Here is a 1110286-nt window from a genome sequence, read left to right on the forward strand (position 1 = left end):
CGTGTTCATAGCCGAATCATAACAACAGTACACTGACTTTACAATAAAACGCTCATTTTATTTTATAGCAAACATTCAGATTTTAGCTTCATATAAAACATCGTTATGGCGTTATATTTATGTATAATTTAAGCATAATAAAATACTAATACGTGTTAAGCAGCAAGTTTTTAGTTTTTGTCCAAAAAATATATTTTTGTTACTAAATGATATGTCAAAAACTACCAAATAATAATGCTCAATATATTACTGTTGATTAATAAAAAAACTGTTACTGAAACCTCACGTGCACCGTTTTTCGTAGTTAAAATCGTCCGTAAAATTAGTGAAATGCCAATTAAAGTACGGATAGTACATTTGCATAGTGTTTATTTTACGTATGCTTGATGAAATATAGCAACGTATAAAAAGGACCTTTTTATTAAGTCAAAGTACTGACTCTATTGTATGTATTGAAGCAATACAATAATGTACAGTCTCATCACGTATGCGAACGTGTGTGTTCTTATATAATCTGTATTGACATATTGTTACCTACTGTTCTAAGTTTAGAAGCTTATTAGACATATTGACCGGGATGTAGACCGTGATTACCTTTTTGATTTTTGTCGAGCTCCCGATATTTCGACGCAGTTGCATGCATCATGATCAATGATGATGACTGCGTCGAAATATCGGGAGCTCGACAAAAATCAAAAAGGTAATCACGGTCTAATATCCCGGTCAATATAAGTCTAATGAAAATAACCGTGAATCATTCAAAACTTTTAGAAGCTTAGTTAAGGTATTATCCTGGTGCCTTAGGGGGATGGGTAGATTAGGAATCTTGTCTACACAGGGCCACTTTCATCAAAGTAAATAGAGGGTTAACCCGAGGTTAACCCACCATTTTATACAGAATTTGACAGTTGACAGCCCACTCGACTGCAGTTTTATTGCCAACTTGAAAGATAATAGTATTGTTATACAATTGTGATATAATACAGAGCTTTTCTGTCAAGTACCATGTTTAGGCCACGAAGCTTGCTGCGTGGACTAATAGTACGGTACGAAACTGAAAAGCTTGATTATATCACTATTGTATATAATATTTTTTCTATGAGACATCATCATCATCAATGGACGAACAATATCATCCTTCAAGCTAAAGTTAAAGAGCGTCGTTCACCGTTGTATCCATATCGAATTTCCTGGCAACCAATTATTTGTAATAACTGTCTCTGATTGGCCGGAAACGCGACAAATAAAAAAAGTGTATCAGGTGCAGAAACATTTCAAAAAATGTATTACAGTTGTCTACAGAGAACTGTAATGAAATATTATAGTTGTCTAGAGTCAAAGACTATCCAACACTGAAAAGTTAGCACTTATATTTTAGTCTGTGGTGTCCTCATTGACAGATTAAAGTCGACAAGTAGAAAAAAAATAGTAATAACAGTAGCCACTACAAACTTGAGTTTCATATGCTCTGCCTATAGTGCCTATACCGTTTCGGAACACATGCGTGATTATTTAAAAAAAAAGATGCAGTGTCTAATTTATCACAACAGTTTGAAAACAATATCAAAATACAGCACCGAGCCTCATCTCTAATTTGCGTCATTCCGCCATGTTCTTTCCGGTCACCTCTAACATATATCAGAACGTTAGGGCGAGATTCGACCTTGTTTTTAGTCAAATCGTGACATTGTAAACATGTATGTTAGAACAAGAACGATTTAATACTGGACTGACAAAGTCCATAAAAAGCGTACCACTGAAATGTCTGGGACTTTTAAGCTTAAAATTAGATGGCGCTGTTCGCAGCCTGTAAGTGACCAAAATAATATTTTCCCCAAATATTTTTGTGTGTTTTTTATTTTTTATAAGAACAAATGACATATTTATTTATTATAAAAGCATGATATCACGTCAATACACATATTGGAAAAAATAAATTTGTAGGCATCATCAGTGTAGTTATGATAGTATTTAATAGGTGGCGCTAAAAATCATGATACGATTCTTAGTATGAAATATGTAAATCCTATATAAATAATCCTTGCTTAGAATAAATAAATGGGACAAAACTGTTTTGGACGAGAATAATTTTTCCAATTTTCAGTGTACGAGTATTCAAGCTTCATAGTATCCTTTAAAAAACTACATATCTATGTGTTGGCGCCACCACCATCCTCGTGATGGCGAAAAAAGAACCCTCTTAATAAAATGTATTTTCACCACACCAACTGGTAAAGGCTTTCTTTGCTTGTTCGATGTACTCCTCAATATAAGATCTTCTTATGAAGAATGAAGAACTCCAGGATAGTACTATTTTTCTTTTAATTAACTTAATAACTAGGTACAAGTAGTTTAGGTATTTTAATGAATCTATAGAGATATATGTGTAGCCGCTTCGGCTGTAAGGTGCAGTCTAATGTAGGTACGCGGCGCGGGGAGCCGTGACGTATGTGTGTGACGTCATGTGTCGTCAACCGGTCTTCGTACGAGTACTTGGGTAAACGTATATATATTGTGTTGTGTGAACATTGCTATTCGAAAACATATAGCAAAATTGCATTTTATCCACAAGGGGCAAAGTAATTTCATACAAATTTTAACTCGATGTCTTAACCTGGCTGCTAGATTTTACCTATAAATGATGATTTTGAATCATAAATATTGAATAAATTGATGGATTTTGTAGCGGCGTTTAATTGGTGAGGCTACTTATAGTCAGGGACCAAACGACCTCTTTTACAAAAAGTCGTCGACATCTCTTCTAAATACCTAAAACAGGTATGGATGTGTTCCTCGTTATCTCCAGATTACGAATTAACCTGTTTTAGTTTAAGGAGGGGGGGATGGGTTGAGAAAAAGGGGGGAGAAAGATGGCGGCCGACCATCATAGATATTTATTCACATCTCGAGTCCTATGGCACCAATCTGTTCGTGCAAGGTGTCGTTTGAAAGCTTATTAAACCTACTTTAATTATTTTTAAATAACTATACTCATAAAAGTAACCGTTTAGGAAATATTTGAAAATATGTGTTTTTTTATCGCGCATGAATTGCACAAGTACTAGAAAAAATGCGTCTAACTCAATAAACAATAACTTTACCGCAATTGATGTTATTATAAAATTTTCGCGTCTATTCATGCTATTTCTAAAAATATAAGTTTCATTGGTATATGATAATATATAACCATGTAATGTAATTACGAATTTGGTTTAGCAGGAGTCACTCTGCCCGGTCGCAGAAATGGGCGCTGACCGTAGTAAAGTATTCAATATTTTTGAGGTATTAGTTTACGGATCCATATGCGAGAGGTATCGTTTCAAAGCTAATTAAACCTACTATATTTTTTTATAAATAACTATAATCATAAAGGTAGCTGTTTAGAAAATATTTGAAAATATGTGTTTTATAGACCATGAGTCGCATAAGTACCTACTGGTAAAAAATGCTTCTTAATCAATAAACAACAACTTTTCCGGAATTGATGTTAGTATAAGATTTACGCGGAATTTCGTGCGCTTTCTAATAACATAAGTTTTATTGGTGTATGATATTATATAACCAAGTAATTACAAATATGGTTAAGTAGGGGCCACAGCGCCCGGCCACGTATGGATGCTGACCGTCGCCAAATTTTCTATATTTTTCAGATCCTATTTTATTTAACAGGAATCTTTTGAAAGCATATTATGCGTACTATCATTAGTTCTCAATAATTTTAGTTTTTTTTTTATTATTTATTTTCTTCAGACACAATAGTTACATTGATATTACAGTTTACAAAATACCGCCTACAGTTGTAACTGTAGTAGCCATTTGAAAATATGCATTGGAACCGATGTGAGTAAAACATGCTTCTAGCTCAATGAATTATATTTTTTCCGCAATTGATATAATAACAAAATAAACGGCGAAATGTATGACCTTTTCAAATAATAAGTTTTGTCAGTATTGCATAAACAATTAATGTTAATTTATCCATCATACTCACTGCGCACCGTCATATACATGGATGACCATTTTCGTTGCCGTTTTCATAATTTTTGAGATTGTATCTTGGGTTATAACTTTACCGCAAATAATCTTATGATAAGATTTACAGGACATTTCATATGCTTTCTAAAAATATAAGTTTTATTGATGTATGATATTATACAACCAAGTAATTACGAATTTGGTTTAGCAGGTGTCACTGCAGCCCCGTGACGTAAATAGGTGCTAACCGTCGCCTAATTTTATGTATTTCTCAGATCCTATTTTAGCGATCAATTTGTGAGAGGTATCATTTGAAAGCATATTATGCGTACTATCGTTACTTTTTAATAATTTTAGTCGTAATTGTAGAAGTTTACAAAATATTTGACAATATGTGTATTTTTACTGTATATGAATAGCATTCGCACTGATACGAGTGAAACATGCTTTAAGCTCAATAAATTATATTTTTCCGCAATTGATATAATAACGAAATGAACCGCAAAATGTATGGCCTTTACAAAAAATGAGTTTTGTTAGTTTTGCTTAAACAATTAATGTTAATTTGTCCACCATACCCACTGCGCACGGTCAATCGTCATATAAACGGATGTCCACCGCCGTTGCCTTAATTTTTTAATCATTTTACAGATTTTATTTTACTGATCAATTAAGTATATAAGTAAATTCGATACGTGATAGATTATATTTATTATGAATATACGATTAGTGAAATAAAATCTGAAAAATCATGAAAAAAGGCAACGATGGTGGACATCCATTTATATGATGGTGCGCAGTAGGTGAGCTGAACAAATTCAAATTAATTGTTTATGCAATACAAACCAAACTTATTTTTTGTGTAAGTCATACATTTTCCGTTTATTTTGTTATTATTTCAATTGCGGAAAACTATAATTTATTGAGGTAGAAGCGTGTCTTATCAATGCCAATGCTATTCATGCACAGTAAAATACACATATTACTAATCAAATATTTTGTAAACTTCTACAGTTTCGACTTGAGATATTAGAAATAAAGATAGTACGCATAATATGCTTTCAAATGATACCTCTCACAAATTTATCAGTAAAATAGGATCTGAGTAACGTAGAAAATTTGGCGACGGTCAGTCAGCATCCAATATCGCGACAGGGCGCAGTGACCCCTGCTAAACCAAATTCGTAATTACTTGGTCATATATTATCATACACCAATAAAACTTATATTTTTAGAAAGCGCATGAAATTTCGCGTAAATTTTATAATAACATTAATTGCGGTAAAGTTATGGTTTATTAAGTTAGAAGCATTTTTTATCTGTATATGTGCAACTCGTGCTCGAAAAAAAAACTCATGTTTTCAAATATTTTGTAAACAGCTACCTTTATAACTATAGTTATTCAAAAATAATTATAGTAGGTTTAATTTTCTTTCAAATGATATCTCTTACATATAGATCCGTAAAATAAGAACTTAAAAATATTGAATACTTTACTACGGTCAGCGCTCATTTTTATGCGACCGGCGGAGTGACCACTACGAAACAAAATTCGTAATTTAATGGTTATATTATCACTTACCAATAAAACTTATATTTTTAGAAAGCTCATGAATAGTCGCGTAAATTTTATAATAACATCAATTGCGGTAACGTTATTGTTTATTGACTTAGAAGCATTTTTTACCAGTACTTGTGCGATTCATGCTCGATAAAAAACACATATTTTCAAATATTATGTAAACAGCTACCTTTAATACTATAGTTATGTGTAAACAATTATAGTAGGTTTAATTATCTTTCAAACGATACCTCTCACATATGGATCCGTAAAATAAAACCTCAAAAATACTTGAATACTTTACTACGGTCAGCGCCCGTTTATGCGACCTGGAGGATAACCCCTGCCAAACAAAATTCTTAATTACATGGTTATATATTATCATATACCAATGAAACTTATATTTTTAGAAAGAACATGAATAGACGCGAAAATTTTATAATAACATCAATTGCGGTAAAGTTATTGTTTATTGAGTTAGACGCATTTTTTACTAGCACTTGTGCAATTCATGCGCGATAAAAAAACACATATTTTCAAATATTTCCTAAACGGTTACTTTTATCAGCATAGTTATTTGAAAACAATTAAAGTAGGTTTAATAAGCTTTCAAATGACACCTCGCACGAACAGATTGGTGCCATAGGACTCGAGATGTGAATAAATATCTATGATGGTCGGTCGCCATCTTTCCCCCCTTTTTCTCGACCCGTCCCCCCTCCTTAAACTAAAACAGGTCAATTCGTAATCTGGAGAGAACGAGGAACATATCCATACCTGTTTTAGGTATTTAGAAGAGATGTCGACGAAAATCGTGAAGGAGACGACTTGTGGCCAAATTGGCTCTAGACTATTACATTTGTCCAGAGGCGCTTGTGGGGCCACGTGGAAACACTTTGGGAAAATCCTCACACTAAAACGATTGTCACATATAAACGGAAGCTTAGGTCACTGGTCGGAATATCACTAAAAATGTCAATTTTCACGTTTGTGTCGCGCCGGTGCACCGATAACTATTTTTAATTCGTAATAACGGGAGCGCAGATCATGGCGCTCGCACGGTCGAAGAGAGAGTTTTTTTTCTATATATCCGCCAGGTGCCGTGGCAGGCGCACCGGAAAGTCGCTTTGGGACTTCTGTAATTGCCAGCTCCAAAAAACTGTGCTACATATACATGGAAACAAGTATTCTTTCAAAATTGTGTTGCCTTGTATGTATGAAAATGAAATAACTATTTAACTATATCAAGAAAAGAAATTAAAACTAAAAATCTCTGTTCCTCGACGGAACATGCCGCTCACCTTAAAAGACACGGAGTGACTTTTAAAAGAAATAAAAAAAGAAACTATACGAAAGTATACCAAAATATTTTATGAAACTTATATTTAACTTAACATTAAGAGTCGTAACGATTGTATAAGTTTATTCTAAAGGTAAGGGACAGACCTTCACAACAGGTCGTTTGAACAACGTGTTCCCGCCTTTCAATGTTACGACGCGAATAACTTGATCGCTGCCCGGATGGACAGCATGAACGCGCGCGAGTTTCCACTGCAGCGGCGGCAGGTGGTCGTCGCATACCACAACAACAGTACCTTCACGAACGGCGGGACCGCGGTCTTGAAGCCACTTTGTACTTTGTTGCAGTTGATGGAGATATTCACGACTCCATCGACGCCAGAAATGCTGGACAGCTTGCTGTATCCAGCGCCAACGTGTAAGACGATTAGGGTTCTCGTCTATCAGAGAAACGTCCGGTAGGGCCGTTAAGGGCTCACCGATTAAGAAATGGGCCGGCGTAAGAGGTAAAGGATCCGCGGAGTCCGAACTTAGAACGCAGAGCGGACGACTGTTTAATACAGCTTCGATTTGACACGTCAAAGTGTGCATACAATCATATGTTTGCGTTTGTGTACCTATTACGCGCTGTAAATGAGCTTTGAAACTCTTAACAGCCGCTTCAAATAATCCACCGAAATGACTAGCATAAGGTGGTTGAAAATGCCAAGTTAATCCTTGTTTTAAAGTTTGTTGATTAAGGGCACTCATGACCGAATCATTACGTAAAAAAGTATATAACTCTTGAAGGTAATTATTACAACCAACAAAGTTACGTCCGCAATCGGTATATATATCCGTACAATATCCTCGACGGGACGTGAAACGTCGCAACGCGGCTAAAAAACCTTCCGTGGAAAGTTCGGAAACTAACTCAAGATGTACAGCTTTAACGCTCATACATACGAAAACTGCAACGTAACATTTTATTATTTTTGCATTACGAACCTTATTAGCGCGTACGTAGAATGGCCCACAAAAGTCACAAGACGTTTTACTAAACACACGCGCGGGGCGCAGCCGAACCGAGGGTAACATTCCCATGCGGGGCTGGCAGCGAGTCGGTCGAGCGCGGAAGCATTTGATACAACGATGTACGCGGAGGCGAACAATATCACGACCAGAGATAATCCAGTATCGCTGTAAGAGCGAGTTTTGCACGCACTGCGAACCGGCATGTAGTTCCTTTATATGCGCATCGTCAATAATAAGATTTGTAAGAGGATGTCTTTTAGGTAAAATCAATTGATGTTTTGATTCAAAAGGTAAAAGTGATTTGTGAATACGTCCGCCGACGCGTAACAAACCATCCCTATCTAACATGGGCGTGAGACGCCGCAAACGAATTGACGGAAGTTTATTTGACGAAATCCTTTTAATGTCGTCTTCGAACACTTTTTGTTGTGTAATCAATATTAGTCGATTTAATGCAAAATTGTACTCTGGTACGGTGACGTACTTTGGGAATGTTTGTTTATGTTTCCTGCATTTATTGTAGAAACGAAATATGACTGCCGTGACGCGAACTAATTTACCTAGCGACGAAAATCGCGTTATAAGAGTGTCGTCGTCCGGGGAAGGAGGCAATGTGGACACACATGCATAACTAAGACTTGCCGAGTCATGTGTATTGCGTTTTTCCTCGTTCGTGTTTACCACCGGTTTTGGTATAGGCCAGGAGTCGTGACTTTGTTGGAGCCATGTAGGACCATGGAACCACAAGTCATTTTGTACGAGCGCGGCGGGGAGCAGACCGCGAGACGCCGGGTCAGCGCTGTTATCAGCTGACGGGACGTGACGCCAACAGCGCGCCGGGACACGGGACAAAATCTCACTAGTGCGGTTCGAGACAAACGTTTTCCATTCGTGCGGGGGTGACTGAAGCCACGTGAGCACGACGGAACTGTCAGACCATGCGTACACTTGATCGGGGTGAATGTGACCACCGTAAAGATGCATAACTCTTTCAATTAATTTTGATAGGATTACACAACCCATCAATTCCATTCTAGGTATAGTAAGGCATACCCGAAGAGGTGCAACGCGACTTTTAGCCATGACTAAATAGGTTTGAACTCGCCCGGTGTTGTCCGTCAGACGTATATAAACACATGCTGCGTATGCAATTTTGCTTGCGTCGGCAAATCCGTGAATTTCGATTGAATCGAAGTCGTCAGTATTGAAAATATGACGAGGAAAAGAAATTTGCGATAGGAGCGGTAGCTCGTTAATAAAACTCGTCCATGAGTTAATAATATCGATAGGGGTTCTGAGTCCCAGGAAATTTTGGCTAACCATAGCAATTGAATTAAATGTTTGGCAAACAATGTCACCGGAGATAATAACCCGAGGGGGTCGTAAATTTTTGCAATTTCGGAAAGAATCGCCCGCTTTGTACAGGCCTGCGAAGAACTTTGAACTTTGAAACTAAATGCGTCAGATCTTGGATTCCATTGAAGTCCAAGGACCTTGACCCCTTTGTCATTTTCCATTTCGGCAAAATGAACATTTTCGCGCCGCTCACCATGAAACTCTGTCGGTCGCGTGGCAGCGAGAATGGCTGGCGAGTTACTTTGCCACTTTCGCAATTCGAACCCGGCCGTGGCACAAATACCTATCAGCTCCTGCTGCAGATTGAGGGCTTCGGCTAAGGTATCTGCGCCGGTCACCACATCGTCGACGAACACGTCATTTAAGAGGACTGGCGAGGCGAGCGGGAAACGCTCGGCTTCGTCATGCGCGAGCTGTTTAATTGTGCGCAAGGCGAGATAAGGGGAACTACTGATACCAAAAGTAACGGTACGCAGCCTATAATCGCGCAGAGGTTCCTCTGGCGACTTGCGCCACAGGATGCGCTGAAAGTCCCTATCACTCTCACGTACAAGAATATTCCGATACATTTGTTTAATATCAGAACAAAATGCAACTTTATGTACTCGAAATTTTAGAAGTACATCTACTATGTCTAAGTGTAACTTAGGCCCTTTTAGCAACGCATCATTGAGCGCGTAGCCACTCGTTGTGCGACAACCAGCATCATAGACAACACGAGTTCGGGTAGTGTCGGAAATCTTCGACACCGAGTGGTGCGGGATGTAATAACTCGCGCCAGCGGGGGTTATCGTCCGCGAGCTCCATGTGGTTAAGATCCACATACTCCTGGAGGCACGCGTGATACTCCGCCTTCAGCTGGGGGTTTCGTTCTAGACGGTATTCCAGTTTGTGGAAACGTGCTAGAGCAATTTGCCGAGACTCGCCGAGGGGCGGTGCATCGGGCTTGAATGGCAGAGCAACTATGTATCGCCCTGTCTCATCGCGCGTATGCGTCCTTTGGAAAAAGGATTCGCATAGCTTTTCTTCGGGAGTGTAACTCCGCATCTCTGGAACTGACTCCAGCTCCCAAAACTTCTCGAGATTGTCGTTGTCGAACGACGTAAAACAAGTATGGCGTGGAGTCGAAATATTAGAAGTAAAGTTGACTTTACCCCCTAGTAAATAACCAAATACACTATTGATTGCTGTGGGTGTGCCAGGTTTACCCCTGACTATACCCTCGCGAATGACATCCATGAAAATGTCCTCGCCAAGTATCATGTCAACCGGCTGAGGTTTATGAAATTCAGGGTCGGCTAGAGCGAGCCCTTGCAAATGAGGCCATTCCCCGTACGGTGCTAGTGGTACACTAGGCATTTGACGGGTTAATTTTGACAAAATAGTAGCCTCCAAAGGAATACTTGGACTTTGTTTGCCCTTGGGCGAAATTGAGCACACGAAGGTACCCCTAGGGTTGAGCGGTAAATCACCGACACCTACCAACGGCTCGCTGACATTTCGTCGCGGTAAATTTAATCGTTGCATACACGATTCAGTAATAAGAGCTGCTTGTGAGCCCCCGTCTAACATACAACGAATTGTAGCAATTTTATTACCTTCGTAATAAAGGTCAACCAACGCAGTTGACAGTAACACCGTATGAGGCTCAATACCTAAACCTAGATTATTTTGATTCACGCCGTGAACAGCTGATGGGCTCGGGACAGCGCCCGCGCCGGGCTGCGACTGCTCCGTTAGAGCGAGCGAGACGGCAACTAGTTCCGCGGCTTCATTGTTCGCCGGGAAGGGTCGCGTACGCGTAAGGTCCGAATCTAAATGAATTAAGGTGTGGTGCTTCTTATTGCACTTACGACACTTAAAACTTGATTTACAATTACGTAAGTCATGTCCGGAACATAAACAATTATAACAAATGTTATTTGTTTGAACAAATGTGAATCTATCTTTAGTAGACAAATTTAAAAATTCTAAACATTTGTGAAGTGAATGGAAGCCTTTGCACTTCACGCAAGATCGAACCTTATTCGTATCGACATACGGTCGAGTTTGGTCTGACGTATTCGTAATAAAAACCCTTTTAGGTGTAATTTGATTTGAAATTAAATTATTTTTATTTGTTGTACTTAAGGAATTATTTTTTGTGGACTGTATATGGGAAACTGTAATCATCTGTTCCGCCGTAAGTTCGCGCTCTAAGAATGTTATTAAGGTTTGGACTTTAGGTATTTCACTTGGGTTGGTTAAAGAACGTTCATATTCTTTTCGCGTATTAACGGGAATTTTACGTAATAATAAATTTAACAGAACGAAGTCCCATTCTTTAACCGGAAACTCCAAAACTTCAAGTGCTTTAATATTTTCGTGGTAAACATTAAGCAAATTTCGCATAGCAACAGCAGATGAGCGCGCGGAACAAGAATCGATATCGAATAATTTATCTAGATGTTGTGACGCAATAATGCGTTTGTTGTCATAACGGGATTTTAGAACATCGATCGCAATTGAATAATTACTTTCCGTTATGGGAATTGATTTAATTAAATTAAATGGTTCGTTTTTAACCGAAAGTAGTAAATACCTAAACTTTTCCGCGTCAGTGTAGGCATTGTTGTTGTGGACCAACGATTGAAATAAGTCGAAAAAGGCGGGCCAGCCAGTAGGTTCACCGTGAAATTCAGGAAGCGACAATTTAGGCAAGTTTCGACGGTCGTTCATAAACGTGTCGTGTTGGCTAGGCACAGGAATGCGGCTCGCTCGCCGCTTTTCTACATCTACCTCCTTTAGGTTATTTAAATGCGTAACTATCGCGTAATATAAATCGTTGAAATCATTTCGAATCTTAATGTTGGCTTCTTTGTTGAAGCTATTAGACTTAATTAATGCCTTTTCGATCTTAGTTTGAATTTTGGTAAACTTTCGCTGGTGCGCTGTTAAATCGGAAGTTCTTGAACGAAATTGTTCTATATTCGTTGCTGCGAACTGTAATGTTCGTTTTAATTCGTCGAGAATTAGATCTCGCTCGAATAAATCTTGTGTCATACACGATGTGTCGGTTTCGACACCGTCTGTAGGATTCGGTACCATTTTGCCGTGAGCAAAGATGGCGGAAATTACAATGAAAAATTGAACTACAAACGTATGTAATTGGAATGATGGGTACGTAATACCGCAAAATACACGGGCAACACAACGTGAGAAAGAAAAATCCGGATCGAACGGATCAAAAAACTATATATGTAGCGGCGTTTAATTGGTGAGGCTACTTACATTTGTCCAGTGGCGCTTGTGGGGCCACGTGGAAACACTTTGGGAAAATCCTCACACTAAAACGATTGTCACATATAAACGGAAGCTTAGGTCACTGGTCGGAATATCACTTAAAATGTCAATTTTCACGTTTGTGTCGCGCCGGTGCACCGATAACTATTTTTAATTCGTAATAACGGGAGCGCAGATCATGGCGCTCGCACGGTCGAAGAGAGAGTTTTTTTTCTATATATCCGCCAGGTGCCGTGGCAGGCGCACCGGAAAGTCGCTTTGGGACTTCTGTAATTGCCAGCTCCAAAAAACTGTGCTACATATACATGGAAACAAGTATTCTTTCAAAATTGTGTTGCCTTGTATGTATGAAAATGAAATAACTATTTAACTATATCAAGAAAAGAAATTAAAACTAAAAATCTCTGTTCCTCGACGGAACAGATTTGATTTATTTTGATGTTTTATAGTCAGTATTTTGTTCGTCTTGGTGTGGTGAAAAATTTTGTGTTTCACTCGGTGGCAAAGTTTGTTTAACCTTCGTGCCTTGATACCCTCGCAACGCTCAAGATTCCACTTTTTGAACCACTCGCTACGCTCGCGGTTCAATATTGGAATCTTTCGCTTGCTCATGTATCAATATTGGCACGTGCGGTTAAACAACTACTTTGCCCCCTTGTAAAACAAATAACTATTAAAGTTATTATGTTTTTTTAGGAAGGAACAATAAATTTTGTAAAGACTGAAATGTCCACCGAAATATATCAGTCATTTGGTTTAATAGAACCGATATCTCCTATCGCCTTATTGCTTAATAAGTTAATATGATTTTTTACTTTCTACCTCACCGGTCATAACTTTAGTTATATTATGTTTTTCAAATACGTGTAGCTAACGTCATATTTTTTCAAATTTTAAATTGTACTTTTTTGTTTTACTAAATGATACATAATTAATTTTCGTCATTTCATGAACTATTTATGTTATATATAAACGATATCACAGAGTATATACAATATTCAAACATTATTACTGTATGCTGATGATACTAAAATTTTTAGAGTAATCAAAAATGTTTCCGACTGTGACCTAATGCAACAGGATTTACTTAATTTTGAAAGGTATTGCTTGGACAATAATCTATTTTTAAATAATGATAAATGTAATATAATTAGTTTCTCAAGAAAAAAGAAAAATATTGAGTATCGTTATACACTTTGTGATAAAATTTTAAGTAGAGTATCTGAAATTAGAGACCTTGGTGTAACACTAAGTCTAGATGCAAAATTGACATTCATTCCTCATATAGAAAATACTTTTAAAAAGTCTTTTAAACAATTAGGTTTTATATTACGTGTCGGAAAACCCTTCAAAAATCCATCAACTTATAAAATATTATACAACAGCTATGTCCTTAGCCGACTTGAATTTGCTTGCACCGTTTGGAAGCCTTTTCATTCTATTCATATTAATAGAATTGAAAGCTCCAAAATAAATTTATAAAATCACTTGATTTCAGAACAGGTAATCACTATGTTAATTACACTAACTCTCTACAGCCTCATAAAATGCAGCCGCTCAGTAATCGGCGTGACTGTGCAGACTCTGTATTTCTTTATAAAATTTTAAATTCAAAATTAGAAATCCCTTGCTTACTTGAAAAGGTTTCTCTCAAGGTCCCCCGTGCCCGTATACGTAAATGTCGCAGAAAGGAATTATTCTCAATCCCTATTAGCAAAACATGTTATGCCCGTAATATGTTTATTAGACGCGCTTGCAACTTTTTTAATAAATGTGATACACTAACAGACTTTGATATTTTTAACGGGAGTAAGATGTTAATCTTTGAAGAGATTGTTCCAATGATTAGTATTACGATTTGCCATTGTTACTTAAAACCACTAGATTCCATATACTTACTTACAATTAAGTATTACATTTTACAACACCATGTGTAACTGTCATAGTTTTCTCCGTTGTTGATTTGTAATTTTTTTTTAAATATTAATATACATATAGGTAATATTATAATTAGCACATCTATAATTAATTAAGGAAACTGTAGGTCTTTAGCGTAGACAGTATCATTGTAGACATGTTTGTATATGACAGTTTGTTTATTAAAATTAAATAAAAAAATAAAATAAAAAATAAAACGATTATTAAAACAAGTCGAACTTACTCAAACCTGCCACCTTATCCAAAACGATTGATGTTTTAAAATGTGTGCCTATTATGCGAGATCCACCTGCCAATAATGCGTCTTCGTCATGATTTCGATTCCCAAGAAACGCTCATTTTAACGTACAAATCGGGACAATGATGTTACCCGCATATCTTTACCGTTTGTATACTAAAAGTCATCGAATTTCCTTTCTTATCTCTTTGAGAATACAGCACGCTTGTTTTTTTACAAATTGGTTGGTTTAAACTGGTAAATTGACAACAGATAAATGATATTCGATTCTGGAACAGCCGAAACTGATTTAAAATTTCAAATAGCGCTTGGCAACGGTTTTGTAAAAAATGGACCAAGCAAGTGGGGGACCTGATTTTGGGGGTCGCGAAATCCACGAGGCAGCGATAGCACGTCACCACACTTCGGACAATCATCATCCTCCTTGCGTTATCCCGGCATTTGCCACGGCTCATGGGAGCTAATCCCAAGATTAGGCGTAGGCACTAGTTTTTCACGCTTCGGACAGTGGCGATCAAATATATGAAAGAGGCGCGTTCCTACGCACACAATCTAAGCTCGTGTGTGAACGCGTACTATGCGTGTATGAGTGAGATATTACAGGTCGACTGGTCGCATTTTTGACAGGCGGTGACTGTGAGGTAACTGAGAGTGGATGGGCGGCACTTTCAACGGGAAACGGGAGTGACAATACTGTACGACAGTACTGTTTACTCGTATTATACTGTGACGTCACTTTGGGGTTTGAAGTAGATTTCGGTCAATCGTAATATTCGGTTTTCTGTAAACGTTAAGACGATACGGTAGGGGTCAATTTTCCATACAAACGCTCTCGACTATTTCCTCCCTGGTTTTTGAAGATAGAGCAATGATTTTTTCAACACAGATTCTTATTATTTTTGTCTGTGTCGGACCGTTTTGATTTATTTGATATTCTGCTTTTTAAAGACTCTAGAGCCAATCAAAAAATTCCAATAACGGCCTTTTTCATTGTGGCGGAAAAAAAGGTGTGATACTGAAGATTGGTAACAATTAACCAAAAAAGCTGAACGGTCCGACATAGATTTTTATTCAGATTCTCAAATTTTGTTCCGATTGATTAAGTTTTGAAGGAGGAAAGAGTCGAGAGCGGAACCTCGATTTAAAAGATTTTTTTTAAATATTTTTTGACTCAGTTGTTCTTAATGGACAGATTTTTTTTTTTGATAAATCTAGTTAATAACAATTGTATATTTAACTAAAATTCCCAAGTTGAAAGGGGGGCTCCCTTCCATTTTAGCATTTTCGCTACCGTATCCTCTTAACGCTTTGGAAGAATTTATTTGAAATCAATGCGAAGTCGTAAATTGAAGGAGATGATTTTTAACCCCCGACGCAAAAACGACGGGGTGTTATAAGTTTGACGTGTCTGTCTGTTTGTCTGTCTGTCTGTGTGTGTGTCTGTCTGTGGCATCGTAGCTCCCGAACGGATTAACCGATTTAGATTTTTTTTTGTCTGAAAGCTGAGTTAATCGGAAGTGTTCTTAGCCAATTTGTAACTCGGATGTAAGCTGGTTACCTACAGCACAGGCCTCGCCTAGTGTAGGAACCAGGTCAACGTTATAAGGGAAAGCACAAGCGATGTTCTCTCAAATTCTGTATTGTTTAGCTTAAAATCTTCCTTTTTATGATGAATGTTGAATTTGTGTAGATAAATAAATGTTTTAATGTTTTAAAATGTTTAATGTTTTTAATGTTTCATGAAAATCGGTCTACTATGTCGCGGTCGGGGGTATTTTCAAAATTTAAATTTTGTGGTTAGGTTATAAATACATTATAAGCAATGTTTATTTTGCACCTTGCATATGATTTTTAATGTTTTTTAATGTTCTATTTAAGCTCTTAAGGTCTCGATTTATGTTTATGACAACATTCGCAATTTAGAAAACTTATCTTCCGTGCAATGCTAATTAATACTAGTATATATACAGAGTGGGGCCTGTAACAAAGGCGAAGAATTGAACTGTAGGCTATTCTCCTTATACTGATCAACATTTGTTCAGTGACTTTTAAAAATTATGAAGTCTTAAATTTTTAATTTTTCATACAAAATAAATATTAGCTTCAATGTACGCCATTATTGTTGTCATTGACGTTGTCTGTCACACTTTAGACTTAACAGAATTCGCAATACATTACCTCTTAGAAAAAACTTTCAAGGGTGATAAAAATCAAAATACAAGTTATTTTTAAAAGTCGCCGAACAAATGTTGATCAGTATAAGGAGAATAGCCTAGAGTTCAATTCTTCGCCTTTGTTACAGGCCCCACTCTGTATAACATATACTATTGCTAGCAGTGTGGCCACCATTTACGACATGAAAGCTCGTTTCAAATCTTTACTACTTTACAACCCTTATTTACAGTCCAATAAACCGCTGTTACTTTTATCATTTCGCATATAATTTTATATATTTAATTTCTATACACCATTTCATCTCACCGATACCATAAATTAAATATAGGAAGATCATACCATCCCATACATTAAAATATGACCGCCTAAGAACGCGCATACACTACCTACACCACACATAGATGGCGACAGAAAAAAAATGTCTTGTAGCTTTCGATTATACTTGTAGATGGCGTTAAGTGTCACTTTTAACATAGATTTATGGCTCGAAAGTGACACTTAACTCCATTCTATTGTAATATTCTGACCCTATAAATACCTAACTAACATCAATTACCTATTTAATTAATCAATATAAACATACAAAAATTGAAACACTAAATTGTATTAAATAAAATTAATTATCATGAAACGAAAACAATCAATTAAGTTAATATCTTGAATTGGATCAGTATTTTGACCTAGTGATCGTTTAGTGTCTATGTAGAACCCAATGTTGTAGCCGCAAATAGTAACCAGTCCTTTTCGCATATTATGAAACAGTAATGCCCTATTACGCCTAATAATCCTAAAAGTCAATAGCCAAAATAGATGGATTAAGTCCACAACAAAAATCAGAGTGAATAATAAGTTGTAATTAAAAGATGGGATTTAATCAAATATAATCAGATTGTTTTAGTTAAATAAAACAAATAAACAAATGAGCATAATTATGTCAAAATTAAAATAACTAATGTTTGTCAGTAAATAATCTAAAATGTCACCATATTATAATATAGAAAGTCAATAGTAAATATAATACAATTTAAAATATTTTATTTTTGGGGTTATAGATGTCGCTCCGCCTCCGCGACAGTCCATGGCCATCATCCAGTTACGGGTCAGACCCCTGCCCCAGTTCTGAAGGAACTATTTTGTGGTCCTGAAGGGACATCTTTTCATAATGACAGGACTACTTTCATTTGCCCGAGCCATTATGTTGTGACACTTTCATCACCATAGAGAGGATTTTCAAAGGGACACTTTAAAATATCAAATACTGGTAGTAGAGCAGTGTATCTGACCACTCCAATTCTCCAGAATTCTGTAATTTTGTACATCATTGTTTTTGTAGGTATTTATCAAAATAATATTATCCAAACTGTTAATGTAGTCATTTTGTATCACCTTTCGGACCAAAATAAACCACGATCTTGCAACTTTCTGCCTCGATCCAGTCTAGACAAATCATTTATGATAAGTATTTGGAATAATATGACTTTATATTTGAAAGCCATTATGTAAAAATCACAGGTTCATAGATAACAGAATAGACAGACAAACTGCTGAGGGACAAGCTAATTAAAAATAATCATTTTTATTTTAAAACAAAATGAATTTACAATCTTACATTATATTGTGAGCTATTTATTTTAATTTCCTCACAATATATTTATTTACTACCAGTAGGTATACAAAGGATCAAAAATATATATAAAGTCATAAATGTATATGTCGAGTTTGTCATTTGTCATAAATAAACATAGTTAATATAAATTCCTATTAGCCTTACTAATCCCAATTCAATAATTGAACATCATTAAATGTAAGCCTTCCTGAGCCTACCGTAGGACTCATACAATCTATGTACAAATGTACAACATTTATTTATTTATTTATTTATAAATTCACTCACACAGTTAAAGTCTAACATATTAAGTAACCAAATCCCGTGTTAAAAATGTATAATTGAACTTTCTAGAAAATGAATAAAGACTTGAAAAGGAGAAAACAATTTTAATTCTAATATTTCCTATACCAAACAAAATCCTAGCCCTAACAGCTAAACTAACCATCTACTCTACCGACATATTAGCAAACTAGCGATCCGGATCGCACATTTAATTTACTCGCGTGATTTTCCGAAAGTGCAATGGAAAATCTCTAGCTAAAGCTAACTAAGACGGGCGAAGAATAACCCTTAGACCTGACTCCCTATTTCTTCACGTGGGCTGGTTCTCACACTAGGGATTGGGACAGCAAGAAGTCAGCCAGACGGGTAATGTTAAATAGGAAAGTTGGACAAGAACCTGGCAAATTTAAGAAGTTTAGATAACAACTCAAATCGTCCAGATTCCAGGAGCAAAATCCTGTCTTAATAAACGCAGGAAACTGCCAAGAGCTCACTTGGACTCTACTAAAATAACCCAAGAAATGTCCCTTGGTTGACTAGGGCTATAGTTGAACACCGTTAGGTTACCCGCCCTATCCCTCCAAAGAACTGCAAAATATCAGACCAGTTCATCCTACTAAAATAATCTATCTCAATAATTATTTACAAAAGTTATTAATTAACTAACAGAACTAAGTAATATATGAAATCCTTCAACAAAGATTATTCTAGCGTAAAATACCACTAAAGCAATCCAAGCTAAAACATTTCACACATTAAAACACAATTAACTCTTTAACTAATAAGAAACACTCACAAATCTAACCAAACTTTAAAACTTTAGCAACACTATTGTTCTACAACTCTAAACTCTACTAGTACACTTTATAATACTAGCAGTGATCGAGCTCCAAAACAATAACAATTAAGACACTTAAATTTACACCAATTAAACACTGAAATATACGTTTATTAACACAAAACTCTATATTATCCTCCAACCCAAACCATACCAGTATCATGAAATACTAGCAAAATCTAGGCTAGGACATAATATAGGTAATCTAGATTTACCCAAATAAACCTAAATAGAACCAGTCTGACGGTCGAGCAGAAGGCCCTCTAGTCCCCGAATGCCAATGAATGAATAATCATGCAATGCCTTGCATCCCATTTCGAACATCCCTTCCAAGACTCTGAAATCCCCACTAGCTCCCACTTCCTCACTCCTGATTGGTATTTCTTAACCAACGCTGAAATTCATAATTTCATACAATATTTAAATAAAACATGTTTTATTTCCTGATCAGAATAAGGTCCAATTTGATCTACTCATAGGGCGTGGCCGAACTAAGTTTTTTCCACATGTTTGGACACAGGATTGGCTCACTAGACTTTTTTCCATTTGCACATGCTTTAAAAATTGTCTCAATCAACGCTCTTTGTAATATGGTTCAATATGGCTTAAATTTGTTTTTATTGGCTAGTATCATTTAATTGTACAGTTTGAAATTTGACACATCTTCTTGTTGATTTGAATTTGACCAGGCAGCATTTCTTAAAATCCCTACTGCAAAACCTTTATGACTTTGAAACAAGGCTCAAATTGGGCTACAAATAAGCATCTAAATATTTTGGTTCACTATAAATCTCCAAGCTCTCCATCTCGTATTTCTAAAATATGATCTACTTGAGACAAACAAAATTTTAATTATCGTGAGACCGAAACAGGAATTTAATCAACTAAACAAAAAATATAATTATTATGCTTGCATATGATGAAACATGGAAGCAAGTTTCTGACATGTTACAATCGCCTCCCAAAATTTACTGTAGCTTAAATATATTAAGGATATATATTTGCAGAAGTAAATTTTCGAACAAAAGTATACAAAATTCTGAACAAAAATGATAAATTACTGCAAGTAAAACTATTAATAAAAATCTCTTTTAACATTCTTCCCTTCGTGTAAGCCTTTTTTTTTTTGCGGCTGTGTGTGTGTAGTGTGTGTTTAAACCAAACTGAAGAATGAACATTTCTGAAGGAATAAGTTTACAGGGCCATTCATGTTAGAAATAAACAATTAAAAATGCAGCCAGTTAATTTTGCCTCAACAAAAGAATAGAAGTTGTGCTGTGTATGCCAATGGCCTACCCTTCTACCGATCCGACTGATACATACGAGAGTTTCCGACTTGAGTCTATATTTTAGCGACCAAGAAAGGAATCAAACGGTATCTCTTTTTAAGACAAAATTGAACCTTTTACCAAGGAGCATTCTATGCCACTCGAGGGGTTACTATCTTTAAAAGATTTAATTCCAACACCGTATCTGATGACTTATTTCCCCAAAAAGCCTTTCCTAGTCTGGAGCATGTTCATCAATAACGGGATGTCAATTATAAAAGTTTAAGCTATGCTATGCTTAAACTTTTGATTTCCAAATGAAATGACAAATAAACTGATAAATAAACTGTTTGTTATACAATCACTAAACAAATAGTACTAACCAATAAAAAAGCACAACTAGATTGCAAATCGAATCTTTCGAAATGAGCTAAATTACTGAATATCCAATATTAAAAAATACTAAGCTCACTTCATGATTATGCTTTTCCATATGAGAGAGTACTAAACACCTCGTTACTGATGGGTGTGTAGTGTTTCCTGTTCTGATGTTGTGTGTAGTATAGAGATAACACGGCGGCAGCTTAAACCTGCAAATATGCTCTTTTTTTATTTTAGCGAGCCTAACCTAACTCCAAACTACCGTATTACCTCTTTTGTGTATGTGTGTGTGTTCCGGTCAGAATATCAAAAGAAATATCGTTGTTTAGTTTTGTTATTTTTTCAGGGCCCTGCATAAATAAAAACAATTTTTTTTTTTCATGCAATTTAACATGTTTTCTGACAACCATCTCATTCATTCATCTACATTCTCATTTTCACGCATCCCCGAAAAAGTACCAAAACTTTTGCTTTTTTTTAAAAATTGAAACTAAAATAAAAATTAGGTACTATTATTTCATTTTTAAGAAAATCTACCATTAGCAAACATATACCTAATATATTTATAATAGAGATATACTAAAAAAAAACTATTTTTTTTTTTTATATCTATTGGAAAATGTTCCCCAAAATGATCTATTTAAAATCAAGAAGAAGAAAAAAAAAAAATATATGAGAGCCCAGTTCAATAGCAATAAACCTTTATAAAAAAAAATAGCTAAATATAGTTTAAAAATTCAGAGAAATATATATTTTTTGTTTAAATTATTTTTAAAATGATAAAACAGTTTTTTTTTTAATTAGGAATGTGTTTTGTCTAATTTGAATAATATTATTTTTAAAATACTGATTTTAAATATAATAGAAATTTTAAAAATCTACGTGTTTGAATAAATAAAATGCTGCTATAATATAATCTATATAATAAACGCTTCATTACTAATTTAGCATTAAAAGTCAGTGATATGATGAATATGTGTATTTATTTTTATATATTTTAATAACTTAAAATAAAATTGAATTTAAAGATGGAATGAAGCCGCCTCACAACCCCTCCAAAAACAGTTAATACACACTAATGAATATAGAATTCTTGAATAACTTTCTCAAATAAAAATAAACGTTAATATATTATGTATAACCCACATAAGCAAAGGACCTTACACAAAACAATAGCATTTTAACTACCTCAAATAGCAAAGAACGTTTACAAAAGTATATATGATTTAAAAAAACAAAATCTATATACATAAAACGTAAATGTTTTATGGTCGCAATTATGAACCTCTAACTCAAAACAGTAGCTTTCCTTAATTTATAAAATTTAACGAATTCACTAGGTAAACGAATCCTGTACCGCTAATACCAAATTAACCAGTAAGCAAAAATCTACCACCATATATATTACCATATTTTCAATATTTTGAGTACCTTATAGATTGGCAAAAGGTCCTACTTTTTTTTCCGACGTCGCTTTTTACTAACTGACAGTCATGACACGCGAGGATAACTCGTTTCACTAAAATGGTGTTTTGCTTTTCTAATAGAACCAATCTCTAATATACTTAATAACTTTGTACATGACTTGGTGACTCATTACTTTATGTATCTGCTCAATAAATCTATTACTAAAACTTCTGAAAAATAGATGACATTTTCTTGTGAATTATCTGGCTTGAAATATAATATATAATTATCAAAACCGTCACACAATGCTTAGCTATGAAAACCTTTCAATAAAAAATGTAATTTCTTCCTTGGTCGTCTAATTGGTATAAAACCCCTACTAAAACTATGGTAGTGCTTACGGTTTGCAAATAAAATTCTTTACTAAAGTCTGGGTTATGTAATTGTATTAATACAATACGTAATTACGTTATACAATATTATACGTAATTGCATTAATAAATTTAACTTTTACTTCGTAAAATGCATGCTGTTGAATACTACCCTAATTCCAAAAATCATTTTTTTTTGTTAATAATTCAAATAATATAAGTATTGAATTATATATATTTCCTACTACAACTAATTATAAACCGTCGATAAAAGTTCATGAGCCTAAAATGTTTTCAATTGTTTTATATCTTTAGGTACTGTAAATTATGTAACCGAGCATATTTACTTCATTACATGAAACACAAAGTGTTACTAATCAACTAAATATAACCTTCCCTTTGTCTTTATTTCACAAACTGAAATAAAACATTCGTTTAAACTAAACGCAACTACTATTATTACTATAACTGCAACTATTATTACAATTATTTTCTGATTTCAACATAAAACAGGCGGACCGTATGCTTGCTTGCCACAGACGTAGTATATAAAAAAAACCGGCCACCTTGTCGGCGTGATTGATACACACACTGGCACCAAACCTCAGCCCTCCAGTGCCCACGGTTACCGAGATCATCCGCGGACGGACGGACGGACAGACGGACGAACGGACGGACGGACGGACGGACGGACGGACGGACGGACGGACGGACAGACAGACATGGCGAAACTATAAAGGCTTCCAGTTGGCTACGGAACCCTAAAAAATACTATATTAAAAATTGGTATCCCGCTGTCCAAAATAACATACTGAATTTAGTTATATATTGAGTATCTACAAAGTAATCAATAGGTATAACGAAATTTAAACATGTAAGAACAAGTATAAAACATAAAAAATAATATTCCCTACTCGAAAATAATCAAGCTAACTAACAAACGCTAACGTTTTTATGCAAAAACCATAAATAACACTTGTTCTATCGTCGACAAATGGTCAAGTGGTTGGCGCGACAACTTTTTGTTAGATTACAAAAACAAAGGGACTTAAGATTGTAACACGTCTAGTCGAACTATAAGTGTTCTCAAGAATTTAAGTGACGCCAACAAAGATGCCATAAATAACAATTCAGAATGGTAACTTTCATTTTAGGCTACTTCAAAATGATAATTTCACACGCAAATATACTAAAATGTACGACGCGTAGTATCCTATTTAGACCGCTTCTATGTAAGTACGTCCATAGCGTAATAAACTATTTAAAACACTTTTATGTACGAACGTAATGTAATAAACTATTAAAAACACTTCTATGTACGCCTCCCCATGTAGGAAACTTTACTTAAACTTGAACAATATTTGATACAAATTACAAAATGGGTATGAATGAATTACAGTTGACTTGGTATACCTACTAAATAGACGTATGAATAAAATTTAAAATAATAAAAAAGTACCTATTTCATAATATGCTATCCGTCTTCACAACAACAATTGTGTTGCTATAATCAATCGACTACACGAATCAACTATAACAACAGCTTTAATCCAATATAAGATATATAACTCAATACTATAAAAACTAAAATGAAGAAATTAAAAATAATGAATACCACTGTAAATGAACTCTAAGATTTATAAAAGACTAACCACTTTAGTCAAAATCTACTTATCTTAGTTACGCTAGCCTACCCCACCAAATAAAATATATGTATATCGTGGTAACGCTAGAGCCAATTGTACTATTATGTACATCCCGAGTCACGACAGTAAATAAAGTATATATATATATATACATCCTGGTCACGGCACCAATTGTAATATTCTGACCCTATAAATACCTAACTAACATCAATCACCTATTTAGTTAACCTATATAACCATACAAAAATTGAAACTCTAAATTGTATTAAATAAAATTAATTACCATGAAACGAAATCAATCAATTAAGTTAATATCTTGTATTGGATCAGTATTTTGACTTAGTGATCGTTTAGTGTCTATGTAGAACCCAATGTTGTAGCCGCAAATAGTAACCAGTCCTTTTCGCATATTATGAAACAGTAATGCCCTATTACGCCTAATAATCCTAAAAGTCAATAGCCAAAATAGATGGATTAAGTCCACAACAAAAATCAGAGTGAATAATAAGTTGTAATTAAAATATGAGATTTAATCAAATATAGTCAGATTGTTTTAGTTAAATAAACACAAATAAACAAATGAGCATAATTATGTCAAAATTAAAATAACTAATGTTTGTCAGTAAATAATCTAAAATGTCACCATATTATAATATAGAAAGTCAATAGTAAATATAATACAATTTAAAATATTTTATTTTTGGGGTTATAGATGTCGCTCCGCCTCCGCGACAGTCCATGGCCATCATCCAGTTACGGGTCAGACCCCTGCCCCAGTTCTGAAGGAACTATTTTGTGGTCCTGAAGGGACATCTTTTCATAATGACAGGACTACTTTCATTTGCCCGAGCCATTATGTTGTGACACTTTCATCACCATAAAGAGGATTTTCAAAGAGACACTTTAAAATATCAAATACTGGTAGTAGAGCAGTGTATCTGACCACTCCAATTCTCCAGAATTCTGTAATTTTGTACATCATTGTTTTTGTAGGTATTTATCAAAATAATATTATCCAAACTGTTAATGTAGTCATTTTGTATCACCTTTCGGACCAAAATAAACCACGATCTTGCAACTTTCTGCCTCGATCCAGTCTAGACAAATCATTTATGATAAGTATTTGGAATAATATGACTTTATATTTGAAAGCCATTATGTAAAAATCACAGGTTCATAGATAACAGAATAGACAGACAAACTGCTGAGGGACAAGCTAATTAAAAATAATCATTTTTATTTTAAAACAAAATGAATTTACAATCTTACATTATATTGTGAGCTGTTTAATTTTAATTTTCTCACAATATATTTATTTACTACCAGTAGGTATACAAGGGATCAAAAATATATATAAAGTCATAAATGTATATGTCGAGTTTGTCATTTGTCATAAATAAACATAGTATTATAAATTCCTATAAGCCCTACTAATCCCAATTCAATAATTGAATATCATTAAATGTAAGCCTTCCTGAGCCTACCGTAGGACTCATACAATCTATGTACAAATGTACAACATTTATTTATTTATTTATTTATAAATTCACTCACACAGTTAAAGTCTAACATATTAAGTAACCAAATCCCGTGTTAAAAATGTATAATTGAACTTTCTAGAAAATGAATAAAGACTTGAAAAGGAGAAAACAATTTTAATTCTAATATTTCCTATACCAAACAAAATCCTAGCCCTAACAGCTAAACTAACCATCTACTCTACCGACATATTAGCAAACTAGCGATCCGGATCGCACATTTAATTTACTCGCGTGATTTTCCGAAAGTGCAATGGAAAATCTCTAGCTAAAGCTAACTAAGACGGGCGAAGAATAACCCTTAGATCTGACTCCCTATTTCTTCACGTGGGCTGGTTCTCACACTAGGGATTGGGACAGCAAGAAGTCAGCCAGACGGGTAATGTTAAATAGGAAAGTTGGACAAGAACCTGGCAAATTTAAGAAGTTTAGATAACAACTCAAATCGTCCAGATTCCAGGAGCAAAATCCTGTCTTAATAAACGCAGGAAACTGCCAAGAGCTCACTTGGACTCTACTAAAATAACCCAAGAAATGTCCCTTGGTTGACTAGGGCTATAGTTGAACACCGTTAGGTTACCCGCCCTATCCCTCCAAAGAACTGCAAAATATCAGACCAGTTCATCCTACTAAAATAATCTATCTCAATAATTATTTACAAAAGTTATTATTTAACTAACAGAACTAAGTAATATATGAAATCCTTCAACAAAGATTATTCTAGCGTAAAATACCACTAAAGCAATCCAAGCTAAAACATTTCACACATTAAAACACAATTAACTCTTTAACTAATAAGAAACACTCACAAATCTAACCAAACTTTAAAACTTTAGCAACACTATTGTTCTACAACTCTAAACTCTACTAGTACACTTTATAATACTAGCAGTGATCGAGCTCCAAAACAATAACAATTAAGACACTTAAATTTACACCAATTAAACACTGAAATATACGTTTATTAACACAAAACTCTATATCATCCTCCAACCCAAACCATACCAGTATCATGAAATACTAGCAAAATCTAGGCTAGGACATAATATAGGTAATCTAGATTTACCCAAATAAACCTAAATAGAACCAGTCTGACGGTCGAGCAGAAGGCCCTCTAGTCCCCGAATGCCAATGAATGAATAATATGCAATCCTTGCATCCCATTTCAAACATCCCTTCCAAGACTCTGAAATCCCCACTAGCTCTCACTTCCTCACTCCTGATTGGTATTTCTTAACCAACGCTGTAATTCATAATTTCATACAATATTTAAATAAAACATGTTTTATTTCCTGATCAGAATAAGGTCCAATTTGATCTACTCATAGGGCGTGGCCGAACTAAGTTTTTTTCCACATGTTTGGACACAGGATTGGCTCACTAGACTTTTTTCCATTTGCACATGCTTTAAAAATTGTCTCAATCAACGCTCTTTGTAATATGGTTCAATATGGCTTAAATTTGTTTTTATTGGCTAGTATCATTTAATTGTACAGTTTGAAATTTGACACATCTTCCTGTTGATTTGAATTTGACCAGGCAGCATTTCTTAAAATCCCTACTGCAAAACCTTTATGACTTTGAAACAAGGCTCAAATTGGGCTACAAATAATCATCTAAATATTTTGGTTCACTATAAATCTCCAAGCTCTCCATCTCGTATTTCTAAAATATGATCTACTTGAGACAAACAAAATTTTAATTATCGTGAGACCGAAACAGGAATTTAATCAACTAAACAAAAAATATAATTATTATGCTTGCATATGATGAAACATGGAAGCAAGTTTCTGACATGTTACAGGATGGTATGATCTTGTTATATTTAATCTATGCCGATACACAGGGATAGGCACAAGTAGTCATTTCATTTACAACCACCTCGTTAAACATTGCCAAGTTATACAGCGGTTCACTTTGGTCGTATGTCAAGGGGATAGATTTCAAAGTTGAGTATGACAGGTGTTCGTTTAAGTTTTGTGGTAATAACAGGGTACTTAGCCAACGAGACTTTCGCTTACGCTTCGTAGATAGCTCTCCCTATCGTTATTCTGTAGAGCGACAGAGCCAGACTGAGTTTCCATCGGCACGTAACTTCACCGGTTGTCACTTGCTGAGTTGGTTTAAGTTGGTAATAACAGCAGGCCTAGCACATGATGGCCGCGGGAGTATGTCGCCGCGAGATAGACTACCTGTCCTTATGTCATTAATACAATTAGACAAAGACGTGTCATCTATCTCGCGGCGACATACTCCCGCGGCCATCATGTGCTAGGCCTACAGGCGGTGCGCTAAAGGAAGCAAATTGAAGGCGTCTGCGCATCTTTAGTGCAAAGCCACACCTCGGACACTGGCGATCAAATATATGAAAGAGGCGCGTTCCTAGTACACATTCTAAGCTCGTGTATTTGAACGCGTACCATGCTTGTATGAGTGAGATATGACAGGTCGACTGTTCGCGTTTTTGACAGGCGGTAACTGTGAGGTAGCCGAGAGGGGGTGGGCGGCAATTTCAGCGGGGAGCGGGAGTGGCCATACTGTACGTTATTGTCCCGGATTTGTAAGAACCTCTTTTTGACACATGACATCGTCCACAAAACGTAAACTCGCGCCACCTAATGAAATTTTAAATAAAATCCTGTAATAATATTAAAAAAAAATCAAGTACTTAAAAACAATATTTCGCAACAAAACCTTCTTGAGCTTACTGTGGGATTGTCAATCTGTGTAAGAATACTCTATAATCATCATCACCATCCTCCTTGCGTTATCCCGGCATTTGCCACGGCTAATGGGAGTCTGGGATCCGCTTTGACAACTAATCCCAAGATAGGCGTAGGCACTAGTTTTATGAGAGCGACTGCAATCTGACCTTCCAACCCGAAGGGCTTTATTGGAATTAGTCCGATTTCCTCACGATGTTTTCCTTCACCGAAAAGCGACTGGCCAATATCAAATGACATTTCGCACAAAAGTGCCGAAAATCTCATTGGTACGAGCCGGGGCTCGAACCCGCGACCTCCGGATCGAAAGTCTCACGCTCTTACCGCTAGGCCACCAGCGCTATCGCTATCGCTATCATTGAAAATTACACTGATTCATAATACATTCGCAAGAGTAATGTCAAAGCGTTTAGGTTTAGGTAACATATTTTGAGCAGCACCTGTAGCGAGTATTCGTTAAATTATAAAGCTGAGTTTAGACGTGCAAGTTACTGCTGCAAGTTTTGAGACAGTAGTATATGCAAGAAAAAGATGCAGATATTTGGCACTCACTCTTACCTATAGCAGCGTCTCAAAACTTGCTGGTCTAAACTCAGCTTAAAATTGATAGGACGGTAGTACGACTACACTGCCAATGTATTTTGAGTAACGGTGAAAAGAGTAGGTATTTGGTAATTTTTTTTTATCTTTATTTGGGTGCATTTTCAAGTAACGAATATTTCGCGCACGGTAAAATCATGATGTTGATCGCACGCCACTGCGATTCCACGCAGCCACACCTCGGACACTGGCGATCAAATATATGAAAGAGGCGCGTTCCTAGCACACAGTCTGAAGCTCGTGTAGGTGAACGCGTACTATGCTTGTATGAGTTAAATATGACAAGTCGACTGTTCGCGTTTTTGACAGGCGGTAACTGTGAGGTAACCCCTCGGTTACCTGCTCGGGTGGGTGGTACTTTCAGCGGGGAGCGGGAGTGGCCATACTGTACGATAGTACTCTTTATTATACTGTGACGCAGCAGCGTATTTTGGGTAGCTGTGTTGAGTTGAGAATCACAAAATCGTGACGCTTTCGTTACCTCACCTCACTGCGATTCCGTAGCGTCACAGAAGCGGTGTGGTCGATCCTTAATAAAAAAAGAAAAGCCCCGACTCGACGACGGCCAATTTTAATAAAACTGACGCTGATTAATATGTTATAAAGTATCTTTTTTCGCTTATTATATGGCAACCCAATCAAGCCAGGCAGCTGACAAGAAAATTGGCCCATTCATTATAATCATATTACCGTTAAATCTTACACTTTCCGTAACTTAAGGTCTATTATATTATAATACAAGTCGCAATAACGATAAAAATATACATCCGCTGTTTCGCCTTAAATATTAAGTTAAAACGTTTAAAATAATTACAGGATAATTTTGTTAGGGTGTGGTTCCGTTGCCGCGACTACACTGTAACGTAGCTCGTGAGTTCTTTAATATTGTCATTTTATAAGGATAAAGATAAAAATAATTTATTGTATAAACTATTTTAGATAGGGCGCCTTAAATTACGTTACGAAATTAAATTACTGATTCAAAGATAAGGAACCATTTAATTTGACGGACGTAGGTACTTATAATATTTTAAGAGCGTTATTTATAAGCTAAAGACAAAAAACCGGTGGTCCTGAAATTACAATAATGTAATAGGCATAATATTTGGTTTAATGATCATTGTATAGATTGCCCTTACCTAAATTTTTAAAGGGAGGTATATAGGTAAATAATTATTTCACTTACATTTCATTTAGTTATGGCCTTCTTGTGAGTGTGAATGACATAAGGCAATAGACATTCTTAAAATATCGTAATCAATCCCCAGAATAACACTTGGGCGACAAATATCCGCACGACAATCGCCATACCGGAAACCCCGCCTAAAACTTATATTATAGCGTCGATGGAGCGGATCGCAAAAATTGCGTTTCGTTCGCGACGCGAGCGATCGGCGTGTCATTAAGTTTTACGAGCCTGGGACGCTTAGGGCGTGGGCTCTCTAACTCGATTAGGGTCCAGTATGGTTACTATGACAACACTTGACGTTCAAGGTGGATTGACAAAATTATGAGCCGCCTTTGATATAAGGGCCATTTTTTTTAAAGTTTTCCACCCCACTTTTTTTGTAACATGGGTATTTTTTACGCGATTCATACTCAGAATCGAGAGCTCTTTCGATCCTGATGGGATAAAAAAATGTCTCAAGATTTCCATACATTTTTTCAAACCTTCCATTCCGTTACCGCCATACAAAATGTATGAAAAAGTGGTAACGGAATGGGAAAAAAACATTGGGACACTTTTTTTCTCGTATTAGGATTGAAAGAACTCGCGATTCTGAGTGGAAAACACATAAAAATTTCCAAATCTAAAAAAAAAGTGGGGTGGACAACTATGAAAAAAACCGGCCAAGAGCGTGTCGGGCCACGTTCAGTGTAGGGTTCCGTAGTTTTTCGTATTTTTCTCAAAAACTACTGAACCTATCAAGTTCAAAACAATTTTCCTAGAAAGTCTTTATAAAGCTCTACTTTTGTGATTTTTTTCATATTTTTTAAACATATGGTTCAAAAGTTAGAGGGTGGGGGGGGGCGCACTTTTTTTTCCTTTAGGAGCGATTATTTCCGAAAATATGAATATTATCAAAAAAATATTTTAGTAAACCCTTATTAATTTTTAAATACCTATCCAACAATACTTATATCACACGTTAGGATTGCAATGAAAAAAAATCACTCCCCACTTTACGTGTAGGGGGGGTACCCTAATAAAACATTTTTTTCCATTTTTTATTTTTGCACTTTGTTGCGATGCGATGCGATGTTGTAGCATGCGTTCAGCTTTCCGATGCGTACTACTTAATCTTTATACTAAAGAGCGATTTATTTTGTTTTCTTGTATGGCTAGATGATAGAATGTGATTCCACAGCAAGAATTGGAACTTATGACTATTACATAGACATAATATGGATGGACATTTTCAGAATTTGGTTCCCCTCAATTAGCTTAAGTTGTTAACAAAAATTAACTCGATGTCAGTTTTGTGACGACAATTAAGCATATAATCTGTCTAAAAATTTACTTTTTTCACATTCTGAATGTAGATTATCCCTTAAAGTTTATGTAATTAACACGAAATAGTACATTACGATACAAGTGCGTAAAAAAGGAAGTTCGAAACGAGTGGCGATAAATTAAAACACGACCGAAGGGAGTGTTTTAAATCGACACGAGTTACGAATTTCCTTTTCGCACGTGTATCGTACGACGTTTTTCAGTACAGATGAGCCTCCGAAGTTTCGACCTGGCATATAATGAACCACTTCTCGCACTAGTGCGTAAAAAAAACACCATCTGTACTGAAAACAATATTTTTATTGAAATTTCATTCTTAATTGTCGTCACAAAACTGACAGTGGGTTAATTTTTGTTAACGACTTCCGCTAATTGGGGGGGTCCCAAATTTACGTCACTGTTAATAATAAAAGACAATTCAAACAATGTACGCTGATATCATCAATTCATCAGTTATAACATTGTCAGTTGTTGTAGGTACATTTTGCTCGCAGTTGTCCGTATGAGTTTTGTATTATCACTAACTTTTATCCGCGGCTTTGCTCGCATTAGAAAGAGACAAAAGTAGCCTATGTCACTCTCCATCCCTTCAACTATCTCCTCCTAAAAAATCACGTCAATTCGTCGCTCCGTTTTGCCGTGAAAGACGGACAAACAAACAGACACAGACACTTTCCCATTTATAATATTAAGTACCTATGGATATTTCAAATTGGCCAAGATTGGCCCATTAATAACTTAATACCGCCCCACGCACTTCACACATACCAAGTAACCTGGGGTACTCAGCCTGGGGTCCGCTGTGACAACCAATACCAAGATTTGGCGTAGGCACTAGTTTTACGAAAGTTACTGCCATCTAACCTTCCAACCCAAAGAGTAACTAGGCCTTATTGGAATATTCCGGTTTCCTCACGATGTTAATTTAATACCCTTCACCGAAAAACGACTGGCAAATATCAAATTACATTTCACACAAAAGTTCCGAAAAACTCATTAGTACGAGCCGAGGTTCGAACCCGCGACCTCCGGATTGAAATACCAAGTAACCACACGCACTAAAGTCTAGACAAAAACACACATTTACCCAAGATTCACTATTATCTACTCCGGAATTTATTTAATATTGGCTTATATCCTCCGATATCTGATAGCCGTACGAAATACCATTAAATCGTCTCACGCAACGGTAGTGGTGGGACGTTGGCAGTATTTCCCGTTGCCAGCAATGTTGGCAATGTTACCAATATGTTTTTTTTTTTATATAGACTGATCGGCGATTGACTTTAGTCTATGAAAACTTAAGTCTATTTAAGTGTCATTAAATCCCAAGAAAGTCACCAATATTGCCTTTACCTAGGCTTAGGTGCCTAATTTCATATACTTATAAAAACAAATCAAAAACATTTATTCAGCAAGTAAGCCACAGGGGCTTTTTTACATGTCAACAATTACAATGAATACTTCATATAATTTCAACTTAAGTACAAAGCTACTATAATAAATAAGCTATGTATACAAACTAATATAAATCAAAAATAAATAAAATAACTTAAGAGTTCGAAAATAGAACCGTTTTTCCCCCGAAGGGTAAAAAACGGATATTTAGGTTCCTGCCGAAGCTTGAACCACTAATGAGATTAACACCTTCATAACTCGGCCCTAATCGAGTGAATTCCTCGACTAGTAGCGCCATCTGGCGCGCCAGTCAAGTACTAGTGTCGCCCGGTTACCAGCGCTCGGCTGCTTTTTCCTCAGTACCTTTAGCCGGCAAGGCCCTTAAGGGTGGTTCAAGCTTCGGCAGGAACCTAAATATCCGTTTTTACCCTTCGGGGGAAAAACGGTTCTATTTAGGTGTCCGTGCCTTCGCTTGAACCACTAATGAGACGTGTTTAAACCTCTGCCGGCGCTGGTTAGGGCGTACTGTGACTGATATACTTTATTTATACAGAAATGTCATAATAAGAAATAGGAAGGTATACAAAGGGATGTTTCAAAATTTAGCCACTAAGGTTTCATGAGTTGAAACTGACTCAACACAGCACAGCACAGTTATCCATTATGACTCTATGATGGTGGCGAATCACTTAATTTATGTATAACATAAAACCGACAGGAAGCCAGTAGTTAATAGATCGGTATTACAATATTTACGGAAATAAAACCTGTTATTTCAATAACATTTTTGTGAGAAAATATCTGTAGCAACCCAAACTCTGAAGAGCTTCCCCTTCATCAATGGGTGTTACATCAACGTCGGCTAAATTTGTCTCGCGTTTCCCTTACAACAGTCCCTAATCAGAACAAGATCATATACATGTTTTTTGTCTTATAAATTCACCAAGATACTAGTCTTCTTCTGCTTAAGATAACTATACTTATATCATGTAACTATAATACACAATTATATCATAGCACTGCCATGAGCATTATGACATTATGTTTAAATTTTTATTTTTCATGTAAATTGATTACTGTACCATAAGTAATGCGCCTATATGTATCTCCGAATATGCACATATTATTGTTAGTATACTGAGTAATAAGCAATATTGACATAGCTTAAACATTGTCTTACATAGCCCACTGCCAAATGTCAACATTTCCCATAGCATAATGTGTTATGAATTCTGTATATGAAATATACATTTGCCAAAACAATTGAAATGAACGCTTGGGTTGGAAGAAATTGCACGCTATCATATGTTAATTTGTAATGTATACCCACATCACGATAATGTATGCGTTACTGCTGGACTGGTAGCAAAACTGCAAATAAGATGATAATACATTTTCGGCTTCTGACTGAATTGACAATACCATGGCCATGGTTAGCTAAGGATCCATATAATAAAAGGTAAGCTCCTACTCAAAGTCTTTACGAGAACGGAAACTATGCAAATTTTTCCTATTAAATTAAAATGGGTCAACTGAGCAAAAAGCTTTGGGATACAAGCGATTGAAACGAATCAATGATCTAATGAGTCACACATACTTAGGCGAAGATCAAATGAAGGCAATTATTTCTAATTAAATTGACTTTGATACTTCCATGAATATACATGAATGTTAATGCGGGAATCCTCTGTACACTGTACGCGTCAACTTTATTTAGTCTTTTACTATGTCTAGCTAGTATGCTTTTTTCCGATATTTGAAATATTTAATTTGTGTTTGAATAATTATGAATATGTGATGCATATATTTTTAGGCTTATCATTTTTATGACTTATGTGCTGACTAGCCGAATTTATAAAGGCAAAATTGTACGATTCGTGAGCTAGTAATTCTAAAACATTACGACTTATGGCTCTTTAGTCCATTTCGATATTCTAATAAGAATGTAAGACGACAGATAACTCTTCAAATAAGGGTTAATGATGTACGATTACCCATTTATAATAAAAATTCAGTCATCAGCTTAAGATAGTAAATACATAGTTTTCTTTTCAGAACTTTCGTAATTTATCTCCAAATTGCAAAGCAATATATTCTATATTGCTCTTTTGTGCGAATAATATAAATGTCTCACGTTCTTTATAAACTGATGTATACACATAAACATACGGGTTAATATTTACTGTATTCTTGCTTATTTCTCAAAATCCATATGCAGCGGGACTTCCCACAAACAAGATGCAACTGTTATGTAGGGTAATACCTGATTCTACAATTATATCGAGATGACTGAATGATGAATTATTTATTTATCGTATGGCATATAATTAGAACTTTCTTAAAAGTCGTACGTGCGCACGGCTGTAGCATGTAGCGCCACGGACGATGACAATGGTATTTACACTTGCCTGTCATCCGAGACCAATAGGTCAAAATAACGTAGCTATAAGTACTGCGTACCTTAAGCGCTGAGCTTTTATTTTTCATTTAGGTTTCAAGACCTTACTTCTGATAACTATAGTTCATCAATATCTATTTAAACGGCAATAATTTTAAGTTTTCTGTTACCACTAGAAACCTATTTTGCCTAGAATCTGCGCTCCCTTTTATGAGTGTCCTAACAAATTCTTGTATGTCAGGTATATTAGGAGTCCGAAGTCTTCTAAATTAAGTCATAAGCACAGTAATGTTATAAACATCATATTTCTAGTTCCTTATACTAAATTCATTTGGGACTGGGACTCGCCCTCTGACCTTACGAACCGTTTTTTGAATAAGTTGTGGCGTCTACTCTGTTACTGACTAATAGTCGCGCCGCAAAATTCTAATAAATGGCGCTTAGTAAGCAACTGCAGAAATGTGTATCGATCCTACAACGCGCTAATGGAGTTCCAAAAGTTAATTGTAAATATACAACTTCTGTTAATCTCTCTAGGTCCCAGAAACCTGTTCAGAAAACATTTGTCAAATTAAATAAACGGGAACTTTCTGTTAGTAATACCGCAGTAGCGGGCGATAATTTTAGGATGCGAGCGCCTCTTTATTTGTAAGAGGAAACTGTGTTCTAAAATCGAAAGAGATTCATCCTTCAATTTCCGTTTAATTTATTATTTCAGAACCAGGCCTCCACATTCAGTGACTACCTTTCAACATTTTATCCATAAGAGTGCCTTAGCAAATTGTGAAAATCGGCTTCTCTCGGAAAATGTATTGCCCTATTGGTTTTAATGAGCTTAAAGTGTTTTCGATATATCATACTCATACAACAAATAAGCACTTTGAATACAATTTACCTACACGGTTTCTTGCTTTGTTTTGTGTAGTTGTTTAAGTTTAGGACCAACTTCATTTACTTCGGTCAAGAGATGTAAGCCATAGTTCTTCGCTGTAAATAGTTTGAGAATATTGTTCGGTCGTCTCTTTAGTCTAATTCGTTAGTTATTTATAGAAACATAGGATTCGTAACATTACGCCCTCGAACTGGGCAACCGACAAATCCTTTTACGACGAGAGTCCGTCCTGAGTAACAATGCAACAAGGCATACTAAAATGCTATTGTACTAAATAACATATCCTTTAAGTCATTTTGCCAAACTATCCACAAAATATCGTATATATTTGGGAGTCAGATTTCCGGTACGAGTTTGTTGTCTTTGTAATTAACCTCTTCAAGGATTGTCTGTAACCTTGGTCTAGCTAACGTTAGTAATAATGCATGATTGAGTATTCTAACCGTTGGTCGATTAACGGCAGTTTGAGGTCAATTTGTAGTACATATATGTATATATCGTACTTAGAAAACTTTCCGAGCTGTAGCTTTTTATTTCTAAATGAATTGGTTCAGAAGTCTCTACTGGGTCGATTGTTACAGAAGTAATACTTTTGTCAGTTCGGTATACTGAACAACATATACTGGAACATTATCCGCCATTAGTCCGACTGGATGTTTCAGCCGGACAGCTATAAGTTTGCTGAAATACAGACGAATATCCAGGTTTCACAGAGTAATGAGCCTAGTACAAGAATTTTCATTTGCGGTAAGTTATTTTGTAGCTAATAGTCAACATTTGCTAAGTACCTGAGTGGTTCTTCTGCATTTCTAAAGTCCGTATCAAGACCCAAGACCATGCGTCAATTATTGACGCCCGTGAGTTGATGAGACTAGAGCTCTAATCATTCATTTAAAAGAATCTGCACTCTAGGAATAGCGTAAAACAGTGGCATAAATTAATGGATTTTCTTTTTCCCATTGGTATCTTCGCCACCCCCTCTCCCTTTCTGATTGGGCAAGAAGGGCTTTGTAATATAAAGTGGTTTTTCATTCTGTTTAGCATCACTATTATGTATATTTCTTAATTCGCTTAGTATCTGGCAACAAAGTGCTAGTTAATTGCTACCGAAGCTCCACCCACACGTTTTTAGATGTGGAAGTGGATTTTCACAACGTCAAACCTGCTAATAAACCTCTATCATGACGAGCATTCTAAAAGTTGACATGACAAATTAGGTTGGCAATAACGGCGTTGCTTTACAGTAATTGGATCACACATTCGTCATCATTATGGCCGTTCAGATATTCACGAGCGAGATAAATTTGGACATTCCTCACAATCATTCATCTGTTGGTCAGGTGACCACGCTGATTATGTATTAGCTAATTAGGCAATTGAGACGACGCCGATGTCGTTCACTTTACCTGTATAAAACGACCCCACTTATGGGAACCCATCACGTGATGATTTTTGTCTAATAAGACAATGACTAAACTGTGTAATTGTGTATGTCTTAGGTTAACACGTACGCTGTGGTTCTGATTCGAAAGACCTTCTACGAAGTACATATGTTTAGAAATACCTTATACAAAGTATGTTTAGTTAAGAGTTGTGCTAATTACCGCAAAGTAGATGTTAAAGCGACATAATCTCATTGAGTTTCGAGTACAAATACAACATTTTGCCTCGTGATCATAACGCTCGTCTCATGACACCAAAGGTGAATTAGTGCATAGCATGTAATAACCCAATGGGTTCTCACAGGATGTCGTAAATCATCGCATAGGACAACGAAATCCAAATTCCAAGTCGCTGCAAAGTTTAATCTTTTACGGGGCGACGCTTGTCAATTTATATGACAGTGTACTTTTTCGCACAGCACAACTTTACTCATGTTGTCTCTAATGACGAATCATGTCTGCACAATGAATGATCTCCTTTGTCATATCACGAGGCGATGCCCTATCGGATCGTGGGCCCTATCTTTTCATAGGCCAGGTTATCTAATGGGACCTCATCTGTTTCAAAACATCTCTTGTGTCCTGTCACCTCACGAGGAAAAGCTATGACTTTTCAAGGGACGAACCTATGTCGTCTCACGGGACGTCGCTCTGTCTCGTCTTACGTGAGCGTGGCATTTGTCCCTTATATTCTTTATGACGGTGCATAGGATTACACTGCGTCCCATCGCTGTCAGTTTTCTTCATCGTCTCCATGCCACCACACAAGAACAACCCTGTCGTCTCGCGGGACAATGCAATGTCGTCTCATTGGACGACGCCTGTCGTGTCACAGCACGACGCCATGTCGTGTAACGGGACGACATCTGTCGTCTCACGGGACTACGCCATGTCATCTCACTGGACGACGTCATGTCGTCTCACGGGACGACGTCTTTCGTCTCACGGGACGACGTTTGTTGTCTCACGGGACGACATCTGTCGTCTCACAGGACGACGTCTGTCGTCTCACAGGACAACGTCTATCGTCTTACGGGACGACATCTTTCGTCTCACGGGACGACGTCTGTCGTCTCACAGGACGACGTCTGTCGTCTCATGGGACGACATCTGTCGTCTCACAGAACGACGTCTGTCGTCTCACGGGACGACGTCTGTCGTCTCACGGGACGACGCCATGTCAGTCTCACGTGAGTGAGGCATATGTATCCGCGTATTTATGACGGTGCCTACAGGAGGTCACTGCGTCTCGTCGCTGGGCCAAAGGCACCGAGCGGAATATCACGAAGTTAGAAGTAATCATAATCTTTTCGATGTTTTAAATTTCTCGAACTTTTTAAGACTTGCTTTTGTAAACGTGTTGCTCGGCCGAGTTACAAAAGCGTACTGAGGAAAAAGCAGCCGAGCGCTGGTAACCGGGCGACACTAGTACTTGACTGGCGCGCCAGATGGCGCTACTAGTCGAGGAATTCACTCGATTAGGGCCGAGTTATGAAGGTGTTAATCTCATTAGTGGTTCAAGCGAAGGCACGGACACCTAAATACTATTGATGTTACAACTAAAGATGATAAATATACTTATCCCCTAACAACTATTCCGACGTATTGGTGTGATAGAAAGGGGCAAACGAACTTTATCGGCTTGATAACTTTAGTGAACGTTTCTAAATAAGGGGGTTAATCTATTTTTTTCCCCTTAGAGATGTTTATGGTCCCCAGGAGTCAGAAATAAAATAAAATAAATAAATAAACAAATAAACAAAGGCAAAAATTAATGTTATAAAGTCGCCGTCAATAGAACTTGTGAATAATGTAAACAAACCTTGCAGTCAAAATGTCTTTAATTTCCATTCTAACTCATCAGATACTGGCTAAATCCATGTGTTATTTAATCAATTCATATCACATTATGATCCTCAACCTTTAAAATAATAAAATTGTGCTAGAATATTGATATTTTATATAATGGTTTGTTTACATTGTTGACAATTTCTATTGACAGCGATTTTAAGTAGATATTATATTTAATAAACTGTTTCAGTAAGATTAAAATAATCTGATAAGAACACATTACATTTTGTAGGTACATAAATCTGATCAAAAGATTTAAGTCTTTTACAGTTTATGTCGGTACTCTAACTAAACAGTTTTGAGTGTTAATTTAAAAGTATATAAGACCATTGTGAATGAGCCTCCGAGGGTTCCATGGTTCTTAAATGCTGATTTTGGCCGTAATAAGATAGTCACTGCACATAGATTAAGATGTGGCCATGTACCCCTTAACAAATTTAAGTTTTTAATGAAAAAAGTCAAATTCCCTAATTGCGACATCTGTGGGTCAGTATATTTATCATGTTCTGATAGAGTGCAATAAAAATCGAGCTCTCAGGGAGGCGCTCTTAGCCTCCCCCAACCTAAACCCATATGACGTTTGCGGTTTACTGACGATTCGCCAAAAAACGTTTCCCAAAGTTTCACATCCCAAACTATTATTCCCAAATTATCATTTCCCAAATAAACGTTTGGCAAAATAACTTATCGCAAATTGACATTAAGCAAAATTTTTTTTGGCAAGTATTTGTTTCCCAAAATATTTACTTGGTCAAATTTCATTTTACCAAATATTATTTAGTCAAAGGTATTGTTAGGCAACATTTCCATTTCCCAATATATTGTAATTAAATGGTGCACTGGAAATTTGTTTGTTGATTTTATACTATGTGTCCAAGATTTGTGTGAAATAATGTGTATGTCGTATCTACTTTTTTTCCTCCTGCTGCAAAATGTCAAGGATGACAATTTCACTTACATGTCCGGATACATTCTATTAATAAGAAACCTTATGTTTTCAAGACCATTATGTTCTATTAATTTTTAATTACTTTAAAACGCCATTTGCTCACTGTCAACCTAACACGCTCCTCCTCGCTTCGCTCGTCGTCGCACCTAAACTGGCCCTGTCACACACGAGTTTTCTGTTATAATATTAATCAAATTATTACATTACATTTATGCCTTGTAATATTTATTGTCAAACGTGGTTTTGCATGGTGTAATTTGTAGAAACATTTTTTGACAAAAAAATAGTTGACAAAATAATTTTGTCCAGTAATATTAATTTGACAAAAATAAAGTTGAGCAAACTTTTCGTGTCCAACTGAAGCCTTGGGAATAAAACTGAAATGATCATTTGACAATTTTAAGTTAAATTTGGCAAAAAAATCTTCGGTAAATTAAATTAATCCCGTAGAAATGAAAATGCAAATGCCTAAATATTTTCGAAATTTGCGATGTGAAATTTTAGACAAAACATGTTTTTGGGATGTAAGTTTTGCCATTAAAAACGTTTGCGAAATAAAGTTTTGACTAAGTAAAATTGTGCCAAATGATAATTTGACCAAACAAAATCATTGCGAAACATACCTTTGCCAAAAAATACTTTGGGAAATGAAACTATTGCGAAATGATTATTGGGAAATGAAATTTGACGAAACGTTTTTTGGCGAAACGGCAGGACACCGACGTTTGCGACTTTATACACATTTTGAGTAAACCAACTTCAGACACAGCGAATATGGTGTATGGCTTGTCGGACGCTATTCTTAACAATGTAATTTGAGGTTTGAGGCCATGCAAAGCAGACCGACAGGGCCGATATGTAATTTTTATAAAGGTCCTTAAAAAAATACAAAAAAAATTTTTAAAGTAACTTTGATAAAAATATGTACGGACACATTTATTATTGCCAACATGCCAACAATATTTCCGACTATTCCAAGCAATATTTCTATGTTCTAGCGCCCTTCTGCACGCAATATTGCCGCCTATCCCTGGCAACATTCCCCCGCTCCAGGGATGTCCCATCACTATCGTGTTGTTTTATTGCGGTCGCGCTTTAAGATAAATATTAACATCGGCCATCTTTGAATCCCGACATAAAGAGTTCTTATAAAATTAAATCTCTGTGGGTACGTGTTTGCCTACGATTGTCTTTTTTATTTAAAAACGGTAGCTTCAAAGAGAAATCTGCAAAGGGATAAATCTCATGAGCCCATTCACCATTTATAGAGAGCCTGCCGCGAAAACCAAGAGGAGGGTGGGGTAAAATTGATCACTGTGGTAGCTTACTTCTGCCACTTCTATATATTATTTTGATATAACTACTACTAAAAAAAGAGTTTTACAAAATGTAAGTACATACTGAAAAAATATGTACTTAATAAAATAAATCTAGTTCTCTCATACCCCATAGTATAGAATAAGTGGTATACCTACTTATACCACTTATTAAATAACAATTATTATTTATATTTAATACAGGTTATACAGGTACATGTACCTGTATAACCTGTATTATAAAGAATAAGTGTTTTTTATCTATTAATAAAAATATATATCTACGGACAAATTGGTCTCGCCACGATTATATCAATACCCAAATGCCTACATGCTCAATAAGTTACTTAAAAAATCCATTGTAACCTATTTTGCCCTACAGCTAAAGCAATTCTACACCATTACACTCAATTTAAATTAATGAAAATGTATTGCAACCTTGTTGCTACTATATTTAAAACGTCGTTTACTCGTTCAGCAAACAAAATAATGATCATTAAAATAATCATCTGTGGCTGAATCATTAAGGTCGGTAAGATCATCATTAATTAAGACTTAAGCTAAACTATCATTAAGTCTGTTGGCAAATTGACATAATTTTGCAAATATGCAGTCAGGTTGTAAGATATGTGAGACGTTAAAATATAAAAACGTTGGTAAATGGGTTATACGGGGTGAAATGAAAAGGACCATTCAAACTTTGCATAGTGACATTTTGAGATCATAATGAACAACTTATACAGCGCGTAAACCTAATAAGGGCGATAAATGAAACCAGGCATATAAATATTCAATATTGTTATCATTCATTAAGAGGTGTTTTTGAGTTACTTTTAATTTTCACCCCATAATGAATTTTTGAAAAATTTCCCAGCAGCAATGTACTGTAAACGTGGTTGCGATGACAATCAATGACAACTGTCAACGAGCGGTTAACGCGAGTGTGTTTGCATTACGTTGCGGCCTGCGGGCCGAATTATTTTGTATGGATAAAAAAAAATCAATTTTAAGTAAAAGTAATCTATGCTATGGAATGGTGAATTCTACCTTCAAGTGGACGGCGTGGCAATGGGGTCTCCGGTGTCTCCAGTAGTCGCCGACATCTTCATGGAGGACTTTGAGGAGAGAGCGCTCTCATTGGCTGCCGTCCAGCCGAAGATATTTAAAAGATACGTAGATGACACTTTTACTATACTTCCTAAAAGTAATGTTTCAACTTTCTTAGACCATTTAAATTCTATCCATAGTAAAATACAATTTACTATGGAATTGGAGAAAGACTGTTCTCTTCCCTTCTTGGATGTTCTCATTTTGAGGAATCCTGATAATAGCTTAGGTCGCACTGTGTATAGAAAACCTACTCATACTGATAGGTACTTAAATGGCAAATCCCACCACCATCCCAGTCAACTAGCTACTGTAGGCAAATCTTTGTTTCAGAGAGCCCAAAGGATATGTGACGACCAACATTTGACCGCGGAGCTTCGACATGCCAGGCAGGCGCTGTTGGCGAACGAGCTCAAGATACCGCGTGTCAAGCAGAAGGCCCGTTTGAAGATCCCTACAGTCGAGCGCCGGCCTGCAATTCTCCCCTTTGTTAGAGGGGTCACAGATAGGATCAGCCACATCTTGAAACGGGCTTCTATTAAAACTTATTTCAAGCCTATGAAGAAGATGTCCCAATTCCTGAGGCCTGTGAAATGTCAAACTCCTCTACAAAGCGCGGGAGTGTACAGGCTAGACTGTGAGTGCGGGCTGTCATATGTGGGACAGACGAAACGAAGCATTTCCACACGGGTGAAGGAACACATAGCGGATGTCAAGCACCGTCGGCAAAGGTCTGCAGTCTCTGAACATGTCATGGATAAAGTCAATCATGCTATAAAGTTTGACAAGCCTCTGGTTCTCGCTAAGGAGAAGCGATATATACCCAGAATGTTGCGAGAGGCCATTGAGATCAAGAAATATCCAAACTTTAATAGAGAGGATGGCTTTACTTTACCACCGGCTTGGGATCCAGTAGTACATCTGATAATGGAACAAGCACGACGAAGGCTGTGAGGCATTTGTGTTGTATGGTGTTGGACATTTGCAGTTTGTTTCTTTGTCAATTTTGTGTAGATTAATTGGTTAATTATTTTTTAACAGAGTAATGGTAAAATTTTTTGAATATTGTATAACTGGCTTTATTAATAGTGTGTGAACCTGCCTTAGAAATCTATATTATTTGTGGTCATGGTTCGTTAATATTTCTTGTAAGTGGGTAGCTTTTGCACATTTTAATTTTTCCTCAGCCACCCGTTGACCACGAACGCTGTAAAGAGTTCGAAACGTCGGGATGTATTTTAAATTCATTATACGCGATTTAATCCGTTTCCATAGTTTTATTTCATGAGTAACTATCGCGGTAACCGAAGACAATATTAAAAGTAATCTAATTCCATTTTTTATGTACTATATTCACCACCGTTAAGAGGTTCGCCCGTATTAGGTTTACACTCTGTATTATGGAACCAAAGCTGAAATCGCGAAAAAAAATTGGCTTTTCCATAGCCAAATTTATTTAGCAAACCTCGATTTCTTCGGTTGAAAAGAAATAAAAATGGGCGGCATCATGACAGTTCAAATGTATGAAACAGCCAATTTTTTTTTTGGATAATAAAAGTTGTTCATTATGACCTCATAAGTCACTTTGCAAAGTTTGAACGATCCTTTTTTTTTTCACCGTGTATAATAACTTCTGCCTACGACTGTCTCGAAGGAATAAAAGTAGTCGCTCCGGACGTCAAACTATCTTCATAAGAAAATGTCATCTTAATTGATTTACCAGTTAAAAGAGCGTACTTATTATGTAATAAGAAATATGCAGTATTGTAAATCCAATTGTAGGTTAGGTATTTCTGTAGCAGCCTTAAAATTCCATCCCACCCCTCCTCTCCATGCGTCACTCCTCTCCCCATTCGTAACCCAACCTACCTCAAATTACGGTAACTACAATTATTTACTTATTCGTCTGAGGCGCAACGATTCTATGTTTGAGTTTGATATTCACCAATCACGTTCAAGCGAGGAACATACGCGGACGTCCGTCATAAATCGACCGCGACCGCGACCGATCAGTGTGCACGGAACAAAACATTCAGCGAGCCAGATTTCGATAGGACGTCCATTGCGCTCAAGGCCACGTCCACGTCCGTCGACCGATAGTTTGCACGGTTAAGTGCATATTCATTGTCCAGATCCCCGTCCGCAGTCGATCCACGACGGACGTCCGCGTAGTATGTTCCTAGCTTCATTGTTCCACAAATCATCAGTGGGAACGGGTTCGACTAAGCTGATTGGTTGATATCAGACGCATCCATAGCAACCTAGCACATCTCTGGTGGAAAGGCATCCTAAGTCTATGCTTTGATCACAGCCAAGGACAATTTTGAAATCCAGCACCAAAGATTAGGCTAATCCAAACGTAAGCGGACATAACGATATCCGAAAGATGTCATTCAGTCATTGTGCATTTCGTCTATACAACTTTTAATGCAGCCACAGTAAACGAAAAAATTGCTCAATAGCTGATGTGGAAATGACATCAGTGTAAGAAGAATTGGCCTGGAAGAGTCCGCCATATTTCTCTGTCTAAAGTTGGTCTAAAGTCTCAGGCGCCGTTCTCTAAGGTAGGCAAAGCACATGAAAATACTTAAGTTTCAGTGCTACATGTAGTAATGAATGGATTGGAAGTAAACGAAATTGTGATAATATGACAGTGACAGATCAGCCCATTGGTCAAACCACTATTGACCCATATCCTACAGTCGACTTACCACAAGAGGAACACGTGATCAAACTCTTAACCTGTCACCACATGATAAAACATCTGGCCGTCCCTATCACACTATTTATAAGTGCGATAGGGACGGCTACATGTTTTATCATTTATCGCGCGACCATACTTGCCTGCCTGGCCCCGTAGCCGAATGGCATTTCTACGACGCGAAACGAAAACGAAACGCCGTGAAAGGTAGTCTGGGTACGTAGCCGAATGGCACAAACGCTCACGAAACGTAACGCTCGTAGATATCTATCTCTATCGCTCTTGCGTATTGGCGCGACACAGCCAGACTACCTTTTGCGGCATTTCGTTTTCGTCTCGCGTCGCAGAAACGCCATTCGGCTACGGCATCTGGCTCTGCCGCGCCAATACGCAAGAGCGATAGAGATAGATATCTACGAGCGGTTCGTTTCGTGAGCGTGTATCCATTCGGCTATGCACGCTGTTGTATACAACTGCCCTAGCTGAAATGACAATAGTTGATGCTACGTGGCGATCTAAACGCAGTCTGGCTCTGTCATGCCACTACGGAAGGGAGGGAGAGCTAGCTACGATACACTTACCAAACGTTAAGCGATTGAGACGTTACCTCAGTACCCCCCCCCCCTTCTTTCCGTGGGTGTCGTAGAAGGCGACTATGGGATATGGGTTAAATTGTGGTGTAGGCGAGAGGCTGGCAACCTGTCACTGCAATGCCACAGTTTCGTTTTCTTTTAACCCCTTATTTGCCAAGAGTGGCCCTGAAGCTTCAGTAGTTTCATGTGCTCTGCCTATCCCTTTATGGGATACAGGCGTGATTGTATGTATGTATGTATGGTAAGAAAACCGCCTTAAGATGTAAATCCTATTTGAAATTCTCATAGTTACTGAAATAATCTGTTTGAATCTGTTATCATTTCCTTTACATTATTATAGACTGAGACCCCAGAGCCGCCAGACCTTCCTCATTTTCTCAAGGATGAAACTTCGTATCGACGTTTGATGTCTGCATATTACCTAAGTAGTTCGGCCCGTCGACCATTTTTTTGCTGTAAGGTTTTTTTTAAAAACACTACCTTTCTAAAATTCTTAAGGTTGGTTTTTATATATGTGTTAGAAAATACTGGTAGAAATTGATAATCATCATTACAGAGACTTTCAAGCGTCTGGTAATAGTTACGGCTGACGGAAACGGTCAGGAATTGATGATTATCAAATCCATACAGGCTCTTCTATCACATATTATTATATAAAAATCATACTTGAGAATTTTTGGATAATATTTAGTGTTTTTAATAACCTAACCACAAAATTAAAATTTTGAAAAACCCCCGACCGCGACCTAGTGGACCGATTTTCATGAAACATGGCTAAGAACACTCCCGACTAACACAGCTTTCAAATAAAAAAAACTAAATCGAAATCGGTTCATCCGTTCGGGAGCTACAATGCCACAGACAGACACACACACAGACAAACAGACAGACAGACAGACAGACAGACAGACAGACACGTCAAACTTATAACACCCCTTCGTTTTTACGTCGGGGGTTAAAAAAACCTTATAGCAAAAAAATGGCCTCCGGGACGAACTAGGTAATATGCAGATATTAAACGTCGATACGGGCTCTACATTATCCCAAAGTTTCATCCTAGAGAAAATGAGGAATATTTGGCAGCTCTGGGCTTTTAGTCCATAAAATTTTGGGGAAAGCGACAATGTTTATGTTCTATGATTTACTCCCACTCAAGTATTATAAGCCGAGGGAATTAATAGCATAATACTATTATCTCAGATCACGTAGGGCGGTTTTCGCGTTATTGTACTCAAAATATAGTTCATAAATTTATAGTATACCAATATCTAATTTACAATGAGAAATACATTATTTCAAATTAACAGTGTTGAAAAAATGGTGTAAGTACCTAGTTATTACTTTGTCAATAGACACTTTGATTTTTATTTAAAATCATACAGCAGGTCGAACGCGGTTAACCACTAGCACGCACTAGTGCGAGAAGTGGTTCCTTATATGTCAGGTCGAAACTTCGGAGGGCCATCTGTACTGAAAAACGTCGTACGATACACGTGCGAAAAGGAAATTCGTAACTCGTGTCGATTTAAAACACTCCCTTCGGTCGTGTTTTAATTTATCGGCACTCGTTTCGAACTTCCTTTTTTACGCACTTGTATCGTAATGTACTATTTCAGATAGTTGCCCGCACTAGTGCGCGAAGTGGTTCCTTTCTTGTCAGGTCGAAACATAAGAAATTGTCAAACTGGTATTAGTGATAATATACATTTGATGCATAAATAGTCTAACTACGAGTACAGTTGGCTGCAGTTACTAAACAAAGTTGCTAAACGAATACTATTGCTGACCGTACCTTTACCCTCTACCAGGGGCGGTTTACTCCGCGATTCTATCGCCGCGCTACAAGTACATGCCGGTGGCCGCGAGTTCGCGGCTCTTTCACTGTTGATGACCTTCGCGCGGCGCAATATAATTCAATGTCGGCTGCCCGCGTGCGGTCCCTTGTTTGTAGGTAAGAATTTAGAATGGCGGCATTTTGTGAACATGAAAGGAGTGAATCTTCTGTACTTGTAATATTTATTATACACGGTGTAACATGAGGAAACCGAATAATTTTAACAACGTACTCGTCATCATATTAGAAAAGTAAAATGTCATATAAACTTTTCTTGATTTCGCCTAATTTCAGAGTTATAAGCATTTAAAAAAATAACAATTACTTATTATTTCTCAGAACAAAACGCTATTTTGACGGCGATGATGCCGGTTATCGGACATAATCTAACTATCCTCGTTGATTTTTTTTTTTGTGTATGAGAATTGGGATTTTAGAGGGAACCTCTATCCTATCCGCAAATCGGACGCCGTGATGTCCCGGAGAATTTTTTTTGCCAAAATTTGCTTTACGTCATAATATATAACTTTTTATCTTTATTTTGCCCTCAGAAATGCGTAGTTAAAATCTTTCGGTTCCCTCATGGTACAGCGTATATATTCTGTGCCTCTATATCATAACAAACGCACCGAAGCGCCGACTATCGCTTAAAAAGGGTTCACCCGGCGCTAATAAAATAATTTCACATATAATTTAACACTGTTTAAGACGTCAAATTTTAAATTGGATGCGTGAAATGGGTCGCTCTTAAAAATAATTGATCGTTTAGGTTCACAGTTAAAGTTGGAGTACAATAACTGACTACTATTACTACCACTACTACTAAATTAAATGAAATTATCAGTGGCCCATTTTACAACAGTGTCAAACTGACAATAAAATTGTCGCTCGATATTGACACTTTCCTGTTCATTGCCTATTAGTCATACTTGTTATGGAGGATTCTTGGCCAAAAGCTGCACTTTTAGATGGAAGCAAGCCGCTTTGCATGGTGATCAGCATCAAAGTAAACGAATTTTTCCGAGGATATTGGAATTTCTTTCCTTAAGAAGCCGAGCGTAGCGAGGAGTTTTATGAAAATGAAAAAAAAGTAAATTTACGTATCGCACTGAAAACTTCAAAGAATGACAGACAAAATGTACAATGTCGAGTATGAGTTTTTTAAAATCAAATGCAGATAAATTCATAGTTGAAAACTAAAGACCGCATCAAAATCAGATTTGCATTTTTTAAGACACAAGTTGCCAAATTTGGGAAGGTTTGGTTTATATGGCCACTTTGAAATTCCTTTGACAGAAAGTCAGAAATAATATGTTTTTCTAACACAAAAAAATTCAATTCATAGTGACAGTACACATCAAAATAAAATAAAAATACTTAATAATAGGACGACGAGCGTAGCGAGGTCTGTTACGAAAACCGAAAAAAATCTTATTTTTTTGTACATCATCCGATTTTGACAAAACATATGTCAATTGAAAGGTAGGTCAAGGAAAAAAATTGGCTGTTCCATTGAAATCAGCGACCTGAGTCAGTCAAAATGTATGAAAGAGCCACATGTTTTTTTTTTCACGATTTCCCATAGTAAAAATTGTTCATACATGAGTTTACATGACCTACAAAATTTCTGTATGTAAAAATCTAAATGCTTCATAAATTGTCTATTATGCTCACTGCAAAATATAAGTTAAAATACTGAAAAATATGATTGTGATTTCCCTGAAGGTGTCTTCGCGTGCCAATCGATTACTCACTTCTTCAAACTCGCAATTTTACTCAACACTCTACTTTAAAAGCAATTTTTTACTAAACTAAATAAGGTTTAATTTGCAAAACTTTATTTAAACTCGTAATAAGCGATCGAAATCGACTCCTTTTGAGACTCGCTTATCGATATTCCGTTTAAGTTGGATTGTAAACTTTATTTTCTTTATATTGAAGCAGCTTTTTCCCTTAAGGCTGCTTTCAAAAAAAACGTCAAAAAAATGTAAAATTGATAGTTTTAGTCGGTGAAATACTACACTTTCCGTTATCCAATAGATTTATTTAATTCAAGTTCCAGTTAGAGCATCTTATTATCTTGATTTTTATTAGACTGGATTTTTGAAAACTAGCTCACTAAATTAATTATGAATTTTTCTCTAATGCACGTTTAGAATAACGCACGTATAGAGCTGAATCAGTCGATCTTATTTGTAAAATTTGGACAATTTTGAATATTAAAACGGGTAAATTTATAATTCGTATATCCTGTACCACAACCATTTCAGACTAAATTTTTATTTTAAGTTTTTGAAAAAGAGTAAACTAGCCTAAGGCGAATTCAATTTTTTTCAGAAATTACCTAAAATTAAGTGACAATTTCTTTGAAAATCTACATCACATCGAAGTAAGTTTTATACTAAATTAATCTGCAACGTTTACTTAAATTGCTGTTATGCCTTAGTGATTATAAATTGCTATTATTGATTTTTGCCAATTTTTTGAAAACGAGCCTTCACCGGTACAATTATTACCACTTTTTGACATTTTCTCATATTTTGTTAGACCAAGTAGAAAAAGTTCTATATATATATTTATAAACTACTCGCAAAGCCCTTTAATTTGATACCACACACGGTATGATCGAGCGCTCGGTTGCGTTTTCACTATTTTTAACACGAAAGCACTCTTAATAATATTACCGATATAAGATTCATTGGTAGAATCGACATCAAATAATATCGGGGCTGCCAAAGCTCTCAAAAATATCTGAACACGCCTCTATGGGAACTACCGGTTTTTTGCTCACCAGTTGGCGCCACCAGTGGGCTTTTGAGTATGGTCTCTATAGCTTTCAAAGTTAAAGACGACTTATAAGATCGGCGCCGAAACAAAGATTTTAATATCATAAATTAATTATAAATAATATCTAGATTATTAATTATAAGTAACTTTTCATTATATTTTTACGCCTCTTTTTCTTAATTCCGCTATCAAAGCGTTCACATTCATCACCAAATCCGTATTTGCGATAATTTCTCGAAGGAGATCACTTTTCAACGGATGAATTAAACAAATTATAATTTATGTCACGAAGCCCACCAAAACCAGTAGTAATTGTAAAAGTGAACGCAGCTGACGCGCGCGAAGGAAGGTAAATCGCGCGCTGTCGCAACTTTGACATCCACCCGCCTTCTTCAGTTTTCCGTGATCATGATGCATGCAACTGCGTCGAAATATTAGGAGCTCGACAAAAATCAAAAAGGTACTCACGGTCTATATCCCGGTCAATAGATATAAGTCCAATGAAAATAACCGGGAATCATTCAAAAATCTCAGTAGTAATAGTAGTTTTTTGGACCTAACGCGACAACAGCGCCTCTAGTGGCAAATTATTTACGTGATAGCCCCCATTGCCCAGACATTAGAGCGTGTTTCGATATTTATGAGAGCTTTAGTAGTTCCGATATTTCTGATGCGACTGTATAAGTGTATAGTATAACCTATTGTTAAACCGTTTTGAGCTCCTTGTTTTCGGTTAACTTTGGGTTTTGTAGTTGTGAATGAAATATGACTCCTTTGTTTTGAAGTTCATTTGTTTCTGAGTTTTGTAGTTTTATTTGAATGTTTATAACTCTGAGTAGAAAGATAAAGTATAAGAAAAACGTACTTCAGAATATAATAAAAATCCTTCTCCAGTATCAAATTCATATTTATTTTGCACAATATTGCAATCCAATTAACTCTCAAAGACAATCCACCATACAAACAACCTTCCTCCGTCCCCCTCTGTCACCGAATGCCCGTTATTTTATAACCGCCATGCCATTTTCTCAACCACCTTCAATCTTACCAATGTTAATCATAATCAATCACTTTACTTTTTATGAATTTATATTTCAACAATGATTATTCAATTATTTATTTATTTAAATCTTTTCCAAATAATGCTTAAATTATGTAATCTTACACTCGTCCATCCTGACATTGTGCATGTCCTCATGCACAAAGTCAACTATCACGGGAATCGTGTAATCTTACACTCGGCTTGTTTAAATTATCGGGCATTCAGAAATAAAATTATACATTTTTAATCACTTACATGCCACACAAATTAGTCTATACTACAATGCAAATACTCTTTTATTACACATCTCAAAAAAAAACAACTAAGTTACATAAACAGAAACTTGTCTATCATGATTATTGAAAATAAATTGTACATGTACTTATCCGTTTTTTTTTTTATTAAATCCATACATAGTTTTTTTTTTATTTAACAAAAACGTCTTCAATACATCACATTTTTTTTTTAATCCATACATAGTTTTTTTTCATAACTTAAATAAAACATCTTCAATACATCACTTTTTTCCATATCGTAGCACATTAATTTCTCTTGTTTTTTGATTCCTTGATTTTTTTAATGTGCTACTTAAAAACTATTATACATCTATCCGTTTTTTTTTCTCATATTGTAGCACATTCATTTCTCTTGTTTTTTGGTTCCTTGATTTTTTGAATGTGCTACTAAAAATTATAATAAATCTATCCATTTTTTCATATTGTAGCACATTAATTTCTCTTGTTTTTTGGTTCCTTGATTTTTTTAATGTGCTACTAAAAACTATAATAAATCTATCCATTTTTTTCATATTGTAGCACATTCATTTCTCTTGTTTTTTGGTTCCTTGATTTTTTGAATGTGCTACTAAAAACTAATTCAATCTGTACGCTCAAATATAAATCATCATGTTTTTTTTTTATGATCAACTGTAGTAGCACATACTCTCTCCATTTTTCTTTCCCGTTTTTTTTTCTTGTATGTGCTACGACAATCAAACTAATAAATAAATAAATAAACAAATGTTATAGAATATTCTCACCCAGATCGACTGAGTCCCTCCAGTAAGCTCAAGTGTAGTGTGGCGACCACTGCGCACATCACAATAAACTATAAAACTCATAAACCTCCCCACCGAGGTCGGTTAACTTAGCCGATAGCTCGCGACCTGAGAGCCGGTTGGTTGGGAATTGCACAGCCCATACAGCCGGCGTCAGCGGTATATCAGTCGGCGCTCGCGCCGCGCCGGCAGTGCGACCTCGACTTCCACGGCGAATGCACGTTCCCCCGCTTACCGATCCGCTACCGACGCGAGTGCTGTGCTTACGCATAATTTAGTGTTATTTCGCTTTCTTTCGTGTTCCTTCCTACTGACTATCTTCTGTACTTTCTCTTCACCTGTGCTTGTGCTTTCTTATGCTTGTAAACGTGCTTAAACTCTTATAAATTATACATAGTGTGTCTACAACGGTTTTATTATTTAAACGCCCGGTACATACTCTCGCCCGGTACATACTCTCCATTTTTTTTATTCCTTTTTTTGTATGTGCTACGACAATCAAACTAAGATCTTTGTTTTTTTTTTTAATTCCCTATTTTTGTTATTATTATTCATCCGTTTCCATCATATCCATCCACAATATCCACATCCATCAACAACAACTTTTATTTACTAAATTCTACTGTTTTTTTGTTTTTTAATTATTAACTTATTTCGAAATCGACATAATAATCATCATCATAATAATATAATATGTAACCTTTTTATAAATTGAAACTTAAGCGCCAGTTTCACCAACCACAAGTGACTGCAGGTTAAGATATTTATGGAAATCTTCATTAATCTTTCAATCAAGTATAATAATCATCTACAGCTAAGTTAACAAACGATTTGGTGCAACTAACACCACTGGTGCGTACACGACACACGTACATCAAACGAAAGATGGCGTTGCCACGTCATTACTCATCCAATAACGAAACTATGAGATTTCTTTTTTCTGCCGCCCCAACGACGCAACTTCTAAAGTTCAATAACCTCGCTGCAAAACTTCCTAAGTGCTAATAAACTTGTGCAATTATTCAATTCATTTTTTTTTTAATTCAATTACGATTCCATATTGCTAGTGAAACATGAATCCATGAATATTTCAATTATATAGGTAAGGCATTTCAATAATTATTCTGTTGGGCATTTAAGTACAAATCAAGACACGAAATTGTCGCCTGCGGTATTTCCGGACCGATACGACCTTCAAATCTTCAAGAAAAGAGCGTACACCCATCTTAAAGGCCGGCAACGCACCTCCAACACCTCTGGTGTTTCGGGTGTCCATGGGCGGCGGTGATCGCTTACCATCAGGCGACCTGTCTGCTCGTTTGCCTCCTATCCCATAAAAAAAAAAAAAAGAAATGTAAACAAAACTTAAACCAATAGCAATTAGCAACATAGAAGACTCGGCCAATCAGGTAACACTACCACACATCAGATAACGTTTGCTCTTAGCGCTGGATCATACACGCAGAGTGGAAGTCAACAGCGATATCTAGATTTTGTTTTACGTAATTCTCAAAGCGAACGAGCATCCTTTAAAAATACGCTAACGGTTACGGCTAGCTGTATAGTTCTACCAACACAGCTACAAAAGTTGCCGTACTTTCCTGAACCTGGGAATCTAATTACAAATAGCAACATTCGTTCGCCTGCGCCGTGTGATAAATGTGAAGAAAGAATTCCCAAAATGCGTTGACTTGACTATTCTGTATATCACATCCGGCACTGTGTAGATTATCTGGAGTGCATCGAAGTAAAGTCAATGACAGTTGAAGATAAATCGAGATGGGAATGTCGCAACTGTTGCCCGAAACCCCATTGTAATATAAAATCTAGAAATATAAGCACACCTCTCCCAAAAGCTTGCACGTCTAAACCAGACCTTAGGCGAGAGCCTAAAACCTGTGCCAACAGAAATACTACATATTACACTTCGAAAACTCGATGTCATTAGGTACAAACGCAGTATGCGAATGATTTAGGAGACACGTTGACGTTACTAACGACACACAGAGACATAACTACTACATAGGTAGTAGTATGGGTATAGACCCAACAGGAATTGTTCTACACCAGCAGTGAATTAACTACACCAGCTAGCACAACTAACCTACCGAATAGGATCTTGAGACATCAAACTACCTAAAAAAATACATACATACATACAATACATACAATCACGCCTGTATCCCATAAAGGGGTAGGCAGAGCACATGAAACTACTTAAGTTTCAGGGCCACTCTTGGCAAATAAGGGGTTAAAAGAAAACCAAACTGTGGCATTGCAGTGACAGGTTGCCAGCCTCTCGCCTACGCCACAATTTAACCCATATCCCATAGTCGCCTTCTACGACACCCACGGGAAGAAAGGGGGTGGTGAAATTCTTAACCCGTCACCACACAGGAGAAAAAATAAATTTAAAAAAATAGGTAAATTGATAAAAACCAAAACTATTATCATTATAACGAACTCTTCGATTTGTAAGAACCCAAAGTCTCCATAATAAGACCCACATTATAGAAGCTTTGACTACAAAGACAAAACCAAGCATTATGTCTAACAGAAACCGGATCTTACAGACGAAAATATAGTTATTGACGGGTCACTATCAAAGTTAACAATATGAGAAAAGTATTCATAAAATTATAAGAACACTCATAAATTGACTTAAAACGCAACTCTAACTTAAACACTAGGTATTTAAAACGCAAAATGAAATTGAGTGGGCTAGACATCTAATAAACTCTCAGGCAGTAAATAATAACTATAATAATTTTGATGATAAGTTACAGGAATTGCTAAAGACGTCGCAAACTTTTAAAATATGAAAACAAGACTTGGCTAACTAATGGCGACAATAAAAATCATATCTTCATAAAATAATGCTAAGAATATGAGTGAACCAAACAATAAATTCGACTGCAACAAAACACTATAAACATTTTACAAGAATACTAAAATGTTGCATAAGTGAAACTAACCGACTAAGATACATAAAGATCATGATCACCTCTAAAAATAAAACCAAAATAATGTGGTAAACTATAAAACAAATCACAAGAAAACAACATCTGAAATTTCAACATAAAATAGGCAGTTAAAAATGTCAGATACCCATATTAAATGTCCCGAAAAGTTAGCTAATCGCTTCAATGAGTTCTCTCTTTTTTTATATAAGTGACCAATCTCATTATAGTAGTCGATCAAGTGCAGTTTCCGCCGCTATCTCGATGTACTTATTTCCATCAAATTAATTTTCATTCCAGTATTTTTCAAATAAATACAATTTTTGAACTGATGAACTGCCACCTATATATCCATAAAAGCCCGCACTAATAACTAAATTAATTAACCAATCCTTCATTGAATATTGTTTCTTAGACAAGTTGAAAATAGCCACAATTTGACGTTTTTTTTTTTTAAAGAAAACGGTGAAAATATAATCCTAATCAGACCCATAGCCGTATTCCTAGAGTATACCAATAAATATATTTATATAGCAACCGCATTTATAACTACTTAAACAAATTCGAACGTTTAGACAAAAACGAGTGTGGCTTTCTACCACTCTTGCAGTATACAATTAAATACAAAATACAAACAGTTTTAGAACTCATTCCAGACAAAGCATACTGGGTCGTGTAGTGTATGAGTATAGAGTTTCAAATCTCATTTTCTACTACAGAAATTATACAATACCTATATAAATCCATGGCCCATTTCGTGCTTGGCTAAAATCATATTCTCAGGACAGAAAACAATACCTACGTACAAATAGATCACTATAATGAACAACTACCACAGCTACAGAAATTTAAATCCGCCCTCCGAACCACAAACAATTCAATTCCGCAAGGCAGCGTCCTCGCGCGGATGTGTGTTTTTTTTTTTTAATTTATATAAGTGAACTACCTACCAAAATAACAGAACATATATGCATTATTTTCGCTGATGATGTGTGCCTCTTGTTTGCAAAGACGCTAATAATCTTATCACCGAAACCTATATTACATTAGTAGATTTATTACAGGCCCACAATCTGACTATCTATTGGTGATGACATGAAACGGAAGCCATCCAAATTACACCGCATCAAAACAACCCATTGATATAAGTTTCACATTAAGTATTAAAAAAAAAAAACTAAACGTAGAAGTGTCCGATTTTACATTAGATATAAGACTGTACAATCTCTACAATAGATACTCACTTAGATTGGAAAAGGCACGTCGCACGAATAAAAATAGATTAAGTATCATTCTTTGCTTTTGCCATATATAATCTCGCCGTGAATACATGTGGGCAATATGCCCTCTTAGCCAACTATTATGCTCACTCGCTGTTAAATGATGGTGTCTCACTTTGATGTCACAGTGATGACACTCATGATGTATTTATAGGGCAAAATAAAAATGTTTACGTATCATAGTCAAAGTTTTAAAAAAACAGCAAGTTCCAAAGCCTATTTTAACAGGTTTCAAGTTTTAACATCTATATGTTAGAACCCGCATTCGTCTAAGTCTAAACATATTAACCTTTTTGAATTTAATAAAATAAAATAAAAAAATCTTCGCTAAAGTCAGTATTTACCCTTACCAGTCCTGCCGCGTCTCCACCGCACTCTCTCTATATAAACCCAGTCTCTCTATACATCCCGGGCTCGAATCCCGGTACGGCATTCGTTTGCGCGATGAGCACAGATACCCGTTCCCGAGTCCATATGATTTCTATGTACATATGTATTTATCCATTTAAGCATGTATATCGTCGCTTAGCACCCATAGTACAAGCCCCGCCTAGTTTGGGGCCAAGTCGATCCGTGTAAGGTGTCCCCGGTATAAATAAATAAGTAAAATATAAATAAATATTCTGGCCGTCACCCCCTTCCAAATCCAAACGCTCCTGGCGGATGCTGATGGGGTCACACAATCGGCTGAGTCTCCATCTGCTGTAGCTGCTACCACTCCGTCTGTTGTACTCCGGGGACTGGCAGCGATAGTGACTTCGGCTTCGACGTCCTTGTCCATCGTCAGAATCAGACCCGTGGCCATGTTACGGAGTCTTCAAGCACCGCCCAGGTGCCTTATCCTTCATGGTCCGTAGTCTGGAACTCGAAAACAACAACAGCCATGTAAGGGTTCTACATACATACAATATACATACCTATAACTAAAACTCAACAGTAAACCGATGTGAATCTATATTGAATTTATCAAGCTAAGTAATTACTCGTATATCCTAATACTATTAAAGGACAATTTCGGAATAAATTCGTCGCAGTATAATAATGATTCGGAACGGATCTAATTCCGATCCAGAACGGACCCAGCCTCGATCCGACACCCATCCGCATCTGCACCGACGCCGTTCCGTATCCGTACCGGCACCGATCCGTATCCGTTCCGGCACCGATCCGTATCCGTACCGGCACCGATCCGTATCCGATCCGGCACCGATCCGTATCCGTTCCGGCACCGATCCGGATCCACTCCGGCACCGATCCGTATCCGATCCGTATCCGACCCGGCACCGATACGGCATCAAATTGAGACGGATGAGATGGTCTAGTCTAATCTAATCCAAAATATTCACCATGTAAATGTGATTTCGGTGGCTATATACCCTGTTTTTATTCAATCAATCAATCAATCAATCAATCAATCAATCAATCAATCATTTACAAGAATACTTAATTGTAGTTACAGGTTGTTCTTGTAAGAATTTTCAGTCACAGTATTCTATCGTGGTTAAACGATGTGCAAATATTAAAGAAACAAAAAAAAAGCTACTAATACATAACATTAGGATTACATTAGAAAATTATCATTATTATTTATTACGGTACATTGAATATAATTTAATTTGAATTAGACATTGATTACCTACTTATTAATATTATTATGTATTGAATTCCGTTAACTTCAAGGAAAGGTTCTTTAGATCAGATACAATTAATTTCTCTAAGAACAAGCGTCGTAACTTCGACAGTTCACGAGTTATTAAAAAAATTAAGATAGTTACTGAACACGTGTGTGACAACCTTTACCAATTCCTAATGTTATTTGTTTTGACATGTGCCGTCAATCAGTTGACACTAACTTGAATGTAATTCTTAAGGGTCTCTCACACTAAGAAATTCATTTGTTATGTATGAAAACGATGTAATTTATTTTTTCCGAATTTAATTAAAAGTGATAATTATACAGGATGGTTCCTGATAATGAACCTAACGACGTGTCGAATTTAACGGAAAACCAAAAAAAACACGGTGCATAATTGCATATATACAACTAACACTACCTATATAATATGTTGTTGCTTAATTTCTTATTTGTTCATATTGTATTTAATTACTTTATGTGCACAATAAGGAATATTTATTATGATTATATACATACATAATATATTATAATTTAAACCTTTAAAATATGTGTAATGCGGAATTAATAACTATTTAGAAAAGAGGCGGTTCAAATGTTCAATTAACCAAACTACCGTTAATACATACATCTTATGTAAATGTAATAAGCTGACACTTTGATACCTAAATAAAGCATTTTTCATTTTCATTTTTCATATTAACAATGTTTCAGCGAACCTCATAAAAGTATATTCTCGATAATACTTGTCATGATAATGTCAGATATGGCAACGTATAACGTATATACTTTCAGCTAGGTACCAAAAATAATAATTATACTTAATACCTTCACACGATTTGTATTCTGTGATAGTCTAATTAGTCAATTAACTTCAGCATCACTAATTTTAATGAATGTGAGATCTAGAAGTATAATGCAAACTTGCAGGTACATCCCACTTCTGATTTATAATAAAAATCCTTCTCCAGTATCAAATTCATATTTATTTTGCACAATATTGCAATCCAATTAACTCTCAAAGACAATCCACCATACAAACAACCTTCCTCCGTCCCCCTCTGTCACCGAATGCCCGTTATTTTATAACCGCCATGCCATTTTCTCAACCACCTTCAATCTTACCAATGTTAATCATAATCAATCACTTTACTTTTTATGAATTTATATTTCAACAATGATTATTCAATTATTTATTTATTTAAATCTTTTCCAAATAATGCTTAAATTATGTAATCTTACAAGAACCAACACGGGTTAAACAATATTAGTGCGTCTATAGTATTATATTTTATTGTGAAAATCTTTTTTTAAACTCTAACAAAATGGACATAAATCGTCAACTGTCGAATTGACCGCAGGAAATACACATACATACATACATACAATCACGCCTGTATCCCATAAAGGGGTAGGCAGAACACATGAAACTACTAAAGCTTCAGTGCCACTCTTGGCAAATAAGGGGTTGAAAGAAAACGAAACTGTGACATTGCAGTGACAGGTTGCCAGCCTCTCGCCTACGCCACAATTTAACCCATATCCCATATCGCAGGAAATACGCCAGCATTTTTTTGACGTGCTTTCTGCTAAATATGATTCAAGCAAATTAATATTTTTTATTTCTTTAGGTATTCGATTAAATGATAATAAAACTTTTAAGCACGTTTTTTCCTCACCATAAATCTGTATGATTCGATGATACCACAGTAAAGGTTAATTTCAGTATCCAATCTATCAGGCATTTTTTGGAATAATGTTTTTTGGGAATATGGAATATGTTTGGAATATGCTGCACAATCCATACTAATATTATAAATGGGAAAGTGTGTGTGTCTGTTTGTTTGTCCGTCTTTCACGGCAAAACGGAACGACGAATTGACGTGATTTTTTAAGTGGATTTTTTAAGGTAGTTGAAGGGATGGAGAGTGACATAGCCTACTTTTTGTCTCTGTCTAGCCCCCCACTTTCCTATGGGGGATGGAAGTTTTTATGGAGCATTCCACTATTCTCGAATTTAACGCGAGCGAAGCTGCGGGCAAAAGCTAGTAGATTATAATATATAACATCATATTGTGCAGCACTGCGGGTGCAACCGCTCTAGTCGTCTTTTTATTTAATTCAGGGTACGTCCAACTTTACAATCGCTTAGATAGGCTTCATAAACGTATCGTAGCTAGACTTTTAGATCTCTCTGGATTATATTTTTTTGTAAACCTTATACATCTCTGAGATTTTGATTATATTTTTTTGTAAACTTGATTTGTTACTTTAATGATTGACAACTAGAGACTTGTGCATCTCTTGAAATGTGTAATTTAGCTGTTCATTTTCTGTATTTTTTTTGTATGATTTGACAAAGGTTTTTACTTTTAAATATTTTAATTTTATAAAATTTGACTCTTGGAGACTCTATACATCTCCATGGATTATTTGATTAAGAATAATATTTTACTTGTAACATTCAGTCTTTTACAACTGTTGAAGTATTATACCTAGATTTCTTTTATCTTTGTATCTGTTTGCGCTTTCTTTATGTATTGATTATAGTTATTAATAATATGACATTTAGAGACTTTATACATCTGTAATTCTATATCAGTGTATAGCTACTTTGCTTATGATTTTTTTTTTTTTTTTTTTTTTTTTTTTTTTTTTTTTAACATATAAAGTGTAATTGTATACAAATGTTAAAAATATCTAAACTACTTATAACAAACAAAACAAATTAAAACTATTCTAAAGTAAAAGTTAACAGCTAAACTAAACTAAAACTAACTTAACAATTAAGTTCCGTTCCGGCTATCACCTGGTCTAAAGGTGCCAAAAATGCTGGCGGCATTGCCGCGTTGCACGGCCAGCGAAATTTGTTGGACCAGGTAAGAGCCGGAACGGGGTCGTTGCCTCTGTCCCGTAGACGCCGCCCCAAAGCTCCAATAAAGGCCTTGGCCTCAGCACACCAAGGCCCTGCCGTCTCAATGGCGACAGGGACAAAATCGTATGCCGGTACTAAGTTGGAATATTTCGTTTTTTTTAATTTAGCAGCATTTTCGGCAGCCGCGCCTGCCACTTTGCTAGTATGGGTGATATGGGACGGGGCAAAGGTGCTAACGCATGTGGCATCCCAAATTAGGCTGCGGCCTTTTGCCCAAGGCACTAGCGTCAGGCCGTCCGGTCGTTTGCCGTCTACACGGCATAAACCCTGCGGCTCGAGGATGCAGGGTACACTGGCTGCGACCATGGCACGGCGGATCAGCTCGTTGATGGCGTGATGTCTAGGCATTCGCCCCGCACATCGCATGCAGCTTAATCCGTGGTGCCCATTGGCCTCGACCATTGTACCGCAGACACAGTGCAGCCAGGCTCCGGACTCTGGTTGTTTGACAGCTTTTAATCTCGCCACATCTTCGCCTCGTGGAGCACTGTTGATAATACTTAAATATGTGCGCTCGCATAAAGTATTATCCCAGGGTCTTTGGAGATCAGGGTTGTCCGGACGTGCACTTCCGGGACACCGGGTTGCCCACTCCTCTAAGGCCTCCTCTACAAATGGAAGACAGATCTCGCCACCGTTGTAGGATAATATTTTAGTGACAAGACCTGTCGACGCATGAGAGGAGGCTAGGAACGCTGCAATCCCGACATCGTTCATGCTACGAATACCTAAGCCTCCATAGCGGATAGGAAGTGTAGCCTGGATCCACTGGACTTCGTTGAAGTGGACGTTAAGGACGCTTTCCAGACCTATTTTTAATGTTAAGTCGTAGTTGTTGACGTCCTCTTTGAATAACCACGTTGGTGCCGTCCGAAGAGTGTAAGTTATTCGTGGCATGGCAAAACAGTTGCGTAGTAATGTTAGAGATACGTGTGCTGAAAGTTGTTTGAGGCGTTCGAGAGACGATCTTAATTGTGATGTCTTAGACTGCAGCACCGAACTTACCCCTTCAGGATAAATAGGTGCACCAAGGAGGCAAAAAGAAGATTTGTCTATGACCTTAATGTGTGGTAGTAAATTCTGAAAATCTGAAACAGAATTCATAGCAGCGGGACTGGGAGCGAAGAACTCACATTTTGAGGAATTTACTTCCAAGCCAATATGTTCTAAGGCTGGTAGAAGTCTGCCGATGTCATTAAGGACCACATCGGGATCGCCTCCTATTGTGCCGTCGTCTAAATACCAGACGTTCAGAGGGGATTCTAATGTAGTGATTAGACTTTGTATAGCTAGGCAGAACACGAGGGGTCCCAATGGATCACCTTGTTGAGCACCGACCTGTGATGAAATGGTATTGTTATCATAAAAGAGGTTGCTTGGAGCCGAGTAATTGGTATAAAAATGGATACAAAGTAGGGGTATGGTCTTTAACTTTCTGTAAAATCACATCTCTTTCGACAGAGTTAAAAGCATTTTTTAGGTCCAGTTTTATGATTACGATGTTATCATTTTCATGTGCCATTGAAAAATGCCTTGTTGCGTGGATTGCAGCCTCGCAGCCTAAGGGTGTAGCAAAGCCCATCTGAAAAGGCTGAAGGAAACCTGCCATTTCGTCTCTTACAGACCTACAGCCTAACTTGGCTACGAGTCGCCTAAGAGTAGTGCCAATAGCAATAGGACGAATGCCTCCGTCTTTTTTGGCCAAAGCACATAGGGACGCTCCGTAAAGGTAGGGACAAACTTGAGGATTAAGCATACCGCGTAGGAGGAAGTTGCAAAGTTTGGTCAGTGATTCAAGTAATCTAGTTCCGTTGTCACCTGCATTGGGAGACACGAGCTCTTTAAGATGTTGTGGTCTAAGGCCATCCAACCCGGCTGCAGAGCCGTTGTAGAACGAGCCAATCGCATTGGCCACGTCTGTAGCAGAAACCGTAAGGAATTGGCTTGACAGATCAGGTTCGGGCGGATATGTTAGTTGCCTAGAAGGCGGAGGATGCTTGTCTCTTAATCCGTTCAATGTGTCAGCATTCGACGGGGCAAGGGTAGAATCTGACATAAGTATACGGACTGCGCCTCGTAGGTCCCCATCGTGGACTTTGGCCTCAATTGTGCGGTAAATAGACCGAGGTTTTTGATTGAGCTGATCGGGAAAATAGATGTTAAGTTCGCAAATATTATCTTTTACTTTCGACGTTAGCGATTTGCCCGTGCCAGCGTCCGGAACTCTAAGCGCAGTGAAGGAGAACGATAAGAGTGCGAACCAGTCATTGACATCGTTCGAGCCTAGGCAAGCCTCAATTAAAGTCGACAATTTACCTGCGGCGAGAGTCCTTGCGCCCTTTGGGATGTGTTTCAATACGCGCACATTCTTTTTCAAGTCTGAAAGTTTTTGTAGACTGCAGTCATTGAAGATGAGACCCATTCCCTGGAGAACAGCGGCGGGCGGCTCAATATCCGTAGTTGGTTTGCCATGCACGCGGCCGATGTGGACGTTAAGGCCATGTTGTCCCTTGAACGGCCCGGCTTTGGGGCAGAGTGAGCAAAAGGTTAGAGGTGAAGGGGCGGCGTCAGAAGCATTTTGTGAATGCGACATAAAGTTAGCCTTAATTAAATATACAGAGAAGATTACAATAATTATACAAGTAAATGAAAAAATAACACAGAATTCACTATAAATTATGAAAGTCATACAAGATTTTGTTTCTCTTGGTCAGGTCGCATTATAATGTTTCAGCTTACCCTGATTATTTACTTTTCTTCGTTTGTTTGCCGCAGAAATAGTAAAAATCGTAGAGCCTGGGATTACAAGCTGGTTTCCTTGAGGCCAGTTCTGTGAGGCCCATTATGCACGTCTGCCCATAAGAGTACATCTTTGAAAGTCGGCTTTCTACACAGATTCAGTTATACACAAGACACGATAATAACTACATATTACTGCACAACAAGACGGTTTATAGAAAATGTTTACTAAAAATATTTCTTATTTGTAAATATTTGCTGCATGACATATGTCTGTCAAAGCGCATAAGTCTTGCGAGGCAGTATTTTGGGTGCTCGGGCTGCGGTAGAAGCAGGAAGGTTTGGCAGCACGCTGTCTTCAGAAATATATGCTTGAAAAAGTGTGATAATACATGAGAAACGATCAAAAATAATAATTTATAGAATAATAAATTCTTAGGAGACGTGACGTGTTTCTCCGTTGACGTATGAAAATTTTTAATTGTTAATATTTCTATTAATTTCATTTGTTTAACTTTAATGAATACTCTGTAATGTTGACATGTAAAAGTGCCCCCGTGGCCTATTTGCTGAATAAATGATTTTGTATTTTGACTAGCTAGCTCTCTCTTTTGCTCTTAGTTCTGCAGAGGCGCGACAAAAGCAGACTGCGTTTCGACCGCCATGTAGTTCTGCTATTTAGGATGAAAGTTCTTTTAAGGCCATCTCAGATGTGTGTGCACGTACTTATATAATTCTGTGTGAATAATTGCATTATAAATGCTACGATAATAGTTGTTAAGTATAATAATTATCTAAAAATTCGATTGTCGTCTCGCACACTGTCTGGTCTTGCTTTAAGTTAAACTACTGTTTTTAAAATGTACTCTGTTACTACCAAGAAAAATGCACAGATCAAGAATTAGATCTATACGTCAATATTTTATAGGATTTAAAAATACAAAATTTAAATAAAAAATATTATAGTTATACTCGTAATTATGATCATAATAAATTTCTATAAGTCAGCATAGAATTGATGGATAATTTACTTATACCTACAGTTATTTATGAAATAATATCAATAAAGTAAACTATACAGCAAAGATTATTTATATATGTAGGATTTACAATCTTCGTACTAAGAATAGTATCTCGATTTTTTAGCGCCACCTATTAAATATTATCATAACTACACTGATGATGCCTACAAATTTATTTTTGTCAAAATGTATATTGACGTGATATCATGATATTAAAATAAAAAATATGTCATTAATTGTTGTTAAGTATAAAAATAGAAACACTGAAAAATATTTGGGGAACATATGATTTTGGCCACTTCCAGGCTGCGAAACAGCGCCATCTAGTTATAAGCCTAAAAGACCCATACATTTCAGGGGTATGCTTTTTTGTATGGGCTTTGGCAGTCCCGTATTAAATCGTTCTTGCTATAGGTACAGGATATATTTTGATACATGTGGTGTCAGTTCAATATACTTACTCTGAAAAAAAAAAACTAGTTCTCGAGAAGTGCTTTATTAATCCTTTAAATAAAGAGTTGTAGAAAATAATCAACAAAACAAACCAAATCGACTTATGACATTAAATAAAAACCGGCCAAGAGCGTGTCGGGCCACGCTCAGTGTAGGGTTCCGTAGTTTTCCGTATTTTTCTCAAAAACTACTGAACCTATCAAGTTCAAAACAATTTTCCTAGAAAGTATTCATAAAGTTCTACTTTTGTGATTTTTTTCATATTTTTTAAACATATGGGTCAAAAGTTAGAGGGGGGGGGACGCACTTTTTTTTCCTTTAGGAGCGATTATTTCCGAAACTATTAATATTATCAAAAAACGATATTAGTAAACCCTTATTCATTTTTTAATACCTATCCAACGATATATCACACGTTGGGGTTGGAATGAAAAAAAATATCAGCCCCCACTTTACATGTAGGGGGGGTGCCCTAACGAAACATTTTTTTCCACTTTTTATTTTTGCACTTTGTTGGCGTGATTGATATACATATTGGTACCAAATTTCAGCTTTCTAGTGCTAACGGTTACTGAGATTATCCGCGGACGGACGGACGGACGGACGGACGGACAGACAGACATGGCGAAACTATAAGGGTTCCTAGTTGACTACGGAACCCTGAAAACGCATTTACTTTTAACATAAACTTTATTACAAAGCCATACGACTTTAGTCTATAAAGGGTATCATTTTTAATCGATGGTAACTCCATTAACGTTACCAAGGATTAGCAACATTGTAAGAAACACCTCGTTGTACAAAAAAGGTGTTTGATAACCTGCTTCGATGGTTCCGTATGACCTAAAAATGGATAAAATATACCGTTAGTGTTGTGGAGCATTTTCTCTTTTTATAGTTTTACTGGGGAGTATGTTCAAACCTTCTAAAGCGCTATTATTCGATTAACGCAAAGTTGAACGCACGTGATTACAGGAATGTAGGGAAAAAAATACACAACTGCGGAAATGAAAATCGTTTACGGGCATTTTCAGAAATTGTGTCGCTTAACTTCAAACCTGGGTAAATCCATTCTGGTTTAAGGTTGAATATATAAAAAATATAATATATTTTTTTTTAAATTTATTTACTCAAAAAAGGTTACACAGTATTATTCTAATTATAGTATTTTCGCCAAACTGTATGACAGTTTGTTGGCGAATGCACGCACTCACTATTATTTCCTTATCGTCTACTGTGTAAGGTAGGTAGCAACAGCAACACACTTGATCTGAAACATAATCCACCTTATAGCAGAATGGATTTACCCAGGTTTGAAGTTAAGCGACACAATCGGGACTCAAAATTAGTGACAGTTGTTAACAAAAATTAACTCAATGTCAGTTTTGTGACAATTGAGAATTAAATTTGTCTAAAAGCCAACTTTTTCATATCTTAAGTGTAGATTATTTCTTATAGTTTATGTAATTAGCACAAAAGCATTATTTTTATCGAAATTTCTTGCTTAACTGTCGTCACAAAACTGACATCGAGTTAATTTTTGTCAACAACTTTCACTAATTCTGGGTCCCAATTTTAGAAAACGCCCTGACGCTAGACGCCGATCGGAACGCAGTCTTAAATTCATGATTTTTGACACAACTTCATCTCTATCTATCTATTATATACAACGCACAAAAATATGCCATTATCTATTATGATACCATGAAATAATTCAAAGAAACTGTTATTTAAAACCACATTGTCTCTAAAAAAGGGGGGAAATTTAAACTTTCTATGGAACGATAAAACTTCGCCTCTACATTTTTGAATTTACCGCCTTTTTTTAGTTACATGATTTGCTTTGATTAGCCAGATACCTATCAATATTTTTTCATGACACTTACGTTTACTGCTTTTCGCGCGAACCAATCAACACGAGGCCGAGGTATCAAAACAATACCAAACTTATAATAATTTCTGAAATCAGAATGGGCAGGCAATTTGTTATAAATTCCAACTTCTCATATTTTATAAAAACCGCAACTTAATTATATATACACCCTGTTTTTATTGAATTCTGTTAACTTTAAAGGATGGTTCTCTAGATCAAATACAATTAGTAGTAGTAGTAGTAGTAAACACTTTATTGTACAGAACAAATTACAAGTACAGAGAATAATTATAACGGTTATGTAATTACAATTAATTTCTCTACGAAACTAGCGTCTTCTCTACCGGTTATCGAGTAATTAAAAAAAATAAAAATAATCACTGAACACGTGTGTAACAGCCTTTACCACTTCCCAACGTTATTTGTTTTGACATGTGCCGTCAATCACTTGACACCATCTTGAATTTTATTCTTAAGGGTCTCTCACACTAATTAATTCATTTATTATGTATGAACACGATGAAAAATATTTTTTTGGGAATTTAACTAAAAGTGATACACATCAGGGTGGTTCCTGATAACGAACTTAATGACATGTCGAATTTAACGGAAAACAAAAAAACACGGTGTGTAATTGTACACGGAACCCTAGAGCCTGCGATTGGAACTATTTAAAAGGCATTGATGACTTACAGCACTTTTACGAGTCGGCATGTGTGTTGGTTTGTTTTTATTCAGTAATTAATTTTACTGTTATATAGGGATTAGTGTGGGATAGTGAAGACATACTTTTAACGTTCCGCAATTAAAGGATCGATGATAGCATTGACTCGTAGTGTTCGAGCACTCAGAGCTTTAAAACAATGTACCAACCAGGGCCCATAACTTTCATGCCGATGACATGACGTCACGCTGCATGCATATAGGTGATTCAAGAGTTTTATTTAATAATTAATCATTATTCATCAATCATTTTAATCATGACTTCAATACTAATCTATTCATACGTAAAATAATTAATACCTACTTGATACGTGAATAGTAAATTAAATTATTTGTTTATTTTTATACATAAGTACCTTTTATTAAATAGTTTTGTTACCATATTTCAATAAATTATAAAAACAAAACAAAATTGTTTCCTTTTAGTTTCACGTATCAAGTAGGTATTAATTATTTCACGTATGAGTAGCTCACTTTTGAAGTCATTTGTAAACGATTAAATTGATTGATGAATAATGATTAATTATTACAATAAAATTATTTGAATCATCCTACATAGGTATAGGGCGTAGGGTGCAGCGTGACGTCAAATTGATGTCATCGGCATGAAAGTTACGGGCCCAGGGTGCGTAGCCGAATGGCACAAACGCTCACGAAACGAAACGCTAGTAGATATCTATCCCTATCGCTCTTGCGTATTGGCGCGACAGAGCCGGACTACGTTTCGTTTTCGTTTGGCGTCGGAGAAATGCCATTAGGCTACGGGGCCTGGTACCAACCAATTGGAACTAGGGATGTACCGACTATTGATTTGGCAGACTAGGCCGATTATCGACTAGTTACGGACAAAACAGTTTTTTTCTACTAAATTCAAATTTTGAATGTCATTTTCGGTCCTTCGTTTGCGCTTTAATGATTTTTTAGTCTTTCTACAGGTTCAAAGGTATATGAATATTTTTTTTATTTTTAACAGTCGGTTTGGCATAGTACTCTACTATGTAAACATTTATTATAGAAAGAAATATTTTTCATTTTTTTTTTCACTCGTAGGTAGTGATCCTGCTTATGAAATTGACAGTACTAAGGCCATTTATTTCTGTGTTGAACACAGATATTTTGTTGTTTTGAGTAAGAAAGTCACAAATAGGTACATAATACAACCACATCACCTGTTGATTTATTTTTGTACTGTTCTATCACTTATGAAGTGCCGACTAATCAGCCTTTTTGCCGACTAGTCGCCGACTAATCGCCAACTACAAAACGGACGGATAGTCGGCTTTCTTGACTAGTCGGTACATCCCTAATTGGAACCCTAGGCCACTGTAGAACTATGTCATAGTGACGTTATAAATCAGATTGTAAGAAATTTCTTCCTGCTTGTCATTTTGACATGGTTGTAGAGTGGTCTAGGGTTCCAATTGGTTGACTGTACTTTAACACGTTCACGGATGGCTAGTGACATCATCTGTCATAAGCTAAAGGAAACAAAAAACTAACCCGGCAACCTTCAAATCTAGGGTGAACAGGCATCTTATATAATAAGCGCGCTCACTCCATCGTAGGCCACGTATTTGCCTTTGGCTAGTCTGTGGCCAAAAATAAGGCCATTTATAATAAATAAATTAAAAAAAAAACTACGCGAATGCTATAGCATACGCATCCGCGAATTTGTTGTGCTGTTAAGGTACCTTAACGACTGGGGAACAATTTCATTTGATCTATTTTTTCCGTTTTGCAGTTACTGCATTATTAAATATAGTGTTTGCTATAATAAATAAAGTGGTTATATATGGCACATGTCTTCAGTGACAGTCTACATAATATGGAACTTAAGTTAATAGTAGAAAATATGGAAAATATTGGATCAGTTGAAATTGCTCCCCATTCTACACGGTGTAACATGGAAACCGAATAATTTTAACAGCGTATTCCTCATCATATTATAAGAGTAAAATGTTATATAAACTTTTCTGGATTTTGCCTACTTTCAGAGTTATAAGCATTTAAAAAAATAACAATTACTTATTATTTCTCAGAACAAAACGCTATTTTGATGGCGATGATGCCTTTATCGGACATACTCTAACTATCCTCGTTGATATCGCCGTGTCTTGCGTGGGCGACGGTCGCGCGACCGTCGCCGTCGCGTCTCATCGCATCGTCTACTTCCATATCGATAAGGTTTGATTTCGTATGCGTCGCCTCGCCGTCGCGCGACCATCGCGCGACCGTCGCCCACGCAAGCCACGGCGTAGAAGTCAAAAAATAACTAATAACTCATTGCAAAACAGTAGGTATTAAAAAATATATATATTTCAAATGCAAGTTTTACGAATAACATTTACTTTTTATGTAAACGTACATAAAAAAAACTAAAAAAAAACCAATAACAAACTTTTTGCGAAATTTGCTTGACGTCATATAACATTTTATTTTTATTTTACATACATACATACATATAATCAAGCCTCCCATAATGGAGTAGGCAGAGCACATGAACTACTCAAGTTTCAGTGCCACTCTTGGCAAAAAGCGGTTCAAAGAAAACGAAATTGTGACTTTGCAGTGACAGGTTGCCAGCCTCTCGCCCACGCCACAATTTAACCCATATCCCATATCCCACAGCCGACTTCTACGACACCCACAGGAAGAAACGGGGTGGTGAAATTCTTAACCCGTCACCACACGGGTAATCTTTATTTTGCCCTCAGAAATCCTAAAATCTTTCCGTTCCCTCATGTAACACCGTGTATATTCTCCCCCTTTACTTAACTCGTATGTATATTGTTAAGCATGCAAAAGTAGAGTAGAAAAAGAGAAATCTAAGGGTCCTATTAGGGCATTTTCAGAATTTGGGACACCCCAATTAGCGAAAGTTGTTAACAAAAATTAACTCACTGTAAGTTTCGTGACGACAGTCAAGCATAAAATCTGTCTAAAAATTTACTTTTTTTACATTCTGAATGTAGATTGTCGCTTAAAGTTTATGTTTTTAACACAAAAACAATATTTTTATCGAAATTTCATGCTTAATTATCGTCACGAAACTGACAGTGAGTTAATTTTTGTTAACAACTTTCGCTAATTGGGGTGTCCCAAATTCTGAAAATGCTCATTAGTTTTATAAGTACTACCCTTAATTTTTCCCGGTGATAGTCTTTCCATTTATTTTGAAATATTTAAAATTGAAATGAATTAAATGAACAATTAGTCCGTCCCTACTTCTTTAAATGTCAAGTAATTATTATTATTAGTGCGTTTTCACATTATCCGATCCGATATCGGATGTAAGACCGATATCCTATACATTGAAGAAGCCATCTTTGCTTTTTGCCTTTGAAATTCTTCCGACATCCGATATCGGATCGTATAATGTGAAAACGCACTTATGCCATTCTAAAACAGATTGACTGAGTTCCACTCAAGGCTCAAGAATGTTTGCATGGCAAATACTTAGACAACTATATACATACCTTTATGAGATATGAGATAATAAATGTCTTAAACCAGATATACAAATACTTATATATCTCGGCACGTAGAAAACATCCAAAACTCAGTATTAAATATCTGTGCTCATCACTCAAATAACTGCCCTTGCCGGGATTCGAACCCAGAACCGCGGCTTAGCACTACGCGCTAGGCCAGACTGGTCATCATCCTCCTTTAGTTATCCCGGTATAAAGGAAATGCGTTAGCTCGTTTGGGTGGACGACATCCGCAAAATTGCGGGTCACAACTGGATGAGACTAGCTCAGGACCGGGGTACATGGCGTACTAGAAGAGAGGCCTATGCTCAGCAGTAGGCGATAAAGGGCTGAGATTATGATGATGATGATGAAAGCTAAATGGTCGTATAAGCGCTATCCTTGATTTAGCCCGGTGACGGACTGTCCATTGTCACCGGCTATATATAAAACTGAACGCATTCCGTGCATTCTGCGCGTGCGCACAACGTTTTAACCGACGTATTCCATTTGTAAACTCAATTTTACTTCGATGTGGGGAACAAATCAAATTATGTTATGAAATATTTTTTGATTTGTTTTTTTTTTTTTTTTTTTTTAAGTAGCAACACTACTATATATAAATTATAAATTGATCCACCAGTGGGCTTGATCGTTTTTTCTTTAGTGTATAGTATCTATTTCAGTTTATAATTTTTAATTTTACTTGTGTTTCTGTTTTGAACTTTCTTATTGAAGAAACGGGAAACAAAAACAAACATTAGTAAAATAATCACGATTTTTTGTATGGGGTTAATAAGTATCAATTTCGATATACCGTACACAAAATACTGCTGAATATTATTTAGTCTGAATCTATGGTCTTCCAATGTAAATAATAAATATCGTCACTACTTTTAAAAAATCTCGTATCTCACGATGTTCCTCAAAGTTAAAACGCAGTAAGTCTATATGCATTCCATACATACTTACTACAATTTTCTTTTCATTGACAGACGAAGATACAAGTTTTTTTAAAAGTAGAGACGATATGTAATATTGTTTGTGTTATATTCTTACATTAAATAGTAGATAGGACATGCTGTCTTGTAAATATATGTATTATGTAGGGCATTTTCAGAATTTGGGTCCCCCCCAAGTAGCGTAAGTTGTTACCAAAAATTTACTCGCTATCAGTTTTGTGACGACAATTAAGCATAAAATCTGTCTAAAAATGTAGTTTTTCCACATTCTGAATATAGATTATCGCTTAAAGTTAATGTAAGTAACAGAAAAACAATATTTTTATTGCATGCTTAATTATCGTCACAAAACTGACAGTGAGTTAATTTTTGTTAACAACATACGCTAATTGGGGGGGTCCCAAATTCTGAAAATGCCCCATCATTTAAATTGGGTCAACTTTGGTATTATTTTAGTATAAATTGAGGTTAAAAAATAAATGCACGGTATCAAATTGACTGTAATTTTTGTGTTATCAAATTGATTGTAATTGATTGTAATTTTTTTTGTAAAAGGGATGTAAAAGTTTGTATTGAGAATCAACAAGCACTGCACCCATTTTGATGAAATCGATTACATCTTTGATTTATGTAGTTGAAACTTATATCTTGAAAACAAAAATCTGACTTAGAAATCTTGTATAAAACATTTCTTGAATACATTATAAAACAAAGATTACCTACAAAAAAAAAAATTAAACGCTGCATTTGACCTTTTCATATTATGTGCAGCACAACTAATTAAAATTGCAATTGCAATAAAAACGGCAATAATTTTTTCGAAACTACTACAACATTCTACACTGCAGGTTAATTACTTAAGTATCTACAAAAATAACATATAATTACTATATAATAAATAACTCCTATTAGCTATCATACTTAAAGTAGTTCATATACACAGTGAAAAATAAAGGACCGTCAAACTTTGCATAGTGACTTTTGAGGTCATAATGAACAAGTTTTGTTATGGATCTATTAAAAAAATTTACCGTTTCATACATTTAGACTGTCATGATACCGACCATTTCTATGGAATAGCCAATTTTTTTTTTGCGATTTCAGCATTGGTCCCATAATAAAAGTTGTTCATTATGACCTCAAAAATCACTAAGCAAAGTTTGAACGGTCCTTATTATCTCACCCTGTATAAACACCGTTACAAAAACAATTAAAATCGCAATCGCAAAAACGCATTAAAAAATCGCGTATCAGTTTCGCGAAATCGCAATAAAATGCAAGCGAGTTGAGCACCCCTTTGCAGTTTTTGTTTATTTGATAGTCGCTCCATCGCTAGCTTAGCACGCACGCATCCAGTCGGTCGGCGCGTGCGACACGCACTTCACTGCACCGCGATTACCGACATCGATTAAACGAGTGTGGAGCCGCCTTAACGCCGTTCCAAATTTGAAAGTGTCGTTTTCGATTGTTTCGATATTTGAAAATTGCAGTGTGCCAGGAAACTGTTCGATGTTTAAAAAAATACGGTTTTGATTTGGTGTGTTTCAAAAGCTTAATCAGCGAGAAATAATTTCAATTGATACATCTGAGTTAAATAAAACTCTTCCAAGTTCTTGTGTTATTTTACAAGTGATCTTCAAACCAAGCTGACTTTTAAATTTTAACGGCTTCGAATCGGTGTTCTAAATTCATTTTTTTTTAGATTTACTTTGTTCAATTGAAAGGACTGGCCGTTATCAAACTGAGCTTTATGGCTATTGAATGACGTTCGAATATTTTTTTTAGAATTTTTTGTGAAAAGTGATTTGAATAGCGATCGATCAACTGCATAGTTCCTAGAGGAATATAAAATGTGTTTTTCATTTAAAAAAGACCTTGTGTCCACTTGTGGTGCATAATTTTGTTACACGAGTCATCTTGATTCGTTTAGAGATACGGACCATTTTTCACTATCACATTGAATTTCAAATATGGCTTTATAAGCTGGGTTTTTTATTTTTTGTGGACTATTTTGGAACGAATGCTTGTGGAAGTGGTTTAGTGCTTTGAGAAAGGAACTGGAGGCTAAACATGAGGTGAGTTTTTTTTAGCTTAAGATTATAACACATGTACATAGGTAAAAATTCTAAATCTAATTGAGGTTTATATCAATAGGGTGCGGGTTTAATTGTTTTGTAAGTACTTACTAAAAGAATTCGGCTAATAATTATATTATGTAACAAAATATTTTTATTTTAAAAACGTTCAGCAGTGAAAATAAAAGAAAACAGAATTTGAACATTTTCATTAGAATACGAAATTATAATAAGGGTTCCTCTTGTACCTTTTTGGTACGGAACCCTAAAAATATTACAAATATATCTCATATACCTGCCCTTTTCATAGTCATCGAACCGTCGGGTAGTTTTATAATAGTATTGTAAGTTCTATATACATTTTTAAATTAAATACACTTTTTGCAGAATTTTAATAATGTTTTCTTGTATTGCCGTTTTATTTTTTTATACCAACGCCTTTACCCGTTTAAATTATAAATATAAATATTGTGCTCATAGAAAATTCAGTAAAACAAATACTACTTAATATATAAAAGAACGAACTGACCGACTGACATATCAACGCACAGCCGAAACTGCTGTTCCTAGAGATTCCAAATTTGGCACAAAGATTCCAAGGTGAACACTAAGAAAGAATTTTTAAGTTTTGTATGGGAAAACAAGATTAAATTAGTACTTGCGCGAAGCCGCGGGAAAACGCTAACTTGTGTAAGAACGTGTCAAAATTTAAGAAAACTTTTTGTAGGCCAAAAGATAACCATTTCCTTCTACCTAGTTTACCAAATAGCTATTTAAGGCACAAAATCGGGTAAAATAACTAAAAAACCTATATAAAGGCGGGAAAAATTACTAATTATTAAATTATGTTCTAAGCAAGGACTAAATAATACGGGACAGACAAAGCCTATACAAAAAAGCGTACCCCTGAAATGTATGGTATGGGCCGTTTAGGCTTAAAACTAGGCGCTGTTTCGCAGCCTGGAAGTGGCCAAAATAGTATTTTTACCCAAATATATTATTTGCTTGTTTTTATTTTTTAAAAGAACAACTGAGGTTTCTTTTAATATCATAAAATCACGTTAATACACGTTTCAAAAAAAATTGCATCATCAGTTAGTTATGATAGTATATATTTTATAGGTGGCGATAAAAAAATGAAACACGATTCTTTTATGAAGCCTGTAAATTAATGCTAATATTATAAAATGGGAAAATGTGTGTGTCTCTTTGTTTGTCTGTCTTTTACGGCAAAATGGAGTGTGATTGCAAGACGGAGTGATTTTTTTAAATGGAGATAGTTGAAGCGATGGAGAGTGACATAGGCTAATTTTTGTATCTTTCCAACTCCTCACTTTTCTAAAATGGGGGGTGGAAGTTTGTATGGAACATTCTGCAATTTTCGAACTTGATACGAGGGAAGCCGCAGGCAAAACCTAGTCCTATATACAAATAATACATGGTCCTAAGGTATGAAATTTTCTTGCAATTGCAATTACAACTAATTTATGTCACAGTAAATATATTGCAACGACCTCTTCAAAGGCAAAAACGGAAAAAGTCTAAGAAAAAAACGTACCTCAAAGCCCTAGAGAAAAAGGTACGGTGGCCTAGATACCTTTGGGAGACGCTCGGCTAGATGGCGCTAATATTAACATTTGACATTTTAACACATATCAATCTAACAATATGGGCCAAATTGTCAAAACTGAGGTTCAAAAGTGTCGAGCCTGTGTCGAGAGATGGCAGTCTATGCACTGTGATTACACATTTTACTTCTACATTATTTTTCATTTAACTCTATAATACTCGATTCTCTTTGACAAAGGTCAAACATGAAAGCATACCATGGAAATTGTCCAAGTTGCTAATTATAATTAGTTCTTATATTAAAGCCACTTAAACGATCATTGATAGACTGTATTTCGTTGGAACAAAGGTTTATAATAGTTCAGTAATGGACTATGGTACCGCCCAATCGTTACCGATTTGCTTGCGGGTGACGATTGACAGATTAAAGGAAGTTTATTTATTTATTTAAACTTTATTGCACAGTAAATAATTTTTAAGAAAAAAAAATCGTCGCCTTTGGGGTTCTGGTGAAAGCTACTTGCGAATGTTGGATTATGTAGAAATGTGTAAGTATTTTTTAAAACTGCTTTTAATGCTTTAATTATTAGATGGCAACACAAATGAATATACGTATAACGTTAAGGTTTGAGGAGTTTCCTCAATTCCTCATGAATCCGATTATAAGAAATTGAAGCTTGACAAACTATGACTTGAAAACTCAATATGCTTAACAAACATAACTAAATAAATGTCACTGTTCTGAACTTAAATGCATGCTTTTCTTACAAAAATACCAAAGTCACTACGAGTGTGCCGTTCAGATTTGAGGAGTTCGGTTCTGACCATCATCAGCAGTTCCACTGCACCAAATATCACTGATCTGGACGTAAGTGCATGCTGTTCTTATAAGAATACCAAAGTCACTATAAGTGTGCCGTTCAGATTTGAGGAGTTTGGTTCTGACCATCATCAGCAGTTCCACTGCACCAAATGTCACTGTTCCGTACCTAAATGCATGCTGTTCCTTTAAAAACACAAAAATCACCATATGTATGCCTTTCAGATTCGAGGAATTCCCTCAATTTCTCCAGGATCCCATCATCAGAACTGGGTTCTGAGAAAAATGGGACCAATCTGTATGCATATACATTCAATCAAAAAAAAAAATTCAAAATCGGTCCAGTAACGACGGAGATATCGAGGAACAAACATAAAAAAAACATACAGACGACTTGAGAACCGTCCTTCTTGAGAGATTTGAGGCGACGGTTAAAAAATGTCAGGCGAACTTAATGCCAGAAGGCATTCTCACCAGTTAACTTTTGGGCCAAACAGAGATCTATAAGAGCATAATAGGTGCACTATCGCAATGACGAGAAATAAAATACCTATTAAATAACCATAAAATGATTATGTATATTATACAGCATAACTACTAAATTATGTTTATATGGAGATTGTATATAAAAATTCGGTCAATAAACCTTACAAAGTATTTACCTACATAGGGAATCCGAAGAGGGGTAAGCAGAGCAGATGCAGCAAGTGCACTTTTAACAGTTAAAATATATTGTAAGAAACCGAAATATTGTAAGACACCGAAATTGCAGTGACAGGTTGCTAGAACATCGCCCAGACCATATTTGGCCGAATTCCTACTAGCCGAAATCGCACAAAGAGGCTGATTTTCGAATTTCGAACTCACGAATCCGCTGTTCGTAAGTCTCGAAAACGACGAAATGCTAATTTTGAACAAGGACGGCTAGTAATTTGAAATCTAGTGATAATGGACACTCGTTTTTAGGGTTTCGTAGTCTTTATAGTTTCGCCATATCTGTCCGTACGTCCGTCCGTCCGTGGATAATCTCAGTGGCCGTTAGCACTAGAAAGCTGAAATTTGGTACCAATGTGTATATCAGTCACGCCGACAAAGTGGTAAAATAAAAAGTGATGTTTTTATTAGTGTACCACCACTACACGTAAAGTAGGGAGTGATTTTTTTTTTCATTTCAACCCTAACGTGTGATTTGTTGGATTATGTATTTAAAAATGAATAGATCCTACGATAATCATTTTTTGATATTGTTAATATTTTGAAATAATCGCTCCAAAAGTAAAAAAAAAAATCCCCCCCCCTCTAACTTTTGAACCACAAGTTTAAAAAATATGGAAAAAATCACAAAAGTAGAACTTTATAAAGACTTTCTAGGAAAATTACTTTGAACTTGAGAGGTTGAACAGTTTTCGAAAAAAATACGGGAAACTAACGGAACCCTACACATGGCTAAGAACCTCCCGACTAACTCAGCTTTCAAACAAAAAAAAAACTAAATCTAAATCGATTCAGCCGTTCGGGAGCTACGATGCCCCAGACAGACACACACAGACAGACAAATTAGACAGACAGACAAATTGTCTAATTTGTGTTATAGTCTGTCTAGACAGACAAACTATAACACCCCGTCGTTTTTGCGTCGGGGGTTAAATATACGCCTCTATTTTCAGTGCGTGTTGAGTTATTTTTGAGAACGTCGACAGTTCAGACACATCTGTCAGTGACTGCATTGAGTCATCGATTACTCATCTTTGTTTTGTTTACATCGGTCGCTGTCGCTCATTAGATTCATCTTTCCTTACTGTCCACTGTCCATTGATTGAAGAAGACGCGTAATCTTGTGACATGCATGTTTACATTGCTAATCGTTACTTAATACATTGTCTCATAACATCTATAGGTGTAATAGATGAAAACACAACACCTTGTAAACAAAGTACCTCACCGTCTATCACTGTGTCTGTTTGGTTGTTTGTTTGAGATAGACTTCAACACTTAACGGATTTACGCGCAGTTTTTTACTCATGAATAGAGGTTTTCTGAGGAAGGACTCAGGTATATAAGGGGGTTAGTCTGTATCTTTAGGTAGTTAAATAAATGTATACAAATTCTACTCACAAGGTACTTGAGGGTAGATTATAATTTAACATTAAACGACCAAATAAGAAGATTAAACATAGGTCGCTCAGTGACACATCTACTTGATTTTGTATTTGGTTGGTTAACCGAGAAATGTAAACTACCCTAAAATGTACAAATGATTTGTGTTTACGTTTTTTTTAAACCTAAAAGTCCAGGTAAACCTAAAAAAAAAGTACAGGTAAACCTAAAAGTACAGGTAAACCTAAAAGTACAGGTAAACCTAAAAGTAGAGGTAAACCTAAAAGTACAGATAAACCTAAAAGTGGTGCACACGATGAAGCATGGTTAAACCTCATTCACACTAGGCGAGAACTGAGACACCAGCGCGCTGATTTCCCACCGTCACCAGGTGACGAAAACGAAACGCCGCGAAAGTTAGTCTGGCTCTGTCGCGCCAATACGCAAGAGCGATAGAGATAGATATCGACGAGCGTTTCGTTTCGTGAGCGTTTGTGCCATTCGGCTACGTACCCTGGAAAGAGAATATCATGCCAGGTCCTGGCAGACTAACTTTCGCGGCGTTTCGTTTTCGTTTCGCGTCGCAGAAATGCCATTCGGCTACGTGTCACTCACGCGTCGGACTTAACAGTCATTTGCGTAAGTGCCGCATTCTTACGGACGCTGCTTAATTAATACCTCATATAATTGATGTCAAAGGCCAATGATGAAAAGTACAGGGTAATTTGAGAAAACTAAAGTATTAAATTGGTTGAAATATGACGTTAGGATTTCTGCTCGAGACTCTTGAACTTGAGACAACTTGAGAGTTTCGACTTCATTCAAGACGACTAACAATCGACAGGTGACACGAGAGTCTCGAGTTCCGAATCTAAATTACAAACTGAAGCGAAATGCAACTTTTTTGCCTTTTGCCCGGTCTCATCGTGAGTCGTAATCCGTAGGTGTTTTGGTCGAATACCTACCGAAGTAGAGTCTAGGGGATCGGAGCATCTCAAGTCGCTGGTGACATCTCCTTCTTCCTCCTACCCTTATCCCACGTCATGCGGGGTCGGTAAACGTCTTCCTCTTCCATTCTCCTCTATCTTTCGTCATCTCAACACTCACATCTTTCTTTCTCATATCCTCTTTCACACAATTCATCCATCGTTGTTTGGGTTTACCTCTCCATCTACAACAAGTCCTTCAAGTCGCTGGTGACATAAGTACCCTTATATTTCAGTTTATACTCCAGTATGCGTAGCCGAATGCACAAACGCTCACGAAACGCTCACGATAATATCTCTTTCGTAGCTATTTATCTTTATCGCTCTTGCGTATTGGCGCGACAGAGCCAGACTGCCTTTCTCCTGCGTTTCGATTTCGTTTCGCGTCGCAGAAATGCCATTCGGCTACGGGGCCTGAAGTGTCTTAAGCGTCTGAACTACTAATCTGTTTAGGTACTTGAGTGTGGGTTAGTCCCCTTCTACAAAGTGTTTTGCACTTGGCCCTCGGTAATCTGAACTGGAAGCCATCCTTCGTGTAATGTTACACTTTGCAGCGATGTAGCGGGTTGATGCTATATGGAAACGTTGCAAAATAATAGTAATTTGTTATACAAGGGGGCAAAGTTGTATTTTAACTCCGAGTGCGGAATTGAAAAACGAGCAAGTGTTGAGAATAGAATCGTGAACTTGCGAATTTTTAACACACGAGAAGTAAAATACATTTGCACCCGAGTGTAACACAAAACTTTTCCCCTCACTATAGCGAGGAAACTGCAACGCAAAAAATGCGTTTATCACTGCTTCCACAGTAGTTCCACGGGTGGTAAATCATCTTTATTACTAGATTTACCTACTTTTATCAATTTTAAAGCAGTTAATTTGACTTTATTCAAGGTCAAATTACTTTACCCACTAGTGGATAAAATGCGTTTTTACCCGCTGGTATTAAAGGACAAAACACGTGTTTCCGAGCTAGTGAGGGGAAAACACTTTTTACTTGTGAGTGGAATTTTTGCATTGTGAGTAAATTATTCTCCCTCTTCCGTACTATGTTCATATTGTTCATCCATCTTCATTGATATGAATTGTTAAAATGACTTTTTTTCTACTGTTTTGCTGATCTTTATTTACACGAACATATTTACATAATTGTGATCGTCAATGTCCGAGATGTGGTAGCACACAGTACCTACGCTAGTTTTTGTGCGATAAGAGGTAAACAAACAGACAAACTGCCTGATGGATCACCACCGCCCACAAACACCCGAAACATCAAAAGGGTTGGAAGTGCGTTGCCGGCCTTTAAGATTTGCGTACGCTTTTTGTTCCTTCGAGAATGTTTATTGATTTCGAAGCATTTGATTACGCTATTTTTAAAGTTGATTTTACCCAACTAAGCTCATATTTCACTAATTTTAAAACAACTCTAATAGTGCCAATGTTTCACAACTATCGAAATACAAAACAATAACATCTAAATGAACCTGCACTATAAACAATCACAAAACTAAACTTACTATTATTGGCACATTTACTTTAAAAGCTTATCACACGAACATTTTGAATAGGAATACAAACTTTATTAAATTCACAATTAAGTTTAGTTCGAAGTATGGAGATTAGCGGTTTGTGTAGGGTTTAGACCTGAACATGTTTAAGGCGGAAGGGGATCGCCCCGCGCCCTGAATAAATACATAGGTTTTCCTCACTGAAGGGGCATTGACATTCTTGGAAATATTTTTACACAATTTCATGAGTAACTATCGCGCTAACCGAAGTCAGTATTGATGTTACTACTACTATGGTACACTATTTTTATTTATTTATTAATTATTCAAAAAAAATGCATGCTTAAAAAACGAAAAATAAAACTGTCCCACTTAAATCACGATGATCTGATGCGTTATTCATGCTATTGACGCTAAAGTTATTTATGGCAATGTCCGCATTTTGCCCAAAACTTTGTTCGCCAAAAAAATATTTCATCATAACTTTATCACAAAATTTCACCAGAATCGATTGAGTATTGCGACCTATAGACGAGAACATCCGGACACTACAAAAACAAACTGCGATCCACAATAGCTCCAGTCAAGAGGAAGTGAAAAGAATATTTCATGCAAATAATTGAATAAAACTTTATAAATCTCATATTTAATGGCTAATCAAAAATTGACACAGCTGTGGTTGAAATACACCAAACTTTGTATTTTTCGGAGAAGACTGACCCCACCACGACTGACTGTCTCCGAGACCACGGGGACAACGCCGTCTCTGAAACCTTGGTCACTTTAATATGTAGTCATACGCGATTAAGTCCAGATTTAAAAATAATTAAGGCCAACATTTGTATCGAGATTCGGTCTTCCCTTAATACCTTTAAAGGATTGGCAGGATTACAACGTCCTGTTTACGAAGCTGGACTAATGTGGGATTGTATGGATGTGTATTGTGTAATTATATCCTGACACAATGTATACATGACTTTATGAGGAGTTCATTCAAGCGGATACTTGACATCATTCAGAAACAAAGTTCATCGCACTTTCATATAAAATTGACATTAAATTATTATGTAGATAATCAAGGTTAATACATTGTTAAAAGGTATTTTTGAAAGTTAAGTTCATATAAATTCTACGTTTGCCCGGGGCATCGTCCCTAGGACGCTTGCCGTGTTTCCTCGCTGTATTGCTAGGCTCAGCCGTTGTGAAAGGAAATTGGCCGTGCGTAGATCACCAGACACCCAGACAAGTTTGGTGGAAACCTCCTTCATGAACTGCTTGGTGTCTGATGACCATGGTCCAAATATTTCAAATGCAAGTGCCGCAAATATGTAGTTGTTTTAACCGCCGCCTCAAATCTCTCAAAAGAAGGTGGTTCTCTATTCGTCTGTATTTTTTTTTAATGTTTGTTCCTCGATATCTCCGTCGTTACTAGACCGATTTTGAAAAATTTTTTTATTGAATGTATATGCATACAGATTTGTCCCATTTTTCTCAGAACCCAGTTCTGAGGATGGGATCCTGTAGAAATCGAGGGAACACCTCAAATCTGAAAGGCATATATATGGCGATTTTTGTGTTTTTAAAGGAACAGCGTGCATTTACGTACGGAAAAGTGACATTTGGTGCAGTGGAACTGCTGATGATGGTCAGAACGGAACTCCTCAAATCTGAACGGCACGCTTATAGTAACTTTGGTATTTTTATAAGAACAGCATGCACTTACGTCCAGACATTTGGTGCAGTGGAACTGTAGATGGTGGTCAGAACCGAACTCCTCAAATCTGAACGGCACACTTATAGTGACTTTGGTATTTTTATAAGAACAGCATGCATTTAGGTTCAGATCAGTAACATTTATTTAGTTATATTTGTTAAGCATATTGACTTTTCAAGTCAAATTTTGTCAAGCTTCGATTTCTTATTATCGGATTCATGAGGAATTGACGAAACTCCTCAAACTTTAACGGTATACGTATATTGATTTTTGTTGCCATCAAATAATAAAGCATTAAAAGCAGCTTAAAAAAAAATCGGCCAAGAGCGTGTCGGGCCACGCTTAGTGTAGGGTTCCATAGTTTTCCGTATTTTTCTCAAAAACTACTGAACCTATCAAGTTCAAAACAATTTTCCTAGAAAGTCTTTATAAAGTTCTACTTTTGTGATTTTTTTTTCATAGTTTTTAAACATATGGTTCAAAAGTTAGAAGGGGGGGACGCACTTTTTTTTCCTTTAGGAGCGATTATTTCCGAAAATATTTGTATTATCAAAAAACGATCTTAGTAAACCCTTATTCATTTTTAAATACCTATCCAACAATAGATCACGCGTTGGGGTTGGAATGAAAAAAAATATCAGCCCCCACTTTACATGTAGGGGGGGGGGGGGTACCCTAATAAAACATTTTTTTCCATTTTTTATTTTTGCACTTTGTTGGCGTGATTGATATACATATTGGTACCAAATTTCAGCTTTCTAGTGCTTCCGGTTACTGAGATTATCCGCGGACGGACGGACGGACGGACGGACGGACAGACAGACATGGCGAAACTATAAGGGTCCCTAGTTGACTACGGAACCCGAAAAATACGTACACATTTCTACATAATCCAACATTCGCAAGTAGGTTTCACCAGAACCCCAAAGGCGGCGGTTTTTTTTTCTTAAAAATTATTATTTTTCATTAATGCATATTTGCGGCACTTGTTAAACTGGGCTTCTCAGCAGCAGTTCCCTGTATCTGGGCCGAGCGTTGGACGTTGGATGGAGCCAAGGTATCCACGCAGGTCACGTCCCACGCCAAGGGTCGTCCCAGAAACCAAGACACAAGCGAGCAACCGTCAGGCCGCTTTCCGGGTTCGAGGGTTGCCGGTATGTCACTTTCTCAACACCTGGCAAGGAACAAATGGTCATTTCGCAAGTTGTTGTGCAGGTTGTGGAATGAGCTACCTTCTGAGGTGTTTCCCTTGCGCTATGACGTGGGGTACTTCAAGAAGCATGCATTCATTTACGTTCAAAAATGAGGCGAAAAATGTTTTGCGTTTTTGAAGTCGTTAAGACATGGGAATGAGGCTTAACTTCCTCTAACTTGTAGTAATTTATGTGTTGCTTATAGTTTGTTTTAATTCGTAATTATTGTTATTGAGACGATATGAACGTAATTATTTTCGGCTCTTTTGAGCTTTATGCATGGAGTTCCACATGTGGAACTGGAATATTTTTTATTCTAGCAAACTATTGATTGTATATTGTTTATATTATTTTTTCCTAAACGCAAACTTCAATCATGTATTCTTTACGCGAAAAAAAAAGGCATGCAAGGAGTTAAAACGCTCTTTACGGTCGTGTTTTAGTTTATCGCCACCCGTTGCAAATGTTCTCTTTTCCGCACGTGTATTATAAAGTACTGATTCTAATTCGGCCTTGCAACCTTTTATAACGTTATTAGTACAGAAAGGCTCTGTTAACCACCGCCGAGAGGCAAAAATCCGTTTTAACAAAAATTTAAAATCGTACTTTCTGCGTCCACTCCATTACTGGCATCAAAAAAGGTGCCAAATGCTAATAGAAAGGGAAAAACTCGAAATACTTTTGTATTCCAAATGGATCTACAATAAAAAGCTCTTCGTTCTAAAAATAATTCATAAAAACGTATAATTACCCACTTATATGAAGTATTATATGTACGTATTTTAAGTATATAGTATGCACAAATTTTCATTGTTACTTAAAGAGTACAGGGTGAATTCACAAAAACTGGCACGGGGATGGAACGACTGAATGAAAATTAATCATGTGTGTTTCAGGTTAACGAATAAAAAGTCACTCAATTTGTGCCTGCATCTGTGAATCGATCTGTACCTAAAACCAAAGTATTTAAAACTAGCTTTTGCCCCCGGCTTCGCTCGCATTAGAAAGAGACAAAAAGAAGCCTATGTCACTCTCCATCCTTTTAACTGTCTCCAATTTAAAAACCACGTCAATTCGTCCCTCCGTTTTGCCGTGAAAGACGGACAAACAAACAGACACACACTTTCCCATTTATAATATTAGTATGGATATGGATTATAGCTATTGGGTCGCCAAATAAAAAAAAAAAACTGTAGTCAAATTATTTGCCATTTCATTTTCTAGCATTGAAAATTAAAATTCGAGTTTATACATATTGTACATAAAGTGAATGCCAAATTACATGCTATACCTGTATTTACATGTTTCAAAAAAAAACTAGGTATTTCTTTCTGATGGGTTTACAGAATACAATTACTATTAAGACTTAATAGTAATTGTATTCCGTAAACCCATCAGAAAGAAATACCTAGTTTTTACTTAGTAATTGTATTTATTGACGGATTACCGTGTCATATGTTACCAGTAGACACTCTATATTTATGTGTATTAATGTCAACAACATGAAATGAATTACATACTCGTACATACATATAATCACACCCGTATCCCATAAAAGGGTAAGCAGAGCACATGAACCACTATAGTTTCAGTGCTTAAATACATATTTACTTAAATTTCGATTATTAAAAATTACCCTCCTGTACCGTATACAATATAATATAAGTTTAATAAAATCAGAGAATAACTTGGAGTATAAGGCGGTGGCATGGTTACTGAAACTCTTGATACTCAAGTTAAAATTTTAAACAATGAATAAAACAAACATTTATTTTATATTGGTCTACCCAAACGGCGTTGTCAGAACATCAAACCGTACAAGTCTGGCATGGTAATAGTTTAAGGCCCCGTAAGTTCGTGTTTCTTTCTCATGTTCAGTGAGCGTAAGAGCGAAAAATGAAAGGAAAAGTTCGCCTTTGTACTTCGCATCTCAATGTATGTTATTTTCAATGTGTTTTTGTACAATAAAGAGTTACTACTACTACTACTACTACTCATGTTTCACTCGGACCTCATGTTTTAAATTTTTTTTCAACCATGATGACATACTTAACTTATTTTTGGAACCAATTTTCATAAAACTTGCATGTACACAGTTTGTTATTTATCAATACTTTAAGTGCATTATTTGTATATTACTACTACTTTTGAAACGTTATGAGAAACGTTATGAAAGTGTGTGAAGCGAAAGTGATTTGTCAGGATCGTAAATGGAAATCCGTGATCTCTGCCTACCCCTCTGGGAAACAGGCGTGATTGTATGTATGTATGTACTACTACTTTTAAGTCTAAAATCAAGGATTAAAATCGTTGAAAATGCTTTCTACAGTTGTTGGAAATCGTGTGGTCGAAAAATGTGACAACACATTTTAAAAATCTTTTGCCGGCCTAGCCAAAGTGACAATCGTTGACGCTAGACGCCGACCGAAATGCATTCAGGCTAAGAAAGCAAAGCAAAAAAGAAAGCTAAGCTACGATAACTCTATGGACCATGATCATCAGACACCCAGTAGTTTGTGAAGGAGGTTTCCACCAAACTAGTCTGGGTGTCTGGTGACCTACCCACACGGCCAATTTCCTTGCACAACGGCTGAGAGTAGCCATACAACGAACGAGGCAAGCGTCCTAGGGACGATGCCTCGGGCAAACGTAGAATTAATATAATATTAATATAAGCTGTATTTTGAATAAATGTAATAATTACGATATTATCGTAATCGTTTGTGCATTTGGCTTCTTCTTCTTCTCAGCATATTTGCGTCCACTGCTGAACATAATAATATGCATCTTTCATGGATTTCCGTTCCGTTCTACAAAATGTTTTATTGAATTCCGTAAACTTTTAGGGATGATCTTTAGATCAAAACAATTAATATCTCTGTGAAATTAGCGTCTTAACTCTTACGGTTATCGAGTTCATTCATTCATTCATTCATTCATTCATTTATTCATTCATTCAATGTTATTTGTTTTGACATGCGCCGTTAATCAGTTGACACTAACTTGAATATTATTCTTAAGGGTCTCTCACACTAATTAATTCATATATTATGTATGAAAACGATTATTTTTTGCGAATTTAACTAAAAGTGTTATACAGGTTGGTTCCTGATAACGAACCTAATGTCATGTCGAATTTAACAAAAAAAAAACACGTTGTATATGCGTTGCATTTGGCTAGGTACAATATTTCTCTAAACCTACTACGCCTTAAGAAAATCCCTGTATCGATATAAAAAATAAATTAATAATGCATGTCCCGGTGAATTCAAAAGAGTTTTTAACCCAAAACTCGCGGAACAAAGCTCCGAATAATTCGTATAAATGCATACGGGAGATTTCGTTTTTTGTCTCGTTTTTAGGGTTCCGTACTCAAAAGCTACAAAAGGAAGTATTGTTACAGCCATTGTTTCCAGCTTGAAAATAGTTATTTGGAAAGTTGTTCAGTTTCAATTGGAAGTGTAAAACAGAAGGCAGACATTTAAATCCCGTTATTTGTTGTTGTTAAAAAGTTTTATTTGATTCGATATTTTAAGCGACTTACAAGGTAAGTATAAGGTAAAAGAATGATATTCGATTTTTGTTTAAGAGTTAGTCGTTAATGTGTCATGATTATTATAAATTAAAAAAAAAAACCATTACAAAAAGGAGAGTTTATATATCGTGTTCTGATTGTTCAAATCCATCCCTACTATTTTTGTTACGCCTTGTATAAATATTCCCATCTGAAAATATACTATAAATGTTACAAAAAATTGTTCTATTAATATGAAAGTATACACAAAACAATTCAATTCAATTCAAAAACTTTAATGTCAAAAACAACACATGTCAACATTATGAATTAATTAATCGATATCATTTTATGGTTACCAAATCATTATTTATACATAATATTATGTCGACCTAATTGTATTAATAAATCACCGGCATGTTTACAAAAATGACAAATTCGTTTGTTATGATAAGACCACTTCTGTTGCATTTTATAAACACGAAAAAACCGGCCAAGAGCGTGTCGGGCCACGCTCAGTGTAGGGTTCCGTAGTTTTCCGTATTTTTCTCCAAAACTACTGAACCTATCAACTTCAAAATAATTTTCCTGGAAAGTCTTTATAAAGTTCTACTTTTGTGATTTTTTTCATAATTTTTAAACATATGGTTCAAATTTTAGAGGGGGGGGACGCACTTTTTTTTCCATTAGGAGTGATTATTTCCGAAAATATTAATATTATCAAAAAACGATCTTAGTAAACCCTTATTCATTTTTAAATACCTATCCAACAATATATCACACGTTGGGGTTGGAATGAAAAAAAATATCAGCCCCCACTTTATATGTAGGGGGGTACCCTAATAAAACATTTTTTTCCATTTTTTATTTTTGCACTTTGTTGGCGTGATTGATATACATATTGGTACCAAATTTCAGCTTTCTAGTGCTAACGGTTACTGAGATTATCCGATTATCCGCGGACGGACGGACGGACGGACGGACGGACGGACGGACGGACGGACAGACAGACATGGCGAAACTATAAGGGTTCCTAGTTGACTACGGAACCCTAAAAACTGTACTGAAGATTTCTTCATTCACAAATGGCGTCTTGAATCTTTTGAAACAATCAGTCTCTCTGCTTAGCCTCGAGGTTGACTGGTAGAGAATGCCTTAAAGCATTAAGTCCGCCTTTTTATACTGTAAGATTTTTCTTTTGTGCAATAAAGATTAAATAAATAAATAAAACAAAGTAAATAGACAGCCAGACATAATAATCCTTTCACCTTGGTTTATTAATACTCGAATACACATGGAGTGAAAGTTAGAGGGAAACAAAACGTCCAGACGGTCTGGTAGACATGTTTATTATTAGATTTAAAGACTGGTACTTACTTAGCCAACATCACAGTCGCTTACGCTTCGTCCCTACGCTCTTCTGTAGTCACGCGACAGAGCCAGACTAGCGTCAACTAATTGTCAATTTGGCTAAGCCGGCTGAACTGTGCGATTCAAGACGTTGTAGCTGTCAATACAGACGAAAAGGGTAGGGATAATTCAATGAAAAAAATAAAGTTTTTTTTTCATTTTCCTGAAAAATGGCATTATTTAAAATAAATAAAAATAAATATTATAGGATATTCTTACACAGATTGACTGAGGCCCACGGTAAGCTCAAGAAGGCTTGTGTTGTGGGTACTCAGCAGTTGGTATTTCTAGCAGGTACAATGTAGGATGGAGTTTCTAGTTTTGAAAATAGGTTTCTGAAACAAATCTTCAGTTTTAACTCGGTCACATGCAATCAGTAGGTATAGCATAGGTATAAATCTAATGTTTGCCGTGAACCTGCCGTGCCTTTGTTTGAATCTGGTCGTGTAGCTTAATCCTGATCCTGAAAACTATTTTTTCAAAGTATATTTAATTGTTATCACATACATGAGTTTGACATTGGCCTCTGACTAATCTCTTATTAACCCCCGACGCAAAAACTACGTTTGACGTGTCTGTCTGTGGCATCGTAGCTCCCGAACGGATGAACCGATTTAGATTTAGTTCCTTTTGTTTGAAAGCTGAGTTAGTCGGGAGTGTTCTTATTCTTAGCCATGTTTCATGAAAATCGGTGCACTATTATGTCGAGGGTTTTTCAAAAACAAAAAAATTCAGGTCATGTCAGGATTACCAGACTAGTAACTAAATAAATTCTTACTGAAATTCACACATAGCCTAATAATGGTAACAAGGAAATGCAAAGTTCATATACTGTCAATGGCTTGAGATTGCTTTTTATTCTGTTAGGTAGGTATTATTCTAGTTCCTAGGTCGTTATTGTTGACACCTGCTTAACATTGACGTCAACGACTTATTTGCTCTGTTTCACTGTATATTTGCGGGTACCTGTTATTGACTTGATAATAGGTGTATCAGTAAAAAAAAAACCGGCCAAAAGCGTGTCGGGCCACGCTCACTGTTCAGGGTTCCGTAGTTTCTACAAAAACTGTTCAACCTATCAAGTTCAAAATATTTTTCCTAGAAAGTCTTTATAAAGTTCTACTTTTGTGATTTTTTTCATATTTTTTAAACTTATGGTTCAAAAGTTAGAGGGGAGGGGGCACATTTTTATTTACTTTTGGAGCGATTGGTTCCTAAAATATTAACAATATCAAAAAATGATTTTAGTAAACCCCTATTCATTTTTAAATACCTATCCAGCAATATACCACACGTTAGGGTTGAAATGAGAAAAAAATCACTCCCTACTTCACGTGTAGGGGGCCACCCTAATAAAATATTTTTTCTACTTTTTATTTTACCGCTTTGTCGGTCTGATTGATATACATATTGGTACCAAATTTCAGCTTTCTAAGCGGCTTTCATGGCGAAACCATAAGTGCGTTTTCACATTATCCGATCCAATATCGGATGTCGGACCCATATCCCATACATTACAGGCGCCATCTTGGATTTTTTCCATTGAAATCCTTCCGACTTCCGATATCGGATCGGATAATGTGAAAACGCACTAAGGGTTCCTAGTTGACTACAACCCTAACTAGCCTTAATACTGTTTTGAAACACTACACGTAAAAGTTGGACATTGTTTGTTCCGGCTTATGAATAAAATTGCTCCTTTGTAACCCCCGACGCAAAAACGAAGGGGTGTTATAAGTTTGACGTGTCTGTCTGTCTGTCTGTCTGTTTGTCTGTCTGTCTGTCTGTCTGTGTGTGTGTCTGTCTGTGGCATCGTAGCTCTCGAACGGATGAACCGATTTTGATTTAGTTTTTTTTTTGTCTGAAAGCTGAATTAGTCGGGAGTGTTCTTAGCCATGTTTCATGAAAATCGGTCCACTAGGTCGCGGTCGGAGGTTTTTTCAAAATTTTAATTTTGTGGTTAGGTTATTCAGGGATAATTCAATAGCCAAAAGCGAAAATATATCTAATTTTCGAACAGTCGGCAGAAATTTCTGCTGAGATAAAGTACATGTACGGTTATATTTTATTATACCACGTCTTAAGATTAAAAAAAAACGTTTATAAATACAAAAAAAAACTTTATTTCTGGCTGGGGTTCGAAACCCTGACCAAAACCCTGACAACCCGCGATGTACGTGCGAACATTAGACCGACCTCTTTCGACTGAGCTACGCTCAGCCGATGCGCGGTCGGCGAAATTAACGACCATACTTTGCGTTTACTAACGCGAAAGAAAAACGATGAAAACTCGATGAGTCGCGTTTTCCGGGATCTAAGGCTAAGCTAGATCGATATTTCACCCGCGAAAACCCCCACATAACAAAATTCAGCGAAATCGTTAGAGCGGTTTCCGAGATCGTCGGTAAATATGTATATATAAATAAATAAATATACAAGAATTGCTCGGTTAAAGGTATAAGATATGAATAAATGATATTTATTCAGACTAATGCATGAGCTCAAAAATTAGTTTTCCTTGCGATGTTATGCAAAAGCTAGTTCTATTATAAATTTAAGCCACTACAGAAATAATAATCATCATGCCAACCCATTTCCCATGATTAATCAAGTAATTGTCAAAGTTTTGAATTAAATTATATTCAAAGGAAACTCTAATTTCAACAGCAACTTCCTGGGTATCTAGCCAAATATCACAAAAGCTTTTAGTTACGACTAAAGAGGATCAAGTATTATAGAGAATTACTGTCAAAGTAAAATATGTAATCACAGTAAGCTTAAAACTTTTAACAATTCAGTTTTGACATTTTGGACCATATTCTTGAGTTGTGTTATAATGTCAAATATTAATATTTGCGCCATCTAGCCGAGCGTCTCCCAAAGGTGTAACGCCATCTAGGCCACCGTACCTTTTTCTATATGGTTCTGAGCTACGTTTTTTTCTTAGACTGTAGCTCTGTCTATACGGAGTTACATAGGTATGTCTTTAGTTACGACGCTTCGTAAGCGCAAAGACATATATAGTATAGACAGATAAAGTCAAAGAAAAAACGTACAAGAAAAATGCAAGGCCGACTAGATGGCGCTACACCTTTGTTTGATCCTCGGCCAGATGGCGCTAATATTAATATTTGACAATTTAAAACAACAAGTTTAGAATATGGACCAAATTGTCAAATCTGAAGTTTAAAAGTTTCAATCCTGTGTCAAAAGATAATTGTTTATGGGCTGGGGGGCTAGGCTTTATTAACACATTACAGTATTAAAATTAAAATAATACTTATGAATAATGTTGGATCTATATCCCCACGCACGCCTTATAAATGACCGGGCTCGAAAGACCCGAGAGTTTTAAACGGAGATACAAATAATAAATAATAAAATAAGTGAAACAAACAACGTGATATTAATAACCTAACCATAAAATTAAAATAAAAAAAAAACCTACATAGTGGACCGATTTTCATGAAACATGGCTAAGGACACTCCCGACTAACTCAGCTTTCAAGGTAAATCTAAATCGGTTCATCCGTTCAGGAGCTACGATGCCACAGACACACACACACACACACACACACACACACCCTCACAGGCAGACAGACACGTTAAACTTATGACACCCCGTCGTTTTTGCGTCGGGGGTTAAAAAGGGGCACCGGCACGACTCAGCATTTAAAATCCCAGTAGATTTTACTGCAACGCTTACTTACCGCAACTTTTTTGATATATTTTTAGTCGTTGTAGCGATCATTTGATATAATTATTGAATCATATAACAACAAATAATATACTAACAAATTGTATAATTCTCATTTAATATAATGATCATTTTTTCGAATAACGTACATTTATTATAACATACTTTATGTATAATGCTTATTTCCGATAATAAATAAATTGTATAACACAAATTCTTTCTAAAGCACAGTTAAAATAAAAAACAATTGTACAATAGTAAACATATGTACTGCTATCAGAAAAGTAGGTTAGGTTAGGTTAGAACTGTGATCCCTTCAAAAAAAGAATAAAAATAATTCATGAAATGTTTTATACTGTTTGCTAGTTATATTATACTAGTCGTATATCAATAGATAGTTATACTATATAACGGTTATTATAAATAAGTGTTATACGAAATAATGATTATACAAAATAAAAGTAGATGTTTTGTGGTTATACCAAATGTTAATAATGTCAAATGAGTGATTATATCCTTTAAATATATACGAAATGTTGTTATATCAAATGTTATTATACTAAAAAAAGTTATACCAATCATTACACACCCCATTTCAACGACGCGAAACAAAAACGAAACGCCGCAAAAGGTAGTCTGGCTCTGTCGCGCCAATACGCAAGAGCGATAGAGATAGATATCTACGAGCGTTTCGTTTCGTAAGCGTTTGTGCATTCGGCTACGCACGCTGCTCTCCCTATCGCTCTTCTGGGGGGCTACCATGAAGTGCTAAAGCCGTTCAGTTTAGGTTGAGAGAGAGGGACGGAGCTATGGAACTGCTATAGCTTCATCCCTTTCTCTCAACCTAAACTGAACGGCTTTAGCACTTCATGGTAACCCCCCTGAGTCAAGCGCGGATCCAGCTTCGTGCCCAGGGGGGGGTCACGTGGTAAAGGCCCGGGGCCCCAGGGGGTGGTCACGTGGTCTATTTGTATGGCCAACTTAGGCTCCAGGGGGGGGTCATGACCCCCATGACCCCCCCCCCCCCTGGATCCGCGCATGCCCTGAGTGGTGTGACAGAGCCAGACTGCGTTTCGAATGCCACGTAGCGTCAACGATTGTCACTTTGGCTAGGCCGACTAGGTTTGAGATTATCATTATCAACGAAAATTGTTCAATTATTCACTGAGAACTATCTACATTTAATTATTTGAGCTCGAATGTCAATATATACATATTATGTATTATGGTGTAAGGAAAATTGGACTGCGGTATTATACTCGTTAGGAATAACGAAATAAGAAATAATATCTCAAAATAAGTTCGGGTATAAAAAACTTATGAACTTGACTTTAACATTTTTGCTGAACTTGCATATCGTCACTACTTTTAAAAAAACTTGTATCTTCGTCTGTCAATGAAAAGGAAATTGTAGTAAGTATGTATGGAATGCATATAGACTTACTGCGTTTTAACTTCGAGGAACATCGTGAGATACGAGATTTTTTAAAAGTAGTGTAGTTTTTTAACCCCCGACGCAAAAACGACGAGGTGTTATAAGTTTGTCGTGTCTGTCTGTCTGTCTGTTTGTCTGTCTATCTGTCTGTCTGTCTGTCTATGTGTGTGTGTGTGTCTGTCTGTGGCATCGTAACTCCCGAACGGATGAACCGATTTAGATTTAGTTTTTTTGTTTGAAAGCTGTGTAGTTGGGAGTGTTCTTAGCCATGTTTTATGAAATTCGGTCCACTGTGTCGAGGGTTTATTCAAAATTTACATACTTACATACACATGACCCTTCACGAAGGCCTACGACACACAGTTTAGGAAATAAAACCATTTAAAGTTTTTATTTTCAGTAGACTTTTATTTATTTCACAACATGTTCGAGAAAAGCACTATATATACCTCGGCGGGAAATATAGGGTTGCCCGCCTCAGACCTATATCGCTTCGCTCGTCCGTCTATATGTTTTCGGCCGGCAACCCCTTTTGTCCCGGCCTCTATAGTAATGTACTATTTCGTCACTACTTTTAAAAAATCTCGTATCTCACGCTGCTTCTCAAAGTTAAAACGCAGTAAGTCTATATACATTCCATACATACTTACTACAATTTTCTTTTCATTGACAGACGAAGATACAAGTTTTTTAGGGTTCCGTAGTCAACTAGGAACCCTTATAGTTTCGCCATGTCTGTCTGTCCGTCCGTCCGTCCGTCCGCGGATAATCTCAGTAACCGTTAGCACTATAAAGCTGAAATTTGGTACCAATATGTATATTAATCACGCCAACAAAGTGCAAAAATAAAAAATGGAAAAAATGTTTTATTAGGGTACCCCCCCAACATGTAAAGTGGGGGCTGATATTTTTTTTCATTCCAACCCCAACGTGTGACATATTGTTGGATAGGTATTGAAAAATGAATAAGGGTTTACTAAGATCGTTTTTTGATAATATTAATAGTTTCGGAAATAATCGCTCCTAAAGGAAAAAAAAGTGCGTCCCCCCCCCTCTAACTTTTGAACCATATATTTAAAAATTATGAAAAAAATCACAAAAGTAGAACTCTATAAAGACTTTCTAGGAAAATTGTTTTGAACTTGATAGGTTTAGTAGTTTTTGAGAAAAATAAGGAAAACTACGGAACCCTACACTGAGCGTGGCCCGACACGCTCTTGGCCGGTTTTTTAAAAGTAGTGACGATTTATTACCCTGTCTGGTTTAAAGTATATTGTAAACTAGTTTTCTGAAACCGATTAGTTTAATTGGTATTTAAATAGAGGTAAATATAATTATTTTAATTAAAGAGAATCTTCTTACATAGCTACTTTCATTAATGATGTTGGAGAAGCAATTTTCATGTCATATGACTGTTGTATAATCACGGTTCAACTTATTAGCGCTCGTTATATGTTTACCATATTAATTCACTATTTATATCATTAAATTATTGGATAAATATTTTCGCGAGAACAATCACCAAAAATATTTTTCAGTACAGATGGTGTTTTTTTACGCACTAGTGCAAGAAGTGGTTCGTTATATGTCAGGTCGAAATTTCGGAGGTCCATCTGTACTGAAAAACGTCGTTCGATACACGTGCGAAAAGGAAATTCGTAACTCGTGTCGATTTAAAACACTCCCTTCGGTCGTGTTTTAATTTATCGCCACTGGTTTCGAACTTCCTTTTTTTCGCACTTGTATCGAAATGTACTATTTTCTAACGTAGGTAAACTTTAAGTTTTTCCTACTCAGAATAACGAGCCTTTTCGATCTAGGACAAAAAACAGGGGACAAAAAAATGGTCCCAAAAATTTCTATTGTTTTGCATACTTTCTACTTTGTAACCGCTGTACGAAGTGTTTGAAAAATGGTAACGAAGTGGAAAAATTAAATATGGGACGCTAGGGTTCCGTACCAAAAAGGTACAACAACCCTTAAAATGGTGCGACTCTGTCCGTCTGTCACATTACTAAATATCTTGAGAACTACTAATGCTAACTTGAAATTTAGAATAGTTGTGAAAATTGTAAACCTCTACAAATAAAAGGTATAATTTTATTAATTTTAAAGAAAGAAGAAAGTGGCCAAAATCAAAGGGGCAAACCGTAAATTTCAAGATACTAGGTCAAGTGGGGTAAAAAAATAAGTTAATTCAAAAGAATTTTGAACGAAAATGTAAAAAAAAAATACCGCCCCCCCCCTTATCTCCGAAGTTTACCAATTAAAAATTATGAAAATTATAGGAAATATTGTTTTTATGTTAAATAAATGGAAAAATTTTATCCCATCTGGTGGGGAAATGCGAGTGATAGGGCCGAGTGGAGGAAGAGAGGGGAGGCCTTTACCCAGCAGTGGGACACAAACGCAGGCTAGAGAAAAAAAAATGTTAAATATTACAGGAAAAATAAAGTCGTGTTTGTATCTTGGAAACTTTTTTTTTATTCACAAAAAACTTAAACAGATTTTTGCTTTCAATTTAACCACCCTTGCGGATGGATATCGTATTTTAAATTAATACGAGATATTACGTAAACCATCTTCTTTCAAATCAACATTCCTGAAAAACATATTTTGGAAACTTTTAATTAATTAACAAAAAAAATCACATTTTGACTTTTAATTTACCCACCCTTGCGAATGTATATCGTTCTTGACAACGAATAAGAGATTTTACGTAAAATATTTTCTTTCATATAAAATAAAAACTGCCGAAATCGGTTAACATTAGGTATAAAGAATTATCCCTGAAAACCCAACATACTATACAGATCGCGCAAATTAGTTACCGAATTCACCGAGAAAAAGCGCTGTACACAATAATACTTACTCACCATTAGTACATACTCTATACAGTCTTTAGAGTTAAGTATGATGAGAAATGAGATTATTTTAACTATTGAAAGATTATACGGAACCCTCGGTGGGCTAGTCCGACTCGCACTTGGCCGGTTTTTAGGGTTCCGTGGTCAAATAGGAACCCTTATAGTTTCGACATGTCTGTCTGTCCGTCCGTCTGTTATTTTGAACTTGATAGATTGAACAGTTTTTGAAAAAAATAGGGTAAACTACGGAATCCTACACTGAGCGTGGCCCGACACGCTCTTGGCCGGTTTTTTTTACTGCCACGATTTGGTAGACCGTCTGTATTTAAAAAAATCTGCATAAAATATCACGATACCCAAGTAAACCGCTCAAACCACGTTCACAAACCAAGAGTTATTGTAATTGTGATTAATTGACACTCCAATTTGTGTTTTCTTTTTAGTATCCTTTGTTCGAAGGCTCGAAGGATCAATAAGCATTATTACTAAATGACCGTATTTTGTAAAAAGGACGTAAGTCGAGTTACTCTCTTGTTAAGGCGAAGTTACCTTTACCAAATGGTAAGTGGTCCTGTTCTCAGTCGGATGTGCTAAGGAATAACATCATAACCTACTAGATACAAAAATAAATAGTTTAAAATAGTACATTACGATACAAGTGCATAAAAAAGGAAGTGGGAGTGTTTTAAATTGACACGAGTTACGAATTTCCTTTTCGCACGTGTATCATACGACGTTTTTCAGTACAGATGGCCCTCCGAAGTTTCGACAAAAAAACACCATCTGTACTGAAAAAATATTTCATTTGTAATGTTCTTCAGTTGTACCTATGTTTGTTTTATCTCCTTGTAATAACATCTAATAAAAAGTTCTTTGTATACACACTACCTAAATATGCGCTATATTTATGTACAATACTAATTATGGTATTCGCTAAAAGCACGACTGGTATTGCTCTTATTTGGTTGGGTTTTCTTTGTTAAATAAAAAAGTGTACCCGTGGCGAAGAGGTATCGCGCTGATGCTGATGTCCCATTTAATACTACTAATATCTATGTAAATAGCAATACTTCTTGAAAATAAATGCACTTGGCCTTAAGTATTGGCGTTTAGCACGAGTTAAACCTAAAGACTGAACTCAACAGTCTCGTGTTACCGTGCCCATATTCCCATAAATCTCGTTTTTATGCGGCAATAATAATAAATTTTAAAGATTTACTCCTTAGGCCTTTCAAACGTTTCTGTTTCAGTAATCATATTAACAAGTTTAAGGCTGATTCGAAGGTGAACGTAACAACAAATTGATATGAAAAAATGTACTAATATAAAATTAGGCTAAGCAAAAAACTTAAATAGTTATATATTTTTAAATTAAAGGAAAAATGGAAAAATTCACACCTCCGGCAGGATTCGAACCTGCGACCTCCGGCTTTGCAGGAGCTAACCGCGCTCCCAACTGCGCCATTGAATTACCATTCTTCTACGTACTTATTTTCTTATTATGTCATAAAATAATCTTACATTTACACTCGCATCATTACTGCTATCATTAAACTGTCCAGTCTGAGACATAAGCATATAAAAGGCTTCTCATTACATATTATCATTAATTTTTACGCTCATAATACTTGTAAAATTAGCAATCATCGTTTTATGGCTTCACTTTTAGTAACTTAATACTATAAAAATACCGTCAAAGGAACTACTTACCGTATTTATTTTAATCAGACCTTATGAAGTAAGGTTAAGTCCAGGAGTCCGTCTGATAAAATTATAAAAATATGTAATCAATTTTTTTTTCAGTTACTAAAAATCGTTTCTGTTTAGTTAACAGTGTTCACACAACATACATACGTTTACCCGAGTACTCGTACGAAGACCGGTTGACGACACATGACGTCACACACATACGTCACGGCTCCCCGCGCCGCGTACCTACATTAGATTGCACCTTACAGCCGAAGCGGCTACACATATATCTGTATAGATTTATCGAAATTACCTAAACTACTTGTACCTAGTTATTAAGTTAATAAACAGAAGATAGTACTATCCTAGAGTTCTTCATTCTTCATAAGAAGACCTTATATTGAGGAGTACACCGAACAATCAGTACCTATTATCAATAAACGGCACTTCCTAATACAGGTATTTGTTTCAAATTTGGAACGAACACTTAAACTTTTTATATAATAAAATTCTTAAAGTGAATAAAGAATAGTTATTTTTTATTTAAAATAAAAAGTGAGAAGGGTTTCTGAGTAATACGGAGGGCACAGAGGTATTCAAAATATAAGTATAGTAGCATCGAATATAAATTAAATAAACGATTAACACAATAAATGAATTCAGAAACAACCAAATGGATTCCTACGAAATATTCATTATCAAATAACATTATTTTCTGTTCGTTTGAGTTGGTTGGTAGGTATTTGAAGAAATACTTACTCCAAAATTTTGAAGGTATTTTACTAGTCGAGTACAAAGCTTTGCAGCCTGCGGTCAAAGTAAAATACTTGGGACTGTTGGGAGTACCCAAAATGGATAAATGCAGTGCAGTGGTATTTCCTAGTATAAAGTTAAATGTAAATGCATAACTCAGGTCTCTAGGTAACTTCTACAATTTTTACTAGACTTACCTGGTATGAGATTTATGAGTAAGATTTCAAATACACTAACTTTTGTAAACTTTTGTTTCATAATTTCATCCGACACTTTTGACACTAACTGTAACAATTCCTAGTTTCTTTCCGTGAAAACTAATCTTTATTCAAAATATACCTATTATATTATTATTTATTTGACGACCGGTTTGGCGCAGTCGGTAGTGACCCTGCCTGCTGCGCCGCGGTCCCGGGTTCGAATCCCGGTATGGGCATTTATTTATGTGATGAGCACAGATATTTGTTCCCGAGTCATGGATGTTTTCATGAAACTGTTACGAGTAGGTAGCGGGTTCGAAGCCCGGCTCGCACTCGCAGTTTTTCGGAACTTATGTGCGAAATGTCATTTGATATTTGCCAGTCGCTTTTCGGTGAAGGAAAACATCGTGGGGAAACCGGACTAATTCCAATAAGGCCTAGTTACCCTTCGAGTTGGAAGGTCACATGGCAGTCGCTTTCGTAAAACTAGTGCCTACGCCAAATCTTGGGATTACATGTCAAAGTGGACCCCAGGCTCCCATGAGCAGTGGCAAATGCCGGGATAACGCAAGGAGGATGATGATTACAAAAGAAATAGTTGAAATCACACCAGGGGCCTATTGCATAACAATTTACAACTCATATTACAAGCGGTAGTCCCCCTCCAATTCATTTTATAAGAAAGAGAGTTCCACTTGTAATACAAGTTGTAAATTGTTATGCAATAGGCCCCAGATCTTTTATCATGCTAATAAAATCTCGACAAAAGCAGCATTACAAGATAAAGCTATAAGCAGGATAATACTGACGAGGGTCCGATACGACGCGTGGCGAATGCATCATTTGTTGAAGGATTAAAGTCATGTGTGGTCATGTTACTTATTTGATGCAATATTTATTTATGTATTTTTTATTTTAATCGTATATTGGTGGCAAACGAGCTTCTGGCCCAGTGGTCAGTAGTTTTCGTAGCATATAAACGCTATCCAAAGGGTATAACCAAGAACAATATAATACGGGACTGACAAAGTCCAAAAAGGGTACCCCTGAAATGTATGGGCTTTTCAGGCTGAAAACTAGAAGGCGCTGTTTCGCAGCCTGGAAGTGGCCAAAATCATATTTTCCCCAAATATGCGTGTTCTTATTTTTAGGGTTCCGTAGTCAACTAGGAACCCTTATAGTTTCGCCATGTCTGTCTGTCCGTCCGTCCGTCCGTCCGTCCGTCCGTCCGTCCGTCCGTCCGTCCGTCCGTCCGTCCGTCCGTCCGTCCGCGGATAATCTTAGTAACCGTTAGCACTAGAAAGCTGAAATTTGGTACCAATATGTATATCAATCACGCCAACAAAGTGCAAAAATAAAAAATGGAAAAAAATGTTTTATTAGGGTACCACCCCTACATGTAAAGTGGGGGCTGATATTTTTTTCATTCCAACCCCAACGTGTGATATATTGTTGGATAGGTATTTAAAAATGAATAAGGGTTTCCTAAGATCGTTTTTTGATAATATTAATATTTTCGGAAATAATCGCTCCTAAAGGAAAAAAAAGTGCGTCCCCCCCCTCTAACTTTTGAACCATATGTTTAAAAAATATGAAAAAAATCACAAAAGTAGAACTTTATAAATACTTTCTAGGAAAATTGTTTTGAACTTGATAGGTTCAGTAGTTTTTGAGAAAAATACGAAAAACTACGGAACCCTACACTGAGCGTGGCCCGACACGCTCTTGGCCGGTTTTTTTATAAGAACAAATGACATGTTTCTTTATTTTAAAATCATGATATTAGGTACGTCAATACACATATTGAAAAAATAAACTTGTAGGTATCATAAATGTAGTTATGATAGTATTTAATAGGTGGCGCTAAAAAATTGAGGAACGATTCTTAGTATGACGTATGTAAATCCTATATAACGACAAGGCCCACTGGTGGCCGAGCCGGGAATCGAACCCGGGTCTTCAGCTTACGCGGCTAACGTCTTCACCACTAGACCACCCGCCCGCCGTGGTACCCGACGAAATTTCTCTAGTGTATGTTATCTCTGATAAGGCTAGGCGCCTTTTGAACAACTCTAAGTGTGAGCAATAGGCTACTTGCCTCCTAGTCAAATCAGCTTCTTTTTAAGAACTGTCAAAACGAATTTGAACGACTTGCTAATATGGAATTTACATGAAATCGAATTGAGTGACGTCACGGTCAACTCAGTTACTTTATATATTTCTACCTGACTTATTCAATAGAAATTGTACGTATTTAAAAATAACTTCTGTCCATGTTTTTCTTATAATTATCTGATGCTTTATTTCGTGCACGGTATAATAGTACATTTCTTTATAAGTGCGAGAAGTTTGTCATTACTTCACGAGTCCCGAGACAAGAGGCTAAAAGTAAACAATTACATATGAAATATTAACGTTTTAAATATTAATCACTTAATAGTATGTTTATAGTTTTATTCTGTCTTAGTAAACTAGACTAATATGAAAACAGCTCGGTAAGTAGTCGTAAAATGGAACGTATATAGGTACTTTTTACGCACTAGTTCGTAAAATACAACTTCTCGCACGCTAAACAGCCAAAAAACGGGCACTTTTTGAGCAACTGTATTAAAATAGTACATTTCGTTATAAGTGCGAGAAGAATGACATTCTCGCACGTGTGACGAACGACGTTTTTTAATACAGTTGCGAAAAAACACTACTACAACGAAATAAAACAATCCGAACTATCAATTTTCCCATGGACATTGACGGATTATTTGACAATTCAAAGGCGTATTTTTGAAGCTTTTAAACTTGCGTGCATATTTTCGAGTTTGCTATTCATCTAACATCATTTATTTCATTGGGTGCCATAAAAACATAAACATTTACGATTTGGGACGATTCTTTAATGTACAACTACATTTTAATTTAATCGATCCATTTATGCCCAGACGTATTGCAAATAACGTAAAATAATTATGACAAATCGCGTAACATATTGAGGTTTTTGAACGTGCATTAAGTTAAAACATGGTAGACGCCTCTACTTTGACAGTAAAAGACGCGTTTCATTCCAATCATGTTCTGTTTACACGACTCATTATAACCGATTTTTCAAAGTATAAACCATTTTATAAATTATGTTTAGCATGACTAAAAGTAAACAATTACATATGAAAATTAACGTTTTAAATATTAGGAACTTAATAGTATGTTTATAGTTTTATTCTGTCTTAGTAGACTAGACTAATATGAAAACAGCTCGGTAAGTAGTCGTAGAATGGAACGTATACTTCTTTTTACGCACTAGTTCGTAAAATACAACTTCTCGCACGCTAAACAGCCAAAAAACGGGCACTTTTTGAGCAACTGTATTAAAAAATATTTTTCAGTACAGATGGTGTTTTTTTTACGCACTAGTGCGAGAAGTGGTTCATTATACGCTAGGTCGAAACTTCGGAGGCTCATCTGTACTGAAAAACGTCGTACGATATAAATTCGAAACTCGTGTCGATTTAAAACACTCCCTTCGGTCCTGTTTTAATTTATCGCCACTCGTTTCGAACTTCCTTTTTTACACACTTGTATCTTAATGTACTATTATTTTAACTACAGTCAAGTTCCCTATTAGTGCTTGCACCTCCTATACGAATCCTTTGCAGGATTACGATATACCGATAGGATTATGTTTCCGTCTGCTTCTGTCAAAATAGTATTTTATGCAACAGGCGTTTAAAGGAGGTCAAAAAAGACGAGTGGCGTGGGTAACAATTTGAGGCGAAGCCGAAAATTGTTATTGAGACGACACGAGTATTTTTTGACCCAGTTAAACACCGTTGCATACAATACTTTTTCTACGACCATGCACTTAGTTTTTAATAGTTTTCTTGAATAACTTTCGTGAAATTCGCACTGCTTCCTGTATTTTGACGCAAAGGTTTGCACTGTCAGCTCAGCTGCCCAAAGCCTTTCCGCGCACTCGCGCAGTGTCGTTATAAGGCGTTGCCATGGTTACAGAGCCAAACAATGCGTTTTCAGTTTTTTCGATACTGCGCGCATGCGCGGAAAGCCGGCGGACACTGGCTTTGGGGAATAGACCTTTATGTAGGGTTTTAAAGAACTATGCACGACCGTGTAAATGACGTATAACAGTTCGGGAGTAGAAAAAATAACATAAAATAATTAGTTAACTTTGACATAAAGTCCAACGCCTTATGTTAGGATCCTTATCAAACACAGACGAAGGGTTAAACATTCATTTTTCACTATAATTCCAATAATTAAAAAATATATTTTTTCTAGGTATTAATAACTAGGCAATTTTGTTATAATCAGGCTTGATTAAAACCAAACTGCAAAGTAATCTAACTTTACAAAATAATGTCACAAAATATGTATTCGGTGTTAAAAGTTTAGCCGTAGAAAATTGCGAAGATAACTTTTTATTATACTAACAAAAACTTTAAAAAAATAATTATAATTTTAAAAGTCTGATAAGCAAAGTTCTGTTAATTTTATGAGATTAACATAGGTGTTAATTAATCTAGTTATTCATAATGATTACATTTCTTATCGTTATTTTATTTATTAAAATTTACACTTAGTCATTAAAATTTCCTCAGTCATTAATCAATCAATCAATCTTTATTGCACCATGGTAAATATACGAAAAATTAATATTGTTATTTGACTGAAATAAAATATTACCATATTTTATTATGACCTAAAAACAACCTTTTTGAAGTATACATTTACGTAATCAGGCGATGTTAATCTAAAGATCATCTGTGCATCAGGTAATTATATTCGAAAACAACATTTTCGGACTTTTAAGTATGAGGCATAAAGTTCATTATGTCAGTGATTGTTATGACATGAAGTAAGTTCGAATTCGATGACGTCACTACATCGCTGACAGCGTTTCAGTGGCCAAAATAAAAATAAAATTTACACACATTTTTAATCGAAAATATGTAGTCATCAATGTCATCATACATTTCTAATACCCATAATCTATAAATATAGTTTTTTTTTATGTCAAATACTACAGCAGACAATCATTTATCGTGCCAAATTCGATATGAGTCTAGTAGCCTATCAGTGTTAGTATTTGTGATGTCTACCCATCCATACTTCATGTTAGAATCCTAAAAGGTAAAATATGCGTAAAATCCTCAGAATAAAGAAGTACAATATAAAACATGTTTCATCGGAAAAACATAAAAGAACATGCCGCTGCCTCTTCATCCACAGATCATTTAACAATTAGACAAGCCATCGTTTTGGACTTGCGTATGGTCTTCAGATAATTGGCACTTATTTAGTACTTAATGTCAATTTGGAAAAGACCATTCATCTGATTAAACTGTCTACAAATAATGCTATATCGTCGCATCTAATTCTGACATTAGTACATTTCAATAAAAAGGACTGGTTGCATCAAATCGTTTGTCACCGTTAAAGCGTTCGTAAAATTTTATTGTATGGGAAGTTCCATAGACATTTGCTGCGAGACTATGATGTGTCTGTCAAATGTGGTTGATGTAACTGCACCTAAGAAACAAATAGTTTTACATGCATTTTAATTAAATCTCAAAACTAAAGAAACGATAAAAAATAAATTGCGTAAATAAATAAGGGAAAATATGTAGGGAACAAATCAAATTATTTGGTTAAATATTTTCTTATATTTATTTCTTATATTTTCTTTAGTGTATGGTATCTATTTCAGTTTATAAGGGAAAAGATGCAAAATAATATAGCAGCAGATACTGGTGATCATGGTATACTGGTGGCTAATTTTAGAATTACTCACACCTATATGAATATAACAAACTACGGGAGTGTCATTAAAAACGTTATAATATATGCACATGTTTTTTACAAATGATACCTAATAAAACACGTTGCAGAGAATATATGAAAGAACGAAGGTGGTCCGATTATATTTTTACAAATTTTTCTAATTATTTTATAAATTATAACAAGGAGTCTAAAATAAATGGTCTGTTAATTCGTCACATTTTATTCACACGTCCCAGAAAAGGCTTCCTCATTTGCAATTAAAGTTAGGACAAAAGAAAACATTTTCTGTATTTCGCAGGGAATTCGTCACGTCCCTCAAAAATGTACCGTGTCTGTTCATCTCAAAAATGTGGCGAAATGAAACTTTGTTACAATTTGCGGCAGTTTTATATGTAGATTGATTTTATTGGGCGACATTTGTCTCGTTAAAGCTGAGTACACACTTAACTCGTTTTTTACGTATTTTGTACATTAATCTGCAAAAGTGCAAAACGAATATATCAATGAATTCATTCATAGTTTCTCCATGTAATTTTGCAGCTCACTGTAAATTACTTTTTCTCAAACATGCAATGAAATATTGTCTTTACGTTCCTTAAAATGGGCTGGGAAGTATCGCTTTTTGGGCGCAACAACTCGAGAGGACTGTAAAGGGATTTCATATTATTTTTTAGGCCTAGGCCTGCAAAGTAACTTTTTTTTATAAAATATTGTCCTTCAGAGCATTTTTTTTTATTTCATTGTATGTTTGAGAAAAGCACTATACATGCCTCGGCGTGAAAACGAATTCCCGCCCTCGTATCCCTATCCTATATACCCACTTGGCCGGAAATCCTCATTTTCCCGGCCTCTGATGTAATGTACTATTGTTTCTTTTGTAGGAAGTGAAGAAGAATGGTTTTTCATTTAAATTAGTTGTAATGATTTTGCAAAAATGAAGTTACAGGTGTTTGCTCTCAGGCCTTTCCTGGGATTTTTTCTTCGAAATTTCTTAATAAGTGCCCTATAAATACTTTTTTTTGCTTTTACACATCTAAGATTTATTTACCCAGGTTTTTACACTAAAAGCATGAAGTTAGTAACTGTAGCAAACTGTATTAACTTCAGAAACTTTTAAGAATAGTAGTTGTATCGTACGAAGTTCGTTTTGCTAACGCTCTGAGCAGTACAATCAGACCAAGATAGATTAACAACGATTTTCAAAAGGCAAAGTCTTTTCCTATGCTTTGCGTAGATTAGATTGCGTAGTAGTTTGATAGCAGTTTAATTTTTATGATATTTAATTATCTGAAAAATGTACTTCATTTCAAAAACTTCAAATAAAACTAATTATACTTTTTGGTGGTGTGTAGCTAGTACATATCTACAATAAAATATTATTTTGTTTATAATGTTGCTCTTTTATTTTGTTTCATTTGTACATATATCTACAAGCAAAGTTAACTTAGCGGACTAACATGTTAAAAAGTAGGTAAACATAATATTGACATTGAATAATAATGTAAAATGTTATTTTATCCACTTGTATGCACCCAGCCTAACGTTGATTTTTGTGTCGGCGAAATTATTTAGTCATTCTTGTAGTTCATTAAATACGGCTTTGTGTAAGCAAAATATTTCTTTTAGGACCACTTTAGGACCAAGAAATAGATTTAAGAAGCTACCTAGATTTTGATGTATAACTTTCAGGAAAAACTTACCTAAAAAATTTGGCCGTTTGGATTTTGATATCAACGTCTTCATATAAACCGGGGATGCTAAATCCATTTTATTACATCATGTCACGACTTCAAGGACAAAATATACAATGTAAAAAATGCTTTTTCTTAGGGCCCACTCACATCTAGCGTCTCGCGAGCGTAGTGTCGGGCCAACTGTATGGTAAAGCCTGGCGTCTTTTTCCACACAGTTGGCCCGACGCTACGCTCGCGAGACGCTAGATGTGGGGGGCCCTTAACAGGTCGAAACTTTAAAGAGCCATATTTACTGAAAAACGTTGTCAAAGCGGACCCTAGGCTCTCTCGACTCACGAGGCGTAATGCTATCAAACCCACTGATATTGACGATGCAATTGAAAAACTTAACATTGACTTAGCAAATATAGCGTCCTGGGCTTGCGACAATAGTTTAATGCTAAATCCATCTAAATCCAAATATCTTATCTTTGGCACCGAAAATCAGTTGCGAATCATCAGGCCCGTTAGAGATGTATTGTTATTGGGTGAACCTATTGAAAGAGTTTTTGAAGCACGTAATCTAGGCTTAATTGTGGACTGCAAACTTAGGTTTGAGAAACATGTTGCTGAATGTGTTAGTAACTGTTTTTATAGGCTCAGGGTACTATATAACATACGACCATTTCTGAATGAAACCCTACGTATTCAGTTAATTGAGGCACTTGCTTTGTCAAAATTAAATTATATGGATATAGTGTATGGTCCACGACTCCTAGCAGGGACAAGGCGTCTTATTCAGCGCGTACAGAATGCCTGTGCCCGTTTCTGTTTTAATATTCCACCTAGAGGCCATGTCACACCATTTTTGAACCAGCATAGTCTTCTTAAAATGCTGCATCGACGTAAGTTACACCTGGCATTGTAACGGACCACACAGTCCTCGGTTCAAATCATAAGATATATCTATAATAATTATGCTTAGAAACAAATGCATACAGAGATAAAAACTTAAAAATTGCAAATAAATAAAACGAAAACAACTTACATACGAAATGGAATTCCAACAAATTAAAAATAGAAATTCTCGGAATTAAAACCGGCACAATAGGCGTTTTAGGCACATTAGGCGAAATCGGCACAATAGGCGTTTTAGGCACAATAAGGCAAGTCCGGCACATTAGGCGTTTTAGGCACATCTGGCGAAATCAGACATTCTTAGCCATAAAACAACACAGCGCATGCGTTAAAATCGGGACAATAAAACTCAGAGCGCAGCGTCAGAGAGGGCATTCGGCGAGGGAACGTTGAGGTGTTGACATCAGGAGTTTAAGATACAAGATTGAGAGGTTGGAGACTGGCGAGAAGGTATCTTGGTAAAGTAGACTTGAAGACTACCAGTAAGTGTCCAAATTATTTATTTTGAATGTGTTTATATTTGTAATTTTAGATTAGTGCTATTTTCTGAAGGTGATAATTTTAAATAGTGGTACTTATTCATTTCATATGAACAAGATATTCATGAATGTTATATTTATGTGGTAATTATTTTAAGTCGTTCAAATTTCAATTTATTTATTACATACAATTAACACTAACGGTTAATTTGGAATATTATTAATTAAAATTCGGATCTGAGTATCCCTAATATGACTACTATTTAGATACATAAAATATTACACATATTTACTTTATGTACATACACATTCTATTAGCTAGAATCTCTTTGGGTGATTAGAAGGATTTTCATACTATTGTCTCATCTTTAAGTAAGATAATTTTGCTATATCAATGAAAGTAGGATTAATAACTTTATTTATTGTTCATAACATGTAAACTTTATTAGAGTTAAAGGATAACTTGTGGGAATTAATACTAATACTAAATACTAGGGAGGCATAGGACATCTATGGATGTTAGGATCCTGTCGCTATCAAGGAGAATCATTGATATAAAAATAAGATTGTTCACAAAAATTGAATCATTGACACTGGCCTCGAGATTGGCAGACTTTGGAATCATCATTCCATTTTCATAATATGGTTAACGATAACGTTGTCTGGGAGACCAAACAATTCTAGCATTGACTAGTGAAACACGATGTCAAGCAATGGACCACTATACTCGGAACGTGGGAAATTGCACGCATATAGAATTTATATTTTGTGATCTTGGACAACCTTCGATGGCTATGGCCGAACCAAAATATATATATGGGATGGCGTGTGAGTCTGGGGTTTTGTCGTTCGAAAGGCTAGATCAATGAAGTATTTGTCTTAGTATCAAAAGAAGGTCAATGAATAGGCCCAATAAAGGGTATCAAAATAGATATTCTGTTTCCTTGATAGACCAGGGGTAGGCAGAGCAGTTTCTATCCTGACGTTAGAGGACTTGGTTGCAGAAACATCCCAAAACATATAAAATTATACCGGGATTAAAGGATCCTTGATTAAATATTTGATATCTACTATTATGGTAGTACATTTTTAAGTAGAGCAAAGACACTTTACATCAGTTTACTTTTGTTCTAAGGATCCCATTTGTTCAATGTTTGATAAAGCATAAATTGAACCAGCAACCTAGTTTGTACATATGCTCGAGCGAGGTCCTTATAATAGGCTATATTATATTATACACCTATTATTCCTACGTATAAGGGACTCGTGGGTCGGAAACAATTAACCCCATTTTAAATAATGTCTTGTATTTATTTTTAATATATTTCCTGTATTTATATTCCTTACACAATTTTACCATTCTCACACACTTTTATCTCAACGCACTAAATTCTTTCACAAATGACGTTCTCTCAGCTTATTATACCTCAAGTGAATATATTACTGCCTTAGTTTTATCAACTTAAATTTACCCCTAATAGCAAGTTCCTAAAGGTAAAAAGAATCTGGATTGCTACGCACAACTACGGGGTCCTACCACTTACTAGACGATCACAGTATTTGTTTTAATGGCCAATTTTTAATAGTGTATTGTTTTAATTAGGGCTAACAATTTGGACTTAAGTTAGGTAATTTAGGGTGTAATTAATTAAGGGGTAGCGGGGTGTTATAAAGTGTTAGTCCGTGACGCAGGATGTAATAGACCCTAAATATGTCCAATTGTTAGCATATTCAAGTGACATGTTGTCACAAAGTGTTGCTGTGAATGAGATATCCTTTTTGGGAACTTGCTATCCTTCATGCTGAAACTTTATTTTAATTTTGTATCATTCGTCTATTCTTATTAACCACTGCGTAATAGTCTAAGGGGCAATTAAGCTATTGATAGTTTTCTAAGATACGTTTCATCTTGTAGTAAGTTTTGTAAGTTTAAGGTCACTAACCTGGATTTTTAAACAAAGTTATAATCCGATATTGAAACAGAAACATTGCACTTTGCACAACACATTTCACTCACTTTAGACATAGCTGTGTAATTTTAAAACCATTGTAGGCTTATCACTTATCTAATTAGATTTTTATTTCACTTTAATTCACTATTCAAAGAACTAATGACAGGTTGTACTTCTAGCATAAACTTATAAACGTTACCCGTTACGAACTTAGGACGCGGCTTTATACGATAATTGGAATCGCGTGTGCACATGGTATTGTATGTAAACAATAACATAATTATCGATCAACAACGTGCGTACAGACTGATAAGAGATAATACGTGCAGAAAACTGTCATCGACTAGGGACACCGGGGATAGAAGAAACTATTTGAGGCTATTGTAAAAATGTCAAACCAGCTGTCAATGAAACAATTCAATTGGAATGGCAAATTTAGAAAAGTTATTCGTTTTCTAGCTAATATTTATTCTGTTGCGATAATGAAGAGATTATAGCAAAAAATAAAACCTCAATGGTATCGGTTATATTTATCTACTGGGAAAGTTTTGTACTAAAACAAATTAGTCGTTACTGAAAGCAATTACGCACAGATCGACTGTCTTGTGGTAATTTTGTGTCGAGGGTTCTTTAAAACGATATCATGGAAGATTATAAATACTTAGATACATCAAAATAATTTAATATTAAAACGTTGTACATGTTTTATGTTAAGGGAAACTTTTACTGTTTAGTGAATCAAGATTTTCCGTTCTGTTGGTTATAATATATCTGCCAGTCTCACTAAATTAAGTAGAAATGAGCAAGGAAATACTGCTAGTATTTTAGGTACTTTGCTCTGTGGGCCTCTGTAGGAATTGATTTCTAACTAGATTTGGCATGTAGTATGTATATATGTCATGTACAAGTTGCTAGTATTGGCATGTTCTTTTAAGAAACAGGATAAGCTAAATTAATGACAGTATGCGATACACAGACTTGATTAAGTACATTTTGTCAAAATCTATTCTTTATGTGTCAACAGTGTTGCATATCATGGTAGATGTCACTTTGACAGCAAGACAATATCATGTTCACTCTTATCTCACTATCTTCTCGCCCCTTTTTCGTGTTATCAACTGATTAGTGATAAGCTGTTATCAGCTAGAGAAAAACTAGGAAATAAAATGATGATTGATCTAGAGAAGCGTTAAGCTGTGAAATATCTATTTTAGCTGTGATTATATTGACAATAATCTTATGTTGTCAACAGGGCGACTCATTGATTTGATTTATTTTTAAATAAAATTAACAATAGAATAAGTAATGGTATTCATAATCATAGGGAAACGAGTAGCAATTAACGTTTCATACTTACTAACAACTAAGGATTAGTTGTCTTCCACTGAAGTGTGAACAAATTATAATTACTTGAAAGAGACAAACATTCAAGTAGCTTATTGACAAGAATGTCAAGAACATACAATCTAGAATTTAAGCATAGTTCTTAAGTACTCAAGTAAGGAGTTAGGCACACCATTCATTAACCTCAGGCAAGCTTATAGCTAGGAATATTTTTATTGACAGTCAGTAGTCATTATTTAAGATAGTATTCAAAGCTGTGTTAACATGAGGTGATTCCCATCAGTGAACAGATTGCAGAAGCTAATGCATTTAATAATTAGGTACACTCTAGCAAAATTATGAAGGAAGGTGGTAAATAAAACATCCACAAAATGCTTTATTAGTAATATTGAAAAGGTGCACAAAAACAAAAAAAACCCAGAGCATATATGTTCATTTCGTTTCCATTAGACGGAAAAACGCCACTCCATGCAGGAAAAATAGAATAGAGAAGTAACTTTTAGTTAGGATTATTCAGGAAACAATGGGAAAAGATATCATGTTTCTCTTCTCGATGACTTTTGAAAAGTTTCTTGATGTGAGACACGTTGAGTGATGATCATATTTGGGGTAGTCAGTGTAGGCGTTAGAAGTGATTGTACATGGAGAAGAATTTTCACTCTTTCATTGAAACCTGGAACAAAAATGAAGGGTAAATACATTTCAGTTAAAGCATTTATATTGCCATTCCACTGTTGGATGTACATTCCTTTCCTATACATACAGGTCAACAAGTCATTTATAATAAATTGCATTGTTTGTCAGACATCTTCATGAAGTCAGTTTCAATGATATTGTAATATTGTATTGTCATCCCACTTATTGGTTTTATAAAATTTCAGTTCATTCGGAAACATGTAGCTTGTAAATATAATATTATCTCTGAAGTAGTCTACAATATAACCTAAGGTTACAATAGGAAAGCATAATTGCTAAGAGCAAGCTTTTTAAATTATTTATCTGTAGATTGTGATTAGACTAATTCTAGTATACTATAAAATAGAGCAAGTAAGTTGATCATAAGTTCCTATATTTATGACTTTGTCAGATTATCCGTCTGTCTGTTTTAATTGGTTGAACCAGTTATCAGTGGATGCAGTAGGTTAGCATAGATCAATTTGACTGGTTAGGTAGATAAGCTAGACTTAAGATTTTAGACTTAGTAGTAGTGTTTGTGCCAAATATAGTGCACAGTATAATAGTTTGAATGAACGAATGGAGTCAGTCTGTAGTAGACTTGCTATTATTACCTCTAGAATCAGGAATAAGAGCAAATAATATAATTTACCTTAGAGTAAACCAAAGAATAAAAAAATAAATAAATAAAATATTTTACCATTGCCTATGTAGATCAGACATACAAGAGCTGGGCCAGGTCAGCCTGGGAGTCATTTTGTTGCAATTGAATGTGTTTCGAGCACACACATGTTGCTCAGTCAAAGGGGCATGCAGGGGCATGGAGTTCCAATTTGTACATAGCCGGGGAAGGGGCAGGACGTTGATCCTAGTATAATGGCAGCGATGCTCAGCATACTCTGGAAAAGTTAAGAAAATATTTATTAATTAAGTAGGAAATAAGCCTAGTTATAAGCATAAGTTATAAGAATAAGATTGGTTGGCAGAGATTTTATAACTAAATAGGTATTTGATCATTTTATTAATTAGGGTCTACTTTAATTACGGGATGAATTTCAAATTTTATCATACTAAACTATTATCGAAATAAAATTTAATCAAACCAAATTGAAATAATTGACTTAACAACAACATAAAAGGTAAATAAATAAATAAAAATTGAAGGGGCATTTTTGTACAGGCCTACTTGATTACAAACTAAGCATGATTCTTATTATTGACATTCGGTAATGCTTACATTCTTCATTTATACAATTTTTGCTTAAAACCAACATTGCTTGGTCATACTTTAAAATTCATTCAACCTCCTTGCATTATTCCGGTGTTTGCCATGGCTCATGGAAGCATGGAGTCTGCTTGACAGCTAATTCCAGGATTTGGCGTAGGCACTAATTTTAGGTCTTATTGAAATTGGTCTGGTTTCCTCACGATGATTTCCTTCACTCAAGAGCAACTTGCAAATATCAGATGACAGTTCTCAAGGACAATGGGTCGCGGTTCGAGCCCGTACCTTATAATTCAAGGCATACAAATAATTTTATTAACACTAGGTGAGATTAGTTAACAGATTACAGAATCATTAGACATTAAAAGTGTAACTTACATATTACATAGCAGTACAGGTGATGCAAGCCGTGATCGTCGGTGCCTTGTCTACTCATGGAAGCGGTCCGTCGAAAAATGAGCTGCGAGTGGCAGGTTTGAGCTGGTGGAGCGAGGTCACGAGGGTTGCTGAAGATAGGAAGGCGTGGCGTGAGTTTGTGAAGGCCTTTGTACCTCCGGGGTGTCTTAGGACTACAACACCCACACATAACTGGTAAGGTAGTATAGTGGCACTGGGGCTTAACTCCAAGGGGCATCTAGCACCCAATACCTGAAACATGTAAATAGGCGGACATAAGAAATAGGAAGTTGTAGGCTTACTAAAATTCTCCATCTCTAAGACCAGAATTAGGATGTTATTGTAGTGCGCTATAGGAATTAGACAATCTCTCTATTGGAAAACATTTTATCATTTTAGCAAGTCAAGGTTAACTAAACTATAAACTGCTTTGTGATGGACAAGTTAAATTTCGAATAGTTAAATACGTTATTACTTACGGCGAAAACTTGGCTCAATTCCATTGAGGTATCATCAAATCATCACAAAAGAAAACCACGTAGTTCCACTGGCGTCACAGGCTAAAAGCAAACAATCATTTATTTATTACATTCGTTATACACATTTTGTGTTGTATTTATCACATTACTAACAACAAATATCATTACTTAGTTAATGTATTACTCACTTTTTTATGATTTATAACAAATACAAGCCAGCAGGTCGATAAATTACGTAATTTTCAGTTCCAAATGATGCGTACATGTACGTCTGAACGGCATCCATTTTTCTTTTATTTCTGTCTGACTGACAGTAATGTCAGTAATAAAATGGCAATGACGTCAGCATAGCAAATGTTGCCATAGAAAAATCAAAAGGGCTCTATAGATCATAAGACATTTGACGGACCGGATGCGACTAAAATTTATCCAGTATGAATGGGGCTCTGCAGACTATGTGGAACGAATTGTAGAATAATAAAATAGAGACAGTGATTTGACGTTTACATTCAATCTTAATGTTTTTTTTAATAAAAATGGAATAAATAAATAAATAAATATTGGGGACATCTTACACAGTTCAACTTAGTCCCAAACCTATCAAATTTTGTGCTATGAGTGCTAAGCGACGATATGCCTATTTGAATGGATAAAAACATGCTTGTATACAAGGGAAACATCCATGATAATAAATATATTATGTGGAGTTTCATTGAGGAGAAAAATATTATTATAGTAAAACTTTGTTTAGACTGCTAGTATACTATGACAAATTAAAAGGTCAGTTGAAGAACACCAAATTTCAAACTTTCTATGTTTTGCTAAATAACGGATCGTAGAACCATATTAGTTATAAATGAGATAAATAGGTAATGCGTAGTAGTACAGGATTTACTAGCTTTTGCCCGCGGTTTCGCTCGCATACGGTTCGAAACGTAATTCTTGTTCAATCGTTTACAAAACAAAGTAAGATTTCAGTTGGATCTGTAGATTTCGATGTACGGTACAGTAGCCATACTACCATTGTTGTGTAACAATGCAACAATCGTTGCAATCATTTATTTAGAAAAATAGTACGTACATTATTATGTGCAACCAAATCTTATATTTCGTCATGTTTGGAAACTTTCACTCATGTGTCTTTCCATCTTTTTTATGTAATACGTCGGTGGCAAACAAGCATAAGGCCCGCCTGATGTTAATAAGCTAATGATAGGTCAGTATGTATGTATGTGTGTATGTTTGTAACGATAATACTAGAAGATAGTTATGTCATAGAGTTAGAAGATGTTATCAGAGCAGTCAGGCGTAACAAGTTAGGTACTTGTATTATTTTTCCTACTTACAAAAGGAGAATTCTTAGCAGTAGGGTAAGGTGGTTGACAGTGGGTCGCTGGTGCACAATAGGTCACGCACACTACGACGAATCCAAATACACTATTATTAATTTATTACGCGCCATGGATACCTCTGGCCAACACGTACCTACTAGCTCAGTGCCCACGGGACCGCGCGAACAGAACGTCGTGTGCAGGTGTGAACGTGATATCACTCCGCGGGTAGCATATTTACGTAAGTTGGAATTTATCGTATAATTTCGAATTATATGCCATTGAATGTCTTGTTATCGTTTTTATTACTACCTTGATTAAAAAGCTATTGTGTGTTTTAACATTTTCCGCTATAAATATTTTTGTTGTATTTGTTTTTAATTATTTAATTTTTTTGGCGTGTGGGTTGACATTGGGTCATATGGGTCAAGTACACAATGGGTCAGATTTAGTACACATTCCTATGTTACAGACTGCCTCGAAAAAGGGTCACACCTGTAGAAATGAAGGCGGAATACCAAACGAACGAGTGGAAAAAGCATAGGCTGCCATAAAAAAATCTTGGAAGACTATTTTTATGTGGCTCTTACTTATATTGTATGGTCAGAAATGTTCATTTCAGAAATATTGATTCCATAAAAGCATTTTGAGTAGTTAATTATTTATATACGCATAATAATTATTGGTCTAATTTTCTTACATTGTAAAGTTTAAGTTAGATAACAAGAAATATTTTTTTTTTTTATTGTATGGCTGTTTACTAAGCTTGTATGGCCGAAAGTGGAAATTCTTAGAAATTGGATCTTTTAGTTAGATGATCAGTACACCTATGTTACTAGGTTTTGATATTTAGTATTGACTATTTTAATAAAAATTAATACACGTTTTGTTTCATTCTTTTTCCCCTTATCTTTCTGATATGATTCTCTTTGGTCTACTGTGGACCACTGGTATATCCATTGTTCACACCCCCCGTTGCACAGTGGATCAAATTCCATTTTTTTTTAAAAAGCGTTAGTGACCATACATGTCTCATAATATAGCTTTTAAACCACAACACAATAAATCTTAAATAAATGATGTATATAAGAGTCCAAACAAAATGTAAATATGACAAACCTTTCCTGGGATATGGCCTCCGAAAAATTGAGTGATCCACTGTCAACCATCTTACCCTATCATCTTCCATAATTTAACTTTGCGTCTCGAACTATAGGTTAAAAAAATGTAAGTAATTAATACTTAACGGTAATTAGTGTCACATACAATATTTTGGAGTTTTGCGTACAATTTTGCGTACGTTTGTATAGGGTTAATGCGAAAGTTAAATGTAAGACGTGATTGCGTAGGGTGATTCATAAAGTAAAGAATAACATAGTACTTATACTTATGATATAAGTATATATATATTATTTTTAATTTCTGATCAATTTGAAAAATTGATAAAGCTTTTTAATTATGATATCATACATTATTTTTATTGTCATTATCTAAGTGGACTTGCAGGTATGACAGAAACAGTAAAATTGAGCGTATGAGGAAGGATGAAATCTGAATGAGTAGTATAAATGAGAGTCACATAATAGAAAGAAGAGAGGTTTAGCTAAATGAATGGATGGAGGGTCGTTTGAAGATATGAAGGGTTTCCTCATGTTTGCAAGTCTGAGAATAGTGACGGCAGTTATTGGAATTTCGAAATGGGGAAAGGGTTACACAAACTTGATACCAAAAGAGTTAGGTGTTAGGATAAATAATTTATACCTTTTACAGGTACATTCTTTTGGTAACAACATACTCTACATGCCGCTAACAAACGAACTAAACACACACCCTGTGTCTTTATGGGATAAATCAGATAATTTTGTCTGACATATATAAAAAAAAAAAAAATGTGACTTAACATGGAATCATATTTATAAAATTTTTGATTTGATTAAAACATTGATTGTCTGATTACTCTTATAATTATACATAGGACATTATGCCGAGAAAGGAGGAAAATTATTGATTAGTATTGAGTTGTGGACTGGTTCCTTGAACTATGGGGAGAACAGTTGTCAGTGGCTACCTGAGAATAGAAAGGCTTTTTCTTTCTAGTGAAGAGATCTTTGTAAGTTCATAATATCTGGACAATGGAGATAGCGGGTTACCTGTCGGACAATGTGACTAACTACCCATATGAGGATGCAAGGATTTTACCATTAGGGTACATTTGATTCACAACCAAATGCTTTTACTGGAATGAAAATTCTGGCTGGTGACAATTTGACTCATGTGTCTGGGTAACTATTAAGTTCATAATTCGTGCTGGATCAGTGAGGTTCTTTTGAGTATTGGTCACTTTTATTCACCACAACTATGAAAATGGGAAATTGAAAATTTCAATAACTGAATTATTTTATTGGTTATTTTCGTTTAACACAAAATGTTATTTTGAATCAAACGAAAATAAAAGGGGCAGATGTAACGGACCACACAGTCCTCGGTTCAAATCATAAGATATATCTATAATAATTATGCTTAGAAACAAATGCATACAGAGATAAAAACTTAAAAATTGCAAATAAATAAAACGAAAACAACTTACATACGAAATGGAATTCCAACAAATTAAAAATAGAAATTCTCGGAATTAAAACCGGCACAATAGGCGTTTTAGGCACATTAGGCGAAATCGGCACAATAGGCGTTTTAGGCACAATAAGGCAAGTCCGGCACATTAGGCGTTTTAGGCACATCTGGCGAAATCAGACATTCTTAGCCATAAAACAACACAGCGCATGCGTTAAAATCGGGACAATAAAACTCAGAGCGCAGCGTCAGAGAGGGCATTCGGCGAGGGAACGTTGAGGTGTTGACATCAGGAGTTTAAGATACAAGATTGAGAGGTTGGAGACTGGCGAGAAGGTATCTTGGTAAAGTAGACTTGAAGACTACCAGTAAGTGTCCAAATTATTTATTTTGAATGTGTTTATATTTGTAATTTTAGATTAGTGCTATTTTCTGAAGGTGATAATTTTAAATAGTGGTACTTATTCATTTCATATGAACAAGATATTCATGAATGTTATATTTATGTGGTAATTATTTTAAGTCGTTCAAATTTCAATTTATTTATTACATACAATTAACACTAACGGTTAATTTGGAATATTATTAATTAAAATTCGGATCTGAGTATCCCTAATATGACTACTATTTAGATACATAAAATATTACACATATTTACTTTATGTACATACACATTCTATTAGCTAGAATCTCTTTGGGTGATTAGAAGGATTTTCATACTATTGTCTCATCTTTAAGTAAGATAATTTTGCTATATCAATGAAAGTAGGATTAATAACTTTATTTATTGTTCATAACATGTAAACTTTATTAGAGTTAAAGGATAACTTGTGGGAATTAATACTAATACTAAATACTAGGGAGGCATAGGACATCTATGGATGTTAGGATCCTGTCGCTATCAAGGAGAATCATTGATATAAAAATAAGATTGTTCACAAAAATTGAATCATTGACACTGGCCTCGAGATTGGCAGACTTTGGAATCATCATTCCATTTTCATAATATGGTTAACGATAACGTTGTCTGGGAGACCAAACAATTCTAGCATTGACTAGTGAAACACGATGTCAAGCAATGGACCACTATACTCGGAACGTGGGAAATTGCACGCATATAGAATTTATATTTTGTGATCTTGGACAACCTTCGATGGCTATGGCCGAACCAAAATATATATATGGGATGGCGTGTGAGTCTGGGGTTTTGTCGTTCGAAAGGCTAGATCAATGAAGTATTTGTCTTAGTATCAAAAGAAGGTCAATGAATAGGCCCAATAAAGGGTATCAAAATAGATATTCTGTTTCCTTGATAGACCAGGGGTAGGCAGAGCAGTTTCTATCCTGACGTTAGAGGACTTGGTTGCAGAAACATCCCAAAACATATAAAATTATACCGGGATTAAAGGATCCTTGATTAAATATTTGATATCTACTATTATGGTAGTACATTTTTAAGTAGAGCAAAGACACTTTACATCAGTTTACTTTTGTTCTAAGGATCCCATTTGTTCAATGTTTGATAAAGCATAAATTGAACCAGCAACCTAGTTTGTACATATGCTCGAGCGAGGTCCTTATAATAGGCTATATTATATTATACACCTATTATTCCTACGTATAAGGGACTCGTGGGTCGGAAACAATTAACCCCATTTTAAATAATGTCTTGTATTTATTTTTAATATATTTCCTGTATTTATATTCCTTACACAATTTTACCATTCTCACACACTTTTATCTCAACGCACTAAATTCTTTCACAAATGACGTTCTCTCAGCTTATTATACCTCAAGTGAATATATTACTGCCTTAGTTTTATCAACTTAAATTTACCCCTAATAGCAAGTTCCTAAAGGTAAAAAGAATCTGGATTGCTACGCACAACTACGGGGTCCTACCACTTACTAGACGATCACAGTATTTGTTTTAATGGCCAATTTTTAATAGTGTATTGTTTTAATTAGGGCTAACAATTTGGACTTAAGTTAGGTAATTTAGGGTGTAATTAATTAAGGGGTAGCGGGGTGTTATAGCATGTCTTCTTTTTGGGGTTATAAAGCACAAATCTCCATCCCATCTATTCGAGAAGTTGTCGTGGAAGTCCACCCGCAGCTCTCTTGGGGCGCGTAATTGCAGTTGGTGACACCTCGACATTCTTCAGCAGCCTTTCGTGGGAGCTTCCGGTACATGGCAACCAAGTGCTGGAACAATATTCCACCACCTCTCAGGAACCTGCAAAGTTTATTAAATTTTAAAATTAAACTCAAATCACTCACACTTCAACACCAGCGGCAACAGGAAGCTTTAACGTATGACACAAGTTTTTGTTAATTTATTTATCTTGTTAGTTTTTGTTAATTTATTTATTTATTTAATTGTCTTGTTATATTTAATGTAGGCTATGCTAGACATGTTTACTAATGATAAGCAAGTAATAATAATATAGTTACCCGTTTTAATGTTCTCTCTTCTTTATTACTAAATGTTATTTACTGTATTTCACTTTTAAGTTTTATTGTATTTCTCTTCCTTTTCCGTGTCGTGGCATCCACCTCTGCATGTTTAATAGTTTTTCATGTACTCGTAGCTGTTTTTCGTTATATGTTCATGTGTACAACGTAAATCCAAGCCTATTTCATAACTAGTTGCAAAAACTCACTTGAATGTAATTCAACACACGTCTAATTATGTACTTCGCACTTGATTACTTGTTATTTAAGATTATAATGTACTCGAACTCATTGGCACGCTGTACGACCTGACCGGCCATTTTTATTATTTTTTATGTAAAAATGTATACCTACCCGCAGTCTAGATGGCGCTGAATACCGCCTCGCAATTGTGGCCGCGTTCAGATGTTTCGGAGGGGCAGGCCGTACAGCTGCGTTCGTGGCCCACCAAGTGGTCTCGCCGGAAGATCAGCGCTGACCCCTGGGTCAGCATCTATACTGAGGCGGGACCATTTCGTGGTAAACCCGTCATACATTTTTTTTTAAATATTAATTGTAAAATTGTATATAATACTTATGTAGATAATTATGTGTTTACCATGAATAAACTATTGAATCTTTAATCTTGAATCTATCACTAATGTGGCGCTTGAAACCTCTCAGCCCCCACCTCGATATTTTAGGAACACAAAATTAAATTCTACCAAGGAAATCCCTTGTTCAATGACCGCCTTATTTTACCTTTTTTACGCGTACACGCACAACTAATTGTAGTTATCTCCTGCTTCGTCGTTTCATAAATAATGTATAAAAGATATCATTTGTGAAACCAATATGATTGACAGGAGAAAATATAGACGTCAGGTTTCAATGGAAAACTATGTTCGGAAGCTTTAAAAGCTGTCTACCTTCAATGGGTTGTTCTTGTTACAAGCAATTCTTGGTGCGAGTTTTATGTGAGAACTGTGGTGTTATGAATAAGGATTAGTTTGTACGGAGAGAAACTAGGAATTGGTACAATTGATGTCAAAAGTGTTGGATGAAATGTTGGATGTGTTGGAGTGTTGGGTGTGGTTCTTAAACCACAAGTTTACATAAAAATATTTCAGTGTACTTAGGATTTTAGCATCTTATATTACATAGTATATAACGTATTACCTAATTACACTAAATACTTATTTTTTTAGTACAGATGGTGTTTTTTTACGCACTAGTGCGAGAAATGGTTCATTATATGCCAGGTCGAAACTTCGAAGGCTCATCTGTACTGAAAAACGTCGTACGATACACGTGCGGAAAGGAAATTCGTACCTCGTGTCGATTTAAACACTCCCTTCGGTCGTGTTTTAATTTATCGCCATTTGTTTCAAACTTCCTTTTTTACACACTTGTATCATAATGTACCTACGTATCGTATATTGTTGATAGTTGCCCTTTAACGGGCAAGACTCAAAAAAATCGTGAATTCAAACCTCATCGCCATCCTGTAGTCCTAAAAATTCCGTACAGGAAAAAACTGCAAAAAGATAATCATACAGGCTGGTCTTTTTTGAGACCAGTGATCTACACTCGGTTTTTATTGAATTCCGTTAACTTTAAGGGAAGGTTCTTTGGGTCAAATACAATTAATTTCTCTAAGAAACTAGCGTCCTAAACCTTACTTCTCCCTTCTTGAATTAATAAAAAAAATATATCACTGAACACGTGTCGTGTGTGGCATCCCTTACCACTTCCATACTAGGTTATTTGTTTTGACCTTTGCGGTCAGACACTTGACACTGACTTTAATGTTATGATTAAGGTCCTCTCACACTAATTAATTCATTTATTAAGGGATATACCTACAGAGTGGTTCCTGATGATGAACCTAACTGAGTGTCGAATTTAACGGAAAACAATAAAAACACGGTGCATAAAGGATTAAATAACTACAATGCTTTTTATCGAAAAATTAAAACTTACGAGCAGCTTTTGGTGGTGGTTTTTATATTTTTTTTTGCGTATTTTACTTTTTCCGGTGGGAGGGACAGGGAAATAAACTTCATTTAAAAAATACGCCAGTAAGTATAACCAAGTACTTTTAACGGGTTAGAACTGACTGACTAGCACTGATTGGCGGATTAGCGAAGTAATTTCCTAGATGTGTTGTTTATGACATTAAAGGTTTTGAATTGAATTGATTTTGATTTACTGTACCTATTTCACAATCGCAGCTACAAACATCGAATTTAAAGTTAAATATTTTTGTTTCAGAAACGTCAACATATTCGCAGCGAGGCTGGCAACCCTACTGGTATTGCACACGGGGGGCGCCGGCCTAGCATCGCCCACAGTCGTCACACGGCCCGCAAGCGTACAATGGCTGCCCACAGATAACCAAACTGTCTATACGTTCCCACCGGGAGAAATTCAAAGGTAAGAGAACAACCTTCAACAGAACAACATATTCGCAGCGAGGCTGGCAACCCTACTGGTATTGCACACGGGGGGCGCCGGCCTAGCATCGCCCACAGTCGTCACACGGCCCGCAAGCGTACAATGGCTACCCACAGATAACCAAACTGTATATACGTTCCCACCGGGAGAAATTCAAAGGTAAGAGAACAACCTTCAACAGAACAACATATTCGCAGCGAGGCTGGCAACCCTACTGGTATTGCACACGGGGGGGGCGCCGGACTAGCATCGCCCACAGTCGTCACGCGGCCCGCAAGCGTACAATGGCTGCCCACAGATAATCAAACTGTCTATACGTTCCCACCGGGAGAAATTAAAAGGTAAGCGTAAGCAGAAACGGCTAACGAATCTCAATATTTCTCCGCATTACGGGAAAAGAATAAAAAAAACACACTTTCGGCGGGAATTGGAACCAGCATCTTCTGTAATCCGTTCTGCAAGCTCTTAACCATATGAACTACGGAAGCCACGCTGGACCCCCGGAAATTATTACATCTATAACCTAAACACAAAACTAAAACACACAAACAAATTAAATATTTAAAAAAAAAAAGAACCCGACATAGTCGACCGATTTTCATGAAACATGGCTAAAACACTACTGACTAACTCAGCTTTCAAACAAAAAAAAAATAAAACTAAATCGGTTTTTTCGTTTGGGAGCTCCGATGCTAGAGCGACGAACCGCCTTAGTACTTTTGAGATAAAAATAATGATATTGTCTTCGGTTACCGCGATAGTTACTCATGAAATAAAACTATGGAAACGGATTAAATCGCGTATAATGAATTTAAAATACATCCCGACGTTTCGAACTCTTTACAGCGTTCGTGGTCAACGGGTGACTGAGGAAAAATTAAAATGTGCAAAAGCTACCCACTTACAAGAAATATTAACGAACCATGACCACAAATAATCTAGATTTCTAAGGCAGGTTCACACACTATTAATAAAGCTAGTTATACAATATTCAAAAAATTTTTACCCTTACTCTGTTAAAAAATAATTAACCAATTAATCTACACAAAATTGACAAAGAAACAAACTGCAAATGTCTAACACCATACAACACAAATGCCTCACAGCCTTCGTCGTGCTTGTTCCATTATCAGATGTACTACTGGATCCCAAGCCGGTGGTAAAGTAAAGCCATCCTCTCTATTAAAGTTTGGATATTTCTTGATCTCAATGGCCTCTCGCAACATTCTGGGTATATATCGCTTCTCCTTAGCGAGAACCAGAGGCTTGTCAAACTTTATAGCATGATTGACTTTATCCATGACATGTTCAGAGACTGCAGACCTTTGCCGACTACTACTCGTATTAACTAAATTGTCAAAATTGGGGTTCAAAAGTTTTAAGCCTGTGTCGAGAGATGGCAGTCTATACATTGTGATTACTCATTTTACTTTGACGGTAACTCTATAAAACTCGATCCTCTTTAAGTAAGAAAAGTAAGACTAACAATTTTCATGTTGTAATTATGTTAAAAGAACCAAACTACGATTCAGATTTAGAACAATCAGGAATAATATATAAATTAAATGTGATGCAATTTATACTATGTGTATTGAATTAGCCAAAATAAATATCTAATCATTAATACACGTGATACATACACGCCCACATTTAGATAAATAACTACTTACCTAACTACAATTCAAGAAAAATATAAAAATAGTAACTTGTTAAGGTTTTTTTATACTACGTCGGTGGCAAACAAGCATACGGTCCGCCTGATGGAATACGGTCACCGTCACCTGTGGACGCCTGCGACTCAAGGAATGTCACCTGCGCGTTGCCAACAAATTAGAAACTTCTAAGTTCTAAGGGGGTTTGGGTTGCCGGTTGCCGACGAATCAAAATGGAGTATTATTCAGAAAAAGTGTCCATTTTCATCATTAATAACAGAAAAGTTGAACGTCCTTTTTAAAAGATAATTCTGACGAGGTATCTGGTTCCCTAGGCGAGGATTTTCCGACAAAAGTTGGAAGCATAATTTATTAAAAATTTCTTTTGCATAATCCAAAGAGTTCAAGCAAAAACAATTTGAATTTATCATGCCAGGTTAAAACTACGAAAAACATTTGTCAACAAGAAATATCTTGTGTATACACTATGTACTTTACCTTTCCTATGACATACAGGTTGTTTATGTATTCACGAGCAATTATTTAAGAGATGATTTTACTATGTGACCAACACAGAAATTTTGAATTTATAAAAACTTATTTTTGTGGTTTGTAATTTCTACACAAGAGTATTTTTTGGTGCTATAATAAAAAAAAATAGTTTAGGACATCGTTACATAGACCGACTAAGCACAACGGGAAGATCGAGGAGGTTACAGCAAAGGTTGGTCCATAATAAAAGTAGCTCAGTATAACCTATTATGACATGTGACATTGTCAAGTTTTTTTATTTATTTATAAATTGGGCCCACTCTTGGCCACAGACTAGCCAAAGGAAAAGACGTGGCCTACGATGGAGTGAGCTTGCCCAGAAGATGCCTGTTCACTCTTGATTTGAAGGTTGCCGGGTTATATGAGCTCGGAAATATATTAGCCGCCGGCAAAAAGTAAAAGTTACCATATTTACCATAACGACTTAATTAACTCGTATCTATAATCAAATAACGCTTTTCGCATAAGCGATAATGAAGGACTTTTTGCAAGAGAACGGCACAACCATACTAATATTGTAAATGGGAAAGTGTGTGTGTCTGTTTGTTTGTCCGTCTTTCACGGCAAAACGGAGCGACGAATTGTCGTGATTTTTCAAATTGAAAAAATTGAGGGGGAAGGAAGAGTGAAATAGGCTGCTTTTTGTCTCTTTCTAACAAAAAGCTAACTAAATAATATCCTCGTAGCGCCCACCATACAACAATTTTGCTAGGGAATTTTGATTCTTATTGTACTTGAGTTTGAATTCAATTTCATTTTTTTGAAAAATTTTAGAAACAAAAGAAATTATGTTTTATTTGTTTACATGAAAGTTAAAATTCCATTGAAACCATTATGTACTTTAGAAAGTACATTGGGCGCCACGAGGATATATATTCGCCCTGTGAATTATTGCAGGTAACAAAATAAACACGCTGTATGTAAAAATACACAAAGGTACAATAACTTTTCCAATAATTCGAAACCCTTCGATGATAAGGGTCGAAGACGAAATATCCTGGTTTTGAAGGGAACTCTTTTTGTTTTCTTTTGCAAGTGAACTGGAATGCTTAACTCTGGTGTCCCTTTATTTGGGACTGGTTTAATGTAGCGTTATATTGTCCCTTGATAGGTTTTCAAGTGAGTTGTATACATAATATACACCGTGTTTTTTTTTTGTTTTCCGATAAATTGCACACGTCGTTAAGTTCATTATCAGGAACCGCCCTGTATATCATTTTAGTTAAATTCGTAAAAAAAAATTTTTTCATCATTTTCACACATAAATGATTTTATTATTGTGAGAGATCCTTAAGAATAACATTCAAGTGATTGACGGCACATTTTAAAACAAATAACATTAGGAATTGGTAAAGGCTGTCACACACGCGTTCAGTTATTATCTTTATTTTTTTAATAACTCAATAACCGTAAGAGTTAAGACGCAAGTTTCTTGGAGAAATTATTTGTATTTGATCTAAAGAACCTTCCCTTAAAGTTAACAGAATTCAATAAAAACACAGTGTATAGGTATGTATAGCTATTTGTTAAATTCGAAAATTAGTACATTAAATACCTTGGCCAGTAAAGTAAGAAATGTCTCAGATCATGTAATTGTCAGCCAAGTCGGAGCAGAGGACAACAAACATGTCATCTGGGGCCAAGGTGTGAATACTATTTTTCTGTTCGACGGCAAGTTCGTTCAGCGGAGCGGTCCGAAATTCAACGCTTTCCGGCCTGAGAACAGAATAGTACATTACATCAGAGGCCGGGAAAATGAGGATTTCCGGCCAAGTGGGTATATACGGCTGAGCGAGCGTGCGAGCGAGGCCGGATAGGGATACGAGGCCGGGAATCCGTTTTCACGCCGAGGCATGTATAGTGCTTTTCTCAAACATACAATGAAATAAAAAAAATGCTCTAAAGGACAATATTTTATAAAAAAAAGTTACTTTGCAGGCCTAGGCCTAAAAAATAATATGAAATCCCTTTACAGTCCTCTCGAGTTGTTGCGCCCAAAAAGCGATACTTCCCAGCCCATTTTAAGGAACGTAAAGACAATATTTCATTGCATGTTTGAGAAAAAAATATTTTCTGGAACTTCCAACGTTTCTTTTACATGGTATTTGTCTTTACGCATTTTTCACGGCAACGTTATTTTGTTCGTGGTAATGGGCCGAAAATATCTTCATTTCCAGCTTTTAGTCGATTCATCAATAATCCGTATCGGAAGCTATAAATAAAGAGAGGCGCGTAGACAAGATGCCAAGAGTGTTGTAGTAGCTAGATAGTTGAAGACACAGACACCGGTTATGACGACCGGTCTGGCCTAGCGCGTAGTGACCCTGCCTGCTACGCCGCGGTCCCGGGTTCGAATCCCGGTAAGCGCATTTATTTGTGTGATGAGCACAGATATTTGTTCCTGAGTCATGGATGTTTTCTATGTATATAAGTATTTGTATATTATATATATCGTTGTCTGAGTACCCACAACACAAGCCTTCATGAGCTTACCGTGGGACTCAGTCAATCTGTGTAAGAATGTCCTATAATTTTTATTTATTTGTGGATTAGTAAATTGAGCGTCGTAGAGACTCCATTCGTTGGAATCGAAAGATTACGTCCATCATCCTTGCGTTATTCCGGCATTTGCCGCAGTCACCCGTTGACCACGAACGCTGTAAAGAGTTCGAAACGTCGGGTTGTATTTTAAATTCATTATACGCGATTTAATCCGTTTCCATAGTTTTATTTCATGAGTAACTATCGCGGTAACCGAAGACAATATTATGAGCCAAAATAGTTAGACTGCCGTCTGAGCTTCCAACCCGAAGGGTCACTAGGCCTTATTGGAATTACTGGAATTACTCCGGTTTCCTAACGAAATCGAAAGATTACATGGCAGAATGAAAAAAGTTATATAATATTTTCATTGCCGGCGAACTCAAAAGTTTTTACTCATTATTTAAATTTTGGGAGGTTATGAGAGAAGTTATATCTGTCTATATTTCTTCTGTATTAGTGCGATTCGAATCAAACGTAAGATTTTCTATGAAGCGTTAACAATTGGCATCTTGTCTACGCAGTCAGCATTTATTTCAACTTCCAATTCGTTCAAATATCTCCATTGCTGTAAAAGCATGATTAAAATGTTGTAGTGAATGAAATTCATCAATCAAAAAGTGGTCTGAATGGAACTGTAACATATATGCTACGTCAAAAATCAGTAAGGTGAAAATTAAGTGGGTTCACACACATATAAATTAGGGATGTTACGAATATTTGCATTCGCATTCGCATATGCGAATGATTCGCATTCTTTTAAACATTTGCATTGACATTCGCATTCGCTTCAAACGATGCGAATGTTTTGCGAATGCGAATGTGTGCAAGTCGCAGCTTGTTCCTCGACCGCGCCGGCCGCTCCAATTGCTACTTGTCGACTGTCGACTCGCGCATGCGCAGATAGGTCAAATTCGTACGGCGTGAAGTTCGTACTCGGCATTTTGACCAATAGTAAGCATTTTAAATTTTTTACCTAGCGGGTTGTTGGTGATTGCTTGGTTTTTATTTTGGTTTTTTATGAAATTCAGCGATATTCGCATTCGCATTCGCATTCGCACATTCGCATTCTGAATATTCGCATTCGCATTCGCATTCGCGAATGTGACACATGCGACATTCGTGACATCCCTAATATAAATTAACACCTAACCCCCTTATTTATAAAAAAAAATACTGAACTGATTAAAAATTGTTTTGTCCCTTTCTATCATGTTGACTTACTTGTTTATGAGAAAGGGACAAAACTTTTAAAATTATGTTACCTAACAGGTTCGAGGTTTGAAATTTTCATTCTATTTTTAACACGCTTTTATTAGGTCGTCGTGTATGTAACTAACTATGTAATGGAATCTGCGGAGGCTAATTTAACCATCTTCCAAGGATCGTAGCGTAATGAAAATTGGCAGCTGTATGTAGTTCTGATGACAATACAATAATATGATACTGTTGAACTGATCTGATGATGGAGCCGGAAGATATGAACTGGAACTACATGATGGAACATCATATCATAGCTGTTTTTGGGTTTCTTAGAAAAGTCTTGTAATGAACTTTGACTACGATTAAGTTTCAAGGTCTGATGATGGAGCCGGAAGATATGAACTGGAACTACATGATGGAACATCGTAACATAGCTGTTTTTGGGTTTCTTAGAAAAGTCTTGTAATAAACTTTGACTACGATTAGGTTTCAAGGTCTGATGATGGAGCCGGAAGATATGAACTGGAACTACATGATGGAACATCGTAACATAGCTGTTTTTGGGTTTCTTAGAAAAGTCTTGTAATAAACTTTGACTACGATTAGGTTTCAAGGTCTGATGATGGAGCCGGAAGATATGAACTGGAACTACATGATGGACCATCGTATCATAGCAGTTTTTGGGTTTCTTAGAAAAGTCTTGTAATGAACTTTGACTACGATTAGGTTTCAAGGTCTGATGATGAAGCTGGAAGATATGACCTGGAACTACATGATGGAACATCGTATCATAGCTGTTTTTGGGTTTCTTAGAAAAGTATTGTAATGAACTTTGACTACGATTAGGTTTCAATGTCTGATGATGGAGCCGGAAGAAATGAACTGGAACTACATGATGGAACTTCGTATCATAGCTATTTTCTGGTTTCTTAGAAAAGTCTTATAATGAATGACCACGACTAGGTTTCAAGGTCTGATAATGAAGCCCGAAAATTGGCACTGGCATTCCATGATGGCATGGCATGGCATCGCAAAAAAAAGGATCAACAAAGTATGTAAAATAAGTTGGGTTAGGGTTTTCTTGTGACCCTTAAGAGCAAAACTAAAGGGGGTTCGGGGGGCGAAGACCCCCGCATAAAAGAAAGATCAACGTAGTATTTAAAATAAGTTGGGTTAGGGTTTTCTTGTGACCCTTAAGAGCAAAGAAAGGGGGGCTCGGGGGGCGAAGCCCCCCGCATAAAAAAATGGTCAATGTAATATTTAAAATAAGTTGGGTTAAGGTTTTCTTGTGACCCTTAAGAGAAAAGAAAGGGGGCCTCGGGGGGCGAAGCCCCCGGCATAAAAGGAAGATCAATGTAATTTTTAAAATAAGTTGGGCTAGGGTTTTCTTGTGACCCTTAAGAGCAAAAGTAAGGGGAGCTCGGGGGGCGAAGCCCCCCGCATAAAAGAAAGATCAACGTAATATTTAAAATAAGTTAGGTTAGGGTTTTCTTGTGACCTTTACGAGCAAATAAAGGGGGGCTCGGGGGGCGAAGCCCCCGCAAAAAAAAGGATCAACGTAGTATGTAAAATAAGTTGGATTAGGGTTTTCTTGTGACCCTGAAGAACAAAACTAAGGGGGGTTCGGGGGGCCAAACCCCCCGCAAAAAAAAACCAACGTAGTATTCAAAATAAGTTGGTTTAGGGTTTTCTTGTGACCCTCAAGAGTAAATAAACAAACGGGGGGCTCGGGGGGGGGAAGCACCCCGCATAAAAGAAAGATCAACGTAGTATTTAAAATAAGTTGGGTTAGGGTTTTCTTGTGACCTTTGGGCGGCAGTGGCCACCTTTAGCGTCACCGTCTTGACGCAGAAGGAGGCCGCGGAGCGATCGCACGAGGACGATGAAAATTCGCTCCCTCAGCGCCGACGCAGACCAGCTAGGCGGCGAAGAGCCTACGCGGCTCGTCTCATGCCACCATAGCGGGAACCTGCGGGTGATGGGTCGGGAGCCCCATCGCCCGCCTGAAGAGGTTCGGGCTGGAAGGCCCTCTAGTGTTCCGAGGGCCTTCAGCGGAGGTGACTTCTAGAGGAGTCTGAAAAGACGGGCCCGCAAGGGCAACGCTGACGGGGTATCGGAGGCCTAAAACAAGTGCCCGAAACCCCGTCCACAAAGCGAGCGGCGGAACACCCCAGGGGGTTTAGTCGGTGAGAGTCCGACATACCCACTGGCTTCTCCCGGGCCAGTGGGATCCATAACGGATTCCCCCTGGGTCAACAAAAAAAAAAAAAAAGGTTTTCTTGTGACCCTTAAGTGCAAAAGTAAAGGGGGCTCGGGGGGCGAAGCCCCCCTCATAAAAGAAAGATCAACGTAATATTTAAAATAAGTTGGGTTATGGTTTTCTTGTGACCCTTAAGAGCAAAGAAAGGGGGGCTCGGGGGGCGAAGCCCCCCGCAAAAAAAAGGATCATCGTAGTATGTAAAATAAGTTGGGTTAGGGTTTTCTTGTGACCCTGAAGAACAAAACTAAGGGGGGTTCGGGGGGCGAAGCCCCCCGCAAAAAAAAATCAACGTAGTATTCAAAATAAGTTGGTTTAGGGTTTTCTTGTGACCCTCAAGAGTAAATAAATACAAGGGGGGCTCGGGGGGCGAAGCCCCCCGCATAAAAGAAAGATCGACGTCGTATTTAAAATAAGTTGGGTTAGGGTTTTCTTGTGACCCTTAAGAGCAAAAGTAAGGGGGGCTCGCATAAAAAAAGATCAACGTAATATTTAAAATAAGTTGGGTTAGGGTTTTCTTGTGACCCCTATGAGCAAATAAAGGGGGGCTCGGGGGGAGAAGCCCCCCGCAAAAAAAAGGATCAACGTAGTATGTAAAATAAGTTGGGTTAGGGTTTTCTTGTGACCTTGAAGAACAAAACTAAGGGGGGTTCGAAAAAAATATCAACGTAGTATTCAAAATAAGTTGGTTTAGGGTTTTCTTGTGACCCTCAAGAGTAAATAAACAAAAGGGGGGCTAAAAGAAAGATCAACGTAGTATTTAAAATAAGTTGGGTTAGGGTTTTCTTGTGACCCTTAAGTGCAAAAGTAAGGGGGGCTCGGGGGGCGAAGCCCCCCGCATAAAAGAAAGATTAACGTAATATGTAAAATAAGTTGGGTTAGGGTTTTCTTGTGACCCTTAAGAGCAAATAAAGGGGGGCTCGGGGGGCGAAGCCCCCGCAAAAAAATCGATCATCGTAATATGTAAAATAAGTTGGGTTAGGGTTTTCTTGTGACCCTTAAGAATAAAACTAAGGGGGGTTCGGGGGGCGAAGCCTCTCGCAAAAAAAATATCAACGTAGTATGTAAAATAAGTTGGGTTAGGGTTTTCTTGTGACCTTGAAGAACAAAACTAAGGGGGGTTCGGGGGGCGAAGCCCCCCGCAAAAAAAATATCAACGTAGTATTCAAAATAAGTTGGTTTAGGGTTTTCTTGTGACCCTCAAGAGTAAATAAACAAAAGGGGGGCTCGGGGGGCGAAGCCCCCCGCATAAAAGAAAGATCAACGTAATATTTAAAATAAGTTGGGTTAGGTTTTTCTTGTGACCTTTAAGAGCAAAGAAAGGGGGGCTCGGCCGGCGAAGCCCCGCGCATAAAAGAAAGATGAATGTAATATTTAAAATAAGTTGGGTTAGGGCTTGTGACCCTTAAGAGCAAAAGTAAGGGGGGCTCGGTGGGCGAAGCCCCCCGCATAAAAAAAAGATCAACGTAATATTTACAATAAATTAGGTTAGGGTTTTCTTGTGACCCTTACGTGCAAAAGTAAGGGGGGCATAAAAGAAAGACCCGCAAAAAAAAGGATCATCGTAGTATGTAAAATAAGTTGGGTTAGGGTTTTCTTGTGACCCTTAAGAATAAAACTAAGGGGGGTTTGGGGGACGAAACCCCCCGCAAAAAAAAAGTAGTATTCAAAATAAGTTGGTTTAGGGTTTTCTTGAGACCCTCAAGAGTATATAAACAAAAGGGGGGCTCGGGGGGGCGAAGCCCCCCGCATAAAATGAAGATCAACGTAGTATTTACAATAAATTAGGTTAGGGTTTTCTTGTGACCCTTACGTGCAAAAGTAAGGGGGGCTCGGGGCGAAGCCCCCGCATTAAAGAAAGATCAACGTTATATTTAAAATAAGTTGGGTAAGGGTTTTCTTGTTACCCTTAAGAGCAAAGAAAGGGGGGCTCGGGGGCCCGCAAAAAAAAGGATCATCGTAGTATGTAAAATAAGTTGGGTTAGGGTTTTCTTGTGACCCTTAAGAATAAAACTAAGGGGGGTTTGGGGGGCGAAGCCCCCGCAAAAAAAAAAGTAGTATTCAAAATAAGTTGGTTTAGGGTTTTCTTGTGACCCTCAAGAGTATATAAACAAAAGGGGGGTCGGGGGGGCGAAGCCCCCGCATAAAAGGAAGATCAACGTAGTATTTAAAATAAGTTGGGTTAGGGTTTTCTTGTGACCCTTAAGAGCAAAAGTAAGGGGACTCGGGGGGCGAAGCCCCCCCCCCGCATAAAAGAAAGATCAACGTAATATTTAAAATAAGTTGGGTGAGGGTTTTCTTGTTACCCTTAAGAGCAAAGAAAGGGGGGCTCGGGGGGCGAAGCCCCCGCAAAAAAAAGGATCATCGTAGTATGTAAAATAAGTTGGGTTAGGGTTTTCTTGTGACCCTTAAGAATAAAACTAAGGGGGGTTTGGGGGGCGAAGCCCCCCGCAAAAAAAAAAAAAAAAAAAAAAAAAAGTAGTATTCAAAATAAGTTGGTTTAGGGTTTTCTTGTGACCCTCAAGAGTATATAAACAAAAGGGGGGCTCGGGGGGGCGAAGCATAAAAGGAAGATCAACGTAGTATTTAAAATAAGTTGGGTTAGGGTTTTCTTGTGACCCTTAAGAGCAAAAGTAAGGGGGGCTCGGGGGGCAAAGCCCCCGCATAAAAGAAGATCAACGTAATATTTAAAATAAGTTGGGTTAGGGTTTTCTTGTGACCCTTAAGAATAAAACTAAGGGGGTTTTGGGGGGCGAAGCCCCCGCAAAAAAAAAGTAGTATTCAAAATAAGTTGGTTTAGGGTTTTCTTGTGACCCTCAAGAGTATATAAACAAAAGGAGGGCTCGGGGGGGCGAAGCCCCCCGCATAAAAGGAAAATCAACGTAGTATTCAAAATAAGTTGGTTTAGGGTTTTCTTGTGACCCTCAAGAGTATATAAACAAAAGGAGGGCTCGGGGGGGCGAAGCCCCCCGCATAAAAGGAAAATCAACGTAGTATTTAAAATAAGTTGGGTTAGGGTTTTCTTGTGACCCTTAAGAGCAAAAGTAAGGGGGGCTCGGGGGGCAAAGCCCCCCGCATAAAAGAAGATCAACGTAATATTTAAAATAAGTTGGGTTAGGGTTTTCTTGTGACCCTTAAGAGCAAAGAAAGGGGGGCTCGGGGGGCGAAGCCCCCCGCATAAAAGAAAGATCAATGTAATAAAAATCGCGCTTAGAAAACCAATATTGAAAAAAGGAAATCCCACCGACCCCGAAAACTACCGTCCAATTGCACTACTTAGCACTTTTTCAAAAATATATGAAATGATAATGGCGAAACGTCTTACCTCTTTCTGTGACAAATTTAACCTTTTTGATGAATGCCAATTTGGATTTAGAAAAGGAAAGTCTACTACTCTTACAGTTTACGAATTTATACAAAACGCTTTGACAATATTAACAAATAAGAAATACGCATTTGGATTACTATTAGACATGAGTAAAGCATATGATCGCGTCCAACACAACATCCTCCTGAATAAGCTCTACGGAATAGGAGTCCGCGGCATAGCGCAAAATTGGTTTAGGTCATATCTCGAGAACCGTCAACAAATTGTTGAAATAGACTACTTTGATGACAAAATAAAAACATTAACTAAAATCCGCTCTCCCGCGACACTCGTGACATGCTCTATCCCGCAGGGAAGCGTTTTAGGATGTATTTTATTTATTATTTATATTAATGACTTGCCAAAAATATTAAAAACGTACGATATGAAATGTCTCATGTATGCAGACGATATATCAATAACATTCCCATGCGAATACAGTAATGAAGCCACAAATACCTTAGACAATATCTTTAATACAGTTTTGACCTGGCTGGAAGACCACAATTTAAAAATTAACCTACAAAAAACTAACTTAATACAATTTAGACCTCATCAAAAAGCAGAATTACAAATTGACTATCACTACCAAAATAACAAATTAGAACTGAAAAACACTTGCTCATTACTCGGCGTAGAAATAGATGAACACATAAACTGGAAAGCGCACATTGAAAAAATTGCTGGCAAACTTTCAAGCTTTTCATACGCCCTCCGACAAATAAAATTGACCACAAACTTAAAAACCGCAGTGTGTGCTTATCATGCCTTTGCGCAGGCGTGGCTGCAATATGGAATAATACTGTGGGGAAATAGTGTTAATACTAAAGACCTCTTTATCTTACAAAAGAAATGTATAAGAGAACTTGTAAATATAAACGATGAGGAAAGTTGCAAGCCTCACTTCCCTAATCTAAAGATTTTAACGCTGACAGCCTTATATATTTTAGAAACCTGCAAATTTGTTAAAAAAAAACGTTAATCTATTCGAAGAATATAAATACCATAGTTCAGAAACGTATAACCTGCGCCAACGAAATAGAGTCTTTATGAATGTCCCTGCTACGCTGCAAATGTTCAATAAAGGACCTCATGCAATGGCTATGACGATTTTTAATAAAATTCCTCAAAATATATTAAGCGAGAGAAAATACAATATTTTTGTAAACAAACTAAAGTCCTATCTACTGAATTTGTGCCCATATTCCTTGCATGACTTCCTAGGAGACCAAACTTAGCTGTAAGTGCATGTTGTTTTTGTTTTGTTGTACTATTTATAATATATGTAAAAATGCTACACCCTAGTGGGGTCCATGTTTGTACCTACAATCTGTAAACACCTCTGTAAAATACCATGGTTGCATTGAATAAATGAATATGAATATGAATATGAATATTTAAAATAAGTTGGGTTAGGGCTTTCTTGTGACCCTTAAGAGCAAAAATAAGGGCTTTATCAACGAAAAATTTCACGCCACGCCACTGCTAAGCACGTCGCGAAGGTCTACAGATCCCAGAGCCACTATCAGTCTTTTAGTTGCTTAGCAAACTGTCGCGTCCACGTTCCATATCCAGGTTCAACCCCACGCAAATATACTAGAGAGTGACTGAGAAAATTCAACCTTTTGTCTTTTTCCTACTCTGTAAGATGAAATCCTTAAGTTCTGTATTGCATTAATCTTCAAATTAGCGCAGCACTATGAAATTTTTTTAAATGAATGACTTTATTGCGATAAACTTGGTACCTATACATCAGGTGGTATTAATTCTTATTAAGTAGCAATACGTGTTAAGCCACAAATGGCTTGCGAAATTCGCCTACTTGAAATAATATTTTTGTTTAAATTTTAAATATATTTCATTATTAACGACTAAAAAGTATAAAATAAATTTATAGTTTAAAAAACTCTAGAAAAACACGCTTTTATAAATGCACGTAAAAGCCAAAAATAAATTATGGATCGTTCAAGTTGTCTCTATTGCTGGGATGAAGAGTAAACTATGTGCTTTTAATTATAATATTTGATTGTAAAAGCGTGGGGCGCTGTAACAGGAAAAACTTTTTGTATAACTTGCTGAGAAATCAAGTTAAGCTATATTACGAGAAGCAGTTTACACAGATTGGCGCGCTAACTGGACTTGCAGCACGACTGCAGCGCCACACGTTTTTACAATCAAATATTATAATTAAAAGCACATAGTTTACTCTTCATCCCAGCAATAGAGACAACTTGAACGATCCATAATTTATTTTTGGCTTTTACGTGCATTTATAAAAGCGTGTTTTTCTAGAGTTTTTTAAACTATAAATTTATTAACATTAGGTATCTTTTTATAAATAAAGTATCCTAATGTACAAGAGTGTATGTTCGAACCGAACTCTTTAAAAAAGCTTCTTTTAATAAGGAATGACCTACCGGTCTGGCCTAGCGCGTAGTGACCCTGCCTGCTAAGCCACGGTCCCGGGTTCGAATCCCGGTAAGGGTATTTATTTGTGTGATGAACACAGATATTTTTTCCTGAGTCACGGATGTTTTCTATGTATCATGCATCCTCCTTGCGTTATCCCGGCATTTGCCACGGCTCATGGGAGCCTGGGGTCCGCTTTGGCAACTAATCTCAACATGTTTTCTATGTATATAAGTATGTATTTCTATATAAGTAAGTATATCGTCGCCTAGCACCCATAGTATAAGCTTTGCTTAGTTTGGGGCTAGGTTGATCTGTGTAAATTGTCCCCCAATATATTATATTATTAATATATTTACGAGTATTATAGGTATCGAGACAAACCTTATTACATACATATATACAATCACGCCTGTATCCCATGAAGGGGTAGGCAGAGCACATTAAACTACTCAAGTTTTAATGCCACACTTGGCAAATAAGGGGTTGAAAGATAATTTTTAAGAAAAAAAAACCGCCTTCCTTTGGGGTTCTGGTGATAAATACTTTCAAATGTTGGATTATGTTATCAATTCGTCTGTATATTTTTTAATCTTTTTTATTCGATATCTCCGTCATTTCTGAACCAATTTTGAAATTTGGATGATTCTGAAGTACTGATTCCACTGCACCAAATGTCACTGTTCTGGACGTAAGTGCATGCTGTTCTTATAAAAATACCAAAGTCACTATAAGTGTGCCGTTCAGATGTGAGGAGTTCCGTTCTGACCATCATCAGCAGTTCCACTGCACCAAATGTCACTGTTCTGGACGGAAGTGCATGCTGTTCTTATAAAAATACCAAAGTCACTATAAGTGTGCCGTTCAGATTTGAGGAGTTCCATTCTGACCATCATCAGGAGTTCCACTGCACCAAATGTCACTGTTCCGTACGTAAATGCTTGCTGTTCCTTTAAAAACACAAAAATCACCATATGTATGCCTTTCAGATTTGAGGAGTTCCCTCGATTTCTCCAGGATCCCATCATCAGAACTGGGTCCTGAGAAAAATGGGACCAATCTGTATGCATATACATTCAATCAAAAAAAAATTTCAAAATCGGTCAAGTAACGACGGAGATATCGAGGAACAAACATTAAAAAAAATAAAAAAAAAAAAACAAAAAAAAAATACAGACGAATTGAGAACCCCTTCCTTTGAGATTTGGAAGGCGGTTAAAAACGAAACTGTGACATTGCAGTGACAGGTTGCCAGCCTCTCGCCTACGCCACAATTTAACCCATATCCTTATTGGTTTAACGATACTGTGTAAATTAATTAGAGATTTTTGTTTTATTTATATTTGATTCATATATATACGTATCTTATTAATGATAAGCATTCGTTTTCTATTTCCAGTTTGGAGCTGAACACTTCATCGATATCAGCTCCTGTGTACGTCACAGTCAGTCCGTGCACAAGGGACGTACGCTGGGCCCTTTTTAGGGGCCACATCGGGAATATGGACGGTAAGTTTTTCTTCACAATAAAAACCTAAAACTTATAGGTTTTTCTCAAACGAGCGTCAGAAAAAAATCATAAATAATTTTTCCTGGATGTCGTCAATTGATTTTGTAAATAAGAAGATGCTCTATTTGAAACAAGTAGGTACCTACCTTCAAATGTGAAGACGGAGGGGATCCTGTACTAAACAAGGATTCCGAAGAAAGGGCAACTACACCCGCAAAAACTAGGAAGTCTTCAAAATTTACATTTTTCGAAGTAGCTTACCTGATTGAACTGACAGGCAACATTTTCGTGATTTTAGTATATGTTAAGTAGGTAGGTACCTACTGTTTTGAATCTAAAAACGGACGTAGAAAACTACCAATTTTACGTTTTCTTACTAAGGTACAGCGGAGCAAGTCTCGACTGGAGGGCAATTTTATTGTCTCTCATCCATTTTTTCTATTATTACACTATGATGTTGAGTTCTACAATTTATACATGTATCCACTGAACTTACCATTTACCCAAAGTTTCGGCCAGGTTGCAATTAGCCGTGGTCGCGCTACATTTGGCCCCAGTCGAGATTTGCCCCGCTGTACCTTATCTCATATAGACGGACTCTTAAATTGCAGATTGACATAAGGTGTACTCGGGTAATTCCGAACGTCAAAAACCGTCGGTAAATTTCGAAAAGGGACCCTTATTACTATCGAATCAAGGGTGATTATCATATGAATTTCGGAATTTACCGACGGTTTTTGACGTTCGGAATTACCCGAGTACACCTTACACTTGTCTGAATGAATGTTTATTTTTTCAGATCAACTGACATTTGTGAGAGAATATATTGGTCGACAGATGACGACCCTATTAGTAAAAGTATCTCCGAACGAGAGATACGTATTACAGGTAAGAAATTGTTAATTTTCTTGTCATAGAAAATGTTTTCTTTTGCAATTCTATATAAAGTTTACGAGTAGTTTATATTTACGAATAGTCTGTTGGAGCATCACATCTATAAAAGTACCTATCGATAACCTAACCACAAAATTGAAATTTTGAAAAAACCCCCGCCACCATTGTGAACCGTTATTAATGAAACATATAGCTAAGAACACTCCCGACTAACTCAGCTTTCAAACAAAAAAAAAGAAATCTAAATCGCTTCAGGCGTTCGTGGGCTACGATGCCACAGACAGACACTCACAGACAGACAGACAGACAGACATACAGACACGTCAAACTTATAACACCCCGTCGTTTTTGCGTCGGGGGTTAAAAATGGTAGCCAAAATCCATCCCTATATTGGCTATTATATTTAAATTAACCCAAATCAATAAATTAGCCAACAAGAAATATTGTACTGCACATTTAAGGAAAACCACGAGCACTTTAAAAAATTGTAATTGAAAAAAAAATCGCCAGGTCTTCATTTTCCTTGTATGTAAGTGCCCCAAATACAATTTACTTCAGGCCGTTTTCACATTATCCGATCCGATATCGGATGTCGGACCGACATCCTACATCCGATAAACGCTTCCGATAGTGTCGGATGTCGGTCCGGTAAAACGCATTGTTCCAAATCAATGAAGTACCTATGATTTTGTATCAAAAAATATTTAAAAAATGTTTTATATTTAATAATTATAAGCACTATATCCTAAATATTATATTGTAAAATTAAGATAACGAGCATAAAAAATACTCAGTGTCAGGCAAAATAAATAATTTTACATTCAACTATATCTACTAAAAGATGAAAAAACTAGTATCCGCAATTCGGACCGATGCATTACAACCTTTTTTTTTTCAATGGAAATTGACAACTAATTTGAATTTAGATCATTAGCAGCTGTTTAATAGATGCCATTTTTGTCACGCACACTACTACAAACGTATACATACATTATATACGCACACAAACAAATATTATCGGCCGACAACTGGCGGGGGGTCCGGCATGCCAAAAAATGTCGGAAGCGTCCTGCCGATATCGGCAGGTCCATGGTGCCTCGTACAAAAACAGTTGTAGGAGAGTGCCATCGGCATTAAATCCGCAATTTTTGCGTTTTATATCGTTTTTTAGTAATAATGATCTATTAAATACATAAATGAAGACCTGGAAGCGCATAAATCTTACATTTTACATCCTTCCTACATCCGATATCGGATCGGATAATGTGAAAACGGCCTCACAGTCAGTGAAGAAATATTGAAAAGAAAACGTAAAATGACAAAAATGTTTGATAAAGAAAGGAAAGTTTTCCCTTAATGGCTAATGCAAAAGTTTGGTCAAGTTTTGAGACCCAGCAAATATAAGGAAAATGTGGTTTCACTCAAATCTCACGAATTTGTACAGGAACCCTTATGGTGTGCGTCCGTTTATCGGAAATCCAATTATTTTTGGGCACGAAACCCTAAAAACGGTTGAAATTTTAAGCCACGAGGATTGCGTCCTTTGTACGCTATATTTTGAAATAACCTTCTGCTACTGAATGTCATACTCGGATTCTAGAATTATAATAAAAAACTTAGTATACTCACCCGTACCAACCTCTAATAAGTAGAGATGTACCGACTATTGATTTGGCCGACTAGGCCGACTACCGACTAGTCGGCGCTTGGGTGGCCGATTAGTTGGCCGACTAGTCGGCTAGTCGGCCGAAACATAAATGTCAACTAAATTCACATTTTGAATGTTATATTTGGTCCTTCGTTCGCGCTTTTCATGATTTTTTACAAGTTCAGAGGTTCATGACAATATTTATATACATTTTCCATTTTTGACAACCGGCTTGGCTTAGTGGGTAGTGATCTTGCTTATGAAATCGATAATCCTAGGTAGGAAATTTATTTCTGTGATGATAACAAATATTTGTTGTTCTTACAAAGAAAGGAATTACGAAAAGGTACATGATACAACCATAAATTTAAGCTGTGGCTCTCAGTTTTTCTATCACTAATGAAGTGCCGACTAATCGGCCTTTTTTGCCGACTAGTCGCCGACTAATCGCCGACTACAAATGTGGCCGGATAGTCGGCTTTCCCGACTAGTCGGTACATCCCTACTAATAAGTATTAGCTCATAAGCTTACATTGACACTGGCGAAATACTTAGTCCCAATAATAGACTGAAGCCATTTAATAAAAATAAAAAAAAACTTATTAAGGTACCTTAGTGTGTGTGTTACGAGTAGAAGAGATATAAAGGTAGGTACTAGGTACGTACTAGAAGTTTAGGAGTGTAGGAACGGCTTTGAAGTTGATGTTGTGCGGACATAAGAAAACATAATTAACGCCGAATAAGACCAAAGACATATGTAACGCCGAATAGACCGCTACAGTCTAAGAAGAAAAATTAGAAAACGTATCTCAGAACCATATAGAAATAGGTACGGTGGCCTAGATGGCGCTAATATTAATATTTGACATTTCGACACATATATCAAGCTAATAATATGGGCCAAATTGTCAAAACTGAGGTTTAAAAGTTTTAAGCTTGTGTCGAGAGATGGCAGTCTATGCACTGTGATTACACATTTTACTTTGACAGTAACTCTCTGTAATACTTTTGATCCTCTTTGATCAAGACCGATAGGTCACAAGGAGGATCGGATAATGTGAAAACGCGCTAATGAACTCGAACCGTAAGGAATTTAAATACTTTTTCACGATCACGAGCTCCCGATAGTCCCAATATTTCGTGACCATGATGCATTTAACTGCGTCGAAATATCGTGAAATATTGACGAGTCAATAATATAAGTTTACTATAACTTTTTGGCTCTTACTACTGCATAGGTATTAGGTATATAGGGCCCCCCACATCTAGCGTCTCGCGAGCATAGCGTCGGACGTGCGTCGGGCCAACTGTATGGCAAAGCCTGACGCCGCGTCGGCGCGACATCAACGCGGCGTCTTTTTCCATACAGTTGGCCCTACGCTACGCTCGCGAGACGCTAGATAGGGGGGGGGGGTCTATAATGTTCATTGAGTCAAGTTCATATTATAAAAATCTGAATCTACCTCGTATCGACGAAGTTGATAAATAAAACCTTTTGAACGTTGACAAAAGGGTTCCAGATTTCCATATTATTGTGAGTGTAGTTTCGTGTTTGAATACGTTGAATGGTTTCGGGATCAGGCTGGCAGATAAACGTTTTCTGAATAGAAAATATTCACTAATGGAGTGCATACGTGAGGCTGAATTTTGAAACGTTAGAATTGAATTTTGAAGAGAAGCGCTGGTGGCCTAGCGGTAAGAGCGTGCGACTTTCGATCCGGAGGTCGCAGGTTCAAACCCCGGCTCGTACCAATGAGTTTTTCGGAACTTATGTGCGAAATGTCATTTGATATTTGTCAGTCGCTTTTCGGTGAAGGAAAACATCGTGAGGAAACCGGACTAATTCCAACAAGGCCTAGTTACCCTCCGGGTTGGAAGGTCAGATGCCAGTCGCTTTCGTAAAACTAGTGCCTATGCCAAATCTTGGGATTAGTTGTCAAAGCGGACCCCAGGCTCCCATGAGCTGTGGCAAATGCCGGGACAACGCAAGGAGGATGATGATGAATTGAATTTTGAATAGTTTGGTGTTTATTTCGTGTGTATTGCGTATTTATCGGTGATACTTGGAATCTTTGTGCAAAGTTCCGTACCTGAGAGGCATAACACTGTAAGTTCACTTTTTGTGATTTTCATTTTTTTTTACATAATTTTTGATGCTCCCATCCGACCCATGAAACTTTATTTTTATAAAATTGTACTAGTTCATAATACTGTAACTCCTCAAATATGAAATAAGTTTAGAAGCAGAACACTGTGTGTCCGGTAGTTTTTTTAGTTTGTGTCCAAAATACATATATCGTTTTTATTACTAAATGATGTGTCGAAAACCACCAAATAATAATGCTAAATATATTTACTATTGATTAGTATAAAAAAAACTGTCACTAAAACTTCGTTTCAATCGTTTTCTGGTGTTCGAAAAACCTTGCAAGACCGATTTTGATACAAAATTGGCTCTCCTGTAAAATTGGATAGAGTAGCGTTAGCGGAGCGCAATGAAAGCGGTGCGCCGGGCGAACGCTGGCGTTCCGCTTGCAATCCGCGCGCATTCCGCTCGCAATCCGCGCTCGTTAGTTCCTGCCGGCGTCCGCTGGGCGCAACGCCAGCGCGTTCGTCCGGCGCACCGCTATCGTTGCGCTCCGCTGACGCTCCGCTACCGCTCCACCTACGCTATCAAAAACCCCTAATAAAGGTCACGTCAATAAGAAGCAGGATAGAATATAACAATGAATCTGACCAACATTATGTTAGGTTGGTTATGGTTATCGTGTCGAGAGATGGCAGTCTACGGACTCTGGCTACATTTTTTTTTATTATAAAAGGAAGCCCAGAAGATGCCTGTTCACCCTTGATTTGAAGGTTTTCGGGTTATATGAGCTCGGAAATATAGCCGCCGGTAAAGAATTCCACTCCTTGGCAGTGCGCATAAGAAAAGAAGAAGCATAGCGCTTCGTGCGAATTCGCAGAATATCTACCAATAATAATCTCTTCCCCTCACTAGCTCGGAAACACGTGTTTTGTCCTTTAATACCATCGGGCAAAAACGAATTTTATCCACTAGTGGGTAAAGTAATTTGACCTTAAATAAAGTCAAAATAACTGCTTTAAAATTGATAAAAGCAGGTGAATCTAGTAATAAAGATGATTTACCACCTGTGGAACTACTGGAAGCAGTGATAAACGCATTTTTTGCGTTGTAGTTTCCTCGCTATAGTGAGGGGAAAAGTTTTGTGTTACACTCGGGTGCAAATGTACAATATTTTACTTCGTTACTATGTACAATATTTTACGTGTTAAAAAAACTCGCAAGTTCAGGATTTATTCTCGAACTACTCGCTTCGCTCGTGGTTCAACTATAGAATCCTTTGACTTGCTCGTTTTTCAGTTCCGCACTCGGCGTTAAAATACAACTTTGGCCCCTTGTATGTAATATGTAGTCAACATGACAGATAAGGTTAAGCGATTTTTGGCTAATTCAGGTTTTTAAAGCGTTAATGAAAAGCGCCATTAGTAGTTGATAAGATAATTATTATTATGTATTAACACTAGAATAAGTCTTTCAAGATAATTTAAGGTACTAACTTTGAAAATGAGTGCTTCATTTCGCCGTTAAACGTAAGTTTGGTGAAAAAATTAGAAACTGTAATCTTTGTTTTCAATAAAAAAAAAACAAACAAATAACTATTCCTAATAAAAGCATTAATATGTTTTCAGCTATCGTCGGAAGCCGGCGGTGCGGCGGCGGTCAGTGTTCGTGGGGAGCCGCCGAGAGCAGTACGATTAAGATTACGCGTCCGATCACGACGGAGGCTGTCCGCCAACTGGGACCCTAGGTGTGTAACATTTATTTCTTTATCACCATCATCATCTTCCTTGCTTAAAACTAGGAACATACTACGCGGACGTCCGTCGTCGATCGACCGCAGACGGGGATCTGGACAATGAATATACACTTAACCGTGCAAACTATCGGATGAACAAACATGAATATTTTTTTGTGTCTGTTTCGCTAGGTATGACAAATTGTCATATAGCACTCGAGTAAATTGACCCAAACTACGTATACACGCTAAAAATATCATTCTAAATGCAATACAGTTACATTTTTTCTCTCGAATATTTTTTTTACCACATTAGGTCAAATTAAAAATTATAACCACAAATTACCAAATTACTAAAAAAGCACCTTAGGAATGTGACCCAGAACGAAATGTTAAATTTATATGTTATCAATGTATTTATAAACGAAAACAAAATCGACTTTAATATTTTTTTAACTTAGGGCCCAAAATATAGCCAGCGCCGCAGGACTAGGTCGACGGACGTGGACGTTACCTTGAGCGCATGGACGTCCGATCGAAATCTGCACGGGAAGCATGGTCGCGCGATAGACGATACAATAGCAGGCCGTCCCTATCGCACTATTTGTAAGTGCGATAGGGACAGCCTGATATTTTATCGTCTATCGCGCGACCATGCTTCCCGTGCTGGCTCGCTGGATGTTTTGTTCCGTGCACACTGATCGGTCGCGGTCGCGGTCGATTTACGATGGACGTCCGCGTAGTATGTTCCTTGCTTTATCCCGTCATTTGCCACTGCTCATAGGGTTGATAATTCAACAACATTGCAACATTTCCCTTTTTTGAACAGAAAATAAACGGCGAAGTGTCACTATTTTTATTGTACACTCGTCGTGACATTTTGCCTGTTTTTGGGTCGAGTTTTGAAACCAGGACGTCTTAAAAATCAACTACATATTAATACTATAACCTAGCCTATTTCTGCGGTTGGACTTCTTGAGGTTTTATGAAATTGATTCGTATCCACGATGATTTTGCACAACATAGCAGAAATATGTATAGTCCTAAAGCCAAAACACGAAAGCTTTAAATCATGTTCTTACTCACAGAAATCCATAAAAACCGTCACCGTTACTTAAATAGATTGTGCCATTCATAATGACGCACATATTTGCCAAATCTTACCTTTAATACTATGAGACTACGCGCAATAGCAGGCGTCTTCATTAATGACACAATACTACAGTCAATAAATCTAGCATGTATGTCCTATTGCCACTTACACGACTAGGAACTAAACAGCCTTAACTGACAGATCTAGAAACATATAGGCTCAACGTGCTTAAATCCTCAGATATAAGAAATAACCCAAAATGTTCTTTATATCGTCATAGTAACGTTAATAATAGACTAACTATGATATAACCATCTGTTTAAGACAGACCTTCTACGGATTGATTTTCCATTTTTCTTTGAGCCTTATTCAATTCAAGTTCTTAAAAGTTACGGTAAAATAACTCATGTTCCTTTGAAATAGGATTTCTCAGTTATTTATAACTGTATAAGTTATGTGTTAAATGAATTATTGTCGAAGCCTTATATGCGTTTGAGTGATACCTATCCAGGTTTTCTGGAAAAAGGTTGACCGTTAGGCCTGATTTAGACGGCGTGCGAACTCGCATGCGATTTTAGTTACATTGCGGGCTGTTGAGCATACAATTGCACTGCCATCAAGTACCGTAATGTAATAAAACTCGTATGCGAGTTCTCGTACCGTCTAAATGGGCCCTTAATTGGATCGTGGATTCTTAATCTTTATTGAGCTTTTCTAAGTTACTGTGACTGTTTATTATATAAGAAACAAAAACGTAAAACAAAAGAAATAAAGCAGTAGGATGGTAAAAATCATTAAGAAGGTTTGTCACTTCATTTATTTGATAAAAAAAAATCGTTTGTACGGTTTAATTATACAATACAATATGTCTATAAATGTTTTGATATTTGACTATTTTAGACACTAAACAAATAGGTACCTCATCATCCTTCTTGCGTTATCCCGGCATTTGCCGCGGCTCATGGGAGCCTGGGATCCGCTGTGACAACCAATCCCGAGATTTGGCGTAGGCACTAGTTTAACGAAAGCGACTGCCATCTTACCTTCCAACTCAAAGGGTACTAGTTAGCCTAGGCCTTATTGGAATTAGACCGGTTTCCTCACGATGTTTTCCTTCACCGAAGTAGGTACTAGGGATGTACCGACTAGTCGCCGACTAGTCGGGAAAGCCGACTATCCGGCCACATTTGTAGTCGGCGATTAGTCGGCGACTAGTCGGCAAAAAAGGCCGATTAGTCGGCACTTCATTAGTGATAGAAAAACTGAGAGCTACAGCTTAAATTTATGGTTGTATCATGTACCTATTCGTAATTCCTTTCTTTGTAAGAACAACAAATATTTGTTATCATCACAGAAATAAATTTCCTACCTAGGATTATCGATTTCATAAGCAAGATCACTACCCACTAAGCCAAGCCGGTTGTCAAAAATGGAAAATGTATATAAATATTGTCATGAACCTCTGAACTTGTAAAAAATCGTGAAAAGCGCGAACGAAGGACCAAATATAACATTCAAAATGTGAATTTAGTCGACATTTATGTTTCGGCCGACTAGCCGACTAGTCGGCCGACTAATCGGCCACCCAAGCGCCGACTAGTCGGTAGTCGGCCTAGTCGGCCAAATCAATAGTCGGTACATCTCTAGTAGGTACCTATTTTGTCGAATTCAGACGTCCCACTCTGTCGCTTACTTCCTTACGGCAAGTGACAATCTGACTATTTGCTCGGAAACGACACATTTTAACCCTCGTCTTACCCCGTGTGTTACCCTTGTTTAGCCACTTAAACTCTATTTTCCTTCGAGAAAAGGTTTGTGCTTTTTCAACCCTCTCGCGGCCTTAGAATTGCCAAGTATTACAAATATTCCATCATTTGTCATGTGGTTATCTGAGTATTTCAGAAGCTGCCAAATATGTTAGGGAGGAAAGTTATGAATGACTGGCAGTTTTGTTACTCAAGCTCATAATTTCAAATTGCTTTAAGGATAGTATCTGTCAGATATATCGAAGCGGTCAAGGTGGTCACAAACATCTGAACACGCCTTTGTCAATGTGTTAGGGCGTGTTTAGATACTTTTGAACGACCTGCCTGCTCCGATATATCTGATAATTTATGATGGCGCCTCTAAATTGGTGTTCAAACGATGGCTTTGAAGCATGGCTACGAATATTATGTCAATACGCTAGGCGCAGTGTCAAAATTGACGTTTTTGGTTGAAGACTCGACATTTTCGGAACTGACAGATCGGTATCTGTCAGTGATATCTTACTCACATTTAAAAAAAATTTGTTCGAATATGGCAGGGTTTGTTCACGCTTGAACCACGGAATTTACTTTAGGATGAACACTATGAACAGCGACTTGTAAACATGAAACTTGTAAACTGACGACCGGTCTGGCGCAGTCGGTAGCTGCTACGCCGCGGTCCCGGGTTCGAATCCCGGTATGGGCATTTATTTGTGTGATGAGCACAGATATTTGTTCCTGAGTCATGGATCTTTCCTATGTATATAAGTATTTATATATTATATATATCGTTGTCTGAGTACCCACAACACAAGCCTTCTTGAGCTTACCGTGGGCCTCAGTCAATCTGTGTAAGAATATCCTATACTCAGCCTATACTTAATATAAAAAAAAAAACACTTGACCTGTGCCAAGGCCAAAGTATAATAAAATAAAATATTAGTATTCGGCGACCTATCTGCCCTGTCCATAGTGACACTGCCTGCTAAGAAGCGGTCCTGGGTTCCCGGTAACGACATTTATTTGTTTGATGGGCATATCGTTGTCAGAGTACCCACAACACAAGCCTTCTTGAGCTTACCGTGGGACTCAGTCAATCTATGTACAGTCAACCAATTGGAACCCTAGGCCACTCTACAACCATGTCAAAATGACAAGCAGTAAGAGATTTCTTACAGTCTGATTTATAACGTTACTGTGACATAGTTCTACAGTGGCCTAGGGTTCCAATTGGTTGACTGTACGAAGCAAGAACGATTGAATACTGGACTGAGAAAGCCCATACTAAAAACGTACCCTTGAAATGTATGGGCCTTTTAGGCTTAAAACTAGGTGGCGCTGTTCGCAGCCTGGAAGTGGCCAAAATCATATTTTCCCCAAATATTTTTGTGTTTTTATTTTTTATAAGAACAAGAGACATACTCATATTTCTTTTTTTTAAATCATGATATCACGTCAATACACATTAAAAAAAAAAAAAATTTTTAGGCATCATCAGTGTAGTTATTGCTATAGCTAAGTAGCGCTAAAAAGTCGAGGTACGATTCTTAGTATGAAGTATGTAAATCCTATAATTATAAATAATCCTTGGTAAGAAGTTTTATAATATTGATTTATTATTTATTATTTTTATTTGCGTACTTGGTGCGATATTTACTTAATTTTAGCGGCTAAAATTCAGGTCACCGGTGTCCGGAAATCCGGCGTCCGTTACGGCACAGCTGAAATGAGAACTATTTTCGAATTTCGAAGCAACAATTTAGCTACATTTTGTTTAAGTTTCAGTTCAGTTGAGATGCTAATCTACATTCGTGAAATGTTACAACCTGTAGAATGTTTTTTAAGTATCAAAACAATATAATTTGAACATTTAGATTCTTATAATATATCTTCATAACTACATACATATAAGTACTTAACTAGGCATATTATTTTTCAGTACAGATGGTGTTTTTTTTACTCACTAGTGCGAGAAGTGGTTTATTATATGCCAGGTCGAAACTTCGGAGGGCCATCTGTACTGAAAAACGTCGTACGATACACGTGCGAAAAGGAAATTCGTAACTCGTGTCGTTACGAATTTCCTTTTTTACGCACTTGTATCGTAATGTACTATTTCAGTACATGGTACTTTTTTCCCGCACTAGTGCGGAAAATGGTTCATTTCTTCTCAGGCCGAAACTTCAGAAGGTCATCAGTAATTCTGTACTTTTTTTTTTTTTAATTTATTTATATATATATTATTTATATATATACATATTAATATATATGGGATATATGGGCGAAAAGGAAATTTGTAACTCGTATCGATTTAAAACACACGCTTCGGGCATGTTTTTAATTTATCGCCACTCATTTTGAGCTTCGTCTTTTCGGCACTTGTATCATAATGTGCATACTTTTTTTTTTAATTTATTTAAGAAAGTGATAAAAAGACATCAAAAATTATAAACTATTAAGTTCAAAAATGACAGCAATGTGTAATACGCCGTGTACCTACATAATTACATAGTTAATTATAGTGTTACTGAATATAAAAATGTATTTGTATTTGGATGTATCCATAGCTAGGATAAGGTATAAAAAGCTCCGGATCAATTACCTTTCGATCAACACGTTTGTCCAAGTAACTAACAATGAAAGGCAAGGTTGTTCCAGCCACTTTTTTTAATAGACCAGGAGGCGAAACGCTAATGTAGTTTATGATCTGACTAGCTTTTGCCCGCAGCTTCGCTCACGTTAGAAAGAGACAAAAAGTAGCCTATGTCACTCTCCAGCCCTTCAACTATCTCCACTTAAAAAATCACGTCATTTCGTCGCTCCGTTTTGCCGTGAAAGACGGACAAACAAACAGACACAAACACTTTTCCATTTATAATATTAGTATAGATATCATTTAATTTGTACATTCTACAGGTACCACATTAAAATACATACGTTAGAAAGTTCAGCACTTTCCTGATATTCTTTTTAATGCTGAATTATATAAAAAAAACTTAATGCAAATATTCATTATATTATAGAATTTAAAGCAAAAGTAAAACTGGATTTGCATCCAATTATAGAATTTAAGGCAAATTAACATAAGGTCATCAAAATTATAATTCCGGCGTTTATGTCCACTAAAAGGACCCACGTCAAATTCCTGTCGTTACGAGTGATGATAAATTTTGTACAATAATAAATTACGTTCATTTGAAGCGAAACACCTGTCAGTGCCAGTTTCAAATTAAGTTAAAATTAAAAGCAAAATTGTCACCTAGGTCCGTAAAATAAAACTGAATGTACCTACCTAGATAATTGTCGTTAAAAACTCATGTTTTGTATTAGTACAAAATGTATGTTTAGAAAGTCTTATTTTTAGACTTATATTGACCGGGATATAGACCGTGATTACCTTTTTGATTTTTGTCAAGCTCCCGATATTTCGACGCAGTTGCATATATGCATCATGATCACGGAGTCTAATGAAAATAACCGTGAATCATTCAAAACTCTTAGTCTTATTTTTATTTTATGGACACATCATTCTCATGAACATCTTTATCCTAAAAGAACCAGTTCGCCTATCGTCATACTAACTTGTCTTTTTACTTGTATACTTACTAAGATCTCACGCAATTTAAAATTTTCCGTTAGCCTCTCAGCCTACACCGCCTTTTCTTGATTACCAAAGAATGTATGTTTTTATCACACAGCTATGCATAAAGAATCCTTTTATGTTGTCGCGTGTGTAAACGTGTTATGCTTTCTTGTTGGATTCTATGGCATGCAAGGCGAACTGTTTGTGACTTATACTCTAAAATATGCATAGGGCAGATGAACAAATGGCCTGTATTAAGAATTTTGTATTTAGGTACGAGTACATCATTTTTACAGTATTTTTTACTCACGACGGCATGGAGAACCTGTATGCGACGTCAGCCCCGACGTCTGTCGACGTCTGTTATTATGTTTATAGTTAGTTGAATAAGTTATTAAGTATTATTGTCACTTAAATCTTGGAGAAACAAATTATAGGTACGTAAGGATTATTAAAACTGATAAAATTCATCGTTTGTATGACCTTAATTCTGTGGTATGACCTTAAAGTCGGGGGTTTCCAAATTATTTTATAATTTTTTTAAATGAGGTCTCCGTCGTGGGTTTTTTAATTTCTTTTTTTTTGGTTTTGCCTTTCATTTATATTAATAGTTACACTATTTATAGTTATTATTAATAGTTACACTATTGTATTAGGTTAGCCTGTAAAAATAGTTGTAAGTGTGGATAATAAATAAAATAAAAATAAAATAAAATATACAATCTAGATTTTATTTTACTGCCAACTGAATGTTTTATATCTTGACTACTTATTTAAATATTTTAATTGCATCCATATCACAACATTTCCTTTATAATATGCTTAGGACCGATCAGCAAATGGCTATTATTAAGAAAACTTCACTCTAGTGCATCGTAATTTTTACTTTACGATATCGGCAACCGATTTGGTGCCTACTTAGGTACCTACATTTAAAAGAACACAAGAGTTCATCGATCAGTCATTTGTTTCGTTTCAAAAGTGAACTGACAGACCTTGATATTTATTACATTACATCCTACCTAAATTTAGGCTATGTCTGTTATCTTCCTATTAATTAGGCCATTTTTTTCAAAGTTGTCCACCCCACTTTTATTTGTAACATGGGTATTTTTTACGCTATTCATACCTAGAATCGCGAGGTATTTCGATCCTGATAGGAGAAAAAAAATGTCCCAAGATTTCCATACATTTTTCAAACCTTATTCCATTCCGTTACCGCCATACAAAATGTATGAAAAAATGGTAACGGAATGGGAAAACACTTTTTTTCTCCTATTAGGATTGAAAGAGCTCGTGATTCTGAGTGGAAACCACATAAAAATTTCCAAATCCAAAAAAAAAAGTGGGGTGGCCAACGAAAAAAAAAATGGCCCAATTACATATTGAACTCTTAATTGCACCAGTCACATAAATAACTTTTACAGTACATAATATGGTTCTTTGAGTTACTACATCCTACGTTGTATCATCTCATGCTTCTATGCAAGTATTTTTTACTATTTTACTGAGTATAGACAGAGTGTCGCCATTAACGCATAAATATGTTTCAATATTCAATTTTGTGTATACTCCAGACCCTGAGCAGATTGGCAACATACTTTTTCCCCATTTTTAAGGGGTGTATGGGTAAAAGAATCATTTACAATTTTATTGACGATTCGACGACCGGTCTAATAGTAACCCTGCCTGCTAAGCCACGTTCATCGGATCGATGAAACCCTGTAAGGGCATTCATTTGTGTGATGAGCACAGTTATTTGTTTTCTATGCATATAAGTATTTGTATATTATATATATCATTGTCTAAGTACCCTGAACACAAGCCTTCTTGAGCTTGCCGTCGGACTCAGTCAAGCTGTGTTAGAATCTCCAAAACGTTGCGTAAAAATTACGGTTATATATTAACCCGACGTTTCGAACGTGACATTACGTCCGTAGTCACGGGTAGACTGAAACTAACTATCACGTCCGAAACGTCGGGTTAAATGTAAACGTAAGTTTTACGCGATTAAGTCCCGTTTTAATAATATGAGTGAAGATCATGTTAGTTTAAATAAATTTATTTATTTAATTAGAAGAGCGCAGACCCCATTAATTAAATACAGTAACTGTATTTTATGTCATACGATAAATAAATAAATACCATACCATATCAAACGTCTCAAATGCCCATATACGTTAATTGAACGTCAAACGTCATGTAAGAACCTTAATTAATATCTACTAAAGTAGTGCCGCTGGCAAAAAGGGTACTTCGAAGAATAGCATTACCACAGATCAAATAATACTAGTACAGATACCTAACCCCATACTAAAAATGGGCGCCGTCCTAAGTATTCTAGACCTGTGTACTAAATTTAATCCACACTCAAAGAGCTAGATGGCGCCAGTAGCCACGCGTGGCCAACAAAACTCTTATCAGTATCCTACGTCGAAATAGTCATCAAACTGCAACATCTTGCGACATCTGTTTTAGCTTTCACGCACTAAACATACAACGTCATGTGCACGTTTAAAGTCAGACATTACTAGATGGCGTTGTAGACATAGCCTACCAGTGCATTGAATGCCGCGCGGTTTGTATGTGTGCGTGCAGGTGGTGCGCAATGTACGTACGCGCTGGGTCCGCTCATCAGTGTGCGTAGTCGAATGCACACGTGCTCACGATAATATTTGTTTCGTTGTATCTATCTACCTCTAATTATAGCTCTTGCGTACTTGCGCGACAGAGCTAGACTACATTTCTGTCGGCATATGGTGTCGACAATTGCCATTCGGCTACGCCGGCTGCTGAGTAAAATATAGCACGCACCTATTATTATTGGTATTATTTTCAAGAAGGACGGTTATCAAGTCGTCTGTATGTTTTTTTTTTATTTTTTTTAATGTTTGTTCCCCGATATCTCCGTCGCTTCTGGACCGATTTTTTTTATTGAATGTATATGCATACAGATTGGTCCCATTTTTCTCAGAACCCAGTTCTGAAGATGGGATCCTGGAGAAATCGAGGGAACTCCTCGAATCTGAAAGGCATACATATGCTGATTTTTGTGTTTTTAAAGGAACAGCATGCATTTAGGTACGGAAAAGTGACATTTGGTGCAGTGGAACTGCTGATGATGGCCAGAACGGAACTCTTCAAATCTGAACGGCACGCTTATAGTGACTTTGGTATTTTTATAAGAACAGCATGCACTTTCGTCCAGAACAGTGACATTTGGTGCAGTGCAATTGCTGATGATGGCCAGAACCTAAACTCCTCAAATCTGAACGGCACGCTTATAGTGACTTTGCCATTTTTAGGGTTCCGTAGTCAACTAGGAACCCTTATAGTTTCGCCATGTCTGTCTGTCCGTCCGTCTGTCCGTCCGCGGATAATCTCAGTAACCGTTAGCACTAGAAAGCTGAAATTTGGTACCAATATGTATATCAATTACGCCAACAAAGTGCAAAAATGAAAAATGGAAAAAAATGTTTTATAAGGGTACCCCCCCCCCCCTACATGTAAAGTGGGGGCTGATATTTTTTTTATTCCAACCCCAACGTGTGATATATTGTTGGATAGGTATTTAAAAATGAATAAGGGTTCACTAAGATTGTTTTTTGATAATATTAATATTTTCGGAAATAATCGCTCCTAAAGGAAAAACTTTTGAACCATATGTTTAAAAAATATGAAAAAAATCACAAAAGTAGAACTTTATAAAGACTTTCTAGGAAAATTATTTTGATTTTGATAGGTTCAGTAGTTTTTGAGAAAAATACGGAAAACTACGGAACCCTACACTGAGCGTGGCCCGACACGCTCTTGGCCGGTTTTTTATAAGAACAGCATGCGCTTACGTCTAGAATAGTGACATTTGGTACAGTGGAACTGCTGATGATGGTCAGAACCGAACTCCTCAAATCTGAACGGCACGCTTATAGTGACTTTGGTATTTTTATAAGAACAGCATGCACTTACGTCCAGAACAGTAACATTTGGTGCAGTGGAACTGCTGATGATAGTCAGAACCGAACTCCTCAAATCTGAACGGCACACTCATAGTGACTTTGGTATTTTTGGAAGAAAAGCTTGCATTTAAGTCCAAAGCAGTGACATTTATTTAGTTATGTTTGTTAAGCATATTGAGTTTTCAAGTCAAAGTTTGTCAAGCTTCGATTTCTTATAATGTAATCGGATTCATGAGGAATTGAGGAAACTCCTCAAACCTTAACGTTATACGTATATTCATTTGTGTTGCCATCTAATAATTAAAGCATTAAAAGCAGTTTTAAAAAATACACATTTCTACATAATCCAACATTCGCAAGTAGCATTCACCAGAAGTACCAGAACCCGAAAGGCGACGGTTTTTTTTTCTTAAAAATTATGTTGAGCCGTTTTATTAGGGTTCCGTAGTCAACTAGGAACCCTTATAGTTTCGCCATGTCTGTCTGTCCGTCCGTCCGTCCGTCCGTCCGTCCGTCCGTCCGTCCGTCCGTCCGCGGATAATCTCAGTAACCGTTAGCACTATAAAGCTGAAATTTGGTACCAATATTGTTGTTACTTACATCAAAATAAGTTTAAAATAAGGTTACTAGCGCCATCTAGTCAAGAATATGTGTAACATGTGTTTATGCTCCCATATCTGAATATGAATAAATCCGTTACTTGTCAACCGTCATTCGTGCGTTTCATTATAGGTTATGGGTCCCATCCCGTTTTAATTAAAAAGTAATTGTAATAGTTAGTGTTTTTCGTGTAAAGTGCTTAAAAATGAGTTCTAATTTTCTGACGAACGTGCCGAAGCTGAAAGGTCGCGAGAATTACGACGATTGGGCGTTCGCAGTAGAAAATTTGCTGATACTTGAAGGCGCGAACAAGTATATCAAGGAAGAACCTGCGGCAGACGGGACTACAACAGCGGTAGACGCTGCAGACGCAAAAGCACGAGCGAAGCTGATTTTGACGATAGATTCATCATTATTTGTGCATATAAAGAAGACAAAGACCACGAAGGAATTGTGGACGGCGTTGAAGACATTGTTCGACGATTCGGGATTTTCGCGGAGGATTACTTTGCTTCGTCATTTAATATCCATCAGACTGGAAAACTGTGAAAATATGACGAATTATGTGACACAAATAGTTGAAACTTCGCAGAGATTGTCCGGTACGGGTTTCAAAATTGATGATGAATGGGTGGGCTCTTTGATGCTTGCTGGTTTACCAGAACGTTTTATGCCCATGATTATGGCTATCGAGCACTCTGGTATCAGTATAACGGCCGATTCCATTAAGACAAAATTACTCGATATGGAATCAAGTCAAGTAAGTGAAACGGAATGCAATTCAGCATTTGTTGCAAGTCACTTGAAGAACTGTCGCAACACTAGCAAGCATAGACAACAGACCTGTCAAACGTCAAACTCGAATGTAAACACGAAAAATATAACCTGTTATAAATATAAAAACGAAGGCCATTATCGAAGCCAATGTCCACTTTTAAGTGAGGAATCGGAGAAGAAAAAACAGACTAACGCATTTTAGCGTTGTTTTCTCAGTGGAGATTTTAATAAAAGTGATTTTTATGTTGCATACGGCAACCGAAACATGGCTGCAAAATTAAAAGTTTTAGACGCTTATTCTTAGACAGTGTCGCAGCAAATAATACGAAAGTACCTGTTTTTTGTGTTCCGGATATTAAGGAAATATCAACGGCTACGAAGTGAAGCGTGAATTAGTCGATGGAATAGATTTTCCTGAGAACATAAAAGGTTAGTCAAATATCAGATTACAACAAGTCAAGATGTTGTGATTCTTGAGAAGAAAAGGAATGACGACACAGTCAGTTTGTGTAGAAAACACAGATTCAGTGGGGGAGTTGACAGAGGAATCTGTGGTTAAATTAGAATTAACCAGCAAAGCTCCAGCGACTCTGAGTTAAAATACCTAGACGTGGAAAATGAAGGTGAACAGCATGAAGAGGAAGTACAGCAGCAGTTCTTAGAAGATATATCTAGAACAGATGCAGGCCTGTCACAGTTGAAACCTGAAATTCAACTGTCTTCAGTAGATGCTTAGCCGAGAAGACCCGAGGTATCACAGAAGTTGCCCACTGTGAAGAACGTCAGAATCAACAGAGGAAGAAACCTGAGCAGTATAGTTTTGCAAATACATGCACCTATGTGGGAGAAGATGAAATGACATATGCGGAAGCTGTCAGTGGTCCTGAGAAACAACAGTGGTTGCAGGCGATGGCCGATGAACTGCAGTTGTTTGAAGACAACGAGGTTTGGGAAGTTGTCGATGCTCCGGTAGTGTAATGCAAGTGGGTGTTGGAAAAGAAACGTGATTGTGACAATAAAGTGAGTTATCATGTGCGGCTTGTAGCTAAGGGCTTTACGCAAAAGCTCAGTGCAGACTATCAAGAGACATGTTCCCCTGTTATTAGGCACTCAATGTTGAGGTTACTGTTTGCCTTAAGTGTACAGTTGAATGTAACTCATTTAGACGTCACAACAGCTTTTCTTAATGGCCAACTTAAAAAGGTATTTCTATGCATTTGCCAGAAGGTTTTCCTGTCAGTGATTTAAACAAGTTGAAATTAAAAAGGGCTGTTTATGGTGTGAAGCAATCATCACTTGCTTGGTATAAAAAAAGTGGATGAATCTTCATGTAAATTAGGATACACAAAATGGAAACTTGAGCCTTGTGTATTTGCAAATAAGCATTATGATAATTTGAAAACTATTGGTGTTCATGATTTTTTTTAATATTTTCAAATCATAGTTAAAGTTGTAAGTTGAAAAAGTTGAAGTTTCAAACATGGAATGTAAATTAAATGTTGAAAAGCCAAATTGTAATAATAGTGAAGATACTGACATGTTATTGTTAACTCAAGGTTTATAATTTCATTATAGAAGTGATTAATAATGATACTGTAGAAACAACTGACATGTTAAGTAAAGGTTTACTGGAGGTGAAACAATACAGGTTTATGAAAACACTTAGTGTGGTTTAAAAATGATTTTATTGCTGTTTGTTTGTTGTTAGTAAATCATTTATTTAGTTATTTATTAACCTGTGCTAATTTGTTAACTTTGTAGAGAAAAATATTGTGATATTAAGTTAAGAAAATATTGTTTCCCCGGTTTGCACCTATGAAATATTAGTTTATTTGTTATTTTGATATAGTGGGGGTGTTGTTACTTACATCAAAATAAGTTTAAAATAAGGTTACTAGCGCCATCTAGTCAAGAATATGTGTAACATGTGTTTATGCTCCCATATCTGAATATGAATAAATCCATATGTATATTAATCACGCCAACAAAGTGCAAAAATAAAAAATGGAAAAAAATGTTTTATTAGGGTACCCCCCCAACATGTAAAGTGGGGGCTGATATTTTTTTTCATTCCAACCCCAACGTGTGACATATTGTTGGATAGGTATTGAAAAATGAATAAGGGTTTACTAAGATCGTTTTTTGATAATATTAATAGTTTCGGAAATAATCGCTCCTAAAGGAAAAAAAAGTGCGTCCCCCCCCCTCTAACTTTTGAACCATATATTTAAAAATTATGAAAAAAATCACAAAAGTAGAACTCTATAAAGACTTTCTAGGAAAATTGTTTTGAACTTGATAGGTTTAGTAGTTTTTGAGAAAAATAAGGAAAACTACGGAACCCTACACTGAGCGTGGCCCGACACGCTCTTGGCCGGTTTTTATGAGTCCTGTGGCACATTGTTGTTTATATAACCTCGTAAGGACGTCTTGTTAAACCAACTGTTAAAACTCCAGTTTTAAGTAGGTAACATGAATAACAAATTATTTAGTTTCACTAATCAAATTGATTGCTCTATAAATTGATATAATCTGTCAAACAAGTCTGTCAGTAAATAAGAACAAAGAAAACTATAGGTATCCTTTTCTATAGCACCCTAAAGAAAAGGACGCGTGGTGACCTGGTGACGTCTTAGAAAAGTTACTTCATTGGGTTAGTATCGACACAGATCGACCAGAGAGGTAGTTTATCGATACAATATGTTCGAGAACAGCATATTAATGCAAATTAAAATAAATCATGTAAATAAAATTGTTATTTGTTATACACACTGTTTTTATTGAATTCCGTTAACTTTAAGAGAAGATCAAATGAATTTAATGTCTCTAAGAAACTTAACTCTTACGGTTATCGAGTTATTAAAAAAAAAAGATAATTACTGAACATGTGTGTGACCAATTCCTAATGTTTTTTGTTTTGACATGTGCAGTCAATCACTTGACACTAACTTGAATGTTATTCGTAAGGGTCTCTCACACTAATAAATTCATTTAGGTACATAGAGGTATACATCAGGGTGGCAAACGGCCTCCGCGCGGTTAGTATGTGTGCTCGCCGCTTACGTACTCGCTCTATCCGCGACACATGCAAGCGGATGTGAATGAACAAGATTTAGTCGCGGCCCCGCGCCCCGCGTCCCTACCTACCTATACTAGTACCTATTCTACGCATCACATTTGCACTGACCTTGAGAGGCCCTAGCCCCCAATCAAAGAATGCGTTGGTTTATTAAAATTTAAAGCACTCGAAAGCAGGCGCGTAGTTAATTAGAAATGTGGGAAAAAAACCGTCGTCGGTGTCGTTTTTCCTTTCGTGTATGATATCTATTTCAATGTATAAATATGGAAATGTATATTATTAAGTAAACAAATACATGTACTTAATATAAAAAATAAAAGGTAATGTAGCTAGGTATTTGACAAAACATTTTCTAGAGTAATATTGTCTTCGGTTACCGCGATAGTTACTCATGAAATAAAATTATGGAAACGGATTAATTAACGTTTCCATAGTTTTATTTCATTGTCTAGAGTAATTTTTACTCATGAAATTGAAAAAAAAAACACCGAAATTAGTTATTTACTGAAACTTGACGTTCCCATGTTCATTGTAATATGCCTACTTGAAAAATAAATATTTCATTTTCATTTCATTTCAACACATAATTACTATTATCTGTTATGGCCTTATGGCTGCCGGCCAGATGAGCCATTTTTTTTAAAGTTGTTCACCCCTGTTTTTTTGTAAAATGGGTGTTTTTTACGCGATTCATATTCAGAATCTCAAGGTCTTTCGATCCTGCCTGATAGGAAGTTAAAACAATGTCTTAAGATATCCATACATTTTTCAATCCTTCCATTCCGTTACTGCCATACAAAATGTATGAAAAAAATGGTAAAGGAATGGGAAAAAACTTGGGAGACTTTTTTTTCCTATTAGGAGTGAAAGAGCTCACGATTCTGAGTGGAAACCACATAAAAATTTCCAAATTCAAAAAAAGTCGAGTGGACGTACAACTTTGACAAAAATAAAAATGTCCCAGATAACAGTTCTAATCAACATTCAACAATTAAAATGATTTATTAATAATGAAGAACTAACACGATAAGGTAGGCAAGCACGAATTCAAATTTGTGATTTTTGTGTTTATTGCCATCGCGCAGTCGGGGGCGGTGCCGCTCGGCTGCCCGCAGAAAGCCAGAAGTCCGAAACTAGAGAAATATAGAGAGCGCTCGATCGCGAGTAGCTACTTGCGCCGGCGGCGGACGCGGTTGTGTGCGTGCGCCACGCGCACGCACACAGGGCCTCTCTGTGGGTTCCACCCCCGTCAGCGCGACGGCGATAAAGACCTAAAAATCTCAAATTTGAATTCGTGCTTCGGTATCGTATCCTCTTAAGGGTTAATTCGCCTTCTGAATTTGTTATGAAAGTGCGTGCATTAGTGACGAATCGCTTAGTGGACGCCAGGCTTCACATATTGCTTTTCGTTTTACCAACAACGCCATTCATTCATAAGTTTCATTAACGATACCATGTGGTTACGGAGTGCACACGAGTTGAATACGGCTACGTAACCAGTCTAAAATGTGCCGTCCAGACGCGTAAGAAGATCATGGTTCCGGAGAGCGCCCTTACACTGGTTTTTTGAGCGTATGACTAGCCCGCACTCAAGTGGCTATTCTAATTATATCACGTACGTTATGCACAGTCACTCCATCTAGTGACGAGAGGTAATAATACTTAGACGACTCAATAACGTTCAATGCGAGTTTGCTGATGTTGTATTCAGTCGTGTAATAAATTTTAGATTCGAATTTTGAAAAATATTGCATTGAATTCGTGTTTTTGTGGATTTGTGTATTAAATTAATGATATTCTTAATGCATGATACTAAAATAAGACTAAAATAATACCTTTGAGACCTTTAAATTTATTGAATAAATAGGTCATAATGGCTAATCGTGGCACGTAGCGCCATCTATGATTTTGGTATGACATTAATTATACGATGTTCCGGATGAGACCCCATGGCATTACTATGCAGCTGGTGTGCAGGTAAACAACTTTTTCAGGCATATGGGAAACTATGGGCTATGCTACACCATACTGCTATTCAATAGGCTCTAGGGTTCCATAATAGTATATATTTTTAACTGTTTTACATTGTTAAGATTATTCTTTGGAAAGTTAAACACCACGACATGAACAAGAGAAACACCAAGTTTATGCTGTTTATGTAATATGAAAAAAAAAAATACAGAAAATTCTGTAATATCCCATTGTTTCATTACTCACTGATTAATCTGCAGGGTTAGCAGATGATTGCCGCGAGATAGACTACCCGTCCTTATGTCACTATTAGTGACATGCCACACAGTTAGAAGAAGACGTGTCACCTATCTTGCGGCGACATACTCTCGCAGCAATCATGTGCTAGGTCTACTGATTGGTACATTAAGGTAAGGATGTATTACGCAATTTACGCACAGATCTTAACAGTTGATGATGTCTGCGTTACATACCGTCGTTTATTATCAACTCATCAAATGCTATATAGAAAATAACCCAAAAGCTTGGAAATAAATGTGCAAAGAACAATACCAAGAGCTTTCCTTGCGAACATTCGCAACATTGGAAACTTCTCTTCGGTGCATTGTTACTACTACTACTACTACTACTGTTGTTACTAATCTGATACATTCCTTAAAACTCTAATTTAGCTGTAAAACAAAAGAACCCTGCAAAGAATAACCCATCGGACACTACTACTACTGTTGTTACTAATCTGATACATTCCTTAAAACTCTAATTTAGCTGTAAAACAAAAGAACCCTGTAAAGAATAACCCATCGGACCAACGTAAATCTAAATGTAAGTCGGGACCAATTCATCCTCCTGTCTAATTGATACCTTATAGGTGTCGGCCATTGCTATTAACATTGCTGGCCGTAGCGTTAAATAGCGGCGCACTGTCTTTGGCGGTGAAACTGCCTTTTTATGAATTTGATTCTTCTTTATTATATAAATTACCCGTATATGTGGTGTTGCATTGTATTGTCAAGCTTTGGTATTTCTCTTGAAATCTTGGGCTGTTGCTCACGTGTTTCATCTTTCAACCAAACTCCTTGAAGTTTGAGCTACAGGTTATTGTTCTACTGTTCAAATCTTCTTATTTGATAAATGGATCTCCATCCTTATGGACATGCATTCATACACACATAGTCCAAATTCAAGAATACAAACCAAATAGATTGAGGTTGGAGTTTGCAAAATTTCTACTTGTATTTTTTTTAAAGATAACAATAATTGTCATTGACAAAACGACTAGCAGAAATAGATTTGTATAACAGTCAAACCAAGTTTCCTATAAAGAACAGCGGGGCAAATCTCGACTGGGGGGGCAATTGTAACTAATCCATTTTTTCCATTATTACACTATGATGTTGAGTTGTATATGTATCCACTGAACACGCCTACCATAATACCATAACCACGCACGCACGTAATTTGTAAAACATGGAAAAAATGGACCAGTTAACCCCATTTGCCCCGCTGTACATTACCTAAATTAAGCGTGTAGTTTTTATTAAGCATAACATAATATTGATTGTTCTAACATAATATCTACAAGCCTTCTCGAGCTTAGCGTGGAAGTAAGTCAAAGAATGTTTTGTAATTATCTGATACCAGAATCATTGTCAGGACCTTCAATAGCGGTTGATGAGAGCTTCCAATGATATACCTCTATATTTATTTCTTTTATGTCTATGATCTTAAAATAAAAGATTAATATTTGTTTCAGCCCAATAGACCCCCAAACCACAACCTACTGCATAGTGGCATCTCACCGAATGAACTACACATCGCTATGCGCAGCCCAATACGACTCCAACCCTACGGATTGTGTTTACAACAGGCAGAACAGAACAGCAGAGAACAGAGTTGAAGAGTTCTACAGTATTCATGGAGGAGATATCAGAAGACGAAAGTATGGTAAGTGAAAAGAAAACTGTGCAGCTCAGGATGACTCCAATCCCAGTACGGATTGTGTTTACAACAGGCAGAACAGGACAGCAGAGAACAGAGTTGAAGAGTTCTACAGTATTCATGGAGGAGATATCAAAAGTGTGTACAGAAGAAAGTATGGTAAGTGAAAAAAAACTGTGCAGCTCAGTATGCCTCCAATCCTAGTACAAATTGTGTTTACAACAGGCAGAACAGAACTGCAGAGAACAGAGTCGAAGTGTTCTACAGTATTCATGGAGGAGATATGATATCAATAGTGTGTACAAAAGACAAAAGTATGGTAAGTACAATAAAAACAAACTATAAAAAACTCCCCCGTCGCCCGTGTGGTAATGGGTTAAGAATTTCACCACCCCCTTTCTTCCTGTGGGTGTCGTAGAAGGCGACTGTGGGATATGGGTTAAATTGTGGCGTAGGCGAGAGGCTGGCAACCTGTCACTGTCACCTTATTTGCAAAGAGTGTTACTAAAACTCATGAGTTTCATGTGCTCTGCCTACCCCTTCACGGGATACAGGCGTGATTGTATGTATATAAGTATATATAAAAACTGTGTGCAGTTCAGTATGACTCCAAGCCTACAACGGGGGAAACCCAACTCAAGGTAACAGAATTGAAGACGTACAGACAATTATCGACTTCTTTCATAACGAAACCGTATATAAATTCATATAATAAATGCAAAGACGCAGACGCCAATTTATATTTTATGAAAGAAATTCACAGCATTAAATGATGCCCGAAGTAGTTTTCATTGGTTGAAATAAAATTGGTTGTAAAATATATCATTGCGGTTTGACGCTCGCATTTTACTGCAATTTTATAGACCACAAGAAGTTATAATTGAAAGGGTGAGTGATTTTTATGGTTTTTGTCTGGTTATCCAATGAATTAAATAGTAAATATTATATTCAGTATACGAGTATATAAAATATAAAATATGGTGTCTTTTTCCCGCAGTAGTTTTCAAAATAGTAGGAAGGTACATGACATTTCTTGTTAGTGTGCGTAGCCGAATGCACAAACGATCACGAAACGCTCACGATAATGCCTCTTTCGTAGCTATCTATCTCAATTGCTCTTGCACAATAGCGCGACAGAGCCAGACTACATTTGTGCGTACGGTTTCGTTTCGCGTCGTAGAAATGACATTCGGCTACGGGGACTGGTCGAAACATCAAACGACCATATTTACTGAAAGACGTCTTACGATACACGTCCGAAGAGGGAATTCTTAACTCGTGTCGATTTAAAGCACTCCCTTTGGTCGTGTATTAATTTATCGTACCTACTTGTCACTTATTTTAGACAATTATTTTCACAATTTCTACGTCATTTTCTGTTTAAGTTGTGTACGCATTACTGGACAAATATGTGTCTAATGTGTTGTTTTTTTTTTCTTTGAATGAAAATGGGGACAATTTGTATGAAAGAGCGATCAGAAGACTCCCATTTTTTTGTTAACATTTTCATGGTATGTGCTTCAAAATTGTTGTTTTGCAGGACGCAGTACAAAGGTGTCTGACGAAGATCCATTGGTGACCTGCGTTGGGGTCAGAACACATCATTTGATCGAGAATCTGGACCCTAGTACGGTATGTATTTATCGTTTATAATTAGTTTTAAAGAAGAACCCAATATCATCGGCGAAACGAAAGCCCACAGACTTCGCTGGTTCAGTCACTTGCTTAGAATGGTAAACGATCGGGCAGTCAGGAGAGCGTTCTTGAGTCGACCGGCAGGTGGCCGTCCGGCGGGTCGACCCAGGAATCGCTGGGAGGACAGTATGGCGGCGGATCTGCGTCAGCTTCAAGTCAGTGACTGGCAAGAGGCTGCGCAAGATCGCGACAGATCTATCACTTCGGGGACCAGGATTCACTTTGGATCGTTAAGCCAAAATAGTTAGTAGTAGTCGTCTCGAGTTTTGCCACTCGCGTGCCGCTCGTGGTAAAATGTCTCGGGGCTCGTGAAGTAATGACATACTTCTCGCACTTATAACGAAATGTACTATTTTCGAATTATAAACGTCACCTTTTACACTGATATATTATCCGATCGATATCGTATACACAGCGAATATTTGACTTATTTTAAAGATATAATTATCTTTCAAATAGTCAAACATTCGCAATACAACACTTTATTTTCTCGCGTTTTGTACACATTTTGAAAGTCGGGTGTCGGCTCACAATCGGCTCATGGGTGTTATTATATACAATGTTATTTATCGACCTGTGATTTTAAAAATACTTAAGAGTCAGTTGCACCGTATAACGAAGCACTACGGGCAGCTATTCATCTTACCCCGCAAGGCTTTACCCTTACCCTGTCACTCAGCCCAAATATTGTGACTCTGTTTAAGTCGTTGTTCTGTGGTAAAACTTAATACTCTGATTGTTTTGCGTATAGTGAATTGATTTTAAAGTGGATTGGACGCTCGAGGCTACACTTTATCATTGAGAATATTGAGATCCAATACTTCTAATACAAAATTGTTTCGAAATTTTATAGAAAAATAACTAATTTTACCTTTTAAATTTATTTTCACTCCTAGACAACAATAAAGGATCAATGAAAAATAATGGTGCTATATTGATTTACCGATGTTACGGCGCGTTACGGTGAATTTAGGCTGTTATAAAATGTTATACAACATACTATATACCTATATCATAGGTTTTATTGTTGTGTGTGTGTGGCAATTGGCTGGCCACTCACTGTAATCACTTTTTTTTTCTTGAAACCGCTTAATTGCTAAAAGCGGCGCTGAAACTTGGGCAGTTTCATGTTGTCTTGATCTTACTATTTTTTTTTCCGCTCCGTATATGTCTCATGAAATTTTAAAATACGAACGTTACAAAAATGCCTGAGAGAATTCTTCGTAGCAGCATAGATTAAATATAAGAAGATCATTCCATCCCATACATTAAAATGCGACAGCCTAAGAACGCGCATACACTACACCACACAGATGGCGCCACAAAAAATGCCTTGTGGCCATCGATTATTTGTAGATTGGCGTTAAGTGTCACTTTCGAGCCATAAATCTATGTCAAAAGTGACACTCAACGCCATCTACAAGTATAATCGAAAGCTACAAGACATTTTTTTGTGGCGCCATCTATGTGTGGTGTAGTGTATGCGCGTTCTTAGGCGGTCGCATTTTAATGTATGCATGGGATGGTATGATCTTATATTTAATCTATGGTAGCAGTAAATCTTCTACTCAAGGCGCCGGACGATGATATCACATTGCGACATCGTGTTTGCTTTTACAGTCTGCCCAAAAAGAGTAAAAAATAAAAAGTGACAACACTGAAGTGTCATCTCTTTCAAATCAATATGTGTGAGGAAACAGGACGACACTACGATGTTGCCACTTTTTAATTTCAATAATAAAATGTGAAATAACTAATGTCTGCTATTAAGTTATGTACATATTGGCAAAAAAAGAGTAAATATCTATGGCACAATTTTTATTATCATAGCACCACTTACTTTTCTCATTACAAAAGTGACTCAAGACGTAGTTGCCACATGCAAAACGATTTACATAGACGGTGTCACCCTTACGGCCCAGCCACGACATTGGTCTAAGCGCGGCAGCGGTGAGCGGCAGCCATACGTGCGAATGAAAAGTCCCATCGCTGTGTCTCGCTCCGATGTATGGCCGCCGCTCCCCGCTGTCGCGCTTAGACCAATGTCGTGGCTGAGCCGTTATGATTATTTTCCTACACTTTTTTGCCAGACTGTGCCAAGTTGCCAACATCGTAAGCAACTTTTAAGCGTGCGCGGTAGTTCGCGAATTAGAGAGCTCAGTCCGGGCCAAACTACTAGTCATCATCATCCTCCTTGCGTTATCCCGGCATTCGCAACGGCAATCAATCGATTACATCATTCTAAGCCTCAATTATTTTCTCCTTCAACATGATAACAAAACCTATAATCAAATTTCATTCACAGACCTACTTCGTGAGTGTTTTTGCCGTCGCGCGCGACCGCAGGGCGGGGTCCCTTCTCGCTACCGGCAGCGTCCGGCCAAAGTCATCACCAGCAAGAAGACTACGGGAAAATACACCTTACAGAACAGACATTAAGGGCAAAAGTGTCTTCTACTTTAAGGTTAGTAACGCCTGCGAGATTGATGATAGAGTGTGCAGTTGTTGCGATAAGAGAGATTGCTATGTTTAATTATCAGGCGCTCGACTTAAAAATTTACGTCGCATTGTATAAAAAGTAAAGTTTGAAATGGAATATTTCGGTTTATGTAGTAAAATTTGTACATTTATATTATTATCTTTTCCTATATACTAAGGGATTTCATGATGATGATTATATGATGTAGGGACTCTATGACTGCTTTGTTTCAAAGGATAAGTAGCTAATAAACGATGAAAATGTGTTTTCGTATGTAAAACTTTAAATAGTAACTAACTATAATATATAATTAATGTTATTGGTACTTACAAACCAGTTAAGTATTCAAGACTCTGATAATAATATTTATTAAATATAATTGCACTTATTACTTACCAGGTAACCTTTTGACACTTGTAATAAGTACCCATTTTTAATATAGATTTGATTTTTACTGAAAGAATTTCAAAGAGCACGTCTCAATTTAATAATGTAACACGAAATCAAATAAAATGTACTTGTCAATCTAATTTAAAAATTGAAATCGAGAAATCCAAATTTTTGGTCACATTTAAATTCCTTTTCTTTATTGAATGCTTTTGACAATTTGACATTGAGTTAAAAATAGAAACTGTTACATTTCTTTCAAATAAATCATAATCCAAATTCATAATTAGGGAGTTTCGTACAGCCATCATCATCATCATCATCAGTAAGTAATAAGTACAGCTTGGCAAAAGAGATTAAATTTTTTTTCTGTTGATGCCCAAAGCCTGGCTGGTAGGTTTTGTCTTATCTTATATTATATTATAAATAGTGAAATTGAATGATAAATGTTAGTGCATTCGGGTAATGCCGTTAATCGGATAATTCCGAAATTCAAATGATAATCACCCGTGATTCCATAGTAATAAGGGTCCCTTTTCGGAATTTACCGACGGTTTTTGACGTTCGGAATTACCCGAGTACACCTTAAATTAATTGATAGTTTTGATTTAGTTTGATATGAAATAAAACTATGGAAACGGGTTATCGCGTATAATGAATTTAAAATTCATCCCGACGTTTCGAACTCTTTAAAATATTAACGCGTTCGTGAAAATATTAACGATTTCTTGTATGTGGGTAGCTTTTGCACATTGTAATTTTTCCTCAGTCACCCGTTGACCACGAACGCTGTAAAGAGTTCGAAACGTTGCGCGTTGGGATGAATTTTAAATTCACTATACGCGATTTAATCCGTTTCCATAGTTTTATTTCATGAGTAACTATCGCGGTAACCGAAGACAATATTAGTTTGATATTTTACGGTAAATATTTCCGGTGAATAATTTTGTTTGACTGGGGTCCAAAATTGGTTTATTCTTTGCTCTTTAAAACCCTCACAACGCCAAGATTCCACTTTTTGAATCGCTTGCTATGCTCCCGGTTCAATATAGGAATATTTTGCTTGATGGGGTATTAACCAACTATTATAGAACAAAATGCTCCTCATTACGGAGCGAAACATGTTGAGCGACCTTCGAGAATTTTACGTGAGTTACCCGATTTTACATGTTTAATATGTCAGTGTTTCACGGTAGTTTTATTATTAAAATTATAGGACAAATAACTATTTTGTCCATATCTAACTTTACTTCAAGATACCTAATTCTATTGTGCTCCTAGTAGCTTAGAAGCTTTTATCCACGCGACAGCGCTACCATTAATATCGCTTTATCTCTGCCACGTTCTAACAGGCGCATGGCAATTTGTCGCTTATCGAGGTCGAGAAAATGCAGTGGATTTGTTTCTTACGATGTCGTGATTTTGTAAGCTTTGCAAAGTCTTCTATTTAAAGAGAGATTTTTGGTTGTATCGGATTTCGGATGTAGGAGGGATGTCACAGTCAAAAATCACAAACGACGCCTTTAAAATAAAGGATGATGATGATGTAATTCTGTTATCCCCCACTATGGACATACGGCTCTTTGTTCCTGCCGGTGAGTAAGGCTGCCAGAGCTCAACGAGGGTGCGGTGTGCTGATGACGGGAGGACTTACGGAACTAACTTGTTCCGTATATTAATTATCCTTTAGAGTCGTCGGCAACCCGAACCCTCCTTGGAACTTGTACACTCCTTTTTGCTGTGTACTTAACACAGCAAAAGGGAATGTACAAGTTTCTAATGGGGTGGCAACGCGCATGTGACACTGTTTGCGTTGCATGCGTTCATAGGTTACGGTGACCGCTTTCCATCAGGCGGACCGTATGCTTGTTTGCCACCGACGTAGTATTAAAAAAAAAAAAGAATCTTCCACTTTTCACGATCCTGGGCAACCACTTCTAAATCCTATCGGATCCTAAAGGATATCTAATCCTATCGGTGCTAAATCCGATAACGAATCGGATGTGAAAATACGTTTAGACAGAAGAGGCGCAATAAAGCAATGCTCCTCATCCTCACTACCTATGTTTCCAATTTCTTTCAAGTCCCGTAGGCTAGGCTAGGGCATCATTAAAAAAGTATTATAAGGACATCACTAGTCGAACGTCCCCTTCACTAGCATCGCTGTCAAAAATGGCGTCAGACGGACTCAGAGCGTCACTTGAAGATAGCTTGTCATTGAATTTGTATTTTGAGATTCCGTTTAATAAACTGTATAATTAATAGTGGTATCCTGGTGTTTTTACTCTAACAGTTTCAGAAGCGCGATATTAAGTTACCCATATACGCCCGTACTATGTAGTTTGTCCGAAATTGACAATGTCATCATTCTCGCGCCGCGCTCATAACCTTTTATTGTTGTGCAACAGTATTTAATTAACACCAGTCGATCTGATTCGACGAGCAAAGACACTAGCACCATATACTACAGTTAAAAGTATCCATTGCAGTTTACGAGATATTCACACTTTGGAGTAATATTTGATCATAATGAGTGTGAAATCGGAAGTAAAAGTGATCCAAACACAGTGCTCTGGGGCTGAAATTATCAACATCCACTATAGTAGCCTGTGTTGTGTTTCTTTCTTTCAGATCAACTTAATTATATATGTTTCAGAATACTTAATACATATTGAACCTACTTGTGATATATTGACAATTGTCACGGTGTCACAGTGAAACAGAATATAAGATAAGTTTCAATCTAAATGGCACCTAAATGATTCCTTATAACATGTGACTTTATGGGTTTTATGATCTACAAAGAGAGATGATCATTATCTTGCCCTATTTGTCATATTAAAAATAAGTTTGTCCGGAATGACATGGAATAAGGTATTTATCCTACTCAATAATATTGTGCCATTGCATCTGGCTTATGTAAGTATGCTGACAGTAAATACATTTTAAATTCACTACAGGTTAGTATAATGGATGAGTAAATAAGCATAAGAAAACTTTGACTGTATTTTGAAATCTGTCTTAGTGACATTGGCTAGTTTCCTATAATAAAAAAACCGGCCAAGTGCGAGTCGGGCTCGCGCACAAAGGGTTCCGTAGCAGCAAATATAATAAACCAATAACTTAACCAAAATTACAGTTAAATCAACCTATCTCAAAAACTATAAGAGATACTTTGATCAAACCAAAAATCGTTGAAAGAGTTAATTAGCATGCATCACCTCTATTTTTTTTAGAATTTTATACCCCGTAGTTATAAAAATAGAGGGGGGGGGACATACTTTTTACGACTTTGAGAGCTGATATCTCAAAAACCGTTCACTTTAAGAAAAATGTTTTTTAGAAAACTTTATATCATTTTAAAAGACCTTTCCATTGATACCCCACACGGGTATGTACATCGAAAAAAAAATTTTCATCCCTCAGTTACATGTATGGGGGGCCCCACCCCCAATTCTTTTTTTTACTATTTATAATAATGCTGGTTTAGCATTGCAAACATTTTTGACAAGAAATGTAATCAATGTAATCATGTTCTAAATTGAACCAAAGACAAATATATTACCTAGACAGACACTTGGAACATTTATTATCATGACATAGTCCAGTGTCCATTTAATGCATTGACAGTGATATAATTTGTTCTTTAAATTACATTCCTTTCCAGATTAATTTATTGATTACAGTAGTTGCCTGCCGGTAATCCGGAGACTATTGACCATAAGTTGAAAATACTTGCATTGATAAGGCATGATTCCAGAAGTTCCTGAGGTTAAATCTTGCTAAAAGCTGGAAACACCAAACTGGATATCTATTGAACTATTTATGACACTGGTAAAATTTGTCATAGCTAATGGTAAGAGATTTTGATATTTATAGACCCGATGGACTTTAACGGTCTACATGCTATACTTGTCTGTTACAACAAATCAGTTTGATTTGGAATTGGGCTTGAAACATGCCAATCAGTTAAGTTTTTAAAAGATGTGCAATAATCTGAGGTAAATAACTTAATTGGAGCTTCTAATAATTTTAACCACTTCACTGCGAAGGAATGTTTCCGAACCGAAGCATGACAAACAGGTTACCGTTTGAAGTTGACAAGTATTGTCTACTTTTAATATGTTCTGTTCCTTGAAATATAAAAATAACTATACACTTCTATTGCTTCTTGATTTCACAAGAATATATATATTTTACATGTTTGTGACTTTTGCAAGAATCAAAAATAATGATATTTTGTTATAAAAACCCATTAACCTGTACTAAGTATTCTTGCATATGCATAGTATTAACACAACTAACAAAATTATGTAGTTGTGCAGGTGGCAGCTATATGGATAATGTTGTGCTTTAAATTGCACATATACCTACAGCTGGAGCACCTCTCTAGTGTGTCTTTTGAAGCATTGTCTGGCAAGCCTGATGGTTTAATCAATAAGCTTATGCACCATGCCTGATGATGATATATAAATATCTTTGTCAAGAACCATTTGGTAAGTGAACAATGATAGATAAAATATTACATTATTTGAATGTAGTGAAACCTCGATAAGTCAAGCCAAGTGCCATATGATTATTCTTGCTTGGCTGGACTGTAGGTATTTCAATAATGGTACGTGTTACCTTATTTAGGGGCACGGGAAAAATAAGCCAAGTTTCATAAAATTATTTTTGGTTGGCTGAAATGTATTTTAATAATGGTATATATAGTAAGCGTGATTACCTTATTTAGGGGCACGGGAAAAATAAGACAAGTTGCACGCCGGATTAAGAACCGAGTTGTGTTTTGCCTTATTAGTCTCAGATTAAGAACTGAGTTGTCATTACATATATGCACGCTGGATTAAGAACCGAGTTGTGTTTTGCCTTATTAGTCTCAGATTAAGAACTGAGTTGTCATTACATATATGCACACCGGATTAAGAACCGAGTTATGTTTTGCCTTATTAATCTCAGATTAAGACATTAGTTGTCATTACATATATGCACGCCGGATTAAGAACCGAGTTGTGTTTTGCCTTATTAGTCTCAGATTAAGAACTGAGTTGTCATTACATATATGCACGCTGGATTAAGAACCGAGTTGTGTTTTGCCTTATTAGTCTCAGATTAAGAACTGAGTTGTCATTACATATATGCACACCGGATTAAGAACCGAGTTATGTTTTGCCTTATTAATCTCAGATTAAGACATTAGTTGTCATTACATATATGCACGCCGGATTAAGAACCGAGTTGTGTTTTGCCTTATTAGTCTCAGATTAAGAACTGAGTTGTCATTACATATATGCACGCTGGATTAAGAACCGAGTTGTGTTTTGCCTTATTAGTCTCAGATTAAGAACTGAGTTGTCATTACATATATGCACACCGGATTAAGATCCGAGTTATGTTTTGCCTTATTAATCTCAGATTAAGACATTAGTTGTCATTACATATATGCACGCCGGATTAAGAACCGAGTTGTGGTTTGCCTTATTAGTCTCAGATTAAGAACTGAGTTGTCATTACATATATGCACGCCGGATTGAGAACCGAGTTGTGCTTGTGCTATTACTCTCAAATTGAGAACCGAGTTGTGCTTGTGCTATTACTCTCAAATTAAGAACCGAGTTGCCATTGCATATATACACGCCGGATTAAGAACCGAGTTGTGTTGCCTTTACATGATGTTAATAATATATTCTGTTCACAGGGTTTCCTGATATATAAGCACATTGTACCTGAATCTTGTGGTATCCATGGTAGTGTAACTAATGTGATATCCACAAGTAAAAATGAAGTGATTTCCGTCACTTAAAGTGTGAGTCATAATTATAATGATTACTTTAATGTCTGCTATACATTTAGCACTTTGATTATTGTTTCTTAAGTAGTTCTGTTTATGCAATGCAGGCCTTAGGAGGCGGACCATGTGCATAAGACCTATTATTGTGATGCAGGTCTTTGGAGACGGACCATCATGTGTTATATAGACTATCCTTGTGAGGTTAGTTCTATTTCTGGTAATTGTGATGCAGGTCTTGGAGACGGGCCATCATGTGTTATATAGACTATCCTTGTGAGGTTAGTTCTATTTCTGGTAATTGTGATGCAGGTCTTGGAGACGGGCCATCATGTGTTATATAGACTATCCTTGCGAGGTTAGTTCTGTTCTGGTATTTGTGGTGCAGGTCTTTGGAGACGGGCCATCATGTGTTATATAGACTATCCTTGCGAGGTTAGTTCTGTTTCTGGTATTTGTGATGCAGGTCTTTGGAGACGGGCCATCATGTGTTATATAGACTATCCTTGCGAGGTTAGTTCTGTTCTGGTATTTGTGGTGCAGGTCTTTGGAGACGGGCCATCATGTGTTATATAGACTATCCTTGCGAGGTTAGTTCTGTTTCTGGTATTTGTGATGCAGGTCTTTGGAGACGGGCCATCATGTGTTATATAGACTATCCTTGCGAGGTTAGTTCTGTTTCTGGTATTTGTGATGCAGGTCTTTGGAGACGGGCCATCATGTGTTATATAGACTATCCTTGCGAGGTTAGTTCTGTTCTGGTATTTGTGATGCAGGTCTTTGGAGACGGACCATCATGTGTTATATAGACTATCCTTAATAGGCTAGTTCTGTTTCTGGTATTTGTGATGCAGGTCTTTGGAGACGGACCATCATGTGTTATATAGTCTATCTTTAAGAGGTTAGCTTGAGACCTTGTTTGTCAAAAGCATGTTTTATGACCTTAAAGAGTAGTGATCTCAAGGTTACCTTGAAAGGGTTGCTTGCACTAATACTTTCCAGAGGTTGCTGGTGGAATTACGGTTTCCAATAGAGTACATGCTACAGGCTGCGCGACAACCTTGTCATGAAGGGCCAACGTCTGCGGTCGTTGCGCCGCCAGCCTCGAAAGTAGCCGTATCACCGTGGCTTGCGTATGAAGCTTTGATATGGTAATGTTTGTTGTCTTATAGCAAAATTGGTGGGAAGTACACATTGATTATTACCTTTTATTAATTTTATCATGTTGATAGATAAATAATTAGCAGTTGTTAAAGGTCCTGCCAAGGAGCAGCCATGTATTCTGCTTAATATATTTTCATAAAAAAAAAGCTTACATGACAATATTTTCTAATATCTTCATTGTCATTGTTTATTACTAAATTATTTTACGGCTATGTAAGCCGGGTCTGTAATTGAGAGCATCGACTATGCTAATCGTACATTAATTTCTCGTAACCTTATCATGTTACTTGAACGACAGTTGTGTTGTACTGATTCTATCACCTACTGGCTTAGTTCCAAGGAAAAATTATCACGTTCTCGTTACATTAAGGAACTTAGTATTTCCCATGTATGTTACAGAGCTTTTTAATAAGAGCTTTCTTGCTGCTTGCTGTGTTAGAAGGCGGCTATGCTCACGCATGGAGTGTGTCATGTTCACCTCTCACGAGTTTGATGTACGCGTTGTTGCGCGTGCGGGGAGCTTCACAGCCTACAGTGACGGAGCCAACTGTGAGTTTGTTCCATGTATTTGCTATTTTAACAACGCCAATCATCATTGTTATATTTAGCGGTTAGTTTGGAATGCACCGCTCACGTAAGGTCTTACTTAGAACATAATACTTGCCTGAAATGAAATGTATTGATGGGTAAAGATATTTACAAGCAAATATTGGATGGTGCTTTGTACACCGGTAATTACCTGCCCGCCGCTATATGTCATATATTTTACATAATTAATTTGACTAATATATAGTATCGATCATGGCGGTAAAACATGTAGTTTTCGTACCATTGGCACCTTAATAGTTTTAAAGCCTTACATGCCGTGGAATTAAAAAAAAAAAATGATCTGACTTACTTGTACTAGGCTAGTCTGGTCATGCAATCTTGAGTTAGTTATGTCATTGTACTCTGATTCGACTATAAAATGAGACAAATTACATATCTTGGTGTAAGTTAGTCTTAAACTACACCGGCCGTTTCCAACGGTACTCGAGTTAATCACTTCAAAGGACCAGGGCCTGAGTGTATAGCTGGAGTATACAAAGTTCTTGTTCACTCCGCAGAAAAGAAAAGAACAAATGAACAGATGAAGTCTACCGCCATCAGTTGGAGGCGCAGCCTGCTTCGGCTGTGTTGACTGCGGCAGTCATCAGTAGCAGCATGGATAGCAGAGACCTTCGGGACGAAAGGTCAAGGTCAGAATGGTCGAGTATAAGGACATCACTAGTCGAACGTCCCCTTCACTAGCATCGCTGTCAAAAATGGCGTCAGACGGACTCAGAGCGTCACTTGAAGATAGCTTGTCATTGAATTTGTATTTTGAGATTCCGTTTAATAAACTGTATAATTAATAGTGGTATCCTGGTGTTTTTACTCTAACAGTATTAAGTAAAGGATTTTATCAAAAATCTTGAATGGGGTTTTTGTTTGACTATAAATATATGGATAAATATATAATAAAGAAGCTGGTAAATGTAAATCACGCGATTGTCAAGTCAACATTGTATCAGATAATCAACAAATAGTGTCGAACAGCGATGTTGCCTCGGCATTCGAAGATTATTTCTCAAATATAGCCGTTAACACCACAAAATGTTTACATTCTTCTGCGGCTCAAGCCCATTCATTACTTTGTGCTAATGTTAAGAAATGTAATAATTCATTTGAATTTAGTCAAGTAGACTCTGTAAATATTGTTAAAACATTCAAGTCACTCAATTTAAAGAAAACGGAAGACTTATGGGGAACATCAGTTAAAGTAATTAGTCATGTCATAGATATAATAGCACCTTACTTGGCCGTAATATATAATATTTCAATTTCACAAGGCACCTTTCCAGATCTTATGAAATGTAGCAAAGTCATACCGCTTTTTAAATCGGGTGATTCGAGTGATATAACCAATTTCCGTCCCATATCAATACTTCCTGTACTAAGTAAAGTCTTTGAGAAGCTAATGTTAAATGATCTACTGGGACACTTCAACAGACATAGATTACTTACAAGTAAACAGTTCGGTTTCACAAGGGGCCGTTCCACGACCGATGCTGCTTCGGTACTCATTAAACATATATATAATTTTTGGGAAAATTCTTGTGATGCAATTGGCATATTTTGTGATCTTTCAAAAGCCTTTGATTGTGTGGATCATGGAACGCTCATTTTGAAATTAGAACACTATGGTTTGTCTATAAATGCCCTAAACTTTATGTCTTCTTACCTTAGCAATAGAACACAAACAGTAGTTGTTAACAAAACTCGCTCTAGCGGGACTGTAGTCCAATTAGGAGTGCCACAAGGCTCAATTTTAGGTCCATTCCTGTTTTTGGTTTATATAAATGATTTGCCATGTATAGTGAAAAACTTTTGTGAAATAGTACTTTTTGCTGATGATACATCACTGCTTTTTAATGTTGACCGAAAATCTACGGATTACAATGTAATTAATAGCACGTTAGCTGATGTACTGCAGTGGTTTACTGTCAACAATTTACTTCTTAATTCTAAGAAAACCAAATGTATTCGATTTTCTCTGCCGAATGTTAAACCAATCGATACAAAAATACTTTTGAATGATGAATGCTTAGAGATGGTAGATACAACACTGTTTCTTGGTTTAACATTGGACAAAAATCTACAATGGAGTCCTCATATAAAGAAACTAGCAAGCAAATTAAGTTCAGCCGCATACGCCGTTAGGAGAATCAGGCAACTGACTAATGTTGAGACAGCTCGCCTAGTGTATCATAGTTATTTTCACAGTGTAATGTCATACGGTATTCTGGTTTGGGGCAAAGCAGCTGACATACAGACTATCTTTGTATTACAAAAGAGAGCCATTCGTTCTATTTACAACTTAGGAACACGTGAATCAGTAAGAGAACTCTTCAAAGAAATTAATATCTTAACTGTAGCTTCCCAATACATTTATGATAGTATAATTTATGTTGTTAAGAATTTAGACTGTTTCACTAAGAATTCTGATATCCATAATTATAACACTAGAAACAAAAATAAGCTTGCCATAAAGAAGTTTCTGTGTCCGTAAAGTACAGAAGTCATTTGTTGGGCAATGCATTCATTTTTATAATAAGTTACCTGACACTGCTTTGAGATTACCCTCCCAGCTCTTAAGAACTACTTAAAAAAATCATTGATGTTAAAGGCTTATTACAGAGTCGAGGACTATTTGACAGACAAACATGCATGGCCCGAACCAGAAACTACAAAAAACGAATAGCAATTAAAATAATTGTATTATGTATAGAGGACACAGTTCAGATAAGAAAGCACATCAAATATTTTATATTTTATGTTGTGTAGGTAAATTACATATTTAATGATATTGAGATTCATATTATCTTTTTCTTCTATGACAATTTGATATGTTTTCTCTGAAGAAGAACGACGTATTATTAAGCAATAATATAATTTATTGAAATTGATTTCCATAGAGTACCTAGTCTGTTCATATTCTTTGATGAATACTTTTGCATGTTAAATTGTATGTTGTTATTTAATGCATGTTAATTATAAGATGTAATGTTTTGAAAAGAAGTTGCCCGCCGAGTTTCTTGCCGGTCCCATAGTGGATACCCCCTCCCAACTGAGGGGGACTGAAATCTTCTCGAGGCTGAGGCGTAGGGTTAGAGCCGGCGTAGCTTTATTTGACGTTCATATGCGCATTGTATGCCTATTGAAAAATAAATATTTCATTTTCATTTTCATTTTCATGGATACCTACAATACTTGAAAAATAATTATATTTAACATTTTCATTTTCATTTATTTTTGCATCTACTTATAGATATTGTAAGATCTCAGGTAATTCGCAGTATGTAACCCCCGACGCAAAAATGACGGGGTGTTATACGAGTAAGACTTATAAGTTGGACGTGTCTGTCTGTGTGTATGTGAGTCTGTGGTATTGTAGCTTTCGAACGGATGCACCGTTTTTTTGTTAAAAGCTGAATTAGTCGGAATTGTTCTTTTCTTAGCCATTTTTGAGGAAAATTGGTCCAATAAATCGAGGTTTTTTTTGTCAAAATTTAAATTTTGTACTGTGGCAAAGACATATATAACTCCGTATAGACCGATAAAGTCTAAGAAAAAAACGTACCTCAGTACCATACAGAAAAAGGTACGGTGGCCTAGATGGCATTACACCTTTGGGTTCGCTCAGCTAGATGGCGCTAATATTAATATTTGACATTTTAACACATATCAAGCCAAATTGTCAAAACTGAGGTTCAAAAGTTTTAAGCCTGTGTCAAGAGATGGCAAGTATGCACTGTAATTACACATTTTACTTTGACAGTAACTCTCTATAATATTCGATCCTCTTTGATTGTGGTTATAAGTCGCAATCGATTGCAAGCTTCCCTTGTCAGCTATGTGGCAAAATATGTCGCTCTCGCATAGGTCTCTTTAGTCATCAAAAGCGATGTCTCTCGGACATTGCACCATAAATCGTCTAAAATAGGCCAGTAAGTACTGTAAGGTTGATCATTTAAAAAGATTGCTTGCACTTGCACCAAACAGTCTGTCACCTTTAAATCATTCGCAAAATTTTATTGTACGGGAACTTCCATAGACCTCTGATGTGTGACGTTGATGTGTCTGATAACGGTGGTTGATGGCCTTAATCTAGTACTTTTTACGCAATACGAGTTAATGGCTCGGTAGCGTCTCAGACGAGCTGCCGATGCCGATTCATATTCCAATTGATAATTTAAAAGGTATCTATTTTCTATTAAGTTCCTTTAGAAACAAGTATTTTAAGGTCCTCTTCAGTCGTTCCATTCTTTAGTTTATTATTATTTTCTTTACGTCTTTAACTCTGGTTTCTCAACCTATCGGCGTAGAATCTACTCTAGCCGAAAAAAATCGGTCATTAGTAAGAAGACGCTTAGCGTCGTCGTCGCTAAACCTATGCGTATACGCAAGTTTACACTAACGAGCGATTTTAGATCGGCGAAAGCAGATTCCGCGTGGATAGATTTGGGAAAACCCTAACAAGACAGCTTGTTAAAGTTTTAATTATTTATTTAATTTTACATTATTCTTATTATTGAGTGCCTGTCATGTCCCACTGCTGGGCAAAGCCTCCCCCCGCTTCTCCCACTTTTCCCTGTGTTGAGCAGTCCTCGGCCATTCTTCCAAAAAGGAGTCTAGCTCGTTCCGCCATCGCATACGTGATCTGCCGGGTCCCCATTTTGGCCTGGGCTGCCATTCTGTGGTAATCTTGGCCCATAGCTCATTCGGCATTCGGCAGACATGACCAATTTTACATATTTTTAATTATTGTTCACAGGCGAATGTCGGTTCTCCTATATTTCTCTCCGTGTCAACGTGCGGAGGAACAGTGGACATCGAGGTTCTGGTGAAAGGGAAGCAGATACACATCGCAAGGAATATCGGTAGGCATTTTTCTTCTTCGGTTCCACATGACTGAGGGTCCCGACCAAATGTTGTTACTATAACCACTCAGTTGATTCTGGTAACTAGAGCTACCAACTTTGAACACCAACAAATTGCTTCTGGTAGCCAGAGAGCTACCAGACGACCGTAGTGCGTTCTGCATGGTTTTCGAATACTACGCACCTCTTGTAAGTTCCTAGCAGACCTTTACAATCACATTATGTATGTCTAGGTAATGCGTTGCCAAAGATACGAGTATTCTTTGAGATGGACTCTTCTCCACTAGGATTCTTCGTGGCAATATGAGATGGGAGGAGCTAAAATAATAGAATGAACTGTCGCCTACAGTGTTTCCGGACCTCACGTCGGATTTTTGATCCCCACAAATAGTTCAGTCTATGTAAAGAAAGAAAGAAACATGAATTTTTAAATTTTGCGGCAACAATATGACTACATTTACTGCCAACTATTGAAGCGATATGAACGTACCTTTAGTGTAAGACCTGAGTACACGCACTTACTATTGGGCATGCAGCGAGGCGAGACGTGGCATCTGTTAATCAATTGAAGCTCATACAAGTGTTCAGAGTCGACGCTGCATAGGGTGGACGCACGCACGCTCCGATCATGCACCCAGGCTGTACACTTAGATAGGTATTGGGTAGATATAACCTAAGTAGTCGTACAGCGTAGGTACAGGACAGACTAACTTTGTTTACCCATATACCACAGTCAAAGAGCCCTAGTTTGGCCGAAGCTTCCCTTTGTAGAATTAGGTGGACATTTCTATCGGGCCAGTGGGCGTCGCTACAATCAAAGGGACGCCTGAAATCTAGGATGTTTGTTTAGTTTCCCGCACGGGATCAATATAAACGAATCAGGATACCAAATAATTTTACCCACACATTTCTGAGGCCAACAAAATCCAAAAATTATTTTCCTACATCCCTGGTAAGATGGCAGACAGACAAAATGAAGGGACGTAGGGATATAGTGTTAAAAGATGTTGTGGCGACCATCTACATTAATGTATAGCCGCCTTTATAAAATACAACAGCAACACCGAGCTGTCATGTTGACACTCGTCGTAACCTAGATCTAGAGATTGCAACACGTGTAATTTATAATTGTCTAAAACTAAGATTTGTCGACGTGTAATGATGTAATCCAAATAAACCGATTTGTATCCCATACACGGTTGTTGTTTAATGTTCCTGCCATCATTTCATCGCACTCCCAAATTGGTGACCACCGAATTTGTCGCATTGGAAGCACCCGGTTTGCATGCGCGTGCGACACTGTTTCCGAGAACTGATCGAGGGCCTGCCCAAGAAGCTTGGGGGCTTGCAGTGTAATTCTACGCCTACTCATTGTTCCGACAACCGCCCCGAGGCAACGGGGCGCGTGGAACTAGCACCAGGAGGACGCGGCCCGGATCAGCGCGAGACGACTTCCATGTTTCGTCGCCGGCATCGCCGGCAGTTCGGACTAGTACGAAAATGGTGAAGTGCGTTCAAAATTGAAGTGAGTGTTATTTTTTTAAGGAACCGTGCTGTGACTGCAACCTGTAAGTACAATACAATCACTATACCAATTAAACCTAATTCAGACAATCCCAAGTTTGTTCGTTCAAGAATTTATTACTGTGTGTGCGGGAATTACTATCCAGCTGGTGTTTTATGGACAGTTAACATTTCAACCGTTACATGTATATAATAACCATAATTGCCTAACATAACCTGTAACTTGCTTTGGTTTTTAATTGACAAAGTTAGCTATAATTGTACAAATATTTTAATTTATCCATTATTGAATGATTGCATTTGTTTTCCTTGCAAAATATCCAAAGTAATTGTCATTGCATTTGGTATAACCACGCTCATATACATATAACCATAAATTGCCTACATACATTGTCATTCCTGTTATTAATTTCTTTTTGTGTGCGTTTATTTTGCTATAATAACATTTGGCTATTTAATTGTACTAACTGGAATATTGTGTGGTGTGTACTAAAATAACATTGGCCTATTGTACTAACTAAAAATAGTGTGTGGTGTGTGTCATTGGGTGGTGGCATTGGCATTTGAGTACATATTTATTTCCTTAACCATGTCGGCAGAGGAACTCAGACAACAGCTTACAGACCTGCAGAGCAGGCATGAAGCACTACAAGTTCAGCTGCAGGGACAGGGACATCAAGTTCACCCTGAACCCACATCAACACCTGCCACCGGAGATAAGGTGTGCAAAGTATCTGTAAAATTGCCCCCATTCTGGGCCGACAAACCAAAAGTATGGTTTGCCCAGGCGGAGTGTCAGTTTCATGTCGCAGGAATAACATCTGACATGACCAAATTTAGCCATGTTATAAGCATTATAGACCAGAAACTTATTGGAGAAATAGAAGACCTGGTATTAGATCCGCCTAAAGAAGATAAATATGAAACTTTAAAAAAGGAGCTGATTAGAAGACTGGCAGTGTCAGAGCAAGAACGGGTAGACAGGCTAGTGAGTGAGGAAGAACTTGGTGACAACAAGCCCTCCACTTTGCTCAGGCGACTCCGCTCTCTCGCAGGGACTACAAAAGATGAAACCCTGCTGCGACAGCTGTGGATGAGGCGTTTGCCGACCAACGTCCAAGCTATTCTCGCTGCTCACACTGATCTTTCGCTTGAAAAGTTAGCAGGTTTGGCTGACAATATAATAGAGGTGTCGCCAGGGTCCTCAAAAGTTAATAAAATTGACAACACCTGCCCATCAAGTGACATGGCTTCGCTTAAAGAGTGCATTGAACAGCTGACCATGCAAGTGGCCAGCCTTGCTGGTTCTCAAGCCAGAGGCCGCTCCCGCAACAGATCTTCTTCAAGAACTAGAAGCCGAAATGGATCCCCAACCTCTCGGAGATGCTGGTATCATAGAAAATATGGCACCAAAGCCACCAAATGCATATCTCCTTGCAACTGGGAGGAAAACTCCAACCGCAATCAGTAAACGCGGCTACTGATTGCTCAACATTGAAAAGTTATGGCCGCCGTTTATTCATTAGGGATAAATGCACAAACCAAAAGTTTTTAATAGATACTGGATCTGACTTATGCTGTTACCCTCAACGCTGGCTGAAATATAGAAAACCTACCAGCTGGGAACTCAGCGCAGCAAATGGCAGCAGCATAAAAACCTATGGCACTATAAAACTTAACTTGGATTTAGGACTGCGGCGTGAATTTATTTGGCTTTTTGTGGTCGCTGATGTCAGCACCGCTATCATTGGATCTGATTTTTTGGCGCATTATCACCTTTTACCAGACTGTTATAAAAAGAAATTAATCGATGGTACCACAGGTTTAAATGCTGCAGCCTCAGTTGCTATTACGGATCACTCAAGTGTAAAAGCCATAAATTTTCCGAATTCAGTATTTGCACAAGTGCTCATTGAGTTCCCAGATGTTGTTAAACCGCCGGGTCTCCCACGTGTGATAAAACACAATACAGTGCACCACATCCAGACAACAGACGGACCGCCTCTTTCTTCCCGTCCACGCCGGTTAGCTCCTCACAAGCTAACAGCTGCCAAGAAAGAATTTGAGGATTTGGTGCGAAGCGGTATTGCTCGGCCATCCCAAAGCGCTTGGTCCTCACCGCTACATATGGCCTTGAAGAAGGACGAGTCATGGCGCCCCTGCGGTGATTATCGGGCTTTAAACGCCAGGACCATTCCCGATCGGTACCCTGTTCGGCATATTAATGATTTTTCCCATAATCTAGCTGGAGCAAAAATTTTTTCAACCATAGATCTGGTGAAAGCATACCATCAGATACCCGTAGCCGAAGAAGATATACCAAAAACGGCTATCGTCACCCCGTTTGGCCTCTTCGAATTCCCTTTTATGACCTTCGGGTTAAGGAACGCGGGTCAAACGTTTCAAAGATTCATTGACGAGGTCACGCGGGGTCTCGATTTCGTATTTCCCTATGTTGATGACATCTTGGTATATTCAACAAACGAGACTCTTCACAAAGAACACCTGAAGATATTATTCAAACGACTACAGGATTATGGTGTAGTAATTAATCCGTCAAAATGTGTGTTTGGTGCTAAGGAAGTCAAGTTTTTAGGTTTCCAAATCAGCTCGGAAGGTACCAAGCCTCCACAAGATCGAATCCAAGCTCTTCTAGATTTCCCCCTCCAAAGACTGTCCAGGGAGTACGCCGTTTTCTCGGCATGATCAATTATTATCGCCGATTCATACCCCATGCGGCCCAGTCACAGGCTCCTCTTGTCGACGCCGTAGCTGCCATAAACGGTAAAGGTGCAAAACCATTCTTATGGACACCTGAACTTTTGCTAAGATTCGAGGAATGCAAGCAGGGCCTGTCTACGGCTACCCTTTTGCACCACCCCACTTATGGTGCTCCTCTTGGTCTTTTTACAGACGCATCTAGTGTACATATTGGATCCTGTCTGCAGCAGCTCGTAAACGGTCAGTGGTGCCCTCTCGCTTTCTTCAGCAGGAAACTGACCTCCCAGCAGACGCAGTGGCCGGCATATTATAGAGAGTTGCTAGCGGTGTACGAAAGCGTACAGCATTTTCGCTACATACTCGAGGTTCAGCACGTAACTATATACACGGATCATAAGCCGCTGCTGTACGCGTTCGTACAGCGCCGTGAGAAGCTTCCACCTTCACAACTGAACCAACTATCTTTTATAGGACAATTTACTACGGACATTCGATATATCAGAGGTGAAGATAACGTGGTTGCGGACACAATGTCGCGCATCGAAGCTATTTCGCTAGACATCGATTACAAAGCACTCGCTTACTCACAGGAGTCCGACCAAGATCTCGCGACATTGTGCCAAGGAGATTCTGGCCTTAAACTTACCAGAATTACACTCCCCGGCACAGAAACTTCCATTCAATGTGACGTATCAACAGGGAAGCCTCGTCCCTACTTAACCCCTTCGTTTCGCCGTGCAGCGTTTGAACAGTTACATAATCTCAGTCACCCGGGAGTACGCGCCACCATTAAATTGCTGACAAGCCGTTATGTTTGGCCATCTATTAACACGTTCGCGGACGCGTATTCTATAGCATACGTTTTTGTACTCCTTCTGGTGACGCGTATGCTATAGAATACGTTATTTGGTTTGAATTTCTGCGTCTGTTTGCTTAGTAATCTTCTTGTTCACAGTATAATATTATTCACCAACATTTCCTCTACCATTCACTAGAATCATAGTATGCATACTGCAACATTACATAGTTTTATCGCAGTTAAAAAATATGCTGTGGCGTCACAGATCGAGTTCACCTTTTTGTGACGCGTATGCTATAGAATACCTCTTTGTATGGAAATTTGCGCAGTAGCCTCGCGAGTGTCACCGGGAGTTGGCCCGTGAAATGTGGCCAAATTTCGCGCGCAAACGTAATTTTACGGATTGTTTAAAAAATCATAAGTAATTATTTTTACAGTTTATATATATTTTTGTGTTGCGGTTTTGTTAACAAACATGTCCACTGTCGTTTTATAATAATACACCGTGATTTTGGTTACGATAAATTAAGAAAACCGAAGCATGTTTACACCTATTATTTGAGTAATTTCCTTCGTACTTAGTCATTGCTTTGCTCATATAATTGTGAATAAACCCTATTTCTGGTTGATACTGACTGTTTACGTTAAATTATATCTTTTTGAGTGAATTTTGTTGGTGTTTAACTACTTGAACTTGGTTTAGATGCTTGTAAAATAGCATATAAAGCTGGGCGAATCATCGCGTAGTGAGAGGTAGTGGATAAGTTCTACCCAGAAATCATCACACCAAATGAAGGCCTTTAGCACCTATACAACAGCAGGTTTGAACAAACATTATTCTAGTCTCAATGACGAAACGGGTGACTACAGTTCTGACGATAGTTAGGTACTCCAAAAGAGTCTGTAGGAGATACACATTTAGACAATTCTTCTTGTACCAAAAAACTCTGTATTCGTGAACAAGCTTTATACTTTTATTTGTGGGCATCATCCCCGCAGCCAGAAACACTAAATGTTTTATTTGATATGATTCTACAGAATGAATCTGCTGTATCACCATCTATGGATCGTATGCTATAGCATACGGTGTCATATAAGATCACATTTTGACTCAGTATTGTGTCACGGTATGCTATAGCATCGTATGCTATAGCATACGGTGTCACATAAGATCACATTTTAACTCTGTATTTTGTCAGGTATGCTATAGCATCCGAATGCTATAGCGTTCCTCGTCACATAATAACCCTAATATAAGCTGTCTAAGGACAGGTATGCTATAGCAGTCGAAAAATTCCCATACAAAATATTGGTGTCCCAGAGGGGTGACTGAGCGTCCGCGAACGTGTTAAAAACGATGTACGAAGTCATGTCTCGAATGCCAACGGACTAAAGTGACACGTCACACCTCAGCACCAGTAGGTCACATTCCCCAGCCATCTGGACGTTTCCAGCATATTCACATAGATATTGTAGGACCCTTGCCAGTGTGTAACGAATTTCGCTACTGCCTGACGGCCATCGACAGAGTCTCAAGGTGGCCGGAAGTGTGGCCCATGCGCACTATCACGGCTGAGGAAGTAGCTGACACATTCATTCGTGAGTGGGTGTCTCGATTTGGTGTACCGTCAATAATTACAACGGACCAAGGAACTCAATTTGAGTCAGACCTATTTCGCCGCCTCACACTCACTTTCTCTTCAAAACGCATCAGGACAACCGCATACCACCCGTGCGCGAATGGGATGATCGAACGTGTCCATCGACAACTGAAAGCTGCTCTTATGTGCCACGCTGATTCCTGGGTAAAAGCCCTACCTCTTGTCCTGCTGGGTATGCGGACAGCATTTAAAGAAGACATCAATGCTACTGCCGCGGAAATGTTATACGGCGAAAGTTTGCGTTTACCGGGAGAAATGTTGAATCCGGCCCCAACGAGAATGGAAGACCCAGCTGACTACGTCACTCAGCTCCGACGTAAGATGGCAGCGTTGCAGCCTGTCCCAGCATCACGACACGCAAAGCCAGCAATTTTCATTTCCAAAGCGTTGTCATCAGCAACTCACGTCTTTTTGCGGGACGACACCGTTCGCCGTCCATTACAACCTCCTTATACTGGCCCACACGAAATTGTATCTCGGTCCACCGATGGTAAAACCTTGACACTCCGCATCAAAAATAGGGAAGTCGTGGTAAGCATCGACCGAGTAAAACCAGCTTTTCAATAAAAAATCAATAAGCGAGAGCGGCAGAACCGACAGTTAGAACAGACGTTCAGAAGGAAACACCCGCTCCTAAGCAAGCCAGCCGAGAATATTTCTCCCAGTAATCAGCTGATCAAGCCTACACGGTTTGAATTTACCCGTACCGACGAACCAGCTGAAGCTCCCGCGGATGCCGCTACCCAATTGCCACCTGTCACACGATCTGGCCGAAAGGTGACATTTAGCAAACGCAACGATTTTTGTTATTTCTAGGGGGTTATTTCTCTCCGTGGGTGGCTGGTGTGGCGACCATCTACATTAATGTATAGCCGCCTTTATAAAATACAACAGCAACACCGAGCTGTCATGTTGACACTCGTCGTAACCTAGATCTAGAGATTGCAACACGTGTAATTTATAATTGTCTAAAACTAAGATTTGTCGACGTGTAATGATGTAATCCAAATAAACCGATTTGTATCCCATACACGGTTGTTGTTTAATGTTCCTGCCATCATTTCATCGCATTCCCAAAATGTCTTTTAACACTACATCGTGCAAAGTGTCCGAAGACGACGTCAAAGATAGGGCGAAGTGGAAGCAAATGACATGGAAAGCTGACCTCACCACCATGTGGGATTCATAGCTTGGAAGAGAGACGGATTTCTTAGGCCAAAAGAAGTAAAAAAATATAATAAATAATAAAAATAAATATATATTGGGGACACCTTACTCAGATCAACTTAGCCCCAAACTAAGCAAAACTTGTACTATGGGATGGGTATTAAGCGGCGGTATATATACTTAAATAGATAAATACATACTTATATACATAGAAGACATCCATGACTTAGAAACAAATATCTGTGTTCATCACACAAATAAATGCCCTTACCGGGATTCCATCCCAGGACCGCGGCTTAGCAGGCAAGGTCACTACCGACAGTGCTAGACCGGCCGTCCTATATACCTGCCCAATGCGCTTAATTGGTGAAAGTGTTATACTTTTCTTTTCAGATCGCTACCTCAAGTTCTCCGTGGAACCGACTAATTCAATTCAGGAGACCAGCGATGAAGGTTCAGTGCAGTTCGAGTCAAGTTCTGAAGAGGCCAAAGTTCGATATGTAGTGAGGATCCGACCAAGCCGGTTGGAGGAAGAGGCAGTTGGGGTTGAGGTAAAATCTCTCTCTCTCTCTCTCTCTCTCTCTCTCTCTCTCTCTCTCTCACTCTCACTCTTCCGGTCCCGGTTCGGAAGAAAAACACTGCTAGTACCGTACAATTCCACTTGAGTCCTGAAAAGGCAGTTTGGATTGAGGTAGGATTTATTTTTTCTTTCTCTCTCTCTAATGCCAGTTCAGAAAAAAAATCTAAGGGAGCAACGATAGTTCTGTTATCTGTTCTGGCGTCCACAGTGGCATCATTTTTGGAGCTCTCATAACGTGCATTCTTTCAAGGTCCAACTCAGGATTTATAAAATCTAAAAATGGTCTCTTGCCAGTTTGCCACATCTGCCATTGATATTCATATTTTTTTATAACCTTTTGTATTTTTCTAGCTGACAGCATCAACATCCCGCTGGGGCGTCATAGAACCAGAATTATCGGACGACAGTGCAACAGTGAGAGAGCTGAGGCCGAAGCGAACCTGCTCGTCTATCGACGTGGCCTTCTTGCCAGCGTCTCATTACGCCAATGACGTCATCAGGTTAGTTTTACTTTGCCAACTGTGCACACACGGGGAAACTCTCCTGCCGAGAGTCTTGGGTGAGAAACTGTCAACAAGATTACACCACGAACTTGTTGAATCATTTACACCGCGGATGCTCGCCACAATGGACTTGCGAACTATTGCTGTTATTTCCGTTGTGCTGCTTCGGATTCTATCTATTCAATTTGCTCACTTACCCATATATAATATATTGTTCATTTTTACATTCGCATTTTCTGTATTATAGAGGACTGGCACAGTTCTAAACACTGCCATTTTCTAAATTTTAACGGCTTCTTTTTAAGATTCGCCTTTACGGAAACACATCTCACAATTATTGCTAATATTAAATTTGCGTTAATGATATTATGACCTGAAGATATTTCATACGATGTTTTTTTAAATTGCTTACAGGTACTGCATAGTGGCTCGAGAGACGAACAGCGGAAACCTATACTCATGCTCACCGAAGGTAGCTGCAAAAGCGTGTTTCAACAGAGTACAACGACCAGCGTAAGATTTTTAACCTTTACATTTCTTTCTGTGTAACGAGAACATTTAATATTCATGGACATTTTGTATAATTATGTACAAGTTTACATAGTATACCAACCGGAGTTTAGAACTGCGACCTCCAAATAGTAGCACACTATTATTGTCTCTCTATCACTTTTCCATGTTAATGGGACAGTTTTTAAAATTGCATTTCATTTGCTTCAGAATTTTCCATTTCCTTGTCATAAAAACCTCAGATGCAGTAACCACATAACCTTAAATACTACACTTTATTTCAGATCACGAGTAATAAAGCAGAAAATAACTGGACTGAACAGTGCAAGAAAATACGCCATACAAGTGACCGCGTCCAGCAAAGGAATATCTGTGCCATACAAAACTTTATACGTCGACTTCGTTTGTGATGAATAAATTGTACAAATATACTTGTCGGCGGCCAATCGCATGCCAGGTTATAAAAATCTTAGGCATTTAGTGAAAAAAAAAAATATTTTTCTCGAGTCGACGCAGCCCCGCATTGCGGGGCTTCTTCTTCGGGAATATGAATGAATTTGACAAGTCTGTCTCTTGTCACGTTACAGTTGGTATTAGATATGAACTTTTCGAACGAGCAAATTTTAGGATCGGCGTACACGTTCCACTGTAAATTTTAACTTTAAAACAATTTCCTGTTTTTAGTAAAGTGGCGAAAAAGATGCAACATTTTGAAGTATTTATTATAATTATGTAGTTAGAAAATGATATTTTTAACTCTATTAAAGCCAAACCATGCTTTGCATTAAAACATTGTTTAAATAAATTATGTACAAATCGATTATTTTCTGTGTAATAAAATCTTAATGATAAAACAATATTTATATTTAAATACTTATATGTAATACATGATTATACATTTTAAATAAACCATGTATTGTACGAATAAGTAACTACTTTGATGTAAGTATATTGTGATAAGTTACTAAGAATTGTAAATAATTTCATCTATATATTTATTCATAATATATAGCTAGAAACAGATACCTTAAACTTATTATAAGTCCTACTTTTAAAATAAATTGTGGCATTTACTTCTATAGATAACTTAAGTTAGTTAATAGTAGGTAAATAAGTTCCTAAATATTTTTATGTAAATAGAGTGTAAAAGACAGTTCAAAATATATCCGATTTTAATATAATTACCTTTTTTATTTTTCCTAATTTGAACCTAACAGAACCTAGAAGAACTAACATCTCTATTTTGGAAGAACTTAATATCACCACACGCCTCTCAAAAATATGCTAGGAGCGAACCCTTAGATTTTTCGGTCACATCATGAGATCACCAATGCATAATTATAGAGAAGTGTATCATCTTGGGGCGAATGAATGGTAAACGCGCTTGGGGTGGGGCTCGTAAATAATGGTCTGACTGTGTGAAGAAGTCGACTGGCGGCAGCCTATATCGTGCAGTCCACATGGCTTATGACCGCGTTCAATGGAGACACGCTACTTGTGGTCGCGATCCTCAGCATTGAGGGAACGAGGAAGAAGAAGAAGAATTTGAACCTTTATTCAATGGAATTGGATTAGTATTTGATTGTAAAATGCATTGGAGATGTGATGATCTATATATTGGCAGTAATATTAGATATAGAGGCTCAAACGCCATCCAAACATAAAATCCATTGATAAGCGTCATCATACGATATGAAAAAAAAAAACAAGATAGAATAAGTATGAACATTGAATAGTACCTATTTTATACTAACTAGTACCTACCTACTTGCAGTAACAAATTGCTTAAATTTCTCTGCCCCAAGTTTCGGACATGTTCTATTCAAGTCTAAGGAGTAAATAACTTAAGTATAGCTAAATATATGTTGTATGGAACCTAGCCTGTAATGCAAGTTGAAATTCTAACATATCCAAAACTAGACTGCCTAGAGTGCCTAGGGTGACTGGGTTTAGCCTCAGGGTCGCTTGGGCGGAAGTTTAGCAGACTGTTAACTGAATTTTGTGTTGGCATTATTAAATTTAATTAATTTTAGCATTACGAGACCTTCCGAAGTAATTTTTAATATGCAATCTTTTTATTTCCATTTGTTTGATTGCCACAATTGCTATGGCTCTAAAATCTAAATATGTAGCTATTAGCAAATTATTTATATAGGATTTATATACTTCATACTAAGAAACGTACCTCGATTTTTTAGCGCCACCTATTAAATGCTATCAGAACTACACTGATGATGCCTACAAATTTATTTTTTCAAAATGTGTATTGACGTGTTATCATGATTTTAAAATAAAGAAATATGTCATTTGTTCTTGTAAAAAATAAAAACACGCCAAACATTTTGGGGAAAATAAGATTTTGGCCATTTTCGGGCTGCGAAACAGCGCCATCTAGTTTTAAGCCTAAATAGCCCATACATTTCAGGGGTACGCTTTTTTTATGGACTTTGTCAGTCCAGTATTAAATCGTTCTTGCTATTAGTAAAGAGTAAGTATATAAAATTGGGTTCCTTTGTTGATACCAGTATTACCAGTCTATTTTGACAAGTTATATGTTTAGTTATTTCAGTTTCAGTTTTTTTTTGAAATCCTTTTTCTTCTTCAATCTTTAAAAGCTACCATTAGGTGGGATGGTAAGTTTGCCAAGGACGTAGGAAAATACGTTGCCCTTACAAAAAATACAGCTTGCTAAATCGATTGAACCCTCTTATAAAGGTAAAAACACTCGAGAAAACCCTTTAATCTATAACCCCCTAAGCCTTTAACCAAACTGGTGAAACCCTTATCAATAACAGCACTGAAGGTACCTAGGGTTCGATTCCTGCCATTATTCGGCACATCTGTTGCGGTTCTGGGCCATTATCCGAACCACGACTGAATTTCTCTAGGCTGTCTCTGCTGTTTCCATTGCTGGCATCCAAAACCAGTATAGTTTGACCTTTACTTCCAACAAGATTGGGTAAGTGGCTGTGATAGACGCACGAGTGATCCTACAAGGGTTCCATTTTTCCGTTTTGGGGTACCCAAAAAAAGAGTTATTTGTTATACAAGGGTGCAAAGTTGTATTTTGAGGCCGAGTGTGGAATTGAAAAATGAGGAAGTGAAAGGATACTATAGTCGAGAATATAATCCCGAAACTTGCGAGTTTTTTAACACACTAGCAGTAAAATACATTTGCACACGAGTGTAACACAAAACTTTTCTCCTCACTATAGCGAGGAAAGTATAACGCAAAAAACGCGTTTATCACTGCTTCCAGTAGTTCCACTTCGCTCGCGATAAATTCGAAAAAGGGAAGTGGGGGGTTCAATTCATTGCTCCGTTCCATCCGCAATCGATTGTTCCGTGAAGGACGGACAAACAAACAGACACACACACACTTTCCCATTTATAATATTAGTATGGATTATTAAATAAATAAAATTAAACGGATTAAATTTTGAAAGACAAGTTTTGAGCCCTTTATTTAACTTCTAATATTTTCATTTAGTATGTTTTTAATTGTTTTGAGTGTTATAAACTGCTATAATAATTAGGTACAAAATGTTTGTTTGTAATTTAATATATCACATGTAAAATAAGATACCTACTTATGTTATTGTTTTTTCATCATCATTCTCCTTGCGTTATCCCGGAATTTGCCATGGCTCATGGGAACCTGGGCTCCGCTGTGATATTTGTAACTAAATAAATTATTCAAACACCGATAGCATTTTTCTTTGTATGGAATTGTGACACCAAAGCCTTTCCGCATATTGCAATAAATGGTACCTGTCCGATATTAGACTGCGATACATTTTTTATGCTGAATAAATCTTATGAAAATGTGGTACATATTTTTCCTCAGGTGTAAACTAAAAAAGTTAAGTTAAGTGTTTAAAATTTTAGGACTCAGCATTTTTTGTTCTTTACTGTGGATGTTCTATTCATAGAAGGATCCATAGAATATAGGGATCTCCTGCGAGTAGATATCAGAAATCGAAAAAGATCGACTATTTCATTAATTAATCATTTACTGTATGAAATTTACCTTATTAAAACATTATCATAGATAAGGTTAACTTTGCTTTGTTGAAATTCGCTGCGCGCTCCTCGGTTTCAACTCTCGCAATTCGCCAACGAAAAAATAAAATGGCTCTATGACGCGACGAACGCGACATAGCAACACGACTTATCGACCGACCTTGTGGCACAACACGGCAACGTCGCAATCTCGCAGTCGCGACTCGCAGCAACGGCAGCAACGTCGCGTAGTCGCGTCCCGTCTGTCGCGCGTACCAGTCATGACTATGGAAGCTAAAAGTGTTATAGATTCGCTCATTCGTGAAGTAAAGAATCGACCAATTTTGTGGGATAAGAAGCATGAGTTGCACAAAAATCGAACTGTGATGGACCGAGTTTGGGATGAGGTGTCGGCGGTTGTTGGCAAAAACAGTAAGTAAGATTATCTTTACGTTTTAGTCAAAGTGCAATGCGGTAAGGTAGATTTTTTTAGAGTTCGCGATAATGTTTACAATGTATAAATGTATGTATGTATAAACTCTTTATTGTACAAAACACAAAACACAAATATGACACAGGATAGACATTACAAAGGCGAACTTGAGTAGGTGAAATGTGATGAAGAATGGTAGACAAATATAGCACTTAGTACAACAGTTTATAGGAAAGCCCATAAAAATATAAAAGAGACGAAAACAAAAATAATAAAATAAAATTGGAATAAAAGGTACAAATGTGATTATAGGTTTGGTTTTGGTTTTTGCATTTTACATTCTTTGAAATACTATTGTGTATTAGTTATTACCTACCTAGTTTTGATGTCTGAAACATTATCATCGAAAGAAATGAAGTGATTTTGCGACGCGACTAAGCAATTTTATAGCGTAAACGTAAAGTGTGATGCTTATTCCTTGAATTTGACGATTGCTATTATATTTTAGTAGGCGCTTTGTCATTTTGTTTTGTCTTTCGTGTTTTTGTTTGTGGAAACTACCTTTGACTACTCCAAAACCAAAACCTGAATGACATGTTGAGTTTTTAAGGTTGGTACTACTATCATATTAGAATAAGCGTAAAACTGTGTTTACACAATAGACAAACGTAACTTTCGCTCTCAGGCCGATAGTCCACTATCATAATGTTAATCATAGAAATATGATCATAGGTCTGTATGCCTCCCCTTTACTCCAACGTGAAGAAAAAGGACGGCATGTTGCCTATGATCATATTTCTATGACAAACATATGATAGTGGACTATCGGCCTAAGTGCGTTTTCATTTCACATTATCCGATCCGATATCGGATGTAGGGCCGATGTCCCATACATTTAAGCCACCATCTTTGATTTTTGCCTTTGAAACTCTTCCGACATCCGATAGCGGATCGGATAATGTGAAAACGCACTAATATATCATTTGTACTCATAACTAGCCTGTCTATACTATTTTAATCGCATAAATAAACTTTGGCGTAATAAAAACGAATGTTAAAAATATACTTCACTACGTACCTAACTATTACATATCAGAAAAAGCGCGAATAAGTAATTTAACCATTTTCTAATAGATAAGCAGAAAGAGAAATGCGATGTTCTTAAGTAAAAGGTACCATTCGCTTACCAAACCGACGAAATTTGTTCGTATCTTGAAACGAATAAGCTGTTAGAGCAACTTGTGCAGACTTGTACTATTATATATTCTGTGGCTAAAGTGAGAATGTGGTACCTCTTGAATGAGAGCGGCAAGTTACTTGACTACAATTTGTAGCTGTCTACTTTGTGATTTTAATGTAGAATTCGTTCGTGGAGACATCCTAATTAGGCACCACATTTAGTAATTACTAATTAATATTCTAGAAGACATTTTATTGCTTGTAGTAGTAGTAAAAAATGTATATAACGAAATAAAGTAGGTAGACACAGGCAGTCCATTTAGGAATAGATCGTAATTGCTTGCAATATACTGGAAAATGAAATAAATTTCTGGATTCACATAATTATAATTAGGTACCTATCTCAAAAGCCTTTAGTAGCCAATCATGTCAGTTTACCGAACACCGTTTGGCTTTTATGTAACTACTAGCTTTTCCCCGCGGCTTCGCACACGTTAGAAAGAGACAAAACGTAGCTTATGTCACTCTCCATCCCTTCAACTATCTCCACTTAAAAAATCACGTCAATTCGTCGCTCCGTTTGGCCGTGAAAGACGGACAAACAGACGGACACACACACTTTCCCATTTATAATATTAGTATTGATTAAAACAATTTAAAGTTTCAATATAATGTTCTATCGTTACAGAGGACCAAATAAAGATGAAATGGCGAAACCTGCGAGACCAGTTCTCAAGAGAAGTAAAGAAGAATCCATTAGGGGAAGACGGAACACCAATAATAGAAAAATATAGCGGAAAATGGGCATACTATGAATCACTTACATTCCTAAAAGATAATGTTTATTGGAACCCTTCTGATGATTTCAAACTTGATGACAGTCAAGATGGAGTCAATAATTATAGAAGAGAAAGAGAAGCGGACATCAGCGTCATTATCAAAAGAGAGCCTGATTTAGATGAAGATTTAGAAAGAGACATAGATGGAGATGGCTTCTTAGATCCCTTAGGAGCGTTAGAAGTTCAAGAAGATACGTCTGATTCAAACTTAGTGACAGAAAATGAAGTTCCAAGAAAAAGATTGTGTCAAAGAAACGTAACGACATATTATTCAAGTCAATCCAATGACGTACAAATTGCGAGATCTAGTAGGGAAGTAGATGATGATTTGCATTTTGCATTATCTTTAGTACCATATTTGAGAAGTTTGGATCCATTAAGGAAGTTGATAATAAGGAACGAAATGCAGAATTTATTGATAGGAGAATTGATGGAAACGAATGCTGGACTGTATACTCCTAAAAGTAATAAATAAGTTAGTACAGTAATCAAGTAGATCCGATGCGGAAAAGAATTTAAGTTTGTGGTGATACTGGTGATTAAATCAAACTTTCCATAAAAATTTGGTATAATTTATATAGACACTGATCTGTGTTCGACGAAAAATCAATAGGTATTGTTTAAGTGTTATTGGTGAACCTAGTATTTTGTTGTGCAAAAATGTAACATTGAAAGCTGTCAATTGTCATTAATTATTTTATTAAGCTTGCATTGGGTATGAAAAAAATTGTTTCATACTTTCTGGGTATTAAAATGTTAGTTACATACAGCGTGTGGATTCCATACGGGTGAATAATGTATCCTGTTATAGTATCTGATCATACGAATCGTGCAGTATAATCATTTTGTAAAAAAGTGTTTTTAATTAAGAGTAATTATTTTTTTAAACTTGACCGAGCAGCAATGGTGTACATTCATACGTTGACATAAACGTCATGTCGTAATGACGTTTAGGTAGGTACCTACGCTAATTGATGTGGACGTAATACATTGCGTGCTGAATTATTATGTATGAAAAAAATTTCATCTATTTAAAAAAAAACAAGTAGTTGGGCTCCTTAGGTCCCATACTAATCGTTACTAAGATGCCCGTATGGAATACACACGCTGTATATTTATTGTATTAAAGATATTTTGTATTATTTCTGTCTAAAAATGATTTATTTTCAAGTCGGTATTTTATCATTTTTTTTACTTTTTAATATAGTAGGTAAATTATTAACCTATCATTTAAGCAGAAAATTTTCTTGAAATTTTGCAACTATTTAAATAGAAAAACTTTCGGAGCCTGTTGAATACCGATAAGAAAAGTTACAACAGTTTTTCAACTTCCACTGAAGTCGGAAAATTGCCGCAATATATGAGTAGACGTATACCGTCCCATTAATGCAAATACCGACTAAGTGACTTTTTGACGAAATCGAGTTTTTAGCACCTATAGAATAAGGTTTTCAAGGGCTACAATATGTTAAAACCCATGTATTGATACGACGCTGCATTCAAAAGATAGCTTCCGCATAAAGTTACTTAATGGTCAATTTGTTGCATTATAAACTGCCAGAATGTAATATGAATATTTAATATAAACTTTTATGCTTTATCCGCCAAGTAGAACCTTTTAATGGTGTATAGTGTTTTTTTGCATTTAAACATTTTGTTAAAGTAGCCATCTTATGTTCTACAAAAAAGTTTAATGTGTACATATTTGATTTTTGCAAATAAAACTATCAACAAAATTCTTTATTTTAAGCCAGGCTAAATACACCAAATGTCTTTAAGATGTTTTTCCAGAAGATGTTTGTTTACAAACATCAGCAATTTCATTCTACCAAAAAGTTGTATAGGGACTATAATTGGTTTTGCATGTGGTGTGACGAAGGAAAGGATAACGGTCTATTACTGCAAATACCGACTATGTGTAAATAGGCGATTTTGAGATAATGCGGTTTGAAAGTTTGAAGGCACGTTTTATATGAAAACATGAAGAAATTTACGTTATGTGTATGGCATTTTAAACCCTATATTTTTTTGTTTACTACTTTGTCGTATATATATTCAGAATGTATTTAGTTGACGATCAAATACAATTTAATGAAACAGTCGAATACCTACTTAGTTGGTTTTTCCTGTAGAAATAAATGTTTGCATATTTCTCTTCTTTATACATAATTATAACCCATTGTTTGTCTTAAATAAAGCTTCGTTTTTCATACGATGTTCTACAACCTAAATGAGTTTTTTCTGAAATATACCGGGTAATAATTATAAGTTAGCCAGTAAGCTAATATAGTCAGTAGTTTTTAAGAATATTGTATGCTCGAAATGGGCACTGTTGATACTGTATTTCCTGTATATCATACCATCTTATGTACACAGTTAACAATGAATAAACTTTGGCCGTGGGCCTCAGTCAATCTGTGTAAGAATGTCCTATAATATTTATTTATTTATTTATTTATTTATTTTACTTTACTTACTAGCATACCTACGGTACGAGTAGACTTCAGATGTCACAACTGTGTACCACTTCACCAACTGCAGTATTAAGTGGTTGAAACCACTCATGGTACCCTTTAGGTATTAAATCTCTGCCACAAAGGCTGAATAAAGTCTTGAGGACACTTAGGTGGAGTCGAGGCACGTCGAATCGAGCCCTGCATACATTTACAATGAACGATGAATCCGATTCGACGCGTCGCTAATGGACGTAGTTTCATAAGAAATGCAGAAGGCGAATTAATGAGATTCGACTCGGCGAGCTTAGTGGGCACTAGGCTTAAGTTCATGTCGAGATCTGGACGTAGCACAAGGCAAGAAAATCAACGCCACAAATTAAACTCCAGTTCAGTAGAACCACCTCAAACCTCTTAATGTATCATATCATATTTCTATCTCGGTCTAAAGCTCGATAAACAACTAGCTATCTCTGCGTTCAAGAAAATGGACTTACGCAGACTTTTTGACAAAGGTATCGTAACTAAATAGTACCATGAGTGCTTCCAATCACTTAATACCTAGTTAGTCTAGCATTGTCAGCCGTGTTACGGACGTGTTTGTATCCAATTCCACCAGCGATGAAGATGTTGTTTAATAACTTTTTATCACTCTTGCGCAGTAAGTGTGCAATCGCACGAAGGCGTATCAGGAGTAAAAGAAAAAACTTTTTCCCAAAAGAGTGTTTAAATTTGTATTTTGGACTACCATAAATACTTTTTTATCTTTTTATTGCAAGTGTGATGAAAAACACTGCGTGTAACTGGGGGCGTAAGAATATTGCAAACATGATTGCTTTAAATCGCCCCAGAAACCTATGTAATTACCGTTACACATTACTTTTTCTTACTTATTACCTCATATACGCCTACATTTTAGTGACTTTGGCGTAAATACTACAAAACTTTAAATAAACTATTACTTCAGGTTATTGAGCGTACAAAAACTATTTACCTATACTAAATGTAACAGTGTAGATAGTGAAATTTCGAACATAAATTATGGCGGACTTCGGATTGCTGAGACAGTGAACTAGTATGTAGTAAGTACCTATGCATATTATGCTATTACCCAAAAACGCATTAACCGATTTGTAAAATTCTTTTTGTGATTTCAAGGGAATGCTATTGCGTTACTTCTTGTTAAATTTTACTGAAATCGGTTAAAGTATTTTGTGAAAAATCTCCTAAAACCGGTTGAAGAGGATTTTTTTCAAATTTTTTTTTTTGAGAATAACTCTTCAAAACCATAAATAAAGTATTATTAATGGTTAGTAATGTTAAAAAACTTTTTATTACAAATGTACCAGTTAAATTAACAATGATAAGTGAAGTTTTGTAACATAAAATTAGAGCAGCTATATTTCCTGCAACTAAAACCGCCTATGTCATTGAGAATATTTAATATATTTTGAAATAAGTTCAAAACTTTTGTATATTTTTTCTTTTTTTGCAAATCATAAGTAAAGTGTATTAAAAGCAAAGCTTAATCAAAGGGAAACACTGCTTTATATGTATTAATAAGAGAAATATACAAATTTTTATTTCTACAGGAAAAACCAACTAAGTTTGCTACTATTTTTTTTAAATCGTAGTTTTATCGGCAATCAAATCAAGCCTGGATATTGTTTACGATTAAGTATTAAACAACACAATACGGGCTGTAGAATGCTGTATACAAATAGTAATTTTTTTCATGTTTTCATATGAAATCGTACCTTCAAACATTAAAATCGCATTATCTCAAAATCACTTTTTTGCACATAGTCGGTATTTGCAGTAAGGGGACGATACTTTCCTTTTAATATTCAAACAAGTTCAAGCAAAAATATCTCAACAGATTTCCTGTGTGTGTTAAAGTAAATGTAGGGGAAAAATAATTAACCCTTATATGATAAACAAAGACAGGGTTAATGACAAGAGGACTGATAGAATGACGCTGGGGCCTAGCCCACGCTCATATTGGGCGATGCATCAAGACTTACGTCGTGGCTTGCGTGGGCGATGGTCGCGCGATGGCGATGCGACGCATACGAAATCAAACCTTATCGATATGGAAGTATGAGACGCGACGGCGACGGTCACGCGACCTTCGCCCACGCAAGACACGGCGTTATGCTCGGTGATATGACTTTGGCGTGTTCTTGAACTGTGTGACGCAGAGTTTAAACGCCAAATCGTCACTACTTTTAAAAAGTCTCGTATCTCACGCTGCTCCTCAAAGTTAAAACGCAGTGTCTATAATTATATATGCATTCCATACATACTTACTACAATTTTCTTTCCATTGACAGACGAAGATACAAGTTTTTTTAAAAGTAGTGACGAAATGTCGCGAGATTTCGTCGCCGCGAGATAGATGACACGTCTTTATCTAATTATATTAATTACATAAGGACAGGTAATATATCTCGCGCCAATCATGTTCATGTGCTAGCCCTGCTTGTTGGTACTCTTTACTTACATTTTTTTATTATATTAAAAGCCGCAAACAATGCAGCGACTATTAAAAAAGGATATTGTAAAAATGTGCCAAAACACGATTTTCCGGACCATATCTTGCCTACATCAATCATCCAGTATTAAAATTCCGTATAAAAACAGGCTTTTGGAGCGATTTTTTTTAGTTGAAAAGAGTTACGTCAGATGAAAAATAGGCTTTGGTGGGCGGACTTTAATTTGATTACCATGGCATTGTATTGCCATCAGAAATTTAATCTAGTCCATTGTATAATTGAATAGGTACATGCATCTTTTAACACAGTTATTATGTTACTCTAAATCACTCCTTCGATTCTGCAGAAGACAGGTTTCCACTGAGTTACAATTTGTGTATGGCCTTTACTGATGAACTCAAGGGAAACTGTATAATAATATGAAAATTTTGTGACAGTTAGTCTCCTTTCAGGCTTGAAAGACCTCATGATTCTGAGTAAAAAAAGTAAAAAACTTTCCAAAAATTAAAACTTGTGAAATCGACAACAAAAAAAAATGTCCTTAAAGTCCACCAGACACGTCACGTCCTCCGTTTATAATAGCCCTAAAATAAATACATGTCCTACGCAAATATAAGCAACTTCGCTAAAAGGCGCAACTGTATGAATAAATAACACGCAAGAATTAACATTGTAATTGCCTTCTTAGACACATTTTGTATTCTTAGCTAAGTCAGAGCTTCGAGTTTTCGAATTGCGGCGTGCATTCAAACTATTGGAGCTCATACAGGTGTCCTGAGTCGCTGCATAGCGAAGACGCGCGCTCACCCGCCTCGCTACACGCCCCGCCGAACGCTCCGCTCGACGCTCCGAGCGTCTACTCAGCAGGTCATAGTGCGTTTTCACATTATCCAATCCGATATCGGATGTCGGACCCATATACCATATATTACAGGCGCCACCTTGGGTTTTTTCTATTGAAATCCATCCGATATCGGAACGGATAATGTGAAAACGGACACACTAAAAGGGTCTGGCCCCGTAGCCGAATGGCATTTCTCCGACGCCAAACGAAAGCGATACGCCGCTGGCTCTGTCGCGCCAATACGCAAGCGCGATAGAGATAGATATCTACTAGCGCTTCGTTTCGTGAGCGTTTCGTGAGCGATTGTGCCATTCGGCTAGCCACCCTGATGTTGTCTCTGCGGGTTTGTACAGAGCTGCAGAGTCGTAATTTTTCACGATTTACCTTTTTCCGTATTTTTTTATCTCATATATGCGTTCGTTACGAACGCTAAGTACATTATGTCTGCGAATCCTTCATATTTTATACGGAGGAACATAAACGAAAATATGCGTTTGAGAAGCTTTAATGTTACTTATCTGCATATTTTTTGAGAAAAACAACGAGGTGCGTTTTGTTACGTGTACTCGTACCTATTTCAGTATAATAGTTACAATAGGGATAGCTCAGAGGAAATTAGTAAAAGGTCACTTTAATAGTTATTTGTTATACAAGGGGGCAAAGTTGTATTTTAACGCCGAGTGTGGAATTGAAAAACGAGCAAGTGAAAGGATTCTATAGTTGAACCACGAGCGAAGCGAGTGGTTCGAGAATAGAATCCTGAACTTGCGAGTTTTTTAACACACGAGAAGTAAAATACAACAGTGAGAAGGTAGAGAAATGGATGGTCTGCCATAAACCTCTCGCCGGTCCAAAATCGCCCACAATGCTCTCGAAATATCATTTGTGCTGAAACGAATATGTTTTTTTTTTTAATGGGATAGGAGGCAAACGAGCAGACAAATAAAAATTCTACAGTATGAGCTTATATTATAGGCTATTATGTATAATATGATGAAGATATAACATTAAAAAATAGTCAGATGTATTTTAATCTGTGATATACAGTTTGGCGACCAACCAGAAAGGAAACCAGTGTGCGTAGCCGAATGCACAAACGCTCACGATAATATCTCTTTCGTAGCTATCTATCTCTATCGCTCTTGCGTATTGGCGCGACAGAGCCAGACTACCTTTCGCGGCCTTTCATTTTCATTTCGCGTCGTAGAAATGCCGTTCGGCTACGGGCTAGATAAGGTATTTAGATACATCTCTACAATCAAATGTGTGTAGAAAAATCGGTCTTTTATCAATCAATCACATTGTGTACATAAAAGTAGTGTTACACAGTTCCTAATTGTTTTAATTTGCTGTTCCATTATAGGTTCCATAAAATACAGGGATCTGCAGAGCTGTGACAGTGAGTAGGTAGAGAAAAGGATGGTCTGCTGCAAAGGTCTCTCCGGTCCAATGTCGCCCACACATATTACGCCACATGATTTGTGCTGAAATGTTTATTATAGTTTATATCGTGTAAACTTGGTTCTCGGAGCTAGGTTTATTCATTTACAGAGTACTAAAAATCGCTTACAAAATGAAGCGCGGATCCAGCTTCGTCCCCAGGGGGGGTCACGTGGTAAAGGCCCAGGCCCCAGGGGGGGGGTCACGTGGTCTATTTGTATGGCCAACCTAGGCTCCAGGGGAGGGGGGGGCATGACCCCCGTGACCCCCCCCGGATCCGCGCAAGTACAAAATAATATTTAAATATTTACTCCTTTATAAAATTTGATGTAAGTATTATATAGACAACACCAGTTTTGGGCACATGAGTGCCATTTATGGACGTTATTATTATTTCAAAATTCGCATGCTTAAAAACGGATTTTTCAATTCCACTTAATAATTGTGGATAAATTCCTACACTTAATCGACTTTTTAATGATATTGGAGTAGGAAGACCCAACGCATCGCCCAAAAGTAAGCCATTGTCGTCGCTTCGCCTTTTGCCAACACGAGCGCGAGAGTTACTACTACTTCTACCAAACTGTTGCAGCCATAAATTTTCGGGATAAAAATAACATAAAAAATCAATAAACTTACTGGCTGCTGCCGCTTCTGTGCCCAGTTCGTCCACCGCAATGAAAGCTTTTTGAATGGCTTCGGATACAAACAGACGGTCGTCACTTGACAACATGTTGATTTCTGACTTATTCTGATCAAATATTAAATTAATTCCCATCTGAAAGAATATTACATTTGTGAATTTGTTGTGTTATTCCAGTCCTTTGGATATACTGCCCAATTAGTGGAGGAACTGAATATCCTTTATCTCTTTATTATCTCTAATTGGAGAAAAAATGGAAACTTGCTTTTACATTAGAAAAAACATTAGACCTCATTATTGTCTGTTTATCTTCGTCTTTGTCCGTCATTATAATTATTTTAGGATCAGTAACTATTTACCTAATTCGGAACTCGGAACTACAATATTTTCAAATAAAACAATATAATACTCTAATATCCTCTAACACATACAAGAAACAGTTTAAACATATACCTTAGGAAGTAGTTCCTTTAGGTTGATATGAGATTCAACCTTAAACTTCGGTATGATTACTTGAAGATCTTTCTTCTTTAGACTTTTGATCTCTGCCATCAGATCGTGCCCGGATGCCATGTTTTTCATCAAATCACTCAGACCCTCGATTTCATCTGGCAAAACTATTACCATACTGGCCTCACCTCCAATGTAAAACATTTGCAGTATCTGTAATAGAAGAATATCCAAGTATACAAACTTCAAATCATATTTTTTTAGAGCCGACCGGCATATCTAGGACGGACGGTAAAAGACCGGATGGGATGTCGTTGGTTCCGTGGAATATGGGACGGGTGCTGGTTTGGGACGCAACTTGCGTTGACACACTGGCCCCGTCTCATCTCCACCGAACCTCTGTGAGGGCAGCGGCAGCAGCAGAGGCGGCCGAGAAAATAAAGGTTCAGTAAATAGCCTATCTATCATCTATGTTATCTATTTATCTAAATGATTGATTGATTGAAGGTAGGAAAATACAGCGGTCTCGGCGCCGAATATATTTTTATTCCATTCGGCGTCGAGACCCTTGGTCCGTGGGGCCCTGGCGCTCTGAGTCTCTTCAAGGACTTATCGAAGAGACTAAGAGACGCCACCGGCGACCGAAGAGCTACTGCTGGCAGCTTCCTCGCTCAGCGTATTAGCTTGACAATCCAGCGAGGAAATGCTGCCAGCGTCTTCGGTACTATGCCACAGGGGCCGTTTTTAGATTTACTTTAGTTTAATTTTAGATTTATTTAGTTTAATTTAATTTTATTTTAAGTTTAATTTTAGATTTAATAGTTTAGTTTTATTGTAAGATAATTTTATGTTTTACAAACACATGTATAACAGATTTGTAATAAAGTCGATTTTAGTAATCATATTTTTGTATTCTTTCAATTGATTTCATTTATCAATTTTCCTTACGTCTTTGATATACTTAGTAAAAAGCAGTAGATTTCAGAGCATTTTTTTTTTACGGAAGAGACCTCATTTCTTTTAAATGAAGGATAAAAGTATGACTTTCTATTACTTACTTTCGCTTTTAACTCCTCACTGTGCTTGTAATTGAAAGGTTTTCCCATCAGACTCATCTGTTTAATATTGATTTTCTTTGAGTTATTGACATGAAATACTCTTGGGTATGTATCTTCGGCGTTAAATTGATGCTCCCAGAAAGCCTGAAATGGGTTGCATCGTTATGGTTGACGTAATATAAAACTAACATAGGTACATTAAATATATACAGAACCTTCTCTGTATAGAAGTCAGTTATTCCAACTTCAAGAAATATAATTATTTCATTACTTGAAAGTCATGACTCAAGGAGGCAACTACAAAAAGCCCAAAATCCTCCAAAATAAAATGTTAAGTAGGAATCTATGTATATATCTTTCTTATTTCTACGTTTTTTACAAATTGGATAGATTTCAAGCTATTTTCCTTTGATTGGTATATTTATCGATGTTAAATGATTAAAAATAAAGAAACTTTGTTAACACATTTGGATTTTCTATGATGGAACATTGTCCAATACTGGGACATGTCCTCTGAACTTTTGAGTCGAGTTTAGATACTATACTATACGAATATTGTTAACTTCTGTTAATACAATTTCTAGCTTGGAAACATTATTTTACTGGTAAAAAGCAAATACTACGTCGCCATCGGTGGACTAAATAGTTTTTTCGTTGGTGTAAGTATGGTATTTTTTTTAAATTATTATTATAAACTGGCCAGTGATTGACCTTAGTCGCACCTTATGGAAAGTGACGACAACGCCGAAGTTGTAGCTCACTGGTTCAGTAAATAGCCTATCTATCATCTATGTTATCTATTTATCTTTATATTATAAATGTATAACTGAAGAATTTCTTACATAGAAGTAAATTGCATTGATCAGCACAAGTTGTGTGTTATCGTCAAACATCTCAGCAGAAACAATATCTTTAATTGTATTGTTAGTTTGATTTGCCACCTGCAATGAAATAAAACAAATTTAAAAAAAATAGCGTAGGTATATTAAGGAGTTGGGACATAAAAAGGATCTCCGATGCTCGTGCGGGCTCGTATCGTATAATGAACAAACTGCAATGGTAATACGGCAAGTTTGATGGGCACCGGTGCAGCTCGTGGAGGTATTTTCTACTAGGTTATTTATTTAATTTATTTTTCTATTCCAGTATTCATTTCATAAAATTTAGTATTAAAAAAAATTAGACAATATAATCCATGGTTTGTTTTCAATCATTGCTCAAACTCATTACTACTGTAGGTACTTCAAATACTGATATGTATAGGTAGTACTAAATCTTCAAATATATTTCAAAATGTTCTGTAATTTTGCACGCATGTACTTTGCCCAGTTTCTATCTATGGAAACTTGTTATTGGCTCATTGTTTTTATGTTATAAGCCCTATTGTAACTTTAGCTGTAAGTTTTCCTAACAAATAAAATAAAATAATAAAACAAAATAAAATAGTGAAAAAAAATTTTTTGTTTGGAACGCATTGTCGGTAGAACTTTTTTCTTAAACATTTTCTATAAAATGTTCCATGACTGGAGCAGTCACTACCGTCATCCTATTCATAATGATTAATTGTGGCATTCTCAATTAAAAGGTGTCTACTATAAGGACGAAATTTACTCCTAACTTTATTCTAATAACTAAAGAATTCTTATGCTTAAAGCGACAATCTGGGATATTTTACTTTAGAAAGCCACATTTTAAAGGAAACTAAACTTACCCATGTATTAATAGCATTCGCAGTACAATTACCATGTCTAAAATCTACTTGTTCCAAACTGGCATTAAATACTTCTTCTGCATCCTTCTTAAGGGCCGGTTTAAGTGCTGCCCCCTTCTTTATATAGATTTTGTTGACGATTTTCAATGTGACATCTTCGCATGTTCTAAATTTTGAAGGATTAGTGGTGGAAGCTAGGGTTTTCGTTATGGATATGAAGGTGGAGAAAAGCTGTAAATTAAAACAAAGTAAAGTACTAAGATTCTCAGTTTCTAAATTTTAGACTTTTGTAAGTGTGAATGAGCTTAAATTAATAGCCAAAAAGGTAATTAATAGCCAAAAAGAATAGCGGATTTTCGTCGAAGTAAATTGTGTATTCAAGTTGAATACATTGCCGATCGACACAGGTTATTTAATATTCACTATATTTAGACTGAAATAAATGTTATACACAAAGAAAAAATGACCGAGGCCTCCAAGTATCCAAAGCAGGATTCAAACCAGCGTTCTCCGTTTACGCCTAGCCGCTCAGCCGATCGGTCACGGTGGCAAGGGTCGAAATTTTCAAGTATATGCCACAATTCAAGGCTTGTGTCGTGAAAACTTGTGATTCTAAGAGTAAACATTTAGACCATAGTTTGGGCATGTGTACTGAAAATACTACATACATCATCTTCATTAAGGATGTCCAGAGCCTTGAATATTTCTGCACGAGACTCGTTGCTGCTCCCGCGGGCCACTAACGCCACCACTGTCTCCACTGACAGAGGAGAGCAGATGAAACTTTTGTCCTTTTGTAGCTCCTGGAAACAACTTTTGTCCTTATGTGTGTTCTATCGCCTGTACAATGGGTTGTGCTCTGAGGAACTGTTTGACGAGCATTTCTTTTTTTTTCGCCACTTGTATATAATGTGATATTTTTGAAAAATGTATGCTATTTCTACTCAGAATCACTAGCTTTTTCAATCCTAGTAGTTAAAAAAATAGGCCCATATGATTTTTTCTCATTTTGTTAACATTTTCCGTACATATTGATTTAAATTAACACGATCTTCACTCATATTATTACTCGTATTATTGACGCCAGGCGTTTATAAGATTGACTGTAGCTGTGGTAGTTCTTATATTGGAGAAACCAAACGCACCATAGCGGAAAGGGTCAAAGAACATATCGCGGCGGTCAAAAAACGACAAATAAATAAGTCTGCGGTTGCCGAGCATTTGCTAGAGTCAGGACCGAACCACTGGATTGAACTGCATAATCCCAAAGTCCTTTCAACTGAACGTCTTTACTATAGCAGGAAAGTACGTGAAGCGATTGAAATCAGGAAACATCGTAATTTCAATCAAAATGAAGGGCAAGGGATTTCATCTTCGTGGAATCCAGTGATTAGCAAGTGTAAACGTGAGAAAACTTCCCGTCTCATACCATCGGATGTCGTGAGTGTTGTATGTAGGCAGAGTGGCAACCCTAGCGTAAAAGTGACTGATGACAATCAAGTGCGGGTAGTTCGAAAAACTCGTACAGCTAGAAGATGTTGATACAACTCCCAGCCAGTCTACCCGTGACCACGGACGTAATGTCATGTCCGAAACGTCGGGTTAAATATAAAACGTAAGTTTTACGCGATTAAGTCCCGTTTTAATTTAATAATATTTTCCGTACATGTTGTGTGGGGTAACAAAAGAGGAAAATAACAAAAATGTATGGAAACTCTGGGACACTTTTTGTCTCTCAGTGAGATTGAAAGTGAGATACTCGTAATTATGAGTACAATTGACCTAAACTTCCCTAAAAAAAAACAAAATAAAAAAAATGGCAAAAAAATAAAAAATGCTCTGACATGAAGACATGATGCCAACGTCCACTTTTCATCATCGCACCTCTCGCCAACGACAGGGCGCTCATCCACACACCTTGCAACCTAAATGGTCACATACCGTGCGGTTTCAGAGTAATTTCCTCCCGCGGACGCTCCGGCTGTGGAATGAGCTCCCTGCCGAGGTATTCCCGATGAACTACAATATGGAGTTCTTCAAAAAGGAGTGTACAAGTTTCTAATGGGTCGGCAATATCTAATCTATCTATCTAAAAAAAACTGGTCAAGTGCGAGTCGGACTCGCTCACCGAGGGTTCCGTACAAACTTTCAATAGTTGAATCATCAAAATGTTATTCATAGAACTCTACAGATTCGACTAAATCCCTCAAGACTCAATTTCCCACATAACAAGTAATATTTTAATATACAATTTTATTGTTAGACAACGTCCAAATAAAATCAAGACTATTCGACTTCAATAGTTTACGACATGTCGCAAGGACGCTCCTGAACCGACCTCATTACTTATATCAGGAAAAACGCGATGTAGGAAATGAGCGTTCAACGTACAGCGACATCTATCGGCAAATTGAGTAAACTAATGCGCGCGAGCTAGTATGGAAGATGATTTTTATAGAATAATTGTTTATTGCGTGAACCGATTTTAACCATTTTACCTCTATTTGAAAGCAGGTAATTTCATTGTTATTTTGTTAAAAAATACAGGTACAATAAACACCTACAAGGGTGTTGAAATTGAAAATGTAAATCTGAAATGTTTTTTATAAATTAAAAAAAAAGTTTTCAAGATACGTGTACGATTTTATTTTTTCTGTAATATTCATTATAATAGCCATGTTTGGTGAAAATTTCATAAATTTATGTTGGTAAACTTCGGAGATAAGGGGGGGGACGGTATTTTTTTTTTACATTTTCCTTCAAAAAACATTTTTTTTCCACAACCAAAAAATTATAAAAAATAGTTTTGATATGTACAGTTTGAGCTCTTTCTAACGATACCCCACTTGACCTAGTTACTTGAAATTTTCAGTTTGACCCCCTTTCATTTTGGCCATTTTCTATCATTTATATTAATTAATTAAAAAAAAAATTCTTTCAACTTGTAGAGGTTCACAATGTTTATAACTATTCCAAATTTCATATCGATAGCATAAGTAGTTCTCGAGATATTTAACAATGTGACAGACGGACAGACAGACGGACAGAGTCGCACCATAAAGCCCCATTTAGATGGTACGAGTTTCTCGCCTCGAACGTACGATTATCGAAGTACGAGAAAAAATATCGTATCATGTAAACTATGCGTACGATATCGCACGGGAGGAGGCGATAATCGCCTCGCCTTTGATGTTTGTATGTCTCCGTGTAAACAAAACACGTATGCGAGAATCGTATACGAGTTTATGCGCTACTCAGTCGAAATAAATTTTCTTTACCTAGAAACAGGAATCATGTAAATCATGGTATTTTTATATTTATAGCTAACTCTCAGTAACTGCTAAGACCAAAAATAAATTAGGGTTATCATTATCAATATTATAGAGTAGATCTTATCTAGGTATATTCTATGTTCAATTATTCCTAAACCTAATCGCAAGTATCGCAACCAAGATCTTACTAGATAGGTAACGCTATACGGTCGAATTCATTATTTTCCCTATTATACAATTATTATTTAAACCGTCATAAATAATTTATAGTGTTTTAAAAGTTATTGGGTACTATTCAACTTAAATTCAAATAAATCCAAAGTAAATTGTATCCAATATTATAAAAAAGCATATAGTATATGTGTTTATAATTAATTAATTAGCAAGTAAGGACGCAAGTTGACAGGCAAAACTCGCATGAAAATCGGTTCGCTCCGATTCGTGCGATAATCGCACGTTCGAGAAGAAATGTCATACGAGAACCGGTTTAGACGAGTCGAGAAATGTTATGGAAATATCTCCTGAAAATTCAACTCTCCGTCTAAACTATTTCGCCTGGCGATAATCGCCTGGCGAGTATCGCATACGATACTCGTATGCGAGTTTTTATTTCTCGCACGAGTGTAAACGTTTTCGTACGATAATCGCCAGGCGATTATCGCATACGATAATGTCATACGAGTTTCTCGACCAAAACGGGCGAGAAACTCGTACCATCTAAATGGGGCTTAAGGGTTCCTGTTGTACCTTTTTGGTACGGAACCCTAAAAAATAAAATATCTAGGATGGTGCTATGTATTTTTGATAAGGTCACAATCTACCTTTATTTAGTTCCACGTTATAGTTCTGATCAATTTTTTTTTGGTACTTTGCATCCAAAATTACCTTTACTGTAGGTATAGGCACAGTATAATAAAGTGTATTATCGTACAGTATGGCCACTCCCGCTCCCCGCTGATAGTGCCACCACCACCACCACCCCCTCTCGGTTACCTCACAGTTACCGCCTGTCAAAAACGCGAACAGTCGACCTGTCATATTTCACTCATACAAGCATAGTACGCATTCACGTACATGAGCTTAGACTGAGGAACGCGCCTCTTTCATATATTTGATCACCATCAGTGTCCGAGGTGTGGTATAGGTATAAACAAAACGTGACCATGACCTTGGTTGCACTGTCACCCTAGAAACTGACAACTTGAACTGTATAATGTATAGAAATAATGTTCTACTCACATTGCAGAACCGCGCTCCGAAATTCGCGACATGTTCTGAAGATGTTGTCATCTCTACCGCGTATATCTTAAGACTGAGTCATAGAACTGTCTACCCTTCTTTTATACATAATTCAAGACAGCTGAAGACAAATGACAATCGCTGACGCTATGTGGTGATCTAAAGGCAGTCTGGCTCTGTCGCACCACCACAGGCGATAGGGAGAGCTAGCCACTATACGCTTAAGAAGTGTGACGTTGGCTAGGTACCCGGACAGGGAATACCCCAAAAACTACGCGTTGGAAAACCATGGCTGGTCGAAAACAAATGATTTGAAGTTTGGAAATGAAACTCAACGCTGTACTTATTAAAGTCTAGAATGACTGACGTGTGCGCTGTGCAATGTTATGCAAAAATTTCGTTGATGATATAAAAAAGTAATCTAGCGGTATTGAGTTAAAGTCTAATTTTTGATAAACCTGCCACTGATAAACTTGTTTATAAACAAAGGTTTCGTTGGAATTGCACACATTGAGGAAAATAAAATTGGTGTTTAAAAAAATATTACTATGCCATAGGCCTACCTATAGAGTAGTCTATGAGCTTAAATAGTGTCTGTTATAAAAAATTCAACAAAAAGCGCACACACTATCACAACATCACACAGGCCATCGAGTGTGAATACGACCATTGGGTAACGCTGAAAGTGATCGCAGCCGACAATTGAGCCGCGCGCAGAAAGTAGATCGCGCGCTGTCTACGGAACTTTGACATCCACCTTCTTCAGTTTTCCGTGATCATGATGCATGCAACTGCGTCGAAATATCGGGAGCTCGAAAAAAATCAAAAAGGTAATCACGGTCTATATGTCTCGCTACGAAGACGCTTGCTTACGCGTCACATGTTCATACTAAGGGTCCCCTCAAAGGTCCGCGGCGCAACATCGACGCGGCGTCTTTTCCATACAGTTGGCCCGACGCTACGCTCGCGAGACGCTAGATGTGGGGGGACCCTAACGAGCGATATTTGGTCGATATGTTTGGGAAACCCTCAGGGGCTCTTCTTGATTTAGTAAAAATCCACTTACACGAGTTTCCTCTTTCACTCCCACTGAATTTGTTATGTGGGAAAGTAATATTTCACAATTTCCGGATTAACCATACTTACCGATTTATTGAAGAAATTTTCCTTATTTATTTCGGAATTTTTCCCATAACTCGTATGGAAAAAGCTTATTTCTTATTACTTGTCAACTTTCACTAAGTACTGAACCTATGTAGATTTAGTTTTTTTTTGTTTTAAAGCTGTATTAAGGTCGCTTGCACCAACGAAAATGAAGGGTTAACCCACCATTGTGTATGGAATTTGACAGATGACAGCCCACTAACCCTGAGTTAAGTGGTTGGTGCAAGTGGGCCTTAGTAATCTTTCGTGAAAATCGGTCCACTATGTCGGTGGCTTTTTCAGAATTTTAATTTTGTGGTTAGGTTATTGAAATATTACTCGATAGCGAAGATTATTATGTATGAGCTTCAGTTGTTTGACAAGCTTGCCGCATGCCCCGAGAATAAAAAGTTTACCTACAGAAAACAGACCGAAATATACATTCATTGTTTGCGGGATTCAAGTTTTCGTGCTTTGATTCTTCAAATTACTACTTGCAAAACTATTTAGGCTATAGATTTCCAACTTAGTCCGTAAACAAATTTATCTAGTGCTTAAGCACTGACAACATAATCTTTAGATATGCTGGTCAGTCAACTTGATTAATATAAAATGGAATAATGAGTGTTTAGTCAGGTTCAAAATTAGCTAAATCAAAAGTTAATCTCATGGAGGATATCGTGACCGTACCTGGATATTTTATTTCGATTGCAGTCGGGGGACCTTCATGTCAGGTTTTGTCCATTGTCCCCCGACTGCAATCGAAATAAAATATCCAGGTACGGTCACGATATCCTCCATGAGATTAACTTTTGATTTAGCTAATTTTGAACCTGACTAAACACTCATTATTCCATTTTATATTAATCAAGTTGACTGACCAGCATATCTAAAGATTATTTTCATCTTTTCAGTTCGCTTTAAAACTGCAGTCGTGTTTTTAATTTTTTAATTATTTATTTTATTGCCATTTTCTATCATTTATATTAATAAATTAAAAAAAAAAATTCTTTCAACTTGTAGAGGTTCACAATGTTTATAACTATTCCAAATTTCATATCGATAGCATAAGTAGTTCTCGAGATATTTAACAATGTGACAGACGGACAGAGTCGCACCATAAGGGTTCCTGTTGTACCTTTTTGGTACGGAACCCTAAAAAAGTAGGAGAATCAAAATGTAAAATATTTAGGATGGTGCTATGTATTTTTGATAAGGTCACAATCTACCTTTATTTAGTTCCACGTTATAGTTCTGATCAATTTTTTTTTGGTACTTTGTCTGCATCCAAAATTACCTTTACTGTAGGTATAGGCACAGTATAATAAAGTGTATTATCGTACAGTATGGCCACTCCCGCTCCCCGCTGATAGTGCCACCACCACCACCCCCTCTCGGTTACCTCACAGTTACCGCCTGTCAAAAACGCGAACAGTCGACCTGTCATATTTCACTCATACAAGCATAGTACGCATTCACGTACATGAGCTTAGACTGTGTGCTAGGAACGCGCCTCTTTCATATATTTGATCACCATCAGTGTCCGAGGTGTGGTATAGGTATAAACAAAACGTGACCATGACCTTGGTTGCACTGTCACCCTAGAAACTGACAACTTGAACTGTATAATGTATAGAAATAATGTTCTACTCACATTGCAGAACCGCGCTCCGAAATTCGCGACATGTTCTGAAGATGTTGTCATCTCTACCGCGTATATCTTAAGACTGAGTCATAGAACTGTCTACCCTTCTTTTAAATACATAATTCAAGACAACTGAAGACAAATGACAATCGCTGACGCTATGTGGTGATCTAAAGGCAGTCTGGCTCTGTCGCACCACCACAGGCGATAGGGAGAGCTAGCCACTGTACGCTTAAGAAGTGTGACGTTGGCTAGGTACCCGGACAGGGAATACCCCAAAAACTACGCGTTGGAAAACCATGGCTGGTCGAAAACAAATGATTTGAAGTTTGGAAATGAAACTCAACGCTGTACTTATTAAAGTCTAGAATGACTGACGTGTGCGCTGTGCAATGTTATGCAAAAATTTCGTTGACGATATAAAAAAGTAATCTAGCGGTATTGAGTTAAAATCTAATTTTAGATAAACTTGCTACTGATAAACTTGTTTATAAACAAAGGTTTCTTTGGAATTGTACGCATTGAGGAAAATTGGTGTTTAAAAAATTATTACACTATGTATGCCATATGCCTACCTATAGAGTAGTCTATGAGCTTAAATAGTGTCTGTTATAAGTTATAAAAAATTCAACCTGTATTTTATCAGTGACGTTTACGCTATCGTGTTTCTTATTCTTACGTAAAACGTCAAAAACTCAAGTAGGTATGGGTTTCCCCGAACCCATTGACACGGAATCAGCACTAACCGACCAAAAATCGCACACACTATCACATCACCAGACCATCGATTGTGAGTGCGGGTAACGCTGAAAGTGATCGCAGCCAACGCGCGCGATGGAGTTCTTCAGTTTTCCGTGATCATGATGCATGCAACTGCGTCGAAATATCGGAAGCTCGACTAAATTCGAAAAGTAATCAGAATCACGTCACATGTTCATACTAAGGGTCCCCCCAAAGGTCCGCGGCGCGACATCGACGCGGCGTCTTTTCCATACAGTTGGCCCCGACGCTATGCTCGCGAGACGCTAGATGTGGGGGGACCCTAACGAGCGATATTTGGTAATTGAAAGTCGATTTCGCGTCGATATGTTTGGGCAACCCTCAGGGGCTCTTCTTGATTTAGTAAAAATCCACTTACACGAGTTTCCTCTTTCACTCCCACTGAATTTGTTATGTGGGAAAGTAATATTTCACAATTTCCGGATTAACCATACTTACCGATTTATTGAAGAAATTTTCCTTATTTATTTCGGAATTTTTCCCATAACTCGTATGGAAAAAGCTTATTTCTTATTACTTGTCAACTTTCACTAAGTACTGAACCTATGTAGATTTAGTTTTTTTTTGTTTTAAAGCTGTATTAAGGTCGCTTGCACCAACGAAAATGAAGGGTTAACCCACCATTGTGTATGGAATTTGACAGATGACAGCCCACTAACCCTGAGTTAAGTGGTTGGTGCAAGTGGGCCTTAGTAATCTTTCGTGAAAATCGGTCCACTATGTCGGTGGCTTTTTCAGAATTTTAATTTTGTGGTTAGGTTATTGAAATATTACTCGATAGCGAAGATTATTATGTATGAGCTTCAGTTGTTTGACAAGCTTGCCGCATGCCCCGAGAATAAAAAGTTTACCTACAGAAAACAGACCGAAATATACATTCATTGTTTGCGGGATTCAAGTTTTCGTGCTTTGATTCTTCAAATTACTACTTGCAAAACTATTTAGGCTATAGATTTCCAACTTAGTCCGTAAACAAATTTATCTCACTTAGTCACAAAGTATCCTTGAGAGTTATAGGATAAGTTATTTCGGACCGGATTTCTGCCGCGAAACCTAACTTTTATAGGTCATCGGTCATTGTAGCAGGTGGACCGTCGTCTAGAAAACTGGGAATGTTTTTCTAGATCAGGAGAAATTCACTAAGCATCGAGTTCTTTATTGCATTAGGTCTGGGTTACCTACTGAAAAAACTTGGTTGTATCACGTTTAGAGCCTGGCAAAAAAGAGTAGAATGGAGCAATTTTTTTTTTATCATACCACTTACTATTCTCAATTCTCATACAAGTGTCTCAATTATTGCCATATGCAAAACGGTTTACATAAACGGTGGCGCCCCTATTATTATTTTTGCCAGGTTGTATTAATTTGATCATAATATAAATATTTTATTTACCTACGTAAAAGGGTTATAAATGGGTTATCAGTAGGGCCCGTAACTTTCATGCCGATGACATAAATTTGACGTCACGCTGCATATAGGATGATTCAAGAGTTTTATTTAATAATTAATCATTATTCATCAATCATTTTAATCATGACCTTCCTTTTCGTTTCACGTATCAAGTAGGTATTAATTATTTCACGTATGAGTAGCTCACTTTTGAAGTCATTTGTACATGATTAAATTGATTGATGAATAATGATTAATTATTAAAATAAAATTATTTGAATCATCCTATATATAGCGTGACGTCAAATTGATGTCATCGGAATGAAAGTTACGGGCCCTGCACGGGTAGCATGGTCGCGCGATAGACGATAAAATATCAGGCCGTCCCTATCGCACTATTAGTAAGTGCGATAGGGACGGCCAGATGTTTTATCATTTATCGCGCGACCATAATTGCCTGCCTGGTTATCAGGTTATACAAGTTAGACCAAGAATGACCTGATGGACCAGCAGGGTTAGCACATGATGACTGCGAGAGTATATGTCGCCGCGAGATAGACTACCCGTCCTTATCTCCTTATGTCATTAATACAGTTAGAAGAAGACGTGTGATCTATCTCGCGACGACATACTCTCGCGGCCATCATGTGCTAGGCCTACTGTACAAATCGTATCGTTTGTAAATGTATCCCACTGCCCTGTCGCCAATGCCGAAACCTTTTAGCTCTGAAATATATCGGTTTCCTTTTCTTGTGATAATATTATTTTCGCTGAGGATCGTCCCACTCCGTCCTTTGGGAGCAGCTGAATGTTCAAATTTGACTAAATCATTTTTTTAAGGATTATATTATTATAAAATATCGTCCATGCGCAGGGAAAACAAAACTCACCAAAAATATGTTCAAGTAAAAATTTGCTAAGAATTATAGTCTCAGAGCATCGATTTAAACTTCTCTAGATACACTATCACCTACAAATTCGGCACTCAAAAGTGTCCGATCGCTTAGTTGCAAATGTGTGCGTCCAGTTGACAAACGAAAACTTCGCAATGTAGTAAAAACTACTTTCATTTTTTTACAAAAACAACGTTATTTCTTAGTACTTAAAGTTCAATTTCAAATGCAAGCAATTGGCGGTTATGACATTAATGAATGTGATCATCGCGAAAGCCATAAAATTTTATTACCGCAGATCGCAGGTGTGCATATTTTTAAAAAAATCTACGTCTTATTGCAACCAACTTAAGTTTAATTTCGTTTGCGCTGCAACAATCTAAACGCCATTTTTACATTGGGAACGAGGATGGACAGAGGCATCATGGGAGTCGCGCTATGAGATGAAAGGCGAGAATGAGGAAATTTGCGGTATTTTTGCGAAAAACTGTTTTAAAAAATCCTATTAGATAGAAAATTTCTTAAGGAACAAAACGTTTGGTATAACATTTTTCGAGATGTTGCGTATTTTAAGCGAAAAAAATGAGTTTTTACTGTACGATATTTTTATTGATATTATCTCAAACAAAAAAATATATAAGGTACGGCGGGACAATTTGGACTGGGGGACAATTGCAACTGAACTGATTAATATCTCCACGTTTTGCAATTTTTGCATTATTAAATAGAGTCAACTGAGGTATATATATATATATATATATATATATATATATATATATATATATATATATATATATATATATATATATATATATATATATATATATATGTGTGTGTGTGTGTGTGTGTGTGCGTGTAGTGAGTGTATGTGTAGCGATTATGTGAAGGTAAACAGTTGAGGGATTGTATGTATGTGGTGTGTGTGAGGGTGCACTTGGAGAATATGAATTAAGTAGCTATTAAAACAAAGAAGAATTGAACGATGACATTAATTTATTATTCTACGTATAATTTCTTTCAAAGCTTTGTTTGGGTAAATCTTCTCTCCGCTCCTCAGCTATAATCTTGCGCCATTTTTCCCTTTCAACGTCTTGTTTTGGGAATCTGGAATAAAAAGCTTTTTTATTACTTAAAAACGAATTTGCTATTCCCGGGTTGTTTCTTTTTATAATTAAAGTAATTTATAAGATATGTATTAATATTATTGAATTGAAATCATTTATTTCAGACTTATTGGTCCATAATAATAAATAAATACATACATTATTAATATGAAATAGGCTTCTTTTACAAAAAATATAAATTAGCGACTCCATCATTCCATTTTTAACTATGTTCCACTTCATCCATCTTTTGTCGCCGTCCGCTCATTACTAGTATAGCGCGAGAGAAAGAGACAAACTGCGTAAGACCAAATCAAGGAATTTACTTTAATTATTCTAGAAAATAAATGTTTTTTGTAAGTTAGGAAGCCATTTTGACCACAAATGCATAACATTATAAAATTATTAACAATTACTTACCGGAAATACGATACGTCATCCTTTTTCAACGTATATAAGGTGTTATTTTTGCACTTTTTTACGGAGCACTTAGGCATGTTGCCGACACGGCGGATGAAGCGCTACTGACCGCCCAATTGTGCTTAGAACATTTTCAAGCACAATTTGCTGCGGACACATTCTAAGCCGTGATGGTGCATCTAGGTAGTTTAGATCGATGTCTCAGAGTCATAAGTCTAACTTGTTATGTTGTTTAACAACATAAACTATTGATTCTGGTATTAACTATTGTCCCAGAGCTGTAAGAACCTCTTTTTGACACACGACAGCGTCCACAAAACGTAAACTCGCGAACCTAATCAAATTTTAAATAAAATCCTGTAATAATATTAAAAAAAAATCAAGTACTTAAAAACATTATTTCGCTAACTTTAAACATAATGTAACACATGTTACATTTTTGCGGATCTTCGTTAGTGAGTATTTAACGATATTAATTTATCACGCAGGATTTACTTATTATGTCATTTATCATTCATTTTTATTTTTAAACTAGTGCTGTAGCAGAGTCTGTCATTTCGATTCAAATGACATTTCAGTAATCGTACATTTGTTTAAGCGCCTCCTTGTACATAGGACCTAATCGATTCAACCAATTCGAAATTAATCGTTAGATTTGGCAAACGATACGTCTTAGCCACAACGCAACATACTTCAAAAAAAATGTGTCAAAAATGTGAACTTACAGATCTGGGACAATAATCTACCTCTCTACAAGCCCTAACTTCACAAACTCTACATCTTAGTCAAAATAACATAACTTGGTCGCGTCACAGAAATGACTGATGTATTTACACAAAACAATTTAGTATTGACAATTTAAAAAAAATCGACTCCAACAATTGCATTTAATTACATAAGACACAAAGTTGTTCACTCCAATAGCCGTCCGTTATCAATGACATTGATGCTCCCCGTGATACTGTTAGCTTTATCACTCGCAAGATACAGCACCATGTCAGCTATGTCTCGGCTGACACACATCTTCCCCAACAAACTCGATGCCTCCCAGTTCTTCACAATGGCAGACTCGTCTAAACCAGCATGGACTAAAATATCAGTTTTCACTGGGCCAGGACTTACTCCATTGGCTCTAACTCCACTTGGACCCAGCTCCTTAGCTAAACCTTTTGTAAACACGTCCAAAGCTGCTTTAGACATACAGTAGACAGTCAAATTTGGAAATAGTTTTTGCCCTGCAACACTAGAAATGTTCACAATATTCCCTTTAGTTTTGATCAAGTGAGGAACAGCAAGGCTGGTCAAGAGATACACACTTCTTAGATTTGTACTGAATACTTTGTCGAAATCTTCCACTCCCTTTTGGATCTCCGTATGTGCTACTATACCAGCATTGTTTACAAGAACATTGATATGTCCGAATTGTCTAACTGTCTCTTCTACAATGTTCTTGACTTGAGAATCATTGGTAAGGTCGGCTTTGACTATTAGTGATTTGATACGAGTGGCGACCGCGTACCGGAAGGCGAACCGCGGGTAGGCCCCTAACAAGGTGGACTGATGACCTGGTGAAGGTCGCAGGAGTCCGCTGGATGCGGGTGGCGCAGGACAGGTCATTGTGGCAATCTTTGGGGGAGGCCTATGTCCAGCAGTGGACGTCTTTCGGCTGATGTGATGATGATGATGATGATGATGATGATTTGATACCTTGAGCTTCATCGCATTGTTTTGCGACTTTCTTTAGTTTCTCTTCGTTTCTTCCAACAATTACAACTTTAGCGGATAGTTTAGCGAACTGGATGGCCGTTTCAGCCCCGATCCCCGAGCTACCGCCGGTTATTATCACTACTTTGTTTTTAAAATCCATAATTATATTTACTATTATTACGTAATGTTACTCTCGAGCCTACTCAGAGAGCGTACTGATTGCAGACTGAGACAAGCTGAGAGATAATTAATCGGTAATGATACCTATTTATATAAGAACGATGGCATGAACTAGTCAGAATGGGTGATACCTTAGCAGCTTAATTTTAATAAATCACCCGTTTAATTTTGTTGAGTTTTGAATTGGGATAGCCACCTTAGAGATGGTAGAAATTTAAAATCAAAATATCTATGTCGAGTATGCCGATCATTTCCTCTCCTGACTAACAATTTCATCATTTTCATGGTAGCCTTTTAATTCAGCATTCTTGGATTTATGCCTTCCACCCCTGTCGATACAGTGCCCGATAGGTAAGTATGTACATCCAGTCCCTGTTTCCGTGTTGTCATAAATTGTTAATCAATTTGCATTAAAAATAAATAAAAATAACATTATCTTAGACGTGTATTTAGAAGTCCCTCAGTCCAAACCTAAAGTTAACTGAATCACACAAAAAGAAAGAAAATTTCATATAATAATTATTTGCTGTGCTATTAGCGGAATGATTGACACAGAGATGAAATACTTCATGTGCCTACACTTATCTTATTAGTCTTATCGAACATCCAAGTTTTATCAGAGAAACAATAAATACCTACTACCTAAACAATGTTCAAAGCAACCCAAGATCACGTAATTATGAATGTTATTCGCAATTGTTGCCTGTCTAAATATTACCAGATTGGAATAGAAACACAGATTACAGTTGGAACAATAAACAATGCGATACGAGATAAAGTAGGTAGGTAATACGTATAAGCTAGGTAGGTAATGCGTTAAGCTTATTACTTTGACTTCGAGTCGTTCTATACCTTTTCTATACAACTAGCCACGATAGTTAATAGTACATTACTACAGAGGCCGGGACAAAGGGCAACCCCATTTCCCGCCGAGGTATGTATAGTGCTTTTCTCAAACATGGTATGAAATAAATAAAGTCTACTGAAAATAGTAACTTTGGATCAGCTGTATCTCCTAAACGGTGCGTCGTAGCGCAAAAATAATCGAATTCTCGTTCCCCTTTGATACCCCGTATACGCTTATAAAAAAACAAAAAGTTAAAAAAAATTCAAAAAAAAAACGAAAAAAATTTTTTTTGTATGAAAACGCACCCAAAATGAAATATTGTCTAGGGCCCGTACCAGTTGCAGTCGGCACGTCTATAAAGCCCCTTATAGTTTTTTTTTAATTGGCTAAATACCTGGATGTTATGTCACAATTATCTGTGTTTGGAAATTAAAAAAGAGGACTTTGCCGGCCTTGGCCTGCAAGGTTTGTATGAAATTCCATTATCTATCAATCGTCCTAGCCGCACCTGCAACGTCATACTTCGCTGCCAATTATAAGGCACATAACATCAATATTTCATACCATGTTTGAGAAAAATATAATAATAGCTAGCGCGTAGTGACCCTTCCTGCTAAGCCGCGGTCCTGGGTTCGCATACCGGTAAGGGCATTTATTTGTGTGATGAGCACAGATATTTGTTCCTGAGTCATGGATGTTTTTATGTATTGTATTTGTATATTATATAATATGTCGTTGTCTGAGTACTCGCAACAAAAGCCTTCTTAAACTTACCGTGAGACTCAGTCAATCCGTGTAAGAATGTCATATTATATTTATTTATTTAGGTATTTATTTATCTACACTTCCACTACAAAAAATTTAATAAAAATTAGCAACGCCTGCATCCATTACAGGGTGTAAACATTCTTCTCAAATTAAATAATTCATTGCCTTTAAATTTTTATCAGGCGTTATCAAAAATCCCTGACGAAATCGGGAGCAAAAGCTAGAACAATTAGGGGAAAAATTAAACGTTTCCGTAGAAGGTCTACCTCATCACGCTTATAATTTTATGTTTGTCGCTTCTTTATTTTACTCAGTTGGTGAGCCAGAGTATATTGGATTATGGCCAACCAATTACGCATACAATTTTAAAATTTCCGTTTTTTTCCACAAGTGGAAAGGGGACCAAATTATATTTTCTATATTTACCGCCTTTTTCTGCTAACAAACTCTTTGGTGTGACACTGAAACACACTTAAATAAAATGGTAAACGTTCAAAATAAAATACCGTGGTACCTTACTTTCCGAACGTGCCCCTCACGAACTGTCAGTGTCACTGACTCTGACGTTTCTTTTCTTGACATTAGTTTAGTTGACAAGACAAGAAATTTGGGCATTTTGCAGACGAACAGCTGTATCTAAAAGCAAAATCGCTGTGATTTTGACAAAATTTCAATCAAGCAGCCATCAATAAATATGACTAAACAAGAAAAGTTCTTCGGTCCGCTAACACTGCACCAGAAAAGTGAGAAACCAACGATTTTCAAGGATAACGAAACTCGTGAATGCCAATGTGTTTTATGTGAAGAGATGTTCACGCTGCCTGACGGAGAGAAGGCATTGCTTACTCATTTCTTTATGGAGCATAGGCTTGTTATAGCCGACGTGAACCAAATAGCCGATTTGTTTGAGTACTTGAGGTACTGGCGATTGAGGTTTAGAGGTTAGTTTTGGTCAATTTTGTTTTGAAATTGTTAAGTTTTTAGGCTCTTTGAGGGACGTTGCTGTTGTAAACAGGTCAGGAATGCTTATTCATTAATTATTTTGAAACATCAATGGTTTTGTTTTAGTTCTCTTGGCATTGTACCTACTGGTAAAATAAAATGATCCACAAACAACATAAATAGAACAGTTCATAAAATACCCCAAATAAGATTCCATAGAAATAAACATTAATGTTTGGGTATTTCTACTGACAGTAATCGGCTTTATAGGTAATGTTAATACCAATGTTACTGCCAAAAATAAGGCGTTCTAAAAATTTTAAACTTCTTTTTTTTTCTGTTGGTGAATTTCTTTAATTTGAGGAATTTCAACAAGTTTCTTTTAATCTTTTACAGATGAAAGTCTTCCATACTTCTGTACTACAATGCTGTTGGACAGCAAGCCCGATGGTACAAAATCCAAAGACGAACAATACTACCTACTCAGCAATGTTCTACCCGAAGACAAGGAGTTACGCTCAAACTTACAACAAACAAAATTAGAAAAACTACTCCAGAGACATCAGTTCGAAAGAGAAGATAAAAGCTATGAAAAAGAGTGCTTGTTCTGTAGATTTGCCTCCAAAGATACTAGAGCGAGTTACTTAAATCATTTGTATGAAAAACACAACTTTCATATAGCTAAACCGGACAACCTCATTTTTATAGATGACTTAATAGACACCATAGCGTCCAAGCTAGATAATCTTCAATGTATCTACTGTGAAGGATCTTTCAAAGACAGAATTATTCTCAAAGAACATATGAGGAAGAAAGGTCACAAGAGAATTAATCCGGAGAATAAGGAGTATGACAAATTCTTCATGGTAAATTATATAGGTGACAAACAAACTAAGCATAAATATCAGAAACACCATCAGAAACAAAATCATCAGAGAATACCGAATCCTCCCGAGGAAAAAGACCATGATTCTAATGTAGATAGTGATCCAGAGTGGTCGGAATGGACTGAAGAGAACGGTCCACAGATAACTTGTCTTCTTTGCGAGCATACAGAAATGGAATATGAGAACATTCTAGATCACATGGAACGCAAACATGATTTTTCATTCACAAAATCAACGGCAGGCCTAGATTTCTACCACAAAATTAAGATAGTCAACTACATCCGTCGGCAGATACATTTGAAACAGTGCCTATCATGTGAAACTGTCTTCAACGACTCAGCAAATTTAGAAAAACATTTAAAAGAGACAAAACACTGGGAACTTAAGAAAGAAAAATGGGATCAGCCAGAGTATTACTTCCCGACATATGAAGATGACTTGTTTCTGTGCTTTATCCATGATGACGATGAGAGCTGGTGGTCTACCGATGAACAGGAACCGGAGAGGACTGATAATACCATCTGTGATTCCATATCTAAAGAGATGGCTATGGCTGTGTTAAATGAATAAGTTCTTTTAATTTTTGTGACTACTAGATAGGTATCAAAATAATGGATTTTATGTAGGCAGTTTACCCTAATTATGCAATATAGTTGGTTCATCGTTTAGTAAAGGATGAATCAACTTTTGTTCTGTGAAGAAATAGTATAGTTTGTTAAACACATTAAGATGTATGTTTTAAAGATTTATATTATAATAAAATTATTGGATAAATGCGAAAAACAACCATAACGTCATCAATATGTAATTTAAGTTCAGAATAATTCGTATAGAGCATGTATAAAGGTATATTATATTTTATATTTGTTTCAAATTTAAACAATAATAAAAGCATTTTATAGGAATGGAACTATTGAATTCTAAATTACCTTACCTTTCTGTTTGTTGAATTCTACTCCTAAACTCGCTGTGCCATCATATTAGGTACCGAATAATCGTGCTATATTTTATGAGGTTCCGAAGCCATCTTATAGTTAAAAAAAACCCTTTATTTTAATTGCACATATATTTTTAGGGTTCCGTAGTCAACTAGGAACCCTTATAGTTTCGCCATGTCTGTCTGTCCGTCCGTCCGTCCGTCCGTCCGTCCGTCCGTCCGTCCGTCCGTCCGTCCGTCCGTCCGTCCGCGGATAATCTCAGTAACCGTAAGCACTAGAAAGCTGAAATTTGGTACAAATATGTATATCAATCACGCGTACAAAGTGCAAAAATAAAAAATGGAAAAAAATGTTTTATTAGGGTACCCCCCCTACATGTAAAGTGGAAGCTGATATTTTTTTTCATTCCAACCCCGACGTGTGATATATTGTTGGATAGGTATTTAAAAATGAATAAGGGTTTACTAAGATTGTTTTTTGATAATATTAGTATTTTCGGAAATAACTGCTCCTAAAGGAAAAAAAAGTGCGTCCCCCCCCCTCTAACTTTTGAACCATATGTTTAAAAAATATGAAAAAAATCACAAAAGTAGAACTTTATAAAGACTTTCTAGGAAAATTGTTTTGAACTTGATAGGTTCAGTAGTTTTTGAGAAAAATACGAAAACTACGGAACCCTACACTGAGCGTGGCCCGACACGCTCTTGGCCGGTTTTTTTTTTACATTTAAGTTTGATTGCTAGTGCATTAGACCTTTTTTAACCCCCGACGCAAAGACGACGGGGTGTTATAAGTTTGACGTGTCTGTCTGTCTGTGTATGTGTCTGTCTGTGGCATCGTAGCTCTTTATTTATTTATTTTTATAGATTTAGTTTTTTTGTTTGAAAGCTGAATTAGTCGGGAGTGTTCTTGGAGCCATGTTTCATGAAAATCGGCTTACTATGTCGGTTTTTTTTTTTTCAAATTTTTAATTTTTAATATCTTCCCATCTTTTGTATGGTCTGCCGCTGCGACGTTTGCCTGGGGGAGTGGGGGGGGGGGGGGGGGCATACCATCTTGTGACTTCTTGTCCACCTAATAGTTAATATACAATGCAAACAAAGGACAGGCTGTCGAAGATACCTACTTAGATATACATTACCTAAAGGTACACATCATATCTCCTGCTCTAATGGCATACTTCAGAACGAGACAGTAACGGCACTCCGTGGTATATAAATAGCAGCTTTTAGCTTTTAAATTTCAAAGTGCCTACGTGCTGTCATAGGCAAGTACAACCTAATGGATGTACAGTCGCGTTCGTAAGTGGCGAGTATTTTTATTTTATTTTCCCCTCACTAGCTCGGAAACACGTATTTTGTCCTTTAATACCAGCGGGTAAAAACGCATTTTATCCACTAGTGGGTAAAGTAATTTGACCTTGAATAAAGTCAAATTAACTGCTTTAAAATTGATAAAAGTAGGTGAATCTAGTAATAAAGATGATTTACCACCTGTGGAACTACTGGAAGCAGTGATTAACGCATTTTTTGCGTTGTAGTATCCTCGCTATAGTGAGGGGAAAAGTTTTGTGTTACACTCTGGTGCAAAAGTATTTTACTTCTCACGTGTTAAAAAACTCGCAAGTTCAGGATTCTATTCTCGAACCACTCACTTCGCTCGTGGTTCAACTATAGAATCCTTTCACTTGCTCGTCCTTGTATAACAAATAACTATTTCGATTAGCATCTTTTTTAACCCCCGACGCAAAAACGACGTGGTGTTATAAGTTTGACGTGTCTGTCTGTTTGTCTGTCTGTCTGTCTGTCTGTCTGTGTGTGTGTCTGTCTGTGGCATCGTAGCTCCCGAACGGATAAACCGATTTAGATTTTGTTTTTGATAGTTGTTAATACCTATGTAAAAATAAACCTAGCGTCCCGATCGCCCCAGCTACGCGCCTACGCGGAATAGGTACCTGAAGTCTTGTATGTTTCCATAAAAGATAGACTTAAATGCGACCTTTTTATAGACCTCTCAGCCAACGGCCAAGACTTGATTAAACAACTATCGTTGTATTTAAACAATTTACTCACTAACCTAACCACAAAATTAAAATTTTGAAAAAACCCCCGACCGTGACCTAGTGGACCGATTTTCATGAAACATGGCTAAGAACACTCCCGATTAACTCAGCTTTCAGACAAAAAAAACTAAATCAAAATCGGTTCATCCGTTCGAGAGCTACGATGCCACAGACAGACACACACACAGACAGACAAACAGACAGACATACACACAGACAGACACGTCAAACTTATAACACCCCTTCGTTTTTGCGTCGGGGGTTAAAAATCTCAATAATCACGCTCTTAGATGAAAATAACATCCCTTCAGTAGTTTTTGAGTTTATCGCAGACAAACCCGGCGGGAAACTTATAAGTTTGACGTGGCTGTCTGTGTGTGTGTCTGTCTGTCTGTGTGTTTGTCTATCAGTGGCATCGTAGCTCCCGAACGGATGAACAATTTAGATTTAGTTTTTTTTGTCTGAAAGCTAAGTTAATCGGGAGTGTTCTAAGCCATGTTTCATGAAAATCGGTCTACTATGTCGCGGTCGGGGGTTTTTTCAAAATTTTAATTTTTAAATATGTCATCATCATCATTGGCCACATCATATTTGTAAATGATAGTTTCAGCAACTAAGGAGGTATCCTGAGAAGGCAATCTACAGCCTACATCGGCTGTGATTGCATTACAATTAATAGTCTGTCGCATAGAGGTACTGCGCCCACGGGCGACAAAGTCGCTCGACGACTTTATGTCGCGCATATCTAGACTATGGCCTAGTATAGTAGTGGGATGTGAGCGACAAAAAAGTCGTCGAGCGATTCTGTTGTCCGTGGGAGCACACTCTAAGGGACCGTCCACACTCAAGAGACGCATGTCCGCCGACGCGGAACGGACGTCAGCGCCACGCCGCCTGAATGTAATTTAAAAAACGTCTCCTCAGTACATTTTCTATAGGAAAGACGTAAGACGCGCCCTCAGGCGGCGCGGCGCGCGCCAAGCGACGTCCCTTGCGCGTCCTTCCTATACAAAATGTACTAAGGAGACGTTTTTTAAATTACGTCCGTCTGACGTCCGTCCGTCATAGTGATAGTAATATTGACGTAGGTATGTACAAAACGTAGCCGACTGTACTCGAGGTTGAATAGCTTGATAAGAACGCACACTCACACGACACGTAGATACATCAAAGTGTGATATTGATATAACCCGTCATGAAAATATGAGTATTTGCTCCAATAGTGAATATTATGGAATTCACTAGAGGTTTAAAATATTGTGAAATGATTTTACTTTATTTTGGCAATAAATAATTGTACATTGTGCAACAAGGAGAGGAATAAGTATTATAACGAAATTAAGTTATCAGGGGCGGCTCACTCCGCCATTCTATGGCCGCGCTACAAGTACATGCCGGCGGCCGCGAGTTCGCGGCCCATTCAGTGGTGACGACCTTCGCGTGGCGCAATAGAATTCAATGTCGCCTACTCGCGTGCCGTCCGTTAGTTAATGTAGGTACGAATTTAGAATGGCGGCATTTTAGTGAACTTTAAAGGAGTGAGCCTTCTGTACTTATATTATGTATTGTGGTTAAATCACGACGTCTTGCCGGAGCGATTTAAAGACTCGAGTTTGCAATATTCGTGCTCCTCGAGTTACACACAATGTTTTTCATCACACTTGCAATAAAAACAAATTTAACTTTAGTATTTAAATCGCTCGTTTGCCACATTTAACTTACTCCCCATGTTGCAAAATCTACTATATTGTAAATATTAGTGCATTTTCACATTATCCGGTCCGATATCGGATGTCGGATACATTACAGGCGCCATCTTGAATTTTTTCCATTCAAATCCTTCCGATATCGGATCGGATAATGTGAAAACGGCCTTAGGAGCCTGGTTGGTAGGTATTCAAATTCACCCATAAAATATTTGCCCAGTATCCTTTATTCATGATTAATATTAATTATTTACATTAGTTCACTCTAGTACCGCTACAATCTATAAAATACATCTATAAACTTCAACATAAAATAGTATTAGTTATTTTTATCTTAACAAGATATGTCTATACAACCTTATCTAGAAGTTTTTGTGCTAATATAAATATTATATTATATTTTGTGCTTATGTTACTATATATTTAACGACATATTAATATTAACAAAGCTACATCTATATATATTATACAAACTTAATAAACAAATATGATACAGGAAGAAGTATAAATATAATAATATTTATTTAAACTAACACAATTTTCACTCATATTATTAAATTAAAACGGGACTTAATTGCGTAAAACTTACGTTTATATTTAACCCGACGTTTCGGACCACGGTAATGTCACGTCCGAAACGTCGGAACCCCTCGAATGCTTAGACACGGATCCGTGCGTGGGAATTTTAATCTATTGCTTTAAATGTCAAGGTCACTATTTCAATGACCAAAATTGACAGGCCGCATACGAGGGGTTAAATACAAATGGAAGTTTTACGCGATTAAGTCCTGTTTTAATTTAATAATATAGGTAAGTATAAATATTTCTATTTTTACACGGAATTTAGGATTTTGTACATTTATTATACTTAAATAGATAGTAACAAAACAGATACCTATACTTTTTACATGAGTCCTAATTCTTATATTAATCAAAAATTCGAAAATAACAAACAGGTAGAGACATAGTCGCTTTTATTACAAATACAATTACATCAAAAAAATGTCAATAAATATTTTTTTTTATGACGCGTAACGCTAAGGGTGGAAACAAATCAGCATCGAAACCGCATGTTACGTATTATATAAGAAGTCACTTGTTACTATGAAGACGTTCGTAATACTTACTATGGAGATTATAAGTATTGTAGGTATTATACCTATAATCTCCATACGTAATACGTTAGGGAGGCAAAACGTAAAACGTACGCGCTTGGCTCTGAAAAATTTGAATGTATACATGCATGCTGAGATCAATGCCTCGTGAATCATGATTCCCTTTGAAATACGTCCCTATCTCATGATTACCTAGTCAAAGAACATGCCTCAAACACTTTTGATACAAAATGGCCTCTTTGTGAACGGAACATCGTTTTAATTAAATGTTAACATAATTAAGGATTAATTACATACGTGGTTATTTTATGGCACAAGATGAAATCGTATAAGTTAATTTGCATATAATTATTAAGGTACCTCATGAATCTTATAATAAAAATTCAGCTTGTGCAGGTTACTTTATATACTTACATTATATTTATAAACAAAGCAAAAAGTATTAGAAATTGATATCCCAATGGTTACGGCGTACGATTTTTAATTCGGAGGAGGCAGGTAACTTTGAAAACGGTAATTTATTTTTAAAATGGCTATGTAAACCTAATTGCCATTATCAGAATTCATTCATTCCAAATGTTCATACAGAAAGTTGGACTAATGTATTAGATATTCATCAACAAGAAAATCCACAATATACTATTATTATTACAGCTTCAAAATTGAAATTTCAAACCTACTTTGTATTCAGTTTTTTTACTTTCAAGAGCTTTGAATTGACTTCAGAGTTTTTTGAATACGAGGTCTTTGAATGGAATATACTTTGAATGAGAATGGAATAGGTATACTCTTTGTTTTCCGAGGAAAATGAAGAGGCACGAAAATGATGGAACGACATATTACACAAATTCATCGATTAATTATTATCATACTGGAATAATTATTTGATGTAGGTAGTGAATAATTAAATGAGCTAAACAAACAGGTATTCAACGGCACATTAATTCATAATAAATAATATTTGGAAGTAATAAAAAGCTATTGATTCACTTGTTCAATTGTTTTAAATAACTTACACATTAACAGTACTCAACAGTTAGGACACCAGTTTCTTAGATAATTTAATTGTATTTGACCTAAACAACCTTCTCTTAAAGTAAACTGTAGTATACATGTAGTAAACCGGAAAATATACATGTTCCTAAAACCACTTTCAATTTCACCCTTCACTTAATTTGCGCAAAAATTTCACCGATAACAGTTTAGTGGCATGATTGATCATGGAACTTAAAACGGTTTCCGGGAAATTTCTGATGAAAACATTTGCATAATGACTTCGTGGCGTGTATTAATTGCTGGTGACTTAGTGATATGTTAAAATTAAACGAAACTTTGAAGAACGTAAACAAGGCGAAAATGTGAAAATATAGAATATGTTAACGATGTGATGTTATTTATATTTGTAGAAAAAAAGCGGAAAATTAAAAAGGTGACCCATTCCAATAGAAGACTAAATTTTATGTCCGACTCTTAAGTTTTTGTTCTAAGAGGTTAACCCCTCGAATGTCTTGTCTCGTATTCGTCACAGACAATATTTGTACTTTAATTAATAAATCCAAGGTTATTAATTCACTAGAATTTTTTTAACATCCGCGGTCAGCTCGAATTCGACAAAAAATAAAATTTAAATACGGGCAAAATATCCAGTTTTTAAAAATGTATACATGTACATTGTACATATATATTAAATATATAAATATATTATTATATACATATGTGAATACTTTACCTAGTAGAGAAATAATTGTGTTCGCCGAACTCGAAATTGCGAGAATGTGAAGACGAAGTTTAATACAATGGGAATTAAATTTGTAACAAAATTATAAACTAGAATAACTATCTATTCGAGTTTAATATAAACTAGACATAAAAGCAGTACTGTAAACAACAATTGTTGGAAGAACATCATCATCCTCCTTGCGTTATCCCGGCATTTGCCACGGCTAATGGGAGCCTGGGGTCCGCTTTGACAACTAATCAAAAGATTTGGCGTAAGCACTAGTTTTACGAAAGAGACTGCCATACCATCAGACCTTCCAACCCGAAGGGTAACTAGGCCTTATTGGAATTAGTCCGGTTTCCTCACGATGTTTTCTTTCACCGAAAACCTACTGGCAAATATCAAATGACATTTCGCACATAAGTTTCGAAAAACTCATTGGTTTGTACGAGCCGGGGTTCGAACCCGAGACCTCACATAAGATTAACATAGCTTTTAAAAAATACTTTTTAGTAAACATAATTGTGCTATTAAAATCGTATTTTAATGACAGTTTTCTGTTACTAATGTTATCACAGAGCTGTTACTAAAAAACAATTATATTATTTGACTGAATATTTCCTAATTTTTTTTTAAAATCTAATATTGTTTAATAAATACAATTTTAAATATTTAAATAAAATCTTCCAAGTACTTACCTACGGTATCTAATATTTTGTTTAAGGGTTTGTTGTTTTTTTTTTAAATATTTTCGTAAGTGATAGGTAACAAATAACCAATTTATTAGTGGCTTGAATTGGTTCAAGTACGAGTATCTATACGTTGTGAAATAGAGGTTTTGGAACATCGGACAATTAAAAAAAACCCTACCCTATGTACCTATACTGTAGCTACAATATAATAATTATACATATATACAAATTGTGGAACTACAATAATACATATAACACAACCGTTAGATAGATAAACATATAACATAAACATAAACATACATAATATTTATTTTATATCAATATCACATTTGACATTATATGTACATGCATATAGATTAAAAAGGGTATACATAGTTGTCTATATATTATATTATCAACCGCATATAAAGTTTATGTAACTAGTTCCGTACTTTAAATAAAATAAACCATCCATATTTACAAAGTTAGTCTATCAAAACTTACGCAATACTGAATTTATGCTTAGTTTAATGCCTTAACTTCAAAATTTTTATATTCAGTGTTATGTTTCTGGATGTCGTTTAATATGAGAACTGATTATATGGGTGGCGCTTTTTGCCGAGTTCATGTGCACCTTGCACAGTGAGCTGCAAAATTGAATGGAGAAATTATAAATGGATTCATTGATGAATTCGCTATAAACTTTTGCAGATCACTGTGCAGGTTGATTGTCAAAACTTGGCATAAATAGAATGAACGTTACATCCTTGCGTGACACCTGTAGTCGTAACTGTTAAGATGCATTTTACATAGAAATAGGATGTCAAAGAACAACTATCAAATAAAAATCTCGACCTGTAGTAGTGTGTATTCGCCTTAAGACTGATTTGAGTAACACGGTCTTAACAAAACCAGCTGTCATCTTCCATCTTATCCCATACTATTTGCTCTACACCATTACACGGGTAACATCTCTCTCCCAACCAAGAACGACTTAATACCGAGACAGACAGAACCCATACAAAAAAACGTACTTCTGAAATGTATGGGCCGTTTAGGTTTAAAACTAGATGGCACTGTTTCGTAGCCTGGAAGTGGCCAAAATCATAGTTTCCCCAAATAATTTTGCGTGTGTTATTATAAAAACAAATGACATGCTTCTTTGTTTTAATATCATGATATCACGTCAATACACATTTTGAAAAAAAAAAATAGGCAGTGTAGTTATGATAGTATTTAATAGGTGGCGCTAAAAAAATGAGGTATGAAGATGATGAAGATTGTAAATCATTCTTGGTTTAAGCTAAGTTATTTTTTAATAATAAATACGCCATTGAAGACCACATTAAATCGTTTTATCAAAGACATATGTAACTCCGTATAGACAGCTACCGTTTAAAAAAAAATACCTTAGAACCATATAGAAATAGGTACGGTGGCCTAGATGGCGTTACACCTTTGGGGTACGCTCGGCTAGATGGCACACTAATATTTATATTTGACATTTTAACACATATCAAGCTAAGAATAAGTATGGGCCAAATTGTCAAACCTGAGGTTCAAAAGTTTAAAAGCCTGTGTCGAGAGATGGCAGTCTATGCACTGTGATTACACATTTCACTTTCACAGTTACTCTCTATTAAAAAAAATATATATTTAAAAAAATACATGGCGCAGTCGGTAGGATAAGATGGAACAATTTGAAGCGTTAGCGAAATGACAGGTCTGTGCTATTTTAGTGGTTAATCGGTCACACACATTATTTTCATTCACTCATTCGTTACATTCGTGCCAGCTCTTGTGAATTAACATGGGGCCCATTTCTCAAAACTGAACAAGTTACAAGTTACAAGCGGAAGTCTCTTTCCAACTTGCCATATTAGACATTGACAACCACTTGTAAATTGTAACTTGTAGTTTCGAGAAATTGGCCCCTGCAATTAAGGTGATTTCATAATTTGCGGGAAATGGACACCGCTACTAAACTGTAAAATAGGTGAATAATACCGAAGATCATTAATAAAATAACTGCTACGCTACACTGAGAGAAATTTGCATTGTGAATTTAACAAGTTCGACTTGTTGCGGTTTATCCATTTGAATCAGCCAAACGTATGTTTAAAACAATATGTGTCAGGTTGTTTTTATAAAATCGACTTGTTGATTCAAATATATTGCCGATACAAATGACAAGTAGCTTGTTGTTTGAACCAAATAGCACGTAGGCGCTATTTTAACCAAAAAACTTGTTGAACGAACATGAAAACTGGTTGTATTTTCTCTCAGTGTACGGTCGTACATATTCGTAAGGGACTGAGTATAAGTTTAGACAAAGCCCTAAAGCCACTAAAGTGAAGTAAATTAACTACAAGGTATGCCACAGGGAACCTAACTGTACGGTTGAAAGCTATTAAATTATGCAAAATACACAAGCGTATAAGCACGAAGCACTTAAGACATTGCATTTATATAAATTCAAATCGATTCATCCGGGTGGCCAAGTGGTAGTTATGATAAAAACGCATTTTGATCGCGCAGGTAACTCCTCTGGAGTTGCGGCCGTCCATATCTATACAGCTCCCTGAGAAACGCATTATGGTTGGCATGGTGGATGGAAGACGGGGGAGTGGCCATCCACCAACCCGCTGGGTGGACAGCGTTAAGAAGGCCTGCACTGAGAGAAATTTGCATTGTGAATTTAACAAGTTCGACTTGTTGCGGTTTATCCGTTTGAATCAGCCAAACGTATGTTTAAAACAATATGTGTCAGGTTGTTTTTATAAAATCGACTTGTTGATTCAAATATATTGCCGATCCAAATGACAAGTAGCTTGTTGTTTGAACCAAAGAGCACGTAGGCGCTATTTTAACCAAAAAACTTGTTGAACGAACATGAAAACTCGTTGTATTTTCTCTCAGTGTGCCAGGGATTGACACAGGCGCCTATTATTAGGACTCCAGAAGACCGTGATCAATGGAGAGCTTTCGCAAAATAACGACCTCATGTGGTCACGACCCTCAGCCATGAGGAACCGAGGAAGAAGATATCTACAGTAACTGCATATCATCAGACAGGCCGTATGCTTGTTTGCTATTAGGGGTCCTTAAACGGCCTAAACATTTCAGACGTGAATAATCTTATGACATATATTTTAATAGCAAAGGATCTACTTAGCTGCCATATAGGTTCCGTATCTTAGGAATATTTTTTTAAATAAATATATTGTTATGTACGAAAGTTACATAAGTAGGCATTTAAAAGGTACATTTGTCACGCTTATATTTTTTACATCAGCACTTAGAGTTATGTACATTAATGTAACATTATAATCATAGCTTGGTACTCATTTATAACACTGCAAATTGTGTATATACAACCACATATTATATTTACAATGTATGTATACATAATATAACTGTATAATAGAATACAGGGTACTTCCAATAATAAGTGGATACGACATAATTTCAAATGATACATTATATCTTTAATTTGAGATATTTACTAGTTTGCAATCTTATAACAATTGTTAGGCCATATCCCAGAATTTGACTATTGTGTATTTAAAATACTTTAAAAAGTAATAGAATACCAGTACCTAATCACGAAATACGAGTATTCCACAACCTAATAATAGAGACCTACAGATAAATTATTTATCTGTACCTTCTGAACTCCGCAGGATTCATAAAAGCTGAGCTTACTTTAGAAGTTAGTTCTTAAATTGAGGAACGTTTTCTTTGTGTAAAATAAAATGCGTGCTGGACTCATTAGCTATGTAGTGTCCGACCAAGTTATAGTAAGTAATCGATACAATTTAAAACGCAGAATCTCAAGATTTACAGTTAATTGTAATTTATCTGGACAGTGCTGCTCTTTGAAATTGCATCCACATTCCATTGCTTCAAGTCGATCTTGAAATCGCTACTATCACTGCTGTTGGCCCATATCCCAGAGTATATCTTAAGAAAGGTACTTTTAAAAAGTTAAATATGTAATTAGAATCCCAGTAAAAGAACTATGAAAAAATTGTCCAGGACCTAAAATGTATTTAACTATGCCTTTTGAACTCTGCTGGCATATGAAAGCTCACTTTTGAAGTAGATTTATTCTTGAACTATGGAACTGTTTAATTCGTTGTGGTACTGTGGTTATGTATTTAGTAGCTATCTAATGTAGTGTCCAACCAAGCTGAAAAGTAGCAAATATAATCCGTACAATTTCAAAGGAAGAATCTCAAGATTATCGAAGTTAATTCTAATTTATCTGGACCTCCTAAAATCCGCAGGCATATAGAAGCTCTCAGTGCTGCTCTTCGCATCCACATTGGTTTCCACGTGCGTGCCGTTCTCGTTTTCACAGCACTTTGGGAAGGGAGCGAGGCTGTCACTCTTGAAGTAGGTCTTGAAGTCGCTCCTTACGTTGTTGTTGGCCGGCGGACGGCCGGTCCTTCCTCAGAGCTTTGAGGAGCCATTGCTGATGAGGCGGATGCTGCTGTCTCGGTTGACGGACGTCCTGGGACAAAAAGGGTGGGTTAGAAAGATATCAAGATAATTATACAACGTGTTTCCGGTATCACTCAAAACCTCAGACACCCCAACTGATTTTTATTTTTTTAAACTCATCTAGAGTATTCATCTTTTAATCTGATGATTACTTTTTTTTTAATTGAATTTTTAATTTTCTGTACAGCTCTACTTGACTTTTAGCTCTACACTCAATAAAATAATTGCTAACTACCATCATAAACCATAAAACTATTTATTTGTGTACGTTACTGCAACGACATAAGGTTTACCAATAGACAGCTAGATGTCACTGTAAATACTTTAAAGCTTTGTCACAGTAAACTTCAAATTGGACAGGTAATCACAGTAAGCAAATTTAAACCCAATATTCAAAATGACAAGGTTGTAATTAGGTACGAGTTCAATTTGTTATGAATTATGATAAACATTAAGATTAAACTGACAAACAACGTCAAACTCGTAGCGGAAAAAAAATCGTCCAAGTAACCAGCCAGTATTAATACCCCTAAATACTGAAAAAGGTAAACAACCTCTAGCAATGCGATATACACAATGTTGTATTACGAACACAATAGAATAGGCACGTAAAAAATAACTAATAATACTAATTTAAATAAAAATATTACCCCCATCAAGATATAGCTCAATCGATTCTACTCTCGATTCTGAACAAACGGTTTTCAGGTTTTTAGTGTTAAGTGAAACACGGTGTAGATGATCTTGGCTTGTAGCTCATCAGCCAATTGTCTTTATAAACCGCTTGGCTTCCTAAACAATGACGTTGGCGGAATCATCGACTTAAAATTGATCGAAATTGTAGAGCCAAGGTTTAATTCGCAGATAAAATTTAAATTCGCGCCATTTTTAGTGCCAAGATGGTTTGACCGCCTATTTCACATATATACACATACACACACACTCTCACACTCTCTCTCTCTCACACACACACACTCAGGTGTTTTTAATTTAATTTAATTACTTTTTTTCTAAGGTACTGGCAGAATACCAGCGATGTGGCTTGCCACATCACAACGCTGAGCCAGCGCCTTTTGTACCACGACACAATATGTTTCTTTATAATGTTGTTTCTTTTTTTCTTTGGTTAGTTAAGTTAAGCGGTGTACTCACATTTCTTTTTCCCTGTTTATTTTAAGCCTTTATATGTTGTGTTGTGGATACGAATAAAGTTATTTATCTATCTATCTATCTATCTATTCTATAGGAAAGTTGAGAAATGTTGACCTTTTCTAAGAATAAAAGCCCGAAAAGGGCTCAACGAATACAAAACACAGAACCGTTGCTAGAAAGTTTGTTTCATTAAGAACTGCGCCCTTTAGTACAAAAGACAGAAACACACAGACACATATTGGCCAAGGTCAAACTACTTCTAACCCGCTTTTTGTACAAGGGACGCCAAAAGGGCAAAAGGAAAGTGTAGTCCAGAATTTTTTTTTTATAATAAATAAGTATATATCTGTAATGAAATAACGATATTAACTGCCACGTAGTTAATACAATTACTTAGTATTGAATGTATTTGAAATTGAATGAACAAATGTGAATATGTATTATTCGCGTAATTTGTTCCCATTGTGCAAAATGTTGAATACAAGTCTGAACCAGACAGCTGGACATTATGTTCGTCTTTCTTGATATTTTCTATAATAATTATCATTTCGATACTATGAAATACGAAAAAAAGCATTAATAAATAAATATTGAATAAGTATTATAGGACTTCTTTTACATAGATTGATCGAGCCCACAGTAAGCTTAGGGTTTATTTTACGTTTTCAAATAAACAATGAATTAAAAATCGAAATAAGATGTCATATATTAAAGAAAAAATGACGAGCACCACCAGTGGTGAAGGCCGGATCCGGCTATATATAGTAATATAATATATTACTAATTATAGTAATGTGACTTCTTAAAAAACACAAATCAAAATATTTGTTAAAATAATTTGATTTATTCCCATAGTTGCGGAAACAATGTATTGTTAAATAGCTCTCAGAAAAGAAGTTGACACTTATAATACTTACTTATAAGAAACATGCTTTCACCCTTTAATAGGGGTCAAAAACTTAAATAACTTGAAACAAGCAACTCATGTTTCATTCATCGAAGATCAGAATTCATTCCCATTTCAATTCAATACCACGCCACGAAATTGACTCCATGTATAGAATAAAATGAAGTACAATGTGGAGCAGGTATAGACTGCAATGCAACGTTTCAATTTAGTCTTCAGCTATTTTCCACTCCGTTAACGACATGTGGTGGAACCTATTTGAATGCATTGCCTTAGCTCCTATTGCTACCGCACATATTACACAGACACCGCAAAAAGGTCACATCTATAAAAACATAATGTAGAACATTTTTAACCCCCGACGCAAAAACGACGGGGCATTATAAGTTTGACGTGTCTGTTTGTTTGATTGTCTGTCTGTCTGTTTGTCTGTCTGTCTGTCTGTCTGTGTGTGTTTCTGTCTGTGGCATCGTAGCTTCCGAACGGATGAACTGATTTCAATTTAGTTTTTTTGTTTGAGAGCTGAGTTAGTCGGGTGTGTCCTTAGCCATGTTTCATGAAAATCGGTCCACTATATCGCGGACGGGGGTTTTTTCAAAATTTTAATTTTGTGGTTAGGTTAGTTATTATACATATATTGATCGAATCCTACGGTAAACTCAAGAAGGTTTGTGCTGTGGGTATTCAGATAACAATATAAATATTTTTTTATCCTACCGACCGCGCCATGTATTGTTCTTCAATAAACCTAAATGACTACGATACTAAATGACTACGGGAAAACACAATAAAATTATGGATGGTGACTTTGAGTTGGCTTGAATGCTCCGTCTACTTGTTACGGTGGTCTGTGCCCTACCCTAAGAGAATGGAAATCGAAGAAAGCAAAAGAAAGCAATTTTTCAACTCCATTGGTTACTATTTTATTGTACTAGTTAAGGTATCATTGGACGTTAAAAATTCAGCTTAATATTCCTTTGAATCCCCAGATGAAGTCTTGTGAGAAACACTTTGTTGTACTTTTGACTTTTTAAAATGCTTTGAGATGGAAATAGGCAATAGGTGTCTTCTCTTGTATATGTACATGAAAATGAGACATTTTATATAAAAATACAAATTGATCTTGCCTTTGAGAATTGTCATTGGAAAAGGTATGTAAATAAAACGGCCTGAACTTTGTAGACTAGATGACTATATTTAAATGTATTGTTCAAAGCTTAAAGAACCTAAATTGCCTAGGTTAGGGTGACAAACCTTTGGATCGACTTGGGATTTCAAATTTTTAAAGGTTATTTAATTATTTTTGGGGCAGTTACTTGTTAACAAATTGAAATTAATAAAATAAGTATAAAATTAATTAATACGATTACTATTAATTCGTTCATTGTTACCGGAGTACCTATCGTAGATAGTTGGCTCTGTCGTGTCAATAAGAAGGCGATAGAGAGTTTTAACAATATTAATATAACGATTTTAACAATATTAGCGGAACTGATTGTGTCGTTGGATTAGTTGGAGAAATATTTAACCTGGCATGCAAATCATATGCGAAGTACCAACTATCGATATATACCATGATTACCTTTTTGATTTATGTCGGAAAAAAGTGAACGCAGTCGGCGCGCACGAAGGAGGGTAGATCGCGAGGGTAGATCGCGTAGGACGGTAGATCGCTGTCTACGCAACTTTGACATCCACCCGCCTTCGTCAGTTTTCCATCATCACAATACATGTAACTTCCTCAAAATATCGGGAGGTCGACAAAATCAAAAAGGTAATCACGGTCTATATCCCGATCAATATAACCCCTACAATAACCTAAGCTGATCTATGCGACTTTTCATCAAAATGTTAGAAAGAGATTAACGATTTTCGTTAGTCTAGCGATTTAGTTAATCTTGTTTATCCCAAAATGTCAGTAAAATTAAGTTGTTCTCTAGATTGTTATGTTTTCGTAGAAAAGGCTAAGCTAATTCGAACTTTGCAAATTAATATTCAGAAGCATCGGATTAAGCTTAAAGTTTATTGGACTATTGGTCCTGAGAATCTATGGTCGGGATTTAAGGGGCTGAAGCCGCACCAACAATTTGATTTTGATCCTAAAACGACGCAAAAACGGCGGGATGTTAATAAGTTTGACGTGTCTGTCTGTCTGTGGCATAGGCGTGTTCCGATATTTGTGAGATTTGGCAGCTACAATTATACAGTGTGTAAATCTTATACGGGCGATAAATTAAACCCGACATAGAATTTAGCCTGTGTGGTGACGGGTTAAGAATTTCACCATCCCCTTTCTTCCCGTGGGTGTCGTAGAAGGTGACTATGGGATATGGGTTAAATTGTGGTGTAGGCGAGAGGATGGCAACCTGTCACTGCAATGTCACAGTTTCGTTTTCTTTTAACCCCTTATTTGCCAAGAGTGGCCCTGAAGCTTTAGTAGTTTCATGTGCTCTGCCTACCCCTTTATGGGATACAGGCGTGATAGTATGTATGTATTGAATTCATTTGTGTTACCATTAAATAAGAGGCGTTTTTGAGCTACTCTTAATTTTAACCCCATAAAAAATGTAAATTTTCTCAGCAGCAATGTACTGTAAACTACTTAGGTACATCGTTACTAAAGATCGTTATCAAGGTGCACTTTTCGTGGCACATGGTACGGTTGGCAAAAAAAACAAATACGTACATGTAAATATTCACTTTGTTATTAACTACAAAATAAATATTTACCTTCTTAGGATTACACCTCTACGATACAAAGCCTTTTCCGACCAACTATATATTTTTAAATCAATATATGTCAAATGATATTAATTATGTCATAAGAATATATTACACGAAGTGTATATTATTTTAATCCAAATATTCAAAAGCACTCTAGATACGACTATCTAGAATTGTTATTCAAGTAGTTGAAGTCAAAAGTAGTGCATGAAGTAAGCCGAGCACGGAGGAGTGTAATAAATTGCACGAATAATCCCAGCATCTTCATTTACAGTATGGATTCGACACAATACCCAGATTTTATAACAACCTTCTTGTAACTTCTGTCAATGTAGAAAGGTCATTTAGTTATTTAAAATTATTTTTTCTAATCGACGTGAACGACTGACAGCCAAATCTGTTGAACAAATTTTAGTTATTTATTCAATGTAATTTGGAAAAGTAATTATAAATATGAGTATATTTCATAATTTGTTAAGAATATATAATGTTTTAAATACTTGTGTATTTGTTTTTTTGCCCACCATACTTTGCCACCAATACAGCACGCTGATAACGATCTTTAATCGTTACAATGACATTCAATGACAACTGTCTACGAGCGTTTAACGTGAGTGTATAAATGGGTTACATTTTTAATTTTAATTTTTAACCCCCGACACAAAAACGAAGGAGTGTTATAAGTTTGACGTGTCTATTTGTTTGTCTGTCTGTGTGTGTGTGTGTCTGTGCCAACGTAGCTCCCGAACGGATGAACCGATTTAGATTTAGTTTTTTCGTTTGAAAACTGAGTTAGCCGGGAGTGTTCTTAGCCATGTTTTATGAAAATCGGTCCACTATGCCGGGTGTTTTCTCAAAATTTTAATTTTGTGGTTAGGTTATAAGTAAAAGTTATCTAATCTCATTTCATACATACATAGGTAGATTAGGTAGTATACTAACCATCATAAGGAGATTCCCCCGTATCAGCATAACACCCCTTGGCGCTGCGTAGAGATGTGGCCTCGCTCTGCATTTTCTATCGCATGTATAACGGGGAGTGCTCCGAGGAATTGTTCGGATTAATCCCTACCGCTTCTTTCCGCCATCGCCCTACGCGACAACATTTCCATCGCCATCATTTAGGTGGCTGGCAGTCCTCAACTGTGCGTTTCTCCAGAAACTTCCTGCTCCGCACAGCTAAACTGTGGAATGAATTGTCGCCTGCGGTATTTCCGGACCGATGCGACCTTCAAATCTTCAAGAAAAGAGCGTACACCCATCTTAAAGGCCGGCAACGCACCTCCAACACCTCTGGTGTTTCGGGTGTCCATGGGCGGCGGTGATCGCTTACCATCAGGCGACCTGTCTGCTCGTTTGCCTCCTATCCCATTAAAAAAAAACACTATTCGACTGGCAACAACTGCACAATATCACAATCTGCGTGCTAAAGTAGGTTAAAGTCGTTATTCGACCCTTCAATTGCCTTACTTTCGTGAACTTATATTGATCATTTGGTAACACAATTGGATTTTATGGCATTTCCGGAAACATCATAGATTATGCTGGCGGGAGTCCCAATTTAGCGTGACAATGTCATTGGCTGACTGCCGATAATGGTAGTTAGTAGGGATGTACCGACTATTGATTTGGCCGACTAGGCCGACTACCGACTAGTCGGCGCTTGGGTGGCCGATTAGTCGGCCGACTAGTCGGCCAGAGCATAATTTTCGAGTAATTTATCAAATTTTTTGAATTACATTGGTCCTTTGTTGGCGCTTTTCATTATTTTTTAAAGGTTCAAAGGTCAATGAGAATATTGATATACAATTTCCATTTTTAACAAACGGTTTGGCTTAAGTGGGTAGGAATCCTGCCTATGAAACCGATAGTCCTTGGTAGGACATTTCTTTCTGTGATTACCGCAGTTGTTCTTTTGACTAACAACATAACAAATAGGTTCATAATACAACAATATCAGCTGTTAATTTATGTTTGTACTGTTTTTCTATCACTTATAATGTGCCGACTAATCGGCCTTTTTTGCCGACTAGTCGCCGACTAATCGCCGACTACAAATGTGGCCGGATAGTCGGCTTTCCCGACTAGTCGGCGACTAGTCGGTACATCCCTAGTAGTTAGCATTTGTAAACCTAGATGGAGCTTTACATACGGTATTGCCCATCTGCGCTTCTATGTGTGCATGTTTGTGGGGAGTGAGGATGCTGACAGGTGTGGCCTACGAGTTGTCAGTCGCTAAATCAGAATGGTGTTAAAGTTTTTTTTTTGTATGTACTTACTTTGTATTTTGACATTAAATAAATCTATTATAAGAATTTAATTCCACATAGCTTTTGTTACTAGGGTTGCAAAAAAAACCGTTTTTTTTCTGGCTTGAAAAAAAAAATGAAAAAAAAACCGTAAAAAACAGTTTTTTTTTTCTGGAGTATATTTTTTTATAAAGTACCAAATCTCAAAATTATCAAAACAGTTAATAATTTTTTACGGTTTTTAAGACTTTAAGTTTGCTATTAATTTAATAACTTTAATTTCTGGTTTTATAAAACTAACATTTACAAAATCTGTACCTAGTTAATAGTTATCGCTATTTACTGTTGGCAACACTACTCAACTGCCTTTCCACGCTCCACGCCGCATCGGGAATTCCCCAATAAACGTTTGCATACCTACTGAATGTTTATCAAATTTAAAATGTACTTTATTGTCACTGAAACGTTACAAATCACAAAATAACGTTTTTGTCCTATTATTTGTTCATGTAAAAAAAAACCATATTTAGTAAAAAAAAAAATGTTGCTTGGTTTTTTTCATGTTTTTTTTTTCAGCTTTATGAACTTGGTTTTTAGGTTTTTAGGTTATGAACTTGGTTTGAATTTTATTTTTTTTTCTATTTACAACCCTATTCAATACTCACGTCCTTGGTACCATGCTGATGTTGGTTTTCCTACTAGAAGTCACCTGGAAGTTAAGAGACATGGAGTCTCTACTCAGAATAACTGTAGTATACTGGGTTCTGCCGAGGGCCAGTCCCTGACTTGTCGAGAGGGATACATATGGAGCTGCGAGTCATTACCCTGTCAACCTGTAGTAGGCTCAATTAATATTTGTGAGTGTGTTTAGTAAAACGTCCCACTTTGTCGGTTACCATTAAGGCGAGATTTACTTGTATCTTTATATGAATAAACTGACAAAGCGGCTTTATAGCAATCGACAAAGTGGGACGTTTTCCCGTGCACACTCACACTTAAGCTGTATTACTTTATGCTGATGTTGGCTTCTTCCCGTCTAGCAACTCCGGATGGAACTGCCATGGCAGACTGGGTCAATAAATAGTAAAGCTGGTTCAATCACTGTATGGACTTTGGTCTGAAATAAAGTTTTTTTCACCACACCAACTGATAAAGGCTTAGTTTGTTATTCGAAAACAGATAGCAAAATCGCATTTTATCCACAAGGGTGCAAAGTAATTTCATACAAATTTTAACTTGATATCTTAAGCTGGCTGGTAGACTTTACCTATAAAAAATGATGATTTTGAATCATAATATTGAATAGATTGATGGATTTGATTTACTTTGATATTTTATAGTCAGTATTTCGTTCGTGTTGGTGTGGTGAGAAGTTTTGTGTTTCACTCGGTGGCAAAGTTTGTTTAACCTTCGTGCCTTGAAACCCTCGCAGCGCTCAATATTCCACTTTCTGAACCTCTCGCTACGCTCGCGGTTCAATATTGGAATCTTTCGATTGCTCGGGTATCAATATTGGCACGTGCGGTTAAACAACAACTTTGCCCCCTTGTAAAACAAATAACTATTTTTTTAATACTTACGTCCTCGGTACCATGCTGATGTTAGTTTTCCTACTGGAAGTTAGTCTCCGAGACGTGGACAAAGACATGGAGCCCCGAGTGCCTCGGGCCGAGCCACCGCGGCACAACAGGTATCTGCAACAAATACAGTGTGTCAAAAGCAAGGTCATTTAGAAAAAAAACTGCCAGCGGGGCTACAACTACCACGACTAGAGAGCGGATCTCAGGTAGCGATTTTTAATAGGGATATGACTAGTGCAATTTTTGAAATATATTTTCATGAGGTTTAGTTTATAATAAGATCTTACAATCTATTATTATTATACTATACATCGCACACCGCAAACTTCGCTGAATAATAAGATTAAATTAATGTTATTTTTGCAACAAACTACAGAAAAACTAAAGAAAAGTATTTTATTCTAAATAAAGGAGTTTGTGTACAGGGGGCCGATTTTTGAGTCTCACGGCGTTCGAATTCAGAAAATTGTCACTGAAAATAATAGGCAATTCACCGTTTTCAACCGGTATTTTAGTGACAGTGAGACTCAAAAATCGGCCCCCAGGAAGCGAATTATTTTCATTTATCTATTCTTTGAGTCGTAATAGAAGTGTGCAATGCGCAGACGAAATATAAAAGAAAGTTCCTCTTCTTTTAAATAAATAAACTATTTAAAAAAATTAACAAACATTTTTAAATTTATTATTGTCATAATCTTTATCCAATATTCACAAAAGCATAAAAAAGGGTTTTAATTTTATGCTCCGATACATTTTTTTAAACGAAGCAAAAACGACCCCTTCCTTTTCGCTTGTTATAAGTTTGACGTGTCTGTCTGTCTGTCTGTTTGTCTGTCTGTCTGTGTGTGTGTCTGTCTGTGGCATCGTAACTCCCGAACGGATGAACCGATTTAGATTTAGTTTTTTTTTTGTCTGAAAGCTGAGTTATTGTGTATAGAAAAAATAATAGTTTATGCGAGTCATATCCATATTAATATTTAAATCGCTACCCGAAATCCGCTCTCTAACAATGACAATGAATCGTTGACGCAACGTGACGCTTGAAGTGTTGTGTCATTAGTGTCATTACAGAAGAGCGAAAGAAGACCGGCCCCGTTGCCGAATGGCATTCATTTCATTATAGTCTGGCTCTGTCGCGCCAATACGCAAGAGCGATAGAGATAAATAGCTACGAAAGAGATATATTATCACGTATAATATTCACGTATCAAAAGCCTACAGAATAATATATAATTATTTCTATTTTATTAGAATGTCTCTAGTGTAGACGAAATTTGATTACGTACAAACAAATTAAGATGACAAAGAAAATATCTCTCCCACAAATATTTGTGTTACCTACTTTCACAGATATTGTTTTTACGCATATTAGCCGCCTAGACATTATAAGAGCTGAAAAAACAATAATAATATAATAGGTATGTATGTACAATAATAATATAATAGGTAAAAAATGCGTATGAAATACAAATTTCACGTCAAGAGACTGTTAAGCTAGCAATCTCCAACTAATTCTACAGAATACATAACTAGTATGTACTCAACAAGTCAATATATATATATATACCAAATTATAATTATACAATAATAAGGATCAATAATTTAAACAGCCAGTAGCAACAGCGCCTTAAGCATGACACAATGTCTCCCCGGGACACTGCTAGCAAAACTATGACAGATTTTGAGCCTGGATAGTCGGCCATGGTGTAGTATCTCCCAGGTAATCATCAATTTTGTAGTACCCCTTTTTGAGAAGTGCACTTTTTATGTACTTCTTGAATGAAGTAAAGGGCAGATCCCATGCCTCTAAGGGTACTTTATTATAAAATGGCGAAACTATAAGGGTTCCTAGTTGACTACGGAACCCTAAAAAAGTTGTTTACGTCGTCTGATACAGACGTAAGCTTCCGAGAGTAATAGACACTTTACCGCGCAAGATATTTGCAATTGTCGTACAGTCAACAACACAGCTGTTTATAGTGTGAAGACAAAGTGCCAAAAATGCCAATGTCCTATAAAAAAAAAACATACATTAAAAAAAAATTCAATAACTAAATATAACATTTCCATCTCTTTGTAAGTAATGTTTCCATCTCGTTGTAAGTATTCAAGATACTTGTATTAAGAGATAACCGCTCTTCCGCAAAAATTAACAATATCAGTAAAAGATTACATACTACATGACAAAATTAAAAACTTGTGTGTGGAAAAACTTGTGTAAAGGGGTAAGCAGAGCACATGAAACTACTAAAGCTTCAGTGCCACTCTTGGCAAATAAGGGGTTGAAAGAAAACGAAACTGTGACATTGCAGTGACAGGTTGCCAGCCTCTCGCCTACGCCACAATTTAACCCATACCCCACAGTCGCCTTCTACGACACCCGCGGGAAGAAAGGGGGTGGTGAAATTCTTAACCCGTCACCACACAGGCTCCCAAAAATATGTATAAAAATACAAAAAAAAATACAAAATTTCTTTATTGACAATTGGAGCAAGCAAGATTTACATAACGTCACTACTTTTAAAAACACTTGTATCTTCGTCTGTCAATGAAAAGAAAATTGTAGTAAGTATGTATGGAATGCATATAGACTTACTGCGTTTTAACTTTGAGGAACAGCGTGAGATACGAGATTTTTTTTAAATAGTGACGATAAGTGGGTTTGGGTACATACATTACAACATATTACTTAGTTTAACAGTAGTCTTCACACTAGGTCAAGCCTGTGTCGTGAGGACTAAGATGAGGCAGTAAGAGCAGACAGAATTACCAACAAGGTGGTGCTAATAATACAACACAGTATTTACAATTCTTGTTTAAGTTCAATATACTATCCTCGTAAGGCCCACCATAGTTAGTTTTCCCATTTTGAATTTGAACTTTATTCTATAAATAAATTGGTAAGATTTTCTTTTACACCGCATGTTTACATTTCATGTACACCGTGTTTTTATTGTTTTCCGTTAAATTCGACACGCAGTTAGGTTCATCATCAGGAACCACCCTAATAGGTATCACTTTTCGTTAAATTCGAAACATTTTTTTTCCTTTCCATGCATAATAAATGAATTAATTAGTGTGAGAGGACCTTAATCATAACATTAAAGTCAGTGTAAAGTGTCTGTCAAAACAAATAACATAAGGAAGTGGTAAGGGATGCCACACACGTGTTCAGTAATTAAATTTTTTTTTTAATAATTCGATAACCGTAAGAGTTAGGACGCCTGTTTCTTAGAGAAATTAATTGTATTTGACCTAAAGAACCTTCCCTTAAAGTTAACGGAATTCAATAAAAACAGGGTGTATATACACCTTAATGTACAGGCAATAAAGTTCTGTATACATATTTTTGGGACTTTGTATTCAGAGCTGTGTTGTTGACTGTATTTTGCCGACTCGTATTAACCTGAAAATACACCCTAACACAGAGCTTTAAGGATAAGTTACCATGAAATACGTGTTACATTAACATCTATCAGGTTTGCAAAGTGCTCTCAGTTGGGAGAGTGGAAATCTTTTGTAAAGAGACTAAAGAGGAACAGAGTACCTGAGCATTTCTTTTTTTTGTCATTTTTTTTATTTTTTTAGGGAATTTTAGGTCAATTGTACTCAGAATCACGAGTACTTTCAATCTCACTGGCAGACAAAAAGTGTCCCAGAATTTCCATACATTTTTGTTACTTTCCTCTTTTGTTACCCCACACAACATGTACGGAAAATGGTAACAAAATAAGAAAAAAACGTATGGGACAATTTTTTTACAACTAGGATTGAAAAAGCTAGTGATTCTGAGTAAAAAAGTGTCTGTGTATAAAAGTGGCGAAAAAAAAGAAACGCTCACCTAGCCAAAGTTACGATCGGCTACCGTAGCCGATCGTAACTTTGGCTAGGTGAGCGTTTCTTTTTTTAACGTAACGCTACTCTTAAACTCGCTACTCGTAAACGCAAAGAGGATAGAGTATAAATATGGACAATTACTATCATAGTAAAATGTGTACTCACAGTCCATAGAATTGCTATCTATCGATACAGGATTAAAATTTCTGTAGGGCTAACATATGATTGTCGCGAGAGTATATATGTCGCCGCGAGATTGTTGACACGTCATTGTCTAATTATATTAATGACACACGGACGGGTAATATATCGGTGCGGGCAAAGTGATCACAAATTTAATATCGGAACACGCATTAAGGGGCTCCACACGGTTTTCATCGATTTATGACAAGTTTTGAGATGAAACTCCTAAATTTGCACTACAGATAGAATTATTAGTCAACTAGGAACTAGGAACCCTTATAGTTTCGCCATGTCTGTCTGTCCGTTCGTCCGTCCGTCCGTCCGCGGATAATCTCAGTAACCGTTAGCACTAGAAAGCTGAAATCTGGTACCAATATGTATATCAATCACGCCAACAAAGTGCAAAAATAAAAAATGGAAAAAAATGTTTTATTAGGGTACCCCCCCTACATGTAAAGTGGGGGCTGATTTTTTTTTTCATTCCAACCCCAATGTGTGATATATTGTTGGATAGGTATTAAAAAATGAATAAGGGTTTACTAAGACCGTTTTTTGATAATATTAATATTTTCGTAAGTAATCGCTCCTAAAGGAAAAAAAAGTGCGTCCCCCCCCTCTAACTTTTGAACCATATGTTTCAAAAATATGAAAAAAATCACAAAAGTAGAACTTTATAAAGACTTTCTAGGAAAATTGTTTTGAACTTGATAGGTTTAGTAATTTTTGAGAAAAATACGGACAACTACGGAACCCTACACTGAGCGTGGCCCGACACGCTCTTGGCCGGTTTTTTTTTATTGCTAGCAATATACAGCACAGACACATGTTAAGGGCAATGACAGCTCATAGGTATTAGCGATATGATGATGACAATTACGAAGTGCACGCAGTGATTTTTTTTTATTTTTTTTATTGGATGTGCTTTGGGAAAATTAATTTTGCAGTTATTTGAACTATGACTTGGTAATTTACACAAACGATTGCTAATGGGTCATATATTATCGGATTTAATAAATGCCCGCATGGTGGTAACACACTGTATGTCGTGAATTGCTAAGAATACAAGTGGTATTACGTTTAAATTGAGATCATTTAATGACAATACAAATAAGTATTATGTAATTAGGTAGACATATGTATATTCCGTGCTTACTTAGCCTTTAATAACGTTCATCATCATCATCCTCGCGTTATCCCGGAATTTGCCTCGGTTCATAGGAGCCTGGGGTCCGCTGTGACAACTAATCCCAAGATTTGAGGTAGGCACTAGTTTTACGAAAGCGACTGCCATCTGACCTTCCTACCCGAAGGGTAACTAGGCCTTATTGGAATTAGTCCGCTTTCCTCACGATGTTTTCTTTCACCGAAAAGTGACTGACAAAATGTTAAATGACATTTCGCTCATAAGTTTAGAATAACTCATTGACCACAAGTACGAGCCGGGGTTCGAACCAGCGACCTCCGGATGGAAAGTCGCACGCTCTCTTAGCGTTTAATAACGTTAAGATGATACAGGAGGGGTCAATTCTCCATACAAACGCTCTCGACTAATTCCTCCCTGATTTTTGAAGTTAGGACAGCGATTTTTTCAACACAGATTATAATTATTTTTATCTGTGTCGAACCGTTTTGATTTTTTTGATATTCTTATTTTTAAAGACGCTAGAGCGCATTAAAACTTTCCAAAAACGGCGTTATTGATTATGACGTAAAAAAAAGGTGTGGTATTCAAAATTGGTGACAATTAGCCAAAAAAACTAAACGGTTCGACATAGATTATTTCATTGTTATTTAGATTCTTAAATTTCGTTACGATTGATTAAGTTTTGAAGGAGGAAACAGTCGAGAGCGAAACCTTGATTTTTAAGATTTTTTCGCAATATCTTTTAACTGAGTTGTTTTTAATAATTAATTAATTAAATAAAAATCGTTTAATTTTTTTTCGATAAGTTAATAATGTTTCCATTTTAGCATTTTCTCTCATGTATCGTCTTAATAACTTTAATAAATATTTAATTATGAACCAGCTCCAAGATTTACGCGCCTAAGTGCCTTGAATCAAAATAAGGCGTTTCATTTTCATTATCGGAAAAACTTCACTGTGTTGTGACAAGTTAATTTATTAGTCCCGTTTATAGCTTCATTTGTAAGCTTTATTTTTGTACACATTATTTATTTTATGTAAACTTCTTAAATATCACAATATTATTACACTTCGTCAGCGTTGCGTGGGTAGCTCTCCATGTTTAAAGCTTGTGCCATCTCTCGGCAATTTGGAGCATATTCTTATCTTGATATGTATAAAAATGTCATATATTAATATTAGCGCCATCTAGCGTCCCCCAAAAGGTGTAACACTATCTAGGCCACCGTACCTTTTTCTATATGGTTCTGAGCTACGTTTTTTTCTTAGACCGTAGCTGGCGTCTGTAAGCTGTAGTTAAAGTGATGATAGTAGAGATAGTGATGATGGTAATAGTAGACATATTAGTGACAGTGATAGTGATCATAATGACAATAATAAAAACGTACCTGTTGAAGTGTTTCCTGAAAATCCCGCTAGTGCAGTAAAGGGCGATGGGGTTGACGCAACTATTGAGGAATGAGAAGCAGAAGCCGATGATGCGAAGCGCGTGCCACCAGCCGTTGTAGTCCTCTTGGGCTGTTGGGCTGCGAATGAAACATTGTTTAGTACACTAGATATAACATTACAATACAGATACCGGAAAAAAGTTAAAGACCAAATACAATTTTTAGTTTCATTTTGGGAAGACGTTTGATCGGTAGCCGATTTATTTAGCATAACACGTTAACAAATATTTGTAGGTATCTAATATCTATCATAACCTTTAAAAGACTAACAAAAGGATTCAAAAACAAAACAAATATATGCTTCCAGGACTCAGGAGGATAAAATACAGCGATCCCAAACATCTAGCAAATATCCATAGAGGCTACACAGCTAAAAAAAACGGCGATGGATATTAAAAGCATGACTTTGACCACAGCAATTATTAAACCTAATCACATACTGCAATACCTAAATACATACATTACTTAATACTCTTAGTTATTGAAGGGTTGAAATAAAACGAAATTGTTAAAGGAACTTGGTTTATGGATGTGTTTGATAAAATCAATTCAGTTGAAGAATAGGTACCTTTTCCAAAATGGTGAAAAACGTTCATCTTGTTATGGTTTTCAAATAACATTTTGTGAAGTCAACTTTATTTACTACAATAAATGTAAACTATAACGTTTACGACTTTATAGGACAGAGGCTAAGTTAAATTTTCTGAAGCTTTGCTACTCTTAACTTTAGTTAGTTACTCGTAAAAGTTAAACCAATATTGACATAAAGTTTCTACAATCCGGCGTGAAATATTGAGCTTGCTCGTAATTCGAAGTTTTGAAGCAAATACTAACTAGAAAGGATAACTTTTGAATTGCTGGAATGTTTATTAAATCATAATATTTAATCGCCATTGTTCCTTTTAGAAACTGATAAGGAAACTCATTGGAAACTAAAATTTTAGTCAGTGTTTGTTTAGTTGGGATAAAATATAGACTTTGAATGTGAAAATATTTGACAAGAGTATTCAATACACAAATGTCATAATATATACCATAGATCAAGCAAACGTATCTACTTAGCGTGTCAAATGAACTCAGTAAAATCCACTGAGTTGTTCGTCATTAGTCATAGATCAAGCAAACGTATCTACTTAGCGTGTCAAATGAACTCAGTAAAATCCACTGAGTTGTTCGTCTTTAGTCATAGATCAAGCAAACGTATTTACTTAGCGTGTCAAATGAACTCAGTAAAATCCACTGAGTTGTTCCTAGCTTTTAAGAACAATCACTGTATTAAAAGTAACAATTATGTTTTTATTAATAAATTATTTGTATTTTGTTATTTGTATCTAATCGCAGCTTGCAGCTTTCGGGCGTCAGTTTCAGCTTTTGTAAGTTGAATTCAACAAAAAAAATAATAAATGCCTCCTTACGTGATATTTAATTGCAACAACGCAAAAATTATCAACACATATTTAAAATCACAGGCAAGTAACAACTTCAGTACAAAATCTGACACACTCGGTCGGCCCCGGTGTTTCTTCTATCTAAATCTAGTACTGTGTGTTAATATAGTAGAGTAGCCCAATCCCACTCGAGCCTGGCAGCCTTTACACCCGTATCAACTTTTCGCAGCTTTTCCTTATACAATCACTGCTACGGATTCCATGCACGCTAAAAATAAAACATGAAAATCACAAACTAACGCCAAATGAAACAGAACAATCAGCCCCCCGTATTCCTAGCGAGGGCTGATTAACACAGCACTTTAAACAAAATCATCATCCACCTTGCGTTATCACGGCATTTGCCATGGTTCATGGGAGCCTGGGGTCCGCTTTGACAGCTAATCCCAAAATTTGGCATAGGCACTAGTTTTAAAGAAAGCGACTGCCATCTGACCTTCCAACCCGAGGGTAACTTGGCCTTATCCACTTGACAGTCCTACGATAACATAGTATCCAAAAAAAAATTCCGGTAGACAGTCCTACGATACCTTACTATCCAAAAGAGGGGATGGAGACACAGTTGATTAAAGTGACATCTAGCGAAATATTGCGGCATTATTTACTTATTCTCTTGATACAATAACGTAGCCTAACTACATAGTTTGCTACAAAAAGTATAGATGGCAGTGTACGCTCGTTACTTAGTGAATGAAAAAATAAATTCGGCAGTGCCTTGTCAAACTCCGCGTGTTTGTGTTTGATTTTGAATTTGTTTAATTTTTTTTGGATATCTTCATGAGAACTGTATGTGTTGGTTGTGGTATCATTATAAAGGTAAAATAGTATATTTCTCTAATACGTAATAAAAAAAGGGGGTCATCGCTCAGAATTTCCTGTAATTTAAGTAATAGTCAAATAAAAAATTTCTTCATTTTTTTTTCGATTACATAAGTTTAACCTTGATTTATAGTATATAATCATACATATTTTACTATCACTATAATTTTATTTCAAGTACTGTACGTTCATTTTTTTTTAACTATACCTTGTGTAGTTTAGAAGATACAGACGTTTTTGTAAAAAGTTGTGAATGCGCAGCGCGCTGCGCGCGTCGCTTAAAAACCCGGACGGTTGACCGGAATATGGTCGCGCGGGCTGGACTGTCAAGTGGATATTGGGATGAGTCCGGTTCCCTTACGATGTTTTCCTTCACCGAAAAGCGACTGGCAAATATCAAATGACATTTCGCACATATTCCGAAAAACTAGGTATGTATAGACTGTGATTCGGAGTGTCAAGAATTTCTGGGACATCGGGACTATAGGGATGGTTTACAGTGCCTTGGTCAGAAGCAAGCTTGAGGCTTCGTCAATCATCTGGCACCCATATGAGTCCACCTACGCCTTGCTTCTGGAAAAGATCCAAAAGGCATTCTTGAGATTCTTGTTTAAGAAAAGATTTGGATATTATCCATTTCTTTATCCAACAAAATATTTGCTCGGATGCCTCGGATATAACTCGTTAGAAGTAAGGCGTAACAACAAACTGCTGACCACCGGTTGTCGCATACTGCGTGGTGAGTCAGACTGCCCGGAACTTGTGGCTCGAGTCTTACGGCTCTACGTTCCGGATATGCCCAGAGTCAGTCTGAGACCACGAGCGCGCCCCCTCCTGGCAGTACCGGTGACGCGCACGGTGTCGCATAAGAATTCGCCGCTATGTCGTGCGCTTACATTGCTCAATACGCTTCTGACATCCGCACCTGAATGCGACTTGTTTGCGTGGAGATGGGCGAATGTGTGTTGTGAATGTTTGAGGTTTTGTGAGTCGATGGATGACAGGTTGTCTAGTATTTTTGTTTAAGTTTTGTTTTGTTATAAAATTTGTATTTTGTGTACAGCGAAAATGTATATATTTTATTTCTCGGTGTATTGGCTTGTCTGTAATGCCGTGTAAATATATTGTTATTAATAAATAAATAAATAAATAGAGAGCTGCAAAAGAGCATGGCGAATTTATCAATGATTTCATTCATAATTACTTCATACAATTTCGCAGCTCCCTGTACTTGATTGCTCTCTGGAAAATCTTTAGTCACGACTTTTATGTGAGATTATTTGACCACGTTTGAAGGCATAGGTTAGGTCTAAAGTAAAATCCACAATCCTACGGACTAAATTGACAAATGACTGACAGGTAAAGTGTTACCAGGAACAGCAAAATAAAAGTAGTGAAGGGTATATGTCGATAACAATATCGACAAGTTGTTAAGTACATAATAGACTAGTTTAAATTAAGAATAAGTAATTAGTTTCAAATAAGAGGTACAATTTTCGGTATATTCGATTTTCAAGGTTGTTGGATGGATAACATGCGTTTTTACCCACTAGTTTTAAAGCATAAAAAGGTTTCCGAGCCTGTGGGTAAAAAATAAAATATCTGACGATAACTTTACTAGTCTTTATTATAAAATAATATTCATTCCCAGCCGGTGTATTATATGCCTCCAATTTTATCACGTATCTATGTGAATAAAGTACCCTTTGGGTAAGTATTCATTGCTGATATTATTAAATTAAAACGGGACTTAATCGCGTAAAACTTACGTTTTATATTTAACCCGATTTAATAATATGAGTGAAGATCGTGTTAGTTTAAATCAATATATTCATTGCTGGTTTGAAATTAAAAAAAATTCTCTAATTAGGACTCTACAGGCCGTTAACCGATCAAATTGCCAATTTGATTGTCCCGTCTGGGTGCACCTTAAACCTATGAGAGAAAATACAACCAGTTTTCATGTTCGTTCAACAAGTTTTTTGGTTAAAATAGCGCCTACGTGCTCTTTGGTTCAAACAACAAGCTACTTGTCATTTGAATCGGCAATATATTTGAATCAACAAGTCGATTTTATAATAACAACCTGACACATATTGTTTTAAACATACGTTTGGCTGATTCAAACGGATAAACCGCAACAAGTCGAACTTGTTAAATTCACAATGCAAATTTCTCTCAGTGATACGATGTAATAATAATTTTAATATGAGAACGACACTGGCCAAACTGTGGCAACATTTGTTTCCACTTACTTGTCAATTTGGTCCGTAGGTTTGTGGATTTTACCTTAAGCGCGAGTTGTGGCAGTAATGTTGAAGGTTTAGGTTAATATAAACTTACCAGTAATAGAACCACATCATGAAGACGTGCGAGGGAAGGAAGCAGGCGGCGAAGACCAGTACAAAAGCGAGGACTGTCAGCGCGACTTTCCTTCGGGCACGCATCTGAAAAGACAAGTATGTACATAAGTTATATTATACAGTTAATATAGTATATTATAAGCCTTACACGGGCGATAAATATAAATAAACCAGACATAGAATTCATCAGTTTTATCAATTAAGAAGTGTTTTTAAGTTACTTTTATCATTTTATATATCACATCAAAATTATGTTTTGATTTTTTTCCCAGTAGCTGAACTACTTTAGGTTAACATGCTTGCCATGACATGACACGGTATTATGGGCGTTTTTTGTTAACGAGCTTTTAATGCGAGTGTGTTTGCTGTACAGTCAAACTATTGGAACCCTAGGTCACTCTACAACCATGTCAAAATTACAAGCAGTAAGAGATTTCTTACAATCTGATTTATAACGTCACGATGACGCAGTTCTACAGTGGCCTAGGGTTCGAATTGATTGACTGTACATTGCAGGCCTAATTATTTTTTATGGATATAATTTTAAGAAGTTATCTAATTAGGTACATTTCTTATATCCTATGTAATAATCATAAGAGATTCGCCCGCATTAGATTAATTACACACTGTACTACAAACCAAATAGGGTCATAATTCTCGGCATAACATATTACCTGTGCAAAAAAACGAATATTTAAAACCTAACCTAGATAAATTTAAAGTTACATCGATTGCCGGTTGTCACGATATGTGTTGCTATTGCCGCTAATCAAGTAATCAGTGCTAATGGATTCGTAGAATACAATACAATACTACTTATAAGACAATAAATCGTGCAGTGTGTATTACCTACTTCGAGTTTGAAGAGTGACGAGCAAAGTTGCGCTGCAAACGTGTTTCATGATTATGATATTAGACAGTCTAACTCAAAATGTTTTTTTTTTTACTTCTATATTCAAAGTATTGTAAAATATTGACGTATTTAATTCATTTCATAGTCTATGTGTTTGAATTATTTGGCTATCAAAGGTTGGCTAGGAATACATTGGTGTTCCTTATAAAAACATATATAAAAAAAAACATTAAAGTAATTGAGGTGGAAACTACTGATAAATATAAAAAAGTTGTAAGAAAATTGTTTTAGTAGTTTTTAGGTATTATTTAATTAAGTAAATCTGTCTATGAAAAAATCTACAAGAGATTTTACTGGCCAAAATTATGGGTACAATATTTACAACGTAGGCCCCTAAAGGCACACATACGTAACATCAAAGTATATGTTGTATAGACGGATAAAATCTAAGAAAAAAACGTACCTCAACGCCCTAGAGAAACAGGTACGGTGACCTAGATGGCGTTACACCTTTGGGGAACGCTCGGCTAGATGGCGCAAATATTAATATTTGACATTTTAACACAAATATCAAGCTAACAATATGGGCCAAATTGTCAAAACTGAGGTTCAAAAGTTTTAAGCTTGTGTCGAGAGATGGCAGTCTATGCACTATGATTACACATTTTACTTTGACAGTAACTCTCTATAATACTCGATCTTCTTTGGTAACATATTAGAGAAATGGGAAAGGATAGATAAGTTCCCAGGAGGCCATTCGCTTTATTGTATAAGTTTAGGTTAGTTGGCTTCCAATGTCAGTTTTAAGGGTTTTATATCAGTAGCTATCTTGAAAATTGTTCTTAAGGTGGCTACACACTGGATGATATACAGGTTGTATCTTGTAACACGTAGCAAATAAGTGAAACCTTTAGAATTTCATTTTATAAAATTAAATATTTTATTTAATGTAACTTTTATTTTGAACGTAACAAAATTCGCAATAGGTACAGTGCATCCTAAACTATGTTTTTTTGTCAGTTTGAGGAGTATAGTCTACCATTGTATTCATTACGTGTGAAATCGAAAAAAAAAATCATTTTTTTCCATTTAACAAAAAAACGATATACTAGTTAGCTTCTGTTAATTACCTAACAAAGGAGAATGAGCACTTTGTCCCATGAATACTCATGGAACATGGCTCGTTTAAAAAGCTTAGTTATACACTCATGGGACACCGCTCATACAAAAGATAAAACACGGTATATATAGGTTGATTTGACTCGAGGGGCTCCCACTGCGTGGTAGTCTTGGCCCATAAGTCATCCGGCATGCGACAGACGTGGCCAGCCCAGTCCCACTTTAACTTGGCCGCTGGATCCGGCAGACCTCGTCGGCGATGGCGGGATAACTTAGACTCCTTTTTGAGAGACTGGTCAGTTGTCGCACAAAACCGAGAGGAATGGAAAAAGAGGGGGAGGCCTTTGCCCAGCAGTGGGGCACAATAGGCTCATAATAATAATAATATATAGGTTGGTCCTTTGAAGGCAAAGATCCCTATTGAAAATAACTACTAACTTTTCAAATATCCATACTAATATCATAAATTGGAAAGTGTGTGTGTCTGTTTGTTTGTCTTCCTTTCACGGCAAAACAGCGATATATTGACGTGATTTTTTAAGTGGAGATATTTGAAGGGATGGAGAGTGACATAGACTACCTTTTGTTTCTCTCTGACCCCTACTTCCCCAAAATAGGGGGTGGAAGTTTGTATGGAGCAATCCGAAATTTTCGAATTAAACGCGGGAGAAGCCGCGGAAAAAGCTAATAAATATTAAGCCAGTGATTTTCACGAAAAATTTCGTTTCATTTTATTAGTGAACTGTATTCAAAATATCATCCATTCAAGCATTTATATTAGAATACTTACCCAACTCCCATTTATAATACACAAATAAAAAAACATAAATCACTCAACATTTAAAATTTTGTTTGAAAACTGTAAATCAGAGAAGTCAAACATCATAATAATGGGTACTAAAAATATAATGTTATCGCGGGCAAACAATATTCTGAATTCAAAGTTTTGATTTTTTTTTGAGCGACATAATCGCTAAGCGATAAAGCTTTTTAATAAAGATTAAAAAAAAAAGTTTTGATTTGTTCTGAGTTTGATATGACATTGCAATCTTTAAAAACAATAAAATTGTTGTTCATTCTATTTCTACTATTTTGGTTGATTTTGGTGCTAATAAATGAATATTAGACAGTTTTAAACAATTTGGGTCAAATTGTCAAAACTGAGGTTCAAAAGTTTTAATTCAGTGTCGAGAGATGGCAGTCAGTTACTTTGACCACTCGTTTTACTTTGAAAGTAATTGTCTATAAGCTTATTATGTATATAAGTTGAAATAGATATCATACACGAATGAAAAAATGACAAGGCCTCAAGAGAATCGAACTTGGGTCTTCAGCTTATGCGGCTAACGTCATTACCACTAGACCACCCGCCCGCCGCGACATAATTTCTTAATTATCTCTTTATCTCGTTATCTCTGATAAGTCTTTAACGAACAAAAAAGAACAAATAAAAAATGTTAATAAAATAATTGATTTATCCCCTAGTTGTAAGCTTGCTATTTATACTTAGCTTATCATGTTCGGCCACTAGAAAGTTTTTTTTTTATTCTTCTGACAAAATACATGCAGTCTCTGAATAGTCATAGCAAATTCTTAAAGAAAATTAGCCTCTGTATTCCGAATAACTATTTGGTTACCTAACGTATTTTGGTACTTAAAAATAAACGTGACTGGAATTGACCTTATGAATACAATAAGTTAGGAAAAAAGATCAAACAGTATAAAAGTTTTAGGATTGTTTTTAGGGCTCCTAATTTTAGGGATTCAGAACAATGTTTGATTAAAGGCACGCACGGGTCGAACACGATACAATAACATTATTATTACCTTTTACCCAACTAAACGTTTCGGCTAGTTCAACCTGGCCTGGTAAAAGTTGATGATGTTCTTTTATCGCGTTCGAGAACTTCAAATGTTTGATCAATCTTGGGCAACAAAATGGTAAATAGTTTTGTGTAAAAAACGAGATTTTTTTCTAGTTTTAAAGTTTAATCCTACTTGGAAAGTATAATGCTTTTGCGTGATAGGCTTTTTATCTCATAAGTTTTAATTTAACAACGCTGTTAATATTTAAATAGATATCATACACAAAAGAAAAAAAAAGACAAGGCCCACTGGTGGCCGAGGTGGTGACTGGTGGTGGTGGTTTTTCTTTCGTGTATGATATCTATTTAAATTTATAATTTTTAAATAGTAGTGTGACTACTTGAAAAAAAGACAAATCGAAAAATATTCAATAAAATAATTTGATTTGTTCCCTAGTTTTAACGCTGTTAATACTTAAAGATTTCGGAGTTTTCCTAGAATCACTAAGCCTGGGTCACAACGAAGTAATAGGTCATGTCGTGACTCTTGACATATTATTAAAAGCTTATATAAAGTTGTTTAAAACTGAAGTAAACTGGATATAATTACATTAAATGCGTTTACTAGCCACGTCCACCCTAGTTATATGAACTGCGAAATCTGGCGCAAAAAGTTAACACTATTTTTTTCAAGAGACATAAATAAAACAATCATTAGGTACTAGCTTTTGCCCGCGGCTTCGCTCGCGTTAGAAAGAGACAAACATAAGAAATGTCACTCTCCATCCCTTCAACTATTTATCTCCACCTAAAATCACGTCGATTCGTCACTCCGTTTTGCCGTGAAAGACGGACAAACAAACAGACACACACTCTCCCATTTATAATATTAGTAAGTATGGATTAATTCTAACTACGACTAAAGAGGATTGAGTATATAGAGAATTAAATATTTTTTTATTTTTTATTTTATTGATTTGGGAAACACACAGCATTAATAATACATATGTCTTACAAATTAAAGGTAGCTCACAAGCCAAAACAGTTTCCACTTTAAAGTTATACATGAGAAAGCTCTGAAATAGACATGCATGAGATAAGTTCTTAAAAACAGAAACAACAGGTAATTTACTAAAAAAATGCAACAAGACAACCAATTTTATCTGTGATGGAAGCGAAGTTAATTATGATAAATTAAAAGAAAAAGATAGACAAAAAAATACAAAACAAAAAAAAAATTACAAAACATTACTTACTAAATTTACCAAATATATAAAAAATGAAGATAGTTAACATTCATTCAAACGTGCAAGAATTGCAATTGGTGCTTTTCCGAATTGCAGAAACAAACTTATACTGGTTGAATTGAAATAAGTCAATATGGGTATATGATTTATTATAAGTATTACAGGCTCTAGAAACATATTTATTGTTTACATATTTTTTACTACTAAACGGGATAGAAAACAAATTAGTGGAGCGGGTGCGAAAGCAAGGACAACGAAACGATATTTTACTTACGAGGTATTGAGAATCAATGACGTTATTGAGCAGTTTATACAGAAATAACCTGTGTGGTGACGGGTTAAGAATTTCACCACCCCCTTTCTTCCCGTGGGTGTCGTAGAAGGCGACTATGGGATATGGGTTAAATTGTGGCGTAGGCGAGAGGCTGGCAACCTGTCACTGCAATATCACAGTTTCGTTTTCTTTCAACCCCTTATTTGCCAAGAGTGGCACTGAAGCTTTAGTAGTTTCATGTGTTCTGCCTACCCCTTTATGGGATACAGTCGTGATTCTATGTATGTATGTATGTATGTATACAGAAATACGACATCTCTCCGCTCTCTACGTACCTGGAGGCTTTCAATGTTACATTTGAAAGTTGGGAATCTATATCGGAGATAATTTAGGATTTTTTTTTGAATAGCCTCTACAGACTTGATATGTACCGAGTAGAAAGGACTCCAAGCTGTGGACGCGTACTCCAAGCGAGATCTTACAAATGCGTTGTAGAGAAGCAGTAAAGTATTGGGGTTTTTGAAATCCTTGCTTTGGCGAAGAATAAATCCAAGCATTCTGTATGCTTTAGATGTTACTTTCTCAACATGTGAAACTAGCTGTAACTTGTCATCAACATGTACTCCTAAGTCCTTAACCTCTGTCACTCTTTCCAGTTTCTGGAAATACTTAAAAGTACTTAAAATGTGTTGTCACAGTGCATATAGACTGCCACAGACTGTATCTCGACACAGGCTTAAAACTTTTAAACCTCAGTTTTGACAATTTAGCCCATCTTCGTAACTTGATATGTGTTAAAATTATCAATATTAGCGCCATCTAGCCGAGAATCAACCAAATATGTAGTGCCTTCTAAACGACCTTACATTTATTTTTTTTAATTTCAATTTCAATGCTTTATTGCAATTCATGTGTACGTAATGATCTTAGGCTAAGTATAATATAGTCTCAACATAAACTCATGAACCATGGTCCCAAGGTACGTTTTTTCTTAGACTTTATCTACCTATACGGAGTTATATATATTTAATATATTATGTCTTTGCTAGGTACTATCACGGTATCGCTTGACAGTCACGCAATAGTATAATATCTATATACAGAAAAACTATATACAGAGACCCTTTTGATAAGTGGGACCCGGAAATTTGCGACCATTCTTTGCTTAGGGTATATTTTATCCCATCAATTTTCTGCCATAGACGTAGAGTGCCATCTATCTTCTCTGGGGTAAGTTACATGAGCAAATATTTTAACTCCTTACATTTGAATCAGTTGTAGGTATGTTGGCAACGATTTAGAGATTTTTTTTGTCGGAAATTTGGGAATTTAGAGATTTTTCCTCTATTATATCCACATAGATTGAGCGCCGGTACATACCGGGGAGCCGATTTTGAGAGCGCCGTCGGAGCAAATGTTATATTGTACGTCAAATCTCGATTAAATTATTAACTTACATGTCTTGCCCTGACTGTATAGTATCTGTTAATAAAGTTCGTTTGTCTCTTCCCAACGTATTGATGTGATAGAAAGAGACAAACGAACTTTATCGGTTTGATAACTTTAGTGAACGTTTATGAATTATGAATAAGAGGGTAAGTATTTAAAATATAATAAAATTCTTCTTCTTCTCGTGTTGATGGCTTCAAACTGTGCGGGCCGAAAAGGTAGCGACATTTATCGCCCCGTCTGTCGCATCACGAATAGAATTGAACATTATTTATTAGTGAACACAGACAAGACTATTAACAAACAGAAAAGACTGAAGTGCCACGAAATGACCACATCTCAGTGATTAATTTAAATAAATATAAACAAAATCTACCCTCAAATGACCCCTTACCTTACCTTAGTGGCGAGTCGGGCCACCCTCAGTGTAGGGTTCCGTAGTTTTCCGTATTTTTCTCAAAAACTACTGAACCTATCAAGGTCAAAACAATTTTTCAAGAAAGTCTTTATAAAGTTCTAATTTTGTAATTTCTTATATATTTTTTAAACATAATGGTTCAAAAGGTACCCTAACAAAATATTTTTTTCCACTTTTTATTTTACAACTTTGTCGGCGTGATTGATATACATATTGGTACCAAATTTCAGCTTTCTAGTGCTAAGGGTCACTGAGATTATCCGCGGACGGACGGACGGAGGGACAGACATGGCGAAACTATAGGGGTTCCTTATTGACTACGTAACCCTAATAACACGACACGATAAGGAGGTTTTGTATTAGGTCGGTTAACCAACTAACGTTGTAACTAGGTACCCGAAAATGTACAATTATTTGTTTTCTTTTCTCAATTAAATCAGAAATAGTAAACATCAAGAACGATAGTACCGTTGGCAATCGCATTTATTTGCGTTTCATACGCATAGTGCATCGTACCGACAGCAGCGATATCTTATTGACAGATTGCGATGTGTAGATATTCTTAGTAGTTGTGTTGTGTTGAGTTGAAGTGGAAGATGAAAATAAATTGATGTTTGAAACTCTTGAATGTGAAGAATGCATGTCATGCTCGACAGCAATTTGTAATTGGCAATATCACATTAACGAATTATGCACGAAATTATCCAAGTTTGTATTCCCGATACGTAGATTGATAAATAATGCATCGGAAAAAGCGAGACTAATGTCGTATTTTGGTTATGTTCAGTCTAGCCTCACATACGGTATAATATTTTGGGGAAACTCTACGGACTGGTTAGAAGTTTTTAAGATGCAGAAACGTTGTATAAGAGCGCTCTGTGGTGCATCCGAAAGAGATTCCTGTAGGCCCCTTTTTACCAAATTTAAGATTTTGCCGATGCCTTGTTTGTACATAAAAGAAGTGGCTATGTTTATAAAAAAAGAACCTTAACCTATATCAAAGAAATGATAGATTTCATCGTAATATGAGAAATGTGTACAAATTGGTAAATACGCATCAAACCAAGTCAAGTTTTTACAAAAGTAGCATTTTGTCCATGTCAATCTAAATTTATTATAATATTCCAAACGTACCTATTTAAGGACCATGACAATACAAAATTTAAGAAAGTGCTTCACGAATGGCTTTTGGATAAAAGGTTCTATTCCCCACTTGACTTTTTTAATAATAATGGACAATTATAAATAAGTATTTAAGTAATTATTGCTCATTTACAATTTGACATAATATTAACAATAATGTTTGACATATTCTGAAGTTTCTATATTGTTTGCTTAGCTTTTTATGACTGTAAATAGTCTAAATAGTTTTTATTGCATGCTTTGCATGACCCAAAATATTGTACACCAGAAATGGTAGACTGCGGAAAAGATACGATTATTATTATTTTTGACATCTTTTATATTTTTTACCTGTGGTCTGACAATAAATCATTTCATTTCATTTCATGATACTACTCTACTCCTCGTGATTCATATAATATATGTATTAAAAAAAAATGATTTTCTGATGGATTTTCACTATCTGCGAAATAAATATAAAAAAATGTCTCCCAAATAATATTTTGATCGACAATTAGCAATTATACTAAGAATATAAAATTAACCCTAGTAAATAGTTCTCGGTGATATAATGATTTTTTATATAAAAAATAGGTATATATTTTTAGCAATCGATTCTGAGTATCGTAAAAAAACTTATGTCAAAAAAGTTGCACAGTTGTGAATACAGACAAAGTGCCAAAAATATATATACAGAACTTTATTGACTGTAAATTACGGTATGTACACATATTTTTGGCACTTTGTATTCACAGCCGTGTTGTTGACTGTACTATAACTGCATTGTCTTGTTTTTCTTGATAAAATTTGATATCAAAAGTCATAAATGTTAGAATATTCAATAATCACTACAGTGATGGGCGGCGAAAGTCAAAATAACACAATGAATTAACCTTGTTTGCCTTTGACCTTTGCCAAATATAAGCGCCTTAAATAACAAATAGTGATGTCAAGCGATAACGTGACTAGTTTACCGAAAAGAGGAAGATGGGGTGGATTCGTACGACCACATACAGTGCACATGAGGAGGTAGGTATCTTTGTACTTTATATGATTTATTGAAATGAACTTCCATAGAGTAGGTACCTAGTCTCTTAATATTTTTTGATGAATACTTTTGCATGTTAAATTGTATCTTGTTTTATAATGCATGTTAATTATAAGATGTAATGTTTTGAAAAGGAGTGGCACGCTGAGTTTCTTGCCGGTCCCATAGTGGATACCCCCCTCCAACTGAGGGGGGACTGAAATCTTCTCGAGGCTGAGGCGTAGGGTTAAAGCTTTATTTGACGTTCATATGCGCATTGTATTTTAATTTGCCTACTTGAAAAATAAATATTTCATTATTTCTGGTTAAAGACATTTATTAACTCAAAAGAAATAATTACATTTCACTTAATGAGTAAAGGTATTTTACAAATGTAGTGAGCGCCTACATGCATAGGTACATAATATGTTGAAATAAATAATTAAACAAAGTTATTACTTAAATAAAACTAACTATTCTACCAAACAATAGAATATTTCTCAAAACATATATATCACATAAACATGTTTTTTTTTTCTCTTTTGGAAAAAAAAAGATATGTGTGTGGTAGGTAGGTGAATTTATATTAATATTTTACGCGGCGGCACGGCACCGGGTGATCGGAACCGGCTGGTTGCTAAGCCTGGTGATAAGACATTGCGTTTGTATTTCATTATTTCATTTCCAATATGCTGTTTGTTTGCACACGACTAAAATTGTCGAGTAATTAATACTCTTACGTTTGACATTACCTGTCGGTTATATTTTTTATTTTTTTTATTTTCAGTGTTCTGTTTAATAGGATGCTTCCGAACTCCCAAATTGTATGCAATGTACAAATACTACAAATGAATCCCATGAAGTGATGAAAAATTGAAATAAAAAATGAAGTAATTCCTAAACCCCGTGAGTAGCACAAATTAAAAGTTGATAGGAAACGCTGAAATACCGCGAAGAAACAAATAGTGTACGAAGCCAACCCATTCGGGTGCCTTGGTACAGTACAGTTCAAATTTTTGGGGAAATACGTTATATCGTATCGCATCCCAGATGCACAGATTGAGAACCAGCTCCAACAGTTTTATAATCGAAATTGGAGAGAGGCTTGATAATCCCTTTAGTAAATTGTTTTTTAATAATTATAATGTATATTTTTTTATGTAATTATAATTATAGTATTATTTTTAGTTCAAAAAGCTTTAATGTAAATAATGTCAAAAATACATACATACATACATACAATCACGCCTGTATCCCATAAAGGGGTAGGCAGAACACATGAAACTACTAAAGCTTCAGTGCCACTCTTGGCAAATAAGGGGTTGAAAGAAAACGAAACTGTGACATTGCAGTGACAGGTTGCCAGCCTCTCGCCTACGCCACAATTTAACCCATATCCCATAGTCGCCTTCTACGACACCCACGGGAAGAAAGGGGGTGGTGAAATTCTTAACCCGTCACCACATAGGCTTAAAAAATACTAACAGTAATATAAGTTTAAATAGTAATTGACCACTTATGGATCTATGATGTCCTTTCTTGATAACACTTTTTAGGGTTTCATTGAAAACAGGACTTTTACATTAAAATTAAATCTTTTTGAACCTTTGTACAATCTGTAGAGGTCGGTTAAGCTTTGATTGTGTTGGGTTGAATGGGTTGCAAAAGTTTTCAAATTTATGGTTACCACAGATGTAGCAAGGATCGGACATGCCAGCCGATTTGCATTGAATTCTGTAATACCTGTCGCATGTTTTTGAACCGACACACAGTTTTTTTTTATTATGAACTAGCTTTTGCCCGCGACTTCGCTCGCGTTAGAAAGAGACAAAAGGTAGCCTAAGTCACTCTCCATCCCTTCAACTATCTCCACTTAAAAAAATCACGTCAATTCGTCGCTCTGTTTTGCCGTGAAAGACGGACAAACAAACAGACACACACATTCCCATTTATAATATTAGTATGGATGGGCTTACTTTTGCCAAAGGCAAAGACGTGGCCTACGATGGACTTGTAGATGTACATACGCCCTTATTGGGCTATAGAATAATACACGCGCATCATTGCCATGTCTGTGTACATGCGAACAACCAGCAGCAACAACGCACACACAACGGCAACTGCCGGCGTATCATGCTGCCAATTTTATCACTTATCCACGTGGATAAAGCATCCGTCACGCTTTAGCAAGTATGTCAGTGTGAGAGTGACAGATGTAAAATTGGCAGCATGATACGCCGGCTGTATGCTCAATGAGCTAACAACTACAAAACGGCCGCCGGCGGCTTGTTCGCTCTCTAGTATTATTATGCTCTGACACGGGTTAACAACTTAGATTTTTGAATGTAGTAAGCTTTAGAATCTGAATCAATCAAATCAATATAAATCAATATTGGGAACACCTTACACAGATCAACTTAGCCCCAAACTAAGCAAAGCTTGTATATGGGTGCTAAGCGACGATATACATACTTAAATAGATAAATACATACTTGTATACATAGAAAACATCCATGACTCAGGAACAAATATCTGTGCTCATCACACAAATAAATGCCCTTACCGGGATTCGAACCCAGGACCGCGGCTTAGCAGGCAGGATCACTACCGACTGAGCCAGACCGGTCGTCAAATAAAAAAAAATACTTAGGTTCTTTGCAATATTTCTCAGTAACGTCCTTAAATTTCGCAAATTATAAATGCAGACATCAATCGCAATGAAAAAATCAACAGTGATCGACTCTGGCCAACGTGGGACTCGAACCCACATCCTTGGATTGCCGGTCCAATGCGTTACCAATTGCGCCAGCCGACCATCCGTCCATGACTGCGAATTTAACCATTTAGCTTTTTTGCGATTTGTAAAGTGGTACGTTCCACAATAAAAAAGGAAAAATCCATATGTTTATATTTAAAAACATATGGATTATTAACATCGTCCTAAAATTTACTTTTTTGGAGTTTAGAAGTCCGAGCAACCGAAGTACCTATATAAAGACCTGAAATTAAGATATTCAAACTATGTATCTACGTCAAATACGTCTATAGTATACATAAACGTCAAAAATGTTTTTTTTTGTTTAAATACCTCACTTTTGACACTGAAAGTCCAGTATCACACCGCAGTGAAATCTTGACCACGTGCGTGCGTATCGATCGATATAACTTTTTTAATATATTTTTAGTCGTTATAACGATCATTTGATATAATTATTGAATCATATAACAACAAATAATATACTAACAAATTGTATAATTCTTATTTAATATAATGATATTTTTTTCGAAAAACATTTATTATAACATACTTTTAGTATAATGCTTATTTCCGATAATAAATAAATTGTATAACACAAATTAATTATTTCTAAAGCATAGTTAGAATAAAAAAAAATGTATAATAAATTAGATCCATCATTTACCAGAAAAGTAGATTAGCTTAGAACTGTGATCCCTACACACAACGCGCTGCTACCAGAAAAATAGGTTAGGTTAGGTTAGAACTGTGACCCTTGAACACATCTACTGTCAGAAAAGTAGGTTAGGTTAGAACTGTGATCCCTTAAAAAAAATTAATTCATGAAATGTTTTATACTGTTTGCTAGTTATATTATACTAGTCGTATATGAATAAATAGTTATACCATATAGCGGTTATTATAAATAATTGTTATACGAAATAATGATTATACAAAATAAAAGTAGATCCTTTGTGGCTATACCAAATGTTAATTATGTCAAATGAGTGATTATATCCTTTAAAAATATACCAAATGTTGTTATATCAAATGTTACTATACCAAAAAAAGTTATGCCAATCATTCATTACACACCCATTTTGTTCGAATGAGGGAACAATTTGGTTAAAAAACATTTTATAAAAACACATGTTACGAACAAAGTAGTCTACCTCTATCCGTATTTAGCTTAAAATATTCTAAGCAAATTGCCAATTTGTTGTCAAATTGGCAATTTGCTTAGAATATTTTAAGCATTAGGCCCAAAGCTTGGCTCCCTACGTAATTGGTATTTAATTTACCGAAGTAGGTCTTAGGTCTTTGTTAAACTAGATCCTCATTTTAACTAGATATTGCTAGTAATCCTAGGTATAGATTTAGATTTAGATTTATTTATTTCATAATATAAAATTACATTATAAATTATTCTACCTTAATCTATAAGAATTTATATTATGATCGTCGAGTATGATTTTTAATGAAATATCAATTACAATTATAATTTGATACTAATTTTAAAAATATAACAATAATGATTTATAAGTAATCACAATGTCAATTATTACATAAAAAGGAAAAAAGAAAAAACAAGGTATCTCATAATGATCGTCAAACTAAAATTAAAATACAATAATGGATTACAGTCAATTTATATTACATGTCATTTCCATATACTCATTTACAGAATATAATGGATTTTCCAATAAAAAGATTTTCAATTGGCGTTCAAAAGTTTCGTCAGATGTTTCTGTTCGCAATTTCGCGGGTAGTCGTTCGTAGTATGTCGGTCCAATCACTCTCGGGTTCTTTACTGAAAGCGCCATGCGACGCGGCACTGTTCGCAATCTCCCTGTGGACCGAATTTGTTTCCCGGAAACTTCAACGCGCTTGAACATCGAGAAATTGTTTCTCACAAACATTAGTACTTGGAAGAGGTAAAGTGAGTAATGTGTCAATATACCGTTCTGTTTGAAGAGCTCCCTGCACGGATGTCTAGTTTGTACTCCGGTTAGTAGTCGTACCGCTCGTTTTTGAAGGATTAAAACTCGCTTCGCATCCGTGGAGTTTCCCCAAATCAACGTCCCGTAAGATATTAGCGAGTGAAAATTTGAGAAATATACAGCCTTCAGTGCTTATATGTTGGATAACATTCTCCCCGTTTATTACTGGAAAATTTTAGGGGAAAAGGAGAATGGGCATTTTGTCCCATGAGTGTATACAGGTGGGACATGCAAGTTGCCACTAGAACATTATATTTATGATAAGCTGGATTACGCAATGTTCTAAACAGTTGACGATTAATTTAATGTTATTTTATAAGTTCATTTGTTTGTTATTTAAGTATTAATACTTAAGATAATTAACATTTGTGAATTTCATGCATGATAATTTCATAAAAGAATTCTATCTTAAGTTTATTTAATAAATTACACTATTATCAAGTGATCTTCATCTATTGATGTCAATTCATGAAGGTTTATTTATATTCTTAACGACGTGTTTTCACGACAATCGTTAAAGAGAATCGTGTTCGTCTCTCAATAAAGTAGTGCCAACATGAGTGTCGTAACATCAAAGAAATATTAATAGTATCGAATAGTTGGTAGGTACTTTCTTTTACTAGTATTGTAAATTCATTACACAAGCATTTTCTGAATTTGGGTCACTCCAATTAGCGTAAGTTGTTAACAAAAATTAAAAATTAGCTCACTGTCAGTTTTGTGTCGACAATTAAGCATAAAATCTGTCTAAAAATTTACTTTTTTCACATTCTGAATGAAGATTTTTGCTCAAAGTTTATGTACTTAACACAAAAACAATATTTTTATAGAAATGTTATGCTTAATTATCGTCACGAAACTGACAGTGAGTTAATTTTTTTTTGTTATCAACTTACGCTAATTGGGGGGTCCCAAATTCTGAAAATGGTCATACGCGATATAATCCGTTTCCATTGTTTTATTTATAATATAGGAAAAACAGGAAACGGTACGTATTTTATGATGTGTAATTACTTTTGTCCAGTAAACACTGAGATGAATATGGTATTTCATTGAAAGCTCTCGTCAAACACGATTTAAGGTTTCCGGTATGATACGCCTACGATTTTCGACATATATGCATAGCTGGGCACCGTTAATCAAATAGTTAACTTCGATAATCGCTAATCCGTTACTATAAAAGTTAACTTCGTTAATCGTTAAAGCGATACATTTCAACAAATTTAACGGAAGTTAAAGTTAATCGATAATCCGTTAATCGCTATAAAAAAATAATTTTACTGTTGCTAGTTGCATCATTTATCAACTATTTAGTATTTGCGTAAGTTTATATGTTACTGTAAAAGCCCGAAGTTCGCCAAAATCTCTTAAAAAATCCCAGCTGCCAAGTGGTAAAAGCGAAATATTACTTAATAAATATTGTTCTGTTTGGACTTATATCGACGTTGGTTCGGTAAATTCTAGGTTTTATTTGTTTTATTGGGTCAATCATGCGGTCGTACCTAGTCATGTTGCGTAGGTTCCTCGGATTGAGACACCTCTATTCGAAGTTGTGATCCACGGTAATTTGGTAGATAGCGCGGCCCGCCGAACTCTGCACTCTGGCTTGATACGTCGGTTGCGCGAGTGTCATGCCTGATGATTTACATTCTATTTCGCAGTTAGTGATGGGTGCAGTTGGACTAATAAACTTTAGCAGGTCTCGAACAAGTGATCCAAAGGCACCAATTTGTCTGTAGTCTGTAGACTGTGAATTTACGTGAAAATCCTAGGTTTCGCCGTACTCCGGGCTTTTACAGTATCGGTCAGAGCAAGTTTTACTCGGCGCGTGCGGAACTGGATTAACGATTAACGGACTCGAACAAAATTTAACGGAAGTTAACGAATCCGTTAACATTTTTTAAAGTTAACTTAAAAGTTAATCCGTTAACCAAAATGTTAACTTCGTTAATTAACGATTAACGGATTAACGAGTTAATGCCCAGCTATGCATATATGTATATGAGTTACATATAGGGTTGAAGTTACACATATGTTTTAGCGCTGGGACGAAGTCAATGAATTGTGTAACTCACTTTAAACTCGTTACGGCCCAGCCACGACATTGGTCTAAGCGCGACAGCGGTGAGCGGCAGCCATACGTGCGAATGAAAAGTCCCATCGCTGTGTCTCGCTCCAATGTACGGCCGCCGCTCACCGCTGCCGCGCTTAGACCAATGTCGTGGCCGAGCCGTTACTGTTCCTGGCATGTAAACTTGTAAAGTGTAGATACTCATATTGGACTTGCAAATAAAGTGTTGAACGCAATGTCAAAAGTTTTACAAAGTTAAGCATAAATTATCATAGTAGACTTCAGTTTATAGAGAGGAAAATTTTATAGATACACTGAGAGAAAATACAACCAGTTTTCATGTTCGTTCAACAAGTTTTTTGGTTAAAATAGCGCCTACGTGCTCTTTGGTTCAAACAACAAGCTACTTGTCATTTGAATCGGCAATATATTTGAATCAACAAGTCGATTTTATAAAAACAACCTGACACATATTGTTTTAAACATACGTTTGGCTGATTCAAACGGATAAACCGCAACAAGTCGAACTTGTTAAATTCACAATGCAAATTTCTCTCAGTGTAGACTTTAGTTTATAGAGAGGAAAATTGTATAGATAGGAACCGCTATCGACAAAATAATATATAGACTCATCGATGAATGACACCAGAGTTACTTGAGCAATTTCATGTCCTCTGCTTACCCCTTTTGGGAATACAGGCGTGAGTCTAAAGGGATACATAACTAACATAACATAAATATGTAAAGACCCCGGTTCGATTTCGGTCACCTATGGTTTTGGTTAGTTTGTTTTCTTGGTTACTTCTTCTTTTTAACCCCCGACGCAAAAACGACGGGGTGTTATAAGTTTGACGTGTCTGTCTGTGTGTCTGTCTGTCTGTCTGTCTGTCTATCTGTCTGTTTGTCTGTCTGTGGCATCGTAGCTCCCGAACGGATGAACCGATTTGGATTTAGTTTTTTTTCTCTGAAAGCTGAGTAAGTCGGGAGTGTTCTTAGCCATGTTTCATGAAAATCGGTCTACTATTGTCGCAGTCGGAGATTTTTTCAAAATTTTAATTTTGTGATTAGGTTTTTCCTTGATCTTTTTCTAATTTACTTAGGGTCAGCCTTTCTCGTCCTTTCACGATTTTTGGCTGTTTCAGCGTCTGCAATGAGCGAAAGATAAACTAAAAAGAGCAACGGGCCTGTAATGTCACGCTATTACACTATATACATCGGGTTGGCTCGCCAATACACACCGCACGTCCGTGCTCCATCGCACTCGGACACCGACTCCATATGTACTCGAGACACCTATACACTACATCCCTTTCTTGTTTTAATTTTTTTTTTTATAAATATTTAAATATAGGTCAATTCAAATACTTGCCATTCTGTGCCGTGTATCTTTTTTTTTCTTTTTAATGAACTACGTTTCTTCTAATTGTCTGCCCACTTTCGTCATTCCTAACTTGATCATCTCCGTCTTTACCACTTAGTACTGTATGTGAAGTAGTTATAATTAGGGATTAATTTTCTATCTTTAGTCATATGTTTAGGACATTCCGGTCTGAGGGTTGACTCAGAGCGGACGCTGCACCACCACCTGCAGTGTATACTCAAACATACTTGTGTGTTTTATTAACTACAATTCCTAGATGTCAGTCTCACTCCTTCTTCTTTAAATCTGTTACCTTTTTCAATTCAGACTGTTTTGAAAACTAGATTAGTACATTTTTTTTTTATATACATATATGATTGTTTTTTTCTTTCTTCAATAGCATACAATATAATTGTACAATGCAAGCATCGCACATTTCTCGCGTCAGCATTAAAATTAATATAATTATGACTTGATTAGAATTGCTTTGCATTGCTTGATTGCATTTGCATGCATTTAGTTATGTTTTATTGCAAATAAATAATGATTGATTGATTGATCGCTGTATTTGCGATTACGCTATACATCGATTTATGCATTAGTTTATGTTTATACGTGCTCCTAGCTAGTACTCAGTATACCTTGGTTATAAATAAATTTATAAGTGTATCAAAAATCAGTGTTTCTATCAAGACTACCATCAACCATCAAGAATCATATCATCTAAGGTGTACGGCTCGTACAATAATATTTCACTAATTTCATACCTTTTCATGATTTACATTATTATTATTTTTTTTTTAATAGGTCGCTTGTCAGGCGTCTAATGTATATTAGGTAATTATTGATGATAACATTGATAACTGATTGTATCGGCCCTATACTTCATTATATGCACCTATAATTGCTAGTAACTAGTAAATAGTACATATAAGTATTTAGTTATAGAACCTAATTTATCTGGAGCCTCGTCTGCCGACAAACCATACTCTGGTTTGGCAGAAGATAAATTTAGTTGTAGGTTTAGTTTTTGAATAAACATTTATTTCATTTTATTTCATTTTTCATTTCATCTAATGCAATTCATAATACTTACGGATATTATAATGTTTAGTTAGATCTACTCATAAATTTAATTATGAATTGCAGTGCATAGTTATTAAAACTTTTACTGTCTACTGTTTTTTTTTTCTGGATCGAAAGGGCTCGTGATTCATTGCATTGTAATACATAGAGATACTATATAGAATATGCATTAAAATCCTATTCAGGGTCACGTATCCACTTTATCGTTTTATTGATTTTGTTTCATCATGATCAGCTTTCTTTCTCGTAGATACTTTGTACCACACAAAGTAATCAACGATTAATTTTCTAAAATAGATAGCTGTTCATATACTATTTAAGAAGTGCTTACCCAATTGACCCAATTATACTAACATCCGATTTATATCTACACAGTATGTATATATTTTAGATAACACTTTTCTTTTAAAGTATTTTATCAACATCTTTTTTTTTTTATTATTATTATTTCTTTATCTATCTTAAGATCTTAACTCTTAGGCTAGGCTATTTTATAATATGATTATTAAAGAAATTACAAAACCACTTTTTTTTTTTGGCTGATTGGCGATTGACCATAGTCACACCCGATGGAAGGTGAAGATATAGTCGAAGGTGGAGCTCACCGATTCAGTAATACTTAGCATATTCACTTTTATCTTAAAGAGACCGAGGTCGTATTTTTCTGGGAACATCTATGGTGGGAGTGCATTCCATTCCTTTGATAAAATATTATCTAAATTATTACCCAAATATTATCTCCTTCATTTACTTTCTTTGCGCTGTTAACCGAACAAATCAGCATGCCCATTTACAAGGCATCAAGTCATACTGAAATTGACCGGAGTAACAGGAGTAACTGAATACTAAACTTATACAGCTCACCGAACTACGAGGTAACTACCTCGTAGTAGGTAAGCATAGTGTTTCTCCCCAGGTACCACGATTTGAATTTGTTTTTGCAGCTGTGTCTTTAAATTCCTTCAGGAGATGTTATATCTTGACAGACTCAGCGTTTATTTATGTGTCACACGGAGAGAAAAACAACTAGATTTAATGTTCGTTCAACATTTCTATTTTTTTTTTGTTAAAATTGCGCCTACGTGTTCTTTCATTCCAACTACAAGTTTGATGTTGTTAAGTGTAGTTACACTTCCTTCTACATTTTTTTTTATACCACGTCGGTGGCAAACAGTTATAGGGCCTCCTAATTGAAAGCGGTCACCGTAACCTATGGACGCCTGCAACTCAAGGGGTGTCACATGCGCGTCGTCGACCCATTAGAAACTTGTATACTCCTTTTTTTTTTAGAACCCCATACTGTAGTTCATCGGGGAATACCTTGACATAGCTCATTCCACAGCCGGAGCGTTCGTGGGAGGAAATATTATTGTTTTTTTTTTTTTTTGAACCAATCTTTTATTTAAACCAACAAGTCGATTTTGTAAAAGCACATGTCACATATTGAAATCTGTGATTATTTAACATTTTACAATCACTACAGACAAAGCTGATTCAGTCGCTGATTGTTGTCCTTTTGTTCATTTTCTTGACCAGACGAAATAAGGTCACTAGTGAGATTTATTTTGTAAATTTACAAACTTAGGTTACTAGTTCGCTTGGAAAATCTTATACAAATATGTATTCACGAAAGAGAGACCACATTTCAATATCCTCCCGTGAAATTACGCAAACAAGTTCAGCATTTTTATTTCTTATTTTATTTTCTATATTAGTTCAATAGAGGCTCACAGATCCATTAGTTTATTTGTTTTAACTGGACACCTGACTTGTATGAGATTCACCTACATGAATCTCTGCAGTATGTACCTATTACCCTAACTGATAACGAGTACCTTCAGTACCAATATTTTTTTGTAATGATTTTCAACTGACGTAGATTGTCTTTGAAAATCTATCATAGATCAATTTAAATAGGCATGTCTTTCTCTTGAGGTCACCCATACTGACAAAGCCTTGTTGACGGTAAGCAGAGTTAGCAACTTCTTTTTTTTTCCGCGTTGTTGAAATGTATCAAGCGTTCGCTTAATTTTATTCAGTTCAGCTGCACCACTACGTGTTTTTTTTTTTATACAATGCAATGTCAAACCAATGAACTGTCTTTATTTATTTATTTTTTTCACTCTTTTCACTCTGATTGACGTTAGCGGCATCTAGGTATATAAAGAGTGCTCTTTTCCAGCGCTCCCACCGAACTCCTACTGATGTAGGATCACCTTCGCTGTCAAATGCCTCCAACGACAATTAAGAAGCCATACTGGACTTTCTTGGGGCAACCTGTACCCAATCAATTTAATGATTCTAACTAACACAAGTCAAAATATATTATATTGAAAATATTTCAACTTATGCTATCTCAAAGTACTCAGTCATTGTACTTGAGTGTTTTACTGGGGTAGTTGTCTCAGACTCTCAGGCACTGGATGCCTTGGTATTTTTTTCTTTCATATGTGTAATTTATTTCGGTTTCAATTTAACACGTTCCCTGTGTAACCGACAACCAGAAATTGACTCCTCACGTGCATTTTTATTTTTTTGTAAATTAACTCGGAACTGTATTATATTGTTATATTTATATACAAATACATCTTTTATGACGACCATTTTCCCTATTTTCCCATTTTTCCGAGTGACCCACATGTGATGCACACACGTATAGGCTTCTAAACTAGTGCCCACAATGTGATGCATGCACGTATTATCTCATTGCTGAGTGCATCACTCCTATATTTATATACATATTTTTAAGTAATTTGACGTTCTTTTTGTATTTATATATGTGGCCTACGTTTGTTTATGCCATTTTTTTGAAAGAAGAAAGTTTCACAAAAGTTTGATTGGTATATGAATATGCCTAGTCAATTGTCAGAAGTGTTTGGTAAGATGGATGTTAATCATGAAAATACTCTTCAAAACTAAATGTGATTAGTTAATTTTTGCCATATATATGTCGCAGTAAGATAGATAAAGCCGTTATATAGTTATAACCCTAGGAATATAATTATACGTCGTAACATAGTTAAACGAAAGCGATTAATTGCTATCTTACTAGGAATATAACTATAATACTAAACTAGTTTAGTCATATAGTTATATGACTGGATTCAGTTTAGTGAAATGATTGTAGGCAGGAGTGCAGCGGTGCGGCGGAGGTATAGTTATAACCCTAGGGATATAAGGGAGCGATTCAGAACCATCTTACTAGGAATATAATTATAATACGGTATTTAAAATTGCAAACGGGACTTAATCGCGTATTAGGTACTATGTATTAAGTCCCGTTTGCAATTTTAAATATGTGTAAAAGTCGTGAAAGTTTAAATCAGTGTTTTATAATACGTATAGCGGGACGATTTGGAATAACAACACCGTCACTGACGTTAGAACAAAGTTTATTTTGTATCGATCCGAACATAGTACACAAGGTTTGGTTACTAAACAAACGAATCCAAGCTATATTAGTTAAAACGTAACAGTTAGGGCATGCTCCCGGTATTTCCCGGTTCTTGATTTCCCGGGAAATCCCGGTAATTTAATCGCGGTAAGCAAATTTAAACCCAACATTCAAAATGACAAGGTTGTAATTAGGTACGAGTTCAATTTGTTATGACTTATGATAAACATTAAGATTAAACTGACAAACAACGTCAAACTCGTAACGGAAAAAGTATCTTCCAAGTAACCAGCCAGTATTAATACCCCTAAATACTGAAAAAGGTAAGCATTGTAAGCAACCTCTAGCAATGCGATATACACAATGTCGCATTACGAATACAATAGAATGGGCACGTAAAAAATAACTAATAATACAAATTAAACAAAAAATATTATCCCCTTCAAGATATAGCTCAATCGATTCTACTCTCGATTCTGAACAAACTGATTTCAGGTTTTTAGTGTTAAGTGAAACACGGTGTATAACTATATTACTTAACTAGAGACGTATTATAATTATATCCCTAGACTAAGTTTAATCCAGTGATATAATTATATAACTAAACTAGTAACGTATTATAATTATATTCCTAGTAAGATGGTAAGGAATCGCTTTCGTTTAGCTATGTTACGGCATATAATTATATCCCTAGGGTTATAACTATACCTCCGGCGCACCGCTGCACTCCTGCCTACAATCATTTCACTAAACTGGATCCAGTCATATAACTATATGACTAAACTAGTTTAGTATTATAGTTACATTCCTAGTAAGATAGCAATTAATCGCTTTCGTTTAACTATGTTACGACGTATAATTATATTCCTAGGGTTATAACTATATAACGGCTTTATCTATCTTACTGCGACATATATACTTATGAATAAATATAGATAATTTTAGAGGGACTGATAGAAAAGATCATGGACGAATTGGAGCAAATTGATGGTCCTAACATTTCTGCTGATAGGGCCTGTATCGTCCTTGGACTATTGATGACATAAAATACTTTATCAATTTACTTTATCTTGAAGATTCCAAAATCAAACAATTGGAGATTACGTGGCTTTGCAAAAACTTACTAAGCCATAGCCTGAACCAGGTTTGCCGCCTCTAGTTCAAAATGCAGAATGTGTACTGCCAGTACCAAATTTGACGTCTGACAACCGGCAACATGGAGCTTTATCTAGTTGAATCCTTGCATCACAGTTTACAAATTTATTCAATTAGTCTTTTGTTTCAATATAACGTGAAATTAATGCAAATAATTAATATTGTTTAGTTATTTAAAAAAAAAAAAACAGTTTTTTTAAACAGCCGTCACCTGGCAACATTATGAAAATGTCCTCCGGACGCACGTGTTTTCTGTCAAACTTTTCGTACCCAATATGTGCACGCAAATAAAAAACATCTAGCTCACACGTGCAAGTTTTGGCGATGCCTTAAGTTCACGAGGGGTCGTGCATCACCCATGATGCATACACGTATCATGTATACCCTAAAATGCTACACATATGATACATGCACAGGGAACGTGTTAATGATATTTATTGACCGACGTCAATCTACTATTATGACAATTGAAGGCTCAGATAGCATTTATATCATCTGATCTAAGCGTCATTTAAGCGCACGTTCAATCAGTATAACCGTAATTTACTTCGTGTTTAGGTTATTATCATTAAGCTCATATTTGCAACAATTCAATGTTCAGTTTTTTTTTTTTTTTTTTTTTTAATTGCTGTTTAACTATGTTTACAACAATTTAATGACCAGATAAATATATCTGCCTTAACCAAGGTAAGTATGTTTTTATTTTCCATTTATTTTACATGACAATTAAATGTCCAGATTCAGTAATCTGCTGGTTCCACATATATCTATATTTATCCTCGTAAGGCTAAAGTCATGTCAAATTAATGACCAGATACATTTTATCTGCTTTGAATGAGCCGTGCACACTGTACAGGTCAGGTCATTGTTATTCTGTTACTGTATTAACTAGCTTAATAACCAGAATTTCTGTTATCCAATTCACACACATGACAATTAAATGTCCAGATTCTGTAATCTGCTGTTTCAAAATTCGCAATTTAATGCCTTATTTTCAGCCACAAATGGCATAAAATTTCATAGTATTTAGATGCCATTTAAATGGTCGATACTAAACAATACAATTGAATGTACAGAGTGCACCTCCATGTGCTGTTTCCAAATTCGCAATTTAATGCCTTATTTTCAGCCACAAATGGCATAAAATTTCATAGTACTTAGGTGCCAATTAAATGTTCGATACAATTGAATGTACAGAGTTGCATATCCGTTTAATGCCTCTTTTTTTTCTGCCGACTCTGACAAAGTAATTTAATACTTAGATGGAAACTGCTTATCATAAGTGCTTCAAAAATGTATTTTTTTTTGTTCTATACCGTGTTTTTTTTTTCGTTAAATTTGACACGTCGTTAGGTTCATTATCAAGAACCATCCTGTATATCACTTTTAGGTAAATATGCAATAAAAAATGTTCATCCTTTTCATACATAATAAATTAATTTATTATTGTGAGAGACCCTTAAGAATAACATTCAAGTTAGAGTCAAGTGATTGACGGCATATGTCAAAACAAATAACATTAGGAATTGTGTTCAGCACTTTTTTTTTTTAACTCGATAACCGCAAGAATTACGACGCTAGTTTCATAGATAAATTAATTGTATTTGATGTAATGAATCTCTTTTTTTTTAAGTTAACGTAATCCAATAACAACAGGGTGTATATTTCTTTATTTATTATAAGTAGGTATATTTAGCACTTAATGTGAACCCATCTGGTTTTCTGGTTTTTAAGTAATTAAATACTCAGATAAAACTGCTCGAAATCGGCGTTAGGAATGTTTACGTAAGTCAATCCGCGACAAGAGTATTAGTCACGATTTTATGGCATGTTCAATCAATTCAAAAGATTCACGTTCAAGTGATAATCTATCTCTAAATAAGTGTTACTTTCCCGACATATGCATAGATCCTTTCATTTGCAGCTGTAGTTCAAATAACCACTTAATGAAGTCGTGACTTACGTTACTTTTACGTAAATTCACCCCTGTAAGGAAGTATACTTAGGTAAGTATTTATCTAGTTTGTTTTGGTTTTCACCTTACTCTCAAACATCGACTAATGCTACCATAGGACATTTAAGTGTGATGGTTGTACAACATTTTATCATTCAAGTAAATGCCTTATTTAGGTAAATAGCTTAACCATTCATAAATTTAGCAACATCACATAATTTTGTGTATTAAACCAACCAACAGGTAGATGGTAACTTCACTAATTAAAAATAAATATCATTTCTTTTGGTTGGACGGAAATTATTGTAATGATTCCGGGCTGTGGTTTATGTAAATAATAAATCAATTTTATAAACCCACTACACATAAACTCAAATAACATTTTGGTACCTAAAAACATTTGGCAATCTAGGTAGGTAACCAAACCGTTTACTAGGTAGGTAGGAGCCACACACCGACACCTGTATAGGCATGACAATCTAGGAAGGCTGGCCGTATGTTGTCAATTGCCTCAAACATTTTATTAATTGCATCGTTCGGTTACCTGCTTAAGGTTTATATTCGCACGGTTGAAAGAAATAACATTTCATTTATTTTTATTTGGTTTTGACTTAATTCTTGAAAAACTGCCGTTATAATCATTTCGCTTTGTAGTATTTAATGAACACTTTCATTTAGCTTCATTACGTTCCGAAACTACTAAGAATGCCAGTAATTTAAAACGGCAGGTAACCAAACCTGTTTACAAAAAGATAACGGTGCATCATGGCGCATCGTTACTCGATTTTATAGGTTATGTTACTTATGTTTCTATCCCATCTTTTCCGAATACTAGATTCACGTGGTAAGTACTTGCTTTTATCCTCGTCGCCACTTGTAATGTCACGCTATTACACTATATACATCGGGTTGGCTCGCCAATACACACCGCACGTCCGTGCTCCATCGCACTCGGACACCGACTCCATATGTACTCGAGACACCTATACACTACAGGGCCTAGGATGCTCCCTTGTGGACTCCAACTCCACGAATCAAAGGTTTTAATTGAGAATAGTAAGCAGTTTCTTCTTGTGTATCATGACATAATCTCTTTATTTCAGTACACTGCATTCTATTACTTAAATATGAATTTAGTAAATCTAGGTTCCACTTAGCTTTCATATCTTTTTCGACTGTCGTCTCTCTTACTGTCAATTAAAATCAGTTTTTTTTTAATAGCATCCAGCAAGGCTAGCATATTATTTCGCCGGAACAAGGTACCTACGTCTTTGTGTAATTGTATCAATGAGAATGACATAAGGACCTGTAGTATATAGTATATCGTCAATATTTTGAAAAAAAAAAACTTGTATCTTCTTCTGTCAATGAAAAGAAAATTGTAAGTATGTAGGTACCTATAGAATGCATATAGACTTAATGCGTTTTAGCTTTGAGGAACAGCGTGAGATACAAGAGTTTTCAAAGTAGTGACGATATGTCGGTTCGAGATAATTTCGCTTTAATAATGTGCTAGCCCTGCAGACAGACTGGAAACGTGACCCAAGTCCGATACAAGCTAATGCGTACGCAAACAATGCCCGCATTGAGATTTGTTGCCTAGGGGATACAATGTCCACATACGTTACATATGTTTCGATGGGTCACTGCTTTCCAGAAAAGGAACATGCCGAAACCACAGTTATATGTAGATGTATACTCATTAAAAGGTCGAGCGTTGTAAGTGAAGTAAGTATTAAATTCAGAAAGAGTAGGTCGTTTATTAAGTAACTGGCATTTGAAACATTACCAATATTCCAAGAGCGCTGGTAGCCTAGCGGTAAGTACGTGCGACTTTCTTTCCAGAGGTCGCAAGGGCGAACCCCGGCTCGCACCAATGAGTTTTTCGGAATTTATGTGCGAAATGTCATTTGATATTTGCAAGTCGCTTTTCGGTGAAGGAAAACATCGAGAGGAAACCGGACTAATGCCAATAAGATCTAGTTTATCCTTCGGGTTGGAAGGTCAGATGGCAGTCGCTATCGTAAAAATTACCTTATACAGTGTGTGTCTACAACCCTGGCTTTTTTTAAAGGAGGTTAATATAACGTATATTTATAATGTAACCATGATATTAATTTTATTTATAAACTAAATTTTAGACTTTGTTAACTTTCTAACAAAATTTTAATTGCCAGCAATGTAAAGCACAGTAATTTGACAAGTACCTAGGTGTAAATGTCAGTCAACAGATACTTTGATTATTATGTAGAGTAGGTACCTATTTCAAGAGTTAGCGATACAAGTATAACTGCACTTAAGATAACTACGGCAAAGTAAAAGCACTTGTACATGTTCGATAAAAACTTTATTATCTACAAATTCAACAAAACTTAAATACTAACCTATCATTTAAATTTAATTCAGCTAAACTCTGTTTATTCTGCCTAAAGTGACTCAGAATCCTTTCTTCAATTTGCACTGGCACAATTGCGTTCATAGCCCCTTCAGGCTGACCAGGAACTATCGGCTTATTATCACGCACTCGCTGTAGAGCCGCTGTTATTACTCGAGCGTTGTGTGGATGTTCTCTGTTTGGGAAGTCTTAAGGCGTGAGCTGCATTTCCGCGTGTTTCGCCGTAAATTAGAAGCTTATCGGATAATTCCCGTGCATCGTAAACCATTTTGCAGAAAAACGAATAACACATTTGACATAATTTACTTTTGTAGTTTGACAACCCGACGTAAAGACTTTTGAAATTGTAACGTCAATAATTAATAAAAAACTGTTCAGCTAATTTAAAACCTCCATACACAAACGCATTGAAAAGGACAACAATACATTCTACGCTAGCTATCACAGTTTTTCACCCCCGTACCACGACATGCCTTGTACCAAGTGAATAAACGATATGAATTACGACAATTACACAGTACGTCTACTACATTTAAGTTGAGGATTTAGAAAATTTAATTGTGGCGTTAATTAACATAATTATGATTTACTAATACGTGCAAACGATTGTTAACGAAGCATATTATCATCAGTTTTTATAAAAGCCCGGGTCGTAGACACACACTGTATATTTCATACAAATTCATAGGTATAATAAAAATATATGGTTATAAACCGGAAACACATTCTGATGAAGATAATTTATTACATCCTAGTGTAGCAAAACACTATCCTAGTCTAACAAAGTACATCCTGGTCACGGCACCAAAATGTGACAGGTTAGCGGAATACAGATGCAAAACGCAATCAAGTACGGGTAGTTCGAAAAACACGTAAAGCTAAAAGATGTTGATACAACTCCCAGCCAGTCTACCTGTGACAGGACGTAATGTCACGTCTAAAACGTCGGGTTGAATATACCTAAACGTAAGTTTTACGCGATTAAGTCCCGGTAATTTAATAATTTGAGTGAAGATCGACACTATAAGGTTGCCACTTTTTAATTTTCACTCTTTTTGGTCAGACTGTAGTTAACTCATATTATAAGGAACCCTTTAAACAAACTCACTTTATTTATTTGTCTGTCTTGCATTTTAGGTAAAATTTTCCAGGCGATTTTTAAGTGATGATTTTGAACGAAAAGTATAGATTATTTACGTTTAATCGAATACACGACACTTACATATTCCATACAAATGTAGTGCGAGATGTTTTTTTCCTTCATATTTTCATGGAAACTTACGAACGTTTCATGCTATTTCAGTTAGATTCACTACAAGTAGTAACTTTGATGACTTTGATCATGCTATTAGCATGACAATTACGATCGTTTCCGAGAGTACAATGAAAACCATTAGGCAATATATCTATCGTTTCCTTTGTTCATATCAATAGTTGTCACATTATCTTGTTGATTTAGTTAACACGAAATTACTTCGTTACTGTTATTAGACTAACGATCCAATTTCATGTCGAATATGTATAATTAGATTAGTGTATCGCGTAGGATAATAATTATACATAACTATTCATTATTCATAGAGAATCACCCAGATTCGCTTTCTCTCTTACGTCATCGTCCTTACGTAAATCGATTTCAGCGCTCTTTGTGCCCCACGTACGTTTCAAATTGCATTATAGCGAATGATGCACTGGGATGTATATCTAGATTCCTAAAGTTTATTCTTCGATTTTTTGGCATAATGATCATTTGGCCTAATTTAAATGTCCTAATATTGTTTCGCCTAACGCCGTTAAAACCCACTTTTTTAGAAGCGATTCGGATTTGTGTGAGGTCACGGTTCTAACCTAACCTAAACCTACCTTTCTAACAGCGAATCGGTTCTGGGTAATGTCATTTTTGGGGCAAAATTTAAATTATGCCAAATGATCGTTAGGCCAAAAGAGCGTTAGGCATTTCATAATTCGGCCAAATGAGTTAGGCCAAGTGATTTTCGAACAAACGTCAAAATCAAAAAATCAAAAAAATCAAAATAATTTATTCAGCAAATAGGCCACAGGGGCACTTTTACACGTCACATGTACATAGGTATTTAAAAAAATATTTAAAATTGAGTTGAAATTACAATTGATACTATTATATACTAATTCTAAGTTCTAACTAAAGTTAACTCTATACAATTAATTAGAGATGTAGAAGGTCTCTAAATGTCGAATTACAACCAAGAACTACACTAAATTTTAATATAAAAAGTACAAATACAAAAGAAAAAAAGTCTAAAATTACTTTAGAGGTGCAAATGACTCTAAATGTCACAACTAAAAATAAAATGTATATCTACTTAATCTAATTCTCCTTAGAGATGTATATGGTCTCCATGAGTCAAAATCATATATTTAAAATATTCACTAAAAGAAAGGAAACAAACGACAACCGAACAAAGTGTCCTAATTTAATAAAAATTAGAATTAAAGTTACTAAGTTATAACAGCCCCAGTAAGCTTAAACAGACCGGTCTTCACAGACGGCACCCGTTCACGAGTATGACGCGTATCTCAGCCATCGCCTCCCTCAACCTTTATTCGGGAAGGTGGCGACCCGATCAACGACGCCACCGCAGCAAAGACTTTTAAGTGTGCATGACATGTTCAAGCTGCCAGGCTAAATTAAATATTCAAATAATAAAACATAGCTGTAAGACACTATATTCTGTGCTCGTATGTTACAAAGGAAGGAAATATAGATTTATACAATAAAATTAAAGTAAGATAAACATTAAACACATAATCTTGGAGATGTATAAGGTCTCCAAGTGTCCACAACTAAACTTAAATAAAAACAATATAATCAGACGAGAATATGTTCTCATACGTCAATTGAACACTAGTATGCTTAATTACACAATGCAGAGAAAATGAAAAAATATATACGACTTCATTCATCTATTGACAAGCAACCACCTTAAAGGCATCCCTATCATCTATAAAATCCTTCACAGTGTAGTACGCCTTACATAACAACAAACGCTTAATGCGTGCCTTAAATTTGTCAAATGGCAAATCCACTATCGTCATTAGGAATGTAGAGGTAGTCCCGATGCACTGTACGCCTTCGACATATTATATTATTTGAGTAGACCTTCGCGATAGGTGTCCTTGGAAAACGCAGAAGAAAAAACCGTTGATCAAGTCATTAACATAGTCAAGTGGTTTTAAGCGCCATGATATTGGCGCTCAAGTTCCTTATGGCAATTTCCGCATCCTGCAATATTATCAAAAACTGTATCTACCAAAAATATCCTTATCTGTCTATACGGAGTTACCTATGTCTTTGGTATTAATTAGTTAAATAAAGCGTAGGTATTTGTCGTTTTGCGGGCAAGTGAAGGATCTGTTACGTTAGTAGCTTAGGTATTTATAATCTGTGGTTGGGCGACAATTATCACTATTTGTGAAATACGCCACAGGCATCAACATCGATCTTGACATTACTTTTTTGTGCTGCCAATACTTTCAGCAGTAATATACTGTACTCTGCATCGGAATGGTAAATAAATAAATATAATATTATAGGACATTCTTACACAGATTGACCGAGTTCCACGGTAAGCTCAAGAAGGCTTGTGTTGCAGGTACTCAGACAACGATATATATAATATACAAATACTTACATATAAAACAGCCATGACTCAGGAACAAATATCTACGAGTATCACACAAATAAATGCCCGTACCAGGATTCGAACCCGGGACCGCGGCGTAGCAGGCAGGGTCACTACGCGCTACGCCAGACCGGTCGTCACTTCAGCTACAGTGTATTACGTAAGGTACCTCACGTGTCGAGTGTGGGATGTTCCGGGGGTTGTCCTTTACGTCACACTTTCAACGTCATCGGGTTTCTTCGTGGAAATGTAGCTTTTTATGCTATATCTGGTCGGATATCATAAAAATAGAGCAGAGAAAAATGTTTTCTAACAAACTTGCAAAGGAATTGATTAGGTAGGATTCTATTTCTGTACAGGAAAATAATATAAATAGAGGGTGGAAGTTTTTTAAGAATTTTTCGAATTGTAGGTAAACGATTATTACAATAATATTAATTGTTTCTTATAGATTTAAAGGATAACATAGGGTGGCATTTGTTCTAGTTGTGTTTTATAACGCTCCTAAAGCTACAAAAAAATCCCAAGAATAGAACACTCATAAAACTTTCTACTAATTGTTCAAATGTTTTTTGAACTGAATCCAAATCTTCAAAAATAATGAAGTATATCTACAATGGAAACTTAATTTACTACCATGCATATTGCTGTAGGATTTTTTGGCAGGGTCGCGGCATGCTCTGCCAATACTATTATGGCATTTGATTATTTGTAGGGTTCTGTAAATGGAGCTATAAATGTCTTGTAGCTTTCGATTATACTTGTAGATGCATGGCGTTAAGTGTCACTGTTGACATAGATATATGGCTCGAAAGTGACACATAACGCCAATCTACAAATAATCGATGGCAACAAGACATTTTTTTGTGGCGCCATCTATGTGTGGTGTAGTGTATGCGCGTTCTTAGGCGGTCGTATTTTAATGTATAGGATGGTATTTATGATCTTCTTGCATTTTTAATCTATGACTTTACTGAATTGTTCATTGTACACGTGTCTATTTTAGCAACGAAATGGGTTTATCTAACAGTTATCAGTTTTGTAGATAACTTAAACAATCAATCTCAATCGCCAAAGTGCATATTCATGTCACTAGCATGACGAATTGCCCACCGAAGGCCCCATTCGACTTCGCACGGCGTGTCCCAAAATGTCATATGAACTATTATAATCAATCACTTAAGAGGTGTGAACACCTAGGACGTAATTCAGTAAATTAAATATAAAGACCAATTTAGTAAATTTTGCACCTAATAGGGGATATTACTCGAAACTGCACAGAGGGCGCTGCTAGCACTTTATCCACGGCCTACCGCGAACGATGAGTTACATTGCGGACTATTGGAGGCTATATAGAAATCAGCACACCAATAAAATACCGCATTGTAAAGAAACCTGTAATTATGTGTGTCATCAGCTATCACTTAAGTGACCAAATATTGACAATTGTCGAATCGTCTTTGATGTAATTTGATTCGTTTTCATCTCCTGAATGCTTCGCCACTTTTGTCATTATGTGTGTGCATGATCCTATTTATTATTTGCCCTATTCTTTTTTCGTACGAACTTAGAATAAGACCAAAAAGGATAGGATGAACAACTCATGATACGGAATGAATGAATGAATGAATGAAATAATTACTTTATTGCGATAAACATGTTATACATCAGGTAAGAAAAAGACAAACAATTAGGCACCAAAGACAAGACTACTGATAAAAGTGAGGAATGAAGAATGAGTGACGGAAACAAAATGGAAGAAATATAAGAACTTGACAAAACACGAATGGATCAACAAGACTATACCGAAATATGGCTGTCTCATATTATATTGTTTTTAATCCATTACTATTTATCACTAAGTACATATTGTTAAATTGCTTTTGTTATAAATTGACAACCGTGTCGTGTTAAAAGTACGACATTACCTAAGTACTTTTTGATGGATTAATAAAATACTTTCACGTGCCATCGACACGTCACACGTGTTTCAATACGTCCATCAATTGACGACCGGTCTGCCTGGTACGCCTCGGACCCGGGTTCGAATCCCGGTAAGGGCATTCAATTGTGTGATGAGAACAGATATTTGTTCCTGAGAGTCATGGATGTTTTCTATGTATATATAAGTATTTGTATTTTATATATCGTTGTTTGATTACCTGCAACACAAGCCTTCTTGAGCTTACCGTAGGGCTCAGTCAATCTGTGTAAGAATGTCCTATTTTTTTTTATTTGCAGTGGTAAGGGTTCCTTATACGATTAGACACCGCAGATTTTATTGAAGATCATTGTAAAACATACAAAAAATAGAACATACAAAAAATGAAATAGTGTGATAAAAAATTACAATTGGCAAATAAATATTTTTCAGTGAAAATAAAAGCTGCATCAGACCGGATTATTCTAATGAAATATTTTTTTATTAAATCGTGCATCAGGTATTTTAGATTTGATTTGTTTTCGATCAACTGTAGTGAAATGAAACGTTAGTAATGGCAGGCGAATTAATAATGCTCTAGTTTTGATGAAATATTGAAGTACGAGTATTTTCTACATTCTTTTTATATTTATAAAATGTATATGGACAAATGGACATGTTACTTGATTAATTCAGTCACTCGAAATTTATTTTTTTCACAGCTTCAGTATTCAATAGAAAAATATCAAATCGATACTGTTCATAAGAAATTATAATTCCTTTATTTACATGAACATATTTACATAATTATATAAGAAACTAAGACTAAACTTAAAAGCTAGCTAATGTCTAAAATACTGTTCATTAGTATACCTTTACTACTTACTCTCGTACTAGCAACTCACTTAATGGTCGTAGCGCTGGAAGTCGCCAGCAATATGCTGAGGTGAAGCCATTTCGTGGCGCTTTATTACTATCAGTGTAAAATTGTTTATTATCTGTGTGCTTTCGAATAAAAAATATTCTATTCTATTCTATTCAATATTGTTCACATATTTACCGTAAATAATTATTGGTTTTACAAGGGGGCAAAGTTATTTAACCGCACTTGCAATAGATGTCAATATCGAACCGCGACCGTATAGGCAGTGGTTACGAATGTGGAATCGCGTGGTGAGGGTTTCAAGGCACCTACTCGCCGTATCAAATTATGCCACCAACAAAAACACATCCGAGATCAAATTCATAATTTTTCCATCAATATTGACACGTAAAACAACAACTTTGCCCTCTTGTAAAACAATGGCAACATTAACAGCAGAGTGTTCGTATCTAAAAGAATAATCGGTTTGAACCGCCAAGAACATTCCAATGAACACAAGTTAAATTATAATCTATTGAAAATATTTCAACTTGTGCTGTCTTAAAGTAGTCACACTACTATGTATATAAATTAAAACCGAAATAAATTACACATATGAAAGAAAAATTGACCAGTCCTCTGGTGCCTGAGGCAGCCTCAGGCACCAGAGGACTGGTCACTTTTTCTTTCATATGTGTAATTTATTTCGGTTTTGACCAAGAACATCAACGTTTTTACAACGATTTTGTCTAAAAATTACACAATAAGTACGGCAACATTTGGGAATGATCGTAAAGATGATGTTTAGATGCTGATATCTGTCAGCTTCATTGACAAAATGAGTTATTGAATAAACGTCAAATAATTTTTAAGAAAAAAAAACCGCCGCTTTTGGGGTTCTGGTGAAAGGTACTTGCGAATGTTGGATTATGTAGAAATATGTAGGTACTTTTTTAAACTGCTTTTAATGTAAATCTTTGATTATTTGATGGTAACACAAATGAATATACGTATACCGTTAAGGTTTGAAGAGTTTTGAAAACTCAGTATGTAAGCATAACAAAGAGAACAAATCTTCTAACAAATAAATGTCACTGTTCTGAACTTAAATGTTCCTGTAAAAATAAGTAAATAAGTAATAAGTCAATAAATAAGTGTACCGTTCAGATTTAAGGAGTTCCGTTCTGATCTTCATCAGCAGTTCCACTGCACCAAATGTCACTGTTCTGGACGTAAGTGCATGCTGTTCTTATAAAAATACCAAAGTCATTATAAGTGTGCCGTTCAAATTTGACGAGTTCCGTTCTGACCATCATCAGCAGTTTCACTGCACCAAATGTTACTGTTCCGTACGTAAATGTGTGCTGTTTCTTTAAAAACACAAAAATCACCATATGTATGCCTTTCAGATCTGAGGAGTTCCCTCGTTTTCTCCAGGATCCCATCATCAGAACTAGGTTCTGATAAAAATGGGACCAATCTGTATACATACATATTCAATAAAAAAAAATTTTTTAACATCGGTCCAGTAACGACGGAGATATCGTAGAACAAACATAAAAAAAAAGAAATACAGACGAATTGATATCTACCTTCCTTGAGAATTTGGGGCGGCGGTTAAAAATCAGCATTAATGCGGCCATAATAGTTAGGTACGCATTGTATAAGATTTTGAACGGCGGTAAAATGAAGCCGAAACAGGGTCTCCCTAAACAAAAAGACGAGGATTTGGCTTTTGCCGACCAAAAATCGCTCATTACTACATAATATGTATGTATATTAACATGCGTAATTGCGTATACCGTACGGATGCGTTCAGTGACGACGACGCGTAAGCGTCATACTAAGGAGCGATTTTAGTCGACTAGAGCTGATGCCGAGGCGATAGGTTTGAGGAAGCAATAAGCCGCAGTTGACATCTCAATTGAGCCTCTCATGACTTTTAACCCCTCAAGCGCCTTGTTCCAGATCTGTCCCAGGCAATTTAAACTGTAATTGAGCATTTCTTTTTTTTGCCACTTTTATGAAATGACATTTTTCTTATTTTGTTACCATTTTCCGGACATGTTGTATGGGGTAACAAAAGAGGAATGTAACAAAAATGTATGGAAATTCTGGGACACTTTTTGTCTCCCAGTGAGATTGAAAGTACTCGTGATTTTGAGTACAATTGACCTAAAAATCCCTAAAACAATAAAAAAAAATATTGGCAAAAAAAAAGAAATGCTCAATTAACAGACTCATCATCATCATCATCATCATCAGCCTATCGCAGTCCACTGCTGGACATAGGCCTCCCCAATTTCACGCCACCGTTTCCGATCTTCGGCTGCTCGCATCCAGCTCCTGCCAGCCATCCCGCGCAAATTGTCGCTCCACCTTGCCTGAGGACGTCCTACACTACGCTTGACGCGGTCTCCACTCAAGAACTCGTTTACCCCAACGGTTGTCGGTTATACGGCTAATATGGCCAGCCCACTGCCACTTCAGCTTGCTAATATGAAATTAGTAACAGATTTAAAGTTATTAATTCAGTAGCAAATTTTTGACAACGGCGTTCCAGGGGTTAAATGTTTTACAGTAAAATTACTTTAATTATAAATGGAGAAGCGATCGATGAGTAGCGCTCCCAACAGTTACTTTTAGAATCAAATATTACATTTATTTTCATCAAAATAACGTGTTCTACAACCTCAAAAAAAAAGGTAGATATTTTGAACGTAACCTTTAGATAATAATCACTTACTTCAGCAAAATAAGGATTACTGGCAGTACGCCAACACTGTACAGTTCAGTTCAGAAACATGTTGACAAGCAAATGATTCACAAATATAAAGTTTATAATAAATCTGCCTTCTGGATTACTCTCGTGGTCTTTCACCACAGCTATCAATACAATATGAAATCTTTTCATTATGAGACTCCAGCGACATCTACCGCAAAACGTAGTGAACATAATTTTAAGGTTATGATTCGCGAAAGTTTCTGTTTGTTAAAAATAGTTTAAAAATAAAACAAGACCTTGACTGTGTCGCTTAACTTCAAACTTGGGTAAATCTATTCTGCTATAAGGTTGATTATCTTTCAGATCACAATATATTTTTTTATATGTATAATCAACCTTAAAGCAGAATGGATTTACCCAAGTTTGAAGTTAAGCGACACTAATTGTTAGTTTCATAGACTCGTGGAAATAAATATCTGGAAATTATTTCTGCACTGAACTGTCCTATTGTGTTACTGTATGGTACAAAACGTATTGTCCTCAGTTCTCCAATGTTATAAAAGTCTCGGTTTCCGTAACAAAAGTAACCTTTTATGTGTCCGTTGAAAATGTAATGAAAGTGCCAAGTAACGTCTTGTCGTGAGGTGGAGTGTTGGCAAAGAGGCATGACAAGTTTGTACAAAGGTCGAAGGTCAGATTATCTGGTCTTTGAGAGCTTTTTATATAATGATGTAAAAATATTTCATTACACGAGGAAAAGGACCTCTCCTTCACGGTCAGGGGGAGGGACAGAGATAGAAATACTGCATAGAGAAAATGTCACAATCGCTTACGAAAACAAAACTCAATGAGGGTTTTCTAAATCGTTTTTTTTTCGCCAGCCCTTCCCTTCTATACTTGAAGTCGCGCTTGATGTATGGACTCGCGCGCGACAAGGCGAGTTGTGCTAAAGGGTCAGGTGGAGATACCGACGCGCAAGGTTTTTTCTGAATGCAGACGTCAAAATTCACCAATCAAAGGTCGATTTATTATGATTGGTGGATTTTGAAGTTTGCTGTCAGAAAGACCTGGCGCCTCAGTGTCGCCACCTGGCGAAAAAAACGACTCCGAAAACACTCATTGTGACAGCCGCCGCGCTAATATGGAAGAATAATAGAGAGACGAGCGTTTCGAAATCGAAAGGCAATCGGTTGTCTCCTTGTCTAGGCTTCTTGTATTGAGATCCTAGATTTAATGCACTTCTGAGTTTAGGATATGATGCTAAGGCATATTCGCTTCACTGCGTTGCTTTTGGTCTCTTAACATATACACGGTGTAACATAAGGAATTTGAAAAATTGTACTCTTGTACATTTTATTCTTAAAAAGTAATCAGGAATACGCTGTTGAAATTATTCCCTTTCCTCATATTATACCTTGTAGAAATACTACCTACCTGTCTCTGTGTCCCCTGCATCTCCCCCGGCATGTTTTGCGTGCTCAACACCAGATGGCGCGCCATCAGGATGTAGAACAGCGCGATGACTGCCAGAGGAAGCGAGTAGTACACCAGGAACCGGATCAGCACCATGGTGGAGGGGTAAGTCTCACCCCAGTCCGGGGGGTATGGGTAGCATACCAGGAACTGTAAAAAACAAGGATATTAAGACTATGCCCAGCAATGCACCGAAGAGTCTACTAGTCAAATCAGGAACTGTCAAAACGATTTGCTAATATGGAATTAATGGACGACATCGTGAGTAGTGGACGTCACGGTCAATTCATTTACTTTATTTCTTTCTTTGACATTTAATAAAAATTATGTTTAAAAATGCCCGTGTGGTGACGGGTTAAGAATTTCACCACCCCCTTTCTTCCCGTGGGTGTCGTAGAAGGCGACTGTGGGATATGGGTTAAATTGTGGCGAGAGGCTGGCAATCTGTCACTGCAATGTCACAGTTTCGTTTTCTTTCAACCCCTTATTTGCCAAGAGTGGCACTGAAACCTGAGTAGTTTCATGTGCTCTGCCTACCCCTTCATGGGACACAGGCGTGATTGTATGTTGTGTGTATGTATGTATGTTTAAAAATAAGTATGGTCCATATTTTTCTTCTAGTTATTTGGTGCTCAGTTTAGATGGCCCTCTGAAGTTTCAATCTGACAAGAAATAAACCAATTTGCAGAAATGTCTGTACTAAAAGCACAGTATAATAAAGAGTACTATCGTACAGTATGGCCACTCCCGCTCCCCGCTGAAAGTGCCGCCCACCCCCTCTCGGTTACCTCACAGTTACCGCCTGTCAAAAACACGAACAGTCGACCATTGTCATTGTCATATTTCACTCATACAAGCATAGTACGCGTTCACCTACAATAGCTCAGACTGTGTGCTAGGAATGTGCCTCTTTCAATATATTTGATCGCCAATGTCCGAGGTGTGCTAAAAGTTATAAAATGTGATCAAAAATACACCATTAAAACTATTCGGTGTCCTCATGTTGCACCGTGTATATATGTAGTGGTTAATCCAATCTATCCTACATTAAATACAACAACAAAATAATATATAAATGAATAGTACAAAACTTTACTGTAAGTTCTCTTTTCTTATAACGAAAAAAAATGTACCTCGTTTTTCTAGTCAAACACCCAAAATAACCAATTATAACGTGCTATTTGACCTTTACCACGATCCAATCGGTAATAAAACTTTTATGAGCTCAAATGTTTGCAAATACGAGCGCTGGAACCTTATTATTGTAGTCGTTAATTTAACAGCTACTATCGACCCGGTTCAAACCTTTAGATTACGTCAAATACACGTTAAACTTTCGTGAGACATATTCAATACATACATACATACATACAATCACGCCTGTATCCCATAAAGGGGTAGGCAGAGCACATGAAACTACTAAAGCTTCAGTGCCACTTTTGGCAAATAAGGGACTGACTGTGTGAAAGTTGATATGTATGAAACGAATGCAAGTGAATGGTGAGGCGTAGGCACTAGTTTTTACGAAAACGACTGCCATCTGACCTTCCAACCCGAAGGGTGACTATGCCTTATTAGAAAGTCCGGTTTCTTCACGATGTTTTCCGTCACCGAAAAGCGACTGATAAAATATCAAATGACATTTCGCACATAAGTTCCGAAAAACACATTGGTACGAGCCGGAGTTCGAACCCGTGACCTCCGGATTGACTCTCGCACGCTTTTACCGCTAGACCACCAATAAATATCGTATCAATAGCTTCAAAGAGAATAGAGTATTCTAGAGGGCTACGGTCTAAGTCAATTGTGTAATGGACTACGTGAATTGCTTGGCTGTCGCTAGATGACTCTAGCAGTTATTTTTCATGGAGTTACGTCCCTTTGCCACAAATCATTTTGAGTTTCTGCTCCTTTGACAGTTTCGGAATTCACAAGCGTTCATTAAGTTGCGATAGCATTATAGCCAATCAATTATTGTTCAAATGTTATATGACGAAGTTATACAGCGCGTAAACCTAATAAGGGCGATAAATGAAACCAGGCATATAATTCAATATTGTTATCATTAATTAAGAAGTGTTTTTGAGTTACTCTTAATTTTCACCCCATAATGAATTGTTGAAAAATTTTCCAGCAGCAATGTACTGTAAACGTGGTTGCGATGACAATCAATGACAATTGTCAACGAGCGTTAAACGCGAGTGTGTTTGCATTACGTTGCGGGCCAAATTAATTTGTATTGGATAAAAAAAATATTTCAATTTTAAGTAAAAGTTATCTAATTCCATTTTTGATGTCCTATACTCACCACTTTTAAGAGGTTCGCCCGTATTAGGTTTATACCCTGTATAGGTATTTGATAGCTTACGCCGTGGCTTGCGTGGGCGACAGTCGCGCGATGGTCGCGCAACTGTCGCCCACGCAAGACACGGCGTTACACTTGACGATTCTTAGCGTTTGAATCGGTCGTATTAATGAAAAAACAGTAAAAACGGCCAGATTGTGTTTTCACAAGCGCTGTTTACTTTGCAGTCCCGGTTTTCATTGAACTCGCATGTACAATTTAAAACAATGTAATTTTATCACTATCTGGCATGAATGATTTAAATTTAAAAGTGGAAAATGTCTGCCTTGGGTGAGACTTGAACTCACGGCCTCTGGATCGATACTCCAGCGCTCTGCCAACTGAGCCACCAAGACTTCAACCAAGCCAGCGAAATTTTCCACTACTAAGGTCAATATACTCCGGGTTGCCGTTTAAGAAGTTTAACACTCTTACGGTAGATGTCGCTACGGGTCCCATTGACCTTAGTAGTGGAAAATTTCGCTGGCTTGGTTGAAGTCTTGGTGGCTCAGTTGGCAGAGCGCTGGAGTATCGATCCAGAGGCCGTGAGTTCAAGTCTCACCCAAGGCAGACATTTTCCACTTTTAAATTTATTCTAAGCCTAGTGGCATCGATTGCAGACGTTTCTGCTAATCAGAAGTTAAAAATGAATGATTTATTTATTTATTTATTTATTTAATCTTTATTGCACAAAAGAAAATCTTGCAGTACAAAAGGCGGACTTAATGCTTTAAGGCATTCTCTACCAGTCAACTTATATAGGGCTAGCTTTTGCCCGCGGCTTCGCTCGAGTTAAAAAGAGACAAAAAGTAGCCTATGTCACTCTCCATCCCTTCAAATATTTCCACTTAAAGAATCACGTCAATTCGTCGCTCCGTTTTGCCGTGAAAGAGGGACAAACAAACAGACACACACACTTTCCCATTTATAATATTAGTATAAATTAGTATAATTATATGGATTTCCAATCTTCATACTAAGAATCGTACCTCAATTTTTTAGCGCCATCTATTAAATACTATTATCACTACATTGATGATGCCTGCAATTTGTTTTTTTTTTTTTTCAAAATGTGTATTGACATGATATGATGATATTAAAATAAAGAAATATGTCCTTTTTTCTTATAAAACATAAAAACACGCATATTTGGGGAAAATATGATTTTGGCCATTTCCAGGCTGCGAAGAGCGCCATCTAGTTTTAAGCCTAAAAAACCCATGCATTTAAGGGGTTTTTTGTATGGGCTTTGTCAGTCCAGTAGGTATTGTATCGTTCTTGCTATCCGGATATTCAGACTTCAATAATAGTTATTTGTTTTACAAGGCCCGCACGTGCCAATATACACGAGCAAGCGAAATATTCGAATAAGTAAGAGCTACCTTTAATAAGTTAGATCACTAGATCTATTACAAAATTTAAATTATATCCTGCCACCCTGCTTCCCTAAGGTAAAGTGGTCGCTTACAGAAGACCGCCTGTTGCTACCTTTAATGTTATTATCAATAAGTATGAAGAATTTAATTTTTGCTTTACCTACTTGATTTATGTAGCTACACAATAATTAGGTACACCCTCTTTCTATTGAATTCCGTTAACTTTAAGAGAAGATTCTTTTGTTCAAATACAATCAATTTCTCTAAGAAACTATCCTCTTAACTCTTACGGTTATCGAATTATTAAATAAATTAATTTAATTACTGAACACGTGTGTGGCATACCTTATCACTTCCTAATGTTATTTGTTTTGACATGTGCCGTCAGACACTTGACAATGACTTTAATGTTATGATTAAGGTACTCTTACACTAATTAATCCATTTATTATGTATGGAAACGAAAAAAAAAATATTTTTTTCGAATTTAACAAAAAGCGATATACACGATGGTTCCTGATTATGAATCTAACTGCGTGTCGAATTTAACGGAAAACAAAAAAAACACGGTGTATATCCGCCCATTAAACACAATGAGGAAACACACTCAAAGATTATGACAGATGGCGCCACCTTTATAGTCCGTTGCACATATTATAAAGAATTTCATACGTGAGAGGGAGAAGATATTTTTTTCTTTCTCTCACATTATATGAATGACAGCGACATGCCTCCTATCCTCCTGTCCTATTTATTTGTGGCTAACTTTTGCGACATAAAATTACTTTTTGTCATCTGTGACTGTGTAAAATTACTTTTTCTAGTCTGTTGGGTCATCCCAGGAATCCAGTATCTAGCCAGGTGTAAGCTTGATATTATTCTAGACCCGAGGGAAATACTGGTCTGAGAAATACGGAACACATTCGCTCCTTGAAAAACATAGTGACACTATCCAAAAAACATAGGTTTTTAGTTAACAACGCCATCTAGGTCGCGCGTTCATAACGAACGCAATGCAAAGACACCTATCGAATTAGCTCGCTTACAAGCGACAGGGGGCGCTAATGTCACTATGGCGAATAGTGGGAATAGACGCGTGGGGGACGGGAACAATGTCATGTTTGCATTAATGACCTGGACGCCGATCAAAATGTAGTGAACTGTAAGACGAAAGTTGTCATTTTGTGTTTAGTGACGGTGTTCCGCGAGATTGAATGGTATGTATGACAATTTTCTTATGGAACATTGTATCAATCCTTAAAGTGTCACTTTGAACTTTAACAATTCTAAACGTTTTGAGATAGGTATAGTGACACTGTGCACGTAATGACGGTTTGGCTTTAAACTATTAGGCTTAATGCAGGTTAAAAATAAAGTTGTACTGTACTTTTACTTAAAATGACGTTATGGTCTTAACTCGCTAAAAAGAATTTGCATGAATGAATCGTCATTATCTGTTTAGTGTCATTTTTGATTGTATGAATTACCATAATTACGCTTGCAAAGCAATGGAATACCGCTGTTATGAGTTTAAAGCCTCTTTAACTGGTAATGGTAGCTTTAAGCGCGTTGACTGATTATTGTCACTTTAAGTTTTATGTCATGCTTTGCGGTAATTAAAATTACAAAACAGTTAATGATTAATTACCTTCTAGACATATTACGTTTAATACCATTGTTCCATTTAAGTTTAGCACATAAACCTACACAATTTTGATAAAATTCTATGAAAAAGACATTTTACTCTATTTTTTTGTAAAATACCTATAAACAGCGCTAATAAAAATGAAAGTTATTTTTTGTATAATTATTTTTTACGAAGTAATTGCTATTTTTGTGATCTACAAGACACAATTACTAATTTAAGATACAATTTAAAAACTATGATTGCTAGTGGATAAATTTCTTGTGCATTAATATAACTAAATTATTAGCCATAAATAAGTATATTTGTTTGTTACAGTAAAAAATGGCTCAACGATATTCAAGGCTCAAAAATTCAAAGCAATCATCAATAGTATAAACACACCAGCATCTACAGATCACCTATTTGCTACATCGCCACGAGCATGCACATTTCAAGCGGCCGACTAAACTTCGCATAAGTTAGGGTATACCACGTCGTCAAAAAAAAATCGCACCTCGCGCAAAATCGTTTCAAGCAAAAATATCTCTAACCTTATTGACTGTAATCTATCAATATTTGTATCATTTCAAAGTACAATTAAAGCCCTTTAAGAGAAAAGGTGTACAACTTTCTTAAAAACAATAATCGCCAATCTGCCGTGGTTTAAAAAAAAAAGGTATTGATGCGATTTTAATGGGACTCTAGGTGTGCTACCCTAGACGGTTTTAGAAGGAGCTGTAAAGGTGTCATGTGGATCTTTTGCACTCCAAAAGTCACCGAGGACGAACGCCTGCAGAAAAAAAAGCCTTGAAGGCAATAGGGGTAAAACACCAGAAAAAGCAGCTCAAGTGGTGGTACTGCTCCTAAACGGACTACGGCAATAGCAAGTTGCTGAACGCCTAAGCATAATCCGTTTCCGGGTGCGACGAGTCTTGTTGCGGTTTCTGGAGACCAGTAGCTACATCAGGAGGCCAGGATCTGAGAGAAGACGCTGCACCACCGCTAGAGACGACCGGTACATTGTATCGGCCTCTTTGCGGAACCGCTTTCTTATCGCTCCTGAGCTGCAGATACTGCTTAGAGCAGCTCGAAGGACTGTAGTGAGTGTCTCCATGATCAGAAGAAGATTGAGGGAGAAGAAAATGTTACCCCGAAGAGCTGACAGAGGCTACCAATTGAAGCCAGAGCCAATACCCCAATCGAATTGCTATAAGGCTTAAGGATTGGACGTTGCAGCAATAGAGGAAAGTTTTGTTCCCCAACGAGACGAAGGAGATCATTTACACCAACTATAACGCAAAAGGGTGTACAGGAGTCAAGGAGAGCAGGTTACACCAGTCTTCACCGAAGAAACAGTCAGTTACGGGAGCGGCTCGTGCATGTTCTGGGGCGGCATTTCCATCGACGGCAAAACGGATCCTTAACTGCAGGCAGTTACATTATGGAGATCTTAGAAGAACGTATGGTCTCGTACGCTGAGTTTTTTGGACCTGATTTCCAATTCATGCACGTCTACGCCCGTTGCCATACTGCCTTGATAGTGCGGGACTCCCTGATGCATGAGGTCGGAATGCACCGTAATGAAGTGGCAGCAACGAGCCCCGACCTGAACCCCATCGAACATCTCTGGGATGAGTTAAAACGGCTTGTTTGGTCACGGGATCCTGCTCCAGCCACCGTCAACGAGCTGGAAGCCGTAGTTATTGAGGAATGGGAAAATATTCCTCAAAAACTGATCGTAACACTGATCGTCCATAACTGATCGCATGGAAGCTACAGGAAGGGCCAGAGGGAGGAACACTGGGTTTTAAGGTTAATTTTAAGTAATTTTTTTCGATATTTGTTGATTTTATTGCGTTTGATTTTTTTTAATTTTAATGAATGCACTTTGGTTACTTTTTCCTGACAATTTTAATTTTTTGTATAAAATGTCATGAATTTTATGGATATTAAAATAAATGTTGTATTACTAACGCAAATGTCAAGACTAAAAGTGATTTTTGTTTCTAATATTTTTTTAGTTATATTTTATTGTTTAAGAGGGCAAGCCAGGAGTGTTTACACTAGTTGTTAAGGGCAGTAATGCTAAATAGATACAGGGTTTGAGACCGAATGTCATTTAATTCAGTAAATTTTAATGTATATACATAAAAGGTGGTTTGATTGCTAATTATTCATTGAAATAATAGGTAAATTTCATAAAAAAATGGCTATAGTGTCATTTTTCCACAAAGTAAAACGAAGATATAAAATTGTCATGTGTCCCTAAACAAAAATAAATGGAAAAGTGTCACTACCATTTTGTTTAAGCTTAATTATCTTAGAAACAAAATAAAAAAAATACAATTTACTATTATACCTATCAAGTTTAGTCACAAAACTAACAAGATCTGCCAAAAAATTACAAGTTTGTTGTAAAAATGGCAATTTTTGACAATTCAAAAATTTCAAAACTTTAAACCATTGTACCCAAAAAAGACGTTTTTCATTTCATGACACTATGTTTTTCAAGGAGCGATCATGTCATGAGCATTACACCAGGTGTCGTAACCAAATGGCATTTCTGCGACGCGAAACGAACGAAACGCCACGAAAGGTAGTCTGGCTCTGTCGCGCCAATACACAAGAGCGATAGAGATAGATATCTACGAGCGTTTCGTTTCGTGAGCGTTTGTGCCATTCGGCTACGTACCCAGGTGTCTTCAGGAGGACAATTTATTTATTTAATCGAAAAGTAACACAGCATTACAGTTTACAATATGGCACTGTGAAACCACAGCATAAAGTCATAAAGAGATAGATAATACTATCGTACAGTATGGCCACTCCCGCTCCCCGCTGAAAGTGCCGCCTACCCCCTCTCGGCTACCTCACAGTTACCGCCTGTCAAAATCGCGATCAGTCGACCTGTCATATTACACTCATACAAGCATAGTACGCGTTCACCTACACGAGCTTAGACTGTGTGCTAGGAACGCGCCTCTTTCATATATTTGATCGCCAGTGTCCGAGGTGTGGTGAAACTATAGCCTGTCAACCAAATTTTGGCAGTAGCAATGTACATCAAACTAAAGTATGGTATCCCTATGAAAGGAACAAAAACCAGCAATGTACGTCGAACAGCCACAGATATATTTTTTTCAAGGGGCTCGCTCCTTCCTTACGAATTAGATAATGTATTAAAAAGGGACGGATATGTGCTAGTTATTTCTCTTTTTGGTAGGGTGGAGATTTCCACAGATAAGATACAAATGACACGCGAATTTCCACCGATTTTCAAAACTAGTATTGCTAGCCCGCGATTTTTCAAATTTGCCGCATTTTTCTAGTGACAAGATTTGGTTGACGGTCTATATGTACAAAATAAATCAATAAATATTATAGGGCATGTAGGTATGTAGATTGAGCGAGTCCCACGGTAAACTCAAGAAGGCTTGTGTTGTGGGTATTCAGATAATGATTTATAATATATGTGTCATCATCATCATCATCATCATCATATCAGCTCTTTATCGCCCACTGTTGAGCTTAGGCGAGCAATTCCCGTTAGGTTTGTTTACTTGGATCACGTCTCCGATTTGGATAAAAATTGGTAGGCTAATACCCATACAACCATTTCGGTCGCAAAATCTTCAAATCAGTAACTAACTGTCAAATGTGACATAACGCGTGGTAATGTCGTGCAAACAATGCGACCGTATTGATACAATAATAAAATGTAGTCGGCGTGTGCACTTGTTACAGTAACAAAATGTGTACGAATTTGTGGCTGTCAATGTCACTGTCAGAATTATTTTAATGACACTTTATTAGTCGACGTATGCACACATAACGGTAACAACATGTGGACGAATTTGTGGCTGTCATTGTCAGTGTGTTGACAGAATTTGTACACACATGTGTAGGTCTGATTACCGAACTGCTCCTAAACCACTGTATCCGCAAATGACAATCTGAAATACGAAGGTTTCTCAAACTGTCTTGTGAAGTTGTGGACTGGTTGCTTTGAATTATTTAAATATGAGCGAATTAAATAATAATAAACGACGACGACTATTTAAGTATACTTCGACATTTTATAGAAATGTAGGAAAGTTAAGAAAAGTACAGAACGATAATTCAAGTAAATAAGCACTTTAAAGTTATGTATTAGACATATAATTTTTAAATCTTATTGATAAAAAAGATGTGTAGTATTGCTTTACACAATAAAAGTAGGTATCAAATGAAATAGAGTATTTACTGTGATATTAATAGATGTCTCATGACGTGCATGCTAGAGTAAATTCCTATACATAACGTAGTATTATTCTAACCTTAATTATTTTTAGGCAGACATGACACAGAAGTTCAGATCGCTGAAATTAATGTTGATAGTAATATTAATGAAAATCGACGTATATTATATTGTTATGAATGCTGGTAGTTACTACTTAGTATTTGTGACGCAGTTTTCATAAATGTATTGGGTTCTTCTGTTGCGCAATAATAGTTTTTTTCAGTAGAGATGCTGTTTTTTTTTCACGCAGTAGTGCAGATTTAAAACACTCCCTTCGTTCGTGTATTAATTGATCGCTACTTCTATTGATTTTCCTCTTTTCCGCACTTGTATCTACAAGTATTTTGTTTGGGTTACAAAAAAAAGCCAAATTATTTACTCTACTGTAAGGTGATGTTCAATGAAACAACGACATGTCGGAAGTGTTCTTTATTGTATAGGTTCGTCTCACTCGCACATTCATGCTTTATACATATGTTGTCTCATTCATTCTACCTGGGTTATTACCTATCTAACGGTCGTATTATGGTTCGATCCGAATATCGACTTTTGCCCTTACACTACTACGTTTTATTTATGTCTCTTTAACATTACAAATTTGTGGACACTTATCTCTACAAAAATCTTGACAAAAGCTGAAATTAATGTTGATAGTAATATTAATGCTGAGGGTGCAGCAGCTGCAGTCGCGCCGCTACGTGCACTTCAGCTCGTTTGTTGTACGCGTGCCGAGGCCGCTGCAGGACACCATCGCGAGTGCAGACTTCTGGCCGAAGGGTGTAGTCCTTCGACGGTTCCGGGGCAACCTGCCGAATTCTACGCCCGGACAGACGACGCAACGAAGCCTCGACGTTACGTTGTCACCTAAATCTAGATGACGTTTCTTACTTTTATGTGTTTATTTTTTATGCTCTTATGTATTTTTTTAGTTACTCAGTGCTTTGGTTTTACTGTCATACTGTGTAACATAATATATTTGAAATAAAATAAAAAATAAAATAAATAAAATTAATGACGACTACTTCAACAAGTGTCAATTGTGAAATGCCGCAAAATACTAGTTGCTCTATAGAAGACCATAATAATATGATCCCCGATCCTTTACAACCCAGCACCTCGGTACGCACGTTACAATTTTTTAAATCTTCTTCAGTGAGGACAACTGAGTACGACGGCATATTTAATTGTTTATAAAGTTTGAGGATACCTGGAAAAAATGAATACAAGAGGCCATTTTGTAAATCCAATCAATATTCACTGCCTTCGGTCACGCGTGTACGCTACGACCATTTTGCGACCGTTTTGGTGACCGTTTGTCGACTGTTTTTTACATAGAATATTACCCAGTCTTAATCCATATTTTAACAACTTTATTGGTTTTATAGGCATTATTTTTATTATTTCAGTATAGTATATGCACCGAAGCACTAAAACTTCACCAATCAATATAATATGTACACAAACACCGAGTAGTTAATAATATTATTGCTGGTTAAACGGAGGTAAATTGATGGCGCGTTGATAAATTTAGACTTATTTTATGACATCACTCGACCAATTTAATTGGCCATGGTAATTAGCCCACATTATAATACAAATGCAAACAATATTTACTTTTAACAAATTCTTACGCCATTACATTTTAATGTCAAATGATTTTATTTCTTTTTTACTTTTCATGACGTCTCTGACAGTCACCATTTGAAAAGAATGAAATGAACGAATGATTTTGGGAAAATGGTCGCCAAACGGTAACAATATGTGCGCGCGTAGTGCACTCTTCTGTGACCATTTGTGCCTGTTACCAATCGTCCCCATTTGGGTCGCCTCGACTAAACGTCGACCGTACTGCGACTAAGCATTGAGACCCGAAGACCTGTGTGTACACAAAATAGGACGATTTGCGTAGGAACGACGACTGATTATGGTTATATGGGTAGAGTCCATGATCCTGAGCAAGATCCACTAGATTTCTCAAAATGTCCTAGGTTGATTGTATGAAACTTTCCTTTTTTGTTACCGAAAATGTATAGAAATCTGGTAACAAAAAAAGAAGGTTTCATACAAACTACATAGGACATTTTGGGAAACCTAGCGGATTTAGCTCAGCATTATGGACTCTATCAGCCTACCAATTTTTATCTAAATCGGAGACGTGATCCGAATGTACAAACTTAACGGGAATTTTATTGCTCAGGCCTCTCTTCTAGTACGCCACTTGTCCCGGTCCTGAGCTAGTCTCATCCAGTATACAGTAGGTACTTATACAAATACTTATGAACAGATAGAAAACATCCATGACTCAAGAACAAATATCCGTGCTCATCACACAAATAATGCCCTCACCGGGATTCGAACCTAAGGACCACGGCTTAGCAGCAAAGGTGGAAAATTACTGCCATGGATGCGGCCTCTGAGCTACCATCACTTCAATCAAGTTTAGCCAGCTCGCTCAGTGACAGATCCGCTTGATTTTATATTTGGTGGGTCGACGAAGATTGTAACCTACAAAATGTACAAATTATTTGTTTACGTTTTTAGGGTTCCGTTCCGTTCCAAAAAGGTACAAAAGGAACCCTTATGGTGCCGCTCTGTCCGTCTGTCTATATGTGTCTGTCTGTCTGTCCGTCTGTCACATTCCTTAATATCTCGAGAACTACTTATGCTATCGATATGAAAGGAATAGTTATGAACATTGTTAACCTCTACAAATTGAAAGTATATTTTTTTAAATTTATTTTAAATACCTATAAATAGAGTTTCTGAATAAAACATCAAACACAACCACTTTACACGTGCTCTTTATTATCTCCAGGGTTCTCAATGTTAATAGCTATCACGTGCCACTTGGTTTTGTATTCATCAAATACTTCATATTACCCATATTTTTTATGGAATGATATCAAAAACGTCATACAAAGAAGAATTTTCTCCACAAATACAGGTGTATAATATTTAATATTAATAATTAGTAATTCTTGGAAAACCGCCCGCCCGTCGGTTTGAAATCATAACCATACCACAGAATACATAATATGACCATACGCAATTTTAGAAGGAAACTGCCACAACTCAAAAGCAATTTGTTTGAGCGTTAGGTCACTTTCGTTCTAAAGGTATATGAGAAGGAATTGAGAGAACCTAAGTACTAATTTTGTACAAACTAAAGAAGAAAAACAAACCATAGATATAGAAAAAATAAAGACCGAGTGTATTAAGCAGGATCTAAATAACTTTATGTCATCCTGTACACTCTCACTGAAAGAGATACAGCTACTCTACTTGATCTTCAATCCGTACTTTAGTACCGGTTCGGCTGTCCAAAATCAAAGCCTAGCAAGTGCATTTACCGAAATTTTACAGGAGAGGCAAACAAAGATTTTGTTAAAAAAAATTAGTACCTAAGACCTTTTTCTCACAAGACTTGGTTTTATATAAAGAAGTATAACTTGCTTTACAAGACAAACTGTTGAAACTAAATGTATGTGTCTATTTAGAACTTTTATGTGCCTTACTAACAATTAATTACAAAAAAATAATAGTATTGTTTCGTCAATTACAAAACAAAAAGCTAGCAAGTGGTCTTACTAAGTATTTTAAATGGTTAATTTTCGCATTATCCCGGCATTTGCCACGGGATTTGCCACGGCTCATAAGAGCCTGAGGTCCACTTTGACAACTAATCGCAAGATTTGGCGTAGGAACTAGTTTTTACAAATGCGGCTGCCATCTTACCTTCCAACCCGAAGGGTAAGTAGGCCTTATTGGACTTAGTCCGGTTTCCTCACGTTTTTTCCTTCACCGAAAAGGGACTAGCAAATATCAAAATTTCGTTTCATGTCTGATCACATTATAATATTTGTTTGATGGGATCATAATAACAAAAGGCAACATTATTAGACAATTAATTAAATTTTATGCATAAAACAAAAATCAGTCATCGGGTAAACAATAGGCTACTTGACCCTTTTTATAGTTTATCTTATAGCATTACTTACTATCCAATTAACGGAAAAAAATATCACTTTATTTTATTATGGCTTATAAACCGCAAAAAAATATTTAAAAAAAATACGTTTACGTAATATTTCAGGCAAAAACAACATCAGCCATGTCATCTATAAATTTTCTGTGAATAAAGTAATTCAGTGCGAAAACAACACTTTCTGACAATTTAAGTACGAGGCATAAAGGTATTATGTAATGTCAGCGATTGATTTGACATGAATTCTATGAGGTCAATACACGGCCGACAGAGCTTTCGGTGGCCAAAAAAAATTTATTCACATTTTTGAATTAAAAATACGTAGACATCGTACACATTTAATAGGTACCCAAAATATTACAGAAGATAATTAATTATTGCGCCAAATTAGATATGAGTCTAGTAGCCTATTCGCCTCCAGTTTAAAGATCATCCGAAAGGTCATTAATTGGCAATCGACTCCAAAAATCACGCCTTGTTTCTGGCATTAAAGGCACTAATTTTGCAACTAGAGTGTCCTTTTTTTAACACGATAGTTTCATATGTAACACACGCCATATACTGCACATCAACAACCTGTTACAAGCACTAGGTACTACTGGCAGTTATTCCTTTAGGTAGATTGGAAAGGCATAATTGTTAGAACTATTTTAAGTTGCTCCCATCGTCAAATATATATAAGTAGGTTAAGTAGGTACCTAGTTACGTAAAATAGATCGCAAAAATAATGTTAAAAAGCATTCCGAATGTTAATACTTCGATCCAAGCCCCATTAAAACATCACAAATAAAAAACCACAATTCAGCACCACAAACACTTTTGCGATCGCTACACAATATTAAATAAGTATAATATCACGGGCTAAAACAACGAACATAATGAGAATGATTATCTAAAAGCAGCTGCTAAAATTCGTCTCCATTGATCACTTTTATTCATCATGCGTCCGCGCAGCAGCGCAAAGTACGACAAACTAGAAACTTCAGGGTGGCTAGCCGAATGGCACAATCGCTCACGAAACGCTCACGAAACGAAGCGCTAGTAGATATCTATCTCTATCGCGCTTGCGTATTGGCGCGACAGAGCCAGCGGCGTATCGCTTTCGTTTGGCGTCGGAGAAATGCCATTCGGCTACGGGGCCAGGGTGGCTAGCCGAATGGCACAATCGCTCACGAAACGCTCACGAAACGAAGCGCTAGTAGATATCTATCTCTATCGCGCTTGCGTATTGGCGCGACAGAGCCAGCGGCGTATCGCTTTCGTTTGGCGTCGGAGAAATGCCATTCGGCTACGAGGCCAGGTTGAAACTCGTTCCCTAAATTCGGATCCTGAACGGAACAAACGCGGGCGGGGGCGCGGGAACGGCGACCGTTTGAATTCAAACTTCACTCATTACTGACTTGCTATGTTTTATTTATTGTTATATTTGAATTCCTTGTTCAACCCTTCGGCAATTTTTTAAATTTAAAACCTAGTATGGGACAATTCCATATTCAAAAACCTAGTATGTTCCGTTTACAAACTCAGAAACCTAGTATAGCATGCACTTACTAGGTTTTTGGACTTGAAAAAATTACTTACTAGGATTTTGATTTTGATATTTGCATGTAAGATATGCACTTGCTAGGTTTAGAGGGTTCCGTAACTTTGATCCTAATTGAGATAGAAATACAGGTGTTTTTGCATTAGACGCAGCTCAAAATTTGAGGCTGATTGATTAAAACCATCTATTTTTGCGTTTATCTTTGTGTAACTGGTTTTAGGTGTAATCAGTATCTAGTACCTTAAATGTTTAGAGAGTAAGTTGTTCTTGTAACGTAGGTTAAGGCGCCATATGTAGAATGGTTTATACAATAAATGATTTTTATCTTTATCTTATCTTTATCTTAAAAAAACGTATTTTGACAAAAAATGTCCCTTGCTAGGTTTTGATTTTGGACAGCCGGGTTGTTCTATCCAACTTTATGAGAATTATTTGAGTTTTGGTAACCAAGTCGTAATTTGTCAGTATTGTTGTTTTGGTAAAATAGTGCCATGATGACGTCACATACCCGTCATCTAAAGGATTCTGCAATAAGTACAAACTCTTCAGATCTGCAGGAGCTATAAATTGGAAACTGGAGAGAAATTACAGACAGGATCCAGTGGTGAGCAGACGTGGAGGCTGTGACACATTTTGGGTCGCCAAATACGCGACGCGGCGCGACGAGATCAAACCTTCGATCTCTATTGAAGTATCTAGTCTAGGCAGGCGACGTCGATGAACCATGGTTGATAAGAGTTGCGTTGAAACGCGACGGCGGCGAACGCGCAATAGGACAGTCGTCCACGCAAGCGAGCATTTCTTTTTTTTTGCCACTTTTATGAAGTGTAATATTTTTGAAAAAAAAATATGCTATTTCTACTCAGAATTACTAGCCTTTTCAATCCTGGTAGATAAAAAAAATGTCCCATACAATTTTTTCTTATTTTGTTATCATTTTCCGTACATGTTGTATGGGGTAACAAAAGAGAAAAAAGTGTATGGAAATTCTGAGACATTTTTTGTCTCCCAGTGAGATTGAAAGTACTCGTGATTCTAAGTACAATTGACCTAAAATTCCCTAAAACAATAAAAAAAAAATATTGGCAAAAAAAAAGAAATGCTCAAGCCACGACGTTCAGACGCTACAGGAGCGAAAACGCTAAAATAGAAAGGAGCCCCCCCTTTCAATTTGGGAATTTTAGTTATATACTAGTATCATGAACTAGATTTATTGATAAAAAATATTTTCATTAAGAACAACTCAGTTAAAAGATATTGCAAAAAAATCTTTAAAATCGAGGCTCCGCTCTCGACTGTTTCCTCCTTCAAAACTTAATCAATCGTAACAAAATTTGAGAATCTGAATAACAATGAAATAATCTGTGTCGGACCGTTTAGTTTTTTTGGCTAATTAATTGTCACCAATTTTGAATAGTTTGTTTTACGCCATAATCAATAACACCGTTTTTAGAAATTTAGGATGGGCTCTAGCGTCTTTAAAATCAGAATATCAAAAAAATCAAAATGGTCCGACACAGATAAAAATTATAATAAAAAAATCATTGCTCTATTTTCAAAAACCAGGGAGGGAAATAGTCGAGAGCGTTTGTATGAAGAATTGGCCCCTCTTGTATCGTCAAGTAAGGCTAGTTTTACGCCGTGTCTTGCGTGGGCGACGGTCGCGCGACCGTCGCCGTCGCGTCTCATCGCATCGTCTACTTCCATATCGATAAGGTTTGATTTCGTATGCGTCGCATCGCCGTCGCGCGACCGTCGCCCACGCAAGCCACGGCGTTAGTGTCACGCAGACAGACCAGAGCACGGCCAATTTGTATGAAGACCCGTCCGCATTACTCTAAAACGTTTCCTGAATTTAATACGATGTCGATGGAGTGTTGGATCCAAAGGAAATTGCCAACTCATTTAGAACTAAGTTTACAATTAGCTCACCGTTAGGTCCACCGAGTGGGGATCACGAGCCTGGTACATTGGGCGGAAAGCTGTCGGTGTGTGTTTGCGCTAAAGACATTCGCGTAGCAATTAGTCGAATGAATGGGGGCAAGTCGCCTGGACACGATGGTTTAAGTGTGGAACACCTCCGACATGCTGGTGTCCACCTACCTCGAGTGTTGGCCTTATTATTCAACTTGTGCCTAAATCACTCTTATTTACCGCCTGAATTGATGATGACCATAGTAGTGCCAATTATTAAAAATCGAACAGGTGACGCCTCGGATGGAACAAATTACAGGCCTATATCTTTGGCGAATATTGTAGCAAAAGTTTTTGACAGTGTGTTAAACTCGTATTTAACTTCACGCATAAAAATACACGATGCCCAGTTCGGTTTTCGGTCTGGGTTGTCAACAGAAGCGGCCATTCTCAGTCTAAAACACACTGTCAAATACTATGCAGACAGGAAAACGCCTATCTATGCCTGTTTTTTGGACCTCACGAAGGCTTTCGATCTAGTATCCTATGATATCCTATGGGATAAGCTAAGGAGGTCAGGATTACAGCCAGAGTTGATTCATCTTTTAAGGCATTGGTATTTGCATCAAGAGAACCGTGTAAGGTGGGCGGGGGTGGCGACGGATTCATACAGGCTTGAGTGCGGGGTTCGGCAGGGCGGATTGAGCTCTCCTTTGCTGTTTTGCCTCTACGTAAATGAGCTTGTTGAGAGGCTCAGCGGTACACATGTCGGCTGCCATGTTGATGGCGTGTGCCTAAACAACATCAGTTATGCGGATGACATGGTGCTGTTGAGCCCCTCTATTAGAGCTCTCCGTAAACTGATAGCAGTGTGTGAGTCCTACGCCTCCTCGCACGGATTGCTATATAATGGGAAAAAGAGTGAAATCCTGGTTTTCAAGGCTGGAAATAAGAGTCCTACAATTATCCCCCTGTCCATCTAAACGGCATCGCTCTCAAGAGAGTTACGCACTTTAAATATCTTGGGCACATTGTAACTGATGATCTGAAGGACGATGCCGACATGGAAAGGGAGCGGAGGGCATTGTGTGTGAGGGCGAATATGCTGGTCCGTAGGTTTGCAAGGTGCTCCAAACCAGTTAAAATAGCATTGTTCAAAGCATACTGCTCATCTTTTTACGCTAGCAGCCTATGGATCAGATATACCCAAAAGTCATACAATGCAATAAGAATTCAATACAACAACGCCTTTAGGATGCTGATTGGTCTGCCTAGGTTCTGCAGTGCCTCCACAATGTTTGCGGTGGCTCGTACTGACGGATTCGCAGCAATCTTGCGCAAAAAGGCAGCGTCACTACTGAACAGAACGAGGAACAGCCCAAACAGCATCCTAAAGATGATTGCAAATCATGTGTGCTGTCCTGTATTTAACAAAATAATATTAAATGTGAAATCGAATCTAGTTTTTAAGTACTAACATTATTTTATAAGCGATTACTAACAATAATGAGATCAATGTTATCTTTATGAAATAAATAAATATTATATTATATTATTATAATACATAGGTCCGCGCGGTCGGTCCTCCGCGTGACTCTAGAACCAGCCTGCGTATGATACAAACTGTACAAAGGACTATATTATTATTTTACCTGTTTGACGACCGGTCTGGCGCAGTCGGTAGTGACCCTGCCTGCTGCGCCGCGGTTCCGGGTTCGAATCCCGGTAAGGGCATTTATTTGTGTGATGAGCACAGATATTTGTTTCTGAGTCATGGATGTTTTCTATGTATATAAGTATTTATATATATATATTAAATATATCGTTGTCTGAGTACCCACAACACAATAAAATGATATTTTGTATCTACCGCATAAGCGCCTTGGCACCCTAGCTGTAAGTTTATGCATGAGTAAATAAATAATTGAGAAATAATTGAGAACACAAGCCTTCTTGAGCTTACCGTGGGCCTCAGTCAATCTGTGTAAGAATATCCTATAATATTTATTATTTATTTATTTATTTTACCTGTGTAGTAGGATTGACGACGAAGGTCCTCACATACGAGCCGACATACGCCGGCGTGGCTAGCATCGCCGCTAGCAACCAGATGCCGATCGCTGTGGCCACCGTCAGCCTAGTAGCGCGTTTGCTACCACCTGTAACAATGCAAAAGGAATAATTCAATAAACTAAACGGTTCTAAGTATATCCATCATCAGTTTTGTAGAATACTAGTATTTGCTACTACTTGTAACGAAACAAATGTACCTAATATCCTACTACAAATGAGAAAGTCTGTGTGTCTGTCTTGTCCGTCTTTCACGGCAAAAAGGAGCGGTGAATTACATAGGCTACTTTTTGTCTCTTTATATCACCTCACTTCTGTAAAATCAGGGGCGAAAATTTGTATTGAGCATTCCGCAAACTTTCGAATTTAACACGACGCAAGCGAAGCCACGGGCAAAAGCTAGTATATTATAATCTAGCAACGTCAACATCAAGGGTGAATACAGGGTGAAATAAAGAGGACCGTTCGAACTTTGCATAGTGACTTTTGAGGTTATAGTCAAGAACTTTTATTATGAGACCAATGTTGAAATCGCGAAAATAAATGTATCTGTTCCATAGAAATGAGCGACATCATGACAGTCGAAAATGTATGAAACAACCATTTTTGCTATTGGTCCCATTATAAAAGTTGTTTACTATGACTACAAAAGCCACTGTGCAAAGTTTGTGAACGGTCTTTTTTATTTCATAGGCACCTTCGTCTGGGCGAGCTCACTCCATGCATGCAAGCACGGTCGCACGGTAAACGATATGAGGTCAGGCCGTCCCTTTCGCACTATTTCTAAATGTGATGGGGACGCACCGGTGAGATAAAGTTTTTCCAAAGAGTGTGATACGCTCTTTCTACTATGTATGTATGTATGTATATAAACACTTTATTGTAAATAAGACAAGTTAGGACATAGAAATACAGTATAGTTATCGTGTACAAAGGCGAACATACTACGCAGCATATAGAAATCATATTTCGTTAATTTCCTCGCGTTTTCCTTCGACGAATATCAGCAAGTTTGAAATGATATCTCATTTTAGTTTGGAGAAACTCATTGAAACGAACTGGATATTTTGAATTTGCTCGGTACGTAGTAATTTAAGTTTGGCGGGCCGCATCGCCAACTGATTCACAGTTTGGTCGCAGCGAAACTTGAATTTAAATGATAGGAATAGGGAACTTGCATGTACAAGGTATGAGTAGTATATTTTATATCATGCACCAAATAAAACATCAAATAATTATAAGAAACACATGGAGAGTAGTTATTGTTAAACCCAATTTTGTTTATAGAGCAAAGGATAACATTACATAATTATCAAAATAATAGAAACAAATTAAAACTAAACTAAACCTAACTTAACCTAGGGGACTACACTGTACCTACAGATGTCTGCCAAGTCGCTGCCAGTACCTAATGTGCCCATAAGACTGGCCGCGTTTCCTCGCTGGATGGCGATGCCACGGCCCAATTTATATTTAATAAGTATTTAGGATGTAAACATGAGTGGACCATGACGTCACATAATTTCGTACAAAAGTCAATTTATCAAAAAATAAAGTACACTTACAACAAAAAAAATTATCGGCTTCCGCACTTATCGAGATCGCATAAGTGCGAGCAAGGTATATATAAAACCCAAATCGTTAACTGATGTTAATCGTACTGTAATTGATTAGCTTAAGATTTCAATTCCATCCAATCATATCCAGAGGCTATGTCTATGCGTCAGTATTATTTCCATCATCATCATCCTTGCGTTATTCCGGCATTTGCCACGCAAGCGACGACCATCTGACCTTCCAGACCGAAGGATAACTAGGCCTTATTGGGATTTGTCCGGTTTCCTCACGATGTTTTCCTTCATACCACTGGCAAATATCAAATGACATTTCGCACATAAGTTCCGAAAATCTCACTGGTATTCATATTTAAAGTCACATACAGGTCGAACGCGATTAATTAACATTATTTTTACCTTTTTTCCCAACGTTTCGGCCAGGTTGCACTGGCCGTGGTCGCGGAAGACTGACGTCCCAGCAAAGTGTCACCGGAGATGTAAACAACACAAAACTACCCGATATTAATTTATATAAATGTTCGGGGTAGACAAATAAATATAATCTACCCGCACTCTATCTCACTGGTATTGTCAGTATTATTTCCATTTATAATGAATGTGAATCATCAGTAGTTATCAAATCTATTTTTTTACACGTGTATCATGTGAGTAACGATATTTGCACTATAACAACCCCTCTTCCCAAATAAAGGTGAAATCGCTAAACGTTTTAAAATGTTAGATTCACCTAGCTACATTTCCAATAAAAAGCTTCCGTGCCAACGCATAAAAGAGTCCATATTTTGTACCTGGATTTGACACCTGATACGCGATCAATAATCCTATCCTATCCTACACCTTATAAAACAAAGTCCTCCGCCGCGTCTGTCTATGTGTTCGCGATAAACTCAAAAACTGGACAGATTATCATGCATTTTTTATTTTGGTAATAAATAGATGAGAATAGATACCTACTTTTCGTAATAGAGCATAGAGGAATCAGTAAGGGAAGAGTTGTAATATTACATTCATCAGTAAATGCGAGTTATTTGTATAGGCACTAAGTGACATCTAGCGACAATCACACGTCAATCACGCGTCAAATAGCGTGAATTATCAGTACCAATACTCGATACTAGGTGGCAACAGTGTCTCTTCTGCCAAAAAAACATTATTAGAACAGTTTACAACTTATATTACAAGCAGAAGGAATTGAAAACAGAATACTGATTAATGGCATTGTAATATTAGCTAAAAATTGGTGAGCATTAGACTCTTCGTTCGTCGCGACATCTATTGACAAGTAGCAGTACTGAGAATTTACGCTGGTTGACGCGTGATTGTCGCTAGATGTCACTTAACTATGCCTATACAAATAACTCGCATTTACTGATGTATGGAGTTACATCTTTTCCCTTTCTTATTCCTCTATGTAATAGAGTGATTCTTGAGGAAGGTTAAGGGTCTTCTCAAACCTATCAACGCCGAATCGGCTTTCGCCGACTAAAAATCGCTCGATGATGATGCGTAAGCGTCTAACGAGCGATTTTTGGTCGGCTATTCCCGATTCCGTTTGTTAAGATTTTGTGTGAATTGGCTGAAATATAACGATATTTCAACGACAATCAATGTTCGGAAGCCGAACGACGGACTGGAAATGTCTGGAGGAGCTATTGGTCCATGAAACATCTGATGAAAGGTGATCTCCCATTGTCACTCAAGCGGAGACTCATGGACATGTGCATACTTCCAATTCTCACCTACGGTGCACAAACTTGGTCTTTGACAGCGTCTCAGAGGTCCAAGCTCGGGGTTTGCCAGCGAGCTATGGAGCGCAGCATATTAGGCGTAAAATTAATGGATCCTATCCGGAACACTACGGTGCACGGTGCGTTCCAAGACAAAAATTGTCGATGTGGCTCGGAAAGCGGTCAAGCTGAAGTGGGACTGGGCTGGACACGTCTGCCGTATGCCGAGTGAGCTTGGGCCCTGCCCCGCTGCTGGCGGCACCCTAGGTTAGGTTTTTTATAATATGTTTATATGTTTTTATATTGTTTTGTAAGTGTTTTTTTATTTTACTTTTATATTCATATTGTAAAAAACCTAGCATAAGAAAAAAGATAAATAAAGGAATAATAATAACGATAATTTGCTAATCCGGTCGGACGAAATCTCACTGGCAGAATTTTAATCGAAGACGCAGCCCAAACTGTTTGAAATTTATTAAAACAATTTATGGCGAAATCCTTTTTGCTGTGTACTTAAACACAGCAAAAGGGAGTGTACAAGTTTCTAATGTGACACTCCTTGAGTTGCAGGCGTCCATAAGTTACGGTGACCGCTTTCCATCAGGCGGACCGTATGCTTGTTTGCCACTGACGTAGTATTAAAAAATGTGTCTTTCTTATAGGCCTATAAAAAAGTCCACGATGGCATAATGTCTATCTTTTTAAGATAACTATAAACATTTTTATGCTTTACTCCCCGTGCGAAGCCGGGGCGGGCCGCTAGTTAAGTGAATAATTCAGGCACTCGGTCCAGTGAATATTTTTGTTTTAACTATTTGTTTCCAGGTTTGTCTGGATATAGTTGAAGGGATGAAGAGTGACATAGGCCTCTTTTCGTCTCTTTCTAACCCCCCACTTCTCTAAAATGGGGGGTGGGGGGAAGTTTGTATGGAGCATTCTGCAATGTTTGAATTTAACGCGAGCGAAGCCGCGAGCAAAAGCTAGTTTTATAAGTCAGGTGCGGGACGTGGGTGACGTCATTTCCAAACTAAAATGGAATTGGGCGGGGCATGTTGCCAGGCAGTGATGGCAGGTGGACCAAAATGTTGACCGAATGGTGGCCGCTATCGGATGTAAGAAGCGCCTGGCATCCGTTGGCTCCTTGGATGGACGACATTCGAAAAACTGCGGGGCACTTCTGGATGAGATTAGCCCAGGACCGTGATAAGTGGCGTACACGAAGGAAGGCCTATGCTCAGCAATGGCTGAAATGATGATGAATATAAGTAAAATAAATAAAGTTCTTTAAACATAATTCTGCTAAAAAATATACAGTTTTTATCTGTTAGTATTAAAAGTGACATTTTTATAAATAGAACCTTCATTTTTGACTTTTGGCACTGACATATCCTATCCACAAAGCCATATCGTAGCTAAATCAGATGTTTTACAAATGTTAAAATTTGAATAGGGTCGTAACTGAAGTTCGAGTACTTTCATTTTAGACTGCCACAGAGTAAATAATTCTTCTAGCGAATACCACAATTTTCTTATTTATCTTTATTTGTAGGTACACCTATCGCATTAATTAGTTACTTTCGCCCTCTAGCCGTCCTTTGAACTTTGTACAATTCTTTCGGTCCATTCGAACAAATATATATATGTCGGAGAATGACCAAAATGTGGTTTAAGATACGTTTTATGACGCTATATTTGACAAATGGAGCAAACAAGGGTTTTAGAACTTTGTACAACCTGGCTGGTATTAGACAGAGTTCTGCCAAAACGTCAGAGAGGACGCTACTGTCTAAAAGAACAGAATCGAAAAACAGATGATGAACAGATGATTGGAGGCTGTCAATCGATCTGCAGTGGAAATGGTTGAGGAGTGCTGGCGTTGTTGGAGATTCATCGGTCTAATCCGGCGGTTTGCTCGAAATAATAGGCGGAATGTATTATTTCATGTGATTAAATGTGTAATCGGTTTTGTGCAGTAAATTCTGTGAAATGGACATGGTATTTCATTGAAAGCTCTCATAAACAACTACAACGGGTCCTGACAACGGTTCTGGTATGATACGCCCACGATCCGACACGTCCTCTCTGACGTTTTGGCAGAACTCAGTCGAATACCAGCCAGGTTGTACAAAGTTGTAAAACCCTTGTTTGCTCCATTTGTCAAATATAGCGTCATAAAACGTATCTTAAACCACATTTTGGTCATTCTCCGACATATATATTTTTTATGGGATAGGAGATAGGAGGCAAACGAGCAAACAGGTCGCCTGATGGTAAGCGATCACTGCCGCCCATGGACACCCGTAACACCAGAAGTGTTGGAGGTGCGTTGCCGGCCTTTAAGATGGGTGTACGCTCTTTTCTTGCAGGTTTGAAGGTCGTATCCGTCCAGAAATACCGCTGACGACAATTCATTCCACAATCCAACATTAGCAATTAAAATCCATTCTTGTACAGATACAGACGTCCGCTCCTGTTCTTGTGAGACCATAAGTCGTACAAAAGTTATGAAGTATCTAGGTTTGCTTATCGATGAAAATTTAAACTTCAAAAGTCACATCTCCTGTCTTTCTAAAAGAGTCCGTAAAACAATATACATCTTCAAGAAACTCCGGCACTCCGCGGATCCAACTCTCTTAAAAAACATTTACATATCTCTGTGTCAGTCTACAATTACTTACGCGATATCAGTCTGGGGCTGCGCTGCCAAAACCTATATGTTAGTTGTTGAGAGAGCCCAACGCTCTGTCCTGAAAGTTATGCTCAAAAAGCCCTATAGATATGAAACAAAAAGTCTTTACGCAGATGCCCAAGTCCTTACAGTCCGTCAGCTTTATATCCACAAAGTCTGCCTCTCTATGCACAGATTCGCGTCTAAGCTGGATAATTATTCCGAACTGATCTCAAAACGCATCTTTAGATTACCCATCTCATCAGTTAACACTGCTTTTGGCAGACGCCTCGGTGATGTTTTAAGCTATAAAATCTACAATACTGTCGTAAAGCTGCAAACCGGGCTGATACGTTGCACGGTATCGGAGGCTAAACGTATTCTTTGCAAATGGTTACTGTCACTTGACTACCATGAAACTGAAAACTTACTTCAATAGGTAATTTAACAATAAATTTAACAATAATTTTAACTATAACCATACTATAAAATAACTTCTGCAAACTGTAATATTTTGGGCAACAGAATCAATGTTTAATAACTGTTCACACTGTACTTTTAATTATATAGTTACTGTGTTTTTCTAATTTTCTAACTACTGTCAACAGACTTCCATGAAACTGAAAACTTACTTCAATAGGTAATTTAGTAATAACTTAATTATACCCATAGTATAAAATAACTTCTGTAAACTGTAATACTTTAGACAACAGAATCAATGTTTAATCATTGTTTACACTGTACTTTAATTATATAGCTAACTTGTTTTTCTAACTTTCATGACATATTTTAAATGCAATACAGGTCTCCCGCGGTACAGGCCTAGCCTAGTGCGGGGACCCCTGGAAACTTGTGTTAACAATAATTAGGATATGCACAAATGGATGTAAATTTTACCTATCTTTTGTAACAAATGACTTTGTGTTTATGTGCAACAATAAACGATTTTTTACTTTTACTTTTTACTTTTACTTTAATTTAGCTCTGCCTTTGTCTATATGTGTGATTGAAATTATTTATTTAAATGATATTATGTGATTGCAGTATAAGTCGTAATTCTATTACATTTGGCCCAACTCTGCCACTGAGGTAAAAATGTAAAAAATCCTTTAGATATCATCCTGATTTCAGTGTACGTTCGAATGGGCCTGTTTGTTATTAGTGCGATAAATAGGCAAACTGCGGTGAATTACCGGCCAATTCCAGTAATTTTATGGGAATTTGTTAGCTTCTATCGTTTCAGAGCAACAAGGAGGTTATAACTCACTAGTATTTATTACTTTGTAACTCTGTTTGGACAAATGTAAGGAACGGTTGATGTTCTTTTCGTCTCGTGCCTGCTAAACGGCCACTTCTTCAAAAAAAAACCATTTTGACTAAAATTGTTATTTTTTTAATTTTTGGTTAGGTTATGTTGTTCAAAACATATTGCTTAAGCCCCATTTAGATGGTGCGAGTTTCTCGCCTCGAACGTACGATTATCAAAGTACGAGAAAAAATATCGTATCATGTGTACGATATCGCACGAGAGGGGGTGATAATCGCCTCGCCTTTGATATTTGTATGTCTCCGTGTAAACAAAACTCATATGCGAGAATCGTATACGAGTTTATACGCTACTCAGTCAAAATGAATTCAGTATAGAAATCATGTAAAACATGGTGTTTTTATATTTATAGCTAAGTACCTCTCAGTAACTGCTACAACCAAAAATGAATTCGGCTTATTAATATTATAGAGTTAATGTTTACTGGTATTTTACCCCATTTACCTATGGGGCAAAATGCTTACGATAAATGTTATCTATATTCTATGTTCAACAATATCCTAAACCTAATCGCAACCAAGAAATTATTAGCTAGGTAACGCTACGGACGAATTACATAATTATTTTCCCTATAGTATATTATTTAGACCGTCATAAATCATTTAGTGTTTTTAATATAATTAGGTACTATTCAACTTAAATTCAAACAAATGCAAGGTAAATTTACCCCATATTATGAAAAAGCATATAATATATGTGTTTATAATTAATTAATTAGCAACTAAGCACGCAAGTTGACAGGCAAAACTCGTATGAAAATCGGTTCGCTCCGATTCGTGCGATAATCGCACGTTCGAGAAGAAATGTCATATGAGAACCGGTTTAGACGAGTCGAGAAATGTTATGGAAATATCTCCCGAAAATTCTACACTTCGTCTAAACTATTTCGCCTGGCGATAATCGCCTGGCGAGTCTCGCATACGATACTCGTATGCGAGTTTTTATTTCTCGCACGAATGTAAACGTTTTCGTACGAAACTCGCCAGGCGATTATCGCATACAATAATGTCATACGAGTTTCTCGACAAAGACGGGCGAGAAACTCGTACCATCTAAATGGGGCTTTACTAGTGTATTTTATTACATATTTTAAAATAATAAGCTTATTAAAATCTTAATGAGCCTCCTTTGATCCTTTTGTCTCACAACCTATAGAAACTAAACTCCATCTAAAAATACATTAGCTCGTTACGCTCGACCTAATTCCAGATGAAACATTTCCATTGACGGCGGTGATACAAACGACTTAGTTAATTATGGTAATGATATCTCGTATAGAGAGCGCCTCTAATCATGTTGTTTTGCATGGCGATGACTTTGATAGAGGTATTAGATTGTTAGATTCAGTTTACGTATATATGTTGTAGTATTTTAAAATACATTAGCTCATTACGCTCGACCTAATTCTAGACGAAACATCGCCATTGACGGCGGTTATACTAAAGGCTTAGTTAATTATGGTAATGATAATATATCTCGTATAGATGACGCTACTAATCATGTTGTGTTTTGCATGGCGAAGACTCTGGTAGAGGGATTAGCTTATTGTTAGATTCAGTTTACGTATATATAATTATATAATTATTGTAGTATTTTAAAACAACATTAGCTCGTTATGCTCGACCTAATTCCAGATAAAACATCTCCTTCATTATTGACGGCGCTGAGACATAAGACTAAGTTAATCATGGTAATGATATCTTGTATATAGGGCGCCTCTTAGATTATGTAAGGGAATCCCCTCTGCCAACAAACTGTCCTGCAAATTGGCAGAAGATTTAATGTTGTTAAAAAAGGGTTTATTTTGAGAATAAACGATTTTTTTTTTTTCAAATCATTCTATGTTTTGCATAGCGATGACTTTGATAGAGGGATTAGCTGATTGTTAGACTCAGTTTACGTATACAGAGTGGGGCCTGAACAAAGGCGAAGAATTGAACTGTAGGCTATTCTCCTTATACTGATCAACATTTGTTCAGTGACTTTTAAAAATTATGATGTCTTTAAATTTTTAATTTTTCATACAAAATAAATATTAGCTTCAATGTACGCCATTATTGTTGTCATTGACGTTGTCTGTCACACTTTAGACTTAACAGAATTCGCAATACATTACCTCTTAGAAAAAACTTTCAAGGGTGATAAAAATCAAAATACAAGTTATTTTTAAAAGTCGCCGAACAAATGTTGATCAGTATAAGGAGAATAGCCTAGAGTTCAATTTTTCGCCTTTGTTACAGGCCCCACTCTGTATATGTAAGTGTGATCTTGGTGTTATTTTTAACATCATAAGGTATTTCGAATACGTCAAACAAATAACGCCCAATTGTCCGATCTCTGCTAATAATGTTTAGTGTATCGAAGGAACTCCCCTGTCTGGTCGAATTGTGTTGACAATGGTGACAGACATGTCAACGCTTACTGTTTGCTGATTGGATAGGCCCACAGACCAACCCTTATAGACATCCATTACAAGACGACTCGCGGTCGCCAGCCTTCCTAGTATTTGCACTGATATAAGCGCGGGCGCTCGCCGTGCCCGATCAGTAGCGACCAAGTAACAGACCCGAAAGCAGCGCGTGTTTTTCGCAGTAAAAAAAATTAAAAAGGGTATTTTGATGTCTTAAAGATGTCCACCTGTAGTGTGGAAAGGTAACAAGAAGCTTAAATTTAAAAACAGACGTCATTACATTCCACATAAAAGTCATATTTATAATTTATTCAGAGCCGGCATAGGTCAACTTACATTGGCCACTTACGCGTCAGTAGAGGGACAGTCCCTTTCATCTGGCGCGACTGCCCGCCGTCCTTGAAATGAAACGGCCAATCACAGCGCGTTTAACACATTCCCCGCCCGCTCCTCGCACCCCTGGCACTGGTGACTCGTATCGCGAACAAAATATACAAGATTGCTACTCTATAGGAGGTTCTCTGTGGATAGGCCATTTAATATCGTTTCTTCCAAAATTAGTCGTTTCTAGGCCAAGAATAGAGAAAAAACCCTAGGACGTCTACAGGCCCATGTTTACATTAATTATACAGGGTGTCCCACGGCGATGCCACATGGAGGGAAAGTACATTAAATATCATAGATAGCATATTTTGCTGAAAAAAGACTTCATTTTATTTTCAAAACTTAGTAAAAGTGCATTTAATTTTTTTAGATTTTTACTATGAGGACTTATACAGGGTGTATTTTGATAGCAGGTCAGTAAGGCCGGTATGAGATCCCGTAGTCCTACATGAAAATAGTCTAAGGGGACCATCCATCAATTTCAAATTGATGAAAAATGGCATTTACAGATTTTGGAAAAAACATACAGGGTGCGTGTTTTTTCCAAATGGCTATACAGAGCTACTAGAAAAAAAAACGAACTGATAAAAATAAAAGATATAGCCTGACAAGTTTTCATTTGACCCTCGCCGCGTTGCGGATTTTCAGCTGAACTAATTTCTTTTACTAGCAAGGATTACTATTTGACACCCGTTGTCGAAAGTCATCGAATGTCAGTGATGTAAACATGAAGCAAATATTTTAAATTTTCTAACGGTTTCATCGCAATTTTGTCCAAAATAATATGATTAAAAGTGAAAATAATTATACTAAACGTGATAAATTACTTACAACAAAAAAGGATGAAGGATTCGACAGCATTTCGATACCAATGTTCTGAAATTGGTTATTGACAAGTCCGGGACTGACAGTTTATAGTGCGGTTCTCCTGTATTAATTTGTTGGTTTCGCGTTTAGCCTAATATATTTTTTGTTCTAATTTAAGGTGTCTGTAGTTCTCCGTGAAAAATATGTATAGAAATAAGGAGGCAGTTCTATAACTGCCACCAGTACAGAACAAGGTCCCACGAAAAAAGAAAATAAACATCGATGACTTCGATTACGGCACATCACGGGAGTTTTATAGTTAAATACTCTAAAACCATGTTTTAATTTTCTACAAATATTAACGGGTAACCAGTACACGCTGTCCCCAATATGTGTGACGTCGGCACATTATTGCCATATGAAAGCGGTTTGTAGCGACACTCTTTCAGGGTCAAATAAAATCTTGTCAGGCTATACTTTATATAATTTCTTGAAATTAATTTCCATAGAGTGTAATTTTTTTTTATGAATATTTTTGCTTAATTAAATTGTACCTTGTTTTTAATTCATGTTAATTATAAGATGTAATGTTTTGAAAAGAAGTGGCCCGCCGAGTTTCTTGCCGGTCCCATAGTGGATACCCCCCTCCAACTGAGGGGGGGCTGAAATCTTCTCGAGGCTGAGGCGTAGGGTTAGAGCCGGCGTAGTTTTATTTGACGTTCATAAGCGCATTGTTATATGCCTACTTGGAAAATAAATATTTCATTTCATTTCATTTAACTATTGTACATAGAATAAAACATACAACACAGCAACACACAACAATCTTATATTTTAACTGTAGTAGGCCTTGCATCCATCCTCTTACAGAACCTCAGACAGACATCACGCAGAACAACCTGTCTGCTTGCAAATAAGTCGCACTGAGGGGCTGATGCGAGGAGCAAATTCAGGAGGACCAAGGAACGCACCAGAGAGGAATTCATGCGCGATACAGTACGTGAAGCCGGGACTGCCAGGTAGGCAACGGTCCCGAGGTCTAAAATAAATTATTGTCTTTGAGGGGGCGTATAGACCACCATTTGCTCCACCAGTTCGGGGCAGTCCGACTCCCCACGCATGACGCTACAGGCAGTAGTGAGAAGTGCATGATGACGTCTTACCTCCAGAGAGAGACCCAGCACACCCAGCAAGAATTTGGTGGGATATAAAAACGGGTAGTACCCATACATTATTTTATAAAGGGATCGTAAAAACACTTTTTGCACTCGCTCTTTTGCACTCGCTCTTTTGCACTGGCGCGACAGAGCCAGACTGCGTTTGTATCGCCACGTAGCGTCAATTATTTTCACTTCTGCTAGGCTATTGATATCATAGACATAGATAACATAGATAACGTTATAGTTTCGAAATGTGACGACAGAAGCACTTCACTGTAATGCACAGAGTATGTTCAAGTGTTGCTGTCGTTGCTTATCGTAGTGACGGGTAAAATGGTTTCCTATACTTAAAATAATAGTTATTTGTTATACAAGGGGGCAAAGTTGTATTTTAACGCCGAGTGTGAAATTGAAAAACGAACTAGTGAAAGGACTCTATAGTTGAACCACGAGCGAAGCGAGTGGTTCGAGAATAGAATCCTGAACTTCCGAGTTTTTTAACACACGAGAAGTAAAATACATTTGCACCCGAGTGTAACACAAAACTTTTCCCCTCACTATAGCGAGGAAACTACAACGCAAAAAATGCGTTTATCACTGCTTCCAGTAGTTCCACAGGTGGTAAATCATCTTTATTACTAGATTCACTTACTTTTATCAATTTTAAAGCAGTTAATTTGCCTTTATTCAAGGTCAAATTACTTTACCCACTAGTGGATAAAATGCGTTTTTACCCGCTGGTATTAAAGGACAAAACACGTGTTTCCGAGCTAGTGAGGGGAAAAATATTTTATGCAGTGCACGAAATAAAGCAATACATAATTAGAAAAAAAATATGGACAGTAGTTATTTTTAAACATAATTTCTATTTAATAAGTCAAAGAGAAAGATAAAGTAAATGAATTGACCGTGACGTCACTCCCCAGTATTTCAAAGTAATTCCATATTAGCAAATTGTTTTGACAGTTCATCAAAAAGAAGCTGAATTGACTAGAACTAGTCTATTCTCAGACGAAGGATACTATAGACTTGACGCAAGCGTACACCCGTAAGGGACAGATATAGAATAATGGAGCGAATTTAAGAATCACTTTAAAAATGGCTGACAGTTTACCATAAACAACCTACGTAATTAAAGCGGATAATAAGCTTGACAAGTCACGTCCTTATTGTTTGCCACAAACTCGTTTGTGGCAGCGGCGAAAAGTGAAACTATGACAAAGACAAAAAATAACATTTTGCTCTCTGTCACACTTATTATAATTTGTATGTGACCATCTCGTTCGGTAGTGGTATTATTATTTGGCTGTCTAGTCTATAGTATCCTTTGTTTAAAAGTCTATTGGTCTCTTAGTTTATAGAAGGTCGAAAAGGGATAGAGAGAAAATTCTAAAAATAAAATGGTGTATTGTATAACTGTGGAGACTATAAAAGAAAGCAGTGTTAGAAGCTTGGCCTTAAATGTAAAATCACTAAAAACTAAATTGGTAATCCATTGGACCGGTATGTAATCTAAAGATGTGGGTTCGAGTCCCATGTTGGCCAGAGTCGATCACTGTGGATTGTTGTTATTGCGATTGACGACTGTATTTTTAATTTACTAAAAACAATGGTAGTTTCCACCATTATTATATATCCGATTTATAACGAAAGAGAGAGCCTATACCACCAAACGACAAAATTAAAATGTTGAAAAAACCCCCGACCGCACATAGTAGACCGATTTTCATGAAACATGCATGGCTAAGAACACTCCCGACTAACTCGGCATTCAGACAAAAAGATACTCTAAATCGGTTCATCCATTCGGGTCACGATGCCACAGGCAGACAGACACGTCAAAATTATAACACCCCGTCGTTTTGCGTCGGGGGTTAAAAACGAAACGTTAAGAGGCTTACGGTAGCGAAAATGCTAAAATGAAAAGGAGCCCCCCTTTCAACTTGGGAATTTTAGTTAAATATACAAGTGTTATTAACTAGATTTATCGAAAAAAAAAATGTCCATTAAGAATAACTCAGTCAAAAGATATTTCAAAAAAATCTTTAAAATCAGGGTCCGCTCTCGACTCTTTCCTCCTTCAAAACTTAATCAATCAGAACGAAATTTGAGAATCTGAATAACAATGAAATAATCTATGTCGGACCGTTTAGTTTTTCTGGTTAATTGTTACAAATCTTGAGTATCACACCTTTTTTTGCGCCACAATGAAAAAGGCCGTTTTTGGAAATTTTTGATTGGCTCTCTTTAAAAAGCAGAATATCAAAAAAATCAAAACGGTCCGACACAGATAAAAATAATAACAATCTGTGTTGAAAAAATCATTGCTCTATCTTCAAAAACCAGGGAGGAAATAGTCGAGAGCGTTTGTATGGAGAATTGACCCCTACCGTATCGTCTTAAGGAGCGTTAACGATTGCATGTTAGGCTAGAGACTATGCAGAATTGCATTCGCATCCGAAATGAAACTCAAACCGAATGCTACTCCAGATGTTTCTAATGTTTGATTTAGAAATGTCAAACTTGTACCTAATTGGATCAGCTGACAACGTTCGCAATTCAAATGCATTGCAGAATGCAAACGGAGCGCCATTAGGCACTGGGCCCCCCAAAAGCGATTACTCGATGAGCTATCTGCGATAGAAGTCCCGTGTAAATACTGTAGGGGGTAGGGCATAGTTGTAGGGGGTAGGGCATCATCATCATCATATTATTTAAGAGCCAGGCTCTTGTCTGTGGAGTAATCGCCATTCCGTTCTTTTCTCTGCCGCTTTTTTGAGGTCCTGATACGTCACTACGTTGGTCTTCTCTTTAAGTTGGTCTAAAAACGCACGCCTCGGTCCCCTGCCTCTCCTCTTTTCTATTCGCCCTTCGATTATTGATTTTATGTAAGTATCGTGCCGTATCAGGTGCCCCAACATGTTTCCCCTTCTATTTTCAATTATTCTTAGCAGAGATCTCTTCTCTCCGACTTGCTCTAATACTTGTTCATTTGTTTTTCTCTCTTTCCAGCTTATACCTTCCATTCTTCTCCACGTCCACATTTCAAAAGCCTTCAGTCTGTCTCTCTCGCGCTGAGTTAGTGTCCACGTCTCACTTCCATATACTTAACGCTATACTCCAGACGTAGGTCTAATTTTCTAATTTTTCGGGATATCTTTGCTTTCAATAGGTGTTTTTTTGCGTTGAAAGCTTTTTTTGCCAGGGGGTAGGGCATAGCGAATGATATTCCGCTTTGTGTGGTAGGACACAGCACAGCGGATATTATCTCGCTCGAATCTAGAGCAGAGTCCAAAATGGGGTAGTACCTCCACCTTACAGAAGACCGCAGCCAAATAGTACTAGACCCTACTCATAGTGTTGTGTTCCGGCCGGTGAGTAAGGCTGCCAGAGCTCAACGAGGGTGCGGTGTGCTGATCAGATGACGGGAGGACTTACGGAACTGACTTATTCCGTCTATTGTCCTTTGAGTCGTCGTCAACCCGAACCCTCCTTGGAACTGTACTGTGTATTTAACACAGTAAAAGGGAATGTACACGTTTCTAATGGGCTGGCAACGCGCATGTGACACTCTTTGAGTTTGCAGGCATCCATAGGTTACAGTGACCGCTTTCCATCAGGCGGGCCGTACGCTTGTTTGCCACCGACGTAGTATTAAAAAAAATGAGACGCGATAATAGCGCGAGCGAGTATTTGGCATCCACTAGGCTTACTGAGTCGAGCCGCGTCGAATCGCATTCAAAATGTATGAGGACTCGTTTCGACACGGCTCGATTCCACCTTAGTGGACGCCAGGGTACGTTGCCGAATGGAACGAACGCTCACGAAACGAAACGCTAGGAGATATCTATCTCTATCGCTCTTGCGTTTTGGCACGACAGAGCCAGACTAGCTTTCGCGGCGTTTCGTTTTCGTTCCATGTCGGAAAAATGCCATTGTAGCCGAATGGCATTTTTCCGACGCGGAACGAAAACGAAACGCCGCGAAAGCTAGTCTGGCTCTGTCTTCTGGGACTAGGCTTTATCTTCCTAGCTTTTGGTGGGACTAGTACAGTATGAGGTGTTTGCATCAAACATTGGCCTGAATATGACCAATGTTCCGAATTTCAATTAGTGTCGATTAGGCGATGGTTGACATTTCGAGCGGATTGACTGCCGACGACACCCGAAATCACAGAGCTAGGATGATAGAGGTCGCTTCCAATCAGTTTAAATCTGGAAATTGGTTTAGTTGCGTGAAATCGACAAATCGTCACTACTTTGAAAAAAAACTTGTATCTTCTTCTGTCAATGAAAAGAAAATTGTAGTAAGTATGTATGGAATGCATGTAGACTTACTGCGTTATAACTTTGAGGAGAAGCATGAGTTACGAGATTTTTTTCAAAGTAGTGACGAAATTATGATTTTCCAAACGATTGCTGCAACTCGTACAGTAGTGCTAAAAGATTTGCCTTCGTATTGTTACGGAAACGTACGAACGTGTCATGTTATTTCTGTCAGTCTCAGTACAAGATATACTGACATTGACTGAACTAGCATGACAAATACGAACGTTTCCGGAAAAATACGAAGGAAACCCTTTTCACACTACATCTGTAGCTGACTTTTTAATCATTTCACCGTGCACTACTTTTCCGTTTATTATTTTTTTCTCTTGAAGACATTAAATGGGAACTACTTAACATTTCATTTTTCGCGTTTTGATAGGCCTCGATATAGCAAAATTTCGATATCAGATTTTTGCAGTAGACTTTGATATTTTCCAGTTGCTTTTCGGTGATGGAAAACATAGTGTGATAACCGGACTAATTCCTAATAAGGTCTAGTTACCCTTCGGGTTGGTAGATGGCAGTCGCTTTTGTAAAACTAGTGCCTACGCCAAATCTTGGGATTAGTTGTCAAAGCGGACCCCAGATAACGAATGAATGAATGAATTTGTGATAATTAACCAAATCAGTAAACAATAATACTTCCATTTCCGATAGTTAATGAAGCCTTAGTAGTCATTATAGTATACGTTATTAATGCCAACATTGGACCCAAACAAGCTACAATTCCCGGTTATGTTCACAAATAAATATCCTTCGTAATAGACCTTCAAGGGCTGTAATTCTATTCCCTGTCCGCCGAGCCGAAGTGACAATCATTGGAGCTACGTTATCGAAACACAGTCTGGCTCTGTCACTCCACTAGAATAGCGATAGGGAAAGCTAGTTGGCCATTTTCGCGAGAAGAATCACCAAACATATTTTTTCTTAGGAGGTAAATTTTATTTTTTTTCTACTCAGAATCACGAGCTCTTTCGATCTAGGTCAAAAAACAAGAGACAAAAATACTATTAGCAACTGCTGTACAAAGTGTCTAAAACCGGCCAAGAGCGTGTCGGGCCACGCTCAGTGTAGGGTTCCGTAGTTTTCCGTATTTTTCTCAAAAACTACTGAACTTATCAAGTTCAAAACAATTTTCCTAGAAAGTCTTTATAAAGTTCTACTTTTGTGATTTTTTTCATATTTTTTAAACATACGGTTCAAAAGTTAGAGGGGGGGGGACGCACTTTTTTTTCCTTTGGGAGCGATTATTTCCGAAAATACTAATATTATCAAAAAACCATCTTAGTAAACCCTTATTCATTTTTAAATACCTATCCAACAATATATCACACGTTGGGGTTGGAATGAAAAAAAATATCAGCCCCCACTTTACATGTAGGGGGTACCCTAATAAAACATTTTTTTCCAGTTTTTATTTTTGCACTTTGTTGGCGTGATTGAAATACATATTGGTACCAAATTTCAGCTTTCTAGTGCTAACGGTTACTGAGATTATCCGCGGACGGACGGACGGACGGACGGACGGACGGACAGACAGACATGGCGAAACTATAAGGGTTCCTAGTTGACTACGGAACCCTAAAAATGCTAACGAAGTCGGAAAATAAAATTTGGGACGCTTTTTTCACCTAGGTCTCGAGAAAGATATTAAATTTACCCATTTTTAAAGTTTTTGTGTCTTTACTTGCGATAATAACCTAGCACATGATGGCCGCGGGAGTATGTCGCCGCGAGATAGACTACCCGTCCTTATGTCATTAATACAGTTAGAAGAAGACGTGGCATCTATCTCGCGGCGACATACTCCCGCGGCCATCATGTGCTAGGCCTACAGCTACGATGCACATTACACACGAAGCGTAAGCGACCGTAACGATGGCTTGGGACCCAGTTCCCATGGGCACCCCGTATTTTCTGCCTCCGCTGGGAGGATCGGCAAATTTATAGTGCTAAAATATACGACGACACTCTATTTTTGCCCTCAACCCTGTCTTTTTTTGGTAGAAGACTTACCTACTTACTATGAAACGTAGGTAATCATTAGTTAGTCGAAATGTATGAAACACCGCAATTTCAGCATTGATCCCATGATAAAAGTTGTTCATTATGACCTCAAAAGTCACTATGAAAAGTTTGGCTAGCAGGGAGGTACAAAAAATAACCTTTTTGCGAGATTAACGCGAAAATATTGCACCGAAATTGCTAGAAAATTTACGACCTCTCATTAAACCTGTCTTGATATTTTCTAAAGACATTTAAATTACTGTGACTAGACAAGCATAAATATTATAATTTTTGTACCAGTTTACTGAAATAAGCAACATTTAAAGAAATATTAATATTTTGCTGAGTGCCTATATTCCAGCTCTTTAACTCCAAAGTTGAAGTTTTACCTAATAAGAATGAAATATGCACGGCACAAGTTGACAAGCTGCTAGCCTTACGGAAATTTTCTAAATTTTGAGAAGCGATTTAAAATGTATGTGCTATGTGATACATTGACAATGTTCATTACATGTAATAAAATTTGAGGAGTTCCCTCAACTCTTCATGGATCCCATCATCAGAACAGCTCCATATTAATATGGTGCCACCTCGGATGTAGCTCCTTTCAAACAAAAAAATAATTATTGAACTCGGACCACGGGTTTCAGAGTAATCAGGTAACATATATAAAATGAACCCGAATATTATTACAACCTCCTTTTTCGTTATTTTCAGTAAAGAAGTCGGTTAAAAATAAGCTAATATCATTTTTTTTTAAATTAAGACTCTTTATTTACATGCCTAATTATATAAGAAACTAAGACTAAACTTAAAAGCTAGCTAATGTCTAAAATAGGCCCTTGAAGCATTGTAACAAGGACACTGGCGACATTTCGTCGCTGTATCGCAATGCTGATACGTTGTGCGAGAATGTCGCCAGCTCTTCGGTCACCAGTAAAGTTACCCCAACCAGAGGATTCGCGATTTCTGTGAACAACTTGTTCGCGCTGGGACTCCATGGACCTAGGTCCTACGCCAGTTTCTACGCCAAAAGGTACAAAATGGTATTCTTTGCCAAAAAAAGACAATGTTTTGAAACATATTTGAAAAAAGTATTTTCGTATTTCTGCCAGCTACGCATCACTCATTACATTATGTACATCTTGCAAAATGATTACTATAAGCAAAGAGGATCAAGTATTATGGAGAGTCACTGTCAAAGTAAAATATGTAACCACAGTGCATAGACTACCATCTCTCGACACAGGCTTAAAGCTTTTGGACCTCAGTTTTGACAATTTGGCCCATATTCTTAGCTTGATATGTGTTAAAATGTTAAATATTAATACTAGCGCTATCTAGCTGAGCGTACCCCAAAGGTGTAATGCTATCTAGGCCACCGTATCTTTTTCTGTATGGTTTTCAGGTACGTTTTTTTCTTAGACTTTATCTGTCTACACAGAGTTACATATGTCTTTGCTATAAGTTAGATGCCAGACGCTGCCAGGCAGCAATTTATTCTCCCGTCTCCATTCTTGAGGATCATAATATCTTCACTGTAATGGATGGAAGACGAATATGTGACTCACGAAATTAGGAGCACTTCTACCCAGAAATGCCCCTAATTTCGTAGGTAGTCTAGCCAACGACACAAGTGCTTATACTATCGCGCCAATGCAGAGAGCTAGCTAGCGATAATAGGACACTTAAAAAACGCATACCCTACTTACTGAACTCATTGCCAAGTGACATAACACAGGAACAAAACAAAAATACCTTCAAAAGACGGCTAAAAAAGTATCTCTTAGAAACTCTATAAGGGATCGTCTTCCTGCATTTATGTTTATGTTATTTTAATGTTTCTCAAATGTGAATTTTGATGATATCTGATTGTTAACCTTAGAATTATTTGATTTCTTGACTCCACAGTCAAACTTATAACTTAGTTTTGTGGAGCACTGTATATTTTATACCATTGTTACCTTTTATTATAATAATTAAATAAATAATTAAATTAATTAATGAGGCGTAAGGGATTGTGATGATGGCTAGGTACCCTGTAACTAAGAGTGGATACTTATCTTCTCTTACACGCGGTTCTTCCCTAATTTTATTAATAATGGTTTATGAGCTAAAACGGTAAAAACAATCAAAAATTGTTAAGCATTCGACTTTTCGTTCGTCGTGACATCTATTGACAAGTAGCAGTACTGATAATTTACGCTAGTTGACGCGTATTTGACGCTAGATGTCTAGATGACTACAAATAACTCGAATTTACTGATGTATGGAGTTACAACTCTCTTATTATAAAAAGACGATTTTGAGCGGCACGTGTAGGTACGTTTGTCTTAAGGTTTTCAAATTTAATTATTTCGGTAAACATAAACTCGATTATCTTGTAAGTTACAATTTCTCAAAAATCTCCTTATTCAAAGTTCAAACAGTCATTTCATCTTTTAAAATTGGTTTCTGATTAACAAATTAATTGGATATCAATATCGTTTATCAATTATCGAAAAATACAGCAGATTTTGAAATATCTTTGTATAAGACATAGCAATTACGAACTTTGGGTAATTTAAAATCATCAACATTTAAATTTTGTTAAGATTATTAGATCTTTATCAAGGAGGAATATATCGATACCGGCACTGATAAACAAAGCCCATATAAAAAAGTGTACCCATGTATGGGCCTTTTCTTAAGTGGCAAAAATCACATTTACATACATACAATCACGCCTTTATCCCATAAAGGGGTAGGCAGAGCACATGAAACTACTCAAGGTTGTGCCATTCTTGGCAAAAAACGGGTTGAAAGAAAACGTAATTGTGGCATTTTAGTGACAGGTTGCCAGCCTCTCGCCTACGCCTCAATTTAACCCATATCCCACAGTCGTAGGTGCCTACGCCAAATCTTGGGATTAGTTGTCAAAGCGGACCCCAGGCTTGCAAGGAGGATGGCAGGGAGGATGATGACATTGATGACCTACAGATGGCCGTCTGAAGTTTCGACCTGACAACAGAAACAATTTGCGCACTGATAAAATAATTAACTAAAACCCCATTTTTTTTCCACACAAGCGTTCCAAACTGATTGAACAAGATTTCTGTTTGAATTGAATTTTAGTACGAACCGGCGAATCATGTTGACTCACCAAATAGTAGTCCTGTGATTGAAACGTCATGGCAATGGGATTTTTAGTTTCAATCCTACTTCATTTCAAAGTGTTGTTTGTACATCTGCAATCTCATCCTTGTTCCTTTTTTTACCTACGAACCTAGCAAATACGAATAGTGACTTTTTCATGGCAATAGAAAAAAAAAATTATAATATAAAAAAATTTGAAAAAACCCCCGACCGCGACATAGTGGACCTATTTTTATGAAACATAGCTAAAAACACTCCCAACTAACTCAGCTTTCAAACAAAAAAACTAAATCGAAATCGATTAATCCGTTCGGGAGCTACGATGCCACAGACAGACACACAGACAGACAGATAGACAGACAGATAAAAGACAGACAGACATACAGACAGACACGTCAAATTTATAACACCCGTCGTTTTTGCGCCGAATGGAGATTTGGTAACATATTCGTAGGTACTTTTCATTGGATGATGATGATGATGATGATGATGATGTATTCCTGTTATCCCTCGCTAGGGACATAGGGCTCTTAGAAGAATCTTTCATTGCATACTTACGTTATATTTTGCTAATTACAAATATCAATAAGTTGGAAAACGTATAACGAAACGAAAACGAAACGTATAAAGAGGGAGTTCGGGGCGAGTGGCGATAAATTAAAACAAGACCGAAAAGAGCCGTAAGGATTTGTCTATAGCTGTTCGAGTATGTGCCGCCATTTTATCTCCTTAATACAAATTTTCCTCAGATTCCGACAATGTCGCTATTTGCTTTAAAGCTCGGCCACACATGCGCGTTTTAACAGCGTAGGCGGAGCGTTAGTGGAGCGTCAGCGGAGCGCAATGATAGCGGTGCGCCGGACGAACGCTGCGCCCAGCGGACGCCGGCGGGAACTAGCGAGCGCGGATTGCGAGCAGAATGCGCGCGGATTGCAAGCGGAACGCCAGCGTTCGTCCGGCGCACCGCTATCATTGCGCTCCGCTAACGCTACGCTATCAAAACGCTTTTTGTGTGGCGGAGGCTTTAAACTTCCACGGTATAAAAATAAAATAAATAAAATAAAAAATAAAAATGGTTTATTCATGTTAATGAATAAACCATTTTTATTTTTTCAGAACTTAACAATATACATGATGGTGTCTCTTTTTAAGTATACAAGATACCTGTGTCAAGAGACACCGCTCTTCCTTACTGGGTTGCTAACTAACGATAACAAACATAAGTTATTAAAAGTAAACAAGAAAATAACATTTTGATTTGAAAATTAAAAATTAATTAGTGTAACAATCTAACATTACAGAGATCATGCATAGTAATTAAAAGAAGAAAGCACTAGGTTAGTTTCAAGAGCCACTCGGGAGTGAGCGCGCGCGCGCGTTGTGTGTGTGTGTGTGTGTGTGTGTGTGTGTGTGTGTGTGTGTGTGTGTGTGTGTGTGTGTGTGTGTGCGTGTGCGTGTGCGTGTGCGTGTGCGTGTGCGTGTGCGTGTGCGTGTGCGTGTGCGTGTGCGTGTGCGTGTGCGTGTGCGTGTGCGTGTGCGTGTGCGTGTGCGTGTGCGTGTGCGTGTGCGTGTGCGTGTGCGTGTGCGTGTGTGTGTGTGTGTGTGTGTGTGTGTGTGTGTGTGTGTGTGTGCGTGTGAGAGAAAGAGTGCGTGAAGTATATGTTAACATGCGAGTAAAAATTGTACCTATAAATAATTAAATATTCAGTTTCGATAGGAGCTAGATGATTTTAACTAACAAGTCTTCTATCTCTGCATAGGTTTTAGTTTTAAGCCAGTTTAGTGTTTTATTTTTACATTCTTTATAAGAAAAGGGGTACAGGTCAGTGTCATTATCCAAATGATTATATAATTTAGCAGATAGAGCGATATACTGCCTCCTAGCAAAAGCAGACTTTGTGGGGATAACATTACGTTTCTTTTTCCTTGTGGACCTGGTTAACGTATCCACTTTACAATATTTAGTACTTTTGTGTCTTCGAAGAGTCACATTCCACACATACAGTTTTCTCACCGATAGAAGGTCACTAATTTCGTACAGCTTGTCGGTAGGGAACCTGTATGGTTTAAGGTACATGACCTTGAGCAACGCTCGTTGAGCTCTCTCTAATTGGAGAAATTTGGTTTTAGTGGCTCCACCCCAGATTGAGATGCAATATGTAAGAACAGATTGCGCTAAACAAGTATAAATTTGATTGAGAAGAGTTTTGGTCGCAATGTGTCTTAGATTTTTAAAAGTCCATATAAGCTTACGAGTACGTGACATGATCAGTTCTGTGTGTGCATGCCATGTTAGTCGCTGGTCTATCATAATGCCCAGGTACTTAACAACATCAACTTTAGTGATAGGTGAGCAAGAAGAGCAGTTAGTTTGACTTAAGTCATTACAGTTGTGGATCCTGATTGTGTACATATGGGGTGGTTGTGTTCTTATATATTTTGAAAAACATATATAGTTTGATTTGTCGGTGTTTAGGGTGAGAAGATTTGACTGGAGCCAGCGGGAAATTTTGGCTAGTCCGAGTTCCGCAACTCTACATACTTCATCCCAGGTATCTCCATAAAAAACAACCGCTGTGTCATCAGCATAAGCAATAATACATACACCCTTGATCGATGTGCAGATTACAAAGTTCATTAATGTATATTAGAAAGAGCGTGGGCCCTAATACACTGCCCTGTGGAACTCCGTAGGTTAAATCATATTCATCACTTACATGTTTGTCTATTTTAACTCTCTGCTTGCGATTCCCGAGATAGTCTTTTAATAACAAAAGTGGAGTTCCTCTGATGCCAATCAATTCCAATGTCTTTATAAGAGTGGGTACAGATACCGTGTCGGTATAGATAATTAAATCCCGTTTTTCCCAGTTGTCTATACCACAACAAAGGACTGTCAATCGTGGAATCGAAGCTCACTATGATCAATCTTCTACCGCAAACAGAAACGTATCTGCGGTATACATTCCAATAGCTTAAGGAAAGTCCTGAAGTGAAACGATCAAGGGTATAAAGCATAAAGCCAAAGCTCAAGATAATATCATTATCGTAGCTAATTATCCTTTCCCCTCACTACTTCGGAAACACGTGTCGTGTTTACCAGCGGGTAAAAACGCACTTTTTGCACTTGTGGATAATACAGGGTGTAAACCTAATACGGGCGAACCTCTTAACGATGGTGAGTATAGGACATAAAAAATGGAATTAGATAACTTTTACTCAATATTGAAATATTTTTTTTATCCATACAAAATAATTGGGCCCGCAACGTAATGCAAACACACTCGCGTTAACCGCTCGTTGACAGTTGTCATTGATTGTCATCGCAACCACGTTTACAGTACATTGCTGCTGGGAAGTTTTTCAAAAATTCATTATGGGGTGAAAATTAAAAGTAACTCAAAAACACCTCTTAATTAATGGTAACAATATTGAATTATATGCCTGGTTTCATTTATCGCCCTTATTAGGTTTACGCGCTGTATATAGTACATTGTACAACAAGGGGGGAAAGTTGAATATTACTAACGAGAGTAAGTTACATCGCGACGACGACGACGACGACGCGATTCATACTCCCCGAGTTACACACAATGTTTTTCATCACACTTGCATTATAAAAAATATGCAAAAAGTTAAAAAAGAGTTCAATACAGTACTAGAAATTTCTTTACTCCGTAGGGAAAACGATTTTTCTATAACTCACGCTCCGCCTGCGTGCTATAATAGCACATTTAGTGTGCGAGTGTGATGAAAAGTAATTAAACCTTGAATATCTGCTTTAAAATTGATAAAAGTGGGTGAATCTAGTGACTAAGATGATACCACCTATAGAACTACTGGAAACAATGATAAACGCGTTTTTTGTGTTGTACTTTCCTCGCTATAGTGAGAGAAAAAGTATTGTGATGTATACAATATGGGTGCAAATGTATTTTACTTCTCGTATGTTGAAAAACGAGCAAGCGAAAGGATTCTATAGTTGAACCACGAGCGAAGCGAGTGCTTCGAGAATAGAATCCTGAGCTTGGCGAGTTCCACACTCGGCGTTAAGAAGGGCGGCTAAAAGAGGAAGTATTAGTTACCCACCAAAAACCACTCCTACGTCGCCCTTATTATAAGGGCGACGTAGGAGTGGTTTTTGTAGCTGTTCAAAAGGAGCCATGGGATGCCGGAGATTCTACCATGACCCCTTCCAACAGCCCTGGTCTAACGCCAGAGTCCCTGCACGGATGAAAATGAGAGCAAGTATCTCGTGTCCCTCTCAAAACCAAACCTGGCATAAGGAACCTTGTAAGTGTAGATTTTTTTTGGTTATATTTATTTAAATACCTCAGGAACAGGATACAGACTATAGGAGTGGAATTCCTTGCCGGCGGCTATTTTTTTTTTTTTTTATTGTCTCTGTGCATGCACTTTTCTAGAATTTAATGTAATTTGTATTACCTTTGTAAAAATATTTTTCAAAAAACAAAACGGCCAACATATTCCGTTTAGACAAAGTCCCACAGTTAAATCTATTTTTTCGGTTCCCGAGATACAGGCTGCGCCTAGTTTGGGGCCGACGGATATAACCTTAATGGCAAAAATGTAATTATGTTAAGTTCTGCTTGGAAATGTACCTATATAGATATTTTTTGGCAAATAAACGATTTATGATTATGATTATGATTATTTCCGAGCTCATATAACCCGGCAACCTTCAAATCAAGCGTGAACAGGCATCTTCTGGGCGAGCTCACTCCATCGTAGGCCACGTCTTAGCCTTTGGCTAGTCTGTGGCCAAGAGTAAGCCCATTTATAATAAATAAAATATAAATATAGTCATTGTTAAGTTCGACTCACTCGCGCTGATTCCAATAGCTATCCAAGATGGAATTATCTTCGTCACCCACTGGCTAATGGAATTTCAACTCTAATCCACTGGGACCAGGTCTTCAATTTGTACAATTCGGAAGCGAGTTCGTATTCCATTGATCTTTTGGAAGTTAATTAAAATTGCCTTTGTTTCCGCCATTCATCATTTAAACAGAGATTGTATTTATTTAATCGCGAGCTTTGTATAATTAAGGCTTGTATTGTGTACATTCGTTATTTTGTCTTAATCGAATTGAAATAACTCGGTTGGTTAACAATCTCGCTGTCCTCAATCCTGGAAGCATTTGTTTGCTTTTGTATTTTGGAACCTTTTGTTACTCAATAAAAGTTCAAAATGACTATGATTATGATGATGAGATCCTGTTGTCCCTTAGGAAGTATTTTCACTGTTCCCGTTCAGGCGCGCCGAGCCGTGGCCCAATGAGGCAAATTATCAATATTCTTGCGTTATCCCGGCATTTGCCACGGCTCATGGGAGCCAGGGGTCCGCTTTGACAACTAATCCCAAGATTTGGCGTGGGCACTAGTTATATAATAGCCATTTGACCTTCCAACCTTCTGGTAACTAGACCTTATTGGAATTAGTCCGGTTTTCTCACCATGTTTACCTTTACCGAAAAGCGAATATGAAAAGACATTTCGCACATAAATTCCGAAAACTCATTGGTTTCACTCACATTCATTTGGGAAAAAATCAAAATAACTAATAATTAACTATTTTTGATCAGTGATCCAAAGTGGATCTTGGCCTCCGAAACGAGAGATCGCCACCTGTCCCGATCCTGCGCAGCCTCTTGCCAGTCACTGACTTGAAGCCGACGCAGATCGGCCACCACAGTTTTTGGGAAAAACATCAAAATATGTACAAAAATTAAAACACGAGGACTGGTCCAAAAAGCGCCTACTGAATTTCGCCTATTCCACTCATGGGTGTCGTAGAAGTTGACCATGGGGCATGGGTTCAAACGTTTGCATTTGTAAATCAAAGATTTAAAAGGAGAATATTGTAACTATATTTCAGTAAAATGCACATGTATGATAGCAAAATTGACAATACAGTTATGTATATTGAACCCGCACAAATTCAAATAAGTACTGCAAATATCTCTGAATAGGATAAATCAACAGAGCTCAAGTCAGATATTTCAATGCATAAGACGACAGTATTGGCGTTCGTGAGAGGAAGCTCGACTAACACCTTTGGAAATTCAATTACCTGGAAATATACTAAACAAATATTCCTATAAGATCATAGAGGAATAAGTAAGGGAAGGGAGGGGGGGGAAGTTGTACCTCCATACATCAGTAAATGCGGGTTATACAATCACGCGTCAACTAGCGTAAATTATCAGTACTGCTACTTGTCAATAGATGTCGCGACGAACGAAAAGTCTAATGCTCACCAATTTTTAGCTAATATTACAATAGTATTAATCAGTATATAGTTTTCAATTCCTTCTGCTTGTAATATAAGTTGTAAACTGCTCTAATATTAAATTTTTGGCAGACGAGACACAGTTGCCACCTTAGTATCGAGTAGTGGTACTGATCATTCATGTTATCACCAGAAGGGGATTTAAGTGTTTATTGAAAATAAGCAGTTGACAAAAATAGAAAAAAACAGTCAGGCTAGTGACAAGTCGGACTCCGCGTCTGCTCCGGCGCTGCGGGTAAGGCAGCCCCTTCGCACTTGCGTATCAAAGCGCAGGAAATAATGAGAGCCTTCACAGCTTCGGCTTGCTTACTTTTTAGTAACAGTTGCTTACTTTTTTAACAACAGTTTTGTGTGGGGGTGGCAGTTCTAACCTAACTTTCTTAGCAACGGTTTTGTGTGGGGGGGGGGGGGGTCGCAGTTCTAACCTAACCTAAACCTACTTTCTTAGCAACAGTTTTGTGTGGGAGTCGCAGTTCCAACTTAACCTAAACCTACTTTCTTAGCAACAGTTTTGTGTGGGGGTCGCAGCTCTAACCTAACCTAAACCTACTTTCTTAGCAATATTTTGTGTGGGGGTCGCAATGTTCTAACCTAACCTAAACCTACTTTCTTAGCAACAGTTTTGTGTGGGGGTCGCAGTTCTAACCTAACCTAAACCTACTTTCTTAGCAATATTTTGTGTGGGGGTCTCAATTCTAACCTAACCTAAACCTACATTCTTAGCAACAGTTTTGTGTGGGAGTCGCAGTTCTAACCAACCCAAAACCTACTTACTTAGCAACAGTTTTGTGTGGGGGTCGCAATTCTAACCTAACCTAAACCTACATTCTTAGCAACAGTTTTGTGTGGGAGTCGCAGTTCTAACCTAACCTAAACCTACTTTCTTAGCAACAGTTTTGAGTGAGGGTCGCAATTCCAACCTAACCTAAACCTACTTTCTTAGCAACAGTTTCGTGTGTGCGTCACAATTCCAATCTAACCTAACCTAAACCTACTTTTGTATGTTTAGGTTTTTAAAGATTATTTGACTCGTCATAATAATTGTGGTATTTTCGTCAAAAGTGTTTGTGGGAAGCAAACTTGTAAGTAGTTGTTAAAATCTGTTTGGCTTGTAAGTAGTTGTAAAAATGAAATTCGGTAAATGAAAACAATCATGTTAAAACACTTGTCAAAAAGTGGTTTTGCATGGTGTGTTTTTAAAGAAACATTTTTTTATTAAACAAATTATTTGACAAAATAATTTTGTCCTGTAATTAATTTGACGAAAGTAAAGTTGAGCAAACTTTTCTAGTTTAAGTGAAACATTTGCGAAATTAACAGTTGGGTTATAAAAGTTGCATTACAACCGTTTGGGAAATGATCATTTGACGGATTTTAACGTTGTCAAATGTTATTATGGGAAAGATTGAGTTGACAAACGTGTAGTTGGGAAAATTCGTTTGGGAAATGAAATTCGACAAAAAAATCTTCGGTAAATTAAAAGGATCCCTTTTTCAGCACATCATGCAGGGCAATATTTTAATAATTAGTACCTATTTTATGATTTTTTATATTTCTCATATCAAGTAAGGCAAACCAGATGACTACAATATACTACAACAAACTGGCTGATTCTCGTCTTTCTGATGTAAGCTTCTAGTTCTTAAAATTTATTACATAATTTTTTTTTTTTGCCGTCACACAAACGTTGAGTAAGAGCGCCAAACCGCCTATATCTTGAAGAAGAATGTGTTGTTAAATCATGTGTAACTATATATGGAGCTGTCAAGACATTGTGTTTGAGACAGTTGTCTGAAGAGGGTTCAGGATATTTTGTGAGATAAATACGAAAGTATCTTAATCCTAAATTTAGTAAAGTAAGTATACGTAAATATTTGGCCTTTTCAGATTTATATATTTCCATCTTCAATATGATACAAAAGAAGTTTCTACTTTAAATGCCCTTTGTCCCTTCTTGTACTTTTCCTCAACCCACTAAGACGCTACAGGGGCGAAAATGCTAAAATGGAAAGATCCCTTTCAATTTGTGAATTTTGGTTAAACATACTAGTGTTATTAATTAGATTTATCGAAAAAAAAAATGTCCATTCAGAACAACTCAGTTAAAAGATATTGCGAAAAAAATCTAAGGATAAGTAAGGATAAGGATCTAGGGATAAGTTCGCCTTTGTACTTATAATAAGCTCTTTTTCCTGTGTGTTGTATTATTTTCTGGTACAATAAAGTGTTTTACTACTACTACTACTACTACTACTAAATCTTTAAAATCAAGGTTGCGCTCTCGACTGTTTCCTCCTTCAAAACTTAATCAATCGTAACGAAAGTTTAGAATCTGAGCAACAGTAAAATAATCTGTGTTGGACTGTTTGCTTTTTTTGGCTAATTGTTACCAATTTTGAATACCACACCTTTTTTTTGCGCCATAATCAATAAGGCCGTTTTTAGGGTTCCGTAGTCAACTAGTAACCCTTATAGTTTCGCCATGTCGATACCTTTGGGTTCAATTGGCGTAAAGGACAAAATGCAGGTTTTCAGGAGAAGCAAAAAACAACTTTTTTTTTAGAAAAATGTTTATATCTTTTTTGTTTTTTGACCTATATTTGTGACGTATATAGAAAAATATGTAGATTTTTAGTATCCTTCACCTAGTGTAGCACCCGTAGTGATAAACTAAACGGTTTAGAAGTTAGATGGTTGTAAAGGACACGTCAAAATGCTATGGACGTCCTTTACACCCACGATTTTTTTGAACAATTAGAGTCGATAGGGTCGTAAATGACGGTGTTAGATGATTTTTATACAAATTCGGGGCGTAAATGTAACCGGAATGGTACAAATGGCAACTGTTTTTAGCTTAGTTTACAATTGAGAAACTTGAAAAATGTATCAAAACGTAGTTAATGTGGCGTAGAATAGCCACATTAGTGTTACAGTGTATATTTATCTAAATATTTAGCAAAGACAAAGAACAAGACTATTTTATATCCAGTTATGCAATAAAGAAACAACATTTGCTTAAAAACTATCTCATATTTTGGGAAGTTATTATTTTAGTACTCGCCGCTGTCTCAATAAGTTACGCATTCAGTATTTAATTCTAGCAGGGAAACGCTTTCGTAGTTTAAGTAAATATAAAAACACTAATGGTAATTACGTAAATCTTTAATCAGCAACTGTGAATAGTAGACTATATTAATACGACAGTAATTTTAAGTCTAAAGTAGAAAGAAGTTCTAAGAATAACTAAGAGTTAAGTACTTATTTATAAACGCAAGTTAGGACGCGTAAATATACAAACTGTAGTCAAGACTACCTACTATGTTGATTCATATTTTTGATAATTTTAAAACAGAAGATTGTTATTTAGTCTTAAACCTGTTAAATAAGAATAATCTTAATTATGAGTTCAATCCTAGAAATATTATAGTCAATGCTTTAAGTACCTGGGTACATAGCCAAGTCACCAAACGCTAACGCTCATTCGCTAGCGAAACGCACCTGTTATTGTCGCACTAAATGTTAGTATAGTCTACTGTTAAAGTTTACTGCCGGCGTAGCTGAATGGCAATCGTCGACGACAGACGCCGACAAAAATGCAGTCTGGTGCAATACGCAAGAGCGATAAAGATATATACTTAGCTACGAAATAGATATTATCGTGAGCGTTTGTGCATTTGGGCACGTACCCTGATAACCATAATGTTTTTTTTAATTACCTACATCTCGCCGCAGTATAATAATACTACGAAAGCGTTTCCCTGCTAGAATTAAAGACTGAATGCATAACCTACTGACTATTCAGACAGCGGCGAATACTAAAAAAATAACTTTGAATGTTGCCAAAGTATTAGATAGTTTTTAAGCAAATATTGTTTCTTTGTTACAAAACTGGATATAAAATATTAGTCTTGTTCTTTTTTGTTGCTAAGATAGCTTAGATAAATAATACACTGCATTAAACTAATGTAGCTATTCTATGCCATATTAAGTACGTTTTGATACATTTTTCCAGTTTTTAATTGTAAACTTAGCACAACATTTGTACCATTTCGGTTACAATTACGCCCCGACTTTGTATAAAAATCATCTAAGACCGTCATTTACGACCCTATCAAATCATGGGTGTAAAGGACGTTATAACATTTTGACGTGTCCTTTACAACCATCTATCTTCTAAATCGTTTAGTTTATCACTACGGTTGCTACACTAGGTTAAAGATACTCGTAATCTGCATATTTTTCTTATACACGTCACAAATATAGGTCAAAAAAACAAAAAAAAGTGGTTTATCTTTGTCTTGGAAACCTGCATTATATGTCCTTTACGACAATTGAACCCAAAGATATCGATTACAGTTGCGGATAAAATATTTTTAGTGCTGGTCGTAAAGGACGAAGAACAAAAAAACTTGTCCTTTACGCCCAACTTTATCACACTACTATAGAAAGTGATCCTTAGAAAGTAAGGGCTTAATAATAATAATAATAATAATAAAGCCTTTAATATTCCCTTAAACTTAACCTAGTTACATATATACTTATTTTAAAATTAAATATAAATTATAGGGACCCCTTTTCTAGGGTATAGGCCTCCTCCAACACCTTCCACCTCGTTCTATCTTTGGCAACTGTTAGCCAGTTTTTGCCGGTAAGCTTGGTGATGTCATCCGCCCATCTTTGTCGTGGATGTCCAGTTTTTCTTTTCCCAGATGGACCTTCCCATTTCGTGGCGGCGAGGGTCCAGCGTTGGTCGGTGCATCTTGCTACGTGACCGGCCCATCGCCATTTCAGTTTTAAGGCATGGTGTAAAGCATCTGTTAGTTTTGTTTTCTTTCTAATTGTTTCGCTTTTTACTTTATATATTTTTCTCAAGTTTAAGATGCTTCGCTCCATAGCTCGTTGACAACTGACTATTTTGTTTTTAATGTTTTTTGTATAAGCCCATGTCTGGGACCCATACGTCAAGCAAGGGAGAATACAAGTATCCATGACTGTCTTTTTCATATTTAGGTTGTAGTCACCTTTCAGTATATCTTTGTGTGCCCAATATTTATTCCAACTGCAAGTAATTCGTCTATTTACCTCGTCTTCGGTGTTGGTTTTGGCAAATGATACCATCTTTCCTAAGTATAAGTAGCTGTCTACGTATTCTATTTCGACATCGTCTAATAGAATTGTGCTTTTAGTGCCGTTGGTCATTATCTTAGTTTTATTAAGGTTCATGTGCAAACCTACTTTTTTGCTCTGCAAGTTAAGCTCATGTATCATTTTTGCCAGCTTTTGGTAGTTTTCAGCAAATAAAACAATGTCGTCTGCAAATCTGAGATGGTGCAGCCTTGTGTTATTTATTTTGATTCCTTCTGTTTTTTCCCAGTTCAGTTTGGCGAATACATTTTGCAGGACGGCTATAAAAAGCTTAGGAGAGAGCGGATCGCCTTGTCTGACGCCTCTACCTATTTTAAACACCTCCCCTCTGGTTTCCAGCTTGACTCTACTTATATTTTTTGAGTACAGGTTTTTTAGCATTATTGTTACTTCTGGGCTTACTCCACATTTTCCAAGGGCTTTCCATATAGAGTCGTGGTTTATGCTATCGAAAGCTTTCGTGTAATCAATAAAGCACATATATAGGGTTTTATTAAACTCACTGTATTTCTCTACAACTTGTTCCATAGTGTGAATGTGGTCCATAGTTGAAAAACCGGAGCGAAATCCTGCTTGTTCTATTGGCTGCATGCTGTCTATTAGGGGATTTATTTTATCTTGTATGATAGAGCTAAAAAGTTTGTATACAGTAGACAGCAAGCTTATGGGGCGGTAGTTGGCTATGTCCAAAGGATTTCCTTTTTTGTAAAGAAGTATGATGTCTGATGCATACCATTGTTTCGGAGTATGGCCTGTACTTAAGACCATATTAAATATGCTCGTCAGTGGTTTAGTGAGTAGAAAGTAAGGGCTTAAAGGGCAACAATATATATCAAGGTGACTTACGACTATATTTTTATTTGTAGATTTCCTTTACGACACAAATAATAATTTATAATGAATGACTTGATATTTACGCCCCTTCAGAAAAGCTATTTTTGCAAGTCCATAGTAGAAAATCTTGGTCGTAAAGGCAACTTTTTAAGAGATATCGAAATTTTAACTACACAGATCGATAGCGCTTGAAATTCTGAACAAAACTGTATATATAACTCATTTTCGCCAAAATGTCCTTTACGCCAATTGAACCCAGAGGTATCGATGTCTGTCTGTCCGTCCGTCCGTCCGTCCGTCCGTCCGCGGATAATCTCAGTAACCGTTAGCACTAGAAAGCTGAAATTTGGTACGAATATGTATATTAATCACGCCAACAAAGTGCAAAAATAAAAAATGGAAAAAAATGTTTTATTAGGGTACCCCCCCCCCTACATGTAAAGTGGAGGCTGATATTTTTTTTCATTCCAACCCCAACGTGTGATATATTGTTGGATAGGTATTTAAAAATGAATAAGGGTTTACTAAGATCGTTTTTTGATAATATTAATATTTTCGGAAATAATCGCTCCTAAAGGAAAAAAAGTGCGTCCCCCCCCTCTAACTTTTGAACCATATGTTTAAAAAATATGAAAAAAATTACAAAAGTAGAACTTTATAAGGACTTTCTAGGAAAATTGTTTTGAACTTGATAGGTTCAGTAGTATTTGAGAAAAATACGGAAAACTACGGAACCCTACACTGAGCGTGGCCCGACACGCTCTTGGCCGGTTTTGTAAATTTATGATGGGCTCTAGCGTCTTTAAAAATAAGAACAACAAAAAAATCAAAACGATCTGACACAGATAATAATAATAATAATTAGGTTTTTTATAATGTGTTTATATAATATTTTGTATTGTTTTGTATGTGGTTTTGTATTTTACTTTTATAATCATATTATAAAAATCCTAGCCTAAGAATTAAAATGAATAAAGGAAAAAATGATAATCTCTGTTGAAAAAATCATTGCTCTATCTTCAAAAATCAGAGAGGAAATAGTCGAGAGTGTTTGTATGGAGAATTGACACCTACTGTATCGTCCTAACGAAGTGGTAGCTGACTTTCTCCATGGTTTATTCATGGCTGTTAATCACTATACGAAGTATAGTCGCGGGACGTGATGCCTGAATAAATTTCTTAAATTCACCAATCCAGAGCTGAATATTTATTATTCTTCGTCGTTCTTAAGAACAGATTTCTATCAACATATACAGTAATATTCTTACAGTAATAATGTAATAATCTTCTTACAGTTATATTCTTACTCACTAAAACCACTTTCATACATAAAGATCATAACCAGATCTATGCCAATAATTTTCCAAATCCCAACGAGTCTATAAATTGTGTAACACTCGATGTATGTTTATATGTATGTATGAATCTATTCCTGCTGAGGTTAAGCATGTGCGATGCATGAACATTAAATGGGCTATCAATTCAGTATTGCTTATTTATGTTGCACGTTTTATGTGTTGTATTGTATCAACTAGTACAATTTATAATATTTAAGGGTTCAAAGAACCCCGCACAAAATGTTAGAAAAAAGCCGTTCGATCGATTTGGCTGAAAACTTGTAAAAATGTAGTCTCTAATACTCTGATTAACTGTGTGAAGTTGCACGTTTAATTAATGACTAGTTTTCAATAAACTAAACCTAAAAGTACATACTAAAAAAAAAAAAAAAACACACACACACACCTACAACTCAAAAACACCCTGCAAGTCGCCACCAACAGGCAGCGTGCCCAAAAGGCTGGCCGCATTGCCTCGCTGAAAGGCGATGCTTATTCTCTGAGCAAAATACTGGCCAGCCCTTTTGTCACCCGTCACATCTACCAAACGAGACGCCAAATCTTTATAGAGGCGCCGAGCCCCGGGCCCCCAAGGTCCCATCGTTTGACTAGTATGACTAGTTTTTGTGTTATTTCATTTTCAGTAACCTACATGTATGTAGCTCTGATTAGTAGTAGTGTGGTTACGTTGTGGTAGTTAACTAACACAACGTAAGTAATTAATAACTACTTTTGTATTAAATATTTCTTAATTGTAATATAGCTCTCATCTCATCAGTATCTTATTAGCAACGAATACAGTAGCAACCTGTACCTCTACCATGAGATTATCAATAAGATTCGATAGTAAAAGAACGTTATGGAAAAAACTGAATTCTGAGCAGGGTACGTAGTCAAATGCACCATAACGCTTACGATAATATTGTTATTGTAACCAGCTATTTCTATCGCTCTTTCGTATTGGCGCGACAGAGCCAGAATGCGTTTTGATCCGGCAGCTCCATCCGAGCATGATCGTGGAGAAGTAACTAACTCGTAGGGCTACCTTACGATGCTAATCATTTAATGCTTAAGTATGGTAAGTATTAAGAGTTATCAAATAATGGATACTTCATAATTATTTTCTTCGCGTCGGGTAAAACCTAAAAACCATAAGAATGGTGCAACGTGACTGTATGTGTATGCGAAGAGAGCAAAAACCCTTGGTAGCCCTTATACAAATAAATCCATTGAAGTTTGCATCTATATCGAAAACTTGCACGTCTTCGTCTTCCACTGCTAAGTCATAAGTAGGTACATGTACAACATCCCATATTCCGAAATGAATACTTTTCTTTGAATAGCTGGAGCTATGACACAGCTATGATAAATAAATACTACTTATCGACCTAAATAATGACTGATTGTACTTATAATGTAGAGGTAGATGATAAAATGCTTCAAGGTAGGTATCGAATACCATTGTTTCTATAGTTAGACCCGGCGTATTTGTACTGGGTCACGTCTGAATAGTCAATATTATCTCCAGGATTTATTCAGGACAGTAAAATTGCGTCATATTAACGCCTTTAGCAGCGGAAGACGAAGACGAAGAAGTTTTCGAAATAGATGCAAACGTCAATGAGCCAGGGTTTATAAGAATAACGGCAACGTCTAGGTTCCGAAAGGAGGCGAAGATCCCATCTTAGGACATTATTGGCCGTGTAAATGTGGAGCGAGAACCCTTGGTGCATGCGGTCACGTTGCAGCATTCTTATGGTTTTACCCGATACAAAGAGAATGTGAAGTAACCATTATTGAGAACGCTTCATAACATACTTAACACATTGAATGATTAGCATCGTAGTGTAATCTACGAGTTAGTTACTTTTTCACGCTCATGTTCGGGCGGAACTGGATAGACCTCAGTATTTTCCGTAACGTTCTCATACTATCGAATCTCGTTCAAAGATCTCATAGTAGAGGTACTTACAGGTTGCTACTGTGTTCCTTGTTAATAATTATAAGGTACTAATGAGAGCAATATTGTAATTAAGAAGTATTTGATACCAAAGAAGCCATTAATTACCTTACGCTGTGTTAAGTTAACTAATCAGAGCAACATATATGTAGGTTACTAAAAATCACCTAACACAAAAACTAGTCATTAATTAAAGGTGTAACTTCACTCAGTTAATCAGAGTATTGGAGGCTATATTTTTACAAATCTTCAGCCAAATCGACCGAACGGCTTTTTTCGAACATTTTGTGCGGGGTTCTTTATTACACAGTAAAAGACTAGAGCCTAGACAAGGTGATAATCTTACATCGATTAAGCCTGATAACTGCTACGTAGCAATAGCAATGCGAGTCGAATGAAGCCGGTACCTATTACCTGATCGGAAGCATTCAGCCACTGACATTGCAAAAGTCTGCAATTTCTATGAGTGTGAGCTTCTCGATATGTGGTATAAGCCGGTGGATTGTGTTAGAACCAGCGACGTAACAGACAAAGCATTATTTTCAGGGTTCCGTGTCTCAAGAAGAATAAAGCGGTACCATCATAGGATCACTTTGTGTTCCATGCGTCCGTCCATCTGTCTTTATGTGTGTCAAAATAGTGTTTCACGGAAACTTGTGGAAATATCGAATGGAAATTAGAACCATACATAGTTTCTCTTATATGTGTATGTTTATTCAATTTGTGTGTTGGAAATTAGAATAATTATGTAATTTTATTTCGAAGCACCTAGATACTCTTTTTGATTATGTTTTTTTATTTCCGCTACCCAAAGGTTGTCTTGTAGAAATCGCCTGTTGTCTGCCTCTATTTATAATAATTTGTTTTGTCTCCACTGTATATTTTTTCTGTATATTTTGCTGAGGTGTGCCAAAAAAGAGTATTCTATCTATCTATCTATCTACCATACAATCAGGTCCACTGCTATTCCGTTTATGCCGCAAAAAAATGTTTTTATACTGTCAAGGAAATCAAAATTAGTATGATACTTCCAAGTTGACCAAAACGTTCAGGAATTTTGGAAATAATATTAATATTTGAACATGGCTATTTATAAATTTGGAAGGAAATTGTATACAATCCGGGTTAACACCATGAATCCCTAGGCCACTCCGTCACGGCAGAAGGCATCGGTATTTCTCTTCTATGTATATAGTATGGTTTTAATCTATGCTACTCACCTTGAACGAAAACGTTAACTAAATATGCGTTTTTCCAGTTGTCAGTTACAAAACTTTATTATTTACTTGTACAGTTTATCTTCAACAAATCATACAGTGACACGCCTGGGAATTTCACCACTCTGGCTCGTTCAAGAAGAATAGTTTCCGAACTTCGTACTTAGTTGTTGCTAGTTTCAAGGAAGGAATTGTTTTGAGTGTTCTTTTGAGTTTTAAATATATTTGCCTAGAATCTAAAGTATATACGTACATACACTTACGTCCGTATTTCCATAACAAATAGGCAGAACTACGGTTTCCAAAACGGAAAGTGTAACGCGTTGCTTGAGCACATTATTTGACTTCCAAACGGCCTTCTAATGCAAAGAACATACGTACTAAAATATTTTTTTATTGTAAATCAGACCGGATTGCAATCAACTGTTGAGCGACGTTCAAATGTTGCCGTAAAATTATTATTTTTTTCACTATTTTAACATATCGTGTTACATTACCGGATCCGGTAGCGGATCCGGCGATTTTCACCGGATCCGGTGGCATGAAAAAGGCACCGGATCCGCCGTACCGGATTGCAATCCCTAGGCAGAACACACGAAACCGCTGAAATTTCAGTGACACTCTTAACTAGCAATTGAAAGAAAACGAAATTTGGTGACTGGTTTTCTTTTGCAGTAACATCACAGAAGTAGTGTACAGGTTTTAGACGGTTCGCAACTGGACGTTGACTGCTTACCATTAGGTAAGTTCGTTTGCTTATTTGTCACATTCTTATCAGACGAGACGCTGTTCTTTTATGACAAATAGTTTTCATAATAATTGTGACTCATCAAAGGCTGTGGAATTTTCGGCATTCAGCCGAGAGAGGGGCCTCTCTTCTTTGGTATGTGGCCAAGCTATGTAACTATCTAGCACATATTAAATCTTAGTAAGAGAGTACCTAAGCAGTTGGTAGTTAGAATCTGTGTGGAAAGAGAAAGTCACGGATTGTAATAGGACATACACGTCACGAATTTTCTCTATCCGAACTGACTATGTAAGCAGTCATGAAAAATGAATTATACAGTACCTATAACGACGATTTAATACGGGACTGATAAAGCCCATACAAAAAAACGTGCCCCTGAAATGTTTAGGCCTTTTTGGATTAAAACTAGATGGCGCTGTTTTGCAGCCTAGAAGTGGCCAAAATCAAATTTTCCCCAAATATTTTTGAGTGCTTTTATTTTTTATAAGAACTAATGATATATATTTATTTTAATACCATTATATCACGTCAATACACATTTTGAAAAAAAAATGTAGGCATCGTCAGTGTAGTTATGATATTATTTGATAGGTGGCGCTAAATAATTGAGGTACGACTCTTAGTATGAAGATAATAAATCCATACTATCCATACTAATATTATAAATGCGAAAGTAACTCTGTCTGTCTGTCTGTCTGTCTGTCTGTCTGTCTGTCTGTCTGTCTGTTACGCTTTCCCGCTTAAACCACGCAACCGATTTTGATGAAATTTGGAACAGACAATCTTTAGACCCTGAGACAGAACATAGGCTACTTTTTATTTCGAAAAAAAGGGATGAAGGGGTTGAAAAAGAGGTTGAAAGTTTGTATGGGATTTCTTAATTTTAAATGATAAAACCATGAAACTTTATATTTTAGCACTTGATAAGAAATCATTAAACATATATTTAAAGTCACATACAGGTCGAACGCGATTAATTAACATTATTTTTACCTTTAAAATAAACATGGTGGGAAATAAACATTAACTAAAAGCGGGTAGATTATATTTATTTGTCTACCCCGAACATTTATATAAATTAATATCGGGTAGTTTTGTGTTGTTTACATCTCCGGTGACATTTTGCTGGGACGTCAGTCTTCCGCGACCACGGCCAGTGCAACCTGGCCGAAACGTTGGGAAAAAAGGTAAAAATAATGTTAATTAATCGCGTTCGACCTGTATGTGACTTTAAATATGTGTACAAAGCGCGAGAACTTAAAGTGTTATATCATTAAACATCTTGATAAGGGATAGGGATAGGGATAGGGATAGGGATAGGGATAGCGATAGGGATAGCGATAGGGAAAGCGATAGGGATAGCGATAGGGATAGCGATAGGGATAGCGATAGGGATAGCGATAGCGATAGCGATAGCGATAGCGATAGCGATAGCGATAGCGATAGCGATAGCGATAGCGATAGCGATAGCGATAGCGATAGCGATAGCGATAGCGATAGCGATAGCGATAGCGGAAGCGATAGCGATAGCGATAGCGGAAGCGATAGCGATAGCGATAGCGATAGCGATAGCGATACGGATACGGATACGGATACGGATACGGATAATATGGGTATCGTTAGCGGAATACGGATAATCGGTCGGCGGTCTCTTACATTCAGTGTGCTCTAAGACGATCGTTGTTTGCTTGCTTGAAGATTACGTTTGCGATAAGTATAAGCAAAATGTAAAAAATTGTAAGGGATAATAGAAAAAAGTACTTTTTACCCACCGATCATAGTGTCGAAATACGGGCTATGTGGGATGTTTATAAAGGTTTCCCCAGCGTATATAGAATTACCTACGCTGTGGACGATGTGTAATATTTCTACAATCATTGCAAGCAAAAGTATTATGTGCAATCGAAATAAGCGCAGATAAATATACCTACAGAGAAACCTACGGTCCCTACGGATCCAAATGAAAATCTTAATGAATACTTTTATTACGCGGGCGAAGCCGCGGGTAAAAGCTAGTCCTATATAAATCATCCCTGGTACCTATTAACATTTTTATTTAACTCTAACAAAGTATCAGAAATCTGACACGAGAAACTTAACAAGGCCTCGACCTCAAAATGTCAAGAGATTATGGTGCTAGGATTATATTTCCACAACAGGCCTTTGCTGTCTACTACTGAATATAAAGAATAAACCAGCGAGAAATTTGAAAACACTTTACTTATAAGGTCAATATGGGTAAGTGTGTCATAATGAGAAGTGTGTCTGGCCTTCACATTTGGCCTTTTTCATTTCATTTAATTTAATTTTTCATTTATTTATTTGAATCAAGCAACATGGCTCATACAATGGGTGACAAAATTAACTAAGTACCTATACAATTTACAAATTAAAATAAACATCAAATAACGCATATTAACAATAAAGCATTAATTAAATTATGGGAAACATGTCAAAAATTATAAAAAATAAGTACTTAATAACAAAATAAAATAAAATAAAATAAAAAAGAAGTTGAAATTAAACATTAGAAGCTACTGGCAATGTCCAAATTAGGTTTTTACAAGCTTTTATTCAACTTGCCTTGTTAGTAGGTATATTAGTGTGCGTCAAAACGTAGAAGCTAAATTTGAACCACTTCCCGGTTTCCGATTGAGTTGAAATTTTGCACACATATGTAAATCACGTGACAATGCAATGTTATGGTATCATGGAGCTGGTATGTTGGAGCAGAAAGGTGGTCATAGGAACTCTGTTATGAAACGTCGTATCCCATCGAATAAGGGGTTTTTAAAACGTCTCGGAGAGCAGTAGATGACTGTTGAAAGGTACAGTCGGCGATAAAAGCTTGTGCCACAAATGTTTTTTTTGCAAAAAACTTATTACTCAACATATTATCTTAGTCACAGGAGACTCAGGTGTTTTTGCCAGTTCATATTTTTGCTACTTGCTACTCACGGTTAGTGGTAAACATAGTTATGTACTCGCAATAAACACTAGTCATTGGTTTAAATAGGCCAAATGTGAACCTTATGACACACTTACCCATATTGACCTTATCTCATTTTTTATTATTAAAACACCATTTTCAATATCGGTTGAATCTCTGTCAATCATAACCACTAACCGGAGCTTACCTTATAGGGATTCTTTATTCAACCAAATTGTATTTTCACCCAAAGTCATTATTCATGGCATGACTATTACAGACAGAGTAAAGACCCAAAATAAATTGAAAATCGACAGAAGTTTGGGCTTTCGCATCAAAATTTCTTATCACATCTAATATATGCGATTTTTCGACAAGTTTACATAGATTTCGTACTTTATAAGTACTTTTATAAGATCAGAAATTAAAGTTATTTGATTAAATTCGTTTAATAGTTAACATTAAGTCTTAAAAACCATATAAAAGTATTAACTGCTTTGCAAATTTTGAGATTTCGTACATTAGAAAAAAAAACATACTCCAGAAAAGAACTGTTTTTTTTTTCACGGTTTTTTTTTTCATGTTTTTTTTCAAGCCAGAAAAAAACCGTTTTTTTTGCAACCCTAGTAACGTATCGATATTAATCGTTTATCGTTTTTCACCAGACTGGCGGGCGAACGAGATAATTGACAAAACTCTATCGCTCCCTGAATGCCGTAACGAGATTTTTATCAATTTCAACGTATTGTTGAGGAAATAGGATTTGCGCCGCAGGACTTGCAATTTGTTCGAGAGATCGGAGCAAAATACCTACATCCATACTAATATTATAAATGGGGAAGTGTGTGTGTCTGTTTGTTTGTCCGTCTTTCACGGTAAAACGGAGAGACGAATTGATGTAATTTTTTAAGTGGAGATAGTTGAAGGGATGGAGATTGACATAGGCTACTTTTTTTCTCTTTCTAACGCGAGCGAAGCCGCGGGCAAAAGCTAGTACTACATAATATAGTGTTATTTTATCGCAATAGTACTCAAAATAGTAAGTACTTGTCTTTGTGGAAATTTCAAAGGGCTAACTTACATATAAGTATGTACTGTAAAACGCTGTATAGTCACCGGCAAAAATAAGTGATGATTTCTGTACCTTGTCGCTTTTAATCATTTGTCAACTTCCTATGACATTTCAAACAATATGTTAAAGTGACAAGGTACAGAAATCGTCACTTATTTATGCCGGTGACTGTAACATACATGAGCGAAGAGAGAATTTGTACGAGTACTGGTCATGGTTTAATTTATCAGTACTTGTTTCGAATTTCGTGTTTGCCACACTTGTATCGTAATATTCGCAATGCAATAGATTTGATGTTACGACGTACTTTTTCACTAACGCGTGAAAAGTATTTCGGAACTTAAAATTGCCATAATATGAAAGAGATACTTACAAAGCAACTAACACAAAGTAACAATCTAACGACTCTTCAATTCGCAGTTTCTGACAGTTCAATCAACAATCCTTCAACACTTAACCAAAAAGTCACAAGTCTCTACTATTTTCACGGTGGTTTAGACCTTTTGACTCCTTGAAGCTAATCACGTTAACACTAAAACACAGCAATTTCATTCTTAGCTTCATTCACTCAAAGTATTTTATATCTTGTTGTGTTTAAGCATAAACAACAGATACTACCCTAGCCGATATGACATCGATGACGCCACTTGGCGATTGCAAAGCAGTCTGGCTCTGTTTCGCCACTACAGAAGAGCGATGGAGAGCTACTAGCTACGAAACGTAAGATATTGACTTTGGCTAGGCACCCAGATCAGAAGAAAACGGATGCTGTTTATCGACATTTTTATTCGTTTTTCCGATCAAAGTGTTATCGAGTCGATGTTTATGGTTCCGGACATCTGGCGTGATTCCCCTTGACTAGGGGGTATTGAAATACCTGTTCATGTCTTTCTAAATATTTTCGATGCGTGCAGTAAAATACTGAGTAGTTTACGTGTATGGACTAAAAATAGGGGTGTTTCCTTAGCGGTAAAGGAACTTACTACTAAACGCTTTATATTTCGTGTGTTGTGATGTCTTTTGTCAGTGTTTAAAGCAGGCGATCACGTTTCTGTGCATAATTCTGCACAAAAGATCCTCTTACACCAGCCAATTTGCAGAAAACTGGCGTTTGTACGGGACAAAGTTGACTATTTCGTGGAATGGTCCTAAAAGGAACGGAGTTCTGATATCGGAGCCTAAGCATTATTAGATTTTGACGTTTTAGATTTCGTTACTCGATAAGGAAAAAACTATCTGATAAAGACTTACATTTAATAAATAAATATTGGGAGACACCTTTCACAGATCAACCTAGCCCCAAACTAAGCTTGTACTATGGGTTGTTGTTGGGGGAATTAGCAGGACAACAATAGTACCTATTCATGTTGTTGGTTGTCCTAGGGCACCCCATGCATAGGGCCTCCACAAGGTCCTTCCATCTCTCTAGCCATAAGCCCGGGCAATGCCGGAAGGCGCCGTGGTGAATGGCATACCCAGCGCGCCCTCACGAACGGCAAAGAGAATGAAATGCCGGAGTGAGTTTAGTGGGTAGAAACGGTGAGTGCCACGTATCGTGCGTAACTGCATTCCCACTCCGTCAAATAAAAAAATAAACGCCCTTCTATCTTGAGCCACCGCTTTGGCGTTAATAATAGTACCGTACCATAATAATAAGTAGTTCTATAACGGATCTTATTTTCATCAGACTGGATGCTAAACCGTTCTAAGGATCACAAAAGTCAGTATAGAGGTACATACTGAATGTACGAGTAGTCATTGTAACGCCAAAGATGATTTATACAGGACTAGCTTTTGCCGCGACTTCGCTCGCGTTAGAAAGAGACAAAAAGTAGCCTATGACACTATCTCCATCCCTTCAACTATCTCCACTTAATAAATCACGTCAATTCGTCGCTCCGTTTTGCCGTGAAAGACGGGCAAACAAACAGACACACACACTTTCCCATTTATAATATTAGTATGGATTTACAATCTTCATTCATACTAAGACTCGTACCTCAAGTTTTTAGCGCCACCAATCAAATAATATCATAACTACACTGATGATGGCTACAATTTTTTTTTTTTTTCAAAACATGTATTGACGTGATATCATGATTTTCAAATAAAAAAATACTTATGTCATTTGTTCTTATAAAAAATAAAAACACGCAAAAATATTTGGGGAAAATATGATTTTGGCAACTTCCAGGCAAGGTTTCGCAAACAGCGCCATCTAGTTTTAAGCCTAAAAGGCCCATAGATTTCAGTGGTACGCTCTTTGTATGGGCTTTGTCAGTCCCTTGTTAAATCGTCGTTGATAACGCCAAATAATTTATAGTGTTTGGACGATAGCCCGGACGGATAGCTATTAAATCTACCGACATCAAATGTGTTTGTTATTCTAGGTATTTATTTATCTTTGCGCTGTGGAAACAGCGGAGTTCATTCCAGAAGTATGTCGGGAGACAACTGTGCAAGCAATATGGCTATGCTATATTTATTATATTTATACGATGCTTATTTGTCTTCTCTAAATAAATATGTAGGTATTGGTAGGTATAAGTCGGGCTGACGTCACAATCGCTTACGATTATTACTTATTTGTTCGATATGCTGTGAAATAACTGTGATAAATCATCAATGATGATGCATGAAACCGCAAGTAATGCCACTTTTGTCGTTATGAATATCATCAATAACGATTAGTATCATAAAAGATTTTTTTTTAAACTGGTCGCCTTTTAAAAGACAACAACTGTGGAATGAATTGTCGCCAGCGGTATTTCCGGACCGATACGACCTTCAAACCTTCAAGAAAGAAGCGTACACCCATCTTAAAGGCCGGCAACGCACCTCCAATACCTCTGGTGTTTCGGGTGTCCATGGGCGGCAGCGATCGCTTACCATCAGGCGACCTGTCTGCTCGTTTGCCTCCTATCCCACAAAAAAAAAGATGAGAAAAAATCGACGATGGAACGGTTTTTTTTATTGGGAGAAATAAAAGCATAGCGATCAGAGTGACTACCACAGATGTTTCACATGTTACTCGATATCGTAAACGTTACGGGAAATAACATTCACTTTATGGTGAATGTGAACAGCGCCGTCTAACGGTTAATTAGCTAACCAAGCCAATCTAGCTAACTAAAACTTACAGTAGGTACTTTTCCGTAATTAAATGTCCATAACTTAGATTAAACATAACTGTAACCCGTAACTTAGCCAATTACCCATACACTATAGTGTATACAGGGTTATAACCCAAGTGTGTTTGACAAATTAATAAGATCGGTTTTCCAGGGCATTCATGAAATAAAACTGTCTAATTAGTTAAGATAGGTATTTGCATTTACTTCTGCAAGGACTTCTTTATGCATGGATGATTTATAAATAAATAAATAAATAAATATTATAGGACATTCTTACACAGATTGACTGAGTCCCACGGTAAGCTCATGAAGGCTTGTGTTGCAGGTACTCAGACAACGACATATATAATATACAAATACTTACATACATAGAAAACATCCATGACTCAGGAACAAATATCTATGCTCATCACACAAATAAATGCCCTTACCGAGATTCGAACCCGGGACCGCGGCGTAGCAGGCAGGGTCACTACGCGCAAGGCCAGACCGGTCGTCAATTTATATATCGTTATATATTATCTACCTATATTTAAGTCAGCAAAAACGGTTACTTTGGAAAAAAAACATTCAAAAGATGTCATCACTATCGACTGCAGAGCGGGGTGGCCTAGCGGTAAGAGCGTGCGACTTTTAATCCGGAGGTCGCAGGTTCGAACCCAGGCTCGTAGCAATGAGTTTTTCGGAATTTATTTGCGTAATGTCATTCGATATTTGCTAGTCGCTTTTTGGTGAAGGAAAATATCGTGAGGATCCGGACTAATTCCAATCATCATTATGTCAGCCCTTTATCGTCCACTGCTGAGCATAGGCCTCTCTTCTAGTACGCCATGTATCCCGGTCCTGAGCTAGTCTCGTCATCCAGTTGTGACCCGCAATTTTGCGGATGTCGTCCACCCAACGAGCTAACGGATGCCAAGCGCTTCTTACATCTGTAACTGGCCACCATTCCGTTAACATTTTAGTCCTACCATCACTCTGCCTAGCAACATGTCCCGCCCAACCCAACTCCATTTTAGTTTGGTAATGAAGAAACCAACATCTTGCACCTTGGACTAATTACTCCTACTTACTCTTCGGGTTGGAAGATCAAATGACAGGCGCTTTCGTAAAACTAGTGCCTACTCCAAATCTTGGGGTTACTTGTTAAAATGGACCCCATAAGCCATGGCGAATGCAGGAATAGCCCAAGGAGAATGATGACCATAAAAGCACGCAAAGGACGCGAATAAATAAAATAATTTTCTGAGAACATTTCTTAAATGAGCCCCATTTCTACTAAGCCGTATAAAATCTTGAACTAAATAAAGCTGTAAATTATTCAGTCTAGGTCCAAATTAGTCTACATAAATAGGATGAAATTAACTCAAGCGAGCTTCCGCAGAATCTGTTTAAGAAAAGCTTTTAAACTGCAGATAAGCTTAAAAGTGTTTTAGCTTTCTGTGAAGCACCTGAAAATTGTAGATAGTGGTGCTTACTTCATGAAACTAAACAGGGGCTGTTCCCAACCAGAGAAGGCAAAAAACAAAGTCTCAGTGCCACTTTTGAAATGGTGGTTTCATCGATCTGCGAAAAGTTCCGATTTTGATGAACAAAATGTATTTTGGCTGACCAAATACATACTAGGTATATAGTATTTGGTCAGCCAAAATAGCTACCTTGTCAGCAAGTAAAGGTTAGCAAGTATTTCTGAACCAGTTCACAATTGTTCTGGAACTGAATTGCTCGAAATGAATTAAGCCTGATTTAGACGGCGTGCGAACTCGCATGCGATTTTAGTTACATTGCGGGCTGTTGAGGTTACATACAATTTTGCACAGCCATCAAATACCGCAATGTAGTAAAGCTCGTATGCGAGTTCTCGTACCGTCTAAATGGGCCCTTAGGCTAGAAAATTATTTTTTTGATCACCTTACCTGATCTTAATGACAAGTTTTTTTTATCAACTACATAATTGAAACTTGCTGACCAATTAATAATTTTTGTAGTCAAGCAGATCCATGTTGTTTATAATGCTGACAGTTTGTGATTTTAATTTATTGCCATCTAAATATTTGCATTCTGAACAAATGATTAAATGACTGATTTTTTGAAGATCAGATTAGAAATGACTGACTATTTAGTTCCTTTTTAAATTAAGGGGTTGAAAGAAAAATGAAATCGTGATATTACAGTGACAGTTTGCCAGCCTGTCGCTCACACTACAATTGAACCCATATCATTTACAGTCGACTACTACGACACCCACGAGAGGAGAGGGGGTAGCGAAATTCTCAACCCGTCACTACTTGGGCAAACTAAATAATTAGGCGCTTTAATTCAAAGTCGTGTTTAAATGGTTAATTAAAAAAGAATTGTGGTTAAATTAAATACACCGTGGAGATAATGAAAGACTTAAAAATGTGGGCGAAACGTTTAAAACATCTGCTCCAAAGATAAAATACCTAGTCTATTTAATTTCACATTCGAGACCGTAAAAGACGAACAACGCCTTTTTTCAGTTTTTGTTTCTTGAACAGTTTGTAAGATTTTAGATTCAGCTTATTAAACTTTCAGGATTGAAGAAATATTTCTGAGGTGTTTCCCTTGCGCCATGATATGGGGTTCTTCAAGAAGCAGGTATTTAGGGTTCTCAAAGGTCGGCAACGCATAAGTGGCTCCCCTGATGTTGCTTATGTCCATGGGCGGTGATGACTGCTTCCCATCAGGCGGCTCGCCTGCTCGTTTGCTGCCTATTTCATTAAAATAATAATAATAATTTCAGAATTTGAAGAAAAAAGTGTAAAAATGATCTCCGACGTTTCATGGAAAGCGTTGACCCTTTGGTCTTATGATCTTCTCCGACACCACAGGGACTACCCCTTTCTGGAAACATCTGAGGTCAGTTTTATTACTGAATTATACGCGATTAAGTTCCGTTACAATTAAAATTAGATTTTAGGTTCCCGACTTTCGCGGTAAACATTTTGTTTTCAAAAATAATCTAAAGAATGAAACAAGCTTAGAGCACAGGTGCCGGAGCCGAATTGCATTTCTGTGACGCGAAACTAAAACGAAACGCCGCGCCGCGAAAGGGTCTGTCGCTGATAGATATCTACGAGCGTTTCGTTTCGTGAGCGTTTGTGCCATTCGGCTACGCACCCTGGAGTGCGCACAAGCCGTCGGTAGACGGGTCGCAGGTGTCAGCTCATTGAGCATGCAGTGTCGTTGTGTGCGTGCGTGATGACTCGACTCTCTGGTCGTTCGCATGTACACAGACATAGAAATAATGCGCGTGTATTGAGCAATAGCCCAATAGAAGCGTCCATAAACAATTCGCCCGGCATATTCTGACCTAATTATAATTTACTGTTTTTTTTTGACATTTTCGTCGTATTGAATTCAATTTAAATGTATTTCCTTTATTTATTTTCATTCTTAGTTAGGCTGTTTATAATATGAATATAAAAGTAAAATACAAAAACACATACAAAAACATATAAACATATTATAAAAAACCTAACCTAGGGTGCCGCCATCAGCGGGGCAGGGCCCAAGCTGCCGGTGGTTAGGGCTGCATTTGTTATTGCAGCAAATGTATTTATTAAAATTAATGTTATTTTGTCAAATATGTTTAGCTTTAGGTACGTTACTTTAAGAAATGTAATGATTTAGGTCTCCTGTACTGTAATGTTACATTTTTATATTTTATTAAATAAATTTAAAAATAATATCCAATCTTTTTCCTTCCTATAACTGTAGATACTCACAAGTGACGAGCAAGGACACGCGTACGAAACACAAATACAGCCTCATGAGACCCTTTTGAATAAAGTTATATTACATCTTATTATAATCGCATTATGATCTTAAAGCTGATTGAGTAAGGAAGTTTGAAATTCAGTTCGGTCCCTCGTGATGTCATTACTCGTATATATGGTTAAGTTAAGGTTTAAGCAGTTTACAATAATACATTTTGTGAACTTGGCCTTGTTTTTTTACCTCAACTGATAGGATTACTTTTTGGACATTGAAACCGAAACTTTCGAAAAGGAACAACTAATAAGCAATTGAATTATTTTTCTAAACAAATTCTCTTTTTGTGTTAAGTACTACATAACTGAATATCTTTAAGGTGATTTATGTTTTAATAATAAAACTACCGTGAGACACTGATATATTAAACATGTAAAATCGGGTAACTGCGTCGAGATACCATAGGCATCGCGCGTGCTCAATGAAAATGATCCTCGTTACGGAGCGAAAGAAGTCGAGCGACCTTCGACAATTTCATGTGAGTTACCCGATTTTACATGTTTAATATGATTTTTGTTTTGTTACGATTTTCTGCTTTAGAACTTAATTGAAATATAATCTTTAGAACTTAATTTAAATATAACTACCCATATATTTACCCATCTTTTTATATGAATAGTATTTTACATTGTTTTGCTTCGAAGTGTAATTTGAAAAAAAAAATACCCAGTTTTTTTATATTTTATTGTAATTAAAACTTTCAAAACCAAGAAGCAGCCTCACTAGGCACTCCTGTGTGCGTAGCCAAATGCCCAAGCGCTTCACGATTCACTCACGATTTGTTCACGATTCGTGAGCGTTTCGTGAAGAGTTTATACATTCGGCTACGCACACTGAACTTTGTTTGAACTGAACCGCCATACAAGCGGGCACTTATAAATTAGGACCGGTTTCTGACGTAGTGCGCCATTCTGTCTGGAAATGAATGTGTTAATACTAAGAATTTCACTCACCCGTGGCATGCAGCTTCCTAAGCGGATCCACGATCGCGAAATACCAGTCCGCCGACAACGCCGCCGTCAGCGTGAACGCGGACACTCCGATGCTGACGTCCTTCGCCGCCTCGGACACGCGACAAACCGTGGCGCCATAATACACTACTACGTCGTTCATAGATATCGCTTATATTTTCTGTATTAACTTCTAAAGCGAAGATATGTTTTGTGGTATTATTGCAATTTTTCTTAGGTATTTCGTTAATTGTCCCTATTACTTAATTACCTTGCTTTGTTATCTCCTTGAAGAGTGTAATTTGAAAAAAAAAAAAAATTGCTCGGTTTTCTTATATAGAGTGAAAAAAAGACCGTTCAAACATTGGATAGTGACTTTTGAGGTCAAAAAATGAACAATTTTCATGAATAAAAAATGTTCCATAGAAATGAGCAGTACGCGAGCGAAGTACTAAATCATGGTAAAAGTCCACTCACCCGTGGCATGCAGCTTCCTAAGCGGATCCACGATCGCGAAATACCAGTCCGCCGACAACGCCGCCGTCAGCGTGAACACGGACACTCCGATGCTGACGTCCTTCGCCGCCTCGGACACGCGACAAACCGTGGCGCCATAATACACTACTACGTCGTTCATAGATAACTATTCATTGCGATATAAGACACGAATATAGTGTCTACCTATCGCTTATATTTTCTGTATTAACTTCTAAAGCGAAGATATGTTTTGTGGTATTATTGCAATTTTTCTTAGGTATTTCGTTAATTGTCCCTATTACTTAATTACCTTGCTTTGTTATCTTCTTGAAGAGTGTAATTTGAAAAAAAAAAAAAATTGCTCGGTTTTCTTATATAGAGTGAAAAAAAAGGACCGTTCAAACATTGGATAGTGACTTTTGAGGTCAAAAAATGAACAACTTTCATGAATAAAAAATGTTCCATAGAAATGAGCAGTACGCGAGCGAAGTACTAAATCATGGTAAAAGTCCACTCACCCGTGGCATGCAGCTTCCTAAGCGGATCCACGATCGCGAAATACCGGTCCGCCGACAACGCCGTCAGCGTGAACACGGACACTCCGATGCTGACGTCCTTCGCCGCCTCGGACACGCGGCAAACCGTGGCGCCCCACGGCCAGGATTCCACCGTGTACACGATGGATGTGAACGGGACGCAGGTTATGATCACGAGTAAGTCCGCCAGGGCGAGGGAGAGGATGTATCTGTGGAAGAAGAAATCGATTTTAAATCCATACTTCCATACTTAATATTATAAATGGGAAAGTGTGTGTGTCTGTTTGTTTGTCCATCTTTCGAATTGTCGTGATTTTTTAAATGGAGGTAGTTGAAGGGGATGGAGAGTGATTTATAGGCTACTTTTTCTCTTTCTAACGCGAGCGAAGCCGCGGGCAAAAGCTAGTAAGTAATAGTTCTTACGTGCCCGTGTGGTGACGAGTTAACAATTTCACCTCCCCCTTTCCTCAAGTGGATGTCGTAGAAGTCGACTGTGGGATGTGGGTTTAATTGTGGTGTAGGCGAGAGGCTGGCAACCTGTCACTGAAAAGTCACAATTTCGTTTTCTTTCAACCTCTTTTCGCCAAGAGTGGCACTGAAACTTGAGTAGTTCATGTACTCTGCCTACACCTTTGTGGAATACAGGCGTGATTTTATGTATGTAGTTAATATAATAAAATAATAAATATTGGGGACACCTTACACATATCAACTTAGCCCCAAACTAAGCTAAACTTGTACTATGGGTACTAAGCGACGATATACATACTCATTATACAAATAAATGCCCTTACCGGGATTCGAACCCAGGACCGCGGCTCAGCAGGCAGGGTCACTACCGACTGAGCCAGACCGGTCGTCAAAACTCTTACGTTCAACACGTTCTTACGTTAATGTTTTTGTGTCCGTGCGTTGACGCTTTTCATTTGAGTGATACTTGAATGTATGTATGTATGGTATCTATAAGTGTGATCCTTTAGTTGGCTTTTCATCTCTTCAACTTAGTCATTAGCGTTACATTGTAATTAATAGTAGCTGTTGGATCTTCATAGCCATAGTCAGTATTAAGGATGACTCACGCGAGTGGGTTGAAGCTCAGAACTTTTTGCGTTTCCTTATGAAAATAAAAATACCACCAAAGATAATATATATCCGTAAAATACAAACAAAATCTAAGAAAAAAATCGACTAATCTAACTAATATTGGAACTTAAGATGGCGCTTTGATATTCTAAAACATATTGTGACGCTAGAAACACAAGGGCTCATTCGGACGGCGCGCGAACTAGCAAGCAATTTTAGTTTCATTGCGGATTGTTGTTACATACATACAATCAATGTAATTTGAAATCAGAACGCCAATCAAATACTTTAAGACGATACGGTAGGGGTCAATTCTCCATACAAACGCTCTCGACTATTTCCTCCCTGGTTTTTGAAGATAGAGCAATGATTTTTTCAACACATATTGTTATTATTTTTATCTGTATCGAACCGTTTAGATTTTTTTGATATTCTGCTTTTTAAAGATTCTAGAGCCAATCAAAAATTTCCAAAAACGGCTTTTTTCATTGTGGCGCAAAAAAAGGTGTGATACTCAAGATTGGTAACAATTAACAAAAAAAACTAAACGGTCCGACATAGATTATTTAATTGTAATTCAGATTCTCAAATTTCGTTCCGATTGATTAAGTTTTAAAGGAGGAAAGAGTCGAGAGCGGAACCTCGATTTTAAAGATTTTTTTGAAATATCTTTTGACTGAGTTGTTCTTAATGGACAATTTTTTTTCGATAAATCTAGTTAATAACACTTGTATATTTAACTAAAATTCCCAAGTTGAAAGGGGGGCTCCTTTCCATTTTAGCATTTTCGCTACCGTATCCTCTTAACGAAACTCGCAATGCATAGCTCGCATCGTATAAGTAGGTTCTGAGAATATAACAAATTTAGACGTAATTACAAGATCAAATGAACGAAAAAGAAATTACTTAAGATAATTACCAAGATACCTAGCCATAGCCAGTCACAATCGCTTACACATCATAGCTAGCTCTCTCTCTCTTGTAGTGGCGCGACAGAGCCAGACTGCATTTTGACCGCCACGTAGCGTCAGCGATTGTAACTTCGGATAGGCCTAAGTGCCTGCGTCAGCAAGAAAGAAATGGCTGACCTTTGCCATCCTGTTACTAATTACCTTTGACAGGTGACACGGGCAAATATTAGCTCAGCGGTTCTCAAAAAGTTTGTATATAGCCACGTCAGCAAATTTTAATTGATCCTATTTTAAATTTAAATAGATATCATACACGAAAGAAAAAACGACAGGGCCCACTGGTAATTATAGATTCCCGGCTCGGCCACCATGTAGTAGACTACTACATATAAATTATAAATATGATATATTATAATCTGTGTAAAAATGTCATATAATATTTATTTATTATTTACTGAAACAAGATCAAAATATTCAACTTTCAAAAATAAATAAATGATTATCTTACCGATAACGCATTATCCCGGCATATTGCAAGGGCTCAGGAGGGCTTGGGCACTATTCCTGATAATTTGTGTAGGCACTAGTTTCAAAAACAAATAAATAGAATAGAATAAAATAGAAATATTTTTATTCGTAAGCACTTAACAACGACGATAACAATAATATATACTTACACAAAAATTACCGACACACAAATAATCATACATCCACACAAACGGCTAAGAGAGAAAAGTGCCACGAAATGGTCTCATCTCAGCATATTGCTGGCGACTTCCAGCGCTGGTCTTCCGATGAGATGAAATACTTAAATTAATTAAAAGCTAAATGAGAACACTGAGAAATACTTAGAAACGGCCGATCTTTGAGACACTGTGTTACTAATTACCTTTGACATCTGACACGGGCTAAAATTATCTATGCTCTGACGATGCGTATAAAAAATTGATATCAATTTTCACTTTATTTCTAGACTAAAATAAAGCTACTACCAAAGAGGATCAATCATTGTAGAGAGTTACTGTTAAAGTAACATATGTAATCACAGTGCATAGACTGCCATGCCATGCCATCTATCTGTGTGTGTGTCTGTCTGTGGCATCGTAGCTCCCGAACGGATGAACCGATTTAGATTTCGTTTTTTATGTCTGAAAGCTGAGTTAGTCGAGAGTGTTCTTAGCCATGTTTCATGAAAATCGGTCTACTATGTCGCGGTCGGGGGTTTTTCCAAAATTTTAATTTTTAAATCGCGACTTAATCGCGTATAACTACATATTAAACTGACTTCCAACGTTGCAGGGACTGCGTTGTCCCTGTGGTCTCGTAGAATACTAGCTTTCAACACTTTCTGACAGCCGCGCGAGTTTTTCGAACTACCCGCACTTGGTTTTCATTATCAACTTAAAATAATCCATACTAATATCCATACTAATATTATAAAGAGTTCCGTTCGACACGCCGTCGAGGACGGACGCATCCTTGTCCCTTAAAGGCTGTAAAATCCCGGCCGCCAGAACAAAAGAGAGCCCGCGATAACGCCGCAGGCAAACTGACCGACCGACGGTCCAAGTTCCTTAACGTTTTGTAATAATTCGTGTTTGTATTTTCTCGGGATAGTGATAAAGAATACCCGTAATAGTGCAATATGTTACTAGTAACGAATTAAATCAAGTGCGTGTGGTTTTCGTCTCCATCATCATCCTGCGCTAGCGCGGCGGCGCCGCGGCGCCTTCGATCCAACGCCGATGCGCAGTGACTGCGGTCAGCTCCGCCTCTACAATGGCCAAATTGGTGAGCTCGTTCCATCTGTGTTACAGGCATCAACATCCTAGGTGCACTAAAACCAGTGTCCCAGGGCCCATGCCTAATAACTCTATATAGGTATACCTAGTATTTAAGCGATTGATTAGGATGTATTACGCGTGACGCGTGATCCTGTAACGACGCTTTTCCTGTTCGCTTCATTTTTATATCTAGCCAGAGTTGGTTCTTAAAGTAAAATCCATAATCCTACGGACTAAATTGACAAATTACTGACAGGTAAAATGATACCAGGAACAGCAAAATAAAAATAGTGAAGGGTCTATGTCGATAACAATATATCGACAAGTTTTTAAGTACATACATCAGACAAGTTTAAATCGAAAATAAGTATATTAGTTTCAAATAAGAGGTACACATTTTGGTTTGTTCTATGTATCTTCGAGGTAGTGGATGGATACCATGCGTTTTTACCCACTAGTTTTGAAACATAAAAAAGGTTTCCTAGCCTGTAGGTAAAAAATAAAATACTGTGTCCGACGAAAATAAAGTATCCGTCACGCTATGGCAAGTATATCATAAATATCTATATAATTTTCGTATAATATTATTGCTGCTTTGAAATAAATAAAAATATCTCTAATTAGGGGTCTACAGACCTTTTGATCTGTCAAAATCACAGAAAAAGTTGGTATATTGATTAGCCGATCAAATTGGCAATTTCATTGTCCCGTCTGGGTGCACCTTAAATCTACGATGTATACTCTGTCAACCAAGTCTGTCAGTAAATAAGAACAAAGAAAACTATATGCATCCTTTTCTTTAGGATGCTAGAGAAAAGGATACCTATAGTTTTCTTAGTTCTTATTTACTGACAGACTTGTTTGACAGAATATAATAATAATAATTTTAATATCGATGAGAACGACACTGGCCAAACTGTGGCAACATTTGTTCACACTTACTTGTCAATTTGGTCCGTAGGATTATGGATTTTACTTTAGTACGACAATTCAAATCATTAGTTCTAGTAGTGAGACTTTAATTTAGCCAGCTTTAATCTACAGCCTACATACAGCAACCTGAGAGACAGCGTAGGCTTTTAGCACGTATAAGTTGAAGTAGGTAACGAGGCTGATTAAATACATAATTTATTTCAATTATATACCTCATCATCATCATTTTAGGACATAATAGGTAGCTGAACTGTAGGTAGGTTCGTAAATGTAACCCAGTGAGCTGCCATCTCAATGGGTTGCTAAGTGCGTTATCATGTATACGTATATTATGTTCAACTCGAAGTCCTGCAACCACATTTAGGTGAACAGTGGGACCTTTAATTGGCCTAATTAGCAATACGTTACCTAATGGAACAATAAGTTATCTAATGAAATAAAGTCAATACAGAAAAATAATATCTTCGCCAACAAACTCAAATCCGTGTTATTAGAAAAAGAATTCAGGCAGGACGATCTACATCGAAATTAAATACAATTTCTAAACTTAGAATGTTACAATGTAATAATGTGTGTAGCCAGTGTAGTTATAGCAAATTTAGGAACAAACTAGATATCATTTGGTATATAATTAATGTATAATAAATAGCCAATATTGCCATGGCCTACCGGGGTGCCATGCGACCTCCTTCATATTGTGGCACCTGTAATGTAATACCATGGTTTGCAGTAAATGATATTGATTGATTGATTAACGACAGAGGAAGTAAAAGCTAAGGGCCGTTCTATGTTTCCTTGTTTGCTTATATTTTGCATGGTCGGCATTGATTCAATGGATAAATAAATTACTTATGGTCCAGGTAGACCAGGCCCTCGCTAGGTTGCCTTGTAATCGCCATAATCCTGTTTTTTTGTGAACAGAGAACAAATCTAGTTTTTCTTATTATCCCTAGCCATATCACTTAATTATGCCTATAGAATACACAGGGCGTGCCTGGGACCATTAGCCCTTAGGTTACTCTTCGCGCACAGATCAGACAAGGTGTTAATAGAAACTTCGTCCGAACGACCTTACAACAACGGACATACGACAAATATCTATAAGTTTGAACCTATGTATGTATGTTAACTTAGCGACGGCACAAGCCCTATACTATTACTTATGAATTGCATACTATGTTCATCAAATATGAGCTAGTAATTGTCTCGATTTGTTGTACAGTTATGATTAATTGGTTTGTGTTTAGCCCGGGTTATCTTTGGCAAAGAAATGTGGCAATCAATATAAAGGAAATAAAATTGAACACCAGTTAATGACATCTGCCGACCAAACGTTGACGCCACGCTGTTGCGGCAATATTTATGGATACATTTTTGTTTATAAAAACTTAGCGACATTCCAAAGATGAATACAATTAAAAGCGTATTGTGAACTTGTCCCGTCGACCAATAACAACACATTTCCTGGTACAATAACTGCCGACCATAAAACAAAAACCAAATGTTTTGTAAAAAAAAATACTCGCCACAACATCTGGCAAACAAGGGGCCTGGCAATGTATCAAATACAACTCTACGAATTTGGACCCTTCGTTGGCTTGTCTGCGCTATTGTCCCTTGTCTACAAAATTCTTGCTTCGCTGAAATCGGGTTACCGATCACCACGCGTCCATCAAACAAGTACACGCCACGCCAGAAAGATGCAACGGTAGACCTGCGACGTTTGACTTTTACCTTTTACCATGGCGCAGAAGAAGAATGCAACACCTACACAATAATATGGTAGACACTTAGAATACCTCAACATAAAAACGCACTTTGAAATTATTTTTAGAGTATTATGACATGAATTGCAACTTGCAACCGTGTGAAGCGAGAGTCATCAAGATTTACACATAAATTGAAGTTACACGATTAGCTGCCGAAACAAGAAAAGAATATTTGTCTTTGGCATGTTAACCACCAAAGCAGACTTATGACTGACAATGAAACTGTCTGATCCAATTTATAAGTATTTACTATTAAAGTGGTAGTGTTCTATATAAAAAAAGTGATAACCACGTTCTACGTTGTTCCTTTCTTCTTCTAAAAGTGTCAGTGTTGTGCTAAGTGCAGTACTGAAATTCAGTTGAAACGTAAGAAATAAGTGCAATGAACCTTAACCTTATATAATTACGGTGTTGAGTGCTATGGTGACTATTGATACCTACTGTTTAATGTGCAGTGCTGGATGTTTGAAGTACAAATATTTTGTTTTTTTTATTGTGTTTGTTTTGTCTATTATATATAAGTGTCTAAAGTAAATACATACACTTAGTACGAAGTGACAAGAGATTTTCCTCCATTGAACTTTTCTCTATTACCTACTTCCAAATTCTCAATTAATCAACATGCAGCGCACCTCTTTGGAATAAAATAACTACTGTGGGAAGTACTTCAGGATATCATAGACAAGGATCACCGACGATATGGATAACCTATCTAACATGCGCCGAAGACACGCGCAAGCGAGTTCGACGATGTCGCGTAAGAGCGCGGAAAAGGCACAAGACAGCTTGATGTCGCACCCTCATAGTTAAGGACCTCACAAGGACTGCATAGTGACATTAAAGACACTAAGAAAATCCTCATCTTAAAATACTCCTTGAAGACAAGTCAATCGAAAAGTTGATATGATGATATCTGATGACGATGGCTACAAACCTAGCGATGACAAAATTTCTAGTGAAACGAAAAGTACTTACATATTATGATATCTGATGATGATGGCTACGAACCTAGCGATAACAACATTTCTAGTGAATCGAAAGTACATACATATGATATCTGATGATGATGGCTACGAACCTAGCGATAGCAAAATTGGTAGCGATTGATCGTTTCACGTGAAAATTAAAACTGGCTATACTTATTATACTACTATTTAAAGCAATGAACGCAACTCAATCGCAGTCACTATCCTTTCGTACATATTTACACAAGTATTTATCTATCTTCCTTCACACTGGGCACGATGCTGGTATTCGGTCTGGTTCTTCTACTCCCGTCACTCCCATTCCCATTGACTGCACAAGCCCTACACTCCCCACCCGTATCATTGGCTCACCGGTGTCTCGGGCAGGAGGGTCCGCTGCCCATGCAGGGGCGGCAGAAGACGGTAGGAGAGCTCGAGCAAGCCCGGATGCTCGTCCTGGTTTGACACAGGCTCGTCTGGACGGAGGTTGTTAGCGTCCTGCATCATACGCCTCTGATCGACTACCTGGGTCATGCGTGCGCGTGCATCCGAGCAGGCTCGATGCACCCCCCTGTCCCTTCCTCCCTTTCGTGGCCGTCGCCTCCGAGTCCTTGCTGCAGAACTGCTGGCTGGTGTAGTCACTTAACGGTAACGGTAACGGTACTAATATCCATCCATACTAATATTATAAATGCGAAAGTAACTCTGTCTGTCTGTCTGTCTGTCTGTCTGTCTGTCTGTCTGTCTGTTACGCTTTCTCGCTTAAACCACGCAACCGATTTTGATGAAATTTGGAACAGACAATCTTTAGACCCTGAGACAGAACATAGGCTACTTTTTATTTCGAAAAAAAGGGATGAAGGGGTTGAAAAAGAGGTTGAAAGTTTGTATGGGATTTCTTAATTTTAAAAGATAAAACCATGAAACTTTATATTTTAGCACTTGATAAAAAATCATTAAACATCTTGATAAGGTCGAACGCGATTAATTAACATAATTTTTACCTTTTTTTTTTTTTTTTGTGTGTCGTGCGGTGGGAAATAAACATTAACTAAAAGCGGGTAGATTATATTTATTTGTCTACCCCGAACATTTATATAAATTAATATCGGGTAGTTTTGTGTTGTTTACATCTCCGGTGACATTTTGCTGGGACGTCAGTCTTCCGCGACCACGGCCAGTGCAATCTGGACGAAACGTTGGGAAAAAAGATAAAAATAATGTTAATTAATCGCGTTCGACCTGTATGTGACTTTAAATATGTGTACAAAGCGCGAGAACTTAAAGTGTTACCTTAATAAGGGATAGGGATAGCGATAGGGATAGCGATAGCGATAGGGATAGCGATAGGGATAGCGATAGGGATAGCGATAGGGATAGCGATAGCGATAGCGTTAGCGATAGCGTTAGCGATAGCGATAGGGATAGGGATACGGATGCGGATAGCGATAGGGATAGCGATAGGGATAGCGATAGGGATAGCGATAGGGATAGCGATAGGGATAGCGATAGGTATAGCGATAGGGATAGCGATAGCCATAGCGATAGCGATAGCGATACCGATAGCGATAGCGATAGCGATAGGGATAGGGATAGGGATAGGGATATAGGGATACGGATACGGATACGGATACGGATACGGATACGGATACGGATTCGGATAATATGGGTATCGTTAGATACGGATAATCGGTCCGCGGTCTCTTACAATCAATGTGCTCTAAGACGATCGTTGTTTGCTTGCTTGAAGATTACGTTTGCGATAAGTATAAGCAAAATGTAAAAAATTGTAAGGGATAATAGAAAAAAGTACTTTTTACCCACCGATCATAGTGTCGAAATACGGGCTATGTGGGATGTTTATAAAGGTTTCCCCAGCGTATATAGAATTACCTACGCTGTGGTCGATGTGTAATATTTCTACAATCATTGCAAGCAAAAGTATTATGTGCAATCGAAATAATCGCAGATAAATATACCTACAGAGAAACCTAAGGATCCAAATGAAAATCTTAATGAATACTTTTATTACGCGGGCGAAGCCGCGGGTAAAAGCTAGTGATGAATAAAATAAGTCCGCCATTTGTACATTTTCCTTCAGCCGTGCAATAAAATTGTAATAAATGAATGAACGTGAAACCCACTACACACAGAATGAGAAAATAAATTGTTGACTCGGGGACTAATTCAAATGTCGCTGTAGGATAAATCCATTAGAGAGAAGTGCATTTATTACCCAGGATTCATGCTTGTCTTTGGCTGCTTCATGTGAAAACGTGGAAAAAACTTTGCCAAGGCTCGTCAAACGCCCACAAGCAAATAAAAAAAAAATCCCATAACATGGCTCCTAAGATACAGGCTCGGCCTAGTTTGGGAACCACAATTTTAACCGTTTTTTTGCCTCAATAAACGATTTTCATTTCATTTTATTTCGTTTTCATTTAATTTCATTACATAATATACTCCTATTAAATGTCAACGTTGTAATAAATGGGACCTAAATTATAGGTAGACAATTTTATGTAGAAACTTTTATCGGATGTATGATGCTACTCGTTCATAGTTTCGAAGTATCAGCAAAAATCGGAAGACAAGTGACCTTGAACCGCTCTCTACTTCCCAAGCACAGCCGCTACCCTCAAGGACTTTTAGACAGTATAAGTACAAGGTGTAACAGGTACCAATTTATATAGATGACACCCAACATTTTTATCATGAGCTACTAGGACGTTTGGTTTTCTTTTTTTTCGTATTCAATCACGCTAAATTCATTTTTGGTATTATATATGAACAAAGACTCTTGAGAAAGATCCTCGGAAATGGATCGAAACATGTCGGACGTTATATCGACTTAACACGTGAAAAATATTTTTAAATATATATGGACACCACTTTGAAGTAAACACGTTACAAAACTACTGGAATTACTTTCGCTGCTTTCCAATTTTCGCTTTAATTTGACAAGGCTGTAAAAGATCTCAGTGCTTTGTCACTGACGCTCCTTTTTAGGGTTCCGTAGTCAACTAGGAACCCTTATAGTTTCGCCATGTCTGTCTGTCCGTCCGTCCGTCCGTCCGTCCGTCCGTCCGTCCGTCCGTCCGTCCGTCCGTCCGTCCGCGGATAATCTCAGTAACCGTTAGCACTAGAAAGCTGAAATTTGGTACCAATATGTATATCAATCACGCCAACAAAGTGCAAAAATAAAAAATGGAAAAAAATGTTTTATTAGCGTACCCCCCCTACATGTAAAATGGGGCTGATATTTTTTTCATTCCAACCCCAACGTGTGATATATTGTTGGATAGGTATTTAAAAATGAATAAGGGTTTACTAAGATCGTTTTTTGATAATATTAATATTTTCGGAAATAATCGCTCCTAAAGGAAAAAAAGTGCGTCCCCCCCTCTAACTTTTGAACCATATGTTTAAAAAATATGAAAAAAATCACAAAAGTAGAACTTTATAAAGACTTTCTAGGAAAATTGTTTTGAACTTGATAGGTTCAGTAGTTTTTGAGAAAAATACGGAAAACTACGGAACCCTACACTGAGCGTGGCCCGACACGCTCTTGGCCGGTTTTTTATATTGGGAACACCTGACACAGATCAACTTAGCCCCAAACTAAGCAAGGCTTATACTATGGGTGCCAAGCGACGATATACATACTTAAATAGATAAATACATACTTATATACATAGAAAACATCCATGACTCAGGAACAAATATCTGTGCTCATCACACAAATAAATGCCCTTACCGGGATTCGAACCCAGGACCGCGGCTTAGTAGGCAGGGTCACTATCACTACCGACTGAGCAAGACCGGTCGCTCCTTGATCAACAAGTAATATTACAGATTAAAATAAATAAAAAAAATGCTAAAAGTCTGTAATTACCCAATGACGCGAATGTGAGCTTACTATAAAATAAACATTCCATCTACCAGGTTGTGGTTTACAACGGTAGTTGTTTTATTCAAGATTTCTGTAAGATTACTGCGCGATAAAATTACTCCCAATAAAGGGATTCGTATAAATTGTAGAGAGATATTGAGCCACAGAACTTTATTTAGATAGAAGAAACAGATCATCTATTTGTATAGGGGCCGAGCGTGTCAAATCTTGTACTGAAGTTGTTTCTTGCCTGTATTGTAATTTTAAATATGTCTCAGGCTCTTGATTGTTCATAATTTTTGTGTTGTTGCAATTGAATATCACGTAACGAGGCATTTTTTATGTTTTGATTGACTTCAACTTACAAAAATTGACGCCCGAAAGCTGCAAGCTGCGATTAAAGACGGACAACTCAGTGGATTTCACTGAGTTCATTTGACACGCTAAGTAGATACGTTTGCTTGATCTATGGTATATATGACATCTGTGTATTGAGCAAACTCTAGTAATTGAGAGACATTTTAGTAATACAGTGACATTGGAATAACGCTCGGTTGTCTTTGAATAAATAATAACCCTAGAGATTATACTTATTATGTTTTTTTTGACGTGCTTTTCGGTCACGTTTTAGTCTTGGGATATCTAAATTATACTTAATATTTTATATACTTAAGAGACCATCGTATATCCACTGGGGCCCACATTGGGGGATTGAGTTTTCTAAAAAAAAACAAATTAAATACTTTATGTACAAATAAGTATTATTTTATGTTTTTGTCTTACAAATCCCTACTATTTAGTCTTTGTTACATAGTTTTATTTGTCTTATAGTTATTACTAGCTTTTTCCCGGGGCTTTTATTTTCCCACACAAAATTTGGACCCCTATTTCACCCCCTTAGGAGGTGAATTTTGAAAAATTCTTTCTAAATGCTCCTCTACACCTTTTAAGGAACCTACGTGCCAAATTTGGAATCTTTAGGACCAGCGGTTGCGGCTGTGCGTTGATATCAGTCAGTCAGTCAGTTTCTTCTTTTATAAATAGTTATTATTTACTTAACTCAAAAACTGGACAAATCGACTATATCGCTATTGCCGCAATACATGTCGCAGCAATAACGATATATAATAACGTGAGTACAACCTTAAATTCATTAATTATTTGAATACTAGCTTTTGCCCGCGGCTTCGCTCGCGTTAGAAAGAGACAAAGTAGCCTATGTCACTCTCCATCCCTTCAACTATCTCCACTTAAAAAATCACGGCAATTCGTAGCTCCGTTTTGCCGTGAAAGATGGACAAACAAACAGACACACACACTTTCCCATTTATAATATTAGTAAGTATGGATGTCTCACGAAAATTTAACGTGTATAATATTTATTTTGTAAACAATGCGAATCTCTCTCTTCCTAGCTATCAATCTCACATGGTGGTGGGGTCAGCTTTCCGTGTCATTTGCTTCGTTCGTCCTACCCTTGACGCTGTCTTCGGACACTTTACACTCAACCATGTCTTTTAGCACAACGAACCTTGTTTGCAACAAACAATAATTCGCAAACAATGCGAATGATATTTAATAAAACTACGGTTGTAGGTACTCACGTTATTATAATCGCTACTGCACGGAGTTTATTACGCCGCTTGCCTGAAGAGAGGCCTCCAAAATTGGCCTGAAACATGTCGCAGCAGTAGCGATATAATAACGTGAGTACAACCGTCTTGACTTAATGTCCTATGTCCCCTAGATGGGGCAGAAGGCGTCCACAGTGCGTCGCCATCCCGAACGGTTTTGAGCTTCGCGCTTTACTTCGCTCCAGGTCATCCCTATCGCCTTCGCTTCTGCAGTGATCGTCTGCCGCCAGGACTGCTTAGGGCAGGCACGTTTTCGCTTTCCTTAGGGATTCCAATCTAGGGCTTGCCTCGGTATGTGGTCGGGGTCCCTTCGGAGCTGCTCGGCTGCCCTAAGCAGAAATCAAGTATCTGGGTTTTGTCAAATTTTACAGTAGAGCGAAAAAACGATTTTTTTTTATTTTTCCTGATTATATGCTTATTAATTAATTGATAGCCTTTAAAACAGACGAACTTTATTATACTAGATATCATTAATAGGGTACTTTAATTATTTTTTTCAAAATTACTAGCACAATCATTTTAAAATACAAAAACAGCTTTCTGCGTAGAATGCGATAAGAAAATTTTAATGCTTTTCTACAAGAAAGCAAGTATCTTGAACTGTTTTCATTTAGCTTTGGTAGGCTTGTTATTTTTAACTGTATCTAAAACAAAAACTACATAACGGATTTTCATGCGGTTTTCACCAATGAATAAAATGATTCTTGAGAAAGGTTTTGGTATATAATTTGTTGAGATCTTGTTTGAATTGGTTGAAATATTTCAATTTTTCCTAATCAAGTCGGACAAAATTCTGCTGGCTGAGAGCTTTAATCGAAAACGCTGCCCAAACTGTTTGAGCTATATCAAAACAATATTGTAATGTAATATATATGGCAAAATTGTGTATCTTTCATAGACATACGAAAAAGTCCGTAATAGCATTGTCTATCTTTTAAGGATAAATTACTATAACCATTTTTATGATAGCCCCGTGCGCAGCCGGGGCGGACCGCTAGTATATGTATACAATGTGTACATTTTAGATAGATGCCTTTAATGTAGTGCTAGTGTATGGCATGCTTGTGTAAATTAGGTTTTAATATTGGAGTAATCCACGGAAAAGAAGCTCTGGTTGTGTTTGAATGCAAGTTGTCTTAAGATTATAGGTTTAAGAGGTTTTTCTGTCACGAAGAGTTCAAAAATACTCATTAAACTTAATCAATTACTTACGTTGTAGGAGACTATTTAAATAATAAAAAAAAAACCTCGAAAGCGATTTCCCGTGGAACGCACAATATTAATTAAGCAGGTAGGTGCCTAAATACTCGAAGACAGAAAAAAATAATCAAAGTTATAGTCTTCCTTAATTATAATAATAGGGAACTGTAGTTAAAATAAAATATTTTATACCATGTACGAAATAAAGCATCAGATAATTATGAGAAAACATGGACAGCAGTTATTTTTAAATCCAATTTCTACTTAATAAGTCAGGTAGAAATATATAAAGTAACTGAGTTGACCGTGACGTCACTCAATTCAATTTCATATAAACCATATTAGCAAGTCGTTCAAATTCGTTTTGACAGTTCTTAAAAAGAAGCTGATTTGACTAGGATTGATTGATTGACTGCAATAATTATTAAGTATGTTCGTTATATGTATTTTCGTATTTTGTATAAAAGAAGTTACATATTAAATAAGACAAGTTCCTCGTGCTTTTACTGTTTACATCTGGTTATTTTGAATACTAAGACAATTTCTACCTGAAACCCAAATTAATACATGTATAAGTAATTACAAGCTTTTGACATCATCACAAAATGATAGACGCCGAAGTCAAGTAACTTCGCAATCAATATCAATAGTTCTACGCTGAAGTCAAGTAACTTATCATAAATATCAATATTTCTACGCTGAAGTCAAGTAACTTCGCAATCAATATCAATATTTCAACTCTGAAGTCAAGTAACTTAGCTATCTAATATGAATTGCAAGTATCTATTTCAAGATAGAAATAGGGTAGATACTTGACTTTAGCGTAGAATATCCCCTTAAAAAAAGATACTTGAATTTTTTAAAGTTCTGTATTTTGAAAAATATACATTATAAAAATTTCAAAAAAATACTGAAATATGTATTTTGAAAAAATGAATCGAATGATGTAAAAAACCATTTTTTGGAAAAATTTGAGATACTTGATTTCTGCGTAGGGCAGCCGAGCTATGGCCAATCCAGTTCCATTTGCGGCGTTTGATCTGCTGATTGATCGGAGTCTCACCGCAGCGTTCCCACAGAGCTGTGTTGGAGATTTTCTCGGGCCAGTATATTTCGAGAATGCGGCGAAGACAGCGGTTGACAAAGACCTGGGTGGCTAGCCGAATGGCACAATCGCTCACGAAACGCTCACGAAACGAAGCGCTAGTAGATATTTATCTCTATCGCGCTTGCGTATTGGCGCGACAGAGCCAGCGGCGTATCGCTTTCGTTTGGCGTCGGAGAAATGCCATTCGGCTACGGGGCCTGGATCCGTTGCGAGATGTCCTTAGTGACCTTCCATGTCTCACATCCGTACAGCAACACGGATTTTACGTTGGACCGAAATATCTTGAGCTTAAGGCACTGGTCCCATCGCGAGCTAGTTAGCTATGAGCTATCGGCTATAAAAACGAACAAAAGATAAGCACTCCCGTGCGAATAAAAGAGACACGGCGATTTTGATAGCTCACCGCTGAGCGAGTAACTATAAACATCGCCGTGTCTCTTTTATTTACACGGGAGTGAATATCTTTTGTACGTTTTTATAGCCGATAGCTTATAGCTTACTAGCTCGCGGTGGGACCAGTGCCTAACTCTCCGAGTCAGTTTCCGCGATTGGAGTACAACCTTAGTTTCATTAAATATTTGAATATATCTCACAAAAATTTAACGTCTATATTGCGAAATGATTATCAAGAATAAAACAAACAAATAAAGTGGTGCACTCTGTAGGATAAACGATAAGATTTATTACAAAACTAGGTTTTTCCCGCGGTTTCGCTCGCGTTAGAAAGAGAAAAAAAGTAGCCTATGTCACTCTCCATCCCTTCAATTATCTCCACCTAAAAATCACGTCAATTCGTCGCTCCGTTTTGCCGTGAAAGACGGACAAACAAACAGACACGCACACTTTCCCATTTATAATATTAGTATGGCTAGTCTCCCTATGATGGAGCTGGGAGCACGGACGACGCAGTCTTAATAGATTTTCATTATTTTTGAAGTATTCGTGTCCCAGAGATGTTTTCTTTTCATTATTCGTGTTTAAATTTAAAATTGTTACTCTAACTGCATTAAAAATTAAATTAATGTGTGGGTATAAGTACGAGTATAAATATAATATTCATGTAATATACACCGTGTTTTCATTGAATTCCGTTAACTTTGGCATATAGATCCATTATAGGAAACAGAATGGCATAGTTAGTTTTCTTAATTTTTTTTCTAAAAAATCCATACACCTGCGATAGATGTTAACTTCAATTGCTGTTGAGAAACGGGCTTTACAATTAACTCACACTAAGTAAGTGTCAGATATATGACATGTCAACCGCATATCAAACACACAAAGCCCGTTTCTTAACAGCAATGGATGTAACATCTACCGCAGGTGTATGGGATTTTTCAGAAAAAAAGTTACGAATAAAAAAAAACTAACTATTGTATTTATTATTATGTTATTCTGTTCCCTATAATTGACCATGGCAATTCATAGCAATTCGCGGATTAGGAAATTAATCTTTTTCATTTTGCTAAAGTTCAAATGAATTCACTGATTTAAACTTTCACAATTATTACACATAATAATTTTTAAAATCGGGACTTAATCTCGTGTGACTACATATTAAACTGACTTCCAACAGAACAACATCCCTAGTGTGCAAACAGTTCAAGTTGATAATCAAAACCAAGTGCGGGTAGTTCGAAAAACTCGCGCGGCTGTCAGAAAGTGTTGATGTCGTTTCAAGCCAGTCTTCTCCGAGACTACGGGGACAACGCCGTCCCTGAAACGTTGGAGGTCAGTTTAGTAGTCATACGCGATTAAGTCCCGATTTTAATAGTTATTTGTCATACAAAGGTGCAAAGTTGTATTTTAACGCCGAGTGTGGAATTGAAAAACGAGCAAGTGAAAGGATTCTATAGTTGAACCACGAGCGAAGCGAGTGGTTCGAGAATAGAATCCTGAACTTGCGAGTTTTTGAACACACGAGAAGTAAAATACATTTCCACCCGAGTGTAACACAAAACTTTTCCCCTCTCTATAGCGAGGAAAGTACAACGCAAAAAACGCGTTTATAACTGCTTCCAGTAGTTCCACAGGTGGTAAATCATCGTCATCACTAGATTCACTCACTTTTATCAATTTTAAAGCAGAAAAAATGACTATATTCAAGGTCAAACTACTTTATCCACTAGTGGATAAAATGCGTTTTTACCCGCTGATATTAAAGGGCAAAAGACGTAATTCCGAGCTAGTGAGGGGAAAACATATATGTATTCAAATGAATTGTCCGTGACTATCGAGTAAAGTATTCTACGTTGCACCTATCTCTGCTTGCCCCTCAATAGTGCATGGCGAATTGATCAGTGAATTCATTCATAATTTCTCCATGCAATTTTACAGCTCACTGTACGAGTGAGGTGCGATTTTCGAACAAGCAGTGTAGGTTGATGGCCTCTCCAGACGACCATTGTAGTAATATGAGAGATTTTTCAATATTTCTCTAGTACCTAACTATTGTGAATGTTGTGAAGGGAACACACAGGTTTTTTGTCAAGTTCTTATTATATTTTAGTTTAATTTATTTCTTTCGTCGCCCATTCTTCATTCGTCATTGTCGTCAGTTGTCGTTGCCGTCTGTGATAATGTGTTAATACTGATGTTAGACTTGTTAGTCGTTTTCTTATTTTTCAAAAACGTCAAACTAATTCGACGATCGAAGACTATAATATTCTATACCTTTTAACTTCTGATTAGCAGAAACATCTACAATCGCTACCACTAAGCTTAGAATAAATTTTAAAGTGGAAAATGTTTGCCCTGGGTACCTTGGGTTTCACCCAAAGCAGACATTTTCCACTTTTAAATGTATTCTAGACCTATCAAACATTATGGTAGGTAAATAAATTTTGTATTTTGTTACTCGCATGCAAGTTGTAATTTGAATACCACTATCTTAGTAAGTAGTAGCGTAAGGTACAGAGGGGCAAATCTCGACAGGGGGGGGAATGTGACTAGTCCATTTTTTCCATGTTTTACAATGTTTGCATTACTAAGTAGTGTCCACCGGTTATTATATATTTGTCGTAATTTGACTACACCGCTGAGAAAGATTCGAAACGTCCGCGAAATATTTTTATATAGTTTTATTTTATGAGCAGGTAACTGTCGCGCTATCTAAAGCATTAAGTATTTGGCAAAAATTATAAGATGTGTCTGTTTTTAAAAACATTAAAGATATTGAAGTTTAAAATGAAATTGTACCCTAATTTATTTCTTGTGAAATTATCTGATAAGAATAGAACTTTGCATTTATTGCTTGCTGCGCATATTTTCTAAATTATATATTACAAAAATGTATTCTAAAAATTTTCTGAATCTTGAAACTTTTCTCAAATCAGCGTTAAAATTTTTTTTTTGCAATCTAGATCCTAATTTGAGTGACAATGAAAATTGTGAAGAACAAAAGGTTAAATACGTGATTTATAACTAGGTCAAGTACTATGTTACTCTTATTTCTCTAGTGCCAGCGGTCACTGAGATTATCCACGGAAGGACGGACGGACGGACAGACAGACATGGCGAAACTATAAGGGTTCCTAGCAGGGATGTAACGGAAGTGCTTTTAACGGAAGCGGAAGCGGAAGCAGAAGTTTAGAATTTAGTTTAACGGAAGCAGAAGCGGAACCGGAACCAGAAGCGGAGCTTATAGATGTTTGAAAATGAAAAGAAAAATACCACATAGGTATTACATAAACCAAAAATAACTAAATTACCTAGAACTTTTATTTATGCCGTAAAAGGTTTTAGAAACGGAAAGAAAAGTTACCCGTTATATAGGTATAATACAATCCAAAACTAACCAGTTAAAGTTATATGTGTAATTGCACACAATTAAATTTTTAAATTAAATGAAGTGATTCTAAAAGAAGTAGGTAGGTAAATTGTATTTAATAAACAAAAGCTTGGCAGCTTTATCTTCCTGCAGTCTGCTTCTAAGGGGATCGTAGATATAAGCCCTGCACCACTGAATAGTTGTTCACTCGCTACAGAACTAGGTGGACAGGATATTGGCACGAAAATCGAATGAAGCGATTGATATTTATCGTATCGCAACACGTGGCAGCGGAGAGATGAGCGAATGACAGGTATAAACCTGTTGTTCTTTGATGTACACCGCTCATGTCCCACCGTCGCGTCGCGCTAGGTTTCGACATCCGCTATAACTTCCGTTTGAAAAATAACAGAACCGGAACCGAAGCGGATGTGTAAAACAAAACGGAAGTTCCGCAGAAACGGAAGCAGAAGCAGAGCTCCGTTACATCCCTGGTTCCTAGTTGACTATGGAACCCTAAAAAACCATGTATGTTGTTATGTCATAGCAGCAAAACACCAATAACAATTTTGTGACAATAGGTAATCCGGTTAACGAGATAACTTATCAAACGTGACTGTTACAGTTATTATGTGATAGTTGAAAAGTTTCACTGAACAATCAAAGTTTAAGCACGTGTAAGGAACTCACGTTAGACACGTTTGTGTGCAGTCCGGTAGCTTCAAGCGCTTCAAGTTTGATTATATGTATAGGGTAGTCTACAAATCGGGTGCGCCAAAGTTCATATAAAATTGGTATATAGATTATTGGTAGTCCGAAAATGTTTCTCATACAATTTTACATTATAATGATCATTATTTATAACAATTTTATGTTAATAACTATCGTAACTTCGAATGACTTATGTTCATAATGTCATTCATCATAAATACATTTTATACTAATGTTAATGTTTATATACTTATTGATCATAACGATTGCGAGTAATATAATTTATCGTTAACAGAACAGAAATCACATGTGATAGTCCAGTTAGGTGCGACGACGAGCGTAGCGAGGAGGAGCGTGTTAGGTTGACCGTGAGCAAACCAGCAGGCCTAGCACATGATGGCCGCGGGAGTATGTCGCCGCGAGATAGACTACCTGTCCTTATGTCATTAATACAATTAGACAAAGACGTGTCATCTATCTCGCGGCGACATACTCCCGCGGCCATCATGTGCTAGGCCTACTGAAACGACTTTTTAATGTAAATTGTATATGTCACTGTAAAAACTCCAAGCGCGTTTCTATAAAAATGGCACAAGTTTTTCATAGAACTTCCACAAAACTTTTTAAATAATTTTATGATGAATGATTTTCTTAAACACAAAATTATGAATGTTATTAAATATTTGTATAGAATTTATGATTAAAAATTTTCGGCTAAATGATTATTATGAACAGTGATAGTAGTACTATTGATAATAATGAAAGAAAATTATGATAAGTAAAATTATGAGAAATGATCATTCGGAGCACAAATCGGTATAAAAAATAATTTTATAACAAATCATTTTATATGAGCCAATATGGACCCCTACAAATCTATGAGATTGGCACCCCGCACCCCTGAGCACTAATTTTAACGAGTAGGCCCTGTAACAAAAGCAAAATTAAACTGTAATAGGCTATACTCATTATACTGACCAACATTTGTTCAGCGACTTTTAAAAAGAACTTGTATTTTGATTTTTAGTTTCTTTAAGAAGTAATGTACTAATGTATTTCAAACTCTGTTAAGTCTAAATCGTGGGAGACAACGTCAATGACAACAATAATGACGTACATTGAAACTAATATTTTTTTTAATGAAAAATTTAAAAATAGAGATATAGATTCTTTTTTGTTGTGTACTTAACACAGCAAAGGGGAGTGTACAAGCTTCTAATGAGTTGGTAACGCGCATGTGACTCTGAGTTGAGTTGCAGGAGTTCATAGGTTACGGTGACCGCTTTCCATCAGACGGACCGTATGCTTGTTTGCCACCGACGTAGTATAAAAAAAAATAGAGACTTCATGAAAGTAGGAAAAACTAAAAAAATAAAGACTTCAGAAGTCTCTGAAAAAATGTTGGCCAGTTTAAGGAGTAACCTACAGTTTAATTTTTTGCTTTTGTTACAGGTCCCACCCTGTATATAACTCCTCGGATGCCAGACTGAACTGAGTCATTGGAATTTGGATTTTATTCTAATTAATCAAATTTCAAATTCGATTGACGTTATCGGCCGGGAGTCGACTGGCCAGTCCAGGAATAAGGGTGTAATTTAATCGATCGATTGATGAACAACACGAAAATATACAACTTGGATATATTTTGGGCATATATTCTATGCGTGTCGAATTTAACGGAAAACGAATTAACGAATAATAAATAAGAATTAAAATAAATAAACGAATGTATATGTATTACGTATATAGTTATGATTGTAGTTGTATAACAGCCCCTACAGACTGTCGTACAAAATTTTAATTTGTGCAACCACAACATCCCTCACAACTTTTTTAATTTAACTCAATTATGAATGAAAAAGATTGGATCCCATTCTCTACTGGCAGGGACCCAACTCTTAATTAAATCTGGTACTGTTCTAGTCCGACAAAAGGGTCTGAAATTTTGCAATGTTTGTAAAAGGCCTATGTATAATACACACACCGTTTTAGAAGTAATATAGTATTTATTGTAATTGTGGCCTTTATATTAATTTTTGGTTTAGTTTGACTCATCTATAAATTTAGAAGAGGGGCGGAGGGGGGTGTGGCCTCTTATCTAGACAAAGTAGCCTATGTCACTATCCATCCCTTCAACTATCTCGACTTAAAAAATCACGTCAAGTCGTCCCCCCGTTTTGCCCTGAAAGAGACAGACACGCTTTCCGATTTATAATATTATATGTATTGAAATGCAAGAACGCGATTCAGTAGAGAGACAACCTTTTATAGATATTGGGCGTGCAGGGCAAAAAATTGAAGCTCATAAAAGTGTCCTGAATGGACGTTGCATATTAGGGTGGACGCTCGCCCGCTCCGCTGCACGCTCCAATCGTCTCCTCAAGCCCTATACTTACGGCTCAGCCACGACATTGGTCTAAGCGCGACAGCGGTGAGCGGCGGCCATACATTGGAGCGAGACACAGCGATAGGACTTTTCATTCGCACGTATGGCTGCCGGTCACCGCTGTCGCGCTTAGACCAATGTCGTGGCTGGGCCGTTAGAGACATCATGTCGTGTGTTAGTTTTAAAAACGGCCGCCAGGATTTTTTATAGGACTTTTACCTGCTTGTAAAGCGCTGGTAGCCTAGCGGTAAGTACAACTTTCGTTCCGGAGGTCGCGGGAACCCCGGCTCGCACCAATGAGTTTTTCGGAATTTATATGCGCAATGTCATTCGATATTTGCCAGTCGCTTTTCGTTGAAGGAAAACATCGTAAGGAAACCGGACTAATTCCAAATAAGGTCTAGTTACCCTTCGGGTTGGAAGGTCAGATGTCAGTCGCTTTCGTATAAACTAGTGCCTACGCCAAATCTTGTGATTAGTTGTCAAAGCCCCAGGCTCCCATGGGCCGTGGCCGTGGCAAATGCCGGGATAGCAAGGAGGAAGATGATGACCTGCTTGTAAAGCCATCAAGAAAAAACAAATAATTTATTACCAAGCTACACAAAAGCACCTAATATTACAGAACCAAACAAAACTTCTTGTTTGTCCTGTACACGAGTACTGCAGAACTAATGGGCTTCAAGCTCTATTCTCATAGCAAGCACCAATTAAAAAGAGGGTTTTAATATTGAAACTCTTGAGGAGAATTTAAATGCAACGGACAGAACAATGACGTCACTAACGAGCTTAATTCCGCTGTAATTGTATAAATGACGACGTCATCTGTCACTGGTCTTCTACTGACATACAGGTGGAAAGTAGGGCGAGCACTTGACACGCTTGGTGAAATAACGGGTAAAAGAAATATTTAAGTGTAATGTAGATAAACTAAACAAAAATATACCAAATTGTCTGATCTCTGATTATAACTGGCAGGGCGTTAAAACGCTACAGGAGCGAAAATGCTAAAATGGAAAGGAACCAGATTTATCTAAAAAAAAATTGTCCATTCAGAACAACTCAGTGAAAAGATATCACGAAAAAATCTTTAAAATCGAGGTTCCGCTTTCGACTGTTTCCTCCTTCAAAACTTAATCAATCGTAACGAAATTTGAGAATCTGAACATCAGTGAAATAATCTGTGTCGGAACGTTTAGTTTTTTTGGTTAATTGTTACCAATATTGAGTATCACACCTTTTGAAATTATTTTAAATCTACTTTCTATCTATAGCAAAGTAGGAGCCTAAGGTGACCCTTCTTTATTTGTATTTATTATCATTTTTAATATAAACTTGCAGTTTTGTTAATGACGTTAAAAATATAGCCAACATAATTTACGCTCATTTACACTTGACTTTTGAAATTTTGAAAGTGGTAAATCTTAAGAACCGGGCCATCTTAAGAGCCAGTACCTCAGGAGTGTTCAACGAGATAAAGTGTTATTTAGGTCCTACAATAAATTGAATAGCCTATAAACTCAGTGAACTCTGTCATATACAATATCTGCTAACCATTATTTTTATTAGACAGGCTTTGTTTGCTTTAGTCATGGTATAAATCTCGCCTAAAAAATCTCTGAAATACACTAGCAATAACGTAAACGAATTACGAATAAAGTATGCGTGGGAGTTTCCTGCCCGTGTTATATCTAACGTAAAAGTAATGTAAACCTTTTAAGAAGTATCCAAATCATAGAGAAATAATTAAGGGAGTTGTAACTCCATACATCAGTAAACGCGAGTTATTTGTATAGGCATAGTTAAGTGAAATCTAGCGACAATCACGCGTCAATCACGCGGCAACTAGCGTAAATTATCAGTACTGCTAATTGTCAATAGATGTCACGACGGACGAAGAGTCTAATGCTCACAATTTTTTAACTAATATTACAATAGTATTAATCAATATTCTATTTTCAATTCCTTCTGCTTGTAATATAAGTTGTAAACTGTTTTAATATTAAATTGTTGGCCGACAACTCACTGCTGCCACCTAGTATCGAGTAGTGGTACTGATAATTCACGCTATTTGACGCGTGATTGTCGCTAGATGTCACTTAACTATGCCTATACAAATAATCCGCATTTAATGATGTAATGAGTTACAACTCTTCCCTTACTTATTCCTCTATGATCCAAATTGTATAAAGTCCAAGAGAGTAGATATTTCATATCGATTGATTTTCTAATATATGGATATGACGTCAAAGTTTTGATTGCATCTAATGCAAATTCTTCATAAATATGTCGGCTTTTTCGGTCGGACATTGTTGCTTATAAACAGAAACTACGTACTGTAAAGAGAATATAAGGTACAGCGGGACAAATCTCGACTAGGGGGCAAATGTAACTGGTCATTTTTTTCCATGTTTTACAGTGTTTACATTATTAAATAGTGTGTCCACCGGTTTTATATGGTAGGCGTAAGCAGTGGATGCATGTAGAACTCAACATCATAGTGTAATAATGGAAAAAATGGATCAGTTACAATTGCAGTCAATGGCAGGGTGCAAAGCGGGTGGAGCGGGTAGCTAAAACGATCACAGCGCTCACTACGGCCAAAATTGACATCTTAGTCGCTAACTTGCGCTGTCAAATCCATATTGCAGTAAACATTTTCATGTCGTTTTTGAGATAAATTTAATACGAGCCCAGTAAAATTTGTTATGGCGAATTGTAATAAGTGCAAGAAAAGTAGCGACTAAATTCTAGCTATTTCGCTGACCGTGGTGGAAACGAAACCACCGTTTAAGTGAATAGTTGCCATAAGAAGAAAAGTGTCGTCCAATCTCTGAAGTTTTACTTAAAGTGCGTAATCATTTGATACAATTATTGAATTGAATTTACGGTGAATTTATAGTGCAAATTTTATTGGAGGTAGAAAAGCCGACGTGGAAGCCAATCCCAGTTATGTTCGAAAATTATTTTATTTGTTTCCTCATCTGTGCTCCTGTTTACAAATCGAAACGGATTGACGAAAATTCGTAAATATCGAGGTTTCAATGGGAAGAAGGAGCACGAGAATAATAGAAGCAGAAGCAGTCCATCCACTGAAGGCTTATCACATTTTAAATAAAATTCCTGAGAACTTATTTCATCGCATTCATGATTGTATTTGATGTGATATCTGGTAAACCTCCAATATTTTCAAGTAAATGAAACAAGTTTTTGTAATTTATATTATAATTAAACGTTATTATAGCTAGTTTGTTTTTATTTTACAATAAACCCTGTACCCTGCAATAATATTTATAATACCTATAGTTAGCCTATGAAAATGACAGGATAGCAGTGAACTGATCAACTATTTCAAAAGCCAATGATTTATTTATACTTTATTGCACATAGGTATAAATGGTGGAATAAATATGTCTTGAATCTGTAGAAAATGCCCAGCTAGCACCAATTTATTGCCTTTATTCATCGTCTCAGGTTGGAAAATGATTTCGTGAGCGATGGCACGAAACCCCGTTTTAGTCACCAGTTTGTTAATTTCTCACAGAAAACAACGATTTTAATGTTATTGGCGATAATGTTGTAACCACCATATTCCAAAATTGTCTAATGTAGTAAAATAGCACAAGATTTCATTAATTTTTTCACAATGTTTACTTACTTCTCGCTTGACAGCGGTTACAATATTGTCACTGTCACGTGGCGTTGTCGTCGCGCACGGTCCCAATAATATTTATTTATTTATTACCTCCGTCGAGATTTGCCCCGCTGTACCTTAAGTATGTTTTTGTATATGTATGTACCTCTATGAGAGTATAAGTATGTTGATTCATCATCGTTCGCCCTTATCCCAGTCATATGGGGTCGGCACAGCACAGTACGCTTCCATACCTCTCTATCGTCCGTCATCTCATGATTCACTTGCTTTCGCCTTATACTGTCTCCGTGCCGCTGTACCTTAAGTATGTTTTTGTATATGTATGTACCTCTATGAGAGTATAAGTATCTTGATTCATCATCGTTCGCCCTTATCCCAGTCATATGGGGTCGGCACAGCACAGTACGCTTCCATACCTCTCTATCGTCCGTCATCTCATGATTCACTTGCTTTCGCCTTATACTGTCTCTCACATATACAGTCCATCCACCTCTTCCTCGGTTATCCTCTCCCGTTACTTCCGATAGTATAAATATGCTGATTGTAATGAGAATATAAGTATGTTAAAAATGGTACAGTCACCGGCATAAATAAGTGATGATACCTTGTCGCTTTAAATCGTTTGACAATTTCGTATGCCATTTCAAACAAGACGTTAATGTGACAAGGTATAGAAATCATCACATATTTATGTTGGTAACCGTAACTTTACAGATTTAGGACTTATCTAATTGTTTAAAGGGCTACAAAATATCAACCAATATAAATATCATACAATATTCAGAATATTCTGATCAAATGCCGAAAATTTATTTTTTGGGACAGTCGTGTAAAAAAAGGCTTTATCCACTGAGGGGCAAAGGTAAGCCCATTAATCTCCCATTATCATTAATATCTGAAAAATGTCCACTGCTAGACGAGGGGCTATCCTAAACGTATATAATATTTAAGCCGACCGTCTTCCGTAACTACAAAAAAGCAGCCATAAATCGTAGACATGTTTTCATATTTAAACGACGACGAGATTTCATTTATACTCAATCTAATATCTTTTTTAAATCAGTATTTTTCGTTGGCCGTAACAAACACAACATGTTCATGGTAACAGTAGGCAACTTGACTGTACTTAAAATAAAATATTGTATACCATGCACGAAATAAAGCATCTGATAATTATAAGAAAATAATTTTTAAGAAAAAAAAACCGCCTTCCTTTGGGGTTCTGGTTATAAATACTTTATCCCCCCATACTTTCAAATGTTGGATTATGTTATCAATTCGTCTGTATATTTTTTAATGTTTGTTATTCGATATCTCCGTCATTTCTGAACCAATTTTGAAATTTGGATGATTTTGAAGTACTTACAGAAGTACTTACACTCTTCATCAGCAGTTCCACTGCACCAAATGTCACTGTTCTGTATGTAAGTGCATGCTGTTCTTATAAAAATACCAAAGTCACTATAAGTGTGCCGTTCAGATTTGAGGAGTTCCGTTCTGACCATCATCAGCAATTCCACTGCACCAAATGTCACTGTTCTGGACGTAAGTGCATGCTGTTCTTATAAAAATACCAAAGTCACTATAAGTGTGCCGTTCAGATTTGAGGAGTTCCATTCTGACCATCATCAGGAGTTCCACTGCACCAAATGTCACTGTTCCGTACGTAAATGCATGCTGTTCCTTTAAAAACACAAAAATCACCATATGTATGCCTTTCAGATTTGAGGAGTTCCCTCGATTTCTCCAGGATCCCACCACCAGAACCGGGTTTTGAGAAAAATGGGACCAATCTGTATGCATATACATTCAATCAAAAAATAAAATTTCAAAATCAGTCCAGTAACGACGGAGATATCGAGGAACAAACATTAAAAAAAAAAACATACAGACTAATTGAGAACCCCTTCCCTTGAGATTTGGAAGGCGGTTAAAAAGTAACAGAAGTTATTTTTAACTCCAATTTCTATTTTACAAATCAGATAGAAATATTTAAAGTAAATCAGTTGACCGTGACGTCACTCAATTCGATTTCATATTAATTCCATATTAGTAAGTCGTTCAAAATTGTTTTGACAATTCTTAAAAAGAAGCTGATTTGACTAGGAGACAAATAGCCTATACAGTACAAAATAATACTCTTTATTGCACACCTCAATAAAATACAGACAATGCAAAATAAAGAAGCAACACTAACAAAGGTAAACAACAGGTGGTCTTATCGCAAAAAATAGCGATTTCTTCAAGACAACCTTAAGGTAGCGGACTATAGTCAATGTTAGTAAAACTATGGCACTTGCCATCAGACACCTACTTAGGTGTCTGACTTGTAAAAAGGATGTGGTAAAATATTGATTAGTTATTTCACATTTAATTACCTATTTAATGAACTAACTTTGTAGAATTTGTCATTCTGAGCGTGTTTTAGATTGACGTACCTAAGTGCGAAATTATATCATACTCAAATACAAATAATGAAAGTACTCATGTACATGTAAGTCTCAGGGCGTTGGTAGTAGGCTGGTGTCTGTCCTGGCCCCGTAGCCGAATGGTATTTCTGCGACGCGAAACGAAATCGAAACGCCGCAGAAAGGTAGTCTGGCTCTGTCGCGCTAATACGCAAGAGCGATAGAGATAGATAGCTACGAAAGAGATATATATTATCGTGAGCGTTTCGTGAGCGTTTGTGCATTTGGCTATGCACATTGCATTTATTCTTATACTCAAATACAAATTATTTATGATATTACTTACGTGTTGGGCACATTTCTCATAGCCTTATGCCTCACGAACACTGCAACCAGCGTGCCATTGCCAACAACACCAATGACAAATATCAGTGCGAATATGATCGGCACTATGTAAGTCTCAGGGCGTTGGTAGTAGGGCTGGTAGGGTTCGGACCCGTTCATGAGCTCTTCCATCGATATGTTGTAGTCTTCCATGTTGCATGTTATCTGGAACAACAGGAATTGTATGTTAATTTTATATTTTACTTGCGACACGCCTTTGCACGAGGAGTTTTAGCAGAAAAATGGTATATTAAATTTTCCTTGAAAGATGTACATGTGCATTTTTAAGACCAACGTATCAAAGGGATGAAAGCAATGTTACAAAAAGGGTGGTAAATATGAACAAGTTGTGCCAAACCTAAATCGTGGGATAAGGAAGTAGGAAGAAGAAGGGGTCTGTATTGGTTCCCATAAAATCTCAATTCATAATGTATCGTTTGTCCACATTTTCATTAGTCATAATTTGGTTTTTCTCAGAAACGCGTAACTTTTCAGGATTGCCATAAAACCTAACCTAACCCAACCTATTAAAAGATAGATGACCGTAATGAAAACTCTGAAAAGTTAACCGTTTCAGAATTAACACTAATTATAATGTGGCAACCATTACATTATGACTTTCGATTATTTTGTCAAAGAAAGGGATCCGAAGATGGTTATCTGTCTTTATCATTTTTTCTTATTAGTGCGATAGTATATGTGTAATGATATGAACGTATTATTTATGTATGTATTATATTGATTGTATGTAAATAATATTGCTATACTTGTCAATAGTTGTCATGCTTTCTAAATTTATTTTTCTCACTGCACCCACATTCGCGAATTTCTGTTTGGCCCTATGGTTGACTGGTAGAGAATGCCTCAAGGCATTAAGTCCGCCATTTGTACTTTTTTTTCCAATTGTGCAATAGAGTTTAAATAAATAAATAAATAGAGGGAGTTGCTATTTGTTTACGGAGAGATAACATCGTACTCTTGGCTATTAGGCCCTCAAGTTTCAACAGATAAAAAAATTATTATCGTAATTCAATTGTCATTAAATTAGAAATATCTTTAAACTGATTTAATACCCTTGTACAAACAATTCAACACTTTCTCAGTGCTACAAGTTTTATCAAGTGTTACACCAATTACAATGTATTTTAGCGTTAAAATTTAAATGTTTATTGGTGGTAGTATTTTTTACGGCAAGCTATGGGGGCGATAAAATAGGGCGTTGATTCTGTATTCACAATTTGATACGATTAATATGTCCCCTGTGTGGTGACGGATTAAGAATATTAACACCCCTTTCTTCCCGTGGGTGTGGTAAAATTAGGATAAGGCACACCTCGGACACTGGCGATTAAATATATGAAAGAGGCGCGTTCCTAACACACAGTCTAAGCTCGTGTAGGTGAACGCCTACTATGCTTGTATGAGTGATAACACTGATAACTGTGAGGTAACTGAGAGGAGGTGGGCGGGACTTTCAGCGGGGAGCGGGAGTGGCCATACTGTGTACGCTTATAGTAGTGGTACAGTCAATTTTTTTCAACTCCCTAACTGCTAAAAAATGCACTGAAACTTGAGCAATTCCATGTGCTTTTCGGAAACTTATCTTGATACATCCCACTGTTAAACAGGACCAATGAGAATTGACCAAGAACTGCCATTAGTTCGGGAGGCCAATACAACCTTAAATTCTGAGATGAATAATTCGACATTGCTATCTTGTTCTGGCAACGTCTTTATGAAATGAATATTGATTTTCCAAGTAGGCATATTACAATGCGCATATGAACGTCAAATAAAGCTATGCTGGCTCTAACCCTACGCCTTAGCCTCGAGAATATTTCAGTCCCGCCCTCAGTTGGAGGGGGGTATCCAATCCACTATGGGACCGGCAAGAAACTCGGCGGGCCACTTCTTTTCAAAACATTAACATGCATTAAAATTATGATTTCTATCGTCATTATTTTGATAAGACTACAACTGTGAATTGATTTATATGGAATATCGGAGGGCAGAGAATTAAACAAAAGGCACAGTTTTGTATTATTTTCAAAATTGAAAAAGATATTAATAACCTTGTTTAGATTCAGAAAAGCTTAGATGAACTTTTACTCAATTTTTTAATCAAAATCGGCCTCCGGTACGATAAAACAGGTTTCGTGTTGTACATTTTATAGTTTCCTAGATGTAGTCGTAAAATGGGACTTTAAAAATGGCCACTGTTTTTTCTACGGATTTATTGAACCAGTGTTTTTCCTGCCACAAGCCGATTTCTCGAGTTAAACTAATAACTCCGTTGGCCCTGAACGCTGATTGTAAAACATTAAGACATGTTTTAAAGTCCTACTACGTAAAACACCCCCCGTTTTCCCCGTGTGGTGACGGGTTAAGAATTTCACCACCCCTTTTATTCCCGTGGGTCTCGTAGAAGTCGACTGTGGGATATGGGTTAAATTGTGGTAGGCGAGAGGCTGGAAACCTATCCCTGCAATGTCACAATTTAGTTTTCTTTCAGCCCCTTTTTACCAGGAGTGGTAATGAAACTTTAGTAGTTCATGTGCCCTGCCTACCCCTTATGTCCGCTAACCGTAGCCTATTGGACGCTTGGAACTCTTGAGGCTTGTTAAATTCACGTTGGCGACCCTAACACTAAAGCCTCGTTGAACTCTGGCAACCTCACTCACAAGCAGGAACAGAACAAACGTAAATCACACTAGATTTTGTTACGATTTTTTACAAGGAGGTATTTTACCAAAATCTAGGAAATTACTTTGCTAATCCGGTCGATAAAATGGTTACCAATTTTATTTTAAATCTCAAAATGGAAATCTCGTCTTTTCTAACTCTATATCTATTTTGAATTGTTTTGCATACTCACTTTAGGAAAATTTTTGCCATCTTGTTAAATAAATAAGTAACCAACTTTATATTCGTACACCACAAAAACCGGCCAAGTGCGAGTCGGACTCGCCCACCGAGGGTTCCGTACAAACTTTTAATGGTCAAAATAATCTAAGTAATGTGCCTAAAAAGTAAGGAAATTACAACTTTTGTAACTTGTATTGACAGCCTTTGATTATGTGCACGGTGATACGAGATTGTCTGCGTAAAATATTAAAATTTAAGTGTGAACTAAAAATATGAAACACTAGTGCGATGACCTTACGATATATGTACCTACTAGCACTTGACTTTGGTGAATAGGATCACAAAATTAACTAGTTATTACAACGGGCTCGTAGCCTAGCGGTTTCGACGTCTGGACGCCGCGCCAGCGGTGTGAGTTCGAACCTCGGCTGAGGCGTGCTTTTGCAGTTTTATTTTTGTTTCTTTTATTTTCTATTATTTGATTGTTTACTTTTTTCATTCTGTAAGAATCTACATTCTTATTTTTATTTTATTTTTAATAACTCCGGCTTTTTAACCCCCGACGCAAAAACGAAGGGGTGTTATAAGTTTGACGTGTCTGTCTGTCTGTCTGTCCGTCTGTCTGTCTGTCTGTCTGTCTGTCTGTCCGTCTGTCTGTCTGTCTGTTTGTCTGTCTGTGTGTGTGTCTGTCTGTGGCATCGTAGCTCCCGAACGGATGAACCGATTTTGATTTAGTTTTTTTTGTCTGAAAGCTGAGTTAGTCGGGAGTGTTCTTAGCCACGTTTCATGAAAATCGGTCTACTATGTCGCGGTCGGGGGTTTTTTCAAAATTTTAATTTTGTGGTTAGGTTATATACTAACAAGGAAAGGTACCCATACAAAAAAAATATAATTAGACTACTCTTTAAGGGGCGTTCATTGTAATTCCTGCGATTCCTGCATTTATTGTAACTCTTAAATGATAATATTATCCTAAACCAGAACTTCTTGTTGCCATATAAAAAAAACATACACATAAGACATACCTTTGTGTCGATAGATATTTTTCAGTACAGATGGTGTTTTTTTTACGCACTAGTGCGAGAAGTGGTTCATTATATGCCAGGTCGAAACTTCGGAGGCTCATCTGTACTGAAAAACGTCGTACGATACACGTGCGAAAAGGAAATTCGTAACTCGTGTCGATTTAAAACACTCCATTCGGTCGTGTTTTAATTTATCGCCACTCGTTTCGAACTTCCTTTTTTACGTACTTGTATCGTAATGTACTATTATTTTAAAGCACATGAAATTCGAATAAAATACACTGCTGACACGGGCCCGCTCACTGCTCAGTTCAGTCTGCGCCCAGCGCTCATAGACAGTGGACCTACGTTCGATAGTCCGGCGCACCGTGCTCTCGTAAGCGTAAGCAGCTAGATAGTTCTGAGAAGTGCTGTATAGGTACTGCGACTAAACAATTTTGATCCTGTTGGTGGCAAACAGGCATACGGTCCGCCTGATTTTTACACATGCAATTTTATCCAAGAAATTTTACTTGAAATCTGATGAGAGTTTGAATTATTATTATATTTCGGGACCAGGGGACCGATTTTTGAGTCTCACGCGTTCGAATTCAGAAAATTGTCACTGAAAATACTAAGCAATTCACTGTTTTCAACCGGTATTTTAGTGACAAATCCCATATGTGAGATTCAAAAACCGGCCCCCAGGATGAGGTTCTGGTTTTCATGGTGGAGTCAGGATATGGTCAACAAAACTGCTATTTTACTCATTATAACTCCACTATGTTTGGGCTTATTACATTTGGGCTGATGAGCAGCGTCGATCTCGATGATGTCCAAGGTCACATGATCGAGTCAGGAAATGAATAACAGAACTGCTATTCTACTTATCGTAACTCGACCATGTTTGATCTCATTAGCCGGGCCAATAACACATGTAATTTTTTGCACACAGCTCAGCTCTTTGAAACTGTTTATTTTAAGTTACTTACAATTAGTAGGTACCATATAATAATAATATATTCTTATCTCTTGTAAACTTTACAAAAAAGTTAACACATGAAACCAAAAGAATTGTTACTAGCAATTAAATTCAAAACTATCAAGATCATTCTTGCCTGTGTGTTGCGTTACCGGTGGCTCGCGTACCGAGCGCCAACGCCATCTATCAATGGCTATTTCACGAAATTGATGAACGCTCTAAGGAATAAGGGCTCTTAGTGTAGTGGTAATGCCAGTCGACACTAGATGGCAGCATTAAAAAACACTGGGTTACACTGTATGACATTTTTTCATTTCATCATTAAGTAAATAGCATTCGTTATAAGTAAATAGTATACGTTAATTCGTCGCTCAGTTTTGCCGTGAAGGACGGACAAATAAATAGACACACACACACTTTCCCGTTTATAATATTAGTATGGATTAAAATAAACATTAAGTTAATAAAAACAAAATGCAGTATTATTGTGTGCTACTTAAAACTTTCCTTGTTAGTATAAAACCCGGAGTTCTTAAAAAAAAATAAGAAAGTAGAATCTTAGAGAAAGAAATAAGCAGGTAAATAAAATCAAATAATCCATACTGATTAAACTGGAAAGTGTGTGTGTGTCTGTTTGTTTGTCCGTCTTTCAAGAGAAGCCGCGGGCAAAAGCTAGTAGAACATAAAAGAAAAAAAGTAAATAAAAATGCAAAAAGATTGCGTGAGCCGAGATTCGAACTCACGACACTCATGGCGCAAACGATTCCACCTAGAAGTCAAACCCGCTAGACCATTTGCACATTGTGAAAGACGGCGAATCTTCTGATTCTAATCACCAAATGCTAGTGCCGAAGTTTCGCGCGATGGATACGCGATGACCTTGAGCCATCGCCGTCGCATCGCGTCGCGTCGCCCGTCGCTCACGCAAGACAGAGCGTAAACTCATTGTTCCTGCCGGTGAGTAAGGCAGCCAGAGCTCAACGAGGGAGGACCTACGGAACTAATTAGGAGAATAGATTGTCCTTTGAGTCGTCGGCACCCAGGCCCCTTCTAAGTACCTACAGGTTTGTACAAGTTTCTAATGAGTCGGCAACGCACATGTGCCACTCCTTGAGTGGCAGGCGTCCATAGGTTACAGTGACCGCTTTCCATCAGGCAGACCGTATGCCTGTTTCCCACCTACGTGGTACAAAAAAACTGTCGTCGAATTCACCTTAAACATTAAAAACTAAGTCAAAATCGATTGATTCGTTCGGGAGCTATGATGCCACAGACAGACATGTCAAGCGTCAAACCTTAAATTATTATATAACACTCCGTCGTTTTTGCGTTGGTGGTTAAAAACAAGAAACTTCCTTCAAAACTATAATAAAACACAACTTTCTATGAAAATTGGTCAAGTGCGAGTCGGATTTCGACATTTCCATACAAACAGGTCATGAGCGCCTGACGAAATGTAATGGCAACGTACATTAAATTTCGTACTTAGATTTCGCGTATATTTCGGAAACGATAAGAGATAGAGCAAAATGGACTTCTGATTTTGGTTGTCGATGGCACAATTTTTTTGTTTTCGTATATATACACCTTTTTTTGGACCTATGTGGGCAATATTATGGTCAGTGAAGTTCTAAACGGTCTTAAGCGCCTCTTTTTTAGTAGGAACTTAAGTCATTTTGGAAAATGATTTTTTCTTTTTAACAATTTCTATAACAAACGAAACCGAAATTAATTTCTTTATAACTGTCCAACGCGATTACAACATTTTAAGACGTTTAGTAACTACTTGCAGCGGCAGTGAGCGAAATTCGTAATCTGAGTTTTTTTCTCTTAAGTCCGACTTACGCTTGACTGTAGATTTCTAATAGGTTTTCCTGTAATCTACAGGTAGAGGGCTATCCTGTGTATTTTTTTGAAAATTTTACGCTAAGTAATTTCGGAGATAAGGGGGGGGGAATGGTCATTTTTTGCGTATTTTCTTAAATTACTTCTAAATTACCAAAATAAAAAAAATAAAAAAAATATACTTCAAATGCTTATAAAATGTTCTTTCATTTGATATGTAACACAATATAGTTTTAATAACTTTGATTTTTAATTTTCAATGTTACCCCCCAAAAGTGGCCCCTGTGATTAAATTTCATTTAATTATATTATATGTCCGTCTTTGGGCCACAGGTTTACATATGTGTGCCAAATTTCAAGTAAATCGGTCCAGTACTTTCGGAGAAATTGGCTGTGACAGAGGGACAGACAGACACGCGAGTGATCCTATAAGGGTTCCGTTTTTCCTCTTTGAGGTACGGAACCCTAAAAAAAACAGTCATCCGAATACACTAAACCCAAAGCTAGGGTGCACAAATCACATGACGGGTGTGATAAGGACCGTATCATTGACTTACATCCCTGAGGGCTTATTGGGTCTCAGAGGAATTTCGCCTATGTACTCGTATGTAAGGACTGCAGATCACCTGATAGATGGAGCGTGGATATGTGTAACATTATTGATTTATTAGACAAGTGAGCCTAGCACACTATTGTGATATATAGCCTATCGCGACGACAATGATAGAGACATGAAAAAGAAAACCATAATACCACCAAAAAATACATTTATAATTCCAATATGTATTGTTGGCGCCCAACATGGGACCAAATTATAGTTCCTCAAATGTTGACTGGAAGATATCCCAGTATTCCCAGTAAGGGATAAGTCCGCCTACCGTAGCTATGTCTTTTTTTGTTATTTTATGTACAATAAAGCTTAAACATACATAAATACAATTTTACTGGAAGGCACCCAACGTGGGGCTAAATTACTAATATTATTTGGCGCCCAACAGAGGGTTATGTTACGATAGTCTGGCGCAAGTAAATATGTTACTTACCATAACTTCAGTTATGTTTCCAATGTGTTAAAGTTTCTTCCGTCCGGTTTACCATATCTGCCGAACAGGATTGAAATCCCTAACTGAATCTTTCGGGCCCCATACAGCCTGAGTTTACGCTCTCTAAGGGAGAGAAATCGATGCTACGGACCGAATCCTTTGTATTATTATTATGGACGACAAAGTTATTTGGTTTCTAAGAAAAGGTTTTTGTAGAAATCTTTCGTTCGTGTCTTGCCGCAGGGTGACTTCAGGGTGGCTAGCCGAATGGCACAATCGCTCACGAAACGCTCACGAAACGAAGCGCTAGTAGATATCTATCTCTATCGCGCTTGCGTATTGGCGCGACAGAGCCAGCGGCGTATCGCTTTCGTTTGGCGTCGGAGAAATGCCATTCGGCTACGGGGCCAGGCAATTTTGTTTTGAACGATTGTGCTGCGGAATGTTCAAAGGTTTGTTACACTCCAATAATATACCTCTTTTATAAACCCATGTCTTTTTTGTATGTATGTACACAGTTTTTTTTTTTTTTCATTTAATTCGTCACATCGTTAGGCTCTAGAAGTCGATACGAAGAATCAACGATTAAAGCTTCTTGCTAAAAGGCCAATGGTCACGTCAAAGCGCTAGGATGATGGACGGCTGTTTATCATTTATCACCATGTCTAACACGTTCTAACAAGTATCTAAATGTGAAAGTGACGCATGATATGACAAATGACAAAACACGACCAGGATTACCACTGGATATTGATTTGACCTTATTTAAAAAAAATATGTTGTCTTTATTTTTTATTGTCTCTGGTCTCTCTAAAAACTCTAATTCCAATCGAGAACTTGTCTGTCGGTTTAATCCGATCTAATTGCAATTTTCCGCTGCTCACTTCTTATTTATTTACAAAGCGTAGAGTGAAATTACTTGTCTACTGTTGGCGTCCCTTTATTTTGGGAAAAATGTTTATCATTCATACATACATACAATCACGCCTGTATCCCATAAAGGGGTAGGCAGAACACATGAAACTACTAAAGCTTCAGTGCCACTCTTGGCAAATAAGGGGTTGAAAGAAAAAGAAACTGTGACATTGCAGTGACAGGTTGCCAGCCTCTCGCCTACGCCACAATTTAACCCATATCCCATAGTCGCCTTCTACGACACCCACGGGAAGAAAGGGGGTGGTGAAATTCTTAACCCGTCACTACACAGATATGTAGGTTTATCATTATGTTAAAACTTCAGCTTTGAATTATTTTTAATGTATCGTTTTGATGTAGATAAAAATCGTAAGGAATCGCTAGAAGGCCAAGTGTCGCCTGCAATATGCTAAAATAAGACCATTTTCTGGCACCTTCTGCTATTGTGTTTTTTTATATATTCCTTTTTTTGTGTTTGTTTTCGAATAAATTCTACCTGTAAAATATTAAAATAGAATTATTTTAAGGAAACCTGTTGTAAAATAATATTTTTTTTATATCGTATCGCCTATGTCTGTAGCAAATAATTTAGACGTATTTACTATATTTCACTGTTTAAGCACAGCACGTTATATTAGAAATACGTTAAAAAAAACTAATAAAAATAGCGGATCAAATAAAGCTTCAGAAGTTTAGAAATTCTATATTGTAACCACTGAACAAAATGATATATTCATATTCATATTCATATTCATATTCATATTCATATTCATATTCATATTCATATTCATATTCATATTCATATTCATATTCATATTCATATTCATATTCATATTCATATTCATATTCATATTCATATTCATATTCATATTCATATACGCAATTACGGATGTCTATGTCTATAAACAAATATTAAACTGCTAACATGACTGTATTTTTTAAACATAGATAAATTGTACACATTTATCTATGTTTATAAAATACGAGTACAATCATTAATTTTGGTGGTAGTTTTATTCGCTACTATAGCTATTATTAATGGTGACTATATTATTTTGCCACTTATCAAATGAAACAATAGTATTTTTCAGTACAGATGGTGTTTTTTTTACGCACTAGTGCGAGAAGTGATTTATTATATGTCAGGTCGATACTTCGGAGGTCCATCTGTACTGAAAAACGTCGTTCGATGCAAGTGCGAAAACGAGGAAATTCGAAACGAGTGGCGATAAATTAAAACACGATCGAAGGGAAATGTACTATTATACAATCGTGATATAGTACAGAGACTACAGAGTTTTGCACTCGAGTAAAACGTTTAGGCCAAGAAGCTTGCTGAGTGGCCTTAGTACGCTATGAGAGTGAAAGAGTTAATTATATCCCTATTGTATACAATACTTTTTCTATGAGTCATTATCTTCATCATCAATGGACGAAAAATATCATCATTCATGTTAAAATTAATGTTAATGGCGTCGTTCACCGTTGTATCAACATCGAATTACCTGGCAACCAATTGTTTGTAATAACCGTCTCTGATTGGTCGATAACGCGATAGATAAAAAAATGTGTTTCAGATGCAGGTAAATGCCATGTATCGCAAATTAGTATGGAACTTGTATGAAGTTCTATTTTTGATTTTTTTTCAACTAAAGTGAAGTGTTATGAAATATTATAGTTGACTAAGTGTCGAAGACTATCCAACACTGAAAAGTCAGCACTTATTGTTTAGTCTGTGGTGTCCTAATTGACAGATTAAAGTCGACGAGTAGAAAAAATACTTTAAAAGTATAATAAATAACAGCAAATACCTATTATAATTACCCAGTTTCCCAAAACTCGTAAATGAATTTCACTTACTCCGAACATTTTCTTTGGAGCTGCTAAAAGTTATATCAGGACTGGTAATTGCTATGTAATGGATAGAATTTTTGTTCGGTAACTTTAAGATAATACAATAAACGTCCTAAAAGTTGACACTTTTATTCGGCAATGGCAGCATTCTTGAAAAAAATACGTCAAAATACTACGTTACGTCTCGGAAAATGACATGAATTGTACCTACGCGGAAAGTGAACAGTTGGCGTTTGTGTAAAAAGAAAACCAAATTGTGATATTAGCAGAGATCGGATTTTTGTGCGTCATCTCATACTAAAAGTCATTAAAATGACGTAAGTCACTAAGAATGTCGCAAATCCGTCCGATCTCTGGATATTAGTGACATGTTGCAATCCATGGCCCACACCACAATGGAACCCATATCCCTTAGTCGACTTCTACACTGAGAGAAAATACAACCAGTTTTCATGTTCGTTCAACAAGTTTTTTGGTTAAAATAGCGCCTACGTGCTCTTTGGTTCAAACAACAAGCTACTTGTCATTTGAATCGGCAATATATTTAACCGACTTCAAAAAAGGAGGAGGTTCTCAATTCGACTGAATTTTTGAATCAACAAGTCGATTTTATAAAAACAACCTGACACATATTGTTTTAAACATACGTTTGGCTGATTCAAACGGATAAACCGCAACAAGTCGAACTTGTTAAATTCACAATGCAAATTTCGCTCAGTGTATGACACCCACAGGATGAAAGGGGGAGGTACCTAAATTTTTTCACTCTCACCACTAGACAGTATACATATTTAAAAAAGTGTTAAATTGTTATGTATAACATGGTTTACTATGTTATCGCTCCCATGGCTTGCCGTAAAATAATGCTACCAATAAACATTTTGAATGCTAAAATACCCAGTAATTGGCCCAACACTTCATAAAAGTTGTAGCGCCTTGGAATACTAAATTGGTCCTTAAAACCGTTTAAGGACATTTCTAAAGTTAATGGCAATAGAATTGCGATATTGTTACCGATTGAGAATTCAGGGCCTGTAGCGAAGAGTATGTTTAATTTGTTTACTACCATCATCATCCTCCTTACGTTATCCCGACATTTGCCACGGCTCATGGGAGCCTGGGGTCCGCTCTGACAACTAATTCCAAGATTTGGCGTAGGCACTAGTTGTACGAAAGCGACTGCCATCTGACCTTCCAACCCGAAGGGTAACTAGGCCTAATTGGAATTAGTCCGGTTTCCTCACGATGTTTTTCCTTCACCGAAAAGCGACTGGCAAATATCAAATGACATTTCGCACATAAGTTCCGAAAAACTCATTGGTACGAGCCGGGGTTTGAACCCGCGACCTCCGGATCGAAAGTCGCATGCTCTTACCGCTAGGCCACCAGCGCTCAATTTGTTTACCACCATCACTACATATTAAAGATCTATGAAACTACGCAGCGGATGCAGTTTTTTTGGAATATGTACCTACATAGAGTGTTTCAAAAGGCGCTGGTACCTACAGCGGTAAGAGGGTGCGAGACCCCATCTCGCACCAATGAGTTTTTCAGAACTGTCATTTGATATTTCGTCACTATTTTAAAAAAATCTCGTATCTCACGCTGTTCCTCAAAGTTAAAACGCAGTAAGTCTATGTGCATTCCATAAATACTTACTACAATTTTCTTTTCATTGACAGACGAAGAATACAAGTTTTTTTTTAAGTAGTGACGATTTGCCAGTCGCTTTTCGGTAAAGATCAATCCAAATTTTATTTATTTGTGAAATAAATTTAACTTTATCTTTATTATAAGCGGATTGCTCTTTTTTCTCTACACGAGTGACCGTCTGTTCAGCCCACGCTCGCCTCGTGGCTTGAATGTGTAAGCGCCATAATAAGACTAGTATTGGATTCCGACACGAGGCTATTGCATTCACTCCGCTCTGCATGTAATTGTGGCTTTTTTATTAAAGTTCAGTAAACGGCCATAAAGAATGGACATCGGTTTTTCATCTTCGTAGAGCGTTGTCTCTTTCTTGCTTATGTGACGTTAATTGTCTCTTTCCAAAGACCGATGTAAACTTTTTCATGACCGTTTTATTAAAGTACCCGGCATTTGCCACGGCTCATGGGAGCCTGGGGTCCGCTTTGACAACTAATCCCAAGATTTGCCGCAGGCACTAGTTTTACGAAAGCGACTGCCATCTGACCTTCCAACCCGAAGGGTAACTACTAACTAGACCTTATTGGAATTAGTCCGGTTTCCTCACGATGTTTTCCTTCACCAATAAGCGACTGACGATCAAATTACATTTCGCACATAAGTTCCGAAAAGCTCATTGGTACGAGCCGGGGTTAGAACCCACTCTAGATTGAAAGTCGCACGTTCTTACCGCTTGGCGACCAGCGCTTCATTTTATCCGATTTGTGCTGAATAAATGTAAAATTCTTAAATCGGTTAAATCAAATGCTGAAGTTGCAAATAAAAATATGTCTCTCAATTTACTCCAGCAAACTTATCTGACATCAAAATCTGAAGTTGAAATAGAAATGAAAATTTAAATGTCTGCATTCCCATTAAGTTAATTGAACCGCGATGACATCGTTCAAGCAGACCAATTTAATTAAATGATATGCAAATAGGTATTTGATGAATTTCGCCAATAAGCTACGATACAATGAACATAATAGGTACTTGCGCTTTGCGTAGCCAATTAGATAATTACATATACATATTATTACACATACATATGTAACAATGTGACGAATACATAAGACGATACAGGAGAGGTCAATTCTCCATACAAACACTCTCCACTATTTCCTTCCTGGTTTTTGAAGACCGAGCACTGATTTTTCAACACAGATTATTATTTTTTTTTTCTACTCCCGAACTGTTATTCGTCATTTACAGGGTCGGGTATAGATCTTTAAAACCCTACACAAAAGTCTATTCCCCAAAGCCAGCGTCCGCCGGCTTTCCGCGCATGCGCAAAGTATCGAAAAAACTGAAAACGCATTGTTTGACTTTGTAACCATGATAACGCATTGTTATTCTCAAATTTCGTTACGATTGATTAAGTTTTGAAGGAGGAAACAGTCGAGAGCGGAACCTCGATTTTAAAGATTTTTTCGCAATAACTGAGTTGTTCTTAATGGATTTTTTTTTTGATAAATCTAGTTAATAAAACTAGTATATTTGACTATAGTTCCCAAATTGAAAGGGGGGCCTTTCCATTTAAGCATTTTCGCTCCTGTAGCGTCGTAATGAGAGGCATGAAACAATGAATTTTGTTTGAAACGAGCCGATAGGCGATATCCTAAAGTAAAAATTAAGATGAAGCATTAACTAGCAGATACAGATTGCTTAATATAATTATTAATATGGCCATTGATATGAATGTAGAGAAGTAATAATACTGTTGGCTTCAGCCCCGCGTACGCCTCTCAAAGGTCTGGGACCCCATGGTCCCGAGATATGGAAATAACATACAAATAGTAATAATAAATATTGGGGACACCTTACACAGATCAACTTAGCCCCAAACTAAGCAAAGCTTGTACTATGGGTGCTAAGCGACGATAAATAGATAAATACATACTTATATACATAGAAAACATCTATGACCCAGGAACAAATATCTGTGCTCATCACATAAATAAATGCCCTTACCGGGATTCGAACCCAGGACCGCGGCTTAGCAGGCAGGGTCACTACCGACTGAGCCAGACCAGTCGTCTAAGTATTTAATATAATTTTAATTGACGACCAGTCTGACCGACTGCTATGCTGTGGTCCTGGGTTCGAGTTCCAGTAATCGCGATCGATTATCATAATTTAGTTAAAGTTGTACTGGTTGTTGTCTCTGAAGACTGATGCCCATGCAGTTATCCTTTAGTATTTAGTATTAGTAATCAACACTGACTACCCGTTATTAATTTATATATAAATTGTTGAATAGACTGAGACAAATGTTGAAGAGACAAATGAAATGGCTTCGGGGAGTGTGCTCAAGAGCTACACGAGCTTATTCCACCGTTCCCATTCTACCATCGGACTCTCACTCCATCGTAGGCCACGTCTTTGCCTTCGGCTAGTCTGTGGCCAAGAGTAAGCCCCTTTATAATTTAAAAAAAAAAGAGGAAAGTTTCCTATTATCGCATCGTCATTATTGGCATGAAAACTAAGCTGGTCGTTAAATACGACTTAAACCCGTACATTCATTTTGTGTATTTCGCTTTCGGATTTCGCGTCGCGAGACTAATGAGCCAATCAAAATGCGAGGATTAATCAGAAAACCGGGCCTATCTACGATCTTTGATTAATTGCTTATGACCAAAGATTTCAAAATTTAGGATAAGGCGATACGTACAATTTTCACTGAGCATTCTCAAGTTTGATTGGTTCGCGATTAGTTAGTTGATGAGTGCGCATCAAGAGCGCATTTTTCTTAGGAAGGTATTCGATAGTGCGGGTAGCTACTATTATAATCGTAGAGATCTAGGCCACACGACTCCACAGACATGTTTTCTAGGTGACCGAGCTGCAGCTAGAAGAGATGGTAGAGGATCGTGGTGTAAGGAAAGCTTATATCGCTGGTGCGCGGAAGCCCTAAAAAACGTATCTGCCCTCGGAGTACCTGATTGGCGTGAAGTGTCACAGAATGGGGTGAAATGACAATCTCTTGTGTCGAAAGCTAAGATCCAGCCAGTGAAGTAAGTATGCCACGTCCTTACAAAGTAATATATAAGTCAGTGCTCACAACTCACAACGCAACGGATCCATTTCGGTGAGTGATGGAGTAGCTAGCACTCAGAGTGCATGTTTGGATTTAGGTATGAGAAGTCATAGTCTAGTTTGAAGATAGAATTAGAGCGGCTCCGCACTACGTCCGATCTGAATACGATATAAAGTCGTCAAAATAGGACCCGTCATAGCCCATCATAACCCGTGGAACTGACAATCTGAAGAATGACGGATAGAAATCGATTGACGGAAATCGGAGGTAGTAAGTATTATACAAATAGTTTTGAGCTATCACGGATTTGGAATGGACGTACTCGTAGTGCGTAACATAACCAACCACTCGCTCGTAGAGGGAGTTTGTCTAGGTATTACCTAGCGCTTCGGCATGCCGTGGCAATATGCTGAGTGGGCTCCCAATTTAACATCTAGATTGTGTTGCATTTATCTTTGTTATATTTGTCCAAACTGATGTTAAATAAAAAAATATTCTATTCTATTCTACTGTCCAGCCTTCTTGGGGTTATGGAACTAACTTTATTGTAGGTAATAGTTGGAGCTTTGTAATTAGTAGTTATTAATATAAGACTTTTTTTAAACGAACAAAGATAGCTGACGTAAATCAGACAATGAAGCAACTAAAGTGGAAATGGTATTTAGGGTTCTTAAAGGTCGGCAACGCATAGGTGACTCCCCTGATGTTGCTTAACTATGTCCATGGGCGGCGATGACTGCTTTCCATCAGGCGGCTCGTCTGCTCGTTTGCTGCCTATTTCATAAAAAAAAATGGACCCGGTATACTCCGAGATAAGAGAGAAAAATGATCAAAGGACACAACATGGTACCCAAAAGATGGCAAAAGGAAGGATAGTGGACAAGAAAGGTAGCTGGTTGGCTGGACTAGCTCTAGGCAGAGAAGCAGACAAAACGTCTGCGGAGAAAGGCTAGCAGAGTAATACAGATAAAGGTACGGTGGCCTAGATGGCATTACACCTTTGGGGTACGCTCAGCTAGATGGCGCTAATATTAATATTTGGCATTTTAACACATATCAAGCTAAGAATATGGGCCAAATTGTCAAAACTGATCTTCAAAAGTTTTAAGCCTGTGTCAAGAGATGGCAGTCTATGCACTGTGATTACACATTTTACTTCGACAGTAACTCTCTATAATACTTGATCCTCTTTGGACTAACTAAGTCAATCTGGGTAAGAAGTTCTGTTTTTTTTTAATTGCTATGGTCACCTTAGAATTTATTTTACCATAAATAGGTGTGATGGGACTTTATTCCATAACGTGCAGCGTATAACCACACTGCATAATGCAGGTTAAACAGAAGCTGGTTTACCGATCTAAGGTAATGGCGCCTATTAACGTGGTACTTAAGGCAGATTTCAAAAGATACCAAAAAATTAAGGGTATCAAAGCTCATTAACGACCACAAATATTTTTTTTATGGAAAAGTATTTATTGAACTATTAGTTTTGAAGAGTTTTAGGATCATTTTAGTTTATTATATGTCATAAAATGATTATTGAAGTCAACATACCTAAATTTTCTATTACCGTGGTAATGAACAGGTTGCAGTTCTATTAACGCGAATTGAGATTTCATTACCGAGGGTATGAATGACAGTGTTTTTCTGCCATCGGTAAATAGAAACCCATCTCAAAATTCGGAGCTTAATACCGACGGTTGAATATACAAATTATGACAAATACTTATACCTATACTATCCTCCTTTATGAATACCCACAGAAAACTCAGTTTCACCTAAGAAATCTGTACTTACGGTACACTAAATGTCATATTTTGATACAAGACTAATATGTCGCTCGGTAATAGATACTTCTATAGGAACCCATTACCGACCCAAACAAATATTGCATGGATCGGTAATAGATTCTTATATATTCTATTACCGAGGGTTATCTGATCGTACCATCGGTAATAGGCATAAATTGGAGTATTATGAAATCTAATTCCGACCCATAAAAACAAAGTCATACAGATGTATTTTCATTACAAATCAAAATAAAATATTGCAATCTTATATTAAAACCAAGTTTACATAACTGGTAAGTAAGCATCAGACTTTATGTCAATGTTTAAAAAAATTGACAAATTAACGGTTTTCATAGAAACTACGAAATCAGTCATGAAGTTTTTGCTAAAAATTAAGGTTTTGTTGAATAATTTTCATACCGCGTAAATAGTTCTTTGATAGCGTGAATAGATCAAGATTGAAACAACTGTAAGACATTATATAACTGATCACATATACTTAAAATAAAGCAAAAAGAACTAATATCACTACTTTAACTATTACCGTGGTATACCACAGTAATAGAATCTACTCACGAAATGGCGCCTTTCACCGCTGTCTTTTAATTTCCACTTTAAACACATTTCCAGGCTAAACAATACGTAAAAAGTACTCAGAAGTCATGTAGAAAACTATAAACAATAATTTGAAATGCATAACTTTCTCCTGTTTGCCATAATTATTACGTAAACTACTAAATGAGATTGGAGTTCATTTAGGTTTAGCGTCACACGTCAGTATGACACAACCTCTTCTCGCGGCCCCGTGGCAAAAACTGTCAAATAGCGAGCGTCTTCTTTCATTCACACTCTCTATCGCCTATATGTGCGTTAGTCAACTAAACAGGCTTCCTTTGTGTGAGTAACTTTTTTTAAGAAATTAGTCGGTTTGCCTATAAAATGCGTATTTGCAAATGCGGCGGTAATAGACGTCGATTTCGATACCCGCGTTGATAGCCGCCGTTACCTTATTCCTGTTGTTTGGCAAACAACTCGCAAGCGACAGCAGATGCGGTAAACAAAGATATTTACAGTCTATTGGTCTTCAAACGGATCGGTAACGCATGTTGCGTGTTCTTGGAAAAATTGCATAACGTTCTAATAATTCTAATTTGTTCCGTCTATTGTCATTTGAGTCGTCGGCAACGAGAACCCTCCTTGGAACTTGTACACTCCTTTTTGCTGTGTTACAGCGAGGGGGATTGTGCAAGTTTCTAATGGGGTGGCAACGCACATGTGACACTGAAAATGAAAATGAAAATGAAATATTTATTTTTCAAGTAGGCATATTACAATGCGCATATGAACGTCAAATAAAGCTACGCCGGCTCTAACCCTACGCCTCAGCCTCGAGAAGATTTCAGTCCCCCCTCAGTTGGGTGGGGGGTATCCACTATGGGACCGGCAAGAAACTCGGCGGGCAACTTCTTTTCAAAACATTACATCTTATAATTAACATGCATTAAATAACAAGATACAATTTAACATGCAAAAGTATTCATCAAAGAATATGAACAGACTAGGTACTCTATGGAAATTAATTTCAATAAATTATATTATTGCTTAATAATACGTCGTTCTTCTTCAGAGAAAACATATCAAATTGTCACAGAAGAAAAAGATAATATGAATCTCAATATCATTAAATATGTAATTTACCTACACAACATAAAATATAAAATATTTGATGTGCTTTCTTATCTGAACTGTGTCCTCTATACATAATACAATTATTTTAATTGCTATTCGTTTTTTGTAGTTTCTGGTTCGGGCCATGCATGTTTGTCTGTCAAATAGTCCTCGACTCTGTAATAAGCCTTTAACATCAATGTTTTTTTTAAGTAGTTCTTAAGAGCTGGGAGGGGTAATCTCAAAGCAGTGTCAGGTAACTTATTATAAAAATGAATGCATTGCCCAACAAATGACTTCTGTACTTTACGGACACGAAACTTCTTTATGGCAAGCTTATTTTTGTTTCTAGTGTTATAATTATGGATATCAGAATTCTTAGTGAAACAGTCTAAATTCTTAACAACATAAATTATACTATCATAAATGTATTGGGAAGCTACAGTTAAGATATTAATTTCTTTGAAGAGTTCTCTTACTGATTCACGTGTTCCTAAGTTGTAAATAGAACGAATGGCTCTCTTTTGTAATACAAAGATAGTCTGTATGTCAGCTGCTTTGCCCCAAACCAGAATACCGTATGACATTACACTGTGAAAATAACTATGATACACTAGGCGAGCTGTCTCAACATCAGTCAGTTGCCTGATTCTCCTAACGGCGTATGCGGCTGAACTTAATTTGCTTGCTAGTTTCTTTATATGAGGACTCCATTGTAGATTTTTGTCCAATGTTAAACCAAGGAACAGTGTTGTATCTACCATCTCTAAGCATTCATCATTCAAAAGTATTTTTGTATCGATTGGTTTAACATTCGGCAGAGAAAATCGAATACATTTACACACCATACACTTTGAGTCGCAGGCGTCGATAGGTTACGGTGACCGCTTTCCATCAGGCGGACCGTATGCTTGTTTACCACCGACGCAAGACACGGCGTTACACGTAGTGACAATTATATTAGTCCGGTGCGGGACGCTCCGCGCAATCGGTCCGCGTGACGCTAAAACCAGCCTGAACGTATTTTTTTTTGTCGCTACGGGTAACGCCGTGTCTTGCGTGGGCGACGGTCGCGCGACCGTGCGTCGCCGTCGTGTCTACTTCCATATCGATAAGGTTTGATTTCGTATGCGTCGCATCGCCGTATGCGTCGCCCACGCAAGCCACGGCGTGAGTGTGTCATAAGGAGAAGTGTGTCTGGCCATCACATTTGACCGTTTAACTCATTGTCACAGGTGTTTTTGCGAGTTCATACTGTTGCTACTTGACTAAGATTAGTTGTAAACGTATGAACTCTCAATAAACACCTATAAGTGGTTTAAACGGGCCAAATGGGAAGGCCAGACACACTTACCCTTTTTATTTAGTCGTATGGCAAAAAAACAGAAACATTTATAAGTTAAAATTAAGTCCAATCAGCCATTTGATGGCCTCGTCGCTAAGGGTGATCAGGTCTTCTGGAGGTCCATTGGCATAGCGCGTTACTGGGTGGAATGACACTTACCCTTATGACACACTTACTCGTATTGAAACACACACTACACCCACTACTTACTCGTAAGTTCAGGGAGCGTTTTAGAGTAAAGCGGACGGGTCCGTGCGGATGACAATCAGCAACTTCATACAAATTGGTCGCACAAATCGGTCCGCGTGACACAAAACCAGCCTGAAAATCCTGAAATGCATGGAAGGGAAGTTAAGGAGAAAACGAAAGCATGGGAAGATTGGGAATAGGGTTTCTGCTGGAGAGTCTCGAACTCGAGACTTCTCGAGAATTTCGGCTTCATTCGAGACGAGAAAAAAATGACAGGTACTCGAGACGTCTCGAGGCCCGAATGTAAAGCATGACCTGAAGTGAAATGCAACTTTTTACCTTCTGCCCGGTCTCATCGCGAGGCGGTGGGGACGGTGTCGAACGGCGGCCATAAATTATAACGAGATAAAGCGATCTAACCTCTCATTCTAACGTAAGCTGGCAGCGACTTTGGCTAGTTTTGACAGCCTCGTGTTATTTAAAAGCAATTCGTCATTACGAAAAAGTCAGCGCGTTTATGTATCTTGGGTCATTGATAACCTGCGAAGAGTGTTATGGCTAACTTCGACAAGATTTGGAAGAACAGAGGAATCCGACGTCAAAATAAAGTGCGATTATTTCGATCTCTTGTCTTCTCGATAATCTCGATATTTATGTATGGTGCCGAAACTTGGACCCTGAAAAGTTTTGATGTGGCTAAGATTGACGCTATTGAGATGTGGTGCTGGCGAAGACTGCTACGAGTATAACTTGAAAAGCTAGAAGAACTAACAAACATCTCTATTTTGCAAGAACTGAATATCACCACACGGCTCTCCAAAATATGCCAAGAGCGACTCTCAGATTTTTCGGACACATTATGAGAGCACCAATGCATAATATGGCCAATTAATGGTAAACATTCTTGGGGTGGGGCTCGTAAGAGATGGTCTGACTGTGTGAAGAAATCGTGTGGCGACAGCGTATACTGTGCAGTCCACATGGCTTATGACCGCGTTCAATGGAGACACGCTACTTGTGGTCGCGATTCTCGGCAATGAGGAAGCGAGGAAGAAGAAGAAGTTATTTTAAACGTTTAATTTCAATGACATTATGATTGAATACGCAGGCGGGGAAGTTAAAGGATTAGGTATTATTTTCAAGACTATAATTGTAGTTTTCTTGTTAAAATTTGATTTATGTTTATTTCAAAGAAGATTTTTAGTGCTCTTACTCATTTTTTATAATAGTGTGGTGCAATAAAAACTACTAATCATATTGTTGTTTATTATTTTATCAAAATTTTACCATTTATAAAAAAAGACTCGAGTTGACTCGAGACTCGAGATGACTCGAGACTTTGGGCTCGAGATTTCTCGAAACTCGAGACTTCTAATAGGTCGAGAAATCAGAAACCCTAATTGGGAAGTTCTCGGTATTGTTCTCCGCACATTTATTGCTAACTTTTAGGATCTTCTGGCTCCTAATAAGTTGATAATAAACGCCAATGTGTAACTCAAACATCAAGTGAATCGATCGTCAACTGTTTCGAACAGTGCGTACCTAAAGATTTTAAAGAGAATGCTCAATTGCAACTCAAATTCAATAAGAATTTTCTAATTTTTTCCAGTAATTTAGTAAGTGTTTGCCTCTTACAAACTAATTTTATACATTAACTAAAGTCCGAATAGGCCTCCTTTATATCCGCCATTGCTATTGGCCTTCAGTATTTGCGCAGCCTAAGTCACGTATCAAATCTAACTCGAAGAAATTCCAGCAAGGAGAGCAATAAGTTATAACTCACAGGATTGGTTTATTTGTTACGTTCATTGGATTAGTCCTGGAACTGTAGATTACAGACGGAGTACTTGAACAAACATTACGCAACATTACACACATAAAATTACAAATCAGGTGCGTAGGGCAGGCACCTCGTAAGATTCTGTGTGGTAACGCGGAGCCGATTACTTCTTTTCTGCGAGTTGCTACACCGAGTAAAGCGCTCTACGTGTCGCGCTTGCATTACTCCGCCGGGGCTGATGAGGTGGTGTGGTGGTGGTGATGAGTGTGTGTCTGTGTGTGGCATCGTAGCTCCAGAACGGATTAACCGATTCAGATTTAGTTTCTTTTGTTATGTTTGATTAGTCGGGAGTGTTCTTATTCTTAGCATTGTTTCAAATTTTAATTTTGTGGTTAGGTTATTAATTAGTTATTTTATTTACTATTTCGGCCTCTATTCTATTACGAACAATAGTTATTTGTTTTACAAGGGGGCAAAGTAGTTGTTTAACCGCGCGTGCTAATATTGGTACCCGAGCAAGCGAAAGATTCCAATATTGAACCGCGAGTCCACAACATTTTTCACCACACCAACACGAACAAAATACTAACTATAAAACATCAAATTAAATCAAATCTGTCAATTTATTCAATATTTAAGATTCAAAATCATCATTCATAGGTTAATTCTACCAACCAGCTTAAGACATCAAGCATGAAATTACTTTGCACACTTGTGGATAAAATGCAATTTTGCTATCTGTTTTCGAATAGCAAAGTTAAAGGCTTTACAGTTGGTGTGGTGAAAAAAATATTGTCACGAACAACATTCAAGGTTTTCATTTATAAGGAATAGAATTACGTATAGCCAGTTATAGAGGAACATCTGGGGTTCGCGATATCATATTACAAGGCCTAGATGGTTATTCAAAAAGCTTACTCTCCAAATAGCTTTGATTTGAATAAAATATTTCTTTAAATTATCAAGATTTTATAAACTTCTACATTTGCGATTTTTTCATGTTTATTAAACATATGGTTCAAAAGTTGGAGGGGGGGACACACACATCCTTTTTAGGGTTTTTACTTTAGAAGCGATTATTTCCGAAAATATTAATAATATCAAAAACTGATCTTCGTAAACCCGTATTTACTTTTAAATACCTATCCACAATTTATGGTTGACATGAAAAAATCACTTCTCACTTTACGTGTAAGGGGGGAGGGGGAGGTACCCTAATAAAACATTTATTTTCACTTTGTTGGAGTGACTGACAGGCATATTAACTATTACCAAATTTCAGCTTTTTAGTGCTAACAGTCACTGAGATTATCCGCGGACGGACGGACGGACAGACATGGCGAAACTATAAGAGTTCCTAGTTGACTACGGAACCTTAATAAAATACTAATAAGTAACGTAATAGTAACACACATTTCGTACACATTTTGTGTTGTTGCCCGTGCGGTTACGAAATTTTAACAATTTTAACGTTTCCTCCCGTGTGGGTATCGTAGAAGTCGATTGTGATATGGGTTCAATTGAGTAGGTATCATGACTTTATGGAAAACGGAAAAGATCCGGTCTTTTCATACAAAAAGTTCCCAGGTGCTTCATCGTAGTCAAAGTCAAAGTCAAAGTCAAAGTCAAAGTCAATAGTTTATTGCAAGAACATAGTGAGATTACATAAGATGATAACATTGAATAGCAGTTCTTATGTTCTACCAAGCAAGGCATGCAATATTTAACAATTATTTACAAGTATGTACAATATAATGTCAATATAATTTGCTACACAATAATTCATTACAAATAAACACAAGGATTGAGTCAATTTATTACATTTTATAAATTACACAGCTAAGATGTCAAATATAGGCATAGATAAATTACTTAATTTCAGGATTTACATTAAATTGAGATCTTGGTAACTTAAATATTCTTTTACCGAGTAAAAACATTTGTCTAGTAGCCATTCCGTAAGTGATTTCTTAAAGCGATCTGTAGGACATTCTAAGATCGATTTAGGCAGCTGGTTATAAATTTGAATTGCCATACAGAACGAGTTATTTTTGTGAAGCTTTACTCTAGAATACGGTAGGAATAGTTTATCTTTATTTCTGGTAGATCTAGGATAGAATGTACTTTGCTTTTCAAAAAATTCAGGATGTTCTCTTACAAACATACACATCTGTTTGATGTACAAGCATGGAAGTGGCAATACTTTTATTTCTTTAAATAAAGGTCTACATGGCTCTAAGTAGTGAGTGTTACAAACGGCTCGTACACATTTTTTTTGTAGTAAAAATGCATCATTCACATCTACGGAATTGCCCCAAATAATCAAGCCGTAGCTAAGTAAAGATGACACGTGCCCGTGATAAGCAGTTAGTGCTAAGTCTCTAGATGAGGTTCTGCTTAATTTCCTTAATGCAAAAACAAACTTCTCTAGCCTTTCACACAAAGATGCAATATGGTCTTTCCAGCTACAAAATTTGTCAATAATTATTCCAAGAAATTTTGTTGTTTCTACTTCTTCTAATTGGTAACTCTTGTAATTTATATTAAGATTAATGTCAGTATTTTTGTATGTCCTAAATTGCATGAAATTAGTCTTGTTTATATTTATTCTTAATTTATTCATGTGTAGCCAGTCAATGATGTCTGCCAGAGTTTTATTAATGTCATTGTTAAAATTATTGCTGTCATCTGATTTAATTATTAAAGTCGTATCATCGGCAAACATGATGCAATTTTGATTAATATGTAGTGGCATGTCATTTATATAAAGAATAAAGAAAAGGGGCCCTAAAATACTCCCCTGTGGCACACCGCATATGTTGGGACTATAATGGGATCTCTTAGTTATAAGTTCTCCATTTTCAATAGTCTGTATTTCTGTACATTGCTTGCGATCTGTAAGGTAGCTTTCAATCCATCTGTGGGCATTCCCTCTAACACCATATTTTTCTATTTTATTTAAAAGGATCGAATGGTGAACAAAATCGAAAGCCTTGCTCAAGTCCAGGAAAATAGCTGCTACTGGTATTTTGTCGTTTATTGAATCTGTCACAAGTTTTATGAGATTAAAACAGGCTAGTGTTGTTGAGCTGCCCTTCCGGAAGCCATATTGATTTTTGTTTAAAATGCAGTTTAGGAAAGACGATAAGCGACTATGCATGGCTTTCTCTATAACTTTAGAGATAATTGGCGTTAAAGTGATGGGCCGATAATTATTCATCTGGCTTTTGTCCTCTTTTTTATATATCGGTTTAACTATTGATAACTTGAGATTCTGAGGGAAAATGCCTTGGTTAAAGGATAGATTTATTATATGTGCTAAAGGTTTACTGATATATTTTGCGCAGAGCTTTATGACTTTGGTACTTAGACCATCGGAGCCCACTGCAAGACTGTTGTTTAAAGACAAAATAATTTTGAAAATTTCTGTTTCATCACACGGGTTAAGAAAAATTGTTTTTGAATTAAATGGTACTGATGAATATTTGTCTACTTCGTTATCATTAATTTGATTGGCTATGTTTAAGAAAAAATCATTAAAAAGTTCTGCTATAGTGGTGGGATCAGAATAAGTTCCTCGAACATTAGTAATACTAGATATGGTGTTAGGTTGTATGAGAGTTGGGCCGTTAATAATTTGCCAAGTGGCTCTGGATTTATTTTTGGCCTGTGTGATAGTTCTCGTATTATGTAGTTGTTTTGCTTTATATATACATTTCCTCAAAAGTTTCGTATATCTAGTATAATTGTGTTTATTCATAGACTTGTTTGTCATGTCTTGTTTATACTTTAAATATAATGTTCTTTTATGAATACATGCTCGTCGTAATCCCTTTGTTAGCCATTTGTTGTTGTTGAGAGATTTATTGACTTTTATACGAACATACGGGAAGCATAATTCATTAAATAAGCACAGTATTTCGTGAAATTCATTAAACGCTACGTTAGTTTCTTCTGCACTGAGTACATCAGAGAAAGACAATGCAGCTAAGCAATTTTGGAATTTAAACAAATTTTCTTTACTGTAGTCTCTTTTTTATGTAGTATGGTATGGTCTTAAGTACCGTTTTTACAGGAAACGTGACGAGTTGTGCCGTTTCGTGGTCTGAAAGTGCGAGTGGAAGGATTTCAGAAGTTATTTTCTTTATATTACTCGCTATTTGATCGAGACATGATTCACCTCGTGTCGGACCGTTAATGTGCAGTTCATAGTTATGATTTTTGAGCAGTTTTATAAGCTCAGATGTACTGTTATCTTTTTTTAGAATATTATAGTTCCAGTCTCCACATAATACAACTTTATATCTTGATTTCTTCAGCCCAAAGTGATGCAAAAGTGCCTCTAGTTGAAGCAGGAACTGTTGTTTATTACTGTGTTTAGGAACACGATAAATGTTTATAATTATAAGTTTATGATCAAGAATTTCAATTCCACTACATTCAAAAACTGTTGGAATACTAAGTTCAGCACAAATCTGTAAAGGTTTATAGTTTATATCATGCTTAACGAGTATACAAGATCCCCCTCTTTTCTGGTTCTTACGGGAAAAGGAACTAGCCAGTTTATAGTTACTGATTTTTAAATTTTCTTCATTACCTTTTTGAATGAATGTTTCGCTGAAACATATAACGTTCACTTCTTTATTTTAGACGATGTAGACTTCTATCTTCTGATGACGTAGACTTCTAACAACAATTCATACAGATAGAACATCATTCATACACATATCTCTCATACATACAGAGTGAGGCCTGTAACAAAGGCGAAGAATTGAACTGTAGGCTATTCTCCTTATACTGATCAACATTTGTTCAGTGACTTTTAAAAATTATAAAGTCTTTAAATTTTTAATTTTTCATACAAAATAAATATTAGCTTCAATGTACGCCATTATTGTTGTCATTGACGTTGTCTGTCACACTTTAGACCTAACAGAATTCGCAATAAATTACCTCTTAGAAAAAACTTTCAAGGGTGATAAAAATCAAAATACAAGTTATTTTTAAAAGTCGCCGAACAAATGTTGATCAGTATAAGGAGAATAGCCTAGAGTTCAATTCTTCGCCTTTGTTACAGGCCCCACTCTGTATATCTCACTACATAAACACAGGGGCTATTAATATGATGTCAAAAATGAAATTATGATCCATAGTTAACCGAAGAGAAACTTCAAAGTAGCTACCTAAAGTAGTGAAATGGACACCATTTACAAAAAAAAGTTCTACATATTCTTGGTCGGTATCATAGATTAAATATGAGAAGATCATACCATCCCATACATTAAATTGCGACCGCCTAAGAACGCGCATACACCACACATAGATGGCGCCACAAAAAAACGCCTTGTTGCCATCGATTATTTATAGATTGACGTTTAGTGTCACTTTCAAGCCACGCCACCTACGAGTATAATCGAAAGCTACAAGACATTTTTGTGGCATCGATATGTGGTGTAGTGTATGCGCGTTCTTAGGCGGTCGCATTTTAATGTATGGGATGGTATGATCTTATATTTAATCTATGCCGGTACTAAAATCTTCTATGACTGAAATCTTCTCGAGGCTGAGGCGTAGGGTTAGAGCCGGCGTAAGCTTTATTTGACGTTCATATGCGCATTGTAATATGCCTACTTGAAAAATAAATATTTCATTTTCATTTTTTGTTTTTTTTTTTTTTTAATTTTTACTGTATTACATTTGGCTAGAGTACTTTATTTTCTCCCCACCGCAGTAGGAAAGTTTTAGAGTAGTTTCAAATGTTTCATGAATAGCCACTTAGCCGGTGAGCAATAAAGTAGGACGTCCCAGTCACGTGGCCGAAACTTGGAATACTTGGAGGACCTGATAGCCACAGAGTTAGGGATGTAGACACCGCCACTTTGTACACCGATTTCCCAATCAGTGTACACAGACAAATTAGCAGTGTGGGAAGAAACAAATGACAACGCGATATAATTAAACGAAGTATAAAAATAAGTGTACAAAAGTTTCTTAAAAATATGCTTAGCTCTATATAAGTTCGATGAATCAACGAAGTACTATGTGGAAAAGCTTTTGAGCAACTTTTGTACATCCATATTTTACATTTGACATCAAATTATCTCATTAAATAGTACCTTAAAGTTAAAACAATTCATTTGCCACATGATCATACATTACTGGACAGATGCCCGAGCGATGAGATCACGGGGTCCTCGAACCGTCGGAGCTTAGTTTTAGAAACAATATACGCAGTTAAGACGCCCCGTTCGCAATTTTGAGTAAGGTACAGGGGATCAATTTCGACCGGGCGGGTAATTTCACGTAATCGATATTTTTTCCCTGTTTTACGCTATTAAGACGCTACGGGAGCGAAAATGCTAAAATGGAAAGGAGTCCCCCTTTCAATTTGGGAATTTCAGTTTAATATACTAGTGTTATTAACTAGATTTATCGAAAAACAATGTCCATTAAGAACAACTCAGTTAAAAGATATTATGAAAAAATCTTTAAAATCGAGGTTCCTCTCTCGACTATTTCCTCCTTCCAAACTTATTTAAACGGAACGAAATTTGAGAATCTGAATAACAATGAAATAATCTGTGTCGGACCGTTTAGATTTTTTGGCTAATTCTTACTGATTTTGAGTATCACACCTTTTTTTGAGCCATATTGAAAAAGGTCGTTCTTAGAAATGTTTGATTGGCTCTAACGTCTTTTAAAATAAAAATTGCAAAAAAATAAAAACGGTACGACACAGATAAAAATAATAACAATCTGTGTTGAAAAAATCATTGCTTTATCTTCAAAAACCAGGGAGGAAATAGTCGAGAGCGTTTGTATGGAGAATTGACCTGTATCTTCTTAACCCTAAGTGTCATAATGACAATTGTGTCCACTAACAGGCGTGAGGTAGGGTACAGGACACGTCATTTACTATAACGTAAAAATTGTAAAATAAATATGAAAAAAAATATTAGTTGAAATTACCAATTTAAATTGCTTTATGTAGGTACTTTATGTGTAAAAATCGTGAAAGCTAGATCAGTGTTCACCATGTCCAATGTTGCAGTGTCTATAAACTTTAAGTCTGTGTAGATAAGAGATTCCGAACAGGAAACTCCCAGCGGGTCTCAAGGGCCACTTTGATTAGTCTCCTATTTAGATTGCCGCTCGGCTTGATAGCTTTCTCTCATGTTTATCGGTTTCAGACTGTTCTTGATAGGAGTCCAACTTTGCATAGACTAGGAGAAGATAAGGAAGTTAGATAAGTCATTTTCGTTAGTATAGTCAGATTAAGAACCTACGATCCCCGAATGCCTCTCAGGCTGAAGGGGAAAATTTATAAATCAGTTATCCGACCTGTCGTCCTGTATGGAAGTGAGTGCTGGGCCACCAAGACGAATGATAAGAGAAGACTGCATGTGAATGAAATGAGAATGTTGCGATGGATGTGTGGTGTGACAAGACTGGATAGGATTCGGAATGAGTATATAAGAGGAAGCCTGAAAGTAGCGCCAGTGACAGAGAAATTGAGAGGAAGTAGATTAGCATGGTATGGGCATGTAATGCGGAGGGATGAAAGCAATGTGGAAACGAGTGGTAAATATGAAAGTGGATGGATACAATGGTAGTGGAAGGCCTAAGAAAAGATGGATGGAATGTGTGAACAACGATATGAGAGTGAAAGGTATTAGTATGGAAATGACGGCTGATAGAGAGAAATGGAGGAAGATGATCTGCTGCGCCGACCCCAAATAATGGGAAAAGGGCAAGGGAATGATGATAGTCAGATTAAGAATTTCACCAGCCCTTTCTTGCCCATGTGGTGACGGATTAGGTCAAACTCAAACAATATCTTTATTCATGTAGGCCTAGGCATCCGGTCGTAGCAAATGGTTCCCGTGACCTGTCGCCATTTCATCCACCCTGTGCCAATGAAAAAAAAATACAATATTAATTCCATCAACAATAATATTGTCATTACCGCGATAGTTACTCATGAAAGAAAACTATGGAAACGGATTATATCGCGTATCATCAACAATAATAAAAACATAAAAAATAATAAACCATTTCGAATAACAATGAATCCCACGTTGTTTTATCATTCATGTAGTCTTGTGTTGTATAAATAATAAGCTTTGGAAATGAGTGTACCTACGTAAGAATTTACCAACCCCTTTCTTTTCGTTGGAGTCGTATTATCCCGGAGCTGTAAGTTCACATTTTTGACACGTGACAGCGTCCACAAAACGTAAACTGGTGCGACCTAATAATATTTAAAAAAAATCAAGTACTTAAAAACAATAATATATCGCTTACTTTAAACATAATCTAACACGTGTTACATTTTTGCGGATCTTCGTTAGCGAGTATTTTACGATATTAATTTATCACGCAGGATTTACTTATTATGTCATTTATCATTCATTTTTATTTTTAAACTAGTGCTGTGGCAGAGGCTGTCATGTCGATTCAAATGACATTTCAGTAAGTTGATAGAAATCGTATATTTGTTTAAGCGCCACCTTGTACATAGGGCCTAATCGATTCAACCAATTCGTAAATAGTCGCTAGATTTGGCAAACGATACGTCTTAGCCACATCGCAACATACTTCAAAACAAATGTGTCAAAAATGTGAATTCACAGCTCAGGCACAATAGAAGACTGTGGGATTTGGGTTAAATTGTGGCGTAGGCGAGAGGCTGGCAACCTGTCAGTGCAATGTCACAATTTCGTTTCCTTTGAAGCCCCTATTTGCCAAGAGTGGCGCTGAAACTTGAGTAGTGTCATGTTCTCTGCCTACCCATTTATGGGATACAGGCGTTATTGTGTGTATGTATCAATGTTTAAGTATAGTGATGACATCTGTAGCAAATTTGTTAGTCTAAGGCCCACTTTCACCAACCTCTTAACTCAGGGTTAGCGGGCTGTCAACTGTCAAATTCCATATACAGTGGTGGGTTAACCCGACTTTCGTTCGTGCAAGTGGCCATAAGCCACTTTTACTATTAGATCATGTCAGTCCCCGTCCGCCAATGCCTTCGGCCCTACACTAGGGTGGAGCGTGCTTGTATGGAGAAAAATAAAAATTTGAAATTCATAACGGAATAGGTATCAAAAGTTGCGGAAAAATTTAAAGATTATATTTCTGGCATCAAATTTAAAATTAGGTACTACTTTTGGCCCTCTACCAGCCGTAAAAGCAAAAAAAATAAGGTAAAATTAAGAAATAAATTAAATATGTTTGACGTCAATTTTTATATTTTATTATTAATTTATATTATAAAGGAAGCTGTAATTAAGTGAATTTAACCATAATAATGTTTAAATTTATTAAAAAATAGTGAATAATGATACTTCAAAATTTCATTTTTAACTCAATAATCACGTTATCAAGCGAAATACGATAAACGAAGTAACATGTGCAGTATATTTTTTGGGTTGTATTTTATATAAAAGGACATCTTTAGATATAAATTAAAAGCTTTGGGTTTTTGCATTTTTCTTGATTTTTCCTATTTTTACATGATGACCAAAAGTGACATTTTAGGCGTTATTAGGCAATTTAGGCTTACTTTGAAGCGTTGTAACTAAAATTTTTGGTTGGACTGATACGTTGTTTAACATGCTATGAGTTTATTTCGATTGATAGCTTTTCTGTCATATGCTAAGAATATTTTTTTAAGCACGAGATACATGTAATTAGGATTTTTTGGAAAATCCCAATTTTGCAATAAATTTAGGTCTCAGAACGAAAATGTTTTGAAGTACAAAAAAATTAAATTAAAATCATTTTAGATACCAAAGGCTACGTTTAATATATAAATTTAATAAAAAAATGTAAAAATAAAAAATTTAATTTTACAAAAAAATATTTTTTTTATTAAATCAATGGTAGAGGGCCAAAAGTATATAGCTAGATTTTTTTAATTATTTTTCTCGTAATCTACATAAAATTAAGCATTCTTTGAGTGGTATTCAATTTACTACACGGAGCTCAGAAGCGCTTCAAAAAGCGGATAATAGGGCACAATTTTAGCCCCCGACGCAAAAACGACGGGGTGTTATAAGTTTGACGTGTGTGTCTGTCTGTCTGTGTGTGTCTGTCTGTTGCATCGTTGTTCCCGAACGGATGAACCAATTTAGATTTAGTTTTTTTGTTTGAAAACTGAGTTAGTCGGGAATGTTCTTAGCCATGTTTCATGAAAATCGGTACAGTATATCGTTTTTTCTTTCTATTTTGTGGCTAAGTTATATCCACAAGGCTGCAAAGTACCTGATTTCATACAAATTATTTAGAATCATTAATTATTGTTGGTGTAGTGCAGAATTTTGTGTCTAATTCTGTGGCAAAATGTATTCAACCAAAACCTCAAAATTTTTGCTCGAACAACCACTTTGACTCCTTGTGAAACAAATAACTATTAAAATCTTTGACAGTTAATTTTAATTACTTATAAATTGTGCGCGTAACTTTGATGTCAAAATGTCTCAAAGAACCTCTAGGACTAGAGACTAAAATACAGACGTTGATGGTATTACTAAATCTACAAGTTCTAGCTTTGTTTTAACCTGATTAACTCATCTCGCTCTAATACAATTTTGTTACAAAGTAGCATAGTTGGGGTCTGAAGTGAATAGTTTCTCAGAGGATTAATTAGCCTGGCATGTTGACTTTGCTGAACTTTGGACGCTTGATTTGCATTCTACATTGTCTTATTGTGCATTGATACTGAGTAAGATTTTGGTCGCAAAATGTTGCAGATTTTGAAACAGATTTTCTGATACGAGGTTTCTAAATGGGCCAAATTTTTAACTGGAATATGTGACCGGCAAAGTTATTGGTGTCTCTTAGTCTAAGCCCTGAATGCACGCTCATATTGGGCGTACAGTGGAGCGGTTCGTGCGGCGTGCATATCAAACAACTGAAGCTCGTACAAGTGTCCTGAGTCGACGCTACATAAATTATATGCACGCTCGCCCGCCCCGCCGAACGCTCCACGCTGAGCGTCCACTGAGGCCTTACAATTACTCACATTTTAGATAAAACACCCTTTTAGAAGCCCCTTAAAATGAGAATGGAATGCCAATGTAAGCATCTGCTGTGATTTTGAATGTTTTTAACCGACTTCAAAAAAGGGAGGAGGTTCTCAATTCGACTGAATGTTATTTTTTTTTTGTATGTATGTTATTCGATATCTCCGAGAATCATGGACCGACTTTCAAATTTTTTTTTTCATTCGATCAGGTATAACCCCGAAATGGTCCCATTGGCACTAAGTCGGGGTCTGGTGATGGGATCTTGGAGAAATCGAGGGAACTCTTCAAATGTTATAGGCACATGTAATGTTTTTAGTGTATTTTTCAAAGGTACACCAGTATTTACGCCTGATAGTGATAACTTTATGTGGCTGAGCTGATGATGGAAGGTCAGCTCCTCAATGGTTAGGAGTTAAAGGATAATTCTTTCACTACTGTACATATATTCGGACTGGTACTTATAATATCAATAGGAACCACTAAAAATCAACAAATAAATAAACTTTTTAACAAAAAATAAAACCGCTTTCAAAAATAAGCGCGTTACAAAACACGGAGAAACTAAATAAAAAGCAAACAATAATAAACCTTTGAATTCAGATCTCTTATCGGATTGCAATAATCTAAACATCCAAATTATAAACAAATCAATTATTTTTGGAGTCGGGGCCAGCCTGTGTAATGCGTATGGTTGGGTGGTGCAAACAGGAAATAGCAAGGCGACGAACAGGTCTGGTACCGACTACAAAAATAATTGATTTGTTTATAATTTGGATGTTTAGATTATTGCAATCCGATAAGAGATCTAAATTCAAAGGTTTATTATTTTTTGCTTTTTAGTTTCTCCGTGTTTTGTAACGTGCTTATTTTTGAAGGCGGTTTTATTTTTTGTTAAAAAGTTTTACATTTATGGGTAAGTAGAAACAAAAGGAAATCGTGACATTGCAGTGACAGGTTGTCAGCGTTAGCCCATCGCTTCTCACGCATATCCCTCAGTCCACTTTTTTTTTAATACTACATCGGTGGCAAACAAGCATACGGTCCGCCTGATGGAAATCAGCCACCGTAACCTATGGACGCCTGCAACTCAATTGATGTCACATGCGCGTAGCCGATCCATTAGAAACTTGTACACTCTCTTATGCTGTGTTAAGTACACAGCGAAAAGGAGTGTACAAGTTCTAAAAGGAAGGTTCGGGTTGCCGACAACTCAAAGGACAATAGACGGAACAAATTAGTTCACCCCGTCATCAGCACACCTCACCCTTGTTGAGGTCTGGCAGCCCTACTCACCGGCAGAAACAGTATTATTAGAGACCACATACGAAGGAACGGGTGTGGTGAAATTCTTGAAAACACACGGGACATGACTTGGAAAATTAAAAGATATCTAAAGATAAACAAAACCAACCGCAAAATTACTCGTCTGCCACTTAAAATATCTTATTGGCATCTGCAATATGGCCAGTTTTCCGTGAAGTACATTAATTACAATTAAATTTTAATGAACGACAGCGAATGAGTCTTATGGGTCGTTACTAGCAGCCGTCGTTATGGCATTATGGCCAATATTTTCCGTTTTATCGGTTCCGTTGGAACTGAAAAAATAATAAGAGTGTAGCCAAGATGACAGCTATACCTACACTTTATGAAAATGAAAAATGTTTATGAAAAATTCTTTATTCACTTTAAAAATACATACACAGTTTAAGTGTCGGTGCCCCTTTTAAGTAACAAATACCTCTGTTAAGGGGCGCCGCCCCTCCTTAAGTGGTAATTAAATAGAAAAGTTTTATTGTTACAATAGAAATACTTACTTGGCTGGCGCGATAACCCAAAATAAGTTTAAGCCTTGAGCGTTATCCAGCCCAGCCTTCGCCAACGCCGAGCTTATGGAGGTCTACCTGCACTCTATCCGCCCAACGATATTTTGGGTGACCAGCAGGACGGCGTCCATTCCGTCTTCCCAAGTAGGCTCTATATAAGTATGTAAAATGTAATTTATCTATTTAAGTATGTATCTCGTCGCCTAGCACCCATAGTACACGCTTTTGCTTAGTTTGGGGCTAGGTTGATCTGTGTAAGGACTGTAAGGTGTCCCCCAATATTAAAAAAAAAAAATACAAAAACCCAGCGAATGTCAATGAGCGACCGGCGACCTGCTTCAACCTTCTTAAATTGGTCGTGTGATGTTTTAATTTACCCTCAGCTGGCATAAGGAGCCTTTTGAGGGTTAATTTTGTTCATAAATAATTGAATACCTAAAGATATAGACATAGATCAATAAATACCAAGAAAAAGGAACAAAAGACATTGGGATAGCAGATGCTACAAAATAATAGATTGTGACACAAGGCTGCCAAATGACATATTTACGACGAGATCGTACATTGAATCCCGATGTTGGTGGTCCCATTTTCCGATTTTTTCCATGTTCATCATTATGAAAGTCATGAAAGAAGGAAAAAAAAAAGTTAACTGACAGAATTAAGAAGCTATTCTTACTTCATAGTTATCGCTAGGCTAAACGCGGTAGTTAGGTAGGTATTATAATATTTATAATCCACGAATACCTACCACTGCATAAAGCAAGAATTATTTATATAGGACTAGCTTTTGCCCGCGGCTTCGATCGCGTTAGAAAGAGACAAAAAGTAGCCTATGTCACTCTCCACCCCTTCAACTATCTCCATTTAAAAAATCACGTCAATTCGTCGCTCCGTTTTGCCGTGAAAGACGGACAAACAAACAGACACACACACATTCCCATTTATAATATTAGTATTGATTTACAGTCTCCATACTAACGCCGTGGCTTGCGTGGGCGACGGTCGCGAGATGGTCGCGCGACGGCGATGCGACGCATACGAAATCAAACCTTATCGATATGGAAGCATGAGACGCGACGGCGACGGTCGCGCGACCGTCGCCCACGCAAGGCACGGCATAAGAATCGTACCACATTTATTTAGCGCCACCTATTAAATACTATCATAACTAGATGATGCCTTCATTTTTTTTTTTCAAAATGTGTTTCGACGTGATATCGTATGAAAAAAGCATGTCATTTGTTCTTATAAAAAATAAAAAGACGCAAAAATATTTCGGGAAAATATGATTTTGGCCACTTCCAGGCTGCGAACAGCGTCATCTAGTTGTAAGCCTAAAAGGCCCATACATTTCAGGGGTACCCTTTTTGTAAGGTACAGCGGGCCAAATCTCGACTGGGGGGCAAATGTAACTGGTCCATTTTTTCCATGTTTTACAATGATTGCATTAACAGAGTGTCCACCGGTTATATATAGTAGGCGTGTTCAGTGGATACAAGTAGAACTGAACACCAAAGTGTAATAATGGAAAAAAAAATATTAGTTACAATTGCCCCCCAGTCGTGATTTGCCCCGCTGTACCTTATGGGTTTTGTCTGTCCCGTATTATATGGTCCTTGATTTGTATTGAATTACACCTATCGCAAGTTCTTGCACCCACATAAAACCAGAGATGGGCATTAATCGATTAACTTTTTATTCGACTAATTAATCGATTAAAAAAATTAATCGTCGAAATTTGTCGACGATAATTTATTCGCGATTAACGTTAATCGAAGATCTTCGATTGCAACTAATGAATCGTCCTTTTCAATTGATTAAGACTAATGAATCATCTTATTTTAATCGTTAATCGTTAGTTGATTACTTTTTGCCCAACTCTGCATAAATCACACGTAGATGGACGCTTCTATTGCGCAATACACGCGCATCATTCCCACGCACGCAAACAAAGAAAACTGTTGAGCTCAATGAGCTCACAACTGTGATTCGTCCACCGGCAGCTTTTCCGCTGTAATATATTATTATGCTCTGATGCCTAAACCAAGATCTGAACAAAATCTTAACAAACATTTCCTTCAAAATTGGTGTTCTTTACATTAAGACGATACGGGAGGGGTCAATTCTCCATGCAAACGCTCTCGACTATTTCCTCCCTGGTGTTTGAAGATAGAGCAATGATTATTTTAACGCAAATTATAATTATTTTTATCTGTGTCGGACCGTTTTGATTTATTTTATATTCTTATTTTTAAAGATGCTAGTGCCCATCAAAAATTTCCATAAACGGCTTTATTGATTATGGCGCAAAAAAAGGTGTGGTATTCAAAATTGGTAACAATTAACCAAAAAAGCTAAACGGTCCGACACAGACTATTTCCTTGTTATTCAGATTCTCAAATTTCCTTACGATTGATTAAGTTTTGAAGGAGGAAACAGTTGAGAGCGGAACCTCAATTTTAAAGATATTTTCGCAATATCTTTTGAGTTGTTCTGAATGGACATTTTTTTTTAGATTAATCTGTTATAACACTAGTATATTTATCTAAAATTCCCAAATTGAAAGGGAACATTTCAGGATTTTCGCTCTTGTAGCGTTTTAACTGAATTAATTCATTCGTCTCAGAGCGAACGCCGTGTTTCATAAAAATTTGATAACCTTATTAGAATTCATATGAAAAGCTTTTAATATAATAAGGATCTAATTTCATTGGTGAAATCCCCAAGAGGGCGACTTTGTGATAATTTTTGCTACAAAGCGAGAGAAAGTTATAACGAGCTACGGCGTATAAAATATAACAAAATGTGTTCCACACACACAAGGATGATATAAAGGATTGACGATCTGTATAATGCGCATTGCAACAGCATTTGTTAGCGCCATCTGTTTAGTATCAGTATAATAGGGATGACGACTACATAAAAAAATAGCATTCTGTTTAGTCCGTCAGTTAGATCGTCCAAAAATACTGAACACATATTTTTCGCTTTTTCTAATTAATGAAAAAATACAAAGATATAGAGCATCAAAGTTCCGGAGTGGGGCTTGTGACGTCACTTTTAAGTAAAAATTGTACCTAGGCGTGACGTCACGCGAAACTTCAACGCACTGTACCGTCGTCATTTTTCGTTTACGAGAAAAAAGAAATAATACGGGTCTAAAATACTTTGATTGATAATCTAACTGACGGACTTATTAGTTTTTTTAGTCGTCTCGCCTATATAAATAATAAATAAATGGGTCTCTATTGGTTCCCATAATTTTTTTAGTCCGATTTTTACAATCCATAACGTTGTTAGTCATAATTTTTAATAGTCATATTATCATTAGTCATAAAGTTGAATGTCAGAAATTGGAGGTCAGATTTTTGCAAGTCATCATTATTGTTAGTCATAAACATTGTTTGGCATAATAATCAAATTGCATTTTGTATTATGGACATAATGTTGAAAGCAATAAACATGTTTGTCATAATTGTCGTAAAGTATATTTTCGCAAGTAATAATGATTACTGTCCACATTAACTTTAATCATAACATTCAATGGGATCTATATTATTTTTCATTCAGTTTGAAGTCATAATGTTTGTTCGTGTTCACTATCGTTCGTCTTTTACATGTTATGTGTTTAATTTGTTCATGTTGCTTTTAAGAATATTAGGCCCGGCCAGCGATTCGACGGAGCCCCGCTATGCGGGGCTCCTATTTCTGCTCTGAATGACACAAGGTAACTAACGAACCTACCCGAGAAATGAAAATTTTCTCGTTGGGCTCACTGATTTTCCCGCCATTTCGTCTTTAACATGTTATGTGTTTTATTTTTTCATGTTGCTTTTAAAAGTATTAGGCCCCGCCAGCGATTCGACGGAGCTTCGCTATGCGGGGCTCCTATTTTTGCTCTGAATGACACAAGGTAACTAGCGAACCTAGCTGAAAAATGAGGATTAAAATACTCAATGAGCTCACTGATTTTCCCGCCATTTCTTCCTTTGCATGCTGATTTTTGTAGTATTCGGCTTCGTCAACGAGTAGAAGGGGGGCAGGGGTCCTATTTCCGTTCTAATGGACGCGAGGTAAATGCGGACTACCAATAAAGTCATAAGGTATAATGTATCGATTGTCCACATTTTCGTTAGTCATAATTTGTTTTTTCTCAAAAACGCGTAACTTTTCAGGATTGCCATAAAACAAACCTAACCTAACCTATCTATAGGTGACCCTAATGAAACCGTTTCAGAATTATGACTAATGAATTCATCAACTTTCTTGATTCTAAGATTATGGTATTCTATAATATGGGTTGTTAACGTTAGAACTATTAAACGTTATTCGTAACAAAGATTATGACTTATGAGGTTTATGCCTTAAAACTGTATGCAGAACAATCAGTAGGGCTTCAAAAAATATGCCTAGTAATATTTCTGGATAATAATTATCAACCCACAAAAACTAAAAAAATGAGATTTTAATGCCATGTTATAGTTGGATTTTTAAACTTCTATTTGCAAAAATGACCTTTTCATTTTGAAAATTTTTACTATCCCAAAAGTAAAAAAATAGGTTAACACAAATCCTTTATCGTGTGTTGCCTGTTTTGCATTAATGTGTCAAGAACCTTAACTTATTATAGTAATTGGCAGAAGACATATTTAAATTACAATAATGTGTTATGAGGGTTGACTCAACGATTTTTATACACTTGACTCATTCTTGCAAAACGCAAAAAATGACATAGTTACCCACTATGAGACTTGAATGATTATTGCAAAATGATATTTTATTCGTTGTTTTATGCTACGACCCGTGTTATAAAACATAAGTCATTATTGTTAAATTATATGCGGGTCATAAATTGTTCGTTTTTGGTCTAAGTACCATGACACTATATTGTAAAATATAACTGTTCATATTAATTTATGTTTGAATAAGTTATGACTTAGTCCATTAGTATATTTTTGCACATGAATGGTAAATTCAGTACGAAATTGAACATTTTAAGTCATGAATATACATATTCGTTATTATAATTTGCAAACATTTTTTACAAGTACGTGTTTATATAAAAATATAATATAAGCTACTATTTTTTTATAATTACTAATTACATTAAGACGTGTTAATGTATGCATAAAAATATTGTTTGATTTTTGAATACTTACTGAATGGTAGTTTATTAGTTTGTTAAAAATATTTTATGTTTTGTTCTTGTACAAGTCATAAGTTATTCATAATTTAAATGACTTAGTCTATTTCTTAGCGTAAAAAAATATTTTGTTGTATATTTTAGATAAGTAGTTTATTTTTTTTTAAAGATGATTATTTGGTTTTTGTAACGTTTTTTTGTTGAAAAAGCACAGATAATTTAAATATGTGTCTAGAAATGATCATTACTCTAATAGTTAATTTATAGTATTTTATTCAACAGGCGTTTAAAGGAGGTCAAGAAATATGAGTGGCGTACTTTCCACGAGTATTTTGGAGTCAGTTAAACACCATTGCATACAATACTTTTACAACGACCATGCACTTAGTTTTTAATAGTTTTTTTTTTAATAATTCTCGCGAAATTCACACTGTTTCCTGTATTGCAAAGGTTTGCACTGTCAGCTCAGCTGCCCAAAGCCTTCCCGCGCACGCACGCAGTATCGTTAATGCAATGCGTTGCCATGATTACAGAATCAAACAATGCGTTTTCAGTTTTTTCGATACGCACAATCCTGTAAATGACGAATAACAGTTCGGGAGTAGAAAAATCATTAAAAGGTTTGATTAATAAATAATGTATTGATTCCTACATACTTAATAACATAAGTGACCATGACTGATATGTTACTTAACACTTATAAAGTTAAAAATATGTATAGGTAGAGTATTTTACAACAACAATTTATGTGCTTTAACATGTTTATTTAAGACTCATAGATATTATTAAACAATTAGCAAAAGTGGGTTAAGTATCATAACACAGTCTTGAAAAAGTTTGACGTCGTCGAACAATTCGCAATAAAAGAAAAGGGCATTATTTCGTCAAATTGAAGTTTGTTTTGAAATAAAGCTACAATAATCACTACTACTGAACGTATTATAGCTGAAAAACACAACAATCTATATAAAAACAATTTTTTTTAAGAGAAACACAAAAAAATGAGAAAAAATCTTTAGACGCCATTTTCTCAAAATGGTTGGCGTGTGGGTTGACACATTGTTGCTTATCAGCATCCAATTATTGTTATGCCTTTCAATTTTATACTCATCAACTTTATGACTTTAAAGGTTATGACATCCAATATTATGGGTTGTTAATGTTAGTACCATTAAGCATTATTCGTAACAAAAATTATGACTAGTGATGTTTATGACCACAAAATATATGAATAACAACTTATGACTAACGAAATTCTGACCAAAAAGTTTATGGGAAAGAAAGGGGTCCCTAAATAAATATTATAGGACATTCTCACACAGATTGGATTTATTTTGTTAGAAAATTATCAAAATTTAATTGCGTATAATTTTAAGACCTGGATACGTGCATTATATTCTTTGTCGTTAATAGAGCCGGAATAACTTATTTTGTATAACGTTCATTGAAACAGCCTGTATATCTTAATTACACCGATATTTCGACATGCTTCACACAGTAATTTTAAATAACGCGTATGTGAAACACAGAAATCATGTGTTCAAAACAACAAAGCAGTTCTCGGATATCTCGTTTGGATTGGATAAATAATATTAAAGGCTTGTCAATTTAAGATTTATTTTATTATGTTTGAGTCAATGATTTCAAAAGTAAGGATCAGGAAATGTTGTGTAAATCTATACCGGTGAATCTCTTAGCAGCGGTTGGTATAAGAAAATAGAATCGTTTTATTTCTGTATAACCACAAAATTAAAATTTTGAAAAAACCCCCGACCGCGACATAGTTGGCCGATTTTCATGAAACATGGCTAAGAACACTCCCGACTAACTCAGCTTTCAGACAAAATAAAGTAAATCAAAATCGGTTTATCCGTTCGGGAGCTACGATGCCACAGACAGACACACACACAGACAGACAAACAGACAGACAGACAGACAGACATACGGACAGACGGACAGACGGACAGACAGACAGACAGACACGTCAAACTTATAACACCCCTTCGTTTTTGCATCGGGGGTTAAAAAAAGGGTATACATTGATGTTACATTATATTATAACGAGCCTTAATTTACCATAAATAGGTACATGGCGTACAAATAATCTTACTTAACATATTTATCACCTAAGAAATTAAAATTTTATCCATCACACAACAACACAACACAAAATAGAATTTTTAAAGTAACTGAGTTGACCGTGACGTCACCCTGTACGATTTCATATTAATTTCATATTAGCAAATTGTTTAAATTCGTTTAGAGAGTTCTTAATAACCCACAAAATTAAAATTTTGAAAAAAACCACCGACCGCGACATACTAGACCGATTTTGAATACATCCATACCATGTTTTAGGTATTTAGAAGAGAAAGATGTCGACGATTTTTTGGAAAAGAGGTCGTTTGGTCCCTGACTATTAGACCGATTTTCATGAAACATGGCTAAGAACACTTCCGACTAACTCAGCTTTCATGCAAAAAAAAACTAAATCTAAATCGGTTCATCCGTTCGGGAGCTACAATGCCACAGACAGATACACACACAGACAGACAAACAGACAGACAGACAGACACGTCAAACTTATAACACCTCGTCGTTTTTGCGTCGGGAGTTAAAAAAAAGCAGCCCCCGTAGCCGAATGTCATTTCTGCGACGCCAAACGCCGTACGCGTATTATTTACGTACAAGAACGATAGAGAAAGATAGCTTCGAACGAGATATTATCGTGAACTTTATGCATTTGACTACGCACACTAATTTGACTAGAAGTAGCCTATTCTGCCCGCAATGTAATGCAAACGCATTCGCGTTAAACACACTGTCAGTTTCCTTTAAAAGCTCATAATTATCGCGTATTTAACGTCATTGCAACCATATTTACAATACATTGCTACAGACAAAAATTTTAAAATTGAAATAAAATACTTACTTCTTACCATAGAGGAACAAGTAATGGAAGAGTTGTAATTCCATACATCAGTAAATGCGGGTTATTTGTAAAGGCATAGTTACGTGACATCTAGCGACAATCACGCGTCAACTAGCGTAAAATATCAGTACTGCTACTTGTCAATAGATATCGCGACGAACGAAAAGTCTAATGCTCACCAATTTTTAGCTAATACATTACAATAGTATTAATCAGTATTCTGTTTTCAATTCCTTCTGCTTGTAATGTAAGTTGTAAAGTGCTCTAATATTAATTTTTTGGCAGACGAGACACAGTTGCCACCTAGTATCGAGTAGTGGTACTGATAATTCACGCTATTTGACGCGTGATTGACCCGTGATTGTCGCTAGATGTCACTTAACTATGCCTATACAAATAACCCGCATTTACCAATGTATTGAGTTAGAATTCTTCCCTTACTTAAACCTCTATGCTTCTTACTTAATGACAAAACTAATAAATACTATGTCTAGTTTAATTTATCGTCCGTATAAGGCACGTTGTAATTTCGACTAAGCATTCTCGTTTGACGCATGTTCGTGGAATGTTGCAACGCTATTGGTTCATGAGATTGCATTACGCGCGCGATCGGTCGCATAGACTGCCTGTTTGGCTCGCATTCTTGCACAGCGTATTATTGCTATGACACGTAATATGACTTCATAAGAGAGAGAGAGAGAGAGAGAGAGAGAGAGAATTGATATAGGGGATCATTGACAAACTAAAATTTGTCAGTCTAATCATCCTATGGCCACGAGTTGGTAAGCCCAATTATAGTTAAAAAAAAAACATATGGAACAGTTTTTGACAATTGGTCCAATTGACAAATTCAGTAATTGTCGCCATCTAAATGATGATAAATTATTTTTTCAGTACAGTTGGTCGCTTTTTTACGCACTAGTTCGAGAAGTGGTTCATTATAATTATGCCAGGTCGAAACTTCGGAGGCTCATCTGTACTGAAAAACGTCGTACGATACACGTGCGAAAAGGAAATTCGTAACTCGTGTCGATTTAAAACACTCCCTTCGGTCGTGTTTTAATTTATCGCCACTCGTTTCGAACTTCCTTTTTTACGCACTTGTATCGTAATGTACTATTTCAGTATAGATGGTGTTTTTTTACGCACTATACAGGGTGGCCCATTCAAATCGGTCAGTATGGTATGGGAAAGTCTGAAACTATAAGACATACGAAGATTTGTTCTTAGGAACCATGTCACCGATTTTGATAAAAAGAAAAACTGCATTCATACAATTAAAAAAAAAAGTGTACCCAGCTGGGGAATCGAACCCGGTTGTTTTAAAAAAATAAACTTACACTATTTCTATTCAGATATCGTTTGTGTAGGTCTTAAGCAGTAAATATCTCTAAGAAACATAATGTCTAAAATGAATAAAATGCATTTTTTTCACATACTTTAATTTATCATAGTAGGTGTTCAAAGTGACTCAGCATTTGTTTTAGTACAGACGATTATGTTATTCATATTTGGAATGAACTGAGGAACTTCTAGAACATCGATAGAGAGGCAGCCATTGCATTGCGAGACTGACTGTGATCACAGTCAGCTGATACAAATTAAATGTCGGCGGCCGATCGTAAAATCCGCCAGATCACGAGATTCCTAGGCATATCGTGAAACGGCGCCAAATCATGAATTGTCTAAAAGTTGCCCAGGCATATCACGATGTGCCTAATAAACAACACGGCATATCGATTAAAGAAACGCATTTGTCGATATTCCTAGCTCTATATCGGGCACTTCGTGGAATAGTTTCTTTCTTGGCCATTGGTGGTGCTGCGTATGCAGCGTACGAGTATACGATGGCACGGATGGCGGCCGTGTTTGTTTACCGATTAAAAAATGTCGGCGCCACAACAAAATGATTTTAGCACCGAAAATAGTGTGGTTATTCAAAATAGGAGTGCAAAAGAAGCTTTTTTCTACTAGTAGACTTTAATTTGTCAATTAAGACACCACAGACTAAACTATAAGTGCTGACTTTTCAGTGTTAGCTATAATATCTCATTATAGTTCACTTTAGTAACAGAGATGGTTTTATTCAATAACTAGCTTTTGCCCGCGGCTTCGCTCGCGTTAAATCTAAATATTCGGCATGCTCCCTACAAAATTCCACCCCCCATTTTAGGGAAGTGGGGTAGCCTACGTCACTCTCCATCCGTTCAACTATCTTAACTTAAAAAATCACCTCAATCCGTCGCTCCGTTTTTTCGTAAAAGACGGAAAAACACACTTTCCCATTCCATTAGTAGGTAAGGATTTAATATGTCTCACGATAGTTTTAACAAAATTACTGAAAAGGTTAATTTAATATTTGTTTCAATTAGGTAACAATACAAGTCTCGTTTCATTTCATTTGTAAAATACAAAAGATTTTATTGAATATTGTACTTATTATGGTTTTTTGCATTTTTTACTTCAATTTTGGAACCCTACTTAAGTATTGAACAATATGGCGGCGTATCATGATATGCCTAAGAATCACATGATCTGCCTAAATGCCACTGGCGGGTTTTACTTGGTAAAATCACGAAATGGCGGCGTTTCATGATATGCTTAGGAATTTCATGATCTGCTTAAACGTGAGCTTTGAACGATATGGCAAATGTTACTAAGCCAAATCATGATTTGGCGCCTTTTCACGATAGCCTAGGAATCTCGTGATCTGGCGGATTCTTCGTTTGGCCGCCGACATAAACACTTTTTAATTTATAATAATACACGAAGTGCCCCTAAACTATTGTTTTATTCATAAACATTACAACATACCAAAAGTTTTCTTAGACTTTACGTATCTTATATGGAGTAAAATAATATTTTATATAAATCAATGGTTTCAGTACAAGGGAAATGCTGTTCTGACGTGCGTCACGTGCGCTTAAGGCTAATTCATTTGTTTACCTTTGTAAACAACCGTTTTGGGTTTCAATCATTATGGTCCCGGATTTAATCTTATACTTTTAAACGAGCAATTCTTGTATATTTATTTATTTATTTATTTATATATATATTTATTTACACTGACGATCTCGGAAACCGCTCTAACGATTTCGCAGAAATTTGTTATGTGGGGGTTTTTGGGGGTGAAACGAGACTTGTATTGTTACCTAATTGAAACAAATATTAAATTAACCTTTTCAGTAATTTTGTTAAAACTATCGTGAGACATATTAAATCCTTACCTACTAATGGAATGGGAAAGTGTGTTTTTCCGTCTTTTACGAAAAAACGGAGCGACGGATTGAGGTGATTTTTTAAGTTAAGATAGTTGAACGGATGGAGAGTGACGTAGGCTACCCCACTTCCCTAAAATGGGGGGTGGAATTTTGTAGGGAGCATGCCGAATATTTAGATTTAACGCGAGCGAAGCCGCGGGCAAAAGCTAGTTATTGAATAAAACCATCTCTGTTACTAAAGTGAACTATAATGAGATATTATAGCTAACACTGAAAAGTCAGCACTTATAGTTTAGTCTGTGGTGTCTTAATTGACAAATTAAAGTCTACTAGTAGAAAAAAGCTTCTTTTGCACTCCTATTTTGAATAACCACACTATTTTCGGTGCTAAAATCATTTTGTTGTGGCGCCGACATTTTTTAATCGGTAAACAAACACGGCCGCCATCCGTGCCATCGTATACTCGTACGCTGCATACGCAGCACCACCAATGGCCAAGAAAGAAACTATTCCACGAAGTGCCCGATATAGAGCTAGGAATATCGACAAATGCGTTTCTTTAATCGATATGCCGTGTTGTTTATTAGGCACATCGTGATATGCCTGGGCAACTTTTAGACAATTCATGATTTGGCGCCGTTTCACGATATGCCTAGGAATCTCGTGATCTGGCGGATTTTACGATCGGCCGCCGACATTTAATTTGTATCAGCTGACTGTGATCACAGTCAGTCTCGCAATGCAATGGCTGCCTCTCTATCGATGTTCTAGAAGTTCCTCAGTTCATTCCAAATATGAATAACATAATCGTCTGTACTAAAACAAATGCTTAGTCACTTTGAACACCTACTATGATAAATTAAAGTATGTGAAAAAAATGCATTTTATTCATTTTAGACATTATGTTTCTTAGAGATATTTACTGCTTAAGACCTACACAAACGATATCTGAATAGAAATAGTGTAAGTTTATTTTTTTAAAACAACCGGGTTCGATTCCCCAGCTGGGTACACTTTTTTTTTTAATTGTATGAATGCAGTTTTTCTTTTTATCAAAATCGGTGACATGGTTCCTAAGAACAAATCTTCGTATGTCTTATAGTTTCAGACTTTCCCATACCATACTGACCGATTTGAATGGGCCACCCTGTATAGTGCGTAAAAAAACACCATCTATACTGAAATAGTACATTACGATACAAGTGCGTAAAAAGGAAGTTCGAAACGAGTGGCGATAAATTAAAACACGACCGAAGGGAGTGTTTTAAATCGACACGAGTTACGAATTTCCTTTTCGCACGTGTATCGTACGACGTTTTTCAGTACAGATGAGCCTCCGAAGTTTCGACCTGGCATAATTATAATGAACCACTTCTCGAACTAGTGCGTAAAAAAGCGACCAACTGTACTGAAAAAATAATTTATCATCATTTAGATGGCGACAATTACTGAATTTGTCAATTGGACCAATTGTCAAAAACTGTTCCATATGTTTTTTTTTTTTAACTATAATTGGGCTTACCAACTCGTGGCCATAGGATGATTAGACTGACAAATTTTAGTTTGTCAATGATCCCCTATATCAATTCTCTCTCTCTCTCTCTCTCTCTCTCTCTTATGAACATATTGCATATCTACATATTGCATTTTGCCAGAGCTACACTCTGGAAATGCATTGTCACATTTTAATTAACATTTTAAGTGGTTTTGTGTAAACTATTTGCCAGGGCTGCTCCCTGGAATAGTTTACACATTTACATAGTGCATTTAGCCAGAGCTACACTCTGGAAATGCATTATCATGTTTTAATTAACATTGTAAGTGGTTTTGTGTAGATTATTTGCCAGGGCTGCTCCCTGGAATAGTCTACACATCTACATATTGCATTTTGCCAGAGCTACACTCTGGAAATGCATTGTCACATTTTAATTAACATTTTAAGTGGTTTTGTGTAAACTATTTGCCAGGGCTGCTCCCTGGAATAGTTTACACATCTACATAGTGCATTTAGCCAGAGCTACACTCTGGAAATGCATTATCATATTTTAATTAACATTTTAAGTGGTTTTGTGTAAACTATTTGCCAGGGCTGCTCCCTGGAATAGTCTACACATCTACATAGTGCATTTAGCCAGAGCTACACTCTGGAAATGCATTATCATATTTTAATTAACATTTTAAGTGGATTTGTGTAAACTATTTGCCGGGGCTGCACCCTGGAATAGTTTACACATGTACAAAATGCAATTTGTCAGGGCTACACTCTGGAGGTGCATTATACAGAATTAATTTGATTTATAAGTCACCATGCGAAAACAAATCATATATTTCACGCCTTAATTCGTTAACCATTTTAATCATAATGGACCATTCACTATTTTTAAATCTGCTACTACAGATCATGAGCAGTCGGGGCGTGAGCCCGGGCGGCAGCGGCGTCAGCGGTAACACGGAGGGTGAGCCAATCAGCGCGGGTCGCCGCAGTCGTGACCCGGCAAGGCAGACTCCGCGGCGACGCAGCATTCAGAGCGAGGGAGCGGATGGGAGTCTGAATACCAGGCAAGTCCGTAAACGCTCAACTTATAAGTCAAGGAGCAGGGAGCCGTCGGTGGTCATTTCAAGGACCACTCGTTTAAGACGGCAAAGCTCCAACATAAATTACGATAACCAAAGTGCCAGAAGTCGATCACGGATTCGCCGACAGGAAACTCCGCAACGGTCTAGAAGGCGATATCGCGATTACAGCAGATCACGTTTTGGCTCTTCTGATGGTGCGTACGAGGCGAGGGAGACGCGACGTCGTCCACGTAGTAGTACCAGTAGTTACGATAGCCCGGTCAAAAGGTTGTTAAAACGAAGACGGTCACGTGAACCCTCGCGTCGTTCGCATCGTTTGCCGTCTAGCGGTCGCGACAACTTATCGAATAATGATCAAAATATTCTCCATAAGTTCTTGGATGTTTTAGCTAATGTAAAAGGGAATTCGACCTCTAAGCTTTCTTTAACAAACGTTGTCCCAGAATTTGATCCCATGTGCAAAGACCAAACTATTATAACTTGGCTTACTAAAGTAGAAGAATGCGCAGAAATTTATAATTGGAATGAACGCGAAACAATACACTTTGCTATACCAAAATTAACAGGCGTCGCAAAATTGTGGTATCAGGGTTTAAACTCTGTGCTTTATAGCTGGACCGAGTGGAAAAGAAAGCTTATCGAGTCGTTTCCATGTAGGCAAGATTATGCAGACTTATTAGGCGATATGTTGGCCAAGCGTGCGCGTTATGGGGAGTCACTAGAGCAGTATTATTACTCGAAAATAAATCTAATAAATAGATGCGGTATCAGCGGTCGTAATGCGGTAGACTGTTTATTACACGGTGTAGATGATCGCGCGGTTAGAGTAGGCGCTCAAGCAGCACGTTTTCGGGTGCCTGAAGATGTCCTTAAATATTTAAAACCGTTAAATCCAGCAGTAATAAAGAACAGAACGACAAACTACCCAGAGATAAGAGGTTCGATCGTAACAATGATAAAAATAGGACTGAAAGTACAAGAAAAATAGCTGCGGGTAGTATCACTATAAAGTGCCATAATTGCAATGAAGAAGGTCACAAAAGTTTTCAATGTAAAAAACCACCCAGCAAATGCAATGGATGTAACAAATCAGGTCATTTAGATACATACTGTAGACTCAAATTTGCTAATAAGTCACGAAATGTCGAAAACTGCAATAATGGCACTTCAGTTGAAAAACACATTGCTGTAGTAGACAGCGCGTCCGGTACTAATCGTAAATACGTGATTGAAATATTTGTGAATGGAAGTCCCATAACATGCTTGGTCGATTGTGGTTGCGAGTGCACTCTTCTAAGAGAATCTGAAGCTAAACGTTTAGGACTAACCCTGATATACGATCAATTGCCGTCGTTAGTAGGTGTCGGTGGTAACATTAAGGCACTTGGTCGAGCTTTCACAAATGTAACGGTTCAAGGTATACGAGAGAATATCGAGATCATAGTAGTAGGAGATGCAGACATCAAATATCCTGCTTTCTTGGGTCATACGTTTACGGAATTGCCTCACATCACAATCATTAAGACCCCCCGATCAAATCTTTTTCGAAAAAGATAGTCAGACTAAAATATATCTAACTATCCGCAATGACGTATCCATTCAGTCAGGTCAGATATCCGCTATCCCAGTAGAATCTTTGAATAAGTATACAGGGCAGATATTTGTGAACGGTACTGTTAGATGCACAGATGATAATAAACACTATCTGCTTCCTGGCGAATACAAAGTAGTAAATGGGGTAGGGCACTTGCTTGTTCAAAACATATGTAGCGCTTCAATCTCGTTTAAAAAGGGCTCTTTACTAACCCGCTCTATCCCAATCATAAAAAATCGTGATGTATGTTCTGTGTCGTACAATGAGGTCGGATTCGATGAAGGTGTCCAATGTGGAAACCAAGTGACCGCAACTGAAAGACAGCAGCTGAAAGATTTACTTACCGAATTTGCAGATTGCTTCTCATCTAGTTTGAAGGACATAGGGTTCACTAAGGCAGGCGAGATGGTTATAGAACTTACTGATTCAGATCCAGTAGTTTATAGACCTTATCGCATGTCATATAGTGAGAGAACATTAGTTAATGATATGGTCCAAGAAATGATTGACGCTGGGATCGTGAAAGAATCCTCGTCACCATACGCTAGCCCAATTGTATTAGTTAAAAAGAAGACAGGCGAAAAACGATTGTGCGTAGATTATAGGGCGCTTAATAAGCGTACCAAAAAAGATCATTATCCTCTACCTTTGATAGATGACCAACTTGACAGATTAGCCGGAAACAATGTATTCATTTCATTAGACCTTGCGTCTGGCTACTATCAAATTCCCATAGAACCAGCGTCACAAGAAAAAACTGCGTTCATTACGCCTGATGGTCAGTACCAGTTTACTAGAATGCCATTCGGCCTTGTCAATGCCCCATCTGTTTTTCAACGGACAATCAATAAAATCTTAGCAGAGGCCAAAATTAAGTATGCTCTCGTATATATGGACGATATCTTGATTCCTGCACACTCTTTCAGAGAGGGTCTAGATCGACTGAGGGAAGTCCTTTCCCTGCTTCGACAAGGGGGACTCACCCTAAAGTTGTCAAAATGCCATTTTTTCATGGATAGCGTAGAGTTTCTTGGGTTCGAAATTAACGCAGACGGAATCAAACCGGGACAAAAGAAAACTGAGGCGGTTTCAAAATTTCCAGTTCCAAAAACTCCACGTGAATTACAACAGTTTCTTGGCCTTGCTAGTTTTTTTAGGAGGTTTGTTCAAGGATTTGCGACATTAGCACAACCTTTAACAGACCTACTGAAGAAAAACGCTGATTTCACTTGGGGACCTGACCAGGACGAGGCCTTTGAAGCCATAAAATTACATTTAACACAAAGACCACTGTTAGCCCTCTATGATCCCAAAAGAGAAACACAAGTCCATACTGATGCTAGTAAATTTGGCATAGGCGGGATTTTATTGCAAAAAGACGATTCCGGGGTATTTAGGCCAGTTTCGTATTTCAGTAAAAAAACTACACCTGATGAACGTAAATTTCATTCGTTCGAACTGGAAACCCTTGCAGTAGTCTCGGCGCTTAATAGGTTTCGAGTTTACTTACTAGGTATCCCTTTTAAAATCATGACGGATTGTAACGCATTGAGAACGACTTTATCTAAGCGAGACCTTGTACCCAGGATTGCGCGCTGGTGGGTGCAATTACAAGAGTTTGACTGCGACATTGAGTATCGACCTGGATCGAAGATGAAGCATGCTGATGCTCTAAGTAGGAACCCGGTAGAGGAAGCTAGGGAGGAGCCACATGTCCTAGAAGTACTTACTATTGGCACGGAGGACTGGATCACCACCGTGCAAAACAGTGATGATGAGATACTACGTATTAAAGAAATACTAAGTGATCCAGCGTCTAACGGGCTCAAAGAAACGCTCAATAATTACAAAATAAAAAATGGCAAGGTGTATCGTATCGTAGGCAAAGAGGACAGTGACATTAGATGGGTCGTTCCTAAGGGTGTGAGGTGGCAAATCGCCAAAATGAATCATGACGACATAGGACATTTCGGGTTCGATAAGACTTTAGGACGTATACAACAAACTTATTGGTTCCCAAAAATGAGAAAGTTCGTAAAAAAATATGTGAGATCTTGCTTAGAATGTGCGCGGACTAAAGATCCGACCGGAATGAAACAAGGGGAGTTACATCCGATTCCGCGAACAGAAGTCCCTTTCCACACTATACATGCAGACCATTTAGGCCCGTTCGTACGGAGCAGAAGGGGGAATTGTTATCTTTTGGTAATTGTTGACGGGTTTACCAAATATACTAACATCAAACCAGTAAAAGATACTAAAACCTCAACTACTATTTGGGCTCTAAAAGAACATATAAGCTGCTTCGGGGCACCCACAAGACTCATAACGGATAGAGGAACATCATTTACTAGCAACAAATTTCGCGCATTCGTAAAAGAAAAAAATATAAAGCACATCCTGAATGCCGTAGCAACCCCTAGGGCTAATGGGCAATGTGAACGTTACAATAGGACCATCCTTAGTGCGTTATCCACGAAAACAAACGACAAAGATGACAAAAACTGGGATGAGTACATATGCGATATTCAAGTAGGACTTAACACTACCGTACACAAAACAACACAAAAAAGCCCGTCGGAACTCCTTTTTGCGTTTAACGTTAATTGCAGCTCTGAAAATGTCTTGAGTGAGGTATTAGACGATACTAGGGAAGTAATATAAAAGACTTGCAGGAGACTAGGATTGAGGCAGGAAAACGTATAACACGACAGCAAGAAAAGGACAAAGCGAGGTTCGATTCTAAACGCAAAACAGACTTAATTTATTCAGTAAATGATTTAGTTAGTGTAAGGCGGGAGGTTCCAAGCGATGGTACGTCAAAAAAGCTAGCTGCTAAATTTCAAGGCCCATACCGGGTTTCAAAAGTGTTGCCTAACGATCGTTTCTTAATAGAAGACACCCCGTTAACACGCAAGCGCGGTCATCGTAAATATGAAAATGTGGTCGCAATAGATAAACTAAAACCGTGGCTAGCATTTAATAGAGATCTAGAAACTTCAGAATCTGATGATTACACAGATTCTGATAACACATCAGCTCCTGATGTCCAGTAAACTTGTACACTAAGAGAGCTATGATTTTAATTATAATTGTCTATTGCAACCTCAAATATCCTGTACAATGCCTATTTTGATGTTCTGATTGTGTATTGATCAATTGTTATAAAGTAACTTAATTTAATTTATGATGAATATTTATGAAATATTGTTAATAAGGTTTCATAAATCATACTTTTACTAAACTTAAGTCTATCTTTAATCTTATATGTATAATGATAGCAAATTATATATTTTAAGAGTGTGTGTAAATGAAGCATGCGAAAATTATTATAAAATTTAAATGATAAAAAAAAATCTAGGGCAAGATATTATTTGGTATCTATAACATTAAATTGTATACAAAATTTTAATTTCACTTATAACGCGAAGGGACTCGCTTTTGTTTAGGACGGCCGAGCTGTTAGCGTCTATTATTATGTACATGCAGAATATACCTTGAACAATAATATTATCAATTGAATGTTAATTCCTATCGTTGAATTTGTATTAATAACGTTTATTATTTATCTGGCAACACTACCTCTCACCTCATTGGTCGTCGTCCCTGATTGGTCGAGTAAAGGCCAATCAGGTCACAACGAGCAGGTAGTCAGTAAAATGGCGGGACAGGTAGTTAATAAAAAGGCGGTGAGGCCACTTTTCAGGCAGTCGTTTATGGTGTGTCAAGTGATTAACAAGTGGTGAAAGATAGTGTTAAACCGACATAGAAATAAATAAGGTAAGATGTATTTGCTTAGATAAATTGTGAAGCATGTAAATAAATTACATTTATGAAAATAAATCATATTATTGATTAACTTGGTGTTTCCCTTTTACAAAGGTGTAATGCCATCTAGGCCACCGTACTTTTTTCTGTATGGTACTGAGGTACCTACGTTTTTTTCTTAGACTATCTGTCTATACGGAGTTATATATGTCTTTGCTACACACTGTTCGCATAAATGCTAAAACTGCCTGTTTATGACGTACTCATCATACTGTGACGTCACTAGTCCATAAAGGCTCGATAAAAATCCTCATTATGAACGAAATGAATATGAAGTAAGTATATGAGGGCCGTTTCATTTCAGAAGAGATTTTTCATTTTAACCGCTGCTTTGATCTTTGGGGCTGAAAAATGATAAAAATATTATTATTCAGAGAAGCTTTAAGTAAAGCAGATTATTACTGCCGCATGCGAAAACGCTTTGGAGATTTTTTATGATAAAGTAGGCTTCAAATGAATGGGCCCCAAAACCAACCTGTCAATGTAAACTGACAACTTTCTTATCTTTAAATTTTTGTTCAACAAAAAAAATAATTTTGAAACTGACTCCGATCAGCATCGTATCTGTCTTATTACCATGCCCCGTTATCAGCAGAGATTTTTTCAAAGTAGTGGCAATATCGTGACGGGTGTCTTTGTTATTTTTCATTCTCTTTGCACCATTTTTACTTGTCTCTGTTTGGCCCGATGGTTGACTGGTAGAGAATGCCATTAGGCATTAAGTCCGCCATTTGTACATTTTTTTTATTTATGTGCAATAAAGTTTAAATAAATCAGTCAAAGCGGACCCCAGGCTCCCATGAGCCGTGGCAAATGCCGGGATAACGCGAGGAGGATGATGAAAGTTTAAATATATATATAAATAAGTTGAGCCAACGGGATTGAAAAAAATATTGATAGTGTGATTCTATATTTTTCTGTCAAAAACCAAAATATCAACCCTGGTGTCAGATTTCAATTTCTCTCCACTGATAACGGGTGCTTATTACTGTAAGTATAATTATTAAAGTTTGAATCTGTATTAAATGTATTAATCTGTGCTACATAAATAAATCCTTTAACACTGAATATAATAACAAAAGGCGGAAAGATATTTGACAACCGGTCTGGCTCAGTCAGTATATAAGTATGTATTTATCTATTTAAGTATGTATATCGTCGCTTAGCACCCATAGTACAAGCTTTGCTTAGTTTGGGGCTAAGTTGATCTGTGTAAGGTGTCCCCAATATTTATTATTTTTATCGTTTGTATTCAAACCGTACATAGAAAACATGTTTTTTCATTTAGATTTTTCGTCTTTCTGGGCCCATTTCTATACAACAGGTTAAATGCAAAATTAGACTTATATTATCCACTTAGCTATGTTTGTTGTAAAAGTGCTTTTCTCAAACATGCAATGAAATATTGTCTTTACGTTCCTTAAAATGGGCTGGGAAGTATCGCTTTTTGGGCGCTACAACTCGAGAGGACTGTAAAGGGATTTCATATTATTTTTCAGGCCTAGGCCTGCAAAGTAACTTTTTTTTATAAAATATTGTCCTTTAGAGCATTTTATTTTTATTTCATTGTATGTTTGAGAAAAGCACTATACATGCCTCGGCGTGAAAACGGATTCCCGGCCTCGTATCCCTATCCCACCGTATATACCCACTTGGCCGGAAATCCTCATTTTCCCGGCCTCTGATGTAATGTACTATTACGACGAGCCCTGCAAAGTATGACGTACGATGATACAGAAAATTTGCATACGGTCGTAAAATAATTACCTATTGAATATTGATATGTAATATTTTGAAACCTACTAAAATAAGTCTTGTGTTTATTTAATTATAAGTTTTATTTAAGTGAATAATTAAAAATAAATCACCAATTTAGTCCTTCTTTTGCCTGAAACACAGGAACTATCCTAGCTCAGGCATTTGTATAAAACATCTCTTATATGTGTAACAATTCTTAGTCTTTAAGAACAATCACTGTAAAGTTATGTTTTTATTAATAAATTATTTGTATTTGTATTGCATGTTATTTATACACATGTATAGGTCTATTGTTGGAAATCAATAAATGAAATGCAATAAAAGTTGTCCGGAAGCTTTTAAACAATTTTTTATTAAATTAGGAAACTTTGCTAAACTTTAATTCTACATACATACATTCACGCCTGTATCCCATAAAGGGGTAGGCAGAGCACATGAAACTACTATAGTCTCAGTGCCACTCTAGGCAATTAAAGGGTTGAAAGAAAACGAAAATTGTGACATTGCACTTTAATTCTAATTTTTATTAAATTAGGACACTTTGTTCGGTTGTCGTTTGTTTCCTTTCTTTTAGTGAATATTTTAAATATATGATTTTGACTCATGGAGACCATATACATCTCTAAGGAGAATTAGATTAAGTAGATATACATTTTATTTTTAGTTGTGACATTTAGAGTCATTTGCATCTCTAAAGTAATTTTAGACTTTTATTTTTTGTATTTGTACTTTTTATATTAAAATTTAGTGTAGTTCTTGGTTGTAATTCGACATTTAGAGACCTTCTACATCTCTAATTAATTGTATAGAGTTAACTTTAGTTAGAACTTAGAATTAGTATATATTAGTATCAATTGTAATTTCAACTCAATTTTAAATATTTTTTGAATACCTATGTACATGTGACGTGTAAAAGTGCCCCTGTGGCCTATTTGCTGAATAAATTATTTTGATTTTTTTGATTTTGAACGATAAGATTTCATTTCATTTATTCAGTATGGCGTTGTCATGTACATAATAGGTGTTACATTAATTAAGACAGTGAGTCAGGACACTATGTAAGGGCACACAACAATACCTACTTATTCTACAATATATTAATTTAGTCCATGCATGTTATACATAATCATAATTATTAATAATATAGTATTTATAGCTAATTTAGATTTGATCGTCTGTTGTTTACGAAACAATATATATTACGTGTATGGCACCGTCTCAGCTCCAACGGACCAAGATAAAAGCAGGCGCAGCGGCAGAAAGTGTCGAAATTTTGAAACATAAATACAAAGGTACCAAGAATATCTTTTTGTACCTTTTGGCGTAGAAACTCCAGGGTGGCTAGCCGAATGGCACAATCGCTCACGAAACGCTCACGAAACGAAGCGCTAGTAGATATCTATCTCTATCGCGCTTGCGTATTGGCGCGACAGAGCCAGCGGCGTATCGCTTTCGTTTGGCGTCGGAGAAATGCCATTCGGCTACGGGGCCAGGGTGGCTAGCCGAATGGCACAATCGCTCACGAAACGCTCACGAAACGAAGCGCTAGTAGATATCTATCTCTATCGCGCTTGCGTATTGGCGCGACAGAGCCAGCGGCGTATCGCTTTCGATTGGCGTCGGAGAAATGCCATTCGGCTACGGGGCTAGGTCCATGGGGTCCCAGCGCGAACAAGTTGTTCACAGAAATCGCGAAGCGTCTGGTTGAAGTCACTGCAGGTGACCGAAGAGCTGGCGACTTCCTCGCACAACGTATCAGCATTGCGATACAGCGCTTCAAGGACATAACTAGTTTTTAAGTTTAGTCTTAGTTTTTTAATTATCTAAATATGTTCGTGTAAAAAAAGACTGAAGAATTTCGTGTATTGAGGTGTGCAAATAACAAATCCTTTGTATTGACTTCTACCTATTGTAATCGGGACGATATAATTACGATTGACATCCTGCTATTGATTTATCACCTTAATAAAGCATTAATTATATTAATTGGATTTAGTTTCTCAAATCAGGTAATCAATGTCGTTACACTCCTTACAAAGTATGTACATTACGTCTATGTCAATGCTGATAACTGTTTTGCTCAACGCATTTGCATTGCCATCCAACGTGGCAATGCGGCCAGCCTTCTGGGGGCCCAGTGGCAGCGAACACCATTTATTTTTATTTCTTAGTTTATTTATAGATGTACAATATTGTATTTTCAATAAGGAATGATTATTTAAATACGTACTAAGTGATTTTCGAACTTTCAATTTGATTGTTCTTATGTAAATAATTGTGAAGCTCCATTGTATTGTAAATTATTATGCAGTGCAATAAAATATTCTGTTTCATCTCGGGTACAATCGCTATAATTTAGTTAATTTGATTATCATAGCAGATTGTCAGGAAGCCAAAACAATAATTGAGCCACTGAGAGTACATACGGAGATTTTCAATACAATTTATCATTCAGTTCTGTATTTAAAATAATTGTGATATATAGTAAGAGTACCTACGTGCGAAATGTCATTTGATATTTTGCCAGTCGCTTTTCGGTGAAGGAAATCATCGTGAGGAAACCGGACTAATTCCAATAAGGTCTAGTCACCCTTCGGGTTGGAAGGTCAGATGGCAGTCGCTTTCGTAAAACTAGTACCTACGCCAAATCCTGGGATTAGTTGTCAAAGCAGACCCGAGACTCCAATGAGTCCCGGCGAATGCCGAGATAACGGAATGAGGATGACATAATTATAGTGAAGTAAGAGTTAGGTACTTACTTCTTTTTTACGACAAATGTTTACAAAAATATTTTTTTTTTTTTTTGAAATGGAATTTCTTTGAGTCGGGCGGTTAAACGCCCTTAACTCGTTATGGGACGGGGCGCCTATACACCCGAGTGTATAGGGCTAAGACCACGAGGCCTCAGGGCCCATACAAAAATATTTATTTGTCAGGAACCTCATGAGGGTTTTGTTATCGCACCGATTGAGCCAAACCAAAGGGAACGGAGTATTAGAGACTTATTGTCAAAGTTAGATTTGATAATTTCCACTTCCGCTTTCAGTAGGTAAGCGAACTTTTGGGCTTCAAATACACTAAACTCAAAATACACTATTAGTCAATATGCTACAATTTCAAAACGACCTTTGCTCATAACACACGAGACCCTAATTACTATATTCCCAAAAGGAACCTGTCCTCGATATGCACCAACATTGCGTACTATTTCCAAAATACTGTGATCCTAAAATACCCTAAATTATCTCCACTCGGAAGTGCCAAAATACTCTACTGTCATAAGGCATTATTCCCAAAATACTCTAATCCCAATACACCCTAGTCCCAAAATACACTATTTTTTTTAATTACTTAACTTATTATTGGGTTCCATTGTCTACACAAGTAGTCAAACTCAAAATACACTAGTAGTCAATATGCGACTACTAGCGTATTTTGAGTTTAGTGTATTTACAGCCCAAAAGAAACGAAACGAACTTAGTATTCTATCAGGATCGCAGCAAAAGAAAATGCGTGATTTATGCATTCCCCCACTGGGAAATGGCCATGGATATATGTTGACAGTTAGGTTGTCCACAACATAGTATTTATAAAAAAAACATTAAGCTCTAAAAAAAAAAGAAAAATAAAAGCATTAATAGACTACAGTCAGATCAAATCAGTCTTAATATTTATTTACCAACCCGACACTGGTTTGAACACGAAATTCGTAAGAATCAAGAAGATTACGTCATAAAATTAGTTTTCTAAACCTTATTACACTTTTGTGATTATTAATATCCCTGGATTAGCTCAAAAATCCATTACATTCAGAAATTAAATCCGGCGTTCCCCAATCCACCTCAACTTATCATCATCCCAGAAAAGATGCCCATTTCCACCCGACCCTTTGAAATAGAATCTCGGCCCGTAGATAATTTGGGAAACCTCTCAAACCACCGTATTATTTGACCTTTGTCACAGATTAATTAACACGTTTTGAAATATTTAAATACATTACAGGGATGTACTCACGATAATATATCGCGATTAGCGACATGTTTCGAGTTATATGGAGACCCTTCGTCAGGCATATCTACTCGTAAGTACCCTACGGAACTTGTTCCGTCTATTGTCCTTTGAGTCGTCGGCGTCGGCAACCCAAACCCTCCTTAGAACTTACATTGTACACTCTTTTTTGCTGTGACTTAATACAGCAAAAAGGAGTATACAAGTTTCTAATGGGTTGGCAACGCGCACGTGACACTCCTTGAGTTGCAGGCGTCCATAGGTGACGGTGACCGCTTTCCATCAGGCGGACCGTATACTTGTTTGCCACCGATGTAGTATACAAAAAAATCATCATTTAATGTCGTTCAACCTCTTTGCTAAACCTGACACTGAAATTTAAGCAATTTCATGTATTCTGCCTACCCCTACGCTACGAGATCGCGGATGTATTAGTTTTTGTACGTTATATAAAAACATACAACGAGTTCCCTCGAGCATGACACATATTCCTAATTTTTTGAAGTTCATATTTTTCCTGTTAGTGCAAAATTTGTGTACAATGGAAATAAATATAGAAATATTTGTTACATTCCAAACTTTGGGCACTTTTCGCTACTTCACCTCTTTAACATTAAGACGCTACAGGAGCGAAAATGCTAAAATAGAAAGGAGCCCCTTTCAATTTGGGAATTTTAGTTAAATATACTAGTGTTATTAACTAGATTTATCAAAAAAAAAATTGTTCATTCAGAACAACTCAGTTAAAAGATATTGCGAAAAAACCTTTAAAATCGAGGTTCCGCTCTCGGCTGTTTCCCTCCTTCAAAACTTAATCAATCGTAACGAAATTTGAGAATCTGAATAACAGTAAAATACCTAATCTCCGTCGGACCGTTTAGTTTTTTTGGTTAATTGTTACCAATTTACTAACCAATTTTTTAACGCCATTTTTTGGAAATGTTTGATGTGCTCTAGTGTCTTAAAAATAAGAATATCAAAAAAATCAAAACGGTCCGATACCTACAGATAAAAATTTTAATTTATTATGTGTTGAAAAAATCATTGATCTATCTTCAAAAACCAGGGAGGAAATAGTCGAGAGCGTTTGTAATTTGTATGGAGAATTGACCCCTCCTGTATCGTCTTAAATACTTAATCCGTTACGGTGTATTTTGGACGGGACGCGGGACGGTGCCAACTTATCTGAAAGTATCTAAATTGAAGAAAGAATGTTACAAATATGTTTTAAATACTAGTTCGGTGGCGCATCTCTTTGTTGTACTCATAATCTACGCCTGTGCTATCAAATTTTAATTTAATATTTCTCGTGAAACTCGGAAATAATTTCTTGGTTTTTGTAATTCATTTTGCTGTTCATATTTCAAGGGTCCTATGTATACCAACTAGGAAACAAATCAAATCATTTTGTTATATTTTGTGTATCCTTTAACCTTTTTGATATTTGTTCATTAGTATTAATTAAGGTACCTAGTAAGACGAACGATATTGTACAATATATAATTGCGACCCTAATAAAAAATTACGAAGTAAAACTAATACATAAAATGATCAGACTTAGATATAGCGACCCGGATATATAATAGTAATAGTACATTACGATACATGCCCGGATAGGAGGAAGTTCGAAACGAGTGGATTAGTTTTAATGTACTACGAACATAGTATAAAGGTACTATTATAATTGATTGAATGTGGTTATTACAACAACTTCAATATCGGAATTAATTCGATTTAGTGATTCAATTTACCTTCCTTGATGAAGTGGCTCGTCAGGCTTAATGGATATCCAAATTAAATTCAATGTATTACATTTTAAACCAGAAACTAATTCTAATTTTGCTTGATCGAATGGAAAAATTGAGTTTCGTTCAATGACCGAATGATTGAATGTTCTAAATCACTCAATCCGATAAAGTGAATACGCCTGTCGCAAATTTTTAAACCCACATACGGTCAACCGGGGTGGCTTTAAAACGCAGGTAATCTAAGTAAATTCGCGATTTTCTGTGGAAGATTTACAAGAATATGTATTGAACTAACTAGTTACATGAACAGTTTCAGTAAATAATGAATAACTAATTTTAAAGCCGTTCAAATACCATCAAATAACCCCAAATGTTCCTAAAGCCACCCCGGTTGACGGTACTTACTTATAGATGGACGCTCTCATTAGGAATACAGAAGTCACTTTTTGTATGTGTGTATTTACCTATGTATGTATAGGTATTCTATATTTATTGCAATGAAATAGTAGGAAAAAGTATCTGCAGACTATTATTTGAGTAATTGACAACTTGATTGACAATTGTCTAAGGACATTTAAATAGTTTTTGGTCGCTAGAGCTGTGTCAATTCAAATTTAACTATAACAACAGATTTGTCAGTATACCTCCTAATGCTGCCGTCCTATCACTAAAACCCATCTAACCCACAAATGATAGTTTTGAGATATGGGCAAAAAACATAAAAACCCATATCTCTAGGAAATGTGTCGATTTAGTCCAGATTTCTTTTATTCTTAAATTAAAACTAAATTCACGCTAACATTATTTAAAATCAATTTAATTAAATATTGTTTAATTTATTAGAAATTCGCCATTTTGTGTTTAAGTTATGCAAATAATTCCTAAAATATGTATGATTTTACTGTTAAAACACGGTTAAGTATACTTTAGCCGTTTTTTAGGATTGAATAATACATTAAACATGGCTTAATAACGGCAAAGTAAATTTACGTGTTTATAGTAATCGTAACTGAGCATTGCATAATAATCTAAAAACATAGCTTAATAACCGCAAAGACACTAAACAATTTTATACTATCGTATATGCTCTAAAAAAATGCTGTAACCGTTTTTAAGCTATGCAATGACTACTAACATCGAAATAATTTGTATGCATTCCTAATCTAAAAGCCCGCTATATGACAAACCAGCGACGATTACTAGGTTTTAGTTTTGTCATTCTTTTTAAAAGGAGTTTATCATTTTAGCAATGTCCCGTTTACCTGCAGTACCTGCACTAAGTTTCAAGAGCAATTCAATTTGTTAAATGAATAAAAGACAACTGTATGATATTGTTTACCATTTATTTGCATGCATAAAAAACCTCGTTATAAGTTATGTTACAAATCAACATATTTAAACTTAATATAATATTCTAACATTAGTGAAAACTAACATAACATTAATATGAAACAATAAAATTCGCTTTTTACATTGCAACAAATCAATTTGCTATACCGACACGGCGAAAGGTGTCGCTCTTGGATATCCAAAGTTATTCGTATTATTACTATAATACACTATTAAAATAATGTTTTTATTACCGAGTTATATAAGGTTAAAAACGGTTGACATTGGCAGTTCTTACAAAAAGAAACACGAATTTCATTTATTATTCGCCAAGCATGTGAAAATAGCAATCTTTATTTATTTTATACTTCAAAAATAAATGGTTATATGTACTTATGTGTAGGTCAGTCCTCCTTTTCTGTATGTAAAACTTCTGGATTTGAAGGGTCTGAATGAATTGGTACAGCAAAATACTTATATATCATACATCTTTTTTTTTCTTTAAACTAGAATCAATATAGAGATCTTTGTTAACAATTTCTGGTAAAATCAGGTGCATCATTGCTTAAAATTGTATTAACTAGGTCAAATTTAAGTCTGTTTCTCTGTTGTTTGTATGAATTGGAGCGGATAAATCAAGATAAAGCTTCATTTTGGATGATACATATGTTGTCATTTTACAATTTTTACATGCTAGGTATAGAGTTCTTCTTCTTTCGAGTCATCACTTGTAGTTTCAATGCGTCTGCGACGGAATAGTCAAAAACCTTCTTTCTTTATATCAAGATGAGAAGCATTTTACGACTGATTAAAGAAGTAAACGTTGTTCGATTTTGTTACAACGAAGGATAAACCCAAATTCGATGATCGTCAGCAACGGTTTTAGCTTGGACCAGTAAAAGGGAGTTTTAAAATTGATGTATTTTCGTCAGCATTGAAAATTAAAGCAGAAACGTTCGACGTGGCTAAGTTAGGCAAAGAATTCTGAGGTATCAATCTCAAAAATTCTTGAAACAATACACAACGATAGAATGTTCCTCGGTAAAGATCGAGTTGAGCAATCCTCTTCTGTTCTACATTTATTAAACTTACTGCTGGTGTGATGACTTGTGGTCGGTTTTTCGGTATTCATTTTATTCGCAGATCTCTGTTATCGTTTGTATCCTGAAGTTCGTAACAAGCCTAAAAAAAAACATTAATTAATTTGATTTTTGACTGCATTATTAAATCAGCTTGACGGTAATATAATGTTGCGCAAGTAATCCATACCTACATAGGTACTAAAACATTGTAAGGTAAATAAATGCTTACAAAATGTATGTGGCTATGGCAATGCCTACATAGCAATAGGATGGTACAATGTAATTTCTTGACTTTTTTGTTTACGCTTTATTTGTACACAATAGTTTTAACTGGGCTCTTGATCGAATAACTTATGAGTTAGGTATTTACTTGTCACGGCAAACGTGTGATAATACGTTAGCAAAACGCAAGTTGTGCTTGAAAAAAAGATATTTAACACTTACCTGGTCTTCGGTTTCTTAACATTTTAAGGAGAAAATGTTCATTCACCGGTCACTACAGCCTTCGCACAACCTTCTGCGCGCGAGCCGCTCGGCCGACTGTCGGACTGGCGCAATAACTTTGGAAGGTATACTTTTACAACTAGCGGGGTTTTAGCGTAGCTTTGCTGGTTTGTCCTGTTTCAGTGTGGCATTATGAATATTTTTTAGTAATAAATTCACCGTAAAGCGCAGTAACTAGGTTTTAGTGATGTATTTGTAACCGAAATTACAATGAAAGTCTTTAAATACACGGTTAAAGGACTTTAGCCGTGTTTAAGCGTAGTATTTTATTTAAAAAAGTGAATGTTATAAAACGTAATAACGCAATTAAACGGCTTTAATGGTAATTTATGAAGCTTATGTCAAGTAACGTTGTTATAGTTATGTATAGTGTGATAAAACTATGAAGATAAACAACTGCTAAGCGCTTTAATATAAGTTATAGAAGACAAATGTGGGTTTGCGGTTTTATACTATTGAAAAGGGTTATAAAATAGTGCACTTAGCGAGGTATGTCGACTCTGTATCTCGGTAACTAAAAATGGTAAAAATATGATTCCAAGACCAGTCGATGGGGAATTCTTTCCTATTTAAGAATATTTATCCAAATGAAAACTGGTAATATGCAGCTTAGAGGGGTTCTAGTGATAGGACGGCAGAATGTAGGTCGAAAAATACGGCGTTGCAGTTGAGATTTCCTTCGGCAGGTTTTCTTTTTAAGATCCAGTAATGTATCCGGGGTATGTATTCCGCTTTGTGTGGTAGGGCACAGCACAGCGGATACCTATCGTTTCGCTCGAATCTAGAGCAGAGCCCAACTGGGGTAGTACCTCCGCCTTACAGAAAACCGCAGCCAAATAGCACTAGACCCTACTCATAGTGTTGTGTTCCTGCCGGTGAGTAAGGCTGCCAGAGCTCAACGAGGGTGCGGTGTGCTGATGACGGGAGTACTTAGGGAAGTTCCGTCTATTGTCCTTTGAGTCATCGGCAACCCGAACCCTCCTTAGAACTTGTACACTCCTTTTTCTGCGTATTTAACACAGCAAAACGGAGTCTACAAGTTTCTAATGGGGTGGCAACGTGCATGTGACCCTCTTTGAGTTGCAGGCGTCTATAGGTTACGGTGACCGCTTTCCATCAGGCGGGCCGTAAGCTTGTTTGCCACCGACGTAGTATAAAAAAAATGTATTTAAGAAGTGAATGTAACAAGATTTTTGATGTACTTACATTTTTAAGGTGAGGACTGAACTGTTTTAATATCTACATAGGTACAACCTATAATTATCATTTTAGCTACTTTATCTTTTCAAAATAATTATACACACATCTCTCACCTCTCTTCTTCACCAGTTCCTTACATTACCGGATATAGGACTAATATTTATTTATTTATTTATTTTATTTTATTATGAAACAAACAGTCATCCAATGAAATAAGGTCACATGTTTTCTTAATATTCTACATAGGGTTAAGAATTTCATCACCCCCTTTTTTCCCGAGTGTGTGTCGTAGAAGTCGACTGTGGGATATGGGTTAAATTGTGGCGTAGGCGAGAAGCTGGCAACCTGTCACTGCAATGTCACAATTTGGATTTCTTTCAACCCCATTTTGCCAAGAGTGGCACTGAAACAGTAGTTCATGTGCTCTGCCTACCCCTTTATGGGATACAGGCGTGATTATATGTGTGTATAGCGAGCGTAGCGAGTGGTTCTAAAAGTGGAATCTTGAGCATTGCGAGGGTTTCAAGGCACGAATGTTAAACAAACTTTGCCACCGATTGAAACACAAAATTTTTCACCTCACCAACGAACAAAATACTAACTATAAAAAATCAAATTAAATCAAATCCTTCAATTTATTCAATATTTATGATTCAAAATCATCATTTATAGGTAAATTCTACCAGCCAGCTTAAGAAATCAAGTTAAAATTTGTATGAAATTACTTTGCATTCTTGTGGATAAAGTGCAATTTTGCTATCTATTTTCGAATAGCAAAGTAAGCCTTTAACAGTTGGTGTGGTGAAATAGTACATTACGATACACGTGCGTAAAAAAGGAAGTTCGAAAAGAGTGGCGATAAATTAAAACATGACCGAAGTGAGTGTTTTCAATCGACACGAGTTACGAATTTCCTTTTCGCACGTGTATCGTACGACGTCCCTTCCTTCGGTCGTGTTTTAATTTATCGCCACTCGTTTCGAAGTTACTTTTTTACGAACTTGTATCCGTAATGTACTATTTTACATACGATATTGGATAAAATAGAATTCTCCAAACCAAATTGGCGATATAGATGCTGATAAATTTAATCGCTTCGCCCGCAAAGTTGAGCAGAGCAGGTAATCCAACTTTTCGATTCAAAAAGTACCGGGAAACTCCGGACAATGATCGTAATTTAACTGTCAAACATTGTGATCTGTGATGGAGAATTAACTTGTTTTTCTACTGTTGAGAAAAATAACGAACCAAGAAGAGGAAAACATAACTGGAAAAATCAATTTGAATCAAAACACACTATTATTCAAATTGATTTAAAAGTCAACCTAATTTAAAAGTCAATTATATCAGCCAAAAAAAAATTCTAAAGGCCAATCTTAACCGACCAAAGGAAATCTATTGTTGATGCAACGCCATGTTTTTATACTAAAAATTTACACATAATATATATTTTCTACACAGAACCGAACAATTTTTATTTTTCATTTTATTTATTTGGAGAGGCTGGCAACCTGTCACTGCAATGGCACCATTTTGATTTCTATAAACCCCTTTTGCCAAGAGTGGCACTGAAACTTTAGTAGTTCAGAATATCCTCTGCCTACCTCTTTATGGGATGCGGGCGTGATTGTATGTGTATGTTATATGTATAGCAAACAGAAATAAGTGAGAAGAAGACATCTTCAAACACAATAAAATATTCGCTTCTTTCCTAAACAGCTCTCAATAAAAACATTTTTATTGGAACTATAACTACACTTACCTACTAAACTTACGGTATTATAGCTACTACAAATATGCAAAATATATATTATACACGGTGCTCGTGAGCATGGCGAGTGATTTTAAGCAGGCATTTCTGACGCCAAAAGAAAGATTATTTTTTTAAATACAGATGACGAAGTTTTGGCAATTTTTTTTTTTTTATATATTTAAATCTATTTTGAAATAAAAAGTAAAAGTACAAAAAGGTATTCTTTGCCCAGACTTTTGTATTTACTGTGAAATATTTTGGTTTTAAGTCACCTTACTTGTTTACCTTATGTAGGTCACATTAAGGTATTCGTTATTAGACTCGTCTGGCATTCTCCACAACAATTTGTATTTGAAAACAAAGGTAATACAAACAAATCCCAGTTTTAGAGTCTCGAACAACTTCCGCTGAAATTGCCAATTTATTTATTACGATTAGTCTAGTCCTGGGTACGTAGCCAAATGGCACAAACGCTTAAGAAACGAAACGCTCGTAGATATCTGTCTCTATCGCTCTTCCGTATTGGCGCGATAGAGCCAGACTATCTTTCGCGACGCGAAACGAAATCGAAACGCCGCGAAAGTTAGTCTGGCTCTGTCGCGCCAATGCGCAAGAGCGATAGAGATAATAGATATCTACGAGCGTTTCGTGAGCGTTTGTGCCATTCGGCTACGCACCCTGAAACCCTCAACTTTCTTTACCATTAAAAAGTTTCTGCGTCTGCATTTTAAAGCGTCACAATTAATCGTAAAAAATTACACATACATTAAATGGATTCTCCGGTGGCTCCCAAACTAGGCTGAGCCTGTCTTGGGACACCGAAAAATGAGAGAATAAATAATTACGCTTCGTAAGCGTATTGTAGCTAGGGAGAGCTCTATCTCTCTTCTAGTGGCGCGACAGAGCCAGCCTGCGTGTCGATTGTCACGTAGCGTCAACGATTGTCACTTCGGCTAGGCCCGATGGTTTTGAGGCGCCCCGTAGCCGAATGGCATTTCTCCGACGCGATACGAAAACGAAACGCCGTGAAAGTTAGTATGGCTTTGTCGCGCTAATACGCAAGAGCGATAGAGATAGATATCGACGAGCGTTTCGTTTCGTGAGCGTTTGGGCCATTCGGCTACGCACCCTGGTCCGCTAACCTTCGGGGCCTTATTTGACTTAAATGTCAAAGAAAATAATTATGATCGTTTAGATAGGACGGACTGGAGATGCAAAACGAAATGTGGTGTGATCGTGGTCAAACGTCTACCTATCAATACTAAAATATATATATATATATATATATATATATATTTTCCTTTGTATTTTTACGGAAATTTACGAACGTGTCATCCTATTTCACTTAGTCGCCGTACGTGTACCTACTGACATTGTCTGTATTATGCCGTGGCTTGCGTGGGCGACTGTCGCGCGATGGTCGCGTGACGGCGATGCGACGCATAGGAAATCAAACCTTATCGATATGGAAGTAGACGATGCGATGAGACGCGACAGCGATGGTCGCGCGACCGTCGCCCACGCAAGACACGGCGTTAGGATGACAAAATACGAACGTTTCCTAGAAAATACGACGCGTAACTATAATGCACTAATTCAGTACTTAGTTTCAAAATCTATAATGCTTTTGCATTAGGATTAGAATCATGTATGTACATTTTGCTTCGCTTTATTCATTTTAACTTTGTGTGCATTAAGGCAAAGTTGAATAAATCCGCTTTGCGAATATTTTATACCGCAATGCCTTAATCCATTGGATTAATTAGTTAATATGCAACACCGGACTTGGGTTTTATGCTGAATCTGAAGATCAGTTCAAATAAGTTCCTGGATTAAACCCTCCGTATAAAAAAAAACCGGCCAAGAGCGCGTCGGGCCACGCTCAGTGTAGGGTTCCGTAGTTTTCCGTATTATTATTATTTTTTTTTTTTGAGGTTCGCCAACAGGTGTAATACATAATCTTACATATTTAAATGGAAAATAAAATAACTTGCTTTGGTATTCACCCAATTACAGGCAAACACGACATGCTTACGTTTAACAGTGAAAGTTTGTTTACTTAATTACATAATAAGTACTTATTCTAAATAGTAGGTCGATACATTATTACAGTTGTACTTTAAAGTGGTGAAATTTAGGTGAGGTAAACGGTAAGTACACATTCAGAGAAGTAGCAATAAGACAAAAGAAAACAAATTTAAGTATTGTTTGCAAAAACTGTTCAACTATCAAGGTAAAAATAAATTTCCTAAAAAATGTTTATAAAGTTCTACTTTTGTGATTTTTAAATATTTTTTAAACATGTGGTTCAAAAGTTAGAGGGTTGGGGGACACTTTTTTTTACTTTAGGAGCGGTTAATTCCGAAAATATTAATTTCCCTATTCATTTTTAAATACCTATCCAACGGTATATCACACGTTGGGGTTGGAATGAAAAAAAAAACAGTTCCCACTTTACATGGTTTACCCTAACAAATTTTTTTTCCACTTTTTATTTTACCACTTTGTCGGCGTGATTGATATACCTTATTGGTACCAAATTTTAGCTTTCTTGTGCTAACTGTCACTGAGATTATCCGCGGACGGACGGATAGACATGACGAAACTATAAGGGTTCCTAGTTGACTACACTACGGAACCCTAAAAACGCGTGGCAAATGTTGGGATAACGTGAGGAGGATCATAATTAACGAGGAGGTTAAAAGAAAATTAAATTACGTAAATATAATATACATACAAACAATCACGGCTGTATCCCATAAAGGGGTATACAGAGCACATGAAACTACTAAAGCTTCAGAGCCACTCTTGGCAAATAAGGGGTTGAAAGAAAACGAAACTGTGACATTGCAGTGACAGGTTGCCAGCCTCTCGCCTATTACGCTACAATTTAACCCATAGTCTCCTTCTACGACACCCACGGGAAAAAAGGGGGTGGTGAAATTCTTAACCCGTCACCACCAAACAGGCACACAGGCTGGCGGATTTTTCTGAAATTATATAATATTACTTATATTTAGATAGTAATTGAGACGTCAACCGGTGTCGATGTCGTCCCATTTTTTTCCGTAGCAAAACATAGGCATCATAAAATTAGAACTAAAAAAAAGATCTTTTTACTCGAAAAATACAGAAAGAAGAAGTGGATCCTACAGGATATGGAACGACTATTCCCCACTTAGGGCGTTGCACCAAACTGTCTGTCACCGTTAAAGCATTCGTTAATTTGATTGTATGATGCGAAGTTCCATAAACCTCTGCTGCGTGACGATAATGTGCCTGTCAAATGAGGTTGATGCAACTGGCCCTTAGAATATTTTTAAATAAAATAAATAAATAAATTTGCACCTATTTGTCTTTAAACGATTCTACCCACGATCCTGATAGGTAGCTCTGAGAGAAGGTTTGAAGATTAAATAACTGCAGTATGTTGGCCAAGATGGCTCTGCTCCCAGATGATTTCCAAGATTAATGGCCTTCATGATAAGCGTGCTCGGAGGAGTTTAGTAAAAGGGTAAGGGGTTTGATCCTACATAGATGCATGTTAAATAGTCGAGTTTCATTTGTTCTAAAAAATTTAGAGACTAAAGAAATGATGTACTTTATTTATTCACATATCATTGCATATTGGGCAGCAAAAGGTTATGTTGTTTACAACGTGGTAAGTGTGGTTGTGTTTGAAGTATAAGTATTTAGAAGAATTTAGAAGAGAAGTAAAGTAAAAAGAAAAAAATTTAGAAGAGAAGTATAAGTTTGAAGTAAAAGTATTTAGAATTGTTAGAACCCTTCTGGTGTTTCGGGTGTCCATGGGCGGTAGTCGGCGGTAGTCCATGATCGCTTACTTCTTTTACGTTTGCCTCTTATCGCATAAAATATTATGTGATCACCGCCAAAGACGCTTTAAAAAGAATAAGTACATACCTAAATGCTTACTTTAGATTAAATTTTTGTGTTCTTTGAAGTCGAAATTCGATTTCAAAAATTTCTATTCAAAACATATTAGTCTACATTATGCAGGTATTTTCATTTCAACTTCAACAAAAACCAATATCTACCTCCTAAACAAGTATTTGCTTGCGACCTTACTCATGTGTCATCGTCCAATATTATAGCTTCCAATATCAAGGAACAAGTTCATCTATTTGTATGGTGGCTACTGAAGTTGTTACTTATCAGTGATTTTAAATAAGGCCGTAACGAGGCTTTTTTTTTTTCAACTTACAAAAATTGACGCCCGAAAGCTGCAAGCTGTTAATCTATGGTAGGTATATTTGACATCTGTCTAAAATGTTTCATACTGAGTATAAGACACTTGGTTGGAATGAGGATTTTGAATATATTGTTCTCTTTATTTCTTTTAAGTCTTAGGCTAGGCTATTTATAATACGAATATAAAAGTAAAATACAAAACCACTTACAAAACAATAAAAATAGTTATTTGTAATACAAGGGGGCAAAGTTGTATTTTAACGCCGAGTGTGGAATTGAAAAACGAGCAAGTGAAAGGATACTATATTTGAACCACGAGCGAAGCGAGTGGTTCGAGAATAGAATCCTGAACTTGCGAGTTTTTTAACACACGAGAAGTAAAATACATTTGCACCCGAGTGTAACACAAAATTTTTCCCCTCACTATAGCGAGGAAACTACAACGCAAAAAATGCGTTTATTACTGCTTCCAGTAGTTCCACAGGTGGTAAATCATCTTTATTATTAGATTCACCTACTTTTATCAATTTTATAGCAGTTAATTTGACTTTATTCAAAGTCAAATTACTTTATTTATTTTTAACAAGCAGAAACGTCTGCTAACGATTCTAAACATTTTTATATTAAAGGAAAAAATGGAAAAATTTACGCTTCCGGCGGGACTTGAACCCGCATCATTTGCAATCCGTGCAAGGCTCTTAACCAATTAAGCTACGGAAGCCACGCCGGACATCGCAAATCTTAAAATTACTTTACCCACTAGTGGATAAAATGCGTTTTTATCCGCTGGTATTAAAGGACAAAACACGTGTTTCCGAGCTAGTGAGGGGAAAAAATATAAACATATACCTATTATAAAAAGTTAGTAGCGGGACAGGGCCCGAGCTGCCGGTGGTATATTTGGTCTTAACTTAATATATTGTTATTATTATCGTCTGGAATTAAATACATTGTATGTATCGCTTTTACATAAAGAACGAAATTATTTATTATATCTTTGACGCTTTTGGTCGTTTTCATTGTATATCACTTGTATGTATATTAGAAAGATTTTCTCAATCATATTTTTTCATTTCATGCGAAAATGTGAAATTAAAATGTGAAAAGTGAAATCTTTTATACAATATTCAAAAGTACTTACAGCATTGTTAATTATACACAATGTAATTATTAATTACTTCCCTATTATGATACCATCAAAACATGCTTTATCATTCCTCCCGGATTCATAATCAAAGGACAACGAACTTAAGGGGCTAACAACACCCAATTGCGCAAAATTGATGTTACTTGCGCAGTTTTTTAAGACAAACTATTAGTTTTAGTAAGGCAAGTAAATTATATGTTATTATTTATTACATTTCAATGAACATAGTTGTACTCGATACACGATTTAATGAAATCGGCTCGATAGAAAAAAACATGCAAAAATTGGTCTCGATGTGTCGTTCAATTATTCACTTAGTTGTCTTTAATTAAAATTACAACAACAAAAATATACATTATCTTAAAACACTGACGAAACATTTTGCGCAAATAATGCATCTTTCTATTTCATTTTAATACTAGCTTTTTCCCGCGGCTTGCTCGCATTAGAAAGAGACAAAAAGTAGCCATATAGAGATAGTTGAAGGGATGTCACTCTCCATCCCTTCAACTATCTCTATTTAAAAAGTCACGTCGATTCGTAGCTCCGTTTTGCCGTGAAAGACGGACAAACTAACAGACACACACACTTTCCCATTTATACCTCTAATATTAGTGTGGATTTTTCGTACTTTTAGTGACATCGCGCTCTCACTTACTCCCACACGAATAGACAGTGTACGCTAGCGTCAAGGTCATTGGGTGTTGTCAGCGTCTTAAGAGGCCGAAGCGAGCTTGGAATACAAAACGAGTTTGTTATTTCGCACTTCACCTCTGGTCTGTTCTTCTCCCTTTTTTTTGTTTAGTAGGGTAAAAATGCATTACGCATGCGGGTGCGGGGAAGGACCCGAGTGGTTATGTGGGACTCCTTGTTAAGGGCTAATGAAACCCCAAGTCTACCCACTAAACAACTCCCCCATCTGCCGCCATTGTTCTGTAACGGTAGGCTGCAGGTACGCTCGCGCTTTACATCTACAGCACCACCAGAACCAGTCCGCTTCGCAGAGCATCACCACCGGAGGCCCTTGATAGCCTCATGCACAAGTGGACCGTATCCGGTACGGTCGACCTCTCAGGGACCGTGTGTGCGATGGACGGCAGGCGTCCCCATGCCTGTCATCCTGCGATCAGCCTACGGAGGCAGGCGGCGGTCGTGTGTGACCCGTCTGCGTCGAGCACGCTTGCGGCGCCGTTGGTCGGCCATTGGGGCGATCTCCCTAGCGCGTTCCGCCATTTCCTTCTGCTGCATGACCTCTTCGCTGTTCTTCTCCCTACTTTTATTCCACGTTATGTGGGGTCGGTATAACTTGTCTTCTTCTTCCATTCTTCTATTTTTTTTATTACTAGCTCTTGCCCGCGGCTTCGCCCGTGTACTAAAGTCATATATGTTTAGGAATCCCCTGTAATACAGTTAACTATAACTAATCTTGTTTTACCATACAAAATTTGGACGCCCATTTTATCCCCTTAGGAGATGAACCTACGTGCCAAATTTGGAATATCTAGGACCAGTGGTTTCGGCTGTGAGTTGATATGTCAGTCAGTCAGTCAGTCAGTTTCTTATTTATATATTTAGATAAATACGTGTAGGAGGGCTTAGGTCGCGGCTTTCGGGTATGGCGCTTATCATCCAGGTTTTCCAACCACTGCTGCTCAAGTTCGTGCACTTTCTTATGAACACTAGAACACCATTCAGATCTTTGTAACGCAATTTTTTTCCCAGCTGTCAGCAACATTACATTTGTATAAAGAACCTGTCTCTGCGAATCCTTAATAAAAGGGACGTTTATTGCAGATAACAGGAAGCCTTTCTTGTTTCATCGTTTTCGCAGAGGCGCGAGTTCGCCTCAGTGGAACCAGAAATGAGGTTTTGTGAAGGAATAATAGCCTTTAGTGAAAATAATAGGGAAGGGTTTGCAGTAACTCAATCGTGTCAAATTGAGATATGAGTGACAACTTGCGACGGGGACGGATTTAGCAGTATTTGATGTAATAGAATGACAGTTGACAGGGTCTTTAAGTGAGTGATTTTATGGTCCATGGAGTCATATTTTACCTAGTTATAGACTTTTCTCAAACATGGTATGAAATATTGATGTTATGTGCCTTATAATTGGTAGCGAAGTATGACGTTGCAGGTGCGGCTAGGACGATTGATAGATAATGGAATTTCATACAAACCTTACAGGCCAAGGCCGGCAAAGTCCTCTTTTTATTACACGACTGCCCCAAAAAAGAGTGTATTGTTTTTTTCAGCGTTCATGTTTGTATGTAAGTATGTATGTATGTGAGTTTCTTTGTTCCACCATAACTTCTGAATGCCTTAACCGATTTAAAAAAATGATGCATCATTGGAATCCTTACGTCACCCCAATGAACATAGGATATGTGACGTCATTTAAAATTCAACATGGCGGGCGTATTACGTCATAATGCGCAAACTTTAGAAAAATTTTTTTTGCAAACCTATCGAGTGGGGTATCAAAATGAAGAGCTTTTAAAGGCGATTAATAATATAGACACATTATATGCGTTTATGTCTTGTTTTGAGAGATTAAGAGTTTTCAAAATATGTAACTTAAACAAATCTAATAAAAACAAATATGAGACATTAAAATGAAGACTTTAGATAGAGCATAATAGAAGATATAGGTATCCGGATTAACAATAGGTGTTATTCGGGGACCTAATAGTTAATAGACTATGAATCGCGCGAATAGGGTTGAAAACGTTAAAACTTAATCTAGGTACATCTACGTCTGTTTATTAGGCAATACGATCATAACGATACAAAAGAAATCTGCGTCGACTTACAGATCGAAGCAGGTTCCCGACTGATTTTCCGAGAAAAAATACAATCGTTTTCGGCAGACCCACAGCAGTTCGCCGACGGCTTCTTTGGCCGAATAACAAATTAGAAGAATCTCTCCTCATTACGCATAGTATAATATTCATCTGTAGTTGTAGATCATTTGGCATTAGGTACTGGTAGTTTTCTGGGACTCGCGTATAATTTGTTGTATGGATTGAAGAAGCTACTACCTTTAACTTTTCTAAAAAGTTTCTAAGTATCTGAGAGTTCTAACGTCGGAGGTTAGTGTTTAAAACAAAGTAAGTACGCGATTAAGTCTCATTTGCAATTTTAAATAAATAGTTCTATACCTATTCAAAGCCATTTATTCCGAGCCTGAGATAGCATATTGACCAATTTCGTGCGGCCGAAGGCCGGAAGGCGCCCTCATACATAGAGTCGTGCGAAGCCCGACGCACGCGGTCCAAGACCGGGCGCCGACGGCGCCCTCATACTTAGAATCAGGCGACGCCCGACGCACGCGGTCCATGGCCGGACGCCGAAGGCACCCTCATACATAGAGTCGGGCGAAGCTCGACACACGCGGTTGAAGGCCGGGCGCCCAAGGCGCCCCCATACGTAGAGTCGGGCGAAGCCCGACGCATGCGGTTGAAGGCCGGGCGCCCAAGGCGCCCTCATATATAGAGTCGGGCGAAGCCCGACGCACGCGGTTGAAGGCCGGGCGCCCAAGGCGCCCTCATATATAGAGTCGGGCGAGGCCCGACGCACGCGGTTGAAGACCGGGCGCCCAAGGCGCCCTCATATATAGAGTCGGGCGAAGCCCGACGCACGCGGTTGAAGGCCGGGCGCCCAAGGCTCATACGTAAAGTCGGACGAAGCCCGATGCACTCTGTTGAAGGCAGGGCGCCCAAGGCTCATACGTAGAGTCGGACGAAGCCCGACGCACTCGGTTAAAGGCCGGGCGCCCAAGGCGCCCTCATACATAGAGTCGGGCGAAGCCCGACGCACGTGGTTGAAGGCCCTCATAGTTAGAATCGAGTGAGGTCATGTACACGGTACAACGCCGGGCCAGGGCTGCGTCACTACTATTCTGCTGAGTTTTACGTGGTAACTCATTAGTATTAGTTAAATAAAGCGTAAGTATTTGTAGTTTTGCGGACAAGTGAAGGATCTGTTTGTGTGCGGATGCAGAGAAAGAGTGTTGTTGTTACAGTGTGCCATTCTCTCTGTCCTTCGTAGCCGAGTTATGGCTATGCAATAGGTATGCTGTCAGTGCTTAAAGCACAGAACAAAAGTACAAGCGTCTAAAAGCGAATGCTGTTAAATAAAGTTACCTACACCTTTCATGCTAAAATATCAAGAGCCGACTCAATGACCTAAATAAAATAATTATGGTTCGTTTGTGTGGTCACTAAAATGTAAGAAATAAAATAAATAATTAAAAAATTAAAAACACGACTGCGGTTTTAAAGCGAACTGAAAAGATGAAAATAATCTTTAGATATGCTGGTCAGTTAACTTGATTAATATAAATTAGAATAATGAGTGTTTAGTCAGGTACATAAATAGCTAAAGCAAAAGTTAATGCTCATGGAGGATGTCGTGACCGTACCTGCATATTTTATTTCGATTGCAGTCGGGGGACCTTCTTGTCAGGTTTTTGTCCATTGTCCCCCGACAGCAATCGAAATAAAATATCCAGGTACGGTCACGACATCCTCCATGAGCATTAACTTTTGCTTTAGCTATTTATGTACCTGACTAAACACTCATTATTCTAATTTATATTAATCAAGTTAACTGACCAGCATATCTAAAGATTATTTTCATCTTTTCAGTTCGCTTTAAAACCGCAGTCGTGTTTTTAATTTTTTAATTATTTATTTTATTTAATTTCCAAACACAGATAATTGTGACATAACATCCAGGTATTTAGCCAATTAAAAAAAAAACTATAAGGGGCTTTATAGACGTGCCGACTGCAACTGGTACGGGCTCTAGACAATATTTGATTTTGGGTGCGTTTTCATACAAAAAAATTTTTTTGCGTTTTTTTTGAATTTTTTTTTAACTTTTTGTTCTTTTATAAGCGTATACGGGGTATCAAAGGGGAACGAAAATTCGATTATTTTTGCGCTACGACGCACCGTTTAGGAGATACAGCCATCCAAAGTTACTATTTTCAGTAGACTTTATTTATTTCATACCATGTTTGAGAAAAGCACTATACATACCTCGGCGGGAAATGGGGTTGCCCGCCTCAGACCTATCCGTCTGTCTATATGTCTTCGGCCGGCAACCCCCTTTGTCCCGGCCTCTGTAGTAAGTAATGTACTATTGTTAGAAGGACACCTACTCTGTCGAGTACCTACAAGATTTTTATTCTCAGCTCCCCTACAAAAGTTAAATTATTAGTTGAAAGCTAAATTGAGCTTAGGCATTCTTACTCGTCGAAATCATTAACTATTTTCATTCATTCATTTTGTAATGCTTTTTGCATACAATGAGCCATCTATCATGCTACAGTATGGGGTTCTTCAAAAAAGGAGTGTACAAGTTTCTAATGGGTCGGCAACGCGCATGTGACACATCCCTTGAGTTGCAGGCGTCCATAGGTTACGGAGACCGCTTTCCATCAGGCGAACCGTATACCTGTTTGCCACCGACGTAGTATATAAAAAAATTAGACGAAAACTTATGTAATACCAATGTCACTTTTTTCGTACGTGTTTGTTACGTACAGTCAACAACAAAGTGCCAAAAATAAATACTTATACAGAAGTTTATTGCCTGTAAATTTTTATTTTTTTATTATTATAACTGGGCTTACTCTTGACCACAGACTAGCCAAAGGCAAAGACGTGGCCTACGATGGAGTGAGCTCGCCCAGAAGATGCCTGTTCACTCTTGATTTGAAGGTTGCCGGGTTAAGGTGTGTATATGTCGCAGTAAGATAGATAAAACCGTTATATAGTTATTACCCTAGGAATATAATTATACGTCGTAACATAGTTAAACGAAAGCGATTAATTGCTACCTTACTAGGAATATAACTATAATACGTTACTAGTTTAGTCAAATAGTTATATGACTGGATTCAGTCTAGTGAAATGATTGTAGGCAGGAGTGTGGCGGTGCGGCAGAGGTATAGTTATAACCCTAGGGATATAATTATATGCCGTAACACGGTAACATAGCTAAACAAAAGCGATTCATAACCATCTTACTAGGAATATAATTATAATACGGTACTAGTTTAGTTATATAATTATATCACTGGATTAAACTTAGTCTAGGGATATAATTATAATACGTCTCTAAGTGGGACTGGAACCGGGTGTCCCGGTTCTTTATAGTTCTATACCAAAAAAAAATCAAAAGGGGTTTATGTCGCGAGTGTCGCGACTCTGTCCATCCGTCTGTGTGTTTAGAGAGAATAAGCACATTGAATTGGAAATAATTAACAAATTCTTGCCCTAAACAATTCTTCACTGTGGTTTGTTTGTTTAACGCATATAATTATATCCCTAGGGTTATAACTATACCTCCGCCGCACCGCCGCACTCCTGTCTACAATCATTTCACTAAACTGAATCCAGTCATATAACTATTTGACTAAACTAGTAACGTATTATAGTTATATTCCTAGTAAGATAGCAATAAATCGCTTTCGTTTAACTATGTTACGACATATAATTATATCCCTAGGGTTATAACTATATAACGGCTTTATCTATCTTACTGCGACATATACATACTTTTGTAACTTTGTCTGCATTCACAGCTGTACCTATGAACTATTTATGTTTCTATTTAAAATCGGAATTCATATTAAAGTCCCGCCTGCGTTTTTATATTCAGTGAGAACAACTTCAAGTATTATAAAGAAAAGATTCTGATAAGAGGATATAATGTACTGGACATTTATTGGTATTCTTGGACTATTTCTTAGAAAACTGTTATCTTCAACGCATTAACGAATGGAGTTGTAATCTTAAGAATGACGAGGGTTTTGCATTTTTTGTAAATTAGGTCATTTAGCTGATAATATAAATAAATAAATATTGGGGACACCTTACACAGATCAACTTAGCCTCAAACTAAGCAAAGCTTGTACTATGAGTGCTGAGCGACGATATACATACTTAAATAGATAAATACATACTTATATACACTGAAAACATCCTGACTCAGAAACAAATATTTGTGCTCATCACACAAATAAATGCCCTTACCGGGATTTGAACCCAGGACCGCGGCTTAGCAGGCAGGGTCACTACCAACTGAGCCAGAACGGTCGTCAATAATGGTCTATAAATTTTAACACCCGACGCAAAAACGACGGGGTGTTGAACGAAGTTTGACGTATCTGTGTATGTCTGTATGTCTGTCTGTCTATGTGTGTTTTATTTAGAACACAAACAGTCACATAACAAATGAGTTGGTGTACTATGTAGGTACTAATTAACCATAAAGGGAGTTCTTAGCCATAAAGGGAGTTTTTCAAAAATGTAATTGTTTATCATGGTCATTTATAGTCATGAGTCATCAAAGTTTGACTTTTAAAATAACATCTGCCCAATAACAACTGACCTGGCGATGCTGTGAAAATCGTTGAAAACTTATCTTTGATTACCTATACCTGTTAGCAGTGACAAGTAGATAAATAGATAAAAAAAAATATTTTTTATTTACATACATACATACAATCACGCCTGTATCCCATAAAGGGGTAAGCAGAGCACATGAACTACTCAAGTTTCAGTGCCACTCTTGGCAAAAATAGGTTGAAAGAAAACTAAAATTGTGACATTGCAGTGACAGGTTGCCAGCGTCTCGCCTACGCCACAATTTTAACTATTTTAATTATTTCATAAACAATCATGGTGTATTATTTTAACGCACATTCTAGAAAGCCTCGATAGTCGACTATTCAAACGAAATATCAAATTACATCATAATTATACAAGCGCTGTAAAATCAAAGCCTGGTAAACTTTACTGAGAAATAAGACACCACCCATCAAGGCACTAAGTGCTTTGTTACACTGCATTGTCTACGATTTTATTTTTAGAACTGCTTTTACCTACTTAACGGTAACTATGTAATTAAAGTTTTTTTCAACTCCCGAACTGTTATTCGTCATTTACAGGGTCGTGCATAGATCTTTAAACCCCTACATAAAAGGCTTATGCGCGCAGTATCGAAAAAACTGAAAACGCATTGTTGGCTCTGTAACCATGGCAACGCATTGTAACAATGATACTGCGCGCGTGCGCGGGAAGGCTTTGGGCAGCTGAGCTGACAGTGCAAACCTTTGCGTCAAAATGCAGGAAACAGTGTGAATTTCACGAAAGTTATTCAAGTAAACTATTAGAAACTAAGTGCATGTTCGTAGAAAAAGTATTGTATGCAACGGTGTTTAACTGAGTTAAAAAATATTCGTGGCGTCTTAATAACAATTTTCGGCTTCGCCTCAAATTGTGACCCACGCCACTCGTCTTTTTTGACCTCCTTTAAACGGCTGTTGCATTAAATACTATTTTAAGGCCTATTGATTAATGGATAGTTTTTTTTTAACACAGCATTACTCATACCATACAGTAAGAAGGATACCGTGTAACTACAACATATTTATGTTTAACAAAAAAAAATTAAACAATTGATGACGATGATGTAACAGCGTGGCGATATGATATAATGTAATTTTAGTCTTTAATGTTATTAGTTATTAGAGCACCATTTTTTTTTTCATTAATTATTTCTTTATGGATCCAAGTGTAGGTACATACGTTTTCTCTTTGAATTTATTTGTCTTTGATAATACCTCGTACAGCTTTAATTTGTAGGCCACAAACAACTTAAGCACTAAGTGGAAAAAAGATAGGTAAATGACTAGTCTCATTTCTAGAAAGACGTTAGAACATCAAGTTCACTATAACTTTGTGCTGTTTTGGACTAAAAAAGGTAGTCTAGGGATTCTAGGGTAAGTTATTATGACGAGTAGAGTGGCAATAAATCTTCTAGCCTCAGTTTTGGGTTAATTGTTATTCTTATTTATTAAGGCCATTTAATAAAGGAGTATTGCCTTCTATAGGTACTCAAGTTTACCAAGTGTTACCTTTCACCGCTTCTCCTTGATACTTTACCTCAATTAAGGTGTCCTTCAAAAATTTAGCATCTAGTGTCGTGTACGCATAATAATGATTGTGTTTATACTCTGTAATTTTAGGCATTTAAAGGAACGTGAACGAATTATTTGTAAATTTTCGTGTAGTTAAAATATGTGTCTTTTAACCCATTCATGGCCAAGGACTGTCGAGCGTACACATCACGCCGGGCCACCATACAAACCGTTTTTAGCTAAAACGCGTGACTCAGCTCATGGGTCTCTGGCCTGGCGCGAACGCAAAATAAATTGCCGCTTATGAATCCGGCCAGTTGAACAATCTTATGCAACATTTTTACGAACCAACTGTTTTCTGTTCATATTCAAAATAAATGTATTTACTAATTTGTTGCTATTTGTAAGAATTAACATTTTATAGTCTGACCGGAAATATATGATTGTCAAGAGGATGCTGTTATTCTCATATAATTAATTAATAATACGGTCAGAAAAGTATTTGAAAAATATTTATAATGAAATTCCGCAACTTAGCGCGTGATTATGTATATTTCTAGTCATCCATAGCCAAGGTCACAAAAATCACAAAATACGAAATCACTGAAGAGCACTGTGACGAGTATAAAGTCGCCAACGAATAAATCATGACTAAATAGAATTTCCCATATTACTCTAAAATACATCCTAATATTTAATTTCTTGAGTTTTTGTCAAAAATACCACGTGAAAGATGAGACGACCGCTTAATCCGCCGCCGCTCAGGTGCATTCTTTGTTTATTGGCCAAGTGTCACCGATAATCTTACATGTGGCCTGTCATGATCTTTGTTTTGGTAAACGTCATTATAATAGAAACAATAGAGCACTTAAAAACTGTTATAAACACCACGCAAATGTTTAGAAAAAAACTTGTCTTGTAAATATTTGTCACACACTTTTATGATAATACAATAATTACTATTTAGTTTGTGACTGTTTAAGCCGCCCTGTTTTTGTAATGAAACAAAAACTATAGCATGGTAATAAGTTTGGTTCTTAGAAATGTTGCTTGCTGCCATCCAAACAGTTATCCGTTGTAAAATGGTACAATTTGCAACGAATTTCGTCATGAAATAAGCTTTAAAACAATGCAATAAAGTTAATTTTTGCGTGCTATGAAAATATGTGTAGATTTTACAAGTAGCGCCAGGCCACGGTGACCCATACCTTGAGTCGGGTCTATAACTTCAGGCATATATATATTATTAATATTTTTGAAATGTGGATTCATCCATTTGCTTGGAACACGTATGTATCTCGAATTTCAGAATATTGACTATATTACACTTATAGTAAACCAAACTTGAATATTCTCGACCCCATTTCACTAAAAAAAAACATGTTTAGAATGTTTTTTTCATTATTACCTTATGAAAATGGTTGTTAGCTCAAACTATACTTACATTATTACGTTATATTACGTTTTGTTTATGTTTAAATCAGAATTTATTCAGGACTCACATGCGAGTCATCGGCCCTGCGGAACTGTTCCACCATGACTCATAGGCTGAGTTGCTGACAACCAACATACAAATACATAATACAGAACCAAGCGGATCTGTCACTCTGCAACCTATATTTACCCTTAATCAAATGGAAAACTTTTTATGAGATTTTTGAAAAATCAGAACAGTCTTTTGACGACCGGTCTGGCGCAGTCGGTAGTGACTCTGCCTGTTGACATGTAAAAGTGCCCCCGTGGCCTATTTGCTGAATAAATGATTTTGTATTTTGTATTTTGTATTTTTGCGCCGCGGTCCCGGGTTCGAATCCCGGTAAGGGCATTTATTTGTGTGATGAGCACAGATATTTGTTCCTGAGTCATGGATGTTTTCTATGTATATAAGTATTTATATATTATATATATTTCGCATTTCCTTTTACCGTCGACAGCTCAATTGGCTCTCCATTCGCCGTCGTAGGACCCTTCGGATACTCAGCACACTATTCTCCATCCTGTTTGAGCCTTCTGCCCCTATATATCTCAAAAATAGATTTCTTTTTGACACCCCTCGGCCAGGCGGTGAGCTGCGTACATCTCGTATTCTTAAGCTTTCTATCCCTGCTCACCGCACTGGGTTTATGACTAACTCTTTTGCTGTCCAGGCGAGCCGTCTCTGGAATTCGCTCCCTCTCAGTATTAGACAAGCCCCAAGCAAGTTAGCTTTCAAGCGGGTACTACATCAGTATCTGCTGAAACAAGAGTTCGAGTAGAATCCATCAATATATATATGTATGTATGTATATATATATATATATATATATATATATATGTATATATTTGCGAATATATATCAATTATAAGTAAGTATATTTATTTTTGTTTGCATATATTTATATTTATGTATTATATAAGTATTTTTATGAAGTTAATCAGTTGTTTTCGATAATTGTCATTGTCATTTTTCTTTCTCCTTGCACCATTTTTACATGTCTCTGTTTGGCCCGATGGTTGACTGGTAGAGAATGCCATTAGGCATTAAGTTCGCCATTTGTACATTTTTGTTTTATTTGTGCAATAAAGTTTAAATAAATAAATAAATAAATATATCTTTGTCTGAGTACCCACAACACAAGCCTTCTTGAGCTTACCGTGGGCCTCAGTCAATCTGTGTAAGAATGTCCTATAATATTTATTTATTTATTATTATTTATTTATTTAGGTAATTTGGGTGCGTAGATTACGAAAATATATGTACATAACAAAATTTTGGAGTGGGGGAAAGGCGGGTTTTGTGGTGGGAAATAATTTCCCGTTTTCAGGTACGGATTCAAATAGCAAAATTGTGAATCAAGTAGGAAATAGTTTCCCATTGTCCGCATTGGAGTAATATTTATTAATTTAAGAGAGCATTTCGTAAAGCGAACCAGTCCGCGCGGACGAAAACATCAACTTCATACAAATTAGTCGCTCCGCACGACTAATTTGTATGAAGTTGATGTAAAACCAGCCTAACCTGAGTCATGGATGTTTTCTATGTATATAAGTATGTATTTATCTATTTAAGTATGTATATCGTCGCTTAACACCCATAGTACAAGTTTTGCTTAGTTTGTGGCTAAGTTGATCTGTGTAAGGTGTAAAAAAAAAAAGTTTTAAGTCGCCCTCAACTGGCATAAAGCGCCTATGGACGGTAGATGTAGATGGTATGGATGGTAGTTTGGTAAATGCTAGAGAGGTATAGATGGTAGTTTTAACATTTATTTAAATACCTAAATACTTATTCAGTTCTCAGTTTTGTTCTTAAGGTTAACGTTAGGGTCCATTTCAATGGCATTAGATGAGTTGGTAACAAACGCAAGTGTGTAACCAAACATCAAATGAAGCGATGACTTAATTGTGTTATCAAAATTGACTTACCCTTTACGAAGATCTCGTCTGTATTTTTTTTTCTTGACTCATTTACTTTTCTATGTAAATGACGATCCTTACGAGAGACACAATTAATTTTATTACTTATTTAGAATTTATTACCTATTTAAGTCATTTTTGACGGTCATATGAGAAGATAAACTCAATTTTGACATGTAGAAAATTTAAAGTGTCATTTTTATCATGAAATAAAGAAATCTAAATCTAAATTTAATCTAACTCATTGCTAAGTCATATTAAAGTTCCTCTTTCTTGCCGCTTCAACGGGAAAGTTCCTTTTCCCCTCACTAGCTCGGAAACACGTGTTTTATCCTTTAATACCAGCGGGTAAAATCGCATTTTATCCACTAGTGGGTAAAGTAATTTGACCTTGAATAAAGTCAAATAAACTGCTTTAAAATTGATAAATGTAGGTGAATCTAGTAATAAAGATGATTTACCACTGTGGAACTACTGGAAGCAGTGATAAACACATTTGTGCGTTGTAGTTTCCTCGCTATAGTGAGGGGAAAAGTTTTGTGTTACACTCGGGTGCAAATGTATTTTACTTCTCGTGTGTTAAAAAACTCGCAAGTTCAGGATTCTATTCTCGAACCACTCTCTTCGCTCGTGGTTCAACTATAGAACCCTTTCACTTGCTCGTTTTTCAATTCCACACTCGGCGTTAAAATACAACTTTGCCCCCTTGTATAACAAATAACTATTATTCCCGCATTACAACACTATTAAGCATTAATGGGGATGTTGACATAGACTACGGGGTATGGCGAACAATGGCTTTTTTCATGGACAATGACGCAAGGTTTGGCGGTACCGTTTGTTTGGAAAATTCGTCTGTAAATATTTTATTGTAATGGTCTTTTCATTTATATCCAAAATATGAACAACAATCACGGCATCACGCAATAAAAGTTACACATCGAAAAAGCATAAGAACTTTTCAATTAACATAATTAATGTTATGTGATATATTCTTTTGGCAGCTATTATGTACCTATTCTTCAATGTGTTCAAGCAAAGTTGAGTAATATTACATATTCGACCAGTCAAAAACCAATTTTTCCGGTTTTGAATTTGGAACTTTGTTTTTATTCTACATCCTGTTTTTATTGAATTCCTTTAACTTTAAGGGAAGGTTCTTTAGGTCAAATACAATTAATTTCTCTAAGAAGCTAGCGTCCTAACCTTTACGGTTATCGAATTATTAAAAAAAAAATTAATTACTGAACACATGTGTGGCATCCCTTACCACTTCCTTATTATATTTGTTTTGACATTTGCCGTCAGACACTTGACATTGACTTTAATGTTATGATTAAGGTCCTCTCACACTAATTAATTCATTTATTATGTATGGAATGGAAAAAAAAAATCGAATTCAATTAAAAGCCATATACAGAGTGGTTCCTGATGATGAACGTGTCGAATTTAAGGGAAAACAATTAAAACACGGTGTATATGAGTTGAAAACTCAAATTAAGAGTTTTAAACGATCCACGGTTATTTTCATTAGACTTATATTGACCGAAATATAGACCGTGATTATTTTTTTGATTTTTGTCGAGCTCCCGATATTTCGACGCAGTTCCATGCATCATGATCACGGAAAACTGAAGAACCACGGCCACGGTAGATCCAGGTCAAACGTCTAACTCAAATTACATTTTGGGACTTACCTACAGTGCGAGGCTAAATTTCTTATGTGTAAATCATTCGTACAAAGACGAATTTATCTCCAAGAAGAGGTACTTACCTGTAACAGAAAAAAACACATATTTAAAAACATAGCAAAATAAATTGATTCCGGAGGCGACTATTGGTCCAAAGCTGAAATAACGCGGAAGTGGTCCTCAAGATCTTTCTTCGATGTCAAATTAATGAAGATTGGCGTTTACAGAGACGGTAACTTAGCAGCACGGGGACTAGCTGCCCTCACTGACCTATTATCAAAATACACCCTGAATTACCTATGTGTTTTTATATGTGATGTCACTACATAGTATAAAACAAAGTCGCTTTCTCTGTCCCTATGTCCCTATGTCCCTATGTATGCTTAAATCTTTAAAACTACGCAACGGATTTTAATGCGTTTAATTTTTAATAGATAGAGTGATTCTAGAGGAAGGTTTACATGTAGGTATAGTACCCGTGCGAAGCCGGGGCGGGTCGCTAGTTACAAATAAAAATGAAGACAGGCTGCTAAGCGCAATAGTCTGGAGTTTGAAAAAAAAAATATCTGTAAAATAACAAACCATTTTAAAAGCATCTTCCAAAAATATTACGCATTTTTCTAGTTATTATGAATACATAATAATTATTACGACTCTTTAAGTTCTCGCGCTTTGTACACATATTTAAAGTCACATACAGGTCGAACGCGATTAATTAACATTATTTTACCTTTTTTCCCAACGTTAATAATCGCGTTAATAGTCGCGTTGTTAATTAATCGCGTTCGACCTGTATGTGACTTTAAATATACATATTACGATACTAGTGAAGTTTGAAGACCTCTATTTCGTAGCCGCTGAAGTGAAAAAAATGTCCACAAAATATCGCTATTCTATTACACACATCACTAGGTTACTAAGCTAGATTTATTTCGAGCCTGTGATCCATAAAACATAAAGGCTCCTTCACACTGACGCGATCGAGGGCACACGCGGCAACGGGGCGGTCGCGGCCCAGCCGGCGTAGCCGGATGGCAATCGTCGACGCCAGACGCCGACAGAAATGCAGTCTATTAGCTCTGTCGCGCCAATACGTAAGAGCGATAGAGAAAGCTACGAAACAGAAAATTATCGTGAGCGTTTATGCATTCGGCTACGCACACAGGACACATAGAGAAATGAATAAAAACTTACGATACTCTAAGAACAAATTAAATTATTTTCATAGAAAATATTTTAACTTGTATTTTTCTACCTCAGGGATGGCAGAGGGTGCCACGAGCCTTCGGGAATGTCATATACTTGGAAATTTCGATCCTTGCTTTCGTGCACCGATGGCCGAGTGGTTTTCAGGCGTTCGCCCGGTTAGCGGAGTACGCTGGTTCGATTCCAGCTCGGAACACTGGAGGCCTTGGTCACTTTTTCTTTGTATATGACATTTATTTAACGTTTAAAAACTTACGATCATATCGTTATCCTAGCTATTTCTATCGCTCTTCGGTATTGGCACAACAGAGACAGACTGCATTTTTATCAGCACCTAGCATCAACGATTGTCATTTCGGTTAGCCCGGATGTATAAATAATAAGTAGTATTATTGTGCAAAATAGGATATTTACATACTTCACTGGCTCAGCAACCCTAGAACGATCTTGGCTTCACACAGGAGATCGAGTTTCTACTCTATCCTGTGCTAATTATTACATACATACATACATACAATCACGCCTGTTTCTCCTAAAGGGGGTAGGCAGAGCACATGAAACTGCTAAAGTTACAGTGCCACTCTTGGCAAATAAGGCTGAAAGAAAACGAAACTGTGACATTGCAGTGACAGGTTGCCAGCCTCTCGCCTACGCCACAATTTAACCCATATCCCACAGTCGCCTTCTACGACACCCATGGGAAGAAAGGGGTGGTGAGTCTTTACCCGTCACCACACGGGTAACTAATTATTAATGCGGGCGCTAATTATTAGTTATCAAAAATCTATTACTTATCTGTGATAGCGCACGCAAAGGGACAGCGTGTATGCGAGCCGAGTTCGTTCGATGCTAGAACATTTCTACCACTGGCGACAGCCACGACCTATCACCGCGTCTGCCCCGGATATCGTCAGTGTGACAAAGCCTTAACACCATAACTCCCATGTTAGGTTACGGCCTTTTTACGCGCAAACGAAACTGTTGTCGTAAAAAAATAATTACCTACTTACATTATAGATCGCGCCATTCACGATGTCGCGCGAATTTCTCAGATAACCTTTTAAGGAATGAGAAAGTGAACTAAAGCCCGCGCCATCTTGAAAGGCACTGCGTGTATTATTATATGTAAGAAAGAAAAGAAAGAAAAAATATTTATTTGGTATAAGAACAGTATAGGTACAACACAATACAAATAGAGTGAACCGGTATACCAAATAGGATGCCGCTCAGCGTAGACCATGTCTAAGAGACACGGCACTGATTTTCAGGGCACCCATAATTAAAACTAAACTTAAAACTACTATTATGACAAGATCAAAACAGTCTGTCTTATTCTGTGGGCGATGCTTTGAGGATGTACCGTTAATTAAAAGAAAGCCTACAATTACATTAGGATATACACTAAACAATGATATTTATAATTATGGATGTCGGTAATTTTTAGGGAAAATGATATGGTGACGTAGAAAATCTTTGATGGGCCTTTTTATCATCAAAATTGTGATAATTGTCTCTTTTTTATCATGCAGAAACGTCTGCGAGCGATATTACATGTTTTGAAATTAAAGGAAAAATGGAAAAATTCACACCTCCGGCAGGACTCGAACCTGCGACCTCTGGCCTTGCCGGGGCCATAGCGCTCCCAACTGCGCCACGGAGGCCTGCTGGAAGTGTGCGAATTTATCCATGCCTTCCCACAATTCTCAACCGCCTTAGGGTGGCGTAATAGCAAACATCTACACGTAAGAATTTTTCCTTTAATTTTAAAATTTGTGATAACTGTCGGTACTTATACCCATCACTGTATTTTCCTTAAGTTTCCCGGAGAGCCAACAGTATGAGGTTCAGCAGAAGCGAACAGGTTTTTAATGCGTGCGTGCAAAATCAGTTAGTAATTTCATGTACTTAAATTTCAACTTGGCAGGTAGAATTGACGTTATGATTTTGTATCATAAATGTTACTTAGTTAAAAGTTGATTAAGATTTACTGAAATCAGTGTAGTCAAAAATATGTGCTTCACTCGGCGGCATTCGTGCTTTTAAACCTTTGCAACGCTCAAGATTTCACATTTTGGTCCAATCAGCACGCTAGCAGCGGCTCAATATTGTTTTTTTTTCGCATGCCCAAGTTACATATTCGCACGTGTGGATATACAACGGATTTTGCCACTGTTTTGGCCCATGATGGCAACTGTTGTACGGTTAGTCTAAACCTTTACTGTTATTTAAGTAACATAAGTTTTAAGAAAAAAAACCTCCTCTTTCGAGGTTCTGGTGAAAAGTAGGTACTTGCGAATGTTGGAATGTAGAAATGTGTAGGTATTTTTTAAAACTGCTTTTAATGTAAATCTTTAATTATTTGATGGAAACACAAATGAATATACGTACGGTCACGGACTTCAATTGTTGATCCACTTCTAGCTCATTTTATACTGGACATCTCACAGTTAAGCATAGTTCAGCTATGACGTTCCAGTATAAAATGAGCTAGAAGTGGATCAGCAATTAAAGTCCGTGACTGTACCTATACCGTTAAGGTTTGATGAGTTTAGCTCAATTTCTCATGAATCCGCTATCCGATTATAAGAAATTGAGCTTCACAAAATTATACTTGAAAACTCAAGAAGCTTAACAAACATAACTAAGAGAACAAATCTCCTAACAAATAAATGTCACTGTTCTGAACGTAAATGCAAGCTGTTCTTATAAAAATAACAAAGTCATTATAAGCGTGCCGTTCAGATTTCAGTTCCGTTCTGATCTTCATCAACAGTTCCACTGCACTAAACGTCAATGTTCTGGACGTAAAACAAAATCGGTCCAGTAACGACGGAGATATCGTGGAACAAACATAAAAAAAAGCATACAGACGAATTGAGAACCACCTTCCTTGAGATTTGGGGCGGCGGTTAAAAACAAATTAGATCTAAATGTGTATAATGTATATGACCTATTTCTAATACGTCCTTGTTATGTTTTATGGGCCTTAAAAGGGTCTTTTTCATTTTACTGCTTCCATTTTATCGTTGTTTTATAACAATTTGATACAATATTGCCTATAAATTGTTCCTGTATTCATTGGGCTAGCAAAATACACGGTGTAATAAAAAGAACCGTTCAAACTTTGCATACTGATTTTTGAGGTCATAATGAACAACTTTTATTATGGGGCCAATGCTGAAATCGCAAAAAAATTGGCTGTTTCATACATTTCGACTGTCATGATGCCGCTCATTTGTATGGAAGAGCCAAATTTTTTTTCGCGATTTCAGCAGTGGCCCCATAGTAAAAGTTATTCATTATAACCTCAAAAGTCACTTTGCAAAGTTAGAACGGTCCTTTTTATTTCAACCTGTATATCGTTTCTGGTTAAACAATAATATGGGCACAACCGTAGAATAAACAAACACCTATGGATGGACTCAAACCTGCGACCTACATAGCCGAAGTAGCCGCTCTGGCGAACTGAGCTGCATCTGCTATGATGTAGGAGATGATGTTCGAGTCTGCCGGATATGTGATTTTTTCTTTTAATTTAAAAATGCATGTTCAAAAATAATTTTAAAACATACACTTCATATAAAACAGAAGTTTGACAGCAGCTTAGGATCCTATCGTGTTATCCCTTGCATGGCATTTTGGCATTATCCCTTTAGACTATTTAGGGATGTCAAAAATCAAGTAGTTATCTTATCTGTCCATGCAAAGTGATGTCAGGTCGTATAATATACTGTAATACCCAACCTAATATTACTACATTTTACCTAATATTGCTACATTTGCTACAGTGAATAGTAAATATGATATTTGATTTCTTTTTATATAGCCAGTCAATCATGTATAAAAATATAAGTATACAAAGGCGAAAAAGTCTGTCAGTTACGTCTTGTTGTTCCAAAAGGGAACAAAACAAACCTTTGTTCTCCCTGTTCTGACCCTTTCATTGAGACAAAACTTGTACAATACATGATTCAATATTTACTAGGAATTCCGATTGAATATGTTCTAGTCAATATTAAATACCTGCCATGTCTCAATGAATGATGTAACATGTCCTTCAGCCATATTGGGGCCGACATACAATTAGTGCGTTTTCATATTATCCGATACGATATCGAATGTAGGACCGATTTTAGCCGCCATCTCAGCAGTTCTCGAAAAGTTTGTACAAAAATTAAGGAAAAAGTTAAGTTTGTTTTTTTTTTATTTCTTTTTTGTTACCAAGATTTATTTCATGAATTGAGATTTTAGTAAGTTTTATTTGGTCATTAAGGTTCTCTAGTATCTATATTTTCTTAATTATAACAATTGGACGTAGTTACGCGAAACGTTCCAATCCACATGAAATTGTCATTAAGTTTCAGACCTTGTATGAAAAACAAAAGTCTTTCTTTTCAATGACAATTTCAGATGGATTGGAACGTTTCTGCGTAACTACGTCCAATTATCCTGTATATATTTTACGAAAGTCGACTTATATCACTAAATGTTGGTAACAAAATAGGATCAATTAAAATTTGCTGACGTGGCTACGTACAAATTTTTTGAGACATCCGTTATCGGAATGTAAAAACGCACTTAGACGACACGCCGTCGTTTCGTGGCTCGATGCGACGTCGTATCACGTTGCGACGTCGTTTTATTTTATCTTATGGCACAGATTAAATATAACAAGATCATACCATCCCATACATTAAAATGCGACCGCCTAAAACCGCGCTTACACTCCACCACACATAGATGGCGCCACAAAAAAATGTCTTGTAGCTTTCGATTATACTTGTAGATGGCGTTAAGTGTCACTTTTGACATAAATTTACGGCTCGGAATTGACACTTAATGCCAACCTACAAATAATCGGTGGCAACAACGTATTTTTATGTGGTGGAGTGTAAGCGCGTTCGTAGGCGGTCGCATTTTAATGTATGGGATGGTATGATTTTGTTATATTTAATTTATGCTTATGGTTAGTTAGCTTGCGTTTATTTTAATCGTCGTCGTGCCGTACGTCGTACAACGTCACGACACCGTGTCGTAAACATTTACGGTTTACGTCGTATCCACGACACGACGTCACCACTTCAACGTTGCCAATTTCAGGCTGCGAAACAGCGCCATCTAGTTTTATGCTGGTTCTATGCTCGGATTTTTTTAAATGGGGGCTGTTGGATTTTCTCAATAACTATTTGTATTCTATTTAAAAGAGTAAACACCAGTTTCTCTACAGGAATCATTTTATTCAACAAAATAACATACACACTGTATCTAATTGATTTCTGGCGGTAAAACGTAAAATTTACGAGCTTAAAGTAAACTATACGAAAATAATCTCAATGGTAGATTGTACTGAAATAAATTATTTCCGTTGCTAACTATTTTCTATTTGCGAATCAAAAATCGTACGGTTCATATAACTTCACGTGTCACTATATTATTTATACTTATACAACCTCTTTAGATCTGGTTCTCAAATACAATTAATTAATGAACTAGCGTCTTAACTCTTACGATTATCGAATTATTAAAAAAATAAAAATAATTACTGAACATGTGTGCGACAGCCTTTGCCACTTCCCAATGTTATTTGTTTTGACATGTGCCGTCAATCACTTGACACTAAGTTGAATATTATTCTTAAGGGTCTCTCACACTAATTAATTCAATTATTATGTATGAAAACGATGAAAAAAATTTTTTTGCGAATTTAACTGAATAACAATACAGGATGGTTCCTGATAACGAACCTAACGACATGTCGAATTTAACGGAAAACAAAAAAAAAACACGGTGTATTGTAACCAAAGATAATTTAACATTATAACTCCGTATTTTTTTTTATACTACGTCGGTGGCAAACAAGCATACGGTCCGCCTGATGGAAAGCGGTCACCGTAACCTATGGATGCCTGCAACTCAAGAAGTGTCACATGCGCGTTGCCAACCCACTAGAAACTTGTACACTCCCTTTTGCTGTCTTAAGTACACTCCTTTAATTAGACGGAACAAATTAGTTCCATAGGTCCTTCCGTCACCAACACACCGCACCCTCGTTGAGCTCTGGCAGCCTTACTCACCGGCAGGAACACAACACTATGAGTACTGTATAAGACAAATTAAGTCTAAAAAAACGAAAGTGAAAAACCTAAAAAAAAATATGTTCATTCAATGTTAGTAGTAGATGGACCTAAGATTAATATTTGATTATTTTAACATTTACAGATTCGAACCATAATATATCTTATCTTTATCAATATTTGACGTAAATTAAAACATACATATTATTGGAGACAATTCGTGCCTACATACATAACATACATATACAATTATACAGGGTGAAATAAAAAGGACCGTTAAAATTTTCCCATAATAAAAGTTGTCCATTATGACCCCAAAAATCACTATGCAAAGATTGAACGGTCCTTTTGTTTCATCCTGTATGTAATTATAATTACAGTCAATCATGTTTAGCTCGATTAATAATATACTTGATAATTGTTGTAAAAGGTCGCTTGATACAATAAACACTTAAAAATAACATAAACATAACATGACAGTGCTGCTCAATATTACTTATATTCGTATCCAACCAATCTAAACCGCAAATAGATTTTCAGTGTGTTACCACTAATGTAACATATCTACATAACATAGGTTAAAATCAAATTATAAAGCAATTTCGGTGAACCGATATTCAGTTGGATACAATTTACTCCAGCAATTAGCATATATTTTAAATTAATGCATTTTATTGACTAACTGCGAAATCAGTTGCGTTTACACTACTGATGACTGTGTCATCATCATCCTCCTTGCGTTATCCCGGCATTTGCCACTGCTCGTGGGAGCCTGGGGTCCGCTTTGACAACTAATCACAAGATTTGGCGTAGTCACTAGTTTTTACGAAAGTGACTGCCATCTGACCTTCCAACCCGAAGGGTAAACTAGACCTTACTGGAATTAGTCCGCTTTCCTCACGATGTTTTCCTTCACCGAAAAGCGACTGGCAAATATCAAATGACATTTCGCACATAAGTTCCGAAAAACTCATTGATGCGAGCCGGGGTTCGAACCCGCGACCTCCGGAACGAAAGTCGCACGTACTTTCCGCTAAGCTACCAGCGCTTCACTACTGATGACTGTGTGACTGAATAAAAGTATGTCACCGCTATTTAGCATCCGAACTCCACCACATACGAAGCTACTCGCCCAATGGGAAAGTACCCCCCCCTGACGACTACGCCCGTCCCGCTGAACTGCTCCCCGCTGGACATAAGCACTATAAGCAGCCGTGGCCGATCTAGAAAGCCTTGAACAGTCTGCGCTCCCAGGTCGGCCGTGTGTGACTATAAAAATGAAATCAGATGTTATTACAGTATTAGTAACGTAGTGCCCCAAGTAAGCACACATATTGTATATACTAACTAAATCGTTAACATCAAAGAGGATCGAGTATTATAGAGAGTTAGGTACTGTCAAAGTAAAAGTTGTAATCACAGTATATAAACTGCCATCTCTCGACACAGGCTTAAAACTTTTGAACCTCAGTTTTGACAATTTGGTCCATATTCTTTGCTTGATATGTGTTAAAATGTCAAATATTAATATTAGCGCCATCTAGCCGAGCGTACCCCAATACCTTTATCTGTATGGTTTAATGGTACATTTTTTCTTAGACTTTAGCTGTCTATACGGAGTTACATATGTCTTTGGTTAACATATATGTATAAGTTTAAAGTATCAGACAGAAAACCATTAATTTAGCTAAAAAGATGTGCGGTAAGTCCCTAAGCGTTCATTGTCTTTTGACCTTTAAAATCTGTGCATAAAAACCAGTTTAGTATTCAAGAAGTAAGCCTTAATTTCAAAAGCCTAGCTTTACTCCGATCGAAGAGGATTATTTCTTATCTTTGAGAGTAGCTGTCATTGGTGGCCCCACGTTGGGCGCCAAATGTCCTTTTTTATTGATTTAATAATTAAAATCAAAGGTACAGCATCCATTTCCAGTGTTCCACAAAACTGTGGAGTCACGAGTCAAGCCACTTGAGCGTAGTACTCTCCTAGGCGGCCCCGCGTTGGGTGCTAAAATTAATGTCCTGAGCGTAGCAGTTTCCTAGGCGGCCTCACGTTGCTCACCAAATGTCCAAGAGCGTAGCACTCTCCTAGGTGGCCCCACGTTGGGTGCCAAGTGTCCTGAGTGTAGCACTTTCCTAGGCGGCCCCACGTTGTTCACCAAATGTCCTTGAGCGTAGTACTCTCCTAGGCGGCCCCACGTTGGGTGCCAAATTTCCTGAGCTTAGCAGTTTCCTAGGCGGCCCTACGTTTTTCACCAAATGTCCTTGAGCGTAGTACTCTCCTAGGCGGCCCCGCGTTGAGTGCCAAATTTCCTGAGCTTAGCAGTTTCCTAGGCGGCCTCACGTTGCTCACCAAATGTCCTTGAGCGTAGTACTATCCTAGGCGGCCCCGCGTTGGGTGCCAAAGTTAATGTCCTGAGCGAAGCAGTTTCCTAGGCGGCCTCACGTTGCTCACCAAATGTCCTTGAGCGTAGTACTATCCTAGGCGGCCCCACGTTGTTCACCAAACGTCCTTGAGCGTAGTACTCTCCTAGGCGGCCCCGTGTTGGGTGCCAAATTTCCTGAACTTAGCAGTTTCCTAGGCGGCCCCACGTTGTTCACTAAATGTCCTTGAGCATAGCACTCTCCTAGGTGGCCCCACGTTGGGTGCCAAATGTCAAATTGATCTCCCGAACACTAATGGAAAATCTCGGACAATGCTGGTTTAACTTACAATACACTTCTAATCAAATGGTCAATTATTAAACAAAACAAATTCCGTTACTCCTTAACTACCTTTTAATTATCAAGCCCATTAAAAAGCAATGGTATCAGAAGATCAATCTATACTCGTAGCAGCTTATTTTTCTTAGTCAGGCGCTAAAGAAGCGCGAGACGGACGGCCGACGAAGATCACAGAGTGTAGCTTGACTAGCCGTCGTGAGCACTCCCGGGAACTCCCGATGGGTTAGGAATATGTCTGCATAGCGGCAAATGATAAAACGTAAGTTAAACCGTCTTTTTTTCAATACGATATTTGGGTTTAAAAATCTTCTGAAATATCAGAACACTTCTCAATTAGACTACGTCTTGCTGGTTGATAAGCGGATAAGCCATTTTTATTAAAACGCCTTCCCCAAGCCTTTCTTGGCGATATTAAAAAATATGCCGCCCTTTAGACACTGTTCCTGACTCCTAGGATAATTGAGTTTAAGTGGTTTGTGGTAACTGTACGTAGGGCAATGATTCCTAAAATAATACTAGTTTATGAAAAAAAAAACTGTTAGTTAGTGTTGATTTGAAAAATTGTTAGTGTTTAGTGGCAAAAATAACATACTGAAAAAAGCTTAAAATTTCTATAAAGTACTTTTTTTATTATATTCAGATTTTTATTATAAATACAGATAAAAATAGAAATAATTTTGCATAGTCTTTGATTTGATCAATGGAAGGAAAAACGAACATTTCGGTTGACGTATTACGCGAGGCGGGATTCGAACTCACTTCAGGAAATTGACATATAATTCGATTCAATCGGGTCAGGGTACTACGTAGCCAAATGCACAAACGCTAACGATAATATCTGCTTCGTAGCGATCTATCTCTATCGCTCTTGCACATTGGCGCGACAGAGCCAGACTGTATTTTTGTCGGCGTCTGGCGTCGACGATTGCCATTCGTCTACGTCGGCGGGTAACCTTTTAGACGGATATTATGTGGGTCATTTTTATTTATGACATTTTCAAGCAAAAAGTAGCACTTTGTCGCTTATTATCAGGAAGATACTCGTATCTTTATAAGAATAATATAATTTTCACCTCACTAGCTCAGAAAGGACTTTTTTATTCTTTAAAAACAGATAGCAAAATCGCATTTTATCCACAAGAGTGCAAAGAACATTTGAAATTCGAACGTGTCATTAGTTACTTTTTTAAATATAATTTCTTGTAAAGGCATGTCCCAGACAGGACAATTTTCTCCCTGTGCTTAAATTGTCTTAACAAATCATGTGATGCGAACGTAAAAATAATTTCATATCGAATTGTTTCCGACTAAAAACATAAAATTCAAACAATTTTATAACATGATTTTACCATAAAACACTTGAAATCATACAAAAATTGTATTTTTGACTCTTCCATTGTACTTGTCTTATTCAGAACGCACCTTAAGTAACATTGTAATCTCAAAACGCGTGAAACGGAACGCACCCAAATAGATTTTTCTTCTTGATTCTTAATTTGAAACTTTTATGGTGTCGGTCGGTGCATCGTGGAAATTGTAATACTTTTACTTATTTCCAGTTGTTTTTATACTTTTTATTGCGTGTTTCCTCGCTTTAATGAGGTGAAAAGTTATGTGTTACACACGGGATGCAAAGTTATTTTACCTCGTGTGTATTGCAACACTCTCTGCGCTCCGGATTCTATGTTGAAGTACTCGCTTCGCTCAGAATTATATTTTCAACCATAGAATCCATTCGCTATCTCGTAGTTCAACCCTAGAATCCATTCGCTAGTTCGTGTTGCAATTCCACACTCGGTTAAAATACAACTTTGCCCCCTTGTATAACAAATAACTATTAAAGAGGAGCTGATCAAAGGCTGAAATCAAGGTACACTTTTTTCTTGACACACAAGAAATAAGTGTACCTTGATTTAAGGTAAAGTCAATAAATTATGCACACCAAGCGCGGAGTGGTGTATTTGAGAAAAAAAACGCCTTAATTGCCCGATTACTTCACTCCGCGTTTAGTGTTTTCAGACTGAATTAAAAGGGTGAAACCTAGGTAAAATTGAATGAAATATTTGCTTTATTTATTTTTACATATCCCGATATTATTGTCGGTTATAAAAATACAACCTGTATACGCGTTTTACAACAATAATTCTCACCCAGTACTAGGCACTGTGGCTAAACTTAAAGTATGAAAGTTGTACAGTTACAATTGCAGGAATTAGAACATCGCCCAACTTATTAGGAATTTGCACTTTTTTGACTTGCGCGTCTATTATTTGAAACTAATCATCAAGTTTATATGGATCACGACCTTTCTTATGCCTGATAGTGGCTATTGAATGACGTTGATATTATTTCATGCCAAGTCGGTTGCAAAACTTGCAAACATTCATACGGTCCTATTTAATAAAATATTTTAAGCGGGCTACTCACGTATTAAGTCGATATAACGCTCGACATGTTTCGCTCCATTTCCGAGGAGCTTTTTTTATATGTCTGAGTCTTACATAGTTAAAATTCATACGGTCCGCCTGATGGAAAGCGGTCATCGTAATCTATGGATGCCTGCAACTCAAGGGGTGCCACATGCGCGTTGCCAACCCATTAGAAAAAAATCTAAATCGGTTCATCCGTTTGGGAGTTAAGTACGATGCCGCAAACGGACAGACAGACACGTCAACTTTAAGGGTTAAAAACGAACAATCTGTACTTGACTTCATTATGTAAAATGAAGAAAATCTTTGTAGTAAGTACAACATTACAAAGCACAACATTATGTTGAATATATAGATTGGTGCCAAGGCTAACTAAAAAATAATTAGATCATTTCGATTTAAAATTCGGATTTAAAAGGTGTCTTTTGGTGTCCAATTCACAGTATTGATTGAGTTATTTCAAGCCAACTCGGAATACGTAATATGCTTGGCTATTCCGCGAATCTTTAACAAGAGACAACAACTGTACAAAATCGAAAACATAATTATCGTTGTCTGAGTACCCAAAACACAAGACCTCTTGAGGTTACCGTGGGACCCAGTCAATCTATATAAGAATGTCCTATTATATTTTATATAATTATTTATAAAATAAAGTCACACCATAATTAATGTATGGTCATCTGGATTACGGTTCGTTGCAAGCAAATTTTAAAATACCATGTTCCTTAGATTGTTGCAATGTTAAAACGGATTAGTTATACTAGTTAAATGTCTAAAATTACAAAATACCAATTTTCAGTACATCAAAATGCCAAAATGACATTGGCCTATAGGCTACTTGCCTCCTAGACCCTAGTCAAATCAGCTTCTTTTTAAAAACTGTCAAAACGAATTTGAAATAGAATTAATATGAAATTGAATTGAGTGACGTACCGTCACGTCTTCAATTCAGTTACTTTATATATTACTACCTGACTTATTAAAATATAGAGTTAATTAATGATAAATATTTATGAAAAACTGTAAAAATACAGTTTTCATGGAAACTTTTTGAGAAAGTGAAGATCTAGTTTTAAGTTAAGACGATACAGGAGGGGTCATAAAAATTCTCAATACAAACGCTCTCGACCACAGATGTCATATATACCATAGATCAAGCAAACGTATCTACTTAGCGTGTCAAATGAACTCAGTGAAATCCACTGAGTTGTCCGTCTTTACTCGCAGCTTGCAGCTTTCGGGCGTCAATTTTTGTAAGTTGAAGTCAACCAAAACATAAAAAATGCCTCGTTACGTGATATTCAATTGCAACAATACAAAAATTATGAACAATCAAGAGCCTGAGACATAATTATTTAAAATTACAGGCAAGAATCAACTTCAGTACAAAATTTGACACGCTCGGCCCCTATACAAATATATGAATTTGTTTCTTCTATCTAAATTAAGTTCTGTGCTCTCGACTGTTTCCTTCCTGGTTTTTGAAGATAGAGCAATGATTTTTTTCAACGCAGATTATTGTTGTTTTTATCTGTTTTGGACCGTTTTGATTTTTTTGATATTCTTATTTTTAAAGACGCTAGAGCCCATCGAAAATTTCCAAAAACGGCGTTATTGATTATGGCGCAAAAAAAGGTGTGGTATTCAAAATTGGTTAAAATTTGCCAAAAAACTAAACGGTCCGACACAGATTATTTCATTGTTATTCAGATTCTCAAATTTCGTTACGATTGATTAAGTTTTGAATGAGGAAATAGTCGAGAGCGGAACCTCGATTTTAAAGATTTTTTCGCAATATCTTTTAATTGAGTTCTTCTGAACGGACAATTTTTTTTCGATATATCTAGTTAATAACACATATATTAAACTAGAATTCCCAAATTGAAAGGGGGGGCTCCTTTCCATTTTAGAATTTTCGCTCCTGTAGCGTCTTAATTTGACTTTTAGACATTTTGGGATTACGGTAATTTGAGAAGTAGGTTTAAGTCATTTCAAGTTTTAGACATTATGAGACTAATCTGTTTTGGCATTGCGACGTTTTAGGAATACTATGGTATAATTTAATTTGGTTGTAACGAACCGTTATCCAAATTTGGAGCTATCAATTTGTTTACACACTGCTATTGCACGCAGGCAGAGAGAGAGTTCTAGAAAAATAGTTCTCTATAGGGAGTTATGAAATTTCTGGTACCGTATTTAATTACCACCATAATATTAGACTTTATTTGTATGCCACAGGTCCGCGTCGTACAACTGCGTTCGTGACCAACAAAATGGTTCCGACGGAAGACCAGCGCTGACCCTCGGGTTAGCATTTATGCTGAGTCGGGACCATTTAGTGGTAAATTATATGTTTTAATTTCTTTTATTTGCTGTTTCTGTTTTTCTACTTGTGTATTTTATTGTAGTTCTATACGAATAAATAATTGATTGATTGATTGATTTGTCAAATTCATGGAATTCAATATTAAATATTTTTTGTCATTCTTATGCCTTATTGAGGCCTTATTCCTTATACCGCTTAGGAAATTAGAGCCTTTTCAGTGTGATGTAACGTAAATCATAATATTTTCTCACTGTTGCTATAACACGACTATTGTGTTTTAACTTCTGATTAGCAGAAACGTCTGCAATCGATGCCACTAGGCTTAGAATAAATTTAAAAGTGGAAAATGTCTGCCTTGGGTGAGACTTGAACTCACGGCCTCTGGATCAATATTCCAGCGCTCTGCCAACTGAGCCACCAAGACTTCAACCAAGCCAGCGAAATTTTCCACTACTAAGGTCAATGGGACCCGTAGCGACATCTACCGTAAGAACGACTATTGTGATCTAGATGCTACTCGTACATAAAATTATCTTAATGACTTTATATGGAGAAATCTCAACAGAACCAATCACTCGAAATTGACCAAATTTTAGCAAAAAAAAGGGTTAGTAGCATAAGCCATCCCATACAACCATTTCAGTCGCAAAATCTTCAAATCAGTAACTAACTGTCAAATGTGACATAACGCGTGGTAACGTCGTGCAAACAATGCGACCGTATTGATACAATAACAAAATGTAGTCGTCGTGTGCACTCGTTACGGTAACAAAATGTGTACGAATTTGTGGCTGTCAATGTCACTGTCAGAATGACTTTAACGACAATTTATTAGTCGACGTTTGCACACATAACGGTAACAACATGTGGACGAATTTGTGGCTGTCATTGTCACTGTCAGAACGGTTTCTGACAGTGACATTGACAGAATTTGTACACACATGTGTAGGTCTGATTACCGAACTGCTCCTAAACCACTGTATCCGCAAATGACAATCTGAAATACGAAGATTTCTCAAACTGTCTTGTGAAGTTGTGGACTGGTTGCTTTGAATCATTTAAATATGAGCGAATTAAATAATAATAAACGACGACGACCATTTAACACTTTCGCTACCAAGAACCCGACTGTCGGGCACACCGCTCGTAGAAGCGTAGCCGATTACATGGGTTTCCCCGTATGTAGCGAAAATGTCGTAGCGCCGCGTAGAGCCCGGTTTCGAAAGTGTTAAGCACTCTTCGACATTTTATAGAAATGTGGGAAAGTTAAGAAAAGTGCAGAATGATAATACAAATAGATAAGCACTTTATAGTTACTTAATGTATTAAATATAATAATTTTTAATTCTTACTTATTGATAAAAATGAAGTGTAGTGTTGCTTTACACAATAAAAGTAGGAATCAAATGAAATAGAGTATTTACTGTGATATTAATAGAATTTCTGTTGCGCAATGATAGTTTTTTTCAGTACAGATGCTGCTTTTTTTAACGCAGTAGTGCGAGCAAATCAAACAATGATTCATTTCTTGTCTGGTCGAAACTCTTAGCTTAGATTTAGGTACTGAAAATCATCGTACGATACACGTGCGAAAAGGACATTCACAACTCGTGTCGATTTAAAACACTCCCTTCGTTCGTGTATTAATATATCGCTACTTCGTATCGATTTTCCTCTTTTCCGCACTCGTATCTACAAGTATTTTGTTTGGGTTACAAAAAAAAAACACATTATTTACTCTACTACGTTTTATTTATGTCTCTTTAACATTACAAATTTGTAGACACTTATCTATACAAAAATCTTGACAAAAGAAGTACAGATCGCTGAAATTAATGTTGATAGTAATATTAATGACGACTACTTCAACAAGTGTCAATTGTGAAATGCCGCAAAATACTAGTTGCTCTATAGAAGACCATAATAATATGATCCCCGATCCTTTACAACCCAGCAGCTCGGTACGCACGTTACATTTTTTTTTTTAATTTTCTTTAGTGAGGGCAACTGAGTACGACGGCATATTTAATTGTTTATAAAGTTTGAGGATACCTGGAAAAAATTAATACAAGAAGCCATTTTGAAAATATAATAAATATTCACTGCTTTCAGTCACGCGTATACGCTGCGACCATTTTGCGACCGTTTGTCGACCGTTTGGTGACCGTTTGGCGACTGTTTTTTACATGGAATATTACCGTCTTAATCCATATTTTAACAACTGTATTAGTTTTCTAGGCATTTTTTTTATTATTTCAGTATAGTATATGCACCGGAGCACTAAAACTTCACCAATCAATATACATAACACGCAAACACCGAGTAGTCAATAATATTATTACTGGTTAAACTGAGGTAAATTGATGGCGCGTTGATAAATTTAGACTTATTTTATGAAATCACTCGAGCAATTTAATTGGCCATGGTAATTAGCCAACATTATATTACAAATGCAAACAATATTTATCTTTAACAAATTCTTACGCCATTACATTTTAATGTCAAATGATTTTATTTCTTTTTTACTTTGACGTCTCTGACAGTCGCCATTTGAAAAGAATGAAATGAACGAATGATTTTGGGAAAGTAGTCGCCAAACGGTAACAATGTGTGCACGCGTAGTGCACACTTCTGTCACTTCTGTGACCATTTGTGCCTGTTACCAATCGTCCCCATTTGGGTCGCCGCGACTAAACGTCGACCGTACTGCGACTAAGCATTGAGACCCGAAGACCTGTGTGTACACAAAATAGGAGGATTTGCGTAGGAACGGCGACCGATTATGGTTATATGGGATAACACAGCAAAAGGGAGTGTACAAGTTTCTAATGGGTTGGCAACGCGTATGTGATAGGTACTCCTTGAGTTGCAGGCGTCCATAGGTTACGGTGACCGCTTTCCATCAGGCGGACCGTATGCTTGTTTGCCACTGACGTAGTATAAAAAAAAACCCTGGCACTGGACAGACCCTCAAAATAAAACGGTATTTTATCGCACTAATATCTAATCAGGATTATTCGAATACGGCCAATTTCAGTATATTAACTAGGTACTTAAGAACCTATTTGCAATGCACGAAGCCTATTCGTGCTAGATTTCATGCAAGATGGGGTCAATTAGATGCTACATGATGTGAAAGCTATTTTAGTTACAAACCGAGGTAGTTTCTAAACAACCTTCGGGTATAGTGCTTTTTAGGTTCCGTACCAAAAGGTGCAAAAGGAATAAAATGATGGTGCGATTTTGGCCATCTGTCTGTCTGTCACAGTACTAAATATCTCGAGAACTACCTATACTACCGCTTTGAAATTTGCAATAGGTATGAATATTGTAGACCTCTACAAATTAAAACTGTTATTTTCTTATCTATTATTATTAATTGTATAAAAATGGCCAACATGGAAGGGGGCAACATCTTAAATTACTTAGGTCACGTGGAGGGAGAATCGTTAGAAAGAACTCAAATTGTACGTAACAGAACAATCACATATTTACTATTTTTCTACTGTTCAAAAAAATACATTTGGAGGAAAAAAAAATACCGTTCCTTATTCTTTAAGTTTACCAACGAAAATTACTAAGTTTTTATATTAGGTATTGAAGTAAAATATTTTTTTGCGTTCAATATTTGAAAATATCGTTCAAAATGAGCTTAAGTAATAAATATTACGAATCCATTTTAAAAGGACCTACCTATGCAAATATTATCACAGCCTTAATAATATATTCAACACGTCTCAATATATTCAGTAAGTAAATATAGAATAGCGCCTGTAGGCTTTTGCGATATCCAGAAAATATTTGACACGCGAATCTCTAACCCGCATATTCATAAACGTACTCTGAAGTTATCAAGCCGATAAAGTTCGTTTGTCCCTTTCTATCACACCAATACGTCGGAAAGGGACAAACGAACTTTATCGGCTTGATAACTTTAGTGAACGTTTATGAATAAGGGGTTAAGACGATATTCAGGAATGTGTCCCGAGAGACTGAAATTCGGTTCGACGTTTAATCCGAAAATTACCCGCAGTGTTAAGACGCTGACAACACCCAATGACCTTGACGCTAGCGTACACTGTCTATTCGCATGGGAGTAAGTGAGAGCGCGATGTCACTAAAACAGGGCGGCTAGGTACGAAAAGTACTGAAAAATATTAAAATAAAATAGAAAGATGCATTATTTGTGCAATATGTTTCGTCAGTGTTTTAGATATTATATTTTTGTTATTGTAATTTTAATTAAAGACAACTAAGTGAATAATTGAACGACATAGAACCGTTAAATGACGAACTCGAGACCAATCTTTGCAATTTTTTTCTATCGAGCCGATTTCGTTAAATCGTGTATCGAGTACGGCTATGTTCGTTGAAATATAATGAATAATAACATATAATTTACTTGCCTTACTAAAACTAATAGTTTGTTATTGTTGTTATTTTAATTTAATTATAATAACTTATTTTTGACATGTAAATGAGATGTACATTTATCAATAAATATATCTGAATCTGAATCTGTCTTTAAAAACTGCGCAAGTAACATCTATTTTGCGCAGTTGGGTGTTGTCAGCCCCTTAATACCTAAATTCCTTTTAAGATACCGGAGCGTTTTAAATATATGTCTAAATATGTAAACTTATATGTTGTGGGCTTACGTGAGTATTAGGAGTATGAGCATAATTATGTCTTAGTAAAAAGAAAACGTCCATCATGACAAATCGAACCTTGTTATTATGTTTTTAAGAAATACTAAGAAAAAAATTAATCCATACTAATATTATAAATGGGAAAGTGTGTGTGTCTGTTTGTTTGTCCTTCTTTCACGGAAAAACTGAGCGACGAATTGACGTGATTTTTTAAGTGGAGATAGTTGAAGGGATGCAGAGTGACATAGGCTACTTTTTGTCTCTTTCTAAACCCCCACTTCCGTAAAATGAGAGGTGGAAGTTTGTTTGGAGCATTTCGCAATTTTCGAATTTAACTTGAGAGAAGCCGTGGGCAAAATCTAGTATTAAATATTTATGTTTTCCCAACATACTCATGATTTTCAATTAGCTTATTTTATAAATTGAAATAGATAATTATCATACACGAAAGAAAAAACGACAAGGCCCACTGGTGGCCGAGCCGGGAATCGAACCCGGGTCTTCAGCTTAGCTTATTTTAGTTGCCTACAAATGCCTCATCTGTTTTCTCCACTCGACTCGAAGTCGGCGTTTTTCTTCCATTTTGGGTATAATATCATGACCCAGTCGTCCCGCCATTTTCTTTTTGGTCTGCCTAAACCCTGGCTGCATGCCGAACCCGTGGTTGTGCTCTAATTTAAATTTACATAATCTACCTATTACCCAATAATAATACTCTGAGGCGAGTCACCGTCTGCTGGAAATAAAATTGGATACCGTTTTAGCAGACATCAGGTTTTTTCCATTTTAAAGTCTGATTTTTACGCTATATTTAATAAATCACTCCACCAGACTGAACGTATTTATGACTTCGTTAATTTCACAAAAGTCAAAATTGAACTGGCTAAAGAATCAAATTGTTAAGTGGACCGTATAATCTAGATTCTATCTACTTACATAATTATCATTAGTAAGTCTGAGTTAGGTCTGCATTTAGTCTTAATTTAGACCTAGTAAAACGAAGACATATGAGATAAGCTAGCTGTATAATGATGTAATCGTGGTATGCCAAAGACAAGGATAAAACATGTACAAATGTATGCCAAAGACAAGGATAAAACACGTATAAATGCAAAGCGTATGGTAATTTAAACGGTACCTCGAGTACTATTCTTGGTCTGTCTTGAGGGTGTTCTAGGTGGATAAATTTAAACATTAGAGAAAATGTTTTAGTGCTTGATATGCAAATGAACTGAACCTAAATGAAGATGAAACACTGATGTGCAACGTCTGGAACGACATGATTCGTTGAACTTTATTAAGTAATAACCCGGATTTCGCCACCTGAAGGGTTATACTTCATAATTTGAGTTGAAGTATTGAGGGCCTAATATTAATAGGCCTTACTCCTTGGAAAAATACTTGAAGTAATAGTTGAGTAAGGTCTCTAGGCACTCAACACTTTTGGCACCGGATAGAACCTCAAAATGGTATTGTATCGCAGGCAAGTCGTAAAATTCGAAGGAAAAGCATTTTGAATTACATCTGCAAATGCTACAGAATTAGATTTAGATAGAGTTATGGCGGCCGAGCGAGCGTGTCAGATTTTTTATTGAAGTTGTTACTCGCCTCTTATTTTTAATATGTCTCAGGCCCTTGAGTGTTCATAATTTTTGTGTTGTTGCATTTAAATATCACGTAACGAGGCATTGTTCATATTTTTCTTGACTTCAACTTCCAAAAATTGACGCCCGAAAGCTGCAAGCTGCGGTTAAAGACGGACAACTCAGTGGATTTTACTGAGTTCATTAAACACCCTAAGTAGATACGTTTTCTTGATATATGGTACATATGACGTCTGTGGTAAATACCTAGTAATGTACACCAGAGACAAGACTCGCTCAAGCGTGAATGATATCAAATAGAAGCAACAGTTTATATTTAGTCTACCGCATCTGACACGAGTTAATCGAAGTGGAAGGATTTCGACGATGCAGGAAACTGCATCTGAAGGATTTTGTCTTCCCCAACATGACAGAAGTCCGTTGTAAAAGTCTTAGATAAAAAGCTGTCGTAATTTGTTTTTTCTTTTTTTTTGTATGAATAGGTAGACGTTTGACCACGATCACACCTAATGGTAAGTGATGAGCACGCTTACCTATGAGATACCTATTTACTCTTGCTTTAAAGAGACCTGGATTGTATTCATGCATTACCATTTTCTATTGACACTAAACTTTATGGCTGATTTTTTCGCAAAGAAAGTATATAAGTATACAAACTAAGTCTTTCTAAACTATGTTTGTGATAAAAAAAACCTGTTATTTTTGGTTTGATACGTTCGAGTGTGGAGTCATTTGATATTTGCCAGTAGCTTTTCGGTGAAGGAAAACATCGTGAGGAAACCGGACTAATTTCAATAAGGTCTAGTTACCCGGGTTGGAAGGTCAGATGGCAGTCGCTTTCGTAAAACTAGTGTCTACGCCAAATCTCTGGGATTAGTTGTCAAAGCGGACCCCAGGCTCCCATGAGCCGTGGCAAATGCCGGGATAACGCAAGGAGGATGATGATGACGTACCTACGACTCGTACGAGTGTGAAGTACGCGACAATTTATGGCATAAATGGTTTACCAGCAGCAGATACCGTACATTAAAATAGCAAAAGTAGAAATTTAAATAGCAAAGGTAGAAATAAATATGTTTTAAGTGGGTACATAGATGATCAATTATGTACTGTAAATCCTAATTAACTATTTCAGTTAGATTGGACAAGGACATACATATGCCATTAACGCGACATGCTGCATCGAAATTGGTAGAAAATGGATGATGACCGTTCCTTATACATCTAGAGTATTGCGACCTCATAGTCTTATACATAATGCATTGAAACTACATTACAGCAATAAACGTATATAAAAGTTTAATACAGTGTGTTACCACCATGCGGGAATTTATTAAAATTGATAATAATTAGCAATCGTTCGCATCTATTATTTAAATAACTGCAAAATTAAAATTAAGAAATGTGCACAATCAATGCACTGCGTGCACTTCGTAATTGCTACTACTCACATTGCTAATATATAAGGGCTGCCATGGCCCTTATTTGACAAGTGTCTGTGCCTGTACATTGTTGGCGATATTTTTTTTTTGTTAGAAAGTTAGATTACGCTCCTTTACAAAAAACCTAGGTACTTGTTGATAACACATTGTATAACTTATTTGTTTATTTAAACTTTATTGCACAGTAAAAATATACAGTTACAAAAGGCGGACTTAATGCTACATGGCATTCTCTACCAGTCAACCACAAACAAAATTTCATTTATAACTTTATCGTCATTTTATGTCAGTGTCAATTCTGATAATAAATCAGTATGTGTTTTTTTTAGCAATAAATTAAACAGCAGCAATATGAACAGGTTTTTCAATGTCGCTTACGGTATTGCTTTGACATTATTTGCCAAATAAACTACTGAGATAAAGTAAGCATTATCGATAGCTTATATCTACAGACTTTCTTTGTAGACTCCGCATCACTTTTTATTGTGGCATTTTATTTTTTATGTTTACCGAGACGTTTTATTTGGAATGTTCAATTTGGAGCTGCTAGAAAAAAAAGATAATACGGTAATAGTTTTAATACATAATCATAAAATATACCTTTATGTGGCTACAATACATTCATTTAATCGTATTAATCAATTAGGAGTAGAGATCGAATTTGTTTTTTATTCCGCAGAAATTTTAGTCTAACTGGAGACACTCATCGTTTTTTGTTGAAGTTTTTTTTTGCATTGAGACAGAATGATATAATATATCTTGCGTCCCGCTCGTGTCAATACAGCTACGGGCAAGCACTTGAGCGAAATAGATATCATAATTAAGATTTTAATAAGGAGTTTTAAATGGCCTGGCTTTCAGCGTTTGTTTTGAACATGTCCTTACTATGATAACATTGATTGCATATATCACGCTTCATCTCATGCGTAGGTAATCTGTGAAAGCATTAGATCACCTAAATTAACATGAAGGTGTTAATTCAATAAATTGATACGCATTTATTGGCTATATTTGGACTTGTATTGTAGGTATATATTAATACTGCATTATCGTATATCTTGTTGCGACATGTTTACTGATGTTTGGGCAAACCAAACATAGTAGGCAAGAATGGCAAATTGTCATTCAATGTTTTTTTGTGTTCAATAGTTTTTTGTGTTCAATTAAGGTACACATATAAACTAAAATATACATCATACATGTAAGGAAAAACGACCAACCCCACTGGTGGCCGAGCCGGGGATGGAACCCGATTCTTCCACTTACGTGGCTAACGTCCTGACCACGATACCACTCGTCCGCCAAGGTATACTTTTTTATTGTTTTGGGTACTGTATCAGGTATATGAACCTTCAATAAATATTGCCGGTTGTAATAATTACACTCCGTATACCCCACTCTTCTCAATTAACGGTAATTAACCCTTGATATGGCAGAAGAATTTCGGAAATTAGTCAAATTTAAATTCTGTCAAATTGTCAAATAAAGTCTAAACTACGGTGGTAAAAATATATGCCTCCTGTCCTGACCCATTAAGGGTTAACATGAATATTATAATAGTCGCTTATCACTTCCGACAATAATGTCGGTTATAAAAATTATACCCCGTATAATACCTTACCCTTCTAATATAATCAAAGGTATAATTAACAAGAATTAAATAATAGTCTGGTCTTCAATAGCCGTTAGTACCCGTAGAACAGGTTTAGGATTACATGGTCTGTTTTGGGTTTAGGTCTACTGTAGACCTATTCAGCTTTTGACATCATTTGCAGTACTACGTTAGGCAGAAAATTATTAATTTGTGCAATACAAAGGTATGCGCGAAATATTTGTTACCGACAATGAAAGCAGAGACGATTTATGTAGGTAAATAACGCAATAATTATTACGTTGTATTCTCCTAACCACTATCAAAGAGGATCGAGTATTATTGAGATGGCAACCCGTATTCCACATACGTGAATACGTGCTTTACTAAGTAGTTATAAATAGGTGATTAAAAATTGCCATCGGTTAAAAGTAATAAATCTAAAATGGCTAGCCGAAAAAAAAAGGGCGGCAATAAAAATAGAAAGCAGGCAGTTTCCCATTCTCGGATTACCCAATATTTTAGTTAAAAGATATTCTATAGAATTTTAAAAACAAAACCCATTATAAGATTTATTTATGAGTTTACTGGAACAACAGAAAAACCGCTATCGCACAATGCACAGTACGCCAAACCTATAACGTAATTATACTCTAATATGGTATATTATTCCATACAAAGTCTACTCTCCTTGGTAAACTGTTTCCAGGACATCTGGAGCCCATGTGTCGAGGCATTTGACCATGACCGTACCCTTCGTTGCAAAAGTGACAGCGGGGGGTTCCTATGAAGACCCGACCACGCCGAACGAGACAACGTGCACCGCTGCAGTAAGAGAGAGCGAGACAGCGCACAAATCAGAGCCTTGGAAGGGATAAGATCCCATAGAGAAAGCGTGGGCGCAATTGGATAATTGTAGCGACGAAATCCTTATATCATTGTTAATAAAGTTGATATTAGCGTAACTAGAAATAAGTTGGGGTTGCAGGGACTCCAGTTAGGATGAAGGCCGGGAGTAGAGGACACTCTGATTTTAGACTCCAAGAAAGACCCATGTCTTTCCAGCTTTGTTTCAATTTGTTCCCTGATCATGTATAATTGTAATAATTGTTAAAGATTAATTTAGTACTTCTTTATAGTAGAAAATAGATAAAGCCAGTGGTTCCGGATCCGGCGATAAACGAGCTAAGTACCTCTTTTATCAAAACAGCGTCTCAAGTTGTATTTTAAGTAACACAACATATTTTAATTATCTTTGTTCAAGTGCAAGGCAAGTTCAATTCTTGCGTTATAATCTGGATTTATTGTTGGGACAAATTCTATAACCTCGTAATGGTTAATTAGTATTTTAAAGTAACTGTATAATGTTTCTTCAGCTTTGTGTTACATATCTTGTATGACATTTTATTGATGAATATTAGTGCGAGTTCGAGCCTCGCCACTATGTTAAATATATTCCATATATATTTGTTGAAACCAGGATTCGAGTTCCTGAGATATCTAATTTACCTAAATACATTTCGTAAAGGATTGAAACGAGACGACCGATATTATATTGTTATATCCTACAGATTAAACAACATGTGCATTTATTATAACTCAAACTGTGTTTAGAGTAAACTGTCTTGGAAATTCTGTTATTACAATTCCTAATGAATTATTGTATTGTTGTATTAAATAGAGCATAATTATAGACGTTATGTAGACATTGTATGTAGACGTTACATTAATAAGGCGAAGTAAGGGTTTTAGCGGGTTTTCCCTTACTTCATGAGCCATTGATTTAATATATTGTCCCCGCAAAGGTATGGGCTTGACTTGTATTGTATACACTTTTGTCTTATAATTTATATAAATATTTCAAGTGATAAAGGCCTAAACTGTTTTCCTCAAGTACGTATTTCTGTAGTGTATTCAAGTTCGCATTCATAGATTTTTGATTTCATTTTATATAACGAATGCCTTATAGATTTCTTTGATAGGAACGCCCTATACCTTAATAAATTTGCGATAATATATTTCAATTTTATAAATCGCCATGTGCCTTTCCTTACAACTACCCCATATAGTAGCTCAGACTCCTTAGATTCATCTACACCTTAATCAATCTAATTTATTTAATTCTCTAAAGCCTTCAGCATGGTATTTTAGGTCCCCCAATACCATTGCACGTGGCGCTCGTGACGCAGGATCTAGTGCTTGTGTCTAAAATAATTTACAAAAAGACACAACTAGAAAAAGAACTTCTAAATTTTAAAAATTAAACACAACGTAGGAAACCTTAAATTTTATAAACTTAATATGACGGTCACTTCGATTACCTATGAAGAGTCTGAGAGGGGTGTTAAGTTGCTGTATAAAGTGCTATAATGATTAGCAGTTTTAACAATATTTGTGTATGTAGTTTGCTGTAATGTTTTACAACCAGAAATTCCAAGACAGTATACCTACTTTTATTCCGTTGAATTTTATTGTATATCTGTGTGTGTTTTGTGTGCAATAGCGTGTTTTGTGTTGATATTTAAATAGCAGGAGTCAGTTGTTCCCGCGATTTATATAACTTAAAATCAGTAATCTAGTATCAGTTTTAGAAATATGTTTAGTTGTAACTAAAATGTAAATGACGGTCAATAATCGGGATAGTGTTACCTGGGCAGTTCGAGATTATATAGCAGGTTATTATATAACAAAGCGTGTCGGAAAAAAAAATTGACCGTACATACATACATATAATAAAATAATACTAATTTTGTCAAGACTGGCGTGGTATATTATTTTCACTCTTGGTGATACAGATTATGATTTAATATTGGCGATTAATATTATAATAAATATAGCTTGCAGTTAGTGAATTCGAACAAGCTACATTAGCAGATAGACCTATCTACTCGTAGTTCAGTTAAAGGAAAATTTGATGATATTATGGAGGCTTGTGACAATAAAGAGAATGTCAAATCGGTGATTTGTGATGATACATAGGTAATTACCAAGGTATATTTCTAGTACCTACATATATAGATGTCGTAAATAGTAACGTTCAAATGTTAATGCTTTTATTAGAGTTTGGAGAAACTAAGAGATGATGACCAATCAAATGGCAGTAGGTACTATATAAACATTTTCCGTTTACGAATCTAGATTTGATGACATTGAGGTGGATTATAATTTCATTTGCAGCTTACCTATAAATTATTCCAACAATGTAAAATATACTATGTATAAATGTATTTTGCGTAGAGATATAGATATGAAGTTATTTCAAATATAAAATATGTAGTATGTATGTTTGTCGTAAAGATTTTGTTTGAGATACACGATATTGTTTCAATCAGTCAGTTACCGATATTTATCGATACTAGTTAATGGAACGAAGCATTTTAAAAAGCAGGTAGAATATTATTAGTTATAACCATGCATTGTTTATCACAATAGATAAAACAAGAAAAAAAAAAAGAACAAGTGTTCGGACGGTTTACTTGGTTCCACATTACCTGGTTTGAAAGTTAATGTTGCAGCTCGATTTTCGATTGTTTATGTTATCACGAAAGAATTACCAATTTAATAATTAAAGTCCTAAAAGTTTGGTTCTCTTAATATACATATAAATAAATAACACATTTAGAATAAATAAGTGTAGAAACACGCGATGTTTCAGTTGTATACCTATACCTATTTATGCACTCAGTATAACGTTGTTGTACCTCTCGACCTTAAATGAAAGATGCGATAAATACTCGTTTCGAAATAAAAGAGTAAAACCTTATAAAACACATTTTAGGAACAAAAATAAATAAGTACATAAATATTTTGTCTAAAGTGTTGTATTTCAGGCAGAATGCGTATTAATAATGATGAGGACAATTATTACTAATCGTGCAGGTTTCAATGGTTACTGTAAAAACAAAATAAAAGGTATACCATGTTTTGCATTTTAAATTTGAATTTGCAATTATTTTATGAAAAGACTTGAAAAGAAAAAGTACATAAATCTTGCAGTTATTGGTTGGACAGACAAAAGGTATTTTGTTGCAGGATAGTTTCAGTATACCTAACATACCTGGCTTTAATAGGCGACTAAGACCGATCCTAGGAAAAGACTGGTGTGAATTGTGGCAGTTTTGACGCGTCTAGAGGCAAGACACGACGCCGCTGTATAGCCGACTGTGGACGGTCTCGACAACGCCTTTTGGATTGACCTTAACTTACCGATGTCTGATTAATTTTATCCAATTTATTTTTGGTTTGTTGTTGTTTGGGTAATTTGGGACTGAATCGATGCTACCTGGTCGGTCCATGGTTTCTGTCACGAAAGGTTTTACTGATAAAAGTAGTTATAGATAGACATCTCTTACTATTCATAAATATGGGATAGAAGCTGTTTTATTACTAAATAAATCTCGATGTAAATTAAAGTTCTTTGCTGTCGTAGTTTGTAATGATTCTATAATTATAACATTCGGAAAGGCGAAAAGAAATAAACACACAACCTGTTCCGCATGGTTTAAATTCCTTTATTTTTTTTGTTTGGTTTATACGTCTCAATGATACATAACACAAATGTTGGGTCTTCATATTTAAATTAAAGGTGTACAATTTGTGTGAATTAAATGTACAATATTGCTATATGCAATGTTTATTATAATACTATCTTGTTAATGGTACTCGGAGTATTCACAGAGAAAAATCAAACCTGGAATGCACCTAAATATTGAAAACTAATAGCAATTTATGACAACCGTGGATTCATTAATTATTTGAATATGTCTCACGAAAGTTTAACGTGTATAATCAAAGATTGTATGAAATCAATTACCCCAAAACTTAATCAGGTATAAAAACATTTTAAATAAATGTACCACAAGTTCTAATATTATTAATTTCTTTCATCAAGCCTATCTATGAAATTTTATCGGTCAAGGCATTTGTGACGGGGCTCATGAGTCAACTAGATACTGCAATCGAGGGCCTAGGGACGAGATTGATTGCCAGGTCACACCTCTGTTATATGACTTGCGTAGAATAACCTGACTTCACTTGAACTGAGGCGCCGGGGTTAGCCGCAGTGATCACTCACAAGTAGTGTCAAAGGTATACCGTTTAACATCTGACACCAAATCATTACAAATGAATGTCCTACCATGCGCTTGCGCATTCGCTAACCCCCCCTACGATACTTTGATACGTAGCCTCACGTTTCGAGTAACTCAGACTCTACGTGGGTAGCAGACGGGATCAGTTTTAGAAGCTTTGGCACCTCAGGGCTGCCCTGAGTAGTACATCTCACTTACGCTTAGGAAGGACTGTTTCTACGCCTCCGCTCACGCTGGACGCAGTGTGACCCAAGAATTAATTCTCTCGTCTCAGACGAACGCGTTTTATAGTAGATCAGGCTCTGTCCATGAGGAAGTGACTCTGAGGTGTGTGGCTGAGGTATTTGTCTGTCCAAACTTTACTAAATAGGGCCATAATACCATTACACGACGTATGGTCAGGCCATTGTCTGTTCAAATTATTATTTCATAACAAAAGTTCAATTGCATCACTTATTAACAAAAGTTAAAGTGAATTTTCATTTAGCTGGCATCACTATCATAATACTATCTAAATACCCTAAAGAATAGAGATGACAAAGGGTTTTATTTTATGACAGCTATACTCAACAAATTTAATGATTTAAATAAATGTCCCTAAATAGAAAATAGACATTTATTATGCCACAATATAAATTATATGACACAAAATTATTTTGATCAGTGTAATTTGAGATGCGAGATCTCTTGACGACAACATAGGTGTTATTTACATATGTAATAATCTACTACAAGCTATCAAGTATTATTGAAAGTTGATTGTAAATTGTAATCAATAAACTAGAGGTCTTATGTGTGAACTTCGTGTGGAAAATCCCTGGCCAGGGTAATGCGTGGTTGTGAAAGGAGATGTGTGATTGCAACTTAGTATCTTGGGAAGGTGACGATGTGTGAATTTCGAAGATAGTATGGTGATGTATGAGTCAAGAGATCTTGTTAACACAAACTGTAGTGTACTTGGTTAACGTGAACTATAGATAATTATATGAAAACGCATAAAGCTTGAAATACAAGATACAAAATTAATTAAATTTCATTAGCACTTCCAAATAACGCTCTAAGATAGGATGTCGTTTGTGCAAAGAGACATATGGTTAATCGTTAGAGGCAGTAAATGTAACGGTCTAAGTGCAAACAATAAGATACTATAAAAATTGTTATATTTTAAAATATTAAATTCATTATTATTTTATTATCCGTGCCCAAACGTCAGGTAGTTCCTTCAGAAGTATAGGCGCCGGCGCTAAGATATTATTGTTATTGGTTTATTGCCCATTACAAGTCTCATAGTGTGGTTTTGTTAGAGAAGAAAGAAGCATAATTAACTTGTTTAAAGCTACCTTCCGTTTTGTAACCATTGGGACAAAGACATGAGTAGCAGGATAGCATTGATTGACAAGCGCGCTACCTTTTCGCGGATTAATAAAGTAGTTTTCTAGATTTGAGCATCGTGGACGTGCACAAAGTAACGCCAGATTCCATCGATAATTATTAAGATATAAATAAAAGGAGTTTACATTTTTTCCAAGTTCTCGTATTCATGTTATATAGGTTACGTGGAAGACAGGGTAATTTTGTTCGACTAACCAGAGAGGGGCGTGAGATGGCAACCCGTATTCCACATACGTGAATACGTGCTTTACTAAGTAGTTATAAATAGGTGATTAAAAATTGCCATCGGTTAAAAGTAATAAATCTAAAATGGCTAGCCGAAAAAAAAAAAGGGCGGCAATAAAAATAGAAAGCAGGCAGTTTCCCATTCTCGGATTACCCAATATTTTAGTTAAAAGATATTCTATAGAATTTTAAAAACAAAACCCATTATAAGATTTATTTATGAGTTTACTGGAACAACAGAAAAACCGCTATCGCACAATGCACAGTACGCCAAACCTATAACGTAATTATACTCTAATATGGTATATTATTCCATACAAAGTCTACTCTCCTTGGTAAACTGTTTCCAGGACATCTGGAGCCCATGTGTCGAGGCATTTGACCATGACCGTACCCTTCGTTGCAAAAGTGACAGCGGGGGGTTCCTATGAAGACCCGACCACGCCGAACGAGACAACGTGCACCGCTGCAGTAAGAGAGAGCGAGACAGCGCACAAATCAGAGCCTTGGAAGGGATAAGATCCCATAGAGAAAGCGTGGGCGCAATTGGATAATTGTAGCGACGAAATCCTTATATCATTGTTAATAAAGTTGATATTAGCGTAACTAGAAATAAGTTGGGGTTGCAGGGACTCCAGTTAGGATGAAGGCCGGGAGTAGAGGACACTCTGATTTTAGACTCCAAGAAAGACCCATGTCTTTCCAGCTTTGTTTCAATTTGTTCCCTGATCATGTATAATTGTAATAATTGTTAAAGATTAATTTAGTACTTCTTTATAGTAGAAAATAGATAAAGCCAGTGGTTCCGGATCCGGCGATAAACGAGCTAAGTACCTCTTTTATCAAAACAGCGTCTCAAGTTGTATTTTAAGTAACACAACATATTTTAATTATCTTTGTTCAAGTGCAAGGCAAGTTCAATTCTTGCGTTATAATCTGGATTTATTGTTGGGACAAATTCTATAACCTCGTAATGGTTAATTAGTATTTTAAAGTAACTGTATAATGTTTCTTCAGCTTTGTGTTACATATCTTGTATGACATTTTATTGATGAATATTAGTGCGAGTTCGAGCCTCGCCACTATGTTAAATATATTCCATATATATTTGTTGAAACCAGGATTCGAGTTCCTGAGATATCTAATTTACCTAAATACATTTCGTAAAGGATTGAAACGAGACGACCGATATTATATTGTTATATCCTACAGATTAAACAACATGTGCATTTATTATAACTCAAACTGTGTTTAGAGTAAACTGTCTTGGAAATTCTGTTATTACAATTCCTAATGAATTATTGTATTGTTGTATTAAATAGAGCATAATTATAGACGTTATGTAGACATTGTATGTAGACGTTACATTAATAAGGCGAAGTAAGGGTTTTAGCGGGTTTTCCCTTACTTCATGAGCCATTGATTTAATATATTGTCCCCGCAAAGGTATGGGCTTGACTTGTATTGTATACACTTTTGTCTTATAATTTATATAAATATTTCAAGTGATAAAGGCCTAAACTGTTTTCCTCAAGTACGTATTTCTGTAGTGTATTCAAGTTCGCATTCATAGATTTTTGATTTCATTTTATATAACGAATGCCTTATAGATTTCTTTGATAGGAACGCCCTATACCTTAATAAATTTGCGATAATATATTTCAATTTTATAAATCGCCATGTGCCTTTCCTTACAACTACCCCATATAGTAGCTCAGACTCCTTAGATTCATCTACACCTTAATCAATCTAATTTATTTAATTCTCTAAAGCCTTCAGCATGGTATTTTAGGTCCCCCAATACCATTACATTATACAGAGTTACTGTCGCAGTAAAATGTGTAATCACAGTGCATAGACTGCCCTCTTGACACAGACTTGAAACTTTTGAACCTCAGTTTTGACAATTTGGCCCATATTCTTAGCTTGATATGTTTTAAAATGTCAAATATTAATAATGGCGCCATCTAGCTGAGCATATCCCAAAGGTGTAATGCCATCTAGGGGGGTTACCATGACGTACTAAAGACATTCAGTTTAGGTTGAGAGAAAGGGACACAGCTATAGCAGTTACATAGCTCCGTCCTTCTCTCTCAACCTAAACTGAACGGCTTTAGCACGTCATGGTAACCCCCAGGGTCACCGTACCTTTTTTTCTGTATGGTACTGAGGTACGTTTTTTTCTTAGACTTTATCTGTCTATACGGAGTTATATATGTCTTTGCCACTATTCAGCCTTCTCTTTGACATCATTTGCATACTTTGTCCTTGCAAATCGTATCAAGCAAGAGTGTTTGTTTTGCATTAAATGAGATAGTTTTAATTTGTTTAACTCCCGACGAAAAAACGACGGGTGTTATGAGTTTGACGTATCTGTCTGTTTGTCTGTCTGCATGTCTGTGTGTGTGTTTTTCTGTGGCATCATAGCTCCCGAACGGATGAACCGATTTAGATTTAGTTTAATTTGTTTGAAAGCTGAGTTAACCGGGAGTGTTCTTAGCCATGTTCCATGAAAACCGCCGGTCTACTACGTAAAATCTGGTAAAAACGGAGGTTTAAAAATTTTAATCATGTGTCGAGAGATGGCAGTCTATGCACTGTAAGTACATTTTATTTTAACAGTAATTCTCTATGTACTCTGTCCTCTTTGCAGGTAATCAAGCATCCTTCTTTCAAGTACTGCCCTTCTCATTGTGTTGGAAACCGGGTCCCGACTCAATTTCCTCGCAATAATAGAATGCCCATTTCGGAAAGTAAGAAGCACAAATTGAAAATCCAGAACTTCCTTAAGAGGATATTTGTCTCATAGGGAATGAGATCAAATTATTTTATCAATTTTTTTTTCAATAGACAATTTTCAATGATCAGATTTATACACCGTGTTTCACTTAACACTAAAAACCTGAAAACTGTTTGTTCAGAATCGAGAGTAGAATCGATTGAGCTATATCTTGATGGGGGTAATATTTTTATTTAAATTGGTATGATAAGTTATTTTTTACGTGCCTATTCTATTGTATTCGTAATACAACATTGTGTATATCGCATTGCTAGAGGTTGTATACCTTTTTCCGTATTTAGGGGTATTAATACTGGCTGGTTACTTGGGCGATTATTTTTTCCGCTACGAGTTTGACGTTGTTTGTCAGTTTAATCTTAATGTTTATCATAAGTCATAACAAATTGAACTCGTACTTAATTACAACCTTGTCATTATGAATATTGGGTTTAAATTTGCTACCTGTCCAATTTGAAGTTTACTGTGACAAAGCTTTAAAGTGTTTTACAATGACATCTTAGCTGTCTATTGGTAAACCTTATGTCGTTGCAGTAACGTACACAAATAAATAGTTTTATGGTTTAGTATGGTAGTTAGCAATTATTTTATTGAGTGTAGAGCTAAAAGTCAAGTAGAGCTGTACAGAAATCTAAAAATTCAATTTAAAAAAAAGTAACCTTCAGATTAAAAGATGAATACTCTAGATGAGTTTAAAAAAATAAAAATCTGTTGGGGTGTCTAAGGTTTTGAGTGATACCGGAAACACGTTGTATAAATTTTAAAATGCTTCCAACGCTTACATGCATGACCTTAACAAGAATTTGTTCGAATTTTGACATGTCCATAGAGTCAAAAATACATGATGCATATATCACTATGAATTTAAGGGTAAACTCCCAATTTAATAAAAAATAAAAAAGTCAACCATACCTTTCCTTTCCTTACAGTGAATATCCAAGCAGCACGGGCAATCAACCTTTTCTTGCCAGTTATTGCCATGGTTACGGTCCCCTGAGTCACGCTGGTTTTATGCAAAATTATGCTACTTAAACTATGCAAACATGCCATTTTATTTGCCACCTACAAACATGGACTACATCCATGTTTTCATAATTTCAGTAGCATAATTTTGCATTAAACCAGCGTGACTCAGAGGACGGTAACCATAGCAATAACAGGTTAGCAAAAATTGATTCGCCCGACTACAATTGTTTAGAGCATCGAACGTCCTAAGGGAACAATACCCGAAATCCGGGCAACGAAATTCGTCATTACAAACAAACAACAAAAGTTGTGGGTGACCGTTTTCATTCGCAAATTACGTCCGTATTTTCTTTTTAATATTTACAGAAATTAAAAAAGGGGATTCTTAATCGATAATGACATACACAGAAAAGGAATCCGACTTGTTATAGAAATGTTTATTTCATTTTATGCTGGATGGGTCTGTGCCTTCTATGGCTAACCTGTCAAAAATGATGTTGAACAACAATTAACTATGGTGAACGTACATATGTTTTTCTTGTAGGTATAATGTGTTAATTTATTAGTTGCAGATACATTTATAATATAACAGACGGTACTTTACTTTAAAACGATTAATTTTAGACAGTGTTCATATAATGCATACACTTTTATTTATCCATGTCAATGTCACATTTTTAAAAAAATGTGTTAATCATTCGTAATAATAGGAACTCAGACTGTATTTGCTTTTGTTTTGTCTGATGCCATCAATATCTCGTTGCTAATTTAAAATGTCAATACTTGAATGATTTTTTCCAAAGTTTTTGACGGAACTGCTGTCACTGTCAACTTGTTTTTTTGTTAGACTTATAGACCGGGATATACACCGTGTTTACTTTTTTGTGTGTGGAAAGTCCATCGAGTGTGAATGCGACCTGGGTGGCTAGCCGAATGGCACAATCGCTCACGAAACGCTCACGAAACGAAGCGCTAGTAGATATCTATCTCTATCGCGCTTGCGTATTGGCGCGACAGAGCCAGCGGCGTATCGCTTTCGTTTGGCGTCGGAGAAATGCCATTCGGCTACGGGGCCAGTGGTAACGCTGAAAGTGAACGCAGCCGACGCGCGCGTAGGAGGGTAGATCGCACGCTGTCTACGCAACTTTGACATCCACCCGCCTTCTTCAGTTTTTCCGTGTTCATGATGCTTGCAACTGCGTCGAAATATCGAGAGCTCGACAAAAATCAAAAAGGTCTAATGAAAATAACCGCGAATCATTCAAAACTCTCATTGTTTTTTTTTATTTATTTCTTAGAAATAGGTAAAGAATTTATTGATTTAGACTAACACGATTTGCACTCATAATTTTAGAACAAAACGGGATTTAATCGCGTAAACACTTACATTGATATTTGGCCCGACGTTTCGAACATCACATTATCCCGGAGTCTACCCATGACCACGAACATAATATGATGTTCGAAACGTCGGGCCAAATATAAATGTAAGTGTTTACGCGATTAAGTCCCGTTTTGTTCTAAAATTATGAGGTAAAGAATTTGAGTAGGTAACATGCCTCGTGAAAGTGTCGATCCAGTCTGGGATCTTTTACTAAAAAAATGTCTACTCGCTTTTAGTTTAAAAATATCCAAGTTGTAGTGATCTGGAAATAGGTAGATGGATTAGTAGCGATACCAGTGGCAACTTCCCACATCTGTCTTAGCCTTTTCGTATACAGTCAGCATCAAGAGAGTGGATCATAAATATAAAGCTTCAGAAATAATAAGGTTAAAATTTTCGGTTTTCGCAATTTTTCCATTATCTGTGTTATAATATAAGACGTTGCTCTGTACCAAGATTCAAGATTTTTATATCACATAGGAAGTTTAGTACTCTGTAGGTTTTGATTTCCTTGCGAGTGTCGAAAATTTGCAACATATACGGCAATATCTTTTGATTCCATTGGCTTAGAACTAGAAGTTTGATTTTTTTTTCACAGCTTCAAGGGACAGTAGCTGAGAGCTGAGTATTTGATGTATATTCCAACTTGATACCTCCACGCGTTTCTGAGAAAAAGGGTCTTGGCAGACAGACAGACTGACAGACAGATGGATGGACAACAAGGTGATCCTATAAGAGTTCCGTTTTTTCCTTACGGAACCCTTAAAAAGCATATAGATACTATTCCCAAAAATAAATCTCCAGTATACTAAAACCCTTCCAGCTTTCTAATAAAATTAATCATAAAAACCTTTTGCAATAACCCTGGACCTGGAATTTTCGGATAGTGGATTATTCTCGAACACTGAAATGGTTTTATCGTGAGTTTTTGCACTATTGTCATTTGTTAGCCCACCCAAATTTCCACTTTACTAGAGTGGCGGAGATTTAGTACAGCCATCAGATATACAAGGTGCCCATAAGGAAACGGAATAACTTTAACAGCGTATTCGTGATCCCAGTTTAAGACTAAAATGCTCTAAAAACTTTTCTAGATTTCGCCTAGTTTCAGAGTTATTACCAAATGAAAAAAAAATGTTGTTATTAAGTACAAAAGACTTTTTTACTGGCGTTGGTGTCATTGTGAAGAATATTCTCACTATCCTCATTAATAGATGTCAAAAAGTGAAATTAAACCTTTCAAATAAGAGGATTTTAGGAAAAAAAAGTTCAGACTCATTTTAAGTGCCACTTTTATGAATAACATTTACTTTTTATGTAAAAATACATTCAAAAATAGTAAAAAAAAATTTTTTTTTTAAATTTCCTCAACTGTAAGTATTTTTTTTTTCTTTTTACCCCAGGGATGCGTGGTTTAATTATTTCCCTTTCCTCATGGAGCTACCGAGGTGGTCACAAATGTCTGACATTGACTATTCGCATTATCCGATTCGCTGTATTCCCGATGAACTACAGTATGAGCTTCTTCAAAAAAGGAGTGTACACGTTACTAATGGATCGGCAACGTACTAGTTACAACCCTTGAGTTGCAGGCGTCCATTGCGGTGACCGATTTCCATCAGGCGGATCGTATGCCTATTTGCCACCGACGGGGTATAAAAAAAGGCAGATGTATTCCTTGAATTTTGAAAATGAGCATTCAGTATGATATTTCGGGTATAGGTTTATAAAGAATACATATAGTAAAGAAATAAATTTATTTCTTTCTAAAAAGAAATAAAATCCTAATCTAACTGAAACTGGTGCAAAACCTTGGACCATTATAATAGACTCAATATTATTATGAACAATAATTACAACAATAAATTGCTGTGATAATTAGGTTAGATTAAGAAAATAATATAATTATGTGTAATGAACTATACATGAACTATTTCTTCATAAGGCCTACATGGTTGAGTTGGTTATAAATTTTCTGAATCAGCAGCATTGATTTGTTCTCCCAAATCAATTTGTATTGGTTTCATAGCTTTTATTCGAGAAGTTTCCGAACCCACATGTACGAATTATAGTCTGCATTTGCAACTAGCGTAAATGATGGATTTATGCAAATTGAATTTTCGGTCGGCAGTTTCGAGATAGAAGCGTAATAGGTACAGGAGGGGTATACAGAGTGGGGCCTGTAACAAAGGCGAAGAATTGAACTGTAGGCTATTCTCCTTATACTAATCAACATTTGTTCAGTGACTTTTAAAAATTATTAAGTCTTTAAATTTTTAATTTTTCATACAAAATAAATATTAGCTTCAATGTACGCCATTATTGTTGTCATTGACGTTGTCTGTCACACTTTAGACTTAACAGAATTCGCAATACATTACCTCTTAGAAAAAACTTTCAAGGGTGATAAAAATCAAAATACAAGTTATTTTTAAAAGTCGCCGAACAAATGTTGATCAGTATAAGGAGAATAGCCTAGAGTTCAATTATTCATCAGATCTATAATAAATAAATGTGTTTCAAACAAAATATTTCGATTGGTTGAAATTACCCGCTTGTCTTTGGTTAATTTCTAAAAAAAAACATATCAAAATTTAGGTAGTGTAGTAACTTGTCGTTTTCGAATAAACGGCTGTAACATAAGGACAAATGAACAGACAGGCAGATGGCCACAACGAAACTATAAGTGTTCCGTTTTTGCCATTTTGGCTACGCGGACATCGATACATCTTAGATTTTGTTAATAGTATTTAGGTTTCACTTCTCTGTGTCTTCATGTAAGAAGTTCACTATTAGTAACTGTTGTAGAACTAATATAACGGAAGTTATTTGTAAAAATAGTAAAAAGAGATGTTGTTGCTATGAGTGTTTTATTTGAAGTGACGGCTATACAAAAATATATCAAAAAATAGAACAATAGAACTAGAACTTATAAAAACGATATTTGTCAGCACAAAAGAGGTTACAAACTACAACAGCCGCCCTTAATCGACGTTGTGCTAGACAAACACAAAACAAGAACTTAAGTTTCTAATCCTAAGTTAAGTATACACCTTTTATGTACTATAGGCCCTAGTGGCTTAGTAAGTACATCGGCAGGCATATCACTACTTTTGATATATTCCAATTTCACAACATTATTAGAGACCTTCTCCCTAATAAAATGAAACCTACAGTCGATGTGCTTCGACCTGTTGTGGTGTACAGGATTCCGAACGAGATTGATGGCACTCTGACTGTCAGAAGCTAAGTTAACTATATGCAATTTACCTGTTATTTCCTGGATAAATCGACGTAAATAGCATGCTTCCTTCGTGGCAGATGCTAAAGCCATATATTCACTCTCGGCTGATGATAAGGCAACCGTAGGCTGCTTCTTCGACTGCCAGGATACAGGGCATCCACTCAACTTGAAGGCGTAACCAGTATACGACCTTCTGTCCATCGTACAATTGGCCCAGTCCGCGTCGCTAAAGCCTTTTAAAGGTTCTCCAGTCCTCCTGTAAACCAACGCATAGTTAATAGTACCCTTCAGGTACTGCAGAATCCTCTTAGCCGCATTCCAGTGTTCCTTTGTATAACACGTATTGAATTGGCTTAAATAACTCGTAGCGTAAGCGATGTCGGGTCGTGAGTTTACCGTCAGATACATCAGGCATCCTATTAAATTCTGATAGGGATAACACTCACCGACTTCACCATCTTTCCTTCTTTCCATATTCTTTTTAACTAAAGGAGTATCCACAGTCTTACAATCCTTCATGTTAAACTTTTCCAGTAAAGAAAGAATATAATTTCGCTGATTTATTTTAATACAGCCGGAATTGCACTCTACTTGTAATCCCAAATAACATTTTAATATTCCGAGATCTTTTAAAGAAAAATATTTCGACAAATCTTTCTTGACAATGTCAAACGTCAAATCACTTTTATAGAAGACAATTATGTCATCGACAAATATTCCCAATATAACGAGTTCCTTACCAAAAAGTTTCGTATATACGCAAGGTTCGGAAGGAGTTCCTGTAAAACCTATTTTTAAAAGCGTTTCATTCAACTTTTTGTTCCATGCTCGTGGTGCCTGTTTAAGGCCGTAAAGGGATTTCTTCAATAAACAAACCTTGTTTTCCTTGCCTTTCTCGATGAAACCAAGAGGTTGCTCCATAAAAACCTCTTCTTCTAAGTCGCCGTTTAGGAACGCGGTATCAACGTCCAAGTGCTTCATTCTTAACCCCATCTCTGCAGCTAACGCGAATAAAGTGCGAAGGGAAGAATGACGAATCACTGGTGCGAATGTCTCGTCGTAGTCAACTCCTTCAACTTGATGAAAACCTTTGACAACGAGTCTCGCCTTATATTTCGTTATGTTACCGTATGCGTCCTTTTTTATTTTGTAAACCCATTTACATGGTATGACCTTTTTATCAGGTTTATCAACTAGGTCCCATGTGTGGAGCTTCTTCAATGAACGATACTCATCAGCCATAGCATGTTTCCACTTGTCTGCATCATCGGCATGAGTAGCTTCATAGTAAGTCATAGGTTCTCTAGAGTCAGTCGACACATTGTATGTCAGGAAATCTGGTGGTTTCCTATCTCTAGCAGGATATCTCGGTTCAGGAAGAGATTCCTCGTCCACACTAACTGGCTCTTCTTCCGCACTATTAGGCAGCCTCTGTTCAATGAAGGGCTCTGGCTCTTCCATACATACTGAATCTTCGGTGCTCTCTAGATTTATCGGTGAAGGTAGTGGTGGCAGTGGTGCAGGCTCGTTACTCTCGTCACAGTCATAAAAATGACAGTCTTCAGGCTCAGCTTCTCTTCTATCTTCGAACAGTAAGATAGAGTCTGACTGTGCCTCAGGTTCAGCCGACCTCTGTTTCAGCGCTGTGAAACAATTCTCAAAAAAGGTTGCATCTCTGGACGTAAACATTTTCCGTGGGTTAGCAGGATCCCTAAAAATGTAAGTACCTGGATTTTCTGAATAACCGACGAAAATCGCTTCCTGTGCCTTGACATCTAATTTCCTCCTGTGACACGAGGGTACATGGACAAGTGCTCTACATCCAAACACTTTCAGGTGACTAAGATCACCTCTGCGACCATACCATCTGTCATAAGGAATTTGTCCACCTAAGGCTCGATGAGGAGACCTATTCTTCAGGTATACGGCAACTTGAAATGCGTCTTCCCAGAATGCTTTCGGCAGTGAACTTTCAGCTAGCAACGTCCTCGCCTTCTCTGTAACCGAACGATGTGTGCGTTCCGCGACTCCAACCTGCTGAGGACTGTAAGGCGTCGTCGTTTGATGTTGGATACCATTCGAAGCAAGATAATCAACAAACTCTTTATTAACAAACTCCTTACCTCCGTCAGTCCTAACAGCTTTTATTTTTTTGTCTAATTGATTTTCAACAAAAGTTTGAAACAAACAGAATTTATTCTTTACTTCAATTTTGGAAGAAATAAAATAAGCAAACACCTTTCGCGTATAATCGTCTATAATGGTTAACATATACCTATTTCCTTGAAAAGAGGTTGTAGACACTGGTCCCATGAGATCCATGTGAATCAATTCTAAAGGGGAAGTAGCCCTATTAAACGCTACCTTCTTGAAAGGTTTTCTCGCTTGTTTACCTTCCACGCAAGCGATGCAACTATTTTTATCTACTACTGAATACTTTACGCCTACCTCGTGATTCTTCAGTTGGTTCATGCCTATCCGACACAAATGTCCAAGCCTCCTATGCCAAAGTTTATAACTATCCTGACAGTCAGAGTGCACATCCTGTGTCATAAAATTATCTGCCACATTCTCGGGAACATTGACAGTACCGTCTAAAACGTACAGTCCACCACAGGGCGAGGCATGAGCAACAGATTCACCTGTAAAACGAAAATTATCAGTTTTATAAAAATTACATCCATTAATATCAAAAACACATATAAAACCCTTCTGAACAGTTTTGTATACAGACAACAAATTAGCTTTTAAATCAGGCACATAATCAACGTCACTGATCTTGTTGACAACGTTCTCGGGTGTGTTTAAAGAAATGTTTCCAACTCCGCAGCACTTAATCTGTTCTCCGTTTGCGACAGTAACGGTACCTTTGTTCTGTGTCGTGAAATTCTGAAACCAATCTCGTCTAGAAGTCATGTGTCTCGTACAGCCTGAGTCTACATAAATGACGTCCTTACTTGAGCTGCCAGAAGTATTAAGAGCTTTTATTACCTCATTAGCTTTCTCTTTCTTCCTTCTCATTGGATAGTCTGGTCGTTTATGTCCAGGCATCTTGCACTCGTAACAAACTATGTCCTTCTTCTTTGACTTCGGCTTCTTCTTCGCATTGAAAACAGATTTCGTAGGTGTAGCCGCTTCCTTGGACATCTCATTCAGCAATTTTGTCTTAACTAAATCAGTAGTCACATCAATATTACAGTTCTCTAATGCCATTATAAGAGGTTCATATTTTGGGGTGAGACCTCCCAAAAGTATAGCAGCAACAGACTTATCTTCTAAGACTACATCGATATCCGCCAGATCCTGTGCGGTTGACATAACTGCATTAATGTACAGTTCTATATTCGAAAAGTCAGACAGACTCAACCTGTACAGTTTTCGCTCTAAAGCAAGCCTTCGTCCCATTCCCTTATCCTCAAAAGCTTTCTGCAAGGATTTCCACGCTTCGGCTGCGGTTTTCGCACATCTCACATGAGTGATAGCCGCACCATCTACTGTCAAGCATATCTTTGCCAGGGCTTTCGAATCTTTGCGTACCTTAGTAGAGGCAGGGGTCGTGTCTTCCTTGGGGTAGCCACCGATTGTCTCCCACAAATCCTCGTGAAGTAGGTAATTGCGCATCTTAAACTTCCACGCAGGGTATCCCTCTTTGCTTCTCAAGCAAAACGATGGAACTGATGAGCTCGAATGGGAATTCGAAACACTCGAAGCATCTCCTGTTTCGTGTGACATATTTACGATTTTCAAATCACACAAACACTAAACTCAATTATTTTACTAATACACTTTTCACAATAAACATTTCGTTATTAATTATAGCATTCTCGTGCTGATAACGTGTTGTAGAACTAATATAACGGAAGTTATTTGTAAAAATAGTAAAAAGAGATGTTGTTGCTATGAGTGTTTTATTTGAAGTGACGGCTATACAAAAATATATCAAAAAATAGAACAATAGAACTAGAACTTATAAAAACGATATTTGTCAGCACAAAAGAGGTTACAAACTACAACAGTAACATAATTATTATATGTAGATTAGTGTCTGGAGCGTCCTCAAGTAGTAAAGCTCCTCAAAAAAGAAGTTTCACAAATTTATATAAACTCATATAATAACTATAACTGTGGAACGAATTGTCGCCTGCCGTATTTCCGGACCGATACGACCTTCAAACTTTCAAGAAAAGAGCGTACACCCGTCTTAAAGGCCGGCAACGCACCTCCAACACCTCTGGTGTTTCGGGTGTCCATGGGCTTCAGTGATCGCTTACCATCAGGTGACCTGTCTGCTCGTTTGCCTCCTATCCCATAATTTTTTTTTCCTTTTTTCGACCTCTGTAATACGTGTTAAAATCCTTTGGTTTTCTCGGGATACATCTACGTCATAATATGACGTGCGAAAACTACGAAAAACATAGGAAATGACTGATGAGGTTCATACTTTATTTATAAGCCCGGCATCGTATGGAGAGTAACGCATAAACATAACTAAGTATAGCCTCGTCCTGCCCACCATATACAGTTAGAACCATTGAAATTTAAACCAAATTATTGAATAAATAGGGTAGATTTTCTTTGGTATCACGATTTAGGTAAAACATTAATAAAATAAGCTATTTTTTTGCCTATCCAGGCTTTTAATTCATAATTTCCAAAAATTGGAATATGTCCTTTATAAATCACATTGGGCAGGACGAGGATAGTAAGTTTTCCAAGATAGACAAAGGCCATAATGGACTTTTTTGTAGACCTACAAGAGAGACACAGATATTTGTTCCTGAGTCATGGATGTTTTCTATGCATATAAGTATTTGTATATTATATATTTATCGTTGTCTGAGTACCCACAACACAAGCCTTCTTGAGCTTACTGTGGGACTCAGTTAATCTGTTTAAGAATTAATGTCCTATAATATTTAATTTCACCATAGGTAAGGTACATTGTTTTAATATCTCAAACGGTTTGGGCAGCGTATTCGATCAAAGCTCTTAGCCAGCGGGATTATGTGCGACCCACAAATATCGCAATATTTCAACCATTTCACACAAAATCTTAACAAATTATAAACCTTAACCTTCCTAAAGAATCACTCTATATATATAGTTGAAACCCGCATGAAAATCCGTTCAGTAGTTTTTGAGTTTATCGCGAACACACACACAGACAAACGCGGCTTTGGTTTATAAGCTGTATAGTGATAAAAAATAAGATACAGTCACCGGCATAAATAAGTTATGATTTCTGTATCTTGTCATATTGAAGTCTTGTTTGAAATGTCATAAAAAATTGTCAAACGATTAAAAGCGACAAGGTACAGAAATCATCACTTCTTTATGCCGGTGACTGTACATTTGCAAAACTCCATTTCTTACAAAAACATGAAGGAAAAATTTATAATTTCTCACAGAGCTTACAAACCGGAGTTTTCTCATTTTATCGCCTTCCGCAAAGGGGACGAAACGATGATTGGTAGTTGCAAATCAAAACGAAGACCTTGCCAATAATTGGAAAACACTTCGCAGTTGAAATGACAATGAAACAATACTAGCTTATTACTCTTTTTCTTTCTCCGGAGAATGGCAGCGAATTTTTTTCAATCAATTCAATAATAAATACTATAAAAATGTTACAGGACTTTGAACCAATAGTACATTGTGCAACAAGGGGAGGAAGTTAAACGAGAGTAAGTTAAATCGCAACGGCTTTCCGGAGCGATTTAAAGACTCGAGTTAGTAATATTCATACTCCCCGAGTGACACGCAATGTTTTTCATCACACTCGCAATGTAAAAAATATGTAAATAGATGTGAAAAAGTACGGTACAAGAAACTTCATTATTCCTTTGGGAGAACAATTTTTCTATAACTCACACTCCGCGTGCGTGCAATAGCACATTTAAAGTGCGGGTGTGATAAAAATAGTTTTAAACACTTAAAACTGTCACATTTTTTTCCTGATGTTTTGTGAACCAATTATTCTGCGTTCGAATCCCGGTAAGGGCATTTATTTACGTGATGAGCACAGATGTTTGTACCTGAGTCATGGATGTTTTCTATGTAGATATTGTAACGGACCCAATTATGGACAGTTTAAGAAAAAAATTCGCCTGTTTTTGATATTTCACTGATAAATGTAAAAATTCTACCGCTAAGCGTGTTAAATCTTGAATGTCCTATCCTTCTTTTACATTTCGAGCGTATTGCAGAATAGATACTCCTATTGGTTTCTTCATAGTTAACAAATTAAAACTAGGTGTTTTTTCTCCAATTATGGACGGCAGTTCTCCAGTAATGGATCCCCCATTATGGACAGTGAAATAAGTTTAAAATTTTACTTTTTAAGCCAACTGATACTCAATGAGTCAATTTTATATACCCCAAATAAAATTAGTTTGGGTTATTTTAACATAGGATTGTTTCTTGTAAATTTTGCTTTTGTAAATTGTTCCTTGTCCATCATAGGAGGTACGCAGTTTTTCGGGTCCAGTAATGGACACTCGCAAAATAACGCCATTTCTTTATATCTTTGGAGCAACAAACTAGTATGTTTTATACCTTATCTCATGCTTAATGCAGTAAGTAAAACGCATTCAAGTTTACACCGTGTATTATTTTTTTATTATTTTATACATGAACTCAACTCTCTTAGCAACATTACTAAGAATTCGTCTTGATATTTTTTTCAGTAAACTGGTGAATTTTATCTTGTCGCCAAATCCTTCAGAAATAACCGAATTAATTGAAACTTCAAAATGAAACAGCTCTACAACTCTAGTTTATGGTACATAGCCGTCAGTTTTTAGAAACTTATTTTAGATACTTATTTTTAAGGATTTGTGTTTTTTTGTCCATAATGGCATCACCGTCCATTATGGGGTATTTTACTATATATAAGTATTTGTATACTATACATATCGTTGTCGAGTAATTACAAACAAGCCTTCTTGAGCTTACTGTGGGATTCAGTCTATCTGCCTATTAAGAAGTCCTATAATAATTAATGAATCTACAGTTGTACTCACGTTATTATATCGCTATTTCTGCGACATGTTTCGGGCCAATTTGGAGGCCCCTCTTCAGGCATATAGGAGTTCACGCGGCGGCTAAACTCCGTGGACTGTGTGGACTGTGATTAGCCACCGTGTGAACTCATGCAGAGGCCTGAAGAGTGGCCTCCAAATTTACCCGAAACATTGATAATAATGTGATTACAACCGTTTACAATTAATTATTTGAATATGTCTCACGAAAGTTTAATGTGTATATAAGTCCTATAATATTTATTTATTTCACCATTTTTAACCCCCGACGCAAAAACGAAGGGGTGTTATAAGTTTGACGTGTCTGTCTGTCTGTCCGTCTGTCTGTCTGTCTGATTGTCTGTTTGTCTATCTGTGTGCGTGTCTGTCTGCGGCATCGTAGCTCCCGAACGGATAAACCGATTTAGATTTAGTTTTTTTTTGTCTGAAAGCTGAGTTAGTCGGGAGTGTTTTTAGCCATGTTTCATGAAAATCGGTCTACTATGTCGCAGTCGGGGTTTTTTTCAAAATTTTAATTTTGTGGTTAGGTTATTTCATCATTCGTAGTAACATTTTTAGACCCCGTGAAGAGAGAAAATAATTATTTTACAGTACCTACCTAATTTTTTATTCTAAGAACAGGTCGTGAACTGAAGCCTATCTAATCAGTTTAGTCCCTTCCGACGAAATCGAGGGAGTCTAGGTAAGTAATATTAAATTACCTGACTATGTTTACTGGACTCCGTCTGTTAAAAGGTCAAGAATTTCACCCCCCCCCCCTCTTTCCTCTTCTATATGTCGTAGAAGTCGACTGTAGGATATAGGTCGATTTTTGGTGTTGGCACTCGGCGAGTACTAGTGCATAATAAGTTTTTTGCAATAATTTCATTTTTAGCACAAACTTTTATTGCCGACTGTACCTTTCTTTCAACAGTCAACTACTAGGCGTTTCTAAGAACCCCTTACTCGATGGGGATACGACGCTTCATAAAAGAGTTCCTATTACCACCTTTGGATCTTATGGAGCTGAACTGATGATCATCATCAGATCAGGGTGGCTAGCCGAATGGCACAATCGCTCACGAAACGCTCACGAAACGAAGCGCTAGTAGATATCTATCTCTATCGCGCTTGCGTATTGGCGCGACAGAGCCAGCGGCGTATCGCTTTCGTTTGGCGTCGGAGAAATACCATTCGGCTACGGGGCCAGCTCCATGATACCATAATATTGCATTGTCACGTGATTTACATTATGTGTACAAAATTTCAGTTCAATAGGAAACCGGGAAGTGGGTCAGCTTCTATGTTTTGACGCACACTAACATATTATTACTTTGCCCAACAGAGGATGGGCATTATGTATAATGCCCGGGCAATTTAATTATTTGAATAGTTATTATCAAACTGCCCACTCACAATGGGCATTATGTATAATGCCCGATTTATCACTTGGTCTATAACATATATATTACTTGTCTAGTTAGGTAACATTTAGTATTAAAATATGTACCTTAATTTATAGCATGTAAGGTTACTTTTAAGTTTTTTTTTTTTTGAGGCAATAAATAAATTCTTATTCTTATTCTGTCAGTTGGAAGTCGCATTAGAAGTTACAATTGAAACAAACCGCTCAAGCTTCAATGCCTTGGCAATTAAGGGGTTAAAGGAAGACGGTTGCTTAGTTTGAATTTTGGTGGCGATGTCGGCTTCCCACCAGGTAGCTCTTCTGCTCGTTTGCTGCCTATATTATAAAAATAAACAGATTGTCATCATCCACCTTGCGTCATCCCGGCATTTGCCACGGCTCATGGGAGCCTGGGGTCCGCTTTTGACAACTTATCCCAAGATTAGGCGTAGCCACTAGTTTTTTTACGAAAGGGACAGTCATCTGACTTTCCAACCCGAGGGGTAACTAGGCCTTATCGGAATTAGCCGGTTTCCTCGCGATATTTTCCTTCACCGAAAAGCGACTGGCAAATATCAAATGGCATTTCGAACATAAGTTCAGAAAAACTCATTGGTACGAGCCGGGTTCGAACCCACGACCTCCGGATCGAAAGTCGCACGCTCTTACCGCTAGGCCACCAGCGGTTCCAACTTAACACAAATTGTGTATAAAACATGTATTGACAGGTTGTAATATGCCTACTTTGAATATAATTATCGACGATCCTTTTTACGGGTATTCCAATTTCTAAATTGATTCGACATGGGATTTACGAGCTTTTTGCTTGCTTCATTGCCATTGATTTTATGAATTCCGCTCAATTTGTAACCCATATACTTAAAATGCGTATCATGTTTCAGGGTCTCAGTTTGTCTGTTAGGTATTTGCTTTTCGTGATTTTATTTAAAAATATTATTTTCTCAAACATGCAATGAAATATTGTCTTTACGTTCCTTAAAATGGGCTGGGAAGTATCGCTTTTTGGGCGCAACAACTCGAGAGGACTGTAAAAGGATTTCATATTATTTTTTAGGCCTAGGCCTGCAAAGTAACTTTTTTTATAAAATATTGTCCTTTAGAGCATTTTTTTTTATTTCATTGTATGTTTGAGAAAAGCACTATACATGCCTCGGCGTGAAAACGGATTCCCGGCCTCGTATCCCTATCCGGCCTCGCTCGCACGCTCGCTCGGCCGTATATACCCACTTGGCCGGATATCCTCATTTTCTCGGCCTCTGATGTAATGTACTATTACTGATTTTGAAAAATCGTTCTGTCTTTTCCCGGCAACCTTCAAATCAAAAGTGAACAGCGTGCGTAGCCGAATGAACAAACGCTCACGAAACGCTCACGAAACGAAACGCTCGTAGACATCTATCTCTATCGCTCTTGCGTATTAGCGCGACAGAGCCAGACTACCTTTCGCGGCGTTTCGTTTTCGTTTCGCGTCGTAGAAATGCCATTCGGCTACGAGGCCTGGCATCTTCTGGACGAGTTCACTCCATCGTAGGCCACGTCTTCGCCTTTTGCTAGTCTGTGGCTAAAAGTAAGCCCATTTATATGAAAAAAAAAAAATATTTTATTAAGATTTGTGTCAAATTTTCATTTGTCTTTAATCTTCTTTAGCTTATATTTAGAGTTTCGTACCAAAAAGGTTCAAAAGGATTTTGTGTGACTCTGTCCGTTTGTCTGCCTGTCATATTATTATTTGCGATTTTGGATTTGGTCCCCTGGTAAATATTTTCACCCCGAAAGTTATTGCAAAAGACTAAATAAATACCTTGTATGTAATGAAAGTCCCAAGGTAAACTTGAAGGCTATCCAGCTAACCTCAAATCTTAATTAAAGTTAATATGAAAAGTACTCGACTTTGTTATATTATTTAGAACTAGCTTTTGACCGCAGCTTCGCTTGCTTTAGAAAGAGACAAAAAGTAGCCTATGTCACTTTCCATCCCTTCACCTACATCCACTTAACAAATCCAAAGTAAAGTTATATGGTCGCTCTTCCGATCCTCAATCATCACCCTCCAGTAACTCAATATTCTTTTTCTATTACTCATATATAATGTCGTAAAGATAATCTATATATATACTAACGTGCCTGATGTTTTTGCCTCATTAAGCAAAAGTATACCTACTTTAAAAATAAACATTATTTATGTTGTTTCGGTTTTTGAGGCAAAAAATATGCGACTTGGACGGTATTTTTTTGCTTAATTGGACAGTAATTAATAATAATAAGGCGGACTTTAAAAAAGAGTCAAATTGCCTATTCCACGTGGCATGTTGAGATAATATACACCGTGTTTTTTTTTTATTCCGTTAAATTCGACACGCAGTTAGGTTCATCATCAGGAACCATCCTGTATATCGTTTTTTGTTAAATTGGAAAACAAATTTTTTTCGTTTCCATACATAATAAATAGATTAAATAACATTAGGAAGTGGTAAGGGATGCCACACACGTGTTCAGTAATCAATTTTTTTTTAATAATTCGATAACCATAAGAGTTCAGAGGCTAGTTTCTTAGAGAAACTGATTGTATTTGAATTAAAGAATCTTCCCTTAAAGTTAACGGAATTCAATAAAAACAGGGTGTATATCAGCCACGTAGACGAGGGAGATGGGACCTGGAGGCGAAAGAAAAAAAGAGAGTTGGAAGAGCTAAATGGCGGTGCCTATCATAATTGGCGAGATCAAAGCCACGCGACTCCGCTGGCTCGGCCACCTGGAAAGGATGGGAGAGGATCTTGGTGTGAGAAGAGCATATGTGGACCATTCGGGTGGAAAACGTCCCCGTGTATGTCCTCGATGTCGCTGCGAGGAAACCCTGAAAGACCTGTCCGCAGTCGGTGTACCCAACTAACGTCGTAATGAGCTGAATGTCAAGACTCGCCTCTCTGCTATCTGCCGGGAGAGAATTATAGGCTTCTTTGGCCATTTGGTCAGACGCGATCCTGACAGCCTTGAGAAGGCGTTGATCGTCGGACCAGTGGAGGGCCATCGTGAAAGAGCCGGATTACCGCGCTGGTTCAGCATAACATGAAGGTCACACGCGTTGGGCTTCCTTTAGGAAGGCAAAAGATCGGCCTGAGTGGAGAGCAGTGCAACGTACAGCGACTTATGGTGATCACGACCCTCAGTCATGAGGTTTCGACGAAGAAGAAGAGACCCAACTGACGTGAAGTGGTGCAGATAAGGCAGAGTGGCGATCTCTTGTGTCGGAGGCCAAGAACCTTTTTGGGTTGCTAAGCCAGTGAAGTAAGTGAGTACATAGACGTATCTTAAAAATAGAATCGAGCGTTAGATCAGTGTGAAATGGAGGGTCGTATTTTTTTACGAAGGGTAATTTTAAGGGAAGCTAAGTCGATTATTTTTCCCAGAGAAAGGTTCTTTCACTTCCTTTTTATTTGTGGTTATTGGTTGAATAATTTGCTTAAATTAAAAGGATATTTAATATTATATTTCTTTACTTTCTCAGTACTACTTTAGTAGTCGGGTCACTAATTTAATTAGCCCATTAATTAACAATCTATACAGGGTGGCTCCTTTTACAAAAGCAAAAAATTAAACTGTAGGCTATATTCCTTAAACTGACCAACATTTGTTCAGTGACTTTTAAAAATTATGTCTTTGATTTTTTTTATACAAAATAAATATTAACTACAATGTACGTCATTATACTTCCTATCCAAATCCGAGACAACAAATATTATTTACTATGCAGCACACGGAATCGTACCGTCCAAAGTCACACATTTCAGAGATATAAAATTTAAAAAACAAGTTCTCGCCATGCATACCTACTACCTTCAACATAGCCCAGCGCCCTGCGGCGTAAACCCATCATTACATGTTTTTGTGTCGTCCGAGTCACACGTAATTTCGTCAAAATAAGTGTTCCTCTAAAAGTGTAAATGTTGTGAATTTATGAAGTTCGGTAAGTGATTTAATACCTACTTATGTACCTATAGTGCGCTAAATGGTGATTATAGAATTCAAACCATATTTGAACAACTGCCGACCGCCGTATAGTACCGGCGAGTTTAGTCTAGTTATCGGCGAGTGTATAATAGTTTTGTTTTTCATTCGATCGTAGCTACGAGCTAATGTGATTTTACACATTAACACACAATTGTACTATCATTTAAGTAGCTTGCCTCACTTGCCTATTGATAACTAGAACTAAGAAGTTAACGAAATACTAAATTTATTTGCGGTCATATTTGGTCATACGATAGGATTTTCTACGACTACCTTCTTTTTCAAACAAAAGGCTTTCGGTATGAATACTTAAGTTGCAGTAGGAAAGTAATACGATGTAGTGTTACCTTATTACTAGTATATGTGTTTAAGTAATACGTAAATCACAGATTACTTACAGTAATATGTAACTATTAAACTACCTACTGACAATCGATGTGATCTCTGACTTCAATATTTACGAATATGATTTTACTCGTATATATCGTAGGCGTATAGAACAGTATATTATACGTTAACAACATGTCTGATCTATAAACATATTTTTTCTGGTTGGTGATAAAGCGCCTTTTATAAAAAGTTTAAAAGAAAAACGCATCGTTATGTAAATTGTAACAACATTCAACAATATTTATAAGTCAAACGAGCAATAGTTGTAGCAATATTTACAAATACTGGAACCAATAATTAAACTATATTTTTTCTTTTGATTCATTCAATAATGTATTAATAAATATAATGACCGACTGCACATTGCCAGTAACTGATGCATTTAAACAGGATGCGCTTGCACGATCTTACCTAAGGCGCCTTAACTAATACCGAATCCATAGCACAAACAGCAACACCTTTAACTGACTATCGTTAGACTTTATGCCGTGGTAATAGGGATCACAAATGTGTTGACAGTGTTGCCTGTTGCTTGCTGTTGTATATCGATACCTCTGGGTTCAATTGGCGTAAAGGACATTTTGGCGAAAATGAGTTATATATACAGTTTTGTTCAGAATTTCAAGCGCTATCGATCTGTGTAGTTAAAATTTCGATATCTCTTAAAAAGTTGCCTTTACGACCAAGATTTTCTACTATGGACTTGCAAAAATAGCTTTTCTGAAGGGGCGTAAATATCAAGTCATTAATTATAAATTATTATTTGTGTCGTAAAGGAAATCTACAAATAAAAATATAGTCGTAAGTCACCTTGATATATATTATTGCCCTTTAAGCCCTTACTTTTTAAGGATCACTTTCTATAGTAGTGTGGTAAAGTTGGGCGTAAAGGACAAGTTTTTTTGTTCTTCGTCCTTTACGACCAGCACTAAAAATATTTTATCCGCAACTGTAATCGATATCATTGGGTTCAATTGTCGTAAAGGACATATAATGTAGGTTTCCAAGAGAAAGATAAACCCACTTTTTTGTTTTTTTTGGCCTATATTTGTGACGTGTATAAGAAAAATATGCAGATTACGAGTATCTTTAACCTAGTGTAACAACCGTAGTGATAAACTAAACGATTTAGAAGATAGATGGTTGTAAAGGACACGTCAAAAGCTATTAACGTCCTTTACACCCATGATTTGATAGGGTCGTAAATGACGGTCTTAGATGATTTTTATACAAAACCGGGGCGTAATTGTAACCGAAATGGTACAAATGTTGTGCTAAGTTTACAATTAAAAACTGGAAAAATGTGTCAAAACGTACTTAATATGGCATAGAATAGACATTAGTTTAATGCAGTGTATTATTTATCTAAGCTATCTTAGAAACAAAAAAGAACAAGACTATTTTATATCCAGTTTTGTAATAAAGAAACAAAATTTGCTTAAAAACGATCTACTAATACTTTGGCAACAATCTCAAAGTTATTTTTTTAGTATTCGCCGCTGTTGAATAGTCAGTAGGTTACGAGTAGCTATATATTGGGAGTTCTGCCCCACTCCTAATGCTCCAGCTTCGCTTCGCTCGCTGTCGCAGTCGTGGTCCAGAAACCCCCAATATATAGCTCGTATCAGTGGGGTAGAACCCGTTTCCCTATACGTAGTCGTATCATTGGGGTAGAACACCGAGATGCATTTGGATTTTCTCGATACGTAGCCGTTAACGTTGTATTCAGCTAAATCCAAAATATTATGTTAAGTGAGGGTTGATTTTATGTTACGATAAAAAAATGCAAAAGGCTTAACACAACGGGTACTGCTAGCATTGCACCCACCAGATCTTGTTCTATTTGAGAACCAGATCTCGTAACGCACCATCATAGCCCAGATTTGCATCGGGTAGAGGTTTGCCGGGCTAGGTTTATTACGGTGTTTTTCACACTCTCACAACACAGACTTGGCCAGAGACTGTAATGTTAGAGTATGGATGGGATCTCCAACGTTACTACGACCGTCTAGCAACATGGATCACCCGTGTAATACAGCACCTACCATGAGACAGGAATTTATCGCTGTATACGTCATCACGTATGTGTTTAACCGTCATCACGTTGTAGTGTGTCATGCATACATACCCTGCCCAAGGTAGGGTTATTAGAACCAAGTATGTTGCACACGCCACCGCGTTACCAAGTCAATGTCACAAGGTTGGCCATGCCTCGCAACATCGAAGAGGTAAGAGTACCTGAGACTATCGGTCGGTATAGCCACAGTCACTCCGACATGCCTTTCATTGTAAATTGTATATATACAAACGAATACAAAAAACTTCAATAGCGCGATGTAGACCTGACAATGTGATTGGTTGTTAAATGTGACGTTGGTGTTACGAGATTTAACGTAATTTGCCTTTACTAGTACCGATTTCAACCATAGTCCGATCGTATTCAAGTTCAAAATACATTTATGTAATTTTATCTTCATGTAAACTTAGTTCATAATGTAAAACCAACAAAACTTAAAGTAAGGTTAAATCAAAAAACAATGTTATCCACTGAAAATAAAGCATAATTTTTATTTAAGTCTATAGTTACATACATACATATGATCGTAAGACTAACAAAGTACGTATGTATTAATACTCTAAATTGTTTATGAAACGTAAATAGTCGAACCTGCTATGCTTTGTCTTTGTCATACTTTGGATATAATATATAAATAAACAAGTGACGGAACATGCGATAACAGGTAGTCGAGTCCGATATGTTGATATGTAATAATCCGATTAAAGAATAAAATAAGAGATTGGTTACTGTTTCTACCTAAGTCATATACGCATCTAAGTTTATGAACATAATACTGATAAGCTTAATGAATGAAAAGTAATGGTAATACAGACTGATTAAATAAAAGATAGGATTTAAACCCTTATTTTTGAAATGATCTACAGGAAAGACGCGAACCTTTTTGCTTTTCACTATCGCAAATTCAAATTATTTTGACAAATAAGTCTATTGAAAAGAATAGTGTATTGAATTTAAGTTAATTACATTTATATATATATATAATAGTAATAATTTTTTTCTGCATATCAACAACTATTATTCGAAATGACGCTTCTGTTGTGTTAATCACAATGTGTCGAGGTATTTTATTTCAATCAACAATGTCGCTGATATGAGAATTGCATGTTACTTACTGAAAATGATGACGCTGTGTTTATTGTCCTATACCATGATATTATTTAACCAACATTCTATAAAGGTGAGTTGTGTTTTATTGTATGAAACATTGTTGTTCTTTAATGATTTTATAATAATTTAGTGTAAATAATTAATGCATATAATATGTTAATACATATTATATGCATTGAAGAAGGTTTGTTTTTAAGTTGTTTTCCATAAATGTTCAAAAATATTATAAGTAGTCTTGTCCTTGTATAGTGTGTCACTGACTTTCTTAATTACTCTGTGCCTTTAATTGTATAATAATTATTGTATTGCACTATCGCCCGACCCAAGGCTCCACGGAAGACCAGCGCTGTGCCACCATCAGTGTCAGAGCATATGTCGAGTGGTGTCCTTTTGCAACCACAAACCAAACCCAATGTAACTGATTTTGTACTGTTTAGTATGTAAGCCTCATATTGTATATTTTATTTGGCTGCAATTAATGTCTTTATTTTCTTACTTTCTTTCTTCTTTCAAAAATGTTTAATACTTACGTAGGTAGCACCCGAACTAACGAAAAACGATAGTGTTGATGGTATTTGTCATATATATATATATATATATACTGAAATAAAAAATAAAAAACATTTTGAACTTAATCGGTAAGTACTCGTGGTAGCGGTCATATTTACACGTGTTGCAAGACTTGCGGTATTATTTGTTAATTCGATACTTTGTCGGCGCTTTGTGAAATACAAGTGGTAATATACTTTGAATATAAATTATGTGCTTCAATTTATAAAAACGATAATATTTATTTAAATTTATAATATTTAGATCTAAAGTTGAATGTCAGAACTTGGTTCTTTAGTCATATATTTATGTTTCGATTTAATATCAACTCATCAAATATTTCACTATAAAATAATGCGTTTTTATGCAACAATTTCTTTACTATTCTGTATTGCGACGTGAAGCTGCTCGTTATTTTTGTTAAGTGAGGAATCTGCAACTTTCAACTTCATTTAAAATGTTAGTAAGTATTTATAACCCTATATATCGAATCTCTTTAAAACTTTGATTTAAGTATTGTTGGTATATTTTTATTCTTTTTTGAAGGTCTGACTCCGAATGTTCAGTATACACGCGCACGCCCTCACCTGAACCGAAGAAGATTGCTACAAAGAATATCAAGAAAAGGAAATCATCCTCAGCCGCAAGGTAATTCATTTATTTTATATTAATTAAAATAATCCTTAGAGTTATATTTAACAGTTCCTGCTAGTCTAGTCGTTAGTGACTCTGTTTTCTAAGCTTGAGGTTACAGGATTTAATCCTGGTAAGGCATATCTGTGTGTTTATCACGTTAATTTATTTCTCAGTTATCTTATTCTCATCTATTTATAACGTTGTCAGTCATAACTATGAACTTGGTTTAGTTTTGTGTCAACATAATTATTATTAATTGACATATATTTAATATTGTTTTTCTTATTTAAGGTCCGAAGTTGAAACAGAAAATCGACGGGTACTACATTCATCCTCACCAACACCTTGCGCGCAAAAGAAAAAAACAACCAAAAAAGCACGAACGTCAACCAGTGAAAATAAGAATGTTGGCTCTAGGTACTACTTATTTTTAGTTGTTTTTAAAATTAAATTACTTTATTGTGATTGTGCAACTATAACATAATGTATTTGCTTGAAATATTGTAATTCTGTTTTATTTTTTCAGTTCTTCCAAAAAATCGCCTGAAACCGATATCTTCAAAATCATAAGAGAAGAAGAGAAGATCACCAGCGAGGGCAGTTCGAAAACCGTCAAGACAACATCATCGTTTACCAGCCGCGTATCGACAGGTTCTAGTCGACGCACTACGATAACAGACGGTAATTTTTTCATTGATTTAAAAGTGTATAACATTAATGATTACCAAAAATCTGAGCCTGAAGAACGTTATAAAAAAGCATTAGCGTCGGTTAAATTGCAATGTCAAGAGAATTCCTCCGAGTGGAATCAAATACAAACGTTCTTAGGTCAAGCCTTTAATATTTTTGGAGAATGTGAACCTGTTTATTATAATAATTATAAAAAAATTAGTTGAATATTTTCAAATCTCCCACAGTAAGAGAATTCTATTTAAACAAAATTTTGTTATTTTTTATTCAAAGTTGTTGACAAAATCAAGTTATAGTTAATAGCAAAGGTAGATACCTACGTCTATAACTAAATCTCGAATATGGTTTTTGCATTAAGAATATAATATATTCGTATAGCGTACGATATTATCGTACGCTTATATAAATAGTTTGTGTACAAAAATAGATACTTAAATATTATAGGTTTTCAATATTTTATGTGCGAAAAAGTTTTAATGAATAAATACAGAAATTAATTTTTGTAAGATAAAAGGTTACTTTCTGTTAAATTTAAAGAATATTTTCGAATGCGATAATTTAATACTGCGACTTTATTTGATTTATATTTATAGACTTATACTACCATACTTTGCATAGTGTTAACAATTCATTGCATTCTTAATGAGAAGTCAGTCGAGTCAACTGTTTTGATTAATACAACGTATGCTAATAGTAAATAGATGTATTAAATTAGTGTTTGACAAATTACGGTTTCAAAATAGCCTAGTGAGTTTAGCTACATCTTTTGCATTAACATAATTCATTATGCCTTTCTGTGTACCGTGTAGTTCATCTGTAGACAAAAATAAATGGACAGGTCATCTTCGAAGCACTGCACATAAAACAACTGTATGTTCTAACAAATTACTTAATGATGGTGTTGAAGTAGTAGAGTCTGCATTTCGGATGCGCATTGCCACTTATCGTATATCAGCAACCAACGACCAAAGTCTGGCGTCTGTCGATGCGTTTATGAACTCTATTCGAAACAAAATAAAACGGCTTTTAGATAATTCACTTACGAAACATACGTGCGTAAAAGTAAATTTCGAGCTCTTTGGATTGTTTTTAATGTTCAAAGATAATAGTCAATCAATAAAATCATTTGGAACTAAAAATAAAATTTTATACTTAAGTTATGATTTTGAGTCACTGTTTTGCGAAGTTGTTAACTGTCTAAAGAAAAAATTTGAGGAATTTCAAGACCGTGATAGTGGATGGGCTTTTGTTAGTAACTCTCATTTAGAGATCAACATTAACAAGTATCAACCATTACGAGGTTCAAGCTATGTTGACCTGCCAAAGTTCATAAAAAACAAAAAAGCATGTATAAATATACAAAACAACGATCAATGCTGTTTTTTATGGTGTGTAACAGCGGCTTTGCATCCTTCTACAAAACACCCTGAAAGAGTATCATCTTATCCTAATTTTCGAGACGTTTTGAATATTTCTCAAATTTCTTTTCCAGTCACATTTGATGACATAAGAATATTCGAAAAAAATAACCCTATGATTTCATTGACGATTTTTGGTTTGAAAAATAATAAAATTGTTGTGGGCCCCCTTTACAAGTCTAAAGTATCTAGTAATCAGAAATGTAGAAAAAATATAAACCTACTTTTAATAGACGATGGTAGTCACCCACCACATTATGTTCTAATTAAAGACTTGAGTCGTCTTGTGCGCAGACAAGTAACAAAACATAATAGTAAGATATACTTTTGCGAAACCTGTCTGTTATTTTTTCTCACGCAGGAAGAACTCGCAAATCACTTGTGTACTGGAATAGTTACCGTTTTACCAGAAAAGGGGACAGTAATTAAATTTAAACATTTCGATCGTAAACAGAATGTTCCATTCGTTATATATGCAGATTTTGAATCGTTACTACAACCAACTGAAACTAGTGACTCTGATACTGATACTAGTGATAGTCTTACCCCTAACACTACAACTTTGCATCATCATATACCAGCTGCCTTTGGGTATCATATTGTTTGTAACGCAGATCCGAGTCATAATCGTTATTTCTCTTATCGCGGTACTGATTGCGTCGATAAATTTATTGAGGCAATCTACAAAGATGTTGCTAAAATTTATAAAATTGTGAACAAAAATACCCCAATAATATGTAATGAGAATGACGACCAAAACTTTTTGAACGCTAAACGTTGTCATATTTGTAACCATTTTCTATTTTCTGATCGGGTTCGAGATCACTGTCACATTACAGGAAGATATCGGGGAGCGGCACATAATATATGTAACTTACAATATAAACGTCCTTGTTTCGTACCTATTTTTTTCACAATCTGTCTGGTTATGATTGCCATCTATTTATCAAAAAATTGGGGGAGGCACCTGGAAACGTCAAAGTTATACCTAAAACCAAAGAAAACTATATTTCTTTTACTAAATTTATCCCTATCGAGAATGAGTATTTTCAGCTTCGTTTTGTAGATTCTTTCAAATTTTTAGATACAAGTTTAGAAAAACTAACTACAACTATGCAGAAATCTGACTTTGTTCATTTACATAAATATTTTTGTAATGATGAGGAGTTTGAATTACTTACACGAAAAGGTGTGTTTCCCTATGAGTATATGAATAAATGGCAATGTTTTGAAGAAAAATACCTGCCAAGTATTGACTGTTTTCATAATTCGCTCACTGATGAGAACATTTCTGTAAAAGATTATAATCATGCGCAAAAAGTATGGCAACAGTTTAAAATTCAAAATTTAGGTGAATATACAGACCTATATTTACAAACGGATGTTCTTCTGCTAACCGATATTTTTGAAAAGTTTCGCGCTACTTGCAAACAACACTATGACTTGGATCCTGCTTTTTATTTAACTACACCTAGCTTATCATTTGATGCCATGCTTCTGAAAACTGGTATTGAATTAGAGCTTATAGATGACTTTAACATGCTTAAGATGATCCAATCTGGAATAAGAGGGGAGTCTGTATGACCTCTCTACGATATGCAAAGGCTAATAACATATACTTACCTCACTATGACTCATCCCAGATAGACTCATACCTAATTTATATCGACTGTAATAATTTATATGGTTACAGCATGTGTCAGTATATGCCCCTATCAGACTTTAGGTTTCTAGAAACCAATGAAATAAGTGCTTTAAATATCACTCAAATCCCTGATGACTCGGATTATGGTTTCATTCTAGAAGTTGATATTATTTACCCCAATGATTTACATGATAAACATAATGATTTACCATTTTGTCCCGAAAAATGTGTTCCACCAGGTGGGACGCATTATAAACTGGTACCTAATCTATATGACAAATATTTGTATGTGATTCATTATGTACATTTGAAAACGTGTCTTAAACATGGTTTAAAATTAAAAAAAGTACATAGAGTAATTACGTTCAAACAGTCCCCTTACTTAAAACAATATATTGATATGAATACAAGGCTACGTCAAGAGGCAACGTCTGTCTTTGAACAAGATTTTTGTAAATTGATGAATAACAGTATATTTGGTAAAACTTTAGAAAATACTGAGAAAAGGGTTGATGTGCGCTTAGTTAATCAGTGGACAGACAATGATAACACAACAAAAAAGAAAATCACCGCTGACAGATTAATTGCAAGGCCAAATTTTCACAGTGTATCAGTTTTTACTGAAAATTTGGTGGCAGTTCAATTGAAACCAGATCTAATAATTTTAGATAAACCGATCTACATTGGTTTCGCTGTACTAGAGTTATCTAAAAGTCATATGTATGATTTTCATTATTCAGTATTTAAACGTTTTTATGATACTCGTCTACAAATGTGTTACACGGATACAGATAGTTTTGTTTATTATATACAAACAAAAGACTTTTTAAAGATTTAAGAATGCATTTTTTAACATATTTCGATACTAGTTGTTACGATATTGATAATAAATTTTTATTACCTGTTCAAAATAAAAAAGTGCCAGGACTTTTTAAGGATGAAATGAAAGGAAAAATGATTAAAGAGTATGTTGGACTTCGTTCTAAAGTGTATTCTATCAAAACAGTTGATAAAATTATTAAAAAAGCTAAGGGTGTGAGAGAACCTGTAGTATGCAAATTTGAGTTTTCTCATTACGTGAAATCATTATTTCAAGGAGATGAAATAAAAAGAAGAAACATATTATTTAAGTCGATTAAGCACAATATATTTACCCAAAGTGTAAATAAAGTCGCCCTTTCAGCTAATGATGATAAGCGTATGATATCTGACAACCAAATAGTGACGAAAGCTTGGGGGCATACCTCAATACTTAATGTTTAATTTGTAATCAATTGTCATGTTTTGTATAAAATAAATTGTACTATATGCAGTCAGAGGTCATTAGTAAATTGAATAGCACATATAATTGAAACAACATTTTGATATTAATTTTATAAATCTATTAAAAACTATAAATATAAGTTGAAGATAATAACTAATTCAATTATATGTCCTAAAAATAAATCTTTCTTCTACTTATTATACTTATTGTGTTTTTATTTTAACAATATTATTCAGTGATGTCTTATGATAAATAAATATATTATCTTATTATTTTCTTGTTTTCATTTTAATTTACCTTAAACATTTCTATAGATAGTTTATTCATAAACGTGTTCATAAAACAAGTTGTGACTTGTTTAGGTAAAGACATACACACGTGTAAAGTTAAAGCTATCATATAACAGGATTGCGCATTTATATTTTGCTGAACAAACAATAGCTAACCTTTATAAGCGCAAAGTAATTTTTAATTGGTTACATTCGAATAGCATCAACGCGTCTTTATTATCCACTCGCAGACATAGACCTGGTAAGTTGTTTTTTAACTAACTACTTATTAAAATTATATATATATATATTATATATATATATTAAAATTATATATTATATTTTACAAATCAAATAAACATTAAAATTAATTTATTTGTGGTTATATACATTTTTGTTCGTTGTGTAATCTGATTTATCAATATTATATAATTTTTCGTTTTGTCTTAGGTTTTCAAAAAATGGCAGACAGCGAAGACATCCCAATTCCATTTTCGCAATATGCACAAGAGTTTGAGCTACCACAAGAATTTGACGATAGCGACTTATATAAAAAAATTAAAAAGAACATCGAAAACCCTAAAGCCAAGAAACGTAATAAAGTTAACATTCATAATAAAGTAGTGAAAAGGACTCAAGGACACCCACCATCTTTTGTGATAAATAATCATGAGATCAAAGGCAATAAACTGATCAAAATTCAAATAATCAACATAACAGAGGATGTAAGGGATCAAAACGATGAACAGAACGAAAATGTATTACTGAGCGCGCAGTATGTTGCAGGCGATAATTTTGATGAAATTATTGACAGCACAGAGGCTTTAATAAATAAAATTTCAAAAAAATTTGTGGATACAGTACTAGTTATTAAAGTTGTATTTTAAATATTATATAAGTAATAAATATTATATGAGTAAGTTGTCGTTTTATTTATATCCATACTAACTAATAAGTTTTTCTTATGCAAATTATGTAAAATCTAAGCTAAAAATTAAAAATATAACATTTACTATAAAAAACTTATTAGGTAGTTATCAGTAGTTATATAGAATGGTATAAAAAAAACTAATATAATTAATAACAAACATTTATTTTAAGAAACACATTTTGAATACAAATTAAAATTAGATTTGTCGATTGTCTAAATACCATTTTTTTATACATAAAACATTTTTTAATGCACAAGATTTTTTATGATACACACAGTTAAAAATACATTCATTTGTACAATATTTTTTATACAGTTCTTTTAAATTAGGCACATCTTTTTCACCCAAATCTAAAATAGTGCATTTTGGATATAAATCTTTAATCCATTGAACTTTTTCCAAACCTTTAACGTAGATTGTCTTATCTTTTATATGGTTATCAATAAGTCTTCTAAATTCTCTATAATCAACATAACCTTCGTGCCATAAAATACCTAAATGTTTTTCAATCCATCTTGTCTGCCTCTTTTCACTTTCCGCCAATTTAGAAAAACGAAAAGGGGTTTTATTAAGAAAACTTGAGTGTATTCTAGCGTGCTGTATGCAAATTCTTTGACAATAAATTCATTTTCTTTTGTTTTAAATCCTTGAAGGTCTACAAATATATGCTGCATTACGATACTTTTTTCGTAATATTACTTAAGGGCTTATATTCAAATATACTATCATTTAAAATCAGACAGTAAGCTGCAGTGTTCTTTGGTATATCAGATTCACAATCCAATTCAACTCTCACATCTACCGATCCGGTTTTTAAGGTTTCGTTTTGACGAGAACAGTTGATAACAAATAAAGGAGCTATATCTTTAAAGTCTTGAGGACTTAACAACGGCGCTTGTAGACGGTTATAATAAGACTGCTGAAATTTCGCATACTGCTCGTATAATATAGCAAACTTTCCACCCGAAAAACTAACATCAAAACTTTCGTACGGAAAGTAGACTGAATTCAAAAAAACTTTAACATCTCTCAAATTACAGTGATCAAAATGTGTTATGTCTTTATTAGCGTCATTTTTTCGTCCCGTTTTCAAACCAATTATAATATAACGCGGCTTTTCAATTTGAGATGAAGTTTTGATAGACCAAGAATGTTTTGACGTCTCAGGCAAGAGCGGATATTCATATAAATCCCAAGTCCTAAATGCTATCTGAATGGCACGATCACTTTCCAAACATTTGAGTAAGTTTAATCTTTCTCGATCAGACACTTTAACATGAGGCATGCGCCATACTATTTTAGATATAGTAATATTGTCTATATATTCATTCGCATTTAGTTTAACGCTATTCAAATTAGTATTGGATCTTAAAATAATGAGTTCATGCTTGCAATTAATTATGATTTTGTTGTAATCCTCAGCAAACCCGAGAATCTTGTTTAAGGGTACAGACACGGAAAATGAACCTTGCGTGTTTTTTATGCCTTTGACATCAAATCCCCATAACTTAGACATAGATGCTTCCAGTTCATTCATAGATACAAGAGATTTCATAGTTGTTGTAACTCCTGCGTTTTTAATTTTGTCAATTTCGATTCCATTTAATTCATATCGAATATCTTGAAATAGATGAAGTATGGGGTTGTTTGTAAAAAGAACACTTTTTACCTCGGCTTTTGTTTCTCTATTGAATGCGGTTATAGTACCTTCTATGTATAAAGAACTTGCTGATGGTAGTACATAAAGATCTTGTTGGTTTATAGGTATACGTATTTCATCGTTGAAATTAAAACTTGTTACGTACGGCTTATATGAATGATATTCAAAGCTCTCGATAGAATTATCAAAGACAAAAGGTTCTGTTAAGTTTAATATACTCATTTTAATAGCCGTAAGCTTTGGAGGAATTGCTTATTTTGTTTCGTAAGTTTCACTTTAGGTCTTCTTTTTATGATTGCAGGATGAGTACTGATAGTTTTTTTAAGAGAGATTGAAGTTTTATTGAAGTCTATCATTTTTCCTTAGATGTAAGTATATCTGAATTTCTTCACCTCGTAAATTAACTAGATTATTTTTAACGTCTAAAATTCTTATCGTAATTGTATTTAAGCTGTTTTGGGTTACAGGGAAATAAATAACGTTTTTTGGTGTTTCTATAATCCGATAACCAGGTGCCACATTTGGTACAAACTCGTGAATTATATGACTAGGTTTTCCGTTAACAAATGAACCGCTCACTATGTCACATTCAATGCGTACTATAGTTGTCGACAGAATGGAAACAGGATAAGGGGATTCGGTTAATATATTAGCTTGAATGGATTCTGAACCGAAGCCAAGTAAATTACCGATAGAGCCTTCTTTGTTGAAATGAATATTTTCAGAGCATAAAATAGATGTTTTTAAGTATTATTATTGCATGTTAATGCAAAAGAGCATCCTTCAATATGTTCTTTAAGGTAATCGTCAATATCTTGAAGTTCATATGATCCTTCAGGAATTTTAATTACTTTGTTTTTACCATAATATAACTTATTATTTCTGTTGTCTATGTTGGGTATAGAATTAAAAGTTGACATATACAATAGCCCACACTCATATTCACCATCCAGTTGAAGAGCTGGTGAATAGTTTGTTAACAGAGTGGAAGATGTTCCAGTTATAGACAAAGTGAAAGACATTGTGAGAATGATAAACTGTTTATTGTGCGATGATATTTAAACGGTTATACCAATATTGTTTTAAGTATTTTAGACATAAATGACCACAATTGACAGTGTTAAACTTTTGGTACGTGTCATAATTATAGTAAATATCATATTTTTTAAATACCTCTTTAATTCTAGCGGAGGTGGAAGGTCTCCATAACTATTAAAATATTCACAATAATTATTATCTTTTACATAGGCTACCCAGTGTGTACCATTGTTTTTAGAACTGTCCAAATTAACAATTCCACATTCTACTTTTTTAGGACTCTTTGGTAAACTGTCTCTCATATAAACTCCTCGAAAATATGGAATATCAGATGAGTGTTTTAAAATATCAATATTTGAAAGAGCGCGCCTGGGTAACCTCTCATTTAGTTTTTTGAAATTTTCAAACATAATCCTTTGCCATTTTTATATGGTTTAATGTGTAAGCCTTTTCCTAATGCAATAGATTCCATCATCTTGTTATGTCGCTCTGATTCCGCTAAATTTTTTCTGGCGGCTTTGTAATCACCTACAGCTTTAGCAATTCCGGCAGCTCCTCCTGCTAATGATCCCAGCGCAGACAGACCGGCAAAAATAGGTATCAGCGGTAAGAAGCCTCCAGTTTTTGGAATTGGTATAATACGAGGTACCCGTACCTTGGAATTGGTATTGAAAATTTTTGTCGCAGCAATAAGAGCTCGATCAATTATATTACGTTTTGTTTTTGGTTTCTTTTTTAATTCAGTGCGTATCTTGGACACAAAACGTTTAAAAGGTTTTATACCCGCACCGGCCTTTATTTTCGATTTCATCACTTTGCTAACTAACCATGAAGCAATTTTTTCTCCTCTCCCTGCATCTTTCGACTTTCTTCTTTGTTTCGCCATTTCGTATAGTTCTAAATCAGCACGATGTCTACCAGCTAAATCAGAATAATTATCATATGCTATGTCGTGTTTCATACACGCATTATCTAGCGCATTAATTCCTTTATCACCTCTTTGTAACCTTTTGCGCAATTTCGTTCCCGGACCACAATAGTTATAACCAGGTAAGTGTAATTCGAAGGGCAAATTATTAATAGCGCTGTTTAAGAGTCCTCTCCCTTTCATATCCCGTAAGATAATAACACTATCATTAAAAGGATATTATATAAATAACATTAAACAATGGCACTTTTATCAATCCAACTGTTTTCGCTATCATCAAGGCCTAACCATTTAACATACAACTTTCTACCCTTTTTTTTAATAACCTTTTCTACAAGGTAAACGTTTGGATGGTTGGTTTTCAGAAGTTCTTCTTCGTAAAATGTACCGAGTATAGTGTTTTTATGCTGGTCTTGAACGTGATACGTAACAGGTTGAGTGCGATTCACATGAGTAATAGTGAAAAGTTCTGTTGACCAATTAGGTGTGTAACCTTTGTGAAAGGCATTTTTATACTTACTAATGCGTACACAATCTCCTTTATTAAATTTGTTCAATTTATAAGACAAAGTGGCTTGTGATCTTTTAATATTTTTTAATACTTGCATTTCATTATCAACATTTACATCAATAGGTTTCATTTTTGTTGTGCGATGTACGGTCTGATTATACGATTTTACTACATCGTCTAATGGCTTACCAACCCATTTATAGTTACCAACTAAACTGAAATGTTTGTAGAGTTTAAACTTAATGGTCTTTATCAGCCTTTCAACGATAGATGCCTTTTTAATTGAATAAGTTGAGTAATGATTTACGTTTAATGATTTTAAATAGAAATCAAATTCATGATTGTAGAATTCTTTTCCTAGATCAGTTTGTAAGTTATTAGGTCTCCGTTTAGATGTTTTGATTATTAGTTCGAATGCATCTTTGACTTCTGTTTTAGTTTTAGACTTAATAGGTGTACACCATGCATACTTTGAAAATGTGTCAATAACGACTAAAATATATTTATATCCTCTGTTAACAGTATGAAGCTTTTGTAAATCTATCAAATCAGCTTGCCATAAATCATCAATTTCTTTTAGTACAACCGATCGTCGCTTAAAATTTCTTCGCGCTGACCGGTGGATCTCGTTCACTATTTGTTGTTTTGCCATTATTTATTTTTTTTAAAATATCATCTACCTCCTTCTTCGTGTAAAAGTTCAGTTTTAACTGAGTTACGAGTTGGTGAATTTGATTATTTATTGTGTTAAACAAAGAGTCTATATACTTCTTTTCGTACATGTTTTGAATGTATTCATCAACGTACTGTTTGTTAACTGCATCATCGGAAGATAATGGTTTAACAACTCCTTTTAATCTAACAGTTTTTAGATCAAAATTTCCTGCTTCTGTTCGAAGCAAAGCTTTGTACTTGAGCTCAGAGATTTCATCAGTACGCAAACGTTTATGAACATGGTGTCCGAATTTGTCTATATTCATTTTTTACTTGAAAGTCAAACTTCGACTGATTAGAAAGGTAAGAGTATTCACTTATATATTATTTATCAAGCCTGCTTCACGTAATTCTTCAATTATGGATATGATTTCGTTATCTAACCCAGTATTACCAGCGTCTCGCGATGCCATAAGCAGTTTTAATCTGTCTACTAATTCGTTTGGATCATCCCAATATACATATGAAATATCTCTTTTTACTTTTTTCATTGATGGTAAACCTTCACCGGATACACATAATTCTTCACTTACTGTGCGTTGTTTGGATAATTTGAAAAGGGGTTTTATAACGTTTAAATATTTCATACCCTTGTTGCTTTTTATGGGTTTATTTGGATCAAAGTCACGTCTATGTGCATTCGTTTTCAATAACAATGTTTTATACAATCGTTTATCATCTTCAGTTACTAGTTTTAAGTCAGGTACTTTCTTAAACAACAAATCATTTAAGCCTCGTGTTAAAAAATAGCTTTCTCCACCTATTACGAGTTTGTCATCATTAACAGAAATTGGGTAAGATCCAAGCATTAGCTTTCCGCGCTCATTTCGTACACCGAATGGAATATTCATGATAAAATATTGTTTTTGCCAAGCAGGATCATCGCGAGGAGAATAAAACGAGTCTGACGTTCTAAATGATACATTATTTGTTGTATCAGAATCACTTTGGTTCCCACTTCTTTGAGATGAAGAATCACTATATTCACTATCATTTAATTCATTTTCACTATAATTTGGTTCAGATTCAAATGACTTTCTCAGCATTGTTTTATTATCCAAACTTTCTTTCATCCCATCTTCTGAAGGACTATATTTCAAAGTTTTTACCGACTTATTCCATTTAAACCTATCGTTATCGAAATCTGAGGCACTAATATTAAGATTGTTATCATTACTACTATGTTTTTTTACCATTTCACCAAGTGGGTCTGTGATTGGTTTTAACATTGCTTCCAACATCATATTATCGTTTGTTTTAACATCACGAATGCGTTTAACTTTTTTCTTACTGCTTCAGCAGATTTGAGTACTTTATGTTTAAATATTTTTTCTTCGTTAATTTTATGTTCCATGTCTGAACTGGATGGTTTCATTTTCAACAATAAGTTTTTAATGTAATACTATCCTTTATATATCAAGTTAATCTAGAATTATAAATGTATCAAATCCTTTTCTATAACATCCTGAATTTCTATTACAATCTTTATTTATGACTAAGTAATCAAACGGTATCTTCCATACTTGTGCACACATTTCACGAAATTGAGACCATGACATATCACTTCCTACATGTTCATCATAAACATGCTTTAAATTAATATCATCCTGTTTAAAAAGAATGATTAAGTTAGCATTATCTCTTATTAATTGTTTAGGTATTTTACTATACGTTTGATTCAGATAAAAGCTATCTATATTTTTATGTCTTCCCATTGCGAAGTAATCTCGTATATTATTTTGATTTTCACACGCAACATCATCAAATATTATAATGGAATTCATGTTTGCTATATGAGGACTTAAGATTTCATCATTTACACTATATTTTTTAAATGAAACTGATGGAACTAGTTTTAAAACTTGCTCAAGAAATTGGTACATTGGTTGAAATAAGGTTTTAGAGTATACATAAACATTTTCAAAGCGTAGACCTTGTTCATGTAGCAGCAAACCAACAATTAAATTTGTTTTTCCACAGTTGGATGGGCCGCATATTATACAGCGTATGGTGTCAGGTAAAAGTGAGCCATGTCGAAAATAGCGTTTCTTGGACAAAGAACAAACAGCATCCAACTGCAATTTCTGAGACTGTTTTACAAACTTCATATTATCAATAGACACGTGCAACTAACTTGAAAGACAATATGCCAGTAGTATATTTTAATAAGCTTTAGAGTATATATTTTATCCCAACGTTGCAAATGATGGTTATATACTGAGAGTTTCTGAACCACGCACGTAGCTATATATTGGGAGTGTCTGGACCACGACTGCGACAGCGAGCGAAGCGAAGCTGGAGCATTAGGAGTGGGCCAGAACTCCCAATATATAGCTACTGTTACGCATTCAGCCTTTAATTCTAGCGGGGAAACGCTTTCGTAGTATTATTATACTGCGACGAGATGTAGGTAATTTAAAAAAAACACTATGGTAATCAGGGTACGTACCCACAACGTATGCACAAACGCTCACGATAATATCTATTTCGTAGCTATATATTTTTTTCGTAGCTATAGCTATAGCTTTATCGCTCTTGCGTATTGCACCAGACTGCATTTTTGTCGGCGTCTGGCGTCGACGATTGCCATTCAGCTACGCCGCCAGTAAACTTTAACAGTAGACTATATTAACATTTAGTGCGACAATAACAGGTGCGTTTCGCTAGCGAATGAGCGTTAGCGTTTAGTGACTTGGCTATGTACCCACAGGTACTTAAAGCATTGACTATAATATTTCTAGGATTGAACTCATAATTAAGATTATTCTTACTTAACAGGTTAAAGACTAAATAACAATCTTCTGTTTTAAAATTATCAAAAATATGCATCAACATAGTAGGTAGTCTTGACTACAGTTACTATTATTTATTAGTTGGTCACAGTTTGTATATATACGCGTCTTAACTTGCGTTTATAAATTGGTACTTAACTCTTAGTTATTCTTAGAACTTCTTTCTACTTTATACTTAAAATTACTGTCGTATTAATACACCGTGTTTCACTTAACACTAAAAACCTGAAAACAGTTTGTTCAGAATCGAGAGTAGAATCGATTGAGCTATATCTTGATGGGGGTAATATTTTTATTTAAATTAGTATTATTAGTTATTTTTTACGTGCCCATTCTATTGTGCTCGTAATACAACATTGTGTATATCGCATTGCTAGAGGTTGTTTACCTTTTTTCAGTATTTAGGGGTATTAATACTGGCCGGTTACTTGGACGATTATTTTTTCCGCTACTAGTTTGACGTTGTTTGTCAGTTTAATCTTAATGTTTATCATAAGTCATAACAAATTGAACTTGTACCTAATTACAACCTTGTCATTTTGAATATTGAGTTTATTTGTTTACTGCGATTACCTGTCCAATTTGAAGTTTACTGTGACAAAGCTTTAAAGTGTTTTACAGTGACATCTTAGCTGTCTATTGGTAAACCTTATGTCGTGGCAGTAACGTACACAAATAAATAGTCTTATGGTTTATGATGGTAGTTAGCAATTATTTTATTGAGTGTAGAGCTAAAAGTCAAGTAGAGCTGTACAGAAAATTAAAAATTCAATTTAAAAAAAAGTAACGATCAGATTAAAAGATGAATACTCTAGATGAGTTTAAAAAAATAAAAATCAGTTGGGGTGTCTGAGGTTTTGAGTGATACCGGAAACACCGTGTATAGTCTACTGTTCACAGTTGCTGATTAAAGTTTACGTGATTACCATTAGTGTTTTTATATTTACTTAAACTACGAAAGCGTTTCCCTGCTAGAATTAAATACTGAATGCGTAACTTATTGAGAGTTGAGACAGCGGCGAGTACTAAAATAATAACTTTCCAAAATACTAGATAGTTTTTAAGCAAATGTTGTTTCTTTATTGCAAAACTGGATATAAAATAGTCTTGTTCTTTGTCTCTGCTAAATATTTAGATAAATATACACTGTAACACTAATGTGGCTATTCTATGCCATATTAACTACGTTTTGATACATTTTTCAAGTTTCTCAATTGTAAACTAAGCTAAAAACAGTTGCCATTTGTACCATTCCGGTTACATTTACGCCCCGAATTTGTATAAAAATCATCTAAGACCGTCATTTACGACCCTATCAACTCTAATTGTTCAAAAAAATCGTGGGTGTAAAGGACGTCCATAGCATTTTGACGTGTCCTTTACAACCATCTAACTTCTAAACCGTTTAGTTTATCACTACGGTTGCTACACTAGGTGAAGGATACTAAAAATCTACATATTTTTCTATATACGTCACAAATATAGGTCAAAAAACAAAAAAGATATAAACATTTTTCTAAAAAAAAAGTTGTTTTTTGCTTCTCCTGAAAACCTGCATTTTGTCCTTTACGCCAATTGAACCCAAAGGTATCGATATAGTACGGGCCGTACTTCGATGCCGACGAAAGGATTTATGCGAACATTACGGGTTTCTAGCTCGGCATCATGGTCACATCAAAATTTTTTCTATCAGTTTTGTGTGAAGACAAGTACCCTATGTGAGCAAGTCTCTTTTTGTAAGTAATTACCTACTATTTGGATGACATGTGTCTATGTCCAGCAATTAAATCATAAAGAAATAAAAATAAAGACATTAGAACATTAGATATTGTTTGACATTGTTAAGACATTAGAGATTATAATTATAAGAGCTTATTGTAAATAAAGATTTACTTGTGTCAATAATAAATATTGTAAGCATGTCTTGAAATAGTATTCCGATAGTATAATAGCGTCAAGGATGATTGGTTGAGTATCGGGTAGAAAAGAAATAAAACCCTGATGAGTGTACCAAATTTTAATAGTGGCGTGGCTATTTTTCTCCACAAATAGTGTCGCGGGCTCGGCTAAATGCGTTGTAGCCATTTGTGAATGAATTGAATGAATTACTTTATTGCGATAAACATGGTATACATTAGTTGGTACATTACTATTTTTGACTAGCAATACATGTTTAGCCAAAAATGGCATGCAAAATTATATCTGAACCTACAGTAAAATGCCCTTCTTTATTAGTAGCGTGACTATTTTTTCTCCACGAATTGTGTCGAGGGCTCCGCTAAATGCGTTGTAGCCATATGTGCCCCACTTTAATAGTGGCGTGGCTATTTTTTCTCCACAAATTGTGTCGAGTGCTCCGCTAAATGCGTTGTAGCTATATGTGCCCCACTTTAACAGTGTCGTGGCTATTTTTCTCCACAAATTGTGTCGAGGGCTCCGCTAAATGCGTTGTAGCTATATGTGCCCCACTTTAACAGTGTCGTGGCTAATTTTTTTTCATGAATTGTGTCGAGGGCTCCGCTAAATGCGTTGTAGCTATATGTGCCCTACTTTAACAGTAACGTTGCTATCTTTGTTCACAAGTTGTATCGAAGGCTCCGCTTAAGGCGTAGTAGCTGTTTGTGGCACATTTTAACAGTGATAGGCTATCCATTCAACTCAATTCAAAACCTTTAATGGCATAAACAAAACATGTCAAAAATACAAAAATAATAATACAATAAATAAGGAATTAAAATAATCTTAAACAACTTAGTCAAAAAATAATGATAAATTTAAATACTAACCATAATTATATATATAAAACACAAGAAATTAAAACAAAATGTTATCATTTTAAATTAAACTTACTATGTAATTCTCCACGAATGAAGTCAAGATCTCCGCTCTCTGACTGTTGAAACTTTGTGGGCTCCACTTTATTAGGAAATAAATAAAATAAACATTAATAGTGTGATCTTTGCTTCAAAACTGTATCGATGGCTCCACTTTTATAGATACATTTTATAGAGAACATTGTATTTATAGCGTTCTAGCTATATGCACATCAAGTCAACCTTAAAATGACTATATTTTCTCCACAAATTGTCTCAGGAGCTCTTCTTTCGTTCAAACTACATTGAGAATTCCGGTCTCACAGTGCATTGTCCACTGTGTTTTTTCAATCGGTTTACGCTTCGGTGGATTCACGCTTCTGTCGCTACGTTCATCGGTCACTTCGCTCTTCGCTCGCAACTCCAACGTTCTTAGATTGCTTCTCTCCTCGCTGTATTCAATCTGTTTATTCTTCGGCCGCTCCGCTCCTTGGTCTCTCACAAATTAAAGATAGTAACATTACTCCGCTTTAAAAGTGTTAATGTTAATGAGATTTACATTATCTCGAGACTTGTTAATCAGATTTAATGTAATGTAATGTTGTTATATAACTTATGTAGGTACCTACCTACTTAACGCACATTATACAGAATGAATATAAGAACACTTTCGTCTAAGGATTGAACCAATGAACCAATGATTGAACAGTAAACAAAAATGTAAATCTTATTTTCCTTAAAATTGCTAATACTATTGCTCTGACAAGACATACAATATAATGTTGCTATACAATATGAGCATCATGCATACACTAAAATAATAAAATATACGCCGTATTAACCCTTCAGTCATAGCTCTATGACCTATACCACAGCCTATACCTACACAAATCACTTTACAATGCTTAGTACGTGTCATCATTAATTACTCGCTGTTATAATAGTTATAATAATGAAAATAAATAATCAAGGCGCAATAAATCCCTTTCAGGGTGGCTAGCCGAATGGCACAAACGCTCATGAAACGCTCACGAAACGAAGCGCTAGTAGATATCTATCTCTATCGCGCTTGCGTATTGGCGCGACAGAGCCAGCGGCGTATCGCTTTCGTTTGGCGTCGGAGAAATGCCATTCGGCTACGGGGCCAGGCGAGCAACGACTATACCTGTACGTTGCCACATACGCATTAACTACCTACATCCTACACTTTAATTAACATACCTCGATTGAAAGAGAAATCTAATACAATATTTAGAGCTCTAAACTATAGGGGAATTGTGGTACGGAAAACAGGGGCTGACTCGTGGGTGGTGCACATTATCTAGGCCTATATACCCGGGGCGTAAAATCGCCGATGGAAACTAATACACACAATATAGTTGTGCAGTTATGCAGAGTTATTGCAGCCGTGAACAGCTAGATTAATAAATCCAATTAGAAAATAAAGTTTCCAATGAAATTAATATTTAAATTTGAAATCCCTGATTGACATACAGTCTCGCTTAGTAACTAGAAAGTTTAAATAGTTATGATAGTTGATTGTATAACCCAACTACATATTTTCTTTCTTGTTAATTGTAGTTTTGTATCACAATACATAGTACAGCTTGTAACGTTATTTTATTTTATTAGTATGTATGTTTGTTGTTTGTTACTCCCTCAATTAATTAATAAAGGAAACTGTGGCAAGTGTGGAATAAGCAGAACTGTCTTCTGAAGGATTACCGGACAAACACACCTTTAAAAAAGTTCTAATGCTTCAGGTTTTTGGTGTTCATGGGTGACAGCGATCTGTCTGCTCATTTGCCTTCTTTACAACTTTACAATCAGATGTTAAAATTGAATGTTGTATATTTTGTCCTCAAAACATGGGCAATAATTACATAATAATTAAACTAGTAACTAGCTAAGTTTACTTCTTCCTTTTTAAGTATAGGAGCCTTTTTTGTTGGCATCTATATAAATTAATAAAATACTTACCAGGTTACTTATGTTATATGAACAAAGTGATATGACGTTTTAAAACAATATTTAGAAAGTAGTATACTAAGGCATTGTATGGACTTACTTTTTAATTGCATAGTAATTGAATTTGACTTTTAATTCACCTTAGAATATAAATAAAACATTGTAACTGCGTATGCTTATTGCTTGCATTGCCAATGCACAAAAGGGAATTTGTTGCTACGCATAATTTTACATGAGATTTCTTGTACATCAGAAAAACCTTAAATGAAAACTGATGAAACTATAATGACCTTGACTTTAAAACGTAATTAATACTAATTTAAAAACATTTCATTAAAAGCCAAAAAGCGCCGTTCTAAGACCTTAGAAGTTGCAAACTAATCAGTGTTACCATAACCAGGGAATATCAAAAACATTCATAAAGCTTAATATAATTATAACATTTTCAATAGGTTATATATAAAATAATAGGAATAACTTAACTTTAAATAATAGGAATAACTTTTAATTTGCTTAATGACGTCATCATGACGTCACATCATCAGATACTTAATACCATTAAGTAGGTACTCATACGAAACTTAACACTATATCATATTTTGATGTTCTTACTTTATTTTATTTTCGCATGCAGTATTTGTATTGACATGCAAGGCTCTGAACATCTGCATAGTAAATAATATTTGTTGTCTCGGATTTGGATAGGAAGTATAATTAATAATCAAACGAACTTACCTGTGAAGTTTGATTACAATTATACGAGTATCCAAATCCGAGACAACAAAGTCCCGCCCCCAACCCCGAAAATAACAATAAAATGGTTTCACGACACAAAAAGATCTACTCTAAAATAATGATGGGTTTACGCCGCAGGGCGCTGGGCTATGTTGAAGGTAGTAGGTATGCATGGCGAGAACTTGTTTTTTAAATTTTATATCTCTGAAATGTGTGACTTTGGACGGTACGATTCCGTGTGCTGCATAGTAAATAATATTTGTTGTCTCGGATTTGGATACTCGTATAATTGTAATCAAACTTCACAGGTAAGTTCGTTTGATTATTAATTATTGTTGTTATTGATGTTGTCTTGACGTTACCTCTTAGGTAAAACTTTCAAGGGTGATAAAAGTCTAAATAAGTAGAAGTTATTTTTAAGTCGCTGAACAAATGTTGGTCAGTATAAGGAATATAGACTAGGTACAGTTTAATTTTTTGCTTTTGTTGCAGGGCCCATCCAATATGAAAATAACGAAGGTACATAAACAGCCTGTGCAACCATATATCTACCTTATGCCAAATTATCTATTCTTAAGATTATAGTTTAAAACACCAGTCCTATATTTAGTCAATGTTATATTAATTACTCGTAAAGTGGAAACAATACGACTAAAGTGTTTAAATTGCGAAACACTTTCCTTGAAAAGCTTTGACATTTCTCAAGATGAAGATTGTGGGGCACTCCTCTAAACGCCAACCTACTTGAGCCCTTGTAGAAAATGGGAAAAGCTAGAGAATATTTTACATATTTTCTCCGAAGTTTCAAGTTTTTGTGAACTATTTAAACTATTATTCTAAGTTCGTCTTTAATCTATTTTATATAATATATCATAAACAGGGATGTGTGTGTGTGACTGTTTGTTTGTTCGTCTCTCACGGCAAAAAGGAGCGACGAATTAAGTGGAGATACTTAGTTGAAGTAAATTAATGGAGAGTGGCATAGGCTACTTCTCGTCTCTTTCTCACCCCCACTTCCCTAAAATGGTGGGTGGATGTTTGTATGCAGCATTCCGTAATTTTCGAATCCCGCGCTGTTTACACAACTTTGACATCCACCCGCCCTCTTCAGTTTTCCATGATCATAAATATCAATGTTGCATGTAACTGCGTTGAAATATCGGGAGCTCGAAAAAAATCAAAAAGGTAATCACGGTCTATAGCCCACTCAAAATCAGTCTAATGAAAATTACCGGAACTCATTACGAGTAAAAGGTCTTATATTAAAAACTGTTGTCGGCTGACGTAATTGTGACCGATTAAAAAAATACAATTGAAAGTGAACGACAAAGTACAACACTTTATCAATCAGAGCCACAGAACTGCATCGCAATAAACGCATTCAGCCATTGTGTAATCAATTGTACGTCTTCAATTGACCTTTTGAATTTTAAATCAAAGAGATTTGCTACTAAGACTGCTTCGTGTCTACCATTAGTTTTTAATGCGTTACCTGCTCAAAATAAAAAAAAATATACCATTCACGAAATAAAGCATTAGATAATTATAAGAAAAACATGGCCGAAGTTATTTTTAACTCTAATTTATAAAGCATAGGGCCCACCGAGGGTTCCGTATAAACTTTCTTTCAAACTACCTAGTAAAAATAATCTCATATTTTCATATAACTCTAATAACTTGACTAGAAGACAAAAGTATAGACACTAATGAGTATTATTGTGTATAGCGCCATCTCCCGGTCAATTTGCTAACTAATTTGCGCGACCTGGTTTTTCAGGGATAATTCATTATAATGTTAACCGATTTAAACAGTTTTTACTTTATTGGACAGAAGATGGTTTACGTAACACCTCGTATTAATTTGTAACACCTCGTATACATCCGCAAGGGTGGGTAAATTGAAAGTAAAAATCTGAAAAGTTTTTTGTGAATTAAAAAAAAAGTATTCAAAATACAAACACGATTATATTTTTCCTGTAATATTTAGCATAAAACCAATGTTTACTAAAATTTTCATAATTTTTCGTTGGTAAACTTCGGAGATAAGGGGGGAACGGTATTTTTTTTTTACATTTTCCTTCAAAATTCTTTTTTTTCCACAACAAAAAAATTATAAAAATAGCTTATTTACGTTCAATTTGAGCTCTTTCCAACGATACCCCACTTGACCTAGTAACTTGAAATTTACAGTTTGCCCCCCTTTCATTTTGGCCATTTTCTACAATTAAAATTAATATATTTAAAAAAATTATACTTTCTATTTGTAGAGGTTTACAATGTTCATAACTATTCCAAATTTCAAGTTGATATCATTAGTAGTTCTCGAGATATTTAGGAATGTGACAGACGGACAGACAGACGGACAGAGTCGCACCATAAGGGTTCCTGTTGTACCTTTTTGGTACGGAACCCTAAAAAGTAAACAATATTTTTTATTGCAGAATATAAAAGATCGTTTATTAATTTATAGCGTGTCACATATATTTCAATCATTCAGTATGTTTATGCACAAAATTACGGACTTTTCTGAAAATAGTATTCATCATCCTCTGAACAAGATTTTCATCCATCTTTTTTGTCTGTTGATTCCGTGTGGACCGCAAGGAGTGGATATTTTGAATTATTTTGCCACTATTATTTAATTGTCCTTTAATGAAATAATGATGTGGGCAATAATTATTGCCTAGTAGTTTTCTGGAAATTCAACAATTTAGCAATCATTGACCCAGACCAAGGGGATTTTTCACGTATTTGTTCACAGTGCATTTTCGCCGGTCAACGTCCATCATCAATAACTTACAAACGCAAAAAGTTAGATCAACCAAATTTCTAATATAGAGTTATCAACGTATTAAAATTAAGATGTGATTATCAGTTTTTTTTTTTATTTTTAAATATATTTTTTTATTCGTCGCTAAACGCGTGCCAATACTATGTTAACTATGCTTTATTTTATAAATCAGAGGTAATATATAAAGTAAATCAGTTGACCGTGACGTCACTCAATTCGATTTCATATTAATTCCATTTTAGCAAGTCGTTCAAAATCGTTTTGACAGTTCTTAAAAAGAAGCTGATTTGACTAGGAGGAAAGTAGGCTATTTAGCGATACGACTTACAGCTTGGCAAAAAGGAGTAGAAATAGAACAATTTTTTTTTATCATAGCAACACCAAACTTTTCTCATTGAATAGTGTCAAAATCAAAATAGTTCCCACATACAAAACGGTTTGCATAGACGGTGGCGCCCCTATTACTCGTATTTTGTACTTTTGCCAGGATATAGTATATATACTAAGACCTGAACTGACAGTCGTTATGTTGGATTAGTAAATAAAACTACAGTTTAAGCCATTTTTATCATCACATTTTTAATAATTAACAACCATTAAAGTTATATCCGTGTAACAATAGGTCCTTATTTTAATCATGAAAAAACAAGAATAAAACAATGAACCAAGAGCAATTATTATTTACAGATTTTTTACCAAGCCATGGTGCCGTCACAAAATATCTGTGAATGAAATTTAAAAGCATTTACCGGCCTAGCATGCCGATAATAAATTTGATTAAATACCACCCGTAGCGGGTACCTGTGTAACCCGCGTTATTTGGCTGCGGTTTTCCGTAATGTGGAACATGGTGTGATGTGTAACCTACATAATAAATGCTTAAAAAACACATACTTATGATGCTTTGAAGATACATATAAGTTGTTCCCGATAAAATAAAAATACCTGCCGGCGTATCATGCTTCCAATTTTATCACTTATCTATGTGGATAAAGTATCCGTCACGCATTGACAATTATGTCAGTTTGAGAGTGACACGGTACATATCTTATCCACGTGGATAAGTGATAAAATGAGAAACGTAATAAGCCGGCAGGCATACTTTGCATATGTGTTTTGAATTCATAATGAATAACTTTTAGTATGGCGTCATCCATATATTACGTCACAGTGTAAGGGGGGGGGGGTCATACTAAATGTGACATATCCCTGTTAAAGGGATACAAAAAAGCGTGACATAGGAGGGGGGAGGGGTCCAAAAACCTGAAATTTGGTGTGACGTAATATGTGGATGATCCCTATCGGAGCAATGGCTGAAATCGCAAAAAAAAAACTATTCAATTCATTGACTATTCCATACATTCCGACTGACGTAATGACACTCATTTCTATGGAACAGAAAAAAAAATCGCGTTTTCAACATCGGTCATATAATAAAAATTGTTTATCATGATTCTGGTGGTGGCAGAATAACAGCGTCCGTTGCTGGCAGTCCTTGTGACCGCTGCGCCTCGAGGCCCTCTGGCACAGACATTAGCTGAGCCACCTACCTTTTCAATTAACGTCTATTATCTCAAAAGTCACTATGCAAAGAATGGCTGGGCCTTTTTATTTCACCCTGCATTAATCATTAAGTATCTTCTATCCTTATTAACTTAATAATTTAGTTTGATAATTAAGCTAATTTGTATTACCCTTGAGACATATTACGGTATGTTTTTGGTAAATGGCGAAAATTTTAGAAATTACGCAACCTAATGTTCAAACTTGAAGTATACTTAATCGGCATATTACCGCAAGTGGGGCAAATTAGGACATAAATTTGTTCATTTTCATAATTGTGCAATTTTGTTTCTAAAAGCCTTAAGCTAGTCACTATAACCAAAGACATATATAACTCCGTATAGACAGATAAAGTCAAAGAAAAAAACGTACCTCAGTACCATACAGAAAAAGGTACGGTGACATATAGCATTACACCTTCGGGGTACGCTCAGCTAGATGGCGCGAATATTTGACATTTGCTATAACTAAATCTTGTCAAAATTATTGTGTCATATACTGGTAAATTTCGAGCATTGCCACCGTGACCAGTTGGCCGAGTGGTTTCAGGCATCCGTGGCTATAACGGAGTACGCTGGTTCGAATCCAGCATTGGACACTTGGAGGCCTTGGTAATTTTTTCTTTGTATTTGGTCACGCAGCCCCGGTAGGCCTGGCGCTGGCGTGACGTCGTGACAGCGGACATGGAAGAGAACGATCTCACACCTCAGAATGCCAAAAACCGGGCAAAGTGGAGAAGACTGAGCAGGAAAGCGGACCCTGGCGCTAGGCCGGAAAAACGCTAGGTTAAAGAAAAAGAAGATATGACATTTATTTCAGTTTATAACTAAGTCTTATAATAATGACGACCGGTTTGGCCTAGTGCGTAGTGAGTGTAGTGACCCTGGCTGCTACGCCGCGGTCCCGGGTTCGAATCCCGGTGAGGGCATTTATGTGTGATGAGCACAGGTATTTGTTCCTGAGTCATGGATATTTTCTATGTATATGTATTTGTATGTTATATATATATGGCCTGTGTGGTGACGGGTTAAGAATTTCACCACCCACTTTCTTCCCGTGGGTGTCGTAGAAGGCGACTGTAGGATATGGGTTAAATTGTGGCGTAGGCGAGAGGCTGGCAACCTGTCACTGCAATGTCACAGTTTCGTTTTCTTTCAACCCCTTATTTGCCAAGAGTGGCACTGAAGCTTTAGTAGTTTCATGTGTTCTGCCTACCCCTTTATGGGATACAGGCGTGATTGTATGTATGTGTATGTATGTATGTATATATATCTCTTTGTCTGAGTACCTGCAACACAAGCCTTCTTACCGTAGGACTCGGTCGATTATATTATTATTTATTTTTAATGTTATCTTAATAAGTCTGTAGACTGGACATGCCAGCCAAGTACTTGACCTTGACAACTATATAATAGATTTAATCTCTTTGATATTCCGTGTTTTGGTTAAGAATTTTGTCACCCCCTTTTTTCGCTTGGGTGTCGTAGACAGTGGGATGTGAGTTAAATTGTGGTGTAGGCGAGAGGTTGACAACCTGTCACTGCAATGTCTCAATTTCGTTTTCTTTTAACCCCTTAATTGCCAAGAGTTGCACTGAAATTTGAATAGTTTGATCATTGTGCCTAACCTACGGGTTCAAGGGATCACGAGTCGGTAAACGACCCATCTATCTATACCTACTTTGCCATAAAATTTTACAAAGAAAATGATAGTATAAAATTAAATAGTTCAAAGGATGATATTGTAATAAAAGATAACAAAAAAAGGTTAGAACCCGAAAACGATTTAACTTTAAATCAAACTTTTCCACATTGATGATTAGAAAGAGCAATTAAAAATAATGATGCCGAAAATTAAACATTAAAGCTCTGTAAAATGAGGTCAGATTTTATTTTGATGTATATTTTAATAAAGGTAGGATTTTTTATACTTTTTTCTAGTCACAATTATAATAATAAACAACACATATTTTACTTTCCCCTCAGTTCTAAGTTCTATAAGAAATTGTGACTCAGTGAAAAGTAAAAAAAATGTAAGGTACAACGGGGCAAATCTCGACTGGGGGACAAAAGTAACTGGTCCATTTTTCCAAGTTTTACAATGTTTGCATTATTAAATAGAGTGTCCACCGGTTACACACGGTAGGCGTGTTCAGTGGATACATGTAGAACTCAACATCATATAGTGTACCTAATAATGGAAAAAAATGGATCAGTTACAATTGCCCCCTAGTCGATATTTGCCCCGCTGTACCTTACCTATGTCTTTTTTAAATCAACACTGCGGATAATATCACATGTAAAAATATCAACTTTGTTTTATTAATTTTATACAGTTTATACTTAAGTATACAGAGTAAGTTCGTCTATCTGTGGATTGCAAATGTGTAATTTCGACAGATGATCGTACCTATAATTCGACAACTTGCGACTTTATCCGCATCACTCCACATCAACGGAGAATCAACACGAAACGTCTGTTTTGGTAAGTCTAATGAAGCTCCTGTTTCGTAGGTTGTAATGTTCCAAGTTTTATGCCAAATGTCACATTGCTTGCGTTGAGAGTTCTGTATCGCAGGCAAATTGTAAAATTCCACCTTGTACTACAGCGTCATTTTACACACGTGTGACTTTGAAACGTTATGCAAATTGAAGGAAAATCTAGGCTACGGAGCTTGTGATGTCAGCGATGTGATTGGTTCGCTATATGTACGATGCTGCCCTCACTTTGTGGGCTTTTCTATTTTAAATCCTATGGAGTCAATTACTAGTTCCGACACCACAGTTAGCATCGTCATGCCTATAAGATTTCGTGTATTTGTGGCAAATATCTGGGCGACCGAGCTTCGCTCGGTTCTATTTTAATATATCACGTCTTTAGATAAAAAAAAAACTTTTATAAATACAAAAACAAAAAACAAAAACTTAATTTCTGGCCGGGATTCGACACCCTGACACCTACGATCTATCTGCGTACATTAGACCGACGACTACGACTCGTACGACTAAGCTAAGCGGAAATTAACGACCATATTTTACGTTTACTAACGCGAAAGAAAAACTCATGAAAACTCGAAAATTCGCGTTTTCCGGGATCTAAGGCTACGCTAGATCGATTTTTTACCCCCGAAAACGCCCACGTAACAAATTTCAGCGAAATCGTTAGAGCGGTTTCCGAGATCGTCGGTATATATATAAATAAATAAATAAATAAATAAATATACAAGAAATGCTCGTTTAAAAGTATAAGATAAGATATACGCCTGTCGTTCTCAAGTTGGAAAGACCTATTACCTATATTGATAGAGATAACTATGTATCATTGATTGTCTGGGATATAATAAAGACCTTAAAATTTGAAATTTGGGGCTTACGTATTAAAATTCCCGGCTCGGCCACTAGTGGACTTGGTCGCTTATTCTTTACAATAGTATGATATCTATTTCAGTTTTGCAAAGATACTTTTCAGTACAGATGGTGCTTTTTTAACGCACTAGTGCGAGAAGTGGTTCATTATATGTTAGGTCAAAACTTCGGTGGGCCATCTGTACTGAAAAACGTCGTACGATACACGTGTGAAAAGGAAATTCGTAACTCGTGTCGATTTAAAACACTCCCTTCGGTCGTGTTTTAATTTATCGCCACTCGTTTCAAACTTCCTTTTTTACGCACTTGCATCGTAATATACTATAATTTGATTAGCTTCCTCGTGAATAAAATCTCCTTAAAATGTTTTTTTATTTTTTATTTTATTATACATGGGCTTACTCTTGGCCACAGACTAGCCAAACGCTTAGACGTCGGCGATAGAGGCTTAGACTTTAGACGTCTTTACGTGACCTACGACGGAGTGAGCTCGCCCAGAAGATGCCTGGCCCCGTAGCCGAATGGCATTTCTCCGACGCCAAACGAAAGCGATACGCCGCTGGCTCTGTCGCGCCAATATGCAAGCGCGATAGAGATAGATATCTACTAGCGCTTCGTTTCGTGAGCGTTTCGTGAGCGATTGTGCCATGCGGCTAGCCACCCAGTTCACTCTTGATTTGAAGGTCGCCGGGTTATGTGCGATTTAAGTACAGGGTTGTGTCAAAAATGTTTTGTACGGCTTGTAAATGATTTCTTTTGTTTTATTCTTCTACTTCTTTAACTTTTCTTTATCTGAGCTGTATAAACTTGGTCTCAACCTGAGATTTTTTTATAATTTAAAGTTGTTCCAAAAATACATACATTTTCTTCAAAAATAAAAGCGGTTTCTTTATTTATTCACTCTTAATAACGAATCTAATTATTCCTGAGTGCTAAAGTACCTTCTTAAATCATCAAAGCTTCAATTTTGTACATTAAAGACTTTAACAAAGTATACAAAAACATTAATTATATAATTTATAAAGTATTTAACTGAGTCTGTCCATTAGCTCGATAGCATTTAGAAAGGTAAAATATTTGCCTTTTATTATGATCGTTTATTCAGAAAACCGTTTAAATCTGAACTAAAGTAAATAATTAATAGTTATTTGTTATACAAGGGGGCAAAGTTGTATTTTAACGCCGAATGTGTGGAATTGAAAAACGAGCAAGTGAAAGGATTCTATAGTTGAACCACCAGCGAAGAGAGTGGTTCGAGAATAGAATCCCGAACTTGCGAGTTTTTTAACACACGAGAAGTAAAATACATTTGCACCCGAGTGTAACACAACACTTTTCCCCTCACTATAGCGAGGAAACTACAACGCAAAAAAATGCGTTTATCACTGCTTCCAGTAGTTCCACAGGTGGTAAATCATCTTTATTACTAGATTCACCTACTTTTATCAATTTTAAAGCAGTTCATCTGACTTTATTCAAGGTAAAATTACTTTACCCACTAGTGGATAAAATGCGTTTTTACCCGCTGGTATTAAAGGACAAAACACGTGTTTCCGAGCTAGTGAGGGGAAAAATATTTTGTCAATTAATGATTGTTTAGAACTTTTTTAAATGAACACAATATTATACATATAATATAGGTAGGTACTCATTTCATTACTCAAGCTAAAATTTTCTTCCTCAGTCAGCCTTGTAGGTAAGATCAATACGGGTAAGTTTGTCATCTTTGTACTCATTGTCACAGGCGGTTTTGCGGTTCATACTTCAAAAGTATGCAAGCAAAATTTGCTACTTGCTACTCACGATTTGTATTGTACTCTATATTGAACTCTCAATGAATACTGATCATTGTTTAAACAGGCCGAATGTGAAGTCCAAGCACACTTCCCTTATGACCAGAGATCGGATTTTTGTGCGTCATCTCATACTAAAAGTCATTAAAATGACGTAAGTCACTAAGAATGTCGCAAATCCGTCCGATCTCTGCTTACGACAAACTAACCCATATTGATCTTACCTTTAAATTATTAAAAAATGCATTGTCGTTTCCACAATTAAACTTTAATCTTAGAAAATTGTGTGGAGTAAACGTCACATTGCGAGCAACAACAATAACTCAAGAAAGCTTGCTGCAATCTCACAATTTCGGTTTCTCCCAACTCCTTAATTAGAGTGGCACTGAATCTTGTTATCTGCCTACCCTTGTTGGGAATACAGGTTAATGGGTTAAAGTATTATGTAACTATGTTTACATTGATTCATCAGCCTCCTTGCCTCCCGGCATTTGACAACTAATCCCAAGATTTGGCGTAGACACTAGTTTTACTAAAGCGAGGGCCATCTTCCAACCCGAAAAGTAACTAGGCCTTATTGGAATTAGTCCGGTTTCCTCACTATGTTTTCTTTCACCGAAAAGTTTATGTTTACGTTGATTATTGTAATGAAAATAGCTCTGACAAGTGATATTCAACCGCTGATACGCAACACATAGCGAACAATCAGAATATAATTACTCAACAAAGCCTAGGCAATGAACTGGAAGCGCTGGGAAACTAGCCAACGTCAGAATCGCTTACAATTCGTAAGCTTCTCATAGCCATAGCTCTCTTTATCTTCTATAGTGGCGCGACAGAGCAAAACTGCGTTTCAAATGCCACGTAGCGTCAACGATTTTTACATCGGCTAGACCGGCTGAAATGCTGAATAATGAGTGCTCAAATTGAAGTGGAATTTAGAATGAAGATTAAGAAGGCATCATACCTATGAAACATTTTGAAATTGCCAATGTTTTTTTGAAAATCCACAGATTTCGTTTTCCACTGCTGGGCAAAGGCCTACCCCTTCTTTCCATTCGTCACTGTTTACTACTATGCCCAGCTACTAAAAAATGAGCTGTTTAGGTTATCCCGCCATAATGCATCGCCAATTTATTCTGCCGGATCCCCGGTTGCCTAATAGTGATTGTCTTTGCCCACAAGTCGTCCTACATTCGGCAGACCCACTTCTAAATAATTCGCTTTCCAAGCGTCTATTAATTGAATCTATGACAAACCATGGTGTTTCGGTTCCGGTCCCTTCATTTTACAACTATATATTACTAGCTTTTTCCCGCGGCTTCGCTCGCGTTAGAAAGAGACAAAAAGTAGCCTATGTCACTCTTCATCCCTTCAACTATCTCTACTTAAAAAATCACGTCAATTCGTCGCTCCGTTTTGCCGTGAAAGACGGACAAATAAACAGACACACACACTTTCCCATTTATAATATGCTGCGCTCCATAGCTCTCCATGGCAAACCCCGAGTTTGGACTTCTGAGATTTCATTAGACTTATATTGACCGGGATATAGACCGTGATTACCTTTTTGATTTTTGTCGAGCTCCCGATATTTCGACGCAGTTGCATGCATCATGATCACGGAAAACTGACGAAGGCGGGTGGATGTTAAAGCCGACGCGCGCGAAGGAGGATAGATCGCGCGCTGTCTATACAACTTTAACATCCACCTGCCTTCGTCAGTTTTCCGTGATCATGATGCATGCAACTGCGTCGAAATATCGGGAGCTCGACAAAAATCAAAAAGGTAATCACGGTCTATATCCCGGTCAATATAAGTCTAATGAAAATAACCGTGAATCATTCAAAACTCTTCTGAGATTTCGTCAAAGACCAGGTCTGAGCACCGTAGATGAGTAAAATGAGATCTGGCAGTACGCACATTAATTTGAGCCTATTACGTTTAATGACAGAGGTAGGTATTATCCCTTCATTTTGAGTGATGTTGAATCTATACACTAGCTTTTGCCCGTGGTTTTGCTCGCGTTAAATTCAAATTGCGGTTCAATACAAACTTTCGCCCTCCACTTAGGGAAGTGGGGGTTTGAAAGGACAAAAAGTAGCCTATGTCACGCTTCATCCCTTCAACTATCTCCACTTAAAAAATCACGTCAACGCGTCGCTCCATTTTGCTTTGAAAGACGGACAAACAGAGACACACACTATACATACATACATGCATACATACATACAATCACGCCCGTATCCCATAAAGGGGTAGGCAGAGCACATGAACTACTCAAGTTTCAGCGTCGCTCTTGGCCGCTCAAAGAAAACGAAACTGTGACATTTGCAGTGACAGATTGCCAGCCTCTCGCCTACGCCACTATTTAACCTGTATCCCACAGTCGACCCACGGGAAGAAAGGGGGTGGTGAAATTTTTAACCCGTCACCACACGATACGATTTATAATATTAGTATGGATATTCTAAAACCTCAAAAATGTAGAGGTTAACATTAAAATCAGTTTAATATTCGGAATTAACACTTCGTGGAAACTATATTATTTAGCAGTTTTGGCACCAGTCACCATTATGGCGAGGAGAATGTTATAACTACTACCGCCAATTAAAACTTTTATTTTTTGGCACGTCATATTATTATCATTAATTAATATCGACTTATAGAAGTTTTTGAACCTTGGGAATTTTTGAGAGTTTCTTGTTAAATCGAGCTCGGAGCACTCGAGGTTTCGAAGTTTTATCGATGGACTATGATGTTCACAGTAGGTCTAGCACGTGATTGCCGCGAGAGTATGTCGCCGCGAGATAGATGACAAATCTTCTTCTAACTGTATTAATAACATAAGGACGGGTAGTCTATCTCGCGGCGACATACTCTCGCGGCAATCATGCGCTAACCCTACAGGTTTTTGAACGATCGACAACCCGCACGTGACACCGGGTTACCACTGAAGTCATCCATAGTTACAACTATCTAAGTAATTATATGACTGTATATTTATTTTCCACCAACGCTTAAAGTCTTAATATGTATCACCAATATAACAAACAATAAAAACAGTGTTTTTTATTTACAAATATCAGCAGCACGGGAAGCATGGTCGCGCGATAGACGATAAAATATCAGGCCGTCCCTATCGCACTTTACGAATAGTGCGATAGGAACGGCCTGCTATTTTATCGTCTATCGCGCGACCATGCTTCCCGTGGTGGGCTAGATGCTTGGCGTTATATTGTGTCGCGGTGACATAGAAATGTATGTGCATATGTAATTAAATACATTTAGAAAAATACGAAACGAGGTAATAAATAGTAGATTAAAACTGGACCAAGTTAACTCTGCAAGGTATTTGTGAAAACTTATAGTCTTGCCAAGTCGTTCCTATCACTAGAAAATTTTGAATTTCGCGCCTACTTACTTCTAAAGACAAACTCATTCTTATTCGGAGAATTGATTTAATTTTCAATATCAAACTTCTAATGGAAATGAAATAATTACAATTAAGACTTATACTATATATACTGAAAAAGACGGAGATGGACTGTATGGAACTAATTACGAATGATAACTGCTGTTTACCTTTTAAATGTATATTTAATAAATATTATGAGATTACAAACCAAACACAATCAATGACAATTTATAACTAAACAAAAAACATATGCCAAAATGACAGGAAAAATCTATACTACATATTTCAATTCTGCAAAGAGTTTGGAACATCCTGCCCCTCGTGCAGCTATGCACCAACTAACCTAAATCTTAAATAACCTACTTACTAATGTCAGTCTTAGTCTTAGGTTATTCTAATCAACTTTTTGAGGGGACGGCGTAACGTACCCCCAGCGGTTGCAACGTCCACCACCCTGTTTACGCCATCTTTTCCGGGAAACATATTCGTTATCCTTCCTTTTGGCCATGTTCCGCGAGGTAGTGATTCGTCCACTATTATCACCACATCTCCTATTTGTAGTTCTTGCCCACGATCTCCCTTTACGTTTACTCGCGTTTGCATTGTTGGCAATACCTCACGCACCCAGCGCTTCCAAAAGTGGTCTGATAACCTGATTGCCTTTTTCCACTCCAAGCGTCCGAAAAGGTCACGGTCTTCTAAGGCAGATGGCAGTGTTTGATTAGAAGGGCTTCCAATCAGGAAATGGAAAGGCGTAAGGGCCGTAGGATCCTCTGGGTCTGTAGACACATGTGTTAGTGGGCGAGAATTTGCAATCGCTTCGGCTTCCATTAGTAACGTCATCAATGTCTCCTCTTTAGGGAACCTTTCGTTAAGCGTTGCTTTCAGCGCCACTTTTACTGTTCTTACCAAACGCTCCCAGCATCCTCCAAACGAAGGTGCAGCTGCGGGGATAAAACTCCACCTGATTCCTCTAGTCGCTGCTTCTTCTTTCATACCATCTGAGTAGAATTGGCGTAGGATGCGGTCTGCTCCAACGAAGGCGGTCCCGTTGTCTGAGTAAATTGTATTAGGGATACCTCTTCGGGCAATAAAACGCCTCAAGCTCATTATGGCAGAGTCAGATGAAAGGCTGTGTACCAATTCCAGGTGTAATGCCCGTGTTGTGAGACATGTATAAAGGGCTACATAACGTTTTTCATGGCGGCGACCCACTGTGACATTGACAGGGCCGAAATAATCTAAGCCGGTAAAGGTGAATGCCCTCTGGTGGTGTGCGAGCCTTTGAGGTGGCAGGTCTCCAGTGGCGGGGTTCATAGGCTTCGATTTGCGAATCTTGCAAAACAAGCATTTATGAGCGACTGATCTGACTGTATCTCGAAGCCTCAGAAGCCAGAATCTTTGTCTTATGTCATTAATGACGTATTCATTGTTGGCGTGCCCTGCTCGTCTGTGATATAATTGTACTAACAACCGTGCGATCGGGTGACGACCATCTAGTAATATAGGAGATCGTGTTTCTGGGTCAATATCTTCTACCGCTTTTATCCTTCCAGCCAAGTGAATTAAATTATCTTCTCCCAGAGAGGGTGATAGTTTGGTGAGACGGCTATTTGAAGGAATCGGTTTTGAGTTGATAATACAGTGGAACTCTTCGGAAAAGCTATCCAGTTGAATCCGTTGCAAAATATGCCTTTCAGCGGCTTTTATTAGGTCTGCGTTCAAAGTTGTGTGAGTGGTGGACGTTGATGAACAACGCGAGCGAGAAGGAACCGCTCCATTTTTTACTTTAGAATTTCTAATTGAGGCCAAAATGTTGCCGAAAATTGCCACAGCTTGATGTACCCGGGCTGTGGCACGTAATAACCGGAGCCAGTCATTAAAATATTCTAGATTTGCTGTGACCGGATTTGGCAAAACGCCATTAACTGAAGTTACCGCCACCGACTCAATTGGTTGGCATTTAAGTTCTTCGAGGTTTGATGTGACATTAAGTGGCTCTGTGGGCCAGTCCTCGGGGGACTTTAAAAGAAATGATGGGCCAAAAAACCACCGATGTGAAAGGGTTAGATCAATTGGACGAAGTCTAGTTGCGTCATCAGCCACATTTAAGTCTGTCGGTACCCAGTGCCAGTCTTTGACAGCAGAATTTTCTAATATTTCACCTAGGCGGTGGGCAACAAAAGGCTTAAACGCTCGTGCATCACTACGCAACCATTGGAGGACAGTCATCGAATCGGTCCAAAAATATGTACGCGTTGGTTTTTTACGATGGCTGTCCTTGATAACGAGTGCTAATCGAGAAGCTATCAAAGCGGCTTGTAACTCCAATCGCGGGATAGATATAGGTTTAAGTGGGGAGACCCTCGTTTTACTTGCGATGAGAATGAGCTCGATGCTGCCGTCAGGGTACACTAAGCGCCAATATGCGACACAGGCGTAGGCAAGCTCACTCGCATCCGCAAAAACATGCAGTTCTCGATATGAAGGTTCCGAGCCTTTTATTTTTGAATACCAACGCGGGATCTTCAACGAAGAAACTTTTAAAAGTTCTTGGAACCATTCAAACCACTTAGATGATTCGGTCTGTGGGAGTTCGGTGTCCCAATCAATGTTAGATCTCCAAGTCTGTTGGAACAAAATTCGTCCCTTTATAACTATAGGACCTAAAAGACCCAATGGGTCGTACACGCGCATGACATGTGACAGAACTTTTCGTTTTGTTAGTGAACTAGGAACGGTTTCAAGTAAACCTGTGCGAAAACCTAACATGTCTAAAGTAGGGTTCCATGCTATGCCTAGGGCTCGGATGCTGTTGGCGGATTCCCCAAGATCGATTTCTAACGGCTGAGTGGCTCTAAGGTCCTCGGGGACAAGTTTTAGGGCCTCTGGCGCGTTAGAAATCCATCCTCGCATCTCGAAACAAGCAGCATTGTGCACGGTAACAATGTCTGCCGCTAACTGAGCCGCTTCGTCGACGCCATCTTGAGAGTCAATATAGTCATCCATGTAGTGGTTGAACAAAATGGCGTCCACAGCTAGCGGGTATAAATCGGCATGTTCAAGAGCGTTTTTGTTTTTTATAAATTGCGCGATAAAGGGGCTACAGCAGGCGCCGAAGATGACAGACGTCATTCTGTACTCCTTAATAGCGATCGTTTTATCGGGTCTCCACAGAAATCGAAGAGCGTCCCTATCTTGCTCTCTTACTCGCACTTGGGGAAACATCTCTTTAATATCTGCGGTTATTCCCACACGACATTCCCTAAAGCGAAACAGGACTTTCAGCAGAGGTTGAAGAAGATCAGGACCTGATAGCAATAAGGAGTTCAGGCTGACTCCTTCATTCTTGGCTGCTGCGTCATGGACTACACGAACCTTTTGTTTTTGAGGGTGGTAAACACCGAAATGAGGAAGGTAGAGGCGAATGTTGTCAGATTTGTTATTGTACTGCGCGTAGTAGGTCTCTGGTGTACATTCCTCGGCGTAACCTTTTGTTATCATATTGTTAATAAATGTATTATATGACTTAGCAAAATCGAGCTCTTTGCACATGCGCCGCTCCAAACTTAAAAAACGTGACATCGCCTGTGGGTAACTATCAGGAACACGCTGTATACCGTCACGCCAAGGCATGCCTACTTCAAATCGACCAGTGGGCAGTCGTATGGCAGTTGCTTCCAAAATGTCGACTGCGCGCTGGTCTAGTTTGCTATGCAATGTTTCCGTTTTTGTGATTCCTATAGAGTCTAGTTTGTATTGTTCTTTGATTAGAGACTCCAAGTTTTCATCATTATTTATTTCTGTGTGTGTGTAATTAATAAATTCAACTAACTTGGTCTTACTAGAGACAACGCCGTACAAAGTCCATCCTAGTGCTGTTAAACAGGCGGCTGGCTCGTTAATACCGCCGACACAAACAGCACGAGCGATTGATAAGTACCAATGTTCGGCGCCTATTAAAACAGTCGGTGTAGCGCTTTCGTATGTTAGAACGTCGACTAAGTCAGTCAAATGTGAAAAGGATTCAAGCGCTTCACGTTTGAGTGACTGCGTCCGCAAACCTAAAGAATCCACGCATCGAGCATTTCTCACTGAAAAGGTCTCATTTGTGTACCTACCTTTAATTTGAAAATCTACGTATGATATAGTAGCCTCACATTGGAGTTGGCACACACCGTTTACCGTTATGGTCTGTTTTGGCCCAGTCGCTCCTATACGCGTGGCAATGCTGGAATCTATGAGACTAGCAGTACTACCGTCATCAAGGAACGCGTAGACGTTACAGGACCCGGCAGGCCCCGTGACAGTGACAGGTAAGATCTTTAAGTGAGCTCGGGAACAGGGAGCTACTTTTGCATTTGACTTTTGTGTGCCGGTAGAGGTAGTAGACACTATTACCTTTTCGTCGGTAGGTTGGTGAGATGACGTGGGGTTATTGTTGGTTTCCTGGGCGTGAATAACGTTGACTAGTGGAGCCGCTGACAATTGTTTATGAAGAAGCGCGTTGTGACGAAGTGGGCAGCCGTCAACGCCGCACGGCCTCACCCGACACGTATTCCACTGGTGTGGACTAGCCTTTAAACACCTATAGCAAACTTTGGCTTCACGTAACCACTGCCATCGTTCATCAACAGATAAAGAATTGAATTTTGAACAATCTTTTATATCGTGATCATTATCACAAAATGCGCATATTTCTTTTTTAATATGTTTGACTTTCGATGACGACTTTGATTGCGTAAAAATATTGTGAATGATTTCGCGCTTATGTGTTTTTTCAGCGACATATTGCGGTTGTGTAGCAATAAACTCTGGTGACAAGCCGAAACGAATATGTTGATCGAACTCGCGTTTTAAAAAATCAGACAATATTTCGAGCTTAGGACGCCCTGTGGCATCAAGCGTGGCAAAGTCTGTCCACCGAATTTTCATTGTAGGGTTTAGTTTCCCTAAAACGGCGTGATATAGCTCAGGAGAGTACAAGTACTCTAAATGGTTTAATAACTTGATTGTAGAAATAGAATTGCGTACCTTATTCGACAGTACTCCTAGTTCTTTCAAGTCGTTTCCCAGACGAGGAAGGTTTTTTAAAGAATTGACCTCTTTGTAGACGATGAGCTCGGGGCGGGCGAAGTTGTCCTCGAGAGCGCGCATCACCTCCTCCGGGTCCTCCGTGGACATCAGCAGCGCCGCGACGGCGTCCCGGGCGGGGCCGCGGAGCGCATTGTGGAGCCGATTTATGTTGTCTAGAGGAGAAAAGTTATTTTTAGTTACGTTATATATACGTTTGAATTGTAACCATTGCAGCGTGTTACCAAAAAATTGAGGTAATTCCAGTTTCTTTACACTGGAAGCTGAAGCGAGAGCCTTCGCTGCGGCCGCGGTGTCGGCTACCGCTTGCAGGAGAACAGGTTGGCCAAGCTCCGTGGGGAAGAGCGGGGGCATATAGCCGGCCGCCTCGGACGCTTTGGTGGCATTTACCGGTTCTGATTGACGATGAAGGGGGTTAATAGGGAATGCAGATACCCGAGTGGCCATCGGTGATGGTACCGTATGGCCGGGAGATGGACCTAAAAGAGGTTCGCATCCTACTGCCGGTTCCGATTGACGATTAAGGAGGTTCATAGGGAATGCAGGTACCCGAGTGGCCATCGGTGGTGGTACCGTATGGCCGGGAGATGGACCTGAGAGAGGTTCGCATCCTACTGCAGGGATGTCCCTATCACCACAATTGTCATTGAACGGAATGTCCATGTCCCTATCACCACAATTGTCATTGAATGGATGGTTTTCAACCCATTTTTTTGTTCTATTCACGCTCACCTGATCTGAATGGCTACGACCTGCGCAGCTACTCCCTGCCTCGGCATCAATAGCTTGGAGTTCAGCTTGCAGCTCACACTCTTCGACCTGCCGTTGCAGCTCCGCAAGTTGAAGTTCTCGTTCGCGCTCCCGCGCGGCGAGCGCCTCCTCGCGCTCGCGCTCCCGCGCGGCGAGCGCCTCCTCGCGCTCGCGCTCCCGCTGGGCGAGCACCTGCTCACGGTCGCGCTCGTGGTCGGCGAGCTGCTGCTCTCGTTCCAGGCGGCGGCGTAGAGCGATCGCTTCAGCTGCAGCTTTTTGTGCTTTTACGGTCGCCGAAGAACGAGAAGATTTGCTTTTGCTTTGCGCCGTGTGAACGCTAGGTGCCCTGTCGCCTTGCGGAACAGAGCTGTGAGGCTGTGGAGGTGCTAAAACGGCGTCGGGATTAGCCGACATTATTTTACTTTTGCTACGGGTGATCATACCATGAGAACTACGTGAATATATGAATGTAAACAATGAAACAAAATGAAATGTAAACACGTAAACGGAACTGTCAGAAACTAAATAGGCACTGAATAAATGGGGCGAATGACCAATGAAAAAGACGGAGATGGACTGTATGGAACTAATTACGAATGATAACTGCTGTTTACCTTTTAAATGTATATTTAATAAATATTATGAGATTACAAACCAAACACAATCAATGACAATTTATAACTAAACAAAAAACATATGCCAAAATGACAGGAATTAAAATCTATACTACATATTTCAATTCTGCAAAGAGTTTGGAACATATACAAATAACTAAATAAATTAATAATTACAAATAAAATTAGAAATAAACTACTCACTAAATCCACTCCGAGTCCCTCCAGCTGCAAAGGAGCCCATCACGCTCGCCGCGTTGCCACGTTGAACCGCGATGGACAACCTTTGCAACAGGAACGACCCGGAGCGGGGGTCGTGACCACGCTCGCTCAGCCTCCCGCCCAATTCTCTAATAAAGGTTTTGGCCTCTGCGCACCAACAGCCAGTGGTTTCTACGGCAAGAGGGACAAAAATATAATTGGACAGGACCGCGTATTTTTCCCGCTTTCGAGCCGCCGCCGCTTCAGCCGCCGCCCCCGCCGAACGCACGGTGCGGCTAAGGTGGGAAGCAGCAAAAGTGTTGACGCACGTGGCATCCCACAACAGGCATCTGCCCCTCTCCCAAGGGACCAAGGTTAACCCGTCGGGCCTCTTCCCGTCCGATCGGCTGAGACCTGGTGGCTCCAGCACGCACGGTGTATTCGCCGAGACCAACGCCCTCCGCACGATATCGTTTAGGGCGTGATGACGAGGGTGCCTCCCTGCACACCGACAGCAACTCAATGCGTGATGACCGTCTCTCTCCACCATGGAACCGCAGATGCATACATGGGGTTCACATACACTGCAGCCCAGGCGGAGAGCCACGGCCACCCGCATCGAGTCATTGTCAAGGAGGGTACCCACATAGGGAGAAGGAAGAGCCTGAAGCCACGCGCCGGACTCTGGTTTAGACAATGCGTTGAGCCTTGCCTTGTCCACACCCACCGCATTCTCCAGTAAGCCATTGAAAATCCGCTTCACTCCCACATCGTCCCAAGATCGCTGGCGATGCCGGGCCACTAACTCCGGCGGAGGCGTAACCGGGTTGAGAACCGACCACGCCGCCAAAGCATCCGCAGCAAAAGGTATGGCTATCTCGTCACCATTCGAGGATAAAATTTGAGTGACGAGGCAGCCAACTCCCGCTGCCGACGCCAAGAAGGCAGGTAGGCTTACGTCACTCGCGCGCCGAACACCTAGACCACCGGTCCGAATGGGAAGCGAGGCCAAATCCCATTGATATGGATCAAGGGAAATATTCAACAAAAGCTCTAATGACTCCCTTAATACCATATCAAAGGCATCTAAATCTGCGGGGAAAAGCCAAGTCGGTACGGTGCGCAAAAAGAAGGTCAACTTGGGAACGGCAAAACATACCCGCAACAACACAAGAGATACGTGTGCAGATAGTTGTTTTAGCCTTGCCCTGGCGGTCAGGAGAAGCTGCCTACGTATCTCAAAGGCTTCAGGTATGCCCTCAGGGAAGATAGGCGATCCAAGAAGATGAAAATTTCGGGATGAAAGCTCCTTAAGCCCGGGAAGAAATTCATTAAAAGAGGAAGAAAGCCGAGAATCGGCACCGCAGGGAAATAACTCGCACTTATTAGAGTTCAACTCAAGTCCCAGTTCTCGAAAACGTGGAAGCAGAGTGATAAGATCCCGTTCTACCACTTCAGGCCTGCCCCCAAGGGTACCGTCATCTAAGTACCAAATATTCAACGGGGATTTAAGCGCCGATATAGCTTTATGAATAGTGAGGCTGAAGACAAGGGGACCAAGTGGGTCTCCCTGCTGGGCTCCGACCTGGGAAGATATGAGGGACCCATTAAAAAAAAGATTGGAGGGGGACGCATACACCTGAAAAAGATATGGATACAAAGAGGGTAGCTTTTCCCTGACCTCAACTAACAGGACATCACGCTCAATGGTATTAAAGGCATTTTTAACGTCTAGCTTGACAATCACACACCCCTCGTTGCTCGGGTCCGACGCAAACGCTCTCGTTGCGTGAATCGCGGCCTCGCATCCTAAGCTCGTGCCAAACCCCAACTGAAAGGGACAGAGGTATGTGGCCATTTCCTCTTTCACAGCACGACACCCTAGTTTGGCTGTCAGGCGACGAAACGTACTACCTACTGCAATTGGCCGTATACCTCCGTCCTTCTTTGATAGGGCGCACAATGAAGCCCCGTACAAAAACGGACAAACAGCAGGGTTTAGCTGACCACTAAGCAAGAAGTTGCACAGCCTCGTCGTGGACTCCAGTAGCCGCAGACCATTATCACCCGCAGCTCCGGACGTAAGCTCCTTTAGGTGAGCAGGACGAATGCCATCTAAGCCAGCGGCCGAACCAGGGTTGAAGGAACCGAGGGACAGAGCCACGTCCTTTACTTCTACCGATAAAGGAGCAAAGGACATATCCGGCTCTTGTGGGTAAATTAGCGGTCGAGAAGGAGCCGGGTGTTTAGACTGCAGGGCGGCGAGTGTCTCAGCAGACGGTGAAGCTATTGAGTGCTCTGACATTAGCAGACGTACTGCCCCCCTGAGATCACCTTCGAAAACTTTGGACTCAATCGTTTTAAATGCAGAGGATGAACTGGGAGCCCTTGTGTCTATCTCCAAGTCGTCGCCGAACCCCAATGCAGAATCAATATTCCGTTTAACTTTAGTGGTCAGGTTGCCAGCAGTAGAAGCATCTGGCACTCGCAAAGCAGAATAGGCGAAAGTTAATAAGGCAAACCATTCACTCTCACCATTCGTACTGACACAACTGTCTATCAGACTACTTAATTTACCCGCCGCCAGGCTCCGAGCTCCCTTAGGAATATGACGAAGCACACGTACCGACTTCTTAAGGGAGGCCAGGTCATCCCATTTCACAGCACTGGAGATGTCTGTATGTACAGATTGCTGCGCGGCCTGTGAGGGCCCATTAGAACTTGCACTGGGCGGGGCTTTATGCTTGTGACCAATGTGAACCGCTAGCCCGTGAGCAGTTCTTGTCGAAGTAGGGCAATGGGGGCATCGAAAGCACGATAAAGAGGGATCACTCATAACTGCTACTAATATACAAATTAAAATTAAAATTAGAGTACAAAGTTAGGCTAAAACATGATAATATAAAAAGGGTACTTCTGCGCTGGCGGCCTTAAGTAGAGACGAGGAAACCAACACAATTTTAAATTAAATAAACGATATTTACACATTATAGAAACAATGACAATCTTGTTTCCAAGAAACAATGACAATCTTGTCTGACAGGCACTGATAATTTCTCTTGGGTAATAGAGTCTCTGGGCGTGCTTCAGGCCTTCGTGGAGGCCTGCAGAGGGGACTAGAAGCCGCAGGCTACCGCCGGAGATGTCCTCTTCAGCGTGATTTGCACGATGCGGCAGAATTGTTTCACTGGTCGAATGACAGGACATACACCCAATTTCATATTTCGTCAGAAATAATGTAGTTAGCTTCTTTTACTTAATATTATTGATTGACAATTTATACGTATATATTATATTTATTATTCACATTTAGTTTGAGAAATCAATTTTTTAAATAATAGATTTATATTTAAAATACATATTTACACGCAGTGACATCTGACATTATTAGAAACGTTATTCAAAGTAACTTTATACTCCATTTTTATAAATCTCTCTTGTGTTCTAATAATTAAATAAAGCACACTAAAATGCTAACTGTAAGAGGCAGTTTTGTTCCGTTCTTAACCATCGGGCTTAAAAAGTAATTACAAAATTATTTCTGTAGCATACCTGTTACACTGTGTATTGAAACATATCCCCTTGTATTTAAAGTCCGGATTCGTTTGAGCAGGCTAAGGCTTTGCGTAGTTTCTTTTTATACCTGATTATTCTAAAATTCAGGCAGTAGTCAGGGAATTAGGGTTGCGTATATAAAAAATAATTACTTATTTGCATATTTCGCTTGGTTACTCGTAAGTCCGTTTTCATTGTAAAATTATATTTTCAAACTGATAGAAGCAAATATCTTTCTTTTAACCCCTGGAATACCGATGTCAAAATTTCGCATATATTTAATTACATACATACATACAATCACGCCTGTTTCCCAGAGGGGTAGGCAGAGATCACGGATTTCCATTTACTACGAGCCTGACAAACCACTTTCGCTTCACACACATTCATAACGTTTCTCATACACGCTCGTCGGTTTCGAGTACTTCTGACCTGGCCTTTTTGCAATGTTTCCCCGATTTGAACAAGAAAAGTTCGCCTAGGTCTTCCACTTCCAACTGACCCTTCCACTCTTTTTCATATACTTTCTTCGTTACTCTCCTCTCATCCATCCTCTCTGCATGCCCGAACCACCTTAACATACCCATGTCAATCTTTGTCACCACATCTACATCCACTCCACACTTCTCTCTTATCAAGTTATCACGCTATTTCTGATCCTATTTATGACTCAAGTTCATACCAGCCATGCCATTTATATTTAATTAATAACTGATTTGTCAGTGAAAGTCCAGTCATCGGCATAAGTGATGGTTTCTGTACCTTGTCGCTTTAATCGTTTGACAATTTCGTATGATATTTCAAACAATACGTTAATGTGACAAGGTATAATCATCACATATTTATGCCGGTGACTATCCCAACAGTCCGTGACGGATACGGGACACGGCATTCCATGGGTTGTGTCCATAAGTAGATATTTAGTTCAGATAAATCTCTATAGGTAAACACGAAGGGCAACAAAATGTAACATCTGGTTTCGATATAAACATTTTAACACCTGAGCGAAATTTAAACACGAACAGTTGTATTCGCTCATATATCTAACTATATGTAAGTACTTTATTTTATGGTAATGCTAATGATTGAAGGTACATGACTCTTAGGAAAACGATAGTGTTTTGTTTTTCATCAATAATTCGGTTAAAAACAATATCTGTTGAGATAAGGTTGGGCTTACTCTTGGCCACAGACTAGCCAAAGGCAAAGACGTGGCCTACGATGGAGTGAGCTCGCCCAGAAGATGCCTATTCACCCTTGATTTGAAGGTTGCCGGGTTATGAGCTCGGAAGTATAGCCGCCGGCAAGAAATTCAACTCCTTGGCAATGCGCATAAGAAAAGAAGAAGCAAATCGCTCCAAACTTGTGACTATGTCTCAAATATATAACGATCAACCAGTAGAATTAAAATTAAAATGAATGAAAACTTTTATTGAGTGAACAATGCCACCGGTATATAACACCTTGCAATCGTTTCAACACAATCTGGCCTTCATTCAATAACAAAGCGAGACAGGGAGAAAAGCTCCATATCGTATAAATATCCGTGATCATGGCACCGATGTGGATAACACCAGGGTACCTAGTCAACGTCTCGATCGCTTACTTTTCGTAGCTAACTCTCTCTCTATCGCTCTTCTAGTGGCGTGACAGAGCCAGACTGCGTTGCAATCGCCATGTAGCGTCAACAATTGTCTCTTCTTCAACCTGCAGCTGATCCGGCTATAAAAACGTAGATACACTTCTGTTATTACAAACCACAAATCCCTACAAACCTATAGAAGCAAGTTGCTGAATTACGAACTACTGTTTTCGTAAGCAGACTCCATGTTACACGAAGATAGTAACGACAATGACAGCTGTAGTTCTAAGTTTGTAATTTCAAGCCCAGCGACAAAGTTACTCAAGACGGTGGCTAAATCTAGAACTACAGTTTCTTGAACAAAATTCTGGTCGCACGAAGACGGTAGCGACTTAGTCAGCTGCATTGGTGAGTTTGTAAATTGGTGTGAAGTCGCAAGCTGGTATCTTTGGGGATTATGAAACTGAGTCGAGCTTTTTAAATCGGTTTAAACGCTGATCTGTATAAAGATTGTGTTGTTTTAACATCTCCTAAGCATACTGTTTTAATTCCTTGACACGGAATTAAAATAAGTATTTATTTTTAGAATAGGTACCATTCATTTTTTAAAAGATCTTAGAAATTACTTAAATGAGTTTTCCTCATCATCATCATCAGAGTTTTCCTATGAGATGGTCGTACTGGCTTAAAAGAATTCTTATAGTAGCTGTAAGGTACAGCGGGACAAATTTCGACTGGGGGCAATTGTAACTGATCCATTTTTTTCATTATTACATTATGATGTTGATTTATTTGTACAATAATGTATCCCCTGAACACGCCTACCATATATACATTCTATTTAATAATGAAAACATTGTGAAACATTGAAAAAATTGGACCAGTTACATTTGTCCCCCAGTCGAGATTTGCCCCGCTGTACCTTAATCAGTTATTTAAGTCATTCCTACCCCTACCCAGTAATCGTGGATATAGTTGGTAATAAAAAGTTGATGCACAAAAAGTCTTCTTATAAGTACATATGTACCTTTATTAACTATGTCCTGAGTAAGCTTGCGAATCTTTTTTTCTTGTATTATGTCAATTCCCACTAATATTGTGGGTACCTAGGGTTCCAGTTGGTTTATTGTACTCTGTTTTAGAACACATATCGAACTGATGACCTTTTGTGTTAATATGCAGGGTATTATATTTTAGAACACACATCAAATACGACTAACTAATCCTTATCCAAGCCGCTGGAAATAGATCAATCGTTAGATGACTACCTTACATAGACACCGCACCAACCAAGTCGCATGTCGTCGATATAAGGTAGGTACTTCTTATCGAATATAAATTTAGATTTAGATTTATTTATTTCATAATATAAAATTACATTATAAATTATTCTACCTTATTCTATACGAATTTATATTATGATCGTCGAGTATGATTTTTAATGAAATGTCAATTACAATTATAATTAGATACTAATTTTAAAAATTTTAACAATATAACAATAATGATTTTACTTATAAATCACAATGTCAATTTTTACATAAAAAGGAAAAAAGAAAAAACAATACAACACAACACAGACACACAATACAGATACAATACAATACAGATTGTAATTTACTACTGGCAATTTTTAAGGTGATAATGGACTGGCTATGTACAAAAAAAAAACAACAAATACCATAATGTGTTCCATTTTATCTAAATTTGAACCCTATCATTCGATTTCAAAAATGACCTCGAACGTATGTTCATCGCAATTTTGAATACAAATAAGGTAGGTACACTTAGTGCGTTTTCACATTATCCGATCCGATATCGGATGTCGGACCGATATTCCATACATGACAGGCGCCATTTTGGATTTTTTCCATTGAAATCCTTCCGACATCCGATATCGGATCGGCTAATGTAAAAACGGACTTATTATTCCTCTTTATTCATTTTAATTCTTAGGCTAGGTTTTATAATATGATTATAAAAGTAAAATACAAAACCACATACAAAACAATACAAAATATATAAACACATTATAAAAAACCGGCCAAGAGCGTGTCGGGCCACGCTCAGTGTAGGGTTCCGTAGTTTTCCGTATTTTTCTCAAAAACTACTGAACCTATCAAGTTCAAAACAATTTTCCTATAAAGTCTTTAAAGTTCTACTTTTGTGATTTTTGTCATATTTTTTAAACATTTGGTTCAAAAGTTAGAGGGGGGGGACGCACTTTTTTTTCCTTTAGGAGCGATTATTTCCGAAAATATTAATATTATCAAAAAACGATCTTAGTAAACCCTTATTCATTTTTAAATATCTATCCAACAATATATCACACGTTGGGGTTAGAATGAAAAAAAATATCAGCCCCCACTTTACATGTAGGGGGGTTACCCTAATAAAACATTTTTTTCCATTTTTTATTTTTGCATTTTGTTGGCGTGATTGATATACATATTGGTACCAAATTTCAGCTTTCTAGTGCTTACGGTTACTGAGATTATCCGCGGACGGACGGACGGACGGACGGACAGACAGACATGGCGAAACTATAAGGGTTCCTAGTTGACTACGGAACCCTAAAAACCTAACCTAGGGTGCCGCCAGCAGCGGGGCAGGGCCCAAGCTTCCAGTGGTTAGGGCTGCAGAGAGAGGAACCGTCGGACTATCCGCGCTGTGTCCAAGATCACCGCCTTCTGCATCTGGCCCTTGATCCAGCCACCTAGCGAGAGTCTCTTAAGATGTTGGTCGAGACTCTTCGCTATGAGACCGTTCGCTGAAACGACTATCGGTATAATGATCGTTGATTCAACATCCCACATGACGGTTATCTCGTGAGCCAAGTCTAGGTACTTACTGGACTTGTCCTTCTCGGCTTTCACGAGATTCTCATCATGGGGGATGGGTATTCAGCTATAACCTATGATCACCTCCTCTCCAAATATTTAGAATTCCTGTAGATTCTTCTTCAATATGTCATTAATGGAATACTGGATTAAGAGCCCAGAGCCACCACACCTTCCTCATTTTCTCAAGGATGAAACTCAGGTATAATGTAGAGTTCGTACCGACGTTTAATATCTACATCTCCATATTACCTAGTTAGGCCCATCGGCCATATTTTTGACATGAGGTTTTTTTTAAAAAGCACTTAAATTCTGAAGGCTGATTTTTATATATATTATGTAATAGGAAAGATTGTAATGATTTAACAATCAACACTTCCAGACCATTTCCGCCTACCATAACTTTTAAAAGACGCTTAAAAGTCCTAGTCCTGAACTTACCCTAAATTCTCAAGCTAAGAGCCCTTAGTCCATACGGAGATGGCAAGCTGACTGAAAACAAGTAGGTAATCTGTGGTAGCTAGCTAGCTAGTGGAAAGTGGTGTTTTTTTTTTTTTTCAGAAATTGGCCTAAAGAACTATTGACCAAGAAGGATTAGAGCGTCAGTTAAGTTCTGTGATAATTTATAACGAAGTCTTTTTAACCACCGACGCAAAAACGACGGGGTGCTTTAAGTTTGACGTGTATGTCTGTCTGTGGCATCGTAGCTCCCGAACGGATGAACCGATTTAGATTTAATTTTTTTGTTTGAAAGCTGAGTTAGTCGAGAGTATTCTTAGCCATGTTTCACGAAAATCTGTCCACTATGTTGGGGTTTTTTTCATAATTTTAATTTTGTGGTTAGATTATATCGCTACAAGTCTACAACTCATTAAGCTACTTGTGGCAAAAGCTTATACTAATATTATAAATGGGAAAGTGTGTGTGACTGTTTGTTTATCCGTCTTTCACGGGATTTTTTTTAAGTAGGTTTACTTGCAAATAATTTGCAAGTAAACCTAGACAAAACTAAATATATGCAACTTATCAACCAAAGGGGGAAAAAGATTAATCTTAATGTCTCATATAATGGTCATAATTTAAAAGAATGTGAGAGTACTACTTTTCTTGGTTTCGTGTTGGATGATCATTGTAGTTGGAAACAGCACGTTGACAAGATTTGTTCTAAAATTAATCGGTTTGCATATGTCCTATGGCGACTAACGAGAATAGCGGATACAAAAACCGCCTTAAAAGCATATCACGGTTTGGTAGCGTCGAACTTGCGATACGGGATATTGATATGGGGAAATTCTGTGCATATTCATCGTGCTTTCCTAGCGCAAAAGCAATGTGTAAGAGCAATAGCCAACATCAACATACCAACATCCTGCAAAGAATACTTTGTTAGCTTAAAATTACTAACAGTACATTCAATGTACATTTATGAAGTGTGTATTTTTGTTAAACAGCATAATGAATTATTTCAAAAGAAAAGAGAGGTTACAAAAATTAACACACGTTATCCAGATCAACTTGTCCTTCCAAAAATGCACACTGCAATGAAGGGTAAAAATTGTTATGCGATGTGTATTAAGATATTTAATCATTTACCAGAGCCGTTAAGAAATCTGCCAGTCAAAAAATTTAGGGGACAACTATTAAAATTTTAGTTGGCTAGTCCAGAAATGTTTTTATAGCACCACCGAATATTTTAATAATTAGTAGAGCGGCGAGAGGGTCTCGGAAAAAGTTGATGTGACTGGAGAGTATACTGCTGACAAGTGGTATCGTTGTGATCGGTAGACTTTACTGAGTACGAAATAATGACTTGTCACATTCTCAGACTGTGGGGGGGTTAACTATGACGTCACAAAGATCGCGGTCCCGGGTTTCAATTTTTTGCCAATTTGTCTAGAACCCCTTATCCAATTTTGAAAAATGAGGTGTCAATTGAAAGCGTATTACATGCTGATTAAGATTTCTTATAAGTGAAAAGTATAGGTTTGTTAGTTATTTTTTAATTAACAATAATGCAAAAAATACTTTTTTTTACTCTCTTTTTTAATTTTTGTGACTCAAAAAAGCAGTGAAAACGGCCACTTAGCTAAAAAATATGTTATATGAATCATTTAACTACATTATTAAGCTATCTGTTGATTTTTAAATTTCTACGATCGGATAATAAATAAGCAAACTACAAGCACATACCTGTAGGCGGGGAGTACCGCTTGACGCGCGTTCCCATACATTCGGCGTCTACCAAATTACACCTCGCGCAAAATTCGTTTCAAGCAGATATACCTCTAATCTTATTCATTGTAACCTATCAATATTGGTATCATTTGAAAGTACAATTAAAGTACCTTAAGAAACAATGTCAATCATTTTCTTAAAATCAATAATCGCCAGTCTGCGGTGGTTACAAAGGAAAAAAGTGGGTATGGAATTTGACTGGTTTCCTAGGTTTGATACCATAGACGAGTTTAAAATGGGAGGTAAAGGTGACATATGGGTTGTTCTCTGACATAAAAGCTACACAGAGGGTCAGGGGAGAAAAAACTAGGGTTTAAGTTTAGTTTTAAGTTATTTTTTCTTTTATTTGTTGATTTTATTGTTTAATTTTTTTTGTAATTTTATCAAGGATACACGTTGGTTTCTTTTGCTGAAAATTCACTTTTTTATGAAAAATGTGATGAATTTCATGGCATTTTCCGATAGAGAATAAAATTAACTTTCAAATAAGGCCACATATACATACTTTTACTCATATAATATTAAGGGTAATACCGTTTGAACTCAAACGACTTAGAGGTGCGGTTTTTTGACCCAGTAGGTATTAAAAAGTAATCTTAAAATCAAGACGATTAGACTTCGGTCGTTATACATATTAAATCACTAAAATGAAGTTACCTATAATGTTTTAGTAATTATAATCATTACTTTTAGCCACTTTTGTCAGAACATAATTATTCGACAGAAGTCAAGATAACATTAAGAGCATAATATTTATTATTAATAATGCGTTATAAATATGAAATAGTTGTTGGGGTACACTTGTTAAGTACATGCAGCTCCTGCAAATACACTCAGTGTCAAAAAAATCACACATCTCAATCGTTTGCGTTGAAGCAGTATTGACCCACATATTAGAGAGCAGGGCGCGCAGGGCACCTCGTAAGACTGTGTGGCACTGAAAAACCAGTGAAGTCAGGTCTATGGATTGCTACACTGCTGTCCCGCTTGCACTACTCCGCCGGGGCTATTACCCTTAATATTATATAAGTAAAAGTATGACTATGTGGCCTTATTTGAAAGTTAATTTTAGTCTCTATCGGAAAATGCCATGAAATTCATCGATTTACTCATAAAAAAGGGCATTTTCACAAAAAGAAACCAGCATGTATTCTTGATAAAATTACAAAAAAATTAAACACAATAAAATCAACAAATAAAAGAAAAAATAACTTAAAACTAAACTTAAACCCTAGTTTTTCTTCCCCTGGCCCTCTGTGTAGCTTTCAGGCCAGAGAACAACCCATATTTGTCACCTTTACCTCCCCTTTTAAACTCGTCTAGGGTATCAAACCCAGGGAACCAGTCAAATTGCATCCCCGCTTTTTTTCTTTGTAATCACCGTAGACTGGCGATTATTGATTTTAAGAAAATGGTTGATATTGTTTCTTAAAGAACTTTAATTGTACTTTCAAATGATACCAATATTGATAGGTTACGATGAATAAGATTAGAGGTATATCTGCTTGAAACGAATTTTGCGCGAGTAGCCTAAGAACGGTGCGATATTTTTGAAAATAATTCTACAACAGTAGTTTTTTTTCATATACAGCGTTTAATCGCAATTTAAAAAACCTATATTTTCGAATCCACCAATAATTTGGAATGGAAGATATTAAAAAAAACTATGCCCAAAAAATTAGCGTTTTCTTTCAGCAAAATACCTCACAGTAATTTAATGGTGGACACATGTAAAAAAAAATCAGTTTTAAGGTTTACAACCCGAAGCCACCTAAATATATGACGGGAAATAAGACTTTTTTTAATGATATAGAATTTTTGATTTTTTTCTAACGTGCTCTAGAGCAAATATAACAACAGATATTTTTAAGCAGAAATGAATAGCACATAATATTTCAGATATTTAGCATATAAAAACCACCAATATATTTATATGGAAATAAAAAAATCTAAATATTTGACCGGGCAAATTAGGAACAGATAATAGTACGAGGTTGACTTTAATTGTCCCTATTTAACAATATTAACAGCATGATAATCCACCCAATAAGTTTGACCTTTACTTAATAATATATTTACATTTTCTATGCGTGGTTTGGTTTGAACCTTAGTGTCTTACATTTAGGAATCCAAATGGCAAACCACCACGCCAGTGGAGCTGGGCCGATAGTTAGTGATGAGCCGTGTCGCATGCTTTTTATTCTGTTCTTCTATTACACATTAACGTAAATGAGGAGGCACACTGACATTTTACCCCGCCAGGCGGCGCCTATGCAAGAGTCTAGGCATGTCACTGTCATTCATATGTGAGAGAGAGAGAAAAAAACATAATTATCAGCTTCTCGCTCTCACGTCTCACGAACTAATAGGGTGGCGCCATCTGTCGTATCCTTTGAGTGTTCCTCCTCATTACATGCCTATTTCTACATAAGTAATATTTTAGGTAGATTAAAAACAGACGTTTCCCACCGATAATAAAGTCCAAAGTAATTTAAAAAATTACATATTTATTTTAGGCATGCGATTTGACAGTCGTCGAAAAGAGTATATACTTGTCAGTACATACATCTATCTCACGTTTTTCTCTTCTACCATTTGACAGATCTCCGTCATCTTGTGAAATGTATTCTTCCATTCTTCAGAATCGTTGAAGCAACGCTTGTTACAAACATGCGAAAGCTATGCAAAGTATAATTTCGACCCATATGTCACGGCCAGGTATAGCCCCGGCGATTATCGTTAGACTTACAAGCCACAGGTCACGGGTTCAAATCTCAGTCGTCGCATACGTAGATCGTAGATATTACAGCTTTTTTAATTCATTTTTTTTATGTTTTATTTATATTATAAGTTGATAAGTACAAGCTACTGCAATGACATTAAATACAAGGACGCACAATTCATAACAAAAATGTTTTAAAAATCTGGGTCTAAATTGCATTTATAACATTCTTGTTGATGCTAATAACGTTATCTTCTTATCTGCTTAGGAAAAAAATCGTTCATGCCATAACCAACTTAGTGTATAAAGACCTAAGTATCAAAATTGCAAATGGAACTGCGACACACTAAAAACTCTTTATCAAAATACCTTTTGTCATAATATGCTCAAATGACTTAAATGTCAAAATGAATTGCGAACGAATATTGAACGAATGGAGCCGCTACCAATATATAATAAGTATGTAGGTATTAGATATTTCCAATTTATTCCATAAATAGAAATACCTAAAAAAGGCCGCAATTTTACTTCTTCATTACATAAACTTTAAAAATACCCTACTGTATCATCTTTATCTTGGTCACTTGTACTACGTTTATTACAATAAATGTATGTAATGTCATGTATGTGTAAATTTCCTGACATGTCATATCTTGTTATCACAAAGAAAAATTTACAGGGCTTCCAAAAATCTCGAGCTGGAAGGATACAAATTAAAATATTTTCTATGAAAATAATTAAATTCTACAGCAGACAACCCAAAGGTTAATCGGATTTATTTATTATAGGCATTGGTTTTAAATTAAATACCAGTGGCTCTGATCTGATAGTGGGATATTCTTTAAAATTTATTTTCAAAAGGAGATTTAATGTTGGTAATGCCATTCAAATAATATTAGAAGCGTCTACGCGAGTGTCCGAATTTAATTATAGGATAGCACATATTGAAAGTACTGTAATATGGGTACAGAAGCCTATTGAAATATAAAATACATAGCAAAAAGTATAGAAAGAACCTACTACTTTTTGACTTTTTATTTACACTACATACCGACCATACAACTGACTAATTAATCTTGGTTTTCAAAAGTGTAAAATGTAGACCTAAGTGCGTTTTCGCATTATCCGATCCGATATCGGATGTCGGACCGATATCCCATACATTACAGGCGGAATCTTGGATTCATCTATTGATATCCTTCCGACATCCGTTATCGGATCGGATAATGTGAAAACGGTCTAATAGCGACTCAATTAGTTTTTGTTCCTTGACGGTCATTAATTTGAACTAATAAAATTATTTATTTAAATCTATACAATTACAACGAGTATTATAATGTATTATACATTCATTTTGTAATGTAATCCAACGAAATAACTTATAGAAATATATTCTACCCTTTTTGCTTGTTTTCCGATTACTATTTAGCCAATTTTTCATTGGGTCATACCATGAACTTTCAATAGGGACTGAGCTCACACTTTTTTTGCCATAATAAATTGAACTTTATCACCGGTGCAGAAAAACGTTCTTATTAGGATAGTAAAAGTGTATCCACATGAGAGGGTCAAAGTTGGGGCTGGTGTCCCTCTCGCACGTGTGACCAGTGTTAAAGAGATTACTATAGTAGTAGTGTTTTTACCTGTATGATAACTAAGTTAATAAACTTCTTAAATGATTTTTGTATTATATCGAGGCAAGGATATTAATACCTTGTAGCGAATTGGTAAGTCATTATTATGAAGCCATAAAACCAAAGATTTGCGCAATTAAAAAAAACCTTTAATTCGGTATTAGTAGATTTGGTAGTAACTTTGAATATTGACTGGTATCCCCAGATAATGACAGTGATGACGTCATTCAAATAATTTTGACAGTGGCAATAAGTGCGAGAGGGACACCAGCCCCAACTTTACCCTCTCATGTGGACACACTTTTTGGCCTAACAACTCAATCTAGCTTAATAATATATAAATCTATGAGTCATACCGGACAACTGTCACTGTACATTTGTAATCCTTATTACAAGGGCATAACGTCTAGCGATGGTTAGCTAAGACAGAGTATTGCGGTTGCGGGGAGGAACGATGTTGCACCTTAGGTTACTTTCAATCAATACTAATACTGAAATACAGTTTTCGACCTTATTGCATTACATGTGTCTAATAACATTTTAAAATGGCTAGGGAATTAAATATCTTGACTGTACCTAAATTACTCACAGCATTAAATAAAATGTTATTGTATACAACAAAAAAATAACAATATTGTAAATAAAGGGGGTAAAAAGGCGGTAAAAGAAAAATAAAATAAAAATAAAAACCAAAAAAAGTTCATTTCGACTGCCGGGGATCGAACCCAACGACATCAGGACCGTCCGTCATCTTACGTTACGCTAGTACAACCTGAGCTATTTAAGCGATAGTAGTGGCGACGAAATATATTATTATACCATGATGTAATGAAAATGTGGTTGAACACATGAGTCACTTTTGAAATAATGCAGGAAATTACATCGTCAATGGTAGAGCGTTTGTAGGTAAGAAGAATATGAAAATACTTATTTCAGTACATACGTATGTGGTTTTAGCGCTTCTTGGCGAGCATTTAAAGGTGGATTAATTTTTATTCTTCTTTATTATGATCCTAACGAAAAGTCTGTTCCAATTTTTTTGCTTATGTAATTTTTGCCGTGAATGTTATTCCGAGCTAGTAAAATATTGAACATCCGTCTTGTTTTTGGGGTGGTTTCAGTTTTCATAGTGTTTCAACACATAATGTATATACAAAACAACCATAACTTCACTTGTCCTTTTATTGCTTGTGTTATAACTGATTTAATTAGTCCGCTTTTTGCTACTACGAAGTTTCATTCACAAAAATAGGTGGTTTCTTAATGCGTTATAAAGGTCATAAATTAAAGTAGTCGAATTTAAAACAAAAGTCCTGATTCCATTTTCGCCTGATTTTTAGTGAATTAAAATAATATTTTTTTTATTCTATTATACCTTTTTTGTCACAAATTTTGGTGGCTTAACTAAAAAAACTATTTCAAATTACCAAACTTAATTTTTGGTGACATAAAAAGTACTGTTATAGAATTAAGTTATTTTCCCAGTAGTAGCAAGACCGGATGGTTCCTAGGCTAGAGGTGTAATTTGGTAGACGCCGAATGTATGGGAACGCGTGTCAAGCGGTACTCCCCGCCTACAGGTATGTGCTTGTAGTTTGCTTATTTATTATCCGATTGTAGTAATTTTAAAAGCAACAGATAGCTTAGTAATGTAGCTAAATGATTTATATAACATATTTTTTAGCTAAGTGGCCGTTTTCATTGCCTTTTTGAGTCACAAAAATCAAAAAACAGAGTAAAAAAAAAATATTTTTTGCATTATTGTTAATTAAAAAAAAAACTAACAAAACTATACTTTTCACTTATAAGAAATCTTAATCAGCATGTTATACGCTTTCAATCGACACCTCATTTTTCAAAATTGGATAAGGGGTTCTAGACAAATTGGCAAAAAATTGAAACCCGGGACCGCGATCTTTGTGACGTCATAGTTAACCCCCCCACAGTCTGAGAATGTGACAAGTCATTATTTCGTACTCAGTAAAGTCTACCGATCACAACGATACCACTTGTCAGCAGTATACTCTCCAGTCACATCAACTTTAAAACTAGACGACTTTTTTCAATTCCGCCGCCTTACTAAATGTAAGTAAGTAGCTTTAGTTAAGTAGTTAGTATTAGCAAGTAAGCTAAAAAATGTAAAATTTGCATGACTTATTTAAGTCTAGATATATGAAACTATATGTTTGACTAAGATCTGTAAACACTAGATCTATCGCAAATAAAGAATTATGAATTATGAATTATGAATTATAAGTGGAGATAGTTGAAGAGACGGAGAGTGACATAGGCTACTTTTTGTCTCTTTCTAACGCGAGCGAAGCTGCGGGCAAAAGCTAGTCTGTTATAAAAATATCAACATTACATACGCCTTTTATCTTCTCAGAAAGATGATTATTAACAAAGTTGCCTCCACTTATCTTGCGGTGCAAGTTTAGACGAAGTTTCCACGCAACTATCCAAGTATTTAGTAGTGCATGCACGCCAGAAACGGTCTAGGAAGTTATTAGTTGTTTACATAATGTGCACCAGTTACATAACTTTACTAAATAGGTACTTACATAGTTACAAGTGCGTCAAGAAAATTGTAGAAATAACCTAACCACAATATTAAAATTATGAAAAACCTCCGACGAAAATTTCCAAATCCAAAAAAAAGTGGGGGGACAACTTTGAAAAAACCGGCCAAGAGCGTGTCGGGCCACGCTCAGTGTAGGGTTCCGTAGTTTTCCGTATTTTTCTCAAAAACTACTGAACCTATCAAGTTCAAAACAATTTTCCTAGAAAGTCTTTATAAAGTTCTACTTTTGTGATTTTTTTCATATTTTAAACATATGGTTCAAAAGTTAGAGGGGGGGGACGCCTTTTTGAGTGATTATTTCCGAAAATATTAATATTATCAAAAAACGTTTTTAGTAAACCCTAATTAATTTTTAAATACCTATCCAACAATATATTACACGTTGGGGTTGGAATGAAAAAAAATATCAGCCCCCACTTTACATGTAGGGGGGGTACCCTAATAAAACATGTTTTTCCATTTTTTATTTTTGCACTTTGTTGGCGTGATTGATATACATATTGGTACCAAATTTCAGCTTTCTACTGCTAACGGTTACTGAGATTATCCGCGGACGGACGGACGGACGGACGGACGGACGGACGGACGGACGGACAGACGGACAGACAGACATGGCGAAACTATTGTAGCCGGCTAGTCAGCGGAGAAATGAAACAAAGGTTCTTCAAGTAAACAATATAATATATAAACTAATATATACAATAAAATGGGTAAAATCTGTCAGTACGCGAGTAGGTAGTAAAAGATCGTCACTGGCCTCAACGTTCCTTCTGCTGGTCTTCGTCTAGCCGTATAACGTGGTCTGTCCGCAGGTGCCACTGCGCGAGTTGTACCTACAGAAACCAGGCTGAAGATGTTCCAGCGCTGAGTAGTATAAGCAGCGACGTTCAGCAAAGTTCTTCTTAAATTTTAAAGTAGAAGAAAGGGCTGCATAAGAGGCAGCCCAACACAAACACACTGTTTTTACAATAGAAGTATTTCACAAGTTTTAAATGCAATTAAATAATTAGCACTTGAAATGTATATAAGCCTTCCCCGGCAGAGAAAATTTTGTCCAAAAAAACAAAAGACGCGTGATATGGCCGTACTTTTTCTTCTTAGCGGCCAGTGCGCGCGGCGACTGCAACATGCAGGTTTGCCATGTTACAGTACCCCTCGCGCCCAGGAGAATTTTCCAGAATAGAACATGAGGGAAAATTCCAGAAAGAAAAATATATAACACTGTTTACAATTTCAAATCTTTAATGTGCCATCTCCCTATGGCACGCCCAGTGGAATCAGCTAATTCATACACACGAGGAGAAAGCTTTTTTAAAACAGTACACTTTACAAATTTGGGAGCAAGTTTAGCAGTAAAATATTTACCAGCGTCACTTAACTGATAATTACGACGCCAAACAATATCGCCTTCATTAAACTCTGCATGTTTACGCCTTAAATTATAATATTTACAATTTTTTACATGAGCCTCCCAAATTGCAGCTTGCACTTTGTCGAGAATGGGCGACAAGTGGCCTAAATTCTCAGCGTATATGTCACGTACTTTTTCTTCTTAGCGGCCAGTGCGCGCGGCGACTGCAACATGCAGGTTTGCCATGTTACACTATAAGGGTTCCTAGTTGACTACGGAACCCTAAAAAATGGGCCACCGCTTTGTGCATCACTTTAGCACTTCCATACGAGCCATACCGTGGCGCGATTTTATATGTTTTCCTAAAAACATACCATTGTAAAGAACAGAACGGCTGAGACAAATATTAGTCAAAGCCTCCCACGGGAGAACAACGAAATGAAAAAGGGTTTTTTTGTCAAACAAGAGGATCACACAACTACCGTTACATATATTACCCTGTCAATAGCTCCGGAAAAAGGGTGACATTAGGACGTGACCCGTTAAAGTGATATCAGGGCACCTAGCCAACGTCACAATCGCTTTAAACAAAATAAAAACAGTGTCTATGCTTACAGAGCTTTCGCCTCCTAACGGCTCAGCCACGACATTGGTCTAAGCGCGACAGCGGTGAGCGGCAACCATACGTACGAATGAAAAGTCCCATCGCTGTGTCTCGCTCCAATATATGGCCGCCGCTCACCGCTGTCGCGCTTAGACCAATGTCGTGGCTGGGCCCTAAGGCCTGAGACGACACTCATATTGGGCATGCAGCAGGGCGGGGCGTGCAGCGTGTATGTCAAACAATAGAAGCTCATACAAGTATCCAGAGTCGACGCTGCAGGGTGGACGCACGCTCGCCCGCTCCGCTGCACGCTTAGCTCTGAGCGTCCACTCAGTGCTTATGATCATCCTCCTTGCGTTATCCCGGCATTTTTCGCTCATGGGAGCCTGGAGTCCGCTTTCGACAACTACTAATTCCAAGATTTGGCGCAGGCACTAGTTTTTACGAAAGCGACTGCCATCTGACCTTCCAACCCGAAGGGTAAACTAGACCTTATCATTAGACCGGTTTTCGCACGATGTTTTCCTTCACCGAAAAGCGACTGGCTAACATCAAATGTCATTTCACACATAAATCCCGAAAAACTAATTTGTGCGAGCCAGAGGGTTCGAACCCGCGACCTCCGGAACGAAAGTCGCATGTACTTACCGCTAGGCTACCAGCGCTTCCCACTCAGTCCTTTTACGCTTCGTAAATATCGTAACTAGCTATCCCTAACGGCCACGACATTGGTCTAAGCGCGGCAGCGGTGAGCGGCAGCCATACGTGCGAATGAAAAGTCCCATCGCTGTGTCACGCTCCAATGTATGGCCACCGCTCACCCGGCCCTCTCGCGCTTAGACCGATGTCGTGGCTAAGCCGCAATTATCGCTCTTCTGTTGTACTGCGATAGACCCAGCCTGCGTTTCGACAACCATGGAGTAACGAGTCAGCGATTGTCACTTCGGCTAGGCAGAAAATACTCACGTACATTATGAAGACAGATCCCATCAAAAACGATACATGTTAAAAGGATTTTCCCCAAGAATTTTCCTGTTGCTTCCAAAATGTATTGAAATGATTTGTTAACGAAGTTGGTTTGCTTAGCAAATATTTCAAATAAATGATAGGACCGTTCATATAATTCTGACTGAACACCTGGGTTCGCAGCCGAATGGCACAAACGCTCACGAAACGAAACGATCGTAGATATTTATCATTATCTTGCGTATCGACGCGAAAGAGCCAGACTATCTTTTTTAGGGTTCCGTAGTCAACTAGAAACCCTTATAGTTTCGCCATGTCTGTCTGTCCGTCCGTCCGTCCGTCCGTCCGTCCGTCCGTCCGCGGATAATCTCAGTAACCGTAAGCACTAGAAAGCTGAAATTTGGTACCAATGTGTATATCAATCACGCCAACAAAGTGCAAAAATAAAAAGTGGAAAAAAATGTTTTATTAGGGTACCCCCCCTACATGTAAAGTGGGGGCTGATATTTTTTTTCATTCCAACCCCAACGTGTGATATATTGTTGGATAGGTATTTAAAAATGAATAAGGGTTTACTAAGATCGTTTTTCGATAATATTAATATTTTCGGAAATAATCGCTCCTAAAAGAAAAAAAAGTGCGTCCCCCCCCCCCTCTAACTTTTGAACCATATGTTTAAAAAATATGAAAAAAATCACAAAAGTAGATCTTTATAAAAACCTTCTAGGAAAATTGTTTTGAACTTGATAGGTTCAGTAGTTTTTGAGAAAAATACGAAAAACTACGGAACCCTACACTGAGCGTGGTCCGACACGCTCTTGGCCGGTTTTTTTATGAAATAGGCAGCAAACGAGCAGACGAGCCGCCTGATGGAAAGCAGTCATCGCCGCCCATGGACATAAGCAACATCAGGGGAGTCACTTATGCGTTGCCGACCTTTAAGAACCCTAAATACCTGCTTCTTGAAGATCCCCATGTCATAGCGCAAGGGGAACACCTCAGAAGGTAGCTCATTCCACAACTTGCATGTTCTGGGCAAAAACGAGCGAGAGGCCCGTTTGTTCTTGGTTTGCCGTGGCAAAAAGCGAAACGTGAACGTGTTCTTTCGCGGCGTTTCGTTTTCGTTTCGCGTCGCAGAAATGCCATTCGGCTACGGCACTTAAACATACATAAATCTATATTTTCAAATTTAAAGAGCTGATATTTAGTTGTAAGATTTGCTAGGTTAATTTGTAAGATTTGATTTATGTTTAGAATAAGTTTTATTATTGACATATATTGCTAATTGATAAATACATACTTATTGATATCCATTGTAATTAAATAAATAAAAATAATTTAAAGATATTCTTTTGTTTAATCACCAAGCCCCACAGTAGGTTCAAGAAGGCTTTGGTAACTGTTCGGTAATACTCAAACAACTACATATTATCACCCCTGTAAATATACATAAAGTACAGCGGGGCAAATCTCGACTGGGGGGTAAATGTAACTGGTCCATTTTTTCCATGTTTTATAATGTTTGCATTATCAAATAGAGTGTCCACCGGTTATATATGATAGGCGTGTTCAGTGGATACATGTAGAACTCAACATCATATTATAGTATAATGTAATGGAAATGGAAAATATGGATTAGTTACAATTGCCCTCCAGTCGAGATTTGTCCTGCTGTACTTTATGTAAATTATAATCCCAAGATTCTAAACTTTTGTTCAAATTGGTTTTGGATTATATTTGTGGTTTAAAATTTAAAGGTGCCGAAGCGCACTTAATTGCAGTATCGGTGTGTAAGAGATAATATTTAAAAAAGACTGTAGATCTAGCTTAAAAGTTAGTCAGAGGTGACTGTCACGAATTTGCTACGGTTAGGTACGGGCACAGTATAATAAAGAGTAATATCGTACAGTATGGCCACTCCCGCTCCTCGCTGAAAGTGCCGCCCACCCCCTCTCGGTTACCTCACAGTAACCGCCTGTCAAAAACGCGAACGGTCGACCTGTCATATTTCACTCAACTTGTATAGTACGCGATCACCTACACGAGCTTAGACTGTGTGCTAAGAACGCGCCTCTTTCATATATTTGATCGCCAGTGTCCGAGATGTGGTACGGGTAGCTCTGGTTTGATGACGGTGGTGCTCTCCCTCCGAATTTGGACTAAAATTTATTGAATGTTACTATAGTTTGCTTAGTGAATAATTCATAACGATAAATAATTTGTTAACTGAGATAAAAGATAAACGTCATCATTACATAGAAGAATGACGTTTATAATTAAACTAGCTTTTGCCTGCGGCTTCGCTTGCGTTACAAAGAGACAAAACCGGCCAAGGGCGTGTCGGGCCACGCTCAGTGTAGGGTTCCGTAGTTTTCCGTATTTTGCTCAAAAACTACTGAACCTATCAAGTTCAAAATAATTTACTTAGGAAATCTTTATAAAGTCCTACTTTCGTGATTTTTTTCATACTTTTTAAACATATGGTTCAAAAGTTAAGGGGGGGACGCACTTTTTTTTCCTTTAGGAGCGATTATTCCCGAAAATATGAATTTTATCAAAAAACGATTTTAGTAAACCCGTATTTATTTTTAAATACCTATCCAACAATATATCACACGTTGGGGTTGGAATGAAAAAAAAAATAGTCCCCACTTTACACTAACAGAACATTTTTTTCAACTTTTTATTTTACCACTTTGTCGGCGTAATTGATATACATATTGATACCAAATGTCAGCTTTCTAGTGCTAAAAGTTACTGAGATTATCCGCAGACGGACGTACGGACGGACGGACGGACAGACAGACATGGCGAAACTATAAGGGTTCCTAGTTGACTACGGAACCCTAAAAAGTAGCCTATCTCACGCTCCATCCCTTCAACTATCTCCACCTACAAAAATCACTTCAATTCGTCGCTCCGTTTTTCCGAGAAAGACGGACAAACAAACACACACACTTTCCCATTTATAATATTACTATGGATTTGCACCGGCGAAGCTGTGAAGTTTGATGTCAACTTTTCTTGTACTGACTTTAAAATAATTTCGTTTTTTTTATTATTTCAATTGCTTATTTTGTCTTTATATTATATGATATTTTGTCTGAATACTGCTTTGCCCGACTCATTGTGTTATGGCGCCTTAGGGCCCATTTAGACGGTACGAGAACTCGCATACTTACATTGCGGTATTAGATGGCTGCAAAATTGTATGTAACCTCAACAGCCCGCAATGTAACTAAAATCGCATGCGAGCTCGCATGCCGTCTAAATCAGGCCTTAGGCGCCCGCCCGGCTGAAAACTATATACGTCGGGCTTCGCCCGACTCTTCAAGTATGAGGGCGCCACCCGACTGTGTGTACATTCTATCTGAATATAAAAATCATCCGCATTATCAATCTATAGTAATGACATGTCTCTAGAGTTATTTACATTACACTCAACCTTAATGAAGTAATAACCTAATCAATTTGTGGGATCGCTCGCAGCTTAATTACCGTTTTATTTTTTATTAATTAAAATTTACACCTGTTTGAACTTTGGGCAATTTATTTTTAATTGAAGCTTTTTTGAAGTGAAACTTCTGTGACTTCCAACTTACAGCGTTAAACGTTTAACGTTCACTGACAGCGTTAAACGTTTAACGCTCAGTGTTGCCAACTCGAATTTTGAAACCTTCCTAGTTAGTAACTAAACCCGTGTAAGAATTTTCCCCTCACTAGCTCGGAAACACGTGTTTTGTCCTTTAATACCAGCGGGTAAAAACGCATTTTATCCACTAGTGGGTAAAGTACTTTGACCTTGAATAAAGTCAAATGAACTGCTTTAAAATTGATAAAAGTAGATGAATCTAGTAATAAAGATGATTACCACCTGTGGAACTACTGGAAGCAATGACAAACGCATTTTTTGCGTTGTAGTTTCCTCGCTATAGTGAGGGGAAAAGTTTTGTGTTACACTCGGGTGCAAATGTATTTTACTTCTCGTGTGTTAAAAATTCCACACTCGGCGTTAAAATACAACTTTGCCCCCTTGTATAACAAATAACTATTCCTCCCGTGCGTGTCATAGAAATCGACTGTGGGGATATATGAGCTTCATTGTAGCACAGAAATTTGATCAGTTTCATCTTCTTTACATTCTGTAAGGCTCGAATCATATTTCTCCATTTACTCCGGTCTTGGGCAGTTTGAGTAACCTCCTCCCACCCCATGCCTAGCACCCTGACGGCCTAGCCACGACAATGGTCTAAGCGCGACAGCGGTGAGCGGCAGCCATACGTGCGAGTGAAAAGTCCCATCGCTGTGTCTCGCTCCAATGTATGGCCGCCGCTCCCCGCTGTCGCGCTTAGACCGATGTCGTGGCTGAGCCGTGAGCTCTTGCTTAACCGAGCGACGCCGAGTCGATTTAGGGCGACATGGTTCCCGCTTTCCGGGTATATTCCAGGTGAGGGCCATTTTGGATAGGTGGGTATCAAGTTTTCTAAGGATAATATGTCCATTCATGCCATTTCCGCTTCTGGATTTCATTTTTTGGGTCAGTTTCATAATGCTATTTTACTATGTTTGTATGTATGTGTAAAATGTAATTAAATAGTCATTTGCAACGGTTTAGAATAACCCTGTACTGCAGCTAACATGTTAATTCATTTCTAAGTTACCCCAAACTTAAGTTTCACTCATGTATTATGGAAACGTAGACCATTTGATAGAATAACATTGTTCGCGTCCGTCCGTAAGCTCATAGTAAACAGTTTACCCAATGTCTCGCTAGATGTCGCTGTACCGGCCGTAAACTAGCTAACGAAATTCTTACCGTGTTTGTATATAAGTGTTGAACTTTATTTTTAATAAATTTTGGCTTTATTTGTGAATGTTAATGTTGGTTTCATTGCTTCCAAGTAAAGAGCGCCCTTTTTGAAATTAGGGGTACAATCATTGGTCCTTTACGAACCGGGATGTACTGTGGGCCTTAAGTTTTAGTAGTGCTTTCCTGTACCAAGTGGCAACGGATTGTTGTCGAGGGTGCAGTCTCCGAGGGCGGCAGCGGATTGGAGCAGTCGACGGAGTCAGCAGCGCCGTGACCTTGGGTGACGTCACGGTGATCAACTTGGCGGGAAGATTCAAACTGAGGTTCAGAGTACTAGTGAAGTGTAAGAAGATTAAAAACTGTGAGTACATTTATGTGTTTATCTGTGCAAAGTGTCACTAATTGGAACTGTCACCTGTCAAAACAATACAACTGTCAAGTGTCAAATTTGGACTTAGAAAAATTCATGGACAGAAGACAATTTCAAAGTGTTAAACACTTAGAATAATTTAAGAAAAAGTGATCCGACGGGGAACCTATGCCCGATTTTATAGCGAAGTTAAAACGACGAAACACTTAGAAAATTTTGAGGAAAAAAAACACTTGCGATTTTTTTTGAAGATTCTATACCTATAAAGACTTAGCAGATTTACGAGAGGATCGGGACTTAGAAAATTTTGAACAGATTTTGCTGGGACTTGTAATTTTTCAAGATGAGTAAGTTGGATACAAGTATCAACTTTCAAACGGATCAAAATGTTCATATTACTAAGGCGTATAGCAATTATAAAAAATCTCCGAAGGAGCGGATTACCGTCGCATACGTCGAAACTAGACTGGAAAGCTTGGAAACATTATGGGAACAGTTTTCGCGTATGCATATGCAGATCATGATGTTACCAGAGCAAGAATTGTTGAAAAACACTGCATATATGAAGAACGACGTGTATGAGGCGACCAACGAGTTGTACATGGACTATAAATGCGAACTGAAGAACGTTTTGAGCAAGCTAAAGGCAATACCCAGCAATGCTAGTCCCATGTTGCCAAATACATCCACTTCAAAATCAAGTCACGTGAAGCTTCCAAAGATCACTATACCAACATTTTCGGGAAAATACGAGGAATGGACGGGATTCCGAGATTTGTTTATTTCTCTCATCCACAAAAACAAGGACATAGACGATATTCAGAAGCTTCACTATCTCAAGGCGCATTTGTCAGGCGAGGCGGAGCAGCTTCTTAGGCATATACCTATTTCTAGTGAGAGCTATGTGCAGTGTTGGACCCAGTTAGAGAGTCGCTATAATAATAAACAATATTTAGCAAATTGTATTTTAAAAAGATTTTTTGCACAAAAAACTCTTCTGACTGAGTCTGCCACTGACATCAAACAATTGTTAGACTGTACAACAGAAACATTAAATGCTTTATCTAGTCTCAAAATAAACACAAGTACTTGGGATATCATTATAATTTACATTGTTAGTCATAAATTGGATCCAGAAAGTAGGAAGATTTGGGAATGTAAGGTGAGCGAATTTGTGTCTCTATCTGAACAGTTACCGTCACTGGACCAATTTAAAGACTTTTTGCAAACGAGGTATCATTCTTTAGAATTTTTGGAACCTAAACCGGGATTCGCCCATAAACCTAAGTTTGTTAATAATAACTATAAGGGGAATTTTAGTCAGGTCAAGGGTAATCAGGGGCAAAGAGTTAGTACCATGCACGTCGCTAGCAATGTATCTTGTAGTTATTGTAAAGGTGAACATAGAATAATACATTGTAAAGATTTTAATGCTTTGGATGTCGAGGTCAAGCGTAATTTTGTTCAAACAAGTGGTATGTGTTTCAACTGTTTAGGCCAGAATCACTCCGCCAGGCACTGCAAAGTTACAACAAATTGTCAAATCTGTAACAGGAGACATCACTCGCTTTTACATCAAAAAGGGGATTCACAAGCCAATGAGGGAAAAGAGACAGCGTCTGGTCAAACTGTGGCACAAGTTCATACACAGAATGTGTCAACGATAGAACCTACACCGGGAACCAGCGTTTCAAATCACTTCGTGAATGAAGTATCACAGCATGGGTTACTGGCTACCGCGGTTGTAAGAGCCAGATCATGGGAGAAGGAGGAGAGTCATCTAATAAGGGCCCTGATAGATCCGGGTTCCGAAGTTTCATTTGTATCATCAGCTACTGTTCAGTTACTTGGGTTAAAGCAAACCCCAGCTAAGGTTTCAGTGACAGGATTACGAGGGCAGCTGATTACAGTTTTGAAGTCTATCGTTCAAATAACGATTTCATCACGATCTGACACCAACAGTGCCATCGAGGTTACGGCATTTGTAGTCGACAAGGTTACATCTAATCAACCCTCAACAAAGGTGTCCATTACATCCTGGCCTGAGTTACAAACCGTTGAGCTAGCAGACCCTGAATATCACACGCCAAATAAAATAGACATGCTGTTAGGAGCAAAGGTCTATGCACGGATCATCCAACCAGGTTTATTCAAATCTCCCCAAGAGACTACAGTGGCACAAAAGACGTCATTGGGGTGGATTTTATGTGGAGAAACAGGTTTACAGGCGAACGTCTCATGCAAGCTAGTGAGCTTGCACACAGGTGGATCAGTTGCTGAGGTCTTTTTGGGAACTTGAGTCAGAACCTAGCAACAAACAACGAATCTTGACACCTGAAGAACAAAGATGTGAGGAAATATATGAAGCGACAACTACACGAGATGAGGCGGGCAGATACGTTGTTAGATTACCGTTCAGGGATCAGCAACCAACTTGTGTATATGGTGGGTCCAGAGAGATTGCGTTGCGTAGGTTTCACTCTCTGGAAAGGCGGCTTCAAAACGACAAGCGTCTGGAAACAGAATACACAAAGGTGTTCCATGAATATAGGGACTTAAATCACATGGAACCTTTGACAGAACAAGAATCTAAAGAAAAGGGGTTATACTTACCTTACCATGCTGTTGTACGGGACGAACGGGAAACTACTAAGGTGCGCATTGTCTTCGATGCTTCATGCAAGGGCACAAACGGGGTGTCCTTAAACAACGACCTTATGGTTGGCCCTACATTGCAGCCAGAGTTGAGGCACTTAATCATGCGTTGGCGGATGCATCCAATTGTTTTCATTGCCGACATCGTCAAGATGTACAGGCAAGTATTAGTGGACAACAGGGACACTAAGTACCAACGCATCTTGTGGAGAGAAAACAATAAGGAATCTGTAAAAGAGTACAAGTTAAATCGAGTTACGTTTGGGGTCTCATCAGCTCCATACTTAGCTGTCAAAACATTGATTCAAGTAGCCTTAGATGAGGGTGCAGACTTCCCGCTTGCAGCTAGTAGAATACGCAAGGATTTTTATATGGACGACCTGATGTCAGGTTGCGAGTCCGAGCAAGAGGCAATAGAGATCTATCACCAAATGAAGACAATATTGAGCAAAGGAGGCTTTGAGCTTCAAAAATGGTCAAGCAATAGCAAAGCTATGCTAGAAGAAATCCAAGAAAGTATAGCAAGGAAAGAAGAGCATAAGAAGATAGAGATAAAGCAAGAAGAAGTAAATAAAATCTTAGGACTTACCTGGGATCGAAGTCGGGATCAATTTGCTTATACGGTCCAGTTACCTTCTCCAACAGCACCTGTAACTAAAAGAAAAGTTACATCGGACATCGCGAAGCTATATGATCCTCTAGGGTGGATAGCTCCTAGCATAGTGACAGCGAAAATGTTCATTCAGAAGCTGTGGTTGGCGGGTATCGAATGGGATCAAGAGCTGCCTTCCCCATTGCTGGAAGAATGGTTAAGCTATAGGGAAAGCTTATCACAACTTACCAAATTTAGACTTCCACGTTGGACAAATCACAGTGCTGACTCAGCTTTAGTTGAACTGCATGGTTTCAGTGACGCGTCAAACGCTGCATATGCCGCTGTGGTGTATTTACGTGTTATTGACGCAGAAGGGTTGATACACGTCAGTTTGGTATCATGCAAAACAAAGGTCTCACCAATCAAACAAATTTCGATTCCTCGGTTGGAATTATGCGGAGCAGTCTTACTAGCAAAGCTGTTGGTTGAAGTTTCTGACGTGTTAGAAGTAGACAAAACGTATATACACGCGTGGACAGACTCTGAAGTAGTACTGGCATGGTTAAGCAGTCATCCAAGCAGATGGAAGACTTTTATAGGAAATAGATGCTCGGAGATCTTAACAGCTACTTCTCGGAGCCAGTGGTCGCACGTGAGATCAGAGCAAAATCCAGCAGATTGTGCATCAAGAGGGATTTCTGCATCTGAATTAGGAAACTTTGAACTTTGGCTAAACGGACCGGCTTGGCTAAAACAAGACGTGATCAATTACAAGGCTTCAAAGTCAGTAAGTACTCAGCTAGAGGAAAGGAAAGTACATACTCACCTTGAAACTGTGATAACCTCGTCAGACAGTGAAGATCCTTTATGGTCGAAGTATTCTTCACTCACTAAGTTGTTGAAAGTTGTTGCATACTGCCGAAGATTCCTGAAAAATAAAAGAAAAAGTCATACTTACCTGTTGAAGAGTGAAATAGAGGAAGCTTTAGCAATCATGGTGAAAAAGAATCAGCAACAAGCATACGCGGAAGAAATCGAAGAAATTAAGAAAGGTAGGCTAAAGAAGAAAAGTCCACTTACCTCATTCACTCCCTTTCTCGACGATTTGGAAATAATCCGTGTTGGTGGGCGGCTCCAGAGTGCAGACATGACATACGATCAAAAGCACCCAATGTTGTTACCGAAGTCAGCGTGGTTGACACCGCTTATTCTTCAAGATGCGCATGTTAAAACTTTACATGGAGGAGCGCCTCTGATGGTTAATTATATTAGGGCTAAGTTCTGTATACCAGGTCTTAAGAACTTGGTTAAAAACCACGTAAGGAAATGTATTCCTTGTGTTCGTAACGCAGCCAACATTCGGAACCAATTGATGGGGCAGTTACCCTCACCCAGGGTTAATGTAACAAGGCCATTTCTACGCAGCGGGGTAGATTATGCTGGGCCCATCAATATACGTGTCTCCAAGGGTAGAGGCAACAAGTCATACAAAGGGTATATTTGCCTTTTTGTATGCATGGCTACCAAAGCCGTTCATATAGAAGCAGTGAGTGAACTATCAACTGCAGGGTTTCTAGCTGCCTTTAAAAGGTTTGTCGCGAGGCGAGGTTATTGTAGTGACCTCTACAGTGATAATGGGTCTAATTTCGTGGGTGCGGCGAAAGAACTTCAATATCTCTTCAATGCAGAAAAGTCAAGCTTGATTCCCGAGCTGGCTGACTGGATGGCATCCAACGGAACCCAATGGCATTTTATACCTCCTTACGCTCCGAACTTTGGGGGTCTTTGGGAAGCAGGCATAAAGTCCTGTAAATTTCATCTGAAACGTGTGATGGGGAATGCCACACTTACATTCGAAGAGATAAGTACTGTTCTATCTCAAATCGAGGCGTGCATGAATTCAAGGCCGCTGTGGCGCATTGATGACAATGGAGAATCTCTTCCATTGACACCGGGTCATTTTTTAGTGGGAGAATCACTGGTTGTAGCACCGGATCAGTGTTATGATCAAGTGCCAATTTCGCCACTACGTAGATGGCAATTATGTCAGCGTATGATGCAGGATTTCTGGCGGCGCTGGTCCCAGGAATACTTAAATCAATTCCTCCAAAGACATAAGTGGACTCAACAAACTCCGGAACCCAAGATAGGCGATGTAGTTCTGGTAAAAGAGCCTGATTTGCCACCTACCAGATGGCTCCTCGGTCAAGTGGTTGAAACACATCCAGGTTTGGACAAGGTAACGCGAGTTGTTACCTTAAGATGTAAAAATAATCTCATAAAAAGACCTACATCAAGAATCTGTGTTTTGCCATTAACTAATTAAATTTGCTTTGTTGTGTACGTGCATTCAAATGTATATATAGAACGCAATACTCATGTACGTCACAACGTTATTATATTTAAGTTTATTGTACTGTTAACTTATGTTCAGAACTGTTGTTCTTGGTGGGCGGCATGTTCGCGTCCGTCCGTAAGCTCATAGTAAACAGTTTACCCAATGTCTCGCTAGATGTCGCTGTACCGGCCGTAAACTAGCTAACGAAATTCTTACCGTGTTTGTATATAAGTGTTGAACTTTATTTTTAATAAATTTTGGCTTTATTTGTGAATGTTAATGTTGGTTTCATTGCTTCCAAGTAAAGAGCGCCCTTTTTGAAATTAGGGGTACATTCAACATAATACTATTAGCATAACATGGGTTCTGTTCAAGGTTCTATTTTTTTAGGACGAAGTAGGTGTCTGTCACAGCCTCTGGCATTTAACTATCGAGGTTTGAATAAGTTATTTTCATTCAAGAGTAATATTATTTCCATACCCCGCGCGGTGACGTATGTACGTCATATCGTTTACCCAAAGGTTGTCTGGTAGAGATCGCTCTTTAGCGATAAGACCGCATGTTGTCTGCCTCTATTTATAATCATTTAATTTTGTTTTGACTCCACTGTATCTTTTTCTGTATTTTTTGCTGAGGTGTGCCAGTAAAGAGCATTCTATCTATCTTTCTATCGTCTGTGCCTGAACGGAAGCTGGGAGCAAAGCGTTCGGTGGGGCAAACAATTGAAGCTCATACAAATATCTTGACAAGTGTCGACGCTGCATAGGGTGTACGCAGTTACGCACGCTCGCTCGCCCCGCTGAAAGCTCCGCTCCGGCTCAGGGCTCAGGCTTACACATAGAAGTTGGCTTATAACTTACACATAGAAGTTGACTGTGGGATATGGCTTACTTTTAAAGCCATCCAGGGCTGAAACTTCCATCATTTTGAAGCTATGAAGATTGGAGGCACACGACACACAAGCATATCTCTCATGAGAATCCGTATTTTGCATCACGCCTGGGCACGTCTATTTACACGCATCCGGTATGCACTGGGTACGTAGCCAAATGCACAAACACTCGTGATAATATCTGTTTCGTAGTCTACCTCTGTCGCTCCGTATTCGCGCGACAAGGCTAGAGTGCATTTCTGTCGGCGTCTGGCGTCGACGATTGCCATTTGGCTACGCCGGCAGGTCTTTAGAAAGGAAACTCAGACTACAATTGATTTCTTTGCCTTTTCTAACCGAAGCACCAAACATGATGAAATAGTTATTTGATATACAAGGGGGCAAAGTTGTATTTTAACGCCGAGTGTGGAATTGAAAAACGAGCAAGTGAAAGGATTCTATAGTTGAACCACGAGCGAAGCGAGTGGTTCGAAAATAGAATCCTGAACTTGCGAGTTTTTTAACACACGAAAAGTAAAATACATTTGCACCCGAGTGTAACACAAAACTTTTCCCCTCACTATAGCGAGGAAACTACAACGCAAGAAATGCGTTTATCACTGCTTCCAGTAGTTCCACAGGTGGTAAATTATCTTTATTACTAGATTCACCTACTTTTATCAATTTTAAAGCAGTTAATTTCACTTTATTCAAGGTCAAATTACTTTACCCACTAGTGGATAAAATGCGTTTTTACCCGCTGGTATTAAAGGACAAAACACGTGTTTCCGAGCTAGTGGGGGGAAAAAGAATTTAAAAGGAAAAAAACATGCTGCCTTTGGTAGATTATATAAAATTTTTTTCTTTCTTATGACCTCAGAAATGCGTGGTCAAAAATATTCGTTTCGTTATGGGCACCTTGTATAATAAATAGTACAAGTATAGGCTTACTTTAAGTCTTTCCATCCCCTAAGACTGTAGTAAAAATGTTGGAAAAACTAATAAAAAATGGTATGTAGGTTTTTCGTTGAATTTATTATATATTATACTTAATTAAATATATTTGTTTTGTTGCTCTCGGCTATTTTATGTAGTTAAATAATTGTGTTGCCAATAATTATAAAGAATTTGGCAATATTTTTCAATATCAAAGGCATCCCCGGCATTCAGATATTTCATACCATCATCATCATTCTCTTGCCCTTATCCCAGTCACTTGGGGTCGGCGCAGCATGTCTTTCTCTTCCATACATCTCTGTCACTCGTCATCTCATCATTAACTTGTTTTAGTTCCATATCATGTCTCACACAGTCCATCCACCTCTTCTTCGGTTTTCCCCTCCCGTTACTTCCACCACCTTCCACATTCATTCGTAATACCTTTCTCGTCACATGCCTTTCATCCCTCTGCATTACATGTCCATACCATGCTAGTCGATTCGCTCTTACTTTTTCAACAATCGGTGCTACTTTCAGGCTTCCTCTGATATACTCATTCTTTATTTTATCCATTCTTGTCACGCCACACATCCATCTTAACATTCTCATCTCTGCTACGTGCAATCTCTTTTCATCCGTCACCTTTAGGGCCCAACACTCTGATCCATACATGACGACAGGTCTGATGACTGATTTATAAATTTTGCCCTTCAGTCGAAGAGGCATCCGGGCGTCACAAATGGTTCCCGTGACCTGTCGCCATTTCATCCACCCCGTGCTAATACGGTTTTTCACGTCGCGGTCGATATCGTCATCACACTGTACGAGCGAACCAAGGTACTTAAAGTCGGAGCAGACTGGCAATAAAATACCATCGAGTTCTATGGCAGCAAAACCAGAGAGACCGCCGAAATCACAAAACATATGTTCTGTTTTTGATCTACTGATCTTCAGGCCAACATTCTCTAGTTTTTGCCGCCACTTCTCGAGTCTGCTCTGTACCTCGAGCCCGTCTTCACCAACAAGCACAATGTCATCAGCGAAAAGCATACACCAGGGTACCTCCTCCTGTATGTCCGACGACAAAGCGTCCATAATAAGCAGGAAGAGGTAAGGACTTAGAGCCGATCCCTGGTGCAAGCCCACCGCGACACTGAACCTGTCGGTGGTGCCGGCAGCTGACCGGACGCGTGTACAACATCGACTGTACATTGACCGTATTAGCTCTACATACTTCCCAGGCACGCATTTCTCTTTCAGAGCCCACCACAAAACCTCTCGGGGTACGCGGTCGTATGCCTTTTCGAGGTCAACAAACACCATATGCAGGTTCCTTTTTGCGCGCCTGTATTTTTCGCACAATTGGCGAAGTGCAAAAATGGCGTCTGCTGTACCTCTTCCCGGCATAAACCCGAATTGGTTTTGTGCTATTTCACTCTCTTCTCTTAGGCGTCTCTCTATCACCTTTTCCCATATTTTCATTGTATGTGACATTAGCTTTATTCCTCTATAGATATTTCATACCAAGAACCTATAAAATTTAAAAAAAATTTTTCGCACCTCTAAATACCGCCGCGCTTTAGAAACTCAAAATATGAATGTCAAAAGATGACATAATTCACATTTTCCCATGGCTTATTTTTTAAAAGTTAATGAATTTACCCATAAACGCGTGATTTATATTAGTTGTAAATTATTGTACAAAATTGTTTTATTTGATCCCCTTTCAACTGGCGTTCGTACGCGAGTTCAAATTCTTCAGTTCAAATCCCGGCAAGGGCATTATTTGTGTTATGATTTACGAATGATCTTTAACCACATAATAATTATGACAAAAAACGCGATATGACAATGTCATCTGTCGCAGAATAATTGCAAGTATTTTCCACATTATACATAAATTCTTCGTTTCCTACTCAAAAGTCGGCACCGTTTATAAAATCTGTGTCTTAATATGTAATAATAAAATCTAACTTTTTTTTATCGGACATTTCAGAATAAAGGTACCTACTTAGACAATTATACGTGTAAATAAAATTATTCAAAATGTTTGCTTATCTTAGATTTATATTTGTTCAGGACCATGTAAATATAAATTAAGGACCCATTTAGATTGTACGAGAACACGCATACGAGTTTTATTACATTGCGGTTTGACGGCTGTGCAAAATTGTACGTAACCTCAACAGCCCGCAATGTAACTAAAATCGCATGCGAATTCGCACGCCGTCCAAATCAGGCCTAATGTTTTGTCTACTCAAGCACGCACCATAAAAACGTATACAAAAACCGGCCAAGAGCGTGTCGGGCCACGCTCAGTGTAGGGTTCCGTAGTTTTCCGTATTTTTCTCAAAAACTACTGAACCTATCAAGTTTAAAACAATTTTCCTAAAAACTCTTTATAAAGTTCTACTTTTGTGATTTTTTTCATATTTTTTAAACGTATGGTTCAAAAGTTACGGACGGACGGACGGACGGACGGACAGACAGACATGGCGAAACTATAAGGGTTCCTAGTTGACTACGGAACCCTAAAAAGGTTTTATCTTCAGGTGCAGAATGTTACGCTTACGCCACATGGCTATTTAATGGGAGCTATAATGAAATCGCCAGGGACACATCCCTTGTAAAATATTTGCCTATTTTTGCCGGAATGTGATAATGGCGGTTCTTTGTGATTTACGCGTTTTTTCTTTGTGGATTTTTTCATGTTTTCGTGTCCATTAGCGACTCTGCTTGTAGGGTATTCAATTTAGGTATATTCATACAAATATATTGGATATAATTATTTAGATTATTTTGACGTCCGGTCTGGCCCAGCGCGAAGTGACCCTGCCTGCTACGCCGCGGTTCAGGGTTCGAATCCCGGTAAGGGCAGTTATTTGTGTGATGAGACTGATGAGCACAGAATATATTTCGTTCCTGAGTGATCATGGATGTTTTCTATGTAATAAGTTTGGGTCAAAACGTAGAAGCTAAATTTGACCCACTTCCCGGTTTCCGATTGAGCTGAAATTTTGCACACATTACATGAACATTGCATAAATCACGTGACAATGCAATATTATGGTATCGTGGAGCTGATCTGATGATAGAGCAGAAAGGTGTGGTCATAGAAACTCTGTTATGAAACGTCGTATCCCCATCGAGGAAGGGGTTTTGGGAACGTCTCGGAGAGCAGTAGATGACTGTTGAAAGAAAGGTACAGTCGGCGATAAATGCTGGCGATAAAAGCTTGTGCCAAAAATGAAATTTTTGTGCTTGTGCCAAAAAAAACTTATTCATAATATGGTTACAAATTATGGATGCAAGTGGTACGACTTACGAGCAGGTATACTGCGATTCTCAAGGTACCTAATCAAATTTCGAGAGGATCGACTTCAAGTTTTTCAAATTAGTTAGACCTTTCGTAGACCTTTTCCTAAGAAAAGGTTTCCAGCTTTGGGACTGGGCATTATTTAATGTTGTTATTGAAGACAGGTTACATAACAGGTCAAGTCCCTTTAGTTCAAGTACTTACAAGTTTAGAACAGCCCTCCAAAAGGTAATGGGACCCTTCTGAGCAGCTTTGAAGGGATGGGTTCGAAAAGTGAACATTGTAAAGAACTTTAACAAGCTAATTGTATTTTCTCAAACATGGTATGAAATATTGATGTTATGTGCCTTATAATTGGCAGCGAAGTATGACGTTGCAGGTGCGGCTAGGACGATTGATAGATAATGGAATTTCATACAAACCTTGCAGGCCAAGGCCGGCAACGTCTTCTTTTTTAATTTCCAAACACAGATAATTGTGACATAACATCCAGGTATTTAGCCAATTAAAAAAAAACTATAAGGGGCTTTATAGACGTGCCGACTACAACTGGTACGGGCCCTAGACAATATTTGATTTTGGGTGCGTTTTCATACAAAAAAATTTTTTTTCGTTTCTTTTTGAATTTTTTTTTAACTTTTTGTTTTTTTATAAGCGTATACGGGGTATCAAAAAGGAACGAAAATTCGATTATTTTTGCGCTACGACGCACCGTTTAGGAGATACAGCCATCCAAAGTTACTATTTTCAGTAGACTTTATTTATTTCATACCATGTTTGAGAAAAGCACTATACATACCTCGGTGGGAAATGGGGTTGCCCGCCTCAGACCTATCCGTCTATCTATATGTCTTCGGCCGGCAACCCCCTTTGTCCCGGCCTCTGTAGTAATGTACTATTGCTATAGATCGGCAGAATTACTTTACGACCTTTCTTTTTCTTTAGTTTTGATATAATAATGGGTAGGTACCCATAATACCCGTGTGTATTGACCCTAATGGATTTTTGAGGTGGAAAAATTTAACCGTGGTATATGTAGTATTTCATATCCAACTAAGTTACAGCAGTTAAAACCAAGCAAGCTAGTCTGAATGTACAGTCAACCAATATGAAACCTAGGCCACTGTAGAACGATGTCACAGTGACGTTAATCAGGTTGTAAGAAATTTATGACTGCTTGTCATTTTGACATGGTTGTAAAGTGGCTTAGGGTTCCAATTGGTTGACTATATAAGTACAACCATGCCTACCCCTTTGTGGGATACAGGCGTGATTGTATGTATGTATGTATATAAGTACAATATACATGCTGCTAATATGGTTATTAGTAAGGATGATTTATATAGGATTTTCAATCTTCATACTAAGAATCGTATCTCGATTTTTTATTAGATATTAAATCCTATCATAAACACACTGATGATGCCTAAAATTTTTTTTAAATATGTTCATGTAAATAAAGAGTTTTGATAGTATAAAGAATTACTGTTAAATAAAGTAAATGATTAGTCACAATGCATTTCTCGACACAGGATTAAAATTTTTGAACATCAGTTTTGATAATATGGCCCACATACTTATAATAATATGTGTTAAAATTGTCAAATACCTATGTATTTTAGCGCCACCCAGACGACCATAGGTACATGGCATACATAGGTATTACTTTTCTTGATGGTTCCGAGGGAAGTTTTTTCTTAGATTGTATCTATCTATACGAAGTTATATAATATACATTTATGTCATTGCGCTTACGAAACATAAGCGATTGTGGCGTAGGCTACGCAGCAAAAATATGTATACCTACACAGCTTAATGTAAAGGCAATAATGTTTTGTATACATATATTTGGCACTTTGTATTCACTGCTGTGTTGTACGTACGACTGTACGTACGTACCTATATGTAAACAAACGATATACAAAACGATACGAGAATATTCCTCGAATCGGGAATAATCCTTGTTTACACGCCGAGATTTCTCATATCTGTCCAAATACGAATGTATTGTTAGACTTGATTTTATTATCAGGATATTTAAGTACATATTGAGTATCGAGTAGCAGATACAGGATGTAATCTTCGTAACAGATAATATATTTTAAGGATGGTACAGAACCCAAAACATAATACACGGATATATGTTTTTTTTTTTCAATTCTTCGTAAAATTAATACATTATTTTTGTCACTTCATTAACAATAATAGTGTCAAGATTGATTATCGAACTAATGTTATTTTTCAATCCAAATATTACTTCATCAATATACACGTCAGTTTGAAAAACGTACCTACCTCAAACGACTTCCTCTTATGCTTCTCTATTCTCTATATATTTCATGATTTTCGTTATAGGAGAATATAATTAAGCCCTTTGTCGCAAAATAAGGCCCAAAGTTCAAAAGATAATAAAGTGCTTAAGGACCAAGTAAGATTAAGGTAAAAGGTATTTAGGACTTATTACTGTAGCTTTATTAACAAAAGGCAACGGAGATAAAACCTAATTTTTTTTGAAGTAACGTTATGGATATTTGTAATAATAATTACAATTTTGAATAAACCCGATAGTAGACCGATTTTCATGAAACATGGCGTTCATGAAACAAAAAAAAACTAAATCAAAATTGGTTCATCCGTTCGGGAGCTACGATGCCACAGACAGACAGACATCAAACTTATAACACCCCGTCGTTTTTGCGTCGGGGGTTAAAAATATGGCCTTCCATCAAAGACCGGCAATTATATTAATTATGCTTCAAGTGCTGACGTTTCTATTTGAACAACAACAACATACAATCACGCCTGTATCCCATAAAGGGGTAGGCAGAGCACATGAAACTACTAAAGTTTCAGTGCCACTCTTGGCAAATAAGGGGTTGAAAGAAAACGAAACTATTTATTTGTTTATTTATTATTTCTATTTGAAATTAGAAAAAACTTGTATTTATTGTGAAAGAAATGTATTACATAAAAACATAATTTTGTTATGGTGAATTTTACAGTGAAAAGTTGTTCCTAACCGTGAAATTATTTATTTATTTATTTACTTCTTATAAAATTGTATCGGAAAACAAACAATGATAATACTTGTGTAGAATTTTTTACACTATGATACATGAAGCCAATTTAAGCCTGGCCAGAAATCGCGCGTCATGTTGTGGAAATTCATTAGATGAGCATTTCGTTTTTTTTGCCACTTTTATGAAATGTGATATTTTTGAAAAAAGTTATGGTATTTCTACTCAGAATCACTAGCTTCTTCAATCCTAGTAGTTAAATTGTCCCATACGATTTTTTCTTATTTTGTAACCATTTTCCATACATGTTGTGTGGGGTAACAAAAAAGGAAAGTAACAAAAATGTATGGAAATTCTGGGATACTTTTTGTCTCCCAGTGAGATTCAAAGTCCTCGTGATTCTGAGTACAATTGACCTAAACTTTCCTAAAAATATCAAAATAAAAAAATCGCAAAAAAAAAGAAATGCTCAGATCTATTTTCTTCATACATGTAGGTACCTATACTGAACTGTCACCGCACATCAGAATAACGGAGCCCTCTTGACAATAGTCATATATTTATTTATTAAAAATATGTATAATTAACTCTATTTATATCAATAAACTATTCCAATACTTTGTTTATTACCGAAATATAACTTTTATGGAGCTTTTATTTTTATGTATCTTTAATCATTTGTGACGTACCTACGTGTTTATTATTATTTAATGATGAACTCCGTCAAGGTCAAAACCTTATTAAACTTATTAAGTTAAACAACTTAATCAAACCTAAAACTAAACAAAAAAAAGTTTCAAAAAACTTACGCCAAACTCCTTCAAGAAAACCCACTACACATGTCACAACACACACAAACTTTTCGTTACTTCGATTCGAAACTACATAGTCAGGGACCAAACGACCTCTTTTACAAAAAGTCGTCGACATCTCTTCTAAATACCTAAAACAGGTATGGATGTGTTCCTCGTTATCTCCAGATTACGAATTGACCTGTTTTAGTTTAAGGAGGGGGGGACGGGTTGAGCAAAAGGGGGAGAAAGATGGCGGCCGACCATCATAGATATTTATTCACATCTCGAGTCCTATGGCACCAATCTGTTCGTGCAAGGTGTCGTTTGAAAGCTTATTAAACCTACTTTAATTGTTTTTCAATAACTATACTCATAACAGTAACCGTTTACGAAATATTTGAAAATATGTGTTTTTTTATCGCGCATGAGTTGCACAAATACTAGAAAAAATGCGTCTAACTCAATAAACAATAACTTTACCGCAATTGATGTTATTATAAAATTTTCGCGTCTATTCATGCTCTTTTTAAAAATATAAGTTTCATTGGTATATGATAATATATAACCATGTAATTACGAATTTGGTTTAGCAGGAGTCACTCTGCCCGGTCGCAGAAATGGACGCTGACCGTAGTAAAGTATTCAATATTTTTGAGGTCCTATTTTACGGATCCATATGCGAGAGGTATCGTTTCAAAGCTAATTAAACCTACTATATTTTTTTATAAATAACTATAATCATAAAGGTAGCTGTTTAGAAAATATTTGAAAATATGTGTTTTATAGACCATGAGTCGCACAAGTACCTACTGGTAAAAAATGCTTCTCAATCAATAAACAACAACTTTTCCGGAATTGATGTTAGTATAAGATTTACGCGGAATTTCGTGCGCTTTCTAATAACATAAGTTTTATTGGTGTATGATATTATATAACCAAGTAATTACAAATATGGTTAAGTAGGGGTAGGGTTTGAGATCCGGATATCCGGATATCCGAATTATCCGGATATCCGCTGAATTTGAGATCCGGATCCGTGGTCTCATAGGATCCGGATAAAACGGATAATATGGATTCGTGAAATATGGGTATCTATCCACGCCAGAAAGAATTTTCGAATGAAATTGATGAATTATTTCGTGTATTTTGTCGCCTTAAATGTTTATTTACATTTATTTAATTCAAATACTCCAAAAATACTCATAATATCAAGCTAGGTTAGGTTTGGTACATTACGCCATGCGATGAATCCATAAAACTATATGTTAACAAACTAAATAAAATGAACAGTAAATCATTGTTTTTAAAACCGCTTTCGTTTCTAACTGGATGCATCCCGCAGGAATAACGATAAATTATTAATTTTCTATAAAGCAGAAACGATTTCCATGGATATTTTTAAGCTTAATGATGAATTAGAGATAGAGATCATGGAAGTAATTATTTTAATTATAAGCTGAATCCAGATGCATTTTTTTGTATTTAATAAGATGAGAGGCAAACTAGCAGACAGGACGCCTGATGGTAAGCGATCACTCCCGCCTATGGACACCCAAAACACCAGAAAGATTGGAGGTGCCTTAGAGCTTCACTGAAAAGCGACTGGCAAATATCAAATGACATTTTGCACATAAGTTCAGAAAAGCAATTGAAAATGGTACATGATAACTAAATATGTGTAACATATTTTACACGTCGAATACGTGTAATGCAATAAAATTACATTATTTTACCTTTTTTCCTACATCTGCAATTTCGCATGGATATTTATTGGCTGTGGTTACGGATAGACGCCTCAGTAAAACGGAAGTATTAGTGAACAACACTAAATTACCCTGCATTAGCTTATGTATGTTAAAAAAAAATATTGGCCTACTGTTTAATGTTATATGCTGTACTGTACGTACAATAGGAGTGATATTAATTTTGTCGCTTAACTTCAAACTCGGGTAAATCCATTCTGCTTTTTTGTATAATCATCCTTAAAACCGAATCGATTTACGCGAGTTTGAAGTTAAACGACACAATTGTACGTTAAAAGTTCATCTAAAAAGTTAATGAAGCAATAATAGACTATATTTATGTCGTTTTGTGAGTTTAAATTATTTTATTTCGGTAACAGCAGCTTTGATTTGACGAAACACCTGTAAAAAGTGACCTTTTCAACACGGATCCGTTTTATCCGAAATATCCGGATATCCGGATCCGGCAAATCTTAAGATCCGAAATATCCGGATCCGAAAAATCGGCGGATCTTGCAAACCCTAAGTAGGGGCCACAGCGCCCGGCCACGTATGGATGCTGACCGTCGCCAAATTTTCTATATTTTTCAGATCCTATTTTATTTAACAGGAATCTTTTGAAAGCATATTATGCGTACTATCATTAGTTCTCAATAATTTTAGTTGTAACTGTAGTAGCTAACAAAATATTTGAAAATATGCATTGGAACCGATGTGAGTAAAACATGCTTTTAGCTCAATGAATTATATTTTTTCCGCAATTGATATAATAACAAAATAAACGGCGAAATGTATGACCTTTTCAAATAATAAGTTTTGTCAGTATTGCATAAACAATTAATGTTAATTTATCCATCATACTCACTGCGCACCGTCATATACAAGGATGACCATTTTCGTTGCCGTGTTCATAATTTTTAAGATTGTATCTTGGTGCATGACCAATAAACAATAACTTTACCGCAAATAATATTATGATAAGATTTACAGGACATTTCATATGCTTTCTAAAAATATAAGTTTTATTGATGTATGATATTATACAACCAAGTAATTAAGAATTTGGTTTAGCAGGTGTCACTGCACCCCCGTGACGTAAATAAGTGCTAACCGTCGCCTAATTTTACGTATTTCTCAGATCCTATTTTAGCGATCAATTTGTGAGAGGTATCATTTGAAAGCATATTATGCGTACTATCGTTGCTTTTTAATAATTTTAGTCGTAATTGTAGAAGTTAACAAAATATTTGACAATATGTGTATTTTTACTGTATATGAATAGCATTCGCACTGATACAAGTGAAACATGCTTCTAGCTCAATAAATTATATTTTTCCGCAATTGATATAATAACGAAATGAACCGCAAAATGTATGGCCTTTACAAAAAATGAGTTTTGTTAATTTTGCCTAAACAATTAATGTTAATTTGTCCACCATACCCACTGCGCACGGTCAATCGTCATATAAACGGATGTCCACCGCCGTTGCCTTAATTTTATCATCATTTTACAGATTTTATTTTACTGATCAATTAAGTATATAAGTAAATTCGATACGTGATAGATTATATTTATTATGAATATACGATTAGTGAAATAAAATCTGAAAAAGGCAACGACGGTGGACATCCATTTATATGATGGTGCGCAGTAGGTGAGCTGAACAAATTCAAATTAATTGTTTATGCAATACAAACCAAACTTATTTTTTGTGTAAGTCATACATTTTCCGTTTATTTTGTTATTATTTCAATTGCGGAAAACTATAATTTATTGAGCTAGCTTCTAGAAGCGTGTCTTATCAATGCCAATGCTATTCATGCACAGTAAAATACACATATTACTAATCAAATATTTTGTAAACTTCTACAGTTTCGACTTGAAATATTAGAAATAAAGATAGTACGCATAATATGCTTTCAAATGATACCTCTCAAAAATTTATCAGTAAAATAGGATCTGAGTAACGTAGAAAATTTGGCGACGGTCAGTCAGCACCCAATATCGTGACAGGGCGCAGTGACCCCTGCTAAACCAAATTCGTAATTACTTGGTCATATATTATCATACACCAATAAAACTTATATTTTTAGAAAGCGCATGAAATTTCGCGTAAATTTTATAATAACATTAATTGCGGTAAAGTTATGGTTTATTAAGTTAGAAGCATTTTTTATCTGTATATGTGCAACTCGTGCTCGAAAAAAAAACTCATGTTTTCAAATATTTTGTAAACAGCTACCTTTATAACTATAGTTATTCAAAAATAATTATAGCAGGTTTAATTTGCTTTCAAATGATACCTCTTACATATGGATCCGTAAAATAAGAACTTAAAAATATTGAATACTTTACTACGGTCAGCGCTCATTTTTATGCGACCGGCGGAGTGACCACTACGAAACAAAATTCGTAATTTAATGGTTATATTATCACTTACCAATAAAACTTATATTTTTAGAAAGCTCATGAATAGTGGCGTAAATTTTATAATTACATCAATTGCGGTAACGTTATTGTTTATTGACTTAGAAGCATTTTTTACCAGTACTTGTGCGATTCATGCTCGATAAAAAACACATATTTTCAAATATTATGTAAACAGCTACCTTTAATATTATAGTTATGTGTAAACAATTATAGTAGGTTTAATTATCTTTCAAACGATACCTCTCCTATATGGATCCGTAAAATAAGACCTCAAAAATATTGAATACTTTACTACGGTCAGCGCCCGTTTATGCGACCTGGAGGATAACCCCTGCCAAACAAAATTCTTAATTACATGGTTATATATTATCATATACCAATGAAACTTATATTTTTAGAAAGAACATGAATAGACGCAAAAATTTTATAATAACATCAATTGCGGTAAAGTTATTGCTTATTGAGTTAGACACATTTTTTACTAGTACTTGTGCAATTCATGCGCGATAAAAAAACAAATATTTTCAAATATTTCCTAAACCGTTACTTTTATGAGCATAGTTATTTGAAAACAATTAAAGTAGGTTTAATAAGCTTTCAAATGACACCTCGCACGAACAGATTGGTGCCATAGGACTCGAGATGTGAATAAATATCTATGATGGTCGGTCGCCATCTTTCCCCCCTTTTTCTCGACCCGTCCCCCCCTCCTTAAACTAAAACAGGTCAATTCGTAATCTGGAGAGAACGAGGAACATATCCATACCTGTTTTAGGTATTTAGAAGAGATGTCGACGAAAATCGTGAAGGAGACGACTTGTGGCAAAATTGGCTCTAGACTAACATTCACTGCGTTCGAAATTTTATGTTTCGAACTTTCGTAGACGTTGCGTTCTAATTTCAAACTTGCGATGACCCGATACCGCGGCGCGACCGTTCGCGCTGACGCCGGCTTTCGACTGCGCGACTATAGATAGGAACTTGTGAGTGCATGCAGTGAAAATGTGTTTTGCTTTTAAATTATATAGAAGTAGCTTCTACTTGTGAATTGATGATATGGATGATTGATATATACTGTTCTAAAATAATGTTTGAATCTATCGATTCGTACAAAAAATACTTTTTTTGTTCTTTATTATTTATAAATGGGCTCACTCTTGGCCACAGACTAACCAACGTCAAAATGGAGTGAGCTAGTCCAGAAGATGTCTGTTCACTCATGATTTGAAGAAAACTACTACTAAAAGAGTTCAGAGAACAAAAGAATTTTATTACTGTAAAGGTGAAGACGCATATAAGCGCTTTTCTTTGGTATTAAATACATTATTGAAATATAGCTTAATAGCTCGAATTGGCTATGTTCTGTAAAGATGGGTCTTAGTCATACATTATTAATATTTTCTGCAAAGATGGGTCTTAGTTAATAGAATACCCATACTAATATTATAAATGGGAATGTGTGTGTGTCTGTCTGCTGTCTTTCACGTCAAAACGAAGCGACGAATTGACGTTATTTTTTTAAGTGGAGATAGCTGTATGGATCGAGAGTGACATAGGCTACTTTTTGTCTGTTTCTAACCCCCCGCTTCCCTAAAATAGGGGGTGGAAATTATTATGGAGCATTAAGCAATTTTCGAATTGTCCTTTGAGTCGTCGGCAACCCGAACCCTCCTTGGAACTTGTACACTCCTTTTTACTGTGTATTTAACACAGCAAAAAGGAATGTACAAGTTTCTAATGGGGTGGCAACGCGCATGTGACACTCTTTGAGTTACAGGCGTCCATAGGTTACCTACGGTGACCGGTTTCCATCAGGCGGGCCGTACGCTTGTTTGCCACCGACGTAGTATAAAAAAAATTAACGCGAGCGGAGCCGCGGGCAAAAGCTAGTGGACTAATAATTTGAAAAAAATTGTGTGGGTACTTTAAGAGGAAAATCATAATTTTCTGAAAACCGTATAAGTGACGAAGCTGAAACTTGGTCAAAAATAATAGACGCCATTAGGGGTGCTTACCACAAAAAAATCCATTCTCTACAATCAAAGGTCGCAAATGTATTAAACTCCAACTGTAACTTATAAAATACTAGCCTTCGCTCGCGTTAGAAAGAAACAAAAAGTAGCCTATGTCACTCTCCATCCCTTCAACTATCTCCACTTAAAAAATCACGTCAATTCGACGCTCCGTCTTGCCGTAAAACGCGCACAAACAAACAGACACACACACACTTTCCCATTTATAATATTAGTAAGTAAGTAAGTAAATATTCTTTATTGCACCATTTTACATGTTATAAATATACAGAAGAGGATCAAATTGAGGTATGGATCAAATCGAGTTGAAGAATAATATGTGTGGGAGTGTATTCGTATACTAAAATTTTATTATATTTTAGGGCGGTTCTCAGGGATGACGTTCGGTGGCTGATTTCGGTGCTGATTTTTATTTACTGCTTTCGTAAACTAGAACTTTCCTTTGCTAATCCGCGAATAGATAACGTGCAAGTCAATCAGTGCTAACCTGTTATAATTACTTGCGTATTTTTTACATGCAATTAATTTTCCCACCCTCCCACCGCAAAAATAAAAATAAATACGCAAATAAATATAACAACCCACCACCAAATATACAAAACTCGACACGTGTTTCGCCTCTCTACGAGGCATCCTCAGGAGCTGATGTTGACGGTCCGAAGTCCCGCAACTGACTGATCGTCCCCAGAATGGTCGGCCATATTTATACTTTGTCCACCCCCTACCAAGCAAGTTAGATGGAAAAATTCGTAATAACGGCGATGACGCAACATTCAACTGCTCATTAAGGATTAACCCCCTATTGTTGTACCTAATTATCTCCAACTGTTCTAGAACCCCCAAACGCAGCCCTTTCTCACATACATGTAAAACATCAAAAGAATGATTCTCTGATACAGTATGGTCACTCTCTATCAAATGCTTTGCAAAATTGGATCTCTCTGGATGGTTGTGCCTGTATGATGCCATATGCTCCTTATACCTAGTAGTGAAATTGCGGCCCGTTTGGCCCACGTACACTTTGTTACAAACATCACAGCTCAACTTATAAACCCCAGATTTTTTCCCTTTCTCGATCCTATCTTTTCCGTTACAAAGCTTGGAGTGCAAAGTGTTATTTGTCCTAAAGGCCACAGGAATGCCGTTTGACTTCAAAATCTTATAAATGTCCTCTGACACTTTGCCAACATAAGTAATGCTCGCTTGACACCTCTTAACCGGTTCAGAAGGACGTGCCGCATACAACATATTGTTAACCATAACCATCCGCTTCTTTCTGATGATGCCATCAACGATTGATTTATCATAACCGTTCGAAACTGCCAAGTGGTAAATATTGTCCAATTCGGCTCGATAGTGTTCTTCAGAAAGAGGCACAGACAACATCCTATGCACATAACAGTGAAAAGCGGCCAACCTATGCTGCCAAGGGTGTGTAGAAGAAGCTGGTATAACTGTATCAGTATGTGTAGATTAATTAGATGTAAATTAATTGCATGTAAAAAATACGCAAGTAATTATAACAGGTTAGCACTGATTGACTTGCACGTTATCTATTCGCGGATTAGCAAAGGAAAGTTCTAGTTTACGATTAACATGGATTTCCGCAAAGTAACGCCTGATTCCATCGATTATTTGAAAACGGCTAGCGTGGCCGAACAGGCACGACTTTATGTCAAACTAACCAAACAACATCGTGCAGCTGTCCAGAATGTGTGGTTTAATCAACAGTGCAAGCGTTTGAACGTTGTGCCTAATTACATCCAGTTGCGTTGTAGTAGCAATTCGAGGGCTGCTAAGTTGGCTGTTAGTAGGGCTCAGAGAATTTGGTTGAACGAAGAATCTCGCCATTGGTTTTCGGTTAGAGATAATTTGAAACTGCATCTTAAAGTGTTGTATTCTGAACTCTCATTTAAGTTGCATAATCTCGAGTTTGATATCCTAGACCAAAAGGCGAGATACTTTGCTTCTGAACTTGCACATGAGATGTATACTACTCAGCTAAACAAATTGCGTAGGTTAACGGAGTCGAGTTCGAGTTCGTTTTTGAGGGGAGGGAAACGGAACCAACACCTCACCATGACTTCCATCCTCGTGTGAAAAATTTAACTGATGTGGAGTTTTCGGAGAATGAAGTAGAGCTTTTAGGAAAAGGGTTGAAATATAATTTCCAGCCAAAAATAACTCAGGGGACGTTAGAGAATTTGGCTGTGGATTCAGAGGTAGCGATAGTGCGGGGCCGTGGTGATTTAGATACCAAGACCATGGTGGCCAATGTTATTAAGAGTACTGTTCCGGCACAGGGTGGTGGATTTAGTTCTGATGGTTTGGCACTGAGAACTATTCAACAGAAAGTGCGAGAAAATGATTTGGTAGTTTCGAAAGCAGACAAAGGAAATTGCATTGTTATTATGGAGAAAGGAAGTTATAATCAGAAAGTTCTTGATCTGATTCAAGGTGATGGCTTTTCGAGTTTGCAGAGAGACCCAACTCCAGGATTCCAGAAAGATCTGAGACAGGCAATTAAAAACTCTATGTTTGTTTTTGAAACTGAACATCAGAAGAGCATGGTTGTGCCAATGAATCCACGAGCTCCTATTCTTTATGGGCTACCTAAGATTCATAAGGATAACATTCCAGTTCGTCCAGTGGTCTCATATTTGGGTGCACCAACTTATAATCTAGCTAAGAGGTTGAATCACATTATTAGAGAAAAGTCTCAGTTCCGGCCGAAGTTTTGTTTGAGGAATAGTTTGCAGTTAATAGAAAAGATCAAAGATATTATTATTCCAGATAATGCTGTCTTGCTTTCGTTGGATGTAGATAGTTTGTTTACGAATGTGCCGTATGGGGAGACTTTGGATATTCTAAGGGACCTTTTTGAAAAGCAACGTTTACATCCAGGGGAGGTAGATGAGTTGATAGATCTAACTGCTATATGTATGAAACATAATTATTTTAGATTCGGGGGACAGTATTATTTGCAAAGTGATGGTTTAGCCATGGGTTCTCCACTGAGTCCTTTAATGGCGGATATCTTTATGGACCACTTTGAGAACCAGCATATTGCAGGGAATGATAATATATTGTATTACTTCAGATACGTAGATGATTTGATTATTTGTTGGACGGGGAGTATGGACCTGCTGGATGAATTTGTTACTGGGCTTAATAGTAAACATCCAAAGATCAAGTTTAAGAAGGAACTAGAGCAAGAAAAGTCATTGAATTTTCTAGATTTGACCATTACTAGAGTTAATAATAGCCATCAATTTCAAATTTACCGCAAGCCTACACATACTGATACAGTTATACCAGCTTCTTCTACACACCCTTGGCAGCATAGGTTGGCCGCTTTTCACTGTTATGTGCATAGGATGTTGTCTGTGCCTCTTTCTGAAGAACACTATCGAGCCGAATTGGACAATATTTACCACTTGGCAGTTTCGAACGGTTATGATAAATCAATCGTTGATGGCATCATCAGAAAGAAGCGGATGGTTATGGTTAACAATATGTTGTATGCGGCACGTCCTTCTGAACCGGTTAAGAGGTGTCAAGCGAGCATTACTTATGTTGGCAAAGTGTCAGAGGACATTTATAAGATTTTGAAGTCAAACGGCATTCCTGTGGCCTTTAGGACAAATAACACTTTGCACTCCAAGCTTTGTAACGGAAAAGATAGGATCGAGAAAGGGAAAAAATCTGGGGTTTATAAGTTGAGCTGTGATGTTTGTAACAAAGTGTACGTGGGCCAAACGGGCCGCAATTTCACTACTAGGTATAAGGAGCATATGGCATCATACAGGCACAACCATCCAGAGAGATCCAATTTTGCAAAGCATTTGATAGAGAGTGACCATACTGTATCAGAGAATCATTCTTTTGATGTTTTACATGTATGTGAGAAAGGGCTGCGTTTGGGGGTTCTAGAACAGTTGGAGATAATTAGGTACAACAATAGGGGGTTAATCCTTAATGAGCAGTTGAATGTTGCGTCATCGCCGTTATTACGAATTTTTCCATCTAACTTGCTTGGTAGGGGGTGGACAAAGTATAAATATGGCCGACCATTCTGGGGACGATCAGTCAGTTGCGGGACTTCGGACCGTCAACATCAGCTCCTGAGGATGCCTCGTAGAGAGGCGAAACACGTGTCGAGTTTTGTATATTTGGTGGTGGGTTGTTATATTTATTTGCGTATTTATTTTTATTTTTGCGGTGGGAGGGTGGGAAAATTAATTGCATGTAAAAAATACGCAAGTAATTATAACAGGTTAGCACTGATTGACTTGCACGTTATCTATTCGCGGATTAGCAAAGGAAAGTTCTAGTTTACGATTAACATGGATTTCCGCAAAGTAACGCCTGATTCCATCGATTATTTGAAAACGGCTAGCGTGGCCGAACAGGCACGACTTTATGTCAAACTAACCAAACAACATCGTGCAGCTGTCCAGAATGTGTGGTTTAATCAACAGTGCAAGCGTTTGAACGTTGTGCCTAATTACATCCAGTTGCGTTGTAGTAGCAATTCGAGGGCTGCTAAGTTGGCTGTTAGTAGGGCTCAGAGAATTTGGTTGAACGAAGAATCTCGCCATTGGTTTTCGGTTAGAGATAATTTGAAACTGCATCTTAAAGTGTTGTATTCTGAACTCTCATTTAAGTTGCATAATCTCGAGTTTGATATCCTAGACCAAAAGGCGAGATACTTTGCTTCTGAACTTGCACATGAGATGTATACTACTCAGCTAAACAAATTGCGTAGGTTAACGGAGTCGAGTTCGAGTTCGTTTTTGAGGGGAGGAAACGGAACCAACACCTCACCATGACTTCCATCCTCGTGTGAAGAATTTAACTGATGTGGAGTTTTCGGAGAATGAAGTAGAGCTTTTAGGAAAAGGGTTGAAATATAATTTCCAGCCAAAAATAACTCAGGGGACGTTAGAGAATTTGGCTGTGGATTCAGAGGTAGCGATAGTGCGGGGCCGTGGTGATTTAGATACCAAGACCATGGTGGCCAATGTTATTAAGAGTACTGTTCCGGCACAGGGTGGTGGATTTAGTTCTGATGGTTTGGCACTGAGAACTATTCAACAGAAAGTGCGAGAAAATGATTTGGTAGTTTCGAAAGCAGACAAAGGAAATTGCATTGTTATTATGGAGAAAGGAAGTTATAATCAGAAAGTTCTTGATCTGATTCAAGGTGATGGCTTTTCGAGTTTGCAGAGAGACCCAACTCCAGGATTCCAGAAAGATCTGAGACAGGCAATTAAAAACTCTATGTTTGTTTTTGAAACTGAACATCAGAAGAGCATGGTTGTGCCAATGAATCCACGAGCTCCTATTCTTTATGGGCTACCTAAGATTCATAAGGATAACATTCCAGTTCGTCCAGTGGTCTCATATTTGGGTGCACCAACTTATAATCTAGCTAAGAGGTTGAATCACATTATTAGAGAAAAGTCTCAGTTCCGGCCGAAGTTTTGTTTGAGGAATAGTTTGCAGTTAATAGAAAAGATCAAAGATATTATTATTCCAGATAATGCTGTCTTGCTTTCGTTGGATGTAGATAGTTTGTTTACGAATGTGCCGTATGGGGAGACTTTGGATATTCTAAGGGACCTTTTTGAAAAGCAACGTTTACATCCAGGGGAGGTAGATGAGTTGATAGATCTAACTGCTATATGTATGAAACATAATTATTTTAGATTCGGGGGACAGTATTATTTGCAAAGTGATGGTTTAGCCATGGGTTCTCCACTGAGTCCTTTAATGGCGGATATCTTTATGGACCACTTTGAGAACCAGCATATTGCAGGGAATGATAATATATTGTATTACTTCAGATACGTAGATGATTTGATTATTTGTTGGACGGGGAGTATGGACCTGCTGGATGAATTTGTTACTGGGCTTAATAGTAAACATCCAAAGATCAAGTTTAAGAAGGAACTAGAGCAAGAAAAGTCATTGAATTTTCTAGATTTGACCATTACTAGAGTTAATAATAGCCATCAATTTCAAATTTACCGCAAGCCTACACATACTGATACAGTTATACCAGCTTCTTCTACACACCCTTGGCAGCATAGGTTGGCCGCTTTTCACTGTTATGTGCATAGGATGTTGTCTGTGCCTCTTTCTGAAGAACACTATCGAGCCGAATTGGACAATATTTACCACTTGGCAGTTTCGAACGGTTATGATAAATCAATCGTTGATGGCATCATCAGAAAGAAGCGGATGGTTATGGTTAACAATATGTTGTATGCGGCACGTCCTTCTGAACCGGTTAAGAGGTGTCAAGCGAGCATTACTTATGTTGGCAAAGTGTCAGAGGACATTTATAAGATTTTGAAGTCAAACGGCATTCCTGTGGCCTTTAGGACAAATAACACTTTGCACTCCAAGCTTTGTAACGGAAAAGATAGGATCGAGAAAGGGAAAAAATCTGGGGTTTATAAGTTGAGCTGTGATGTTTGTAACAAAGTGTACGTGGGCCAAACGGGCCGCAATTTCACTACTAGGTATAAGGAGCATATGGCATCATACAGGCACAACCATCCAGAGAGATCCAATTTTGCAAAGCATTTGATAGAGAGTGACCATACTGTATCAGAGAATCATTCTTTTGATGTTTTACATGTATGTGAGAAAGGGCTGCGTTTGGGGGTTCTAGAACAGTTGGAGATAATTAGGTACAACAATAGGGGTTAATCCTTAATGAGCAGTTGAATGTTGCGTCATCGCCGTTATTACGAATTTTTCCATCTAACTTGCTTGGTAGGGGGGTGGACAAAGTATAAATATGGCCGACCATTCTGGGGACGATCAGTCAGTTGCGGGACTTCGGACCGTCAACATCAGCTCCTGAGGATGCCTCGTAGAGAGGCGAAACACGTGTCGAGTTTTGTATATTTGGTGGTGGGTTGTTATATTTATTTGCGTATTTATTTTTATTTTTGCGGTGGGAGGGTGGGAAAATTAATTGCATGTAAAAAATACGCAAGTAATTATAACAGGTTAGCACTGATTGACTTGCACGTTATCTATTCGCGGATTAGCAAAGGAAAGTTCTAGTTTACGATTAACATGGATTTCCGCAAAGTAACGCCTGATTCCATCGATTATTTACTGCTTTATTGATATGTCAGTCAATTTACTAAAATCTAGCCTAAATATAAAAAATATTGGTGGTGAAGGCCTCCATTAGAACCTTATAGTTTGTAAGAAATCTGACATTTTAAAATCACCGAAATTATGTATGGGCACTGTAATCAATTTGCCCCACCGAATTCATTTTTTTACGCATTATTCCACATTTCAACTTAATATATAACTTATTATTCAATTTATTGATATTTTTCATTTTAATTCGATGACAGGTCATGTAAAAAGTAATATGCTAGTCATTATCGAGTAGAGAATTTTGTACCCATAGAGGGGCTTAATTTGCTTAGAAACATAGTTCTATGTTTTTACAAGGTATATCTTACTATTTAAGTATGAAATATTAGAAAATAATGGACATTTAATCAATTTACAACGTGGCAATCGAAGTCGGTGGTCACTTTTTTTGATATCGGTGGTCAAAAAATCTGATATCAAATTTTATAGCTTTTTCGGAGATAACTGCAATAGCATGCACGATACAGAGGAGATGTCATAATGACATAATAACATACTTTATAATATACTTAATAATATACCGAATCTTAAAAAACATGGGACCAAACCCAGCGAACGACTGAGAAACCTTCAAAAAGTCCCCTTTATAAAACGGTACTTCATCTCCTTTACACTGAATGGTTAAAACATAGCTAAAACTAACTATATTTGTGCTACTACGTCCCTGATCTACTAATTTGTAAGAGTACTGTCATGTTTAAAAAATTACACCGAAATCAGTCACTAGCCCGGGACATATGATAAATTTATCTTTACTCGATGAGATTCAGATTCAGATTCATTTATTTCATAATACAAATTACAGTATAAATTGCATGTCAATCTACAAGAATTCATATTACGATCGTCAAATACAATAATATAAATAATTTCATAATACCTAGTTCTCAAACTAAACGATTTAACAATATCTAATTAATGTTTAAGTATTATCTCCTGTAGCGGATCGTCAAATTACACAAATATAAATCAAATTACAAGAAATTCAATAACATAAATATCGATTTATAATAACAACCTAATTTAGAACATGGTATTCAAAATGTATTAATTTCAATATATTATCTCCTGTAGATCGTCAAAATAACCATTTATATATTCATTAACAGAATAAAACGGTCTATCCAACAAAAAATCTCTCAATAGGCGTTTGAATGTTTGGTCGCACAGTTCATTTCTTACGGTGGCTGGAAGTCGTTCATAATATGTTGGTCCTATGACGCGAGGGTTTTTTTGCGCTAAGGCCATGCGCCGGGGAACTGTTCTTAACCGTCCAGTGGAACGGATGTTTATACCCGAAACATGAACGCGTTTAAAGTCAGATATATTGTTTCTAACAAACATTATAACTTCAAACAGGTATTGTGAAAAATGGGTCATAATGCGTTGTTCCACAAATATGTCTCTGCATGAGTGTCTTGTATCAACTCCGGCCAAAGTACGTAGCGCTCGCTTTTGCATTATAAAGACGCGCTTCGAATCCGTCGAGTTACCCCATATTATTATTCCGTACGATATTAATGAGTGGAAATGGGCAAAATATACAGATCTTAAGGCATCGTGTGATATTATGGGTTTTAACTTTCGAAGTGCAAAAACAGCTCCGCTCAATTTAGCACAAAGTTTATCGACATGACTTTTCCAGTTCAAGTTGGAATCTATGACGAACCCTAGAAACCGGTTTTCGCCACATATAGGCATAGGGGTGTTTAAGAAGCAAGGGGTATTTCAACTTGACGTCCCGAGAAAAGCATGATATTCGACTTCGTTATATTTAAGAGCAATCCGTTTGCAGAAAACCACAGTCTCAGCTGTCCGCATGCCTCGATAACTTTTTCATTGAGCTGTTCGTATGTTTGGGCACTAGCTATAACTGTGGTATCGTCAGCAAATAACACAGAGAACCCTGTTGTAATGGCTGATGGAAGGTCATTAAAAAAAAGTAAGAATAGGGTATTGCCAAGGGCTGAACCCTGAGGAATACCAATATTGGTGGTTCCAACGTCAGAGCCATATTGTTTACCGTGTGCAGTTAGTTTCACAGTTTGTGTGCGGTCTGCTAAAAAACATTTTAATAAATCGTAGCAGTTGCGATTAATGCCATAACGGTTTAGTTTGCTAAGAAAAATCTTGTGGTTTATAACGTCGAACGCCTTGGACAGATCGCAAAATATACCAGCCATCTTCTGTTTTCCATCTAATCCTGTTACGATATGGTCAAATATATTAATGGCTGCCGAAGTTGTGGACATTTTCTTCCTATATGCGAACTGATTTTTTGTTAATAGTTCATTTGACTCTAAGTAGTCCATTAGGCTAGACGAAATAATTGACTCCACCAATTTAGAGATGGTTGGTACAATTGCGATCGGCCTATAATTGTTGACATCATCAACATCACCTTTCCCTTTAAACACGGGGCACACCCTTGTGTTCTTCAACACCAGAGGATATACGCCTGCTTCAAACATTTTATTTATAAGAACTAATAAAATATCCTGTTAGCTAACATATTATTTTTATACAGAAAATATGATAGGTTAACTAATACCTTATACGTGAATATCTATAACAACTGCGATCAACAACTCCATTTTGAGTTATGATTTTTTGTTTTGCAAATTCTGAGTGCGGGACACGCCCACCGACGGTCATTTTTCGCATTTAATATTTTATTACTCATATCATACAAATAATAAATAAATAATGTTAAGGTGTACCAAATAGAACAGAGGCTAAAGATTATGCCTGATTTAATTCAGATTTTTAGAACAGTCCGTTCTGACGTTTTTTGCCTCGGACACGTAAAAACGCGCCTCCTGAGAAATGCCCTTTACCAAAATGTAAGTATTAGGGCAATCCGGAAATGGACTGCCGTATTACGGATTCATGAGCGATTTGAAGAATTACCTCATAATCGTGATTGCCCGTGTACCTTTTAGTCCTATTAGATCATCAAATTTGGTAGGTAGGTTGGTCAGAAGGTAATTTCCGGATTTCCATCTTGTAGCAGGGTAATTTAGTCAGACTTCAAATTAGGTGCGAATTGGCTGGTCTACCTGCCGGCGCATGATGCTTCCAATTTTATCACTTATCTACGTGGTAGGCTTGTGCCGTTTCGTTCGTTGATCGGATCGCTCCGATCTCGTTCAATCGCTCCCACGAACTAGTTCGCTCTTTTAGGTATTTTGCTCATTTAGTTCAGCAGACCAACGACCACTGCGGTTGGAAAAATCAGAACGAATGGGACCGAATAGTGTCAAAATGAGACGAATAGTCCACAGATAGTAACATTCCGGGCCCAAAGGTTGTAAGTAACCGAAGTTTAATATGAAAACTTGACTTTTTTGATGCTCTGCTAAGTAGCTCTCGCTCTCGGTCGGCGCAGTCACACACTCGTTCTCGATCCAAACCGCTCGCGCTCGCCGATCCTATAATGAACTAAATGAGCAAAGACCGATTCTCAGAGCACGGAAAGATTCAGTTAATTTCGGTCATTGATGGGATTTTATTCCTAACAGTTCATAGTTCGTGAACGACACAAGCCTACTACGTGGATAAAGTATCCGTCACGCTTTGGCAAGTATGCCAGTGTGAGAGTGACAGATGTCTTTTCTACGTGGATAAGTGATAAAAATGAAAGCTTAATACGCTGGCTGCCGGGCTGGCCCCGTAGCCGAATGGCATTTCTCCGACGCCAAACGAAAGCGATACGCCGCTGGCTCTGTCGCGCCAATACGCAAGCGCGATAGAGATAGATATCTACTAGCGCTTCGTTTCGTGAGCGTTTCGTGAGCGTTTGTGCCATTCGGCTAGCCACCCTGGTGATAATCGTTCAAATGCAGTCGGGCTCTGTCGGGCCATTACTTAAGAGCGATAGGGAGAGTTAGCTACGATGCGCTTATGAAGCGTAAACCATTGTGACGTTGGCTAGGTCCCTGATGTGAAAATGAGACATCGTGCTATTACATACTACCGTCACGCTCATACAACGGAACGACGTGTGAATTGAATTTATTAGTGTAATCATTGCGATAAGTAAATGTGTGGTAGGAATATTTATTTTAAATTTATTTTAGTTTTACACATTTATTATTGTTAAAGGGACTTAATCGAGTAAAACTAAGTTTTTTAACAAACCTCCGACGTTTCAAAGCTGGCTTTGTCATCGTGGTCTCGGACTAAAAAAATAATTAAGTATGCGCCATTAAGTCCCGTTAACATTAAATATGTGATGAAAAGATTAAAAATACACAATTTTATACAGTCTAGCGGGCGTAGCATACTATTTTGATAAATTTTATGGCATCGGTGCGTCCTTATCGCCCTTAAAAATAGTGCGAAAAGGACGACCTGGCGTTATATCGTTTATATAAATTAAATTATGGCAGATAAAAGTAAAACTAAGTTGTTTAATTTAGACCAACCTGTGTCGCAATCGGAGCGTATAGTTACTCTATGGCATATTAAATTTGCGTTTGTGAGAGCACAAACCACATTATAAATCCATAATCTCTGGTGAGAGTTAAAAAATCTGATAAATAGTCGCACACGCCAATCGAATATCGAAGTGTCATAGAAAGGTTTGTTCTGATTTCAAATGAATTATCGCTCATTTGAAATCGAGGGGTAGCCCAGTGGCGCGTTTCTCGAAAGGTACAACCTTATAATACAACCCATACGATTTGAGAGTTCGCGCACTTGTAATACAAGGCTTGTACCTTTCGAGAAACGGGCCCCAGGATGTGTACGAGCTGCCCTCACTGACCCATTATGAAAATACAACCTGTGTAATATCACGCAGAAATTGTAATATATTTCATCGCCATGTTTTCAACGAAGTGGACGGAACTGGCCGGAACTTGACAAAGTTCCAGCGGTTCCGCGGTCTGCCTTCTGACACTGCGGAATTGTGAATCGTAGGCACAATGTATATTATTTCTATGAAAATAATGATAAAACGACTCTGATTCATTATGTTGTAAGGTACAGCAGGGCAAATCTCGACTGGGGGGTAATTGTAACTAATCATTTTTTTTCCATTATTACACTATGATGTTGAGTTCTACATGTATCCACTGAACACGCCTACCACATATAACATATATTCTGGAAAAAATGGACCAGTTATGGAGTCGAGATTTGACTCGCTGTACCTTACTAGTAAACTTTCAAATTAAAGGGGAAAAAATATGTTGCTGGTGCATGGGAACCCCTGATTAATCCGTCCTTTGCCCCTCGCATCTTTCGATTCCTTTCTGTGTATTTCAAAAAGGTGATTTAATTAGGCTACTTTGAATATAAATTTACGTATAGACGGGGGGGTTACCATGACGTGCTAAAGCCGTTCAGTTTAGGTTGAGAGAGAGGGACGGAGCTATGTAACTGCTATAGCTGTGTCCCTTTCTCTCAACCTAAACTGAACGTCTTTAGTACGTCATGGTAACCCCCCAGTTCGAGATTTCCGTAAATTCCGAATTTTATGCATGTATTGATTCAATTCAATTCAAAATATCTTTATTCATGTAGGCCTAGTTACAAGCTCTTATGAATAGTTCATTACATATATATTATGATCTTAATCTAACCTAATTATCAGAGCAATTTATTGTTGTAAATTATTGTTCATAATAATATTGAGTCTATAATATACAATTTCATATAAAAATAATCGTTAAACAAAAAATATATAATTAGGTATATGTATATATAAAAATACATGTCTAGAATATTTCTAGGAAAAATCCAATGTCCAAAAAAATACAATATTAATTTCATCAACAATAATAATAATAAAAAACGTAAAAATAAGAAACCATTTCGAATAACAATTAATCCCACGTTGTTTTATCATTCATGTAGTCTTGTGTTGTATAATATTGTGTTTGAATACTCCCTTCGGTCGTGATTTAATTTACCGCTACTCGTTTCGAACTTCCATTTTTCCACACTTGTATTGTAATGTACTAATTACACGCTGCTTATTTGACGACCGGTCTGGCTCAGCGTGAAGTGACCCTGCCTGCTGAGCCGCGGTCCTGGGTTCGAATCCCGGTAAGGGCATTTATTTGAGTGATGAGCACAGATATTTGTTCCTGTCATTAATGTTTTCTATGTGTATTTATATATTCTGTATGTCGTTGTCTGAGTAACCACAGCACAAGCTTTCTTGAGCTTACCGTGGGACTCGGTCAATCTGTGTAAGAATGTCCTATAATAGTTATTTTTGTTTTATTATACAAGGGGGCAAAGTTGTTGTTTAACCGCACGTGCCAATATTAATACCCGAGCAAGCGAAAGATTCCAATATTGAACCGCGGGCGTAGCGAGTGGTTCAAAACGTGGAATCTTGAGCGTTACGAGGGTTTCAAGGCACGAAGATTTAACAAACTTCGCCGCCGAGTGAAATACAACATTTTTCACCACACCAACACTAACAAAATACTGACTATAAAACATCAAACTAAATCAAATCCAGCAATCTATTCAATATTTATGATTCAAAATAATTATTTATAGGTAAATTCTATCAGCCAGCTCAAGGCATTAAGTTAAAATTTGTATGAAATTACTTTGCACTCTTGTGGATAAAATACAGTTTTGCTATACGTTTTCGAATAGCAAATTTGATCTTTAACAGTTGGTATGGTGAAAATTTTAATTATTTATTATATAATATCATCAGTCTATATTTTCTATGTCTATGGTACAGTGGCAGACACCATCGGTCGTTTTCCTTAATGAGACAAAGGTTTAATGTTAGCAGGTTACTGAATTACTGACTTGAGGTCTTTAATTAAGTTGTATATTCTTTACTTAACTCAAAGTAGGTACCTATGTATTTATGTACATTGTATTTTGTAGGATTGAGGTGTATACACAACTTTTTGTTTTTTGTTAAATTCGACACATCGTTAGGTTAATTATCAGGTAAGATTCAGATTCAGATTCATTCAATCTTATTGAATCTGAATCTGAATCTGAGGTTCATTATCAGGTAACACCGTCTACCACTTTTTTGTTAAAGTGTCAAAAGGTAGAAGTATATGAAAACAAGTACTATATACGAGCAGAACACTGAAAATATATTTAGGTTTTTAGCAACCTGAAAACGTTGCTAAGTTTTGTGTTGTTGACTTGCAGAAAATTCCTAATGAAACTACCTAACTACTTAATACACTTTTTCAGTACAGATGGTGTTTTTTTTTACGCACTAGTGCGAGAAGTGGTTCATTATATGCCAGGTCAAAACTTCGGAGGCTCATCTGTACTGAAAAACGTCGTACGATACGTGCGAAAAGGAAATTCGTAACTCGTGTCGATTTAAAAGTTTTAAAACTCTCCCTTCGGTCGTGTTTTAATTTATCGCGACTCGTTTCGAACTTCCTTTTTTACGCACTTGTATCGTAATGTACTATTTCGTCTTACAAGGTCACAACAAAAATTAATTTCCTAAGTAAAAAATAACGAATTGGGATGAAACTTCATTCTCATGCTTGAAAAATAGTTTATTATTGTTTTTGGAGGAAAGCCAGCTTTTAGTACCTAAATAAATTGACTTTCATCGGTTCATTTGGAAAGTGATATATTTTGTGATAACTACTGATTGGTAGAAATACGTGGATGTCATTTGCGTTCAAGATATTTTTGACTGAACATTGACAGTAATGCCACGATTAGAGTTGATTTACACGTGTGTTCGCATGTGAGTTGTTTCATTTGGATTATGCGACGTTCTTGCCAATGTCACTTCTTCCTATTCGCAGTTCTGGACAATCTGCATTCTACGCAATTAGTATTTCACCACATTCGCTATTGTGCACAGTTATTACTTGTGAACAGTGGCGATTCTTCCTGTTCGCAATTTTGCACATTCTGAATTGCACACAGTAGTTTTTGACCTCATGCGCTATTGTGTGCAGTCATTATTTGTGTTCAATAGCGATTATTCCTGTTCGCAATTCTGCACAATCTAAGTTCCACACAATAGGTATTTCGCCTCATTCGCTACTGTTCACAGCCATTATTTGTGTACAGAATAGTTTCTTCCTATTCGCAATTCTACGCAATCCGAATTCGACGCAATAGGTATTTCACCTCATTCGTTATTGTGCACAGTCATTATTTGTATACAGTTTAGTTTCTTCCTATTCGCAATTCTACGCAATTCGAATTCCACACAATAGGTATTTCGCCTCATGCGCTATTGTGCACAGTCATTATTTGTGTACAGTATACTTTCTTCCTATTCGCAATTGTACGCAATCTGAATTCGACCCAATAGTATTTCACCTCATTCGATTTTATGCACAGTCATTACTTGTGTACAATCTCGTTTTGCATAATCTCAGCTTCCTCAATCCCCGCAAACACGCACACATAGAAACGCAGAAAGTGCCTTCCGCGGCGCACTAGAGTAGGCAAAGCTCCAAATAGCATTATTAATATTAACTATACCGTTATACACATTCAGCAAAAATAATATTTGGGTGTCAGATGGCGTTGTTACAGGCACTGTATTCAATTTTGACACCCAATTTCAAAATAAAATAAATCTAACCAGTCACCATATCAATATCTTGTAAACAAAATGTTAAAATCAAACCTTTACTGACTATACGTATACGCCAATATTTACTAAATAATTACAGATGTAGTGCGAAAAGCGTTTCCTTCGTATTTTTCGTGAAATGTCATCGTATGTGTTCGTATTTGTTATGCTATAATAGTTCACATTGTGACATTTGATGAAGTAGAACTGCTGATAATAGATCAGAACAAAACTCCTCAGCGACGTACTGCTCATGTAAGGAGATTTCTGCGTTTCTATGTGTGCGTGTTTGCGGGGATTGAGGAAGCTGAGATTGTGCAAAACGAGATTGTATACAAATAATGACTGTGCATAAAATCGAATGAGGTGAAATACTATTGAGTCGAATTCAGATTGTGTAGAATTGCGAATAGGAAGAAACTATACTGTACACAATAGCGCATGAGGCGAAATACCTATTGTGTGGAAATCGAATTGCGTAGAATTGCGAATAGGAAGAAACTATACTGTATACAAATAATGACTGTGCACAATAAAGAATGAGGTGAAATACCTATTGCGTCAAATTGGGATTGCGTAGAATTGCGAATAGGAAGAAACTATTCTGTACACAAATAATGGCTGTGCACAGTAGCGAATAAGGCGAAATACCTGTTGTGTGGAACTTAGATTGTGCAGAATTGCAAACAGGAAGAATCGCTATTGTACACAAATAATGACTGCACATAATAGCGCATGAGGTCAAAAACTACTGTGTGCAATTCAGAATGTGCAGAATTGCGAACAGGAAGAATCGCCACTGTTCATAAGTAATAACTGTGCACAATAGCGAATGAGGTGAAATACTAATTGCGTAGAATTCAGATTGTCCAGAATTGCGAATAGGAAGAAGTGACATTGGCAAGAACGTCGCATAATCCTTTCATTTTGCGGTTGAAATTAAAAATAGCTACAATGTAATAAATAAAATATTATAGTTGTTATGTATTGACATAGCCCTTTAATTTTGATATTTATGTGATTATTAAGACGCTGCAGGAGCGAAAATGCTAAAGCGAAACAGGAGCCCCCTTTCAATAGGCTACTTGCTTTCTAGTCAAATCAGCTTCTTTTTAAGAACTGTCAAAACGAATTTGAACGACTTGTTAATATGGAATTTATATGAAATCGAATTGAGTGACGTCACGGTCAATTATATATTTCTACCTGACTTATTAAATAGAAATTTGATTTAAAAATAACTTCTATCCATATTTTTCTTATAATTATCTGATGCTTTATTTCGTGCATGGTATAAAATATTTTATTTTTACTACAGTCAAGTTCCCCATTTGGGAGTTTTAGTTAAATATACTACCGATATTAAATAGATTTATCGAAAAACAATTGTCCATTAAGAACAACTCAGTTAAAAATATTGCGAAAAATATCTTTAAAATCGAGGTTCTGCTCTCGACTATTTCCTCCTTCAAAACTTAATCAATCGTAACGAAATCTAAGAATCTGATGAACAATGAAATTATTTATGTCGGGCCGTTTTTTTTTTTGATAATTGTTATCAATTGTGAATACCACACCTTTTTTACGCCATAACAAAATTAATGAATATGTGAATGAATGTTCGGTAGAAATGTTTGATGGGATATATCGTCTTTAAAAATAAGAATATCAAAAAAATCAAAACGGCCCAACACAGATAAACCTAATAATAATTTTTGTTGAAAAAATCAGTGCTCTATCATCACAAAACAAGGGAGGAAATAGTCGAGAGCGTTTGTATCGAGAATTGACTGTATCGTCTTAAAAGTTTCCACAATCAAGTAAATTAAATTTATTAAACATGACTGTACGTTTTTTCTTTTTATATACTGACATAAATGAGCGATAATAGTACATTTCGTTATAAGTGCGAGAAGTATGTCATTACTTCACGAGTCCCGAGACATTTTGCCACGAGCGGCACGCGAGTGGCAAATCTCGGGACGAGTGAAGAATGACATTCTCGCAGGTGTGACGAACGACGTTTTTTAATACAGTTGCGAAAAAACACTACTACTTACTTACAACGAAATAAAATAATCCGAACTCAATTTTCCCACGGACATTGACGGATTATTTGACAATCCAAAGGCGTATTTTTGAAGCTTTTAAACTTGCGTGCATATTTTCGAGTTTGCTATTCATCTAACATAATTTATTTCATTGGGTGCCATAAAAACATAAACATTTACGATTTGGGACGATTGTTTAATGTACAACTACATTTTAATTTAATCGATCCATTTATGCCCCGACGTATTGCAAATAACGTAAAATAATTATGACAAATCGCGAAACATATTGAGGTTTTTTGAACGTGCATTAAGTTAAAACATGGTAGACGCCTCTACTTTGACAGTAGAAGACGCGTTTCGTTCCAATCATGTTCTGTTTACACGACTCATTATGACCGATTTTTCAAAGTATAAACCATTTTATAAATTATGTTTAGTATGACTAAAAGTAAACAATTACATTATGAAATATTAACGTTTTAAATATTAATCACTTAATAGTATGTTTATAGTTTTATTCTGTCTTAGTAAACTAGACTAATATGAAAACAGCTCGGTAAGTAGTCGTAAAATGGAACGTATATACTTTTTACGCACTAGTTCGTAAAATACAACTTCTCGCACGCTAAACAGCCAAAAAACGGGCACTTTTTGAGCAACTGTATTAAAAAGATAGATATTTTGATTGTAAGTTTTTACACTTATATAGGACTTAATAAATCTCTGAAAAAAATATATTCAATTCAATAACTGGCTCTTATACAACTTATTTCAAAGTTTTTCCAAACAAACAAAAACACAATTTACTAAAATGCAAAAGTAGGCTAATTCAGTTATAATGAGACGCGTCAAGCCTGCTTATTATTACGGATTTCCAGCCATTTTCCTTATTTTTTTATGAAATCACTCGAATTATTGCATAATTTCAAGGCAAATGGGCTCCAATTTGAATAGTATATTTGATTAAATGTCAGCATCGAGCCACATTCCATGTATGAGAAATGAAAAACTCGTCACTATGAAGACGCTGAGGTACGCATCGGAAAGCTGAAAACATGCGTGCGCATGTATTATTTATACACAAAATGTGGCTCGAAGCTGATAGATGTGACTTCACCATAAGTGCATCATCTACTTGGCAAATTAATTTTTTTACCAAAAACCAATGTCTGTTTAAGTTCACTAAGCGCAAAAAAGATTACGTAGCCTTAAAACGTAGACAGACGTAGCTTCACATGTCTCTGGCGTAGACGGCGAGTGCTACGAGATTAGCATACAAGACGCTACGCTCTAGCGCAAGTATGCAGCGCAATATTTGGCTTGGCCGCAGATCACTTCACTATGATTAACGTTTGCGGTTAACACTTTCGCTACCAAGAACCCGACTGTCGGGCACACCGCTCGTAGAAGCGTAGCCGATTACATGGGTTTCCCCGTATGTAGCGAAAATGTCGTAGCGCCGCGTAGAGCCCGGTTTCGAAAGTGTTAAAGTTATGCAGGTGAGTGAAAAAATATATTATTGTTTTGAGAAGCGTGTAAAGGGGAACTTAACCTTTTTAAATTTAAAAGTGGAAAATGTCTGCCTTGGGTGAGACTTGAACTCACGGCCTCTGGATCAATATTCCAGCGCTCTGCCAACTGAGCCACCAAGACTTCAACCAAGCCAGCGAAATTTTCCACTACTAAGGTCAATGGGACATTTTCCACTTTTAAATTTATTCTAAGCCTAGTGGCATCGATTGCAGACGTTTCTGCTAATCAGAAGTTAAAAATTTAACCTTTTTAAGTTCAAAATGACTTTTTTTATTCAATATTTTATAATTTTAATTTTAATTCAAGACAAGTTATATTTATGGAATTATCATTTGAAGGTGGGTTCACGATCCCTTTGACGACCGGTCTGGCTCAGTCGGTAGTGACCCTGCCTGCTAAGCGGCGGTCATGGGTTCGAATCCCGGTAAGGGCATTTATTTGTGTGATGAGCACAGATATTTGTTCCTGAGTCATGGATGTTTTCTATGTATATAAGTATGTATTTATCTATTTGATGTATATCGTCACTTAGTAACCATAGTACAAGCTTTGCTTAATTTGAGGCGAGATTGATCTGTGTAAGGTGTCCCGGTGTGTATTTATTTATTTGTTATTTATTTGTTTGACGTGGTTATTAAAATAAATCCATACTAATATTTTAAATGGGAAAGTGTGTGTGTCTGTTTGTTTGTCCGCCTTTCACGGCAAAACGGAGCGATGAATTGTCGTGATTTTTTAAGTGGAGATAGTTGAAGGGATGGAGAGTGACATAGGCTACTTTCTGTCTCTCTACGAAGCCGCGGGCAAAAGCTAGTTATTTTATGATTTCCAAATTATGATTAGCCATAATTGCAGATTTTTTTGTCAAATACGAAGATATCCTGAATTTGATATTGCTGAAATAATAAGTTCATTACACATAAACTGGTACAGTGCCGTTGATAAATCAATTAATTTTATGTGGAGTCTTTATTATGTAGTCTGCAGTTTGTACTAATAACAATGCCATGTTGGTCTCTATTCTCCCCCCCCCCTTCTAATTCCAATTACAACAATGCCATAATGAAAAATAAACACTTTGTTTGTATAACACAAGACTGTGAAAGCGCTATAGTTTAAATTTTATTTTTAACAAGCAGAAACGTCTGCTAACGATTCTAAACATTTTTATATTAAAGGAAGTCCCGCCGGAAGCGTAAATTTTTCCATTTTTTCCTTTAATATAAAAATGTTTAGAATCGTTAGCAGACGTTTCTGCTTGTTAAAAATAAAATTTAGTATGGGTTAGCACATTGTTACTGGTGAATTCTCAATATAACTTGAGACTCCAGTGCCGTTACAAGATGTAATAGTCTGTCGGTAGATGGCGCTAGACGTCACCCCAAGACGTGTGTACATAAGGAAAGGCATGGAAAGATTTGCGATGTCCGGCGTGGCTTCCGTAGCTCAATTGGTTAAGAGCCTTGCACGGATTGCAAATGATGCGGGTTCAAGTCCCGCCGGAAGCGTAAATTTTTCCATTTTTTCCTTTAATATAAAAACGCTATAGTTTAATTTAAAAATACATTTTTTTAAGAGGCTGTCGTGTAAACGGACCCAGATCGAATATTGAATGAACGAAAAGCATTAAATGATAAGAATGTAGTACTTATTGTTACTCTTACATGATATTTTTTTAAGAGAGCAATTGCATACAAATTGTAATACCTACTTTTCTGAGAATAGAGGCCTCTCTGAAATTAAAGTATGCCTCTACAATACCCAAATTATGATGAGTTTTGCCAAGTAAGAAAAAACCGGCCAAGGGCGTGTCGGGCCACGCTCAGTGTAGGGTTCCGTAGTTTTCCATACTTTCCTCAAAAACTACTGAACCTATCGAGTTCAAAATAATTTTCCAAGAAAGTCTTTATAAAGTTCTACTTTTGTGGTTTTTTTTCATATTTTTTAAACATTTGGTTCAAAAGTTAGAGGGCGGACGCACTTTTTCTTCCTTTAGGAGCGATAATTTCCTAAAATATTAATATTATCAAAAAACAATCTAAGTAAACCCTTATTCATTTTTAAATACCTATCCAACAATATATCACCCATTGGGCTTAGAATGAAAAAAAATATCAGCCCCCACTTTACATGTAGGGGGGGTACCCTAATAAAATATTTTTTCCACTTTTTATTTTTGCACTTTGCATGGCGAAACTATAAGGGTTCCTAGTTGACTACGGAACCCTAAAAAAGGGTATTTCTACTCAGAATTACTAGCTTTTTCGATCCTAGTAGTTAAAGAAACTGTCGCATACGTTTTTCCTTATTTTGTTACCGTACATGTTGTGTGGGGTATCAAAAGAGGAAAGTAACAAAAATGTATGGAAATTCTGGGACACTTTTTGTCTCCCATTGAGATTGAAAGTACTTACTCGTGATTCTGAGTACAATTGACCTAAAATTCCCTAAAACAATCAAAATAAAAAAAATGGCAAAAAAAAAGAAATTCTCGGATAACGCAAGGAGGATGATGATGAATACACATAAACACGCAAATATTTTGAGTACCGAGTTAACTACGTAGGTACATAAATAAATAAAGCATTCTGTTTCTAAGAATAGTACTAGATAAAGTTTACCATTGTCCTGAATACTCGTAACAAGTTTGAAGAACCGCAGACACTCAGCGCGCAAGTTTTGCTGTTTGCCATTGTCTTGTTTTTGTGAGGTTGTCAACCGAGCTGTTACAATCTTTGGGTACGAGTACAATTTAATTGATGCATCATATCGGGGGTCTTCAAACAACCGCCTTGCGCCAAATGACAAGGGTCATTCGCTGATCGGTCTACAATAAAATAAAATAAAACCCAATCGAAGTAACGCATGGCCCGTGCTAAATTTTCCGTGGAACAATACTTCTTATGGCTTATAGTTTCGCCATGTCTGTCCATCCGTCCGTCCGTCCGTCCGCGGATAATCTCAGTGACCGTTAGCACTAGAAAGCTGAAATTTGGTACCAGTATGTATATAAATCACGCCGACAAAGTGGTAAAATAAAACGTAGAAAAAAATGTTTTGCTAGGGTACCCCCCGCCCCTATATGTAAAGTGCGGACTGTTTTTTTTTTGATTTCAACCCCATCGTGTGATATTTATTTTTGGATAGGTATTTAAAAATAAATTGGGGTTTACTAAAATCGTTTTTTGGTAATATTAATATTTTCGGAAATACTCCCCCCCCCTCTAACTTTTGAAGAATAATATGTTTAAAAAATATTATGAAAAAAATCACAAAAGTAGAACTTTATAAAGACTTTCTACGAAAATTATTTTGAACTTGATAGGTTCAGTAGTTTTTGAGAAAAATACGGGAAACTACGGAACCCTACACTGAGCGTGGCCCGACACGCTCTTGGCCGGTTTAACAGGAGATGAAACAGCGAGAATACAATTCGTGGCTCAAGAGCTTTCGACACCACAATGACAATAGTACAAAAGTATTTGTAGTGTGCTCGTAATTTGGCGATGTGAGGTTCCGTGTGACCGTTTTTGCACAACTACCGCACCGCACCGCCAAATAGCACTAGACCCTACTCATAGTGTTGTGTTCCTGCCGGTGAGTAAGGCTGCCAGAGCTCAACGAGGGTGCGGTGTGCTCATGACGGGAGGACTTACGGAAGTAACTTGTTCCGTCTATTGTCCTTTGAGTCGTCGGCAACCCGAACCCTCCTTGGAGCTTGTGCACTCCTTTTTGCTGTGTACTTAACACAGCAAAAGGGAATGTACGAGTTTCTAATGGGGTGGCAACGCGCATGTGACGCAGTTCGAGTTGCAGGCGTCTATAGGTTACGGTGACCGCTTTACATCAGGCGGGCCGTATGCTTGTTTGCCACCGACGTAGTATAAAAAAAAACTAGCCCCCTATATATATGAGCTCCCTGCCGAGGTATTCCCGATGAACTACAGTATGGGGTTCTTCAAAAACGGAGTGTACAAGTTTCTAATGGGTCGGCAACGCGCATGTGACACTCTTTGAGTTGCAGGCGTCCATAAACCTATGGACGGTGAACGCTTTCCATCAGGCGGACCGTATACCTGTTTGCCACCGACGTGGTATTAAAAAAAACTATCAAGAAAAAGCGTAGCGTAGCGTTCCAGAGTGGGAATGAAGTGAACCTTAAGTCAGTCTCAATGATTGTGACTGAATGGTGTCATTTATTAGATTAGATTAGATTTGTTTTAATTATAAATGGGCTTACTCTTGGCCACAGACTAGCCAAAGGCAAAGACGTGGCCTACGATGGAGTGAGTTCGCAGATGCCTGTTCACTCTTGATTTGAAGGTTGCCGGGTTATATGAGCAAGGAATTCTACTATTTATTTCTTGATGAAAATTACATGTTATTTTACTTATAAATAGCACTAATTCACAAAAAGATCGTTTATTGGACATTAGCGCGTTGAGTACTGGCACTTTTGCTTTAGTTCCCATGAGCCATGGGGCAAATGCCGGGATAACGCAAGGATGATGGAGCATTATTAGTGAAAGCAAAAACGATTTAATACTGAACTGACAAGGCCCATACAAAAAGCGTACCCCTGAAATGTATGGGCCTTTTAGGCTTAAAACTAGATGGCGCTGTTCGCAGCCTGGAGCCAAAATCATATTCTCCCCAAATATTTTTACGTTATTTAAAGTTCTAAAGAACAAACGACATATTTCTTTATTTTTAAATCATGATATCACGTCAATACACATTTTGAAAAAAAATATTGTAGGATCATCAGTGTAGTTATGATAGTATTTAATAGGTGGCGCGGTGGGTATGTAAATCATACATATATAAAAATTCCCTGGTGAAAGTAATATTTTACGAAAAAGACTTGCAATAAGTAACAATTATTTCAAATGTAGGCGTGTTAAAACACAAACGATACTTCACCTACGTAACATAATTCCAAATTAAGGACCCCTAAAATAAAATAAACGACACAGCCATTATATCCGGGAACGTGATTTTATCGGCTTTGTTTTATTGTTGGCTTTAGATTGATCTTTGGTACCTGAAAGCTTTTATCGCGTTTTATAACGGAGGTCGACTCATGTTACTCCATCTTCATCACAATGGATTTAATACTCTTTTTCTACTCCCGAACTGTTATTCGTCATTTACAGGTTCGTGCATAGATCTTTAAAACCCTACATAAAAGTCTATTCCCCAAAGCCACCGTCCGCCGGCTTTCCGCGCATGCGCGCAGTATCGAAAAAACTGAAACCGCATTGTTTGGCTCTGTAACCATGGCAACGCATTGTTATAACGATACTGCGTGCGTGCGCGGGAAGGCTTTGGTCAGCTGAGCTGACAGTGCAAACCTTTGCGTCAAAATACAAGAAACAGTGTGAATTTCACGAAAGTTATTCAAGCAAACTATTAAAAACTAAGTGCATGGTCGTAGAAAAAGTATTGTATGCAACGGTGTTTAACTGAGTCAAAAAATACTCGTGGCGTCTTTCGGGTTCGCCTCAAATTGTTATCCTCGCCACTCGTCTTTTTTGACATCTTTTAAACGCATTTGTTGCATAAAATACTATATTGTAACTTGATTTTTGTAATTTGGAGAACTATAGGTCTGTAAATTTGTTTTTTATCACGCAGAACCGTCTGCGAGCGATATTACATATTTTTCCTTTAATTTAAAGATATATAGGTCTGTAATTAATTAAATTTTTAGCTATAAGCTAAGTTTACATATCTATTTTGTGTGACTATTTGTTCTTGATAAATAAATAAAAAAATAGGTACCGCCATAGATTACAAATAAGATCATACCATCCCATACACAAAATGCTACCGCCTAAGAACGCACATACACTACACCACACACAGATGGCGCCATAAAAAATGTCTTGTAGCTTTCTATCATTCTTGTAGATGACGTTACTTTTGACATAGATTTATGACTTATAAAGTGACACTTAATGCCAATCTACAAATAATCGATGGCAACAGGGCATTTTTTGTGGCGCCATCTTAGTGCGTTTTCACGTTATCCGATCCGATATCGGATGTCGGAAGGATTTCGATGGAAAAATCCAAGATGGCGCCTGTAATGTATGGGATATCGGCCCGACATCCGATATGGGATCGGATAATGTGAAAACAAACTTAGGCGGTCGCATTTTTAATGTATGGGGTGATGATCTTCTTAATATTTAATCTATGGTAACGCGTAGAGCCTAAAAGAGGAGCAGAAATTATATATGATTGAGTTTCACGAAAAGTTCAAAGTCAAAGTCAAAATTCGACGACCGGTCTGGCGCAGTCGGTAGTGACCCCTGCCTGCTGCGCCGCGGTCCCGGGTTCGAATCCCGGTAAGGGCATTTATTAGTGTGATGAGCACAGATATTTGTTCCTGAGTCATGGATGTTTTCTATGTATATAAGTATTTATATATTATATATATCGTTGTCCGAGTACCCACAGCACAAGCCTTCTTGAGCTTACCGTGGGCCTCAGTCAATCTGTGTAAGAATGTCCTATAATTTTTTTTTTTATTTTTTTTTTAAATTCTTTATTCAACTAGGCTTACAATAAGCACTTTTAAATCATCAACAATGTACAATTATCAGCTTATAAATCAAGTTGTTTACCCATCAGTTATTGTAAAATTAAAGTGTTTAAAATAAATCGTTGATGACTATCGTCGTCTTAATCCTCGATCACCGAGCAACGCCCTGGGGGGTTACCATGACGTGCTAAAGACGTTCAGTTTAGGTTGAGAGAAAGGGACACAGCTATAGCAGTTACATAGCTCCGTCCCTCTCTCTCAACCTAAACTGAACGGCTTTAGCACGTCATGGTAACCCCCCTGATGTCTGAAGATGGTGGCAATCCTGATCTATCCCCGTTAGGCCCACTTGCACCAACCACGTAACTCAGGGTTGGCTGTCATCTGTCAAATTCCATATAAAATGGTACCCACCCTCGGGTTAACTCTCCATTTTCGTCGGTGCAAGCGGCCCTTATAAGTATAATATCCTCAGGCCAATCTTTCCTACACTTTTTTCGCCCAATGACGTTTGCCTGCCTGTTTTTTGCGTCCCTGTGTTTGACTTGTTCGTTAGCGTTATTAATGATAATGATGGTGACTCGGCTCTATTACCATTCGCTATAACTCATACATACTAAACATTTTTCTTGCGCGTTTTAGCCACAAGAAACAAGTTGATCTAATATTTGTGTAGGGGCCGAGCGTGTCAGATTTTTTACTGAAGTTATTACTTGCCTGTGTGGTGACGGGTTAAGAATTTCACCACCCCCTTTCTTCCCGTGGGTATCGTAGAAGGCGACTATGGGATATGGGTTAAATTGTCGCGTAGGCGAGAGGCTGGCAACCTGTCACTCCAATGTCACAGTTTCGTTTTCTTTCAACCCCTTATTTGCCAAGAGTGGCACTGAAGCTTTAGTAGTTTCATGTGTTCTGCCTACCCCTTTATGGGATACAGGCGTGATTTTATGTATGTATGTATGTATGTGTTATTACTTGCCTGTGATTGGAAATATATTTCAGGCCCTTGAGTGTTCATAATTTCTGTGTTGTTGCAATTAAATATCACGAGGCATTTTTGAAATGTTTTTGCTGACTTTAACTTACAAAACTTGACGCCCGAAAGCTGCAAGCTGTGAGTAAAGACGGACAACTCAGTGAATTTGACTGAGTTCGTTTGACACGCTAAGTAGATACGTCTTGATCTAGGGTATAGAATAATATTGTGTCTTGGCATTTTTTGCAAGCGTATTGTACGCATTGTGCCCATTTTGTGTAACAGACGAGGTAGTACTCAATCCACCTTACGCCGTGGCTTGCGTGGGCGACGGTCGCGCGATGGTCGCGCGACGGCGATGTGACGCATACGAAATCAAACTTTATCGATATGGAAGCATGAGACGCGACGGCGACGGTCGCGCGACCGTCGCCCACGCAAGACACGGCGTTAGCAGACCCAGCCGAAGTGACAATCGTTTATGGTACGTGGCGATCGAAACGAAACTGGCTCTGTCGCGCTATTACGGAAGAGTGAGTATAGGTAACTTTTTTTATTGTTAATTAAGACAAAGCACACTTAACTCGGACTGCGGAACAGTTTGTTGGCGAATGAAAAAACACCCGCTAAGTACTACCAAAGACACAGGTGTGTAACTCAGTATAGACGACGAAAAAAACGTACCTCAAATCCATAGAGAAAAATGGCGTTACACCTTTGGGAAACGCTCGACTTGATGGCGCTAATATTAATATTTGACATTTTAACGCATATCAATCTAACAATATGGGCCAAATTGTCAAAACTGAGGTTCAAAGAGGTGTCGAGATGGCAGTCTATGCACTGTGATTACACATTTTACTTTGACAGTAACTCTCTATAACACTCGATCCTCTTTGGTACTACACTACGCTACTGAGCGTAAGCGTTTCTGGCGTTGGTTAATAAGTACTCAGGCCCCGTAGCCGAATAGGATTTCTGCGAGGTGAAAAACCGGCCAAGAGCGTGTCGGGCCACGCTCAGTGTAGGGTTCCGTAGTTTTTCGTATTTTTCTCAAAAACTACTGAACCTATCAAGTTCAAAATAATTTTCCTAGAAAGTCTTTATAAAGTTCTACTTCTGTGATTTTTTTCATATTTTTTAAACATATGGTTCAAAAGTTAGAGGGGGGGGGACGCACTTTTATTTCCTTTACGAGTGATTATTTCCGAAAATGTTAATATTATCAAAAAACGATCTTAGTAAACTCTTATTCATTTTTAAATACCTATGCAACAATATATCACACGTTGGGGTTGAAATGTAAAAAAATATCAGCCCCCACTTTACATGTAGGGGGGGTACCCTAATAAAACATTTTTTTCCACTTTTTATTTTTGCACTTTGTTGGCATGATTGATATACATATTGGTACCAAATTTCAACTTTCTAGTGCTTACGGTTACTGAGATTATCTAATCTAATCTCCCTATGCCATACTTTAATCCTGATACGGATTACTGAATTACGTATTTCCAACATTTGAATAAAATATACCACGAAACTATCCTAATGATCGTGGTTGTGAAACTTTCTAGCTGTTTGTATTGAATTAATTACGACTGTTTTTGATATGGGCCAATAAAAACACCACACTAATTTATTGTTGGTTATAAATCATGTCTTTATGCGCCATTTAATAGGCAGAGCGGAGCGCTAAACGAAATGAACGAAACAAAATAAAGGAACTATTTTTAGCTGGTCATATTTATGGACTTTCCCTTGTTATATAACTTGTAACTCTAGGTCCATGGGGTACTAGCGCGAACAAGTGTTTCACAGAAATCGCGAAGCGTCTGGTTGAGGAAACTGGGTCAATCCACGGCAAGAGTAACATGAGTAACGATTTTATGGCATGTTCCATTTATTGACAATTCAGTCGTGACTCGCGTTACTTTTACGTGGATTCACCTTACTGTGACCGAAGCTCAACCTCGCACAACGTATCACCATTGCAATACAGCGAGGAAATGTCTTCAGTATACAATGCCTAAATGGCCTATTTTATTAGTTAGCTTTTAAGTTTAGTCTTAGTTTCTTATATAATTATACCTATAATAAATAAGTTCATGTAGGTAAATATGAATTATCAGGCCCCGTAGCCGAATGGCATTTCTGCGACGGAAAACGCCACCGAAACGCCGCAGAAATGTAGTTTGGCTCTGTCGCGCCAATACGCAAAAGCGATAGAGATAGACAGCTACAATATTATCGTGAGCGTTTCGTGAGCGTCTGTGCATTCGGCTACGCACACTGAGCTTGTAACAAACTTGGTACAGGTATATGTCGTTCCCTTATAAGTTTGCTATTCTCGGAGCAGTACTCCTCTCTAATCTTGTAATTTTTTTTATACTACGTCGATGGCAAACAAGCAGACGGTCCGCCTGATGGAAAACGGTTACCGTAACCTATGGACGCCTACAACTCAAGGAGTGTCACATGCGCTTTGCCAACCCATTAGAAACTTTTTCACCCCCTTTTGCTGTTAAGTACACAGCAAAAGGGAGTGTACAAGTTCCAAGGAGGTTGTCAATACTTGAAAATCCACTCCTCTCGGTGCATTCCTCGAAATTCAACGTTTATCTTACCCCTGAGATACGAGACATAAACTTCTCTTTTACACGAAAACAGTATTACAGTATTTTCTTGATATATTTTGAACAAATATTTTTGCTACAATTTCAAGTTGAATCTAAGACACGAGGGATTATAAAAATAATCACGACGAATCTTTGAGCATCTCGAGGGAATATCTTCCATTTAAAAGCAATACAGTGTGCAACCGTCCAAAAACTTGTTACAGGAATATTTTTTCTATAAAGAGGCAGTTTCTATATCAAAATACCGAAAAGGTAATAAATTGGAGATGGAAAAGATGATATTACGTCTATAAGGGCCACTTGCACCAACGAAAATGGAGGGTTAACCCGAGGGTTAACCCACCATTTTATATGGAATTTGACACTTGACAGCCCACTAACCCCTTTTTTTTGTTTAGGAGGGGAAAAATGCATTACGCATACCACTCGGGTGCGGGGAAGGACCCGAGTGGTTATGTGGGACTCCTTGTTAAGGGCTAATGAGACTTGGGAGTCTACCCACTAAACAACCCCCAATCTGCCGCCATTGTTTTGTAACGGTGGGCTGCAGGTACGCTCGCGCTTTACATCTGCAGCACCACCAGAACCAGTCCGCTTAACCCTGAGTTAAGTGGAGTGGACTTGAGTCTATCCCGAAACGTGAAATTGAAAACTGAACTAGACTTAATATTGACCGGGATATAGACCGTGATTAAATAATAATAAATAAATAAATATTATAGGACATTCTTACACAGATTGACTGAGGCCCACGGTAAGCTCAAGAAGGCTTGTGTTGTGGGTACTCAGACAACGATATATATTATAATATATAAATACTTATATACATAGAAAACATCCATGACTCAGGAACAAATATCTGTGCTCATCACACAAATAAATGCCCTTACCGGGATTCGAACCCGGGACCGCGGCGTAGCAGGCAGGGTCACTACCGACTGCGCCAGACCGGTCGTGATTACCTTTTGATGTTTGTTGAGCTCCCGATATTTCGTCGCAGTCTAATGAAAATAACCGTGAATCATTCAAAACTCTTATTGAAAACTGAACTATCCAAAATGGCTGCTCCAGAAGCCGTAAGTTTGACCTCTTCACGCTATAATTTGTAAACTAACATACATACATAAATTCACGCCTGCACTCCCAGAAGGGGCAGGCACAGCACATGAAACTATCCAAGCTCCCGTGCCATGCTTAGCAAGTAAGGGGTTGAAAGAAAACAATGTTATATTGCAGTAACAGGATACTAGCCATTTGCCCACATGACAATTAAACCCGTGTCCCACGTAGGGTTGTAAAAAAACGGTTTTTTTTTCTGGCTTGAAAAAAAACATGAAAAAAAACCGTGAAAAAAAACAGTTTTTTTTCTGGAGTATGTTTTTTTTCTAAAGTACGAAATCTCAAAATTTGGAAAGTAGTCAATACTTTTATACGGTTTTTTAGACTTAATGTTAACTATCAAACGTATGTAATCAAATAAATTTCATTTCTGGTCTATAAAAGTAACATTTACGAAATCTGTAGTTTGTAGTTATCACTATTTACTGTTGGCAACACCACCGCCTCTCCACGCTACACGCCGCATCGGGGATTCCCCAATAAACGTTTGTATACTGAATTAAAATGTACGTTATTGTTATTGAAACACGTTACAACTCACGAAAAACCGTTATTGTCGTATTATTTGTTCATCTGAAAAAAAACCATATTTAGAAAAAAAACCAAGGTGCTCGGTTTTTTTTTCATGTTTTTTTTCATAATTATGAAAAAAAACATTTGGTTTTTTTTCTATTTACAACCCTAGTCCCACGTCCCACAGTCGACTTTTACGACACTCATGGGAAAAAAGTTTCTAAACTTATTACTATTTATAACGAAATAATTTGAAGCCCGAAGAAGAACTTTAATTTAAAAATAAGTAGACGAGCGCGAAATTATTACATTAATACGGCATATGAAAAATAGATCCAGCTCGGGCATAGATGATATTCCGTCGGTACTCGTTAAATTTTGCACTAATGAATTAGTAACCCCGCTTAAGTGGTTAATAAACCAATCTTTTTACGAAGGAACATTTCCGGAACGATTGAAGGTTTCGAAAATAAAGCCGATTTTAAAACCAGGCGGTAAAGAGAGCGACCCAAGCCAGTACAGACCTATTGCACTATTACCAACTTTTTCCAAACTATTTGAAAAAGCCATGACAAAACGAATTTATAACTTTTTTGAGAAATATCACATTTTCGATAAGAATCAATTCGGTTTTCGGAAACGGCATTCGACGACTCTGGCCATCTATAACTATATCCAGGAAATACTTATTTACCTTAACTCAAAAAAATATGCTGTAGGGTTACTCCTGGATATGTCTAAAGCTTATGACCGTGTATCCCACAACATTCTACTTCGAAAACTATACGACATGGGCATCCGCGGAATTGCCCATACATGGCTAAAGTCATATTTACAAAATCGCAAACAGTGTGTACAAGTAGATTGGTATTATAAAGACACTGGATTAGTGAAGGCGGTAACCTCACCAATGCGAACCATTACATGCTCAATTCCTCAAGGCAGTGTGATTGGATGCGTCCTATTTCTCGCGTACATCAACGATTTGCCAAAAAATATGGAAAGTAAATGCGTGATGTTTGCGGACGACGTCTCGTTGCTACTCAACTGCTCGGATAGTACTGATGTAACGGTCAAAAGGTGACCTACCTAACCTACTCTATACTCTACCATAAGCACCCCATATATTTAACAACCCAAGACCCATTAAGCTCAATAACTACCCCTGAATTTAATCCCAATTTATTTTGTTTGTTTTTGTTCTGCATTTAAAACGTTTGGCCATAAGAAAAATAATAAAATGTGATCGTTTAGTAAAGGTAGGAAGCCTAAGCTGTACGAAGTAACCACAAATCCTTTTCTCAAGTGTAGGAAGTTTCAACACACTAGATACTCCCCTAACATTTAGAAATTCTACCTCCTAGGTAATAATAGTTTCCGCTATTCTGATATTCCCTATAGATGAGTACCGATACATAATTTATTTTATAGAGCAATTACAACCAACATATTCTTTCAATTCTCATAGTCAAATATACACTTTGTGAAGTAGAAAGAAATAAAATACAATAATTAAGGTGAAAAATTCAATTTATTTGTCAAATTTTTAGGAATTTTATTTTTAAAGGTGTTTTATCCCCAACGCGTCTTAGTATGAATTACAATACATAGTCGGTAATACATACTAAGCTCTGACCATCAACGTAAAGCTATTTGCCAATTCAATTCTTTCTTTGAATCGAAAATAAAATTGGAACGCTATCTCTATTGTTTCTATGTTAAATTATCAGTGAGAATCAGCGAAAATGAGAATACAACTTCACTATTAATACTATTCAAAGATAATTAAAGGAAAACTCTCAGCAATTCAAGAATTCCAAGAACCCTTTGTTTTATTTTGTATTTAGGGCTTTATTTAGGCAAATACCCCCTGGTTTGCGCATGAGGTATGGTCGCCTATTCTGTCATCTAAAATGCCAGGCCTTGGATCCTTTCCTAGAATCATCTTTTCTGGAATGTGAACCTATCAACCGGTTCTCTCAAAAATTTTGAACTTTATAAACCATAGAACCCCAGACTCTCCTCCAACATATCGACAAATGAAAATTACAATCACTATATTTGAACAAGAAAATTCCATATAATGGCCATCATTGTATGTGGTAAGCTTGTACGCATTGCTATACAAAACTTGCCTCAACTGTCACGTTACGCTTAGCTGATATACTCAAGCCTGGACCTCCTGCCCAAACAAGCATCATAACTCCAATGCCAAGTAGCAAGAGAAAAGACCTGAGTCTCTTTAATTTATCAAAAACAAATCCGAAATAAAAATACTTAATTCAAACTGGCATTCCCGACAGAACCTAGTCCCTAAGCTTCTCAAAACCCGGCTATCCCATATACTTCAGCAATTAAACCTCCAAAGATATAGTCCCCATTAGCAGCTCATTCTACAGATATAATAAATAATAAAAATATAATATCACAATATTATCAAATATCCAGAAATAAAATAATCTTTTATTTCTGAAGAATAAATAAAATATAATTGGCTTCAGCTTTTTCTGAAGTTGGTTAAGAACCTTAGTTCATTTAAAGCAAAAGCTTGTACAGATAACCATAAATAATTAACATTGTAATAAGTTCTCATATAAAGTAATTTCAGCATTCCTTGGAATTATTTAATGCAAGACCCTTGGATCTCAAACACAGAAAATATGCAATAAGCATTGTAATAAAATTATAATATAATATGCTCTAGAATATCAGAGAATTATTTAAAATCCATAAATTATTCTAAGTGTATAATAAAACCCCTAATAACTCAGTTATGTTTCAAAGTACCACAAAATAGTCATATAACAAAGCACAATAGAACATCATAATGAAATCACAAAGAAAAACAGTGATAAATATTAAAGAACTCACATGACTCCTTCTTATCTTTGGAGAGATCTCCCCGTGGCTGCTTCGACCCGCGACTCGTTCCTGAATGTTCCCCCTGCGCCCCGTGTACTGGCTTATATAGCCCGCTCGGGTGCCGGCCCCGCCCGAACCTGCCACGCTAGCGTCCCCCCGGCGCCCCGACGACCCTGCTCGCCTGTATTACCATATATGGGCATCCGAAGCGCACCCTCCAGCGCCGACGCGCTCATCTCGATCGTGATTGGCTGCGCACCATCGCCTGACGCCAAGTCGAGTTTCGACCTGTTTCCTAGAACTTTTGCTACCGATGTTTTGAATGATATTTCTATTTGGAATGAAAATAATATTATATTTATGCATGCATAGGTTTGTACGAAACGAGATTATCGGATCGTCACACTGAGTGCGATGAGCGCCTCCCGCAAATTACAGAAACCATAATGGAATGGCTTTTAGATCACAATCTTGAAATAAACTTAAAAAAAACCAAAATAATCCAGTTTAGACCTGTCCAAAAAAAACCACTGCAACTGTCGTTACAAATAAATAATGAAAATATTGAAGAAGTAAATGAATTCAAACTGTTAGGAATAAAAATAGATACAAATTTAAATTGGAAATCACACGTAGATAATATTAAATCAAAATTGTCTAGTTTCTTATTTGCGTTAAGTGTACTAAAGATCAATACTAACCTGGAAACCGCCCTGTCAGCATATTTCGCGTTCGGACATGCAAGACTCCAGTACGGTATTATTTTGTGGGGGCCAGCACGGATGCTCATCACCTATTCCTAATGCAAAAAAAGTGCATTCGCATACTTACCAACACCCACATACCAAATAGTTGTAGACCTCACTTTTCTGAACTACGTATCCTCACTTTGCCCTCGATATACATATTGGAAGCAGCACTCTTTGTTAGGAATAACTCTCATCTCTTTACTACAAAAATGATTAACTCAGAACGAAGGAAAAATGATAAACCACAATTAGAACTACCCCCATCAAAATTAGAAATGTTTAAAAAAGGCCCGTACTACCGATGTATACTTATAGCAAATAAACTGCCCGAAATTATAATTAATGAAAAAGAAGACAAAGTATTTAAAAGCAAACTAAAGGACTTACTCATCAAAAAATGCTATTACTCTATAGACGAGTATCTAGAAGACGAATCTTTACCCAAATAAATAATTAATAATTTAATTTATATTCAATATAATTACATACCTACTTAAGGCCTGCGAATCTATTAAAGTTGCTCTGTACATGAGAAATTAAATATAAATAGTTTAAAATATTACCAATAATAATTGTAGATAAAAATAAAATAAAAAATCAGTTGAATTGAGAACCTCCTCCTTTTTTGAAGTCGTTATCGAACTATATAAAACCAGCTTAGCCTTATGCTTTAAGTATAAGTGGTAAATGCGAATAATAATTGTAATTTTTATGAATGTACCTGCACTTCCTAGCTGTAATTTAGTTTTAATGAATACTTGCTGTGCCCTAACAGGGTTCATGTGTGAACTTACCTTATTGTAACACCTGCTTGTACCACATGATTATTATGCAATAAATTATGAATTATGAATTATGAATTATGAATTATATCCAAATGTGTTTTATGTAAACCCATGTTAGTTATTTTCCTTTTAATGCACTATTGACTTGTATAAGAGCCCTTGTGGCCTACTTGTAGAGTAATATCTCTATTTTGCAGTGATATAAGTCCAGGGGCCTATTTGTCATAACTGAAAGTTACAAGTTACAAGCGGAAGTCTCTTTCCAACTTGTCATATCAGACAGTGACTACCAACTTGTAACTTGTAGCTTCGCAAAATGGGCCCCTGAGCTCGGAGAAGGTAGCTAATTGTCTATACGAGTAATATGACGTCACGCATGTCAAATTATTAGGAAAATAGGTCACCTTGGAGACTAAACTACACAATATTTGTAAGAGGTAATGTTTTTTTTTATTTTTAAATTATACATTCGCCGATGCCTTTGACAGAAATTGGTGAACTTTGCGGTTGTCTATTGTTTGCCCGACAGTCATTTAACATAATATTCATTTGCCCGAATCTAACTTGCCTGAATTTCATTTGCCCGAATGATTTGTTTACCATAAAAATCGTATGACATACTGGTTGTTTATCCTAATATTACCTTCCATAATCATACAATGCCATACTATTTGTTAGCCATATTCTTAAGTGTAATAAAATGGTTTGATAGAATATTCAAACGCCATAAGCAATTATTGCCATATTATTTGTTGCCCATATTATTACCTAACCTACTTTCTGATAGGAGTTTAATTTTCCAGGGGGTCACAGTTCTAACCTAACCTAACCTACTTTTCCAGCAGTTTCATTTTCCAGGGGGTCACAGTTCTAACCTAACCTAACCTACTTTTCCAGCAGTTTCATTTTTCAGGGGCTCACAGTTCTAACCTAACCTAACCCACTCTCTGATAGCAGTTTCATTTTCTAGGGGGTTGCAGTTCTAACCTAACCTAACCTACTTTCTGATAGCAGTTTCATTCTCTAGTATTTCTAGTACCTAATAGTGTCGTCTCTGTGATAATTACGAATTTCGATGATTCTGCCAAATCACATTATGGAAATTGACTTTTCTGGTTTCTAATTTGTATGACAAATGATGGTATGGAATGTGGTAATTACGGATTTCGATGATTCTGACAAATGACATTATGGAAACTAACTTTATGGGAAACAAAGTTTCTGGCACTTGATTAATATAGTAAACAATGATTATGGCATAAGGTGTTATGAGAAACAATATTATGATTGTTGAATAGGATGGCAAATAAAATTATGGCAAATGAAATTCTGGCAAATGGGGGTATCCCGAACTTTGCGGGAGGCCTTTTCCCAACGTCAGGGCAGTTTGGGCTCTTGGTAGCATGTACACCTAAAACTAAGTATAGTTTTGACAAACATTTTGTACATAATATGTACATGATTCAGTAAGGAATAAGAAGAACTATTATTAATCCTAATTAACTGTTTCAGATTCATTTGGACATATATTTAGTGTGACAATTTTGCAGCCAAAATTGCTAGAAAATGCACGATGTCTGCTAATAAAACGAGAATATAATTCAGAAAACGTATTAACAAAAATGTTTCACATTTTTTCTGACGAACTGCATTATGTTTTCTACAAAAGAGTCGGACGCATCCCTCTGACAAAATTACCTACTTAAAGTCTTCAGTCGACTGACAAATTTGCATTGTACTCGTTACGCTGTAGGAACAACAGAAGCACAATTTTGCTTTAAAAATGCAACGCATTTTAGTTGTAATATTTAATTTATTAAAATATTTGAAATACAAAATAAGTACAAACGTTTATTCAGCAAGAAGGTCGAGGGCCTTTTTATACGTCAATAGGCACAACACATGAAATGTGCATACGTTTACTTTAATGAAAAACATTCAGATATGAATACTGGCCTTAGCGTCTATTTCAGACGATTTATGGTACAATGTCTGGGAGACATCGCGTTTGGTGGTTTCGCTGTGGGGTCTTCTTTCCCTTTAGTCAGCAAGTGCCGCAAACCAGAGTGCGTAGCCGAATGCACAAACGCTCACGATAATATAATAATTATACCTTTCGTAGCTATCTATATCTCTATCGCTCTTGCGTATTGGCGCGACAGAGCCAGATTACATTTCTGCGGCGTTTCGGTGGCGTTTCACGTCGCAGAAAGGTCTCATCGATGAATTTGCGACCATCTCCAACGCACTTTCGTCACTCCGCCCGCTTTTTCCAGTTTTGGTAGTCAATTTTAAAGTCTGCCATGTCCCTCTTGGCGCAATTAATAATACAACAGCAAATACCTGGGTAAATTTTAGATTTATAATAATCTTCAGTAGTAGTAGTACCTAGTCGCAACGTGGTGGGATATCAAGTATAAAACGTATCAATTACGGAAGTTTATTGAATGCAACATAAACAGAAAATTACTAAGAAATATAACTTGTGGAATCCCGGAATCCATACTAATATTATAAATGGGAAAGTGTGTGTGTGTCTGTCTGTTTGTCCGTCTTTCACGGTAAAACGGAGCTACGAATTGACGTGTTTTTTAAGTGGAGATAGTTGAAAGGACGAAGAGTGACATTACATAGGCTACTTTTTGTCTCTTTCTAACGCGAGCGAAAGCTATTACCTACATAATCTGTTTTATATTTTGAGGTTATTCACCCCTTGTACCGGAAAATCCGATTATTAGACATAAGACTGCGATAACAATGAAGTGCTTTAAAACTGCAACGCAGACATGCAAGTAGCTTGCAGTATTGTGTAAACTTATCCAAGCATTGAGAGGATTTCTGATAGTCTGCAGTGAATAGCTCTTCATGTACAATAGCTACGCGGCTTAGACTACTTGTCTGCTGTTAAGTAAACATTCAGATTAAAACAAAAACGTTGCCCCCTTGTAAAATAATGGTTATTTGCTTTACAAAGGGGCAAAGTTGTTGTTTTACCGCTCGTGCCAATATTGGTACCCAAGCCAGCGAACGATTCCGGAATATTGAACCGTGACCGTAGAAAATGGTTCACAAAGTGGAATCTTGAGAGTTACAAGCTTTAAAACACGAAGGTTATACAAATACCAACAGGAGGAAAATACTAACAGGAAAATATCAAACTAAATCAAAATCAATTTATTGAACACGTATGTTTTTAACCCCCGACGCAAAAACGTTATAAGTTTGACGTGTCTGTCTGTCTGTTTGTCTGTCTGTCTGTGTGTGTGTGTGTGTGGATGAACCGATTTATATTTAGTTTTTTTTTGTCTGAAAGCTGAGTTAGTCGGGAGTATTCTTAGCCATGTTTCATGAAAATCGGTTTACCATGTCGCGGTCGGGGGTTTTTCCAAAATTTTAATTTTGTGGTTAGGTTATAAAATCATCGTTTAAAGTTAAATTATACCAGCAGGCTTTGAACATGAAGTTACTATGTTAGTTTGGTGAAAATAACTATCAGGAATACTTTCTTGGAAGTATCAAATTGACAATGCGCCCTAAAATTAAACACTACACCAAATTACTTTATTACACATGACTATTGTGATATTTACAAGCCACAGCACTTCGGAAAATTAATATGAGTCCTTTTATCTTCATTAAGAATCTCACACACTCACTCCTATTGTGTAGTGACTCACGACTGATAATATTTTATCTGCGTATAAAAAACTTCATTATCTAGGAGTACGAGTATCATACACTTGCAGATACGGTAACAAATTGTTGCACATTTATTTGCGTTTTCTATAAATCCTTATAACTCTAGTGTGGATTTTTTTGTTTTATCAGAATTTACAATTTAATTTAAGTATAGAGAGTTTTACAAATATTTTGCCAAATTATATATGTATTACATATACCCATATTCCCTAGCTACCGGTTGTTTCTCTTGACTGTCCATCTACGTATCTATAACAATGATGATTGTTCCCTGACCCTTCCATTCTATACAACCTTTACCCTATTCTTGTCTCGTATAATTGCAGGGCGAGTTACCCTTGTTTTATAACATCTGATATACATTTAAATACGTCCTTATAGTGGAGATAAAGTTTGTAGTTGTACCTTAATAGCACCGTAGGGGCTAGGAGTTGTAATAAGGGTTTTAAGAGGATCTACAATGGGTTTCTGACGTTTCAGAAATACGTTACTCGGTAGCGTTACGGAATTGACATTAACACATTCACTACCAGACAGAAAAAGCGCTGGTAGCCTAACGGCAAGTGCGTGCGACTTTCGTTCCGGAGGTCGCGGGTTCGAACCCCGGCTCGCACCAATGAGTTTTTCGGAACTTATGTGCGAAATGTCATTTGATATTTGCCAGTCGCTTTTCGGTGAAGGAAAACATCGTGAGGAAACCGGACTTATTACAATAAGGTCTAGTTACCCTCCGGGTTGGAAGGTCAGATGGCAGTCGCTTTCGTAAAAACTAGTGACTAAAACATAAAGTAAACAAAAGTAACAAACTTGTCTTAAAGTTTGGTTAAAACTGTATAAACCACAAACAGAGCGTTGAAGTACTAGAAACTTCTCAGTCGCAACGAGAGTTTATCTCCGTTGGCAGATCTTTAGGAAATTCTCATCACTATTTGCTTAAGAAAAAGTTGAGAACTAGGAATAAATTTTCATGAATAATTTTGCAATTTAAAATTGCAATGCGGTTGCGGGGAGCAGCGGTTTTTTGTTAGGAATAATTAACCGCCGCCTCAAATCTCTCAAGGAAGGACGGTTCTCAATTCTCAATTCTCAAAATCTGAAAGGCACACATATGGTGATTTTTGTGTTTTTTAAGGAACAGCATGCATTTACGTACGAAACAGTGACATTTGGTGCAGTGGAACTGCTGATGATGGTCAGAACGGAACTCCTCAAATCTGAACGGCACGCTTATAGTGACTTTGGTATTTTTATAAGAACAGCATGCACTTACGTCCAGAACAGTGACATTTGATGCAGTGGAAATGCTGATGATGGTCAGAACCGGACTCCTCAAATCTGAACGGCACACTTATAGTGACATTGGTATTTTTATAAGAACAGCATGCACTTACATCCAGAACAGTGACATTTGGTGCAGTGGAACTGCTGATGAAGATCAGAACAGAACGGAACTCCTTAAATCTGAACGGCACACTTATAGTGACTTTGGGATTTTTATAAGAATAGCATGCATTTAAGTTCACAATTTATTTAGTTATGTTTGTCAAGAATATTGAGTTTTCAAGTCAAATTTTGTCAAGCTTCGATTTCTTATAATCGGATTCATGAGGAATTGAGGAAACTCCTCAAACCTTAACAGTATACGTATATTCATTTGTGTTGCCATCAAATCATCATCATCCTCCTTGCGTTATCCCGGCCTGGGGTCCGCTTGGACAACTAATCCCAAGATTTGGCGTAGGCACTAGTTTTACGAAAGCGACTGCCATCTGACCTTCCAACCCGGAGGGTAACTTCTTCTTCTTCTTCGTCGAAACCTCATGACTGAGGGTCGTGACCACCATAAGTCGCTGTACGTTGCAGTGCTCTCCACTCAGGCCGATCTAAAGAAATCTTCTCTATCCTTCTATATCTAGATCTATTTAGATCTAAATAGATCTAAAGGAGGGTAACTAGACCTTATTAGGATTAGTCCGGTTTCCTCACGATGTTTTCCTTCATCGAAAAGCGACTGGCAAATATCAAATGACAAATGTGTTGCCATCAAATAATTAAAGTATTAATAGCTGCTTTAAAAAATACCTACACATTTCCACATAATCCAATATTCGCAAGTAGCTTTCAATAGAACCTCAAAGGCGGCGGTTTTTTTTTCTTAAAAATTATATCACCACGACTTCGCAGAGCCTCTGGGATTAAAATATTACGATAATGTAATATTTGAATACATAATATGAATGATGAAAGCGACAATTACACTATGTCGTTCATCACAATCATCACCTAATGCGGTCATCAGTCTCCACATGGAAAGTATGAGCACACCTCGGACACTGGCGATTAAATATATGAAAGAGTTGCGTTCCTAGCACACATTCTAATGTCGTGCTCGTATAGGTGAACGCGTACCATGCTTGTATGAGTCACAGTGCATAGACTGCCATCTCTCGACACAAGCTTAAAACTTTTAAACCTCACTTTTGACAATTTGGCCCATATTCTTAGCTTGATATGTGTCAAAGAGGATCGAGTATTATAGAGAGTTACTGTCGAAGTAAAATGCGTAATCACAGTGCATATACTGCCATCCCTTGACACAGGCTTAAAACTTTTGGACCTCAGTTTTGACAATTTGGCCCATATTAAAATGTCAAATATTAATACTAGCGCCATCTATCTGAGCGTACCCCAAAGGTGCAATGTCATCTAGGCCACCATACCTTTTTCTGTATGGTACTGAGGTACGTTTTTTTCTTTATCTATCTATACGGAGTTATACAGAGTGGGGCCTGTAACAAAGGCGAATAATTGAACTCTAGGCTATTCTCCTTATACTGATCAACATTTGTTCGGCGACTTTTAAAAATAACTTGTATTTTGATTTTTATCACCCTTGAAAGTTTTTTCTAAGAGGTAATGTATTGCGAATTCTGTTAAGTCTAAAGTGTGACAGACAACGTCAATGACAACAATAATGGCGTACATTGAAGCTAATATTTATTTTGTATGAAAAATTAAAAATTTAAAGACTTCATAATTTTTAAAAGTCACTGAACAAATGTTGATCAGTATAAGGAGAATAGCCTACAGTTCAATTCTTCGCCTTTGTTACAGGCCCCACTCTGTATAATATGTCTTTGATATGTGTTAAAATGTCAAATATTAATATTAGCGCCATCTAGCCGAGCGTCCCCCAAAGATGTAGGTAACGCCATCTAGGCCACCGTACCTTCTTCTATATGGTTCTGAGGTACGTTTTTTTCTTAGACTGTAGCTGTCTATACGGAGTTACATATGTCTTTGATTTTGGGTGAAAAAGAAAATATACAGCTTTTTAACCACAGCTATAAACTTGAAAATCATTCAATCAATATTTTGTTCACGAGTCAATTCACCCCAAGCTACAGACTTCATTCAGAAACTCAAAATAGCAACAATTCCAGACCAATATGATTTTAATTTGCCGTTACTTTCGCACATATGAAATTATCCCTAAGTGAGTGCAAAAATTTAATATGCTTTCTCGGAGAAATTGATGAGAGGAATACTTTACAAGATGAAGGAGAAAAATATTATTTCACAATAAAATTAATCGAGAATATTACAGGCTCGTAAAGAATGATTTGTGATAACGTAAAACTTATATTCAGTCTATTTTGGCGACAATCTTACGTATGCGCTCGAAAAAATCGAAAACTTTAAATTTTAATAGGATTTCATTTTATTTTTGTTGTAAATATAAGTTTGTTAAACACTTACCTACTGTTTTCGATAGTAAACTCCGCGTGTACATCTGGATCGTTAGAAGCTGATTGAATTACACTTTGGATCAAAGAAACTGAGTTTTCCAATAGTGCTAAATTTAGTTTTGTTAGCTTTTCGCCTTTTTGTTTAGCGTTTGTAGGTAAACATCCTTGTAAGTCGTCTTTGTTCTTGCTGAAATTAAAACATCTATATATTTTGCTACCGAAGATACTGAAATAGAGAATAAGGGTTTCCCCAAACCTATCGACGCGCGACGCTGCAGCCGACCAGAAATCGCTCGTTAGGACGCTACAGCAGGGGTCAATTCTCCAAACAAAGGGGACTATTCCCTGGTTTTTGAATAAAGAGTAATGATTTTTTGAACACAGATTATTGTTATTTTTATCTGTGTCTGACCGGTTTGATTTTTTTTTATATTCTTATTTTTAAAGAAAACCATCGAATTTTTTTTATAACGGCGTTATTGATTATGGCGTAAAAAAATGTGTGGTATTCAAAATTGGTGACAATTAGCCAAAAATCAAAACGGCCCGACACAGATTATTTCATTGTTATTCAGATTCTGAAATTTCGTTACGATTCATTGAGTTTTGAAGGAGGAAACAGTCGAGAGCGGAACCTCGTTTTTAAATATTTTTTTCGCAATATCTTTTAACTGAGTTGTTCCTAATGGACAATTTCGATAAATCTAGTTAATGACACTAGAATATTAAACAAGAATTCCAGAATTGAAAGGGGCCCGGCTCCTTTCCATTTTAGCATTTTCGCTCCTGTAGCGTATTAGCAGGGGCGGCTCACTCCGTGATTCTATCGCCGCGCTACAAGTACACTGGCGGCCGCGAGTTCGCGGCCTAATCAGGGGTTGCGCGCGTTCTCGCGGAACGCACGTTCGCACTTTCTATTGTTACTTTACGTCGCGAATTTTTTTTAAGGTTCATATGCGTTGTCCTCGTGTGGAATGGCTAATAATGTTTACTTAAATAAATATCTTGAATAAAATAAATACCATAGGACATTTTTACACATATCTACTATTGATTAAGTCCCCCGGAAAGGTTCAATAAGGCTTGTGATGATGGAACTTAAACAAAAATATATAAATACTATATATATACCTAGAAAGTACCCAAGACCTGAATATAATAGTATAACATTTTATTGAGTATTAATTTGTTTTAATCCATAGGCAACCCTATCGCCGAACGCCGCGCACACAGAAATTAATTTAGATAGAAGAAACAAACTCATATATTTGTATAGGGGCCGAGCGTGTCAAATTTTGTACTGAAGTTGATTCTTGCCTGTAATTTTAAATATGTCTCAGGCTCTTGATTGTTCATAATTTTTGTGTTGTTGCAATTGAATATCACGTAACGAGGCATTTTTTATGTTTTGGTTGACTTCAACTTACAAAAATTGACGCCCGAAAGCTGCAAGCTGCAAGTAAAGACGGACAACTCAGTGGATTTCACTGAGTTCATTTGACACGCTAAGTAGATACGTTTGCTTGATCTATGGTATATATGACATCTGTGGCCGCGCACGTGCGGCTCATTTCTTTGTTAGAATTTTGTAGGCATTTAAAAAGGCGGCATGTCGCGAACATCAAAGTAGTGGGCCTTCTGTACTTGTACTATTATATATTCTGTGGTATTAGTAGAAAGACGCGCGTCGTCGTCGTTGCCCGCGTGGCGCAATTTCATTATGAAATATGGCGCATACGGGGAGTCCCCGCAGGCGAGATAACAACCAATGAAAGTGGTGCAATTTGATTGGTCGTTAACTCGTTCGGTATGCAGCATACGGGGAGTCCCCGCAGGCGAGATAACAACCAATGAAAGTGGTGCAATTTGATTGGTCGTTAACTCGTTCGGTATGCAGCATACGGGGAGTCCCCGCAGACGCGATAACAACCAATAGTCGGGTAGCGATAGCTTTTGAGGTTTCGATAATATTCACGTTGCTTCTTTTTTGCATATAGTTTTTAGACTATTGATCAAATATAAAAATAATATTTTGGGTCGTCCTAGGTACCTGCTTAGCTCGAAATTTAGGTATTTCTATTTTTAAGCAGTGTTCAGTCAAAGAAATATTCGAGAAGAAATTATTTGTATCTATATAAAAACAACGTGGTTGCCGATGTACATATGCATTTTGGGTCATTTTCATCCATGGGTTTAATGATATTTTAAAAATGTCTAATATTGGCCCTAAAACACCTAACAAAATATTAGAGTTGGTAAGTGAAGTCTTATACCATTCAGGACATTATTATATATATATATTTTCTTAAAGTGTGTCACATTTTATCCATTGCTTATATATAAAAAATTTTTTTTTTTAATAAAAACCCTGTCAAAGCCTGAAAAAAAATTTCATGTTAATAAGTTGACGTCTATATTATTATAAAATGATATCAAGTCATCATTTTTAATTTGGGTCACTTTCATCCATGGGTTTTCAATATTTGGCAGAATAAAACGCAACGCAATAGAGTAGTATTTTAAATTTTTGCACTGTGTGGCGCGCAACCGATAGCCAATCAGGTTGGCGCATGCCGCTGGCGCGACGCCGCGCTGTGACACGAGGCGTAGGTACCTACTTCTCGTGCGCAGTCATACATAATTTAAGATTGCCAGAGGGTCGGGCTTTGGCCGGATTCTCCCGATTTTTTTGTAAGTCTTCCCAATTAAAACTTATACATAGTAGGTAACCTTAAGAACTTTATTACATTAGTAACGAAAACAGACCAATTATAAATGTCGAAAACACGTAAAGGTCTACTATCTAAAATAAACGAAGTAAACTAGCTAAACTATCGTAAATTTTTATTATGGTGCATTAGGGTAATTCCGAATGACAAAAATGCTCTGGTAATTCCGAAGAGGGAATCTTGATATGATGGAAATAATGGTGATTTTTATGTGACTTTCGTAATTAGACGACTTTCGGAATTACCCTAATGCACTATTATTTTACATTTCCCTACGAAATCCTCGAAACTCCAGAACCTTTTGTCCCGATATTGAAGTACCTAATTCGATCCGGCGCTCCTATTCATACACCGTGATTATATTATTGTAACTATTGATTTCAGTTTTTAGTTCCACAATACAGGGTGTAATTTTTATGACGGGAAATATTTATGGATGCAAATGGATACAAAACCCAAAAACAATAAATTGTAACTTGAATATTATTTCCTATATTTTCCTTAATTTTCATTTATAATGGACACGAAGCGCACGGCGGCATAATATATCTGTACACCTTATAAAACAAAGTCCCCCGCCGCGTGTGTCTCTGTGCGCGCGCGTGTGTGCAAACACAGGTGGTGAGACTGCGGTAGCCATTATTGTAATTATTCTCATTATATGGCATTAGTATCCTTTTTACAGATTTTCGACATTACCTCAATTGGTTTCGAATTTAACCCTACCTTAGAAAAATGGTAATCAAAATCCATACTAATATTATAAATGCGAAAGTATGTCTGTTTGTTTCTCCGTCTTTCACGGAAAAACGGAGCGACGAATTGACGTGATTTTTTAAAGTGGAGATAGTTGAAAGGATGGAGAGTGACATAGGCTACTTTTTGTCTCTTTCTAACGCGAGCGACGCCGCGTGCAAAAGCTAGTGTAATATAAAGCTGCAACACGACTGACATTTTTCAAAAAACAGCCAGAAGGAGGTTCCGCCGGTGGCAGTGTTTGGTGTGGCCGTATAGAGGTTTGTCCTGCAACCCTGTAAAAATCCGACCGTCGGTCTACCTGTTCCAGGTAAAAAAATGTTGGACGGCCTGACCAAACGGCGGGAAATAGCCAAGGGGTGTTCGACCAAATGTCATAGAGGACCCTGGGTTGTTTTTGACGCTGCCATTTTTTTTTTTCAAAATGACCGTCTTTTTTAGACGATTTTTCAAGTTTGTCGTAGAGCACTCTAATTTTGGTCGTAGAATCTCCAAGCAGCCTTGATTAGAATGAAATAAAAAAAAATTGAAAAATGCGACAAATGTGAGAAAACTGGCTACTTTTGTTTTGTATGGCAACTTTTAAATCGTAAGAGATAGCCGGGGGTGCTCGACCAAATGTCATACAGATCTCGGAGTAGAAAAAAGTTGTATTAAAAAAAATTCAAAATGGCCGACTTTTTTTTAAATTTCAAAATGGTCCTAGCGCGCTGAGATTTGGCACACGAGTGGACGGCCGACGGATTAGTATTCAAAAAGAATATTATTGAAAAATTTCTAATGGCGGCCTTTGTGGGCAAATTGAAATTTGTATGGAAGATTTTTTTAATAACCATATCTCCGTAACGGTAGGAAAAAGGTCAAAAAGCTTGAACTACACAATTTCAAAATGACCGACTTTGATTTTGGGAAATTTGACTTTGTCCCCTCTCGCCGGCGTTTTTGACTTTTCCAAAAAAAAATTCTCATTCCTATTTTTGGCCCCCGTTTTTACCACGTGCCAAATTTTACCGCGCTCGGACCGAAGATAAAAAAAATAATTCAAAGTCGGCCATTTTGAAATTTTGTAAATGCCATTCGATGGACCTAAGATAACTGTACAACATTAGTTCAAGCACTTTAACCTTTTTCCTACCGTTACGGAGCTATGGCGATTAAAAAAACCTCCATACAAATTTCAATTGGCGTTCAAAGGCAGCCATTTTGAATTTTTAGAAATTTTCTTTTTGTATACTAATCTTGGGGCGGCTATCCACCCGTGTTGCGACGTACAGACTTGCAATTTTGAGTTTTAAGTATGTTATTATAGCTTACTAGACGACGAAAATTTCTGCGTTCCGGTCTTATCCAGAGGTTCTCAAATAGGGGCCTGAAAATGCGGCGAAATGGTTCCAGTAAAGGATGGTACGACAGTGTTGGCTTCGTGCTCGACTTGGCGGGGTACTGCCGTGCCCCCAGATTAAATTATAAGATAGTTAAGTTTAATGAAAAGGTTTATCTATTTGTATTCTTTTGCAGCAGCGTCTCAGCGAATCACAATGAGTTGTCTTGCCTTCGGCCGACCAATCGTATTAGTCTCTCGTATCTAAGTAATATTTAACGAGAGCTGTGATAGGCCTGTTTAAAATTATGGATATATATTAAAATCATAGTTCAAAACGATGGTTTTTGCCATACCTTTAACAGGCTTTAACACTGGCGTGTTTATTTTTGATAGGGGATGATTTTATTATTTCATAGTATAATTCCTCAATAAGGAAATGGTGTATCTATTATTTTCGAGATACCTACAGTATCAACCATTTCAAAAGCTTTAACTGTTGTTTTGTGAAAACTTTTTATATAGTACTTTGGAGACTAGTTTCGAAGTCGTGACAGTTTTCAGACGTCCGTGACTGGCATCGCCTCGGCCATTTTGTACAACCGCGTTAAGAGCAAACGTCACCCAGCGTAAAAATCAACAAAACAAATCATGCAGTGATATCATAAAGAGATACCCAAAAACGCTGGCTACGCTAACAGGACTCAGGGTTCAGCATGAGCTAAAGCTTAGGTACTACTTTCCCAAGCGCTTATCATGATGAGTCGTACCAAAACAGCGTGTCTTTATATAATCTCTATATTGTACCAAACCTGAGTTCTACTAGCTACAGCCGAGCCAGTGTCAGCTCAGTGTCAGCTAGGGCTTCCAATACCGGGATCCCGGTATCACGGGATCCCGGGATCCCGCCTTTTTTTGGCCACATTTCAATACCGGTATTTAATCTAGTAATACCGGGATCCCGGTATTTTTAGAAACTAACAAATTTTGCCAAATGAACGTAAATTACTCGTCAAAAACGTTAAATTTCTGCATCATGATGGTCTTCTTCTTCTTAGTCGTATACTCTTGTCAGAGTAGTCGTGGTCATTGGGGTCGTTGTGCTGCCTTTTTAATGGTTTCCCGCCATATTGCTCTATTTGCAGCGTTCCGCGCGCAGAGATTTAAGGGTGACCCGGTGAGAGCCCTCACTTGGTCTGTCCATCGCATTGAGGGGCGCAGTCTGGGTCTTGTACCGCCCACTCTTCCCTGAACAACAAGTCTCTCTATGGCGGAGTCTTCCCTACGTGTAACGTGACCGAAATAGCTAAGGGTGCGAGAGTGAACGACATCTGACAGTCTTTGTTTGACTTTGAGCTCCTGAAGAATAGACACATTAGTGCGCCGCTGGGTCCACGATATCCGGAGCATTCTTCTCCAGCACCACATTTCCAAAGCGTCAATGCGTTTTCGTTCACTCTCTCTTACTGTCCATGTTTCAGCCCCGTAGAGAAACACTGGGAAAACGAGAGATCTTACGAGACGAGTTTTCGTTGCCCTTGTGATGTCACGGTCTCTCCAGACCTTGGAGAGTTTCTCCATTGCGGACCGAGTGATGGCCATGCGTCGCTTGATTTCGTCTTCGGAGCCTCCGCCATCTGAGACCAGTGACCCTAGGTATATGTATGAAGATACAACTTCACAGTTCCCAATCGCTTTTGTCTTATTTTCACTATTGCGGCTCACGACCATCATTTTGGTTTTCAGTCGGTTGATCTTTAGACCGAATTCGAGACTGACTGTTTCAACGCGACGCAGTAGTGCTTCTATGCTGTGTTCACTGGTCGCAATGAGCGTGGTGTCGTCAGCGTATCGCAGATTAGATATATTTTTCCCACCTATTGGTACACCATCCGTCCATTCTTCAAGGGCTATCCTCATGATATGCTCAGTATAAATGTTGAAAAGCAAGGGCGATAGTATGCACCCTTGACGCACTCCTGCCGAGGGATAAAGTGGCTTCGACATAGCATTGTCTACTTTTACTGAGGCGGAGTTGTTTTCATAGAGGGCTCTTAATAGATGAACGAGATGTCTTGGAACACCCATTCTTAAGAGAATTTGCCAAAGCTGCGGCCATTTCACAGAATCAAACGCCTTCTGAAAGTCAACAAAACAGATATATGTTGGTATGTTGAACTCTCTAGCTTTCTCTATTATTTGACGCAGTATAAGGATTTGTTCTCTTGTTCCTTTACCTCTTACAAACCCAGCTTGTTCTGGTGCGATTTCTTTGCTGATATATGCCTTCAGTCTCTCATTTAAGATATGTAGTAATATTTTACTGGAATGACTTATTAAAGAAATCAGGCGATAGTTACCGCACTTTTTTGTGGAGCCTTTTTTGTGAAGAGGAACAAAGATCGAATGTGTCCATTCTTGAGGCCAAACACCCGCTTGCCATATGTTGTTGCAAACTTTATGGAAAAGTTCTACGCCATATTCCCCACTGCATTTGACGATCTCAATCGGAATTTTATCGTTCCCTATCGCTTTTCCCGATTTGAGATGTTGTATAGCAGCTTCTACTTCCTCCTTCAAGATATCCGGTTCCATATTTAGTTCTCCAATATCTGGAATCGTAGAGTTGTGCGCGTCTGGATCTAAAAAGAGAGATTGGCAGTAAACTTTCCATGTTTCTAGAACATCTTCCAGGTTAGTGACGACATTGCCTCCAAGATCTTCAACCGCCCAAGCTTTGGATTCGCCGATTTGGATTCATGATGGTCACTACACGCGTAAATCTTGCTTCTTGCTCTCGTTTCTCGATTTGACACATTCTCTGTTTGGTATTTTTACAATATTTGTATGAAAATGATAGTTTTTTCGATGATTACATAGATAAAGATACGTATCGAAAGCATTCATTGATGAGGGCCTGTCGCGAACCTTTTTTGACACATTTGCCGCACTTGTGAATTCGCACGTAAGTGTGACACAGAAGCAACACGTCAAACGTATTTGCAACAGGCCACAGACTACAGACCCTCTATAAAAAAATCGCCCTTATGCATCTCTATCATAGATGCATCAACATTTTACAAAGAATTGGTTAATGCATATGAACTAACGTATAATGTAGCTACTCTATGGTTTACTGTGCATGTGCGTTAATGTGTTGAACTCAATTGGGAAATTTGAACTATCAAAATCAAGAAAATTACTTTTCTAATCCGTAGATTAAGTGTTCCTATTCCGCGAAGTAATCTTCTTGATTTTGATTATCATGATTATTTCTTAATGTGATTTATGGTAAAATTATGTATGTGGGACAATTTAGCTTTTTTGGCTAATTGTTCAATGATTTGACGGATTTATGCTTGGAGTGCTTTAGCGCCTCTAGTGCCACGAAAAACAAAAATACCACTAAATTGTACCACAGATATTGATCCAAAAAAAAAAATCATCTTATGTTCTTGTTTCAAAAGTCTGTGACTAGTTTCAAATGATGTGTCTTGTTATTTACTTAAGTGATTTATTATAGTTAAATGAACTATAACTACTACAAGGTTCTATTCCGCACGAGCCTAAAGATCGATTTGGGAGAAAACATGGCTTGCTATGGATGGCGGCGTCTTCTTGCGAAATGTGCGATCTGGCGGCGATATCTAACTCACAGAATCGGTTCACTACTTATTGTCTTGCAGAAACTTTTTTCGCATATATTTGATTGGTATAAAAGTTCTTGGCAGAAGTCACGATTGGCAGAAACATCTTACGCAGAATATGCTTTGGCATAAATCATTTCGCAGATTTTTGTAATACCGAATTGTCTGTTGTCATAATGTTGATGTGCATAATAGTTTTCTAGTCGAACAATACTTTCGCAGATAATATTTGTGCATAATATTCAGGCTGCATAATGTTGCAGTTTGCTTTTTGATAGCGAGTTGGATGTGTTGGGGATGCAAGATACCTAACACTTCTCCTCATTTCGCTCGTCGTCGCACCTAACGGTGACTCTGGGGCAGTATTTCCTTTTTGATAGCGTGTAATAATTCTGCTCATGTCATAGTATGCTATACGATTATTATGGTATATAAAACTATGCTAAATCAAAGTCGAGTAATGTTCTGTAAAACAATGTTCTGCCAAATGTGTCTTATGCGAGGGTTGTAGTAATAATGCCAACAAAGTTTCCTGCAAAATGACCATTCGATCGATAGTGCTTCTGCGGAACATGTTATGCAAAGAGTGTTTCTGACTAAAATTATTCTGCCAGATGAGGGTAACCCTACAGAATCACCTGAGTAGAGATCTGGCGCTCTTCCCCGCTTGCTTTTATACTGCGTCCTCAGTCCTACTCATAACAAAAATAAAGAGTACGGGGCGTAGCCCTTTGAACTGTGTATACTTATAAACTATAGAAGTTGAACCGACTTGGCCACATAAGTTTGCGAACCGTTTTGGGTTGAAATCGAAACATATGAAGTTCGAAATGTATTCGATTTGACCCATCACTAAGTCAGATTGGCAAGATTTCGCTGTAGTATAACACTCATGAAAAGTAACAAACGAGATTTTGAATAAAATTTGTTATTTTAAGCAAATTACTTGGTTTTTATATTTTCGCTACTTCAATACCGGGATCCCGGGATCCCGGTATTGAAATCCTCGATACCGGAATGAATACCGGTATTGGATAAGGTCCGGTATTTGGAAGCCCTAGTGTCAGCTCTATCTTGGATACTGCTCACCCACGAACTCACCGTGACGATTTCTTTAATTACGATGATAATTTGTTTGTTATTTTTCGAAATACATTAACTTTAATGACAATTGGCGTTCATTAATTTTTAATGGTTAATGACAATTAACCTTTTGACTGTGTAATTTTTAATAATTACCGTTCGGCCAATACTCCTAGGCATTTCTTGCAGCCAATCAATAAATAATATCCTAAAACATCTGGACGACCGAGCTTCGCTCGGTTCTATTTTATTATATCACGTCTTTAGAAAAAAAAACTTATAAATACAAGAACAAAAAAAAAACAAAAAGTTAAAACTTAATTTCTGGCCGGGATTCGAAACCCTGACACCTGCAATCTGTCTGCGAACATTAGACCGACCTCGTACGACTGAGCTAAGCGCAGCCGATGTGCGCGGGGCGAAATTAACGACCATATTTAACGTTTACTAACGCGAAAGAAAAACTCATTAAAACTCCATAATTCGCCGTTTTCCGGGACCTAAGGCTACGCTAGATTGATTTTCCAACCCCGAAAACCCCTACATAACAAATTTCAGCGAAGCTAATCTTCGGGTGGCCGTCCACCCGTGTGACAAATCTCAGCGCGCTAGGACCATTTTGAAATTTTTCAAAAAAAAAGTCAGCCATATTGATTTTTTTAATGAAACTTTTTTCTACTTAAAACCCTGTATGACATTTGGTCGAGCAGCCCCGGCTATCTCTTACCGTTTAAAAGTTGCCATACAAAACAAAAGTGGCCAGTTTTCTCACATTTGTAGTATTTTTCAATTTCTTTTATTTCATTCCAATCAAGGCCTCTTGGAGATTCTACAACAAAAATTTGAGCACTCTACGACAAACTTGAAAAATCTTCAAAAAAAAGTCGGCCATTTTGAAAAAAAAAATGGCGGCGTCAAAAACTGCCCAGGGTCCTCTATGACATTTTGGTCGAGCACCCCCCGGCTATCTCCTGCCGTTTGGCCAGACCGTTCAACATTTTTTTACCCGGAACCGGTAGACCGACGGTCGGATTTTTCCGGGGTCGCAAGATCAACCTCTATACTACCACAGCCACACCAAATACTGCCACCTGCAAAATCTCCTGGCTATTTTTGGAAAAATGTCAGTCGGGTTGCAGCAAAAATAGAATAGAATATAGAATTGATAAATAAATGAATATACAAGAATTGCTCATTTAAAAGTATATGATATTCTTAAAGAAAATATATAAGTTATATTTAACCAAATTAACATGCAAAGAATTAAGTTATTTTATTTCATCTTTGTTTAAACGACAGGTAGGATAGGATAAGATTGGCTTAATAGTAATTTGAGGAAAGATTTCGTTTAATTTTTATCTAAAAAACCGGCCAAGAGCGTGTCGGGCCACGCTCAGTGTAGGGTTCCGTAGTTTTTCGTATTTTTCTCAAAAACTACTGAACCTATCAAGTTCAAAACAATTTTCCTAGAAAGTCTTTATAAAAATTATTTTTCATATTTTTTAAACATATGGTTCAAAAGTTAGAGGGGGGGGCGCACTTTTTTTTCCTTTAGGAGCGATTATTTCCGAAAATATTAATATTATCAAAATACGATCTTAGTAAACCCTTATTCATTTTTAAATACCTATCCAACAATATATCACACGTTGGGGTTGGAATGAAAAAAAATATCAGCCCCCACTTTACATGTAGGGGGGGGGGGGGTACCCTAACAAAACATTTTTTTCCATTTTTTATTTTTGCACTTTGTTGGCGTGATTGATATACATATTGGTACCAAATTTCAGCTTTCTAGTGCTTACGGTTACTGAGATTATCCGCGGACGGACAGACGGACGGACGGACGGACGGACAGACAGACATGGCGAAACTATAAGGGTTCCTAGTTGACTACGGAACCCTAAAAACACTACGTGACGTCACGCGAGGCAAGTCCATTGGGCGTTTAGTGTTTTGTATTCGATATCAGTTATATGACTTCACCACGTTAAATATTGCCGGTTATAAAAAGTACATCCTGTATTTTGCTTTATAATCCTGTATTTTCTACATATAAATTCCTCACCATTTTACGATATAATATGATCTCGTACCAACGTCGATCCCCACATGTACTTCAAAATAAAATATGAATAATCGGCGGCGCGTGTGTTAGCTCATTGAATTATATATATTTTATGTATGTGGATTCATATTGAAAGATAAGCGCTCAGCTACCTGCAATAGTGAGTGACACGCTTAAATATAAGTCTAAAGTACTTAGATGATAAATCGCATTATTTTATTTGGCAGTAGTAGTAGTAGATTCCACGATGTATACTAAATTTATTATTTATAAATTAAATTATTTACTGACGCATGTGGAAAATAGGTATATTAAGTTAAAATTGTTACTCTAGTAGTCTTATCAAATACAACCCTTTCAGGCTTAGCATTAAATAGCGTGATGCGCACAGTTGAAATAAATTTTGGCGTTTTGTACACAACGTGCGGTTTGTCGAATGTCGAGAGAGGTCATTGCCCTTCCCCGCTGCCGCGCCACGGCCGCGCGGTCGGTATTAGGGCTCCCGGTCGCGTCCGTGTTTCGTGTACCCGTTGCCGGGTATCCGTTCCCGTGTTACACGAATCCGGATTTCTGGCCCGTTTGGAACGGGTAATTAGGGACCGTGTAATTAAGGTCCGGGTACCCGTGTAGTCCGTGCGTCCGGATCGACGAACTCTAAAAACCCGCGGGTCCGATCCGTTCTCGACGTATATAAGTAGTGATGCTTGATGATCGTTCGCGTTCTTGGTTCAAGCGAATATGAAAATCAGTTTAAAGAACCAAAAATGATAAAACCTTAATAACTAAAACGAGAAAGGGACAGCGGAGCAATTGTGACTGGGGGACAAATTTTAATTACTCGATTTTTTCCATGTTTTACATTTTAGGTATTATTATATAGGGCACGCGTTTTCAGTGGCCTAAATTATTATGATGTCAGAAAGCATTAAACTTGGTATGCACATAGCTTTGACGTTCATAAGAATAAATAGAAGTAGAAACACGCCGAGGAGTCAATCTCTTCCCTCCACTATTATATCCCATTTTTAGCGTTTTAAAATTTTCACGAAAACTATTAAAGGTTTTGATAAGTAAATATTACGAGTAGGTACTTACCAGAAATATGTCTAGGAGAAGTACCATGAAATTCTCTACAATATTTCCATTTTAAGTATATTACTAACAGTCGGTAGTGTTACCCCTACTCATCCCACTAGTAGTTAAACACAAATATTATGCGGGGGACTTAAGCATAATTTGAAAATGATGAGTTAAACCTTAAAAGACAGTATTGTAGAAAATTTTTATGGAGAATATACTTTTCCTAAATATCGTGATTATAGCTTTCACGGTTTTCATGACAATATAAAAAAAACTGAAGATAATGATATAAAAAGAGGGAAAAGAGGGGAAACATTGACACTTCGGCGTCTGCGTACTTTTATTTTTTTCTGTTAAGTGTTTGTAAGTTATCTATATACATGTCAAGTCTCATGCTTCTTGTCACACCCTATCCGACTAGCTCAAGTTAAGAACCAGGACTATGGATACATATTCACTTCAAAGTGGTTCCCTCCAAAATAACAAAAAAAATACCATTCTTAACTAGGTATTTGTAAAACAGCGCGGCTACATCTAGAACTTTTCAAACAAAAGGTTTGTCCATGTCAAAGGGAAGCCGAGTGTGAGGTTTGAGTGTCATTATTATCAGTAAAAATCACCACGGTTATTGGTTATCGTGCCGCCCACAAGTCATTATTATTACCTTTGTCTTCTCATGCGACGTTAATTCTACTAACTTCTTAGATAAAAACTAATAACTCGACAGTTCAAATACATTTCCTTAATTTGAAAGATATTTATGAAATAAAACTGTGGAAACTGAGTGATACCCGGTTGACCACGGACGCTGTAAAGTGTTCGAAACGTCGGGATGAATAGTAAATTCAGGATACGCAATATAATCCGTTTCCATAGTTATGTATTTATCTATTTAAGTATGTATATCGTCGCTTAGCACCCATAGTACAAGCTTTGCTTAGTTTGGGGCTAAGTCGATCTGTGTAATGTCCCCAATATTTATTTATTTATTTTACAACTATGAGACATAGATATAACTATACTATAGGTGGTATGGTCCCTATAGTAAGGCACCATGAACATTATAAAACAATCAAGTAATAGAACTAATATAGTATTTTTCACACAAACCAATACCCTGTTTAGACTTCTATTAGTTAACCTAGAGACAAATAAAGTCCATTAAACTCCAATTGTCTTAAGCAACTTTATTGAAAAAAAAAAAACCAGTAGACTAGTGTGCCTGGCGAATTATGGACCTATAGGAATAGGAATACGTTTGTAATATTTTTATTGAATATCACCATATTATCTAATCTGTACGAGTAGCCTACAATGTAACGGGAACAAGTACAAAAAATATAGTTATCACGTTATTGATGAAAATGAAACGAGTATGTATAAAACCAATTCGTATTCGTTCGCTAAATTAATATAAATTTTAAATTTCACCTAGGTATTTTTTAAATACAAACCGGCACGGCAATAAGTCGATCGGTCCGCCGGCCGCCTCGTGTGTTCAATACCCGAACGGTGCCGAAGTCCGTGCGTCCGGCCGTCCGGCCCCGAACGCCGATTCGGCACTACACGCGCGAACGGCACTACACGGGAACGGACTTCGGCGGGTTCGGGTAGTTCGGACGCTTAGCACCGCCGGGGCTAAGGGGCCGGGCGCACGGATCGGCGGGTAGTAACGAATATCCAGAGCCCTAGTCGGTATCATAATACCTACACTACCCGCGTCACTGCGCTCGCTTGACTTGATCGAACGCAAATATTAATACCGTATTATTTTTCGAAGCATTCTATTAAACTTACCCAAATTCACGTATCTTATTTATCTTGTCTTTTTAGTTAATAAGATAAGAACTCTAGTAACTTTAATATTTTTTTGGAATGGTAAAAACCTATTTTTGCTAAATTATCGCAAATTTTATCAAGCACTGGAGTAGGAAAACACAATTTCAGATTATTGATATATTTAAAGGAGGCAATGCGACGTTTCTTATTTTTTTTAACATGAATATTTTTTTGTGTCTGTTTCGCTAGGTATGACAAATTGTCATATAGCACTCGAGTAAATTGACCCAAACTACGTATACACGCTAAAAATATCATTCTAAATGCAATACAGTTACATTTTTTCTCTCGAATATTTTTTTTACCACATTAGGTCAAATTAAAAATTATAACCACAAATTACCAAATTACTAAAAAAGCACCCTAGGAATGTGACCCAAAACGAAATGTTAAATTTATATGTTATCAATGTATTTATAAACGAAAACAAAATCGACTTTAATATTTTTTTAACTTAGGGCCCAAAATATAGCCAGCGCCGCAGGACTACAATGAAAGTGGTGCAATTTGATTGGTCGTTAACTCGTTCGGTATGCAGCATACGGGGAGTCCCCGCCACAGAATTATAATTAAACCAGAATGAGTTGTTAGGCCAAAAAGTGTGTCCACATGAGAGGTTAAAGTTGGGGCTGGTGTCCCTCTCGCACTTATTACCACTATCAAAATCATTTGAATGACGTCATCACTGTCATCATTTGGGGATACCAGTCAATATTCAAAGTTACTACCAAATCTACTAATACCCAATTAAAGGTTTTTAATAATTGCGCAATTTTTTGGTTTTATGGCTTCATAATAATGACTTACCAATTCGTTACAAGGTATTAATACCCTTGCCTCGATATAATACGAAAATAATTTAAGAAGTTTATAAACTTAGTTATCATACAGGTAAAAATACTACTACTGTAGTAATTTTTTAACACTGGTCACACGTGCGAGAGGGACACCAGACCCAACTTTGACCCTCTCATGTGGACACACTTTTGCTAGTCTGTCAAGAACGCCTTTATGCGCAGGTGATAAGGTTCAATTTAGTATGGCAAAAAAAGTGTGAGCTCAGTCCCTATTGTAGGTCGATGGTAACAGACGCGATAAAAACCAATGAAAGTGGTGCAATTTGATTGGTCGTTAACTCGTTCGGTATGCAGCATAAGGGGAGTCGCCGCCGGCGAGATAACAACCAATGAAAGTGGTGAATTTGATTGGTCGTTAACTCGTTCGGTATGCAGCATACGGGGAGTCCCCGCAGACGCGATAACAACCAATGAAAGTGGTGCAATTTGATTGGTCGTTATGCAGCATACGGAGACTCCCCGCAGTCGAGATAACAACCAATGAAAGTTACTATTACTATTTAATTTCCCCGAATGCGGGCCCTGTGGCATGTGTTCCAGAAATCTCTCGCACCCCGAATGCGGACCCTATCGACTAATAAAAACGTTTTCCCGAATGCGGGCCCTGTGGCACGCGTTACAGAAATCTCTCGTACCCCGAATGCGAACCCTTCCGACTAATAAAAACGTTTCCCCGAATGCGGGCCCTGTGGCAGGCGTTCCAGAAATCTCTCGTACCCCGCATGCGGGCCCTATCGACTAATGAAATTACGCCATAGTCATGTTCATAGTAACGAGCGATTTTTGGTCGGTGAAAGCCGATTCCGCGTCCATAGGTTTGAAGACACCCTTAGGTTTAAGTACATGTTTGACTCTGGTTCTCTGAATGAATGAAAACATTTTCTAAGCGTTTATTTTTAAGTTCTCTTTTGTGATACTTTTTAAGTACGTACTTAGACAGGTAAGTTGCCCTCAAAGATTAAGGCCTCTTAAGTCTTAAAGCTTGATTGACGCCTGTATATTTGGGACTCCATGAAAATAATAAAATGCTAATATTAGAGTTCCAGAAACATGTGACGAGAAATGTACAGGCAATTACATAACACGCACAGCGTCAATTAAACTGAGCCCGTGAAAACAATGTCGGTTGCCTGGCAACCTCATACCATAGTTTAATAAAGAGTACTATCGTACAGTATGGCCACTCCCGCTCCCCGCTAAAAGTGCCGCCAACCCCCTCTCGGCTACCTCACAGTTACCGCCTGTCAAAAACGCGAACAGTCGACCTGTCATATCTAATTTGACAGTAACTCTCTATAATACTTGATCCTCTTTGCCCAAAATACATGTTCACTAATTCGCAATATTCTTACAGGCGGGAACGTTTTTCAGTACTGAAATAATATAAACGACAATAGATACCTATGTACCTGCATACCAGAGTCGTTCATTTTTATAAGATTGTCCACAGAAGTGACTTCTTTACTAAATCTGTTTGACCCATATCCAATCTGTTACTCATTTAGGGACGGTCTTACCAAACTGTGCTGCGACACCAATTTTGTTATGCAAAACGCGTGACAAGCAATGTTAATTACAATGTTGATGGATTTTGCGTAGATTATTTGTATGAAAAATAAACAAAAAGATAATTAATCCATGGGGTCCCAGCGCGCACAAGGTTCCCGCAGAAATTTAATCTCGAAGCGTCAATGACGTAACTAGTAACCGAAGAGCTGGCGACATCCTCGCATAACATATCAGCATTGCGATACAGTGAGGTAATGTGCCCAGTATTCTTGGTACAATGCCTCAAGGACCTATTTGAGATAGAAGCTAGTTTTTAAGATTTCCTTAGTCTTAATTTCTTTTCTTCTTCTTCCTCGTTCCGTCAATGCTGAGGATCGCGATCACAAGTAGCGTGTCTCCATTGAACGCGGTCATAATCCATGTGGACTGCACGGTATAGGCTGCCGCCAGTTGACTTCTTCACACAGTTTGACCATCTCTTAAGAGCCCTACCCCAAGCGCGTTTACCATTCGTTCGCCCCAAGATGATACACTTCTCCATATTATGCATTGGTGATCTCATAATATGACCGAAAAATCTATCTAATCTAATTTCTTATAAAATGGTTCGAATAAAAAAGATTGTGAATTTAATTAAAAGAAGAGTCAAAATTCCAATTGATGTCATAGGTACGAAAATAAATAAGTTATCGTTGAGGACCGACACGACCTTTCTTAAAATATGTTTTCTATTTATAGGTTCCAGGTGCATTGCTCTATAACATGTTAAGTAGGTATTACCGGTACATAGGTACATCATCTAAAGTAAGGTATCTTATTAGGCTAGTTTCCTACTAGTCAAATCAGCTTCTTTTTATGAACTGTCAAAACGATTTGCTAATATGGAATTACGAAATACTAAGGAGTGACGTCACGGTCAATTCATTTACTTTATATCTTTCTCTTTGACTTATTAAATAGAAATTATGTTTAAAAATAACTACCGTCCATATTTTTCTTCTAATTATGTGGTGCTTTATTTCGTGCACTGCATAATAGTACATTACGATACAAGTGCGTAAAAAAGGAAGTTCGAAACGAGTGGTAATTTATCGTCACTCGTTTCGAACTTCCTTTTTTACGCACTTGTATCGTAATGCACTATTTCAGTACAGAGGGTGCTTTTTTTACGCACTAGTGCGAGAAGTGGTTCATTTCTTGTCAGGTCGAAACATCTGTACTGAAAAACGTCGTACGATACACATGCGAAAAGGAAATACGTAACTCGTGTTTTTTGCACTTGTATCGTAATATACTATTAAGTATAGGAAACTAGCCTATTATCATATCCAAACATGCCTGTCCACTGTCACTAAACTTTAAGTACGTCAAGGACAAAGCATGTAAGCGTATTGCAACCAAGCAAGAAGATAATAAATATACTCTAATCCCCTTATTTATAAACATACTCTAAAGTTATCAAGCCGATAAAGTTTGTTTGTCCCTTTCCGACGTATTGGTGTGATAGAAAAGGACAAACGAACTTTATCGGCTTGATAACTTTAGAGTATGTTTATGAATAAGGAGGTTAAAGTATATGCAAAGTTTGAGGAGTATATACCTACTCCTACTTCAAGGGCCTTATCACACTTGTGATTTGCGAGCGAGTGGAAAGCGAAGCGAATACGCAGCGAGTTCGCCGCGAGTGCGTCACGATATCCATGGCAACAGTGTTTGAATCTTCCGACCGCAGATGTCATATATACCATAGATCATGCAAACGTATCTACTTAGCGTGTCAAATGAACTCAGTAAAATCCAGTGAGTTGTCCGTCTTTAATAGCAGTTTGCAGCTTTCGGGCGTCAATTTTTGTAAGTCGATGTCAACAAAAACATTAAAAATGCCTCGTTATGTGATATTTAATTGCATCAACATGCAACAAATTATGAACACTCAAGGGCATGAGACATATTTAAAATCACAAGCAAGTAACAACTTCAGTTAGCAATGCACGGTCGAGAAGTTTCCAAAGTTGCAGAACATTCCTCATGAGAATTTTCGGTAACTTCTGAGAATGTTTTCGAGAACGAGAATTTATCAGAATACTTAGTAACTTCGTAGTTTATACCATAATTACGTCGAACTCAGCAAGTCAAAACGTAGTCCCGTGGTAGTGCGCTGGCTTCGTATGCCGATGTTCTCAGGTTCGATCCTGACAGCGATCTTTTTGTTTTTATTTTGTTTTTTTTTTTTGTATATACATATTACATACGTATATTAGCTTGACCAAAAACAGGCATCAAGATATAATAATTCGGTACCTAATTTAAAAAAGTCAGGACTAAAACTGTGAAGTCTGAAAGTCGAAATGTTTCCTGAAGTATAGTGAGAATTTAAGCAACTTATAGTGAGAATTTAGGTAACTTATCACTTATCGACAAGATAGCTAACTGTAATAGACAATATTATACCTATAATAACATATAGTTTTATATTATGCCCATTTAAGCATTATTTCAAGCATATTCTCTTGTTTAAATAATAAATTGCATGTTGCGGGAATGTTCTGCGAACATTCTCAAGAATGTTTCCGCTTTTTGGGAATGTTCTGCAATTTCTACATTACTAACTTCAGTACAAAATCTGACACGCTCGGCTGCCATACAAATAGATGGACTTATTTTTTCTATCTAAATCTAGTTTGGTGCGGTGCCATTATTGTTGGTTGTCCATCTGCCCACGTAGATAATAAATTACTACAAATATCGACTTAAACTAAAATGAATAGAAATGAATTTTGCTGACGAATACAGAATGACATGACGTCTCAACTCTAGCGAACTCGCTGCACACTCGCGGCGAAGTCGCTGCGCGTTTGCTTCGCTTTTATACAGCGCGTAAACGTAATAAGGGCGATAAATGAAACCAGGCGTATAATTCAATATTGTTATCATTAATTAGAGGTGTTTTTGATTTAATCTTAATTTTCACCCCATAATAAATTTTTGAAAAAAATTTCAGCAGCAATGTACTGCAAACGTGGTTGCGATGACAATCAATGACAACTGTCAACGAGCGTTTAACGGGAGTGTGTTTGCATTACGTTGCGGGCCGAATTAATTTGTATGGATAAAAAAAATATTTCAATTTTAAGTAAAAGTTATCTAATTACATTTTATACGTCCTATACTCACCACCGTTAAGAGGTTCGCCCGTATTAGGTTTACACCCTGTAACCCTGTATATGATAAGGCCCTTTAATATTCTGTTACAGATTACAGAGTGCAGTGGCATGCAGCGTGCATGTGAAACAATTGAAACTCATACAAGTGTCCTGAGTAGACGCTGCGTAGGGTGCACGCCCGCTCGCCCCGCTGCCCGCTCCGCTGTACGCTCCGCTCCGACCGTCCATACACTAAGATCTCTCACTAAAACCACAGTATAAAGAGTACTATCGTACAGTATGGCCACTCCCGCTCCCCGCTGAAAGTGCCGCCCACCCCCTCTCGGTTACCTCACAGTTACCGCCTATCAAAAACACGAACTGTCGACCTGACATATCTCACTCATACAAGCATGGTACGCGTTCACGTACACGGGCTTAGAATGTGTGCTAGGAACGCGCCTCGTTCATATATTTGATCGCCAGTGTCCGAGATGTGCTAAGGCTGAAGTCCATCAAGTACAAAGGATGCAAGCGTATTGCAACTAAACTACTGAACAACTTAGTGCTCGGTGCAACAGAAGTTAGTAGAACTTTAGCTGACGTGACTTGCCTTAACTGGAGGAATGGACGTAAACTAAAAGAATACCTACTTAACAGAAAGGAGAATAGGCACTTTTGTATGGGGAGCGTCCCATGAAATGTATACACATCAGATATAATTTGTTTGAAAGCTCTTAATCTAAGTATTAATTCGTTGTATGGGGTCAACCTCAGATAACTTGCAGGGACCAAGATATAAAAAAAATAAAGTTGATCACTTAAGTAGTTAATTCTCTTAATACCTATATAATATATGACGAAGAGTATTTTTTTTTATTCAAAACGTTAAGTAAAATATAATTAAATTATAATTAAAATATAATTCTAGAGGTTAACTTGAAAATAAGAAACCGGGTGGGCCTTTTGCAGAAATAGTACATAATGTAGGTATTAAGGGCGGAAAGTGCAGGATTCCGAACGAGAGGCTGTTTGATGAGATTTAATAACTCGAGTTTGTAATCCTTTAGCCACCCGTGATATAAGTTCACAATGTTTTTCACCACACTCGCGAAGTAATAACCAAATTTTAAACTAAATGTATTGAAATACCTATTACGCTGACATTTCGAACATTCGTCCGCCATCTTGTATTTTATGACAGATCGTGGAAGACCCCTCCCAGGCCTAATAATAGGCAATTCACCGTTTTCAACCGGTATTTTAGTGACAGTGAGACTCAAAAATCGCCTATTATTTTCAGTGACAATTTTCTGAATTCGAACGCGTGAGACTCAAAAATCGGCCCCCTGTAGCCGAATGGCATTTCTCCGGCGCGAAACGAAAACGAAACGCCGCTGGCTCTGTCGCACCAATAGATACGTAAGAGCGATAGAAATAGATATCTACTAGCGTTTCGTTTCGTGAGCGTTTGTGCCATTCGGCTACGCACCCAGGTATTCACTTTACCGCCCTATGACGGCAAAATAGCTCATTGCGTATCAGCATGCAGGCATGTAATAACACCGTTTCCGAGCAAGTGTGATGAAAATTATATTTTAAATAAAATCAAGATACCTATTTAACAGCGATTTTCTTATCAGATCTAGGCTGTTTACTTACTGTACTGAGGATTCAATTATTGTAGATTCGAATACCTCGTTCAGTATTCAATGTTATAGAAGTAACCTAGGCTATGAAAACACTTACACTCCTATATAATGCAACGGCAGCACTACCCAGATCGGTCATAACACACACACACACACACACACACACACACACACACACACACACACACACACACACGCGTACGAAGATACGCACACTTGTATATGGTATCTTACACCTTTAACTGTAATCTGACATCTTCTGTATTCTCCTATTCTGTAGGTAAGGGTTCTAAATATATACGTGTACCTTAGATATATATTAAATACATGCTGTACTACTTTCGTAATCAGGCGTTGGATGAGCGGGTCGTCTCAACACAGGCGCTGTAAGCCTAAAGAGAAGTCCCAGCAAATTGTATAAGCATATGTTATTATTTAAATAAAGATATTTTTCATTTTCATTTTTCATTTTCATTAAAACATAATGCACTCCATCTTATATGTTTTGCAGCACCGTGTAAATTGTGTAAAGCGTAACCTACTCGCGAAAAGAATTTTTAAAATGGTGGAAGTGCACTAGTTTCTTTTTTGTTGAATATCTGAGCTGCACCGCGAGTGCTATGTGCATACGAGTACCTATACATTTTCAATTCTGTAGGATTTGACCATAAATTAAATATAAAAAGATCATACCATCCCAGGCATCCCATATATTAAAATGCGACCGCCTGAGAACGCGCATACACTACACCACACATAGATGGATTGTCGCTAGATGTCACTTAACTATGCCTATACAAATAACTCGCATTTACTGATGTATGGCGTTGCAAATCTTCCCTTACTTATTCCTCTATGTTCTTACCATAATTTTATTTACCGTGAGACTCGGTCAATCTGTGTGAGAATGTCCCATTATATTTATAAGTATTTATTTAAATTCAACCATAACTTTCCTCACGTTTGCTAAACAATGACCTCCCGTGCCTCGGAACTGTTCATAGGAATCATTCCATGTTTGTCTTTTAATTTAATCACATAGCGTAAACAACAACTCTGCTCCCTTGGTAAACAAATAACTTTTATGCTCAGGGTAGACAGTTTCTTCATTAAGTAAGTAGGTACACGTGGGTTGAAAATTATTTCAACGTGAATAATTTTAAAAGGACAGAGGACATACGAAGTTACGAACATACTCCCTCCTTTGATATTAACATTATGGAAAATGATTTAAATAATTTATTTTTCCCCTCACTAGCTCGGAAACACGTGTTTTGTCCTTTAATACCAGCGGGTAAAAACGCATTTTATCCACTAGTGGGTAAAGTAATTTGACCCTGAATGAAGTCAAATTAATTGCTTTAAAATTGATAAAAGTAGGTGAATCTAGTAATAAAGATGATTTACCACCTGTGGAACTACTGGAAGCAGTGATACTCGTACATGCATTTTTTGCGTTGCAGTTTCCTCGCTATAGTGAGGGGAAAAGTTGTGTTACACTCGGGTGCAAATGTGTTTTACTTCTCGTGTGTTAAAATACAACTTTGCCCCCTTGTATAACAAATAACTATATTTGGACACAGCGAAACTTGGCTGTTCCATAGCAATGAGCGGCATCATGACAGTCGAAATGTATTAAACAGCCAAATTTTTGTACATAATATGTTCCTCAAGGGCCTATTGTTGATATAAGTTAGCTATACATTTTTTATTAGTTTTAGTTTATGTAAGTACAGGGTGAAAAATAAGAAGGACCATTCAAACTTTGCAAAGTGACTTTTGAGGTCATAATGAACAACTTTTATTATGGGACCAATGCTGGAATCGCAAAAAAAAAAAAATTGTGTAAATAAAAAGTTTTATAGGCACTATATTATAGTGCCAAAAATGCTGGCAAAATTTCCTCACTAGCAATGATGATACGTTGTGCGAGGAAGTCGCCAGCTCTTCGGTCACCAGCGTGCGTAGCCGAATGCACAAACGCTCACGAAACGAAACGCTCGTAGACCTATCTCTATCCCTCTTGCGTATTGGCGTGACAGAGCCAGACTACCTTTCGCGGCGTTTCGTTTTCGTTTCACGTCGCAGAAATGCCATTCGGCTACCATTGCAGTTACGTCAACCAGACGTTTCGCGATTTCTGCGATAAACTTGTGCGCGCTGGGGCCAAATAGACCAAATTTTAATCATGCCTATTTTTTGATTATTGTAAAAGTTGTTCTTCTTAAGCATGAATGGAATATTATATTAATCAAAAGACGAGTTTTGTTGACTTTAAAATACAGCAAACTATATTCCGCGTTCGCTGCCGTGCAAACTTTATGCAAATACTGGTAGCAATTGACTTTAAATACGTAACTAAAAGGTCCTCCGGGTTCTGTCTAGCCGAAGTGACAATCATTGACGCTACGCGGCGAAACGCAGTCTGGCTCTGTCGCACCACTACAGAAGAGCTCGCTACGAAGCTTAAGACGCTACAGGAGCGAAAATCCTAAAATGGAAAGGAGCCCGCCTTTCACCCATACTAACTCAGCTTTCAAACAAAAAAAAACTAAATCGAAATCGGTTTATACGTTCGGGAGCCGTCGATGCCACAGACAGACACGCACGCAGACAGACAGATAGACAGACAAACAGACAGACTCGTCAAACATATAACACCCCGTCGTCTATGCGTCGGGGGTTAAAGACTGCTGGAACTCCATTGATCTAATAAAGCTCCCACGCCAAATGGTACGTTTCAAACTTTTACCACTCCATCCGCGTTTAAACTCCAATATCTGGGCAACCGAGCTTCGCTCGGTTCTGTTTCGTATCATTGACATGTGTCGCCATCTAGTTCAAAAATGAATAGTACCTACATCGAGCGAAAGAATTCTCAGCCTTAACAACACAACTACTCCACACGAGATGGCGCGCATTTCGCCACAAAAACTCAAATAGTGTATTTTCTATTCGTTTTAGCCTTGACCTGTGTCGCCATCTAGTGTTTGCAATAAATAGTACTTACATCAACCGAAAGAATTCTGTCTTAACAGTACAACTACTGCACACGAGATGGCGCGCGAAGAAAAACGCATGAAAACTCGAAAATTCGCGTTTTCCGGGACCTAAGGATAAGTTAGACCGATTTTTCACCCCCAAAAACCCCCACATAACAAATTTCTGCGAAATCGTTAGAGCGGTTTCCGAGATCGTCAGTGTAAATAAATATATATATAAATAAATAAATAAATAAATATACAAGAATTGCTCGTTTAAAAGTATAAGATAAATTACTTTCTTTAACTTTCATTCGCTCTAGCGACTAACAAACCAACAAGACCCAACATACCCTCAGTTTTAAAATAGTTTTCAAATAGAAGTAACTTCGTAACTAGCCATGTAGTTACTAATTAGTTTGTAGATACACGACTTATCAAAGCTTTAAAGAACTTTCCAGCAAGATTTACAAGTCGTAAGGCACTGGTCCCACCGCGAGCTAGTAAACTATGAGCTATCGGCTATAAAAACGAATAATAGATGATCACGCCCGTGTAAATAAAAGAGACACGGCGATGTTTATAATTACTCGCCCAGCGATGAGCTATCAATATCGCCGTGTCTCTTTTATAATTTGCACGGGAGCGCTTATCTTTTGTTCGTTTTTATAGCAGACAGCTCATAGCTTACTAGCTCGCGGTGGGACCAGTGCCTTAGTAACAACGTCTTTAAAGTTTACAAGTTATGGGTTCAGTTCAGTGACTTTTCGTGTACATGTTCAATAAATAACATAAGGACTAGAGATGGGCCGAATATTCGGTAAATATTCGGTATTCGGCGTATTCGGCAACTTTGCCAATGTTCGTATTCGGCCGAATAGTTCGGTTACATTGCCGAATATTTACCGAATAAACAAAGTGTTAAATAACGTAAGTTTTTTCGTAATTCATTGGATAATGTCATCCTATTTCAGTATTCCAAGGAACTACAAAAATAGAGTTAAATATATGCTTAACAATATCAACAAAATTTTGTATTTTATAATACAAAAATATAGATCGAGAAAAAACAAAATTTTAAATATCCATCTATTGATAAGAACAGTAGGCGCCGTAGTATCACTAGTAACATTATGTACGAGTATTCATTACCATTCGTTTAGATGTTTTAAATTCTACATTAGCTTTAAAAATATAGAGCACCGAATATTCGGCCGAATGTTCGGTTCGGTAAGATCTGAACCGAATGTTCGGCCGAATATTCGTATTCGGCAAAGACCATATTCGGCCCATCTCTAATAAGGACATAACATAATATTCAGTATAGATGGCCCTCTGAAGTTTCGACCTAGGTCAACAAATGAACCACTTTGCGCATTAAGTCATCGCCTTGCGTTATCCTGGCATTTGCCGCGGCTCATGGGAGCCTGGGGTCCGCTGTGACAACTAATCCCAAGATTTGGCGTAGGCACTAGTTTTACGAAAGCGACTGACATCTGACCTTCCAACCCAAAGGGTAAGTGCGTTTTCACATTATCCGATCCAATATCGGATGTCGGACCGATATCCCATACATTACAGGCGCCATCTTGGATTTTTCCTTTGAAATCCTTCCGACATCCGATATCGGATCGGATAATGTGAAAACGCACTAACTAGGCCTTATTGGAATTAGTCCGGTTTCCTCACGATATTTTCCTTCACCTAAAAGCGACTGGCAAATATCAAATGACATTTCGCACATAAGTTCCGAAAAACTCATTGGTACAAGCCGGAGTTGGAACCCGCGACTTCTGGATTAAAAGTCGCACGCTCTTACCGCTAGGCCACCGCGCTTATAAATCAATCATATTTGTATATGTACTGAAAAGCTGATTTTCAGTATTTATAGTATTTTTTCCCGCACTAGTTCGCAAAGTAGATTTCTTGTCAGGTTAAAACTATTACGCCGTGTCTTGCGTGGGCGACGGTCGCGCGACCGTCGTCGTCGCGTCTCATACTTCTATATCGATAAGGTTTGATTTCGTATGCGTCGCATCGCCGTCGCGCGACCATCGCGCGACCGTCGCCCACGCAAGCGACGGCGTTAACGCTTTTGAGTTAAGGCACGTTATATAGATGTAGATGCGTTTGTTTTTTGATCGAAGTATACCTATGTATAGTATGAAATCTATGGCAGGGTCAATATTTCTACCGCGTGCATTTATAGGTCCGCCTTTTGTACTATAAGTTTTTCTTTCTTTGTGTACAATAAAGATCAAATAAATAAATAAATAAATAAATAGGTATATCCAGCCTCCCCTCCCCACTGCAATTATTTATGAGACATTGACTCTAGGGGATTTTTTCTAATATTTTATTCTGGTTGGTTTGCTGAAATGCTCCACTGCCTTATTCGCCTCATAAAATAATAAAAATGCACGGTGTTGATTTATACTTCTCGCAGTAAAAGCGGTGAAAAATGAATTTATGTAGGTCATTCAACACTCTTGAGCCTGGTTTAACTGTTTTTTTTTATAACAGGTTCCTATTTAAAAGAATAATACAGTTTGCCAGCATTCTATCTATCTATCTATAGCAGGGGAGACCCTTACCATGAACCAGCATCTAACAGCATGAATAGCAACAGTAGCAAGTCATCCATTTTTGTCCCAAGTCTTGATAAATGTGAACAAAACGTCGGCTGCAACAACCAAGCGGGTTTAAGCTATCGCCTGCATTTAATCATGGTTTAAAGCTAGTTTAATTAATGGTTACACCAGCCCTCGCTGTGGCCTATTAATCGTAAATTAATTTAGCCGACATGACTTTACAGACTTAAACCTCGGAAGTCAAGAAAGCTGATGATAGGACCATTTATTTTTTACTTTTAGGAATCAGATTTTTTTTGCATGTACAAAACCGTGACATGTGGTGGAAAACAGGGGAGACCTTTGCCCAGCAGTGGGACACAATGTAGGTTATTAAAAAAAGAATTAACCTGATCGCTTACAATCAATCGACCTGCTTGCTCTTTTGCCTGTTATCGAACAAGATGCGACTTTAGTTACATTGAAATTACATTGCCTATAGAAAAAGTAATTTAAATATGAATCTGGATCAAGAAATATACAAGGAAAGACTCGCAAAGCATGAGAAGGAACTTTCTAGAGACCTACTAAATGAAAACAGTAACAACACACTGAGAGAAAATACAACCAGTTTTCATGTTCGTTCAACAAGTTTTTTGGTTAAAATAGCGCGTGCTCTTTGGTTCAAACAACAAGCTACTTGTCATTTGAATCGGCAATATATTTGAATCAACAAGTCGATTTTATAAAAACAACCTGACACATATTGTTTTAAACATACGTTTGGCTGATTCAAACGGATAAACCGCAACAAGTCGAACTTGTTAAATTCACAATGCAAATTTCTCTCAGTGCACAAGACTCAAAAGGTGGAAGATCTTGGAACTAGACCAGAGAGAATAACGCCCCCCTCTCTCCACATAAAAGGAATGGTGGTTAATAGACCACCACCGGGAAAATGTTATTAATAGTACCATACAATCTGATTATGGCTTAAGAAAGCCGATGGCAAACTTCAAAAACAAACAAAAATCTGAATCTACGGCTATTGTTTTACTTAGTGTACCGATACTACCCATACATTCTGAATAATTAGACAGATATTTAAAAAAAAAAGATATTAAATTATAACCAGTATCTACATTCTAGAAAGTACTTATCATCATCGTTTCTTAGAAAAATCCGTTCGTAGTTTATTCATAGCACAAATCCGTCGAAATATTAAGTTTTGAACTTAGTTTTAGTTAATCTTCGACTTAGTTATTTAATCTGTCTAAATACCTATGAGTAATTTAATTTAAGTGAGTTCTGTATTTAAGTGAAGAGTTGAAAGTCAATTATTACTTATTACGATAAAGTAAATAAGTTTACCATTTATGTATTTACCTAATAAAGTAATATTTTTTTATCATGTATCAGGTTATCAATTTAAACATACAAAGTGTGAGTACATGAAACATATATTTATTAATTCAGTAAATACAATGTGAAAATTAAATTACCTATCCTGCACGGGTAGCATGGTCGCGCGATAGACGATAAAATATCAGGCCGTCCCTATCGCACTATTAGTAAGTGCGATAGGGACGGCCAGATGTTTTATCATTTATCGCGCGACCATAATTGCCTGCCTGGGGTGCCAAGCTTATAGCTTTGTTGACTTTTGGCCAGACACGACTAAGGTAAGTCCAAAAATTAGCTCCAAATACGATACGGGTCGGATATACGAGTATAATGTCAGTGCTGTGGCTTACACGTACAGTCAAGCAATTGGAACCCTAGGCCACTGTAGAACTATGTCATAGTGACGTTATAAATCAGATTGTAAGAAATCTCTTACTGCTTGTCATTTTGACATGGTTGTAGAGTGGCCTAGGGTTTCAATGGGTTGACTGTACAGTCGAAAGTGACGTTTTTGTTTAATATCTAGAGTGGACTATTAAGGTATCTTAAGCAAGGTTTACACGGGCTTAGTATTTGTCATTAGTATTAGCGATTAGGGGCTTGTCAGCAAAGTGACAAGTGGCAAGTAGCCGTCTACATACGGGGATTAGAGAATAGTGTTAGTTAGAAGATATCCCATATAACCATAATCGGTCGCCGTTCCTACGCAAATCCTCCTATTTTGTGTACACACAGGTCTTCGGGTCTCAATGCTTAGTCGCAGTACGGTCGACGTTTAGTCGCGGCGACCCAAATGGGGACGATTGGTAACAGGCACAAATGGTCACAGAAGTGACAGAAGTGTGCACTACGCGTGCACACATTGTTACCGTTTGGCGACTACTTTCCTAAAATCATTCGTTCATTTCATTCTTTTCAAATGGCGACTGTCAGAGACGTCAAAGTAAAAAAGAAATAAAATCATTTGACATTAAAATGTAATGGCGTAAGAATTTGTTAAAGATAAATATTGTTTGCATTTGTAATATAATGTGGGCTAATTACCATGGCCAATTAAATTGCTCGAGTGATTTCATAAAATAAGTCTAAATTTATCAACGCGCCATCAATTTAGGTACCTCAGTTTAACCAGTAATAATATTATTGACTACTCGGTGTTTGCGTGTTATGTATATTGATTGATGAAGTTTTAGTGCTCCGGTGCATATACTATACTGAAATAATAAAAATAATGCCTAGAAAACCAATAAAGTTGTTAAAATATGGATTAAGACGGTAATATTCCATGTAAAAAACAGTCGCCAAACGGTCACCAAACGGTCGACAAACGGTCGCAAAAATGGTCGCAGCGTACACGCGTGACCGAAAGCAGTGAATATTTATTATATTTTCAAAATGGCTTCTTGTATTCATTTTTTCCAGGTATCCTCAAACTTTATAAACAATTAAATATGCCGTCGTACTCAGTTGCCCTCACTAAAGAAGATTAAAAAAAAATTGTAACGTGCGTACCGAGCTGCTGGGTTATAAAGGATCGGGGATCATATTATTATGGTCTTCTATAGAGCAATTAGTATTTTGCGGCATTTCACAATTGACACTTGTTGAAGTAGTCGTCATTAATATTACTATCAACATTAATTTCAGCGATCTGTACTTCTTTTGTCAAGATTTTTGTATAGATAAGTGTCTACAAATTTGTAATGTTAAAGAGACATAAATAAAACGTAGTAGAGTAAATAATGTGTTTTTTTTTGTAACCCAAACAAAATACTTGTAGATACGAGTGCGGAAAAGAGGAAAATCGATACGAGTAGCGATAAATTAATACACGAACGAAGGGAGTGTTTTAAATCGACACGAGTTGTGAATGTCCTTTTCGCACGTGTATCGTACGACGTTTTTCAGTACCTAAATCTAAGCTAAGAGTTTCGACCAGACAAGAAATGAATCATTGCTTGATTTGCTCGCACTACTGCGTTAAAAAAAGCAGCATCTGTACTGAAAAAACTATCATTGCGCAACAGAAATTCTATTAATATCACAGTAAATACTCTATTTCATTTGATTCCTACTTTTATTGTGTAAAGCAACACTACACTTCATTTTTATCAATAAGAATTAAAAATTATATATTTAATACATTAAGTAACTATAAAGTGCTTATCTATTTGTATTATTATTATATTATTATATTATATTATTTGATACACTAGCAGCTGATAGCTGATGCGTGTATATCACTGCACTTGTTGTTCTATAGTTAATGTTTATATTTTAGTTTTAAATGTTTATCAAGTCTGTTTTTGAAACTGTTCACTGAGGGAGCACTTATCACTGTTTCTGGTAGTTTATTCCACTCGCGTACGACACGGTTTGATAGGAAGTGCTTCCTAGGATTGCTTGTGCTGGGAACGCGAGTAATTTTCAAGCTGTGGCCTCTAAGACGGTGATTCTTACTCATAACAAACAGGTCCTTAAGTTCAGGTAAGTCATAATAGTCATGTATGATCTTGAATGTTTCGATGAGGTCACCACGCTGTCTCCTTTGCTCCAGGCTTGTCAAACCAAGGCTGGCAAGCCTTTGGTTGTAGGGCTTATTACGTAATCCATAAACCATCTTGGTTGACCTGCGTTGCACCTTTTCAAGTAAAGTAATATCCTTCTGAAAGTATGGGCTCCAAATTTGGTAAGCATATTCAAGAAGAGGCCTTATGTATGTCTTATAAAGTTTTATAAACAATGAGTTATCAATTGTCTTAAATGATTTCCGTATTAGGTATACTAGTGAGTTGGCTCTTTTTGTTATTTCGAGAATGTGCTTATCCCATTTCAGGTTGCTTGTTATAGTGACTCCGAGGTCTTTTTGCGAGTTTACAGCGTCTAGTACCTGTGTACCCATGGTGTACGGTAGTTTAGGATTTGTGGGCCCAATATGAAGAACAGTACATTTATTTGAATTAAGTGACATGAGCCAGTCATGTGTCCACCCTGTGATACGATCTAAGTCTGCCTGTATAATATTGTGCGAGATCAGGGGTTTCCCATTATTTTCGTGTCATCCGCAAAAAGTGACAGTTTAGATTTGACAACAGACTTCAGATCAGTGACAAAAATACCAAAAAGGATTGGACCTAGGACCGATCCTTGTGGGACACCACTAAGCACCTCAATAGGTTCAGACAGCTCCTCCCCTACTCTGATTCTCATTTTTCTAGCACTTAGAAAGTTTTGGATCCAGTTTAGTAGACGTCCACGAATCCCATAATGCTCTAGCTTACTAATAAGCCTCTTAATAGGTACCCGGTCGAAGGCCTTTTCATAGTCTAAGTAAACCACATCCGTTGGAAGGTGTTCATTCCAGTTTTCCGTCCAGTAATCAAGGCAAGTCAAAAGATTAGTAACCGTTGACCGTTTGGGAATAAAACCATGTTGTTCTTGAATTATGATTTGCTCTTCAGATAAAAATTGTCTAATATGTTTAGCAATAATTATCATTCTGCACTTTTCTTAACTTTCCCACATTTCTATAAAATGTCGAAGAGTGCTTAAATGGTCGTCGTCGTTTATTATTATTTAATTCGCTCATATTTAAATGATTCAAAGCAACCAGTCCACAACTTCACAAGACAGTTTGAGAAACCTTCGTATTTCAGATTGTCATTTGCGGATACAGTGGTTTAGGAGCAGTTCGGTAATCAGACCTACACATGTGTGTACAAATTCTGTCAATGTCACTGTCAGAAACCGTTCTGACAGTGACAATGACAGCCACAAATTCGTCCACATGTTGTTACCGTTATGTGTGCAAACGTCGACTAATAAAGTGTCGTTAAAAGTCATTCTGACAGTGACATTGACAGCCACAAATTCGTACACATTTTGTTACCGTAACGAGTGCACACGACGACTACATTTTGTTATTGTATCAATACGGTCGCATTGTTTGCACGACGTTACCACGCGTTATGTCACATTTGACAGTTAGTTACTGATTTGAAGATTTTGCGACTGAAATGGTTGTATGGGATTGCCATGGTAACGAAGTAAACTAATCACTGCAGTAGTTGAACTTCACTTGTCACTAATGTTTACATCACTTGTAAAGTGACAAGTATTAGTATAGGCCATAGATACTTGTCGCTTAGTAAATAGAACCGACTACTATTCACTTGCACTCGCAGTTGCGCTAATACTAAGAACTTGTACAATGTGTTTACACGCATTTGACAAGTGTTAGTGACAGGCACTAAGCATTAGCTACTAAGTCCGTGTAAACCCAGCAACAGATATGTGATAAACTTCAAATCGCGTTCAAGTCGCGTTCTTTATCAAGATTTAGGGTCTAATTATACTTGCATTGCGGGCTGTTAAGTTTGCCTTTACAGTGTGACCAAAAAGAATAGAAATTAAAAATTGTCATCCCTTTTAAATCAATATGTATGAGAAAACTGGACGACACTACGATGTTGCCACTTTTTAATTTCCACTCTTTTTGTTCTGTTCAATCGGAAAACAAAATAGCGCATTTTTTAATAATCGATATCAACAATAGTTTCATGGCATCCGAAACACCACAAGGGTTGGCGGCATTTAAGATGTGCGTAGGTAGTGTAGGTACGCTCTTTTCTTGAAGGTCGTATCGTATCGTAAAAAGACTCGCATGCGTGTCTCGCACCGTGTAAATCAGCCCTTACAAACAATAAATGTCTTGAACGACACTTCGCCCACATTTCCCTTTTGATTGAATACTGGGCACATAGCCAAATGCACAAACGCTTACGATATTATCGTTAGCTATCTCTATCACTCTTCTATATTGGAGTGACAGAGTCATACTGCATTCCGATCGGCGTCCAACGTCAACGATTGTCATATCGGCTGGTCAACCCCACATTTTCCATTTGATTGAATAGGTCAACAAGGGAGTTACATATTAAATCACTGTCCAAAGTTTTTATGGCGGTCAAGAGACGTTACCAACAAAGTCTTTTTACACACCATATCTTGCTTATCTAATTTCATGAAAGAGTAACTTTATGATCTTAGTAATAAAGTTCTTTTAAGAATAACTTAGTTAGTTAAAATGCGATATTTTGGAAGTAAGTGTTGGCGTATTTTTCTCTTTACGGTCGATCTGTTTTGGTTTTTGTTGAGAAAACGTTTTGGGACACTTGATTGATGTTTATGAAACAACTACACTCTAGGGATTCTTATTTTTAACGACGCAAAAACGACGGGGTGTTATAAGTTTGACGTGTCTGTCTGTCTGTCTGGCTGTCTGTGTGTGTCTTTTTGTGGCATCGTAGCTCCCGAACGGATGAACCGATTTAGATTTAGTTTTTTTGTCTGAAAGCTGTGTTAGTCTGGAGTGTTCTTAGCCATGTTTCATGAAAATCGGTCTACTATGTCGCGGTTGGGGTTTTTTTCAAAATTTTAATTTTTATTAAAATACTTACTTTACCTACCATACAAAACTTTAACAAACAAAAGATGAGTAGAAATAGTTACTTAAGTGCGTTTGTATTAACTTCAAGTGTTTGTAGTTATATACGAGTATTTATTTGGGTCTTTGGGTAAATCTTGAGGTTTGGGTAAATTTCATTTTACCCACTTCCCGAATTTCGATTGAACTGAACTCTCTTTCAATCGGTTATCTAACTTGGTAACCTATTCGATTGTCTACTTATTTTTTACAAAGCAGAAACTTTTGCGAGTGATACTACAAATTTTCAAACTAAAGAAAATATGGAAAACTTTACACCTCAAACAAAACTCGAACCTGAGACATTCTAGCACACCGATCCCAAAGTATGTAAGTACCTTTATAAAACAGAAATGTACACTTAGTTACCACTAAGTGTACATTTCTGTTTTATAAAGGTACTTACATACTTTGGGATCGGTGGATATATACTGGAGACGAACTTTACGCTTATTTTCCACTCTCGAGGTATAAAAACCAGCATGAATAGCCGAAAGCATAAACGCTCACGAAACGCTCACGAAACGTAACGCTCGTAGATATCTATCTCTATCGTTCTTGCGTATTGGCGCGACAGAACGAGACTACCATTCGCGGCGTTTCGTTTCCGTTTCGCGTCGCAGTAATGTCATTCGGCTACGGTACCAGGCAGGCAATTTTATTGTGGTCGCGCGATAAATGATAAAACATATGGCTAGAACTTAGAATTAGTATATAATAGTATCAATTGTAATTTCAACTCAATTTTAAATATTTTTTTAAATACCTATGTACATGTGACGTGTAAAAGTGCCCCTGTGGCCTATTTGCTGAATAAATTATTTTGATTTTGATTTTGATTTTTAGCAGTCCGAAGAAGACAGCTACCTGGGTACCTAGCCAAGGTCACAGACGCTTAGAATTCGTAAGCGTATCGTAGCTAGCTCTCCCTATCGCTCTTCTCGGCCCCATAGCCGAATGGCATTTCTGAGCATTTTTTTTTTTGCCAATAAAAATTTTTTGATTGTTTTAGGGAATTTTAAGTCAATTGTACTCAGAATCACGAGTACTTTCAATCTCACGGGGAGACAAAAAGTGTCCCAGAATTTCCATACATTTTTGTTACCTTCCTCTTTTGTTACCCCATACAACATGTACGGAAATTGGTAACAAAATAAGAAAAAATCGTATGGGACAATTTTTTTAACTACTAGGATTGAAAAAGCTAGTAATTCTGAGTAGAAATAGCATTTCTTTTTTCAAAAATATCACACTTCATAAAAGTGGCAAAAAAAAAAATGCTCTTCTGCGACGCGAAACGCCGCAGAAATGTAGTCTGGCTCTGTCGCGCCAATACGCAAGAGCGATAGAGATAGATAGCTACGAAAGAGATATAATTGTGAGCGTTTCGTGGCGTAGGCGAGAGGCTGGCAACCTGTCACTGCAATGTCACAGTTTCGTTTTCTGTCAACCCCTTATTTGCCAAGAGTGGCACTGATACTTTGGTGGTTTCATGTGCTCTGCCTACCCCTTCATGGGATACAGGCGTGATTGTATGTATGTATGTTTCGTGAGCGTTTGTGCATTCGGCTACGCAAACTGTATTGGCTCGAGAGAGTCAGACTGCGTTTCGATCGCCACGTAGCGTCAACAATTGTCACTTCTGTTAGTCAGACCGAAGTCGCTTACGCCGTTTTATTTCATATATCATACATGTTCCTGTTACTACGATTTTAAAAGAGCGTATGTGCGTTTCATATTATATTTCTTTGGCCACACGGAACATTTTAAATGACTAAGAGGATAGAAGCAATTTCTTGCTAGGATAGAAGCAAGTGCTTGAGATACTTTATAGATTTGACGAATCCAGTCTACATTATTTCCAAAATACCGAAATTACAGTAAATTAAGAAAACATTTTCTACCAAACGTTGGCTACTTACGTTCGCAAATTAAAAGATAAAATACGGTCGTAGTGTTTAACCTTCTACAACATGACATTAAACGTTTTATACTGATTAGGCCCCGCGCACACGGGCAACTGTTGCCGGCGACTTTTTTGTCGCGGCCATGGCCTAGTATGAAAGTGCGCACACGAGGCGACGCAACTTTTCATACAAATACGAAAGTCGCCGAGCAACTTTGTCGCCCGTGTGCGCGCACCCTTATTTGATTAACGGGCAGGACGAGTAGGCAGAGCACATGAAACTGAAGTGACAGATTGCCCACGCTACAACGGAACCCATGTACCGCAGTCGACTTCTACTCCCGCGAAGGGTATGGTGAAATTCTTAACCCGTCACTGCACCAGTCGCTATTCGGTGAAGGAAAACATCGTGAGGAAACCGGACTAATCCCATTAAGACCTAGTTACCCTTCGGGTTGGAAGGTGAGATGGCAGTCGCTTTCGTAAAACTAGTGGCTACGCCAAATCTTCAGATTAGATGTCAAAGCGGACCCCAGGCTCCCATTAGCCGTGCTAAATGCCGGCATGACGCAAGGAGGATGATGACTTGTTAAAATTTTATCTGAAATAGCTGTCGGTAAAGTAGAATTTACAACGGCCATATAAGGAATAGTATGCGGTAAAGAGTTAAGAACCCCGAAGTTTAGCCCGTTGTCTTTGTTTATAGCAGAACTTATCGTAAAAGCAAGGTCGGAGGAAAACAGTAAGAATGGCTAATAAACCAAACCACTTCCCGTTTTCTGACAGAATATTTCCAGGATATTTTTTTACAGAGACAATGACAAGCATATCATTAAGGTTTCTAGTATCTAGCCACACACTCGCATAGTGTAAGGTCTGGACGTGCGGCGTACATCTTAAACAATTGAAGCTGATACAAGTGCCCTGAGTCGACGCTACATAGGGCGGACGCACGCTCGTCCGCCTCGCGCTGAAGGCCCGCCGAAGGCTCCACTGCTGACCGTGTTGCCACTTTTAAATTTCCACTCTTTTTGCCCTATTCTATTCTTTTTGGCCAACAAAATGCCGCATTTTTAGGGTATTTAATAATCGATAGCAGCAATAGGTTCATGACATCCGAAACACCACAAGGGTTGGCGGCCTTTAAGTTATGCGCAGGTAGTGTAGGTACGCTCTTTTCTTGAAGGTCGTATCGTATCGTAAAAAGACTCGCATGCGTGTCTCGCATCGTGTAAATCAGCCCTTACAACATCTTAAACAATTGAAGCTGATACAAGTGCCCTGAGTCGACGCTACATAGGGCGGACGCACGCTCGTCCGCCTCGCGCTGAAGGCCCGCCGAAGGCTCCACTGCTGACCGTGTTGCCACTTTTAAATTTCCACTCTTTTTGCGCTATTCTTTTTGGCCAACAAAATGCCGCATTTTTAGGGTATTTAATAATCGATAGCAGCAATAGGTTCATGACATCCGAAACACCACAAGGGTTGGCGGCCTTTAAGTTATGCGCAGGTAGTGTAGGTACGCTCTTTTCTTGAAGGTCGTATCGTATCGTAAAAAGACTCGCATGCGTGTCTCGCATCGTGTAAATCAGCCCTTACAACAATAAATGTAACGAACGACACTTCGCCCACATTTCCCTTTTGATTGAATACTGGGTACATAGCCAAATGCACCCGGGCGCAGCTAAGGCCCGCCGAAGGCTCCACTCCGTTTCGTGAGCGTTTGTGCCATTCCGCTACGTCCTGGGTACGTCCCAGCTGTCCTTAGGTACACTTACGCCGTAGCTTGCGTGGACGTCGGTCGCGCGACGGTCGACGGCGATGCGACGCGACGCGGCGCGACGAAATCAAACCTTCGATCTCTATGGAAATGTCTTAGTCAATTTGTCAATCATACAATTATTTACAATTTTAATGTAGGTAGGTGTATGTCATACTGACGATCGCGGATAAAGCTGATGTCTTAAGAGGGCGACGTCGATGAACTATCGATAATAGGCGATGCGATGCAACGTGACGGCGACGGTCGCGCGACCGTCGCCCACGCAAGCCACGGCGTTAGTGCGTTTTCACATTATCCGATCCGATATCGGATGTAGGACCGATATCCCATAAATTTTAGGCGCCATCTTGGATTTTTCTCCATTGAAATCCTTCCGACATCCGATATCGGATCGTATAATGTGAAAACGGACTTACGCTTTGTATTGTCACTTCGGCTAAGCCGACAGGGCTCAATGCCTAATAAAGATAAGTCGCCCGTTTGTCCCTGATACCGTGAAAATCCATTTTAGGTGAAAACACGCTTTTCCTTGTTGCCTGATTTTCCCATAATTTCGCGGAAAAACTTCTATTAAAACTATGGTAAGAGACAATAGGTATTCATCGAACAGCAAAACGTGTTTAGTTAACTTCACATACTTAAATAACCTAACCTAACCTCACATACTTAACTAACAAATTTTGAAAAAACCCCCGACATAGTGGACCGTTTTTCATGAAACATGGCTAACGCCGTGTCTTGCGTGGGCGACCGTCGCGCGACCGTCGCCGTCGCGTCTCATCGCATCGTCTACTTCCATATCGATAAGGTCTGATTTCGTATGCATCGCATCGCCGTCGCGCGACCATCGCGCGACCGTCGCCCACGCAAGCCACGGCGTAAGAAGAACTAACTAAGACTAACTCAGCTTTCAAACAAAAAAAATGGGGGGTCGGCGTCGGGGGTTAATAAAATATAGCAGTAAGAATAAAGCCAGACCAGAAATGTATCGTCACTACTTTAAAAAAATCTCGTATCTCACGCTGCTTCTCAAAGTTAAAACGCAGTGTCTATATGCATCCCATACATACTTACTACAATTTTCTTTTCATTGACAGACGAAGATACAAGTTTTTTTAAAAGTTGTGACGATATATTATGACCAAAGAGTGGAATTCTTCATAGAAATAATCAAACTGTCAAAGGGATTGACCCAACTGTTTTATGGACTTATCGATAGTTAAGGAATAATATCGCGTTAGGTATCCATAATCAACTTAAAAGATTATTCTGTAACATTTGACCTTTTTGATAAGCAACTTGCATCTCCATATTAAAGTAAATCATGTCAGCGTTACATATGTAATTTATGTCACGAGTTTTCATGAGTGATTTCCGTGCCGTGTTACTAAAATGGTTAATAATTTATTAATATGCTTTAATCACTCACTGCGGAAATCACTCATGAAAACTAAAGTCGATATCGATAAAATAGTTAGGTCAATCCCTTTGACAGTTTGATTTTTGCTATGAAGAATTCCGCTCTTTGATTACGACTACGCGCCATCTTGCGGAATTTCATTAGAACTATTTTCTTCATACTAAACTCAACTGTCACTCCATACATCAGAATCACAGCGCCCTCCTGACAATAGTCCTATATTTCTGATCCGGCTTTACCTACCTACACATATTTTTTTGACTTAAGACGCTGACAGCACCCAATGGCCTTGACGCTAGCGTAGACTGTCTAATGGTATGGGAGTAAGTGAGAGCGCGATGTCACTAAAAGAGGGCGGATATGTACAAAAAGTGCGGAAACATATTGAAATAAAATAGAAAGATGCATTATTTGTGCAAAATGTTTCGTTAGTGTGTTAGATATGTATGTATATATTTGTTATTATAATATCAACTAAAGACAACTAAGTGAATAATTAAACGACACACAACCGTTTAAAGACGAACTCGAGACCAATCTTTGCAATTTTTTTCTATCGAGCCGATTTCATTAAATCGTGTATCGAGTACGGCTATGTTCTTTGAAATATAATGAATAATAACATATAATTTATTTGCCTTACTAAGACTAATAGTTTGTCTTAAAATAATGCGCAAGTAACATCAATTTTACGCAATTGGGTGTTGTCAGCCCCTTAAAACGTGTACTACATCATAGAGGAATAAGTAAGGGAACAGTTGTAACTCCATACTGTGCGAGCCGGGGTTCGAACCCGCGACCTCCGGAACGAAAGTCGCACGTACTTACCGCTAGGCTACCAGCGCTTCTACCTGTAATAATATTTGTTGCAAATAAATTACCTTAATCTTTCTGTCACTATCTACAGACATCTACATAATATTCCATCAACTTGCACTATAATTTATTCAACTGCCAATACGGATTATTGGCTTAAAGTTTGAAATAGAGATGCTTAAAATAATTGTATTATGTATAGAGGACACAGTTCAGATAAGAAAGCACATCAAATATTTTATATTTTATGTTGTGTAGGTAAATTACATATTTAATGATATTGAGATTCATATTATCTTTTTCTTCTATGACAATTTGATATGTTTTCTCTGAAGAAGAACGACGTATTATTAAGCAATAATATAATTTATTGAAATTGATTTCCATAGAGTACCTAGTCTGTTCATATTCTTTGATGAATACTTTTGCATGTTAAATTGTATGTTGTTATTTAATGCATGTTAATTATAAGATGTAATGTTTTGAAAAGAAGTTGCCCGCCGAGTTTCTTGCCGGTCCCATAGTGGATACCCCCTCCCAACTGAGGGGGGACTGAAATCTTCTCGAGGCTGAGGCGTAGGGTTAGAGCCGGCGTAGCTTTATTTGACGTTCATATGCGCATTGTAATATGCCTACTTGAAAAATAAATATTTCATTTTCATTTTCATTTTTTTCAACGAATAGTAGGCCTAATCATCGGCGGAATATTCGGTATCCCGCCGCCGAATATTCGGCCAGCAGAATTTTACCTACAATTGCAAGTTTTGACTTGTTTCGGTGTGAACTTCGCGCGGAGTCCGTTTTAAATGCAAACTAGTGGCAAAATGTATGTTTAATAATAAAGGGCTATGATTATAACCGTAACTGTTTTTTTTTACATTATTAGTTTACCCCAAAATCATTCAATGAAAAATAGCACATCCGGTATCCGGCTGAATATTAAAATAAGGGCCAAATAGGCCGGGTACCGAATAGTAACCGAATATTCGGTACATCTCTAGTCTGAATACCGCCCCAATTATTTATTAACCATCACTCAAAATCGTATTAAGCCTTACCTGCCTCATAACTTGAGACCAGTGTGCGTAGCCGAATGCACAATACGCTCACGATAATATCTCTTTCGTAGCTGTCTATCTCTATCGCTCTTGCGTATTGGCGTGACAGAGCCAGACTACCATTCTGCGGCGTTTCGATTTCGTTTCGCGTCGCAGAAATGCCATTCGGCTACAGGGCCAGATTAGTTAATTGTGTTTACATTTAGAGATATACCTAATTTACATTTCGTGAATATGGAATTGATTTATCTGTTTCTCACATGTATTTACCCAATAATTGCTGTCTAATTAAATTAAAACTAGTGACTTTGAAAGCTGTAGAGCCCCGCGATATGTAGCTTAACTAGAAAATGCAAAAATAAAAATAAAGTTTTTCAATTCGTTGTCAAAGTCATGGCACGCTGGTTTTGAGCACCATACAGGCAATTTGTGCATTTTGAGAAAGTTACCCGTTCCAAAAACTGGATTACCATTAGGTTTTTATATTTGGATTACCATTAGGTAGATTTTTTTTCATTAGAAAAAAAATCGTGGAAACTGGTAACAAAACTTCACGATAATCGGTTTGAAATTGCAAGCTTTACGTGAGAACATCCGAACCTACAAAATATGTATTAGAAGAGAAACATATGCTCACTCAGCCCTGTATGAAGGCCTGATATGATAATGATGAATTGATGTACTCGTAAATGAAAAGGGTAGCCGTTGTGAGGCTAAGTGCGTTTTCACATTATCCGATCCGATATCGGATGTCGAAAGGATTTCAAAGGCGAAAATCAAAGATGGCGTCTGCAATGTATGGGATATCGGTCCTACATCCGATATCGGATCGGATAATGTGAAAAAGCACTAAGTACCAAGGCATTAACTTCACACATTCAGTTTATTGTAAGCGCATTAATAAATATCCCATCATTTGAATTGATTGTCAATTGTTTTCCAGACTTTTCAAATAGCTAAACAATCAGTTGACGTATTGACACTCAATCTTATTTAGGTACAGCATTTCCTCTCACTTCCATCCAATCTGTTAAGTGAAATCTGTAATAACGGAAGTTATCTAAAAACGCATAAAAGGGAGCAAACAAGGGGAGGCTGAATTATTTTCTTTGTTGCGAAATAAAGCAATATACATTGTGCTTGAGATTAAACAAAACAGGAATTGTATTCTTGACGTAAATATCGAAAAATAATATTGGCAGGTAACGGCATGCATACACTCGATAACTCGCTATACGTTAAATTGGAAATGTAAATAATAATGTAAGTCAACCGGGGATATACTCGTATTCGTGTCTGGTGGGATAAATGCGTCTTCTGAAGATATATCTAAACATAACATTTTAGAAATATGGCAATCCTCTTTTCGAATTGGTCACAAAACTTTAAATTTCTACGGCTATGGGGAAACATTTTGAAATAAAGCACTTCTTCAAGCGTTCGGAAATATAAAGATACTTTTATTTAACATTCACAAACAACCGAGAAAGAATCGCGATGGTGCTACGGGAATAAAATGATCTATGAACGATTGTTATTTTGAAGGCACAGCATTCATTTGGACATAAAGGAAATGTCTTCGTCTACTCACGCATTCTCATATTCCTAAATCATTAATCAGACCTAGGTACTCTAATTAATGAATCAGAAACACTTAACGCTTTGTTCCAATATCACAGCCACGATTCGTTAGCTTATCGTAAATCTCTCGCGTTCTCTGTCGTTCTTCTGGGGAAAGATTTTTAAATTTCGAACGCACTTATTTGCCGTTTGAAAGTGTCTGAAAAACGACCAAATGCTGTTTTTGAGAAAGTACGACTAGTAATTTTAAATTTAGAGGTAATGACCACACACATGTTTTCGATTCTGTTAGTAGGATTTAAATCGCTAGTGGTGGAGATATTATTCAACAAAATTTACGAAATCGAATAGCTGACGTTGAAAAATCGGCCTCATAAGACGCTACAGGGGCGAAAATGCTAAAATGGAAAGGAGTCTCCTTTTTAATTTGGGAATTTCAGTTAAATATACTAGTGATATGAACTAGATTGGAAAAAGTCCTAGCTTGAAAGTGAGAAAACCTTCAAAACTTAATCAACCAAATCAACCAATAAAAAATGAAATTATCTGTATCAGACCATTTAGTTTTTAGGCTAATTGTTACCAATTTTGAATACCACACCTTTTTAACCGCCTTCCAAATCTCAAAGGAAGGGGTTCTCAATTCGTCTGTGTTTTTTTTTTTTAATGTTTGTTCCTCGATATCTCCGTCGTTACTGGACCGATTTTGAAATTTTTTTTTTGATTGAATGTATATGCATACAGATTGGTCCCATTTTTCTCAGAACCCAGTTCTGGTGGTGGGATCCAGGAGAAATCGAGGGAACTTCTCAAATCTGAAAGGCATACATATGGTGATTTTTGTGTTTTTAAAGGAACAGCATGCATTTACGTACGGAACAGTGACATTTGGTGCAGTGGAACTCCTGATGATGGTCAGAATGGAAATCCTCAAATCTGAACGGCACACTTATAGTGACTTTGGTATTTTTATAAGAACAGCATGCACTTACGTCCAGAACAGTGACATTTGGTGCAGTGGAACTGCTGATGAAGAGTGAGCCGCCCCTGGTTAGAGTTCCGTTCTGAATGTTCTGATAATCATTCTCATCTGTAAGTAAGTACTTCAGAATCATCCAAATTTCAAAATTGGTTCAGAAATGACGGAGATGTCGAATAACAAACATTAAAATATACAGACGAATTGATAACATAATCCAACATTTGAAAGTATTTATCACCAGAACCCCAAAGGAAGGCGGTTTTTTTTTCTTAAAAATTATTTTGCGTCATAATCAATAAGGCCGTTTTTGGAAATGTTTGATGGGCGTCTTTAAAAATATGAATATCAAAAAAATCAAAACGGTCCGACACAGATAAAAATAGTAATAATTTGTATTGAAAAAATCCTTCAAAAACCAGGGAGAAAATAGTCGATAGCGTTTGTATGGAAAATTAAAAATATGAATATCAAAAAAATCAAAACGGTCCGACACAGATAAAAATAGTAATAATCTGTATTGAAAAAATCCTTCAAAAACCAGGGAGAAAATAGTCGAGAGCGTTTGTATGGAAAATTAAAAATATGAATATCAAAAAAATCAAAACGGTACGACACAGATAAAAATAGTAATAATCTGTATTGAAAAAAATCCTTCAAAAACCAGGGAAAAATAGTCGAGAGCGTTTGTATGGAAAATTAAAAAATATGAATATCAAAAAAATCAAAACGGTCCGACACAGATAAAAATAGTAATAATCTGTATTGAAAAAATCCTTCAAAAACCAGGGAGAAAATAGTCGAGAGCGTTTGTATGGAGAATTGACCCCTCCTATATCGTCATAAGTGGCGTGACAGAGCCAGACTGCGTTTCGAGCGCCACATACCGTCAACGATTGTCACTCCGACTAGGCCTAGTCGAAGCTAGCTGATTTCATACATACACAATACGACACTGTCATTGTCGACTGCTACGAAATTGCGATCCAAAATGTTGTTTACAAGACGAACAAATAATTGATTCCCATTCCAACGGGTAGAATGAGAAAATTAGAACTGTATTTGTGTTGAGGTTCTTGATTTTCAAGCGAAATGTTTGATTATATTGTTGCTACAGAACAAACTATCTACGAACACTGTCACACATTGTTCACAAAGCGACCGCATAAGGGTCTCCCCAACCCTATCGACGCGAAATCGGCTTTCTCCAACCAGAAATAAATAACTGAAGTGAAGATACTCGTATTTGAACCATCGTCTGATAATCGATATGAGCAATTACCTCAAGTTGAATTATTGCCATTATACTTTATCAGGCGCTACTGACAGTACCGATTCCAAGAGAATGAAGTCGCCGGTGTGAGATATTTACATAACTGTTCTAAAGCCTTGGCAAAACTAACCGCATTTTTCCCGTAAATTGAAATGAAAATATTAATTGCATCGGTGCACTTTAATAACGCGTTAAGCCGTGCCCGCTGCGGAGGAAATTAAAAATGAGAATAAATAGCAATATTACGGACACGGCAGTGCGCTGGCGGGTTATGGCAGGGAATGTCTTTAACAAGGATGTAGAGTGGTGGAAGGGATAATTAAAAGTATATAGTAGAGCGAAAAAATACTTATTTTGCCTTACTGTAGTCCATATTAAGGGGCCCACAAAACGACTGAATAAGAAAATAAAAGTCGTCTCATTCCCACCCCGTAAGGACGTATTTACACGGTGCGAGAACTCGCGTGTGAGTTTCATTACGTGGAATTTGATAAGTGTGCTAAAGTATGTGAAATATCAACAATTTTCATTGTAACTAATTTCCTACGGACACACGAAATCTTAAAATTAACTAACTTACTAAGATTTACAACTAAACATAAAACCACACAAAACAAACTAAACTAAAAACTATATATAAAAAACTTCTCCCAATTCATCTCCCTCCGGGAAACCCCCCAATATGCTGGCTACATTCCCCCTCTGAATCGCCAAACTTATTCTCTGGGCAAAGAAAGAGCCCGCCCTAGGGTCGCCTGAGACGCCCACTAGCCGAACTGACACCTCTTTTACGAATTTTTTCGTGTCAGTCGACCAAGGACCCAGCGTTTCCACTGCAAGCGCCGCAAACTCGTATTCGTTCATTAAGAACGAATACTTGCGTCGCTTGAGTGTCTGTGCCTGGTCTGCGGCAGACCCAGGCTTCCGTGTAGACCCTTCAATGTGGGACGGGGCCAGCGTATCAACGCAGGTCGCGTCCCACGCTAAAGGGCGACCAAGGCTCCATGGCACCAGAGTGCAGCCATCAGGCCTCTTGCCGTCCCCTGCAGAGAGACCCGATGGCTCCAAAGTCGCGGGAAGAGAGGCGGTACTGAGGGCGCGGCGAATTAGGTCATTGAGAGAGGAATGCCTGTAAATACGACCAGCGCTCATCCTGCAATGCAGACCATGCCGTCCCAAAGTATCCACCGGCTGGGCACAGCGACTGCAGGCGTGGGCCTCACAGATCTTCATGCTCAGCCGAAGACAAACCGCGATCTGCAAAGCGCAAGGCTCAAGAACGGTGCCAAGGTTGCGAGAAGGAAGCGCGTGCAACCAATACCCCGACTCTTTTTCTGACACCGCCAGGAGCCTAGCTCGCTCATGGTGGTCCCGGGACTCCTGCACAAGTCGCTGGTGCTGCAGTTTGACGTTAATAACGTCCCACGCCGCCTGACTGGACTTTTCTTCCGGGATTAGGTCGGCGGAATGGTCTGCCCCCCAAGCCACTTCCGCCTCTGCCAGGCCCACCACCGTCACGTCAGCGGTTGAAGGGATACGAAGAATCCCGCCGACGAGAGGGAGTGTGCTGTAGGCAGAAGACAGAAACGCCGGGAGCGCCAGATCGCCCGCAAGACGGATACCTAGTCCACCAAACTTAATAGGGAGAGAAGCCTGAGACCTAATTTCCTAGTCATCTAAATTGAAATAATTGAACTAAAATGAGATTAGCCTGTTAATTAACATGAGCATTTACCTCAAGTTGAATGATTGCCTTAATACTTTATCAGGCGCTACCAAAAGTGTTCCAAGAAGCTGGGAGCAAAAGCTGTCCGTGTCGTGTATTTGAACGTTCCGTATTTTTTTTACTCTGAAGTAGTCTGATCCCGTCCATATAATAAATCTACTATTATTTTTTTAAGTATATAAAATATTGAAACACAATTTGTTGGTTTTATTTTAATTTAATTTCAATGGACCGTGTCTTTGTATAGATATACGCCAGAAATTAAAATTTTGTATTTATCTACCTGCCGAGTATAATACAAATACAGCCCAAATTTAATAACATTTATGAATGGAAAACATTTCCCTTATTTATTTTGACAGGCGTGCTGTCTGTTATTTTAAGACCTTTGGCTCCCAACTCTGAATCAATAAGGCCCATGCCACTCACGCAATTTAAAATGTTATAATTTCAGAGACTAAGTAGTAAATAAAGAAGACTGATAGAGCCCATAAGATAAAGATTGAATGCATAAGATAATCGCCTGCGCTCACTGTCAAATCACACACATTTTTTCGTAGACAGTTGTCTGAATTGGCTACACATGTAGAGGTACTGTAAGAGGTTTCATATACGGAATGAAACCTTTTACAGCATTTAGCGGCAGTAGTCCCCGATTTGAATTTAGAATCACTACATAGTATAAAACAAATTCGCTTTCTCTGTCCCTATGTCCCTAAGTATGCTTAAATCTTTAAAACTACGCAACGGATTTTGATGCGGTTTTTTTTTAATAGATAGAGTGATTCTAGAGGAAGGTTTACATGTAGGTATAGTACAGTCAAGTGTAAAAATATGGGTACGTACAACTTATCAAAAATATGTCCCATAGCACTTTATGTCGGCGGAATAAGGTCTCGGTACATATTTTTGAGCGGATAAAATCGATACGTATTTTTGCACTTGACTGTACACGTGCGAAACCGGGGCGGGTCGCTAGTTATATATAAATGTCAAGGAAAACGAACACTTGACGGGGCATTCGAATAAAAGCAGCGATTGAGAGTAGTTGATTATAATTTAGCTCTGAAGGAATAAATAAATATACCTAGTTTAATAATCCCATTTGGAGTGTTTTAATGGATGTCTTTGAACCCTACCCTACCCGACCCGACCAATGGTCTGACGGTACGGACGGTTTTGGCCTACAACGGTCAGTTCAAGCCAAAGAGGATCGAGTATTATACAGAGTTACTGTCGAAGTAAAATGTGTAATTACAGTGCATAGACTGCCATCTCTTGACACAGACTTAAAACTTTTGAACCTCAGTTGTGACAATTTGGCCCATATTCTTAGCTTGATTTGTGATAAAATGTCAAATATTAATATTAGCAATGAAAAAAATATGCAATTATATTGGCAATACCATTTTTTTATTCTCCTAAACATAATTTATATATAAACATTAAATAAATGTCATATACAAAGAAAAAGTGACCAAGGCCTCCAAGTGTTCCGAGCTGGAATCGAACCAGCGTACTCCGTTAACCGGACGGATGCCTGTAAAACCACTCGGCCATCGGATCACGAAAGCAAGGGTCGAAATTTCCAAGTATATGACACAATTACCGAAGGCTTGGCGCCCCCCGCCTTTTATATGACATTTATTTAATGTTTATAGTATAATAGTAGTGTTACTACTTAAAAATACAAATTAAAATATTTTCAAATGAGAATAATTTAATTTGTTCTAAGATATATTTTATATAGCTTTCATAGTTTTCGTGGACATGAAAAAAATAAGGGTTCCTGTTGTACCTTTTAGGTACGGAACCCTAAAGACACTAAAAATGAGAAGATAAAACCGGGGGGAGAGAAATATTAACTCTTCGGCGTGTTTCTTCTATTTACTCGTAGTCTCGTACTTCTATTTATTCTCTTATAATTGTCAAAGCTATATGCAATTATGCATGCCAAGCTTCGTGCTTCCTGTGCTACTCCGTACCATACCTTCATAATACTATTTCGGGTTGCCAAGAGGCATTAACTACAGAAGAGCGATAGGGAGTGCTATACTAGCTACGATACGCCTACGAAGAGTCAGCGATTTGTGATGTTGGTAACCGAAACAATCGGTTATAACCGGTTATTTGGCAAATCTTCATAACCGATTATTAGGAAACTCAAATAACCGGTTGCGGTTATTATCGGTTATTATTTGGACGTAGTTACGCAGAAACGTTCCAATCCATCTGAAATTGTCATTGAAATGAAATACTTTTGTTTTTCATACATTCAAGGTCTAAAACTTAATGACAATTTCATGTGGATTGGAACGTTTCTGCGTAACTACTTTATGTCTGAATTTCGATTAATTTGACGTTTTAGGGACTAGAAAATACTGTCTTTTTTACTGTGACTTTCGATTTTGTCGTTCTTGTACACGTTATTAACGAAAATATAACAAATTTAGTTCTTCCCTCACTTTAGAACGATTTTGATTGAATATTAATATATCACGTCAAAGGCCATTATCATCATTTTCACTAGTTTGCGGGTTTTATTAAAAAACACAGACTTATGTTTTCATTCTCAAATACTTTCCCTTTACAATTTGTATTTTTTCGATTATTTGATTGAAAATTACCACTTTATGTTGAAAACAAAGAGGATCGAGTATTATAGAGAGTTACTGTCGAAGTAAAATGTGTAATCACGGTGCATAGACTGCAATCTCTTGACACAGGCTTAAAACTTTTTAACCTCAGTTTTGACAATTTGGCCCATATTCTTAGCTTGATATGTGTTAAAATGTCAAATATTAATATTAGCGCCATCTAGCTGAGCGTACCCCAAAGGTGTAATGCCACCTAGGCCACCGTACCTTTTTCTGTATGGTACTGAGGTACGTTTTTTTCTTAGACTTTATCTGTCTATACGGAGTTATATATTATGTCTTTGGTTGAAAATAACCGTAACCGATTATAACCGGTTATCGTTTATTTTTCGGGCATAACCGAAACCATAACCGGTAATGAAATTTGGTCGGTTATTGCATTTCCTATTAGGTACCCAGTTCTTTCTTTTTATACTCTTTGGTGTTACGTATAAGTGTTTACCTACTCGTATTTTCACACATGATTGAAATGTTATCGGATACTCGCACTCGGGTCCCGGGATTTAGATTGTAAGAAGAAACAATTGTTCAACCAACCTTAATTCTTATACACCCTGTTTTCATTTATTTCCGTTTACTTTAAGTTTTTCATTAAAATATAATATATAAACCTATGATATTTTTGTAGATCAATAAAAGGTACAACTTCACTATTTATTGTATTGTTATATTTATTTATTTATTTTTTATTTAATTTTTAATTAAAATCTTGCAGTACAAAAAGGCGGACTTAATGCTTTAAAGCATTCTCTACCAGTTAACCTCGAGGCTAAGCAGAGAGACTGTGTGTGTAGTATATTTATATCAAACGGCTTGGGCAGCGTTTTCAATCAAATTCATATCTAGTATTGTTTTCTTACTTTTTTAGCAAATGTATCGTAAAATTTCAAATATAATTACTTTATTCATAGGTGTTAAACCGCATTAAAATCCGTTCAGTAGTTTTTGAGACCCACAAAGGGTTGTAACGCCACAGGATACTTCCTGAGAAGTAATTAAAATAGGGATGATGTGTTTAATTCTAGCTAATTTATTTTTATTTGTCACAATAAAATTTATTTGACGAGTTGCGGAAATTTTTCCTTCAGAAAATTCTAGATCCATGTTCTAAAGTAATAATGTGTAATTACCGATGTGTGGGATATGTTATATGTTACCAGTTAGTTTTAACTCAATTTTATCGCCCATTAAGTTCCCGTGCTGACGTCTATTGAACTAACTATTATGATTCTATGGAGACTAATAAAAGTAAGTAAATGCTTTACTATAAACATAGGGATGTGACGACCCCATCGACTGGTTTTTACTAGTGCAATCAGTCAACGCAGGGCAGTATGTGGAGAGCTGTTGGGGAACAGCGACCCCACGTACCCGAGTGCTCCTGGGGAGTTCGTTTCCCGTAAGATGGGTGGGTGAGACCAGGACTCTCGACCTCTGGCTTGCCTTGGATGGCCAGCCAAGGCAAGCCAGAGGTTGCTGACTAAAGAAAAGGAGGAACATCTTTAAAAGTATGTATTTTCCCGCTATACTCCACAATCGGGAAAATACATACTCTTTCAGATTAGCATATCGGGTTACCCTCATCTGGCAGAATAATTTTGGTCAGAAACACACTTGGCATAACATGTTTCGCAGAAACACTTTCGGTCAAATGGTAATTTTGCAGAAAACTTAGTTGGCATTATTACTACCACGCATACGACAGAAAAGGAAATACAGCCCCAGAGGACCCGTAAGGTACGACGACGAGCGAAGCAAAGAGGGGTGTTAGGTATCTTGTATACTCACTAAATACTCCCTAAATATTATGCAGAAATATTATCTGCGAAAGTACTATTCAACAAGAAGACTATTATCAACATTATGCCAAATTACGATACGTTATTATAAAAATCTACGAAATTATTTACGCCAAAGCATACGCATCTGCGTAAGGTGATTCTGCTAAACATGACTTTTGCGAATAACTATTATACAAATAAAATTTATATGAGAATAAAGTTTCTGCAAAACAATAGTGAACCTAGCAAATCATTCAAATTCGTTTTGAAAGAAGCAGATTTGACTAGAAATAGGTAAAGTAGGCTATTGTGGAGTGCGGAGAGTGCCCATGAACTTGGTAGGTATGAAGGTTATTAAGAAACTACAACGTTTTAGTGTCCTCGTACATTCGAGGAGGATAAACGATACGTTTAATGGATGGTATTACGTTGCACCGTGTCTCTCACAGTTAATTAACTCTCGAGTTTATACAAGGGAAAATGTGTTATACGTAATAAAATACGTAAACATATGGGGTGATAAATAATACTGATTTTTCACCCTCAAAGCAAGTTTTTCCGCGAAGAGTGGATTTATCCACTGCAAGTTGATTTTTCTAACTTTTATTTTCAAGTAGCTTTTGCCCGCGGCTTCGCTCGCGTTAGAAAGAGAGAAAAAGTAGCCTATGTCACTCTCCATCCCTTCAACCATCTCCACTTAAAAATCACGTCAATTCATCGCTTCGTTTTGCCGTGAAAGACGGACAAACAAACAGACATACACACATTCCCACTTATAATAATTAGTACGTTTTGGTATTGATGGTAATTATCAAGACTTGATAATATCCACTGTTGATTTTGAAATTATGCTACTTTTACTGTAAATTTGAAAAAAAAAGTGTAACAACGTCGAGTACGTAGCCAAATGCACAAACGTTTACGATCATAGCGTTATCGTAGTCAGCAATCTCTGTAGCTCTTCCGAATTTTTAGCTCTTCCGCATTTTTTTTTTTATAAATGGCCTTAATCTTGACCACAGACTAGCCAAAGGCAAAGACGTGGCCTACGATGGAGTGAGCTCGCCCAGAAGATGCCTGTTCACTCTTGATTTGAAGGTTGCCGGGTTATATGAGCTCGGAAAACTGGCGCGACAGAGAGAGAGCGTTTTGATCGGCGTCTAGCGTCAACGATCGTCGTTTCGTTCTAATGTATAGGCCGGCAGAGGAGCTACTACATAACTCATGACAAGAACCTTTGTCGGTTCTTTTTTAACCGCCTTCCAAATCTCAAGGGAAGGGGTTCTCAATTCGTCTTTTTTTTATGTTTGTTCCTCGATATCTCCATCGTTACTGGACCGATTTTGAAAAATTTTTTTTTGATTGAATGTATATGCATACAGATTGGTCCCATTTTTCTCAGAACCCAGTTCTGATAATGGGATCCTGGATAAATCGAGGGAACTCCCGAATTTGAAAGGCATACATATGGTGATTTTCGTGTTTTTAAAGAAACAGCATGCATTTAGGTACGGAACAGTGACATTTGGTGCAGTGGAACTGATGATGATGGCCAGAACGGAACTCTTCAAATCTGAACGGCACGCTTATAGTGACTTTGGTATTTTTATAAGAACAGCATGCACTTACGTCCAGAACAGTGACATTTGGTGCAGTGGAACTGCTGATGATGGTCAGAATGGAACTCCTCAAATCTGAACGGCACACTTATAGTGACTTTGGTATTTTTGTAAGAACATCATGCACTTACGTCCAGAACAGTGACATTTGGTGCGGTGGAACTGCTGATGAAAGTGAGCCGCCCCTGGTTAGAGTTCCGTTCTGATAATCATTCTCATCTGTAAGTACTTCAGAATCATCCAAATTTCAAAATTGGTTTAGAAATGACGGAGATATCGAATAACAAACATTATAAAATATACTGACGAATTGATAACATAATCCAGTATTTGAAAGTATTTATCACCAGAACCCCAAAGGAAGGCGGTTTTTTTTTCTTAAAAATTATTAATTATTTAATACTACGTCGGTGGCAAACAAGCATATGGTCCGCCTGATGGAAAGCGGTCACCGTAACCTATGAACGCCTGCAACTCAAGGAGTGTCACATGCGCGTTTCCAACCCATTAGAAGCTTGTACACTCCCTTTAGCTGTGTTAAGTACAAAGCAAAAAAGAGTGTACAAGTTCCAAGGAGAACTCTCCTCAACCCGGGTTGCCGACGACTCAAAAGACAATAGACGGAACAAATTAAATAAGAGTTTTGAATGATTCACGGTTATTTTCATTAGACTTATATTGACCGGGATATAGACCGTGATTACCTTTTTGATTTTTGTCGAGCTCCCGATATAAAAAAGGATATCAAAAAGGTAATCACGGTCTATATCCCGGTCAATATAAGTCTAACAAATTAAATAGTTCCGTAGATCCATCCGTCACTAGCATACCGCACCCTCGTTGAGCTCTGGCAGCCTTACTCACCGGCAGGAACACAACACTATGAATAGGGTCTAGTGCTATTTGGCTGCGGTCTTCTGTAAGGCGGAGGTACTTCCCCAGTTGGGCTCTGCTCTAGATTCGAGCGAGATGATATCCGCTGTGCTGTGCCCTATCACACCAAGATTATGTTCCATATCATTCGATATGCCCTACCTCCTACAAAGAAGAGAAGAGAAGTTTTTTGAAGAGCTCCATATCCGGACCCATGTTTTTATGCTCCAATACCCTAATAAGATGCATCGCAAATGGCAACTCTTTAATGCACTAAAACAAAGCCTTTGGTGGCAACAGCCAAACTACTTAATGCGCTTCGGTTCGTGCCAAGTACAGGTAAAAATAAAGAAGATTGTTCACTTAGCACACTCAAGAATTTTTAACGTTCAGATTCAGACAGTTCAGAACCGCGAATTTGTGATGTTAATGATGAAAATTAATTATAGGTACAACTTGTTTTTTTAGGTTCCGTTAACTTTAAGGGAAAGTTTTTAAGTCAATGAGGAGGCACACTGACATTTAATCCTGCCAGGCGGCGCTCGTGCAAATGTCTAGGCATGTCACTGTCATCCATATGTGAGAGAGAGAAAAAACATGTCATCTTCTCACACTCACGTATGGACTAATAGGGTGGCGCCATCTGTCATAACCTTTGAGTGTGCCTCCTCATTACAATTGATTTCTATAAGAAACTATTGTCACTGTTATTGATTTATTTAAAAAATAGATTTAATAGTAAATAACCTTAAAAAAGTTAACGAAATGATGGTAGCGATTTTGGCAACCTCAACGGTGTAATTGTTATTTTAACTCGATGAAATTATGAAGGTTACTCACTTTCCCCGGCGGGGCTATCAAAATCGTTCCCAAATTGTCTCGGCCTGACACTACATATTTGACAAGACGTCCTAAATCTGCCAGGCGTATTGACGTCTGGTTGATATAGGACGTCTCCTCATTTCCGTGTCATGTAGTAGAAAACCGTTGATGAGGGTCAAAACTACTAATAGAGAGAAATAATAGTCTTAATAAGGGTTTGCATGTCTTCTCGCTCTTATCCACTACAGTGTTAATAGACATTTTGAAATGTGATATTGACTTGTCAAGCATTTGTAACTCCATTAGTGACCCTTTTCAGAGAGCGTTGGTGGAATAGCGGGATAACGCTCAATTTAAGTCAAATATCTCGGCTCAAGCCCATTGGTTGATGAGATTGACTCAAAGTATGTTTTGTAGTCAAGTTGCATTGACTGCGATCTTTTGACAGCGGGTTAAAACATATATTTACCCCCTTATTTGTAAACGTCCACTAAAGTTATCAGGCCGATAAAGTTCGTTTGTCCTTTTCCGACGTATTGGTGTGACAGAAAGGGACAAACGGACTGTATTGGCTTGATAACTTTGATGAACGTTTATGAATACAAGCCTATGCCTCTAATACCTATGTCTCTATATGGTTTTTATGGCTTTTGATAATAGCATGAGTGGTCCCTCTGTTTTCACAGCTATGCTACTATTCCGCTTTACATAACAGAACATCACAAAGCGAATACTAACGAGGGCTAAGACCATTCTTAAACAAGACTTTCTTTAAGTGCCTAGTGATACTAAGTTAAAGAACTAAAGAGATAAAGGTTTTTAAAGTGAACGTTTCCTAGAGATCCTTTTACATTTCATTTAGTAGTACACGCGTTTTGAAACCCTACCACCTATAAAGATGTCAAGGGATCAAGACAAGTCTATTCCCAAAAAACCATTTTGTGCTTATAGTATATTTTTAGCACCCAAAAAAGTACTACGTGTACCAATTTATAATATGTACACATTGCTACCAACTTCCCGGGCATAACCGGGGTAGGCAGAGCACATGAAACTGTTCAAGCTTCAGTGACACTCTTGACAATTTACAATTTGGGTTCAAAGAACTAAATTCTGATTGTGTTATTGAAGTGACAGCTTTCCAGCCAACTGATGCCCACACCACAATCACATGTCGTACACTGGCGATCAAATATACAGGGTGTAAACCTAATACGGGCGAACCTCTTATCGGTGGAGAGTATAGGACATAAAAAATGGAATTAGATAACTTTTACTTAAAATTGAAATATTTTTTTATCCATACAAATTAATTCGGCCCGCAACGTAATGCAAACACACTCGCGTTAACGCTCGTTGACAGTTGTCATTGATTTTCATCGCAACCATGTTTACAGTACATTGCTGCTGCTGCTGGGAAATTTTTCAAAAATTTATTATGGGGTGAAAATTAAGAGTAACTCAAAAACACCTGTTAATTGATGATAACAAAATTGAATTATATGCCTGGTTTCATTTATCGCCCTTATTAGGTTTACGCGCTGTATGAAAGAGGCGCGTTCCTAGCACACATTCTAAGCTCGTGTAAGAACGCGTACTATGCTAGTACGAGTGAGATATGACAGGTCGACTCTTCGCGTTTTTGACAGGCGGTAACTGTAAGGTAACCGAGAGGGCTGCACTTTCAGCGGGGAGCGGATGTGGCCATACATTTTTGGTTGATTATTGTTCTATTTTGATTTTCTTTGATTATTGTGTGTTTAGTTAAGTAGTTATTTTACAAATATTTAATGAATTTTGATAATGTTTGACGATCTTTTTATGAATTCATATTTGGAGACATCTTTAATTGTTAAATACCATGTTATTTTCAGGGAGAAATAAATCTATCTATCTATCTACTGTATGATAGTACTCTTTATTATACTATGCCACAATGGAACCCATGTGACCCGAATCCTTTAAATTGCACAAGAGACGTAAACAAAAACAGTAAAAAAAAAAAACATTTTCCATTGAAACATTTTAATCAGTGAAATTTTGAGCGGATTTTAGAAATGTGACTTGTGTTCCAGTTGGCTGAAACAATCGGGCCGTACGTCATTCGAGGAAATTAAAAACGTCCACTCTACGGCGCTAAGTGAAAGGTCGGCGCGGTAAAGCTTTTGGAAACAGTAGAAATGTATAGGTCTTTTTTAAAACTGCTTTTACTCAATGTAAATCTTTGATTATTTGATGGGAACACAAATGAATATAAGTAATATACGTATACCGTTATCTCTTCAAACCTTAACGGTATACGTATATTATATTCATTTGTGTTCCCATCAAATAATCAAAGATTTACATTGAGTAAAAGCAGTTTTAAAAAAGACCTATAGATTTCTACATAATCCAACCTTTCACCAGAACACCAGGGTGCGTAGCCGAATGGCACAAACGCTCACGAAACGAAACGCTAGTAGATATCTATCCCTATCGCTCTTGCGTATTGCGGCGACAGACCCGGACTACGTTTCGTTTTCGTTTGGCGTCGGAGAAATGCCATTCGGCTACGGAGCCAGCGGTGGTTTTTTTCTTAAAAATTATGTAAGATAAAAATAGGTTTACTACGCAGATAAACCTGTACATTACAAAAATCAATTTTTTTAAATCATTTTTTACCACGAGACTAGGCCTGTAGGTACCGCGGGAGACCAATATTAGGTACCTACCCTAGTACTCTACTGTTTCGTTACTTATACACTGTGGTCGGGTGTGTCGTATCTCCACAGTGATTTTGTTTTGAAATATCGCGAAAAAATGCTGATTGCGACCGGGATGTTCCGGCACCACTCTCCATTATTGCTTTGGTGATTTATAAAAATAATAACAATAAGGATGCAAATGTGGATTCGACCAATGATTTATAACCAGAGATCGTATTTTTGTACGTCATCCTATACTAAATGTCATCAAAATGACGGAAGTCACTAAAATTGTCGCAAATCGGTGCGATCTCTATTAAGATATGCCTTTTAAGATAGGTAACTTAAGTTATGTCTTTCAAAGTAGAAACCATACCTACCTTCCAGGGCACGTACTACGACGTAGCCAAATGCACAAACGCTTACACTCAGTTCAACCTTACTTGTCCAATCATGTACACAAACACTGCTGGAAAACATTATCTCACTTTTCTGTGGAATTGCACATTAACCATCACTAAAAATGTATTATACACTTAAATAAACTCAAAAAGTATTGTAATCAATCAAAAAACCACCGAAATATATCATATTCTAAAACGATTTTCATCAATAATTGTAATTACGAACGGATGACATCAAAAACTCCTGACATTACGAAGTCTAAATTGTCTATGAGTCGTAATGTTGGGATGACAACTTATCGTTATGAACGATCGATATTAACGTTTGAGTTTATATAGCTTGGAAAAAGTGCGTTGATATTAATTACAATAATTTATCAGATTTATTAACAGACTTCTTTACGCTTTATTTCCTACCTCTTTACAATAAATATTTTACTATAAGTATATTTTTTGTTGTATTAATGTTAATGTTAGGTACTATAAAATGAATACTGTACTAGCCTTTTCCATAGGATTGTTGCAAATGTGACGAAACCTAGTTAAATTTTGGTTTTTACACAGATATTGTGTGACGTAAAATTGAAAATCCTCTGATGACGTTGGCAGCGTTTATTTACAAATTATCGGTAATACATCATTTTATCGACATTTCCAATCACTAGTAATTGCCTTTCATCATATTTGACGTTTCGTTTGTTTACATGATAGGACAAGTAAAGATGAACCGACTGTACTATAATATCGTTATCGTAGCTATGTCTATCGCCCTTTCGTTTTCGATCGGCGTCTAGCCACTAGCGTTAATTATCATTTCGGCTGTTCCCGCAGAACAGAATACAGATGTAGTGCGAAAAGATTTGCTTTCGTATCGTTACGGAAACGTACGAACGTGTCATGCTATTTCAGTCAGTCTCAGTACAAGATGTACTGACATTGACTGAACTAGCATGACAAATACGAACGTTTCCGGAAAAATACGAAGGAAACCCTTTTCGCAATACATTTGTTGTACATAGGTATTACAATAATTAGTACACCCGCAGTTCAGTATCTACCTTGTGACAGAAGTGTAGCATTTATCATATCATTCCATATAATTATGTACAAAATAATATCATAACCAGCTACATAACAAGTACATATTTTGTAAAACAACGGATTATTTGCGACATACTGTTTTTTAAATAACTCGGTCCCTGTAAGTGATCCAAAGTTTGTGTCATACAACAAAATAATGCTATTAATAAGCCCTTTCAAACGAGACATGTCCCACCAGCAGGGTTAGCACATGATTGCCGTGAGAGTATGTCGCCGTCCTTATGTCATTAATACAGTTAGAAGAAGACGTGTGATCTATCTCGCGACGACATACTCCCGCGGCAATCATGTGCTAGGCCTACTGTATACACTCATGGGACAAAATGCCCATTCTCCTTTGACAAGTATATCACACTAAGATAAATCGTCACTACTTTTAAAAAATCTCGTATCTCACGCTGTTCCTCAAAGTTAAAACGCAGTAAGTCTATATGCATTCCATACATACTTACTACAATTTTAAAGATAGATACAAGTTTTTTTAAAAGTAGTGACGAAATACTGATTCAAACTTTCACGATTTTTACACATATTTAAAATTGCAAACGGGACTTAATCGCGTATTTACTATGTTCTGCTGGTCTGCTCCGAGACCACGGGGACAATGCCGTCCTTGAAACGTCGGAGGTTAGTGTTTAAAACATAGTAAATACGCGATTAAGTCCCGTTTGCAATTTTAAATAGTGACGAAATGTCAAAATGTCAAAATAAAACAACCAAAATCTATGAAACAACCAAGAACGATTTTTATTTATTCACGCATTATCGTGCGAATTCACAAATACGCATAACCTTTCAAACTCTCATTTATAATCCTAATCTCAGTCCTAATCGTGCCTAAATATCAAATGAAAAGGAATCGTTGAAAGCCAATTAGGGACGACTTGCTGAGTCACGAAACATTTTAAGCCAAATTAACGTGATACGTGATCATACGTTTCTTTATCCATATTTTAATATTACAAATGGAAAAGTGTGTCTGTTAATTTGTCCGTCTTTCACGGCAAAACTTTAAAAGGGAGCAACGAATTGACGTGATTTTTTAAGTAGATAGTTTAAGTGATGGAGAGTGACATAAGCAGAGCTACTTTTTGTCTATTTCTGACCCCTCACTTCCCTAAAATAGGGGGTCTAACTTTGTACTGAGCATTCCAGAAATATCTTATTTATCGCGAGCGGAGCCAGGGGGAAAAGCTAGTTATTAATAATAAAATTTCTTGTGCTACTCGATTTTATTATTGAACTAGCGACCCGCCCCGGCTTCGCACGGGTACTATACCTACATGTAAACCTTCCTCTACAATCACTCTATCTATTAAAAAAAACCGCATCAAAATCCGTTGCGTAGTTTTAAAGATTTAAGCATACATAGGGACATAGGGACAGAGAAAGCGACTTTGTTTTATACTATGTAGTGATATTCAACCTATATGCACTTATAGCTCAAAATTAAATAACCATACAATAATATAAATTATAAGATCGTGCAAACCCTCAGATGACGACTATGTGACGTCATCATGGCACCACAGCACTTTTCAGTTACGTCAATAACAATAATCAGTTATTCGCCACAAATTCATAAAACTTTTAGTTTTCTTCTTCTTCTTTTTAGTACCTATTATGTAACTTTTAGTGTTATTTTTATTTATTATAAGTTTATTTTTCTACTCGTCGACTTTAATCTGTCAATTAGGACACCACAGACTAAACTATAAGTGCTGACTTTTCAGTGTTGGATAGTCTTTGACACTTAGTCAACTATAATATTTCATTACACTTCACTTTAGTTAACTGAAAAAAATTCAAAAATAGAACTTCATACAAGTTCTCTACTAATTTGCGATACCTGGCAAATTTTCTGCATCTGAAACACATTTTTTTTATCTATCGCGTTATCGACCAATCACAGACGGTTATTACAAACAATTGGTTGCCAAGTAATTCGATGTTGATACAACGGTGAACGACGCCATTAACATTAATTTTAACTTGAATGATGATATTTTTCGTCCATTGATGATGAAGATGATGACTCATAGAAAAAGTATTGTATACAATAGTGATATAATTAAGCTTTTCACTCTCGTACCGTACTATTAGGCCACTCAGCAAGCTTCGTGGCCTAAATATGGTACTCGACTGAAAAGCTTTGTATTATATCACGATTGTATAAAATACTATTTTAAGTTAGTTAGTTCAATTAGTTATATTTTAGTTTTGTATTGTTATTTTTGGGCAAAATTCAGTTATTTGGGTTGTTAATATTACTTTGCCCAAAAGAGGGTGGGCATTATGTATATAATGCCGGGGCAAAATTCAGCTATCCGGTGTAGTATTATTATTTTGTCCAACAGGATGGGCATTATGTATAATGCCCGGGCAAAATTTAGCTATTCGATATGTTATTATCACTTTGCCCAACAGAGGATGGGCATTATGTATAATGCCCGGGCGAAATTCAGCTATACAATATGTTATTATCACTTTGCCCAACATAGGATGGGCATTATGTATAATGCCCGGGCAAAATTCAGCTATTCAATATGATATTATCATTTTGCCCAACATAGGATGGGCATTATGTATAATGCCGGGCAAAATTCAGCTGTCCGATGTGTTATTATTACTTTGCCCAACAGAGGATGGGCATTATGTATAATGCCCGGGCAATTTAATTATTTGAATAGTTATTATCAAACTGCCCACTCACAATGGGCATTATTCATAATGCCCGGGCATTATGCATAATGCCCGATTTATCACTTGGTCCATAACATATATAATATGTATTGTTGTTAAAAATAAATTAATTTAACCCTTTATAGGGCACTGGTCTCAAAAATGACCACCCTGTATGATTATCTTTTTGTATTTTTTTCCTGTACAGAATTTTTAGGACTACAGGATGGCGATGAGGTTTGAACTTTGAACTCACGATTTTTTTGAGTCTTGCCCGTTAAAGGGTTAAAACTCTCCTAGTTAGAGAGGAAGAGCGGTACCACCGGTACTGATTGAAGAACGAGTACCTAGAGTATCTATTATACCTTCGGTGCGGGTATGTGTGCGTAGCCGAATGCACAAAACGCTCACGAAACGCTCACGATAATATCTCTTTCGTTCATGCGTATTGGGGCGACAGATCCAGACCAGACTACATTTCTGTGGCATTTCGGTGGCGTTTCGCGTCGCAGAAATTCCATTCGGCTACGGGACCAGCAGGCCTAGCACATGATGGCCGCGAGAGTATGTCGCCGCGAGATAGACTACCTGTCCTTATGTCATTAATACAATTAGACAAAGACGTGTAATCTATCTCGCGGCGACATACTCCCGCGGCCATCATGTGCTAGGCCTACTGGTTCGGGGGAACCATCAGGCTCAGGAGCGATAACGGACTAATCTAGGACCACCGTCTAAAAATTCCATCGAATGAGGAGGAACACTGACATTTTATCCCGCCAGGCGGCGCCTGTGCAAGTGCCTAGGCATGTCACTGTGTGTGAGAGAGAAAAAACATATCATCTTCTCGCTCTCACGTATGAAATTCTTTATCTGTGCAATGGACTAATAGGGTGGCGGTGGCAATCTGTCATAACCTTTGAGTGCCGCAGGGTCACTATAAGCTTTCGACCACGTACTACTTAATACCCTCGGTCTATCTATATGTATTTCTCTGTCTATGTAGAAATATATTCTATGAGGAAAACTGCCTCATGACGTTAGATATCAAACGCCAACAACACAAAGAGAGACCAAAGCCCTCCTACGTGTATACTTACAATACGTCTGGTCAACTCTATTGTCACGCCTGCAAAAGAGTCTTTAAAACCAAGTTCGGCCTGGCCAGTCACATAAGAGCCCATAATAGGCAAATTAATTCATAATCTGCTGAGGTCGCCGTCATCGAAACCGATGAGGAGGACTATTATTATTATTAGAAATATATTGTGGATGTTCTGTATCCATTCATTTCCTTTTAACGCGCCCTTAACATGAGTTTCGTATTTAGGGTTGTCACATTTAACATGACGTTGACAACTACATGAAAGTTCTATTACAATTAATTCGTTAGTTGTGATGAAATGGCGCTCATTCAACTCACAGAGATAACTGTGGAATGAATTGTCGCCAGCGGTATTTCCGGACCGATACGACCTTCAAACCTTCAAGAAAAAAGCGTACACCCATCTTAAAGGCCGGCAACGCACCTCCAACACTTCTGGTGTTTCGGGTGTCCATGGGCGGCAGTGATCGCGTACTGCTCGTTTGCCTCCTATCTTAAAAAAAATCTATGAAATAGTTATTTCTTTTACAAGGGAGCAAAGATATTGTTTAACCGCACGTGTCAATATTGATACCCGGGTAACGAGTGGTTCAGAATGCGGAATCTTGAGCGTTGCGAGAGTTTCAAGGCACGTTGGTTAAACAAATTTTGCCACCGAGTGAAACACAAAATTTTAAGCACACCAAGACCTACGGATGTGCCGACGGAAAGTTTCAAAAATTCTGTAATTTTCACATAGGAAAACTTCGGAAACTTTCCACACTTTGTATGGACAATTGTATGGATGGAAACTTTCCATTTCAAAAAATTTAAATTCCCTTTATTTTTCGTGAAAGTTTCGTGAATTTTTCAAGAAATTAAGGATTTTTTTGGAAAGTTTCCGCAACTTGCACATCATTACCAAGACCACACAACCGTAAGGACATCAAGTAAACACTTGTATGAAATCATGCACTCTTTCTTCTATCTGTTGTTGTTTAAAAATAAGTGATATTAGTCCATTGCACAGATAACGCCGTGTCTTGCATGGGCGACGGTCGCGTGACCGTCGCCGTCGCGTCTCATACTTCCATATCGATAAGGTTTGATTTCGTATGCGTCGTATCGCCGTCGCGCGACCATCGCGCAACCGTCGCCCACGCAAGCCACGGCGTAAATAATTTCATACGCGAGAGCGAGATGATATGTTTTTTCTCTCTCACACATATGAATGACAGTGATATGCCTAGACACTTGTATAAGCGCCGCCTGGCGGGATAAATTGACAGTGTGCCTCCTCATTGGGACAATCTTTATCTTTGGCGAATCTAACGTATCGTCTAAACATGGGTGCCCTGAAACTTCATAAAAGTTTTGAAAACAATTCGAATAATTTTTAATTGTATTTTCCGGGTATTCAATCGCAGCGGGCTCAATTTGTGGAAACAATCAAGCAAATCCAACTTTAATAATTAATTCAAAGGTAACGGTTTTACCCTAAATAAATGATCTAATTTAGATTGCATTAAATTCCTATTTATCCAGTTATTGGCTCTGTGTTGCTATTCAAAATGTGTATCATTCATGGCTTTTGGAATTCTTTCTACAGCGTGTGTATTCCATACGGGCAACTAGTATTTTTTTTTTTTTTAATTATAAATGGGCTTACTCTTGACCTACGATGGAGTGAGCTCGCCCAGAAGATGCCTGTTCACTCTTGATTTGAAGGTGGCCGGGTTATATGAGCTCCGAAGTATCGGACCTAAGGAGCCTGTGAGTTTTTTTTTCAATAGATACAATGGCAGCATATCGTACAGTATGGCCACTCCCGCTGAAAGTGCAGTCCACCCCCTCCCGGTTACGTCACAGATACCGCCTGTCAAAAACGCGAACAGTCGACCGAGTCAGTGTCATATCTCATACAAGCATGGTACGCGTTCAACTACACGAGCTTAGAATGTGTGCTAGGAAAGCGCCTCTTTCATATATTTGATCGCCAGTGTCCGAGTGTGTGTGTGTATGTATAGATCCGTGTAACATCTAAAGTTAGAACAAAACAGTGTGTATATATTTTCACCGTAAAAACCTAACCCGAAATGCTTACAAAGTCGAGTAAAAAAAGAAAAAGATTTTCCTCGACCCATTAGCAGTTGCAGGAACGCATTAGTGCTATTTTCGGGTTTTATATGTGATGTGGGTCCGGCCATTCATCAACGTTCACCGGAATAGCCAGGTGTACTTAAGCACCGGTCCCACCAAACGCGGGTAAGCTATGCACTATAACGAACAAAAGACAGTCTCTTCGCTCCCGTGTAAATTAGTATTTTATACAATCGTGATATAATACAAAACTTTTCAGTCGAGTACCATGTTTAGGCCACGAAGCTTGCTGAGTGGCCTAATAGTACGGTACGAGAGTGAAAAGCTTAATTATATCACTATTGTATACAATACTTTTTCTACGAGTCATCATCTTCATCATCAATGGACGGAAATATCATTATTCATGCAAGTTAAAATTAATGTTAATAGAGTCGTTCACCGTTGTACCAACATCTAATTACCTAGCAACCAATTGATTGTAATAACCGTCTCTGATTGGCCGATAACGCGACAGATAAAAAAAATGTGTTTCAGATGCAAGAAAATTTGCCAGGTATCGCAAATTAGTATAGAAATTGTATGAAGTTCTATTTTGGAATTATTACAGTTAACTAAAGTCAACTATAATGAGCTTATTATAATTGAGTTGGAACTGCCATAGAGTATCCAACACTGAAAAGTTAGCAATTATAGTTTAGTCTGTGATGTCCTAATTGACAGATTACTGTCGACAATTAGAAAAATAAAATTTTGAAAAAACCCCCGACCGCGACATAGTGGACCGATTTTCATAAAACATGGCTAAGAACACTGACTAACTCAGATTTCAAACAAAAAAGCTAAATCGAAATTGGTTCATCCGTTCGGGAGCTACGATGCGACAGACAGACACACACACAGACAGACAGACAAACAGACAGACAGACAGACAGGCAGACAGACAGACAGACAGACGGACGGACGGACAGACAGACGGACAGACGGACAGACAGACAGACAGACAGACATACAGACAGACAGACGGGCAGACAGACAGACATACAGACAGACAGACGGGCAGACAGACAGACAGATACGTCAAACTTATAACACCCCGTTGTTTTTGCGTCGGGGGTTAAAAGGAGACGCGGTGATAGCACAAGCGAGTTATAAGTTCGACGGCGAGCGATAAACTATACATCGCTCATAGCTTACTTGCCTTTGGTGGGACAAGTGCCTTAAGAGGATACGGTAGCGAAAATGCTAAAATGGAAAGGAGCCCCCCTTTCAACTTGGGAATTTTAGTTAAATATACAAGTGTTATTAACTAGATTTATCGAAAAAAAAATTTCCATTAACACGTTCGCAACGGCAAAGAATTTTTAAGACCTTCCCTGGGCACGGCACAGGGTCTGTTAGATCCGATGCATGACTTTATTCTATGGCGTTAACGGGTCGATAATAACCGTTGGGTATTCTCCTAATTAATTGTTATTATCTACGTTTTTACGATGAATTATGCATATATTTTTTAAATAACATATTCTTTGATAGTCAACCTAGTCACTATTCAATTCGTAGGTAGATTCATTTTAAAATGAAATTGCTGGACAAAAAACAATTTGTCGGATCTCTTACACCCGATATCTGCACTGGCTGTTCAGATTGTCGATATTTTTGTAGTGTTGGGTGTAGAAATAAAACATCGATATCGAAAAATAAGTTTTGTTCTCTTCCGCTAAGTTGACACTTAACTTTTTTTGTCTGACATGACGGTTCGGTGTCGAAAAAATCTTTACTCGCAAATAATTGCTTATAGGAGAATGATTTTGATTTACTGGAGTAAAAATGAAATGGGTTGCTGGTAGACGCAGTCGCAGGGGCTGTATTTTGCAGTACTTGCAACGTCTGCCCGGTTGATGGGCATGTGTAAATATTATTGGCAGATATGTTACGCTTACCAATAATTATCCTCCTGGCAGTTCAAACATCCTCTTTTTTCTTTTTAACCGTTTCATGTTCGTTTTCTTGTTTTTCACTAAAAAATAATGTTGTTCTCGATCGCTTCATGATCGATAATTCACTAATTGTCACTGCACGCACTCACACACTTGGACTGCACTAGCTCAACTAGACTTTCATCTAGTACGGCTATCGGGTCATCGGGCATCGGATCTTGACGACCCGATGGCCGTACCAGATGAAAAAATTTTTCGCCCTGGTCGACATGGGGTCGAAAGTAACCGATACGTATTTTATTACCTATATTGCTTATATTCCAGTAGACATTGTCAAAACACTACCTATCCTTTTTTTACTCTTGCTACATCCAGAGATGTCTATCCTGCACCAGCGTACGGAACAGCAAATTATCTCTCGCGCCGAAGAAAAGTTTTACAACGGTTACATTCGACCCGATGCCGTAGTGAACGTGTTAAGAACAACTCAATCAAAAGATATTTCAAAAAAATCTTTAAAATCGAGGTTCCGCTCTCGACTCTTTCCTCCTTCAAAACTTAATCAATCGGAACGAAATTTGAGAATCTGAATAACAATGAAATAATCTATGTCGGACCGTTTAGCTTTTTTGGTTAATTGTTACCAATCTTGAGTATCACACCTTTTTTTGCGCAACAATGAAAAAGGCCGTGTTTGGAAATTTTTGATTGGCTCTAGAGTCTTTAAAAAGCAGAATATCAAAAAATCAAAACGGTCCGACACAGATAAAAATAATAACAATCTGTGTTGAAAAAATCATTGCTATATCTTCAAAAACCAGGGAGGAAACAGTCGAGAGCGTTTGTATGGAGAATTGACCCCTTGATATATTAAGAGATCCGTAATAAGATTTTTTTCCCTTTAAAGTAAAGGTACCAAAATGCCTAATAGTACAGAATAGTGCAGATTTCCTTCAAAACCGAAGCTTTTCAAGGTCGAATAGTTTTTTTTTTTTTTGCCTGACCAGAAATATATGACTGTCAGGAGGGCGCTGTTATTCTGATGTATGGGGTGACAGTTCAGTATAGTATGAAAAAGATAGTTATAATGAAATTCCGCAATATGGCGCGTACTTACGGCTCAGCCACGACATTGGTCTAAGCGCGACAGCGGCGAGCGGCGGCCATACATTGAAGCGAGACACAGCGATGGGACTTTTCATTCGCACGTATGGCTGCCGCTCGCCGCTGCCGCGCTTAGACCAATGTCGTGGCTGGGCCGTTAGTCCTATATTTCTGGCCAGGTTTTAACCACCTTGGTATTGACCACATCACTTGTATATTGACCTCGGTTTCAACTCGGCCGACAATTACATTACGTGAGACATAAGAATATCTTAGCAGAAACGACACATATGTTAGCTATTAAATGCTACATATACTAAACAGTTGTCATACCTTCTATATTCTACATATACATGGTGTAATTTTATTAACCGACAATATTTTCTGGACGTAATGGGCTGTATATTTAAAAAAAAACATCAGATAAGAGTATCAAATTTTCTTCAATTTTACCTCGACTTAACCCCTGTCACTCAATCTCAAATACGAACATAAGTACCTGGCTTATGAACATCTTAGGCAAGAAATACCACACATGTTAGCCAATGTTTATAAATGGTACTATATGAATTATAGGTAGGTTATAAAAATGACACACTGTATCATGGTATTTTTTTAAAGGGCCTCTTGGCCACAGACTAGCCAAAGGCAAAGACAGCCTACGATGGAGTGAGCTCACCCAGAAGATGCCTGTTTACTCTAAATTTGAAGGGCACGAAATAGACTGTAAATAGTGATTCGGAGTTGGAATTATTGATGAGACGCGCTCAGCTGGCGGTCTCATTTTCCACTCGCGTTCACTTCACGAGGTTCTGTGTGCGACTGTGCGTACTTGCGTAGTCGAATGCACAAACGCTCTAGATAATACCTATCTGTTTCGTAGCTATCTATCTGTATCGCTCTTGCGAGCGCGATAGAGCCAGACTGCTATCCGTCGGCGTCTGACTAGACGACGATTTTCGCACAAAATGTGTGTTTTCGTAGTTTCTCGCTTGAGTAAAAATATTTATTTATACATAAAGGTATAAATCAAGTAAGACTGGAATACATTATGCTGGAAAAGATTTGTTAGAGCAAAAATATTTGTTTTTCGTTATACAGATATCGGCTTAGTTATTGTCGTTGTTGATCATTTGTCTTGCTCTCGACCGCCGGCAATTTTTCCCGGTTTTGTTTAAACGTCACGTCAGTTACAAATAAGCATACGGCCCGCTTAATAGTAATCAATCACTGCAGTGTACAATAGCTCGTTTCCCAACCTTTTAAAGCTAGGAACATACTACGCGGACGTCCGTCATAAATCGACCGCGGACGGGAATCTGGACAATGAAATTACACATAACCGTGCAAACCATCGGTCGACGGACGTGGACATGGCCTTGAGCGCATGGACGTCACAATCGCAATCTGGCTCGCTGGATGTTTTGTTCCGTGCACACTGATCGGTCGCGGTCGCGGTCGATTTACGACGGACGTCCGCGTAGCATACTACGCGATGTTACTCTGTCGACATACAACACTGACGATATTCGATTTAACGACTGTCGATATTATTTTCGGCTTACACTTATTAATGACAGGATTCCATGTGGATGAGATCCTAAAACCTTCGTCCCGATTGAAATTGCGATGTTTTTTGATTTCAATGGCTTCACGCACTTTTCTACTGTAGAAATGGCGTTCCGTGGAAAGGACTTTAGGGTCATGTAGTTCGATCCAGTGGTTTGGCCCTGACTCTAACAAATGTTCAGCCACGGCAGACTTGTTGACCTGACGATTTTTCACAGCCGCGATGTGCTCCTTTACCCTTTCTTCTATGGTGCGCTTAGTTCCTCCAATGTAGGAGCTACCACAACTGCAATCAATTTTATAAACGCCTGGTGATTGAAACGGTATAACGTCCTTAGGTGATCTTAGGCTTCCTGCAACTTTGGATAATGGCGTGTACACCGTCTTTATAGAGTACTTTCCAAGTACTGTACCAACCTTATCCGTCACACCTTTAACATACGGCAGAAATGCCGGTTGTCTGGACACCTCAGGACGTTTCCCCCTTGCCTTCCGTCTAGGTTGCCATTTTTTATTCTTGTGCCCGTTCCTTCTAAGCACCTCCTGAATATGTGACAACTCATCCTTGAAATATTCAGGGTCACACAGATCATACGCTCTATTCACCAGCGATGAGACAACTGACTGCAGGTGGCGCGGGTGGTGGTGAGAAAGGGCATTCAAATACCTGTCAGTGTGCGTAGGCTTTCTGTAAACAGTGTGAGGTAGGGTAAGTCCCGGTTTTTAAAAATAATTATGTGTAATAATCGTGAAAGTTTAAATCAGTGTTGTGCTAAAGGGTCAGGCTGTACACCATGTCCAATTAAAATAAGTGTATCATTTTTAGCGTTTCGTTTGTCCGTGAGCTTTTTTATTGCATCGTAATTTCTGATTGCCCTAACCGATTCATAATTGATTTGAAATAAAACAATGTTTAATGATCCTTTTTTAATAGTTTCATAATTATAGACGTTAAACCTTCGTGAGACATATTCAAATAATTAATGAATCTACGGTTGTACTCACGTTGTTAAATCGCTACTGCTGCGACATGTTTCGGGCCAATTTTGGAGGCCCCTCTTCAGGCATATAGGCTCTTCAGTGCTCGGAGTTTAGCCGCCGCGTGAACTCCTATATGCCGGGGCCGGAGCCTCCAAAATTGGCCCAGCAGTAGCGATATAATAACGTGTGTACAGTCGTAGATTCATTAATTTCACAATTGTTGGGTTCGTAACAACTGGTCTAAAACGCAAAATATTTACAATATTTTATCCTTTTCATCTTAACTTTAAAACGAGCGATATTCTGTGCGGTTTGAATGAATGAATGAATGAATGAATATTTTTATTTCGTGCAACCATGGACACATATGTTATTAGTAGGACTTACAAACTAAGGGGTTAGTGCATACAATATTAAATTTAAAACAACACAACACTCATTGGGGAATGCAATCCCTCGCAGTGCGCTAAATAGGGACAGTCAACCCTGCCCGCTATCATTTGTAGGATGCTGTTGGGGCTGACGCGTACCCTGCGCACCAGGGATGCTGCACGCGCACGCATGGTTGTATAGAAACAGTCTACGCGCGCCGCTGCGAACATCCCCGATGCGCTACAGAAACGAGGCAGCCCCATCAACACCCGAAACGCATTATTGTACTGGACCTTAAGAGCCTTGTATGCCCGTTGCGTATACGACGCCCACAAATTGCAGGTATAGAGGGAAGTGCAAAACGCTCTAAACAATGTGACCCTCACCTCTTTAGAGCACCTAGCAAATCTGCGGGCGATCATATTCGCCCGGACAGACAGGGCCCTTCGTTCTCGCTCCATGTCCATGTCGTCTTTGAGGTTGGATGCAATCACATGGCCTAAGTACTTAAAATGGTCCACTCTCTCTATAGGGGTACCATTGAGGCAGATAGTAGGAACATCCACTGTCTTCTTGCTACCGCACTCAAACACCATGAACTGGCTTTTGGCAACATTATATTTAAGGCCGTGATTTGTTACATACGTTTCGCAGATATTTAACAGCTTGCGCAGCCCACATACCGACGCGCTCAGCAGCACCATATCGTCTGCATAACTCAGGTTATTGAGACAAACTCCATCCACATGACAGCCGACATGAGTTCCACTGAGCGCCTCGATTAATTCGTTGATATACAGGTTAAATAGCGTAGGTGAGGTCAATCCTCCCTGTCTCACTCCGCACTCCAACCTGTACTCATCAGACAGCGCATTTGCCCATCTTACGCTGTTGACCTGGTTTCCATACCAATATTTAAACATTTGAATGGTTTCCTGCGGTAAACTAGTATTCTCCAGCTTCTTCCACAACAGGTCATAGGAAACCAGGTCAAATGCTTTAGACAGATCAAGGAAACAGGCTACCACCGGGGTTTTACATTTTGCATAGTACTTGACAGTGTGCTTAAGGCACAGAATTGCAGACTCTGTAGATAACTGTGGTCGAAAACCTAGTTGGTTATCATGGAGTTTAACATGGCTACTTAGCTGTGAATTAAGCACACTATCAAATACCTTTGCCAGGACTGTTGCCAATGAGATGGGTTTGGCCTCCGGGCTTTTGAAGATACCTAACGGACCTAACCTACGTCCTCCTGGCTTCATTTTCCTCAATGCTGAGGGTCGTGATCCTACGTGGATCACATGACTCCAGATAACAGATTTCCAGGCCTTTAGGTCCCTTGCTACTTTTAAGGCATCATGGATTTGGTCGGACCAACGCGTTGGTCTGCGGCCCTTTACTCTTTCCTTCCACTGAGCCAGCGAACATAAGATTTGCCAGGTTTCCACATCAAGCGTTTTAGACCAGCCCCTCTAGCACAATTTGCCTTATCGCGCGCGAGTCCATACTTAAAGTCGCGATTAATATATGGGCTCGCGCGCAACAAGCCAAGTTGCGCTAAAGGGTCAGTTACGACTGCAGGATTTTTTCATGGTCAGATACTAAAGTATCCACGAACAGACTGTTTATGTTCCAAGCAGTTTTTGTCACAGTTCATGATGCTGGGTAAAGTGCAATTGCACTTGCAATGTCCGGCGTCTATCGTTTCCCCAGGAACGCAACCAGTAGCAAGAGCTAAAAAAACAGTACGTAGAGTTAGTGAAGGCAATTATAAGTCATTTGACATTTTGGATAATTATCCATACTTACTAATATTATAAATGGGAAAGTGTGTGCCTGTTTATTTGTCCGTCTTTCACGGCAAAACAGACTGACAAATTGACATGATTTTTTAAGTGGAGATCGTTGAAGGGATGGAAAGTGACATAGGCAATTTTTGTCTCTTTCTAACGCGAGCGAAGCTGCGAGCAAAAGCTAGTATAAGATAAAAGGTGTTAGGACTATAAACGATTTTAAATTCAATTCCAGCCAAAAAGAAGCTAGAAACAGTCCAAAAATGTCTTTGCTCTTGTAGTGTTCAAACATTTTAATTTTTTTTTCGACAAAGTTATGTGTAATTTTTATAAAACAAAAATCTAAAGCTTCCTAGTGCTAACGGTCACTGAGATTATCCGCGGATGGACGGACGGACGGACGGACAGACAGACATGGCGAAACTATAAGTGTTCCTAGTTGACTACGGAACCCTAAAAATGAGTTTGAATCTATCATAAGGAAGAGCGAGCGGGATAGACGATGTGAATGATAATGAATGAAAAGGGCGCAAACAGGTACCTAGTAGGCTAGTACGGAATATATACGTACCACGCAACTTTTTGAATGCTAGTCTTTTGGCCGGATTGCTAGACAGTTTTATGGTTGAATTCACGGGTTTACAGTCCTCATCGGTACAGCATCGTACAGTTGGTGTATAGCAAAAACAATAGTTGCATTCGACTCGGGAATACGTTCCTGTTACACATTCAGCCGAAGGATCTGGAAGAAAGCAAATTAAATAACCCCTTTCTTCACCGTAGGAAGTTAAAGACACTCACACTAATTATTAAGGTGGGCTAAAATAGCCACGGTATGGGTGCCGCAAGACGGGCGGGGCACCCATACCGTGCGTCTGGCAGGCCCAGGTGGAGATGGCGGGACGACCTGGACGTGTACCTCAGCGACTGGCCGGAGATCGCTCATAACCGCGACGAGTGGAAATCGAAGGGGGAAGCCTTTGCCCAGCAGTGGGACACGGTATAGGCTTTAAATATAAAATATTATATACTTACTAGAGATGCAACGAATAGTGGTTTGGCCGGATACCGGATACCGAATATTCGGCCTAACCATCGGCCGAATATTCGGACAGCAGAATTTTACCTACAATACCTACATTTAAGGAGTACCCCAAGAGCTATCCGGTCTTGCTACTACTGGGAAAATAACTTAATTCTATAACAGTACTTTTTATGTCACCAAAAATTAAGTTTGGTAATTTGGTATAGTTTTTTTAGTTAAGCCACCAAAATTTGTAACAAGAAACGTATAATATAATAAAAAAAATATTATTTTAATTCACTAAAAATCAGGCGAATTTGGTATCAGGACTTTTGTTTTAAATTCGACTACTTTCATTTATGACCTTTATAACACATTAAGAAACCACCTCTTTTTGTGAATGATACTTCATAGTAACAAAAAGCGGACTCAATCTCATTTTGAGATTACTCGTATTCGTAACGCATTTACTCTCGTTAAAAAAGTCGACGATAAATGTCGCTACCGTGTCGCACAATTTAAAACCATCGACAGAAAAAGAAGAAGAACAGTGGCGTAATTACCTTCAATAATTTGAGGTTCACCGAATGTCATATTCATGGAAGCCATAGGACGGTTCGAATCCCCTGTTTCGTCGGTTTCAATATAATCAGTGCCCAATTTCGCATCATTATCATCGGCCCCAGTATCGACATCGGCCCCAGTATCGACATCGGCCCCAGTATCGACATCAGCCCCAGTATCAACATCGGCCCCAGTATCGACATCAGCCCCAGTATCATCATCGATCCTTTCATCAGCATCATCATTGATTGCTGCGTCATAATCTTGGTCACTCCTTACACAATCTAATGAGAAAACGACTAGCAGCTGAAATAGGTTCAAGAAATTAGTTGGCATGGCGACTAGTAAAACGTGAAAAAAATCTTTGAACGCAAATACACCGACAGTCCATACCAATATTATAAATGGGAAAGTGTTTTTTGTCCGTCTTTCACGGCAGAACGGAGTGACGAATTGACGTAATTTTTTAAGTGGAGATAGTTTAAGGAATGGAGAGTGACATAGGCAATTTTTTGTCTCTTTCTAACCCCCACTTCCCTAAAATGGGGGGGGGGGTGTACATTTGTATTGAGTATTCCGAAACTTTTAAATTTAACTCGAGCGAAGCCGCGGTTTAAGCTAGTATTTAAAATAAAATGCAAGAAAGTGAAGCTGAGCATTTCTCTTTTTTTTGATCAATTGTACTCAGAGTCACGAGTACTTTCAATCTCACTGGGAGACAAAAGGTATCCCAGAATTTCCATACATTTTTGTTACTTTCCTCTTTTGTTACCCCATACAACATGTACGGAAAATGGTAACAAAATAAGAAAAATCGTATAGGACAATTTTTTTAACTACTAGGATTGAAAAAGCTGGTAATTCTGAGTAGAAATAGCATTTTTTTTTTCAAAAATATAACATTTCATAATAGTGGCAAAAAAAAAGAAATGCTCAGCTGCCTCAAAATAATCTCATCTAACTTGAAGAACCTTCCTACCTGAGCGCAGCGAAATGTTATAAAATAGAATCCTGAGCGTAGTGAGGGATTTAAGTGTTAACGTTCAATGTGGATAATATTAATATGCCACCATGTGACACATGCGCTGGTTTTCACATCACCTTTGAGGAAATTACGAGTATTATTTCAGTAAAAAACATATCTTATACTGGCAACAGAAAAATCCTTGAAAAGAAAAGTGAAACTTAGATCCCTCATGTGGCAGGGTATGTACGTACTTACGTAGCCAAAAGTACAAACAGTTCAATCAGTAGGTGAGCAGTTCCCAAAAACTTTGTATATAGCCACGTCAGCAAATTGTAATTGATCCTATTTTGTTACCAACATTTACTAATCTAAGTCAACTTTCATATACACAGGATAATTGTTATAATTAAGAAAATATATAATACTAGAGAGCCTTAATGATGAAATAAAACTTAAAAAAAAAAAACAATTCATCAAATAAATCTTGGTCACAAAATAAGAAGAAAATTAAATGATTTAACTTTTTCCTTAATTTTTGTACAAACTTTTTAAGAACTGCTGAGGTACGATAATATTAATGAAATAAAATTATTTAATTTAGTTATTTTACTTACCAAAATATACATTTTTCCGTAATGCATGTTTCAAAATCTCCAATAACAGCCCGTTTGAATTTACAAATTCAACGCTTACCCGATTTCATCAATTAAAAACAAATCAAGAATCCTAATTCAATCGAATCAATTTAAATTCTTAATTAAAATCAGGTTTGCCTTTCGACTCGCGTATCGTCGATCATAGACATCATTGAAAAGTTTTTCTTTTATGCAAAAGAAGAACATATTTCTGGAAATGCAGATTAAAACCTACATTGATTTAGTACGAGTATAACATAAGTACATAATATTTTCTTCGGTTACCGTGATAGTTACTCATGAAATAAAACTATAGAAACGGATTAAATCGCGTAGTTATAATGAAATTACTATTCATCCCGACGTTTCGAATACTTAGCAGCATTCGTGGTTAACGGGTGAGTCACCCGTTGACCACGAACGCTGTAAAGTGTTCGAAACGTCGGGATGAATTGTAAATTCATTATACGCGATTTAATCCGTTTCCATAGTTTTATAACATACTTACATATTTGTAATAAGCGTAGAATTACGATACAAGTGTGGAAAAGGCAAAATTACTACTTTAAACTACAATAAAATTGAATTTGAATAATTTTCAAAACCTCTCGCTTAACTATGGGCCATTTTTTTTTCAATTTGTCCACCCCACTTTTTTTGTAACATGAGTATTTTTGATTCGATTCATACTCAGAATCGAGAACTCTTTCGATCCTGATAGGACAAAAAAAGTGTCCCAAGATTTCCATACATTTTTTCGAACCTTCCAATCCGTTACCGCCATACAAAATGTACGAAAAAGTGGTAACGGAATGGGAATGAAACCTTGGGACACTTTTTTTCTCCTATTAGGATTGAAAGAGCTGGCGATTCTAAGTGGAAAACACATAAAAATTTCCAAATCTAAAAAAAAAGTGGGGTGGACAAATTAAAAAAAAATGGCCCATATAAAGCATGACCAGAAATATATGACTACTGTCAGGAGGGCGCTGTTATTCTGTTGTATGGGGTGACAGTTCAGTTTAGTATGATCAAAGAGATTTGAGTATTATAGAGAGTTACTGTCAAAGTAAAATGTGTAATCACAGTGCATAGACTGTCATCTCTTGACACAGGATTTAAACTTTTAAACGTCAGTTTTGACAATTTGGCCCATATTCTTATCTTGACATGTGTTAAAATGTCAAATATTAATATTAGCGCCATCTAGCTGAGCGTACCCCAAAGGTGTCCCATCTAGGCCACCGTACCTTTTCCTGTATGGTACTGAGGTACGTTTTTTTCTTAGACTTTATCTGTCTATACGGATATATATGTCTTTGGTATGATGAAAATGGTTCTTATGGAATTCCGCAAAATGGCGCGTTGTCATATATTTCTGGCCAAGCTTTAATTTAAGCCGCTAACCGAATCATGTATGGACTACAATTAATGTGTCTTATCGGCCGACCCAGTCAATAGAATCAATGCATGATAACGGGGCATTTCCGGATTGTGTCCACATTCTCTGAAACAGCGCGATATGGTTGAAACTAGAGATGCAACCACAGAGAACCTCCTATAGAGTGGCAGTCTTGTATATTTGGTTCGCGATACGAGTCACCAGTGTTTGGGGTGCGAGGAGCGGGCGGGGAATGTGTTAAGCGCGCTGTGATTGGCCGTTTCAAGGACGGCGGGCAGTCGCGCCAGATAAAAAGGGACAGAAGTATGACTGTCCCTCTACTGACGCGTAAGTGGCCAATGTAAGTTGACCTATGCCGGCTCTGAATAAATTATAAATATGACTTATTTGTGGAATGTAATGCCGTCTGTTTTTAAATTTGAGCTTCTTGTTACCTTTCCACACCATTTCACACTAAAGGCATCAAAATACCCTTTTCCAATTTTTTTGTGCGAAAAACACGCGCTGCTTTCGGGTCTGTTACTTGGTCGATACTGATCGGGCACGGCGAGCGCCCGCGCTTATATCAGTGCAAATACTAGGAAGGCTGGCGACCGCGAGTCGTCTTGTAATAGATGTCTATAGGGGTTGGTCTGTGGATGCAACGGATAGTTGATTAGCCAGATACCGGATACCGAATATTCGGCCTAATCATTGGCCGAATATTCGATATCCGGCCACCGAATATTCGGCCAGCAGAATTTTACCTATAATACCTACAATTTAAGCAGGGATTTGACTTGTTTCGTAGTGAACTTCGCACGGAGTCCGTTTTAAGTGCAAAAGTTTTGATATACATAATCATAATTAGTTCGTTCATGGAAAAATGGATGTTTAAGTGTTTTTTTTTTTAATGGTAAAGGGCTATGATTATAACCCTAACTGTTTTTGTAGATTTAAGTTGTTTACCCCAAAATCATTCAATGAAAAATAGCACATCCGGTATCCGGCCGGATAGTACGTCACTATCTGAGGCTAAATATTAAAATAAGGGCCGAATAGGCCGGATACCGAATAGTAACCGAATATTCGGTGCATCTCTAGTTTAAACAGATTACCTACCTTAGTTAGGTAACTAATCTAATTAAAGTACGTAGGTACGTACTTTAATTAGATATTTCGGATAACATACTCACTATTGAATCCGATCCAAAATTTTCATATAAGGTACAGCGGGGTAAATCTCGACTGGGGAACAAATGTAACTGATCCTTTTTTTCCATGTTTTACAATGTTATAACCAGTGGACACAATTTAATAATGAAAACATATACATATATGGTAGGCATGTTCAGTGGATACATGTAAAACTCAACATCACAGTGTAATAATGGGAAAAATGGATCAGTTACAATTGCCCCCCAGTCGAGGTTTGCCCCGCTATATCTTATGTAAAATGTTTTCAAACGAGACTACACAATCCATTAAGGGAGTTAAAATGAGGTTGGCTGAAGTTTGTATGGAGAATAAGATTTATTTCAGGCTTGAAACTACGCTCCAGACCAGACTATGCGCGCGAATCAAGGCGCGACGCCGCGAACGCGAGTGTGGAACTTTCTGCGTATCGAATCCACACTTAGGTTCACGGCGTCCGAATCAAAGGCTCGCACTGTCAAAAACTTATCAGGGTGGCTAGCCGAATGGCACAATCGCTCACGAAACGCTCACGAAACGAAGCGCTAGTAGATATCTATCTCTATCGCGCTTGCGTATTGGCGCGACAGAGCCAGCGGCGTATCGCTTTCGTTTGGCGTCGGAGAAATGCCATTCGGCTACGGGGCCTGATCCTATAAAATCCGATTACCATTTTATGTAGGTATGTTATTATTGTATAAATTTTAATTAGCATTTTAACCTCTTTAACTTTGTTCAAACAAAATGCAAGGTCATTGGCCTCACAACGAAGCAATTTAGCAGCAATGTCTAGTGGCTTGAGCAACTGAGGAATTCTCGTGAGCAAGGAATTTGCTCTGACGGAATTTTTCCTCTGTTCTAAGAAGGCACAACTTATTATCACAGTATGACCACCGTCCATTTTTTTTAAATTGGAATATTCCATTCCCTTTTTAAAATTGGAAATGACCGAAAAGAAAACAAACGACCGCACCGCCGCGACTTTGAAACTTTTCACGTATATGAAACCGAGAAAAAAATTACTGTTCCTTGCTCTCACTTACAAAATAATATGTGGATGACCTTGGTGATTTGGGTTAGCACTTTTTTACTCACATATAGACTTTATACAGGGTGTTTGTTCCATCGTTTGCCTAATTAAAATGGCGGATAGGTGGGCTTGTTCCCTATCTCACTACGCTTTCTAATTATTATTTTTTTGACCGACGTGCATTTTTTCAATTTTTTTTTGTTTTGAAAAAAAAAATCAACCAACTCGTTAAAATTCTATTTAAGTGCTAGAGACATGCAATTGTTATTGCATCGTAATGTGCAACGTTGCACTGCTATTTAAATCAATTTTTTGGACAATCTAACGCTTATTTTTTTTATTGGCCCGTTTGAAATCGGGTGAAGTTTGACAGCATGTAAAAATACTGCCACAGGTCATCTTTGATTTGCAATGAAAAAAACTAATAAAGGTCACGTTCACGTTCTTAAAATTCGATTTTTTCCCTAAAACAACAAAAAATCAGAAAAAAATGACCTCGGTCAAAAACAATTTTAGAAGGCGTAGTGAGATAGGGAACAACCCCACCTATCCGCCATTTTAATTTGGCAAACGGTGGACCAAACATCCTATATGTCCAAGTGCTTGACGATGTAATTATGTAGGTATTATCATAGAAAAAAATAATAATACTAATTTTTCTATGGTATTATGTTATGACATCTTCAAGCAAATGGTCTCATTAAGCTAAATTTCTAGGTTCTTCTAGGTAGGTACTTTATTTAGATATTTTTTGATTTACTTGTTTCTTTTTAAAAAAAATAGATTCCTTGACGAGCGGTCTGGCTCAGTCGTTAGTGACTGCCTGCTAAGCCGCGATTCTGTGGTCGAATCCCGGTAAGGGCATTTATTTGTGTGATGATCACAGATATTTGTTCCTGACTCATAGATGTTTTCTATGTATAAGTAGGTATGTATTTATCTATTTAAGTATGTCTATCGTCGCTTAGCACCCATAGTACAAGCTTTGCTTAGTTTGGGGCTAAGTTGATCTGTGTAAGGTGTCCCCAATATTTATTTATTTATTCAAGTGAAAATACAATATATTTGACCACAATCTCACCTGATGGAAAGTTCCGATGCAGTCTAGGAAGCATATATGTTTACCCAAAAAATGTCTATTCACTCTTGATTTAAAAAGATTCCAATTATAGTGGGCTGTAAATAGGCAAGTCAACTGTTTTTCAACTTCTAGCTTCACTTTGTTACGTTTCTTTGAAATAAACATGAAAGTAAAGATGTTTATGTCTACACCAAATAATGTATTATACACGTGGTACCTATAACAATGTATATAGTTAACCAACTCAAAAAATTTAATGGTACCTAACTCATTATCATTCATTTATTTATCATTACATTATTTCACATATTTCATTATTACACACAGATTTTATATACTGTGCATACAGGAACAAAAAAAAAACACGATTATTTGAATTCAGCCGCCCGTATCATTCGCGGGGACTGGAATCAGAAGTTACAGAATTTAAAAAAAAAAAAAAAAACTATAACAATGTTGAAATATTATAAAAAGCTCTATTTCAGGTAAAATTGAGCCTCGAGGCGCTAATAACGTACATGTGTACCGGTCTATATTTGACTTGGTGCCACCGTCTCACTTCTATCACCGCACCTCCCGCCAAAGAAACAAAGTTCATCCTCACTTTCTCGACACGTGGCAAACCAAGAACAAACGGGCCTCCCGCTCCGCTCGTTTTTGCCCAGAACGTGCAAGTTGTGGAATGAGCTACCTTCTGAGGTGTTTCCCTTGCGTTATGACATGGGGTTCTTCAAGAAGCAGGTATTTAGGGTTCTCCCCATAAGTGGCTCCCCTGATGTTGCTTATGTCCATGGGCGGCGATGACTGCTTACCATCAGGCGGCTCGTCTGCTCGTTTGCTGCCTATTTCATAAAAAAAAAAAACTAAGAGCCCAGAGCCGCCAGACCTTCCTCATTTTCTCAAGGATGAAACTTTGGGATAATGTAGAGTTCGTATCGACGTTTAATGTCTGCATTTTACCTCGTTCGGCCCTTTGACCATTTTTTTGCTATAAATAAGGTTTTTTTTAACACTAACTTTCCTTAAATTCTCAAGGCTGATTGTGTTATTAATGGTTAGGGAATGATGATTATTAATTCCTTACAGTATTTTCTAACACACATAAAAATCAGCCTTGAGAATTTAAGGAAGTTAGTGTTTTTTAAAAAACTTTATAGCAAAAAAATTGCGGACTCTGTGTTATTTGTAGGTATTGAAGTGTTGCCTGAATAAATGATTTCTATTCTATTTTAAATACAGTCAATGATAAGTGCTTATTTATTGTGAAATCATCGACATTTTCATAAACACAAATTGACCTAATATATCTCGAAGAATCAACACATTAAAATCAATGAAAATCCGCCCCTTTCCGTTTCCTCTCACAATTCGCTATAGTCGTTGGTCTCCTACATTCGAGAATGCAGAATCAGCTGGAATAGAAGAATGAATGGGGTACAAAACGATCAAAATGCAAAGCGGTTCCGTTTCCACTTTGGTACAAAACAATGTGTTGACGATGGTAGCTGGACGATTTTGTATAGATATTATAGGATATACGTACTACGGTGTGTTTTAAACATTACAGTTACCTCAAATTGCGTTCCTGTCAAATATTGTCATTTTGGCCTTTCTCCTAGAACATGAAAGAAAAGTAGTGGGCCGTAAAATATAAACAAAATCTACCAATCCATCATAAGGCTCCTTATGTCAGTTAAGGACAATTAATAAAATTGCAGGACCAAATATAGTTATTAAGGCCAGATACTAACATAGCATACCTAATTAAAATCAAAATGTTACTAACAATACCTATACCTAAGTTACTAAAAATATGTAAAAAGAGTGTCTCTTTTCGCCTACAAACTGCTATGCAATTTGGCGAAGATTTAAAAAAGATTTGTGTAATGTGTTTTCTGTAATAAATAAATTTAAAAAAAATAAGGTCTAAGACAGTTTCCTCAGTGACAGATCCACTTGGTTTTTGAATTTGGTTGTTTACCAAAAATGTTGTGACTACCCGAAAATATTCAAATTATATACTAATTTACATCCTATAGGTACGTTTTTGAAACGAAACACCAAACTGACATCACGTCCCTTAATAGCTTCAGGCTACTAACAAAATAACCTCAAACAAGGAAAGTAGGCACCAAGAAAGCCAATTTACCCAAAAGAATTGAAGTAAATGTAAGTACCGCATGTAGCATACACGTAGAAACAATATAGACCGAGGGTATTAAACAGGATCTAAATAACATTATGTCATCCTGCATCCTCTCGTGAAGCATACCATATGCTGACGGAAAGAGATAGATATAGCTACTTCACTCGATCTTCAATCAGTACCGTGGTGTAGTACCGCTTTTTCTCTCCTTTATGAAAATTGTATAGGTACATCGCATAAGGTCGCTCAGTGAAAAATACGTATGGACAAATGTAACTATCCAAAAATTTACGAATTAGGTATTTGTTTCGTTTTTTTTTTAATACCAAAAATTACAGAGTACAGGGGTCTCTACAATCTATGGTACTTGATGATTTATGGACAAAATGTAGAGTTTAACTGACATTTTGCCGAAAGCGGCTTGAGATTATGAAAAAATTAAAAAAGTTTTGGCCCGCATAGTTGTAAGGTTAAATAAAACTTTTTGCCGCGGGCTAGCCGCATTCCTGTTTGGGTATTAGAAAAAGTTTCTCAAGAGCGTAGGCACAGTGAAGTCGCCATCAGATATATCTGAGTGGCCGTAGCGCGCAAAAATATCTGAACACATCTTATCAAGAGTCTTCAAATCAAGAGTGAATAGGTAGTCTCACTCCATCGAAGGTCACGTCTTTGCCTTTTGCTAATCTGTGGCCAAGAACCAAGAACCCCATTTATAATAATTAATAAAACAAAATTAAAAGAAACGTCTTGACAATAGAGGCGTTTTCAGTATTTGTGAACATATTAACCGTGTCATGTCATGGCCCGGCTCCCCCCCCCCCCTGGATCCACGCATACGCTAAACCGATTGTCAATTTTAATTCCATTAATGTCCGTTGGACTTTGATTGAGACCGCCACTAGTATAAACGTGTGAAGGTGTGTAAGTGTGTGTGTGATTGGAAGGGGGCATTTTTTTTTTGTATGGAGTTGGCGTTCTTCTCCTAGTGAGTATATATAATATTCTTGCATTGCAGTGACTGGTTGCCAGCCTCTCGCCTACGCCACAATCCCACAGTCGACTACCACGACACCCTGTAATATTTTTCCTGCACGGGTAGCATGGTCGCGCGATAGACGATAAAAATATCAGGCCGTCCCTATCGCACTATTAGTAAGTGCGATAGGGACGGCCAGATATTTTATCATTTATAGCATGACCAAATTTGCCTGCCTGTAATATTTATACGACCAATGTTTTGTAATCAATTCACATTTTTGTTTTGTTCTCGAGATAATTAGTAATGTGACAGACAGAATCGCACCATAAGGTCACCTATTCTATAATTAGGTAAGTACTATTTTTCTGTTTGATGGAGCCGGAAAGCTGTAGCTTCGGCTTTTCAGCCGGAGGACATATCTTAAACAAAAAAAAACTTTGAAAAAATCTTTGTGTACTGTAATTTATTAACCAAATATCAATATTCCTTGGTTTAGAAAATAAGTATCTATGTATATAAGTATTTACATATTATATACTCGTATATCGTTGTCTGAGTACCCACAACACAAGCCTTCTTGAGCTTACCGTGGGCCTGTGGTGGGCCTCATTCAATCTGTGTAAGAATGTCCTTTAATATTTATTTATTTAAACTTCAGTACCTAAACCAAGGCCCGGAACAGCAAAAAAAAATGTGAACCTAACTCTTAATGGGGGCAAGTTTCAGTAGTACAGTGTACTTCTGACAAAAATATCCCTTAGTACATTTGAAATTTCCAGTGTCGATATAAGGTGACGGACCCAATCATGGACGGTTTAAGAAAAAAATTCGCCTGTTTTTGATATTTCACTGATAAATGTGAAAATTCTACGGCTAAGCGTGTTAAGCGTATTGCAGAATAGATACTCCTATTGGTTTCTTCATAGTTAACAAATTAAAACTAGGTGTTTTTCTCCAATTATGGACGGCAGTTCTCCTGTAATGGATCCCCCATTATGGACAGTGAAATAAGTTTAAAATTTTACTTTTAAAGCCAACTGATACGCAATGAGTCAATTTTATACACCATAAATACAATTAGTTTGGATTATTTTAACATAGGATTGTTTCTTGTAAAATTTGGTTTTGTAAATTGTTCCTTGTCCATCATAGGAGATACGCAGTTTTTTGGGTCCAGTAATGGACACTCGCAAAATAACGTCATTTCTTTATATCTTTGGAGCAACAAACTAGTATGTTTTAATACCTTATCTCATGATTAATGCAGTAAGTGAAACGCATTCAAGATTACACCGTGCGTTATTTTTTATTATTTTATACATGAACTCAACTCTCTTAGCAACATTACTAAGAATTCGTCTTGATATTTTTTTCAGTAAACTGGTGAATCTTGTCGCCAAATCCTTCAGAAATAACCGAATTAATTGAAACTTCAAAATGAAACAGCTCTACAACTCTAGTTTATGGTACATAGCCGTCAGTTTTTAGAAACTTATTTTAGATACTTATTTTTAAGGATTTGTGTTTTTTTGTCCATAATGGCATCACCGTCCATTATGGGGTATTTTACCTTACTAATTAATTATGATTAATTATCTCCGATATACCGGATATCCGCCTTATCCCTACAAAGGCAACAGAGACACTTTGACGATAGCGCTTTCATTACCTTAATGGTTTATAGTAGATATAAATTTACCAGGATTAGAAGGTTATCCGGATAAGACAGGATTTGTTGCCAGGCAGAGTTATGGCAGTTGGATTCACGGGTTGGATTATTGTCCCGGAGCTGTAACTTCACATTTTTGACACATTTGTTTTGAAGTAGGTTGCGATGTGGCTAAGACGTATCGTTTGCCAAATCTAGCGTTTATTTACGAATTGATTGAATCGATTAGGCCCTATGTGCAAGGAGGCGCTTAAACAAATATACGATTTCTATCAACTTACTGAAATGTAATTTGAATCGAAATGACAGACTGCTACAGCACTAGTTTAAAAATAAAATGAATGATAAATGACATGATAAGTAAATCCTGCGTGTTAAATTAATATCGTAAAATACTCGCTAACAAAGATCCGCAAAAATCTAACATGACTGTGTTAGATTATGTTTAAAGTAAGCGATATATTGTTTTTAAGTAAATTTTTTTTAAATATTATTACAGGATTTTATTTAAAATTTTATTAGGTCGCTCCAGTTTACGTTTTGTGGACGCTGTCATGTGTCAAAAATGTGAACTTACAGCTCCAGGACAATAGTGGCCATTTTCGGATGAAGGAAACGCCTAACAATCGTAAACAAAATTTGATTTAATCATCCTCATCATAAAACTTACCATCAGGTGTGATCGTGGTCAAACGTCTACATATTCATACAAAAAAAAAAACAAAAAAAAAAACAAATGAACAATGTTCGAAAAAAATGCGGGGCTGTTGAATTAAGAAACTACTTCAACTTAGCTCACAATACTTCACTAGAATTGGTTGAAAAAAAAAAAAAACCTGGGATATATTTATAACCGCGAAATTTGAAGATTGTCAATTGCGAAGATTCTAGATTCTATTAGACGAGGAGATATTCTTCAGCTTTAAATTTTCCCGGCTTACTCATCATCCTCCTTGCGTTATCCCGGCATTCGCCGCGGCTCATGCGAGCCTGGGGTCCGCTTTGACAACTAATCCCAAGATTTGGCACAGGCACTAGTTTTACGAAAACGACTGGCATCTGACCTTCCAACCCGAAGGGTAACTAGGCCTTATTGAAATTAGTCCGGTTTCTTCACGATGTCTTCTTTTCCTTCACCGAAAAGCGACTGGCAAATATCAAATGACATTTCGCACATACGTTCCGAAAAACTCATTGGTGGAGCCGGGGTTCGAACCCACGACCTCCGGATTGAAAGTCGCACGTTCTTACCGCTGGGCCACCAGCGCTTCTAATTTTCCTGGCTTACTAAACTTCTAAATATACCTACGCATTTTTCCCAAGGATACCTACCTACTCACTTCATGAAACTATTATGACATGACGTAGTGCGCAGCTACCAAAATTAATTTGTTTGAATATCTAACTACTAAATCGCGATTCCGTCCTACAATTGTGTTTGCCTACAGCCTAAAGGCATTTCTCTATAGCGTAGCTGAAGTACCTATAAGCTTATACCACGTCGTGTCGCCACTTGAGCAACAGGTTTATTAAATTAGGTGCCTATTTGCGAAATGAAGATATATAGATAGCTAGAATGTGTAAACATCCCAATATAATATATAATCGAGTCTAAACCCAAAGAGTAAAACTATTATAAAGAAACAGTATGCTCCAACAGATAAAAAAATCCCGCTTTTTTCTTCTAAAGCAGTAGGTGATTTAGAGGAGGTATCAAATCTGTCGTAGTTTTTCGTCTGCCTAGGCCGGGTACACTGAGCAGTGTGCGTAATTGAATGCACAAACGCTTCACGAAACGCTCACGAATCGTGAAGCGTTTGGGCACTAGGCTACGCACACTGGTCTGTCTGAGCATAACGTAATCAGTAAAGCTTGTTAAGTAATGATTTTGACGATTTGATGCTTGGCAATTTTTTTTTTCAGATTTATAGTGGCAAAAAGTGTTGGTAGCGTTGTCCTGTTTACTCACGACATGAAAGGGGCGAGAGGTGAGACTACACTGTTGCCAATGTCATTACCTTTAATTCCGTTTTATACCAATACTATTTTGCCAAACTGAGTTTGCCAAACTAGAGACAAGGCAATTTAATGTTCAAATAGAGAAGGACCTTTAGATTCAGTACTGAGATTATTTCCTGAATCTTGTCACCCCTATCTCATATCCGAGCTATTATGATAGCAAGCATTATTTACTGAGATTACATCGAGGTATCCGCCGCACGGAAATATGAATGTATTTCCGGTAGCAAGGCATTGTTAAATTGTTATAATATTTATCATGGCAAGGGTTCTATTGTTATCAATTAGCATTTAATTTCCTATGAGCCAAAACCACACTTGCAAATTAAATACGAAGCGGGCTTCGGAAGCCACTTTTCCATAACTTTTACAATTTTACATATCTAGATAAAATACGGCTTATTCACTATAACGACATAAAATAGTACATTACGATGCAAGTGCGTAAAAAAGGAAGTTCGAAACGAGTGGCGATAAATTAAAACACGACCGAAGGGAGTGTTTTAAATCGACACGAGTTACAAATTTCCTTTTCGCACGTGTATCGTACGACGTTTTTCAGTACAGATGAGCCTCCGAAGTTTCGACCTGGCATATAATGAACCACTTCTCGAACTAGTGCGTAAAAAAACGACCATCTGTACTGAAAAATATATTAACAATAATTAAAGTAAAAAAAATACCACGACTATATATTTTTTTAAATTTGCCGCTTTTTTCTAGTGACAGAAGTAGCTTGACAAACTTTAGTAGAAAATCGACATTCAGAATAAGGCCCCTCGCACACGGAGGCAACAGTTGCACGGCGACTTTTTTTGTCTCTGTCGTCACTCCTTGGACGCAAGGAGTGACGACGCGACGCGACGCGACGCGAAATTTGAAGATTGTCAATTGCGAAGATTCTAGATTCTAGACGAGGAGAGATTCTTCAGCTTTAAATTTTCCCGGCTTACTCATCATCCTCCTTGCGTTATCCCGGCATTCGCCGCGGCTCATGCGAGCCTGGGGTCCGCTTTGACAACTAATCCCAAGATTTGGCACAGGCACTAGTTTTACGAAAACGACTGGCATCTGACCTTCCAACCCGAAGGGTAACTAGACCTTATTGAAATTAGTCCGGTTTCTTCACGATGTCTTCTTTTCCTTCACCGAAAAGCGACTGGCAAATGGCTTGTGTGATGAGTAGAGATACTTGTTCCTGAGTCATGGATGTTTTCTATATATTTCTATAAGTATTTGTATAAGTATATTATATAATTTATATAGGTACATATATCATTGTCTGAGTATACCTGTAACACAAGCCATCTTGAGCTTAGCGTGAGACTCAGTCAATCCGTGTAAGAAGTCCTTTAATATGTTTTTTTTGTACGAGCAGAAAAGTTACTCATTGAAGGCACTGTAATCTGCAGCGTTGTATTCTTTAAGTAGTATTTGAATTTGAATTGTTTATTGAATAAGCATCTTACATGAACATAAAAATAAATACAACGTCCCCCAAAACTGTTTACCTACACAGTTTGACTGTGGGATCCACGAGTCTATACAATAGATAATTAGTTATGACGTTAATATTATTGCTAAGGTAAGTAAAAAGTAGTTAACAAGTAACGCGTCTAAAGTTTGTCTATGTAGTATTGGAATGGAACAAAGCCCTTTTGAACCTATTTTTGTTTTTCTCCATTCTAGTAGGTAATTCTTTTTAGGGTTCCGTACCAAAAAGGTACAAAAGGAGCCCTTATGGCGCCTCGAGAACTACTTATGCTATCGATTTGAAATTTGGAATAGTTATGAACATTGTTAACCTCTACAAATTGAAGGTAATCTTTTTAAATTTATTAATATTAATTATAGAAAATGGCAAAAATGAAAGGGGGGCAAGCTGTAAATGTCAAGATACTAGGTCAAGTGAGGTATGGTAAGAAAGAGCTCAAATGGGACATATCAAAACTATTTTTTATAATTTTTTTGTGGGAAAAAAAAGAATTTTGGCAGGAAATTGTAAAAAAAATACCTCCCCCCCTTACCTCCGAAGTTTACCGATGAAAAATGATGAAAATTTTACGAAACATTGGTTTTGTGCTAAATATTGCAGGAAAAAAAATATCAAAAAACTTTTCAGATTTTAAATTTCAATTTACCCATCTTTGCGGATATATATTATTGAAGCCTGACCTGAAATATAATATGTCTACGCGCCATGTAGCGGAATTTCATTAGAACTATTTTTTTTATACTTAACTGAACTGTCAACCCATGTATAGTATGAGTTTTCTGAGATGAACTTTTCGGTTTTGCCCTAATCTGTTAAACAAAGGCCTTTGTTTCTATTATTCGCGGCGGTTAGCTCCCGTTTCCACAGCACATGCTAAAGTCTCAGTGTAGTTAAAAAGCAACTATCATGATAGCAATAAGATTCAAATTTATTAAACAGTTTGCAGTGTGCAGGTAACTTTTTTGAAGATGACAAAACGTGTTATCTCCGAAAGGGCTTTTTATGGATTTGAACCTTATTGCTATCATGATAGTTGCTTTTTAACTACACTGAGACCCTTGACTGAGACTATAGCACGTGCCGTTTAAACGGGAGCTAACCGCCGCGAATAATAGAAACAAAGGCCTCTGTTTAACAGATTAGGGCAAAAGCGAAAAGTTCATCTCAGAAAATTCATACTATATACCATATGTCACAATAAACAGCGCCCTCCTGACAATAATCTTCTATTTCTGGTCAGGCTTCAATTTCTCAGATTTGAATTTCGCGGCTTTTTATACTGACAGTGAGTTTGTCTATAGAAAAGGATTGTAGATTCCATGTAGATTAATGCGTGAATGGGAACGTCTGGCATCTGTTTTGACATTAACGTTTAGAAGTTCTTAAATGTGTCTTAAATAGTTCGACTGTCATTCTTTGTATCAGGCATATGTCAGGTGTCCTGTCACTGTCAGTATTGTCATTCTTCACCCAGCATCGACGCTATCGTTCTGTATTATTTTCTGAAATAATTTTGCTTCTAGAAGTAAAACAATCGACATATTTGGATTATGCATATTATGGAAATTATTTATTAACAATGGTGAATGTTATGAAAGGAGTGCTTGTGGAATGGTAGGTATTCTTTTAAATCATAACCTTACTCGACACAAACCCAAACATTGGAGGTCGGCAAATCGAAAATAACATTGAATCAATTGAATAAATAACTATTCTATATAATCTAAATCCGGAGGAATGTTGAACATTTGATCAATGACTTCATTTTCACACTGAAATGTATTCTTCATGTAGGATTTCAAAATGTAAATGTTCTCTGTCCATCTGTTTGCTGCAGTCTTCAAATCCTAAACATAAAAATACATTTAGGTACTTACTGTAAATTATACTTTATAAAAATTTTACTCATTGTTATTGAATAGAATAGAATAAATGTTTATTCGTGAACACAGGTAAGACAAAATACACATAATAACAAGACAGAAAGGAATGAAGTGCCACGAAATGTGAATGAATTGGTAACTCTTACCTCGATTTCATTCTTTAATTGAGCTATATACTCTGGATCCGAGTCTCTATACTTCTGCAATTCTTTTTTTAAAGCTTCTTCTTTTTTTGTCATTTCTTCTAATAATTTTAATATTTCTGTTCTTTCTTCTGTTGCTTCACGACCAACCTGTGAAATGGAGCAATCTTATAATGCACATTGATGGCGAAGTGCCATGAACTCCTAGCTAAGTATGAAAACATGGGTTAGTTGGGAGTTCATGGTACTTCACCGTCGACATACATTATATTTTGTTGTTTGTCTGAATAGTCCAAAAATGTGAAATGGCTTAGCCTGTAGTCTTAAGACAAGTAGTTGCAAATTTAAGGGCCGATGCAGTTTGACGGCACCTTATATGTATAAAAGTCAATTCAATGCTGTTATTTTTGAAATACTTACAGATTCACTAGCAATGGCTTCTTCGGTCTTTTTCAGTTTTTTTGTGCACTCTGCTAGTTCATTCTGCATGTCATTGAGTTTTCTTTTCTTAGCATTCTTGACTTTGCTGACAACAAATAAATAAATAAAACTTACAAGATAGATTGGTAAGCTGAGTTTAGATGTGCAAGTTATTGCTGCAAGTTTTGAGACGCAACTATAGGTAAGAGTGAGTGGAAAATATCTGCATCTTTCTTGCATATGCTTCTGTTTCAAAACTTGCTGCAATAACTTACACGTCTAAACTCAGCTGTAGACTTTGTGTTTGAATAATTTAAAAAAGATAAAACAAAACATGCATACATATGTATAGAATAAAATAAGAATTCATTAAAATGTAAGAAATATACGAACATGTATGTATACTGCACAATATAAAGGTATTAACCTCCTGAGAGGTCCTAGATATAGAGTACAATTTTGTGCACATATTGGACAGTTTTAAGTTTTGTGAATAACATAAAGTTCTAATTTAAATAACAAAACAAAGTATTTTTAAATTAAAGGAAAAATTCACACCTCTGGCAGGACCTGCGACCTATGGCTTTGCCGGAGCTATCACTCTCACCAACTCAAAGCAAAGTCTGGTCTCATAAGGTGACCACTTTTCTTACCTCGGGAAGGACCAAAAGTAAATGGAAGTTCCAATCTTCTCAGAGTCCACCAAGTGGTCATCAACCAAACTCTGCACTACCTCTTTCACTGACTGCATGGTGATACCTTTCTCTTTTGGTGCTATTTTTTCTAACTCCTGAAAGAAAAGAATTATCAATATATTCAAACCAAGACAATATGATTGATTCTATATAACTTTTTTGTTAATTGATTTCATTATTTATAATTTTTATAAAACTTCATGATTTAGTTTTATTTTTTAGTTGATAATCATAGAAATTAATGCTTGTTTGAGAATGATACTGACCACAAATTACGGTATTTTTATTCAGACTTCATTTTTAGTTTCAAGTTAAAACGGAATTGGAAGTATACAAGATAATAAAGAATGTCAATCTTTACCATATTGGATCCTATTTTCTCTCTAACTAAAAATACCTTCAACTGAAAGAAGTCCTTGCTGTTATGAAATATCTCCAACATCTTGGTCCTCTTCTCTTCTGCACTAAGTCCTCTTTTCTTAGACATTTTTCTTTCTTTCAGTGACCCGGCTATGAAACAGTTCTTACTCCACCTCGACGAGACCCTGGCCCTCGGTAAAAAGTTTATCCTTCAGGACCTGGACGAGACACATCTGTTCATATCGGCAGACATTGTAGAAACATTACAAGCGAGAGTAGATGATCTGATGGACCAATTGAGCATTCCTGTGCATGACAAAGGCATCTAATTTACATTTTTATCTCTAATATTCAATATGGCGGCAAGAGAGTCGGGTAGAGTTAAAGATGGAGTCAAAAGCAGGGTCCTCGACGATGCTGCAAGGAAGCGCAGAGCCAGAAAGGCAGTGGAAGCACTTGAGCAAGACAACTTCCATGAGGACCCACACGCCGACCTGGTTATGTCAAAGAAAATACCCAAATTTGCTGATTCTAATGAAAAACCAACTAGAAAAGGGAAGAAGGCAAGGAGTGCAGATTATTATAAAATGAGGTTTAGGAAATCCTTTGCTCAATTGGTTGAGGAAGATGCTAATTTTAGACCTGAACCTCCCAATTATTTGTCGGCACAAGCACCTCCATCAAAGTAAGTTCACAGAATATCAGTAACATTAATGAATAATGATGTTGGTAATTAATTATTTTGGTAGCAGTAGCGGTTACTAAGGCAAAAAAAGGTTTTAACCGAAGACAATATTAGGTTTTAGCCTTATTTTCCTTTCATTGGTACACCATCAAAAATGTGTTTTAAATTGTTTGTGTTGAAACTGCCTCTAACCTACAAATTATGGTACAGAACATTTCTCTATAGATTTACTTATACTATTTACAGATTTCCTGACCGCCACTTCTGTGCTGTTTGCGGATTTCTATCGAACTATACGTGCATTCCGTGTGGAGCGCGATATTGCTCGGTCCGATGTCTGGGCACTCATTTAGATACGAGGTGTCTGAAATGGACTGCTTAGTTCCACGTACGTTTTCCTTACTTGTTCTAGCTTCTAAGATTCCAATATCTAATAAATAAGTTTGTAATAATAAATAAAGTATTACTTACAGAATAACAAACAAACCACCTTAGAATTCGATCTTTTACTCTAAACTGGAAAGAGGGGAAAGGCTAAAGTGAAAAACATCTGTATAAATTGTGTTCCCGCTTTTTTTTTGTTTTTTTAAACGTATTTTTTTTATTTTTTAGCGCGCGTTTAACAAGACTATTTTTATTTATATTAGCGACATCTAGTGTCGGATAGAAGTACTATTGTGTAAAGCGCCATCTGTTATGTCAGAGTAGGCTTTAAAATATGATTCTACTCCCCACTAGATGGCACTTTCACGCCCAATGTTTACAAGTTGTTTTGCGAAAATTGCGAATTATTGTTAACGAAAATAGTTTTCTTCGTAACGCAATGGTCATACTAAAGGTAGGTATCAATTAAAGTAATTGTAATTTTTAATTTTAACCCAACAATATGCTGCTAACCTACCCTTCGGTTCACCCTTTTTGTAAACATGATTGGCAGACAATTCAGTTGGGGTCGATTAGGCACATTTGCTGCGATAATTTAACATTTGTGACAACATCTGTCATTTTAATACCACCAACGATCGGCGAAAGACTTGTCTATATAATTACTAGTATTGGTTCAAATGGTTCACCCCTGCCTAGATATTAAACGGTAGAACGGTACCTACTACTACCTACGGTGCCTTGCTACGTAGATACTTAAATAACAATAAAAGTTTAATATAACTGCCACACAATACAATACAATCCTAACTAAAAAAGTGATATAACACTTATAACTTATCACAGTAGTCTGAAAATCCTAATAGAATTATTATAAATTTTTTTATGTGAATTTTCTACAATTTCTACCTCTTAGGCGCTCAAACTTAAAATAATTGTGCCTGTACGTCCCACTGCTGGGCACGGGCCATATAGGCCTTCGCTAGCCTAATTCGAATTAGGGACTTCAAATACACCTTTAAATTTCAGATGTATGCAGGTTTCCTCAAGATGTTTTTCCTTCACCGAAAAGCTAGTGGTTAATATCAAATCATTTTCGTTCATATTTAGACACTCAGATTTAAAACAAAACGAGTATAGTCAAGCGTCAAGCGTAAATGTATTAACTCCCAATTACTATTATAAGGATGCTGATACGCAATAACGTGTCATCCAACATGCATTTTGCAATAAGATGTGAACTCAAAAATTTGACGATTAAAGTTGACATTTTATTGCAAAATTCATGTGGAATAACACATTATTATAATCCGCAACTAATGATATTTACCGGAGACAAAGCCATTCAGACTCTGCACATCTGTCCTTCTGTTTTTTGTGCGTTATCGCGCGATAAGCGGTGTTTGCGGCGCGTGCGCGATATCGCGGATAACGCCGCTTTGTGTCGCTATCAACAGATGGCACTCTCGCTTCCTAGTCGCGGAAAAAACGTGCCCCAATTTTAGGCCGGCAACAGACGGTCTTAAAATTCATAATATTAAAAACCGGCCAAGAGCGTGTCGGGCCACGCTCAGTGTAGGGTTCCGTAGTTTTCCGTATTTTTCTCAAAAACTACTGAACCTATCAAGTTCAAAACAATTTTCCTAGAAAGTCTTTATAAAGTTCTACTTTTGTGATTTTTTTCATATTTTTTGAACATATGGTTCAAAAGTTAGAGGGGGGGGGACGCACTTTTTTTTCCTTTAGGAGCGATTATTTCCGAAAATATTAATATTATCAAAAAACGATCTTAGTAAACCCTTATTCATTTTTAAATACCTATCCAACAATATATCACACGTTGGGGTTCGAATGAAAAAAAAATCAGCCCCCACTTTACATGTATGGGGGGTACCCTAATAAAACATTTTTTCCCATTTTTTATTTTTGCACTTTGTCGGCGTGATTGATATACATATTGGTACCAAATTTCAGCTTTCTAGTGCTAACGGTTACTGAGATTATCCGCGGACGGACGGACGGACGGACGGACGGACGGACGGACGGACGGACGGACGGACGGACGGACGGACGGACGGACGGACAGACAGACATGGCGAAACTATAAGGGTTCCTAGTTGACTACGGAACCCTAAAAAAAGACTTGTATGCAATTTGTCAGATCACACTGAAAATTCATAATCTTAAAAAACAAAAGTGTGTGTGGACAGTCGCGAAATTGTATGGAACTATTGGAACTCCGTGCACTCGATCTGATTTTTGTAAGATTATGATTTTTTCAGATTATGAATTTTAAGACTGTCTGTTGCCGGCCTTAGATTTGTACAACGTACAGTCAGCTTCCAAAGGAGCGGAGAAATGAGGATATAAGGATCATGATATTAGGAAAATAGGGGTGAAAATGACACTTTTCTGTTGTTGTGTTAGGACACATAGGTAACGATTTTATTTTGGTGCCTGTCCTGGGTCGTAGCCAAAACTACAATCGATCACGGTTCGTGGCAATCGAGACACGAGAGAGAGAGAGAACTACGCTACTGAGCGTGATTTTACAGCATGGCAAACCTACTGTTCTCATACATTAGTGATTCAATAGTTGCCACATGCTTTCTACTCTTTCGCCAGGCTGTACTCTTAGCCTAAGGGCCTAGCCCAGTGTCTTTCGCACTCATGAGAAAAGTCTCATAGAAAAATTATTCAGGTTACTTTTGGTGCGTTGTTACATTCGTTACTAGCTGACTGTAGTAGTGACTACAGGTAGCAAAGCAATTTTATCAACATAATGTTTCCCAGGTCTCCAGGTTTCGCATCCCTTCGGTCCTATTGGTCTAAGCGCGACAGCGGTGAGCGGCGGTCATACATTGGAGCGAGACACAGCGATGGGACTTTTCATTCGTACGTATGGCTGCCGCTCACCGCTGTCGCGCTTAGACCAATGTCGTGGCCGGGCCTATAGATGCAACCTCTACCTGATTTCTCGTGGTCCGAATCCTTAAAACTCAAGCTGTATTGGCAAATCATAATTTAAAGCATATCTTATCGCACTTGAAAAAATAGAGTAGAGATTAAAAAGTAGATCATCGTGCCGTCCCTTTCTTATCAATAAGTACGTGCGAGAAAACGAGACCGCACGACGATGTTGTTGTTTAATTTCTACTCTTTTTTGCCAGGCTCTAAGGACTTTTACTCAAGCAAAGAGGATCAAGTATTATAGAGTTACTGTCAAAGTAAAATGTGTAATCACAGTGCATAGACTGCCATCTCTCGACACCTCAGTTTTGACTATTTGGCCCATAAGGTAAATTCTTAGTTTGATATGTATTAAAATGACAAATATTAATATACGCCATCTAGCCGAGCGTCCCCCAAATGTGTAACGTCATCTAGGCCACCGTACCTTTTTCTATATGGTTATGAGGTACGTTTTTTTCTTAGACTGTAGCTGTCTATACGGAGTTACATATGTCTTTGACTCAAGCTTCTTTTGGTTATCCAGCCTGAAGAGGATGGATATCATCATCATCATCATCGTATTAGCCTTTAAACGCCCACTCCTCAGCATAGGCCTCTCTCCTAGTACAGTCAAGTGTAAAAGTATGGGTGTACACATCTTACTCAAAAATATGTCCTATAGCATCTTAGTCCGGTGTAATAAGAGCGCAGTACCATATTTATGAGACGATTATTTCGATACGTATTTTTGCACTTGACTGTATGCTTCTCCCGGCCTTGAGCTAGTCCCATCCAGTTGTGATTGTGACCCGCAATTTTCCGTCGACGTGCATATAGACTACCTAGTTCAAAGGATATGGAAATAAAACCAAACATTTAACCACGTATTTCCCGTCATTTATTACTTTTTGACTTATAACACCTCTTATTTATTGTTTCAGTTACAGTTTTGAGCATTAAATCGTTTTAACAATCGCGATTTTAAGAACATCTTCACAATTTATCTGACAAAACAGCGTTTAAAAATATCTGTCGTCACATTACACTTTTTTATCAGATAGAGGCAGAGTTATAGTAGGCTAAATTCGGAGCGATTGTATAGCAAAAATGGTATCATAGAATTGTATTTTATCAAAATGGCTGAAAACTTAGCTTGGTTTAGCTATATGTACTGTCCAGGCCCCGTAGCCGAATGGCATTTCTCCGACGCGAAACGCCACCGAAACGCCGTAGAAAGGTAGTCTGGCTCTATCGCGCCAAGAACGATAGAGATAGATAACTACGAAAGAGATATTATCGTGAGCGTTTCGTGAGCGTTTGTGCATTCGGCTACGCACACTGATTATTTTGCATAACAGAAAAACATGTCAACAAAACAATGAAGTATAATGGAGGTGTTATATTATATCCAATATTTTTCTACCCTAACTATTTACAATATATCACATTATGTGTTCAAGGCAATCTAGTTCAAATTGTAGCTAATTTAATTCTATTAAACATAAATGTTGAAATTCTTAAGTAAAACAGAATAAAACAAGTGTGGATAAGAGGAATTTACGAATTCTCGCTTCGCACGTGTATCGTACAACGTTTTTCGGTACATTTATTAATATTATGGCCCTTTGAAGTTTCGACCTGATAAAAAATGTACTACTTTAACTAGTGCGGAAAAAACGCCATGTGTACTGAAAAGTACTTAAGTCACGAATTACGATAAAGTCAAAAGTATTTTATTTACTGTTCTACCTAAATTTCCTCAACATTTTATATCAAATACAGTTCTGGGAGTCATTAACAAGCAAAATATCATCATTGTCGTCCTTTACGAGACTTCACAGCAGGCATTTATGTTAAAATGTATATACAAGTTTTCATACATCCTTCTTTATCATCTACTTAGCGAAATCTTTTGATAAATCGGTTATTTCTAATAATGCCTAGATTTTCCATGATCACATTGTTTCCAGCCACACAACATATTACAAAACTTATTCTACAAAATATACATCTTAAAATTACTGACTCGGTTGTAATAAATATCTTAAAGCCCGATTACAATTAAAGGTAGATCGTAATTTTAACTTAATACTGGACTGGGAATGGCTATCGGAACTAACTAATAAACGAACTAAGTAGGCGTTAATAGACGACATGTTAGTCGAATCGAAAAACACTTTCATTTTTGAAACTTTTTATAAAGTACGTACATACCTAAATAAATTGATAAGAACCTGGCAGGCATAGTAGTGTGATATATATCTAGCCTATCGCGTTGGTACGTCACTTTCGCACTTACAGAAAATTGTTTCAAAAATAATATCGATACCGGAGGTTAGAAATTGAACTATACATTTGAACTAGGTCATGTAGTTTTTCACTAAAAAAAAATGTATGCTCTAAATATGTGTCTTTTCTAGTGACAAACTTGACTGTTTTTTTAAGACAGACGTTTCTGTGCTTTTCGACCGGATTAATAGTCGTCAGTTTATCGCCTTTCTGGAACTTGGAACCTTTCAGTCAAATTCAAATGCCAAATATTTTCTCAGGAGATCTGAATTTGTCGCGAATTCGGACATTGTACATCGTACTTACAAAAATTATTAAAATGCCAGATAAAGGATGACTTTACGTATTTTGAAAAGTACCTATGCGCGTTTTGGAAAATAATGCGATACATAGGTATTGCCCTTCTTTGTTGCTACTCGTACATCCAAAAAAAAAACACCTGTGGCTACTGTACGTATTTTGACTCAAGTTGATAAAGATACAAAGATAAAAATTGCAATCTACATCTTTCAAAGATGACATATCAATGACAAAGGAATACAGTTGTATGTTTTCACTTCAGAAATGCAAGGCTTTCATTTTATTTCAACAACTACAAACATTGTAATATCATCAGTCAACAAGAGATTCTTACTAGGAAGCGTGAACTTCGCGAACCCTTACTTTAAAAAGTTTTAGGCATATTAAGCTCTGTAAGGTTGGAAAAAATGGAAAATTCGGCTAAGTAGGTACAATTTGTCATATAGGTACCTAACTACCGAAAATTTTCATTTTTGCCCAGCTCGTCCATGGAACACCTGTCAGTTTCTATAATATTGTATTTTTCCATAGGAACAGAGAGGTATACATATAAACTAACAGTTCTGCATATGTACCAAGCGTCAACCTTAGAACAGTATAAGTATCACTAGATTTAAAACATGGTAAAACGCACTACGCTACGCTCCAATAAATAGTTCATAATCCCTTTATTGTCATTTTTGTACTACCAGAGTTAATGAGAATAGGCTTAGGGGACGGCTTAGTTCAAAACGGCTTCCAGATCTACGGATCGTCTTTCTTTTTCCTTAGCTTTCCTTCTGTGTGTATCGTTTGAGTGACGGATTCCACTGCCAAGGAGAGATCAGCTTCAGGGTCTATCGCCGCTGATAGCGCAGCGATGTACGCGCAAGCTATTCGGAGGACAGAGAGCTTGGATAGCTTCTGGTTGTGGCTGTAAGCGGGAACGGACTTTCTTAAAGTGTCGAAGGCCGCGCTGATGGTGTGGACTCTCGTTCTTTCTCTGGCGTTGGCTTCTATCCTTCGTTCTCTGGTCATGTTTTTGTAGTTTCTTTGCTCTCTAGGTTTGGATTTCTCTGTGTACGAGGACTCTGCTACAACACCAGGATGTGGTGGGACTCGGGGTGGGCCGGGTCTTGGTTCTACGCTTGGGGGAGGTAAAGGTGGTGGTGGAGGTTCGACCGGCCTCCTTCTTTGTCTGAGCAAACTCGTTTCGCTCTTTTTGACTAATGAAAGCGGTTCTCTTTGAGGTTCTTCTGGGAAAGACCAGGGTCTGAACGGGCTGGTGCTTTCTGAGGGTTCATCGCTGGAGGCGAGCCGTCTTTTCTTCGGCGGGGGAAGGAGAGGGGGCGAGAGGTCTCGCTTCCTCAGGTCGGACTCGACGAGCCGCACGCCCGAGTCGTCGGAGTGGGCGGGGCCGGAGCACGAGTCGTCGTCGTCGCCGCCCGACACGAAGCCGGCATCTCGCTCTAATATACGATCTGAAACAAGAGAAAAACACTATTACAAATCTCAGAATGGATCATTGACTTCTATCAAAGAGGATCGAGTATTAAGAGTTACTGTCAAAGTAAAATGTGTAATCACAGTGCATAGACTGCCAACTGCCATCTCTCGACACAGGCACAAAACTTTTGAATTTCTGTTTTGACAATTTAGCCCATATTCTTAGCTTGATATGTGTTAAAATGTCAAATATTAATATTAGCGCCATCTAGCCGAGTGTCCCCCAAAGGCGTATCGCCATCTAGGTCACCGTACCTTTTTCTGTATGGTTTTTTTCTTAGACTTTATCTGTCGATACGGAGTCACATAATATGTCTTTGCTTCTATAAAGTATTACTTCCTAAGGACGCATACGGGTGCCAAAAATGGTGCGAGCCAAGCGTGCACTCTATGCGACCCAATGCGACCAATAGCGCGCGTGATGAGAACTCATCAACCAAACGCGTTGCACCGTTCTACCATCAAACTAGAATGTTCAGTCGACATTTTATGAATTACATTATCCTTACTTAATATTTGGAATGGATAGAAACCATGACTAAGAATTAGTTACAAGAGCAGGCGGTATGAATGCATATGGACGATAATTAGCATTACGTAATGGCCAATAAAAATAAGAGTACATAGTCGTAATCACATTATCATATCAGACAAGACATCTAATAAAATGAACTAGTCATTGTGACGTACGAGTTTTTGACATTTGGCACTTTTTCACTAGAGATAGCATATCTAAAATTCACAGTAAACATCCGGTAATTCTAAACCAATATTTAGTAAACTTGAATAAAGATGGTATTCGTAATATCACACTATCCTTGTTTGACAAGCTTTGCAATCTCTTTCATTTCGTATGATGACTTGGATATCGAGTCTGACATATTTTTTACCATGTATTTCATTAAATCAAAGTATTTCAACATTTTGTGTTAACTGTTAAACAAGAACTTACTTTGAAGAACTAAAACTGATTACAAAAAATACTTGTTTCAAGTAATTTTACGAGATGATCTTTGAAATTAAGGATTATTCCGTGTTACAAACTAAAATTTAAAAACGTTAACTCACAATCATAAACAAGATTTTCTAAGTAATGGGACCATGCAAGGTTAACCTATAGTGTCCTTTGCATTTAAATTAGATATTAATTTGAATTATTTTGCAATGTTTTTTTAATGGAGTTTATGGGCGACAAAAAGTCGCGGCTCGAGATCAGTTAGCGCCGGCGCCAATGCCTGGCCAGTGGCGTCAGCAGCCACGGTCACTAGATTTTTTACCAGTATATTGACTCACTACAAAATATGTTAATTTTTTTACTTAATTTAATTTTTCCAGCTGGTTATAGTTTTGTTAACATTTATGTTATCAGTCATCTCATCACCTACGGGAGAGTAGTTTCATGTACGCCTAAAAAGAGGCACCAGCCCAGTTGTAATAACCTTTTTTGTGCTAACTTAGCTTAGCAAACCTTGTTAAGATGGTTTCTGGTGTTGTGTGTTCTTAAATTGGTTGCTCACTTGCTATACAAATGTTTAGAACGGGGTACTGGTATGTATGAGAAATATTTTGCGTGTGGTACTAAAATCTAGAGACCATTTGAATAAAATCTCATACAGTAACCTATACCTACTACACCCATGTAATTTAAATTAAAAATAAACAACATAGGTACTTTATGGAGGAAGGGAGCTGTCGGGTTACTCTACTAATTCAGTTCCAAGTGGTCTCGTTTAATTTTTGGATTCGGTAAAAAATTATTATAAATCACCTAAATAGTTTTTCTTACGATGATGCAATGACAACAAACAACTGCTCCAGAGCAAGATACTTATACTGCGCTACCGATACGAACTCTGTCCTTATGTAATATGATAATGTGTACTTGGAATTCTTAGGCTACATAGTTGTAAGTTTTTTTTATAAGTTGTGAAGCGGGAAGCACAAAGAGAATCTCGTAGTTAATTTATGGAAAAATCTATTCTTATATTTTTTACACCATTTATACATTAACGTATACAATTTTAACTTGTTTTGGTAGGCAGTGGAAAACTGTTCTGAAAAATCTAAGGCATTATGTAAATACGACGAAAATATTGTAACATTCGCTTATTTTTTGTAAATTTTTCGGAACTTATGTACGAAATGTCAAAAACATCGTGAGGAAACCGGACTAATTCCAAAAAGGTCTAGTTACCCTTTGGGTTGGAAGCTCAGATGGCAGTCGCTTTCGTAAAACTAGTGCCTACGCCAAATCTTGGGATTAGTTGTCAAAGCGGACCCCAGGCTCCCATGAGCAATGGCAAATGCCGGGATAACGCAAGGAGGATGATGATATACATATATAGATGTGCTTGCTGCTTGCCCAAGATGCAAATATCTTATACACTTTTCAACAAACGATACGCCTTTGTATCAATGTATAGGAACTGCCATATCTTCCGCAAAGAGCGAATGATTGCCATTTGCCATCATGGTTGCAGCTTTCAATCACATTTCCTTTTGCGTCGAGCTCTTATCACTGCAACTTTGTAGCGTCCCGGATTTAAACTATACGAGGTTGCGCGACAGTACAGACACGAAGTGCCATGGTAACTGGTTTGAGTTTGTGACCATATGGTCGAGTCGCTTCTTATGATCAGTGGTAGCGGACGCGAGAGGCAAGTTACTGGACGAAACCAGATCGAGTCCATTAAAGAGGTAAAAATCAGATTCCAGGGGGCCGATTTTTGAGTCTCACTGTCACTAAAATAACGGTTGAAAACGGTGAATTGCCTATTATTTTCAGTGACAATTTTCTGAATTCGAACGCCGTGAAACTCAAAAATCGGCCCCCTGTAGCATTACTAGAGTGTGAGTAGGGTGGCAATGTAGTGTCAAAAAAATAATTATGAGGCGAAAATTGAGAGTACCTAACTCAAAAACATCTCGTAATTAACGATAACACTCATGTCTCGTTTAATTTATCGCCCGTAGATATACCTAAGTGCGTTTTCACATTATCCGATCCATCGGACATAGGAAGAATTTGAAATTTAATGAATGATATCGGTCCTACATCCTATATCGAATCGGATAATGTGAAATCGCACTGAGGGTTACACACTGTATAAGCGTCAGTGATTTATAGACAAGACAACCATTGTGGTCCGTTTCTTGAAGTCAAAAATGTGTAAAGAGCTTATAATACTTATACCTATTTCATTGGTACGAATAACGGTTACAGGTGCCTCCGACTCGCCAGTGTTTTGTAAGCGATATAATAGCACTGAATATTATTTATGTTTTCTTTTACTCGACTAATGATCCGCACTCCACGTTGTTTATTTACATGTTTTTTAAGATTTTATCCGTGTTTTGTAACTTTATAAACTAATCATAAATACAATTTATGTAACTCAAGTTACTGGCTTAAAGTTAGTTTTTGATTGTTTACACTTTGTCAAAGACAATCTTTTTTTTTTCAATTACACACAGGGCCTAGCACACGGCGCGATATTTTGTCGCCGCGACATAGACTATCTGTCACACAATAATTAAACAAAGACCTATGATCTATGTCGCGGCGAGAAACTGTCGCTAGCCCCTGGTATATTTAAAAATAAACTTAACTTGTTTAGCTTAATAACTGTTTATGCCAAATCAAAACGTAAAACGGAAACCAAAATTAACGTTCAATATCAATATTCATTTCCATAAAATAGAGGTTAAGCCGGAAGCAATGCCGGCGACATTTTATTTACTGATAAAGACATAAAAAGGTTGTACAGGTTATTAATTCATTTAATCCGATGTAAATGGTTTAGATAACTTTATTTGGCCATGACATCACTGTCAAGAGGAACATTATGCCATATTTTTACCCAAAAAGAGATAAGTATAAATAAAGTACCTATTATAATCTGGCAAACGAGTTTTGTCAGTAAAGAATGGCATAAGAGTCACCAGGAGCCACTGTACCCTGTCTGTTGCACTTTCGTAAATCTTGGGATTAGTTGTCAAAGCGGACCCCAGGTTCTCATGAGCCGTGGCAAATGACGGGATAACGCAAAAAATGCACATCCTTCTCATCGCATTTGCAGCAGCCATTCGTAAATCCAATCAAACTAATGCTCATTCATAATCAAATAATCATAGATAATCGCGTCTATAATGGTTTAGCTACCGGAATTAGTCGATGGCGATCGTAACTCGTAATCGAGCGCTTGGCGCCACGGAGGCGTTCCCACTTAACTGCAACTTAAAACAGCTGGTAAACCATTAAACATGCTAATTTAAACCTTACCTCGATGCAGTAAGGTTGTACCAGCTTTTCATCAGCTGCAGAATGCAGGTAGATAAGATGCGAGCATTCATGAGGCTTGCTTCTCACACTACAGGTGTTTTTTCGTCCACGCCTTGCTCGATAGAGATTTTAATATCGGCAGGTTCTTTATGGTCGGACAAGTGCGGTTTAATTGATAAAAAAATGCTTAATGATCTATGGTTAGGTTGCAGAATGTAACAGGTTTTTAGCCGTTTTAGAGCGTGTATGGTTTGGAATTTGAAAATCAGGATTTAATCTCGATGTGCAAATGCAAGATGAATAATGAGGAGTATTTGAGAATTCTAAGCGGATATCTAACATTTTAAATCTTTCACTTCCCCTTTCTGTTTCATCGACGTACCGCATCTATTGACGACATAAAAATACTATGTACATTTATTTGCACGTCATCGTTAAGTTCTGTTGATCGTCATCGTTAAGTTCTGTTGTCTGATTGTGAAAATATTTTGAAATTTGCAAAGGAAATAAAATTTAGAAAAATTATTTTAAGTGCTACTTATGTAGGTACTCTCCACGGCCAACACTGTCAGCAACTGCAACATCACTGTGGCAATTCCGTCGCTGTTTTTGGTGTGGCCTCAAAGGACTAACGTTGTCTTGTATGTAAATTTCACCAGCCCGCCATTTAGTAAGTATTAGGGCAAATTTTTTTTTTGTTGTATGGTACCAAATTTGGCATGTCCTACCTCTTCTGACAAAGATTGCACAAATTCTATATCACTTTTTTACAGGCGTTTGATATTTATGCACAAATAAATAAATTGTCTTTCAGAAATTATTAGTTTTGAATGAATATTAGTCATATTTTTAATAAAAACTTCTGTTTGAAGTCAACAAAAGTGTTGTTTTTCCCATGTCCTACCATGAAGTACTTATGTTTCATAGGCGTTAAAATATTATTTTTGTATCATAACAATATGTTTTTATTTACTTAAATATTTCTTTGTACATTAATTTCTAATTTACACAACCCTTTATCTATCAAAAATAGTTTTAGAATACTAAAAAATCATTTCAAACATAAACCACAAAAAGTAGCTCTGTGGAAAATCCTACTGAGTTACGGAGAAATTTCGTCAATATTTACTTATTTTACTACTAAAGTGGTAGGTTATTTTTTATTCTGGCAACATAATAATGTCTTGCCGTGTACGCCATATTGGTTATTTGTTGTCAGTCGCACGCCACAACTCGTGAAGGAAGTATTTGTTCGAGCGTGTTTTAGGGGTCCGTTTCTGAGTTCCATATAGTGACTACGTTTTCGAAGGTATATTGTATATTTTATTAAGAAACTACCTGTTCATATTACTAGTTAGTTTATCTATTTTAATAATATATAACGTTTATGGGAAGAGTTTGTATAATTTAATTTACAACCAGAATTTTGTTTCTCAAAGGCGTAACCGTTACGTTCCATTGAGAAATATTGTTTCACAGTGGATGAAAAAGTAACTCAGTGGAACGATAAAGCCGCGTTATAAGTACACATTTATATTTTCATATCATATTATATTAAAAAAAAAAATATCGTCACTTTTTATATGGAAATTTAATTATTTTCATGAATGTGATGCAATATACAAAGAAAACAAATTATTAAATTAAGGGCCTCAATTTTTATACGTGAGGCGTAAAATGAGTCCAAAAAGTTAATATTTTGAAGACAATGAATATGTACACTTTTTCTGAAAAGGGCTCAGTTAATTTTTTATTTTTGTATTTGAGATATTAACGTCCACGTAAAAAACAAAAACAGTTTGCTTAATTGTTTGACGTAGTTAAATTAGCTCCATGTTAATCGCACCCTTAGTTTTATGTTACGTTCCACTGAGAAATTGTCCTAGCATTTTCTTAGATGTAAATTTAAATTTTTATAAGATTTTGTTAGCCTTACCTACCTGTGAGTATGATATTATATAAATTTAACATCTTCTTTACATTTAATAGGAGTTTAATAGTTAATTTTTCTACAGATTTTTATGTTTTTACGAAAAAGTTTTGAAGTTTTTTGACCACAATGTCACTCAGTGGATATGTAAAAGTGATTTTTAGAGGGTTCTTTTGTGTTTATTCTACTGTTTTTTTAAAATTTAAGGTCATTTTGTTTTGATTTCTAATATTAATAAAAGATTTCACATATATACGTCTTTTTTTGTTATTTTTATACATTAGTAAGTTTGTAACTCAGTGGATCACCCAGCTCCAGAAACACCGATTAAAGTTCATTTTTTTCTGAGTTTTTACAAAAATGTTATTAATTTCATTGAATTTTATGTAGATGAATGACTAATGAACACGAAAAAACAATTATTATCATGCAAACTAACAACATTTATAAAAACACAAGTTTTTCAAAACGCTACAACAAAATAAAAATCCGCCCATTAACTAAAAGGATGAAAAACTCCATCCAATTTTCTTCAGTAAAAATTGATTGTTATTATCCGACAGGCTAATCAACAAGTATGTGTTAAGATTCTTAAACCAGATACTCGAAAGACGGGCACTACAGTAAAAGTATCTTAGAGTCGGAATTGTTTGAATTAAAAGTGATTAATGGTCAGACCCCGACATATATCACGGGTTCACGGGCTCATGTTTTATTTATACCGTCGTTAGAAGAGGTATGTAAAAGTAAAAGGTGAGGAGATTTAAGAAAACTCAATATTTTCGATATCAACTCCCAAAGTGCTATATTTGGAAAAGATTTTTCTTCTTTTCTTTCGGTTCTTGCCATCAAATAAACAAATGACGTGTTTATTGTTTAAAAATCTTTCTCAAACCCAATCCACTTGTCTTGTTCTCTAATATGATCCAAAGTTACTTCACTAGTGCCGCGTTTTTTTTTAATAATTTCATCGTACGCGGATCCACGTTTTGCCAATACGAGAAGTTATTATGAACTTTTAGGGACAGAAAATGTTAAAGATTCATACAAAACCTACATTTTCTTCCTCTCGTTACCTGTCCCAGACGCATTAAAATTTAAAACAAAAGGGTGGTCTCAAAAAGGCCGAGAGACTTTTCAATGGCCACACCATCTGATAAGGCCTTTAGATGCGTTCAGATACCAATCTGGCGCCAAATTTCACAGAACACCGACGCCTTTAGTGAGTTTTTCAAATGTTCTCTTTTTGAATAAATCGAACGTGAGATTTTGAATTAGAATATCTTTTTTTAAGTGACGCTGTTGGACTTAATGTAGTGGTTTGTGGCATCATTTTGGATTTATAGTTTTTTTTTATGGAACGCTGAGTTTATAGTTTAGAGCAAAAAGACACGAAAATTAAAGCTTATGTGGTAATTGGAAACCTAATTTTCAATGACAAAGCTTAGTGGCCTAGATATTATGGAAATTGGTTCCAGTTCTAGGTATCAAGTTGTTGTTATCTCAATTCGAATCCCGAGTTGCAGGAAGTTCTATCTAGTACTGATTTTTATTGGAAAAAGGAAATTGTTTGAAAACCATCTCACCTGACACCTGATAGTATGTTCCGAAGCAGTCTAGGATAATTGTAATCTATTTTAATATATTATTTCACAGACATCGGATTCCGTGGGGCGAAACTTCTTGACAGCTAGGGACTTCCTATATCGATAAACTCATTTATCGATACTAGTTCTATATACTAGTGACCGCCCCCAACATTGTGTGTGTTTTTGTAACTATTGTTCTGAAGACCAGTATGAAATTCATACATAGCGTCTAAAATAAATAGCGTCGAAATAAATTGTGACGAGTAAACTTTTAAAAAAGTTTTTAAAAAGAAGAAGAAAATTGAGTTCTTATTTTATTATATAATGTTTTTTTTATACTACGTCGGTGGCAACCAAGCATACGGTCCGGTGCGGTGGAAAGCGGTTACCGTAACCTATGGACGCCTGCAACTCAAACAGTGTCACATGCGCATACTCTTTAAATAAAAAAATATTTTATAAGCAAACCTTTGTGTGATCACTAGTATTTAGAACTTTTATTTCTAATCCTTTCAGTTTGTAGAACTTATAGCACTGGCCAGTAAAGATCGTCGAATTCAAAGAAAATGAGAAATTAATGACTGGTCAGCTGCAAAAAGATATAAAAGGTGTCGTGGTTACACATTCGCACGGTCCAGTCCAGTCTAATGTATGAGAAGTCGTGATCTTACTTTCACCGAACAGTACCGTTCTGCTAATTCAAGATGGCGGAAAGACTGAGAGACTGCGTTGTCTTTGGTCGTTTTGCTTTTAGACCGGTGTGGCGCCAGGCAGACGACGTATGGCTATATGGATCCAGCGAGCAATATAGAAACATTCGTTGATAGCGTTGTCTATAATTATGTCTATTTGAAGGAAGATGGTCAAGCGGAAGAAAACATACTTGCGGATGATATAACTAGAAAAAATTTTTGACAAATTTTACAGTCGGTGTCTGCATTATTTTAGTTACTTATATGCAGGGATCAAGGTACGTATAATCGGAGCCTATCATGATTTATTTCTAATAATAAATGTAGATAATAAAATTGGCGCCCATCAATTATGCAGGTTTGAAATAATTTATTTGATTTTTATACAGCAATAGCTGACAAATATCAGCAATATCACCACCACATACGAACATATACCACCAACATAAAGAAAAATAAAATCGTTATAAAGGCTCTGCAGATGGCCCCGGATCGATCGCACGAATTTTCCGAGAAATGCAACTCGGCGTGAATATGTAATCGAACGGTGGCGCCTTGGTCTACTATGGCGGCGTGTTTGAAAAAAAAAATAGGATGTCACAATTATACGGAAACAGTTGGAACACAATCTAAGTAGCAAATAAAAAAAATCATTGGAAGGTCTATGAAAATCAAATATTTTCTATGTTTTTACTGAGATGGTCGCTGTGCCAAAGTATGGATTGTTTAAAATTCGGAATTTCCGAAAAAATACTGGGCGTTAGGCTTAGTACAATTAGCCTATCCAAGCTTTTACTGAAAAAAAAAAAAAGAAAACAACTTTTTTAAACTCTTGTGTGCGGCGCGTGCCAGTACTTTTGTTGTAAACTAGGCGTGAAATAGGTACTTCTTTCTATCGATGATCATTATTCCTCACCATAAATTATTATTATTTTTCGTTGCCTCTTTAGGAAACCATTATTGGGCAAACAGGTTGCTATTACATGTTTTTTTTTTTATTTATTGCCAGTTACGATTGTATTATTTTCAGTCACCTGGAACTGAATCTTACAACTACCTTTAGTTTTAATGACGCATATCAATATTGAAGAACATAAATTATAAATATTATAATACACGTAACCTTAAAATTATATTGTTGCTATGGAAAAACAAAGCGACTAAAGTAAACAGTTTACACTTATACGAAAACCATATGGATTCATTATGTGCGTATGCGTCACATGAAGAGGGTCATTGTTACCAACTGTTCAAGCATTGCAACAGATTGTACCAGAGACAAAATAAGCGATTGTTCGTCCATAGACTAAACACTTTAACCACCTGGGTGCCACGTGCTGTAATAATGGTTGTGTCTTTTTACATCTTAATAATATTATTTTACAATGACCCATTTAGTCTTTCATAAGAAAATGAATAAGGTTTCAGAAGCGGAAGGTCAATTTTTTTTTCTGTACAGATGGTGCCATGGTGCTTTTTGCCCGCACTAGTTGTTCATTTTTTGTCAGGTTGAAACTTCAGAGGGCCGTGTCCAATATAATATTGGACAATTAGATTGTTTGATTGGATGTTAATACATAAATAGCAGTAGTCAATTCAATGTGCTTACATATGTTGTCAAGTTCAGGCGGTATCACAATACATATCAATAGGTAAATATCTATCGATAGGTAGGCAAATATTTAAAATAATATAATAGTTCCGTCTAGCAGCATTCCGTGAGCAATATAATAGTGGGGAAACCCGAACAATTTGAAACATCTTGAGAAACCTGTCCTTTCATTTAATATTCAATGCTATGGACTGTTGAAAAACACTGAACATTCCTAAAATACCTACATGTTTCACGCAATTATGATTTAAAAAAGTAAAATAGATTGTCTATTTCTTCTACAGTAGGACAAAAATATACAGAAATTCGCGCCGTCTCGTGAAACTTAGCTTTTATTGATTTTTTTTATAAATTAAAGCGCCAACTTCCAGGAAGTCAAGATAAAAAATAGCATCCAATAAAAAACAGTTTTATTCAAACACCATATTCTCGATTTTCGAAAAAACGCTCTAAATTCATGCCTTTTTGTGTTTGGATTTGCATTATTTGCGCCATGTTTAATGGATAGAACCACCTGGCTGAAAAAGAAAAATTGCCTTGGTCTGACATTTTGGCAGACGGTCATTTGTTTCAAACGTCTAATACTAGGTATTGAATAAAACCTAGCATCTTTAGAAGTTTTTTAGCCTATGCTGTTCTTGATGCGGTAAAGTTGGCCACATTTTGTTTAGCGTAGGCATTAAAATAGTCAAATGTTTACCTTAACTTTATTAATAACCATTAAAACATACTTATAAAAACACTTAAATTAAAATCTTACAAATAAAATAAAACTAAATTATAACTAAAATGTTTACCTACCTACTAGCTTGAATGTAGGTACATATCTAAGCTATTCTCGGCCAGTAGTTTCGTATAAATCGTAGGTACAGTAGGTACATTTATCTCAAAATATTCATAGATTTTGCTTCATGTATACCATAATGCCTTGCATCTGCAATTTTGAATCATGAAAAAAAAGGTGGCACATATGGAATTTGTGATCATCTTGGTCTTTAGATAGATATACAACACTTATACTTATAGTATATTTCCAATGTTTACTTTGGGTGCTTATAGGATATGTTGGATTTCCTATGAACAAATGTTGTTCACTTTGACAAATCCAACCTACAACCTAGTTTTTATTGCACGTGTTTCAGCCGGTAGGTTTTACGTAGGTATTCCAATTTCTGAAGGATCATAGTTTGCTGTGTTAATATTTGATGTGGATTGTACCTGTTTATGCAGCCGGGACAAACGTATGGTAATTCCATCTTTGAGACGATTTCATAAAGCAACGCCAAATCTGCAACTTGTTTTGATTTCAATAAAAATTCAAATTGTCATTTGCGACTGACCGTTTATTTTTACATATTTCTTGCAACACAACATAAAGGATGTATCTAATATTTATTTATTACTTGATTGTCGATATTAAAATACGGAGATATTATAAATAAAGCCGCCGTCAATAGAATTTGTGAACAATGTAAACAAACCTTGTAGTCAAAATGTCTTTTATTTTCATTCTAACTCATCAGATCCAGGCTAAATCCATGTGTCATTTAATCAATTCATCTCACATTATGAACCTCAACCTTTAAAATAATAAAATTGTGCTAAAATATTAATATTTTACATAATAGTTTGTTTACATTGTTGACAATTTCTATTGACGGCGATTTTATGTAAAATCTGTCTTAAATTACTCCTTGTCTCTTTCATAAATCATAATTTAGCAGCTTTAAAATATATCGCTTTTGTTAACAATGGGTATAGTCTGTGACATAAAAAAAATCAATCTGTCAAGATGGCGGTTGGCGCCAAAATAGCGCAGAGCGCGAAGTGACCTCGTCGTGGCGTCATCATGTCGATAATACAAATCGCAATAAAATGTTAATTTCGCTCGGGCCACATGGCAGATCCTGATGTTTTCCCATCTGGTATCATAATCGCGGAGTTATAATAGTGCGTATTGCTGTTTTGCAATTTAACGTTTCTATTCGACTGTAAGATAAAGTAATGTGATAAATGTAGGTACTACCAGTGCTATTTTTTTAATCATAAAATTGGTATATTATTATTATTATCGGCCGATAAAAAATCAACTTTGGAATCTGGTTTCTCATTAAAGGTCGTTGTTGAGATAAAAAAAGAAACTGGTTAGCTTGACAAGCGCCATTTAATTTAGGCAATTTAACGCCTAATCGCGGTGTTCTTAAGTAACATAAAGTAATGGACGAGTGGTTCGTGTCAATCGTTTGTAGCGGAGAACCCTGATCATAATTTTCTGTAAATCTCTCTCCATCAGTGGCTCCAAGTAACTGTCGTACACGCAGGCAGATAATACAAGCCACGCCCTGGTAAACCACGTTGGCACGTGGGCTAAACCTGGTTGAGGGGCAGTGGCCACCAGTGATCACATCACGGTCTGTAAGCGGACACCTCCCGCTATGTGTAAAAAGTCTGGTTTGGTGGGAATGGCGAGCCAAAGCTGATAAGCAAACGGTTTTTCGGCGGACCCAGCAAGCCAGCAAAGCTTTGCCGAATGCTTAGGGCGGCGTTAGAGGTCAGAGTTGACGTCGGTCAGAGGCTGCATCCGGACCCTTTTCTGGTCGTAACGGCTTTCCGTTCCACCGGGCACAGAAGGGCGAGGAAGAGTGAGTGCTCCTGTGTCTGCGCGCACACTTGAGCACTATAATATATCCTGCGCAATTGACTGGTACTGGTTAACGGACTCCGAGTTATGTTAAAGTCCTGTGGCGATGGGCAGAGACAGAGAGGTTCAGTTGTGGTGCCAACTGGGCTTTGGTTGATGCCTGCACACAGGCGGCTCAGAGAGAGTGGTCGCTTCTGTGTTGCACTGGGTTAACAACACAGACTCGGCAGCACTCTGGGTGACGAAGCAGCCCTATTTAGGGAGGCACTGCTTCCCCCGCTTAGCCGGGGAAGGGACTAGAAAAGGTGTCCCAAACAAATGCTTAACCCACCCCCTGCCAGAGGCAGCAACCGCGGTTGCTTCTGCACTAAAAAATCGCGGTCGAAAGAAAGCAAATAAAAATCAAAAGATCTTAGGAACCAGAAATATGACTTTTGGCGCATGGAATGTTCGCACTCTCCTTGACCGTGAGGGCAATATTTGCCCCGAACGTAAGACTGCCATCGTTGCTCGTGAGCTCGGACGTTATGGTGTGGACATTGCTGCACTTAGTGAGACACACCTGGCTGACGAGGGTGAGCTGGTTGAGCACGGTGGTGGCTACACTTTCTTTTGGAAGGGTACTCCAGCTTCTGAACCGCGTCGTTCAGGCGTCGGGTTCGCGATTAAGAACTCCATCGCTAATAAGCTGGAAGAATGCCCCGTACATACCTCTGACCGTGTTACTTCCCTGCGCCTAGGACTCGACAACGACAACTATCTAACGATAATTAGTGCGTATGCGCCAACGATGGACCGAGAGGACGACGTGAAGGACAAGTTCTACGAGGAAATCGCCAGCCTCCTCTCTAGAATTCATCCTAGAGAGCAGATACTGATATTAGGCGACTTCAACGCGAGAGTTGGGCGTGACTTCGAGGCTTGGCCAAATGTCTTGGGAAGACACGGTATTGGTAATATGAATAGCAATGGTCTACTGTTGTTATCTCTCTGTGCTCAATTCCAACTAGCTATTACCAATACCATGTTTAGGCTACCGGCCAGATACAAGACCACCTGGATGCATCCGAGGTCTAAACATTGGCATCTCATTGACTACGCTATCGTTAGACAACAGAATTTATCTCAAGTGAGTGTAACGCGTGTGATGCGAGGCGCTCACTGCTGGAGTGACCATCGACTCGTAGTGACCAAGATTCGTCTGCGTCTCCGGCGTCCTCGTAGGAGAGAAGCTGTCAAATCTAACCGCTTGGATGTAAATAAACTAGAACGCCCACCAATTCGAGAGACCTTCATCCAAGCGGTAAATAGCAAAATTCGAGAATCAGATGTTATGACTGGTGACCCCCTGGCTCATTTTCAAGCTCTGTCGGAAAACGTCGTTGATATCGCCTCCAGAGTATTACGCTTAAAACGTAACAGACGCGAGGATTGGTTCGACGACAATGACGATACCTTGACCGATGCAGTCAGAAATCACCGACGGTTACTGCGCGAATGTCAAGACTCGGAAACTATCAAACGTAGCAGTGCGGAGCTGCGCAGGATAGTTCGCGAGGTAAAAGACAAGTGGTGGCAGAACAAAGCCGCACACATTCAATGGCTCTCAGATACCAACCAGCTCTCTGAGTTTTACGAGGAAGTACGTAAGCTTGTTGGACCGGTTACTCGTAGCAATGTACCGCTAAAAACTGAAGACGGAACAAAGTTGCTGACCAGCAAGCAAGACGTATTAAATCGGTGGGGAGAGCACTTCAACATCCTGCTTAATGTCGATCGTGCTGCGGATATGCAGTATATATACTCCATTGCGACGCTTCCTACCGATTCCAAGCTGGATGAGCCACTGACGTTGAAAGAGGTTGTTACTGCAGTACAGCAGCAGAAAAATAGAAAGGCTGTAGGCATCGACAACTTACCCGGAGAACTGCTGAAGTATGGGGGCAGGAGCTGCATGAGACTCTTTGGATATTATTTAAACGGATGTGGGAGCAGGAACGAATCCCTAATGAATTTCGGATATCCCGCATCAGTTCCTTATACAAAAATAAAGGCGATCGAGCAGACTGCAATTCCTACAGGGGCATCTCTCTCCTAACTTCTCCGGGTAAAGTCTTTGCCCGCATACTGCTGAATCGCCTTTTGCCTTTATCAGAAAACATATTGCCGGAGACACAGTTTGGCTTCCGACCCGATCGAGGTACCTGCGAAGCAATTTTCTCAATACGCCAGCTTCAAGAGAAGAGTAGAGAGCAAGGTCAGCCACTTTTCCTTTGCTTTGTTGACCTTGAAAAAGCTTTCGACAGCGTGCCTCGTGAAGCCTTGTGGATAGTGCTAGCGAAACAGGGGTGTACGGCTAAGTTTGTCAGGCTCATTAGACTTCTGCACGACGGCATGCAGTGCTGTGTCAGCGTAAAGGGCGAAAATTCTGAGTACTTTGGTGTCACTTGTGGTGTTAAGCAGGGATGTGTTCTGGCGCCAACTCTTTTCGCTCTTTACTTTGCTGTTGTCGTCAGAGATGCCTTACAAACGTTAGCGGATGGCATCCGTATTCGTTTTCGCACTGATGGCAGTGTATTTAATCTAGCACGACTGAAAGCACGCACGAAAATATCTCAAGCCACTATTACGGAGATAATGTATGCAGACGATCTTTGCTTCGTGGCGGAATCCCCGGAAAGTCTACAAACGCTTATGACGAGTCTCAACGAGTCATGTCAGCGATTCGGCCTTAAAATTAGTGTCAAGAAAACCGAAATCATGGGGTTGGAGTCTTTAGCGCCCGCTGACATCAGGCTCGGCGATGACTCTCTTAAGCAAGTAGACAGATTCAGATACCTGGGGAGCACAATAACATCCAAGTGCCACCTTGACGACGAAATTAACAGCAGAATTGGAGCGGCTGCCGTTGCCTTTGGCAAACTGCGCGTCAAGGTGTTCCGATCACACGATATTAAGCTCCAGACAAAGATCTCTGTATACATGGCAGTAGTTCTGCCCAGTCTCCTGTATGCCTCTGAAACATGGTGTCTTTACCGAAAACACATTCGTACATTGGATAGGTTTCACCTTAAATGCCTGCGTGACATTATGAACATCTCTTGGTCCGATCGTGTCAGGAACACCGCAGTACTACGCCGTGCTAATGTCAGCGGCATTGAAGCCTATCTGATGCGACGACAGTTGCGATGGTGTGGTCATGTCTCCCGTATGTCTAATGACAGAGTTGCTAAGCGCATCTTCTACTCAGAGTTGCAAAGTGGCAAGCGGAAACAGGGCGGCCAACTTTTGCGCTACAAAGATGTGCTTAAGCGCCACATGCGGAGATGTGACATTGAACCATCGCACTGGGAGACTTCGGCACAAGATCGGCCGAAATGGAGGCATACAGTGAGAACAAAAGTGCAAACCTTCGAAGAACAGAGACGAGTGGAACTTGACGCCAAGCGCGACGAGATAAAGGCCCGACCACCTGCAGCCATCAACTATAATTTCATCGGAGGGGTGCTGACATGCAGTGAGTGTGGTCGTACATTTACTGCAAAAATAGGCTACGTCAGCCACCTGAGAGCTCACGACCGTCGCTCTCAATAATAAACCAATACCCAGTCGCTGAGGCCGAAACCGGTCGGGACAGGACAGGATGATAATTGCCCTATTTTGCGGCTGACAGATTGGTTTCCATTCTAGGTAAGTGTAATTAAAATGTCAAGGAGGGAAGGTCATGCTGTATTCTATTGTTTATGGCGAGTGTAATCGAATCCGTTCAACATCATGTCACTGCAGTTTTATTATGATTCATGATCCAATAGTGATCAATTCTGTTGCTATACTGGGTACCTAGCGTCACAATCTTCGCTACGTAAGTTATCATAGCATTATAGCTCTTCTGTATTGGCGCGACAGAGCCAGACTACGTTTCGATCGCGACGTAGCGCGGATGATTGTGACTTCTGCTAAGCTGGCTGGTTTGCCTAGAGTTCGACTTCTGCGTTGCAAGACTTGCAAGATACAATAGCAGTTCACAGCGAGTGGGTACGTCGTTTTGTGTTGTGCATGCGCCGGTTCGCGGCCTCGGGGGTCAGATCGCATTAGGATCTTATGCCCACATCCTTATAGCTTGTGTCTGTAGTCATTGTGCCGTTCTCGAGCAAAAGGCACCATATTTTCCCATAAGGATGTTCTATTTCGTACTTATGGTAGTTTTAACTGTTACTTAAGAGTTTCAAGTAATTTTTAGGTAGGAACAGTTTAAAACCAGTATGCACGTACATATTTACGAGTACATCGTAGGATGCGAGTGTGGACTTTTTATGATGCTGCATAATTTCTGTCCTATAAAATTCATCCATGAGCTAAATCAAAATACCAACGGATTATGCTATTTGTGATATAACTTATGAATGATATCTACTCGTGTTTATTATTTTATCTTATAATTAATCAACATGATTACCAGTAGATAATCATATCTTTAAAGAGACCAAACACTGCAGTAGTAAAAAAATATAGAAGGCCAAGCAAATCTTGGGCGATACTAGAAAAAAACGGCCAATTTTAAAAATGTAAGGGCGATGGTTTTATCCATCCATAGAAAATTTGAATTTCGCGCCTTATTTTTGGTGACACGATTTTTTGACTGTCTCATCAAATTCTATAAAAAAACAATAAATATTTGTAAACAACATATATTAGCAATAGTCGAGTCGAGTCTCGTGTGATGACGACACTAAGTTATTTTTAACTCATGCACGTTTTTGTAAAAAGTTCAGGGCAAAATATAAAATTAAACCTTTGACACAACACGTGACAAGTTGAGCTGTTTTAGGGTTTTACCATTATGCAATATTATTTTAAAACGTAATAAGAAATTGTCTACACCCATGTTTAAAAAAACTGATATTTTAACTTTGCTATGAGATTTACTACATTTGCAGCGCCTACGTTGCTACCCAACGTGCAGACTAATAAAGGAAGAAGTTTAACTGAAAATATAGTGTGATTCTTAAGGATAATAATAGTTTAAGTACGTTCCTTAAATACTGTCTATGCCGACTTATTTCAAGAATCTTGCAAACGCTACAAAGGAACTGGTACTGTTGTTTACTAAAATTTCGTATGCCAAATAATCTTGATAACAACATACAAAAGACACAATTTTATACTTCTTTACGTATTTGTCGGAATTTGTATGGGCTTACACGCAGTTCCCATGATTTCTTGCAATCGGCGGTTAAAGTTAGTATCACAGGCTTCTTCTAAGTCTTCGTCAAAAAACTCTGTTTTTATCTATGGTCAACTTTTTTCAAAGGAAGGGCAATCTTTTGTTTTTGCGTCGGGCCACCCGATCGCTTCCTCCCTTTGTCTTTCCCAACGATTTTTGGCTTCCCTTCGACCCTTTAATATTAATGTGTATACAAAAAACATAGACCTGATTTGGGACATTAATTTCGGTTAGACATTGAAGCGGAACTGTGCTAGCTGATTACTAATAGTTCTTGGCAATTTAAAAAACCTAATTACAATATTTATGCACAAGTAAGGTAGTTTTCTTTTAGATTTTGACTATTTTATTTAATTAAGTAAGGTAGTTTGTCTTCACTGCTACTTATTTACGCTAAACCGTTGAAAGATATTTGAGATTTTTAGATTGTTTGATCAAAGGGACGGGCATAACATAGTTTTTTAAGAAATTATAATTTAGGTATAAGCTATTTATTTTTAATTAATTCAAGAATCCATACAATTACCCTCGTTTTTAAACTTATACACTAACTTTTTCATACATGTTTCCACTATAAATTATACCATAAAATCAATTTCTCCGCCACAAATCCAATTTCGAAGCAAACCTAAACAGTGTTTATAATTTCCCCGCGTTAGTTCCGTTTTGTTGGCCACCGTTTTTTACGACTGGCAATATTTTGAAACAGTCACGTGGGCAACATTGCCAACACGTGTGCCGCCGGATGTCGTTTGTTTGCAACAGGTTGCCCAGATAAGGGCGTTTTGCGTTCGAAATACAACAAAAACGCCGACCACGGGTGCAAGTTGCGAAAAAATGGCTCGTAAAAAGTTTTTGGGAAAATATGGAAAGATGCTCTTCCTCCGTTTGTTTTATCGTACTTTTTGTTATTGAAACATCTGTAAAACAACTAATAATGTTCATAAAAACGATACAAATAAATAATATACATACCAGTACATAGTATACTTACCTATAGTTTCATTTGAATTTGTATTGTTTTTTTGTTTGCCACTAGGTACTATCTAATAAAATAAACTCATAAAATTAAGTTCTTTAAGGAAAATATAAACATACAATCTATGTATTTAATAAAATGTTTTCTCTCACACTAGCAAAAATTTCGAGAAAATCTGCCTGTCCGTACAATCCGCAAACACTAAAAGCTTGGCCACACATGCGCGTTTTGATAGCGTAGGCGGAGCGGTAGCGGAGCGTCAGTGGAGCGCAACGATAGCGGTGCACCGGACGAATGCTGGCGTTGCGCGTTGCGCCCAGCGGACGCCGGCGGGAACTAACGAGCGCGGATTGTGAGCGGAACGCCAGCGTTCCGCCGGCGCACCGCTATCATTGCGCTCCGCTAACGCTACGCTATCAAAACGCTTTGTGTGGCGGAGGCTTAATTCTACATATTCGTCTAGATTACAGGCGTGAACATATGGCCATTAACGACCATTTACAAAAGACCACGTCTGAAGGCGGGGCTTACTGAATAACTTAAATATTTAAACAAAGCGTATTATTATGTATTTTTTAGCATATTTTAACGATATACAATATTAGTGAGCGATGGTCACACATTTTTTGTCACCAACGCGTCAATGACTGACATTACGCCATGGGGAAACCCGCGTTTAGACAAACAATCTAAAACTCTTAGACACGATTTAATAAGATATTCAGTATATATGAACAATTAAACATAGGTAAAACCGTGAACGTCAGTGGGATTGGGTTGCGAGGCGAACTCTAGGTTCAGAAGCTTGAATTATGGCAACGCGCCTTTAACCTGGTGCCGTAGCCGAATGGCATTTCTGCGACGCGAAACGAAAACGAAACGCCGCGATAGTTAGTCTGGTTCTGTCGCGCCAATACGCAAGAGCGATAGAGATAGATATCTACGAGCGTTTCGTTTCGTGAGCGTTTCGTAAGCGTTCGTGCCATTTGGCTAGGGGACCAGAGCACCTAACCATCACTGTGGCAAAAGTCCATAGGTTAAGCTCCATGCTGGGACGATGGTGGCATCGCGCTTATAAAAAAACTATATTTCTAGAAAACCGACGATGATTTTGTATTAGGGCATTATATAATCATACCGGTTTATTACTTTTTATACTAGTACCTATGAGAGAAACAAGAAAGACAGATTGCTAAATAATTGACGTCATAACAAAGTTGTATCAAACAGTTTTTATACAGACATAATACCAGCCTATAACATTACTTTTATTGAATTTTCATATCATTAGAAATACATATATTACTTTAAACGCGACCTGTCTGTCTGTTTGCCTCCTATCCCATAAAAAAAAACTTTAACCCGAATACTACCATTATTAATCTTATTGTATTATTTCTAGTGCATTTCGACCAAATGCACCGAAAATAAGTATGTTATCTGATAAAACACACCATAGACAACATCTAATCTGCTTAGCTACATATTTAGATAAAACGATTGGCAAAATATAATCCGATTATCATATCATTCAATGTAATTTAAATGATGAAAATATAGATAGGTAATATGTCATCATCCTTGTTGACAATCGTACCTACTGATTACGTGAAAAATTTGGGCGTAACAAAGATCTTAATGTGCACTATCATATGGTACCTAATGATTTCCATATCATAGGGACAATACATTTTTAGCAGTTACACGATTGTATATTAATAAATCTTGTACAGTCATGTAATAGTACATTACATCAGAGGCCGGGAAAATGAGGATTTCCGGCCAAGTGGGTATATATGGCGGATAGGGATACGAGGCCGGGAATCCGTTTTCACGCCGAGGCATGTATAGTGTTTTTCTCAAACATACAATGAAATAAATAAAAAATGCTCTAAAGGACAATATTTTATAAAAAAAGTTACTTTGCAGGCCTAGGCCTAAAAAATAATATGAAATCCCTTTACAGTCGCTCGGCCGTCTATATGTCTTCGGCCGGCAACCCCCTTTGTCCCGGCCTCTGTAGTAATGTACTATTCCTTCGTATTTTTCGGAAACGTTCGTATTTTCATGGTAGTTCAAACAGTGTCAGTATGTCTTGTATTGAGACTGACTGAAATAGCATGACACGTTCGTACGTTTCCGTAAGAACACGAAGGAAAATCTTTTCGCGCTATTACATTGTACCTACAGTTCCTGGTCAGAAATGTCAACGTAAAGACATCTATTTTTGTTGAGCGATTACAGAATGTCGGGTACTTCTAAAGCGTTATTTCTTCCGCTAGTATTGATGCTGACTGTACTAGGTATACGATTGTAACGTTGTAGATATAGGTACTAATATGAAAGACTAAATCTAATCTGCAAAGAGTACCACATTCTGCAAACATGCTCGAGCAGTGCTGCAGACACACACCTACCTACTTCATAAATGCACGTTGGGCAAATTGAAGTACAAAATCTAGGTTTTTAGTTACTAAAGAAAACGTAACCGTAACCCCAACGAGTCAAAAAATCAGAGATGCTAGTCACCGATTCCCAACCACAATTTGAATTTTTCATTTTCATCAAATCATCAACCTACTTGAAGTACTTGATCAACTCAGAAATCACACCCCGTGTATACAGATGCTCCGAATTGTGAAATTTCGCGACTGCCACTCAAAGAGCTGCAAAAATTAATAGGCGCCGCCGAACACCAAAACAAAAAACATCTGTAGTACCTAAATATGGATGATGCTGAAAAATGCTGAATAAATTGAACAACATTAACAAATATACTCTTGTTATTGCGCGTGCGAAGCCGCGGGGAAAGGCTAGTCGCTGTAGTAGTCTGTGAGTGTCGCGAAAATATCGGCTTAACCGTCTATAGCTATTTAGCTATCACACTCCTTCCTTATAAAATCCTCAAATCTTCACGCTACTTGACCAAGTCAGAAATCACACCCTACATAATATACAGATGTCATGCCCCGTTGGCCAACATCTGTGACTTGTGAGGCGCATCTGGCGCGCACTCGTCATTGCCACTGCAGACATGTGGGGACATCGCGATATTGTTTTTTTTAATCTGTCATGCTTTGTGTAATGAACAGACATCGTAACTTTTCCAGCCAATTTGGTAAGTACAGGCAGGGCACGATTTTTGAATTTCGAACGTCGCCGTTCGAAAGTCTGTGGAAAACGACGAAATTCTATTTTTGAAAAAGGACGGCTAAAGGCTGCTTTCAAAAAAAACGTCAAAAGAATGTAAAATTGATAGTTTTAGTCGGTGAAATACTACACTTTCCGTTATCCAATAGATTTATTTAATTCAAGTTCCAGTTAGAGCATCTTATTATCTTGATTTTTATAAGACTGGATTTTTGAAAACTAACTCACTAAATTAAAAATGAATTTTTCTCTAATGGACGTTTAGAAAAACGCACGTATAGAGCTGAATCAGTCGATCTTATTTGTAAAATTTGGACAATTTTGAATATTAAAACGGGTAAATTTATAATTTGTATATCCTGTACCACAATCATTTCAGACTAGATTTTTATTTTAAGTTTTTGAAAAAGAGTAAACTAGCCTAAGGCGAATTCAATTTTTTTCAGAAATTACCTAAAATTAAGTGACAATTTCTTTGAAAATCTACATCACATCGAAGTAAGTTTTATACTAAATTAATCTGCAACGTTTACTTAAATTGCTGTTATGCCTTAGTGATTATAAATTGCTATTATTGATTTTTGCCAATTTTTTGAAAACGAGCCTTCACCGGTACAATTATTACCACTTTTGGACATTTTCTCATATTTTGTTAGACCAAGTAGAAAAAGTCCTATAATGTGATATATATTTATAAACTACTCGCAAAGCCCTTTAATTTGATACCACACACGGTATGATCGAGCGCTCGGCTGCGATTTCACTATTTTTAACACGAAAGCCCTCTTAAATCTAGTGGTAGATATTGAGCATTCGTTTTCGATTCTGTTAGTATAATTTAAGTAGTTAGTAGTGGAGAAATCGCTGGAAAAGTTTGTACCGATTTGGTAGAACTAAGTGAAAATGCTTACTTAAACGATAAAGTCTCAAGTAATTATGATATAATGATGACATCGTCATTTTTTTTATCTTTGTAAAACCAATACCATAGTACTTAATACGATAGTTTGTGTTTAAAAATGGGATTAAGTTCTACGAACCAAACCGGTCAATATTAATATACACATTAGCAGTTTTTTCGGCAATTGCTGATGGTTGAAAGAAAAGTACCTACTTCCTACCTAAGTAAAATTAATACATCTATGCATTTTGTAATATTTTGTGTGATTATAAATATTGTTATAACTTAAATTGTTCCAACAGTGTTGACAACAATTTAAACTGACACAGTATTTAATGGAATAACTAAAAATGCTTTACAACATATTGACTAACATTAACAATTACTTAAATAGTTCACACACCAAGACTAATATTTTTTATCCCTCTGACATAATAAACTAAACAAGCTGTTTCTCCTAGCGCAAAAAAAAAACGAAAAAAAAAATCTAAAGAACAGTTTCAAAATCACATGCGACCCGACCCCCGTCGTATCGTAACCATATGAACAAACAACAATTTAAAAAAAACGTCCAAAGCTTTCTAAACACCTTAAAAATAAAGTTTAAATTAGTTTGAACGGATAACAAATATCATTTTGTATTTCTATGCACTTGTCCTTACAATAGGGTTGTCACACATGCCCTTATTTAAAAATAAATAAAGTTGAAAATCGTTTGAATGGAATGCAGAATAGATTTTGTTTCGTTGTTCACTTGTTTCGAACGGGGGTGGAACATGTGCATAGCACCCTTTCTGGGTTTTTTGCTCCACCCCTTTGTTTTTCGTGCGATAAAACTGATAAATAGATAAATACTAATATTGATGGCTCAGCTGGGACTTAATTGGTAGCAATTATGGATATTGATGGACTTTATGGTGTTTTAGAGAACAGGTGGTGCTAATGATGAATTTCTCAATTAGTAAGAGAACCGTTTTCATTAGTATGAATACAAGGATTACTTCACATGTGCTTGTGCGTATTACATTTTCTTTGGTGCTGTAGTAGTTTTGAAACTCTTGTTATTATCATATTCATGATTAAAGGGGATATTCTATGTAGGGGATATACATATATCTCATTCTTGTAGGAGGTTAATTAGCAAACTGCTAGGTTTGTACGGAGCATTCCGCAATTATCGAATTTAACGCGAGTGAAGCCGCGGGCAAAAGCTAGTTTTTAACCCCCGACGCAAAAACGACGGGGTGTTATACATTTGACGTGTCTGTCTGTCTCTCTGTCTGTCTGTCTGTCTGACTGTGAATGTGTCTGCCTTCGGAATCGTAGCTCCCGAACGAATGAACCGATTTAGATTTAGTTTTTTTTGTCTGAAAGCTGAGTTTTTTTATTATTATTATTATACATGGGCTTACTCTTGACCACAGACTAGCCAAAGGCAAAGACGTGGCCTACGATGGAGTGAGCTCGCCCAGAAGATGCCTGATGTATTTTCTTATATGTAGTTGATTTTGGTTCAACTGCTCTCAAGTGTCAACCATAGACTTCAATTCCAGTTTACCTGATAAAGTCATAAACAATGTTTAGAAGTGCTACCGATAAGGCGTAGCAACACGTAGCAATACACACACTTCCGGATCCGGTCCGGCCATATACAAGAGTTGATTTACGACTCTATCTAGGTGCGCGTGCGCGGCTAAGGGCCGGTTGCACCAAACTGTCTGTCACCGTTAAAGCGTTCGTTATTTTTTTATTGTATGGCAAGTTCCATAAACGTCTGCTGCGTGACGATGATGTGTCTGTCAAATGTGGTTGATGCCCTTTTACCTGGTGAATGACCATTTTGGAAAAATGAAACAATAAGAATCACAGGTATGTTCGGGTTTGAATCCCGGTAAGGACATTTATTTGTGTGATGAGCACACATATTTGTTCGTGAGTCATGAATGTTTTCTATGTATATAAGTATTTAAATATTAAAATTATATACCGTTGTCTGAGTACCCACAAGCCTTCTTGAGCTTACCGTGGGCCTCAGTCAATCTGTGTAAGAATGTCCTATAATATTTATTTTCACCACACCAACTGGTAAAGGCTTACTTTGCTATTCGAAAACAGATATCAAAATTGCATTTTATCCACAAGAGTGCAAAGTAATTTCATGCAAATTTTAACTTGATGTCTTTAGCTGGCTGTGACTTTACCTGTAAATGATGATTTTGAATCGTAAATATTGAATAGATTGATGGATTTGATTTAGTTTGATATTTTATAGTCAACATTTTGTTCGTGTTGGTGTGGTGAAATAGTTATTTGTTATACAAGGGGGCAAAGTTGTATTTTAAAGTCGAGTGTGGAATTGAAAAATGAGCAAGTGAAAGGATTCTATAGTTGAACCACGAGCGAAGCGAGTGGTTCGAGAATAGAATCCTGAACTTGCGAGTTTTTTAACACACGAGAAGTAAAATACATTTGCACCCGAGTGTAACACAAAACTTTTCCCCTCACTATAGCGAGGAAACTACAACGCAAAAAAATGCGTTTGTCACTGCTTCCAGTAGTTCCACAGGTGGTAAATCATCATTATTACTAGATTCACCTACTTTTATCAATTTTAAAGCAGTTAATTTGACTTTATTCAAGGTCAAATTACTTTACCCACTAGTGGATAAAATGCGTTTTTAGCCGCTGGTATTAAAGGACAAAACACGTGTTTCCGAGCTAGTGAGGGGAAAAAATATTTATTCATTTATGTGAAGACAGATAATAATTATGTATATGTAGTTTTGATAATATTAGCGTGTAATTTTATTTCTTACTAAAAAAAAATAATAAAAGCTAGAAGAATTGTTTACTATTAGTATTGTTTTATAATTCAGTATTGACACTATTGACATATACAATTTTTTCTATGTCCTAAGTAAAAGTCATGTTACTATGTTATTAGCATATCGTCACTACTTTTAAAAAAACTTGTATCTTCGTCTGTCAATGAAAAGAAAATTGTAGTAAGTATGTATGGAATGCATATAGACTTACTGCGTTCTAACTTTGAGGAACAGCGTGAGATACGAGATTTTTTAAAAGTAGTGAAGATATTTTTATACTGTCGACATACCTATTCTATACATTTCTTTATACCTAACCAGCCAGCGTATTATGCAATTTTATGACTTATCTACGTGGATAAAGCATCCGTCACGGTCTGGCAAGTATGTCAGTGTGAGAGTGACATAATTATGTCTTATCCACGTGGATAAGTGATAAAATTGGAAGCATAATACGCCGGCTGGTAGAGGTTAGCTTTGCCGAGTATTATTTTATTAAGGGTCACTTGGACCAACGAAAATGGAAGGTTATCCCGAGGGTTAACCCACCATTTTATATGGAATTTGGCAGTTCACAGCCCACTAACCCTGAGTTAAGTTGTCGGTGCAAGTGGGCGTAATAGGTATGTATTAGAGATATTTTAATAAAATAGGTATAAATTATTTATATGTTACAATATAAAAATAGAAGTACCTATTTATTTATTTTTATTTATTTAAATTTGTTGTATTTGGCTGGCAGATAATATTTTACAGCATTAAGTCAACTTTTTGTATCATAAGATTCTCTTTGGTACAAAAACCATTAAGTTGTACCTAAATAACTTATGTATGGTTCCATATGTAACCGGCTTACTTCACGGCGGCCTAGGATCCGCTCAGCAACTAATCCCAAGGAATGACCGATTTTATAAACACATGCTGTTCGTTTCGTGGTTTATCTCCATATAAAAAAACCAATCACGTTTTTAGGGTTCCGTAGTCAACTAGGAACCTTTATAGTTTCGCCATGTCTGTCTGTCCGTCCGTCCGTCCGTCCGTCCGTCCGTCCGCGGATAATCTCAGTAACCGTAAGCACTAGAAAGCTGAAATTTGGTACCAATATGTATATCAATTACGCCAACAAAGTGCAAAAATAAAAAATGGAAAAAAAATGTTTTATTAGGGTACCCCCCCCCCCTACATGTACCTAAAGTGGGGGCTGATATTTTTTTTTCATTCCAACCCCAACGTGTGATATATTGTTGGATAGGTATTTAAAAATGAATAAGGGTTTACTAAGATCGTTTTTTGATAATATTAATATTTTCGGAAATAATCGCTCCTAAAGGAAAAAAAAAGTGCGTCCCCTCCCCTCTAACTTTTGAACCATATGTTTAAAAAATATGAAAAAAATCACAAAAGTAGAACTTTATAAAGACTTTCTAGGAAAATTGTTTTGAACTTGATAGGTTTAGTAGTTTTTGAGAAAAATACGAAAAACTACGGAACCCTACACTGAGCGTGGCCCGACACGCTCTTGACCGGTTTTTTTTATCTTAACCGAACTGAGCCTATAAGATAAGAGTTGAAAAGATAATCATTTCGCCACTTTCAGGCATTTTAGCTATCAACCTAAAAATAGAATATATATTACCAATCTTAATTATTAGTATTGAATTGATGATGTCCTTTAATTTCAAACTTTAAAGTATCTAACTAAATATTAGTTATTTATACTTACATAAATAAATAAACAACAATAAGGACAATTTATAAAATTAAAATAGGTATTCATTGATTTTGCAAGGATACTGAAAAATCGCGCGTATTGTAAAGGTCAGAAATAGAGCTTGCTTTCGGGATTGCCCGGAATAAATATCCCGGGATTTAGGCAAAAAATAATCATATTAGTTTACATTGTGTATCTTGAAAAACTTTTTAACTAATATAATTCCTCAATAAGTGAACAAACTTATATTTATTACAAACTAAAATAAAAGTTTTATCGCCGCTGTATAAAAAGTAACCCTTTTAAGTCCAAAAAAATTGCAACCAAAAACAACAAACCTTTCGCATCAGCCTGTGTCGCTCCAGAACTAATAAAAGTTGACATCTTGCAAATCCAAAACACTAACAATCCAGATCCTGGCACTTTAAAGGCAACTTGGCACAATTAAAAAAAAAACAACACCATTCATTGTTTTTTTAAATTTTCGTATTTCGAACGCGCGCGTTCCAGTAGTTTGTGTCGCACATGCGTTAGTGTCGACGCACTGCGTTGGACTGGCGGGTAATGCAGACTTGGAGCGCTCGGGGTAAAAAAGCCCGGCGCCAGGCTGCTCTCGCCCTTATAGAGATGTGCCCACATTGATATGATAGGAATTTTATCGTTTTGCTCGATAGTTTACCTATCGGTCGGAGCGGCTTGTCTTTATGGGTTAATCGCTTTGTTCTTAATCTTATCGAGAAAAGCTTTTTAAAGGCTCTATTTGTGTTTAAATAAGTGGTTTTGGGGATGAAAGGGTAAATACGTTGACATTCGTTACATAAGATTACAGATATGCTCCGTAATAGGGTTCTGTAAATAATTGATTAAGGAACCAGGTAACCGCCTAAACTAGATATTCATATACATAAATATGAAATATAAATACCTATGTACTATAAATTTTCTTAAATAAGTATTACAAACAGACGTAATAACTAAACTGTAACTTTTGTGAACTTTATAAATATTTTAAGCTATACCCTAGAGGTAGTATTAAAACGTTTATACAAATCTTCTCCTTATAAGAATGATGTAAGAAAATACACCTTTTATGTTTACTTTACAATATTATTTTACAATATCAAATAATCAAACTAAATTCGCAGAAAAAGGAAAAAAACCTGTTGCATGTATCACGGATAGTAAAACTGAAAAGTATTTATAGTTATTTTGTTGCATTCTACTCTTGCTATTTCGATTAGGCCAAATATTGTAGGTACTACTCAAATATGCATTTGAAAAGTATCGATACTCCCATCCCTACAGCCGGTCGCATTCCCTGACCGCTCACATGCGCTCGAACATTTGTTCCTATCGTGCTATTTCCACGCGTGTGTGCATGCGTGTGACTCACGCAAGTTGTCGCATCACTATTGCGTTCGCGATTTCAACGTAAATATTGTGTGCGAATTGTAACAGTTTTGTGTAATTGTTTTATGTCAATTAAATTTTGACTTTTTATGATACTAGGTACAGTCGCGTTCATAAATATGTGTACAAATATACACCCTAACTCATCGCAATAAGGTGAAAATATTCATGAACTCGACTGTCCTAATTCTGCCTGTACAGAACGATTATGTTGATTGAAAACACTATCTAATGTCTATCAAATTGAATTAGTAGCAAATATCCTCTAAAATTCGTTCAGCGCTTTACGAGTAAACTGTAAAGACAGACTGACTGTCTAACAATCGCATTTATAAAATTGTATACTTAGTGCTAAAGGCATTATTTTGTGGAAGTCACAATTTTAAAACAACTTGTTCTGAAGGGATTTAATTATATTTCCCAAATTTTTACCAAATGACCACCTTGTTGGTCAGCTCGTTTAGCACTTTACTTTGAGCGTGTAAAAATCATCGCCTTTATTATGTAAGTCTCCATAAAAGTCCAAGACGAAACCAGTCAACTGCAGGCGGTTCCCAGAATCTGCGGAAAAAGCAAAAAGCGACCGAACAGGATCTGGTATCGGCCGCCGAATCTGGACGCCACGGCAAAGATGCCGACAGTGACTTGGAACCAATTCTGAATTAAGTATTTGTTGTACTCTCTTATTTTGTCTTATCATAACATTATAAAAACAATGAAGAGCTTTATCATCTATCAATGCGCCGGCGTAAACGAAGCAGCGAAAAGCAAAAAGCTACCGAACACGATCTAGTATCGGCTGACGAATCTGGACGCAAGTAGTAAAGATGCTGACAGCGTCTTGAATCTGAATTAACGATTTATAATCATTAAATTTATATCTGGTAGGCAAGTATGGTCGTGCGATAAATGATAAAACATCTGGCCATCCCTATCACACTTACAAATAGTGCGATAGGGACGGCCTGATGTTTTATCATTTATCGCGCGACCATAACTTGCCTGCCTGGTTATGACAAGACCTTAACATCATTTTAGTGAGAAGCACAAATCTTATTCCTATGCGCTCGCGCCCGCAGACACAGGGGCAAAACAAAAAGTGACAGAAAAGGTTCTGGTGTAGCCGAATCTGGACGCCACAATAATAATACCAACAGCGTCAGCGTGCAGTGATAAAATTAGCAGGATTCGTAGACCTCATAGTGCATCTTACGTGCATCAATTCGCATTGTTAAAGGTGTGTCATCTTCATCTGTAATACCAATTCGTGTTACCTGTACCAATTTGCTTAAGGTACAGCAGGGCAAATCTCGACGAGGGGGCAATTGTAACTGATCCATTTTTCCATTATTACACTATGATGTTGAGTTCTACATGTATCCACTGAACACGCCTACCATATATAACCGGTGAACACCCTATTTAATAATGCAAACATTGTAAAACTTTGAAAAAAAAACACCAGTTACATTTGCCCCTAGTCGATACACTGATATTTCAGCCCTTGCCCTGTAAATCTTGTCCAAATGTCCACGTCATATCATAACAAAACCGAAACAATAGCAAAATATTGCATTAGAATTGGCTTCCAAAGGCCTGTGGCGCTGAAAAAACATCAACACGATTGGCGCGGATGACCTGTGGTTAGCCGTGATAACATTTTAGGTGAATATACTCTTTTTCGATAGTGGTTCATCCTCAAAAGCGGGATATATCCAATCGGAACGGATAATATCCACCATCAAAAGGTTTGAAACCAGTTGGATAGGTTGACAGTTTTCATGCACATAAAAGTGGCTCGATGTGCCATATTTTTGTGAATTTACCGTCAGATTTTCGGCCCAGCGTGGCGCTGCGCGCTGGCGTTTCTGAGCGCCACTGAGCGGTAGCGGCGAAACGACATTTTTAACTGCGAAAAACATCTGGCAGGCAAGCATGTGGTCTTGCGATAAATTATATAACATCGGGCCGTCCTTTTTCGCACTGTTAGTAAGTGCGATAGAGTGACTGATGTTTTATCGTTTATCGCGCGACCATGCTATCGGTGCTGGATTAATATAAGTGACGAGTGGTGGAGCCAGCAGTCATAAATAGTCACAATGTATGATTAATTTAATAAAATGTACGGTATTAAAAATATCATATGTAATACTTTATTTGACGTTATAAGCTTACGCGTTTTGCTCAATTGAATTTGTTCACATCGCGTTACTAGGGTAGGTTTTGTGCTCTTCCCTCAAGTGGATACCAAAATGATATTATTTTATTTAAAACGTCCTCATTCCAAGGTTTTCCTTTTCACATTTAGGTTGTATCTCGAAGTCAGAGTTTCACACATTCGCTAATTGATGGCAATGGTCTTTAAAACCGTAGTCGTGACCGTCAGATGGCAATTGACTTCGGAATGAGGCGGGAATGGCTTCAAATGGCATAGTAGCACTTAGTCGACATGGTAAGAAGTAACTGTTGTAAAACTAAATGTGTAGGTGTATAGACAATAGTTATAGTACATACTTGACTAAATAGTATTTTATACAATCGTGATATAATACAAAGCTTTTCAGTTGAGTACCATGTTTAGGCCACGAAGCTTGCTGAGTGGCCTAATAGTACGGTACGAAAGGGAAAAGCTTAATTATATCACTATTGTATACAATACTTTTTCTACGAGTCATCATATTCATCATCAATGGACGAAAAATATCATCATTCAATTTAAAATTAATGTTAATGGCGTCGTTCACCGTCGTATCAACATCGAATTACCTGGCAACCAATTGTTTGTAATAACCGTCTGTGATTGGTCGATAACGCGATAGATAAAAAAAATGTGTTTCAGATGCAGACAAATTTGCCAGGTATCGCAAATTAGTATAGAACTTGTATGAAGTTCTATTTTTGAAATTATTACAGTTAACTAAAAGTGAACTGTAATGAAATATTATAGTTGACTTAGTGTCAAAGACAATCTAACACTGAAAAGTAAGCACTTATAGTTTAGTCTGTGGTGTCATAATTTACAGATTAAAGTCGACGAGTAGGAAAACTAAATTTTACAATCTACTCGTAAGGTCCTTTCGGGTCGTATTGAAAGAAGGAAAGCGCTGCAATCTTTAGCAACTCGATAGTACTATGACAACTTGCTTATTGTAAGGTTATAAATAGCTCGCTTTCGAAGTTGACCCAATACAACTTTCAGTATGATATTGATATGAATTATTCCGGGATTTCATTGCTAATTCCCGGGATCCCCGCTCTAGTTATTCAAAGAAGATTATAACGCTGTCAGAATTATTATATGGCTGATTTTTATCCATCAGTATTAAAAACGGCTGAGATCATTACTCCTCCTGTTCGATGTTCTTATGTTCTTCGAAAACCCTTATGCTCATTCAGTTATTACTCTTATGAGAATTTGTCGGAAAAACCTACTTGGGGAAGTACATATCATGATAATATGTATACTTATATCCGACCTTTACTGAATTATACATGTAACAAACACGTCTAAGTCGTCTTCGACACAGTATATCCCTTGTTTTTTGTGGAAGCCGTGTGGGCCGGGTCGGAACGTGTCCAAATTTCCTCCATGTTGACACAACAGTTTGAGTAGCGGCCGCGGGGTGTGGTGGGATAACTCCAGAGTAAACACCATGATCTCACGGCACCGGCTACAACTTAAGATTTTTGAAAATAGAAATTTAAAGGTCCTGTATTGTATTGTGTAGTGCAGATTTCTGCAATTTGGCTACTATCGCCTATTTTCGACTAAGAATAAACAAATGAGATAGTTCCTTGACTAGATTACCGATATTTTTACGGGTAATTATTATTATTATTTATTTAAACAATTTATTTACTAGGTCTATCAAGTCTGCGCCAGTTGAATTTCTTCTAAAATACCTATTGGAAGGATTTTTTATTATTTTTGATGAAATTCGTTACCAATTTACCCATGCGGAACATGGTCTCACTTGTTTTCAGGGAATAAAAAAACGGATATACATACCAACATAAATAAAACATACCCCTATGCCCTAATATGTGTTAATTTATACTTACACCCTTTCTGGCGTAGGCGTCAGGTCAGGTAAAGCTTTTGACACCTAGCCACCTCACAGGAATCCGCGTGAATTTCATCGCTTCGAGTTTAACGCGTTTTTGTAAGCCTTTCGTTCGAAAAACAGCTAGATTATGTCCAGTCTCACTTGACCCCAACGAACAAAGCTACAAGACACTCGATGATAGAAAACTCTGAAGGAAAATGTATGTTTTTTTCTCACGCGGCAAATGTTCAATGTAGACGTGCCTTTGCCGAGCAACTTGCCTCGGCCACAGTATAATAAAGAGTACTATCGTACAGTACCTGTGGCCACTCCCGCTCCCCGCTGAAAGTGCCGCCCACCCCCTCTCGGTTACTTCACAGTTACCACCTGTCAAAACGCGAACAGTCGACCTGTCATATTTCACTCACACAAGCATGGTACGCCTTCACCTACACGAGCTTAGACTGTGTGCTAGGAACGTGCCACTTTCATATATTTGATTGCCAGTGTCCGAGCTGTGCCTAGCCGAAGCACGTCTACAGTAACTATAGGACGTTTGCCGCGCGAGGAAATGGCCTCGCGATGTTCCTTGCTCTGTGTGGAGCCGCCGCCTCTGGTTGCAGTTGGATATATTTGGGCCAAATCTTTGTGTTATAACTTATCATTTATGACACTGGCCCGGCAGTTACCACACGAAGCAGCAGAAAACTTTAAAAAATTTTACATTTTCAATTGGGTGAATCAACTTTTTCTTGCTTTTTGCAAGAATTACCCTTACTTATTATTAGGTCTACTTTTGTGATTTTTAACCTTACCATCGTGAATAAAGATCCTTATTTCACGTATACCAATTACGGAAAAATTTAAAAACGGTTCATTTTTAATTAAAACAATATGTGACCCAGTGGAAGAGACACTTTTTTCATACAAAAGTGAGGGACAGCTATGTCCACTGGGTCACTGCTCGAAACAAAGTTATAAAATAGGAAATCCTATAATTACATGTTGTATTGCGTAGCTATTATATTTGTCTTTAATATAATAATTATACATTAATTAGACTAAATCCCAATTAAATTTTCTGACCACATGTAGTCGAAGTATGCGAAATTTTCCTGGCAAAGAAAAGTTGATTCACCCAATTATATTTTGGTCAATTCACAAATCAGGAAAATTTCGATTGCCACGATTTTTGAATAATTTGAGAAGGTATAGGTTGTTCATTTTATATTGGTCTATGGCTCGGCTACACGATATTATAGACTCTATAACATCGTGTAGCCGAGGATATAGTGACGTTATCTGGGTAAAAGGACCTTATTGTCGGTGGCGCTTACGTCCCGCGGCGTCGTATTTGTACACGATCATCGCTCAAAACGCCGTAAGCGACAGTAAGGTCCCTTTACCCAGATAATGTCACAATTATTTGTTAACAGCCTCTCTGTTTGCAAAGGTCTGTCAAAACTCCAGAGTGTGATGTAGAGTGACATTTAATAATTAGCGCCGTTGAATTTTGATACTTTCGTATTTTCTTGTCTTCATTTTAACTTTTTATCGTTGAGGGAGATATTTTTAGATTTATCATCTAGTGTGGTCTGATGGAATTTCTTATAGCGATTAAAATGTAAAGACCCACCCATTTTTTGGCGTGGGTTGTATAGGTACAGTTAAGTCAACTAATTGGAACCTAGGCCACTCTACAACCATGTCAAAATGACAAGCAGTAAGAGGTGTCTTACAATCTGATTTATAACGTCATTAAGACATAATTCTACAGTGGCCTAGGATTCCAATTGGTTGACTACTTGTATACCGATTTTGTCTTTCACATGAACCCATATGATTTTGGGTTCAGCTGCTAAAAGCTGCATTGTCAACGAGGCAATATATTTATCAACGATGTTACTTCTTGCTTTACAAACTCGAACGTTCTTTTATATGCAGATGATTCCAAAATTTTTAAATTAATTAAGTCCAAAGCTGACTGCTTTAAACTACAGGATGATTTAAACAGGTTGAATGCGTATTGTCAAAATAATAGGCTTAACCTTAACGTAAAAAAATGTTCCATTATTACTTTCACTAGAAAAAAAAAGCCTATTCATTTTGACTACGCAATCGGTAACCAGAAACTGGAAAGAGTGACAGAGGTTAAGGACTTAGGAGTACATGTTGATGACAAGTTACAGCTAGTTTCACATGTTGAGAAAGTAACATCTAAAGCATACAGAATGCTTGGGTTTATTCTTCGCCAAAGCAAGGATTTCAAAAACCCCAATACTTTACTGCTTCTCTACAACGCATTTGTAAGATCTCGCTTGGAGTACGCGTCCACAGCTTGGAGTCCTTTCTACTCGGTACATATCAAGTCTGTAGAGGCTATTCAAAAAAATTCCTAAATTATCTCCGATATAGATTCCCAACTTTCAAATGTAACATTGAAAGCCTCCAGGTACGTAGAGAGCGGAGAGATGTCGTATTTCTGTATAAACTGCTCAATAACGTCATTGATTCTCAATACCTCGTAAGTAAAATATCGTTTCGTTGTCCTTGCTTTCGCACTCGCTCCACTAATTTGTTTTCTATCCCGTTTAGTAGTAAAAAATATGTAAACAATAAATATGTTTCTAGAGCCTGTAATACTTATAATAAATCATATACCCATATTGACTTATTTCAATTCAACCAGTATAAGTTTGTTTCTGCAATTCGGAAAAGCACCAATTGCAATTCTTGCACGTTTGAATGAATGTTAACTATCTTCATTTTTATATATTTGGTAAATTTAGTAAGTAATGTTTTGTAATTTTTTTGTTTTGTAATTTTTTTTTTGTTTGGTATTTTTTTGTCTATCTTTTTCTTTTAATTTATCATAATTAACTTCGCTTCCATCACAGATAAAATTGGTTGTCTTGTTGCATTTTTGTAGTAAATTACCTGTTGTTTCTGTTTTTAAGAACTTATCTCACGCATGTCTATTTCAGAGCTTTCTCATGTATAACTTTAAAGTGGAAACTGTTTTGGCTTGTGAGCTACCTTTAATTTGTAAGATATATGTATTATTAATGCTGTGTGTTTCCCAAATCAATAAAATATAAAATATAAAAAAATATTGTCAAACAGAAAATTTTTCGAAGCCGCGACCTCCAGATCGAAAGTCGCACGCTCTTACCGCTAGGCCACCAGCGCTTGCAACGATATACTCTCATAGTAAATCTCATAATAATTATACAAGTTGACTAAATGAACTCTTACAATCCAATCGATATCTTGAATCACGTCTGGCCACCTGGGCCGCGGCGCCAAATATAAACCGTCGTCGCCGGCGACATTCATATATGACACTAGTCACTAGATATATGGCGCTCCGGATTCTTAAACATGTAATATGGCTTTGAATTGGTTTCGATACGACATGGACAATCGTCTTTTTTTTATTATGAATGGGCTTACTCTTGACCACAGACTAGCCAAAGACGTGGTCTACGATGGAGTGAGCTCACCCAGAAGATGCCTGTTCACCCTTGATTTGATTCATCATATCAGGCACATACAATAAAGGTTTTCTTTTCTGAAACATTAGGCCATAGTGAGGCGCCAGGTGTTTCTGACTACGAACTTCAAAAATCACCAAGACCTGGGCCCTTTTCGAAGGTACAGGTTACAATTTACAAGTGGTAGTCAATGTCTAATATGACAAGTTGGAAAGAGACTTCCGCTTGTAACTTGTAACTTTCAGTTTTGAGAAATGGGCCGCTGGTGCCTCATTATCGCAGCCTGGTGGGAAAAAACAAAACCTTCATTACTTCACATCTGCATAGTTTTATTTCACAGCGTTAGCGATTTTTAAAATCATATCCAAGTAAGGTCAAAATCGTCATTGAATCGGTCTGCCTTGTCACAAGACCACCACACCAACTGGTAAAGGCTTACTTTGCTATTCGTAAACAGATAGCAAAATTGAATTTTCTCCACAAGAGTGCAAAGCAAGTGCAAAGTACATAATTTTATTTCATACACATTTTAACTTGATGAATTTGAATCATAAATATTGAATGTATTGCTGGATTTGATTTAGTTTGATGTTTGTTCGTGTTGGTGTGGTGAAAAATGTTGTGTTTCACTCGGTGCAAAGTTTGCTTAACTTTCGTGCCTTGAAACCCTCGCAACGCTCAAGATTTCAATATTGGAATCTGTCCCTTGCTCGGGTATTAATATTGGCACGTGCGGTTAAACAACAACTTTGCCCCCTTGTAAAACAAATAACTATTTTTACGGTACGTCCAGGAGAAACCACGTTCACGGGTCGCCTAATGGTAACAACCTCCATCCCGTTGTAGTCGGTACACCTGCAACCTCTGAGGAGTTTGAGGAGTCACACGCGCGTTGCCCACCCTAAACTGCGCATTCCGCAATCATGTTGAGCTGTTTGTTATTTTTAAGAAGGCTCAACAGCGCATGTTGATTACTAAACTATATTCTACGTGCGATGATCCCCATACATATAGAATTATAGAAGAACTAAAGACATCAACGAGTCTTTAACCCAAAAGACTGCACTTTGTTTCTGATCCCAGATTGTTGTGTCTTATTGATTTATTTAGATTTCGTAGAAAACCTATACAAAAGTTTAAACTTAGATTCGTATATAATTTTGTAAATTCCTATGTTTATGTAAATAAATTATTTTGTCATTACAAACCAGTTTATTTTTGTAAATATTTTAAATATCGTCACTATGAAAAAAACTTGTATCTTCTTCTGTCAATGAAAAGAATAATTTTTAAGAAAAAAAAACCGTCGCCTTTCGGGTTCTGGTGAAAGCTACTTGCGAATGTTGGATTATGTAGAAATGTGTAAGTATTTTTTTAAACTGCTTTTAATGCTTTAATTATTAGATGGCAACACAAATGAATATACGTATAACGTTAAGGTTTGAGGAGTTTCCTCAATTCCTCATGAATCCTATTATATTATAAGAAATCGAAGCTTGACAAACTTTGACTTCAAAACTTATGCTTAACAAACATAACTAAATAAATGTCACTGTTCTGAACTTAAATGCATGCTTTTCTTACAAAAATACCAAAGTCACTATGAGTGTGCCGTTCAGGTTTGAGGAGTTTGGTTCTGGCCATCATCAGCAGTTCCACTGCACCAAATGTCACTGTTCTGGACGAAAGTGCATGCTGTTCTTATAAAAATACCACAGTCACTATAAGCGTGCCGTTCAGATTTGAGGAGTTCGGTTCTGACCATCATCAGAAATTCCACTGCACCAAATGTCACTGTTCTGGACGAAAGTGCATGCTGTTCTTATAAAAATGGCAAAGTCACTATAAGCGTGCCGTTCAGATTTGAGGAGTTTGGTTCTGGCCATCATCAGCAGTTCCACTGCACCAAATGTCACTGTTCTGGATGAAAGTGCATGCTGTTCTTATAAAAATACCAAAGTCACTATAAGCGTGCCGTTCAGATTTGAGGAGTTCGGTTCTGACCATCATCAGAAATTCCACTGCACCAAATGTCACTGTTCTGGACGAAAGTGCATGCTGTTCGTATAAAAATACCAAAGTCACTATAAGCGTGCCGTTCAGATTTGAAGAGTTCCGTTCTGGCCATCATCAGCAGTTCCACTGCACCAAATGTCACTGTTACGTACCTAAAATGCATGCTGTTCCTTTAAAAACACAAAAATAACCATATGTATGCCTTTCAGATTTGAGGAGTTCCCTCGATTTCTCCAGGATCCCATCATCAGAACTGGGTTCTGAGAAAAATGGGACCAATCTGTATGCATATACATTCAATTAAAAAAAAAATTTCAAAATCGGTCCAGTAACGACGGAGATATCGAGGAACAAACATAAAAAAAAAAAAAAAAACATACAGACGACTTGATAACCGTCCTTCTTGAGATATGAGGCGACGGTTAAAAATGTAATAAGTAGGTATGTATGGAATGCATATAGACTTACTGCGTTTTAACTTTGAGGAGCAGCGTGAGATACGAGATTTTTTCAAAGTAGTGACGATATTAGAATAGAATAGAATAGAATAGAATAACATTTATTCGTGAATACAGGCAAGACAAAATACACATAATAACAATAAGACAGAAAATAATGAAGTGCCACGAAATGGCCTCATCTCAGCGTGTTGCTGTTGCTGGGGACTTCCAGCGCGTGGTTAAGTCCATCTTACTCCACCCACCTAAATCTAATTTCAAAATCTATACACATTTTATAACATCGTCGGCATATTATATAAGAATTAAATTAATAACCCAAGACAGATACACTTCCTAAAGCGTAGCTTTCTTTACTCGTCGACCAGAATTCCAAATCGAGGAACAAATTCAATACAATTTGTAACTCACAATACAATTTCCACTTTATAAAATAATAATTTAAAGTTCACATTTGTTCGTAACCTATAACTCTTTGGATTCTCAGCTGATATATATTACGACAGTCAAATATAACCTCTAAAATTTACGATATAAAGTAGATGTTCCTTTGTTTTACAAAAAATATGTCTGGCAGGATAGATGGCGCCATCTTTGGCGCCGGCGAGCCGCCGTCGGTCGTGTATTATGGACTACAAAAGCTTAATACGAAAAGGTTCTAACTGCCTTCACAATTACGATCTATTTAGAACCTTGTCATTGAAAAAATATGTACGTATTCCAGAGTAGGGCTTAAGCGACTGCAACTCACTACGACAAAGTTGTAAGTACCTTCATAATTACAATAAAATTAGAACCTTTTCACTGTTTTAATATGGTTTAAAGATGCAAATTGGGACTACTACAACTTAGAACGAAAAAGTTCTAACTACCTTCATAATTACAATAGTTTTAGGACCTTATCGTTCTTGAAATGTGGTTTGAAAAGGCAAGTATGGTGTTAGTTGCATTCGTGTTATGCGTCATATAACCTGGCGTCGATCAAATGGTATTTGACTCGGTAAATGAACTTACTGATTTCTAGACAAATTGAACTAATCAGTTACCAATTACTGGCACATTCCAAATTATAATAGAACTTCAATTATTACGATTTAAAAAAATTAAAAACATACGATTAAAATTAGTTTTTTTTGGTATCTGCATTGTTTTATTTATTGTACCTATTTTGCAAACGAGAAAATCTCGGCCGCGAAAGGGACAAAAACAAGTGTTAGAGCGAGACATCTTTATTCAATTTATCCTTGTCTTGAAGCGAAACATTGATAATTTATGCGAACATCCCTACAAACAAGAATGCAGCCAGATTTGAACAAATATCTAAAAGAAACCTTATTATAAGTAGTTAAGTCTGAAAATAGCTTGTGTGTTGTGTTAAATAAACGCGTGGTTGAAACAGGTGTTCGTAGTCATGGGTGTCTAAATAATCCACAATTAAAAATAAACCTTATTTTCACAATACTAAAGTTGAATTCAAAATAGTGAATGTGTCGCTTAAGACATTTCGGAATGTTACATCCATCATTGCTCCCAGATGTGCATTCTATCAGGGACGGATTGAGGCGTGCCTTTTACAAAAATAAATTTAAAAATTTTAAACATGTTTTCTCTATCACTCCTACATTTTTTATAGGTAGCGCGAAAGGGACAAGATGAATAAAATTGCGTATATTGTTTATAAATTTAGAATCCAGGGCCGTAATGAGGGCGACGCTGGCAATTAACGGTGTTACTTTTTTATGTTTTACGTGATTTGGGCGCGCGGCCCAATGGTTTTTAACTTTTATGCGAATTTTATAAAATATAAGCATGACTGTACATTTTAGTTGTTTTGGATACAGGTAGGTTTTAACTTTTTTCATTTTTGGTGAAGGTTTTTGACTTAATTTATATTTTTTCTAGTCTTTAAGAATTTATTTTAAGAATTTGTATTGAGCTATAATTTTGTCAGTGTCATTTTCAATGGGCAAAGGTACTAAAACTGCGATAATTTAAGTTAAAAAAAAGGCTAAAATTAAATAAAAATATTTAAACTTTATTGCACAGTAAAAATATACAATGTCACAGTTTCGTTTTCTTTCAACCCCTTATTTGCCAAGAGTGGCACTGAAACTTAAGTAGTTTCATGTGCTCTGCCTACCTCTTTATGGGATACAGGCGTGATTGTATGTATGTAAAAATATACAGTTACAAAAGGCGGACTTAATGCTACATGGCATTCTTTACCAGTCAACCTTTAGGCCAAACAGAGAAGACCAAAAGAAGGTGCGGGATATGTAAATAACACTAAAGACTTGATTTTATTGGACTACGTTATAGAAAAAAATAGGAACTCATGTAAATATATTAACCTATTTAAGACACAAATAACTATTATACTAAATACCATACCATACCATTATTTATTATACTAAATATTTTAAGAAACACCACTTCTCTGTCTAAAAATGGAATTTATTTCACACTACTACTCAAAAATGTGCAATTTACTTTAGGTACCTATTTTACGTACACATACGCATATCTTATCTTATCTTAAAGAATCCGACTATAAATTGATAATCGTCGATCTTTTTACATGTCATACTTCAGTAGTTTTTGCTGCCATTCAAATATTTCATATACATTACACCAATAAACATGACTATTTGCAAGACAAGTGGCAGAATTTTTGCATTATTTTACATCCCGAATGCGTACAGCAAATACTGCAATAACACCTTTTTAGGTTAAACTTGTTTTTATTTATCTTAATTTTAACGAATAATTTGAATAAATAATTTAGCTACCTGACCTTAAAACCACCTGGCTTTAATATTCTATAACTCAATTTTTTTTTCATTGAAAATATTTTTTATATCATAACAAGCTGGAAAATATCGAGTAACGATTCAATTAGGTGTCACACACACTTCAAAATGGATTATTAATACTGTAATAGTGTAACATAAGCCACAACTTATTGATATCAAACGAAAATATGCTCTGTCGCTTTATATTTGAGATCCGACTTTTTTGCCGGTATAATCCCACCCTGGTGTTAATCCAATCGTTCATATGGAGTGAACGAGGTATATGCTCTATGTAACCAGAATAAGCGCTCAGGCTATAAGGACAGTCCAAGGGAGAATATAAAAAAAAGAGGGAACAAATCAATTATTTTCTGCAATAAGAAAAAAAAGCGCTGCATGGTGGCCTGGCGGTAAGAGCGTGCGCCTTTCGATCCGGCGGTCGCGGGTTCGAACATCGGAACTTATATGCGAAATGTCGTTTGATACCCTTCGGGTTGGAAGGTCAGATGGCAGTCGCTTTCGTAAAACTAGTGCCTACGCCAAATCTTGGAATTAGTTATCAAAACGGACCCCAGGCTCCCATGACATGAGCCTTGGCAAATTCCGAGATAACGCAAGGAGGATGATTTTGTGCAATAAGATTAAATACTTAATCTTATTGCGCAAAAAAATAAGCGAAGCCTTGTACTATTATATATTCTGTGGCGAAGCCAAAAACTAACACCTCTGAAGTTGCAAAAGTTATACCCTACAGTAAGTTATACCCAAGCGCACGGTTGTGCATCAGAGTAACTAATTGGCCGAATCGATGTCTAAAGTTTAATTTTTGTAAATAGGTAGGCAGCTCAAATTATCCAGAAAATATTGCCAGTTATAAAATAACACCCAGTCTATTACGCGTAGACGGCGTATCATGCTTCCAATTTTATCACTTATCCACGTGGATAAAGCATCCGTCACGCTTTAGCAAGTATGTCAGTGTGAGAGTGACAGTTGTTTTATCCGCGTGGATAAGTGATAAAATTAGAAGCATGATAGACCGGCAGACATTTCCGTTTAACTTGTTACAGCGTTCAAAACGCCTATACTCTGTAAGCTTCGAGAACATTCTCTTTGATCCCTCACCTGCGCCTGCGGCGAATCCTTTCCTTTTTTACGCAAACACCTGCGCGCATTGTGCAATAAACCTGAAGGGCACCTTAAGGGTTAAATAGACCTTATACCTTTAACAATAAAGGTAATATTCCAATGAGAATAAAGGAATTTCTATCCTGTTTTAATAAAATATAGTTTTAGAATATATTAAGTAATGTAGGTCTGTAGGGTATAATGGCGGTATAAAATGTAGGTTTTATTAACCTGTGCTATTTTATGATACAATAGTTTAGTCATAATATAAAGTTTATGTGTTAGGTACAGCTACCTATATTTTTAATATAGTCGTATCGCCTGCAGCCGGCGTATCATGCTGCCAATTTTATCACTTATCCACGTGGATAAGACATCTGTCACTCTCACACACACTTGCTAAAGCGTGACGGATGCTTTATCCACGTGGATAAGTGATAAAATTGGAAGCATGATACGCCGGCAGGTGAAGGTAATTGTCATTTGCTACTTAGTTATGTGTTTTACTTACAGTTTAATTAAATATGCTGTTGTTTTTGTATTACTTGAGGCTACCATTAATGTTAGTAATAAGTGCATTACTCGATACCGTAAACGACATTAAAGTATGCAATTATACAGATAGAATAACTGTGACCACTAATTAGACAGCCAAACATAATATACTTACATATTTATTTTCTGTGGGTTTCATTGATAATTGTTGTACAAGACGATCGTTATTGCTTTACACCGTGTCCAATAAGTTTGAATACAGCACAAATAGCCAATAAAACAAAATGAACAAATAGTTACTACATTATTATTATATTTTATGAATGGCACTCTTATTTACTACATTCACAACAAATGTTTTGGAATAACTCCAGCATTAACTTGTTTACCAGCCTCAAACGCTTCTCAAACGGATCACACGCGGCACGCACCGTTTTCTTCACATTTCATCCCAAATACTCTCGATAACCTTTTTGAAATTATCTAGGTTTATGATTTTATAAAAATTTAGTCTTCAAAGCATGTATGACCATACAAAATAGTCTAATACGCCTAAACCTGGAGGCCTGGGTGGCCACTCATGTTTCGGATAAAAAACTGCCAAATTAGTCTGAAACTACGCTAGAATACCATTTGCCGAATGTGCTGGAGGTGCGTCTTGTTGGGACACATGATACTCATTCCCAAGCATCCTTTTTAACTTTAAGGCATTTTTTCTCCAAAACCTTGGTTTTAAAGAAAAAAAAACGTTGATTTTAACGCTTTTATCTGTAAGTACTGAAGGTAGTTTACCTCGCTTACATACTGCATCCCACACCTGGGCCGATGGTGAGCTCTGGAACCTAGGCACATTTTTCTAGTTGCCCGGAACGTTATCTATCCTCGGTACCCATAATAGTTTATTTTGGACACGTGGCGTCTGTTTTATCACATACAGATTCTCCTTATAAAAAATAACTCGTCACCTGCGTGCCGAGCAAGTATTTTGTTGGCACTTTACCTCTTTGTTTTTCTTAGACACTTCGGAAATTTCATGTACTTTGTGCTTGTATTTTATTAAGAGGAATATACTCTTTAGTTTAAATAAGAATTTGATGGCCTGTGATCCCTATATCTTTAGAACTGAGGTAAAATGTGAGTATTCGGACTTATTGGACACGGTGTATTTTGGAGATCTTGAAAACGACTCTAACGATTCCGATGAAACTTGTTATGTTGGAGAATGAAAAATCGACAAGTGTCATCTCCAGAAAAATCAATGACTCTTCAATGGCCTGGATATTGTTGGTTATTTGACGACCGGTCTGGCGCAGTCGGTAGTGACTCTGCCTGCTACGCCGTGATCCCGGGTTCGAATCCCGGTAAGGGCATTTATTTGTGTGATGAGCACAGATATTTGTTCCTGAGTCATGGATGTTTTCTATGTATATAAGTATTTATATATTATATATATCGTTGTCTGAGTACCCACAACACAAGCCTTCTTGAGCTTACCGTGGGACTCAGTCAATCTGTGTAAGAATGTCCTATGATATTTATTTATTTATTTTATAAATTTATTTATTTAATTAAGGCACGCCACAGACAGTCTTAAAAAATCATAATCTTAAAAAAGATTTGTATGCAACCTGTCAGTTCCATCTGAAAATTCTGTCAGTTTGAACTGACAGGTTGCATACAAATCTTTTTTAAGATTATGAATTTTTAAAAGTCTGTGGCGTGCCTTAATTAATAAGTGTATTCTTGTTTCATGTGTTGTTATTTACGCATCCACAGGTGTTTCCATAAATCCAAACCTCGGTGAGAAGGTCGGCCATTTTTTCATCACAAGGTGTGATTCCAAACCGATTAGGATTTTTTCACGAGATTGCGTACAGGTGGATCCGTCGGCTAAAAAGGTTGAGGCAAAAAGGTGATTCACCACGCGTCGTTGTAAATTGTAGTAGGTGGTTGGTTAGTCATGGTTCAGGAGCGTGTTATGAAAATTACGATATTAAATAGGTACGACGTATATTTTTAAATAGGCGATCTTTAATCCGTACATAGAAGTTCCATTTATTCAGAGACCATATTCTCAAATCCGCAACGCAAATTAATTATTTATTATCATTATTTTTTAAATTGGATCGCATTGGTAGAACAGGCACAACAATGACAGCCGATCCCATGAAGGATATTAGACTAAGGTCGTTTTCCATATGATGTATCAAATCTTATCAGTCACTATGACAACACACTAGCTAATAAATAAACATATTTTTCAAGAAATGGGTGCCAAAGAAAATGGAATTTATTTTATTCAGAAAGACGTTGTTTTCACGACAACATCAAAAAACGGAAGTTACTAATTATATGTGATGTGACGTTCTCAATAAAAGGTAGGTTCCAGTTCATCCGCTTACCATAAGGACTAAATTTGATATAACTTACCTACTACAAATAACCTGTTAGAGCCTCCTTTTGCTCACGTGACGTGGTACCTTCTTCTTGAAAAAGGTACATTTTGTGGTGTTTAAAAATTCCTGATAAAATCGATTATCAATTTAATCTCTGCAACTACGCTTCACCTCCCGGTCCACGATAGGTAAAGCCTAATTTCATGGAATGTGCCCGTTGTTAGAAAAAGCCAATTGTGACATAATTGTGATTCGGAGAAAGCCGATCTTCGTCGTGACTTGATTTCATTATGCTGGTGATTGGTAAATTGGTAAAGTCACAACTAAATTGGAATTGGAAATAATTGACACTATTGACAGATGTAGTTAGTAAATTAATTGGTGCTTAAGTAGGTACATTGAATGGTTATCGACTTATCGCAACTTCGAAAATGTTTTAACCGATGCCTACCTACCAAGCTTGGTAATATCGATTGAGATTTGCACTGAAATAAAGGCGCTCTCTCGTCTATAAAAAGACGCTATGCCAAAGTAACATTTACAAATGTTTGTCACTGTCTCATTATTAAGATTGGCTTAATAACTTGTAATTGTCACATTGTGTGTGACAGTCACACATTTCAATTTTATACTGAGTGAGTTTGATCCAACTCTGTATTCATTATTGTCTACGGACGTAATTCAAAAACAAGAGAAACCACGTAGCCTAGTTGGGTTTAAAATTTTAAATGTCCAAGTTTGTCCCTGGAATTAATTTCAGATTTATTAACTGTACTTAATCCAAAACGCAACCAACATTGCATCACCTCTTCACCGACTTCTGTGAGATCCGAGGTTGCCATCGCAAAAATGGAACAGAGGGTACCAAATGACCAATGCAACATGTTGGTCAGTCAGGTACACGTGGATAAGTCTGTCCCTGAAATTAATTTCAGCTATCAAAAAAAATCTGTACTCAATTCAAAACAAAGAAACCAAAATTGCATCAACACTTGGCCGACTCCTGTGAGGTCCGAGATTGCAGCGCAAAAAGAGCCACATAACTAATGACGTCATCAATTTCTCGCCGGATTCCGGCAACACATGCGCGGACACATGTCAGCATGACGTTTCCGGTGGAGCTTAGTGTGGATATTCCGGAATCGGTACTACTTTAAGCTGTAAGTAACTGTGTTGTTGCTTTAAAGTCACACCAGTCATCGAGCGGTCGAAATAAAAAAATATTGCCTTAAAGTTACTCACAAGCTTCAAGAAGGGCTTAGAGATTTACTGCTAGACAAGATCTCCAGCAGGATTTTTTCCACTAGTGTTTCATAATCATAAACTTCTCATCAAATCACTAAATTAAATTACTACCTACAGAGTTACAAGAAAAATTCCAGGTCATATCCATACAATCTCATCTCCAAAATCACTAATATTTACTCATAATCTTCCCACTAAATTGTAACATATCTTTTTTGGCCAAAAAAGCCAAGGAAATGACAAGTTGACAGCCAGTGGGCCGGATGCCGGCTTAATTAGGCAAAATTGGGCGCACGTTTAGCTACGAGTTAACCAGAAGGTTAAACGGCGGTATTGGGACATTTGGGACAAAATAGGCCTGAGATTTGTTAGGTGATACCAGCAGTGCACGGAAGAGAAATTTCCTAAATTGCGTATGTTTTCAAAGAAAGTTCGCGGTATTGTTCTTCGCACATTTATGGCCAAGCAGTAGGTTCGGTTTCGGTTTCTATAGCATTTCATGAGCTGATAATAAACGCCAGTGTGTAAATAAAGCATGAAATTAAGCGATCGTCAACTGTTGAGAACGTTGCGTATAAAAAATTAATAAAGAGCATGTTTTCCATATATATTCTCGGGATTTCCAGTTGATTTGGCAATATTCTGCAAATTATACTATACATTGCTAGGAGATACGTATGTAAATATCTGTTCAATGTATTACTTTGTTATTCCATTTCCGAAAAATTAAAAAAAAAATCATGAGTTCGATCGCGCTTTTTGCCTGACAAATTGAAATTAGAAAAATACAGAAAGAAGTTGTGAGCGTCAGAATGGCGGGTGTACATCAAGCAATCCTGGTGTGGTATACGTCAGGAGTTAGTGCTAGCAATGTGCCAAATGTGCGCCAAAATTCGAGCAATGTGCTCTTTGAACTCCAGAGATATTTAAGAAATTAATGACACCCGCCATTCTGACGTCAGGTTGGCGGGTGCACTTCCAGATCTAGCTAATGGCTGCCTACTCGAGGGTGAAAGTACTGCCTAAGGTTAGTGCTCGCAATGTGCTTCCACATGTATGAAACACAAACTAATTCAGAGAGCCGTTGAAGAGTAATATGGGATTGAATAAATATATCTATAAGTATCACTTTTTTGTGAAAAGCGCCTGCATGTTAATGCTGCATTGCAGGCAATGAACATTGCTATTTTATTTCAGCAGGCGTTATAGATATATTTATTCAATCCCATATTACTCTTCAACGGCTCTCTGAATTAGTGTGTGTTTCATACATGTGGAAGCACATTGCGAGTACTAACCTTAGGCAGTACTTTCACCCTTGAGTAAGCAGCCATTAGCTAGAACTGGAAGTGCACCCGCCAACCTGACGTCAGAATGGCGGGTGTCATTAATTTCTTAAATATCTCTGGAGCTCAAAGAGCACATTGCTCGAATTTTGGCGCACATTTGGCACATTGCTAGCACTAACTCCTGACGTATACCACACCAGGATTGCTTGATGTACACCCGCCATTCTGACGCTCACAAGAAGTTTACTGCTGAAGTAAAGTCACCGTCAATAGAACTTGTGAACAATGTAAACAAACGTCACCATCCTATCTAAGAGATATGCCCGGCTGTTGACATAATACCTAGGGTTTGGGAAAGTATAAAGAAACACCAGTATTTTATACAAAATTCTTTATTATGTACACCCAAAATAAAACCTAACTCAGTAACTTGGTAGAGCAAGATTTGGTTCGTTAAACTGTTATTTACATCAAGTTCAGTTCGATCATAAAACCTAGGAAAAACACATCCTATGTGTAACACCATCCATAGATCAAACTTATTTTAAGAAAAACCTAATATATAGATTAAACCACCACCAAACAAATTGTTGTAAACAGAAATTATTACTCAGTAAATGTGTGACTCTTATTGCTATACCTAGAACTGAAACTAAAACTGGATCTGGCAAATGTTGCAATCATGAGATAGGCTTTCAAGTATTCATTTTATGGTTATTAACTTTTGAATAGAAAGGATTTAAATTAAGATTTTAACTGTAAAAAGAAACAAACCAAATAAAAAACCAACACAATAGGTACCTGCTATCGCTGAAGTCCCCGAAGAAACACTCCGTTCCCGGCTCCGGATTCATTAGTGAAGTATGAACATTCTCCTCCCCTACAATAGAAATAGAATAATAAGAACCACGTTTATAAGCTAAAGAATTTCTCTACTCCTTTTAAGATTGAACTATGGTAACACTTACCGGAAAATACTTCAGCAGACAAGCATTAATTTCATTTCGATGGTTGTGCCGATACCTAATAATTATTAGGTATCGGCACAACCATCGAAACGCCAACGCATATCAGCAACAGCTGTAGTGCCGGTAGTCTGAGGACCTATTGCTCCTGTCCTCGATGATGGAACTATGCATTTCCAAAACACCAAATTAAAACTTTTCCTTATTATGCATCTATAAACTTCCTCGTGATGCATGTGCTTTCCATGCCAATAAACATCATTATTATCTTATAAAATTAATTTCTGTACATATTTAATCAGAAAACGCCTTTTCTTCACGTCCAGAATTTTCCATCCCCCCATTCATTTGTTCTTTCTCCTATCCAAATTCAAATTCCCCACCATAGAGGTAACTAGCCAAAAAGTTCTGAATAAACTAGATGAACAAAACCTTTATGCTGAAACTATAAAATGGACTGAAAGTATAGGAATGTAATTTTATTAATTTAACTAGAACATATTATTTATTTATTAGAAAAAATAAAATCATAAAAGTAAAAAAAAATACATACCACGTTAGTAACACAGATACTCACTAGGTGTCGCTACGTGACAACCTTGTAGTCAAAATGTCTTTAATTTTCATTCTAACTCATCAGATACTGGCTAAATTCATGTGTTATTTAATCAATTCATATCACATTATGATCCTCAACCTTTAAAGTAATAAAATTGTGCTAGAATATTGATATTTTATAGAATGGTTTGTTTACATTGTTGACAATTCCTATTGACGGCGATTTTTAGTTCTTAGAGAGTATAAAAAATGTTCAACTACTACCTACTATTACGTCATTAAGTTACATCATTTTAAAATTGGTAAGTAACATTCTCCGTTGCGAAAAGGTCTTCTGTGGCCATGTGGCCCTTACAATTTGAATGTCTAAACTACATATTTGATTCTAATGAACACAAGTTAAATTATAATCTATTGAAAATATTCCAACTTGTGCTGTCTTAAAGTAGTCACACTACTATGTATATAAATTAAAACCGAAATAAATTACACATATGAAAGAAAAAGTGACCAAGTCCTCTGGTGCCTGAGGCTGGAATCGAACCAGCGTACTTTCCAATCGCGGGAAATGCCTCTTAATCCGCTCGGCCACCCAGGTCACAGCTGTCGAGGTCGAAATTATCTCTCATATGAGTAATCTATACAAGGACTCTATAATCTCATATAAGGAATCTATATAGATTACTCATATGAGAGATAATTTCGACCTCGACAACTGTGACCTGGGTGGCCGAGCGGATTAAGAGGCATTTCCCGCGATTGGAAAGTACGCTGGTTCGATTCCAGCCTCAGGCACCAGAGGACTTGGTCACTTTTTCTTTCATATGTGTAATTTATTTCGGTTTTAATACATATTTGATTATGTACTCAGTACGAATTCATACCTCGTTCAGTGAAAATTATATCAATATGTATAATTATAGTTAATTTATTTTTTTAAATACTTTCATAAAACTAGATTAAAGTAATGTAATATGTAGCACTCCCAAATAATTGTAACTGACATATTACTCATTTATAATTATCAACTAATCATCGCTAATCAAATTAAAAACCAAATCATGCGGCATCCCAATAGACAGCACTCCCCTCTACATAAAAGTATTCTAAATTCGACTTTATTACAACTCATTAAAATTACAAACCGAACAGATATGATTTGAACCTAAGACTTTTTTTACGTAAACATTTTTTTGGGTGGTATTTTTGTGACCCTGGAACACGCCCTGTGGGACAAAATGCCGTAAATTATTTAAAGCTCATATGGTCTAGAGGGAATTGTTTTTATTATAGATGAGTTTAGAGTGAGTGAACAAACGCTGGTAGCCTAGCGGTAAGTACAGTGCGACTTTCGTTCCGGAGGTCGCGGGTTCGAGTTCGAACACTTCGAACTCACGTCGAACCCCGGCTCGCACCAATGGGTTTTTCGGAATTTATGTGCGAAATGTCATTTGATATTTGCCAGTCGCTAAGATGGAGGAAAACATCGTGAGGAAACCGGACTAATTCCAACAAAGTCTAGTTTACCCTTCGGGTTGGAAGGTGAGGCAGTCGCTTTCGTAAAAACTAGTGCCTACGCCAAATCTTGGGATTAGTTTTCAAAGCGGACCCCAGCCTCCATGAGCCGTGGCTAACGCAAGGAGGATGATGATGATGAGTTTAGTGAACTCACAGTTTTATAATCATGTTTTTATTATTAGTTTAAAATGATTTGTGTCAGGTCAGGATCAGAAATTCAGAACTCATTATCCAAATTTTGAATGACACACCGCGATAGGTAGGTATATCAAGTTGATTACTAAGTACTTACCAACGGCGATTTAATACGGGACACAAATCCCATACAAAAAAGCGTACCCCTGAAATATATGGGCCTTTGAGGCTTAAAACTAGATGGCGCTGTTCTGCAGCCTGGAAGTGGCCATAATCATTTTTTTTTTAAATCTTATTTTATAAGATTTTCCCCAAATATTTTTGCGATTTTATTTTTTATAAGAACAATTGACATATTTCTTTATTTTAATAATTATTATGATATCACGTTAATACACATTTTGAAAAAAAAATTGTAGGCATCATTAGTGTAGTTACGATAGTATTTAATAGGTGGCGCTAAAAAATTCAAGTACGATTCTTAGTATGAAGATTGTAAATCCATACTAATATTATAAATGGGAAAGTGTGTGTGTCTGTTCGTTTGTCCGTCTTTCATGGCAAAACGGAGCGTCGAATTGACGTGTTTTTTTTTAAATGGAGATAGTTGAAGGGATGGAGAGTGACATAGGCTACTTTTTGTCTCTTTCTAACGCCAGCGAAGCTCCGGGCAAAAGCTAGTCCTATATAAACCATCCTTGGTACATACAATACATAGCAACTAATACAATTATACATCATGGTAACAAGTTACTTTTGACGGGAAGTCTGACCAGACATTCGACTATACAAGTGTACTACATCTTTTTTTTCGAAGATTAGATTAGATTTAGGTTTGGTTTGGTTTGACCTTCTTCACTCTAGGCGAGAATTAAGACACCAGCGCGCTAACCAACCTATGTCACTGGACACGGCCACATTCTCCTGTCAGCTTTGCGGTCGCGGCTGCCGCTCTCGCATTGGGCTCACTAGCCACTTGCGGAAGTGCCGCAATCTAATGGACGCTGCTTAACCCATCATATTATTGATGTTGTAGGCCATTGATGAGATTAGATTAGATTAGATTTCTTTATTTCATGATAAAAATTACACTATAAATTTGCTACATGTCAAAATTATGTTTATCTTCAAAAATCGTCAAAAATTACATAATAGATTCCAAATAAAAATAATTGTGTCTCCCAATAAGGATCGTCATTTACAAAGAAAGAAAATACACATGCCAAGCTAAATAAAATTAATAAATTAGTTACAATATCATGAATATCATGAAATTATCACGAAGCAAGAAAATATTATATAACAGAGAAATATAGGTATAATAATATCATCGGTCATTAAAAATTCAAATCCATGTACTCATTTACAGAGTACAGGGGGTTATCTAACAAAAGGTTTCTCAATTTACGCTTAAATGCTTCGTCACATGGCTCATTTCTCAGATCGGCAGGTAAGTGCTCATAGTAAGTAGGGCCGACTCGAGGGTTCTTTCTTGAAGTCAAACACTTCTCTCCGAACAACGAAAGGCGGCATTGTCTTAGCAGAAAACACCACCTTCCTTCCTGCAACTGACCACAATATATCTTTGAACCATAGTATTAAAGACATTAATGTCTAAAACCGTACAAAAGTCAGCACTTGACGTGGAAACTTAACAGATGCGCCGGCGCGTTATTTTGGACGCAATCGTCACTTGTACTGAACAGTTGTTTCGGCAGTCCGACATCCTGAACTTGGAGTCGGCAACCTTTGGTTACATTTATTAAATTATATTCTTTCACGAACTTTCCTCTGACTTATTCCTTTTTCGAATTTTTGCTTTATATTGTTGTGGTACTTGTGGTACAAAAAATTCAAATGTATGTCATTAATTGCAGTAAACCATAAAGAGTCTGTCAAGGATGACGTTTAATAAATAAAACTTCGAAACTTAGTGTCGTCAAACACGGTGTAGGGTTTAGTTAGCTTAATAAAATTAAACTCTGCTTATGTAAGTATATGGTTTATTCGATTTTGTTTGAGGTCGTGTAACCTTTTTTTCTACATAATGACGTAAGAAGTGTTTCCCCTTCGATCAACAGGAAGCAAAAATTATTTAAATGCTTTAAATATAAATATAATTCTAATGTCTTTCAAAATGCGTAAAAAAGAGGCAATTAAATTCGATTACATACATTTTTTTTTGCATTTAAGAAAGCCTAATATTTTCATTCCATTCACAAAACGCATAGATTAGACTGCGTCCAATCACCGCCAACAGAGTTCTTAAACCGCACCCACTTTACTTTCTAAGTTTAACTTCCACCCACTCAAGCTACGTAAGATACCATGCTAATCAAGATTTGGCAGTAAGTATAAGTACCGCTAAGCAATTATGTACCTACAGTGAATTTTGTAGCGGGGGCAAGAAACTTAGGTCAGTGTATTCCGTTATTCTTTACAGTATCATCGTTTGACGCTAAATTTAGTTTATGCGTCTTATTTTTTGTATGGTTCTCGTCCACATAAATAATGAAATTAGAAATTGAGCACAATGACAAAGGATCAAGATGCCAGCCGATTACGGCACTGGTAATCCCTCTCAATAATCAATCTTCCATATTAGTGCGAATCTCCATTAGTCAATTCCATAGGCTACGGTCCCGAAACCGACATTGCGAGGTGATACTCCTTGCCGGCTCTTTAAAAACCTTCACGTTCCTTTTTCGAAACGAGGGTTTCTTTAAAAGATAAGGGAGTGGAATTCCCGAATTCCTTGCCGGCGGCTTTATTTCAGAGCTCATATCACCCAGTAACCTTCAGATTAAAAGTGAACAGGCATCTTCTGGGCGAGCTCACTCCATCGTAGGCCACGTCTTCGCCTTAGGCTAGTCTGTGTCCAAGAGTAATCTCACTTAAAAAAGAAAAAAGATAACTGTTTAATAATTTTTTATTTTATTTTGTCGATACGTTAACATGACATTACAGTGAGTTAATACGCCATGAAACTTAAATAACATATAACAACGTATAAAATTAGAAAGGTACAATCAATATAACACTAAGTACCTCACATTACACTCGATGGCCTAGCATCCATTTCCTCACAAAACCTCAAGCATTCCTTTCTCACAGCCGCCCATCGCCATGCAATCAGATCGCACTCGGGTGTTGACGACAAGAGCGCATTCAGTAGTGAGAGAGCACGCAGTAGTGGAGAGTTCCTTCGCGACACAGTTCGCGCAGCCGGCACCGCTAAAAGAACGCGTCGCCGAGGCCTGAGATCTATTCTGGAGACTCCCGGAACATACAGTCGCACGAGGCAGCTAACTAGTTCCGGGCAATCTGACTCTCCGCGCAGCACTCGACACGCAGTACCTAACAAACTAAAGGTCATTCTGACTTCCAATGAATTGTATCCAAGGGTTCCCAAGAGGTACTTGGTTGGATACAAAAGCGGGTAGTACCCATATATTTTTTTGTACAAAAACCTTAGGAAAGCTTTTTGCACTTTCTCGAGCATTAACGAGTATGTGGATTCATACGGTAGCCATACAATCGACGAAGCCTCTAATTTGCTTCTAACCAAAGCGTTATACACGAGCTTGATGGCCAGTGGATCGTTAAACTCCCTCATGTTACGGACTACAAACCCTAGTCTTCGATAGCAGTCGGCCACAAGAGACACTATGTGCTCGTGGAACGTGAGATGCGTATCGAAGACCACGCCTAGATCTTTAACTGAAAATACTCTATTTATAGTCTCTGATCCCAGAAAGTACTGCGCAAGTATTGGAGCCTGTGAGCGGCTGAAAGTACAGACACAACATTTGGCAGAATTGAAAAGAAGCCTGTTTTTCATACTCCACTGATACACCAGGTTGATGTCCGCTTGCAACGATTCACAGTCAGTTCCTTGCTCCACCATAAAGGGTGAAAAGGTTCGCATCTCCTGATACCCACCGCACGAGCGGAAGCGGGAACGAATTTGTCCGCGATGGCAGACTGGCAACACTTGACCGGAATTATTTTTAATTTCTATAAATAATTATGGCCCGCGGCGTTTTTGAGTGTCACTGCCAACGAATCAGTATTTCCTTAGACCGTTTTCACATTATCCGATCCGATATCGGATGTCGGAAGGATTTCGATGGAAAAAATGATGGCGTCTGTAATGTATAATCGGTCCGACATCCGATATCGGATCGGATAATGTGAAAATGCACAAAAGCACGCGTTTTTTGAATGCGATGAATGTGCGTTATCGCAAGCGATCAATGAAATGAAAATGAAAAAACCGGCCAAGAGCGTGTCGGGCCACGCTCAGTGTAGGGTTCCGTAGTTTTTCGTATTTTTCTCAAAAACTACTAAACCCATCAAGTTCAAAACAACTTTCCTAGAAAGTCTTTATAAAGTTCTACTTTTGTGATTTTTTTCATATTTTTTAAACATATGGTTCAAAAGTTAGAGGGGGGGGGAACGCACTTTTTTTCCTTTAGGAGCGATTATTTCCGAAAATATTAATATCATCAAAAAACGATCTTAGTAAACCCTTATTCATTTTTCAATACCTATCCAACAATATATCACACGTTGGGGTTGGAATTTAAAAAAATATCAGCCCCCACTTTACATGTAGGGGGGGTACCCTAATAAAACATTTTTTTCCATTTTTTATTTTTGCACTTTGTTGGCGTGATTGATGTACATATTGGTACCAAATTTCAGCTTTCTAGTGCTAACGGTTACTGAGATTATCCGCGGACGGACGGACGGACGGACGGACGGACAGACAGACATGGCGAAACTATAAAGGTTCCTAGTTGACTACGGAACCCTAAAAAAACTAAACCACGACGAACTACTGCTGCGACACGTTTCAAGCCAATTTTGGAGACCCCTCAGGCATATAGGAGTTCACGCGGCGACTAAACTGTTACTGAAACTTCAAAAACTCATGCTTGAAGCTCTGGTAACCATTGTAACTTTAACTAAAGCTTTATATACTTACTAGCTGTTTCCCGCGGCTCTATATTAATTCGCATAACTGAATACTCCTAATATGAATTGGCATACCGTTTATTACGCATAACGTTTAATACGCATATCATTATTTCGCATAACAGATTTCGTATAATGCTAATGCGCATAATGTAAATTGTTATAACGATAAATTGGTATAAGTATAATAAGCATAACTTTGTTTCGTAGAATGTTTAAATGGCATACAAGAAAATTATATTTTCACCACACTAACGGGTAACGGCTTACTTTTCTGTTCGAAAACAGATAGGAAAATTGCATTTTATCCACAAGAGTGCAAAATAATTTCATACAAATTTTAACTTGATGTCTTAGCTAGCTGATAGAATTTTACCTATAAATGATGATTTTGAATCATAAATATTGAAGTAATCGATGGATTTGATTTAGTTTGATGTTTTATAGCCAGTATTTTGTTCATGTTGGGGTGGTGAAAATTTTGGTTTTCAAACTCGGTGGCAATGTTTAACGTGCCGTACGAAGGTTAATGTGCCTTGAAACCCTCGCAACGCTCAAGATTCCACTTTTTGAACCACTCGCTACGCTCACGGTTCAATATTGGAATCTTCCGCTTGCTCGTGTATCAGTATTGGCACGTGCGATCTGCGAAAATCTGAACGATGAAATAATATTACCTATTTAAATACTATCCATTTTCAATTTCTTTAGTAAGGTACAGTGGGGCAAATCTAGACTAAAAGGCAATTGTAACTAATCCATTTTTTAAATTATTACACTATTTCCATTATTCCATGTACCCACTGAACACGCATACTACATAACTGGTAGACACTCTATTTTCTGAAAAACACTTAGTAATGTATAAATAAAATAAACACTCCTTAACTCAAATAATCTTTTTAATTTAAGATTAGCACATAAGTTCATAAATGCATGTATGTTTCTTAAAAATAAACAGTTTTTTTTAATAATGCAAACATTGTAAAACATGGAAGAAATTGACCAGTTACATTTGCCCCCCACTCGAGATTTGCCCCGCTGTACCTTACTTACCCCTATTTTTTTCATGCTTAATAAGTGAGACAGTATAAAATTAAACACTCAAAATCGAGCGCTCGAAATTTAAAAATCAGCCCCTGATTGATCCAATCGCTTGCTCCATACAGTTAGTAAGTATGGCAATTCATTTTAGGATAATTAAAGTTATACGAAATAATAGTATGCAAATTTCAATTATGCAGATTCATTGTTATGCGAAATAAGAATTATGCATTTTTAATATTATGCTTATTCAATGTTATGAACAATTATGTTATGCCAAATCTGTTATGCGAATTCTAATTATGCGAATTAATGATAGGCGAAATAGAGGGCACCCGTTTCCCGCGGCTTCGCTTCCGTTAAATTCGAAAACTGCGGAATGCTCCATACAAACTTCCACCCCCCATTTTAGGGAAGTGAGGGGTTAGAAAGAGACAAAAAGTAACCTATGTCACTCTCCATCCCTTCAACTATCTCCACTTAAAAAATCACGTCAATTCGTCGCTCCGTTTTGCCGTGAAAGACGGACAAACAAACAGACACACACTTTCCCATTTATAATATTAGTATGGATAAAGAGCACACACCTAATCCTCGTGTAGATCGCTTTAAGTGGCCGTGCCTATAAATACCGGCAGGATATTCCTGGCCATCTGTTTCCTCCTTGCTTCAGTGCTTTCCTGATTTTTCCTGCACCGATAGCATGGTCGCGCGATAAAAACATCAGGCCGTCCCTATCGCACTTACAAATAGTGCGAAAGAGACAGCCATGATACATTAGGTAAACAATTATTGACGAAGAAATGAAATGGAGATACAGAAATGAAGATGAAATCCTTTTCATCGCGTAACATGTAGATATTCCTCCTTGTAAAGGAGAAGTAACATCTAAATCCTATCCCCCTTATTCATAAACGTACACTAAAGTTATCAAGACGATAAAGTTCGTTTGTCCTATTCTATCACACTAATACGTCGGAAAGGGACAAACGAACTTTATCGTCTTGATAACTTTAGTATATGTAATGTACCTACCCTGATTATGAAAATAAATGATACTGAAATCAAAGAATATATAAAGAGGGGAAAGAAATAACGCAATTATCGATTTCGACTGGAAACTACCGGACGCAAGAGTGCAAGCCCTTTCCACTTCTGATGCCATAGCCGAATGGCATTTCTGCGACGCGAAACGAAAACGAAACGCCGCGAAACGTAGTCTGGCTCTGTCGCGCCAATACGCAAGAGCGATAGAGATTGATATCTACGAGCGTTTCGTTTCGTGAGCGTTTATGCAATTCGGCTACGTACCCTGGGGGCCGATTTTTGAGTCTCACCACAGAGTATATAATAGTACAAGTACAGAAGGCCCACTGCTTTGAAGTTCACGAAATGCCGCCTTTTTAAATACCTACAAAGAAACGAGCCGCACGTGCGCAGCGTCGGACGCTAGGGTTGCCTATATGTATTAAAAAAAAATTAATACTCAGATAAAATGATATGCTATTATATTCAAGTCTTGGGTACTTTCTAGGTATATACAGTATTTATATATTTTTGTTTAAATCCCAAAGTCACAAGCCTGATTGAACGTTTCCATGGGCCATAAATGACATAATCAATAGTAGATCTGTGTAAGATTGTCTTATTTTATTCATAATGTTTGTTTAACTAACCGTTATTAGCCATTCCACACGCGGATATCGCATATGAACTTTAAAAAAAACTCGCGACGTATAGTAACAATAGAAAGTGCGAACAAGCGTTCCGTGAGAATGTTAGCCACCCCTGATTAGGCCGCGAACTCGCGGCCGCCCGCATGTACCTACTTGTAGCGCGGCGATGGAATCGCGGAGTGAGCCGCCCCTGGTCTCACTGACCCTGCCTGCTAAGCCGCGGTCCCGGATTCGAATCCTGGTAAGGGCATTTATTTGTGTGATGAGCACAGATATTTGTTCCTGAGTCATGGATATTTTCTATGTATATAAGTTTGTATATTATATATATCGTTGTCTGAATACCCACAACACAAGCCTTCTTGAGCTTACCGTGGGACTCGGTCAATCTGTGTAAGAACGTCCTATAATATTTAATTAATTTAATTAAAAAAAGTGTAGGTAGTAGGTAAGTACACTCTAATACAAATTCAAGACCTCTTTCCCTATCAGTTATCCCTGCAATGCATTATATTATGCGCTTGTGCTCTTTCCTACATTAGCACGCATATTGTCACTAAGAATTCCGTCCAAACTCAATGTAGTCTGTCCATACCCAAAAGTATAATCCAAGACTACTTTATACAGTCATGTACCTACAAGTTTTTATTTCTAAAACATTTATACAATTTTTTTTTATACAAATCGGTCCAAGTGGCCCGTGCATTGAGGTATATGTACTACGTAGTACTACGTAGTACATATACCTCAATGGGCCCGTGCCTATAATTACTTGAGCAGGATATCCCAGCCATCTGGCACTATTTGCGTACTGTTTATTTATACCGATATTGTCTTACGCCTGGTTTAAGTGTTTAAGGAAATCTGGCTTGTTTAGTTTTGGTCGCAAGTGGTTTTTTGGGCTTTATCCTTGGTTAACTTTGATTCCCGGCTCGGCCACCAGTGGGCCTTGTCGTTTTTGCTTTCGTGTAGGTATGATATCTATTTCAGATTATAAGATACACTTGTTTGTGTATTTTACCTTGGAATGTAAGTACATATAAGAGATAAAAAGGTGTAGGTACATCTCATTCTAACAATTATTTTGGTCCTTACATACTGACAGGACAGGGCTTGTTAACATTACCATAAAATCCAAAAAAAATACTTAGTGTAAGAGTATTAAGAAAAAACTCCAATAGGCTTTAGTATATTGGCACGTTTTTAGGGTTCCGTAGTCAACTAGGAACCCTTATAGTTTCGCCATGTCTGTCTGTCCGTCCGTCCGTCCGTCCGTCCGTCCGTCCGTCCGTCCGTCCGTCCGTCCGTCCGTCCGTCCGTCCGTCCGCGGATAATCTCAGTAACCGTAAGCACTAGAAAGCTGAAATTTGGTACCAATATGTATATCAATCACGCCAACAAAGTGCAAAAATAAAAAATGGAAAAAAATGTTTTATTAGGGTACCCCCCCTACATGTAAAGTGGGGGCTGATATTTTTTTTCATTCCAACCCCAACGTGTGATATATTGTTGGATAGGTATTTAAAAATGAATAAGGGTTTACTAAGATCGTTTTTTGATAATATTAATATTTTCGGAAATAATCGCTCCTAAAGGAAAAAAAAGTGCGTCCCCCCCCCTCTAACTTTTGAACCATATGTTTAAAAAATATGAAAAAAATCATAAAAGTAGAACTTTATAAAGACTTTCTAGGAAAATTGTTTTGAACTTGATAGGTTCAGTAGTTTTTGAGAAAAATACGAAAAACTACGGAACCCTACACTGAGCGTGGCCCGACACGCTCTTGGCCGGTTTTTATTTCCTTAGATTAAACATACTCCAATAACTACAATTAAATTTTCATTTATCAATCATCAATATCATTATTCACTATTTCTCGCAAAACTAAAAAGTTAACCAACCAATTGACAGATACCTAAAACATAAGAACCGGCAATTTTTCCCAACTTCCCCCTTTAATCAATAATAATACAAAATGACCACAGTGGCTCCGAAAATAACGAGTGGCGAACAATAGATGGCGCCACGTGCTAGACACATGTTCGCCACACGCCACGCGCGGCGGGGGCCATTTCTATTATGTGCGTAACTTACGCAACCTCGTATCAACATTTTACTTATACCCAAACAAGACTTACTGCGTTATTATAGGGTGTATTTTTAAAACAAATGAATGCTTTAAGAGGTTTTAAAAGTTATTGGTGTATTGTAAGACACGCGTCAGGGAGCTTAGGGGTTACAAAAGTAACTTAAACAAACTCTCATCTCAAATACGTATCTACAAATCCCTAACGTATGGCGTTAGCGTAGAGTTTAGTATTGGTTTAAATAGTATTGATAAGTAGTTTTTTTAAATTATTTTTAGAATGAAGCATGCACGCGTCGCTACTTGGGTAAAGGGATGCCTTTGGTAGATAATCGTGCGAATGTTTTGTGTAAAAATTGTATATAAATATTGCAGTAATATTTATCCGTGCGTTTATAACAATTATAACCCTCATGACTAGACGTAGGACAAGAAGAAGGGATTAACTGAGTTTGAAAATTACAAAATCATATTGTTTGTGTATCTAAGCGGACCCCAGGCTCCCATCAGCCGTGGCAAATGCCGGGATAACGCAAGGAGGATGATGATTGTTTGTGTATCTACAGAAAGCATCAACGGATGAGGTTTAAGTACTCTTTGATAAAGTTGAACTAAAAGTACAAGTACCTAGTTAGGTATCTTTATTTTTCTAAAGCAGTTTACATATAGAAATTGTGTGTTGTTTGTGTATATACAAGGATTGAATTAGATTGATGATTAATGAACTGTAAGGAGGAGTAAGGACACATACATTACTTGTTAATTTTTATAGAGGTGTAGGGTGCATTGGGGTAATTTCGAATGTCGTAAAATTTCGAAAGACACATAAAAATCACCATTATTTCCATCATATCAAGATTCCCTTTTCGAAATTACCCGAGCATTTCTGTGCTTCGAAATTACCCCAATGCACCCTAGATACTTTTTACGCTTTTTTCATTTGTAATTTTCACTTGACAGAAGGGTCCTTCCTCAGTAAGGACTAAGCTTAAGGATGCTTCTAGGGCGTCAAGGACGAAATTCTGATGGAAATTCAATTAAAAACTCCTTATGGTATTAACCCTTCGTAGGCGTCACTTTAAATTTGGTCATTAAAACGTTACCTTGATATTTTAAACATTAGATTAAAATTCCCACGCACGGATCCGTGTCCGCCACACGCGGCGTTAAGACCTTTATGTGACGTAAACCCACATTTGTTCTCGTTAAGCAAAAGCTTACAATAATAAAACTCCAAGCTGTCCAAAGCCAGTAATTGTTCTCGCACAAACATTCTGCATATGGAAGCCACGCGATGATATCACTGCGCAGACGCTGTTTGTCTTTTGTTTAGCGAAACAAGTCCAGATGCGCGCGATCTGGCACATTCTGACCTGTAGTTGGACGTATGTCAATGGAATAAGATGCAAGATTCATAAGTTACTATTTTATGGTACTAGCAGCATCTCTTTACTGGCGTATGGTGGATCTTATTCTCTTTGAAATGAGGTTCAGGATTGGTGGGCAAATTGTTTAAATTGAAAATGAGAGCAGTGACGAGGTTTAATTTTAATTGTCTCACAGAAAAAGACACCTAGGTCCTGTCGTTTTACGAACTTCAAAAACATAATCAACCTTTTTAACTGATTTATGATTGATTTGATGATGATGATGATGACGAACGATTTGTTTTTAAACATTTTATCAAAATATTTTCTTGCAATAGCAACTTGAAGGCAAAGGTTGCAAGGAAAGAACCTTGCAACCTTTCCCTTCTAGTCCATAATGGAATTAAGAAGAATGCACTTGCACCAACGAAAATGGAGGGTTAACCCGAGGGTTAACCCGCCATTTTATATGGAATATGACAGATGACAGCCCACTAACCCATGAGTTACGTGGTTAAAAACTTAAAAACATACAAATCCTATACTTCGTTTCTTTTAAGATTAGAATTATCTGTCAAACGGGTAAACAAAGAAGCAGTGGTCGTAGACCTTCCTTCTTCGATTTCGGCCGATACCACTGATTTCTTGGAACTTATAACTTATAATACTATGTACATAAGTTCCAAGAAATCAGTGGTATCGGCCGAAATCGAAGAAGGAAGGTCTACGACCACTGCTTCTTTGTTTACCCGTTTGACAGATAATTCTAATCTTAAAAGAAACGAAGTATAATTGCAAAGATTCTTGACAGTCGCTTTTCGAATCATGTTCGTTTAATAATTTAATGCAAGGATTTTTATCGCCAACCAAAAATAAAACGTAGGCATTAATATCTACGTGGGGGTAATCAAATATACTGCCGATTGTTAATTTCCTCAACATGTGAACAAGACAGATGCTACCCAAAATAGATAAAGCAATCGCGTGCTCACCAAATGCCGTGGCGAATATACCCATTAACGAATTAAGTCTATCCCTGTGGTCTCAGACACCGCAAAATCGATCCCATGCTATCAAGGAACCAAGACAAGGTGTCCGAGTTCTACTCCATATCTACATCAGCTGCCCATCAGGTGTAACTTTCCTTACGAAAGGTGTTCAATAAAATTTGTATAAAAACGAATTTCAACCACTAGTAATCGCCGGAAACAGACGGCATTAATTATATAGTAAATAGGTCAGTTTATCCAAACGCGGATCTAAGTCGATGTCAAATGTCAAAAGACAATTGGTGCAAAAATTAAACGCCCAGCTGTCTGGCCATTGCCTGTGCCACGTGCGTTTAAAAAAAAACAAGGGGAAGATGGCGGCGGTGCACTTGACATTTCCAATTAATTTGCCGGGACATCTGTGCGATAGCAGCTGAGCCTGTTTGGACACACGCGTATTATAAAAGGGTTATATCATCCTTGGAGTCTGCTGTAGTTTATTCGTTTGCGTCTGGGAGACAAGGATTACGTTATACGCATAACGAGTGGATATGACAGGGAGTTTTGGGATGGTATTCTTTGCGAATGGAAACTGGTTATTTTTTTTAGTTGGGAGCGTTTATGTGAACGTGTAAACATTTTGAAACGTGACATATTTTAATTTATTGCTTCACGAGATTATTACGTACGTACATCAAAGGCAGAGGCTACAAAGGGTTAGGGTTTTATAGAAGTATACCGCCAAAGTGTCTCATAAACTTTTAATGAAACAATGAAACTTTTATAACGTATAATTTTAATGCGACGTATGGTTTAATTATTTTTATTTCAAGCGTTAATTAATAAAGCTCACCTGTCCTGACTTTACGTGTAGGTATTTAATTTAACTGTTTAAGCAATTGAGCTGCAATATTTTTAACACCATAAAATCTATACACTTTTCCTTAACTTTAGGTAAACTGTAAAAAATCGTACGCACGAGTCAGAGGAGTCAGTCCGACCGGGAGATTTCGTTCGGCAACGTTCAGCATTACCAAAGACATATGTAATTCCATATAGACAGCTACAGTCTAGAAAAAGAAAAAAACGTACCTCAGAATCATATAGAAAAAGGTACGGTGACCTAGATGGCGTTACACCTTTGGGGGACGCTCGGCTATATGGTGCTAATATTAATATTTGACATTTTTATCAAGCTAAGAATATGGGCCAAATTGTCAAAACTGAGGTTTAAAAGTTTTAAGCTTGTGTCGAGAGATGGCCGTCCATGCACTGTGATTACATATTTTACTTTGACAGTAACTCTCTATAATACTTGATCCTCTTTGGCATTATATAGCAGGGTTGGTACAATTTGCATCCTATTGCATGCGCTACCACAGATAAATTACGTGGTCTTTGTCAATCCTAAATAGCCAAAAGGGATAGTGAAAGGGGCAACACGATTCAACCCTGAACTGCTGTCAGATTTAGGTTTTCTAGGAAGCGACCTTTCTGTACTTAAAATAAAATACTATTATTTATTCTGTGGATTGTAACGGGCCCAATTAGAAACGTTAGTTTTGTTTCTGCGGCCTCATTTGGCAGAATTCGGGCGTTGCTGATAATTGGCAACACCAACAGCGAACAAGCCCGCCTTCACAAGCTTACGCAAGCGCGAAAAATTAACTTTTGAAAGTTCATCAGTTCAAGTAAAGTGACGCCAAGTTTCTTTGACCAAAAAATTGCGAGTGCTAAATGAAGTGTAACTTATTGAAGTGTAATAGATTTCATCTAAAGTCTACAGGTACCCCTTAGAATAACAGTCACGGCTCAGCCACGACAATGGTCTAAGCGCGACAGCGGTGAGCGGCGTCCATACATTAGAGCGAGACACAGCGATGGGACTTTTCATTCGTACGTATGGCCGCCGCTCACCGCTGTCGCGCTTAGACCAATGTCGTGGCTGGGCCGTAAGGCTATTATGTTATTTATGTATATTCTGTGGCCATAGTTATCTTGATTAAGCTGAGCTATCAAAATTGTTTCTAACTTAAGCTTGATGTGACAACAAATTTTACCAAACTAACTTTTATCTGCTACTTCCTCTCCTTTTTACCCGACTATGGCAATACAAAAGGACAGTAATAATCCGTCATCCATTAACCTTGTACCGAATCTCTCTTCAATAAACATACACTTTTGCTCACGCATGTCCAAAAAGGTCAGTACGTGCGTCCAACCTCCAACGGATAATTTAAAAAATTAAGCTGTCATCCTGAGACACTGGCCGCAAACAGTTTCGTCAAAGATAACACCAGTGCCATTAAGCCGGTATCACACTTGGTGTGATCTCGCGTCAATGAGTCATTGTTCTTCGTTTACTCTATCCGTTAGCAGTGTGTGGTGTGTTCTGTTGAGATGACGAGTCGAAAGCTTTGATCAACCAGTAATATTTACATCTAAATTTTCAAATGACCATGAAACGTTTTCGAGCGTTATGTCAGCTTATGTGCTTCCATATCCCAAAACTGCAAGTTCAGATTTTTATAGACTTGCCGATGAATTTCCAAAGGCAGTATTACTATTACCGTAGTTATGTCAAAGCGATGCCACTGAGTTTAGAATGCTTGCAATAGTTGCACCGTAATCTAAGTGCGTTTTCACATTATCCGATCCGGTATCGGATGTAGGACCGATGTCTTATACATTAAAGGCCGTCTTTATTATTTTTTTACTTTAGACATCCTTCCTACATCCGATATAATGATGGAGTGGTATGTAGCAGAACCTTAAAAAGCAATATTTTTCTGAGTGTTGTGTTGGTATGATTGCTCGACTCATCTTCGTTCCATAGACAACATGAATACTCGCACAGGGCCCGGCGGAAGCAGATTTAGAGACTAATTTATAACTTCCGTTGCTTCAATTTGAAAATAGAATTTGTTTATTTCGATCGATGCCCTTTGAGATTGGTCAAGGTTTGGGAAGATTCGACTGTATAAGTACCTATCGATTCACGAAGACGAGACGCGTGTTCTGGTTCGAAATGTCATACCATTAGAGTCTGTTCGAAAAATAAAAGAGTGACAGAATGTTCAAGGCACCACTTCTCTCTTCTCTCTTATCGAACAGACTAAACGTTAAATTATCCTCGATTACACTAACAAATCTAAAGTCTCTGTAAAACTATGAGAACAAAAAGAAACCTACCTTATTATTAGGTACTTTTCTAGTAATCAATTTTAGGCAAGTGGTGGGAATCGGCTTGCAAGAATCAGCCGCTGCTGGTCCCTACGCAAGATAACTAAGGGCCACTTGCACAAACGAAAATGGAGGGTTAACCCACCATTTTATATGGAATTTGACAGATGACAGCCTAAGATAGATGATTAAAGTACCTATTGTCGTTTGTATTACTTTCTTCTCCGTGTTCAAATTACACAAAAGCATTTTCAGTTTTTGATGCATATAGATGCGAAGAAACTGAAGTAAGAAGAAAAAGAAGATGTGCGTTTCTTTTGTGGGTACCTTTTCGGTACAGAGACCTTTAAAAATTCCCCAATTTCAAACCTGCTTAAAGCTGTATAATGTACCTACTAAAGCCTCCGCCACACATAAAGCGTTTTGATAGCGTAGCGTTAGCGGAGCGCAATGATAGCGGTGCGCCGGCGGAACGCTGGCGTTCCGCTCGCAATCCGCGCTCGTTAGTTCCCGCCAGCGTCCGCTGGGCGCAACGCCAGCGTTCGTCCGGCGCACCGCTATCGTTGCGCTATGCTGACGCTCCGCTACCGCTCCGCCTACGCTATCAAAACGCGCATGTGTGGCCGAGCTTTAAGTTGTGCCTAGCTAATCTGAGACGAGAGCATTTCATCTTTTACATTGTTTACATATTTCTATTTCAGTCTTTGTTTCCCACTTCAGAATTCAGACCACGTAACGAAATTGGTTATTTATTCGAATTCGAATAGTTTCAAAGGATTCAAAAACAAAAAATGCTTGTTTTGTCACTGTTCTCGCGCCGTGAAAACGCAAGCACGGCGCAATCGGCGATCGATAGAGCGCCGGAGCGCCACTCGGGCGCAGGTTAACGTACTGCGCTGGAACGGACTTGATACTTGCTGTATTTTTTATAATATTTTATGTGATTTCGGTGATTTTTAATATTTTGACAACTAGATGAGGTACTTTCATATAATTGGTGGTAATAATTTTCTGTCAGGTATATTTTCGACTTTTATTTACTTAAACATTGTGCGCCTGAAAACATCACTAATTGCTACTCCACCATTTATCCACCACTTATCCGCCATGTAAATAAATTATAAGTTATAAGGATATAAGTTAAATAAATAAATTTGAGGCTTAAGGCTCGGGGATGGATATAACTTAAAGTAGTATCGGTATACGATCATTAATAAGCATATCTAGCAGACAAAGCCGCAGGCAGTAGCTACTGACTAGCTAGTACTCCCGCATTTTCTTTATCAGCGAAATAAATATATTTAATTTCTATAATCCTGCAACAAACTGTTGTTGTTTAACCCAATGGTCAATGGTTTCAAGGCGTTAAGTCCGCCATTTGTAGCCTTTTTGTAAAATACAATAAAGTTTAAATAATAAATACCAAAATCACACAGATCAAGATCTACTGCACCCCTGTCTGGGCCCAGACGAGTGGAATGCATTGCGCAGGGCTACCACTGCCCTAAGTAAACACCTCCATTGTTCACACAAGCCGCGTATTATCATAAAAAATGGCGTCAAGTTTGATCCCGAATGTGTCAAATAAAAAAAAATTACACTTTTGAGACGTTGCGATGGTTTTTGTGGTGGCATATGATTGATTTGAAAGGAATAATGGAATTGGATAGGGATTTAAATGTGAATTAGTTTGGCGTACCGGGTTTCAATTGTTTAGTTTTTGTAAGGTTGTGTTATTTTCATTTCACGGTTAATTTTGTACAAAACTAGTCTTCCTAAGTACCATATAATTAAGTGGACTTTCCGCTGATTGTTTATAATGATTGAGAGCGTAATTTCATTTGGTTAGTGGTGGTTTGTGATTACACTAAATATCTACTAACTACCTACTAAAATCTTCAAAGGTCAAACGGGCCCATATTTCGAAATGATCTAACTATAACTTCTTATATTATATTATAATAATAGGCATGAGATCCCTATCCTAATATTGATTATAACATGGAGAGCCTGTTTAATACCAAGAGTTTATTTAAAACTTATAAACAGATTATTTAGTCCCTGTGACAACCCTACATGCGCATAACGACGGCGGCGCCGGCGCATCTCAGCCGGCTAACAATTGTTCCGACAGAATGCAGCCGCTACCTGAACTTTATACTTAGTTCACTCATTCTGACTGTTGCATAATTAGTACTATAGCATAAAAAACTATTATTTCAGTGATCCAAAGGTAATCTTGGCCTCCGAAATGAGAGATCGTCACCTGTCCCGATCCTGCGCAGCCTCTTGCCAGTCACTGATTTGAAGCTTATGCAGATCCGCCGCCACACTGTCCTCCCAGCGATACCAGGGTAGAACTCGACCCGCCAGACGGCCACCAGCCGATCGACCCAGAACGCTCTTGGCTACCTGATCGTTTTCCATTCTAAATAAGTGATCGAACCGAACCAGCGAAGTAAAGTACCATAGCATAATCATTGAAGTCATTCAACCCTACAAATGGTACTGATCAATTCAAATATTGGTATTCCCGATCAACTACAGTATGGGGTTCTTCAAAAAAGGAGTGTACAAGTTTCTAATGGGTCGGCAACGCGCATGTGACACCCCTTGAGTTGCAGGCCTCCATAGGTTATGGTGACCGCTTTCCATCAGGCGGACCGTATGCCTGTTTGCCACCGACGTGGTATAAAAAATACACAATACAATAAAGTTGTGCACAGTAGAAAACCGGAAACATATTGAGATGTCTAATCTAATCCATATAAAAAACCGATGTCGTTCTAACATAGAGTCAAACCTATGTTTGATCGACAACGATTGTGGTCGGTGCAACAGTTATAGGTATTTTAGACGTCTACGTTCTTTGAAATATTGACGTTTAAATAGAGCTATCAAAATTGCTCCAATATAGGTATGTGTGACTATTTTAACAATAGTTTGTGCAACGTGCAGAAACCAAAAAGTAAAAAAAAGAAAATGTTCACAAAATTTTTGATTGCATTTTCGTCTTGACTTAACCGAATTCCTTGACCTCGTCTTCTCTTAATAGCTTATATGAACGAGCTAAGATATCATTGACAGGCAAACAAAAGATCTAAACAAAGCCCCCTCTTCCAAAACCTTCAGCTACAGTTACATAGATCCAAATCAGCCAGGTAAATTACAAAAAAAAAACACGACACGTTACACTTGACATTACCGATCGCTATCGCCACCAAAAAAAAAACTTACTTTCAAAAAGTCGCAACTATCAAGAAGTGTCCAGCCGTCAAATATATCGGAACAGCAAAGGTGCTCACAAATTCTAAACTTCTATGTATTGCGCGCATGTTTAGATCATTTTGAGCACCTCAAGCGTTCAGATGTATGATGAAGGCTGTTCCTACTTCAATGTTATACATTACAAGGTGTGCCCACCCCCTCGTCAATTTTTTCACCACCTGTCCCCGATCCACTTTGTCTATTCATGCGAAACTAAATCGCGTTACATTGAGACCGTTAGGATTACTTGCTTTTTTCGAGGGCCAAAGCTGGGTATTTGGAAATTAGGGCAAATTCTTTTGGGATTTACAAGTTTTTATGAGTAGACGAAAAGTTTGCTTCTGTAAGCAAGCATCCATACTAATATTTATTATAAATGGGTAAGTTTTTACATTTTCCTTCAAAAAAATTTTTTTTTCACAGCAAAAAAATTATAAAAAATAGTTTTGATAGGTGCAATTTGAGCTCTTTCTAACGATACCCCGCTTGACCTAGTAGGTGACTTGACATTTACAGTTTACCCCCCTTTAATTTTTGCCCTTTTCTAACATTAATGTTAATAAATTAGAAAAATAATACTTTCAATTTGTAGAGGTTAACCAATTTAACCATGTTCATAGCTATTCCAAATTTCAAAGCGATAGCATGAGTAGTTTTCCATATATGTATTTATTAATGTGACAGACGGACATAGTCGCACCATAAGGGTTCCTTTTGGTACGGAACCCTAAAAAATGGAAATAATAAAAGCTTTTCTTTTAACAGCAGAAATAAACGCTATTGCTCAGGAGGCGTTTGGCCTATAGACCCGTCTCTATCTTACTCGTATATATTGCCTATTGTTATGTCCACTTTTACATATTGCACTTCACCTCGCCACATAACACGTTTTTTTAGCAAAACTAAAAGCTAACCTCACTATCCCCCATACCAAACCACAAGCGCCGTCATAAAACTGGCCATTGTGCACCTGCGAAGGGCAAAAACTGCCAAAAAAAAAACAATCGAGTGTTATAAGGACCCGCGAACACTTGTACCACAGACAAAATAAAAAGGAAACAAGTGCGCATCAAAAGTTGTTCGAATTTTAAACTTTGGTCGAAAAGTTTTAGGTTCATGTTGAAATGGAGGCATTTTCTTTTGACGTTTTCGTGTTTTGACAGCGGTACTCTTTGAGATCTTTGTGCTGTGAATGCTAATTGTGGCAAATGACACCTTTTCAGTAGTTTTTATTGGTTTATATGCAATATAAAAGGGGTTGTAATCCTTTGATGGAAGTTTTGTACAAGTTGAAATATGCAGTTTTAAATGTGTGATATACTTAAAATGTTAACAGACAGATTTATGATATTATACACAGTACAATAGGACATGAAGGAATTGTACATGTTCGGACGTTTACACGTTTATGCAATCAGGTGTACTCGTAATACAAGAAGGCCCATATGTTAAGTACCCATCTCAACCAGTCACACTAGGAAGAGTCTTCCAGCCTAGCCGGCCTAGCTAAATTAAGACCATTTAAACGCGCATCAAATTCGAAAATGACTGAATGCTTCATACAATCTTCCACCTCCCCCCCCCCCCCCCCCCCCCCCATTTTAGGGAAGTGGGGGGTTAAAAAGAGACAAAAGGTAGCCTATGTCACTCTCCATCCCTTAAAAAATCAAGTCAATTCGTCGCTCCGTTTTGCCGTGAAAGACCGACGAACAAACTGACACACACACTTTCCCATTTATAATATTAGTATAATAGTATAAGTTTATGGATTCAATGGAATACTTAGACCCATCCCAGAGAAATCAGCAGCATCACATCAGCCAGAAAAATCTACCGATCTCTATATCTCGAATATCGACCGACAATGGTGAACACCGGTGCTGGATAGTCTAGCGTTAGCGCCCATAATTTCGATTTTCACCAAAAACTTGCGCAACAATTTCCGAAACCGTGAGACATTGGCACAGCAACAATGAGCGATCACTCAACCAGCTCAAGTCGGCAATCATCGAAATTGCCCGATCCGTATCAAGTTCCCATAATCATCGCTTTCGCACGACCCTGCCCGTGTGAGCATTTCTCTAAAAATGGTGCAAATTGGGCAGCGGTTCAGATAGAAAATGGTATTCGGGGTGAATAAAAATTGTTATTCAAAAGTCAGAGTCGTCACTCTTCTCTCATTAACTTGTTAATCTTGCACAACTTGACCCAGTCACATAATAAATAGATGTTACTATCGTTCTGAAAAGCGCTGGTAGCCTAGTGGTAAGTACCTACGTGCGACTTTCGTTCCGGAGGTTCTTCCCCGGCTCGCACCAATGAGTTTTTCGGAATTTATGTGCGAAATGTCATTTGATATTTGTAATAATTGTAATAATCGTGCAAGTTTAAATCAGTGTACCGTAACGCATGGCTCTTTTACATGAATGTAAAGGAGTTCACAAATTCGCATGATTATGGTTGTCAAAATTCAAGTAAGTAATTATCTGATGTGTTGTTGTGCACGCAAAGGAACGTCAAGTTGTTCTAAGCTTTAAGCAAACTTAGCGTAGGTAGATTATCTGAACAATTTCTCACCACCCTTCTGATCCAGTCTCACAGTAGTAAGTAAACTGTAACTTTTGCAGGAACCGCACCCACGCACCCCTTCCCAAACAAATTGCAGTTGGGTTGAAGTCTGTCTGCATCAGCCCTTAGCCATCCAAAAATTCAAATTTGTAAATTGGAACGTGTAAATTCCCAGGTGATGGCCGTTGCCCGCGGCTGTTCACACGCAGGCGCAAACGCATCGCAGATGGTCGCCTGGAGACACCACGACGACGGTTTAAGGTCTTTAAAAAACCCTCAGGTCAATTTAAGTTAGCAGTGATTTTGAGCCCTGCAAAGGTTAAGTAAACGTCATAATTTAGATTGAGCGAGGCTGTCAAAACCATTGTCATTTAACTTGAACTGAATCTAGATAAGTATGATACTTTGATAATGTTTCTCACTATAGTAGAGATTGATTTATAGTAGCTGCTTAAATTCTTTATTCGAAATCTAGCGAAAGCATACAACTGTAGATAATATTAATCTCACCTGTGTAAAAATATTTTCTAAAAGGCGGTTTTGGGTTCTCGTCAGGCAATTTTGAACGTCATCGTCGGCTATTATAATCTTATTTATTTATTTAGACTTTATTGCACGACATAAAATTGTACAACTGGCGGACTTAATGCCTCAAACAGAAACTTTAACAAACTTAGACAGAATCTTGGCTATCGATAACTATTTGTATCGGCGTCCTTATAACCATTCATTCTTCTTTTCCCTCCTATTTCTTCCAGGATTGCAAGCAAACCTCAAGCAGCACCCTCAAATTTCTCCCAAGCCCCCGAACCCTAAACCAGCTACCTGATAATCCTCACGACTCCCGGCATTCCTCACAAATTAGAATTGGAAGCCATTTGAATCCGTTCGCGTGTCGGTAAAAGCCGATTACCGAATTCCTGGCCAATGGCCGGTCACCAAATTGCGAGTTGCAAGATGGGAGGAATTAAAAAAAGTTGAGAGAAAGTCGAAAATCGAGTTAGGAGTTTGGGGGAAAAAACTGAAGTCATGCAGTTTGAATTTTAGCGAGGGCAGTAGGCCTACCTAGCACATGATTGCCGCGAGAGTATGTCGCCGCAAGATAGATGCAAGTATTATTGGCATAAGGACAGGTAGTTTATCTCGCGGCGACATACTTTCGCGGCAATCATGTGCTAACCCTGCAGGTGGTCGCAAATACTCTGGTAAGTTCAGTATTTGGCGGGTACCGAGGGTGTGATCGCATAAAGTTCTCGTCATGAGGCGGGAACATGGGAATACTCGTATGAAGCTGACCACGAACGCTGTAAAGTGCTCGAAACGTCGGGATGAATTGTAAATTCATTATACGCGATATAATCCGTTTTCATAGCTTTATTTCACGTAGGTATGATGTATATTATGTTTGTAAAATTCAATAGGTATGTAAGATTTTCCTGCCGGCTGTCACCATCATTCACATCGCATGTATCCGAACAATTTCTTTTAGTTCTGTACAGTACAGTACAGATGTCCGTTCACCGTGAGAACGCCTCTGGGCATCGTTACTGTACATTCCTGCTTCTAGATTTGTAGACCAATTACTTGCCAGGCAAATTGCCCGAATATGGATAATCGTGTACACTCGTAAATATCAGATATTTTGGAGCGCCGAGGTTGTCAAAAATATCTGAACGCATACGCCGTAGCAATAGAAGTGTGTTCTCCTCAGGCCCCGTAACCGAATGGCATTTCTGCGACGCGAAACGAAATCGAAACGCCGCAGAAAGGTAGTCAGGGTGGCTATTAGCCGAATGGCACAATCGCTCACGAAACGCTCACGAAACGAAGCGCTAGTAGATATCTATCTCTATCGCGCTTGCGTATTGGCGCGACAGAGCCAGCGGCGTATCGCTTTCGTTTGGCGTCGGAGAAATGCCATTCGGCTACGGGGCCTGGTTCTGTCCCGCCAATTCGCAAGAGCGATAGAGATACGAAAGATACATAATTATTATCGTCAGCGTTTCGTGAGCGTTGTTTGTGCATTCGGCTACGCACACAGGCCAGGCGAGGCGTTCAGAACGTTTACCATGAGTTGCACTCGACGATACTCGCTAGCGTCTGCGTTAACTCGATAGCTGTATATCTCGCTCGCACTAATACTGTTATCGAGCTTGCAGAAGCATCCAGGCCTTTTATTCAACATGCGAAAACTGACATGCCGTGTTAATGTTCCGTTGATGTGGGAAAAATCGCTAGTCGAATTAATACAATCACCTGTCAAAATAAGATATAGTAGCAATCCCTTGTGACGAGTGTGACAACCAAACCAAACAGTTAAACCACATCAGTATTCGTACTAACAAAAAAAAAATATTTTTGTTACGTTAGTTTTTCAATTAATATATGTTGCTTGTACAGGTTGATAGAATCATCATGTGATAAAACAACAGTTGATTTTAAAATGATGTAGACAGTTATTCATGTCGAATAAGGCACCAGCCTTAGTACCTATGCTTTCCACTGGTATCTGTCCTTATTGACAGATTCGTGTCAAAATAATATATAATGACATGTCTACTCATTAAATATCCCAAGATCCCAACGCTGACCGTTCCATGACCCTGCATGTTTCAAAAACATCATCTGCCACTAATCTGTTCTAAATTATCGTCTGCCGTGAGGAAGCGTTGCCAAAAAATGGACCTCTGAACTTTCGGACATTAGAGAGGTGCATTACTGTGAAAAAACGGTGATTGTCGTGGTTTCCTCTCTGTTGCGTGCTGAGTCTAAATATTTCCGTTAGGCTTTCCCTAAATCGGATATATATTTCGAATTGTACTACGCTTTTTTTGTACAAAATAATATATTGTCTAATTTTCTATTTAAGTAGGTATTTGTATATCATATTATCGAGTACCCGCAACACAAGCCTTCTTGAGCCTACTCAGTCAATCTGTGTAAGAATGTCCTGTAATATTTATTTATTTATCTAATTATTTATATCTTTTTTTTTTCAAGAAAAACTTTTCTCTTTCTAAGGAAAAATCGGACTTTATTGCCGATTTTGTTATAATTTAGAATGTTAGCTTACAATCACTTTAAAAATCATTAAAATTAAAAAATATTACTTTCGTGATGACTGAGCGCAGAAATTTGAGATACTTACATAACTATTATATTTAAATTTAACTTTTACATTACATCCGGAAAATTGCGGGTCACAACTGGATGAGACTAGCCCAGGACCGGGACAAGTGGCGTACTAGAAGATAGGCCTATGCTCAGCAGTGGGCGATAAAGGGCTGATATGATGATGATACATTTAAGTAAGTAGGTAGGTATCGTCGGGATACCCCACAACAATATTTCTTGAAACTACCACAAGGATGTCAATTTGTGTATTAACAAAAAACTTGTTTCAAAATTCGGGAAATATTTTTTGTAAACATCTCGATGATACCAACGGTAGCTAGTAAGCAGCCTAGATAATTCATATTGCCCTTACTCACTCGTAAGATATGCAAATATAACCATATCGACTGCCCGCGCTCCATAAACCAGTATAATAAAAGACAAATGACACACACCATAGACAAACACATGAATATCGATGAGACAATAAAACTTGTTTATGACAAGATTAGAAGCACCGCCGCTGAGGAGTAATTTTAACATCCTGCGCCACAATAAGGAAGCGGCGAGTAGAAGACGGAAGAGTTTACGCTCTAGGGAACCAATAGGAGAATAGGGAACTTGACTGTAGTTAAAATAAAATATTTAACCCGAGGGTTAAGGTTAACCCACCATTTTATATGGAATTTGACAGATGACAGCCCACTAACTTTTTTTTTTGAGGGGAAAAATGCATTACGCATACCACTCGGGTACGGGGAAAGACCCGAGTGGTTATGTGGGACTCCTTGTTAAGGGCTAATGAGACCCCAAGTCTACCCACTAGACAACCCCCCGTCTGCCGCCATTGTGCTGTGGCGGTGGGCTGCAGGCACGCTCGCGCTTTACTTCTACAGCAAGCCCACTAACCCTGAGTTAAGTGATTGGTGCAAGTGGGCCTTATTGGCATTATATTGCCTTATATAGTTTACCTTAGTTATAGAGGTATTAGTAATCTTAACCCGTTCGGGCGAGCAACGTCTATTGACCTCGTCACATGAGAAATATTAGATAGATAAAATATCAGAAGATATAACAAACACAAACACACTTTCACAGTAGGTATACTATTATAATGGATTAAAAGGGTTTAATTATCGGGGTAGTTTTAAAAACTCTTGATAAAATGGTCTCATATTTTTCTTTACTCGTAGAAAAATAATTCTACAGTTTGGTTCCCTTAAAGAAACTACATAGGTACCTACTAAGTTTACGAAACTGGTTCCCTTTTACATATTATCAGTATCACTTTCGAGGAAGTGCGGCGACAGTTAACCACTAATTAATTCTAATTGATTAATAATGGTGCATGAGACTACTACCTTGTTATTCAGCTTTAAGCTTGGTACGAAATTGGAGCCTACAATGGAGCCCTTACCTTATCCCAAGTCGTATATGACACCCATGGAAGGAAAGGGGGTGGCCAAATTTCTAACCCCTGTCCACACTGGACATGTGGAGAGAGATAGACCTAAAATATAGACGAGATATGTGAAATGTGATTTCTTGATATTTGATTCTAGAGACATTTTGGCAGCGGCAGAAACTTGATATGTTCAATCAGATGATGGTAGAGGATTATTCCAATTACAACATTTAAAGAAAAGTCCAACGAGGACTGAATTGAAGATATTCAATTCAGTCAGGAGTTTTTGGTAGTAATAGCAGTCTACAATTTTTTACAGATTTCAGTATGAATTTACAATTCACAACGGTAACACATTCTGCCAATTATATTATCTGTGGCAGATACGGATTGCATCTATGTAGAGCGGGTATCCAGACTATCCAGTCACGCCTGTAGCGACAGCAGACATAGGAAAAAGGAATAATATCTACATTGAATTAAATTAATTAATGAACTTAGGAGTCGACCATACTCTATGTTAAATGCTACGTTAAATATTCGCCATATCAATTGACGTATTATTAGTCAAGCCTAGAGCCATCAGTTTTTAAGGTTTTAGAACCCTGAGCGAACGAGCTTCGCAGTTCGGAGTTCGAAGACTCGAAATTTCGAGTTTCCTTAGACCTAAGACTAGATCAATTTATCACAGAAAACTTCCGCATAACAAATTTCAGCGAAATCGTTAGAGCTGTTCGTTCGAGAATACAGATGGCTCTCTGAAGTTTCGACCTGACAATGACAAGAAATGATCCACTTTGCGCACAAGTGCGGGCAAAACGCACCATCTGTACTAAAAACTACCTTATACATGCAACGTACAGATTATTATTCCAATGATTCAAATGCATTAACGGTTTAAAATGACCATAAACAAGATAAACACTACCAAGAATAAAATTCCCTCCTTAATTACTGCAATAAATCTCAATAAAAGTAAAGGATTGGACCGTTTTTGCGGACGGTACCGAGGCGTGTCGACCAACTGTGGGAATGTCTGCTCGTGAATCGCCCGTGGCTTATGACAATTTGCATTTTTTTGCCGTCGGTACCGATGGAATCGCTTAGGAGGGCGCAAGTTACAAAATTCAAGCCACTGATTATCGGTGTCCAAGTACCTACAGATGCAGTGGGATAAGGGTTTCCTCCATATTTTGCCGGGAACGTTCATATTTGTCATGCTAGTTCAGTCAATGTCAGTATATCTTGTACTGAGACTGACTGAAATAGCATGACACGTTCGTACGTTTCCGTAACAATACGAAGGCAAATCTTTTCGTACTACATCTGTACATTTTTATGCCGCCAAGTTCTACGTCAAATATAAAGCTTAAGTAAATATGCAGAGAAAGTCTGGGAAACATTATACATGGTTAATTTTTTTTTTTTTTTTTTTAAATTGGTTAACATGGTGTAATTTGATGAAACCGTAAAATTTTAACAGTGTATTCCTGATCAGTTTCGCCTGGTTTGAGAGACAGCCGTAAATTCAAAAATAAACATTTTGTTATTACTTAGTAGTTGTTACTGAAAGAAAAATGTCAACATATTCATATTTCTTTTTTAGCAGGCATATGTGCAACATGTATCATGTTCAGATCATTCGTGATATTGGATTACTAATAAAATATATGTCTAAAACTACGTATAATAAATTCGAATTTGATTGACAGTGAGTGTAATAATTTATAGACTGTAGGTACATGGTACATTGTACTTACATAGTATTGTCGCAGTCCATCCATGAAAGCGTGTAAAGTGTGTAAAGCGTGTGTAGTAATTTCCGCTATCGCCTATGTCTTACACCGCGTCCTACCCGGAGGGTGCCATGCTCGGCTTTCTTTCGTCGATGAACGCTTTGTCTACGCTCGCTAACCTCACTAATCAACAATGTTGCGTGCACGGGCACACGGTGTATACTAATACTTACTACTTACTTGGCTGGCGCGATAACCCAAAATAAGTTTTGGCCTCCAACACAAGAGCACGCCACAACACTTTGCTCGATCTTGAGCGGTATCGCGCCAGCTTTCGCCGACGCCGAGCTCATGGAGGCCTACCTCCACTCTATCCGCCCAACGAAAAATAATAATAGGGATATGCTTCCCCGTTATTATCACAGTGTTGGTATCTTACTGTGAAATAATTAGACTAGTTTTGAGCAGCGAAACTGTTCAACGCAACATATTATACCGACCCCCAAAAAGGTCGCAAACGTCGGAAAGAACAGCAAACCCATGTAAGTGTCAGCTGAACGCTTTTCTTATTTCCACATAAAAAAAATCTCTATACGCAATAAGAGGTTTTAAACTTTTCACTTGCTAACTAAGCAGGGAAACACTATGATCTAACATCACCATTTAAAGCAAGAAGATAAGTATGTACACACTGACACACTGTCTAACAACATCCAAAAGTTACCAAAATAGTCAGCCGTAAATGTCAAAGTAAATGTAATGTTATGGGCATTGACAATAATGGAGTAAACTTAGCTATGACCATTTTACATCGTCACTCTAATAACTCTAATAAGATTATGTTGTAGCCATTACATTTACTTAATGGTTAAAGTTATGAGACTTTTCACGGCATCTGCCGACGCAAAGTTTCCAAAATTCTGAAATTTTCACATAGGAAAACTTCGGAAACTTTCCATACTTTGTATGGACAATTGTATGGATGGAAACTTTCCACTTCATAAATTTAAATTCCTTTTATTTTTCGTGAAAGTTTCGTGAATTTTTCACGAAATTTAAGACTTTTTTGGAAAGTTTCCACAACTTGCACATCACTAATCCTGATACAGTTTTTCTTACTCTTCATTTGGCTAACCAAATGCATTTATACATGGTGAATTAAAAAGGATTTTTTTTATTTTAAGTGTTAATATTAAAATATTAAAAGGACCAGTCATAGTGACTTTTGAGGTCATAATGAAGAACTTTTATTATGGGACCAAGGACCAATGCTGAAATCGGGAAAAACATTTGGCTGTTCCAATAGAAATGTGCGCCGGCATCACGGTAATCAGAATATTGTAGGAACAGCCAATTTTTTTTCGGGATTTTAGATTAAATGTGTTTATTATGAACTCAAATGTCACTATGCAATGTATGTGGCTGGTCTTTTTTATTTCACCCTGTATAAATACTCGAACCTTTATTGTACATTAGTGCGTAGGTATCTCGGAATCCGTGACGTGGCGGATAAGCTGCAGGAAAGTCGCCTCCGATGGTATGGCCACATACGCCGCAGACCGGTAGACTACGTCGGAAACAGATGCCTCAACCTCACCGTCCAAGGCCCTAGGTCACGCGGCCGCGGTAGACCTAAGAAGCGCTGGCTGGACGTCGTGACAGCGGACATGGAAGAGAACAATCTCTCACCTCAGGATGCCGAAGACCGGGCAAAGTGGAGAAAGCTGAGCAGGAAAGCGGACCCTGGCGCTAGGCCGGGAAAACGCTAGGTTGAAGAAGAAGAAGAGTGCGTAGGTATCTACTCATCAGAATCTTGGCTTTGTCCGATTCGGAAACACCTGAAATACCCTGAGAAATGGTATTCTACATATAGAAAAGTAGACGGGTACAGTGTAGGCTGCAATTAAACATGCAAAACCATTTTTCCCGCGAGCTAAGAAAGACGTTGATACCGATCGGTCGCTATGATTGTAGGTAGATGATGTAAAACATTTTTTTGTCAAGTAACCTGACCCCATGAACATTAAACTTTCCATATTCACGAACAAAGCCGTAACCGTTATTCATAATGTCTGTAATAGCCTTTCTAATGCCGCAACATCTATAGCCCCAAGACATCCATAAATACTACAGAGAAATCAATATCATAACACCTGAAATATTGTCCGGCAACCTATAATCAAATGACCTATGACTGGACCTTAATACTAGATATCATCTAAATACACCGCTTCTATTGCTGGCTGAACAAAACTCAAGTTAAAGACTCTTTTGTAGAACCCGCAATGTATTTGATGGAATGGATTGAGATGTGATGATTTTCTTTTGTTTTTTTTTCATGGTGCGGGGTGGAAGAGTCGTGAGAACGCTCGTGGCGACATGCGTATACGCATATGAGGTCTGTGATTCAGTTTGCTTACAATGTAACAGGCTAGAAGTGAACTGGTAATTTTCTGGAGACATAACCCTTTCAGAAAACTGAAGCATAACCGTTTACGGAAAAAGTTCAAAAATATAAAAGTTCCCTGTGGTTGTCTTCGTCATGTGAGAAACCCCATGATGTGAGAAATATTGTTCGACGCGTTTGCAAATAGTAAAACTGGGGCATCTAAACCATCGGTGGATATTAAAAAAAAATGGTTTTAGAAACTTGTCAAACGTTGTCCCTAGGGTATCAACAGAAAATTTCCATTAACACGATGTAATGTTTCCTTTTCCTACTATGAAAGTTTTCTTGTGACTTATCAGACTATTACAACTTTTTGATTAATTTTATCATCTTGCAGCCCGCGTTATAATGGCTTCATTCTATGAGGCAAAAGCTCTGTAAGCATAGACAATGTTCTTATTTTTTACCCATCTCGTGTGATAGTAATTGTAATGATGTGGGACGTGAAAGGGCATAATGTACACTTGGATTAGTTGATGAAGAGTACAGGGCCATTTCGGATGAGAAATTTTTATGCAACAACGGTTTTTCTGGTCAATCAGGCTTAGAAAGGTCATTTCAATTGTAACAGATATAATTGCTAAAATATGTTAGAGGAAGAACGTTTTGAACTTTACCTCCGAGAACTTTATCCTCCCGGTCTCGGGGATGATTGAAACTTAATTATAAGCGACCACTTGCCGTGTTGCTGTGGAATGAACTGTCGCCTGCGGTATGCGATACGACCTTCAAGAAAAGAGCGTACACCCGTCTTAAAGAGCGGCAACGCACCTCCAACCCTTCTGATGTTTCGAATGTCCATGGGCGGCAGTGACCGCTAACCATCAGGCGACCTGTCTGCTCGTTTGCCTCCTAACCCATCAAAAAGGTTCAACTCCTGTTGGAGGTGTGTATTTTCCATTTTTTTTTTAATTTAAAAGTTGTACATATCATTGTTTAACTGTCTCACATTCAACAATGATTATGACTGTAATCACTAATATCAGCCTAGCCAATATGATTGTACTAGCTATTTCCCGCAGCTTCGCCCGCGTACCTACTAAAAGTAATCTTCCTCAAGCCTCAGGCACTGGAGGTCACTTTTTCTTTCATATGTATAATTTATTTCGGTTTTCACAACCACTCACAATGCCGGGAAAACCACAATGCAGCAATGTGGCAATGCAGGGAATGCCACAGTTTCGTTTTCTTTTAACCCCTTATTTGCCAAGAGTGGCCCTGAAGCTTTAGTAGTTTCATGTGCTCTGCCTACCCCTTTATGGGATACAGGCGTGATAGTATGTATGTATGTATGTATGTATGTATGTATGTATTTCGGTTTTAAAAGTAATCTTATTTAAAAGTTGAACTTTCGACCCCCATTTCACCCCCTTAAGATGTGAATTTTCAAAAATCCTTTCTTATTGCTCCTCTATATCTTATAAGGAACCTACGTGCCAAATTTGGAATCGCTAGGACCAGCGGTTTCGGCTGTGCGTTGATATGTCAGTCAATCAGTTTCTTATTCTTATATATTTAGATATCGACTAACGGCATACGACCATCATCATTATCCTCTTTGCGTTATCCCGGCATTTGCCACGGCTCATGGGAGCCTGGCGTCCGCTCTGACAACTAATTCCAAGATTTGGCGTAGGCACTAGTTTTACGAAAGCGACTGCCATCTGACCTTACCCGAAGGGTAACTAGGCCTTATTGGAATTAGTCCGGATTCCTCACGATGTTTTCCTTCACCGAAAAGCGACTGGCAAATATCAAATGACATTTAGAAATAAAGAAAGAAAGAAAAGACGGTTATTAGCACAACATACTTATAACTAGCAATTTCGCACATAAGTTCCAAAAAACTCATTATACCCCAAGAGCTATCCGGTCTCGCTACTACTGGGAAAATAACTTAATTCTATAACAGTACTTTTTATGTCACCAAAAATTAAGTTTGGTAATTTGGTATAGTTTTTTTAGTTAAGCCACCAAAATTTGTGACAAGAAACGTATAATATAATAAAAAAAAGATTATTTTAATTCACTAAAAATCAGGCCAAAATAGTATCAGGACTTTTGTTTTAAATTCGACTACTTTAATTTATGACCTTTATAACACATTAAGAAACCACCTATTTTTGTGAATGATACTTTGTAGTAGCAAAAAGCGGAGTAATTAAATTAGTTATGACACAAGCAATAAAAGGACAAGTGAAGTTATGGTTGTTTTGTATCTACATTATGTGTTGAAACACTATTTCTGCTGAAACCACCCTAAAAACAAAACGGAAGTTCAGTATTTTACTAGCTCGGAATAACATTCAGGGCAAAAATTATATCAGCAAAAAAATTGGAACAGACTTTTCGTTAAGATCAAAATAAAGAAGAATAAAAAATAATCCACCTTTAAATGCACGCCAAGAAGCGCTAAAACCTGTACTGAAAGAAGTATTTTCATATTTTTCATTTACCTACAAACTCTACTATTGACGATGTCATTTTCTGCATTATTTCAAAAGTTAGTTATTCATTCGTATTTTCATTACATCGCGGTATAATAATATATTTCACCACCTTTACTATCGCTTAAATAGCTCAGTTATAGTAGCGTAAGACGATGGGCGCGCTCCTGACCTGACGTCGTGGGTTCGATCCTCGGCAGTGGAAATCTTTTATTTCTTGTTATTATTTTTTTATCTTTTATACCCTTATCAAACCTCTTTTTAAATATTGTTTTTTTTAGTATTAGATTTACAACCCATTTCATTGAAATTTTGTTAGACACATGTAATGCAATAAGTTTAAAAATTGTCTTTCAGTATTAGTATTGATTGAAGGTAACCTAAGGTTCAACATCGTTCCTACTAACCGCAATACTCTGTCTTAGCTAACCATCGACCATTACAAATGTACAGTGACAGTTGTCCGGTATGACTCATAGATTTATATATTATTAAGCTAGATTGAGTTGTTAGGCCAAAAAGTGTGTCCACATGAGAGGGTAAAGTTGGGGCTGGTGTCCCTCTCGCACTTATTGCCACTGTCAAAATTATTTGAATGACGTCATCACTGTCATTATTTGGGGATACCAGTCAATATTCAAAGTTACTACCAAATCTACTAATACCGAATTAAAGGTTTTTTTTAATTGCGCAAATCTTTGGTTTTATGGCTTCATAATAATGACTTACCAATTCGTTACAAGGTATTAATATCCTTGCCTCGATATAATACAAAAATAATTTAAGAAGTTTATAAACTTAGTTATCATACAGGTAAAAATACTACTACTATAGTAATCTCTTTAACACTGGTCACACGTGCGAGAGGGACACCAGCCCCAACTTTGACCCTCTCATGTGGACACACTTTTACTAGTCTGATAAGAACGCCTTTCTGCACCGGTGATAAAGTTCAATTTAGTATGGCAAAAAAAGTGTGAGCTCAGTCCCTATTGAAAATCCATGGTATGACTCAATGAAAAATTGGCTAAATAGTAATCAGAAAACAAGCAAAAAGGGTAGAATATATTTCTATAAGTTATTTCTTTGGATTACATTACAAAATGAATGTATTATACATTATAATACTCGTTGTAATTGTATAGATTTAAATAAATAATTTTATTAGTTCAAATTAATGACCGTCAAGGAACAAAAACTATTGAGTCGCTATTAGACCGTTTTCACATTATCCGATCCGATAACGGATGTCGGAAGGATATCAATAGAAGAATCCAAGATTCCGCCTGTAATGTATCGGTCCGACATCCGATATCGGATCGGATAATGTGAAAACGCACTTAGGTCTACATTTTACACTTTTTAAAACCAAGATTAATTAGAGTCAGTTGTATGGTCGGTATGTAGTGTAAATAAAAAGTCGAAAAGTCGTAGGTCCTTTCTATACTTTTTGCTATGTATTTTATATTTCAATAGGTAGGCTTTTGTACCCATATTACAGTACTTTCAATATGTGCTATCCTATAATTAAATTTGAACACTCGCGTAGACACTTCTAATATTATTTGAATGGCATTACCAACATTAAATCTCCTTTTGAAAATAAATTTTAAAGAATATCCCACTATCAGATCAGAGCCACTGGTATTTAATTTAAAACAAATGCCTATAATAAATAAATCCGATTACCCCTTTGGGTTGTCTGCTGTCGAATTTAATTATTTTCATAGAAAATATTTTAATTTGTATCTTTCCAGCTCGAGATTCTTGGAAGCCCTGTAAATTTTTCTTTGTGACAACAAGATATGACATTTATTTCAGGAAATTTACACATACAAACATTACATACATTTATTGTAATAAACGGAGTACAAGTGACCTAGATAAAGATGATACAGTAGGGTATTTTTAAAGTTTATGTAATGAAGAAGTAAAATTGCGGCCTTTTTAGGTATTTCTATTTATGGAATAAATTGGAAATATCTAATACATACATACTTATTATATATTGGTAGCGGCTCCATTCGTTCAATATTCTTTCGCAATTCATTTTGACATATAAGTCATTTGAGCATATTATGACAAAAGGTATTTTGATAAAGAGTTTTTAGTGTGTCGCAGTTCCATTTGCAATTTTGATACCTAGGTCTTTATACACTAAGTTGGTTATGATATGAACGATTTTTTCCTAAGCAGATAAGAATTTAACGTTAAATTTAAGCATCAACAAGAATGTTATAAATGCAATTTAGACCCAGATTTTTAAAACATTTTTGTTATGAATTGTGCGTCCTTGTATTTAATGTCATTGCAGTAGCTTGTACTCATTAACTTATAATATAAATAAAACAGTAAAAAAATGAATTAAAAAAGCTGTAATATCTACGTATGCGACGACTGAGATTTGAACTCGTGACCTGTGGCTTGTAAGTCTAACGATAATCGCCGGGGCTATACCTGGCCGTGACATATGGGTCGAAATTAGACTTTGCATAGCTTTCGCGTGTTTGTAACAAGCGTTGCTTCAACGATTCTGAAGAATGGAAAAATACATTTCACAAGATGACGGAGATCTGTCAAATGGTAGAAGAGAAAAACGTGAGATAGATGTATGTACTGACAAGTATATACTCTTTTCGACGACTGTCAAATCGCATGCCTAAAATAAATATGTAATTTTTTTAATTACTTTGGACTTTATTATCGGTGGGAAACGTCTGTTTTTAATCTACCTAAAATATTACTTATGTAGAAACAGGCATGTAATGAGGAGGAACACTCAAAGGATATGACAGATGGCGCCACCCTATTAGTCCGTGAGAAGTGAGAGCGAGAAGCTGATAAATTATGTTTTTCTCTCTCACACATGAATGACAGTGACATGCCTAGACTCTTGCATAGGCGCCGCCTGGCGGGTAAAATGTCAGTGTGCCTCCTCATTTACGTTAATGTGTAATAGAAGAACAGAATAAAAAGCATGCGACACGGCTCATCACCTACTCTCGGCCCAGCTCCACTGGCGTGGTGGTTTGCCATATGGATTCCTAAATGTAAGACACTAAGGTCCAAACCAAACCACGCAAAAAAAGTAAATAAATAGGTATTATTAAATTAAAGTATTAAATAAAGGTCAAACTTATTGGGTGGATTATCATGCTGTTAACATTGTTAAATAGGGACAATAAAAGTCAACCTCGTACTATTATCTGTTTCGAATTTGCCCGGTCAAATATTTAGATTTTTTATTTCCATAAATATGTTGGTGGTTTTTATATGTTAAATATCTGAAAAATTATGTGCTATTCATTTCTGCTTAAAAATATCTGTTATTATATCAGCTCTAGAGCACGTTAGACAAAATTCAAAAATTCTATATCAATAAAAATAGTCTTATTTCCCGTCATATGTATAGGTGGCTTCGGGTTGTAAACCTTAAAACGGATTTTTTTCTACATGTTTCCACCATTAAATTACTGTTAGGTATTTTGCTGAAAGAAAACGCTTATTTTCTGGGCGTAGTTTTTTTTAATATCTTCCATTCCAAACTATTGGTGGATTCGAAAATATAGGTTTTTTAAATTGCGATTAAGCGCTGTATATGAAATAAAACTACTGTTATAGAATTATTTTCAAAAATATCGTACCGGTCTTAGGCTATGAAATTTACACTATTACGATTTAACTAGGCCGTAGTAAAAATATGCAGTACAGTATTTTGAACGAATTACATTTATTATTTGGATTTGAAATAACTTTCCCTTAATGTTAACGGAAATTAATAAAAAGCCGGCCAAGAGCGTGTCGGGCCAAGCTCAGTGTAGGGTTCCGTAGTTTTCCGTATTTTTCTCAAAAACTACTGAACCTATCAAGTTCAAAACAATTTTCCTAGAAAGTCTTTATAAAGTTCTACTTTTGTGATTTTTTTCAAATTTTTTAAACATATGGTTCAAAAGTTAGAGGGGGGGGACGCACTTTTTTTTCCTTTAGGAGCGATTATTTCCGAAAATATTAATATTATCAAAAAACGATCTTAGTAAACCCTTATTCATTTTTAAATACCTATCCAACAATATATCACACGTTGGGGTTAGAATGAAAAAAAATATCAGCCCCCACTTTACATGTAGGGGGGGTACCCTAATAAACATATTTTTTTATTTTTGCACTTTGTTGGCGTGATTGATATACATATTGGTACCAAATTTCAGCTTTCTAGTGGTTACGGTTACTGAGATTATCCGCGGACGGACGGACGGACGGACGGACAGACAGACATGGCAAAACTATTATAAGGGTTCCTAGTTGACTACGGAACCCTAAAAACAGGTTGTATACAAAAAACACTACATTATGTGTGCATGCCTCTATTTTTACATTTCATAAATATCAGACAATGTTTAATCCTGACATATTGTATTTGGGTTTTTATTCATTTCAACGAAGTAAATGACATTTTACAAGGAAAAACATATATAAAAAAACACAGATTTTATTTCTGAGGCAGGCAAAAAGCATTGATTAGCCCACGCAATTGTATTAAAAACTAAATTAAATATTAAAAATATTCCGCTAACACTCTTCTGTTTATCTCGGTTTACTTGCCCTCTAAACTTTACAAAAAAGTACCTACTCTGGTGAGCATTCCTAAACCAAAAAAACTAAATCTATAACAACTATTAACATCAAATAGAATGATTATTATTAGGTTCTAAATGTAGAAAAATGGTTTATTTTGATCGTCTTTCAGCCAGTATTGGTAAACCAATAATTACTAAGTACACTTTAAGTGCGAATAAACACGTAAGAGTCTATATACTGCTTTAAACCATACTGTGGCTAGACAGCATCCGAAGCGGGTTACGCGCAACCGTTAACTACCGACTTTAGTCGATTAACCGTCGTTATCGATATTATCGATAATGTATCGATAATCGATAGCTCGTGATTTGTGTTTCCGCTACCGTTTTGTGCGGTACTCGGTTATTACTTGGGTATACGTTATTATTAAGTATTTATTTATTGAGTTGCTAAATTGCGGAGTCGCGTTTTGGAGATCTATGTTTATTGAAAATATTTAAATGATATATTGAAAGACAAGCGATATTTAAATATAGTTAATAGTTGCGGAAGTTATCTTTAGATACAGTTGAAAGGTGGATACTATGAGTAAGAGTAGGACGTAGTTCATACTTGTTTAGTGGGTAGACTGGGTTTCAAGGAGTCCCACATAACCACTCGGGTGCATCCCCATGTATACCCGAGTGGTATGCGTAATGCAAATTTCCCCTCCTGAAAAAAAAAAGGACGTAGTTCATACTGAGCAAATTTTACTATTACTGACTTGTCGTGCGATAGGATGCAGATATAATTTCATCATCATAACATAAACATTGGTTAAGCTTTGCAGGTAGCAAATGTCACGAACGAAACTTTAATTACTAAGACTTTTCACAGGGTAAAAAGCCCTGTGAAAAAAGCCAGTCACTTTTATCGCACTAATTTTAGAAGCGGCTCTCGTCAGTGCTACAAAGATCTAACAGTATAATTCTCAAATCTGGGAATGAGTTTAGTAGCATGGGACCGATTTTCGAATTTCGAACGCACGAATTCGCCGTTCGAAAGTCTGTGGAAAACGACGAAAGGCTATTTTTGAATCTATAAATCTAGTGGTGATGGCGGTTTGATACTTTAGGCCAAAGTGAAAACTTCATTGGCTTCATTGGCTTATGATCCACCTAAATGTACGATTTACAGATGTATTATATAATGCTGTTTGTTTTCCTTAATAAAGAAAAATAAAATAAAATAAAGTTTTGTCATGCCAAATCAAGATAAAAAGTCATTTAAGTATTGTAAGTCCGAAAGCCACTACTGGAAGTGTTGTGAGTAAATGTTTGGATGCGACTGCGCATAAAGACGCGTTAAAGTGATAGAGAAGCGTGGGCGCCTACAACGCACGAAGCGTCTTGATACTTTACATTGGTTTAGCAAAATAACAACCTCAGCCACATCAGGTCGTTATTTTGTTCCCACTTACTTGTCAATTTGGTCCGTAGGATTATGGATTTTACTTTAGTGACAAAATAACGACCTGATGTGGCTGAGGTTGTTATTTTGCTAAACCAATGTAAAGTAAACAAATGTTGCCACAGTTTGGCCAGTGTCGTTGTTATCGATATTAAAATTATTATTACATCGTAGATTTAAGGTGCACCTAGACGGGACAATGAAATTGGCAATTTGATCGGCTAATCAATATACCAACTTTTTCTGTGATTTCGACAGATCAAAAGGTCTGTAGACCTCTAATTAGAGCCCCTAATAGCGTGACGGATACTTTATCCCCATAGATATGTGATAAAATTGAAAGCATAATACACCGGCTGGGAATGAATAATAATTTATAATAAAGACTAAAATTATCGTCGGACATGGTATTTTATTTTTTACCTACAGGCTCGGAAACCTTTTTATGTTTTAAAACTAGTGGGTAAAAACGCATGGTATCCATCCACTACCTCGAAAATACATAGAACAAACCAAAATGTGTACCTCTTAGTTGAAACGAATATACTTATTCTTGATTTAAACTTGTCTGTTGATGTACTTTAACAACTTGTCGATATATTATTATCGACACATACCCTTCACTATTTTTATTTTGCTGTTCCTGGTAACACTTTACCTGTCAGTCATTTGTCAATTTAGTCCGTAGGATTATGAATTTTACTTTACGCACAACCACTCGCGACCCTCAGACATGAGGAACCGAGGAAGAAGAAGCATAATAGATGAATCGAAAGACTTACGAGTAGGTACGTCTCTGGTCTCATATTGGTTTGCGTCTAAAAGAGCTTTCCGCTGTCGACTCGGCTAATTAGTACAATTGTGATGTGCGATTTGGGCCCTTTTACCCCTATACAAGCATGAGTTTTTGTAGCTTTCTTACTTACTTTTTTGAAAGTACAAATTTTAAACAAGCGGATTCCAGAAGTCTTTAAATGTACCTACCTAATTAGTAAAATACATAGTCAAATCTGCCTTTCTCGTCAGCACGATGCACAGATTTTGATCAGATTAAATTAATCCAATTTATAAATATCAAGAAGGTTTTGTCTGCGTGCTCACTTGCGTTACGTCAAATAGGAGCCATGGGAAATGGATCCTATTTGAAATGTACCTGTTACATTTTTAACAGCACTGCTCTTTTACTGATCCGCTGCATGAGGGAAGTGGATAACTCAGATATTTACTGTTTTCCATCGAACTATTTTATAATTAGGCAATTCTGTATGCGGAATCTGTCATGAATGAGTTTATGTAAGTAAAAATGGACAAAAAGATGTTTCTATTGTAAAAATTAGTTTAATTATAAGTCAAGTCTGGCGCAAAGTTAAATGTAACGATTTTTATCATAAAAATATTATATACGTCAATTATTTTTATATTTTATCGATAATCATTTTTATGCCGATGGCCTGAGATTGTGCAGGAGAATAGGAATGCAGACATGCTGGGAAAGTTAGTATAATCACAGTAGGTATAATAAATACTATTAAAAAGAAAATAAGCGCAAAGATAATCTTTATAAAAAATACTTGGATTAGTATAGAAAATTCATACAGAAAGAAACTCAAAAACTACAAATACTTATAAACCTATTTTTTTTTCAATTCTTGCCTTACGTCCTTTCGTCATCCAACAGAAGTCACGGAGACATCAAGTGGGTGTCACCTGGCGTGGGAACCCTACCGAACCCTTAATCTATCGGACTCTGTGTTGACAGATTTATCGACAAAACTAGCCACTTAAAACTAATAGAGTACTTACTACTTATTGTTGATTTGGATTTTGGACATTCCAAAGATGTTTTTGCGTATTTTTATTTGGTTTATGATCAGATAAATTATGATTGTTGAGCATACATCTTGACATGTGATCTCTAGGTTTGTTTCAAAAACTTAACACATAGAAGAAAACTAGAGACAGGGAAAAGCTATAGTAGCGCAAGCGATTGATAAATAAATAAATAGGTAAATAAATATTATGGGACATTCTTAGACAGATTGACAGAGTCCCACGGTAAGCTCAAGAAGGCTTGTGTTGCAGGTACTCAGACAACGATATATATAATATACAAATACTTATATACATAGAAACATCCATAACTCAGGAACAAATATCTGTGCTCATCACACAAATAAATGCCCTCGGGATTCGAACCCGGGACCGCGGCATAGCAGGCAGGGTCACTACACGCTAGGCCAGACCGGTCATCAAACACTTGATATTGACACTGTCGTCGATGCACTTGATATTGACAGCTACCATACCAACCCCATTCTTCTACTCGTTTATCCTCAGTGGATCACAGAAGTAAGAGTGGGTGTCACCTCCCGTGGGAACCCTAATTGCTATGCCGATTTGCTGAACCCTTAAATTGGACAGTTTGTGTTGACAGATTTATCGATGTTAGCTGCTTTTTACGCTGGGAAAAGACACGCACGGTTGATCAGGAAAAATTCAAGATGGCGGAAAGTTTTAATGGAAATGTCTGCTTGGGCAAGTAAAGAACAACACACTTATTAATCGATGGAATCAGGCGTTACTTTGCGGAAATCCATGTTAATCGTAAACTAGAACTTTCCTTTGCTAATCCGCGAATAGATAACGTGCAAGTCAATCAGTGCTAACCTGTTATAATTACTTGCGTATTTTTACATGCAATTAATTTTCCCACCCTCCCACCGCAAAAATAAAAATAAATACGCAAATAAATATAACAACCCACCACCAAAAATACAAAACTCGACACGTGTTTCGCCTCTCTACGAGGCATCCTCAGGAGCTGATGTTGACGGTCCGAAGTCCCGCAACTGACTGTTCGTCCCCAGAATGGTCGGCCATATTTATACTTTGTCCACCCCCCCTACCAAGCAAGTTAGATGGAAAAATTCGTAATAACGGCGATGACGCAACATTCAACTGCTCATTAAGGATTAACCCCCTATTGTTGTACCTAATTATCTCCAACTGTTCCAGAACCCCCAAACGCAGCCCTTTCTCACATACATGTAAAACATCAAAAGAATGATTAATTTGATGAAGAATGATATGAGAATGATTATTACGATTAACACACTTATTTTCATTCTTGTTAAGGTGAGAAGAAACAACAAACAGCAAATGGTAAAGAGAGGAGTACCTATGAGGATGACATTCAAATTTCGTGATGCGCGCTGATAATAGCAAACTTGTTGCTAAAAGATGTACATTATTGTATATGTGTGCAATTAAGTTTAAATAACTAAATACGTTATAGCAATAAAAATCTCGCTACCTACATACAGACATACATACAATCACACCTGTTTCGCATAAAGAGGTACTTAGGCAGAGTACATGAAGCTACTTAATTTTCATTGCCACTCTTGGCAAATAAGGTTTGCAAGAAAACGAAAATTTTGACATTGCAGTGACAGGTTGCCAGTCTCTCACCTACGTCGCAATTTAACCCGTATACCATAGTCGACTTCTACGACAGGCACTCATAATATGTTCCCCTTATTCCCATACTAATTACATAACCAAATAATCAAATTCTATTCCCACTGCATTTGCGTGGGTGATCCTGGGAACATTCCTGTTTGCTCCCGAAGTGTTACCTGTATGTTTGCGTGTTTGTCCTCTCATGTTCTAGCTCGACCAATTTGAGAAATGAGAGAAAAGTCAACAAGGGTCAGAGGCTACGGCCAGAGCAAATACCCGAATATTTGAATGTGCTACTATGGACTTTACTAAGGAGTGTTTGAGTCGAGAATTGGATAGATTTTTTAATAGTAGTAGTAAAGAGCTCCAGTATGAGCGTGAGATATTTAGGGGTTTTAATATCTACAATTGTCATGACATTTGATATTTGCCAGTCGTTTTTCGTTGAAGGAAAACATCGTGAGGAAACCGGACTAATTCCAATACGGCTTAGTTACCCTTCGCGTTGGAAGGTCAGATGCAGTCGCTTTCGTAAAACTAGCGCTTTCGTAAAGCGGACCCCAGGCTCCCAAGAGCCGTGACAAACGCAAGGAGGATGATGATGAATTGTCCTGAGTTCATGACATTCGAAGCTAATAGTAGCCATGGTACCACAAGGAGCATTCATATTCATAACATTGTCATTGTCATGTTAGATGAACTCTTCAACCCTTAACCCAAGCTGCAAAAATTTGAGCCGCTTCCTGGTTTAAATAGCCTTAACAACTTTTTATTTCCAATTAAATTATACCTTATAGACAACCAGACTGTACTTTGACGTTTACTACCATCGTGACTGATCTTTACAGCTTAAACAAAATGACTTTTAAATTAGGTAGCATCCATTTATGTTCTTTACGGTAATTATTTGCCAATCGAACATGTGCAACGAACAAACAAACACGTGTCTATGCAGTCACGCCATTTCAAATTTAAAAAAAAAACATAAATACATAATGATACGTGCTGGAATCGAACCCGAGCCCGGGCGGTGCTGCGTCTCTAATTATTAAAACCACCGAGATTTTACATTCTTCAAAAACCTTAAAACTTAAAAATAAAATTGATTCTTGCTTAAGTTACAAGATTTTTTCATTTGGTTTACCTGCTCCAATAATCAAAGTTAACAGTTCATATGTGGTGGATTGTAATTCGTTGGGTTAAGGTTTAATTTGGCGTGTTTTTGTGTTGAATAGGTTGGAAAAGGTGAGCGGCGCAGGCGCCGATTGATTCTGCTGTCATTTCGGATTTATTGCTCTGATGGGTTTTTTGTGGGGAAAGGTAAGTGTGGATAAGCCGAGAATATTTATAAACTGAAAGGGGTATCATTCACAATAGAAAAAGTGATCAAATTCACTGGTCACCAAGAACGGAATCAAACCGGCGTATTCAAAGGCCGGAATCGCACTTCTTCAAAATATTCAAATCTATAAAAGACAATCATCAAAGATTGAATTAATTGTGTCAACAAAATGTCTTTTTCTACCCTCCAGCCGGAAAGCGTCAAATTTTAGGCCGCTGCGATAAACGAAGTTACCGCTTCCTGGCTCTGTCATGTGATCAGGCTCCGTAGCCGAATGGCATTTCTACGACGCGAAACGAAAACGAAACGCCGCGAAAGGTAGTCTGGCTCTGTCGCGCTTATACGCAAGAGCGATAGAGATAGATATATATGAGCATTTCGTTTCGTGAGCGTTTGTGCCATTCGGCTACGTTCGTATCTGAGACATTTTGTCATTACTGTCCTAGGTGTGTTTATTATTTTTCCTTTGTGTTAAAAGCCGAAAGTTCCACAGTATTACAAGAGTTACAAGTAAGTTCATCACATCATAATAGTGTACCTGACCTACTTTGAGATTAACGTTGTTTCACATGAGTGATGTTAATGATCAACAAGACTCTCCTCAAACGACATTGATACATTTTGGGTTATGGCTTAGACTATAAAACGTGCTTTCTGAGATTCAATAAAGAGTGAATACATGGTTCACTATAATATGTCTTCTTAGACACTTCGATTAAAAACTAAAAACCTTAAAAACTCCAACTCAATTTTGGCCACATATTCTCTAAAAATGTGAAGGATCGTTCATGGTTCTTTTACTTTTTTTATTTAACAGTAGCCCTGATGCAGGCAATTTTTGAATGTTTCATTTATTTATTCCTATTTTAATTGTATTGATAATCAAACACAACGCGCACCGGAGTTCTAGTAAGAAAGTCAAGTCACTCGCTTTACCGTGGTGTGTAATTTGAGTAATCAATCACAACGCGGACCGAAGTTCTAGTATCAAAGTCACTCTCTTTACTGTGATGTGTCATCTGACAAATCAAACATAACGCGGACCGGAGTTCAAGTATGAAAGTTATTCGCTATACCGTGATGTGTAATCTGACTAATCAAACACAATGCTGACCAGGGTTCAAGTATGAAAGTCACTCGCTTTATCGTGATGTGTAATCTGACTAATCAAACACAACGCGGACCAGACTTCAAGTGTGAATAGTCACTTACTTTACTATGATGTGTAATCTGACTAAACAAACACAATGCAGGCCAGGATTTATATATGAAAGTCACTCTCTTTACCGTGATATGTAATCTGACTAATCAAACACAACGCGGACCAGACTTCAAGAGAGAAAAGTCACTTACTTTACTGCGATGTGTTAGCTAGTCAGATTACACATCACAGTAAAGTAGGTAATTGACTTATCAAACAGAATGCGGACCAGAGTTCAAGTATGAAAGTCACTAGTTTTAACGTGATGTGTAAAAAATGAAGTCTTATCCTCACTAAGCTACCGGGCGCCGTCGGCTCGGGCGCCTGAAGTTTGACAGATGATTTAGTGGACGCATCCCTTAACTCATTACGTATCACCGCGGTAACCTTCCGATTTACACCTGTGTTATTTTATCATACTTCTGTCTTTTGTTTCAGAATCTTACTTTTTTAAAGAAGTTTTGTGTAGAAGCAAGAACTAAAGTTTTTACTCATTAGTACGCGTATATTAAGATAACATTTTACCACAAAAGTCCCGAGGATGGTGTTGTCCCATGGAGTTTCGGAGACCACTTTTTTGAACTATTAACCGCATTTGATCATGGCAAAAACATACACGCTTTTTTGATGAGTAAAAATCGTGCAAAATTTTTTAAATATTTTTAAATTAAAGGAAAAATGGAAAAATTCACACCTCCGGCAGGACTCGAACCTACGACCTCTGGCATTGCCGGAGCCAGCCTCGCTCCCATTGCAACTGCGCCACGGAGGCGGAGGAAATTTTAAAGTTTGATGTTTTACAGATGACCACAACGTTAAAGAAGGCCTTAAAATGTAGAGTCGTTATCTAAGCATTATATCTGATTCAGACACTTGTAAAGTTAAATATTATTTAATTGTAGTCCTGTGTGGCTCCGAAATCATCACTCGTAAAGCCGCCCCAACGACCGGCTGAACTGATCGAACATCTCGATTTTATTTAAGTTTTTTTTTATTTTAACCCCTTTTTGCCAAGAGTGGCACTGAAACTTGATTAGTTCATGTGCTCTGCCTACCCCTTTATGGGATACAGGCGTGATTGTATGTATGTATGTGTTTTTTTTTATTTATAGGTTTAGGATACTACGCTTCCCTAATTAATTAATTAATGTTATAACATGAATGTATTTTTTTCGTCAGCCATAAGAAAGGTGCCAGGTTTCTTACTTGGCCTGCAATTTTATATATTTAAGGAGAACCGATAAATGTATGTTCGAGTCAAACTCCACAATTAATATTGTCACGTTCGTTAAAACAATTTTTCCCTTGCCTGTCTGGAGCCTCAATAAACAATAAACATAATTTTATCTGATTATTATAAAGATAAGATAATTTATTAACAGAACACTATATTATACAACGCTTTTTAATCCCATGTTATCTGAAGCCGCCGTCGCCCATTTTAGCCATAAACAAAATAATTTCAACATTACTCGTAATAAACTAGCGATGAAAAAAGCCGGAAAATTCCCGGTTTTTTTCCATTTCACTTGTTTTTTTCAGAAATTTATAGAAAGAAACCGCGAAACTTTCGGCTCGTATTTTTCGGAAAAAACGATTTAAAAACCGAAAAAAACGATTTGAAAAAAACTAATGTTGTTTTCAATTTCAAAATTTCGAGTAAAAAGTATGTACTTGACTTTTTAAAGGTTTTGAAACCTTTACACATTGCTTGCAAAAGAAGGTTTTTGGGCAAATGAAGTTATTTGGCGGCCTGTCATGAACATAACCCCACTGAGTTGGTGGAAAGGGTTATGTTCTACCAAACTGCTGTCAAATATTGCGGTTAGACTGCTCAGTATTCCTCCATCGTCCGCCGCAGCTGAGAGAAATTGGTCATTCTTTGGACGGACACATTCCAGAGATAGAAATCGGCTATTGCCAGAGCGTCTTAATAAATTAATCTTTATTCGGGTGAATTTGCACCTACAAACGGACTTCACCGACCACATGGAAGAAGAAATAACTGATGAAGTATATGATGAGAGTGACAGTGATTTGAGTGACTAAATAAATACTTATTCTAATAATGTGCTCGTTTTTTTCCTAAAAAACCCGAAAAAAAACAAAATTTCATAAACTTCTGAAAAAAACATTTGATTTTTTCCGCTTTTTTCAACGCTATAATAAACACAACACTTTACCAGCTGATGCTGTGTCAGTGTCATCATACCTCATTGTCATCAGACCGTATAATCATTCGTAGATCATTATTTTATATAAACTTAATTACAAGGACCATACTCATACATTCCTACGCATCTGCTCTAGGTATTTATTTCTCCATGACAAAAGATATAATTAAAAAAGAATTTATACGAGTAAAAAAATATTTAGGACTTTCGCTTTTGATCCACGACTGCATTTTATTATGCCACTTAGTGTAGTCGTCTTTTGTTTTCGAACATGGCGAATTTTTCTGAGACGTGCCGCTGAAATTACCTATTTGGCTTATAAAAAACCGTGTTTACTGCCAGCTGCCGCTTTTAAAACTAATAAAACAGCCGGTGGAGCCAAAAGCCTTTAATTAAATTAAAATTTACGGTTTTTTAGTGAAAATATGGAGTCCAAATTGCTGTGCTGAAAATAAACTCATTGCCACGGTCGTATAAACGTTGCGACTGGTTACAATAGTTTTTTTTATGACCAATATGCTGAAGGTTTATGGTTATAATTGTTATAATTAATATTTTAATTAACTCACATAAAAAACTACAATTCATTAAAATTATACTACTTTAATTTAATTTTAGAATCACCTGTCTAGATGAGAATCATAGGAAAAAAATGTGGACGTGCCATGCCAACCAAAATTGTCGAGAGAAATAAAGAAAATCTACATCGATGTATGTATATGGCAGATCTATCTATACAAGTGTATACTAACTTATAATATTCGTTTATAAAGTTAAGTACATAAATATAACCATCCATCTGATAAGACCATTTGACAGTTCACTAGACATGAAACAGTACTAATGATGTGCAAGTTGCAGAAACTTTCCAAAAAAATCTTAAATTTCTTGAAAAATTCACGAAACTTTCACGAAAAATAAAGGGAATTTAAATTTATGAAATGGAAATTTTCCATCCATACAATTGTCCATACAAAGTATGGAAAGTTTCCGAAGTTTTCCTATGTGAAAATTTCAGAATTTTAGAAATTTTCCGTCGACACATCAGTAAACAGTACATTAGGTACGGAAATGAAGTTCGAAACGGGTGGCGACAAATCGACACAAGTTACGAATTTCCTTTGCACGAGTATCGTAGGTACGACGTTCTTCAGTTTTTGCGCATTAGTGCGTCCAAAAATCACCATCCGTATCCGAACTGAGAACGATCATTAGGGATCATCCCCACACAAGAGACGCATGTCCTTAGGCGCGGAACGGACGTCCGCGCCATGCCGCCTGAATGTAATTTAAAAAACCGGCCAAGAGCGTGTCGGGCCACGCTCAGTGTAGGGTTCCGTAGTTTTCCGTATTTTTCTCAAAAACTACTGAACCTATCAAGTTCAAAACAATTTTCCTAGAAAGTTTTTATAAAGATCTACTATTGTGATTTTTTTCATATTTTTTGAACATAGGGTTCAAAAGTTAGAGGGGGGGGACGCACTTTTTTTTCCTTTAGAAGCGATTATTTCCGAAAATATTGATATTATCAAAAAACGATCTTAGTAAATCCTTCCTGATTTTTAAATACCTATCCAACAATATATCACACATTGGGGTTGGAATAAAAAAAAATATCCGCCCCCACTTTACATGTAGGGGGAGTGCCCTAATAAAACAGTTTTTTCCATTTTTTATTTTTGCACTTTGTTGGCGTGATTGATATACATATTGGTACCAAATTTCAGCTTTCTAGTGCTTACAGTTACTGAGATTATCCGCGGATGGACGGACGGACGGACGGACGGACGGACGGACGGACGGACGGACGGACAGACAGACATGGCGAAACTATAAGGGTTCCTAGTTGACTACGGAACCCTAAAAACGTCTCCTCAGTACATTTTGTATAGGAAGGACGCGCAAGGGAGCGCGCCGCGCCGCCTGGGGGCGCGTCTTACGTCTTTCCTGTACAAAATGTACTAATAAGACGTTTTTTAAATTACATTCAGGCGGCGTGGCGCGGACGTCCGTTCCGCGCCTCAGGACATGCGTCTCTTGTGTGGCGATGATCCCTTAACCCTTAAATGCATGGTGATTAGGGATGTCACGAATGTCGCATGTGTCACATACGCGAATGCGAATATTCATGCGAATGTGCGAATGCGAATGCTAATATCGCTGAATTTCATAAAAAACCAAAATAAAAACCAAGCAATCACCAACAACCCGCTAGGTAAAAATGCTTACTATTGGTCAAAATGCCGAGTACGAACTTCACGCGGTTTACGCCGTACGAATTTGAGCTATCTGCGCATGCGCGAGTCGACAGTCGACAAGTAAGTAGCAATTGGAGCGGCCGGCGCGGGCGAGGAACAAGCTGCGACTTGCACATATTCGCATTCGCAAAACATTCGCATCGTTTGAAGCGAATGCAAATGTTTAAAAGAATACGAATCATTCGCATATGCGAATGCGAATGCAAATATTTGTAACATCCCTAAATTGGTGATGTATATATGCATCATATATTTGATGGCCCGTGGCTCGATATGTAGCTATCCAAAATCACATTTATTGCTTAATTATTATTCATTATTTATTAATATTTAATAGACAATTAAATAAATTAAATAATATAATGATTTACTATTTATTATTTAAGTATTAAGATGAAATGGCGGAAAAGTGTGAAAAAACAGGATTATGGCGATTTTTAGTATGTGATTTAGGCTGATTTTTTCGGAGTTAGTAATTAGTTTATGTTTAAACATTTTATCATAGAGGTTTCATAAATAATGTACCTTTTTAATAGTAGTAATTTTTTTTTATAAAACTTACCAATTACGATATATTTATATAAATAGGATTTGGCATATTTAACTTCTAACACTGATTTAGTATAAAAATCGATCTTAAATATTTTTTTTATTATTTTTCCCAGAGTCAAGAAACCATTGTCTATCACATATATTAATATCTCGTTAAAAGAAAAATTCATGCATTTAAGGGTTAAATGATATCATTCACACGTAGACAAGCCCTAAATATACACCACTTTTACACGCGTTTGGGAATTTTTATAATAAAATTAGTGTCCCCCCAATTAGCGTAAGATGTTAACAAAAATTAACTCGCTGTCAGTTTTTTGACAACAAGCATAAAATCTGTCTAAAAATTTACATGTACAATTTACACATTCTGAATGTAGATTATCGCTTAAAATTTATGTAATTAATACAAAAACAATTTTTTTATTGAAAGTTCATGCTTAATTATCGTCACAAAACTGACAGTGAGTTAATTAATTTTTGTTGACAATTTAGGCTAATTGGGGGGTCCCAAATTCTGAATGCTCGTTTACACCTTACATTCATGTTGGTTTTATACGCGCGTTGGATTTTTCTGCATTTGGTTTTAAGCGTACATTTTCTCTATAGGTACGTGCGTATAAAACGCTAGTCTGGAACCCACAGAGAACCTCCTATAGAGTAGCAATCTTGTATATTTTGTTCGCGATACGAGTCACCAGTGCCAGGGGTGCGAGGAGCGGGCGGGGAATGCGTTAAGCGCGCTGTGATTGGCCGTTTCAAGGACGGCGGGCAGTCGCGCCAGATGAAAGGGACTGTCCCTCTACTGACGCGTAAGTGGCCAATGTAAGTTGACCTATGCCGGCTCTGAATAAATTATAAATATGACTTTTATGTGGAATGTAATGACGTCTGTTTTTAAATTTGAGCTTCTTGTTACCTTTCCACACTACATGGTGGACATCTTTAAGACATCAAAATACCCTTTTTCAATTTTTTTACTGCGAAAAACACGCGCTGCTTTCGGGTCTGTTACTTGGTCGCTACTGATCGGGCACGGCGAGCGCCCGCGCTTATATCAGTGCAAATACTAGGAAGGCTGGCGACCGCGAGTCGTCTTGTAATGGATGTCTATAGGGGTTGGTCTGTGTCTGGAACCGCATCGTGAACTAGACTTACATGTACATGACAATAAAATAAGCTGTCATAATTTAAAAGATACCTATTATAGAAATCGAATTGACTAGAATTTCTCCATATTTATTTGACACTAAATGTGATATACCCACAGAACTTTATTTAGATAGAAGAAACAAGTTCATCTATTTGTATAGGGGCCGAGCGTGTCAAATTTTGTACTGAAGTTGTTTCTTGCCTGTAATTTTAAATATGTCTCAGGCTCTTGATTGTTCATAATTTTTGTGTTGTTGCAATTGAATATCACGTAACGAGGCATTTTTTATGTTTTGATTGACTTCAACTTACAAAAATTGACGCCCGAAAGCTGCAAACTGCGATTAAAGACGGACAACTCAGTGGATTTCACTGAGTTCATTTGACACGCTAAGTAGATACGTTTGCTTGATCTATGGTATATATGATATACCTACTTGACAAGTGTACAGCATTAAAATACATACATACAACATACAATCACGCCCGTATCCCATAAAGGGGTAGGCAGAACACATGAAACTACTAAAGCTTCAGTGGCACTCTTGGCAAATAATGGGTTGAAAAAAAACGAAACTGTGACATTGCAGTGACAGGTTGCCAGCCTCTCGCCTACGCCACAAATTAACCCATATCCCATAGTCGCCTTCTACGACACCCACGGGAAGAAAGGGGGTGGTGAAATTCTTAACCCGTCACCACACAGGCAAATACACACACACACAATTAAAATACACACGTAAAAATACCAATATCGAAATACTTAAAATATCACCGGTACCTTCATTAAGGTGCTAACAACATGCAAGTTTTATCGTTGCAATAACTCACGACTGACATACTTAACGAGTCGCCTCTCAAACTAGCTGCCTAGAGTAATCCTTTGAAACTTTTTTTAAATACATTCTTGTGGGTGTACACATAAGTTGGTATTTAAACATTTATTTTAAATTGGCTTCATGTCGATACCACTGGTCAAATAAAGAAGCTTAAAATCAGCTGTTGTTTTGTGCTGCCGCAATACGCGTAGTCAGGCATCCAAACGCAAGATGTTCTAGGTTATAAGGTATGTGGTATAAAATTTATGTTGTAAATAATTATTTTGCTAAGCTTGAGTTTTGAAAACTGTTGAAACAAGTGAAGTTATAAAAATAAGTAGAGGAAAAGAAGAAGATTTAAAAATACCAATTTTGGCAACCAAATATTGGTCTGTCGAGTGAAACAGAGCAACAATACTGTAATTTACTAAAAACTTTTTTGCCCAGGAAAAACCCCAGTGAGTTTCTTGTAGTTTCAATCAAAGTGCGAAACAAAAGACTAAGAGGAAATCGGCTGTTACTCGTTTAGTACTCGATCAATAGCCCTTCACAGTTTCTTAATTTAGAATCTGTTAAACAACCATTTCCTCTTTGTTTTATGAACATTCAACCAATCTGAATCCTGGGCCACAGTGCAACCCTTTCGCAGCAAAAGTCAAACTGACTTCCATGGCACATTAAAGCACGGTGTCAATACGACAGGGTTTTAGAGTGGCCTAGGATTCTAATTGTTTGACTTTATTTTTTTTTCTTTCCCTTAATCCCATCTACTTGGGGTCGGGTCTCCTTGATCTAGTGCGCCAGACAATTCTGTCCTGGGTTGTCGTTTCTTGAAGTGCTGCAGCTTCCAAATCTCTTTTGACGTCGTCCTCTTCCTCGGCAATCGGAGGGCCACTTTATCCGCAAAGTCATCGTCTCTCCTCATAACATGAATTGTTTGACTGTACAAATGGCTAAAAAAAGAACAGCTTCATTTATATATGAGACGACAAAGGTCAGTCTACAATGTATGTAACCAACGCAGTGGGATCCTGGTCTATAAGATAGTTAAACGCCTCGTTTTTACAGGGCACGTGCGAAACAGGTGACGCGGATCTGTTACTCGTCCGTTATTTATAAATAGCACTTTATGTACTGCTAAGTGTATGCAGAAGGACGCCCACATTAACCTTGCAGTAACTGGGTAGTTAATCGTCCATAAAACATTTGAATTTCGCGCCTTTTTTAGGGTTCCGTAGTCAACTAGGAACCCTTATAATTTCGCCATGTCTGTCTGTCCGTCCGTCCGCGGATAATCTCAGTAACCATTAGCACTCGAAAGCTGAAATTTGGTACCAATATGTACATCAATCACGCCGACAAAGTGCAAAAATAAAAAGTGGAAAAAAAATGTTTTATTAGGGTACCCCCTACACGTAAAGTGGGGAGTGATTTTTTTTTTCATTGTAATGCTAACGTGTGATATATTGTTGGATAGGTAATTAAAAATGAATAAGGGTTTACTAAAATCGTTTTTTGATAATATTAATATTTTCGGAAATAATCGCTCCTAAAGGAAAAAAAAGTGTGTCCCCCCTCTAACTTTTAAACCATATGTTTAAAAAAATATGAAAAAAATCAGAAAAGTAAAACTGTATAAAAACTTTCTAGGAAAATTGTTTTGAATTTGATAGGTTCAGTAGTTTTTGAGAAAAATACGGAAAACTACGGAACCCTACACTGAGCGTGGCCCGACACGCTCTTGGCCGGTTTTCTTTAAATACTTAACGAAGACCTACTTAAAATAAACTTACTTTTTACATTTAAAAGCGGTTCCATACTTTTTTCTTTGGAGAGTTACGATGCCATTGCCAGACACACATTGGCATCAAACATTAAACTTCTTTTTCTGCCATTAGTTATAAAACAAAATTAAAATATAGTTGTCATAACGTTGTCACTGCTCGCCGACGGTAGGACACATGCCGCAACCGACTTTAGCAAATGTTGCGACGCACATAAGGTAGCAATATGAAAATACATCCGATGATATTTCTCGAATATAAAGTCTGTCAAAATATTGACGTCACTAGACAAAAGTGGCAACTTAAAAAATCTGTCAAAATATTGACGTCACTAGACAAAAGTGCCAAATTAAAAATGTAGAAATTTGATTTTCACGCCTTTTTTTAGGCCGCACGAAGGAAAAATCGTATATTCGTATAGTACGTAAGTGTAATATCAGATGTTTGTTCCTGAATCATGGATGTTTTCTATGTATATAAGTATGTATTATGTATTTATCTATTTAAGTATGTATATCGTCACTAAGCACCCATAGTACAAGCTTTGGGGCTAGGTTGATCTGTGTAAGGTGTCCCCAATATTTATTTATTTATTATTATTTATTAATTATAGAAAGAGTTAATCGAAGCTTACTTTGCCTTCAAAGATACACAAATTTTAAAAAAATAATTTCAACCTCTGCCCAAATTTTATGTGGTAGGTATTATTTTTTAATTATATTTTTACTTATATTAACTCATCGCCACTATATTTACAATTTACATACGCCATAGACACACAAATTGTCATAATCATATCTCAAGACGTATCCCACGATACCGATACCCGCTGCTTCACCCATTTCTCTCGAACGCCACCTGTGAGCTCGATCAGGTGTTCAGAAAACACCCTACACCCCTCACCATTCACACAAAAACCAGCGACAACACCTAACAAACAATTTCCATTGCTGCTTTGATACGTAACATGTATAATGAGTTGTGACCTAAAGAAGCAATGTAACACGCACGCAGTGGAATGCTCAGCAAAAAAGTTTGACGCAAGTTTCATTCATAATTCGTGACAACCGCCTTTAGTTTTTTGTACTAATTTAGTATAACTGAAAATTTATAGCTAATTATGAAACGACATGACTTTATAAGGGTTAGCTTTTTGTCAGACATTTATGAATCAAGACGTAAGGAATAGATAAATAAAAAAAACATAAATTAGTAGAAATGGGGGCATCTGCAGAGGCTGAATCTATTTTTGAAGCCATTTAATTTACATTTTACAATGTAGTCTTGTCAATAACACTATTTATGTCTCTTAAGTAATTTAAGTTATTCTTAGTACATGTTTGTTATTGTACATGTTTGGAATAATTGAAATGAGTCAGTATTTGAATGATTATTGATACCCATTTTGGTAAAGTTGGATTACCTACATAGGTTTTCATTTTCAAGTCCCATCATTAAGTATTTATTTATATTTAAATATGTCATGTAATTATTCTGTCAAATGTTCGTCAACATATATGATGTGATCGGTGGCTTTTTTAATTTGAGCATTTTCAGTATTTGGGACCCCCCAATTAGCGTAAGTTGTTAACAAAAATTAACTCACTGTCAGTTTTGTGACGATAATTAAGCATGAAATTTCTATAAAAATATTGCTTTTGTGTTAATTAGGTACATAAACTTTAAGCGATAATCTAAATTCAGAACGTGAAAAAAGTAAATTTTTAGACAGATTGTATGCGTTTGTCGTCATAAAACTGACAGCGAATTATTTTTTGTTAACAACTTACGCTAATTGGGGGGGTCCTAAATTCTGAAAATTCCCATTTAGCCGACTAAACTAGATCCACAATGGATCCAAAAATGGCGCTTTCGAAGCAAATAATTACCTAAGTCAAAATGTTCCGGACACAACTTTACGAGTCATCATCCTCCTCGCGTTATCCCGGCATTTGCCACGGCTCATGGGAGCCTGGGGTCCGCTTTGGCAACTAATCCCAAGATTTGGCGTAGGCACTAGTTTTTACGAAAGCGACTGCCATCTGACCTTCCAACCCGAAGGTTAACTAGGCCTTATTGGAATTAGTCCAGTTTCCTCACGATGTTTTCCTTCACCGAAAAGCGACTGGCAAATATCAAATGACATTTCGCACATAGTTCAGAAAAACTCATTGGTACGAGCCGGGTTCGAACCCGCGACCTCCGGATCGAAAGTCGCACGCTCTTACCGCTAGGCCACCAGCGCACAACTTTATGAGTATTCAGTAAGTATCGACGTTAGCTGATAACTTCGACCACCTTTAGTTTCTTGTATTAATACTTAAAATATTTCCAAGAACATTAAAAAAGACAAAATTTAGTTGTCCATGCACCTGACAAGTATGGGAGCCTGGGGTCCGCTTTGGCAACTAATCCCAAGATTTGGCGTAGGCACTAGTTTTTACGAAAGCGACTGCCATCTGACCTTCCAACCCGAAGGTTAACTAGGCCTTATTGGAATTAGTCCAGTTTCCTCACGATGTTTTCCTTCACCGAAAAGCGACTGGCAAATATCAAATGACATTTCGCACATAGTTCAGAAAAACTCATTGGTACGAGCCGGGTTCGAACCCGCGACCTCCGGATCGAAAGTCGCACGCTCTTACCGCTAGGCCACCAGCGCACAACTTTATGAGTATTCAGTAAGTATCGACGTTAGCTGATAACTTCGACCACCTTTAGTTTCTTGTATTAATACTTAAAATATTTCCAAGAACATTAAAAAAGACAAAATTTAGTTGTCCATGCACCTGACAAGTATACCTACAAATTAAAGAATTGAAACAAACTGTCAAATGACTCACGCAAGGGAAACCACATTTCGTGCGTTTCAATTATATTAAATTGAAATGTCAATATGTATCAACGTTTTTGAAAGCAACAATTAATTAATTGTAACAAAGTAGACAAGCACGGAGTTTATAAAAAATGCCGAGTGGCAAATTGTTCCGATAAATGTGCTGAAAAGTAGGTTTAAGGTAAGATGGTTGAAACTGGATTATTTAATTCTCCAGTATACACATTGAAACAAAAAAACTGTATCTATATTTAGATAAGTAGGTATGTAGTATTGGAGCTAAATGAAACTAAAGATTTGATTTGAGGTGACGTGAGTATTTAATAATCAAATGAAGGTAATTTAATCTACAATTTTGTTCGATACTTTAAAATCATTTAAATTAGATTTTTTTAATAACATCAAAAGATAAGACGAATTTTGACGACATTTTTTGTTTTGTACGTGTTAGTAAAGTTATCCAGAAACTTACAAGCTTCTCATCTGCATCTGCTCGTTTGCTGTCTCATTATCATCCTCCTTGCATTATCCCGGCATTTGCCACGGCTCATGGGAGCCTAATAGGCTCCGCTTTGACAATTAATCCCAAGATTTGGCGTAGACACTAGTTTTTACGAAAGCGACTGCCATCTGACCTTCCAACCCGAAGGGTAAACTAGATCTTATTGGATTTAGTCCGGTTTCCTCACGATGTTTTCCTTCACCGAAAAGCGACCAGCAAATATCAAATGACATTTCGTACATAAATTTCGAAAAACTCATTGGTGCGAGCCGGGGTTCGAAACCGCGAGCTCCGGAACGAAAGTCGCACGTACTTACCGCTAGGCTCTACCAGCGCTTCATTTGCTGTCTATAGTCTATAAATATGTCACAGTTACAAATAAATGTTAAAATTGGTATAGGTACCTACTTAGGTACTTATAATATTGCTATCAACCTCCCCACAACACATGATTTACCACTAGACATTCCAACAATAATCTGCAATAGATGACGTGGCCAATGATGATGATGATATAATTAAGAAAACGAAAAAAGCTACACGTATCTTTTCAATTTTATAGTAAGTATATAACTACTTAGTAGCAGTAGATAAATTTTAAAAAACCTACGACACTTTCGATCATCAATTTTTTCGACTAACACCGAGTATTTTACTATGTAGCGTTTTAATTATCTAAGAAAGCCCTAATCACTTAGCTATAAACTAAAGCTAGGTAACAGCACATGCCGCGCACCTTGCCGCAAGGTGGCGCTGCTGGCACACAGCCCTAGATACTAAATGGAGTAGTATGTGGGTGGAAGTGGTTGACAGATGAATCTATTAATGTGATACCTAAGCTCAAGTGTGCAGACAGATTATTTCATTAAAAACAATATTTTAAAAACGTTAAAAATTCCAATTGTGCAGTTTTGATCTATCTGTCAACAGATGGCACTGCTGACACAGTAGAAATTGGATAAATTGTACAGTGGGTTGGAATGATCGTTATAACGACTAAAATATATCAAAAAAATTATATCGATCGATACGCACCCGATTTACTAAGTAGAGCATGTATGGCCCTCACATACATCTATAAAGTAAAGCTAGGTAACAGCTAATGCCGCGCACCTTGCCGCCAGGTGGCGCTGACGGCACACAGCCCTAGATACTAAATGGAGTAGACTAGTATGTGGGTGGAAGTGGTTGGCAGATGAATTTATTAATGTGATATCTAAGCTTTTTAGGGTTCCGTAGTCAACTAGGAACCCTTATAGTTTCGCCATGTCTGTCTGTCCGTCCGTCCGTCCGTCCGTCCGTCCATCCGTCCGTCCGTCCGTCCGTCCGTCCGCGGATAATCTCAGTAACTGTAAGCACTAGAAAGCTGAAATTTGGTACCAATATGTATATCAATCACGCCAACAAAGTGCAAAAATAAAAAATCGAAAAAAATGTTTTATTAGGGTAGCCCCCCTACATGTAAAGTGGGGGCTGATTTTTTTTTTTCATTCCAACCCTAACGTGTATTTAAAAATGAATAAGGGTTTACTAAGATCGTTTTTTGATAATACTAATATTTTCGAAAATAATCGCTCCTAAAGGAAAAAAAAGTGCGTCCCCCCTCTAACTTTTGAACCATATGTTTAAAAAATATGAAAAAAATCACAGAAGTAGAACTTTATAAAGACTTTCTAGGAAAATTGTTTTGAACTTGATAGGTTCAGTAGTTTTTGAGAAAAATACGAAAAACTACGGAACCCTACACTGAGCGTGGCCCGACACGCTCTTGGCCGGTTTTTTTTAAATGTGCCTTAGATTGCATTATTGATAAAAAAATTGTGGTCGAATAAAGAAATCCAATAGAGAAAACGACTACATACAAAAATTGCATTCTGTTTAGTCCGTCAATTGGGACCCCTTTCTTTCCCATAAACTTTTTGGTCAGAATTTCGTTAGTCATAAGTTGTTATTCATATATTTTGTGGTCATAAACATCACTAGTCATAATTTTTGTTACGATTAATGCTTAATGGTACTAACATTAACAACCCATAATATTGGATGCCATAACCTTAAAAGTCATAAAGTTGATGAGTATAAAATTGAAAGGCATAACAATAATTATCCAGAAATATTACTAGGCATATTTTTTGAAGCCCTACTGATTGTTCTGCATACAGTTTTAAGGCATAAACCTCATAAGTCATAATCTTTGATACGAATAACGTTTAATAGTTCTAACGTTAACAACCCATATTATAGAATACTATAATCTTAGAATCAAGAAAGTTGATGAATATAACATTTAAAACGGATCCCTTTGTTAGCCAGATTATCATTAGTCATAATTCTGAAACGGTTTCATTAGGGTTACCTATAGATAGGTTAGGTTAGGTTTGTTTTATGGCAATCCTGAAAAGTTACGCGTTTTTGAGAAAAACCAAATTATGACTAACGAAAATGTGGACAATCGATACATTATACCTTATGACTTTATTGGTAGTCCGCATTTACCTCGCGTCCATTAGAACGAAAATAGGACCCCTGCCCCCCTTCTACTCGTTGACGAAGCCGAATACTACAAAAATCAGCATGCAAAGGAAGAAATGGCGGGAAAATCAGTGAGCACATTGAGTATTTTAATCCTCATTTCTCAGCTAGGTTCGCTAGTTACCTTGTGTCATTCAGAGCAAAAATAGGAGCCCCGCATAGCGAGGCTCCGTCGAATCGCTGGCGGGGCCTAATACTTTTAAAAGCAACATGAAAAAATAAAACACATAACATGTAAAAGACGAAATGGCGGGAAAATCAGTGAGCCCAACGAGAAAATTTTCATTTCTCGGGTAGGTTCGTTAGTTACCTTGTGTTATTCAGAGCAGAAATAGGAGCCCCGCAAAGCGACATGAAAAAATTAAACACATAACATGTAAAAGACGAAATGGCGGGAAAATCGGTGAGCCCAACGAGAAAATTTTCATTTCTCGGGTAGGTTCGTTAGTTACCTTGTGTGTACCTACCAGACAGACAGACAGTTGACTACGGAACCCCAAAAAAGTATCTTCTGTGAAAAACTAAATTATGACTAATGATAGTGAACACGACATCGACACTATGACTTCAAACTTAATGAAAAATAATATAGATCCCATTGAATGTTATGATTAAAGTTAATGTGGACAGTAATCATTATTACTTGCGAAAATATACTTTACGACAATTATGACAAACTTGTTTATTGCTTTCAACATTATGTCCATAATACAAAATGCAATTTGATTATTATGCCAAACAATGTTTATGACTAACAATAATGATGACTTGCAAAAATCTGACCTCCAATTTCTGACATTCAACTTTATGACTAATGATAATATGACTATTAAAAATTATGACTAACAACGTTATGGATTGTAAAAATCGGACTAAAAAAATTATGGGAACCAATAGAGACCCCCGTCAATTATATCATCCAAAAATGCAGAACACATATTTTTCGCTTTACTTATCTAATTAATGAAAAATACAAAGATATAGACCATCAAAGTTCCGGAGTGGGGGCTTGTGACGTCACTTTTAAGTAAAAATTCTACCTAGGCGTGATGTCACGCGAAATTTCAACGCACTGTACCATCGTCATTTTTTGTTTACGAGAAAAAATAAAAACCATGTTTCCAAATTTTTTGATAATCTAACTAACGGATTAATTTTTTTTTGTCGTCTCGCCTATTGTGAAGTTTCGGTCTATCTATCATCATTATGCACTGGTCCCACCGCGAGCTAGTACCTAAGATGAGCTATCGGCTATAAAAACGAACAAAAGATAAGCACTCCCGTGCAAATAAAAGAGACACGGCGATTTTGATAGCTCACCGCTGGGCGAGTAACTAACAAACATCGCCGTGTCTCTTTTATTTTCACGGGAGTGCTTATCTTTTGTTCATTTTTATAGCCGATAGCTCATAGCTTAGAACCAGTGTCAGCAGCTCTACTGATACAGGCGTAGATGAGCAATTCTCAAAAACTTTGTACATTTGGATCACGTCTTCGATATTGACACAAATTTGGCTAGATGTCAGTAATCAAAAAGGAAAGTTTCACACAAACTTCCTGGGAAATCAATATTTCTATAAGTTGGAAGGCACGCGTTTTATGAAGGCGATTGCATATGAAAGTGACCCAAGAATTTTCAAAATTGCCACTTTTTTAGTGCCAAGATTTCGTTGACCGTCTTGTTTATCATACCACAGATCAAATAATACTAGTACAGATACCTAATCCCATACTAAAAATGGGCGCCGTCCTAAGTATTCTAGACCTGTAGGCTAAATTTAATCCACATTCAAAGAGCTAGATGGCGCCAGTAGCCACGCGTGGCCAACAAAACTCTTATCAGTATCCTACGTCGAAATAGTCATCAAACTGCAACATCTTGCGACATCTGTTTTAGCTATCACGCACTAAACCTATAACGTCACATGGACGTTTAAAGTCGAACATTACTAGATGGCGTTGCCGTGCGGCTTGTATGTGTGCTCGCCGCGTACGTATAATATACTCGCTCTGTCCGCAACACATGCAAGCGGAATTGAATGAACGAGATCCGCGGCGCCCCACCCCGCACCCCACGCCCCGCGCCCCGCGACCACGGCGCCGCGCGCCGGCGACCTTGAGTTGAGAGGCCCCAGCCCCCGACCAAAGGATGCATTGATTTGTTAAAATTTAAAGCACTCGAAAGCAGGCGCGTAGTTACTTAGAAATATAGAAATGAATATTATTACATTTCATCCTTAAGACGATACAGGAGGAGTTAATTCTCCATACAAACGCTCTTGACTATTTATAAGTACCTAGGTAGTACTTAGTTGCTGACGGCGTCGCGTCGAGGTCTTGGCCCACTCCGCCGCAGATCGGCGACCGAGCGCGCATTCGTGTGCGTTCGGAAATCCTAGCCAGTCGGCAATCGTCGCGTCTCATACTTCCATATCGATAAGGTTTGATTTCGCATGCATCGCATCGGTCGTGCATGTGGCAAATGTCGGAAGGATTTCAAAGGCAAAAATCAAAGATGGCGGCTTCAGTGTATGGGATATCGGTCCTACATCCGATATCGGATCGGATAATGTGAAAACGCACTAACGGTGAATGCTTAGGCCGTTTTCACATTATCCGATCCGATATCGGGTGTCAGATCGACATCCTACATCCGATAAACGCTTCCGATAGTGTCGGATGTAGGTCCGATAAAAAGCGTTGTTCCAAATCAATGAAGTATGATTTTGTATCAAAAAGTATTTAAAAAATGTTTTATATTTAATAATTATAAAGCACTATATTCCAAATATTATATTGTAATATTAAAATAACGGCATAAAAAAATACTCAAGAGTGTCAGGCAAAATAAATAATTTTACATTCAATTATATCTACTAAAAGATGATAAAACTAGTATCCGCAATTCGGACCGATGCATTACAAACTTTTTTTTTCAATGGAAATTGTTCAACTAATTTGAATTTCGATCATTGGCAGCTGTTTAATAGACGACATTTTTGTCACGCACACTACTACAAACGTATACCTACATTATTAACGCACACAAACAAATATTATCGGCCGACACGACAGCTGAATATTCTACGAACACGCGAGCGGGAGCGAGGCTTCCGCGATTTTGGTGACGCAATCATAGACTAAAAAGTTAACCACGCAGATGTGCCATTTTCATTGTTCGTACTAATGTGTTTCACCTCTAATAGATTTGCGAAATATATTTATTTCAATTTGGAAAATTATTAGGTAACTACTTACTACTTTATGAATTATGTTACTATAATATAAAAAAAAGTTAATTTGTTTATTGATTGTTAATAGTTATTGAGTAAAATTGTATTTTTAGCACGCTCACTTTTTGCTGTTTTCTTTGGCCTGGTCATGAAAAAAGAGAACAATGGATACGCTTTGTCCAAAAAACTGACCGCACTATATATATATTATTATATATATAAGTATATATTTGTATTTTAAAGAAGAAGATAAATCTTCAAGAAAAGAGCGTACACCCATCTTAAAGGCCGGCAACGCACCTCCAACACCCCTGGTGTTTCGGGTGTCCATGGGCGGCAGTGATCGCTTACTTTGTATTTTTTAAGTTGTAAATAAATAAATAAATAATTTTGACAGGCGGAATATAATAATGTGTCACATCTGATGGTGGACTTACTACTCTACGCGTAAATTACCGCTTCGCGCACTCCGCGCATTTGTCAGCTTGTGCAGAGTTTCCGTCTGGCAACGTCGCCTATAGTACGTAGTACATATAACTCAATGAACGGAACGCACACAATCGCACCGTTTCGTTGGCAGTATACTGTAGATAGTGGCAGCTCCATCTAGTGACAATATGCAATAAAATTTAGGTAGCTCGATACTGTCGCGCGCAGGTTGTTCACGTTGTTGCGTCATAGTCAGTAGCAATATATTACGTGATATTATTTCTTTGAAAATTTCTAAAATAATGCATTAAATTTGTGTTGTCATCGATGTTTGTATTTAATTTATAATGTACTTAATTTATGACGCTTCAAATACCTTTAAATCTAGTTGATAAAAAAATAATAATCGTCAATCGTGACACTTAGCGCCATCTATGACTTCTATTTGGAAATAATTTTGCACTGTTCCGGATGAGACCCCATGATCATACTAATTCTACCGTTGGCCATACTTTTTACTAATAACATAATAACATAACGTAATAACTAATAACACAATAATAAGACGTTATTAACGGATATTGACCATATCCACACCCGTTGTAAAGGTGCTTCCACACCCTCCAGGTCACGTCACAATTAAATGTAACAAAAACTCTGACCTATGCTCGTCGTTATTATTGTAATACGGAAACCTAACGCAATGTATCAACTGTGACGCAACTGTCATACAGGTGGTTCTAGACAGGTGTATCCCCGCCCTAAACTACGGCCAACTTAAGTCTGCCCCTACCTTTAGAACTATTCTTCCTTAAGGCGTTTTTATATGTGTTAAATTAGTTTGTAGTGCAATTTTATGATAGGTTAAGTAAGTTAGTTGCATTAGTTGGCTTTGTCTTCGAACACCTTTGCGGTTTAAAAGTCATAAAACAGTTAATATGTAATTAAATAACGTATGTGTCATCATAAAGCTACTATCTTTTTTCTTTTGAAAATTTGAACCTTGATATTTTATAAATTGGGGTGAATTTCGTTTGTTTGTCAGCAAGGAAATAATAGAAATATTACTTTATTTGGTTTTAAAAAAGGTCAAGTTACATTTAAAGGGAGTCTAGGGTAAACTCGCCTAATTCGGTGAAACAACCAAAAATCGTCTTTCGGAATAGTGCTTCAATGCTTGTATCACCGAATTAGGCGTGTCACCGAAAGAGGCGAGTTTACCCTACATTGTAACATTTGTATTTAACTTACAATGTAGACTCCCTTTCATTGTAAGACACATTGGAACAGCCGAAGTGACAATCGTTGGCGCTACGTGTCGATGGAAACGCAGTCTGGCTCTGTCGCGCTACAAAAGAACGATAGAGAAAGCTAGCTACGATACGCTTACGAAGCGTAAGCGATTGTGACGTTGGCTAGGTGAAGGTGAGCATTTCTTTTTTTTTTTTGCCAATAAAAATTTTTTGATTGTTTTAAGAAATTTCAGGTCAATTGTACTCAGAATCAATAGTACTTTCAATCTCACTGGAAGACAAAAAGTGTCCCAGAATTTCCATACATTTTTGTTACTTTCCTCTTTTGTTACCCCATACAACATGTACGGAAAATGGTAACAAAATAAGAAAAAATCGTATGGGACAATTTTTTTACCTACTAGGATTGAAAAAGCTAGTAATTCTGAGTAGAAAAAGCAATTTTTTTTTCAAAAATATCACACTTCATAAAAGTGGCAAAAAAAAAAAGAAATGCTCAGGTAGGTACCCAGATAATCAGGAAAATAATGAATGGCTGTACGGACATATACGGTAAGATGTATTGAACAATGTTGTACCTAGCTTCATAGCTTGAAATATAGCATTTTTCATATTATCTTATCTGATCATGATGATATATATTACGCGGGCTTTTCTTATGTATGTTATGTTGCTCCTTTAGTCAATGTATTGCCTCATCGGGCAATGGTCATAAATGCACTAGAGGGTTATTTAATGTGACACAAGCAGGCCGTCCCTTTCGCACTATTTGTAAGTGCGATAGAGACGACGGCCTGATGTTTTATAGTTTATAGCGCGGTGTCGGTGCTGGTTATATTAAAACGGTTTTAATTAAGGACATCTATATGTTAACCGAAAGAAACAATATACGTTTATGTTTTTATTATTTAGTACTTACCTATAATTTTTAATTAATGGATATTTGACATTATACACAGAAATAAGGAATGATCGTAGACTTTTATAAAAGAGCCATATATGTACAATTGTAGGTACATGAATATAATAGACGTCTTCATGTCTGAAATAAACTTGACAAATATACCTAATTATATCTAAAGCCTGGGTGGCTAGCCGAATGGCACAATCGCTCACGAAACGCTCACGAAACGAAGCGCTAGTAGATATCTATCTCTATCGATATCTACTAGCGCTTCGTTTCGTGAGCGTTTCGTGAGCGATTGTGCCATTCGGCTAGCCACCCTGATCAGAAATATATGACTATTGTCAAGAGGGCGCTGTTATTCTGATGTATGCGGTGACAGGTCAGTATAGTAGGTATGAAGAAAATAGTTCTTATGATATTCCGCACCGCGGCGCGTAAGTCATATTGATGTATTTATTTTCTGGTCATACAGACTTTAAATAGGTACCGACAATAATCATTGATTTATTTTTTATAAAAATTACAGAAACACACTAAGAGGTGGGTCTCCCTCGATAAAGACGCTAGGCCAATTGGCCAGGTGTCAGTTTAAGGGAAACATTAAAAAGTTGCGTCCGGCTAAAAAATCTCTGCAGGTGCCACCGCCGTGTGGCTCGGGCGAAAAGACAGCTGAGCGGACGAAATCTAACCAAAAAAAAAATCTAACCGAATATTAGTCTGATCTTTATCGACTTTTGCGCACGTCAACGAGATTAACTTTATTTTGTGCCGACTTAAAAAAATGCGGCGATGGACAGATGGAGGGAGAGATGACGAAATAGTTATTTGTGCAAAAATCAAATTTGATATTTGCTTCGAGTGGCAAATTTGAGTCCCGAGGAAGCGAAAGATCCTGATGATAGAATCTTGCGCGAAGGATCTTGAAGTCATGAAATGTAAACTTTGATCACGTGTTTGTTACATTAGATTCATTGGAAACTCGCATTCGGGCTCTCGCGTCTTGTAAATGAGCCCTAAATAAAGAACATTATGTAGGTTTTTATTTACACCCGTTTAAATTTTCCGTTTTACTAAATGATAACACATCACGGAGTTAAACACCCAGGTATTACCGAATGCGAGGATAGGTCCTCGTACTCTCTAGTTCGTGTAAATTGGCCCATAATAGTTATTATTTTCACCGTTGACTTTAATGTAAAAATAAAGTATTACGAGAATAAACATAAAAACTCTTTATTGACTCATAAGCTTAATAAATATATCACATGTCCGCATAGCTCTTTTATCGCAATAAAGAAAAAGAAGAGTACATTAAACGGCTTTTATAAAACATTTAGGTAAAACAGGTGCTTTTTGAGTTGCCATATATATTAATACAGATAATAATCATTGTACCTTTCACATCTGCTTTCCGCGACACGTACGCGTCCTCGCATTCTTGCGCCAATTTACGAAAAAAAAAACAATTTAAAAAGTTATCTCCTTAAAAATGGCGGGCGGGACTAGATTAAGGTAAGGTGCGTTCACAGCCGGCCATCGTTAATTTGGAACGAGCATTACGAATAATTTGTCACTCATGCCATTCATTCATCAATCGCGAATGACTCTTGAAAGATAGTGAATGATGTTAAGCTCGTTTAAAAGTTAAATGGGATAAGTTTAATTTTAATGTCGGATATGATGCGAAATTGGAATGTAAGGTGCAGATCCATTTTTGTAATGAATAGTGTGCATGTGTTCTTGAAATTAATAGTACATATTTTTTTCTAAATGTGTAATGTATCCAAGCATCGTTTGCAGACGCAGTATCTTTATTAACACAAATAATTTCACATATAAATTCTAACACTTCAAAATTTGTTGTCTATTTCACTTCGCAATTAAAAATAAATCAGTGAAAGCATACGTAAAACTAAATATAAATTCTTAAATATTTATGTCTTTATTGAGCAACACTGCAAAACGAATTATAAAAAGTTCTTCACGCTTTAATTGTGGCGGCGCCAGGAAGATTCCTTCAATATCAACACGTTTTGTTTTAACAATGATATGGTTAATCAATTTTGTAAAACCAATTGAGGGTAGAAACCACCCAACGTGGTCAGATTCACTTCTTGTCCGCACTGAGATTTGGTACATAACATGAGTGATTGGAGTCTACAATGACTTTGAAAATGTAACTTGTATATTAAATCTATTGGAAGACTCTAAAGTATGAGGACTCACCTGAGGTGTATCTGACGTCCAGCTTGTCAGGGGCGCCCCAATCCCTCGATATTACAGGCTGGATGGCTTTTAAACGTCCCGTCCTTGTGATGCAACAATGTCACGCTCTGATTTTGAACAATTAAAAGCTCAAATTTTCGGAATAGCGAGCTGTGGGTCAGGTGGCCTTCCGGAAGTGAAATTTTCCCAAGTTTCGTACTCTTATCGCACTCTAAAAAAACTCATATTTCCATGTCCCGATGACTTTTCAATCGTCTTCTTTAACTTAATCCTTCTACAGCTCTGTGGCCAATTTCACAGATTCGTCACCGATTAGCACGCGACGTACAGTACGGTCGTAACGCGTTGGTCTCTGACTGCCACGGAAACATTTATACTCTTTGTTTATTTAGTCACTTTTAATATTTTACGGGATGTGTATTAGGTAATTCTGAGCATTTCCATCTTTGATATCCACACTCAAAATACCAATTAAATACCAATAGCGTTTTTTGGAATTTACCATGAAACTAGCGTCTTTGAGTGTCGGCGTCCAGTCACCGCTATGGAAAAATATAATAGAATAATGAGTCATTATTAATGACTATTCGTAAGCACACAGACAATAAACAATATAGAGTTAACTAGACGCTGACACTCGGGAGAAGCTTGGTGGTTCAAACAGCTCAACATTTAAAAATACATTGCGAATAATCACTTGTGGTTGCGATAGTGCGTAACTTTAGTACCTATTTTATACAAATTGTCACTACCAGTGAGTTCCTGTAATTGGCTTCCCGTATCTACTATGTTTTATATACCTGTTGGATCTCCAAATAAATAAATATAATATAATATAATGTAAACAGACTTGTATTTATGTAGCATAACTACGTAATAGTCATCGTAACATTCGTAACATAACGTATCGTAGTGGCCAGCAACGATAGCATGGTCGCGCGACAAACGATAAAACATCAGGCCGTCCCTATCGCACTTACAAATAGTGTGAAAGGGACGGTCTGATATTATATCATTTATCGCGCGGCCATACTTGCCTGCCAGTTGCCGTCGCGCCGACTATAGTTGCATGTTGGCGCCACCACGGCGCTCGCAGCAGCCAAGCGTTCCGTTCCACCCTTCCACCTTCCCTGCACTAAAATATCAACAACACTAATAACACACACTACTAACATAACACACTACACACCGAACACACACTAATAACTAATAACATACTGAACTAATAACATATTTCATACTCTAGAAACTTGAGTATAATCAAAGACATGCTTATATATAATATAATCGAAGTATAATCAAAGACATGCTTATATATAAAAATATTGTATAGAGTTAACTTTAGTTAGAACTTAGAATTAGTATATAATAGTATCAATTGTAATTTCAATTCAATTTTAAATATTTTCTAAATATGTACATGTGAGGTGTAAAAGTGCCCCTGTGGCCTATTTGCTGAATAAATTATTTTGATTTTTTGATTTGATTTTGAATCATGCTTCATTATAAGTTTGAAGACTATAGAGAAGTTCGTCCGACAATATCGGTCTATCAGTTATTAGTTACTTTTTGAAATTAGCTTAGTAAAATCCATACTAATATTATAAATGGGAAAGTGTGTGTGTCTGTTTGTTTGTCCGTCGACGGGACGAATTCACGTGATATTTTAAGTGGAGATAGTTGAAGGGATGGAAAGTGACATAGGCTACTTTTTGTCTCTTTCTAACGCGAGCGAAGCCGCGGGCAAATGCTAGTAGCTAATAATTACGTAATAATTGTATCTCCTAATGAGTCTGCACTTCGACGACCGGTCTGGCTCAGTCGATAGTGACCCTGCCTGCTAAGCCGCGGTCCTGGGTTCGAATCCCAGTAAGGGCATTTATTTGTGTGATGAACATAGATATTTGTTCCTGAGTCATGGATATTTTCTATGTATATAAGTGTGTATTTATCTATTTAAGTATCATATCGTCGCTTATAGCACCCATAGTACAAGCTTTGCTTTGTTTGGGCACACCTCGGACACTGGCGATCAAATATATGAAAGAGGCGCGTTCCTAGCACACAGTCTAAGCTCGTGTAGGTGAACGCGTACTGTGCTTGTATGAGTGAAATAAGACAGGTCGACTGTTCGCGTTTTTGACAGGCGGTAACCGTTGGTAACCGAGAGGGGGTGGACGGTACTTTCAGCGGGGAGCGGGAGTGGCCATACTGTACGATAGTACTCTTTATTATACTGTGGTTTGGGGCTAAGTTGATCTGTGTAAGGTGTCCCCAATAAATAAAAAAAATAGGTATCTTATGTTGTGTTCATAAGACCTATAGAAGCTTTTTAATACTACACTCGAACATCACTTGCATATTATTCAATTTGCGTTCAACACCCTATAATCAATTCATAGTATTTTATAATACCTTACAAAAATTAAGGAATTTCCAGTAGTATCGAAGACAAAAGCTCCATCTTATTAACTGGACTTAATTATCCATGAGGCATTCGTAAGGAAGTTCTTGATAAGTATGTTGATGATAAAAAATGCGTATAATATGTCGATAAAACTCCTTAAAGTGCAGCTTTTGGGAGTTATTCCGATCGCTCGCTGAATTATAAGCGCAAAGTCGCATGGACCAACTTGCAATTCGGTATACAACTTTAATTACGCTTTTATAAAGTAGGTGATAGACGTGCGAGCAAAAGTTCGCGTACTTAAAGATATCAAACCGGTTGGATCGTCGACGACTATCATGGGCGGCGGTTTTAAAGTACGCGTACCTACTTACGGTGATACACAATCGAAAAAGGTCGTCGAGTCATAAGCCCATTTATAATAATAAAAAAAAAAGTACGCGTAATTACTTGCTCGTACGTTTATCACCCACTTTACGTACCGGTCTAACCTAGCCCGTAACCTTGCCTGCTAAGCCGCGGTACTGGATTCGGGTCCCGGTAAGGACATTTGTTTATAAATTCTGCTACAAATAAGAGACTAGAATTATGATTACTACTACTACTAGAATTATGATGAATGCCTTAGGATCTTTTCCCATAGTTTTATCTCTTTTGAAGTCAAGACATGATGCTATATTACTAAGTGTTTCAGGACTTTAAGGTATTTTTATACATAGATGTTATTACTCCTAAATGTACGATTACGCACCCTGAGCCCTGAGCTCCCATTTAAGGTTGGCGTCCGTTGGCTCTCAGAGTCGAATCTCATTAATTCGCCTTCTGCGTTTATTATGAAACTGCGTCCATTAGCGGCGCGTCGAATCGAATTCACCGTTCATAGTAAATGTATGGAGGGCTCGATTCGACGCTACTCGATTCGGCGTAAGTACACGCCAGGCTTTACGCTGGTCTTCCTGCCTCGCCCGCAAGCGCGAAACGCCTCTCGCCCCTCAACGTGGACCAAGTTAATAAGGACAAACGTTTATTGCCGCCACATTCGCGCCCAAAACGGCACCGGGGCACTCACATGCGTTCCTGGAATAATGTGACAATTAGCAAGATGCTTGGAGACTCTTGAAAGCTGGCGTTTTTTGGAATATGGTAAAATTATTACGGGAAGTCTGATCCTGATATTCGGAATGACAAAGGTGTTTGTGCCGAATTTTAGACTGACCTCTGATGGTAGTAGTGTATGGTGCCCCCTTCAAGCCCCTACACAGATCGAATCGAATGACCGCTTCCCCTAAAGTTAATCATAGCTTGTACGTTAAGATATATACCAAGATACCCTTTAGGCCAGGCCAAACGGGCCACCTAAGGTGTCAACGTCAATTCCATTGATCATTATGGAAATAAAACATACCTAATACATATTCAGAAGTAGGTACCTTAAAACATGCAGCGTTAAAATTTTACAAGCTATTACTTTGTATGCACCACGTACTAAATTCATTCCAGTTTTACATCGCAGCTTATGTTTTATCCATTAATGACACGATGTATTTTATTAGCCTTATTCGGATAATCGTAAATTAAGTACAAATTTGCAAATGCAACCCTGGAATATAAATTTACAAAACGAATTGTGTTCTTCTGCTTCACTTTTAAGAAATTGATCACCGCCGTATATTTATTAGGTACAATAATGAAACACTAATATATTATTCATTGCATTGTTGAGTGATTTATGCTGACGTGCCATTTACAAAGAACAATGTAAAGGGCTCCTTAAACGAGCCGACCATAGACAAAAATACATTTACTTGGAAATTCAGCGGCTACTTAAAAATGCTGGCTGCCATCTGTGACATTTGTTGACACTGCAATAGATGACAGCGAAATAAAAAGTAAAACTAACGACTTGCGGCAGACTATGCATGTGTGATCCGCGCCTCAAACGAGACGAGAAACAAAAACTCGAATCTATGGTTTGAACTTTAGTTTGTAGGTTATAAAGATTAATATACACTGTGATGTTGCGTAATAGTTTTTCAGCCAACCTTAAGCTGTTAACTGTAAATTTAAGCTAAATATTTCGTGTCATTAGAAACGCCGATCTTTTACCAAAGGAAAAATATAAGCTATATAATTTCCAACCTTCTATTCCTACAAATAAAGTCCGTCGCTTTTTCGCCTGCTTTAGTCAACTTTGTCGGTTATGCGGTAACATTTTGACCTCACAAACATTAGTCAATAATTATTTGGCGAAATGTCAACGTTTCAGTTTTGTTGGAAACCATTTACATCAAGTTTTTGTTAATTAATTTTACAGCAGTCAGGTGTTGGTGGTAATTACGCATTTCGTCTTCCTTTTCGATTTTTTTGTCGTTAGTTAATAGTTTTGAGTTGCTGGAATATTACGTAATAATGAACACAATTCCCAATTTCCTTTTTGGATTGGATCCTTTTTCCTAAACTACGTCAATTTAGTCCACTGAAGTGCTGTTGAAAAATGTTTAATTGCAATTTTTCATATCGAAAATTTTCGATTTCTACCATGTATATTATTTGGCACGTATTTAACCGGGCGACTAAATAACCATAGAAATGGGTATCAAATATAATAGTTTGGCGACTAAAATGGGGCCTCAAATTATTTCAATATGAGGTAGCATTTTAATGTCATTACGGCTACGGTTTATTTAGACGCGAGTACCAACTATTTATTTGGCAATTGAATTATTATATTGGAAACAATTTAAGAGAGACAGTTTAATAGGAAAACGGCTATCTATTAATATAAAATATACAGTTCTTTTAAAATATTTATATAGCAAATTAACATAAAAAGTACATTTAAAATTTATACATCGGCACTCATCACATGAGCTGTCATTTTAATAAAAGAAAAGGATTCTTATAAAATATAATGGTCGACAAAATATTGTACTTATGGGTATGAAATTAGGTGTTTGGGAGTGCTGGCAACTTAGTCTCTATACAATGAATTTAACTTTTCATGACGTTTACTCTATCGAATCTAAGGCCGGTCTTACGTAGTCTTAACGTCACTGAAAGATTCATTTTTTTGGCAGGAAAACCTTACTCAGAATATGCCTTGGCATAAATCGTTCCGCAGATTTTATATTATCCAATCTTATTGTGGCATAATGTTAATGAGCAAAATAATCTTCTAAATTAAGAGTACTTCTGTAGATTTTTGTTTGCATAATATTTAGGCAGTAAAAAGTTGTCCATCTTCTTCCTATTTCTGTTTTGATAGCGAGTCTTGTGTGTTGGGGATGCAAGATACCTAACACTCCTCCTCGCTTCGCTCGTCGTCGTACCTAACGGTGCCTCTGGGACTGTATTTCATTTCCTTTTTGCTATCGTTGTTTTGTTCATACAAAGTACCTAAGAATTATGCCATAGCAAATTTGGTAGGACTTATATTCTAACACTAACCCACTTTTCTGCTAGCAGAAAATAATTCTGCTCCTATACCTCTAATAATATACTATACGATTAACACGGTACTTTTTTTAAATGCCATGTCGGTGGTAAACAAGCATACGATCGGCCTGATGGAAAGTGGTCACCGTAACCTATGGACGCCTGCTACTCAAGGGGTATCATATGCGCGTTACCGACCCATTAGAAGCTTATACATTCCTTTTTGCTGTGTATTTATTATAAAATGATTTGGTACGCGTTCCCTTATAGAGATATTTAAATACTACTCGTGGTTTACGGGTCGCAAATACGATGTTTGAATAGAATAAGTAGAATAGAATAGAATAAACATTTATTCGTGAACACAGGCAAGACAAAATACACATAATAACAACAAGACGGAAAGGAATGAAGTGCCACGAAATGGCCTCATCTCAGCGTGTTGCTGGTGACTTCCAGCGCTGATTTTCCGATGGGACCATCGTTTCCATAAAGAAACGATTTTATATGTTTTTTTAAAAAACCTACTTCCCAGTAATTTTTTTAGTTGCCTCCGCAATTTAAATACTACTTTAAACGATGAGCTAAGTATAATTATTTAGGTGCTAACATCTATATGACTACAAATATTAAAAATCTTACGCTTTACAATACTAGGTGCCAATTATTATTTTAGTCGCCAAAGTATTGTTTAATGTTCCTCGGCAATATTTTTGTCGCTTGAAATTTGCTGCCGTTTTTTCAATAATAATGATGCTTAATATTTGAGGCTCATATATTTTTTTTGTCGCCACAATATTAAAACACAGCCAAATTATATTATTGTATGCCCGACTTAACTTCCTGTTTAATATTTTAGTTGCCCGGTTAATTATATGCCATATTATTTGTTATTCAGATTCTCAAATTTCGTTACGATTGATTAACTTTTGAAGGAGGAAACAGTCGTGAGCGGAACCTCGATTTTAAATACATATTAAATTTTTCGTAATATCTTTTAACTGAGTTGTTTTGAATGGACATTTTTTTTTCGATAAATCTAGTTAATAACACTAGTACATTTAACTAAAATTCCCAAATTGAAAGGGGGGCTCCTTTCCATTTTAGCATTTTCGCTCCTATAGCGTCTTAGATTCAGATTCAAGGGGTAACTCCAGCCAGCAGATCCTACTGCAAGGACTAGGAAGAGGAGACTACGGGGGGAGGAGATTTTGATAGGTAATAGCGCTGTAGGCTCACGATCACGTGACTCTGATGATTGGGCCTAAGAGGCAGCGAGTCGTTGGATATGTCTCCGTCACATCTCACCGCTTCCTGCTCCTGTAGCGTCTTATAAAATAAAACATACCTTAAAAACGTATTCATACCACATCCACCCTGTAGTAGCGTTCATATCGACCGCTTTCGGCGCCATACAGTCGCGGCGGCGTCGCAAACAGTATAAACACTCAGGTTTTCCGCTAATGCTACTGGGAACAGTGGGAACTTCGGGGCTTAAGTGGTTGGGAATTGGCGAAAATATGTTAGCTTCAGCATAAACTCGTAGTGTGACGATTATCATAGTTATACTTAGTTTTGTTGGGTATTTTCCATTATACAAACATTGCTCCTATTTTTGCAGGAAAAACGAGGTATACTTACATAGTAAATGTAGTAATCATGTTGTGTTGGACGTTGGACGTGTAGTGTTAGAATAGAACCGACGTAATCCGTTCGTTTAAGTCAATGTCATTCGAAATACAAAACAGTCACAAAGGTTTAAATGGATCCAAAGAGTATAAGATCCAAAGAGTTCTCTTAAACTATATAGAGGGCGCTACTGTATGTTATTAGTTATAAAATCACAACAAATGTGCCATCAAAAATTGCTTAATTTAAAAATTTTTGAAACAGCTCACATTTTTGTATGAGAATCAGTGAGCTGCGGGCCGATTCTGACCTCCTGGAGGGCGATTTTTGAATCTCGCATACGGGATTTTGTCACTAAAATACCGGTTGAAAACGGTGACTTACTTATAATTTTCAGTGACAATTTTCTGAATTCGAACGCGTGAGACTCAAAAATCGGTCCGCTGTTCGTGAAATATTCGAAATAAAATAAAATTGTCCTATTTTTAACCCCCAACGCAAAAACGATGGGGTGTTATAAGTTTGACGTGTCTGTCTGTCTGTCTGTGTGTGTGTCTGTCTGTGGCATCGTAGCTCCCGAACGGATGAACCAATTTCGATTTAGTTTTTTTTGTTTGAAAGCTGAGTTAGTCGGGAGTGTTCTTAGACATTTTTCATGAAAATCGGTCCACTATGCCGCGGTCGGGGGTTTTTTCAAAATTTTAATTTTGTGGTTATTCAAATTTCTAGCAACTTGTAGGTACATCTTCACCTGTATAGTTTCTAAATGTCTAGTCTCACTAAGGTTCCCTACTTCACCACAGACTCGACAAAAAGTCCTATCACACTACCCAACCGTCTTTCAATTACCAACGTCCTCACCACCTGATCACAGGTGCGCGGGCAGCTTGCGGCAGGTGGCTGCCGAAACTGCCACGCGCAGGGTTAGATCGCGTCGCAAATTGAGGAATAGGGGATAATTGTTTATTGACCAAAAAGCGTACGTTTTTGTATGTGTTGCAATAGGGAATATGCATGATTTTTTTATACGATTCTACTAGTTATAACATTATTGAAAATAAATATAACACACCCAAAATATAAACTAAGAAACTAGAAAAAAAATGTTAAAACCACTATCATTTACGGGCAATTTAAACGCGGCCATTTTGGCGCGCTAGATCGAGTGTAATCTGACGTCACGTCACACGAACGCCCGTAAACACGAGTGACAGACAGACGTCAAGTGTAACAGGATGTCACGTTTCGTTTTGAGAATTTGTGCGGGAATTAACAAAAGCCACTTTTTGGAAATTAATTTTCACAAAATGATAAATTTCAAAAGTATTTTGTAAACGTATGTTTTTTAGCAATAAAGATTACAAATGAAAATATTTTGGCCATTTTGGAGTTACGTGCATTAATATATTGGGCGCAGAAGAATGGCGCTGATTGTCACAAACAAGAGTGATAAGCCCTTTAGCATAAGTTGCCTTGTCGCGCGGGAGCCCATACATCAAGCGCGACTTCAAGTATGCACTCGCGCGCGACAAGACAAGTTGTGCTAGAGGGGCTGATAATGTTATTATGGAATGTTAGACAATGATGCGGCAGGTGCCTGCGTAAAATGCCATGCCAGGATAGATAAGAAAAAGTCATTGTTTATTGGATCGTTAGATTTTTGTACGAATCTCCGAACTTGACAAGAGAGACCAAGACCGGGAACTTGAGGTTAGGTGCAACAGAGGCTTGCTAAGATGATAATCGGCGATAGAAGATCGCTAAGAGGCTAACCGCTAGCCTCCCAAAACTAACATTTCAACTACTATAACAGAATTTTGACACTGATCATTAGGCTTGTGTCGTTCACGAACTATGAACTGTTAGGAATAAAATCCCATCAATGACCGAAATGAACTGAATCTTTCCGTGGTCTGAGAATCGGTCTTTGCTCATTTAGTTCAGTATAGGATCGGCGAGCGCGAGCGGTTTGGATCGAGAACGAATGTGTGACTACGCCGACCGAGAGCGAGAGCTACTTAGCAGAGCAACAAAAAAAGTCAAGTTTTCATATTAAACTTCGATTACTTACAACCTTTCGGCCCGGAATGTTACTATCTGTGCCTATTCGTATCGTTTTGACACTATTCGGTCCCATTCGTTCTGATCTTTCCGATCGCAGTGGTCGCTGGTCTGGTTGAACTAAAGGAGCAAAAGACCTAAAAGAGCGAACTAGTTCGTGGGAGCGATTGAACGAGATCGGAGCGCTCCGATCAACGAACGAAACGGCACAAGCCTACTGATCATTATCGCTTTGATTTTTGACACTGCTGGTGATATCTTAAGATACATTATGCAAGACCGTAGCAGGCCTACGTCACTCACTCGCGGTCGCGCGTTAAGTACTATACGCTAGCCGTTCATTCGAATGAACAAGTGGCCCAGGGGCGACACGTTCCCGCCTGTGTAGTCGCCTGGCACGTACCTACTATTCTTCCGAGTTTTACGTAGTAACTAGGGTTTGCAATCCGGATATTCGAATATCCGAATTATTCGAATATCCGCCAATATTTTTATCCGAAAATATTCGAATAATCCAAGTGAAATTATCCGGATAAACGGATAATTTCTATAAACATTATTTTTTATTTATATGTAATATATTTAATAGATAGACGTCACTGAAACCAATTTCGATCAATTCTTAATACGGACAATGTTATTGCTAACAAGTTAACACCTATTTATCTTCAAAATCAAACTAATATTTACAAAACAAAGAAAGCATTCGTGGACAAGAAGTAAGCAGAATGCCTCACCCCACGCACTCAGTTCTTATCAAATATTCGATTAATTGGATGATTTAAAAAAACAGAAAAACGTTCAAGTATTATTTTTTAATATGAAACGTTATCCCAACCTACTTTCATTACTGCTAATAGCTAACGCTCCGTCTTGCGTGAGCGACGGGCGACGCGACGCGACGCGACGCGATGCGACGCGATGCGACGGCGATGGCTCAAGGTCATCGCGTATCCATCGCGCGAAACTTCGGCACTAGCATTCTGGTGATTAGAATCACAAGATTCGCCGTCTTTCACAATGTGCAAATGGTCTAGCGGGTTTGACTTCTAGGTGGAATCGTTTGCGCCATGAGTGTCGTGAGTTCGAATCTCGGCTCACGCAATCTTTTTGCATTTTTATTTACTTTTTTTCTTTTATGTTCTACTAGCTTTTGCCCGCGGCATGGGGTCTCATCCGGAACAGTGCAAAATTATTTACAAATAGAAATCATAAATGGCGCTAAGTGTCACGATTGACGATTATTATTTTTTTATCAAATAGATTTAAAGGTATTTGAAGCGTCATAAATTAAGTACATTATAAATTAAATACAAACATCGATGACAACACAAATTTAATGCATTATTTTAGAAATTTTCAAAGAAATAATATCACGTAATATATTGCTACTGACTATGACGCAACAACGTGAACAACCTGCGCGCGACAGTATCGAGCTACCTAAATTTTATTGCATATTGTCACTAGATGGAGCTGTCACTATCTACAGTATACTGCCAACGAAACGGTGCGATTGTGTGCGTTCCGTTCATTGAGATATATGTACTACGTACTATAGGCGACGTTGCCAGACGGAAACTCTGCACAAGCTGACAAATGCGCGGAGTGCGCGAAGCGGTAATTTACGCGTAGAGTAGTAAGTCCACCATCAGATGTGACACATTATTATATTCCGCCTGTCAAAATTATTTATTTATTTATTTACAACTTAAAAAATACAAAGTAAGCGATCACTGCCGCCCATGGACACCCGAAACACCAGGGGTGTTGGAGGTGCGTTGCCGGCCTTTAAGATGGATGTACGCTCTTTTCTTGAAGATTTATCTTCTTCTTTAAAATACAAATATATACTTATATATAATAATATATATATAGTGCGGTCAGTTTTTTTGGACAAAGCGTAGGTATCCATTGTTCTCTTTTTTCATGACCAGGCCAAAGAAAACAGCAAAAAGTGAGCGTGCTAAAAATACAATTTTACTCAATAACTGTTAACAATCAATAAACAAATTAACTTTTTTTTTTATATTATAGTAACATAATTCATAAAGTAGTAAGTAGTTACCTAATAATTTTCCAAATTGAAATAAATATATTTCGCAAATCTATTAGAGGTGAAACACATTAGTAGGAACAATGAAAATGGCACATCTGCGCGGTTAACTTTTTAGTCTATGATTGCGTCACCAAAATCGCGCAGCCTCGCTCCCGCTCGCGTGTTCGTAGAATATTCAGCTGTCAGCCGATAATATTTGTTTGTTAAATAATGTAGGTATACGTTTGTAGTAGTGTGCGTGACAAAAATGTCGTCTATTTCTATTAAACAGCTGCCAATGATCGAAATTCAAATTAGTTGAACAATTTCCATTGAAAAAAAAAGTTTGTAATGCATCGGTCCGAATTGTGGATACTAGTTTTATCATCTTTTAGTAGATACAATTGAATGTAAAATTATTAATTTTGCCTGACACTCTTGAGTATTTTTTATGCCGTTATTTTAATTTTACAATATAATATTTGGAATATAGTGCTTATAATTAGGGTTCCGTAGCCAAAATGGCAAAAACGGAACCCTTATAGTTTCGTCATGTCCGTCTGTCCGTCTGTCCGTCTGTCCGTCTGTCCGTCTGTCACAGCCGATTTACTCGGAAACTATAAGTACTACAGTGATGAAATTTGATGGGAATATGTGTTGTATGAACCGCTACAAAATTATGACACTAAATAGTAAAAAAAAGAATTGGGGGTGGGGCCCCCCATACATGTAACTGAGGGATGAAAATTTTTTTTTCGATGTACATACCCGTGTGGGGTATCAATGGAAAGGTCTTTTAAAATGATATAAAGTTTTCTAAAAAACATTTTTCTTAAAGTGAACGGTTTTTGAGATATCAGCTCTCAAAGTCGTAAAAAGTATGTCCCCCCCCCTCTATTTTTATAACTACGGGGTATAAAATTCTAAAAAAAATAGAGGTGATGCATGCTAATTAACTCTTTCAACGATTTTTGGTTTGATCAAAGTATCTCTTATAGTTTTTGAGATAGGTTGATTTAACTGTAATTTTGGTTAAATATTTGCTGCTACGGAACCCTTTGTGCGCGAGCCCGACTCGCACTTGGCCGGTTTTTTATTAAATATAAAACATTTTTTAAATACTTTTTGATACAAAATCATACTTCATTGATTTGGAACAATGCTTTTTATCGGACCTACAGTCAACCAATTGGAACCCTAGGCCACTGTAGAACTATGTCATAGTAACGTTATAAATCAGATTGTAAGAAACCTCTTACTGCTTGTCATTTTGACATGGTTGTAGAGTGGCCTAGGGTTCCAATTGGTTGACTGTACATCCGACACTATCGGAAGCGTTTATCGGATGTAGGATGTCGATCTGACACCCGATATCGGATCGGATAATGTGAAAACGGCCTAAGCATTAACCGTTAGTGCGTTTTCACATTATCCGATCCGATATTGGATGTAGGACATTGGACAATGTATGGGTACATTGAAGCCGCCATCTTTGATTTTTGCCTTTGAAATCCTTCCGACATTTGCTACATGCACGACCGATGCGATGCATGCGAAATCAAACCTTATCGATATGGAAGTATGAGACGCGACGATTGCCGACTGGCTAGGATTTCCGAACGCACACGAATGCGCGCTCGGTCGCCGATTTGCGGCGGAGTGGGCCTAGACCTCGACGCGACGCCGCACTTGCGTCGCGCGAAGCGCAACAGCATTTTAAAATCCCCCCCCCCCCCCGACCAAACCAAACCAAAACACACTACATTTTTGCATTTTTCCCCTCGCTAGGTCGGAAACACGCGTTTTGTCCTTCAATACCAGCAGGTAAAAACCCACTAGTGGATAAAGTAATTTGACCTTGAATATAGTCATATAGTGAATCTAGTGATGACGATATGTTTTACCACCTGTGGAACTCCTGGAAGCAGTGATAAACGCGTTTTTTGCGTTGTACTTTCCTCGCTATAGTGAGGGAAAATGTTGTGTATCGTGGTTCAACTATAGAATACTTTCGCTTGCTCGTTTTTCAATTCCACACTCGCCGTTAAAATACAACTTTGCACTCTTGTATAACAAATAACTATGTATTTTATATTTTTGAATATATTTTTTCAGACTGGCACTTAAAAAGAGTTCAAACGTTTTTTTTTTCTAAAAACCTAAATTTTTCAACAAAGGTTTTACTTTTCACTTTTCGACATCTATCAATGAGAAAGGACCTTTTGTAGTAAGAAACAATACGATTTTTAGGGTTCCGTACCAAAAAGGTACAACAGGAACCCTTATGGTGCGACTCTGTCCGTCTGTCTGTCCGTCTGTCACATTCCTAAATATCTCGAGAACTACTAATGCTATCAACTTGAAATTCGGAATAGTTGTGAATATTGTAAACCTCTACAAATAGAAAGTATAATTTTTTTAAATATATTAATTTTAATTGTAAAAAATGGCCAAAATGAAAGGGGGGCAAACTGTAAATTTCAAGTTACTAGGTCAAGTGGGGTATCGTTGGAAAGAGCTGAAATTGAACGTAAATAAACTATTTTTTATAATTTTTTTGTTGTGGAAAAAAAAAGAATTTTGAAGGAAAATGTAAAAAAAAATACCGTTCCCCCCCCTTATCTCCGAAGTTTACCAACGAAAAATTATGAAAATTTTAGTAAACATTGGTTTTATGCTATATATTACAGGAAAAATATAATCGTGTTTGTATTTTGAATACTTTTTTTTTAATTCACAAAAAACTTTTCAAATTTTTACTTTCAATTTACCCACCCTTGCGGATGTATATCGTACTTCAAATTAATAGGAGATGTTACGTAAACCATATTCTGTCCAATAAAGTAAAAACTGTTTAAATCGTTTAACATTATAAAGAATTATCCCTGAAAAACCAGGTCGCGCAAATTAGTTATCAAATTGACCGGGAGATGGCGCTATACACTATAATACTCATTAGTGCCTATACTTTTGTCTTCTAGTCAAGTCATTAGAGTTATATGAAAATATGAGATTATTTTTACTAGGTAGTTTGAAAGAAAGTTTGTACGGAACCCTCGGTGGGCGAGTCCGACTCGCACTTGGCCGGTTTTTTTATGTAAAAACGATAATGTAAAAACGGCCTAAGGGTTACCAAGGCTCGATCGGCGCGCCTAGTGGACGCCAGGCTTAAATTGTCTGGTCTTGGTGTTTTAATAATTTTATGTGTTTATAGTCGTAATTTATTTGCGAAGTATTAATTTTATATCTGTATTTTTAAATTACACTATGTTGTGGTACCGGGAAGCATATTTTAACTTAAAAGGACGTAATGACAACATTTCATACCATGTTTCAGAAAATAAATAGTTTCGGAGTTTAAATTAAGTTTGCAGTGTTTGCACAATTTTATGAATAAAAATATTACTCTCGAAAATGTTTTATCAAATACGTACTTTACATTTTGTTCATTATGTTTACTACATGTACATTCTTAGCTATTATACTTATGTATTTCTTACATAATAATATTCATTTCCATATTTCTAATTAACTACGCGCCTGCTTTAGAGTGCTTTAAATTTTAACAAATCAATGCATCCTTTGGTCGGGGGCTGGGGCCTTTCAACTCAAGGTCGCCGGCGCCGTGGTCGCGGGGCGCGGGGCGTGGGGCGCGGGGTGGGGCGCCGCGGATCTCGTTCATTCAATTCCGCTTGCATGTGTTGCGGACAGAGCGAGTATATTATACGTACGCGGCGAGCACACATACAAGCCGCACGGCAACGCCATCTAGTAATGTTCGACTTTAAACGTCCATGTGACGTTATAGGTTTAGTGCGTGAAAGCTAAAACAGATGTCGCAAGATGTTGCAGTTTGATGACTATTTCGACGTAGGATACTGATAAGAGTTTTGTTGGCCACGCGTGGCTACTGGCGCCATCTAGCTCTTTGAGTGTGGATTAAATTTAGCCTACAGGTCTAGAATACTTATGACGGCGCCCATTTTTAGTATGGGATTAGGTATCTGTACTAGTATTATTTGATCTGTGGCCGGACTATCGAACGTAGGTCCACTGTCTATGAGCGCTGGGCGCAGCGCAGACTGAACTGAGCAGTGAGCGGGCCCGTGTCAGCAGTGTATTTTATTCGAATTTTATGTGCTTTAAAATAGTACATTACGATACAAGTGCGTAAAAAAGGAAGTTCGAAACGAGTGGCGATAAATTAAAACACGACCGAAGGGAGTGTTTTAAATCGACACGAGTTACGAATTTCCTTTTCGCACGTGTATCTTACGACGTTTTTCAGTACAGATGAGCCTCCAAAGTTTCGACCTGGCATATAATGAACCACTTCTCGCACTAGTGCGTAAAAAAAACACCATCTGTACTGAAAAATATCTATCGACACAAATGTATGTCTTATATGTATTTTTTTTTAATATGGCAACAAGAAGTTCTGGTTTAGGATTATATCTCAATAAATGCAGGAATCGCAGGAATTACAATGAACGCCCCTTAAAGAGTAGTCTAATTATATTTTTTTTGTATGGGTACCTTTCCTTGTTAGTATAAAAGCCGGAGTTATTAAAAATAAAATAAAAATAAGAATGAAGATTCTTACAGAAAGAAAAAAGTAAACAATCAATTAATAAAAAATAAAAGAAACAAAAATAAAACTGCAAAAGCACGCCTCAGCCGAGGTTCGAACTCACACCGCTGGCGCGGCGTCCAGACGTCGAAACCGCTAGGCTACGAGCCCGTTGTAATAACTAGTTAATTTTGTGATCCTATTCACCAAAGTCAAGTGCTAGTACATATATCGTAAGGTCATCGCACTAGTGTTTCATATTTTTAGTTCACACTTAAATTTTAATATTTTACGCAGACAATCTCGTATCACCGTGCACATAATCAAAGGCTGTCAATACAAGTTACAAAAGTTGTAATTTCCTTACTTTTTAGGCACATTACTCCTTTGGTCAACTTATGTTAATTTGAATATTTAGAATTTTTATTATAAGAAAATATAAAGAATGAAATGTGAGACTAGTAATCAATCGTTATTTCTCTAGTCCGACCTCTCTACGTATTGAATTTGCTTCTAAAAATCAAATAGCTTGATCGCGCGCCCATCGCCATCGCATCGCGTCGCATCGCCGTCGCGGGCCGTCGCGGGCCGTCGCTTACGCAAGACGCTCCCATATGAACACAGCGGTTTGATCGCATCGCGTCGCATCGCGTCGCTTAACATTCGCATGTTCATCGCTAGTTCGTCGCGTCGCATCGCCGTCGCGTTCCGTCGCCCACCTAAGACAAGTCCATAGAGATAGAAGGTTTGATTTCGTCGCATCGCATCGCATCGCGTCGCCGTCGCGGGTTCGTCGCTCACGCAAGACGCGGCGTAACGTGAAGTTATCTGTAAAACCGTACTTAATAAGGGAGATTTATACCTAGATTTCCTGGTCCCTTGTTTTTTTGAAATTGAAATTTAGTGCCTCACTCCGAATTTAGCTGTTATCAGTTCCATGGCAATTTAGTACGCCAGAATTCCCTCCACTTCACTTAGAAATATAAAGCATTTTCCTTTTAAGTCCTTGGTTACATTCATATACAAAAATCGGTCTAATTACTACTTATACTTTGAAATCTTAGTCGATCTACTGATCAGCTTGGAAACTAAAACCCATCAAATTGCTGCCGAGCAATTTCAGGCGTTTTGGATTTGAATATTTAAATAAGTTCCCCTTTGTACCTCCTCCTTCTTCATTTTTTTAAATTTTATGTCTTGTATATTTTATGTTGGTGGTACAATACTTATTTATCGCCTCTCCCCTTCCATTGGTACTTTGGTACCAGCCACTGTGCAACTAAGGTCTAAAATGATCCACACCTGGATAGGAAGTGTCTTCGACTAATTGGTCTTCTCTTTTTTTGGTTATTCTGTGTTTACAGTGGTAGTATCAGCATGGGCAATTATGCCACTGTTTTTTAAGCCGAGACATACGCAATAATTACCTGTGTACATAAGAATATAGTTAGACAAACCCAAGGAAAGAATATCTATATACTCAGCGACAGTCAGGCGGCACTCAAAGCCTTCACATCGCCCAGAGGTGACTCTTGACTGGTATTAAACGGCATCCAAGCTCTTAACAAGCTTGGAAGGCAAAACAAGATGCAACTGGTATGGATACCGGGGCACGAAGGCTTCATTGGCAATGAAAATGCTGATGAACTTGCCAAGGCCAGGTCTGAAGACAACGTCACAAGGAGCCATTAAAACGGCTATGAAGGACCATACAAAGGCTAATCGCCAAAAAGAGATGGGACACGCTGACTACACAGATTGTCGCATGTGCGGCGAAGAGGAAGAGACCGCCAGACGTCTAATGTGTGAATGTCACGCCCTCGCCAGACAAAGAATGAAGAACTTTGGAGCAGGCTACCTAGTACCAAAGGACATCAGAGAGCTACCCATAAGCCTCATCATCCGATACGTGGAGATGGTCGAGAAGCTCCTGAATAGCTGAAGGATCTTAAGATCTAAGGGGGTAATTGCACAAAAGATCCCGATGGGTCGAAGTGTATCCGGAAGGGCCCTGCAGATTTAAGATAAGATGAGTATCCGATCCGATCGAGCGAAGGACCGACTCCTATACATTCTCGAAATCATTCAAGGCGCCATCTTTGATTTTTGCCTTTGACATCCTTCCTATATTCGATATCGGAACGGATAATATGACAACGCTGTATCGCCTATAACCATCATCATATCCAATGATGTTGTCTCACGTTTCACTCTACACAAGCCATCCTCTCTACCATCCATTTCCAAGGTAAAGGTGTTGTCAGAAAAACTTCTCGTTATACCTAACACCTAACTAATCACTACTACTAACTGTCTTATATCGACAGCTCACTATCTGATTGCAAGATTCTAGTCATAGAACTAAAGATAGAGAGCTAGGTGTGTTTTAATTTCTACAGTTTGCTGATTTACGCAAAAAATAAATAAAAATGTAGGTAAATTTCGCATTATAGCGCTCATCTATCTCAGCCCTTATCAATTCCACGCTTATACGCACCTGTAACATTAATTTTGTTCCATTTAATAAATTATCCGAAATTATCCGAATTATTCGAATATTCGAATAATAAAAATTGTATTATCCGAATTATTCGAATACTAAAAATCCGTCGGATAATGCAAACTCTAGTAGTAACTTATTAGTATTATTTAAATAAAGCGTAGGTTTTTGTCATTTTGTGGGCAAGTGAAGGTTCTGTTACGTTAGTGACTTATTAATAATCTGTGACCGTAGCGTAGTAATTATTCCCAGACAGTGCCATTGTTTGCCACCGCCATAAAAACCGTACATGTGGCCGACCCCCGCGCAACGCACGTGCATTTGTTAGCTAATCTAACGGACATTAGCGATACGACACATCTGCGTACCGGGACAATTTGCGGACACATGTCTGCTATTAGCTAGGTTTATTATCTAAATACCTAGCAGCAGCGTCTGGTCCGTAGGTACAAGCCGATTCCACCGGCTTGTCTAAGGCCGGCAATAGACAGTCTGAAAATGTATGTTGCCGGCCTTAAATTGATTACCTACTAGTGAAGTACCTAATGTTAAGGTAGGTTTCTTTTTGCTCAGTGTTGGCTAGCAGAAATTTTCACCAGCCGCCACTAATACCTAGTTAAGCTGTCTGCAATATTCTAAAGATGCTTCTAAGATATGTGAGAAATCTCCAAATCAAGAAGCATTGGTCAGAATCCTGACAATTCAACCATCTTCAGTACCTACATTTGCACTACGCCAACTGGAAGAGCGTATCCATCTTAAATGCCGGTAACGCACCTCCAAACCTTCTGGTGTTTTTGGGTATCCATAGGCGGCAGTCATCACTTACCATCAGGTAACCATTACCTGACGGTTAGTTTGTCTCTTATCGTATTAAAAAACTGCACTTTTGTGGACAAAATGCTAACTGTTAAAAATTTCAAAAACTTTCAAACTACCTACCTAATCATCCTAGTTAATGTCAAAGTGATAGATGCAAAGTAAACCACATCAATATAAGTTATTTAAAGTTGAAATAGGCTTCTGAGCATTATACATTAAATATTTTATTTTCTTCGATCTTTTAGCATAATATCAAAATGTAATATGAAAGTTATGAAAATGCATCACTACAAATTGGTACAAGTAACAACTAGTAGCGACATCTTTGGAATTATAGTAACAAATAATGACTTGCAATTGGCTGCTACGGGGCATGCATGTTTTGCTACTCGCCGGCAGATGTCGCAATTATTAAAATAATTTAAATGGGGTTCGCGGCCGAAGTATTAGCTTTTAAGTTTCTATTTTAAGATGCCATGCCCTTTATCTTTTGTTCTATCTACCATGTATGTTGTGGGAATGAATAAAGTTCTTATCTATCTATCTAAGTATTTTACAGATGGCGCCACACGCCAGCCTAAGTTTTTGCAAAGACCATATATTATGTAACTTCGTATAGACAGCTACATAACAGTCTAAGAAAAAAACGTACCTCAGAACCATATAGAAAAAGGTACGGTGGCCTAGATGGCGTTACACCTTTGAGGGACGCTCGACTAGATGGCGCTAGATGGCGGTCGTACCTAATCACAGGGCATAGATGGCAGTCTTATGTACCTAATCACAGGCCATAGATGGCAGTCTATGCCCTGTGATTAGGTACATATTTTACTTTAACAGTAACTCTCTATAATACTTGATCCTCTTTGGTTTTTGCAATTCCTAGGGTTGAGTCAAAACTCAAATCCTTGCGTTTTTTTTAAACGATAAGTAGATAAGTTTCATTCGTCAGTATGTGTAATAATTTCTGCAAAACATAAATGAGGGATTCCTACTTTAAATACTTTAATGTTTTATTCTTTATTTAAAAAAAATGGAGGTACGATTCTTAGTATGAAGATTATTAATCCTATATAAATAATGCTTGGTTCGTAATAAGGAGTTAATCAATATGAAAATTGCTTTTAATATTCCATAAGTACCTAGTTGGCATAGTTTTATTAATTATCTTAAGTGAAGTTGGTATCGCTAACTTTCGTAAACGTAACATGTCGTTTTATTCATTTATAAAGACATGAATTTGTTTATATTGAAACGATATCCCTGAGCTGAGGGCGCTATTGAACGATCAATTAAGTTTTATTTTTTTGTTTTTGACGAAGCGTAGTATTAAAAAAATAACCTATCCGATAGATGTCATTTATTTCAGTCCTGTTTTCTCTATGTTTTAACGCCATCTATCGGTTTATCTATGTAAAACATACAAAAAATATATGTAAATATATTGTGTAGGTATATCACATTTACTAAACAGCAAATATGTATACATACGTACTTTTGTTTTATAATCGGCGCGATAAATAAAATTAAATGTTTGCTACTCGCCGTTAAATGGTGAAATTATTTCATTGTACTTATACCAATTGTAATTTGGAGATCCGTCTGGCGTAATTTGGATAGGTAGGTAGGTACATGCCTAGTTGCCTACACTATGTTCTATTATAGTATCCAATGTCCATGCCTATAACGCATAGGACTATGGTTCTTTCAGTTCATTTCATATAATAACTGTAGCGGAACACGTTATTTATTCACAAATTTAAATTAACTCAACTGTGTGTCGTACCAACACAAACAGATGTCTGCCAAGGCCACTACGTCAGTATTATCTCTCACAGATACTCAAACGCGGTATCAGCGCTACTATTGTTTACCTACTCATACATACGATAGTCTCAATTTTAATACAGATTTAGCAAATTAGATAATTTTTCGTTAATATGTATTTGCAGTAGACATTTACATAAGTATAAATACGCGTACACGTACAACCAATAAATTAGCGGCATCGACAACAGTTAACTTATTTTTTATTTATATTTATGAGTGTTTCGATAACATGGCTCTGCGAAAAGTGTTGGTTGTGAATAAGACATTCCCTGTCGCTGGTTTGGAGTTATTAAAAAAACAGTAAGTTATTTTTCTTACTACATATGTTAGGTTATGTTGTTATGCTAAGTTTATGTTTGACGTTTGTGACGTTTGCGTTACTTGTGGTTAAGGTCGATTTCTTACTAAATCTTCATGGCATTAGCACCTTGTTGATTTTAACTTCTAAAATGTAGCTACTGCTTTGTTCTTAAGCATTTGTTTGTTTTGACAATAAAACTATTATATGTATAGGCCGTTAATGTTACGTAATGAGAATTACGTTGTAATTGTTGTAAATGTTGTAATAACTGAATTGACACTGTCATTACTATTATTTTAATTTCAAAACGAAAACATTGACGTACACATGTAAATAATAATTGATTAGATGTGATTAGATAGCACGTACAGGTACCTAATTAGGTTAATTTATGTTGGTTACGTGATTGAATAAATAATTATTTTAAAGTTGACCTATATTTAACATAGGTACAAAATTGAACAAGAACGTTTTATAGTGATATCTTTTTTCTTTCTAAAATATTTCCAATTTATCATGAAACAGCAACCATTTAATGGTTGATATGGTGCAACAGTCATAACACTTGAGGACGTAGGTAGTATAGGTAATCTAATATGCATTGCATATGCAATATTATAATTTAGGCAAAATATACTACTTACAACGCCATCTATCGCACAGTTGGGTTCAATCTCAATATGTTATATATTGTTTATTACTTTTATTAGTAATAAAATGATCTATCACATAGATAAATGAAGACATGGAAACGTATGTCTTACATTTTACATCCTTCCTACATCCGATATCGGATCGGATAATGTGTAAACGGCCTAAATTGACAGAACACAACCCTCTAATTTTAGTCCAGAGGCTTTACATATGTTTACCAAGACATTTAAATTAATAGGTAGTAAAATGTTTCTTGCCCATTTCAGAGTTGAGGTGACAGTTGTGCCTCACATAGATCATGAGCCCGAAATTATAACTGCAATCGAAAATGAGTTGAAGACCCAAAAATATGCTGGAATAATTTGGAATACGAAGCACAGACTTACTGGGCCTCGTTTGGATTTGGCTGGTTCGTATGTAACTTGTAAAACACATTCCACACGTGTTACGTACAAATATCAAATATCTTTATTGCAGTAATATTACACATTACATATAAATGTAGCAGGTAATACAGACCCTGTAAGGGCATAGCAACTTGTGTATTGTGTGTATGTGCATAGTAACATTGTAATTATGTACTAATTATAATTACAATTATTTCTTATAAGCTAATGATATGTCTATACCTACATAAAGATATAGCACTATAACTATACATATTTGTAACATTGAGTGATTTTAATTATTTTTCCAGGAGGCATCATCAAAAAATTCTTTCATTGTATAATAGCTTTTATCTAACAAATATCTATTCAAAGCGGTTTCAAAAAGTTTGGGTTTTGCTATGATGATTTTACTGTTTGTGGTATTTTATTATAAATTTTATACACGTTGTGTGGGGTCCTGCGTGGTATAGTGTGAGGTTGGATGTGGGCAATGCAAGGTCGTTATTATGTCGGAGGTTTAGAGGTTTAGTGTGAATACTTAGTGTAGAAATATCTATCGAAATAAATTAATTAGATTAACCATATATTTTTAGGACCGACACTAAAATGCGTCTCAACAATGTCGTCGGGCCTGGACCAGATCGATTTAGAAGAGATAAAGAAGCGCGGCCTGCGCCTGGGCAACACGGTTAAAGTTCTCGACAATGCTGTGGCTGATATCGCCGTTGGACTGGTCATAGCTGCTGCTAGGAGGTTTAAGGAGGGGGTAGAAGAACTGGAAAGGCAAGTATCCATAATCCATAATAATATTATAAATGGGAACGTGTGTGTCTGTTTGTTTGTCCGTCTTTCACGGCAAAACGGAGCGATGAATTGACGTGATTTTTTAAGTGGAGATAGTTGAAGGAATGGAGAGTGACATAGGCTACTTTTTGTCTCTTTCTAACGCGAGCAAAGCCGCGGGCAAAAGCTAGTGCACTTATAAACTGAAATAGATATCAAACCCAAAAAAGGCGTCCACCGGCGGCTGAGCTGTGTGCGTAGCCGAATGCACAAACGCTCGCGATAATATCTCTTTCGTAGCTATCTCATATGTCTATCGCTCTTGCGATACCAGGCCTGGCTTATGTCTTTATCTATAGACCGTCCTTCTTTGTAAGAGAGTGCGCCCATGGGCGACTTTTCGAAGCGACATTTTTGTCGCGACCATAGGCTAGTATGAAAGTGCGCTCTCGAAGCGATGCAACTTTTCATACAAATACGTAAGTCACCGAGCAACTTTGTCGCCCGTGGACGCGCACCCTAACTTGTTTTAGGCACTACTTATAAATTAAACATTACATTACAATAAATACTATAAACAGTGAGATACTGCATGATCTAGGGAACATTCTTGCAGGGAGATCGCCTGATAGTAAGAGATTACCGCTCCTAGACTAAAGGGATTGGGCAACCTCACAACTGTGACCTATCTATGCCTGCATTTAAAATGGGAATAGACTCTTTTCTTGAAGGCTGATAGTTTACCGCACTTTAAGTTTACTTGGAAATGTTGGTGAGTTATTAGATTCAAGACACCCACTTCACCATATGCCTATGAAACCCTCAGACCAGCGGGCCGATTTTTGAGTCTCACGCGTTCGAATTCAGAAAATTGTCACTGAAAATAATAAGCAAGTCACCGTTTTCAACCGGTATTTTAGTGACAAAATCCCGTGTGCGAGTTTAAACTTCTTAAGAAATTTCTAAGAAAATTCAACTAATTCAATTTTGAGACCTCTGTGTTATTAGATTCAATTCAACACACATTTCACGACTATGGGCATTTTCAGAATTTGGGTCCCCCCAATTAGCAAAAGTTGTTAACAAAAATTAACTCGGTGTCAGTTTTGTGGCGACAATTAAGAACAAAATCTGTCTAAAAATTTACTTTTTTCACATTCGATATGTAGATTATTGCTTAAAGTTTATGTAATTAACACTAAAACAATATTTTTATTGAAATTCCATGCTTAATTATCGTCACAAAACTGACAGTGAATTAATTTTTGTTAACAACTTACGCTAATTCGGGGGTCTCAAATTCTGAAAATTTCAATGTCAATATTTTCCAACAGTGGTGCGTGGAAAGAAGGAGCGCAGTGGATGCTGGGACAAGACATCGGAGACAGCACGGTAGGCATTGTGGGCCTCGGGGGCATCGGGCAAGCCATCGTCAGGAGACTGAGGGGGTTCGATGTGAAGCGGTTCCTTTATAGTGGGAGGACTGACAAACCTGAAGGTATGTAGTGACCTCTTGTGGTGACGGGTTAAAGATTTCACCACCACCTTTCCTCCCGTGGGATGTTCCGTTTCATCCCACAGTGCTAGTCGTAGATATGGACTATGGGATATATATGCGTTCTATTGTAGTATGGGCGATAGGCTGGTAAACTGTCACTGTATCAATATTCATCCCCTTAATTGCCATGAGTAGCGCTTTCATTTCATGTGCTCTGCCTACCCCATTTGGGAAAGCAGGCGTGATTTGATGTACGTTCGTATGTCTATCCTCTGCTCACAGAAAACTTTGAAGTCCTCCACAGCTTCTTTTAGATTTCAGTTGTAAGTAGTTCAATTTTAAAATCTATTTCACCTAAATTTTTTTTCACCAGCCAAATCTTTGGGAGCAGAACGGATACCTATAGAACAATTGCTTAAGGAAAGCGACTACGTAATCCTGTGCTGCCCTCTCACGAGTGAAACTAAACATTTGATCAACGATGAAAGACTTGGAATCATGAAGAAGAACGCTGTTCTCGTTAATATAGCACGAGGAGGTACGTTATTCTATATAAAGTAAACTGAAACTTTTCGATAACACTAGGTTTGTGTTTCTGACTATAACTCTATGCCAAATAGTAAGTGGTTGAACCTCCTGTATCTACACTTTTTTTGCATAATTACTATTTATCGAGAGAGAGATGTAATTAGATGTTTTCTTAGACAATACCGTCCAACATTGCTACTATAGCCTAATGGTTTATTAAAAAATAAAATAACCCTGATCTTTTCCATACAAAGTCAGTGTGACAAACAAGCATACGTCCCGCCTCACGATTCATTTTTTCTAATAGTACCTTATACTAGTAAGTACTGTGTTTTGTGTGTTTTTACAGGTGTGATAGACCAGGAAACGCTGTACAGAGCTTTGAAAGAAAAACGTATTTTCGCGGCAGGACTAGACGTCACAAGTCCAGAACCTTTGCCGAAGGACGACCCTCTGATATCATTGCCCAACTGTTGTAAGTTCCCAATAGATAATGATATTTGTATAACCATTCCAAAACCTCAAAAAACAAAACCTGTTCCAAATACCAGAAAATTAAAAAAAAACATTTTTTTTCTTTTGGAGACCCTTTGCGCCAAAATTCATCGATTTGCTTCTTTTTTTCTACAGGCTGGAATGCCTGGACAAACTAGGTAGGTACGAGTATAACAGTTTTCTTTTTGCACATGTACATTTTTTTTTACAGTTATTGTACCTCATTTGGGCAGCGCTACAAACGAAACCAGGAACAAAATGTCTAGAATTTCAGCCAACAATATTTTGTTAGCTTTGGACGAAAAGCCTATGATGAACCCTGTTATTTAAAATGTAAAATAATAGAATAAACTCAAAACTGTTGTTAGCAACAATTATGTTTTTAGTACTTTATGCTAATGAATACAGTTAAAACTTTACGAGTATGGTTTTTCATTATAAGTATTATAACTTATCCGGTAGATGGCAGTTATTTCAGTATTATTTTATGACATTTTATGTATTACAGCGACATCTATCGCTTAGTTTGAGTACTTTGCGTATCTGTGGAATATTAAGGATATGTGGAAATTGGCGCAGTCGGTTGGACCTACACTAGCAAAAATTATCATGCAAAGATATTGCATCAATTTAAATATAAATATTAAATGAGGATAGGGTGTCATTTTACATTGAAAAAACTTTTAGTATTTTAGATATGTTTTGTATAATAAAAGTAAATAAAAAGGAATAATTAAAATTAGGTAACAAAATCTTTTTACAATTTTTGGTTGAGTTGAGAATGCTTTTTGATTTTATACAAGTCGAATAACAACAAACATCAATAAACAACAAACTCATAATAACTGAAAAGTTGCTTCATTTATACTCTGTTTAGTTAAAATAAACAGATTTTGTCAATGAATATTACACTAATTAAGTTAAGATCTCATAGATATTTATTTAGTTTTTTCAGTTTCAAGAGATTGAACATTTGTAGCATACATTGAATCGACTAAACTGCTCGCGGTAGGTTGATTTTCTAAAGTTATTTTAGTTTTCCTGCTTTTCTCGTCTTTTTTAACATACGATTTAACATAAAAGTCACTGAAAAGATATATCATTACGCCTAGATTGAAGAATATGGTAAACAGAAGGACAAAAGAAGTGTTGCATTTGGAGACGAAGGCACTGGTAAACGCGTGGATGGTGATAAGACCAAATTGTATCTGAAACAAGAGCATTAGACGTGTTTATTGTATGGATTTCGTAAACTTCAATTTGCATTTCTTCAAGGACGATATATGCCGGGAGCCCGAGACTGACAAATTCATTCAAAAAAAATTACTCTTAATTGGCCAATCAGAAACCAGATGGCGCTGCTTCATAGCCTGAAATAACAAATTATAAACCAGTGTAATATAATGTTTGTGATCAACTAAGATCACTTTTCCTCCAAATAATTAACATGATCAATAAAAAATAAATAATCAATTGATCCTTACCAGCTGAAACGACGTTATATACTTCTTCCACCACAAATATTTCGCCAGACTAGGATACGCCGACAGCCCATAATATCCATACATGATAACATGCACGAAAGAGTTGAGAGTTCCCAAGAATATCAGCACATCCGTAGGATTGTACTTCAGGGCGAACCATGTCGCGATGACCATGAGAGAATGGTGGTATACGTGGAGGAAGGACACTTGGTTCATCTTCTTCCGGAGTACAAAGAAAACGGTGTCAAGTAGCTCGGTGATCTTTGCGACGAAGTATATCCATACGCCACGCATCATCTGAAATTCGATCATAAATTAGTCTTGTCTCTTAATTAAGTAATCTTGCTTAAGCCTTTTTTCCTTTTGTGTAAACCTCAGTTCGAAACTTTATATAACCAAAGACATATGTAACTCCGTACTTGATTCTCTTTGATATCGATATTACTTATAGCCTTTTTCAGAAAGCTTTTCAGAGACAGAGAAAAGCCATATATAGGGGAAGCTAAGGTGAGTTGAAGCAAAGTAAATTTTACGATCGTTTTATGAGGCAAAGATGCATATAATATTATAGGATCAGCGCGCGGTAGAACGCGGCTACACAGCGGTTTATCCAGCCCTAGGTATAACGGAAATGCCTCACAATTGATCGTTGAAAAAGATATTGAAGAACTCATCGACTCACATAAGGTTGGGTATCTTTTGCTTCAATCGCACAGTGTGAGCTCACTATTCCCTGTGTGTTCATGTGCCATACACCCTGAAAACAAAGTTAAATATTGAACATACTCGTATAAGAATCCTAAGAAACACTCCTTCCTTTTCGATTTTATATAAGTCCGTTTTCACGTTTTCCGATCCGAGGATGTAGTGTAGCACAGATATCCTTTTTTTAACCCCCGACGCAAAAACGACGGGGTGTTATAAGTTTGACGTGTCTGTCTGTCTGTTTGTCTGTCTGTCTGTCTGTCTGTGTGTGTCTGTCTGTCTGTGGCATCGTAGCTCCCGAACGGATGAACCGATTTAGATTTAGTATTTTTGTCTGAAAGCTGAGTTAGTCGGGAGTGTTCTTAGCCATGTTTCATGAAAATCGGTTTAATACTATGTCGCGGTCGGGTGTTTTTTCAAAATTTTAATTTTGTGGTTAGGTTATTTGTTAAAGGCGCTGTCTTTGACATTTGCCTTTAACATCCTTCCTACATCCGATATCGGAACAGATAATGTGAAAACGCTCTGCTCTACAAGTGGCGGCACGTAACTTTAGCGCTGAGTGAAATGTCGAGGGGATAGCTGCGCATGGGGACGTATACCCTTCGCCCCCTGTAATCCCCTGAGAGACCTGTTTTTGACTTCTTAATCATTTATTTATTTATTTAAAACATCAACACAAAAGTTTACAGTGTTACACCAAAGCACTTATGTGGTAAACATTAATTTATAATATTATTATAACTATTAACTACATCGTGCATCGTAGTTACAAAAAATAAAGAAACAATTATAACATTTATAACAATAAAACTTAACTTATACATGTATTGTATACCTAACAGAGAGATCAAAGATTATATCACATCAATGCACCTTAGGACTTTCCTGTAAAATGCACCAGTATCTACTGTCGGCAAATACGTCAATCAGCGCAATAATGGTCAGTGCTAAAGTTACGTGCCGCGACTCGTAACTTATCTGACTGTACATACCATGTAAACGATGTAGCAGGACAGTAAAACTTGGAACAAGTTGTATAAGCCTAAAATATTGGTGAGTTTGTACGCCGGTCTCTTCTCCATGTAGGCGGGTCCACATTTTAACACGAAAAACATGTAGGTGATCCATATTGAAAGCAGTAGCCAAGGTGTGGACATAAAAGTCCATTCATCTACGTAATCGACTGAAAAAAAAAATTGTTGACAAAAAAATAGAACAATGTCGCATGAATCCTTGTCGAAGATCCTGCAGAAATCGGGCTGGGACTATGGGAATTAATCGACGATTATTTGTGTTATTGTAATATTAACCTCCTCATTTATTAACGTTCACTAAAGTTATAAAGCCGATAAAGTTTGTTTCACAACAGGGTCGAGTGAAGAAAGCGAGGGGAGGCCTTTGCCCAGCAGTGGGACACAAAAGAGGCTAATTAAAAAAAAAATAAGTTTGTCCCTTTCTGACGTATTAGTGTGACAGAAAGGGACAAACGAACTGTATCGGCTTGATAACTTTAGTGAACGTTTATGAATAAGGGCGTAAAGTACTAAGTATATAATTATTAATTATGTATTGATGATTATTCCTTTAAAAGTCATAAAATGCGTATAACACCCATAAATTCCCTTACCGGGAATCGAACCAAGCATCTAGAGCTCCGTAGGCAAGCCCACTAGGTACTAACTGTAATGAATGAGTAACAAGCACCCACTATAATTCAGAAATGTCTCAAAAGGTGGCGTCGTAAAGTTTACATAACTTAAAAAGTACACACGTAACAATTTAGGAAACATTTTCATATTTGTGTAAGTCTAAATGTATTTTCTTTAAAATTAATGTTTTCTTTATTTAACGTTTATATTTTACTTATATTTCCGACATTTGTTCAATTTTTTTGGAAACTTTTAGATCATACTGACGTTACTGACACACGGGCGTATAATCTTGAACTTAGAACACTTTGAAACGGGCCACGGAATATACCTATTCTTCAAATATAGCAGAGCACCCCTAAATAAGGATTTTTCGAAAGACTACCCCAACGGGTTGATAACGCGATTGTGTAGTTACATAATTTCATTAAATTTTTCACTGATACCGTAAAATACCTGTGTTTGTAACTCTTACACATAAATACACTCACCGGCGCCCTTAAACCAAGACATGGTAGCACAATTTTCAGTGCCTTTTACCACAAAAATAATTTTAAAGTATCCCGGTATTAACTGGACACAACCACCACCCGGCTACGTTTGTTGCGTAAATGCCGAATTAAATAATATCCCAAATAAAATGCAACCTTGGAAAAATAGGCCAAGTTGCAGCAAGCAAGCTACATACAAGCAAGATACATATACATAGATATTGCAGATAGGGCAAGGTGTCAGAATAGAACCTACATTACAAAATTCATATGACGTAATACCTAATTAATTACGTCATATTAATTGTAATGTAAAGAGAGAAGAAGAAGAAGGGATGCACTTTATTATTTATGAATTTTATGGTTGAAAAGAAACCTATTAATAGTTGTTGTTGATCTTTTACTTATTTAAATGTTTTCACGTTATATTTTTCCTTCCAGTACAGTACCTACACAGCAAAGAACTTTTTCATAGTATTTATACGTAATTACCTACCTATATATACTGTATAGGTACTATACATATTTAATCACATAGAAGAGTCATGAAATGGATTAATGGTCCCAATAGCTAGGTACCCCGTGCGTTCCAAGACTCTTCTTTCCGAACAGATTACCAAAGACGCAGTGTCGTACGGCATTTTTCTTCAAACTTGGCCTGACACACTGCTCCGTCTAAAATAGATGCCTATATATAATTAAATCATCTACGCAAACGCCGATTTGAACTGAAATTCCTTAGCGTCGCGTATTAATTAAATTAGGTAAGTGTTTCATGAACTTTGGCATCCTAATTTGCAAAGTAAATAAGCGGTTTTTGTGTGTACAGAGAAAAACCGGTCAAGTGCGAACGGGATTAAAATAAGAAGGTTACCGGTTATTATAGGAATAGGTTTCCCGTGCCACACAACTTCACCGCCCCCTTTATCCCATAGGTGTCGTAGAAGTCGACAGAGGGATATGAGTTCCATTGTGTCACCACAATGGAGCCGCCCATGGACCCACCCACCCCACAATGGAACTATATCCACAATGACAGGGCGATGGGCTGGCAACCTGTCTCTGCAATCATGCAATGTCACAATTTCGTTTTCTTTCAACGCCTTTATTGCCAAGAGTGGCACTGAATGGGAATACCGATACCTACCGACAGTGTAACCAACTGTTTATTGTACCTATTTATTCATTTTTCAAATAGGTATATAGTATAATTATTGCTTAAAATAGTTAGCTAGGTACATTAGTTGTTTGAAGAAAACCCTCAAGCCGAAAAACTACAGAATTTAAAATGCCTGCCACTGGTCTCCAGTGACCCCGCGACCTTTCCGGATTCCTTTACAATGTTTGAATATTTTGCGTCACAAACAAAAATCTTTAAGGACTTAGTATGTATTCAGTTTTTAATCTTGATTTAGTGGTTTAAACATTGAACAATAGCGGGCTAAGGATTGTCCCCTGAGGTAAACGTACCTAATTAAGTAATTGTACCTACTCTAAATCTATGAAAGAAAATACTGCCTGTTTTTAATTACTGCTTAAGAGCTAATGGTAAAAGAGCAATCTATCAGCAATTTGCGAATTTGAAGTTTCACAGGAGATCCTCGCTATTATTTCTGAGTGATATTTCACAAGCTTATTTTTTGATCAATAGAATTTAGTTGACAACTTTTTCGACTGAGAACGTTGATTTTCCAGATCCATACGCTCCATTGTGTTTGTTGACCCGAGTATAATTTGTATACAACATGTACATCTATAAAATTCGTGGCACTTAGAAAATAAACAGATAATGCAGCAAAATAAACACGCATCATATCTGGTCTTCATTTTAGGGACGTTCATTATCAGCCGGTCATGACCAGTCTAACTTGATACGGCTGTGCATTATTTATCCATCCGTCATTTCTGACAGCCAAGTAAAAACAATAACATAACCTCAAATCACAAAGTAAGTTAACTTTGAATAGTTTTCATTTCCAAGATTAGGTCATCAATTAACTGATAAGTTTGTACAGCTAACGAGTTTAACGTTACGTAAGTTTACTTAGTTTAATAACTACGTCGGCTGCACGGAGCTTGCGGTCACGCGTTTTAAGAGTGGGATTCTAGAGATTTAATCTAAAACTTAACAAAAGTTTGTTATCAATTGATAAGCTGATAAGAATGATTATTTGCGTTACGTTACTCGTTCTGTGCGCGTTTGTTTCACAGACGGGAAGTGCAGAGATTGCAGCCATGACGAAGGATTTGAAAGTATTAGTTTCTTCAAATGATTATAATGAGGCGGGGTTGAAAGCTCTACGGGAACAGTGAGTATTAACTTTTATTAATAAAGAGAAACTGTTGTTATTAAAACGGTTAAATAAAGTATGGGTAGTGTCTTTATTTTTAAAAGTAGTCATGTGTAATTATAAAAACTTACGTAATTTAAATTACGAAATATACCTACCCTTTATACATGTATTGTTGTTTATATAATTTTTAGTTAATTTAATTCTTACAAAATGTAATTTAATGGATGACTGTTATTGGCCTTCTTATATGTAAGCAGTAGTATATCTTATTTATATTTATGGATGTTGTTATCCTGAATACCAATAAATTAAATTAATTGGACTTTTTACTGAAATCGTTTCAATTATTTTTAACTAGGGCATTTTCAGAATTTGGGACCCCCAAATTAGTGTAAGTTGTTAACAAAAATTAACTCACTGTCAGTTTTGTGACCATAATTAAGCATGAAATTTCAATAAAATAGGTTTTTGTGTTAATTACATAAACTTTGAGCGACAATCTACATTCATAATGTAAAAAAGTAAATTTTTAGACATATTTTATGCTTAATTGTCGTCACAAAACTGACAGCGAGTAAATTTTTGTTAACAACTTACACTAATTGGGGGGGGGGGGGCAAATTCTGAAATTGCCCCTATAATAACTTAGTCTGTGGTTGACTGTAGCCCATTTTAATTACTACCACAACACTATTGTAAAACCAAAATATAATTTTACAGTTTCACGGTTCTCCAGTCTAAGTACCTCCACTTTGGCGAGGAAGGCATCACATTAAACAAGGAGGAACTGCTCCGACTGGCTCCCGGCATCTCCGCCTTGGTGTGGGTGTCTCACCACTCTATCACTAAAGAGCTGCTTGACGCTGCTGGTAAGTTATGTAGTGAAAAATATTATGTTTTTACTATTCCCTATGCCCCTAATATTTTTTATAAAAATTTTGAAAAATTCTGAAGGAGTTAATTTAAATTTTATAGGAAGATATGGTTTAATGAAGAGGTAAATACAGACTTATACAATTACTATATCACTAAAACTATTCTCTAAATATCAGCTCAAAATGTCACTATATTTACCTGTGAAGTCAAATATTTTAGTCAACTCTAGTTTCCCCTTCCCTTTGGTAGTTCAGACATCAAGTCACTCATAAAAATTAGTGCCAGGGCCAATTATTGGAATTGGGCTATCTAATTATTCATATTTATAATTTTATTGTAGTAATATTAACATCTAAGCATTTCATTTATTTACTTTCAGTGGTCAATGATTGATTTCAGATAATGTTGTGTAACATTTATATTATATATACGAGTATTGGGTTATCAGTAATACCCATTTGACCTAGACCCAAATTAAACTATGTTTTGATTTTTCTTGTGTTCAAAGTATAAATGAACTATGAAGGCATTAGTTTAAAATATACCATGATACCTACACATAATTAATCACCCTTACACTCAACTGTCCTGAACACTTGAGATTTAAAATTACTTTTCCAACTTCAAGACTTTATTATCACATACTAGTATCAAAAATAAGTTTTGATCAACTATCACACTATCCAACTATGTCTATCACTCTACAGAGTATAGTAAATATACTGACTATACCTAAGCACAAAAATGTGCCAACTGTAGGTGTAAGGCATGAGTGCACATTCGTATTGGGCGTGCAGAGGGCGGGGCGTGCGACGTGCATGTCAAACAATTGAAGATCACAGTGTCCTGAGTCGATGCACGCGGACGAACCCTCTCCGCTGCACTCAGGCCTTACACGAGCGCCATCTGCAAGTACCTTTTACCAGCCTTACGCTGTTTTCACATTATCCGATCCGATATCGGATGTCGGAAGGATTTACATAGAAAAAATCCAAGATGGCGCCTGTAATGTATGGGATATCGGTCCGACATCCGATATCGGATCGGATAATGTGAAAACGCACTTACCCTTCCAGGTCCTTCCCTCAAACTGGTGGCAACCGTATCAGCTGGTTACAACCACTGCAATGTAGACGAGCTCAAGACGCGTGGTATCAAGTTGTCAAACACACCAGATGTCCTCCGCCCGGCGGTCGCTGAAATCGCTATTGCGTTGATGTTGGCCACTGGAAGACGGTTTACGGAGAATTTGGAACAAGTCCACAGGTAACTGCAGCTATATTTGTTCCAGGCGTTGGATCAAGATGTCATTTATTTTTTAATACCATCCCAGTCGGTGGCAAACAGGTATACGGTCCGCCTGATGGAAAGCAGTCAGTGTAACCAATGTTATGGCACTTTGCAAACCATCTTATGGGATTACGAAATCTTATACAGAGATATAAGTACAGAGCCATCTTCCGTTATTTATGAAAATTTAAGTAGAGTTCTAAAATAGATAGAATATTAAATTCTTCATAATCTTGTCTCTGGTAAGCATAGGTTTTTTTTTCAAGTTTTAGATAAACTAACATTGCTATGTAAGTTTTTAACATACATATTATTTATTTGTACCTACTACCTACACTAATCAATAAAACAGCTTAATTCTGCCGCAACTATTTAATGATTCAGACTAAAATACAGGTACAAAAAATATGCTTATTTACTAAATAATATTATAGTATCTCATAATAAAAAAATTGATAAGGACTGTATCGTTAAGTATAAGGACAAAACAAACCTCGTCTAAATGTTGACATGTGCATAATTTTGTATTATTATGTTCCGAGAGTATGATCTGAAGGTATTGGTAAGCACTATTTGATATAAGAAGGTCTGATATTTTTTTTATTTTAGGGACTTTATGGTACTTTCATTAAGGTCTAGCAAATAAATTTCGGACAACCCCTATCTGGCTTAGGGGGCGTCCATTAATCGCGTCATACTGCATAGGGGGGGGGGGAGGGGGTCATGAAAAAATCACCAAATATCACCATGGGGGGTGGGGGGGTTAGGAACATATCACGTGTATTTTTTTGTTACACTAACGAAAAGAAAAAACATAATTATTTCTGAACTATTTTTATATCAACTTTTACAGTCAGAACTTGCGTTGTGCAGTGCAAAGAGAACAGAATAGAATATAATATAATTTATTCGTGAACACAGTCAAGATTAATTACACATTACAACCCAAACAGAACGGAATGAAGTGCCACGAAATGGCCTCATCTCAGCGTGTTGCTGGTGACTTCCAGCGCTGATCTTGATGAGACCATCAAGTGAGAAAAAAAGAGCTGTGTGCAGTCGGTTATTTTTAATTCTCAACGATTTTTTTAGTTTGCCCTCATCACGTGTACACGGACAGTCGGTTATAGACGGTCAACCTAATCATGGCACTGAAAAAAGGCGGCAAATTTGACAAATGTAGAGCTCACCGGCCAACTGTATTCAAAAAACGCGTGCTTTCCAAAACCTTCACGTTGGCGGAATCATAGACGAGCCATTAAAAACCGGCCAAGTGTGAGTTGGACTCGTGTTGCAAGGGTTACATCACAAGAAGAGCTTAAGCGCCTTCTGGCGCTAAGTCATTTTTGAAAATAAAATAATAATATTTTGAACAATTTATAGAAAACCGGCCAAGAGCGTGTCGGGCCACGCTCAGTGTAGGGTTCCGTAGTTTTCCGTATTTTTCTCAAAAAAAATTCCACTTTTTATTTTACCACTTTGTTGGCGTGATTGATATACGTATTGGTACCAAATTTCAGCTTTCTAGTGCTAACGGTCACTGAGATTATCCGCGGACGTGGACGGACAGACAGACAGACAGACATGGCGAGACTATAAGGGTTCCTAGTTGACTACGGAACCCTAAAAAGACGAAACAAAAAACCGGCCAAGAGCGTGTCGAGCCACGCTCAGTGTAGGGTTCCGTAGTTTTCCGTATTTTTCTCAAAAACTACTGAACCAATCAAGTTCAAAATAATTTTCCGAGAAAGTATTTATAATGTTCTACTTTTGTGATTTTTTTCATATTTTTTAAACATATGGTTCAAAAGTTAGAGGGGGGGGACGCACTTTTTTTTCATTTAGGAGCGATTATTTCCGAAAATATTAATATTATCAAAAAACAATTTTAGCAAACCCTTATTCATTTTTTAATACCTATCCAACAATATATCACACGTTGGGGTTGGAATGAAAAAAAATATCAGCCCCCACTTTACATGGGGGTACCCTAATAAAACATTTTTTTCCATTTTTTATTTTTGCACTTTGTTGGCGTGATTGATATACATATTGTTACCAAATTTCAGCTTTCTAGTGCTAACGGTTACTGAGATTATCCGCGGACGGACGGACGGACGGACGGACAGACAGACATGGCGAAACTATAAGGGTTCCTAGTTGACTACGGAACCCTAAAAAAATGACTAAGCCCCGACATAGTGGACCGATTTTCATTAAACATGGCTGACACTCCCGACTAATTCAGCTTTTCAAACAAAAACAAAACGAAATCTTCATCCGTTCGTATTCGAAAGCTACGATGCCACAGACAGACACACACACACATACAGACAGACACGTCAAACTTAGAACATCCCCTCGTTATATTGCGTCGAGGATTAAAAATACCATTCTACAAAAAGGCTATCTTCAAACAGCGCGTTTTGCTAACTAGCTCGAGGAAACTTATTAAAAACATCCAGATACTTTTTATCAAGCAATATTTTCCTTACAAATTCTAGGAACCCGGTGCAGTGCTCTTCCTAGTTACGAAGTGTTCTTAGTAATGCTCCGAAGTCAGAGCATCACTTTAGACTTTAGAAAGTACTGGTATTTCATTACTGTGATGTGATGTGTGTCTTTGTGAGGGCTCTGTCGACTCGGCTGGTGGACACCACAGGGGACCCCAGGGCTGGTGCGTACAGTGAGCAGTAAAATTGCATGGAGAAATTATGAATGAATTCATTGATAAATTCGCCATGCACTTTTATAGTTTACTGTACTTCTCGCAGCGTATTGCCCTGGCGATACAGCGGGGTAATGCTGCTAGCGTAATCGGCACTATGCCGTAGGCGAAACAGCTGGGTTGTTCTTGTTATGATTGGGTTATTTATTTATTTACTTTTTATTCAAATAAGTTACACAGCATAATCAGTAAAACCAAGGCACTGTGAAACTATAAAATAAAAGCAATACGTATAGCACATAAATAGTAAAAAACAGATTAAATAATACCAAAAAATAGATACAAATTAAACATTAAATTTGGGAGACGACGACGTAACAGCGTAACGTGGCTCCGTTGCGTTATTGCGTTGGCAGGTTATCCTAGTTAATTATTAGTGATGTAGTTTAGATCTTTATAATGTAAGTTAGTTTAAGATTTTTGCATTTATGTATTTGTAATTTAATCTTTGTACCTAGTATACTTTTTAATTTACTGTGATATAAAATAGTACATCACGATACAAGTGCGAAAAAGAGGAGATTCGAAACGAGTGGCGATAAATTAAATAAACCGGCCAAGTGCGAGTCGGGCTCGCGCACAAAGGGTTCCGTAGCAGCAAATATAATAAACCAATAACTTAACCAAAATTACAGTTAAATCAACCTATCTCAAAAACTATAAGAGATACTTTGATCAAACCAAAAATCGTTGAAAGAGTTAATTAGCATGCATCACCTCTATTTTTTTTAGAATTTTATACCCCGTAGTTATAAAAATAGAGGGGGGGGGACATACTTTTTACGACTTTGAGAGCTGATATCTCAAAAACCGTTCACTTTAAGAAAAATGTTTTTTAGAAAACTTTATATCATTTTAAAAGACCTTTCCATTGATACCCCACACGGGTATGTACATCGAAAAAAAAATTTTCATCCCTCAGTTACATGTATGGGGGGCCCCACCCCCAATTCTTTTTTTTACTATTTAGTGTCATAATTTTGTAGCGGTTCATACAACACATATTCCCATCAAATTTCATCACTGTAGTACTTATAGTTTCCGAGTAAATCGGCTGTGACAGACGGACAGACGGACAGACGGACAGACGGACAGACGGACATGACGAAACTATAAGGGTTCCGTTTTTGCCATTTTGGCTACGGAACCCTAAAAATGAATATACATGCAATATTCAAACGCACTCAACACTTTCAAAAAATTTGGTAACTCCTTGCAGCCCCAGTGAGTGAAATTCGTAATTTGAGTTTTTTCCTTTAAGTCTAATTTAGGCTTGACTATATATTTCTAATAGGTTTTCTTGTAATCTATACATTAAGGCTTACCCCGGCAATGTTTTGAAAATTTTATGCTAATTAGTTTCGGAGATAAGGGAATGGTCATTTTTGCCTGTTTTCTTAAATTACTTGACTGAAAATTATTAAAAACATATATTTTTGAAATACGTATAAGGGCCATTTTTTTCAAAGTTGTCCACCCCACTTTTTTTGTAACATGGGTATTTTTTACGCGATTCATATTCAGAATCGCGAGGTCTTTTGATCGTGATAGGAGAAAAAATGTCCCAAGATTTCCATATTTTTTTTTGACCTTCCATTCCGTTACCGCCATACAAAATGTGTGAAAAACTGGTAACGGAATAGGGAAACACTTTTTTACTCCTATTAGGATTGAAAGAGCTCGCGATTCTGAGTGGAAAGCACATAAAAAATTCCAAATAAAAAAAAAGTGGGGTGGACAACTTTGAAAAAAAAAATGGCCCAATTAACGCTCTTTCATTTGATATGTAACACGCTAAAAAACTATTTCAAAAAACTTTGATTTCTAATTTTCACTTTTACCCCCCAAAAGTGTATATAGTTGTTTTTTTTATTTTATTTAAATTACATGCCCGTCTTTGGGTCACAAGTTTACATATGTGTGCCAAACAAGTTAATCGGTTCAGTAGTTTTGGTTCAGTGGTTTCCTTTTTGAGGTACGGAACCTTAAAAATGAGGGGGCGAAGGTTTAATTCTCATAGAAAATTTGAATTTCGCGCCAAGATTTGGTTGATTCGTGGGTTGGAAAAAAGTCTATTTAAGTTGCCAAAAAATTACACGTCATATTGGCCAGGGGGGGGGGTCCTGAAAATATCACCAAAGATCACCATGGGGGAGGGGGGGGTCTAAAATAAGCCAAAAACGTATGACGCGATTAATGGACGCCCCCTTAATTTGAGAATATTTCAATGACTCTTTGTACGATTTCAACAAACAAAGGTTAATATGCTGCCAAAATATATTCTTTAAGAGTCCTCTTCATGGTTTTCCAATTGGGTACTTGTAGAATAAATGCGGTGAATTTATATAAATTAATAAAACGCAATTTTGAGCAACGTTCCGGATTGCCGTAAATTTTTGATGCGAGCAGGATAAGAGAAACAGATAAAAAAATTAGCCATAGGCCAAAGTCTAATTGACATTCATGGTGTTTGAACAGTGCCTAAACCAGATCAATATAAATAGTGTATGATAGTCAAATTCGACATCAAAGTCGGAGTTAGAGTAAGCACCATGCCACATTCTCTAAATGGCCGCCATACACAGATCCTGAACTTTATTTTTTTTTAATAACAGTGGCTAGACTATGTCCAGATATTCTGCTTTGTGGATCATGTGTCGTTGAGGTTCGCACCGTACAATTTTTTTTCGCAATCGTATAGTCTTTTACGCACTTTGTGAATTTTCTAGTAGCATTTGTCCGGAATCGTAATTGGTACTCGGGAGGATTAAGTCAATACTGTCTAAACCATATGCTTTACGTCGAGCTTCTAGGACAAAATGTGAACCTTATAATGTGCCTTATTAAGCCCATGTCTTGTTATAAGAAAAAAATCTAATAGCAAATAAATACGGCTACTCAAAGTTGTCTTCATACTTAACGATACAGTCTTTATACTGTGCAACTTATACATATATGTAATGTAAAAAAATATTGAGGTCAATACTAGGTGGGTAAATGTGCCATATGAGGTAAGTCTATCTGGCCTTTTTTAGGGTTCCGTAGTCAACTAGGAACCCTTATAGTTTCGCCATGTCTGTCTGTCCGTCCGTCCGTCCGTCCGTCCGTCCGTCCGTCCGTCCTTCCGTCCGTCCGCGGATAATCTCAGTAACCGTAAGCACTAGAGAGCTGAAATTTGGTACCAATATGTACCTATATCAATCACGCCAACAAAGTGTAAAAATAAAAAATGGGAAAAAATGTTTCATTAGGGTACACCCCCTACATGCAAAGTGGGGGCTGATATTTTTTTTTCATTCCAACCCCAACGTGTGATATATTGTTGGATAGGTATTTAAAAATGAATACGGGTTTACTAAGATCATTTTTTGATAATATTAATAGTTTCGGAAATAATCGCTCTTAAAGGAAAAAAAAGTGCGTCCCCCCCCCTCTAACTTTTGAACCATATGTTTAAAAAATATGAAAAAAATCATCAAAGTAGAACTTTGTAAAGACTTTCTAGGAAAATTGTTTTGAACTTGATAGGTTCAGTAGTTTTTGACAAAAATACGAAAAACTACGGAACCCTACACTGAGCGTGGCCCGACACGCTCTTGGCCGGTTTTTACTCTTTATATCTGCTATTTTTGAGAATTAATACAACACTAATCATTGTTTAAATTGGCCAAATCTGAAGGCTAGACACACTTACCCATGTTGATCTTATGCTGCTATTTTTACCTTCTAAAACTTAACTTATATTAATAGTAACACTTTCTTAAGGCAGCATTTAATCTTAAATCATTATAACTATTATGACTACATACTAATTAATTAAATGAATTTAATTTATTTGTACTGTTGTGCAATAAAAAAATATAGATCTCTTTACTGCTAAATTACATAAAAAAAAATTTGAACTTGACTGAACTGCTGCAAGTCCAATAAGCAACTAATAAAAAAATAAGTATATGTGAATATCTCCTCCTTTTTGAAAGATTGGCCAGATGTTGCTCCAAACAGGGATGAGTGGAAAAAGAGGGGGGAGGCCTTTGCCCAGCAGTGGGACACATTAGGCTCTAAATAAAATAATGTGAATATCATGACTTAAATTCAAGATTTCTCCTTCTCCTCATCAGAACTGTCACCCGCTCCCAATACTTCCTTCTTTTCCTCACCCATTGCCTCCCAATAAGAAGGCGGTGCTGACCCACTAGCTTCTGAAGCATCAAGTCTATCAATCACTTGTACGGGTATCTCTAGCACTAAGTTATGGTGAGGCATCGGAATAACAGCAGTGATAGCTACCGCATAATCCCTGGCTATCATTTTTGAGTGGTCTATAGACGCAAGCCCGTCTGGAATAGTAATTTCATCTGAGAAAGTTTTGGTTTCACCGCTCTGCATTGCACCATATTTAATGTCAGTGTCTTTGACATCTTCAACAATCCTTGGGTCTTTCTTTCCTTTAACTGTAAAGGAGTCAACTTCCACTAGTTTTATCTCTACTCCCTTTAAAGTGAGATTTGTATTGTTTTCAACTTCATAGTCAACTTTCACACTATCACCAGGTTTCACGACAGAGTTAGCCATGGTCGCTTTAATGTTCACAATACTCTTTTTGCTTGAAAATAAAGAACCTAATTGAAATAAACTTGTCTGTTCTCCGTAAACAGGTTGTTCTGTCGGCAATCTTGGAGTCACTCCTGAAACAACAGTGATTTTCTTCTTGTAACGCTTGTTGAAGCTCAGTAGCTCTGGCTTTTCAAACTTAATACAGACATAGTATTTTATATTACACCAAACAGTATATTCTGGGCTGTTTTTCAAGTATTTTAAAGAACCTGGAATGTTTTCCGGCAGTTGATAGTTAAATTCAGTTTCATAACTTCCTGCGGACAATGGCTCTCCTTTTTCATTTTCATAAATAATGTTTTCTACATCAACATAGTCTTCAGTATTCCTGTATGAATGGAGTCGGTCGTGTGATATCTCGAAGTTATCGTCCAGTGCCAGCCATCCATGCCCTTTCAGAGACACTATTATTTTACTAAAAACGGTTTCTTTATCTAAACAATACTTTATTTTGCCGGAAACTGCGCTTCCTGGCGTGTACACTCCATCCACTGGCTTGCACAGGTTGATTTCACAGTACACTCCCATGATACAAAGGTTTCGATCACAATTTCACAACGATCACGTCCTATTTTCAAATTAGTTTAATCATAAATGTTAATGCAATAGTTTATCTGAGTATTATCTCAAGATAGTATTACTAGAACACGTACACCTATTGCTTCTTATGTTAAAACAGGTGAAGTAATGGAATGTGTCATCTTTTGTTTGGAATTTTGGACGTTGTTTTCCTTGACTTAGGGAAAACCAAACAAAATAATGCGTCGGTCAATTAACAATACAATGCACATGATGCATGCACTAACTTTTGTCAAGTTAAATTAAACCTTATGAGCTAGGAAATAGAGTCTCTAATGCTATTTATTGAATGTACTTAGCTCTGACAAGTTTGACGTGAGTTTGACCGTGAATTTGACAGTTAACAGAGATCGCGTTCAGGATAACTATTTTATGTAGGGATGCGTTCGGTTACTCGATTAATGTCAAAATGTGTGAATACTTTGTTTTTGGCCAAGTACTCTATCACATTTTGGAAATTACTTTAAGCTACTTGCGTGCTTAATTCCCAGTGCATTTCATTTGACATGTCACTTTCTATTCGTATTTTATCTGGCATATTCCATAACTCTAGATTTCATTCTTTTAAAATTTTCCTTGCTAAAGTATTACATCTCCTTTAGATCTTTTTCTTTTATAACAATCATTGAGGCCCTCGGCCATCACTTCCCAATAGTTCGGTGGATCATCCCTGAGCGAGTTTATTTCTTCATTCATAAAAGTACAACGAACACAGGCAGAAACGCAATAGTTTTCCTCTTCGCTGCTTGACAGAGTTTTTATTACTTGAAAAGGGATTTCTAATGGCATATTTACATGCAAGCCCGGTAATCTAACAACAGTCATTACAGCATAATCGCGGGATAAAAATTTACAATGATCAATAGAAGCACAATGTTGAGGAACTGCGATTTCGGCAGTAAATTTCGCTGTTTCACCCCCTGGTATACTCTCATATTTGTACTCAGCACCCTCTACGTCGGTATAATTTTTGAAAACGCTGCCTCCCATTGAAGTATATTGGTCGACTTCAGATAATTTCACTTTAATGCCTTTGATTTGTTTATTCGTATGATTAGCGATCTCATATTCCACTTTCACACACTCACTGGGTCTGAGAACCGAGTTAGTCATAACGGCCTTTAAGTTGACAATGTCTTTTTTGCCCAGGCACAAAGGGTTGATTTGAAGTAAGCTTTTCTGGTCGCCGTACACCAAAGGCTTCATTGTAAGACGTGGAGTCTGAACGGAGATCACGTGTATCTCCTTTTCGTACTGCTTGTCCGGTCTGAGAAAATTTAGCATCTCAAATTTAATAGATACAACATATTTGGCATAGCACTTCGCAAGGTACTTCACTGTTTCCTTATAGTAGTCTATTGAACCTGGAATATTTTGCGGCAGCTGAAAACTGAACCGAGTATTGAATTGTCCTACTGGGTGAGGGTCCCTCTCGAAAGTGTATACAACTTCGTCTAAGTGCACGTATATTTCGTCGTTAGTGTATGTGTACATGCGTCGTCTTCTTTTCTTCGTTAAGTCTTCTAGGTAAAGATGTCCACGACCCTTTAACGATACAGTTATCGATCTAAAGTTGTATTCTTCATCGATGGCGTATCTAATTCCTCCGGACACGATGCTTCCAGGTTGGTACGTGTGTTTCCCGTCATCATCCGCTGGTTTACATAAACTTATTTGACAAAAAATACCCATAACAAATGTGTAGTTTGGATATCTCCGCACTTCTTTATAAAGCGTAGGTACTTAATGTCCGTTCAATTTGATGTTTCTTTAAACATTGAAGCGGGCGGATATTTCGCGTCTCCGCGTCATCATTATCATGAATACCTATTCATACGAGTAGATATGGCTAATCTATGTACCTACTTATCTTTAAGATATAATACCTACTCGCTTGAAAAGATCGTAGGCGTGTTTTTTCACCAATAATTCCTCTTTGCAGTGGACAATGGGAGATAGGGTTCCAGAAAGTGTTGGGGCAGGAGATCCGCGGCAGCACGGTCGGGGTTTTCGGGCTCGGCGGCATAGGGCAGGCCATCGTGAAGAGGCTGGCTGGGTTCGAGGTTGAGAAGTTCCTTTACACTGGACACAGGGAGAAGCCGCAAGGTAATTGCGATGTTTTGATTGGCGAGTTTGATAAGGGGCCCTGTCGATCAGTTCTCCAGACGATACCGGCCTGTGTATTAGAACATTAGGTCTTATTAAAGACTAATTCTTATGTAAAAGCGCCGATCTACAGTGTTAATGTTTGCCGGTCACTTTGGACACCAATCAGCAAAATTAAAACCGTTTTTGTCCAATTTATCGCCCGAAGTTAATTCAGATCTTTTTGGACTTAGCGCTAACTGATTGAGACCCTGATTCTCGTGAAGAAAAACTATACGTTTCTAGAAATTATAACTGCACCAAGGCTTTCAAAGGCTCTTACTGTTTTTAGGGTTCCGTAGTCAACTAGGAACCCTTATAGTTTCGCCATGTCTGTCTGTCCGTCCGTCCGTCCGTCCGTCCGTCCGCGGATAATCTCTGTAACCGTTAGCACTAGAAAGCTGAAATTTGGTACCAATATGTATATCAATCACGCCAACAAAGTGCAAAAATAAAAAATGGAAAAAAATGTTTTATTAGGGTACCCCCCCTACATGTAAAGTGGGGGCTGATATTTTTTTCATTCCAACCCCAACGTGTGACGTTGTTGGATAGGTATTTAAAAATGAATAAGGGTTTACTAAGATCGTTTTTTGATAATATTAATATTTTCGGAAATAATCGCTCCTAAAGGAAAAAAAGTGCGTCCCCCCCCTCTAACTTTTGAACCATATGTTTAAAAAATATGAAAAAAATCACAAAATTAGAACTTTATAAAGACTTTCTAGGAAAATTGTTTTGAACTTGATAGGTTTAATAGTTTTTGAGAAAATTACGGAAAACTACGGAACCCTACACTGAGCGTGGCCCGACACGCTCTTGGCCGGTTTTTAGGGTTTTTAACGCACTCCCCTGCTCTTTGAGTTGGAGCCCAGACCTCGTGCATTACAAACTAGGTCTGCATGCATTAGTAGATGCAAATCTTAGTAAAATTCTCAAAATATTTCAGGCAAGGAACTCGGCGCCCACTTCGTATCCAAGGACGAACTGCTGGCTCAGAGCGACTTCGTGATCCTCGCTGTGCCTCTGAATAATGAGACCAAGCTGATGGTGAACAAGGAACTGCTGGGGAAGATGAAGAAGAACGCAATACTTATTAATGTTGGCAGGGGAGGTACGTTTAAATTATAGCTTAAGAAATAGTACCACATACATACTCGTATAAGTACATACTCCACGCATTTCGTCAGTAAGTAGGTAGAGGCTAAAATTTAAAACATGTAGGACATGTTGGTGCTAGGGATTGATTTATAAAAACATTGTAATTCGCACATTTTCTACTGAAAAGTGGGTGCGTGTGATAAAGCATCAATGGATACTTCGGCTGTCATTCTGAAGACATTGGCCAACAAAACTTGTTAAATAAACTAAAAATATCATTTTATTGACCTATTCGCTACATAGATGCTATTTTTTTTTAACTATAAATGGGTTTACTCTTGGCCACAGACTAGCCACAGGCAAAGACGTGGCCCACGATGGAGTGAACTCGCCCAGAAGATGCCTGTTCACGCTTGATTTGAATTTGAATGTGAAGTCTCTCTAACCCCAGCTCCCAGGTTGTAGCAAACCGTCCGTTACCGGATTTAGCTTTCGCAATTTTGTTTATATGGGAATTTCCATAGACCTCTGCGTGACATTGATAAGTATGTTCCCTGTGTTGATGCAACTGGCCCTAAGAAGATTCTCTATATCCTACTTTATCTGTCTAACAGATCTGGTAGACCAAGATGCGCTATACGACGCCTTGAAGAACAAACAGATCTACGCAGCCGGTCTGGATGTGACCACCCCTGAACCCCTGCCGAAGGATCACAAGCTGCTGACCCTCCCTAACCTCTGTAAGTATAATTATAACAGAGCATACTGCCAACAAATTAAATAAATAGCCGGCTACGAAATGACAATATTTGACGTTAGACGCCGATTGAAACGCAATGTGGCTCTGTCGCGCCGATACAAAAGAGCGATAGAAATAGCTACGCGATTACCACTCAATTGCTCCAAAATTGTCAATGGACTCTAAAAATAAAGGTAACAGCTGGCAACTAGCTCTAGTAACCAAAAGCAACTGAGTCGCTATTATTGTAAGCGTTTGTGCATGGCCTTCGAATAAAAGCTAGATTAATATACGTGCGCATAAAGACTTTCAGATGAGAATAGATTTTTTTATCGATCGATCCAGAGGCCATAAGTTCAATCCTCACCTAAGAATAGTATTTTATGTAAATGCAACTGGCATTTAAGTGAGGTCAAAAAAGACGAGTGGCGTGAGTAACAAATTAACAATTTGAGGCGAAGCCGAAAGACGTCTTTTTTACGACAATGCACTTACTTTTTAATAGTTTTCTAGAATAACTTTCGTGAAATTCGCAATGTTTCCTGCATTTGGACGCGTCGGCCTCTCCTCTGTTCCTGTACTGACCCTGTCGCTCGCACCCGCCCCGCGCACCCCCGCTATACCTATCCATTAAAGGCATCCTAACAATGCTTTAAAGGCTATAACGTATGCGTGGGTGCGCGGGGCGCCGGCCGGGGGCTGGCATCTGACATGTAGGGTTTTAAACATCTATGCACGACACTAGAAATAAAGAATAACACTACGGGACTAGAAAAAGTAATTTATCTACTTTAAAATTGATTAAATGGGCATTTCTCAGAGCGTTTCAACTTTTTTGATTTCGGTGGCAGCATTATTACCCAAACCCCGTAAGCGTATAGCATGAATTTTCTTTGTTTCTGGTAGAAATCCGCGACTTCTATTTGAATTGACAAAATTTTATGTGACTTACAGGATTCACCACAGAACTTAATTTAGATAGAAGAAACAAATTCATATATTTGTATAGGGGCCGAGCGTGTCAAGTTTTGTACTGAAGTTGATTCTTGCCTGTAATTTTAAATATGTCTCAGGCTCTTGATTGTTCATAATTTTTGTGTTGTTGCAATTGAATAAACGAGGCATTTTTTATGTTTTGGTTGACTTCAACTTACAAAAATTGACGCCCGAAAGCTGCAAGCTGCGAGTAAAGACGGACAACTCAGTGGTTCATTTGAGTTTCACTGAGTTCATTTGACACGCTAAGTAGATACGTTTGCTTGATCTATGGTATATATGACATCCGTGGGATTCACGTAAAAATGTTGCCACCGGAATCAAATAAATTTAAACGCTCTGAGAAATGCCCAAATCTGTATTATGGTTCCAGTCGTCCTTCCCCACATCGGCAGCGCCACAGTTCGCACCCGCGACGACATGGGAGTCCTCGCGGCTCGCAACGTCATCAACGCTCTCAACGGGAAGCCCCTTCTCACGCCTGTGCTGCCCTGATCCTAGCACTAGTTATAGTCTGACGAGAAGAGTGGAAAATAATAGGGGCGGTGGCGCGTCTATCTAAACCGCTTTGCATGTGGCAACTATTTTGACGCTTATTTTTTTTTTTTTTTTAATACTACGTCGGTGGCAAACAAGCATACGGCCCGCCTGATGTAAAGCGGTCACCGTAACCTATGGACGCCTGCAACTCAAACAGTGTCACATGCGCGCTGCCACACCATTAGAAACCTGTACATTCCCTTTTGCTGTGTTAAGTACACAGCAAAAAGGAGTGCACAAGTTCTAAGGAGGGTTCGGGTTGCCGCCGACTCAAAGCCAGCCGCTTCTGTGTGCAAAGTAGTATTGCTGTGATAATAGTTATTTGTTATACAAGGGGGCAAAGTTGTATTTTAACTGATGGAAGGAAACGATGACTTGGTTATGAAGATGGTTTATTATATGAACGGAGAACGGAAGACACTGATACAATTTAGGATGTTAATAGTAGTAGGATCGAAACAAGAATGAATTCCCAACGCACCAGAACATTCATCTGACTTTTTATTCAAACATTTAAATTATGTTCTAAGTGCGTTTATGTGGTTACCTAACATTTTCTTTGGTTTACAAAGCATGCTGATTTTTCCAACACTGGCCCTTAAACCAAAAACAGTCTTGTTTCAACACACAAACAAATTCATAACTAAAGAAGTGACCTACACTTCACAGTAACAATAAATCAATTAACAAAAACATATGCACTGAACTTTCGCTACAATGCATCAACCAAGTTCAGTTATTCACATTATGAATTGTAATTATATTGATATGCAATCATTTCAATATCATGTAATCACTATCATGTATAAGCAAACTAACAAGTAACTGAAATAACCATGATGGTAATTACATTAAGAACACATTCTTAACTATCAAATAAATACAGAGTTTTAACGCATTTACTTACATGAAAGTAACATGAGCTGTCTCACAAACTTATAGTGTTTAACTTTACACAACGCCTTTGTCAGTATATCTGCCAACATATCATTAGTATTAAGATACTCAATAGTAATCGTATTACTATTCACAAGTTGCCGAATAAAGTGGTGGCGAATATCTATATGCTTGCTCCTAGCATGATGTAAAGAGTTCCTACACAATTTCTGCGCTGACTGATTGTCATTGAAAATTGTCGGCACAATTTCTTCGTTAATAATTTCTTTTAGAAATGTACGAATAAACAAACCCTCTTTACAGGAGTTCGACAAAGAATAGTATTCGGCTTCGGTTGAGCTAAGGCTAACTGTTTTTTGTTTACAACTTGCCCAAGTAACAATTGACTCACCTACTTTGAAGACATATCCCGTGTACGACCGCCTGTCCACGGTGTCTCCACCTCAGTCTGCATCTGCGAATCCAGTGATGTCCAGCTGCTTGCCTTTCTTAAAAGTCAAACGGAGATCCATGGTACCTTTCAAGTAGCGCAGGACTCTTTTCGCCGCTTTCCAGTGGGTCTAAGACATAGCTTCTTTCCAATTGTCTGCATCTGGACCACTCAGTGCTTCTCGTACAGTTCGTGGAGCATCTGGATCGCACGTACCCGCCAATAATCCGGAAAGTATCTAACCCGATGAACTGTCATATTCCGAAGTTTCTGTACTCTCCTCCTCTGGAATATAAGTTTTATCGGCCGGATCATCACATTCACTAGAGCTAGACGAATCATGAATTGTGATTGTCAAATTAACATCATCAGACGTACCACTCACTACAGACGTTTCTGTTTGTACAGAAGATGGGTCAGACAATTTGAACTCAACATTTTTATTTACATCTGCATTTTTGACGTGATAACGTCTAATAACTCGTTACTACGGGCAGCATGCACGAAAAAGATGACGTCATTGTCCCGTTTCCCAATATAGCTTAAGCGCCATCTATTGGCGCGCGTTGGAACTAAGCGGCTGATCGATGCGCTCGGTATGGTTGTAGCGTGTGGCCTGAGTAAAGCACCACAGCTGCGACAGATGGCGCGCTCGTGTTTATTATTTTTGAGTGTTTGTAATTTAAAAACATGAAATATTGCATTAAAATAAGCATCTTTTATAGAATGAAGTTGTTTGAAAAACCTACTTATTTAGGAGTTAGAGCAGTACGAAGTTGCGAATTTTCCCATAGTATTTACTAAGGCGCCAGAGACTTAATAAATTTACGATGATTTTTTTTACCAATATAACCTATGTTAATATTGATAAATCATATAGAACACGTTTAAATAAGGATGTTTTGTTATATAAACTTTTTCTTCTCCATTAATATTTACTGAGATATTAGGGTTCTAAGATTAGTAAATGCACTAGCACTTTAATAAAATTAACGCGTGTCTCGCAAACGGTCTAGGATACAAAATGATGACTTTTATATAGGTATAGGTTAGGTTCGTTAGGTATCTTCAAACGGCCGAAGGCTCCTATTCTGTGCAGTTTCTGTAATAAGCGGGGCTCCGTCGATATCGCTTTCTGTCTCTGGCGCCTTAGTAATGCTACGGGAAAATTTTGCAACTTTGCACCACTCTAACTCCTAAATTAGTAGGTTTTAAAAAAAACTTTAATTTATAAAAGATGCTTATTTTAATGCATTCTTTCTAATAAGAACAAAACACTATGCTAGAAAGAGTGCAGAGGAAGTTCTGTAGGCACATTTACAAACGACTGTACGGATATTACCCATATATGTATCCATCTCTATTCGTAACAGGAATGGTTGGTCTTCAAACTCTAGAAACCAGACGGAAACTGCTGCATATTATGCATTACCGCCAACTGTTTCACCATAGAGTAGATGACGCATCCGTGCTTGAGAGAATGGGGCTGCAAGTGCCAAGAGCGAATGTGGTGGTTGGCATGCCGGGCGCGGTGCCGGCGCGGCGGCGGCGGCGCCTGTTCGCGGCGGCCGGCGCACCGCTCGAGCCCGAGCTGCTCTTAACCGCATCATGTTGGAGACAGACGATATTGACTTGCTGATAGTGTTGGTGTGTTTTACAGAAAACTCTTAAGGTTCATAGACTCTACACTCCTTAGGTGATTAATGTAATAACCATAGTTTAACTTTTAAGTGTGTTTGCTTTTATTTATGTCAATTTAACATGTACATAATTATATTACCACATAAGTGCTTTGGTGAAATACTGTTAACTTTTGTGTATTTTTAATAAATAAATAAATAAAAACACGTGAAAAAAGTCCCAGAATCGGGCCCCTTTTGCTATACTCTGACCGCCCCTGTCTATACTACTGTAATGTTTGACGTTATCACGTTAAACTACCGTCCGTAAACCGACTTTACAGACAACCAATTTTAGTTTGTGTAAATATTTCAGTTGACACAATGACATTGTCAATGTCATCATTTGATGCTTTTTCAATGAACGTATTTTCTAAAAAGGTTACATCTCGAGCTTTGATGCATTTTGTTGGTTGTTCCGGGTCTACGAGCCTGTAACCCTTTGTATGCTCACAATACCCAACAAAAATGTACTTTTTGCATTTCGGATCTAATTTCGAACGCTTTGAAGTCATAGCATAAGCCACAGAGCCAAAGATACGTAAATGACTCAGTGATACCTTTTTGCCACTCCACTTTTCTTCAGGAGTGCTCCCCAGTACAGCTTTCGTAGGACAACGGTTCTTAACGTAGACTGCCGTGTTGACAGCTTCCGCCCAAAATTCGTTGCTCAGGCCTGCATCTTGTAGCATGCACCTTGCCGCCTGCATCACTGTCCTGTTCGCGCGCTCCGCGACCCCGTTCTGGGCAGCGCAGCCAGGAACTGTTGTTTGATGCACGATGCCATTGCTCCTGAGGTATGCCTGAAATGCAGAACTGGTGTATTCCCCTCCGTTGTCGCTGCGTAGCGATTTTATCTTTTTACCTGTCTGGTTCTCTACTAAAGCCTTAAACTCTTTGAACCTATGAAATACTTCACCTTTTTTATTTAAAAAGTACACAAACGTCTTCCTAGAATAATCATCTATGAAGAGCAAGAAATATCTAGCACCGCTGAATGAGGCCGATGGTAGCGGTCCACAGACGTCTGTATGCACTAAACCCAGGACCTCTTTAGCCTTGTTGTGAGATTTCTTCGGAAACGGTACCTTACTCGCTTTGCCTTGGACACACGCTATACACGTTTCAAAATCTCCACTATCATACGATATACCAGAAGCCATACCTTTTCTTAAAAGTTCCATGCTTCTTCTGTTGAGATGCGAAAGACGACGATGCCAAACTTTCTCTGAAGCTGCAGAGACAGTTTCATCGCTAGAAACCGCACGCTCCTCCTCCACTGCTGCGTTGGCCACCTGTTTGTTCTGTAAAGGAACCTTCGAACAAGCCTCAACAGTGTCAAGGATATACACGTCATTTTTCAAAGTAGCCGTCGCGGCAATAACCCCATTATCTAAAATTTCACAACCATCGGAGTCGAATACTATCTTATAGCCTTTTTTAGCCATGGCGCTTACTGACAATAAGTTAGCTGCTAAGTTAGGTACATAATACACGTCACTTATAGTCTTTACATTGCCATCACGTTGTTCCACGTTAACATTGCCTCTACCAGCCGTAAATAGTTTATCTCCGTTAGCCACAGTCACTTGCAACGATTTATCTGACTTCATGTCACTCATCATGTTCACATCTCGACAAAGATGACTCGCCGACCCACTGTCCACGTACCAAAGATCACTTTCAACGTTCACCGACAGCGCCGTGAGCAGAACCTTTGACGATGACATCACCTTGCTACTTTTCTTTTTGTCCAACGTCGGACAATCTTTCTTGATATGTCCCATCTTTTTACAAGCAAAACACCTGGGAGGCTTCCTCGCAGCCGCCAGAGCTGTAACTCCATCTCCGTCGCGTTTGCTGTCCTCACGTCGCAACGTCTCCTGCAGCAACTTCGCCGATACAACTTCGCTAGTCAATTTGAGGTCTGAGTTCTCAATTGCCATGATCAGCGGGTCGTTGTCCTCAGGAAGTCCGCTCAGCATGATTACCGCAACAAAGTCATCATCCAACTTTGCATCGATATCTTGTAATTGTTGTGCGACGTTCGTGATTCTGTTGACATATTTTTCCATACTTTGACATTCCGTCAACTTTGTGCTAAACAAAGTTCGCAACAGGCCTAGTCTCCGACATAATCCCTTATCTTCATAAGCATTCTGAAGATTCTTCCATGCTTTGTGTGCCGAGGTCACGTTCCTTATGTGCACGAAGGCCGTCGATTGCACGGATAATGCAATGCGTGCGAGCGCTTTCTGGCTTTTCTTCACATCTTCGGATTTTTTCTCGTCAACCTCTTTTTCCACAAATTCCCATAGATCTTCGTGAATCAACACCATTTTCATCATAAATTTCCAAGAACTATAGTTTTCAATTCCCTTTAGTTTTTCCATTACGAGTGGAGCTGAGGAACTTATACTGGACGACGCCATTGCCGTCGGCAACCGTATTAACTATATTCACTTTTTATCGCTCAAAACTTGATTTTTATTGAAAGAGCGTAGGCCCATGACCTGATGGAAGGAAACGATGACTTGGTTATGAAGATGGTTTATTATATGAACGGAGAACGGAAGACACTGATACAATTTAGGATGTTAATAGTAGTAGGATCGAAACAAGAATGAATTCCCAACGCACCAGAACATTCATCTGACTTTTTATTCAAACATTTAAATTATGTTCTAAGTGCGTTTATGTGGTTACCTAACATTTTCTTTGGTTTACAAAGCATGCTGATTTTTCCAACATTAACGCCGAGTGTGGAATTGGAAAACGAGCAAGTGAAAGGACTCCATAGTTGAACCACGAGCGAAGCGAGTGGTTCGAGAATAGAATACTGAACTTGCGAGTTTTTTAACACACGAGAAGTAAAATACATTTGCACCTGAGTGTAACACAATACTTTTCCCCTCACTATAGCGAGGAAACTATTGCAAAACAAAAAATGCGTTTATCACTGCTTCCAGTAGTTCCACAGGTGGTAAATCATCTTTATTAATAGATTCACCTACTTTTATCAATTTTAAAGCAGTTAATTTAACTTTATTCAAGGTCAAATTACTTTACCCACTAGTGGATAAAATGCGTTTTTACCCGCTGGTATTGACAAAACACGTGTTTTCGAGCTAGTCGGGGGAAAAAGAAATTACTATTTTGACAGGTATGTATGAGAAGTGTTAATATGATTAAAAAAAATAGTTGCATTTCTACTCTTTTTTCCAAGCTGTAGAAATAGACAAGAGTGGAGTATTCGGATAAAACATCGGGTAAGGGCATCACGGATGTAACTCTAAGTTGGCACGCCGTACGCTTGTTTGCCACAGAAATATTATTCAAAAATATGTTGCCACTTTTTAATTTCTATTCTTTTTTTAAAATGTCATTGAAATTGGTCCCTGACTTGGCTGAGCTTATTCTGATAGCAATAGGCACTGGTCTCACCGCGAGCTAGTAAACTATGAGCTATCGGCTATAAAGACGAACAAAAGATAATCACTCCCGTGTAAATAAAAAAGACACGGCGATGATTATAGCTACTCGCCCAACGGTGAACTATCAACATCGCCGTGTCTCTTTTATTTACACGGGAGTGATTATCTTTTGTTCGTTTTTATAGCCGATAGCTCATATTATCATAGCTTACTAGCTCGCGGTGGGACCAGTGCCATAACTAGCAGAGTAATAGAATCACCATCTTGTAGTGATTTTCTGCACAAGATCTTGTTCTTGGCTACCATCAGCACAATTTAAGATTTTGATTAGAGATTAAAGCTTCCAAAAATTGAGATTGTATAAAATGTTGTAAATATGAAATATTATTTATTGTTGATAAAATTGCTGTACAAAAGTTTTTACTATTGATGTTTTACAATTATCATTGAATAAATGAAATCCTTTACTACATAACGATTGTTTTCTTAATAGAAAATAAGGTTTGAACAATAATAAAAATCAAATTGGCCACAACTTGGCACTGAGTAAAAAATAAGAATTAAATTACTGATAAACATTTTAGAGTGACATTAATTATCTTATTATTAAATATTTACAAAACACTGACATATTCATGCACAGTCAGCAGTGATAAGATTGCACAAAGAGAAGACAGCAAAAATATCTGACACATTCTTATTTCTAGAGCCATAAGTGTGTCAGATGTTTATGCAGTGTTCTTTTTGATGATATTATTGACGGTGAATGTACTCATACATAAAATTGACAGTCTCAAAACTAAATAGTTTAGTTATTATTAAACAAGTTTCAATTATTGTTGAAGACGAAAGTTAAATATAAACATGCCATTTATTTTTGAGACTGATTGAAATAGACGTATTACATTGTTAGTATACATTTAAGGACTGCCACAGACTTACATACATGTATTATGACAGTATATAAGTGTGGCGTTTACCTGTCCAATTTTTAATCAAAATTAACCTTGCATCCCACTCTCTCATTAAGTAAAATATGAGAGATAAAAAAATATTTGATTAAAAATTGGACAGATGCAGTGGCCTAAGCTAACTCTGGACTGATTTTAAATTGAAAAGTGTGGCTGTTTTGCTCCCTGACACACTCTACCACTTCAAAATCTGTATAGAATTAGCTTAGAATGACTTGATTTATATTTATTTTATGACTATACTCATTTACTCTCAAGGCGCATCTTGAACCACAGCCGCCAGATCCTTTAAGAACGGTTCTATCTGACTCTCTAAAGACAGGATGTGACCTGTGTTGCAGTTGTCGCTACCGATGAAAGTTATCACTAGGGGCAGCTTGTTCATTTGTATCACCTGAAATCAAATAAGCTTTAAATGGAAATGTTGCATACATACAATCACACATGGATCCCATAAAGGGACGCAGAGCACATAAAACTATTCTAATTTCAGAGCCACTCGCCAAAACAAAACTGACCAACACCCCATGGCTTGTGTGAACTGTGACAATGGAAATACTCTATTAACTTTGGAGTGTTGTCTTGTCGATAACGTCAATCGAATTTGAAATTTGATTAATTAGAGTAAATTCCGATGACTCAGAAATCAGTCTGGCACCAAGGGAAACACGAGGAGTTAATAATAAAAACTACTACACTACATTAGACCAAAAATGATAAATACAAAATGTCTATCACATCTTGCTGCATTTTGTATGACTTCCTCATATGCTCAAATAAGCAGAATATGTTAGAAGTGCAGCTAATTATAGTATTTGGTTAGTTCTTAGTAATACGATATGTTGTTGTCAAACAAGAACAGATATGTACAGTCAACCATGTGCAACCATGTCAAAATGACAAGTAGTAAGGGATTTCCTACAATTTATAATGTCACTATGACACAGTTCTACAGTGGCCTAGGGTTCCAATTGGTTGACTGTACAAACAGATTGTTGTTCATATCTAAATAATAGTTTCAAAGAATATAAGAATCTAGTTTCTCTTTATGTTACCTGATAGCTGGAGTACATCGATATGATAGTCTTGTTTCTTCCTAAACCCAGTTTGCTGGCTTGATCGGTCGCCATACCGAACGTTGATATAAAGTTAGGCCTCAAGGCAAGCTGCGGCGCTCTTTCAGTCACCGCCCGCACCAGAGGGACTCCATCTCTGTCCGTTATTATTATGCTATGTAAGCCATTTACTCTGTAACGTAAAGGAGCAAAGTTAATACTGTTATCATGCTTTTCGATCACTTTATGTGCACCTTGAAATGTGTACATACTTTTCCAGTAAATGGTTCAAATATTTACGCAAATCATCAACCATTATGGGGCGTTCCCGATTAGTTAAAATACTTAAAATGGAATAAAAACAAAGTCGTCCCGTATCGTGTTAAGATCGTAGGTTGACAGCTGTGAATGACAGTGACATCAGTGACATATGATGTAGTGTTCGAGACATTAATATAGAATCTGGTTTATTATAACGATTATTTTACTATGACAACAACAATAAAACAAACTTAAACTTCATTTACTTTATATAAACCAAATTAATTTAATATTTACTTTGAATAAAATTCAGTCTTTGTATAAGTATTTTCGAATTTTACTGTACTAGGCGTTAATAAAGTTAACTGAAACGAACTGATAATTTCATAGACAAGGAACTTAGGACTATTTTATTTTTATTGTTATTCAAACTCTGTGGGTTTTGCCGTCGAAAATAAATTTGTGGTATTGTTATTATGACAACAAAGGCTACAAAAATTATTATATGCTTACAATGAAGTATTAAAGAATCATAACAACATGTTCCTAACCTTCATTCTTTTCTTAAATAAATGTAGAAGAAAACTGGAATCTGCTTTTAGAGAAAGAGAAATGCAAAAAATAATATTTTTCTAGTCTATTGCCAAAAGTGAAAATGGCAGAAACCGATTGACATGTCTGCGATTTTCGTAGTTTATTTTTGGGTACAATAATTACTGCCTTTGTACTTTTTTGGAGTGCTAATGTGTTACTTTATAAAGCATTACATTTATTAACCGTGCATATAAATCAAGTAATACTAAGGTGAACATGACGCAGTATGTTGCAATTCTTTGAAGAAAATAACTTTGGCATAATGATAACAAAAGATGTAAAAAAATCAACCTTGTATCCCTACGAGTTCGTTTTCGTCACATGTGTATTGTAGAGATTAACGAGTCATGATTATTGGCGGCCGCGAAAGTGCGAGAAAGCATACGTAACTGGTGCAAAAGTGGTTTCAGTGATTGTGACGTCACGTACTCGAAAATACGCTGTTTAGTGTGTAAATAAGTGTCGTCCGGATGCGCGGCGGCTCGCGCGCGCTCTCCGGTGTCCTGGGCAGGGCGCTTTTCGCGGCGTGAGGCTCCGCGAGGATGGGCGGCGATGTCTGCCCCGACCGAGAGCGCCGCCAGCCTCTCCGCCTGTGCCTGCACTAACATATCGCTTATGCAACTGTTCCACGAGCTGAAGCAGAAGTTCCCGAGCGTACCCGACCATGTTGTGTCTAGCACCATCGAGCTGTACTGCCACGACAAGCAAGCCTGTGAGACCCAACTGCACAGCGAAGTCAAGGCCTCCCTAACGCACGCGTACCACGCGTCGTCGTCTGCCGCAGCGCGCCACCACGAAAACAAGCTCAGCGCCCCGGCCAAGTGCCGGAACCAGCCCATATTCAAGCATGAGGCTCCCAAATTAACTGCCATTAATGCTGTCACTTGCCAAGTGCCTCAAACGGCTGTATTAAGCGCATGCATCACGGATGAGAATGAAAACAATAAGGTAAACACTGATGCTAATCAAAATGTTGTTGAACCTAAAGCTTTTATCAAAGAGGAAAACACCAACAATTCCTCTCCAGTCACGGTTATAAACATCGACAACTGTTATGCAAAGTACAGTGCTGAATCACCAAGTGACTTGGAGTTGACAAATGAAACACCCAAGGAACAAGTTAGCACACCTCAGCCCAACCCACCGGAGCCAGAGAGCACAAACTATAGGATACTTAAAAGTAACAAAGTAAGATGCAATTTACATGAGAAATTAGAGAAAGGGAGAAGCAAGAAAACTATTAACAAAGAGGAATCAAAAGAGGAACCAAAGGTGACTATTAACAGAGAAGAGCCAAAATTAAAAGAGGAAACTCATGAAACTGATCTACCATCACCAAAACAACCTGAACCAGTGCAAGAGAAACCAAAACGGCCAAACACACTCGATTTTATCAAACCAAATCCAGATATTGCATTTAAGCCCCACGCAGAGAGTGAGCCGTGCAGATCCGTCTCACCGGCCCCTCCGAAACAGGAACCCCGGAAAGAGACACCCGGGACGTATAGACCTGAGAGAGGGTTCTCCGAGAGACCGGATCGTTTTCCTGTCAATGTTTCAGTTAATGTCAATTGTCATATGGACTATGGGTACGATCCATGGTTAGAAGATTATCATAGTCCGAGACCTATAACATCGGTTAATTTGACAGTTTGTACGCCAACGTCCAACATGGCTAGTCCGGTGCGAGATAGGGAGGATGATTTCGAAGGGCACGTGCTGGTGACGGTGAGCCCGAGCACGGCGCGGGCGCCCCCGCGGCGCCGGGCGCCGCCGCCGCCCGCGGGGCCGGCGCAGGAGCGCCTGGAGCCGCGGCCGACGCGCGCGGCGCCTGCGCCGCCAGATTCTTCACATGGTGAGTAAGATGCATTTATAGTATATTATATAACGGTAACGTTATGAAGGCTATAAAAGTTGAGTACCGCGGTTAGGCCACGAAGGCTTGCCGAGTGGCCTAAGTAAGGTACGAGACTTTTATAGCCTTCATAATGTTACGATTGTATACTATACTTTTTCTACGACAGCCACATACATACCTATTCGAGAATAATAAAATGGGTTAGTTACTTCATGTAATGAATGGGAATATTTGTGTGGATCGTCGTAGCATTGAGTATTCTGTCCACAATGTTGATGGCGAGAACTTGTTGCACAATTCTTCAAAATATGCCAACAACGCCGTTTCAGAGAAAGTTGAAACATTTTTTTGCAATTTCCATGTCAAAACAATCATAACATTTTTGGTACGCTTTATCTGACTTTTCATGTAACAAATTGTCAGTCACTTTGAGCGCCCATAGCCTTGATTTCTTCGGAAGTGCATTTTTCACCAGAATCACTCATAATTACTTATGTTTTTGCACAATAACGTCGAATTAAAACAAACTACACACCACCGAAATAGTTCAAATAGTTTCGTGATAAGTTTACAAATGTCAAACATACCATAGACAAGAGAAATAGAAAATAAGCCGGTTTTCAATTACGCAAAATGTGGTTGCGTTCAAGAATATTTAAATGTCGAATGTAAAATTATTGGATAAACTTATGATTTTTACCTTTGTTTTGCAATATCTAATATGTAAAACGCATTTAAGTTTTTTTTTTCATCTTGATTTAAATTATGAACTTAAATATTATATTATTTATTAAAAGTTACTTATTACTGTAAATGAAAACATACCTGATAAATGGAAGTTGGGCTTTTAAAAAAAAATTAACAGAACTCCTATATTCATATGATTACTGCTAGCAGTAATCCTATGAACCTATAGACAAATAGACTTCCTCATCGTTACTCAAATGAACTTAATTTGGATACCGCTGACAATAATCTAATTGACAGATTTAAGTGCTGGAGTAGAAAAACATAATTTAAATCTTTGACTTGATTTTGAAGACAACCAGGAGGTTGTTCACAAATTATATGGGTTCTGTTAGATCAATTTATCATTGATTTAATTGCATTACCAGAGTAGTAAACTAGAATTGGCAGTTATAATTAGAACACACAAACTATACTGGTTTGTAATTCTGTACATTACTTACTTTGTACTTTTTTTTACATCCTTATATTACATTTATGTAAACTTTAACTTTATACCTAATCGCATATTTGTCTCTGTCTTAACATATCTTTGTAGACTATAAGAACTTATTTATGCTGTTTGTTTCCCTAATCAATAAAAAAAATACATACCTAGCACAGAAATAGCATCATATTAAATCACATTAATAAAACTATGCTACTCCATGAAGCTATCTGATAAGAAATCAAGACATGCGTCTCATGAGTGTGGACGCTGCCTAACATACCTTAAACAATAATATGGGTAGATCAACTGTATCCTTGGTTTTACTCATAAATATTGATATCTCACTCCATTCTATCTTACACATTTCTAATGCCTTTGTCATTTCTCACTGCATATTCATAAAAACCGGCCAAGAGCGTGTCGGGCCACGCTCAGTGTAGGGTTCCGTAGTTTTCCGTATTTTTCTCAAAAACTACTGAACCTATCAAGTTCAAAACAATTTTCCTAGAAAGTCTTTATAAAGTTCTACTTTTGTGATTTTTTTCATATTTTTTAACCATATGGTTCAAAAGTTAGAGGGGGGGGGACGCACTTTTTTTTTCCTTTAGGAGCGATTATTTCCGAAAATATTAATATTATCAAAAAACGATCTTAGTAAACCCTTATTCATTTTCAAATACCTATCCAACAATATATCACACGTTGGGGTTGGAATAAAAAAAAATATAAAATGTCGAATGTAAAATTATTGGATAAACTTATGATTTTTACCTTTGTTTTGCAATATCTAATATGTAAAACGCATTTAAGTTTTTTTTTTCATCTTGATTTAAATTATGAACTTAAATATTATATTATTTATTAAAAGTTACTTATTACTGTAAATGAAAACATACCTGATAAATGGAAGTTGGGCTTTTAAAAAAAAATTAACAGAACTCCTATATTCATATGATTACTGCTAGCAGTAATCCTATGAACCTATAGACAAATAGACTTCCTCATCGTTACTCAAATGAACTTAATTTGGATACCGCTGACAATAATCTAATTGACAGATTTAAGTGCTGGAGTAGAAAAACATAATTTAAATCTTTGACTTGATTTTGAAGACAACCAGGAGGTTGTTCACAAATTATATGGGTTCTGTTAGATCAATTTATCATTGATTTAATTGCATTACCAGAGTAGTAAACTAGAATTGGCAGTTATAATTAGAACACACAAACTATACTGGTTTGTAATTCTGTACATTACTTACTTTGTACTTTTTTTTACATCCTTATATTACATTTATGTAAACTTTAACTTTATACCTAATCGCATATTTGTCTCTGTCTTAACATATCTTTGTAGACTATAAGAACTTATTTATGCTGTTTGTTTCCCTAATCAATAAAAAAAATACATACCTAGCACAGAAATAGCATCATATTAAATCACATTAATAAAACTATGCTACTCCATGAAGCTATCTGATAAGAAATCAAGACATGCGTCTCATGAGTGTGGACGCTGCCTAACATACCTTAAACAATAATATGGGTAGATCAACTGTATCCTTGGTTTTACTCATAAATATTGATATCTCACTCCATTCTATCTTACACATTTCTAATGCCTTTGTCATTTCTCACTGCATATTCATAAAAACCGGCCAAGAGCGTGTCGGGCCACGCTCAGTGTAGGGTTCCGTAGTTTTCCGTATTTTTCTCAAAAACTACTGAACCTATCAAGTTCAAAACAATTTTCCTAGAAAGTCTTTATAAAGTTCTACTTTTGTGATTTTTTTCATATTTTTTAACCATATGGTTCAAAAGTTAGAGGGGGGGGGGACGCACTTTTTTTCCTTTAGGAGCGATTATTTCCGAAAATATTAATATTATCAAAAAACGATCTTAGTAAACCCTTATTCATTTTCAAATACCTATCCAACAATATATCACACGTTGGGGTTGGAATAAAAAAAAATATCAGCCCCCACTTTACATGTAGGGGGGGTACCCTAATAAAACATTTTTTTCCATTTTTTATTTTTGCACTTTGTCGGCGTGATTGATATACATATTCGTACCAAATTTCAGCTTTCTAGTGCTAACGGTTACTGAGATTATCCGCGGACGGACGGACGGACGGACGGACGGACGGACGGACGGACGGACGGACGGACGGACGGACGGACGGACGGACGGACGGACGGACGGACAGACAGACATGGCGAAACTATAAGGGTTCCTAGTTGACTACGGAACCCTAAAAATGTGTGGGTAGACAACTACTTTTACATCATTCAATGGTGACCTTTTCTTGACACTGATCTTTACAAGATGCTGATGCTAATGCTATGATTATTCAAATTAGTTGAGGTGTATTTGGATAATTTTGAAAAGAAAAAAACATAAAAAAGGTTTTATAGGTATAGTACAAACAGTAGAAAATCTACCTCCTTGGTCCTCCAAAACACATTGGTAGTACGTGGGTAAGCTCTATCTACGTCAGCTGGCAAATTAGAATGACAATTTTTCTCAGTGTATACATTGCTTCCTAAAAAGCATGGTCCTTTTTAAAACACACCTCAAGATGTATATCATTATTATACCCTTACACACATACACACACACACACACACATACAATCACGCCTGTATCCCATAAAGGGGTAGGCAGAACACATGAAACTACTACAGCTTCAGTGCCACTCTTGGCAAATAAGGGGTTGAAAGAAAACGAAACTGTGACATTGCAGTGACAGGTTGCCAGCCTCTCGCCTACGCCACAATTTAACCCATATCACAGAATATATAATAGTACAAGTACAGAAGGCCCACTGCTTTGATGTTTACGACATGCCGCCTTTTTAAATGCCTACAAAATTCTAACAAAGAAATGAGCCGCACGTGCGCGACGCCCGGCGATAGGGTTGCCTGCGGATTAAAACGATTTAATACTCAGATAAAATGTTATACTATTATATTCAAGTCTTGGGTACTTTCTAGGTATAGTATTTATAATTTTTTGTTTAAGTTCCAATATCACAAGCCTTTTTGAATCTTTTCGGGGCCTTAATCAATAGTAGATCTGTGTAAACATGTCCTATGGTATTTATTTTATTCAAGATATCTATTTAACTAAGCATTATTAGCCATTCCACACGCGGACATCGCATATGAACCTTAAAAAAGACTCGCGACGTAAAGTAACATTAGAAAGTGCGAACGTGCGTTCCGTGAGAACGCGCGCCACCCCTGATTAGGCCGCGAACTCGCGGCCGCCGGCATGTACTTGTAGCGCGGCGATAGAATCGCGGAGTGAGCCGCCCCTGCCCATATCCCATAGTCGCCTTCTACGAGCCCCAATGCAAATGATATCGTCTAGTATGAAAAAAATATTATGTCCTAACTTCGACCTCAAAATTCAGGATGAATTAGATGATTAGTAGAACATGTAACATAAAAACAAGAGAGCTTATAATGCATATTTTATTTATTCAAAACATAAATTAACAATTTTCCTCACTAGTAAACAAAAAAACATAATTACACCAAATGTAACACTCGCAAAAATGTTCGTCTTCAGCGTAGCCGATGCAGAAAAGAACAACTACCACTTGGTGGCGTCACCTTTTGCATCTAAAACGGCCTTAATTCTGAGCGGCATTGTATCTACCAACTGTCTATACTCCTCAGGGGTTATTCCATTCCAGACACCCACAAGTTTCTCCTTAAAATCAGCTTTGGATTTAGAAGGATCTTTTCGCAACTTTTTCTTCATTTACCACTACAAAGTTTTTATGGGAGACAAGTCTGGACTGCTGGATGGCCATGATATGGTAGGAATTTGTTTTTGTTTCAGCCACTCCATCGTTGTCTTGCCAGTATGACATAAGGCACCATCTCGTTGAAAAGTAAATCCATTTATATACTTGAACTTTCTTATAGACGGTAGTGAACTCTATTCCAAGATGCTTTTGTATTTCTCTGCATTGACGGTTCCATCTATAAATTGCAGACATCCCACACCCTGTGCCGACATACAGCCCCAAATCATTTAAAGATGCTGGAAACTACACCTTGCGTTCAAGACAGTCTTTGTGAAATGCATCTCCTTTATCTTGAATGACTTTACTTCGTTCATCGCCAACTATGACCTCAAATTTGGATTTGTCGCTCCATATTATTTTTCGCCACTGATCGGCAGTCCAGTTTCTGTACTTTTGTGCAAATTTCAACCTGTTAGTTTTCTGCTTTTGAGTAAGTAATGGTTTCTGTTTAGCGGTGTGAAAACCGAAGCCCATTATTTTCATTACTGTCTTTCAGGTATCGACTGAAATGTTTATTTTGATCGCGTCATGCCATAGTTAGGTAAGTTCTGTTCTTGCATGACGATTTTTCCTGATGATGCTCCTCAAAATCCTGTTTTCTCTTTGGCAGTTATTCTTCGACGGCCAGATTTATTTAAACAGGAGACGGTTCCGTGTTTTAGTTGATGCTGGATGATTGTATGCGCCGTAGATCTTGGCAAAAAAAGGTCTTTGGATATTTTGGAACGTAGATTTGCCGCTATTGTTACTGGAAATTATAATTTTCCTCACTGATTCAGGCACCGACTTACCTCTTGCTATTTTGGTATAAAAATGTTGTAGAATAATTATATTTTTTACAGAATTTACCTTTTTATGTAGCCGTATATCATATCAGACGACTTATAATATTATTAATTCAATTTAAAATATTATTGTATAATATTAATCTTACTAAACTATTTTTATTTAAAATAGACGACCTATTATGCCTCAAATATGAACTAGGCGTATTTTTTTGCTTTAGATATGTTATTTTTATGATATGATTATATTAAAACATATAACATTAGGGCATTTTGTACGGCGCAAGATTAAACTAGTTTTAATGGCTTAGTGTGTCGTGTATTCCATTTATCATCAAAGTCAATCTGGGTTTAAATACCAGTTTCGGAAATAAATATCGCACGTTGAAGTGTGACTAGACGATATCATTTGCATTGGGGCTCGTACGACACCCACGGGAAGAAAGGCCCCTTACACTTACCCTTACACTTAACCTGTTTATCCTAGATGTAGCTCACTGGTGTTATTCAAACATAATTGTGTGAGTAATTTTAATATTATGACACATGACTCATATGAGTATACAATCATTACATATCAATGTATCTGTATATGAAACTGATAAAATAGCTTACGATAGACACATTTCCACTAACGTCTGTCTCCATAATGTTTCCACTACATTTTTTTTTAATTTAGTAAGCAACAGTAAAGAATATAGGTGCATTTATAAAGCAACTACCTATTGTCTTCTATAGCCGACTGCGGCAGTCAAAAGGCGGCTAACCACGCCACAGTACGTAAACTCTAGGTACACTGTTTCAGTACGACATGTTCTTCACTATACCTTTAAACTTCACTGTACCTTGATGAGAGTAAGAAAAAAACCGGCCAAGAGCGTGTCGGGCCACGCTCAGGGTAGGGTTCCGTAGTTTTCCGTATTTTTCTCAAAAACTACTGAACCTATCAAGTTCAAAACAGTTTTCCTAGTATAAAGTTCTACTTTTGTGATTTTTTCATATTTTTTAATGATATGGTTCAAAAGTTAGAGGGGGGGGGGGGAGGAGACGCACTTTTTTTTCCTTTAGGAGCGATTATATACGAAAATATTAATATTATCAAAAAACGATTTTAGTAAACCCTTATTCATTTTTAAATACCTATCCAACCACTATCCAACAATATATCACACGTTGGGGTTGGAATGAAAAAAAATATCAGCCCCCACTTTACATGTAGGGGGGGTAACCCTAATAAAACATTTTTTTCCATTTTTTATTTTTGCACTTTGTTGGCGTGATTGATATACATATTGGTACCAAATTTCAGCTTTCTAGTGCTAACGGTTACTGAGATTATCCGCGGACGGACGGACGGACAGACAGATATGGCGAAACTATAAGGGTTCCTAGTTGACTACGGAACCCTAAAAACTGTTTACTAATAAGAATTTATAGGTACTTCATGTGATGTCAAACTCGTTCTAATCAGTTCCAGATCGGTCCCTCATCGAGCGTCAAAAAGAACGCCTCGGCCGCCTCGCGCGGGCGTTAGCGCAGGAGCGGACGCGTCTCGCGCAGTTGACACGAGAAGCGCGAGTTCTCGCTGCGCCTTTACCATCGCCGGCGCAACGGCAACAGTTGAGGGATGACGTACAACGCTTGAGGGCGCAGTGCGATCATCTTACTAAGCGGGTCGAGCTTTCTGCGCCGACTTTAGGTAAGCCTTAACCACAGTAGTCCACCGAAGTAGAGGAAAGCACTCGTGCTCGTGACTCGAGAAGTCTGAGTTCTTGCAGCGCTTTTACCATCGCCGGCGCAACGGCAGCCGTTGAGGGATGATATACTACGCTCGAGGGCGCAGTGCGATCATCTTACTAAGCGGGTTGAGCTTTCTGCGTAGTATAGTATAGTAAAGCAGTTAACAACGCTTGAAGAAGCAGAGCAAATAAAGTGCAATAATCTTACCAAACATGTAGAGTTATATGCGCCGAGTTTAGGTAAGACTAATCTTAACAAAGGCCTAAGTAAGGAACGTATTATAAAGTTGCAACAACAGCAGTTGAGACCTGAAGGATGACATTTGAGAGAAGAGTGTGATCATCTGTCTATCTGTGCCGAGTTTAAGTAAGGCAGTGTATTAATTACATTACATTTTAGATTGCATAACTCAGGTAATGTCATGTCTATAGATCGGGAAATATAATTTGAACGTTTAAAATATATTTCCTGAACTATACTTTGAAAATTAAAAACCAACTTAACCAACCACGTATATGCGCTTAAAAATATCATAGGAAACATAATATTATATTTTGCCAGTTGGCGTGGAAGAAAACATCGTTAGGAAACCGGATTAACCCCTGTCATGAGCTCATGACTCTCAAAGGGAAGGTCAAATGGCAGTCACATTCGTAATAATAATAACCAGTATTTTCACGAATGTACAGTCACCGGCATAAATATGTGATGATTTCTATACCTTGTCACATTAACGTCTTGTTTGAAATGTCAAACGATTAAAAGCGACAAGGTACAGATCATAACTTATTTATGCAGTATCATAACTTATTTATGCCGGTGACTGTACTAGTTCTAGGGTCCAATCCATTCCACGGCTCTTCTCTTTCCGAACAGACTCTAAAACTTTGTTGACATTTGTGTCTGTATTTATTTAAGACTGTACAATAGGCTAGTTTCCTATACATAAAATAGAATATTTTATGCAGTGCAAGAAATAAAGCACCACATAATTAAAATAAATATATGAACAGCAGTTATGTTTAAACATAATTTCTGTTTAATAAGTCAAAGAGAAAGATATAAAGTAAATATTTTGACCGTGACGTCACTCCTCAGTATTTCACAGTAATTCCATAGTAGCAAATCGTTTTGACAGCTCTTAAAAAGAAGCTGATTTGACTAATAGGAAGCGTATTCCTAATGCTGATTGTTTTTAACACGCTTTTATTAGGTCGTCGTGTATGTAACTATGTATGTAATGGAATCTAAGGAAGCTAATTTAATCATCTTCCAGGAGTCGTAGCGTAATGAAAATTGGCAGCTATATGTAGTTCCGATGACAATACAATAATATGGTACTGATGAGCTGATCTGATGATGGAGTCGGAAGATATGAACTGGAACTACATGATGGAACATCGTATCATAGCTGTTTTTGGGTTTCTTAGAAAAGTCTTGTAATGAACTTTGACTACGATTAGGTTTCAAGGTCTGATGATGGAGCCGGAAGATATGAACTGGAACTACATGATGGAACATCGTATCATAGCTGTTTTTGGGCTTCTTAGGAAAGTCTTGTAATGAACTTTGACTACAATTAGGTTTCAAGGTCTGATGATGGAGCCGGAAGATATGAGCTGGAACTACATGATGGAACATCGTATCATAGCTGTTTTTGGGTTTCTTAGAAAAGTCTTGTAATGAACTTTGACTACGATTAGGTTTCAAGGTCTGATGATGGAGCCGGAAGATATGAACTGGAACTACATGATGGAACATCGTATCATAGCTGTTTTTGGGCTTCTTAGGAAAGTCTTGTAATGAACTTTGACTACAATTAGGTTTCAAGGTCTGATGATGGAGCCGGAAGATATGAGCTGGAACTACATGATGGAACATCGTATCATAGCTGTTTTTGGGCTTCTTAGAAAAGTCTTGTAATGAACTTTGACTACGATTAGGTTTCAAGGTCTGATGATCGAGCCGGAAGATATGAACTGGAACTACATGATGGAACATCGTATCATAGCTGTTTTTGGGTTCTTAGAAAAGTCTTGTAATGAACTTTGACAACGATTAGGTTTCAAGGTCTGATGATGGAGCCGGAAGATATGAACTGGAACTACATGATGGAACATCGTATCATAGCTGTTTTTGGGCTTCTTAGAAAAGTCTTGTAATGAACTATGACTACGATTAGGTTTCAAGGCCTGATGATGGTGCCGGAAGATAAGAACAGAAAAAAAAGGGGGGGGGCTCGAGGGGGGAAGCATGAAAGAAAGATCAACGTAGTATTTAAAATAAGTTGGGTTAAGGTTTTCTTGTGATCCTTAAGAGTAAAGAAAAGGGGGCTCGGGGGCGCATGAAAGAAAGATCAACGTAGTATTTAGAATAAGTTGGGTTAGCGTTTTCTTGTGACCTTTAAGAGTAAACAAAGGGGGGCTCGGGGGGCGAAGCCCCCCGCATGAAAGAAAGATCAACGTAGTATTTAAGATAAGTTGGGTTAGCGTTTTCTTGTGACCTTTAAGATCAAACAAAGGGGGGTTCGGGGGGCGAAGCCCCCGCATAAAAGAAAAATAAACGTTGTATTTAAAATAAGTTGGGTTAGGGTTTTCTTGTTACCCTTAAGAGTAACAAAAAGGGGGGCTCGGGGGGCGAAGCCCCCCGCATAAAAGGAAGATTAACGTAGTATTTAAAATTAGTTGGGTTAGCGTTTTCTTGTGACCTTTCAGAGCAAACAAAGGGGGGCTCGGGGGCGAAGCCCCCGCATAAAAGAAAGATCAACGTTGTATTTAAAATAAGTTGGGTTAAGGTTTTCTTGTGATCCTTAAGAGTAAAGAAAAGGGGGCTCGGGGGCGAAGCCCCCCGCATGAAAGAAAGATCAACGTAGTATCTAGAATAAGATGGGTTAGCGTTTTCTTGTGACCTTTAAGAGCAAACAAAGGGGGGCTCGGGGGGCGAAGCCCCCCGCATAAAAGAAAGATAAACGTTGTATTTAAAATAAGTTGGGTTAAGGTTTTCTTGTGATCCTTAAGAGTAAAGAAAAGGGGGGCTCGGGGGGCTTCGCGCATGAAAGAAAGATCAACGTAGTATTTAGAATAAGTTGGGTTAGCGTTTTCTTGTGACCTTTAAGAGCAAACAAAGGGGGGATCGAAAACACATGACAGAACGATCAACGTAGTATTTAAGATAAGTTGGGTCAGCGTTTTCTTGTGACCTTTAAGAGCAAACAAAGGGGGCTCGGGGGCGAAGCCCCCGCATAAAAGAAAGATTAACGTAGTATTTAAAATAAGTTGGGTTAGCGTTTTCTTGTGACCTTTCAGAGCAAACAAAGGGGAGCTCGGGGGGCGAAGCCCCCCGCATAAAAGAAAGATCAACGTTGTATTTAAAATAAGTTGGGTTAAGGTTTTCTTGTGATCCTTAAGAGTAAAGAAAAGGGGGGCTCGGGGGCGGAGCCCCCCGCATGAAAGAAAGATCAACGTAGTATTTAGAATAAGTTGGGTTAGCGTTTTCTTGTGACCTTTAAGAGCAAACATAGGGGGGCTCGGGGGGCGAAGCCCCCCGTATGAAAGAAAGATCAACGTAGTATTTAAGATAAGTTGGGTTAGCGTTTTCTTGTGACCTTTAAGAGCAAACAAAGGGGGCTCGGGGGCGAAGCCCCCGCTTAAAATAAAGATAAACGTTGTATTTAAAATAAGTTGGGTTAGGGTTTTCTTGTTACCCTTAAGAGTAACGAAAAGGGGGCTCGGGGGGCGAAGTCCCCCGCATGAAAGAAAGATCAACGTAGTATTTAAGATAAGTTGGGTTAGCGTTTTCTTGTGACCTTTGAGAGCAAACAAAGGGGGGCTCGGGGGGCGAAGCCCCCCGCTTAAAATAAAGATAAACGTTGTATTTAAAATAAGTTGGGTTAGGGTTTTCTTGTTACCCTTAAGAGTAACGAAAAGGGGGGCTCGGGGGGCGAAGCCCCCCGCATAAAAGAAAGATTAACGTAGTATTTAAAATGAGTTGGGTTAGCGTTTTCTTGTGACCTTTCAGAGCAAACAAAGGGGGGCTCGGGGGGCGAAGTCCCCCGCATAAAAGAAAGATCAACGTTGTATTTAAAATAAGTTGGGTTAAGGTTTTCTTGTGATCCTTAAGAGTAAAGAAAAGGGGGGCTCGGGGGGCGAAGGCCCCCGCATGAAAGAAAGATCAACGTAGTATTTAGAATTAGTTGGGTTAGCGTTTTCTTGTGATCCTTAAGAGTAAAGAAAAGGGGGGCTCGGGGGGCGAAGCCCCCGCATAAAAGAAAGATCAACGTTGTATTTAAAATAAGTTGGGTAATGGTTTTCCTGTGACCCTTAAGAGCAAATAAAGGGGGGCTCGCCAGAAAAGAAATACTTAAATTTTGTTTGAATTAGTTGAAATGTGACAATATTTTCTAATCGAGTCAAACAAAATCCCACTAGCTGAGAGCTTCAAAACAATGTATGGCGAAAGTATGTCTCTCTAAAGTCTTCAAAAAGTCCGCGATGGCACATGTCTATATTGTCTATCTTTTACGGATAACTTACTAGGTATAAACATTTTTATGATAATACCGTAATAAGAAGGTAGCCGCTAGTTATTATTAAGTAGCAACTAGCAATAAGTACACGTTAAGCCACAAATGGCATGTAAAATCCGCCTACTTGAAATAAATTTATGTATAAATGTTAAAAGTATTTCATTATTAATGACTAAAAAGTATAAAATAAATTAATAGTTTAAAAAACACTATAAAACACGCTTTTCTAAATGCACGTAAAAGCCAAAAATAAATTATGGATCGTTCAAGTTGTCTCTATTTGTGAGCTGAAGTTTAAAAACTATGTGCTTTTAATTATAATATTTGATTGTAAAAGCGTGGGGCGCTGGAACAGGAAAGACTTTCTTGTAAACAAATACTAATCCGAACTTCCTGGCGAATGAAGTTGCATAAGAACATAACGTTTACATATGCCGCCTAAGGGTTACCAAAGAGAACCAAAGATATCTCGTCCACGAACAAGAACTCTGCATCCTGTCACTGTAGACACTTTCCCCTTTTGTATTTTGATTACCGGAAAAAAGCGGCGTTCTAAGTGTCGGTGACTGTCGACTCTCCTCGCTACTAGCGCATATTTTGTCTGAGTTCGACAAACTGGTACCTACTTTGAACACTGACTTTTAATTGATTTGACTGTTTAATGTAGAACCTACTAGTCATGCTGCAACTCCAGTTAGCGCTTCAATCTGTGTAACCTCCTTCCCGTAACATAGCATAATTTGATTTATCAGCAAGTTATACAAAAAGTCTTTCCTGTTCCAGCGCCCCACGCTTTTACAATCAAATATTATAATTAAAAGCACATAGTTTTTAAACTTCAGCTCACAAATAGAGACAACTTGAACGATCCATAATTTATTTTTGGCTTTTACGTGCATTTAGAAAAGCGTGTTTTATAGTGTTTTTTAAACTATTAATTTATTTTTGTTTTTTAATTATTTTATTGTGTCACATTCCAGAGCAAGAAGAGTCGGACAACTTCTACAACAACATCTACACGGGCCAGCGGCCGCCCGCGTCGTGGAAGTGCCACATGTGCACCTTCCTCAACCACCCGCTGCTGGACAAGTGCGAGGAGTGCGACATGCCGCGCATCCTCATAGGTACGTCGCCCGCGCTCACTCTCGACTCCGGCTTCGGCTCCTTCCGGGACAAAGCTAGGAATAGACAAAACTTGACTGACGCTATGGACAATTTGCGCTGTTAAAAAAAAGTGATTTTTTAAAACTATTATAGCCCGGATGAGAGTCATTTTACCCGAATGTGTCATTGAGAACTTTTAAAGTGTATGATTAACTAGCATGTGCTTGTGACCTGCATTAACATTGAAGATACCAACTAAAAGTGACTATCAGTGAGTTGGTATTTTCTATCCCAGTTTGTGTTGTTACAGTGAAGTGAACTCTATGAGTGGACTTTTTGCATGACTTTAATGTTTTGACTGGATTAACATTTAATTCCTACTTTATGTGTATATATTGCTAAGAATTTATGGGCAGTTTTAGCAGCTGAGAAATTACCTTATCTTTGAGATGGTGAAAGTATTCATTGATTTTAGGGCTGTTACGAAATGTTAATAATATGGTAATTTAATTGATACTGATAAAACTGATAAATTATTAACTAGTGGCCTTTGGAATAAAATAAGACTGAGTTTTTGATCACTGGATATGCTTATGTTTCATAGTATATTATTTGCGGTGGAGCGTTTATCTTCCCCTAATTTTTACACATTTTTTTTTCTAAATTATAAAAGGTTTGGCGTTTTAATTACATTTATATGTGTGGTATTTTTTTCTGGCAACTCGCCAGACATGTCATGAAATATACCTAAATGGCAATTCGTTAAAAATTTAATCAAATTAAACGTTAGAAATTGGATATTAATCCATTTATGGTAATGAAATAAAAGCTTATCTGGAGATTAAAAGATCATCTTTAATATGTTTAGATCTCTTTGTAAGGTGTTATTAAAAATAAGAAAAGCTTATTTATATATGCATAATTAAATTCAAAATTGAATACATAGGTATTGCGAGTACAGAGGCCTTATTACTTATTGTTGAAAACTAGTGTTGTCTAATAAAACATTTCTTAGTTTGTTAAACGCACTGCCTGTTAGGGTCGCTTTCATTTTATTGTATATTGTGGTTATTATATAAAATTTACAAAGATTATTAGAATTGTTAGTTTACGTATCGACGATATATTTATTGTTTTCGTGTATAAGTTGACTGAGACATCACTTCTTAACTTGTCACTGAGACATCACGAGATCTCACTTAGACTATCTGCGCCTTGCCAAAGTCTCCTAAATTATTTATTTGTCAGGTAAAAGAGTTATTGCTCAAATTTATATTGCTCAGTTTGCACAAATTTAAATAGCAAACGCAACTTTATATAACGCACAGATAATCTGAATGGCAAAATTAGTAAATTTTACAAAAAAAAAACTTATGTTAGAAAATGTGTACACACATGGCAAGAAACAAAAGGTAGCATAGTGCTACCATGAAGGTGGTTCTTAACATTTAAGGATATGTTAACTAAGCCAGAGAAATTATCTTTTTCCAAATTCCTTAAGTTTTTGTAGAGTTATTAAGCATTTATAAATCAAGTTTTATAGATTGACGTAGCTTCAATTTTCCCATTCGTCCATTAATTTTACGGGAAGCTTAAATAAAGTACTTCCAATAAGCGTCCTAATATTAATATTTTTTTTTTATGTTTAAAATAAAATAAACCTTTATATTTTAACTGTGATAGAAGTAAGGCTTTATGTCGCAAGGGAGCGTTTTATCACTACAATGCCTTGTCGTATAGGTCGCCTATACGTGACAAAAAGGTAAATAATAAAATAAAGATAATGACAATAATTCCGAGAATTGAGTGTGCAATATCGGGTGGTCACGTATTGATATGATTCGAATTTAAAATAATTTAAGTTAGGGTTTCAGCAGGAAGGGGTCTATTTTCGATTCGAACACATTAAAAAAATGTGCCGTGTAATAATACATACAAGACGGTTACGTATTCTTTAGAATGTGTAGATTCTGACTTACTTTAAACCTACGAATAGGTACCTACGAATTTTTCGAAATCGAATATAGTATTAACAGCAAAATTTGTATTGTATGACAACTTTTAGAACACAAAATTTTCTCGCATAGACGGATGCTGATACGCAATTATGTGTTATCCCACATGCATTTTGCAATAAGATGGCAACTCAAAAATTGGACGATTAAAGTTGACATTTTATTGCAAAATTCATGTGGAATGACACATTATAGCGTATCAGCCTCCAGACAATGTATGAATAATTTTAAAAGTTGCTACTTAAATGTTTTTGTCAGTGCATTGAGATTTTACGAACGTATTGCAGTATATTTGTTAGAGGAAAACGTAGGTATGTTAGTTATTCTAATTACCTTAAGTGACATTTGTCGTGAAAGTTGATATAGAGTATAAATAATGCTTTAGAATTTTTGGCTATTTTATAATATAACTTGTCTTCAGTTATGTTATGAGACTTATCAGAGAATATCTAATAAACAAAATATACCTATCCAATTTTGCCTTACTACTCTAGATTTAAATATAGATTTTTAACATATCGTATAACTCCACTGACAATGACATCAGTTCAAGGAACTTAACTTATTAAAATTTTATCAAAACAACATTAGAAGATAACTGAGAATTTAAAGAAAACGAACTGTAATGTAGGTCATACAGGACAACATACTGGTAGGTAAATTAGATATCAAGTTAATGTAATTCAATATGACATATAAAACCTTCAAGTCATATAAGAAAACAGAATGTAAATAATTTTTGGGTTCATATGTTATTGTCGTTTAGTACAGTCAAGTGCAAAAATACGTATCGATTTTATCCGCTCAAAAATATGTACCGAGACCTTATTCCGCCGACATAAAGTGCTATGGGACATATTTTTGATAAGTTGTACGCACCCATATTTTTACACTTGACTGTACTGTGACTCATTGAGTATGACTCAGTTCGCGAAATCCCGTCATATGGCATAATCACAACACAAGTAACATAACGTACATGAATCACAATTAGGCTAGATAAAGTACTTACGTAGATCCGCCGTGAAAGCACGATTTTTCGATAGACTTGACGGTTTTGACGTGTGACGGAAAGCCACAAGTATCAGAACCGTACCTACTTTTAACTTTGATTAGAAATATTGAAATTTTATTCAATTTAGTGTGCTTGAGCACTTTTAATGAATTCTTACAAACAATATTTATTATTAGAGATTTTATAAGAGATTGGCCGTTTGCTCTAGAGTTAATAAACACTAAATATCACAATAATTTAAGAAAAGCGTGTAAGTGTAATATTAATGTATTAGCTTTTCTTGCAATATTTTTACACTTAAAGTAAGCATACAATTTTGTAGGTTAGATTGTTGATTTGTTATTATTTATAAGGTCAAATGTGTTATATATTATTGTCTTGTTCAGTATGGTGTAAACTTAATTAAGTGATCAATGAATTTATGTATATTGAGAATAAATGATTACTTTTAAAAAGACTTATTTTTGGCTACTAAATTTCAATAAATCTTCATTGATTTAAATAATCAACCATTTACTGGATTTTAGAAGTTTTAAACAAAACAATAAAATTTATGAAATGAATAGGAATGTTGTTGGTAAGTATAAAATGTACATATTTTTCTAAAAAAATATGCACAAAAAAATATTACCGCGAACAGTAAAATTGGAAAAAAATGTATTTTATATCAGTTATGTAAATTAAAACTGCGTACCTCAATTTACCTTAAGTTTGTGTTTTTAATTAATACTACAGAACAATGATACATCAGGTAAGTCGTGATTTTGTTTTGCTCTTAACACCCCTTAACGAGTGTTGTCAGTGGAATGTTTGCTATACCTATTCTAATTTTTTACCTTTTGGTCGCCACGACTTATTTTATACAACATACAATTGTTATTAGGATGAATTGGAGTTGATTTTACACATTTGTCGTCTATAGACGATAGTGGCGGTCAAAAGAATTATATCGGTTTAAATTATGATTAATCGTGTACTTTCCTGCAGTTCGAGCTCACGAAGGGATCACAGTGCGCTTGGTGCCAGGACGCCGGAGTAAGTACATACATATCAGCTAAAACCAAGTTACATGAGCTAGTTGTATATCACTAATATGTCAGCTAATGTGGGCTTACAGCAACTTGCCCTGGGGATAAAAAGAACAGTGTGAATTCTATACAACGGTTCTTTTTTAAGTCATTTTACCTTTAATTGCATACCTATGGACATAATTCAAGCTCAATGGTAATATTGCTTAATTGTAATAGGTACATCTTAACACGAGAATGCGCCTTGCTGGCTATACTTAAATCAGCTTAACTAATAAAGACTTTGTGGAGATGCGACAGTGACAACTGACTGTGCTCTGTTCCTTATTAAAGGCTTTGATTTGATCATTTATATGAGTCATAATCATTCACAAATTGTCATTGTAATTATAAACATTATCTATTATTTATCTGTTCATAGCCACTATCATTGAATCAATAAATACATGGTGCATATAAAATGGATCATAAGCCTGATGTAAGTTGTATGTCATAGATTTTTAAATGATTTCCTGTATTGCTCATTGTCTTCTGATTGTAATGTTTTAACGTTGTAGCTTTCGCTAGAACTTAGTTGTTTTAAGACGCTTAAAGCTTTGGAAGTTTTGGAACGCTACTGAATGATTTTTCTGTAAAATTTGACTCTTCTTTTTAAATATTTATTTACCGCTTAAAGAAGATATTGGGACTAACCTCGATAAAAATAGGTATTAAAATACCGGTTATTGAGTGTCGAGTCCGTAAATATAAATCGAAGCGACCACAGATCCTACGATCACTATTAATGTCACGCATACAAGACAGTGGCGTTCTTAAGCTTAACAAAACAAAAAATCCTTTACTCTTTATTAGGTTTAATAACAGGAACAGATCGCAGCAACGTCACTAACAAATTGGCATTTTATTGAAATTGACTGTTTAAATTTCAGAAATTGTGCGTTCGTGGGTGTTATGAACGACGCTCCAGACATGAATTCTCTTAAGTGCAGTAGTACATACGTAAACCACCAAGAGAATTGGACCAAGACAAGTTGGCAGCAATTTTAATAGCCCAGATAATGCTAATATAATGTTAAACGTCAAGCTTCTATGAGATTATGACGTTTAAATAACACATGCACCGTTTGGACTATCAAAATCGTTGCCAACTTAAATTGGTCAGACTCTTAACCTTATTGCAACTATATAAGGGCTTCAATTGGTTACTTAAGTGCGTCTTCGTATGTACATAAGTCGAAACGGATCTGTGATATTCGCATTTGGTTAATTATTACAAAGTCTGATATGTTATTATTTTCATCTACAGTTTTGAGTTCACATTCCAAATTTTAAAATATCGTTGTATTTTCCTATTCTCAGTGAGTGCTGTTACCAAATGCGAATAACTGTTGTTATTTTCGTTAACTGCTGCACTTAAGGTGAATAGGGAATTATGTACGACAAGACCTGGCTGACACTGCCAGATGAATTTAGTATTTAATATATTTATAGTAAGTTACAGATGAACTGGTTGATGTTAGCTAATATTTTTCGTCAAACACCTTACAGCAGAGCAGTATATTCCCTTCTGACTTAATTAGACAAATTTGCTTAGGGACTGGTCCCACCGCGAGCTAGTAAGCTATGAGCTATCGGCTATAAAAACGAACAAAGGATAATCACTCCCGTGTAAATAAAAGAGACACGGCGATGTTTATAGTTACTCGCCCAGCGGTGAGCTATCAAAATCGCCGTGTCTCTTTTATTTGCACGGGAGTGTTTATCTTTTGTTCGTTTTTATAGCCGATAGATCATAGCTTACTAGCTCACGGTGGGACCAGTGCCTTAAACAGGGCGATAATTTTAATTTCTTAACTTTTGCCATCTAGTTTACCAGCCTGTCTGGTAGACATCATATTATGGAGATTGGCTTCAAAATATTGTAATTATTCTTTGCGCCATCTTAGTCAAAATTTACCGAACCGAGAATTTTAATTCCAGATTAATAAAACTCAAACTTAGATACTAGCTGAATATCATTATATTACCCATATGAATGTGTTTATTTAACTATTTCTGACATTTCTGGCTAGCCAAGTAAATGAAAATACCTGGATTATTCCAACTCTATAATAGACCTGACTGTAAAATGTTCTATGTATCATTACTATCATTGTCTGAACAATGTTCCACAGCTCTGTCACATATGGACGACAGTGACAGTTAGTATTTAATATCATTTCTTGTAGACACCTAAGGCAGGGTAAATATAGCACCCTGCGGTTCGATATTTAGCTTGTGTTCACGTTTTAATGCAATACAATAAGTATTTTGATGTATTTCATACAAAATTTAAATATTTACATACACAAAAATACTATAGTATTTGAACGACACTGTGATTTCTAGTCGATGGTCCTTTTCTATATAAAATGTGTCGGTATTATGTATAGGTAATTGAGATGTTAAATTATTATTGTTATAAATATTTTAAAGTGTTCCTCAAAAAATACATTTGGTCGTAATGTATACAGAACGATCATGGAAATTGAGCTGCTCTAATTCAATATAATTCAGCATAAAACAAGAAAATATATTGAATTAAGAAAGTAAATAAAACACCTAAACAGATTGCCATTGACCATTTCCTAAACGCACATCAATATTGTTTTGCAGCTTAGGAACGATTATAAAATAATTGCTGGGTCACTAAATATATATTTTTTCGTAACCTATTGAATGCAAAATGTTAGTCACATTATAAAAGGAAACGTTTTTAAAATGTACTTTTCTGGGCTCCATTGGCAAAGTGGTAATATCACAGAATATATAATAGTACAAGTACAGAAGGCTCACTGCTTTGATGTTTACGAAATGCCGCCTTTTTAAATACCTACAAAATTCTTACAAAGAAACGAGCCGCACGTGCGCGGCGTCCGGCGATAGGGTTACCTATGGATTAAAACGAATTAATACTCACATAAAATGTTATACTATTATATTCAAGTCTTGGGTACTTTCTAAGTATATATACTGTATTTATATATTTTTGTTCAAGTTCCAACATTACAAGCCTTATTGAACTTTTTCGTGGGACTTAATTAGTAGTAGATCTGTGTAAGAATGTCCTATGGTATTTATTTTATTCATGATGTCTATTTAACTAAGTATTATTAGCCATTCGACACGCGGACATCGCATATGAACCTTAAAAAAACTCGCGACGTAAAGTAACAATAGAAAGTGCGAACGTGCATTCCGTGAGAACGCGCGCCACCCCTGAGTAGGCCGCGAACTCGCGGCCGCCAGGATGTACTTGTAGCGCGGCGATAGAATCTGGTATATCTCTGACTTCGAATTGTTCGTCTCTCACCCCATTATCGATAACACTCAAGCTTGGTATAGATGGAGACAGGCTATATTCGAATTTTGATGATCGTAACGTCCCTGTACGGTATTTCAAAGTATGTGCTTACCAGTTGGTTTTATTAACTTAAATTTTACTGCCTTAAAATATCCATAAAGCCAATTTTAAAAACTTTTACTTTATATAACAATAAGAACCATATGTTGAGAACAAAGGATATTAACGCGTTTTAGACTACACTATTTCTCGGAGATGGCGGCGTAAACAAACGGGCTAAGGAGGAGGTACATTCATAGTTAAGAAAAGGCGGAGTAGAGTAGGTTCTCTAATACATACATAGAATCCGAAAAAGAGCGTAGTTTAAACCGCTGTACTGAATTATTGTAATATAATATACGCATAGTTATTTTGCGCTCAGCTAGCGCGATTCTTTTATTGCCGAAGTAAAACATTCGTATACTTTTATTAATAGCAAAGTATGTACCTAAGTGCCAGAAGGGCAAATGTTCTATTTCGACTTTACAAGTGTCGTGGTAAATTTATTTTGTAATACTCCACGTCTACTGCTAGTATTACATGAGTTCAGTGATTTGAATGTAAATATTACATAGGTGATTACAGTATTTACAATTTTTCGACTACGCCGACGACGCAATAGTTGAAGTTATAAAATGCATTAAAGGTGACATTATTTATACTATAAGCGTTGTCGTCTATAGCAGACTATGACGGCTAAGTGTTGACACATTTAATAATGAGGAATTGATAAATCTAAGTTCCAACAGATTAAGCACATTACAATACAGTGTTTTAAATCTTATATTAAAATAAAACAATCTAGGTAGATTAGGTAACATTTTCATTGAAGCATTTAAAATAAGAAAAGTGTCACTTAGTCAAAATCAAAAAGTTATTAATTATCAGTATTTTTCTTGAAAGTATTAGTTAGGTAGGTACAGTATAACACAAAAAGTTACAAAAGTAGGAAATGTTAGTAATCACCTATGTGTTTCTTTATTTGCATTGTCACTGGGCAAAAGCTTTTAGTTCATAGATTTAAAACTTGTATGTATTTTATATATTATGTACTTACTATTGTAATTTAATCTGCACATTTATCAGAATAAACTTGTTACTGAAATCTGTTTCATTTATTTGTTTTCATTGACACATGTACACAACAAATAGGAACTATTGAATACTTGAAGTTTTCAGGCACAGGGACTAGTTCCAGGAGATGTTTAAAACACCCAGGTGGATTGGATAGGCAAACTACCAGTATCGATTCATGAATAGTCTTGTATGAGAGACAAATTTTGTATCTCATATTACTACTCACAGTTTTCTTTTGACGTCTAGTCAAGATATGATTATTTTTCAACGTTTTGCCAAAATATTAAGTTTTTCCTATTTCAACATGTTATGTACTCCACTAAATGTAGACATCAAATCATATTATTGTAGTGACTGGTTTTGGACAACTTGTTCTTCCCATCTCCACTAAACCCAGCTGTTGCTTCACAGAACAAGTTTTAGGGTGGTCATTTTGTTTTTAATAGTAACTCTTGGCTGGCTAGAACAGTGGTGCCAGTGGTGGACCAACTTTTTCCATTGGGGCCAAAATTTAAAAGCATTTTTGAAGAGGGCCAGATATACACCAAAAATGCATTTTCACTACAAATAAAATATCTCATCTAGATCAGTCAATGTAGGTCCTCAATTTTTTCAATAACAATATAATTTAAATAAGGAGAATATAATATAAAGATGGTATAAGAATGTTTAGATACAATACATTTATTCACTATTTAGTATTTACAATCCTTATCTTGACTAACTTAAATGGCAGTACCGCGCTCCAAATTCTGCTTAATTTCAGCAGTGTGCTCTCCGTAGAATCTCTCCAGCTTCTTATTGAACTTAGCATTCCTCTCGTTAATGTAATCAATGTCAGCATCGTCATTGTGAATACGTCTGCGCGAATATTTCGCGCGCTTGGCGATTTGACCTTCCAAGTCGTCCACCATCTTGTCAACAGCTTCCTTTCGGTCCTGGTGCATACCGTGGATGATCACGTTAGGCCCACCATAGAATGCATCGCCATACTTTTGCTTCTGTTTCTCGTATTGCTCCATATCTGCTGTTGGCATGTTTTTAACTAATCTATTGTATTGTCTAACTGTCGCTTGTTCATATGTGGAGAACCCTTGGTCTGGATTTTTCTTTTTCTTCTTACGCTCTAAACGCTCCGCTTCGACTGCGGAGATATTCAGCAATTTTACTCTGTCGTAATCTTTGCCTAGTGATTCCGCTTCGTCTCGCTTCTTCTGGTCATCGACGAGCCACTCCGCCTGTCGTCGCTTGGCCTCGTAGTTCGCGGGCAGCTTGTTCCTTGCCTCTTCGGCCACAACTTCCTGGTGATTGTGCGTTCTAGCCTCATTTCTGGCGGAGTGGAGAGTACGCAGTCTCTTCATGCGTTCTGCTTGTTTCTCTGCGAATGTCAGTTCTTTACCTGATGCAGACGGTCCAGCTGATTCTGTGTCACTCATTTTTGATTATTGATCTCGCTAAATAAATTGAAATTTGTAGAAATCTTTAAATTACCAAACAAATAAACAAGCCAAGCTCAAGCAAATTGACAGTGACAGCCACGTGACAGCTATGGGTGAATTGGGTGATGACGTCATATGCATAGATATTAAGCTAGATTGAGTAGTTAGGCCAAAAAGTGTGTCCACATGAGAGGGCATTGTTTGGGCTAGTGTCCCTCTCGCACTTACTGACAATGTCAACATTATTCAGTGACAATGCCAATATTATATTGGCATCAAAATAATTACATTGTAATTATTTGCCAATTCTTTAAAATATATCGAAACCGTGGTCTTAATATAACACTAAAATAATATAAGAAGTTATAAAGTCAGGTAATATACAGATAAAATACTACTACTCCTCATTAACACTGGCCACACGTGCGAGAGAGACACCAGCCCAAACAATGCCCTCTCATGTGGACCGTTTTCGCTAGTCTGATACGATCGCCATTCTGTCTTAGCGATAAGGTTCAATTTCGCATGGCAATAAATAGTGATTGCACTGTCCCCTGTAAAAGTCTTTGGTCATATGTCAGAGTGTGTTGCCAGCAAAGAAAAATGTTTGTATTTTTTTCGAGTGTAACATTAACGTACGTTCAGAAATTGAACATCGGAGATATTATTGTAAAAGCATGTTGCTAAAGCTGTTAAAAATTGATCTCAAATTACAACTGAAACCTGAATTAATTTATCTCATCAATAATGCATAGAAATCGATCCATACAATTCTAAATTATTGTTTTTACTTATTTTTATCAGGCAACTGAAGTTAGCCACACGTCAAAATTTTGCCGAACGAACATGAACGAAGTGAAGTGAGTCAGTCAATCGGTGTTTTGATAAGGTGACGGTTGTGTGAAAAAGTGTGTAAAAACGTACATACTCTAAAACCGAAGTGTTTCTTGAGTTCACGATGTCGGATGAAATCGCAGAGAATGGAACAGCGAACGGCGACGTTCCGGAGATCGAGCTGATCATAAAGGTATCAACTATGCACGTGTTATGTTAAGATTACCGGGTCGGCGTAAACGCGGCACGCGCTTACAAACGCGAAGAGTTGGCAAACGTGAGAAACATAAAACATCTTAAGTGGGATTAGTCGGTTACCATGGTGTTGCAAGGCTGTGTGTCTCTGTTTGTTGGCGTAGGAGTGCTCGTGTGCGGGGCAGCGCGCACGGCGCTTGTGCATGAAAGTATATTACAGTGAAAACTGGATAAGTGGAATCGCAAGGGACCGGCTGTTTAGTTCCGCTTATCCAGGTTTTCCATTTATCCAGTTTTCCACTCAACCAGGTTCAAATAAAACGTTTTTTCACTTACAGAGGCTCTCGCTAACAGAGGTCGTGGATGCTTGTAATTTCGCTTATAGAGGTCGCAAATAAAAGATCAAGTTTTAAATAATCAACTTTTATTTAATATGCATGTTATGTACATACAAACATGTAACTATGTAGATATGAATTAACAAGGGGTAGTTTTTCTGTTCCTGACATATTGGCACAGAGGAGTATAGTGACGCGTTCTTTGCTCATTTTTCCACCGTGGCATGATTCTCCTTTCAAAGTAAATGTCTTGTCAGGAAGACACTTATAAAACAATCCTGCCTCTTATCATTGGTCCATTAATAGGTAAATTTTTATCACGAAGTTGTTTTAACCACGTTATTAAACATTTTTCAATTTCAGGATGCTCCGGTAAGCGTTTTCGTTTTGTTTTCCCTAGCCCGTCCACACACTGAGATTGAATCTTCTCCTTATCTTTAATTATTCTACAAAGCATAGACTGTAGCACACTATACTGGACACTGATATCTGCACGCGACTTCCCACTTTCATAGTCTTTTATAATTTTTAATTTATCTCGAAGAGATAAACACTTGATTGCGCGCTTAGGCATTGCGTTAGATAACAGCACGGCACCACACTACCGCTAAAATAACCAAACTGGACGTAATGTCATACAAAATACATTAGTGTTAACGAAACAAACTACCCTCCTTGCGCGGGTTTATTAAAAATACAAATGTTATTACGCCAAGTTATTCCACTCATAGAGGTTTCGGAAACGGCTGTTTCCAGATACAGAGGTAAAAATAAGAAATTTACGAAAAAATGGATTCCGCTTATAGAGGTCTCAAAATTCCACTTATAGAGGTAATTCGTTGCTAAGGGACCGGGACCGAGAACTTTTGTCCACTTAAAGAGGTTTTCCACTTACCCAGGTTCCACTTATCCAGTTTTCACTGTATTACTGCACTTAGTGCACGTATAATGCGCGCAATGTAGGTCAACGCGACTTTGTTTTGTTTCCCGGCCATCTGGCGAGCTCTGATGCACTTGTTGTGATTTGCCATAATCTTTGATTGTATTGTAAGGTTTTTAATCGTGCAGTATTCTCGGAAGTTAATCCAATATTTACATAACTAACTGGATGGTTTTTATTTTAGATATAAAACTGCTTATATCAATATGTGGCTATGTTTAGTCATTGGTCATCATGACTCATGTACTGTTTTCCTGTCCTTAATAAGAGGAGGATAAAATGTATGACCCAATGTCATGTCAAAATACCTATACCTACTTTAGAACATTGTTTTATTACTCAGCTTGTGAGCTAAATATGTGTAAATTAGAGATGGGCCGAATATGGACTTTGTCGAATACGAATATTCGGCCGAACATTCGGTTCAGCTCTTACCGAACCGAACATTTGGCCGAATATTCGGTTACGCCATATTTTTAAAACGGGTGTTGAGATTAAAACTATTAAATTATTGATAATTGTTACATAATTATGTTACTACAACTACGTTCTTATGATTTAGTGGATAACTTAGTTAAAACAACTCTGAACTCTTCTCAATTCTTAAACTACGGTTTTTTTACATATTTTGACGTATCAATGATCTCCTTAGTGGTTCCTTAGAAAGCTACTAAAATACTAGCTTATTATCCAATGCGTAAGATCTTCATTCGTTATTTACTTTGTTTATTCGGTAAATATACGGCAATGCAACCGAAACTTGCCGAATATGCCAAATACCGAATATTCGGCCCATCTCTAGTGTAAATTATTTTATGAGTAAATATTTTTAAAGTAATTTGGGCTAAAATGCAGTTATCCCTATTCTCTCTTATTTTTATATTCTTGTTAAAGTTCAAGAGGCTACTAGTTAACTAGTTACTAAACAAAAGTACCAATAACAAATGCCTACTTAAACTAGCTTTCATTCATAACATAAGCAAGCTGTTAATTATATAGAATTATCTAGTTGCTTGAAGGTGACAAAGTCACATTCATGTTTTTATTTATGGAATCTTATGAGATGAACTACAAGAACTCCTGTTTGAAGGTAGATGTCCCAGTATTGTCCCCATCATGTCTAAGTACTATATTTAGGAGCATTTTTATATGTTCCATTTTTTCCTGAAAACTTCACATACCTATGTATAGAGATAGGTATTTGATATAACTATAGCCACCCCTCACCCTGGTGTATGTTGTAACATAATAAGAAAGAAACAACATGTCACACAAGTGGTAAAAAGTTTAACTAAAAACTTCAGCAACTTTCAAACAAATTACCAGCAATAAAAGTTATGGACAACATTTATCCCGCTTCCTCCCATAAACTAAGTGTCCATACATTGCCACAGGACATGTATCCAATAAATTATAAAGCCGTCCATGAATCAACAGCCTTAAAGGGCCATAACCAATTCAATTTATATTCCAGTCATGCGGCCTTCCTTGTATGCAAATGCCGTTATGCAATATTTTCACAATTACCATAGTAATTGACATTTTTTATGCCTATAAAATAAATGTGGCGAGTGTTAACGATTGTGTAGACATAATTAATTATTTCTTTTATTTTCCAGATGCACATTAGAGAAGTTTTTTGTTCCTAGAACATTTTTATTGATCTTTGTGTAAAAATTGTTTTGAATGAACTTTAACACCACTTGCTTGACAAATATTTTGAAAAGGTAACTTTATTTGGGTGAATAGTAGGTTCAAAATTCAAAAGAAGTATTTCTTGTAGAATTTTTCTGCATTTGCAGAGTTGAAATATTTTATCATACATAGATTATTTGTTATTGGTAACACACATCTATTAGCATAATACTAAAATGTCAGCAGAAGTATTATGTAAATGGTGTCTATTTTAGTAAGTACAGTCACACAGCCTTATTTGTACAGTTAACTTTTTTACTTTATGCCATAAAATATACTACAAAAGTACTGTATAAAGTAGTAAAGTTGAGGTTGCACCAATTCAAATTCAAAATTAAGTTGACTTAAAGAATGCTCTTCAAACATTAATTTAGTTTTGTTATTCATGTTTGCCGAGAGATAGTATTGGTGTTCTCTTATAAAAAACTAGCTATTGCTAGCGGCTTCCACTACTAGAATTGATATGTATAATGATATTGATTGTTCAGAACAAATGTCCTTGGGCCTCATACTATCTGTATGGAAATATGAATTAAAAAAAAACATTTTTTTTTATCTTTTAAAGAGCGTAGCCGTGTTTGCATAGAAAATCGGCCCTTTCGCCAAATGTTCACTGTAATTTTTTTTTAAAGAGCTCTCATGACAAATATTATTTACTGTAAGTTTGAGGTTTCTATCTTTTTTATTTTCTGAGATATGATTTTTTTATTAATTTACATAATATCCATTTTTTTCAACATTGGGTAATGCGATTCACTTGAACTTTTGGGACAATAATATACATGTAATGACTCACATGTTCTAGCAATAATATTTAATAGTGCCGAAAAAAATCTTGGCTTAAAGTAGGAAACAAAACTTCAGTATTTTTTTTCTCGCTTTTTAGAAAAGCGACACCTACAGTTCTTTGTCAAGTAATTGCTTATATAAAGGCCTGCAACATATATTTTTTTCAAAATAATCCAGTAGGTACTTCATACTAGAAAATGGAATAATAAAGGATACTACCCATACCGCAAACGAGCTACACAGTAAATAGGTGAATTTTAGTCGTAATACCTTTATGAATGCAATCTTCCAGTACCAATATTGTTAATAATAAAGAGGTTTGCGACTAAAATTCACCTATTTACTGTGTAGCTCGTTTGCGGTATGGGTAGTATCCTTTATTATTCCATTTTCTAGTATGAAGTACCTCCTGGATTATTTTGAAAAAAATATATATTGCGGGCCTTTATATAAGCAATTACTTGACAAAGAACTATAGGTGTCGCTTTTCTAAAAAGCGAGAAAAAAATACTGAAGATTTGTTTCCTACTTTAAGCCAAGATTTTTTCGGCACTATTAAATATTATTGCTAGAACATGTGAGTCATTACATGTATATTATTGTCCCAAAAGTTCAAGTGAATCGCATTAGCCAATGTTGAAAAAAAATGGATATTATGTAAATTAATAAAAAAATCATATCTCAGAAAATAAAAAAGATAGAAACCTCAAACTTACAGTAAATAATATATGTCACGAGAGCTCTTTAAAAAAAAATTACAGTGAACATTTGGCGAAAGGGCCGATTTTCTATGCAAACACGGCTACGCTAGAGTGTCATGATGGTAGGCCCATCTATTTTAGTAAATAATTCTAATGATTTCTCATCACAATATCCAGTTATAACTTTGACCATTTATTGAGTACCAACTAAGTAATTGAATATGCTTGCTAATAGCATAACCATAAATATATTATTCTTCAATGATAAGCATACTTAGCCCACTTATCAGCCGTACCTTTAATAATAATTACAATTAATGGATATTTATTATCACAATTATACTTATTTTATCATTATCACTCAAGTATAAAGTATTACTACGAATCGTGACGCAACCGGATTTAAATAGAATAATTATTATCGATTAAAATACCTATCAAATTTTTATTTATCACTTATCATATTGAAAATCATATCAATTTTGTTTCGAAGGTAAAGTCTAGGCGTAATAGGCGGCCAATAAAAGTCAGTACGGTAATTCACTGTTTTAAGCAACCAAAGGCACCTGATTCTCTTTAAAGCCATACCAAGCTATGTTGAGTTGTTGACAGCGATTTTGACAGCCCTGACGGTGCAAATGTTAATTTTAAACGTCAAGCTTCGATGAAATTATTACGTTTACTTAAACGAAGCCTGTTGCATAATTAGCTTGGTCTGAATCCCAGCCCTGTTGGAAAACGAAAAATACGCTTAAAAACGTAATAATGTGTAAAATAAAACATAGTTAAAAACCAAAATCTGGGTGAAATCGGTAAAAAGCTGACAAAAATGTACGTCAAATGGGGTGAATAGGAATGCCGGGGTGAATAGGGAGGAGGCTTAAAATAAATAAATATTATAGGACATTCTTACACAGATTGACTGAGTCCCACTTTAAGCTCAAGAAGGCTTGTGTTGCAGGTCTCTCTCAGGCTCAGACAACGATATTTATAATATACAAATACTTATATTATATAGGTACATAGAAAACATCTATGACTCAGGAACAAATATCTGTGCTCATCACACAAATATTGTAAATGCTCTTACCAGGATTCGAACCCAGGACCGCGGCGTAGCAGGCAGGGTCACTATCACTACGCGCTAGGCCAGACCGGTCGTCAAATGTGATTTGCCCTTTTTTATTCAATTGTTATGATACACTTTCAGTAAGAAGATATTTAGTAAATGTCCGGTAAATCACATTTTAAGCCTCTTCCCTATTCACCCCGGCATCCCTATTCACCCCATTTGACTGTACACTTAACTGACCACCCCTGTTGCTTATCTGTCGTACAGACATTTTTGAAGTATTGCCTGGAATATGGCCTTTAGCACATGTCCAATTGTCCACCATCTCATTACCGAAGTAGGTATGTATTATCACTATTATCAGGGTGGCTAGCCGAATGGCACAATCGCTCACGAAACGAAGCGCTAGTAGATATCTATCTCTATCGCGCTTGCGTATTGGCGCGACAGAGCCAGCGGCGTAGCGCTTTCGTTTGGCGTCGGAGAAATGCCATTCGGCTACGGGGCCAGATGTTGCATGTTTCGCGCGCCCGTTCGTAACTCATGTTCTTGACATTGTTAACACTGTGTAATTATTTTTGCTTGTCTTTTGGACGTCCGTTTAATGATTTATTTATTGCCTTATGAATTTAATTGGTGTTTACGTGTATAGCGACTAAATTGAACCGATTTTGATGAATAGTCCGTCAATGTGTCAAACGATATTTTACGGGTTCAGTGACATAGTAAATTCAATATTTACTGTTTTAATAGTGTAGCATTCTTTTTTCGGGAACATCCAAACATGTTATAATAGTAAGGCGGTGGAATTGAAAAAAGTCGTCTAGTTTTAAAGTTGATGTGACTGGAGAGTATACTGCTGACAAGTGGTATCGTTGTGATCGGTAGACTTTACTGAGTACGAAATAATGACTTGTCGCATTCTCAGACTGAGGGGGGTTAACTATGACGTCACAAAGATCGCGGTCCCGGGTTTCAATTTTTTGCCAATTTGTCTAGAACCCCTTATCCAATTTTGAAAAATGAGGTGTCGATTGAAAGCGTATAACATGCTGATTAAGATTTGTTATAAGTGAAAAGTATAGTTTTGTTAGTTATTTTTTAATTAACAATAATGCAAAAAATACTTTTTTTTACACATACCTGTAGACGGGGAGTACCGCTTGACACGCGTTCCCATACATTCGGCGTCTACCAAATTACACCTCGCGCAAAATTCGTTTCAAGCAGATATACCTCTAATCTTATTCATTGTAACCTATCAATATTGGTATCATTTGAAAGTACAATTAAAGTCCTTTAAGAAACAATATCAACTATTTTCTTAAAATCAATAATCGCCAGTCTACGGTGGTTACAAAGAAAAAAAGCGGGGATTCAATTTGACTGGTTCCCTAGGTTTGATACCCTAGACGAGTTTAAAAGGGGAGGTAAAGGTGACAAATATGGGTTGTTCTCTGGCCTGAAAGCTACACAGAGGGCCAGGGGAAGAAAAACTAGGGTTTAAGTTTAGTTTTAAGTTATTTTTTCTTTTATTTGTTGATTTTATTGTGTTTAATTTTTTTGTAATTTTATCAAGAATACACGCTGGTTTCTTTTTGTGAAAATGCCCTTTTTTATGAAAAAATCGATGATATTCATGGCATTTTCCGATAGAGACTAAAATTAACTTTCAAATAAGGCCACATAGTCATACTTTTACTTATATAATATTAAGGGTAATAGCCCCGGCGGAGTAGTGCAAGCGGGACAGCAGTGTAGCAATCCATAGACCTGACTTCACTGGTTCCTCAGTGCCACACATAGTGTTACGAGGTGCCCTGCGCGCCCTGCTCTCTAATATGTGGGTCAATACTGCTTCAACGCAAACGATTGAGATGTGTGATTTTTTGACTCTGAGTGTATTTGCAGGAGCTGCATGTACTTAACAAGTGTACCCCAACAACTATTTCATATTTATAACGCATTATTAATAATAAATATGCTCTTAATGTTATCTTGACTTCTGTCGAATAATTATGTTCTGAGAAAAGTGGCTAAAAGTAATGATTATAATTACTAAAACATTAAAGGTAACTTCATTTTAGTGATTTAATGTGTATAACGACCGAAGTCTAATCGTTTTGATTTTAAGATTACTTTTTAATACCTACTGGGTCAAAAAGCCGCACCTCTAAGTCGTTTGAGTTCAAACGGTATTACTTGGTATTACCCTTAATATTATATAAGTAAAAGTATGTATATGTGGCCTTATTTGAAAGTTAATTTTAGTCTCTATCGGAAAATGCCATGAAATTCATCACATTTCTCATAAAAAAGTGAATTTTCAGCAAAAGAAACCAACGTGTATCCTTGATAAAATTACAAAAAAAATTAAACACAATAAAATCAACAAATAAAAGAAAAAATAACTTAAAACTAAACTTAAACCCTAGTTTTTTCTCCCCTGACCCTCTGTGTAGCTTTTAGGCCAGAGAACAACCCATATGTCACCTTTACCTTCCCTGTTAAACTCGTCTAGGGTATCAAACCTAGGAAACCAGCCAAATTCCATACCCACTTTTTTCCTTTGTAACCACCGCAGACTGGCGATTATTGATTTTAAGAAAATGATTGACATTGTTTCTTAAAGTACTTTAATTGTACTTTTAAATGATACCAATATTGATAGGTTACAATGAATAAGATTAGAGGTATATCTGCTTGAAACGAATTTTGCGCAAAGGTGTAATTTGGTAGACGCCGAATGTATGGAAACGCGCGTCAAGCGGTACTCCCCGCCTACAGGTATGTGCTTGTAGTTTGCTTATTTATTATCCGATCGTAGAAATTTAAAAATCAACAGATAGCTTAATAATGTAGTTAAATGATTCATATAACATATTTTTTAGCTAAGTGGCCGTTTTCATTGCTTTTTTGAGTCACAAAAATCAAAAAAGAGAGTAAAAAAAGTATTTTTTGCATTATTGTTAATTAAAAAATAACTAACAAACCTATACTTTTCACTTATAAGAAATCTTAATCAGCATGTTATACGCTTTCAATCGACACCTCATTTTTCAAAATTGGATAAGGGGTTCTAGACAAATTGGCAAAAAATTGAAACCCGGGACCGCGATCTTTGTGACGTCGTAGTTAACCCCCCCACAGTCTGAGAATGCGACAAGTCATTATTTCGTACTCAGTAAAGTCTACCGATCACAACGATACCACTTGTCAGCAGTATACTCTCCAGTCACATCAACTTTTTCAGAGACCCTCTCGCCGCTCTACTATAATCGTAATATAACACTTCAAATTCTCGCGTTTTGTATCTACATATTGAAAGTTACTTTATTTTAAATTGGCCCGATTGAGACTTGATGTAAAGTGAAGACACAGCTCAAGATCGAGCTTACCGGATCAGTAATAGCACAGTATAATAAAGAGGGTGAACGACATCCGGAAAATTGCGGGTCACAACTGGATGAGACTAACTCAGGACCGGGACAATTTTTTTTTTTTAATACTACGTCGGTGGCAAACAAGCATACGGTCCGCCAGTTTACTAGAAGAGAGGCGATAAAGGGCTGATATGATGGTGATGATGATAATAAAGAGTACTATCGTACAGTATGGCCACTCCCGCTCGCCGCTGAAAGTGCCGCCCACCCGCTCTCGGTTACCTCACAGTTACCGCCTGTCAAAAACGCGAACAGTCGACCTGTCATATTTCACTCATACAAGCATAGTACGCATTCACCTACACGAACTTAAGACTGTGCTAGGAACGCACCTCTTTCATATATTTGATATCCAGTGTCCGAAGTGTGGTAATAATCTATTCACTATTGCTTTTATACCACCACCTACAACATGACATTATAAAATGATAATTTATAGGACTTAATACAAATACGAAGCTTATACACTTCCATCCATTTACTTCACATCTTATCACATAGCAAACACTACAAATATCTCACTTATCAAAATGTCACCACTAAGCTGTCCCGCTAAGTGTGCCATTACTCACCCAGGACTCGCGATTTGTCAGCCAAAAGCTGGTCCTAATTATGGTCCAATTAGCCCTTCCTGACCACCTGCAGCACCTGAGAATTCCTGACCACAGCAATACAACTTCAACTTAAAAGTTTACCTTATAGTTATGTAATAAGGCTTAACACATGTGTGGTTCTAGTGTGGTTCCCTTAGCTCGGTGTCAAGTCAACACACCAGTGTTGTACGACCTCTATCTGTCATATAAGGACTATAAGCTGTTCTTAACCGACTACTGGTTTGGTAAAGTATGATCCTGGTCGGTGAGAATTGAGCACCACACACGTCGATGCTCATTTATTTCGTTGTTTGGCCGACTGCGTCGCTCCTTACAGTGAAAAGTATTGCGTTTTAAACACATACTAAATATGACCGAGCACGCTAAGGTTACATTAAGTAGAATTGACAGTAAAAAGAAAGAGCATCCAATGGCGATGGCGCCATACTTATAGAAAGTCAGCTTGGTAGAACTGCATTTGTTATTCCTTAATTTTATAGTCGGCAATGACGGCTTTGCTATTATGACAAAAAAAAAAAGGTAAAATTGTCCCACATGCTACAAACGACGACCGAAAGTCACGAAAAATCTGATTTCTGCGAGCATGTGGCAACACTTTCTTCGGCCGTCACAACCCATTCGGTGTTCACTGCCCAGCAGTGCCTGAAACGTTTTCCAAGTCGACACATCTAGCCGTGTATTGTGTCGTATGTGTGACTGTGTGTGTCAGTATTTCGTGTTTCGCGGCCGTTAACCGTTGTTTTGGTCGTCAATCATGTGCCGCGCTGAATTATATAATTTTAATTGGCATTCCGCAAATTGCTATGATACTTACGCCTCTGAAACTGTTGATCTACGATCGAATCCGCTTTTGTGCATGTAACGCTGAATCTAGTGAAAGTCACTGAAAGTATTTTTTACAAATTTTATAACGCCACATTTCATTGGGTCTAATTAAGTTAATGACAATAATTAAATGATAATTATTGATATTATGTAGCGTATTTGACAATTAATAAAATAACTCGTTCTCAAGCATTTTAATGTGTGTACTTTTTTATAAAAATTCTGTCTTTTCTAATGCAATATTTATTTCAGACTTTCAATTTTCAAAAGTTCCAGTTGATCTTGTCTTGACGTTCTAATTCTGACTCGTGTCATAATGCTCATAAATATTCATATTTTTTCTGATTCGAATGTCAAAGAAGTATCAACTACCTAAATGCATCATATCAATGCAAAATACATATATCCTCAATAGGAATATTCCAACCACCCTGCAGTAGAAATATTCCAGTTCATGAATCTCTTATTCACTTTTCTAGCATTTTCCTAAATAGTGATCAAACCCTGTCTTCATCGAAGGAGAATAGATAGTCCTGAATTTTTTTTTTTTAATACTACGTCAGTGGCAAACAAGTATACGGTCCGCCTGATGTAAAGCGGTCACCGTAACCTATGGACGCCTGCAACTCAAACAGTGTCACATGCGCGTTGCCACCCCATTAGAAACTTGTACACTTCCTTTTGCTGTGTTATGTTAAGTACCTACACAGCAAAAAGGAGTGTACAAGTTCCAAGGAGGGTTCGGGTTGCCGTCGACTCAAAAGACAATAGACGGAACAAGTTAGTTCTGTAAGTCCTCCCGTCATCAGCACACCGCACCCTCGTTGAGCTCTGGCAGCCTTACTCACCGGCAGGAACACAACACTATGAGTAGGGTCTAGTGCTATTTGGCTGCGGTCTTCTGTAAGGCGGAGGTACTTCCCCAGTTGGGCTCTACTCTAGATTCGAGCGAGACGATATCCGCTGTGCTGTGCCCTACCACACAAAGCGGAATATCATTCGCTATGCCCTACCTCCTATTACCTTTTCACTTAATAGCTCAATACAAGACCATTCCAGAATTTTCCTTCACCGCTCTCATCACCTAAGGGTACGCTTTACTCACCAAAGAATAACCAACCCTCTTCTACTACGAATAGCCTCCAATGTCCCCCGCTACCTCCCCCGGTGGGGCGGGAATGCGCTCTCTAGCACGCGCGCGAAACAGAAACCGCGTGGAAAGTGACGCCGCACGCGACGACTCGTGCTAGGGCAGGCCCATTAGCATGTCCAATATGTCCATTCTTAATTATGATTATGCTAAGATCATGCTCAGTCGGGAGGAACGGGTTTCTAGATGCCTATCGGTTTATTTGAAAATGTCAGTTTCGTTTTCACTATTTACTTGCTATTATTATTTTTGTCTTCAAAGAAAAATAACCAGAAAATAATGCAGTCTTTGGATAGTGGAAAATGTTACAAATGAAGATGCATGCGCATGGTATACGTACCTAAACTATTTTTTTCCCTAGTCTTTCTCTTTTGGTCGTCGTCTATCATTGTAAGGAGTAAGGACATGCATTACCCATTTAGAGAGTACGTAGCTACGTAGGTACTCTAACTTATTTCTCTTTGGCGGTAGTCAAAAATCATCAATTCAACCTCAGTTCTATTAAAATGCCAGCAGCATGACAAAAATGAACACAAAATATTACAATCATCTCATATTTAGAATAGAAAGAATAGAATAGAATATTTTTTTATTCGTAAGCACTTAACAACGACGATGACAATATAATATACACAAAAATTAACGACACACAAACAAGTAACCATACACACAAAGGCTAACAGACAAAAGTGCCACGAAATGGTCTCATCTCAGCATGTTGCTGGCGACTTCCAGCGCTGGTCTTCCGATGAGGCCATTCGGTGAAAACAATCACGACAGGTAACAATTTATGAATACAACACTAATAAAAATAAAAAAATAGCAAAAAAGAAAGTATGCAAAAGACAACAAAGATTTATAAGAGACATTACATTATTACACAATATTATCGGGTCGGACTCGTCATAGCTGTACATTAAAATATGACTACATCTAGCGCCATCCGGCCATTACGGGAACTAAAATGACATAACAAAAAGCACGAGTACAAGGACAAACAAAAATTGGCAATGCAAACTTAAATTATTAATTAATATCAATAAAAGGCTGAGAATATTTCAGAATGAGGTGCGCCATGGCAATACAGACGGAACATAAACTATGTGGTAAGTAAAAACAGAGACTACAGGCAACTTGTATCATGTAAGCAGGTTTCCTGGTTGAATTGGTGGCTAAGCATGTATTGTTTGAGCTTTGTTCTGAAACTATAAATACTTTGCAGGTTCCTCATAGGTGGTGGGACATTATTCCAACACTTTGAAGCGTTATACCGGTAGCTGCCCCGGAAGGCTGCCGAAGCATGGCGTGGCGTCAGCAAATGAATTCCACAATTGCGGCGGTCGCGGAGCTTGATGCAAGATAACTTAACAAAAAGATATGCAGGTGTTTTATACTTAAGAACTCCGAAAAGCAAACAAGCCAGATGAAGTTTACGACGGTGCTGCATTTTGAGAATTTTGTGACTATTGAGAAATGGAGTGACGTGTGCTCTCAACGGAATGTCAAAACAGAAGCGAGCACAAGCATTTTGAACACGTTGGATGAGTCTCTTGGTTTTAGCCAGAAGCCTAGGCCCAGTTACAATATCCATATAGTTCAGTTTTGACAGTACCAGCGACTCGGTCAGTTGAATGCGCAAGGTTTCGCTAAGGTATGGGCGAATTTTATATAATACCTTTAGCTTGTAAAAGCAACTTCTTACAGCTTCAGCAGTGTGCTTCTCGTAACGAAGTCCACAATCCATTAAAAGTCCCAAATTCCGTGCTTCATACACCCTTTCAATTGGTTCATCCATCAGCATAATATTCACTGACATACTGACACCCGCCAGTTGTTGCTTACTGCCAAAGATAAGGTACTTTGTTTTATTTGGGTTGAGCACTAAGCAGTTTTGTCTAGCCCAGGTTGCTATACTTGCGAGGTCATAATTTAGTTTCTCTATAACATAGTCAACCTCTGCTGGCTTACATGATAAGTAGATCTGAATGTCATCTGCGTATATGTGGTATCTACAGTGTTTAATGTGAAACCTAACGTCTGCAGAATAGAGAACAAATAGGAGCGGGCCGATTACAGATCCCTGTGGGACTCCTCGGTTAAGCTTGGCTTTTTCTGAAAGAAGTGAGGAACCGTCACCAGAGCGCACCTTGACCATCTGCCATCGGTTACTGAGGTAGCTATGGAACCATTGTATAGTTTTCTGATCAAAACCATAGTAAGCCAGCTTTGATAGAAGTAGATCTATATTTATACAATCAAATGCCCTAGAAAAGTCTAGGAGCACTAAAAGAGTACACATACCCTTATCCTGAGCATCTAATATGTTGTCAGTGACATCAAGCAAAGCAGTTGTGGTGCTACGTCCTTTCCGGAAACCCGATTGGACGTCTGGCAAAATGTTATTAGTTTCAAGGTAGGCAGTTAACTGTGCACAGACAACTTTCTCCATTATTTTGGACAGACATGGGAGTATGCTAATTGGCCTAAGATCTTTAATAGTAACAGGGTTGGGAATTTTGGGCAGAGGATTTACAACTGCTAACTTCCAAATATCAGGAAAGGTGCATGATAGAATAGACTTATTAATTAAACTAGTCATAATGTCAATTGTGTAAGGAAGCGTAAGAATAAGCATATGTAAATTTATCCCATCAGCACCCTCTGCATTAGACTTTAAATTCCTAATTATTTTAGTAACTTCACTCGAGTTAATTGTTTTTAAATGGAATACTGTGTCGCTGTGCCTGTGAAATTCAAAATAGGTTAACTGTGACATAGTTACATCTGTAGTTCCCGGCAGGTCAAGAAAATGTTTATTTATTACGCAAGGATTATTGAAAGTTGAAGGTAATTCATTATTCTTAGTGGGTAATATTGTCGATTTCAGATTTTTCCATAATGTTTTAGGGTCATTTATTTAAGTTACAGCATACGTCAAGTCATGCAAACTTATTTAAGTTACAAATGCTATAAACACCTTTCTAGTGGACAATATTCGTGATTTCAATATTCACCTGCTTATCAAAGCCTCTCAATGCCATATCTTATCGGGTGTCATTCACAAATCGCCTGACTCTTAGAACTAATTACAGTGAAACTTTGTTAAATGGGACTAACAATAGGCTAGTTTCCTACTAGTCAAATCAGCTTCTTTTTTAGAACTGTCAAAACGATTTGCTAATATGGAATTACTATGAAATACTGAGGAGTGACGTCACGGTCAATTCGTTTACTTTATACCCTTCTCTTTGACTTATTAAATAGAAATTATGGTTTAACATAATTACTGTCCATATATTTCTTCTAATTATGTGGTACTTTATTTCGTGCACTGCATAAAATATTTTATTTTAAGTATAGGAAACTAGCCTATTTATCGAAGCTGTATGTAGTTCTATACTCATTATGATTTCGGCATATCTTTTACTTCCATACTTGTCATACGATTCTTCCGTTTGTATAAAATCTCACATGGTCACTCTAACATTTCCTTGGTGCATTTTTCTCACATTCGATTTCGGATTCATACCCCAGCTCGTACTAATGTCATGTACGAAATGTCATTTGATATTTGCCAGTCTCTTTTCGGTGAAGGAAAGCAAATCCCAATATAGCTTAGTATAGGTATCCTCTGGGTTGGAAAGTCAGATAGCAGTGGCTTTCTTAAAATGTAGTGCCTACTCTACACCAAGTCCAAGTTCTCGGATTAGTTGACAAAAGCAGACCCCAGAAAAATCGTTACAATGATAAACGGTTAATACTTTCTCGTCGTATAGGTACGGTCAACCAAATTGAATCCTAAGCCATTCTAAAACCCTGTCTATTGGACAAATAAAGCAGTTCCCAGTAAGTCGCCTTGACTTGACGTATGCTGTAAAAATGTTCTGCAACATTCTACAACTTTCAAAATTTGTTCAAAAAAAGGTTTAGAACCGTCATTCATTCTTCTTGCGTTATCCCGGCATTTGCCACGGCTCATGGGAGCCTGGAGTCTGCTGTGACAACTATTTCCAAGATTTGGCGTAGGCATTAGTTTTACGAAAGCGACTGCCATCTGACCTTCCAACCCGAAGGATAACTAGGCCTTATTGGAATTAAAAAACGTTTAGAACCATTCACAAATTATATATTGGAATACAGTCCATTTCCTTGAAATCCATGTTTTCCAGCGAATTCCTCATTCGTTTGCCGGCCGGAGAAATCCGCCTGACGGACAACCGATAATTAAATGCTTTAAAATATTCAATTTCAATCACACGTTGTTCTCTCCTCAATGGACACGCTAACTGGTCGTTAGGTTTAGTTTTACTTTTTACCGTAAGGCGATGCTGTGTTTATGGACACGCTCGTGATCAATTGATTGCTGTACATCACAGTATGTGCAAGTGGCGGGAAGTTTCAAAAGGAAGTTCTTGGAAACCACCACCACCACTTGGAGGCCACTTTACTTTACTGTTTTTCTGATAGCTTAAACCCCAATCATTAGGACACTGTGATGATTGTTTCTGATAGACAGTGGACTAGTTCAAAGTAGACGTACAGTGGTATAGGTTATCTTGGTGACAGTCATACATATCAAATCCCTACTGGTATGATGTCTTAACCTTTGCCCTCGACATCATCTTTCCTTCCAGTTTGTAATGCTTTTAGCTCTATCTGGGTTTCAGTTCAGCACTAATTAGTGAGTCTGTTAGATAAGGTAATGCTGTTTCGTGCTTCTTTTTAAGTAACAGTATCGTTCCTCTAAACACATATCCTTCTTTTTATTACAGAAATAATTCCATAAGTGTTAGATTTACTATGAAAGTGCTAAAATCGCAATTCTCACTATCCTCAGCTAGTTTGTCAGTTGCTATCTCACGAGTATTCGCAGTAAAGATACGCTCCGTTGGTTTCCTAACCTTGAAATTATTGATAATCCGTCTATTGATATTTTATCACTGGTATCGCAAAAACTGACTCAAAAGCCTTTGTCACGGCTCGTCCGCCCACGCGCAGGCTTTTTGCAGTGATTCTTCCGATCACTTGTCTAGTAGACGGAACATTAGTATGTTGTTGCTTGTACATTGCCACGTGCAGACTTTTAAATGATACTTTTTTCCTCAAAAATCGTATCCTGTAAGATTTTACTGTATTGCAGGTGAGAAGTTATAACATGAGTAAGGCAGGGTGTGTCACATATCATCTCGAGGTCTATTAGTTACATTTCATCACATCTTGGTATTGATATATGTGAAGGAAGTCTATGACGAACCTGAGTCATACCGAATTAGACATTACAGTCATTGCATCAGAGATCAGAGACTATCTATTTTAACATATAATTGGTTCTCTCTCATGATTCATGAATTGCAAACGAACCGAGAGTACTGAAAAGTATTTTTGAAGACAGTTTTAGCCTAAGTGCGTTTTCACATTATCCGATCCGATATCGGGTGTCGGACCGATATCCCATACATTACAGGCGCCATCTTGGATTTTTTCCATTGAAATCCTTCCGTTCCGACATCCGATATCGGATCGGATAATGTGAAAACGGACTAATACGTGTTCCACTGCTAGGAGTGCTATGAATCTGAGTAAAGGCCGAGGCGAGCCTTATTTCTTCCTTCTAAGAATGTTATATTTTATCCACAAGAGTGGAAGATGGTACAGGTATGTCTGTCTCAGACATATGAGACATAGCAAATAGTCGAGCACTCGAAGCGAATGACACTTCACTGTATGTGTCGTACGAAACGTGTGTCGCAACCTACGTGTAGGACTGTAGGCTTGTGTGTTTAGTACTTTAGAATGCTTACCTATACCACTGTACTTAAATAGAAGTTAAAAAATATATAAATAGGCAAATACTGGAAGGAAAAACACATAGACGCCAAAAAAGTTTCCATGACGAATGAGAAATTTCCGATTAGATTAGAACAAAAAAACCAAAACCAAAAATTTAAATTTGATTTTTTTTATCATGCAGAAATGTCTGCGAGCGATATTACATATTGCCAGAACCAGAGGTCGCAGGTTCGAGTCCTGCCAGAGGTGTGAATATTTCCATTTTTCCTTTAATTTAAAAACATGTCAAAATAATTTATTCAGCAAATAGGCCACAGGGGCACTTTTACACGTCACATATATGTACATATTTAGAAAAGATTTAAAATTGAATTCAAATTACAAAATTTATGATACTAATTCCAATTTCCAATTTCTAAACTACAACTCTACTACATTTAATTAGAGATAATATTTAGATTTTTAGTGTCGAACTGTAGACCTAATTTGGTAAATTATTGCAATTATTGACGCTATACGACGTTCATATGCGCATTGTAATATGCCTACTTGAAAAATAAATATTTCATTTTCTTTTTTTTTTTTTCATTTATACTACATGACGACTACATACTCCGAATACTCCGATTGGTGGCCGATACTTTAGTGTGGCGGGTTAAGAATTTCACTACCCCCTTTCTTCCCGTGGGTGTAGTAGAAGGCGACTGTGGGATATGGGTTAAATTGTGGCGTAGGCGAGAGGCTGGCAACCTGTCACTGCAATGTCACAGTTTTGTTTTCTTTCAACCCCTTATTTGCCAAGAGTGGCACTGAAACCTGAGTAGTTTCATGTGCTCTGCCTACCCCTTCATGGGACACAGGCGTGATTGTATGTATGTATGTATGTACTTTAGAATCGTCAGAATGTGTGTGGAATGTGTACTTGTGTAGGTAGTTAGGTACCTAAGAGACTATAATTCTAGAATAAGCTTAGACCTGTGCGATAAAAATAGGTCAGCTTTTTATTTCCAGTCATTTTAGCCCTTGCACTACAAATAAAAAACTGCTAAATTGCACCCAGTTACTACAGAGCAGCTGGCGCAGCGATAATTGTTGGTTTCTCTCAAAACATGCAAGTTCACAATATTATACCTATGTATTTTGCGATCAAATTGACGGCTTCTGGCAGTTTTGACGCATGTTTTTAGACACATTTATCTTAGTTTTGTCATCACTTCGATCTCGAAGCCATAGGTTTCCATTTCTATTGTACCGCGTTGCATCAAATGCATAACAGTAACAGAATATTTGTTTACTACTTATAGAAACATTGGGATATGTATTGTTAGAGATTGGTTTAAAAACATACAATGTTGTACGATATTTGTCACGATTTAATTCGTTATTACGGGCGTCTCGCTCGTTTTTGCCCAGAACGTGCAAGTTGTGGAATGAGCTACCTTCTGAGGTGTTTTCCTCTTGCGCTATGACATGGGGTTCTTCAAGAAGCAGGTATTTAGGGTTCTCAAAGGTCGGCAACGCATAAGTGGCTCCCCTGATGTTGCTTATGTCCATGGGCGGCGATGACTGCTTCCCATCAGGCGGTTCGTCTTCTCGTTTGCTGCCTATTTCATAAAAAAAACAAGTTCATTAACGTTAACAATGAGTTAATTAACGCCTAACTTCTTCTGCACTTTCATTGCTTGTGGTGCTGTTAACATACACTCCTATAATATTTATGTTGGAAAGAGAGAACAACAATTACATACACTTGCCGTACATGCTAATAGAGGCCAAGACGTCCGACGTCCTAAAGTACCATAATATAATCATGAATAAGTATCTTAGGTAGCACACTGCATACGTCAGACCATTGCATTCTGTAGAAATGTCAATCTGCATACACTACGCTAACGGCAGCGCCAGCCGGAGACTACCAACCTAGTATGCGCATCATCAACTCGTTTTCTACAAAAACGACACACTCCATTACACCATCGCCTACGCCAGTTACGTATCGCCCATACCCACGCGGCGATGGACGTAACCCGCATCCAACCGCTCGTAAATATTTCAACGTTACATTTTTTCCAGCAAGCCAATTACCGTGTATTTTGTAAATGTTTTAGTAATTGCGATCACTTACGCGATTTGGGCTATCGTGACGGCGGCCAATTATAAAATTGCGCTTAGAATCGCGGTTGATATCTTCTTAAACGGTGGTATTTCTTAACTTTTTTAGATCTTGTCATGTCGCTAATTGAGTTGGTGCTATGTTGACGGCTGTGGTTCACATGCAGATCTCATTTTTAATTCAGTTAGATCTTGCAAAGAAGCTAGATCGAATTAGATGACACTAAGCTGGAAGTATCAATTGCGTTTTTCAGTCTTTTTCTAACTTTAAGTCTTCAAAGCAGAGTCTCAATATTTTCAGCCTCGGGCGTCAGAAAATACTGCCTGTCTTTTTTTAGGGTTCCGTAGTCAACTAGGAACCCCTATAGTTTCGCGATGTCTGTCTGTCCGTCCGTCCGTCCGCGGATAATCTCAGTGACCGTTAGCACTAGAAAGCTGAAATTTGGTATCAATATGTATATCAATCACGCCGACAAAGTAGTAAAATAAAAAGTGGAAAAAAATGTTTTGTAACATGTAAAGTGGGGACTGATTTTTTTTTTCATTCCAACCCCAAACGTGTGATATATTGTTGGATAGGTATTTAAAAATGGGTGTGTAATGATTGGTATAACTTTTTTTGGTATAGTAACATTTGATATAACAACATTTGGTATATATTTAGAGGGTATAATCACTCATTTGACATAATTAACATTTGGTATAACCACAAAATATCTACTTTTATTTTGGATAACCATTATTTCGTATAACACTTATTTATAATAACCGTGGTATCGTATAACTATCTATTGATATACGGCTAGTATAATATAATTATTAAACAGTATAAAACGTTTCATGAATTAATTGTATTCTTTTTTGAAGGGATCACAGTTCTAACCTAACCTAACCTACTTTTCTGATAGCAGTACATATGTTTAAGGGTCACAGTTCTAACCTAACCTAACCTGTTTGTCTGGTAGCAGCGCGTTGTGTGTAAGGGTCATAGTTGTAGCCTAATCTACTATTCGGGTAAACGATGGATCTAATTTATTGTGCAATTCTAACTGTGCTTTAGAAACAATTTGTGTTATACAATTTATTTATTATCGGAAATAAGCATTATATTCAAAGTATGTTATAATACATGTTATTCGAAAAAACCGGCCAAGTGCGAGTCGGACTCGCGCACCGAGGGTTCCGTACAAACCTGCATTTGATATGAATTTCAACTTGATAGCTCTACGCGTTCATGAGGAAAAAAGTAATAAGTTTATATTTATTAAAAAATATATATTTTGTAATGTAACTAAAAATTTAAGGTTTTCGGAATTTTTCCTTTATGTGTGCTATAAAACGTTGCTTCATGCCAAATTTCAAGATTCTAGGTCGACTGGAAGTACCCTTTAGGTTTTGATTCCCTTGCGAGTACTTGCGAGTTTCAAAATATGCAGCTTAAATTGCTGTTTCTTTTGATTGCGTTGACATAGAAGTTTGATTTTGTTACAGCTTAAAGGTATTATAGACCTGAGTATTTGGTATGAATTTCAATTTAATACCTCTACGCGTTTATGAGGAAATGGGTAGTAAGGTTAAAATTATTAAAAAAAAAAATATTATGTGATGTAACTAAAAATTTATGGTTTTCGTAATTTTTCCTTTATCTATGCTATAAGACGTTGCTTCGTACCAAATTTCAAGATTCTGAGTTCACGGGAAGCACCCTGTAGGTTTTGATTCCCTTGCAAGTGTCGAAAATTTGCGGCATAAACGGCTGTATTTTTTGATTGCGTTGGCTTAGAAGTTTGATTTTTTCACAGCTTCAAGGGACAGTAGACCTGAGTAATTGATATAAATTTCAGCTTCATACCTCCACGCGTTCCTGAGAAAAAGGGTCTTGACAGACGGACGGACGGACAGACGGACAACAAAGTGATCCTATAAGGGTTCCGTTTTTTCCTTTTGAGGTACGGAACCCTAAAAATGATCATTATATTAAATAAGAATTATACAATTTGTCGGTATATTATTTGTTGTTATATGATTAAATAATTATATCAAATGATCGTTATACCGACTAAAAATATATCAAAAAAAGTTATACCGATCGATACGCACCCTTTAAAAATGAATAAGGGTTAACTAAAATAGTTTTTTGATAATATTAATATTTTCGGAAATAATCGCTCCTAAAGGAAAAAAAAGTGTGTCCCCCCTCTTACTTTTGAACCATAAGTTTAAAAAATATGAAAAAAATCACAAAAGTAAAACTTTATTAAGACTTTCTAGGAAAATTGTTTAGAACTTGAAAGGTTCAGTAGTTTTTGAGAAAAATACGGAAAACTATGAAACCCCTACACTGAGCGTGGCCCGACACGCTCTTGTTCTCTCCTAAACATGATAGTTTTGGTTTTTTTTCTAACGACAGTCATACCGATCATACGCTTTGTGAGTCTAGACGTAAGTTGAGGGATTCTTTTAATCCGATAAGTCAACTGTCAAAATAATTGTATTAAGTCGTGCAGTTTCAGTAGGTACATTGTTTTAAAAATATACTTATTTGATCTATATCTACGAAATGAGCAGGCATTCGCCTTTCGCATGTAGCAATAGAAAGATTGTCTGATCATTCAAGGCTCCGGTATGACGTCTATACAGTCCCAGGCTATTGTTACAAGTAAATGCAGATTACAGTGATTGGAACTGAGCAGTGAGCCTGCTAGTTATTGTCTGCATTGTTCTAAACCTGTAATTTTTGCCTTACTAAGATATTGCGTATCTCTTTCCAAATTGCAGCTATCAAAGTAGTACATAGTTTTAAACTTTTCCGGTCTGGCTCAGTCAGTAGTGACCCTGCCTGCTAAGCCGCGGTCCTGGGTTCGAAACCCGGTAAGGGCATTTATTTGTGTGATGAGCACAGATATTTGTTCCTGAATCCTGAGTCATGGAAGTTTTCTATGTATATCGTCGCTTAGCACCCATAGTACAAGCTTTGCTTAGTTTGGGGCTAAGTTGATCTGTGTAAGGTGTCCCCAATATTTATATTTATTTTATTTGAAGTTAGTTGTCAATTGTTAAAATCAATAGGTATAATTGGTTTATATTGTCTTTCCGTTCTTTAATACTTTCTCATTGATATTTTCAGTTGTATGTATCAACTTTTTGCAAAAACAAAAGTATAATTTGGCCAAATTGTCCCCCATCACTTCCTTTGTGCACAAGAATCTGTCAGAGGCAGGGAAATAAGTTCACCTTTGTACACATTTGATTGCATTATCTGTGTTATTATAATTATTGTATGTTGTGTTACTAATTAGAATTACTACGTGTAAATTAATTGAATGGAATTCCCGGTTAATATTTTAATTAAACCTTTACGCGATAAGTCTTGAACTAAATGTTCATTAACTTATCATTACCACTCGACACGATATCTTAACTGATAACCTTCTCAGGCTTTAATGTAATCGTAACCTTCGCGATTCACACGATTTGTGGGACAAATAACAGAATTATTTTCGTCTGTCACGTTTCCAACCGGTTACGTCAACATAGAAACACTACTGAATGGATTACCAGTAAATATACGTTGTGAATTGCGAAGAAAATTTTATTACTGGCTCGATTTTAATACATATTTTGGATATAAAAAGTAACGAAATGGGTGGTTTATTGCTATCGAAGGTCAATAGTGTGATTAATATGTAAAAGGTTAACGGTGTTTCAAAATGTTGCAAAGCTTCGGAGATGATAGCTGACCGAGTTCATGAAGTTCAACACATCTACTAAGTGCTGGAATGCGCTCCCATCACCATCGTTGTTTCCTGTAAAATACGACCTCAGTCTCTTTAAAGCAAGAATAGACTTAGTGAATCGGTGAGCTCTATCTTCGCTTAGCCGAATCTTAGACTCTGTCTTCGCTTTCTATCAGGCGTGACTAGGGTCAATCAGTCTGTAATTAAAAAAACTAGAGGCTCGAGAGCTGTAGCTTCTACTCTTTTTATTAATTCTAATATGTTTTTTAGAGTGTGACAATGTGCGTCGAATAGAAGTAACTGCTGTATGGCCTAAAGAGTTGGTACCATACTAGTTTGCTTTTATTATATTATATTAATTAATTATTCAATTTTGAGGGCATTTAAATCCATGTCTAGTCCAAAACATAATCGTTAGTGGTGTTTCCTCGAATCAGCTTCTTCCGTTTCGCCAGTTGCCAAGTGATATCATCTCCTATTTACTCATCTGTTTACTAACATATGTTTGGCACATGATCAGTTGCCGTAACGTTTACAAATACAAACCCACATACATTTAACACGTATCTGCTTAGTATGCAATAGGTTTAAGCTTTGGTTTCCGATGTAAGTAGTGTGTAGAGTTTGTGTGCAAAGCCACACTTACGTGTGCTATAGTATAATATCATGTTGCAGTCGTATCTATATATATTGAAAATAACTAACTTCGAAATTTTTCGAAATTTCTTGGATCTCGCTAATTTGCTAAAGCACTGCGACTACTGCAAGATTGTTGAGTAGTTAATAAAATATGTGACAGATAGACAGACGGACAGTCTCACCATAATCGTTCCTTTTGTATGTTTTTGGTACGGAATCCTATAAACGAGTCTTATATCCTTTGAGTTATAGATCGTCCCGTACAAATTTGGTTCAGATCACACGTTCTGGATGAAACCAACATTTGGTCCAGATCATGGCCAGAAAGTGGATGATAATATTTTGTTTACATAAATTTAGCCAAATAAGTCCATTGACCTCTTTCAATTTAAATAACCCAAATTGAAATGAGAGGGAAATTCGACAATTTCCGAGGAATGTCCAGTCGATTCTCGGACGGTCGAGACGAGTCAGATCAGATTGGCGCCGATTCTAGGGCATTTCGAAATCAGAAGCGATCACGATATTCACGATACCGTATAGGTAGACCACGTGCAGTATACCATAGAAACCGCCATTTATGTTTTGCAATTCGTCCCTGAATTCCAGATTTTATTGAAAACGCACATTACTAGTGACATTAACAGCGTACACAGAGAATACACCTACTCTGGAAGTCTGGAGTAGGCACTTTTAGGGCCTCCCCAAACCTATCGACGCCGACCACAAATCTATCGTTTGTATAAACATGCGTACAGATGCGTTCAGCGACGATGACGCGTAAACGTCTTCATTTAATGACCGATTTTTGGTCGACTAGAGCTGATTCCGCTGAGCTGAAACCCTTACGGCTCAGCCACGACATTGGTCTAAGCGCGACAGCGGTGAGCGGCGGTCGTACATTGGAGCGAGACACAGCGATGGGACTCCATTCGCACGTATGGCTGCCGCTCACCGCTGTCGCGCTTAGACCAATGTCGTGGCTGGGCCGTTAGGCTATACTAGGATGATCCACTTCTTGGTGCCCTCGTGAGGTGGCTCGCAAATCAGATCACGCAAGTCTCAATCATACTATATTCCTGATTACCTACTGATCGTCCGTGTTTATATTTATAAACTGTATCAGTACAGTCATGGCAAGTGTATTAATACGTTACAAAAGTTCCGACAGAGTCGATCGCGTATCAAAATGCATTCACCTATAAAATGTTTTCATTAGTAAGTACTACATTCTATCGCGTAGGTTTCGTAATTACTGACCGTATCTTTACGACAGAATTATAATAAAATTACGTTTCTTTCACTACTTCGAAAAAACACTTAAAATGCCACAATAAAGATGGGCATGGGAGAATGTAAACTGTCACAGGAGTCAACTCTATTAAACTTTTAATTGGCTGGCCAATTCTGGATTCCCCACTTAATAGCTGCTAAATAGTAAATACCTCGTAATACCCAGGAATTTACTGAAAACGCCATATAAGGGCTAACACAAGGTGTTTTTAACTTTTCATTGAAAGACGATAACATCAAAGAAACATTCCTAGTTGAACAAGGTAAAATTATCACAATTTCTCTGAAGTTAATTTTAAATTACCAATAAATTAATTTAAATGTGCAAAACATATAGAAATAAGCAAGCTAAGACAAGGTGTTTTCATTTAACTTCGATAACTTCTTAGTTAAGAAACATACCTAAGGTATAATTAACACAATTTCCCTTTAATTCTTTTTAAAATAAAATAATTACCCAATAATTAATTTTCACGTGCAAAGTATTAAACAAGCAATCTACAGTTTTTTGTACACGCCTTGCTTATATTTCGAAAATTAATAAAATATTATAATTAAATTGAAAATACAATGTAAGCTATAAAACAAGGTGTTTTTAATTTAATAACTTCTGAGTAACATCCCTTAGGTAGAATTAACTCAATTTCACTAGATTTCTTTTTAAAATAATGATCCAATAGGTAATAAATACAAACTTTATTGACGATCAACCAACTTGGCACTGAAAAAGACGCGAAATTAAAATTTTCATGGAATTAAACATTGGCCCCTACAGTTTCAATCAATTTTTAAGTGTTATGGCTCGTCGGTGATTCCGCCAAATTTTTACGTTTTTGACCGTCTATAGTTTTTTTTTCAACCCCTAATGCTAGTTTCCTAGGATATCCGGTGGCGTCACAACAGCAGCTGTCTCCGTAATTCGTAGTATGTGTAAATAGATAGCAGTCTATGCATTATGACTTAAATTTTTACAGAATATAAAATAAAATAAAATAAAAAATAATAATAATAGAATATGACTCTGCGAACTAGTGCGGACAAGATCACCGTGTACTGTAAATTATAATATGTATATGTACTTCAGTACAGGTGTATTAAAAATACATCATTTCAAGTGTTATTTCCCGGAATGTTAAACCGCAATAAATGTGCCAAGTGGAGTCCGGGTAGTTATTATTTCACAATTATTTTCTTCACGGTGTTTTCAAAGGCGTTAGAGTTATTTTCTACTAATAATTACTACCATTTATTTACGCTAAGCTACTATTAAATGTGCCGACCTAAAGATTCCTCTTTGTTAAAAAGCGCGACTGACGTTAGAAAATGTTCTTATTAAGTTATTAATAATATACATCCCTTATTTCTGTGAACATCATTACCTGCCGGTCTTGTATTAGTCTTGCCCACACATATTACTCCATGCCAGCATTTCCCAAACTATGGGTCGCGAGCAAACATTGAGTGGGCCCTAAAACTCAGTACAGATGTAGTGCGAAAAGGGTTTCCTTCGGAAACGTTCGTATTTGTCATGCTAGTTCAGTCAATGTCAGTACATCTTGTACTGACACTGACTGAAATAGCATGACACGTTCGTACGTTTCCATCACAATTCGAAGGCAAATCTTTTCGCACTACATCTGTAAGTAATTCCTGTGGCCCGTTCCTCGAAAGGTACAAGCCTTGTATTACAAGTGTGTTTCCATGACAGCCCATACGATTTGACAGTTCGCGCACTTGTAATACAAGGCTTGTACCTTTCGAGAAACGGGCCCCTGGTGGAAACCTCTACCTGGAGTATTACTGGGAAAATCTAATTTCACAAGTTCAAAGCTCTTTATATTGAGTGGGCCCTAAAACTCAGTACAGATGTAGTGCGAAAAGGGTTTCCTTCGGAAACGTTCGTATTTGTCATGCTAGTTCAGTCAGTGTCAGTACATCTTGTACTGACACTGACTGAAATAGCATAACATGTTCGTACGTTTCCGTCACAATTCGAAGGCAAATCTTTTCGCACTACATCTGTAAGTAGTTCCTGGTGGAAACCTGGAGACCTGGGGCCCGTTTCTCGAAAGGTACAAGCCTTATATTACAAGTGTGCGAACTGTCAAATCGTATGGGTTTCCATGGAAACACACTTGTAATACAAGACTTGTACCTTTCGAGAAATGGGGCCCTGGAGTATCTAATTTCACAAGTTCAAAGCTCTTTATCTGTCACTTTAAATGACAACTTTTCTGGAATAAAAGACAAAAATCCCTGCAATTGACCAACTTTCAGTGCTACCAATAATATTTTTACCTCTTTTTATGACCGCCAAGAGTCATCCCTCAAATTTGGCATTTCAGATGTTGGTCTCCCTGTCAACTTTGGGAACCACTGCTCGCGATAAAAACTATTCTTTATAATGACAGCTTTGCTTAAAGATGTTTTCACTTCTTTTTTTAAATGACAGGTGTCTGTACTCGCGGTTGAGGGAAGCCGAGCACGTGCCCTCTTTTTTTCGAAACAGAAACCCTCATTAATATCTTTTTTAAATGTTCTACATATTTTATCGAAGGAATTATCAATTGGCAATGAATTTTTATCAATATATTTGTCGCATTCTTTTGTTATCGTATTGGAAATATACGCTGTAGCATAAAATCCTATTTGGTGTAAATCTGGCCCTCTAAAATGTGTTAAAATTTTAAGGCCCAATAAAAAAAGCTTGCCCACCACTGAATTCTAAATACATAGTTTGAATACAAAGATTGGTTGTAAGATGCGCACGCCCTTGTAGGTAAGCATGATAGAACGGTTTAATGCAATAACTGACGTCCACGTTGAAACCTTGCCTACCATATAACGAACACATGTTATATTCGCTGTAAACGTCTTATTTCCAAGACATACGGTGTATTGGTCAAGAAAAGTGTTGATGTTAATTCACCTGCCTTTAATGCTGTCAAGGTATTAAATATAGATGCGAACAAAGCGCCAAAATATGTATACACTACTTTAATGCTTATAGATAAGATTGTAGATACATATTTTTGACAGTTCGTCCGCATCTATGTTTAGTACCCTTACCCTGACTGTGCACGAGCTGAAGTTTTGTAAGTTTTTGACGTTTTTTAGTAAGGTCTCTTTTTTTATTCGAGTTCGAGACTTAGGGCCCATTTAGACGGTACGAGAACTCGCATACGAGTTTTATTACATCGCGGTATTTGTTGGCTGTGCAAAATTGTATGTACCCTCAACAGCCCGCAATGTAACTAAAATCGCATGCGAGTTCGCACGCCGTCTAAATCAGGCCTTACTCGTGCATGGATAACTAGTAAAGTGGTTATTTAATTCACTTCTTTTATTAGTGAATAAGCAAAGATCCCATCAAAAACAAAACTTGCAAAAAAACCAAGTCTCGCAACTGGCGTAAAAAGTTGTGAGATACATGTAATACCAAGTCGGTTAATTTATCTAGTCCCTACTTATAGGACTTTCTGCCAGAAGTTAGAGAACTTAGTTTAGAGCGAATAGCGAACCTAACAACATCTTATAGCGACCATATCAATATTAAAAATATTTCATGTTTAAAGAAATGGACTGGCGGCCATTGCATGAAAATACAATGTATCTCACAAGTTATATTACTTATACCTATATGGTGAACACATTTTGATTGTTTCATAGTTTAACACAATGATATATTCCGTCACAGAGGTAATAATAAAAAGATGATTCAATAACGGCAATTACCTATTGTTCTTGTACCTTGGTTGTTCGTTGTTCGACTAATTTTGTAAAGCATTTTGTATTATATTCATAATAAATACTTACCCCCTTATTCATAAACGTACACTAAAGTTATCAAGCCGATAAAGTTCGTTTGTCCCTTTCCGACGTATTGGTGTGATAGAAAGGGACAAACGAACTTTATCGGCTTGATAACTTTATTGAACATTTATGAATAAGGGGGTTAGTGTAAATATAATACGTTCCTCTGTGCTAATTTCAGGATTCTGAGTTGACGGGAAGTACCTTGCTTGTACAGTCAACTCAACAACACAGTTGTGAATACAAAGTGCCAAATATATGTAAACACACCTTAATGTACAGACTATAAAGTTCTGTATAAGTACATAATTTTGACACTTTGTCTGTGTTCCCAGCTGTGTTGTTAACTGTTCCCAGGTTTTGCTCCCTCAGCTTGGGAGTGTCGAAAATTTGCGGCATAAACAGCTATATCTTTTGATTGCTTTGGCTTAGAAGTTAGATTTTTTCATAGCTCTGAGGGATAGTAGCCCTGAGTATTTAATATAAATTTCAGCTTGATACCTCCACGCGTTTCTGAGAAAAAGGGTCTTGACTTGATAGATAGATGGACAGACGAACAACAAAGACTATAAACAAATATGTATGTACATATCTCGGACTCTTTGAGAGTCATAAAATATTATCGAGTCCATCAAGAATTTATTTTGTAACACATATCACTAAGATACGGTTATAAGATACTTAAAGATTGCTTTAAAACAAACAACCAATGACGTGCTCTTGACCTAGAGTCCTAGACCTATTGCACGATTCTATTAGAAGACTGTTGTAACACCACACCATATATTTTGAACGTTGACATGACAGGTCGAAATGTCAGACGTCATATTTTGACCTTCTTTAGACAAATATCGCTGACATATCAACCTTAGAAGGTATTCAGTTTTTTATTGCATTGTGAAATATTCTTGTCGTTATTAATAAGTAAACGAAATGTATATCACTACTTATACATATAGCTATACAAGTATATTTCTTTTTAGTTTTACATTGAAAATTTACTATCACTGGTGCAATAATATGTACATATTTCAGAGGCTTTATTTATTTCATACTTATTTTAATTATAATTTCCAAATTGACTGTAATGTATGTAGATGACGGCAGCTGTTAACAGTTTTCTAATAAACTTATTTGTAATAACATTTATCAGTATTACCTCAACATTTGACTTTTAAATTTCACAGCGACCTTTCGAAGACGTTATATAATTATGCAAGCGTCGGGTCTCTAGTCTAGAACGCCTAAGTCTAAGCTACAATAGCACGTAGCCTCAAGCCCTATTTTAAAAAGTAAATTACTCCACCCCGATAGACTGGTATAGATACAACGATAATATTCACAAACAACCCTTTCGAAATTGCTCCTGTAAACCAGTCGTCCTACCTTCCTTTAGGATCCCAATCGCAAGATACACTGGGACCAGAAGTAAGTCGAGGAAATTAGCTTCGTGAATGAAGATGCCGCATATGGCATGCCTACCGGCGTTAGCAGCTGCCACGCGGCCGTTACACTTCCACATTCAAATTTGACGTAACGTTCGAAACAAAAGGGAATCGCTCAATGAATCAATCCTTCCTTATTCTACTCGAAGTAAAGTTGAAATTGGAACAGGCTTGTAGGACAATGTATTCGTTCTCTTTGTTTTAAATCTGTTAGTTTGATGAGCTAGTTACGTTCGATGGTGCTCTATTACCTACTGAAAGCACGTTTTAAAACAGTTTTCTGAGCTGAATGATAATCACGTGTAGAATAGAACCTACATTTGAAGTTAAAGAAATTATTCCTAACAACTACTTTACAATGGAAACCCTTGGAAACGTTTAGGTCGAGTTTTTTTACTATCATAAATATCTTCCTAATTTGCAAGTTGTATAATTTATAGTTCTGTCCTGCGGGCCGATTTTTGAGTCTCACGCGTTCGAATATTTCGAATTCAGAAAATTGTCACTGAAAATAACAGGCAAGTCACCGTTTACAAGCGATATTTTAGTGACAGTGAGACCTGTGAGACTCAAAAATCGGCCCCCTGGAGAACTATTTGCCGGCCTATTAAAGTTTGGTTTGTTATGTTTTGTTTGTAGCGAAGCGTCTGGTCCGAATCCACGCCTAATTTGTGGATGATGTCATTCCATACATTTGTAGGTTAATCCAAGGATTACGGTCACATAAAGACATTTACTGTTTACAAAATATGAAGGACATCAAACCAAATAAAATTCAAGTCAGATTATTCATACTAACCTGTATTTATTTTAAGAAAATGTTTGATGTAACACTTAAGCCTCCGCCACACATAAAGCGTTTTGATAGCGTAGCATTAGCGGAGCGCAATGATAGCGGTGCGCCGGCGGAACGCTAGCGTTCCGCTCGCAATCCGCGCTCGTTAGTTCCCGCCGGCGTCCGCTGGGCGCAACGCCAGCGTTCGTCCGGCGCACCGCTATTGCGCTCCGCTGACGCTCCGCCTACGCTCTCAAAACGCACAATGTGTGGCTGAGCTTTTAGCGTGGTCCAACTATATTCATTATAGCTATAACTTTGATTAGTCCATGTGGCCAGCCGGCGTTCTTATCTGCCAATCGTTGATTACTCATTTAATACTCTTGTTGGACCCTCCTCTTCCGTGTACTTACACTATTGGTTCACATTCTTGCGTGATATAACTCCGCCCAGTACCTTTTCATCTGCCAGTGTATGTACAAAATGCTTATTGCTGCAAACTTGTCCATTTTAATCTAGCCTTAAACTGTATAACAAGTGTAAGTAATTAGAGGTTTGACTTATGGTGGCGAAGTGGTCGGAAGACTGAAGACACTGAATAAAATTGCGAAGGTTATTTTCTAATGGTTTACGGAGCGGTGAGTCCACCCATTAGATTGGACAAACCAATTTGAGAGACCGGTCCGTTTTTCAGAAGGGTCACCACCTAACCACGGACCGAAGAGATTGGCTCAGGATCCGTGGGATAGAATTTAGACTCATTATAGTACTCTTTACCATCTTCTTTACGGCCCATTTACACAATGCGAGAAGTTTCAATACATTGCGGTATTTGATAGGTGTGCTGAATTGAGTTGTAACCAAAATTGCGCTGTCTAAATCAGCCTTTAATTACACCCTCGTCATCTAGAAAACTTTATTGCACATTTTCGCAGCTTTACGCTTCTTCTGATGTGATATTCCTTCATAAAGATTAAAGATACGAAATAATTTCAAGATAATTGCCACAGTATTGAGCGGTAATTGTATTATATGATAATGTGCCGATAAACCTATAAACAGGCACGATAAACACTCGTTTATACAGTACTGACATGAGTGAAATATATGCAGGTGCAATCATTACTGACTTTAGGCACGGTCGGACCGCTATCGTCATATCAGCTTCTTTTATGAGACGTCAAAACGATTACACTTCTTGAAATAAAACTGTGTAATTGGATTATATCACGTATAATTTAAAATAAATTTTGAGCCGTTTAATGTTTCAACTGTTGATATCGTTGATGATGGCTTACTAGACACTGGCGTTTGTTAGCAATACCCACTCATATAATGCCGTTGAAATTGACCCCAAAGTTTGGCAATAAATATGTGAAGAACAAAACCTAGAACTTTCCATGAGAACATAAGCAATTTAAGAGACATTTTTTCGGAGTACAGATGTCATATAAGTATACCATAGATCAAGCAAACGTATCTTCTTAGCGTGTCAAATGAACTCAGTAAAATCCACTGAGTTGTCCGTCTTTCTTCGCATCTTGCAGCTTTCGGGCGTCAAATTTTGTAAGTTGGAGTCAACAGAAACATAGAAAATGCCTCGATACGTGATATTTCATTGCAACAACACAAAAATGATGAACATAAGGGCCTGAGACATATTTAAAATCACAGGCAAGTAACAACTTCAGTACAAAATACAAAATCTGACACGCTCGGCACCTTAGGATAAATAGATGGACTTGTTTCTTCTATGTAAAAATCTCAGTCTGTATTTTGGAGCATTGCTATTGCTACTCTAGACGACCGCTTGGGGTGACAACAACAATTGACGTGTAATACGTCCAATGTAATACAATCTCACTACTAGTGCTTCCTTTTGATTAAAACGCTGATTGTTTGTATATTAATGTAGTAACAAACGGTTGGATTATATCATCGGTGTTCACTTGACTCAATATTATGTCAGCTGATTTCGTCTAACAGTATTCAGCGGCGATTGTTACAAAATTATAGCGGGTTCTTATTTAGTGTTTGACATCAGAAGTGAATGACTCAGTATATTAATCTGTAGAAAATGTAGAAATGTATGGGGAACTCCGCTAGTGGCGGACACATAAGCTTTTCAGTAGGTATCTTATGATCGTGTATCAGTAAATATGCACTCCCACACCTATTTTGCCCAGTTTTGAAATAGACGTACTCGTATTATAATTTGCCGGGATACGCGAATGTCCGGCGTTGCGTTACCTGCCGTCCGTGGTTAGGGGACTTCCCCCAACTAAATACGGTTTTGTATCTGCACAATTTCACACTTACATAGCCTTCTTAACCTTATAAACGGAAATAGATGCCATACACTAAAGAAAAAGCGATCAAGCCCGCTGGTGGCGAAGCCGGGAATCGAACCCAGATCTCCTAAAACGTCAAAAAGTGATGCTAAAGGCTCTGTTTAAAAGTATAGACAAAACACGATAGAGTTACGAGGGCTGCCTTTTAAGTTCTGTCGTTTGCAAACCTCCCGTGATTATTTAAAAAAAAAACTAATATCACCTTAAAATATTTGAATTTAGAATTCGAAAACAAAAGAATGACTCGAGATCGGGCGAACCGTTTTAGAATAGCGTCGATTCAAAGTTTACAAGTCAGTTGTGAAAATGGAAATTTCGAAGGAAAATTTACGTGCGATAATTTTTTACAACTTCAAAAGGGGTTTAACACGTCTTCAATGCTTTGAAGAGTTGACTACGGTTTTTAATAATGAAGCACCATGCCTCCGGACTGTGGAACGTTGGTATTTGGAATTTCAACGTGGTTGCTTTAGTCTTAGTGATAGGCATCGTAAAGGTCGGCCAAAAACAGCCGTAACCCAGGAGAACATTGATGCTGTACGGACCCTGATCACCGAAGATCGCCATGCGGCATACCGTGAGATAGAAGCTTCACTAGGCATTTCAGGGACTAGTGTTCAAAAAATTTTGCATGATCACTTAGGCGTAAAAAAATTGATCTCACGTTGGATACCACATTTACTTAGTGAAGACCAAAAAACGGCTCGCGTTAGATGGTGTCGCAAAACGCTGCGGCAATTCAACCGAGGAAACTCTAAACACGTTTATGATATTGTCAGTGGTGACGAATCTTGGATATATGCTTACGATCCGGATTCTAAACAGCAGTCGACTGTGTGGGTGTTCCAAGACGAGCTAAAACCGACCAAAGTAATACGCTCACGGAGCACTTCGAAAAAAATGGTCGCCACGTTTGTAGCGAAAAGTGGCCACGTTGCCACCATCGTGCTAGCAGATCGTAAAACAGTTAACGCTAATTGGTATACCAATGTCTGTTTGCCAGAAGTTATCGGCGAGCTCCGAAAAAATAACCCAAGGCGTCGTATAGTACTGCACCACGATAATGCGAGCTCACACACCGCCCAGCAGACAGTTGCGTTTTTAAAAGAGAAAAGCGTCGAAAATCTGGAACACCCGCCTTACAGTCCAGACTTAAGCCCTAATGATTTCTTTACTTTTCCAAAAATCAAAAAAAAACTTCGTGGTCAACGGTACCAGACGCCTGAAGAAGCGGTTGAGGCATATAAAACCGCCATTTTGGAGACCCCTACTTCAGAATGGAATAAGTGTTTTGAAAATTGGTTCGATCGAATGAAAAAGTGTATTGCGTATCACGGTGACTACTTTGAAAAACAATAAATACCATTTAACACTTAAACTGTCTTTAGTTTTTCCAAACGACACAACTTAAAAGGCACCCCTCGTATTCATATTTTCCTTCAATATAAATCGCGTATTAAAAACTAAGTTTCTAAGCTTTATTATAGGCTACTAGACTCGTATCGAATTTAGCACATCAAGTTATTGTTTTCTGTAGTATTTGACTTAAGAAATCAATATTTATAGCTTGCGGGGCATTAAAAGTGCGTGATGACTGCGTATTTTTAATTAAAGATGTGTGTATGGTTTTTTTAAATTATGGACTCCGAAAACGGTGTTGGCCAATGGAGTGACGTCACATAATTCAGATCAACTATGGAAATTAGAGGTAGTAATCTGATCTCCATAGAAGCAACCTCTATTGTATTAAAATTCATAGTCGTTGACGGGTGTGACAATGTGAAATATTTTTTCTAAATATACTGACGTCATGTCATAGATATTCTATAGATTAATATGATCACGTAAAAGTAAACTTTAAATAATTTTTTTGCGGGTTTTTAAGTCGTAATAAAATATGGTACTATTTTTTTTCGTTTAATTATAGAGTAATTAATAATATAAGACATACTTTGAAAAAAAAGGAGGAGGTTCTCAATTCGACTGAATGTTTTTTTTTTTTTTTTTTTTTTTGTATGTATGTTACTCGATATCTCCGAGAATCGTGGACCGATTTTCAAAATTTTTTTTTTGATCGAACCGGTATAACCCCGAGATGGTCCCATTGGCACCAAGTCAGGGTCTGATGATGGGATCCTGGAGAAATCGAGGGAACTCTTCAAATGTTATAGGCACATGTAATGTTTTTAGTCTATTTTTCAAAGTTACACCAGTATTTACGTCTGATGGTAATAATTTTATGTGGCTGAGCTGATGATGGAAGGTCAACTCCTCAATGGTTAGGAGTTAAAGGATAATTCTTTCACTACTGTACATGTATTCGACTGATACATATAATATCACTAGGAACCACTAAAAATCAACTGAGCTGATGATGGAAGGTCAACTCCTCAATGGTTAGGAGTTAAAGGATAATTCTTTCACTACTGTACATGTATTCGGACTGATACATATAATATCACTAGGAACCACTAAAAATCAACAAATAAATAAACTTTTTAACAAAAAATAAAACCGCCTTCAAAAATAAGCGCGTTACAAAACACGGAGAAACTAAAAAGCCAAAAATAATAAACCTTTCAATTCAGATTTCTTATCGTATTGCAATAGCTAAACATCCAAATTATAAACAAATCAATTATTTTTGTAGTCGGTACCAGACCTGTTCGTCGCCTTGCTATTGCCTGTTTGCCCCACCCAACCATACACAGGCTGGTACCGACTCCAAAAATAATTGATTTGTTTATAATTTGGATGTTTAGCTTATTGCAATACGATAAGAAATCTGAATTGAAAGGTTTATTATTTTTGGCTTTTTAGTTTCTCCGTGTTTTGTAACGCGCTTATTTTTGAAGGCGGTTTTATTTTTTGTTAAAAAGTTTATTTATTTGTTGATTTTTAGTGGTTCCTAGTGATATTATATGTATCAGTCCGAATACATGTACAGTAGTGAAAGAATTATCCTTTAACTCCTAACCATTGAGGAGTTGACCTTCCATCATCAGCTCAGTTGATTTTTAGTGGTTCCTAGTGATATTATATGTATCAGTCCGAATACATGTACAGTAGTGAAAGAATTATCCTTTAACTCCTAACCATTGAGGAGTTGACCTTCCATCATCAGCTCAGCCACATAAAATTATTACCATCAGACGTAAATACTGGTGTAACTTTGAAAAATAGACTAAAAACATTACATGTGCCTATAACATTTCTTTCTTTCTTTATTTATTTATTCCTTAAATTAACATTAACAGCCTAGCTAAACATGTCAATCGTACAGGAGGGTATAAACATGAATAATCCTGGTACACTTTTATAAAATAGTGTGGCGGAACATAGAGTACATAATATAGTAGGTACTCACACGTGGATCGAACTTGGAGTAGTTATAGACTCCAAGTGACGGGCGCTGATCGCAAGGAATTGCGGCTCCGTGCTGTGAAACATATCCAGTTTGCTGTCGCTGGCCAGTATGTCATTGAGAAGGGTTAAAGCGTGGTGCAGTGGTGAGTGCGACAGAGCATGGGTGCGTGCCACCGGGATGGCGAATAGAGTCTGTCGGCGGGGACGGAGTTCTAAACCGGTGACCGGACGCACTTTGAGTGAAATGAGCGACAACAAGGAAGGGTTCGAAATTTGGCCGCGTATTAACCTAAAGAAGAATCTTACAAGGGACAAACTCCTTCTGCACTCTAGTGAAGTATAGTTTACCATTCCTAGTACATAGAGGGTGGGGTAAAGATGTGGATAATATCCATAGGTTTTAAGGAAAAGGAAGCGTACAAATGACTTTTGCACCCTCTCTAACATAAGAGTGTATTGATGCTCATGAGGGCTCCATATTGCGGCGTTACATTCAAGCCGGCTTCGAACATATGCATTGTATAATGCACAAAAGGCATTTAGGGAATCAAGAAATTTACATTGGCGGATTACAAAGCCCAATACTTTTCTAGCAGCCTTGCAAGTTGCAACAATATGCTCATTAAAAGTAAGATGGGAGTCGAACCATGTGCCCAGATCACGAGCAGATGTGACTTGTTGCATAGGCTGATTATAAATCGTGTAGTTGTAATGTAGGCTATTGAATGCACGGGTGTAGGACATGACTGAGCATTTATTTTCATTGAGGGACAATTTGTTTTGAATACTCCACGTACATACGCTGCTGATGTCCTCTTGTAATGCAGCACAGTCTTGGTGAGCACTGATCGGTTTAATTAACTTTAAATCATCAGCAAACAGTAAGCACGTGGAGTTTTTATGGATGCAGGGAGGTCATTGATAAGAATAAGAAATAAGAGAGGACCGAGAGAACTACCTTGACCTATTCCTGATAATACAGAGTTTGAATTTGACCTGGATTGACCATATTGGACATATTGCTGTCTACCTGTGAAGTAGTTAGTCAATAATTCCAATAGAGGTCGTGTGAATCCAGCATGTGCCAGTTTTATTAAAAGTATGTCGTTATCCACTCTATCAAATGCTTTTCGATAGTCGAAATAGGCCACATCCACTTGCTTCTTTTCATCAAGGTTATTAGCAATAACAGTAGTTGCGTTTATGAGATTGGATGAGGTTGAACGCTTTGGTAGGAAACCATGTTGCTCGTCACAGAACCAGCCATTGAGCTGTTGATACATGCGAGAGTGTAGAATAGTTTCAAAAACTTTTCCGAACACGGATAGTACGGCAATTGGTCGGTAATTTTGAATATCAGCCTTAGAACCGGATTTAAATATGGGTAATACTTTTGTTGTTTTCCAGAGGGAAGGGTATGTTTTTAATTGCAACGAAAGATTGAGGATAAATTGCAAGGGCCGAACAAACACTTCGCGACAATCTTTAATTATGTACTGGGGGATTCCGTCAGGACCTTGGGTATGCTTCGATGACAGACGACTTAAAGCTTTGCGGACTTCGTTCTCAGAAATATATCCAATATTAACAGTACGAATGGTTTCTTGGAATCCCATGGCAGTAGCAGAACTACACGCGGCCTGGGGATCTAAGACAGGTGGTGTGGGTAGGTAAGCATTTTTAAAATAGTTTGCGAATGAATCAGCTACTTCTTGTGGTGACATTTTACCAAATGTGGCGGGCTGGTTAGACTTTCTGTTTTGTTTTATGAATGACCAGAAGGACGATGGTTCATTTACAATATTTGATTGAAGAGTTTTTATGAAAGAATCATGGCATTCTTGAGTTTTAACATTGACTTGTTTTCTATAGTATGTGAAGAATGCATAATATAGCTGATTTCCAGATTGCTTATAGTATTTATGATACATATTTTTTAAATTGTTAAGGTGGATAAGTTCACCTGTGAACCAATTCGGATAAGTTTTTCGATTTATTGGATTTGATTTTGGCGGAACACAATCGGCAATTATTTCATTTAGAATATTATAGAAACATCCAACACAGTCATCAACAGTATTACAAATATATAGAGGCGACCACACCGTATTGCACAACTTGTGATAGAGCAGGGGTAGATTAGCTTTTCTGTAATTACGGGGAAGTTTCGGATCAACAATTTCGGGAGTGTTTGTGGAGGGTGTTGCGATAGTGAACAAGGTAGTGCAGGTGAAGGTTATGTCCAGGGGCAGGTGGTGCTTCTCAGAGGATACTAGGCCAGCGACAGCTTCTGTTACAGATACTTCAGGCACATCACTATTTGTAAGTACTAGATCTAATATACGATTGAGACCATTCACTATGGTATTCTGCTGCTTTAAGTTACAATAAGATAATAGTAAATCAAAATCTTTACGAGTAATTATCGAAGTAGAATATAAATTAAAATCACCTACTATGATTGTGGGCAAAGAATGTTCAGAAATGATGCGTTCTATACAATTAAAAACAGATGAATATTGAGTTTTCTGGACATTTGGTGCGAGATACACAACACATAAAATAAAACACTGGCGATTTTTTGTTATACGAGCACAAACAATTTCATCTTCAAGTGCAGCTCCGCAGTCCAGCATTTGCAGTTTATACGGTGAGCGGGCGGCCAACAGGACGCCGCCGCCGCCGCGACCGCGGCGGTCTGCTCGCAGGACGGTGAAATCATCAGGGAACAGTTCAGAGTCATGAACTGTGTCGTCTAATCGAGTTTCAGTTAGTGCAATTATATCAGTGTTGAATGTAATGAGCGTATTTTTAGTCTGGGATAATTTTCCTTTCAGGCCTCTTACATTTTGGTAAAACAAGTTAACTCTGCGAGGTTTGGGCGATTTCGGAACGAAAAAACATTCTTACATTATTGCGTTTGTGGCTTTTCCTTTTATAAGCATACCATTCTTGCATTACGGTGTCTTTTGGCCAATTTTCAGGAGTCATAAAGTAATCATACTCTGTATGGGGTACTGTTATTATGAAGCAATTGTGAGTGTGTGATTGCTCAGGTTTGTTCACGCTACACGAATGGCCAGGGCGTTTTTTGTCCAAGTATGCTAAAACATTTTGAAGAGTTCCCTCGATTTCTCCAGGATCCCATCATCAGACCCTGACTTGGTGCCAATGGGACCATCTCGGGGTTATACCGGTTCGATCAAAAAAAAAATTTTGAAAATCGGTCCACGATTCTCGGAGATATCGAGTAACATACATACAAAAAAAAAAATAAAAAAAAAAACATTCAGTCGAATTGAGAACCTCCTCCTTTTTTGAAGTCGGTTAAAAAAGGTCAAGTAGCCTATTCTTAGTCGCAATAAAACAAAAGCAAGTGAGACATGACGTGACGTGTCGCGTTTCAATTATTTGTAACTCCGATTCCATTCACACAATCCACTAGTTACCCTTACACCTTATCACAAAGGTATAAGATTGAAGAATTATCAGTAAGTTACAGTCTGTACTGAGAAGTGTTTCCCATGTAGCAGAGTGTGGCAATTATGTTTCTAAAGTGATTAGAATGATCACGCATCGCTTGGGACTGTTTTCGGAATAATGTGTCAATTATATGTACAGCGTGGGTCCAAATTGTAATGGTGTGTATCTGGCCATATGTAGAGGACTAAAGCTCCATCTACATGTTCTTAAATTGAGGATAGAAACATATTCAAAAGTAAAGCTTAAATTTAAAGGTTAGATTTTTAATTGTCGGCATATTGACGGCAACGCAAAAACGACGACGCAAAAACGACGGGGTTTTATTAGTGTCCGTCTGTCTGTCTATGTGTCTGTCTGTAGCATCGTAGCTTTCGAACGGATTTAGATTTCGTCTTATTTTGTTAGAAAGCTGAATTATTCGGGAGTGTTCTTATTTATGTTTGATGAAAATGGGTCCACTGTTAGTTATATTATATAAATAACTTAAGTAGTGAAATGAATAAAAGATAAATAAATACATTTTGTAAGTGAACATTAAAATTAAATTAAATTAAGTTTGAACCTTGTTTTGCCGTACCTCTCGCCTGAAACACAGGGTTTCCCTAGTTCGGGCAAATGTAAATCATCGATAATTTTAAGTATTTGTTGGATGTAATGTAAATATGCAATACTTGTTTTCAATAAAAATTATGTTTATGTTTATGTATGTTTACTGTATGTCGGGGGTTTAAAAAAAAAACTGTTTATTTCTGTAGTGTGATTTGACAAGAGCTCCTTGTTGATTGCATAAAATGTTCACTTTAACATTTGTCCAGCTCGTTTTTCGCTAAAAACACGCTTAGCAGGCAACATTAATATAGAGGTAGAATGTAAAGTAAACAGTGTTACAAGCATGATATAATAAGTTGGGATCAAATCAAATACGCGAGGACCGAAGTAGAGGTCGCACTGAGGTCGCCCGTGACTCATCTCAGAACCGGATTCGCACGGCTCAAGTCAAGCGTTGCCTGTTTAGTTATTGTGCCGCTAATGTTGGCGCCTATGTTTATAGAATTTTCTTCGACTATTGTTATACTTACTAAGTTACTACAGATGGCGCTACAATCCTTTGTGGGTCTTGGTCTTGGCCTCGTTATCGCGATCCCTGTCAACCCTTCTTCAGTTAGTATATTTCCTCATTCTCCTAAGGTCCTTTTCCACACAATCAAGACACCGAGGTTTAGCGTTTAGCCTTAGGCCTTTTTTTTGCGGTGTCCACCTAGTCGTGATTTTAGGAGCCCTCATTGTCTACTATTGTTATACATATGTACCTACTGTATAATTTATAATGACCTTTTTTATTTGTTTCAGGTAACGTATCGAGGGTGTGTTTGACGAATGCCATGAGTTTCCTGGACCATCTTAGAAAGTATGTTTTTTTTTTATATTTTTTTTTACTTCATTATTCATAAAAAAACTTACTGTTCTGATAACTAAAAAGTTTTAATCCCCTACTGAAAAATAAATCAGCCAGTAATAAATTAATAACGGATGATTATTAGCCGATTCAGGTTTATAAAGCGTACATACAACGCCAATTAACTACCTATTGTATGTTGAAACTGATGTGATAAACCAGAAAACACACATTATGAAATATCTATAGGTTTGTAATGTTTTATGAATAAAGGGTGTTATTCGCAACGTGCTACTTGTCGTCGGATGACATTATAAAGCATTTGGCTTCCCGTCCTGTCGTATCGATTATAGCATTACATCGCCTTAAAGTCTTAAACTACTTTCCGCGCGATAACAGTCAGATAATATACTATATTGTTTGTAGGAAATCGAGTCTACTAAGTCTATACAAAAAAAAGTTTTCGAGCAAAAAGATTTGAGCTTTTAATAAAGTCTGAAAAATAAAGACAAGTTTCAAAAAAGACTGGAAGGACTCGAGTCTCTACACTTATTCAGTATAAGTATAAATGTATACATATACACAATTATACATATTCAGTCCTGTATTCCCAAAAGGGACAGTCAGAGCACATGAAAATGCTCGAGTTTCAGAGCCACTCTTAACAATTAACGGGTTGAAAAAAACAGTGACATGTTGCTATCCCATCCCATAGCCCACATCACGATTGAACTCAATCCCAGAGTCGACTTCTACGACACCCACGGGAGGAAAGGGACATTCTTAGTTATACATACCTTGGAGTGGGAGGGGGGGGGGGGGCACAATTGTCACTAATCCATTTTTTCCATTACATAATACACTAATAAGTTGAGTTCCACATATATCCACTGAACATGCGTGCCATATAGAACCAGGGGACACTTTAATTAATTATGCAAACATTGTAAAACGTGGGAAAAATGGATCAGTTGCATTTGCCCCCCAGTCTAAATTATCCCGCTGCACCTTATAGGTTGTTCTTTCTATTGTGTCTGGAGTAGTGTCCAGCAAGGTGTTAATTGAATAATTACTTACGTATTGTAATTACTTGATACGTTTTGGAATCGATTGTTTGTCGGAAGGTTGCCCCACAATGTTTCGCCATATTTGAACCTCCGCAAGATAAGGAGCTTGCCCGATTAGATAACGCATGTTTGCATACTCTGCGGGGAAATTGAGGTACTTGTAAATTTTTATTTCAGTACAGATGGTGCTTTTTGGCCCGCACTAATGCGCAAAGTGCTTCATTTCTTGTCAGGTCGAAGCTTCATATGTACTGAAAAACGTCATGCGATACACGTGCGAAGAGGAAATTCGTAACTTGCGACGATTTAAAACACTCCCTTCTGTCTTGTTTTAAACTTATCGCCACTCGTTTCGAACTTTATCTTTTTCGCACATAGTATACCTCTATTAGTTAGGATGTTGTAGTTAGGTGCTTTTGGCGTAATTTTTGCTGACGGAAATAGCTCAACAGAATAATTATATCCATATACTAATATTATAAATGGGAAAGTGTGTGTGTCTGTTTGTTTGTCCGTCCTTCACGGCAAAACGGAGCGACGAATTGTCGTGATTTTTTAAGTGGAGATAGTTGAAGGGATGGAGAGTGACATAGGCTACTTTGTCTCTTTCTAACTCGAGCGAAGCCGCGGGCAAAAGCTAGTAGTTTAATAAATCTATGTACTAAATGTCTTCAAAACCATTATGCAGATAAACAGATTTTACTCGTAACATTTGCTGCAACGCCTACCTTTCAGTTGGGCTAGAGTCGGAACTGCATTTTAATTTAATCCATATCAGTAATTTTAAAGTTAATTCCGTCTTGAAATTACCCCAAAGCACCTTACATGTCGGAATTTACAAGCGCAACTACGCTAAGCTCATTAACGATCGAAATGTAGTTCCCCTTAAGTAAAATATCGATGTATTTGCGTTAAATTGTTTCAGAATCAACATAATAAGTTCTAGAACGATAAGCCATATCATTATCGCATATCGATAGCACTTGTGTAAGATAGCGAAAGTATACTTCCTTTTGTAGACTGCACTGCAAGGTATTATGTATGTTTACCAAGCATATACTTAAAATGACGCATTGATTAGCAGAATGTCATTTCGGTCAATTTTGTACAACTAAACTGGGGAAGTACCTTATGGACACTATTAAGGCCACCTCTCACTAGCGTCTTTTGAACGTCGGCTTGGCGTTTATAATATAGTCTGATATGGAAAATACACCGTTGCGCAGTTGCACCAACTGCGTCGAGCAGCAGCAATAGAATTGGCTAGAGGCTGACGCTCGGTAGACTATTAGGGCTGAATTATACAGACAAGATCGGTTTTCCGACAAGGAAGCGAGGACCTGCAGGAAGACGTCCTACCACCTGGCTGACGACAGTTCAGCGAGGCCTGAAATACCACAATATAGACGCCGATCTTGCACTCAATCGTGCAGAATGGAAGTAAAGGACCCCAAGTAAATGGGACCAAGGCCTAGCAAAAATATTATAGGACATTCTTACACAGATTGACTGAGGCCAACGGTAAGCTCAAGAAGGCTTGTGCTGTGGGTACTCAGACAACGATATATATATAATATACATAGCTGGGCACCGTTAATCAAATAGTTAACTTCGATAATCGTTAATCCGTTACTTAAAAAGTTAACTTCGTTAATCGTTAAAGCGATACATTTCGGTAGATTTAACGGAAGTTAAAGTTAATCGATAATCCGTTAACACGTCATAAAAATAGGACTCCACTGTAGGTATTATGTATTTCTATTTACTAAGTATCCACCAAAAACTATTAAAACCTGTGACGCCAATCGGCAAAAAACCGAGCTCTTCGGGCTTTTACCGCCGTTGGTTGGCTAAATCCTAGGTTTTACTTCGGATTGGTAATTATTGGGTCATTCATGCGGTCGCGATCGTGGTGCGTTGGTTCTTCGGATTGAGATAACAACTCGATGCTGTGGGCCACGATAACTTGGTAGAGTAATCTAAGGCCCGCGCCGGACTCTAACTCGATGCGTCGGTTGCGCGATTTGTCTGTCATGCCTGATGATTGCACTCTATTCCCAGGTTAGTGATCGATCTAGCATGCCTAATAAGATTTAGGAGATCTCGAATAGGTAAGTGATCCAAAGTCGCCAATTGGTCTTTAGACTGTTTATAACCGACGGATCTGCTTTTACCGATAAAACCTAGGTTTTGCCGTACTATGGGCTTTTACAGCTGCAGTAAGAACGTGGTTTTCGCGGCGCAGCAAGCCGCTTGGGGTGCTGGATTAACGATTAACGGACTCGATGAAATTTAACGGAAGTTAACGAATCCGTTAACATTTTTTAAAGTTAACTTAAAAGTTAATCCGTTAATCGAAATGTTAACTTCGTTAATTAACGATTAACGGATTAACGAGTTAATGCCCAGCTATGATAATATATAAATACTTATATATATAGAAAACATCCATGACAGGAACAAATATCTGTGCTCATCACACTAATAAATGCCCTTACCGGGATTCGAACCCGGGACCGCGGCGCAGCAGGCAGGGTCACTACCGACTGCGCCAGACCGGTCGTCTTCACAAAAAGAAGAAGAAGAATACAGAGAAGATCGGCTCGATCCAGTTTAGGTACAGTGATCACCGGGTAGGTACCCAACCGGAGGCCCAGGTGACCTCGCTAACCCGGTGATCAATGTAATCTGGACGGTATCGAAATTATGAAAACGTTTTTGATAAATTATTACAAATTGTTTAATTACTTCCCTCCGTTATTTTATCATTATCATTCAAATAGGGGAAAGAAAATCTAAAAACAGTTACAACACTTGAATGAAGTTACTTTGATCTGGTTGGAACGGAACGGTAGAACGGTACATGACAGTATTGCACAAGCAGTGAAGTAAGCTCGACAAAAACGAACGCATGTGACCCTGTGAACGAATGAGAGTACCGAGACAGACAATAAGCTCCGATGGCGACATTATGATCGAGTGCTTCTCACGCGGACGATATTGATACTTGATAGGGTACCTAGACAATATCAATCGCTTATGCTCCGTAGCTAGCTCACTCTATCGCTCTTTCTTATTGACGTGACAAAGTCAGTTGCGTTCCGATCGCCACGTAGCGTAGCGTCAACGTTTGTTACGTCGGCTAGGCCGGCATCGGCAGTTGGTATTATTGTTTCTAATACCACAGAATATATAATAGTACAAGTACAGAAGGCTCACTCCTTTGACATTCACAAAATGCCGCCATTCTAAATTCTTACCTACATTAACAAACGGACCGCACGCGAGCAGCCGACATTGAATTCTATTGCGCCGCGTGAAGGTCGTCATCAGTGAACGGGCCGCGAACTCGCGGCCGCCGGCATGTACTTGTAGCGCAGCGATAGAATCGCGGAGTGAGCCGTCCCTGCTAATACTTATTATAACTTGTGGCACAGGATCGCCTGAGGAGAAGATTTCTCACCACAGGGATTTCCGTATCCATATATAATTACGCACTGCTATAGAGATGGAAACAGACTAAATGTACGCAAAATCTTATGTAAATATAATAGTCTCTTAAGCGATTCGTAGAAAACGTTATTTTACGATAATATGCTAGCAGTAGCAGCGTATCCAAATGACGGGAAGCAGGCAAATTAGTCTATCCATGACATGAAAACGTGGGATTCACGATGTGTTACAGACACATGGCTGACTTATGGACATTGGACATCCCGAGCTTTCTTACTTATACACCACAAACGTGTCAGAAATTACTGTTAATAAATAAAAATTACAGTAACAAAGCAATTTCCACAGCTCATTAAGTAGATCTACAATTTCTTCTGTTCCGCTTGTTTTTCCTAGGTCATTACCGACTGTCAAAACAAACGAGCCGGCGTGACCGCAAATGGCTTTGACATTTGTGGTCCGATCCGGATTCACTGCTGATTTCTCTTAGCGCTCCATTAGTTTGGCTGCTCTGTTGTTATTGTTAATCTCAATCCAAATATCCCTTTACTTCTGCCAACTAGTCGTCCATAGATACCTTGAAAATAATGCTAGATTAGAAATTATAAAAGTATATAAACACGTTATGTTTATATCCCGCAGTGCCAGTCGCGGAACTGTCGGAACATGAAACCCTTCTACAAAAATGTATACATCCTTGGTGAAGGTCGAATGTTTAGTCGAAAGTTCGAAACGCTTCGCAAAACTCGACACTTCGAGATTGATTCTATCTTGGAAACCATCTGGATGAATCCAATCAATACAGATTTCTCCACAATATACATTATGATGTCATCGATCGAATTTGATACCTAAATGCATAAAAAGTCATAAAAAGGAACAACATCTGAGGCCCTCTTGTGGCCTTTTTCCTTAACTACTGCAGATATAAGCGAGGTCAGGGGGCCGATTTTTGAATCTCACGTCGTTCGAATTCAGAAAATTGTCAACGAAAATAGTAGGCAATTCACCGTGACAATTTTCTGAATTCGAACGCCGTGAGTTTCAAAAATCGGCCCCCAGGACTCCTTCGTCATCAGAAAAGTCACCGAATTTACTTATCGCATTTATATGATCATATATTGCGTAATACAGTTCTCTATGTATATAAACATAATCCTATCTGCCTCTTAACCGTTGCAGAAAGATAAATGCTTATCTCAATAAATTTCGGTCGGTGCCCTGAGCCTCTACTATGAAAAGTTAACGCATTATAATACGTTACCGTTACTCGATAGTGTAAACATCACGGAAAACATCATTCATTGTATGGGAAAGTGAACAGCGCTCTCGAACGGTTATTTATTAAAACTGGAAAATTAATCCTTTTTCCGTGACTTTCAGTGGAGACGGAGGTGAGTTATGACAGAGGCGAGATGTGACAATGTCGATTTTTAGCAACTTATTAACATCACCGAGTTCGCAATAATGCGCGTTTGCTAGCCCGAGACTAGAACTAAAAAACCTGCGCTGTTGCGATCTTGCTAAATAGTCAATATTACTCAATAAGTTATAATTTTGGAACTAAACGGGACTTGATCGCGTAAACACTTATATTTATATTTGGCCCGACGTTTCGAACATCACATTAGTCAATAAGTTCCCAAAAATCGACGTTGTCACAACTTTCCTCTGTCACAAATCACCTCGTTCTTCCATAAAGTCAAAAACTTATGGTATAGGCTCAGCAATTGCGTTGATTGCCGAAAGTGGTCGTGCGGCCAAGTTTGTTTTTACGACTAAACCGGTCGTTGTGTTTGAGAGCAAGCTACTGCTATTATGGTCTTATGATTTTGAATGTGTGTTGTGTAGGCTTTGAGGTGCGTAGCTTGGTATTAATAATCAAGTTCATTGTCAAATCGTTAATAACTTCTTAGGTACTCCTTTACGTATACTCTACCAAGCACTATTGGCAAGTTTTTTATAGACTGCTTCGACATATCTACTAATGTACGCGTTGGGAATTTTGGGATGTTTGAAAAACTATTTGTATTGAATTTAGCTGTTCCAATTACGTTGGAGTTGTACTCACCAGTTAAGATTATAATGAATATCATACTGAACGAATGAAATAATGTCAATACTATAGACTTCGACACAAAAAGCATACTATGATGACATTACATTTACATCTCTCATACACCTCGAGATAAGGTTAAAAGATCACATGGAATTGTAAACGTGCAATATTGAAATATTGTGCAGTCCGCATCATTTCTGAACTATGCAGTTCAAGTAATGCGGATCATGCATGCGATTAAGTAATAGCATTCTAGAATACACAGGCGTCATCAAGGCTATCTCAATTAGCACTCCGCCGAGAGGCCAAGTGTTGAACTTGTGAAGATGACGAAGCTAGATGGCGTTGATGACAATTACATAACCGGTAGTGGATGAACTATAAATAAACTGAAGATATATATGCTAAAGAAAGAGTAAATAAGCGCTCTAGTTGCAGATGCTGGGGAATTCATAAGAGTAGAATCAGTGCGTAAAGCGAAGACTCGTGAGTTGTAGGGTAAACTCGCCTCATTCGGTGAAAAAACCAAAAATCGTGTTTCGGAATAATGCTTCAAAGCTTGTATCACCGAATTAGGCGTGTCACCGAATGAGGCGAGTTTACCCTATGGGATCCGATACATTGTACTATCAGCTGCAAAAGAGCATGGAGAAAATATGAATGAATTCATTGATAAATTCGCCATGCACTTTTGCAGCTGACCAAGGACATTGTAAAATAAATAAAAAGTCTCTACCTACTTATGCAGGTCTGAGATGTTTAAGATTGTGCAATTTCATAATATTCATCGGAGAAAATACATTTCCTTGAAATAAATCATAATATTTCCTACTTCTTTAGTGTTTTCATTATTGCTAAATGTCAAGGCCGACGTTTATTTGTAAACATATTAATATTTAGATTACATATTTACATAATACGCATGAATCACATGATTTAATAACGCAATGTGTTTTTCACTTTGACCAGTAGGCTATCATTCGAGCTGTGATGCAAGTATGCAACCCGGTTAGACAGAATTTGTAAATTTGCTTTAATGATCTATCATTGATAGAAACTGCTGGAAAAATATCTATGAAATGAATACAGTATTTTCTCAATATTCTCATAACATATGTATAGAGGCGGGTGCGTAACGTGCGTTCAAAGACCAGCCTTCTCAGTTTCCTAATTTAAATCCACAGAAAGGTATCTGTTATATTAGACCGAATGCCAGATTCATATTTCAGGATGTTTAGAAGAGTTTTTATATGTATATTACGACGGTCCTTTTCATGAACAGCATTCACAGCATACTCACGCTCACATCCAATGAGATTCGTAACGGTTGAATGTACAAACGTACATGTTCCAAATTTAAACCGTCTTATCAGCGGTCGTCGGTAGGTGACGTCACCTTCACCCGCCTCGCGGACACTCGATCGAGGCCGCGGACACAAATATCGCGAATTTTACCTACATTTTGTAACAAAACACAATTGTTTTCATCTGGTTATTTTGTATTTAGTATTGGCTTGAATAGCCCGGTCCACACAGAGCGTGGCACGCCGCGAGGCAATGGGCTCAAGCGGCAAACGTCCAATGTAGACGTGCCTCGGCTGAGGCAGGTTGCTCGGCCGAGCAATACGCGCGCATGTCTCGCTCTAGGCACGTCTATATAGCACGCTTGCCGCCTGTGGACCCGGTAATAGTCAATTAGTCGTCTTTTGTAGCAAGTTTTCATGTTCCAAAATTTCAAAAACGTGTTATCAGCGTTTATCGGTTGATGACGTCACCGCTTCGCGGTCGAGGACGCGAGCGTAGATAGCGCGAATTTATAGAGGATACTTTTTTCAGTGATTCAGTAATCACTAGCATTAAATAGTAATGTCGCATAAAGGTCGCCATGGATTTGCATCGATGCAAGAACAGTGCGACTGCGTTTCGCTTTTGTCGTGCGTTGCAAATGCGACGCGATTCTGTTGAGCATCTACGTAACATTTTTTTAAATCTCAATGTATTTCGGGAACTAGTTTCACGGCTGTGACAATTGTCACGATTTTTTTAAAATAACGTCTAATTGAGCCCACTGCGTCTTAAGTAAGGTACAGCGGGGCAAATCTCGACTGGGGGGCAATTGTTACTATTCCATTTTTCCATTATTACACTATGGTGTTGAGTTCTATCAGTATCCACTGAACGCGCCTACCATATACTAACCGGTTGACACTCTATTTAATAATGCAAACATTGTAAAACATAGAAAAAATGGACCAGTAACATTTGCCCCCCAGTCGAGATTTGCCCCGTTGTACCTTAATACGATAGTTAGATATCTTTCTACTCAGGATGCTTGCGAAGTTCGAATTAACTTATTGCAATTTATTTCGTGCAAATACGGTAAACGATAAAATAAGTTTACGAATATCACTTAAGTCGTACAATTTTTATTTTATTCCATAAAGATCAAACGTATAGATTACAAGAATTTAATTAAGTTTATCAGAAAAAGTGTAATTTGATCACCCTTTTAACTTAAAGGGTTTAATGCATGCAAGGGCTCGTAATGATGCATTTACCCCATTATTGCATTAATCAACCGGGTTATAGTGTTTTTTTATTAAATCATTAATTTGTAATTAAGATCGGGGCCACCTGACCGTTGTACTAATCGGCTGACAACGGACCAATTATTAAGATCAAATGGAACGAACTTCTTCATACGAGAATAGTCCTATTTTTAACCCCCGACGCAAAAACGACGGGGTGTTATAAGTTTGACGTGTCTGTCTGTGTGTGTGTGTTTGTCTGTCTGTCTGTTTGTCTGTCTGTCTGTCTGTCTGTGTGTGGCATTGTAGCTCCCGAACGGATGAACCGATTTGGATTTAGTTTTTTTTGTCTGATAGCTGAGTTAGTCGGGAGTGTTCTTAGCCATGTTTCATGAAAATCGGTCTACTATGTCGCGGTCGGGAGTTTTTTCAAAATTTTAATTTTGGGGTTAGGTTATTCCTCTCTGGATAATAATATTAAATTAGAAAATTTGTATAAGTGTGTAGTGTATACTGAATTTTTTAAATAATATTTTAAGTAGTGAATTTGCACTGTGTGCTAAGGTCTGTGTGTCCCAGTCTAGAGCTATGGCAGTGGTAGGGCCTGTAGTCTGACCTTGGCCTGTAGTCTGATCGTGTCGGGTCCTGGGTGGCCTAGACTACTAATAGTGCTAATCCACCACATGGGAGCATAGCTTTTGTTGATATATAATTATATATCAAATAGCTCGAGAGCTTTTTATGGTGCTATTTTACAGAAAAGATAACAAATTATCGACACGTTCTAAAAGTATGTATAACTGGCCTCATGGCCACTGTATGTGTTTAAAGATTTAAGGTAATGCGTACATTTTTTGGCACTCTGTCCTCATCGATATTTATCTTGACTGTACAACGTACTAATTTACTGGAACTCAGGGAAAGTAAAATCAACAATTTGGGCAATTGTGCCGCTCGACCGAGTAGAAAGTAGTGTTAGCAAATTAGTCATGCCCGCAAATGATCGCAAGGCCTGGGGCCCGTTTCTCGAAAGGTACAAGCCTTGTATTACAAGTGCGCGAACTGTCAAATCGTATGGGTTGTCATGGAAACACACTTGTAATACAAGGCTTGTACCTTTCGAGAAACGGGCCACTGGTACCATCAGCAGTCGATGTACAAGAGACGGAAGTTTTGATAAACAATAAAAACCGGCCAAGAGCGTGTCGGGCCACGCTCAGTGTAGGGTTCCGTAGTTTTCCGTATTTTTCTCAAAAACTACTGAACCTATCAAGTTCAAAACAATTTTCCTAGAAAGTCTTTATAAAGTTCTACTTTTGTAATTTTTCTCATATTTTTTAAACATATGGTTCAAAAGTTAGAGGGGGGGGGGACGCACTTTTTTTTCCTTTAGGAGCGATTATTTCCGAAAATATTAATATTATCAAAAAACGATCTTAGTAAACCCTTATTCATTTTTAAATACCTATCCAACAATATATCACACGTTGGGGTTGAAATGAAAATTTATATCAGCCCCCACTTTACATGTAGGGGGGGGGGGTACCCTAATAAAACATTTTTTTCCATTTTTTATTTTTGCACTTTGTTGGCGTAATTGATATACATATTGGTACCAAATTTCAGCTTTCTAGTGCTAACGGTCAATGAGATTATCCGCGGACGGACGGACGGATGGACGGACAGACAGACATGGCGAAACTATAAGGGTTCCTAGTTGACTACGGAACCCTAAAAACATCAATAAATACAAACACTTTAAAAATGGAAATGACAAAAACTTTGTTAATTTCGTAAAGTTGGACTTCTTAGCATTTTAAATTTTGCCCAAACTTTCTATTCAAAAACTGCGGATAAAGCTCTTCTTTGCCGACAGTCCAAAGTGTGCAAAGTTGACGCCTTGTTAACACGGAGCTAATTGATTTTGTTTGTTTCAGGTAAAAACTGCGAGAATCTATCTCTATCTGCAGAAAACTTGTGAGTTAGAAATAACCTAACGTAACTACAAAATTAAAATTTTGAAAAACCCCCGACCTCATCATAATGGACCGATTTTCATGAAACACGGCTAAGAACTCTTCCGACTAATTCAGCTTTCAGACAAAAAAACGAAATCTAAATCGGTTCATCCGTTCGGGAGCTACGATGCCACAGACAGACACACACAAACAGAAACGTCAAACTTATAACACCCCGTCGTTTTTGTGTCTCGGGGCAGGGGCGGCTCACTCCGCGATCCTTTCACCGCGCTACAAGTACATGCCGGCGGCCGCGAGTTCGCGGCCCATTCAGTGGCGACGACCTTCGCGCGGCGCAATAGAATTCAATGTCGTCTGCACGCGTGCGGTCCGTTTGTTAATGTAGCTAAGAATTTAGAATGGCGGCGTTTTGTGAACTTCAAAGAAGTGAGCCTACTGTACTTGTACTATTATATATTCTGTGGTCGGGGGTTATAAAAACAAGAAACCAGCAAAGGTTGATTCAAATATATGTATTTGTGAGGGGTAGGTAAGGCCTAAGCTTTAGATATTTGTGTTCGTTTTACTTATGTAATTCATTCGACATTCTAAAATGTATTGTGACGTGTGAGAAGCCATTCCGCTAATCAGTACCGTTACCATGGGCTGCCCAAGTGAGAGCCGTATTACTTTACTCAGAAAGTAAGTGAGTTTACGTTTGTTTACAATATATTGTGCCTAACTTCACGCCAAAGAAGCTGCTTCTGTCCCTTTCTAAGTTAATCAATAAACGGAGAAAGAACTAAGGTGAAATACCCCATAATGGACGGTGATGCCATTATGGACAAAAAAACACAAATCCTTAAAAATAAGTATCTAAAATTAGTTTCTAAAAACTGACGGCTATGTACCATAAACTAGAGTTGTAGAGCTGTTTCATTTTGAAGTTTCAATTAATTCGGTTATTTCTGAAGGATTTGGCGGCAAGATAAAATTCATCAGTTTACTGAAAAAAATATCTAGACGAATTCTTAGTAATATTGCTAAGAGAGTTGAGTTCATGTATAAAATAATAAAAAAATAATACTCGGTGTAAACTTGAATGCGTTTTACTTACTGCATTAAGCATGAGATAAGGTATAAAATATACTAGTTTGTTGCTCCAAAGACATAAAGAAATGGCGTTATTTTGCGAGTATCCATTACTGGAACCGAAAAACTGCCTACCTCCTATGATGGACAAGGAACAATTTACAAAACCAAAATTTACAAGAAACAATCCTATGTTAAAATAACTCAAACTAATTGTATTTATTGTACATACAATTGACTCATTGAGTATCAGTTGGCTTTAAAAGTAAAATTTTAAATTTATTTCACTGTCCATAATGGGGGATCCATTACTGGAGAACTGCCGTCCATAATTGGAGAAAAAACACCTAGTTTTAATTTGTTAAGTATGAAGAAACTAATAGGAGTATCCATTCTGCAACACGCTTGAAATGTAAAAGAAGGATAGGACATTCAAAATTTAACATGCTTAGCGGTAGAATTTTTACATTTATGAGTGAAATATCAAAAACAGTCGAAAATTTTTCTTAAACTGTCCATGATTGGGTCCGTTACCTTATAGGCGAATGCTACGCCTCTGGTGTTTACGCGATGGAACTAAAATCATAAGTAAATGTAATTTGCCTATCGAAATCTGTCAATATAGGGTCTACTGCAAATTTCGAAACATACGCACTGAGGGATTCTTCCTCTTTCACTTTATACTGATAAGAGTAAAAGAGACGCATGTCCACATTTCGATAACTTCGGTATTCGGTAGTAGGCCTCAAACCATAGGCCAAGTCATTCTAATGTGACATTTCTGTCAAGTTATACAAAAATCACACGGAATTTTCAGGATTATATTTGCAGTTTTAAATAAAATTATGACTAACATATTGCATTAATTTATAATATTACGTGAAATTCAAGATTAGCTAAAATTGAATAAAAAGATAAACCAGTGAACAAATCAAATAAGGTAATGAGTTATTTTTGGCCATCATTTTGTACTATTTACAATTGAGATGATTATATTGCTCAAAGCAGTTTTTGGTTTCAGAAATATGACGGAAGCTATGATTGAAATCAATATTTCCGAACAAACCCGTATGGTATTCAGTCAACATGGAAGATGGTTCAATTGATATTAATACTGTGGCACTCTGGCAGTTACGCTACTCAAAACCTTAGGGCAGCAGAGGGGAGCAGTACCAATTTATAGGTGTTTTTGTTCCGCGATGCACTTAATGGTATTATTGGCCATGATCATCACAGGTATATGTATAGAAGTGCTCCAATAAAGGAAAAAACCTCAACTCCAAAAAATAATCCTGTTACTAAAATAAAGTATTTCATTAATTGACTTTGTTTATTTGTGATGTTCTCGAGTAGTAAAGAAATAGAAATATTTTTTACAGAGAAAGGGTACATAGCATCTTATAAATAGAATTATCTTTTGCCCGCGGTTTCGCTCGCGTACTAAAAGAATTCTTATTCAAACATATACAAATAATAAAATTTTCATTTGGATCCGTAGGTTTCTATGCAGACGTTTGTCTGCGTTTTTTTCGATTACTCATATTACTATTGTTTTTAAAAAAGAAATGCTTGCAGTGGTTGTACAAATGTTACACAGCGACCACAGCGTAGGTAGTAGGTACGAGTAGGTATGTAAATGTATTCTATATACACTGAGGAAACTACATATTGTATACAACAGAACTCACATAGCTCCGTATCTCGGCACTATTGTCGGTGGGTAAAAAGTACTTTCTCGCATTATCGCTTACAATTACCGATTGCCGACCGATTACCCCTATTCCTATCCCTAACCCTACCCCTATCCCTATCCCTATTAGCGTTTGCTCCCGGGAAATACCGGTACCGAAAGTACCGGGAATTCCCTAGATTTTCAGCCAAGCAAAGAACCGGGAAATGAACTTGAAGGCTGTTATAAACCCTATAATTTATGAATTTATTATGCACACTATTGGCGCTTTGTAAATAATTTGTAATTGTTCAAAAATACTTCTTTTCATTCATAAAACATTGTATTGTGTAGTTACTAAATAGTCATAAGTTTAGCATTTCAATATGTGCAATATTACTTTTATGATTTACAAAGTAATTGTTATTCCTGTAATTGTTTCTTCTGCTGTATGTTGTATTAAATATTGTATGTTTGCGCTGATGGCCAAGTTGCCAATGCTCCCAATAAATTAAAAAAAATTAGCTTTGTCAATTTTGACACAAGGACTTAGCTGAAATGTCAATCGTTGACGCTAAACCATGGACTTTAAATCTATGCGCTAAACGCCGATCGAAATTCAGTCTAGCTCTGTCATGTCAATACGGAAAAGTGATAGAGATAGCTAAGCTACGATAACGATGTTATCATAATCGTTTGTGCATTTGGCTACGTGCCCTGCCAAAAAATTAGATACAATTTTTACTTGTTTCAAAATGCTTTTTCTACTCACTTTTGTATCAAATTATAATCTTCATTTACTAATCGCCTTCAAAAGTTCTATACCTTACCTTAGACTTTGTCGTTACCTATGTCGATGTCGTTGTAATTGATGTTTGATATGTACGTAAACGCTGAATTTTAGGTTTTTAGTTTTCGTTTCACGTCAATTTATTAAATACTTAGCCTGTTACTCAAGAATATTACAAAATAAACAAAGTCACAGAATGAAATACTTTATTTCAGTAATAGGATAATTTTTTTGAAGTTTTTTTCCTTTGGTTCACTTCTAATATATACCCACGAGTTATGGTGACTATAAGTACATGTATGTATTGTGCATTGAGGAACTAACATGCCCATGAATTGGTACTGCCTGCTGCTGCAAGTGTAGGTAATCAGTTGATTCTTAACTGCCTCATTCATTATCAATTTGAACAATCTTCTACGTTGGGTTTGCTGAATACCATACGGCTGGCATGGAAATATTGTTTTCAATAATATCTTCTTTTTCTGAAAGCAACCAATATAATCATCTCAACTGTAGCTAAACAGTACAAAACGATGAATAATAAACCTAACTCATTACCTTTGTAAAAGTATCAAGCACTGGTTTCATCACTGGTTTATCTTTTTATCGAACTACTGACTAACTGCTACATTTAAGCTGTTCTTTAATTTCACGTAATATTATACATTAATACATATTAGTCATAATTGCATTTAAAATTGCAAATATAATCGTGAAAATGTTGTGGGATTGTTATATAATTTGACAGTAATGACACATCAGAGTGAATTGGTGGTTTACTTTTACGTTAGTGACTGTCATGATTACTCCCGTAAAGTATTGAGTTTTCACTAGAGACTGTCAAATAGTTCTGGTTCTATTGAGTTCATACAATCAGAAAGAGAGCGCCTTAGCTGTAAAGTTAGGAACGTATTAAAAACTCGGAGTAAACACGTTAATAACTTATGGTACCGATGAAAATTTTAGTACGTGAGTGTTTCCGCTTGGAGCGCTGTTCAGTTTTTCCATACATTTTCCGTAACTCTCACTGAAAACGTAACGTATTTTTTCACTTAAAAAAGTCATGGTAAGGCTACAGATGAAATGTAAATGTCGCAAAATTAACACCAAAAATCATCAGTCTGTTTTGGCATTTGACAATGATGAATGTAATCACCAATTGAATTGTAAAATTAGAATTTATTAAATTTGATTTCAGTGTCTTTCTGCTGTTGACGATGATTATAGAATAATCGCAAGATGCGTGAGACGCACATTGTATCTTGATATTTCACATCTATTAAGATTACTAATTGGTTCTTTATGAACCGACTAATATAAACAAGCTTTAAGACATTAAATTTACCATAAAAGCTCTAACAATTATAAGAAAATGTAAACTTAAGTGCATCCACATAAAAGTCAGCCAAAGTATAAATTAATAGTGATACACTAATTTCATACTAACCTTCGAGCTATTAAAAGTAAGTGCTTGATAGCACTAGACTAGTCTAGACCTTTAACCAAATGGCCTTCTTTGTCTGTAATATCTAATAAATGAAGAAGTCGCAAACAAGTTTTGTAATGAGACGAGTAAAATGGTTGTAATACGGGTAGGACAGTAGGTAATCTATGATGGTTCCGTTCCGTGCTTGCCATTTTTAACCGACTTCAAAAAAGGAGGAGGTTCTCAATTCGACTGAATGTTTTTTTATTTTTTTTATTTTTTTTTTATTTTTTTTTTGTATGTATGTTACTCGATATCTCCGAGAATCGTGGACCGATTTTCAAAATTTTTTTTTTTTGATCGAACCGGTATAACCCCGAGATGGTCCCATTGGCACCAAGTCAGGGTCTGATGATGGGATCCTGGAGAAATCGAGGGAACTCTTCAAATGTTATAGGCTTATGTAATGTTTTTAGTCTATTTTTCAAAGGTACACCAGTATTTACGTCTGATGGTAATAATTTTATGTGGCTGAGCTGATGATGGAAGGTCAACTCCTCAATGGTTAGGAGTTTAAGGATAATTCTTTCACTACTGTACATGTATTCGAACTGATACATATAATATCACTAGGAACCACTAAAAATCAACTGAGCTGATGATGGAAGGTCAACTCCTCAATGGTTAGGAGTTAAAGGATAATTCTTTCACTACTGTACATGTATTCGGACTGATACATATAATATCACTAGGAACCACTAAAAATCAACAAATAAATAAACTTTTTAACAAAAAATAAAACCGCCTTCAAAAATAAGCGCGTTACAAAACACGGAGAAACTAAAAAGCCAAAAATAATAAACCTTTCAATTCAGATTTCTTATCGTATTGCAATAAGCTAAACATCCAAATTATAAACAAATCAATTATTTTTGGAGTCGGTACCAGCCTGTGTATGGTTGGGTGGGGCAAACAGGCAATAGCAAGGCGACGAACAGGTCTGGTACCGACTACAAAAATAATTGATTTGTTTATAATTTGGATGTTTAGCTTATTGCAATACGATAAGAAATCTGAATTGAAAGGTTTATTATTTTTGGCTTTTTAGTTTCTCCGTGTTTTGTAACGCGCTTATTTTTGAAGGCGGTTTTATTTTGGCTACAGAACTCTTGAAATAGAATATCGTACATCAAGTCTGGACTGGGCATCACTCAGAAAATCCAACATTTCTTGAAGAGTGAATAATCCGTCCGAATTAGACGTACCTTACAGGGTTGAGCAAACAAAATGTAACACCTTGTACTACCTATGGAAGCAATAAAAGATTATTGATTACTGACGTCGTATATCGAAATTTCTTAAGTCACTTGCAGCAATAAGCCACCAGCCAGCATTAGCTATAAATATTTTGATTTTCAACTTGTATGTAGTTTCTAGCTAGTCGTTAGTTTATATTTGTACTTTCTAAAAATCCTGACGTCCCTGACTCACAAAGTCTCCGCGCAACCCTGCCAAAGGATGAAAAATCGTAATATGCCCTGAGAAATCCTGACATACCTATGCCTACTGGCTATGGCTAGTCAATACCTACTAACTAAGTAAATACTACCGGATATTGACTGCATGATAATATCTCTATTAATCGTGTGAGGTGGTAACATTTATTTTATCACGCCGATAGTCGATAAAAATCAACGATTTGCTTGCAAAAATTACATGTCATTGTCATATACATTTTTTTATAAATGTGCAACAATTTTTTTTGCGTTGTTGCATTGTAATTCTTGTTTCTTATTAGCAATTTTTGTTTCAGATACATAAGTGTAATATTATTAAGTATGTATTTAGTATGAAATTATGAATTATGAAATTGGCTCACGTATAAAGTAAGGTGTGAGAAATGTATTCATTTCTATATTTAGTCAGCCATATGCGATAAGCTATCTGTTCTCAACAAACCTTAAAAGGAATAGTAAAAACTAGAATGTCATACATTAAGCAATAATTTATGTATGTTGCAAACATAACCAGGCAGTCACACGCTCGACTAATTTATCTTCCTCGTGATCTCGTGCATAAAACCATCCTTCAAACACCATCGCCTAATTAGTTAAACGACTCCATTCATTCATTCATACATTAGTAACGACGTCCTTTACATATATACATATTAGGGAATCGATCACGGACGGCATGCAACGTGAGTGCACCATCAGATTTCTATTGTAATAACGCAACATGTCTCTATGACGTATGTTCACATGCGACCTTTTGCGCTGTTAGATAAGTACAATGATTGTTGCAATTACCCCAGCGACAAATTGCTCTTTTATTCTCGGAATACGATGCTATTTATTAATTTCTCTTAGAGAGTTGTATGACTGCATTTCGTTTCTTACAGAAATGCTGGAAATATTTGGTTTATTATACTTAATAATTTCTAGATATTTGCGGCTTTTTGGCATAAAAGAACGCGATTACAATTTAAACAATATAACTCACTAAGGGCCAGTTGCATCAACCACATTTGACAGACACATCATCGTCACGCAGCAGACGTCTATGGAACTTCCCATACTATTTATAAAATTTAACGAACGCTTTAACGGTGACAGACGGTTTGATGCAACCAGTTCTAATAATTCAATCGTCACGTCACAAATAATGGATCACAGATTCTTTATTAATAAATAAGCAATAATTAAGCAATTTCCTTTATTCCTGGTTTTGATCACTTGATTGTTTTAAGTTAAAATGACTCATTGACTGATTCAAGGCTCGGCTGAAATTATGATATCATATTAGCTAGTAGATAACACTTAACATGAAACGACTTCTTAGAAAAATATATGAATGTGTCATCTAAATGTACGTTTTCACTCTTTCGTGCACCGATGAAGGTATGGAAGTCACAAGTGTTTTCATCTGCGCACGAACGATCGAATGCTCGCTCAGAACTGTTCAGAACACTAAGGCCCACTTGCACCAATCACTTAATTCAGGGTTAGAGGGCTGTCATCTGTCAAATTCCATATAAAACGATGGGTTAACCCTCCATTTTCGTCGGTGCAAGTGGCCCTAAGTGAAAACGCAGCTCTCAACGCTTCACTCTCAGTTTTATTTATATAGGCAATTTATTACATCTTAAAAACTAGATACACTCTACTGGTCATAAGAATATAACAATAATGAATCAAGTACATATGCGCACTTTAGCCATTAGCCACTGAGTCTCCAGTCACGGTTCAATAAATAACTTAAATTGACATTTATTTGCTAAGGTTGTGCGATTGCATAAACCTGTTTGCGCGCATTTAGAAACCGGGCATCTTAAGAATCGAGTCCAGCTATTCGAACGTGCAATGATATCAGAATGATTGATTCATGTGCTATAGATACCGTCTGATCGGTTTAAATTAAATGACTGCGACCTCGGCAAATTATGGATTACATTCTTGCTTTTGCTCGCGGCTTCGCTCGCGTTAATTTGAAAATTGCGGAATGCTCCATACAAACTTCCACCCTCCATTTTAGGGAAGTGGGAGCTTAGAATGAGAGACAAAAAGTACTCTTCTATACTTCAACTATCTCCACTTAAAATATCACGTCAATTCGTCGCTCCGTTAATCCGTGAAAACGGACAAACTAACAGACACACACACTCTCACTAATATTTGTATAGAGGATTTTGTTTGTTATTTGTTCTTATGTGGCTGGCCACTCTGGCCAGTAAAGACGCTTTTGCAGACGTTTCATATAAATAAATAAAACGTTTGTTCATAAGAAATGCCTAAGTTCACTGAAATATGATATGTATTATGCCCTTCTGCCTAGTGTGGTTTGTTGGCAGAAAGAGTTGTAGCGAAATACACGATAGCTTGAGCTTGATGATGATGACATCAGTTAGATGTGATTCTTATATCTATGTGCGAATTGGCTTCCATGTAAGCATTGGACTGCAGCAGGTACCATTTTACTTCTAAGAAATTGACGTATGTTTTGTGTTATAATAGTACAGCAAAGGCCAGTCGCCTCGTTATAAAATTAATAACAATAATTAATGCCGATATAAACTGGAACTTACACACAACTGGATTCCTAGAAAATAAAATGACCCAGTCTAAGAATTTAACGCGTTGATGTCATTTTCAATTTGTTAAGAAGTCTCGTGGTACTAATATGTGTATATTTTTTGTGTTTGTGGACGAATTTATACCTACGCGTAATTTGTTTATACAAGTAAATAACATCGCTATATGCCTGGAATAGAACCCCTTCATTTCTAGTCAATACAATGTAATAAATAGGTCGCCTCTCTATGACTATTTTTTTATGTTTATGCATATAATAGTTTTAGCATTTATATTTTTTTTATTCTACATTACAAAAGGTATTACAATCACTAAGAATTTCAAAAACCAAGACCAAGCTAAGTTTGCAACGATTTTGATACCACAAACTGCGCGTAGGGTTGTTTAAAAGTTTCTAAACGTGAAACTTTTACGAAAATCATGGCGTTTACATAACAACGTGTAAGTACAATCTATTATTAAAATCGCTGCCATCCATCAATTTCCGCACCATAACTGGTTTTCCTAAGATCCAGTTTGTAATACATCTTATAATGACGAAATAACACGAGGAGCAAATGAAAACAGCCGCTCATGATAGATATAATGAAATTCTGAAAGCAACTAGTGCCTGACGATAATTGTCAATAATTATGCAGTGCGCCATCTAAGGCAAGTCATCTTTATGGTGCCTAACCGCGTATCGGTCCTTCCATCGAATTCATACAGGCTTATTATAAGTGTTAAACTTGACGCCAGCTGCTTCGCTACTTCAATTAAACCCCCCTTTAAAACTTCATTAATGTATCATTCTATAATAACCCTTAATGTGTCCCCAATAAAGTGTTTACCCTCTTGTTTAGATGCCGGCTTTTATTAGGTTGAATTATTATGATACCTCATTAACATCATTGGATATTTTTTGTGGAACAATTGTATTCAAAAGCCGTTTATACCCGGTGACAATGTACCGACGAGGAATAAAATGGTGAAAACGACTCATTTTCTGCCTCATTTAAACCGGGCATATCTTTTCGACTTATCCTACATTTCCGGTAAATTAAGATATTATGGATAAAATCGCCTGAAATAGGATTAAAATAAAATCCTAATAAAAAAATCCAAATTAATAGAATAAAAATTGTTATAAAAAGGCAACCCAAGTTTTTTATATAGATAGCAACATTCTAGCTAATAACAAAATTAATAGGTATACCTAAATATGTTAAAGCCTGTATTTAGTCCTGTAGGTATTTTACAATATTAACGAAAAATCGCAATCAAACCGGCGTGAGCGCAAAACTCAGCAAATGCAACAATAGGAGGCTGCCGCACTACTGCAGACTACCAGCTGACCGTTATGTACGTGAGGTCACGGCTGCCCTTTCTAAACCATTCGGACTGCCGAGATCTGCTGACGGAAGCTAGAACTCTATTCTCTGCACCACTGTAAGAATAGAAACAGTTTATTTATTTATTTATTTAAACTTTATTGCACAAAATATGCAAATGGCGGACAATGCCAAAAGGCATTCTCTACCAGTCAACCATAGGGCCAAACAGAGATTCAATACAAATGGTGCAGAGAGAAAACAAAAAGATGATTTACTAAGAAGAAAAGCAAACTATATATATACATATACAGCATATACTACACATACTTTTACATAAATAGATATTTATAATAAATATTTTAAATATTACATGTAATACATACAATGAAATACATATAATATTGATGGATATTATTCGAATTCTTGTTTTAGCAAGTGCTTGCGTATACAAACATGCAAAACTTAATGCACTGCTCTGCGCTGCCACGTCACTGCACTGTAGACAGCTTCGCGGGTCCCATGACTCGTTTGATGTTCAACTTTGGTTCCAAATATCACAGAAACAATGAGCTGTGAAGTAATTATGAGATACTTTGTTTAAAGACGATGCTGTTAATATGAGGCTTTAGAAACTATCATAATATCAATGGATTCAAATCGAAGGTCATTGGCGCAGGGAACGCCCTTAAAAGCCGGAACTAGTTCATATCAATCGATTTATACATTTTTAACAACCGAAACTATTTTTAACTGAACTAATTTCGTTCAAAAAGAATCCGAGATTTCCTTCTGCGATTTAACTTCAATATCAGGAAGTAGTTTCATACAATATTTAGCAGCATTAGGTACTACATAATACTCGTTTCTCAGTCTCGTGAGACAATAATATATAAATATTAAAAAACCTCAGTCGAAGGTAACGGAGAGCGTAAGATGGCCATGATGTCATTGTCATCGCTAATGCATGACTATATCCACATGGAGCTGAGATCACGACTTTATACGTCAGCGGTAATATCGCGGTGATTTAATACTAAACTTACAACTTATTGGACGAGACTATCTCGTCTTTATCCTTGTACGTTACGGCGTACTTGTACAAGTATAAATTACTAGCTTTTGCCCGCGGCTTCGCTCGCGTTAGAAAGAGACAAAAAGTAACCTATGTCACTCTCCATCCCTTCAACTATCTCCACTTAAAAAATGACGTCAATACGTCGCTCCGTTTTGCCGTGAAGGACGGACAAACAGACACATACTTTCCCATTTATAATATTAGTATGGATATTCCATTATTGACCTCTTATAGAAATAAAAGAATGTTCTACATTCAAAATAGGAATCATTTTCCTAGGCCTTACAAGGTAGTAAGCGACAAAGTAGGACGTTTTGCCGGACGCGGACATATTTTAAGTACATAGAGATACAGTCCTGTGAGCGCGGTAAGGACCTGTAGATACACTACCGTTAAAAAGTTTAAGACCAAACACAATGTTCAGTGTCATTGTTATAAACCCTTCTAAAAATCATCAAACAAAATTTGTAATCAATAGAAAACAACGTAATCTTATTATATTGATCGGCAACCCATTTGTTCTGCAAGAAGACAACGATCCCAAACACTCAGCAAACATCTGTAGAAGCTACACAGCCAATAAAGAACGCCAAGGTGTGTTAAAAAATATGATTTGGCCACCGCAATCCCCAGACCTTAACCCGATCGAACTTTTATGGATGAACTCGACCGTAGAGTCCGAAGACAATGTCCGACATCTGCAACAGCTCTATGGGAGATACTGCAATACGAGTGGAAATCCATTAGCCAAGAAACGCTACACAAACTTATGGCAAGAATGCCAAGAATCTGCTCGGAAGTGAAAAAGCGTCGAGGAGGATTTTTCGATGAGAAAAACGTTTAGCTTTTATTTCTTATTATGATCCCTTTTTAAAAATTGTTATACGCTTTGTTTTGTCGGTTGTAGGTACTGAAAAGTAATATTCTCATAGGAACTTCATGAAATGTTGATTGTTTGCATATATCGTGTTTGGTCTTAAACTTTTTGACGGTAGTGTACTTATCATATAAAACAACCGACTTCAAATAGGATAAAATAAAGGTTTTGTTAACCTTGATAAAATCTTATTACGATAAACGTGATGTGATATACGCCTAATCGAAAAGCTCCTTTTGGTATGATCAGATCAGATCAATGACACTACCAGTTGCCCCAGTTGGTTACATAAAAGTTTATAAATCGCTATGATACTTATCATCACAGCTTACTAATGTTACTATGTACTATTACGATTATGCATAATTTTATGTTATGTCCTAACAGCTTAAAAGCTTAAACTCATCGCACGAAAGTTTTCTATGAATATGAACTCACACCATTCGGACACACTTAAAACCTCGATTTCAGACTGTTCCTGTGATATTTTTATCGCAATAAAAGGCAGGTGGAGACAGAACTTTATAAATAGATAGCCGTAAGGCCCGTAAGGGTCTCACTAATTATCAGTTCAGTTCAGACTAATCATTAATAAGTAATTAATAAGGGTACGCCTTTTCGATGAAACGATAATTGTTTGTAGATAGTGCAGAGTTATTATCCAATTTAAGATTAAGAGAGTGACGACAGCTGATATCTACATTTTTGATATGTAGTATTGTAGTTTATGTGACTGCTACATAATTAAAGACATTAAGATATTGTTTCATTTATTATGCCTTCATCATCATGTATAATTGTGCAGTATGCATACACACATCATACACAGCGTGTAGTGTGTATGATTTTGTACACACATACCACAGAAGCTCTCATTTGTTCTAGAACCGCATATACCGACCGATATTGTGGCAGTAATCTGATCACTTTTGAAATAATTTAAAAACGTCTCGTCTGATATTATAGTTCAGGTCAAATTAAATGACTGTTTTTTTATAAACATTGTAACCGAGATACATTGCTTCTTGGAGGATTTGATGGCCGTCCTGAACCATCACCGAATATTAAATTGAATTGTTGGCAGTCATACGATTGAAGAAATTAATAAAATACAATTTTCAAATCTGTGTGGTTGTCAATACCTCGGTTGCAAAGAAAAATCTGTCAGAAACCATATCACACACACCTATACAAACAAGAGATTAAAAACTTACGCAATTGCGAACTCTAGATTCAACAGTCTACAGTCCTGCATCATTACTACATCCAGGAACTGAAGCCTTACAAGGCAAAGACAACGTTAAAACATCGTACTTCTGCCGCTAAAGGTTCCAGGATAAAGCTATTAGAGATTCCTTCTGCGAATCCTCGTGGCTTAACTGGGATTCCGTACTGGCTTTGGTATGCACATAGACACGGACTAGCTATGCGAATCGCGAGATGACGATCTTACTCGTATTTTTCTTGTCTTAGATTTAAGGAACCTACGTGGCAACTCTGACAACTTTGTGCCAAGTCCAGACCCGATAATAATAGTTAATTACGAAAGTTGCGATTCAATGTTTGATTATTTACACAAGAAGAATCATTACCACTTGTAAACAAGATGAAAATGTATTTTTTTTTGTATGTTCTTTGTAAGGAATCCTTTCTACACTATCTCGCAAGTCGCATACCAACCGTTAGACTAAGAACTAACCTGGGCCTGAACGGAATTTAAACTGCCCCTTCGTTGTTTATAGCATTTAAACATTAAATGCCTTACGATGTTTTAACCATAAATACAATATTTTGTTACATCTAATGTCTGACTAGTCTAGATTATTTCTTACCGAAACTCTTGGTTGGGTACAAAAACTTTTATAAACCAAAGTCTTGCCAGCATCCATAAGCCTCTGGTGACTTTTTCGGCCAAATGCCTGATTTTCATCGACGTAACATAAATCATTCGCTGTACAGTGTACATATCTATTTGTATTATAATAACATACACTGTAGACATCCAACGTAGTACATTATATCGTCTACATCTCATTATGCGCGGCGCATTGTTTGCACGGAGCGCACAGTGCGCCGGATGGCAGATTGTGCAACGCGGCCGCGCCCTCTAGTTTCCGGAGCGGACATGTTGGATTGTTGGCCCACTTGTACCCGTTGCTTGTCTTTTTGGCCAGTGGCGGACTTACCGTAAGGCAAAACTAGGAACTGCTACGGCGGAGGCAATGCAGGAGGACCAACGCGTTGACCAGAGAGCTCTCTTAGGGGTTAGTTTTAGTTCCTTCCTTCTTTTATATCTGTTTGTCTGTTTTGTCTTGATGTGTTACAATAAAAAGTTTACTAACTTGTAACTGTTAAAAATTGAGATTAAATCGTGAAAATAGATTTTCTGCAATAACCACGATAGGTAGATGTTCGTTTTATTGTTGCAAATCTGTAATTTGACCCTAGACGACCTCTAGGTCTAGGTCAGTCAAGGTCTACCTCTGAGAAAAACATGTCATAAAAGGCAATTCAAAATTCTACTGCCTTGGTGTCTTTCGATTTTAAAGGCCCCTTCATAGTATTTACTCAGTGCGAGCTTCATTCGGCACTGCTTTTAGGCGAATCTGAATTCACAAATTGCGTACTCGTATATCAGAGATCAGTATGTTTACTTCTACTTAGTCATCTTATGTAAAAATATATATACCTGACGTAAATGATCATGTCCATGCAGCTATATCATCTATTACTAAAATTCCTTAGATTCCTGTTTCAAAGATCAGCAAGAAAGTGTCTTCTATAATGGCTCCTTTATTACCTTTATATCTTGAATATCCAGTTTCATCTCGTTAAATTGTGATCGTCAGTTATCTCCATAGTATGTTCATTTGATAAATAATCACGAGCATTCTTGATTAGGGCCGTTGGCATGTCAAACACGATGCATTCAAATGACATTAGAAATAAACTGCTTAGATTTAGATTACGATACCTAACTCAGTGGTCAAAGTATCGGAAACACGAAATCAAGTATTTAATTTTATCTCATTGGCAACCCGAAAAACGTGTGAATCTTAAAATAACAGTTCTTCCTTTTATTGGTTTGTTGTTTCTGATTTCGCTTGTAACTGTATGGAAATCATACTTTTGACTAGTAGTGGCACCTGTGATTCTCTTGGGTCATAACTTATTGTAGATTTGTCTTCTTGGCTAGGTCCTCAAATCAGAGATAAGCAGTACATATAACGCCTTTCTAGAAAACTTGCGGTCTGAGCGTACTGGAGACCCGTTCATGCTGTCAATGCACCACGGAAGACTGTATTTTTAGCTTCCTACAAAAACCTAACCTAGAACCTGTTAGTTTCCTTTCCGCTTCGCCGGCGTTTCGCTTTTCATCACTTTTCATAGAAACGGACCTTGTAAGGCGAGACTGCCACTATTCCTAAACCAATCAACCGTTTAAAGAAACCAGCGTATCAGACATTTCAAGATGCGGAACAACAATAGTGGCCAATAAATATACTTGTAATTGGAGTTTTCTGAAGTGATTTTTTGGGCTCAACCTTCAAGGCTGCGAAGGGAGACTGCACTGGACCCTGTACTTGGTAAGTTGATAAGTTCCCAGTGGCGTTACCCAGCCCGGTTCCGCTTAAGCCCTAGTTTAGTTAGCAGCACAAAGAAAACCATTTGTTTTAAAGTTCAGGAGTTATATCCCAAAAAGCGCCTCAGAAAATTCTAACTTGACCAAAGATCACTTTATTCTGGTTTGCGAATCCGTTGTAGTCGCCCGGGTGGCTATCGGAATGGTGGTGTAATTAGAGAGGGGACACACTTTCACGGTCGCTAGAAGGCCGGTCCGCCGGGTTGCATTTCACTGCGGGTCACTGCACTGCAGTGTTTGCGGATGATTGCCGGACAAGGATATTTATTTACGTCCACGCTTCCCGTATGCATCCTGTCCTCAGAGAACAACTCGAGTGGCGAATAAACTAGTGTAGTGTGGTCCGCCTTATTCGACAACTAATCCTCTGGATGCTCATGTAAACGTACCTGTTTATTGGGCCTTCCCTTATTTAATTAAGTACCTACTTAAGCTGTCTTCGGTGAGTTCTCATGTGGATAACACGCTAACTTCATTATATTTACTTAGTAAATGCGTAATCTTCGTCGTCTGATCACTTAAAATGAAACTAACCAAGATTGACTTGGTGACAGCCTGAAAGCTCGCTCTAGGCAATCTCTGGCAATACGGTGCTTCATATTCATACAAAGCGCTTGAAACTAATACAAATGATAAAATAGAATAAACAATTTACTGCCGCATCCGCATATAAAAATATAAATTAGGTAATACTTTTACACACATAGGAAACGTACAAACCAAACAACCTTGACAGGAGATGACTACAAGACGGCCTCAACTATGTTCTTACTTCTTGTACCCCCGCTTTTGCGGGGCGTGGTTTCAGCTTGCCAGTGCTATTTTTTACAGAAGTCTTTTTTCGTGTTTCTACTTAGTTTTTAACCCCATTCCTCCCTGCAATTTAAAACGAAGATTAATTGCTCACTGCTGCTAATTGGCGTATTTCAATCGCGTCCAATTCCAGCGGAACGATTGACAAATTGCAACGCGCACCGCGTGACGGACTCAATCCGCCATCTTGGCAAAAATCGCGCACAGGAGATGCACTTTCGATTTCGCGAAACCGAAAGTGGCAGTATGTTCGGGAGGTGCTTGACTCTGGTGTTTGTTTGCCACGCCTGGTTGGCGCTGTAATGCACTTGACTTATCGTGCTGAAGCGAAATGCCCAACTTGGCATCGCAATTTATTTGTTTTCAGCCTGTCTTCATTACGCGGACGCGGTCCGGTGCGCGCACTATTACTGGTCGGTAGTTTTTTCTCAGCTGTTTCGAGACACATCTGAATGGTCTTGGTGGAATTGTGGTTTGTGGCTTTTGCCTACAATTTAGTTTCATAATCGCAACGTATTGTGGTGTACTCTACTATATAATGCTTTTAGGTAGGGACCGGACAACCCTTTCACCGATAAAAGCCCTTAAGTCGGCTAACGGGCGTCCCGTTAAGACAGCTAACCCAGAAAAAGACTTGCCAGTCCGAACTCTAGCCCATTCATTTGTACGCAGATATTTATACCTAAGTACGCATGAAAACTTCTACACCGGTCACGTTTAAAATGTCACGTCATAATATACGTGTCAAGTGAGTGTTTAAGGTACCAAAACATTTAAAAAAGTAAGTTGCATATTTACTACTAGGGCTATTACATAAACAGCCTTGTTTCAGCATAAGTAGGTTGTAATATTCTAATTATGTAATGTACATTAAATATCGTGAGTATAACACTCACAGACTAATGTTTTATTCATGTTACGTTTAATTGACGGCTAGCAGTCATAGTTCTCTACTTTTATTTATAATAAAAGAGGTAACTTTTATTTACAGTACCATCAGATACCGTGTTATGTTTTAAACCTGTTTGGAATTAATGAAAACGTAAACAAACTGCTGTGAACATTGCAAATGATGAAGGCAGGTTGTTAAAGCTCCCGATGTGCCACTAGACTAGACCATATTGACGTCGCCGCCTTTTAATGGTAATTGCTAAGATAAATGGATGCTGATAAGCAATAATGTGTCAACCCACAAAAACTAAAAAAATGAGATTTTAATGCCATGTTATAGCTGGATTTTTAAACTTCTATTTGCAAAAATGACCTTTTCATTTTGAAAATTTTCACTATCCCAAAAGTAAAAAAATAGGTTAACACAAATCCTTTATCGTGTGTTGCCTGTTTTGCATTAATGTGTCAAGAACCTTAACTTATTATAGTAATTGGCAGAAGACATATTTAAATTACAATAATGTGTTAAGAGGGTTAACTCGACGATTTTTTTACACTTGACTCATTCTTGCAAAACGCAAAAAATGACATAGTTACCCACTATGAGACTTGAATGATTATTGCAAAATGATATTTTATTCGTTGTTTTATGCTACGACCCGTGTTATAAAACATAAGTCATTATTGTTAAATTATATTCGGGTCATAAATTGTTCGTTTTTGGTGTAAGTACCATGACACTATATTGTAAAATATAACTGTTCATATTAATTTATGTTTGAATAAGTTATGACTTAGTCCATTAGTATATTTTTGCACATGAATGGTAAATTCAGTACGAAATTGAACATTTTAAGTCATGAATATACATATTCGTTATTATAATTTGCAAACATTTTTTACAAGTACGTGTTTATATAAAAATCTAATATAAGCTACTATTTTTTTATAATTAATAATTACATTAAGATGTGTTAATGTATGCATAAACATATTGTTTGATTTTTGAATACTTACTGAATGGTAGTTTATTATTTTGTTAAAGATATTTTATGTTTTGTTCTTGTACAAGTCATGAGTTATTCATAATTTAAATGACTTAGTCTATTTCTTAGCGTAAAAAAATATTTTGTTGTATATTTTAGATAAGTAGTTTATTTTTTTTAAAGATGATTATTTGGTTTTTGTAACGATTTTTTGTTGAAAAAGCACAGATAATTTAAATATGTGTCTAGAATGATCATTACTCTAATAGTTAATTTATAGTATTTTATTCAACAGGCGTTTAAAGGAGGTCAAGAAATATGAGTGGCGTACTTTCCACGAGTATTTTGGAGTCAGTTAAACACCATTGCATACAATACTTTTACAACGACCATGCACTTAGTTTTTAATAGTTTTTTTTTAATAATTCTCGCGAAATCCACACTGTTTCCTGTATTGCAAAGGTTTGCACTGTCAGCTCAGCTGCCCAAAGCCTTCCCGCGCACGCACGCAGTATCGTTAATGCAATGCGTTGCCATGATTACAGAACCAAACAATGCGTTTTCAGTTTTTTCGATACGCACAATCCTGTAAATGACGAATAACAGTTCGGGAGTAGAAAAATCATTAAAAGGTTTGATTAATAAATAATGTATTGATTCCTACATACCTAATAACATAAGTGACCATGACAGGATTAAAAAATAAAAAAAAATAAATGACTGATATGTTACTTAACACTTATAAAGTTAAAAATATGCATAGGTAGAGTATTTTACAACAACAATTTATGTGCTTTAACATGTTTATTTAAGACTCATAGATATTTTTAAACAATTAGCAAAAGTGGGTTAAGTATCATAACACAGTCTTGAAAAAGTTTGAGGTCGTCGAACAATTCGCAATAAAAGAAAAGGGCATTATTTCGTCAAATTGAAGTTTGTTTTGAAATTAAGCTACAATAATCACTACTACTGAACGTATTATAGCTGAAAAACACAACAATCTATATAAAAACAATTTTTTTTTAACAGAAACACAAAAAAATGAGAAAAAATCTTTAGACGCCATTTTCTCAAAATGGTTGGCGTGTGGGTTGACACATTGTTGCTTATCAGCATCCAAATGTAGGGTTAGTTTCTCTTCAATTTAATACGAGTAAGTTTATGTAATTTATATATTTATTTCTTTGTCTTTGGGAGGCATGCGCGGAGCCGAATTCAAGAAGTAAAATCCCTTTTGAGACTTTTTATAAAGCGTAAGGTGTACAATTGTACATCGTGCGGATGCTGCCCTTGTCCGTAGGTACCATGGGATACACACAGAGGCAGCACCCCCCAGAGTGTAAGGAAGGACTGTTAGAAAGTTAATTAAATCTAAAACGAACTGAGTTATTAGTCTAGAATCTGAATCTAGTCTAAAAGTAGTTTATGCAAGAAGTTCTAAGTGGTTGGAAGTGGGTCGGTTTACACGACCTAAGTCTGTTGGACATGCACCAGCGCTCTGGGTTTCTATTCCATCGACCCCGCTGGTGACACTTTGAATAATATGTATAAATACAAGCAAACTCAACGGTTTACATTGATATTTGAAATGAAGCCAAACTTTAGCTTTTTCTTTTGACCGAGGGTGTAGAACTGTTCATAGCACACTCAATGAAGCCTATCTCGCGGGAAATAATTCGTGTATATGTGAATTTTGGCATAGTTGTAGGGAATGGTGTTCTAATCCACATACTCAAAGTACTGATGGGTAGGGGAGGAGCTAACGGGTGGAGGGGGGTGTAAAGGTCCCTTTTTTTAGTTTTTCGCGAATAACTCTTAAACTGTGGCACATAGCAAAAAATGTTCTGAAACACAAGTAATCTTCATAAAATTCTCTACAAAAAAGTCTTATACACTTTTTATCTGGGACCAATCGTTCATGAGATATGGAAGGGAAAAGATGGACAATAAAGGAATAAACTCATTTGTTTATGAACAATACGTTTATTCTTATAGAGACGCGGTAGCGTGTCAAGCCAGGTTCAAGTAACAAAAGTAGCAAGCAGCACCGTGTGTAATATTACACGAATCGTTTGGAGCCACATTTGACCCCCTTTAACTCAAAAACTATTTCACATAAACGTGTTATAATGCAACGTAAAAAGAAACCAACGCGCGTAGTAAAAGTATGAGCTATAAGCGCTCCTCAATAAGCCCGGTACTAGCAGCCCGCCTTAGTGCGTTTTCACATTATCCGATCCGATATCGGATGTCGGAAGGATTTCAAAGGCAAAAATCCAAGACGGCGCCTTAAATGTACGGGATATCGGTCCTACTTCCGATATCGAAATAAAATTATGGCAAATGAAATTCTGGTAAATGCAAGAAGAAACAAATATCGCGGGTTGAAAAACCGAATATCGTGAGTGTTGTGTGTCGACAAGGTGACATCATTAGTGCACAAACTGTTCAAGTGGGTAGTCAGGACCAGGTGCGGGTAGTTCGAAAAACTCGTACAGCTAGAAGATGTTGATGTCAACTTCAGCCAGTCTGCTCCGAGACCACGGGGACAATGCCGTCCTTGAAACGTCGGAGGTTAGTGTTTAAAACATAGTAAATACGCGATTAAGTCCCATTTGCAATTTTAAATAAATGAAATTCTGGCAAATGGGGGGGTATTATTTTAGGGATAAATCTTAATGGAATAAAATGCATGCCTATTTTAAATTTGTATTGGTTGGCCAGACACTCTAATCTACAGATTCGCGGTAAATATTACACCAACTTAACCAACACTACATCTTTCCTGATATTCTGAATTTCTGATGGATGGGTACACAGACTTCAATAGATGATGAATCTTCCTCAAATCAAAACCAATTATTAACTCATCAAGTCACACAATCATGTCAGTGTAAAGTGTAACGGCCCCATGGCCCCATGCATGCAAATAGTATAAATATTATACATTACACAGCCGTAAATCAATAGGATGTCACGGCGACCGGACATGTCATTCGTCTTGCGCGTGCGCAGCCCGGAACGGCCGGCGGATCGGAAAACCATTACTTATCTAATGGAAATTTTTACTCCAGTGTGAGGGTGGCAGTTAGCACACTACATGATTATTCGAGGCGGTGGACTGAGGTGATACAGACATTTGCTTTTAATGTCTGGTGTCGGCACTGTTCACGTTAACGATCTACAGACTACAGACGATCACCAGTATAATATTTATTTATTTTAACCCTTAATTGGACAGTGGACCATATTTTTTTCGAATCAGAATCATTAGAATTATTGAGGACCAAGGAGGCTTGAACTTACGACCGATGACTATTTTTGCCAAATTAAAAAAAAACGTGTTCAACCTTCAATAATGAAATTATTAGATACTGGCGATCAGCTGTTGTGGTGTACTGCAGTAAATTGCGTGTCAAATTACAAATACCTGTAAATTAAACCAATATATAATAAAATAGTTTGTGTCTCATCATTTCCCCTTATTGCAAAAACAAAAAAATAGAATAAATCATTAAACGTCTAACCAGTTCACGCAATAACTCAACAAAAATCGCCTTCCGAGCGTAAAAACCTTCAGAAGTTTAATTATAACTGTCTCAATACATCATTCCAGCTGTTAGCTGTTAACTACTTCGTACTAGAAAGTCGTAATAGATCGTGGAAAGCTCATGACCCCGTTGGTGCAATGAGTCATGACCGTTCAACAATGAGCTTACACGCGTTGCAACATTCGGGTTGCAACAATAGTTTGGGAGTGTTCGAAATTTTTAAATTTACCTCCGACAGTGATGTGATGGTGCAAGTCTGAACGGATAACAATGAATGCTGAATTTTGTGGTGAACCTGGAAGGATAGCTAGGTTAGATTAAGACGTATTCATAACATTTAAAACATGGGAAAGAGATAATGTGGATAAATAAGTCTTAATTATATAAGTAGGTGTCCAAATTGAAAGAGTGTTAGTTATAGCGTAAATAAAACATAGCCTTAGTTTACACACTTGTGCAAATATGTATACGGCCCTTGAAACTGAAAACGTCAAGACTCAAGACTGTACAAACATAATCCCTAATTAGACCACAAACGAAGACTTCCTCGATATCTTCTCATGTTCATAAGTTGACAAGCAAACTTTTAGTTCTTAACTGATAAGTAACTCATTATTTGTTGAATCTAGAATGTAATTATGAAAACATATCATACAATGATCTAACCCAGAAACGTCCTAAATCAAATCACTAGATATTATTGCAGTTTCTAACACAGACGCAGGAGCATGTTTTGAAACATGACGATATACACAATGCCACGTCCTTGCTAACAAGAGTTGTACAAATAGCAAATACCCTCGATCCGACACGACCACAATAGCTTATGAATATTCATGGATATTTTCACCTTGTCTGTATGCCGGTGACATGACGGTTTCCATTCAATCAGCGGTGATATAATGTGTCTTCTGAGACTTTTACGCGGTGCTTGTTCACCTATGGGGCAGTAACAGTTGATACGAAACGCCAATCCAAATAATGTTATGGAGAGCTTCTTGTACTTAGCACTTGAGACTGGTCTGATATTTTAAAGAAAAGAAATACATATGTATTGAATACCTACAAGATATTTTTACTAGGATTGACTGAGTCTCTTGGTAAGCTCATGAAGACTTGTGTTGCATGAATATTTAACTGTCCTTGCCGGGATTTGACCTCTTTTCCAATGTACAATTATTACCATGGCTAAAGTCCACTGAACGGCCCTGAAGTGCACTTTTTGTATTGTAGCTTCATTGGGGAAAATAAGCTTATTGGTTTGAAAATCTGTTGATGCCTTCAGTCCCTTACAAATGATTTACAAAAAAAAACAAGACGCTTCCGTTTAATTACAAAAAATCGTCTAAAGCTCATGTAGTTCTTTCATGATATATTTTTAACCCCCGACGTAAAAACGAAGGGGTGTTATAAGTTTGACGTGTCTGTCTGTGTGTATGTCTGTTTGTCTGTCTGTCTGTCTGTGTGTGTGTCTGTCTGTGGCATCGTAGCTCTCGAACGGATGAACCGATTTTGATTTAGTTTTTTTTGTCTGAAAGCTGAGTTAGTCGGGAGTGTTCTTAGCCATGTTTCATGAAAATCGGTCCGCTAGGTCGCGGTCGGGGGTTTTTTCAAAATTTTAATTTTGTGGTTATACACTATGTAACATAATTGCCGAAGATAAATCCTACGGCTTATACATTACCTTCTATAGTACCTTTAATTTTCATGGTGTTTATTTTAAAAAAAGGAAGTGGTATTCGTAACCGCTATTCGATACCGGTTATGCTCTTAAATGGATCACCAGCATTAATGTTACACCCTGTATAGGTAGTTATCATTCAGTTTAGAGATATATACACATTGTACACTATTCGAAAATAATTTCCACAACAATTATCTCCTCTCTAGTATAGTTTGCTCTAATTACAGAATGGATTTTTCCTTACTTTCTTCTAACTGTCGCCAACCGCGATCCTATTAACCGTTATCAAATACCTCTAAATTACACCCGAATGGCTACTGGCTACCTAACCGGTAAAATTTGTCTATAATAAACAAGGATGTTGTCGGTGCTTCATTGATTTCTAATTACATAGGTATTAAGGTTCTTAGAAGTACTTCAAAATAAAGTCTAAGAAAGACTCAACTGTTTTTATTATGCATACATTTGTGCTGGTACGGCCCATCTTATTCGTACTGAATATCTGACTTCTTAATAACTTGAAAACCAAAGGTTTTTCTTCAGCAATATTTTGTCCATCGAAAAAACTGAGAAGGAACTCATTCCACATCCAAGGGTCCAAGGCCTTTTTGAAGAAAATTGTCAGTTCTGGTTTTTGATGGACGTATGTTTTGTAGTAGTATGTTATGTAGTATGTACATACTATGATTCCACCGATCACCGCAAGAAAGCAACAAAAAAGCGCTGGTGGCCTAGCGGTAAGAGCGTGCGACTTTCGATCCGGAGGGTTCGAACCCCGGCTTGCACCTGTGGTGAACTAGCCTAGCGAGATAAGTAAAACAAGCTAGTTCCACATTAATAAGTTATATTGTCAAATAACGGCACACAAGAGTCACAAGCACAAGTAGAGAAAGTAAGAGTACAAAGCACAGCACAGCATAGAAAAAGAGGAAGTCAGAAATAGCACAGAAGATAGGAAAAGTACATAAAGAAAGCACACATTAAAAGCGTAAGCTTAAAGCATTAAGCGGCGCACAAGCAAACCGAATATTATAATGCAAGCGAGTCGGCGCGTAAGCATTAACCGTTAGCTCGGGCGGCGCGAGCGCATGCGTCCAGCCTCGAGAGTGATAAATTGCCGACTGGCTGGGATTTCCGAGCGCACACGAAAGCGCGCTCGCCCACCGATCTGCGGCGGAGCGGCCCGAGCGATAAGGCAGTACCTTAACGCCGCGCTTGCGTCGCGCGAAGCGTAACAGCATTTTAAAACATATTATTGTTCAAATATTTATTATTTATTAACAATATATTTAATACGCCTGTCGCCACATCAGCCCCCCCGAGACCTTACGGTCGACAACCTAAGGTCGATAATAGTCGGGGAAACGTATACGGCGACCAGAGCGAGACACTTTAGGTTCTGAAGGAACGACAACTGAGCTGGGCGGCACGGTCGATGACGTTTTGGTAGGGCCAGACGATTCCGACAAGATGTAGGCAGGTTTTAACCTATCGACGGAAATAGAAACTTCCCTACTGGCGATGTCAACTCTAAAATATTTATCCGACCTATCAACTACCCTGTAGGGGCCAGCATACGGTGGCTGTAGCGACCTACGAACAAAATCTTGTCTCACAAAGACGTGAGTTGCAGTTGCCAAATCCTTATAAATAAAAACTTTGCCAGAACCATGACGAGCGACTCTTGTTGGTTGCAACTTTTTCATATGTTGGCGCAAACGCGACAAGAAGTCGGTGTAGTCCGTCAGCTGGTCAGGCGTCGGTTGCAACAAATCGCTGGGAAGTCTTAACGGCTCGCCGTAAACTAACTCGGCGGTCGAAGCAGACAAGTCTTCCTTCCATGCACTACGGATACCCAAAAGCACTAGTGGAAGGGTTTCAGTCCAGCATTCATCTGCGTGGCACATTATGGCAGCCTTAAAATGACGGTGGAACCTTTCCACGAGCCCATTCGCTGCTGGATGATACGCAGTAGTCTGCAAGTGACGCGATCCAGTCATGGTTGCTATCTGACGGAACAAATTGGAGTCGAATTGCCTGCCTCGATCCGTAGTAATATTCTGCGGGCAACCAAAACGCGCTACCCACGTCGAAATGAAGGCCTTCGCAACACTTTCCGCCGTAATGTCGTACAAAGGGACTGCCTCAGGCCAACGAGTAAACCTATCTACAGCCGTGAGACAGTACCCGAACCCATTCGACACAGGCAAAGGGCCTACCAGGTCGACGTGAACGTGCGAGAACCTACCAGTGGGGGGTTTGAAATCATGCACCGGGGCGTGCACGTGGCGTGAAACTTTAGACCGCTGGCATGGAATGCATGCACGCGCCCACATCCTACAATCTTTTTTAATTCCAGGCCACACATATCGCTCAGTCACTAATTTGATAGTGTTCCTAGCGCTAGGGTGACTGAGTCCGTGAACAGCGTCGAATACCTGCTTCCGAAACTCAGATGTAATGAAAGGACGTGGAATCGGCCGAGATACATCACAGAACAGCTTGTCAGATCCAAATGATTTTTCCTGTAAATCCAGAGATGAACCGTCACGAAGTAAACTACGAAGCTCAGTATCTGTAGCTTGCGATAAAGCTAAAGCTTTCAAATCTAGCCCGTCTGTGATGGCATCAATACGAGATAGTGAGTCCGCGACAACATTCTCCTCGCCCGATATATGCCTAATATCTGACGTAAATTGAGATATAAAATCTAGATACCGGAATTGCCGCGGAGAACACGAATCGAGGGACTTTTTAAAAGCAGAGACTATAGGTTTATGATCAGTGAGTATAAAAAACGGCTTCAACTCAATCATATGCCTAAAATACTTCACTGACTCATAAATGGCTAAAAGTTCGCGATCGTAAGCGCTATACCTCGTCTGAGCAGGTGTCAATTTGCGAGAGAAGAATCCCAACGGTTGCCAATGACCCTCGACCTGCTGCTGTATCACGGAACCAATCGCGAAATCTGAGGCATCTGTAACTACCGCTAAAGGAGCGGAAGGGTCTGGATGAGCCAGGAGAGCGGCATTAGCGATGCTTGACTTGCAAGCATCGAAAGCCTCCCCTGCCTCCGGAGTCCAGACAACTGGGCTGTTGCTCTTCACCCCTGGACCGCTTAACAGTGCATGGAGAGGAGCCTGTAATTTAGCAGCGCCGGTAATAAACCGCCTGTAGAAATTAAGCGCTCCTAGAAAACGCCTCAGATCCTTAATCGTCTTAGGTCTAGGAAAGTCCTGGATAGCCTTAACCCTAGCTCCTATAGGCTTAGTACCCTCCGACGAAACCAAGTAGCCTAAAAACTCTACTTCAGGTACCGCAAATACACATTTGTTAGCGTTTAACAAAATACCGTGCTCATTGAAACGCTCAAAAACGGCTCTCAAATGAGCTACATGTTCAGTGTCATCAGCGGAGGCTACTAAAACGTCATCGATGAACGGAAAACAGAAATCAAGACCCCTAAGGACTTCATCCATAAACCGCTGAAAGGTTTGCGCTGCGTTGCGCAAACCAAAACTCATAAATGGGAATTCAAAAAGTCCAAAGGGAGTCGTGATCGCCGTCTTTGGAACGTCCTCAGGCGCGACGGGAATCTGATTGTACGCGCGCACTAAATCTAACTTGCTAAAAACCTTGCATTTAAAAAGGTTATGCGAGAAATCAGCGATATGCCGCACTGGGTACCTATCTGGAACAGTCCGTGCGTTAAGAGCGCGATAATCGCCACAAGGACGCCAGCCATTGTCCTTTTTAGGTACCAAGTGCAGCGGGGACGACCAAGGACTCTCCGATCGTCGCGCAATACCCGAGCGTACCATATCCTCAAATTCCCGTTTCGCAATTTTGAGGCGATCCGGTGCCAAACGCCGTGGCCTTGAAAACACAGGCGCACCTGGCGTAGTCTTAATAAAGTGCTGCGTCTGGTGTTTACATTTACGCTCTTGAGGATTACCGGCAGGCCTAATAATGTCCGGGTATTCCTCAAGCAGGGCATGAAATGGCACATTGCCAGTAATTCAATTCAATTCAATTCAATTCAATTCATTTATTCATGACAGAAGTTCACACGTCAATACAATACAATCATATTTACAAAGATTACAATTACATATGTCCATCTTAATTACTATATAAAAATTCGATAGTTCACATACAATTATTTTGATTCATAAATTCGTCTATTGAATAAAATGCTTTATTTAATAAATATTCCTTGAGCATATTTATAAACATATTATAGGTTAATTCCGTTGATTTTAGATTATTGGGCAAACGATTATACATTCTAGGACCAATGTACCACACACATTGTTCAGACTTTTTAAGTCTGTGTCTGTTAGGGAGGAGATTGTTTCCATTTCGGTAGTTAGGGCCACGCATTCTAAATTGCTCCAGATTTTTGCGAACTATTTTTATAGTTTCTAGTATGTACAGACTCGGAACAGTCATGATTTTTAGAGTTCGGAATAGGTTGCGGGCAGGTGTGTCCCAGGGCACCCCAGCCATAATCCTAATTACCTTTTTTTGTATCATAAATATCCGTTGTCTGTCCGCAGCTTGTCCCCACATATCGATTCCGTAAATCACAATTGACTGGAAGTAAGCATAGTATGCATTTCTGACACATTGTTTGTCGAGCATTTTTGTAAGCCTTGAGATTGCGAAACATGCTTTTCCTAACCTCTTACAAAGCTCATCTATATGGGCATCCCACTTTAGCCCGGAGTCTAAGAAAAATCCCAGATATTTTGCTTTAGTTACGACAGGTACTTTAATATTATCCAGCACAATACTCAATGTTTGGCGCGGCAAACCCCAAGATTGATCTGAATGACGTTGGTTTTTTCAAGGTTTAGAATCATACCATTAATAGCGAACCAATGTTTTACATCACTTAATAAGCAATTTACTTTGGATTGCAGTTCTGTGAAACTGTTGCCCCAGACAATAAAAGCACTGTCATCCGCGTATGCGACTAATTGGCCATAAGACGTACACGCTGACAAGTCATTTACTAATGTGATAAATAAATAATTACCAATTATTGAACCTTGAGGAACAGAAATCGAATCAAGTGTTTTATAATTAGATCTTCCTTTGCACCCCTTAATATCAACTTCACATAATTGCTGCCTGTTCTTTAGAAAGGATTCAAATACTTTCAGGAAAATTCCCCGAATGCCGTAGTGGCCTAATTTCTTAATAATAAGCTTATGATCTATGAGGTCGAATGCTTTCGACAGGTCACACAGCACTAAAGCAACCTTGCATCCCATTTCCTGCTTCTCATAAATAGTTTTTATCAGTTGTCTAGTGGCATCCACTGTGGACTTTCGAGGCTGATAAGCATATTGTTCACTGGCCAATAAACCCTTGCTTATTAGATGCTTTATTAGCCTATTTGCGAGGCCCAGTTCAAAAACCTTAGACAGTACTGGTATTATAGATATAGGCCGATAGTTTTTTAATTCGGTTTTCACTCCTTTTCCCTTATATACAGGCACCACTTTAATCTTTTTTAAAACTTCGGGATAAGACCCATGTTGTAAACACAAATTCATACCATAACACAATATATCTATGAAAGATGGAGGGAGCTCACGTAAGATCCTTGTAGGAACCTCGTAAACATCCTTTGTTGGTTTAGGCTTAATTAGTTTTATGAGCCGATAAACCTCTCCAATCGAAAATGGCTCTAATACAGCAGATTCCACTGTCATTGGGCAGTACGATTCTAGAAGCTGTTGTGCCAACCACATTTCCGGTTGTCGTTGGGCGTCTCTTACAGAGTCGATAAAGAAATTATTTATTTCACTTGCTAAGCTGTCGGGTTCCGAGGACTCAAGAGAATTTGATTTGCTACTTGTTGCAGTAGTCTCGGATTGTATTACATTCCAAACAGCTTTCGCTTTGTTGCTAGCTTTATGTATTTCTTTTTTGAAGTAATCACTACGCTTGCATATGATTAAAGTTTTATATAGCTCTTCAAATTGCTCTTTAAAACTATGGAGTGACATATTATTCGGGAATACATTGCAGAGATCTTTAAGCTCATCTAATAGATGTTTTTTTGCAATTATGTCACCGGATATCCATATTTTATCCTTGCTACATTTCGAATATTTGTGTTTAGGAAAAGCATGTGTAAAAGCATGAATGAATACATTACTAATGGAATCAAGTATCTGATCTGGTTCCTTACCAGACTGTATTATTTTATCCCAGTCATACAAATCTAGGAATTCAGTAAAACAGTTTAATTTAAATGGTGTGATACGTCTTATTTCAATCATCGAAGCACTATTACGATTGTTTTGCTCATAACTTATGCTCATCATTTGCCCATCGTGATCAGAAACCCCGCTCTTTACTGGAGCAAAATCGATTTCATCAATGTCAGAATAGGCGTGATCTATACACGATGCAGAGGAGTCGGTGTATCTGGTTGGACATAATACTATGGGATTGAGGTTTGCACAATTCATAAGATCTAGTAATTGTTTTTTGTTAGGACTATCTTTTAATAAATCTATATTGAAGTCTCCAACAATTAATGTATTTCTAGTATTAAGGTCATCATTAAGATTTATTATATTTAATAGAGCTGACAATTTCTCAAAAAATTTATTAATATCCCCAGATGGGGGTCTATATATGCAAATTATACTCAGTTTATGATCGTTTATAGCGATTGCAGAAATCTCAATCACCATTTCAATCGATAATTCCACTAATACATTTAATTCAGTCGCCTCTATACTTTTATGAACATAAATACAGGCTCCCCCGTGGATATTATTTTTTCGGCAATATGACGACAAGAGTTCATAATTCATGATTTTAATAGTCTTTAAATCATCAATATTTCTCCAATGCTCAGTAAGACAAACAACATTAGTTTTTTCCGAACTTTGTAAGATGGCTTCCAGTTGGTAAACCTTATTACTTAGACATCTAATATTTTGATGATAAACTTTAAACACAGCGTTTGATTTAGGTGCTATTTCATTTTGCAGCTCAACTAGGTTTGGTTCTCGTGATTTTCGACAGACACATCTAAAAAACGTTCTGCATTATAGAATAATTCATTAACATGTTTAAGTACAGAATTGATACATTGCGCAAGAATACGTTTCCCCCTTCCATTGAGTAGATTGCCATTACTCTTGTAATCTTGATATTGCAGCTGTATGTTACAATCGAGTACCCATAGGTTTTCAGCTTTAATCAACTTTTTGTTTATGGCATGGTTAAACTTTTTTACAAACTCATTATAGTCACTTAAATATTCATTTATGCTATACGGAACATTACAAATGATTATATTAGTATGCGCTGCTATTTGGACAGCTTTATTTAAAAGTTCGATAGATTTATATATAGGCAATATGTTGTAGTCATTGGAACCACATAATATTACGACGCAATCTGATTTGTTGAAATTCTCTATTTTTTCTTTAAAGTTGAGAAGAACTCGTTCTGTAGTACCATTAGAGATTACATCCGCCGTTGCATCGTAGTCATTTCTTCTTATTCTTGATAAAGGCAGCAGCACGTCTGCTCCATGGGAGTCCGACAATAACAGTAACCGAGGCTTTCGAACATGGTGTTTCTTTGGGGAGTTTTCAAAAACAGTTTCTTGAGCGAGAATTGGCAGTTTGACATTACATGGCGGTTTTTCAGCTAGCTCTTTCACAGCTTTCTGTAAAGTCATCACAGAACGCTTTATGCACGAAAGTGTAACATCCGTTTTGCTTTTCAATCCCTCTTTCATTTTCTTATTTTCATTTGTCATTAATGTTAACTTTTTCTGTAAGAATGATATTTTCCTCTTTAATTTTGATATTTCATTTTCTAGGATTCCAATCTTGATTTTTTCAGCTTCACATGCATTTGCCGTTTTAGTGTGCAGCCGCTTTTTCGGCGTTTCTTCATGAAGTAATTTGTTATATATGTTTTGCTTCTTCTGAAACTCTTCAATTTGTTTTTTCAACCCACTGTTCTCTACATTTAATCGCTCTATTTCTACATGGGCACTTGATAGTTCAGTAGTTGCATTTTCTAGTTGATCTTTAAGGGTTGTAACTTCTGAGGTATCTAGATGAGAAATGTTAGGCAGGCTCCTGGGACTATCCTCACTTATCGTGGAGGTTGAGAGTTCTGCTTGATTTGAGCCAACGGTAAGATTTTCGGTCGATGTAGTTTTTTGTAGAGGTGACTCAATTTTGTCAGTTTGACATTCATTTAAGGTTTTAATTTTACATGCATCCTTTTTGGGTTTTTTACTCACACACTGACGACATTTCCAAGACATTTTTTTCTCTTTTGCCATTGTCTTGTGTGTCCGCGAGGTGACAGTAGTGCATGGTAGGTCAAACACATTTTCACACTGAGAACATTTCATGTAGTCATTATTTTTTATTAATTTGCTACAATTTCCACATTTAGTCATATCCATTTTAGGCGAAGAGTTTGCTGCCATTTTTTTTTTTTTTTTTTTTTTTTTTAAGTAGTCCACCTTGTGCAATCACTTCACAACCAACATATGATTTCGGAACGGACCTTAAATATTTTTATGCTGGCAACACAGCCGTTACTTGTCAAGCGCGACAGATTTGACATTCGAGTTCATCGCCCAATCAGCTGTTAAATTTGCGCATGGTACCGTTAGTATTGATTGCGGTTTTAAAATAATTTCCTTTGTTTACAAAGTGGTACTTAATGTTTAAAAGTGAAACGGTTTTTCTGAGAATGTATATAGGTGTTCGTGCAGCGTACCTGACTGTCTTGGGCATGTGTATCTCAGTTTTCTATTGAGAGCAGTCCGTGTCCACTTTTCACAACACAGGTATTGGCGTTTTTGATGTTTATTTTATGTTATTTAATATAAAAATGCTTAGAGCTTTTACTGTTGTGTGTTTACCTGGCTGGGGTTGCCAGTTATCTGACCTTGATTTGCGCGCACTCGCAAGCTGAAACATCTACAGCGGCTGATGAGAGCAAAGTTATTCCATCGACTAGACGAGCATAGCGAACATCGACAAGCAAACTATAAAACGAGAGAAAATCCACTCCGATAATAGGTTTGCTCACATCAGCAATGACAAAGCGCCAACAAAACATTCGGCGTAAATTAAAATCAAGCGCTAAGGTTAGCCAGCCATAAGTACTAATAGCAGTGTTATTAGCAGCATAAAGTTCATAATCAGTCTTTTGTAAATGACGACGATGCGCACGCAAAAAACTAACCGGGTAAACACATAAATCGGACCCGGTGTCCACCAAAAACTGCACTTTCGACTTTGCGTCAGTAACAAATAAACGCTTCGACACTGGAACACCTTCACTGGTCGCTACGAGCGACCGACTAACTAGTTTTTGAGTACGCGCAGGGGAAAGGCACTTATCTGCTTTATCCGCGTATTTGTAGTGGTACCAGCATAGGCGCTGGCCGTCGCCGCTGGGCTTCCCCGCCCGCGAACGGCTCCGGGAACGGTTCCGTGGCTTGCCGCGGGACCTCGACCGGGGCGGACCTTGACGGCCCCGGGAGGTGGACACCGCGTCAAGCCTCGACGTCAACGCGTCGATTTTCTGGTGCAACTGGTCGATTACAGAAACTGGAACGCTAGATGCTGAAGCCGCAGCCACCTGATAACCGGGTCCCGGCGGTGTAACTTCATGCACCTTGTCCGCCATCTGGGCTACCGTATCCAAGGGCAAGTTGTCCTGATAAGCGACAATACTCTGTAGCACCGTCGGTAACCGGCTCATCCACAAGTGCCGGATAAAGTCATCCGGATAATCCGCACCCGCTAAACTCCGGATATGCCGCAGGAACTGGCTCGGCTTCCTGTCGCCGAGCTCCTCTTTCGACATCAATTGTTTCAAACGCTCCTGCTTAGAGCTCGACAACCGAGCTATGAGCTCTCTTCTAAGTGTACCATATTTATCACTCGCCGGCGGGTTGGTAATAATATCCTCCACCTCTACCGCGTACTTGTATTCCAAAACCGATATTGCGTGATAAAACTTGGTACTGTCACTCGTAATCTTGGTCAAATTAAACTGGCCGTCGAGCTGCGCGAACCACATAGTCGGCTTATCCGGATAAAACGGCGGCGGTTTTACGCTAATGTGACTCACTGCTTCACTAGCGCCGGCCCCCATCCCAGGGGCCTGCACCGGCCTTCTAGGTGTCTCAACCTCGGTATCAGACATTTTGATATTTAAAATTGTAAAACGTCTATAAAAACTTAAAACTGTTCTCAATACTAAGTGCTTGTTAAAAGATAAAACGATAAAAATGTCTGTTAAAATTTAAAACACAAACGTTCGTTATAAATTAAAATTGAAAAATAACCGTTACACGGCAAAATTTTAAAAATGTCCGTTATACGGTAAAATCTTAAAACGTCCGTTACACAACCGTCCAGTTCAACAGAGGTCACCAATTATGTGGTGAACTAGCCTAGCGAGATAAGTAAAACAAGCTAGTTCCACATTAATAAGTTATATTGTCAAATAACGGCACACAAGAGTCACAAGCACAAGTAGAGAAAGTAAGAGTACAAAGCACAGCACAGCATAGAAAAAGAGGAAGTCAGAAATAGCACAGAAGATAGGAAAAGTACATAAAGAAAGCACACATTAAAAGCGTAAGCTTAAAGCATTAAGCGGCGCACAAGCAAACCGAATATTATAATGCAAGCGAGTCGGCGCGTAAGCATTAACCGTTAGCTCGGGCGGCGCGAGCGCATGCGTCCAGCCTCGAGAGTGATAAATTGCCGACTGGCTGGGATTTCCGAGCGCACACGAAAGCGCGCTCGCCCACCGATCTGCGGCGGAGCGGCCCGAGCGATAAGGCAGTACCTTAACGCCGCGCTTGCGTCGCGCGAAGCGTAACAGCATTTTAAAACATATTATTGTTCAAATATTTATTATTTATTAACAATATATTTAATACGCCTGTCGCCACACACCAATGAGTTTTTCGGAACTTTTTTTTTTTTATATGAATAGGTAGACGTTTGACCACGATCACACCTGATGGTAAGTGATGATGCGGTCTATGGTGGATCACGCTTACCTATGAGATACCTATTTACTCTTGCTTTAAAGAGACCTGGATTGTACTCATGTGGGAACACAGACTCAGGCAGGGCATTCCACTCCTTGGCGGTTCGCAAATGTTGAAGCGAAACGCTTAGTGCGTATTTTTGGAATACTAACCGTGAAGCGATGCCGCATTGCCGATTGTCTGGTGGTCCTAAGGTGAAATGGGGACGGAGGAACAAGGTTGTACAGTTCCTCAGCGCACTCTCCGAAATGTATCCTGTAAAATACCGATAAGCTGGCAACCTTCCGACGATGCTCCAGGCTATGAAGTCGAGAATTGGTTAGCTCGTCGTCATTGATGATTCTCTTGGCCCTCCTCTCGACTACTTAACTTATGTCCGAAATGTAATTTGATATTTGCCAGTCGCTTTTCGGTGAAGGAAAACATCGTGAGGAAACCGGACTAATTCCAATAAGACCTAGTCACCCTTCAGGTTGAAAGGACAGATGGCAGTCCCTTTCGTAAAACTAGTGCCTACGCCAAATCTTGGGATTAGTTGTCAAAGCGGACCCCAGGCTCCCATGAGCCGTGGCAAATGCCGGGGTAACGCAAGGAGGATGATGATGACCGCAAGAAAGCAACAGTGGGCGTTACGTCAAACTATTCTTCTAAACACAATTTTCCGAACCATAGAACACAATGAGGAAATAATAAACCAGTTATGCCATAAATTCCGTGCTCCTTAGTGTGACAGAGCGTTAAACGGATTCGCCGATGCTTACTCTTAAAATTATGTACAGTTTTGCTAACTTTTAATTAACATTGCTAAATTTGCTAATGAGTTTTGCAACTGAATTTTATTTGCGAATTTTTCTTCGCGCTTGACCTCTATTGGAGCTTGTCGAATTTGTAATTTATGTCCAAAGTAGTTTTGATTTAAAATTAAAAAATATGAGCAAATTCTAAGCGAGTTTCTAATGGGTTGACAACGCGCACGTGACACTCCTTGAGTTGCAGGCGTCCATAGGTGACGGTGACCGCTTTCCATCAGGCAAACCGTATGCTTGTTTGCCACCGACGTAGTATTAAAAAAAAATTACAACTTACCTAGATGGAATTAACTACTGAATATTTATTTTAAATAAGTTAATGGTGTTGGATTCTTACCAACTTGGGTGGCTGCCATAACACGTCTCATGCGCTCCAGGATCTCAAATAAATCCACAGGAGTGCTCTTAACGACGTGGTTTTGCGACATAGTTTCTGCCTTTCCTGGTGTGCTTCCTCATACAACCCCGCCGAGGAAACCAGAACTATTATGAAAAATAGACGTGGTAGAAATCTACATATACCTACCTCATTTATTACGAGTCACTCACGTTTGGCTGAACTGAACGTAATAAAAAACTATAGACATGCGGGTCACTCACGTAACTTGGTTGTTATACCCAGTCGTTTTAACATGTGCCCTGTGCCGCTTTTTGTAATGTCACACCTTGAATATATTTTTTTAGTTATGCTAAAATATCGATAATAAAAAAAAAATTAAAGCAATGATGGTATTGTATCATCATCATTGGCCACGACATCTTAGCAGATGATTGTTGCAGTGATTTTATTGTGTGGTGCCGGTACATCGTCTTTGGTGGCTTAGTAGTCCGATGGCAGCCCGACACCTTTTGCCACATCTGTCACAGGTGAAACGCGAGTCAAGAGGAGGAGGAGCTCTGGAACGGAGCCTTTTCTGCTTAAGGTTGTCGAGCCAGGCTTTGTCGTGCTCCATCACCCCGTCGGATAAGTCCCGGCGCCATTCAGGTCTCATGCTAGCGCGTGTCTCCCAACTGTCTAGGTTTATACTAAAAGATTGCATATCCCGTTTACAGGAATCTTTGAACCTTAACATTGGGCGGCCCACAGGTCTTTTGGCGTCAGCAATTTCCCCAAGCAAGACTTCACGCGGCAGTCTCTCGGGACCCATCCGGTAAACATGTCCCGGTAATGTCATGTTTATGATTTATGACGGTAATACTTCTGCAAATTTCGATGTGAACCGGGGTGTGAGACAGGGCTGTGTGTTGGCGCCTACGCTCTTTGGTATTGTATAAAATATATGTATATTAGTCACCCATTAATATGTATTTTAATGTCATGCCCTAGACTAACGAGTGTTTTAAAGCTAAAATTCTAACAGTGTTGTGGTTTGTTTCAGGCATCGACGATAGACGGGCGGCGGAAGGGCGCGTGTCTGTTCTGCCAGGAGTACTTCATGGACCTGTACCTCCTCGCAGAGCTCAAGACCATCAGTTTAAAGGTTAATCAGTTGCATTTGAGACAATCTAACGTTAAATGTTATTAAATTAGGTAATACAAAATACTTACGCTGTTACGGTATGCAGTTCTTTTTCTTTCTTCTTCATCCTTCTTAGACTGTGTCTCCAACATCATTTTCGGATTACGCTTGATTAGTCTTTATTCAGTATTGTGTTTGGAAGGCGCGCGAACTCTAATGCTTCAATCCATTGTAGATTCGCATTCGACACCACTTCTTGTTTAAATAAGCCCCTAACATGATCTATACAACACCTGTTAGAGATTTTATCTGTCTTTTGACTTATGAGTCTCTACATGGCCTCTTCTATTGGCCAAGTGTGCTATAATAAGTTATGTTTATTGGCATATTCAGTTGAAACCAGTTGCAGTTCCAGTAGTAACTGGATCCTATCCTTGCCCCTACATTAACCAGAGAATCTTGCAATTCCAGGTGACGACAGTGGACATGCAGAAGCCTCCGCCCGACTTCCGCACTAACTTCGAGGCCACACACCCGCCCATACTCATCGACAACGGCCTCGCCATCCTCGAAAACGAGAAGATCGAGCGCCACATCATGAAGTCCGTGCCCGGCGGTCACAATCTATTCGTACAGGTAATTAAACTAGACTCGCAATTGCGTTGTGATCAACGTGTGACATACATTCGTGTAAGGCCATAAAGCTTGCTGCTTTACCTTTGAACTAGCCCATCCACTTCTTGGAAGGACCACGAGCTCTTATACTCATTATGCTCGCGTCTAGTTATGAGACTTAACCAACGGGTCGGTAGCGGAAAGGTAATTGAGTTTAATTTTGAATTACGCTAGATAGAATTAACTTGTTGGATAAACTATCAGGCGATTTCTTAAGCATTTACTGTTGACCAAATTAAATGAACTATTAGCTTTGTAAAAAATCTTGTAAAGATAGGGTTCTAGGAGAATGACGTAGACAACGTATTTCAAAGAAAAAAAGTAAAAAGCTAATCCTCAATCGTAATGATTCCAGGACAAAGAAGTGGCCTCACTGATCGAGAACCTGTATTCGAAGCTGAAGCTGGTGCTGGTCCGCAAGGACGAGCAGAAGTCCGCGGCGCTCCGCGCGCACCTCGCGCGCATCGATGCTCAGCTGGAACGCCGGGGCACGAGGTACGTCCATACTCCATGTTGATATCATTATGGACACAGTGATCCTTGCTAATGTCATTCATTCAGCGGTTCTGAGAAAGCCTGTGTCGAAAGCCGATATTGGTCGAAATGGATGAGTAGAACTCCCGCGCTGTGCATGACTCGACGATCTGTTAGAACGCCGGGGTACATCGCGCGATATGTCCATCCTACAAGTTAATGTTCGTGAGTGACTCGATGAAAAGTATAAGTAGGATGTAAAGGATGAGTAGTATTTTATAAACTGTAAGTGACTCGAAAAATAAATAAGGAATTTGAAGCGAAGTAGCTACTTATTTCTGATTGAAACATGTCGTGCTTGAGATGCGTTCCACATCAGATTATTCGATATGGGAGTAGCGTGAGTGACTTGGTTATTTAATATCGATTCTTCTTGAATGAATTAAATTTAATGATATTCTCTTTTCTACTCGTATATTGAACATATACTGGCTATATAGTAAGTGTACCTAACTACATTGTAAATGTATAGTTCTGTAAACTTTAACGTTACTTTATGATTATGACTAGGAAGTAGTAACGTAATTCCCACCTGGCTACTGGGGATCGCTAAGAATATATTTTTATCACAAATCGGAATCATGCAACATATTACCATACCATCTGTGTTCGCTCATTCTATACGCATCTAAGACACTGACATTAAAGGGTAATGTAAAAATATTTGTGGACAACAAGGACTTCTCGAGATATTTGTAAATTCCTCCATACATTAACGCACGGATGTACTAAATGTGGATAGTTCGGGAAACTCACGCAACGGTCCGAACATGTTGATGTCAATTTTATCTAGTCTTCTCCGATACCATAGGGACAACGCCGTCCCCGAAACATTGGAGGTTAGTTTCAAAAGGGTTACATACTAACGTTGTTGTTGCAGGTTCCTGACCGGCGACACAATGTGCTGCTTCGACTGCGAGCTGATGCCGCGCCTGCAGCACATCCGCGTCGCTGGCAAGTACTTCGTCGACTTCGAGATCCCGGTCAGTACCTATCCTAACACAAATTTCAGCTACTAAGGCTGGTTTTAGTGTCACACGGACCGACCGCGCGGAGCGATCCGCATGGCCAATTTGTATGAAGTTGATGTTTATCGTCTCGTCCGCAGAGACCCGTCCGCTTTACTCTAAAACTCTCCCTCAACATATTAGTCCAGTGCGGCTGCGAATCGCTCCGCGCGGTTGGTCTGCGTGACACTAAAACCAGCCTCACTGTGACAACATGTAGTTTTGTTCAGAGCTTTTAAATTTTTTTGCTTCAGTGGTAACAGCATAGTCGTCTGTTTATCACTTATCATCTCATGTGTCACTTCCGCAAGCGACTTTTTTATTTCGTGTTTAAAACAAGCTATAATTTTTCTTGTGCATATTTTCACGATTAGTGATATAAAAAAAGGAACTTGCAAATTTTTAGTTTTTTATTTTAATTAAATTACATACTTTATCACGAATTTATGTATGTTACATATGTGTTGGAAGGTGCCGTGTTTAGCATAAATATATTGCAAAGAAGGCCACATTTTGATCTAAAAGCTCTTGTTTTATTTCACAAATGAAACAGAACTCGTAGCTCTAAAACTTTATGTTCCTCTAAATGCACTGGAAATGCACAACAACTAAAAAAAATGATAACCGAGTTACATCTAGCCAGTATTAAAGTCGGTCTGGAAATGAACATGGGAAAAACTAAACTGATGACTAACCACTACACTACACTACACCTATATTAATAGATAACGTCCCACTAGAGAGTTCGTCAAAGAATACGTTTAAAAAAATTAATTAGCGACTCATTATACAGCTTGGCGGAATTCAAAAGTGCAGCACCAAATAATACTCCTCTTACAGACAATACCTAACTTATACCCCAATAACTTACAGACGAGCCTGGTCTCACTGTGGCGCTACATGTACCACATGTACCAGCTGGATGCCTTCACGCAGAGCTGCCCCGCCGACCAGGACATCATCAACCACTACAAGCTTCAGCAGGTAACTATACACACTATTATCATCCTAAGTCCCCGCGTACTTGTACAAGTACAAATCAAATTACGAGTTTTGAACTCTTATAGGAAGGAAAATTTCTGTTTTGCCCTATGGTTGACTGGTAGAGATTGCCTTAAGGCATTAAGTCCGCCATTTGTACTTTTTTCATTGTGCAATAAAGTTTAAATAAATAAAGTTCCAAATTCAAAATCGGATAAATTGGCCTAGGACTTACGAGGATATCACTAAGAAGAAATACTTTATTTGCAGAAAAAGGGTAAAATATTGATCCCTCTTTACCAACTTGCTTGTCAGTGAACCTTGTCGGAATTCACGGAGGTGAATTCTGACCTGTACCTAAGCCTTCCGTAGCGTCTTTGGCGGGAAAAGAATAGTGACGTCTGAAATAGGTATTAGACATGTTACAAAATCGGATCACTCACGTAAAATTGTCGAAGATAGCTCGACATATTTCGCTTCGTAACGGGGAGTATTTTCATTGAGTTCGCGCGATGCCGATAGTATGACCAGATTTTACATGTTTAATATGTCAGTCTCTCACGGTAAGTTCGTTATTAAAATTGACGTCTGAAAGTTTACTAAGAAAGCTACAAAATTCTGAATGCCATCCTTCAGCAGTAGTCACTTCACATACCTACAGCGCGATAAACGACGTGTAGTGTCCCTTTCAGAGACACTTTATTGAAAGAGACGAACGCTTTATCCTTTAGTTGGCAAATTGAAGTATGCATCTGCGTCCACACACCCCCTGGTTATGTTATGTGTGCTTTATGGGTCTTATTATTTGTATATGGGTCGGTGATAAAGTAGAATTTGCAAAGACGACATGTTAGACCGGTAATAAAATTAGATGTTTTTCTATCTTATAGCTCTGTGCTTTAACCGTAAGTTAGTTTGTCTCTTTATTGTCTGTGCCAACTTCTGCTAAAAGTAGTCTAAAAACGTTGAAGTAATTAAAGTAGGATTTGTAGGTCACTCACTTAATTTAGGTTTATGAGATCGGGCGTTACTCAACCTAAATTACGTGAGTGACTCGTTATTATCTGCTTGGGCATTTCTCGAGTTTTTAAATAAATAAATATATTTTTATATTTACTATGCTTCCACTTATCTATGTATTTATGTGTATTGGATTATCTATTCTAGTGGATGTAAGACCCATTCGTTTGGGGGTACTGTAGAAATTGTTACAGTTTATCATGGGCATTCTGATTTCTTCGCTTGGCGTTCTCCCATTTCGTAGACAAATATTTCATTTCGCAAAAATCTTACACGCGGCGCGAACTCGCATGCGATTTTAGTTAATTGCGGGCCGTTGAGGCGATTTTTCGTACCGCGTAAATAAAGCTAGGAACAAACTATGGGTCGCCTCCGTCCACTGCCGCGATCTAGATAATGAATATCATATCAGTGTATATTGTGAAAACTATCGGACGTAAGCCGTGGACGTGACTTTGAGCGCACGGACGTCCGGACGTCATCTGGCGAGCTGGATGTTTTATGACTGTGCACACTTATCAGGCGAGGTCACCAGCCGCGTCCGTGGACGCATCCGCCTAATGTGTTCCTAGCTTAAATCCTCATACTGCGTATCTCATTTTTTTTGTAATGTTAAATCGAGAATTATGCGAAATGAAACATAATCTACGACATCAAAAAGGGTTCTTCCGTTTACAATGTCCGTGTTGTCGCAGCAAGCAACTAAAGGTCTGCTGTCTCCCACGCTGCCGCGCAGTCGGCCGCGAGACGACCCCCATGTGGTGAGCTGTGTGTCGTCAACCATCTCACACCTCACATTGCTACAGTCAATCATGCCCACTCCACACTCACTGACTTTACAATAACAAAGTGTGAAGGAGTTTTGTGAAAATATTGACAAAAATGAAATGTCTTTGTTCTTTAAAAGTTGGTGCCACATTGGCTTAGACGGACTCTGCCGTGACTCGAAAAAATAACTGAAACCAAATGCCTCCTATGGCTTTCTATCGTAAAAAAATAATCATAAATTGCCAGAATTTTGTTTCTGCTAGTCCTCCATAATATACAATCTGACTGTGGTGAATTAAGATTGTGTGTGTGTGTCTTTGGACCATAATTGTGTGCTCCCCATACTTCTTTCTGTAATTAAATATGCGAATGAATATGATTCCGGAATATATTCAAAGTATTGTCGTACACTAACAATACTCCCCTTTTTATAGTCTGTCACATAAAAAATATAATTAGTATCTTATATAGATTATTACAACTTACAAATTAAATACATTTTCACAGTCGAGTTAAATCAATCATGAAATCATGTTGATACCCTGTTGCTTCCCATATGTGTTGTTTGCTCATAGTTTATTGGGTATAATCATGTCATCAAACCATTTTATTACACAAACTATTAATATATTAACATTGAAATTATTTGGGTTTTTGTGGTTTAAATGTCTATTTAACGCTTATGTCTGATAACATTTGGTAATTAAAGGAACGTTCGGAATATACTGGCTCTAAAATCTGTATGAGATATAGTCTATATACCTACCTATGTACTTTTGTGTTATATCATATTATATGTCTATAGATTATTTAATTATCTACTTACGTATCTTAAAGATATTTCTTGTTATCGATACAATAGCATATGAATCGATGTTTAAGCTGTATTTCTTTGAATACATATTTATTGTTTTATGTATCATATAGTAATTTATATGATACATTATTAAACAATAAATATAAATATTTCTACACTTTCTACTCATGCAACGTCGTCATTTATTTAGCTATTGTAGGTAATAGCTAAATAAATGACGACGTTGATTTGATTTTAGAAAACAAAATGTAGAAGATACAGAAAAAGTTATTTTCATTGTCTATGAGTTACTATAATATCTGGATAGTTCCGAGAGTACTTGCATTTACACTATAGTATGCTGTTACGTCCAAGTATCTTACTAGTTTCCATCGGTAAATTCTGTAAGATTAGTGTCCATATGGCAAGGTAAGGGAACGTACCCAAACTACGGGACCATTTTTTACATTATTTTCTACCCGTCTCCTCATGGTCACCGGGACCATGTATAAGCTGAGATAATATTTATTGATATATTTGACGACCCTCCTCTTAACCTAATACATACTTTGGGCACATTCCCTAACCTACGCAATATACACATAAGTAATACAACTAATATTCTAATTGAAATCTTTTCACAGGCGCTGAAAATGAAGAAACACGAAGAACTCGAAACCCCCACGTTCACGACGTCCATCCCCGTCGACGTCAACTCCCACCACGAGCAGTAGCCCCTCCCCCCTCACACACACACACTCCACCGTTATTAGTGAATCGTAGCTGCTGGCGCACATACACACACACACATATACAGATATTCTCGTGTACGGGATGACTGCAATGATGCTACATTCTAGAAAGATCATACATAGTACCAAAATTGTCAAAAGCCAACCTTTTTGACCGGGCTTTGATTAGGATTCGTCTTTTTTGTGATTTTAAAATCATTTATGCACTAGCTGTGTACGATCCTTAAACCAGGTTTTTGTTCTTAGCCCACCTATTAAAGATAGGAACATGACTAAAATAAAACTAATATGTACCAGAAAAGAAAGGAAGAATATGTACAGAACCTTTTCTGGGTAAAGAAGTCGGTTAAAAAAACATAGCATTATTGAAGAAATGTAGAAAATAGCTCTCCTATTCATTATTTTTAGAGTAATCTAAAAATAACTACAAGTTACATCTTTTGGGTCACTCACTCTACATTTACGTCTCAACATATTAACCGAGTCACTCACGTTTTGACTCGAAAATATCTCCACTTAAAAACGTGAGTGACTCGATGAACATATTAACCGGGTCACTCACGTTTTGGCTCGAAAATATTTCCACTTAAAACGTGAGTGACCCGGTTAATAAATCCGAGTCTCGAGAAATGTTACTGAGACTGAGAGACATGTATCATTCCGTGCACGTGAAGGTGCGGCCAGCACACTCGACCAGCCCGTGCGCGTGTACAAGGAGTCGCTCCACCACCCGCCTACGCCCGACAGAACTAATATATTTTTATACAAATTTGGAATTAGAGCATTTTTAATTTTTAGTGTTGCTATGTTGGTAATAATTGAGTATGTGAATTTTTATGATGGTGCAATCGAAACATAGTTTTGGATATGTGACGCCGTTTGGGTTACGCGGCTGATGAGGAGCTCGCTTCTCTAGTTGGTCGGTTCGATGTTAAGCAATTGTGGCCATTAGTACTTGGTTTAACTCGTTGGGGACGCCCGGTAATGTGTATCAAACATGATCGGTAGATTAATCGGCAGAGGTGCCAAAAGTGCCCCGATTACAATCAGTCTTTTTCGGGTGGTATAAGTGTGGGAGAGAGTCATTGGCCGGTCCTGGACATCCTCCTACATCTATACCCAACTATCTAGTTTGTAACGTTCATACAGTGTTCAAACACAACGAATAAGCATTCTGACTTTTTTTTGTATTATATTCATTATTTATGTAAGATTGGATTACAGTATTTTGTTGGTTCTTTTTTGGACTCATAGTGTAGTGTTAGGTTAGACAGAAACAATTACATCTCTTTCCAATACCTCTGCCCATTTATTTTGCCTGTGTATTCTTTACAAATTTTCATTGACTTTGTATAATACAATATATACTCTCTTGCCTGTCATGTTACCTTTGGTAAGGTAGTTTTGATTTACACTTTCATTCCCATTATTTGGGAAACAATATTATTAAAACTGTTTTAAGTTACAGACATTCAATTTACAACAATTAATGATCTTCAATATATTTCCTGAACTTCAAAACATAGTTTTAATAAAAAAGGACTGTAACAAAAAGTATATGTTGCTGATAATAATACATATAAACATAGTACACTGACACAAGGGCGAGAGACCATCACCATGTCTGGACAATGTATAAAATATTAATTCTAGATTATAATTTAAGTGTTAAGGAATAAATCTGGATAAATATTATTTTTTTCATTTGCGTTTCATTTTTTTTTAATTTTCCTTTTCTGTTCCCTTTTCTTGTAATCATTTGACATTATTTTTTATCAATTCAAAATTACTGTTATAATCTTGCTAATAATGCTTCTTGTGCCTTGCTCAGTTTTAAAATAAATTGTTAGTTATACAATTAAGTACTGCAATGCCATGTGATATGTAGTAGCTTTGTACTTTAATAAATATTTCAATACATAATTATGAGTATTTAATTAATTTATATGATACTCCTTCAAATATTGGATTCATTTTAACTCAACTTTCTGTTTCATCCACTCATTGTTATAAATATCTCGAGTAAGTAGAGAGCTAAGGAACATATGGGTGAGGAAGGCTGTGACTCCCCATATTCTATAATGATCCACCTTATACACTGGCAATATATAGCCATTACTAAATTGAGTGTAGAATTGATGTTTTTTATCACACAAGGTTTCCAATGGTAAAGTAAAGATCTCTGCAACCTCATCCTCGTTGATATCTAGATCTTTTTCCTCTAAACGTTTTATGGTCCCAACTACAGGGGTTATCATGATTTTGTTATTGCGCCCAGGCACGGCGGGTCCCTGTCCCCACACTTCTACCTTTGTCCGTGACAAGCCTATTTCTTCTTCAGTCTCACGAAGCGCGGTTTGTATCGGCGTCTCATTATTATCCTTTTTTCCACCAGGAAACGAAATTTGTCCGCTGTGACTTCTTAGGTTGTCCGCACGCAAAGTATACAACAGTGACGGAGTGTCTTCAACGCTGCAGATGGGAATAAGAACGGCTGCTGTCGCAGTGGGCTCTTTGCCCCGTATTCTAGGAATGCGAAATTTCATCATTTTCGCCATACATCGGTCGCGAGATGCTGTCGAAAACAAAGTCTGTAAAGCAAAAGCCGTCTTACTAGTCATGATTTTTATTTTATGAAGTATCCAATCTTGTCCGCTTAGTTAAGTTTTAAGTTAAAAGGCCACTAAAATTTTGTACGTTCAAATCGGAATAAGAAATGAAGTCTGAACTGAAAGTCGAACTAGTCCGTGATAGACTGATAGAATAAAAGGAAGAAAGAATTAGCAGGTAACACAAACGTCAGTTTGACGTTTGACGGATATCAGCTGACTACTACTCTACAGCTGCCAAAGAAAGGCATAAGCGTCAAACTACAAAACTTGAACAGCTTCGAATAAATATTTCGACATTTGGTGACATTGACAGTAGTTGTTTGTAATCATTTTCCTGAGTATCAATCTTTGCTGAATTTTGTATATTTAGACTTTGGACTGCCAAATATGACTTTATAATAACAATATTATGTGTTTTACAAGTAATGCTTAATTCGTTGATCATGTCTCTATCACCTCAAAGCTTATTATCAGCCGCGTCTCGTCAACGGTGCGTATCGAAGTTTAAAGATCTGCCCTCTCTGATCGTTAATGATGAAAAAGCAAGTGAAAGTGCGTCAGTGCTGTTGCCTTTGTGCGTGCACGAGGGGCAAGTTTGCCTCTTGTACACGCTTCGATCCTCAAACCTAAAAAATCACAGCGGACAAGTGTCCTTCCCAGGAGGCATGGCGGACGCGAACGAGACTAATATTGACACAGCTTTAAGAGAAACTGAAGAAGAGATCGGAATTCCCCGCGACAGTGTGGACGTTTGGGGCTCGATGCCTCAAGTTCAAGGTCGAAATAGGAACTTAGCTATCAATCCAATAGTAGGTGAGATAAAAAATTTCGACAAAAACAAGTTGAGTGAGAATCCAGATGAAGTGGAAGAGGTTTTTTTAGTGCCCATGCAGGCGTTCTGTGATACGAACAACCACGCTCACTGGATGTGGAAGGACATGCAGCTGCCAATGTTCCTGTATGGGCGGCACAAGATATGGGGCATCACCGGAGCCATAACACACATGTTTCTGAACTGTTTACTGCCGGAGGGAGAGTTTAAAGGCGGCTTTTCTAGGAAAAAGTATCAGCTGGAGGAGCTAATGAATTCAAAACTATAATTTACTGTTTAGACTAATATTCACCATATCGTCACTACTTTGAAAAAATCTCATATCTCATGCTTCTCCTCAAAGTTAAAACGCATAAGTCTATATGCATTCCATACATACTTACTACAATTTTCTTTTCATTGACAGATGAAGATACAAGTTTTTTTTTAAAGTAGTGACAATATGTGTATGAGCACCGTGAGGTGTAGAGGATTTATATTAGATTAGAAACTTTTGAGTAGTCTAGATAATAATATGTGTTGAGGTCCAAGTAGCAATTTTTTTAAGTTTAAGTTTGTAGATATTGTGTAATTATAGTATTTATTGAAAAGCAGATAGGCAACTTAGTCTTACACAAAGTACAAAACATCTAGGTGCTTAGGTGGTCTAGATTTGTATATGAGCCTTTTGCTAAATATCTACTCAAAGAACAAAAAAGATAAGAAAATTCAAGACAGTTAAATACTTAATTATGGTAGGATTTATAGGAATGGTTGATATTTTACTAATTTTATTTTACCCCTTAACATAATAACAAAGGTTGTATCAATGTATTAAGATTTTACTTTTAACACCTCTAGCAAGTATATAGTAACTGATTATAACTAATCATATCTGGGTAGATGTAACAGTGGGATTACATTACCCTAAGAAACAGTGAGAGAAGTAAGAGGTATTACCAAATTATTTAGTTTTTTATATAGAATGGGAGCTGTCTGCAGTAAAATTTGATTATTTTTATGGAAATAAATATTTAAATTACATATTTTTGTTATTATTTTAAATTGTACTCATGCCGTTGCCATTTCAAAATGTATGTCAAGAAGCCCACTTGTCTAAATAAAAATGTTAAATAAGTAGTGTTTGGAAAGAGAAGAGTCGTGAAATGTATGTTGGGGTCCAATACATTCAACGGCTCGAACTTTTCGAACAGAGTCTAATAAATGTGATCTATGGTAATAATAATAATATAATAATAAGTCTCATAGCGACAACATCTCGAGAGACTCGCTAGGTGGTTGGATCAAAGGTCAGATGCAGAAGGTGGTGATCTTGGACACGGCGCGGATAGTCCGACGGTTCCTCTCTCTGCAGCCCTAACCACCGGCAGCTTGGGCCCTGCCCCGCTGCTGGCGGCACCCTAGGTTAGGTTTTTTATAATGTGTTTATATATGTATTTTGTATTGTTTTGTATGTGGTTTTGTATTTTACTTTTATAATCATATTATAAAAAAACCTAGCCTAAGAAAGAAAATGAATAAAGAGAATATAATAATAATATAAAAATTTTACCTTCCAATAAAATTTGTATTATTTTGCCTGGTATATCCGAGGTCTTTATAGAGAGAGTACGTCGTAGACGTCGCATCGGACCGATAGATGGCGCCATCGTTCGTTGTAAGTCGCTCCGGCGTCTCACCGCCGCGATGTTGGTAGTCCCGTTTTTCCCCACCTGCAACACAAGGCCCCCCGCGCCCCGACTCGCCACCAGCCACCCTCATTGTTGAGGAGAAGTGACGACGGTATATTAAGCCTACCAGGAAGGCATCACTCAGACCTCGGATATACCAGGCAAAATAATACAAATTTTATTGGAAGGTAAAATTTTTATATTATTTGTGCCGTTTGTATATCCGAGGTCTTTATAGAGACCTGTTTATTATCTCCTGGTGGCGAGTCAGCTGGCGCGCAAGCCTTTGGTAGCCCTATTGGCATAGCATAGAAGAATAAGTGAATCAGTTGAACCGATTTGACAGATGTATCAGTCGAAATAGCCTTCGATCCGCGAATATCTCGGTGCCAGAAACGCATAAAGAGATTTTCGTGATGACGTTTAGCTTTAGTCAGCGAATAGTTAGAGAAATGACATTATTATACATCGCAGTTCAAAACAAAAAAAAAAAAGATGTAGGCGAGGCTGACTTGAACAAGATACAAAAACCTTAGATACACTATTATTATTAACAGACACGTTATTTTATCAGGTTATAAACCCAATTTCAGACACAAAGTGTGGAAATTAACTGTAAAAGTAGTGTAACTATCTGTACTGTAGCAGGGTAACGTAATTGATACTGCTTTTGTCAACCCTTCGTAAAAATTATCTAAATCAATATTAGCTTTGATATGACTATTTATTTAAAGTCCAACGTCTTACGTCCATATCAAACACAGAAAAAGGTCATCACTCACGCGCCCAAGGGCTATTTGTTACAATACTGGTATTTTCGATCAGACTATTTCGCGTCAAGCGAGCGCGGTTGCAAGCAAGACTCCTGAACTCTGAACTCTTTTTAGTGAGGGCATTTGAGGATACCGATCGCTCGGTAAAACTAGCCTAGAAGATGAAAAGTACGAGCGCTGTCGATTGCTACTACACTGAACGGAGGTATCAGTCGATTTCTTTAAGTCAGTCATTGACTCTTAGGGTAATCCATTACCTAATCCAAAACCCGATGCGACGGATTTCTACTTCGTGCAATGAAGGTCGACAGAGTAGACTGAGAGGTGGAGACGTCCGTGTCGCATCGCTGGTGGTTGCTGAACACGTCGTGGTAGCAGGTCAAGGGGTGAATTTAACACCGCCACACATGCGCGCTTTAAGAGCGTAGGCGGAGCGCAATAATGGCGGTGCACCGCACAAACGCTGGCGTTGCGCCCAGTGGGCGCTAGCGGGAACGAACGAGCGCTGATAGCGAGCGCAACGCGCGCGGGACGCGAGCGGAATGCACGCGCATTCAGCGCGCTGATAGCGTAGCGTTAGCGAAGCGGAATGCGCTTTATGTGTGGCGGAGGCTTAATACGTACCGTTGTACGGCGTAATGCAGGGCTCTCGCAGACGAAGAGGTACGATGACGGGCGAAGCAGAAGAAGGCGAGGTCACCGAAGGTCACTTACTTGGCTCCCAGGGGGTGCATACTGACCTCGTACGACAGTCTGTTGGAGTCAGCAGTTACTGTCGTAGTTACTCGTAACAGAAGAGATGTAGTCCTGCCATCGTACAGCATAACATAACATACAACTGAACTGTGCATAGCATATAGTGCTATGCGAACCTTAATCCGACTGTATGTCACTTCAGTCGCCAGCGCCACCGCCTGTTGAAGATTATTCTCCATCGGAAGAGCTTTACTTCGTACAATGTTCCGATTATTGAAGGTCTTATCGGGCTGCAGATGCAAGCAAAACAGGGGCGATTGGCCTACAGCTATCGGCAGCTGTACGAGGTAATGCTGGAAACTACAGCGGTGCAACCTTCCTCTGTAGACCACGAAAGTTGTGAAATTTATGAAATCAGGTTCTACGATCGAATCAAGCACTATATTAATTGAGTATAGTCGAGCCAGATGATAACTACTGAAGTACTCCTGAGTTCCTGGCCCCTTTCGCTTTGAGCTGGAATCTGAAGTTCACTAAGGCGAAGCAGGTTTATTTTTCCCAATTTGTTTATTAGAGGCTCGGCGAATAAGTTAATCTCTCGAATGGACAGGGGGCGCCACAAGCCTCCGGGAAATCATCGTGTACTTGGAACCCCCGCGGCCAGATTGCCGATCGGTTTTGGTGTCCGCCCGGTAAACAGACGCACGCTCAGGATGCAGGACGCTGGCTCGAATTCAGATCTGGACATTCTGAAAGGGATTTTTTTTTTAATTCCGCAAACCTTTAAGATGTCTTTGACCTACACAATGAGCGATGTACAGGAATCACAGGGTCTTCTCGCGAGGCGCCTCTCCGATTAGATAGCTCGCGAACATCGTCAGGACACCCTCGCAGCAGTGCGGCTCCTCGTCCGGTTATTGACGTCTTACCTCGTTCAACTATGGGTGTCCAAACCACGTTAGGACGTAGCATGCAGACGTGCATTGTATGCCTTGTATGAAGAACGGCGGTTTAATACGAGTGATGAATTTAAAGAACATGTTAAGCAATATTCGAAGAAGTTCAAGATAGATTGTCATATCGCTAAGCGAAATTATCTTAGTAATAAAATAAAAAATAGCTCTGACATTATTAAAGCAACGTGGAAAGTAATTAATGTGGAAACTGGTCGCTCGAAACACGCAGTAAAAGATATTAAACTGAATATTGATAACAAAATTATAGATTCCAATTTTGAAGTAGCAACAGAGTTCGAAAAATTTTTCACCGAGATACCAGCATTCACAACTAAGGATTTAAATTCATCACCCTTATCTGCCGTCACATTATTAGAGGAAAACGTTCCTGAGTGTTGTAGAGACCTTTATTTTGAACATGTTTGTACCTCAGATATAGTAAAGGCATTTAAATCAATTAATGTCAAAAAAACTAGTGACCTCTGGGGGTCTCCGTCCATGCCGTAAAATCCTTAGTTGAGATTGTAGCGCCTGACTTAGCAGTTATATTCAACAACAGTGTTGACTGCGGCGAGTTTCCTGATCTAATGAAACATAGCAAAATAACTCCTTTATTTAAATCCGGCAGCCACTCTGACCCCACTAACTTTAGACCAATATCTGTGCTGCCAACTTTCAGTAAAATATTTGAAAAATTAGTTCTTTCTCAATTAGTACGACATTTTAACGTTAATAATTTAATGCATAATAAGCAATTTGGCTTCACACGGGGTCGCTCGACAACCGATGCTGGTGTTGAGCTAATTAAGCATATTTTCGATGCCTGGGAGGAGTCACAAGATGCTTTAGGTATCTTTTGTGATTTATCTAAGGCCTTCGACTGTGTTTGTCATGAAACATTGATCAGGAAACTACATTATTATGGAGTCAGAGGATCAGCACTAGATTTACTCAAGTCCTACTTAAATGGTAGAATACAAAGGGTAGATGTCAATGGACAGAGATCAACTGGGTCATTGGTCTCTATGGGTGTACCACAGGGATCAATATTGGGGCCTTTCCTGTTCCTTATCTACATAAATGACTTGCCATTCCTTGTAAAGACCCACCATGATATAGTATTGTTTGCAGACGACACCTCACTTATTTTCAAACTCAAACGACAGCAACAAGCTCACAGTGATGTAAACAATGCTATCTCTAAAGTAGTGAACTGGTTCAATGCTAATAATTTATTATTAAATGAAAAAAAGACTAAATGTATTAAGTTTGTCACTAATAGTAACGTAAGGAATGAGCAAACAAGTGTCGTTGTGAAGGATGAGGAATTAGAACTGGTAGATAGTACAGTTTTTCTTGGTATAACTTTAGATTCTAAACTTCAGTGGGGTCCCCATATTGTTAACCTCTCGAATAGACTTAGTTCTGCAGCTTTTGCAGTGAGCAAGATCCGTCAGTTAACAGACGTGAAAACAGCTCGATTAGTTTATTTTAGTTACTTTCACAGCATTATGTCATATGGTATTGTACTTTGGGGCAGTGCTTCAGAGATAAATACCATATTTATTCTGCAGAAGAGGGCTATTCGAGCAATATATAAAATGAACCATAGAGACTCACTTAGAGATAAATTTAAGGACATTAATATAATGACAGTGCATTGTCAATATATTTATGAGAATATTATGTATGTACATAAAAACATTTGTAATTTTAAGAAAAACTGTGATGTACATAATATAAATACTAGAAATAAACATAAACTCGCGGTGCCCTTCACACGGCTCTGTAAAATTAAAAAATCATTCATGGGTAATTGTGTTCGATTTTATAATAAACTTCCGAATCATATTACTGACTTGTCAATTAATAAATTTAAGAATCATGTAAAGCGTGTACTCATTTCCAAAGCTTATTATACAACACAAGACTACATGAATGATAAAACAACGTGGGATTAATTGTTATTCGAAATGGTTTCTTATTTTTACGTTTTTTATTATTATTATTGTTGATGAAATTAATATTGTATTTTTTTGGACATTGGATTTTTCCTAGAAATATTCTAGACATGTATTTTTATATATACATATACCTAATTATATATTTTTTGTTTAACGATTATTTTTATATGAAATTGTATATTATAGACTCAATATTATTATGAACAATAATTTACAACAATAAATTGCTCTGATAATTAGGTTAGATTAAGATCATAATATATATGTAATGAACTATTCATAAGAGCTTGTAACTAGGCCTACATGAATAAAGATATTTTGAATTGAATTGAATTGCATCTTTAGAATTTATCTGTTCTCACTTCGGCGACGGAGGAGTACTTGGTCAAAATAGAGTGTAAATACAGTCGTACTTCACGGGAACTGGAAAGAGAAGAGTGGATACCATAGTGTACGGGATGTCAGCTGATAGCGGCGCCCGGCGTCACATTGGAGGGTAGTATCAGCCTGGTCAGCAACAGAGTCTGCAACGATACCGTAGCAGACGGAGCCTGGATAGTCGTGGTCGTGGCACCATTGTAGGGGAAGACAGTGTTCGCGGTGAGCGTGACATCTTAGGCGCGACGGGCGTTATCAGCGTGGCGGCTAGCAGCACCAAGGGCCCACATCAGCAATCTTACCAGCTTGTCACTGCAGCAGACGCTGTTATGTTCGGCGGTGAGATTGAGACGGCCGTCGTCAGCTCGAAAGGCGTCTCGATGCCCTGTCGCGTCACGCAGTATCGTGCTCGGTGGCCTTCTCGAGGTGGCCGCCGTCAGCGCGGGAGGCACCGGCGCAAGCGTGGCAGTCAGCTACATCGGTGAACAGCATCAACAGAGTTCGCGGCGTCGTCACGGCAAACGCGGCAGGAAAATTAGCGACGCCTTCGCGGTAGCCGCAGTATTGCGCTCGGTGGCGCGATGAAGGTCGCCGCGTCTACAATCTTACCTCGTGCGATCGAGGCGACATCAAGGCGCCAGCATGAGCGTGTCGGCCGACGACACCGGTGGAAAACTTCAAGTAGCTTGCGGCGTTGTCACGGCAGACGCAGCAGAAGGATTACGCCTGTGCAGCGGTTAACAGTATTACGCTCCGCATCACCACTGAGGCGCCAGCATAAGCGTGGCGGCCAGCAATACTGGTGGACAGCTTCGGCAGGGTCGCGTCTCGCGTCGTTGTCACGGCATATGAACGCTCTACATCACCATCGAGGCGCCAGCATAAGCGTGGCGGCCAGCGATACTGGTGGACAGTTTCAGCAGGATCGCGGCGTTGTCACGGCAGATGAGCTCGCTGCATCACCATCGAGGCGCCAGCATAAGCGTGGCGGCCAGCGATACTGGTGGACAGCTACAGCAGGTGGACAGTCAGCAGGATCGCGGCGTTGTCACGGCAGACGAACGCTCTGCATCACCATCGAGGCGCCAGCATAAGCGTGGCGGCCAGCGATATTGGTGGACAGCTTCAGCAGGCTCGCGGCGTTGTCAAGGCAGACGCACGCTCTGCATCACCATCGAGGCGCCAGCATAAGCGTGGCGGCCAGCGATACTGGTGGACAGCTTCAGCAGGATCGCGGCGTTGTCACGGCAGACGAACGCTCTGCATCGTCACCATCGAGGCGCCAGCATAAGCGTGGCGGCCACCGATACTGGTGGACAGCTTCAGCAGGATCGCGGCGTTGTCACGGCAGACGAACGCTCTGCATCGTCACCATCGAGGCGCCAGCATAAGCGTGGCGGCCACCGATACTGGTGGACAGCTTCAGCAGGATCGCGGCGTTGTCACGGCAGACGAACGCTCTGCATCGTCACCATCGAGGCGCCAGCATAAGCGTGGCGGCCACCGATACTGGTGGCGGGAGCAGAAGGTGGCCGCGCTGGTAGCCTGCGTATTGACGACTGATCACTAACGGCACGGCGCTCGCGTCGGGGCAGCAGCAGACATACTTACAGCGTCGCACGCGACGCCTATGCGGCGGCCACAACGTTGTTCGGCGGCACCGCAGAGATGGCCATCGTTAACGAGGAGGCAACTTCTACGCAACCTCGGCGGCGCCGACGCGGCGGACAACACTGCCGCGGTCAGCGGCGCTATCGCAGCGCTACAGTAAGTTTCGGCGCCGACACGTGGCTTGGGGCCTCCGCACCGAATAGGAAATTCTTTCTAAAATAATATGAATCTGCTCACCCATTCGTCGGAGAAATTCAAACCTCCTTGGAGCGCGGTATTCCTCCACCGCGCCCGCCGCCGCCGCCGCCGCCGCAGCCCGCAGGTCGCGCAGCCCGCGGTCGCGAAGCACGTGGTCCCCGGAGCACGTGGTCCCCGGCGGAGCAACTTACCTACGTTACCGCTTATATTCTCGCGCGAAACTTTTAATACGCGGATAACACTTCCTACTTTAGTCTCGGAAATGCGAATAGTTTAAAAAGAAAACTGATTAACGGTAACGATTTTTGCAGCATGGAACTTTCTTACAAAAAAGTGGGTAGAATCATAAAGCACCGCTCGTTCATTTCTATAGTGAGAACCCCGAAAGACGAATAATGATCGCTAGCGAGGCATAATATATCTCATTATTCAAGACGAACGAGCGCAAATTAAAAGGGAAGAAAGAATTGACGGATGAAATTGAAAAATTTCATAATTCCGAAACGTTATAAGCCACTTTTTAAATAAAAACACGAATAACTCTGGTTTGACCAGAAATAACAAGGAAATAGAAACTAAAAGATTAATTTCGAGACACCATGCTGTAAAAATGTTCGAACGGAATACGCGACAACCGGTCACTTCGGCGTTCGACGAAACAATGAGGGTGGCTGGTGGCGAGTCGGGGCGCGGGGGGCCTTGTGTTGCAGGTGGGGAAAAACGGGACTACCAACATCGCGGCGGTGAGACGCCGGAGCGACTTACAACGAACGATGGCGCCATCTATCGGTCCGATGCGACGTCTACGACGTACTCTCTCTATAAAGACCTCGGATATACAAACGGCACAAATAATAAGTATTTATTGGTCTTAAATCACTTAACAACTATTTTCCAATAGAATAGTTAAACGATACACAAAATCATGAGACTTTGATACTTGCAATAGGAGAACCTGTGCTACAAGTATCAATTTCTTCCATATGTCTAAAACATTATGTAATAAGAGACATTATTAGTTGCCAATACAAAAGTTAGAAATTAAAGAAAAATAAGCCAAAGTAAAACGGTAATATACAAGGGAGTGCGCGTGTGTGTGTGTGTGTGTGTGTGTGTGTGTGTGTGTGTGTGTGTGTGTGTGTGTGTCTGTGTATGTGTGTGTTAAAGTTTACTATAATACACCAACATATTATGCAGATTATCAGTCTTTGTGCTTTCTTGTCTTTGGTCGACGCATTTGAATTCAAGAATGATCTGATCTGCTCATTCAGTCTTTCTTAAACATCTGTGGTTGATATTGTAAAACACAAAACTTCGTAAGGTAAACAGTCTTTATTATGCCTCTGTAACTTTAAAACTGCATGACTAATGAATAGGTGAAGGTGGCGGCAGCCATTTGCAATCAATCTTATCAATCATGTTCAGTCCATTCTGCCTTATGTATTCAAGCCGGCACTCATAAATACATAATGTTGTAGTATCGCCGCATATCTGAGCCGCAGACGGTGTCCTACTGCGTTGTGCATTGAAAACACACAACGCCACCTAGTGAGCTATCTAATAGTTTAGAATTAGCTACTTCTGAAACTATTGACAAGCGCCATCTACAATTTTGATGTGACACTCAATTGACTATGCAGATCTATAATATGTCTTTCCTTATTAAACATCTGTGGTCGATTTTGTAAAACTCATATCTTTTGTAACGTAAACAATCTTTATTATGCCGCTGTAATTTTAAAACTGACTAATGAATGGGTGAAGGTGGCGGCAGCCATTTGCAATCAATTTTATCAATCATGTTCAGTCCATTCCGCCTTATGTAGTCGAGCCGGCACTCATAAGTACATATGTTGTAATATCGGCGCATGTCTGAGCCGCAGACAGGGTCGTATTGAGTCGTGCAGAGGCATTCGTTCTCGGCGAAGCCTGTCCATTGCCCTGATTGGCTGAGGCACGGCTTTAGCAGGCAGAGGAGTATTGAGACTACTGGAAAAGAAATGGTTCGTTAGTGAAAAGATCACGGGTTGTTGTTATTTTAGGACAGTCTACCTCTGAGATCAGATGAATGAATAACTCCTCCACACCACACCACACTGAACACGACGCGCCCGCTCAAACGATATCCCTGGGCTAGGGGTTTAATAAAGGCTAGTGGTGAGGACTAGCACTCACCGAAGCACAATGCAATCGACAAATCGATGGCGTGAGACCGCTCCATGTGAATGGGGCGCGACCAGACAGTCCCCACAACGCCCAGTGTTCAGTTAATCTGAATTCTGGACTTACAAGAGTCTTAGGAACCGCCATTAAGATATTGTTTGTCACCTGCAATACCTGCAGCTGCATTTCTGCACAATCTGTGTATTTTCTTTGACAACGTCTTCGAAACTTTGGAGGCAATTTTTAAGCTTAAATTACTGGCTCGGTGTATTTCTAGCCTCTAATGTAGACTGGATTTCTTTAATTATTGGTAAAAGATTCCACCTACCTACTTATAAAGTCTAAACTTCATAAAATCCACTCGGTTCTTCGCACCGCCCCTCTCTAATCACTCCAATATGGTACCCCATCTGTGCTAAATGTCGGTGCGCGCACTCAAACTCGCACATATTGTTGTAAGTCACCCCGTTAGAGGCACAGAGGGGCATGTAGACCCTCCCGCAGGGGCAAGAGGGGGTGGGGGGATAGTTCTCGTGCGCTGATACCAACACCGTGAGAAGCGAGCACACTGTGGAACCAAACAAAACATTGCATGAGTGTAATCAAGCAAGCTAAAAATTTTGGCAAAGATTTGAATAGATAGCAAAGGAGTTATAAGTATCTAAAATCTACCATAATTTCATAAAGTTTAGTAAACAGGCAATATTCGTCCCCAATATGTACGTCCTCTCGTTTCGACTTTTCCTTTTTTATTAAATGCTATCGGTAGGGGTTCATACTTGTCATCAATACAGGGTGTTTATAGGGTTCCGTAGTCAACTAGGAACCCTTATAGTTTCGCCATGTCTGTCTGTCCGTCCGTCCGTCCGCGGATAATCTCAGTAACCGTTAGCACTAGAAAGCTGAAATTTGGTACCAATATGTATATCAATCACGCCAACAAAGTGCAAAAATAAAAAATGGAAAAAAATGTTTTATTAGATGTAAAGTGGGGGCTGATATTTTTTTTCATTCCAACCCCAACATGTGATATATCGTTGGATAGGTATTTAAAAATGAATAAGGGTTTACTAAGAACGTTTTTTGATAATATTAATATTTTCGGAAACAATCGCTCCTAAAGGAAAAAAAAGTGCGTCCCCCCCCCCTCTAACATTTGAACCATATCTTTAAAAAAAATGAAAAAAATCACAAAAGTAGAACTTATAAAGACTTTCTAGGAAAATTGTTTTGAACTTGTTAGGTTCAGTAGTTTTTTGACAAAAATACGGAAAACTACGGAACCCTACACTGAGCGTGGCCCGACACGCTCTTGGCCGATTTTTTTTAAATGACGCGTCAGTAGTAGTACTAACTGGCTATTAACAGCAGCCACCCGAAAGACCCCAAATGATAGTACAAAATATACATTTTCTATAAAAAAAAACAATAAAAAGCAAAACTATGTATAAACCACGCTGTAAAAACAAGTAATTACCCAATACATTTCGACTTACCCAATATTAGCTTCATTTTCCAGCACCCAAGTCTGTCCTTCCTCCAACGTGCGCCCCTTTATACACCTCACTTTAATCGCTTTATTCGCAATTGCGCGAATACGTCGTATTAATTGATAAAACTGCGATGTTCTGCGTCAAATCGACGGCGCTTCCGTTACGATTCGCATACATTAACTATTGTTTTTGTGGCATAATCATCGCGCCTGGATGCGCCTGTATGTATGTAACTATTTACTATACTTAGGCTCATCTGTAGACCTATAGTAGGTAAATATGTAGGTACCTATGTAACTACAAATTTACTATAGGTGCTTAGGTAGGTACTTCTAGAGTTTATCTTGAGATGATCTAAGCAGATTTTTGATATGTTGACACCTTGATGAACACTAAAAGCCTATAGGCGTAATCTTTCTATTGTATCTGGACTAGTGCAAGGTGTTAAGTAAAGTCAAACATAGTAGGTACAAAAAGTACCTAGTCAGAGTAGTTAGTCCCCAAATCTAGACCGGCCTTCTAGTAGTAATTACCGTATTCTTACCAACCACTATATCTAGTATACCGCCACTTTTACGAACACAAAAACCGCGAACTTCTGAAACAAAAAAAACAATTTTCTGTCGTGATTACGACCAATTACGACGTTGATCTCCCAGTCTGCTCAGTGTGCCCTACAATATATTCCCGTAATTTTAGGTAACTAAATAAACATCCTCTCTGGTAGTCACGGGGAACACCCTTGGCGGGTACTAGTAGTCTGGTACTCAGGACTCTGGGAATTAACCTATTTTTTTTTTATAGTCGATGCTCGCTGACATTGATGGTTAGGAACAAGGAAGTAGGTTTGTCATGCTCGGTTCGGTTGTTGAACTAATAAAAGTCGACCTTCGAGTTCAACGTATTCGTTCAGTCATACCTTTACAAGTCAACGTATTTTTTTAATACACTCACAATTTTGTCGTGACGAGCTTAGTACGACACACGTGCGAAAAAAGGTGTAGGTATTTAATTTATCGCAATAAGTAGCGATAAATAAAATACAATCAAGGGGCTGTTTTGTGATCTATAAATCGATAAGCCCATAATTACTGCTTACATCTAGAGCGACTTCAAGTACGTACGTACTTCGCTGGCTCAGCGACCCGAAGTGGATCTTGGCCTCCGACACTAGACTTCGCCATTCGCTCCTTTCCTGTGCGATCTGATGCCATCCAGCAGTCACTTGAAGGGCACACAGGTCTTTCTGGACCTCGTCAGTCCATCGGTACCTGGGCCTTCCAACCGGCCGGCCGTTTCTCAGTGGCCGCACGATCCTCTTCCACCCTCTCCAAATGGCCGAGCCAGCGAAGACGGGCAGCCTTCCTCTCGCCGATGATGTACTTCAAATACCGACCCGAAGTAAGTTGACGAACGAACCTGTACTTGCTTCCCAGTGTTCTTGTAAAAGATAAAGTTAATATAATTATCTAATCCGCATACAATCTTTTATTTCACGGCCCTAAAATAACGATACGTTCTGGCCTAGCGCTTGCTACGCCGCGGTCCTGGGTTCGAATCCCGGTAAGGGCATTTATTTGTGTGACGAGCACAGATATTTGTTCCTGAGTCATGGATGTTTTCTATGTATATAAGTATTTGTAATTATATTGTATATATCGTTGTCTGAGTACTTGCAACACAAGCCTTCTTGAGCTTACCGCGGGACTCAGTCAATCTGTATAAGAATGTCCTATAATATTTATTTATTTTCCCCTCACTAGCTCGGAAACACGTGTTTTGTCCTTTAATACCAGCGGGTAAAAACGCATTTTATCCACTAGTGGGTAAAGTAATTTGACCTTGAATAAAGTCAAATTAACTGCTTTAAAATTGATAAAAGTAGGTGAATCTAGTAATAAAGATGATTTACCACCTGTGGAACTACTGGAAGCAGTGATAAACGCATTTTTTGCGTTGTAGTTTCCTCGCTATAGTGAGGGGAAAAGTTTTGTGTTACACTCGGGTGCAAATGTATTTTACTTCTCGTGTGTTAAAAAACTCGCAAGTTCAGGATTCTATTCTCGAACCACTCGCTTCGCTCGTGGTTCAACTATAGAATCCTTTCACTTGCTCGTTTTTCAATTCCACACTCGGCGTTAAAATACTACTTTGCCCCCTTGTATAACAAATAACTATTATTTACATATAGCATAGGTAATTTCAATACAACAGATGCTGACTGTACCTATTCCACATACTAGGTAACATATTAAGCATGTTAAAGAATGTAAGTAGGTACTGCATAGTTATCTTGAGTGACCTAACAAATACTTACCTTTAAAAACTAATATTTACAATACTTATTTGCTGTAAAATAAAATAACAAACTGTGCTTGGTGCAGTGGTTATTACCCAAGACCGGTTACACTGGAATAATGCAGATATAGCAGGTGAGATAATGGTTAACTTAACTTAACACGAGTACTTGCTTGTACATATTAACCCCCTTATTCATAAAACGTTCATTAAAGTTAGCAAGGCGATAAAGTTCGTTTGTCCCTTTCTATCACACCAATACGTCGGAAAGGGACAAACGAACTTTAGCGGCTTGATAACTTTAGTGAACGTTTATGAATAAGCGGGGTCTTACCCCCTTGAAGAGATTCCTACAGATTATTCAACAGGTAATTCAATGAATTGAGTTGTTTCTCCGTTATTTTCACCCCAGCGCCACCTGTTTGTAAACTTAGAGTCGGTATATCTTAGACGGGATCCGGAAATTATGAATGGGCTGACTCTTGGCCACAGACTAGCCAAATGCAAAGACGTGGCCTATGATAGAGTGAGGTCGCCCAGAAGATGCCTCTTCACAGTCTTCACCCTAGATCTACCTAGACTAGGGTTAGTGAGGTGAGGCCTATATACCTCATAAAGTACGCACAGTGACGTACAGTCAATAATTGTCTTGGTATGCTCCGATATCTCTGATGGTGACTGTAATACCTACTGTATTTGGACTTCTTCAGATAGATGCCCATATCACATTTGTATCGATCATTCATAAATCTGCTTCGATGTAAAAGGAGAATTTATCCGAAAGAAATGTGACGATGTTTACCTTATAGGATATTTGGATATTTTATAAAAGCGCAAAAAAACGTAAGGTTAACTTGAACGTCAGTTGCAGATTCCCTAAAATGGAGGGCGAAAAGGAAAATTTACTTTACGTCGGAAGTGTGAGTCATTATTTAAGGAAAGGTATTTCTTTATCAATGTTTACGTAAAGGAACAGAATCCAAAAATACAGTAACAGGTAAATACGCGATAAATATCCCTTTTCAGCGACAATTATAATAATTATCCGGTTCCGGTGTCGTGTCGTGTCGTGATAATTGTCGTGTCAGCGTGTCGGGATTGAATAATGGGTTTTCACACATTTTTAATGTTTTTGGCCGTGAGGGCTCAATATGGAAATATTAGCTTTATTTCAGTAAGTCTGAACACCACACTAATTCATGGAAGCGGTCCGCCGAGAATGAGCTACGAGCGGCCGATGAGAGGAAGGCGTGGCGAGAGCTGGTGAAGGCACTGTGCACCTGGCGTGCCTTAGGACCACAACAACAAAATCAAATCCATCACATTAATAAATATTATATTTAACAAAATCATCACCTCAGTCGATTCCGTCTAGCACGATTAGATTTTGAAATATTTAAGTGGTCAAATCAAGGCGCTGGTCCAATAATCTTCCTTCCCTAGGCATCTAAAGTAAAGAAAAATATGTTTCCGATTTTTTTACCCATTTTGAAAACTGTTTGACGGCATCAGCACAGGAGTAGGTCGCCACGATATAGGATCTTGCATAATGCATGATCTCACCTATATTTCTGGGTAAGTAAGCAATGATGCAGCTGCCCCCTTCAGATCTCTGCACATAAGGAAAAATGTTTGTGACTAGCCCTCAAGTTATTGACATCCTTACATCGAACTGATAAGGGTCGGTAGTCACGATGGCGTAACTTCATATTGTCATCCAGGTCATAATTAAACACTTAGCAACACTTAACAAATGGCATTACGCCATTCAATAAATCTTACACGGTAAGGACTATATCTGCTATCATCATCATATCAGTCCTTTATTGCCCACTGCTGATCATAGGCCTATCTAAATAATCAGTCTAATCTAATATAGTTGATGGGCAATTTTTTTCAAATTTGTCCACCCTACTTTTTTTTTGGATTTGGAAATTTTTATGTGCCTTCCACTCAGAATCGCGAGCTCTTTCCATCCATCCTGATACGAGAAAAAAAGTGTCCCAAGTTTTTTTCCCATTCCGTTACCATTTTTACATACATGTTGTATGGCGGTAACGGAATGGAAGGTTTGAAAAATGTATGGAAATGTTGGGACATTTTTTTTCTCCTATCAGGATCGAAAGCTGCTACAAAAAAAGTGGGGTATCTAGACAACTTTGAAAAAATGGCCCAGTTATAGTTTTAAGGGCAATATTGTTTAACCGCTGACACCCGAGATTCCAAAATTGAAAAGCGTAGCAAGTGTTTCTAAAAGTGGAATCTTGAGCGTTACGATTGTTGTGAGGGCTCCAAGGGGCGGGGGTGAAACAACTTTTGCCACCAAGTGAAAACAATAGGTAACTATGAAATGTCAAATCCAAATTAATTACCTTCGTAATTTAAATTACTACGATATTTAATAGATATATCATCATCATCATATCAGCCCTTTATCGCCCACTGCTAGCATATTAGGCCTCTCTTCTAGTACGCCACTTGTCCCGGTCCTGGGCTAGTCTCATCCAGTTGTGATCCGCAATTCTTCGGATGTCATCGACACATATATATAGTTAAATAAAAGTTAATCCAACAGCTAGCAATTGCAATATAATAAAACAACTCATGTTATTCATCAGACTTTCTTTGCCGGTTTTGCCACACACGTTGATAAGTAAATGCAACTTCCTCATTAGCTTTATAACGAGAGCTTCTACCAGTTGGAGTGGTAAACAAGAAATCTCCGTTTGCATACCTATCTAGGCTATCTATACCTAGGTAGGTACTCATCTTGTCTTCATATCGTTTGTACACACAGTCTGTTGGCTCAAAGCTAGCACGACATGACTGATGTTTACTCACGAACGCCGTGATTCCTGATTCCTTCGAAAGTGACGTCATCAAAGAGGTCTCGGGTTTACCTGCTGGTGCTTACTTAAAAGTGACGTCACACGGTGAATGTAAGTACAACATAGTTTGTACAACGTGGTGTAATCAGCGTAACCTTATTGTAGATCTAATTCGAAGGGAAAAGGTAAGCGGTACGTACGTGTAAGTAGTGTTGAGTAGTCGTCATAAAAATAAAAGAGCGGAACCAAAGTATAGTAAGGAATACCTATTCCTCATGGGTTGATAGGTACATACGTAGCTAAATACACAAACGCTCACGATAATATCGTTGTCGTATAGCTAAGGTCCCTCTATCGCTCTTCTGTATTTGGCGAAACTCAGCCAGACTGCGTTTCGATCGGCGTTTAGCGTCAACGATTGTATTTCATGGCGTCTCCTGACCTGACTGAATGCACTGTCAGCTCTAGATGTCCTAAATAGTACTTATTATTGCTACTACCCGACTACCCGTATCATGATTATCTTCAACAAGAATAATAGCAAATAATAGATACCTATTTGCCGCGGAGTAATATCCACATTCATTTATAATACGTAATAGGATACGGGTTATGCATGCCTAGATAATGCGAGGATCATGGATGCTAGGTCATTGATCTGTTACTATACATACTTACCTACTGATAAATGCGCACTGAGGTAAGATTGTGACAACCTTAGCTATCTAAACAGTGCCAAGGGACGCCCCTTGTACATTACCATATATTTTTCTATCCAGTTCCCACTAATTATGACGAATTCTTCGCAAATAACATAACAAATCATAAAATAAGTAAAAACCTCTTGGGATTAGTCAACATCACAACGAATACTGTTTATATTTATATTCCCGTATATTGTTCGGCTTCGCAGAACGGACGTAAATATATTTAGCAGTGATTGACACGTTCATAATTTAATTATATTCATATATTTCCTGTTCAACAGATTACTGTAAATTACATAAATCCATACTAATATTACAAATGGGAATGTGTGTGTGTCTGTTTGTTTGTCCGTCTTTCACGGCAAAACGTAGCAACGAATTGACGTGATTTTTTAAGTGGATATAGTTGAAGGGATGGAGGAGAGTGACATAGGCTACAGCGGGCAAAAGCTAGTTAGGTATAATTATGACCTTAAAGTATAGAAGTATATGTAACTAGGAGTTTTTTTGCAGAATGAAAGGACATTAGGTACTTAAGTAGTGATTTCTTATATCGATAAATTAAAGTATCGATGCATTCCTATACCTATACAAGTGATGTGTGAGATAAAAATACATACCTAGTACCTAGTACATATTTTTTTTGTAATTATAAAAAAATATCGGTAATGAAATCATAGGTACCCAATGCCTATATAATTAGGTCAAAACTATAGAAACTCATGTAAGTACCTAGCTAAATATTTTTATGTAAAAAAGGCAACATACTTAACTATATTGGTTCGTTCTCAAAAAAATGTGGCACCGTCAGGGTAAAGTGAATGAAAAAAAATCGTTTTGATAGTGAAAATGGTTTTTTGTATCTTTTTGGATTTAAATATGTTTTTGAGTGCATCAATGATACGGAATTTGCAGGAGGGAACGAAATAGTCGTAAAAACGTAGAACTTATAGCGAGTTGAAATTTTAGACATACAGGAGAAAGTGAATAGACAGGGTAGCAGGGAAAACGTGGCAGGATAAAGAGAGTTTGAATAAAAAAACAAGTTTACCACTAATAATTCAACGTATATCGACTATTATGATTTCGTTAGGATTCAATTTTTTTCTTTAAGTAGAAACAAAAGGAAAAAAAAAGTATTTTTTTAAACAATATCCATTATTTTTTATTCAAAACAGTTGAAGTACAGTAAGTGATATCTGATTATTATTTTCAGTCACGATGCCTGCAGTGTTTGACTGGTAGAGAATGCCTTAAGGCATTATGTACACCATTTTGTACTTTTTTATGTGCAATAAAGAATAAATAAATAAGTACCTACAATCACAGTCTTGTAAAACAACAAAGCACATATCATGATTCACAATGTGAGTTGTACTTGTGGATGTAATGCCTGCAATGGCTGCCCCAGTGGAAGAGTTGGTTCGTCTCCTTGATGTCTCCTTGGTAACAGATGTCGAGATAATGAGGTCAGTATTTAAATAAAATGAGGGCCACTCTAGGGCCGGACGGTGTGCCTTGGCTCTTTAAACATCTTGGAAGTAGATTACGTGGCCACATTGACGACTGCCTCCGAGAGGGTATAAATTCTCGTTGGAAGGTGGGCAGACTGTGCCTTTCGAAAAAAGGGTAGTCCAGCTGACTGTCCCTTAGGATACCGTCCCATTGTCCTCCTAGATGAAACTGGCACGATGTTGAGCGCATCATCGTAAGTCTCATCTACTGCTGTGCACGCATTTTGAAAGACACGTGCCCAAACATCAGAGATCGGGTTCCGGGAGGAGCGATAGACGCAATTGATGCGCTGCATAAATACAGTGGTCTGGTAGCAGAGAAAAGGCAGGGAGCTATCGCAGTATCTCTTGACATTGCCAATTACTTCGGCTTTCTTCCTTATGTGGTAATAAAATAGGCGCATTGCTTCCACGATGCGCCTTTCTATTTGAAGATCATCATTCACCATAGGGCATTACCTTGCAGATAGAGTACTGCTCAATGAATCAGGAGGAAGATGCCTAGAAAGACGAATGGAGTGTGGTGTTCCTACCGGCTGCGCCATATAAACGTATAGGGACAGGTCAATGAGACTACGTGCTCAAATCAAGACTGACTTCTTTATTCTTCTTCTTACCCACATGCATATTCATAATAATCATAACCTACCCACAGTTTTCCACAGGGGTCGGTACTGGGCGCCTGCTCTGGAGCATTGGCTTTGACTTGGCTATCAGAGTAGTCCAACTTCTCCGCATGATCACCATTTGTTATGCCGATGACACAATAGTAGCCGTGAGGGGAAGAAAGTACCAGGATAATAAGGAGAGCCACAGTGGTAACTGAGCTCACAGTTAGGCGCATTAATTTGTTTGGGCTTGCGGTGTTACTCGCCACGACCGATGACGTGGTTTTCGAAGGAAAGGTTGGCTTCTGCCCGAAGAAAGTGATTGCTGCCGACCTAGCCAAAATGATAATCGTTGACGCTATACGCCGATCGAAATGCAATCTGGTTCTGTAATGCCTATATGCAAGAGCGATAGGGATGTTGCCTTGCCTGTTGGCGGTGAGGCGGTCCCTCTTACGCCCCAAATTAAGTACTTGGGCTTAAATTCAAACCAAAATTGGTACTCCGAGGAACATTTTATCAAATTGGTTCCTAGCCTCGTCGGGACTGCTTCGGCGCTGAGCAGACTATTGCCCAATATCGAAGGACCCAATGCACCATATCGGCGCTTATATGCGAACGTCATCCGCAGCGTGTATACAGAATTTCAGCTCAGTCGGTTGAATATTTCTGCTTCAAATTGGGTTGCAAGATTTGACCTCAACATACATACAAACATACATACATACATACATTGCAAGTTAGTAAAAACCATGTCAAAATAGCTTTTTTTTACTTGTGTTTCTTTATCCTGTCAACAGTCACTTTACCCTGCAGAGTGATGGCAGGATAAAGTTACACAGGGTGTAGTGAAAATCCGATTAACTAGATATTATCTCCGAAACTGTTGATAATACAACTGTCATAATTTTAATATAAATAGTTATACTTCAATACAACATTAAAATGTTATTGGTAAAAAAACTGCCGTATTAATATTTTAAAATAATCATGCCAGAATAAAGTGGACATACCTGTTACAAACTCCGAACGTCACACTTTGAAAACTTCTAACCACAAGACCGCAGCACCTCACACACAAACCTTTACACCGGCGGCTAGAACCATACTGGCTACGTGTTTTACGTATATTAGGGCCTCAATAAGACTTTCTGTGTGTGAGTGAGGTGCAATACCGCGGACGCACAGGATATGGAGAAAATATCGCTGGAAAAACTTTGAAGGTGAAAATTAGTGTTCAAAAGTAATCGAAACATCCCGTGCAACGTATATTTAAGAATATAGTAGTCTATTCTCTACAAAAAACGATATTTTATTATCATAAAACTGCAATTTAATAATCTATAGAGCGAAAACTTGAGCAGTGTCGCGTTGTGACAAGGCAGGGTACAGTAGAAAACGGTCTTCTTTAATTTTTTTTTACAAAAGTATTATATTTATAGAAAAAATATGTGTTGGCCTCGATGTGTCACGTTAATGCCTACTTATGAAAATTTTAATTATATGTGAAAATTATATATTTCGCATACTTTCTATTCAAAAACGTGATGGCAGGGTACGATGCCACTATTTTGAGAATTACCCCTAAACCAATTTTGTTATTGACAATGCGAGCAAATGAAACCAATAACTTAGTCAAGGGCCTACTTACCTACACAATGGTATAAGATAGTTCACTTTCAATATTAATAAATGGGTAGTGTCAATATCTATTATTTAATGATGGTTGTCATTAGGGAGTAGACGTTGTTATTTACAATAAATATCGATAATAGAGCTTTTAGATATAATGTTTACGTTTATTTTTAATTAATCCGATTGTAATTTGCGTAGACACCTACTTAATACGAGTAATTATGTATTATATTTGTGTAAACTTACAGCATTATGTCCTTAAAAGTATTCTCTGCTTTGCCTAAAGGTTGACTGGTAGAGAATGCCTTATGGCATTAAGTTCGCCTATTGTACATTGTATTTCTTTGTTCAATAAAGATTAAATAAATAAATAAAATTATCACATTATCCGACCCGATCCCGATATCGGATTTCGGAAGGATTTCAAAAGCAAAAATTTAAAATCTAGGATAAAATGCCTTCAATGTTTTTGCCTTTTTTTTGCGTATAGTTTGTGCTAGATTTCCTCTAAGTCTACATTTAGTACACCTACTCGTACTTACAAGATTACATTTATTATTCTCCACTACCTAGGTTGTCTGGAAGAGATCGCTCTTTAGCGATAAGACCGCCTCTTGTTTTACCTCTTAAGTTGTTGTGTATACTTACTATATTGTTTCCTGTAGTGAGGTGTGCAATAATAGTTATTTACAAGGGGGCAAAGTTGTATTTTAACACACGAGAAGTAAAATACATTTGCAACCGAGTGTAACACAAAACTTTTCCCCTCACTATAGCGAGGAAACTACAACGCAAAAAATGCGTTTATCACTGCTTCCAGTAGTTCTACAGGTGGTAAATCATCTTTATTACTAGATTCACCTACTTTTATCAATTTTAAAGCAGTTAATTTGACTTTATTCAAGGTCAAATTACTTTACCCACTAGTGGATAAAATGCGTTTTTACCCGCTGGTATTAAAGGACAAAACACGTGTTTCTGAGCTAGTGAGGGGAAAAGAGTATTTGTATTGTATTGTATTGTAAAGTCTAGGATATCGGTCCTACATCCGATATCGGGCGGGATAATGTGAAAACGTACTAAGGGTGCGAATTTATACCTTATTAGAGAAGGTAGTTTACTCGTGTTTTAGCTATTCAATTTTAATGCGTCAAATCAGTCAGTCCATAAAAAGCTATGAACAATAAAATACGCACGCTGTACCTACATATTTTTCCCCTCACTAGCTCGGAAACACGTGTTTTGTCCTTTAATACCAGCGGGTAAAAACGCATTTTATCCACTAGTGGGTAAAGTAATTTGACCTTGAATAAAGTCAAATTAACTGCTTTAAAATTGATAAAAGTAGGTGAATCTAGTAATAAAGATGATTTACCACCTGTGGAACTACTGGAAGCAGTGATAAACGCATTTTTTGCGTTGTAGTTTCCTCGGTATAGTGAGGGGAAAAGTTTTGTGTTACACTCGGGGGCAAATGTATTTTACTTCTCGTGTGTTAAAAAACTCGCAAGTTCAGGATTCTATTCTCGAACCACTCGCTTCGCTCGTGGTTCAACTATAGAATCCTTTCACTTGCTCGTTTTTTAATTCCACACTCGGCGTTAAAATACAACTTTGCCCCCTTGTATAACAAATAACTATTTTTACCACACCAACTGATAAAGATCAATTTTGCTATTCGAAAACGGATTGCATTTTATCCACAAGATTGCAAAGTAATTTCATACTTTAACTTGATACCTTGAGCTGGGTGGTAGAATACCTATAAATAATTATTTTGAATCATAAATATTGAATAGATTGCTTGATTTGATTTAGTTTGATGTTTTATAGTCAGTATCTTGTTCCTGTTGGTGTGGTGAAAATATTTGTGTTTCACTCGGTGGCAAAGTTTGTTTAACCTACGTGCCTTGAAACCCTCGCAATGCTCAAGATTCCACTTTTAAAACCACTCGCTACGCTCGCGGTTCAATATTGGAATCTTTCGCTTGCTCGGGTATCAATATTGGCACGTGCGGTTAAACAAGAACTTTGCCCTTTTGTAAAACAAATAACTATTTTCATTTGTATAGCACTCAAACTAATCACATTAGTGGTGTGTCCGATATATTAGACAAACAAAAAGGGCGTCAAAGATATCTCATATCTTATTATGAGAATGAAGTCTCTCATTAGGAGAGGGTATCTTAATGTACCCCTACCGAGGGCATGGAACCTCTAATATAAGCATCAGGGCTCCGATTTTGGTAATCATTCAATAAGAGACCGTCCCGCAAGTCTGTGTCTTCAGTGTTATTATTTAGAAACAGTAACAACGACAAGATGTATAAGATCGGTAAGTTTTTATAATACAATACAATACTCTTTATTGCACACATTGATAAAACACAACAATACAAAACAAGGAAGCAACACGAACAAAGGTAAACAACGGGCGGTCTTATCGATAAAGAGCGATTTCTTCTAGACAACCTTAAGGTAGCGGAAATTGATAAATTTACATTATGTCAGTAGGTGTCAGCAAATTCGAAGAAATAAAATCGCACAATACAAACTAAAAATATAAAATACATAAACATACATACATAAAGATAAATAACTAAATGCATAAATATATAAATAAAAAAATATATAAATACATACACATATAATTGTTTTTTTATAACAATATGTTGTAAGCTACAGCGGGGGAAATCTCGACTCGACAATTGTAACTAGTACATTTTTTCCATGATTACACGATGATGATGAGTTCTACATGTGTCCACTGAACACGCCTAAAATATGTAACCGGTGGACACTCTAATAATGCAAACATTGTAAAACATGGAAAAAATGGACCAGTTACATTTGCCCCCCAGTCGAGATTTGAACCGCGGTACCTTAGTTTTGTTTTTATTTACTAATTACATAGACTGAAAACTTGCAAGAATAGTTAGTGACATTAAACATTTAAGATTTTTCCAAAATGTTCCTGTAATAATTATTTATTTTGTTTGCGAAGTTTTTTATTACCAATAGTGAACAGTTTAAAATCATTTTTAACCCCCGACGCAAAAACGACGGGGTGTCATAAGTTTGACGTGTCTGTCTGTCTGTCTGTGTGTGTATCTGTCGGTGGCATCGTAGCTCCCGAACGGATGAACCGATTTAGATTTAATTTATTTTGTTTGAAAGCTGAGTTAGTCGGGAGTGTTCTTAGCCGTGTTTCATGAAAATCGGTCCACAATGTCCTGGGGTTTTTTCAAAATTTTAATTTTGTGAAAAAAAAAATCTGACTGAAATGATAAGGACGTAAGTTGAAGAATTATTTTACTGTAACTTTGTCCTTCTTTTTCTTTATTGGTGCTACGTGTAAAAGAGTGTTCATAATGTTCGCATAGGTTCTCACGACACCACTACTCAACTCAACTCATGCCACTCAATGGACGTATAGGTACAGGGGGGTTACCATGACGTGCTAAAGCCGTTCAGTTTAGGTTGAGAGAGAGGGACGGAGCTATGTAACTGCTATAGCTGTGTCCCTTTCTCTCAATCTAAACTGAACGTCTTTAGTTCGTCATGGTAACCCCCCAGGTTGTATTTTGATAGCGGGTCAGCAAGCACGTATATATAGAAAGTCTAAGGGGGGGGTCCGGGTCATGAACTTAACCGGATAAAAAAAGGTCTCGAAAGGACTCGAATTAATAATGATGCAAAATAAAAGACACTACTTCGTTATAAAACTATATTTTCCCCTCACTAGCTCGGAAACACGAAACACCAGCGGGTAAAAACGCATTTTATCCACTAGTGGATTAAGTAAGTTGACCTTGAATAAAGTCAAATTAACTGCTTTAAAATTGATAAAAGTAGGTGAATCTAGTAATGATTTATCACCTGTAGACCTACCTGGAAGCAGTGATAAACGCATTTTTTGCGTTGTAGTTTCCTCGCTATTAGTGAGGGGAAAAGTTTTGTGTTACACTCGGGTGCAAATGTATTTTACTTCTCGTGTGTTAAAAAACTCGCAAGTTCAGGATTCTATTCTCGAACCACTCGCTCCGCTCGTGGTTCAACTATAGAATCCTTTCACTTGCTCGTTTTTCAATTTCACACTCGGACTTTTGAAATACAACTTTGCCCCCTTGTATAACAAATAACTATTTCCCCTCACTAGCTCGGAAACACGTGTTTTGTCCTTTAATACCAGCGGGTAAAAACGCATTTTATCCACTAGTGGGTAAAGTAATTTACCCTTGAATAAAGTCAAATTAACTGTTTTAAAATTGATAAAAGTAGGTGAATCTAGTAATAAAGATGATTTATCACCTGTGGAACTACTGGAAGCAGTGATAAACGCATTTTTTGCGTTGTAGTTTCCTCGCTATATGAGGGGAAAAGTTTTGTGTTACACTCGGGTGCAAATGTATTTCACTTCTCGTGTGTTAAAAAACTCGCAAGTTCAGGATTCTATTCTCGAACCACTCGCTTCGCTCGTGGTTCAACTATAGAATCCTTTCACTTGCTCGTTTTTCAATTCCACACTCGGCGTTAAAATACAACTTTGCCCCCTTGTATAACAAATAACTATTAATCGTTTTCTTCTTAAAATTAGTTGATTGACAATATCATTAGCGTCTATTATTACGGCAGCTATTTCCCTATGGATAGACATAAGGGCTAGCCCCGTGAGGCGCTCTTGTCCCGTTCTATTACGCAAAAATGTTTTGAACCTTTTTAAGGTTGAAAAACTTCTTTCAGCAGTTGCTGTTGATACTGGCAAAGTGGCCAGTATCAATAGCAATTTCTGATCGAAGGAAAGAAATTTGGATCACACTGGTCGATAGCCCCAATAGCAGGTCTAGGTTTTTTTTCAGGCTCCAAGGTTGACAAATGACTCCGATCTAACTCGGATATCAAATGTTCCAAGAAAGGATAATTGACCGCAGCGAAGCAAGGGCTACGTTTTAACTCAAGAAGTTTGCTTTTGTATGTCCGGATGTCTCGCTCTACCAGCTCGCATTTCCCAACCGATTCGCGTGAAATTTTGTGACCAGATTCTATGACTCAATAAAATTTTTTTGTCGTCTCAGATTTTGGAAATTGTAAAAAATTACAAAGTCATGGGGCCTCACGCCTTAACTTTTAGCCGTATCGATATCTTAAAAGTCTTGTTTTTTAGATGCATGTATATAGAGTGCTTGGCAAAAAATCAGACGTTTTAGAACACAGGTTTAGACGGTAGATGTAAAAATATGTAATTTTGCATGAGAATAAGCATTTTAATTTCGCCAATCTACGCATGTGTTAGGGTGGCTCAGTGGTAAGTCACCGTGCTTTTTTTTCAAATTTCTAATCACCAAGTTCTGCGTTCGAATCCTCCAGGTGCCATAATTTTTGTATTTTTTTTGCATTTGAATTTTGTATTATAATAATTATAATTTAACCAACTAAGCGATATATACATTTTATATACATATAATCATTTTTTTCAGTAGAAAGTAAAATGCTGTTTGCTTGATGATCGAAATTTGCATTTTTATGTCCGTATATTTTCCTCTATTCAACCGATTCTCGTAAAATTTAATTATGTAACGAGACTATTTATATTTATTTTTTATGATCCAGTGTTTAATAATTTTGAAGTACAAAAAAAACTTATTATTTATAAATAAATGTAGTGCCGAAGATGGCAAAAATAAGTACTAACCAATTTGATATAGAAAGGATGAGCTGAAATAATTACGATGCCTCTCCTACAACGTCACGCCACAATATTCTCACAGATGGCGTTAAACAGAAGATAAAAACTTACCTCGGAAAAATCAACAAAATTGTGTCTGACCAAAGACCTATATAACTTCGTCTGACTAAGACTCTATACTCTCTGGTTTGACTAAAGAAAACGGACGCAAACATTAAAAATTTGTGCGTGGAGTCCTGTTGGAGTTGGAGGAGAGCTGTTGGCAACAAGAAGAAAAATAATAAAAATAAAAATACAAAAAGTTTTGCATTTGCCGGGAATCGAACCTAGAAATATGACTAGCGTGAGGGCAAAAATGTACCATGAATGACACTGCACCACCGTGGTTTGTACTAATCGGTGCGAATTTAAGTGTTATGTGCTGCCACTTTCAAATAGATTGAATTAGTGAGTTGGCGATGCATCGTAGTATTTAAAATAGTTGGGTTAGGGTTTTCTTGTCACCCTTAAAAGCGAAAATAGGAAACCCACTTCGCGGGCTACCGTCGACACGTTTACAAAACAAAAACTGATAACAAAACCAAAATGGACGACGAGGGGGAAGCACCCATAAGGGGGGCTCGGGGGGCGAAGCCCCCGCCAAAAATAAATACCACGTAGTATGTATTGAAAATAAGTTAGGTTAGGGTTTTCTTGCGAAGTTTCAGATCGAAAACAAGGGGGGGGCTCGGGGGCGCAGCCCCCGTAAAATAGAAATACCGATTAAGTATCCAAACTAAGTAAGGTTAGGGTTTTCTTGTGACCCTGAAAAGCGAAAATAGGCAACCCACTTCGCGGGCTAGCGTCGACACGCTTACAAATCCAAAATTGATAAGAAAAACAAAATGAACCACGAGGGGCGAAGCATCCACAAGGGGGGCTCGGGGGCGAAGCCCCCCGCCAAAAAGAAATACCGTAGTACGTATTGAAAATAAGTTAGGTTAGGGTCTTTTTTACGACGCTTAAGAGCGAAGATAAGGGGGGGCTCGGGGGGCGCAGCCCCCCGCAAAATAGAAATACCGATTAAGTATCGTGGCGTGCTTTCTCCTCTGCTGTTTTCTATGTTTATAAACGGTATCACGACCTCCCTTAGATCCTCTTATCATCTTTACGCGGATGACTTACAGATCTACGCAGCGGCTGGCATTGATGATGTACGTTCCCTTGTCAGGCAAATGAATGAGGATCTTGAGTCGATACGCATTTGGGCATGTAATTATGGTTTGAAAGTGAATGCACAGAAATCACAAGCAATTATTGTTGGTAGCCCTTATTATATTAGAGAGCTTTCGGAAATGGTGGTACCCGACATTCTTTTTGATGGTATTCCCATCGCTTTCTCCTCTACTGTTAGGAATTTGGGTATCACCATGGATAGGACGCTCTCATGGGCTGCGCATACGGCTGAGGTGAGTAAAAGGGTGTTTGCTTCTCTCCACTCTTTAAAACGACTCCAAAACTTTCTCCCATTTCACACCAAGGTGACGCTTGCACGATCCCTTTTGTTACCACTTTTAGATTACTGTGACATTGCATTTTTGGACCTGAGGGAGGAACTGCTTGATAAGCTAGAGCGCCTACAAAATGTATGATCCGCTACATTTTTGGTTTACGGAAGTATGACCATATCTCTGAGTTCCGTTCTCAGCTTGGTTGGCTACCGATTCGTCGGCGTAGGGACGTGCACATTTTGACATTGCTTTTCAATGTCCTGTTTAATCCAGCCTCTCCTCCATATCTCTCCGAGAGATTTACATACCTGGCAGTTGGTAGTAGTCATCGCTTGAGATCTAGTGCAAACCTGACTCTTGCTGTACCGTCTAACAAGACCCGGACATACTCGGAGTCGTTCACAGTGCGCGCTGTACAATTATGGAACAAATTGCCGTTGTCTATTAGACAGTCCCAATCGGTAGCATCACTCAAGAGGAATTTGCATAAGTTACGGCTATCTAATGACTTATGTACTGGTTGAGTACTAATTATTTAATTTAATTATGATATTGTATATATTTGTATTTATGTATGTATATATATATATATATATATATATATTTGTTTAAATATAAGGTATATATGTATATTTATGTATTTGTATATATTGGTATAATAGGTTGCATGTTCTAATTATTACTGGGGTAATAATTGAATTGAACTATTTTTTCTTTCTGTACAGTGTTCGTTTGTCTATCATGTTTTTATTACTTTATTTTCCTCTCAATTCGCTCAAAGGTTGACTGGAAGAGATCCCTTATAGGGATAAGTTCGCCTTTGTACACCATAACTATACTGTATTTCTATGTCCCAACTTGTCTTATGTACAATAAAGTGTTTACATACATACATACATACAAGTATCCAAACTAAGTAAGGTTAGGGTTTTCTTGTGACCCTTAAAAGCGAAAATAAGGGGGGCTCGGGGGGCGCAGCCCCCCGCAAAATAGAAATACCGATTAAGTATCCAAACTAAGTAAGGTTAGGGTTTTCTTGTGACCCTGAAAAGCGAAAATAAGGGGGGCTCGGGGGGCGCAGCCCCCGCAAAATAGAAATACCGATTAAGTATCCAAACTAAGTAAGGTTAGGGTTATCTTGTGACCCTGAAAAGCGAAAATAGGCAACCCACTTCGCGAGCTAGCGTCGACACGCTTACAAATCCAAAATTGATAAGAAAAACAAAATGAACCACGAGGGGCGAAGCATCCACAAGGGGGCTCGGGGAAGCCCCCGCCAAAAAGAAATACCAACGTAGTACGTATTGAAAATAAGTTAGGTTAGGGTCTTTTTTACGACGCTTAAGAGCGAAGATAAGGGGGGGCTCGGGGGGCGCAGCCCCCCGCAAAAAAGAAAGATCAATTAAGTATCCAAAGTAAGTCAGGTTAAAGTTTTCTTGCGACCCTTAAGAGGGAAAACAAGGGGGACTCGGGGGGGCGCAGCCCCCCGCAAAATAGAAATACCGATTAAGTATCCAAACTAAGTAAGGTTAGGGTTTTCTTGTGACCCTGAAAAGCGAAAATAGGCAACCCACTTCGCGGGCTAGCGTCGACACGCTTACAAATCCAAAATTGATAAGAAAAACAAAATGGACCACGAGGGGCGAAGCATCCACAAGGGGGTCTCGGGGGGCGAAGCCCCCCGCCAAAAAGAAATACCAACGTAGTACGTATTGAATACAAGTTAGGTTAGGGTCTTTTTTACGACGCTTAAGAGCGAAGATAAGGGGGGGCTCGGGGGGCGCAGCCCCCCGCAAAAAAAAAAAAAAGATCAATTAAGTATCCAAAATGAGTAAGGTTAAAGTTTTCTTGCGACCCTTAAGAGGGAAAATAAGGGGGGCTCGGGGGGCGCAGCCCCCGCAAAATAGAAATACCGATTAAGTAACCAAACTAAGTAAGGTTAGGGTTTTCTTGTGACCCTGAAAAGCGAAAATAGGCAGCCCACTTCGCGGGCTAGCGTCGACACCCTTAGAAATCGAATATTGATAACGAAACCAAAATGGACGACGAGGGGCGAAGCACCCCACAAGGGGGCTTAAAATAAATACCACGTAGTACGTATTGAAAATAAGTTAGGTTAGGGTTTTCTTGCGAAGTTTAACATCGAAAATAAGGGGCGGCTCGGGGGCGCAGCCCCGCGCAAAATAGAAACACCAATTAAGTATCCAAACTAAGTAAGGTTAGGTGTTCTTGTGACCCTGAAAAGCGAAAATAAGTAACCCACTTCGCGGGCTAGCGTCGACACGCTTACAAGTCGTGGCCGACGAGGGGCGAAGAAAGAAATACCACCGTTGTACTTATTGAAAAGAAGTCAGGGTTTTCTTGCGGCGAAACACCCACCCCGGGGCTCGGGGGGGGGGGGGGGGGGGCAGCCCCCACGAAATACCAACGTAATACCTATTGAAAATAAGTTAGTTTAAGGTTTTCTTGCGACGAACAAGAGTGATTATAAGGGGTGGGGGGGGGGAGGCTTGGGGGGCCCAACCCCCGAAAAAAGAAAGACCTATTAAATATCCAAACTAAGTTAGATTAGGATTTTCGTGTGACGCTTAGAAGCGAAAAGCCCACTTTGCGGGCTAGCGTCAACACGATTACAAAACAAAAGTTGATAACAAAAGTAACAAAACCAAGGGCTTGCCATTTTATCACTTATCTACGCGGATGAAGCATCCGTCACGTTGTGGCAAGTTAGTCAGTGTGAGATTGACATATGTCTTATCCACATTGATAAGTGATAAAAATGCAAGCATTTTTTATATGTTAAATGCAGAAAGCCCCACAGTTTTTATATGTTAAATGCAGAAATTGCCGTTAAGGGCTTGAGTTGAGTGCCTATAGCGTACGAGTATATGTCGCTTGAAACTGTCGCTGTCATGAGGTCATGACTTGACTGCGATAATCACTAATTAGCTTTCAGTTTTGCGTTCTCTAAGCATTTCGCGAAGGTCTACAGCTCCCAGAGCCACTAGTAATACATTTCGCCAGTAGTATATCTCCGCAGTTTCCCCTGGAACATTATTGTGATGGGTTTGGCGACCAGTTGTACGAGGTGCCACTAGTTCACCGCCAGGGCATACATTTTCGGCGCCCTTGGGAAGAACATTCAGATTCACTATGTAGGAAATTAAATCGCGAGTGTAGCGAGCGCGAAATTTTTTTCATAGTAATGCCGTAATTTGAAGATTAACGCAATACAAAATTTATGGATTTCATCAGACAGAGTGCGAAAGGGACAAATGGTTGAACTTTCGTAGTCGCACCCTAGTATAGTTACGTGTGGCTGAACGTGAATATCATGTCCAAACAAAATCAGGCACTATAGTGGCCAAGTCAGGAAAGCAGATTCGGAATTTGTCCTAACTAAAAGAGCAGATAATTTATAAATAGTAAGCACGATTTTTTTCCTATTTACTCGATTAATCAAGACAAACCGCCAGCGGCGAATCCGCGAACTTTCAAGCTTTTATCGTCTGCACTCTGCAGAGCTGCGGTCTTTGACATATTTTGGGGTATTTTGACTTCACAGGGCGCCTATGTTCCCGACTTTTAGGCCTTATATTTCGCCATCACTATTATTTTTATAATAATGCTTAAGAGTTAATTAAGAGATTAACTGCGGACTCGATCGTCACCGTCGGGACGCCCATTTCGGTATTTTGCCACGTGATCTGAGTGCTTTGAAATTCGCTCACCATCTGCTGCGACTCACAAAATTGCGCCTCCCTGAGACGTTATTGCGTCTTTGGCTTTATGAGGAACTCCGCTTTGGACTATCGGGTAGACTCATATTTTTGCATTTGGATAGCGACGTAACTTTGCCGTTCGCCGCACAATGTAACCACATTCGCGTCAAGGGCTAGAATCCTCCTTTTACGGCGCCCCAGCAACAGCGCCCTTATGAAAGGCAATATAGAATAGAATAGAATAGAATAGAAGAAACTTTATTCAAAAACGCTTAATTTAAACTTAACTAATAACACTAACATAATAAATATTATTGTATTAAAGCGTAACTGAAAAGGTCTCCACTCAGCTTCATGCCAAGGGACCCTGGAGGACCCTGACGCTGGTCTTCCGTGGAGACCCTTCCGAGAGAGCGCAGCTACAAAATATACAAAACAAATCATTTTATAGTTTTTGTATCTATATTTATATAAATTTGAATATAATTATAATTTTAATAATATTTTATGCTATGAACTATTCACCTGTAATAGTCATACTCAATTTTTACAAAATAATCGCATCGAAATGATATGATTAGATCCAAATGATTGGCGTAACCTGGACATAAAATATACAATTAATTATTTTTGTTACCCTATCCTTAGCACAGACTTAATTACAGTTTTTCTGTAAATTCAAAATATATTTTCTAAAGTTTACCTTGAACGAATACACTGAAAATGAGTTCCTGATAGGAGGCGGTATATTGTTCCAGCACTTCGTGGCAGAGTATTTAAAGCTGCCACGAAATGCGGCGGTGCTGTGCCGTGGACAAAGCAAACGAGTAGCTCCCCTAATATGTCTCTGTGAAAAAATTAGTTTCTCATATAGATATTGTGGCCTCATCGTCTTGACAATACCAAAAAGCATACAGGCAAAATGCATTGAACGTCGTGACTCCATATTCAATAAACCATGACTATTTAGGTAAGGAGTGACATGAGTCCGAGATGGAATGTAAAAACAAAAACGTGCACACGCATTCTGTACACGTTGTATTAACTTTTTGGTTTTTGACAACAGACAGCCACCTACAACAGTGTCTGCATAATTGAGTTTTGACAATATCAATGATTCGCACAATGATACTCTCACATCAGTACTCAAATACCTACGTACGTTATACAATATTTTGAGTCTATAAAAGCATACTCTAGAAGTCTCCACTACATGGTTGTGAAACTTAAGGTTACCATCCATGAGCACACCTAAGTTTCTTGCTTCTGCTACCTGCTCAATACACTGACCTCCGATTTCAATCGTAGGGTTGTGACTTAAAATTTTTCGCCTTTGTTTCTCAGTACCCAATATTAGAAATTTGGATTTTTGTGGGTTTAGTACTAGGCTATTTTGGTTTGACCACTGGGTTATTCGTTTTAAGTCGTCGTTAATTTTACTTATTGCACATGACATTTCATTTGGGTTACAAGGTAAGTACAATTGTATATCGTCAGCATACATGTGATAGGAACAGTTTTCTATACGTTTCACTATATCTGCACTGTATAAAATATAAAGAATTGGACCCAAAATCGAACCCTGGGGCACGCCACGGGAGACCAGAGAGGCATCAGAAAGCTGACAGTTACCCTTCTCATCAACCAGATTTACTCTTTGCCTGCGGTTATTTAAATAGCTGGAGAACCATCTCAAAGACAAACTATCAAAACCATAATAGGCGAGCTTCGAAAGAAGTAAATTGTGATCTATAGTGTCAAAGGCACGGGAAAAGTCAAGCAGTACCATAATTGATCCGTTTCCTGTATCAATATCTGTCAAAATGTCATCAATTACATCTAGCAAGGCAGTTGACGTACTACGCCCAGCTCTAAACCCTGATTGCTTTGATGGTAGAATACTGTTAGCTTCAAGATATTCAGTTACTTGTTGACTTACTACTTTCTCAATAACTTTTGACAGGAAAGGCAGAATGCTAATCGGTCGAAGATCTTTATAGTCAACAGGGTTACTGATTTTAGGAATAGGTTTAATAAGGGCCTCCTTCCATGCTTCCGGAAATATTCCTGACCTAATTGATTGATTAATAATATCAGTGATCACTTTTAAAGTTCGTGGAAGCGTCAACAGTATCATGTCGCGCGTGATGCCATCAGACCCCTGAGAGTTAGACGATAAATTTAAAATAATTTTAGCAACTTTGTTTTCATCAACTGGTTTCAAACTAAAAATATTAGTAGAGTTGAAATGATTGTATTCATAAAACGTGAGGTCTGATATTCTAACACTTGTTTCAGGGGTATCAAGGAAATGTTTATTAATTAAGTTAGGGTCATTAAGGTGACAAGGCAGGCTCGAATGTTTATTATTAAAGTCAACAATACTGTGTTTGATGTTTTTCCAGAGTTTACGAGAGTCTTTAGTGTGTGTATTAATATTGCTGTTGAAATATGCTTGTTTTTCCGTAAACATTGCTTGGTTAACTATATTTTTCAACTCCTTGTAATACAGCTTATGAGATTCAAGTCCACTCTTGCGGCTTCTATCATAAGCTTTATCTCTTAATTTTATCATGTCTTTAACTGTTGAAGTCACCCAAGGAAAGCTTTTATTTTTTACATAGGTATTTTTAACAGGAGCATACAAATCAAATATATGTTTCAGATATGTATTAAAACATTCCACAGACTCATTGACATTTTCACACAGAAACCGTTCCCAAACAATTGACTCAACATACGCATTAAAATCGTTGATTGGGATGTATTTAAGTGGCCTAAAAGAGATCCAGGTAGGACATGGTTTTGGTTTTGTGACATGTAAGTAGCAAGAAATGAACGCATGACTACTAAGATCAGATATATAATCGACACAGACACGGGACAGTTTACAGCTACTGCAAATAACATCAATTAGGGTTTCCGAGTGGTCAGTAAAATGGGTAGGGCTAGAAACGTACTGCTCCAAATTAAAACAACGTAGAAATTCAAAGAATTTCTGACAGTTAATATCGTCAGGGAAGAGCTGGTTAATATTAAAATCACCCATTAGAATAATGTGATCAAACTCAGAGAATGAACCAACAGAGGCGGTTAGGGCATCGAAAAACGTGTCGACATTGAGCCAGGGCGGACGGTACGCTGTACCTATGATAAACCGAAGTCCGTTCTGCTTTATACTTAACCACATTTGCTCTACTAAAGGTGCGTGAGGATGAGCGAGTTGACGCGCGTAGATACCGCGGCGAATATAAAAGCCTACTCCGCCTCCGCGCGAGCGCACGTCGGGCGGGCGCGGCACGTGACGCAGCCGGTAGCCCGCGGGCGCCGGCGCGCGCGCCTCCTCGCCCGCCCGTAGCCAGGTCTCGTTGATCGCCATTATGTCAACCGAGTGTCGTTCAAGAGCCACAATGAACTCCTCGTGGCGTGTCCCAAGTGACCCAGGATTCAAAAAGCCAATTGTCATATATTTGTTCTTTATTATAAACTGCAGGACAAATGAGTGCAATATCTGAATGTATTTCAAATTAATTAGCCTTTTTTTTAGTACAGTCAAATGACGGCTGTCTAGGCAAACGTCTGTGTGGCAAATAGTTCGAATTACATTGTAATCAACATTAATAATAATGGTATTACCCAATTTAAATAAATCATTATGTTTATACAAGGAAATATAAAATTGATCCAAATATTTCATTATCATATATACCATTTCCAACATTAGAGCATTATTATATAACATTTGTGTGCAAAATATAATTTTAACATTATTAACACACTTGAACTCAAGTAAATAATTTAAAGAGAGCTTATTAATAATCACATGCAAACTCATATCAATAGAATTACAAATACATAAGCATAACATATTAATAGTAACATTTAAATAATTAATTAGGCATAGGATAAAATTGAATAAACACTGTACTCGTGACATTACAACACAGATCAGGAGGAATACTGTGAACATTATTTTACATGTGTCGCTATTTTTTATCTTAACCGGAACAATAAGGTCGTGATCGCTACACAGGGACGTTGTTTGATGGTGTAGGAAAAATACGGTCCAAATCGCTCTCAGTCCGAATCCGATATACTTTAGACGCTTCGGTTTTTCTCACGTAAATCCTCCCATATTTACTCCAATATGGTGCCACTTTCCACTTAATCTGAATTACAAATCTAGCTTTTCTATAGGTGAATTAATTTCCGAATCCTCTCGCCATTTTGTGATATGTGCGCGCCCACGCAACGTATAATTTTTTGTATGGATTTTTCCACATTCTCGATTTTGGCGCCCCTTTACCATGTGGCGCCTAGAGCGGCCGCTCCACTCGCTCTACCCTTAATCCGGCCCTGCCTAAGGGGGGGGTTTGAACCCCCTCAACCCCCCCCTTATATACGTCCTTGCGGGTCAGTAAGGGCAGCTATGACATTCCGTGGTCCTACGCGAAAATGGTCTAAGGAGACCTTCACTCGATTTCAAATTGATGAAAAATGGCAGTTAAATATTTTGGAAACACAGGGTGCGAGAAAAAGGGCATTTTTGTTTGACGCCAATCGATCCCATTCCTAAGTATCCAGGATCAAAAGCCTGTATGGGACCAAAAAAAACTTACCGGCTAGAAAAGTCACAAATCGCGAAAAACTTTTCCCATACAATTTGTGTGAAAAATAAAAAATTTTCACATGGTTTTTTTCTGATGCCAATCGATTCCATTCTTCGTCTCCTTAGACCATTTTCGCATAGGACCACGGAATGTCATAGCTGCCCTTACTGACCCGCTATAAAAATACAGCCTGTATAAGTAGTCTGACTTCCTAATCTACCTATATAAGGTCCTAATTTATTAGATGCAGATATTTTTACAGCTGATAGTACTCGGTCTCTGGAGTATATTAAACCGTGAAGCATTATAGCTTTTACTATGTTTTTTTGGAGAAAACGGAAAAACAAATTTGCTACGTAAAAACACCCTGTTTATGTGATTATTAAATGAAAACTCATTGAACAGATTCTAGTACCTCTTTTACGTACCACTTAACTGTAACTGGCCACTTCAATGACATGTGCAGTTTTCCCGCCGAACCTTTACGACATTTACAACAAACAATTGTTGACATGACAGACAGTGTTATTGTGACATGTGATAATGCACATGATGATTTTTTTTAGACGAAATTATAATTATTTTTTTTGTTAGGAAAATGAAATCAAAAAAGTTACATGAAAAGATTTCTTAATTTATATTTAAAGTTAATTATTTTAATGTAAAGTATCATGTGTTAAAATATCTGCAACTAATAAATTAGGACCTTATATAAACGTGGGTAGCACTACTGAATAATTTTTCATCACACCCGCACTTTCAATGTGCTATTGTACGCAGGCGGAGCGTGTGTTACCTATAGAAAAAACCGTTCCCCCAAGGGAATAATTAAATTTCTTGTACCGTACTTAACTTTTCTACATCTATTTACATATTTTTTACATTGCGAGTGTGATGAAAAACATTGTGTGTAACTAAAATAAAAATAAAAATAAAAAATAAAAAAATATTTATTGCCACAACTAAGAGTATTGTACAACTTAATAACTTAATACTACATTTACATTTACAGGACAGAAAAAAAAATTAATAATAATAAACGAAAGTACATACACTTAGAAACTAGGCAATGGGTACGAGTCTCAGCATGTGCTAGTTAGACAGTTAGAGCTATCTAGCGCTGATTTTCAGACTAGCCCCTAGCTAGGTCGTCCACGATTCCAGCAACTGCCATACATTGCACTAAAGGCTACGGCGACTTGTATGTGTGTGGGCAACTGAGTAATTGTATGTGTGTGTGTGTGTGTGTGTGTGTGTGTGTGTGTGTGTGTGTGTGTGTGTGTGTGTGTGTGTGTGTGTGTGTGTGTGTGTGTGTGTGTGTGTGTGTGTGTGACTCGGGGAATATGAATATTACTAACTCTACTCTACTTACAAACTCGAGTCTTTAAATCGCTCCGGCCCTCCGGCAAACCGTCGCGATTTAACGTACTCTCGTTAGTACTATTCAACTTCCTCCCCTTGTTGCACAATGTACTATATACATGATAATTCATCCACAGCCGTCCTCCTCATCGCTTTCCACATTTGCTGCGCAATGGCCTACCCTCCCTGCGTGTGTACGCGGGAAATGCGTCCGGTCTGCGGCTCCAACGGCGAGACCTACCACAACAACTGCTTGTTCGAGTGCGCTGCAACCTCCATCCCGTCCCTGAGGGTGATCCATAGAGGAATGTGCGAGCACTTCGAAGAGTGAGTTGTACGCTACGGCTAAGAAACCTGAGAAAAGCTACATCGCAGAATGAACATTAAAAATCAAGAAAATGACCCGTTTTGTATTTTTCTTTAAGACCCTCCCTCTTGTACCTAATCAAGTCCTAATACAAATGTCATATATGTATTTAAAGTGCGTTTTTGGCTCGAAAGGGCAACCTACCCTCCACAGCATATTGGAGTGCGCCGCGGATTCGATCCACGGCAAGGGTTGTTGTTGCACCCTAAGTGCGTTTTCAGATTATTCGATTCGATCTTGGATGTCGGAAGGATTTCAAAGGCAAAAGTAAAAGATGGCGACTTCAATGTATGGGATATCGGTCCCACATCCGATACCATACATCCGGTCCACATCACGGTATTCCAAGCCGAATGTGTAGGAATAATAGAAGCTTGCAATGCCATAAAGAGACGACAGGTAAAACATGGAAACATACTGATACTATCAGACAGCAAATCAGTGCTTCAGGCACTAGACAGCCCAAAACTCACCTCGAAACTAATACTAGAATGTCATCAAAGACTCACGGAAGTGTGCGAAGAGGACAACAAAGTAACAATACAATGGATAAAGGGGCACAGTGGATCAAGAGGGAATGATGCAGCGGATGAACTGGCCCGAGAAGGATCAGCCACACCGGCATATGGCCCCGAACCCATCATACCCCTACCAATAACGCATAGGAAAAACCAACTTAGTCAACACTACAAACAGCTACACAACAAATACTGGGTAGAGTTAGACACATGTAGACAAACCAAGGAAATTCTTGCTGAACCTAATACAAAACTCACAAAAATCCTACTCAGAACACCCAGACAGCAACTGCGCAAACTAGTAGGATTGATGACAGGACACAACACACTGAACAAACACCTCAATAACATAGGTATAACCGATAGCCCCATGTGCAGAGCGTGCATGGAAGCAGAAGAAACCACCAAACACTTTCTTCTAGAGTGTAAACAGGTAGAAGTATATAGGAACAAGTATCTAGGTACGCCAAACACACTGAAAGAGGATTTGTAGAGGAGCTGGGGTGGTTGGAGTAGTGCTACCCCGTCTATTTCACGCAAAATAGGCACAATGGATGTCGACTTGCGGAAAATGCCCAATACAACTAACTAACCCACATCCGATATCGGAAGTGCCATGAGTAGCTAGACATAAGCAAACGGTTTCTAGGTACCTATATCGGTATATTCGGTATGCCTAGCCTATGCAATAATACATAATACATATGTATACTCGTATGTATAGTGCTTAAAGATCTGTGTGTTGTGTCTACACAACCTAGAAAGCTCGTAAGCAATCACATACGTCTCGCTCGACACGTCGTCCCCAAATTATGTAACCGCTTTTTAATTTAAATCCAAAACAGTGTGAACGTGACGTAAACAAGAGAACAGTGTTTCCCAGGCATTTCAGCAGGGTTAGCACATGATTGCCGCGAGAGTATGTCG

The 1110286-nt window shown here is 37.3% G+C and overlaps 26 protein-coding genes, 1 long non-coding RNA gene and 3 other non-coding genes across 45 annotated transcripts; 12 read left to right on the plus strand and 18 right to left on the minus strand.

Annotated features, from left to right (window-relative positions):
* The first annotated feature begins 75013 nt into the window (after positions 1–75013).
* Positions 75014–192552, plus strand: LOC125230965 (protein NDNF-like). Its single transcript, XM_048136284.1, has 13 exons — positions 75014–75508; positions 124501–124662; positions 140064–140173; positions 140974–141062; positions 146432–146550; positions 165099–165289; positions 166824–166915; positions 169284–169442; positions 182153–182258; positions 190524–190681; positions 191062–191210; positions 191628–191726; positions 192008–192552. Exons 1-13 carry the CDS (start codon positions 75504–75506, stop codon positions 192138–192140), a joined length of 1572 nt encoding a protein of 523 aa, XP_047992241.1. The 5' UTR covers positions 75014–75503; the 3' UTR covers positions 192141–192552.
* Positions 113495–116171, minus strand: LOC125230966. Of its 2 annotated transcripts, none has more exons than XR_007177574.1 (5): positions 116080–116171; positions 115892–115972; positions 115395–115664; positions 114517–114690; positions 113495–113789 (listed from the first exon to the last, which is right to left on the minus strand). It is a non-coding gene; the product is annotated as an uncharacterized LOC125230966 (long non-coding RNA). The 2 variants fall into 2 exon arrangements; XR_007177575.1 differs by having other exon boundaries at positions 115880–115972.
* A 3112-nt stretch (positions 192553–195664) lies between the features above and the next one.
* LOC125231170 lies at positions 195665–199546 on the plus strand. Its single transcript, XM_048136532.1, has 2 exons — positions 195665–196157; positions 198026–199546. Exons 1-2 carry the CDS (start codon positions 195863–195865, stop codon positions 198649–198651), a joined length of 921 nt encoding a protein of 306 aa, XP_047992489.1. The 5' UTR covers positions 195665–195862; the 3' UTR covers positions 198652–199546.
* A 4911-nt stretch (positions 199547–204457) lies between these two features.
* Positions 204458–213878, minus strand: LOC125231330 (serine protease inhibitor 3/4-like). 3 transcript variants are annotated; one of them, XM_048136770.1, is made up of 8 exons: positions 213782–213878; positions 209939–210073; positions 209271–209501; positions 208402–208500; positions 207560–207703; positions 206505–206714; positions 206048–206186; positions 204458–204856 (listed from the first exon to the last, which is right to left on the minus strand). In XM_048136770.1, the coding sequence occupies exons 1-8, from the start codon at positions 213830–213832 to the stop codon at positions 204639–204641; spliced, it is 1227 nt and encodes a 408-aa protein (XP_047992727.1). In that variant the 5' UTR covers positions 213833–213878; the 3' UTR covers positions 204458–204638. The 3 variants fall into 3 exon arrangements, with proteins under 3 accessions (XP_047992727.1, XP_047992730.1, XP_047992729.1); XM_048136772.1 differs by lacking the exon at positions 204458–204856 and adding an exon at positions 204926–205452 and having other exon boundaries at positions 213782–213877; XM_048136773.1 differs by lacking the exon at positions 209271–209501.
* Positions 213879–221959: 8081 nt separating this feature from the next.
* LOC125231229 (glucose 1-dehydrogenase 2-like) lies at positions 221960–223081 on the minus strand. Its single transcript, XM_048136612.1, has 2 exons — positions 222856–223081; positions 221960–222650 (listed from the first exon to the last, which is right to left on the minus strand). Exons 1-2 carry the CDS (start codon positions 223020–223022, stop codon positions 222068–222070), a joined length of 750 nt encoding a protein of 249 aa, XP_047992569.1. The 5' UTR covers positions 223023–223081; the 3' UTR covers positions 221960–222067.
* Positions 223082–225257: 2176 nt separating this feature from the next.
* LOC125231121 (zinc finger protein 277) lies at positions 225258–227382 on the plus strand. Its single transcript, XM_048136479.1, has 2 exons — positions 225258–225598; positions 225996–227382. The coding sequence occupies exons 1-2, from the start codon at positions 225352–225354 to the stop codon at positions 227054–227056; spliced, it is 1308 nt and encodes a 435-aa protein (XP_047992436.1). The 5' UTR covers positions 225258–225351; the 3' UTR covers positions 227057–227382.
* Positions 227383–238621: 11239 nt separating this feature from the next.
* Positions 238622–618975, minus strand: LOC125230967 (neuropeptide CCHamide-1 receptor-like). Its single transcript, XM_048136285.1, has 9 exons — positions 618898–618975; positions 396834–397036; positions 368265–368491; positions 316264–316394; positions 297129–297317; positions 259039–259142; positions 254369–254506; positions 247817–247930; positions 238622–239214 (listed from the first exon to the last, which is right to left on the minus strand). Exons 2-9 carry the CDS (start codon positions 397022–397024, stop codon positions 239154–239156), a joined length of 1155 nt encoding a protein of 384 aa, XP_047992242.1. The 5' UTR covers positions 397025–397036; positions 618898–618975; the 3' UTR covers positions 238622–239153.
* Positions 271116–271187, minus strand: Trnaa-ggc. Its single transcript has one exon. It is a non-coding gene; the product is annotated as a tRNA-Ala (tRNA).
* Trnan-auu lies at positions 498893–498965 on the minus strand. Its single transcript has one exon. It is a non-coding gene; the product is annotated as a tRNA-Asn (tRNA).
* On the plus strand, positions 537785–546313 carry LOC125231379. The gene is made up of 6 exons (XM_048136823.1): positions 537785–537849; positions 539636–539692; positions 540051–540152; positions 540432–540557; positions 540667–540821; positions 545877–546313. Exons 1-6 carry the CDS (start codon positions 537785–537787, stop codon positions 546311–546313), a joined length of 942 nt encoding a protein of 313 aa, XP_047992780.1.
* Positions 572695–578706, minus strand: LOC125231381. Its single transcript, XM_048136826.1, has 2 exons — positions 577483–578706; positions 572695–575076 (listed from the first exon to the last, which is right to left on the minus strand). The coding sequence occupies exons 1-2, from the start codon at positions 578704–578706 to the stop codon at positions 572833–572835; spliced, it is 3468 nt and encodes a 1155-aa protein (XP_047992783.1). The 3' UTR covers positions 572695–572832.
* Positions 618976–644464: 25489 nt separating the features above from the next.
* Trnan-auu lies at positions 644465–644537 on the minus strand. Its single transcript has one exon. It is a non-coding gene; the product is annotated as a tRNA-Asn (tRNA).
* A 95328-nt stretch (positions 644538–739865) lies between these two features.
* On the minus strand, positions 739866–743542 carry LOC125231210. Its single transcript, XM_048136585.1, has 4 exons — positions 743466–743542; positions 741884–742190; positions 740868–741038; positions 739866–740237 (listed from the first exon to the last, which is right to left on the minus strand). The coding sequence occupies exons 1-4, from the start codon at positions 743490–743492 to the stop codon at positions 740098–740100; spliced, it is 645 nt and encodes a 214-aa protein (XP_047992542.1). The 5' UTR covers positions 743493–743542; the 3' UTR covers positions 739866–740097.
* Positions 743543–757929: 14387 nt separating this feature from the next.
* Positions 757930–760310, plus strand: LOC125231158 (general transcription factor IIH subunit 5). Its single transcript, XM_048136520.1, has 2 exons — positions 757930–758094; positions 760124–760310. Exons 1-2 carry the CDS (start codon positions 758060–758062, stop codon positions 760308–760310), a joined length of 222 nt encoding a protein of 73 aa, XP_047992477.1. The 5' UTR covers positions 757930–758059.
* On the minus strand, positions 758157–760135 carry LOC125231156 (meiotic nuclear division protein 1 homolog). The gene is made up of 5 exons (XM_048136518.1): positions 760019–760135; positions 759580–759716; positions 758927–759032; positions 758510–758656; positions 758157–758327 (listed from the first exon to the last, which is right to left on the minus strand). The coding sequence occupies exons 1-5, from the start codon at positions 760106–760108 to the stop codon at positions 758190–758192; spliced, it is 618 nt and encodes a 205-aa protein (XP_047992475.1). The 5' UTR covers positions 760109–760135; the 3' UTR covers positions 758157–758189.
* Positions 760311–760337: 27 nt separating the features above from the next.
* On the plus strand, positions 760338–761148 carry LOC125231157 (zinc finger HIT domain-containing protein 1). Its single transcript, XM_048136519.1, has 2 exons — positions 760338–760666; positions 760913–761148. The coding sequence occupies exons 1-2, from the start codon at positions 760338–760340 to the stop codon at positions 761046–761048; spliced, it is 465 nt and encodes a 154-aa protein (XP_047992476.1). The 3' UTR covers positions 761049–761148.
* Positions 761149–764884: 3736 nt separating this feature from the next.
* Positions 764885–796145, minus strand: LOC125231247 (transcription factor ATOH8). Its single transcript, XM_048136638.1, has 2 exons — positions 795951–796145; positions 764885–768051 (listed from the first exon to the last, which is right to left on the minus strand). The coding sequence occupies exons 1-2, from the start codon at positions 795994–795996 to the stop codon at positions 767336–767338; spliced, it is 762 nt and encodes a 253-aa protein (XP_047992595.1). The 5' UTR covers positions 795997–796145; the 3' UTR covers positions 764885–767335.
* Positions 796146–907872: 111727 nt separating this feature from the next.
* Positions 907873–912918, plus strand: LOC125230887 (glyoxylate reductase/hydroxypyruvate reductase-like). Of its 2 annotated transcripts, none has more exons than XM_048136143.1 (7): positions 907873–908148; positions 909070–909212; positions 909786–909975; positions 911310–911473; positions 911847–912011; positions 912351–912476; positions 912708–912918. In XM_048136143.1, the coding sequence occupies exons 1-7, from the start codon at positions 908078–908080 to the stop codon at positions 912824–912826; spliced, it is 978 nt and encodes a 325-aa protein (XP_047992100.1). In that variant the 5' UTR covers positions 907873–908077; the 3' UTR covers positions 912827–912918. The 2 variants fall into 2 exon arrangements, with proteins under 2 accessions (XP_047992100.1, XP_047992101.1); XM_048136144.1 differs by lacking the exon at positions 907873–908148 and adding an exon at positions 908638–908735.
* Positions 912919–913160: 242 nt separating this feature from the next.
* Positions 913161–920688, minus strand: LOC125230888 (elongation of very long chain fatty acids protein-like). 4 transcript variants are annotated; one of them, XM_048136146.1, is made up of 6 exons: positions 916829–917080; positions 915681–915871; positions 914663–914737; positions 913981–914277; positions 913389–913704; positions 913162–913357 (listed from the first exon to the last, which is right to left on the minus strand). In XM_048136146.1, exons 1-5 carry the CDS (start codon positions 916848–916850, stop codon positions 913435–913437), a joined length of 855 nt encoding a protein of 284 aa, XP_047992103.1. In that variant the 5' UTR covers positions 916851–917080; the 3' UTR covers positions 913162–913357; positions 913389–913434. The 4 variants fall into 4 exon arrangements, with proteins under 4 accessions (XP_047992104.1, XP_047992103.1, XP_047992105.1 ...); XM_048136147.1 differs by lacking the exon at positions 916829–917080 and adding an exon at positions 920556–920688 and having other exon boundaries at positions 913161–913704; XM_048136148.1 differs by lacking the exon at positions 916829–917080 and adding an exon at positions 916556–916815 and having other exon boundaries at positions 913162–913704.
* Positions 918347–935082, plus strand: LOC125230885 (glyoxylate reductase/hydroxypyruvate reductase-like). 2 transcript variants are annotated; one of them, XM_048136141.1, is made up of 8 exons: positions 918347–918862; positions 919040–919137; positions 919843–919991; positions 921075–921264; positions 931155–931318; positions 932307–932471; positions 933073–933198; positions 934567–935082. In XM_048136141.1, exons 2-8 carry the CDS (start codon positions 919064–919066, stop codon positions 934686–934688), a joined length of 990 nt encoding a protein of 329 aa, XP_047992098.1. In that variant the 5' UTR covers positions 918347–918862; positions 919040–919063; the 3' UTR covers positions 934689–935082. The 2 variants fall into 2 exon arrangements, with proteins under 2 accessions (XP_047992098.1, XP_047992097.1); XM_048136140.1 differs by lacking the exon at positions 918347–918862 and having other exon boundaries at positions 918886–919137.
* Positions 927656–929352, minus strand: LOC125230886 (arrestin domain-containing protein 5-like). Its single transcript, XM_048136142.1, has 2 exons — positions 928092–929352; positions 927656–927971 (listed from the first exon to the last, which is right to left on the minus strand). The coding sequence occupies exon 1, from the start codon at positions 929159–929161 to the stop codon at positions 928112–928114; it is 1050 nt and encodes a 349-aa protein (XP_047992099.1). The 5' UTR covers positions 929162–929352; the 3' UTR covers positions 927656–927971; positions 928092–928111.
* LOC125230884 lies at positions 929539–931063 on the minus strand. The gene has a single exon (XM_048136138.1). It carries the CDS (start codon positions 930902–930904, stop codon positions 929792–929794), a length of 1113 nt encoding a protein of 370 aa, XP_047992095.1. The 5' UTR covers positions 930905–931063; the 3' UTR covers positions 929539–929791.
* Positions 935083–941446: 6364 nt separating the features above from the next.
* Positions 941447–943598, minus strand: LOC125230801 (ragulator complex protein LAMTOR3 homolog). The gene is made up of 3 exons (XM_048136025.1): positions 943472–943598; positions 943200–943392; positions 941447–942538 (listed from the first exon to the last, which is right to left on the minus strand). The coding sequence occupies exons 1-3, from the start codon at positions 943513–943515 to the stop codon at positions 942398–942400; spliced, it is 378 nt and encodes a 125-aa protein (XP_047991982.1). The 5' UTR covers positions 943516–943598; the 3' UTR covers positions 941447–942397.
* A 513-nt stretch (positions 943599–944111) lies between these two features.
* On the plus strand, positions 944112–964777 carry LOC125230799 (probable serine/threonine-protein kinase kinX). Of its 3 annotated transcripts, none has more exons than XR_007177555.1 (5): positions 944112–945909; positions 953165–953392; positions 958939–959082; positions 963080–963598; positions 964050–964777. XR_007177555.1 is itself a non-coding variant. In XM_048136023.1 (5 exons), the coding sequence occupies exons 1-5, from the start codon at positions 944607–944609 to the stop codon at positions 964073–964075; spliced, it is 1749 nt and encodes a 582-aa protein (XP_047991980.1). In that variant the 5' UTR covers positions 944112–944606; the 3' UTR covers positions 964076–964777. The 3 variants fall into 3 exon arrangements, 2 of the variants coding, with proteins under 2 accessions (XP_047991980.1, XP_047991979.1); XM_048136023.1 differs by having other exon boundaries at positions 963080–963127; XM_048136022.1 differs by lacking the exons at positions 963080–963598; positions 964050–964777 and having other exon boundaries at positions 944114–945909; positions 958939–962261.
* Positions 964778–968243: 3466 nt separating this feature from the next.
* On the minus strand, positions 968244–969122 carry LOC125230800 (pre-mRNA-splicing factor Syf2). Its single transcript, XM_048136024.1, has one exon. The coding sequence runs from the start codon at positions 969013–969015 to the stop codon at positions 968305–968307; it is 711 nt and encodes a 236-aa protein (XP_047991981.1). The 5' UTR covers positions 969016–969122; the 3' UTR covers positions 968244–968304.
* Positions 969123–969881: 759 nt separating this feature from the next.
* On the plus strand, positions 969882–1068372 carry LOC125231412 (chloride intracellular channel exc-4). Of its 3 annotated transcripts, none has more exons than XM_048136861.1 (8): positions 969882–970045; positions 1060055–1060156; positions 1060607–1060771; positions 1061166–1061305; positions 1062225–1062327; positions 1063225–1063335; positions 1064223–1064237; positions 1066561–1068372. In XM_048136861.1, exons 1-8 carry the CDS (start codon positions 969977–969979, stop codon positions 1066648–1066650), a joined length of 795 nt encoding a protein of 264 aa, XP_047992818.1. In that variant the 5' UTR covers positions 969882–969976; the 3' UTR covers positions 1066651–1068372. The 3 variants fall into 3 exon arrangements, with proteins under 3 accessions (XP_047992818.1, XP_047992817.1, XP_047992819.1); XM_048136860.1 differs by lacking the exon at positions 1064223–1064237 and adding an exon at positions 1065048–1065113; XM_048136862.1 differs by lacking the exon at positions 1064223–1064237 and having other exon boundaries at positions 969883–970045.
* LOC125231415 (mitochondrial coenzyme A diphosphatase NUDT8) lies at positions 1067857–1069448 on the minus strand. The gene has a single exon (XM_048136865.1). The coding sequence runs from the start codon at positions 1069287–1069289 to the stop codon at positions 1068639–1068641; it is 651 nt and encodes a 216-aa protein (XP_047992822.1). The 5' UTR covers positions 1069290–1069448; the 3' UTR covers positions 1067857–1068638.
* A 133-nt stretch (positions 1069449–1069581) lies between these two features.
* Positions 1069582–1071095, plus strand: LOC125231414 (mitochondrial coenzyme A diphosphatase NUDT8-like). The gene has a single exon (XM_048136863.1). The coding sequence runs from the start codon at positions 1069706–1069708 to the stop codon at positions 1070378–1070380; it is 675 nt and encodes a 224-aa protein (XP_047992820.1). The 5' UTR covers positions 1069582–1069705; the 3' UTR covers positions 1070381–1071095.
* Positions 1071096–1079222: 8127 nt separating this feature from the next.
* LOC125231067 (serine protease inhibitor Kazal-type 1-like) lies at positions 1079223–1082756 on the minus strand. Of its 4 annotated transcripts, none has more exons than XM_048136413.1 (3): positions 1082018–1082756; positions 1080850–1081089; positions 1079223–1080344 (listed from the first exon to the last, which is right to left on the minus strand). In XM_048136413.1, the coding sequence occupies exons 1-2, from the start codon at positions 1082031–1082033 to the stop codon at positions 1080863–1080865; spliced, it is 243 nt and encodes an 80-aa protein (XP_047992370.1). In that variant the 5' UTR covers positions 1082034–1082756; the 3' UTR covers positions 1079223–1080344; positions 1080850–1080862. The 4 variants fall into 4 exon arrangements, with proteins under 4 accessions (XP_047992370.1, XP_047992369.1, XP_047992367.1 ...); XM_048136412.1 differs by having other exon boundaries at positions 1079223–1080347; positions 1080854–1081089; positions 1082018–1082754; XM_048136410.1 differs by having other exon boundaries at positions 1079223–1080347; positions 1082018–1082738.
* Positions 1082757–1093827: 11071 nt separating this feature from the next.
* On the plus strand, positions 1093828–1108876 carry LOC125231127 (bdellin B-3-like). The gene is made up of 2 exons (XM_048136483.1): positions 1093828–1093939; positions 1108612–1108876. Exons 1-2 carry the CDS (start codon positions 1093927–1093929, stop codon positions 1108803–1108805), a joined length of 207 nt encoding a protein of 68 aa, XP_047992440.1. The 5' UTR covers positions 1093828–1093926; the 3' UTR covers positions 1108806–1108876.
* Positions 1108877–1110286: the final 1410 nt, after the last annotated feature.

The sequence above is a fragment of the Leguminivora glycinivorella genome, chromosome 11, assembly GCF_023078275.1.
Source record: "Leguminivora glycinivorella isolate SPB_JAAS2020 chromosome 11, LegGlyc_1.1, whole genome shotgun sequence".
NCBI lineage: Eukaryota > Metazoa > Arthropoda > Insecta > Lepidoptera > Tortricidae > Leguminivora > Leguminivora glycinivorella.

Coding starts and splice junctions, on each gene's coding strand:
- LOC125231330 (XM_048136770.1), bottom strand. CDS start 213,832: ATGACAACATCTTCAGAACATGTCGCGAATTTCGGAGCGCGGTTCTGC. Junction 208,501..209,270: donor CGAATGCTATTAATACATGG/GTAAGTTTAGTT, acceptor ATTTCATTGCAG/GTGGCAAATCAAACTAACAA. Junction 206,187..206,504: donor TAAAGGAACTACTTCCTAAG/GTATATGTTTAA, acceptor ATATTCTTTCAG/ATGGGAATTAATTTAATATT.
- LOC125231229 (XM_048136612.1), bottom strand. CDS start 223,022: ATGGATTTTAAAAACAAAGTAGTGATAATAACCGGCGGTAGCTCGGGG. Junction 222,651..222,855: donor GATGAAGCTCAAGGTATCAA/ATCATCATCATC, acceptor CACTCGTATCAA/ATCACTAATAGTCAAAGCCG.
- LOC125231381 (XM_048136826.1), bottom strand. CDS start 578,706: ATGTCGGCTAATCCCGACGCCGTTTTAGCACCTCCACAGCCTCACAGC. Junction 575,077..577,482: donor TAGGAGTACTGTCGAATAAG/GTACGCAATTCT, acceptor TTGTTCCAACAG/ACTTGGAGATCTAACATTGA.
- LOC125230885 (XM_048136140.1), top strand. CDS start 918,992: ATGATTATTTGCGTTACGTTACTCGTTCTGTGCGCGTTTGTTTCACAG. Junction 931,319..932,306: donor ACACAGGGAGAAGCCGCAAG/GTAATTGCGATG, acceptor AAAATATTTCAG/GCAAGGAACTCGGCGCCCAC. Junction 932,472..933,072: donor TATTAATGTTGGCAGGGGAG/GTACGTTTAAAT, acceptor TCTGTCTAACAG/ATCTGGTAGACCAAGATGCG.
- LOC125230800 (XM_048136024.1), bottom strand. CDS start 969,015: ATGAGTGACACAGAATCAGCTGGACCGTCTGCATCAGGTAAAGAACTG.
- LOC125231412 (XM_048136860.1), top strand. CDS start 969,977: ATGTCGGATGAAATCGCAGAGAATGGAACAGCGAACGGCGACGTTCCG. Junction 970,046..1,060,054: donor AGATCGAGCTGATCATAAAG/GTATCAACTATG, acceptor GGTTTGTTTCAG/GCATCGACGATAGACGGGCG. Junction 1,062,328..1,063,224: donor TCGTCGACTTCGAGATCCCG/GTCAGTACCTAT, acceptor AATAACTTACAG/ACGAGCCTGGTCTCACTGTG.
- LOC125230886 (XM_048136142.1), bottom strand. CDS start 929,161: ATGGGAGTGTACTGTGAAATCAACCTGTGCAAGCCAGTGGATGGAGTG.
- LOC125231379 (XM_048136823.1), top strand. CDS start 537,785: ATGGATCACCCGTGTAATACAGCACCTACCATGAGACAGGAATTTATC. Junction 540,558..540,666: donor AATAAGAATGTTGGCTCTAG/GTACTACTTATT, acceptor TTATTTTTTCAG/TTCTTCCAAAAAATCGCCTG. Junction 540,822..545,876: donor ACGCACTACGATAACAGACG/GTAATTTTTTCA, acceptor GTTTTGTCTTAG/GTTTTCAAAAAATGGCAGAC.
- LOC125231414 (XM_048136863.1), top strand. CDS start 1,069,706: ATGCTTAATTCGTTGATCATGTCTCTATCACCTCAAAGCTTATTATCA.
- LOC125231170 (XM_048136532.1), top strand. CDS start 195,863: ATGACGCGACGAACGCGACATAGCAACACGACTTATCGACCGACCTTG. Junction 196,158..198,025: donor GGCGGTTGTTGGCAAAAACA/GTAAGTAAGATT, acceptor CTATCGTTACAG/AGGACCAAATAAAGATGAAA.
- LOC125231158 (XM_048136520.1), top strand. CDS start 758,060: ATGGTGAATGTTATGAAAGGAGTGCTTGTGGAATG. Junction 758,095..760,123: donor AAAGGAGTGCTTGTGGAATG/GTAGGTATTCTT, acceptor TCTTTCTTTCAG/TGACCCGGCTATGAAACAGT.
- LOC125230967 (XM_048136285.1), bottom strand. CDS start 397,024: ATGGAAGACTACAACATATCGATGGAAGAGCTCATGAACGGGTCCGAA. Junction 297,318..316,263: donor TCGTCAATCCTACTACACAG/GTAAAATAAATA, acceptor TGTTTTTTACAG/TTCCTGGTATGCTACCCATA. Junction 259,143..297,128: donor TGCAGGGGACACAGAGACAG/GTAGGTAGTATT, acceptor TTGTCTTTTCAG/ATGCGTGCCCGAAGGAAAGT.
- LOC125230965 (XM_048136284.1), top strand. Junction 140,174..140,973: donor CCACATCGGGAATATGGACG/GTAAGTTTTTCT, acceptor TTATTTTTTCAG/ATCAACTGACATTTGTGAGA. Junction 166,916..169,283: donor AGAATCTGGACCCTAGTACG/GTATGTATTTAT, acceptor TTTCATTCACAG/ACCTACTTCGTGAGTGTTTT.
- LOC125230887 (XM_048136143.1), top strand. CDS start 908,078: ATGGCTCTGCGAAAAGTGTTGGTTGTGAATAAGACATTCCCTGTCGCT. Junction 912,012..912,350: donor CGTTAATATAGCACGAGGAG/GTACGTTATTCT, acceptor GTGTTTTTACAG/GTGTGATAGACCAGGAAACG. Junction 912,477..912,707: donor GATATCATTGCCCAACTGTT/GTAAGTTCCCAA, acceptor TTTTTTTTACAG/TTATTGTACCTCATTTGGGC.
- LOC125230884 (XM_048136138.1), bottom strand. CDS start 930,904: ATGGGTATTTTTTGTCAAATAAGTTTATGTAAACCAGCGGATGATGAC.
- LOC125230801 (XM_048136025.1), bottom strand. CDS start 943,515: ATGGTTGATGATTTGCGTAAATATTTGAACCATTTACTGGAAAA. Junction 943,393..943,471: donor TTGAACCATTTACTGGAAAA/GTATGTACACAT, acceptor TTTACGTTACAG/AGTAAATGGCTTACATAGCA. Junction 942,539..943,199: donor CGATGTACTCCAGCTATCAG/GTAACATAAAGA, acceptor ATTTGATTTCAG/GTGATACAAATGAACAAGCT.
- LOC125231415 (XM_048136865.1), bottom strand. CDS start 1,069,289: ATGACTAGTAAGACGGCTTTTGCTTTACAGACTTTGTTTTCGACAGCA.
- LOC125230888 (XM_048136146.1), bottom strand. CDS start 916,850: ATGTCTTGGTTTAAGGGCGCCG. Junction 915,872..916,828: donor GTCTTGGTTTAAGGGCGCCG/GTGAGTGTATTT, acceptor TTTTTTTTTCAG/TCGATTACGTAGATGAATGG. Junction 913,705..913,980: donor ATATAACGTCGTTTCAGCTG/GTAAGGATCAAT, acceptor CTCTTGTTTCAG/ATACAATTTGGTCTTATCAC.
- LOC125231157 (XM_048136519.1), top strand. CDS start 760,338: ATGGCGGCAAGAGAGTCGGGTAGAGTTAAAGATGGAGTCAAAAGCAGG. Junction 760,667..760,912: donor GCACAAGCACCTCCATCAAA/GTAAGTTCACAG, acceptor TACTATTTACAG/ATTTCCTGACCGCCACTTCT.
- LOC125231247 (XM_048136638.1), bottom strand. CDS start 795,996: ATGTCAACTTTTATTAGTTCTGGAGCGACACAGGCTGATGCGAAAG. Junction 768,052..795,950: donor GACACAGGCTGATGCGAAAG/GTTTGTTGTTTT, acceptor CTCTTGTTTCAG/ATCGTATATTAGAGCGAGAT.
- LOC125230799 (XM_048136022.1), top strand. CDS start 944,607: ATGTCTGCCCCGACCGAGAGCGCCGCCAGCCTCTCCGCCTGTGCCTGC. Junction 945,910..953,164: donor GCCGCCAGATTCTTCACATG/GTGAGTAAGATG, acceptor CGTTCTAATCAG/TTCCAGATCGGTCCCTCATC. Junction 953,393..958,938: donor GCTTTCTGCGCCGACTTTAG/GTAAGCCTTAAC, acceptor GTCACATTCCAG/AGCAAGAAGAGTCGGACAAC.
- LOC125231121 (XM_048136479.1), top strand. CDS start 225,352: ATGACTAAACAAGAAAAGTTCTTCGGTCCGCTAACACTGCACCAGAAA. Junction 225,599..225,995: donor CTGGCGATTGAGGTTTAGAG/GTTAGTTTTGGT, acceptor AATCTTTTACAG/ATGAAAGTCTTCCATACTTC.
- LOC125231210 (XM_048136585.1), bottom strand. CDS start 743,492: ATGCATTACGGAAAAATGTATATTTTG. Junction 742,191..743,465: donor ACGGAAAAATGTATATTTTG/GTAAGTAAAATA, acceptor AACCTATTTCAG/CTGCTAGTCGTTTTCTCATT. Junction 741,039..741,883: donor TGAACCTCAAATTATTGAAG/GTAATTACGCCA, acceptor GCTTTCTTCCAG/ATCCTTCGGCTGAATGTGTA.
- LOC125231156 (XM_048136518.1), bottom strand. CDS start 760,108: ATGTCTAAGAAAAGAGGACTTAGTGCAGAAGAGAAGAGGACCAAGATG. Junction 759,033..759,579: donor TACTTTTGGTCCTTCCCGAG/GTAAGAAAAGTG, acceptor ATTTGTTGTCAG/CAAAGTCAAGAATGCTAAGA. Junction 758,328..758,509: donor AATTAAAGAATGAAATCGAG/GTAAGAGTTACC, acceptor TTTTATGTTTAG/GATTTGAAGACTGCAGCAAA.